The following is a 1,153,433-nucleotide window of genomic DNA, read 5'->3' as shown; positions in this document are numbered from 1 at the left end:
GGCATGGTTAACAAGAGAGCATCGTAAGTGGCGCTCAGAGGAGAACACTCAGGAATTCACTACATTCAAGTGCTTGTTTTCAAGAGCATCTACCACAGGTCACAACACACGCCTGGTAATGTTTAACCCCCAGGCCTGTCATGAGGATGGGTTCTGGGCTGTGGTTGTTCATTCCATGGCTTCAGGGAGTGGCACTGTAGAGACACCAAATGTCACTGACATTCTGACAACTAAACTCTAATTCTGTGATCTTTCCTATGACTTATTAGAATTTTCTCAAAATGGAGGCCTTAATGATTAACTTTGGGATAAAGACAGTCTTCAGGGAAGAAGTTCTGTGTGTGTCCAGGAAGTATTAAATCCTGCCAAAATCTGCTAGGGCCACCATAGCAAAGTACCACAAAGTGGGTGACTTACACAAGACAAATTTTATTGTCTCACAGCTCTAGAGGCTGGAAGTTCAAGACCAAGGTGTCATCGGGGTTGGTTTCACCTGGGGGCTACAAGGGAGAAACTGTTCCATGCCTCTTTTGATGGTTTACTGGCAATCTTTGGCCTCGGTTTGTAGGTGTTCTTCTGTGTATATCTGGGTCCACATTCTCCCCTTTCCAGAAGGACCCATTCATATTGGATTAGAATCCATCCTACTACAGTATGAACTCACCTTACTAATTTTAACTTCAATGACCCTATTTCCAAATAAGGTCACATTCTAAGCTACTAGAAGTTAGGACTTCAGCATGTGAAGTTGGAGAGGACACAATTAACAGTCCAAACTCTGGCTCCTTAAAATGCATGTTGTCTCCACATACAAAATATGTTCACTTCATCCCAACATCCTGAAAGTCTTAAGCCATCCCAGCATCAAATCTATGTCCAAAATCTCAACTAAATATCATCTGAATTAGATATAGGTGAGATTTGGGGTATAACTCATCCTGGAGAAAAATTCCTCTCTCTCTGTGAACCTATGAAACCAGACAAGTTATCTTGTCTCCAAAATACAATGGTGAGACAAGCATAGGATAGACATTCCCATCGAAGATGGAGGAACTGGAAGGGAGAAAAGGATCATGGGTCCCAAAAATGTCCAAAACTTAGCAGGGTAAATTCTATCAGGTTGTAAGGCTTGGGAATAATCCACTTTGGCTCAATGCTCTGTGTTTGATCCCAATATCAACAAGGCCATTTCCCTCAATGAATGTCTTAGTCGCATCTAAAAAGGACACCTTACCAGGCATCTCAAATATGGATCCATAGTCCATTGACTTTACACTCCACACGATTCTCATGCTTCCAACAACCCATCATCTGGGTTTGCTACTCAAAAACTTAGTAGAAACAGCACTTAGGGTTTAGACACAACCAGTCCACCACTGCCTGTTACCACACTCTGTTAAAGCTATCAGGGAAATCAAGATTTCTCAAACATTGGTAGATCTATCATTGGCCAAGCTGCAGGATCTCAATGTATAACCAACGCTTTCAACGCTCTTTCTGAGAATTCTTGCTTTCACCTCCAAAATCAGAGTGGGAAACACTGTCCTTCTGAAGAAACAGATTGCTATTTTAAATGGTGCGAAGTAGATCTGTGCTCTGCTTCTTAAATCCAAAGATTTCGGAGACTCTTTTTAGGATGAAATGTATGCATTTGCTCTCATCACAACAAAAGAAAAAGGAAGCATCCTTCTCTATACTGATGAGCTTGCCCAATAACCATGATCCAAAAGCAGTTGAATGTACTGACCATATACTGTCAGAAAAAAGTCAATACCCATCCCCTGAACAGGACAGTCTAGTACAGGGCTTCTCAAAGTGTGTTCCACAAAAAACCTGCAGAAGAATCACCTGAGTGGTATGTGAAAAATGCATATTCCTGGGCCCTTCCCCAGATCTACTGCAGTAGAATCTCTGTAGTTAATGCCAATTGTAAACTAGCTCCTGGATTGATGACTCGTATGGGTGATAAAGTTTGAGGACTACTGATCCTTTAAGAGCCCAGCTTCAGGGAGTGCCTGGGTGGCTTAGTCAGTTAAGGGAATCTGCTTCTCCCTCTCCCTTGGCTCCTCACCCCCATTTGTGCATGTGCTCCCCCCCTCAAATAAATAAAATCTTTTTTTTAATCCTTTATTAAAATGAGAGAGAGAGCCCAGTTTCTGGTATCAAACCAACTAAGGCCTGAGAATCAGCTCTGCCCATAATTAATTATTTGTTCTTGAGAAGACTATTGAACTCTCTGAACTTCAGTGTTTTTTGTTTCGTTTTTAAGCAGAAAAACAAGAATAATAATATACTGCACAGAGAGTTTGAGACAATTAAATGAAATAATATACGTGAAAGATTAAATAAATAGATTATAAAAGCATTTGGGATTCATCAGATGTGATTTTATAAAATCTATTTGATAGGGTTTTCTCAGCAAAGGAGATGAGACATAAAATACTTAAGGGTTGGAAAGATGTAGTTGGTCGAACTTAACTCAAAGGGCTATTCTGAGGAGTAGATGAGACAGGGCATACAAAACCTTTCGCACAATGCCAAACACATATTTAGGAGTCAATAAATGTTCTCCCTTATTACCCTGACCCCTTCCCACCAGCATGGTAACGTGGAGAAACCAGCATGTACAGCTCAGGTGAAGCCAGAATGTAGTGAAAGGTAGAGGCAGCTAAAGCAGGACAATGGGACGGAGGTCAGACCTGCAGAAGGCCTGAGGCCTGGGCAAGGAAATCTATAGAAAGCATCCACAGAAGCTTTCTGAGCATAAGAATGACAAAGTTAATCTAGGAGAAGTTAGGGAAAAGATTATATGAGGGAAAATTCAGAGATAGAAAGACTAGGTTAGGAGACTATCATATAAGCAAAACAAAAATTATACGTTAAACTAAGCAAGTGTCAGTCTAGACACAGCTAGCACACAAAACACCTGTGTGTCAACTAGAAAAAGGGGTCCCCTCCCCTCCATGCCAGGCACATGTCCTGGCCTGGAGTGTAGAACAAAGACAAGAGGTCAGTCCCACCTGCCCACCTGACCAAGGCCCTAGTGAGGTGGTCAACACACATGACCATCTGCGATAGCTTTGATGGCAGCAAGAACAGAAAGAAGGATGACACATTTTGGGGCTAATATATAAGCCATTAACTTGTATATTACCCTGAGATATTTCTGCCCTTTTCTCTCACAGTGTTATCAAATTGTCTTAAACTCTTCTTTGGTTGCAGCACATTGACATGCAAACCCCTAACAGTCTATTAGAAGACATTTGTGAAATCTTCTTATTGTAGAAAATGCCACAGATTCAAGTGACATAACAATATTTTAAATGGCCGGACATTGTCCTCTAGGCAAGTGTGTGTGAACTGACTCCTTCCCAAGACACTTGACACCACAGGGACATTCCCTTGGCTTAAGATGAAGTTAGCTAGTCAACAGATACAGCATTTCCCTCTTATAAATAACCATCATTTAAATTATGCACAAGGAAATATAATGTATGTGAAGTCCTTACGATAGTCCAGGTGGGGTCAGCCCCATCCTCAAGGCTTACAGACGTGCAGGCAGACAATGAACATGTACAATGACTATAAAAGTGTAAGAGACAGGTAGACATGCTGCGAGGTGAGTCACTGAAAAGTTGTGACAGAGACTATACGCATGGCCTTCAAAGTCAAAAATATTTACTGTGTGGCCCTTTATAGAAGTGTGCCCACTGCTAATTCAGAGGGCCAGTTTTCTTGAAGAAAGTTGCTTCTAATTTGCCATCTCTCTTCTCCCCACTTTCTGGGTAGATAGGGCCAGAAGAAATGTCACCAGAGGAATAACACTGTGAAGAATCAACTCTTTAAAAGGAATCTGTGAAAGCAAAATGTGGTCTATACATGCAACAGAATATAATTCATCCTTAAGAAGGAAGGAAATTTTGTCACATGCTACAACATGGATGAACTTTGAGGTCATTAAGCTGAGTGAAATGAGCCAATCACAAAAAAAATAAATGTTGCCCAATTCCACTTATTTTTTTATAAATTTATTTTTTATTGGTGTTTAATTTGCCAACATATAGAATAACACCCAGTGCTCAACCCATCAAGTGCCCCGCCCACTTCCCTTTCTACCACCCCTAGTTTGTTTCCCAGAGTTAGGAGTCTCTCATGTTCTGTCTCCCTTTCTGATATCTCCCACTCATTTTTTCTCCTTTCCCCTTTATTCCCTTTCACTATTTTTTATATTCCCCAAATGAATGAGACCATATAATGTTTGTCCTTCTCAGATTGACTTATTTCACTCAGCATAATACCCTCTAGTTCCATCCATGTCGTCGAAGCAAATGGTGGGTATTTGTCATTTCTAATGGCTGAGGAATATTCCATTGTATACATAGACCACATCTTGATCCATTCATCTTTCGATGGACACCAAGGCTCCTTCCACAGTTTGGCTATTGTGGACTTTGCTGCTATAAACCTCGGGGTGCAGGTGTCCCGGCGTTTCACTGCATCTGTATCTTTGGGGTAAATCCCCAGCAGTGCAATTGCTGGGTCGTAGGGCAGGTCTATTTTTAACTCTTTGAGGAACCTCCACACAGTTTTCCAGAGTGGCTGCACCAAGTCACATTCCCACCAACAGGGCAAGAGGGTTCCCCTATCTCCACATCCTCTCCAACATTTGTGGTTTCCTGCCTTGTTCATTTTCCCCATTCTCACTGGTGTGAGGTGGGATCTCATTGTAGTTTTGATTTGTATTTCCCTGATGGCCAGTGATGCGGAGCATTTTCTCATGTGCTTGTTGGCCATGTCTATGTCTTCTTCCGTGAGATTTCTGTTCATATCTTTTGCCCATTTCATGATTGGATTGTTTGTTTCTTTGGTGTTGAGTTTAATAATTTCTTTATAGATCTTGGATATGCCCAATTCCACTTACATGAGGTCCCTAAAGTAGCCAAATTCATAGAGACAGAAAGTAAAATGATGGTTACCAGGAGCTAAAGGGAGGAGAAATTGAAAGTTATTGTCTAATAGAAATAGTTTCAGTTTTGCAAGAGGAAAAATCCCCGGAGATTTGCTGCACAGCAATACGAAGGTATCTGACACCACTAAACTATACACCTAACAATGATTAAAGTGGTAAATTTTATGTTATATGCTTTTTACCACATTTTAAAAAAAATTTTTTAATTAAAAAAATGAATTTATGGAATCCGGAGCTATGATACAAACACATTTAGGGTTTCATATAAAGCACCAAGCTTAGTTTGACAATTTCTAACATTTCTGGATAATTTATCATGAAAATTGGATTGAGAAATAGTAATTAGATCTTTCTGTATTCTTGCACAATTCTTATGAGTTGCCTTAATGATAATAATCATTATTAGCAAACAATCCCTTGGTTTTACAAGCACACTTGAGTTGTCACTGCCCATTCTGGCCAATGTACAGTAAAATCTCTTAAGGCCAACACTGCTCATCCTTCCCTCCTTCTTAAAGCTCTCACCTACCTGGACTCCACGGCACTGTTCCTTCCTGGGTTTCTAGGTTTCCAGAAGGAAAAATTAGCTGAGATTCAGATTAGCTGAATCTTCTCAGTTTCCTTTGATTGCTCAACTTTCTCAAAACTAGCTACTAAATGTATGAACTCCTCGGGGCTCTATCCCAGACCGATCCTCTTCATTCTCTAACTCTCTCTCAAGACGATAACTCCCACACTCATGGCTTCCATGATTCCTACACTCTCTAACTCCTATCTCCTTCCCAGGCTTTCCCTCTAAGCCCCGAGTTCCCATTTACAAATGCCTGTTTACATCTTCCCTGGGATATTGTATGATTAAGGTACAGAGAGACCCAAAAACAAATGCTTTAAAAGAGAGAGAAGTGTAGCTCCCTCTCAAACCACAGTCCAGAGATGAACAGCCCCGGGCTGCTAGAGAGGTTCTTCTGCTTTCTTCCATATGAAGCTCCCAGCTCTGGAGCCAAGATTGTTATTCCAAGCCCATCACCACATCTGCATTCTAGCCAGCAGGAGAGGCTGAAGGAAGCATGAGTAGATTCTTCTTAAGGGGATCACCCAGTTTTACACATCAGTTCTACTCACATTCCATTGTCCGGAAGTTAAGTCCATGGACGCACGTAGATGCAGGAAAGGTTGGGAAACATTGTCTCTAAGCAGGGGAGCTCATGGCCAGTTAAATTCAGGAGGACTTATTAACAGAATCAGGGGAGAATGGCTCTTAGTAGAGTGTTAGCAGTCTCTGCTGTAGATACCTCAGAAGTATTTCATGCTTGATAAATCCAAAACTGAAGTCCTAATCACTGTGACCAGAACCTCTGTTCATGTTCGATCTGGATGAATGGCCACCACCACCCATCCTGCTGCTCCAAAATCTCAGCCCCTGTACGCACTCCCCTCTTCCTCACCTCTAGATCCAATGCATCACTAAGCCCTGCCAATTCATATGCAGGAAGACTTGTTCTCTGCATCTCTCCTGCCATCCTAACACAATATCCACTCCCTCTTACCTGGCCCACTGCAGAGAGGCCTAAATGGGCTCCTGACCTGCAAATAGTAAGTTCTCAAAAGTAATGGGTGAATGAATGCAGTAATTCAGAACAGCTGGAAGAAAGTGAGTCTGAATTACTTAATCTGAATTATAATATTTTATGTTGAAATTAATTATTGCTAATAAGTGCAAACATATAATTTGATGAAAGGGGTCTTATGGGGCTTCTTCTACATGCTCAGCTTTACTACAATACTAAAGACTGGGAAGGGAACAGAAAGAACATAAGATGTGGTCTCTGTCTCCTGCCAGGATTCAGTGACAATTCATCAAACACATGCCATGTTCTAAAACACAAAGCTGAAATCAAAAACTCATAAAACTATAATTTCCAAAAGAGAGCACATGACTCAGAACCAGATAAATGTTAACATAGGCTCCCGTAAAGTCCAGATGAAGACAGATCGGCGCAGAAGAACTGGAGAAGCTTAAGAACCAGGTCACACCTGAACTAGACAGCAAAGCGCAGAGAGGCAAAGGCTGGATGTAAAGGAGCAGAAGGGCCCTCAGCAGGGAGGACGGCCAGGCACACTTGTGTGGGAGAGAATGGCCTTCCCAGGGTGGGAGGGGGATGCTCTGCCTACTAGGGCACAGTGGGAGCTAGGTTGGGGACCAGGTTATAAAGTTCCTCGAAGTACATTTGCTCTTTACCCAGAAGATAGTGGGAAACTGCTAAGAGCTTGAGAGGCAAGTGCATAGGAGAAAGAGTTCTGGAAAGATTGGTCAGGAAGGGTGTGCAGAATGGACTGGAGGTGGTCACCCGGGGTTTCTCAGCTATGATCTATCACCCCAGCATGGAGGCATTATGCCAGGCTGGCTTCACTTATAGGCTTATGCATCCAGGGGGCAGGGAAACTAAAGATTAAGCCACATTAGGGACCCACACTGCTGGCTGAGGAGGGGAAGGGGTGCTGTCTTCCTCACAGGCTTGAGGTGGAGGAAGGGATCATTTCTGCTGCAACTATCCAGCTTCCAAGGGCTGAACTTAGGATGCGTGAGCCAGGGCACCAGGACCTGAGGCTTCCTGGGTGTGCAGGCAATAAACAGGGAAAGACCTAACCTCCTTCTCACAGTAAAAGGATTATGTTTCATAATCGTGGGCTAATTCAATGCACAAGAAACTCTGAACTCAAGCACTTTCGTCTAGTCTTGACATGCATCTGCATCCCACTGGGATTTTTATGGATGGATAATTCTTGATAAAGAAACTGCCACGTTCTCTAATGAGTTGGATATTTTTGTGAAGAAATTACCCCCATTAATGAAGTTTCAGGGGCCTGTCAATCCTCCAATTCAAATACACAGGGGGATTAAGTGGGGTTCAGAGTTGCAGAAGCACAAGAAACATCCAGTAATAAATAATTGAGACTTTATTCTATTATTAATGAATAGAATTTTTTCCTAGTCATATAGAAGTGACATTGATCTAGTGTCCATGTCATGTGGCAATGTCCTCTTGGCTTATTATTTCTAAAAAAAAAAAAAAAAGCCCCAGTAAACTACATTTAAACATCTGTCTGTTTATACAGAATATAGCATTTTATTTGATTTTTACAGACTTGCTTGTATTTTTTCATTTTTATGTGAAGGTATATCTGAGTCATCAGAAATTAACGTGAAGTCAAAAAGTGAGAACTTCTTTTCTGATAACTCCTAACAGGTTATAAATTCCCCATGGGAATTTACTTTTAAAGGGCGCTAGGCCTTAGGAGTTTTTTCAGAGAGGTTCACTCAATGACTACAATGTGTTTCTCAAATAGAGATAGGTGAGAAAGATGACAAAAGTAACTTTCTAATAACAAAATAGGCAGTACACTAACAGCTCTGCTAAGATATTGTTAGGCAAACTGAATTTGTGAAAAGAAAATAACCCCATGGGAAATTTGGGAAAGGACATGAACAGGCAATTTACAAAAAGATAAAATCCCAAGTACTCTGAAAAAGAAAGGAAAAAAAAAGGAAAGAATGGTCAACACCTCTGGTAGTGAGAAATAGTAAATTAAAAGGAGATGCTTTCATTGAGCACATGGCAAAAAGAGTGGCAATATACAATGCTGCTGCTGATGCAGGAAACAAATATTCTCATATACTGCTGAAGAGTGTGTCTTTCCTTCATTTGAGTATTTGTTAGAGTATTTGACAATATCTATCAAGTCTTAAAATGCCCATATCCCCTTGAACCAACATTGCCAAAAATCCAACTTTTCAGAAATAAAAGCCCTGGTATATATATATATATATTTTTTTTTAAAGACGTAAAAACATATTTATAGAAGCCATGTTGTCAAAAAAAAAAAGAAGCATTCTAAATGTCCATCAAAAAGATCTCAGCCATATTATGAAATCTTATGCAATTATTTTAAGGGAAGTGACTAAGTCGCTATGTGTCGACACAAAGCAATGTCCATGATACACTAGTAAACAAAAAGAGCAGAATAACATATATAACACACTTTTGTTATCACACACATACACACTCACACATATTGAGTTTTAATTGACTTACAATAAAATATACTCTAAGAATACCATTCAATGGATTTTAACAAATGTATGCATCCCTTCACCACCACCCTAATCAAAACATTCAAAACTCAATCATCCAAAGATGTTCTTCTGTGCCCCTTTTCAGCCCCAGGCAACCACTGAACTGCCTCTGTCCCTATAGATTCATTTTGTCTCTTGTAGGATCTAATATAAATGGAATCATACAGTGTGTGCTTTTTCATGTCTGGCCTCTTTTTTCTCAGCATAATATTTTGGGTGGTCCATATTATTGCCTGTATGATTCTTTGTAGGATCATACATACCACAAGCACCTCTTAATAGATATTTGAGTTGTTTCCATTTTTACCTATTATATAAACTATTATGAACATTTGTATGCAAATCTTCATGCAAAAATGTCTTCATTTTTCTTGGGTAACTATGAAAGAAATTCCTGAGCAACATGATGTCTGTTTAAGAATTAAGAGACGCCCAACAATTCTTCCACCACCGATGTACGAGGTTCCCAGTTGCTCCATATCCTTGTCAACACTTGGTATTGTTAGTCTTTTTTCACTTTATCCATTTAATTATCCATTTAATGTATAATGGTATCTCATTGTGGCTTTAACTCTCATTTCCATGAAAACTAACGATGAGCATCTATTTATGTGTTTATTGTCCATTTGAATATCTTTCTATATCTTTTGTGAACTGTCTTTTCAAGTATTTTGCCTGTTTTTTAGTTAAGTTGTGGTTTTTTTTAATTTATTTATTTATTTATTTATTTTGTTTATTTATGATAGAGAGAGAGAGAGAGAGGAGAGAGAGAGAGAGAGAGAGGCAGAGACACAGGCAGAGGGAGAAGCAGGCTCCATGCACCGGGAGCCCGACATGGGATTCGATCCCGGGTCTCCAGGATTGCGCCCTGGGCCAAAGGCAGGCGCCAAACCGCTGCGCCACCCAGGGATCCCAAGTTGTGTTCTTATTGTTGAATTATAAGAATTATTTATTTATATGTCTGGACACAAGTTCTTAGATGCATATATTGTAAAATATTTTCTTAAAGCCAATACTTTGAGTTTTCATTTTCTTAATGGTGTTTTTGGAAAAGCAGAAATGTTTAACTTTGATGATAAAGCCCAACTTTTCAAGTTTCTTTTATGACTAGCGCTTTTTTTGCATTCTATTCAAGTGATCCTGACTACCCCGAGATTGCAAAAATTTTCTCCTATGTTTTCTTTTAGAAGTTCTATGTTTTACATTCATGTCTAGGATCTATTTCTTTGTTATTTTTGTGTATGATGCAAAATAAGAGTAGAGGTTCGTTTTTCTTACAAGATATTCAGTTGCTCCAACCCCATTCCTTGAAAGAACTATCTTTTCTCCATTGGATTATATGTACTGCATGACCTATTTTTTTTAAAACAACACAGGAAAATATAAGAATATATATATATATACATACACACACATATACACATATATCAAATTGTTATATAATGTGATATATACATAAGTATATCTCAAATTGTTAACACTGATGGGCATTAAGAAAGTAAGATTGTTGCTATATGTTAACAAATTGAACTCCAATAAAAAATTTACAAAAAAAAAGAAAGTAAGATTGAAGAGGAGTTGAGGAGAGATTAATATATTTTCCTTACTTGTGGATTTTTTTTGTGACTGCTCAACTTTTATATTTCAAAACAAAAGAAAGGTAATGTATTATCATCTGAAATAAAAATACTACAGGATTGTAATGGTAGTGCAGAAATAAGGCAATGGGGCCTGGACTAGAGGACGAGGCTGAAGATGCTCTGCAGGCAGGAGTGGTGGACAGATGTGGTGGCCTATGGAGGAGGAAGTGGGGAATTGAAAAACAAAAATGAATCCAAGTTTTGAGCATGGAAAAATCATGGTGCCAAGAGAGAAAGTTAAGAAACTGGGTTGATGGGGCACAGGTGGCTCAAGGATTGAGTGTCTGCCTTCCACTCAGGTCATGATCCTAGGGTCCAGGGATCCAGTCCTGCATCAGACACCCTGCAGGGAGCCTGCTTCTCCCTCTTCCTATGTCTCTGCCTCTCTCTGTGTGTCTCTCATGAACAAATAAATAAAATCTTAAAAAAAAAAAAAAAAGAAACTGGGCTGAGGAGTTAATTTTATAGAATGAAATGATGCATTTAGCTAAATTTGAGAAGACTGCAGGATATCTGAGTAGGAATGTCCAACTGGCAATTAAAGATAAATTAATGACTTCATCTAGAATAACCAAATACATCCAAGCAAAAGTCCTTGGGACATATTTGTCATTTTCACAAACATTTTTTTGAGCATCCTCCATGTGCAAGCACCATGTTTCCAGAGCAGGCACAGGAGGCTTAGAGGTAGACATGGCATGACCTGCCCTTGAGAGACTACTGAGTTGAGGAGAGAGACTGGTACTTGTCCTAGTCTACTCAAATCGCAGTCACAAAATACCACACATGGAGTGGCTTGAAAAACAGACACTCGTCACAGTTCTAGAGGATGGGAAGTCCAAGATCAAGATGCCAACTAATGCAGTTCTCGGTGAAGGCATGCTTCCTAGCTTGCAGATGGCCCCCTTCTCACTGTGTCCTCGCATGGTGTGGTAAGGAGAAAAGGAGGTTGATGGAGAGAAAGGAGGGGAGAGGAGAGAGCAGCTCTGGTTTCTCTTATTCTTCTTATGAGGGAATTATTGGCAAGACCTCATGTAACCCTAATTGCCACTCCTAATACCACCACATTGGAGGTTAGAGTTTCAACATATGGGTGGAGTGGGGTGAGCACAACATTCAGTCCATAACAATAGACAATTCACTGTAATCACTTGTTAATAAATGGATATGAGTGGTTCAGAGATTTCCAGATAAAGTGTCTGCATTTAAATGGTACTTCTCAAGTATTTAAGCATGCTTGGAAATAGTTCCCTTAATTATTTTCAGCACTCTTCCCAAGTCTTATTTACACCGTTAATTTATTTCACAAACCCTTTCTTAACAAATAATGCAAACAGATCCAGTGGGACTTAGCAAGAATAAGTGCAGTCTAAATTAAAGTAAGCTTTGTGCATTGATTTTCATTTCCGTTTTTTCAGATAAAGCAAGAGAGAAGCCATCAGATATGTGAGTGTATCTGTGAATACAGAATAACTGGAGAACTAACTATCCCTGATTTTCTTGAGAAAAAGATAATGGAAATGTCCTCATTTGTGGGGAAATAAGTTTAGGATCCTGAGAAGAAAATAATCCATGAGGAAACCATTACCATTCATGGAGGCCTTACTATGTGCTAGAAAGCCAACATGTATTATTTCATTTAATCGTCAGGAAACTACCGAGGGCTTTATTACAATGCCAACTTTATCTATGAGGGCACCAAAGCTCAGAGAGGTTAAGGAATCTGCTCACATAACAAATGAAAGAATGGAGACTAGAACTCAGGTCTCTCTCACTTCAAAGCTTATGCCCTTTTTTTTTTTTTTTTTTTTTTTTTTTAGAAATGAGTTTTTTTTTTTTTTAATTTTTATTTATTTATGATAGTCACACACAGAGAGAGAGAGAGGCAGAGACATAGGCAGAGGGAGAAACAGGCTCCATGCACCGGGAGCCCGATGTGGGATTCGATCCTGGGCCTCCAGGATCGCGCTCTGGGCCAAAGGCAGGTGCTAAACCGCTGCGCCACCCAGGGATCCCAGCTTATGCCCTTTTAAAAAAAAAAGGTTTTGTTTATTTATTTGAGAGAGAGTGAGCATGAGCAGTGGGGGAAGGGATGGAGGAAGAAGCAGACTCCCCACTGAGCAGAGAGTCTGAAAAGGGCTTGAACCCAGGACCTCAGAACCATGACCTGAGCCGAAGACAGATTCTTAACCAGCTGAGCCACCAGGTGCCCCAATGCTCATGCTCTTAATCAAATAAATAAGCATAAGAATATAAATAGTTGCAATCACTTACTTGAGTGCATACTACATGACAAGAGCCATGCTAAAAAATCTCTTATATGGAATTATTACCTTTTTCCAAGTTTTCTGACATTAACTCACCTGAGCTTCTTGATTAGATCTGAAGAAGACAACAGAAAAAAGTGAGTACATAAGAATAAGAAAAATGTGTGAACAAGGTAACTTTAGTTTTAGTCGTTGTTTTCATAACCCATTTTTCCAATGAGCAACGTTTTGTCGCAGGAAAGAGTAGGAGTTTGTTTACTACCCAACCCACACATTCTTAGACACTAGATAAACATGGTCAAGGGCAAAAAGCCCCTGACCCTCTGAGCCTCAGCTTCTTCATTTGTAAAATGGGACAACAACAACAACAACAACAACAAAACCACTTTGACTGCTTTCCTCTTGGAGATATTGTAAAAATCAAGTGAGATGATGTCTGCCAAAGCACTTTATTTATACATTTAAAAAACTATATGTTTAGGTCTAAGGCCAAAAATGGCTTCATCACATTGATATTTACATGAGTTTGATAACTCAGATGCTATAAACACCGCATAAAAGAGTAGGCATTAATCATTAAAACAGCTTGGTGCTGGCATATGAATACACAGATGGAGAAATAGAGGAGCTAGAAATAGATCAACCACACATGGGAATTTGGTGTATGATAAAGAGAATTCCAGGCACTGGGAGAATGAGAGAGATCAATGAGAATATCAGACCAACTGGGCAGCCACGTGGACAAACCACAATTTCAGTGCCTACTTTATCACTTAAGCTAACATAATTTCCAGATGTTTTGAAATTTCAAATATAAAAATAATCCAACTTCAAATTCTTAAAAGACAGCACAGGAGAACCGACTTATTTATTTTTGGAAATGAGTGTCTTTCCAAATAAGACATAGAGGTACAGAGCCATAAAGGAAAAGATTTTTAGATTTGACTATCTAAAAATTTAAAATTCCTTCGAGGGCAAAAAAAAAATTTGTTTAATCGAACAAAGTCAAATGGGAGATTGACACATTGGAAGAAAGTACGGGAACATATATGACAGATACGGGGCTAAATCACTTAGCAATTAATTAATTAACAAATATTTAATGAGCAACTATTATGTGCCAGGCACCATTCTAAGCTTTGGGGGATTAAAGATAATTAAAACTCCCAGCCTTGTGGAGCTCATACCAATGGTGTTTAAATATGAAAACATGTGTACTCTTCCTCATAACAAATAAAATGCAAGTTAAATTTCAATAGGATACCATTGTCACCCATCACACTTTCCAAAATCAAAAAGTATAATATACCTTTTGGCAAAGGTATAAAGAAACAAATATTCTCTTGCATTTGAGGCGAGAGTGTAGCTTGGTTCAACTTCTTTGAAAAGCAATTTGCCAATATCTATCACAACTATAAATGCATGCGCTCCCAGCAATTTTGCCTGAAGAATTTAGGCTACTGGTATATTTGTATTTATGTGCAACAGCATGTGTGTATAAGTGTTTACTGTAGCATTGTTTCTAGTAGTGAAGGACTTAAAACCCACAAAGAGACCCATCAGTAGGTGAGTGGTTAAACAAATATGGAAGATACCTAAAATGGTATAAATTGTTAAAAAGAAGATAGTTGCTGAAAAGAATGAGGCCAATGTATGTGTGTGAAGACTCTTCAAAATATATTGTAAACAAAAGTAAGTTTCTGAACAGTTACATGCAATACTGAGTTGCTAAATGTTTAATAATGTCCACAAAATCATAAGAATGTATATATGTAAGTGAAGCAATTAAAAATTTTACTAATATGGAGCACCTGGATGGCTCAGTCGGTTGAGCAAACAACTCTTGGCTATGGCTCAGGTCATGATCTCAGGGTTGTGAGATCAAGCCCCACATTTGGCTCTGTGCTGGGTGTGGAGCCTGCTTGAGATTCTCTCTCTCCCTCCCCTTCTCCTTCCCCTCCTAGTCCCCAACTCAGCATTCTCTCTTTCTCAAAAATGAAATTTACGGATATAAAAGATGTGTAGTGCATAATTTACAAATAAAAAATATGTAATACTCTTCTTATAAATTCTTGTAAATTTCCATCCTCTAACATCAACGTGACCTGGTATTTCTTATGAAATCCATTGTCAGTTTGACAATTCTATCACCAGCAGTCATGTCTCAAAATTGGACCGTGAACAAAGCTTCATTAGTGTTCAATCAGCGAAAAAGTCACTCACATCACTGACAAAAGAGCATGGTTCAGACATTATGATTGGTTGATATTTCATTTTTATTCATGAACAAAATGGAAGTGAAACAACAAATGTGTATGGTGGAACTTCACTTGTGTATCACTGACATGAGCAACTTTGCGGAATCGGATCACAGTTTTGGAGTATTGGAAGAGTGCTTCCTCGACTTTTCTATACTCTTCACAATGGAATGGAGTCAGACACCACACTTTTACATGAACCTGCATTATTACTATTTCCCCACCACTTTCTTAATTCTAGAACAGTCATCGGAAAGTGACAGCCCTTGAGCCAAATTGTAAACACAATTTAGGACACAGCCACGTCATTCATTTACCTCTCATCTTTGGCTTCTTCTGCGTGATGACAGCAGAGCTGAGTAGTTATCACAGAGATCATGTGGCCCACAAAACCTAAGATATTTACTATCTGATCCTTCACAGAAAAAGCTTGTGTACCCCTGGTCTAGACCACCAGCAAAACAACAAGTCAAGCTCTGATTTGTAGGGTTTGCTGATTTCCAAGGTACAAGTATCTCCATGACCAATTCTAAGCCATGAACATGTCTTCACTGAATGCACAGTTGGAAAGAGATGCGAATACCACACCATTATATTATATATAGTATTTCCACACTACAGATACAGTAGTCATAAATAACCTCAAGAACATAGAAACAGTAACATGTAGTAAAATAATTAAGAAAGCCATGACTTTTGAGTTCTTATTTCTAAAATAATTTATTTAATTGTAAGATTATATAATTTAATTTTTTAAGAATGGCTATATTTAACAATGGGCTCAGAAAATTTCTAGAAATTTAGTAGTTGGCTCCTATGTGTCCCTGGGGCCAGCTCCAGCATATCACTGGATATGGTATGCTGTCAAATATGTGGAAAATGTGCAAGCAAGGACATGGTTGCATATCCATATCATCTTCTAAATGCACAGAGCATCTCTGGAAGATGCATAAGAAGCAGAGAATAGGCATTGCTTCTACGGTGGCAACTGGGGGGTCAAGAAGTTGGGTGGGGTTGAGATTTATGTTTCATTTTGTGTTATTTAGCAAAGGGCTTGATTTTTTTTTATCATATGCCTGTGTTACCCTTAAACACTTGCATATTTTTTAAAGTAGGTTACTAAATCATTTTTTTTCCTCAATTTCCCGTTTGCCCTGGGGAGTTCCTACCCCAGTAGAGTTCTCTGGCATGGCTCTCCTCTTGTTAAGTCCAGAGGACTAACCTCTTAAGGCCAAAGTTCATCAAGGCGAGGAACACAAGGACAGTCCTGGTGAACCAGCATTCCTCCTAGATGAAAACACTAGCTTTAAAGCAACCTCGAGAGACTTGGCCCCTTCGCATTGCCTTGACATCTCTTATTCCCTCTTCTCTGTTTGTTAATCTTTCCTGGAAAAGTTAAGTAAGCGTTTCCCTTTAACCAATTTCTCTGGCATTTTGAAGGGCAAGCCAGAGTACCCTGCCTGCCAGCTACTTCCAACGTGCCAAGTCTTCCTGACTATATTTACCTCTGTGCTCCAGTGCCCCAGGCTGCATCTGTGCTCACAGATCAGCTAGTAAAGTGACTGCCAGCCCAGGTCCACACATGCTCCTCTAGGCTGGTGACCCCAAGCAACTGCTCTGTGTAGACCAGCCTGGTTGAGTTAGGGGCTGCTTCCACAGAAACCACCTAAAAGACTTTAGGCAAGAAGAGAAAATGCAAATTCATCCAACAAGACCTCTGAAGGTCACAGAGCACCCCATGTGTGTGGCTGCTGTTCTGTTTACTCTAACCGGCTACATCAGATTTCTGGCTGTCTACCTTGGGCTATTCCCTGGTGCTAGTCCTCAGTTCTTTTCTGTTCTTCGGGTTTTTGAACCTGTTTATGCCCTCACCTGATCCTAATGCATGACCTACCTCAAATTTACCAGCATGGTCTTGACCTGGACACTGGCCCTGTGATGATACCATGTCTCCCATGGACCATTTCCATCCAGATGCCCAGCTTGGCTTCAACAGTCTCCTGCTCTGTCCTCCAAACTTTTCAGTCCTAGCTCCTTTCCTCCCCTTGAATCCATAACTAGATATGTTCACACCCTCACCACAGACTCCAGACTGTTGACTCATGTCCAGGTTCCAACAGCCAAAGACACACCCAGGTGTTTGTTTTCTAGGTAAGATTACCTCCGTGATGACGGGCAGCAACAGGTGTGTCTATGTTCTCCCTTCAGGTTTCTGACAGCTTCTTTTCCCAGCCCCAGCTTCCAGGCTAGACGAGGGTAGGGGGTGTCTTAGGTAAAGTTCCCCTGAAGCAAACCCTGAAATACAAATTAGTATGAAAATGATTTACTGGGATTTGTTCCTAAGAGCTATTGGTAGGAAGACAGAGAAAAGAGGACAGGGAAACAAAGCAAGCCAAGCAAGGATGCAAGATTAGTGTTCCAGCTGTCTATTGCTGTGTGACAAATCACGCCAACTTGGTGATATAAATCAACTGCCGTTTTTAAAATGCCTGCAGATTGTGAGGGTCAGGAATTTGGACAGGGCAAAAGGGACATCTTGCTACTGTTCCCCTGTCTTGGATGTCTTGGTCTCCCCTGGGATCACTCTAAATCTGGATGACTCAGCAAATCTAGGCCGGAACCATCTGGAAGCTTCTTCACTCACATGTATGGCTCTTGAGCTGGAATGACTCGAAGCTGAGCCTGTCAACTAGTGGGCTTATCTATATGTTGAGTTTTAAAGAAAAAGAAATTCCAAGAGGTAATGTCTTAAAGAAGAAGAGTTCCAAAAAACCAATGCAGAAGGTATTATAAGACTTTTTCTGACCTAGTTCAGAAGTCAGTGGCAAAATCTATTGATTCAACTGCATTCTGTTGGTTACAAGCAGATGAGCCCAGATGCAAGAGGAGAATTAGACTTCGAACCTTGATTGCAGGAGAGCATATGGGATGGGATGTACTGCTGTGGTCATCTTTGAAAATACCACCTGCCCATGGAAGGAGTCTTTGGCTCAGTCCCACATGAGAGCTCCACAGAGAGTATAGGCCATACCTTGGAGTTGTCCCAGTCAGAGGCAAAGGAGCCAGACTGTTTACACCCACACATTCATTTGTCATTGGCCACAGGTTGCCGTTAGGAGAACATAAATATCCAGACACTTCTATCTCTCTGTGAGTGCAGAAAAGCAGTGTGGGGGCAGCCCTGTGATAATGTATGTGACAGGGACACAGATGCTGGCCCTTGGAATTGAAAATAATGTGGGAACAGATGTATATAAAACTGAAAAGAAATCCTAGGTGATATGGACTGTCTTAGTCCATTATGACTGCTATAACAAAGTCCCATAGATTGGGTGGTTTATAAATAACAAATTTATTTCTCCAAGTTCCGGAGGCTAAAAGTCTAAGATCAAGGTGCCAGGACGGTTAATTTCTGGTGGTAGATTTTCATCTTCTGCTTTTACCTTCACATGGCAAAGAGTAGAGATGAAAAGCCGTCTCTCTAGTGACTTGTAAGGGCACACTAATCCCATTCTGAGACCTCCGCCCTCATGACCTCATGTATTCCCAATCCCTCCCAAAGGCTCCACCTTCAAATGCCATCACATTGGAAGGCAGGGTTTCAACATAGGCATCTAGGGCAGGGTGATGGGTGTTAGTGGGAGACGGACACAAACATCTAGTCCACAACATGGGCAAAGAGCATTGACATGGTCTGCTACAGAAGGAATAGAAAACTCTAAGTATCTCACAGCATCATCCAGAACTCATTCATTTACTCATTCATTTGGTTGAGCAGGTTCCAGAACACAAAACTGGGTTAAGACAGACCTGAACCACCTAGTATCTCACAATCTGGCAGAGCCATAAAAATGTAAAGTTCTCCATAGGGTGCCCAGGTGGCTCAGTCTGTTAAGCATCTGCCTGTGGCTCAAGTCATGATCCCAGGGTCCTGGGAGCGAGCTCCTTGTCAGGCTCCCTGCTCAGTAGGGAGCCACTCATCGCTCTCCCTCTGCCCTCTCCCCCACCTGCTCAAGTTCTCTCTCTCTCTCTCAAATAAATAAATAAAGTCTTAAAAAAAAAAAAAAAGTAAAACTATCCTTGCCATCAACTGCAACATGGGCTGAGCTCTCTCTATATGTACCCGTCACTGAGGAAGCAGTGTGCAGTCATGGTTGTGCCTTGTGCTTTAGAGGTGAACAACTCCTGGCCCCACTCTGGCTATTGTATAACCCCTTTTTAAAAATAGGGATAAGAGTAAAATAAGAGTATTTACAGAGTGGTGGGGAAGATGAAAGGAAGTTATGCTAGAGAACCATTAACGCAGTGCTCCGGCACATGGGCAAGTGTTGTGTTGACAATTGTCGTCATCTTTTTAGTGAAGGCGCAAGAAGAGTAATTACCCACCTAACCGAGGACGGAAGAAGGGACAGACCATGGGGACAGGAGATCTGACGACTTGAGCTGGGGTGTCATGGCAAGGGCAAAACTTTGTTTCTCAGAGCTATTTATGATGTGTGTTCTTCATGCTTAATCTGGGACACTGGGCAGGACTGGAGGGAAGCCACACAGCCTGACAGGTGGCTGCTACTCCACATCAATGGTCTGCAAACTCAAATTGGATGCACAGTACAGTCTGCCAACCCTCCTGTGTTTCTCTAGCTAGACCTACTTCTTAAACACCATTACCTGCTCTAGATGTCCTCAATCTTAGCTGCCATGAAACAACCTGGATTTTTTTCTATTTCTCTGGCCACTGTTGTTATTTTTTTAAATAAAATACCTCCCATATCCAATAGGCACATATAACACATATGTGTATATAGCACAGATCTATACAGTTTTTAAAGATAATAAAATAAACATGCATGTGCTTGCCACTCAAATTAAAAATAAGTAAAACATCATGAGTATATTTGAGGTATCTATGTTCCCCTAATTGTATCTCCTTCCTTCCACCCAGGAGATTACCATTATCCTAAAATTTGTTTTTCATCCCCCTTCTTTTCTTCTAGTGTATATTATCTAATATGACTATAATAGTTACCTAATGCTAACAGATTACCCCAAAACTTAGCAGCTTAAAACAATAAACATTTATTACTGCACAGGTTCTGTGGTCAGAAATTTGGGAGAACCCTCACTGGGTGGTTCTGAATCCATGAAGTGGTGGTCAAGACTTCTACCAAGGTGGGGGTCATCTGAAGGCTTGACTGGGGCTGCAGATATATTTTCAAGATGGTGCTCTCACATGGATGTTGGCAAGAGACATTAGGTCCTTGCCACATGGACTCTTTATTGGGTTATCTCAGTGTCTTCAGAACATGACATGTGGATTCTCCTAGAGCAAGTGATCCAAGAGAAGGCAAGAAGGAAACCTCTCTGTCTTTTATGACTTAACATCAAAAGTCACATACTACCACTTATGATAAATTCTATTCATTAGAAGTGAATTGTTAAGTTCAACCCATATTCAAGGGGAGGGGAATTATGCTCTATCTTTTGAAAGGAGTATCAAAATGCAAAAATTGTTATGTGTGTGTGTGTGTATACCTAAACCATATATGTCCTTTTTTAATCTTTACCTAAATGGAATCACACTTTAAGTGTTCTTCTGTGGTTTGCAATTCAATCCAATTTGATTCAACCTTATATTTCTTATATCCTTATATTCTTATTTCTTATATCCTTATATATTTCTGAAGTCCATTCACATCGACACATTGTTTGGCAGGCCTGTCATAACAAAATACCACACACTGTGTCGCTTAAACAACAGAAATCTATTTTTTCACAGTTGTAGGCGCTAGACGTTCAAGATCAAGGAATTTTATAAACACAATTAAATCCATAAAACATACATAGAGCTGTAGTTTGTTGATTTTCACTGCTCTATAGTATCCTATCATGTGAATAGACGAAAACGTTATTTTCTATTCTACTATTAACAGATATTTTGCTTATTTTCAGGTTTTTTGTTGTCATAAGCAATACTGCCACACGCCTCCTACCACCTTTAATCATGTAAATTATATGCATTTCCATATTTGCTAAGTTAATGCCAATTCTTTTCCAAAGTGGTTGCACTAATTTGCTCCCCCACCAGCAGCAGACCAGAGTTCTCATTGCTCCACATTCTGCCAGTATTTGGTATTGTCAATCTTTCTAAATTTGCTCATTTCATGGGTGAGAAATGGTATCTTTTGTGGCTCTAATTAACATTTCCCAGATTGTCAACAAGGTTGAGGATCTCTTTATTTCTTTTTCTTTAAGATTTTGTTTATTTAAGAGAGAGAGAGAAAGCTCCCACACGTGCACAATCAAGGGGCAGCGGGTAGAAATGGGGGGAAGGAGAGGGACAAGCAGATTCCACTCTGAGCACAGAGCCCAAAACAGGGCTCCATCCCTCAACCCTGGGATCACGGCCTGAGCTGAAACCAAGAGTCAGAAGCTTAACCCACTGAGCTAGCCAGGTGCCCCGACCTCTTCATTCCTAATGAAATGCTTTTCCATTTCTTTTGCCTATAAATCAGTTGGGTTGTTCATGTTTTTCCTTATTGATTTGTCCAAGTTCTTAACAAAATGGTATTGCAAATGTTTCCTACCAGCTGTGGCTTGTCTTTTTACTTTCTCTTGCCACATTTCATAAGTCTTAGTTCTTATTCTTTTGCCCATCTCTTGTTTGTATTTCTCTTAGGCCCAATGCCCTCCTCGTTCTACATACCGTCCTTAATTGACCAAACCCATGAATAAACTTTCCACCTGCATATGCTCATAAATCCTAAATCTGTCCCTTCAAAACAGCTCTCCTGAACATCTTAAAGTTCACTGATCTCTCCATGCTTTTTCTATCTTGTGAACTTTTGCACACTCTAACCACTTTTAGTAAAATCGCATCACCTACTCCTTGCCTCCACTTCTCCATACTCTTTTAATCACTAACTCCTACCAACCTTCAAGTCTCGATTCTCAGGTCTCAGCTAAGGGACTTTACACTGTGCTCCCACAGTGCTGCCTAATTGCCCCACCATCGCACTCAGCACACCAGATTGTGATTATCTTTTTACTTGGCTGTCTCCCAGACCAGACTATGAATCCTCATGACATGGAACCTAGTACCATGTCTGTACACACTTGACATGCAATAAATACTTAGTGGATTAATTCATTAATTTCCATGGGTTACAAATTATGCTTACCTGACATGTATGCAAATCATTTCTATTTTAAAACATGTCCGTACGTTGTACGGATTAATCATCCAAATTAAGTTGAAATGACCTCTGAGCCCTGGTCTCCCAAAAAGATGTATTCTAAACATGCAAAACAATAGGTAAGGTTGATCAACAGCCTCTGTTCAGCCAAGACCACAACCTTATGAAGGGAAAACCCAGACAGAATTTTCTGGAATCCCATCAGGATTTCATCATGGATCTCTGTCCCTCCCTAATCTTGACCATACACATTCTCTCCCCTTCAGAGAGAAACGGGAACGGAGAATTGTCTAACCTGGTCACACCTGGGAAGGTGGGAGTTCTTAACACACCCAAGGAGAAACTAAACAAATTAAAGGATGACGATACTACTTGGCAATGAGTCAGGGGTATGGTTTCCCTGAAGTCACTTGTTTGGCATCGTTACGTGTATGGTCAAAGTCAGAAATGTCAGCTTTGTGCTGAATGAACAGCTGTGGGGCATTAAAGGGTTGTTGATGGGATATTTTAATGAATGAATTGAACTCTTTTTTTATTTCATTTTCTGGTCCAAACGTTGTAAGCTGAACAGATTTGTTATTTTGTTTTCCTTTTCTCAGAGGTAAATCCTTCCAAGCAACCTTCTCTTACCTAGGTATCAATCAGTAACTTCTCAGTTTCTCCAATGCAGGGTTTCTCAACCTCAGCACTGTTGACATTTTAGTGCAGATCATTTTTTGTTGTGGAGAGACTGTCCTGTGTACTGTAGAATGTTTAGCAGCTTCTTTGATTCACTAGATGCTAGGAGCACTCTGCGCACAAATTGTGACAACCAAAGTAACTGCAGACATTGTCTCTGGGATCTAGATTCTAGAGATATTTTGATTTCCGGACACTGTCTAAGGTTGCCTTATCTTTAATCCCCTTCCTATAAGGGGGGGGGTCAATAAATATTTTTAGCCCTTCTCAGATGTCCTTTGTAACAACAATAAGGAGGAGGCGTAAGCCTGTTATATTGAATGTTTGAAAATTACTCTCTTCTCGTAAATTCAGCCTCGGTTCACATTTTACCATTAAGGTCACATTTTCTAACCTCACTCAAAAGTAGGGAGTGATTCTCATTAACCGGAAGTTCACATTTCTAAACCACATATCCGAGGACCCCTTATAACCTGTGTTTGGCAACTTGAGGAGAGTTATGCTAAGCAGAGAAAGAGGTTGGACATTTTGAATGCGAGGAATGGCATTGGCAAAGATGTGCTAAGGCAAAGGAGAAAGGAAGGTTCAGAGGTGCACAGAGTAGCCTTCCTTGATCTCACCGGCCCATGAGCTGATGCCGGCCCCAGAATTCCTGCAATGTGTGTTTCCACCTCCTTTATCACAGCTAATTTACACTGCTTTGTACTGCCAGTCATTTTCATTTTTGTATTGTATTCATAATGTCCCAATTCAATGATGAATTTCTAAAGGACAGTAACAGCATCTGGCGTGAAATGTACACAGCGCAGGTGCTTGAAAAGTATAAATGGAACAACTGATTGCTCGGAGACCAGGGAAGGGGTGCCTGAGTGACACAGTTGGGTTATGGTCACCTCTGGGATGAAAAAGACTGATTAAACTTAGTTGTAAGTCACTTATGCTGATCAACAGCCAAGGAAATAATAAAGAGCTTTAGCAGCACTCCTCAAATTTTAATTTGAAAACAAGTCCATCGGTTCGATTATTGAACACAGTCTGGTGGTATTGAAGTAGTTCTCACACTCAATGATAAAAAAAAGTTCTTTTTCCTATGTAGAAGACCAGACCAAACAAATGCCTGCAGCTGGTCACACGTGTATTGCTGTTCTAATCTAGACTCAAGTTCAGATTGAGGCCAATGTCATTTCATCCAGGCCCCAGCCTGTCATCCTCCCACACATAACCAGCCTATGAGTCTGTTATTTTGTAATCTTGCGATGACCTTTGGAATCACCTCTTTTTATTTGAGGAAGGCCGCTGTAGAGCAAGGGAAGCTGATTGTAAATGCTGTATTCAGCGACCTAGGCCAAGTTCATCTTCACAATGTCCTATCATATCATTAACAGACATGAAATAATCGCTGCACGTTGGCATTCTGTCGGCAAAGAGCCATGTAGATCGACATCAGTGGAACAGGATGGGAGGTCCCTGGGATGAGGCAAATTCCACCCTCCACTAATATCCTCTGGGTCTGCCTTTATTCCAGTGCCTTCCTTGAACTCATTATGGTCCTCTCCAATCTCATTATCTTGGGTTGAACTCCTTCACCTAGCACAGTCCCTCCTCACAATTATGGTGCCTCAAGACATTTGAGAGTGAGCCAGTCTCCCTTTAGAATACATTAGTGCTTTTTAAAAAGTAAATAAATATAATTGTTTACTTTGTCAAACAAATTAAAAATGATGAAGATAGGGGAAAGAGTGATAGAAAGAAAACATGAAGAGAGTTTTAAGGGAAATCTGTTGAAAACTTTGGGTGGAATGACACGCATTCTTCCAATAATTTTTTGTGTGTGTGTCAAAAACAGATCTGAGATATTTTACAATAAATGATATGTGAACTATAAAAATATTTAAGAACAAGAGATGAGGCATGAAAAGAGCAAAAATTCTATCAGAAAACCCAGGTAAAAGGAAATGCCTCAGTCCAAACAGGTTGCTATAATAAAACATCATAGATCAGATGGCTTATAAACAGCAGAAGTTTATTTTCTACAGTTTTGAAGGCTAGAGAAGTCCACGATCATGGCACCTGCAGATTCAGTGTCTGCTAAAGGTCCACTTCCTGGTTCATAGAAGGCCATCTTCTCACTATGGTGGAAGGGACGAGGATGCTCTCTGAGATCTCTTTTATAAGGACACTAATCCCATTTACAAAGACCCTCATGATCTACTAACCCCTCAAAGGCCCCCCCTCCAAATACCATGGCATTGGGCTTAGCATTCAACACATGGATTCTGGGGACACAGACATTCTGTCTGTAGCAGGAAGCACAAATCCTTGCTCCATCATACCAATCGGGGCCCAGGGAAAGCTGATGGGCCCCATTAGAGCTTCCTAACCCTGCCCAGAGGGAGGGAGCATTTTAAAAATCGGTTATCTGACCAGACCCAAACTTACTAAATCAGAGTCCCTAGGTGTTAAGCCCAAGTAGCTGTCTACTAAGAGTAAACATCAAGAAAGACAATCTTTTACAGAGACACATGCAAAGCCTATGAAACCATGTAGAAATTAACAAGGAAAATTCAAGTCAATGCAACTCAGGATTACCAAGACCTGACAATAATAGCCCACATGCTATGTGGAGCTCTGAATTTTCCAAACTGGTCAAGTAGGAAAAACAGAGATAGACAAATGAATGGGCAGTGACCAAGAGTCATTCACCATGATAAGAAGAACCAAGGTAGATGAAGATGGGAGGGTGCTGGAAGCACAGAGAAGGGGGCACATGGGTGGAAAGTGGGTCTGGAACCAGAACACCAGGCTAGCACCTAGTAGGTACTTCCTAAATTTTAGCCCCCATCTCTTTACAAGATCTCTCTCTGTGAAACTACTTCACGACACTGGATCCTGTTTTCAATGAACTAAAAACAAAGTATGGGGGTAAGTCAAATCTATCAGAATTTCTTTCTATATATATAAATATATATATCTCAAGGATATATAAAAAGGACCACAGTAAGTATCATGGGAACTGACTGGAGCAGGAGACCAAACACTGACTTCAAAGCTATCCAGAGCAGGGTTCCTTTTACTGTCCTCAGGACCCTGGGCAAAGTCAGTCAATAAATAAATATGAGTCTAGTTCCTCATCTGCAAAACAGAGAAAATAGTCCCCAATACCATTCTTGTTGAAAATATCTGTTAATAGGTGTGTCTTCCCACTGGAATGTGAGCTATTTGAGGGCAGGAGAAATGTCGGGTTTATCTCTGTATTTTTAGAGCATGGCACATAGTAGGACTATATATATGTTGAACTGAACTAAACTGTTAATTACCAGGATGTCATAATGAATAAATGAAATAAAGTATATAAAGTGAAAAAAGAAAAGAATCTTTTTCTTGTCTCTGCGGCAAATTTATGACATATGGTTTCTTAAAGGTCACTAGGCAATCAAATGTACCATGTTCAACAACAGTGCTCATCACATGGCTATTCCTCACATCGATCTTCAGTAAAGGTAGAGGAGGGACATAAGGCTACATCACAGCCTGTGAAAGAACTTTTTACTCTGGATGCAGCCTCATGCTCATCTCCTCTGACCGAGCATCAGGACTACAATAGAGGAAGGCAGGTATGGAATATACCCTGGGCTTCTTCTCTTCCCAGACTTGTAGCAAAGAGCAAATATATAAGACCATACACACAGTAAGTGCCCAATAAATACTAGCAATTGTTAATATCATTATTCTTAAAGATCAGTGTTGTTGCTGGACTTTGCCAGGAGCTGAACATTTAAGATAAGTCACAAGAAAAACAACCCCTGCTTCTACTACACCTCCCTTGTAGAACCACTCACTAGCACGGAGCAAAGTCTCAAGTGCTCAGCGTACTTCATGGCACTAATTTTCACAACTAGCCTGTGTGGAAGTACTATGATTATACCCATTTTATAGATGGAAAGACTGAGGAACAAACACATTAAATGTCAGTGGTATGTGGCAGATCTCAATGTCCAACTTCAGGCTATTGGACTCCCAGTTATATGCTCTTAACCACCAGGTTTTATACCTCTGCCAGATGGTACCAACACAGGTCGCTGATTGAGATGGGAAACACATGCTCCAGGTATTCAGAGGCAGATGTCCAAGGTAAAGTTTGTTCTGAAAATTAAAGCCTGAGCCACAACCGGCTGTATCACAATTACCCATATATCTCACTTCCCAAAAAGCAGCTTTGAATGAGGTCAGATGCCAAACACACACATAAGTTTTGCTCTGACTCTGTCCTTTGGGAACTGGATCGGCCACCCATCTACATATTTAATGGAAAACCTATCAGAAATCTCAGCCAATCCCCCAGAATCTGAATCACCAGATAATCTCATCAATTCTCCCCTTTGCTCAGAACACAACCCATGACATCTTTTTTTGGAAATGTTCTTAACTATTTTCAAAAGGGGCGTCATCCCAGAAGTCATTTCTTTTAAGTTTCTCATTCAAGTGAGTGTAAAGGTTGAGAATGAAATACTTACTAGTTGTGATAAACTTGAGCCTAGCCAAGAAGTATTCATAAACTCACCCTGGAGATGACAAAGGATCTCCTGGGTGGTTCCACACTTTGCTGGTCCATCCTAAAATAAAAGCCAACCAGCAGCACAGACACATTTTGCTGATGTTAATGCACACCACCTTGAAAGGAGTTGGTACCTAGATTGCTTTTTTTTACGTTCACAAGGACCAGTCTGTTAACAGAGGGAGCATCCAGATAGAACTAATATCCCCTAGAATCCTCCTCTGCCCGGAGGTTGTCAACTTAGGGAGAATGATGATGTTTTTAAGGCCATACTAAGGTGAGATGTGAAAGCATTTGAAATTCTGGACCTCTCCTGGCAGCTGCTGGACACCAAACTGGAAGAGTCCTTGGAAGAAGCAAACCTGCCTGGGGACGCAGGAAGCCAAGCTGCTCCAGCAGCAGCTGGAGCCAAAGCCAGCCACTCCCCACCCCCTCCCAGCTCCGGGAAGAAGCACGAACTCCCGAAAGAAAGGGGCAAAGGGAAAACGTGGAGGGGTGGAATTCAGGAAGGGAGCTGTGGAGAGAGCCCCCATAGGCCAGAACGGGAGAGAAAGGTTACAATTGAGTGCGGCATTGGTTTTAGAAATAACTTTAGGAATAACTGAAAAGCAAAGCTCCAATGCCATCTTGGGGTGTGAGATAAAGCCAAACTCTCTTTTTAAACTCTATTTATAAATATGTTTGATTAAAATGGTTTTGACAGCAGTAATGTCCTCAGCAGGTCATATTCATGACTGTAAAGACCAGCAGGGAAATCTGTCATTTAAAATGAGCACATTTTCTCTAACCCAAAAATACTTTGACTACCAGGTCCAGAGAAAACCAAGGAACACACCTTCTGTATGGAAACCAGATGCAAATTTTAGGACACAAGTGTGTCATTGAGCTGCTGTCAACCATTAAGGGAGATTTCAGAGGATTTAAGAAGAAATGGTCACTAGAAATCACCATGAGTAAGTCATTCAAACTCTTTTGATAAAGAAGGGCTTATTTTTCATATAGTTATGTTAAAATCATATTCTTTTTTAGGTTATGAAAGTAGTATCTCTTCATTATTTTTTAAAAAGCACTAAAAATATCAATAAATAGGTCAATGTCTCACACCATGATCCCAGCCCTTAGTGATGACCACCATTAACTATTTGATAGATATTTCTCGATATTTTTCTCTGCATTTATACTATTTTACAGATATATATAGATCATATAGTTGCAGCCTGATTCTTAGTGATTCATGTCACTGAAAAGATGATCTCTAAAGTAAATTAATTTTTAAGTAATTTCAGTTTAACTTTGATGTTCACATATGCATGCTTTATTTTTTTTTTGAAACTGAGCATTCCACTAGGAAAACTTAACATCATCATTTTTGATAGTGAGCCAATGTTGCTGTTCTCATATACAAAAAATAGAAGGCATGAATCATTAAATAATCTCATAGTTATTTGTATAGTTAACAAAAACAATCATACTATTAAGCAATTATTGAGTCCATACTAACCCCCAGGTACTGTAATAAACATCTTACATATGTTAACTCTTAAGAACAGCCCTATGAGGAAGGCAGTAATATCCTGTTTCAGATAGAGAAAAAGAGGCTCAGATAAATTAAATAATGCTCCCAAGGTCATGCAGCAAGTAATTGTAGCATAGTCTGTATTCAAAACTATTCAAACCAAAATCACTATGTTCCATCCTGCTACCTACCATTCAAGTAATCAGGTTATAGTTATGAAAATACTCAGATAAATAAATCAGCGTACTTAAAAATTGTTTTGTGATGCGACTATATATATTATGGAATTATTAGTGGAAGTAATAAGTTTAGAGTCCACCCTCTGGCACTTATCACCAGGGTGACCTTGAACAAATCCTTTAACCTAAACTCAGCTACAAAGTGAAGATTCTATCATAACACTGCGAGGCTAACATGAGGATATGAAATTTCTCTTTGTAAACTGTAAAGAGCTATCTAATAATATTATGTTTGGATATATTTATGTGGCAAACAGAAGCTTGATCATAGCAGGCTTTCTAACTTCACCTTTATGAGTCTATCAGAATAAAAACAAATGAAGAATTGTTTTTAACTTCAATGGAAATCAAAAGCATGTTTTAGCAATATTCTGAGTCAGAGTTATACACCTTGAGAGTAGTTCTGTACCCCTTCCTGAGACTCTGAGCTGCTTCCCTCAACTTATTCACACTGTTTTGCCTTTACCCGGGTTGTCAGCATCAAGAGCAGTGGTCATAAAAAGGCAGGGGGAGAGAAAAAAAAAAAAAAGGCAGGGAGGGTGGAGGGGGATCAGTAGTGTTTCCAACCTTGTTATTTCCCAGCCATGCTTTCCCCTATTCGATTATAAAGTGTTAAATTAATTTTTATTTTATCAATATTATGCATGCATATATTTTAAAAGTCAAACTTAATCCAAAAAACCCCTTGTGAATAGTCTCCTACATAACTCCCCACTTTCACCTCCTAAATACTACCATTTTCAAATTATTTATCTCTTTCTTCCAGTATTTACTCTCACATTTCAAAGTGACATGCTTATCCTACAATTTATTGACTAATCCACATTAATCTATTATTGAATTCTTATTATGAAAATTAAGATAAAGTTTTCATAATCTCTCCACTTTCTTTATCTTTCAAATAGGGATTCATAATAATTTTTAATTATGTGGTTTTGAGTCAATATTAAACTAATATGACTACTATTGTCAAGACAAAAAGCAAACCATGACTACTATTTTCTCTCTTTTAAAAAAACAGAAAATGGCAAACAATAGAGAAAAATAATGAAACCAAAAGTTAGTTCTTTGAGATGAATGAAATTGTTAAGACACTAACTAGACTGCCAAGAAAACAACAAATTGTCAATACCAGGAATTAAAAAGGGAACATTACTATAGATTCTATAAATATGAAATGCATGTAAAGAAACATTGTGAACAACTATATGCCAACAAACTTGACAAATTAGGTAATTGGTTGCATTCATTAAAAAGTACAGATGACCAAAACTAATACAAGAAATAATAAAAGGTGGGGATCCCTGGGTGGCTCAGTGGTTTGGCGCCTGCCTTCGGCCCAGGGCGTGAACCTGGAGTCCCAGGATTAAGTCCCGTATGGGCTCCCTGTATGGGACCTGCTTCTCCCTCTGCCTGTGTCTCTGCCTCTCTCTCTCTCTCTGTGTCTCTCATGAATAAATAAATAAAATCTTTTAAAAAATAATAAATAAAAGGTATGAACAGGCTTATATCTCTTAAAGAAATGGCATTGTAGTTTAAAAACCTTTATATAAATAAATATTAAGGTCTGACAAATTCTATCAAATATCTAAGAAAGAAAATACTAACCCTACCCAAATACTTTCAGAAAATAGAAAAGGAGGAACATTTCCATCTCATTTTATGAGGCCAACATTACCCTGGTTCAAAAAAAAACATTATAAAAAATAAAACTATGGTTAATATTCTTCATGAAAATAAAGACAAAAATTCTTTACAATATGTTGACAAAAAACAAACAATATTTTAAAAGGATAACACATCATGTCCATCATATTCAAGCAGGACTTATCCCAGGAATTCAAAGTTAGTTTGACATTTGAAAAATCAATCAATGTAATTCACCACATCAACAGGCTGAAAGAGATAAGCCATATGATCATTTCCATAGATACAGAAAAAGCATTTGATAAAATTTAACATTCATGATGAAAACTCACAGCCAAGAGGTAAATTCTTCAACCTGACAAAGAGCATCTGTGAAAACTTAGAGTTAACATCTTCTTAATGAAGAAAGCCTGTTTTCTTACTAAGATCAGGAACAGCAAGGATAGTTGCTCTCATCACTCCTATCCAACGTTAAACTGGAAACCATGGCCAGTACAATAAAGTAAGAAAAAGAAATACAAGTCATACAGATTAGAAAAAAGAAGAAAAACTATTAACTTGCAGACGTGATTGTTTACTTAGGAAATCCTAAGGAAAATATGAAAAAACTAGCAGAATTACTGGAACTAATAAATACATTTTAAAAGTTTCAAAATACAAGATTAATATTTGAACAATCAACAGTATTACTAATGATCTGAAAAAGTTTTTATATCCCATTTGCAATACCATCAAAAATAAGAAATATTTAGAAATTTAATAAAGGAGGTGAAAAATCCATACACCAAAAACTATAAGACATTGGTGAAAAAAATTGAAGACACCAATAAGCAAAAAAAATGTGTCATGCTCATGAATTAGAAGAGTAATGTTAAAATGTCCATATTACACAGGTCTATCTCTAAATTCAAAGCAATCTCTATCAAAATTCATATGTCAAAAGACATAAAAAAAAAACCCTAAAATTCATGGGGAACCACAAGATGCCTAAAATGGCCAAAGCAATCTTAAAGCTGGAGACATCACACTTCCTGATTTCAAACTATATTACAAAGCTATAGTAATCAAAACAGTATGGTACTGGCAAAAAAAACAGACCCATAGATCAATGGAGCAGAACAGAGAACCTGGAAATATATTATTAGTATACAATAGTAATAATAATAATAATCAGAAATTGTCACATATGTGGTCTAATATTTGACATGGGAACCATGAATACTCAAATGGGAAAGGATACTTTGTTCAATAAATGGTGCTGGGAAAACTGGACATCCACGTGCAAAATAATGAAATTGAATCCCTACCTGATACAATTCACAAAAATTACCTTGAAATGGGTTAAGGACTTAAACATAAGACCTGAAGCCATATAACTCCTAGAAGAAAACATAGGGGAAATTTCCCTGACATTGGTCTTGGCAATGATATTTTGGATATGAGACAAAAACAAAGACAACAAAAACAAATATCAATAAGTGGGACTATATTAAACTAAAAAGCTCTATACAACAAAAGGAACAAACAGCAAAATGAAAAGGCAATCTACAGAATGAGGAAAATATTTGCAAACCATATATCTAATAAGGGGTTAATATCCAAAATACATAAGGAACTCATATAATTCAATAGCAAAAAAAAATAGAAATATTGAAAACTATTTAAAAAGTGGTCAGAGAACTTGAATAGACATTTTCTAAAGAAGACATACAAATGGCTTCCAGGTACATGAAACGGTGCTCAACATTGTTCCCAAAATTATCTGTAGACTCAAGACAGGCATTTTTTTTATAGAAATTGATAAGCTGATTCTAAAATTCTAAAATTTATAAGGAAACTCAAAGAACCTAGAACAGTACAATTGGGAAAAGAAGAAAAAGTTTGGGAATTCACACTACCTGAGTTTAAATCTTACTAAACAGCTATATTAATCAAGATAACTCGATATGGTTTAATGGAACAGATTAGGGAGCCTAGAAATAAACTCATGTGTAAAAATGCTCAATTGATTTTCAACAAAATCAACAAGGTAATATGATGTCAAAAGGACAGTGTTTTCAAACAAATAGTGTTGAAACAACCAAATATCCATATGGCCCTACCTCAAACCATAGACAAATGTTAATTCACATGCCTAAATGTAAAAGCTAAAAATATAAAGCTTCTAAGAGAAAATATATGCTATCCTGTGTATGAGCAAAGATCTCATACACAGGACACAATAAGCACTAACCATAAAAGAAAAAATTATTAAATGGAATTTTATCAAAATTAAATCTATCTTTTTCCTGAAGACATTGTTAAGAAAATAAAGCAAAAAATAAATAAATAAATAAACAAAAAAATAAAATAAAAAAACAAAACAAAACAAAAAAAAAGAAAATAAAGCAAGCCACAAACTGGGAGAAAATATTTATAATATATATATCTGAGAGAAAAAAAACTATATCCAAAATACATAAAGAATTATCGTAATTCAGTAACATAAACAACTTATGTTTTTAATGGGGGATCTATTTGAACAAACACTTTAGAAAAAAGAAGGTGGGGGATCCCTGGGTGGCGCAGCAGTTTGGCGCCTGCCTTTGGCCCAGGGCGCGATCCTGGAGACCCGGGATCGAATCCCACGTTAGGCTCCCAGTGCATGGAGCCTGCTTCCCCCTCTGCCTGTGTCTCTGCCTCTCTCTCTCTCTCTCTCTCTCTCTGTGTGACTATCATAAATAAAGAAAAATTAAAAAAAAGAAAAAAGAAGGTGCACAAAAGTTTATACACATGTGAAAAGATTCTCAACAAATTATTCATCACATAGAGGTAAATTAAACTTACGTGAGACATCACAATACACCCATTAAATTGGCTAAAATTAAAGAGTGACAACACCAAGCATTGGCAAACATCTGGAGGAACTGGAACGCATCTATTTTTCATAGGCACTTAAAATGGTATGGCCGTTTTTGGAAAACTATTTGACAGTTTCTCATATAATTAGACATATACTTATCATATAACCCATCAACTCCACTCCTATAGAGCTACCCAAAAGAAATGAAAACATATGTCCATATAAAGTCCTAATCACCTGTGTGAATATAACAGCCTTATCCATAGTTGTCCCGAACTGGAAACAACCCCAAATTTCCTTCAGTAGGTGAATAGAAAGCAAACTCAGGTACATTCATAGAGTAGAACTCTGCAAAGCAATAAAAAGGCATGAATTACTGATATATGCACCAACATGGATAAATCTCTCAACAATTACAATGTACAAAAGAGGCCAGATCCAAAATATTATGTATTGTATGATTCCACTTATATGAAACTCTAGAAAAGATAAAACTGTAACAACCAGTGGTCACCAGGGTCCAGAAAGTTCAAGGAACTTTCTCAGGTGATGAAAATGTTCTGTATCATAATTGGTGATTACATGACTATCTTCAAAACCAGGTTTTGTCTATCTTAGTGCTACTGACATTTTGAGCAACATAGTTTTTTGTTGTAGAGGGCGGTTCTGTGCATTCCTGCATGTTTAGCAGCAACCCTGGGCTCTTATCTTGCTAGAGGTCAGTAGCTAGCCTCCCCCCACTCCCAAGTTGTGACAATCAACAATGTTTTCAGACATTGCTGAATATATCCTGGGGGGTAAAATTCCTCTGGTTGAGAACCACTAATCAAAACTCATAAAACAGTAGATTTAAAATTACTAAATTCTACTGTACATAAGTCATACCTCAATAAAGCTGATTAAAAATATGTAGGAAGTGGGCAACCTGGGTGGCTGGCTCAGTGGTTTAGCGCCAGCCTTCAGCCCAGGGCGTGATCCTGGAGACCCGGGATCAAGTCCCACGTCGGGCTCCCTGCATGGAGCCTGCTTCTCTCTTTGCTTGTGTCTCTGCCTCTCTCTCTCTCTCTCTCTCTCTCTCTCTCTCTCTCTCTCTCTCTCTCCCTTGTCTCTCATGAATAAATAAAAAAAATTTTTATAAAAATTTAAAAAATATATGTAGGAAGCAGCTTGGGACGACATGCCTCACACCCAGGAGACATGATTTCACTTTTAAATATTTTATATATCCATCAAGATAATCATTTGAGAAACTCTATATTTACTGAAATATATTTTCCGCATATTTTTAAAAATCTTATCATATTATTGTCTAATATTAAGCATTATTACTGAAAAATCACATGTAATCTTAATTCCTAATCCTTTATGAACTTTTTTATCTCCCTGAAAGTTTTTAACCACTTTTTTCCAAACACTATGCTAGGTTTTGTGGGCCTATTCAAAAGGGAAAATTGTGTCCTTCAGTTCCAGAAATTTTTCTTATAGGATTTATTTTAAAATATTCCTCTAGTCTACTTTCTGGGGTTCTTTTCCCCCAGAACTCCAGAAGGATATTGAACTTCTCAAACACAGTCTTTGATTTTTCTCATCTCTCTCAGCTGTCCATCTTTTTGTCTTTTTATTACTTTCTAAGAGATTCTCTTTGTCTTTCAAGTCTTACTGGAAATTTTGTTTCAGCTTCCATATTTTTAATTTCAAAGAGTTCTTTCTTGTTCTAAGATTGTTCCTTTTCTCCAAGGACATTATTGTAATTCTACATTTGTTCTTCTGATTCCCACAATTTCAGTCTCTCACATTAGAGACTGTCCTCAAATGTGTGGTGATCCTTAGCTGTTGGTCCAGATTTAACTAGAAATATGAAAAATCCTAAGATTGAATGTCCATTCTGTAGGCATAGAAAGAACTTGCTGCCTGTAGGTGTCAGAAAATGGTCAAGCAGTAGAAATCTGACTTTTCTTTTGGAAAAATACCAATATCTGAAGGTGTTTTCTCTGGGAACTTTAAATTCTTCCAAGGATGAATTTTCCATCCTTCAGTAAAAGGAGCTCTGGCTCCCAGGATTCTACTCTCATGGCAAGGAAAGCAGGCTGGTGGGGGGGGTCTGATCATCACTTTTCAAACATTCACTTAATGTTCCTATTTTAAGCTTGAATTTCATCCTTGGCTTCCACTGTGTCTGTGTCCCTGAGTCTGAATCCAGATTTTAAAGAAAATGATTCTTCCTCTGAAACAGAATAATAGGAATAAGATTGTCACCTGGTGAGCAGGGTGGAGATAGGTACCATGGGAGGTGTCATCAAACTCCAATTACAGATGAATCATTCTATCCGCCCCCTCCTCCTTTTTCTCTGTCTTCTATGGAGCAGAAATCTGTGTCAAAGTGGGATAAATTAGATCAAGAGTTGCTGCAATTTGGGAAAGAACTCTAAGGCAAATCATGAGTTGAGTGAAATGTAAAATTTTGTGGGATAAAGGAAAAGCTAAGGATGGATAAAAACCAGGTGGAGTCAGTAAGAAAAGTCCAACTATACAGCCCAAAGGTGTAGAACAGTGATCGTTAGGAGGCCAACTTGGCTTGGAATAAAGTGTGTGGGTCAGAAAAAAGGGAACATTCAACATAGAGAAAGTGGCTTAATGTAATTTGTATCGAGCCTGTCAATATCAACCAGAGACAAACTCTTTCCACTAAAGTAGCCCATGAACTGGAGAAGACATGCACTTACATGTGGCCTTAAGAGGCTCTGGGATGAAAGGAGGTGCTTTTATGGTCTTGTGTGTATGTGGGAGAAGGTGGGTTTCTTGGAGCAAATGGATAAAATGAAGAAAGTACTATTGGGGTTCTGCTCCTGCCCCCAAACTCTAGTTCACTTGTCCTCAGAACTAAAATCAGATTTTGCAGAAGTTTGATGTAGGTGATGAGTTCAAAAAAAATTTAAGGTGATACTAAAAACCCTCAGATAGTTGCTTGACATTACCCCTCTTCCTCCGATCCCTTAGAGCTAAGGAATTACAGTTTAGAGAGATCTTGTCCTATTGCTGCCTCCTGATGAAACACAAAACTAAAGTCTGGACTTTAGGAGTTGTTTTTCAGGGTGAGGTGCTCTGCAACCCAGGGTTCATTCCTTCCTTCCTCCTGAGCTCACTGGAGCTGACACTCTGGCTGGGCTCTGGTACACTCCTTGAAGAAATGCTGAAACCCTCAGAGAAGACCAGCTCAGGGGCCAAATCAACAAGATGGTCAAAGAACAGTATCTCTTCAAAAGAAAAACAACATACAGGATTTAAGATTCCACCAGAATATAAATAATAGGTACAAAAATATAATATTTGAAATAAAGAACCCTCTAGATGGCATAAGTAGCAAAATAGAAATAACCAAGGGACAAATGAACAATTTGAAAGATCAGATTGACCAATTCTCCCAGAAGGAAGAAAAAAAGCCAAAGAAATAGAAAATGTAAGAGAAAAGTGAGGTGATATAAAGGTCAGAAGTAACATATAAGTAACAAACGTCCCAGAAAGAGAAAATAATAAAATGAAGAAGAGGAATAATTTCAAAAAATCGTAGACTAAATTTCCCTGAATTAAAAAACAGGAATCTCAGATTTAAAAGGCCCTGGGCTAGCCAAAAAAAAAAAAAAAATCTTACACCTAGATATGTAATAAAAATTAAGAATTCCAGGGGCTCCTGAGTGGCTCAATCAGTTAAGCATCTGCCTTCAGTTCAGATCATGATCTCAGGGTCCTGGAATGGAGCCTTTTATCAGGCTCCCTGTTCAGCGAGGACTCTGCTTCTCCCTCTCCCTCTGCTCTTTCCCCTACTCAAGCTCCATCTCGCTTTCTCTCTTTCTCAAATAAATAAATAAAATCTTTTTTCAAAAAACAGAATTCCAAAAAGGTAATTTTAAATGTTTCCAAAGGAAAAAAGCAGATTCAGATTGAAATCATATTTTCCAACAGTAGAAATGTATGCAATAACTCAATAGAATTATATTTTTCAAGTACTGAAGGAAAAGAACTTTAAAACCTAAAATTTTGTAAACAACTAAACTTCCATCCAAATATATAGGCTTGATTTTTTTTTTAATTTCTTGGGCACTTGGGGCACATGGGTGGCTCAGTTGGCCTGCCTTCGGCTCAGGTCATGATCTCAGGGTGCTGGGATCGAGCCCTACTCAGTGGGGAGCCTGATTCTCCCTCTCCCTCTGCCCCTCCCCACCTCCCCCCATGCTCTCTCTCTCTCAAATAAATAAATAAAATCTTTTTAAAAAATTTCTCAGGCACACAAGCCCTCAGATGTTTTGCCACAAAGACTGCATCAAAAATAGTTTTATATAAAATACTTTAAAAAGAAGAAAGACAAATATAGGAGATGATGAAAGAGATATATAAAGCAGGGGGAAACAAATAACTTGGAAGAGTTTTCGTTGTCTTAAAAAAATACCTAAGACTAAGGAGAAAGATAAAAATATCCATAATAGCTCAGACTAAAAGAATAGATAATGACTATATGATAGGGGTTGGTAGAGGTTGGAGAGAGACAAAGGATGAAAGTTCTTGTCTTATTAAGAAGGATATTGACATAAAGTTTTCTCAAAAGCAAGAAAATCTCTTAAAATATATAGAAAATTTGAGACAAAGCATATATACACAGATCCAATTACATCAATAAGAAAAATAAATTCAAATTACTAATAGATTAAATATTTTAAATCCAGGTATATGCTATTTATAAAACACACTCATTAATTATAAAGACACAGAAAGTTTGAAAGCGAAAGGATAGAAAATGGCATGTTAGGCAAATAAACCAAAAGATATGTAGCATGTTAGTATCATTTAAACTAGACTCTAAGACCACAAGCATTAGGGGATTGAAAGGGCTGCCATAACATAATAAAAGTTTTAATTCACCAATAAAAGAGCAACTTTAAGTATAAGTGTAAAACGGGTACATGAGGCACATAAAATAGCCTCATAGATATTTCGTAAAATCTTATAGAATTCGGGTAAATTTATCATGGCCTTTTAAGTTATTGATAGATCAAGTTGATCAAAAAAAAAAAAAGAATCAAAAAGGATACAGAAAATATGAACCACTCAATTACAAGTTATGATCCATTGAAATAATATCTCATTTAAAGTTCTTCCAAGTAATAGAGAGTCTACATCTTTTAGAGCACACATGGAATATATGTAGAAATGCAATCATGTTTTTACCCAATAAGGAAGTCTTAATAAATTTCAAACTTAAATATAAAGTAGCCTGGGAAGTCTGACCACAATGAAATTAATTTAGAAGTTAAAAATATAAATTAAAAATGGCCACATATTTAGCTGTATTGCTAAATAATTCTTGGGTAGGAAGGGAAATAGCAAAGTGAAAATTTTCTAAGTATATAAAACTGAATGACAATAAAAACACCATATGTCAAGACTTCTGGGATGCAGCCAATATGTAATTTGAAGCAAAGTTATAGCTTTAAGTTCAAACAGAAGAACATCTCAAAATTAGTGAGCTACATGTTATTCTTAAGAAGTTTGGGGAGTGGGAAACACAACAAAATCCAACTCAAATTAGAAAAAAAATATCAGAAAAAATAAAAGCAGAAATCAACAAAATAAAAAAATACAATATTGTACAAAAGTACAATAGAGAGGAGCTAAAAGGCTAAGAGTTGGTTCTTTGCTAAAATAACAATATACATAAATTTCTCAAGATTTACCAAGATAAAAGCTCCAATAAGCCATATTATGAATGAAAGGGGGCATACTACACAATAAAGTACACATACTAAATAATAAGACATTTCGCTGAAAATGACTTGCCAACAGTTTTGAAAACTTAGACAAATTCCTGCAAAAATATAACTTACTGATTCGAGCAAAAAAAGTTTTGAATAGTGGTATAATTATTTAAAAAACTGGCACACTGCCTAAAATTATTCCACACGCATGGACACACACAAAAAGTACCCGGCCCAGAGGGATTTATAGGTGAAGTCAAACTTTGAAGGATCTCAAGAGAATCTTTCAAAGGATCTCAAGTGGATACAAGTTATTCCAGACCACGGGAAGAGAGAGATTACTTCCCAACCCCTTTTACAAGGGTTGATGTTAGAGAAGAATGGGCAGGTGAATAAAAGGAAAAGTCGCTGCCCTCATGGAACTGACATTCCAGGGTAAGTGTGGGAGTACAGTAAGTAGAGTGTTAGCTGTAGAGGCAAAGAAAACGAGAAAGACAAATGAATAGGAAAGGAGTCCCCCGTTTTACACGGAGGGTCAGGGCAGGCCTTCTCTGTGAGGAAGAGCTGAAGGAGGTAGAGAATATGACCCTGCTGACTGGGGACAGGGCAGGGCAGTGAGAGGGCACAGGAAGTGTTAAGGCCATAGGGCAGGGGCGTGACCATGGGGTGTAGCTGGGATCAGGTGACCAAGGGGGAGGGCTGCAGAAAATGAGTGGCCAGGCCTAGACTTCACTTGGTGGCACTGTGAGAGAGAGGGAGGTGGAGGCAGAAAGAGATAGAGAAATTCAGCTACACCCCTGTTAGCAAAGAGGGCCTCACCTCCGCCCTCCTGAGGTCGGCCCTGACACCAGCCCCAAGTGGCAGTTTGAGGAGACGCAGAAACAGCGTTTCTCAGATGGCCATGATGCAGGAGAAGCAAGAAGCCAATTTGCAGACAGTACAGTGGAGGCCGTGCACAGAGCCGGGCCGGGAGCACATTTTGATAAAAGCTCTTTCACTATTGCCTAAGAGTCAGCAAGGTTGGCAGTGGGGGGACGATGAGGCTAACTTACAGATGGAAAAAAATCGAAGCTCGCAGGAGTTAAGTGCCCGGCCCCAAGGTCACACAGCTGGTAGGTGACAGAGCTGGGCTGAAGTCCAGACCCTCTGACCTGGGGTCCAGGGCACTGCCCACTCTGCGGGGCCTCCTGGCTCAGAGTCCATGGGATGCACCCCTCGGACCCCACCTTATTTCTACCTGTACGTCCTTATCCTCTGTTACTTTTTTTTTTCTTCTTTGCAATGTGTCTTCACAGGCCACTTGTTTAGGGTTGCTTTCACGAGCAGCCCGTGTTAACCTCAAAGCTGTAGTTCCTTTGACAACAAAAACAGCTTTATGCCATGCATCTCTTTCAACTCTGAACATAGTTTTGGTCAAAATAATGTCTTCAGCAAACGGGTAAGAGCAAACTCCACTACCCTGCCCTCCTCCCCTTCCACCCGGCTTCCTACAAAAAATAAGCCAGAGCCACCGATAACCGTGGCATTTGAGTTGGTTTGTGAGACCGGGTGTCTCTCTTTGCTGTGAACCCAGCCCAGGCGTCCTGCCGTCCTGCGCATGCCTCCCTGGGGCTCTGGGGCTGCCGTGTCCCAGGAAGGGGGCCCCTCCGAGCCGAACATGCTGTGCTGACTTTATAAATAGCCTCTCCGAAGAACGGGCTCCCAGATTAGGCTCCCGCCAGCTCCCCTCTGGCATAGCCTTATTTTGTTTTTTTAACATGCAACAGCCACCTTGTACTGACCCCACCCCATCAGAATAATGATAAAAATAATACTAACCCTGTGTGGGACTCACAGACCTGTACCCCAGCCACCCAGCCTCCCGGTCATGCCCCATAGCTATTCAGGTGAGAGCTGGTTGGAAGGCCTCGAGGCCGCTCTGGGAGGCCACAGGTTCGATGCTGAGGCAAGAAACTTCACTAAGAAGCCCCTTGCAGGGGGTGAGGGTGATGGGTGCCCCCAGGCCCCCTCAGTTTGTCTTTCTCCCCTTCTTCCAGCAGCTCAGAGGGTAAGGGTGATGGGTACCCCCAGATCCCCTCGGTTTGTCTCTCTCCCCTTCTCCCAGCAGCTCAGTCTCCAACAGATAGAATCTGATCTCCTCCCTATCTCGTACCCGACACCTGCTCTTAAAAGGGGAGAGGGCACGAGTCCTACAGGTGCGAATACTCCCCACGTTCCCATAGTCACATCTGCATGCAGCTGCACGGCGTGCACGCAGAGCCTTCCAGCAGCCCTGGGACAACCAGGAGGTGGTACGCAGCCCATCAGTCTCCCTCCCAAGCTCTGGCCGGGCCCCTGCCAGGTCCTGTGATGGGCAACCCACTACTTAGTGTCCTCAAGCGGCTCGACCCATCTGCAGGCAGCTCTCCTGCCAGAAATTTCTTTATGCAAAGCTGAGCCCAATGTCAGCGCAACCCCACCACGGGCTCCTGCTGAGGCTCTCCCTGAGACCCAGAAACCCCGGCCACAGCGGCCTCCAGAGACCACAAGGGGGACCGGGGGCCTCCCTGGCTGTCCCCGGCCCGGGCCACCTGCTTCCCACAGCGCACTCCTGTGCCTGAGGTCCTCTCCCCTCTCCCACTGTCCATTTGCACAGAGTGGGCTCCCCTTCTGATGAGTGTGACACGAGCTCCTGGCCAGTGGATGCCTAGCGCCTGGCGCTGAGCGCGGGCCTGTCCCTGGTCACCCGCAGAGGCCTCCCAGTGCCCGGTGAGGCGGGGGCCCCTCATCTTCCCTCTGATGGCTCAGGGCGTGGAATTGAACCAGGCGATCAGGCTGCAGAGCCGGTGGGCCCTGCACTTGGGCAGCTGAGCATCCGGCACCCAGCGCTGAGCAAACGGAAAGCTGCTGCCGGGGCCCATGGGTGCCAGAGACGGCAGTGCAGATACAAAAGATGAACCCTGACTTTAAGTTCATAAATGGGCCATCAAAAAGAAAAATAAAGGGAGTGCCATTAAGATAGATTAAGGAATGTTTTGGATTCCAACTGGGTCAGACAGGTTGGGGGAGGAGAGGCATTCCAGAAAAAAAAAACAGAACGAGCAAAGGCACACAGGGTGTGTCTTGGGAACATTGGCCATTTAAACAAAACTGTAGGAAAAGGAAAAACCAGGAGATTGGGCTGGATGTTATTTGGGATAACAAATACCCACGGCTGTCTTGCTGGCCCAGGCCCCCTCGCAGGCCAGAGTCACAAGTTCTAGAGCCGTCACAGCGGCGGGGGGCTGGAGCTGCTTCCACCCTGACTCATCCATCCATCCTTCCTCTCCACACCCGCAGCACCGCTCGTGGGGGAGGATGAGGAGCTGGCAGCCCAAGAGGTGGCTCCTGTCCCACGGACAGGGACAGCCCGCTCCTCCTGAAAACCGAGCCGGGCGTCAGCCCAGCCCCCTGCCCTAGCTGCCTCCCCTTGGCGGCTAGCTCCCCCGTTCCTTCTTGCTCCGGTTCAGATTAATGCCAATAAAATCTTAACCGTGAATGGAACAGATACACACACAAACATTTTCACCATTAAAAGAATGTCTTCCTTATATTCAACATTCTTAATCGAGGGTCAAATTCAACCAGTAAGCAGACATGCAGCCAGTCAGCCCTGGTTGACTCGTTGACAAAATAATTCACAAACGGTTCTCAGGCCTTCAGCCACAAAGCTGTAAACAAGCTTCCAGTTTCTGAATGAACCATAACAGACGCCAAATAAAACCATTCATCTTAAAAATCGTCTCAGAACCCGGGAGTGCCTTCGAACGTGCTCAGATTCAACTGGTCACGCGCTAGCACAAAGCGCCTACCATAAAACACCAGGTTTCTGCTTTATTTGAGTTTTGTACTTTTTTTTTTTTCAATGAGGTGTCTGGGCATTTCGGCTTGGCTGAGAGAGGCTTGGGAGGCTAGTAATTATGTTGGGTAAACTAATGCCCCAGAAAATGTCTCAAGCCAGCTGTGCTACAATTTTAAAAGTCCCTCTAAGTTACCCTCTCTTGCTTTGCATGTTGGCAAGTGATAAGAGTGCTTCAGTGGTGCTCCAGACCGACAGGATTAATGGAGTTTCCATCATGTCTCCAGGATCCCACTCCAGGACATTCCTGAAGCATGCCACGATCTACTATTTTACCCAATTGATCCTAGAACGTGCACTATGATTTCGCAGACCACACATCCTGGCTTGGGATGTCAGAACCTAGAGTTACCATAAGTATGGGGTGGGCAAAAAGCATTATGAGGTCACCCTGTCCTGCATGAGATTGCAGTCTGCGTCTATGGAAGGAAGGAGGAATTCCTCTAACTGTTAATAACCCACAGCCCAAACAGCAGAGAGAGAGTGACAGGGTCTGGGGCAAACAAATTACAAAAGGGGGAAATAATTGCAACTTAGGACAAAAACAAAAAAAACTCCACGGAAGAGACAGCCTATCCCCGTAGCTCAGAGCAGAAGTAGGATTTCAAGAAGTCGGAAGGAATTGAGGAGAAAGAATGTTCTTGCTCAGGAAGGAGAAGTGGAATGTCCGTGGTGTATGGGAGGCACAGTAAGTAATGCCCCCCTGCGCCTTGGAGTAGGGTCAGACCCCAAGAAGACGGGGCTGGAAAAGTAGGCTGGTCTGATTTTGCAAGACCTCGAATGCCAGGACCACAGAGGCCGGCTAAGTGTTTCCTCCCCTCCCGTGACTCAGCTAGCCTGCATTCCCCGGCCTCTCTCAAGTGGAGTCCAGCCACGTGACTCCCTTCTGGCCAACAGGACGTAGCAGAAGTGATGTAATGTACTCTGCTTCGGGCCTGGCGGCAGGCCCACCTCCAGAGGCCGCAGCTGGGCCTCCATCCAGGGGCTCCTGCTCTGTGTGCCGGGTGGGACGTCAGCACCCATGGCCAACTTGGAGCCACCCGGTGGAGACGGCTCCCCCTTGGTTGGTTGTGTGATACAGAGCCCAGTGCCACCTCCCTCACCAGCCTGCTCCCCAGGGACTTTTCCCAAGCTCGCACGGCGTGGGGCCCGTCGCTGAGCTCTGAAGTCAGCATCTGTGCACTGAAACTCCAGGCTTGGGGGTTACATGCTCCTGCCCGGGGCCCCCGGGAGCGCGGCTTTCGGATGGTGAGCCAGGTGGCCGTGCGGAAGGCGGCGTGGACAATGGCAGGAGGCCTCGCTCAGGGGCCACCGAAGGGCTGCTGGGAGGCCAGATGGGAGCTAAGGCTGCGACGTGGGAGGGGGGAAGCCGGGGCTGTTTCTCATCATCCACTCATTTCTTGCTACTCAACTTTTATGCCCCTGGTTACGGAAACGGATCTCTCGAAGGCGGCCACCCACCTCCTTGTCCTCGGTCCAGGATCCTTTCTCATTCGCACCGTCAGCCTGGGGCATCTGACGCCTTGAACCACTGCCCCCCTTCCCGGCCTGCCTTACCTGCCTTCCCTCTCTGCCTCCCTGGCTCTTCCCACCTCTGCACCCTCTGTCTCTCTCCCTCCATCAACGCTGTTGCCCCCACCGGATCCTCGCCATCCGTCACTCTGGAGCTTCTGGCATGGAGCCTGCACTTCTCTTCTAGATGCGTGCAATCTCTGGGGGGTCGCACTCACCATCTGGCCACTACCTTCCGGCCCGTGACCCCTGGAGCTACCTCACCCGCCTTCACTTCTCTTCTGAGCTCCAGATCAAAGTGCTCAGTTTGCCGTGTGAACAGCCCGGCACAGATGTCCTGCAGGCACCTCAAGTACAACCTGTCTAAACCAGAATTCATTCTCGTGTCACCGCCTCTCACGACTCACCGTCTTCCAAGGGAATCTGCTCCTTCTCTGTTTCTGGTTGTCGGAGAACAGCGGTGAGCGGGTCAGAGTCAGGCCTGGCACAAGGGGCTTGACCCTCTTACCAAAATCGACATGGGACACCCAAGTTCTAAGAGCTCCACCTTGAATCCCAATCCTTTGGGATTCTGATCTCTTATTCCAGTTTCACAGCCTATCATCCCATTGTCTTGATTCCCAAGAAGGCACCTCTCTCCAAATCACATGGCCAGGGATCCACTCCACTCACATGGTCCAGCGGGGCTCGGACACCAGCGCATCTCAAGGCAGATGGCCCTTTCTTATCGTCTCCTCACTTACCTCGGGCTTCAAATCCTTCTTAGTCAAGTTGCTCTTCACTTTTCCAATCTGAAGAAGTTTCCTTTTCAGAAAGGAGAAGTCAAAGATCATTTGAACAATTTTGCTTGCTCTCAGGCATCAAAGGGCATCATGGCATTTCCGCCAGGTGTAAGCCTTGCCCTCCTCGTTCCCCCTACTTTTATAACTTTCATAACTTTCAACCCTTTTCATTCTCTTTATATTGTCAAATGTTTTAGTTCAATCCACACTCTACATGAATCAGTCAGGACTCTTTTGGTCACAAGTGGCAGAAATCCAAGCTAAGGAGGGACTTAGTAGTTCACGGGACCAAGCCACAGGTAGAAGACAGGCCGAGACGGAGAAAGCTTGTGGACAGCCGCCGGGCCACGTCAGGGCTTCAGGTCAAGGCCTCAGAGCCCACTGGGCTCACCGTTTGAGCCCAGGTCAGTTTCTCTGGTGTGCAGACTTCTGGCCAAACCAGCTTCCCTGTGGGGCGGATTCTTGTCAACAGTAGCTCTGACTCATCCTTGACAGCTCTTTAACCAGAAAGCAAGAGCCTTTCTCCGGGCTCTGGTGTGAAAAAGCCCAGGGAAAATTCTGGTTAATTCAGCTTGACTCAACCTGATTATACCTCTTGGAATAGTCACTGTGAACAAATTGGTGAAATAATTTACCCATCCTGGGTCACAAACCCATTTCTGGCATCAAGGAAATAGAGAGGGAGACAGGGTACTGAGCAGATAAAGTTGATAGATGTTGGCCATATTAACGTCCCTGTAAATATATGTCCCTCAATGCACGGGCCTTTCCTGACCTGTCCTTTATATCCAATATGACCAACAGTTGCCGGGTGGTCTGTCAGGAACGCAGGCCAGAGAAGTGAGTCTTCTCCATGCACTGTGAAGAGGAGAATGTTACAGACTCCAGTCCCGGAAATCTGCAGGGGACAGTGACCTCCAGGGGTCACTTCTGGCCATAATAGTGATCCTGATCCAAGGCATGATCCAAGGCATGCTGCCCACTGGCCCCACCTCACCGCGCCCCACTGACCTTCGCTCTAACTACCAACTTCTCGGCGGTCATACTCAAGCCCAGACTGTCCCGTTCCTGGTCTTCTAAATTCCCAGGGATGACACCTGACCTAGGAACATCCTTCCCGGAAGTTTACTCTCCAGAAGACTAAAACCTAATGTAGTTAATATGCTCTGGAGGAAAGCAAACTGATGAATCACCCCCAAGCGTGAATGACGAGTGCCCTCCAAGGCCATCATTAACCCTACTGAATTTCTAATGGGTTGAAGATCGCTATGGCCTCCATTGCATCCCACCAAAAATCCATATGCTACAGTCCTCACCCCTCAGAACGTACCTCAGAACTCGACCATATTTAGAGACAGGGTCTTTAGAGAGATAATTGAGTTAAAATGAAGTCTTCAAGGGGTAGCCCTAGTCCAACACGACCAGTCTCCTCGCAAGAAGAGGGGACCAGGACGCAGACACCCACAGAGGGCGGACCACGTGAGGACACAGGGCGAAGGCACCATCTAAGAGCTGAGGAGAAAGACCAGAGAGTCTCCACCCACATCTTGACCTTGGACTCTCAGCCTCCAGAACTTTGAGAGCAAATGTCTGTTGCTTCAGGCCTGCAGCCTGTGGTACTTCGTTACGGCAGCCCTAGCCGGCTAATGCCTCTCTCTTCCCACAGACCCAGAAAAATGGCAAGCTGCCTCCTCCCTTCAGAAAGGCTGCAATTTCCCCTTCCGGCAAATCATTCCTGAAATGGATCAGGGGACCCCACTCATACTTTCAAACACACACGGAAAAACAGGATGTACATACCAGAGATATTTAACCTCCTTCCCTCTCTAGGCGGAATCTTTATAACACAGAACTGAGACGATCCTTTCCCAAGACGATGAATCAAGTTGTAAAAAATACCCAGTCCAGGACTCAAGGACCTGGCTTGCAGAGGAAGACGTGGCACGTAGGTGCGTCGCGATGACTGGGGACAGAACCGGTGCCACTGAAGGAGAGTGTGCAAGCCCTGGGTGGACATTTGAATAGAAAACACGTGGAGAACACAAGCAGAGGCTCGGTATGAGCAGAATATCAAGTAGGCTGCACTTAGCTGCCAGACCAAAGGCACTCATCTCCGTCCACAGGGAAATATACGTTTCCAACTTAAAGTTTGTAACACTCGTAATCATTTTGGTGAGATTTTCCCCAGACAGTCCCTGGGAGCCATCAGCACAGATGTTTCCTGCATGTCGATATGGAATCTCTAAACTCGTCCAGCGACGAGGCCGCCTGAGTCGGCCGGAGGGGAGAGAAGTGGGCCACCGCCAGCCAGCGGAGGACGGTGCAGGGCGGCCAGACTCTCCGTTGACACCGCCAGCTGTCCATTTAACACGAGGGCTGCTTTCCTTTCCTCTTTTTAAAGAAAACACCAACACACAATGGAAAGGACAAGGGTCCAGCCAAATCAAAATCCTGCCAGACGATCAAGACCCTCACCCAACAGGCCCAGGGTGCAAGCTTGGGAAGTCAGGTGGGGAGGCCGGTTGCTGGGGGAGGCCTTCAGGAGCCCTCCCAGGTCACAGCAGGGGACAGGTCCTGGGATGGGGAGGACCTGGGTCAGCTCACACAGCTACTCAGGGAAAGACTCACTCAAACCCAGACTTTAGCATATTTTTGCTGCCTCACACTTTCAGTTCTCTGCTCACTCTGGTCTTCTGGAATCCCCCGACCACCCTTTGCCCAAACATGTGTCCCATGGGTGCCCTCTGACTGCCATTGCCTGCAGCCTCAGGGGCCTGCCTTCCCACATCCACCTCCTGCCAAAATCTTCCTTCTTTCCCCAATCTCACCTATACTGAGTCACTTTCTCTCAGGCTCGCTCCCTCTCAGCCAAGCTCTGTCCGTGGACCCTGTGGCAGCTTCATAGCTCCCTGTGTTCCACGCCACACTGGCTCTCCCTTACACATGGATGCCTCCCAGAACCCACTCTCTGCTGCAGCACCCCCGCAGCTAGCATATTGCCTTTTACAAGCCAGGCTATGCAACACGGTATCAAGAGGCAGGACTTCGGGATCAGGGGATCCGGTTCAGGTCCTGACTCCGTCGGTCTCTGGCTATAGGATCTTGGGCAAACCTCTTTACATTGTGAAACCTCCAGGACACCATGATTGTCCTTATTGTTAATGTATAGCTGACTTTGAGTCAAACCCCTGGATTCCTGTTCCGACACTGTCACTTATTAACTGTATACCTTCGGTCAGATTCCTGAACCACTTTGGCCTGTTTTCTTTCTGTACAATGGGGATGATTGTAATAAAACTCACGTGATGATTATTCTGTATAATGGACTGGAAATAGTGTCTGGCATATAGAAAACCCCTTAGAAATGTTGGGTATCACCATTTGCGAACATAAAGTACAATGCAAAAGTCCCCTATGTGATTTTAAATGATCAATTGCTCTCCAGTGTCGCTAAATCATAGGGGAAAGGTCTCTTCCGGTTGCAAAGAAATCTAAGTCCGAGCATCCACAATAAAAGAAGGACAACTAGGGATTCGTGCCATTGCAAAGTCCAGAGTAGCTATGGCGTCGGCCTTTGTAAAAATCTTGCCTAGCGTGGGAGGAGGTGGAGAGGGCTGCAGAGAGAGGCAGGTGAAGTCATAAGACATAAGCTTGGTTTCTAAGATGATATTCAAATGGTTCAATTCAGAATAAGAGCAACAATAGGGGATAGTACGAGTGAGTGGATATGGCCTGTGCTGCTTTGATCACAGGCAAAGGACATGTGCCATCTGGCACTTGCAGGCTTTTCTAACCTACGTGCTTTCTGTGTCCAGGCCTGTGGGGAGGGCTGTCAGAGGTCCACCCCATCACACACACACACACACACACACACACACACACACACACACACGTCCTCCCACCATATGGAGGGAATCAGGGGGCCTTGAGATGGGAAGAGTGGCCTGGAGGAAGGAGGAGAGGAAAGACCAGGAGAGACCATCGAGGGTAGAAGTGAGAGTCCTGGGGCTGCTCAAAGGTCTAGCCACAGCACCCACTAGACACATCAGAAAGAAGCGGTGCTACACTCCCAAGGACTTTGGGTCCCAGATCCCTTGGCAAGTCCATCTATTTCCAACATAGCTGAGATGTTTATTTCAATTTCTGGAAAATTACATCCTCTCTACCCTAATCCATCCACCCTACCCCACCCCACCCTAATGTGCGCTGTGGTTACAGTCTGTGAAGCCAAGAACTGCCTTGAGGTCCAGAGGACACACTTCATTTGCTGGTGAACTAATTCATACATGTGCTGCATGTAACACATTTAAGGCTCTTCCCAAGCCAAGGCATTGCGTGTTCTGAAATTATTTTTGCCTGTGCAAGATCAAATGGGCTCAGAGCTAGGCATCTGACCATGGAGTGACTGGGGACAGCTGGTCCTGACTTCGGGGTCAGAGGAGGAGTTAGTTTGATGCAGGGGAAAGCACAGGACCTTTTAGATCGGTTGCCACTCTTCCACCGACTGCAGGGTGACCTTGGACTAGGCTCTTTCATTATCTGTGAAATGGGGATAATTGTGTCTGTCATGCAGGGTGGTTATCAGGATTAAAGAGAAAGTTCGTGAAGTGTCTTCCGCCACAGCTGGTGCAGAGACGGGATTCAGAAAACAAGTCATTAAGACTAGATGTGTAAAAGTTGCTTTCTGTTCAGGAGCTTGAGCAGGTGATTCGGGCCCTCCCGCTGGACGCAGTCCCCTGCCCACCTCCGCTGTGACTCCTCAACCTGGAAGCCCACTCCTCTCCTTTTAGAAACAATAAGGAAAATAAGAGTGAGCATGAGGCAGTTTTGCACGTATTCACTCAGTAAATCCCTGCCACCGTTCTACAGCATCTAGTTCTGCTCCCGTTGGACAAATGTGGAAACCCCAGCTCCGAGAGTCCAGGCAACTTGCCCAATGTCACACGGCTGGGAGGTGGTGAACCCACACTGCAGGAAAGGGGCCGCACAGCGTCGTCGAGGGGCTTCCAAGCTTCCCATGTGAAGCTGTCAGCAAGAGCACGGCAGGGTCATTTCCCTGATGAGACGACCAGGAGCACTTTGCACACAAGCCACCCCACCCGTCCCAGGGAGCCGCACAGAAAATGCATCAAGGTCACAGCGAGCCCCACTCTACAGCACCTGAAGAGCTTGAGATGCTGAGTCAGCTGAACGATGCAACCAGGGGCAGAAAAGCAGCACCGACAAGTGTCAGCAGAGCCCGCTGGCCTCCCCCACACCTTCTCCCACTAAATACTTAGTATTTCTAAGTAAATGACTAATGGCAAAGCTTAAGGACGGGGACCCAATATAAGGGCAGTGGATTTGCTGAAACACCACCGCGGGAGGAGGCAAAGATTTCTGAAGGTGGAAAAAAAAAATGAGAGGAGTAGAAATGAGCAGAGATTCTGGAACTGATGGAAAGAGTAAAAAAAAATAATAAAAAAATTTTTTAAAAAAAGGAAAGAGTATCTGACAATGGAACAAGGGGCAAGGTGGAGGGGGTGGCAGAGGGAGGCAGGGGCAGGGATCAAGAGCATCCCACACCAGTAGGCTTCCCCCTTCAACCTCCTGGTCTCTTGCCTTTTCTCTTTTGCAGAGTTATTTCCTCACACCCCAATCTCTTCCTGCAAAGTGATCTTATAACTTCGGCGTGTGCCAAAAAATATAAAACACCCTCTCAGCCTCCCCTGCTTGCTGGGCACATGTGCTCCGGCGGAGGGGCCGCTGTGTTACCTGTGCTGGGGTGGAGGGCATGTTATAAATCCCAGGAATGCTGTAGCCTAAGCAATCGTGCTTTTCAATTACTAAAATAAACTTGGAAAAAAATAAATAAAATTTAAAAAAATAAAATAAACTTAGGGGATGAGAAAGGGGTATGGGGTAGAGAACCTCAACATCTTTGGCAGTGAATTCCAACCTGAGCGCCTAGATTGCATTTCAATAGTGTGACATTAGCATAAAGGATTTTCCCCGCTGTCTGTGGCTAAATAATTGACCCAATTCTCCCAGACACATTTTTTTTTTTAAAAAAACACAGAAACCACTTGTGTTCATTCAAGGCGACACAAAACCCTGCGACTATGGTATCTTGTAATTCAGGTGTCTCTTCACTGGGCTCCGGGAAACTCGGGGTCCATACAATGTACCCTTTGCAGCGGGAATTCCCAGGTCGCCAAGTTCAAGTTCTCCCTTAACCTCTGCGGTGCAGAACCGTCCGCAGAAACCTCCGGGAGAGACCAGATTGAGGCTCAGCCTTAGACCACCAGCTCATCCGTGCATTTCGACGAGGAAAACACAGGGTGGGTTTTCCGGCTTGTCTTACTCTGAGATTCACAAAATAGAAAGCTGCCAAGAAAGAAAGTAGAAAGAAAGCAAAGCCGGGGAAGAGAAACCACGGAGATCAGCAGTTGTGACTCACATGTGTTTTGCTTCTTTATAGCATTGCTGCACCTCCCAGGGGCTTTCCTGTGCTTTGTCACAGCAGCCTTCTGAGGTCCGAAGGGCGGTGAGAGACCCCAGTGTCCCCGATGACCAGGTGAAGTGCCCTCCAGCTCAGCCAGGCTGGTACCTGTGAGTCCTCGACCCGGCTTCAGGGCCTGCCCCCTACGGGGTTCTGCAGGGACAGGAGAGGTGACGACAGGAGGACTGAGCGTGGCCCGTGGCACCTTCCCTGCTGGAACTCATAACCTTCAGCTTCTTCACAGCCCGAGAGCCTGACCGTCACCTCTTCCCCGAGCATCACACAAGCCAGAAGGGTCCCTGCACCAGCAAGAGAGCCACCTCGCATAGGGCAGCAGGAGGCCTGTGGCTACCGGTGCATGTCTTTGGGTCGCTGTGACAGTTGTTGGAGGCCTTCTGTCACTAAAGCTCCCTGGGTGGTCCCTTGGAGATTCTTTTCCATTTTTGCAAGATAAAATAGCAAGTTAGTCCCAATCCTCCAAAGAGCAGTGGCCAAGGTGGCACTAAATATGCAAGGCTTTCATGAGGGGAGATGCCTGGGTCAAGAGACAGAGGAAGGAGTCCGGGGAAGGCATGGGGTCTGCCTTCGTGCCCCTGCCAGCCTTGGTCATTGTAGGGAGCAGCCCGTGGGAGGTGCGGCCTCAGCACTAACCCAGCTCAGGACTTGGTGGCCCAGCTGAGGCCTTGGTCACTACGCTCCCCCACTGCCCAGAGGAGGAGGTCTGCGGAGCTCACTCTGGGAGCCACCATGTGGTAGGTAACAGCTTCCAGGGTGGAGAAGATCCTCTTGCACCTGTTCTACTAGTTTGGAAAGGTAGCTAATGAGTGGGTTTTTCAAAAAGAAAGTGCAGAGGGCTCAGACGCCGCGTGGGTGATGCCTGCAACCTCAACATGCGCAGCAGAACACAGGCCAGATGCCCAAAGACTGACCGTCTGAAGCCCAGGGCCCGCCTCCACACACCCCACACCCCAGAACACACATCGCTGGCCGCAGCGTCCCCCAGGAGGGGACATTCCTCTTTATTCCATACCTGGCCTCACTGGATGGTGTCCAAGGCCGAAGACCAAAACTTCCCAAAGAAGGGAAACGCAGAACCAGACCCCCATCACTAATGGGCAAAAACCAAATGCTGACTTCATTTGGGTCACTGGCTGTCGTGGCTTCGGAATCAGTGCCCTTGACCGAAGACGCTGAGTTGTGGCCTTTCATCCACCCTCCAGCTGAGCCCCAAGCCAGCCTCCTCCTGTGGGGCTGTGCAGCCAGCTGGGGCCCTCACTACCCGCCACCGCATCCATGCCGTCCAACTTGTCCCCCCACTCCTCCTTCGCACGGCCTGTGGCTCCGCAGGGCCCAGGCTACGCCCAGGGAAGCAGTGAGGATGCACGGTTTCAGGAGGCGGCCTCTCCTTCCCCTCCCCGGGCCAGCCGCCAAGCTGGTGTCCTGGGCAGCCCCTGGAGGGGCTCACTCCAGTCCACCCACTGGAGCCCACTGGACTGAGGCCCACCCACCCTTCAGAGGCAATCTGAGACTCCTCCACCGGCCTCCCCTCAGCACCCACCCCCAGCTCCAGGATGCCGCCCGTTCATAACAGTGAATAACTTTTCCCCCTCGTACCTCTGCGTTGTCCCCTTTGGCATGGACACCCCTGCTCCCCACCGCCAGTCTGCAAACACCTTGCAGAGGAGCCCGTCTCCCATCTGCGCCCGCTGCACGCCCTCTGCAGCGCCAGGGGCCAAGCAACGGAAGAGACCCCGTGGCCCTCGGCCTTCACATCCCGGCCGAGCCGGTGCCTGGTCCCCGGGACCCCGGGGCCTCAGCCCCTCTCCTCGGCCTTGCTTCGTAGGGGAGTGGGTGCTGCAGGTTCGCCGCCACCAAGCCTGCCACAGAGCAGAGGTGAGGCACGGAGAGGCTCGCCTGCCCCTGGCAGCCGTGTCCCACAAGGGGCCCCCTGGAAACCAGGCCTCACCTCTGGGCCGCATGTGCCGCATCGAAGCCTTTTCACTTCAAAATGCTACATTTCAGGAGAGCTGTCAGCCTAGCACACCTGCAGCCAATGCTCTGCACACATTCTGCGGGACTAGGGAGTTTTACGGTCGCCGCCCCCTCGATTGAGGGCCGGGTGAGGCCAAGCATGAGCCCACAAAGGGTGTCCAGGTCAAGGGGGGCAAGACACCCCCAGTACTTTGGAAGCACGTCTCCCGCAAACCTCCCCTGGGACCTTGCATATTCTTCAGCCCATCAGAAAACGGAGTCGTGGCAAACCCTGTCCTACCAGTCCTACCAGTCACAAGCAGGGGGGCAATCACTTGCCTGTCGGTGTGCAGGGCCTCGGCTGCAAGTCCCTGGGGCTCTGCGATCGCTTCTCAAAGGGGGACCACAGGGGAACGCAGCCCGAGGCATGCAGGCTCCCCTCTGGATTGCCTTGTGATTTGTTCTATAATTGTGGCAAAATATGTCTAAAACGTACCATTTTTAAAGTGTATACAGCTCAGTGGCATAAAATACACTCTCAGTGCTGTGCAACCATCACAATACACCACCCGTCTTCCCGAACTGCAGCTCTGTACCCATTAAACAAGTCGCTGTCCCCCCTCCACCGACCCCCTGGCAACCACCCTTCTACTGTCTGTTTCTATGACCTTGGCCACCCTGGGAGCCTCGTGTACGTGGAATCGTCCTTCTGTGGCGGGCTCCTGTCCCTGAGCACCATGTCCACAAGGCTCACCCGTGCTGCGGCCTGCATCAGAGCCTTCCTTCTCCAGGCTGGATGGTGTGCCAGGGTATGTACTAGTCCTGGCGCTTTGCAGGTGTCCCCGAAGGCATGGAGCCCCACATGTTTTCTGCACGAGAATCACATGGGGAGTGTGTTAAAGAGCCAGGTCCCTGGGCCCCACCTCCAGAGATGCTCCTGCAGCGAGTCTGCCCTGGAGGCATCAACTGCATGGGGAAGCCCTGCTGGCTGGACAGAAGGACGAGGGCGACGAGCAGAGAGTAGCTGGGGTGTCCGGGCAGGGCAGGGCCCAGCAGGTGAAGCCGAGCTGTTGGAGCCTGAAATGCAGCAGAGGCTTCCAGGCAGCCCGAAGCAGCTACACCCGGACGCCTCTGCCAGCCTGGGCCACTGTGGCACGAGCCCCTCGGGCAACACTGCCAGCTGGTCATGACATCGCCCGTGGAAGACGGGCTCTGGCCTTGAGTCCCGACTCTGCTTCTCACCAGCCGCACAACCCCGGGCAAGTTACTCAACCTCTCTGGGTCTCATTTTCTTCATTTTTGAAGTGGGGTTAAAAACCTAGTACTCACCTTACCTTACTGCGTTGTTCTGAGGCTAGAAGGAGATGATGGTGTAAAATGCTCAGCGTGGATCTGAACACACGGTGAGTGCTTGTGAGCAGCAGCTTTCCTCCTGCAAATGTGATCATCTCTTCCCCTTGTCTATAGCTGCATAACAAATTACCCAAAACATAGTGGCTTAAAACAATCAAGGCATTTATGTGGCTCCCGAATCTGGCATCTGGACAGGTCTCGGCAGGGACAGCTCATCTCCGCCCCATTAGGCATCAGCTAACGAGGCTGGGAGCTGCTGGCTGAAAACAGCTGGAAGCTGGGGCCCTCACCTGTCAGGTGTCGCCTTGGCCCGGGCCATGACTGGAGCGCCCACGTGGCTCTTTCCATGCTGCCTAGAAGCAGGGGCAAGCATCCCAAGAAAGAGAGAGCCAGAGATGGAGAGAAAGAGACAGAGAGCCAGGGAGAGATGGCGAGAGAGAGAGAGCGAGGCAGAAATTGTATTCCCTTTGAAACCAGCTTTCCAAAGTCCTCCGGTGCCACGTCTGCCACATTGTCTTCGTCTGCAGTGAGCCCCTGGAGCCGGTCCACATTCAAAGAGAGGGGAATTAGAGCCCACCAGAGAATTTGTGGAAATGCTCCAAAACCACCACATTACCTGACACCCCCAGGGTGGGCCAGTTCCTTCTGATCTTGTTCCCTGGCTTCATGGGTAACGAGATCCAAATCCTTGCATTTACTGAGCCTTATCTACAATGCCTCATCAGGCCTGCACAGCCCAGGCCAGCAACCCTGAGGCCATGTGACCGTTGGGCAACCACCGGCCTCATCATCATCAGCCCCACAGCGTGGGGGAGGAAGGAGGCAATGTTTGCGTGGAAAATCACATCAGGTGAGCAAGTGCGTGCGAAGGGAGAAGAAGGAATGGAAGACAGGTAATGGCACGAGCTCTAACGCCTCCTGCACTAGGCAACCAGCAGCGCTCCGGTGCAAAACTGTGCCACGAATGGGGTTGTGTCCAGCTCAGTCGTCTCAGTGCTTTGTCTGCCATTCACCTTGGCAGGTGGGGTCTAGAGCTCAGTGGGTAGGCAACCACCCTGGGGTGACAGACACAGAGAGGGGCATCCACAGCAGGGAGGAGTCGTGGGCTCCCCGGGCGTGGGAGGGCCTGAGCAGACGGCCTCCCGGCCACCCTGGGGAAAGGAGGGAATTCCAGACTTTTGGCCTGTGGTGCTATGGTGGTCGGGCTTCCAAGCTGTGTCCAGGAGCCCAGGGAACCTCAGGGCTGGAGCCCCTCCAGCAGCAGTGTGACACTGACCCAGGGGACATTTGGCCCACCCAGGAAGCACTCACTTCTGCAAGTCTATTTGAAATGCTAATGTGAAGCCTGGTGCCTCTGCTTCCCTCCCTTGGGGACTGGGACCCAACCTTTAGGAGGGGCTCTTGGCTTCTTCCCGGGAACAGGGATCCCACTTCATGCTGAGTTGCAAGACTTAACAGGCCTGAGCTCTGAAGGAAGCAGATCTTGTAAGTGGGCCTCTCCCATTAGCACGGCCATCCCCAGCCACAGGGAATTTTGCTCCCTAAAGGACATTTATCAACATCCAGAGACATTTTGATTGTCACAGGTAGGAAAGGGGTGCTTCTAACATCTAGTGGGTAGAGGCCAAGGATACCGCTGAAGTCCTACAATGCCGGGGCCAGCACTACAACTATAGGGTTATTAAGCCCAAAACGTCAGTAGTACTGAGGGTAAGAAACCCCACATTAATTTAAACTCCCCTCCCAGGCATCCTGCAGCTCCCAAGGCTGAAGAAAAACCAGGTCCAACTCATAGACCTGGAAGCCCCTCTTCTTTTTCCTGCCTGAAGACACCCCCCTCCAGAGGTAAAGCAGCTTTTTAGCTGCTTCAAATCCCTAACGTGATGTGGCCTACCTACCCTGTCCTTGCAGGGGACGCCCTGTCAACAAATCTTCCCAGAACACAAGGATGGTCTGATCTTCCATCCTGCCTAGACCTTGAACCAGTTGCCATCTCCTTCACCAAAGAAGGAAAAACAGTCCCAAAGTATAAGCCCTAGTGATGCACCCTTCAGGTAAGGCCACCATGACAAGTTCACTGAGCACCAGCTACATGCTAAGCACTTAGCAACCCCCGAAATTTATGCCTCCCCACAGTCCTGTACAGATCTCATCCATAGTACCTACCCCTAGTGTGACCCAGAGACTCAGCAGTACCATGAATCATCCAAGAATGTTTCAGCCAGAGTCAGTGGGATCTAGTTATTATGACCCAAAAGGGTGCTATTCTTTAGAAAGACTTGCACCAAAGAGTTGAAACTTGACCAGAAAACTCAATCAGGATAGTCTAATAATTAGGATTCTCCAGAGAAAAAGAGCCAATAGGATATGTATATATGGAAAGCAAGAAAGGTTGATTTTTTTATTTTTATTTTTTTAAAGAATTGGCCCACACAATTATGGAGGCTGGCAAGCCCGAAATCTGCAGGGCAGGTGGGCAGGTTAGAGACCCGAGGAAGAGCTGATATGGCAGCTCAAGTCTGAAGACCATCTGGAAGCAGAATTCCCTCTTCTTCAGGGGAACTCAGTCTTTTCTCTTCAGGCCTTCAACTGATTGGATAGGGCCCACTCACATCAGGGAGGATGATCTGCTTTACTCAAAGCCTAGAGACTAAAATGTCAACTCTATCTAAAAACTATCTTCCAAACAATGTCTAGACTGGTGTGTGTGACCAAACTAGATATCACAGTCTAGCCAAGTTGACACCTAAAGTTAACCACCATAGATACTTACATAGAAAGCTCATCGTCATTAAAATATATCATTTTAAAGCCCTTAATTGTGAGTACTGAGCCGAAGAGCATACATACCTTAGGATCTTTGTTGACACTCCTTCTATATAAACTCCTTAAACGACCCTCTGCAGCACTGAGCTCTTTAGGTTATCTAAAAAAAGGTAGTTTACAAACTTGACAGGATAATCAGGGATAGTAACAATGGTTTTTTAAAAGCCATTTTATGGAGGAAGTTTCAAGAAGTTTCATACAGAACTAGAGAGATGAACATGAAGAATCCTCCAGCACCCAATTTCAACGGCTGTCAACATTCCGCTTTACCTGCTTTTATGCCCCCGCTCCACAAACATACATAGATACTTTTTTCTGTAGCTTAAAGCAAATCTCAGCCATCATATTCCTGTCCCTGTAAATATTTCAGGATGTATCTCTAATCGATAGGACTTTCGAAATATGGCCATAACACCGTTGTCCCCAACAATATCAACAACATCTAATACAGATTTCATGTTAGATTTTCCCCAGTTGTCTGAAAAGTGTCTTTCTCCAGTTGGTAGGTGGGATTCTTCTGGAGAATCAAAGTAGAAAAACAAGAGTTCTTGCCTTTGGACTTCAGCTGGAACGTCCCTTCCTCCCTACCTCCACCTCACCCAACATTCTCTAAGCAGAGCCAAAGGTCAAGGGGACATTTTTGGAGTGTGTAAGGAAGATGTCCTAGAGCCATGTAGGTAGGACTGGGGGAAGCGTAGTGTTGACTCCAGAAGATCCCACCTTATTGGAAAAGAGCCCCTTTTCTGTCCCCTTTCTATAAGGTGCCAAGAGATCAGAGAGCACACCTTGACTGAAGAGCCAGCAACACCCACTGTAGACCCTCGGGGACTCTGCATGGGCCACAAAGTCCATGAATCTTAGGACATACTTAGAATGGGCTGCCTCAAGACCCTGGGTCCTGGGGAGGGGGGAAGAGGTACAATCAGGTATTTACAGGTGCAAATACATAACTATCTTACTCTGAAACACTTCGAGGGTTCTTGTGTGCAAAATCATTCACGCACATATTTTGGGGCAAAATTTATGGAGAGACATTCAGACCATCGTGGGACAAGCCAAAGCTGAATGTAACACAATCCGTTGGTCTTCTCTCTAGAGTTCTATGCACTCAATATTAGGATCTGTGTCCAAGGTACAGGTTCTAACAGAAATGACACTATGTGTTAATTACAGGTTTAAAAAAAAAGTAATTTTGTTTCAATCCTATTAGTTCTGCAGATAAAAATAGTTTTTAACACTTTTATTAAACTTAGTTTCCCTTGTGTTTCCTTCCCCAGGTATAAAAGTTAACTCATCTGTTTATAGACATTTTAGGAATCCTTCCTCATTTTTATAAAATAAGTTCTGGATTCCAGAAGGATAGATTTTGCAGGCAGTGTCATTGAGGATTAAAATCAAAGGCTCTGGAATTGGATCCCAACACTTATATTCTTAACAGCTACTGGACCTCAGACAAACTCATTAGCCTCTTTGATGTCATTTCCCCACCTACAAACTGAGGACAATAATATCTTTGTCACAGGGCAGGTGTAGCAAGCTATCACATTCCCATTCAATGAACACTTATCAAGGGCCAGGCTCTGTCCTAGGTGTCAGAGATATAGCTCTAAACATGTCCTACAAGGTTCTTGCTCTCTCAGAGCTTTTGTTCTGTTCAGGAAAGCAAAAAATAAGAGAAAAAGAAATATCAGATAGGAATAAGTTCTACTCTGAGAATTTTTTAAAACACTGTGGTTTAGAGATGGTCTAGGTGACTCCAGGGAGGCTTTTTCAAGGAGGTGGTAATTAAGCAGAGACCTGTCATGTGAAGATCTTGGGAAAGAGCATTTTAGGCAGAGGGAAGAGTGAGCTCCAATGTCCAAGGGCAGGAACAAGGTTAGTGTGTTTGGGAGGCAAAAAATGAAGGAGAGGGTAATATATAGAACATGGACAGTGAGGCAGATGGAGCCTGAGCATCAGATGGAGTCCTGTAGGTTTCAGGAGGGGTTTGGATCCATTGCCATTGACATCCAAAGCCATTAGTAGATGTATGCAGTTCACAATGATCATTCTGTCCACCTTGCAGAGAAATGACCAGAAAGCAGTAGGAAGAAGAGCAGCAGTGCCAGGCAGAGACTATTAGAATAACCCAGTTGAGGGAAGACAGTGGCTGAGACTAGGATGTGAGTGGTGCCGTCCGGGAGAAGTGGTCCGATTTGGGATACACTTGCAGAATAAATCTGCCGAGACAAGTGATAAATGTAAGGAGCAGTAGAAAGAAATGCATCTAAGAATGATTTCTGTGTTTGAGGTCCCAGAGAGTGGGTGAGATGGTGGTGCCATTTACTGAGGCAAAAAAATCTTGGGAGAAGCTGCCATGAGGAAGTAGAAAAGCAAAAGCTCTGTCCTGGCCACATAAGCCTGAGAGGCTTAATAAAGAGCTAAGTGGGGGATCCCTGGGTGGCGCAGCGGTTTGGCGCCTGCCTTTGGCCCAGGGTGCGATCCTGGAGACCCGGGATCGAATCCCACATCGGGCTTCCGGTGCATGGAGCCTGCTTCTCCCTCTGCCTGTGTCTCTGCCTCTCTCTCTGTGACTATCATAAATAAATTTTTAAAAATTTTAAAAACATTAAAAAAAAAAGAGCTAAGTGGGCACGTCAAGCTAGCAGGTGCTTAGCTTGTTGTTTAGGAATCTCAAGATCCAGGGGGAAATCAAGCTATTGGGAGTCTTCGATATATAGATGGTATTGAAAGCCAAGGCTGCAAATGAGAACGTTAGGGAGAAAATAGGAGTATGTGTCAGCAGCAGGGCTGGGAGGGGGATCCAGAGCTGAGTCTCAGAATATTCCAACAGTTAGAGTGGAATATACTGGGAAGGAGGAGCTGGTGAGGTGGCAGGAAATCTAGAAGAATGGAATGGAAGGAAAGCTCAGAGAAATGTTTCCAAAAGGAAGGAGTGGTCAATTTTGCCAAATATTCCCAAAAGACACAGCAAAAAGAGGCTGGCAATGGACCATGGGACCATGGGCAAGACATAGGTCTTTGTTACCTTTGGTAACAACAATGTCAGTGGTACAGTGGGGTGGAAAACCTGACCGAGAGGATTCAGGAGAGAAGGAAGTGTGGACAAGTGGCACAGACCACATGGTTGTCATTTTTCTGGGAAAGAGAGCAGAGCAATGAATTGGTAAATAGAGAGGCTTGGAGGCAAAAGAAGAGTCCAGGACATTTCGGTGGTCCCTGGGAAGAATGTGGTAGAGAGGGAGAACCTGATGATGCGGATAGAAAGGTGGTCTTTGTAAAAGTTTTCCTTTTGTTAATAAATTGTGAAAAGACGCATTTATTTATACCGTTTATTTCACCTAAGGATTCTTTAGCTTAGAGGCTACTTCTCCGGTGCTAGTATAATGCCAGAGATATATTTAAAAGTTACACTTTTTAATAAGATGACTCTCTAATCCTCCATTTGTGAGAAAATGCCCCAAAGGACTGGCTTAATTGGACATATGAGATCCTTAGACATGCAAATGCTCACAGCCTCAAAATATTCGTTTCCACCGTTCTCTACATAAACCAGATAAAACACATGGTCACTCCTGTTTAGGACCCCAGCTCCTGACAAGCTGAATTATCGTAGTTCTCCAAAGGCCACACTGTTCCAGGCTGCTGTACCTTGGACCCTCACACGGCCCCCAATGTGTCTACCCCAGGAGCACCCTCCCATCACCTTCTCGAGAAACTCTCCCTCCCTTGGGTCTGCACTAACCTCTGAAGATCCCTTCTCCTTGTTTTCTTTTCATAAAGAGAATGTGGGACCCCCAGAGAGCATTATGAACCAAGGATGACAAGGAAGCCAACTCAATACAACTGAGGTTCGCTTAACGAAAACAGTAATGGTTTCACAAGACTAATGTGTATGCTTGTAGAAACTGGAAGCAAAACAGAAAAGAAGAAAGAAGAAATCAAAATTCAACTCCAATCACACTCCCAGAAACAACTACCATTACCGTTTTGCTCAATGTCTTCCAGAAGCTCTGTAACCCTGCATTTTCCTGCATTGCCAAGAGCTGTCCAAGGACAGCAGAGTTACACCTAGACAACTCTGTCTTTGGCTTATTGCAGTGACCACCACAGGGGGCTTGCCTAATTTTCTTTTGCATTCCCGGTGCCTGGCACACATACCAACACTGTAGCAGGTCCATATACGTTTGTGAAGTTAATGAATAAGAGCATATCTGGCCACAAAGCAGCAACAGCAAGAATAATGCAGTTACTTGACATCATTGGCAGATGAAGAAATAGAGACTCAGAAAGAAAAAAGAATTCACCTCTTCTGAAGGGGGAACATGGAGTTCTGGAAGGTTTATGGTCTTTGTTTTAAAACAGATCCAAATAGAAGAGACATTTCAAATCAATGCGACAATATACTTTTTAAGTTTTTATTTAAATTCCAGTGATTTTACATACACTGCAATATTAGTTTCAGGAGCACAATATTGTGATTCAACACTTGCATGCAATGCCCAAGTCCCGTCCTTAATCCCCATCAATGATTTCACCCATTCCCTCCACACATCCCCTCTGGTAACCACCCATTTGTTCTCTAGAGTTAAGAGACTCTTGGTTTGCCTCTCCTCTTTTTTTCCTTTGCTCATTTGTTTTGTTTCTTAAATTCCATATGTGAGTGAAATCATTTGGTATTTGTCTCTTTCTGACCGACTTATTTCGCTTAGCATAAGACGCTCTTGCTCCATTCATGTCATTGCAAATGGCAAGATGTTGTTCTTTTTATGGCTGAGTAATACTCCGTTGTGTATATACATCACATCTTCTTTATCCATTCATCAGTTGATGGACACCTGGGCTGTTTCTATGATTTGGCTATTGTAGAAAATGCTGCTGTAAACATTGGGATGCATTTATTTATCCCTTGAATTAATATTTTTGTATTCTTTGGGTAAATACCTAGTAGTGCAATTGCTAGATCTAGGGCAGTCCTATTTCTAACTTTTTGAGGAAATGCCATACTGTTTCCAAGAGTAGCTGCATCAGTTTGCACTCCCTCATTTGCATTCCCTCATTTGCATTCCTTCAAAGGGGATCAGAAGATCCCCTTTTTCCACATTCTCATCAACACCCCTTGTTTCTTGTGTTGTTGATTTTAGCCATTCTGATAGGTATGAGGTAATATTTCATTGTAGTTTTGACTTTTATTTCCCTGGTCATCAGTGATGTTGAGCATCTTTTCATGTATCTGTTGGCCATCTGTTTGTCTTCTTTGGAAAAATATTTATTCTTGTCTTCTGCCCACTTTTTAATTGAATTATTCATTTTTTGGACGTTGAGTTTTATAAGTTCTTTATATATTTTGGATACTAACCATTTATCAGATATGTCATTTGCAATTATCTTCTCCCATTCCATTGATTGCATTTTAGTTTTATTGATTTTTGTTTCCTTTACTGTACAGAAGCTTTCTTTATTTTGATGAGTTTCAACAACTTATTTTTGTTGGGGCACCTAGGTGGCTCAGTGGTTGAGTACTTGCCTTTGGCTCAGGTCATGATCCCAGGGTCCTGAGATTGAGTCCTGCATCAAGCTCCTTGCAGGGAGCCTGCTTCTCCCTCTGCCTACGTCTCTGCCTCTCTCTGTGTGTGTTTCTCATTAATAAATAAATAAAATCTTTAATAAAATAGTTTAGTTTGGTTTTGTTTCCCTTACCTCAGAAGACATACCTAGACAGAAATTGCTATGGCCAGTGTCAAAGAGGTTTCTGCTGTGTGCCTGTGTTCTCCTCTAGGATTTCAATGGTTTCAGGTCTCACATTTAGGTCTTTAATACATTTTGAATTTATTTTTGTATTTGGTGTAAGAAAGTGGTCCAGTTTTATTCTTTTGCATGTTACTGTCAAGTTTTCCCAACACCGTCTGTTGAAAAGACTGTCCTTTCCATTTGGATATTCTTTCCTGCTTTACCAAAGATTAATTGACTATATAGTTGTGGGTTCATATCTGGGTTTTCTATTCTATTCCTCTGATCTATTGTCTATCTTTGTGCCAGTACCATAGTGTTTTGATCACTACAGCTTTGTAATACAATTTGAAGTCTGGGATTATGATGCCTCTAGCTTTGCAAATCAATGTGACAATATATTTTAAGTAAACATTGCTGAGACAATTGGTAATATAAGGGGAAATTAGAGTTTTATTTTATGCCTTATTGAACCATATAAGAACTAGAAGACCATGTGGGTAAACACAGAATAACAAAAACATAAGTATAAAAGGAAGCATCAATTGCTTAACAGCACAAGATGAAAAAGACCGTTAGAAAATTGAAAGGCAAATGGAAAATTATTTAAGTACTGAATAAATAACCTTGATATATAGAGCTCTTATGAATCAATAAGATAAAAGCATAAATTGGTAAGAGGCAAAGGAAATGAAAAATGTAATACATAAAAGAAGTACAAATTGACAATTCACATCAGATTTTGTAGGACTATATGTGTTATAAGACCTAAAGTCACTAAGATTTAAGAAAGGCAAATTTAAAAAAAAAATAAAACAAGTTTGGCAAAAGCTTAAAAAAAACTGATTATTTTGATGACAATATTGAAAAAAAATAGATGTGTGTACTGGTTGAATTGTACATGGGAATAATTCTTCTACTCTTTTATAAAAAGTCCTTAATGTCTGCATACTACTTTATGCATGATTTCCAAAATTAAGAATTTATCACATATATTTAGATTTATGTGCAAATATGTTAACTCTGGTCATCTCTGCTGATAAGATTATGGGTTTTATCTTTCCCTTTGTTCTTTTTCATTGTTTTCCAAGTGTTCTGAATTGGCTTACATCTCTTAGGTCGAGTTAAAAAGTAAATGAGGACTTTCAGTTAAAGATGGCAGATTGAACTTTAATGTGTACCTCCATTTCCTCCCAAAACCAAAATAAAGTAACAGTAAGGTGATTTTTAAGGGATAGACCCAAAAGGATAGAAAAAAATGGCGGGGGGTGGAGGGATGGTTTAGCTAACCCGAGCCAACAGTAAGGAAAGCAAAGTACAGGTTGATTCACATCACACACCTTCAAAAGACTCAGGAATTAGCAGAACCAGTTTTCTTTAGAAGCAGAAAAAAGGACTAACAACAGAAGGTTTGGTTGAGAGTTTGTTTGAAAAGCACTTAGACGCTACCAGCTTTCCTCCCTAACTCCACAGAGGAAAAGGACCTGGAGGTGTTTTCTCACTGGAGAGGTATAACTGAACATCTCTGGACTAAAGAATACAAGCAGAAGTGGGGGCAGGGAAACTGTATGGAAGAGCACAACTAAAGCAAATGTGTACATACTTGATACCTGGGACCCTAGCCTTCCTTCTCTTCTTCTTCTTCTTCTTCTTTTTTAAGATTTTATTTATTTGTTTTAGAGACAAAGAAAGAGAGAGTGCATCCACCAGTGACGGGAGGGGCAGAGGGCGAGAGAAAGAATCCCAAGCAGACTCCTCTGCTGAGCCCAGAGCACAATGTGGGGCTTGATCTCATGACCCTGAAATCATGACATGAGCCAAAACCAGGAGTCAGGTATCCAAAGGACTGAGCCACCCACGTGCCCCCTTCCTTCTCTTTTTGACTCTCAGAAGACTGGCAGCCAAGCATGCAGAAGATTCAAAACTCTTCTCTTGAGAATCCTACTGGCCCAAGAGAAAATAATCATCACAGGGTTTCCTAATGAAATAGCCAAGCTGAATCACCTTACAATAAGGCCCACTGTCAGTAAAGCCTTCCATCCACCACTACCACCATCATCACCATCACAGAGAGATGACTTCAAACGGATTTCTGAAGCACACTCTTAAACTATGGGCAGAGTGGCAAGGATCCCCAACTGTTTGATGAATATTTATCCTGTTTCAGTTATTCTAAGATGCAAATGCTTGACATTTCTGAATGAACATTTTTTAAGTCCAGATAGAGCCTACAAATTGATGGTATTGCATAACTATCAGCTAGGAGGCAGTCATAATAAGCTATATACCAAATAATTTCAGGGACTTCTTGTAATGTCAAGAATGCACTAGCCTGAAGGGTCTTAGAGTCAATAAAATATGTTGATTTGAAAAGACAGAAACCAAAAGAAACTAAGAAAAGCAAGGAGAAAGAGAAAATGTCTCCCCACATCATCATCAATATCTTAGAGAGATAGTGGAAAACAGTATTCTGGTTTTTTTTTAAAATTTATGAAAAAAGAACATTCAAATAATGCTAAGAGATTAAGATAATATAGCTTAAGATAAAAATTTAAGATAATAAAAATTCCCAGAAAGAAGAACAAAAGAGAAAGAAATAGGGAGGGAAAAAAATGAAAATTGGTCCATGATTTTCTTAAAAAAAAAAAAAAAAAAAAAAAAGGAAAACAGAGAAGTCACCAGGAAAATATTTCAAGAAAAATCTCCCAGAACTGAAAGACCAAAGCTTCTAGATTAAAAGGACCCACCAAATCTCCAAGGAGGAAGCACAATAGATCCACACAAAACACATCATTGTGCTATTTCAGTACACTAGGAACAGAGAGTAGACCTTACAAACTTGAGAGGAGAAGGGAAAAAAAAATCCCACAGATTTCATTTAACAAGCCAGAAGATAATGAAACAAAGCCTCCAAATTTCTGAAGTAAAATGTTTTGAAACCTAGAGTTTTATACTCAGCTGTCAACTAGATAGATGGTAAAATAAAGACTTTCCCAGACTTATAAGGAAGAGGTGAGAGAATTAGTCAAGATAATAGGTGAACTCAGGATGGCAGATATATCACTGATGTACAGAGCAATCAGTCCAGTTTGGAGATAATCAGAACCAGAGGAGATTCCTTTGAGAAGATGAAACTGAATATATTAGGAGAGTTGGCATTGAATTAGTGACACATATATAGAAAACTAAGTAAATGAAACAAGAAGACAATTATTAACTCTCAGGAAAACAGAAAGATATAACAGAAATAAAATAATAATTGTGTATTGCATGATTCAGCATCCATTGTCATAATAAACTCTGAATAATGAGCTAACCAAAATTAGAATTTAATTAATTATAGTGGAAGAATGGAGAAGATGAATTGTGTGCTGGGGAACAGATAGGTAATACAGAACAAAGTCCTTGTATTCCATGTGTGAGGTAAATACTTAATTTCCAATTTTTTTAAATAACAAAGAAATAGATTACTTACAAATTTAGAAATGAATGTCGAGAGAGTCAGGTAGGCATTGCAAGTGGATGCTTCTGGAGATAGGACAAGGAACTGCAATATTTTCTAATCACCCATGTAGAATTATTTCTGTATTTATAGTCTATGCATCTGTATCTTTAATAAAAATAAAAGCTAAATGAGAAAAAATAAAAGAAAAAGAAAAAGGAATGGATGAACATGAGCTTTGAAATCAGAAGTGGGTTTGACTATCACATATGTTTGTCATTAGCTGTGTGACCATGGCTAGTCGCTCTCCAGGGCTCAATTGCCTCATCTGTAAAATAGAAATTAAAATAATCTATCACCTAAGGCTGTTGATGGGATTAAATGAGATCATATCTTTATAACTGCAGGCACATATTAGTCACTTTGATATTTCTTACACACCCTCCACCAGTTGGATCTGATCATTACCTTCAAAGAGTTCGGAATTTGAGAAAAGAAAATGAGTTTGTTAGGCACTATGGAAATAAATCCATGCTTTTTGGTTTTAGGTTTTAAAGGAAAGTTTACAGATTCATGGTTTGATTTCTGGATTTTAGATATTGAGTGCACCCAAACAGCATATCATAACTTCATCCATTTCCTGATAATTCCCTACCACTTGCTCTAGCCTCAGTTTTCTCTGGCTTCAACAGCAGCAGCCTAAAAGAAGCCCAGTCTGCACACATACCCAATTAACAAAGTGAAATTCAAGAGCCCTTTGTGGCTGTAAATAATCAGGAACTACATGGAAGTAAATAGAGATTTTAAAAACCACTTGTGGGACGCCTCAGTGGCTCAGCAGTTGAGGGTCTGCCTTCAGCTCAGGGCGTGATCCTGGGGTCCTGGGATCAAGTCCAGCACTGGATTCCCCACAGGGAGCCTGTTTCTCCCTCTACCTGTGTGTCTCTGCCTGTGTCTGTGTGTGTGTGTGTGTGTGTGTGTGAGAGAGAGAGAGAGAGAGAGAGAGAGAGAGAGAGAGAGATGAATAAATAATTTTTTAAAAAAATAAACGTAAATTAAAACCATTTGTTCCGGGATCCCTGGGTGGCGCAGCAGATTGGCACCTGCCCTTGGCCCAGGGCGCAATCCTGGAGACCCGGGATCGAATCCCACGTCGGGGTCCCGGTGCATGGAGCCTGCTTCTCCCTCTGCCTGTGTCTCTGCCTCTCTCTCTCTCTCTCTCTCTGTGTGACTATCATAAGTAAATTTAAAAAAATTTAAAAAAAAACATTTGTTCCTCACCAGAGATGATTTCTGATCTAATCATAAGAGGGAAATATTCAGAAAAGGGGAGGGCTTTGGGAGAAATATGGACAGTTCTACAAAGTGTTTTGGGTTAGGAACAAATATTAAAGGAATTTTCAATTCCAAGCTACCAGCAGAAAGTGATAAGTCCACTACTACAGTAACTTACCCAGTTACAAGGTCCAGACCCTGCAAACACTCCATCTGAGTTTCCCCTTCACCATCTCCTAGACCGCTAAGTCACTGATAATCTTTGCTTGCCAAGTACAATGTTCGCTGCTCTATCCTAACTTTCTGAGACATTACAGCAGCAGTTAACACAATGGACCATTCTCTCCTTGGAACACTTTCTGTCCTGCCCTCACAGTACTTTCTCCTGGTGGCCATTCTTGACCATCACCCTGCTAATCCTCCTTGCTTAGACCCTGCAAGTGTCCTCATGGTTTCCTGTTGGCATTCTTGCATATCCTTCCCCCTCACTCTCCCCTCAGCAGCTAGAGTTGACCATTAAAAACATAAATCAGGGGATCCCTGGGTGGCTCAGCGGTTTAGCGCCTGCCTTTGGCACAAGGTGTGATCCTGGAGTCCCGGGATCGAGTCCCACGTCGGGCTCCTGGCATGGAGCCTGCTTCTCCTTCCTCCTGTGTCTCTGCCTCTCTCTCTCTATGTCTGTCATTCATAAATAAAATAAATAAATAAATCTTAAAAAAAAAATAAAAAAAATAAAAACATAAATCAGATCATCACCTTCCTCTTAAAATGCATAATTTCCTGCCACAGTTAAATTAAAGTCTTATGCCAGAGCCTACCCAAAGGTGCTATATAATCTGACCCTTCTCCCATTGATCACCCCCACCGCTGTCATGTTGCTGCTGTCAGGTCAGCTGTCCCATTCTAAAAGAGGCCTTCCTAATCACTTACTCTACAAGACCCCACCTCATCACTCACTCTCAGATCACCCCACTTTATTTCTTTCATGACACTTACTACAAACTGAAATTCTTGTTTATCCATTTATTTACTTGAAAATCCCCCCCCAACCATAGTGCAATCTCCCTGAGGATGGAGGCCTGGTTAGTCTTGCTCAGCATCTGGCTCAGAGCGAGAACTAAATAAAAATTATTTGGGGGGCACCTGGGTGGCTCAGATGGTCAGCTGTCTGCCTTTGGCTCAGGTCATGATCTCAGAGTCCTAGGATTGAGCCCCGAGCTGCTTCCTGCTCAGCAGTGAGTCTGCTTCTCCCTCTCTCTCTGCCTATTTCCCCACTTGTGCCCTCTCTATCTCTCTTGTGCACAAATAAATGATTTTTTTGATCTTTAAAATAAATAAACAAATTTTATTTTAATCAATTAACTGATAATTAGAAGAAAAAAATAGCCCAAGAAAGAAAGAATAAGACAAAAGAAAACAAAATATCCTAGAGGAAACAGACAATACAGGCAACAGAAGAGACCTTCAAAACTTTCTATCAGTATCTAAGAGAAAAGTAATAGATTACACATTTCTATAGGAAGGAAAGGAAAAGGAAAAGGAGGAGGAAAAAAAAACAGGATGCTCACCCAAAATACTGGATAACACAAAAATATTCTTGAATTTAAGAGATTTAATTGATAAAATAACATGTTCAATAGAAAACCTAGAGGAAAAGCATTGGTTTCTCAGATTATAAATTAAAAATTCATAGATTTAGGTGCCTGGGTGGTGCAGTTGGTTAAGCATCCAACTCTTGATTTTGACTCAGGTCATCACCTCAGATCCTGAGGTCAATCCCCACTCAAGCTCCATGATCAGCATGGAGTTTCCTTGAGATTCTCTCTTCCTCTCCCTCTGTCCCTCCCACTCTTGCTCGCTCTGTCTCTAAAATAAATAAATCGTTTTTTAAAAATGCAGAGATTTAGGGAAAAACACAATTAAAAGGTAAAGAGACTGGGCAACCCCGGTGGCTCAGTGGTTTAGCGCTGCCTTCGGCCCAGGGCATGGGATCAAGTCCCACGTCGGGCTCCCTGCATGGAGCCTGCTTCTCCCTCTGCCTGTGTCTCTGCCACTCTCTTTCTCTCTCTGTGTGTGTGTGTCTCTCATGAATAAATAAATAAAATCTTTTAAAAAATGGTAGAGACTTATGAGAATCAATTCAGAAAGTTTATTATTTACCTAATAGATATTTAAGAAAAGGAGAACAGAAAACATGCAAGATGGAAAATTATTTAAAAATTTTCCAGAGCAAAAGAAAAATGCCACTCTAAAGACATCACCAAGTCATGAAAAGGATGAATTAAAACACCACACACACACACACACACACACACACACACACACACCATAAGTCATCATCTTGAAATGCCAAACATAAAGTTTCCAGAAAAAATGATCAAGTCTTCTACAAGTGAACCAGAATCATATTGTTATCAGATTTCTTATCATCAACATTCAATGGTATAAGAGCATGGAGTATCATCTTTAGGTTTTGAGGAAATTTTATTATAAATATAAAATTTTGTATCTTACTGAGTTATCAATCACAAATAAAAATAAAATCTGGAAATTAATAGCTATGGAAGGACTCAGATATTTATCACACAGTTATCATCTCTGAAAGCATTACTCAAGTACACGTTACGGTAAAACAAGAAAGGAATGTAAGACAGTAACACTGTATGCACAGGACAGTAGTCTCAACCTCAAAGACAGTGAAAAGAAACCCCAGGATGATGGTTGTGCAACAGGTCTAGAAAGCTATAGGTCTAAATTAGAACCTAGGAAAATGAGAAAAATTCAGCAAGCTATAAAGAGTGTATTCATAAAGAAGATGGATTCTCTGAAAGAAATGGTGTAATTTAAACGTTGGACAATTACAAGACAGACACATAAAGTAATAATAAAAGTAAGTAGTTACAATAGGCTGTCCCTCTTCCCCTCTCCTGGAAATTACTTTTCCTGCTGATTTTTGAGTTTTCTTCTCCTTCAGGAGCTCACACTTAAACTAGGATCTCAATTCCTTCTCTAGTTTTGTAATCACATACATGGTCTTTATCAAACACATATTTATGTAATCTTAATATTATAAACTTTAGATATTGGCTTTTGGTTTCTAGGATCAACCTATACACAAAGCATAAAGGACATATATGGTTACAGAACAGAATGTACATTATAAACCAAGACTTCAAAATGTAACTTTACAGATGGCAGGGGTCAGAAGGTATGAGGAGGTGGAAGGGAAATGCAAAGGAACTAATTTTCTCATCTCATATAATGAGAATTCAGAGGAAATGCTAAAATTGATAGGTCGAGATATAAAGTTCACATTATTTAAAGATTTTGTATATTAAATATTATTAACATTATTAAAGATAATTATAGTAGTAACCAAGAGAAACTAAAAATAAAATGTGACTAACAGAAAGTAAAGAAGAATAAAGGAAAGAAAGATAAATTCATCACTGTTATGGTGGGGAGACAACAGATACTGTCTAAAAACTTATAAATCAAGAAATAGAGAGTAAATTCATATCACTTAGAATGTGGCAGTGACTCTCCGAAAGGGTAAAAGGAGATAGTTTAAAAAGTTGTCTCTAAGGAGAACAGGATGAAGTGACTAGAGAAGAAGGAAATTTTTGACTTTTCATTTATCTCTTTCACATCTTTTAAAATCTCTCTTGTACCATTACCATGAGAAGGTATTATTTTTGTGAATCAAAATACACATGCAAAAATTAACGTGCTATTAAAAATTGAGATCATAAATCCCCAGATATAAGTTAAATACCTTCTTGGCTGCCGTTCCCCATCGATTGGATGATCTATGAGAACAGCCATGACATTCAATGATTCAGTGACTTGGGCCCTCTCCAAGGCTCTGAAGGAAAGGCTACAAATTTGACTTTGGAAACTACCAACACCATCTCCTCTGAAAGTATATTGTCATGCTTCTCACTCCAACGTTATAAGGAGAGGAAGTCTCTGAGAGCATGTCTGCTCCCTCTATCTGACTTGCAGTATCAGAGACTGTTTTGGAAGCAATTCACTGGACAATGTTTTCCCTAAGGCCAGCTTTGCAGAGGTTATCTTACTTATAGGATTCATACTGCATTTTTACATAAAGTATCCCATTTAATGCTCATGATAGTACAACAACCCTTTAGGGCAAGGAGAGTGTGTATTACTACTTCCACTTGACTGATGAGGAAACTGAACCTCAGAGATATAAGTCACCAGCCCAAGAGCTCTCAGCTACTAAATGGTAAAGATGAGAGCTCAAACATGTCTCTGACTCCAAGGACTGGTCTCTCCTCCAAATTGGCTGCCTTTAGCCTCTTTAAAAACCCAGTGATACAAACTCTTTAGAGAACAGATAAAAGGGGAACACTTCTCAGACTGATTTTATGTGCTAGTGCATGCTTGATACAAAAATTCAGGGAAGGACACTATTGGAAAGGAAAATTGAAGATCAATCTCATTCATGATTGTGAATGAAAAAAATCCTGAACAAAATATTAGCAAGCTGAATCCAGCAATTTAAAAAATGAAAAAAGTCATGACCAAATAGAGTTTATTCCAGGAGCAAAAGGTTAGATCAACACTAGAATACATATTAAAGTAATTTATATCATTAGTAGGAGAAAAAGTCATGTTGTGATCTAAATTGATGTAACATAAGCACTTGATAAAATTCAAAGGAGCATTCATAAGACAAAAAGCAAATAATAGTAACAAAAAAAACCTTTATAAACTAGAAAGAGGAAGAAATATCCTTAATATGAAAAAAAGATGTCTTCAAACTAACATGAGCAAACCTTGTTCTCAATTCAGTTCTCTCAAACTGGGTTCTCAACCCAGTCATCTCAGACTGGGATGTCTGGGTGGCTCAGTGGTTGAGCATCTATCTGCCTTCAGCTCAGGGCATGATCCCCGCATCAGTCTCCCCACAGGGAGCCTGCTTCTCCCTCCTGCCTATGTCTCTGCCTCTCTCTGTGTGTCTCTCATGAATAAATAAAATCTTTTTTAAAAATTGTGAAATACTAACAGATACTCCTTAAGATTAGGAATAATAGAAGGTTACACACTATTCCTACTTCTACTCAACTCTGTATTAGAATCCTAACCTGTGCGCTAAGGCAAGAATAAGGAAAAGAATATGGATTCAAAAAAATAAGAACCAGCTTGTCATCATTTGCAGATATTATGTTCTACATAGAAAAATTCAAGTATCTATAGATTATTAGCATTAGTTACAGAATTTAGTAAGTTTGCTAGGTATAAGATCAATGTGAGTAACTGCATTTCTACATCCTAGCAAAAAAAAAGTCAAGAAATGCAATTTTTAAAAATATTTACAATAGCAACAATGAAATAAGGTACTAGGGAATAAGTCTGACAAAAAATCTGCAAGAACTTTTGGGAGAAAGACATAAAACTTTGGCGAAAGATATTAAATAAGACCTAAATAAACAAACAAACAAAAAAGACCTAAATAAACAGAATGACCTAATTTTTCCATGGATAGGAAGATTATTTTAAAGATCTTATTTCACTCCAAACTGTTCTATAGATTCAATGAAATTCCAGTAAAAATTCTGCGAAGATGTTTTATAGAATTTTATAATCTAATTCTAACATATATAAAGAAGAAAAAAATAAAAATAAATAAAACTAAAATAAAATAAAATATATAAAGAAGAGCCAAAAGCCGAGTATACCTGAGACGGGTGAATGGGTTCCACCAGAATCAAGATGTATTATAGTTTCAGTAATCAGGATTATGAGTTTAATAATACAAGGATGAAGAACAGACCAATAGAATAGAGAGAGCCCAGGAACTAATCTATATTTAAATTAAAACAGGATCTATGATAAACCTGGCATTGCAGATCAGAAGGCTTTTCCTACAAATGAAAATGGATTCCTGCCTCACACCGTCCATACAAACCAATCCCAAGTGGATCGGGAACTAAACAGGAAAAGTAAAACCGAAACTTTTTAAAACAATACAAACAACTATCCTGATGATCTTGGGTAGGGAAAGATTTTTAAAACAAGCAAGAAAAGCACAAACCTTCAAGAAAAAAAATTAACAAAATTGACAAATAATAAGGACTTCTGTTCAATACAATCACCATTTGAAAAGTGAAAAGACAAGCTTCAATTGTAGAATATGATCAACAAAGAATTATTATCCAGAATATGTGAAGAATCCTAATGAATAAGAAACAAAAAGAACAGGAAATGTACAGAAGACATAAACAGACTTATCTGTGAAAAGGAAACATGAATGGCCAATACATATGAATATATACATGAAGACGTGCTCAACCTCGTAATTAACCGTGGAACTGCAAATGAAGATACAATAAAATAGCTTTTCAAACACAAACACCCAACAAAGCCAGCACTGGCAAGGATGTAGAAGCACAAGTGTTCTAATGTGCCACTGGCAGGGGCACAGGCTGACTCCATCAGACGAGAGAGCGTTTTGACAGTACTGTGAACTAGTTTGCTCAACCATTGTTCCAACCTCCTTTGCGTGGCCATCTTACATTCCAAAAGGCAGAAAACTAAAATCTACATTTCCAGGACACCCCTATAGCTGGATTCCAGATACAACTGAGGCTTGATGTGTCCAATGTGCTCAGTGAGACCTGAACAGAATTCTGTGGGGGAACATGGGTCTCAGAGCACTTATTTTGCTGGCAGAAATTATAATGGTGGTTTCTCAGTTTTAAAAGGTGGTTTCAGAGCAGAGGCAGCTTGGTTTTGCAGCCAGCAGTTCCAACAGTGGCTTCCTGATTTAGCTGAAGTGGCTTCCTAATTGTACCTAAGGCAGTGCGGCTTTGCAGCCAGAACTATATTGGCAGCTCTCAATTCAAAACATAGCTTCCTGTTGATGGGATAAGCTGTAGCTTTCTTGGTGGCCCAGTTTTTTGGGGTAGCTTAGGAAATCATTCCTAAAAGCTCAGCCTAGAATCTGTTCCTTCTACCCTCCTAACAACTCTGTAAATGATCGATAACACAGTAAAATCCCTTTCTGTTTTAATGAACCGGGATGGTTCGTGTTCTTTGTAACTGTACCCTGAACTGCACCTAGCAAAGCTGAACTTGCGTATACCATACATCCCTGCAATTGCACCCCTAGATATATATACCCTGGAGAAAGTCTTAGATAGGTAGACTACAAATATGCATGAGAGATTTACTGCTGCATTGCTCCTAATAACAAAAAAACTAGAAGCAATCTGATGTCTATCAAGAGCAAAATGAATAAATTAGTTGTGGTATAGTCATACAAGAGAATACCACACAGATATGAAGATGAGTGACCTATAGCTTCGCTTCTCGACATGGATAAATTGCAATTTTAGCACTGCATGACTCACAAAAATATATATATATCCAGTATTATTTCACTTACACAAGCTTAAAACTAAACAATGTATTATTTGTAGATACACAGGTCTGTGATAGAACTGCAAAGAAAACACAGGAAGTGGTCAATAGAGAATTCAGGATAATGGCTGCCTCTGGTGGGAAGAGGGAGCGGTGGCATTGGAAAGGGAAACACAGGCTTCAGAGGTATTGGAAGTGTGTTGTTCTGAAGATGGGAACAATAGGAAGTTGCACAGCACCACCCATGAAGTGTTCTTGACAAACATGTTTAATTTTAATCCAATCAAGCGTTTGTTCTTTATGATTTCCAGATACAGGAAATACGGAGAACAGAGGGACAAGCTCAACAGTACTACAAGGAAACCATCAGACCAACCCACAATGGGACATTTTTAAGAGAAGTGGTCCAGTCGCTTCAGTCCATCAATATAACTTGGGAGAAGGGGGAGGAACGATGGTTCTAGAAAAGAGGTATGTTCTTGGTTGGCTCCTGCTTTGAACAGCCAGATACACAAGACATTTGGGGGACAGCTGGGGAAATTTAAATATAGAGTGGAGAATTGTTAGTTTAGTTAGATGTGATATTGGTATCGTGCATATATGGGAGAACGTTGTTTTTAGAGAGGTATGCTGAAGTATTTAGAGGTGAAGCTTCTGGGTGGATGTAACTTAACTTTTAAATAGTTTTGAGAAATATTACATATGTGCATGTACATATAAAATGTTTGCATATAAAGCAAATATGGACAAATACCAAAAATTGTTAAATCTAAGGATAGATTACATGTGTATTTGCTGGACACTTCTTTCTGCTTTTCTGTATTATTTGAAATGTTTTATAATAAAAAATACTTAAAAGGAGGGATAAGAGTGCAAAAAAATAATGAAAATGCTAAATAATATGTTCAACAATTATTCAGTTAAATAAATATTTGACACATACATATACACAACATTTTTAATATGAGGATAAAATTTGTCCTGGAAAGGAGGCTCTCAGCATAGATATATGTAGTAAGTACAGAAAGAATGAAAAAAAGGCCAAGTTATCAATAGTCAGAAAATGAGATCAGCTCCTAAACAGACCTATTTTCACATTCTTTCGCACAAACACCTCACTCTGAATCCATTGTTTCAAGTCTTTCTGGGTGGTTTGGGATCAGCCAACCAGATTCTGAGCCTCCTGGAAACTCTCCTTCACTTGCCGGTAAGTATACATCAAAAGAGATGATACTTTGAAAGTACCTGCTGAAAGGTTCAGAAGTAAGTTCCCCACAGAAGTTTCGCAATGAAGGGTTCTGAACCCTGATTATATGTAAGGTTGAAAGGTTGAAAGATCTCTTCTCCAAGTTAAATTTTTTTCCCCAAAAAAGGAGTTGAAGCGCCCCTTTGAAGGACTTCAACTCTCAGAATCATCCACAATAATCAGTATTTCTGGGTTTCACCAATCTTTGTTAAGTAATTGGATTCCTTCCAAACTAACATTTTCTTTCTAAAGCAGGAGGAAGATGGACAGGAGGCTTTCGGATGGAATTCTCTCTGTGAAGTCCTTGAAGGGAAAAGGGGACCTCTCACTTCCCATCAGTGCTCAGGCCAGCAAAAACAATTCCCCCCTGGACACATAGCCCTACAAAAATTGCAAGATAACCCTGAATTCCAAAGTCCCTGGCCTCTGCTTACCCTGTATCTTTCTCAGTAGCTGCAGTTGACAGTATCGGCCTCATCCACCACCCACTCCCTCCTTCCCGAAGCTCTTCCTTCCATGAGACTGCACTTGAACAGATGCAAGTCTCTATCCTCTCTCTCTGGCCACATCTTCCACCTCCTTTACTCACCCTGTTCCCTTCCTCCCGAGGCCCACTACAGGCATTTCACAGACTCACTCTCCTCCTCCTTAAAAGGCTTACCCCTTTTGTGGCATACATACACAGGGGAATATAACTCAGCCATTAAAAAATAATGAAATCTTGACATTTGCAATAAACGTAAATGGATCTAGAGAGTATAATGCTAGGTGAATGAAATAAGTCTGAGAAAAACAAATACCATATGATTTCAATCATATGTGGAACTTAAGAAACAAAACAAACAAGCAAAGGAAAAGAAAGAGAGAGAGAAACCAAGAAACAGACTTTTAGCTATAGAGGGCAAACTGATGCGGGAGGTGGGAGGATGGGTGAGATAGGGGATGGGGATTAAAGAGGACAAGTAGGATGAGCAATGAGTAATATATAGAGTTGTTGTGTCATTAGAGTGTACACCCGGAATTAATATAACACCATATGTTAATTATACTTCAGTTTTTAAAAGAAAGAAAAAAGAAAAAGAAAATTGTACTTACTAGTTTACTAACTAACTAGTGGTGTCCACGACTTCTTCAGGCCACAGCCAGGTGGTGATGAAGTGGTCACCGGTCTACAGCAAAGCGCAAAAGAGACAACAATATTGTATCAAGTTAAAAGACTTTCTTTAAAAATGGTATTCTTTCTTGCTTTTTTTGTTTCAAGATGCCCTTTCTTTTCTTTTATGATGTAATAGTTATAATAAATGGTAGGGTTGTTGTTGTTTTTTATTTCATCGCTCAGGAAAATGTAAACATGGCAGGACTCCTACAATCTCCCCTCCATTTTTATCAGGTTGTAATTTTTATATGGATAATAATTCGCATTGTTAAACAATTAAAAAATCAAGAAGGAAAAAGCAAATGGTCTCCCTGACACCCCACCTACCTGTTACTGATTTCTTAGTATTTTTGTGGCTCCTTTATGCAGAGAGATAAATATTTTTTACCCCTCTCTCAACCTCTTTAGGCAAAAGATAATATTTTATGAGTCTCGCCTTGCTCTTTTCACATGAACATATTATCCTGGATTTTTTTTTATATTGGCACATAGAAGTATTTTTTTCCTAAGAAGTATGTTCTTTCTTAGCAGGAGCATAGGATTCAAAGTCGGAATAAAGTATTATTTGTGTGAGCAGTCTTCTAAAAAAAGTTAAAATCTCACCTGCCTTCACAGCCCTACCTATATCTCCCCTGTAAAGATGACTCTCAAACTCACATCAGTCTAGCCCTAGCCTCGTTCTTGAGTCGTGGACCCAAATTTTCAACAACCTGCTGGAAATCTGCCCCTAGATGGCTCACAGGTGTTTTAAATTCCATCTGCTCAAAATTGAAAGATGATCCCCTACAAACCTGTTCTTCTTCTGCTCTTCTAACTCTTCTGTTTCTTCATGAGAAAAAATATATTGTGAATTATCATATGCACATAGAGCACTATCATAGTATTATCACTGAATATCCCCACAGACTCAGCTTAGAATCTCCATCCTACTTCACTGCTCCTAGTACTCCATTTATTGGTTCTTTTTTTTTTTTTAATTTATGATAGTCAGAGAGAGAGAGAGAGAGAGGGGCAGAGACACAGGCAGAGGGAGAAGCAGGCTCCATGCACCGGAAGCCCGATGTGGGATTCGATCCCTGGTCTCCAGGATCGCGCTCTGGGCCAAAGGCAGGCGCCAAACCGCTGCGTCACCCAGGGATCCCCGTTTATTGGTTCTTAACTCAGGGGGCTATTTATAAACACAAATTCCAGGGCCCCACCCCCACATTTGGAAACCACTGAGCTCAATATAACATTTTCTAAATCAAATCAGACCCGAGGAGTGCTGGTAGCACATTGGACAGTCCCTACAAAATTGCTTCTATGGAGCTGTGTTTGTTGTGATGGTCTTAACTTCTTGAAGGACGCTGTAACAAGCAGTATGTCAAAACTCCTCTTGCACTCACTACAGAGGTGTGGTAAAGATGCTCATATTACATCATAGAGGGGGCCTTTTATGAGGCAGAGCCCCTGCCTGATGAGAAAACAACCAGAGAGGCCGACTAGAGGCTCAGTGGAGGGAAACATATGTTGGATTCAGTGACCCAGTTGTTCCTTGAGGAGACACCTATTTCTACCTAAGAGCATTCCTGGAAGGCTATGGACTTCAAACAACATTCTGAGCAGACTCATCTCAGGGGACAAAGCAGGTAGGGAAGGAAAGGAGGCAATGGGAGGAGGGAGAGGAAATCAATCCCCATCCCTACTTCAACCAAAAGCTCCACTCACATGCTGTACATATGGAGCTGCCATGTTTTTGAACAATGGATTCCATTTGAACAAAGGGTTCAGTAACTTTAAAAGAGTTGTAAAACTACTACTGTAGGGAAGCAGAGAGTGGCAAAGCGGATCGGAGACAGACTGCAGAAAGCCTTGAATTCTAAACCAAGGCATGGAGATTTTCACTTCAGGCCAATGAGGAATCCCTGCAGAGTTCTGTGGCAGGAAGGGAATGGTGAAAGCAATGTTTAAAAGAGACTCACTGGGTTACAGTGTTCAGGATGGAGACCAGAACTGGGAGATAAAATGTAGGCACCAAATGCCAGGTATTTTATAAGGGCCCGAACTGGAATTCTAAAAAAGAGAGAGAGAGAAATGAAAGAAACATTTCAAAAGGAGAAAATTCTGGACTTTATGACAAATCATCATAGGTTTGGAGATAAAGGTAGAAGTCCATAATTGTGTCCAGATTTTAGATCAAAAGACTGTAAAAATGATTATGGGTGGTTAACAGATATAAGCCATGTCTTACGTCCCTTGGGCCACTATAACAGAATACCATAGGCTGGGCAGCTTACACAACAGACGTTTATTTCTCACAATCCTGAAGGCTGGCAAGTCTAAGATCAAGGTCCTTGCAGATTCCGTGTCTGGAGAGAACTCACTTCCTGGATCACAGCTTCTGCTCACTGTGTCCTCACATGGTGGAAGGTGCAAGGAAGCTCCCTGGAGGCTCCTCTATAAAGGCACTAATCCCTTTCATGAGGCTCCACCATTATGACCTAATCACCTCCCAAAAGTCTCACCTCCTAACACCATTTAGGGGTTAGGTTTCAAAATATGAATTTTGGAGAAACAAATATTCCATCCACAGCAAGCCAGATAGAGATTTGCAGAGAAAAGATGAGGCGGCCTGTTTTAGGTCTATAGAGTTGAATGGCAATGGGACACAGGGTCACCACTTAGAGACAGTTAATCTTCACTTCCATTGATTCATACCATCATTTCTAGTTCATCGCCAAGGACTATCAAATCTGCTTCCTAAATCTTTGGTTTACTTCTATCTCTAGTACATCACATAGCCCAAGCTATCGTCATAGCTCACCTGAACTACTCCCAAAAGTACTCAGGCCTTTCTCTAATCTTGTCTTTACACAGCAGCCACACAATCTTTTCAACATGAAAATCTGATTTATTTTACCTCCCTGCTTTAAAAAGTTTTCAGTGCCATCTTATTGATCTTGGGGCAAAGACAAAATTATGCCAGCTAGATGCTTTATTCCATTCCTTAACTACCTCTCCAATCTCCTTTTACACCATGGCTCGTTATGTTTTGAGTATTTCCGTGCTCATAAGGCTGAACACTCTCCACCTGCCTTGCAATCCCCAACCCCTAACCCTGCCAGGGTTAGCTTCCATTTTTCCTCCCAATATGACATCAATAATCTTTTCCTTAGGACCCTCTCTGACCACCTTGCCTAGTTTAGTTCCCCCTATCATGGGACCATGTACCTGAAGTCAAGACAAAACAGGGATATGTGGGCCTATTGAGAACAAAACAAGATACAAGGGATATTTTGTCAAGGTCTGGTGACAGTTACCTTCTTGTGATAACATGATAGGTAGCCGGCATAAGTCCTCTGGTGACATGTATTTGCCTCAAGAAACTGTCCAGGAAACATGAGCAGGGACTGTGTAGCCCATTCTGGTGACCATTGTTACAGCTACCTAATCGTGCTAGATGAATGATATCATGGTTTCATGTTTATTCTACTCTGCCTGGCAGTTCCTAGTGTTATAAAAGAAGGAGGAGGAGGAGGAGGAGGAGGAGGAGGAGAATAATCAGCACCTGATCTAGGAATTTGTATCAAGAATGGGATCTAGACTAGGAAGTGGTTATGGGTCCCAGGCTCAAAGATCCTAAAAGAAAGATGAAAGCCACTATTTATCCTACCAGCCTCTGCCCCAGTGAAATATCTGTGGCTGAGAGCTCTGTACCCCAGTCAACTGGAAACCCCTAACCTTTCCTAAACCTCTGCTACCAGTATCAGCACCTGAGTCAGCTAGAGGATGAGGCAGAAGAAAGAGGCCACAGAAAGCCTTCCAAGAATTGTTCCTTAAATGATGAGTCAGGGAAGTGAAGATGCATTTATCTCTGTATGAAATACAGGAGCTCACTCAAAGTAGACCTGAACCAATGTTTGCTTATTGATAAATAAATAAATATTAACTAAAACCAAGCCCATCACTGTCCCCTCCAGATCTAATCTTCCATCTGCTCTCCACACTCTCCCTGTCCACATTTTCCCAGGCTTCCAGGCCCAGTGAGTGCCACTATAGACTCACCCTATAGCCCTAATGTAGAGCTCTAATCATGCCATTTCCCTCATCAAAAGCCTGCCATGGCCCCTGCTGCCTATACCAATGATTTGAAATTTTAACTGTACATCAGAACCAACTAAGGTATTTTTCAAATATGCAGGGACTATGGTCTCACCCCTGAAGATTCTGATGAGTAAAATAGAGTGAACTAATACCTCTTACATCCTTATTATATGTCAGGCACTGTACATACACTATTTTATCCTTTTCACATTTCCCTGGAGATATAGTCCTGTCATGATTGAAGATGAGAAAATGAGACCCTGAGACTCAAGTAGTTTGTCCAAAGTCACATACTTGTCAATGTAATTCAATGCCAAGTCTATTGGATTTTTTATTGCACCATATGAGCTCTGCCCATTCGAATTCCTTACCTGGTCACTTGAGACCTTAAAAAAACCTGACTTCTAAAATGTGTGAATTTTATTGTATACAAATGATACCTTAATTGAAAAGTTTTTGGGTTTTTTTTTGTTTGTTTTTTTGAAAAGTTAATATTATGCTCGCAACATTTGTTATTTTGCTTTTTTGACAGTAGTCATCCTAATGGGTGTAAAGTGGTAACTCACTTGTTTCCAAACTTTCTTATTCATTAGTGTATTTATTGAAAGCTATAAGTTTGCCTCTAAGTATTACTTTAGCTGTGTTACACAAATTCTATCATTAGTGTTTTATTTAGTTCTAAATATTTATTTTTTTAAACCAAATGTCACTTGATAATAATATGTCACCTAGTTTCTAAATATGTAGGATTTTATTTTAGCTATCTTTTAAAAAATATGAATCCCATAACCTCATTGTCCAAATGGGATTGATTCTTTGGAACTTACGGCCTGATACATGTCTCCTGTTGTAAATGTGCCATGTATATTTAAAAAGAATATGTTTTCTTTTTTTATGTATGTGTACTATTTAATTGTATTTTCAGTTCATTCACATCATAGTGTTCTTTTTTTTTTTCATAGTGTTCTTATTTCTATTTGATTCACGGTTCTTAGAGATGCATATTATAACATTTCCAACTACATTTGTTAATTCATGTGTATTTTTCTGTTTATTTATTTGATAAAGTTCATAAGATTGTACTATTAGGTGCATGTATGTCACACTGATTATATCTACCATTCTTTAAACATTTAAAGCTATAAAATAATATACAAGTAAAAAGCTTATACACTTGTGTACATTTAAAGAAATACTTATAAAATGAACACTCATTTAATCATGACTAAGTTCGAGAAATAAAACATTGTCCAAAAAAATAAAAATAAATAAATAAAATAAATAAACATTGCCAACATTTAAAAATCAAGAGGGAACACACAAAAAAATCTAGCCTTTTCTGGCAGTAATCTATCTTTCTCACCAAGCCTTCCACATACCACCTGCTTTTTTAGGGATCAGGCTGTTCATCATGCATTAATTCTGTCCTTCATTACACCCAGCTGCCTCCACACTTTTCCCTGCACTCTAACTCACACTTCGGGGGGGGGGGGGCTTCCCCCAAGCTCACCTGCTGATGCTTCTAGCTGTCACTAAACGGGACCTCTGTGGAGAACTTTCTTCACCTTGTCTCTTAGAGGAGCCTTCCACCCCTCTCCTCTCTGTGTATCTCTACACCAGTTTCCATATTCTCCTCGTGTTATAGTTATTTTCTTTGTCATCTACTAGACATTGGCTCCTTAAAGACAGGACCAGGGTCTTGCCATCTGAATTTCTTATAGCTTCTGATTTAGAGGCATATGGTAAGTACTCAACAAATATTTCAAAGAAATAAATGGAATCTCTCATTCCCTATGTCTCATTAGCAAGGCATCTGGCACTTTTACCCCTATAATGTCTCTTTATCTTAATTCTCCATTTCAATTGCAACTGTTTTATTTCAGGGCCTTATCCTCCTCACATCCAAATTGCTGCAGAGAGAGAAAAGAGGGAGGGTGGGAGGGAGGGAAATGGGGAGGGAGGGAGAAAAACGAAAAGAAGGGACTATGCTCAGACTTTCTCCCCAGACCAAATGAATCAGAATCTCTAGAGAAGGGGCCAAGGTATCCAGAATTTCTCAGTGCGCCACCAGGGTTAAGAACCACTGCCTGTTTGGTCCCTCTTAATTTAATCAAGTTTACTTCTAAATCCTGATACCAGAAACAAATCTTTTAAAAACACAACTCTCATGCACTACTTACTCCCAAATCTCCCCAGCTAAAGACTTCTAGATGACTTATGTAATAGATACACAAACAGGAAGGAAGGAAGAAAGGAAAAAAATCCAATGGCTTTCAAGGCTTACATAATGGGCCCCATCTACAAACTATTCAGCCACTTCCTCCAGCAGGCAACTCTCCCAATTCCACAGATGCACCTTGTTCCGGTCTTTGTTCTTTGCTCTTCTCACCTGGAAATTTCCTTTCTCCTCTTCCCTAACATTCTATGCAACCTTCATGGCCCTTCCTGTATTTTACCTCCTCCAAGAAGCTTTCCCAGTCCTCTGCTCTTGCCCCATTCTAAATTCCTGTAGTGGAAAAAAAGCCTTGGGATTCAGCACAAAATCCCACACAACAAATTTATCACCACCACTAGTCCATGTCCTGGTCTCCCGACAAGATCCCCAACTCCCCAGGGCCAAGAACCACAGCTGAGGATTCTCTCCCCTCCTCCCTCCACCTAGCCCCTCGCCAGTGTGGAGAAGAGATAGTGTGCTAACTGAATGCTTTCTCCAGAAGGGCTGCTTGAATCCAACCCTGTTACAGATAAGGATATGACGAAAGTGATTTATTGGAGGTCCCACACCTAGTGAATAGGAGAGTCAAGATAAAAATTACCTAAGTCTACTGAGACCTGTAGCTCTTGTTGTCTGGTTGCTTAGTCATGACTTTCCTTCTTCTGTCTTCATGGGTTCCCTCCTTGCTGGGTCCTTGCCACACCGGAATCTCCTCAGATTTCTCCTTGAGGAGAGCAGAAAGCCCTCTTGTCACTTCTCCGACTTTGCCTTATGAGCTCTCTTTCCTAGGGGTGGGTCATTCACCGGGTGGATTTGGGAACAGAGCCCAGAGACCAGCCCAGAACCACAGTGCTCAGGGTAATTGAAGCTATTTTCTGAAAATCTTCCTTGATGATCATTTTTTGTGTGTATGTGGGTTTGTCTTCTGGGTGGACGGAGAAAGTTCATATCTGAGCTGGCCCGGTGAGAGGCTTCAGCAGAGGCTACAGGAAGGCAGGGCATCACTGCAGTAGAAAATTTCAAAACAACAGGTTAGTAGAAATAGACCCTGCTGCCATCAAGCTGAAGGATTTCAGGCCGGGAGCATGTGGCAGCAAGAGAACCAGAATTCTGCACTTGAGCAATAATAGCTCTGTTATCCCAAGTCATTGGTAGACACTGAAGTAATTTTCATTCCTGGGGGGGTGGCAGAGATGCCAGAAATTCCTCTGAATTTCTACCTGGTCAAAGCTGTTGGCAGGGTCTCGGATGAAGGTAGAAATAATGTAATAAGGGGAGTGAAGAAGACAGGAAGGGTTGGGTCTACACAAGTGGCTGCTCTCCCCATTCTCAGCAGTTGATGGTTTTGATTAGAGACACAGGACACCTGTGGGGGAGTAAAGCCACCTTCCCAGGCACAGCTGAAGGAGCACTCAGGAACAGGGCAGCTGCTTGAAGGTGGGCTCTCTTGTGCCCTGTGTTCTATCACACTGGGATCTTCCAAGCTAGGGCGGAAAGAAACTTGATTTATTGAAATCCTGGGACAACTCTGCTAGTCTCAGAGAGAAAAAGAGAAGATTTAGAATGATAGGGCCAGAGGATTATAGAAATGGAAATGACTCCTGTTTATGAGAACATGGATGAGAGAACAGTCAACAAAGCATTTACAAAGCATTAAACAGAGCATTTAAGTGAGTATTTACTACAGCTATGCAAGCGCTGAGGACTAGGCGTGAGGGGTTCTTTCTAGTCTTAGCTCCACCACTCAGGAAGTATGCGACCCTGGGCAACTCTGTTAGCATGGAAGTGCTTCATCACTCCTGCATTTATCATGTGCAGACGTAGAGCAAAATGGCCCTGGAGACAGGACTGATGACTCTTAACTTCAAATCCTCATTCTATAGTCAAGAGGTGAGGGCTCAGATCACACAGCCAGTTAGGGACAGAGCAGGGCTAGAACTGCCTCCTTGAATCTTTCTCCGCCTACTAGACACCTCCATTCCTTACATACATGAACCCCAGCTGTGCTTTTAATAAGAGCAGTGAGAGTAGGAGCCTTGAACAATAAGGCTGGAGGAAAGCCAGCCCCCCAAGAAGGTGGCCTGCAAGCATCACTTCCAGATGCCAAGGAAGGACCTCTCTGCCCCCTTCAGGGGGCTCCCCCACAGAACTGAGGAAGAGCCAGATTCTACCAAGTGGGTGATTAAAGACAATTTGGTCATCTGTATTACTTGGGCTTCTAGCCATTGAGTATTTGCATATTATCTTTTTTAAAAAAGATGTTATTTATTTATCTGAGGGAGAGAGAGAGAGAGAGATAGCAAGCACATGAGCAGAGGGGAGGGGTAGAGGGAAAGAAAGAGAAAAGCAGACTCCCTGCTGAGCAGAGAGCCCGATGCGATGCGGGCTCCATCCCAGGACCCTGAGATCATGACCTAAGCTGAAGGCAGACACTTAACCAACTGAGCCACTCAGGTGCCCTGATATTTGCATATTACTTAATTAAAAAATAATTGAGTACAGATTCTTACAAGTTCTTCCATTAGATTAATTTCTTTTGGCTTAAGTGGTATTTGATTAGTAAAACACAAATATCCCAGTGGTGGACAATGCATACATAACTCCTTATGGATAACAACAAGAGCTCACATTTATTGAGAGCATACCACGGGCCACGCAGTCGTGTATACTATTGCATTTTTACACTTTGGACAATCGATGTGCAGCTGTCAGTAGCATCTTACAGGCGTGGACTCTGAAAGCTGCAGTAAGGTTAGGTCTTCTGTCTGGTCACACGGGCAAAGTATGGGGCCAGTATGCACACTCAGGTCAGGTCGACTACACGGTCCATATCCCTAACTCCTACCCACATTGCCTCTCCATAGGTATTTACACTTGGCATCCGTACGTCTCTAATGCCTTTTATAAAAATAAGATTTCAAACGGTGGAAGGGGGATAAGAGTAAGAACATCACAGTGCCTGGGTTCAAATCCCAGCTTCACCACTAACAGCATGACTTCAAGGAAGTTCACTTTTTTTTTTTTTTGAAGTTTACTTTTATAAGCTACAATTCCTCATCTGTCAAATAAGAATTAAAGAATCTTGCTCACAGAGCTTTTATGAAGATTAAGTTAGAGAATACATCTGCAATGCTCAATGCCATGCCTGGTATATACTAAGATCTCAATAAATATATTATCATTATGGTTCAAGAGGCCAAAGGCCCCTTTATAGCTTTGCTGCTGGTCAACCCGGGCGGTGAGGGGGTGGGGGTCATGCTCCCTAACCATTAGCTTCTGCAGCTGAAAGCTAAACATTCCCTGACTTAAAGCATAAAGGCAGCTTCCAAGAAAAGCACAATTTGATCTCAAATTAAACTATGATGTTTATGATGAGAGCTGCCATTCATTTGGAGCCCAGTCAGGACAGCTGGACAAGTTGGGGATGCTATCAGCCCAAGAGGGTCATGTCACACATTCCCCAGCCAGGAGTGTGGGGCGGCGCTGGCCATCCCTGAATGCCTTAAGCCTTCTTACTGGTTTAGGGAAACCTCATTTCTCCCAATTCCCTGTGTCTGCAGCAGTGATGATGTACCAACCTAGTTAGGGTTCTGCTCAGCTCTATACAACATGAATCAAAAGAGTTTTCAAGATGAGTGTCTTAAAAGCCAAGGGGAATGGCCTCAGGTTTTTCTATTTATCCAAAACAAATTCCAAAAGGTATGGGCTTTCCAACTCCAGCTCTGACTACATGTTTCCATACATCCTCTTGCACAAGCCTGTCAATCCACCCCCTGCTCTGAAAACACAACCTTCTTGCCAGGGCCTCTGTGCCTTTGCTCCTGCTCTCCCTGCCTCCCAATGAATCACTTTCCACCCTCCACGTGAACCCCACATTACTTCCTCGTTTTCACATCTTTTGCATGAGATGTTCAGCTGCGTCTTTGTCATCCTACTACACTGGAGGACAGGGGCCACCTCCTTGTCATCGTTACGTCCACTAGTCTCTTAGTGGTAAAAAGAAGCACCAAGTTGGTCCTCAAGGTAGGAGGCCAACAAATGTTCGTAACCGTAAAAAGTAGCCTTCTGACCCTCACAATGAACATCAGGCCACTTGGCTCACAAATTCTTCAATATATTGCAATTATACATGGCAGGTAAGCAAGATGTTAACATCCACTGTGGTGCAGAGCAGGACTGACGATTTTGAAAACTGTTTTTTATCCTTTATCATTTTAAATGCATTGCTACTTGGAAGCGGTGCTGAATGGTATTTATTGCTTCCACCGCACAAGCACAAAATGCTGGCTCACTCTCAAATTCAACGTGGACCTTGGGAAAGTAGTTAAATGCTGTGAGACTTCGTTTTCCAATGACGTTAGTAAATTCCTCTTGGGGGGATTGTAATTGCAGGTGGTGATCAGAGAACGCAGAGACCCCAGAAGAATTTTATGGCATTCCAGGCAGGACACAGACCGGCCTGGGGGAAAGCAGAAATAAGAACTGGCAATCCAGGGAGTAGTACTACTAGGCAGAGATCTCTGAAGTGAAACAATGGTAAGAAAGACCTTCCAGCACCCAGACTGGTTCTGACGCAGTAGGGAAGAATTCTTAGAGGGACCCCTTTAATTGAAAAGTACTCATTTTACTGGTACCTATGCAGACATGATTCAACAGAAGCATTCTGGTTATTCCATAGCCATCGTTCTGGAACTGTTCTGACGACTCCTCCTCTCCTGCATTCTCCTTCTATTCTCCAAATCTTCTCCCATCTGGCTTCTCTAAATTAATTTTTTTTTTGAGCTAGAGCTTCTACTTTATTGCAATGGTTACTTTCATGTCTCTTATTGCTTTCTTTAATAATTTTTAATGACCCAAGAAATAGTTGGCTGGGTACTATTTTCCACTTCCTCAAATGATAGCACATCCTACACCCTGTGTTTACAAGTATCATAGAAGGGCAGCACTAATTCTCTCTGCCTTATCTCTACTAAGGCATGCCTGGATTTTCAACAGGGCAAAAGAGAGTGAGAAAGTGGTTTTCCACATTGCTAAGAAATAACAAGCAAGCCCAGATGTCATGAGAGCTAGCAACCTGCAGAAGTCATCTGTCCATTCTCTCAGTGATTTCCTGGATGTGGTTTTGGTGCCTCCCATCAGAAGAGCACAGAATTTGGTGCTTTGGGGGAGATAGCCAAGAGTAAGACAAAAACACTGCCTTAAGGAGCTTTCATTCTACAAGAAGAATAAGACAGATGTCCAAATCAATATGATACAGGTCGCCAGGACACAGGTGTCCCAGGAGACAGGTGTCCTAGTAGAGGTTACAAAGAACTATGGAAGGTCAAACAGGGGGCAGATTGCATCCCATCAGAGACCTGGTGGAGATCCCAGTCAGTTTTAGGAATGTTGAGTTTGAAATCAGTGGGAAATTCAGAGGCAAGTAATAGCGGGTGGCAGGAACATAGGTCAGAAATCAGGAAGAGAAGGGCAGATGAAAAGTAGAGTCCAAACTCATGTTTGAAAGTGTTTTTTCTCAGTTCCCTGACTCAGGTTGGACTACTGAGGTGCTTTTACTGCTACAGCTTCCAGACCCCATGTATAGATGGGGCTTTTCATTTCCTAGCAAAGAGACTTCCTGCTGCAGCTTACGCACCCAGGACCTAGAGTCAAAAGGACTTCTACTTAGGCAAAGTTGTACTTCAGTTTTTAAAACTGAAAGTTTTTTGTTTTTGTTATTTTTCAGATTTTTACGGTAATACCTGCACAAAGTTTCAAACAAGTTAAAAAAAAAAAGTCATTCCTATTCCTGCTACCCAGAAATAATATATAGTAACAAGCTTTGCAAAATAAATAATGCAAGTTAATATCTACATATTAATTCCATTTTTTACTTTAATATTTTTTAAAAACAACAATTGGGTTATGTTAGACAAAACCTTTGGAATTATTTTCTCTTTAACTCTGTAAATAACATGCCATGGCCTTCCTTGACATACAACATCTACATCAACATTTTGGGTTCAGGGCAGAGAATTCCAACCCCTATTGATAGATATTTAGGTTACTTTCACTTTTAAACTGCTCTTAAATGATACTGTGATAAACATCGTTGTGTGTACACTTTTGCACAAGTATTTTGGCTTTTTTTTCCTTAATATAAATTTTTTAAAGTGGAATTCCAGGGCCAAAAGATATGTTTCACTGGATTAATACACATTGTCCTTGGACAAAATTTAACATCAAAAAGTTTAAACTTTGACCTCATCTTCCTCTCCTTGAAGAACTCCTCACACATCAGGTGGTACTCCCTCCTCAACCGTACACCAATCTTGATCTCCATTCTTACAAGACCTGGGCTGACTATTACCTAACTGCTTTAATCAATAAGATATTCGCTTTTTATGGCTTTTAATGACCCATTTTCCTGAACATAAAAATGGTGTCTGGAGCCAAAGGAAAAAAGCTATAATGAAGAAAACAAGGACCGGAGAACTCTTACGGTCTGAACCCTTGACTGATAAACCTCAAAGCACACCATTATTAGCCAGGATGAGGCATTTTGAGTTAAGATCAGATAATTGGTCCATTTGCAATGTGAGATTTTCTTGATCTTTCATCAGCACAATTTCTGCACTGACATGATCACCAACATTTCCATTTTTAAGATCTTTTGTCATTTCTCCAACATACCTTCTATTGCCTTTATGGAGAAAGAAAATTGCCACCAAAGAAAATTTGGTTTTGGATCCCACCTTCCCCTCTCTGTTCAATAGAGGCACAGGTCCCTTGGCCTTTGTGTTCATTTCTACAGCCCATCTCAATGGTAATAACAACTCAGGATTATGACCAATAATTACTAAGTCCAGTAACAAATTCCACTGCATTATCAGCCACAAGCATCACATCCTAATCTTGCAAAGCACATCTGTGGGCAAGCCAGGGAGGCCATGGAAAATTTACTGTGGGACTCTAGGATCTCATTTCATGTTCTCACATTTCTCTGAAAAAAAAAAAAAGTTACTTATAAACACTTAGTTAAACTCTTACAAATTTCACATTACAAAAGAAAAAGGGAATCCAATCTTGAAAATTCAGCCTAAAAATACCTATATATTTTTTTAAATGTAATGTTTTAAAACCTAACCAAAATGAGTGACTCCTGATTTTTGCCTCTCCATTAGTTTGATGTTTCAGTTAGTACCTTCCTATTGTGAAATTTGATTTTCTATTATCTTCTTACACATAGTAGGCATTCAATAAATGTTTATACAACAAGCTGAAGCTAAGACACTTAGATCAATATCTTTCACACATTCCCTATAGTAGTTTATGTTTGGAAAACCACATTGACAACAGCCATTTCAGTGCAGAGATAATACCAAAGGGAGCTCTCTTGAGATACTGGAGGTAAATTATTAAATTCTCATTTAGCCAGCCAATATTACCAATTTGTTTTAAATAACTTGTCCAACTCTTAGAAGGGAACAATGATTTGGAGAACAAGTAGATCAAGAAAATTGAGAGTAAATGGCAGGGGTAAAGGGATACATATTTGCAATTCTGGCTTCCCGCGGTGAATATCCAAAAGCTCTACTACCAGAAAATAATATCTTGAAATGAAAAGCATTTAGATTGTGGTGGATTTCTAACCCTATTAAATTTCCTCCTCCCAGGTAGTCTATTTACTAAAGCAGTGTGATGGCTGTTAATATTGTCATTTGATAAACATGTTTCTGTTGGGGGAAAAAATAAAATAATCCAACTATATTCAACATGTAAATAAAGATTTCTTCTTAAAATGTTAGCTTTGCTTGAGGTAGTTGCTTTTCTTTTCTTAGGAATTCTCTTCCTTAATTCTCATAGGAATTAAAATTACCAACAAATGAAATTAGTTACACAAAGTAATAAAATACGTTTCTCATAATATGCAAATATCTTCCCATGTTCTCAAGATAACAGCACACTGGAAGGACTGGGATACAGAAAACTGTCACTTAAAATGCCCCAAAGTGTTTTGTTTTTGTTTTTTTTTTTTAATAAGAAAACCATATTCAAGCAGCCCCATTTTTCATTGCAATGTACTTGGTCACTCTATTCACTCAAAACTTCTTGGTAAGCATTTATGCATCACTCCCGATGCCTCACTAGTTCCTTGGGTGACTTCCTCTGGAGAGTAAACAGAGTTGAACAAACAAAATAATGCATCCTGTGTTCACATTACACCAATGTGCCTTCAGAGAAGCATTTCAGACACACATTTTCTCATTAGTAGGAAAGACTCTATTGAGCAAAATAACTTTAGCTTAAATATGATCCTAGAAATCTTTTCAAAGATAAGATAATCTTTTTCTAAACCAATGGGAAACCTTAAAAGAGTATAGGCTACAGGTGACCAACTTATCTGGTTTGCCTAAAACTGTCCCAATTTGAAAACAAAAAGTCCCACATCTTGGGAGCTCCCCTCAGACCCAAGCAAACCAGGACAACTGGTCACCCTAATATAAACAATCTTTGAGTGCAGATATCAGAACTGTCAAACCACTCTTTTTCACTAAATTTAAAAAGGCTTTATTGAGTGCCCTGCCATGCGTAAAGCACTGTGCTCAACAGGTGTCTGGCAGGGTTCAGGCAAGAACAAGATGGCACAGCCCAACAGGGTAATTTGAGGAGAGTTTCATGAAGATGTTATGGTACGGAGGTATGGGCACAGTTAGGGAACTCAATAAGATGTCAGGCAGGATCCTGGGCTAGCAGCAGCGGGGGAGGGGAGGGAATAATTATCAGAATCCAAGGCAACTGTTCAATGAGGGCAGTCCTCCTGAATGGTGACACAGCTCCTGTGGTGACACAGCTCAGGAGGAAGAGAACCTAGATCTCTCTCTCTCATCCCACTCTCCAGATGTGCATCGATGCCTCTCCTTGTCTGAATCCAACTAGAAGGCAGAGGAAAGAAGTCTGTTGATGGAATTCTCATATGTCAACATCCCAGGCCATGGAGCAGCACAGAGACTGGGTCTGCAGAGGCCCAAAGAGACTTAAGCCTGGTCTCTGCTTTTAGCAATTTATTTTTTTTAAAGATCTTATTTATTTATTCATGAGAGACACACAGAGAGGCAGAGACACAGGCAGAGGGAGAAGCGGGCTCCATGCAGGGAGCCCGATGTGTGACTCGATCCCGAGACTCCAGGATCACGCCCTGGGCCAAAGGCAGGTGCTAAACCACTGAGCCACCCAGGGATCCCTAGCTATTTAAAATATGGGAGAAATCTTAAAGCATTGTTTTTTGCTGAATTTTATTATAAATAGGCTTCACACCTAGTGTGGGGCTTGAACTCATGACCCTGAGATTAAGAATCTCATGCTCTACCAACTGAGTCAGCCAGGCACCCCTTAAAGCATTATTTTATTTTATTTTTAAAGATTTAATTATTTCTTAGAGAGTATGTGTGTGAGAGAGAAGAAGGAGGGGCAGAGGGAGCAGGAGACAAGCAGACTCTCTGCTAAGTGGGGAGCCCAACACAGGGTTCAATCCCAAGACCCTGAGGTCATGACCTGAGCCAGAACCATGAGTCAGATGCTTAACCAACTGAAGTGCCCAGGTGCCCCTTAAAGCATTACTTTAGACACACACATACAGTTTCCCTGAGATAACTTGCTAGTACCAAAAAACTGAGTCTTGCTAACTAGTCTTTGCTGCAGTAAATAGAAATCGAGTTTCTTTATGCCTCTGGGCCTGGTCTGTCTTTAGTCACCTCAAAATGAATGAACCTGAGAGTTAAAGAGGCATTTGTATAAATCTTAAAGTATTTAGCTCTGCTACTTTCATGATTAGGCCTGAGTTAGAGTCGTGCATGTACTCACTCCCCTAATAACTCCAACAAAATAATTTGAGGGTATCTCTTGGGTGGCACTGAGTTACACTGTTGGATTTACTCGACAGCACTCTGCCAACATTTTTACTCGAAGCAACCCACTCATATCGAAAGTGAGAGTCTTCATGCTTTCACAAAGTGTGTCCGTTCCTGTGAAAGCTGAAAATAAATGGGCAGGTCACCCAGTAATGCGAGCACTGTTTGCTCCACGGCCACTTAGATTTACAGAAGACACATGACAGGAAATCATTGCCAATGTGATTCCCCAAAATCCTTCCCTAGTATTATCACCTCTGCCATCATTAGTTCAATTTCTAGAGGTTAAAACACCAATGAATGGGGGCACCTGGGTGGCTCAGTTGGTTAAGCATCTGCCTTCAGCTCAGGTCATGATCCCAAGGTTCTGGGATTGAGCCCCCAATTTGAGTCAGGGTCCTTGCTCAGCAAGGAGTCTGCCTCTCGGGCTCCCTCTGCCCCTCCCTCTGCGTGTGCTCTTTCTCAAATAAATTAGTAAAATCTTTAAAATACCAGTGAATGTATCATAAAGTTAGCTCTCATTCTGAAAGCGTTCAAACCGCTGAAATTCCTCACACAATCACAGCATCATGGCTGCTCATGTCTCTCGAAAAGACCTCAACTTCATGTACAAGATGCTTATTATCTTTAAAGTGATTGTGAGGGATCCCTGGGTGGCGCAGCGGTTTGGCGCCTGCCTTTGGCTCAGGGCGTGATCCTGGAGACCCGGGATCGAATCCCACGTAGGGCTCCCAGTGCATGGAGCCTGCTTCTCCCTCTGCCTGTGTCTCTGCCTTTCTCTCTCTCTGTGTGACTATCGTAAATAAATTAAAAAAAATTAAAAAAAAAATAAATAAATAAAGTGATTGTGAATGAGTTACTCTGAGATTCCATTCCTTCCTTCATAAAATGAGGGAACTAATGGGTAACTGATTGACTGTCGTAAGGATTAAGAAGTAACGTAATTTCAGAAACTATCTGACAAGAAGTAGGCCCAAAACTGATATCCACACGCACTGTGACTTACCCTCCTATATATTACATATACATTTAGATATATAGTTCTAATAACTTTATATTTGAATGACTTAAGAAATGTATGCCATAGAATCTCTGAACGTATCTGCTCATCTCTGCTCCTGGACACTGAGTGGCCATCGGCAAATATGTGGGATGAGTTGAGACAAGTATGGCATTCCATTGAACAAAGGGTTTTCAGAGAAGTATGAGCTTTCTTTGTTTTAACCCACTTGAGGTCATCCAAATCAGTAAGAAATGAAGTTTAGCTCAGCAACATGCATTCAGGTGAGGGGAAAGGGTAGAAATCTTACATATTTATTGAGAAGAAAATTTAAGGGGTCCTCTCAGACACATTCTTGTCCATATGTGAGGTAGATTGGCAATGCACATCCCTTCAGAAACTCAAGCTCACCTGCTGTGGGGAACATGAATCAATACAGGACAATGAGAAAAATGGTCAAGTCATCCTTCTGGCCAAATAGCTTTTTTTTTTCTTTCTTTCAAAGCCTGGTGTTTCTTTTCTCCTCCTCTCTCTCCATTCCATCCAATTCCCCCACCCCCACCGAAAGAAATTAAAATTTCAAGTACCTCCATTTGATATTGTGTTCAGTGTCAGCCCTGGGTAGTCATGGATTCTCCTTCTTGAATTTTCACTGACAAACTGCTTCCAGCTGCCCCTCGGGTGGGACAACCACCACAATAAAATGCAGTGTTTGTTGAGGATTTCAGCTGCCACCTGGGGGCTCAGCACATTCAATGAGGGCTATTTAAGCAGGCTGGTGGTGAAATGGTGACAAATGGTATGTTGACGTTTTTTCTGGTGTTTGTGGTTTAGGACTCAGCCTTGCTGGCTCTTGCTTCCGTGTGACCAACCTTTTCCACATTTAAAGTCTGTTACTGCCTCCCCTTCAGGGTTCTGGCAGCAGGCTCTGTGCTGTTGACAGAAGCCATTTGTGGAGTAGAAGGTTCATATTTTAGACTATTGGCAAGGACTGATTTTACAGTTAGTCCATGGATCTGAATTTACATTTATTTTTTTAAGGGTTTTCTTTTTCAACTAGCTAAAAAATGTTTCTTCATTAGGTTGTTATCACTCCACCTCGCGTGCAATGGCCCTTGACTCCTCCTTCTTTTATCTCCGGTCACACCCAGTAAAATTAGGCTTGTGCCTATATGATTAGCCAGAGACTGGTCCACATCTGAGTCACATTTGCTCTCTAAACACCCCAGTGGCTTCACTGGTATAATGGACTCTGGCTCAAGCTCAGCACCTAATATGTCACCTTTCCCATCTCAGAGTCCCCTCCCTAGCCGTAGTGGCAGCTCTCAAAGACAATCATCTTTGCATGTCTCAGTCACCGAGGCTTCCTTCTGTTGACTTCCGTCTCCTTACACCACCTTCCTCCTTATCCCTCATAGTTCCAGGAAACCTCCAGTTATTTCTGCTTCAAGGTCCTTATCTGGACTATTGGCTGAACTAAAAAAAAATGGCTGCACCCAAAGATCTGAGAAAGGACAGTTTCCACTCTACTCCTGATGCGGACTCTTGCTTATAAAGGGAAAGGAAGTACACTTCAACTAAAGACTTGTTAGGAGTTCCAGCAAGCCCTTGGACAGAAGACTTTGGCCACTGAGATAGCTGTCTGCTTCCAGCTGTAAAGAGATCCAAGAGCTATTCACTTTCAAAGATGTGCCATGGGTTCAGGACCCTTTCTGTGCACTTCACATCTTGTCTGCTCCAAAATAACAAGGTCAGGTGACCATTTGAAGTGGAAAAAAATGGTTTTCTCCAATCCAAAGCAGGCTTGGGGACAATCTAGAGGTAACTTAAGCTATTTGCAAACCACACTGCTCCATTTATTTAGGACAAACCCGTATGTACACAGGCCTGGACCAGGTCTCAGTTCTGCTTCTCAAGCCCGGTCCCAGCTGTGAACCTTCCCAGAACTCTTCTTTTCCTCCTAAGTATCCCAATCTCCCTCTAAGTATCAAGTCAATTGAAAAATCAACTTTTTTAAACATCTACTGTGTGCCAGCATGGTAGCCAGCGACATAAAGTCATAAATTACATCACAGAGTGATCACAGTGAAAAAAGTGGGACAAAATTCCTTCTTCTCCAAACACATGAACTCCACCTCTGTAGCATCCTTCTAGATGTAGATTCCATCTGCCCCTGGAATCTCCCCAAACCAGACTCTCCCTCCTGCTGGCACACAGCCTGCCTCAAAGATCTCAAAGAGGCCCTGCTGCCTCTTCTTGCTCAGTTCTCCTTTGTGTGAATCTACTTTCTGTGAAACTTTGTGTGAATCTACTTTCTGTGAAACTCCATTTTGCGTGGGTGCAGTCATGCGTGCTCACACACACACTCACACACAAATATACACACCAGAATCAACAAGTCATGCTGAGAATACAGAATCCATATCCATATTTCCAGACTGTTCTCAGACCTCCTGTAGAGCCATAGTCCAGACACGGGGTTACTCAGTCTGTTCACTGTTTTGGAGGAGGGCATACATGTCACACCAACACATAGATCCAACCAGCCCTGTTACATCAACAGGACCCAACCATCTTTTGACTATGAGGGTTAAAACGTGGAGCTAGAAGTACAGGAAACCTGAAACACCCAAAACTACAAAAGCTTTTCTGGTCTGAAAGCATCAGCTGATTTTATTCCAGCAAATATAGTTTCCTGATGATGTTTGGATTGAAATGTCATTAGAATAAGTGTCTACAACCACAGGTAGTCTGCAAAATGACCAAGGCAAATTCTGGGTGGCACAGTGAAACCAGCATGAGATACAAAGCATCTGCTGAAGGTAAACCATAGTATTGAGAAAGGAGACTTAATTCTGTGTTTTTCCAAAACTGTGTCCAGATAACGTAACTTACGTGCTCCCAAGTGAGGGAAGGAAATTCTTCGGGAGACAAAGCTGAATGGCTTCAGTACTGGCACCAATTGTCTTCTTGCCCAGCAAGTCCATTTTAAGTCTCGTTCAGGATTACACTGGAGTGGACTATGGGGGCTGAAGTAAAGTCAATGAGACATCCATTGTGTTCCCTGCAGGCACTGTCCTCCAACAGGCAGTCAAAGCAGCCAACGCCCATTCATAGTGCATGTGTCTTCAGACAAGGAGAGATGCTGCAAAAAATATTTTTATATATACACTATATAAAAATTTATACGTTAAAAATATAAAATATATAGCATAGTGTATATATATTTCTATTTAAATAAATATTATACATATATGTCATGTAAATATAGGTCTCACAGACTCCCTGACCTTAAGGGGCTTAACGCCCAGACAGATGTGCAAATCCAAGCCTGTGTTGAAGGCAAACTGCTGAGAGCGGAGGAACGAGTGCCAGCTGAGCCAGGGACTTGGGCAAGGAAATAGGAGGTAGCATTTGAATCTGACGCTGGAGAATGAATGACTGCATGCATGCATCAATGAATGAATGAGACCTCCGTGAAGACAGAAGGCAAGGGAGGTCAGTCTGGCCCCGGCCCCCTAGGAGCCAGGACGGTGAGATGTGCCCTCCAGGGTGCAAGCGAAGCAGGCGGGGCCTGGGGACCAGGCTGAGGAGGGGTGGGAATGCAGAAGAGCTCCAACGAGGCCACCGCCGGAGGAGAAGCAGGGGATGCCCACATCCCAGGTGCCGCCGGGCTGACGTCCTGGGAGGCTGGGCCCCGAGCAAGTCCGCTCGGATCAGGCCGTCTGGATGCTGAGCATCGCGGGTGACCTTCCGGCCGGAGCGTGACCACTGCGAGTGCGGAGGCCTCCTGTGTTTGCAACCTTGCACGGCCTGTGACACAAGCTGCCACTGTGCTCGTCTCTCTCAAAGCCACTTAACACTTGTGGCTGATTTAAATCTTAGAGTGAGGGGCGCCTGGGGGCTCAGCCGTTGAGCATCTGCCTCTGGCTCAGGGTCTCATCCCGGGGTGCTGGGATCCAGCCCCCACCGGGCTCCCCGCACAGAGCCTGCTTCTCCCTCTGCCTGCGGCTCTGCCTCTCTCTCTCTCTCTCTCTCTCTCTCTCTGTCACTCATGAATGAATAAAATTGTTAAAAATAAATAAATCTTGTAGTTAACAAAAGCCTCTAGGTTTCGCATGAGGTGCTGCTAAATCACGAGTCTCTCATCCTCTCTCCATCTTTAGGGGAGGTTAAGATAGAGTCCTTCCTTGGGGAGTAAGGGGTGCTGATGTGTTAGATTGCCAGGATGCCTTCTAAGGGGGGCCGCCGAGATCTAACTCAAGCGATGAGAACGCAGGGTCTGTGCCAGGCCTCAGTGTAAGACATATGCTTTGTGAGCAAGAAAGGAGCTTTTTGCCCTTTGCTCCCTCTACCTCCCATCCTTCCATCATATTCCTTGGAATACGTAAAAAAATAAAAATAAAAATAAAAAAATAAAGAATATGTTAAAAAATTCAGCATAGCGGTAATGTGTGCAGGGGAAAGGGGGAGGTTGCAATATTTATTTGGGGTGTCAAATGCAAAGAGATCATTTTATTTTAGAACCTCTTGTATGTATGTAGTGCTTCATGACAAAAATCTTAAATATACAATGGTTTAAAAGGTCTATCTGGGGTTGATTTAAAACAGGAAGAAAATTCTCAATATTCCCTCAGCATGAGGTTTAAAAAAAAAAAGTGGTAATGGAGAAAAATGAAAGAGAAGGCATTAAATAAGCAAAATGAGGGGAAGATAAAAAGATTTAAGGTGGAGAAGGTAAATGAAAGAATGAAAGTGAAGAGAGAAGCAGAGAAGCTGGGCAGCCAGGTGCCCCGTGGGGTGGGGAGGAGGCTTTGTGGCCTGCTGGGCCCGGAGGGGACCAGACAGGAGCAGGTGCAGGCGGCCAGGTAGCCACAGCCGGAGGAGATGGGGGTCGGGAGCGGTGGAAGGTGCCTGGGACTCCAGGTCCCCTTGGCCCTGGCCCTGCCGTCCGAGGTGGTCAGCGTCCTCCTGGCATCTGAACCACGGTCCTCAGTCAGGAGGCACTGAGGCCCGCGTCCTGCCAGGGCCGCCACCAGGCCTCCCCTCAGCTCTGCTGCGGAGGCTCCTAGACGGGAGGTGGCCCCCACATGACCCACCTGCTGTCCTCCTCTCCCCCCAGGGCCTGAGCGGCAGCCTGCCAACCTATAATCAGCAAGAGCCCTGCAAGCCTCAGGAGGAATGGCAACATCTTTCCAGCGAAACCTGCCAGGTGGGTGTGCAGACTACCCAGGGCTTTCTTGGTCACAATGGGACTCCTAACTTCAGGGTAAAAGTCATGCAGCCCCACCTCCACGCCCTCCCCACCGGCCCCCTCAACCCCTAGTGTGGCAAAATTCCACTTGAGTTAAAGAGTTACATGTCTTTAAAAAGTGCAACCATAAAAATGTATGTGACTCAGATAAGTAAAGTTAAAAAAAAAAAACGAGATAGATAAACAAGTGCATGAGACCGGTGCAATGGACAGTCCAGACTTTATGGTGTAAACCATGAAATGGCTTTTCTTTTTTTTTTCCTCAATCTCTGCCCTCATGGCTTCCTCTCCAGTCGCTTCTTGACTCCTTGGACTCAACACACAGCTCTTTAGTCGTGCAGCTTTAAGAACAGCCTCATTCAGGTCGTTAAGATTCCATTTCATTTATTAAAGGCCAGGCCAAGCCAAAGATTAATTTCACATCCATTCACATCCAAAGACTTTTCCCCTCCAAGCCTCCCGGGCTGGACTTCTGGCCCCAGAGTCCATCTGGGAGGGAGGGGGGAGTTCTGCTTTTGCATGGTTCTCCCCTTGTCTCCCTCGCCCTGATGCTTCCCCCTATGGAGTTGGGGGGATGGAGAGTGAGAAGAATAGGGCAAAAGGACTTTCACTTGACTCTTGCAACCTCCTCCTATCTTGGTAGTTGTGCTCTTGGGTCTAGAGGGCCCACCCGCGTGAATTCTCCTGGAGGCCCTCGAGAGTCTCACCGTGGCACTGCTGTCTGACCCGGGAGGCATTCAGGGTCATCTCTCCTCAGTCTCACCCCCAGGCTCCCATCCTGCTATGCCCATCACAACCTAAGGGTGGGGGATAGGAGTGTCCTCCCCAGCCAACCACCTTGGGTGAGGCACCAGCAAGGTGGTATACCTCAGTTTCTACTAGGACAACTTTGAAGCTTCTCATTGGGCTGTGAGTGACAGTAAGAGAAGCACCCCAAGCCACACCCTCTCTTTCTAGATCTTGGTTACGCATGGATTCTTTTGGTAGTCTTATGTCAAAAGGTTTACAGACCCCCTCTTAGAATAATGTTTTTAAATTTATAAAATAAGGTAGGCCGTAGTACAAAGGAAATGTTGTAGATGCAGCTGGCAAAAGCATTTTTTAAAAGTTGTACTCTAGTATGTGTGCTGCTTTATTAACACATTATGTGACAAGTTCTAGCTGTGATTTTAAGTGGTGATGAACATAAATGATAATTTGAGGTATCTGCAACAACCGTAATATGAAAACACCTATGGTTTCTTCTGGTGACAGTGACATTTGTTGCTAACACTACTGCGGTTTACTGCCTACATTCATAATGGAAGGAAATACTAAATTTCAGCCAGAAGATAGTAAAAATAAGGATGGGCCCTTTTCCCTATGCATGTTCATAAATCCCCTCAATCCTATCCACAAATCCCCAAGGACCCAAGATCAAAAAACCTTGCTCTAGATGAGGTCTCCTGCTCCAGAGAACCCTCCTCCCACAGGCTTCCTGCTTCTGCTTATATAGGTCAGAGAGGATAAAGGGGAGGTGGCTGCAGGGCCAGTTTGGTGGCCTCTTGGTGAGGTTTGCAGCTCCTATAAGATTGGAGAAAATTAAATCCAATAGTCATTAGTTTTGGGACACATAACTGAATCGACATGAAAAAGTCCACTGTATGACCTGATGCTGCAAATGTAGTTTATGGAATTGGTACCCAAGAAGCTGTTAAGGGTAAATATCTCCAGGGAGTAGAGGGAGAGGTTGGGATGAAGAGAAGGGAATGACTTTTCATATGAAGCTGTTTAGTACTATCTAAAAAAAGTTTAAAATATTTTGTTTATATGATGAAAACTGACTTTAAAGAAAACTTTGAAAGTTTTTCTAAAGGAAACTAGTTGTGATTTTAACTGATCTAAGGCTGGTGAGGACTTTCCAAGCATACAAGTAATAAGAAAATGATGGGGAAGATGATAGGGTTGATGACACACAAAGATAAGGCAATGTGTAATGATATCATAAACTAAAAGAAAAAAAACTTGATATCTTCAATAAAACTTACAGAAAAGGAGCTAATGGTCTTATCCTATGAAACCATCTTAGGGACCAATGGAAAAAACAGTCCCATGCTATAAACAGCTGTTCCGGACTTTTCGGTACTCTTTCTTCTTTCCGCCCTAATTCCACCATATTCACCTACAGAGAATCCTAAATATATAGATGAAATCTCAGATTCCTTGATGGCTGAGGCCACTTCCACTTCTCTCTTATCCCCACTTCAGTCCAAGATTTGGTTACTGACCACTGGTGCTTCAAACTACATAAGGCTTGGAGGACCTTGGACCAGTGGACCTGAACTTCTCTACGGGAGGGGAAATAAGTTGATCTCCTGATCTCCCATCTAAGACATACCTAGAGATAGGTGATACTCTTCCAATAAAAATGCAAGAAAATTTCTCAAGAAATAAAATGCGATGTTTATTTGCACTGGCCTCCTGGAACATGCATGGTGCCACATGCATGATGGAATGGCCTTTGGAGACCAAACTAACGGATTCAAGTCCTGGCGCTGCTGCCTTATACCATCTATGAAACTTGGCCAAGTCGCTTATCTAAATCTTGGTTTTCCCATCTGTGAAATGGTAATCATGGCTACCTCATAGGGTTGTTGTAAGGTTGAGAGATAGTATGTGAGATCCTTAGTTCATGGCGTATACACAAAAAGATTCCAGAAGGTTCAAAGAGATAAATGTTTAAATAAAACATGAAAACTCTTTGAAATACAGGCTAATATCTTCATGACCTTGGAATGAATTGGAAGGATTTCTTGGAAAGGATTTCTTTCTTTTTTTTTTTTTTTTTGTAAATTTATTTTTTATTGGTATTCAATTTGCCAACATATAGAATAACACCCAATGCTCATCCCATCAAGTGCCCCCCTCAGTGCCCATCACCCAGTCACCCCCACCCCCCGCCCATCTCCCCTCTGGAAAGGATTTCTTAAGTAAGGTCTGAAAAAAAGACAATTGATAAAAGAAAAAATATGTATGAATTGGACTACACTGAGGTTTAAAACTTCAACGCAAAAAAAAAGATATCTTTTAAATAGTGAAGACAAACAAAAACCTAGAAGAAGATATTTGTAATTTATAAAATAAGCAAAGCATTATTATGGAACACACTAGAATTCTCCTAAAACATTTTAATGCAAACCCAATAGAAAAAAAATGAGCAAAAGACACGAAAAATAACTCACAGCCAACAAATATAGGAAAAGATGTACACTTTCACCAGAAACATGACCATGCAAATAAATCCAGAATGAGACATTTCACTCCCATGAGGTTAAAAAAACTTTCAGATTCTGATAAAATCAGGCACTGGAGAGGATCGTGGGGAATCGGGGATTTTCATGCACTGCTAGTGGGAATGTAAATTGATTCAATCACTTTGGAGAACAACTTGGCATTATCCAGTAAAGTTAAAAATAGTCACAGCCTCTGATCCAACAATCCTACTTCTGAAGAAACCCCTGCAGATGTTGCATGTGTGCACAGACATATAAAGATGTTTACTGTAGTCTTGTTTTATAATGGAGATTTACTAGAACCAACTCAAATGTCCATCTGTAGAAGGATGGATGAATAAATTGCAGTACATGCATACAGTGGAATACTATATACAAGTTAAAGTAAATCAACCAGATTTATATGTAGAATAAGGAATCACAAAAAATATAACTACATATGCTCTGATACCATTCATGTAAATATCCTTAAATACCCAAAGCAACACTGAATATTGTTTAGAGCTAGACACATACAAAAATATGAACTTGGGGCACCTGGACAGCTCAGTGTCCAACTCTTGCTTTCAGCTCAGTACGTGATCTCAGGGTCATGAGATCCAGCCCCACATTGGGGTCCATGCTCAGCACAGAGCCTGCTTGAGATCTTTCTCTTCCTCTCCCTCTCTCCCTCTGCTTGTGCTCTCTCTCTCTCTCTCAAATAAATAAAGTCTTTTTAAAAAATATGGACGGGATACATACCAAATTTCTAATGGAAAGGAAATTGGGCAGGAAATACAGAAAACTTGTTATTATACTTTATTATACTGCACTTTTTAAATTGAGGTATAATTGATATATAATATTACAGTAGTTTCAGATGTACAACATAATTTGATATTTGGGTATATTGTGAAATGATCACTGTAAGTTTAGTTAATAGCCATCAAAACATACAATTAAAAAAGATTTTTTTCTAGTAAAATTTTTTTTGTTACATTGAGAACTTTGGAGATCTACTCTCTTGCAACATTCAAATATGCAAGACAGTCTTATTGACTATAGTCACCATGCTGTATATCACATCACCATGACTTATTTATTTTATAACTAAAAGTTTGTACCTTTTAGCCCTTTGACTCATTTTGCCCATGCTCCATCCCCCAGCTCTGGCAACCACCAACCTGTATCTATATGCTCCAGGTTTTGCTCTGTTGTATTTTCCTATATTTTTAAAACATTTTTCCCAAAGAAAATAGCAAATGGGAAGTACTAAGGAGAGTGCATGACCTTTATTAGGTATTTGTTAAATTATAGCTATTTTTGAAATTTTCTATCAACTACAGGTAACTAAAGTGTACTTCAGTCCCATGTCCCAGCTACAGGAAGCTGGTAGCCTTTACCCACCCAGTACACCAGGTAATGATAGGCTCCATGTTTTGTAAAACAACATGAAATTAGTGTTAATCCAGTGGTTCTCAACTGGAGGCAATGTTGACTCACAGGGGACACTTGACGATGTCTGGAGATATTTTGGTTGTCACAACTGGAATGCGGAGCATTGCAACTAGAATGTAGAGGACTGAGACCAGGGATGCTGATGAACATCCTACAATGTGTAGGGGAGCCCCCTGCACAGCAAAGAACTATCTGGTATAGAATGTCAATAGTGCCAAGGTTGAGAAACCCTATGTAAGCTCAAAGAAAAAATAAATATCCATTAAACTGAATTTAATATATAAAATTTAACTACTTTTCTGATAAGTTGTTTTGTTTTCTATTTTTCTAAATTATCAGACCTGTGAAACTACTCCTTCTTTCTAATACTGGATACTAGGGCTAGAGCAGAGAGCATGGGTACCAGAGCTGCTCCCACCCAGTCCATAACCCTTGGGTTTTTTTTTCTCTTTTTCCTCAGTAGGCAAGATGCAATCTGCCAGAGGGAGTGTACTCTCTATAATAATTTTAATTGGGCAAAACATTACAGAATTTTTTTCCAACACTAAAAATTTATCAGTCTTGCATCCTAATGCAGTACAACACTAGCTGCTTCCAAGCTGAAACAACATAAGCATTTCTTTTCAACTGCCCAGGAAATAGTTTAGCTGGTCAGTGGACCAGACCTCAAGCCCACAACACTAAACCAACTACTTTATATTAAAGTTCACCTGGCCAAATCAGACATAGTCTATCAATCATAATTAGATTCTGCTTCATAGGTCAAAACTGCAAAAATACATTAGCTTAAATAAGATAGAACTTTATTTCTTTCTCATTTAAAAGATCTAGAGGTAAGGCAATTCAGGGTTAATATGCTAGTTCCATGACATCATCATGCTTCTTTGAACTGTCTGTGGCCCTCATTCTCATAGTCCAAATGGCCGCTGAAGATCCAACTAGAACGTCCACCTTCGAATCAGCAGGTTGGAAGAGAAGGGGGATAGGCAAGGCCCTTCCCTTGTAAGAGACTTCCAGAGGGTTCCTTGCAACTCAACTACTTTTTATCTCATTGGTCAGAACTTAAATACTTGGCTATACCTAAATAGTAAGGAAGGCAGGGATACAAAGATTTCTAGCTGGGCAATGATGTGCCTAGTTAAAAATCAGGATTCTTTCATTAAAGACGAGAAGAGTGGATTTGGAAGGCAGCTAGCAATTTGGCTTCCCAAATAATTATGCATATGCTTTTCCCCCTACGTAGACACATGTATCTCTGTCTGCAAAAGAGATGACCCCAAATGCAATAACTAGATGAAATTCCAAAGTTTCATTCAGTTATTGCATTTCACTCAAAATCCAGAATCTCCGGGTAATGTCATTCCCAGCACGACCAGATGTGGCTCCTCATGGTCTGGTAATTCACAAATCAAAAAATAAATTATCTGCATTTACATGCAATATAATTGCTGAAGCGGGAGTGGAATAACCACAATAAAACTCCCATCAAAAAGGTAGGAAAAGGAAATACCCAAGGTATGGTCTACAGCAATTATTGAATCCTGCTAGATAAGAATGGCAAACACTCCCTTCTTGGCAGTGGAGTACATGCCTTGCTTGGTTCCTCCGGTAGCTGATGCCTTGGAAGAACTCCTTTGTCCATTGTCCACCATGACCTCTGGCTTTGCCCCTTGGGACACTCTTCCTTGTCCATTTTCCTCCATGGCTGCATTTGAGCCATAGACAGTGGAAGAAACGATATTCTTTGGAGCTGTATGGTTTCCACAGCCATTTCTCTCTTGTGCAGGTGCAGGGACCCAGGGATTCTTATAAGAATTGAATAATTAGAAGTTTTTGCAAGCCAAGCTAGAGATTTCTGTCCAAATGGAGTAAGCTTCCAACATATTTGCTTCCTAGTCAGTTCCAAGTGTGAGCTACCACAGCCTAAAACTGTGTCTGGAAACTCTATGCCTGAAAATTCTGATCTTTTATTTATAGGTCTTTATGCTCTGCCAATCTCTTGCTTCTCAAATTGAAGTTGACTATTCTTGAGACCTTTTGAAGCAAAGAATGAAAAAGTTGGGTGGGATGGCAATACTCTTCATCTGTCTTTATGACCAGACTTGTTTCCATTGTCTAGCACTGAATACATAGGGAAGATGCTTGAAAAGGGCTTGGGGCCACGTTCTTATCTCCTGCCAAGGCTGGATGCACTTGCAGTTGCTTCTTACTACTGCTTCAGTATGGGCTAAAAAGTAATTGGATTTTTCACCCCAGCAAGACTCCCAGTTATAGGACTCATAATCAATTTAGATCATAGGCAGAGACAATCCTTTAGCAAAGCTGTATTCCCTTCCATTTCTGTTGGCAGGCAGGATAGCTCCAGCCTGTGTTCACATCTTCATTGTGGTAGTTGGATAAAAGCCACAAGAAGCAAACAATACAAACCAAAGTTTTACTTTTCCTACCTTTTCTCCTACCCACACCCTCAGTTCGCCGCTTTATTTACATAATTCAGCAGATGACAGTTGGATCAGATGATTTGCTACAGCATAACAAGAGTCCCTAACTTTCTAACCAACATTATCTGTTTCATCACTACTCAATATCTGAACTTCTCCACTAAGGCAATGACACTGTTGGATTATTGTTTATATCACTCAGTTCCCAGGTGCCAAATCTCATATTGATAAGGATGAAGTTTAAGTTTAGTTGTTATCAAATACTAAGATACAAGATAAAAGTGACTTAAAAAAGAAGATGCTACACCCAAAGACGTGACTAGACATATATGGGATATAGGAAATATTTATTAATTAGAACAGTTCCTAGAAATAACATTAATCTGAGAGTTAATAACTTAGATAAAACTTTTTCCCATATATAATTTGTAAGTCTTTTCTCAAGTTGGAATAGGATTTGAGATGATATTCCTCATAAGGAGGACTCCAAAGATTTCATGATTATGTAGACTAATCCTGACTCAGAATATCAAAGATTGGCCATGAAAGGATTAGAGATGTCATCACTGATGCCTAGCACAAAGGTCAGATGGGTATTATAAGGGGAACATGGAAGGAAAAGAAGAGAGGTGACGGACTCATCAGCCCAGAATCTGACTATAAATTGCTAAATTGTGAGAGAAAAAGAGAGGGGGGGGGGATTGAAATAAATCAGAGTCTTTCAGAGTCCTGCTGCCACTGGTTATTATAATAACCAACATTTTTTGACACTGTGTAGTAAATGGCAGTGTATTAACTTAAATGTATTAAGTTCTTTATGTGCCTCAGGTAATTTTCAAAAACTTATGATACTCCTGTGATGACCACATTACAGATAAGGATACTGTGACTTAGGTTAAATAATTTACCAAAGGTCATAGCAAATGGCAGAGGCAAGACTTCAGAGATCAAAGGTTCTACTCTTTGACCACTATGGTGTATTGTTCACCATGGATTTTGAGGTTTGGGAGTTTTTTCTGAAAGGAATGACTCTTAGCCATGTTAATTTGTCAGTACTAGACAGTTCTTCATCACCTATATAATCAATCTGTTTTCATTAGGAGGAAAGTCACTCCAGCTCTAGATTACTAATTGAAAATTTAAAACCATGTATTATGGTCTTAATGAGCTGGAAGGGGGGTAGGGGAAAGGATAAATAGGCCAAGTATGATTTGAACACCTTTCATCCTACTCTCAGAAACCTCTTTTCTCCCTTTACTCTTTTCTCATCAAATATTAAGTGTCCTTTCTGTGCCAGTTAATGCACTTATGACTGGAAATGTCACCAGGCTCAATGCTCCACTCTACTCACAGAACAGGGTATTAAGTGCTGGGAGGGGTGAGGTCAGGCACTGCATAAGCACATAAGAAGCATGTCATGCCCAGTCTTAGGGGGCTATGGGAGGACAAAAGCCTTCCTCTAGGAAAAGGTGTCCAAAGGTGTCTAAATGTCTATTTAGAAGGATAAATAGACATTAGCCAAGTCCTGGCAGGCAGGAAGGCCACCCTAACCAAGGAGATAACATGAATAAAGCCCCAGAAGCAAGAGAAAGCATATTATCTAGGGAACTGGTGGGTATAACTAGAATTTGGAGGTCATGAGTAGGGATGGGAGAAGAGTCAGCCTGAGGCTGGATTCAAATCCTGAAGGTCCTGGTTGTGCCACACTAACCAGTGTGGGTTGTATCTTGAGGCTAATGGAATGTTGAGCACAAGAGAGATATATCCAATTTGTGCTCTAGAGAGTTCACTCTAGTTTCAGGGTAGAGGACAGTTTGAAACATGATGGTAAGTGGAGAAATTAGGGGATAATCGATCAAGCTGATGTAGTGTTGAGATGTTGACGGTCAGGTCTCAGGTGTAACAATAGGCAGCAGTGGACAGACCAAAGTGCTGCTGTGGAGGCGAAGACAGCAGACTTAATGCCTGCTTACGAGTGGCAGGTGAGCGACAAGGAAGAGTCCAGCTCCACATCTGGTTCCACTTGGAAAATTAGGTGGGTGAGGGGGACCAGAGACAGGAAGAAGAGGAGCAGCTCTGAGGACAGGTTGATATCCAATAGGAGTCATAGGAGTGTAGAGTTCACCAGAGAGATCTGGCCTGGAAAAGAAGGTGTATGGTTGTGCACCTGCCATAATTAGAGCCAGGGACAGGGGGAGCTTATGCAGGGAGCAAAGTTGACCTTCTTCCCTGCACAGATGTCACAGGTCTTTCTTACTTTGTGCTATACTCACACCACCTAGGTCTTTCCACTGTGGTGGCCCCCCACTCAGACTACTCTTTGGGGTCTTGCCCCATTCTAGGATAGTTGCTCTAATCTGCATCTAAAATTAGATTCTTTGTCTCAGGATCTCTCTCCTAGTTATTATAATAAGTGATTTAATGGTAAAAACTCATTGACATTAATGGATTATTACCTGAAACATTTCTGAATTTTAACTGAAGAGAACCAATAGGATTTGAATTCACAGAAATCTCAGAAATTTTTCTTCCTTTTTTCTTCTTTCTCTATTTTTGAGTTGTAGATTATTACTGAGGTGAACTGCCCGTAGGAACCCCTGCTGCCACTATAACTCCGATTTCCTCAACCATGGATGTGCCAAAAATTGAGTATTTGGGTTTTTTGCTTTGAAAGCATAGGTATAAGTTGCCTTCCCAAATCCTGATCCTTTTTGTCAAAGAGAACCTCTACAAGCACTTACTGCATTTATTTAACAAAATAGCAAATCAGGTTATGGCTATTTTAGTGCCTGGCATTGCCAAAACACAATCAGAACATGCAGCTATTTCCCACCAATGCAAGGCCCGTAGGTTAGAGACTCTGTAGGGGGTGGCAGAGAAGAAACCATGGTGTTTTGGAAATCAAATGCAATACCCCAGAGAAGCTTTGGCACAGCAATCATTAGGGGTTCCAACCCCATGTTCTCATCTCATTTGTCATACTGCATTGGAATTCTTTTGTTTACAAGTTTTTCTTCTTATATTTTATTTCTCAGGAAGAGAAAAATCATACCTTGTCCTTCTTTTCACTCCCTGTCCCTGTGCTTTGACACATGCTGTTTATAGCAGGTGCTTAATATATGTATCTGTTGAGGGGCACCTGTAGTGAGATTGAGTCCTGCATTGGTCTCTGTGCTCAGCCCAAGAAGTCTATTTGAGATTCTCTCTCTCTCCCTTTTTCTGCCCCCCCTACGCCCAACACACACTCTCTATCAAATAAATAAATAAATCTTTTTAAAAAATAAGCCATTCAGAGCATATCAGGTAACTTTTTTTTTTAAGATTTTATTTATATATTCAGGAGAGACACAGAGAGAAGCACAGAGACATAGGCAGAGGGAGAAGCAGGCTCTCTGTGGGGAGCCTGATGCAGAACTCAATCCCAGGACCCCAGGATCATGATCTGAGCTAAAGGCAGATGCTCAACCACTGAGTATCAGGTAACTCCTTGATACACCACATCACATGGGCAAATTTTCCAGGACATAGAGGATTTCTACCATTCCATCTTCCACTGGGAAAAGTATGGAGAATGTGTGCTAATAACAGGTTGTGTGACAAATATCAGATGGCTTCTGGTGGAGTGTGAGAAAGAGAGAATTGAGTGAACAAAAATGGAAGTTGATCACAACAAGTGAAATAGATAAATAAACTAGGCTTACTGGTGACCATTTCACAATGTATACAAACATCAAATCATGCTGTATACATACATGCTGTGCTGTATACTGAAAATAAAATAATATTTTAAGTCAGCTTGACCTCAATACATTTAATAAAAAAGAATTTAGAAGCAAAATGGAGGTATGATGTAATTAAGAGATGTAAGGGAAGAAAGCCAAGAGGAAAAAAAAGAAAGAAAGAAAGAAAGAAAGAAAGCCAAGATGATGAATATGAATGAGCACAGGATTGGGAGCCAGGAAAGAAAAAGTTTGTGGTTGGATGGGAGAGATTAATGGCAAATATGTGAATTTAGTAAACTGTGAACTGATGATGGAGTTGAGAAAGGTAAAAAGGAAAATGTGCCAAAAGCCAAAAAGTCACTTACAATGAACCATCCCTAAAGGTTTCTACAGTTTTAGTCCCTCTGCTAATCAAAGCTTTCTAAAATTCTTCTCTTTGTAGAAGTCTTTAACAGGAAAGGAGAAAACATTCAAACTTCTCTAATAGAATTGTAAGACTAGAAGAGATCTTAGCAATCATGGAGAAACTTTAGTCTACAGATGAGGAAATTGAGGCCCAGGGGATGGAAGTTACTTCCCCCCCAGGGTTGGGCCATTTTGAAGCCTAAGACAAAACCACCGTCTGTATATTTCCAGATCCGTGCTCATTCCAATAGATACTCATTTCCTGTTCCTATTTCTCTCAACGGAGGACATCTCTGTCATCTGAATAAAGTGAAAGAAAAAACTTTGTTTTGTTTTGTTTTTTTATATGAGTCAATAAACATTTCTATGTGAAGAAATAAACAAGAGATCTAGGAGGAAGAGCCTGTGTTTTGATTGTTACTATACGTCTAGGACCTAGCCCAGCACCTGGCAGAGTGATTTTAAATAAGGTTTAGATGGATGGCTGGATGCATGGGCAGATAGACAGGTGGATGGATAGATGGACGGATGAATGTGTCCTATCAGGGCTGCCACTGCTACCCAGATATTTATTGAATAGACTTACATTTTCGGATCTTAAGAGCTATCTGAATCCAACTTCCAATTGTATATGGAACAATGACCCCAAGTTGTTTTACAGAACACTCCATATATATTGATAAAGTGAATCAATGGGCTGCCCTCAGATAAGGTATAATCTCATCGAAGTCCCAAGATGTAGACACAAGTGTAAGTAGTAAGCAATACAGAACAACAGCATGCTAAGAGCCAGGTAACTCTACACGCAGGTGTGGGCTATAAATAACGTGATTCTATGACTTATTTCCTAAACTGGGACCCTTTTGGGGCCCTGAGTGGCTCAGTGGTTGAGCATCTGCCTTCGGCTCAGGTCATGATCCCGGGGTCCTTGGATCAAGCCCCACATCGGGCTCTTCTCAGAGAGCCTGCTTCTCCCTCTGCCTAGGTCTCTGCCTCTCTGTGTGTCTCTCATGAATAAATAAAAACAAATAAACTGGGATCCTTTTGAGAATGAAGGGAGGCTACTACTTAGTCTTCTTCAAATGAATAAGTATGATACACTAGATGGCTATGAAAGATGCATGTAAGTGATAGAGTCTAGAGAAAGAATTAAATGGAGATTTTGTAAATGTTTAAGTTTGTGGAGATGAGTTTGCTATCTCATGAGAGAAAATCAAACTGTCCTTCTAGCATTTTAAATTACAGATGCACAATGAGCAAAATGCCCTTTTTAATGGTTTAATGAGGAGAGTCTAGAAATTTGTTTTTAATGACAGAAGAGTTGTTAACAAGGATAGGTTTATACCCTTCCTATGTAAAGTGTGGTTGATGGGCCAGCAGCACTGGCATCCCATGGGAATGTGTTAGAAATGCAGAGTAGGGGATCCCTGGGTGGCTCAGCGATTTGGCACCTGCCTTGGGCCCAGGGCGCGAGCCTAGAGTCCCGGGATGGAGTTCTGCATCGGGCTCCCTGCATGGAGCCTGCTTCTCCCTCTGCCTGTGTCTCTGCCTCTCTCTCTCTCTCTCTCTCTGTGTCTAATATAAAATAAATAAATAAATAAATAAATAAATAAATAAATCTTAAAAAAAAAAAAGAAATGCAGAGTCTCCGGCCTCACCCCAGATCCACAGACTCTACCTATTAATGAGGTCCTGGGACGATCCGGGGGCACATCACAGCTGAGAAGTATTGGTCTACAGCACATGGATTCTTCCAAAGAATAACATTTCTTTAAACATTGGAATATACTTTTCCTTCTTTGCTCCTGCTCCCCCTTCTAAAATGTCTTCAAAGTGCACTTCCTTTTGCTTTTCAGCCATGTCAGTGTCTGGAACTTTAATGATGATAACGAGGAGGACTCTTTGTTTACAAAAAGAACAGGAAAACTGGATAGAAATACCCTTCGTCCCACAAATGCACTCTCTGCCCAGGGCTGAGGATGGGACGCATTCACATTCGCAAGAAAGCTTCTCCATGTTGTTGCAGACCAGCTTTAACTCCACTCAACCCATTTTGGTTTCAAACCTTCTCTCAGTAAGAGGGGGGGAAAGGAGAGAGGAGGAAGGCATTCTTGGAAATGCAAACGAATCTAGGAAATCTTCACTTTCATTCATTGTAAATGCTTCACAGAGGTTTTATCTTTTCATAAGTTGAAGGAATATTCACACGCTTCGGAGGTGGCTTGCTCATCTTTCCTGTGACTGTTCTGTTGGCTCCAGGCCCAGTGTGAATTTGGTAATACCGGGCAAGGCCACAGCTGTGTGCCGGCCTGCGTGGCATCTCTATTTTTGCAGCCATTAAATAACATCTCCGATCTCCAGCATGTGTTGTTGTACATGTGACCCGATGAATCCCCTGTAGAATGAAGCAACAATAATGGGCAGGGCAATTAGCTCAGGGACACGGGGCCTTCCTAGCCGCCTCTTGCCCATGTTAATATTTGCAATGCATCCTGGGCGGGGTGCTTCTGAGAAATCCACTCATGGCCCATTACCATCCCTGAGGCTGGGAACCGAGGGGAGAGAGCTCAGTTTCCTTCCTGCCCAAGATGACTGTTGTGAAGGGCAGTTGAGGGGGTTGGGAATGCCTCCAAATAAAGATCTTTTATGGCCCTTTAAAACTGTAAGTCACTCAGTCATAGTCTCTTTTGCCTGCTGGCATGACAAGTTTAAAAATGAGCATTTCTGAACTTGCAGTTAAGCAGGCTTTCATCCTAACTTCAGTGAAGAAGAATTAGAACAGGGAAGGCTTAAGTATATGGTGTGGGCTCGAATCGGGTGATACCGACTAAGGACCTTCATGGTGCTCTCCTATCATAAGCCATTACCTGCCAACTAGAATTTTATGTTTCAAAAAGCATAGATGAATCTTCAACAGTCGAGGCCGCCATCCCGAAAGGTCATGTAGACAGGATATTTCATAGTGAAAATCATGGAGTCTTCGCTCTGAAAGATCTTTAGAACTCCCCTCTTTTTTTCAAGGGGAATTGTCTATAAAATGAGGTCTGTACCTAACCCACCTCATTGTATTACAGTAAGGACCACGTCAAACAAAACGGGAGACTACTTTGAAACTCTGCAAACCAAAATAATACATATATTTAGTGATCTTGATTATTATTTTAATATTTTTAAAGCCTTATTTATTTATTTGAGAGAGAAAGAGAGAGAGCTCAAGTGGGTGGGGAGAGTGGAGGCAGAGGGAGAGAGGAAACTCAAGCAGACTCCATCCTGAGCAGGGAGCCGGATTCGGGCCTCAATACCGTGACCCTGAGATCATGACCTGAGCCAAAACCAAGAGTTGGACGCTCAACCGACTGTGCCACCCAGGCGCCCCTTCGTTGTTATTTTAAACTGAGAAAAAGGGATCCCTGGGTGGCGCAGCGGTTTGGCGCCTGCCTTTGGCCCGGGGCGTGATCGTGGAGACCCGGGATCGAATCCCACATCGGGCTCCCGATGCATGGAGCCTGCTTCTCCCTCTGCCTATGTCTCTGCCTCTCTCTCTCTCTCTCTCTCTCTGTGTGACTATCATAAATAAATAAAAATTTAAAAAAATTTTGTAAACTTAAAAAAAATAATAATAAAATAAAATGAGAAAAACAGGCTCAAAGGAGTCAAATGGTGACTTGTCCACAGCTGCTAGGCCATGAGTTCCTTTAGAGGTGCTCACCCACCTGTGAGCTCAACTGGACTAGATCATTTTCACAAAAGAACTTGTCCTTCCCCTTGATCTGCCAGTGGTCAAAGCACCTGTGCTTGCCCTATCTCATACAGGATACTTGCGCTCAGGGCTGTCACTGGAGAATACAACCTTGAACTTCCTACTGTCCAGTCTGTTAGCAAATACTGATTTTTGAAAAATAACATTTGTGGGAATACCCTGAAGGGTATGCAAATTAGCCATTCGGCTGGATACCCTACAATTTATCTTAGGACCAAACATGATTGTCAGGGTACTTGTGTGCTTAGATCACAGGTATTTGCCTCCTAGTAGAATGGACTTAGATGGACTGTGGGTACATAGAGGGCTACTCTCAGATCCAACCCTAAGAAATGTATCACTGTATCTAACAGAGATTTTGTTGATAACCCAGTCTGCTACATGGCCAGATTCCTCTTTACGAGGATCCATAGGAGAAATTCCCCTGGAGTTGCAGCTTTAGGAGAATCATGGCTTTTACTAAACATCCATTTATCTTATAAACAGCAGCACCAACCTCATAACAAGGAGTGCTTTCATTGCTCTGGCCGCTAGAAAACTTAGAGCCAAATTTATTTAGCGAGTGGAATACATTGCTCCATAATAATTTTACTCTTGCTTTGACTTCCTTACCCTCTTTTCCCTTTGACAATTTCTTTTATCTCTTTGTATTGCTTATGTTTTGTAAACCAACTCATTTTTTTTAAAGACTTTATTTATTTGAGAGAGAGAGAGAGAGAGCACACCGGGGAAGGGCAGAGGGAGAGGACAAGAACTTCAAGTAGACTTATTGCTGAGTGTGAAACCTGCCTTCGGGCTCAATCTCAATCTAGTGCCCAGGTGTCCCTAAACCAACTCATTTTTTAAACCCATTGTGGTAACTTTGTAAATTTCAGTTGGATTGAATTGCCTGAGCTCAGTCTTTATGCTGGGTACTTGCAGCAGCTGGGCATTGGAAATGATGCTCAGCTATGATTTTTTAGAGGCATATGCAAGTCATGAATGTAAATAGATCACATTTCCAAGACCATGAAGTTGACAGATTTTTATATCAGAAGATGTAGTTAGCTCCATAAGATCTCTTGAACTTACAATCAGATATTTAAGGTTAAATAAATGGCCTTTGACATTTAGCTATTGGCCTCATCAACATGCAAAATAGTAAATTTCTATCAGACTGTATTTTTGGATTTTTGTGACAATCTGGAGAAAGACTGGTTGAAGTTTACTCTTTGTCCTCTGGATACATTAAACAAATGAAGAATGTAATTTGTAAGAAGGAATATTTGAATATTAAAGAATTATTTCCCAACTACTTTTATTCCTACGTGCATATTAAAATGCCATTAAATTACCTTCATAAACGAGCATTGAGCTGGCTAGTACTTTGATATGCTGATTACAAACCTTTCCTATTTACTAAATTAATAATTGATTACTCAAATTAGAAAGTCTAACATTGATGGTAATAAATATGCACTCTTGAAAAATATCCAAAACATTTCTAATATATATGGTCTTGACAATCATGCCAGCTCTTGTAATTGCTCTAAAATTTAAGTAATACATGGTAGGTGCTTTTTCTGCAACATTTGGGAGATGTTCACTTTCTGTTGAAATCCCCCCTTTCTCGAATTCTGTAATATTGCATCCACTTTCTTCTCTTGTTCTCTCTCTGATTAAGTCTTTGTCTTATTGAGAGTCTTCTCTTCCTCCTCACACCCTTGGACTGGAGGCATTTTCCAAGTTTAGTGCTCAGTCTGACCACTTCCCTCTTCACACTTGCTAGGGTAATGAATCCTTCTTAAAGCATCAACTATCACTCCTAACAGCTGACTCTCTGATCTGAATATTCACTTGAGTTCCAACTTCTCAGCTCAAATTATTTACTAGATACTTTCACGGACACCTCAATTCATTGGGTCAGCCGTTAGTAAATACTCTCAGCCTTGTTAGTGCTATCATAACACTTAGCAATGACACACAAAAATTTTGTATTGATTGTATATACTACATGTTACAATAGGTGCTTTAAAAACAAATTTCATTCTACCCTCTAAACCATCCTGGATTTTGCGACCTTCATTTTATCTATTAGGAAATTGGGAATGAAAGAGATAATAGAAACTTGCCCATGTTTTTTTCAACATTACAAAAATAAAATTTGAACTCCAGTCTGTCACATTAAGCTGCCTCCCAAACTTATATCTAAAATTAAATTCTCTTTTTTTTTTCCAAAATAAACTTTTGTGATGTTCCTATTTTTGCCTATGGTACCATAATTCTCCTATTAAATATAGAAGTTTAAAACTTTGGTTACTTATTTGGTCCTCCCTCTCTTTATTCTTCTTATTAAAATCCATCACCAAGGTCTGCCATGTTGCTTCTTTCTAATTTTTCTTTCTTCCTTTCTCTACTTCACACTTATTCATTAATGTCTCTAATAAATTTTTTTCCTCTCTTTCTGCCTCTAGCTCTCCTGCTTGCTTTCCTTCCCTGATTCATGACTGTTGACCTTCCATAGGACAGCCTTTGCCTTGCCATTAGCTGGTCAAAAGAAGCCTTCATATGACCACATTGTCTTAAGGCCCTTAGCCCAACAGTGTAGGACTTCTACAATTCAACTGATTTTTACAGTTTTGTCGGCCTTCACTTTACCTCCATTTCAATTTTCTGCTCTCTTCATTCTCCCTGAAATGGCATTTAATTGTCCTTCTAAACTATTGTTCACACAGTTTTCTCTCTTTTGAAATAAATATCCTTCTCCCACTTCTTGCCTTAAAATGCTCATCTCAAGCCTCAGAGTTGGTTTTGTGGTTTCTACCTTTGTCAAAAGTTTACCCATTGTATTTATTATTACTTATTCAGCACAATTATATGTTGCCTTGTGTTGTAAGGAAAATTGTATGTGTGTGTATGTGTGTATGTGTATTATGCCTCTTTGGTCAGATTTTAAATTCCTAGAGGGCAGGGATGGATTTCAAACACCTTCTATATCCTTTGGAGGTTTGAAATGAGTTATAATAAAAATCATCTACAAACAATATTCAAGGAAAGCAAATTATTTTGATAGAAGAAATGAAAAGAACATGGGTTTTAGAATTTATAATACCTGAATTTCCTTTCAATCAACTGTGCAAATTTAGTCACTTCAAATTCTTTAATAACATGAAGTTACTTCTGTCTACCTCATAGCTTATTGTGATAGTCAGTGAAGTACAGAGCATGTAGGCCAGTACCTGCCATCAATTATACTGAAAAATGAAATTATTATGGTTATTTGATAACTGAAGAGAGTCATTGTCTTTTTAAGCTCTATGTGATCATAAATGATTAGTTTGGGCCACCACTGTGTCTATAGTTGACTGAGACGAATAAATGTATAGAATATACACTCAGCCTATTTAAAATAAGTTTGTTGCTTTGTTTGCTTCATCTATTAATAGGAACTTACATAGAAATATGCCCACCAAAATGAAGGACTAGTCAGTTTTTCCCTGCAGCTCTTTCCATTCTTGCTTTTTATATTTTGAGGGTATAGAACTAGATGCATAACTTTATGCATCTAATGACCTTCCTGGTGAATCAGATCTTTTGTCATTAAACATGCAGTTTCTCTATCTGTAATAAAGTCAATTATTTTTTATGGTAAAAATAAAATAAAATAAAATTGTTGCATATTTCTGTGCTTTGAATCATACTATTTTAGAGTAGAAATGGTTCTCATCTAAATCATGATTCCCCAACACAGGTCTGCAAGAAAATGAGAAAAACATTATTTTTAAAGATTTTATTTACTTGAGAGAGAGAGAGAGAGAGCATGAGCAGGAAGAGGGGCATTGGGAGAGGGAGAAGCAGACTCCCCATTGAGCAGAGAGCCCAACACAGTGCTCGATCCAAGCACCCTGACATCATGACCTGAACCAAAGGCAGACATCTAACCACCTGAGCCACCCAGGCACCCTGAGAAAAACATTTTTATAATGATCTTTTTTTGTGACACTAAATAATATAATTTAAAATATTACTCTACATATTATGATTATGATTCTCCTACATTGTGTACATGTTAAAATTCCTTTGTTTTATGAAACAATGTTGATGATACATAGTAGAGGGTAGTAGTTGTGAGTTTTGTGGTAACCGATATGACTTTCCTTGATGAAACAGAAAATTGGCAAATGGATGATAATTTCCACAGTATTTTAAAAAAGGTTACAGGTCCACATTACCCCAAATGTCTAAAACCCTAACCTAGCCCAAGCTCTTTGTTTCAGAGTGGAAAATTATTTGACCTATAGAAGTTATATTACTTGTTCAAGCTCACAAAACTACTGCAGACCTACTATGAGAATTCAACTCTCTAAACTCTCAGAATGTATATCATTCTTTAAGTGAAAATTGATCTTTTCTACTAATAGAAATGGGAAACTATTTTCCATTTGACTCTTGAAGAAAGTGCATTGTGTACATTTTATTCATTTATAATAAACTTATTTATTCCAAAGGATGACTTTTTCCCTAACTGGAAACAATAATAAGCTATAAACCCTTAAAGGATATTTAAAATAGTTTCCCAAGTTTTTAAAATTTCATATTTTCCATTTAGTTTCAAACAAAACTAATTTTCTTACTTAAAAACTATGGAAAATACAGAAATAAAGGAAGGAAGAATAATAACCATATTATTCCAGAGAGAATCATGTTGATATTTGAGCATAATTCCTGCTATATATTTTTCTTTTTTAAAAAGATGTATTTATTTATTTATTTATTTATTTATTTATTTATTTATTGAAAAAGAGGGAGAGAGAGAAAACCTGCAATTGGGGGGAGGAGCAGAGGGGAGGGAAAAGGAGAGAAGCAGACTCCCTGATAGGCTGGGAGCATGAAGCAGAGCTTGATCTCACAACCCTGAGATCATGACCTGACCTGAAATCAAGAGTCAGACAACAACCAACTGAACCACCTAGGCGCTACATATTTTTCTACATGCATGTTTGCATAGTTGAAATTATACTATAAATAGAAATATGCAGTATTTCTATTTCTGGGTTCTTCATTTTAATTATTTCAAAATTTAAAATATAAGTAATACATTCACATTGTTTCAAGCTCAGAAAGTACAAAGAATATAGAGTGAATATTCTCTTCTGACCTAACTTGCTGTCACCTACTTCTCCTACTTAACAAAAAATAACATTTCCAGTTTTTAAAATTTTTGGTATGTGTATTATTCTAGAGATATTTTATGCTTATGCTCAGGTTCTTTCACTCCATATTAAGACATAAGCATTTCCCCATTAAAAAATTATTTTTAAGTGCTATATATTGTTTTATTTTGTAGATATGCCATAATTTATTTAGTCATGCTTATATATTACACATTAAAATTGTTTTCATACTTTATTTTTAGTAAAATTTCAGATCCCATAGCTTAAACTAAATGACTCCATTGATATTTTTACTTTATAAATTATAAGGCCTTAGTTATAACTTTCCTTAAACTGATTAGTTTTATTTTACTTCTAGTCCCAAAAACAAATATATTGTTTCTTCAACTGAAGCTGGTCAATCAGTCTGGGATTGAAACAATCTTTTATTTACATGAGCTGATTTCAGCTGAATACACTCATATTCTCTCAAGAAAGAATATTGGCCCCCTTCAGTGCACCATAAAGAACCTACTATAAGAATGCAGCAGTAAAACAAACTTTTCACTTTAAGATGAACAAAGACTGAGATCTAATGTAAAAAAAAATGGTGAATATAGTTGATAACACTGTATTGTATAATTGAAATTTGCTGAGAGAATAGAACTCAAATATTCCCACAAAAACTTTTAGAAGATAAATTTGTGAAGTAGTGGATGTGTTAATTAACTAGAGTGGGAGAGTCCTTCACAATGTACATGTATGCGTATCAAATACATATATCAAATCACCATTGTGTATGCTTTGAATATCTTACCATTTTGTATGTCAATCATACCTCAATAAAACAAACTAAAAAGAAAAGAATGTACCAGTAGAGTTGATGCCATTTTGACCTCAATATAATCACTGCATCCTATATCCTGGGAGCTAATGGGTTCACATATTGTTGGCTAAAACTTTGTTTAGAGCTCTCTCTCCCTAAAGCAGAGAGAAGAGATAGATTCAAACATCAGCAAGGACATGAAAAGGACATGAAAAACAGCATGGCAATTAATAAAAAAAGAAAGATTATCCAAGTAGTAAACATACCAAGAATAAATGTTTATGCTGCTTTCAGAGGGACCATGCAGTGTCGATGGGCTTAGTGCTAAATGCTGATGACATTGGTTCCTCGTGGATTGGTCAGAAAAAAAGTTTGCTTCATTGAGAAGAATATTCATGACAATGCATAAAGAAAGGAGAAACCTCAGCAAAATAGGGTACAGGCCATCCATTTCTAGCATAGAGGAAGGTATATGAGAAATTGAGCTATGCAGGGTGAGAAATCTGAACCTAAGCTATGACAATATTAGCATAAAGGGACTAAAAAGAAATCTGGCAAGAATGGAAAATACCTGGTTAAAAGATCTACAGTAAATAAGGGAAAATATGGCTTTACCATAAATGGAAATATTAAATATAAGCCCAACTTTCAGAAAAGCAACTTCACTTTATGCTTTTCGCTCTAATTCTCTCCCAACCAAGCCAATTCCCAGCCCATCCTATCCTTCATAAATAAAGTCCTTGGCCTTGTGTCATTCCTTGATGTGGAAATCTAACATGTTCTCAATTTGGTGTAAAGTGTTATGCAATTGCAGGATCCAGCTCACTCTTCTGGCTATATTTCCAAATATGTGTTACAATATTAAGCTAGAACTCTCTATTATAGAGATGTTCAAAGTGACTTTAGGAAAAAGCAGAAATCACTAATGCAGAAAAATCATAATGCAGAAAAATCACTACTGGAGACTTCAGTTCAGGTCTGAATTATCTCAATCCATGATACTGGTTTTGGGTGACCTTTGAGTATAAGTGCTAAAAGCACTTAGGTTGGTGGCAGAAGCAAACATAAATCCTCTTTGGAGAAAGATAGCATTATTCTGGACTTCAAACATTTCTAGAATTTTGTAAATACCGTATCTAGCCCATAATAAAAAAAAGTAAGGAGTAAAATTGATAGAAACAGCAGATAATAGAGACAGATTCACAGAAGCTACAAATATGAATTTGAGAGACTAACTTCAAAGTAACCGTATTATTAAGGTCAAGGAGATTTTTACAAATCAAACAAGATTGAAGGTTTTAGCCAAGAACAAAGAAACTAATAAACCAAATGGATAGTCTGGATTAAATACAACAACAAAAAGTTTAAGAGCAGATCAGACACAACTGAAGAGAGAATTAGTAAACTGAAAGATAAGTCAGAAGAGTGTCCAGAATGAAGTAGACAAAAAAAGAATATAAAAATCAGGAAAAAAAAAAAACGAGATATAGAACTACAGTGAAAAATTCTAACATATGTTCACTGAATTTCAAGAAAGAAAGAGACTGTGGCAGTAGCAATTGTTAAAAGATAATGATTGAGAGAATTTCCCAAATTGGTGAAAGATGTCAACCCATAGATTCAATGAATCCTATGAACTCTAAGAAGAATAAATAGATCCTTAGATACACTTTTGGAAACAAAAGACAAAGAGAAAGATTTTAAGATAATAATAGAAGACAGATTACTGTCAAAAGAACAAAAATAAAGCAGATTCCTCAGTGGAAACAACAGAAATCAGAAGACAAAAAATATGTAAAATACTAAGAGAAATAAACACTCTCACAAACAGCCAATCCAAGCCAAATTGTGTTTTCTGCAGCATTTGTCTATGAATAGTCAGAATTTGGACTGCCAGATCCCTGCATTTTGCCCCCCACTTCCAACTCAGGAACAACCAGGAAAAGCCAAATATATTTCCAAACCAATCACATATGATGCCCTGCTTCTAGTTAGCCCATTTCCAGCTTCTTCATGCCAACAACTTCTAATCGGAGACACCTGACTACTTCCCATTTTCTCACAATTGGCTTTCACATTCCTCTGACTGCCTTTGAGTTTCTTCCCCATACAAGTGATTGTGGCTGACTTCTTTGCTATAGCAGCTCTGAACTATTCTCATTTGAGTGGTCTTTTGATTTATTCCCACACTCCTAAAAATAAAGCCCCAAACAATCTGAGAGTTTTCATTAACTGGGCTCCAATTTATCAAGTTCTTGTGATACTTGGACACATCCTTTAATAATTTAAAAGGAACCATTTAAGACAATTTACTAATTACCAATCATTCTGATCTGTCCAATAAATCAGGTCTCTTAAGGACCTCTTATATAACAATAGACCAGTTTCTGTTTTATACATTCCTAATACTGAGCACTCATGTGTAAGTCATACATATGACTTGTGAACTTCATCTACATATTTTTCTTTTTTTTAAAGATTTTATTTATTTATTCATGAGAGACACAGAGAGAGAGAAGCACAGACACAGCCAGAGGGAGAAGCAGGCTCCATGCAGGCTTCCTGCATGGAGCCTCAATCCCGAGTCTCCAGGCTGAAGGCAGCGCTAAACTGCTGAGCCACCCGGGATCCCCATCATCTACCTATTAATGGCCAAGTGTTTGTAATCTTTCCTTTCCAAACTAAATTATAACATCATCTCAGTGAGATCTTCTCATTGATCATCTTAATGATCTAGACTTCCAGTTATAAGACGAATAAGTTTTGGGTATATAACATACAGCACGGTGTCTCTTAAAGTAACTAAAAGTAGATTTTAAATATTCTCATCATGAAAAAATTGTATTTATGTGAGGTGGTGAAGGCATTAACTAACCTTACAGTGGTAATAATTTTGTAATATATATATATATATCAAATCATCATAATGTACACCTTAAACTTACACAATGTCAATTATATTTTAATCAAGCTAGAAGAAAAAAATCTTGATGATTTTACATAAAAAAGAAAAACTGCCAACCTGGAATTCTATACCAAGTGACATAGTCTTCCATAAAAAAGTAAAATAGAGGGATACCTGGGTGGCGCAGCGGTTTGGCGCCTGCCTTTGGCCCAGGGCGCGATCCTGGAGACCCGGGATCGAATCCCACATCGGGCTCCCAGTGCATGGAGCCTGCTTCTCCCTCTGCCTATGTCTCTGCCTCTCTCTCTTTCTCTCTCTGTGACTATCATAAATAAAAAAAATTAAAAAAAATAGACATTTTCAGACCAACAAAAATGAGAGAATTCATCATCAGCAATCTGCACTAAAGAAAATACTAGTTGTTTTTCAAGCAGGAAATGATTCCAGATAGATTGGAACTACAGTTAAAAAAAAAAAAGAGCAGCAATAAAAATGATTATGCATGTGAATCTAAATAAATACTGGCTATATAAATCAATAATTATAGTGATTTTTGGTATTTGAAATAGAGAATTAAAATACAAAACTACAATTAGGGTGAGACATGGGTCAGTAGGATATGGAATAAATGGTATATTCTTAGATTATTGTGTTATGCAGAAAAAGTTTAAAAGTATTGCTATTACACTTAGTTAAGAGAAAGATGAATATCATAATTTCTAGGGCTACAATTATATATATTGTAAGAGAACATATGACCTCCAAGATAATGAAAAAATGACAATATTTTCTTAAAGTTCTCAATCAATCTGAAACAAACTGATGACAGGAGGAAAAAAGAAACCTAGGATAAGCAAGATAAATAGAAAATACTGAGTAATTTGATTCTACAATACTACTACTCCACATATCAGTAACTACCTTAAATGTAAATTGACTATACTTCAATTAAAATGCAAAGATTGTCATACTGGATTTTTAAAAATTGCTGTTTATAAGAGACATGTAAAAAAATAATGATCCAGAAACTTTGAAAACAAAAAGATAGAAAAAGATTTATCTATCATAAAAACACAAATCAAAAGAAAGTTAGTTATAAATATTTTAATATCAGTAGGCTTCAAGTCTACTAGTGTTAATAACGCTAGCATTAATTGATATACTAGTATTAATGTATTAATATTATTAGTATCTTTGTAATGACAAGATGCCTCACTTAGCAGATAGATATAACAGTTTAAACTTGTATGTACTTAATAAATTAGCTTCAAAATATACAAAGTAAAACCTAACTGAACTAAAAAGACTTAAATAAATTCACAATTATATTGGGAATTTTTAACACATCTGTTCCAGTAACTGACAGATGATTTGAACAACATAAATAGTAGAACAGGATAAATATTAAACTGAAATATATATATGGATATATATCTCCATATATAAAAATATAGTGTATATTCATATGTATAAATATATTATTACTATACTATATTACTATTACATATACTATATTATTATATTACTATTATATATAATGTATATATATAGTGTTATATAAATAATATATAATTTATAGATCATCATATAACTTATGTAATAAATTATATATTTTTTATATATAAATGACACTGCACATAACAACTGCAAAATATAGTCTTTTGAAGTACCATATAGAAAATTAGGATATCTGGGACATAAAATAAGTCTTAACAAATTTCAAAAAACTGAACTTCTACAGATCATGTTCTTTAACTATAATGCAATTAAGCCAGAAATCAAATAACAGGTCATAGAAGAAATCAAAATGAAATAGAAATATATTTTGAAGAAATGATAATGAAAATGGAAAATATCAAGAGGTGAGGGATATAGAGTAATTTATAGATTTAAATACATACTTTGAAAAGAAAGATCAAGTCAATAAAGTCATGTAAAGAAATTAGAAAAATAACAACACCTAAAACCCAAAGTAAAAAAGAAATAATAATGGTAGGATCATAATGAAATAAAAGACACTTGCAAAACAGAAAACCAAAATGTCCAAAATTGCTTTTTTCAAAAGACTGATAGATTAATACAGCTCTGGCAAGACTGATAAAGAAAAAGAAGAAAAATCACACATAATTTGAAAAATAGAAATGGGACATTACTACAGACCCTACCCATACTAAAATTTCTGAATAATTTTATGCCATTAGATTTGATTAATTTAGATGAAATGGATGAATTGACATAGAAAGAAACCTATTTGTTCATTAAAATTTTGAATCTATAAAAGAGGATTAAAGAGTACACTTATTGTGATAAGCACTAAATAATGTACAGAATTCCTGAATTATTATACTGTACACCTGAAACTAATATAACATAGTATGTTAATTATGCTTCAGTTAAAAAAAGAAAAAAATTGAATGTATAATTTAAAGCCTTCCAACAAGAGTGCTCCAGGTCCAGATGGTTTTATAAGCAAAAGCAAAAAAAAAAAAAAAAAATTTCTTAAATAAGCAAAAGCATATAGAATACAGGAAGAAATAATGGCATTCACATACAAACTAAAAATTGAAAAAGAGGAAGTATATACCAATTCCTTTTTTGAGACATGTAAAACTTGATATCAAAACCCAACAAAGGCATAAAAAAGGAAAATTTCAGGCCAACATTTCTCATGAGCATCCTAAACACAATATTATCATAACAAATATTACAATTTATAAAAAGGATAATGCATCAAAACCAAATGTGGCTTATTCCAGAAAAGGAAAATTGGTTTAAAATTTTAAAAATGACAAAAATAAATAAATAAACAAAAAATAAATAAATAATAATAAAATAAGTAATGTAAGTCAACATGTTTACAAAATGAAGGAATAAAATCTATGATCATTTCAATAGATGACAAAATTCAATATCCATTCATGATTTAATAAAATTTTTCAAAAATTAGTGTTAGAAAGGAACTTCTTTAATCTGGTTAAATATGAATACAAAATCACTGTAGCAGTTATCATTTCTAATGGTAAAAGCTTTCCCTTTGTAATAAAAATCAGGAAAAGATGCCCACTCTCACCATTTCTGTTTAATGTTGCATTGTAGATCTTAAAGGTAGTGTCCATAACCTCATGGGCCTGCTGAATACATGCCTAGCATCAGCAAAGTATTCATGAGAAATTTATTTTGAAATAATCTGATATCTTAAAAAAGTATCAAAATTAATGCAATACTGCAATAATTCCCTAACTGGTCTGCCCCAACCACTTGTTCTTCATAGAGCCATGCTTTTTAAAAATACTGATCTGATTATTACTTAAGACACTAAGGACACTGCCATGACTCACCAACCTCACCTGATTCTTAATCATATTTTATGTCCCTCTTCCTCTTCTCTGCATTCCAATCCCACCAGCTTTTCTCAGATTCTCCAAGATGGGCTTCTTACACATCTAGACCTTTCCACAGGCTCTTATCCCGGGCTGAGACCATCCCTACCATTCTTTTACCTAGTTCTTTGTTCAGACTTTACCTCACCAGTTTAGGGATAATCTAATAAAAACCTAAGATGTCACAGTAGCCATCAGCACATTAGCACCACATCTTGCTTTCTAAGATGATTCTTTAGTAAAAGGAAACAGAGCTACTTGAAGATATGGCTGGGCCAGAAAATCTACAAGATGAACCTGGAGCATCTAATAATGTCAGAAAGTAAGGAATTGGTCAGGCACACATACTTAACACCCCAACCCATGATCTGAATATGTCAAAGGGGCACAGAAGCCAACTGAAAGAGCTCCTAATGGCCAAAGCTAGAATAGTCAAAGTAACACAGGAAATAAAGAAGTATGGTTTGTAATCCTAAGTATAAAATAAATTTCCATGAGTCCATATTAATAGAAATGATTGAATAAATTAACAAACTGACAAATCTCCTGCACAGAATTCCAAATAATTTTTGTAGATACCCTGCCCTCAGGAAGGAGGAGGAGGAGGAAGAGGAGGAGGAAGAGGAGGAGGAAGAGGAGGAGGAAGAGGAGGAGGAGGAGAAGAGGAAGAAGAGGAAGAGAGGAGGAGGAGGAGGAAGAGGAGGAGGAGGAGGAGGATGAGGATGAGGAGGATAGTTCCTCATTCCTTAATATAGGCTTTCCATTGTAACTCCCACCCAAAGAGTATAGAGTAGAAAGGAGGGTAGGGGAGACTAACTTTACAGTGGAGAAACTTGCCAAACACTACTTTAGCCAGGCAAACAAGGTCAACATCAACAGTGATAAGTCATGTTGATAGTACATACCTTCAATATGATGTGATGAGAAAGGCATTTTACCTCTGTGGTCTTCCTCTCAAAAACATCTAAGCCCAGTCGGGAAAAACATCAGGCAAATCCTAGTTGAGGGTCAGTCTACAAAATATTCAATCAGTACTTGTCAAAACTGTCAAGGTCATCAAAAACAGGAAAATCTGAGAAACTGTCATAGCCAAGAGGAACCTGAGGAGATACAATCACTAAATGTAATAGATTATCCTGAATGAGATTCCAGAAAAGAAAACAGACATCAAGTAAAAAGCATGGAAATCTGAACAAAGGACTTTAGTTAATAGTAATGTATCAGTATTGGCCTCATTAATTGTGAAAAATGTACCATACTAATGTAAGAGGTTAACAGCAGAGGAAACAGTGTGGGGTGTTTGGGAATTCTCTATACCATTTTTGTAATTTTTCGGTAAATCTAAGTCATTTATTTTTAAAAGTTTACAAAAACCACAAAGAAATAAACCCTAAATACTGAATGCAATATAGTATACTCTCTACCTTCCATAAATTATTCAAAAAAGTCTGCCAAGTATTGGCTTGAATATAGAAACATTTTTCTTAAACTGGGTACACAGACTTCTGTTGTATTCTCTAATGTCAGTTTGAAAGTTTAATACTTCATTTTTTTTAAATGCTAAATTATAAAGCAATTACATGACAGTTGAATTGTTGATTCTCCTATAATGGCTACTTAGATGGCTTTTTCTTAAGGCATCAAATGATTGGACAATAATTTTTCAATGATCCTGCTTTGTTGGTATCCAAATATCTCTAGAGTACCCAGGGGGTGATGGACACTGTCTTTGGGGAAGCAGCAGACCAGACTCATCTCCAGGTAATAGGGGCTCACAGCTCCCTGCCATTTTTCTTGATTTATAATTGAGACTTTCTATCTGATGATTTTTTTTAAAGATTTTATATATTTATTCATGAGAGACACAGAGAGAGAGGCAGAGACAAAGGCAGAGGGAGACAAGAGGCAGGCTCCTCACAGGGAGTCTGACACAGGGCTCAATCCCTGACCTTGGGATCACGCCCTAAGCTGAAAGCAGATCTTCAACTGCTGAGCCACCCAGGGGTCCCTCTACCTGACAATTTAATGTCTATCCATCCCAGTAGATTACTAGCTGCCTGAGAGCAGGGATGATTGTGTATACCTTGCTTAGCAAGGGGCCTGGCACACAATAAGTGGTCAGTAAATATTTATAGGGTGAATGAATGACTTTAATTTAATGATTCAAAGCTCAGGCCCTGGAGTTACCTGGGCCTGAGTATAAATTTCAGTTTCTCCACTTACTAGGAATCAGGCCAATAATAGTGCCTATTCCAAAAAGTGCATTATGAATGGATGGGCATGCTTAGGGTTCTTTGCAAATAAGCTATAATTTTTATTAGGTGCTCGTTGTATTAAAAAGGTTAACATTTGTAAAGTACTTATAATAGTTCCCAGCTTCTTGTTTGTGTTTATTATTATTATTTTTAATGTTGCTGTTGGCCAAATTAAGCTGTTTTCACTTTGCACAGTCTGTTAGCAATAGTCTTTGGAAATGCATGCATAGTCTTTGGAAAGAAAATGCCTAAAATACATACTATAAATCCTCATTAGTTCAAAATATATTACGCTTAGAATATGTGATAATTCAGAAAAGAACCTGGTCCAAACACCTTTGTAGTATTTATGGAGAAAAAAATTGTACTATAAAAAAGGGATCATTAAACCATTTAAGAAAATAGTTTTAGAGCACTTTGGCAATACCATTAATATATTATTAGCAATCCAACCATGAGAAAATTATGTGGGGGATCCATAAATTGGGACCCATCTCCCAAACATTAGTTTTCAAAATTTTTGATCTGGATCAAAATGTAGCAACGAATTTTACATTATGATCTAGTATGTGATAATATGCATGCATATGTGTGTATGTGCATGCACATATTTGTATATATATTTTATAGGTGTATATATATATATATTTTTTTATATGTATATATATAAATAAGTGTGTGTATAATGGAAATAATAGTCACCCTAGCGGAGTAATGAATGCATTCTGATTCTTTTTTCAAGTCCACTCCATTCTATCCATTCCATTTTGTCTCATTTAAAAAATGCTATTCAAGATTTCCTAAAATGATCTAAATATCCACTAATGTTTTGAAATCTGTAGCTTGATAAAAACAATAACCACAAAGAAATAAACAATACTGTTCTAAACCACTGACTCTCAAACTTTAGCATGCATCAAGATCACCTAAGGACTTATTAAAGAGATTTCTGGGTGCCTGTAGGTGGGTGGTAGGTAGAAAATTTGTGCTTCTAACAAGTGGAGAGTAAGTCTGTTGCTACTGGTCTGGGGACCACAATTTGAAAACCTTTGCACTAGATAATACTAGTGATTGAAAAAAAAGCAAGCACGAGTACATGGTTCCATATGCTTCGTGGTACCAGCTTTATTTTTTAATTCATTTTGAACCCCTTATCTCTGCTTTAGATTCAATCCCTACCTGTTCTGGTCCTGGGCTTATTCTGGATTCCACTGATTTTGGTGGGCCTGGTGTTTCTATTTTCCTTATGAGCCAGAAAGTCCACACTCATCTCCTGCTTAGTGGCTCTCTCTTATTGATAATCTCTCTCTTCAGAAAAGTCCAGAAGGTAATGAGGTTATTGGGATGGTCTCGGTTGAGTGACAAACATAATTATTCATCACAATGATTCAAGGAACGTTCACATTTGATGCTTATTTTGAAGAATCCAAAATGAATTAGTTACTGCTCTGGTAAAAAGTCAACCAGAATGTCATGCCAGGACCTCAAGGCTATTTACTCTCTATGACTTTTGGTTATTTTCTGTTTCCAGAAGGTGGGGTAATGTGTAATGTTATGAATGAATACTTGCTCAATCTTGATTAATTCAATCAAAAGATGGTTCAACAAATACGTACTACAAGGATTCTTTGGGTAGAATCACCATTAACTAAATAGAAAAACAAACAGCAATTAGAAACTAAATCTAGTTGAGAAAGAAAATGACCCTTAATTGTGAATTGATGAGGTTTGGGCAATGGTGGTACCTCAGCCTAAGAGGAAACTGGTGAAATCAAATGTGAAGAAGTCTCAGGATTGATATCACTAGGGCAGAGATCAAATAAATGGTGGCATTGGGCCAAGAAATAGCAGTGTGGCAGCTGGATTAGATACCAGAGAGAATAATACCCGGGACCAAGATGGATGTAGGGAGGGAGAGGCTGCCCATTGAAATGTTTGGCTAGGGGAGGAAGCAGGAGCTGAAACCAGGAATCAGAGATTACTGGTTGTCCAGAAAAGACAAAGGGCACTGGTATCCAATTTAAGTTTTTAGAGAAGGAAGAACTGCTTGGCTCCAAGTTCACAAAAGGGCCTAGCGTCTGAATTCATCTTAAGACTGGTTCTCTCTGTTTCTCTCTTTTGCTTCTCCGGCTTGAAATTTCTTACTTTCTTTTGAGTAGGTGATTGAGATAGGGATTTCCCAAAGTTTTGTGGAATGAATGTTCTGTAACAAGAATGGTATTTAATTTCTCTTTGGCTACAGTGTGCACAGACAAACAAACTTAGGTCACTTCTTCGTGAAAAACGCAGTTCAGTTTGGGGTTTTGGAGGAGGTACCCAAGATAGATTATGTTTTTGGGTTACAAAATTAATGAAGGGAATCATTAGCAGCAGCTTTTCCACAGCTACCCAACCTGCCTCAGGCTGAGGATACTAGCTGCTAGATTTTGGCTTCTTTTGTCTTTCCTGCCCCACCCCCACCGGTTCTCAGTAGCCTTGGAATTCAAATGTAGATGAAATGCAGATTCTTGGGAGAAGGGAAGGAGTGACTGGTTGGTTGGTTGGTTGGTTGAATGGGAAAAGAGGAGACCCTCCAATTTGAGATTTTCCATTGTTCGGCTGAGGTGGGGAATGGCTTCGACTCTGGATCTGAAGAGTCTTCACTGGAGTGGGGCTGATAGTCTATTACCAATTGTTCAGATAAATTTGGAAAAGGAGTAAACTGGCTTGTGTTGGTCTCCACCACTGGCTCGAGTCAGGTAAGAGCTGAAGCTTACTGCCGGTAGATGTGTGTTTTAATCGTGCGTGTACGTCAGATCACTTGTTGACCACCTCCATAATGCTTAAGATTTATATATTTTACTAATACATCCCATTGTGCTGCATGTATTTTTGGTACAATGCCGATATCTCCCTTGATGAGTTTTGGGGATGTGATTTCACTTTTATTCTCAATTCGCTGAGAAAGTGCTTTCACAGCACCCACACACGTGGTCATGGTAACTACTGTAAGACTTCACTATTTCATAAAAGGTGGTATAAATTCAAAGACATCCTATGGTCTCGGACGTATTTGCTTCTCTTATGAGCACCGGTAAGTGTTGATGATTTGAAAAAAAATGAAGGAAGAAAGCAAGATTTGCTTAAAAGTCAGACAGTTTGAATTAATTGAGATAAAATAGATACATAAACAAAATAGTACTCCATAAACTGGTTGGGTGTTTCATGCGGAGGGCAGATGAGAAGTAGTAACAAAGTGGACAGTTGAAAACTTGCTCAAGTTCTCGGTCACTGTTGGGTATCTCAGTACTGCTCACAGCGGAAAGCCACTGATTGCTGGGAGAGAGGGAGCTGGAGCTGAGCTTAGGAGAGTGGCTTACCCCCGCTTCGTTATGGGGGTGACCTCTACCCAGTGGTTGTTCTTTTACTGTCGCTGAGTAGTCATAGCAGCATAAATAATCCAGGTCACCAGGATTAAAGGTCCCTGTAAATTGGCTTTTTGGAGTTACCTTTTTAAAATCTGTAATTCCCCCTTGCTCTTTTTCTCCACATTGACGGAAGTCACCTTAGCACTATGATTGTTGTATACACACTAAAGGTACCAGCTCAATATCTGAGTATGGCTGTCTTTCTGTCCTTGTTTCTTTCTCCTTTCCCCTTGGCAACAGTGGTAGTGCTGGAGACCTTAGGGACACTGTATTTAACATTGCAGACCATTAAGAACATGGTGGACCACTGGTGAATGCTTCACAAATTTTGTTCTAAGAGTGGAAGTAATTAGGGTGGTGGCCTGGCGGGAAGAAGAAATGTTTATATTTGTATCAACCTATTGCATATGGGTTTCTTATATGTGAGCTGTGCCTGTTCATTTTAGATTGAGGATCCCTTTTTAATTTATATTTTCTTACACTTGTGTGACTTTTAACCATCTGGGCGCTTGGAGTAAGTAGGTGAGCTAATTGCTTTGAGACTTCACAGATTATATGTGAAGTCCTAGTCCTTGCCTTCAGGGAGCTTACAACTTTCATTGATGTTATTTGTGTGGCTGGAGAGACAATGATTAGATGCAGCCTAATAATGACAATGTCGAGCGGGGAAGAGGAGCAAGTATTTGGGGGAGGCAGAATTTGGGCCATCAGAAAAAGGGGCAGAGCTTGAGAGTTCCTTATTGGGTAGAGGAGGTGGGCCCTTTGTGGTTCTGTTGTCAAAGCATTTGATAATGGAAGCTGGACGTCTGGATGTCAGACTTCACCGTGAACACGAGAATTCCAACTCATTGAATAAAACTTTTTTCTTTTTTCTTTTTTTTAAATGCAGAGAGAATGGTGCTGGGGCTGGAGAGTCCAATCTGCAGATGAGGTCTGAAAGGAGGTCACGGTCTAGAAGTGGGGGTGGGAGAGCAGAGTGGACGAAACAGTTAAAACAGGCAGAGATGGATGGGCCCTTCGAGGGGGGCACGCCCGAGGGCCCCGGGAGCCCCTGGAGAGGGAGCAACTGATTTCTGCCCTGCAAGTCAGAAGGTTACGCTTTTGAGGTGACGTCGGAGCTGGAGTTTAGGGTTGCAAGGGAGCATTCCGGGCGGAGGGGATCGCAGGCGAGGCGCCGGGCGGGACGAGGACGGCGGCTCGACTTTAAGTGACTTAAGGGCAAGCGCTCGTGCTCGTCCCGGGAGCGGGGAGGGCAGGAAATTCTGCGGGGTCTGTGGAAGCCCTGCGGCTGCAAACTGTAGGTCTGGGGCCCAATCGAATTGGGTTACGGGAAGAAGAGGAGTGGGAGGAGCCTGGAGGGTGGAGGGTCGGTTAGGGGCCCGCGCTGGATAGAGCACCGGGGACGCGGCGCCGGCCGAGGACCCTTTCGGGGAGATGTGGGCTCTGGTGGTGGCTTCCAGGCGCAGGGGTGGCCGCGCTCGTGCAACGAGGTCCACGTAGCGTCCGGGGAGAAGTCGGGGAGGGCGGCCGGGCGCTGTCGGCTGTGGGGGCGGGGGAGGGCGGGCTCGGCTCCGCGCCGCTGGGGAGCCGTCCGGGCCCGGCAGGTGTGCCCTGGCAGGTGGCCGGGCGGGCCGCCCCACGTTGCGCATCTCTCCTCCGCAGTGGAGCAAGGGCCAGCCCCTCGCCCGGCTCGGACTGGAGGGCCTGGCGTCCCCCCCCCCCCGCCCCAAGAAGAACCCCCACTGACAGCTTCGTTCCATTAGAACCCAGACCTCCCGGGAGCCCAGATGCTGGCCCCTCCTCCCCGCTCCCCGTCCGAGAGGAACAGGGAGGCCCGGCGTGGGGGAAGCTGCGGGCGGGGAGGCGGCGGCCGCGCCCTCGCACCGCCCCGGCTCCCACCCCCGGCCTCCCGCCCCGCGAGCGTGTCCCGAGCGCTCCGGGCCGCACGGCGGGGCGCGGGCTTCGGGCTCCGGGTCTTGGCGGCCGCCGCGGGGGAGGCGGGCACGTGTTAGGGCGGGGGGACCCACCTGGCCCGGGACGCGCGTCTGGGGGCGGGAGCTCCGCGCGGCCCCGGGAGCGGGGTGCAGGGCGGGGGGAGCCCCTGCCGTCGGGGCGGCGGGCTCTGCAGGCCGGCGCGGCGCCCCCACGGCCTCCGGCCCAACTTCGGGCCCGCCGGCGTCCTCGGCGACCTTCGGGGCCCCCGGGGCCCCCGGGGCCCCGCTCCCACGTCGGGGCGCGCCGGCGGGCAGCGCGGGCCGCGGGCGTCCGACCCCGGCGAGGGCGCTCGCTCGAGCCGGCCCCGCCCCCCGCGCCTGGCCCCGCCCCCGCGCCTGGCCCCGCCCCCCGCGCCCGGCTCCTCCCCTTCCTGCCGCCCGGCTCCCCGCGGCCGCCCGCCCGCCAGGCCCCGGAGCCGAGCCCGCCGCTCCCCGCGGCCGCCGCGCCCCGCCCGCCGCCCCGCCCCGCCCGCGCGGGCGGCCCGAAAACCCGGAGCGCGGGAGCGCGGCTCCGCCGGGCCCGGGCGGCCGCACTGGGCATGCTCAGTAGCCGGGGCAGGTTTTTTGGTCGCAAGTAGGAAGCTTTTTGCACTACACCGGAGAGGGGGAGCCACGGAGCCAGCCGCGCCGCCGTGCACCGCCGCCGCGCCCGCCCCAGCCCGGCCCGGCCCCGCGGCGGGGCGCGATGAGCCCGAGCCCCAGCCGGCCCGCCGGGGAGTGAGCGCGGGGCGCGGAGGGCGCGTTGCGCAGCTGCTCCTGCGCACAACCCCGCCGCCGCCGCCGCCGCCGCCGGCCCGCACCGGCCGCGAGTGCGAGAGGCTCGTCCTGCGCTGAGCTCGGGGCGCCGGGAGCGGGAGCAGGAAGCGCAGGCCACGCAGGGACCCAACTGAAACAAAGTGTCGGCCGCCCGGCGGCGGCGGCGCCTCGCCCCGACCCTGCCCCTCCCGCGCGCCCGCAACTCCGCCGCCCACCATGGCTTCCGAGGAGCTGTACGAGGTACCTCCCCTCCCCCCGGACCCTCGGGCCCGCCCGCGCCCGCGCCCGCGCCCGCGCCCGCGTCCAGCCCGACGGCCCGCTCCGCCGCGGGCGCCCGCCTCGCCCCCTCCCCCTGCCCCTGCCCCTGCCCCTCCCCCTCCGCGGCCGCAGTTTGCTGGACGGGAAATGTGCGCGGAGGGAGCCCGGGCCGCGCCGCCCCGGGGGGCAGGGGAGGAGGGGGGGGCTCCCGGAGTTTGTGGGGCGCCCGCGGGCGGGGGGGCGGGGGTGCAGGCTCCGGCCGCGGGGAGCGAGCGCTGACACCGGCGCCCCGGCTCCCGCGGAGCCCCGAGTGCAGCCGGCGGGGGCGGCGGGCGAGAAGCCCCGGGGTCGTCCCCCCCCCCCGCACCCGGGGCGTGGGCTGCGGGCCGTGCGGGGGCGGCTCTCCTGCCCGTTTAATAACGCGTGTTGGGGGAGCGTGTGCCCCCGGGGCGAGGCGAGGCGAGGCGAGGCGACGCGACCCCGGGGCGGGCTGCGGGGTGGGTGGGTGGGTGTGGGGGGGCGGGGGGACGGAGAGGAAGAGTGCAACTGTCTGGCTGGGCTCCGTCGCGATGCAAAATAGCGCACCGCAAGGGCTGAGCGTTGACCGCGTGCTTTAATTAGGTTAGCATCGTGGCCCGAGCCAGGAAATTTAAATTTAACGCTGATACACCGTCATTCATTTGCGCCCGCAGATGCGTTGCAAGTAAGAAAGGGCACACGGGCACGCACACGCGCGCGCACCAACACACACACACAGAGCTCCAAGTTAGGGACGATGGGCTCGCCAGCTCTCTAGCTTGCAAGTTTTGGAGTTATCTGTCGGGATCTCTAGACAAAATCTGGCTGCCTCGGTGCTAACTTCTCGACGTCTTTCAAAGTAGACTTGCTGAGAGTTAAGCTTTGGGAGACTCTCTCTCTTCTGTCTATGGGTGTGTCTGGATGCATCTTCAGAAGGGGCTTTAAGGACTTGTGGGCACTCCGTGGACTCGCCTCTATGATGCGTTTAGAGACCTGGGTGTCTGGGCGCGGAGGGGGGGGGCTTAAGTCAGCGTCTGTAAGCAATAGAGCCCCGTGGTCCCTGTCAAGCCCTCGTAGGTGTGGTTGCTGTTGCTGTTGGCACAGAATGGCACGCTATTGCCCACAGTGATCGCCTTCTAGCAACTTTTTGTTGCTTTTTGGAAGCAGGTGTTTGCAAAAGTTCTCAGGAGGAGGCTGCTTTCTGTAGACATAATGGTAAGATTGTTGCCTCCCCTTACATTGTGCGCGGTCAGTGTACCTTAGCTGGTGCTTGAGAATGTTCTATTCACTGCAGCCATTTTGCACATTAGCTGTGCACTGGTGTATTCAAGATACTATCTTGGGTCATTTGGGTATGTGAAGGAGAGGAAAAAAACTCCCTGTCCTCAAGAAGTTTCCCTTCTAGGAGGGAAAGTGTTGTGCTTGGGAAAGGTCCGCAAGCATTGGCTGGTAGCTGAGATAGATGCTGGTCTTTCTGGCTGACATACGGTTGGGGAGATGCATGTGAGGGGTTCTGGTTTCTGCCTCAGGTTATTCTGTGCTGGTGTTCAGGTCTGAGTACTCGCTCTTTCTTAATTTTTGTGATTATAAACACAGTCGCGTAGGTCATCTCATTAGGGAAAGTTGGGTGAAGGCAGAAACTTATACGTAAGTTGTATCTTAGGGTTTATAAACGTGACCCTGGAGACCGTACATTTACCACCAGTGCGGTATGAACTACATTTCTTTCTTTAGTCATATCTTCAGGTTTCCTAGTCACTGGAGGCTTGGCGGAATTCATGTAGAAGTTACATTTTGTTGGAAATTGTGCACATTCAGCCTGCCTGTTGAATGTCTGCCCTACAGAGGTGCCGTAGGGAGATAAGGAGGTGGAAGGTATGAGGATGCTTCCTGTTCTCGTCGTTGATTGGGGAAGAGATAAGTACATGGCAAAGAAATGATGATACACTTGCACAATTGACCTTTAGATTCTGGGTTTGGGGTTAGTTTTGAAAAAAAAGCGTTATAGGAGTGGAGCTGAAGTGATGGTAAATAACGTATTCTCCGGGATAAGTTCTCTTCTTCTCCTTTACTTGTAGACAGCACTGCGACTCTGTGATTCTATTACAATTCAAAGTTGAGGGATCCCTGGGTGGCGCAGCGGTTTGGCGCCTGCCTTTGGCCCAGGGCGTGATCCTGGAGACCCAGGATTGAATCCCACATTGGGCTCCCGATGCATGGAGCCTGCTTCTCCCTCTCTGCCTGTGTGTCTCTGCCTCTCTCTCTCTCTGTGACTATCATAAATAAATAAGAATTTAAAAACAACAACAACAACAAAGTTGATACTTGAAAGTTCTGCATAGTGGTTGAGAGCCTGGAGTTGGGAGTCAGAAAACCTAGTTGTTGAATTCCAGCCCTGTCACCTTGGGTAGATTACCTTGAGAGCTCGGTTTCCTCATCTGCAAAATTGGAATCAGTGCTTACCTCCCAGAACTGTGAAGGTTAGATGAAAAAACACATATATAAAGCATACTCCACAGTTCCCATAATGACTACTCAGTAGGTGATGGTTATTGTTATATTTTAACTGCTCTAACACACCTCCCTGAGGCCTGGTTTTGTTTCTAAAGATAGAGGATTGTATTGTTTTAATCGAGGCAGTATTACTTGTGAGGTGGAAATGATGTGCATTTGTAAATAAACACTACAGTCTAACAGGCTATTTGAACAAAGCTGGGGAGAACACTAAGGTACATTAGTAATAAGGTCAGGGACATCAGTTGCCTTGTTTTGTTTGGTTCGGTCTAAATCAGAAGACAAGTTTCATATTTGGCCTCAAACTCTACAATTCTGTGGGGATGTATTGACAAAGGAGGAAGTTCAAAGTCTTGCTTCTTCGTGTAACCTGGTATAGTAAAAACACAGGTTTGCAGTAGCTGTGTGAATTAATCTGACTGTTAAGCTTCTGTTTTGTCACCTAAAAGAAATGAGATCTCCAGTACTTAGCATGGTGCCTGTGTATGGTAATAGGTCCTTAGGAAATGTTTAAAGTGGCTAGCATAGCTCTGTTTGTGAATAAAAAATAAGGAAACGAGCTGGGATGGAGCATCAGCCTTACAAAATTGGAAGAGCATTCTGTTGGTGATAGAGTGGATTTACTCCCTGTATCTCTAGCAGCTAGGATTAGGAAAGATGGATCTTTTACTTACTCCTGCTGACTACTTCAACTTTCACAAAAAGACAAGCATCCTGTTGATCAGGGGTCCACGGACTTTATGTCAAGGGCCGGACAGTTGATATTTTAGACTCCTCGGTCCACGCGGTCTTTCTTGCAGCTCCCCAGCTCTGCTGTCGTAGCGCAGAAGCAACCATAGGCAATACCTAAACGAATGAGTGCCATTTTCCAATAAAACTGCCGATGGACAGTAAAATTATAATTTCGTGTGATTTTTACATGTCCTAAAATATTCTTGTCCCCCCCCCCCCCCATCAGATCACTTAAAAATGTAAAAATCGTTCTCAGCCCACGGGTTCCACAAAATCTATGGGCTGGACTTTGTTTCCTCACCTCTGCTTTAGATGACCAGCTACTCAGGAACTCAGGTTGAGGTGAATGGAGGTGGAGTGTGGAGTCATGAAAGTCCTTCCAGCTCCAATCCCAGGTCTAGAGTGAGGTCCACTCTTTTCTTCTGTATAATGAAGGGAGTAACTCTGTGTCTTCGGTAACTCTCTCTCCTGAACCTCCTCTTCAGTAAAATGTGAAGCTTGAATGACATTAGGATGTAAGTGCAATTTATAGTTGATAAAGTACTATACCCAAGTGTTAAGTGATTATATTATTCTAGGAAACTTCTTTATCTTCTTCCATTCTTAAAAGCTACCAAACTCTCAAACCCTGAAACCAAACCTGTTTTCCTTTGATACTTGGTATTTCAGAACATCAAGTAAATTGATTATTACCAAAGAAAACTGAAATCAAGAGGACTTTATCTACTGGTCACATAACCAGCATAAGACTTTGTTCATGTGGGACTGAATAAGGAATACACACTGTAGTAAAATGGAAATGCATTCTCCTTATATGCATTTATTAATTCCTTTTTTCTCAGTGGATATGGGGCTTTTCCCTTGAGAACTATTAAAATTGCTAATTTAAATTTTAGTAAGATCTCAGTGATCTAGTCCTGGCCTTTTGAGAAACTTATCTAATACATGCATATTCTGGTCTATCATAAATGGAAGTAAATTTTTAAGGATGAAATTGCACCTGGCTTATAAGAAAATGTCTTAAAGTTGATTAGCTTGGAAGGATAATCAGGATTTGAGGGAAAGGTAATAAGTCTTTTTGAATTCTTTTTGTTACTTTGGGATATGATTGCTCCTGTTGCCTCTGCATCACAAGAATTTTATGAACATTGACCAAAAACACAGTTATAAATAAAATCTGTTTGGGTCATTCAAGTGGAAGTCACAAAGATCAAGAGACCTTCAGTGGATGTTGGTCAAGATAAACCCGCATCAGTTGTGTGGTGTGCTGGCTCTTAAAAGATTGACCGAGATAAGAAAAAGAAAAGAGTTGTCTTGATTTTTGGAGTTGATTGTGGGACAATGAAGTCAAATGTGTATTTTGAAAATTAACATCTTGAATGTGAATTGCAAAGAATATTATTTATTTATTTATTTATTTATTTATTTATTTATTTATTTACCTAAGCAACAGTGTGGAGACATCCCATGGCTTTTCCTCCAAATTTGCTTTCAATTCCTGCATACTAGAATAATTTTTTTTTGTTTTTGCTATAGTATCTAAGAATCATTCCATTGTTCTTCATACTCTATAATGATTTTTAACCATCAAAGGTATTTCAGTGGTATATAGGAAATACTTTATTTGCAGTGTCCTGATTCACAGTTTTGTATATCTGTGATGCACAAAGCCGATATGAGTCAAATTTTTTGTGAACAGGATGTAGTTTTCATATCGTGTGTGTTCTGTAGAGGCAACAGAGTCATCTCGGGTCCTTTTAAAATACAGGTTCTTGGGCCCAAACCATGAGAGTGTAGTGTTCAAAGTTTGGGTGGAAACTAGAATCTGTCTTTCCAAAAAGCTTGTATATGGAACGCAGGCAGATGTAGTAGGGGCCTTTGGTTTGCAGTGGTCTGTGTTTCTGACACTGAGACAGCAGCGTGTTGAGGTTGCGAAGGGTTGGGATCTGCCTTAGCAGAAGAACTCCACGCGGACCGTACTAGGCCTTTTTGCAGGCTCTTTGTTGCTGGTCTTAACGGAGTCATCCCAGGAAGGGTTCTAAAAACACTCAGTAGCTAGCTAAGGGTGCTGTAATGTCTGCTTTCTGTCTTCATTGTATGGCATACCTGTCCATCAGGTTGTTGGGCTGGTGCTTACAATATTTAAATCTAGGCTTTTTTTTTTCTTTCTGCTCGTTATTTTCCAAAGTTTAAATATTGCAATAGTTGCAATGGTTTACCATTGGTTGAAATATGGTTTAATCAAAGAGTAGATTATAGGAATGACTCTCCATTCTGGACCCCTTCCCTCCAGAATCTCCCTCCCCCAAACATTATGCCTTAGTTCCTCCTCTGCATATGTGGTTTCAACTCTTGGATAGGAGAACTTCTAACTTTACTGTTTCCCACACAAACTTAATTCTCTTTAGCTTTTTAAGCTGTGCAAGGCCTTGGAGAGCCTGTGTTCTCTGGGGAGTCTGGAAAAAGTCTTTCTCATTTGTATGAAAATTTGTACAAGTCTCTATGAGAGTTTTTCTCAGGGAGAGAATCAGTAGCTTTCATCTGTTTCTCAGAGGGAGCTGTGACCCAAAGCAAGTATTGAAATTGTTCTAGAGATCTTTGAGCCTAAGACTTGACTTTCACTGTCCTTCATTGACTACTCTGATGTTATTTTTGCCAAACTCCGTTCTGCTTCAACAAGAGTCCACAGTAAAATCATATTAAAAAGTTGACTGGGTTTGGAAGTTGTGTGCTATTTCTTTCAGTGGCTGTTCTCAAAATTATACATATATGAAGTCTAAAATCAATCCAAAGGGGAGTGGGAGATACAGGCTTCAAGTTATGGAATGAATGAGTCATGGGGCTGAAAGATCTAGAATAGAGAATATAGTCAGTGGTAATGTAACAGCATTGTATTATGGGGACAGATGATAGCCATCTATGCTTGGGGTAAGCGTAGCATGATGTGTAGACTTCTCCACTCACTATGTTGTACACCTGAAACTTATGTAGCATTATGTATTAACTGGATTTCGGTTTAAAAAAAAAGTGAAGCAGTGATTTAGCTTCGCTTCTGACAGCATAAGGACTTTAGAATCCCTTAACTTTGATTCCCTCCCTCCAGATTTATTTACATGCTGTTATTTTCCAGTGTTTTTTTATCATCTGTTAAAAGACAAAACCTTACAAAATAGGATATTATTGTGTACAGACAATATTTGTTTAGATTTACCTATATTTTTACCAGCTTCTTCGATCATCATTCTTATATTACGGAACTTCCTTGTGGGACTAGTTTTTCCTTTCTTAGGTATAGCCTTTAGAGATTTCTTTAGTAAAGGGTCATTGGTAGAAATGTCTAGTTTTTTTGTCTGGACATTCTTTATTCTGCCTTCATTTTAGGAAAACAGAATTGATTCTAAATAAAACCAATTAATTGGTTAATTTCTTTAAGCATTTTGAAGATAGTATTCCATTGTTTTCTGGCTTTCCTATTATGATGGCGAGGTTGTTGTCAGCCTAGGTGTAGTTATTTAAGAGATCTGTCTTCTGTCTCTGGTTGCTTTTGAGATCCTCTCTTTGACTTTGGTGTTCTCTAGACTTATTGCAGTGTCTCTCTGTGAGACTTTCTATTAATAAGATTTATATATGTTGTGTTTCTTTTGTCAATTTATGCTGTATTAGTTCTAAAAATATCCATTTTATCATAAAATATTGCTGTTCTTGTATACACTTCTGAAATTTCACCAAGTAGGTATTTATAAGGTCTTTTCATTTTCTCCTCCCTGTCAAAGGGTAAGAACCCTCTCATTTCAATCTTGTTTTAGTTTTGTTTGCATTCTGGGTTTTTCCTTGGATCTGACTTCTAGTTCATTAATGAACTGTGCCTTATTTAACCCCCCTACTGAGCTTTTAATTTCAACAATTATGTTTTTTTACTTCTGATCATCTGGGTCTCTCCACCCCCAGTTTGTAGCTTGCTTTCTTAGTCTTTGGTGTTTGTCTACTTTTATGATTGAAGCATTCTTTATGGTTGGGTTGGGGAGAATTATGGGGCACTCAGGTATTTTCCCTCTTGCAAGTTCAATAAAGCATTAAGAAATATACTGTATTGAAGATCTAGTTATGTTGTGGTGAGAATGCCCTTTTGGAATCTTCTTTGCTTTCTTTCCTTTTTTTTTTTTTTTGCCAGAATTGGAAGAAACCTTATTGATTTTGAATTTGTGGTAATATGAATTGGGCTAGAGCCAACACTTGAGATTTACGTAAAGATATTGAAAATGCAGATAAAGTATAAACTAGATTTCAAGGGAGTTGAAAACATATGAAAATTGATATAATAGCTTCAGAACTAATGCTTCTAAGGCATCTTTGTTCTGTCAGCCTTGATTTATAAGCATATTTTCTCTAACTTCTCTTTACCTGAGAGTGGCCTGCTCAGCGGGTCTAAGCTACTGAAGCCATAGTTGTTGGCTTATTTTGTCCACACCTGCACAGCCCATCCTTTCCTACCTTAGTGTTGTCATTTTTCCCATAGGTGAGTCCTCCAGCTTGCTAGCTTCAGTGTCAGTCTTCATTCAGGACCTCATTAGAGTTCAGACCTGGCAAGAATCCTCCCCTCCAAACTCTGTATAACTAATTTACTCATTTCTTTTGCACTATTGATTATTAATTTGGGCTTTAAGTATTACTTTCTCTAGGTATTGAATAGTATGTATATTTTCCCCTATATTTGGCAATTTTTTGGTTTGTTGCAGTGCTCAATCTGAAGACCTGATGTGTTGAGCAGTCAGTGATTACCAACGTTTAGCTAAAATACAAGTATTACAGTGGAGTTACATTGTTTGAAATTATACCATATATGTAAAAGTTATGCATTTAGTTATCTTTTTAACAAAAACTCTACACTGTGTTTTGTAGGAAAATTATTTCTAAATTTGATACAAATAATTTGAAAGAAAATTGTGTTCCTAGAAAGAGCATTTGAAATGTTCATTATACTGTTTGTGTTTAGCTGTTGATGAAAAGTGTTGGGGAATGGGGGAGATGTCTAAAAATACTCTCCAGTTGGAGAAGTTAACCACAATATACTTAGGAAATGCCTTTGTTTTTTGTCTTATTTTCATTTATAATAGGCTCTGCAGTGTGAAGTTTTTAAGAGGTTGATATTTTCCTAGTGTTTGTTGATAAAGCTCAATGATGTTGATTGCGTATATGAATATCTGTGGTTAAAATGTACCCATTTTTCATCAGTAGTTTAGTATTTAGGATTTTAGGGCATCACAGAGCTGCATACAGAAGCATTTCCTATTTTAACATGTAACTAATTTGGTTGCCTCAGCTATTTAGAATATGTGAAAACAGGACCAGATAAAAGCCTTCTTGGCCTGTAAAAAGGTGTCACACCCCCTACACATTAAATAGCTCTGGGCCTCTCTTGGAGACTGTTTTATTTGAGGCATGATATGCTTGGACTTCACTGGCTTCCTTATCAAGTTAGGGACAGATATTTGGTAAGGGAAAGAGCTGTCTAAGGCAGGTGAGTTGACATTAATAAAATTGTTTGTGAGCTGAGCTGGTGACGGCACCTCCAGGTCATGGATAGCAAGTAGCTCCTGAGCCCCCAGAGCATGTGAAAGGCATGCTTATGAAAAGAAAGGCATATGTTGAAAAGAGCCGTCAAAAATTATTTTTAAAAGTTTTGGCATGTAAGTGGTAACATTCAGTTTACTTTTTATGGTATGTTTTCCAGAGATTCCACTCAAGTGTTCCTAACAGCAGAAGCAAGAGATCAGATAGCCTAGTAAAGAGATGGAGATGGAAGTTGGGGATTGAATGGCCTGCCTGCTGCAGGCCTGGCCTGTTTTCGAATTCTCATGTTACCTGAAGCCTTTGTGAATTTAACACTGTGTGCTGTAGAAAATGGTATGATATTAAGTCCCTTAAACATATTTACCGGTATGTACTTCACCATAAGATTTTGGATCAGGTTGGTGTTTTGGGGGAGATGAGCCATCATCAGTTAGTGTCTTCATACAACTCTTGATCTCCCTCTGGCTGTGTGTACCCAACATAGGAGCAAGGGCTTGCTGTGTTCTCTTTCATGATGATGCCAGGTAGAAGAATTATTTAGCTGGTTTGGTGATATGCAAATGAGAATATTTGAATGGAGTGATCAAAAAATTTGTTTAAATCTCATTTCAGTCATTCCTACCACTGAAGGGTTTTTTAAATTTTTTAAGATATTATTAATTTTTTCACGAGACACACACAGATGAGGCAGAGACCTAGGCAGAGGGAGAAGCAGGCTCTAACTTCCCTCTTGGATGCAGATGAGCTTTTGAGCTTAAAGCAAGAGGGAAATGATTATTTTATTATCATTTTTAAGGATGGAGAGTCATGTGTATGTGGCAGAGGGTGCTAACTAGAATATGATTTGTAGTACTCTTCTCTCAGAGTATACATGAGTAAAATTTTCTCCAGAATTATTTTATATGCCATCATTCAGCACCACTAGCTTCAGCTGATAACTGAGCTTTTTGAGAGTGTCTTGATTAAATAGATAGATACATATCTAAAAATGTATTCCTAAGGGAAATGATCCTAAGTAACTGTAGGTTAGGACTGCTTAAAAATGATGAGGTTGCAGTGATCTTGTAGAATGAGTTTAAAAGATTGTGGAATGAGTGGCTCCTGGTTGGCTCAGTCGGAGGAGCATGCAACTCTTGATTTCTTAGGGTTGTGAGTTTGAGCCCCACATTGGGTGTAGAGATTACTTAACTAAATTAATATTTAAACAAATAAATAAAAGATTGTGGAATGAGATCTTGTCAAGGTATGTCGGTCCACCTTGGCAGGAGGGAGTTATGTGTTAAGACCAGACACATTTCAGTTTACCCAGGAACCTGATCAAAGCCAACAGAAAAGAGATTGTGGTCACGAGTGGACAGCTTTACGGCAATGCTGCAGCCCTACTTTTGTCAAACAATGGCCTGGGAGAGAGACCAAAACCATGAAGTGAAGGATCAGATGTGGAGAAAGGATTGTTCTCAAATTCAAGCCTCTTTTATGCATAATCCCACTCAAAGAAGGCGAAACCCTGGAGTCCTTGTCTTGACTGATTTCTGTTGCAGTAGAGGGACGTGCCTTAGAAGTTGGTAAGCTCTTAAAAAGCCTTTGCTATCGTGGATCACGTCTCCCCTTGAGGAAGAGTTCTTCGAGCTTAAGAAGGGGGACATGATTGGAGCAAGTGAGGAAATTAATGTGACCAAGGCTTTGAGAACTTCACTTTCCCTCTGAGGTGGTAGGCAGGATGCCCCTCACACCCCGGTGACTGGGGTGGGAACGACAAGTAGGGTGGACGTTTCCATCCTTCATGTGCTTTTGCACTACCTTCCACACTCAGAAGAGTGAGCCCTGTTTCTCCAGAGTCCTTCTACCACACACACAGGAGCTCCCGCCTGTTAGGGCCACAGCTGACTATCTGCTCTGCTCCTTGGGGGGACGGATGTCCTCCTGTCCTTTCCCGAATCGAGTGGAATTGCTTCCCATAATTCCCCAGGTGACATGAGGTCAGCTAGAGCCCTCACCTTGGCACAGGAGTTTTTGCTTTTCCCTTGTGCTTCCCTCCTGGGTAGCTCTCCTGGTAAGGGGAGGGATCCGGGGGCAGAGCGGCCTGTGCTCGCCATCCACCCTCGCACCACAGACTTTATTGCTGGGCCAGCTCTGGTCTGGCCCCCTCCCGGTCCACGCACATCTCTGAGTCACTGTGGCCGGGAGCTCTAATGCTTCACACTGCCGTACCTCGTAGCTGCAGAGAAAAAGTGGCCAAGGGCCACATGCAGTGGTTTCTTAGTTTTGACGGGAGATCTGGATCAGAAGCTCCTATCATTGAGCATGGTGATAGGATCGATTAACCATCCAAGATTTGTTTCCAATTTGCTTTGTCTTTTTTCTTTAGCCCCTGTTGCATTTTTGGCCTTTTCTACCTCTGGGACAAGGGCATGAGACTGCGAGTTGCCGTCTCTACCCCTTGCCCACCCTCTCTGTCCTCACCCAGCCTCCTGTTGGAGAGCACTACCCTGTTGCACTCCATATAATGTGGAATCGAACTTTTCAGAAAAGTTTAGTTTCCTGTTCTTAATGAAAAACAATAAGCAAGTGAACAGTAGAATCCTGTCTTCCTAAAACAATAAACTTTCAAATGACTCAGCTTCTCTTTACTTGCCCCCCCCCTTTCCCTGTGGTTTGTTTGAAAATGGATTTCTCACTCCTGCTGTACATCATTAGATCAATTTAGGACATGCCATCCAGTCAGGTTTTTGCTTATCTATCATTTATAAAACATCAGTAAAGACACAGAAGAGCAACAAACATGTAGAAAGATGTCTTCACCCTCCTTATCTCTTTTGGGTCTATGTTGGTAAAAAACTAGTAAACATCATTAAATGATGTGTGTTTGTTAAAAGTGGCATTTGAAAGATTTCTTCAAGAGAGTTTATAAATAATACTCTTGAAACCTTTTAAATAGGAAGATTGCGGGCAGCCCGGGTGGCTCAGCGGTTTAGCGCCTGCCTTTGGCCCAGGGTGTGATCCTAGAGACCCGGGATCAAGTCCCGCATCGGGCTCCCTGCATGGAGCCCGCTTCTCCCTCTGCCTGTGTCTCTGCCTGTCTCTCTCTCTCTCTCTCTCTCTCTCTCTCTCTCTCTGAATGAATAAATAAATAAATCTTTAAATAAATAAATAAATAGGAAGATTGCATAAATTAAAAGATCTTTTACTTAATAAATTTTAATGAGCATCTAATAACGTGACTCAGTACTCTAAGCATGTGTAGGTGGCCTTTTGCATTAGCACGCTATATAGACATTTCTCTGAGTCCAGGAGGCATTACCTCTGTGGTTCGGGTTTACTTTAAATTGTTGATGTTACCGTCCTATAAGAAGTCATACATCTGTACCTTAACCAACAAAAACTCACTCATTTTCCTTGCTATGAGGACTAAAGTTATAAGGGTTTCTTAAGCTCTTTGTGTAGTATAAATTAACAGATGATGGTAGCGGTTCCGTTATAAAAGATAGACAGGATCCTCATCAGTATCGTAATCTGCCTTTTCTTCCATGGTCACCATACTCGAGGTCATTAAGCAGAATGTAGAGCATATGTGACTAAAGGAATGGCATTTTCCGATGTAGTTTGCGGAAGCATAACAGGAAAACTCAACTAATTACGTGTAATTTCAAAGGCAGCCAGTAGGTTCCCCATGCCCAGCAGCTTGAAACTCTTCTGTATGGGCCTAATAATAATAATTATATAGGGTAGAAAATGAATAAGCTTTGAACGAGATTAAGCAAATTTGCAAGGAGAATGAACTTAATGCTCCATCATGGATAGCAATTTTTGAGTGTTCTCAAAGATTTCAAGTTAAACAAGGTATTCAGGGATCCCTGGGTGGCGCAGCGGTTTGGCGCCTGCCTTTGGACCAGGGCGCGATCCTGGAGACCCGGGATCGAGTCCCACGTCGGGCTTCCGGTGCATGGAGCCTGCTTCTCCCTCTGCCTGTGTCTCTGCCTCTCTCTCTCTCTCTCTCTCTCTCTCTCTCTCTCTCTACTATCATAAATTAAAAAAATAAATAAACAAGGTATTCATAGTAAAACACAAAACATTGATGAAAACAGAAAAGATTCCATTTGTCCCGTATTGTTGTCCACAAAAAATAAGCAGGTATTCACTTCAGAAGAGAGTTTGGAAGTTACCTCAAAGATGCTGAATACAAACAATGATGATTTAACATTTCCTGTGATACTTTTTTAAAGAAAGAGAACGAAGTGATGGGTTTGGATAGTGTATTAAGACATGTCCAGTGTAAACTTTAAAAGACTCCTGCATGGTGGCAAGCATTAACATTCCCAGGAAACAAGAAAGGAGCGGTGTCAAATCAGCGTGAGATTTTTGTCACCAGTGGCACTGATCATTGTATAACTGATTCCGTAGGGACCCACATAGATTTAGTATGTGGAAATTAGAAAGTGGAGAGGCATGAGATGCAGAAGGAACACACCCGAGCCCTGAGTGATGGGTTTCTTTATTAGGATGCTTCATACTGTTTGTGAGCAGCCACTTTTGATTTACAGCATATCAGCAATGTAAGTCACTAGACTTACAGTTCTGAATTATGTTCATTCCAAAATTCATTTCTCCCTTAGGCAGTAAAGATTGGGCGCCACAGAGGATATTCAAAAGACTGTGTCTGAGGGCAGTCCTAGACCAGGAGAAAGTTCTGGGAATGTTTTGTGTTAACTGCCTCTTTGAAATAAGAGTTTGGCCTTTAAAGTCAGTACTTGAACCAGCTGACATCCGCTTGGCAGACAGGTCCTTTGAATTTCATAGTGTCAGAATTTACATGGTCTCCTAACCTTACTTGTGGTTTGTGTGTGAAGGCCCTATGCATGTTTACTGAGAAAAGGAGGGGAGAGAAGTCTAAGAGGGAAAGAAAATTCTTTGCTCTACTTCCCTAGATCAGCTACTATGAACCGTAGAGGATCTCCATTGTGGCCATCTCTATGCATAAGTACAGTTAGAAGAATGGATTATACAGATAACAATTATTTCATGAAAATAGAATTGATGTGCCTGCTGTTTAATAGAAGACAGAAAGTAACAGGAAAGAATTGTAGAATTTTATATAAACTTTTTTCCTTATTTGTCCATTTTTCGTTTGCCCTTTTCTTACTGATTTGTCGGATGAACTTTGGTCCATCTGTTTTTATGTGTGATATGAAATTGCGATCCGATTTCTTTTTAAAATGTGGATAATCTGTTGTCACCTTTTATTAGATAGTCCATCCCTCCCCCACTCATTTGCCACCTTTGCCATAATGTAAAGGCTTCATTTACGTGTGGGTCAGTTTCTTCAGTTCGTATTTATCTTTCTTGATTACACCACACGGTTGTGATTAGTATGGGTTTATAGTAAGTCTTGGAAACTTGCCCTACTAGATATTTTTATCTTGTTCTGTTTTTCTGAAAAATTTCTTAGTCCCTCTTGATGATGGTGTGCTCTTCCACCTAAACATTGGAATCATTGTGTTGAATTACACAGGAAACCATGTTGGGGTTGGGATTGATGCTGCATCGTGCCTGTGGATTCATATGGATTCATATGTGGCAGTGGAGATACAGCAGTGGGCCTAAAGAGATAAAGTCCCTGCCCCAAGGGCCTTATATTCTAGTGGTAGCGGCAGACTGATTAGGATACTGCTGGTGGCTTGGGGCGTGTGTTATTTTTATGTAAATTGTTAGAGAAAGCCTCATTGATATGGTGACACTAGGGTCTTGAAAGCAAAGGAATCCTCCCCTCCCCCTTGTTGGCTTGTGCTTAGGAAGTTTGAGCTGCAACCAGAAGGCCACTGTGTCTGAAGACTGAGGGAGAGAATGGTAGATGAGGGCAGAGTGGTGGGGGGATCTGTGCAGGCTCTTTGTAGGTGTTCTAAAGGTTCTGAGTTTTATTTTATTTTTTTACTAAGGTAGGGAAGCCATTGGATGAATAATGTAATCAAATGAAAAATTTTAAGAGGTTATGCTGGATGCTATATAAGGAAGAAACTGTAGGGGGACCAGGTAGGAAGCAGGGAGATTGCTTAGGAGGTTGGTAGAGTGATTCAGGCAAAAGATGATGGTAGTTTGAAGCCCAGGTGCTGGGATAATGCTTGGAGGTGGGGTAAGTGAACAGTGATGGCATTGGGGGCATGTTTTGGAGGTAGAACTGAGCAGGATTTACTCCTGAATTGGACATTGAATATGAGGGAATGACAAGAAAAATGGAAAGTACCCAAGTTTTTAGGCTTGATTTGCCATTTATTCAGGCAGGTGTCACCACATAAGGTGCACCTTTGGTTTTATTGGAAGTGAGGGCTGGTGGTGGATAAATGGGAATTGGAGTTTAGACATGTTAAGTTTGAGATGCCTTATAGACGTGCAGGTGGAGGACGGCTTGAGCAGCAGCAGGCTCTACAAGCTTAGAGGTGAGGGCATATGCTTGGGGGTGGATGATATGGGGAGATACCAGTGTATATATATGGTTTTGAATCTCCAAGTGTTAGAGTGTAGGTAGAGAAGAGATGCGAGGCTTCAGTCTTGGGAGCATTCGTGTGTAGAGCTTGGGGGAGATGAAGGTACAGTGGAAGGAGACCAAGAAGTGGGGTGGCCAGGAAGGTAGGAGAAACGGAGCGGGTGGGAGCCAGGTAAAGAGCATTTCAAGAAGGAGGGCGTGACCCCGTGTGTTCTACGCTGCAGCTGAGGACTGAGGATTGGTTGGGATTTGGCACTGTCTGTTTTGGTGGAGTCCTGGGGATGAGGGGCTGGCCTGGGCTCACGAGGGAAGAGGAGAGAGGAGGGATTGAGGATTGTCGGCAGCTCTCACGACCAGTTTTGTGAAAAGGGAACCAGGAGGGCGAGGTGGGCCCCAGAGTTAGTTTGCTTTTCATTTTAAGATAGGGGAAATTAGAGTGTGTTGTGTGATGATGGGAAAGAGCTAATAGGAATGGGGAATTAACGAATCAGAAGCAGGAGGGAAGGCACTAACTGGAATGCTTCACGCGAGTCTGCAAGAGGGGATCTGATCCAAGAGCACTGGGGCGGTGGACGCACATTCTCTCTTCTTCTCTGTCTCTCTCCCAATCTCCCCACCTTTTGGTTCTTCAGTAATGCTGTGGACTTTTTTTAAGTTTTGCACAGACTTTCTTGGATTTATTCCTAGAAGCCATACTTTTTAAAGTTATATTTTCAAATTAGTTGTTACTCTTGCACAGAAAGGCTATTTATTTATACCTGCTTTTTAGGTCTGGCAACCTTGTTCAACTATCTTATTATTTGAAAATTGGTAGGTTCTTTTAGATTCACATGTAATCCTATCTTAATGCATAGGGATAGTTACATTTTTTTTTTTTGTTTTCAACTTCATACCTATTCTTTTTCTTTTATTACATTCGCCAGGACCATCCAGTAGAGGGTTGAATAAAAAGTTAACAACATTCTTATTTTATTTCTAATTCTGAAAGTCCCATAAAATTTTATTAAGTAAAAGCTGTAGATAATTGCTAGATACTCTTCTTAAAAATTTGTTTAAAGCTCTTTTTACTTATAGTTTATGAGTTTTTAATCATGAATGGTTAATTGAATTGTATTGAAATGTGTTCTCTGCATTTGTTAGAAGTTGTCATTTTTACCCCATTTTACTATTTTGATACAATATATTAATATCTTTTCTGATTTGAGCTATCCTTGCCTTTCTGGTTTAAACCTTGCATAGTCACAGTGTATTATATTATGTACATTGTTAAATTCTTTTCAGAATCAGTGTTGGAATAGTCACTGGAAGGAGAGGTAACCAGTTTCACTTTTTTTTTTTCTATTCTGAAAGATTTGCAGGATCTTTGGACTTTTTGTTTTGAGGATTTTGGCTTACTTGCCTATAAAATCATCTGGGCTTCTGTTGACTTTTAAGGTAGGAGAGGAACCATTTGATTATCCATTAAAAAATCAGCTCTCGGGATCCCTGGGTGGCGCAGCGGTTTGGCGCCTGCCTTTGGCCCAGGGCGCGATCCTGGAGACCCGGGATCGAATCCCACATCGGGCTCCCAGTGCATGGAGCCTGCTTCTCCCTCTGCCTGTGTCTCTGCCTCTCTCTTTCTCTCTCTCTGTGTGACTATCATAAATAAATAAATTAAAAAAAAATCAGCTCTCATCGATTAGTAATGCTTTCCACTTGTTAAGTCAATTGTGGTCTAAAGTTTTTTATATTAGAATATTCTTCGGACCTTTAAAAAATCTTACTGAATCTGTGATTATATACCTTCAGAACTACTTTTTAGTTTTATTGGCTCTTTCTATCTCTGTCATCTACTTTATTTATTGCTCTTTATTTCCTTCTGCCTATTTAGGTTATCAGATTCTCTTCCTGGGTTGTTGAACACTTAGCTCATTTGTTCTTTAATGAGGCTATAAAATGACCTATAGTACAGCTTTGGCCACTTCTTTGAAGTTTGATAAATTGTTTTTCATTCTGAAGTCTCTAGATTTTCACTTGTGTTTATTAAAACATTTTTATTAACCTATTTATTCATATGTTTTAAAAGCCAAAAAATTATTTTAAGAAGTTAGCCAGGAAGATTTTTGTGTATATTTGAGTACTTTTAAATGTATTAAATATTTTAAAGGCGAAATATGGGTTTTGAACTGAAGTGCATCGTGATCAGAAGATGGTTTTTATGAATCCTTGAAAATCATGGAGGAGGTTTCCTTTTGTGATCTTGTAAAAAGTTTTATTTCGTGGTTAGAGTTCAATAATTGATTCAGGGCTCAAATATTATATACATGTATATGAAAATTTATTAAATATTGACTATACTGTTCAGTATGTAGTACTCTATTAACGAATTATTCTCTTATAATTTGTTTCTATATGTTGTAAACACTTGCTGTACTTATATTGTTATATTAACTGGGTTGTATTTATTAGTCATATCTTTTCCTCTTTAAAAAAGTCTCTGGTTTTGTCTAGAACTGTCTTGTAAGCAACGCACAGTAAGTTTAAAAACTTTGATGTCTTTTATGAGTTTAATATTTTTGTTAGGATTTATGAAATATTTGGACTTGTTAATTTTGCTGTTTATCCTTTGCATATTTTTTTCTTTTCAGCTGTTGGTTTGAGAGAATATTCTGTGTGGATTTGCTGGTTTATTCCTTTACTGGTTTGGAACATACAGATTCTTTGTTGACCTTGTGGTTACCATTAACTTCTTTAAACTCTGCTTAACTTTTCCTGAATAATCAAATTATTCAATAACTTCTCATCTTCTGAAATGTGACAAGAATGTCAGCATTCTTTACCTTGGGAATATGTCTACTCATTTTCTGCTCATCCAGAACTTTAAGTGTTTTTTTTTTTCAAAGTACCCAAAAGTGAGATCTGTATCTAATAGTTAAGTTAGTCTGTCTTCCATGAGAATATAGCAGAGACACAGCACACTACTATTGAAATCTCCAATTTTACCTCCACTAGATTAATACTGTTTTGTATTTATTCTATCCTTCAAAAATACACTAATAATTTTTTTTTTATAAATCTCAGGCTATTTAAATTTTTAACATTATATTTGAATACTGTTTTGTGTATCCCTTCTTTGTGGGCTTTTTTCCCCTGAATTTTATTTTATTCTTTCTTTCCTTTTTTTTTTTTAAAGATATAATTCACATACCATAGACTTCTCTTTTGAATGTACAGTTCAGTAATTTTTAGTATATTCATAGCTATAAAACCATTACCATTATCTAATTTCAGAACATTTTCATTAGCTGTCAGTCCCCATTCCCACTCCCACCTCGTACCCCTGACCACCATTAATTTACTTTCTGTCTTTACGGGTTTCGACATTTCACATAAATGGAATCATATAGTATGTAGTCTTTTCTGTCTGATTTCTTTCATAACATGCTAATAAGCTAGCATAATGTGTTCATGGTTCATCCATATTGTAGAGTATACCAGCACATCATTTCTTTTTATGGCTGAATAATATTCTGTTTTTTGGATATAGCACATTTTGGTTATCCACTCATCAGTTGATACATATTTGAATTTTTTCTATTTTTGTCTGTTATGAATAATGCTGCATGCAGTGAACATTCATGTAGACGTTATATGGACATAATGCTTTCAGTTCTCTTGAGTGTATAGCTAGGAGTAGAACAAACCACAACTTCTAATTTTTTTAATGAAAATTTGGGATAGTAAATTCTTGGTATTTATGTGCCTGTAGATAATCTTTCTGTTGTAAATTTTGTTGGTTTAGCTCAATGTAAGTTTTATTAGTTTTGTAGCTGATGAGAAATTTTTCCCTATTTATAGGTCATCTGAGTTTCCAGTAGTTTAAGATCTCGTACCTTTGATAGTTCTGCAGTTTTATTACAGTGGGTCTAAGAGTAGATGTGATATACTTTAGATCTGAGTATGTTTAGTCCTTTCAATGTTAATGCCTTGAGGAATTGTTGTCAATGTTCAGAAGATACATGGGTCTGTAACTTTCTCTCCTTGTTTCAGGTCAAAGTTATGCTGACATCATAAAAGGAGTTAGTAAGCATTCCTTTATTTTCTGAAATTGGTTATTTCCTGAAGTTGCTTTTGATTCTTACATGAGTGTTTATAGAATTTATCAGTGAAACCATGTGGTACTGAAATTTTCTTGTTGGTTAATTAGACTATATATTAACTATCTTGAATAACATATAAAGCTATTCAAACTTTCTATTGAGTTTCGGTGTTGCGTCTTTTAAGGAATTTACTTTATCTAAAGTATTGAACTTATTAATGGATAGTTTTCACTCTATTATTATTCATCTTCCACTTTTGATTTAATTTGCTTTTCTTTTTAATTTTATAAGGTGAAAGTTCAGGCCATTGTTTTAAGACTTTCTTTATTTTCTAAAATTAACATTGAATGCTGTACATTTCCCTAAAGCCCTGCTGCTGTAGGTATCCTGTAAAATTTGCTATGCTTTCATTTCAGTTTAGTTCAAAATAGTTTTTAATTTCCCTTGTGATTTTTTTTTTCCTTTGGTCCTTCGGTTGTTTAGAATTAGGTTATTTACTTTATAGATATTTGGGGATGTACTAGATGTTTTACTTTTGATTTTTTTGATATTCTATTGTAGTCAGAGAACATTTTCTGTTAAGATTTTAGTCTTTTGGAATATTATAAAGTGTAATGGCCCAGAATATAGACCATCCTGGTTGAATGTTCTATGTGCCCTTGAAAAGGTTATGTAATTCTTCAGTTGCTGGCAGAGTGTTTTATAGATACCAGCTAATTAAGGTTGATGTTATTATTTAGATATGCTTTAGCTATACTGGTTTTTGTCCAGTTTTATCAATGACTGAGAAAATCTCCAACCACAAAAGTGCATTTGCCTCTTTCTTTACTTCTGGTTTTGTTTCACATATTTTGAAGATGTCATTAGATGTGTGTATAGTTATAACGTTGGCAGATCTGCCATTCTATTAATCTTTTAAGTCATGAAATGTCTCTTTTTGCCCTCTGCTATGTAAAGAGCCCACACAGGGCTCGATCCTACAACCCTGAGATCATGACCTGAGCTGAAATCATGAGTTGGACACCTGACTGACTGATCCATCTAGGTGCCCCTATTTTGTTTTGCATTAATATATTTATTGCAACCTTGGTATATATTTATTCAGTTTCCTAGTTTGTTTCTTTCTTTATATTTAAAGGATTTTTTTTGAAACTAGAATATAATTGGAGTTTGCACTTTTTAAAATCCAATCTGACATCTCTGCCTTTTGATTAGAATGTTTAGTACATTTACATTTAAAATAGTTACTGCTATGGTTGTACTTAGGTCTTTCATTTATGCTTTTTCAGGGAGAGAGTTTTGTCATTATTCGTTCTTTTTTTGGTTTTTGTATTAAAGTGTTTAAATTCTATTTTAATTCTTTTGGTTTTCTTTGCTTTTTTTTGAAGGGGTGGTGTGTGTTGCTCTCTAGGGATTACAGTTTGCCTCTTAGCTATATCTCAATCTACTTAGAGTTAATATTGAATCATCTTGAGTAAAACACAGAGTTTTTCAAACAGTATATCTCTACTTCCTTCTTACTCTTCATATTATTGTCCTAATATTGTATTATATCTGAATACTTAGTTCAGTAACACATTTCCATTTTTCCCCCGTCCTCAGTATTGTCATATGTGTTATGTCAGTATACCTCGTTAACCTGACAGTAATGTTATAATTTTTGCTTTAAGCTGTCTCTTTTATAGACACTAAGAAATTACATGTTATATATGCCCACATAATTACCATTTCTGGCTTTCTTCCTTTTTTCTTGTAGTTCCAAGTTGCCATCTAGTGTAATTTCCATTTGGAATAGAGAACTTTGTTTAGCATCTCTTGTAGTACAGATCTGGTGATAAATTGTTTTTTATTTGAAAATGTCCTTGTTTCACCTTTATCTTTAAAAATCTTTTTTTTCTTTTTTTTTTTTTTTTACTGGATATTAGATTCTTTGTTGACAGGATTCTTCTCCCCGTTTGGCAGTTTGAATATGTGGTCCCAGTGTCTTCAAACTTCCATAGTTCCCAGTGAGAAGTCAGTCCACATTCTTACATTTTTGTCATATTTCTTGTGTATAACATGTCAGTTTTCTTTAGCTGCTTTCAAGATTATCTTTGTATTTTAGCAGAATGGCTAAGATGCAGGTTAGTAGTTTTATTTGTGTTTATTTCACTTTTAGTACATTGAGCTTTGGGGAGATTTCTCAAAGGTTACATCTCAGTTACTTTTTTCTCCTTTCTCTCCAGGGCTTCCAGTTATTGTGCTCATCTCTATTGTCACTTATGGTTTTGAATTCTACTTATTTTTCATCCATCTCTTTTTATTTTATTCAGATTCTTCTATATTCAAGTTTCGTTACAGATGGCAGATCAATCTGTTTAGCCAATCTAGTGAGTTCATTTTAGTAAATGTTTATTTGTTTTTCTGTTGATATTGCCCTGTTTACTCATTGATACCACATTGCCCTTCAATTCCTTGATGACATTTTTACAATATTTTGAAATATTTATGGTAGCTGCTTCAAAGTCTGTTAAATACAACATCCAGGCTGTCTTGCAATCAGTTTTTATTGATTGTCTTCTTACCTGCTCACAGGTCATACTTTCCTCTTGTTTTCCTTGTTTAGTTGAAAATTAGATAATGTGGTGACTCTGAACTCTTCTTCTGTGTTCTTCTGAGGATTGGGTTTTATTATACAGACAGTTAACTTGCTTGGAGTCAAACTGTAAGCTTAGTTTTCAGTGTGTTATGCAGCTACTTAAATCTCTGTTTCTAGGTCTTTCTGCTTATGTTTCTTTAGTCTGACGTCCTTTAGGTCTCCTCTGCCTGTAAGATTCAGAAGTCAGGAAGCATGTGCATGTAGAGATGGACTTAGACTCTGAGGTTGTCCTTCTTTGGGGGATTTCCCTAGTTTCTAACTGGCCTATCAGCTCTGGGCACCATTCTGGTATTTCAAGCTTTCTGCTACCATAGCTAAGCACAATTGGGAAAAAGCATCAGATTCACAGATTTGGCTCCATATTACTCTTTCAAAGGAAGATTTCTTTCTGGTCCCTGACTGCTTTTTCGGCATGCTGTTTGTGGTTTCCTCTGAGCATATGTAATTCAGCTGTCAGCCGGGGATTTTAGCATTTTATGCTCCGAATTTGAGTGTCATTTCTACAGTTCTTGTGCTGTCAGAAAGCTCTGAATTTCTGGTTGCTTCCCCAACTCTAAACTCTGATACCTGGCACCTTTAGCTGGTAAGGCTTTGTTTTTTTTTCTGCCACCAGTTTTGCAGCCGTAGCTCTGGGGTTTGCGGTGCTCTCAAGTTAAGAAACCACATACTCAATAGTTCTTACCCCTCAGGGTTATAGCATTTAAGACTTACTCTTTCCCTAGCTTTTGTAAACATTGTCTTTAGATTTTTTTAATTCCCCCCTTTTTTATTGTTATCTATGGATATTCATATGATCTCTTCATTCTTCCTGCCTATTATAGAAAATTGGCAATTTTCATTTGTTTTGAAATATTAGGATACGGTTTATCTGATTTATGAGCATGTCTTCCTGCTGTGCTTTTGTGGCTGGTAGCGTCGTCCTAGTCCTCATTCTTTTTTTTTTCTTTTTTCTTATGGTATGTATGAAGTTCGACTACTATCCTTTTTCTATTGTTAAATCTTATTTGAAATTAGTCATTCTGTACTTTAGGAAGGGGGATGGGTCAGAAAAGGTTTCTGAAGTCACAGCTCCAGAGCTCCCTCTTCTGTCGTATTTGAAAATATGGCATGGTGCTTCCTGAGATCCGGCTCTGTCCTGCTGTCCCTACCCCTCCACTGTCATCTGGCCCTTCTCTGCCCATTTTCCCCAGTGTCCCTGTCCTCCCCAATTTGTATTCTGTTCTCAGCAGGTTTCCTTCATAAAGGGAACCTGAGTTGGCTGATTTCAAGAGCTTTTCAGCCTAGACAACCCTAGTCCCCTCGGACCCGACTAGTTCCCTTGTGCAGAAGTTCCTTCCACTTCTGATTGTTGTTCTCACCAGGGCTCAGTGTTTTCCAGCGGGTACCTGTTGATAATGTTGTGGTTCTTCTGTTTGCCTCAGTCAGGTGCCCTGTTGCTTCCCTCTCCTTCCTGCACAGACCCTGGTACATCTCCGTCTTGTAGCTTCCAGTGATTTGTGCCTTCTCAATAGTATTCTGTAGTTTGTGGGGTGCTTTGTTTTCTTTTAGCTAATAACTGAAGATTTTTGGTTTTTATTAAGGCAATGGGGATATTGAGAGCCTGCTGTCCTCATTCTCCCATCGTTCCTCCTTTCTTGAGGTGGAGCAGGACTTTATCCTGCTCTGAAGTCTGGAATGCGGGTGAGACTCCTCTCACCAACTTCCTCTTCCAGCTGAGATTGCTAAAAACGCGTTTCCTTGTTCTGTCCCCTTGTCACTCACTTGAGAGAGTAGCTTGCGATCTTGCCTGTGTTTGTGGGTCTCTGAGATAACTTTCTATGTCCCACAGGCTGTCTCCTGATCTCTAGATCACCAAGTATCAGTGGATGCCCTTGGGGCTATTCTCTGGCTTCCTATTTGGCTCACCTTTCTGGATTTTTGGATTCTTATCTTTATGTTCTTGAAGATTTCCCTTCTTGCCAACTTGTGAGTGATGCATTTCAAAAAGTATTTTTAAAATATCTTAGTTTTCTGCTTGTGTGTTTATTGTTCTAGGAGGCCTTTTTAAGGTATTTTGCTACCATATTGGTGAAAATGTGAAAATTTCATGTTTTTTTCTTGAAATTTGTCTTTTTCTGTGTTTTGTCTGATTGCTTAGCATGCTTTCTTTGCTCTCTTAAACTTTGTGAGTTTTGAAATACCATTGTTTTTTTTTTAAGATTTTATTTATTTATTCATAGAGACAGAGAGAGAGAGAGTGAGAGAGTGAGAGAGGCAGAGGGAGAAGCAGGCTCCATGCAGGGAGCCTGACGTGGGACTCGATCCAGGGTCTCCAGGATCACGCCCCGGGCTGCAGGCAGCACTAAACCACTGCACCACCGGGGCTGCCCGAAATACCATTGTTTTCAAAGTTTGCTGTCTTCCCCCTCAAGAAACCAATGCACGATCTGTAATTTTCCCCAAGCTTGGGATTTGGGTCACTTACAGAATAGCCAGTAAGGATAGAAGGGAGAGAAGTGTAACACTGATGTTATTAGATCTGGGTGACAGAGGTCATTCCCGACATTTCACGAGTTTGTAGAATATTATAGCGAGAAAGGTCCTTTGCCAATAATCTTGCCTCATCCACCTCTTTCACTTTCATACGCAAGGATACCATAACTGACACTGAGAAGCTAATTACTGAATTATGATGAAGTGCAAAACTCTAGGAAGGTAACTCATGTTCCTTATATCACTGCAAGGCAGATGTTAATCACCCCCGTTTAGAGCTGAAGCAGAGAGTCAAGTATTGAAATAGAATTACAGTTCAGATCTCAGAGACCTCTGACCCCATTCTTCTGACCTTTAGTACCCCGTTAGGGGTATTCAACCCCAAGAAGGTGATGGGTCATGCTGCTTGACTTGCTCAGATTTTTAGTAAATTTAAAATGTACCTCCCGTGATTAATCTTAGTGGGACCTACCCATCACTCTTCCCATCCCTGTAAACGATAGACCGCACTCACTTCCTCTGATCTTTTTCTGGCTCTGTTTCTCAGACTTGACTAACATCCAAAAGCCTAGTAAAGGAAGAAATTCTTATGCTCATCTCTAGATATATTCTCTATCCCATACTAATTATAGAAATTCCTAGTTCTTTGAGAAAATGTCTTTCAGTGGCAAATTAACCCTCCAGAAGAGTAATTAGACTTAATAATTGGATTATTTTTTAGTTCATCACTTAAATGAAAACATAAAATTGAAAAATGTTGTAGAACTATTGGCCCGTTTAGCATATATAGTTGTCACATTTCTATGTTTTATCGTGTGATCCAGGTTACTCTTCATACTCTCACTTTTTCTTTCTTCTTCTTCTTCTTCTTCTTCTTTTTTTTTTGGTTTCTTTTTAGAAGAGATAATACAGAGATTTTCCTTGACTATTTTGAAGGTAGTCTCTACGCATTTGACATTGGATTGCACATTAACTTTAAGTTCTATTTTGAATATTAAAGAGAGAAGTTGTTCATAGTGGCTTCTTAGTTAACAATGGTTTTAGCTGGAATAAAGATTTTAATCAAAATGTCAAACTGCCCACAAAAAAGTAGACTAGAAAGTGCTTTCGACTGGGAATAATGTATGTAAACTAATGTGTATCACAAGATACTAAGGCTATTAATATGCTAATTGACGAGTGAGTTAACTTTTTTCCCTTCAAAGTGATGAGTGAGTTTTGCTTACTTTTTGAATTTCTAAAACCTAGTGTGATGTTCCTGTTAATCCAGCTGTGGTGGCAGCGCAGATCTATTCTCCTTTAGGGTAAGGTATGTGGTTGGTTAAAGGAGAAAGGAATGTAATTGGTGTCATGGCCAGGGGAAGTGGTGCTAGGACTTGAGTCTGGCATAGTCCAGTCAGGACTCTGAAGCCACACGGGTAATCTGAGGTGGTCCCCTCAGTGAGAGGAGAGAGCTAGGGATGGAGAAGACTCATGCACAGGGAAGCAGAATGACAAAGGCAGATACTGCTCCCCCCGGTGGGGGGGGGCATAAAAGGAGCTTCGCCTGACCCCCACCTTTGGGGGAGTGGTGCACGAAGGCCCCCACCCCCCCCCCCAGCTGGTGCGGGCCCCCACCGCTGGAGGAGGAGATAGGAAGAGGGAGGGTCCCTTCTGGCAGTGGCCCTGCAGCACCCTCTGTCGGCAGAGGAGGAATGTGTGCCTTGTCCTGCTCCTGTGTCACAAAGACAGGACCAAGCAGAGTTTGGAACCGAGTGACAGTAAATTAGTAACTCCTCCACGTTGCTCCCGAGTGATCTTTCTAAAATTTAAAAACCATTCCTAGCATTCCCCTACCCAAATATCTTACTGGCTCAACATTTTTTTAAAGAGTCTTTTTAACTTTTTATTCTGGAGTTACTTTAGACTTCGGGAGAGTTACAGAAAGTGATCCGGAGTGCTCATATACCCTTCACCCAACTTCCTGAATCTTCGCTCTTCCTTAACCACATAACCCCAGCACAGTTAGCAGTCGTCGATAGACTACGGACTTTATTCAGATTTTGCCAGTTTTCCTCTTAATGTCCTTTTTCTGTTAGGATTCACCATTGTGTTTCGTCGTCAGGTCTCTTTAATCTGTGGCAGTCTTTCCTTTCTTGACCTTGTCATCTTTGAAGAGTATTTGTAAGTTACTTCGTAGAGCGTCCCTAAATTCCAGTTTCCTCTGTGTTTTTTCGCAGTTAACTTTGGGTTCCCGCATCCTGGGGCAGGGTTGGGCGCGAAGAGTGTGCGTCCCCGCGTCCCTACCCTAACAGAATAGGGCCGCTGGGGCTTAAGCCACAGACGGTCTCTCCCTCAGAGCTCTGAAGGCTGAAGTGCTGATCAGCAGGTTTGGTTTCTTCTGCGGCTTCTCTCCTGGGCTTGCTTTCGGCTGCCTCCGCTCGGCTTCTGCATACGTGTGTGCCTGGCTTCTTGTGGGCCCCACTTCCCGCTCCTCTAAGGACACCCGTCGGGTTGCACTGGGGCCGGTCCTGACAGCCTCATTCTAACTTAGTGATCTCTCTCAAAGGCCCTGTCTCTAAACACAGTCATTTTCTGTGGTTCTGGGGTTAGGACTTCAATGTAGTGACTTGGGGGCGGGCGGGGGGCACACACACACAATCCAGCCCGTATCCCCTTTCCAGTGCATCACATCAGGAGGAGGGTGTAGGATGCCGTTGTCTTACTCCCGGTGGCGGTAAAATCGATGGCTGGGTAAGCTGTGTCTGCCGGGTAACTCTTTGTGCCTTGTAATTAACACACATCTGGGGGGAGGTCGCATTGAGACAGGGCAGATGGAACATCGCGGCCCGCGGACTGGGACGCTCCAGCGGTGGCTCTGGCCTGCGGTGGTTTTTCCTTGGTGTCTACCTAACGGGGATTTCTGTTGCCCTTACCTCTCTTTCCCATTTATTAGTTGGGAAATTTTCTGGGAAGAGCTGTTGCTTCCCCCCCGTAAACATTCATTCAGTCACACCTGTCTTTATGGAATCCCCTACGTTAAACATTCCCTGGGTTATAATCCTGGACTCTCCTTCTGTTGTCCCGTTGTTCTGCTTTTGGCTGCTGAAAGTTCCTGCGTGTGGCTTTTGTGCCCTTTGGTCACTCTCCCTCCCTCCCTCCCTTTTTTTGAGCACTTCCCTACCCTCAGCTACCACAGGGTGCTCGGGACTCGACCTGAAGTTTCCTTGCCCCAGCACAGGAATCAGCCACTTCTCCAAACAGCCGTGATTTGTTTCATTGGAGAATGACATTTAAAAATCCGCAAGGTGTGCTTGTTGTTACTGAGGTGTCCTTGTGTCTAGACCCTCCTGGTGGACAGAGCTGTATGTGTGTGTGTGTATACTGGCCCACAGACCCACACATCTTGTCGTGGATCTGTCTGGGTCTGTACTGAAAAAAGTTCAAACTGATAAACCTCCATTTCTAAGCCAGCATCTTACCATTCACTCTAACTATTCTCCTCTCCTTATTTGTAGCTTCTTGCCCCAAAAGTGAGAAACCTGGTCCTCATTATTTATCATACATTCACTCAACTTTAGGAATTTGGAGTTGCTAACCCAAACTAGGTAAGAAAGAGCTTTACTAACTAAACCAGAGTGTGGCCCATGGGCCAAATCCAGCACACTTCCTGTTTTTGTAAATAAAATTTTATTGGGATACAGTCACCCATTTGTTTATATATCGTCTATGGTTTTTCCTCACTACAGTGGCAAAAGAGAGCATATGGGCTGCAAAGCTGAAAATGTTTATTGTCTGGCTCTTGATAGAAAAAGCTTGCTGATTCCTAAACTGTAGAGTATGGATTTTGTACACAGTTCCTTTTGTCTTTGGCCTTTTGGTATCCTAGTAAAAATAACTGTTTTCCAAACTTATTTTTCCCTTTATCTCTTTCTGTGTAGTAACTAAAGCTGTAGATTAATAGTTTGTCATACAATTAGATTCATGTATCACTGTGTGTGTTCCATTGTGAGTTCTCCAGTATCCTGGTGGATTGTAATTGTTTATTTTGGGGTATGTGAAACACACTTCCGCTTTAGGAGTGGGAGCTGTGCAAAAGGGGATGATGAGAAATGGCCCTCCCCACCTCGTTCCTACTACCCCCTTCCCCTTCTGCCATGCTGCCCTCTTTTCCCACCCACCCTCTGTGGGTAACCATCCTCTTTAATTTCTGACTTTCCTTCATGTATATCTTTTGTACAAATTAGCAGATACGTATGTATTTCCTTATATCTTCTTTCCTACAAGAAGAGTAGCCTGTTGTAGATACTCCTGTGCCTTGCCTTTTTTTCCCTTAGCGGATGTCTTGGAAATCACTCCGAACAGTTCATAGAGATCATCCCCACTTTTTTAGAGTACCTGCGTAGGAGCTCCGTTGTCTGAATGTTCCATAGGTGAGTCAGCCACCTTCCTGTGTATGGCATGTGGAATGTTTCTGACATTTTGCAGTCACGTACAGTGCTGTAGTGAATAACCTTTGTGTGTGTACTTTCATATGGTTGGGGGCCTGCCCTCAGTATAAGTTCCTAGAAGAGGAATCACTGGGTTGAAAGCTAAGTGCAGATGTGGTTTTGTTAGCTGTTGCCAAATTCCCTTCGAGGAGGTTGCCCCACTTTGCATTTAGCATCAAGGTGTGAGAGGGCGTTTCCCTGCAGCCTCACCAGCAGAATGTATTGTCCTGCTTTTTTCGTATTATTTTACTGGTGTTATCTCAGTGTTTTTAACTTGAGTTTTTCTAATGAGTTTCAGTAATTTTTCACGTTTGACTTGTTTTTTTATCTTTCTGTGACTTTAAAATATGTACATTAATATTTTAAATATCTTTTTACATGAATTGCCTGTTCATCTGTTCTTCCAATTTTTCTATCAGATTTTGGTTCTCTGTATCCTCTGACTTTTACGAGTTCTTCTGTACGTCAGCTGTTGGTGATTTTTTTTTTTTTTTTGTCAACTACACCTCTCCCCCAACACACACATTGTCTTTCAACTTTGATTATGGCATTTATTTTTACCTTAATGACTCCCTCTTGCCTAGGGAGTGAGGTTCTAATTAATACACAGTTCTCTAAATGCACCATTGCTAACCCTTTGCTATTCCCTGTTTGCAATGTACTTCCTACCAAAGACAAGTCAAGCATTGCCTTCCAAATGATTCCTCAACTAGAATGGGTTAAAGAAAGAAATTACCTTCTGCTTCCTCAGAGGATGCTGCTTTTCATAGTTATTTGATCCTCATATTTGATGATTTGATGATTCTTTGTGATTATGTGACTAGTACTAGTTAACGAAGTCAGGGTTCCTTTCAGATTTCATCATTGCCATGCCTGTATGGAATGATTCGCTGCTAGATTTGCGACTTTGTTTTCCCAATTTGTTATGATTTCATGAAAGTGTTTTCCACCAAAATCCTTTTCTGCCCTGGCATATAATACAATGTATAAGTCCCGCTGTTAACTTGAGTGGCCATTTCTGTACATTCAATTACTGCAGACAGCTCCTTCAATAAACAGTGAAATGGCTGGTCAGTGCCTACCATCTCCTGTCAGGGCAGCCACAGAGAGGCCAATTTACTGGGAGCTAATGAAGCTTCAGCTTCAGGTCCCCTCTCTGGCAAGGGCCAGGCCTGGAGACTTTTTCATAGTCGTCATTACAGAAGGGACACTTCTGCATGCTCGTTAATTCTTTAGTAGTTAAGAAGGATTTCCTCTGGAAGGATTAATTAGCAAGTATATGTGGTAGAGATGAAGCCTAGTAGGCCAGGTGAAAAACGCTCGAACTATGTTGCATAGATGCTACTTAAAGGTAGAAATAGCACTTGTTTATTTTTAATAAACTTATTAGGTTTAAAAAATTTAAGGCTAGAACACCTGATTTAAACTAGTGTTTTTGAAAAAAGTACCTCTGCGGTAGCTGTGGGCTGTCACCACCAGGTCATCAATTAATTTCCCTCAGCTGCTCTTCTCTTCTGGCCAATTACTGAGTATTATTTGAGGAGCAGAGGTGGCCAGTGTTAATTGACCCTCTCTGTGTACTTGGCGCCATGCAATTCCTAGAATTCAGTAACTGTATACTCAAAAATGGTCTGTATGGGTTTTTTTAAAACTAGCTTTTAATGCACAGAACATTATTCTTGTTAAATTAAAACGCTGTTAAGTAAGGCTGAAGCCCCTTTTTAGTCCTGCGGATGGTCTCCCTGCCACCCCGTCCCGCTTCGGTTCTCCTTGGTGTCCAGCTCCCCTGGAGCCTCTGGGTCGCCTGTGCACCTCCCTCTCCTCTGTGTGGTCCGCACACCAGCAGCACCAGGGTCTCGTTGGGCTGGTTAGAAATGCAGAAGCCCAGGTACCACTGCCAACCTGTTGAGAGCCGGAATCTGCATTTTTTTTTTTAACATAGAAGTTCATAACAGCTTCACTTGTAATAGCAAAAAAAAACCCTAGAAGCAGCTGGAACATCGTATATCCAGCAAAGGACTGCCTCTGCGGCAGATATACAGGACTACATACATTTGTCAACCAGAATCTACTGTACACAGGGCCCTTAGGTTTTCGTACATACGTGGTTTTGTGTACGTGTATTAATGCTGCCGGTGTGTGTTGGAAATTTCCGCCTGTGGCCTGATGTTGTGTATTTCCATCAACAAGCTGCCCTGGAGACTGTCCGTCCCGCTGGCGTTCCCTCGGCCTGGCTCCTTCTTTCCCTCGCAGCCGCCCCACTCCCTTCTGTTGTTAAATGGCCAGTCATTTCCCCATTGAGGGACGTTAAGGCTGTTGGCAGCTTTTTGTTTTTTTTGAGACATCCAGTTTGGCAGTGAACTCTCCAGGGCATATCTTGTGTGCACGTGTCAGTGAAATAACTAGATGGAGGGGTGTGAACGTTTTAATGATGCTGCTGAATTTGCCCTCCAAAGTGGCTGTATCAGTTTGACTCTTCTTTTGTTCAGGGATCAATTTGCATATTTTTAATTCTTTATAGAATTGTTTTAATTACTGCAGCTTTATCAAGTTGCCCAATTTCCCTCTTCGCAGTAATTTTAAATTATATTGACTTTTAAAGAAATTTTACATTTGTCTTCTGTAGGAAATTTAAAATAGTTTGTCAGGTTCTGTGAAAAAGAATCTCTTAGGGTTTTCATGGCAAGAGATTGTATTGAATTTCTAGATTAATTTGGGTGGAGAAGTCAAGCCTTCTGATATTTATTCCTGAACATGGTATTTCTCTCAATTTATTTCAGCCTTAAGTCTTTCAGTAAAGCTTTATTGCTGGTTGCATATATGGATGTATTTATGTATGTGTGGGTTGCATTATAGTTTTACTTATTTTCTGTTAGGTTTATTCTTCGCTAATTTTTCTAGCTATTATGAGTGGCATTTTTGAAAATCTGTCTATTTTTATTATGTATATTTTTATTGAAGTATAGTTGACAATGTTGTATTAGTTTCAGATGTATAGCATAGTGATTCAACAAGTCTTTTAGGCTATGCTCACCCCAACTGTAGCTAATGTCTGTCACATGCAATGCCATTATATTACCATTGACTATATTCCCTGTGCTGTACCTTTTATCCCCCTGAAAAGATTGATTTTTAATGGATTCTTAGTATATCTGTGGTTTTTTTTTTTTTTTTTTTTGGCGTGTTAATCTGGTACCTGCTTCTGCTGGACGCTAATAGTTTTAATTATCTGTTAGAGCTCTAAGATTTTCTGAGTAGGCAATCATATGCCCTCTAATTAATTGTGGTTTTATACTTTTTTCCTAGTATTCATAATTCCATTTCATTTTCTCATCTAATGTAGGCTGAGAACTTCCAGGACAGTGTTGAATAAATAGTAGTATGATAACATTGCTGTCATCTTCTTCACTTACGGGGAGTGCTTCTGACAATTCACCATTAAAGTATGATAGTTTCCAAAAATAGTTTGTAGTAGATATTTTTCCATCCAGATTTTCTGGGTAAAAGGCGTTTATTACTTTTTAAAATCATGAGTGGGTTTTTAATTTGATGGTATGCTTTTCAGCATCCACTGATACTGTTTTTTTCTCCTGCTTTTTGATGGTAGTGATAGATTTTCTAATGTTGAATTATCGTGGTATTCCTAGGGCACACTCTACTTGGTCACCATTTATTCTTTTGCCAGTGGTGGATTCTGTTTGCTAAATTATTTGTTTAGAAATACAAGTGAGAGGGACACCTGGGTGGCTCAGCAGTTGAGCGTCTGCCTTTGGCTCAGGGTGCGATCCTGGGGTCCTGGGGTCGAGTCCCCGCAGGGAGCCTGTTTCTCCCTCTGCCTCTCCCTCTGTATGTCTCTCATGAATAAAGAAATAAAATCTTCAAAGGAAAAAAAAAAAAAAGAAAAGAAATACAAGTGAGATTGACCCACACATTTTTTTTCCTTTGTGTTATTCGGGTTTGGTTTGATATCAGATGTTAATAGAATGTAATAATTTGATTTTTGACCTTTTGGTAGGATTTGTCTTAACGTTTCTGTCCCAGACTTGTGAACAGGATTGTTGGTGCTATGATTTGTTAAGTATTTTTATTTCTAATAACAGTGAACATTAGCTTTTGGCAGGTCTGTGTGGCATTCAAATTATCTTTATCTCCACATTTAAAATTTTTCTCAGCAAAGCTTTCGGAATAAAACTGCATTTCCTGAAAATATTGGAGTAATACATTTTCTTAAACTTTGTGTAAGCAACTCTTTTTTTATGCTTAGTGAATTACTTTAGAGTTGAAATAATTAGGTGGAAAAAAGAACCATTAAGTAATTGACTTGAACCTGTTGGAAAATGAAACCGAACGGAAGTTTTACTGTCCTATGGAGTACAGACAGGGCCAACCAGAGAAGGCGAAGGAATTTAGAATTCAAGGAAATTCTACTTCAACTAACTGAGGATTTCCTAGGAGAGGAGTAGGGCAGACAGGCGGACTGAGGCCTGGGAACAGGTCCTGCAGACCTGCCAAGTGGGGTTGGTGTCAGCTTGTTGTGGCTTTGAGGTGGAATCCGTTTGAAAAGGGGGAGAAAATGAAGAGAGCCGCCGAGTCCCTGGTCACAGATCCCAGTACCCTGCTTCACAGACACCCCTCGTTTACCCTCTTTGTCACTGCCCAGCGGCCCCGTCTTATGTCAAAATCACTCTTTTAAGCCATAAGTAGGAGCTCCAGTTTGGGTGGCACCTGCTCTTAGGCTAGTAATAATAAATAATTGCAGACGGAAAAGGGGACATCTGTTTTCTCCTCCTCCCTCCTGAACTTTCACAGCATACTTGCACATACGTGTGTGTAGACAGGACTACTGGGTCCGGAAGTATATGTACTTAAAAATTCTTTCTCGCACTAGATGACCTTCCAAATAGTTGAGCTGTGTGCCCTCAAATGGAATACCTGTTTTCCTGTAGGTAGATCAATTTTGATTATTTATTACCAGTCTTTAAGTTTCGTTAATCGAATAGACAAAATATGCTTTGTGATGTCTTAATCAGGCATGTTATAAATCGTAGTCCTGTGTTGGCAGTGTTTTTTCCTAACCCTACTACCTGCCATAACTTTTAAATATATGTATCTTTTGCTCTACAGAATGTTTTTATTCTGATAGTTAACTGTCTTCTTTCTTTATTACTACTGACTTGTGTCTTGATCAAGAAGTCCTTTTCCTACAGCAACATGATAAACACCCTCCTGTATTTTTTTTATATTTTTATAGTTTTCTTTTAGTTAGTTTATTGTATTGGAAAAATAATATTTACGGTTTGGGAACGATTAAAAATTTTACTGTATGAAATAGCCAGTTTCCCGCTATTTTATTGAATTTCTGCTATTTGAAAATGCTACCACTTAGCATATATTAAGTTTCCATAAATTTCTGAAGTTTCTATTCAGCTCCATTGAATAATTGATCTCTTCTGCAGTGTCACAGACTTCTGACTACTGGAGTTGCACAGTATGTTTTGATAACCTTGTATGTAAGTTTCCCTCACTTTTGCTCCTTTCAGTCAAAATTCTTTTGGGTATTTTTGTATGTGTATGTGGATTCATTTTAAGAGTTTAATTTTGAATGGGGTTCCTGGGTGGCTTAGTTGGTTAAGCGTCTGCCTTTGGCTCAGGTCATGATCTCAGGGCTCTGGGAACGAGCCCCACGTCTGGCTCCCCGCTCAGTGGGGAGTCTGCTTCTTCCCACATCCCCACCCTACCTGTCACTCTCAAATAAATAAAATCTTTAAAAAAAAAAGTTTTATTCTGGATTTTATAACTAGTAAAGGGGCCTCATTTTACAAAGACAAAATACAAAGCTCCTTGAGAAATTAGCACTTACCCAAGATTTATTTCTATTTTCCAGTGTGCTGGATATTGTTTTAAGTGCTTTGCAAATACTGTTACAGGAAAAGCACTTACAACCTTCATTTCTCAGTAAGCAGAAAGTTAGCCTGATGGAATGACTGTAATAAGAAAACATTAACAAGCCAACAACTATATATTTTAGTAGAGACAGTAGAGATAGTATATAAGTATGGGTCTGAGATGCACCAACCAAAATTCCAGTCTTATTTCCTCCATGTGCACACCTAATTTTTGTACACTCAACATTTAACACGATTTATGTATTAAGGGTGTTATGTATTTATGTGCTGCTTTCTGTAAATTAGGAGCATTTCCCCATATCATCAAAACAGTTTTATAAATGTAACCAATAACTTTTATATCTTATATTGTTTCAAAATCTACCTAACCCTTACAGGTGATTTATTTATCTTTTAATTGCATTTTTCTTTCATAATTTTGATACATGCAAAAGAGTAGTTCACACTGAAGTATAATAATCATGGGCACACCTGGGAACAACCTGATTTCAATGAGAGCCTGCCTAATAGTCGTGCATGGAACGGTGTGCTCTTCTCCTAAAAGTCTTTTTTTTTTTTTTAAGGTTTTATTTATTCATGAGAGAGGAGAGAGAGAGAGGCAGAGACACAGGCAGAGGGAGAAGCAGTCTCCATGCAAGGAGCCCGATGTGGGACTCGATCCTGGGTCTCCAGGATCATGCCCTGGGCCGAAGGCAGGTGCTAAACCACTGAGCCACCTGGGCAGCCCCTAAAAGTCTTAATTAAAGCTACACAGTTACAGTACTGTGACCTATTCTCTGGTTGTCCTCCCCCTTTTAAGAGAGAGTTTTTGTTTGTTTTAATACAGTGAAATTACTGGTTTGGAAGCTGTGAACATTGTAAGCTTTTGTCGGAGTCAAGCATTCACTCCCACCAGTGGTACCTGAAAGGGTATCCCAGCATTTCCTTACCAGTGTTGGGTGTTACACATCAGATCAATTCAAGGGCGCCTGGGTGGCTCAGTGGTTGAGCGTCTGCCTTCAGCCCAGGGCGTGACCCCAGGGTCCTGGGATCAAGTCCCACATCGGGCTCCCCACAGGGAACCTGCTTCTCCCTCCGCCTGTGTCTCTCCCTCTCTCAGTGTGTCTCATGAATAAATAAATAGAATCTTTTTTTAAAAAAATAAAATAAAAAATTTAGCTTACCTGATAGAAAAGTTACCTTTCTATTTGTATTTCTCAATGACTAGAAGCTAAATGGTTTTGAAATTTCTGGCAGTCCTTTTATAGTTAGATTTTTTCAAAATCATTTCTATTAACTATATTCAGGACATCCACCTTTTGTGGCAAATGTATTTTCTCAATTTATTTTCTTTATACTTCTGTGCTTTTTATTATCTGAGTTTTACTCTTTAAAATGTAGGCAGGTCCATTGGTCTTTCTCTTTATCATATGAGATTGAACAGTTCGTTCCCAAGTGTAAATTCAGTATCTTTATCATTTTCAACCTTTATTTATTTTTAAGTAATCTCTACCCCAGGATGGGGCTCCAGTTCACAACCCCAAGATTAAGAGTCACACGCTCCACTGACTGAGCCAGTCAGGCGCTCCAAGTTTTAAAACTTTAAGTTTATAATTTATCTGGAATTTATTTTGCCCTGTGTTGTGTCTTGATGGTCTAATTCTCAGTCAATTAGGCAGTATTTCCAGTATTATTTATGACTCATCTTGCCCATTTACCAGAAGTTGAAGCTTCCGTGTGTACTAGAATCTGCTTTGGACTGATTTGCTAAGTCAAATGTAGATGAATCTATCTGCCCATCTCATTTCTTGGGACAAAGCATTTCTCTAAAGGAACTTCGAAAAATTATCTTTTTAATATTTGAAATGTTTATTTAAACATTGGTAATTCTTGTTTAATGTCTGCGTAGCCACCAATGTTACATTTTCTCAGCCTTTGTATCTTTGAGTATTAAATGTAAAACAGGAAACTATTAACATTAATTAGAGTATTAAAATTTAAAACAGGAAATGCTGGGAAAGGGTGTGGGTAATAAGAGTGATATTGATAAACCTTTCTAGGAAAGATCATTTGTTTTAGGAAAGGAAGGGAATTTTAAAGGACTGTCTGAGACCTTTTTCCCTGTGTATATTGTATAGCTTATGGATGGCGTGCAGGTGAATTTAGAGTTGCAGTCTTTTGCCCTAGTGGATTGTATGGTTAGTGGGGGTGGTACTTCTTTCTCTAGTGTAAGTCTGAGGCTGGACATGTGTTCAATAGACTTACAGGGTTTACTGACCTTCAGCCGGAATTCATTTGTCTTCCACGAGCAAACGGATCTTTCTTTTGTTGGTGCCCGGTTTTCCTACCCATGGTCTGCCCAGCCTACTGTATCTGGGTCTTTTATCATCATATTAACTTCTGTTCTTCAAGAGGAAGAAAGCCATTGTATTCTTTAGTAAAAACACTAAACTGGAAAGATGATAAAAGTGAACTCTTACCACAGGCTTTTTAGCATTTAAATCACAGATTTAGGGGGATCCCTGGGTGGCTCAGCGGATTAGCGCCTGCCTTTGGCCCAGGGCATGATCCTGGGGTCCCGGAATCGAGTCTCACATCGGGCTCCCTGCAGGGGGAGCCTGTTTCTCCCTCTGCCTGTTTCTGCCTCTCTCTCTCTCTTTGTGTGTCTCATGAATAAATAAATAAAATTTTTTTTTAAATTAAAAAATAAAAATCACAGATTTTAAAAAATCATATTAACTTGAGTGTTATTCTTTTACCAGGTGGCTGGAACAGGGGAGGGGCCCCAGGACTATGTTTGGTTTTTGGTTTTTGTTTTCTAGGGATTGATCCCCTCCTACTTTTAAGACCAAGTGTTTGTTGTGAAAATTAACACAAGTGCTGTGTAATTGTGTAGGTCCCTATGAACTGGGAATGCAACCCCTACAAAAATGAGTGTTGGAAATTTGGCTATTGTCCTGAAATCTAATTCTGTATTTGCATTGATAATCATAATATTACCTGGATTTTTTTTGTTAAGGTTTTCTGGTTTTTGTGTATGTAGATATCTTCAGAGTTTTTTCTGATTGGGGGAGTTACTCATGTGTGTTGGATTTATTCATGTGTGTTGGATTTAGTGTTTTATAATCTCAGTCTTATTTTGAGATTTGGTAATGTTTTGTTTACGGTCAATTAAAAGAAATACATAGAATTATTTATATTTTTAAATTATTGGGTCTGGAGCTTCCTTTGCTAAGATGTCCTCAGCATAGATAATGTCAGTTCAAGCTGGAAGATGATGTGATCTTCTGAGATTTCACCATTGGACAGAGGGAAGAATTGGAGGTCCAGAGGTTGTGGGGTTGATAACGTCTGGAGACATCTTTGATGGTCCTGACTGGGCTGGGGCCGTGTGCTCCTGCACCCAGTGGGTGGAAGCCAGGGGTGCTGTTTAACATCGGACAGTGCAGAGGACACGGCCCACAGTAAAGAAGTCCCCGGGCCTTGGGAACGACCAGAGGTCAGCGGGGGGGTGGCAGGGCCCGAGGGGAGGCAGAGAGGACAGGCGGTGGTCGGGGAGACTGAGGAGAAGGGACTGTCGAGGGGAGTAGTGGTGGGACGGGCGGCTGATTGTTCCTGCCTCCGTCGTACGCTCCGTGGCGGTTGGCCCTGCAGTCCTCCTGGGCCCAGGAAGGTCCTACGACACACGTCCGTAACCCGTGGAAGACCTGGGTATTGCCCCGGAGTACAGAAGTAGATGAGAAGCTTTCAAGTTGCAGCACCTTCCCCATGGTTTCAGGGCCCTGCATATGCTTCTGTGATGTGGGATGGGGGGGGTCAAGTAACAGATGGCAAAAGACAAAATCTCAGCGACGGTCGGGTCGGCTCCCACACCAAGGTTCTTCCCCTCCCACAGCTCTGCGGCCTGTGTATTCCGTCGCGGGCTGACTTAGCACTTACTTAGCAATCCAGTATCCTAAACCCAGTCCTCACGGTGGCAATAAAAGCGGTTCCTCTGGTGGATGTATTGTGCTGTTCCCTTTTCTCTTCTCTTTCTGGTAGCGTCAGACTTCTCAGGGTGCTGAGATAGGCCCTGGGCCTTCGGGGAGGCGTCCCCAGGGAGGAACAGGTGTTCAACACTCGCTGCAGGCCTTTGTCAGGGCCGTGCGTGGTTTCCCCCCCTCACATTGTATTTAAGAAGAGGCTGTGTAGACAGGGAGACTCTCTGGAGCTAGATCAAGGAAGACAAGATCAAATTAAAGCGCTAGTTCCCTGGTGATAAGGAACCACGTCCACAGGATGGCTGAGCTTACTTGCATGGATGGAAATCGTCTTCCCAAACACCTGTGAAAATAAAAGTACAGAGGCAGGCTTAGCATATGCCAAATGACTTAGAATGACGAAACATCCCAAAATCTGTGGAGGGAGCGAGGAAGGAAAAAAAAAAATCTAAAAGATCTTACCTCACATCCAGAATGTAAAGTCCATAGTGAGAACTGTTCAGTTCTTGGCACAGAATAGATATTCAGTTGATAATAGCGGTTTAATACTAGTGGTTGAATTTTAAAATTTCCTTATCTTGCTTTGATTGTATTAATCTTATTAATGATGGAATGTAGATTTTCATGTTACATTATCACTATTCATCTCTTTCTCACCTTTTCATCTTAGTGAGTTGTAGTGCCTTTGTGGGCCAAGTGAAGGTTCAGAAGCACAAAATGCAAATCCCAGAGGGGAGGGGGTGATCTCTATCATAGAGTAATTGTTTCTATAAATGTGCTCCTTGGGTTTTCATGTGTTCTTAAAATGCATGATTTACAAAACTTAATAAAGCACCCTCCTTTGGGATCATGTAGATTAAAATATGCATCTAGATCATCCATTAGATGATCACAGCCAAATCATAATTCCCCAAATTTTACTTGTTAACTGGTTTTTGCCTTGCATGTGTACCATCAACAAGGTGAATTTTTTCTTTAAATCAGCTTACTTTCCTTTTTAAAGGCAAACTTTCTCACTGCCATACTTGCTAGGGTCATTTAGCTTAAGTAGAGGTATAAAAAAACCAAAAACAAAGCAATAATATTAGTTTGGGGGAAAAATACAATAACCACAGCAAATTGATTTACAAAAATGTATCCCTGAAAATGTTTTTTTTATCAGTGGGAATGTAGTTGTTTCATAATCAGTCAATAATAAAGGGATAAGAATGTTTAATACTCCCTAATGAAGGCAAAAATGAGATTTTTTTATGTAATATTACTGATTGAATGATCGATTAATAGTTTTATAATTTTGTCAGCCACATTGAGAGCCAGTTCACATGTACATAATTGAAAGTACAAAAGATACTTAACTATTTTATTTGATAGTGTTTGAATACCAGGAATTTCTAATACAGATGATGAAAGTGACCTTGCCTTTAAGGAGCTGCAAGAAGCCATCCTCCATAAAATAGTCTGAATGTGTTGAGTTTTCCAATTAGTAGTGAGACAATGGAAGGGGGTCCCATAGCCACTCATTGTTGCCATTTTGGTATGGCAAATGAAACCCTTAGGTCTTTCAGGTTTTCTTGATATGTAAAATATTTTCCATAGGTCATTCATTCATTCATCTTAAGCTTTTATTTATTTATTCATGAGAGAGACAGAAAGAGAGAGGCAGAGACACAGGCAGAGGGGGAAGCAGGCCCCATGCAGGGAGCCCGATGTGGGATTCCATCCCAGGACTCCAGGATCATGCCCTGGGCCGAAGGCAGGCGCTAAACCACTGAGCCACCCAGGGATCCCCTCTGTCCATAGGTCTTTTAAATCAGTTTATCTCTAGGTCATGCAGATAACAAATGACCCTCATATACTTTTATCATATACTTTTTTCTACTTTTGTCCACATAATGGAATTCATTTCATCTTGCATGTAGACTACTACTTATGTAAACATAAATCCAGGTGACTTAAAATGAGCCAATGTCTTTGCAGGGTATGATGATTCATGAAGTTTTGCTTATTTGCTCCTATGCCCCGACATGGACATAATCTGTCCATCAGAGTGAGAATCTCTTCCTGCAAGGAGTATGGTAGTGTAGACCTTCAAAGCTTTGGAGTTTCAGGATTAAATGGCAGTCAGACTCACTACCTATCTCTGTGGGAAGTGGAGGCAGGAGGATTTAGCATCTTTCCTTAATATATGGTAACATTTTGAGTTTACTTCTCTGTCTAAACAGGGAATAGATTTTATAAGTTCCCACAAGTGTCCATATTTCCATCATGACCTTTAAGACTCTTTTTAATTACTTAATCTTATGATAAGTTTGACGGAAAGAAGAGAAATTCAGAGAACAGTCCCAACTCCCATTTCCCAATTATGTATATTTGTATGATAAAGTACTGCCAACTAAGACAAACTTTTGGTCTATCAGTGATGAGTGCATTGATACATTGAGATTCAGTGTTCAGAAGTCTTGGTTGGCCTTTGGGCATAATGTCCCGTCTATCTGTACTTTTTCCCCCCTTTCTTGTGATAAAATATATAACACAGAAGTTGTCACTATAACCATTTTTTTTCCTTTTTTAAGTAGCCTCCATGCCCAGTATGGGGCTTTGTGCCCAGCATGTTGAATTCAACTCTGACTTGAGACCTGAGCTGAGATCAGGAGTCAGACACTTACTTAACTGACTGAGCCACCCAGGTGCCTCTGCCACTATAACCATTTTAAGTACAGTTCAGTGGCATTCACACGGTTATACTATTTCCAAAACTTGTCATCACCCCAACAGAAACTCTAACCTATTCTCCTCTTCCCACAGTCCCTAGAAACCTGTGTTCTACTTTTTGTCTCAATGCGTTTGAATGAAAATGCCTATTCTGGATATTTTATATAAGTGGAATTGTATAATAATTATCCTTTTGTTTATGACGTCCTTCACTAACTAGTTTCAAAGTTCATCCATGTTGTAGCATGTGTAAGAATCACATTCCTTTTTATGGCTAAATAATAGTCCATTGTGTATGTATATTCCACATTTTATTTAGTCATTCATCTGTTAGTGGTCATGTGAGTTGATTACCTATTTGGGCTGTTGTCAGTAATGTTTCAGTTAACGTTAATATATATATTTGAGTCCCTGTTTCCAGTTACTTAGGTTGTAAAATCTAGGAGTGGATCATAAGGGTTGTCTGGTGGATCATTGTTGGGTCATATGGTAATTCTGTGTTTAACTTTTTGAGGAACTATTAAACTGTTCTACACAGTGGCAACACCAGTTTACATTTCCATCAAGAACGCTTGTTTTCCCTTTTGTAAAATTATAGTCATCCTGATAAGTATGAAGTGGTATCTTATTGTGGTTTTGATTTACATTTTCCCAGAGACAAACGATGTTGAGTATCTTTTTATGTTTGTTATCCATTTGTGTATCTTTGAAGAAATGTCTAGTCCTTTGCCCATTTTTTATTGCTCTGCTTGTCATTATTGTAGTTCTTTGTATATTCTGAATATTAAACTTATAATATTCTGAATATTAAACTCTTAACCCAAATGTGATTTGCAGATATTTGTATTCTATAGGATGTCTTTTTATTCTTGATAATGTCCTTTGAAACACAACAGTTTTAAAATTGATGAAGTCCAGTACCTCTATTTTTTCCCTACTGCCCAAGTTTTTGTTGTCATAACTAAGAAGCCATTGCCAAAATCCAGTGTTGTGAAGATTTATCTATACATTTTCTTCTAAGAGTTTTTTGGGTTTTGCTCTTATATGTTAAAATTATTGATCCATTTTATTTTTTTTTAATTTTTATTTATTTATGATGGTCACACACAGAGAGAGAGAGAGGCAGAGGGAGAAGCAGGCTCCATGCACCGGGAGCCCGACGTGGGATTCGATCCCGGGTCTCCAGGATCGCGCCCTGGGCCAAAGGCAGGCGCCAAACCACTGTGCCACCCAGGGATCCCTATTGATCCACTTTAAATTACATCTTGTATATGGTGTGAGATTGGGTTCCAACTTCATTCTTTTACTTGTGCATTTCCAGTTGTCCCAGAACCATTTGTTGAAAAGACTGTTCTTTCCTCCATTCAATGGAGGTTGGCACCCATATCAGAAGTCATCTGGCCATAGATATATAGATTTATTTCTGGAGCCTCAATTCTATTCCATTGGTCTATGTGCTTACCCTTATGTCAGGACTACACTGTTTTGATTACTATAGCATTGTAGTAAGTTTTGAAATTGGGAAGCTTGAGCCTTCTAACTTTGTTCTTTTCAACATTGTTTTGGCTCTCGGCCCTTTGCAGTTCCATATGAGTTCCAGGATCAGCTTTTCCATTTCTGGAATTAAAACAGCTATTGAAATTTTGGTAGAGATTGCATTCAATCTATAGATCACTTTGATTAGTATCTATTGCTGTTGTATAGAAACATGTTGATTTGTGTGTATCTTGTGTCCTGCAATTTTGCTAAATTTATTAGGTCAAGTAGCTTTCTTGTGAGTACTTTACATCTGTTTTCTTTACACAAGATCATGTCATCTGTGAATCATGATGACTTTATTAATTCCTTTCTAATTGGATGCCTTTTATTTCTTTTTCTTGTCTAATTGTTGTGGCTAGAACTTCCAGTACAGTGTTGAATAGCAATGCTGAAAGTGGGGCATCCTTGTTTTGTTCCTGAAAGTTTTAGTCTAACCCATTGAGTATGATGTTAGCTGTGGATTTTTCATAAATACCTTTTATCGTTGAGGAAATTCCCTTGTGTTTCTAGTTTGTTGAATGCTTTTATCATGAAAGGGTATTGAATCTTGTCAGTGCCTTTCTGCATTGAGATGATCATATGTTTTTTCTTTGTTCTGTTAATGTGACGTATTACATTGATTTTCTTCTGTTAAATCACCTTTGCATTTCTGGGATAATCACATTGGGTCATGGTACATAATCCCTTTAATACGCCGTTGGATTCAGTTTGCTGCTAGTACCATCAGTCCTCCTTTGTGCATTCCATATTTGTGAATTCCTACATGTTGATAGAGTTTATTTGTAACCCCAAAATGAATATAGGGCATTGTCATGATTATTCATGAATATGCCTACATTTGCACCTTCCCGCTTGAAATTGACTAAGGAGTTGATGGTGCCTTCTTACTTTGGCTCTCACAGAGATGACCAGGGGATAGAAACAGTAGGGGGCAGTGCAACATAATGTAAGAGGCTGTGGCTCTGGGCCAGTTGATGGAGTTTGAGTCCTGACTCTGGCACTTGGTGGGGTACTCTCAGGTAAGTTACTTAACACTTCGCAACCTCCCTTTCTCTTTGGTGAAATAAAAATCTGTAGGTATAAGTTATTTTTGATTTAAGATTATAATCTATGTGCAAGGTGTTTATACCTCTGTAGGAACAGTGATTCAGTATTTGCAGCAACTTTATAAAACATAACTACTGTGAATATTGGTTTCTATTGTATTTTGTTGAGGATTTTTGCATCTATATTCATAAGAGAGATTGACCTGTGATTTTTTTTTCTTGTCATATTTTTTACCTGGCTTTAGAATCAATCAGATAATGCAGGCCTCACAGAATGAGCTAGAAAGTGCTTCTTCTTTTATTTTTGGGAAGAATTTGAGGTTTGTTGCTAATTCTTCTCCTAATATTTTTTTAAGATTTATTTATTTATTTATTTATTTATTTATTTATTTATTTATTTATTTATTTATTTATTTATTTTAGACATAGAGAGAGAGGCAGAGACACAGGAGGAGGGAGAAGCAGGCTCCATGCCAGACTTGATCCCAGGTCTCCAGGATTGTGCCCTGGGCCAAAGGCAGGCACTAAACCCCTGAGGCACCCAGGGATCCCTTTCTCCTAATATTTGGTAGTGAAGCTGCCTGGTCTTGGACTTCTCTTTGTTAGGAGGTTTTGATTGCTGATTCAGTCTCTTGTTACAGGTCTGTTGATGGAGATATTCTATTTCTTCTTGAGCAGTTAATTTGTGTGTGGTTCTAGGAATTTGTTCCATCTAGGGTATCCATTTGTTGGTATGTAACTCTTCATAATTTTCCCTTAAAGTATTCTTGATTTCTGTAAGATTGGTAGTAAAATGTCCCCACTTTCATTTCTGATCTTATTTGAATCTTTCTCTTTTGTCAGTCCAGCTAAAGGTTTATTTTATTGACTCTATAAAAAACCATCTCTTGGTTTTATTGGTTTTTCTCTATTGTTTTTCTGTCCTTCATTTTATTTATCTCTGCTCTAATATCTTTTTCATTCTTACGCCACCTTTGGGTTTAGTTCACTCTTTCTTCATTTTCTCAGAGTGTAAAGTTAGGTTACTGATTTGAGATTTTTCTCCTTTTTTAATGTAAGTTTTTAAAGCCCTAAACTTCTAGGTACTACATTCACTGCATCTGATAACATCACAACATATATTGTGATTTTGATTTCATTTGTCCTTAAGTAACTTCTAATTTCCTTGTGATCTTTCTGACCCTTTCAGTTGTTTCTTTTATTTAACTTCCACATATTTGTGAATTGTCTAGTTTACCTTTTACGTTTCTAGCTTCATTCCAGGGGATGGTTTGTATGACTTTGATCTTTTAAAATGTGAGGCTGTGTTGAGGTCCAGTATATGATCTGTATTGGCACTTGAAAAGAGGGTGTGTTTTGCTGTTAGGTGGTGTTCTGTAAATGTCTCTTAGGTCTAGTTTGTTTACAGTGTTGTTCAAGTCCTATTTCCTTACTGGTCTCGTGGTCAGATGTTCTTTCTGAAAAGTGGTGTATTTAAGTCTTCAATTATTATTGTAAAATTGTCTAGCTCTTCTGTTGATGTTTGCTTCATGTATTTTGGTGCCCTGTTGTTTGAGGCAGAGATATGTAGAACTGTTTTAATTGTTGTATCATCTCAGTGAATTATCCTTTTTTGCCAGTGTCCCTAAGTCTTTTGTGAACAGTTTGGACTTAAAATACATTTTATCTGATATTTCATAGCCACCTGACTACTATTTGTATATAATATCCTTTCCTATTTTTTTTCATTTTCAGCCTTTTTTGTGTCCTTGGATCTAAAATGAGTCTTTTGTAAATAACTTACAGTTGGATCATGTTTTTATATCCATTTTGCCACTTTGCCTTTTTATAGGAAAGTTTACACTAAAATATATGCTAAAGGAGGGCTTAATTCTTCCATGTTGCTGTGTTCTGTACGTCTTACGCTTCTTTTGTCTTTGATTATTGCTTTATGTGATTAGTTGATTTTTGTAGTGAACGATTTTGATACTCTTCTCATTCCCTTTTGTGTATATACTTTTTAGGTATTTTCTTTGTGTTTTTCGTGAGGATTACATTTAACATTCTAAATTTGTAGCAGTGTAGCTTGATTTCCTACCAACTTCAGTAGCGTACAAGTGTCTGCCTCTGTATAGCTTTCTCAGCCCCCTCTATGTTGGTGTCATGAATTATATCTTTATTCATTGTGTTGCTAATAATAGATTTATAGTTGGGGTTTGTTTTGCATTTGTCTTTTAAATCATGTGTGAAATAAAAGTAGATTTCCACCCCAAAAAACAGTAATACTGGCTTATATATATGCCTTTACCAGAGAGCTTTGTTTTCAGACAAAACACCACCACTCCTAGTCTTTGCATGTTGGCTCTGTGACAGGGCACTCCTTCAGCACTTAGATAGGTTTGCACTGAAGTGAAAACTAAAGGTCTTCTTGGGTCTTTTCTGAGCACGCATCTTTCCTTGGGCACGTGCATGGCTTTCCATCTCCCCATTTACAATACTTTTGAGTATATTGATTTCTCTCCCCCAGCTTTTTTTTCCTACACTTTTTGGGGGAGTTTGTTGCGTGTGCCCTGGGTGTGTATGGTGTTGCGTTACCTTGCGGTGTTTATGAGCAATGATCACCACTTTTCTGGCCTAAGTTCAGACATCCTGTGTCACTCCTTTAGGTAGCCCGCCCTGTCTGGTTAGAACATAACCTACACAGTAATTTCCGAGAAAAGTCTGCTCTGCTCCGTCCACCCCGGGACCCAGGGCCCACACTGGGAATGCAGGCTGCCTCTGTGCAAACTGTGCCCCCCTGGGGGGGGGGGGCGAGACCTGGTGAATACACCACAAAGCTTTCTGTTTGGTAGTTACTTTTTCACTATTCAGTGTGTGTTCACTAAATTGCTGTGAGCCTCTGCCTTCTTTCCAGAGTTCTGACAAAGTTGGTTCTGACGGTTTCTGCTGGTTTTGGTTTTTTTTTTTCCTATGGGGGGATGAGAAGTCGGAGCTTCCTAGTTCCCACCTCCTTGAGCCTGTCCGTACTCCTGAGTGGCTCTGGTGGGAGGTCACTTAAAATCTTAAATGTTGAAGGTGTGCATGGGCACCAGTGCAAGGGTCCGTATACAGGGACCACACTACCCCTGTAAGTTTGCTAAGCAGTTGGCGCTAGCTATGGCTTTTCTTTTCTTTTTTTTTTTTTTTTTAAGATTTTATTTATTTATTCATAGACACACAGAGAGAGAGGCAGAGACACAGGCAGAGGGAGAAGCAGGCTCCATGCAGGGAGCCCGATGTGGGACTCGATCCCGGGACTCCAGGATCACATTCCAGGCCGCAGGCAGCGCCAAACCGCTGTGCCACCGGGGCTGCCCAGCTATGGCTTTTCTAATACACATTGAAATATAATATTAGTAAATTGAAACGTTCACCCTTGTGCCACCTAAAAGTTATCTTGGGTCGCCTCTGCAGGACATATATTGTGCTTTGGGAGATACTTGCCTACCGTACATAGGGAGCTTGGATGGCAGTGACGATTTTGTCTCAGCAGCCCCTGCTGGATTCTAGACCAGGCTTCCCTGTTAGGTACTTTGTGACAGCCGCCTTTGCTCTGCACTTCACAACTCATGCGTGCTTTGTGGTCTGAAAGTCTTTTTGTTTGTTTTTTAATTAGTGCTTTTGAATCTAGGAACTTTTGTTTTTTTAAAGAGGGCTTTGGGGAAGAGAATCTTAAGCAGGCTCCATGCCCAGCACAGAGCCCTACATGGGGCTCGATCTTACGACCCTGAGATCACGACCTGAGCCAAAATTAAGAGTTGGATGCTTAACCAACTGAGCCACCCCTGGTGCCCCGGAATCTGGGAACTTATGACTCCGTGTTATTCATAGGTTTAGGTTTCCAAGTCTGCTATAAATGCCACCCATAACTTATGGAAGGTAGAAAATACTGTGGAACCGAAAGCAGGTTTTGGTTCATTTATTTTATGCACGTACCCCCACTAGAGGAGATGGTGTGATAAACCAGTGTAATAAATTCTCAGTGTGATTTAGTTTACTATTTTTTCATTTTTCTACCTCTCTCGAGAGCCCTAGGCATTGAGCCTTCTACTTCCCTTTTCCCATGATGTCACTTGTTGTGCATCCACGGAGCATGGCTCTCACTATCTTCTCTCCAATTTTTGCAAGAGACACTTTGTTCTCTACAAGTCTCCTAAAGGGCTTCTTGCTGAGAAAATTTTTTTAATCTGTTAACGATAGGGGGCTTTTTTTTTTTCTTCTATGCACACCACCATGCAGCAGGGAAAAAATAACTTGTGCATATGTCAAGCAAGGGATGGACGACAGCAAGAGCTTACGTGTCGTGCACTTCAGGGTGGGTTTGCTGTCAGTGTGCCTAAGAGAGAGAAGCTGGGGATGCCACCTGCACAGGTGCTTGCACTGACTGTGCGGGGGGCGGGGGGGGAGGGCAGGGGGGAGGTGGCTCCTTGCTGTGAGGAGCCACCTGTGAGGCTAGAGGTCTTGCATGTACCACTAGACCTGGAAACCAGGAAGCCTGACGAACAAAGTGGGGTTTGTATTCTGGTGTCCCTGGCCTGGAGGGGGGATGTGGGGATGTGCTTGCTCACACATCTGCCCACGTCTGTCTGGCTCACCCCTCTGTCCTCTTGTGGGATGGATCAGTATCCAGACGAGGTAGCAGAGCCATTCTGGGAGGTGGGCACCCGAGCACTCACTCTCACACGTCCAGGGGTATAAATTGGCAGTTGATTTTATTTCACCAATTTAATTCCGTGCGCACCCCCTTCACAGGGTTTTATAATTAGAGCGACTATATAATTTATCATCCCATGGACGCATGTGAGAGGAAAAGGGGGACTAAAAATAGTTACATAATCATCAAAATATTTTTTGACCAAATTTATTGTATTGATAGACCTGTAAAATAGTTCTATTTAATAAACTGTTTTGCAAAATAAAATGATCTGAAGTAAATTTTTGTAAGTTGGTCATCCCAAGTATTGTAGGCGCTGGTAATTATTCTTGGTCTAGTCTCATTCTTTTTCATGTGCTGTGTTACTGATGTTACTCTGAAGAATGTTTTTCACCAACATGGTTTTATTTCCAGAATTCTCATAATACAGCCTGCAAGCTTCTTCAGAGTTGTTTTTTTTTTTTTTGGTAATAAGTTTGATATTGTCAACATTTTGAGTTTATCTTCCATGTGCCGTAATTTTTTATTTTTAATTGAAATAATATCCTTTGGGTGCTAAGCCATCTAGTAAGTTCAGAGCAACTTGTGCTGAATGAAGAATATTCTCAGTCTTTTTTTTAAAAACTAAAATGATAAATATTTCAGCTCAAATATTTTCACAAGAGGCATTTTTACTTCTCTTCAGAATACCTTTGTTCAGCAAATAATTTTATAAGATAAAAATTGTCAAATAAATTACTTCTCTTTGATTATTTTGACTGTATTTGTGAAATTTAGATGATATAAAATTTTTACTTCCTATTTCATTTCTTTTTACAGAATATAAATTTATCCAATTAAAAACAAAAAGCTCTATAAAATGATTCTTTGTATAAATTGATATATTCCAAAGTGCACTCAATGAATTTCAAAATTGTTATATACCTTCTTAAGCTCTGAGTACTTGATCATTTTAATTCCTTGCTTTTTTAATAGGGATTAATTTCATTGTCTTCCTTGCAAATCTTCATTTCAATAATTGCAGTCTGCCAAAATCTTCAAAAGCGGACTTAAAAAAAATTGTTTGATAAAAGCTTTGACCAAAGATATCCAGCTGATTTTGAGTACAATTCAACCAAAATTTTGTATTCTCACAAAAAATAGTCTAAATCATTTTTGCAATACTGGATTGGTTTTCAAGGTAGTTTTCTCTTTTTCCTTTTCCTTTTCTTTTTTCTTTTCTTTTCTTTTCTTTTCTTTTCTTTTCTTTTCTTTTCTTTTCTTTTCTTTTCTTTTCTTTTCTTTTCTTTTTTCTTTTCAAGATTTATTTATTCATGAGAGACACAGAGAAAGAGAGGCAGAGAGAGACACAGGCAGAGGGAGAAGCAGGCTCCATGCAAGACTTGATCCCATATTCCAGGATCACCACTTGAGCCAGAGGCAGGAACTCAACCGCTGAGCCACCCAGACGTCCCTCAAAGTAGTTTCTTAAAGACTTAAACAAGCAGCAAAAAGAGAATGCATATTGCCATGCTAAAGCATTTTTATTTTTTTCTCTGAAGCATTTTTAAATTCAACTTCAGTCTTTAGAAATTTTTCACTGTGTATATATAAAAATTTGTATTCATGTTAAAATCACAAAAAGTGTCCTACATTGAGCTTTTACAGTATTTGTTCATAATCATATCAGATGTTCAGTCTTCAAAGGTAAAATTCAGCAAACCTTCTCTTCTGTAAAGGGCCAGATAGTAAACATTTTATACTTTGTAGGGCCAGAGATCTGCTGTAGCTACTCAGTTCTGCAGCTGTAACCTGAAAGTAGCTATAGACAATATATAAACAGATCAGCATGACTGTGTCTCAATAAGAGTTTATTTATGTGAATTTCATATGATTTTCACATATCAAAAATTATTATGCCTTTTTTGACCTTTTTCCAATCACTGAGAACTGAAAAAAATACCTTTATCTTGCAGGCCATGGCAAGAAAGAGGTGGCAGGCTGGACTTGGCTTGCAGGTCATACTTTGCTGACCTTTGTTCCATGAAATGGATGGAAAAAAAAAAATAGAACCACTAATGAAATTGGTTTTCTGTGTGAAAGCGCAAATTGACTTCTTGTAAAGCTCTCCCATCGCTTTTAAATGAGCCAGTGTTTAATGGCTGTTTTGCCTAGAGTTTTATATGTCTAGGAGAAAATTTAGGGGAAAATGAACACAATTATAATACTTATTTGATCTAAATGAAAAGTCATGCTTCAGAAAGAAATATACATGCTATAACTATAAACGGAAATTCTTCTGTAGCTGCACTCCTGAATTAATTCTCTTCGGGCACTCTGTTTTAAATAAAAAACCAGGTAGCTTCTAAAGTTGCTTGTTGAACACATGTCTTCTGGTGTTCACTGAACTGACTGTGGCGTCTCATGGAGCATGACAGGGGCAAACATTTGCAAAACACACACTCATCATTAACTTCCTTAAGTGGAAATGCAGTACTTACTTATGAAATCTTTTTATTAAATCTGTATTTAATTTTTTTTAGTTCATTGCTAATAAAATGCTTTTTTGCAAAATACAGGTAATCAAAGCAATAAAATCAAAAGTTATTTACACCATTTAGTGAATGCCAGAATCACTGTAATAAGAACTATCAGACTGTTCTCTATATGTAACTCCTTCCCACAGACTTCAGAAGTGTACAAGAGTCTTAACACTAGCATACCCTGTTCAATCCATGAGTGCTGTGTGTACTTTAAAAAGGAAGGAGTAACTGTAGACCTAGAAGGAGTTTGGAAGATAGATGGTTTACTGCTGGTTGATTTTCACATGTAGCCACATTGTAAAATGGGAAGTCTGTTCACTGCACACTACTAGATGAGGTTGTAGCAGAAGCAAGATACAGAAAATAGAGGTATATTTTACTGGAACTGGCTTATTTAAACGTGATGATGAGTCATAATATTTAAATAAAAGTGAAAAATGGACACAGGCAAAACCTGGTTGGACATTGAAACAGCAGGAGTAAGACTGTCTTAGGCAAACCAGAACATACGGTTCTTCTATTTCAATACATAAAATTAAGCTTTTCTATGATTTGAATGGTTCTTCTCTTTTCTTTTCCCAATTTGGTCAGCACAATAGCTTCCTAATAGGGTTCACTGACGGTCCCACATCCACTTATTCCACACACGTTGCTTTTACATAATCCAGCAAGCTAACAAGACCCAAACCCAATCACGTCTATCCTATGCTTAAAAAAAAAAAAAACTTCACGTTAACTACCCATGAATGTCATTAAGGAACTTTCAGTGATTGTGTGCATCAGTCTCTAGTGCATGAGAGTAAGTGCAAATATGTTTCCTGTCGCAGAGACTTAGATTCACTGGCACGTGGGAAGTTGGGGCCCTTATCAGGCTGTCTTCAGTGTTCTCCCATCCCCCCTCCAGTCTCACCGTCTGAACTATTGTAGTTCCCTGTGTCTCGTTTCATAGACCTGGACATCTTCCACCAGCCAAGAGGACTGTTACCATACACCTTTGTGTTGAAATTATGTTTATTGCTTTTTGATTCCATTTTCCTCTAAGCATCTTGCGATAGCAGGTTCTAGATCTCAAATCACTCCTGTATTCTTAACCTGACACCTGAAACTCATGGCAGCCGTTTAGTGATGATTATTATGGGTATAAAGTTCAAGGTAAGGATCATTCCATTGTTCTTTTGTCATGAGCTGAAAGTTAAGAGTGAATCAAAGTAGAGTTTGTATAGTCCCTTCACGTAGCTCATTGCGCCTATTAAGTTCTGCCTTTAAAACTTAAGCTTTCTCCAAAATTAATCAGTGTGCTGGTGATTATTAATTTCAGGCTTTAAAAATTGTGCTTTAGAGCAGATGAACCCCTTAAATGTTAACGACCACTGCTTTATTTTAAAATATAACAGCAACTATACCTTTCTACAACAAGGATAGGGCTCAACAGTGAAAGCTCAACAGTAGATGTTGGAAGCCTCCAGCTCTGTGGGGATAGCACAAGAGCTGTGTTAGTAAGATTCTCAAGGTTCTTTCTGCACATCAGGATTGCTGTCAGGATGGTTAAGGAATATCTGCCCAAGCTTTCCTGAGAGTTTGTGCCAGTGGGACATGTCTTTGAATTAAGTTCTGGTAAGAGTCTAGTTAACGACTAGTGTTAAATTCACAAATTTCTGTTACTTGTTTATGCTTTTGCTTATAAATATTGAAGTTTCATAAAATTCAACCATGATTACCTAATATCTTTCTAAATGTGGTAGGCTTTCTCAAGAAAAAAAAAGCCATGTATATAAGATAGGATTTTTTTTTTTTTTTTGGCTGGAAATAGGGGGTACTGATACTCCATGATCTCGAACAGCATCTGACAAATCGTAGGCACTCAATATTTGTTTAAGGAATATACTCAGAGGGGATCCCTGGGTGGCGCAGCAATTTAGCGCCTGCCTTTGGCCCAGGGTGCGATCCTGGAGACCCGGGATCGAATCCCACGTCGGGCTCCTGGTGCATGGAGCCTGCTTCTCCCTCTGCCTGTGTCTCTGCCTCTCTCTCTCTCTCTCTGTGTGTGACTATCATAAATAAATAAAAATTTTAAAAAAAAGAAATATACTCAGAGTATAGCGAATTGATTCTTTGATGCTTTAAATTTTTCTTGCTAGCAAATTTTTACAGAAATTGAAGAGTTTTATAAAATTTTTAAATACCCAGAATTATCTATGCTATCCTCTCTTTAAGCCATCAGTTTGAAATTAAGTTGCTAGTACTTAGAGCAAGATTAATGCTTCTTGTTACGAGATGAGATACTGAGAATGCTCTCTTTTTGACAAATGCATAAATGAAGAAGCATGTAAGAACAATGTGCAGCTTCTTGTTTAGAATGACAACAATGAAGGTGTTCCCGGCAGGAAAGCATTTGCATGGAGAGTGGCTGGCCTGAATTTTTCATTCAAGTCAATGAAAAGGCAAATGTTTTGATCAGGAGAGGAATTCTTCTTGGAGAGTATATAAATAGCCCAGGACAGCTTTAGTCGTAGCTATTTATATCTTCCCAATGATTTGTGTTTTAGTTTTTATTTGATTTTTTTTTTTTTAGGATCCCCTAAGTGTTGAAGGTCTTAAGCCTTCATTGTATGGTTGACAGAATTCGAGCCAGTTGCTTCCAAGGCTTCTCTCTGAAACCTCTTAGGACAAGGAGCAGAACATTATTGCACAGAGAGGATATTTGAAGCCTGTTGTTTACTTTGTTAATATTTGACTAATTTTCCCAAACATTTCTTTGTGTAACCTCAAAGTTAAAAAGATAGTACGTTAATGTGTTAGGCCCTAGTCGTCATTATTGTGTCCATACTTTTTATTGATCAAATTTTAAATTTAATCATGTTTACCTTAGAAAAGTGGTCTTATTTAATAAGAGTGTCCTGATTATTTGAGGCCATCTGGATAAAACAGTTTGACTTACTCTTAATCTTTTCTTTGAATTTCCCTAGCCAAGTATTGGTATTTCTTAAAAATCAACAATTGGGTGAAGCACCACTTTATGGGTGAGGCAGCTTTGTAATAGTATTGAAGCTTATTAAAAATGTGAAGTGATAGGCCAATTACTAAAACAGATAATAATTTTTCACAAAATGAATCTTCATTGGAAGAATATATATTAATGATTGTCAAGTACAAGTGCTTTTTGAGGGTAACTGAATTTAAACAGGAAGCTACAGAAAGTAAGGTTAGTACTGAGCAGCATGATATTTATGCAGTATGTTTCTTCCAAAGATTTCATCCATTTTAAATGATCTGTCTGCATGGTATGTTACTAATTTATTTGGGGCAGTCATTTAAATAAGTGTCCTTATTTTCTTTCTCACATCAGTGCTTTTGGACATAAACTTCACTGTTCAAAGAACTTTGTTCATTTAACTTATTTGTTACTTTTAATATAGTTTCCCCCACATGGTAAAATTGGTCATGCCAGAACAAAGTCCCTCCCACCAAGTTTAATCAGTTAGGTAAGTCCTCCAATTTTGCACCTGCTATATGCCCACACTTAACAGAGTTCGAGGGATACAGCCAGCTACAAAACAGATGGGCTGCCTGCCTTCATAAAGCTCACAGGTAGACCCCACAGGATCAAGAAGAAAGACATGCCATCATGGAGAGAGAGACAGGGTGCTGAGAACTCAAGAGAAAACAAAACCAGGAAGAGTGGCGGCAGGGGACGTGCAGCTGGCTCAGTCAGTAAAGCAGGCAGCTCTTGATCATCAGAGTTGTGAGTTCAGGACCTACGTTGGGTACAGAGACTACTTAAAAATAAAGTCTTAAAAAAAGCAAGGAAAGGGGATACATAGCCCTGGGATGTGGGCACAACACAGGACAGTTCAGCTGGGTGACTACAGGTCTGTCATTTAACTCTGGAACTTGGGTTCTCATGAATAAATGGATAAAAATAGTACATGTTCAACCTGCTACCTAAGGTTGTGTGGGTAGAAGGAATACTGTTAGTGAAAAGGCCTTATCAGTAGTTCATATAATGATAACCGTTAACCTTTTTTTTAGTATTAGCTTATTGAATCCTTACAATAACGCTGTAAGTCAACTAACTGCCTTTATTGTGATTAATTCCTTGATTAATATAGCAGATAATTACTGAGTGTCTTTGTGCTAGACACTAGTGATATTGCTAGGTTTTAAATAGAGAAATCTCTGCCCTCATTCTATTTGAGGTGTGGTTGAAGAGAAGTAGCATTTAGTACCTCTCACAATTGCTTTTGTATATTTTATTTTTATTAAAAAGTTCAGTTTGGCAATCTTTTGCCAATTAGCCAGAAAAGTTTATATTTTAGTGAAGCCTATGATAGGAAACTCATTGTGATTTCATTTTCCCATTAATTGGTCTTGGGACCACTCAAAATAGTAATTGCTTTTGCTCTGTAAGCATCGATTTTAAAAGTATTCATGAAGTTCCTTCTGTTCCTTTCCTTATAAAAATTCTGCTGTAGCTCTCGATTTATAATGGTGTTCAGTAAGAATGATGAATATAATAAATTTCGTGAAGACAGTATAGATCAGGAAATAGAAATATGTCATTTGATAATTGAAAGCGGTCAGGTTGTGAAAATCATGTACTGGAATTTAGCTATGCTGATGAAGTGCTGATTAGTAAATGAGGTAAATAGTTCTCCATTTGGGAAAAAGGAGTGGAAAGGATACAAATAATTTGAGTGCTTAAGAAAAAATTATCAATAGTTAAAAAGTTCTTTGAAAAAATGAATATATGCATTACCAGGCAATATAGAGTTCTTAATTGAACAACTAGAAAATCCTGCTGATTGGGGGGGGGGAGGGGAGGAGCTGATTACCAGGGTTTTCCTACTTCCTACTACTTTTGTAGTAGGTATCAAGCATTGTCACTGTGACTTGTTAAGATCAACTCTGTACCTAGAATCTTGGGCTAGCAAAGACTTGACTGACTCAGGTTTATGATTTAATCTTAAGGCCCTTAGAAGTTTTGGGCAGCCAGCACCGTGTACTCACTGACTCAGACAAAATGCTGACACTCAGTTCTGGGGACGTAACTCCATGAATGACAGTGACAGCACTTATTTGGATGGGTGGGCATAGTTCAGAGCTGGAGGACATGTGTTTAATAGAAGGTAATTTGGGTTCAGCATCTGTGAGCTCAGTTGCTAATTCAACAGTGTTGGGCAAGTCACCCAGCGTCCTGGTGCTCCTGGTTTCCTCACCTGGACATGGACATAACAGGACTGTAGGACTTAAATGAGGTAATGCAGCACCTAACCCAGTGCTTGCACACAGATACATGAAGTGCATGATGATCATTAGCTGTTGTTACCGGTGTAGCTGAAGGGTTTTCTCCGAAGCATGAGCCCTGCTCTTGGAAGGGTTTAGCTCTCCCTGTGGCTGCAAGTGAGCCTTCGCATTGCCTTCACCGTGGCAGGCAAGACTCACGGCACTTCCTCCGGCCTTGTGTGGGTGCAAGAAGTTCGAGTCTGGGAGTTGTCTCTTGTTAAGGGATCTCTGGAAAGGTAGAAACAATGGAGATCATTTGCTTGCACCCCCACCCTCACCCCCAGGACCAAGCAGGAAACCATAATCCCTGTCTAACTCCTCACTGCCTTTACTGATGCTTCTGCCTCTGGGCAGTCACTGATGCTGATAGGCCTGGAAATGTGGCTCTGCATCTAGTCAGGCTTTCTCAGCCCGGCTTCAGTAGAACCCTGCAGCTATCATTCTTCGTATTTAACCGTGAGAGACTAACAATCAAATGTAGGGAATGGTCTGATAACAGGCTGGAGGGTGCTAAAACCACCCACCAGCAACCGAAATGCTAGGCGTAAGCCGTGGTGATAGGGATACTAATGAACACAGCGTGCTGTTTTATACTCTTGTCTAGTACAATCCCCCTTACGTTTATTTATTTGCTTTTACATTGACTTTTCGAGGTGCTCAGGTCAGTTTTTTGTTGAATGTCTTGCCTCCTGGATTTATCTGATTGTTTCCTGATGGTGTTTTCTGACTTATTTCTCTACCTCTTGTGTTTTCTGTAAATTGGAAGTTTGGGTTGAAGGCTGGCTACTCTGTGTTGTCACATCCCGTTACTTGCCACTCCCGTGGCAGGTTGTCCTGCTGGTGAATGCCAACCTTGATGGCTTAGCCAGTGGTGTCTCCATTGAGAAAGGGATGCATTGCCCCCTGCTCTTAGTACAGAGCCTGGCAGGAACGCACCTGGCCCCAGGCAAAAGCCCCGTTTCCATTAATGTCTCAGCCTGTGAATTTGGCATCTGCTAATGGTCCTTCCTGAATCTTCTGTGGGCATTGCAATATAATGACTTCTAATTCTGTCATTTTTTTTTCTGTGTTTAGTAGGTAGAATTATTTTGTAAAGAAGAGCTTTCTCTTTCTCATCAACTGGGGTGAACTCCAGTTCCTCCTGGGAAAGGCAGGGCTTAATTCATTTTACCAATTTTCCAAGTTTAGATCTAGTGTAAGAGTTCTTAGCTTCATTGATAAGTGCAGGCTTAAAATTTTTTGTGGGTATCATTGTGGGCTTTGGATTTTTACTCCATGATTCTGATACAGTCATTCTTTTTTGTTTGGATTGTCCCAATTTTCAGCCAGCGGGAACTCTTCCTCGTGGGCTCCTTTGTTCTTTTGACATCTGCCCACACCCCCTCATTAGTCTTTGAGTTTTTCCTTGCATTTTGGCACAATAAGGCTCCCCCTGTATTTCCCCCATGTAACTGATGACAGTAATTATAGATAACCATTACTGAACACTTCCTGTATGTCAGGTACCACTTCATATTTTAAAAGCATTACTTCATTCAAACTTCATAGCAGCCCTGAGGATGGGTACTTTTATTTTCCTCTGTAAAATGAGCACACTAAACCTCAGAGAGGTTAAGGAAGGGGGTGATACGACTTCTCCGGAGCTAGTTGTTAAATGGCAGAGTCTGCATCTGAATCCAGGCTTCCAGCATCAGAGCCTCCAAAGCAACCAAATTGCGTGTTACCCACGCATCCACTCCCCTGTGTGTAGTGCCAGAGTAGCACCTGAACCCTTTGTCTCAGCGGCCTGAATACTTTCTTGCTTCAAGTCCTTCTAGATTACTGCTGACTCTCTGCCTCTTGCCTTTCTCCTTCTAATATCTATATTCTTTCCATAAGGATTAAAAAAAAAAAAAGTATCACTTTTGCTTACAGAGTAAAGTCCAGCCTCTTCTGCCTGCCACACGGGCCCTCCAGGCTCCGTCCCCTGAGCCAGCCACAGGCCAGTTTCCCCCACACCCCAGGGCCCCCCCACAGCATGCACAGGTGCAGAACAGAGCAGCATGCAGTCCTCAGAACCCTTGCTTGACGCTCATTCCTGCACCTCTCTTTGCACACCTGGTTTCTTCTCCTTGGAATTATCCTCCCACTTTTATTTATTTTTTATTTTTTTGAAACTCAGCACAGATGGGCACCTTCTGGGAATGTGTTTTCCTGACTCTCTGTACAAGGTGTCTGTGTTCCCAGCATGCCCCCTGAAGTGTCTCCCTTGGGTGCAGCTCACCTTGGGCACATGGCCTTCTCCACCTCTGCCTGCCCCATCTCTTGTGCAGCTCCTCCAGCCCGCAAATAACGGCATTTTAGCCCTCAGCCCTCATGACCCTTGATAGGCATTTGAGCAGAATGACTTCTGGTTCTCCTCCCTGGAATTGTCACTTGGACTCTGGTTTATCCCAGATGACAGCCATCTTGCAAGATGTAGCTCAGAACTCCTCTTTTGCAAGACATTTTTCCTCATTATGCCTGTTTTCTTAAAAACTCAGCATCTCCAGTTCACATGACCCTATTTATGTGATTTTATACAATTTGGTATTTCATTATGTATTTTACCACCAGATCTCACAGTTTAAACATGAGAATTCTTCCCACTGCAAAGAACTCTGTGTACCCTGTAGGTCCCTAATGAATCATTTCCATTGAAGAGGTGACATGGGCCCTTACTCAGCTGGGAGCTCCATATGTGTGCTCTCATTTTAGACGTGTTTCTAGAGAGAGAATAAATACACCAAGTCTTTCAATATGGTAAGTGTTCTCAAAGGGTGAGAGCTTAGTCACCTGGGATAAAATTCCAAACACTCATGGTCCTTTGTGAGTAGAAAAGTAATTCCAAGACTGGCAGGTAAAAGCTTGTTCTGTTTTAGCATGTGTCTGCTGAAAAGGTAAGTTGTGGCCTCTCAGTGGCAGAACTGGGAAGACTCAGTTCCAAGACGTTGTCACTCCCCAGATCTGTTTACCCTCAGGCTATATGTATGTAGCAGGGAAATATATCTGAAGCACCCACAGTGATTTATGTTTGTCCAGTCCTCTTTTGGTCACTTGTGTTAAGAGCTAGCTAAGATGAATGTCCACAATGGCCAAGGTATGGAAAGAGCCCAGATGTCCATCAACAGGTTAGATAAAGAAGATGTGGTGTATATATTCATCCTCTGTGTGTGTGTGTGTGTATAGCGCCGAACACACCAAGGTGGTCCTGTATATATGTATATATATGTATACATATATACACAACCGTCAAAAAGAATGAAATCTTGCATTTGCAACAATGCATATGGAACTAGAGAGTATTATGCTAAGTGAAATAAGTCAGAAAGACAAATACCATTCATTTGATTTCATTCATAATGTGGAATTTTAGAAACAAAACAGATGATCATAGGGGAGGGGAAGGGAAAATAAAATGATATCAGAGAGGGAGACAAACCATAAGAGACTCTTAACTATAGGAAACTGAGGGTTGCTGGAGGGGGTGAGGTAGGGGGATGGAGTACCCGGGTGATGGGCATTAAGGAGGGCACGTGATGTAATGAGCACTGGTATTACATGGAATTGATGAATCACTAAATTCTACTCCTGAAACTAAGAATACACTAATGTTAACAAAATTGAATTTAAATTAAAAAAATTAAAAAGAGCTAGCTACGATTAAGGACAGGGCAAGTCTAATGAGGTTTCTGATAATTTGACCAGGTGTGTTTACAATTATAAAATACATGGATAGGGCAAACAGGAACTTTTTTTACCAAGTGCTGGAATTCTAGACCTAGTCTCTATCCAGACAAGGCTGGTTTAGGGTTAAATGAACAAAAATAATTATCTTGTGGATAATTAGCTTAAGATTTTAGAATGACTAGATGGATTGAAGGATGATTTACATATATTAATTGATCCATAATGGATTCTCAAAAAGGTATCAGAGAAAGCCCAATAAAACTAACCCTTTTCACTGTTAATATCCTCTTTGTCAATCATTTTTAACCTGTTTAAGCCATGGATCCCTTCTGGAATCTGCCAAAAGGCCATGGACTCTCCATCTGGAAAATTGCACATAGCACACTCAGGATTTTTCCACATAGCTTTTTTTTCCCCTTTGGGGCAGAGTCAGAGAAGTCACAGACCCCTGTGAAAGTTATTTCTGGACCCTTTTTCTCAAAAGTTTTCTTGACCACAACCCATAGTTAGAACTATATTTTATATCACAATCTATACATATATGTAAGGTCATCGGTGGAATTTTTATGACACACTAATGAGTCTCCACCTGCCATTAGAAAAATGTAACTCTCAGGGTGCAAAGTTGCTGAATTGTAGAATCTTTGTCTTATCATAGTCAAATTCAATATTGTTGAGACATAGCTTTTATGCCCAGTGTCCATTTGTTGCTAAAAAGGACAGGTTGAGCTTGGCCATATGCTTACCTTAAGCAGTTAGAAGAAGAGGGTTACAGTTTAATTTATGACCAATTAAAAGTACTGAGATCTGAACCACATTATTCATATAGGTTGTAGAAGTCACACATGCTCCGTGAGCACACATCCTTTGTGCTCACAAAGAGCATCATGGTATAACAGTGAATAAAATAAAAATTCTTGCCTTCTATAGAAGAGATAAGCAATATCTCTTATAAAATAAAAAATGTAGTACATCAGGTTGTGATAATGCAAAGGAGAAAAAAATAAAAACTAAAGGGAGTGGATATGAAATGTTGAGATACAGCTTGAAGTTTTAGGTAGCATAGTTGGGGTGTTAAACCACTGAGAAAGTAACTTTTGAGTAAAGACCTGAAGGAAGTCAGTTCTTTAACCATCAGGTATTCAAGGATAGAACTTTACAGGCAGAGGCAACAGCAAGTGCAAAGGCCCTGAGAGAGAAAATGCCTGATGGGTGGGAAGACTCAAGAGCCTCCTGGTGTCAGGAGAGGAGTGACAGGTGCCCTTGGAGGACTTAAGCTCGGTAACCTGAAGGGTGTCAAAGGCAGAGGCAGGAAGACAGGTGGTGATGTGGACCAGGATGATGGCTATGGGAACATCGAGAGGTGATTGGATTATGGAAAGTCGGGAAGTGGTAGAAAAGAGCCACGGTTGGCACCAACCAGAAGAGGAATTGGTGACCAAGTAAAAAACTTGGAGGCAGGAGGCTGCATTGGGTTATTAGATTGGAGGTCTGAGGATTATGGTTTGGGGCAGGTGAAAATTTGACATGCCTTTTACAGCAATTGGGAAAGTCAAGATCCTTAATTTGTAATTTTTGGACATTTCCTCATTATAGTTTGAAAGAGAAGCTCTAAACCTTTTCTGACAAATCTAGTCCTGATGTTTTTTGTCTACGGCTATCCTGCATACTTTAATGTGGTGTTAAATTCTTGACCGTTCCTTTCTCAACCACCCTGGAGAAGTCTTCTGAGCAGGAGAAAAATTAACAGATGTTGGCAAGGATGTGGAGACAGAGGAACCCTCGTGCTCTGTTGGTGGAAATGCATGCAAACTGGTGTAGCCACTGTGGAACACAGTATGGAGTTTCCTCAAAAATAGAATTACCTAAAAAAAAAAAAAAAAATAGAATTACCTGACAGCCCAATAATCTCGTTCCTGGGGGGATGCCTGGGTGGCTCAGTGGTTAAGTTTCTGCCTTTGGCTCAGGGTGTGATCCCGGGTCTGGGGATTGCGTCCCACATCGGGCTCCCTGCACGGAGCCTGCTTCTCCCTCTGCCCGTGTCTCTCTGCCTCTCTCTCTGTGTCTCTCATGAATGAATAAATAAAATCTTAAAAACAATTTATTGATTTAAAAAAGTCTCACTACTGGGTATTTCCATGAAAAATACTAAGAGGGATCCATGTTCCCCGATGTTTATAGCCGCATTATCTACAATAGCCATATTACGGAAATAAGGTAAGTGTCCACAGACTGAGGAATGGATAAAGAAGAGGTGGTGTGTATATGTACAGTGGAATATTACTTGGCCATAGAGGAAGAATGAAATCTTGCCATTTGCAGCAACATGGTTGGAGCTGGAGAGTATTATGCTAAGTAGAATAAGAGCCAAATACCAAATGATTTTACTCATATGTGAAATTTAAGAAACAAACCAACAAAAGAAAAAAAAGACAAACCAGGAAACAGACTTTTTAACTATGGAGAGCAAATAGGTGGTTATCAGGAGGGTGGGGGGATGGATAAAATAGGTGATGGGGTTAAGGAGGGTGTTTGCTGTGATGTGCACCAGGTGATGCATGGAAGTGTTGAATCACTGTATTGTACACCTGAAACTAACATTACAGTGTATGTTAACTATACTGGAATTTAAAATAAAATTAAAGAATAAAAAAGACCACCTCTCTGGTAAAATAGCATGATTTAAAAAATAAAGGTGTGGATCTGTTCATCTAAAGATTTGTCTGCTTCACAAATCCGCTGGTCGCATTTCCTTATTTTGTATTGTAATACCTCACTGATCACTGTTTTCCATATCCTTCAAAATTACTTAATAATGCAAAAATTTCAACTAGAAACCTTATTTATTCACTTTCTTTTCTGACTCCTCTTATCTCAAAATATTCTTCTTATCCAGAGTGAGAGTTTTATTCCTCCCTCAGGTATAAATAGCTCTGATTTTTGGATTGTTGTTATTAAAAAAAAAAAAGCCATATGTAGAAAATTCAAGCAGTAAAGTAACTTACAGCAGGATGGGGAAACATGTAAAATCTGAGTCAGATCCAAACCACTGTTTGTTTTATTGATCATTCTTCCCGATTATCTCCTTATTCATATGTAATAATGACTAACATAAATTCAGTCTCAGCAGGTGCCAAGCACCAAAAATGCTTTACGCCTACGCACATCAGTTACTTCTCACAGCAGCCTTTCAAGGGGAAGTAGCCCCCCCCCCCCCCCCCCCGCCAGCCCCCGAGTTAGCTAGAGCCCACACAACCCGGCAGCCACACCAGCGGCGTGCATGCCAGGCCCGGCCAGCCGCTGTCTCTGGAATTGCCCCCTCATTTGTTGGAGTGTCCCCTACATACCATACATGCTTTTAACCTGCCTTTTTTTTTTTTTTTTTTTTTGATTTGGGGATATAGTGAAATTCTTTCACTGTTTATACATTGACTTAAAATTTAAGGCCATCATCCTGAAGGTGGTTAGGTGTAGACTTTGGAGTTAGATTGCCTTGGTTTACACTGGGACGGCCTCAGTTCCTTCTGTATAAAAAGAGGATATGATCTACCTCTTAGGGTTTTACAAGAATTAAATAAGTAAATACATGTAAAAAGCTTAAAATAGCCATAGCCATGGCCAAATAAGCCCTTAAGTGCTAATGTCCTGCTATGTTAATTGTATGTTACATGTCTGTTGTGTCCTCACATGGTTCTGGGCTTACTCATGAGTGATCCTTTCTTGGAGCGCTCTCAGTGGTGCCGGAGTTAGAGTACATGTGCACATATTTTACTGATGATGTTATTTCTTTAAGTGTTGTCCGTGGTAAGGTTTGGTGGCTGGGCAGTGTTTCGTTCCACGTTCCTTAATAATTTCTATTTTGTGATGTGTTCAGTGAGTCACAGTAGAGATCACACAGTAGAAGGCGTGTTCTGGGGAACAAACCTGTCCTTGGATTACAACAGGGTAATTTTATTACAGTCGGGAGCTCCGTTCCATGAGCTGTGTGCTTCCACATGTAGTCTTTTCTTCCGATTACAGTCACCTTGGATTACTTGCTGTGATGTGTTGCTGGTCTGCTATGCTCTGGGTGCACTGCTTAATGTAGCATACACGTCATTTCACCTTCTCAACACCTCTAGTCGCTTGCCCTTGTGTTGTCGATGAGGACATGGGTTATGTACCTGCCATGGTTTCCTGGCAGAACCAGTGTTGCTCTCCAGAGCCTTTCCCTGCCCCTTTACCACATTTATTCTGTTCAGGAAGCTTGATTTAATGGTGGCTGCCTTTTCTGTGACTGTTCCATGAAAGGACATTTTTATTAGGGGTTTTATTAGATTATTTTGATTAGGGCTAGTTCTGAAAATTTGCATTTTCAGGGACTCTCCACCTTATTTAGGAGATTGTTTTGTTTTTTAGGTATTCCTAAAAGAGCTTTTTAAAATTTAAGTTACATGTTTGCTGAACAAAAGGGTGTCTGTTCACTAGCATCACCTCTCCTGACACTTTGCTTCCTCCTCCTCTTAGCACCTTACACTCTGACTGCAGGGAGCAAAAGAAGGTCTTAGATGGCTGTCTTGGAACTAACCTGACACTATGACTTTTGTAGACCAAAAAAAAAAAAAAAAGAAGAAGAAGAAGAAGAATCTCAATAACAAGTTTATACTTCCTGGTTTTTTTGAACTATAGCCTTTGAGTGTTATTACACATATCTAATGTGTATGATTATTATTGCCACTCTTACAAACCATATTCTCCCTCTTTGTCCCCCCACCTACCAGGTAGGAGCTTATGATGTTGTAACCTGTAGGCATTAGCATATATGGGTGGTTAGGAGCTTGTTACCAATAATTAGAATAGTATAGAGTGAGATTAATTCATTGACAGCAGTTACTTATTTTTTGACACAGAGGACCTAAAAATACAAAGCAATTAAAACGTATGAATGTCCATAGAAAATGTAGTGCTGTGAGCAAAATATTACGGAAGAATATCCATATTCTTTTAAGTTAGGTCTATTAATGACTTACACAGTGATGCTTGGATTCACATCCTCCCGGATGTACACCCAGGCCTGAAGAGCACTAAGGTGGCACATAGGGTGGTAGTTGTCTCAGAACCAGGCAGGTGGCTGGAGAGGAGGTGACCCAGAACTCCTCTTTGGAGGTTGGCGTGTCACTCACCCCTGGTGGTTTTTGTGACCACCTATGAACTGAGCTGGAGCTGGTCCAGGCCCTGTCCACATGTGAGCTCCACTTCCCTGCATCAGATTCCTTTGAGGACCAAGCCGGCCAGTACATCATGTCTCACCTTTTCCTCAAGTAGTAAGAAGAAACTGGTAGGATAAGAAATGGAAACCTACCTCTTAAGACGTGGCTCACCTCTGTGTAATATGCCTGAGGATGTTTTCATTAATAAAGCTATTACTGAAGGTATTTTGATTTTATGGAAGTGCTCTCTAGAAAGAGTAGAAAGAAACGGTATGCTTCTTGTTGCCTTTGAAAACTGTCCTGTTGAGTTGGGTTTGTTGCCATGTGCCACTCTCTCCTTAAATGTGCTCAGTATACAGAGTGGCTCCCTGGTGTTTTTCTGTCCCTGAACAATTTTATTCGTCCACTCAACAAACCTTTAAACTCAAAGGTTTACACCACTCTGGGTTACAGGTGCATGAATCTGGTTACATTAACTTGACCATCTCCTAAAATCCAGCAATGACCATGAAGTATATATTTGTTATTAAATCACAACAGGCCTTCCATAGCCCTGGTAATAAACAAGAAAGTAAGGAATCAGAGACAAAAAGAACTGTTCGAGTGCTGGATAGCCCTCTTTGAGTAACCAAGCAGGTCTGTGTGTGTGCCGGGCATTTTTGTTTTAATGTCTCATGTTAAATAAAACGTCATAGAGTGATATAACACCATACATTAATTATCCTTCAATTAAAAAAAATAACTGTAAGATGGGAATTAAAAATTCCCCCTTCCCTGTAATTACACCTGATTTCCTGGTGTAGTATGTACATACTAGCTTTGAAGGAAATGTTAAATGTTTGTGTTCTTGTTTGGGATGTGTGTGTGTCTGGAGGGGTGAATTTATTTTGATTCTGATGTAAGCTTAAAAAGTTGACCTTAAGCCCACAAATAAGACATGAACAAGATCCATCTAGTGACAACTTATCCTATTTTTACTCTGGCCATATAAACTTAAAATTCACAGTAAAATAATAAGTATTATATCTACTAAAGCATATTTCATGTAACTAAGCTTATAGCTGTAAATATGATCCAATAAGTAAAGATCTCAAAGTTCGCTACCTTTGGAGGCAGTCCAGTTAATACATGTGAATATGTACTATCAGGCAGTGTGCTCAATTTGCAAAAGTTTTCCATCAGGACTGTTACCTAATTCACTCATCCTTCGTTTATAATTCCGAGATCATTTTATCATTAATAGCTTCAAAAGGAAATTCCCTGGCAGTAATTTTTTTAGATTATCTGTGGCGACTCTCTGGTTTAACGTGGTGGTGCTACAGACTTGGCAGGTCTTCTCAGCTCGTCAGTGTCTCTTGGTTTGAATGAGACTTCCTTTCAGATAGCTAATTTATTTAAAACATCTTTCCCTACTTTATTGCAAAAATTGAAAAAACAGTCCAGTGATTCCTTATGCTTTTTGGATTAGAAAAAGTCAATTTTATGTTCATAAAGGATGATCCTCCCAAAGGAATTAGCAGCTCCTGGGTATGGCTTGATATTTCCATGTAGTGACATTCTTCTGCAAATGACTCTAGCTTCGATGTAACCCTTTCCTGGTGCAAAATTCTACTTCCCATAAAGCTTGATGTTCTGTTGTTCCCAGAAAGCCATTTTGTGTCACATCTAAATTAGTCAGGAAAAAATGCACTTCTGCAGGTATTTATAGGTATGTGAAACAAATATTTAACACAGAAGCCAATCTCAGACTGAATTGGATTTAATGTCTATGTTGGGATAAACTCAGATCCTATTTCCTTGCCTCATTCAGGTCCCCCAAGGCCTTGTCTCAAGCCAGATAAAGTCCAACTTAAGTAAAATATGTTTTTCAGAAAAGTGGACTCCAAGGGACTAGAGAAATAATATTGGAAAAGGTAATGGCCAGGAAGATATGATTATGGGTTTTTTTTAAAAAAAAAAAGATTTATTTATTTATTTATTTATTTATTTATTTATTTATTTATTTATTTATTTATTTATTTATTTATTTATTTAGCAGGATAGAGAGGCAGAGGGAGAATCTTCAAGCAGACTCTGCCAAGTTGGGGAGCCCAGTGTGGGGCTCAATCCCAGGACCCTGAGATCATGACCTGAGCCAAAATCAAGAGTCAGCCGTGTAATGGACTAGGCCACCCAGGTGTCCCTCATTATTGGGTATTTGTTTTTTAAAGAAGTCCTCCAATTGAAGCACTAAAACCTCAAAGAAATTGAGTCCAGACCCCGACAGAGTAAACTGCAAAACATGAAAGGCAAAGGAGAAGATCTTGAAGAAGCAAATTTTTGAAAAGCACAAAATTAGAAATGTAGTTTCTAGTTTAACTATTATATAATATAATAGTGATAAAAAGAACAATCCTCCATGAAGTTAAAGTAATTTTAAACTTGCTTGCCTGGGCAGCCCTGGTGGTGCGGCGGTTTGGTGCCGCCTGCAGCCCGGGGTGTGATCCTGGGGTCCTAGGATCAAGTCCCACATTGGGCTCCCTGCATGGAGCCTGCTTCTCCCTCTGCCTGTGTCTCTGCCTCTGTGTGTGTGTCTCATGAATAAATAAATAAAATCTTAAAAAAATAAACTTGCTTGTCTTTAGTAACAGAGCTTCAAAAGACGGAAGACAAAGCTGACGTAATTTCAGATCTGCAGTCAGTGGAAATTTTAAAGTGACTCCTGCGTTAAGTAACTAGTAGATTGAGCAGAGAGAAATTAGGAAGTTTAGAGGATTTGCATACTAGAGTTTCATTTGAGCTCTGCCTTTAATAAGTAGATACATTCTTTTAAAATACAAGAGACATATTCAAAAGCTGCCCACATAGTAAGCCACAAAGCAACAAATATGAACTAATGCCAAATTTCGTCATACCCTGTGCTCTGGTAATTTATTAAGTAATTTACTAAATAAAATTTAAAATAAAAACATTTTTCTAAATCACCTACAGGTCAGTGAGGAAATTAAGAGCACACCTAGAAATAAATGGTGATCAAAATTTTTGGAATGAGTAAAGTACCCAACTTACAAGTTGAAGAACAGTCTAAAAGTTAAAAAGAGATGTCTGATAAAAATAAGAATAACAATTCACCCCAAAACAAGGATACCAATCCAAGAGTTAGCTCTTAGGAGATACCAAATGTGAAAGAATTTATAAAGGATGAGAAAAATGAGTAAACAACAGTACGAATGGACAGGAGTTTACATCTACAGGTGCAACAGGTGTTTTTAATGTGTAAAACTACAGACAAGTGTGTGCCAGCAAGTGTGAGAAGCTATAATGCTTTGTGATCTCCTAGAAATATATATAACTTGAAATGGACTCAAGAAGAGTAGGAAACCATTAAAAAATTTAATCACAACAGTCTATATGCCCTCCCCTGCACCTTACCCCAATACCAGACCCAGAAAGCTCACTAATGTGTTCAACCAAAAACTCAAAGGAATGGAATCTCTACATATTATTTAGATATTTCTAGAGAAAAGAGACTGGATTGATCTTCTCTGGAAAGATCTTTTCTTTCTATTTTAAACTGTTTACTATGAGAAATCTCAAATTATATCATGGTATAATAAACTCTCTTGAACCCATCATCCATCATTCATCATACAAGAATAGGTCTCATATTTTAAAAGAACATATCTACTTATTAAAGGCAGGGTTCACTACCTCAAACAAAACTCCAATATGCAAATCTTGTAACCTTTCTAATTTCTCTCTGCTCAATCTACTAGTTACTTATAGAGAAGTCACTTAACAATTTCCCCTGAACATAGATCTGAAATGACATCAGCTTTGTCTTCCTCTACATATTTTGAAGCAAACAAATCTGCAGTCAACAATTAGAATATTTTGCCATTCATGTTTGTCTATACTTCCTCATATATACCTTTTTGGTTAGTTTCATTTGTCATTTCTGGGATATTTTAGAGGAAATACCATTTTTGTCATTTCTTTGCTAAATACTTCAGTAAATATCTCTATAAGGATTTAAGAACATAATTATACTGTTACTGTGCCAACAACATTGACTAAAAGTAGATTTTAAAATGCCATTTTTATAAATGGTTTGTCTTAATTAGAATTCAGATTATGACTACTTTGCATTTGGTTGACATGGCTCTTAAATATTTTTCAACTTTTTTTTTACCCCCCTCATCCTATTCATTTATCGAAGGAATCAAGTCATTTGGCTTCTAGAATTTTTCCAGTATGGTCTGGCTGATTGTATCCTTGTAATATCATATAACTTATCTTCCACTCCCCTATATTTACTACAAATTGATAATTACTAGATTTAGAGGCTTGTTAGATTTGCGTTCATCACTTTGGCAAGAATACTTGAGATAGTACTGTTTCCTTCCTGTTGTATCCTATCAGGAGCACCTGATGTCTGGTTGTGCTACTTATAGTGATGTTAATTAAGGTTGATTAGTAGATTCAGAAGTTATATCTATGAACATAGACTAAAAATTTTCTAGAGTATCAATTTAAAAATTTAGCAGTATATTAAGAAAAGAGCAGGATCAAATGAAATGTATTTTAGGAATGCAAAGACGGTTCAACACTTGAAAATTTAATGTAACCTACATTAACATACAGCATCTCAGTAGGTTAAACACTTTTAAAAAAAATCTACCTTCCTTTATTGATAAAAACTCTTAGGAAATTCTACTCAACCTTACTCTAAACATAGTAATAATAGAATGTTGAAAGTAACCTAACTTTTAAAATTGGGAATAGATCAAGATAGAAACCCTGGAAAACAAGAAATAAAGCTATCCTTATGCACAAATAGGACTGCATAAAAATGGTAGACAGATTTTTAGAAATTAAGAGTTCATCAGTTAGGTTAGACACAAGATAAATAATCAGCTGTTTATCAGGGTACTAATTTGAATATATAATTTTGAAAGATTGACAAGAGCACCAACACTATAACCACAAACTTAAAATATGCAAAATCTTAATGGAGAGAATTCTAAAGCTTTATTGAAGGAAATTTGAGAACCAAATAAATGGAGAAGTTCCATGCTTATGGATGGGAAGGCTTATAACTGTAATGTCCAGTTCTCCCAAATAAATCTATGAATTTGGAATCATTTTTATGAAAATCCCAACATCAGATGTTGTATTCTTCATTTTTTGTTTTTTGCTGCCTTCTTCCTTCCCTGCCCCCTTTTTTGGGTTGTCGTTGTGTGATACTACTTCGTTTTGTAATTTATATGGGAGACCTTTGTGCCAGGAATAGCCAAGATAGTTTTCAAATAGAACAAGGTAGAATGACTTAATGAACCAAATGCTTATTATAAGGTCATCTTAGACAATGTGGTATTGATGTTGGGAGCAAATAGTACATAAAAGTGAGTCATGTAGAAACTAGCAAGAAAGAAACAAAATTAGATTTCCTATCTCACACTGTACAGAAGCCATTTCTATGTGTATCAAAGACTATCTTTATGACCTTGGGAAAGAGATGAGTTTTTTTAAGCAAGACATCAGAAACCATAATTATAAAGAAAAAAACTGGATTTAGTCAAAGTAAAACCATAACAACAAAAGTCTCATAAAAGCAACCATAAACAAATTGAAAAAGAGAATCCACAGAATGGGCAAAATATGTGAACAGGGCTTCACAGAAAAGGAAACCAGAATAAAAGATAAAGTTTTATAAGAATTCTGGGGCAGCCCGGGTGGCTCAGCGGTTTAGTGCCACCTTTGGCCCAGGGTGTGATCCTGGAGACCTGGGATCGAGTCCCACATCAGGCTCCCTGCATGGAGCCTGCTTCTCCCTCTCTCTGTGTCTCTCATGAATAAATAAATAAAATCTTTAAAAAAAATTCTGTTCTCACCAGTTATTGAGAAAGTACGAATTAAAACAAGTTAGCATTCTTTGCTAGTCAGACTTTAAAATAGTAGTTTGCTGGTGAGGGTGAAGAAACTGTGCTCATTTGGAGTATTAATGGTTAACCAGCCACTTCAGACAATTTAATAATATCTAGTTGACTTGAAAGTGCTTCTAACCATCTGATTTAATAATTTTTCTTCTAGATATATACTTTAGAAGAATAGGTCATGTGCATGAAGAATTGTTAATAAGGATACTTGTTGCATTGCTGTTTCTTAAAAAAAAAAAACAACTCAAATGTGCATGAGAATGGATATGTAGCTGAGGGAATTATTCCTACTGTGGAATACTATATAGCCTTGATGAATGACCTAGATCTATATGTATGAATATGGATTAATTTCAAAATCACTGATGAAGATTGTAAAGTGTCTAGAGCTTAAAACTATGCAAAATAATATTGCTATTTAGACACACACAAGTAATATACTTCTTCAAAAATGTATGAGAATGATAAACATCAGATTTGAAATAGTTGTTACCTCTGAGAAGTGGACAGGAGATGGAATCACAGAGAGTGCTCACTGGGTTTCTGCTGTATCATATTGCTTTAAAAAACAAAAACAAAACCCTATATCACCTATAAAGTTGATCAGCTAGGTGGGCAGTCAGAATAATAGATAATCCTCCACCACCACTCCCATTTTTCTGTGTGGTTGAAATACTGCTTTTTGGGAGGCCAGAAAAAACATTGCCATGAAGTGAAGCAAGGGTAATCTATCTGGTAAGAAGTACTTATAATGAAGTATAGACTTTAAAATCATTATTGAAAAGCAAGCGCTGGGAGTATAAATCTGTTTGCAGCTGGAATGTCACACCACTACATCACCAGTACCAGAGCTAAGGGATCAATAATGGTAAAGCAGGATTCCACAGCCAGGAACTGCTCCTGGACATAAACAAAAATGGAAATACTCAAACTTCCTTTTGGTCCCATTCAGACTATATTTTCTGTGCTTCTTATTCAAGCAAGAGCCAGTCTTAGTATGTGGTTGGCTTTGGTCCTGCAGGTGAGCAGAATAATTAGGCAAAATCAGATTAATGCACCTTGAAGAGAAAATTTAAGCCTGATACATGGACAAGTCCTGAGCCTGTGTCGACCTACAGATTTTCTAAAATCAAATGGTGCCATTCTCCAGTTTTACTGCCAAACTTGTACTTGTATGGTTAATACTAATCTTCTGAGCAACACTAACTGTTAGTGCTACTTTAGGGTGGCGTTCTTCTCCAGCATGTTAGCTGTATACCAGGTCCATGAGAAGGCAGCCAAAAATCAGAGTCTGAAGCAGTGTTTCAAAGACACAAAGCACTGAGGCTTGCTTCTCCAGAATCAGCAACTTTGCAATGACTAGTCACAGGTTTCAAGCAACATCATGACCCCATACCACATTTATGTGCATATGAAGAATTTGAAATTCTTCCAAATCACAACAGTCCTCAACCTTAAATTCTTTCCTCTCCCAGCTTCTACTCTATGAAGATGCACCCAGAGTACTGGTGTCTCTTTACCACAGGGCACGGTAGGACCCATTACTTCGCAGATCTGTCGAGTTCCCCCAGATGGAAGCCCATAGACCCCAGCAATTTAGATCTTCTTTAATTTCTCTCAGTGTGCTTTGAAGATTTCAGTGTAAAATTCTTGAACTTCTTTCATTAAGTTGATTTCTAAGTATTTTTATTCTTTTTAATAGAGATTGCTTATTTTCATTTTTGGATTGTCCATTGCTAGCATATAGAAATACAATTGATTTTTATGTATTGGTTTTTAATTTTTAATAAATTTACAAAATTTTTATGTACTTCCTATATATCCTTCAACCTTGCTAAACTCATTTATTAGTTCTCATAGTTATTTTGTAGGTTTCTTAGCTTTTTCACACTGAATCACATCGTCTGCAATTAGAGACAATTTTCTTTCTTTCCAGTCTGTGTTTTTTGTGCTATGTAGAGCCTACAGGGAGTGGCAATAGGAGTGGTAAGAATAAACGTCTCCCTTTTAGTTCCTAGGATATTTAGGGGAATGTCTTCAGCCTTTTACATTAAGGATGATATTAGCTGAGTTTTTGTAGACTTCCTTATCAGGTTAAGAAAGTTCCCTTCTACTTCTCCTTTGTTGAGAGTTTAGTCGTAAGTTTGTATTTTGTCAGATGCTTTATCTGTGGCCATTAAGATGATCATGTGGCTTTTGTTCTATAGTCCATTAGTATGGTGTATTATTGCATTAGTTGATTTTCAGATTGCAACTGACCTACCTTGCATTTGGGGGATAAGTTTTGCAAGATATGGTATACAGTCCTATATATATGTTTGTTGGTCAATTTGGTTTGGGATTTTTGTGTCTATGCTTATAAGAAATACTGTTCCGTAGAGGGTGCCTTTTGTTTAGTTTCGTTTAGTTTTGTTTTTATGATGTCTTTGTTTGGCTTTACTGTTGTAATACTGGCCTCAGATAGAATGAGTTGGGAAGTGGTCTTTCCTATTTTTGGGCAGTGTTTTTATAGGATTTTTTTTCTTTTTTTAAGACATTTTATGCAATTCATAACTGAAGCCATCTGAGCCTGTACTTTTCTTTGTGGGAAGACTTTACTAAATATACTTATTTACTTGCAAATCTATACAAATTTTCTCTTTCTTCTGGAGTCAGTTGTGATCATTTTTATCTTCCTGGGATATCTCCATTTCTTTTTTTTTTTAATTTTTATTTATGATAGTCACAGAGAGAGAGAGAGAGAGAGAGAGGCAGAGACACAACACAGGCAGAGGGAGAAGCAGGCTCCATGCACCGGGAGCCTGACGTGGGATTCGATCCCGGGTCTCCAGGATCGCGCCCTGGGCCAAAGGCACGCGCTAAACTGCTGTGCCACCCAGGGATCCCCTCTTTTTTTTTTTTTTTAAGATTTTATTTATTTATACATGAAAGATAGAGAGGCAGAGACACAGGCAGAGGGAGAAGCAAGCTCCATGCAGGGAGCCCGATGTGGGATTCGATATTGGTGCCCTGAGCCAAAGACAGACACTCAACTGCTTAGCCACTCAGATGTCCTAGGATATCACCATTTCATCTAAGTTGTCTAATTTGTTGGCAGAGTTGTTCATAATACCTAGTATTTCCCTTGTAGTCCTTTGCTTAATTTCTGCCAGGTAGATAGTGATACTCTCTCTTTCATTTCTGATGTTACTTATTTGTGTTCTCTTCTTTTTTTAGTTGGTCTAGTTAAAGGTTTTATCAGTTTTATTGACCTGTTTGAAGAACTATCTTTTGGTTTCTTTGACGTTTTGGTTTGTTCTTGTTTTTGCTGTTGTATTGATTTCTGTTCAGATCTTTATTATTTACTACCTTGTGCTTGCCTTGAGCTTAATTTTCTCTTGTTTTTGTTTCCCAAGGTGGAAATCTTAGATTACTGATTTTTTTTTTTACTTTATTAACTTCTCTTCTAAATGGGTGTTTAAAACTATAAAATTGCCTCTAAGCACTACATCAGCTGTTTCCCATAAGTTTTTATATGTTTCCCATTTTCTTTCTATTCCAAATACTTTGATTTCCCTACACTTTTTTCTTGGACCCATTTTTAGAAATGTGTTGTTTGATGGCCAGTTTTGGAAAACTTCCAAAATTGATGATTTCTAATTTAATCCCTTGTCTGTGAACAAGATTTTTCTGTCTTTAGCTTTCATTAGTGTGACTATTAGGTGTCATAGTAAGGATCTCTTTGTATATCTTTAATTCTTCCAAATTTATTAAAGCTTGTTGTGTGGCCTCAAACATGGTCTGTTTTACCTCAAACATGGTAAATGTTTTGTGTGCACTTGGAAACAATATGTATCCTATTGTTCCTGGATACAGTTTTCAGTAAACGTCAGATAGTGCTGATAGATAGCATTCAAATTTTCTAGAGCATTGCTGATTTTCTGTTTCATTCTATCAGTTACTGGTAGTTGGATACTAAATCTCCAACTATAAATGTAGTATTGTCTATTTCTCCTTTCATGTATATTCATTTTTGCCTCATATATTTCAAGACTCTTTTAGATATATACATACATTCATAGTTATTATATCTTCCTGAAATATTACCCCTTTTCTCATAATAAAATGCTCCTTTCAGTCTCTGGTCATATTTCTTGGCTAAAAGTCTGTTTTCTCTAATATGAATACACTCTCCTGTGGTTACTATAGTCATGGTATATCTGTATATCTTTTTCTGCCCTTTTACTTATATGCTCTTTTTTTTCTTTGAATGTAAAGTGAATCTCTCATAGATAGTATATAGTTGCTTTTTAAAAAAATAAAATCTGGCTTGATAACCTCCACTTTTTGTTAGGAGTGTCTAATTCTTTCATACTTTGTGTAATTATTGATTTGGCTGGATTTAGTTTCTCAATCTGCTAGTTCTTTTCTGTTCATCTCATTGCTTTGTTCTTGTTTCTCCTTTCTGGTGTTCTCTTATGTTAAACTGTTTTTTTGCCCATACCACATTAATCTGTATGATTTTTAAAACAATGTCTTTGGATTATTTTCTTGGTGATTGTTCTAAGGATTATTATTATATATACATATATTTTTTTAGATTTTATTTATTTATTCATGAGAGACACACAGAGAGAGGGCAGAGACACAGGCAAAGGGAGGAGCAGGCTCCATGCAGGGAGCCTGACATAGGACTTGATCCCGGGTCTCCAGGATCACTCCCTGGACTGAAGGTGGCGATAAACCGCTAAGCCACCGGGGCTGCCCTATAATATATATTTTAACTTCTCACAATCTACTTACATTTAATACAATCAACATTTACATTTACACTTACATTTAATTCCAATCAACATATCACCTGTACTCCAGTATATCTCCATTTTCTCCTCCTTTGGGCTGTTAGAGTTCTGTATATTGTATATTGTTAGGTAGGTACAGTGCTATAACTTGTTTTATACAGTCTTGTTTCATTTAAAGAAATTGAGTAAAGAAAAATAATTTTTAATTAGTCTTTAATATTTACCCACATATTTACTATTTCCAGTGCTCTTCCTTTCTTTTCCTGGTTTTACATTGCTGTCTGGAGTCTTCTTCCTTTTAACCCATAAGATTTTTTGTAGTGTTGTTGGGTTTTTTTGTTTGTTTGTTTGTTTTCCGTTTCCAGACAGTTCTGCCAGCAGTGGATTTTCTCAGTATCATTTATTTGGGAATGTCTTTATTTTGCCTTCATTTTTTTTTTGGAGGGTAATTTAGCTGGATATAAAATTCCTGGTTTCCTTATGGTGCTTTGACTGTGTCATTCCCGTTTTCTGCTTTCCATTGTTTCTAATGAAAAGCCAACTATTAATTATATTCTTATTCCCCAATACATGTTAACTTGTTATTTTCCTTGTTATTTTTCCAATTACTTTCAAGATATTTTTTGTTTTAGCTTCCATTGATTTATTATATCTCTGAAGAGCTCTTTAATTGATATTAATTGGGTTCTGTTGAGCTTGAATCTATGAATAATTGCTTTTTATCATATTTGGAATGTTTTCAGCCATTATTTAAAAAATATAGCACCATCTCTCTGTCTCTGTCTTTTTCTATCTTTTTTCTCTCCTTCAATTTGGATAAAGTCTGTGTGATCTCTCAGTCTTCTTCCATCTCAAATCTGCTAGTGATTTTTTTCATTTCGGTTACTACTGTGTTTTTCAACTCTAGAATTTTTGTTTATTTGATAGTCTATTTCTTATTTCCTGTTTGAGTCTTTTTCATCACTTTTTCTTTTCTTTACATGTGTTTTTTTCCCAAGTCTTTAAATGTATTTATAATAATTGTATTTTTCTGCTAAATCCAAATTATGGGACAACTGAAAGATGGTTTCTATGGACAGTTTTTACCTTAATGTGACTCCTATTTTCCTGGTGTTTTACGTTTATTTCAGGGTTTTAATTTTTTTTCTGGGAATTTTTTTCATTTGTGTGTTTGTGTGTGTGTGAGTGAGAGAGAGAGTGAGAGAGAGAGAGAATGTTTTAAGCCACTTACCTGGGTGTAATCTGAGCAATCTTGTCAACCCTACATTGTGTGGCCACTGACTTCTCTATTCCAACTATCTCCATCCCAGTTCTTACCTTTATTTTTTGGCCAGACTTTATAGGGGCCAGTCTGCATAGTTTATCTGCATAGTTTATCTGTGGGCCATGTTTTGGTTTAGACACCTCGAACCCATAAGACTTCCACCCTCTGCATTCGATTTATGCTTGGTTTGGGAGTACATTCAAAGTTCAGACAGCTTTCAGGGCTACCCTAGGTTTTACTCTGTGCTAGTTCTCTTGAATATCCACTGTATTTGGGGCATGTGGAGTGTTCATCAGACTCTTCAAGGCATGATCTCGTTTCCAGAATCTCAGTCTCAGTTTAAATTTCTACCAGTTCCTCCATTCTGTCACATGCAGGACGCCAGCCTCTCACTAGGAGAGCTTCTGTTTCCTGGCTTGGGTTTTCTGCCCAAATCATGGGTTCGAATCATGTCAACCCCCTTGACAGCCAACCTGTAGGCTTTCAAGGCCAGCCCCATGGTGGTAGAACTACCGTGCTATTGGAGCAGTGGTGGGGAGCAGCCCCAGGCAACAGGGCCACCAGCTTCCACTCTTACCCCAAGTTCAGCAATTCTTCATGGGTATATGTTTCTCAATCTGTTGTTTGCTTTTATTGGATTTCCAGAAGCCTGGAATGGTTTGACCACTTCCAAGTTTTATAGTGTTTTTTTCAGTGGTAAGGATTTGTCAACCTTTCATTCCTCCAGAGCTGGAAGTCCCACTCTTCCAAGTCTGATTTAGTCCATTAAGATCAGTGGTGTGATCATTGACTCCTCTTTAAAATATTTGGCTTCTGGGAACCACTTTATTGGATCTCTTCCAACGCCACTCCTTTATTCTTTTTTTGTAATCTCTGCTGGAGTCTTGTTCTGTCTTGTAAATGCGTATCTTAGGGCCCACTCCTCAAACACCTTCTTTTTTTTCTTTATTCATCTGTATCTTTACTCCCTTCTTGATCTCAGATTTAATGACTTTTAATGCCTGCAAATTCCAAATTTCTTTCTTTAGTATGCATTCCAAATATGTAAATCAAATGGCCTATTCTGCATCTGCTCTGAATGTCTTTGAAATGAACTCTTTTGTCTTCTCACATCCCAGTAAATGTCAGCTCCACCTTTTCATTTACTCAGGCCAGGTATCTTGGTTAACCTTCACTTTTTGTGTTCCTTCATATCTTGCTTTCTGTCCATTAGGAAATCTTATTAGCACTCCTTTAAATTGGACTCCAAATGCAGCTACTTCTCACCAGCTGTACTGTATCACCACTCTAGTCCATGTGACACCTTCTTTCACTGGGATTATCACAGTAGCCTACCAGTCATTCTTGTTTCCACAGGGTTGCTGGACTCATAATTCTGAGATGTAAAATAGATACCAACTGCCCAAAACCTTTCCATGGCTTCCATCTTACTGAAAGCAAACCCCAAATATATACTTCCTACAGGGCACTAAATAATCCCTTCCCCACCCTCTACCCCCACCACTAGCCTTCTTATACTGGTCTTCTCCATTTATCCCTTGTTAGCTCCACTTCAGCCTTGCTGGCCTTCTTGCTGTTCCTCACTCACGCAGCAGTGGCTCACCTCCTCCGGAACAACCTCTCTACCATTACCCTGTCCTCTTCCTGTGTTTTTTTTTTTTTTCTTTTTAGCACTTAAATATGTGTAACATCTTCCATATCTATTTAGCCTGACTTTTTCACTTGAATGTAAAATAATAGAAATACTGTTTTTGGTATCCTCCTGTGTCCTCAGCAAAAGAAGCAGCCAGATGTAGGGTCTCCATATATATTGGTGGCATTGTTGGGATTGACTATGATTAGTGGAACTGGATTTTAGAATCCATTCAGTTCAGGGGCCTCCAGCCAGACTGTTAGGGTCTCTAGATCAGAATCTCTTATTTAGCAGATCTCAAAGTGAGTTTGTCCAACTTAGTTAGAATCTGCATATATTGACTACTACTTCCATGATAGTTTGTAGCTTGTTACGATTTTGTATAAAAGTTACATTTGGCAGTGTTGTGTCTACCCTTAAATAGCCTTATCTAGATGGGGCTTTGGAGGATATATAAAGGAGTACTTTCTCACAAAAAAAAAAAAAAAATACCCCAACCTGGTTCATGTTGTCTCTAATGTTAATGCTAACCCTAACCCTAACCCTAACCAAAGTTCCTGTTACCCCTTTGCACGGACCTTGAGTATTCCTCATTGGCATTCTGACAGATGCTACTGGGAGCCTGCATTGTGGAACTGGAATATGACTACCATAATAGCACCTGGGATCTCTGTGCAGGAGTTGAGATTTTGGGTTTTGGCCAAAGCAATTATATTCTGGTTCCTAAATGCTTTATTTGTTTTTCATTGGTCTGAGTATGTGTGTGCAAGTATATTCCTGTGTAGTTTTAATAGTCTTTTATGGGCTATAGAACAGTTTTGCTGCATTTCATCCCAGAGTGGGTTGTATTCCTCTGGTGGATGTACTCATTGCTTGAGCAGAGGACTTAGGAAGTTTTCAACACAAAGGTACCTTCTTCATGAGTCATCTTGTAGTTTATGAGATTTTCATCAAACTGTATCAGTGAAATCTGTCACAGATGTTACTTTTACTATGTGCCGGGTATATTCCAAAATTATTTAACTTAATTTTGGTAGGTTTTGGCTTTTGGTAAAACATTTAGGTTTAAAAGTTCATACTTCGGCAAGGTTTTTATAATTTAAAGTACACGGAAGCTTGCCTATACCATTGTCATTTCTAATTTTGCTGTTTTGTTATGAAAATAGGACCAGATTCCCAGCCTCAGAAATCTTGGTTTATCTATTTTGAGTTCCTGAACAGTTTCATCTTTGTCTCTATTCATTTAATAAAGCCAGACAGTAAAGCATAGCAGCAAACATTCTGACTCAGAACAGAAATTTCTTTATTATTTCTTCAAGCTCCCTCTTTAGCATTTTTGGTTTGTGTTGTCAGTGGAAACAACAAATGCTTTATTCTATTTTGAGGTATCTGAAGAGTAATACAGTTGTTATGAATATGTTTTTATAGGTTTTCAGTTGTAGCAGCTGTGCAGGAAAAGTTCTCATTCAGCCTTGTTTATACATTACACACATATAGATCTGATTCAGTTTGTGATTTGTTTGTCAAGTATGCAAGAAGCAAGTGGTTTTATTTGTACCAGATACCATCCTACTCTTATTCAGAAATGTGACCTACTGGTAAGATTTCTAAATGACTTAACCTTCAAACATTTTTTAATCCATTTTTACTTGTGTAAAGTCACATAAGAAAAAATGGATAGATGTGGTGAGTGTTGCCACTTACAGCCAAAGGAATCCCTTTACTCTGTGTATAGATAGAATTCTGAATCTCACATTAAGGAGGAAGAGGATGGGTACATAGGACCTCCGCACACCTTCATGTGTATGTACTGAGAGGCATCACATTGCTGGAGTATCTGGTATTCTTATGGGAGGGGGAAGATGTGGACAGTGATGATGCTGTTCCGTACATTTTTGTTGGGGCAGGTGGAAATCCACATTTACTAACAACCTAAATCATAGTATTTCTCCTTTGTTTTTGGTCAGAAGATTGACTTACATTTAACCATTTGGAAAACACGGCCACTGAAAATTCTTACACCTTGATTCTACCTCCTTCAAGAATAAATTGATGAAGATCTAATAACGCAGGGTTTTACCAGTCATTATTGAAAGAATTCAGAGCTGAGATTCAGTTTGCCTATGGGCACCCATCTCCTGGTGAGCAGGGCTCGGAGAGCCTGGTGGAAGCCATTGAGGAGATGCTTTCTCCCGGCGAGGGCCAGGGGTGGGAGGGTGATCACAGACTCGAGCCTGCAGATTTCACCTCATCTGCTCCCCTGTGTGTGCCCCACGAGCGCCCCGGAGCATGTCTTCAGTTAGTTCCTTGAGTTTATTCCTTAACTAAATTCTCACATACAGAGGAAGATTGTTGACAGCCCTTCTTGACATTCATTGTTAAATTGTCCTCCATAAAATAACGCATGCACCCCCTTAGCAGTTAAGAAAGTAGCTTCTTCACACCCTCGTAAGCCTGACCGACAGAAGTGACATCTTACCTTGGTGAGGTTAAACGTTGTCATAGGCTTATTGCCGTTTGTATTTTCATATACGAATTGCTTACTCACAGTTCTGCACCTGCTTTATCACAGTGCTGACCTTACTGATTTGAAAGGGCTTTTTCTGCAGTAAGATTAATAGCTTCTTAATCTGTACCTTCCATAGCTTGTCAGTTTTATTTGATGGTGATTCTATAGATACATACACCTATATATATCCAGTCACATGTTTTCAGTGCTTCTGTTCAGACCTTGCCACTGCCAGCTTTGGGCTGAGGCTTGGCAGGGCCTTCCCTACTCTTCTGCCCTGGGAACCAGCGGGCTCTGCACAGGGCGGGAAGCGGTTGCAGATGTTTTCTGCCAGAAGCATCTTTTCATTCCCTGACTCATCCCAGGCTGAGAGCCGCCTAGGTTTTTTCCTGTTAAGTTTGTTCAATGAGGTATGACTCCCATGCAATAAAGGCGTAAATGTACAGCTAGATGAATTTTAACAAACGCGTATACCTGTGGCACCCCCGTCTTGCTAGAGACAGAGAGAGAGAACATTTTCACCACTTTAGTTCCTTGTGCCTTCATCCATCCCCCTCTTCGCACCCCACTGCGGCCCCCACCCCAGCCACAAACGGCCACTGTTGCACAGGTGGGTTTTGCTTCTTCTGGGGCCGTATACAAGTGGAACCACATAGGACAGATCCCGTTGGGTCTCATGTCCTCTGCTCAGCCTGATGTTTGGATTCATCCGCGTTGCTGCATGAATCCGTAGTAGTGCTCTTCTTTTGGGAGCGGCAGTCCATGGCGTGAGTATGCTTCCTTGCGTGGCTGCACTCTGCAGGGTTTCCTGGCCCTCACCTAGGGCTGCTGTGGACATTCTTGCATAAGGCTTACTGTTGCCCTTTGTTCCATTTCTTTTGGGTACAATACCTAGGAAGAGAATTGCTGAGGTAGGAAGCGCCAGTTTTCCAGAGTGTTTGTGACATTTTCCATACTCCCCAGCAGAGTTTGAGAGTCCCAGGTGTTCTGCATCCTCATCAACATTTACCCTTGTTTTAATTTTAGCCAGTAGAGTCAGTCTTGAATTTAGGTAACATAAGCCGTCCAACTTTGTGCTGCCTTTTCAAGATTGTCCTGGCTATGTATAAAACTTTGGAGTCAGCTTTTTCAATTTCTATTAAAAAGCTTTGGGGGTGTTTTTATTGGGATTATGTTGCATCTGTATCAGTTTTGGAAAAATAGACAACTAAATTATATTGAGTCTGCCAACAGACATGTCTCTCAATTTAGAAGTATTCAATTTCTCTCCACCATGTTTTGTCATGTTCAGTATAGGTGTTTTAAGCATTTTTATTAAATATATTTGTATTAATTTTGCTTTTTGATTATATTATAAATGGAGGGGTTTTTTTACGTTTTCTAATCATTTACTACCGTTATATAGAAATTCATGACATTCATTTGGTTTTTTGAAATGTAATCCTGTGACTTTACTGAATTCACTTCTTTTTCCTAGTAGTTGTTTGTAGATTCCTTTATTTCTGAGTTTTTAAAATCAAGAATCAACATTAACTTTTTCTCGTGATTTTTTAATTACAAAAAAAGTTTTAGACATCTAAGATGAAAGAATTTTACAGAGATCGTTCATATGCCTAGTACATGTTCTCCCACAAACATTTTATTTTTCGGCCTGTTCTCCATCCATCATCTCATTTGTTGACACATTTCAAAGTAAACGCTGACTTCAGGGCATTTCCCTATACAAAACTTGATTAGCATGCATTTCATTAACTAGAATTCCATATTGTTTATCGCTTTTTTCCTTTGATATAAAATTTTCTAGCCATGCGATGCACCGGTCTTAAATACGATACCATTTGCTGAGCTTATTAATAATAACAAAGGCACAGACATACCTGTGTACTCCAGAAGTGCTTATTAAGCTAGAAAGCTGTCACCGAAGGAAGTTCTCTGATGCTCCCCCTTAATCCCCCAATCAATTCCCCACCAACCTTTGTTTTGCTTTCATTTTTTTTAACGGGGTGTGGGTTTTTTTTTTTTTTTTGGCTTGTTTAAGAATTTCCATTTAAATGGATTATGCAATGAGTATTCTTTTGAGTAAGACTTTCTCATTTAGCATGTTTTTGAGGCTCAGCTATTTTCCTGTATGCATCACTAGTTGAATGCTTTCTTTTGTTAGATGATACTGTCTGTACTTACCACACTGTGTCCAGTCACTTGGTGGAACTTTGGGCTCTCTCTGGTTTGGGGCCATTATGAACCAAGCTGCTATAAATAGCTTTGTACAAATCTTTTGCAGACCTATGTTTTCATTCCTTTTGAGTAAGTAATTAGGATTAGAATTACTGGATCATTGGCTAGGTATTTGTTTAGTTTTATAAAATGCTGTCAGACCTTTTACCAAAATGGCTATACCATTTTAAAATCTTCCCAACAGTGTGTGAGTATCTCAGTTGGTCATCATTGGTGTGTTTTCATGTTAGCCATTTTAATGGGTGTGTAGTATCTCACATTTTTTAATCTATCCGTTCCTCAAGAATGATGATATTCATCACTTTTCACTGTGTTTATTGGCCATTATCATGTCTTCTTTTGGAAATGCGTGCCCAGATCTTTTGCCCGCTTCTTAATTCTATTTTGTCATTATTGAATGCTAGGAATCCTTTATTAGACATTGGGACCAGTCCTTGAAGATATCTTTATGGACAGTATCTCCAATATATGACTTGTTTATACATTTTGTCAGCATGGTGTTTTGATGAAGTTGGGTTTATCAGTTTTCTTTCTTTCAGGTTAGTGCTTTTTTATCACCTAAGGAAGCTTTGCCTCGAAGCCAAGTCACAAAGTTGACATCCTACAGCTTTTATAATTAAACCTGTAATAAATCTTGAATCAATTTCTGTGTATAAAAGTTGTGATAACGGTTGTGATTCACTTTTTTTTTTAACCTATGGATAGCCAGTATTGCAGAACCAATTACTGGAAGGACTCAACCAAATAGATTGCTTTGGAAGCCTTTCCTACCAAAAATAAATGAATGAATGAATCTATGGTCATATCAGTGAGAGTCTACTCAGGCTCCCTTGCTATCTGCTCTATGTCAGTGATCTCTCTGTAGGCCGTGTATCCGGACCATACTCTTTGAAATCTGTTGCTTTATGGTAGTAGGTCTCGAAGTAATGCTGTACAGCTACTTTTTTCTTTTTCAAGATTCCCTAGGGTTTCTTTTCAGGTTGTTGCTTTTCTATGTGAATGTTAAAATCTTGGCAGGTTACACACAAAAGTTTACTGGGATTATTATTGAGATTGTCTGAATTTGAGATGCATTTGAGAAAATTTATTGTTTAACAATATTCTTTTAATTCATGAACATCTTTTCTTTTGGTTTTATTGAAAGAGAATTGACATACAGCATTGTATAAGTCTAAAGTGCACAGGGCAACCCGGTGGCTCAGCAGTTTAGTGCCGTCGTGAGCCCAGGGCGTGATCCTGGGGACCCGGGATTGGGTTCCGCATCGGGCGCCCTGCATGGAGCCTGCTTCTCCCTCTGCCTGTGTCTCTGCCTCTCTCTCTCCATGTCTCTCATGATTAAATAAATAAAAAAAAATCTTAAAAAAAAAGTGTAAAGTGCACAGCATAATGACCTGATATATATTTTGCAAAATGATTACCACAGTAAGTTTAGTTAACATCCATCATCTCATATAGATACAAAAAAGGAGAAAAAAATTATTTTCCATGTGATGAGAACTATTAGGATCTACTCTCTTAGCAACTGTCAAATGATACCATACAGCAGTGTTAACTAGTCACATTGTACATTAAATCACCAGGACTTATTTATCTTATAACTGGAAGTTTATACCTTTTGGCCACCTTCATCCAGTTCCTGCACCTCCCTCACCCCCTGCCTTGTACATCATTTAGAGATATTTGTGTAGAGGACAACAGTAGTTTCTCCCACCAGCGGTTGGGGCAGGCACACTCACTGTCCATCATAAAAAAAACTCAGCTTCCCAAGCTCGATATTCCTCTCATAACATAAACATTGTTTGGCCCTCGTGTGTCATCTTGTGGAACTGGGGCTCAGGGAACTGTAAAAAGAAGATGCTGGTACTCTGACTATTCAAATTGCTATGAGTAGCAGAAGTCCTCTTATCTGTGACTCTGGAGTCTCTTGCCTCCTCCCACATCCATGAAACTGGCAGGCTCACTTGTTAGCTTGCAAATAGTGTAAAATCACAAACCAGTCGCAGTTCTTAACAGTTTCAGTTATGGTGACAGGAAGCTGACAAGGATGTGGTTTTCTCAAAGGGAAGGATGAAAGCCTCCTGGGTCAGTTGAAGAGATTTGAGGGAAATCCGTGAAGATCAATAGCTTGACATGTTGACCAGCTCCTCAACCTGGCAATAAATGGTCGTCTACTTCATTGTGGGAGGTGATTGCACACTGACCTCCTTACTACGTGGTCACATTTGATCACGGCTGCCAAACACTGCTCTGATTATTGTACCTCCTTCCTGGGCAGGAGGACATCCTCACTGGTTTGATGGGCAGACGGTACTGGCCCTTCTCGAATGGTTAAAGGACCGAAAGTCACAACCACGATGGGCAGAAAGCAGGTGGATTGTTAGGACTTTGGCTAGTTCTCTTGGGAGATGAGGGGTTGGGACTTGTTAAAGCAGGAACAGCGAGGAAGCCCTTCCTTGCTGCACTGTTTCTCCAACACTGTCATGCCACCATCAGGTCTATTGGGAGGTGACAGTAAAAAGCTCAGGTTTTTGTTTTTGTTTTTGTTTTTTTCAGTGGGTTCTGGCTGCCAGGTGGGTAGGTTTGGCCCTCTTGGAGATTTCCCAGAGACAGACAAATACCAGTGGGAAAATATTGATGATACATTGACTGGTATTCCTGGGGTTTTGACTGCCCCAAATTGGATTTCTAGTGTTGATGAAGGTGACCCACTAAGGAGTGGAAAGCCCTAAAAGTTGGAGATAAATTGTTGCCATCAGCCTCTCTGCCTGGAAAATTCTCCCCTGGCCTTTCTGCTAACACCATGTAAGATGTCAGGACAGTGGAGCATCGAATAGCCATAGTTTAGTCACATGCCGTGAAATTGCTGCTCAGCAAGTCAGGCTTGAATCAACCAAAATGTGCAGACTGGCCCCAGCCAGATGAGACTGCTGAAATCAGTGATGTCAGTGATGGCCTTGCCACCTGGTAAAGGGCTTCATTACAATGGACTGAAAACACTAGAAGTGTGGTTGAGCCAGGAGGAGCTGCCGTGCTACTCGAATGTGCTTATTTACCAATACAGCACCTCTCCCTCTCTCTGCACCCCTGACCCTCTCTCCACCTCTACTTTGACCCCAGCTGCTTTAGGGGAAGATGTTTAGGGGTCTGACCAAGCCCTGCCTGTCCTCAAAGGGGACTGCATACACACCCACCCCATATTCTGGGACCTTTGGACAGGGGAGGAGCTCAGACATTTTTAAGTCTCTTGAGTATAGCCACGCAGGTCACCATCCTGTCCAGTCTTGCAGGAGTAGGTGGGACCTGAATTCAGCTGATGGGCTTTGGTCAAGCTTTGTACAATGGGGGAAGAAGTTAACGTGACCTCTTGGGTAGAGCGCATTGGGTCAGTTCAGTGTCCTGTTGCTATATATCGGAATCTGTTGTGGGAATTGATGTGTTGTTACTACAGGCTTCCCTATCCTGTAAGTTTCAGGGAGGAGTCTCCCAATCAGAAGGAACTTTGTGTAGATTGTAGTACATCTTTGGGGGTATGTAAGTTCCTCTGCACATTGCCCGTAGTGAGTAGGTTAGGATTTAGACTGACTGCCCTTGCCCTCTGGAATCACAGCTTTCACTCTATGGGTAGTGTCCTGGTAGGCATGTCAGAGGCCTCGGTCTCAAAAGCCTTGTCTGCAGTATCACCACCAGCAAGAGTGACTGACTCCCAACATAATTTGAGAGGTCTACTTGCTTTGTAAAGTAGCAACTTTATGGGCAGACTCATGGTTTGGACCCCCGTGTGCACTCAACAATAATTTTCTCTCTTTAACCCCCACATGAGAAAGGAAGTCCAGCGCTTTATTGAGCTTTGGAGGTTGGAGACAGTGCATGCCTCACTTGGGCATTATTCTACTTGGTCCATTATATAGGCCAACTTGCAAATCAGCATCCTCTGAGGCCAAGTCTAGCAGGTTGTGTTGGAAGCTGTCCAGAGGTCTGCAGCTGTCTTGGCTGCAGGTACACCCCTTTTGAAAGGCAGCTAGCTATTATTAGCTTGTTCTCACCTTGCTGCCAGGCCCTCGATGAAATTGAATGCCTGTGCCATGGAGGTCTTGTAAGTCTCAGGCCCGATACTCTAATTTTGAGTGGTGAATTTGGAATCAGTGACTAACCCAACGGGAAGGGCCCAACAGGCCTGGATTGTTCAACGGAAATGCCGTATTGAAGAACTAGACGCCTAGTCCCAGTGGCACGTTAGCTTTATGTGAAAAGTGGAAGGAACCTGTATCCCCCACTCCTTCACCCTAACCCAAGCCACTGGCTCAGTAGGATCCTTGATTCACAGAGTTCCCTGAGATGTCAAGCCTGGTTCACTCATGGTTCAGTTGAGCTGAAAACAGATGGTGCTTCATCCGCATCACCTGCTCTTGAGATGGGAAGCGGTTGCTCTGCTCAGTAGGCAAACCTCAGGGCGGTGCTCAGTGCTCTGCTCAGTTCTACCCTTGGTGAACCCTGTGAGATGTGGACTGGCTCCTGGGCTGTGGCTTAGCCTTCGGTCTGCCACTTGGAAAATTCTGGACTGTTTTGAGTCACTCATGTAGTCGCTCATGTAGACACCCCTGGTAAGTGCCTGCTGTCTGATAAGACCAGCTGGAATCAAGCTGCTGGTTGAGCCTGCACCATCTAGGCTATCATTGTGCCAGACATGACAACACATCTGCCATCACAGACTGGAGGCCTTATAAAAGCTCTCATGTTTCTGGTGCACACGTGACCACTGCATGTCCAACATAACGATTCCTGCCAAACATTTACCTAATTGCCTGACAGGGGACCCATATCACATGGGCCTTTGCCCCACCTGCCTCTTGGCAGGTTGATTACGTGGGACGTTTGAGCCTTACTCAGAGCTAATGGGTGCCTCCTGACTCTGGACACTTTCACTTATGATGTTGCTGTTCTAGTGTGACTGGCCAGCTTTGGCCATACCTAGTGACCTGTGTAACTAATCTGTGCCATGTTTTCAGCCTCCCAGACCCTGTGCAGTCTGACGTCGGTATACCTTTATCTCCAGTGCCACTTTAGTAATAGACTTACCATTAAGGCATTCAGTGGGCCTTCCATGTTCCCTACCATCCACAGATAGCATATGGCATCAGGGGGAATTGGACTAGGCTCTTCGAAACCCATGCAGAAAGGTTTCTGACTCTGTCTCCTTCATCTCATCCCCTCCTACTCTAAACATAACAAAGCAGTTGGACCACTGAATATAGGTTTCCCCAGGAAGGGATCATTTCATCTTAGCCGCTTCCTGGGTTTTGATTAGGACAAAAGTTATGAGACGCTTTTTATATATCCATTTCAAAAATTCTAGATTCCATCCTTGATCATTCATGGGTATCTTTTTTCCCATAACAGCAACTGCAGACTGCTTCGGGTGACAGCTGAGCCAATGGGGATTTAGGGAATTTGAATTTAATACTGCTCTAGCCATCTGAATTAATTGTCTTGCTGGACTTATAGGGGGAACCTAGATTATTAGGATAACGACCACTTATTTTAATCCTGCTGCTCACTGAGTTACCAACAGGATCCACATTGGCCAAGGTGGAAGACTGTGTGAGCTGCAGAAAAATGCCCTCACTTCTCCTGTACCTGGCCCTTCATTGCAGAGGTCTGGGTGTGGGTAAGGTGTGATTGACAAGCAGGTGCCGTAATAGGAACATGTGGTGTTGGAGGGAAGGCACCAGTGCTGACACTTGGGGAAGAGAGCTGGGTGTGGTTCTCTCAAATTTTTGCAAGGGACTGCTCTCAGGCAGTCCCTCCGAAAACAAGGACAAGATAATTATTTTAACTGAGCCGTAAGCCTTAACAAGCTGAAAAGCTATGTTGGAGGCACTTTCAGTGTATGGAAGGGCCACTTGGAGGAACCCCAGTCACCGAAAACAATACTTTCCAGGACCAACATGTGCACCATACAACAGGACTGTATTTGTATAAAATCCAGAAATTAACATGTTTCTCTCCCACACACGTGGTGACTTAGACCCTGAGGGTGGTCACTGAAGACTTAGAAGTGGTTAAAGAAAAGCAGCCAGTAGGTCATAGAACCCTCATAAGACTGTGGAGATCTCCAAAATGAGGCTACTCTTGATTACTCAGAGCAAATTGCTGGAGGGATAATTGACTTACTATGTCCTGCAGAGAGTTAGCCCTACTATGAGAGCCATAGAAAAAGCAGTAGGAAATTTGTTCCTGGCTTTCTCTGAAGTGAGCAGTAAAAATGCCTTGGCCCTGGAAGATGTTCAAGTCAGCCTCAGCTCACTGGCCAGGGTTGTATGGATGCTAGAATTGCTCTGGATTTCCTCCTTGTGGGCGAAGACAGAGCTTATGCAATTACTAATGCGTCCTGTTGTACCTGTATTAATGCCCCAGAGCAAGAGGAAAAATCAATTCAGAAACTTAAGGAGAAAGCCACCTGGCTTTTTGAGATAGATCCTAATAGTTTATGGGATTTGTTCAGCTACCTGGGTCCAGGACACTGGAGGCCTGGTTAAAGACAAGACCGCCGGGTAGCTCATTCTGATGCTTGGAGTCCTACAAATAGTAGCTTTAATTAAGTGCTGCGTGAGATAAATTGAATGGATTTGGTCCCAGCCTCTAATGGTCAGATTGATCACAGCAGCTGATGGAGTGGTATACTTAGGAAAATGTGCCAGAAGCCAAGACAGTGTGAATACAAGGGGTAGATAACCATTGGTGCACAGTTCTCGAGGGATCTCTTGCATTTCCTTATGTCTTGGGAACAGAGACTGCGAGTTTGTCCCAGACCCTTTTCAATAATATTGGTATAGCAAACAGTCTTGGAGACACAGTGGCTCCTTTCAGACCTTAGGGTAGATTTGCTGACAGCTTTGGATGATCAAGGGAGGGTAGGCATCCTAACTGACTGTTGAAAGATTTTGGTTTTCCAGGCTGAGAGTTACGCTCCTGTCTTGCCTGCCTACTGGATGAGCAGCTGTCACCCGGCCCTCTTTCTATTGCCCTGTAGGAACTGGGGCTCAGATGGCTGGTACCACCAAATGCTGATACTCTGACAATTGCTATCGCTCTTGCTCTCAGTAATAGAGTATTTCTTCTCTGATGAGAAGCATTAGATCATCCATGAAAATGTCAAAAGCTGACTCAGCAGATTGTAAATAGGTAAAATTTCAGGTAAAAATTCTTCTTAGTTATTGGAGGTCTGTTGCAAAAAATTCTTCCAACTCTTCTTTCTCTGAAAATATTTTTAATATTTTCTTTAAACAGCTTTTATGAGATTAATTCACCTACTAAACAGTTCATCCATTTAAATTATACAGTTCAGGGCAGCCTGGGTGGCTCAGTGGTTTAGCACAGCCTTCGGCCCAGGGCGTGGTCCAGGAGACCTGGGATCGAGTCCCACGTTGGGCTCCCTGCATGGAGCCTGCTTCTCTCTTTGCCTGTGTCTTTGCCTCTCTTTCTCTCTCTCTCTCTGTGTGTCTCATGAATAAATAAAATATTTTTTAAAAAATTGTACATTTCATTGGCTGTGGTTTATACAGTGTTGCATCCATCACCACAGTTAATTTTAGACCATTTTCATCACTTCAGAAAGAAACCCATATCCACTAGCTGTCACCTGCTTATACGCCCACCTGCATGGCCTTCTCTCCCCACCGTTGCCCCCCATTCCAGCACTAAGCAGCCACTAATTTGTTGTCTGTCTCTAAAAATCACCTGTTCTGGACATTTCTTAGAAATGAAATCATATAATTTATGGTCTCTTGTGACTGGCTTCTTTTACTTGGCCTAATATTTTCAGGGTTTATCCATATTGTAGTATATGGCAAGTACTTCTTTTCTTTTTTACAGCTGAATAATAATCCCTCATGTAGACACATATGTATTATTTGGTTTATCTAGTCATCAGTTAATGGGCTTTTGGGTTGTTTGTACCTGTTTACTATTAACAAATAATGCTGCTATAAACATTTATATACAAGTTTTGCTGGGGACAGAAGTTTCCTTTCTCTTGGGTGGATACCTAAAAGTGAAATCGCTAGGTCATATGGTAACTGTATATTTAATTTTGGGGGGATCCGGGGTGCTTGGGTGGCTCAGTGGTTTAGTGCCTGCCTTCCGCCCAGGTCGTGATCCTAGAGTCCCGGGATCAAGTACCGCATTGGGCTCCCTTCATGGAGCCTGCTTCTCCCTCTGCCTATGTCTCTGCCTCTGTGTGTGTGTGTCTCATGAATAAATAAATAAAATCTTTAAAAAAAAAAAAACTTTTGGGGAATCTGACAGATTGTTTTTACAAAATGACTGCCCCATTTTACATTCCCACAAGCAGCATATAAGGTTCATTTCCTCTACATACTTGCCAACACTTGTCTTTTTTATATAGCCATCCTAATTGAGTATGAAGTGGTGTCTCCTTGTGGTTATGATACACATTTCTCTGCTGGCTAATGATGCTGAACACCTTTTCGTGTGCTTGCTGCCCATTTGTACATCCTCTTTGGAGAAGTCTCTATTCAGATCCTTTATCGTTGTTAAACTGCCTTATCTTTTTATTATTGAGGTGTAAGACCTTTTGTATCCTCAATATAGGTCTCTTACCAGTTATAATTTGCAAAAACTCTGTCCTATTTTGTGCGTTGTCTTTTCACTTTCTTGATGGGGTCCTTTGAAGCACAGAAGTGTTTCATTTTGATGTCCAGTTTATTCTTTTGTTGCTTTTGCTTTTGGTGTCATATCTAAGAAATCATTGACTGATCCAGTTTAATAATTTTAACTCTTACAAATAAATCTTCGATCCATTTGAGTTAAATTTTGCATGTGGTATGAGGTAAGAGTCCAACTTGATCTTTTGCATGGGGATATCTAGCTGTGCCAGCATTATTTGTCAAAGACTGTTCTTTCCCCTCATTGAACGGTCTTGGCACCTTTGTAGAAACCATTTGACTTATACAAAACCATTACACAAGGGCTTATTTCTGGGCTCTCGCTCTCTCTCTTTCTCTTTTTTTAAGATTTCATTTATTTATTTGAGAAAGAGAGAGAGAACGAATGGGAAGCAGAGAGAGGGAGAAAGAGACTCCCCGCTGAGCGGGGAGCCTGATGTGGGGCTCAGATCCCAGGACCCTGAGATCATGACCTGAGCCGAAGGCAGACGCTTAACCAACTGAGTCACCCAGGCTCCCCTGGGCTCTCTTTTCTATCCCATTGGTCTCTATACCTGTCTGTATGCCAGTCTCACACTATTTTAATTACTATAGATTTGTAGGAAATTTTGACATACAGAGGTGTGAGTCTAACTTTTTTTTTAAGATTATTGTTTTTCCTTTTGAAGAGCTATATAGTCCCTTGCAAAATTCCATAAAGATTTTAGGATTAGCGTGCCACTTTCTCCAAAGAAGTCAGCTGGAATTTTACTAGGGATTACATTGAATGTTTAGGTTAATTTGGGAAATACAATAATAGTAATATTGTTATGTATCCTGATCCATGAACATGCGGTTTCTTTCCATTTAATTAGGTCTTTAATTTGTTTCAACAACGTTTTATAAATTAAATGTTTCCATGTAACAGATTAGTACTTTTTTTTGCTGAATTTATTCCTAAGTATTTTTTCCTTTTGATGCTATTTTGAATGGACCGGTTTTCTTTATTTCATATTTGGTTTCATCATTGCTACTATATACAATGAATTCAGTATACTGGTATACAATTTAGTTTTGTATTCTACGATCTCGCTGAACTTGTTTGTTTTAATAGTTTTTATTGGACTCCTTACCATTTTTCTGTATCATGTCATTTGCAAGTAGAGATAATTTTACTTCTTCCTTTTCAGTGTGGATGCTTTTTTATTTCTTGCCTAATTATCCAGCAAGAGTTCTAGTACGATTGTCTCGTAGATGTGGCAAGAGTACACATCCTTGTCTTTCTGATCTTAGGGGGGAAAGCATTCAATCTTCCGCCATTGTGTGTGATGTTAGTTCTATGGTTTTTGTAGATGCCTTTATCAGGTTAAGGAAGCTTCTGTTTCTAGTTTCTAGTTTATCGTGAAGTGCTATTAAATTCTCTCAAGTGCTTGTTTTTCATCTGTTGAAATGAGATGTGATTTTTTTTCTCTTTATCCTATTAATGTATAGCAAATTACATTAATGAATTGATTTTCAGATGTTAAATCAACCTTGAATTCCTGGGATAAATCATTCTTGACCATGGTCTTTTTTTTTTTTTTTTTCATATTGCTGGATTCAACTGCTCATATTTTGCTGAGGATTTCTGTGTCTAAATTTGTAAAAGATACTGATCTCTAGTTTCTTATTATGTCTTGGCTTTGTTATCAAGGTAATACTGACCTCATAGAATGAGTTGTGAAGTGTTCTCTCTTCTAATTATTCAAAGAGTTGGTCTTAATCTTTCCTTTAAAAATTTGGTAGAATTCACCAGAAAAGCAATCTGCGCTTTTTCTTGGTGGGAAGTTTTTGTTTCATTTTGTTTTTGTTGTTGGTTTTGTGTTTTGGTTTGGTTTGGTTTTTTTTACACATTCGATCTTTTGTTGTAGGTCTATTTAGATTTTTTAAGTCTGCTTCATGAGTCTCTGTCTTTCCTGTAATTTATTCGTTTCATGTAAGTTATCCAAATTGTTGTTCACAGTATTATAATTCTTTTTATTTCTCTACTTTTGGTAGTTACCTTTTCATTCCTGATTTTAATAATTGGAGTGTTCTCTTTTTTCTTGATTAGCCTAACAAATTCAGTAAATTTGTTGATCTTTTCAAGGAAACTAGTTGTGTTGATTTTTTACATTGCTTTCTTATTCTTTGTTCCATGAATGTCTACTCTAATTTTATTATTTTCTTCTTTTTGCATGCTTTGGCTTTAGTTTGCTCTTTTTCCAGTGTCTGTCTTTTCTTTCTTTCTCTTTTCTTTTCTTTTCTTTTTTTCTTTCTTTCTCCATCCATCCATCCATCCATCCATCCATCCATCCATTTGGATGGGGAGGGACAGAGGGAGAGGGACAAACAGATTCTGTGCTGAGCATGGAGATGATGCCTGCCTCAGTCAGTCCCAGGACCTGAGACCTGAGCCATAATCAAGAGTCCGACGCTTAACTGACTGAGCCACCCAGGTGCCCTTTCCAGTGTCTTAAGGTGGATGGTTAGGTTATTGATTTGAAATTTTTCTTCTTGGGACACCTGGGTGGCTCACTGGTTGAGCGTCTGCCTTTGGCTCAGGTCATGATCTTGGGGTCCCGGAGTCTTGGGATCGAGTCCCGGATCAGGCTCCCCCAGGAAACCTGTTTCTCTCTCTGCCTATGTCTCTGTCTCTCTCATGAATAAATAAATAGAATCTTTTTTAAAAAATTCTTCTTGGGCAGCCCGGGTGACTCAGCGGTTTAGTGCCACCTTCAGCCCAGTGTGTGATCCTGGAGACCTGGAATCAAGTCCCACGTTGGGCTCCCTGCATGGAGCCTGCTTCTCCCTCTGCCTGTGTCTCTCTCTCTCTCTCTCTCTACCTCTCTCTCTCTCTCTCTGTCTCATGAATAAAGAAATAAAATCTTTTTTTTTTTTTATGATAGTCACACACAGAGAGAGAGAGAGAGGCAGAGACACAGGCAGAGGGAGAAGCAGGCTCCGTGCACCAGGAGCCCGACGTGGGATTCGATCCCGGGTCTCCAGGATCGCGCCCTGGGCCAAAGGCAGGCGCCAAACCGCTGCGCCACCCAGGGATCCCAAAAAATAAAATCTTTAAAAAAAAATTCTTCTTTTTCAATGTAGGCATATGCAACTATAAATTTCCCTCTCATTACTGTGTGTTGTGTTTTTGTATTAACTTATCTTGAGGGACTTTATAATTTCCCTTGTGATTTCTTCCTTGTCCCACATTAGTAAGTTTCTCAAATTTTTCTGTTAATTTTCATTTCCACTCCATTTTATTGGCGATAAGACTTTGTATGACTTCAATCTTCAGATTTATTGAGGCTCATGTTCTGGGCTGGCATATGGTCCCTGCTGGGGAATGTTCCATGTGTGCTTAAAGGAATTACATTGTGCTGTTGTTGAGCAGAGTGTTCCCTGGATGTCTGCTGGGTGTTGTTCTGGACTTCTGTTACCTTGTTGATCTTCTGTGTACTTTGCCCATTACTGAATGTGGGAGTTGAAGTCTCCAACTCTTACTGTTGAATTGTCATTTCTCTTCTTACTCTTCTGTCAATCTTAGCTTTGTGTATTTTTTGGCTCTCACTAGATATGCTTGTAACAATTACATATTTCTGTATGTTACAGATCTAGCAGTGCAACTGTATATGTGTTGTTTTATAGAGTTGCTCTTTATGTAAGAAGAAAGCAGAAAAATGGGCATTTTGAACTTTAAGAATTACATAATTATCTCTACCGGTCCTTATTGGGCTTTTGTGTGTGAATTCTGGCTTATATCTGTTTACAGCCTGAAAAACTTCCATGGGTATTTTTTGCAAAGCAGGTCTGCTAACAACAAATTTTATTTTTATTTATCTGGGAGTATCTTTATTTTGTTTTCATTTTGGGTGAGGAAGTGGTTTGTAGACTTTTATTTTAGAGCAGTTTTAAGATTCACGGCAAAATTGAGCAGAAAGAACAGAGTGTTCCCGTATACTTCCTGCCCCTACACATGAACGGTCTCCGCCACGTCATGGTCATCCCTGACCAGAGTGGTGCCATTGTCACAGTCGATGAACCTGCACTGACCAGCCATATCACACCCAGTCTATAGTTTACGTTAGGGTTCACTCATGGCCTTGTACATGCACTGGGTTTTGATAAATCTGTAATGACATTTATCTACCATTCTAGGATCATAGAGAATCATAGAGTTCACTGCTGTAAAACTCTTCTGTGTTTCACCTGTTCGTTCCTCTTTCCACACTCCAACTGACATTTTTACAGTCTCTACAGTTTTACCTTTTCCAGAATTGTTGTACAGTTGGAACCACACAAAAACTTTTCTGTTTTTTTTTTTTGTTTTTTGTTTTTTTTATTCAAGAGAGACACACAGAGAGAGGCAGACGCAGAGGGAGAAGCAGGCTCCCTGTAGGGAGTCTGATGTGGACTCATTCCTGGGACTCCAGGATCATGACCTGAGCTGAAGGCAGATGCTCAACCACTGAACCACCCAGGTGTCCCCCCTTTTCTGTTTTCATTTCTGAAGGATAGCATTGCTGGATTGAATCAGATTCTTAGCTGGCATTGTTTTTGTGTAGTACCTTGGATGTTGTCCCACTGCCTCTTTCCTCCATGATTTCTGATAAGAAGTTAGCTGTTAACCTTATTAGAATTCCCTTGTAACTGAGCAGTTGTATCCCTCCTGCTGCTTCTAGGTTTTCTCTTTGCCCTGACTTTCAGTATTTTGACTATAACATGTATTTCTGGATCTCTGCATTTATCCTAAACTTGCGATGTTGTCCCCCATTTTTTCGAACACTTTTCTGCTCCTTCCTCTCCTCGTGCTCCCCATTAGCACATATGTTGGTGTGCAGATGCATGTCTCCTTTTTCTCTGTGGTTCCGTTTGTATGTTGTGTATTCTTCTTTGCATAATTTCCATCCATCTTTTTTTTCAAGTCGATTGATTCTTCTGCCAATTCAGGTCTGTCGAGCACCCATAATTAAAAAGTTGTTCCTTTTACGGATGCCTGGGTGGCTCAGTTGGTTGAGTGTCTGACCCTTGGTTTCAGCTCAAGTCATGAGATCAAGCCCCATGTTGGGCTCTGCACTCAGCATGAAGCCTGCTTAAGATTCTCTCCCTCTGCCCCAGCCCCCTGCCTTTAAAAAAAAAAAAAAGAAGAAGAAGAAAGAAAGAAAAAAAAAGTTTTTTTATTTTAATCATTGTACATTTCAACTCCAGAATTTGCCTTTGGTTCTTTTTTTTTTTTTTTTTTTGCATTTCTAGCTCATTAACAGTATTCTTTGTTTAAGGTGATACTGTCTTCATACTTTACTTCTCTAAGCATGGTGTCCTTATTTGAAGTCTTTGTTTGCTGTACCTGATATCTCTCCCTTTCACCAGCAGTTCCTGTTGCCTGCTTTCCCCCTGATGTGTGGGCCATTTGTTGTTATTTGCTTGGTGGTTTGTTTTGTGACCGACTATATTATTTTAGTGAAATCTATTACCCTACTCTGCAAAGACTTCCATGGTGGTCCTCAGCGGTCAGTGAGGTCACAGTCTTGAACAGTCCTGGAATAATAGTGATTTCATAGAGCTCTCTTTGGCTCTCTCCTTCCCTGGTTCTGTAAGCTGCTAACTTTATTTGGTATTACACCTAGCCTGTTAAGACTCCGCTGATGACTGGTTGACCACTCTCATGTTTTGTTTTTTGTTTTTTTTGTTTTTACAATGTCTGGTGCATTAATTGCTCAGCAGTCTGATCCAAGTAAATTTGGATAAAGGTATTTCTGAGACCAGTCTGAGGTTTGTTCTTAGCCTAGGAGGGCTCTTAGCTGGCTTTCCCTGGTGACTAGATAAGTTATGGTTTAGTTTGTTGTCTTCATTATCATTTTCAAGAGCATCCTTAGGTTTAAACTTAACCCCTACTCTGTCTCAAAGTCAGTTATTTGGGGTGGGGAACAGTTTTCTTTTCTTATGGATTACCTCTCCCCCAGGGCAAACCGTCTGAACCACTAGTCTGGGTGCTGAGTGGACTGGTAGCCTCTGATAATTCTCTGCCTTGCCTCTGCCAACATAATACCTCTCCCCTAGGAAGGACTCAGGGCAGAATTGGTCACAGTCCCCAATATTTTTGCCCTGTCCCCCTGGGATAGAACCTCCTTATGAATAGGGGTCAGCTAGAGGAAATGAGCCCCTGACTTCTCAGCCATACTAATCAGTGGTTTTTACCTCTTCTACTCTGAGTGGAAGAGGAGAAATGTTGGTAGCCTGTCTCTCCTGGCGACATTTGATGAGCTTTGATTGGGAGCTGAGAGAGGGGAGAGCGAGCCTGTATTCTTGGCCATACTCAGAATGAGCTTCTGTCATACTGAATGAACTGAGGGTGGGTGGGGAAAGAAGTAGGTCTTGGCTCAGATATCATAAACTCTCTGTTCTTATTGAGTGTTAACAGGCTTTCTTGAATAAATGTTCCTTCGTTTGCTCTATGGCCTTAGGACAATTTCCAGAGACTTTAGGGTTGTGTGATTTTTTTTTTTTTTGTAATAGTTTTTACCAGCTTTGCTTATTTGATTGAGGAATGTGTTTATAGAGCTCCTTATTTTTACCGCCATCCCTGAATTGGAACTCCACCTTTGCTTTTGAAGCTTTTTTTTCTTTTTAATAAAGAATTCTGAGTTGACAGGTCCTTCCTTCAGTGCTTTAAATATGTTTCCTTTGTCTCCTGTCCCCCATTGTTTTGGCCCCATCTATAATGTCTTCTCCCATCCTCTACCCGCTGGCTAGTTGACATTACCCTTATCTTGGTTTGTTTAGTTTTGACTATGATGTCCATTGGTATGATTCATGCTGAACACCTGCTTTCCTCCCAAGATTCTGGAATTTTGATACATGCTAGGCAGAGGATGCCTCTGTGGCCAGCCCCCAATAAAAACTCCTGGGCAGGAAGTATTTAATGAGCTCTGATACACAGCATTTTCCATGTGTTGGTGACAACTTGTCGCTGGAGGAATGAAGCACATCCTGTGTGACTCCCCCGGGAAAGGACCCTTGCAAGCTTGTGCTCAGTTTCCCTCGGACTTTCTCCCACATGTTTTTCCCTTGGCTCATCTTGCTGAGTGTCCTTGCACTGTGTTAAATCATAGCCACGAGTGAGACTGTATGCCAAGTCCTGTGAGTCCTCCTAGTGAATCCTCAAACCTGGAGGTGGACCTGGGTGCCCCCAACACACCAATTGTTGTTTTCCACCAGTCTGTTGTAGTTCATGAATCTGCCTGAGATTTGAGAGGGTTTGTAATGTTGTTTCAGGGGGCTCCCCCTTCTGTGGGGCCCTCCTGTCCGACCTCCCCTGGATTTCTAGCACTCTCTCAACTCCTGACTCTGCCTTCTGACTCCCGAGGCCTGGAAGACTGCACTCTGCGTGAGTCCTCCCACTGCAGATTGGGGAGCCTTTGGGCTTCCTTGTTTGAAGGGTCCACTTCCCTCACCCCCCACCCCGACCCCATTTCTACCGGCTTTTGGTTTCTTTACATTGTTGTCAAATACCTATGTCTATATTATTCCTTTACTTCTTGCAAGGGAGCTGTCTGCCGGTGTTTTTAATAGTTAACAAATGTTCCTAGTAATTCAGGCAACTTTTCCTGTTCTTAATAGTAAACACAACTTTTAAATGGCCGGTGAAACACATCTTCTTTATATAAAGAGCTGTTGCTTTCTACAGATCCACTAGAATTCTTTGATAAAAGCAGGGGTTTTGTTTATTCATTTTTTCCATAGCAATGCTCTCTTGTCCCAAATGTTCCAGCCATTGGTGTAAGACCCAAATCTGAGAAAAAGCTTTCAGCCTTTCTTGTGGTTTCAAAGTTATCTTGGCAGCCGGCTCCCACTGTTCTAGCTGGGAGGAATCACAGCAAGTATTAGCAAGCAGCATCTAGCTGACAAGGTTATCGATGATAATACAATGTGCCAAACTTTTCCTACTGTGAGTTTTTTGCAACTTTGGTCTTTTCTTACAAGCTGATATATTTGCAAGCCTTGCCCTGATACAATTTCTAGGCTGTTTGGCATTTAATTGTAACAATTGCAGAGTTAATCTTTCTTCCAGCTCTTCCTGAGCTCTTTACCCAGTTTAGGCTTCTCTGTGGGTTTTTGTTTCTGTGTTAAGGAACCTTTGTCCATCCTGTCCTGGCTTCTGCCGCTCTGTGGCACGTTTCAGCACATTCCCAGAGCCACAGATACCAGGATGTGCTCTGAGGTAAGTGAGGCGGATTAGGTGTTTGGAATGATCTTTTGACTAATTTCACCGCTCCACAAACCATCAGAGGACTTTGTAATGTTAAGGAAAGCCTTGTTTGACTTGTGTCACATCTTGGCTGTTTTAGGTTGAGTTTTAGAAGGAAATCCCAACAAAAAGAACTTTGATCAGTTTACTATGTTTGCCACCTGTAGTCGAGGCTGTTGTGATTTGGATTCGCCAGAATTTTACTATACATCTGATTGTGGGTAACATAGCAGAACATCTAGGTAATTTGGATGAGATTTTCATGCCTTTCTTTCTTCATTTTGTCTTGGCTTTTAAGAATCTTAGGAGAACTTGTCTGCAGTTCTATACTTCTGAAGCTTGTTTTACATAAAATTCTTTGCATTGAGATTCTATAACCAAAGGGCGATACCCGTGGATATACTTTAAAAAGACTGTTCACTGACACCAGTTTGTAGAAACAGCGATGTTAGCAGGGAGAGGAAGAACTCCAGGGGAAGGGACTGAAAACCTGACGGAAGATTTATTCACGTGTTTCTCTTATGATCAAGGTTTTCCTCCCTTAGCACCATAAAAGTGCTCTGGAAATAATTTTAGTCTTATTATTACAGTAAAATTTTTTTGAATCGGGTGATGCCTTTTTGTGGGAAACTGATTTATTTTAGCCCCAGGAATCAACAGGACTTTAAGCTTTCAAAGGGGGAAGAAGAACGTGTGTCCTTGACTGGTGGAGAGAGGGTGTCATGTACCCAGTTTAGTCTGAGGTTGGTATCAGAGGACTGTGGTCATTGGCCTAAACCCTACTCTGCGTCTAGTGCCCGGAGTGACTTTTGTAGACCTGCCACTTGAAAAGTATGGTTGCTGGCTCCTTATCCGCCATATGTGTCTTGTCAGTTTGCAAACCATGTTCCCCGTGAGAATTAGTAGGACAGCAAGTCTGCAACCTGAATGTCATATGTCCAGTTGTTTCCTCACAGTCTACTGCGGGGGTCAGCAAACTGTGGCCTACAGGTTAGCTCAAAGAATGGTGTTTACCTTTTTAAATACTTGAGAAACAATCAAAAGCTTAATATCTCATGATATAAGTAAATTTATAAAACTAATTTTAGGGTCCATGAATAGAACCGTGTTGTTTTTAGTGTCTTGTCATTTACATGTTGTTTGTGGCTGTTTTTGTGCTGCAGTGACAAGAGTTCAGTGGTTGGGAGCCCATATGGCTCATGTGCCCCTAAAATTTGCCAACCCCCAATCTAATGTGTCCCCCATTTCTGCCCGCCTCCCATGTCTACACAAAGTCTGGCCACTGAGTATACATGAAACACAGCATATGTACCACCACAGCTCTGACAGAGAGGGACAGGCCTGGTGGGGGGGGCTGCCAAGTGAAGGTTCCCATGGGTTCTGGCCCTAGAGGAAAACACCAATGATACGAGGAGAGGAGGAGCAAGAATCTCATCTCACTTTACTAGATTCCCCCTTCAGCTTTAAGAAAATGGAAGACGGGGGATCCCTGGGTGGCACAGCGGTTTGGCGCCTGCCTTTGGCCTAGGGCGCGATCCTGGAGACCCGGGATCGAATCCCACGTCGGGCTCCCGGTGCATGGAGCCTGCTTCTCCCTCTGCCTGTGTCTCTGCCTCTATCTCTCTCTCTGTGACTATCATAAGTAAATAAAAATTAAAAACAAAAATGGAAGACGGAAAGTGTGGTTTAGTTGACTCTTGGACAACATACGTTTGAACTACATGAGTCCTCTTATAGCAGATTTTTTTCTGATAAATACAGTGCAGTACTCTAAATGTATATTCTCATACTTAAGACTTTCTTAGTAACATTTTTTTCTCTACCTTACTTTATCATAAGAATACAGTATGTCACGTATGTACAAAATATGTGTTAATCAATTGTGTATGTTATCGGTAACGCTTCCAGTCAGTAGTAAGCTATTATTAGTTGTTTTGAGAAGAGTCAAAAGTTATATGCAGTTTGTTTTTTTTTTTACTGCCTTGAGGGTGGGGGTTGGTGCCCTTACCTCCCATGTAGTTCAGGGATCAACTGTACTTCATGCTTCTGGAATGGAAATTGAGGTAGGAAAAAAAATAAGATTAAAATGTAGCTTTCTCTTGAGAGGTCATCCCTTTACTCCATGTCTTTAACACTTCTAAACTATTTCTGCTGTAAAATTGATTCACATGGAATTTTCTAGAAATAAGTCTTTATATGTAATTTTCACAAGCAAAGGAGCAGGGAGGAAAATCACTATCAAAGCTTTCAGTGCCACATTATGGACTGTGTGGACTTACATATGCAGATCCAACGTTAGTTGTTAATTAATAATCTAGAGAGATTATTAGTTATCTCTGTAGGGATCTGTTAGGCATGAAACCTGCCACCTACTGATACAAGTCCTTTCTTTACCTTTTTGCACAGAAGCCATAATGTATATTTACTTTAGGCTTTTCTGTAGTTAAAGGCTTTAATTCCCTATATCCCAGATAGACATACTGGAGAGTTGTTTTTTTTTTTTAAGGGGGGTGGATTTTGAGAGGGGAAAATGTTGGGGTAAGGTATTCTCCCTTTCTCCAAAAGTGTCTATTGTTGTATTCCAAATTAGCCTCTGTTACTTTGGACTGTTGGAGAACTAGGCATACCATTATGTCATCTGACCTGACCTGTAGCTTTGCCAGAAATTTATTGATGTTCTTGGTAATTGATGGACTTTGACTTTGCATCCTTAATTAAAGAGCTGCTCTATGGCTGTGGGCCTCTCCCTACAATGTACAGAGGTGCACGCTGCCGCAGGGGAAGCAGGCTGATCGTGTTTACGTTAACTATAGAGAGGTTCCAGTAGATTCTAAGCATTTTCCCAACTACACGCCGAATATTAGGTCAAATATATTTTGTTCACATGAGTCATCAGATATCTCCCATTTACACTTAAGAACGTGAAGGTACTAGAATTTGTCACAGTTATAACTATCTTTCATGACAAATTTGTAAATTTGTGTAAATTCATAAATTAGCCACTGAATGTACTGATCACCAAATTCAAAGATTAGCAGCATCTTCTTTAAAGACATTAGCCCAAAATTAATTCAAACCAAGATTTGGAGGTGAATAACTTGCCATTTTATTATTGATACAACATCATGAATTCTATGGACCTCTCTCGGCTTTAACCGAGTAAATAATACTTGCAATACTGACCATGTTTCTTCAGTGAGCCAGTTGCACACCTCAGAAGGCTCCGAGCCCTGCATAGGTGTTTACCACAGCCAAGCTGGTGCTTGAGGACCTGCCGTTGGTACCCTAAGCATGACCACGCAGAAGACTGTAGATGACTAGTCTCTTCCAGCTGGAACTGAGAACCAACTCAGGTGGTCAGGGGCGGAGGTAAAAACAGAGCCCCGTTTGAAACACAGGAAAATAAGCTCCCCAGTGTGCATCCATGTGATCTGGGCATAAAATTTTAGCATTTCGTCTGACTTAATTTCACAGAAATTGCTAAAATCCCCAGTGTTCCGTTCCTGTTCTCTTTTCAGATGATTCGGCTGAGGAGAGAGGTCATTCTCCGTACCTGTTGTGGTTTTTATTATTTTTGATGCTTCTTTATGAACCTTGCCTCTTTTTTTCAAACAATACGTTGACACCTCTTTCTTTTCTGTGTATGAACAGGTTGAAAGGATCGTTGACAAAAGGAAAAACAAAAAAGGGAAGACCGAATATCTGGTTCGGTGGAAGGGCTATGACAGTGAGGACGACACCTGGGAACCAGAACAGCACCTTGTGAACTGTGAGGAGTACATTCATGACTTCAACAGACGCCACACCGAAAAGCAGAGAGAGAGCACACTAACCAGAACAAACAGGACATCCCCAAACAATGCCAGGAAACAGATCTCCAGATCCACCAACAGCAACTTTTCCAAGACCTCTCCTAAATCGCTTGTGATTGGCAAAGACCACGAGTCCAAAAACAGTCAGTTATTTGCTGCCAGCCAGAAGTTCAGGAAAAACACAGCTCCATCTCTCTCAACCCGGAAGAACATGGACCTAGCAAAATCAGGTATAAAGATCCTTGTGCCTAAGAGCCCCATTAAGAGCAGGACCGCAGTGGACGGCTTTCAGAGTGAGAGCCCTGAGAAACTGGACCCCGTCGAACAGGGTCAGGAGGACACGGTGGCCCCCGAAGTGGCAGCCGAAAAGCCAGTCGGAGCTTTATTGGGCCCTGGTGCAGAGCGAGCTAGGATGGGGAGCAGGCCCCGGATACACTCATTAGTGCCTCAGGTGTCTGGGCCCGTGACTGCAGCCATGGCCACGGGATTAGCTGTCAACGGAAAAGGTGAGTGTCCAGGTGAGCTGCTCAGCGGCAGCGTCCCCATCGTGGCCACGGGCCGTGGCTCCACGTGCCGGCGATGTCCTCAAGGTGCACTGGCACCCCTGCTGCCGCGTTGGGCCTGCTCTAGAAGCTCCGAGCTGGTACAGCCTCTGCCTTTCCTTGAAGACTTTGCCATTTCTCTCCTAAGTCAGCACCAGCTGTCTCTGTTGAATCGTGTCCGCAAACTGTCCCGCCGCATCAACCTGCTTTAAACAGTGTCTCCCCACTCTAAATCGGTTACGCTTGGGATTTTTCTCTTTTCTTTTCTTTTCTTTTCTTTTTTCTTTTTTTTTTAAGATTTTATTTATTTCTTTGAGAGAGAGCAAGTGAGAGCACAAGCAGGGAGAGGGAGAAGCAGAATCCGATGGAAGGGGGGGTAGCAGGGAGCCCGACTTGGGGCTCCATCCCAGGACCCTGGATCATGACCTGACCCGAAGGCACACCCTTAACTGACTGGGCCCCCCAGGTGCACCACGCTTGGTATTTATCTTCCTAACAGGTTTCTTCGAGAACCTTTATACATCTTAGACACGGAGTCTGAATTTTCTAAGTGTGACCAGTATTGGTTAGAAGTCATGATCCTTATTTGGCCAACCCCTTTAAATAACCAGAAATGCCTTTCAAGTGAAGGTACCATTCACCTAATAGAACTTTTCATTTGCTTCTCTGTAATCTATCATCTGTTCAGATCACATTGTCCTTTTTTCAGAATAGGAGTCCACTCAGCAGGGATGGTATTTTCTGCTCCTGCTCCTGGATTCTGCAGCTTAGTTGGTTGTTCCATGACCCAGCTCCAAAGACTGCCCAGCTGGGATTAGCTTTACTGTCCCATGTCTTGGCTGGCCACTGATTTTTATAGAATTCTGTTATGGGTTTCTCTAAATAGGCCTCGCTAGCTTTGCCTCACTTTAGGCCCTGATCATTTCTTACCTGCCATAGCTTTCACATTGGTCTCCCTGCTTCCTGCCTCTTGATGGTTCCTGGCCATTTACTGTAGCTATTGGATGGGAGGAGCCTCCGTGTCACCAGTCTGATCATGCCACCATTGCTTAAGTTAACAGGTGTGCTCCTGGGTCTCTGCTTGGCCCTCAGCCTCTCTCAGCTCCCTCTGTGTCAGCACTCCTGTCATTCTCTGCCAGAAGCATCACGTCTCCCCTGCTCCTCGGTCACCTCTGGGACTGCCCCTCTGCCTTCTGGCTCTGTGTCTTCTGGCCTCATATGCTGTCCACGTCCTGTATATTGCAGTATCTTTCTCTGTGTTTCTGTAACCTCACCCTTAGTAGAGTAAGATAAAATAAAATGGTGTTGGTTTGGAGGGGAGGAGCTGTTTCCCTAAAGGAGAAATGTTTACCTGAGATGCCGCCCAACCCAACTCACTGTGGTGTATCAGTGAGTTTTAGCTTAGACCTTTGTGTGGTAGTGAGGATGGATGGATCCAGAAATCTGGGGTATCCCTTTGGACAGTAAATTGCCATCTGGCTAGTGTCTTTCAGATAACACGCTTTACCCCAAATGCTGCTTTTCTTCCACTCTAAAAGTTTCGGCCTTACTTGGGACCTGTGTGAGCTTGTTTACCAAGTTGACTTCCCGAATTGTTGGCCTGCTCATAGATACGGTTTTCTTTTACCTTGTTGTAAATGAAGGATTATAGAGGTTCAGAGGCAGAAGAGACTTTATCAGCCATCTAATCGTATGCTCTGTTTCATGGAGCGGGAAGTCAAGTCCACAGAGACTGTGATGTTCAGAGAGAACTGAAGGCAGAGATGGAGTCAGAACACGTTTCTTTCTTCCTACTCCCATGTTCCCACCTTTGCTTGCTACCTTCACTAGACAAGGAGCATTTACTTCTTGATTAATTATTCAGGGCTGGGCACTCCCCTGGGCTGTGGTGCAGCAGGTAAGGGCTAGGCATCTGCTGACTCTGGGGCAGGTGTTGGCAAACCAGCCCATTGGCTAAACCTACCCCATCACCTGTAGTGTATGGCTTGCAAGCCAGAAATGGTTTTGATGTTTTCTAATGCTTGAAAAAAATCAAGAGGAATAGTATTTAATGACATATTGAAAATATAAGAAATCCAAATTTCTGTGTCCATAATGTTTGTGTGTGGGGGGGTTGCTTTGGTTTTTAGAGAAGGGGAGAGAGAGAGAAAGATTGTTTTTTCTTTGGTTTTGGAGAGAGAGAGAGAAGTAGAGAGATGGGGGGAAGGGCAAAAGGAGAGAGAATCTCAAGCAGGCTCCATGCCTAGCACAGAGCCCAACACGGGTTTCCATCCCACAGCCCTGAGATCATGACCTGAGCATAAATCAAGAGTCAGACACTTAACCGACTGAGCTACCCAGGCTACCCAAGCACCCTTCCATAAATAAAGTTTGATTGGAACCCAGACACATTCATTCGTTCACTCATGGTCTGTGGCTGCTTTCTCATTAAACTCTCAGCAGTGTTGAATCATTATGACAGAGGCTGTATAGCCTGCAAAGCTGAAAGAGTTCTTTCAGTCTGGCTCTTCACAGAAAAGTTTGCTAATCCTTACTCTAGAAGGTCACGCTCCTAGGACAGTATTTTTGGGAAGTAAGAGGACACGAAGGGCTTCAGAAGATCTGTGGTTCCCCATGTCCACAGAGGTGGTATGTCCGTGCAGCTTCTATGGGACGTGTGGGGCTTGATTTTTGGAACTTCTCTGACCCTGAAGTTCGCATACTTTCTCTTGAGCACACTTACACAGGCTTGGCTTTCCTCCGCAAAACCTTCAGTTTTCTATAAAAGGATAGTGACTTCTGTTTAAAGAAGGAATTAGTGCCTTCCTTTTTCATTACTCTTCCCATTTTGAACTATTTTTAAATGTCCCTAAAGGTGGCTTTGGTCAAAACCACCAGAGATGTGTGAGCATAAAATCTTAAATTATTTTATCTTGCTCTGTGGAGTTAGATTGGTTGGGGTGAGAGTAATACTGTATTTGCAAGGCCCTTGTGACCTCCTTCTTCTCCTGGCCGGGAGTCCTATATGCTGTTGAGAATACACTCTCCACTTAGATGAAAGGAAGAATAGAAGCCACTGGGGAAGGTTTTTAGGACAGTGATAAGTGACATGGCCATGATCTATCAAATCAGGCTTCAGATGAAGAGGGGGAAAGAACCATCTTCTTCCCTCTGGAGCCGCCCATTGGGGTTTCCTTTCTGAACAAAGTATGACGGCAAAAGCAAATGGTGTCTTAGACAATAAATGGCTGTCTACAGGCAGATGCTTCAGAGGATTAGAGCCTTTGCTTCTCCTCATCCTTTTCTTTGTATACAGAAAGATGCTTTTGTTCCCTCCTCTGGAAAGTAAGCTCCAAGAAGGGATGGCGTCTTGCCAGGGCTAAATCCTACCATGTCCAGAGAGTAGTACCTGTGTGTTGTAGATGCTCTGCCAATGTTTGTGGAGGGAATGATTCCAATTGAAGGGGTGCTCACTGAAGACAGGGACTGTAGTGAGTTCTTTGTAACCCTATAGCTGGGTCACACTGAATGTGAGGGAAGAAATGTTATTGAGATGACAAGGTATGGAGGCCAGAAGTACAGGAACATTCTAGAAAACCGATTACTAGCCCTCAGGGCATTTCTTTTCTGAGAGAGCAGTACTGAAGCTGTGTCAGGTTGTTGGTCCATACTCATAATTTCTTAAAGTAGTTGTTTGTTTTTACTTTCCACATTAATTTTAGGGCTACAGGGATCCCTGGGTGGCGCAGCGGTTTGGCGCCTGCCTTTGGCCAGGGCGCGATCCTGGAGACCCAGGATCGAATCCCACATCGGGCTCCCGGTGCATGGAGCCTGCTTCTCCCTCTGCCTGTGTCTCTGCCTCTCTCTCTCTCTCTCTCTCTGTGGACTATCATAAATTAAAAAAAAAAAAAAATTTAGGGCTACATAGAAAACTGATTTGTTTTTCTAAAACTAATTGAAGCAGATACTCATGGAGTCATTGGGAAATGAGTCATCTTATTCAAAGCATTAATCGTGTGTATGAAGGATATTTTTGCCACCAAATACAACAGATATTTAAATATCTGTTAACCAAAAGAGTAAATGTTTCTGGAGAATTTTAACACACAGGATTGCTTTTACAGAATAACCATATGTATATTTGGTTTGTAACTGTTTTAAGTATGAAACAAAGATTTAAAAGATGACTATATTGCTTCCTTTTAGAAATATGAAAAATTTTAAAGTTTAGGCCATGTCACTGTCTCTTTTCTACTGTTCTTTTTTTTTTTTTTTTTTAAGATTTTATTTTTGTATTCATGAGACAGAGAGAGAGGCAGAGACACAGGCAGAGGGAGAAGCAGGCTCCATGCAAGGAGCCCAAAGTGGGCCTTGATCCCCGGTCTCCAGAATCAGGCTCTGGGCTGCAGGCGGCGCTAAACCGCTGAGCCACCTGGGCTGCCCCTCTACTGTTCTTTATCAATAAGCTAATGATACTATTTTCTTGCTCTTTTATTTGCCTAACAAATTAATCCTACAAAAGAAGCAGTTGTTTTTAAAAGCTGTCTTGTTACTTTATTCTTTTGTGAATTCAAATATATAATTGTTCGTTTGACAAAGTATGACATTTGAGAAAACACTGCTAACACACTTTAAAAAAAAAAAAAGTCTAAACCCAATCAGTGTTACTGCATGGGGTTGCTGCTATTAAGTCAGAAGCCAGAAGATTCAGGAAGAAAGTGAAGAAGTACCTTAACTTACCCACAAGTCTTTCATCCCATGAGCATTTCCATCCAAGAAAGGCTCCCAGGAGAACTTGTTCAGAAGATTTGGCTTCTTCTGAGGAGCTGGAGTGTAAATTCCCCTAAATAAGAATATGAAGCTGATGATCTACCTCCCTTCTCTATCATTATCAGGGAAGCTGATGTTCCCAATCAGTAGCTCCACCTGAAGAAGAGACCCACAGTCCCCTAGGGCCATTTACAATTTATATGCCGAGATTAGAATTAACTCCAGGGAAAGTTAGGAAATCAGGAGACCAGTCGCAGAAGCCACTGAGCCGACCTCAACAGGAGACGTCAAGAGAGGACAGTTGAAGCTGTGCCTAACAAGTAGTCAATTGACCGTGCCAATGAGGGTTTGATTACAAAAGACTTTGGAAACCAACATTTACTGGAGCCTCTTGTAAATGGATTCCTTGGTAGATAGTTCCACTTATCTCACAGGGTACAAACCTACTTATTCATAAAGCTTTTTGCAGGAAAAAAAAAAAACCTTATTCATAGGCAGATTATAGAAGCTAAAATTGAACCAAGTAAAGTTTTGAGGCAAGCAGATGTGCAACTCCCCACCCCACAAAACATTTTACTAGGTGCTTCAGGCAGAAGGATGTGGTAGCCAGACACAGTTGTTCCTTCTTCCTTGAGGGGATCCCAGTGGGCTCAGAACTCCCTGTATGCAAGCATCTAGTGGCGTTTTAGGCACAAAGCTCTTTCGGAAGATGCTCTTGTCCAGCAGCGGCCATCTGTTAGTGTCAAGAGTTGGCCACCTCCAGGAATCTTTGAGAACATAAAACCATAATCATTTCATTGTAAAGCTAAAAATATGCAGCTCTTTGCCATTGATCTAAAGCCCATGCCTTTAAATAAAGGACTACTTTGATATGCCACTTGTTTGGTGAATCAAGCCCTTTTCCTTGGGAATGGATCTATTGATCGGAGCTCAGTTGTATGGGAAGTGCATCCATAATGCATCATCTACTATTGCCAGTTTGGATTTCATTGAAGTGGAGCAGAAACGTCGGTGCTTATATGTCTTGGGTCCACAGTCCTGGGATTTTTTCATTTTTCCCATTTTCTCACTTAGACCTGACTTGACAGTTATTTTCACTTAGAGCCTTTCCAGAGCATTAGACATCGTTTCCCTTGAGGCCTCAGCTCACCTCTTGTAACCATATCTCTTATCTTATGTAAAAATGAATTAAATACAGTAACAAGTTCCACTGGCCTAAGAAATTTAGGACAGAAGCCCAGCCAGCTCTTGGCCAACGCACATCCCAGCAGGAGCAGCCCAGGGGCTGCTGCCAGAGACCCCCTCGCCCCCTGAACTTCCAGGGTTTGATGGTGGTGTTCAGAGGTGATTAGGACTTGGGGAGGGGTAACCCAATGAACCTGTTTCAGAGCTTTTGTGATTGTTTAGTTTTCTCTTTTTGTTTCCACTCTCTTGGGTATTTTTTCCTATACCAGCGATTCTCAAAGCCTGATGCCAAGAGCAGGTGCCACAGTGGCATCTGGGGGCCTGTTAGAAATGCACGTGCCCAAGCCCCCCTCTCGCCTCCTGGATTGGAATATCTGCTGGGCCCAGCCACCTGCTTCCCAGGACCCCCACGTGGCTCTGCTGCTCGCCAAAGTGCAGCAACGACCCCCCTGTACCATGCTTTATTTTAAATTTGGTTTTATACAGCAAGATGGGAAATAAATTAAAAAACGCTACAAATTTCTTCTGTTTATAGCATATTTTAGATTCTTATAGTTAGATCCTATTCTCTCATGAGGTTGGTTAGCCTTCGCATAGCTTGATTTAAAACTGTCTTCAGGCTTTTGTAATTTGTCTTAATAAATATTTATAATTAGAAATTTGTAATGACAGGAAAGAATTATAAAATAATTAAAACATCTCAAAGAAAAAAAAGAAAAATAGAAGCACCCCTCCAGGACCCACCTCCTCCTCCTTGTCTCCAGAGAGAGAAAACTGCTGTTAACAGTTTATTCCTTCCAGAAATTTTATAAACATGCACAACTTTTAAATACATCAGTGGGCTCCTACTTGCCATACGGTTCTACAACTTAGGGTTTTATTTTTAATTTTGATAGATCTTGGATATGTTTTCATATCCACACAAATAGCCCTATCTCATTCCTCTAAAATGTTTTGTGGCTCTTTATGGTGTGACTCTATTGTACATGCCTGCTCCCCGGTGACTTAGTGTCAGTATTTCGCGGCAGGGGGCACTTTGGCCTTTGGGCCTGGACACTTGCTGGTTTAGCATCTCAGGTCCTGCCCTTAAGATGCTAGTAATGGCCTCGGGCATCGTGACAGATCGCAGTGTCTGTTATTCCCATCTGCCTGCCCAGGGCCTGTGTCTGGGTACATCCATTGTGTGAGCATCTCAGCTGTAGACATTAAGAGTTTTTTCCACACAGATGGATACATTTTATCGATGTTGCAACAGCAGAAATGTTAATGCACCTCCTGTCTTAAACCTCTTAAGTAATCCATAAATACTATGAATTTTTATACAAGTAATTTAGAAGTACACTGAGCAAAATAGAAAAGTTTACCATTACCTCCTCCCCTAAGAATACCATTCCTTCCCCCAGAGGGAACATTAATAGTTTGACAGGTGTCATTTCAGACCTTCTACATACTTACACTCTTATTATGGAATCATACTATGTACATTGTTCTGGTATCTGCCTCTTTCATTTAACATCATGTGTCATGTCATGGAGAGCTTTCTGTTTTAAGAGTCAGAACTCTTACCTCACTTCTTGAAGTTTTTTTTTTTTTAATTTTATTTATTTATTCATAGAGACAGAGACAGAGAGAGAGAGAGAGACAGAGAGGCACAGGCAGAGGGAGAAGCAGCCTCCTCGCAGGGAGCCTGATGTGGGACTCGATCCCGGAACTCCAGGATCATGACCGGGACTGAAGGCGGCGCTAAACCGCTGAGCCACCCAGGCTGCCCCTTCTTTTGAAGTTTTAAATTTGATTTGTATCTTTTTGGATGCAATTTCAAATTTATGGAGAGTTGCAAAAACAGTACAAGAAGAACATGTACACTTTATCACTTTCTCTGCAGTTGTTTACGTTTGGCCTCATTGACTTTCTCCCTCCCGCAGGCGCAGGCGTGTGTCTGTGTTTATATACTCACATACGTACATACACACATGTGCATATGCATCCACCCTGCACCCCCTCCCACCCGTTTGAGTGTTAGCTGGAGACTTGCTGCTGTAAACAAGAATAAAGTACAAGCTTGTAATTAAGATTTTGCTAGATGTTGCCAAATTGCTCTCTAAACAAGCTATAAAGATTGCGAGTGCCCATTTTCCTATTGTTCTTAATCAACTTTTAAATATCTGTCACATACTTAAAGTAGAAGATGGTATCTCCTTGTTTTAATTTTAAATTGTGAAAGTTCTGCTTTTACAGGTTAGAATTGTTTGCATTTCTTTTTCTGTTCATTCCCTTTATATACTCTCTTGCCTGTTGATGGGGGGACAGAGTAGTGCAATTTTTCCAAAATGTAAAGACTTTGTTGAATTATGCCCGTCATCCTTGCCCAGGGACCACACTAATCTCCGCGTGTTTGGCCTGCCAAGTACATACTTTGAACAGGAGCATTTCAGAAGAGGTCACTGACTCTGGCTCTCCCAGTACCCACTCAAGGACAGATACTTCCATGCCAGAGGTTAGAATGAATAGTGCCATCTAGTCTCCGCCTTAAGGGATTTACAAGAGTTTAATGAGAAAGCCTCAAATTAATTTGTATTGATTTTATGGTTCCTGCTCAGGTTTGAATATACCAAAGTGTATTTTATTAACTTGGAGTTTTACAATTTAAAAGAAATTTGGGTTCGTTAGGTCCTATGTCAGGAAAGAATCTGACTGCAGTTCCTACTCCTCTTGAACTTTGTAACTGATTGGCACAAGGGCAGAATAAAAACAAGTCACCAGTTCAAGTGAAATTCCTTTTCTTGGAAATATTTGCTCTTGTTGGCACCTGCTGCCGGGGGCTGAACACCTGTTACAAATCCCACTTGTCTTGGGGCACCCGGGTAGCTCCGATCGGTTAAGTGTCTGCCTGCATCTCAGGTCATGATCTCAGGGTCCTGGGATCGAGTCCTGATGTCAGGCTCTCTGCTCAGCACAGTCTGCTTCTCCCTTCCTCCTGCCCTTGCCCCTGCTTGTGCTCTGGCTCTCTTGTTCGCTCGCTGTCTCTCTTTCAAATAAATAAATAAATCATTTTTTAAAAAAAGAAACAAATCCCTACTACTTCATTCCCATTTTTATTGCTGTTACCTTTAGCAGGGCCCTGGTCTTCTAGAATATTCCTCTTAGGACATCCTATATCTTAGAAGTGAGAGCAGCTACGTATGTATATAGTGTACAGCCCATGCAGTCTTATCCCAACTATACTGTTGATTTTATTGTCTTCATTTCCTTTCATATTATTCCTCGTGTTCCAGAGAATGCTTGTTTTATAAGTGAGCCTGGTTGGAAAAGAGAAAGGGATTTGATAAAAAGTCACTCAGCAGAGTTCGTAAGACAGTAGGATCCACATTATAGCCTGCTCCTGACTTCAGTTTGTGTCAGGCTGGCGAAAGGCATTTTTTACAAGCCTAATTCGTTGTTGCTGGTATTATATTAGACGAAACTTGTTCTTTCTTGAGTGAAACTGAACTCAAATTGGCTTCAACAGAGAAGCAAACAAAAATGCCATCTGTTGGCTCAGGTGAGCAAGCTCAGGCATAGGTGGATCCATTGCCTAAAAAGTAACCAAGCCCCAGTCCTCCCTCTCAGCCCCAGTCCCTCTCCCCACCTCTGGGCTCTCTTGGCTGCATTCAGGCAGACCCATCCTGCAGGGAAGGCGGGTGCTGCCCGCAGTTCTAGGTGGCATCCCGACCCTCCCAGTAAGCCAGGCAGAAAAGAGTCTTAACTCTCCCAGAAATTCCAAGAGAGAAGATCAGCATCATCCAAACTCTGGTTGCCCAAGCGAACCCCAGGGCTGTTCACGGTAGGAGTGGAAGTGGGGGCTGAGCTGTTGACTGGCCTGAGGTTACTGAGCACCCTTAAAATCCAACAGTGCTTTCCTAAGTTACGGAATACCGTGAATGCTAAATATGGAATAGTAATTGAATAATCGTCTCAATTCATGTTTGAGCTTTTGGGCAGTCCTCTCAAAGCGTATGTGACCTTCCAGTACACCTGGATGTTGCTCACCATGAGCTTGAACTCTGTGTTCGCCTTTGCATTTTCTATTTTTGTGTGTCTTGGTGTGCTCTTCCTCCTTGGTAGCTATTAGAGTCCTGTGTTTGGAGGGGGCTGAGCACGGTGTCTATCTCCTCCTAATTTGGTACGTCGCCTTTTTCAAGGCCAGCCGCGTTTTTCATTACAAAGGAGGAAAGGCTATGTTCCAGTTTATTAGGAAACTCTGGAAAGAAGACACTAAAGAGTCCTGTTCCCCAACGTGCTTTTGCTTTGAGTGGAGTCTTAAGTGGCTTGGACGCCTAGGCTAGGTAGAGGAGAGCTGATTCCTTAGGGGAATCTCCAAGGAAGTAAAATCTGGTGGAAGAGAGCCAGAGAAGGATCCAGAACAGACAGACAAATTCAACAAAACTTTAGATAATAGAATGGGAAAGCATTGTGGCAAACGTAATCTTTAGAATCTTCTGCATTGTCTAGTCCTATTGTTTACACATAATAGGTGCTCAATTAACATTTGTGTTGTGAGGGAAGAAGTTGAGCAGTTTTTTTCACTTCTACTTTCATCATTAGTGTTTGTCTTCCCAAAAGGGTACGTGTGAAAAAGAGACGAGGTTTGTGGGGGTGGTTGGGAGAAATTGCTGAGGAAGTAAGAGCCAGGGCAAGTTTTGAGCTTGCAAACATGGAATGATACATAATTCTTTGAGCTGGAAAACTCAAGAAAACATCTGTAGGTTCATAGTGCACAACATCTTTTAAAAATACCAGTGAATAATTTTGCTCTGTATGACAATATCCAGGAGGCAACTTTATGGGTAATAAGTAGGGCCCCCTCACCCAGATTTATTCACTGCCAGAGCTGTGTCACTAGATTGAGCCTCAGACCAGTAGAGCCTTTCTAGTGCCTTGGTTCTTGGTCATTGTGAGATGGAAATAACCTCACTGCGGGATTCTCTGCATTTCCTCATTGCCTTCCCAAGCCACAGCCCCTGAGCCCCTGCAGCCTGTGCCTGTAATCTGATCCCCGGCTGAACTGCTTTCTTCCCCTTTCTCATCTGCCCCCAACGTAGTAGCACACCTGCAGCGCTAACAGCTGTGTCTTCCTCAAGTTCCTCAAGGCTCCCAACCTCCCGAAGGAGGATTTCCCATTCGCCTTCCTTCCTGCCCTCCCTGAAACCAGACACCTGCCCTGCTCGCAGGTCCCCTGCCTTCCCTCACAGCCTCTGGACTGCAGAGTGTTCGTCCGCAGTCCTCCGAGGCCTGGGGGCCGAGGCAGCCTCCTCCCGACCCAGATGGACAATTCTCTGTCGGGGCCTGCATGTTCCTTCTCCTCGCCCCTCCTTACTGTCTGCCTCACCGACTTCTTGGCCCTATGTCAGCGTTCCCCAGAGACAGGCCTCAGGGTCCTGGCCCGCCCTTCCCACCAGTGCTCACCATCACTCCAGAGGACTGGGCTCCACACGGAAGCCACGACAGCCTCATGGCTCATCCTACTGGCAGCGTTTCCTGCGTCCCTGCAGTGTGCTGGGTCCACTCCATCCATGTGCTGCTGGTCACCCCGGCTGGGACTGCTAAGTCCTGCCCGTGTTACTGATGACACCAGCCTGAAAGACGGGAAGGGACTAGAATTCACTAATGCCTTTTCCTCAGGGTTCTGCTGCTTTGCACCCTGATTCTGAATTTTCCTCCTAGGCCACACTTCTGGAGCATTCCATCCGTGATCACTTGCCCTTTTCCTTTCCCACCCACGCCCAGAGTGGCTCCTGCCCTGCTGTCCGCAGGTGCTCTCAGGCCCCAGGCCCCAGTCACCTCCTGTTCCGGTGCAGTGCTTGTCTTCACCAGTACAGGCCACTCCCAGCCTTTTATATGAGCACCATGGCTTTGTTTGTGTTTTCACTTTGATTGTGGCAACAAACACGTAAACCCTAAGGTTACCATCTTAAACATCTTTGTATAGTTGAGAAACGGTGAAAGTGTAGTCACGTTGCTGTGCTACAGAGCTCTAGAACATTTTCACCTTACAGTTCAAACTCTACCCTTTAAACATTAGCACTCCCTGCCTTCTCCCCCCACAGCCCAGCAAACACCTGTCTCTGTGATTTTGACTACGTTAGATACCTCCTATGAGTGGAATCCTGCCGTATTTATCCTTTTCTGATTGACTTACATCACCTCACAGTGTCCTAGAGATTCATCTACATTGAAGCCTGTTACAGGATTTCCCTCTTTTTTTAAGGCTGCATAATATTCCATGTTATATACACACCATGCTTGCTTTATGCGCTCATCTGTCAGTAGACTTGGGGTTGCTCCTGTCTCTTGGCTGTTGTGAATGATGCTGCAGTGAACACGAGTGTATAAATATCTCTTCAAGACCTTGCTTTGAGTGCTTTTGGATAAATACCCACAAGTGGAATTGCAGGAGATCCTGTGGTAATCCTATTCTTAGTTTTGAGGAGCCGTGACACTGTTTTCTTTAACAGCTGAACCATTTTACTTTCCTGCCACATTTTAAAACCTCACCCCAATACTTCTTGCTTCCTCTTTGTTTTTGGGATGCTTGTTCCAGGAATACTACTGTTTTTTGTGCACCTTTTACTTCTCTGGCTGTTTCTTTTCTCATTTGCCCTTGTGTCTGTTCTTCTGTTACCCCTTAAGTGGCACAGCCCCTAAGACTGCTTGCCATGGCCACTGATACGCAGAAGGATGTTTGGTGCACTGGGCCTTCGGGAGGATGCTGGTGGAACAGGAGCTGGGGCCAAGGGCCGTCCGCTGGGGATTCCTGCTGCCTAAGCCCTTAGGGTCCTTCTCCCAAAACAGTCAAGGTCCGCAGGCCGCCCGTTCTCTTGCGCCGCTCTACTTGCACATGTCCCTTTAAGTGGAGTTGACACACCTCTTTATTTTTTTAAAAAAGTAATCTCTACCCCCCATTGTGGGGCTTGAACTCATGACCCCAAGACCGAGTGGCATGCTCCACCAGCTGAGCCAGCCAGGCACCCCGACACGCTCCTCCTTACAGCTGTGTCCCCCAGGTACAGGGACCTTCCTGAGAACAAGAACCAAGACTTTTTTCCCAGGGTTTCCACTCCCTGCCTCTCAACAGGTGGCCCCCCAGTGTGGGAAGTGGAGAGAAAGCGTTTTCTTCTTCATGGCTCATCCTAACATGTCTTCGTAATTACTGTTTAATTGATATTATTGAATTTGAAAGTTACATTTTAACAGCGTATTAAGATTAATGCAATATTGTTTTATCTGGGCAAAATCTAGTTAAAAGAATTCATTTAAATTCGCTGAACAAATGCAATGATAAAAGAGCACACTTTTTCCTCTAAAATGTGTACAACCACTTGCCATTATCTGAGTGCTCAGGGGACCAGCAGGCTTCTAATTTACTTTCTCCAAAGGAGTGTGGGTCCACTAGGGCTCTTGGATCCCCTTACCTCTCCCACCCCGTGGCTTTGGCTAGAATTGGCTGCGCTTGCTTCACGTTACGTGGCTCCAAGCATGGTTGCTGGCTCCTGATGAACTGCCTTTGGTGAGTCCGAGTTCCTGAAATAGTTTCTCCTCTGGCTTTAAGGCATGTTTTAAACTCTGCTTTTAATTTCTGATTGAATATGTTCCATGCCGTTCTCTGACAGTCAGCCACCTTTGTACAGGGAAGTTTCTGGAAGCTTCACACCTCCTTATCGTGCATTCAGTGAGCATTTACTGTGTGCCAGGCTCTGCTGGATGCTGATAATTCAGAGCCCAGTGAAATACGGCCCCTGACTTCTAGGAGCCCATAGCCTGGTGTAGGACAAATGTTCATGAAAGAGCCTTTGTTTCTGACCCTAGGGATCTATTTGAATGGCATCGCAGTTGGCAGAAAGTAGCAACATAGGTAAAACTGCCTCCCGACCAAAGTCAAGGGTGAAATGGCCCAAAATGGATGGAGCCCTACTGTGCTCTTGGCCAGACTGCGGTGCTGAAAGTTCAACCCTAGGGTTATAGGCAACATTGCTTGATTCAGGAACAGCACGCCAGACCATTGATAGGGAGATTATAATAAACTAATCCTTGTGCAGACCTGTTCTTGCCGAAATGATGACATCTAATGAGATAAACTATCTCTATAAAAAAAAAGTAATTACCCTCATGTAGTAAATACCCATCTCCCCGAGTGGTAAGGACCTAATGTAATTGCCTCTCATTCTAGGACCATAAATAGGCTCTGCCAAGGCATTCAAAATATGAAATATTAAGAAAGCACTTTAAAATCCTAACCTTCAAAGTATTTTTTCCTCCGGGTTATTTTCTGAACTGTGTATTTGTTCTTCCATTCTCCATGCCACGGCCCTCCCCACCTTTTAGGAAGATGACACTTGATCTTCAGGTTTATTTATGATCACATCTGGTCTGCCCTTCCTGCTTCATTATTTAAGAGTTGCTTGTGCTTAAAAATATTCTTTTTAATGGGGACAATACTAGGTTCCCAAAATACCTTAAAACAGCCTCCTTCCTGCCCAGTTATCTCAATTGCGGTTCTCTCTAATTTCTGTCTGCAGTTTAAGTTCTTATTTATGTATGTGCGGCTGGCGGGGGAGAAGCGTGCTGTTGGGGAGAAGGTGTAAATCTGCTCCCGTGGAACAAGTGCCGCTTGTACTTAGGACCATATTAGCCACTTGGAGTGCGGCTGTGCACTGTAGATAGTCCCCTCACTTCTGTGCTGAGAAGGACCTGTTGCACAGTCCGTGCACTGAAATAGTGGCATTGATCCCTAGCAGATCCTCAGGCCCCAGGTTGCCAACGGTGCCAGCCTTGCCTTGCCAGCCTGAGACGCACCACCCACCCCAGCATTAACCTGAATTTCAGAAAGTAAAAGTTGGATAAGAATAGTAGGCCCGTTAGCATGGTTGTAAAAATTATGTGTATCGCAGTCTTAATGAAGTTGGTTTCAATGATTGGGCTACTAATATGAGTTTCTGTTCTCTCCAACCTTCTCGAGACTTGATTAAGAATATCAAACCGCCTGGAGTCCTTGGTGACCTCTAAAGGACTGTCTTAATCACTCTGGGACAGCTCAGTGTCCCACATGTCAGGGCGGTCACGAGTCAGTACATGGGAGGTGATGATGGGTGCCCATGGGTGCTGGCCTCTCCTCCCGGGAGACACACCTGGGTTGTTCCCTGAAGGGCTCGGCTGATTTGGAAAACTGTACTCTGTCACCAAGGAGGGCTGTGTTTCGGTGTCTTTTCTGCAGTGGCATGCCAAATTCCGATGGAGGGTGGGTTCAGAAGCAGTCTGCGGGGAAGGATGAATCCCTGGATTATTTTCAGGTAATAAGGGAGGAGGTCACGACATTCGTTTCCGTTGATTAAACTGGCGAGGCCACTGGCCCCAGTGGGGTGAGAGCCGCGCGGCGTGGAGACCCGAGCACACTCCATGCGGAGGAGCCCCTCCTTCCCCAGTGCTGGCTTCCACCTGTCAGACACCTTACACCCAGGACCTTTATCCTCAGACCCACAGGACCGTTTCTAGTATTAACTGTCATTGTCGTGGGAATCCTGTGTCTCTGGTGGTTGGAGCCCTGAAAGAACTTAGTTACTTCTAATTAAATTTTAAAGTCAAATAATAAGATGACATGGTATATGAGAAGGTGCACCCTCAGTTTTAATTAAGTTTTATGTTGCTAATAGAGGAAGGGCTCTGCATTTTATCCAGTAAATGACACTCTGCCTGCCACAAGGATGTGCAGGGGGACTTTTATTAAATGTAACACACATTGTTACCTGGAGCTCATAACTGGACAGAGACTCTTTTTCATCTTGCTGTTAGAGTCTTAAATTATGTATTCCGTGTGAGTGTCGTAATTGTAGTATTTTCTTCTTTGGATGACACTTTTCAGCAAAGCTTGGTAGCTGGTTCTTGGCATTACCTCTAAAGGTTAAATGACATTTTGGTTCTGTAAGAACACTGTGGAAACGTAACGTGAACATTAGCAGCATGACTGCGGAGGCTCACGCTGTTTAATTGCTGTGTCGCCAGAGAGCGGAGTGAGCTCCACCAGCATCGCCCCCTCCTGTCTTCCTAGCTGCAGCTCGAGTGTAGGGGCTGGAGGAGGAAGGACAGGGCCACCGGCCCACGCCAGCATTGGAACATGTCGTGTCTTATCCAAGGTGTGGCTTTGGATACACTGTTTCTGACTGCTGGGACCCAGACTGGTTTTTGGACACATGTCCCGTTGCCCTGTCACAGGTGTGTGCTCTGGTGTTTCAGGTCAAGCGCACGTGATGGGACAGGACTGCCACGGCGTTTTAACGGGACAAGGAGAGCCATAAGAGGAGTCTCAGTCTGGCTGGGAAGGAGGGGTTGCCCTAGTGAATTTTCCACTTGCAAAGTAATCCAGTTTTCTCGAGGGATTTTCTGATGTGCATTTAACAAGCAGTTACACGCCGGGTTTTCCTTCTCCTTTCATCTGGGTGATCCTGTGACCGCCGAGGGTGGCACTCCGCCACAAGCCTCAGGGTTGCATGCGTTACTGAAGTATGACTAGTCCACATTAGAAACGGGGGCTCAAGGAAGTCAGATAGTGGCCCCGAGAGCCTCACCACTGGAGGGACAGGGTATCCCCAAGATGCCCGACACGGAACGGAGGGGCTGCTGGTGGTGTCTGTTTCCTGGATTTCTGGAAGAATTAAAAGAAAAGCTGACTACTGGAACTTGACTCGAGTACAGTTTTGAAGTAGTCCTTGATGCTCAAAACTGGATTTTAAAATCACTGTCTTATTTTTTTTACACTGTATTTCAGGTTTTTTGCTTTGTATTTTGAGTCTGTTGCGTGGAGGTCAGTTTTCTGTCTTAACCTTTGAGTAGCTTTCGTCCTCATCTGTAAAATGATGCGTTAAATGTTCTCTCTTGAGCCCTTGCCTTTCAACATGTGATTCTAACCTTCAACCAAAACATCCCTTGTCAAGTTGAGTAGTCGGTGTGATGGCGTGGCTATCCTGAGCTCTGAGTCCCCTGCCACCCCGGTCGGGATCCATAATTGAGAAGACCAGTAAACGCCCCTGCCTGTTGTCAAGGGGTCCAAGGGCTGTCATTCTTCAGTGTCCGTGGTGTGTGGACTCCTCTAAAGGCCAAACACGTGGAGTACCCTTGAGAAGCTTCTCGTACCCCAGTTGGAGGAATATTGATTAAGAGTCCCTGCAGCTCTCAGCCCTCGCTGCATGTTAGGAATACCTGTGCTCCCTGGCAGAGAGGGAAGTGGCCCGTCCTTAATGATTGTTGTGGAAGGCTGGCTCAGAGCCACAGCTGAAGGCAGCGAGCCTTGGCAACAGCCTGATTACACCCGATGGGAAAGGAGCCTGAAAGCCAAATGGCAGGACATCATCAGTCCTTGTAGATGATCACGAGGGTAAAAGTGCAGGATTTAAGGGGCGCCTGGGTGGCTCAGTGATTGACATTTGCCTTTAGCTCAGTGCATGATCCTGGAGACCCGGGATCGAGTCCTGCATCAAGCTCCCTGCATGGAGCCTGCTTCTCCCTCTGCCTGTGACTCTGCCTCTCTCTCTCTCTGTGTCTCTTATGTATAAATAAATAAAATCTTTTAAAAAGAGAGAGAGAGAGAGAACTGCTAATCTGGACTAAAGCTGTATGTTTATCTTAGAATTTGCTTTAGGAGATACTTAATTTCAGTCTAGTTTGCTTAGCCTTTTCGCTCTGCAGATGAAGCTGGCTGCTTAGAGTGACAACACACAGCGAGAGTCCCTGGGGCAGCTCTCCATGATTGCGGGTGCTGTGGGCCAACCTCGCACAGCATCAGGAACTTCTTCCTGGGATCCCTGGGTGGCGCAGCGGTTTAGCGCCTGCCTTTGGCCCAGGGCGCGATCCTGGAGACCCAGGATCGAATCCCACATTGGGCTCCCGGTGCACGGAGCCTGCTTCTCCATCTGCCTGTGTCTCTGCCTCTCTCTCTGTCTCTCTGTGACTATCGTAAATAAAAATTAAAAAAAAAAAAATTTTAAAAGAATATTAAAAAAAAAAAAAGGAACTTCTTCCTGTGGCGGCTGGCGTGAGTGGCATGCCCCGGAACTGTGCATTAGCTGGCCTTCATCCTTGGCTCCCCAAGGTTGCAGGGTCTGTTTTCTGAAGCATAAAACCTTCTGTTACTTTAAAGCTGTTCCTTAAAAGACAGTGCCTGACCTGTGAGCTTACCACAGTCTTTCCTCATTTTTCCCCTCTCCATCCATAAAAAAATGAAACTTTACTTCTGACAGGGCCACCAGTAGGCCACACGTGGCCCTGTGACATTTTGACCCACTGTAAATCCTCCAGCCAGCAACTCTTTACACCTACCTGGAAATGTGCTGTGTGACTTTAATGAATACTGTGATACTTTCTTTAGGGGGTCTGTTTTCAGGGCATGGGGTCACATTCTGTGTCTGTCTAGATGCCCCATTCTTTACTGGGTTCTGCTCACCTGATTAATCCACAAAGGGTTCTGTGCTGTAAACAATAGGTACAGGCTCAAGTGTCCATGCCCATGCACCAGGGTGGACAGTTAGAGTGTATGTGAGCAAACTTACCATCCCAGTCCCACCCCACCCCTCATGACCCCAAGCCAAGAGAGGCGTTCTCAGTCATCTGAAAATATTTGTCTTGTGGTTCTGTGAGAGTAGAGAAATCTCATAAAGGAACCCATCCAGAACGGGAAAAGAATCAAGTATATCAGGAGGAAAGATGATCTATTTATCATGTCATTACTTACGTCCTTGTAATAGGCTTTTTAAAGCGATAAATTTCATCATGAGCGTGGTAAACAGTGAGTTTGTTTACCAGGAGCGTTGTAAACAGTTGCATTAATTATTGGCCTCCTTCATCCTGGCAGGGAGAACAGGGAACTCAGGGAGTGCTACCTCCATCTCTCTAATAGCTCAAGCCACAAGCCACAGATGGGCCATGCCTGCCCCTCTCCCTCATCCTTACCATCCCGCCGCCCACTCCACTCCATACCAAGTGTGCCAGTGTCCATCTCCTTCCTGACCATTGCCATTGCCACCTCCTGGTCTAGGTAACCAACATCTTTCTTTTTTAAAGATTTATTTATTTTGCAGGGGAGATGCACAGCAGAGGGAGAGAAAGCATCTCAAGCACACTCCCCTCTGAGCACAGAGCCTGATGCAGGGCTTGATCTCATGACCCTGAAATCATGACCGGAGCCGACACTAAGAATCAGACACTAAACCAAATGAGCCACTGAGGCACCCCCAGCATCTTTCTTAATTGTCTTTTTCAATCCATTTTTTACTTAGTCGCCAGAAGAATTTTTGGAGATATAATCCTACATTAATATCCTGCTGAAATATCTTTCTTGGCTTTCTCATGTACTTGAGATCAGACTCAGACTCCTCACTGTGATCTGCAGAGCCCTCCATGGCTTGCCCCTTCAGTGCACCTGCTTCAGGTGCACTAGGCTTCCTCCAGTCTGGAATTGGCTAAGTTCTCTCCTTTCTCAGGGTTTCACACGTGCTTCTGTTTTATTGTCTGGTTAATTCCTTATCTTCCGGGCCTCCGCCCCTGGCAGTTCCTCTAAGAAGCATTCCTTGATCTTCTCCCAAAGTCCTTCCCCTACCTCTAAAGTAGACCATTTATGTTCTGTGACTTTCTAGCATCATCCACATTTCTACTTGGATACTTAGTGTGTTTATTAATGTAAGTTGCTGGAGGTTGGACGCTATATATACTTTCTAGCCCCGTATCTTCAGCATCCAGAACAGCGCCAGACAATGGCTGCCTGCCCAGGTTTGTTAAATGGTCATTCTGATTTTCTTGTCTTTCTTCCTACCAGATTATCTCTGTTCCTGGCCAGAGTAGGTGCTCATTAATGAACGAATGCTCTGCATTTAACGACCATTTACCTTTGTACTTTCTGCTTTCTTCCCTCAACTTGATTTATTAAGCATCCTGCACACTGTGTGCCAAGTATTATGAGCTCCAACTGGTGACATACAAGTGACTAGTCTCTCTGCTCCAGGAGCTGGTGTTTGCTGGGATGAGAAGCCAGTTACGGAGGCTGTAACATAAGGCAGTGTACAAATGCCTGTAAGTGACTTGAGAGAGTGTGTCTGGCTGAGATCAGCAGTAACGTGGTGAAGAGGGTAGAGGTGTCTCCAGGGTCCTGGAAACATTAGTAGGGTTTTGTTAAACGGCAGCTGTATTGGGAGAGGTGGTCTAGGTAGAGAAGCATAAGCAGAGGTCCAAGAAGTAATAGTGGAGTGATTCTGGTGACTTATACACCACAACTTGAAAAAGGACCTAAGGCAGTTTACAATTTGAAACTGCAAGGTTTGGTTTTTCCAAATGAAGACATCAAGACAAATAGAAATGAAAGCGCGATGAAGCTGAGAGCATGATAATGTAGAGAATGTGTACACAACACTGAACATTGCCAGGGAGCCACAGATGTGGCTTCAAGCTGAGAATGAACAGGTGAATCACGTTCACCTGAGAATATCCTGAGAATGAACAGGTGAATCACGTTCACAGAGCACATGCACACTTGTACACAAACACACACACACATGCGTGCCCACACATGCTGCTCGGTAAAAGTACAATTAGGCACAATTGTAAGACCTGAAAGAGTATTTCTCTGTTTGGTGAACACCACCATCTTCGCAGTAAATATAAGGTTCGGAGGTTGTTTCTTAACAGCTGATCTTTGTGACTTAAGGCATAAACCCAAGCAATCTGGGTATCTGTTCTAGAGAACAGTGATAGTTCATGGCCTCAGTGTTCCAAGTCAAAAAGGATGGTGTGTCTAAAAATCCCCCTTAGATAAAAATGAAATCTCAGGAGGGGATCCATTTAAGTAACTTTTTGGGGCACGTGGGTGGCTCAGTCAATGAAGCGGCTGACTCATAATCTCAGTTAAGGTCTTGACTTGAAACCCTACTCTGGGCTCCATGCTGGACATGGAGATAGCATTGTTAGTTTTAAACCTGTAGCATCTGTCAAATTAAGATTCTCAAAAAATAAACACAGGTCTCATAAATACAGAATGACTATATGTCAAAAATTTGTTTCAGGAATCAAAATGATGGTTAAGTTGGTTTCAAAGAAAATTCAGGAGACTGACTAGAGTCACTGAACAAACGCCTGAATAGTCCCAGGGTTAAGTACAAAACCAGTGAATGTCCTTCTGGACCATCAAGCCAACCTTCGGTGTTACCTCTCTCCTGAGCGGTTGCCCTTTGTATCTCTAACCAATGCTATTCATTGTATAGCACCATCAGTTCTCAAAAATTAACATCCATGCTTACAGAGTTCTAGAATATCCTAATCAATGCCAAATTCATAAGTCAAATGAAAGTACCTAGCCCTAGAGAAGGCCATAATCTTTGGTGGACACATCTCACAGTGCTCCGGCATGACATTGAAGTGATATGTAGGCATCCTGTTTTAGCCTTCAGCCTTGTTTCCACTTTGGAGATTTTTTTTTCCCTCTGACCATGATGAAAAATGTTGGCTTTGGTTTTAGAGAATTTGATCTGATCCATTCTTTCCAGGAGTAAATGGATAGCAGGGCCACCTCTCATTTATTCAGACAACTCCAGGCCATTGTTATCTGTATGTGGCCTTGAGGGTCATCTGTTTTCTGCAGGGGATGCTTAGGAGAGAAGTAGCATCCTGTTCATCAAAGGAAGAGACCAAAAGTGCTGGTTGAAAGAGCTGATAGTCAGGGGCCGAATCATGTAGGGCTTTGTAGGGCAGGGTAAGGAGGTTGGATTTTTTTCAGTATGGTGAAGGGGTTGAAGTAGAAACATGATGTGAACCATTTGACATTTTGACATTGATCGTTGACTATAAATGAAAGAAAATCTCTGCAGTGTGGCTGTAGTCTTTGACACTATTTCTTATTACTTAAGAATTATTTTAGGGTTGTTTTTAAATGTCTTTATTTTTAAGCTTTCTGTTTAGCAGAGAGAGTGGCATATGCAAAATATAGTGCTTATCATACAAATAATATTAAAAAGGCACCAACATTCCATATCATCAAAAGACCCTAAAGAGTTAGTTATGGTATTGTGTGGAGAGGGTGATGGTGGAAGAATGAGTCCTTTTCGTTCAGCACTGACCTTGTGAGGTGATAGCCGTTCAGACATCCAACTCCACAAAGAGTGAAGCAGCCCCCTAAGGGGTTTCTGTACTTACACTCTTGGTACCTGAATTAAAGGGCAGGCGTGCTGAGCTAGTCTCCGTCCCTCTGAGGAGCTCATGGTAGGGTGGAATGGCCAGCCACCATACAAAGAACACTTGCCCAGGAGAAGCAGCGCAGGAGGTGCACAGTGGGGCAAGTGGACTTTCCACCATCGGTATCCTGCCTTTGGCACAAGGTTCAAAGAACACTTAACCCAAACTGGCCTGAATCTGGAGGAAGGACTCACGGGAGGGGCTGTGTCCAACCTGGCATTTGTGCATGTGTGATTACAAACATTTTGAAGAACCAACATCTGTCTCTGGGTCTGTTTCACTGTGTCATAAAATAAAATCACTCTGGTGGAAAGAAATCCTAAATCCCAATCAGAACAGCCTCCCAGGGTAACGAAAGAAGTACCTGAGCTTGTGCTTTGGATTCAGTCGTCCTCTCCCATCACTGACCTCACCTGAAGATTGGTAGATGTCGGGTGTTGTTTTACTTGTGGTCGATGGTGGTTTTTCAAGAGGAGTGATTATGTCTTTCAGCTGATGGTCATATTTGGTAAGTACATGGTTTTAAGGAGTTTCGTGAAGCCCTTTAGTTTCTTTGCATTGAACAGAAAGCGGTATGGACCAGAAATATCCATGAATATCAGAAATGTACTTCCACAGAGCCGCGTCAGAGCCCCCGCTGTGCTAGTGCAGGCATGTGACAAGTTAAACAGCCATTCCCAGGAGGTCTCCAGTGAGGCATCAAGTTTCTGTCCTTCGCCTTGTTCTGCAGAAGAGCATATTTACCAATAATATTAGTAATAGTGATAGTATAGTATCTGGTTTGAATCACTTTTGAGTACTTTGAGGTCCCCTGTGAAGCAAATGTTATCTTACTGTCCCTTGTTTAACAATAAGGAAGAACAAATGGCTTATGGTCGCAGAGCTAGTAAATGACAGAACTAGGTCCTCTGACATCTCTGCCAAAGTGCTCTGAGCAAGAAGATAGAGGGCTACTGGCTGTGATGGATCCAGATTCACAGACAGCTTCTTGCAGGAGCCTGCCACTACCTCCAAATTAGCAAAAATAATAAAAATCCTGTGTTACAGAGCAGCCCCTAGTCCTGAGAGAGTGGGGACACTGACCTGCCCCCTCTCATCTGTACACAGAAGCCCAGAAGCAGGAGGCAGCCTGTCTGGAGGGAAAAGCTACTTTCTTACTAGGAAATGGGGTTGGGTGGTAATCAAACCAATATGGTGTCCAAAGCAGTTGTTTTCAGTGTATTTGGGAGGAGTGGGGAGGAGCTCCATGGAGCTCTTTCTCTAATTCAAAGGCAGTTCTCAGCTATGTCCTTGGGAGAGAAAGCCTTGTTGAAAGGGAAAGGCTGCCTGCTGCTCCTGGTCTTCCAGGCTGAGTAAAGATGACCTAGCCATCTGCCTGCCCACCCTCAGGTGAAGAGGGAGAGAAGGTTCTCTCCAAATTAGTAAGAGGCCAAAGTCTGCCACAAAGTGGGAAGGGCGGGATGATGGGTAGATGGCAGCAGCAACAGTGTCTCAGGTTCTTAAAAGAAGAGGAAGTGACCCATAGCCTTCACCCTGCTGGTCCTTATAACTTAGCAGGGTCATACACTGTGGAGAGCAGGAAGTTCAGATTAGCATTTTATCTCAAGGTAAGTGGGACCAGGAGGCCAGGAACTGGGACTTCTCAGGGTCATCCTAATGGGACAAACCTTTAAAGAGATGATGGTATATATGAAACAGAAGACACGGAAGCATATCAAACTTGAGTGGCCAGATTGAAACAACCAAAATAATTTGTAAAAACACACTGACACCGCAAGAGGTAGTACATGGGCAGACCTCAGAGGTACTGCGGGCTCATTCCAGACCACCGCAATGAAGTGAAGATCACAGTAAAGCGAGCAAAGTGAATTTTTTTTTTAGAGTGAATTTTTTCGTTTCTTGGTGTGTATAAAAGTTATGTTTACACTCTACTGTAGTCTCTTAAATGTGCAATAGCATTATGTCTAAAAACAGTGTATATTAATTTAAAAATACTTCATTGCTAAAAAATGCTAACCATCATCTGAGCTTTCAGCGAGTTGTGATCCCTGAACACAGATCATTGTAACAAATATAATAATAATGAAATAGGTTTGAAATATTGCAAGAATTATCAAAATGTGACAGACACAAAATGAGCAAACACCGTTGGAAAAATGGTACCAATCTACTTGCTCAACCCAGAGTGGCCACAAAACTTAATTTGTACCAGATTAAAACCCCACAATATCTGCAAAGTGCAGTAAAGCAAAGCACAAAAAAAAAACAAGGTTTTGCCTGTATTTTAACACTGCCAAAATCCTTCTTGCATGGGCATGCATAAAACCAATGAGTGAGTAATGAGAAGGCTCATCTTTATTTTCCTGTTTTCAAGTTCTTAGCACTATGCAGAACTCCTGTTGCCACGGAGAACTGAAAGCTAACTGTACTTCATTTTATGAATGAAAACTTGATTTAACAAAAGAGTTGGGATTTTGGAAACTACCAGTAAGACTGATATTATCCTTTCCAAAAATGTGGCATTGCTTAGAATCGGGGGAAATAAATATGTTGGGGAAGAGGCTGGGAGACAAGGGAGGGCCTTGGGAATCCAGTAACAAATGTCTGGTGGTCTTGCTTCACAACTTAAAGTTGGCATAGTTTTTAAAATATTGTTTAGATTGTGTGCTCTTAATGTGAAAATAAAAACTTAAATCAGCTTTTTATATGTCACACATGACAAATATAAATAAGTATCTCAGAACTGTTGATTTCAGAACTTTACCGTCAAAGGACTGAGTCATGGTGGACTTCAGAGCCACCTCAGTGAATTTTGCTGATGTGTGCCAAATTTCTTAACAAGTCCTTACCAAGAATTACTTTCTAATCAAGAGTGGGAGAGCCTATTTCAAACATCAGATAGACTCTTAATTTAAGTTTTCAGGCAGTGGATTTATCTTCAAAGATGACATGCCTGTTAGTATGAAGAGATAAGCAGTCACTGATCAATCTGTCTTGTATCTGTGTAAACAGAAAGGAAGCCCACCTCTTTGAAGTATGCTTTGAGAAAGGTACAATATATTATAAGATTGTTGGAATGGACATCTAGGTGGTGAAAGCTCTGAAGATAGATGTAATGTGGGAAAAAATCTTGAGATACAGGGAAAGAGCTTTTGAGAAGATTTATAGGACTCTTGAAGAGTTTGAGGTTAGTCTTCATTATTCTGAGAGCATCAGAAACATCAGAATCTTGTTGGGAGTGGGTGGGGAGAAGCAGCAAAAACACATTTGATTTTTAGCCAGTTTTTTTTTTTTTTAATTTGTGGAAAATAAGCAGACCCAACATTCACACTGGTATCATATGATCAAAGTCAAAATTGTATGGTTTTCAAGACAGTTTTTCTCCAAAAATGACCATTAATTTCAGTCGTTTTTAATCATGGTAATGGTTTTCCAGTACATTAAAGTTTCAAATATAATTAAGAAGACAACTGAGAGGGGAGCCTGGGTTATTTAAAAAAAAAAAAAGGGGAGGGATGAGAAATACTTGTGGAGTGTGTGAGAAGGAATAACTTTGTTGCTCTGGGACTGTCAGGGGACAGGGAATTGTTTTGAACATGAACTTTATACCTGCCCCTCAGATAGGCGTGAGTACAACATACAGACAGCATCATATCAGAATATAGGTTCCTGAATTACCTGTTGAAGGTGGTTCATCCTCAGTAACATTACTAGCGCCTGCTCATGTTTGCTTGCTTTGATTAAGAGATCAGTTACAGGTTACCTGTTTTGGGAGCATCTGTGGTTTCCTTAAAAACTACTCCGTAACCCCTTTTTAAGTTAATAGTTTTTTTTTTTTTAAGTTAATAGTTTTTAAATACAACCCATATCTCTGTGTTGGAGTTGTTAGCTTTGGTGATTCTATGACATTGCCACACTTTCTGCTTTTAGCCAGAGAAAGTCTGGCTGCACGTTGGCAAAACAAATTTAGACTGTAGAAAATAATCTTTGCTTTAAAATCCTGCTAATAGCTAAACTGTTACCTCCTCCTAGTCTTCCAGGGAACTAACCTCCCCCCCCCCCTTCCTTTCTATGATGATTACACTGGACATAAGAGGACAGTGTAGCCAAGGATCAGCACACTTTTTCTTTAAAGAGCCAGATAGTATTTTAGGCTTTGGAGCCTACGCTCCCTGTTACAACATATCTCGGCCTAGGAAAGTTGCCCTAGACAGCGTGTGTGAACAGATGAGTATAGTAGCTGGATATTCCAGCAGAACGTTGTTTACAGAGACGGAAGCCCAGATCTGGGCTGTGCACCCTAGTTTGCCAGTCCCCGCCCTGATCTAGCCTACAGGCTAGAGCTCTTTCCCATCTTCTCCCCCTGTCCCCATCACTTTCAGAAGTATAGTTTGATATCCTACAACTAGGGCACTCCCCCCTAACGATCTTGAAAATACCCTAGACTCCCTTCCATATTTTTGCTGCCGTCTCATCTACGTGAACAGGATGCACGCTGCTACTTCAGCGGCTTATTCTTACCGATTTGTAAAAGTTCCGAACATATTCCAGATACAAGCCCTGCATACTCTGCACCAGCCTCTGATACAACCTCTTTGTCGGAAGTGTTGCAAAGTTCTCTTTTCAGTCTTTGCTTGATTTTTTTTTTTAATTCTCTGATGGTCTTTTGATGAACAGAGTTCTTAATTTAGTGTACTCCAGTGTATCTGTCTTTTTTTCCCTCTACTTGTCATGCTGTTTAACACATCCTCCCTAATCCCCAAGTTCATTCTCTTAAGTTGTCTCCCAGAAGCTTTCACATTTAGGTCTGTCATTTCCCCTAGTGTATGTACAGGAGTCCAGTTTTACACCACTTTGGCTGCATAACCCAGGGACTGTCTGTATACAAGTCAGCCCGTTCTGTTATCTATGCTTACACCAATTCCACATTGTCTTAATTGTAGTATCTTTAAGTCTTGTTGATAATCTGGTAGAGAAAGCCCTCCTACTTGGTTTCCTTCCAGTGCCTTGGTTACTCTTGTCCCTTTCCAGGTCACTGTACAGTGTACAGTTAGCTTTTCATTTTCCACTCCACAGGAAGAAACTTCCTGGAATTTTGACTGAGACAGCATTCAGTCAGGTCATTTACAGAAATTGGCATCTTTACAAAAAAATTAATGTCTTTTTTTTTTTCTGAGTTAGAGACCTTATTACATGTTTTCTGTTATTAGATGGATTCCTTCAGGTTGTTGTTGTTGTTGTTTTAAATATACTTTTATGGGGATCCCTGGGTAGCTCAGCGGTTTGGCACCTGCTTTTGGCCCAGGGTGCAATCCTGGAGTCCCGGGATTGAGTCCCACGTCAGGCTCCCGGCATGGAGCCTGCTTCTCCCTCCTCCTGTGTCTCTGCCTCTCTCTCTCTCTCTCTGCCTCTCTCTCTCTCTCTCTCATAAATAAATAAATAAATCTTTAAATATATATATAGATAGATAGATGTTATTATAAATGGTGTCTTTTAAAGTTTGTTTTCATGTTATGTTTATTGTTCTGTTCATCCTAATCTCTGAAAGAAAATTGCAAGATTTCATCATTAAGAATAATGTTTGCTGTAGAGAGTTTAATTTTTTATTTATTTATGATAGTCACAGAGAGAGGGAGAGAGGCAGAGACATAGGCAGAGGGAGAAGCAGGCTCCATGCACCAGGAGCCTGATGTGGGATTCGATCCCGGGTCTCCAGGATCGCGCCCTGGGCCAAAGGCAGGCGCCAATCCGCTGCGCCACCCAGGGATCCCTGCTGTAGAGAGTTTAAATGCTGTGTATCAGGCATTGAGTCCATTGGAGTTATCCATTGCCATTATACTGCTGTGTAACAAACTATCTCAAAACCTCAGTACATAGGACATTTGTTATTTACACATCTGAGGTTGTTGGATGGGCAGCCCTGATCTTGCCTGGGCTTTCTTCCAGGTCTGTTTTTATATAGGAACATATTAGTATTAAATTTGACTCCTTTCTAAAGATATAATCCAAAGATTAAAATACAGTGACAGTCTCTTAAAAATAATTTTTTTCTAATTCTAGAGTTATAAAAGATGAACATAGGTTGTTCTGAAAAATAGTTCAGAAGATGGGAGATAACAGCAATTCCAAAGGGGATGGGAAAGGAGCAAATTAAAATATTGGGCATGTAATAGTTGTAGCATGTGTCCATTGACTGGTTAACGCATGTCAGGCACTGTTGTAAGTACTTTATGTACAGCAGTGATTTGATTGCATAAAAGCCCTGTGATGTAGCTGTTACTGTCATTCCCATGTATTGATGGGCAGAGCTAAGCAGCTTGCTCAAGGACACACAACTAGTCTAGTGAGTGACAGAACTAAGAAAGCACTGGAAACAGTCCAACTCAGGACCCCAAGCTGTACTGCTTCAGATGAAGGTAAATATTTAAAATCCTCATCTGATCTTGAATGGCCTCAGCTGGAACAGCTGGGGTGGTTCAGATTGGTTCTTTCCTCCTCCAGCAAACCAGACTAATCATATTGTCACAGCAGTATCAAAGATACGAGAGCGCAAGCTCCTGTTCAAAGCCCATTTCAAACCTCTATTTCCAGATTCACCAACTGTGACAGCCAATCCACATTGGGAGAAAAACATAAAGTTACATGGCAAAGGCATATGGATACAAAGAAGAGTTAACAGTTGGAGCCATCACTAATGAAGAAGTTCCATTCTATTTCTAATTTGTTAAAAAAAAAATCTTTTATCATGAATGGACATTGAATTACCTTTATCTTTTGAGACTTTGCCTTTCTCATTTATTTTATTAAGCAGGTGTATTTACATTGGATTCTCTTCCTTCCTTGCCCACCCAAAACACCAGGTCACTCTTGCGTTCCTGGAATGAACCCAAGCTGATAATGATTGTTTTATGCTTTTTATATGTGGCTGGATTTGCTTTATTAAAATCGTGTTACAGATAAAGGATCCTAGTTCATTGTTGACATTGACCTAACATTTCCCTTCGTGTGTAGTAATCTGGCTATTCAAATTTTTTTAACTTTCACTGTTTTTAATCTTGTAATACCTTACAGAGCAAAGTGTAAACATTCATATTATTTCTATCAGCAACTGTCTATTGAGATTCTGCTATTTGAAAGGTGCTTTTTCGTTGCATTTACAAAAAAGGACAAAGTCATGCAGCCATCGACATTTTTAATTCCAGAACACTCTCATCACTCCAAAAAAGAAACCCATACTCAGCAGCCACTCTCCTTTCCACCTTCCTGCCAGATGCTGATAACTACTCATTTACTTTCTGCCTCTATGAATTTGCCTATTCTAGACAATTCATATAAATGAAAGCAGATACGTGGATTTAGTACCTGTGTTTTTACCTGACATAATGTTTTCAAAGTTCATCTGCATAACATCAATGAGTACGCCATTCCTTTTTATGACTGAATAATCTTCCATTGTATGGACATACCACATTTTAGGTGTGGTGAATAATGCTACTATGAACATTTAGATACGTGCTTTTGCATGGACATATGTTTTCAGTTCTCTTGGATATATACATAGGAATAACTGGATAATACAGTAACTCTGTTTAATAATTGAGGAACTGCAAAACTTTTCCAGAGCATCTGTACCATTTTACATCACCACCAGTGGAGAAGGTTCCTAGTTTCTCTGCATTCTTACCAATACTTGTCATTGTTATTATTGCTGTTCTTCTTAGTAGAGACATCCTAGTGGGTATGAGGTGGTTTTGGTGTTTCCATAATGACTGATGATGTTGAGCATCTTTTCATGTGCTCATTTTCCATTTGCATGTCTTTGGAGATAGGTCTGTTTAGATTCTTGGCCTGGTTTTTAAGTTGGGAATTTATTTATTTATTTATTTATTTATTTATTTATTTATTTATTTATTTATTTATTTTTGGTCTTAATTGAGTGGTATGAGCTCCTTATATATTCTGGATATTATAAGACGTTATGAGACATGTGATTTGCAAACATTCCTCACATTCTGTTGGTTGCCTTTCGCTTTCTTGATAGTGTCCTTTGAAGCAAAAACATTTTTAATTTTGATGATATCTAATCTATTTCTTCTTTGGCTCCTTGTGCTTTTTAGTGTCATAGCTAAGAAACCTTTGCCTAATCTGAGGTTAGGAAGATTTATACTGGTCTTCCTCCAAGAATTTTATAGATTTTACCCTTTCATTTAGGTCTTTGATTCATTTTGTGTTAATTTTTATATATAGTATAAGTATGTGGCTATTGTGTTGTTCCAGCAGCAATATTTGAAAAAGAGTATTCTTTACTACATTGAATGGCCTCGGTACCCTTGTCAGAGGCCAGTTAACACAGATATATGTTTATCTCTGGACTCTTAATTCTAGTCCATTGATCAATATGTCTGTTCACATACCAATTCTGCATTGCCTTGATTACTGTAGCTTTGTAGTGGATTTTGAAATCAGAAAGTATGAGTCCTGTTTTGTTCTTTTTCAGGATCATTTGCTATTCTAGGTTCTTTGCCATTCCATATGAATTTTAGAATCACCTTGTCCATTTCTATTAAAAGTCGGCTGGGATTTGCATTGATCAATTTTGGAAAAACTGCCACCTTAACAATGTTAAATCTTCTGATACATGAACCTTCTTTCCATTTATTTAGATCATTAATTTTTTTCAGCGGCTTTTGTTATTTTCAGTATACAGGTCTTGCACTTCTTTGGTTAAATTTATTCCTATGTATTTTATTCTTTTTGCTGCTATTGTAAATGTAAATTGTTTCTTTAATTTCATTTTATTTCCTATTGCTACTATATGAGAAATACAGTTGATTTCGGTACATTGATCTTGTGTCCTGCCACCTTGCTCAACTCCTTCATTAGTTCTAATAATTGTGTATATGTATGTGAATTCCTTAGGATTTTCTGTATTTACAGTTATGTCTCATCTGAAAATAAGTAGTTTACTTCTTCCTTTCTGATCTTTTGTCTTATTTTCTTACCTAATTGCCCTGGCCTCCCAATTCAGTGTTGAATAGAAGTGACTAGAGTGGACATCTTTGACTTGCTCCTGATCTTATAGTGAAAGTGTTTAGTCTTTCATAATTAGATATGATGGTTGCTGTGGATTTTTCACACATACTCATTATCAGGTAGAAAAAGTTCCCTTCTATTCCTAGTTTCTTTAGTGTTTATCATGAAAGGGTATTGCATTTTATCATACACTTTTTCCGTATTTTTTAAATGATCGCGTGGTTTTTGTCTTCTTTTCATGTGGTTTATTACATTGACTGATTTTCATATGTTGACCCAACCTTGCCTTCCTGAGGTGAATCCCACTTTGTCATGGTATATAACTGAATTGTGTATACTGCTGGATTCAGCTTGGTAACATTTTTGGGGGGGATTTGGGATCTATGTTCATAAGGGTTATTGGTCTGGAGTTATCTTGTATTACCCTTGTGAGGTTTTGGTATCAGAGTGGCTTCATAAAATGTTTGGAGGTGTAGTCTCTTCTGTTTTGTGTTTTGTTTTGTTTTGTTTTGTTTTTTGGAAAAGTTTATGAAGTATTGGTTTTAATTCTTTCTTATGTTTGGTAGACTTAACCAGTGACACTTTTGTGGAAAGTTTTTTGATTATTCATTTAATCTCTTGTTGCAAGTCTTTTCAAATTTTTTCTTTCTTCTTGAGTCAGTTTCAGTAATTTATATCATTCTAGGAATTTGTTTCATCTAGGGTATCTAATTTGTTGACCTACAGTTGTTCATAGTATTCCATTATAATCCTTTTTATTTCTATAAGGTCGTTGATGGTATTCACTCTTTCATTCCTGATTATGGTAATTAGAATATTCCTTTTTTTCCCTAGTCAGTCTAAAAAGTTTGTTGAATTTGTTGGTTTTTTTTTTTTTTTCAAAGAACCAACTTTTGGCTTCTTTGACTGTTGCTCTTGTCTTTCTAGTGTATATTTCATTACTTTGTGTTCTCAGTTTTATTTTCTTCTTTCTGCTTGCTTTGGGTTTAGTTTACTTTTTGACTTAGTATCCTAGGGTGGATGCTTATGCTTAATAGTTTGAGATCTTCTTTTTTGATGTGGAGGTTTACCAAATTTCCTTCGGTCACTGATTTCTAATTTCATTCCATTGTGTTTCCAGGTGTTTGAGTGGGTTGTTCTCCAGATGTCTAGTTTGTCTAGTTGGTTCATGGTGGTGTTCAGTCTTCTTTCCTTGCTGATATCTGTCTTGTTCAGTCTGTTCTATCTAGGTCAGTATTTTGAATGTGGATTAAAGACCACTTATTAAAGACCTCAGTGATTACTGTTGAATGGTTTATTTCTGTCATACTTACTTCATCTTAGGGCTCTTTTTGGGGGGACACATAGTTTATAATTGTTATGGCTTTTTGATGATTTCATTACTTTATTATTACAAAATAGCCTTCCTTTCCTCTTGTAACTATTTTTTTTAACTATTTTTTTAAAAGATTTTATTTATTTTTATTTGAGAGAGAATGAATGAGAGTGAGCAGGAGGAGGAGCAGAGGGAGAGGGAGAAGCAGAGTCCTGGCCAAGAAGGGAGCCCAACCCGGGGCTTGATCCCCAGGGACTCTGGAATCCTGACCCGAGCCAAAGGCAGACATTTAACTGACTGAGCCACCCAGGCGCCCCCAACTATTTGTTTTAAAGTCTTTTTTTGCCTCATTTGGAATAGGCATTCCAGGTCTCTGTTGGTTATTGTTTATGTACCATGTGTCTTTCCCAGTCTCTTAACCTTTTCATGTCTTTGTATATAAAGTGTTTCTCATACAGATAGCATAGAGTTAAACCAGGTCGTTTTATCCTTTCTACCAAGCGCTGCCTTTTAAATTGAGTGTTTGTAATTACTGATATCTCACACCTTTTTTCTTCCCTCTGTTACTCCATTATTGCCTTCTTTATTCATGTTATATAGGTATTGTCTAATGTACCATTTTAATTCCTTTATTGTTTTTTTACGATATATTTTTAGCTTTTTTCATAGTTGTTGCCTTTACATTTTAATCTAGGAAAATGTTAAGTTCAGTAGTATATAAAAACTTTACTCTTGAATAACATTGTTCTCTCTTCTCTCCTTTGTGCTGTAACTGTCATAGAAAATCCATCATTTTCATTTATATGCCCATCAATATAGATTTATTATTATTGCTTTATGTACTTGCCTTTTAAATTAAATAAGAGAAAGAGAATTGTGAACTGAAAAACATTTACCCTGTTTTTTTATAACTACCTTTTCATTGCCTTTGCCAGTATCTTTTATTTCTTTGTGTGGATTTCAGTTACTATCTAGTGTTCTCTCATTTTAGCTTGAAGAACTCCCTTTAGTATTGTAAAATAGGTCAGCTAGGCACTGAATCTCTGTTTTTGTTTATCTGGGAATGTCTTAATTTCTCCTTCATTTTCAAGTTTAATTATGCTAGATATCAAATTCTTGGTTGACAGTCTTTTTTCTTTCATTACTTTATATATTTATTCCACTGCCTTCTGACCTCCATAATTTCCACTGAGAATTAAGCTGTTAATCTTATCAAAGGTCCTTGAACATAACATGTTGGTTCTCTCTTCCTGCTTTCTAGATTATTTTTCTTTATCTTTCAACAATTTCATTATGATTTGCCTAGGCAAGGATCTCTTTATTTTGTTTGGAATTCCTTGAGCTTCTTCGGTATACAGAGTAATGTTTTCCTTTAAATTTTGGAAGTTTCTGGCCATTATTTCTTCAAATATTTTTTCTGCCTCCATCTTCTCCTTTTAAGACTCCCGTAATGTGTGTTACTATACTTAAGGATGTCCCAGCATCTCTGAAGTTCTGTTCTCTTTCTTCATTTTTTTTTTTATCCTGTACCTCAGACTAGATCATCTAAATTGACCTATCTTTGGTGATTATTTCTTCTGCCAGTCCATTTCTGCTCTTGAGCTGGTCTAGTGATTTTTTTCACATCAATTATTGTACTTTTCAACTCAAGAATTTCTATTTTTTAAAGTAATCTATTTTGAGATGCCTGGGTGGCTCAGGTCATGATCCCAGGGTCTGGGGATTGAGTCCCACAGTGGGCTCACCACAGGGAGCCTGCTTTTCCCTCTGCCTATGTTTGTGCCTCTCTCTCTGTCTCTCATGAATAAATAAATAAAATATTTTATAAAATAAAATTGTCTTTATTGATACTATTTGATAAGGCATTTTTCTCATACTTCCCTTTAGATCCTTTGACATTATTTTCTATTGTTCTTGAACATATTTGAAATAGCTAATTAATGTGTTTGTTAAGTTTAGTGTCTGGGCTTCTTCAAGTGAGTTTCTGTTGACTTCTTTTTTCATTACGGTATGGGTCATGTTTCCTTGTATCTTTGCATGTCTTGTGACTTGTTAAAAACAGGACTTTTAGGGCACTTGGGTGAGTCACCCCACTCATGCTCTCTCACTCTCAAAATGAGAATAAGTAAAATCTCACACACACACACACACACAGTACATTTAAAAGAATATGGCAACTCTGGAAATCAGATTCTTCCCTTCACCAAGGTTTGTGGTTGTTTCGAGTTTTAACACTTGACTTTTTCTTACAGTTTCTGTGTCTTTACTGGAATGCCCCATTTGGGGATCTCTGGGTGGTGCAGCGGTTTGGTGCCTGCTTTTGCCCAAGGGCGCGATCCTGGAGACCCAGGATCGAATCCCACATCGGGCTCCCGGTGCATGGAGCCTGCTTCTCCCTCTGCCTGTGTCTCTGCCTCTCTCTCTCTCTCTCTCTCTCTCTCTGGCTATCATAAATAAATAAAAATTTTAAAAAATTAAAAAAAAAAGGAATGCCCCATTTGTTCATGCAAGTTGTCTACCTTTTCTAGTAGGTTCTTTCACATGTATCTTAGTTATTTTAATGTCTCTATATGATAGTACCATTATCTCCGTCATCTCGGAGTCTGTTTCTTTCGATTGCTTTGTTTCTTGACTATAAGTTATTTTTACCTTGATCTTTGTGTATTTTATAATTTTTTATTGAATACTGGACATCTTGTAAAAATAGGAAAGACTGAGATAAATAATATGTATGCCTAAAAATGAGCATGGTTCTTCTCAGGCAGCTAGTGTAGGGGATGAGTCTGTCATTCTAGCCAGGAATTGAGCTGGGTTTGTGTTTTGCCTTGCTGTGGTTGCTGGAAGGGTTTTCTCAGTGTGCTTGTAAGCTTTCAGTTGTCTCTATCTGCCTGAGTCATAGAGGATTTGTCTCTCCGTGCTTTTGCCCCTCTCCTAGAGGAAGACTTCTATTGATTTTTTACTCACTTCTTGCTAGGCTGTTGTAGGAAAGTGCAAGGTGAAGGGGGAACAGGATGGTTCCTTCTGTTTGGAGTAGAAATTTGGTTATGCTCTACAAGTATCTAAGGTAGATAGTATCTTCCTTTAGTATCTAGAATTTGAAATTAATGGCCATGTACTATTAAAATGAAATAGAAAAATTAGATTATCATTGATTCACTATCTCACTAAAGCAATAGTTGCAGAAACTAGTTGGTCCTAAAAGTCAAGGTAAACATTATGAAGAAAAGTGTTGAGAGAATTCAGTTCTACATCAAGTCAGACAGATTCATTATTGCAGGAAATAAAATTCTTATAGATGTAATAAATAATAGATTCCACTGTTGGCGAATTATACCTTGTAGATAGTTGTCACCCTTATATTGTGTTTGTTTTTCTTGTCAATCCTTCTGTATTCTTAGCACTAAAGAGGAAGGTAAGTCTCGTTATCTTATGTTCTGGTTTTTTGGTACAGTAAGGTGACGTTATAGTGTAGAGATTTTCAGTAAGTTTTTTTTCTTTCTGATATTTGACTTACAATCAAAGCTATTAATGAGAAAATAAAATATACTAAATTTAAAGTATCGCCTATCTTACTGGATTTATTTTTGAACTTATCCTGATATGCTTAGTTTGAATAATAGGATTTATATTACTAGTAATTTTTCATTTTTTTGTTTTGGTTTGTCATAGTACAATTAAACTTTAATAGCTTGAATTTGCATTTGTAATTAAAGATTAATCATGCTTAAATAAAGTTTTCCATCAGTCTCTTCAAATAACATACTTCACTTTTAAGGATTTCAGTTTCCTCGTTGTTCTTAACTTTGATTCTAAAATGTTGGTTGCTAGTAGCTTTGTAACTGTGTTATCACCATATGTGTTGAAAAGCTGAGTAAAGATGGGTGCTTAAATTTCTTTGGGTCTATTAAGGACTTCATTGCTTTTCTAGATTTGGGAATCCAAATCCCTTTAGAGTTTAATGCTCTCTGCGGAACTCAAAATAAAGATTAAAATTGACAGAAGATTCTTCTCCATATAATAATGCTGCAGAGTACTGACCTTTATGCGTCAGAACTTTAAAACGTGGACAAGGGCATTTGATTATCTTTAGTTACACTCTGAACTGACCGTAGATGTTTGCATAGTTTACAGTGATATTGCTTATTGGAGTGTTTCTGTTCTAAAAAACAAAAATCCGTAAATTCTTTTTTTCTCCTACTGTCAGAATGTCATTCAGCAGACTTAGTGACCTTAGTAACAAGGTTAGTGGTCAGAACCAGAGGCACAAGCTTGATGAGGCCTGGACCCTAGCCACAGGGAAGCGTGTGACCTGTATATGGACACTTAAACTGCAAGATTGGCTAGCAGAAAACAATTTCTGGCCATAAAAAGAAACAAGTGATATATTTTATGAGGGTTTTGTCTCTAAACTACACCTCATAATTGGCTATGGATCTTTGTGCGATTTATCTGTGATTATATTAACTCCTCTTCAATATGTAAAGGATTTTACATCCTTGTCTTCTCTGGTTTCCAATCTCAGGAAAACAAACAAAAATAGAAAATAGCACTGAAGTGGAAGTAATCACCATCCAGTCCATGATTTGGATCTTCTCCAAGAGTTTGATTATAATTACTAATTAAACACATTCTAACTAATTTAGGAAAATATTAAATATAATTTCAAAAAGCAAACATGGAATTATCAGATGATCCATTTGTATATAAACAGATAACAGATGTTTCTTTTCTATATAATCCATAGAATTATCAATTCCACCTCTAGCTGGAGTATCCAAAGAATTGAAAGCAGGGACTCAAATATTTGTACGTTTATGTTCATAGTGGCATTCACAGTAGCCAAAAGGTTGGAAACAACTCAGAAATATCCACTGATGGATGAATGGATAAACAAAATGTGGCTTAGCACAATGGAATGTTATTCAGCCTTAGAAATGATATTCTAACGCAGGCTCCCACATGGGTACAGGCTACAACATGGGTGAGCCTTGAAGACATTATTCTCACTGAAATAAGTCAGGCAGAAAGGACAGATTCGTACGATTTTGTGTATGTGAGGTATCTAGGATGGTCCAATTCATTGACACAAAAAGTAGAATGATGGTGTTGGGGAACGGCGAGTTCTTGTGTAATGAGTTCAGAGTTTTGGTTTGGGAAGATGCAAAGAGTTCTGAGAGCAGTAGTAGTGATGGTTGCACAGTGTGAATATACTTCATGCTCTTAAAAACGGTTAAAATGGTAAATTTATAATATGTCCACGATAAAAAAAAGAAGCATATTCTAAATTCTGTTTGCTAATATTTTATTTAAGCCTTTTGCAAAAGATCTAGAGAGATACACAAAAGCAAAGAAGTTTGAGGTGGTAACGTGCAGTTGAGGTCTAAGAAGAGCTCGTCCCGTGCTGTGGTGGGCAGTGGTGCGGGTGGAAGGTGTGTGGGTGCGACCTGCGGGGTAGGCCCGTCCGGGGCCTGTGTTTCTGTCTGCGTGAGCCCCGGAGTCCACGTGGCAGGGGACAGACTAGATGAGCTCTGGGACCAGGCCGACGTGATGGCCCTGGACTGTAATTTTCTGAAGCACAAAGCCCACCGATGTCCTGTGGAGACAGAACTGCGTCCGGGGTCCTGGGTCGCCGTGTGAGCAGTCGGGGTGCCGCGGGCAGAGCCGCTCTTGGCACAGCTGCCGCCTGCCCCTCGGCAGCTCCGGCCGGTACTTGGGGTAAGAGCCGGGGCCGTGAAAGTCAAGTGGCGAAGCCAGGCTCTTCACCTAATTCTGGGTCAGTTGTTTGTTCTGATCGCCACACTGGCACGGCGCGTCCCCACCCGGCCCCGGCAGCCCTGCGGTCGGCAGAGCCCGCAGAGGACGTGCTCCAGCCCGAAGGCTGCAGGAGGACGCCACGCCAGTGGTCAGATGCCAGGTGGTCGCGCAGGGAGGACGCATTTGCCCGGGGCCCCTTCCTCGCGTCCTCCCCGCAGGACGGGCAGGCCCGGTGGTGACCGCGTCCACAGGACTGGACTCCACGAGCTTTTCCCCCCGTTGGCAGGAAGCCATCCCTTCCACCCACCCTTCCTCTCGACCCGAGCCAGAAGTAACGAGGCCGCTCTAGTTGGGAGCCCTTAGAACTGAGTAAGCAGTTGACTGGACATGTGTTGGGACTTATTCCAGCCTCTGAGGTCTTCCCCCCTCCCCCCCCAACTGGCTAAGAATACATTTCTGGCCCCTGGAAGGTCTTTCACGGTCCTTTTTTCCTAGGCTGGATGTTTAGGTGTTACAGGCAGGTCGGTGAGCTGACCCCCTGCCTTCCTCCTCTGTTGCCTCCAGCATTCAATCCATTTTCTTTTTAACTTATTTTTAACTTGGTATAACCCTTAAAAGGCTGATTTCAACCAATTCTTTTCCAACTTTTATTTCTTTATTCATGAGAGACACACAGAGAGAGGCAGAGACACAGGCAGAGGGAGAAGCAGGCTCCATGCAGGGAGCCCGACATGGGACTCGATCCCGGATCTCCAGGATCAGGCCCTGGGCCGAAGGTAGGCGCCAAACCACTGAGCCACCCAGGGATCCCCTAACTAAAGTTTACTTAAAGTTCCATAGCCTTGTGGTGCCTGGGTGGCTCAGTTAAACATCTGCCTGATTCAGCTGGAGTCCTGGGATCAAGCCCTGCGTCAGACTCCCTCCTCAACAGGAGTCTGCTTCTTCCTCGTCCCACCCTCTCAAATAAATACAATCTTTAAAAAATAATAATAAGATCACTTAGTCTCGATTGCTACTTTTTATCTCAATATTTTTCTCTTTAAGTCTTCTCATTGCTTTTCCATACCTAATATTTTTAGATTGGTTCTTTCTGAAAGTTAATAATTACACAGGGTGATTTTAATTGAAGAAACCACAGCTTATGTTCTATTTTCTGTTGATTTTCAAAATGCTTCCTAATTCTGTGTACTCTGGTTTTTTTTTAACTAACTCATCTCACAGTTTTCCATTTGTCTGTTTTGAGTATATTCCTAGCATTCATGAGTTATTTAGTAGTTTCAAGGAAATAATTTGTATGCTTCATGGACTAAAATGGCTTTTATGCAGGCTCCATTCTTAATTATTCTTTTGCTCTTTAGAGAACGAGTTGTTTGGAGTATGTTTCTCTGAGTGCTAATACTGTGCCAGTAGCCACTTGGTACAGAGTTTAGGAACCCACTCAACCAGCTAGCATGGTTGCAGCTCATATTAAACATCTTGGATGCATATGGTTGTGCCTGGACCCTGGAGCAAAGTGCCTGATTAATTCTTAAGAGATAATGTCAGAGATGCAAAAGAGACCGAACTTATGGAAAACCTGAATTATTCATCTGATCAGTTTTGGTTTAAGTTTGAATTTTTTGGTTATAAGGAAAACACTTGAGTAAAAAAGGTTTGAAGAAAGTTGTTATCGTGGCAATAAGAGTTGTCGTGGCTACTGTGCAGTAGCATAGTAGAAGCCAGAGGAGCAGTGAGGCTAATGGAGTGGTCACAGTATAGAATAGTCACTATGAAAATCAGGCGAATCAAGAGAACAGTGCAGAGGCAGAGCTAAGAAGGGGTTAACAAACTGGATGGAGTGTGCAGGGTCCTAAATCATCTGTCCCCTCTTCCCATTTCCAAGGGAGGGAAGACGTGACACCCAGAGAGAGGCCTGTGACCCCGCAGGTCTCTAGCCATAGTCAGGACAGTGACCCAGTGTTTGCCGTGCAGAGTGGCAGCAGGCCAGGGAAGGGAAGACCTTAAAGAAGGCATGAGATCAGAGGGGTGGGATTTGGATCTCAGATTAATTCATTTATCGGATACTGAGGTCCAGGCACAGAAGTATCCTCAGGGGAGTCGGCTCCTTACAGCCCAGTGCAACAAGTGCCAGAGGATTCAAGTGACACTGACACCAGGTTGGTGCGTCAGGAAGACCCCTGGGAAGGCTGTGTCCAGAAACACTACTCAGCTTTTCTCTCTGGATGGGTGTTGCATGCACAGCTGCTTGGCAGTCTAAGCAGCCTTCTCAAACTCCTCCAGCGGCACACAGTAAGACTCCTCCGCAGTAAGACACACATTTAATCTGCTGGCCCCGGGTCCTGCTGGCCACCATCTCTGGTTTCTCCTAGTCTTCTCTAAATAAAGGAATACTGATTGGTATCCCCGAAAGGGATTTTGTGTCCCAGAGCTTGCAAAGCACTGTTGTGTAAGCAGGGGAAGGTGACACAGCACTCACTTGCCTGTCCACCCCCAAAGAACCCCAGAGCTGATGATGAGTCTAGGTGCAGGGTAGCCACACTGAAATGCTTAGAAGAAAGGGACCTTCTAATCTAGACCCAGAGTGGATAACAATTGCTGCAACAGCTGGAATAGGAAGGCACCTGCCTCAGGCTTTAAGATCATAGACTGACTCTGGCAGGTTCACCTGGCCTGCACAGAGCATTGCTGTGGTTTCCAGCACATTTATGGAAAGTGTGCACTAGTCACTGAGGATAGTCTGGCCTTCCCTCTTATTTGCTGTGCCATTGTACCATCTTGGTCCAGAGGCTGGAGCCACAGGACCTAATGACTAGAATACGTGGTCCGGGCCAGGGAGGCAGAGATGTCCAATGCATCCACAGCATAGCCGAGCGTTGGGAATGGACAGGACAGGGGAGATGTATTTATACAGCAGAAACTGGACAGATATATTCTTTTTTTTTTTTAAGATTTTATTTACTTATTTGAGAGAGCATGAGGGGAGTGGGGAGCAGAGGGAGAGGGTAAAGCAGATTCCATGCTGAGTGCAGAGCCCAATCTCAGGCTGATCCCATCACCCCATGATCGTAGAGTTGGACACTTAACTGACTGAGCCACCCAGGTGCCCGCAGACTTACTCTTAATGATAGTAATTCTTATATCTCAATTTGATTACATGTCTTAAGTAATTTACATTTCTGAATTAGGGTTTGTCCTAATACAATGTACAAAAATAAAGCACCCCCAAGCACAGCACTCAGGGGCCTCAGTGGTGATATAAAAGTGAGCTTGCACTGGATGTCTGAATCCCAAATCCTGAGCTGTAGGTGGTCATCAGGCACATCTTACCAGCTGTGGGGGGACCTGCCCTGTGGGCTAATCCTGAGGGACCTACCAGGGAAAGTCTAGGTGGGGCCTCTGTGTTTCCCCTGACTGTTGTGGCCAGTGATGTGGTCTGAAGGGAAGAGGAGAAGCTCCTCTGCACATCAAGGGTGGCGGGGATTGCATTTGAGGTACCATTGCCCTTAAACACAGGTCTCTTGGGGAGGATTGTGGTGGTAGGTGTTGCCCTTTGAAACAAAAAGGGATATAATTAGCTTGAAAGTGATCATGAAGCTCTAAAGTCAGATTTGTGGGTAGAAAGAGAGATTTGGGGGCAACCTGCTGTGGAGAACAAAGGACTGATCCACAGAGAAAGCAAGGCCCACTTAAGGACTTTGGAACACACACACACACACACACACACACACAGCACTCTGCTCTCTCCAGTTGTTAGGAGAATCTTCCTTCGGCTCCAGAAGCATAGGGGCCCTTTGCCATGGAAGCCCACTCCATTGGGGTGGGGACTGCAGCATCCAGGCACTGTGTGGTGGCATTTGGGTGGAGCCCCCGCTTGACATAGGGAGTTTCTCCGGGAAGGATTGGGCTGATGAATACCGAAGAGCTCTCTGAATCTGGAGTTTGATTGTACGCATTTCCATCCTAATTCCCCATTGAGCAGTTGCTTGTTGGTTTATGTACGGCCTCTTGAAGCAAATCATTAGTTAGATGGTTTTATTTTTAAGGCCAGGTCTAAAACGTGGCTGTGAATAAATTCTTTCTTGACTCAGGCAAAAAGAATGACTTTGATACTGAGCAATGGAAAGAAAACTTACAGCCAGTTCTGCTATAATGTGACGTATGCACTCCTGAAAATTACCGCACTATGCAAAATCATGCACTAAAAACCATGGGCTTAGGTGGGAAACGGATAGGAGCCCGGCACTCAAAAGCCATGTCATTGGCATATTTAAAAGTAAGGAAGGTCCCTAATAACGATACTACAGTTTGGCATATTAAATGTTTAAGAAAAACAAATACTACAATAAATGTGGTTCTTTATCATGAAAGAGGCATGCAGTTTGCTGGTGGAAGTGGGCGTGGGAAGGGTTATAGCTTGTGAGGCTGTGGAACGAGCATCTGAAACCCGGGGTGGCTGGTGGCAGTGTGTGTTTTGTGTTTTTCTGCCCAACTAGAGTCACCTGAGTTGTGGTTGCGCGTTCACCAACTCTCTCCAGACAAAATTAGGTATAAAGAGAACATGAAATTTGCAGCATGCTCAAAATTGTTACTTGTGTATCAGTCGTGTTGGAGCAAAACCCTCTAGCAGCACTGACCATATATAATTGTCTTGTATGAAGACAGCTCAGAATAAGCATATATAGCCTTAGACCCAGGGATCCCTACACACAGGGACCTGTTTTTGAAGGAATTGGAGCAGAGAGAGACTTTTTTATTATGTATAAAGGGTTCAATCATTTAACATGTTATGGAAAAAAGGGATACTGTGTTTAAAGCCTCCCTTTTACTTCCACATTCATTCAGAAAGTTCTCTGCTAATAAATTCAGTTTGCAGATTATATAATCTCAATAAAGCAGTAAGCTCTCTATGGTTAAATAGGATTAGGGTTGGTTGGTGTGGAGGATGTTTTGAAATGTTAAACTTTATAAAGGATGGTTAATAATTCTATCAACACTGTAGTGTTTGCTCTGTAACTTTAGACTAAAGAAAGTAACAGCTGGTTTTGAACTTTTCTTACGGCTCAGACCCATACTGCCTTGACAACATACTAATTTACCAGCTTTTGATTAAACAACCCTATGCTAAAATACACTTAGAAAAATACCAATAAATCTTTACCTATTTAAAAATAGTACCCCAGGAATTTTTGTCTGGTTTTTGGCTGCTATAGTCTGTTTCCAAGTGGTTTTTACCCTGACATTGGTAGTATAGTGTAGAAGTTTACAAAGTACCAAGAATATTTTTAAAAATCACCCATAACTCCGTCACCAAGAGAGAGCCATTAATAACATTTTTATGTATTTCCATTTCCAATAAACTCATACATATGCATTGTTGATTACACTGTATATACTACTTTTGAGATCTTTCATTTTCATTTCTGTACCGTATAATTTTGGGAGTAACAAAGTAAAAGAATACAAGCTTGGGAGATCTGCAGACACAGCCCCACTTTCAGACGTCCCCAGTAGTTTTAAATTAGATTTACGTTAAAAGCTTGGCATATGTAACATATCATGTAATAAATGGTAGCCGTTGTGACACACTTAGACCTGGGTGTTAACAGTGTGAACATCCCAATAATGGCTGCTTCCTATGTGTCAAGATGTATCTCGTTGGTCATTTAACCATTTCCTTACTATTAAGGTTAGGCCTCTTTACAGTTTTTCCATTTTAAAAATAAAGTTATTTGAATACCTTTTATATGTGAAAACATGTCCTCATCTAAAGAAAGAAAGAAAAGAGAAAGAAACAAAAAAGATTCTTTTGTTAGAATTCTAAAAGTGGAATCACAAGGGCAGAGGTTGGTGGATACACCTTACAAAATTGCTAAAAGTGAATCCGTTTATGCGTGTGTGCTCTTCACCAGCCCTGATTTAATTGTCCTTTTTAAAAAGGTTTCCTAATCTGTAGGTAGAAAGGATCGTTTCATTTTTTGTTTGTGAGATCAGTTTTTCATGTTTTGGTGTTTTCATTCCATCAAATGAATTTTCTGTACTCATCTCTCATGTGTGTCTGTGTTTTATTTTGAATAAAGACATAAACAGACGGTTTTAAGAAAATTAATTACTTTGTTTTTCATTACCACTTACTGAATGATCCTTACCGACTTCTTTTCGTCTGTAATGCCATAGATTGTCATCATAGGAACTAGTCCTAGGTTAATTCTAGTCATCTTCTCCTACACTAGCCCCATGTCCTCAAGAGCTATAAATACGTAATTATCAGGGCGCATTTCGCTCATCATTCTCTTCAAAAAAATTTTTAGCTTGTCTTCCAGCCAAATCTTAGCCACTGAGGTTGCAGTTGGAAGTCTGCTAGAATTAAAATCAAGAAGACAGATCTCTCTATGATATTTGGTGTTAGTAAAATACAACTGTGGTGTCACAAGTCATAAGTAAAATTGGCATGTGGTTTGGTTTTGTGTCATCAGTGTCAAGTCCTGACATCAGAGTTAAATTACCTTCTCCACAAAATGAATCTGGCAGATTTCCTGCTTTCCTCGGAGCCTCAGAGCCTTTTCTTCCGTGCCCAGCCCTGCAGCACTTTTCAGAGGCAGTTCTTCAACTTACTTCTATCTTCCCTTGGTTATTCTTTGTTTCCATCGTGCCAGACATCGGTCTTGAGAATGCATATTTTTCCAGAAAGTTGTCAATTCCTCAGAGCTACTGTAAGGTATTTATGGAGTGTCCACAAAATGGTTTTTACTCATTCTGGTTAGGTTGGTGTGAAAGCAGGGGACACGTTTTTGTGAGGAGGCCAGTGACTGCCTCCTGCCTGTAATCAGTGGAACGTGAGGTGCAGTCTGTGCAGGGCCACTTTCCCCCACGTGTTCACACTTCTGGGGCTCCACACTCTTCTGTGTGCTCTCATTTTGCCCGAAGAGCTTCCTTTAGCACTTTCTGTAGAGCAGGTCCGCTGGCTACCAATTTCCTCAGCTTTTGCCTGGAAAAGTTTTTATCTGTCTTTGTGCAGGACGGATAGGCCACAGGTATGCAGTTCGCGTATTTTGTACCCCCCACACTTTAAAGATGCCGTGCCCCGTGCCTTCTCCGCGGTGTTCTCTGCTTTCAAAGATGAACATGCACTTGCTGTTATGTTGTTCTATCTGTTGGGTCTTTCTGTCTCCGTCTCTGTGCTTTGAAGATTTTCTATTTATCACTAGCTTCTGCAGAGTGATTATGATGTGCCTTACTTTTGTTTCCTTTATGTTTATCCTGATTGGTATTTGTTAAGCTTCTAGGGTCGGTGAGCTTCTGGTTTTCATCAGATACGGAAAACTTTGAGCCATTTATTTCTGCAAATGTGTTTTACACACATGCACACACCACATCTTGGGCTCAAGTTATGCATATGCTGGATGTTTGATGTTCTCCCTCAGGGCTCTCGGGCTCTAGTCTTTGGCTTTTCTTCTTTCTGTGCTTCATTTTGGGTAGAATCTGTTGGTAGGTCTCAAGTTCTCTGATCTTTTCTTGTGCAGTGTCTAATCTGTTACACATATCCAATAAAATTCATATATTCATGCTGTCTCCTAAATTCTTGAGCACACTGAGGGGCTTTATCACTGAGGTGATTGAGAACAATTTTGGAAATGTCCTTTTCTATTATTCCATCACCTCTTATTTTTAGATCTCTTTCTGTTAAATGAGTTCATCTTGATCATAGGTCCGAGTTTTCTACTTTCTACTTTGCATGTCTGTAGTTTGTGGGCTGCTAAATGTTGGGACTTTTACATTTTGGGGCACTGGTTTTATTTTATGCTTTTAAAAGTGTTAGGTTTGTTCTGACATCCACTTGTTACTTGCAAATCAGTTTGACCTTTTCAAGGCTTGTATTTTTAAGCGTGGTCAGTGCAGTTCTAGAGTATCCCTTGTTCTAGAGCCAGAGGTGCCTGTTCCGGGGTCTCGACCCCGTGTCCAGTGTATTCAGTGAAGTCTTTCCACTCTGGCTGGGGACGACTGCCAGCCCCATGTACACTCTGGCAATTACATGGTTTATAGGTCATTTTTTCCTCAAAAGTTGTTGTCTGGCAACCCTTGTGGAATTTCACCTCACAGTTCAAGGAAGACTCAGGAGGGTCCCGAGGCCATTCTGGAACTTTCTGTGTGGCTCCCTCCTTTTCAGCACCCCACCCCACGGATGATAGCCTCCTGGGCTCCTCCTGATTTTAGGACTTCTGCTGGGCAGCATGCAGTGTCCCTTCCCTGCACCCGCTGTGTGGACGTGGCCTCCAGGCAGAAAGCCTGCTATGTTGTTGAGCTTGCCAGGCTTGGTCCCCTTCATGCTCAGAACGTGGTCCTGCCCTGCCTATGGTCCAGCATCTGAAATAGTTGTTTGGTGGATTTTTTTTTTTTTTTTTTTTACCTTTCAGTTTTCCACTTACGCGGGCAAGTAAGGAAATGCAGCTGTTTCTCTCAATGTTTAGAAGCAGAAGGCACATTTCATTTTTCGAGAGACATGCTTTTTGAAGCAGTGATTTCTAACAGGTTAATAAACACATGTTTGAGGGCATCCTTTTTGTTCTCGAGCATGTTGGAAAAAAAAAAAGACATTTATTAGGAGAGGCTCTAAAATGGGTTTGTCCTCACTGGTTTTTCTGCCAGTAAATCCTAGGAAGGCATTTAGTAGTCTCTGAATCCAAATCCTTAAGAAACTGTCAGCTTGCTGAGAACGTTTGTTCCATTTTTTCATGAGAGCTGTTGGTTTAGGGAGTCACAGTACATTTTCACACAGTTTACATGTGGAGGATATTTTTTCCCGAATCTCAGTGTTTACCTTTTAGATTGGTCATTAGCAGTTGATTCTGCACTGAAGCATACTGCTTGCTGTCCCCAGATTGAGAGCAGGTGATCAGCTGTGTGACGTCGGGCAGGCCACTTACCTTCTCATCCCTCCGTGGAGGGAGCTGGGCTGATGGGACTTGAAGGGCCCTTCCATTCCTTCCTTCAGTGATATTGAGTGTTCCAAGCCCTGAGGATACATTAGTAAATGAGACAGGCAGGGATGCTGCTGTCACGGAGCTCAGTGGAGTACAGCAACGACATAGATGCTACAAATAAAAAAATCAAATGAGGAAGAGAAATACCTTTGGTGAAGGAGCTGTGAGGAAAACATACAAGGGCAACATGAGTGGTGATGGGAGGGCCCATGTTAGGGGGTGCTCCTCAGAGGCTTGTCTGCAGATGGGATGCTCGAGCTGCCTTCCAGATGAGCAGAAGGAACCAGCCATTTGAGGCTGTAAGGCAAGAACATTCTAGGCAGAAGGAGGAGCCAAGTGTAAAGGCCTTGAGGTGAGCACAAACCCAGAATGGTGAGAGACCTCCATACCTAGGTTGTCGTGAGTGAGGGGCTCAGGGGCACAAACGATGGCAGGGGGTGGTGGGGGACATCAGGACCCGGCTCCTGCTGGCAGTCTGATTCTGATACTCAGTCCTGCTGTGACACTTCTCTACCCACATAGGGCACATAGTTAGATGTCACGTGGCCCCATAGGTAGATAACGGAGGGTCCCAGGAGTCCTTACTGGGGTGGGTGTAGTAGTTGAGGCCCTGGTGAGATCCCAGGGTCTGAAATCAGCAGGGACTGAAATGGCACCAGGGAGCCAGTGCAGTTTTAACAGGGAGATGAAGGCCAAGTTCAACAATCCTGGTCAGCATGAGCCAGCATGAATCCATATCCACATTTGCAGAACCACGGATAGCTCCATAGGACCTGTTGCCTCAAAGAAGAGAAAATGGGCTTTTTGTGAAGTTCACATAAAAAGGCTACAAGGACCCCATAGCCAGAAATCCCGCTTCTGGGGAAAGAAGCCACCAGGAAATCTGCCTGTAGAGTTAAGGAATGCACGCCTTTTAAATAGGGGAGAAGCAAGAGCAGTTCGGGGAGGGGAAAGGGGCCTGCTCTGAAGTCAGCAGGCTTTGTTTTGGCAGAAGGCAGCTATCCAACCCTCAGCAGACCATCCCCCGGGTTGCTGGGTCGGGTTGCTGGGTTGTTCTCCCTGTGTTCTCATACAGCACCAATTAATTCAGTTTGCAGTTAGTAACTCTTAAGGATCCAGACAGCTCTCCACCTGTTCTTGTTAGCACACTGGCCTGTGTAGTCTGCAAGAACCCCCTCCTCCTGGGCCCGCCGGAGCCTCCAGCCCGTCTCCACTCGTTTTGCTTTTGTCACATCACCTTTCACCTCGGAGTTGGGAGGCCTCCAGGCTTGCCTGTCTGCACAGGATGGCTCCTCATGTGGTCTCTTTTAGGGCAGGGGAGTCACTGTTGTCAGCTGCCTTCTCCAGCCCAGCATCCTCTTACCTGGCAGTTGTAGCTCTGTGTTTCTTAAAACAGCATATTAATAGATTCTTGATGTGAACATGAATGGTTTTTTATTTAACAACTTCTGTCTTTCATTGTCTCCTGCAGTCTGGCTTTTTTCCCTTAGCACTCCAGTGACACTGCTTGCCCGAGTTTATTAATGGCTGCTCATCTCCCCTCCCATTGCCTCTTCTTTCTCCTTCGAGGGGAGCCTCTTACTGCCTTCCTGCCTCCCCACTGCCTCCTGGCCCTGCATGTGGTTCCAGCAGGCTTGCTCCTCACTCCTCACTCTTCCTCTGGAGCTCCTGCTTCTCAATTCAACCATCACTTCTGGGCACCAGCTCTACTCATCTCTACCCTGATTTCTCTCACCCCCATTTCTGGGCTCTGGAGCATCTGCACTTGAGTAATAGCTGTGGATAAAATCACGTTTCTCCCTTCTCGCCCTCCCGCAGCCTACGTCAGACTCCCCTGTGGGTGCCCCATCTGCTGGGCACCCAGGCTCAGTGGTTTCAGGGTCATCTGTGATCCATTTGCCTGTTACTCAAGAAGTTATCTGGTCACGTTGCCTCTAGCTGCAGTGGAGTGTGTTGAGGATGGTGGGCAGAGGGAACACCGTGGGGGAGGTTCTGATGAAGGAGAGGTTGAAAGTTAAGAAAGAGGGCCCTTACTAGCTTCCTCAGGATTCAGGACACTCTGTGTTACTGGCAACAGCAGCTTATCAAGTGCTCTTTCAGTTGGCAGTCCCAGCATTGGAATGACGGAGGCCAAGGTAATGTTAGTGTTTATTGCAGTGTGGGTCAGTAAAGTGGATCACGGAGCCTCCATTCAGTGGACTGATAATGCAGCCTTAGAAAAGACCGAGAGCTGACCTGCTAAGACAAGTTCTAAGATACTGTCAAGTGATAAAAGCGAGAGAAGACAAAATACTATGTCTGCTAAACTACCACTTGTGTTTTCTTTAAAGGTGGGTGGAAATACTTATATTCTTACTTGCTTGTGGATACATCCAGACACTGTGGAAGGATAGCGGGAAACCAGACTGAGTGGCTACCTGGAGGGTGCGGGTCCTGGGCAGGGGGAGGGCAGGGGTACTGGGGGGCCTCGTACCACACACCTTCTTACATCTGTAGGTTCTTGAACCTTATGCATGTATTTTAACCTCTTCCAAAGTTCCAAAAGACTGAATTTGTTTTTTAAAAAACCTCTGAAGTTTTTCTACCAATTAAATGTGAAAGTCGTTTTGTTTGACCACGGAGATTATTTGACTTCTCTAGATGGCCATTCCTGAGTCTTTTCTGGTGGCTTTGGCTTATTTTCTTTCACTGTGGAGGAAATATTTCTGACCTATAATTCGTGTTCTTCCCCCCACAGAACTTCTACCCTTGCTAATTTTATGAGTTAAGCTTGATCCAATTTTCTTACATTTCTTTCCCTTTCTTCTTTCACCCAAGGCTCTATATATTATCAGATGTGATAATAATACTCCGACAATTCATATGAATAGGATGATTATAGTTCTTTATTAATATTTCAATTCTTGGGCGCCTGGGGGCTCAAGTCAGTTGGGCGTCTGCCTTTGGCTCAGGTCGTGAACCTGGGGTCCTGGGATCAAGTCCCAGGTGGGGCTCTGGGCTCAGGCGGGAAGTCTGCTTCTCCCTCTGCCCCTTCCCCTGCTTGTGCGTGTTCTCGTTCTCTCTCTCTCTCTCTCTCTCTCTCTCTCCCCCCCTCCCTCCCTCCCCCTCCCCCCCTCCCTCCCCGTCAAGTAAATAACATCTTTAAAAGAAAATACTTGAATTCTTCCCCGGATGTAACCTGATAAACTCTGCAAAAGCATTAAATGAAACTCTGGCCTCTATTCTAAGAAACACTCCGTTCAGAAGACCGCGTGTTGAAGACGCAGCAGCCACGGTGATGTTGAGGCGCTGACTCAGGAGGGAGAAGTAGCACAACACTTTAGGTGGCAGGAAAGAGAATTGTCTTGAAGTGCTAGTTAGAAGGCTGTTTGTAAGAGAGCATCACATCCCAGGGGCGAGGGAGCCCTCCCGAGAGGCTGGGGCCCGCAGCTGGGGCTCACGATCTGCATTCAGAAAAAGAAATTTCAGCTGAATGGCAGGTAGCTTTGGCTCCAATAATGATATGTTTTGAAGCAATTTCCCTTTTGCGTTCCACTTCTCGAGCCCGGAATAGGCACCCTTCCTGAGGCCCATTCTCTCGGTCCCATCCTTTAAGAGTCTCAAATTTTGTAGCTTTTCAGCAATCCATCTTTATTTATTTAGGAGAGATAAGCAAGACAGGGTGATTTCCTTGTGAGACCTGGAAGGAAAACAAATGCCCTTAACAGCAGACCTTTGGCGGCCCTGGGGCGGGGGCGACTAGGCCGCCACACACCACAGACCCTGTGATTTCACACTCTCGGCAGGTTCGTCTCCGTTCATGGACGCGTTAACAGCCAACGGGACGACCAACATACAGACGTCTGTTACAGGAGTGACAGCCGGGAAAAGGAAATTTATTGACGACAGGAGAGACCAGCCTTTTGACAAGCGGTTGCGTTTCAGCGTGAGGCAAACGGAAAGTGCCTACAGATACAGAGATATTGTCGTCAGGAAGCAGGATGGCTTCACCCACATCTTGTTGTCAACAAAATCATCAGAGAATAATTCCCTAAACCCAGAGGTGAGACACATTCCTTGGCCAATTCGTGCTTCGCGTTTCCCCGCACGCCCGTACCCGGGGCCTGCCTCGAACCGGTGCTCTCTGCGCCCTTGGCCTGCCCCACTCGCAGAGGGACCGGTGTCGCCGCTCCCCACTGCAGGGCCTTCGTGCTCCTCGCGGGGAGCACCTGGCGAGGTCGGCTCTCAGGGTCTGGGGAGCGGGTGCTTGCACACGTTGAGAAACAAACCCTCAGGTGTGTCCGGGGAAGTGTCGGAGCCCGCGCCGGGCGTCCTTACAGCCCTGCACGCCGCGGGTGGCTGATTCCCCCGGATGCGCCCAGGCCAAGTGCTTTCCAGATGAGAAAACCAAGAGTTCGTAGGTCTGGCCGGGCCCCGTGGCCAACCCACTCGGGGCTGGTGTCCAGTACACGTTTAGACTGCAGAGTCCCTTGTCCCTTCGTCCCTTCACTGGGTATTTGTAAATGCTTCAGAGGGATCGTGCCCTCTTTTCAGTGGCTTGTGCCCTTCTAGAACGACCCCTGCTGCTGTGCTCGCACTTACTGTGCTTCTGCACCAAACTGCTGGGGTTTCCGTCCCAGCTCTGGCAGGTGGGTGTTTAAAAAAAAAAAAAGGGACAAAAAAGCAGGGAACCCTAGTTTCTTTCAACTGGTTGAATGTGCCACCTGCTGTCCAAACTGTAGAAATGCCAAGTGGAAGTCCTGTGTCCCTTGCCTGGTCTGCCAGAGTCCCCGCGACAGGAAGCGGAGGTGACTTGGCCTCACCTGTCCCTGTCGCACTCCGCCCCCAGCGTTCCCAGGCTGGCTACAGGAAAGAGGCTTCCTCTGGGGCCAGGCTGGCCGCTCGCACAGCGCTCTTAGGATTCTGTCTCGAGAATACCCTTTGCCACTTTAACTTCTGGTGACTTCCAGGTAATGAAAGAAGTCCAGAGCGCCCTGAGCACGGCCGCCGCCGACGACAGCAAGCTCGTGCTGCTCAGCGCGGTGGGCAGCGTCTTCTGCTGCGGGCTCGACTTTATTTATTTTATACGGCGTTTAACAGACGACAGGAAAAGAGAAAGCACTAAAATGGCAGAAGCTATCAGGTATGCAGACCCGGTGTCTCCTCACGGCTCTGGGAGGGTCTTGCCTTTCGCGTACCCCCCCCACCCCCCACCCCGCCCCAGAACAGGCTCCAGCAAGCCCGCCCTCCACTGAGACACACGGGATCCAAACTAATGGAATCAGCTGTCTTTCCTGTGGGCCTGGCATCAAGTGCTGCTTGCCTTGAGCAAGTCACTGATTTCAAGGCTGGCTCGAGCCCAGCGCGTGCTCAGGGAATGTTCCAACGGTCAGCGTGGACAGCAGCACAGAGCCAGAGCGCCCGTTGTCGGTACCGTGAGCGGGTTCTGTCCTCAGCCCTGCAAGATGCATTGTCTTTCCCATAATGACTTACCGTTTGCTCGACTCTGAAAGACACTGGCCGGGCTACATGACACGCTGGTGCCATAACATCACATGAAAAGCATGTTTCAGCACAAGCACCTTCTTGTGCAAGTCCATCCCGAGCTCCAGCGACCCATAAAACTAGACCCCGTAGGGTGAAAAGTGAGAGTTCCCTTTCTCTCACGTGTTCCCCGCCCCCCCAGGGACCCACCATTCGTTTAGGTCTTTCCAGCCTTTTTCTAAACACTGTCAAGTACGCATTCCTTACGTATTACAGATAATATAGATTTATTTTTAGTTCCGTTAAATAAATGGAATTATACTGTGTGTTCTTTTGCAACTTGCATTTTCCATTTAACCGTGTGACTTCAGAGATTTCCATTTCTCCTGTTTGGGGATCTTTCACTGCCATATCATAATATTGCAAAAAGCTTCCCTAGAATCACCTGACGCTGCCATGAGCCTATCTAGGGACATATTCATTTTCCATAGTTTACGGTGAGGAATAAACTGTAAGGATAATTTAAAATATCTAATTATTCAGAAATTAATTTTATTTGGAGCGAAGGAAACCCAGTCACCAACCAGGAAGACCACTCACTGTACTGCCTTAACCTACCTCCCTAAAATGTCATATCCCCGAGTGACCCCTGAGAACCCTCCCATGTGCTTGCTTTTGCCTTGCATGGGGTTCAAGAAGACGGGAACTTAGACACACAGACATACAAGGTAAACTTGGTCAGATCTTCTCCAAATCCCCAGATACTTGGAGTTGAAGCTGAGCTGCTTTGGGTGATTATTGGGCGCTTTGTGGCTAAGATCCTGTGCCCTGACCCTGGGGGCACAGGGCTTCCTGGTCCCCCCAACCATCCCTATAGGTGCACGTCGAGATCAGTGGAAGTTCTGTCTTGGTGGTGTGGACTGGGGCAGAGGAGTCCTGGAACCCCATACCTAGGGGTGTCCAGGCATTGCCTTGGCCTTTGTTAAAATTGTTAAAAATTTTCAAAATTAGTATATTTTGTCACTGTATACAGATGCATGCATGCATACAACAGGTTCCTTCGTCTTTTTAAACATTACCACTTTTCAGATTATTATATGATAGTTGTTTTTTCAAAAACAGTTTGAAGTTTTACAGTCTAATTAAGTATTGTCTAAATATTGTCTCTGGTCTCCTACATAATTTCATACGTGTAGTAGACTGGACCATCTTTTTTTTTTTTTTTTTTTTTTTTTTAAGATTTTATTTATTTATTCATGAGAGACACCGAGAGAGAGAAGCAGAGACACAGGCAGAGGGAGAAGCAGGCTCCATGCAGGGAGCCCGATGCAGGACTCGATCCCGGGACTCCAGGATCACGCCCTGGGCCGAAGGCGGCGCTAAACCGCTGAGGTGCCCTAGATTGGACCATCTTATGACTCAATTTCAAATTGACCTTCTTGATCAATACACACAATTACTTGACAGACTCAGTACCTCTAAGACAACTTGTAGGTATTCCTGATTATTAACCCATCCCGTCCTTTTAGGATGAACTACGTGGGTCTAATTTTCATTTTTTTTTTAATTTTCATTTTTTAAATACAAAGTATTGCGCCTCAGGCGGTGACTTTGTAGATTTTCTGTAAGCTCACACTGACTTTACACATGATGCTGTGATTTGGGGAGCTCTGCCGTAAAAAGGGACCTGGATTTGTCAGCCAGTGCCTTCTGCATTCTGGCTCATTTCTCCCTGGAGACGCTTCCCTGAGCTCCACTCCTAAATCTCGCTGTCTCCACCCAAGCCTGGCCCACTCTTCCCGTGTTGAATTGCCCTTGACGGTGGCTGAGGCTTCCATTGTGGGTACTGGAAAACAGCCAGGAAAGATGGATGGACTGACCACATTTGTGGGACCTTTAGGTCACTGCAGGAGTTTTATCAGACAGGTGCCCTCTCCCGTTTCTTGTCCAGACTGTCCCTCTCCTCACCCCCGACAAAAAGACCAAATCCTACTTTACGGAAACCCACTTGGTTCTTCTTAAAGTGAATTTTTTTTGTCAATGCGAATTTCTCTTCATGTACTCTGGCAGGGTGTGACAATAATTAGTTATACCAGATTCACTTAACCTCCGCTCTAGCTCATTTGCATTTAAATTAATTTTTATATGTATAAGATGGGCTTTACACAAAAAGCTGTATATTTGTTGCTGCCGTGTTGCTTGGATCCCTTAAAACTTTGGGGCGAAGGACGTCCCCATGGCAAGTCTCCTCCATAAGAAGTGGGAAATGGGAAGCTGGGGCTCGGATGGGGATGGGCTGGTCGGGTTCCTGCTACAGCGAGTTCGGTCCCGGGGCCGCAGGCCTAACCAGGGGCAGTGGAATCAAACATTCAGCACGTTGGTGACAAAAACACAGTTACTGTGACTCCATTTATAACATGAGGCTTTGGAAGTCTGTGGGAACCAGTGGCTCCCTCTTAGCCCCTGAAGGACCGGGAGGCTCCTCCCGCAGGGGGCAGGCATCTTGCACCGCGGACCGGACCCGGGGACCCGGAGGCCAAGCTGGCAGCAGCGACCTCTCCCCGTTGAGGCCTGTGCGGACGGTCACAGGAGGGCAGAGGTCCTCTGAAACACGGCAGGGAGCTGGCGATTAGTGGCCTCGTTTCCTGTTGTTCTGAGGTGGTTTTCTCACTTTTTCGGTGACATCTGTGAAGTAGTAAATGTTCTTCCAAAGAATGGGTGAGAAGTTCGCTTTTGTTAAGTTGTGTTTTCCAACTCCTCTGATGGCCAGTATATAACCTCTTTCCTTCCGTGCCATTCCCGGCACAGCCTCAATAGCTCGGTTCTCACTCACTTCCCAGGAAGCTGAAATTTAAATCCAGTGTGTTGCGTTGAGCACATTTGGACTCGCATGCGTTTTGCTTGAATGCATGTTCTACACGCCCTGGAGGCAGCAGAGGTGCCTCCTTGAAGGCCACACCCCAAGGGCAGCGTCCCCGGGCCTGAAGGCAGCCCCTGCCTCCCTGTCTCTGGTCCCAGGGTGGCTCCATATGCAGCCCACGTGGCCAAGCCTTTGCGGCTCTGCAAGTTTCTGCTAAACAGAAAAGCATCTCTTTTTTTTTAAGATTCTATTTATTTGTTTATTTATTTATTTATTTGTTTATTTATTTATTATAGACGAGAGAGGCAGAGACACAAGAGGAGGGAGAAGTAGGCTCCATGCCGGGAGCCCAATGCAGGACTCGATCCCGGGACTCTAGGATCACGCCCTGGCCAAAGGCAGGCGCCAAACCTCTGAGCCACCCAGGGATCCCCCAGAAAAGCATTTCTATGAAGTTTGTTGTCGTTTTCAAACAACAAATTTGAGGGGCGGGGGCGGGGCACGCTCATTTCTGACATCTCGGAGCTCACATGTCAGAATGGTCGCTGTGTCCTCTAAAAGAGGAAAGATGGTCTTTGCTCAGGTGTCCCAGAAGCAGCCACCGGTTTCGAATGAAGCTATCATCCCAAGCAAAAATAAAAATAACTTGAGGGGCGGGGGTGGGGAATCAACCTCAAACAATTCTCCAGGCTTTGATTTTGCAGTATCTATTTTAGAAGCATTTTTTTTTCTTCTGTACAAGGTACAACGTGAGAAGGAGCGCTTGCTCTGGGGGGTGATTGATTCCTTTGACCATTTCTCTGTAAAGTCACTCTCTTACTGCAATATGTGGTCATTTCTTTCATGTTACCCTGCCATCCCATTCATGGTTTCCAGATGTTGTTAGCACTGGTGCAGTTCCTACCGGGCGCCTGTCCACACGAGGCAGATGAAAGCAGGGCGACTCCAGGGCACCCGGGGACGTGTTTTGAAAACGTCTGCTCTGTATCATGGAGACCTTTTCAAGAGTCATCAGACTGAGCATAGAAAATGTATTTCCAAAAACAAAAAAAAAAATGTATTTCCATCATGTCATTGACCCAGAATCCTCAAGAGGTGGCACAAGTGAAGTAGCTTCATGTAAATTGTCTACATTATTTCAAGAATCCATTTAAAAGGTTGTCTGGCTCTCTTTGTATCATTAAAACCCAGAGTGATCTTTCTAACAATGCTTCAGGCTCTCGTTTAGAAAGTCTCACTGCACTCATTCATTCGAATGAGTCAATTCTCACTCAATGTAAAGATCCCACAAACCTTAGGGGACCTTGGGGGCTGGGCTGAGGTCTACACTGGCTGCAGGGTGCCTTTGAGAACACTCCCTGGAACTGGGCGTGCAGTGTGTCCCCTCTTCTGTTCTTCACGCACACACACACGCGTGCTCCCCAAACCTCCCTAACCTGCCCTTTCCAAAAAAATATATGACCCCTCATGTCACTATCTGGGGAAATGGGGAGAGCACTTAAGATGTTGGTTATGAAAAAAAAAAAAAAAAGATGTTGAATCATGATTTCCAGAGATAATCTGAAGAGATGTGCTATAGCCTTTAAATTGCTGAATTGCAGAGAGCAACCAGATTGTTGATTCTGGTCCTAAAGATGGTGGTCAGGTTTAGAATTCTGTAATTCTGAGCTAGAACTCTGACTGCCTTAAAGGAATTTTCTTCTGTTTTTGTTGGTACATGTTTGTCCTTCTCTTCACCGTGTTAAATCCTAACAAGCAGCACCCTCTGAACATAAGGTTAAAGTCTAGTGGGAGGAAGATAGCTGCACGTTCCCAGTATGGCATGGCACCAACCTACTACCCTCAGTTGAAAAGCAGCTCACTTTTCCAGTCTGATCCTAAAATAAATCCAAAAATAGCATTGGCTCGGTTTTGTAAAACTGCACATCCTCTGTGAAGGCTGCCCTACCCCTGGTCTTGCTCGCCTTTGCAGCCCTGATGTGATTGTGGTCGACAGCACACAGTGGGGTACACAGTGGCGCACAGGCATGGGTCTCTGCTGCTTGCTCTTCTTCCTTGGATCTCCTGTCTTACACTAGCCTGGACGTTTCTTGGTTCTGCGCCCCCAAGTCATTCCATCTAATTCTGGATACACTCCAGAAATCTCTGGTGTTTCCAAATAGTGAGCTGTCTGAAATTACGTACCAAGTCCAGACCCAGACCCCATGGGTCCTAACCCCAACCTCCTAGTCGTTGCTCAACACCAGACAGTCTTGGTAGGCCCTGTGCCAGGTTTCCTTTGGGAGAGTTCTAGATTGGTCATCAGAAGCCCACAGTGTTTATTGGGCTCCTTATGTCTTAAAAGGAAGAAAGGTTGAAGAGAAAGATGGATTGGTCCTGGAGCCCGAGCGCCAGCTGCAAATCCAAGAGCAGCCTCTGACTGGACTTCACCCATAGTCTTCATACAGGTCCTGTAGCCACCCTCTCAAAGCATCCAGGACACCTTTGGGCCCTTACAGCACACGGTCAAGAAGTCCATGGCCTGCTTCCGGGAGAAGGCCTTCAGCGAACCTCAGCGCGTACCGATTTCTATAGTTCACCTCTTGGTTTATTGAACTTTATAATAGTAGATTTTTCTGTTGCTCAGATACACAATGTTTTGAGTAATTTCCCATTTATTTTTCATTTTAGAAACTTCGTGAATACTTTCATTCAGTTTAAGAAGCCTATTATTGTAGCAGTAAATGGCCCAGCCATTGGACTAGGAGCCTCCATATTGCCTCTTTGTGATGTGGTTTGGGCCAATGAAAAGGCTTGGTTTCAAACACCCTATACTACCTTCGGACAGAGTCCAGATGGCTGTTCCACCGTTATGTTTCCCAAGATTATGGGAGGAGCATCTGTGAGTATCTCTATTTTTAAAAATTATTCTAGAAAACTTCCTGAAGAAATCTAGTTTGGTCGTTGGTTTTCTAAATATATACAGGGTGTCATTTTTGTGGGGACTTCTATCAAATACACTTGCTCAGTTCTGTTCATTTACTCATATTCTTCATGAAATCATAGATTTTCATATTTTGGTTCATAGAACATTTATGGACACATTGCATCATTTCCTAGAGAAGGACTTTACTCGGTGAGCACTGATAGGCACTTGTAGTAAATACCCAGTTTGTAACCCAAACAATAGAGTGTGCCATCAAAACATTCTTGCCCTGATAACTTAAAAGCCAATAACCTAAAAGCTGTACTTTTAAGGGAAAAAAGCAAAGTGAGTCAGGATAAGAGAAATCTTCCCGTGTGATTGTGGAGCTTTATCTTTTTAACTATTTAATCTATCCATAATAAGAGTGTTTGTAGCTTTTGATTTTTTTCAAGAAGTTACACACATTGTATTTCTTACTCCTTGAAGTAGGGCAAGTGGTGGTGTCTTGGGTTGGGGTCTCCACAAGCCCACACTGAGGTGTGGACTTTGGCATGGTGGAGAAATATCAGATGGCCTGCACCTGTGGGCAGGATGGCAGCAGGTGGGGGGCTGGACAGCGGAAGGCAGGCCCAGCGAAGCTTGGGCCACCTGTGGGGAGCTCTGGAGCACGTACGGCCTTGTCACGGTTGTCCCACAGTGGACTGAAATGGCTGGTTCCTTTATGTCCATCACCGCCAAGTGTGGGCTGCCTGGGAAGAGTGTCGTGACCGTGGACAAGGCGACTCTCTGCAGCAGGGGACGTCCCCGAAGGAGCTGATGATGGCTGGCTGCTGACAGCTCTCCCACCAGCTGGGACAGCACAACATCCCCTGGATGGGACTCGGTGGCACTTCCCCGTGTCCATCACAGTCCACCGTTTGGCCTTTCCTATCCACCTTTCATACGCATTGTTCGGGGCCCTCTTCCCAGGACAAGATGTGGAGGACAGGGATTAGCCACTGATGACTGTTGAGGGCGAGAACCGCCTGGATGTCAGTTAGCGGGTAAGCGTATGATGAGAACACGGCTACTTGCATCCTCTCCTTATCTGCGGTGGGAACAATCACAACTTTACAGTAGAGGAGCCTGGCAGGCACCACCTTACTGAGGGCTCGGAGTTCCCAGAAGTAAGGCCTGTCTTCAGCCCCAACCTGCTGCAACGAGGATGACAGCATCAGTCCACCAGTCCTGCCAGGTGGGCATCACCTGCGTCCAGCCTGAAGAGAGCACTGGACAGGCCCGGACGGCGACAATCTTCGGACTGTGAGCAGGGCCCTTCCAGAGAGCTGCTCGGTCAGAGACCTGGGTGCCGCCCCACCCTGGAGGGGACGGAGGGGCCCAGCACTTGTGCGCGGCATGGGGTGTCCCACGTGCTTCTGGATCAGAGGAAGGACTTTTCTAGGAAGACAGTCGAACTTTGCAGACGGTTTGTGGCTCGACTCAGTACCATGCTGACGGTCGCTTTCTGGTTTTGATTGTTGTAAGAGGTCATGTGAGACGTTAACGTTAGAGACAGTGCTGGGTAAAGGGTGTATGGTCTCCGTGCTGCCTTTATAATCCTTCCATAAGTCTGGCAGGAAGCGTAGAGGAAAGAGGCAGGAGTTGAGTGGACCCACATAGCTCCAGTAGCTACCCCATCCTTGTCGTCTCCCCCCAGCCACCCCTGCCAGCCCCAGTGGCCGTGCTGTGTGGGGAACACTGGTGTCCCCCCTTCCCCACCACCGCTGAGGAGCTGCCCTTGTGCCCCCCCGTGGCTGCGGCTGGGCCAGGGAGCACCAGGACGTCCCCAGCAGGCAGCACAGGCCCAGGGAGCTGTCCTAGCCTTAAGTTCCCTGGGACCCTTGCTGCGTCCATGGCCGTGTGTGCCCCTCGGGGACCTGCGGAGCCCAGTCTCAGCGGCAGGAGGCACGGGGGCCCTCGGATCACGGGTGGGGTGCGGGGGCAGTGGCAGGTGCCCCCGGCCTGCTCCCACCCCTTATTGCCCAGTTCCGAGTGTTCTGGTCAGGGACATGGTACCACAGCAAGGTCTGTGATGCCCTGTGTACACCGTAGCTCGGGAGAGGGTGCCGCCTCCAAGCCAGTTCCCCGCCTGCCCCTCAGACCGTCCCCGAGCTCCGGCGGCCAGAGGACCCCGGGGCCCTGGGCCTGGTCCCCCGTCTTCTGGCCTGACCTGCCCCATGCCTGCACACTGGGCCTCCTGCAAGCCTCGGAGCGTGGTCCTCGTGAGGACCTCGGGCAGGAGGACAAGCCCAGACTACAGTAGGCATCTGTTCCCGTGAGAACAGTCGGCGGGCTGCCACGTGGCCCACCAGCTGGTCTCCCCAGGAGCGTTGCCAAGCAGGCGGCTCGGCATCGGTGTCTGGCCGGAGGCTGGCTGTTCTGCGGTGACAGTGACTGAATCAGCCTCAGTGTACCCGAGCGCATGGACCCCTGTGTGTGCGTCAGACCTGCGCGGGGCAGCCAGCGGCCGGGACTGCTCTCCCCCTGCCGCGGGGGACGCTGTGTGCCCGACGCCGGTGTGACACAGCCGTGGACCCACTTCCCCAGCCACCACAGGCCGGGCCCCCAGCCTTCCAGGCCCCTGAGCATCCAGCCAGGCTATCGCCGCTGCCCTCGGGCACCGTGTCCCAATTTGGATGCACTTCTCCTTCCGCGCCAGCTGGTCCGGCCCCTGCCCGCAGAGGCTCCAGGGCCCTCACCGCCCGTGTTTCAGCTTGCACCCCCCAGACTGAGCCAGCCCACCCATGACCCCGCTTGCTCGTCAGGACTCCCCGAATGGCCGCAGGTGGGAGCCGAGGTGGGGGCCTGGGCCAGCCACCCGTGCGCCCACCCTGCCCTGGGCCGTGTGTGCCTTATCCCGGGTGCACGCCCTGCCAGGGCAGGCCCGATGGGACCGCTCTTGGCCGACATTTCCAACGTGTGGTTGTGGGTCCCGTGGCTGTGTGTCCGCCTCCGCCAGGGCTCAGGAAGCACTTCACAGTTGTTTTCTAAAAGACATGCTCTTCTCTGCCGTGAGCAGCGCAGCCCGGCTCAGAAGCCCGGGGGCCTGCCCTGGTCATCTCTGGTGCGTGCCCCAGGCTCCCTGAGGCATCTGGTCCCACCCGCTCGGCCGGCTGCTCTGCAGGCTGCTTGGCAGCTCTGACACTTCAGCTCCACCTGGCCTGGCGACCAGCCCCTCCCGGCCCCTCCCCCCAGGAGCAGGGTCGCACCACCTGCCGGACGCTTGCCAGGGAGGTAAACCTTGTATCCCAGCAGAGCTCCCAACTCCGCGGACTCTCCTGTTGGCCCTGCGTCCTGGCTCTGAGTCCGGCACCCTTGTGTCTTCGTGCGGCTCCTGGGACGGAGGAAGCAGGTGACAGGCCTAGCGGCTGGGAGGGGAGGCAGGGCAGGACTTCGGGGGAGTGGGCCGTCTTGCAGGGGGAGGGCTCTGCGTCGTCTCCAGCCAGATGGCAGCGCTTGTTCCACTGGGGACAGAGGGCTCAGGAGTGTGCGGTTCAGCTTGGGGGTGTCCGCCTGAAGTCCCTATGCCGGGTTTAAGGACCTCCTCCATCCGCCCCTCCCCATGCAGCCCAACAGTCCCTCCTGGTGGCTGACCTTGTCTGGAGCTTGACCACCCAGATGATAAGCGTGGGTCTGGATCTGCGCCTTCTCTGCCTTCTTGCTACCCCGGAGCCCCTCTGCCTGCATCAGTGACAAAGAGCAGCTGCTCTCCCGCACCCACGAGGGTTTTAGCGCTTGAGCCCCAACCAGTGCCGGGCGCCCCGGGTGCTCTGCTAGCCCGTGAGGGGGGCGGTCGCCAGGCAGCCCGGGAGCGAGCTTGCCCCGAAGCCCCCTCGTCCCCACTCTCCCATTCCCACTCGGGACGGGCTAGTGTTCCTGGAAGCAGAGGCTGGGGGTTGGGCAGGCTGCCCACCGGGTCAGCATCTTGGCGGGGCAGGGAGGAGGCGGACTGGGCTGAGGGTGAGGTGAGGGGCGGTGCCCCCGGTGCACAGGCGCCCCGGAGCGGGCATGGCTGTGGGGGGTCCCCTGGAGGGGCCGTCCCCAAGCCCCCGGCTAGCAGTGCCCTGGCCGCCGGGCAGCAGGTGTCTCCTGGGCCGCAGCGACCGGCGGGCACATGCGTCCGCCCCGCGGAGGGCTCCGTGTTGTGCGGGTGCAGGGGTGGGCGCCCACCTGTCGGGTCCCCCCGGGGCTGGCGGCAGAGTCGTCCTCAGGGCAAGTACGTCAGGTCCCTTCTGAGTCACTACCGTGAGTAGGTTGCTTGCCAGCAGTTCGCTGGTCGTAAAGACTCCGGAGCGGCGGTGAAAGCGTCCTGCCCCGGTCCTGAGGCCTCGCTTGAGGGGGAAGTGATGGGGCTCCGTGCCCAGGCCGCGTGAGCCAGGCCGACGCCTGAGTGCCGCGGGGCACTCCCAGCCTGACGCTTACGCGCGGTTTGGGCAGAGACCAGAGACCTCCTGGAACTGGAGCCCTTGGGCCGGGGGCTGCTCCGGGCTGGGCCAGCAGGACGGCGGACGGACGGACGGACGGACGCCTGCCTCACCCGACGGTCTGCGAGACGCGCCCCTCCCCGCCGCCTGGTGGCCTCCCGGGGTGCAGGGTTCCCACGGGGCGGTGTGTCCTGTCACCCCCTCCCCGCAGGCGGCCTCCGGGGCCCGAGGGCCCGACCGTCCCACTGAGGCGATGCTGGTCGCAGGACCGGCCCTCACCTCGGGGCTCTCGGGCCCGGTGCCTCCAGTGCCCGCCGAGAAACCCTGCCCGGAGCAAGAGCGGGGAGCGGAGAGTCGGCTCGAAAACTGCGGACTCGGGCCTCCCCGCGGGGGACAACTGATGCTGCCGGCCTGCGTCACACCGGGTCCGGCTCTCGTGGAAGGTGACCCCCTGGCGCAGGCCCTCCGTGACCCCGAGGAAGGTGACCCCCCGGGGAAGGCCCTCCGTGACCCCGAGGAAGGTGACCCCCCGGGGAAGGCCTTCCGTGAGCCCGTGGAAGGTGACCCCCGAGGCAGGTCCTCTGTGAGCCTCTGGTGCGCGCGAGCTCCTGGCAGCCCAGGCAAGGCCCGGGCAGGTGGGGCTCGGCACAGGGCGTGTCACGCTCTGCAGGGGCCAAGCCCCATCCGGCCCAGGAGGGCCTGCCCCGAGCAAGCTGCGGAGCCTCGCCGTAGGTCCGACTGCTCTTCTGGAGCTTGCTGCGCCCTGTCCCCAGGAAGCTTTCGGGGTGCGCCGCATTCGCCGTGCTGTGGCCCACTGCCACCCGCCACAGCCTCACCGAGGGCTGACGCAGCTGGCAGCTCTTGCTCCGGCGGGTCCCGGAGAGGTGACCAGCTGGGGCTCCGTCCCCACCCCGAGTTTCCCGGAGAGGCTGCGGCTCTGGGCATGGAGAGCTGGGCCCGCTGGCTCCGGGGCTCGGAGCTCCCCAGGTGGTCGGGTCTCCCCACCGCACCTCCCGTGTGGCCTTTCGGGCTGAAGGAAAAGGGCCCCTGCGTCTCACTCGGCTGTCTGGGGAGTCCCATTAGAACTTCTTACAAACACTAGGCCATCCTGGAAGAAAAAGGCAGCCAGTAAACCTCCTGTGACCGAATCTGTGCAAATCCATTTCTCGAGCAGAAGTTAGAAACTTCTCGTGCTCAAGCTGCTGGAAGTTGAGCATCCGAGCACGTGCTCATTGAAATTGTGCGCATCGGATCTTCACGATCGGTGTTGCCCGTTGACCTATAACATACACCAGCTCCCTCCCTGTCCTTGCACGAGGAACGTTAACAACCTGGAGTCGGTCCTACTTTTGTGCTCTTGGGTAAAGTCAGAAATGCCCTCTTGCCCTGCACGTAGAATAGAGCAGACTGAGGAGGGGAAGACTCCGGGGACAGCGGCCATGGAGTTAGCCCGGCTCTGGGAGGAGGACCTGGGGCAGTGACCGCTCACCACGTGGCGGGGCACTGACTGCTCTGGTGGCCCGGCTGGCTAGCACAGGACGGGCCTGGGGACAGGAGAGGGCTGGGGGATGGGGTAGGGCTCTGTTCTACCTCCAGGGGGCAAAGAGCAGTATTCAGAGAGGCGGCAGGGTGGGGGCAGGCACAGAGAGGTGGAGAGGGAACCCGTGAAGGAGACTCCCTCCCCATGCCCCACTCTCAACCGGCTCCCGTTCACATCCCCCACCTGAGCCAAGACCCTGTGGTCCGAGCTGGTCTTAAGTGACATAATCGTGGTGTTGTCTTCACTGTGTGTTGCAAGTAAAAGAAGCACAACTTAGGAAAACCAGTGAGGACTTCCCACCCAGTCATTGTGTGAGCGCTCCTGTCCCCCTTCCTCGACGCATTTAGATCTGTCTTCAGGAGAACTATCTCACCAGGAACAGCAAGGTTAAGTCAGATTTCTAAACACATTGTTTATTTTAGACGTTTTCATTGAGAAGAGGGTGTTCTGCGCACAGGTTTTCAAATAGAACATCTCCAGACTGTTCAAACATTCATGACTTTGTTCGAGACTTGGCACAAATAACAGATCCACGTTGGGATCAAAATAAGTCATGAGTGTCACGGACCTTGCAGTCCTCGTGGGGACCCAGCTCTCCGCCCTGCTTTCCGTCCTCTGTCTGCATTGCAAGGGTAGTGAGCGAGCCCGGACGCTTGCTTTCCCCGCTCTTTTTCCTTGGGTGCCGTCCACACTGTGCATTTCCTGTGCAGTAAACGTCTTGATGCGTTTCGGGGGACGCACGGGTCGACTGAGAAGGATACTTGAGTAACCTTAAGGCCTTCCCATAACAATATATTTACCTCTTTTGGAAAAGGAAGGTCACCTCCCAAGAGTGTGCTTTACCTGAAGCCCAGTAGATTATGGTCAAGCCCTCATCGTGACCTTCCGAGTGTTTGAGAAGGTTAGCAGTCGGGGAATTGTCACATCAGATCAGAACCTATCCTTGTCACTTAGGTTTTCTCCCTATTTTGATTATCCGTGAGCCTGTGATTTGAATGAGAGAAAAATCTACGCACATCGTGTTGAGACTCTAAGTGATATAGAATCCAGGACAAAGTTAAGATCAGTTTCATGTACGTGCACATACACACGTGCCCATATATACTTCTTTTATGCAAAAACAAATATTTCCTCAATTGAGCCATTTGAAATAATTATAGTCAGACCCTTCTTTTAAAAAAGAAAAAACAAGATTTTCTGTATTTATTTGAGAGAGAGAACAGGGCAGAGGGGGGTGAGAGAGAGGGAGCAGCAGACTCCCCCCTGAGCACGGAGCCCCACACGGGACTCAACCCCAGGACCCTGGGATCATGACCTGAACCGAAGGCAGACGCCCAAGCAGCAGAGCCACCCACGCCCTAGTCAGACCCTTCTAGGAAGCCTACAGTAGTGGTCATTTCGGATGCATTCAGGTGCTGAATAGTTTCTGTAACATCCAAGTGGTAAAATGTGGCCAAGTCATACTCCAGCAGAAGCATTCACTGCCCTTAGGACATTGTCCGTGAATACTGAGAAGTCTCCATTGGCCTCTCTCAGATCTAGAAAATACCGAGTAGTAACTGTGACTGATTTAGATCCCTAAAACTACAAATTTTCTAGCTTTGCTTATGCCTCAGTTTCCCAGGATACTGTTTTGTGTATTAAATGACTTCACATGTGGGAATGGCTGCTGCTGCGAAGGAAGAGGCAACTGGAGAGGGGCCCGCCAGTAGCTTCAGGCTGACAACAAGTTGACCTGGACCCCTAGGGGCTCAGTCAGTTGGGCATCTGCCTTCGGCTCAGGTCGTGATCCCGGGGTCCTGGGATCGAGTCCTGCACCCAGCTCCCTGCTCAGCGGGAAGTCTGCTTCTCCCTCTGCCTCTGCGCGCACTCGCTCTCTCGCTCTCTGTCGAATAAATAAAATCTTGGGGAAAAAAAAAAGGACACCTTCTCTAAGGGAGATTTCTTGGTCATGCCCACGTGATTTTGTATTACATCATAAAATAAGCCTTTTACCTTTTTTTTTTCAATTGCCATTTAGTATATTACCTGTCGTGCGTAGTCGCTCGTGCCTCGTTGGGTTTATTCTCAGTGCGTGGGCTACAGAACAGTGCTCCTTAGATGGAACCAGGGAGGAAGTGCAGCACGTGCCTACCGGGCCCCACACATTCAAACACCCGTCCTCACTTTGAATATGCTCTTTGATGAATTTTCAGGCCGGGTCTTGTCCGCCTGCCTCTCGCTCACATCTCATACCAGTATCCACTCTTCTTGCTTTCAGGCAAATGAAATGTTGCTCAGTGGACGGAAGCTGACGGCGCAGGAGGCATGCGGCAAAGGCCTGGTGTCCCAGGTGTTTTGGCCAGGGACCTTCACCCAGGAGGTCATGGTTCGCATCAAGGAGCTCGCCTCCTGTAATCCAGTTGTAGGTGGAATTCATTCTTACACACGTTACCTTTTTCTTTCTTCTTCTTCTTTTTACTCTGACCTTTCCCCCAGGGAGCTCGCACATGTAACGGAGTCTTCTGAGGCCCCGACCTCTGCTTCCGCTCGGCCGTCTGCACGTGAGATGTTGCCAGAGTGGAGGTTGATGCCACTTTGCACATGTGCTTGCCTTACCTCCCGGTTGCAGGTGCCTAGGAATGAAAGGGATGCATTTCAGTCAGATTTAGTAACTTCAAAATGTCCTAGAAAACTCTATAAAAATCATCAGTGTAGTTCCTTCTGTTTCCAGAGCTCTTCTCCATGATCATGTCTGCTCCCCCGTCCCTTACAGCAGGTGTGAGCTTTGGTTTAATCCATTGGGTAATACTCAGCCTTGTAACAGAACTGCATTTAGCACCTTATAAGATGAAATGTTATTTAATATCAGTTGACAGGACTCCCATCTAGACTCGCCCTGACATAACAGCCCTCGTTACTGGTACTGCATTTCGGTCAGCAAATCCCCGAGCAAGGATTGGTGGAGTGCTCACTGAGCATCCCAAGAGCTGACGTCCGCGCAGGGGCCAGCCCTGCATCAGCACCAGGGGACCCGGGCTGCTCGGTCTCGGTGCGGAGGTACCAAGGTACGAGAAGTGCAGCTCTCCTGATGTAGCTCAGTGGCTGTTTTGAAGTTGAGAATTTGCCTGGTCCCTAGTGTGAGCGTACGTCAGACCTAGCTCAGACCCAATACGCGCTGAGAAAAACTGGTGGCCTTTTTAAGGCTTTAACAGGCAATTACTCAAGTGTGATAAGTGCATCCATCAATGTGGGGACAAATAGAGCCAGTGCTTGCGGACGCGCACCCTTGCTGACTCACTGCTCATCGTTTGGTCCAGGTGCTGGAAGAATCCAAAGCCCTTGTGCGCTGTAACATGAAGATGGAGCTGGAGCAGGCCAACGAGAGGGAGTGTGAAGTGCTGAAGAAGATCTGGGGCTCGGCCCAGGGGATGGACTCCATGCTGAAGTACCTGCAGAGGAAGATTGATGAGTTCTGATTGGCAGGTTCCTGCTGGTGACACTGGAATTATAGAGCAGGACATCTGCGGTGCCAGGTTGCCCTTCTCCATCCTCACCGCCCGAAACAAGTTCACTTTTAGCTCACGCTTGGAAGCAGGACTTGCAACATCCAAGCTATTTATTATCAAGGAGTTTTTAAGTACTGTAACTTTAAAATAAATAACTACAAAGCTCCTTTGTCCAAACGTCATTATTTTATACTTAATATACACACAAGTATAAAAGTATAATGGTGAGCTCTAGACTGCTCTTTGAAGCTCTAATTTTTGTTATCTTTAGCTAGTACTGTATAAAAAAGAAACGAAGTGTGTTTTGCTGGTTTTGGGTGGCAGAAAAGTCTGGAATAATGTTTGTTTTCCTTATCTTTTTTCCTTCTAGAACACAGAATCTAAAGAGGTGTTAGCCAGCCTCATCTCCCCTGCCCCAGTTAGAGATACAGAAAGATCTGAGATGTGCCTTTGTCTCCAGAAAGGTACAGATACCTCAGAGATGGAATGTCCTGAATCAGAAGTAAAACTTATCGTGTAGGATAAGTATTTCTGATGAAAAACCCACTGACGAACATACCCTTAAACTGAAGTACACTTAGGATTCATGCTGGAAAATCCATTGATTCTTCCTTTTTAATATGTCCAGTTCTTACCCAGTTAACATGAAGAAACCACTGTCTCTCCAGAAGAAAGCTTGTTTTGCAGTATTAGTGAATCACTGAATAGCTTAAGTATGAATATCTAAGTTATAAGTTAATCTTAGTGGATTTTAAAGAGTTTTTCTGACCCTTTTGAAAAATAACTACATAAGTGCTTCTTGTTGCTGGGTGAGAAATACTACTTTATATACAGTTTTGGTTTTTCTATTTGCAGATATGATTGATGTATTACACCAAAAAAAAGTATTTTTATGTTTATAAAGTGTAATTTTTAGGTTCACTTAGAATATATTTTATTTAATAAGTTAAAATTCTTTTGGCACACTATTAAATGCAGAAACTCCTTTTAAAAGAAAAAAAAAAAGAAACTACCTTATATTCATTGTTTAATGTTCCCGGTCTCTGCTTTCATGTCTACGCAATATGCGGAGCACAGTGTGGTGTCCAAGAGTGCCCTGTGTAAATAGACATTCACATTCCTTTCAGGAGTGGGGACTGATTCCTGATTACAGACGCCTATTATTAGTTAGGCTTCTGGGCTTGCAATCATATTGAATGTATGAAGAATGAAATAAAATCAAAACCTTATTTTTGTACAGTTTGGAAGTTTATACTTAGAACCGACCACCTCCCGGCCACGTGGAGAGCTGTACAGTGTGTAAATCTGCCTTTACCTTGGATTGGTTGGTGCAGTATTTTTGCATCTGTGGGACCTACTTTTTCGTTCAGTAGTTTGAACTATATATAATAAACTGTACAATCTGTAAAGTTTTTATAGAATAAATATTCAGCTGTGAAAACTGGTTAAATAAAACTAATATTTCTTAACACATTTGAAACGTTTGTCTCGTTCTTCACTCCCGAAGTTTCTCGTGGGATGTGTCATTTTCGTGGGATACGCACGTGGGCATCCGTGCAGGCTGGAGGGTTAGGAACACCGGTGGACCTCGCCCGGAGAGGAGCCGGAAGGTGACAGATACCGTCCTTCCAGCCACGCCCACTGCACTGTCCCCAGGCTGCCGCTTCTTGGGCTTTGTCCCCGTCTCCTCACTCCTGTGTGGGGTGCACATTGCTGAGTACATGGCTGACTCCTGCCTGTTTCTGAAATTCATACGTTGTGTCTCCTGTAAGCCTCGGTGACTAATTTAGCATTAAGAGGCTTAGAACTTATTCCTTCTCTGCCCAAACCTACAATATGGGCATTTTCGTTCCTGTTAGAGAACATGAAGTCTGAAACACCCGACGTAGGGGGAGGACCAGGCTTCCCACCTGGGTCGGTGTGGCAAAACCAGGATTCTGGCGGCAACCCCGTGCTGTGTGTTTCCTAGAATTTACAAAGAGGGAACTGAATCAGCTGGGTTCCCTCCAGGTAGAGACCTGACTACATCCTCCTGGATTTTGCAATCTCCGGGCCACGTTGACCACATTCTGTCTTCTCTGAAGCAAAACGTTCGTGTTCCGACTTCTGGCGCCCGAGTCGAGCCCAAGCAGGAGGAAGAACTGCTGCTTTAAATCCTTATGCTTGTGCCCCGTGCCAGTGAAGGTGGCAGGAAACGCTGTCTTTCAGAGCGGCGGGAGTCTAAACTGGTTCCACTTCGAGGAGAATGTGACGGGATCTAGCAAGGGCACGTAGAAGGATTCATCATGGGCAGCCCCGGTGGCGCAGCGGTTTAGCGCCGCCTGCAGCCCAGGGCACGATCCTGGAGACCCTGGATCGAGTCCCACGTCGGGCTCTCTGCATGGAGCCTGCTTCTCCCTCTGCCTGTGTCTCTGCTACTCTCTCTCTCTCTCTGCATCTCTGTGAATGAATAAATAAATAAAGTCTTTAAAAAAAAAAAAGGATTCATCATAAGGAATGAACCCTTGCAGGACATACGGAATAAAGATAGGGAAAATCTCAGGATTTTTCCTAACTGTGAAAAGCTGGGAATGGCATACAGACTCATCAGTAGGGTTTCAAATAATTATGCCACCACCACGCAATGGAATACACAGCTGTTAAGAATAAAATATTTATAAATCTTAGGTGAAAAACATGCTATCAAGCAACTTATCTCAAAAACACCCATTGTATGCTTTTAAGAGCTAAAGATGATGTGCTTCCCAGCTCCTGGGTTTCAATACTGCTCAGCACTTGGCAAGTGGGGGTGGAAAGCCAGACAGAGATGGGCACTGCTGTCCTCTTAGGCCTCTGACCAGGGCCAGCCCTTCTTGGTCTTCATTCCTCGGCTGTGCTAATAGTGAAAACACTAGCATGTACACTGCAGGATGTGCCAGGCGCTGTCCCAGACACTTTTTTTTTTTTTTGTATGAGCTCATGGTTGTTTTGAGGGAACTTCATTTCCAGAGATTTATTAATGTAATATACAATCACTCTAAAATGAAAGCTCTCGGGATCCCTGGGTGGCGCAGCGGTTTGGCGCCTGCCTTTGGCCCAGGGCGCGATCCTGGAGACCCAGGATCGAATCCCACATCGGGCTCCCGGTGCATGGAGCCTGCTTCTCCCTCTGCCTATGTCTCTGCCTCTCTCTCTCTCTCTCTCTGTGTGTGACTATCATAAATAAATAAATAAAATTTAAAATTAAAAATTAAAAAAAAATAAAATGAAAGCTCTCAAAAAAAAAAAATCTTTTGATAGGCTGATTCAGTTGCTAGTGACTGACAAGACCACTGAAGACAAGAAACAAGAACCCTGAACTTTAAAGATCTTTGAAGGAAATCATGCCCGGGATGTAAGAGGGAAGGTGCCTGGACAGCTGCTGGCTAGGTTGCTCCTGCTGCTCCCTGGTGTCATTGCTTGGTTGGTAGTGAATGAGGGGTAACCCAAGCCTCTGGACAAAGCAAGAGCCCAGTGGGCCAGGGGCCAGCCTCCATGCCCAGCTGTCTCAGCCACACCACAGAGGCTCCAACCCACTCCTACATTATTCGCTTATACTAGTCTGAACAAGTGTTATTCTCCAAAGGAAGGAAGTTGTGTGTGTCGCAGGAAAATTGGCACTTACCAAATACAAACATATCCTCGAGGGAGAGCCTGGGGATGTGGAGCTATGTCAGCTGGGTCTGTCACTGCTCTCAGGAAGCTCAGTCTCCTCTGCTTGCCCCAAATCCAAATGGCCTATCTGGTGACCTGTTACTCCCCTTTCTATCCTCCTATAACCAAGGTTGCCCAGTCCATGCCTTTCCTGCCCTAGAGTGCACTCTTGTGGCCTGCACAACATGCCAGAGGGAGCCCTGGCCTTCATAGGAAAAGAGACCCGAGGCAAGTGAAAGTCCTCCAAGAGGCCTTAGCCCTGGACTAAAACCCAGAACTGGAGAGTGGGAGAGGATCTGTGACATTGCGTGCATCTATTTATACACGAGACAGACTAGAGGTGTCAGGTGACCTTCTCGTCATTGGACAGCCTGTAAGCGCCCTGGCATCCAGGAGGAGCCAGTGCTCTTCACAGTCCATTTCTGTCTGCCTGCCTGCCTTCCTCAGCACCTTTATTGGACAAATTCAGATTGAGATGAAAACTGGCTACAGGTAGTATAGAGTGGTGGTTATCCAACCTCTTGCACATTAGAATCACCTACAAAGCTTTGAAAACTCTTAATGCCTTGGCTGTATATGAAAACAATCCCAATCCTGAGCTGGGATCCATGCTCAAATACCCCAGGTAGCCTAACCTGTCCGTGCCTGGGGGTGGTGATGGGTAGGAACGTGGCCTGGAGAACGCAATGCATTATGGCATCTCATGGACCTGATTCTGTGGGTGGAAGTGGGACAGTGAGGCAGAGTGGCTGGTTTCAGGCTGCTTGGTGGCTTGGGATTTAGGGCTTTCTCAAGTGGAGGCTGGCCTTCCCTAGAGAGTTTCAATGGTTTACAAACTATTTCTACATCTGGAGGAGCTGGACCAGTCCACAAAACCTTAAATACTAGCATCTAGAAATAAACATCCTCAATGCTTGGCAACACAGGAAGGACTATATCCCAGGAAACTCCCCCCTGTTCTTTTGAAAGTATTCCTGAAGTGTTTTGATTACTGAAGACGCTTGGAAATCTCTGTCTCTGAAGAGATTCTGAAAAATGGCACTTGGAAGTGGCTTTGAACACTGGTTTAAAAGTGACTCTTTTGGTAAGAAAGAAAACCTGAGTTAAAACCCAACTTTATGATCTTAGAGCCTTAGTCCTTAGATAACGAATAAGATGTTTAATAAGAACATTTTTAAAAATAAAAGCTAAAGTCTTAACTAGTTCTTTTAAAAAAAAAAAAAAAAAAGATTTATTTATTTATTTATTTATTTATTTATTTATTTATTTATTTATTTATTTATGATAGAGAGGCAGAGACACAGGCAGAGGGAGAAGCAGGCTCCATGCCAGGAACCCGACACGGACTCAGTCCTGGGACTCCAGGACAGCACCCTGGGCCAAAGGCAGCTAAACCGCTGAGCCACCCGGGGATCCCCATCTTAACTAGTTTTAACAGTAATTCGTAGCTTCTAATTTTACATTGTATTCTAAAACTGGTAGATGTATATCTGTACCAGTATCCATACAGACTATGTATATAATCACCTGGATAAAACAATTAGACATAAGATTACAAGGAAATAGAACACCTGAACAACAACAGTGTAGACTATACAGATCTATACAGGACATATAGTGGGGATCATTTCATAATGTATAAAAATACTGAATCACGGGGCACCTGGGTGGCTCAGCGGTTGAGCGTCTGCCTTCAGCTCTGGGTGTAATCCCAGAGTTCTGGGATCGAGTCCCACAACGGGCTCCCCATGGGGAGCCTGCTTCTTCCTCTGCCTATATTTCTGCCTCTCTATGTCTCTCCTGAATAAATTTTTAAAAACTTAATCTCTATGATGTACAGCTGAAAATAATAAGATTCTATTCATCAATTGTACTTCAATTTAAAAATGTAAACCTAATACACACATCTGTAGAACCCTCCACCCAGCAGCAGAATACATATTCTTCTCAAAGGCACGTGGAACATTTTCCAGAACAGAACATGAGTTAGGCAATAAAACAAGTCTCAATGAATTTAAAAGGATTAAAATCATAGAAAGTGTGTCCTTCAGTGGGTTGGAGTTAGATATCAATAACAAATTTAGGAAATAGAAAAATATGTGGAAATTAAACCTCACATTCTTAAAGAGAAAAACTTTACAAGAGAAATTAGAAAAGATCTGGAGATGAATGAAATTGAAAACACAATGTAAGAAAATGTAATAAATTATTTAACAAAACATCTGTATTTTAAAAATAGAAAAGTAAATAGATACCAAATCAATAAGCTAATATCTACCTTAAGAAACTAGAGAAAGAAGAGCAAACCGAACCTACAGCAAGCAGAATGAAGGAAATAAAAATGAAAAAATGATTAGAGCAGATATAAATGAAGTGGAGAATATAAAAAACGATTTTTTAAAAAGGAAAGTTCTTTGAAAAGCTTTAAGAGAGAATATCCAAATTACTAAACCAGGAGTAAAAGACGGACAGTACTCCCAACACTTTAGAAATAAAAAGAATTCTAAGAGAATACTGTGAACAATTGTATGCCAACAAATTAGGTAAACTACATGAGATGAATTAATTCCTAGAAAGATGAAAACTACTGAAACTGACTTAAATAGAAAACCTGTATACACACCTATAACAAAAAGAATGATTCAGTAATCAAAAAGCTTCCCACCATGAAAAGTCCAAGAATAGAAGGCTTCATTCATTAATTCTATCAAATGCTTAAAAAGTAATCAATACCAGTCCTTCACAAATGTTTGCAAAAAATAGAATAGGGGGGATCCCTGGGTGGCTCAGCGGTTTGGCGCCTGCCTTCGGTCCAGGCATGATCCTGGAGTCCCGGGATCGAGTCCCACATCGGGCTCCCTGCATGGAGCCTGCTTCTCCCTCTGCCTCTCTCTGTGTGTGTCTATCATGAATAAATAAATAAAATCTTAAAAAAAAAATAGAATAGGAAGGAACACTACTTATTCTGTGTGGTCAATTCTAATACCAAAACCACACAAAGATATCACAAGAAAACTAAAGATCAATATCCCTTATAATACAAATGCAAACGTTCTCAACAAAATAATCTGGTGCCATATAAAAATTATACACCATGACCAAGTGGGACTTATCCCAGGAATGCAAAGTTGGGTCAACATAATAAAAATATATATTGATAAAGAATAAAATTACATGATCATCTCAAAAAATGCAGGAAAGCAAAAATACAACAACCATCACAATAAAAACCAACTTAACAGAAGGGAATTTCCTCAACTTGATAAAGGACATAAATAGGGCAGCCCGGGTGGTTCAGCGGTTTAGTGCTGCCTTCAGCCCAGGGTGTGATCCTGGAGACCCGGGATAGAGTCCTACATCGGGCTCCCTGCATGGCAACTGCTTCTCCCTCTGCCTGTGTTTCTGCCTCTCTCTCTCTGTGTCTCTCTTGAATAAATAAATAAAACCTTTAAAAAGAAAAAAAAAACATAAAAAACCACAGTTAATATCATATTTAATGGTGCAATTGAAAGCTTTCACCTTAAAATCAGGAACAAGACAAAGACGTTTGCCTTTGCCACTTTTATTTGACATTGTACTGAAAGTTCTAGCCAGAATGATTAGACAAGAAAAGGAAATGAAAGACATCTAGGTGGTAGAAGAAGGAGTAAAATTATCATTTGCATGTAACATGATCTTATATGTAGAAAACACTAAGGAATCCACTGAAAAAACCCTATTACAACTAATAAGGTCAGTGAGGTTGCAGGATACAAGATAAATATACAAAAATCAGTTGTATTTCTATACACTAGCAATAAATCTGAAAATAATTTCATTTACAATAGAATCAAAAGCAATAAAATACTTAAGAATAAGTTAACCAAAGAAATGCAAGACTTGTGCACTGGAAACTACAAAACACTGCTGAAAGAAATTAAAGAAGACCTAAATAAATAGGAAAACATTCATGAACGGGAAGACTTACCTTGTTAAAATGGAAAAACTATACTTATCTACATGCAGATTCACTGATACCCCTGTAAAAATTCCAACCTCCTTTTTTGCAGAAATGGACAAGCTAGTCCTAAAATTCATATAGAAATGCAAGGGACCCAGAATAGCCAACTCACTCAGTCTTGAAAGTGAAGACAAAGTTGGAGGGCTCACACTTCCCAATTTCAAAACTTACTACAAAGCTACAGTAATCAAGACAGTGTGGTACCAGCCTAAGGAAACACATAAAGATCAATGAATTAGAATTGAGAGTCCTAAATAAACCCATACATCTGTAATCAATTGAAGTTCAACGAGGGCACCAAGACCATTCAATGGGAAGAGAATAGTGTTTTTCAACAAATGATTCTGGGATAATTGGATATCCACATGCCAAAGAATCAAGTTGAACTCACCATATACAAAAATTAACTCAAAATGAATCAAACTTTATTTTTTTTTGAATCAAATTTTAAATGTAGGAACTACAAGTATAAAACTTAGGAGAAAACAAAGGTGTAACTTCATGATCTTGAATTCGGCAATAATTTTTTTAGATATGACATTAAAAGCACAGGCAAACCAAAGAAAAGCAATAAATTAGATTTAATTTTAAAAGATTTCTTAAACTTTTGTACTTCAAAGAACACTACCAAGAAAGTGAAAAGGCAACTCATAAAATGGAGAATGTATTTGCAAAGTATATGTGTGATAAGGGTCTAGTGTCCAGAAAATATACAAAAATCTTCATACAAAAAATCTTGCAACTCAACAATAAAAACACAACTCATTTTAAGAAAAAAATAAAAGGATCTGAATAGACATTCCACCAAAGATATACGTGGTCAATAAATACATGAAAAGATGTTCAATATCATTAATCGTTATGGAAAGAAAAATCAAAACTACCATGAAGATAGCACTTTACAACACCAGGATGGCTGTAATGGAAAATAACAAATACCAATGAATATATGGAAAAACTGGAATCTTCTTACATAGCTAGTAGGAATGCAAATTGGTGCAGCCACCATGCTAAACAACTTGGCTGTAACATAGAGTTACTGTGAACTCTGCAAATAAATGGACTCCTGGTTATATACTCAAGAGAACTGAAAACGAGTTCTCAACCAAATACTGTACCCAAATGTCCATAACATCATTATTCATAATAGTCAAAAAGTGGAAACAACCCCAATGTTTATCAACTAGTGAACGAATAAATAAAATATGGTATATCCAAATAATGAACTGTTATCTGGCAGTAAAAAGGATGTAAATATTGATAAATGCTACAATGGGACTGAAGCTTGAAAACATTATGCTAAGTAGAAGAAAGAAGCCAGAAACAAAAGGCCACATATTGTATGATTCTGTTTATATGAAATGTCCAGAATAGACAAATCCATAGAAACAGTAAGTAGATTAGTGGTTGCCAGGGAACTGGAAGTGGGGGAAGGGAGACAAAATAGGAAGTGAACTGCTAACAAGTACAGGGTTTTCTTTTGGGTTGGTGAAAATGTTCTGGAATTAGTGGTGATGTTTGCACAACCTTGTGAAAACTACTAAAAACCATTGACTGCCATTAAAATGGTTACTTTTATGGTATTTGAATTTTATCTAAAAAATTTTTTAAAGTTATTATATCCTCTAACCTAACATAGGGAGAAAATGGGGAAAATACTTAATTGATCCAAAATAAGCAAGAAAGGAATGAAAAAGGATGAATAAACACAGTTGACATGGTATTAATATCAAAATATTAATATAAAAAATTAAATGAAAAGGGACTGAATGTATGAAATATCTGGAAACACATATATGCTAGTTACCAAAAAAAAAAAGTCAGTCAAAAACTGAAAAGCTCAAAATAAAGAGGTAGAAAATATATATTGTGCAGACACCAAACAACAACAAAACCCTGCTATAACCATATTGTCAAAAACTATTAAAGCAAAAAGCATGTTAGAAAAAAGCATTACTTTATAATGACAGCAGACTGAGTACTACTGAAAGATGAAACACCGAATTTCTGTGCCCTACTTAACTTATCCCCAAAATATATAAAGCAAAAATTGACAGCTCTACTACAAAAAAAGTGACAAGCACAACATCATTATGGGAGATTTTGACCCTACTCAGTAAATGATAGGATCTGACCCTCTTACATTTTCAATGAGGGTGTGGAATTTAACAAACATGTACCTGATTTGAAGTTATTTTATCTTTGCAAGTTCCTGAGTGTGAGTTCGGTAGGCAGTTTCTAAATCGGGTCCCCATGATCCCAACTCCCGACACTCACACTCTTGTGTAATCCCCTCCTCTTCTGTGTGGGATGGACCAAATGCCTTGTTTTTAACAAATAGATTATGGAAAATGCGATGGGGTGTCAGTTCTGAAATCTGGCTGTGAAAGATGGTGACTTCCATCTTGCACACACTTGTTCTCTTTCTGCCTCATCTTGCTCACTCCGGAGAAGCCAGCTGCCATGTTGTGGGGTGCTATCAGGAGAGGCCAAGAAACTGAGGGCGATTTCCACCAACGGCCAGTGAGGAGCTGAGGCCCTCAGGCTAACAACCCAAGAGGAGTAAATCCTGCCAGTGCCCACATGATTGAGCTTGGAAGGAATCAGGAATCCTGCCCCACCCAGTCCAGCTGTGAGACGAATGCAGCCTGGCCAACATTTTAACCGCAGCCAGTTAGAGACTGCTAGCCACAGGATCCAGCTCAGCCATACCTGGATCTGTGTTCCGGAAACTATGAGATGATAAACGCTGAGCTTTTAAGACACTAAGTTTTAGAGTAATTTGTTATGCAATGGAAGATAATGAGTACACTCGGGGTGACCAGTCTCACAGCTTACTTTGGTATTTGATCAATAGATAGATAAGAAATATACATATAAATATAAAGATACATAGGATAGGTAGTAGGGTCTTAGATAAAATTTTCATTTTAACATCCTGTTTATTGTTTGCATTTAAATAGCCTTTTATGAGGGACTGGATGCATAAGTGGTTTTATGCTCATACAATGGAATTGTGTGAACTCTTAAAATGAATATGATAGGGATCCCTGGGTGGCACAGCAGTTTGGCGCCTGCCTTTGGCCCAGGGCGCAATCCTGGAGACCCAGGATCAAATCCCACATCGGGCTCCCGGTGCATGGAGCCTGCTTCTCCCTCTGCCTGTGTCTTTGCCTCTCTTTCTCTCTCTCTCTATCATTAAAAAAAAAAATGAATATGATATTGATGATGTAGTAGTAAATATTCATATGATATTAATCTCTTAGAGTAGTAATCATTAATGATTTCTATTGTATTAGAATTATAACATACTCCATTTTTCAGATGAGTTTTAGGAAGGTTATATAATTTCTCTAAGGCCATCCCATAAGGCAGCCTGGGTGGCTCAGCGGCCTGATCCTGGGGTCCTGAGATTGAGTCCCACTTTGGGCTCCCTGCATGGAGCCTGCTTCCCCCTCTGCCTCTCTCTCCCTGTGTCTCTCATGAACTAATAAATAAAATCTTAAAAAAAAAATAAGGTCATTCCATAGTAAATGTTGGGGCAGTGTTTGACAGCAACCGAACTGCACCCAAGAACAACTATCTCAGGGCGCCTGGCTAGCTCAGTCAGCGGAGCATGTGACTCTTGGTTGTGAGGTCGAGCCTCATGTTGAGTGTAGAGATTACACAAAAAAATAAAATCATAAAAAAAAAAACCCTCACTTTCTCTGCCTCATTGTCCCCTGAGCTCTGTGGACCCTTGGGTCCTGGAATACATAACCCAAGGAAGGGAGAAAAAGCTGTGAGCCCTTGAACTTGCCCATTTTCTCATTTCTCATGAGCAACGAAGAAGCAGACTTGATTTTGTCTAGAAATATATCTAGAAATATATGTAAATGTGACATTTATGGCCTCTTGAACTTTAGAAGCAATTTGTATACTTGTGACACGTATGTTATTATAGGAATCCTTGCTATCCAAACTTTCACTGTCGAGCTTAAGAGTCAAATAAGGTCAGATGACTTTTATTTTTTACACTTGAATTTTATGGTTCAGTTTTGTCGGTTTTTTTTTTTTAAGTAAGTTCTACACCCAACATGGGGCTCGAACTCATGACCCTGAGACTGAGAGTCACATGCTCTACTGGCTGAGCCAGCTAGGCGCCCCCACTAAAGTCAGATGACTTTTTGGTTACATTCTTTGTTATGTAAACTCTTGCTCTTCACTGTCTTAAACTAAGGAAACAAATTCACTTGGAATATGCGCCGTCCCTCCTGACTCAAGCTCGGGGTCTGCCTTTCATTGCCCAAATCAGGAAGCAAATACCTTTGGGTGGTGAGAGACAGATACACATGCGCAGAAAGTGCACCAGACTTTGATTTGGCTCTCACCAGTCACCTCGAGGGCCAGTTTACTTTTCAACTAAATTGGTGTGATGTTTTGATTTTTACAAGCATGTTTACAGAAATGATTTATTTTTTTAAAAGATTTTATTCATTAATTCATGAGAGACACAGAGAGAGAGAGAGAGAGAGAGAGAGGCAGAGACACAGGCAGAGGGAGAAGCAGGCTCCATGCAGGGAGCCTGACATGGGGCTAGATCCCAGGTCCCCAGGATCAGGCCCTGGGCTGAAGGTGGCCCTAAAAGGCTGAGCCACCCGGGCTGCCCCACAACTGATTTCTATAAAATACACCAGTTGGTGCAATACCCCTGGTCTCTATCCCGGAATCATAATCCAGATTCTCCCAAGAGGCCTTGCCCGAGTGTTCGAGCACCGATGCCCTCAGCCGGACAAGCGGACAAACCCCTTGTCCCCCGGGTTTCCCCATTCATATCTCAGCTCCAATGGGGGTTTCCTTGGTGTCACCTCTGGTTTGCTGAGCTGACGCCCCTGTGTTCAAGGTGCAGCTGTTCACGGCCGATGTGAGCTCTCTAGACTTCACTAGGAAGCAGACGATTCATTCCCCAGGCCGCGGTCGCCCTCGGTCAACTGCTGGGCGTTTGGGGGCTGCTGAGTGGGAGCCTTTGGGACGCTTTGCTCTAGGGCTCAGCAAGGCGGCTCTTCCTCCTGTGGAGCCGGCGCTGACCAGGCCCTGGTGGGCTCGGGCGCTCCGGCCTGCAAGCCCTGGCCAAGGGGCGAGGCCGGCGGCCCCAGCAGCTGTTGCTCACCAGAGGGGCCAGCCCAGCGGGGCGCCCGGGCCGGGGCCCCCAGAGAAGGCTGCGCATCCCCGGTGGCAGGTGGAGCCTCCGCCACCCGCACGGCACCGCCCCCTGGACCAGCAGCAGCACCAGCAGCACCGTTTTAATGAAGGAAACACAGTCCCCGAGGCTCCCACGTGGCTGGAAGGGCCTGCCCGTCGCGACGTCCCCGCGACAGTCACCACTGGGCTTGCTTCCGCCCTTTATCCCCGGAAAGCCGAGCGGCTGGAGCTCGAAGGCCCCCGCAGTGAGAGCTGTTACAGAAACAGGTCGGGAGAGAACAGAGTGGCCTGTGACTCTTGGTCCCTGCAGACGGCGGCTGTCACAGCAGCTTGGTGCGCAGCTCACCTGGGAGACGCTCAGCTGGGCCTCGTCCCCTGACCCAGCGAAGGACAGGCGGGGACCCTGAGCTTCAAGTCGAAAGCTCCGGCCACCGCGTGTTGTGGTAGCAGCCCGGGGACAGGGACGGGGACGGGGTAGGAGTGAACCCCCCACTCGGGACTCCGGCCAGGCCTCCCCTCTGCCGGCCCGCGTGGCATCCGGTGCCTGGGCCTCCCGGTGACCAGGACACGGAAGGACCACGGCTCCCGCAGAGCAGGTGGCTCTGGGGAGACCGATGCTCCTGGTCGAGTGGTTGAAGTAGTACTTGAAACACTTCACTGCAAGCGAGCTGTGTGCGCACGTGTGTGTGCAAACATGCGCCTGTGTGCGTGTTGGGAGACTGAGGGCCAAGTGGCGTGCAATGAAGGGCACCTATTTAAGGGGTGCAACTTGCTCCATTTTGATGTATGTGTACGCCCGTGACGTCATCACCATAATCAAGATGGTGAACATCTGGGGCGCCCGGGGGGCTCAGAGGTTGAGTGGCTGCCTTGGGCCCAGGTCGTGACCCCAGGGTCCTGGGATCGAGTCCCACATGGGGTTCCCCGCAGAAGCCTGCTTCTCCCTCTGCCTGGGTCTCTGCCTCTCTCTGTGTGTCTCTCATAAAGAGATAAAATCTTTCTTTTTTTTTCTAATAAAAAAGATAGTGAACATCCACCACCCCAGCTTCCCGCCCCCCCCCCGCCCCCTCCCCACGCTCCCTCTCCCCAAGCAGCCCCTGACTTGTTCTTTGTCACAAACTCATGGTTCTGTAACTCCTTGTAATACCCGATCGGAGCCCATCAGGCAAATAGGTGGTTTTTGTAGGTGAGACGCACGAAAGGCTGGGGCGCCTCCCAGGACACCTGCACCCCTTAAATGTGTGCCCTACAATTTACACGTTCATTGCAATCCCTATCAAAATACCATGGACTTTCTTCAGAGACTTAGAACAAATTATTTTAAGATTTGTGTGGAATCAGAAAAGACCCTGAACAGCCAGGGGAATTTTAAAAAAGAAAACCATATCTGGGGGCATCACAATGCCAGATTTCAGGTTGTACTACAAAGCTGTGTTCATCAAGACAGTGTGGTACTGGCACAAAAACAAACACATAGATCAATGGAACAGAATAGAGAACCCAGAAGTAGACCCTGAACTTTATGGTCAACTAATATACGATAAAGGAGGAAAGACGATCCACTGGAAGAAAGGCAGTCTCTTCAATAAATAGTGCTGGGAAAATTGGACATCCATATGCAGAAGAATGAAACTGGACCACTCTCTTGCACCATACACAAAGATAAACTCAAAATGGATGAAAGATCTAAATGTGAGACAAGATTCCATCAAAATCCTAGAGGAGAACTCAGACAACACCCTTTTTGAACTTGGCCACAGTAACCGGAGAAGGACAAACAGTGTATGTTCTCATTCATTTGGGGAATATGAATAATAGTGAAAGGGAATATAAGGGAAGGGAGAAGAAATGTGTGAGAAATATCAGAAAGGGAGACAAAACATAAAGACTTCTAACTCTGGGAAATGAACTAGGGGTGGTGGAGGGGGAGGAGGACGGGGGGTGGGGGTGAGTGGGTGACGGGCACTGAGGGGGGACACTTGACGGGATGAGCACTGGGTGTTATTCTGTATGTTGGTAAATTGAACACCAATAAAAATTAATTTATAAAAAATAAAAAAATAAAAAATAAATAAAAAATAAAATAAAAAATAAAAAATAAATAAATGTGTGCCCTGCATTGATGGGTGGATTCTAAAAGCTCCCTAGGAGGCAGGTAAGGATTTCTTCAACAGAACACACACACACACACACACACACACACACACACACAGCCTCGGCTCCTCTCCCTGGAGGGAAGGGTACCTCAGACCATAGTAAAAGCGAAGAATCCCTTTCTCCCCGGTTTTGACCTATAACGCCGCGTAAGTCAAGGCCTACAACACAACGACCTGACACATGCACGTCCTGTGAGATGAGCATCACAGGAAGTTGAGTTGACATCCGTCCCCTCACATGGTTGCGAGCTGTTTTCTTGTGATGAGAACTTTCAGGATTTACTCTTTCAGCAACCGCCAGTTTGCACTATGACAGCAGTGACTCTACTCACCAGGCTACACATTACTTGTAACTGGAGGCTTCTAGCTTTTGACTCCCCGCACCCATTTTCCAAACCCCCACCCCCACCTCCAGCAATCTCCAACCTGTTGATGTGAGTTCAACTGGGGGCGGGGGGAGCGCATATGAGTGAGGCCATACAGCATCTGACTTTCTCTGACTTACCTCACTTAGAACAATGCCCTCCGGAGTCATCCCATGGTCACAAATGGCAGAATTTCCTTCTATTTTATGGCTAAATAATATTCATATGATTTCATATATATAATTCAGACATATCAGATATTCATATATATTCCTTCCCAAATAGATGCATAGACCTATACCCGTTTTTATCCATTCATCCATTGACGGACACTTAGATTGTCTCTGTGTCTTAGCCTTTGTAGGAGATGCCGTGACCAACACGGCACAGAGAGCTCAGTCACAAAGTGATTTTATCTCCTTCAGAAATACACTCAGCAGTAGAATTGCCGGATCAGAGGGTAGTTCTATATTTAATTTTTTAAATAATCTACATACAGTTTTCCCCTGTGGCTGCACCAATTTACATCCCTACCAACAGTGCACAAAGGTCCCCTCTTCTCCACACCTCACCACCACTTGTTCTCGCTTGTCTTTTTGATCATAGCCATTTTAACAAGTGTGACATGCCATCTGGTTGTGGCCTGGATTTGGTTCCTGATGATGAGTGATATTGAGAACTTTTTCACGTCCCTTTTGCCATTTGGATGTCTTCTTTGGAAAAAAATGTCTATTCAGGCCCTTCGGTCATTTTCAAGTTGGATTATTATGATTGTGTTATTATTATTATCATTTGCTATTGAGGTACATGAGCTCCTTATCTATTTTGGATCTAAACCTCTTCCTAGATGTGTGGTTTTTAAATATTTACTCCCATTCCATAGGTTGCCTTTGCATTTTCATTTTTTCTATGCTTTTTAGTTGTAAAATAAGAGAGTGAAAGAGTCATAGATGGAGCAATATATTCATAATATATGTAACAGATACAGTACTCACGTCCAGAAAATGTAACGAGGTCCTACAAATTAAGAAGAAAAAGGCTGATAACCCGACTGAAAAAGAGAACTTAAGAGATGAGCAACCTAGAAGTGGATGGTGGTGACTGCATGACAACGTGAATGTACTGATACCATGGGATTGGATGTTGAAAAAAGTTAAATACTATATATATGTCACCATAATAAAAAGTAATTAGGGGATCCTCAGGTGGCTCAGCTGTTTAGCACCTGCCTTGGGCCCAGGGCGTGATCCTGGAGTCCCGGGATTGAATCCCACGTCGGGCTCCTGGCATGGCGCCTGCTTCTCCCTCTGCCTGTGTCTCTGCCTCTCTTTGTGTCTCTTATGAATGAATAAATAAAATATTTTAATTAATTAATTAATTAATATTAATTAATTAATTAAAGCGGTTAGCCAGTGCCCCACACCCGGTGCAGGCCCTGGGCTGACCCTGCTCCATGTCTGGGATGAGGAGGAGCAGAGGACGGTTACAGTGATGCGGGGCACCCGGTGGCGATGGGAGCATCAAGACCCCGCCGAGGAGCTCACGGTGCCTTTTCTGGAGTTGATTTAAAGGAAAAATGTATTTATTCATGAGAGACACAGAGAGAGGCAGACCCGGGCAGGGGGAGGAGCAGGCTCCGTGCAGGGAGCCCGACATGGGACTGGGTCCCGGGACCCGGGGTCACGGCCTGCGCCCTGGCGCCCCCGGAGGGGATCTCAGAGGAGCGACAGCTAGAGAGGGCGCGGGCGGAGGGGCACGGCCGGGGGGCGGGGGGCGCCCGGGACCGAGGGGGCTCAGGGCCTCGGTGCCCCCGGGCCCCTGCCGGTTCAGCCCGTAAGGGACCGCAGCCGCCGCCGCCGAGGGTGAAGCAGCGGGACCCTGTTCGGTTAGGTTGGAGGGAAAGGGGAGCCTCTGGTTTGCAGAGGGGACCGCGAGCCCCGGGGAGGAGGGGAGGAGGGGGAGGAGGGGAGGAGGGGGAGGGGGAGGAGGGGAGGAGCGGGAGGAGGGGAGGAGGGGAGGACGGGGAGGAGGGGAGGAGGGGGAGGGGGAGGAGGGGAGGAGGGCCGGGGAGGAGGGGGAGGAGGGGGGAGGGGGAGGAGGGCCGGGGAGGAGGAGGGAGGGGGAGGAGGAGGGCCAAGGAGGAGGGGTAGGAGGGGAGGAGGGACCGGGAGGAGGGGGAGGGGGGCCAGGGAGGAGGGGGGGAGGGGGAGGAGGAGGGCCAAGGGGGAGGGGGAGGAGGGCCAAGGAGGAGGGGAGGAAGGGGAGGAGGGCCAGGGAGGAGGGGGGGGGAGGGGGAGGAGGGCTCTGCACTGAGTTTCCAGCCACTCGGGTGCGAGGCGCTCACAGAGCAAAGGCCAGGGGCACAGGTGGGTGGGGGTGCCCTGGGGGCCTGGGAGGCGGGAGGGGGCCGAGGAGGGGGGGAGGGGTAAAGGGGCAGGAGGAAGTGGGAAGGGGTGGGGGAGGTGGAGAGGTAAGGCAAGGTGGGAGGTGGGGGCTTCCTGGGGGCCCAGGGAGGCGGGAGGTTGGGGGGTGGGAGGTGGGGGAGTAGGGGAAGGTGGGGGGTAGGTGGCCCGGCAGAGATGGGAGGTGGCGGGGGCAGGGGAGGGGGGTAGAAGGGCACTGGGAGGTGGGAGGTGGGAGATGCGGGGGTAGGGGAGGTGGGAGGTGGGGGGAGATGGTGAGGCCGGGGGATGCAGGTGGAAAGGACAGCACATCCGGGCACCAGCACCCGGGGCTAGCAGAGTGGGGAGTCCAGGGGAGGGCGAGTAGGACCAGGACCAGCTCCATAGGGACCTCCGGAGGCTGGAAGTGCCAGACCAAGGTGCCCCGGAGGCCGCTGTCCTCGTGTGCAGGTGCCACCTCTCCTCCCTCCCCATATCAGTCGGTCCTCCCCGTGGGTGTGTCTGGGTCCCCATCTCAGGATGGGCCCACCCCCGACCTCGACCTCGTCTTGCCAGCAGGTGGCAGGAGGAGGCCTGGGGACACTGGATGCCGGGAGAGGCAGGGCAGGGGCCCGGGGGCGCCAGGGCAGGAGCCAGAGGGCATGGGGTGGAGGCCCAGGAGAGCCTCAGGCAGGGGCGGCTGCGGGGCAGCATCCCTGGGGGCAGGCAGGGACCCAGGTCAGGACGGGGGGGGGCCCTCCCTGGGGGGGCCCTCCCTTGGGGGGCCGTGGGAGCACAGGCCGAGGCCTCTGGGGGGCAGGCCGGCCCACCCCGAGCCCCTGGGCTACACCCTCTGAGAGGAGGGGCCCACCCAGGCTCGCCTTGACTCCTGCCCCCTCGAGATTGGGGTCTTGCTCCTGGTGAAGGCTGGTCGCGGCCGAGAGCACAGGGGACTGGCGCAGAGGCTAACAGAGCAGAAACTTGGATTTTGTGAATGAGAAGATTATTTTGTCCTTAGCCTCAAGGTTTGTTCTAAATTAAAAAAAAAAAATTCTTGCCCTTATCATTTTGAGGCCTGAGGACGGAAAAGAGTTGTCAGGTCACGCTGCTGTGTATCCGAAACCGACAGAACACGGTATGGTGACTATACTGGTGTTGCATTTCGGGGTGCCCAGGGGGCTCAGGGGTTGAGCGCCTGCCTTCGGCCCAGGGCGTGACCCCGGGGTCCTGGGATCGAGTCCCGCATCAGGCTCCCTGCGTGGAGCCTGCTTCCCCCTCTGCCTGGGTCTCTGCCTCTCTCTGTCTCTGTCTCTGCCTCTCTGTCTCTGTCTCTGTCTCTCTGTCTCTCTCTGTGTCTCAGGAATCAATCATAAAATCTGAAACAAAAAAGCACAAGGCAGGAGACTCGCCGGGCTTGCATCTACCAGGGGCTGGTACGGGCCTTCTCAAAGCCTGAGGGGGTTTGGGGGTCCGGACACCAGCAAGACCTTTCAGAGCAGCAGTGGGGGCCACTGCCCTTCACTGGGCCCCTATCACGTGTTTGTGTTGCTTGTGCTTTGCTGTGTCGCAAATGGCATCTGGTGTGTAAGGAGGACGGCCGGGCGCCAGGGAGCCACCAAACACCGAACACGGGGCTCCTGCAGCTGGCCCTGCTGTGTCTGGGTCCCCTTGCTTCGGGGCTGCATCCGAGGGAGGGGGCCAAGTGCCTGGCACGTCTGAATATTTAAAAAAAAACAAAAAACAAAAAAAACCCTGCCGTGGCTGGCCGCTGGAATTCCAGAAAATTCTGAATAAAGACAGCAGTTGCCAAATGGGATGGGTTTACACACTGCAGCTGACTATTCCCTGGCTGCCTCGGACTTGGGCAGGAGAACGTGCAACGTGCGGCTCGGGGCTCGGGGCCCAGCCTGTGCCCACGACCCCAGGCCGCGGGGTGAGGCCGGCGGGGTGCGGGGAGCAGGTGTCGGGGGGAGCTGAGACTCCCCACTTTGTGGGCGCAGCCGAGTCACCCACCTGCCTTGTGCATGGTGGCCTGGGGCACCAGGGCTCTGGGGGAGTGTATCGGGGTGCGAGGGAATGGGTCGGGGTGCGAGCCGAACGCCCCGACAGATGCCCGATCTGCGCCCCAACCGGTCCTGTCCACTTGTTTTGTGCACAGAACTCAGGCCCCGTAAATACGCGTTTCCTTCTGGAATATGCCTGAGGCAGGCCGGTGGCTGCACCTGCAGGCTCCGAGGCCCCGGGTCTCCCCAGAGGCGGGAGTGGGCGCCCCGGAACCAGGCGTCAGGACAAGCCGAGCCCGGCCCGCTCTGCCCGTCAGGTTCCCGGGCCGCGTGCAAGCCAACGGCGCTCACCGGCGCCCCGAAGCGCCGCAAATATCCATCCTGGCGAAAATCAGCATCGTGCTTCCTTTTGGAAAACAGCATCGTGTGAAAGAAGCTTCCCCCGTGAGTCTACCTGGGAGGATTCTGGGGGCTCAGGCGGCTCCCCTCCCGCCGCCCTGCACACGGAGACACTCGACGAGGGTGAAGCTGCGGGGAGCCGGGCCTGGATCCGGGTGGGCCACACTGGCCAGAGGCGGTTGACGCCCAGACACAAGGGGCTGGGGGAAGCCCCCCCCCTTCCAGAAAGGCCAGGAATTGGGTCACCTGGCTCCCAGGGACTCCCAGGAGCCCCAGCCGGGGAGCATCTTCCATCAGGGATGGGATCCAGGAGGGGGTGGCCACTCCAGTCCTCCCCTGTCCCCCGGGAGGGCTGCACACCCCCCCCCCCCCGCCGTGGGAGCCAGCCTGCCAGCTGTTCTAGGGCCCTGCTTCGGTCCAGGCTGAAGGCCCTGTCTCAGCACAACACACCCCCCCCCCCAAAGTCAGATGCTGGCTTCATGGTCAGACCAGAAGGGCCCAGCACACAAAGGCCACCCCCCCCCCCACCCCGAGTGACAACAAATGACTTCGAACCACGGCCGTGAGAATAAAAACTAAAGAGAAGCTCGGTGCACAGACTTGCCCGAGAGGGACACCGTTCATGAGCCCTCCTGCTGGGTCCCAGGGAGAACGAGACGGGTAAGGCCTGCACCAGGGCTTCCGTCGATTTAATCTCCTCCGACTGCAGGCCCGGGTCAGAATTCAGTCCTCAGGTAGTACCTGCGGGTCTGCACAACGTGTAGACCAAGAATCCAAGGTGCTCAGCCTCCTAGAGCCAGCTGGGTGAATTCTGAGGTCAGCGGGTCCTCCCTCTGAAATCTGAGGGGCAGGCGTGAATAAGAGCCGCTGGCTCAATGGGTGCAGAGTTTCAGTTGTGCAAGAAAAACTTCTGGAAATCTGTCACACAACAGTGTGAACACAGTTAATGTTAACTGAACTGTACACTTACAGATGGTTCAGCTGGGGGCGCCTGGGTGGCTCAGTAGTTGAGGCATCTGCCTTCGGCCAGGTCATGACCCCAGGGTCCTGGGACCGAGCCCCGCATCGGGCTCCCTGCTCAGCGGGGAGCCTGCTTCTCCTTCTCCCTCTGCCCCTCCCCTGCTCATACACGTGCTCGCTCCCTCTCTCTCCCTCACTCTCAAATAAATAAAATCTTTAAAAAAATGGTTAGGACGGCCCACTGTATGTTACAGCCAGACCTCATTTTATTGCACGTCATTGGATTGTGCTTTGCAGATACTGCAGTTTTTCATTTTGTTTTGTTTTTCACGAATTAAAGGTTTGGGTCAAGCAAGACTGTTGGCACCGTTGTTTTCAACAGGATTTCCTCGTTTCACATCTCTGTGTCACATTTTGGTAATTCTTGCAATATTATAAACTTTTTTGAGATTACTCTATTTGGGGGCACCGTGAATCACACCCATATAAGAAGCAAGCCTAACAGATGTGTTTGTGTCCTGACTGCCCCACCAGCCCGTTGTTTCCGACTCCCTCCCCCTCCTTGGGCCTCCCCGCTCTGAGATACAACAATATTGAGGCCACTTGATGACCCTGCAACAGCCTCTAGATTTTCAAGTGAGAGGAGGAATCCCATGTCTTGCACGTGAAATCAGAAGCTAGAAGCGATTAAGCTCAGTGAGGAAGGCATGTCAGAAGCTGAGTCAGGCCAGAAGCTAGGCCTCTCACCCTAAACAGTTAACCAAGTGGTGAATACAAAGGAAAAATTCTAGAAGGAAATAAAAAGTGCTGCTCCGGTGATCACATGAATGATAAGCAACTAAAACAGCCTTATTGCTGTTATTATGGAGAAAGTCTCAGTGGTCTGGAGAGAAGATCAAACCAGCCACGACATTCCCTGAGGTCAAAGGCCAATCCAGACCAAGGCCCCAACTCTCTTCAATTCTGTGAAGGCTGAGAGAGGGGAGGAAGCTACGGAAGGAAGGTCTGAAGCTAGTGGAGGTTGGTTCATGGGGCTTAAGGCAAGACGCCATCTCCATGACATCAACCTGCAGGGTGGAGCAGCTGACGTAGAAGCGGCAGCGAACTATCCAGAAGATCCAGCTAAGGTCATTACTGAAGGTGGCTGCACTGAAGAACAGATTTTCCATGTAGACAAAACAGGCTTCTATAGGAAGACGATGCCATTTCAGACGCTCATAGCTGCAGAGGAGAAGTCAACGCCTGACCTCAAAGCTGCACAGGACAGGCTGACTCTCTTGTCTGAGGCTAATGCACCCAGTGGTCTGATGGAAGCCAGTGGTCCTTCGCCATTCCTAAAATCCTGGGGCCCAGCGGAACTCTGCTAAACCATTGCTGCCTGTGCTCTAAATGGAACAGCAGAGCTGGGATGACGGTGCATCTGTTGACAACATGGCTCACTGAATATTTTAAGCGCACTGTGGAGACCTGCTGCTCAGAAGAGAAGATTCCTTTCAAAATATTCCTGCTTGTTGACAACGCACCAGTTCATCCTGAAGTTCTGACGGGGATGCGCAAAGAGATGAATGTTGTGTTCAGGCCCGCTAACACAACATCCGTTCTGTGGCCCATGGATCAAGGAGTCATTTCAACTTTCAAGTCTTATTATTTAAGGAAAACATTTCATGAGGCTGTAGCTGCCAAAGGTAGTGATGGCTCTGATGGAGCTGGACCAAGTCAGTTGAAAACCTTCTGGAAAGACTTCGCCATGTGACATGCCATTCAGAACATTCCGGATTCAGGGGAGGAGGTAAAAATATGAACATGAACAGGGGTTTGGAAGAAGTTGATTCCCACCCCCATGGATGACTTTGAGGGTGTCAGGATTCCAGCGGAGGAAGGAACTGCAGATGTGGTGGAAACAGCAGGAGGACTAGAGTTAGAAACACAGCCTGAAGACGGGACTGAACTGCTGCCGTCTCATGATAAACCTGAAGGGATGAAGAGTCGCTTCTTAGGGATGAGCCAAGAAAGTGGTTTCCTGACGTGGCATCTACTCTTGGGGAAGATGCCATCAAGACTGTTGAGATGAAATCAGAGGGTTTAGAATATGATATAACTCAGCTGATCAAGCAGTGGGGAGAGGATGGACTCTATTTTGAAAGAAGTTCCACTGTGGGTAAAACACTATCAAACAGCATCACAAGCTACAGAGAAATTGTTCCTGAAAGGAAGAGTCAGTAGGTGTCGCCAACTTCATCGTTGTCTTATTTTAAGGAATCGCCATAGTCACCCCACCTTCAGCAACCATGACCCTGACCAGGCAGCAGCCGTCCACATGGACACAAGATCCTCCACCAGCAAGAAGATTATTCACTAAAAGGTCACATGATGGTTAGCAATTTTTTTTTTTGGCTGTAAAGTCTTTTTAATGAAGTCTTTTTTAATGTACTTTAAAAAAAAGATGTTATTTATTTATTTATTTATTTATTTATTTATTTATTTATTGGAGAGAGAGAACGAGAGCTAGGGGAGCAGCAGTGGGAGGGGGAAGCAGATTCTGTGCTGAGCATGCAGCCTGACCTGGGGCTTGATCCTGTGACCCTGAGATTACTACCTGAGCTGAAACCAAGAACCAGACTCCTAACCGACTGAGCCACCCAGGTACCCTGCACACGGGTTTTTGGTTTTTTGTTCTTTTCTTAACATAATGCTATCACAGACTTAATAGACTCCAGTATGAACATAACTTTTACATGCACTGGGAAACCAAAAGATTCATTTCACTTGCTTTACCGCTGTCCACTTTATTGTCTGGAACAGAACCCACAACGTCTCCGAGGTATGCCTGTACCCGTTTTTTTGTCACAATTTAAAAGTTATCCAAAAAGCAAACAAATGAAAACCCTGAGGGGGCTGCTGCCCAACGTGTAGAATCAGTGCTGACAGCCACGGCTCCGTCTTGTCAGTGGGACAGCAGTTCCCAACCCAAGGCCCGCCAAGTGTGCACGGAGCTTCTGAAAGCACATCGCGGCTCTCTGACTGAAAGCACCTGCACCCCGTGGCGGGGACATTTAGCAATCAGCCTCTCTTTTCCTGACACTACTGCTTGTGACCACCAGGAGCTTCCCTCCCTTGGCCCATTTCAGAACTGAGGCCCCACAGCTTTCTGGGCCCCGAACCTCTGGGCCCTTCACCACTGGGTTGGTCTGACAGGCCCACAATGACAAATACCCCAGACTGGGTGGTTTAAACAACAGAAACTCATTCAGTCACGGTTCTGGAGGCTGGAAGTCTCAGATCAAGGTTGTCAGCAGGGTTGGTTTGCACCCTGAGGCCTCTCTCCTTGCCTTGCAGTTGCCACCTTCTCCCTGTGACTTCACATGGTCTTCCCTCTGTGTCTGTGTCCTAATTTCCTTTTTCAACAAAAACACCAGTTATATTGGCTTAGCACCCATCTATATGATTTCATTTTACCTTATTCACTTCTTTAAAGGTCTCATTTCTAAATACATTTGCCTTCTGATGTGGAGTGGTTGTGGTTTAGGACTTCAGCATATGAATTTTTGGAGACATAACTCAGCCCATAACAGCAGGTTCCCTCCAAACACCTCCCGATGATACCAATCGTGGCTTCCTTTTCAGTGACCGTGTACCCCAAGTGGCCCCTCTAACTTTAGGAAAACTTCCAAAGGTGACCTGATGGGACCTCAAGGTCCCAGTCCTGACCAGCCCAACGTGGTCGATAAAAGCCATGTACCCAGGACGCCTTGGTGGCTCAGCAGTTGAGCGTCTGCCTTGGGCTCAGGGCGTGATCCTGGGGTCCTGGGATCGAGTCCCACGTTGGGCTCTGTGCAGGGAGCCTGGTTCTCCCTCTGCAGGTCTCTCTCTCTCTCACTTTCTCTCTCTCTCTGTGTGTGTGTCTTTTATGAATAAACACATAAAGTCTTTAAAATAAATAAATAAAGGCCATGTACTCAGTACTTCCCTTCCAAATACAGTTTCAATATTCTTGTTCTGGAGATGGATGATAGTGATGGTCACACAATGAGTGTACTCCATGCCGCTGAACTTTAAACTTCAATATGGTTAAGATGGTAAATTTCATCTTATACTTCAACGTAATTTTTTTTCAAGTGTTAGAGACAATGAAAATTTAAGACCAGGCCCACTAGGGGTGCCTGTGTGGCTCAGTCAGTTAAGCATTCAACTCTTGGTTTCAGCTCAGGGTTGTGGGATCAAGCCCAATGTCTGGCTCCATGCTCAGCACAGAATCTGCTTGAGATTCTCTCCTTCTCCCTCTGTCCCCCGCCCCCCACTGTTCTCTCTCTCTCTAAAATAAATAAAAATTTTAAAAAGAGAGAGAAAGACCAGGCCTACTAGTTTAACACAGCAGCACAAAATGAACCAACTTTTGCTCCTGTGAACTTCTTTTTCCACTTGATTGCAATTGCTTTTAAAAACTCACGCAAGGGGGATCCCTGGGTGGCACAGCGGTTTGGCGCCTGCCTTTGGCCCAGGGCGCAATCCTGGAGACCCGAGATCAAATCCCACGTCGGGCTCCCGGTGCATGGAGCCTGCTTCTCCCTCTGCCTGTGTCTCTGCCTCTCTCTCTCTCTCTCTCTCTCTCTCTCTCTCTCTCTGTGTGTGTGACTATCATAAATAAATAAAAATTAAAAAAAAAAAAAAAACTCACGCAGGGTGCCTGGCTGGCTCAGTAGGTACAGCAGGCAACTTGATCTCAGGATTGTGAGTTCAAGCCCTGTGTTGGATGCAGAACTTACCTAAAAACCATGGCAGCCCCAGTGGGTCAGCGGTTTGGCGCCGCCTTCAGCCTGGGGCGTGATCCTGGAGATCTGGGACTGGGATCTAGTCCGGTGTTGGGCTCCCTGCATGGAGGCTGCTTCTCCCTCTGCCTGTCTCTCTCTCTCTCTCTCTGTGACTCTCATGAATAAATAAATAAAATCTTTAAAAAAATTAAAAACAAAACGAACAAAAAAAACAAACCAAACCAAAAACAACTTCACCCTTCCTTACAAACCTTACAAAAGTGTCCTGTGTTGCTTACTCCTTAGATCCCCAAATTTCTATTCAGCATCAGAGATGGATTGGGAAGGAGGAAGGAGCATGGCTTTGGAGCCCAATAGCTCCTCAAAACTAGGTCCACTGAGAACCAGGCATGCAACCTGGGCCAAGTTACTTCCGCTTCTCATCTGTAAAGTAGAGATCATAATAGAACTGGGGTTTTGTGACTATTAAACCAAATAATGAGTGTGTTGACAAGCTAACTCTCCTTGGAAACTGAGAATATTAAATTAATAAATGAACTTGCCAATTATTTTTTTTAAGATTTTATTTATTTATTCATGACAGGCACACACAGAGAGAGAGGCAGAGACACAGGCAGAGGGAGAAGCAGGCTCTATTCAGGGAGGCTGACGTGGGACTCGATCCCTGGTCTCCAGGATCACACCCAAGGCTGAAGGCGGCGCTAAACCGCTGGGCCACCAGGGCTGCCCGAACTTGCCAATTATTGATTTATTTAGCAACCTGAACTCCGCCACTCAAAATTGCAAGATTTATAGGCCAACAGCTATATGTGTACTTTGAAACTCTAACTGGTGTCTTTGCTATGAGCCTGAGAGGAAGAGATGGATGCTTCTCAGGTAAATAAAATATTACCACATAATGTCTGTTACTGTTACCTTGGCCCCCAGTGAACCACACCTTCTAAGACTCATGTCCTTGTATAGTCTCCCACACTGACTCAGGGCTTGGCCATGAGACTAACTTTGGCCAATGGGCCATTAGCAGGTATGTTAAAAGTGGACCTTAATACACACTCTCAAAACCGGGCTTGTCCTCTTGGAGTGTTCCTTCGTAGAGCCCGGTCAACCATGCTGTGAGAAATCCCAAGCAGTCACACAGAGGGGCCCATGCGAAAGAAGCCATTTGGGACTGTCCAGCCAACCCATCATCAGGTACAACAGAGGGCCTCCTGGTCAACCAGCAGAGTCATGAGAAATAATAGATTGTTGTGGTAAGCCATTAAGTTGTAGGGCTGATTTGTAACCTTAGGATGGATGGCTGAAACAATTCCTTTTCATCTTCCCAATCTCATTTTGGTAATCACACAGGAATAAGGGAATTTGCAAGAGATACTATGTCTTCATGTGTAAAATCTCCAGCTATGAAATCAATATTTTTTTTAATATTTTATTTTTTTATTTGAGAGAGAGAGAGAGTGTGAGAGAGCATGAGTTGTGGGGAGGAGCAGAGGAAGAGGGAGGAGCAGGCTCCCCACTGAATAGGAAGCCCGATGTGGGGCTCCATTCCAAGACCCTGGGATCATGTCCCGAGCCAATGACAGACACTTAACCAACTACACCATCCCGGCACCCCAAACCAAGCTTAATTTGTCTGTTTGGTTTCTCTGCTTACCTAGCCATGTAGCCTCAAGAAGATTACTTAATTTCTCCAATCTTGCCTGCAGAATATGGATAACGCCTGCTTCGAGTGTCTTTAGTGGGCATTTACTGATGGAACGTGTATAAAATGCTTAGCCTGCCTGAACACACAGTAAGTGCTCAGTAAATGTCAGCTGTTATTATGAGATTGGATGTACTGGCTGCTACTTTCATTCTGAGGACTTTAGAACAAATTCGAAATGAAACAGGGGCAAAGTTTACCAGTTGAGCAACCGAGACAAGCGTTAGAAGTGCCGAAGGCATTATCTGCCCATAACTTTCCCTCAGGAACAAAGACGTTGAGGCCTGTTACAGGCCGATGAGAAACATCACAAATTCTGTCCGCTCATAGACCCAAGAGACTGCCCTACATTCTCAAGGCCTCCAAATCTTATCTGGGTCTCTCACCCAGAAGAGTAGCAGGCAGCCTGGCCTAAAAGCCAAGAGACTTACTAAGATTTACAGAATGCACTGCCTTGAAGCTGCCAATTGTTATCTGAAATAAGAGCCAGATGTGAGTTCTTCATAAATGAAAAGGGCTCCAACTTTCCTCATTAGTTGAGGGAAACAAAGAAAGTCTGCAAGAATATACTTTTGTGTGTGGGCCTGTTTTTCCCCTCAGAAAGAGCTCACAGATGCTAATAGGGTGATAGCCCAGATTCCAGCCCCTGAATTTCTTTACATTTCCACCTTTCCCACTGAGGCTTTCCCTGCCAATGGTGCTTGAGTGATTGTGATGGCTTTCGGCAGTTCCTTCACACTTGGTCGGCTGCTGCAACCTCCCACACTGACCACCCCCACCCGCCCAGCTCAATGAGGATATTAAAAGGAGAAAGAAAAAAACCAATCCTATCCCAAGCCCAGATGCCTTTTCCATGAGTTTTCTCTGTCCTAATATAAGGAGAGTCACCCTTCAGAAGCAATGCATGAACAGCTGGCCCGTAAGTGGGGCACCAGGCTATACCTAAGAAAATGGTTGTTTCTATAAATTAATGCATTCTCTTAAGACAAGTTTTTCTTTCATCTTTAGAGGAAAATGGCTCCTACCAAGCTCTAGCCAAAGAGAGCTGGTGTCCTGTTGAGCAATGTCTTCCCAAACAGGGGTTGAGGGAGTAGACTGAGAATAACTCCAAGACCAGGAAGTTCCCAGGTGGCTTTCCTCCCCAAGGGAAGAGCCCTAGCTGACCTGAAACTCCATCCCTTCCAGACTGTTCATTCAGCTCCTTCATGGAATAGTGTACCATGTTAGCTGGAGTCAAGAGCTAATGGGGTCAAGGTAGAGAGACATCAATCCTCCTGACTAGCTTTTCCTCAAAAGGAGAAGTCATGTTAACAGTTTGTTCTGTTCTCATAGCCTGCACAGTGTGTAAACTGGGTAAACTAGATGCTCAGCAAACACTACAGACTAAACTAGTAATCCATGAGGGAGTGTGATGGTTAGTTTTGTGTGGGTCATTGCAGTGTCCAGATATTTGGCTAAACATTCTTTCTGGGTGTGTCTGGGAGGGGGTCTCTGAATGAGACTAGCATTTGAATCCGTGGACTCCGTAAACAGATTGCCCTCCTTCGTATGGGTGGGTCCTCATCCAATCCCTTGAGGGCCTGGATAGAGCAAAATGGTGAGAAAGGGGGAATCTGTACCCTCTCTTCCTGACCGCTGGACTAGGACTCACACCACTGGCTCTCCTAGTCCTCAGGGGTTTGGGCTGGAATGAACTCTGGGTTCTCCAGCTTGCAGGCAGCGGCTATTGTGGGACTACTAGCCTGTATAACTGTGAGCCAGTTCGTCATTATACATTTTCATAATATATAAAAACATGTATAAGTACATATTCTTTTTTTTAAAAACTGTATTTATTTATTCATGAGACACACACACACAGAGGCAGAGACCCAGGCAGAGAGAAAAGCAGGCTCCATGCAGGGAGCCCGATGTGGGACTCGATCCAGGGGCTCCGGGACCACGCCCCAAGCTGAAAGCAGATGCTTAACTGCTGAGCCACCCAGACATCCCTATAAATACATATTCTATTGGTTCCGTGTCTCTGAAGAATCCAGGGAACTTTGTGGTGAAAATGGCACACGGGTTTAGAGGCAACATGCCAGAAGGAGGAAGAAAACACCAACCTTGGGCAATAGGAAAACAAGACAAATATTTCTTCAGTTCTAAGAGATGAAAATAATCATCTTTGACCTCTGGTCATTTCCTCAGAAATGGGTGGGCCACACTTGGCTTTCTGCTAAGTAATTTAATTTGATTTATTAAGATGAATACAGCAGTAACTTTGCATCCAAAGCATAACCTTTTCCCCTAATCTGGATTCTGAAGAATATGCTTGCAGTAGTCCCTCTAGTCCTCAAGTCCCAGCAAATGACACTAAAAGAATTTGAGCACAATCTTAGCTCCTTAAAAGGGATGCTTCTGGCATAGGTTTTTTTGTCGGTTGCTATGTTACCATCTCCCTGCTCCAAACTTAAGAAAACTGCCTTGGTAATTTGTAGGTCTTTCTTTCCTTCTCTCTCTCTCTCCCTTCTTTTTTTTTCTGGAAACCTCTTGACACTTGTTCCTTGAAGAGCTACAAGTCTCTTCCTATGCATATAAATTCATCACCTCAGTCTTTAGAAAATCCTTTATATCAGATTTTTATTTTAATCTTATGTAGAAAATAGTTGAATATGGTATTAACTGGCAGATAGTTTGAAAACACTAATCAAACCCCAGATTATTCCAAAGAATGAAACAGCAATAAATCCTATTCCCAAATTCAATTGACACCTCCTAAATTAGGTTCCTTATTACAATACTTCCTCTCAGTTGGCATGCACTCGCGCAGATAATCAGAGGGAACGGGAACACCTTCCGATGCTCGGGCTGGTGGTTTGCATCATGTTGAGGCAGAGAATGGAGCAGCTGGAAGCTTTTGGTGTTAATATCGTCAAGTTCTAAAGCAGTCCTGGAGGCTATTCTAGGGCCACTGCAGTTCTACAGAAACACACACACACACACACACACACACACATACACAACCTGCTGGGATTTGGATTGGGATTGTATTGAATCTGTATTTTGGGAATATGACATTTTAACAATGCTGAATCTCTTGGCCCACAAGGTATATATTATTGTTTATTTAGGTTTTCTTTATCACAGTAATATTTTGTAGTTTTCTTGTGTGTGTGTTTGTGTGTGTGTGTGTGTGTGTATAGTTTTCAAAGTATGGGTTTTTCACATTTTTTTTTGTCAGATTTTTTCCCTAAATTCCTATTTTAAGCTATTGCAAATTTTTCATTTCAAATTGTTACTACAAATAGAAAACATGGTTTTTATATGTTGCTTTGTATCTTGCAACTTCGATGAAGTCAATTATTCTAATAGTTTGTAGATTCCATGTACATTTTTTTCATGTCTGAAGATCATGTTATCTGTGAATAAAGGCAGATTTGTTTTTTTTTTTCCAATCTTGATGTCCTTTCTTGCCCGATTGTGCAGTCTAGAATCTCCTTACAATGTTGGATAAAGACATCCCTATTTGTTCCTGATGTTAGGGGGAAAGTACTTTCACAATTAAGTAGGATGTTAGCTCTAGGATTTTTGTAGATGTCCTTTATCAAATTGTGGAAGTTCCCTTTATTCCTAGTTTCCCTGAGTTTTTCCCCGAAATAGATGGTGGATTTTGTCAAATGATTTTCTCGTATTGATTGAGATGATTATGTGAATGCTAATCCACCCTGAATTCCTATGATAAATCCCATGACCATGATATATTATCCTTTCATTATGCCATAGGATTCGATTTACAAAACTTTCCTTAGAATTATTGTACCTATGTTTATGTGGAATTGTTTTGCAGCTTTTCATGTAATGTTTGTCTGGCTGAGGTACCAGGATAATTTTGGTGACAGTACGCTGGCTCAGAATGAACTGGAAAGTATTCCCACTTTGATTTTTTTGAAGTCTGTGTAGAATTGGTATTATTTCTTCCTGAAGTGTTTGGTAAACCTCACCACTAATGCCACCTGGGCCTGGATTTTTGTTATAGGAAGTTTTATTTTTTTATTTTTTTTATTTTTATAGGAAGTTTTTAAAACTGCAATTTCAACTTCTTTTGTAGGGCTGTTCAGGTTATCTATTTCTTTTTTAGTGAGCTTTGGTAATTTGTATCTTTCAAGGAATTTGTTGGTTTCTTCAAGGATGTTGAATTTATTGGCAAAAAGGTGCTTCTAATATTCCCTTTAACATCTGTAGGACCTGTAGTGATGTTACTTCTCTCAGTCCTTACATTATCTTTTTTCACTCCCTACTGTGGCTGGAGACTTGCCAATTTTATTGGTCTTTCCCCCCAAGAACAAGCTTTTGGTTTCATGGATTGTTCTCTATCGTTTTTGTCTTTTATTTCATTGATTGCCACTTTGATCTTGATCTTTATTATTCCTTTTCTTCTGCTTACCTTGTATCTAATTTCTTCTTTTTCTCGTTTCTTAAAGTGGAAACTCAGGTCACTGATTTGAGACCTTCCTTCCCAATATAAGTACTTAATACTACAAGTTTCCCTCCAAGTACTGCTTTAGTGCAACCTACAATTTCTTTTTTTTTTTTAAGATTTTATTTATTCATAGAGACAGAGAGAGAGAGGCAGAGACACAGGCAGAGGGAGAAGTAGGCATCATACAGAGAGCCTGATGTGGGACTCGATCCACGGTCTCCAGGATCACGCCCTGGGCTGCAGGCAGCGCTAGACTGCTGCGCCACCGGGGCTGCCCGCAACCTACAATTTTTTACTCCAAATTACTTTCTTAATTTCCCTTTAGATTTCTGGGACTCATTAGTTTCCAAATATTTGAGGATTGTCAAGGATCTTTTTGTTATTGATTTCTAACATAATTCCTTGTAGCCAAAGAATATACTTGGTATGATGAATACTTTCAAATTTGAGATTTTTTTAACGGGCTATAATGTGGTCTACCTTCATAAATATTCCATGTGCACTTTCGTGTTCTGCTGTGGCAGGGTGAAATGTTCTATAAATATTGACCAGGTCAAATTGGCTGTTACTGTTCAAATATACTATCTTTTTGTTCTCCCAACTTGCTCTCAGTTTATAAAGGAAGTACTAAAATCTTTGATAATTGTGTATTTGTCCATTTTTTCCTTGCAGTGAGGTTTTCCTATCATTTAGGATTGCCATCAGCTACTCATTAACTGACCCCATTATCAGTATGAAATAATCTTTAATTGCTGTTAATAGTCTTTGCTCTAAAATCGATTTTGTTCTTAATATGCTCATTCCAGCTTTCTTTTGATGTTAGCATGGGTTACCTTTTTTTTTTCTATCCTTTTACTTTTAACCTACTTGTATCTTTAAAGTACATTTCTTGAAGGCACACTGCTTTTTTTAAATCCAATCTGGCAATCTCTGGCTTTCAATTGGGATGTCTAGACTATTTACATTTAATGTGACTATTGATATGGTTAGGTTTGAGTCTGTCATCTTGCTATTTATTTTCTATTTATCCCATCTGTTCTCTACCCTTTTATCTCTTTTCCTGTCATTTTTTGGATTAATCCACTGTCTTTTTTTTTTTTTACTTATGATAGTCACAGAGAGAGAGAGGCAGAGACACAGGCAGAGGGAGAAGCAGGCTCCATGCACCGGGAGCCCGATGTGGGATTCGATCCCGGGTCTCCAGGATCGTGCCCCGGGCCAAAGACAGGCACCAAACCGCTGCGCCACCCAGGGATCCCTAACCCACTGTCTTTATTCCATTTTCTCTGTTAGTTTCACAGCTATAATCCTTGGTTATGTTAGTGGTTGCTTTAGGGTTTGTAGTATACATCTGTACTTAGCACAGTCTACATTTAAATAATGGTAACTCATTTCAGATATGGTACAAGAACCTAACGAAAAGTATGCTTACTTACAGTCTATTTCCCTGCTGTTAAGCTATTCTTGTCATCCATTTTGCTTTTACGTTAAGTCCACACCACTTTTCTGTAATTTGTTTAGACAATTAAGTATTAGAGGTTTAAATAATAATAAATCATACATTTACCCATTGTTACTATTTCCAGTGCTTTGTGTAGATCTAGATTTCCATCCGCTATCATTTTCCTTCTGCCTGAAGAGCTTTTTCTCATAATGAACATCTGGTGATAAGTCTTTTGCAAGTCTGAAAACACCCCTTTTCCTTCCTATTATTCTTTTCTCAGTGGTACCTAGCCTGCCGTTATGTAAGCCAAACCACTGAACTTTCAATTAGTGTTCCTTATTCCTAGATTTCCATTTGGTATTTTTACAATCATGCTCTTTAATCTCCCTTATTTTGGTATCCCTGGGTGGCACAGCGGTTTAGCGCCTGCCTTTGGCCCAGGGCGTGATCCTGGAGGCCCGGGATCGAATCCCACGTCGGGCTCCCGGTGCATGGAGCCTGCTTCTCCCTCTGCCTGTGTCTCTGCTTCTCTATCTGTGTGACTATCATAAATAAATAAAAATTAAAAAAAAATCTCCCTTATTTCTTTAAATATAAAACATAATTATATTATGTCTGGTAAGTCTTAATAGCTTAAGTCTTTGTAGGTCTGCTTCTTCTGTCCACTGTTTCTGCTGGCTCTCATCTATCTATGTGTTTTTGATTTTTGACTGCCAACTTCTATTCCTTGAAACTGTTTGAGTTCTTCCAAAGACAATACGTTTTGCTTCCGTCGGTTACCTGGAAGGCCCTAAAGACCTGATATCACTTTAAATTTTCAGCGTGAGATTGTTTTAAGACTACCCAGACTGTTCAAACAAACCAGCTTCAGAGCTGTTGTGGCAAATATGTATATATTCTCAGGGGAGATGGAGATGTATTCTCTCAGGATTGGCAATCTTCCTTGCTACCTGGGGGAGTGAGGGAGGACAAAGGGAGATTGGAGAGGGAAGAGGCAGGCAGATTTGTTCATAGTTCGACCTTACACTAAGCCTATCTTTTTGAGGTCTCAGCTTTATGAGGTCTCTATCCCTCTCACCTTGGGCAGGCCCTCAGCTTTGTCTGCTATGCTAATGTCTCTTCCCCAACCCACATGATGAAAAATAAAGTTCAGTTTGATACTTGGCAAATGTCCTAAGGGTAAAGGTGGCACGACTGTCCTAATTATCTCTGTGTTTCTACTATGGAAGTAGCATTAAAGCGTTTTGAGACTTGTTATTTTGCAGTTCACTGATCCATTTTAAAAAATGGTTCTTGGGGGATCCCTGGGTGGCGCAGCAGTTTAGCGCCTGCCTTTGGCCCAGGGCGCGATCCTGGAGTCCCGGGATCGAGTCCCAAGTCAGGCTCCCTGCATGGAGCCTTTTTCTCCCTCCTCCTGTGTCTCTGACTCTGTCTATCACGAATGAATAAATAAATAAATCTTTTTTTTTTTTTTATGATAGGCACACAGTGAGAGAGAGAGAGAGGCAGAGACACAGGCAGAGGGAGAAGCAGGCTCCATGCACCAGGAGCTCGACGTGGGATTCGATCCCGGGTCTCCAGGATCGCGCCCCGGGGCCAAAGGCAGGCACCAAACCGCTGCGCCACCCAGGGATCCCCTAAATAAATAAATCTTTAAAAAAAAAAAATGGTTCTTGAGGGGCAGTCCAGGTGGCTCAGCAGTTTAGTGCCGCCTTCAGCCCAGGGCCTGGTCCTGGAGACCGGGGATCGAGTCCCATGTCTCGCTCCCTGCATGGAGCCTGCTTCTCCCTCAGCCTGTGTCTCTATCTCTCTCTCTGTTTCTCTCATGAATAAATAAAATCTTTAAAAAAAAATGGTTCTTGATACATATTCCAGACGTTTTAGTTGTTTTCAGCCACTGTGCTAGAAAAAAAAAATCTTTCAACTTGTTTACAATATACAGTATCCAAATATCCTTCCTTGATCCAGATGTGAGGGTGAGAACACACACTTAGGAACCAGTTGGCCTGAGGTCAGGTCTCAGACCCACAAGCAGTGTGACCTTGGTAGCTAATTTATAGTCTGTGCTGTTGTTCCTCATAGGGTTGATGCAAGAAATAAACAAGGTAAAATACAATCAGCACTTAAAGCAGGGGCTTGCTCTGAGAAGTATGATATAAGGACTTCTTTTTTTATTATTATGTGAAAAACTTGTAATCACATGCTGGAGTAACAGCAGATGTCTGCCCAATGGTCTAAGAGCACCTATTCCCTGGCCATCCTAGTCCACTCTACCGTGTAGTAACCCACACCTCTTTACTTATATTGACAGTGACCAGGGGTAATCAACCATGAGCTACTCACTGGATGTCAGTCCCAGGTACACTCAAAGGATGGGCCCTAAGTCAAGAGCAGAATGCTAATGGATGTGGATGCTGATCTAAGAAAGGCCATCATCATACAAACCTGAGTGAACACCATCAACAAAATCTGAAAGCAAGTATAAACAGAAACAAACATGATTTTAAGTTTTATATTTTTTATGGTGGACAGTCATCATTTGCCCCAACAGCCATCTGAAGCCAATAGTCCTGATTATTAAAAATCACAAAGTTGTATAAATGCTCTCCTCCTTTTCGAAAACCATGTTCATTTTCTCTCCACGAAACAGGACTGTCTGCAAAGCCTTGTACTGACAACGTAACCCAAGGAGCCAACTTTGGTTCATCAAAGTAGTGACTGAAAAAGAAAGATAAATCTTAATAAACAGGGAGGGCTAGGAATGTTCACACTTTTTTTTACTTATTTAGGATAAGTGGTATTTCTGATGTTCCCATGAAGCTTAGACCTTAGCTTTTATCTATAAAAATTAAGAGATACCAATTACATTCCTGATCCTATGTAGTGTATTCAATAAACGTTAACAATTACAGGATGCATAGAACCAACTTTAGCAGTTCCTATGCTTACTGTGCAGCATCATGTAAGATTCAAAAAGATGAAAAAACCCCAAACCACAAAGTATAGTAACAGCTTCCCTCCATTTAACAGTGTTGTTTAATCTCTGTTAACTGAAACACTGCAGAATAATTTATTGGATTTTTTTTTTAAGATTTTATTTATTTATTCTTGAGAGACACAGAGAGAGAGGCGGAGACACAGGCAGAGGGAGAAGCAGGCTCCATTCAGGGAGCCCGATGCAGGACTCGATCCCAGGACCTCAGGATTACATCCTGGGCTGAAGGCAGGCACTAAACCACTGAGCCACCCAGGCGTCCCTAATTTATTGGATTTTTTAAAAAAAATCCTTCTTACTGAGGAAATGAAAGTCCTACACTAATAAATGAAAAAAGGTACTGGGCTTAAAAAAAGAAAAGACTTGGGACGCCTGGGTGGCTCAGCAGTTGAGCGTCTGTCTGCCTTCGGCTCAGGGTGTGATCCTGAAGGCCTGGGATGGGGTCCCACATCGGGTCCCCCGCAGGGAGCCTACTTCTCCTTCTGCCCGTGTCTCTGCCGTGCTTCAGCTAGCAATTTTTTTTTTCGCAATTCCACAGGAAGTGGTTTATTGCTTTTAGAACAAAATAAGATGCTATTAAAACTTTTGTTAAGTGAAGAGAAACTGTTAGAACATGAAAACTTTTCTAAAACGGTATTTTTGTCAGCTGACAGATGTAGGCACTTCAACAGAGAAAACTTCTCGCCTGTAAAAACTGTGTGCACCCTAAGCAAACCACCTAGAAGCAGGGCTTGCACTTGCGGCCGGTGTACTGGGTGTCAGGTCTGACCTCCTTGCCCCGCCGCCTACGGCGCTCCTTCTTCTCCAGCACCCACTCTGTGTGTCTCATGAATAAATAAATAAAATATTTAAAAACAACAACAACAAAGAAAAGACTTCTTACACATTTAAAAAGTGAAGACTGATGGGCACCTGGGTGGCTCAGCTAGTTAAGTGCCCAACTTTTTTTTTTTTTTTTTTAAGGTTTTACTTATTTATTCCTGAGAGACACAGAGAGAGGCAGAGACACGGGCAGAGGGAGAAGCAGGCTCCCTGCAGGGAGCCTGATGCGGGACTTGATCCCAGGACCCCAGGATCACGCCCTGAGCCCAAGGCAGATGCTCAACCACTGAGCCACCCAGATTCCTTAGTGCCCAAACTCTTGATCTCAGCTCAGGTCTTGATCTCAGGGTCAGGAGTTCAAGCCCGCTGTTGGACAAGGAAAGGAAAGGAAAGGAAAAAGGAAAGAAAGGAAAAAGGAAAGGAGAAAGGAAAGGAAAGGAAAGGAAAGGAAAGGAAAGGAAAGGAAAGGAAAGGAAAGGAAAGGAAAGGAAAGGAGGAGAGGGAGGGAGGGAGGGAGGGAGGGAGGGAGGGAGGGAGGGAGGAAGGAAGGAAGGAAGGAAGGAAGGAAGGAAGGAAGGAAGGAAAAGGTGAAGACTGAGAAGGCATTATGCTTGCTTCACAGTCTTTTCAGCATGGGATCCGGAGTCTTCTGACATTCGATACAATGTAGCATTTTATTTACAGAGTACCTCCTCCTCAGATTAAAAAAACCCTACTGCCCTGTCCAATCCCTGACATGTTAATGCCGCCCAGCGCTTCCCAGGATCTCAGGGCCAGAACAGATGTTAAACATGATCTGGATTCAAAAACGGCCAAGTTGTTTTTAAAATAAAACACGTGCGGAACTCTAACATCTACCACAGATCATGACGTGTCCAAGAGTACTGCTATTTCCTTAAGTGATACTATAACTTCTGGAGCAGGCAAGAAAAACGAACAGCCTGTTTTCAAGAAGCTTAAACTCTACTCTTGGTCTTTTCCTAAGGACGTGCATTTGGCAATACAATTTCCCATCACCGAAGATAACATCTTTCGGGATGATGCTGTTACCACACCGCGAGCCCAAGCAAGGAAGAGAGGCGAAAGGTGTGTGCCAGAGCCCTGCGGTGTGGAACAGGAGCACCGCCCTCGGATGCCACGCTGGCACAGACCAGCAAGAGATAAAAGACCAAAAGCGCTCTCACCACAGCTGTTCCAAGAGGAGGCAGATCTTCTCCGGAAGTATGAAACCAGTGATCGTACACAAATAAGCTCTTGCCACCACTGTGCTTGGCTGAGGACAGCAGTAGGTCGATACGAAGCTATTAGGCTCGTTGGTGCTGTCACATGCACACACAAAGAGAAAGAAAGAACACACATTGGCATCTCCCGCGTGATTCCTCCGCAAGGTACAAACCCCTGTGAAGGGCAAGAGGCCGGGCCAGGAGCTCTACGCACAGATCTGCGCGACTGAAGACGGCGCCCAGCCAGTCCAGAAGCTCGGGGGCGCTGCAGGCCGCCTCTGGCTCTCCCCGGAGCGCCCCGCTCCGCAGCACCGGGCACTGCAGCTCTGTCACTGTGCTCAGGGCTATTTTTGGTTGAAGCTCCTGAATCCGGTAATTGGAAAAGTATGACATCATAGTTGATTCTTCTGCACCTAAAACACACCATGTAAGGTAATCTGAATCCTGAAGACAAGCTCAGGGAATCCCTGAAGCTGCTCCATCCCCCTGCGGCAGTGCTGGGGAGCAGGTGGGGTTAAATAAAAGAGAAGCGAGTTGTGCAAAGCTGTATTCAAATTAAAAATCATTCAGGTTCCTCTGGCTCCCTGAGCCCAAATTCTGTAAACATTCATTTTCTTTCAGTTTTCCTGGAAAAGCATAATCCTTTCAGATTCAACCCTTATTAGTTTCGTCATTTGCTCTAATAGGAAAATTCTGACTTACTGAATAAAAAAAGCACTAACTCGTGTATAAATAAAATTAGTGAACTCTACAGAGAGAGTTTATTTGCATAATCTCTGTAAAGGAAGCACAAGAGGAACTGAATGACAGCAGAATCTCGTTTAAGCTGGTCTTTAAAAACCCAGTAAAATCCAACGTATCCTCAAGGCTATTCCAAGAGCCTTGGATGACAGGAATGGTGGTCCCCTTGGGAGCAACGGGCAGGCTTGCTTGGTGTCCAGTGCAATAGAAATCATCTGCTTTCCCCACCCCTCCTCCACCTCAGAGCAAAGGGCAGCGGGCTCACTGGCCAGGATAAACGCCTAGAGTTCCTTTTAAGCTCAGCATCCCTCTCCTGCAGGGCGGCCCCTGCACGTGCGGTAACCCCCGGCCCACTGCCTATCACCCTGCAGGGAGCGGGAGCTGCTGCACTGATGCGAGTGCTTCCCTCTGGCCACTGCCACTGCTGAGTAATTAAATCCCATTTGTGTCTCCTGCCAGCATCCAGGAAACTGCAGCCTAACTTCTTGGCTTACAAGTGGAGGAAATCTCACCCGTTCCCCAGTGGCTGACAAGCCTTTAAAATAACTGGAGCCTTAGGAACACAGAGCTCTCCAGAGCCCAATGCACACGTGATCCTCAATGAAGACTTCATGCACCTGAAATGTCAGTCTGTGCCCTCCTGTACCTCTATCCTCAGTAGGAGAAGCAATGAGATGTTACAGACTGAAGATTCATGCAAGCAACCTAGAGCCCCCAGTGACCAGAAACCCCCCCTGGAGAGCAGATGGATACGTGTAGCTCCCAAATGGACCTATGTGTCCTCCCTATTCCCCAGGAAAGAGCACTACGCCATCACAGCTCTGATGATCTGACTCAATGCAATCTTGCGACGGACCAGAGACCCATTCTACAAGGAGCAAGGCGCACGGCAGTTGTCAGCACATCAGCACGTGTGGTGACCACACAACTCACGTGATTTAACGTTCTAGTAGGTTCCAAGTTACAACAAATTTAATCTGAAGTTTAATAGTTTGCCTGATTTTTACCCTGTAATAATCAACATGTTGTGTTACTTTAAAACACAAAGCCAAGGCTGTTTGAGGTAAGATGCAAGAAGGGAGGGGGGAAGAAATAGAAGTTGGCTGCTCTGAAGCCCGTGTCAAGATCTCTGGATGGACACAAACCCAAGGAAATGGAGGTAGATGGCCGCATGCCCAGATCCTCCTGAACTATGGCTCCGGGGGAAAGCAGGGGTCCCGAAGCAGCTTCCCGAATAATGATTATGCACACAGGTACACAATACCCTAGACCCCAGAGACGAACCACGATTCAGTCCTCCACAACTCCCCTTTAATTAACAATTAGATTTCCAAATCATTGTACTGGTACACAATTTACATACCTGTATGATGCCAAGCCAAAAGAAAATCAAATTTCAAGGGCTTCTTTTCCTTGAAGGACCAAGATATTCTTTCGTACTTCTTAGAATTTGGGTTAAAGGATAAATCCATCAAATCAATGGAAACAACTTAAAAAAAAAAACGGAAAGAGGAAGAAATAGTTCATTCGTATACACGCAGCCTGCACTGTGGAAAAAGTCCGATAGTAAGAGGCATCAGCATTTTTAGAAATTTTATGAATAGGGGCAGCCCGGGTGGCTCAGTGGTTTAGCACCGCCTTCGGCCCAGGGTGTGATCCCGGGGTCCTGGCATCGAGTCCCATGTCGGGCTCCCTGCATGGAGTCTGCTTCTGCCTCTGCCTGTGTCTCTGCCTCTCTCTCTGTGTCTCTCATGAATAAATAAATAAAATCTTAAAAAAAAAAAAAAAGAAATTTTATGAATAGCAAAAATTACCTTGCTCTTCTGGCACTCCTTTGGTTTACCAAACCAAAACTCTGCCTTTCACAGGCATTTCTAGCATTGGCAATTAGTAACAAGAGATGTTTTAAATTCATACTTTTTCTAGGTCACAGCCCAAGAGGAGAGGCCCTTGGAAAGTCAAGCCTAATCTGCGGACGTGACAGCCGCTGTCATTCATGTTCAGGCCGGACACTCCACACAACTGTACCACCTCACTCACAGGGGTGCCTCCTCTAGTATCACAGAAACTGGGTGAAAGTAAATTCTTCACGAAGAACAAGTTGTAGGCTCTTATCTTGGGTTCATCAGTTTGAATTTTTGACCCAAATCCTACATATTTAATGGGCCACTCCGATTCCGTGATCCTTAGAAGATGCAGCCCACAGCCGAGGAGAATCAGAAGCAACAGCAATCTTACTCTCTCCAAAGCTCAGCCCAGAGCCCCACGGGTCAGAAGTCTTAAAGCCAAGAAAAAGGCATGTTCCTTCTGAACAAGGGAATGATGGCAATTCTAACATTTAAACTTCAATTGCTACAGGAAGATTACTGACTTGTTAGAGACCGATGGGAGCATAATACTTACTAAATTTCATGACTTTTCTGCCAGAATATTGAGATGGACGACCTTGAAGGCCAGTTTCTTCATAAGTGTCTTTATCCAGTGATAAAATTAATTTCCCTATAAATCAAATAATTTCCATAAAAGAGATGTTAAAAGTATGACATGTTCTCTCACTCAAAGAAAGCACAGCCAGTTGAGCAGTTAGATAGGAGCAAAATAAATTACAAAGATCTTCTTTATGACACAAGGACGTTAATACATATGTCTTATTTATGTCCAGAGATATTTTAATATGTTGTACATACAAGGACATTATTTATGACAGTGAAAACAGACATTATCTAAATTTCTGTTAAAGAAAGAACGGTTACACAAATCATGGTATTCCCCTTCAGATATCTTCGAAATCTTAAAAATAGTTAAGTCAGAACTATATGCCCTGATAGGGAAAGATGTCTATGACATATTGAGAAAAAAGAAAATTGAGAAACAACGCAGTAGAATGTAATTTATGTTAAAAAAAAAAAAAAACAAGCTTTATGTGTGTTTATAAATTCATAGAAAATGTGAAAAAGAATAAACACCAGCCGTTAACAGCAGTTCATTCTAAGAAGGCGAGTGAATCTGGAGATTTGACTTTTTTTTTTTTTCTGTATGGTATTTAACAGTAAAGAAAAAAAGAAGCGTTGTTACCGTTTGGCAGCAGGGCAACAGTATTATCTTCATCGATATTTGTGTTGTGTGTTAGTGCATAGCACGAACCTGTAAGAGAAAGGCCAGATGAGAAATTAAGACAAGAAAAAAAAAAAATCACACCTGCAAAAAGGTAGTGGATTCTCTTCACACGGTAACGTATCTTCCTGGTGAGTAAGGGTCGGTATCCACCACTGCTCCAGCTCGCTCAGTAAGCCTAAAACCCGCCCAGGGCGAGCTAGAGGACACAGAGGCCGTGCTCCAGCTCGCTCACGCCCCCACCCAGGGCCCACCTGTGCCAGGTGACCACCACGGAGCAGAGAATGGACTCAGGGCATAGTGTGTGCCTCCGGGGAGGCTGGCGGTGAGGCACAAAGGAGAATACTAGGTCAGTGCACACCCCTGAGACGACGGGTTCCAGGGAAAGACTCAAAACGTGCCAGGACCTTGTGTGACATTAGGAAAGCCGTTCAGTCTCTGTGAGCCTCACTTTTCCTCACCTGTCAAATGGGGATCGTGGGCCTACTTCATAGAGGTGTTTCAAGAGTTCAACTGGTTAAGATATGTAAACGCCCCCGTTACAGCCAGTGGCCACATTATGAACAAAGTAGGACCAAACTTCAAGAGATGAAAGGACTACAGCTGACGGGAACCAAGACCACACAGGGCCAGCAGCACCCGAATGAGAGGAACTGCATGTAACTGGGTTCTTCACAGCTCCGTCTACAACAAGAGAAGGGGCGGGCTTACTCACAGGTGCAGTGAAGGGAGAATCCCTAATGACAGCCTGAAATATGGTTTCAAACTAGCGACCCCTAGGAAACAAGTGGAACGAAGCAACCAACCCAGCAGGTACGAATGGATGTGGGGTGAGCAGAGAGGGTCAGAGCCACAAAATCATAATGAGCACACGGCCTGGTAAACGGCCGCTATGGTGACATCAGGGGATGAACTTTTTGAGACGGCTGAGGGGAGAGTGCTGGGAACATAGTAGTCTCTGTGGCCACACACCCAACAGCAGTGTATTCGAACACACAGATCCCGGGGCACCTGGGTGGCTCAGTGGTTGAGCATCTGCCTTCGGCTAGGATCTGATCCCAGGATCCCAGGATCGAGGCCCAGCATCAGGTCCCTGAGTGGAGCCTGCTTCTCCTTCTGCCTGTGTCTCTGCCTCTCTCTCTGTGTGTGTCTCTCATGAATAAATAAAATTAAAAAAAAAGAAAGAAAGAAAAAGAAAACACAGATCCCAAGACTCTCTCCTCTCCCTGAATCCTTGTTATGTTGCATCCCCAGGCCACACGTGGACAAGTGTCGTCAGAAACCACCATCTAAAGGGACCATGAGAAGCAGCAGGGTGAGGATGCTGAGGGAGGGGGAGTGATGCATGCACGTGGCCACACAGACTATCTCCAAAGGCCCTGGTTAGGACAAGAGAAGAACCCTAGTGTTGTGATGTAATCTAACTATACTTCCTCAGTCTTGCCACGTTCACAGACAAGGTTCTTCTTACCTTTCTTCACAAAGGTGTTGATGAATTCCTGTGTAATCAACTCATGAAGAGGTAAGTTCTTCACGAAGTAATAGGGTCCAGTTTCCATGACGAGGTTCTTCAGTTCTTTCGATAGTATCCCACACTCAGGAATCAGAAACGAGACCTATTGGAATGTGTCACGTAAGTCTTATTTTCAAGGAGATCAACCTCCAGCTTTTTAAGGATGTTATAACCTATGTAGGCTGCTAACTAGTCCCCCCACAGGTTTCTATAAAACCCTAAAGTTAATTTACCCGTCTTAGGAGAAGAGAAATCTGACAATTCACGTTTTTCATTTTCTGTATTCAAACATTATAGGAAAGCGAACAAGCAAAAAAAAAAAATGTTATTAACGGAAAGCTCTTGCTTGCATTTCATCTTTTGCAAATAAGCACTATGTTTTATGTCCTGCCCACTGCTCTAATTAATTTTTAGGGAAATACGGTACAATGGAATAACCCTGGATTTTTTTTTTATCCTGGTACCAGGCTGGAATCAAGAGGACGGTCCCTTAGGACAGAAGGAAATTAAAGACATCCATCAGTAAGAGGCTCCTGGGAAGCAGAAGTGCTTCTGGCTGTTTCCGCTTTCTAGGCAGGTGTGCGGGGGCGGGGCAAGGTACCCCGGGCTGCGGCTGCGGCCAGAGACCCGCTCTCCCCTCCCCCCGCAGAGGAGCTGCACCCAAACTGTTTCAAGTGTTGCCCGAAACGGTTTCAAGGGCTGCCCGGTGCTCCAGACCTTGGAAAGCCCTCTCCCAAAGCTCAAACATCAGTCGATTCCTGAGACACGGGGTCACCACCTGGGTCTCTGGGAAACAGCCGGTCAAGCCTTGGTGGACAGGAGGCTGATGAATTCAAAATGTTAAAGGCAGGGCAGGCCGGGTGGCTCAGCGGTTAGCGCCGCCTCCAGCCCATGGCGTGACCCTGGAGACCCAGGATCCAGTCCCACGGCGGGCTCCCTGCATGGAGCCTGCTTCTCCCTCTGCCTGTGTCTCTGCCTTTCTCTCTCTCTGTGTGTTCTCATGAATAAATAAATAAAATCTTAAAAAAAAAAAAAACTTTTAAAGAGCAGTTCACCGGCAGTCGGGTGGCTCAGCGGTTAGCGCCGCCTGCAGCCCAGGGCCTGATCCTGGAGACCCAGGATCGAGTCCCACGTCGCGCTCCCTGCATGGAGCCTACTTCTCCCTCTGCCTGGGTCTCTGCCTCTGTGTGTGTGTGTGTGTGTGTGTGTGTGTGTCTATCATGAATAAATAAATAAAATCTTTTTTAAAAAAAACTTTTAAAGAGCAGTTCGCGGGCAGTCGGGTGGCTCAGCGGTTAGCGCCTCCTGCAGCCCAGGCCGTGACCCTGGAGACCCAGGATCGAGTCCCACGTCGGGCTCCCCGCGTGGAGCCTGCTTCTCTCTCTCTGTTTCTCATGCATAAATAAATAAAACCTTTAAAAATAAAATAAAACGGAAAAGGCTTAAAGCATTGCTCGGGTTGTTTCTGGAGCCTCGCCGCTTACGTGGGCCGGTGAGGAGGGGCCCTGGCCCGGCGCTGGTCCCCGTCCAGTCCTGCGGGACGCCGGAGGATCAGCCTCACCGATGCCCCCGCGGACGCCGAGGCCCCACGAGGAGGAACTCGCACGGAGCGACCGGCGGCGTCACCCCGGGAGGCTCCCGAGCGGTGCCTGGAGCAGGGCCGCCCAGCCCGCGCCCGGGGACCGCGCAGGGCGAACCTCTCTCGGAGACAAGCTGGCTCCCCTGCAAGGCTCTGGCCCGGCCACCGGCTCCCACCAGGCAGCAGCAAGAACCGCGCGGGGGGCTCCGCGTCGCGCCCACGTCCCTCCCGGGGAAGCACCAGCCGCGGGACCGAGCAGCCAGCGAGCTCTGCAAACCGCCCCGAGAGGAGAGGGCACGGCCCCCGCGCCCGGCGCATCCTGGAACTTGTATTCCTGCAGCTCCGCGAGCGGCCACTCTGGAGCACAGGAGAGACTACAATTCCCTACATGCCTGGCGACGAGCCCCGCCCCCTCTACGCGTTAAGGGCGGGCCCGCTCCGAGCTGAACGCGACTTTCCCCAGGCCCCTCCAGCTTCCGGGGATGAAGCGATGCCCGAGAGGCCGCGGCGGCCGGACTCACCCGGTAGTTGTGATAGTGCGTTTCCACCAGATGCCGGTGGCGCGACTTGTCGTGGCCGAAGTTGGATTTCTCGCAGACCAGCAAGTGCCGGGGAACCTCTCGCAGCCGGCGTAGGGTGGCCATGCTCTCCGCGGCTCCGGCGCTGGGCGGGCCCGGCGGGCCCCGCCCCTCCTCGGCTCCCCGCCCTTTACCGTCATTCCGCCCCGCCCCTCCTCGGCGCTGCGCCCCGCCCTTCCTTGGCACTCCGCCCCCTCCTCGTCACTCCGCCCCTTCCTGTCGCCCCGCCCCTCATCGTCACTCCGTCCCGCCCCTCCCTGTCGCCCCGCCCCCCTCTGTCGCCCCGCCCCCTCATCGTCACTCCGCCCCTCCTCACCACCACCGCCCCGCCCCTTGGGCATGCGCAGTTCTGCGGCGCCGAGCGGGCTGGGGCTGCCTGCGCTCGGTGATGGGCTGGAGCTGAGGCCGGGCCTGGGTGCGGGAACCTCAGCAGAAGCTCGCCCGCCGGTACCTGCAGCCGCATATTCATCACCTAAAATGGAAACACCTGGCGCGAGGAAAGCCGGAACTTGCCTTCTCAAACCCGTCTTTCTCCCCTTGCCCCCCTCCTCCCTTGCGTCTGTCTCTGGCCGAGCATCCTCCTCCCCCTGGTCCTTCCCCAAAAGTTAAGGAACTCTGCGCAGGAGGAGACCTCACCGTTGCCTTTTCCTGCCCTACAGTACGACTCCTTCGGCGCCACTTTAAGATCCTTTCTTTAAAAATCCCATCAGAACGGCTTTTAAAAATGTGTTGCTGTTGGGGGTTGCGGAGAAAATTCATTTTTCCATGACTTTTCCAATCAGGTACCGCATTGGTGCAAAATTCATTTTTCCATGACTTTTCCAATCAGGTACCGCATTGGTGCAAAATTCATTTTTCCATGACTTTTCCAATCAGGTACCGCATTGGTGCAGGCTTCCCAAAGCGTGTGCCCAGGCCCAGTTCTGTGCAGAGAGGATGCGGAACAGCAGGCTGATAGGACTTTCTGGAGCTTCAGTTTTACTATGAGATTTGCAACAGCTGAAGTTAAGCAATTTACAAGGTAAGTATTTAAAAATTTTAAACTTGAGACAAGGCTGGAAAGTCCATCTGCCCATTAATGTCAGTGACCTGTGCCTGAAATGTCAGACTATCTGAGAAAACCATGAAAAACACTTTTCCCCGTATTTACTTTTAAGGATTTTATTTATTTATTCATGAGAGACACACAGAGAGAGGCAGAGACACAGGCAGAGGGGCCCGACGTGGGACCCATCCCAGGACCCCCGGCGTCACGCCCTGAGCCAAAGACGGATGCTCAACTGCTGAGCCACCCAGGTGCCCTTCCCCTTATTTTAAACAGGAAAAATTATAGGGAATAGCAGGTGAATTAAAAAATTCTACCAATTTTCTAAGTCCTGGTATGGCACCTCGATATGTAACCACTGTCCTTTTAGGAGATCAGATGTTTAAAACACCAATTTTTGGTCACCTCCCATTTAAGCAGCAGTGGCCTCTCTTCAAACACCCTCAGATGTCTACACCTTTGCTGACACTCCAGAATTTGCACAGTGACCAGTGTGATTTTAGGGTCTGCCACTTGTATTTGGAATCCAGGTGAATGTTTTCTTGCAAGCCATGTAGTTTAAAATGTCTTAAGTTTTGGAAACTCAGTATAAATTGTATCAGCTAAAAAGAGACAGATGAAGGGCCACTAGGCAGTCTGCTTACTCATGACTCCACTGTTCTTCCAGGGAAACAGTACTCGAGGACCTGTTCTGTGGGGTGTGCCTGTAGCATGAAATAGAAGGCAAAAATCTCATTTATTTTAAGGACTAAAGCTGTAATTTCCAGCAAAGCTGGGACTGAAGAGTCCTCAGGCCTCCATCCCCGGTGCTCTGGGGCTCTGTCGGTAAAGGATTCATCATTTCTCCCTGCCTCCAGCTCATCTCTCAGCATATACACAAGCCTCAATGTGCGTTAAGCAGAACACCTCCTTTGACCCCATATTCCTCTGCATTCTCACCATTGTGTTTCTCTGCTCCGTGAGAGCCACTTCGCACCTCTCCTGAACCCATTCCATTCTCGCTTTACTCCACATGACTTCACGGACTTGACTTTTGTCGAGGTCGCCAGTGATCTCCATTTTGCCAAATTCAAGGCCACATTTGTGTTCGCTCAGTCTTTAGATGCGCTTGACACAGAAGATGCAGTTGAGACTTCTTCCTTGTATTAATTGTGTTCTCTTCTGTTCTCTGTTCCTGTTCTCTGATGCTCTGGTACCTGGGGCCTCGTGGACCAGGGTGGGACTGCCCCTTCCAGGGTTAGCTAACTCCTACACACGGCAAATTACTTGTGCAGTGAGCATGCCTTTCATTTGCCAACCTGGAGTTTACAACCTGAAACACTCCAGGCTCCTAATACCCCAGGGCCAGGTGCTAGACACCTGGGGGCAGGCCCTGTACTCCAGAGCCCATGGAAACTATTCAAACTAGCCATTCCTCAACCTACTTAGTCTCTTTACCCCGCCTCACCCCTTCCTTCCCAGAATAAAAGCTCTGACAGATGCTCTCCCCTCACGCCCCCTGTGTCCTGACCAACCTAGACACGCTCGTCCTTGTGGCTCTGTGGCCTGCCATTCCTCCTGATTCTAGGGAACCGTGAGCAAAATCTCTTCTTTTATGACAGTCGTTTCTGTGCACGCTTGCCATACCTGTTAGAACAAATCCCTGAGCACATTTGAAAAAGTCCTTGATACACTTCCCTCTGGAGTTCTCAGAACCTCCCTGCTCCTGGACTCCATCCCCCTGACCTTGCTCTGTCTTCTTCCTCCTCCAGATCTCTTCCGCCCTTCTCTTTCCTGCCCTCTCTTCCCAGAGTGATCCCGCATGGTCTCACAGATTTCAGTACCATCTATCTGCTAAAAACCACCAGGCCTGGGTCCTCATCCCTGGGGGGCGGGGGGCACCCGGGGGGGGGCACCCAGGTGTCATTCCTGACTCTTCTTCCCTTCTTACTCTATGTTGGATCCCACCACAAGTCTCTGGCTTGTTAGCTCTGCCTGCAACAGGCATCCTGGTTACAGGCTCTTCTGTCTCCATTTCTCCACTTTCCCCTCAGTCGGCTGCCAAATACAGGCTCCTAACCACCTCCCTGTTCCCTGTCTTGCCCTCCTGCAGTCTGTTCTCTACTCACTCAGCATCCAGGCTGATTTCCCAAAAACATGAAAAATGTGATACAGACATAGCTCATTTTATTGTACTTTATTTTACCTCGCTTTGCAGACCCTGCATTTTTAATCAATTGAAGTTCTGTGGCAGCCCTGTGTGGAGGAGGTCGATTGGTGCTATTCTTCAACCACACCTGGTCCCTTTGTGTATCTGTGTCATATTTTGGTAATTCTTACAGTATTTCTAACTTTTTCATTATTCTATTTGTTATGGTGACCTGTCATCAGTGATCACAACTCTGAAAGCTCAGAGGATGGTTAGCATTTTTTGGCAATAAACAACTTTTTAATCAAGGTATACTTCTTTTCGACATAATGCTATTGCAAACTTAATAGATTATAGTATAGTGTAAGCATAGTTGTTTTTTTTTTTTTATTTTATTTGAGAGAGAAAGAGAGCATGAGCAGGGAGAAGGAGAGGAAAGAATCTCAAACAGACTCCTCACTGAGTGTGGAGCCCGACACCAGGCTCGATCTCATGACTCTGTGATCTGACCAAGAGTTAGATGCTTAACCGACTGAGCCCCTCAGGTGCCCCATAACTTATATATGCACTGGGAAACCGAGAAATTTGTTTGACTCACTTTATCAAGTATTCACTTTATTGTGGTTCACTGGAATCAAACCCACGATATCTCTGAGGTAGGTCTGTATATGCTACCCACCCCTTGTTTAAACCCTACCTGGCTTTAAACTGGCTTTTCACTGCAGTAGAATAAAAGCCTAGCTAACCTGGCCCCTGCCTTCCTCTGCAGCCTCATCTCCTACCTTGTTTGTTCATACTATTATTTGTCTGACTTTCTGGTATCTAGAGCTGAAAGCAGTCTTAATTGACAAACAGATATTAGATCATCAATTCAAGAGCATAACAAAAGTGTCTAAGGATGATGGGGCAGGAATGGCAGAAAGGAAAGAAAGAGAGAGAGAGAAAGAGAAAGAAAGAAAGAAAGAAAGAAAGAAAGAAAGAAAGAAAGAAAGAAAGAAAGAAAGAAAGAAAAGACAAAAGAAAGAAAAGAAAAAAAGAAAGAAAGAAGGAAGGGAAAGAAGAAAAAGAAAATGGAAGGATGGGGCAGCCCCGGTGGCACAGCGGTTTGGCGCCGCCTGTGGCCCGGGGTATTATCCTGGAGACCCGGGATCGAGTCCCACGTCGGGCTTCCTGCATGGAGCCTGCTTCTCCCTCTGCCTGTGTCTCTGCCTCTCTCTCGCTCTCTCTGAATAAATAAATAAATAAATCTTAAAAAAAAAAAAGAAAATGGAAGGAAGGAAGGAAAGAAAGAAAACGAAAGGAAGGAAGGAAGGAAAGAAAGAAGGAAAGAAAAGAAAGGAGAAAGAGAAAAAGGAAGAAGGAAAGAGAGAAAAGAGAAGCACAGGAAATAAAACATAACTGATTTGTATATATACACCCAAAAGAATGTAGTAGCAAATGAATTTTTTTTAAAAGCCAACCCAGCAGCCTTGCCAAAAAAACAAACAAACAAAAAAACAAAAACAAAAAACAAAAAAACACCACCACAACAAAAAACCTTTGACTAGATTCTAACAAGACAAAAATATACTTAGTATATCTAAAAGGACAACAATTTTATACATCATATTTTGGGGGCTACCATGCAATAAAATTAGAAGCACAGAAACAAATATGCTCAACTCTAAAAATTGTTAGAATATTATTATATATAAATTAATGCCTAGGTTAGTGTGCAAGTTCAAAACACAAATATAGTACCTATAAATATACAGTTGACCCTCGTAAAAGACAGGGAAGTTAGAATGCTGACACCCCCTATCTCCTGCAGGCAGAAATCTGCATATAACTTTTGACTCCCCCTGAACTTAATTACTAATAGCCTATTGTTGACTGGAAGCCTTACTGATCACATAAACAATAAGTTAACACATAGTTTATACATGTGTTATATACTGTATTCTTACAATAAAGGAAACTAGAGGAAAAAATGTTAAAATAATGAAGGAAAATACATTTGCAGTACCGTAAAGCATTCACGAATAAGTGAACCCACACGCTTCAAACCCCATTATTATTCAACCGTGCATGTAAATACAGTGAATCTATATTGGTGAACAGAGCGAGCTCTCCAGCTCAAGCTCCAGGGGCCGTTCATCAGGATGCAGTGCCAACCTGGATTCAGTTAGCATCATCCCACTATGGGTGGGAGCAAGAAGAAAGGTGGTCCTGGGAACTGTAACTGTTGAAGACACTGCTAATAAATCAGAGGCCTCCCTCCTGCCAAGCCTAAACTTGACCTCAGTCCTCCAGGCAGCTGCCACAAATGGACAGGTGTTGGCGTACAAGATCAGAACTACCCTCTGGGGGCACCTGGAGGGCTCGGTGTTGAGCTTCTGCCTTTGGCTCAGGTCGTGATCCTGGGGTCCTGGGATCGAGTCCCGCATCAGGCTTCCCACAGGGAGCCTGCGTCTCCCTCTGCCTGTGTCTTGCCTCTCTCTGTGTGTGTCTCTTATGAATAAATAAATAAAAATAAATAAAAAAACCTCTGATGGCAGGCAGCAGGGGAACTGGGTCCAGTGGCTGCAGTGGGAACCATCAGTGCCCCCCCCCCCCGAGAAGGATGTGTTATCCCCTCCAAGAGAGGACTTGCATCGCTGGGGGATAGACTCAGAGCCAGATGGCTTGGCCTCCTCTCCTCTGACCGGTTGGGAATGGGTGGAGCCCGGGAACATGTTAACAAGGGCAGCTATGTGGACTGTGTCTAGGTGTCCCAGTGGAAGTGTACAAATGAAGGAGTATTTTAAAAACAGAACACAATGTTATATGTCAATTAAATCTCAATAAAGCTGGGGGAAAAAGAACACAAAACAGTCACACCGTATGACTAAAGCTCTGTCACATATGTTCAAATAAAAAATTTTGGAAGGGAATTTGGGAATGGTTGACATTTTTTATAAAGCTCATTCTTTTGTTTAAAGTAAAAAAACATATGTTTAGAAGTAAATTGGTACATAAATTTAAATCTTAGCTTCCCAGAGACTTTAGATATCTAGAATGAGGCATTTCTGTGTACCTGGAATTTACTATAATGTGAAAACTATTAATCCATAATGCAGTTGATGAAATAATATACATTGACAGAGAAAGGAGGGGTGCGTGGGTGGCTCAGTGGTTGAGCTTCTGCCTTTGGCTCAGGGTGTGATCCCGGGGTTCTGGGATCGAGTCCCGCATCGGGCTGCTTCTGTGTCTCTGCCTCTCTCTGTGTTTCTCATGAATAAATAAATAAATAAAATCTTTAAAAAAAACAGAGAAAGGAGCAATCTCTAACTTTATATATAGTTATCAATAATTGTGTAATAATATATATACTACATATGCGATACTGAACCTCTATAACGAATCAGGCAGTACTGCAAGCACTTTACATTAATTATCTCACAAGAATCCTCTCTGAGGTGGGTTTTCATATCTTCATCTTAGAGGCTAATTAGTAAACAATGCATAGAATCGAGTAAGAAATCTTAAAATGTGAAAGACTCAAAAAACACAATGTTGAAAGAGAAATGGAGGTTACATATGTATAGTTGGCACATACTTTGCAGAAAGCTTAGAAACTTGCAAAGTTAAACAATATACTACTTAGAGGTACATATGTAGCAAAACTATAGTGAAAATGGAATAATAATTTTTAGAAATTTCAGACGAATTACTACCTAGGAGGGGAGGTAAAGAGTTGTATTTGGGAAGGGCCATGCAGATGGCGTCAAAAGTAGTAGTAACATTTTATTAAGCAGGTAACAGGTACAGAATGTTTGTCTTTATACCATATAATTTCCTATGTGTAAAATAGTTCATAATTTGTAAGAATTTTATTTTAAAGATTTTATTTACTTATTCATGAGAGATGCACACAGAGAGGCAGAGGCCCAGGCAGAGGGAGAAACAGGCTCCATGCAGGGAGCCCGACGTGAGACTCGATCCCAGGACTCCAGGATCACGCCCTGGTCCCAAGGCAGGTGCTAAACTGCTGAGCCACCCAGTGATCCCCGATAATTTGTAAGAATTTTAAACCACTTTATTGAGATACAATTCACGTCCTGTATAATCCACTCATTTAAAGTGTATAATTTAATGGTGTTTATGCACAGATGTGTGTGTAACTGGCACAAGTCAATTTTGGATCATTTTCATCACCTCAAAAAGAAATTCCCTGTAGCTGTCACCCCGGTACCCTCCCACCTGCCTTCCCTAGCTCTATGCATCCATTAATCTTCTTTCCATCTTTCTAGATTGGTCTTTTCTGGACAGTTCATATAAATGGAATCTTATAATATTTAGACTAATATATATTTAGATAATATAGTAGACTATAATATACTAGACTTGCGACTGGCTTCTTTCACGCTGCATAATGTTCTCAAGGTTCGTCCAAGTTGTAGCACGGGTCCCTTCTTCCTTCCCTGGTACAGCTGGCACAATAAAGTAAAAATTTGTCTTGAATGCTAGTGCTTGGGGAGAAATAGCTTAATTAGAAAGAAATGAGGACAATGAAGATTTCTCTGCAGATTCTAAAGGATCTTAAACTACTTCCAGGATCTCCAGAAGTGGATGGCACTGGTTCTTGTTCTAGACCCTGACTTCATTTTTTCCCTCCCAGTCTGTGGAATACTAAGCTGTGGGGTGAGTGATTCCCAAGTGAATGTGGGGCAAAGTGATATAAGAGTTCTTTGATGAGGAAAAGCAGACAAGAACTGCTGGCAGAGGTATAGCAGGAGGGGTGGGGAGGGAAGGAGGGAGGAATAGGGGGCAGAGCTGCTCACAGGAAGGGAACCCAGCTGTGAGCAGAGGAATGCAGAATAAAAGGCAGAAGTACCCCTGGGACAGATTGAAGGGAGATGGTGATGAGGTAAGAACTTTGGGTGAGAGAAGTCCCCAAGTTCTCTGGAGACCCTGCCCTGGAGCTGGGGAGCAGGGCATGGCTAAATCCCAGGAAGGATGGGGAGGAAGGGGGGCATCTCATCCACAGCACCAGGTGTGAACTTGGCCTCCATGAGCATTGGAAGTATTCATTTATCAAATCAACAAGCTCTTAATTAAGCTCCCGCTGTGCTAAGCTAAGCCCCAGAGAGACTTTCTCTCTGCCCCAGCTTTGGGGGACTTGCCATGTCACGGGAACGATATTGATTATTTCTTTTCCATCTCCCCACAGTTCCTGGAAGAGTATTCTTCGTAGAATGGGCAATTTTGCAATTATTGTTAGTAATTGAAGAAAGGAAGCTTTTCACATTCAACTCAGAATTTCACATTCAGAGTTTCTATGAAAATGCAATATGTTAGATGTAGAACTATATATCTTTGGCTTTAAAGTTAACAAAGAAAATGAAAAAAAAAGTAATTTTATAATATTAAATGTCCACATTGATGTCAATGGGATTTTTTTTTTTCTCAGAGAGTCTCTACACTTAGGAACTTAAGCAGTTGACAGAGGGGGTGAGGAAAAATACGTAATAAGTGGCACATGCTTTATCATTTCCCTGCATCTCATGGTACTGTGATGATTAATATATACGTGGATTTATGGCTCTGAAAGTTCTTCAGGGCACATCTGCTTACAATTAAAATGTGGATTTCATCTTTATTCCTTTCGAATTCAGTTGGATCCCCCAGTAGCCCTGGAAGGACTGCTGCATGGAGGCTGGGCTTCTCTCCTTGAAAATGTTTATTGGAAAATAAAAATAAGTTGCCTTGCATCAACTAACGGCCATAAGAGCATGCTTGCTTTCATTGAAGAGCGTTAGTATTTAGTGTTTTTGTGGAGATTTGCTCTCTTTGTAGCATCCCAGCCCTGTGTGGATTCGGCACACGGTCCCATTTCTATACCAGTGATGGCACTGGGGACTGTCACAGTCTAATACTTGGTATGGACCAAGTCCTGGGAACGTACTGGAATTCTTGGAAGCCATGTCCCTCTTTGGTAATGCACATGCCTGTGAAAGTTAGCTGCGGTGTGATTCTAGACTCAATCCATCTTGTCCTTTTTCCCAGCTGTGGCGGGCAATTGGCATTTCTGATATTAGAAACTAAAAATGTAAAACACAGAAAGAAAAAAAAGAAAGAAAAAAGAAAAGTCCTCTGGCTTGTGAGAGCATCAACCTGCACTTCAGCCTTATTCCTTAATCACCCTGGAGGAAGGGAATCTGTGAAACGTGGAAATATCTGGACCTAGAGCCAATCCGCGAGAAGCTAAATAGTAAAGACGTGGAGCCGAGGAGAGTGTCTTTGCCCTGCTTCTGCAATCCCCGTGCAAAATAATTACCAAGCACGATGTTGAAACGAATGCTTTTTATGAATATAAACCTTAAAATCAAAGCCTTATTAAATCCCTTATTCACAAATGGGGACAGTAAAATGCCAGATTCTTTTAAAACTTCAGATTTTCTAACCTTCCTGGCTTCTGCTCTTCCGAGGAAGCACTCTGAGCTTTGAAAAGGAGGCAGTCCTCTCGGACAGGAATGTCCAGTAGAACAGGAGGTGAGCCACGTCTGTAGTTTTATATTTTCAGCAACGTTACAGCAAATAAAAAGAAACAGGTGAAACTGACTGTAATACTATTAACTTATTTAGTCTAATGTATGTAAAATATTATCTTAAGGTGTAATCAACAGAAAAGTTTTGATGAAATATTTTCCCTTTTTTTTGTATTAAATCTTTGAAATTCACTCTATTTTGCACTTTTCAGCACCTCATAACTTAGAGGAGCCACAGTCTAGGTGCTGAGTGCTCATGTTGAAAGGCTGCCCCCCTGGAAGGGTGACTCTTCTCGACCTCAGGGAGGTGACTTGCCTGAACATCCCCTTCTCTTCCAGAGGTGTCACCCCTTCCCTGCCAACCTCTCTCCTTGGCCCAAGGTGAGAAGAGATGGTGCCCTGAGAAGAAGTTTCCCAAAGTAGACCACAGCTTCCCAATTGCTTCTTGGGGGGTCCATTCCCCCTTCAGACAGTGTGGAGAGGAAGGTGGGGAATTCTGTGTCTTCAGATCTATCTTCAGCCTTGGCCTCCAGAGTTTAGATTTGGAGGGAATAAAAGGAAACTCTTATTTTGCAATCTGGCCTTGAGCCCTAGTGGTCAGGCTCTGGTCACCTATTCCCTCTTGCAGTGTGGGGTTTTGTGTGAGTTTAAGCACCAATCACGTACATCTGCATCTACATATGTATTTCTGTTTAACTCAAGAGATGCAACTTTCTATAAAGGAAGAAGGAAATCAGCACCTATAGGATTTGCCTACTGTTTGCCAAGTAACTTATAATTAATACATCATTGCATCGTGACATCTTATCTGCAACTGGTGTATTAGTTAGCTATTGTGTAACAACCCACCCCAGTACTTACCTAGCTCATGACTGAGCTGGTCAGCAGCTTAGGCTGGGCTCAGCAGGACCGGTCTGGTGTCTGCTCTGCTCCTCCATGCATGTGTGGTCAGCTGCTGGTTGACCAGGGGGCTCTGCTGCTGAAGGGTGAGTTGACTGTCAAGGGGGCACCGTGGTTCTCTTCCTCCTGGCATCTCATCCTCCAGCTAAGGCTGGACTTGGAGCCTCTCCAAGGCTAACATGGACTTGGAGACAGCTGTATTCTGAAAGGAAAAACAGAAGCATCTAAGACTGGCCGACTGTCATGGTCCCACTGCATTCTCTTGGCCAGAGCAAGTAAGACCAGATCTGATGCAAAGTTTGGATGAAGAGAGTCTGCCTCTGAAAGGGAGCAGCTGTAAAATCTCATTGCAGAGGGCGTGCGCTGCCAGGAAGAATGAATTGCTGCTGTTTTTGTAATCAGTACCCTTATGCCTCTTCTTGCAAGAGGTTTATACAACTGTCGTCCAAAGAAGTCTGTCCAAAGCCCCAGAGCTACTAAGTGGCTGGGCTGGGACCCTCCTGACTCCACCTGACTGCAGAACTCCCCTGACTCCACTAGTTCATACTGCTCCTGCAGCTTCCCTAGTCATCAGAGGTTCTAGAAAGTGAGACTTCTGCAATAGAAGCAGAATTCCTTTGAGATCGGCATCCATCTCATACTCTTCACATGGGGAGTAATCCCCTTCAGAGAATGCTGAGTGTCTTGGAAAGACTTGGGATAATTTAGGAAAATGGCTGAGGCCTGAGTTTAGGAAATCAAGTCTTCAGCAATACAGTTTTCCTTTCTAATCATAGGAGAAATTTGAAAACACGTATAATGCACTCCACATGTTTGCAAATTCTTTTCATCCCTTTTTGGTATCTGTAGGCCATTAATGATTTTCAACACAGACTAAATCAAACTGCTGTGCCCGGAGCAACCTCCTATTCTGAAAGCAACTGACATAAAGATAGATCTGCTAAGAAGACATTTCCTCCTATTGTAGTTTAGACAAATAGCTGAGTTATCTGAAGTAGTCCTTTGATTTTAACAGGGCAGAGCTGTTTTCTAAAACCCCAGAGCACACACACATCACTTACAGCAGATGCATCCCTGGCCTTGAATCTTATTCAAGGGCTTCTTATTAAGTCAGCAGGGGGGTGGGCAGTGGCTTTTGAAATTCCCAGAACCCAAATTACAGCAGATCAATCAAATCCAAATCCCTGGAGTGGGACCTGGGCATCAGCATTTTTAGAGCTCTTCGGGTGATCACAGTGTCTGACCAAGGCTGAACAGCACTGCTTTAAACCAACATCACTGGGTCAACTAGTTCCAAATAGTTGATTAAATAAAGTGTAAAAATGTTTGCTGGTGAGTGTAACCTTTCAGTCTTATCTACCATCACCTGCTCACTCTCCCGTGCACAAACAAGCCTCTCGTACTAGGTTGGTTCCCGTCCACACAGCTACACGAGTATGGTGTATACCACGTGCAAGGCACTGCACTAGGTGTCCTGGTGCTTGTAAACATCTTTGGAAATGAGGACTTCTCTAGAAAAAAAAAAATGCATCATAAAAAATCAAAACCATGTGACTTACCAAATTGAAGCAAAAATGGAAAGACCCTAGGAACTCACCCAAGGTTTAGGACAGTAATACTGTGGAATATTAAAATCCACCTGACGATGCCCTGAGCAAACATGTTGTACTTTAACACAAAACACAACAAAATGCTGCTGTTATTTTGAGATACAGAGTTAGGATTTTTATGCAAATATGTAGTATTTAAATTTTAACTAACATAAGGGCACTGGGTGGCTCAGGAGGTTAAGTGTCAGCATCTGACTCAGGTCATGATCCCAGGGTCCTGGGATGGAACCTGAGTAGGACTCCAGTAGGGTTTCTCCCCTGCCCCTCCCCGAGCTCAGGCGCTCGCTCGCTCTCTCTCTCTCTCTCTCTCCCCCTCTCTCCCTCTCTCTCTCTCTCCCTCTCTCTCAAATAAGTCCTAAAAATAATTGTTTAATTGACATATGCATACAGAAATATATGCAGACACAATTCATGTAAAGCTCAGTGTATTATTACAGACTGAATACACTTGTATAACCAAGAGCTTGAACCAGCTTTGCTCAGGCTCCCTGACAATCACTCTCCCCTTCCCTCTGTCACAAAGGTAACCGATGTCTTTTTTTTTTTTTAAGATTTTATGTATTTATTCATGAGAGACACACAGAGAGAGACAGAGACATAGGAAGAGGGTGGAGAAGCAGGCTCCCTGCAGGGAACCCAACACGGGACTTGATCCCGGGACCCTAGGATCATGCCCTGAGCCAAGGCAGACGCTCAACCTCTGAGCCACTCAGGCGTCCCACAAAGGTAACTGACGTCTTAAACGGCTAACACTGCAGATTAAATAAAGATCACTGCAAAAATCTCTCATGCTGTTGCTTTGTACTCAACTCCTCCCCCCACCTTATCCCTTGGCAACCACTGATTGTTTTTCATCCCTATAATTTTTCCTTTTCTAGAATGTCATGTAAATAGAATCATATGATATATAGCTCTTGGTGTCTGACTTCGCTTAGAGAAATGCATTTAAGATACATGTTTGTCCTTGTGTGAATCAATACTTTGCTCCTTTTGTTGCCAAGTAGCATCCTACTGTATGGATGCGCCATAGTTACTTATTCACTCACCTGTTGAAGACCACTTGGTTTATTTTTATTTATTTTTATTTTTATTTTTATTTTTTTTTTTGACCACTTGGTTTATTTCCAGCTTTTTGGCAGTTATGACTAAAGTAGCTCTAAATATTCACACACAAGTTTCTAACATTAGTTTTCAATTTACTTCACTAAATACGTAAGAGTGGAACAGCTAGGTCGCCTAATGTTTAACTTTACAAAAAACTGCTAAATTATTTTCCAAACACTGTACCATTTTGCATTTCCAGTTCTAGGCATTCCAGAGTCTCTCAGAAGTACTGCTATTTGCAATTATTTTTATTTTAGCCATTTCTAATAGGTATGTGGCTTCAGCTTCATTTTGAATTAGAGTTTTGCTGAGTGAATGTGGAATCCTGTGTTGACATGGACTTTTTCCCCTGCACTCTAAAGATATCATTTCATTGTTAATTTGTCTCTCATTCTCTGTGATATATCATCCATCATTCATATTATTATCCCCTGTATGTAATGTGGTGTCCTTCCCTGGTTGCTTTCAAGATTTTCTTAGAATATTTGGATTTTTGCAGTTGGACTATGATGTGCCTAGGTTTAGTTTTATTTGTATTTTCTTTTGTGTGTTTTAAGTTCTTGATTTAAAAATTTAGGTTTCCTACAAAATGTTGGGTTTTTAATTTTTGATAAGCTCAAGTTAATTCCTTTTCCTTTTTTCCACTTTCTAACTTTTTAAAAATAATTTCCATTTTTCTGCTGAGTTTCCACATCTGTTCATTAATTATGAGAATATTTTCCTTTACCCCCAGGAACATATTTATAATTGTTGACTTCAAATCCTTGTCTGCTAACATCTTAGATATTTTAAGGATAGTTTCCAATGCCTGCTTTATGTCTCGTGTATAGAATACATTTTCCTGCTTTCTCACACATCTTATGATTTTTAAAAATTGCATACTAGACATTATCAACGATAGTTATAGAGACCCTGGATTCTGTTGTATTCCTTTGAAGAGTGTAATTTTCCTAGCACAGTTAACGTGCTAGACTCAAAACCTCACCTACAGTGGGTACAGCTGAAATCCTCTTTTGGGCTGGGTCCCCTAAGGGATGCTCTGCACATATGTAGTTTGAAGATCTAACCTTAATTTAGGGAAAACTTACATATATATATTGGAATTTACGCCTCTCTTTCTCCCTTCCAGAATTCCTCCCCTAACTTTCTACCTACTCTGCTAGTCCCAAAATATGTTCTCCCTGACACCACCAGTAAGACTATGGTTTTCTGCCTACATGAGTCATGTGTAGATTGTGAAGTGCATGGAGGCAAAAAGACCCAAGTTTGCAAATATTACCTGTTGCAATTCTCATCATTCAAGAGTAGACTCCCCTCCTTTTCTGCTTGCTTTCTGGAAATATATACATATATATATCATATGTGTATTATATATAAGTACATATTTCCATATAACTATATATAATATTTTGTCTAGATTTTATCATTGTTGTCTGTGAGAGTTAGTTCACAAGCTACTTCACCATTATTTGAGGCCAGACCTCAGTTTTATTTCTTCATTAAAAAACATAGATATAGGGCAGCCTGGGTGGCTCAGCGGTTTAGCTCCGCCTTCGGCCCGGGGTGTGATCCTGGAGACCTGGGATCGAGTCCCACATCCGGCTCCCTGCATGGAGCCTGCTTCTCCCTCTGCCTGTGTCTCTGCCTCTCTCTCTCTCTCTGTGTCTGTTATGAATAAATAAATAAAATCTTTAAAAAAAAACATAGATATAAATGGAATTATATAGTTGGTAAACTTTTGCATCTGGTTTCTTTTCTGCAACATTATGATGGTGATATTCATCCATGCATTGTATGTAGCCATAGCTTGTTCATTTTTTATTTTTTTATTTATTTAATTTTCTTAAAGATTTAATTCATTTATTCATGAGAGACACAAAAAGAGAGGCAGAGACATAGCCAGAGGGAGAAGTGGGATCCTCAAAGGGAGCCTGATGCGGGACTTGACCCTTGGACCCAGGATCATGACCTGAGCCCAAGGCAGACACTCAACCACTGGCCACCCCAGGTATCCTAGTTTGTTCATTTTTTAAAACATTATTTATTTAAAAAATTTTTAATAAAAAATTATTTTTAAACAACATAAAATTTACCACTTTAAGCATTTTTTAAAAGTGTACAGTTCAGTAGCATTAAGTACACTCACATTTTGTGCAACCATCACTTCCATCCATCCATAGAATTTTTTTCATCTTGTAAAACTAGATACCTCATATCTAGGTACCTCATGTGAGTGGAATCATACAGTATTTTTTCTGACAACCTTATTTATTGTGGCATGTGTGTGAATTTCATCTCTCTTTAAAGCTGAATAATATTTCATCGTATGTATTACCACATTTTTTCAATTCACCCATTGATCAACACTTGGGTTTCTTTCCCTTTGGCTATTGAGAATAATGCTACTATAAACGTGTGTGTAAGTATATATCTTAGTGTCCTTGATTTCAATTCTTTTGGGTAAATTCCAAGAATTGGAATTATTGGATCATGTGGTAATCATATTTTTAATTTTCTGAGGAATCATCATACATTTTCCATAGTGGATGCACCTCTTTATATTTTCACCAGCAGCACACAAATGTTCCAATTTCTCCACATCCTTACTAACATTTCTTATTTTGTTTTTTTTTGCTTGTTTGTTTTAAAGATTTTTAAAAATTTATTTGAGAGAGAGAGCAGAGTAAACAAGACAGAATACAAGTGGGAAGAAGAGGGAGAGGCAGGCTCCCAGCCAAGCAGGGGCTCACTCCCAGAACCCTAAGGTCATGACCTGAGCCAAAGGCAGACACTTACCTGACTGAGCCAATCAGGTGCCCCTGTTTGCTTGTTTTAAATAATAGCCATCCTAATGGGCATCATGTGGTATCTCATCATGATTTTGGTTTACATTTCCCTAATGATAAGTGATACTGACGTCTTTTCATGTGCTTATTAGTCATTTGTGTATTTTCTTTGGAGGAACATCTACTAAAGTCCTTTGCCTATTTTTAAATCAAGTTTTTGTTTTGAATCACGGATATTAATATGTTACTATAAATTTGATTTGCAAATATTTTCTCCCATTCTGTAGGGTTGCCTCTATATTAAGAGTGTCCTTTAATGCACAATTTTTTTTCATTTGACCAAGTCTAATTTGTCTATTTGCTCTTTTGTTGCCTTTGCCTTTGGTATCATACCCAAGAAGTGACTGTAAAATCTATTATCATGAAGCTGTTCCTCTGTGTTTTCTTTGAAGAGTTTTATAGTTTTAGCTCTTAAATTTAGATCTTTGATCCATTTTGAGTTAAATTTTGTGTATGGTGTAATTTCTAATTTTAGTAATTTGAGTCTTCTATCTTCTTAAATTAATCTAGCTAACAATTTGTCAATTTTATTGATCTTTTCAAATAGCTAACTTTTGGTTTCATTGATTTTTTTATTCTCTATTTTATTTAACTCTGCTCTAATCTTTATTTCCTTTCCCCTGGTAGACTTGAATTTAACATATTCTTCTATTTCTAATTCCTTAAATTGTAATGTTAGGGTATTGATTTGAGATCTTCCTTTTTCATGTAAATATCTATAGCTATAAATTTCTCCCTTAGCTCTGTTTTTTCTGGGTCCATTAAGTTTTGATGTATGGTGTTTGTTTTCATGCATCTCTAAGTATTTTCTGGTTTCCCTCGTGCTTTCTTATTTGACCCATTTGATGTTTAAGAGTGTGTTGTTTAGGGGCACCTGAGTGGCTCAGTCAGTTGAATGTCTGACTTTAGGTTTCAGCTCAGGTCATGATCTCATGGGTCATAAGATTGAGCCCCACGTGGGGCTCCACACTCAGAGCAGAGTCTGCTTGAGATTCCCTCTGACCCTCCCCCTGTTCTAAACCTTTAAAAACTATTTTTATCCACAAGTTAATATCCACAAATTTGTGAATTTTCTAGTTTTTCTTCTGTATTAGTTTCTAACCCTATCCTGTTATGGTCAGAGAAGATACTATATATGATAATTGTCTTGTTAAATATATTGAGACTTATCTGGAGCTTAACATTTGTGGCTTACCCTGCAGAATATCCTTACATATATTTGGAGAAGAATGTGTATTCTGTTATTTCTGGGTACAGTGTTCCATATATGTCTATTGAGCCTAGTTGGAATATCTATCATGTTGTTCAAGTTCTCTATTTTCTTATCTTCTGTCTGGTTATTCTCTCCATTACTGAGAGTGCGGTATTAAGGTCTTCAGTTATTTTTGTAGAGCTCTCTATTTCTCCCTTCAATTGCTGTCAACTTTTACTTCATATATTTTGATGGTTTGTTGTTATGTACATAAGTATATATGTGTTATATTGTCTTGCTGTTGGATGAAGTTGTCTACAAGATCTGCTTCACTTGAAGTAATTAGATCTATTTGATTGATCATGCTGTCCCATTAGATCTTACTGACAGTCTACCTGCTGGGTTTGTCAATTATATGTAGAATGTTGCTTGAAGTCTCTCCCTATAATCGTGAGTTCATCTATTTCTCCTTGTAGTTCTGTCAGCTCTTACCTTGCATTTTGACACTTTATTATTAGGTGTGTATACATGAAGGGCTGTTATGTCTTCTTGTAGAATTTAATCATTGTGATGTCACCTGTGACCCAGCTTGAGAAACATAGCCTCCTACTTGGACACAAAACACTGAGCTAAATGGTGCTGCCAGTGCAGAAACAGCATAAAATAACATCTCCTGCCCTTGTGGAAATTAAAGCCTATTTTGGGATATGAAACTGGGAAAAAAATCCATATGGAAGGTGGTGCCTACTCAAGTAAGTCCTAGAGATGTTGAAAGAAGGGAAAATTACAGGAGGAGGAGATTGAGATCTTAATGGATGGGTAAGATTTAGTAGAGGAAACAATGGCACCTTAATCATGGCATGGCAGTGAACAAAGTCAAGTCAGAATACTGGTGAGTTCATTCTAGTTTTACTCACATTCATAATTTTCTACCATAACTCTGATGTTGGGAGGAATTGAACCCAGGTAGGTCACATGACTTATTTAAAAAATTAGTATGGCTACAGTGACTTTAAAATATTTTTCAAGGCTTTCCACCCAGATTACAATAGAATTACCTTCTATCAACTTGAGTTAGCTACACTTTTTTAAATTAAAATTTAATTTAATTAACATACAGTGTACTATTAGTTTCAAGGGTAGAATTTAGTGATTCATCAGTTGCATATAACACTCAGTGCTCATTCCATCAAGTGCCCTCTTTAATGCCCATCAACAAATTAACCCATCCACCTACTCCTATCCCCTCCAGGAACCCTCAGTTTGTTTCCTAGACTTAAGAGTCTCTTATGGTTTGTCTCCCTCTCTGATTTTGTCTTATTTTTCATTCCCTTCCCCTATGTTAACTGTTTTGTTTCTTAAATTCCAAATACGAGTGAAAGAATATATTTGTCTTTCTCTGACTTATTTCCCTTAGCATAATACCCTCTAGTTCCATCCACATCATTGAAAATGGCAAGATTCCATTCTTTTTTGATGGCTGAATAATGTTCTGGTGTGTGTGTGTGTGTGTGTGTGTGTGAGAGAGAGAGAGAGAGAGAGAGAGAGAGAGAGACACATCTTCTTTATCCATTCATCTGTTAATGGAAATCTGGGTTCTTTCCATATTTTAAAGTGAGCCACACTTTTTTTTTTTTTTAATAGAAACAATGAACAGCAGAGTGTATGGAAATCAGTCAGGCCACATAAGCAGATAAAGCCACAGTGTAACTAAAACATAGCACTCTAATACCCTGACTGTATCCACCACATAGAACAGGACCACTTGGAAAGGTATGTTCTGACATTGCAGCCCTGATAGCAGCACTAGAGATTTTCCCTTCCTCTCACTAACTTCTCAGCCAGGATCCCTCCTCTGTTCAAGGCCAACGGTAGGGGATATCACCATGGTTGCCCTCCCCAACAAAAATTAGCTGGTAAAGGTTTATAAGATATTGTCTGGGAAAAGTAGTGGGAAAAGAAGAGCTTTAGCATAAAACAGCGCATCTGCAGTAAGTAAACATCCCCACCATTGGTGGATCAGAGAGCAAAGTTCTAGGCCTTGGAGCTATAGTGGAAAAGATACTCACCAGGAGAACAATTCTGAAGTCATTCTTACTACAAGAGGATTCCTAACTCAATATATGCCATGTCTTAAAAGCCAACAGGAAAAAATAGGTGACTCCAGGACACCATAAATACACTGGCTTCAGTTATACTTCAAAACTACACATCAACACTAATGAAAAGAGGTAGACTTAGACTATGTCAGAGGTATAAAGAACCAGGCGGATCAGCTTAAAAAAACTGAGGCAGGGGATCCCTGGGTGGTGCCACAGTTTGGCGCCTGCCTTTGGCCCGGGGCGCGATCCTGGAGACCCAGGATCGAATCCCACATCAGGCTCCTGGTGCATGGAGCCTGCTTCTCCCTCTGCCTGTGTCTCTGCCCCCACCCCTCTCTCTCTCTCTATCTGTGACTATCATAAATAAATTTAAAAAAATTAAAAAAAAAAAAACTGAGGCAGAGATTTCCCATTGTCATGTGGGAGCTCTAGGGATGGAGCACAGCCAGAACCTGGATCTTCTGAGTCTCAAGCTGTTAATTTTTCATGACATGACATTGCTGACAAGCCTGAGTCAAGGTCCTTAATGTTAAAAAAAAAAAAAAAAAGAAGAAAGAAAAATGGGGGCCTCCTTCTTTTGTATCACTGATGTTCAGAACTAACAGCAACAGGATTGTTCTGCAAAACCAGCCCATATTCTCTAAACATGTTCTCAAATAACTATGCTCACAGTGGATTGGGGAGAAAGGATTGGAGGGAGAGAGAATGAGCAGTCTCCTGCTAAAATTAAAATATTTTTCTACCCCCTTCAAAAAAAGAAAAGGGACACCTGGGTGGCTCAGCAGTTGAGTATATGCCTTTGGCTCAGGGCGTAATCCCGGAGTTCCAGGATCGAGTCCCACATCGGGCTCCCCATGTGGAGCCTGCTTCTCCCTCTGCCTGTGTTGCTGCCTCTCTCTCTGTGTCTCTCATGAATAAATATAAAATCTTTAAAAAAAAAAAAAAGGAAAGAAAAGAAAGCTAATATGTAGATTCTTTCTAATCTATTCTCCTACAGTTTGGTGGGAGGAGGATACCTATTAATGCTGGCCCATCCTGGACTCTAGTATAAATGGATGTCTCATTTAACAACAAATATAAAAGGTATAGTCATTTAAGGATCTATTAAGATCATGCAGTATAATGATTTATGAGAAATATATACTTGGTCATCTTTTTCAAATATATTTGGTCTTTTTCCATAGTTCCTGAAAATGCTGCAGAGCCATAAATGTGAAATGGGCATCTTGTTATTAATGACGGTGACTTTTAGACCCCAGCCAAGGGCAGAGGGATGTTTGGCAGGAGGACCAACCATGTGATTAAAAGGTTAGAATTTTCAGTCCCAATTCTGGGAAGGGGAGAGGAGCTAGAGGTTGAACCAGCCAATGGCCAGTGGCTTTGTCAATCACATCTATGCAATGACACTTCCATAAAAACTCAAGAGAATAGCTTTTGAGCCTTTATTTCTTTTAAAGGGCTTCCTCACATGGGAAATCAGAATGCTTCCATGTGCCATCTTCTGGGCCCCAGGCTCCATGAACATAGAAGATTTTTTGTTTGGGACCTTGCGCTAAGCATCTCCTCATCCAGCTATTGATTTATATCCTTTTTCATATCCCTTAGTAAAATGGCAAATATAAGTATTTCCCCAAGTTCTGTAAGCCACTCTAGCAAATTCAACAAACCAGAGGAGGGGTCTTGGGAAACTCCAATCTGTAGCCGTTGGTCAAAAGCACTGGTAACCATAGTCTGGGCCTTGCAGTTTAACCTATGGAATCTGACGCTATCTTCCGACAGATAGTGTCAGAATTGCATTGAATTCTCATTTAATTGCTTGAGAATTGTTTGGTGGTGTTGGGGGAATCCACTCACACATTAGAATTGAGTCTGGGAACCCTAAAAGACATCAGTATTTTTTTTTAGTTTTTATTTATTTATGATAGTCACACACAGAGAGAGAGAGAGGCAGAGACACAGGCAGAGGGAGAAGCGGGCTCCATGCACCAGGAGCCCGACGTGGGATTCGATCCCGGGTCTCCAGGATCGCGCCCTGGGCCAAAGGCAGGCGCCAAACCGCTGCGCCACCCAGGGATCCCAAGACATCAGTATTTTAAGAGAACCTGCAAAGTATAGCATGAATTTCAAGGACTCGTTCATTATTTGAGGACAGATCCCTTCTATCCCCTGTCTACTCTCTGAAGGGGGTATGAAAAGTCACCTGTACAGACCAGGAGTCAGTATGTTGTCTCAGTAAAGCCCAGAATAATGTCCACCCCCAGTGGAACCCACAAAGTGGGAGTCAACACAAGGCAGGCGGCAATGCAGGTGTACCTGTCCCCCTGCCCATCCCCCAACTGCCCTTCTCAAGGAAGGCGGACTGTGGTCTAGTCAATCCAGGAGAGAGGGTGAGAAAGGAGAAAAGATCAACTCACAGCTCAATGGCACCTAAGGACACATGCTGAACGCTGCAAACCCTACGGGCAATCCTTACCATCTACAATGTCACCTTTTCTGTGTGTTCTTCTCTTCACCAACTTCACAAACTATGTAGATTTTACGTCAAAGAACAGGAAAAGTGTGAAGTAATACCTGGCACCATTAGCACAGTGCTGATTAAATGAAAGATAGTAAAGAAATGTTAGGTGTTTTCCTTCCCTGTTTTTCCAGGGTGGGGGTGGACTGCAGGATCTCCCTCAAGAGGTCAAATGCGCTGTCACCCCAGCATAAGGGATGAGGCTAAGGAGCAGCTGCATCCGTGAGGGGCCCGGGCTGATTCACCAGGCTCATGATGACGGTTTCTCAAATCTGTGTGTAACGCCCTTAACGCCAGGTCTGGCTACCACACTGGTTAGCCGCACTAACTAGCTCAATTCGTAAGAGTATTCAGAGCTACTTATCAGACACTGGGAAGTAAATTAATGCAAAGTATACACAAGTCACTGGCTCAAAATGCTGCCTCCTGGGAAAGAACAGTCCACACCCCAACTGCAGGCTCCCCACACTCACTACTCTGAGCACCTGATGACACTTGCACATGGAGCTACAGTAATGCTCAGAGCAAACACCGCTGCTTTCAGGGCTCATTCGGGGTCTCCCATGTGGCCAGTCTGCTCTGGGCCCAGGTTCTGGAGGGAGCAAAGTGACAAGGCCATTGTCCCCAGAACCCAAAGCCTTAACAAAGGTGGCAGAGGAGTGACAGAGATGAGGAGCCTATTTGCTCAGCAGGCCCTGCCAACCACGGACCCTGCTGGTGCCAGTTAGGGTAGGAGGAACCGGACCTGTCCTGGAGAAGGACCTCCAGGAGGATCTCAAAGCAGCCACTGGGAGCCCTGGGGAAGCAGTCATGTGGGCAAGGCTCCCTCTGCAGACTTGCCAGGACAGTCCTGTGCCAGATGCTAATGATGGAGGGAAACGAAAAGTGTTCCTCCTGATAACATGTCAGGGTCCCTGCTCTAGAATCTGTGATCACTCTGCCCCGGGCAAAAGAGATGTCCTTGCAGTCACCAGCTCAGGGATGTGGGCTTGCCTTGAGACCAAGCGTAAGTCCTGAGTCTGGTGACACACACATCAGAGATAACGGGGGAGCAGAGTAAGCTCTCCACGGATGGTCACGTGAAGTAAAATTGCTGTACTGAACCCTCCTGGAGGAAGGTAACCTCCACGTCAAGAGATGTGCGTGCATCTCCTAAACTGCCTGATATATTGGCAACCCCCCTAGAGAGATACACAAAACCCAGGGATCTCCCATTGAGAGCAGCTGGGAAGGCAGATTTGCAGCTCCTCTCTGACGCTGAGTCTCATCTCTGCCACTCTGATGATTAAAAATTGGTTCTTTTATATTAATTTCTTTGATTATTAATGATTTTTAAAATCTTTTCATATTTTTATTAGATTTTTGTATTTCTTCTTTTTTTTAACCTAGGGTATTGTTTCCTTACTAATTTGTTGATCACGTATATTGCATACATTGGAAGTATTTGGTCATTTGCTTCGATGCTTATAATTAAGAAAAGTAATTATTGGGGCTCCTGAGTGGCTCAGTCGGTTAGGTGTCTGCCTTCAGCTCAGGTCATGATCCCAGGGTCCTGCTCAGCCAGGAGTCTGCTTCTCCCTCTCCCTCTGTCCCCTCAGCCCTCTCTCTCTCTGTCTCTCTCTCAAATAAATAAATAAAATCTTTAAAATAAAAAAGTTTAGCATGGGGCACCTGGGTGGCTCAGTCGGTTAAGCATCTCTTGATTTCCGCTCAGGTTATGATCTCAGGGTTGTGAGATCAAGCCCCAGGTTGGGCTCTGTGCTGGGTATGTAGCCAGCTTAAGATTCTTTTCTGCTCCCTGCTCCACCACAAAAGAAAGAAAGAAAGAAAGAAAGAAAGAAAGAAAGAAAGAAAGAAAGAAAGAAAGAAAGAAAGAAAGAAAGAAAGAAAGAAGAAGAAAGAAAGAAGAAAGAAAGAAAGAAAGAAAGAAGAAATCATTTAAACAATTTTATCACTAAGCATCACAAATCATAGCATCTTTCTAAATAAGTGAATAGTCTTTTATGGCTAGACTGAAAATACATGCAAAATATTTCTGACGCTTATTCTTAGGAACCTGTTGCTTTGGCAAGATAAGATAACACGCCCTGTGAGAAACCACCGGAGATGCTTGTGGCCCTTGCTTTTCACAACTGAGTGATCCTTTGTACTGATGCTTGGAGGAGGCTGGACACTGCTGACACCGGCCCCTGACAGGGAGGCAGACAAGGCAAGTGGGACCATGGCAGCCCTGCCTCCGCCGGATGGCAGAGGGGGCAACACGTGGCACACTGGTGATATGCATTTAGCATCAGGGAGGGGAAATAATAATGCACCATTCTGGCAAGTTCCTTAGGTGCGATATTCAAGTTAGGAATAGATTTGCTTCAAGGCCTCTGGCACACAGTACGTCTGCAATTCCTCTCTTTTTACTGTGAACAAAACCCCCAGATCTTAACCCATCTACTAGAGCTGCCAGCTTACAAGGGGAGGAGATATCCGAAGGAGCTGGTGTGCCACGTGTCAATGGAATTGACAAGCAACAGAGAAACATGCTTTTTTTTTTACATAAAAAAAGTAACCAGACAAAAAAAGGAGTCTTAGGAAAGGTGAAGGCCATAGCTGATAAGTGCTCAGATTTCTCAGGTTCTGCACCCACGAGGTGCACGGGAGTACGAGGAACCAGGTGTCTGCCGCTGCTTGCCAACAGACCCCTCCCTGCGACCAGACGGCACGTCTCTGCACACGACAGTCTAAGGAGGCAGGGAAGTGACAGAGGAAACTGGAGGTCTGTTCTCAGAGGAAAGCCAGTCTGATTCCCTTGAATTGAACACGGTAACCTTAGGGCCCGTCCTCCCAGATGCGGGAAGGCAGCTCAGGGGCTGCGAGCCACCCCCAAAACGCAGAGGAAAGGCAAGATCCACCACTCGGCAGGCTGAACTGTTAGAGCAAACAGCTAGATTCCCCCCAACACTGCTTGCACACCGTTCACCACGTACCCACGTTTGGGGTCCCTGAGCGTGCACCCTTCACACCTTGGAAGGTGGAAATCCGTTCCATCAAGGCGGCTCACCTGCACCTTCACCAACACTTTCCAAAATGTGCGAGTAGCAGAACAAGAAGTGAGAAAGCGAGAAGATGATGGCCGAGAGCTGGAAGGGTCCACAGAACGGTGGGATGGAACTGTCACAAACACCTGGGGAGAAAATCGTCCTCTCTTCCCAGCAGTCATCCCTGAAAAGAGCAGTGACTGGCAGGTAAGGGAAGAGGAAGTGGAATAGATTATAAGTTAACTGGTATAGAGAGCAAATCCCAGAAGGAAGCTGCCTATTAGCTTCGAGCAGGTAAGATGTATGTGCGTTATCCCTGGTCTTTTCTGAATAACTTTACCGCCCTGTGCAATCGAGCTGCTGTCACCGCAGACCCAGGGTCAGCGGTGGAAAATCCTTGGTGAGGGCAGCTTCCTGCCTGCCATTCCCTGAGGCCCAGCAGTAATGAGCCCTCACCAGCCTGGTCATTCTGCTCTGTCCTCCAGGAAACCCTGGTAAGACTCTGGGTGACCGCGGCTCTCCATCCTAGTCGTTCATATTTCAACAGAAACTCATGAAAAGTCAAGACTTAAAAGCCTAACTCACTACTTGTGTGATTTGGGGTGTAAGGAAAGCAGGTATTTTGAGCATGTCTTAAACCATAACAGAAAAATAGCCCCATCTTCTTAGGGCCAAGCTTGGTACCTCTGTTGTGCAAAGCAGGGTAAGACCAAGACGGCCTGAAAGGTTATATCAGACATGATCTTGCCCATCAGAGCTATGTCGCTTTAAATGACACAGTGGGTGTTTAAAATAAATAATAGAATATAAAGAAAGAAAAAACATTCTTTAGAGGGAAAATGTTAGGAACCAGAGAAAAATTTTCACATCCTATAATGAATTATATGTCCTATTCTGTCCTAATGGGTAATACCACCAGTACCTCCACAATGCTTTTAATTTTCAGCTCAAAAACACAGATGCTTTTAAAACCCCCCAAAATCAAAACATCAGGAACACAGAATCATTATTTTTTTTCTTTTTCTTTTTTTTTAATTTTTATTTATTTATGATAGTCACACACACACAGAGAGAGAGAGAGAGAGAGAGGCAGAGACACAGGCAGAGGGAGAAGCAGGCTCCATGCACCGGGAGCCTGATGTGGGATTCGATCCCGGGTCTCCAGGATCGCGCCCTGGGCCAAAGGCAGGCGCCAAACCGCTGCACCACCCAGGGATCCCAGAATCATTATTTTTTAAAGCTGACAAAAGTAATAACACACCAGTGACTCCCAAGGGAACAGCTCTCAAACTAAACAATCATGCCTGGTGGGGATGGTGGAAGCCGGGAGCTATCACTGTGAATGACGGAACTTATCCGGAACAATCCAAATACTGATTAGGAACAAAGGGATTAAATCAAATGGCCAGGGACACTTACTTGAAAATCAAACTCCCAGTGTCATCCCCAGGAGCATTGCTGGAACTTTCCCTCCGGACACAAGTTTTTATCTTCCAGTATAGACAACACCCAAAGCAAACCTGGACCCACCGGGAGAGAGGAGGAGGAGTCCCTGCTGGGGCAGCACTGAGAGGGACTCTGTGCAGGGGGTCACATCTCCAGGGGCCCCAGGGAGGAGGGCTTCCCCCAGGAGGGTCCTCAGGGACGTTTAGCGTCCCTCCCCTCCCCATCAAAACCAAAGCAAAACCACCAGGAAAGAACACCTGCCTGTAAAGCTTTTGCTCCTCTTTAAAGCAAGTTGTAAATTCAAACGATGAAAAAACCAATCTACTCACTTTCCGGCAAAAACAGTGTTCCTTGAGGAGAACCGGCTCTGTGCTGCCGTGTCCCCTGCAGAGAGCTGTGTGCCCATGGACGGATGTGTGGATATAGACCCTGGAAAAATACTCAGCCGACAAAAAGAATGGGACCTTGCCACCTGCCACAACCGGGGTGGATCCGGAGGGTGTGACGCGGGGTGAAGGCCGAAAAAGACAAATCCCGTGTGACTGCACTCCTGGAATCTAAGAAACCAAACAAATGAACAAAGGAGGAGGAAAAGAGATAAACCAAAAAACAGACGGAACTCTAGAGAACAATTGTGGTCACCAGGAGAGAGGTGGGTGGGGGTGGGGTGGGGGTGAACAGGTGAAGGCGGTTAAGGGGGCAGCACCGTGAGGAGCACCGCGTGGTACATGGAACAGCTGAGCCACTGTTTTATAGGCCTGAAATCGGTATAACAAAGCACGTTAGCTAAACTGGAAGTAAATTTTAGTAATAAGAGGGGGAAAACCCACAGTTCACAAAGTGGCTGCACGGCTCCTGTGACCAAGTTACCCATTAGGAGCGCAGGGCACGACCGACCCCCACGGGAGGCCCCAGGGCAGGGCTGCGGCCCCCGGGTCCCAGGCCCGGAGCCCCGCGGGGAGCACCTGCTCTGGGCAGCAGCGCCGCGCCCCCCGCCTGCCGCCCCCTCGCAGGCAGAGCAGTCCCGGGCGCAGGGAACGCGCCCGCACCTGCCCCGGCACCTGGCGGCGTCAGCATCACCCCCGCGGGGCGCCAGGCGGCCCCCCCCCAGGACGCGCGGCGCCCACTGCAGGCCGCCGACACCCACAGTCTGGCGCAGAGGCGGCTGGGTGGGGGCTCCCGGTCGCGGGGGGCTCCTGCGGGGCGTATTTCTGCCGAGGCCCCCGCCCCGCCCCGCCCCGCACACGCAGGCGCCAGGAGGAGCGAGAGCGCAAGGGCGAGACAGGCTCCGGGTCGCCGGGTGCAGGACGCGGCTGCCCCCATCTCCAGGGCTCCCGGCAACCCCGGACCCGGAGCTGCACGTCCCCGTGGCCACCGACGTTCGCAGGGCCACGGGGGGCCCAGGGCTTCCGGGTCTGAGCCCCGGCGAGACCCCCACGGCACCTCGCCCGCCCCCGGCCTCCACTGGCTGCAGTCCGCTCGCCTGGGCACGCTGTGCGCTCCGGGCACGCGCGGCAGCACCCGGAGCACCCGGAGCACACCGAGCACCCGCAGCACCGGGAGCACCGCCGCACGGGGAGCACCGCAGCACCCGGAGCATCGCAGCACCCGGAGCATCGCAGCATGAGGAGCACCGCAGCACGGGAAGCACCACCGCACGGGGAGCATCGCAGCACCCGGAGCATCGCAGCACCTGGAGCACTGCAGCACGAGGAGCACCGCCGCACGGGGAGCACCGCAGCACCCGGAGCATCGCAGCACCTGGAGCACCGCAGCATGAGGAGCACCGCAGCACGGGAAGCACCGCAGCACGGGGAGCACCGCAGCACGGGGAGCACCGAAGCACCCGGAGCATCGCAGCACCTGGAGCACTGCAGCACGAGGAGCACTGGAGCACGGGAAGCACCGCAGCACCCGGAGCACTGCAGCACCCGGAGCACTGCAGCACCCAGAGCACCGGGAGCACGGCAGCACCCAGAGCACCGCAGCACGGGAAGCACCGCCGCACCGGGAGCACCGCAGCACGAGGAGCACCGCAGCACGAGGAGCACCGCAGCATGGGAAGCACCGCCGCACCCGGAGCACCGCAGCACAAGGAGCACCGCAGCAACCGGAGCATCGCAGCCCGGGGAGCACCACAGCACCCGGAGCACCGCAGCATCTGGAGCACCAGAGCACCGCAGCACAGGGAGCACCACAACACAGGGAGCACTGCAGCACCCGGAGCATCGCAGCCCGGGGAGCACCACAGCACCCGGAGCACCGCAGCATCTGGAGCACCAGAGCACCGCAGCACACGGAGCACCACAGCACAGGGAGCACCACAACACAGGGAGCATCGCAGCACCCGGAGCACCGCAGCACCCGGAGCACCACAGCACAGGAAGCACCGCAGCACGGGGAGTACCGCAGCACGGGGAGCACCACAGCACGGGAAGCACCGCAGCACGGGGAGCACACACCCCGTGTTCTGGAAGTGCTCCAGAACAGCATCCGGGGACTGCCGGAGGTGTCTGCTTGTTGCCACAGGTGAACTGAGTCCTGAAGCCAAAGCCCACAACCTTGATTGACATCAGCATCCAAACGCAGGTTCTCTGGCTTTGGATGCCTGTGGCCACTGCCCTCCTGGTGGCAGCACCGCACAGCAGACATCCTCTGGAGGACGGTGCTACAAGCCTCTCTCTCCTTCATGGGGCGGTGCTGCAGTGGGCAATCAACCACCTTTCCTTCACCAGCACTGTGCCATGACCAGGTGGAGTGTTTTCTGGGTCCCCATGACCTCAAATAGCTTCAGGATATTGGGATGAGTCAAGGCCTTCATGCTTTGACCTTTGAGGAATTGTCTCTGGAGGCTGGAGGAAATGATCTTGTTAATGACCTTCATGGTGACCTGTCCCACCCATATTGTCAATATGGGTGTCCTCACCAGGAGAGGTGGCCGAGAGGCCCTGCAGTGTGCTGACCTGATAACTGTACTAATACTAACAACCTTGATTCACAATGCTAATCATGGTAAAGAACAATACTAACAGACTAAATTTTTAAAATATATGGGAAAGGGCAGCCCGGGTGGTTCAGTGGTTTGGCCCCGCCTTCAGCCCTGGTCGTGATCCTGGAGTCCTGGGATCGAGTCCCACGTCGGGCTCCCTGCATGGAGCCTGCTTCTCCCTCTGCCTATGTCTCTGCCTCTCTCTCTCTCTTTCTCTTTCTCTCTTTCTGATCTCTCATGAATAAATAAATAAAATCTTTAAAAAAATAAAATAAAATATATGAGAAAAATGTTAAAAAGGAAAGTGAAAAATGAAGCCAAGAAAGAAATGAGACAAAAAATAAGAATACAAACCAGGAAAACACAGTGTGAAAATAAAAATGAGATAATAAAAATAAAAGAACAAAGACAAGAAGAAAAAAGAAAAATGAGGAAATTAGAAAGGTAAAATAAAAAAGTTTAAAAAAGAGAATAAGAGAAAAGAAAGGAAAAAAGCAGAGGAGAAAAAAATAACAAAATAAACAAAAAGTCAAAGAGCAAAAGGGCTACGTGTGGTGTGGTTAAAGTCCCTGAGGACTTTCACCAACAATCAGCTTCCAGGGTAAAAGGACTGAAAGTCCTCAGCCCAGCACGGCCTCATGCAGGTGTTGGGATTCCTGAATAGGGGCTCCTTATGACGTCATAGCATAGTCACAACTGAGGAAAATCCACAGTGCTTTCCTCACTTGTTGGTCCCAAGAAGATTTTACTGTTCAAGAAAAAAAAAGGTGGGGGGGGGCCCCAAAGGGCTTTTTGTTTATGTGGTTGATAGCAATCAGTATTTACCTTATTAGAAATTAAAACCTGTAGGATGCTTCAGTGGCCCTTTCTGTTGGAAAAGCTGTAATAACCTTTGGCTTAAAAAAAAAAAAAAGCTCATAATGTCTACACTAAGTATATCCAATTCCTTTTTCTTTAAGCTCTGAGTGATTGGTCTCAAAATGATGCCGTGACCTAATTGGCAGGAGGATGATGCTATAACACAAATGTTCTGTTACACAAGACACACTAAGGTGCATTATTAACACCTATAAAGCTGAGGGGAAGATGGCTTTCATCATGTTTTTGGTTCTTTTTTTTAATTTTTATTTATTTATGATAGTCACGCAGAGAGAGAGAGAGAGAGAGAGGCAGAGACACAGGCAGAGGGAGAAGCAGGCTCCATGCACCGGGAGCCCAACCTGGGACTCGATCCCGGGTCCCCAGGATCACGCCCCAGGCCAAAGGCAGGTGCTAAACCGCTGCGCCACCCAGGGATCCCCATGTTTTTGGTTCTTATTCGCTGTTTTGCCCGGAGTCTTTGGAGGTCCCTATCTTCCACGAGCCAGAGACCTCACTATGTCCATTTCAGTAATCTGTTAAATGTAGAGGCTACAGCTATGGATCGAGAAAGTTATTCTCTTTTTTAAGCCAACAAGCCGTAAAACTCCATGTTTATATTTTTCAGCTCGGGTGCTGGGCACAGGGCATAGCACCAGCGCCTCATGGGAGGGAAGCGAGAAGCCCCTTCATTATTTCTCCCCTAACACTCCTCCTTTCTTTATGTGGATTCCAGTTTCTGTGAAGAACTACTTCTAACACTTCTTGCCAGGCACATTTATTGGCAACAAATTCCCTCAATTTTTGTCTGTCTGAGAACGTCTATTTCTCCTCCACTTCTGAGGGATAATTTCACTGGATACAGAACTCTAGGTTGGTGGGGTTTTCTTGCTTGCATGATTTGTGAGACGTCTGATGGAATCTTTATCCTTGTCCATCTGTAGGTAAAGTGTTTATTTCCTCTGGCTCTCTTCAGGATTTTCTCTTTGTCTTTTATTTTTCTGCAGTTTGAATAGTATACATCTTAGTGTAGTTTTGGGGACTTTCCTGAACAACATTCCCTGAGCTTCCTGAATCTGTGGTTTGTAGTTTATCATAATTTTTGAAAAATTCTCAGCTGAAGTATTATTACTTCAAATATTTCTTCTTTGCCTTTATCTCTTTCTTCTTTTTTCTTATATTTCCATTGTGTATGCATTACAGCTTTTAAAATTGTTGGGCAGTTCTTAAATGTTCTCTTCTTCCTTTTTTATTTTTTCATTCTTTGTTGTCTTTGCTTTCTACTTTGGGAGGTTTCTATTGATGTATATCTTCAAGTTCCCTGATGTTTTTCTTGGCATGTCCAGGCTGCTAATGAGCCCGTTGGAGGCATTCTTCATTTGTTATAGTGTTTTTGATTCTGGCATTTCCTTTGATTCTTCCTTAGTTTCCATCTCTGTGCTTACATTACCCATCTGTTCTTGCATGGTATCCACTTTTTCTACTACATCCCTTAGCATATGAATCATAGTTAAGTTCCTGGTCTGATAATTCCAAAATTTCTGAGTCCACTTCTGATGCTTGCTCTGCCTCTTCAAGCTGTGTTCTTTTTTCCCTTTTAGCATGCTTTGTTATTTATTTGAAAGCTGGACACGAAGTACTTGATAAGAAGACAAGAGTGAGAGAGAGAATCTCAAGCAGACTTCTGGCTGAGCATGGAGCCTACCTGGGGCTTGATCTCACAACCCCAAGATCATGCCCTGAGCCAAAACCAAGAAGCAGATGATGCTCAATCGACTGAGCCATCCAGGTACCCTACTTAGGAAAGTATATTTTTTAACATTCGCATTTGAAGCTACTTTCTCTCTGGAATTGATTGTTGTAGATGGTATCAGATAGGTTTCAAGATTTTCCTTTTTACATATTAGTATCCAAATGACCAAGCACCAATAATTTTTAAATGTATTTTTGTCACTCATCTATAGGACAGTTGACCCTTGAGCAACACAGTTTGAATGGCTTGGGTCCACTTATATGTGAATTTTTTTATAGTACACTAGTGTAAATATATTTTCCTTATAATTTTATTAATAACATTATCTTTGCTTTAGCTTACTTTAAGAATACAGTATATGTTACACACATAACATTCAAATATGTGTCAATAAACTATTTACGTCATTGGTAAAGCTGCCAGTCAACAGTAGGCTATTAGTAATTAAGTTTTGGAAGCCAAACGTTTTTTTTTTGTTTGTTTGTTTTTGTTTTTGCTTTTTTGTCTTGTTTCTTTTTTTTTTTTTTTTTGAAGCCAAAGGTTTTATGTCGATTTTTAACAGCACAGGGTGTCGGTACCCCTAATCCCCATGTTGTTCAAGGGCCAGCTGTACTTGCTTTGTCATTGATCACATGGGTGTGGGTTGGTCTGAGGGCTCTGATCTCTTCCATTGGTCTAGTTTTTTTCTTGTTTCTATATTACTGCCTTAATTCCTGTAGATTTGTATTAAGTCTTTGTATCTATGGAGTAGTTTCTCTTTCTTAGTTCTTTAATTATGTTTTGGATCTCTTGGCCCTTAGCATCTCATGTCAATCTTAGAATGAAACTATCAGTTTCTATTTTTAAAACCCTGCTGGGATTTTGATTTATTTAGTCATTAATTTTTAGTTAGGTTTTCACAGTGGTCTTTTTGTTTCTGATTTTTCCTGTTATAATTATGATATTTTGTAGATGATGATAGGAGAATTGCTATTAGAGAGCAGGGACATAATCTTTTAAATGTTAATATTATCTTGCAAGAAGAAACCCCTTTTAATTTGTTAGCATAAACAGTTACTCAAGATTGGTGGGTCAATCTGGCATTTCATGAGAATTGCCAGATCCCAGGAGGCACAATTGGAACTCTTGATTTCTTCCACAGAAACAAACTACAGCAGGGTTCTCAAACTCCATGGGTCTGATGTACATTATAATCCATGAGCTCAGATTTATCAAAAATATTTTTAGATGGTAATCTTAAAAGAATGGCATGAGAATATTCTGAATATGACCTTTATTTTTGAATGACCTTTATTTTTTTCACCAAGTTGTACAATTTCTAGGCCCAAACTTATAATAAAGAAAGCCAGAGAGTTACATGTAAATTTCTTTGTTTCCATATCAAGCGTCATAGATTCACCAAAATCCTATAAGCCTCACTTCACACCATTGACATGAAATAACTACTGGATGGAGGCTTTAAGTTGCTCACTGTTTTGTACATCAGTCTGGTGCAGAGTAACTCACCAGACTTTAGTAATAATTGACATTGTTATTTTTTTATAAATACGAGGATAGATTACCTCAATAATAGCAAATATGCTTTCAGGAGAATCTATTCCAGTGTTATATATTTACTAGTGTGACAAATATTTTAATTTCATTCATGATAAGTGTGTTGTCCTGAGACTGACTTCAACAACCCGCCTACCAGAGCAGGCATGAAGCTGCCGAGATACTCTGCCTCAACTTGTGAGTCAGTCGGTGTCCAAAGCTGAACTTCCATCAGGCATCTGAATGTAAGGGTGGCTTCCAGGTGAATCTGACTGCTGGTTCACTTCCCGGAGGCACAGGGCGTCAGACACATCTTTCTTCAGTGAAACTGCCCCGTGGTTCAATATCCTGGGGTGCTTACCTTTGCTGTGGGTTACAGTACTGTCTGAATTGGGAGCAGCTAGGGTGGGAGGGGGTGTATCTACTAATTATAGACAGAAGTGGTCCAGGGGTCAAGGGCAGGGAGAGCCTTTGGTTGAAGAAGCAGAGTATACAAACTGTGTCAAATACAGAAGCACAGTTGGGTGCTTCTTCAGCTCAAAGGTGTAAATCCACGTCCCATTTGATATAAAGTGAGATGAAAAGTGTGAGGAACAGGCACACGACAAGGTTTGACTTTGGGGCTCCGTATCCTTTGTCTTGGGGAATGATGAGGTCGTCATCTGTTGGCCCCAATCTGTGGTTCGATGCTCTGGGTAACAGGGTCCCCCACCCCGCCGGGAATGTAGGCCTTTATCAGTTCTAAGGGATGAGTGGTAGATGTCAAGCTATATTCGACGTGCTTTCCAGAAATCTGCTGCTAAGACTCCACAGGCAGCAGTGAGCATGCCCCCCCCCCGCCGCCCCGGTGCTGAGAGTAACAACGGGGAAGAGCGCCCCGTTCACAGGCCTGTGCTTTGGGGGTTCTAATGGATCTGTTGTAAGAGAACTGCTTGGTGAGCAGTAATGAATCTGCTGTAGGTTAAGTAAATCAGAGCTGGAAATAGGACAGGGTCTTCCACGCTGGCCTGGGGCTGAGTCACTCAGATGGAGGCTGGCTGAGCCAGTAATGAGTCTTCTGTCATGGAAGCTGGTGACTGCCTGAGGTGCTCATTGTACATCACTGGGTTTATGGAAGTCTATAACCAGTCCAATAATTAACATGCTTACTGCTAATTATTTGTTGAGGGTTGTTTTTTTCCCCTTTTAGTCAGGGAAAATAAGAGTGGAGGAGGGGGAAAAGGAAGGAACCCCAATGGGCGACAAGCCCACAGATGATTAACAATACTATTGTGGCATTATTCTGACTCACAGCTCGCTTCAGGTTGCACTTTAATTGCTGTTTTCATGTTCAAATTGCTCATTTGGTTGCTTAAGGTCTTTCATAAATGCTTTAATTATAAAACTGTGGTGCAGGACTTTGACTTACTTATGACCTTCATTCCACCCCTTGCCCTACTCTCCACTGTTCTAAAAAGAATGGGAAACGTTTGCTTGAAAATATACCATTTAAGTTCCATGAAAGCAGGAGATCTGTCCGTCGTGTTCACTGCTGTATTCCCAGGGCTTAGTACAACGTCTGGCCCATAGCTAGTTCTCGGTAAATGCCAATTAACTGAATACTACTTTCCATACTGCCTTGCTTCAAACTTCTGAAATGATACTAACAATTTCTAAGTAACAGCAACTTCTGGTAAATGATGTGAGAACAAAAGCAAAAGAAATATAGAAAAAAAAATTAGATTCCTTATAACTTACAGCCTACTGACAAGTACCCGAGACAGGCAGTGACCTCCCTCCAAGGGCTCAGCTGCCATCAAGATAATATTTTGCTAAGGGCAAAGGCAACCTTAGCTTGACCTTAGCTGACCTTAAGGATCCTGTTAGTCCTCTTTAACATATAAAAATCCCTTTCGAAATGTCCTTTATCTCTACCCCCACAAGATATACGTTAGCAACCATCCCCCAAGTATATGGCCCCCTGGTATACATCTGAAGGGTCTCATGACTAAAGGTCTACCAGACAGTAATAAATGACCTTTTCCCAACAATAGCTGACCCCCTCAAGGTCCTGGAAACTTTGCTTCCAAATTCCTTAGATACCCACGCTCTCCCTAACCCCTTCCCAACTTGAAAGTATATAATCTGCCACTCTTCATAACCCCAGTGCAGCTCTTTTTGCCCTTGTGCTTTAATAAAACCACAATTTTTTTGCACCAAAGACAAATCAAGGATTCTTGAGGTACCCCTCAAGAATTCTTTCTTGACCGTTTGCTCCTGGACCCCAACATTTCACATCTATAAGCTTCATGCCTGTTTCCTTTGCAGCGTTATTACACAACTCCTTGGGGCTCCTGGGTGCCTCAGGTGGTTAAGTGTTCAACTCTTGATTTTGGCTCAGGTCATGATCTTAGGGTCTTGGGATGGAGCCCCAAATCAGGCTCTGCGCTCAGCAGGGAGTCTGCATGTTCCTCTCTCTCTGCCCCTTCCCCCACCTGTGTGCTCTTTCAAATAAGTCTGTAAAATCAATCATCAATCAACCAATCAATCAATCAGCAACTCTTTTATTTAGACTAAGGAAAACAAATGAAAATAAGCAATATGTTGTCGGCCCACTCATTCAGCGTTCCAGTCATATCAGACATCCTCAATTTTCATCCAGAAATAATTCTGATAAAAGATCCACTGGCAATATGTTTAGACAATCCATAAAGGAGATATTTAACTGGCCTTGTAGCCTTAACCCAAACATTTAGAGCAGGTCAAAAGAAATTAGCCGAATTGGCAAGTCTTCTCAAAATCAGGAGATGATGGCCTTTGGAGACCTAGATCACAGCGGACTTTGAAAGGACCCTCCTTGGAACGACTCACCTGACTTTCTAGGCTTCACCGGCTGCCTCTGTTGACTCACAGGAGATCCAGAAACAGGACCTCAAGCTCCCTGCATTTTGATCAGTCTGTGCTTCCTAATGATTAAGTTCTTCTCTCTCATCTCAGGAGGAAGACCCCAGGGGCACAGCATTCCCTGTGGGAGCCCAACCCCCCACTCCCCAGCAACAAGGACTGTCCTGAGCCAGTGGGATCCCCACGACTGACCACAGGACACTATGCCCTGACTGTCACTGCTCCCGGCAGGTGCCCACTGACCTCTGTCCCACATGCCCCTTATGTAAGCCCGGAGGGTGCGCAGCACTTGGGAGACAGTGCCAGAGACGCTAGTCCACCAGCCTCCTGGGGGTGGCCTCATGGAGATAAATTCCCTTCTTGCTTCACCACCCTCTTTGCTCTGCCTGTGGATTTTGTCAGCGACGAGGGGCCGAACCTGGGCTGTTCAAGGTTCTAAACCTGGTCAGAGCCACGTGCCGTCCCCTTGGTGCAACTTGAGTGCATCCCATACCCACAGGCCTTCTGAGAAAGGGCTGTGCTTCTCCCCATCCTGGTTCCAGGAGGAGGTGCTGGGCCCAAGGGCAGCGCCTAATTTATGGGTGGTCTCCACGTTGGGAGGTAGACAGGTGGGATCTCTGCCCAGCAGGAAAGAGAACAGCCATCTTAAGCAATCAGATCCTTTCTTTGGGGGGAATGTGAATTTGTTAATCTGGGCGGAAGCACAAGGCAGGCAGAGAGAGAGAAGTGGCCGAAGTGACGAGTCCAGACAAGCCAGGACCAAACATTGTCTGGAGCAGCCGAGTCTTCATAGCAGCAGCCCCCGCTGAAGAAGGAGCTCACGTTCATTCTCGAAAAGACAGCTGGTTGTGGAAGCACAGGGCTGCTGCCAGGGGCCGGGAGCAGAGCTGTCCACGGATGACCTTCCTTCCAGGCCCCGCAGCCCCCTGCGGAGGGCTGGCTCTGTTCTTTCTTCTCCTGTCTCCTTAGCTAACCTGGAGGAGCCTCATTAACACATGTATAAGAACTCTCCAGTTCTAAAATTCTAGAATTACACCCACCAAGCACAGTAAAAACTCATTAATGCAGACCACTCGTTCCAAGTTTCTAATTATTCCTTTTGGACTAAAGTTTATTTGGTGAGCAAAATTTTCTTATAGATAGCCCAAATTAAAAAGAGGGCAGAGGAATTATTTAAAATATTTCAGAGAACAAGCTATTGGTTTAATGTTAATTTTAAAACTACTCTATTTATTTAACATGTATGACCTGGGGCACCTGGGTGGCTCAGTCGGTTAAGCATCTGACTTCAGCTTAGGTCCTGATCTCAGGGTCCTGAGATCCAGTCCTGCATCAGGCTCCCTGCTCAGTGGGGAGTCTGCTTCTCCCTCTCCCTTCACCCCTCCCCCAAATTGTATGTGTGTGCACACACTCTCTCTCTCAAATAAATAAAATCTTAAAAAAAAAGTATGACCCAAGGAACTTTAATTAGGTAGAATGAATAAATATTGTTAACCTTTATGGTTTTTTTTTTTTCAACAAATATTTACTGATCGTCTCTCTGGGCCAAGCTCTGTGCTAAGCATCAGAATACAGAAACGTAGAATCAATTAAATATGATAGGGTACTGTATGTTAATTTTTACAATAAAATAAAAGTTCAATGTAAGGGGATGCCTGGGTGGCTCAGTGGTTGAGCGTCTGCCCTTGGCTCAGTTCATGACCCCAGGGTCCTGGGATCGAGTCCCACGTCGGGCTCCCTGCATGAAGCCTGCTTCTCCCTCTGCCTGTGTCTCTGCTTGTTGCTCATGAATAAATAAATAAAATCTTAAAAAAAAACTCAATGTAAGATATATCTCAGTGTTGGTTTTGCCACCCAGAAAATATATACCTGTATGTATGCATATACCCAAATATATATATATATATATACATATATGTATGTGTGTGGATGGATAGATGGATGGATGGATGGATGGATGAAGGGGTAGGAAGGAGGAAGGGAGGAAGGAAGGAGGGAAAGAAGGAAGGAGGCAGGGAGGGAGAGAAGGGGGGAGGGAAGGAAGGAGGGAGGAAGGAAGGAGAAGGGGAAGGAAGGGAGAAGTTGCCCTCAAGCAGCTCAGAGAGGATGGGGCGAGACAGAGATGCTTGAACGACTGCATCGCGGAGCCAGAGGAAGACGCACAGTGTGTTACACACGGAAGAGGAGCATCTCCATCACCCCGGGGCTCGGGTCCAGAGAGACTCCCTGAGGGTAACTGATGAGGAGGTCTGAGGATGGATCAGGTGACCAGACCAGAGGAAAAAGAGGGCGCCCCAGGCAACCACAGATAGTGGAGCCCACAAAGGCAGGCCCAGCGGGAAGGACAGTCAGTTCTCACCGTGCACAGTAGTTATGTTCCGGGAACTGAGTGCAAATACTGCATTAGTGGATCCGGACCGCCGCCCCTAGGGAAACACAGGGTTAGGCTCCGGGGAGCCCCAGGCATCGTTTTGTCAATCAAAACCCCATTTGTGTTACTCAGCTTTGTTTGCCAACATCCTTGCAAAAGAAGCCTGTTTCATCAGCGTTGAAAACCTGCTCTTCCACATAGCACCTTTCCTGTATAATGTTTAACAGATGTTTTAAAAATTCTCCCTGGGTGCTTGGGTGGCTCAGCTGGTTAAGCGTCTGACTCTTGGTTTCGGCTCAGGTCAGGATCTCAGCCTCCTGGAATCAAGCCCAACGTTGGGCTCTGCAGTTAGTGGGGAGCTGCTCGAGGATTCTCTCTCCCTGTCCCTCTGCCCCTCCCACTTGCACTCCCACTTACTCTCTTTAATAAATAAAATCTAAAAAAAATAATTCTTTCTGGGGATCCCTGGGTGGCGCAGCAGTTTAGCGCCTGCCTTTGGCCCAGGGCGCGATCCTGGAGACCCGGGATCGAATCCCACATCGGGCTCCCGGTGCATGGAGCCTGCTTCTCCCTCTGCCTATGTCTATCCCTCTCTCTCTCTCTGTGACTATCATAAAAAAAAAAAAAAAATTCTTTCTGAGCCTCCTGATTTGCCTCACCTGCCTCACATGCCTGTTTAAAGCTTTTTTACACCGTATCACCTTTGAAACATTGCAAGAGAGCCAGCCCTAATTGAGAAGGGTTTAGCATTTCCCTGGCCATAAATTTCTTTGGCTTTCCTCACAACACTGCTCATTACACTTTTTTTTTTTAACCAACTATCATCACATGAATCCACAAGTTTAGCTGCTTTTCCATCTTTTTCATAGCTTCATCACCCACTACAGATGTTACTTTAGTGCTTTCTGGAATGGTCTCATGTACAAATTGGTGATTTCTTCTTTCTTTTTCTGGAGGTATTATATCACAGATTCATTAACATTGAACTCATGGCTGATGGCCCTGTAGCTCATGCTGAACGTTCATCTAACACACATACTTTCTCCATAAGGCACATCACAGCTTTCTTGCACTTAGGAACACCAGATATTGCTTCAGCCTAAGTTTGGGGGCCATTTTAAACGGTGAAGTCATCAACAAAAAGCAAAAAAAGAAATATGAAAAATGTGGCACTAAATAGGCCAAGAAAAGAACACTTGCTTACAGTATGAGCTGAAATGAAAAGCAGAGTGTCATCTGGTTCAACCTCAGCTAGGAATGTGCCCAGTGAATAAGTCCATTTTTCTTCCTCTCTGCACATCTGTGAATAACTGCAAACGTGCCAGGAGTATTGATTTTGGAATTACAAATACATTGCAGAGAGTAAGCAAATTGGCAAACACGGAATCCACAGATAATGCAGATGGGCCGCCCTGCTAGCGAAGCGGATAGAGTCCTGCTGTAAGTGGAAAGGCTTGCTCTTGTCTGAACGCTGTGCGCGGCCACCAAAGGCTTTTAAACAAGGGAGTGACATGATCTTTGCTGTAGAAAAAGCCCTTTTCTCTAAAAGCAAAGTGTGGTTTGAAGGGGGAAGACTGGAGAGAGGCAGGGGATGGCTGTACTGGGTGAGGGTGAGAGTGAATGACCTCAGCCAGGGCAGAGGTTTGAGGAGCTGCTCTGAGAGCCATGTGAGTCCAGGTGCCAGCCTTGGCTGGGTGTGGGTGTTGAGGGAGGAACTGAGGACAACTCCCAGGGCTCTGGCTTGGGCAAAGGAGGGGTGCAGGGCCGTGGGTGAGAGGTCTAGTCTCAGAGGCAGAGATGCTTGAGTTTAAATCCAAATTCCACCAACTTACTAGCTGTGTAGCCACAGATATTCTCCGCCATTCTCTGAGCTTCAGTGTTTTCTTCCCTAGTAGACAGAATCTTTATGATGGGAAAATAACACCTCAGACTTATTTTGAGATTGAAATAAATGCTGGTGTTTTCACTTAAAATTAAGGAAAACAGGTAAAGCACGTGGGGTCGAGGGGAGAAGAAGGGGAGTCCCACTGGACACGTAAGTTGGACGTGCCTGTGGGCATCCACGTACAAAGCTCCCAGGAGGCCAGCAGCAGAGAAGTTGGGGGAGAGAAAGACCGACTTGGAAGTGATTAGAAGGCAGGTGGCAGCAACAACCACAAAGAATGGACAGTTCCAGCATCAGAGATCCGAAGCCGAAGCCTGAGGAATTCCAGCACAGAGACAGAGGATGGAAAGGAGATCAAGAAAGAGCAGTAGAAGGAGGAGGAAAACCAGGAGAGCGTGGGATAATGGAGAGCACGGAAGGGAATTCCCGGCAGGAAGTGAGTTCAGTTAGTGTCCTGAAAGCATTAACTGAAAGTCATAGAACTTTTGAGCTGGAAGGAACCCAAGACCTTTTAATACCCTTAGCTTTTCTGATGAGGAGATGGAGATTCAAAGAGGTGAAGTGAGTTGCTTGAGGTCACACTGTGATTTCAGAGCAGGATCCCTGATGCCTAACGAGTAATAAAACACTTTTTCTAACAAATATTCTAAAATTCAAAATTATTCCTATTCAGTCACACTGCACTTCTTCCCAATGTGATGAAATTAGTGAGATTTTATTGTTGTACAAGAACAACTGTTAACCTTTCCATATACTAAGATGCAGTACAGTAAACCAAACTGTACTTCATAGATCTGTTTATAGTGTATATTTTAATAACTCATGCTCTAATGAATTTAAAAACATAAGAATATATATCAACGGGCATCCCGGGTGGCTCAGCGGTTTAGCGCCGCCTTCTTCCCAGGGTGTGATCTTGGGGACCCGGGATCGAGTCCCACGTCGGGCTCCCTGCATGGAGCCTGCTTCTCCCTCTGCCTGTGTCCATGCCTCTCTCTCTCTGTGTGTGTCTCATGAATTAAATAAATAAAATCTTAAAAAAAAAAGAATATACATCAACTCAGCAACATCCAAAAGAATGAAACTGGACTATTTTCTTACACCATACACAAAAATAAACTCAAAATGGTTCAGGTATGAAAAGACCTAAATGTGAGACCTGAAACCATAAAAAAATCCTAAAAGAGGACACAGGCAGTAGATTCTTTGACATTGGCTCTAGGAACTTATTTTAGATATATCTCCTGATGCAAGGGAAACAAAAACAAAAACTACTGGGACTACATCAAAATAAAACGCTTCTGCACAGTGAAGGAAACAATCAACAAAACTAAAAGGCAACCTAATGAATGGGAGAAGATATATGCAAATGACATCTCCGATAAAGGATTAGTATCCAAAATATATAAAGAACTTATAAAACTCAACACCCCCAAAAAACAAGTAATCCAATTAAAAAATGGACAGAAGACATGAATAGATAAGTTTCTAAAGAAGACATACAGATGGCCAACAGACACATGACACAGTGCTCAATGGTCACTCATCATCAGGGAAATGCAAATCCAATCTACAATGAGATCTCACCTCACACCTGTCAGAATGGCTAAAATCAATAACACAAGAAACAGCAGGTGTTGACAGGAACATTCTTGGCAAGGATGTGGATTTGAAAGGGTAGGAAAGCAAACTGTGGAAAACAGCATGGGGATTCCTTAAAAATAGAACTACCCTACAATCCAGCAGTTGCACTACCAGGTAACTACTCCAAAAATACAAAAACACTAATTCAAAGGGATACATGTGCCCTGATGTTTATAGCAATATTATTTACAATAGTTAAATAATGGAAATAACCCAAGTGCCAATTGATTGATGAATGGATAAAGGAGATGTGAGATACATACATACACACACAGACACACAGACACACACACACATACATACAGTGTAATATTACTCAGCTGTAAAAAAGAATGGAATCTTACCATTTGCAATGACATAGATGGATCTACAGAGTATGATGCTAAGTGAAATAAATCAGTAAGAAAAATAAAAATACCATATGATTTCACTCATATGTGGAATTGAAGAAACCAAATAGAGGAGGAAAAAAGAGAGAGAGAGGAAAACCAAGAAACATTCTTAATTATAGAGAAGAACTAATGGTCACCAAAGGGAGGTAGGTGGGTTAAATAGGTGATGAGGACTAAGGAGTGCATGTGTTGTGATGACCACAGGTGACATATGAAAGTGTTGAATCACTATATTACACACCTGAAACTAACATTGCACTGTATGTTACTGGAATTTAAATAAAAACTTAAAAAAAAGAAAGATACAGTCAACTAATATTCAATAAGTAATGCTCAATGGAGAAAAGACAGTCTCTTCAATAAATGGTCCTGGGATAATTGGATATCCATATGTAAAAGAATGAAACTGGATCCATAGCATACACCACTGACAAAAATTAATTGGAAATGTGTTAGAGACTTAAATTTAAGACCTGAAACCATGAAGCTCCTAGAAGAAAATAAAGGACCAAACTCCTTGACATGGGTCTTGGTAATGATTTTTTGTATTTGAACTTAAAGGACAAGCAACAAAATAAAAAATAAAGAAGTGGGATACATTAAACTAAAAATCTTCTGCACAGCAAAAATTATCAACAAAGTAAAAAGACAATCTACAGAATGGGAAAAGCTATTTGCAAGCCATATATCTGATAAGGGGTTAGTATCCAAAAACATTAAGAACTCCTACAACTCAAAAGCAAAACAATTTAAAAATAAAATAAAAAAAAAAAAACAGGCAAAGGACCAGAATTGATATTTCTTCAAAGAAGGTATACAAAAGGAAAGATGCCCAACACCACTCATCATTAGAGAAATGAAAAATCACATGAGATACCACTCCATGCCTGTTTAAAATGGCCATAATCAAAAAGACAAGAGATAACAAATGCTGGTGAGGATGTGGAGAAAAAGGATCTGTGCACTATTGTTAGGACTGCAAATTGGTGCAGCCACTAGGGAAAACAACATGGAGGATCCTCAACAAATTAAAAATAGAACTGCCATATAATCCAGCAGTTTCACTTTTGGGACTATATCAAGAAGAAGTGAAAACACTAACTTGAGAAGATATCTACACTACCATTTTCATAGCAGCATTATTGACATTGGCCAAGACATGGAAACAATCTAAGTGTCCATTGAGGGATGAATGGATAAAGAAGTAGTTGTGGTATATATACATATATACAATGGAATATTAGGGATGAAAACAAAGAAATCCTAATATTTGTGACAACATGAATGGACCTTGAAGGCCTTATGCTAAGTAAAATAAGACAAATACCATATAATCTCACTTATACATGGAATCTAAAAATATAGAAAAGAAAAAACAAACTCATGAATGGATAAAGGAGATGGGAGACACACACACACAGTGTGGACCTAAGGGATAGAAATATTTAAATATTTGGAACTTGATCGTTCTTATAGATCAGACTTGTGGTTACCAGAGGCAGGAGGTGGGGGGGAGGAGGGCTGAAGGAAGGTGACCATAAGGGACAAACTTCCAGTTATAAGATAAATTATTACTATTGATGTACAACATGATGACTATAACTAACACGGCTGTAGGATATACAGGAAAGCTGGTAAGAGAGTAAATTCTAAGTGTTCATCGCAGAAGAAAAAAATGCTTTTCCTTCATTCTTTTTTCTTTTCTTTTTACTGTGTCTATATGAGCAGATGAATGGTAGCTCAACCTACTATGGTAACCATCTCACAATATATGTAAATCAAATCATCATGCTGTATACCCTAACTTACACAGTGATGTTGATTATTTCTCAGTAAAACTGGAAAGAAAACTTAAAAGTTTAAAAACAGCAGGAGTCATAACTCAAGTTGAAAATAAAACAATAGGCCCAAAATGGAGTTGCTTATGCTAAGCCCCATGTCACGAAACCAAGATGTAATTACGATTTTGGCTCTCCCAGAAATAGAATCTTAAACCAGTCAATCAGGAATTGCCTGACCAGCGCTAGTTAGGTAATCTGCCCGACAGACCCCTGCCATCCCCTAAAGGAAAGTTCTCCTGCAGGAACCAGCTGCTTTTTTGCCTCATATAATAACTTCTTGTTCCTGCTCCCTCCTGCCTATAAAAGTCTTTCATTTTAAGATGAATGGATAAAGAAGATGTGGTTTATGCATACAATGGAATATTCCTCAGCCATTAGAAATGACAAATACCCACCATTTGCTTCAATGTGGATGGAACTGGAGGGGATTATGCTGAGTGAAGTAAGTCAATCGGAGAAGGACAAACAGTGTATGTTCTCATTCATTTGGGGAACATGAATAATAGTGAAAGGGAATATAAGGGAAGGGAGAAGAAATGTGTGGGAAATATCAGAAAGGGACACAGAACATAAAGACTCCTAACTCTGGGAAACGAACTAGGGGTGGTGGAGGGGGAGGAGGGTGGGGGGTGGGGGTGAATGGGTGACAGGAACTGAGGGGGACACTTGACAGGATGAGCACTGGGTGTTATTCTGTATGTTGGTAAATTGAACACCAATAAAAATTAATTTAATAATAAAAAAAAGTCTTTCATTTTGTACAGCTCCTCAGAGCTCCTTTCTGTCTGCTAGACTGGATGCTGTCCGATTTATGAGCTGTTGAATAAAACTAATAAGATCTTTAAAATTGACTCAAAATTGAATGAGTTTTTAACACTCAACAAACTCTACATTTTAGTTTTAATATACATAAATTATATTTTAATGAGACTTAGTTTTAAAAACACCAAATAAAAAGGTTAGAAGTTTAAACTAAAAGGTAATTCTTTTTTTAAGATTTATTTATTTATTTATCAGAGAGAGAGAGAGGAGAGGCAGAGACACAGGCAGAGGGAGAAGCAGGCTCCATGCCGGGAGCCCGACGTGGGACTCGATCCCGGGACTCCAGGATCGCGCCTGGGCCAAAGGCAGGCGCTAAACCGCTGAGCCACCCAGGGATCCCCAAAGGGTAATTATTTTCTAAGGGGATTTGTATACACGGACCTAAGGGATAGAAATATTTAAATATTTGGAACTCGATTGTTCTTATAGCTTTAAGGAAACTATTTCTACCATATTCTTTGTTTCCCTCACTATGAAACAAGAATAATATCATCTTGCGAGACTGATATCATAGTTTATTGATACATGTGAAATTCTTGAATAAAAATGTTAAATACATCATAAATATATTCTGGTAAATATAATCTTTTTTTTAAATTTTTATTTATTTATGATAGTCACAGAGAGAGAAAGAGAGAGAGGCAGAGACACAGGCAGAGGGAGAAGCAGGCTCCATGCACCGGGAGCCCGATGTGGGATTTGATCCCGGGTCTCCAGGATCGTGCCCTGGGCCAAAGGCAGGCGCCAAACTGCTGCGCCACCCAGGGATCCTGGTAAATATAATCTAACTACATTTATAAATAATGGCATTTTATAGCCCCATTAGAATTATAAATTAAAGCCCATTTAAAAACATATACAAATATATGTATATATATACCAGTAGGAAAAGAAAGCCACAATTATCAATGAACAAAGAAAATATCTCTTTCATATAAGATTATTTTGATTGATATAATAAAAATACTTTGTGACTGATCTCTTTTCACTTAATTCTATAATGTCATTTGGGCTCTGCCTAATGCATGTGAAATTGAATATAGCAGGAAACTCTAACACTTCTGCCCTTTTTTTCTAGCTAATGAAGAGAAGCAGAATGATGAAATTATCTTGAAGATAAGCCATTTTATTTATTCAAAATTTGCGTCTGCTTTAGGAATCCAGGACTATACAATGGCAAAGCTTTGCATGTCTAGAGGGAATGTTGCTACATATCAGTTTCTCAATCTTGGTACTATTAAGATTTGGGGCAGCTGAATAATTCTTCATTGGTTGGCGGTTGCGGGGTGGGGGGGACGTAGTCTTGTGTATTGTTGGGTGTTTAGCAGCATCCCTGGCCTCTACCAAGTAGATGCCAAAAGCACCCCACCCCAACGTGTGACAACCAAAACAGTCACTAGACATTGCCAAATGTCCTTGGGGGGCAAAATAGTCCCCCCAACCACTCCTACAAAAACCTCTTTGTGCACAAGTGGCTCCCCTTTATAATGCACTGAGGATACAGGTGGTAACAGGTCTTTGTGTTCCAAACTGTCATGTACCACTGGTTGGGCAGATACAGCAGCCTCCAGATGCATGGATGACCCCACTTCACGTCTCTAGGAATCCAAATAATTCCAAATAATTCCAAATAATTAAGACAATGGACCAATTCTGTGTCTAGACAGAAGTAGAGGCACAACAGGGAATGCTTGCACGACACCTTGAACGAGCCGGGCTGGCAGGCAAGTCTTGCCTGCTCACAGCGCTGCCCAGGTCCTCCCAGGGCTCATGCCTCACCTCCCTACGCTCTGCAGCTAAGGCATCCAATTATGTCAAAACAGGTTGGCATTTTGTCCACACAAAAATCAAAAAGATCTCCGAGTTATCTATTTTCATACATTGCAACTTGAAAACAAGACTAGAGGAAGGAATGTGTAGGAACAGGTAAAAAGGTCATCTTAAAGCTAGGAGGGGTCTTGGAGCTGAGGTCCCAACAGTCACACCAGCCACATTTCAAGGTCTCAGTTGCTACAGGTGGCTGACGGCTGCCATACAGGACAGCGCGTGGAACATTTCTGTCATCGTGGAAGTTCTTGCAGGCAGCACTGTCTGAGACTCCCTAGGTCGCAGGCCTTATTTTATAGATGAGTAACTACGTCCTAGAAGCTGTATAAAATAATCCAGTTAAAAAGGGTGCCTGGCTGGCTCAGATAGAAGAGCTTGCAGCTCTTGATCCCCTGGTAGTGAGCTCACGTGCCACATTCAGTGTTGTTTTTAGTGTCTAAAAATAAATAAATAAACTAGGGACACCTGGGCGGCTCAGTGGTTGACCCTCTGCCTTTGGCTCAGGTCATGATTTCCAGGTCTTGGGATCAAGTCCTACGTCCTTGTCCCCGCAGGGAGCCTGCTTCTCCCTCTGCCTATGTCTCTGCCTCTCTCTGGGTCTCTCATGAATAAATGAAATCTTTAAAAAATAACTAAATATTTTCAAAAAGTAATAATCCACCTAGCTTGCAGCAGAGCCAAGACTGAAAGCCCGACCAGTTAACTCCAGTCCTGCGCCCTTTCTCCCACACAGTGCCTTGAGCTAGGCCCAAGCCTGGGATGCCCCGGGGCCTTCTGGCCATTATAGCTTAAAAACGGGTGTCGGAGGCAGAAAGACAATTCTAAATAATTAAGACAATGGACCAATTCTGTGTAAAACATTAATCCGGGTCAGTGAGCATGTGCTGTGTGCCTGCCACCACCAGGAACGTGGCCCAGAGAGAATCCCTGTCCTCGTCGGGGGGATACGGACGGGAAACCTTCAGGACCACACAGCCCGAGCACAGGGGAAGGTGAGCCCGGGCCAGCAGGTGCGTGAAGAGGGTGGGGAAGGCGTGCGGGACCCTGACACCCAGAGGCAGCCTCGGGAGGCCGCCTGGGCCATTTCCTGGGCTCCTTGGGTTCAGTTCTGCTCACCTCCGGGCAGCCCGGAGACTTCCATCCCTGAGCCAGCGGTGGCCCTGGTCCCCGGCCACCTCGGGCCACTCGGGCCACCTCTGCAGGAAGCACCTCCCCGGGCGGCCTGCACACCTGCACACCTGCCCAGCCCGCAGGCACAAGCGCTGGGGGGGGGGGGCCTGACAACCAGCCTCCTCTCTCCTTCTCCTTCTTTCTCTGTCTCCTGAACGCCCGGTGCCCAATCTCTCCCCAAATTCTAATCCTTTTCTTACAAGTTCAAGAACCTACTCTGTACGCTTTACTATCTTTGTTCCAGCTGCCATCCTTTTTTTAAAAAAAAAACTATTTTAATTGTATTTTAATTGGAAATCTATTTTAGTTACTTAAAAATGTGACAGCCGTGAGTTTTTAGTATATTCACAAAGTCCTACGACCCTCACCGCTGTCCCAGTTCCAGAACGGTTCACCTGCCCAGAAAGAAGTCCTGCAGCCATCAGCAGCTGACACCCCCACCCACCCCACCCAGCTGCTGGCCTCTCCCTGACACCTGCCGGTCCACTTGGTGTCTCTAGGGATTTGCCTGTTGCACACACCTCGTATAATGGAATCACACATTATGTGATCTTGCGTGACTGGCTTCTCGCACTTAGCATAAAGCATTTTCCAAGCTCCATCCTTCCTGTAGCACCTGCCAGTATCAGTGCCTGATGTCTTCGTAATGGTCTAATCCTCCCACCGTAGGGATAGCTCATGTTTTGTTTTCCCATGTGTCAGTTGGTAGGCGTCAGGATGGTTTCCACTTTGAGGCTATCATGAATAGTGCTGCTGTGACCGCGGCGGTACAAGTTTCAGCGTGGACACGAGGTTTCAATCCTCTTGGGTACCCGTCATCTCTCAAGAGCATTAGGGGATAAACCTTGCAGTCTCCCCTGCCTCCAGGCTTAGCCTCTCCATTCATTCTCCACACGGACATCAGAGTCTTCTAAACATGTAAATAAATCTTCAGTGTGTGTAAATCGGATCGTGCTGAGCCTGTATTTAAAACCTTTCAATAACTTCCCATTGCACTGAAGAAAAAAACAAAAATCAAAAACCCAACTCACTTTTAGGTAAGCTGAATCTACAAGGAAGGTCACCACAGCATGAGCAGCTGTCGGTGGTGGTGGTGCCATTCGCTTCTTCCTGGTCCCTGGGTCCTCTGCTCAGGCTGCTTAGACGACAGGGACGGCTGGGGGCCGGGGGAGGGGGTGGACCAGGCTGTTCTCCTGCAGATTCTCTTTCCTCCCCTTGGGCCATTCCTGAAAACCCAAGTCTCAAGATCTCAGACTGCTACAGCTTCAAGGATCCTTGGGGAAGTTTCCAGGCTGGTGATCTGTGGGCTGTGCTCTGGATCCGCCCCCCCGCCCCCAGGGCTACTGGGACAGGTGTGAGAGTGGGGGGAGTAGAGGACATGAGCTCAAGTGCGCAGGGCTCCATAGGATGCGGTTTTGAGAAAAATCTTTATGAGCTGAAAGCAAAAAAGAGACTTGAGAATTAATTTTTCTTAAATCATTGTTTGATATGTCTCTTACAGCTCACTATAACCTCCATCTCTTTTTCCCTCCAAGTATATTTTGTTGATATTTGGGTCATTTGTATTGTAGAAATTCCCATAACCTCAATTTTGTGTCTTCATTTTTTTTTAACATGTTCCTCCTGCCTGTTTGTCTCCTGTAGATTCTTCATTAGACCTAGAGGTCCTACGAGATTCAGGATTTGTTTTGGTTTTGTGGTGGGGGTGGGGGAGGGACAGAGTAACTTCACAGTCGGTGCTGTTTACTCCCCTACCTAGAAGGTCTGGGGGTCTTCCCTGCGACGTTAGCAGCCATTAATGCTCATGTCCATGTCCATGACACAGGAGGAACTGCAAACTGAGAACGTCCTAATTCTATTACTCCTTTTGCATGTATTAGCTGGGATACTTAAGCCTCTTCATGTACAGGCGAGGTAACCAAGGCTATAGCCTGCAGAGCTCTTACTTCTGCAAACCCTCCCTCGGGAGTGCTCCCACCCTCGTGCGTGTCCCCGAAAGGCAGGTAGCCCTGCTTCCCTGAGATGCCCAGGGAGGCGGACAGGCAGTGGGCATACTTCTGGGACACTGAGGCAGGAAAGGGAGCCATCCAAGAGCAGAAGGATAGATGCCGGTGGGGAAAGAAGACAGTGAGCTTTAAATCAGAGGTAGTAATAGGAGCGGGCCGTGACTTGGGGCCTGGGGCAGGGGTACAGGGGGAGGAATCCTCTCATTAATGACTTGCCAGCTGGCAGGCACAGGCAAAAACTGCTGCCTCCAGAAATGTCATCACAGATGAGAAGAGGCTGCGTCATATGACCAGGCTTTCAGGAAAGTTTGGAGGTCCCAGAAACAAACTTCGGGAGGGAAGGGAAGGGTTGATGCGGGAAAGTAAGCGGAGGGGCTTTGCAAGGCGGGAAGCCGAGCTGTCATCCCCCTTCTGTCCCTCGGGGCTCCTGACCCAGTCTGAGAGCAGAGGCTGTTGGGATCCAGCTGCAATTTTTCAAGCCAATTAAGGAGAAGCGCTTGGGCCCCAGGGGGGCGTGCTGTCTGCCTCTCCTGAGTCAGCAGGCTCAGACCAGGACCTTTGGGGATGACATCTGAAGGCTCTAATTGATCCCCTCAGAGTTAAAAATAAAAAGTAGCAAGCAGCTAGTCTTTTGACTTTAAACTGCTGCGGGGTGGGGGTCTCTTTTTCAACAGAGGTTTTCCATCACAGACGCCCGAGAGCAGTGTGCCCGCTGGCTTCATGTTGGTACCCAGGCTCCGCACGTTTCCCTTCGCACCTGCACCGTCTTCTTCATGAGGCCTCCGGTCCTGAAATCATCCATTAGCCAAAAGGAAGTTCCAATGGGCGCGACAGTACTGCCATTCAAAACAAAAGCAGCCCAGATCTCTGGGCTGAGAAGAGTCACTAAGACCCTGTGCCCCGTCTAAGACCTCAATCAGTCACTCTTAAGACAGTTGAGTGAAAAGCCGTGGAATATAACAGAGAAAGTGGGCCAAACCATCCCTTTTGGTCATTTTGCAATCCGTAGACCAAACTGCTGGCTGTTAAGGTTTTACTTCTCCTCCAATTTGTCTGGCAGTGTGTAGAGGCTGCTTCAGAAAAAAAGGCCCTGTTCACCCCCCACCCCCCCCCCCCCCGCCAAGCTGGAGAGTCAGAACAGAAAGGTCTGGACTTGCATAGTTGGGAAGGGAAATGAAATCCGAGCATTCGCTGTCCTCAGGAGCGATACTCAGACTTCTTTCTTTCCCCAAACATGAAAGCCAAAAATACGTTTTCTGCTTTTCTATAAAAGTTGGACAGCAGCAGAATCATCACTGACTATAGTTTATGAAAACACAGCTCAGTACAATGTAATCCATATAAACATGGGATCCCAATATGGCCTAGTCCTGGCATGCTGTTGCCTTCCAAGAAATAACAGCCTGACATGAAAGTAGAGTTGAGAGGAGTCCAAATCTGTATTTAGTCTCTTGAGGGAACTTGAAAGAGGAACCAATTTTTAGACACAGCACAACATCTACAAAAGGTTCTATTTCTTCATCTTTCTCTCCTCTGGCGCCCACGCCTTCCATCCGAGCTTCCCACCGACCCTACTTCTGACTCCCAGCCCTCCTCCCCTCCTTCCTCTCAGGCTGTCTCTTCACTCTATCCATCCACTGTGGCTTTCTGGATTCTATCGTTTTCTTGTTTTATTTTCTAGCACCTAGATTCTATACAAAATAGACCCGAAGAACCAGGAATTGATCTAATAAGAAAGTGGAAAGTGGGAGGGGGAAAGGTTAAAAGGTGTATATGTGCCAGTTTGTGCTCTTCTTTGTTGGATCTCTGTGAGCCTTTGCGGGGCAGGAAAGTATAGTTACTGTATCTCCCAGAGGGGCTTTGGCTCAGCCCTAATCCTATCACTGTTTTTTCTCGTTCCAGTTGATCAGAATTCCTGCCCAGGACTTTTGAAGACATTCTCTGGAAATTTCCAACACTCCTCTTTGCAGACTGGGGAGCAAAGATACTGGTTTAAGGGCTTAATCCCCCCAACCTCCTCCAGGACCCCTGGGCCCTTTGGCACTAAATGACCCATGCTGGCACAGCCAGATCAGACAGGGGGACAATTCCAACCTCTGAAAGCCTGAGAAGGCTGGAGATGTCACCAGATTAGATCCACCATCCTGGGGCCTGCCTCAACCATTCCTTCCCACAGAAACCACAACAAAGGCTCTTAACCACATTTATCCCCTCTCCCTCTGCCTCCAGATCAACCCTGGTCCTTCCGCTTGGTGCCCCACTCCCCCTTGTGATGTGTCATGCCCCCTCCTCTTAGGAACTGTGAATAGTAAACTTTCTTTTCAGAGGCCATTGTCTCCTAATCTGTTGGCTTTAGTATACCTCAAATTTCCTGTTAATACACTTAAAAAAAAAAAAAACAGCTAGGGAATTTCTTATCCCACTACATGTAAAAGGTTCAATCTCAAGAGGGTAAGGCTTACCTGCTTCGTTTCAGGATTTCCATGTACACCCTGGTGCCTAGCTCTGATCTCTGTTGGATTTGTTCCAGGAAGGTGGCCATGGTTTCTTTTTCTTTTTCTTCCTCAGCCTTGATTAACTTTGACAAACGTGAGAACTTTGCCCATTTGGTTCATGATGAAATCCAGAATTGATTAGCCATTCTCGGCTCTCAATTATCCTGGACTGACGTGACCCAGTCACTTCTGATTTTCCAAGCTAGGCTCTTGTATCATCCTGGTGGACAGAACACTTTTGCAGCCTATCCAGTCTGAATACAGACATGAAGCAGTCTTTCCTTTTTATTTTATCCAACTTCCTTTGCCATTCTAGAAAAATGTCTTAATTTTTTATAAAATTATATGTCCTTTGAGATTAGATTAAAAGTCAGCTTTAAGCTGCTAATATCATAAAGACATCTTTTAGATTGGTGGCCAACTCCTATTTGTGAGTATACTCTGTATTTCTATCATCAGTGCATTTTCCTGAACCTCTCCTGGTTTTAGCACTGAAAGTCCAGTACCTTAGGCCAAAAAACCAGGATGGTTGGTCATCTGAATTTTACACATCCTCAACTTCACAAACTTACCTAATGCTAAAAGCAGACTTCCCAAACCATGTATTTGCCTTAAAATTGTGATTCCAACTCTGGTGAAGTCTCCACATATTCTTTTGTCTTTCTGGTGATTGTCCTGGTCTGTAATGGTTGATATTGGATCCACTTGTATCTGGAGTGCTATAAATCCAATAATATGGCAATGAAGATACATCTTGGGCTGGGCCTGCAGTGGTTATTTTAATCCCAGATATAGCCGAGTACCATATCTTAGATCCAAAATTTCATATGGTAAAACTTAAAAAATGTAACTCCTATGAACCTACAAATTCACATGACCCATTCTCAGTAGATGTCATGTTAAAAAAGCAATTCAAGTTTTATGTGCCTTCTGAACATTAATGTGTTGCTCACTTTTTTCCTGTTATAATAGCATCAAGCATCTCAAACTGGAAAGAGTTATGTGTACTGTGGAGTCCTGAGTGGTCCTGTGATGGTGAAGGTAGTAAAGAGGGTATCCACTTCTGTTCCTCCAGCCTCGGGTCTCTGTTAGAGTCAGTCAGCATTGCTGATTTCAATAGTTGTTTATAATGTACATGCATGATAAATTCTGGGTGATTGAATGGTCCTGTTAACCTCAATCTCTGTCTACTAACATATTTCATTTTCCATTAAAGTTATGAGCACCTGTATCCCAAGATTTGTGTAGAATGTAGATCATAGGTTAAAATTTGGGTGACAGACAGATCTCAATGATTCTGTAGGAACTTTTCCATCTGATCACACTCTTGTTCATGGCCATCTGGGTTCTGCGGAATAGCAATAGCGCACTTAAAGACAGGCTCTATTTTGGCACTGTGTTTCCATGAGTACGTTCCATGCTGTCCATCATGGAGCCCTACTTCACTTTGTGTTTTTTTTTTTTTTACGTTAGGGCTCCACATGGACAATGATGCAAGGAGGAAGGTGGCACTGAAGGATGAGGATGGACAGGTAGGGCTGGGGAGTGTGTGCCTCAGTGGAGGAGAGCAATGCTTAAAGAAAGGTAAGTCTTGGACTGAAAAGGACAATAAGATGGGATAGAAAGCTGGTAGTCCCTCCGAGCTCCTGGAACTGGGGAATAAGTACGGAAGAAGTAGCAGAACCTGCTCCAGAGGGCTGCAAGGGAAGCAGTTCTCTCGGGGGGGGGGGGGGAGCAAGAAGATAGAGCAACCTTCAGGGAGGGGCTTGCGAAGAGAGCTGAGGACAAAAGGGGTTTCAATCACAGGGTGAGGAAGATGTGAGTGGCCTCATTGCATAGGAAGGCTGGAAGAAGAGCAGGCATTGGAAGGAAGAATGATGAGGCAATGAAGATCTTGTGGGCATCACCACTGTGTGACAGGCCTAGTGTTTGTCAAGACTTCACCACCTCTGGTCCCAGAGGAGTCTTGTGTTCCTGAAGTAGGAACCTGTATCCTCCCCTTCACACACAACATGGAACCCCTGCCTCTACCCACACTGAGAATCTGAGGAATCCATGGGCTCTTCCTTCAGGCCTGAGGGCATTGGCAAGTAGGGAGCTTGCCCCCAGTAGACCCAATCCATGGGAGCCCAAGCTTTCCACCTGGTTAGCTAACGAACACTCTGTGCTGTAACTGAGAGTCTCTTGCATCCTGCTACCCCCACAGAATTATCTCCTGTCAAAAGAACACAGAAGATAGGCAGTTTTGGAGTTTGCAGGGCTTAACACTGAACAGCTGCAGAACCTTCAACAGGTAAGGTTTTGGCTCTTCTAACTCTTTTTTCTCATCTTTGTCTTTTTTTAATTAAAGATTTGTATGTATTTATTTATTTATTTATTTGAGAGATAAAGAGTATGATAGAGAGCACACAAGCAGGGGGAGGGGTAGAGGGAGAAGCAGACTCCCCACTGAGCAGGGAGCCCAATGCAAGACCTGATCTCAGAATCCTTGGATTATGACTTGAGCCAAAGACAGACACTTAACCAATTGAACCACCCAGGGACCCTGTTTCCTCTTCTTTAACACGGGAATAAGAATGGGTTATTATATATGGCCTCTCTGAGAACCTAATGTGGATCTCTTTTTCAAAAGAAAAGTTTGAGTAGAAAAGTTTGGGATCTCTTTCCCAAAAGAAGAGTTTAGATGTAAGGAAGATGGTGAAGTAGGAAGCATCCAGAGTCCCTCTTGCCATGTAGACAACAGTCGCACTGGTAGGGTTCTCCACCCACCAGCCATGCACAACCTTCTGAAGCAGCTTGCACACAGTTTGTAAGAGCTAAAATGGATGAGAAGGATCCTGTCCTCTAAATAACAGGGATCTGCCTCTGATCACTGATTGCTGCTTCTGATTGCAGAGGTACAGACACAGAGATGGGCAACGTTGTTGTAGTGTTCATTGCCATTTTTATATACCCTGCCTCCTCCATCCAAAGTGCTTTCTGGGGGATTTAAACAACTGGCCCCTGTTTTGGGAGACCTTTTTCCCTTTGTGTTTCCCTTTTGCCCTTTTGGAGGCTAGACATTTAAGGGCTAGGACATTCAAAAGCAACCACATACACATTTTAAAATATGAATACAGTGCTCGCTTCGGCAGCACATATACTAAAATTGGAACGATACAGAGAAGATTAGCATGGCCCCTGCGCAAGGATGACACGCAAATTCGTGAAGCGTTCCATATTTAAAAAAAAATAAAATAAAATATGAATACATATACATTTACACACTGAATTTAGAAAGTCACAGCATATACCCAGGGAAAGGCACAGGCTCAGAAAAGGCCTGGGAAGACCTTAGGTTTACATCTCAGGTTGATCTCTATAAAAACAAAACCAAAAACCAGCGAGGGGAGAATGTGAGTTCCATACTTAACACATGATAAGATTCAAATGTCTGGTGTTCAATAAGGCATATAAAGAGACAGAAAAATACGACACATTCAAAGGAAAAAAGATAAAGAGTAGACACCATTCCTGAGAAAGACCAGATGGTAGATTTATTAGACAAAGAACTTAAAACAATTGTCTTGAAGATGGTCAAAGAGCTGAATGAAGATTTAGACAGAGTCAAAAAAAATGATGTATGAATAAGATATAAATATCAATAAAATGATAGGAACTCTAGAAAGAAATCCCTAGCTTAAAACTACAATAATTGAAATGAAAAATTCATGTGTGAGAATCAGAACAGCTTTGGCAGATGGAAGAAGCATCAACATTCTCAGGTCTGAGGAACAAAAAGAAAAAAAGGCTAAAGAAAAGTCAACTGAGACTACAGGAGACTACAGGACATGATGTGGGGTGCAATCAAGTGGACCAGCATATGTGTGGTAGGAGTCCCAGAAAGAGGATAGAGAGAGAAGAGGGCAAAGAGATTATTTGAAGAAACAGTGGTTGAAAACTTCCAAAATTTGATTAAAGGCATGGAAATAAACATCCAAGAAGTTCAACGAACCCAAGTAGGATAAACTCAAAGAGACCCACACCAAGAGACATTATAATCAAACTATCAAAAGACAAAGTGAGAATCCTGAGAGCTTGCTTCAGCAGCTTATATACAAAAATAGGAACAATGCAGACAGGATTAACATGGCCCCTGTGCAAGGACAAGAGAATCTTGAAAGCAACAAGAAAGAAGGGACTCATCACATACAAGGGATCAATAGTTTCAGAAAAAAAATGGTGATGGAGAACACAGCTTCCCTGATGTCCCACCAGTGATTGGACAGCTATCTATCCACAAATAAAAACAGCTCTGGGGGACCTCTAGAGTCCACTTAGAAAGTTTAGCAGCACAGTGTGACAAAAATAACTGAGAATAATCAAGAACTGCATTTGCTTGTATCACCCGATCCCACATGCTGGCATGGTGCAACATCAAGAAGGAACTTGCCAGCTAGAAAGAGTTCCTCTCATCAGGAAGGAAGAGCAGAGTGAGTGACAAGTTTTTCCAGCCTCTCAGGGCACTGCATGGGTGACCTGCTTCAGTATCACCCCAACCAGACTAGCAAACCTGAAATGCATAGAGCTGCTAGGAGCAAGGAAGAAAAGCAGTGGCTTGATTAGCAGACACGCAGGGAGAGCAAATGCAATTTACAGAGATCTGATCTGCAAACAAACTCAGCAAACTTTGCCACTGACAAAGCTAATGGCCAGCATAGCTGCCACGGATGCCTGCGGATTTTGCCAGCTTTTACTCCATAGGTAAACACATTTGTTCACTGACACTATCTGCTTCATTTCCTCCTCATGCCCTCCCACCATGCTCCTGCCAGAGACAGCCAATCTCTGCAGCTGCAGCTGTGCAAGTACGAAACCAGTCACCTGAATACCCCCTCACCTCTGCAGGAGCCCTAGAGCCATGCCTGCAGCCAACTTGGGCCTCTGCAGCTGCATGAGCACAAGACTCTAGCCTAGAACCCTCTCCCCGCTGCTGTGCTCATGCTCGGGGCTAGCCCTTCCAGGTGTGCATCTACACAGCACCAGGCTAAGCCTACCATCTACCACCACAACAGTGTGCATGCCCTGGGGGTGGAGGTGGGGGAGAGTGTGAAGCCATAGGTGAGCATGCCAACAGCCAGAGACCCGCTCCCACCTCCTAACTGCGTGTGGCCCTGGATCAGGCCCTGCTGTCTGTCACTGGCCAGCAGCACTGTGCCCAGCAGCTAACCCCTTCAACTGTGTACCTGCATGTCCCTTGCATGATTCCTGTCACTGACCTCCACCACAGTGTGGATGCCTGGGAGGAGGATGTGCCGCCACAGGAGAGCATGCTGCTAATCAGGGCCAGTTTCTGGTGAGCTCATAATTGGCCCCAGCCCTTGGTGTCTGCCTTGACCCCATCACTATGTGTGGATCTGTAACACCCCTGCCACTACATAGGCACCTGCAGCTGACCCTCACAGCTGAGTGTGTCCATACTTATGGTTCCAGCCATCACCACTGCCTGCTGAGGTTCCTGGTGCCCAGGAGTGCTGTTGAGGACTCCAAAAGCTCTTGCAGCCACTGCAGCTCCTCTGAAGTTCTCACCGAGGACCATACAGTTGTTAATGTTGTGGGCCCCAGTGACCTGAGCCAAAGAGACATCGTATCCCCTCAGACCCGGTGCTGCCATGTGCCCCTAAACTTGGCACCATATACCATTAGACACAGGGTTACAGCACAGTTCAGCATGCTCCCATCCGTAGGCGAAAGCTTCCCTTACTGAAATCAGTCTATAAAGTCTAGAAGAGGTGACTACATCAGACACCTACACAAGGCTACCAGGATCATGAAGAATCAAGGAACATGTCTCCACTAAAGGAATACAGTAAATTTCCAGTATTTGTCACCAAAGAAATGGAGATGTAGGAACTGCTGAGCAAAAAATTCAAAATAAGGGTTTTATAGATGCCCAGAGAACTACAAGAAAACACAGATAAATGATTTAACATTATCAGAAAAACAAAATAAGAAGTTCAACAAAGAGATAGAAAATATTAAAAAGAACCAAATGTTGGAGTTGAAGAATGCAATGACTGCACACACCTTACATGAGAATGGCCATGGGGCAGCCCGGGTGGCTCAGCAGTTTAGCGCCACCTTCAGCCCAGGTCGTGACCCTGGAGACCCGGGATCGAGTCCCACATGGGGCTCCTCGCGGGGAGCCTGCTTCTCCCTCTGCCTGTGTCTCTGCCTCTCTTTCTCTCTGTGTCTCTCATGAATAAATAAATAAAATCTTAAAAAAAAAGAGAGAGAGAGAATAGCCATTTATGACAAGCCCACAGCTGACAGCATCCACAATGGGGAAAGTCTGAGAGCTTCTCCTCTAACATAAGAAATGAGACAAAGATGCTCACTCTCACCACTCTTACTCAACATAGTACTGAAAGTCCTAGCCAGAGCAGTCAGGAAAGAAAAAAATAAAAGCCATCCAAACAGGAAAGGAAAAATTAAACTATATTTATTTACAGGTGATAGGATATTATATATAGAAAATCCTAAAGACTCCACCAAAAAAACCTGCTAAAGTGAATCAACAAGTTAAGTTTCAGTATAAAAAAAATCAACATACTAAAAACAGTTGCATTTCTATACACTGACAACAAACAATATGGAAAAGAAATAAAGAAATCTCATTCACAATAGCATCAAAAACAATAGAATATTTGGGAAAAAAGGTAACTGAAGAGGTAAAAGATTTATGCCCTGAAAACTACAAGACTTAAATGAAAGAAATAGAAGAAGACACACATGGAATGATACCCCATGTTCACGTATCAGAAAATGATACTCTTTGAGGGTCCATATTACCAATAGCCATCTATAGATTCATTATGCTCCTTTCAAAATTCCAATGGCATTTTTCATAGAAATACAAAAAACAATACTACAATGTGCATGGACCCACAAAAGAAGTCATGTAGCCAAAACAATCTTGAGAAAGAAGAACAAAGATGAAGGCATCCCATTTTCTGACTTCAAAAGATACCACAAAGCTATAGAAATCAAAACAGTATGGTACTGGGAAAAAATAGACCAATGGAACAAAATCAAGAGCTCAATAATAAATTACTGCATATATAGTTGATCTTCAAACAATGCAAGGGTAAAGGGTACCCCCTACCCTCCCACGTGTGCAGTTGAAAATTCATGTATAACTTTTGACTCCCCAAAACTTAACTATTAATAGCCTACTATTGACTGGACACCTACAAAAACATAAACAGTTGATTAATACATGTTTGTATGTTATATGTATTACATACGTTGTCCTTAAAGTAAGCCAGAGGGGAAAAAAGTTTTAAGAAAATCATAAGGGTGAGAAAATACATTTTACAGTACTATGCTGTATTTATCAAAAAATAAATCCACATATAAGTGGATCCACATGGTTCAAGCCTGTGTTATTTAAGGGTCAACTCTACAGTCAACTAATATCTGACAGGGGAGCCAAGAATGCTCAATGGGAAAAGGATGGGATAAATGGTATTGGGAAAATTGAATAACCATACGCAGAAGAATAAAATCAGACCCCTCTCTTTCACCACTCACAAAAAGGGAACTTGAAATGGATTAAAGACTTAAACACAAGACCTGAAACCACAAACCTTCTAGTAGATTATATAGGAACAAAGTTCTTGACATTGGTTTTAACAGCAATATCGTACATATGACAACAAATACGGAAGCAATAAAAGCAAAAAGAAGTAAGTGGGACTGCATCAAATTAAAAGATTTCTGCACATCAAAAGAAATAATTGACAAAATTAAAAGGCAATATATGGAATGGGAGAAAATGTTTGCAAATCATACATCTGGTAAGGGGTTAATATCCAAACTCCATGAAGAATTCATGTAATTCAATGGCAAAAAACAAATAACCTGATTTAAAGATGGGCAGAGGAACTGAAATGGTGCCATAGTATATGAAATGGTGCTCATCATCACTAACCATCAGGAAAATGCAACCCAAAATCTCAATGACATATCACCTCACACCTGTTAGGATGGATACCAACAAAAAAGACAAGAAATAACAAGTGGTGCTGAGGATGTGGAGAAAAGGGAGCCCTTGTGCACTGTTGGTAGGAATGTAAATTGGTGCAGCCACTATGGAAAACAGTATGGAGGTATCTAAAAAAAATTCAAAAATAGAACTACCATGTGATCCAGCAATTCCACTTCTGGATACGTATCCAGCAGAAATGAAAGCAAGATCTCAAAGAGACATCTGCACCCTCATTGTTCACCGCGGCATTATTTGCAAAAGCCAAGATATAGAAACCATCCACACGTCCCTCAGTGGGTTCACGGATAAAAAAGATGTGGTGCATATATAATAGATGATTCAGTTCTGAGAAAGAAGAAAATATTGCCATTTAGACAACTTGGGTGAAACTTGAGGATGTTATACTAAGTGAAATAAATCAGGCAAAGTCAAATACTGTATGATATCACATATGAAATCTAAAAAAAGTCAAATTCAGATAAACAGAGAGTGGAGTGTTAGTTTCCAGGGGCCAAATAAACCCTTCCCTCCACCCCAGTTCACTAACAGGTCCCCAAAGCACAGAACTAAGGAACTGAGAACGGCCAGCTGTAGAGTAAAGCCTCTGACTTCGGGGCCAGTAATGCAGAGGAGGGAATGGGAGAGGGTGGGAGGGGAGGAGGGCAGAAGGAGGGATGGGGCAGGAAAGGACAAGAGAAACAGCAAAGAGAGAAGGAGGGACACCACTCATTGGGAAATAAGTAGCAACAGAACTTTGCCAGAAATAGAAGCAGATTTCCCTAGAACACCATGGGTAAGGACTCTGCTCCTAAACGTGCGGCAATCATCTCTGGGAGCTTACTGCAAATACTAATAAGTGCTCTGACACAATAAAGCCACATTCTTTTAAAAACTGGACATTGGGGTAATCATCTCTGGGAGCTTACTGCAAATAGCAGTAAGTGCTCTGACAATAAAGCAACATTCATTTAAAATGTGGGCATGGAAAACAATCTCTGGGCAATTGTTTATAGTATTTTTAGTATTGTCTCCAAGTTAACCACACAGACAATTGTGTGTGGCTCCCGTTCTGTTTGAAAGAATCTCAGCCATTTTCGATGAATCCCTTTGTTGTTTTCATGAAATCCCGAGGTAAGGACCCTATATATTTAGTGGGTGTGTGCTGCCTATTACAGTAAAAAAGTTCTAGAACCCAATGCAAGCCACAACAGATAAACAGCCCTGCTCCCAGAATGTGTCTTTTTTTTTTTTGTTTTTTTTAGATTTTATTTATTTATTCCTGAGAGACAGAGAGAGGCAGAGACACAGGCAGAGGGAGAAGCAGGCTCCATGCAGGGAGCCCAATGTGGGACTCGATCGCAGGACCCGGGGATCACGCCCTGAGCCAAGGGCAGATGCTCAACCACTGAACCACCCAGGCTCAGAATGTGTCTTAACCAGAGTTAATATGGTCTGGTTAACCGACCTCAAATTCTGATAACAGTACCTGTGCTTTCACTGACTTGCCATTAAGAGAAAATCACTAAAACACCTACTTACATAGGAACACGCATTGTTTTTCTAGTCTAGCTCATCCTTTCCTTCATCCAGGACCTAATGTGGGGATGGCTCTGTCCTCACAATGGTTACCTGGTCATGACTGGAATCCTAGTCTGAGTGTCTAGGGATGGAGGGAGGAGGTGGGATGGAGGGAGGAGGTGGGAACACAAGGAAAAGGTAATCATCATTACATGAGTGCTTTGTCCCAGGCACTATGCTTCCACATGTGTTTATGATTAATTAGCTTAATTCTGAGAGGTTGGTGCTACTATGTCCATTTTCCAGATGGGGAAGCAGAGGATTGAATAATTGAGTAATTTGCTCAAGATCCCAGAGTAAAGACCTGAGAAAGCCAAAACTCCAGCTGAGTTGTGCCCTGCTCCAATGCTTCTGGTCTTTCCACAGGAGGCTCATGCCATCATCCAGGCTTGAGCTTATTCTCAGCGTTAAATCATTCAGAGTATTTCTAAACAATCTTCTGATAATAGTCTTAGTCTAGGGCATGTCAAAGAGATGGAAATGATGCTGGTTATGGGAGGAGATGTGGAGACAGAAGGGTAGGAGGAGACAAGACGTGACTTGCTTTCACCACGATGAAGTCAAGGCACCCAAGATTGCTTCAGATCTCTGTATGTTACGTTGCAGGGCCAAACACTACACGTCCCTCAAGACTGAGTCCGAATGCTACCTGACTCCAGGCCGTCTCCACTTCACATCCCACTTTTTAATCCCCTTGGTTCAGTTAAAAAGGGTTTATTAACCCAACTGCCATCTCAGGACCAGATGTATGCCACCTTATATACCTTGTCCCTCTACCACCACCCACCCAGGCAGGGATCTCCAAAGGAGGAGAAAATGAGCCTGAGCTAAGTAGGTCACTTATCACCATCCAGAATCTACTCAGATGCTCAGACCATGGCTTCGAATCAGGAGTCTGGAGGGACAGAGCCAAAGGGGACCTACTAAAAGGTAACCTCAGAACAGCTGGAAGCCATTCACATCCTGCCTCATGGACCTGCTGGGGCTACTCCCAAATCGGTGGTTCAAGTTTTTGGTCCTGGGACCTCTTTATTGTACCTGTTATTGTTGGTATCGCTGTTGTGTTTGGAGACCCCCGAAGGAGTTTATGCAGGTTGTACCATATTTCCCATAACAGAAATTAAAACAGAAAAATCTAAAATATTGATTTTTTAAAGATGGAATTGTGCGTTACCATTAAAAACCCCCCTTTTATGGAAAAACCCTATATTTTCCAAAACAAAATTAGTCAAAAAGGCAGCAATGTTTTCTATATTTTGCACATCTTCTTAGTGACTGGCTTAAAAGGAGACGGTGGATTCGCTTATCTACCTCTGCACTCAATCCGTTGTGATAGGCACTCTGCTTGAAGCATATGAAGAAAATCCAGCCTCAACTTGATGCATGGTTGAAAGAGGAAAGCGTGTTTTTAATAGCCTCTTGGGATGAGTTGGACATTCTCCTTTGATACTACATCAAAATTCAACTAGGTGCTGTTTCTTTCATGTAGTTATAGTGTGGATTCTGAAACCTTGCCAACGAATTCTTCATACCCCCTTACATTACAGTTTGGTTTATCTTGCATTTTGTGAGAATCTTTTACCCACATGTGATTTTGTAACATCACTCATGGTTGTTTGGAGAATAAGATTTCACTGAGACAGGCAGATCTTTCAAATGTTCATACCTTTCATTATATCAAATGTCAAAAATCACATTTGTTTCACTGCTGATCTTATCAGAAAAGTCCTCAAGCACTAGAAAGCTGTAAAGCTCACGGTAGATACAAGTGTTCCAAAATGACAATGTTTCTTCCAAAGTCCAGATTTTAAAACTGGCAACACAGGGACACCTGGGTGGCTCAGCAGGTCTGCCTTCAGCCCAGAGCGTGATCCTGGAGACCTGGGATCGAGTCCCGCGTCGGGCTCCCTGCATGGAGCCTGCTTCTCCCTCTGCCTGTGTCTCTGCCTCTCTCTCTGTGTCTCTCATGAATAAATAAAATCTTTTTAAAAAATAAAAATAAATAAAACTGGCAACACATTCTTTCTGATGTTTTCCTTGAGGTCAGAGACCCATTTCAGTGGTTCTTAAGAAAATGTCTACTAAATGCCCCTGTGTATGTTCATGGTTCATTAGTCATTCTTTGAAGTAAAAATGATGTTGTGAAAAAAGCAGCCACTTCAACTCACAGGTCAACTATCACTAAAGTGCTTTTCCTCAAGGCAACCATCACGCTTGGCACTAGAAGTGCTTTATACATACTTCCCATTTTGTCACATAGACTATTAAAAGCCATGTACTCAGGGGTTGAGATTTAATATAACTAAATGATTTTTACTGGTTTATCTAGGATATTCTTAAATGGCACTGGCATGATTTTACCCACCATTACTTCTGCACCGCCAGTGCAAAGTGAGAAAAGGCAAATAAAGTCTTAATGTTGTTATAAAAATAGTTTTGACTTCACGAATCCCCAGCCCCTCCCCCAGAGTCTTGGAACCCCTGGAGACCTCACATCAGGCGCTGCTGTCCTATCCTGTGACAGTTGCTAAAGGATGCCATGGGCTTTAACCTAGAGGGGGAGCTCAAGGCCTATCTGATCTCTTTCCCTCCCTCCCTGTCCAACTTGGGAACCAAATTGGTCAGTGTGGAAGACCCAAAGGGACCTTAGTTCCAGAGCTGAAAGCTCTCTCATTCTAGACCATACCCTTCCTTGTCTCCATTCAGTTATTTACACGGCCCACTCCTTGTTAAGTTCCAAATACAGTTATGTCTTCTTTATTGTTCCAATTACCCAAGATCCAGTCTGCTTCTTAAGGATTTTCATTTAACTCCCTCAAGAGTCAAAATGGGGCTCTCTCTGCCTAGAGAGAGGAGATGGTTGGAGCCCAATGAGACCACTTGGGCCACTGCTTGTCTTGGTCACATGGGGTCACTAGTGAAAACAAGTTCGCTCCAGGGTGATGGAGGAGGCTCCCTAGATGCTGCTTCTGCCCAGACCCACTTCCCCAACAACCTGCCCAAGCCCACTGTCTCCATGGGAATAGAGTCTCGCCCTTTTCTGCTTCTGGGTCTTTCCTGGACGCTGAGTGGTTGGCTCAGCTTCAAGCCTCCTTAGGGGGTACTCAGTGGGCACCCATTTCCAACCTATAGACTACACTGAGGACTCAGCTTTGTCTGTCTCCAGAGGTTATCTTTTCCCTTCCTTTTTATAGTCCTCTATTATTTTTCCTGTTTTATCGGTGTCATATTTGGCTTTACAGCTCCGTATCTCCGTACTATTCGAGTATATCAAATAGCTTTAATGTCTTTGTTTGTTTTCCATTTTATCCTACTGTTTTAATTTCCTTTATTTTTTTTCATGGTAAAAATTTCCTGCTTCCAACTTGTTTTCCTGGGTTTTTTATTAACTGTTTTTAATTGGAAAAGTAATAAAAGCGCACGATGAAGTGGAAAATGATAAAAGGGTAAACAATGAAAAGCAAGCAAGGCGTCTGGTCTGCTAATCCCTGTCTCCAGAGGCAACAGTGTTACCAGCGTCTGGTGTTTTCTTCCAGAAGTGTTCTATGAATATATTAAGTATACTCCTCCCCCTTTATTGAACCAATAGAAGCTTGCTTTTCACACAGTTCTGGATCTCTCATTTTCTTTTTAACCTTGTATCTTGGAGATTGTTTTATATCAGCAGGCAAAGAGCTACCTCAGTATTTCCAAGGATTGCACCAATAACAAAAATTATGGATGGGGCACCTGGGTGGCTCAGTGGTTGAGCATCTGCCTTTGGCTCAGGGCGTGATCCTGGGGTCCTGAGATCGAGTCCCACGTTGGGCTCCCTGCATGGAGCCTGCTTTTTCCTCTGCCTGTGTCTCTGCCTCTCTCTCTCTCTCTCTCTCTCTCTCTCATAAACAAATAAATCTTTGCAAAAAATTATGGATGTATGTAATATATTGAATCTGTCCCCCTTTTATAGAACATGTAGATTGTTTCTGATCTCTTCCTGTTACAAATAGTGCTTCAGTAAAATATGTACACACACATAAAAGTATGGGAAAAGTTCTAGTACAGTTCTTAGGTCAAATCTATGTGCTTTAACAATGTTGATAGGAAAAAAAAAAAAATGTTGATAGGTATTGTTGCATTGCCTTCCAAAGCATAGGTCATAGGTGTCATAGGTGTTGGAAGTCTTTTGACTTTATTATACATACTTTTTTTGCCATGAAGAGATAATGGATTTTTATGCAAGTAAATGATTTTTTTATGCTTTGCAGGTAAATTCATGTATGGCTTTTGATCTTTGTTTCTTCCTTAATTCAGGTCTTCTCCTATTAAGATTTTTTTACCCTTGTACTGTGCTTTTTTTTTTTTTCTGGTCTCATTTGCTTTCAATTTTGACATTAAAATCTCTCTGGAATTTATTTTGAGAATTAGAATCAAGAAGAGCTTTATTTCTTCTCAAATGGCCAATCGGTTTTACCAGTAGTAATTTTTTGTACATTTTTAATTTTTTAATTTTTTGTACATTTTTAAAAAAGATGTATTCATTCGTTTTAGAGAAAGAGAGACAGAGAGTGGGGGTGGGTGGGCAGAGGGTGAGGGGAGAGAGAATCCCAAGCAGACTCCACACTGAGCACAGAGCCCCAGGCAGGGCTTGATCCCAGGACCCAAGACCCGAGCAGAAACCAGAGTGAGGTGCTCAACGGACGATACCACCCAGGGGCCCCACCAGTAGCAGTTATTAAGTAATTCATCTTTTCTCCACTGATGTTAAGTATCACCTTCATCACATAGTTCCTATAGTTACTTGCATTTATTTATAGGTTCTCTGCTCTGTTTTAGTGATCTATCTTCTTAGTCACATGTCAGGATCAATCTATTAAGTAAATCACTTTAAAACATGCTTTAATATACGTTAGGACCAACCTCCTACTCATTCTTTTTTTTTTTCTTCTCAGAATCTTCCTGGCTATTTTCATATAAATTTTAGTATATAGTTCTCCAAAATATTTTTATTTTATCAGGGTCATAGTAAATTTGTGGATTGTCTTAGGAAGAATGAAAACCTCTCTACTATTGTTTCTTCTTACAAGGCTCTTCTTTTCATTTATTTATGTATTCTTTTGTATCGCTCAGTAGAAATAAAGTTTCTCAGTAGAATGGAGTTTACTTTTGTACAGAGTTGAGTCTATATATTTCTTGTTAAGTTTATCTGTAGATATTTTATATTTCCTGTGGCTTTTATTAAGTGGAATATTTCGTCCACTAAATATTCCATCCTCCCTCCTTACCCTCAATGTTTAGTTTCATTATTTAAAACAGAAGTAAAAAAAAAGTTAAAAAAAGTTAAATAAATAAATAATAATAATAAATAATAAAAAAATAAAAAATAAAAACAGAAAGTAAGTGTCCTTATTTTGGGGGGGTATTATTTTACTTTTAACTCTAATATTTAATTCATTCTTAATCCTTCAATCCTTCTATTCTTGTGATTTGAACTTATTCCTCAGGCTTTAGCTTTTTGTTTCCTTTATCCAAAACATGATCTATAAGCAGCTTTCTGTTTCATGTACCAACTACTAGCCAATGTATACTTTCTTATTGTCCACTAACACCCACAAACCACCTCCCATGTATGGCAACAAATGACCATCTCTATCTTCCGCGTGAGCCTGACTCTCAGTCAACAATTCAGGTCTGGCTGAACTGTCACCTCTGTCTCTGTAGAGCAGTGATTTCCCAACTATGTGAATACTTTATTTCATTTTTGCCCCTTTTTTAAATATAAAATAACGAACAACTCTAAAATAAAGAGGGTTGATTTTATTTATACTACAGATGATATAAAGATAGAAATATTAGTTGTGCCCTAAACTTTTAGCTTACTAGGCTTACATAGGTTTAATGCGTGTTCACTAGAAGTAGCTAAAGGGAAAAAAATAAAAAAATAAAAAATAAAAAGAAATAGCTAAAGGGTAAGGGCATGTGTGTGTGTGTGTGTGTGTGTGTGTGTGTGTGTGTGGTGATGAGGTGATGAGAATACTCTAAAACTGGCAGTGGTGATGATTACACGTATCTGTGAATGTACTAAAAAACAAATACTTTTCAAAACAGTAAAAGCAAATGAAAGAAGCTGTTAGAAATGTAGGAAGGGCGCCTGGGTGGCTCAGTCAGTTAAGTGTCTGCCTTTGGCTTAGGTCATGATCCCAGGGTCCTGGGATCAAGCCTTGCATTGGGCTCTTCACTTAGCTGGGAGCCTGCTTCTCCCTCTGCCTTTTCTCTGCCTGCTGCTCCCCCTGTTTGTGTTCTCTCTCCTTCTCTCTCTCTCTCTCTCTCTCTCTCTCTCTCTCTCTCTCTCAAATAAATGAACAGAATCCTTTTTTTTAAATGTGGGAAAAAAGAACATTGAAGATTATATCCATAAACCTGGTGTAGGAATATAGGAAATGGAGAGAACTTGAACATTCTGGGATGACAACTGTCATAAAAAATTCTTTTGATCCAAATGCAAAGAGAGTTTTTCTTAAAAGTATTTAATAGGCTTAAAAAAAACTATTGATAGGGGGGCAGCCCAGGTGGCTCAGGGGTTTAGCGCTGCCTTCATCCCAGGGCCTGATCCTGGAGACCCGGGATCGAGTCCCACATCAGGCTCCCTGTGTGGAGCCTGCTTCTCCCTCTGCCTGTGACTCTGCCTCTCTCTCTGTATGTCTCTCATGAATAAATAAATAAAGTCTTTAAAAAAAAACTACTGATAGGGATACAAAGAAGTTTTAAAGAGAAGACAAGGAAATTGATAGGGTACCATCAAAATCCCCTGCTCTGTCTGTATAGATTTACCCAGACCAAATCCATGTCTTCTCTTTGCCCATGTGACATTGAGTAAACTGAGAGAACTAGATTTAAGTGACAAATCATTTTTTCTTATTTTATTGTTATTATTTTTTTTAGGATTTTACTTATTTATTCATGAGAGACACACACAGAGAGAGGCAGAGACACAGGCAGAGGGAGAAGCAGACTCCGTGCAGGGAGCCCGATGCGGGACTTGATCCCGGGTCTCCAGGATTACACCGTGGGTTGAAGGCAGGCTCCAAACCGCTGAGCCACCCAGGGATCCTGGGACAAATCTTTTTTTTTTTTTTCAAATCATTAAAAAAAAAACAAAACAGTTTCATTTAGATATAATCCTCATGTCATACAATTCACCCATTGTATATGGTTCAAATGTTTTTGGTGTGTTCACAGATACATGCAGTCATCAACATAGTCAGTGTTAGAATGTTTCACTGTATTTCACCAGAAACCTATGTCCTTTAGCTCTCATTCCCTGCCTCTCCCGTCCCCCTAATCCTAATCAACCATGAATCTACTTTCTATCTCTATGGATTTCCCTATTTGGGATATTTCATATATATGGAATCTTAGAATTTATGGTCTTTTGTGTTTGGCTTCTTTCATTTGGCATATTTTCAAGGTTCATATTTTCAAGTTGTAGCATGTGTCATAACTTTCTTTCTATGCTGTAATAATATCCCATTGTATGTATATACTATATTCTGTTTATCTATTCACCTGTTCATGGACACTTGGGTTCCAGCAGCATGGGAGACGAGGATGATGCCTATGAATCCTCTCCTGCTACAAACACAAGGATTAATCCTGGATAAAATATACACATAGTCCTAGTAAATTATACTTTACATTCATAAAGTTGATTGTTTTAAGTTGGATAAAAAAGCCCACATAACTCCCTTTCTTTTTAATACGTAACTAGGTTTAAAAGAATGAAATGCAGACCCTTGGTATCAGAAATATAGAGAAAGACAGAACCCAAGTGGTAAAAAGCAGCTGAAGCAGGAGTCTGGGCTGGATCCCAGTATGAGGGGCTGAGGGCCACAGTAAATGCCCAGGAGCTCAGAGATGTGTGCTCAGTGCTCGGCTGGAAGTACCAAGGAAGGAGGCCCTCTTTCCTAGGCTTCACTGGCAGGGTAACAATGACAGGTCAGGGCCGTGTGTGAGGGTGAGGTGGACGGGGTGAACCCAACACTTGCATGGCCCAAGAACTGAAGCCTGAGAAAATAATATAAAATCAAGGCCCGTGACCAGTGAAACCCCAGGGGTGCTCGCAGAAAGAAACTTCATAGTCTTCTGTACTTTGCCAACATCTTTATCACCAACGGCTCACAGGACCCCCACAGAAAACCAGGAAAATGAGTTCAGTTCCTTCACAAAGTATTACAAGCCATTGGGAGAAATAAACATTATGCAGAGCTGCAACACCCAGAAACTGCATATTTACACCATCACTGAGGACGTTGTAATATGTCTAATTTTCTGGAAATGGAGGTCTTTTATACGTGTGTATTGGCCAACTTTTGTGTAATTAACTCTGGTACTTTTGTATAAAAGTAAGATTTCAGTACTGATATTTTGCTTTTTTTTTTTCTATTCTCCTGGTTTAAAATGCTATTATTCAAATTTCCTGATAATACTTAGTTCTCCTCAATCTCAGGACCTTGCTGTGTTTTTCTTCTCCCATCACAGTTTTATTTAATTTATAATCTCTTTTTTAGAAAGGCCTGAGGCAAGTATGGGCAGAGATAGGAAGTAGCACAAAAGGAAGGATTAGAAGCCTTCTTGATTCTGAGCTGTCCATCCTTTTCTAAGGAAAGTTCATCTATTTTAAGGCTGTTCTTTAAAAACATAACAAAACAGAAAAAATAAAATCCATGTTTACCACCTCCCTCGTCCTGGGTGACCCTCAGGACAAAACTCCTGTCTCTGTGCAAACGGACGTGAGTTCCTGGCCCCTTCAGTTGATTTCTGGAGTTTGATGCTCCTGGAGACACCACACAGCTCAGAATCTGTGATTCCTCATGAGTGTGTAACTGCTGGATCGGGGGCAAACCAAAGCCTGCCACAACCAGGAAAGGCAGGGAAGAAGGAAGTCACATGGAATGGACCTTGGTAGGACCCATGAGGTAATGATGTCCCCAAGGTCAAGGGGACCATGTTGGCAGATGGCGTGGCCAGTCCACCACTAGGCCTGTCGAACTGCTCGCTCCCAAACCAGCCCTCCAACAAATGCATTTCCGTCTCTCCACTTCCCTCCTCAAGAGACATAGGAGGAATCTCTGTGGGCATCTCCCCTTCATTACAAAGCTGTCCCGAGTAGCATTGTTTAAGTGGGGTAAGGAGGGTAGGTCGCTTAGGCTATTTTTTTACAATGGCATAATCTAGGAAGACGGGGAAAAAGCCTCGGTCCAAAGGCCTTGGTCCCATGATGCAGCAGAGCAAGAGATGGCTGAGGCTGGGCTTTATGGGTCCACTGTACCCCCAGGGAGAGCCAGATGTTATTTTGGGGAGATTGGAGTCCCTCCCTAGCAGCCACATTAACTGAACTTCCATTTCCAGACCTTCGTGCCTTCCCTGACTTCCCCATATCCATCCCGGCACCTTCTGCTCATCCAATCCTCCTTACCCCTCTCCCCTCCTTTGTTTTTAGCAGGTATCATCACTCACACTCATGTGACTATGATCTGAGCCCCTCCAGAATATCTCTGACAGTCCCAGGACTTTGGCTTCCTCACCTCTGCACCCAGCACCAGTGCCGTGCTATTTGTTCAGTGAATGAGCAAGAATCTTCCCGACTGTTACTTCCCAGCAGGTCTCACGCTGGGTACCACTGTGGACCGTCATGGGGAGCCATCGCCTGGGGTTGGAGCCATCCTTTTAATGACTGCCGAGCCTCTGTAGGCAACACATCCCCTGGAATCCTTCCAACAGCTGCCCCACTTTCCCCAAGACCCTGAACAATTCTCTTCACCTCTGTTCACACAGCACATTGGTAACCTGCCCCAGGGACTGTCATTTGCTTCCCAGGACCTGGCTGGACACACTTTGCCTCCCAGAAAAGGAATGTGACCTGCCCAGTGGGGGCGGTGGTCCAGGGGGAGCTGCCTGTCTAGTGATCTGAAGCTCTGCAGTGAGCTTATAGCCAGTGTCTTTCAGATCTAGTAGACTCTTCCTGGCCCAGAATCTTCTGGAACATTGCAGGAGTCCATCCTCAAACTGCTTTTAATAGTACATACTTACAAGGGATCCAGGTCTTGGGATATTCTCCATTCCAAACTCAAAGTTTTTGAACTTCTATCTGCTGGCTGGAGAAAAGGAAAAAAATAAACATTAATCAAAATAAGGATGACGGGTGAATCAGTCTTCCCATCTTGCTCACAGAAATTGCTGTTTCAGCTGGCCCTGATTGGTTCTCTGGCAAATTAGATGTGATATCTGTAAATTAAATAATTTCTCAGCACATGGAGGCTGGCTTTGCTAAAAGAAAGTGATTCAGGAGATCGAGGAGAACCCTCAGGAGCTTTTATAAGCCAGCTGGGCAGTCAGGCACGGCCACAGCTGTGGTCTCCTGCTGGTTACGGGTTCGAGAGGTTGGGGGTGTGGGGACATTAAATACCAGAGGGCAAGGATCCCTGGGGACGATTTGGGAGGCAGACTATCATAGAGTGGAATTCAGGGATTTGTTTTGTGACTCTTACGGAAAATTTTATTTTCGGCAAATGGAAAAATTACCAATTTTAATCAACTTAGGCTTTACCCATATAAAGCAAGCAGTATTAAAACAAATTAAATACCAGGTGGTAGCAAACAAGTTGTGTCGAGGCATTTTCACCATCATGATAATGGAATAATAAAATTATTCAATGTGAATACACAACAGGGAGATTTAAAATTTGCGTGAACATCAGTTAATGCTTGGATATAGGAATATCGTAGGGATAAATTAACTTCCACATATTTAAAATCTTCTATCAAGAACACCCTGCATTTATCTCAGTGTTGGATACGCTCTAAGTTTTCTTTTTTCCCTTAAAAAAAAAGATCGCAGTTCCTCCCACTCTGATTTATTTTAGACTTGGGCTCATAGATTTGGTCTTTGCTTGTTTACAAACAGATGTTTGCCTTACAGCGGTGTCATCTGTTTGCACACCCATTTTGTGAAGTCCAGTTGAGGCTCTAGCCGGTTTTTAAAGGCAACAGTAAATGGCTTGGGGAAGGAGCAAAGACAAGGTCAACACCTGGAGCAGCGCAGGGAGACAAACTTCCAGGACAGGAGCCACTGTTTGGTGACACAAGGGGTCAAACACCCTCCAGCCAGCACCTCCCAACCCCTCGCCCTGCACAGTGCCAGAGTTGCTGTTTACTGTCCTGACTTTCACAGAGCAGCAACTATTGATCACAACTGAGTGCAAACTTAAGAGGACAACAGTGTGCTCATCTGGAAGAAAACCCACGTCAAAACGCGTATTGGTTGGTGTCTCCCCGTGGCGTAGGTACAAGTGCTGTGTGACCCCTGGCTTGGTTTTTCCATGCTGCTGCCCTTATCACTCATATACCCAGCATCTGTTGCAGGTCTATCCTGTAGGTTTGCAGAGTTTAAGTCTCATGTGCATTATATTTGTGACTGTTTTGTTGACCTCTGTGTCCCTGACACCTAGGAGAATGTCGCATGTGATTGGCATGCAATAAATGTGTGCTGAATTGAATGCACGATGCCAATCAATGATTAGAAAACAATCACTGAAGGCTATTTGCATGGATTTTCTTCTTTAAGTAGGCACTAACATTATTCCATTTTACAGGTGAGGAAGAGCTCAGGGAGAGCAAATGAGTTGCAGAAATGGTCTCCCAGGGCCTTATGCAGATCAAGCCTCCTATCCCACACTCCGGGAAAATTGCAAAGACCAGCTAGACACGATCCCTATCCTCCAAGCAGAAACATGTTCATTGGAGAAAAGATTCAGAAACAAGGGGATCCCTGGGTGGATCAGTGGTTTAGCACCACCTTCGGCCCAGGGCCTGATCCTGGAGTCCCTGGATCGATTCCCACGTCGGGCTCCCTGCATGGAGCCTGCCCCTCTCTCTCTCTGTGTGTCTCTCATGAATAAGTAAATAAAATCTTAAAAAAAAAAAAAGTCAGACCCAACGAGAGCAGTAAATGGTAAGAAGTAAGCCAGAGAAGCCTGCGATAAACTCTGGGTCTGAGGGAGTGGCAAGGGGCAGATAGGAAAAGATAAACACTAAGATACTGACAGGATTCTTGCTGGATGAGATTATGAATGTTTATACTTTCTATTTCCTACTTTACCTGTATTTTCTAATTTTTCCCTAATGAGTAAGTATCACTTTTGTATTAAGGAAAACAATTTGTCTTAGGAGATTTTCTCTTAAAAACTGAAAAACACTTGGCGCCTGGGTGGCTCAGTTGGTTAGGGGTCCGACTGGGTTTTGGCTCCGGTCATGGTCTCAGGGTTGTGAGATGGAGCTCTGCCCCGTGCTCTGCCCTGGTGTGGGACTCTCTCTCCCTCGCCCTCTGCCCCTCCTCCTACTCACGCTTGTTCTCTCTCTCTCTCTCTCTCTCAAAAAAAAAAAAAAAAATTGAAAAATACATTTTCTAAGGCAAGCTTTCCCCTGTCATTGCCATTTGGCTTCCCCTGTTGCAGGCTTTATATTGATTTATTTTGGTGACTTTTCAATGATACTCTATGTCAGCAGCGATATGGCAATATATTTATGGTTAAGGTTTAACTTAATATGGTTTTGAGAAAATAATTTTAAATATACATATATTTATATATTAATAAAATATATATAAAAATGCTATATAAAATATATATTAAGCATTTATTTTCAAACCATATTAAATTTAACCTTAACCTAAGGAATCAGGAAGTGCTGCTGAGGAAAGAAATATACCTCCGGTTACTCTTTACAACCTCCAATAAGCAGGGTCAGGACTCAGGTGAGATAAGATAAGCATTTGGCGTGCACACAAAATTTAAGGGGGCACCAAAAAACTCAGCAATCAAGATAAACATTTTACTTCAATATTTTAAAAATCAAAATTGTGCAAGAAACGCATGAGAAGCAAAATATCAAAATTTTAAATGAAAACAGAACCAGTAAAAGGGTGGGAGGACAGATCCCAGTTACATGGGGCTGAAACTTTTAATTGCAGGTATTACAGGGTTTTTCCTTCAGTGTCTGTGGTTCTTGGTCACACTCCTTCCAAGAATGAAGAGGTGGACAAGACGAAGAGTGGTGGGCAGCAGAGTTTATTGAGTGATAGTACAAAGCTCCCGAAGAGGGAGGGGATGCGAGAGGGTCTCCATTGGAGTTTTTAAGTCTAGGGGTTTTTATGGGCTTGTTGGTGGGCTGTCTTAATCCAATTAACCCTCCATAAGCCTGTCCCCCAATCAGGTTTTTGTCATCCACCTGTCCCATGGGGAAGGGTGGAGGGCTCCTTCCACAGTCATGTAAAATCCTTTTAAGGGTGGTTTCCTCTTAGGTCAGGGGCCGTTGTCCCTGGCTGTGTCTCTTCCAATTACCCTTCATTAGAGGGTGGTGGAGAGGGAAATTTTGGAAAACCTCCATCATGTTTCTTTCACATGGCAGTTGTAAAAGTTGTATTATGGGTTTGCACTTGCAAGTGCAGGAAGCTAATAAACTCTATTTCACATAATTACCCTAAAAGAAAAATCTTCCTTTCCACATGAGCCTCTTTCTTCAGAACATTTCACAACATGGCATCTGGCTTCTGGACAATGTCAGTTAAGAGAGAGAGCCAGAGAGTGTCAACAGAAGGCCTAACATGGAAGTGGCGTCCTATCACTATTCAGTAGGAAGGGGGCCCTGGGCTCTACCCACACTCCAGGATAAGAGATTACACAGAACTGGAGCACATCACAATATGCAACCACGAAATCTGCCACTTTGGCATGAGGATTATTTTGAGCTGAAGAAAATTAAGAAATAGTAGACAAAGGAAAAAAGCTGTCTGCCCTCCCCGTCTGGCTAGAAGCATCATATAAATTTCTATTTGTAAAGCTGTTTTCCTCTCCTTACCAGGAAGAGGCAACTCTTAGACTCTCAATCCCTGGAGATGACTCTAGATTCACATCAGCTCAGACAGCAACGGAGGAATCTATATAACTAACCTTACTATAGCAACACTATTTTCTGCTGGTTTTCCCTGTACATTTACCTTCCCACGTTTGCCACCTCTAAAAGGGTTTATCCCTGGGACACCCGGGTGGTTCAGCAGTTGAGCGTTTGCCTTTGGCTCAGGATGTGATCCTGGAGACTCAGGATGAGTCCTGCATCGGCCTCCCTGCAGGGAGCCTGCTTCTCCCTCTGCCTGTGTCTCTGCCTCTCTCTCTCTCTGTGCCTGTCATGAATAAATAAATAAAATCTTTAGAAAAAAAATAAAAGGGTTTATCCTTTTTCCTTTGTCTTGTCACTTCTCTTATTGTTCTTTGTTAAGAACAAAGATAAGAGGATGTTAAGTCCAAGTTCTAACCACTGACCGTCCCTGTGAGTTACTCATCACTGAGTTTCTCCCCCGTGAATTAGTGCTGCACGTTTCTTTTCTCCTATTAATCCATCTTTTGTCAGCTTAATTTCCAGAGCCCCAAGTGCAGAACCTAGTAATTTAGAAGAAAAGTTTTCTCCTTCTCCCTATAGCCTGAACATCAGGAAGCAGGATTCCTGGGAGTTATGCGGGAGCTGTGGTGCTGTGGATCCTGGCCTTGTAGCACACCACTGGCTCAGTGCAAGGGTGGGCCACAGAGACATCCTGGAAGCCAGGCTGACGGCAGACGTCTAGTAATAATACCTTACAGAGACATTGCACACCAACCACCTAACATACTCTATTAAATTGGAAGATGTGTCCCCAACTTGTTCACCCCTCATCTGGATCCCAAAGTGCTACTGGACACTCCAACACCACCTCACACAAATGGTCTTAATTAACTGTGGTTAAAATTCCTTACCCCTGCGAATTTATGCTATATGTTGGCAAATTGAACTCCAATAAAAACATATACAATAGTAATAATAAGAATAATTCCAAAAAATTTTTATGAATGCACAACTGTGAATACATCAGGAGGGGGTCAAGGAACACTTAAGCTTCAGAAGCTTCACTGTAAATCTGTCTCAGAGCCAAAGTCGCCATTAGTGACTAGGTTGATCCAAAAAAATGTCACAAAGGAAGTAAAATTTGGACATTGCCTTAAAGACCAGGTCATGGGCAGCCCCAGTGGCCCAGTGAATTAGCGCCACCACCTTCGGCCCAGAGCATGATCCTGGAGACCCAGGATCGAGTCCGACGTCGGGCTCCCTGCATGGAGTCTGCTTCTCCCTCTGCTTGTGTCTCTGCCTCTCTCTCTCTGTGTCTCTCATGAATAAATAAATTAAAAAAAAAAAAAACAGGTCATTTCAAAAAGTGGAGGTGGGGGCAGGATGTTCCAGGCAATGAGAAGAGCAAAGGCACTTTTTTCTTTTTTAAGATTTTATTTATTTATTTGAGAGACAGAGAGCATGTGAGAGAGCACAAGCAGGGGGAGGGGCAGAGGGAGAGGGAGAAGCAGGTTTCCTGCTGAGCAGGGACCCCCCCCCCCCCAACACAGGGCTGGATCCCAGGACCTGAGATCATGACCTGAGCTGATGGCGGACACTTAACTGACTGAGCCATCCAGGTGCCCGGCAATAGCACTTTTAAGGGAAGAAATTTTAGAAGAGCACTGGTTTTAAAATGTGATGGTGATAATGGTGGTGATGGTGATGATGAGGATCATGGTGATGATAAGGGTGATGGTGATGATGATGATCATGGTGATGGTGATGATGATGATATTGTTTTGCTGTGGAGTCCTCTCCTCAAACAATATGTTGGGGAATCTCAATAATGTAAAATACGTAAAGGTGCAGTTTCTCAGCTAGATTTGGAGCAGAAGGCACAGAGCCCTGTTGTCTCAGCTCACATCAGCCCAGGGGGCCCCTAGAAGAATTCCGCAGAAAATAACTCATTAAGGTGAATAGAGAAGAGGGGATGGAAAAGTGGTTGGAGTCGGATTATTTCTGGGTAAGGAGTTTGGACCATACTTGGGAGACGGATGTGGATGGTGTCAAAGCAGAGAGCGGGTAAGATTCCTCCATCAGGGCTGCGCCAAGGATTGGAGGAGGTCATGCTAGATGACTCACGGGGATAGGGAAAGGACAAGACGGCCCCACTATAACAGAAGGAAGAATGGGTGGAGGAGTAAGAGCAGGCAGCCAAAGGTAGCCAACGAGAGGGAAGAGTCAAGTGTTATAATGAACCCAATTTTTAAATATTAATCCTACGAATGTTTTATATTTTTAAGATTATGGCAAAATAAACATAACACAAAAATTATCCGCAGGTGCTTTAAAATATCTACAACTTAATAGATACTTGCACAAGACAAAGAATTCAAACAGTACAAAAGGATCTGCAATAAAAGTGTTTTCCTTCCACCTCCTGTCCCAGTCCTTTAGCTTCACTCCCCAGAGGCAACCCCTGCAGCAGGATTTTTCCGGAAAAACACCATCCATAAACAAACAGATATATGTTTTGCATATATTTTTTTTAAGATTTATTTATTTATTTATTTATTTATTTATTTATTCATTCATTCATTTATTTATTTATTTATTTATGAGAGACACAGAGAGAGAGGGGCAGAGACACAGGAGGAGGGAGAAGCAGGCTCCATGCCAGGAGCTGGACGTGGGACTCAATCCCAGGACCCCAGGATCACACCCTGGGCTGAAGGCAGGCGCCAAACCACTGAGCCACCCAGGGATCCCCTGCATATATTTTTTCCACATAAAACTTTTGTCCTTTTTTTTGTTCATTTGTTCATATTTTTTCACTGAACAAACTAACCACATTTGTTCTTTTGGAGGAAACGGATGGGCAGGAGAAAGCAGAAGAGTAAACTTCAGCACAACTTCCAGATGACTGGAGAGAAAGCAGAGAGGGAGGAAGCAGCCAAGCTCTGAAGTCGGATCTGGAGCCAAATGCTGGCTCTGCCACCAGCTCGTTGATATCCTTGGGCACATTCCTTGGCCCTTTTGAGGCTCCATTTATTCTCTCTTTCAAAATTATTATAATAATGCCTTCCTCTCAGGAGACCCTGGGCTGCGACCAGCAGAAAGCTCAATTAAATTGGCTTAAATCAAAATGCTGTGTGGTAAGAGGTCCAAAGACAGGGTCTCATGGTTCTCGGTGGCGGAAAGGGGTTTGGAAACAAGAGTATGGATTTTTCGATCGTCCCATTTCTGGAGCGGCTACTGGCATTTTGAACGTAGGGTTCATGGATGTTAAAGATCTTAAAATGTTTGCTGCAGATGGTCGCAGCAAACACTTGCCCTGCTCACAATGCCCATAGCCTTCCCACCGAGAAGCGTCAACTGAGCAACTCCGCCACAGAACCATGTCAACCTCCCATCTCCCACGCTCAGTTAGCACCTCACCTCTGTCGGGAGGTGGTTGTGATTATTGTGGGTCTGGGGACTAAGTGATTCTGCATCATCTCCTGCTCTCTCTTGGGAAAAGGCAAACATCCCTTGGAAGCTTCCTCTGACTTCTCCCTCACGTCTTACTGGCCGGGTCACTCGCACATTCCTCAACCAGTCGTGGGCCGGATGGGGGTTCCTCTGAGATCAGACGGATGCCTACTGTGGAGGGGAGCAGGGGAAAGGTGTGTGTGGGAGAGGCAGGACACCTGGCAGAAAGGAGGAAGAGGGTTGGGGGGGGCTGGCCAGCCACGTGCCCACCACACTCCCTTGCAGGCTGTCACGCACCCTATTAGGAGACCAAGTCTCAGTCATGTAGTGAGAAGGCAAGAAATGTGGGTTCCTTCCCTCCTCCCTTCAAGGAAAGATGTCAAACCAGTTGTTTCCCAAACCTTCCTGTGTTGCCTGCCACGCAGAGGAAGAAAGCAGGCAGCCTCTGGATGAGAAGGTTGAGAGGGCAAATGAGGGGCTTCCTTCTAGAAGCTGACAAAGCTCTGTGGAGCCATACACGAGTGGGTTGGTATCAACCCTAAAGTTTCGTAGGCTTACTCAGAATTGTGTCACTTAGACCAAGAGCTTCAGTTTTTTATTTGTTTATGCTTGTGATCATGATTGGTGTTTGCGGTCATCCAAAGCCAAGTGAGAAAAGTTACTAAATGTAAGCGAAATGCCTTAAACAGGACAGAACATTGATACGAGAATAAGAAGGTCACTGAAACTTGAAGTGTTAATAGATAGGAAGTCAACTCGATCCTAGTGGGCTCTTTATTTTTTTTAAGATTTTATCTATTTATTCATGAGAGACAGAGAGAATCAGAGAGAGAGAGAGAGAGAGAGAGAGGCAGAGACACAGGCAGAGGGAGAAGCCGGCTCCATGCAGGGAGCCTGATGTGGGACTCGATCCTGGACCCCGGGATCATGCCCTGAACCAAAGGCAGACGCTCACCCTGAGCCACCCAAACGTCCCTTGTTTTTTTTTTTTTTTTTAAGCCAAAAGCAGGGCAGCCCGGGTGGCTCAGTGGTTTAGCATCACCTTCAGCGCAGGGCGTGACCCTGGAGTCCTGGGATCGAGTCCCATGTCGGGCTCCCTGCATGGAGCCTGCTTCTCCCTCTGCCTGTGTCTCAGCCTCTCTCTCTTTCTCTCTGTGTCTCTCATGAATAAATAAATCTTAAAAAAAAAAAAAAAGCCCAAAGCAACATGACTTGTCTCCAGTGGATCCCAGAGGGGGCTGTGCCGGGCCCACTCATGAAGGCTGAATCCTGGCTGAACGGACTCGGCCCTGGATAACTAGAGTGGTTCATTGAACCTTTGAGGCCTCCAAGAGTCCGTAGTGTGGGGGTCACCATCCCGGTGGGCCGGGTGGGGGTGTGCGATGCTGGCAGCAGCTCCTGACACATGGTGCGGAGGGAGTGGGGGCCTATCAGAGATCACCCAGCGCCCCCTCCACGGGCGGCCCATGGCTCTGGTTAAGTAAATCATTCGAATCTCACGTGGCTTTATTTCCCCACTTTTGAAACAAGTCAGTTGTCCAATAAGGCCTCTTCGAGCTCCTTGGCTCTGTTAGAGGGCCCACATAAGAAAGAAAAATGAACCAGGCAAGCAGGGTCATGTTTTTTTTTTTTCAAATTTATTACAGCTTCGTTCCATCGCCATATTTCAGTGGTGCTGACAAAAGTGGCCTAAGGTGCTACAAAATTTGATCCTTCCAAGTTGGAAGGCATTTTTCTAGGAAGTTTCCATGGCTGCATTTAAGCCCCTGAAAAATCACCATGACTTTACCTTAATCAACCCAATCTCCTTCTGCTCTTTTAAAATACTTCAAAACAAAACAAAAAAATAAAATACTTCAAAACAAAAAAAAAATAAAATACTTCAAAACGTAAGTATTTTTGAAATACTGTAACATATTATAGATGATGTCTCTACTTAGATTCTAAGAATTGAACTGACAAAAGACGAACTTGCAAGAGGAAAGCAGAAAAAGTTCACTTGCTGTTAGTAGTGTTGTGTGAACGTGGAGGCCTTCGTTTGTAAGAAACGAAGACCGGAAGAAACAGGCAGGCCTGAGAGCTTAGGCACCATTTGAACAAAAAACAGTAAGTCAGGGTGGGGGGGCAGGGAGAGGAGATGTGGCAGGACAAAGGAAAAGGGGTCTGGGCTGAGGAGGGTAAAGTGTGGGAAAGTGGCCCAGAAATACATGGGGGAAGCTAGTGGAAGCTAAGAGTTATTTTAGTGGGTTTGTTTGTCCAGACGCACCTTGGTGCCAGCTCTGGCTGCGGTTGATAAGAATGTTTTCCTTTTCCTGGTGCAGGAAATTTATGCCCGCTTTTAGGTAGAAAGGAGGAGGCCAGAGAGCCCTTCCCCATATTTGCTGATTCTCAGTTGTCCTCACCTCAAAATAAAATAATCCATGTGCCTGCTCTGGTCTGCACGCTTGTGTCTCCTCGGAGTTCATATGTTGAAATCTAACCCCAGTGTGGAGCTACTAGGAGGTGGGGGCTTTGGGGGGAGGTGATTGGGTCATGAGGGTGGGGCCCTTACAAGTGGGATTAGTGCCCTCATGGAAGAGATCCCAGAAAGCCCCCTTGCTGCCTCCATGTGGGGCATGAACTCCATGTTCCGACCACACCAGGACACAGTGAAAGGGCAGCCGTCCGGGAAGCAGGCCCTCACCAGAAACCAAATCTGCTGGAGCCTCGATCTGGGACTTCCATAGCCTCTGGGACTGTGAGGAGCAGTCTGCTGCTCGAAAGCCACCCAGGCTACGCTTTTCCGTTATAGCATCCAAGACAGACCAAGCCAAAGCCGAGGTGGCATATTTTGGGTGGTATGCTCTGATCGCCTTCAGTTTCCTGTTATGTAAATAATACCAGCCTGTTTACCGAACAGTCTAACCATCAAAAAAGAAAACCACTGGCAATCAAGGAAGGGTATTATCTTACAAAAAAAAAAAAAAAAGAGTTGACTGTGAGTAACAATCTCAAAGACTAAGAATTCGTGCCTTGAGTGACAAGTTTGAACAACTACCTTTTCTTCTTTGTCAGCCTGCACATCCAAAAAATTAGATTCTCTTGAGTCCTTTCTCATTTGTCTTGTTCTATCACAGGTTGGTGGTTTTAAAATACGCCGGCAACATCTTGGACACTCTTCCATCAAGTGGGATCTAATTCCTGTCTCTGGACACACTGGCGTTCGTGCGTGACTCACTTCTGAGGAGGACAATGTAGCAGAAGAGGCACTGGGAGGCTTCCGAGACTGGGCCGTAAAGTCACGCAGCATCTGCCTCTCTCTAAGCAAACAGGTCACAAGACTGCCCCTGGGCCACTGTGCTGGCGGTCACACAGGGCTGCCTGAGGACCCCCGAGTCCAAGCATCCGATCTTCCGAGTCCCAGCATCAGATGACCCCGGCCCCAGCCTTCCAGATGCCATGACTGGAGCCCTCCCCACCTTGTGGAATCATGTAGAAAATAAATGTGGTTGTTATTTTAATAAGCAATTATGTCAGGGGTGGGGTGCCATGGAGCAGCAGGTAACCAGGATAGATGGTAAGGCTGGGAGCCTCTCAATGCCTGCAGTAAACATTTTCGCAGCCGAGGCATGTGATATTTGAAGTTGGACCAGACACATTTCAGTGGGGTGACCTACATTTTAAAGTTATTTTGCAGGGCACCTGGGTGGCTCAGTCGGTTAGGTGTCCGCCTTCTGCTCAGGTCATGGTCCCAGGGTCCTGGGATGGAGCCCACATTGGGTTCCCTGCTCAGCTCTGTTCTTTCTCTTCCCCTCCCACCCTGTCCCCTACCCTTGTGCTCTCTCTCTCAAATAAATAAAATCTTTTTTAAAAATAAAGTTTCATTTAAAAAAATAGTTATTTTGCATCATTTAATGATTGACTTCAGGCATCCAGATCCTTGTGTGGAGGAGACCTGGGCCCTGTCCTGGGTGGAAGCTCAGGGGAAAGGGAGCCTGGGGCCTGAGGCCACCCACTGTGTCCACATCTTTCAGGAGACGCGGGAGTACCCCACAGTCCCTGTGGGCCCCAAGTGGAGTGCTTACCTCTCCCGCTTCTGAAGTCTTCCCGTGGCTTCTGAGTGACAGAGCTATTTCCTGACTGCTCATGCTCTGTCCCTCTGCGGGCTCATCCTTCTCCTCCTGGGCCATAGGTGCCAGCTAGAGCCGCTGAGAGCTCGGTCCTGGGCCCTCGTCCTCTTCTCAGCTCGAGATCTGTCCATCCTCTGTGGTGTAATAAAAATACGTAGTACGCCTTTGTCACAGGTCCTGGCACGGAACTCCTACAACCCTGGAAATTTCCCGAGGGGTGGGAGTGCCTTATCTTATGAGCCCCTTTGGATCACACCTATTTACACTAATGAGATGATTTAGGGTAGGGCCTCCAGGTGGCCTCAGGATAGCCCAGGGAGGAGGAGGAGGGGGCTGGAGACTGAGTTCCAGGAAAGCTCTTGAACAAAAGCTTCAGAGAGCTTCCAGGTTGGTGAACACATTGCTGGGAGGGGGTACACGGCGAGGGGCAAGGGCTTGGATGCTCTGAACTCCTTCCCCCACATCTGTTTCATTTCACTGGTCCTGAGTTCTATCCTTCATACAATGGATAAGCTGGTAAATACAGGTGAAGTGTTTTCCCGTGTTGGGGAGGAAACACTTTTCCTCTACCCTGTTAGGTTCAGTGACCAGAGCCTGCAGGTTAAACTGACAAAGACAGATTAACAGGAGAAAAGGTTTATCTCATATGCACATAGGCGCTTCACTAAAGGAGTGAAAACCCAAAAAGCTGTTAGGCCACGGAGCTAAGAGACCACCTTGCCAAAGGGTGATAAATTGTGGAAAAGTGACAGAGGAAAACGTGCCTGGGCTTCTAGGGGCAGTAATCGTGGGAAGGTAAATATACAGGGGAAATGAATGGACAATAAAGGTTATTGTCAGGTTTATGGGGGTTATGTAAGTTTACACAGACTTAGGTCAGCATCATCTCCAGGGTCATTTCTGGTGATTAAGAGAGGGAAACGCGTTTATAAGTGGATATTTATTCTACTTTTACAAGGGAAAATTATGCCCCGCTTTAGGCAAAAAAGTGGAAGGACAGAGATCTTGAGCCTGTTGTCTTTAATTGCTTTTGAAAAATAAGCCTTTCGATGAAGTAGCATATTTGGGAGAACATATTCTTGTCCCCTTCACCTGAGTCCTATGAGCCATTCCGGTGGACTGTTGAACCTGAAAGGGCAGACTGTGGGGACCCCAAATGTGTAGTTGGCTGGGCCACAGAGGGATGGCCTGGGCACATCACTTGCAGCTAGCATCTGAGAGGGGGCAGTCCCACAGGAGTGAGGATGCTACATCCTCACAGGATCTGATGCTACATCCAGGTAGTTGCAAATAGACTTCAACTGTTGGTGTCAGAGAATTGGTGTCAGAAAGAACCAGAGAATCTACTAAGCTCAAATGCCCCAGGGGCACCTGGGCGGCTCAGTGGTTGAGCGGTTGAGAGACTCCCTTTGGCTCAGGTCGTGACCCCGGGGTCCAAGGATCGAATCCCCATTGGGCTCCCAATGCTTCTCCCTCTGCCTGTGTCTCTGCCTCTCTCTGTGTCTCATGAATAAATAAAATCTTTTTAAAAAGTGCCCCAAATGGGATTCATGATCTTGCCGTCCCTCTATTCCTTCTCTTGATGGTCCCTGTCCCAGGGAACCCTACTGCCTCTGGTAACTGCTCACATCTAAATCTTCAAGGCATCTCCCCTCCCCCCGCCCCCTATATGGGTCCATAAGCACTGCACGCTGGCTTCACCCCTAAATAGCTCTCAGATATGTCCACCCACCACGGTCACCATTCATTCCTCTTGACCTATGTATGATCACCTTTCATTTGAAAGACTGTGATAGTGTCCTAAGAGTCACACCCACAGTGCCTCTATCCCCCACAACCTGCTCTTCATTCTGCTTCCAGAATGAGCTTTCAAAACTTAAAATCTGGTTAGTCACACCTATGATTCAAAATCCTTCAGCGATTTCTCAACCCTCAAGGCCCCGAGCGGCCGGCCCCTTCCTACCCCTGCATCCTCAACGCTCCAACCTTGCGCCCTGCACGAGCCTGAGAGTGAGGCCTCCTTGCGCCCCACTCCTTAGGCCGCTCACCTTCCTTGGTCCCCGTCCTGCCGTGGGCACATGCCCTGGTGAGGGTAGTAGCCAGAGCACTAGCTCAAGATCCCTTCAGAATCCTTTTTTATCCTCCAAACAGTCTGCAAATTTTGTGTTTAACTCCATCATATATAAATGTTCACCGAAATGTAAACGCAACGTCGCCTCCTCCAAGGACGTGTTGCAAAAGGCGCACAGGCGAATCGGGGGCGCCTCGCAGGCTCCAGGTCGGCGCGCACCTGCCGCCTTCGGTCCTGGGCGCCGCGGCTCGGCTGCTCGGCTCGGCTGCTCGCGGGCCCTCCCGGCCGGACCCCCTGCCCACCCGCCCCCCCCCGGGAGAACGCGCGAGGTCAGCGTCCCCGACGCCCCGGGGCCCCGCAGGCCCGCTCCTTCCCCGGAGCCCTGGCTCTGCCCGGGCAGGTCCGCACGGGGGGCGCGCGCAGCCCCGAGCCGGCGCCTCACACCTTCGGGAGCACGGAGGCAGGGACGGCCCCAGCCCCTCGGGGGGCGCTGACCCGCTGCCGCCCCGGGGCCACCGGCTGCCACGCGGCCAAGTCGGCCTGCGACGCCCGGGGCCGCGCCCCCCGCCCCCGCCGCACCGCGCGCTAGGGCCCCGGGCGGGGAGGGGCGTTCCCGGGGCGAGGGCGGGCGCGCAAGGCCGGCCGGGGGGGGGCGGAGCGCGCAAGGGCCGGTCCCGGGGGGGGGGGGGCGGAGCGCGCAGGGCGGTCCGGGGGGGGGGGCGGAGCGCGCAAGGGCCGGTCCCGGGGGGCGGAGCGCGCGGGTCGGTCCCGGCCTGGGCCCCAGCGCGGCGGGCGGGGCCGGGGGAGGGGCGGGGCCGTGCGCCCGGGGCCCGCGCTAATGGCCTCCAGCGGCTCGGGGCGCGGCTCCCCGGGCGCCCAGGGGAGCGCGCGGCGGCGAGGTCGGGGCCCGGGCGCCCCGAGGTCCGCGAGCGCAGGCGGGAGGGAGCGCTCCGCCTCCCGCGGGCTTCCCTAGTCGCGCGCCGGCCCCGGGGGGCTTCCTGGAGGAGGCGACCGCGGGGCGGGACTGCGCTGCGCCCGCCGGGGCCGGGGCCGGGGCCGGGACCGGGACCAGGGACCGGGCCGGGCCGGGCCGGGCGGGCCCGCGGGCCGGGCGGGAGGAGGAGGAGGAGGGAGGCCCGCCCGCCCCGCCGCCGGGTGTCCCGCGGTCCGCGCTCCCCGCCCCGGGCCCTCCCCCGCCGCGGGCAGGCTCCGCCGCGAAGCCGGCCCCGCGTCCGCGCCCCCTCCCGCCCTCCACCCACCCGCCCGGGCCCGGCGGCCGCCGCTAAAACCCGAGGCTCCGGGGCCGGGCCGGGCTGGGCCGGGCCGCGCGCTCCCGCCGAGGCCCGACGGCCGCATGGAGCCCCCCGCCGAGGAGGACGCGGCGCCGCGGCAGCGGGAGGAGCCCCCGGAGGCCCGCGGCGGCCCGCGCCCGGCGTCGGTGCCCGCGGACCGGCTCCCGCCGGCGGCGCTGCTGCGGGGGGCGCGGCCGGGCGCGGGCGCCGAGGGCGGCTGCTGCGCCAAGTGCACGAAGCGGGTGCAGTTCGCCGACGCGCTGGGGCTGAGCCTGGCCAGCGTGCGGCGCTTCAGCGAGGCCGAGGGGCCGCGGGTGCCGCCCGCCGTGCTGCTGCGCCTCGGCGGCCGCCCCCCGCGCGCCCGGGCCCCGGCGCCGCGGCCCCGCCTGCGGCCGCTCTTCCAGCTCCCGGGGCCGGGCGCGGCGGCCGAGCGCCTGCGGCGGCAGCGCGTGTGCCTGGAGCGCGTGCAGTGCTCGGCCGCCGGGGGCGCGGCGGTGACGGGCTCGGGCCGCGTGCTGGGCTGCCCGGGGCCGCGGGCCGTGGCGGTGCGCTACACCTTCACCGAGTGGCGCTCCTTCCTCGACGTGCCGGCCGAGCTGCAGCCCGAGCCCGCGGAGCCGCGGCGGCCCGAGGCGGCGTCGGGGGCGCGCGGGGACGCCGAGCCGGGGCCGGGGCCGGAGCGGGAGCCGGGGCCGGGGCCGGAGCCGGAGCGGGAGCCGGGGCCGGGGCCGGAGCCGGAGCCGGAGCCGGAGCCGGAGCCGGGCGCCGAGCGCTTCCACTTCTCGCTGAGCCTGCCGCCAGGCCTGCAGCCCGAGGCCGGGGACGCCGCGCCGGGCGCCGCCGTGCACTTCGCCGTGCGCTTCCGCTGCGCCCAGGGCGAGTACTGGGACAACAACGCGGGCGCCAACTACACGCTGCGCTTCGGGCGCCCCCCGGACGCGCCCTGAGCCCCGCGCCTGCCCGCGCCCCTCCTCCTGCACGAAGGCCCTGGCCCTGCGCGCGGCCGCCCACCTCGGGACTCGCTTGCAGCCCTGGACGCGCCGTCACTTTGCTGCGGGAAGGACGCGCATCCTGGCGTCGCGCGGGGGCAGGCCTGCTCCTCCACCTCCCCCGCTCCGGGGTGGTGGGGGGCGCCTGGCTGGGCTGTGTCCTTGTCTGCCCCTTACCTGGGGTCTGGGTGTTTGCACAGCCCGGACATGATTTCCGTGGGCCTCCGTGTACACCTGCCCTTGAAAGAGTAAAGGCCACCTGCACGCCCTCTGTGCACACTGCTCTTGGTCCCGCAGCTCCTGCGCCGTTCGGGAGGTCTGGCTGGTCAGGGAGGGGATCTCCCTCGGCGGATCAGGCTGGCCCTTTCACGAGACTTAAGCAGTATTTATTTTCCACGTTTCCTTTTTTCAGTCTTCCCTCTCTGATGCGGAGAGGCCCAGATGGCCCATTCTTTAAAGCCTTTTGCAGAAGGCGCTTGGTGACTTGGAACACTAGTGGGCCTGCGGTCCCCGGCAGGGTCGCTGACCCTCAACCCCTGTGTGCAGGCAGGGCACATAACAGCCGCTAGACTTCTCTTGGGCCTTTAGCAGTCAGAGAAGTTGGGCTCTCAGGGGCTGGATGATGCGGGGCGAGGTCGGGTGTCTTTCTGTCCGGACTCGGAGCCACAGCGGGTAGTGGTGACCTGACAGAGGAGGAGGCATGCCCAGCAGGCGCATGCTGCTCAGAACCAGATGGGTACTCTCAGGCTGGACTTCTTCACTCACCTGCCGATGGCCCTGGATGCCAAGATGATGTGGCCCTGCATGAGCGGGGCTGGTCAGCATCCTGAGAGAGGACCCGATTTTCAACCATGCCGTGCTTAGTCTTTGGTAATTTGTCTGTCTTTGGTTGTCGTATTTTCTGGCACATGATTGCTACAAGCAGTTCACTGCGTCATGGTAATGTTTAAGGATGGATGGCTTCTACTGTTGCTTTTTAGGAACCAGGGTAGGCATTCTACGGCCCATGGGCCTAATTCAGCCTGAAATCTGTTCTCGTAGGGCCCGAGAGCTAAAAATGATTTTTACATGTTTAAACACTTGGAAAAATTCAAAGGAAGAATACGGTTTCGTGACACAGGAGAAGTGTGTGAAATTCAGATTTCGGTGTCCATAAATAAAGTTTTATTGGAACACAGCCATGCACATTCATTTACATATAATCTCTGACTGCCTTCCTCTACAAGAGCAAAGTTGAGTAGATGCAACAAAAACCATATGGCAAAAGCTAAAATATTTACTATATGGCCCTTTATGGAAAGCTTGCCAACTCTTGCTCTAGAGAAGTGTTTTTAACATATATGCTGAGAGTTACACTTAATAAAGCAGCTAAACTTTTTAGTAAGGTTTGCCACTTGAAATTAACCTCTTTTATTTAGAGGTAATACTGTTTCTATTACTTTCAGTAATCTTGATCAGAATAAACACGAAGACACCAAAGGTACAACTATTACTATACAGGGGAGGAGAATCTACTTGTCATCTTTCATCTAGGATTAATAATAAATCAGTACAGCTGAAATATAGCATCCATCCGAACTGACGTCAAGCTACCAAAACTGACGGATACATCAAAATGAGATGCATCAAAATGAGATGTCTTAAGCCATAGAAATATTTAGTTTAGCCTCTGCTTTGGAGACCTCCCTTTTGACCACGGCAGTATTTGCCAAAGGTAATTGAACTTGGGAAAAAATTTTTAACATAATTATTCGTGGGAAGCCATCAGAAGCCAATAAATTATAACTTACACTCAGAGTAAAGCAGACTAAAAAACAGTCACATCTATGAAATAATAACAATTCATACCTACTTATGAAAAAGCTTTATAACAGTAAAAATAAGCAATGATAAGAATTACATCATTTTTCTCTTACAAACATAACCAAGCAATGTCCCTTCCTGGGTTTGGTATACTATTTCTTTTTAAAAAGTGCATTATTGCGGGGGGATCTAGGTGGCTCAGTGGTTGAGCGTCTGCCTTTGGCTCAGGGCAGGACCCTGGGGTCCTGGGATGAGTCCTGCATCAGGCTCCCTGCGGGGAGCCTGCTTCTCCCTCTGCTTTTGTCTCTGCCCCTCTCTGTTTCTCATGAATAAATAAATAAAATATTTTTTTAAAGTGCATTATTACATAACACTAAGATAGAAATTTTATATTTTTTCTTATGTGTTTTGGAGTACATTTTAGTTGATAAGTATTGGTAGTGTACACAGCCTATAGCACAATTTGAAATGTCAATTCATATGATAATTATGAATTATTTTAGATTGTTTGGGATTATTTAAAATTACACAAGGATGAAATGAGGAGCCCGATAGCATGATCAATATAGAGATCCCCTTGTCTGGCATTCTTTAAAATGGTAGCCCTTCAAATCTGGAATAAAAAAAGAAATGGGTTCTAAAGAGGTGTGAAGAGCAAATTTTCTATTCCTCAAAAAAAAAAAAAAGACTTTCAGAAGTATATTTTGGAATTCAAGCAACTGATCTTTTAAAAGTACTTATTTCATAATATAACGAATGTCCAACCTGCCTTTTAGGTAAGGAAATCTAGCATTGCTGTCTCCCAAGTCATGGAGAATCGCTTTTCTAAGGTTCAGAATTTTGTAAGAGATTTGCAACAGCCCAGTCTGTCTGCCCGTGGTTGTAGCCTTTGCAAGTACTAGGCAATCTTCTAAATGTCAGTTTTATTTTATAAAGAGCCAAATTTTTGTAACAGACTGAGAACAAGTTTTATAAAGAAACGTAAGGAAGTTAAATAGGTTTTATTTTTGAAAAGGCGGTTTCAGAGGAAGGAGCAATACTGACCACACTAGGGAAGTATTTAAGAGTGTATTTCCCGAAGGGAACGAGTTTTTGTTCACACCCATGCCCCAAAGCAAAATTCCAAAATCCAGTTGTTATTGTTGTTGTTGTCTTCCAGGGCTGGCATTCTGGTGGAAGTGTAAGAGCTGACAACCATGCCCAGCTCCAGGGGTCCGAACTCCTTCCGCTCAGCTCAGCGACCGCCACTGGCCTCTACTAGAAGCTTCCAGCTTCTTCCTCATGGGCAGGTGGGTCCATGGGCCCCGGGGCCGGGGAATGTGGGATGAAACGTGGGTCCCCTCCCGAGGAGCTCCAGAAGCAGAGGCTGCGCTGTGGCAGTCTGTGGGGAACAGGGCTCCCCCCTCCCGTGCCCGAGGTGAGGCCAGCGTCCTGCTGCAGGGAGGGGGGCTTCCTGCAGCATCGGGGCGGCCCCTTGTTCTCCGGGGCTGGGGCTGGAGCTGGGGCAGAGCCACTTAGTCCTGGGACAGGTGCCCTGGGCCTCTCGGGCCGAGCCCTTCCCTGGTGACGCTGTGCTCCTGCGGCCCGGGCACCTGTCAGCTGGCGCAGAGCTCCTGCCTGGTCCACGCTGGAGCCGTGGGGGGGCCTGCACCTCGTTCCCTGGCCCCGCACCCCCCTTGCACAGCGGGCGTGCTTGCCTCCGTGCGAGGCCTTGCACCCCGACTCCCGCGCGTTCCTCGGGGCGCGTGGCTCGGAGCCGCCGGGAGGCCTGTGACCCGCGTCACACGCGCTGTCAGGAGCGCAGGGAACGGCCTCCCAGAGGAAATGGGCTGCTTTCCTTTTTTGTAGCATCGTGGAACTGAATCCAATGTGTATTTTTGATTCTCGCAATGGAGCACAGGTGTGCAGTTTAGAGGGAGCCCGTGACGTGGGGGAATTTAATCAGCCGCGGGCAGGGAGCTGTGGGCGGGTCAGCCTTGCACACCAGTCCCGGTGAGGCCAGGGCCAGGCCGGTCTTCCAGAGATCCGGGATGTGCTCGGTGTAGATGCGGGGGCAAAGGCCTGGGGGCAGGTGGCTCAGCCCCGTGGCCTCGGCTCTGCCTCCTGGGCGGGGTCCTGGTCACCCCGCACACCGGCCCACAGAGGGGAGCTCTTGTCCCTACATAGTAGACACGCTCCACCTGGTGATCTGCTGGGTTTTCATGCCCCACCCTGGACCCCCTTTAGCTGGTCGGGGAGATGACCAGAAGGCAGCCCGGGGTGGTCCTGTAATCCTCCAGAGGCCAGGTGTTGGAGCCCTAAACAACTTTAGGTTCCTTAGGATTTACACTTAATTTTGAATCTTTTGGGTAGACTCTGTATCTGCGTTTTGTAGAGTCTAGTCCTTTGACCTTGGCCGTCCCCGAGTGGACAAATTTTGGCCAGGGGAGAGCAGAGGCACATTCCAGCTGAATGTCGGTTTTGGAGATGGCAAAGATCAAGGGCTTACTTTTAAGGTGTGCTGCTGAGTTTTGCTATTGAATCTAATAGAATAGTTTAAGGCAGGAGTTCAGAGCCAGTTCAGCAGGGACCTCTACACACCTACAAACATCTCCGGTAAAGCAAAAATATTCTGGACTCATGTTTCAGACATTTAGAGAAATGAGACTAGTATTGTAGTTCCTGATTGTAGTCACTCATCCCATTCTCATGGGTGGTATCGCGCAGGTCCTTTGAAACTGTTACCCGAGGTCATTTCCTGAGGACAGTCAACGGCATCTTCATGTATCCTGGAATGGGAAATTGTGCCTGAAAATCTGAACTGAATAAACATGGAAAACAGGTAGTTTTTTTTTTTTTTTTTTTGGTGAACTAAGTTTGAAACGTTTCATCTCCACTTTGAAAAATTCATGAGCACATCCTACAGATGGCTTTTCCTGCAAATAGCTGTGCGCGTGTTGTGCTGAGGGAGCATCCACTCCACGGATGAGGAGTTTATGGTCGTGGGAAACCAGGTCTTTCGAGGGGCCACCTTGCAGTGCTCTCCGGAGCGCATGTACTTTCAGCTCCTTCCTCCACAGCTCTGAGTAAAAAACATCCTTGTTTTCAGGAGGTTATTCTGGTGTAATGGAACAGGTTACAGTTTCCTGGAGAGAGTTAGGTTTTTTTTTTCTTCTAATTTTACATTATTTAAAAAGAAATGTGAGTGTATATTCAGAACGACTTTAAATAGTCCAGAGCCTTCCATTTGTATATTTCTGTTGGGTTAAGGAGCCTCTGTTTAAGGAGCAATTGTGATTTTATGCACAGATTTGAGGCATGTTGTTTTGTGTGTGTGTGGTGTGTGTTAAGGTTTTATTTATTTATTTGAGAGAGAGAGAGAAAGAGAGAATGAGCAGAGGGGGAGGGACAGAGGGAGACGCAGACTCCCCGCTGAGCAGGGAGCCTGATGTGGGGCTCAATCCCAGGACCCGAAATCACAACTTGAGCCAAAGGCAGCCACTTAACCTACTGAGCCACCCAGGTGCCCCAGGCATGTGCTATTAATATTACATTTTTCAGCCAGAAAACCCCAAAGCTGATGTGTCCACTCAAATTAAGTGCAGACCCCAAGATTAGTGAGGTCTGTTGTTTTAGGATCATAAATCTATAAATCAAATTGAGTTTGAAGGTCCCAGAGATACCTATACATTGATATTGAACAGGTAATTGTGAACATAAGTGGATGTTACATTGCAAATGAATGCTTAACAATGAACTACACAACATGTTCTTTTGCAAATAATAACTAACAATACATATTTAGAAAGGTTTGTGAGATTCAATCCCTTTGTCCCCCCATTTCTTCAAATCTGAGTTAGCGTTTGCTTCTGTTCCTAGATCCTCTGTTATTTTGGACTTTGCGATTTACCCTCGAGTCATTAAAAATGAATTTACGCATCAGTCAACATGCCCAGAGAGACTACTTTTCTGGCAGAGGAAACAACAGCTTCAAAATGGGGTTGTACGAGCCTTGAGTTCTGGGGGTGAGGGCTGCGCTGCCCGGCACTACCGACCACCGACCACCGCCTGGAGCCGTGAGAAGGTCGGAGGGGATGACACTCCCACCTTGGGCTCAGGCCTGGGCCACCATTGTCCTCCCGCAGGCCCTGCAGCCTCTGGCCCGAGCAGAAGCGTGCTGCTGGCCACTGCGAGCCTTGGCTTTTGACTCTGCCCCTTCCAGGCGGTTCAGACAATCTCACAGACGCAGGCTTCACTCTCCAGATCACTATGTTACAGCCCAGGGGTTCTAAAGGGATTCAGCAACATTCTCTGTAGTCCGAAGAGTCCGAGGCGACGCAGATGCCTGTGGTAAGGGATCGATTATGTGATAGCAGAGCCCTGGGATTTGGGCAGGAAACTGATGTGCAGTGGCTCCTCCCTCTGTGAGTGGGGATGGAGTTGGCCTTCTGCGTGTTGGCCCAGGCCCCCCTCTCCCCATGGGGCCAGGGACACTGCCCGGGGGAGGGCTCCGGCTCCCCGAAGGAGGGAAGTTGGTGAGGTTCCTGCCCTGTCGGGGTGGGGGGTGGGTCTCAGAGCTGGAGCAAAAATGATCAACTTTTATTGGCACAGGGTCTGCCCTCCTTGGCCGAAACCAGATGGGGCCAAATGCTCCTTTATTAGCCAGACAGCAGGTACGAGAATGGGCCACTATTTCAGACAGTAGACTTTTATGTGATTCCATAGAAATTTTACAGTTCTTTCCGATAACGGGAGAGAAAATAACCTCATCAATTTCTGTCTTAAGATTTGCTTGAGAAATGTGCCCAGTGGGATGTTTGCGATGAGTAACAGATTTCTGTGAATGTGATTTTTGTTAGTGTTTATTTAAATAGAGAATTGTAGTCAAAACGCAGCCTTCATCTTTCTCCCTGATTTTTTTTTAAAGGCTAGTTATATTTTTGTGGTTTGAAAATGTCTTTTTTAAATTCTGAGGACTTAAAAAAAATTTTGTTTGCTGTGGTTATTTTTCTATATGTGTTAACATCTAAAAAAAAAAAAAAAAGAAGAAGTGCTGAACACCAAAATCGTATTTTGAATAAAGAATGTGAAGCAGTTTGGTACTTTAAAAGCTATCACTGAGTCTGGAAAATTTCTGGTGGTCACAATTGGGGCGCAGGGTGCTACTGGCTGTGCTGCCGAACATCCTACAACCACAGAGAATTGTCCGGCTTAAATCCTCACCGTGGATGTTGAAAAATGAGTTAGGCGTGTGGAATTTAAGAAACAAAATAGAGGATCATGGGGAAGAGAGGAAAAAGTAAAACAAGATGAAATCAGAGGGGGAGACAAATAATAAGAGACTCTTAATCATCGAAAACAAACAGGGTTGTTGGAGGGATGGGGTAGGGGATGGTGTAACTGGGTGATGGACATTTAGGAGGGCATGTGATGTAATGAGTACTGAGTATTACATTTGACTGATGACTCACTGACCCCTACCTCTGAAACCAATAGTACATTATATGTTAGTTAAATGAATTTAAATAAAAGTTTTAAAAATGCAAAAAAAAAAAAAGAAAAGAAAAATGAGTTAGGGGTACCTGGGTGGCTCAGTTAGTTAAGCATCTGCTTTCAGCTTAGGTCATGATCCCAGGGTCCTGGGATTGGCTCCCTGCTCAGTGGAGGGTCTGCTTCTCCCTCTGTCCCTACCCGGCCCCCGCTTGTGCTCTCTCTCCGTCCCTCTCTATCAAATTAATAAGTAAAATGTTAAAAAGAAAAAAAAGAAAAGCTTTGAGTTAGTGTTGTACCAAGATTGACTTCCTGGTTTTGACAAAATACAGTGATTATAAAAGAGATTATTATCAGGGAAAGCCGTGTACCAGATAAACGAGATTTCTCTGTACTATTTCTGCAATTTCTTGGGAGTTTTAGACCATTTCCAAATTAAAAAAAGTCATAATAATAACAAAATTAAATTAAGCCTTCAAAAAAAAAATCCCTATCACTGAGAAGTGTATAAAGCACTGTCAGCTGCTCTGGTAGGAGAGTACACTTCTTTGCCGGGGTTGGAGGCATGATGTGGGGAAGCCACGCGGGCTCCAGGGGAGCCAGGCCTGCAGCTGGCCCCAGCTCAGCCATCTGCGTGCTTTCAAACCCGTCCCTTAACCTGTGTGACTTTTCCTATATGTAGGATAGGGGTGGGAACTGCCCCCTAACCAGATTGTCTTGAGCACAAAGGGAAATGGTTTTTTTTTTTTTTATACAGATTTTATTTATTTATTCACAAGAGACGGCGGGGGGCGGTGCAGAGACACAGGCAGAGGGAGAAGCAGGCTCCATGCAGGGAGCCCGACGTGGGACTCGATTCTGGGTCTCCAGGATCACACCCTGGGCCGAAGGCAGGTGCTCGACCACTGAGCCACCCAGATGTCCCAAAGGGAAGTTATTTACAAAGTCCCAAGCAGACAGTTGGTTCTTAACATCTTTCTCTTTTCCTTTTGTTTTTTTTTTTTTTTTTTTTAAATTTTTTTTCTTTATTTACAATAGTCATAGAGAGAGAGAGAGAGAGGCAGAGACACAGGCAGAGGGAGAAGCAGGCTCCATGCACCGGGAGCCTGACGTGGGATTCGATCCCTGGTCTCCAGGATCGCGCCCTGGGCCAAAGGCAGGCGCCAAACCGCTGCGCCACCCAGGGATCCCCTTTCTCTTTTCCTTTTGATCTCTACCAGGTGGTTTCTACTGATTTCATTCTGACGGTAAATGTTGCCCATCATCCTCGGAATGTAGGAAGAATGAGCGAAGCTCCCAATGTGCTAACCCAACTGTTCTTGTCACCGTACTAAGCCAACAGGCCACTTGTTTCCTGTTGTTCACATGATAGGATGTACACTGTGTACGCGTGTTGTCGTAACATACACACCGCACATATATGCTCATCTGACGTACATCTTCGTGTTTCCTTGAGGCAGCTTCTTCCAAGGTGATCCACCCTGGGTTAAGAAACTACTTTTGGAAGCCTTCCTGTTTGGTGTTGTTGAAAACCCATTCTTTGGGACCTGTTTTGATTTTTGTGGCCACTCTCTTCTGATCTGCTTCCTTTCCCTCTAAACTGTTCCTTGTCAGCCCCTCTGGGACTGATTCTCCTTCTGCCTGCCACACAGTTCCCCGGAAATCCACCTTTAACTCTTTTTTTCTCTTATAAAGATGCTGAAAATTCTACTGGGGAAGGCAATATAGAATTCCTTTTTTTTTTTTTTTTTTAAGTAAGCTCCATGCCCAACTCACGGCCCTGAGATGAAGAGCTGCGTGCCCTACCGACTGAGGCCACCCTCCCCTCAGTCACCTCATCAGAAATCTATCCATTCTTTCAGCAAGAGTGGACGGAGCTCTTCTCATGGGGCCGGCACAGCCATGGTGTTGGGAGGTGAGGGGGTGAAGACATAGGGGGGAAGTGGTTCTCAGGGAGCTTGCATTCAGGCCAGTCGGGCCTTTATGGGGACAACTCCAAATCTACATCTACAGGCACCTTCTCTGCACTCATGCTCCCATCTTCCTTTCTTCTACAAACCCTAGCCAGCTCCACACACATGGGGAAGTGTTTTCCTCAAAAAAATCTGACCCCCCTCCCCCGAATCCTGGAGTTGGTTCTGCAAGGCGGGGGAGGGCTGGTAGGCCTGTGGCTCTGCCTCTGTTCCCCTCAGATGATCCTCCCTCAGCCCCTTTGCATCACCCCTGTCTCACATGCATGTCTCACATGTCTCCCAGAAGTGGGACTGCCGCATTGCAAACCTGTATCTGCTACGGTGGAATGCACACGGAGCCCTCTGACCAGAAGTCCCACAGATGTACAGATGTGTATATGCATGCACACCTAGAGGCACACAGGAGGAAGTTTCTAGCAGCGTTGTTCCTAACCTGGGAACCATGCCTCCCGCAGTCATGGGCAGCACATAGAGATCCTTACATCGTATCCGAGGCACGGTGGATGGATCGGCAAGAGCTGCAGGTGCACACATGCCATGCTGCATCTCCCTGAGACAGACCCCCCTCGAGCTACAGTTGTGGGCAGAACTTGTCTGTGGTGTCCTAACTTGTCAGTTATGTCTCTCTCTTGCTGAAGAGAAGGGCTGATTGATTTGGGAAGATTCCCACGGGACGTGATGCCGCTTGCCAGGACTAGTTCCCTCAGTCCTCACAACTGGCAGTTGGGGCCTGGGGAGGGGAAACACCGTTCCTCCACTCCTGGCCCCTGGATTTCTCCCTCGCTGGTGGGCTCTTGCACCCTCCTGTCTGCTGCCCACGGTGACCTGCTGGGTGGGCCGCAGCCGTCTGCCCACGTTTTCCGGTTGTGTGGGCTCCTGCACAAGTTCTGAGGGCGTCTCCTCTCACGGCAGCAGTGGGGGGCCACAACCTGGGCAGTGTGTACACTCTGCAGACTCACACTCACCTGGTGTGAAGGGTCTCCTTGGGAATAGGGATGTATTTGGCCCATTTTGACTCACACATTTGTAGACTTGGTCCCTGTAGCCTGCGCCAATAACAAAGATGCCGTTCTGTTCCTACAGGACCTTCGTTGGTCTTATTTCTCAAGTGGTACAAAGCTTGGGCCACTGGACTCCCCTGGGACTTCAACACGACTCTGGGAGAGACATATTATTCCGATTTTATAATTAAAGCAATTGAGTCTCCGAGAGGTTGAGTAATGCGCCGAGTAAGAGATTGAGCTTGGATGTGAATCCAGGACAGCCCGACCCGCATCCATTCTCTCGTCCGTGTTCAGCTACAACAAACACAAAGAAGACAACATACCAAGTTCATCCATAAGAAGCAAAGGTGGTTTTGCTCGGGTTCTTTCCTTCCTTCTGGGTCTAGGGACCTATCTAGGCCTCTCAGGGTGTCACTGGACATCTAGACCTCTTAATATCGGGACAAGAGGTCCACCTCCCTCTTCTTCCTACCTCCTGTCTTCAAAGTGCCAGTTACCTACTTCTGGGGGGAGAGAGAACCCACCTACTGAAAACCGTGAACTTGTGCTCTTCCACCCAGGTCCGGATTTCATTCAACAGCATCAGTCAATGTTCCAAACTGCAAGTTACAGAAACCAGCGCCAGCCAGCTGGAGCAAACAGGGGCGTCCGTCTGATGGATGTGGGGCTACCACGTGCATCGGAAGGCAGCTGGGCCTCTCAGGGCCACCAGAATCAGGAGGCTCTCTCTGCCTCCTCCCGCTCCGATCTGCTGCATTCGTCTCTCCCTGCAGACTAGCATCTCCTCTCCGTCTGCATGACGGATGGAAGGTGGCTGCTCTGCATCTTCCGAGTCTGTGCCCTCCAGTTCCAGCAAAGAGCCCAGCTGGAAATGGAACTCTCGTGCCTGGTTCTGAGTTTCTTTCTTTCTTCTTCTTCTTTTTTTTTATTGTTTTAATATTTTATTTATTTATTCATGACACACCCACAGAGAGAGAGGCAGAGACACAGGCAGAGGGAGAAGCAGGCTCCATGCAGGGAGCCCAACGTGGGACTCGATCCTGGATCTCCAGCATCAGGCCCTGGACTGAAGGCAGCGCTAACCCACTGAGCCACCCGGCCTGCCCCCTGGTTCTGAGTTTCTAAGAGAAAAAATTCGGCCCACTTTGGGTCAGACAGGGTATGCATCTCTGTTCCATTAGCTGCGGCCGGAAGTGGGGTAGGATTATAATGTGAAATGGTTGTCAAGAACCCCCGATGCCTGTTGGGGTCTCGGGAGGTGGGCAGACACCCCAAAGTGTCTCTACTGCAACACAGTAAAACACACAGTAATGTGAACCGCAGACCTACAGCAGTGCAGTGAGGTGTATGTCTGGGGACGTGAATTTGCCCCAAGGGAGACGTGTTGTTGGCCTACGTGTGGTTCAGTGAGAGGCAACCCCACCCTGCCAGTGTTTCAGGACCCAGCATTCCAATTATCTTTGCGTCACTCCTATTCTTTAAGTATCCCTTCGCTCATCAAATGTGTCACTTGCAAATGCCGTTTGGATTCATTCTTCCCTCTGGATCCAGTCCCTACCACGGCGCACCCCAGGCAGGCGTTAGACTGCATCTAAGTGACGGCGACAATTTCCCGGCTGTCTCCCCCAAGAGGCATCGTGTGCACCAGGCAGTTAATCTGCCGTGTCCCACCATCCCCTTCTTAACAGCTCTCTTCCCACCAAATAAAACTCAGGCTCCTTAGCCTAGAATTCACAGTTCAGGCAGAAATATTTTCTCCCTTTGATCTCCCCTCCCCTCCCGCTCCTAGCCCTGAAAGTAGGGCCCTCCTAGGGAACTTCCCCCTTAGACTTTGCAAAGGTATTTACATGTCTTAGGTGCTGTCAGTGAGCATATTAAGGGAAAAATCTCCATCTGGTTCATTTTTACATCCCCTAAGGTGTCTGATACAGTTTTTCTTTTTTTTAAGATTTTATTGATTTATTCCTGAGAGACACAGAGAGAGGCAGAGACACAGGCAGAGGGAGAAGCAGGCTCCTACAGGGAGCCCAATGTGGGACTCGATCCTGGGACCCCGGGGTCACGCCCTGGGCCCAAGGCAGGCGCTCCATCGCTGAGTCCCCCAGGCATCCCAGTCTCTTCCATTTCTGAAACCCTCCTCCAACAACTTGCTCCCTTCCACTCCCGCCGTATCACTTCTCATTGGGTCAGCTATGAGAGCCTCCTGATGTCACTCACCCATGGGTCCCTCCAGTCTGGTTTTCATACAGAAGCTACAACTGACTCATAACATGGTCACTTAACCCTTTTCTCTTAGACTGCCATCCCAACTCCTTGCCTTGGCTTCCAAGGGCCTTCGGAAAAGGTGAGGTCTCATCCCATACCACTGTGCTCCTTCTGGATGATTCTTTTTTTTGTTTTGTTTTTTTTTTAGATTTTATTGATTTATTCCTGAGAGACACACAGAGAGGCAGAGACCCAGGCAGAGGGAGAAGCAGGCTCCATGCAGGTTGCCCAGTGCAGGACTCGATCCTGGGACCCCGGGGTCACGCCCTGGGCCCAAGGCAGGTGCTCCACCGCTGAGCCCCCCAGGCGCCCCTCTGATACAGTTGCTAAACGAATGCTACAACACCTAAAGTTTGCTCGCTCATTCTGTATCACATACGGTTGAAGAACTTGATGTGCGGCTGCGGCACGCATTCACGATCCTTAGGGCCACCCTGTCAGGTGCGTAGGCAGTTAGGGCCATTCCAGAGACGGGGAAACAGAAGTTTAGAGAAGTTACTTACCTGGGATCTCGCTGCCAGGAAGAGGCGGAGCTGGAAGAGGAGAAGAACCAAGGACTCTCTGGGACGTGGGCAGCTTGGGGCCACGGTGTGCACCTGCCCCTTTGTCAATCCTCAGCCCAAGCGGCCGGGCCGAGCTGATCTGGCCCGGTGCGCTCAGCGTGCCTGCCTCTGCACGGCGCTCCCCATCTTCTGCGTCCCACTCGGGGGGCTGATTCATGCCCCAGGATCTCTCCAGCTCTCTCCAATCACGGTTCTCTTGCTCTCGTAGCCCGTCCAGCCTCTGGTCATTTTCCAGCTGTTCTCCATGTGTTTAGCTGCACTCCCCAGGCAATGCCCAGGCATAGGAACCCCGGGCTCACCCACAAGCTGCCTCTACCCCAGAGTGCTCACTCTTGCTTGCATACGTTTCGAACTTTCGTTTTAACCACATGCCTGTAGGGAAAACATCCAAAGCACAGTTACTGCAGGGTAAGCCAGGCGGGGATATCCCCTTTCTTTTTCAGCAGGGTCCAGGTTTTGCTTTGGGAATCTCAGAAGCCAGCAGAAGCTAGGGAGAGAGTTTTCATTTGTTTAAATAAACAAATTTATATTTATATAAATTTATATATATATATATTTATATATATTTATTTTTATTATTATTATTTTTAGTAGGCTCCATACCTGGCGCGGGGCTTGAACTCACAACCCTGAGATCAAAAGTTGTGTGCTCTACCAACAGAGCCAGCCAGGGGATCCCAAGAAAAAATGTTCAGTTCAGAAAAAATTGGAAACCTGTTCAGTCAGATACCGGGCTGGAGGCTCGGGAGGATTCTGAGGGGCCAGGGCCTTCCTCTGGGACTTCGCTGTACCTTTGCAGGGAGCTCAGCTGGCTGCGCTGCCCAGTTTAACCCGAAATCCACATTCTCATGAACCACGGGCTGGGCTGAAAACTACGGCCCACACAAAGAGCACCAAACCCCATACTACTTAGGGGACTCATCCTGAAGATTTCCTGAAAATTATTCCAGAAACATTCAAAGCTGTCTCCAGAATCATTTCTTTCCTTTTGATTTAACTGGCATTGCAAGCTGTGAAGCTACAAAGGTTGCTAGGGGTCCAGGGATCTGGTCATCCCACGTCGCCTACAAGGAGCAAAGTCAGTTAGTGGCCCAGCTGCAGTTAGAGCCCCTCCTGCGGTGGTATCCCTAGGACTCGGGCTGTCCGGCCATTTCCACCATCCTCATTCCCCTCATTGCTCCGTATTCCTGTCTTCCAGTTTTATTTATTTATTTATTTATTTATTTATTTATTTATTTATTTGTTTGTTTGTTTATTTATTTATTATTTTTTCCCATATTCTCAAAGGAATTGTTTTTTTCTTCCAGTTTTTTTTTTTAGAAAAAGAAATGTTCTATTTTTTTGCAGTCTGTTACTGACATATCATTTCCCCATTTGAACAACTTCTACTTACTGAGTTCCACAAAGACGTGCCTTTAAATGCTAAAATTCGGCAAATTAGTCGTCCTAACACAGGTTACATGTTTGAAGCATGAGTAGAGAGTAAATATGGTAAATCTTTTTTTAAATAATAAATTTTTTTTTATTGGTGTTCAATTTGCCAACATACAGAATAACACCCAGTGCTCATCCCGTCAAGTGCCCCCCTCATTGCCCGGCACCTAGTCACCTCTACCCCCCGCCCTCCTCCCCTTCCACCACCCCTAGTTCGTTTCCCAGAATTAGGAGTCTTCCATGTTCTGTCTCCCTTTCCGATATTTCCTACCCATTTTTCTCCCTTCCCCTCTATTCCCTTTCACTATTATTTATATTCCTCAAATGAATGAGACCATAAATATGGTAAATCTTGATGAGACACTTGGCATTAGTATTGCAGTCCCTGATCCTATATCTACGTGTGCTGTGAAGTGTTCCTTTAAAAACCCAGAACCAATTATATTATTAAACTGTCTCTGTGCTCAAGACAGATGAAGTCACATGAATTCACTTAGTAAGTGATCAAAAAGTTTTTTTTTTGTTTAGATTTTATTTATTTGAGAGAGGGAGAAAGAGAGAGTGGGGTGGGGGTGGGGCAGAAGAGGAGCAGAGGGAGAGGGAGAAGCTGCCTCTGAGCCTGGAGCCAGATGCTCAATCCCAGGACCCTGAGATCACGATCTGAGTCAGACGCTTAACTGACCGAGCACCCAGACACCCCCGATCGGAAGTTCTATCGAACTGTTTTAGCGATTAAGTGGCAGTCGTTGGAGTGATACTGTCAAACAAAGTAAATAAAGTAAACTTTATTTAAAAAGGGTGTAGTCTTCTGACTGGAGGAGGAAGATCACCTCTAGGAAGCTGTGGCCCTGCTGCGCCGGCTGCCCTCCGGAGGCCCAGCTCCTCTGGGAGGGGACACGGGCTCAGCCTGGGGCCAGCGGCTCTCGAAGACCCCGAGTGCGAGTCCAGCTCCCCTGGAGTTGACATCTCCGCGTGGCCCATTTCAGGATGGCAAGACCCTGACCTCATTGGCTGCTGCCATCGTGGTGTCAGCGGTCGCCGCTCGGCCAAGAGCAGATTCGTCCCTGCCAGCCGTCCTTCTGGGGCTCTGCCCCTGAAACTTTGCCCTGAGCAAAGGCAGGACTATCCCTCTCAGTCTTCCAATGACTCTCCACCCGAGGAGCAGTTCTCACGGACGGTTCCCTGAAGCACTGAGCAGGGCTGCAGAGACACTGAGAAGCAAACACCTTGTTTGCTCTCAGAGGCGAGGTGAGCCACTGTCCATAGAGGGCATGGCAAACTGTCATGCCGAAATCACTGCTTTCTCTACCAGCTTCCAGATCTTTCTGTAACAACCGGCCAATACCAGATTGGTGATGAGGTGCCTGCCATCCTACGGCATGTGCGAAGCACAAGTTCCTGCGGACTGTTTCTTTTGTTCATAGTCCTGACCATCTGCATGGCTCCACCTCTGCATAACCTCACCACATGAGTCTGTTTTGACGATTCAGAAAATGTGGCTGCTTCTCGTGGCTTCTGATTTACACGCTGGGCCACTGTCATGAAGCCCACTGGTAAGTTTAATGGGTCGAACTTTTAAAATGTTCTTCGGTTCATATGATTATCTTTAGTCAAGAACTGGTCATCCAGGGGCTCCTGGGTGGCGGAGTCGGTTGAGCAACCAACTCTTGATTTTGGCTCAGGTCATGATCTCAGGATTGAGCCTTGCGTCCGACTCTGTGCTCAGCATTGAGTCTGCTTGGGATTCCCTCTCCCCCTCCCTCTGCTCCTCCTCTTGCTCTCTCTCCCTTAAAAAGCAAAACAAAACAAAATAAAAGGTCATCTGGGTTCTGACCATATTTAACAAAAGAACTTCTTGTTCGTGACCTTGGGTAGGCTCAGAAGAAGAGTTCCCAACTCAGGGAACATCATTCTTGGCATCGGAAATGCGTTCTCCTTCATTCTGAGTGCTTATCATTTCTTCAGCTGCTGCTCTATTTACAGCCTGGCCTCAGTACGTGTGATAGCCGCCAATCTAGAAAGTTACCAACAGTTTGCCGAAGTACCAAACAAACGAAAGCAGCTCGTTCTGTTATAAAATGTGTTGGTGCACTTCCTGTATACTTGTTGATATTCTACTGGGCATTTTAGTTGTGTTCTCAGAACTATAGTCTTAGAATGTGTAGGCCAACCTTCCTTCGCCTTATTTGAAAATCTTATATCACCTTTTACAAAATATAGAAAAATTTCCTCCTACTCCTCCTGTCCTCAGAGACAATACGTATCTACAGGCATTACATGGAGAAGGAGTGTATTTGTCTTACAGAGAGCTATGGGTAAAGTTTCTTTATAAGGGTCTTTTATTAAATTGTTTCCTTCTAGTGGATTTTTTGTTTGTTTGTTTGAAAAAAACCAGAATAATATTTTCAACCTTTGGAAGTAAGACACACATTTGTAGATGCTAGTCTTTCTGTTTGAACCTGGCAGGAGGAGAAAGCTTCAGACAGTGCCTACTCCGGTCTTATCTCAGCTGGTGGCCTAACCTCTGCTCAGTCACCCAGGCCCCAAACACAAGGCCTTGGAACCCCTCCTGGACTCCCTCTCTATACTTCACATCCAATCAATTACCAAGTCCTGTTGACTATATATTTATTTTTTTCTTTCTTCTTTTTGGTCCTGTTTTTTTTTTTTTTTTTTTTTTTTAATGTATACCCTAACGGGGTCCAGTCGTTGGCAAGCTCTTTTGTCTTTAAGACACATGACATCTGTACTCTGCAGGTACTGTGGAAACGGCTCTCCACAGGAGACCCACAGTTTTATTAAGTTTGCCTACCTACTCTTTGGTTTGCTATGTGGCCCTGAAAAAGAGATAAATTACAGTACTAGCTCTCTGTATTAGTCATTGCTGCATAGCTACCCACAAACTTTGTGCCTAAAACAGTAATTTGTTCTGTATCATAGGCCTGAGGGTTGGCTGTAGTTGACCCATCTCAGCGAGACTTGGCTGGGAGGCTCAGCTGGGCGCCTCTGCTCCACATGTCTCTCACTCACCTTGGGAAGAGCGGCTGAGCCAAAGCAAGTTCTTCTCAGGGTGATGTTGACTCTACTTCGCAACGATCATGGTCCTAGGTGAAGTCACCACCATCTCTTACCTGGACTAGTGTCCAGTCTAAGCCTTCCTCCACCTCCCATTAAAGTTGGTTTCCCTGTACCTCTCCTAATCTGTCACCCCTCTACAAACTTTATCCTGCTGAAAAACTTCAATAGCTTCTTAGGGCCTGAGGCCAAGGCTCCCTGGGCCCTCCACAGTGCGGGTCCTGCCTTTTGACTCATCCTTGCTTGCCAGCCATCCTGGTCTGCCTTTAGTTTCTTGCATGGTGCTTCCCGCCACCCTGCTCCCTCATTCAGGCTTTGCATATGCTGTTCCTCCTGCCTAGAGAGCTCCTCTCCCCACCCTTGGTCCGGCCAAGTCCTTATTTATTTATTTATTTAGATTTATTTTTATTTATTTATGATAGACATAGAGAGAGAGACAGAGAGAGAGAGAGAGAGAGAGGCAGAGAGAGAAGCAGGCTCCATGCCGGGAGCCCAACACGGGACTCGATCCCGGGGCTCCAGGATCATGCCCTGGGCCAAAGGCAGGCGTGAAACCGCTGAGCCACCCAGGGATCCCCCCAAGTCCAGTCCTCATTTAATCTTCAATTTAAATCTCCCTTCCCTCAGGGAGGGCTTTCCAGATACTCCCCATCAGCTCCTAGAGGACCTTTATTTCACCCTTTGTAACACTCCTCAGACATGTCCTTTCTCATCCAGTTCCTCTGCTGGACTGCAAGCTCTGCAAAGGCAGGGGCTGTGTTGTTCACTGGTCTCCCCCGCACCTGGCACCAGCTGACTCACAGTCAGTGCTCAATGAATGAATAAAAGACCAGCATTAGGGATGGCAGGGAAAGGTCTGCAGATGACCCAGGGATGCTCAGCATCTTGGTTTTCACACCTGCAGATCTGGGGGTTGGACCAGGTAGGCTCTAATGCCAGTCAGCTCTGACATTTTGTCATCTCAGTAGCCGTTCCCCTTGGCCCCTTTGCTCCCGAATGCTTGGTTGCACTGTTGGTTGTATTCAGGGGCTGGAGATGTTGGATGAAGCTATGGATGAAGGTAGTGAAAGGAACTGCTGCTGGTGGCAGGGCGGAGTAGATGTGAAGCCAGCTCTACTCAGATCACGATATTCTTTCAGTTCCACGATCCAGAGACCCACAGCCATCAGAACACAGCCATGCACTTGGTCAAGTAAGGTTTCCCAGGTATTAAAGCATGATAGCCAGCCCCGCCGAGTGTTATCTCTGAAGGTCTAGAGGATCGCTGTGCTTGGCCAATGGTTTTGTTTTGTAGTGGCATTTCTCATTTGCTAAATGCTGACACGGGAAAGTGATCAGCAGACCCCAGCCTGAGCCCCTCTTCACAACAGCTGAGCACAGCAGAGGTCTGTGACGCTGAGTGTGATGTGGGGGTCCACTCAAGCATGGGGAACGCTCAACTCTAGAAACAGAGATCACTACTCTGGGTGTGTCACTTTATTCAAAGCCCTAAGTCCACTCTGGTACTCTGAGCTGAGGAGCACCCAGTGCAAGGCTCTGCCCGCCTCCCCTGGATCTGGAAGACAGGGTCAGGCCCCCTATCTGTGGATTCTGTGGGACAGGCTTCTTGCATATCTTTCCATATATTCCTTTTTTTTTTAATTTTTATTTATTTATGATAGAGAGAGAGAGAGAGAGAGAGAGAGAGAGGCAGAGACACAGGCAGAGGGAGAAGCAGGCTCCATGCACCGGGACCCCGACGTGGGATTCGATCCCGGGTCTCCAGGATCGCGCCCTGGGTCAAAGGCAGGCGCTAAACCGCTGCGCCACCCAGGGATCCCTCTTTCCATATATTCCTAATGCATAGTTATTCTTATCTGAGTCACAAAAATTAGCTCCGTTTAAGGCTCTGGGCATGTTCAAACCCATTCATGGGCTTTAATTAGCATAAAAGCAACCTGCTGTTAGACCTGCAGAACAAGGTAGGTTTGCTTGGCCCACTGCCTCTGTCAGTCAAATCTGGGGGTGGGGGATAGCTCCTCTGGAGTGGATGCCCTGCTAGGAACTTGACACTTCTAGGGGAGAGGTTCAACCCTAGATAGGTTTCCAAGTAGCAGCAGCTTTAATTAAGTATAAATCAGAGGTGACATCCATTAGCTAGCCCTTGTTGCTGAATGCCCATATATCCTACCGATGCAGAGTGGAAAAGTGACCCAGAGCCGCACGTCCCAGGGTGGGCCACTTTGTCCCACGATAGTCAGCTGAAGGGAGAGAGCACATTTCCCACATCACCTACACCCACAGTCTGCTCCACGCTGTCACCCTAACATTGTTTGGGGCTGGAGGGAGCTGTCCAAGACCTACCAAGGTTCAGGTGTACAAGACTATCCATGGGCAAAAGCTTTCTGAAGTCCTAAGTTGTACTGCCAAACAGAAGGAGTACACTTTTAATCTATTTTGGATGCACTGTTACAACAAAATCTACAGTCTATGGGTGGCAGGTTCGGTGACACTGTCACAGCAGTGTTAGGCCTGTAAATATTTATATGAGCCTGTTCCAAACCTAAACACCTAAGTAATGATTCACTTAGTGCTGTTCACAAAGGTAAACAAGTCACTCGGATAGTATCTGGGTTCCCTATAAAACCCCCAGATATCAAGTTATTTAATACCTTCTTCTTCTATTTTTAGCTGATGTGTTTCCACGGCTAAATGCACACAAATATCTTTATTACCTGCAACATCCTCAAAAAGCAGAGCTCCTGCAAACCAACTAGACATTAAAGACATGAGGGGACTTTTAAGCATGTAAATATCCTGGTGCTAGGAGAATGTGAAAAGATCGTGTCTCACCTCTTACTTACTAAGTCAGAACTGAGGGGAGGGATGTGCCAAGAAACTGCTTTTAAAAAAACTCTGGGCTGCCCGGGTGGCTCAGTGGTTTAGCGCCGTCTTTGGCCCAGGGCGTGATCCTGGAGACCTAGGATCGAGTCCCGCGTCGGGCTCCCCACATGGAGCCTGCTTCTCCCTCTGCCTCTCTCTCTCCTCTCTGTGTATTCTCATGAATAAATAAATAAAATCTTAAAAAAAAACAAACAAACAAACAAAAAAACTCTCCAATTCTCAAGTGCTCATGGCTCTGTCCGGGAAGCTAACTCTGGGAAGCAGTGCCGAGTGGCCCTTCCCCAACCTTGGCGGGCACTAAGGTCACCTGGATGTGTTAGACTTAGGATTCTGATTCAAAATGTTGGGGGTAGGGCTTGAGATTCTGCATCTCCAGCAAGTGCCCGGGTGGGGCCCACACTCTGAGCAGCAGGCTGGCAGGATCCTGTGCCCACGCGTGAAGCCACATGCGGGCCCCTCTGCGGTCACACAGGGGATAAACTGCAGGATGCACCCTCTACCCCTCTGGCCCTGCCCTCTTCCCCGCAGCCCTCCAAATCTTGGGTGCCTAGACTTGCCTTCACCAAGGGGACCGTCCTGCTGGGTCCCCACCACCCTCTGCAGGACCTGCCTCAGTGGCAAGTGGGAATGCCTTCATTATCGGGAACATTCTGGTGCAAGAAGGCTCAGGGGGACAATTCTGTTTATTGTCAACCAAGAAACAGAGGGCGGAGGCGCTCTATACAAGTGGTGGAGAGATACAGAGGAGAGGAGACGCGACAATACACAGCAGTGTTCCGAGTGAGCGCCACTTCTTCATTCTAACACCTGAATCAAGGAGACACAGCCACCCTTTTCACTAAGGCTGCCAAAGAATGGACACTGGACTCAGTTTATCAGCTCCTCGAGGGCAGGCGGAGCGAGAGGCTATCGTTGGAGGAGGCCACCTGCGGTCCGTGGGGAGCCGACCAAGCGCAGGATGGATGCTGAAGGCAGCCCTCCGCTGCCCGTGGCGGCTGGCCCCGGCTCCCTAGGTCCTAGGCTTCTCTTGATTCTCAATGATCAGCTTGTCAGTCGAATACATTTGGCCGATGTGGACCTGAAGGCAGAGAAAGACACAGACTCCATTAGCTGCGAAAGGTCAGAAAAAGCATTTCTAAAATTTAAATGCCAGCCTCTGCCATCCCAGGGCTGTTCTTGTGGGAAACTGCATCGTGAGGCCAAAGGTCGTCACCAGGTTGGCCTTTGCCGACTCCCCACACCCTCCAATTCCCACTTCCTTGTGAGGACAAGTTAGAGATCCACGCTCATTCTTCCTCGCCTTTGAAATGGCACCAGCAGCCATGGCCTTGGTTTCCTGGGCTGTCCTGGGCTAGCTGAGACCGTCCACCAGGTTCCGCAGCTGATGGCCCAGAGGGAGAGCCGTCTAGATGTGGGTGACGGCAGCTCCTCACCGAACAGGACCCCCTTCCTTTAGAACTGGTTCTTCTGTAAGCAAAGGCTTTCAGCATAAAGCAGAGATGGGTCTTGGCCGTGTTGGGCTAGAACAGGGGGTTACATCGCCTCTTGTCTTTCCTGACCTTTCCTTTCTCAGTGTCCTCCTAAACTGAGTGTTGCTGTTAGTGCGCAAATGTTCCCACTGTCCTAGGTGGGTGCTGCAGCACCAAGACTCTCGGGTGGCTTTCCCATCTTGCTTTAATATTCCATTCTGTTTTAAAAAATGACTTCTTGAATTACTGATTTTAGAGAGAGAGAGAGAGTGAGAGCTCTGTGGGGAGGGGCAGAGGGAGAGGGAGAGAGAGAATCCTCAAACAGACTTCCCACTGAGTGTGAAGCCTGACACGGGGCTCGATCTCACAACCCTGAGATCATGACCTGAGCTGAAATCAAGAGCCAGATACTTAACTGACTGAGCCACTCAGGTGCCCCATCTATTTTATTTTTTTATTGGAGTAGAGTTGACACAGCATCTTACATTGGTTTAAGGCGTACAACATAATGGTTCAACTTTTCCGTATCTTCTGTTATGCTCACCACAAAGTATGGCTACCACCTGTCACCATACGATGCTACTACATCACTGTCTTCCCTGTTGACACCCCAACAGATCATCTGAACTTTCCCATTTTCCCACGCCATTGGTTATGTCCTTCAGCACATCCTTGCATAGAGGTGTCCCGATGGCCCAGGAGCACTGGGGACTCACAAGCATCCTGGTGCTAGGAGAATGTGAACAAAGAGGTCAGAGCAGCCAGGTTATTGATAAAAGAAAGCTAAAGTGCAGAGTGGAGATTTAGGGCGACGAGGATGATCGTGTAGATATTTTCACTACAAGTGAATTCCTTAATTTGATAAAAGAAAGAAGTGAGTGGTGGTTGTGGAGCATGAGTGCTCTGCCCCATTCCTAACAGAAGTCGGGGATGAGCCCTGCTCCTGTGCCTTCAGTCTCCCTTCCACTTGTCAACGTAAAGAACACATATGGCTTCCGATGCAAGCAGGGAGGGCAGGCCTGGGATTCTGTGGGCCACACTCTGACAGTGAAGTCATACACCACTCTGAGGTGTGAGATTAGCTGGATGAGATTTCAGGATGAGTGGAGCAGAGGCTTGTCCCGGCTTCTCTTCTTGATGAGCTGGAATAGCTGCGGGGCGAGCAGAAGCCGTAGGCACCCTACTCCAGAGCGGAGGCAGGACAACGGTGTTCGCCACACTGGGTGCTATAGGGTTTTATTTTCATGTGCTAACCTCAACAGACACACGGGTCCACTAGCAATGCTTTTTTGGAAGAAAGGCTAAAATATCAATTATTTTAAAAGGAAGAAAAAAATCATTTTTTGGGGGATGTCTAGGTTAATAAAAATAATTTGATGTAACCGCTCAAACGGTTCATTTGCCTGGGAACTTGTTTCATATTTCATTGATCTGGGAAGGGTTTATCAGGAACCCCCTCTTAGAAGTGTTGACAATTACTCAATATCCATGAGTGCTTGACTGAATTTATCAGTGTTTTGTCAGGGCTCTAGTGCCAAGGAGAAGTTACGATCCAGCATAAGGAAGAACTCCTTCACAAGGTTGTCAGAAAATGGAAATGGCTGACTTGGGAAGCTGTCAATTCTCTGTAAGGAGAAGGTGAGGATGGAGAAGCAATTTATATGCCGGACAGAGATAGAACCAGATGGACTCCTTCCACCCCTCAGCCTCTCTTATTACTTGTTGGGTCTCCAGGACCCACCTCACACACCTTTCAGAGCAGCTGGGTGACCCCTGAGAGGCCCAGTGTCAAGCCATGTGTGCGGATACCCTGAGAAAAGGTGGTCTCTGTGGTGGACTGTCTGAAGATCCAGTAGCATGTTTATTATGCTGCAAAATAAACATGTCTCCCCCCACACAGCTCACTTTGTGTTCATAGCCACCCTCTTGATGGGTGGGCTACAAGAAGGACACAGGGTTCTCCTGTTGTGTGGCCTTTCTCTTGTATTCCTAAGCCTCGAGGGATCCAGTTAACACACCAGTGGTTCTCCTAGTCCACCAATCCAAAGGATGGAACCTTTGGGGGATGGGTGCTCTCTTGAAAGAAATGCAGATGTGATATGGGGTGACTTAGTTGCAAGCAGTGCCACATAAAAGGCTTCAAAGAAAACCACAGAATGAAGAGTGAGGGGCAATCCAAAGAGCTCAGGCTGTAGGGGACTTAAAACCTTCAGAAAAACAAAAAAAACAAACATGGAGAGGGAGACCAACCATAGGAGACTCTTAACCATAGGAAACAAACTGAGGGTCCCTGGAGGAAGGTGGGTGGGGGGACATGGTAATGGGGTGATGGGCATGAAGAAGGACATGTGAAGTAATGAGCACTGGATGTTATATGCAACTGAAGAATCCCTAAATTCTAACTCTGAAACTAATAATAATTAAGTTGAATTTAAATAAAAAATTTAAAATAAATTAAAAAAAAGGAACCACCTTCCTCCACAAACCTTCAAGTTTGCAGCCCATTTTGACAGACATAGGAATTAGATTAAAAAGACATTCCATTCAAATACAACACTTTTATGGCTTTTGGGGAAAAAAAATGAAATCAGATCTTATTGTTAATGATGTGAAGAGAGCATACCAATTAATATCTGTCCAGGCCCTGTGGTCTGAGAGCCACAGTCCTCTGGTGACCGCCCCCCCCCCACCCCCCATGTAGCACAGAACTTCTCACTGACTGCCGTGAGACTCTGGGTCTTCCAACTTCTCTTTCTGAGGGTCCTCTCCCAAGAAAGGCTCATTCCAGGTCCACCACACAAAAGACTGCCCACCCTTTGGGCGAATGGATGAAGCTTCCCTGGGTCCCCTCTGCAGGAAGGGTGCTCTCTCTCTCTCTCTCTCAGTCCTGGGAGCACTTACTGCATGTGTCTGCGTGTCTGCATCAGTTCCTTTGCATGAGCATCAGTGACTGCCAGGGACAAAGGAGGGACTCACGTGCTACTTGTTCCCACTTAGTTACTTTCACAGCATAGTTTAGGACAGTGCTAGGCGCGTAGGAAGTGCTCAGTGAGTACTCGGTAACTAAAAATAACAGGGTCTGGTATCCCTGGTTTATAACCAAGGCTCTAGGTCCACTAGTTCTGAAACCTAGATCTGTTAAGTAATTACACAGTGCTTTGGTAGTGAGCTACTAGTGGAATTGATAAAGGCAAGTTGATAAAAGTAGCAATAGGACCATTTCATTGTAATAAGAATGCTCAGTCGCTGTTAAGGAAAATAAAATGATTTAAATTTGGCCCAGCAGAAAGTTTAAAGCTGTAATCCAAGGCTATAAGGGATTAACCCAGAGCAATTACAAAATATGGAAGAGAAATATTCAGTTCACACAGGGAGGAAATATTAAAAAGTCATCTCAATGAGAAGGATAGAGGCGAGGCAATAAATGTTTGCGTAATAGTTCTGTTGCATTTATTTGGGCTATAAAATGTGTGAGCACACATGGGGGGGCGGGCAGCTTGGGGATGGATGCTGTGGTGCTAATGACGGAGCATGTTGCTTCTGAGCTGGAGGTGAGAGGAACCGGTCAATGAAGTGAGGAAGTACAGTTACCAGCTTCAATTTACAGCCTTTCCAGAAGCCCCGATGGGCTTAGCCAGCCACATCCAAATATTACCACGCATAAATTGGTCATTAAAGCTGATCACACTTTTATTCTATAAACTTCAGGAGCTGGCATTAGAGTCCATTAGAAAAATACACAGCTTACTCAACTGCAAGTAGATGGGATGGCTGGATGGCCTAGAAACACTTATGAGCTCTGAGACTCATTAGGCAAATAACCTGCTGGGGAGGAAGGAGGAGGATCCGAGAAAATAATTCAGTACAATGTTTCATGTCTTCATTGCTCACTCATCTGCAGCAGTGTGCTGTCTCCTGTGCAACACATCTCAATCTGATTTAGACTCAGAGGAGCTGGGCTCGCCACAAGGGGTGGGGGCGGTGGGAGGGCCGCAGTGGGGCCTCTGCTACTTCCTGCCTTTTTCACGCCGTTTTTATGAGAATCAAATGCGATACGAGACTGGAAGAAAATGTACCAATTGCCCCAGATACTTCCTAAGGCTCAATGACATGAGCTGTCATCACGTTGGTGAGAGGATTAAATAAGAATGGTAGCAGGCATGTAGTCATGGCTTGTCACATGTTACTGATGCACACAGCATTATGCACACCCCGTCTGCTGTCCACAGGAATACCACAGGGTGTCAGATCCTGACCTCAAAGATTTTGAAGTTTCCTCACCCCCTGGCTGCAAGAGTCTATGATTCTGTAATTGTTAAACACGGTCACACTGTGCAGAGGGTGTCGGTGATACCTGACACTACTTCCTGGGTTTGAACTTGAGCTTCCTGGGCTGGACTTGAGGACTGACTGACTCTCTTCATTGCTCTGGGCCAGGGCTTCCTGTCCAGTAGGCCCATGATGCTTCCAGCTGGTCATCAGAGTGGTCCGGTGTGAGGAGGTGCCCTAGGCACTGATAAGTTAGGGGAGAGATGCTGACTTTCCTGGCTTTGCTGGAGAAGCCTAGGGACGGATGGTCCCTGCTCTCTTACCTCCCTGAGGATGGTAAAACCACCCAGGCAGAGATGGTTTCCTGTCCAACAGGGGAGAGGGACAAATCTTGCCTCTCGCATTGTACTGATTGCACCATTACAGCTCATGATGATAATGATGACGAGAGGTAACAGTCACATTTAATGAGCATTTACTGTGTGCCAGGCACTGTTCTAAGCATTTAATTAAATCAATTAATTAAAAGTATTTAATTCTTCCTATCTCACAACAACTTTGAGGAAGATACCACTATCATCATCAATTTAAGGCTTTCTACAGGCAAACCCCATCTTTGGTATTTATTTTCCACATTTGGAAGGAGTGTAATTGCTCAGATGGGCATGCCCTTCCAATATAAGAAGCCAGGATCTCAGTGGATCACACTGAAATATGAGGATAAAAGACAGTAACAACAGTCACAATAACAACAAAACAACACATCCAGACATAACCCTAAAAAGATTGTGTAAGGCTTTAAGAATCAAAATGATAAAACTTAAAAATATAAAATGAATTTGAATGAAATAAGATATACCATGTTCATGGAAAGACTGAATCATATGACAATGTCAATATCTTGCCAAATTAACTTTGTTGAACATGATAATAAAAACGCCAATGGGGTCTTTTTGAGACATTTGAGGAAACAACTTTCATGCTTATTTGAATGAATACAAAGTCAAAAATAAGAAAGAATATTTTGATGAGAAAGATATTAAAGCATTTTTGAGATATGATTGAAACAGTTGGCAAGGGCCCAAGGAGAGAGAAATAAGCTAGAAACTAGGCCTTACCAAACAGAGGTAGTTAATACACAAAATCATACTCATGAGGGCTTGGGGCTTAGCTTGAAGAGGATGTAGGAACTAGGTAACTAGAACATTTCTTTGCAGGCTCCTAGTGAGTTTCGTGTAAATGGTGTATTCTGTTCCACTGTATATTTATACTCATTTTATAAAAATGTTTCCCCAACTCTGGCCCTTTGAGAAAATGCATTTTATTTACCCTATGCCTTTGAGTGCCTTCTGACACACCTGGTTGAGAGACATCTTTTAATTCCCGAAGACAGTTACACTTGATCAGGGCTTTGGAATGTCCACCCAAAACCTACGAACCACCAACATAAGTGTATCTTTGATAGCAGAATTTCAGCTTTCAGTCTCCTTGTCAGTACACATGTTCTGTTGACCCATGGAAGGCTGGCAGGACATCTGTGCCCCTCCTCTGACCTATAATGATGTCAGACAGTTTTCAATGCTGCCTGCAACTTGCTCAATGATTCTCCCAGTGAGCTTCTAGTGTGGAGAGTCCCTGTCACAGCCTTGCCATAGTAGAGCAACTGCTATGACATCCATTTTCCAAATAGGCTATTTTATCATACTTGGTTCCCTAATAAGTTTTTTTTTTTAGATTTTATTTATTTATTCATGGACACACACACACACACACACACACACACACACACACACACACACAGAGGAAGACATATAGGCAGATAGAGAAACAGGCTCCATGCAGGTAGAGCAATGTGGGACTCGATCCTGGGACCCTAGGATCATGCCCTGGGCCAAAGGCAAATGCTCAACTGCTGAGCCACCCAGTCGTTCCCTCCTAATAAGTTTTTAAAGAAGCAAAGTGAAATAGGGATACGTGAAATTATATATAATTTTTCCAGTCTTTTCTCTTTAGCAGTAAGAGGTAAAATCCAAACTTAGGAATAGAGGTCACACGGTCTTCCTCTAAAAATAGGTCTTGATGCTTAGGCTTTTTCTTTCTAGAATTTGGTAGCCTTGTTTTTCAAAATGTCTTTATATAATAACATAACATTATTGCTTTTGAATTTGCCATCGCTTTATGAAATAGAAGAATGTATGAAGTGGTCAAACTAGATCTTTGAGAGGTCAGTCCACAGATAGATGTACAGCAGAGAAAGAAGGCCAGTCCAAAGAATCCAGAGATGGATCTTGTTGTGTTTCCTTTCTCTACACATGCTCTATCTCCATTCAGCTCTGTGAGCCTTGAATTTTAGATACTAGATATTTCTAATGTGGAGGGTGGTGGTGAGGAATTGACCCCTTATTTTTTCTGTGATATTCCTGGCAGGGCGGTGAACAAATTCCTATCTCCTCTCTACATCCCCTGTCACAATTAATACTTAGTATGTTTCGTCTTTGCTGGTAGGGACAAGAGACACCCCAGATACAGGACTGTGTCCTCTCATCAGCATGACCGGATCCCCGGCTTACACCTATTGTCCCAGTGTGATTATTAATAGAGCCTTCTTTCACTCTCAAGGGTCCCCATTTGTGATGAATTATATGGTTGCCCTATCTCTTATCCACCATTGTCAGATTTCTAGGCCATTCTGTTGTTTTTCTGCATGTCTGATGTTCAGTTAAAAATTTTTTAAAAAGCCCACCAAGAGATGGCCTCTTTCTTTTGTATCCCAGGCCATCAGAGTAAAGGAAATCAAACCATTGTAATGGGTCTCAGAAAATTGTGGCCTCAAAGAGCCTGAAGTCATGGGCAGCCAGCAGGGGTTCCCATTCCGACAAGCATGCTGTCCCCTCTGCAGGAATGAGTCTTTTTGAACAAATATACATGTAAGGCAGTGGTTCCTAACAAGACGGGCCTCAGAACCACAGGGTCAGCTTTCAAGGATACACATGGCCGGGCCCCACTCAGAGTTTCTCATTAGGGAGGTGGGCGAGGGGGGGCGGGAGGGGAAGGTTCATGCATGTCACCATTTCTTGCTTCTGATTGGCACCCTTTAGTGATGAAGAAGCACAAATATAAGGGCACTCAGACTCAGCATTTATTATTAATATTTAAAACTTATCAGTTTTTTTTTTCCAGTGAGCCAATACTTTTCCAAAAAACCTCCCAAAATCTAGGGTTGATATTTCCCCCCCCAGGTACTCTTTGGGCATAGCCCTTCCAGAAGGTATGGCCATGGACTACAAGACCAGGGTGGGGGAGGCAGGTGTCTTTGTACCTCGGTGTTACTCTAGGATGCCACATCGTTAATGAAAGCCAGGGAATCCTCCCGCCCCTGTTCTTTAGAGCTACTGGGTACTTGTGGATAGTGTTTACCTGCTAGGCTGCACCACTGCTCGTGGTGGGCAGAGTTACAATACAGGAAACAGGCCCTACCTGTGTTCCCGCCATACCCGATGTTCTCCTTCCCCTGCCCAAGGCATGGCGACCATGGGGGACCCTGGATACATCAGCCAGCTGCTGGACAGGAGCCTCCTGGAGTCACGGCAGGCATTGCATAACCAAGGCTCTGAGAGAGGAAAGCACGCACACGGCCAGCGCGCTGTGTGGCAGGTCAGCACTGCTGCAGCCCAGTCGCCGGGCCCTTCTGGGAACTGGGACCCGAACTCAGGACCCAAATATCACGTCAGAGTGAAACCCAGGACAGTGACAGGAGCCTAGGCAAAATGCCAGAGACGCTGGCCTTCCCGCACTGCACTCGGCTGCACCTCGGCCCCTGAACTCAGTGCTTCAGGCCAACAAAACCACAGCGGCAAGACCAGCATCCGGCACTGCTGTCAATAGCTGCGAGGTGAGGCAACGGCCTAGGCTGGGGCCTCCTGGGATGGTGCTGGGCCCAGCAAGCTCGGGACTGTATGTTTGTCACTTGCTTCAAGAATATCCTTGACAGAGTCTTCTGAGATAATCAGGTGCTATTTTGTCCCTTTAGGGACACCTTTGTTCAGAGTCAGCTTGGTTCAATTCTGATTGTGTGTGTGTGTGTGTGTTTTTCCCCTTAAAAGAGAGAGGGGGTGGGCAGAGGGAGAGGGGCAGAGAGAATCCTAAGCAGGCTCCACATTGCTGTGGGGCCTGACGTGGGGCTCAATCTCACAACCCTGAGATCATGACTTGAGCCGAAATCAAGAGTCTTGACGCTTAACTGACTGAGCCACCCAGGTGCTCCTCAATTCGGATTTTACATTTGTTTAAACAAACGTAACTGAAAAGGTCAGGGTGGAAAAGAGAGAGAGAGAAGGAGAGAGAAAGAAAGAAAAATACCGAGCTAGATGATTACCCACCACTTCAAACAACTGTTTCTAGAGACTTGCAGATTGACTGTATTTCATTTGGTTTGGCTTTGTCTCCCTCCTTAGAAGGCTGACAGCACCATAGCTGGTCAGACGGTACAGAGCATGGTCACTCACACTATTGTTTGATTTTATAAGTTTTCCACTTTGTGGGCTTCTAGGTTTGAGGAGAGCACGGAGGCATCTGTCACTGTAACTGATTCATAATTTCCAGGGCAATGAACACAGCAGATCCAAAGTCAAGGCTATAGAGTTAAAGAAAAGGCACTCAACACTGCAAAAAGTTAAAAAAAAAAAAACAAAAAAAACAAAACAACACTGCAAAAAGTTTCCAGAGTATGAACCAGAAGCTGCACTTATAATCCTTTTTTGAATTCAGGCTTGTGAAATGTGTGGATTTACTGGCTTCTTTTGAAAACAGGATGTTCGATGCCTTTTGGTATTCAGAAGTCAAGGATGACCAAGTGTCCCCTCCCCTGCTGTGCTCACAGCTCTTACAGACTCGGTTTGCTAGACAGTTCCCCTGCAACAACCCCACACTCAGCTGCCCTACCTCCATCTCAGGGGCCGAAACCCGGCTCGTGCAAGAAATGGTGTGAAACGAGAGAAACGAGAAATCAAAATCCACACTTTTTCTCCAACTTGCCCTTTGTCAGGCTCAGCATCTTTACTGTCAGAACACAGATCTTTCTTTTAAACAGCTGCCTTGCATTCCTTTGCGTCCATCCCCCACGGGGACCTGCTACACCATATCCAGGGATGTTAAAACACATGGTCAGCAACATCCTTATTTTCCCAGGGCCTGGGAACCTTCTGGGAATATTAAACCTTAAACAACACTGGGGGCAGATGTATAGCAACATGCGTGATTAAGTGCCTCTCCTCTGTCTCTCCCCATCCACAAGTCAGGTTGAAAAGAGCACCAAAATGGACAGGAGAGAAAAACACTTGCATGAACTAGAAAAAAAAAAAAATGAGGTGGGAGGGTCCTTGGAGGGAGCACTGGGTCCAGATAAATTAAGAAGGTACTCTTGCCAGGCCTCCAACCCAGCACTCGGGGCGGGGAGGGGGTGGGTAGTTGGGGCAGTGGACACCCACAGCGATGGGCAGTAAGGTGTGGGCAGTCAGCGGATGGTACCTCTGCTTAGACTGGCTCACCCCCACAATATCCTAATCTTGAACCCACCACCTTCTGCAGGACCCCCAAACTGGCAGGGTCTAGGCCCAGGAGGGACGTCTGTGTAGGGACTCCTGGGCATCCTTGGAAATGTCTGGGGGAGGGGGACCACTAGAAAACACAGGGTCTCTGTTGGTCCGGGGATAGGGCAAAGCTGATATTCAGCCGGTGGGTATGGGACTTGCTAAAATGTTGAACGGCTTCCAGACTGTGGGTAAATGGTTGCTGCTCAGGGACCCTCCCTCCCTGAGGGTTCATGATGTTTGGGCCTCACACGTAGGGTCTCCCTCGCTCCTGCCATCTCCAGGGTAGGACGCCTGCATCTCACACTCAGATCCTCATTTGGCTTGGTGGCGTGGTTCTCCTACCTCCTTTTTGTTTTTGTTTAAAGATTTTATTTAATCATTTGTGAGAGACACACAGAGAGAGGGAGAGACATAAGCAGAGGGAGAAGCAGGCTCCCCTGCAGGGAACCCGATGTGGGACTCCATCCCAGGACCCCAGGATCACACCCTGAGCTGAAGGTAGTTACTCAACCGCTGAGCCACCCAGGCGTCCCTCCCTATCTCCTTTTTAAACATTTTGGAGCAAAGACTTTTTTTTTTTCCCTAGAAAACATATTACTTCTATGAGTCATGTGTCTTTTGCCTCTTTACTCTTCCCCCCTTCACCCCCGCCCCCACACATCTGATTGGGCTAAAGAGAAACTTCAGAAGCTCAGAAAGCGAGTGTCCCCGCTGGATGGGACCTCTGAGACACACTCTCGGTTCAGGGAAATGGGGGTACACTTTGAGCAACCACCAGGACTCCCTGGAGGCAGCCAGGTAGTGAAGAATGCGAGTCACGTGGAGACCGGGTTCCCTCGGCTCGGGGGTCCTCCCTGGCCACATGCAGGCCCCGCACCCCTACAGCGGGCACACGGCCTCCCGCCCGGCCGGAGCTCCTCCAGCTGCGCTGTGTTTGCCAAAGGCTCTCTGCCAAGCCCCGGACATGACGCTGTTAGCAGAGCTGCGCTGCAGCTTCGGACCATGTTTGGAAAAGTGCTCTGGGCACCCCAGGCCTTCTGTTCTGTCGCAGCACCAGCCACACCGCCCTGACGTTCTGTTTTATGTAGTTTATGAGCTACTTGAAGTCAGGGCCTGCGTCTGTTTCTCGTCCCTTACACCCAGCGCCGCGCCGTTCGCTGCCTTCCCATCCCCTAATGAAGCCGTAGTCCCCTAAGAACCTGGGAGCACCACAAGGCCTGGGGGGCACCTTTTGTGTCCTTGCTGATGGGGTCGGGATAGCCACAGAAGGGAGGGTGGGACCCTTGCTGCTAGAATCATCTCTCTCTGATCATTTAAAGGTTCTTGGCAAGGAAACCTGTGGTTTCTTTACTTGTATTGAATCCTCAACCCCTGGCTGAGCTCTGGGGCCTCCACCAGCTCTTCTCCCCCTCCAGAGCAACTGGGGGGAGCCAAACACTTGCTTCTGTAGCCTGAACACGGAACCCTGGGTCTATGCAGGCGGGGTTTGAGCCCATGAGCCAGTCTGGGTGCAGCATCCCCATTCACCATCCCTAGCGCTTATCAATCTCTGCTGAACGAATGGATGGGTTCCGGGAGTGGGAGGTGCTTGTTTGTCCAAGGTCTTAGGGCAAGCCCTGTCAGAAGAGGAGGAGGAGGAGGCTAGCGCTGGGGGCGGTCACCAGCAGAGGCCACGCCTGGCAGAGGAAAGCTGCTCACGCTGTTTAGCAATAAGATGTTCTGGTTACAGTCACCCGAACGAGAGAAACTTCATCATCTGAGACACTCAGCTGTTTCTTAGAAAAAAGTGAAACTTGAAGCTTTTGATGATGGTCCAGGGTTACTAACAGCTGCGCTCTGGATGTTCATTTTGACCTGAGTCCCAAATGTGACCTGCTATAAGTAGTTTCCCTTTGGATTGACTTCTGTTTTGCTTTTCAGTTCAAAGAAGGTGGATGATCCATTTCTGTCATCAAGGTGAAGGGACCCTGACACTGGATTCAACCCTGAGGACATGGCCTGGCCAGTGGGGGAAGCCCATCTTTTATTTATTATTTGTTTAGAGATTTCTTTAAAGATTTATTTATTGATTTTAGCGGAGTGGGGGCGCAGAGGGAGATGGAGAGGCAGAGAATCCCAAGCAGACACCGCACTGAGTGCAGAGCCTGACACAGGGCTCGATTCCAGGACCCTGAGATTATGACTCGAGCCGAAATCCAGAGTCGGACGCTTATCTGACTGAGCCACCCAGGCACCCCAACAAGCTCCTCTTTTAAAGTAGCTTGCTCACCTTTCTCCGTTCCTTTCCACCCAGTGTCTTAGTTAGAGTGATGTGTTCCTGTCACTTAGCTTTGGGAATCTACTACTGAAAGCTAGAGTTTACCATCAATTTAATTCTTTTAGATTTGCTTGCTTTATTTTTGGATAGAATATTCCATACTCTTGTAATGCACAATGAATGATCACCCAGGGCTGTGAGAACACAAAGCAGGTTGATAAGAGCCTTTTTTTTTTTTTTAAAGATTTTATTTATTTATTCATGAGAGACACACGGAGAGAGAAGCAGAGACCCAGGCAGAGGGAGAAGTAGGCTCCTCACAGGGAGCCCAATGGGGGACTCAATCCCAGGACCCGGGGTCATGCCCTGGGCCGAAGGCAGACGCTCAGCTGCTGAGCTCCTCCGGGTGTCCCGATAAAAGCTGTTTCCGTCCTTAACCATTTGGCAGTGACCTCGACACAGCCCGGCCACCAGCACTAACTCATCACAGTGTCCAGGTGAATGGAGACAAATCCTCTGAGACCACAAGGAGATCAGTAGTGTTGCGGCTATCAATGCCCAGTTATTTGAAGAATGTAAACAACAGGCAGATATAGCCAAGGAAAATGCATACAAAATTAAAGCACAGGGCGTCTGAGTGGCTCAGGTGGTTAAGCATCTGCCTTCGGCTCAGGTCATGAGCCCCGGGGTCCTGGGATCGAGCCCTGCGTCGGGCTCGCTGCTCAGTGGGAGTGGGGAGCCTGCTTCTCCCTCTCCTTCTGCCTGCCGCTCTGCCTACTTGTGCTCTCTCTCTCTAAGAAATAAATAAGATCTTTAAAAATGATGTTAAAAGATGTTGAAAAAGACATTAAAGATTTTGTGTTTATAGCCTCAATACTGCGCTGTCCTATTAGCCACGTGGCTGTTTAGCACCTGAAATACGGCTCTTCCAAATTGAGATGTTCTGGACGTATAAAATACACACTGGGTTTCAAAGACTTAGAAGGAAAAAAGAACATAAAACATCTTATTAACATTTTTTGGTACTGCATGTTGAAATGACGATATTCTAGACACACCAAGTTAAAGAAAATACATTATTAAATTAATTTTGCCATGTTCTTTTCGATCTTGTGAATGTGGCCACTAAAAAATCTAAAATTACACATGTAGCTTGCATTTATAGGTTGTATTATACTTTTGCAGTATAGTGCTGGTCTGTATCATCCTTTAAAAAATTTTATTTATTTATTTATTTATTTATTTATTTATTTATTTATTTATTTATTTATTTATTTATTTATAGTGGGCTCAAGAATTGTGGTAAAATATATTTTACCTATCAGTAACATATTAAAATAAATTGTATCAAAAAGTATCACTTTTACCCTTTTTATTTTGAAATAAATATACAGTCCCAAGAAGCTGCAAAAAGCAGTACAGGGAGGTCCTGTGTACTCTTCACCCTATTTCTCTGAGAAGGGAGCTTTTGCTTAACTACAGCACAATACTAAAACCCAGGAAACTGACATTTTAAAAAAATTTTTTTAAAGATTTTATTTATTTATTCATGAGAGACACAGAGGAGAGGCAGAGACACAGGCAGAGGGAGAAGCAGGCTCCATGCAGGGAGCCCGATGTGGGACTTGATCCCGGGTCCCCAGGATCACACCCCGGGCCGAAGGTGGTGCTAAATCACTGAGCCACCCGGGCTGCCCAGAAACTGACATTTACACCTTCCATTTAAATTTTTTTGGTGTAAGACTGATCAACCCTTGATGAGGAGAAATCTGGGTGTGCAACAAGAAGTGGTACCTTAGGGACATCTGGGTGGCTCAGTCAGTTAAGTGTGTGCCTTTAGCTCAGGTCATGGTCTCCGGGTGGGGGATGGAGCCTGGCATCAGGCCCCCTGCTCAGCAGGGAATCTGCTTCTCCCTCTCCCTCTGCCCCTCCCCTTACTCGTGCTCATGCTCATCTCGATCTCTCTCTTGCATGAATAAAAAAAAAAAATCTTAAAAAAAAAAGAAACGATATCTTAAGGTTGTTGATTCTCTACAAAATAAACACTACTCCTGCTGGAATAAAAAAATTAAGTGGAAATTTAAATTTAGATTTCCTGCCATCTGCACAGAAATACTTTACAGAACTTGTCAACGTGAAGAGAACCAGTGGTTACAGAGATATTTTGGGCGAGGGTGCCTACTGCAAACTCTCGGCTCCTAGCCAGAGGGTGGGGGTGACCCACCGCACAATCACTGAGTGGCAAAAATTCAGTGCACCTGTGGCTGCCTTGTAGGTGCGAGTCCTTCCTCAGCTCCCCAATCACAGGGGGCTGAGTGACGCTGTCAGGCTTGGTCGTAGCTGAACCCTTCCTCGGGCAAAGTCAAAGTTACAAGGCTGTCTGGCTGACTGACAGCAGATAAAAAGGAGCCACCTTTATCTTTCCCTTTTCAGGGAGAGAATCATACCTGAAGATTTCAGAGGCCACCTTTCTCAAACTGTCACAAAGAAGTGTGTATGGAGATCATGCTCCCCTTTCCCTCCCCACAACTGTTTTGTGACTTGTTGGTCTTATGGGCCCTCTGATTATTTTCTGTTTTCCTCTCTCTGTCCACACTTGATGTTCTTACACAGCTTTGGATGTGAACGACTAGGTGGGGGATGACCGAGTTCACCCATCTTGCTTTTTTACTCACATGTCTGAGGGAGGCCCCATCTCTCCTGTGTGACAAGGTTTAGATGTTCCCCCACAGATGGCACCTGAGATTCTCAGTCCGTGCCGCACCGAGACCTGCACTCCTTGGAAAGCTTGGCTTTTCCTCCCCAGAGCCTCTGACATCCAGCTCACATATGCACTCGCTCAAAGAAGACTCATTCTCTCCAGAGGACTTCTCTCGGGCACTGGTGGAGAATATGCCCACAGGGGCACCATCTCTAAGGGCTTAGAGGCAGCAAGCAGCATCAACTGTCCCCACCCCCAGCAATGCTCCCAGAACCTCGAGGGTCATGGTGTATGTATGGCGTGTGTCTCAAGACTGTGTCTCTTCCATTCCTTCCTGGGGACTGGGGACACAGGAGATAGTGGCATTGGTCTTATGGGCTCTCTGAAGGATTGATTACCTTATGTATTAATTGCTGCTGTAACAAATTACTGCAAACTAGGTGGCTTAAAACAACGCACATTCTGGAGGCCAGAGGTCAGTTAGTTTCATGGAGCTAAAGTCAAGGTGTCAATAGGACTGGGCCCTTCTGGAGGGTCTAAGGGAGAATCTGTCTTCTTGTCTTTTCCAGCTTCTGGTGGCCTCTTCCTCTGTCTTCAAACCACATCACTCCAATCTCTGCTCTGTTGTTACATCTCCCTCTCTTCCGTGGTAAAGTCTCCCTCTGCCTTCCTCTTATGAGAGACATTAGTGATTACAATTAGGGCCCATATGATAAATCCAGGATGGTCTCCTCATTTTAAATCCCCTCATCTTAAATTGAGAAGGCTATCCTGGATTTTTCATATGGGCCCTAATTGTAATCCTTGTCACACTAACTTGTCACACTAACTTGATTAAATCTGCAAAGTCCCTTTTGCCATAAAAGGAAATATCGACAGGTTCCAAGGATTAGGATGTGGACATCTTTTGGGGGCCATTATTAAGCCTCCCACTCTTTACCTTCATGGCTTTGTTGAAAACACAATTTTTAAACTTCAATGTATCTTAACATAGAAAACATGAAATATAGCTCTACGCCCATCTTTACATTACCAGCCTCACTGAAGGAAGGGGAGGGAGAAGTCAGAACACAAGGCAACCCGCAAAAGGCCAAGTCAAAGAGACGGAGACAGCAAGGTGGAGGTGTGAGGTGGGGCATGGAGGGGGCAGGAGGTTGTGTTCTAAAAGGTCTTTATTTCTAGGTCAACTAAGTTCTTGAAATAGGCTTTTCTTATAGATTATGTTTTACATATTGATTAGGTCCCCTGTTCTCACTACACAACTAACTGAATCTGAAATCTCTCTAGTAAGATAGCAAGTGGTAGCAGAGAGTGGGGTTCTGGGAACTTGGGGAGCTGAATATACGAGCTTCCCCCCTAGTCTCCAACCCAGTCTGACTCTGAGACAGGCATACAGCCCCTGAGGCAGGTGGGGCAGCTGCTGTGAGGTGTCGGGCACAGGTCTGGGGTGCTGCAGGAGTTCATGGAAGCATTCTTCCTGGAGACCACACATGATCTGGAGATCAGTGCCGGGGATTTGGGGATGAGGTCTGTGGGCCTGGGGTTCTGGCCAACATCTGCCTCTTGTAAGAAAGCTTTCCAGTCAAGGAGGAATTGGAGGCCAAGACTGGTGCTCCCTGTTCCTGAGGCTGGGATTGTCCAAGGGGACCTGGGAACAGGAAGCAGGTGGCTGCCATCGTTGCTATGCCACCAGGCTCCGTGGGAGTAGAGAACCCTTCCCTTCAATCCTTGTGGAGCTGCAGCCATCAAGGGCAGTCCAACAGCCAGACCTGAACCTCAGGGAGACGATTAAAAAAAAAAAAAAAGTACAGGAAGAGCACTTAGATTCAGGAAGAAACAACTATTAAGGAAGGTACAGATTTATGAAACTTATATATGTAGGGAAATGGATGTCTTGATGGGAAAGACAAGTATTCTTTTTCAAATAATAGTAACAAATGTATGCTTCCAATTACAGGGATCAGGCTACAGAAGGCAGGGACAAGTAGAATTCCCCCCCAAAAAAAGAGGGGGAAAAAGGAACACAGAGCTACTTCACAGACCAACAGAAACGAAGAAGGGAGCAAGAGAAAACAAACCACAATAAACGGAATGAGGTGTTAGAACATCAACCCTTGCAGCCATGATACCGATGTGAACGACCTAACGGGTAGATAACAAAATACCTACAAGAGTGATAAAGACTGAAAACCAAGGAATGAATTAGGATACACTAGGCATATTTTGGGGAAAAATACTAGTTTATATTAACAGTACACAAGGCAGACTTGAATCTGAAATTGCTAAATGAATAACGAGCAACATTTATTAATGAGATGTAGTCTTGAACTCCGCACAGCATGTCAGATGGTCGCTAAGTATACAAAACCTGAACTATCAGAAATGAAAGGAGAAACTGGTAAAATAATGATCAAAATCAGATAAAATTATAGTGGAGGACTTGGATATTCTTTCAAAATCAGAGAAAGCCAGTATATTGAAAAAAGTACTGACATACAGGATTTTAATCATACAGTGAGCAAACTAAATACACATACTTGCGCCTCAAAGAATATATATATTTTTTAAATGTCCACAAAATATTTATAAACAATAGCATTTAGAAACATTGATCAAGGACTTGGCCAAAGAAAAATCTTAAAAAAGTTTTATTTCTCAGCTTAAATTACTTTTCATTAGATTTTCAAATTAGCTGCCAAAGAGTCCCCCATAGCTTTCTCTTATAGCATATCCTTAATATGTCATTATTAAAAATGACATTGTAAAAGAATATCAAGTGACCTGGAAATTATATTTGAAAGGGAAAAAAGAAGCAGGTATGAATCATAATTGAAAGGCAATCATTATATGCCTTGGCCTCATAACTTTATCCCTAACTTATATCTTTATTTTCAAGTAGTCATGGATCCTCGATGGATACATCAGGATTTACCAGCACATCCTGAATTGTATGTAACCTGGTTTATTTTTTTATTTATTTTTATTTTATTTTATTTTTTTTTTGTAACCTGGTTTAATCCCAAGCAAGCTTCCGGGGATTGTACCCAACTCTGGCGGCTTTCAGGCCACTCCCACAGGAAAGAGAGAAGGCTTTTCTGCATCTTGTCCCTTAACCTCTCTGGCCTCAGGGATTAAGTCGGAGGATCACTTGCTTTACCTACTTAGCAACACATATTTAGGGAAGTTACTGGGCATGTGCCAGGCTTAGATGGATTATTTTCTTCATTTTCCTTTCCTTTCCTTTCCTTTCCTTTCCTTTCCTTTCCTTTCCTTTCCTTTCCTTTCCCTTTCCTTTCCTTTCCTTTCCTTTCCTTTCCTTCCCTTCCCTTCCCTTCCCTTTCCTTTCCTTTCCTTCCTTTCCTTCCCTTCCCTTTCTCTTTCTTTCTTTTTCTTTTCTTTTCTTTTTTTTTTTTTTTTTTTTAACAAATACCCTATACAATACTTATACCCACATGCATCTTATGGACGAGTTCGCAGTTCTTCAGTTCTTATTAGCCACTCCACATTTTCACAACTGGTAAATGAATTTTATAGAGCTGCCATGCCATATTCCATTCCAGGTCCCTTGACTTCAAAATTTATGTTTTTTTTTTAAAATATTCACAACCAAGCTTTATACTTTATTAGAGCTGAACAAGCATATCAAGGGTCAGGGCATGGAAAGAAAGAAGCAGGGTCTGCTTCTGGGTTGGAGATGAACCTAGAAATGTTGCTGGTGAGGGGAATTGGGTTCAGAGCCAAATCTATATGACCTTGGACAGCACATGTCCTTGGAATAAGTGTCTTCTATTCTTTCTAATTAATATTTTAAATGGAAACCCCATGTTATTCAAAGAGAAGAGTCCTTCTGACCAGAGGACATTTTAATGTCTTGTTCTCCTTCAGGGATGCCTCTCAGCCTCACTTTCAGGAATGGGAGTTTAGGATGTTCATGGAGTGACGCAGAGCAAAGGATGTTACAAGCCATCCATCTCTTGGATCTCTTAAAGGACTTAACTTTGTGAAGCTGCATGGGGAGCAACAAGCTGCTTGCCCAGTGTTTTTGGGTTTATTCAGATTTTGCCAGAAAAGGAAGCTGGCTGAAGCAGAGGAGAACTAGGACTCCCGGTCTACATTTAGCCTATTTGTAACTCTGCCAAAGCCACAGAGCTGGCAACAGCCGTGGCCTGATACGGGCTCATGGGAGGCTAAGGAAATAGCAGCTTCCTTCCTGAGGTCGGGAAGCAAGCTCTGCTGAGATTCGACAGGGCCGATGACCTCCTGAGCCGTCCCTGGTTGAGAAAGATGACAAGAAAAAGTTCACTGCCCTCCCCGAGCACCAGTGGGGGTTATTTGGCCTCTTGCCCGTAGGTCTTCTCAAGCAGTGGCCAGGAGAGCACCCGCTTTGGCAGGGTCTGTGCTGGGAGGCTGTGGGGTCCCTTGCACGGTGCCCCCACCCCATGGGCCACACTGGCTGCCTTCCAAAGCTCAGTGGCAGTTAGAAAAGAATGGAGGGCCTTTTTCTCTATTAAAAAAACAAGGTTGAGTCACTATTTTGTACACCCGAAACTAATGGAACACTGTATGCCAACTAACACAAGTTTTAAAAAACCCCACTCAGGTCAATGCAAGATGATCTTTTCCTTCTCCAGTTTTCCAAAATTTATTTTCTAAAAAAAGAGACAACATTTTGCGTGACTTGAAGCAGCGATTTCTGACAGCATCTGCTGACTCTAAGCAGAAAAGACATAGCTATTCCCAAGAACAAGTGAACAGACTGGCACAAACTTAAATATATCACACCTCCACTACCACCTACGAAGAAGGCTTGAAATCCAGCCTCCATCAAGAATTCCAAGTCTTGGCAGTACACTGGCATCCCTTGGAGAGCATTAGAATATTCTGATGTTTGGGTCACACTTAAGAGATTATGATTTACTTAGCCTCAGTGTGGCTTTCACGTCAGAAGTTTTAAAACTTGTGGTCAAATACATAACATTAAACTTACCATTTAAGCCACTTTAAAGCGTATGTTAATGACATTGACACTGTTGTATACCCATGACTGCTATCGAGCCCCATACCCGTTAAGTAGTCACTCACTTTTCCCCTCCCCTCAGCCCCTGGCCACAACTAACCTACTTGATGTCTCTGGATTTCCCCCGTCTGGACAGTTCATATACCTGGAACCATAAGATATATGGCCCTTGTGTCAGACTTCTTCCACTTAACATGTTTTCAAGGCTCATCTGGATTGAAGCATGTAACAGTATTTTATTAATTTTCCATTAATGGGGATCCCTGGGTGGCGCAGCGGTTTGGCGCCTGCCTTTGGCCCGGGGCGCGATCCTGGAGACCCGGGATCGAATCCCACATCGGGCTCCCGGTGCATGGAGCCTGCTTCTCCCTCTGCCTGTGTCTCTGCCTCTCTCTCTCTCACTGTGTGCCTGTCATAAATAAAGTAAAAAAAAAAAAAAAAAAATTAAAAAAAATTTTTTTCCATTAATGGAATGGGCTCTATTGTATGGGTATACCATATTTTGTTTATCCATGCCTCAGCTGAAGGACAGTTGGGTTGTTTCCACCTTCTGGCTATTGTGAAGAATACTGCTACATTTGTGTAAAAGTTTTTCTTTGAACACCTGTTTCAATAATTTTGCTGGGTCACATGATAGGTTTATGTTTTTATTTAGGAACTGCCAAACTATTTCCACACATGTCAGGGTTTTTTTTTTTAAAAGCTCTCTAGGTGAGTCTAACGTCTAGCCAAGGTTAAGAACCTAACGGTTAAGATTCAACTACCATTTTTTTATACAAGTAAGTGACAAAACAGATGAAATCAGCAAAATCCAGACATAAGAACTTAACTTTGTCAGCAAATGAATTATAAGGAAAAACAAGAGTGAGGAAAAAAAAAAAAAAAAGGATTCAGGCAAGTCCTCTACCTTAAAGGAAATCCAGAAGCTGATTTGGATCTTAATTGAAACACATAAAGTTTAAAAGATTATGAGACAGTTCAAAATTTAGATGCTGCATATTTTATGATACTTAGGAATTATTATTAATTTGTTAGGAATGATAATGGCATTATAGTTTATGTTAAAAAAAAACTTCTCAGATTTGTACCAAAATAGTTTTGTAAGAAATACAAATTTTTCTCTGGATAATATGGGAGGGCATGGGTTCACATACAGATAAAATACCACTGGCCATGAGTATAAAATCATTAAAGGTGATCAGTATATGGAGATCATTATGCTATTCTATATACTTTTGTATTTATCCATATTTTTCCATAGTAAAATTTTAAAAACAAGCTCACATAGCCATTATGGAATAACAGTGTGCAGCTTCCTCAAAATACTAAAAATAAAACTACCACATGATCCAGCAATCCTGCTTTTGGGTCAATAGCCAAGGAAATAAAATCAGTGTCCCAAAGAGGTATCTGTCCTCCTAGGTTCACTGAGGTATTGTTCTAACAGCCATGAAATGGAAACAACCCACGTGTCCCTAACAGGTGAAGGGATAAAGAAAATGTCTATACAAATGAATACACACACACATACACACACACACACACACACACAGTGGAGTATTATTCAGCCATAAAAAGAAGGAAATCCTACCATTTGCAAAAATATAGATGAACTTGGAAGACCTAATGTTAAATGAAACAAGCTGGACAAAGACAGATACTGGCAATGATCCTACTAATAAAAGTCACATTCATAGTAACAGAGAGAATAGTAGTTACCAAAGGCTGGGGGGGGGGGAGGAAATGGGGGAGGGAGGCTTGATCAAAGGGTACAAACTTTGAGTTTAAGTAAGTTTACATCCTGGATACCTAATGTACAGTATGGTGACCACGGTTATTAATAATAAAACTTGCTAAAGAGAGTAGATCCCAAGTGTTCTCACCACATGCACATGGAAGGGTAGCTATGTACAATGCTGGACATTTTAATGAGTTTGGGGTAATCATGTCCCAATTTATATGTCTATCAAAATATCATGTTATACACTTTTATACACACATTTTTTATTTGTCCAGCAAACCTTATTAAAGCTGGGGGAGAGTAGAATGGTTAAGAAACAAAATCCCAGCCACTGCAAACTAATATACAGGAAAGAACGTAATCAAGCGTACCTCATCCCTACTTATTCTTCTCTCCAGCTAACTACATTGCTTGGGACTGTGACTGGAGTGTGGATTCCCTCCAGGTGTGCCTTTTTTTTTGTTTTAAATCCATTCATGAGAGACACAGAGAGAGAGGAGAGAGAGAGAGAGGGGGGAAGAGACACAGGCAGAGGGAGAAGCAGGCTCCATGCAGGGAGCCCGACATGGGACTTGATCCCAGGGCTCCAGGATCACAGCCTGGGCCGAAGGCAGTCGCCAAACTGCTGAGCCACCTGGGCTGCCCAGGTGTGCCTTTTATTAGCTCCTTTGGTGGGGTTCACTCTGGATGTCTCAGGCCTTATCTCCTTCCCAAATAAGGACTTTTAAATATTCCAGTTGAACCCACTCAAAAAAAGCTTTCCTGCTCTAAAATTTGAAATACACCCAATACTGTTTTTTATTGTGGTAAAATACATATAACATAAATTTGCTGTTCTAACTCTTTTGAAGTGTATGCTTTAGTGGCATTAAGCACATTCACAATGTTATAAAAACATGGCCATCATTCATCTTAACTTTTTCACCTTCCCAAACTGAAACTCTGTACCCATTAAACTGTAACTTTTCATTCCTCCCTTACCCTGGCAACCATGCTACTTTCCGTAAGGACCTCCCTCCCATAAGTGGAATCACACAATGTTTGTCCTTTTTTGCCTGGGTTACATCACTGGGCATACGGTCTTCAAAGTTCATCCATTTTGTAGCACGTGTCAGAAGCTCCTTCCTTTTTTTTTTTAAATTTTTATTTATTTATGAGAGTCACACACACACACAGAGAGAGAGAGATAGAGAGAGAGAGAGAGAGAGAGAGAGAGAGAGAGGCAGAGACATAGGCAGAGGGAGAAGCAGGCTCCATGCACCGGGAGCCCGACGTGGGATTCGGTCCTGGATCTCCAGGATCGTGCCCTGGGCCAAAGGCAGGCGCCAAACCGCTGCGCCACCCAGGGATCCCAGCTCCTTCCTTCTTAAGGTTGAAAATATTCCACTGTATGCACAGACCATTTTGTTTATCCATGTATCTGCTGACAGATACTTGGGCTGCTTCCACTTCTTGATGATTACAAATAATGCTGAGAATACTGGTATCCAAACATCTGTCTGAGTCCCTGGTTTCAATTCTTTTGGGCATATACTCAGAAGTAGAATTGCTAGGTCATTTGGTAATTCTTTTTCTTTTTTAAACAATTTTATTTATTTATTCATGAGAGACACAGAAAGAGAGGCAGAGACACAGGCAGAGGGAGAAGCAGGACTCGGTCCCAGGACCCCTGGGATCACGACCTGAGTCAGAGGCAGACAGATGCTCAACCACTGAGCCACCCAGGTACCCCTCATTTGGTAATTCTATTTAATATTTTTAAAACTAAGTCAATATTTGGGACACCTGAGTGGCTTAGTCAGTTAGGTGTCTAATTCTTGATTTCAGATCAGGTCATTATCTAGGGGCCTTAGGATGGAGTCCCGGCTTGGGCTCCCTGCTTGACATGGAGTCTGTTTGAGTTTCTCTCCCTCTGCCCCCACCACCCACTTGCCTGAATGTTCTGTCTCTAAAATAAATAAAATCTTAAAAAACTAAGTCAATAACTTGCCCACAATTTCCTGCTGCTTACAATGGGCTGGAGTGGGGGTGGAGATGAGGGAAGTCAGGAGAGGTAATCTATGTTGAAGAGCCTGGGCTTTGTCATGGAAAAATTCTGGTTTCCATCTTCGCTCTGCCAATCACTAGCTCTGAAACCCTGGCTATATTACTTAACTCTGGAGCCTCAATTTCCTTACCTGCAGGGTAACGTAACACTGATCTTACACCAACAGTACTTGTGATGTTTTAGCACAATGCTCGGCCCATTAGTTAGATTACTTCCACTTCAGTTGTCCCGAGTGTTGGCTGGGCAAGTGGTACCTGCATTGAGGTGAGTCTCACAGATTCTTTTTTTTTTTTAATAATTTTTTAAAGATACTTTATTTATTTATGAGAGAGAGAGAGAGGGAGAGAGAGAGGCAGAGACACAGGCAGAGGGAGAAGCAGGCTCCATGCAGGGAGTCTGATGTGGGACTTGATCCCAGGACTCCAGGATCACGCCCTGGACCAAAGACAGGTGCTAAACCACTGAGCCACCCAGGGATACCCAGTCCCACAGGTTCTAACCACAGCCTCTTCTGATGGCTTGCTAAAGTGCCCTGAGGTAATGACACCTGTAGGAAGATTGGTTAGACTTTCTTCATTTCTAGTTGTAGGGAACTATGCACAGAATGAACTGGTCTTGTCCTGGTGCCTCTTCTTAACAGCCTAACATAATTCACACACCATAAAAGATTTCAAAATATACAGACCAGTGGTTTTTAGTATACTGACAGTTGTACACTCATCATCATAATCAATTTTCATGATCCACAAAAGAAGCTGTACCTATGAGTTGTCTATGAGTTGTCATCTCCCCAACCTCCCAAACCTTCCCAGCTCCTGGCAACTGCTTCTCTATTCTGTTTCTATGGATCTGCCTATTCCAGCTATTTCATAAAAATGAAATCACACAATATATATCCTTTTGTGCCTGGCATGCATCAGTACGTCATTACTTTTTATGGCTGCATATAGTCCATTGTATGGATATATTATATTCTATTTATCCATTCATCAGCTGATGAGCACGGGCTTGTTTCCATTTTTATGGCTGTTGTGAATAGTGAGAATACTATTCACACTATTCATACTATTCATACTATTCATACTATTGGGATTGCTGGATCGCAGTCCTTCTTCTTTATAAGGCCAGTGTGGAACTGGTGCTTCCAAGATCTGTCAGGACAGCACGAGACCAGCAGAAACCAAACTCCTGGGGTTGGCTCCACTCAGTGGCTGACTTGAAAAGCTGTTCAAGTTTGTAGTTTGTAATATTGCTTGTTGGGTCTTTCTTCTTTGAATTCCTTCTTACATGAACTCTAGTGCACTTTACTGTTGGCTGGTGATAGTCCTCTATATGTCTACCTATGTTTAAAATCATCTTCCTTAGGAGCACCTGGGTGGCTCAGTCAGTTAAGCGTCTGACTTCAGCTCAGTTATGATCTTGGGGTCCTGGGCTCCAAGTCGGGCTCCCTGATCATGGGGAGCCTGCTTCTCCCTTTCCTTTTGCCCTTCCCCTGCTCTTTCTCTCTTGCTCAAATAGACCAAAAATTTTTTTTTCAACTTCCTTGGATGATGCAGATTTTAATATTCTGCATCTAATGTCCTGTTATTCTATCTGTATAATTAAAACTACTCAATTGTTTGTTGACCTACTCTCAGAAAAGACAGAATTTCTGCTCTTTTCTGGGGGATCTCTCTCCAGCCTAGTCACAAACTGGTGTAAGAGTTGATGGGCTTTGCCTTGCGAGTTGCCCATACATATATTTTTTAATGCAATTTAAAAAAAAAACTGAAGTATAGCTGACACACAATGTTACATTAGTTTCAGGTATACAGTATGAAGATTTGACAGCTCTATACTTTATGCCATGCTCAGCACAAGTGTAGCTACGAACTGTCCTCATACAATGGTTTTGCAATACCATTGACTACATTCCCTATGTGGTATCTTTAATCCCCGTGACTTACTCACTCCATAACTAGAAGCCTTTATCTCCTATTCCCCGTCACTTTTGCCCACCTCTCCTCTGGTAATCACCAGGTTGTTCTCTGTATTTATGGTTCTATTTCTGTTCTTTTGTTTTGTCTATTTGTTTTTTTTTAAAATTCCATTTAAATTTTTAAATAAGTGTAATCATATATGATTTTTCTTTCTCTGTCTTATTCCACTTAAGCATGGTACCTTCTGGGTCCAACCATCTTGTCACAAATGGCAAGATCTCATTTTTTTAACAGATGAGTAATATTCCATTGTATATATAAAAATCTTTATCTATCATCAAATACTTAGATTGCTTCCAAATGTTGGCCATTGTAAATAACGCTGCAATAAATATATGGGTGCATACATCTTTTTGAATTAGCGTTTTCGTTTTATTTGGGTAAATACTTGGTGGAATTCCTCAATCATATGGTAGTTCTATTTTTAATATATTTGTGCAATCTCTATACTGTTTTCTACAGAGGCTATAATGATTTGTATTCCCACCAACACTGTATGAGGGGCCTTTTTCTCTGCATCCTCATTAATACCTGTTATTTCTTGGCTCTTTGATACTAGCCATTGCATCAGAATATATTTTTGAAGGAGGATACGGAACATTCCTCCCACAGTTTTGCAAATTCCAACTTCTATTCTGCTTCTCTTTCTAGCACCAACTTATATGAGAGGCTCTGAATTCACATTAGCTGCAGAAAGTCACGTCTTCTGCATAAAATCTGACCTCTCTCAACTGTGTTACTTACACATCTGACGTGGTGCAGACTTAATTTTGCCTTTGGTCAAAATCTACTGGGTATGGTCGTGGTTGCACAAGTTACAAAGAGGAAAAGTGCTGTCTTCCAGGAGATGGAAAAGGATTGTAAAAAAGATTAATAGTAGATAAGGGCTCTGAGAGGGTATCATGAAAGTAAATTCCATGAAGACAAAAGAAAAATGCCTGCTAAAATTTTTATATATAGAACAAATGATGTTCAATACTTTTCCTCAGTTAAAGAATTTTGAGTCAGTAGCCAGTGAGAATGAGTGTTCTTATGAGTGGTTTCCAGACTATGTCACAAAAAGGCTTACATATTTTGACATTTGTATATTACACACATCCTAAACTCAAAACCCAGGAAAACAACCCTAAGATTCAACTGAAAACAAACTCAGTGACAGATGTGACTTTGGACTCAAGACTGGGGGTAAAAAAAGTGACAGAAAGGTAACAACTAGAGTTATGAGAAAAGAAAAGCTCTCTTGGAATTTTGAATAGAAGCAAGTGCTAGAGATCAGAAGAGCTAAAATGAGATGAATCCTTTAGACGCAGAAATGTTGCTCTCCACAATCATGCTAGTACTCCAATAGTCTCTTGACAATCAAAGGACTTCAAAGTGGTTGCTATGGATAAAGCCTGGGAGAGTTTAATCCCAAAAGAAGAATATGAATATTCTTTGAATATCTACTAAGTTCACGCACTTAATGGGAACTGAATGTCATTCCCTGTTATTAAATTCTTAGGAAACAGGTATTAATATCCCTGGGGTAGGGAGGAGAAGACAGAGGCCAGGGAAAGGGAAGGAGCCTGTTCTACATGACAAGAGCTGGTGAGCTGCAGAGCGGCTACTTGGTCAGGTAGCCAGCCCCAAAGCCCATGGAGAAACAGGGTCAAAGTTCAAACCACCTCATCACCATGACTCCATAAACACGGCAAAGGCATCATAACGAGAACCTTGATCGAGGATATACTTTGAAGTTAGGCAACAGAATATCAAGTTCAATTCATGACACAGGTCACACCCTCTATTTACAAAAAATACAAACTGGAGTAGGAGACTGAAGAGTGTTATGTAAAAGTCAATGTTTGGTTTTAAAACAGTAGTGGCTTGTTGGCTCTCGACACTTTTGACGTAACTGTGTTTAGTATTACACAAGATATTTTTGAAAACACAAAATGTAACTAAAATTCAGGACAAAACTTAAAAAAATGGTGGAAGTAGAATTTATTCAGTAAATGACGAGCACATCCAAATGACGTAGGGCTTAGCATTCAAAAAGGTCAATATATGGAAAGGTCAATATACGGGTTTAGACAAACCATGATGGGCTGTGACTATTTTACAAAGTAGAAGTTTTTCATACTGTGTTTTACAGGTATCTGCAATTTGTGGCTAGAGCACCTCCCTATGGAGTGTGGAGCTGGGCCTGGGAAAGTTACCTTGTGCTTCAATTTGATTCGATTTGTGAACAGTAAGGCCCAGCATTTCCTTGTATTCTTTATGTAACACATGTTCTTAAAAATGGTTAAGGTGATAAACTTTATTATGTGTATCTTACTACAATTAAAAAAAAAAACCACATACAAATTTAACCCCAAATATGGCCCCCTTCCTTTTTCCTACACTGTAATGTAGCAGTACGCTTCTCCTCATGCCCCCTACCACCTCCTAAATAATTAACTTAGTAGATTAAAAAGCCTGTATTTAAAATACCTAGTTCTACACGTATTCAAATGTTGTTGGTCCCCACAAACATCATACCCAGAACCTCCATGTGTGATCATGATTACCTCTCGTTAAAATTAGTGTGGATTTCCGGTTTTTTGATGTAGAGTTTTCATGTCTAAAAAATCTGTACTTTTATGAAAAGTAATTGAACATTTGTCGTATCTGTGGAATTAAAAAGAAGATGGCAATGTCACCTAGGTGCACACATTTACATATTCTTGATTAACAGGATGATGTCACACAGAGTGAAGTATACTGCCTTAGGTGACAAGATTTTAGCCTACACAGCCTCTAACCCTGCCCTTTATGATGGTTAATATTATGTCAGTTGGAATGAGCCAAGGGATGCCCATGTTCAACACTATTTCTGGGTGTGTCTTTGATGGTGTTTCCAAATGCGATTAGCATTTAAGTTGGTGGACTCAGTAATTAGAATGCCCTCCCAGTAATTAGGTTTGTGCTCCCCAGAAGAATTCACCGCCTTTCACCATCTCCTGTTCTCAGGCCTTCAGACTTGGACTGAATTACAGTGCCAACTTTCTAGGGTCTCCTGCTTACAGATTGAGGGACTTCTCAGTCCCTCGAATTATTTCAGCCAGTTCCTCACAGTAAATCTTTTAAATCCAGTTGGTTTGTTCCTCTATTTAACCTTGACTAATACACCTGCTGACCTTGGGCACATCACTTGGCCTCTCTGTGCTTAAGTTTTCTCAGTTGTAAAGTGGAGAGTTTGATGATTTCCAAGTCCTATCACAAAGCCACTTTGTGATTCTATGGTTCCACACAAAGGAAAACATTTCAAATGGCTTGAATGGGAAACTTACAAACACAGGAATCCTATAGACTCAAGTATCCATGTAGCTAAGCAGAATTAGCGTGGATAAAGGAATCTTGTGTCAAAAGAAATACTAAAATCATGTGAATCACTGAAAAAGTTTAACTGATAATTTAATAGGCCTTTTGTTTTACAGAGCAGCAAACTTTTTTTTTTTTTTTTTTAGTGTGAACGGGATGGAAGTGAGGGGCTGTTAGAGAGACAGGATCTTAAGCAGGCTCCACACCCAGCAGGGAGCCCCACACGGGGCTCTATCAATCTCATAACCCTGAGATCATGACCCGAGCAGAAATCAAGAGTCAGATGCTTAACCCACTGAGCCACCCAGGCACCCCTGGAGCAGGAAACTAAAACCCAAAGAGGCCAAGCAATTTGTTTCAAGGTTTCAAGGCTCATGATCAATCAGAGCCAGCAGAAATCTTAGAGATCATTTAATTTGGGATTCTCAAGGTGGGGAGGGGAATTGGGGTTTTTGGTGTGCAGGGGGGTGGGGGTGGGGTGCTTCCCCAAACTTTTCTCATCACCCTTTTACTCAGAATTACTGCTGTAGCAAGCCCACTACCATTGAAGCATGTGTATCTGGCTACTAAGAAAAGGGAATGGTCACTGACTCAGAGCTCGGTGTATTTGTTTTCTGGGAGAGGAAATTGAGATCCAAAGAGACTAAGACCAGGTCAAACTGCATGCTGGAGAGAGAATCAGAACCGGCGCCAACCCACTGACCCACCCATTTGTCCGTGGCATACCTGTCCAATGTTCTCTGGGGGCCCACAACACGTCACACTGTTGCTGTGCAATGTAAGGAGGGAATTACAATGAAGGGCACAGGCATGCCTGATGTATTTTCCACATGTGTGACTTCACGCTCCTCTATTGAGAGGAGCTTAATTTCCTCCTGCTTGAATCTGGGCAAGTTCTCTGAGCACCCTGACCAACAGATAGTGGCAGTGACACGGCATGGCTTTCGAGGCTAACTCGTAAAGGCAATCTATTTTCTGCCTGGCTCTCTTCTTTGGGGCTCTTGTCCTTGGAATCCAGCCACCATGTTGTGAGGAAGCCCCGTGTACCCGGTGGGGCCGTGTGTGCATGTTCTGGTGACCACTTCTACCAGGCCCCCAGTTGGCAGCCAGTGCCAACCACCAGATGGGTAAGTGAGTGGGGGTGATTCCGGGCCCCTGCTTGTGAGGCTCCTGCCCGAGGTCTAGTCACTGCAGGACATTCTCCACAAGACGTGTGCAGTCTGAATATCTGACTCATGGAAGCTGGGAGTGGTGATAAACATTGTTTTAAGCTACTCAGTTTTGTAATTTATTATGCCGCAATAGATAAGCAATATGTCCAATTCTGGAGTTTACAGCCTTTGTTAGACTTTTCGATGTTTGTCTCTACCATTCTATCATTCCGTATTGCTTTCCATAGCTTATGGTGAAAGTGAAAAGCCATCCGCTTTTTAATTTCTCCCTAAACTTGAAACATGTTTCTTTCATGTTAAAGGGAGAACTTAGCCTTTGTCTTGGGAGATAATGTGTCCTGACAACATCTTCTTTGGGGGCCATACTCATGCCCAGAACCGAAGGGCCCAGGACGCTTTAGGAACTCTGCCTCTTAGTTTCAGGTTATAGAATGCCTTGGCCTACGAAGACCACGGTCATCTCCAGGTATGGCTCCTCAGCCTACTAGTCTGTCACAGATGTCTCATACAACATCTGCATCATGGATGTGTCACAGTGCCCCGTGGCTCAGAAGGGACTTCTGTGCCCTTGCCCTACCCTGAGTCGCCATGTGGCTACATTCTGGATATTCTCTATCCAGCGTTTCACAAAACTTCCAGGAGCCGAGATGCCAGTGTATTGTTTCTGAGCTGGTAAGACATTAATGAGGCCACTTCACGTTCAGAAGGGCTCATGGCTGTAACTCAGCTGTATAATGCTCATACGTCACTTGAGGATGCTCAGGTGACCCTTGTTAGTGCTCCACGACCCATGGCTACGTTGGAGATCTTCAGTTTGGCCTAGAGTCTGATGCCCAGTTGGCTCACCACTGTCATTCAGGATATGATGACCATTTTGAACAATTGTCAAAAAGCTACACAACAATTATTTAGCCATGTCTAAATAATTAGCACAGGTAACCAAATTCACCTCCTGGCTCTGGTGTCTCATGGCAACATCTGGGGTAAGGTTTCTATACTGGGAATCCTGTGAGCTCATGCTGATTTATGGGCAAGTTTTACTGCTGATACTAATAATTCCTATTCATTTGCTGTAACGTATTGGTGACGTGACATACAGACACTGAGAGGTAGACAGTTGTGATAACCGGGTACTGAGTCCTCGCCCTTGAGATGCAGGCTGGCCAGGGGCTTCTCCACCCCATCCTGTTTTCTCTGTCCTCCCAGGGTTTTAAAGATTGCTACGGTTCTGCTTTGCAATCCTCAAAACCATACGGGATTTCAGTTTGCGTGGGGGGTGGGGGGCAAACTTTACCCTGGAAAAATCCGAGAGCCGAAGGACTATGAAGAGGCTGCAGAGGAAAACTGGGAGTCAGATTTCACAGCACAATAGCATATTCGGACAGCAGGTGGCAATAGAGGACTTCATGAGCAATTCTGGCCGCTGCGCTCCGAAATGCTGGAAGGTAGCTTTTAACGGCTATTGTATAAGTGATTTATGTATTTGGATTCCGCTCAATGTTATATATGCATTACTGAATAAAACATTCACAGTGTATTTCCCACTAGCAGCTGAGCTCCAGTTCCAAGCTTCTGAGCCCTAATTCCCAAGGCTCGAAGGAGCCCCTGAAATCAAGTTGCTTTCCTTCCAGAATAGCCGCTTCATAACCCAGAAAAAGAAATGCTTAGGGAGAGCCGAGAGAGATCTGAGGTGACCACGTCATCAGAATGGCTTACCAAGGATGTGTTAGGAAAAGCAAATGTCTGTCAGATGGTTTCTTCAAGGCAAAGCTGTCCAGGGCTTCCCTGAGCTCCCACTGCTGTTTCTGGATTTCCTCACCCCTGTTCTGCTTTGCTCAGCACCACTGGTTTGACAGGCTTGGACAAGAGGGGGACTAGCCTCAGCATGGACATGGAAGGCTTATTTGTCAGAAAGATGTCAAGTACATTAAAAAAAAAAAGTGAAATATCTCATATAGGGTATTAAGTTAAGGGGTTTTACTTCTTGTCTTTTCCAGAGAGTTCCAGTTAACCACAGCCATGGGAGCTGGGAAATGTCTTCAGCATCCCAAACAACCCTGAGCTAGAACTGTCTGGAAACGGCAGGCGTGGGGTGCTTGCTCCGAAGGTTCCTGGGCCATTCCTGGCCACACCTCTGTAATGCCTTCCCATGTGGTTTCTCAGCTGGGGCTGTGCCACCTGACTTCTGAGGCCTCTGAGGCCTGATGCGCTGTGACGTTTTGATGTGCCATTATAAGGAGGTACAACCACAGGACTGCTAGCATAAACCCAAGGTGTCATTCACTTGATGGCATGGCCCCTTGAGAAGGAAATACTCCCTGGGAATGTGTCTGAGAGGCAGAAAGGCAGCCTCTGTCACCGGGCTTAGAGCTGGGACATGGTTCTAGAGAAAACACAGTGGGATGGGCCAATGCCCGTGGTACATGCCAACCGACCCTTTTAAGTACACACAACCCCCACGTTGGCATTCTGGCTTCAGTCACTAATACATCATATTAGCTGAAGTCGGAAGCAAGCTTCTGCTCCTTTTCATATTTGCCTCCTTTTTTGTCTCTATTTGAACAAAGGAAAGGAAATGCAGTTATGATAAGTGGAGATAATATTATTCTCATTTTGCAGGAGAGGAAAATGAGGTTTATAAAGATTAAGAAATGTGCTCAATTTCACGCGACTAATGTGGTGGGGAGCCGGAACTGAAACCCGGAGCGTGTCTGACAATAAAGTCGACGCTCCTCATCATGATGGTGGTGGGGGCTATGGGGGAGGGGGGGTGACATTTCTTTGCAAAAGGGAAGGCCCTCCTGCCCACAAAGTAAAAAAAGCTTCATCTAAAGGGAAGGCAATATGATTCTAGTCATTATGAGGGGAAAAAAAAAAAATCACAGGAGACCTACTGCCAAGGAGGAGAAAGAACATTATATTTCTTCATTGCTCATGCATATTGATATGCAGCAGCATAAAACATCAGTAAGGCCACCAATAGGTCTTTAATAAATACTCAGTACATGTGCCCTCATTTATACCCGTGGCTCCAGTGTGCAGAGAGCACTGCCTGTTAAATCTCTATTGCTAGGCCGGCCCTGTCTCCTGAGCCCCCAACCCAGCATATTCAATCTTCAAATCACCTCTAGTTCATCCATCCTTTTCCATTCCAGCTGTCATCCCCTCTCAGCTCCTAAATTCTCTCTTGCTTAGATTAGTTAGTTCTACTTGGACACTCTGCCTCCATTCTCAACACTCTACAATTAATTTTCTTCATTACGGCAATCCCTCTAGCACATCAATTTGATACTAGCCCTTCACTGCTTAAGCTATTCTAAAATGCTCTCACGGCCTATGGTGCTGATCACACCACCTGCGTACCTGCCTGCCTCATTAGGCCGGGAGCCGCTCCGACACAGGGTGTATCTCGTTCTCTCCGGTGATGCTAGCCTGTAAGCTCAGCGGCTGTTTTGTGGCATCTTCCCCTTGTTGGCCCGAATAAACAAATGTCTGTGAAGTAAACGAATTGTGCAGAGCGCCGAGGGGTCCCTGATTAACAACTTGTCCTTAAAGAGCTTAGACCTGACTGGGAAGGAAGAGCAGGGCTGTGCATTCATGTTTCCTCTCATGTCATCTTTGGAGGTAGACACTGTTATTATTAGTGGAAAGAGTGTGATGCACGCGTGAGACCCGGTAATTTATCTCAGGCCCAATCAGTCCTATTAGGGAATACCTGGAGTGCTGGTCAAATGCAGGTGCCCAGGCCCCACATGTTAAAAGCCACTGTGTCTGAGCCCATTGGCTGCCTATCTACAGCTGTCCCTTCTTTGCCTCATTCCCTCCCAACAAAGCCCCAGGTTGTTCAGCCCCCTGTGAGCTTTAGGGGAGACTGGCCTCTCTCTAGCCTCATTGGTGTCCATCTGGACTGACCGAAGCCCATCACTGTGGCCTCCGTCTACCTGCTAGTGAACCGTTGGAGGACAACCATGTAACACAACTTTGGTTAGCGTGACTAGAAGGGAGGATGGCTGAGGCCTCGTGGAAAAGGTGTCCTTGCTCTTAGGCGCCAGGGACTTTCTACTTTCCACTGTTGGACGTTGTCAAGCTGGAGCCAGGTTTATGGGCCACTGAATCAACCAATCCAGGATTTGTTGTGAGAAATAGTCCCAACACATTCTCCTGTCTGGGATTTGTAGAGAGAGCGAGAGACCACCAGAGTCATTTTGGATTTTTGTGGGAAATGCAACAGCAAGAGGATAGCACAGAGATGATGGAATAATCCCATAAACCATTTACTTCTTCCAGAGCATGAGATGAACTTACAGCCTATGAGCAGGTATTGCTGTGTATGCTTGAGGTTTATATTTTTAATGATGTTCCTAATTGGGTGACAGGTAAGCTTTGCTGTGATCTTTGTGTTTGAGCCAAACATACGAAGTCAGTCTAGCTGATGTCCTAACATTTTAACCTGGATCTGGGGTAATTAAAGATAATTAGAGTGCTTGGTTAGGCTACCAATAAACAGTCCTGAGCTTCCACCTAAAATGCCAGTGAGCAGAAAGTGCCCCCAGTGTCCCTTTCCCTGAGAAATGGGGTTCATCGTGAGGTTATGGTTTAAATAGTGGCTTATCAGTGTCCAGAAAATATACTGTCTCAGGTTAAGTAAAAAAAAGGTCCTTGGATCTGCCTAACCAAATTTTATATATGCTCATAGGACTACATACGTTTGTTAGGTTAATATATATAACTGTAAATAAAGATATTTTAGAAATAGATCTCTCCCCACTTTTAAAAAGATTTTTATCTATTTATTTGTGAGAAAGTGAGTGACATGGAGACAGGGAGGGAGACAGAATCTGAAGCAGACTCTGCACTGAGTACAGAGCCTGACACAGGACTCGATCCCACAGCCCTGAGATCATGACCTGAGCTGATAACCAAGAGTACGACGCTTAACCCACGAGCCACCCAGGCACCCCTAAACAGATCCCTTTTACTCTTTGAACGAAGACAGGAAAGAGAGATACAAAATTTCATAGTCAAAAAGCATTCAATGCAGAGAAATTTGGCTTCCTCACTCTCCCTCCACTGCCTGAACTCCTTGTGCGAGCAAGTAAGGTCAGCACAGTGAACCAGGGGGGGCGATGGCGAAGCACGTGCTGTTTCAGCTCTACTTTTTCTTGTGCTGCTGCTGAAGCAGGTTCTCCCATCGGCTCTGGAAGCTCTAGGTCTCATCAGTGATCACGGGATGACTGCCTGCAGCGGAGGCAGTGGACGCTCCCTGGCTTGTGGATGCTGTGGCTTGTGGTGGGGAAGCTGGGCCAAGGGGCTTTTCACGGACGTGGAGTCTAAATGCAACAATCCCTGTCTTCCTGCTCCCTCAGGGCACCTGCTCTTCTCCACCCTCCCCTCACGCACCTCTTCCGGTCGCCAGCTCAGATCAAGGGTCACTCGCTCTGAGAAGGCATCCTTGACATGTGTCCCCGGTCACCCTCTCAGGGCTGTCGCCCTCCTTACCAGAACTTAATTTGGCTTGTGATAGGTTCACCCGTGTGCTTATTTGTTTGCTGTCTGTCCTCCGGGGAGCAGGGACCGGGCCCGCTGTTAGCCCACCATGCCTTGGCCTGTACTGAGCAGGTGTTTATTGAAAACATGAAACCACGAAGAAGAGAAGGCCTCGACAAGCCCCAGGCTCTCGGACACCAGCAGTGAAACAGTGCTGGGCTATGGGCCGAGAGAGTTAGACTCTGAACTTGAGTCTGGATCTGTGTGACCATTTGAATTGTGGCCCTGAATAAGCCACCGTGCCTTCTGAATGTTCTCAAGTACAAAACATGGATGCAAAAGTGGGAAAACTGGATTAGTCAGGATAAAGAGATTTTTTTTTTAATGAAAGAAAAATTTTCATGTTAGTTGATAACTTTTGCTCAGTGAAGAGATGAAAACACACATACACACAGACAACACTACAGCAACCAAGAAGGCCAATTCTTCTAAAACCATGCCAACAACAATTATTGAAAATGACAGCCTCTTATTTGGAATCATTTTCCACTTATATTAAAGATACATAATGAAATAACTGCTAATTAAACCTATCATATATTTATAGGGGAATCTTCATGGGAAGATTTTTGTCATTTCTTTTTTTTTTTTAAAGATTTATTTATTTACTTATTTATTTGAGAGAGAGAGAGAGAGAATGCATAGGCACAAGCAGGGAGGAGAGCAGAAGGAGAGGGAGAGACAGGCTCTCCATTGAGCAGGGAACACGACGTGAGGCTCCATCCCAGGACCCTGAGATCATGCCCTGAGCCCAAGGCAGACACTTAACTAGGCCACCCAGGTGCTCCTTCTTTGTCATTTCTAAGGTACTTCCAAATGTACAATTTTAAGTTTCGGATTTCTTTCAGAAATCAAGTTTCATTTCTGATTTATCTAGAACAGTTCCTTTACCAAAATTTCATTTTCTGACACAATGCTTGTTTGATCTTACAAAACTGTCCTTTAAGCTTGAGATTTTGTATTCGTTATTACCTTTTTTTTTTAGGATTGTAGGATGACACCACGTTTCAGATAAATGGCTGGGTGAGTAAAATTTAGCCAATTTAAGCTTTGGATGTATAGTCCTGAATGATCATTATAATTCAGTGAAACTTCATTACAATGTGTGATACTTTCAGGTTTTCAAAAACCATAAGTGAACTAGGTACTACTGTGGTGATGCTGAATAATACCATAGGTACGTATAAGATGAGGATAATGATAAGATGAGGATCTGACAGGAAAACGCCATGAGGGAAAGCCTACCAACGGAGAAGCGCTGCAACAGGAGGTCTTCCTCTGAGGGGTCTTCAATCCAAGACTCTTTTGTATTTTATGGTCTTTAGCTCATTAATTCTCCCAGGTCTCGAGGTGCCTGGGTGGCTCGGTCGGTTAAGTGTCTGCCTTCAGCTCAGGTCATGATCCCAGGGTCCCGGGATCGAGTCCCACTGGGCTCCTTGCTTAGGGGGGAGTCTGCTTCTCCCCCTCGCTCTACCCAGCCCTTCACTCTCCACTTATGCTCTCTCTGGCTTTGCCTCTGCTCTCTCTCTCTCTCTCTCAAATAGAATAATCTTTAAAAAAAAATTCTCCTAGGTTTCGAGGACACAGGTATCAAGGATGGTTCATTATCTCGGACTCTGAAGTAGAGGCCAGGACGGTGGTAGATGGTTCAATCAAGATCATACAGCATGTCACAGAGCTGGGAGCCAAGCCTGCCTAGAAAGTCACAGCTCAAACTGCTGCTTGGTCCTTACTGCTCCTCCAGTCTCCAAGTGTTCTTTGTGGGGGCAGGGTGGAAAAAAAATCAGAAACTGCAAAGTGACCATCAGTAGCCGGATTTATTAAATATCTCATGATAATAAGCTATATACTAAGGTTGGTGGGAAAAGTAGACTTAAAATCTTAGTATGCCTCAGAAAAAAATGTATATCTGAGTTTCTTATATCTGAAAATAAATTTAGCTGAGTGGTCAGAGAGCTTCAGAGAAGCCGCCTCTGCAGAGCCATGACCAGAATAACAAAACTATGAGAAAGTGGAAAACTTGGAGCCAATGTTCCCCTGAAAATTTTTTTAAAGATTTTATTTTTTTTATTTATTCATGAGACACACACACACACACAGAGAGAGAGAGAGAGAGGCAGAAACACAGGCAGAGGGAGAAGCAGGTTCCATGCAGGGAGCACGACGTGGGACTTGATCCTGGGACTCCAGGACCACGCCCTGAGCCAATGTCAGGTGCTAAATCACTGAGCCACCCAGGGATCCCCTCCCTTGAAATTAAATATAAATATTTAGAAATGTAAGCATCAGCTACACTGTTCCATTTACAATCAGACGTGTGCACGCATGCCCACACACACACACCATGTAAGTCATTGCAGGATATGTCATCCTACTGGCGTGTCATCGTACTAAGTTTGTTACTCTGGCAGGAAAAGCATCATCACTTAAAAATCACGTAGGATGAATGTAACGAAGGGCAAAGGTTACACATCAACCGTTGATGTAGAGAAGCAGCTGAGCACAGCAGCAGCAGGCCTCTGGGCTCTCTGAGGTCCTGCTGACTTTCAGACATTCCCCCTTCTTCCAGGCTGCACGGATACGGGGTAGTGAGAGGCAGGAAGGTGCTGCTGCCCATCTGTTTCACTGAGTATGGAAAATCCTAGCATCATCAGTTACGAGCTCAGTGTGCAAGCTTCGTGGGAGGCAGGTGGATGTCAGTGGTGGCGAACCAGCTCTGGTCAGTGCAAAGTCACTCCAGTCCCCACCTTGACTCTCCGAGCATCTAGTGGCAAACTGCTCAACAGCAATCGGTTGTGCTTCTGCCCTTCTTGCAATTCCTTCTTTTTCTGAGGAATCAGATTTTCCTCAGTCATAGCACCTCTTTTCCTTTTCTCTGTTTAACCAAGTCTGGGGACCTAAAGGCCATTGGACCTGGGCTCTAACCTCAGCTATGCCATTTACTAGTTGATTAACGTATTTACCCCTGTCTTAGCTCCTTGCTATGAAAAATGAGCCCCACCTCAAAGGGATGCGAGGACTGAAGTACGTACAACGCTGAGCACAGTGCCTGGTATACAGCAGGCAGTTAATAACTCCTAGCTATCAGCATGGCTATTCTTTCGCTGTGGCTCTCTTCAGCCAGCACAACAAGCACCCGGGATACCAACTGTGCACGCGCTTTGTAAACAGGAGCGCGCCAGCCTGCACGGACTCTCAGCCTGCAGTTCCCCTGCAAAAGCGTGATGCCTGTGTGCTCTGGCTCTGGCCGCTTTCTTAGGTTCTGGAGCTACAACTGAAGAAGTCGTGCGCATCTCGGGCTCACTGGAGTCAGAGTCCTCATCACGCCTCCCCAGTCCGCGCCTCTCGGGTGTGTTTCCCAATGACAGCATCTTCTTGAGAAGGCCACAGAATGCTCCAGTGCCTCCTTTCCCTTCCCCACTTCTGACCTTCAATCTCAGGCCGCCAGCTCGGCCCTGCATTCTTGCACGGCTCCCCAGCCAGGCCAGCGGACTCCGATCTCATTCCCGTCCATGTGAGTACTCACGGGGCATAGCTGGATGTGACCTCTCATCCGAAGCTGGAGTAGCCCCCAAATGCCTTTGCAGTAACTCTCGGATCTGTCTTTGCCAGCTGCCTTCCCCCTCCTGCTCTGCCGCCAGTCCTTCACAGGTGTTGCTCACAGGGCAGAGGGCATGCGGGCTTCCTACCTGCGCATGGCTTTCTCCCTCCCGTGTCCTTGCTGGAAATAGACTTCCAGCTCACATGTGCCAATTCCACCATTTTTAAGTCCTTGAGCAAATGGCTCCTCTACCAGAAAGGGCTTATCCTGCCCCTAAAAGTATCCAACTATTGATCCTTCTAGCATTTTATCAGAAAGCAACATGATCTAATGAAAAAGCCTAAGCTCTGAAATCAGAAGGGCTGGTTTCTGAATCGTGGTTCAACATCCTAGCTGCACAACTCGGGGCAGGTTACTTGTTCTCTGAATGTTTGCTCCCTTATCTACAAAATGGGACAATAATATCTACTTCACAGGGCTATTGTGATAATTAAGTTAAATGCATATAAGGTATTTATATACCTTATATACCTAGAAGAGTCCCTAGGGCACATAGAGAGGCTTAATAAATTATGGCTTTCTCAACTGATATTTTTCCTTTCACTTTCTGGGAGAATGATCCGTGATGCATTTTTGTCTCCCTGGCTGGATGGTAGGTTGCAGGAGGGCAGTCTTTGTGGGAACTTTGTGGGAACTCCTTGTTCCCACAGCATCTAGCATAACCCCTTAGACACAGAAGGTGATACACACAGACTTAATGATGAATTACAGTAGGATTATATTCTTGCCAACATGAGTCACTGGCATCATTGAGTAAGAGAACTGGAAAGGACCTTAGAAATACATCACTCGTTCACTTTCATTTTATAGATGCAGGAATCCTATAAGCCAGAGAAGTTAAATGTCTTGCCGCTGGTTAGCATACAAGTAAACAGTGGCCAACTCTCAGCTTATGCTTCTTGCTCCACCACGTTGCTTCCTAGACCAGTGAGACGTTGCTGGCAGGTGTGTGGTGCCAAAAGCATTCTCAGGAAAATGTTACCACCCATATAAGTTATGCTACTTGGGGAAACATCTACAGGAGATAAGCGACTTGTAATCTGACAACACATCTGTGTATCTCTGTGTTGCCATGACATAGTAGATTAAATAAGGAAACAGAGCTGGCTTTTAGTAATCTTTCATCCTTCTAATCTAAAAAAGGTATCTCTCAGTGTATCTCTGGTAAGAATGTGCTGTCAGAAGGCATGGATGGTGGAAGTAAACAGGGAGGTGGGGGCAGGGTCCGGCTTCCTCCCTCTGACTTGTACCTTCTCGCTGGTCCTCCTTCCCCTGGCTGTCCACCTCCTGCAGGCACCCTACCTGCTACCTTGGGCAGCTCACTTAACTTGAGAGTCCCAGTTTCCTTCTCTGTAAATGTGGGGATCATCAATAACACTTGCATTATTTTTTTCATGATGAGTGAAAATGACATAAAATCATGTGAATTATAACCTGACACTCTTGGCAAATCCGTGGTTCTCAAGAGGAAGGCTCACCAAAATCATCTGTGTGATCTTAAAACAATGTATTTTGATGTCTAGCCATAATTAGGAACCACTGTTAATGGTACTCAACAAAGGTAAGGAATTACTGCTATCTCTAGAGTCATCCATGACCACTTGAACAGAATGATTACATATTCTGTGAATACTGAAAGATACGAAAGATTCTAATAACTCCACATGAGAAAACTGCTTATCCCTTAGAAGTAGTAATCCCACATAAATGCTAAATTAGCAGGAATAAAGCCTGAGAATACCCTATACAGGGATACACAGAATGCTCTGATTCTAAAATACTGGTTCTTGGGCATCCTGGGTAGCTCAGCGGTTTAGCGCCATCTTTGGCCCAGGGCCTGATCCTGGAATCCCGGGATCGAGTCCCACGTCGGGCTCCCTGCACGGAGCCTGCTTCTCCCTCTGCCTGTGTCTCTGCCTCTCTCTCTCTCTCTCTCTGTGTGTGTGTGTCTCTCACGAATAAATAAATAAATAAAATCTTAAAAAAAATAAATTACTGGTTCTTCCCTAAATCTGGTAAAGAAAATGACTTGCTGGGTCGCTTAGGTGGCTCAGTGGTTGAGTGTCTGCCTTTGGGTCAGGGCATGATTCTGGAGCCCCGGATCTGAGTTTCGCACTGGGCTCCCCACAGGGAGCCTGCTTCTCCCTCTGCCTCTGTCTCTGCCTCCCTCTCTCTCTCTGTCTCTTATGAATAAAATAAAAAAAAAAAAAGAAAAAAAGAAAATGACTTGTTAAATGTTATCATAAATGCTGTGGCTACAATTTTTACCTAAGTTATAAAATAAACCAAAAAAAGGCTCCCTATAAATGAGATATTCTATATCTTTAAGCCAATAATTTTTGTCAATATTAGTCTGGGAGTTTTAAATGACTTTCTTCTGAACCTGCCCACCCCCATCAAGTAATTATCAGAAATATAGATTTCATTCCATACATTCAAACTTACAAGTTCAAAAAATATTAGCCTATTAAGTTAACATAAAAAAGAGTAATTCAGTGGAATTAAACAGCAGAGTGAATTCTGTACAATACCTGGCAAGGGGCCTGAGGGAGATTTTTAATATCTCAGTGACAGCCCTTCCCAGCCTCTTAGCCCTAGAGTGGGTTGGGGAGGAGGTTACAAAGGGGGCTAAAGTAGTAGATGCTAGTGTGCAGGACCTAAGACTGTGCTGCACACAGATGAGACATCAGAAAACAAAATCCCGACACCTCATTTACAGATTAAAAAAAATCAAATTAACACGTGTACAGTAACTTAACCCAAATTGTCTATGAATTCTATCATTTTTCAATAACTGAGTCTCAACAGCTGTGTGTACATGTGCTTGGTGGGACGGGGCAAGGCGAGTCATGCATACAGAGATCACACATACCATTTAATTATCATGCACTTTTGTATCAAGATGTTGTGAAGCTATCGAAAAACTGGGATTCTAATACTGGCTCTTTCTGTTGTGATGGGCCTGTTTTCTCCGCAGCAGAAGGTGGATAATAGCCTCTCCTAGTTACTTTGAAGATTAAAATGATAACAAATGGGAGAGCACTTGGAAAAGTCTAAAGCATTAAACAAAACAGATTTTTGGTATGCTACAGCTTCTGTTCACACACTACACACACACACACACACTACTGTACATTACAATTTGTGTGTGTGTGTTCCAAAGTGTCACACTTGCTCCCTGTGAAATAAATATTGGTTGGTGTATATGTCTAAGAAAAAAAAAGGACAGAGAGAAAAGTCTTGAGAGATCTTTGGAGGCAGGCAGGACAAACCAGACATTCTCATTTCACACGGATTTCTCCAGAGGTAACCAAACATATTTATAATCTTGGTCATTCAATAGTGAATTCTCCAGTAGGACTGTATCATCTGTCTTCTAGAGTGTTTGCCAAAGCAGGAGGCAAAGGTAAGAAATGAATAATCCTGTATCAAATCCAAGACAACAAAGCTACGTTGCTAGCTCTGAAGAGGAAGATCATGCAGCAGAGACAAGATCATGCAGCAGAGACCCAGCCTAAACTCAAGATGAAATGAGCCAAGCCTCATGGTCCCTTCTCTGCAGAGTGGCAGAGGTGTGTGGACCACAGGTTTCTGCCCAGACCACAGGAACTCTGCCCAGGGCAGGTGGGGATGCTCCAAACTGAAAGAGTTGAAGCAATTGTTTCAAACAGTCAGCCAGCCTGCCAGTAGCAGAATGAATAAGTAGCAGGGGTGGAGGGTGGGGAAGCAAAGAGGGGCAGCAAGGCGACGGGAAAGGTGAAGTTTGAGAGCTGCCACTACTTCTTGAAGGACCTCCAGTCTTGATGAGACAGGAGGGGTGAACTGCTGGGGATCTTTCCTGAGCTGCCCCATTTCTCCAGGTGTTATTAGAATAAACGCCCATCTCAGGTCTGTTCTGGGCAACCTGAACTTCTGAACCTCCTATTGCCTGTTTTGTGCAAACAGAAAAAGCCTAACACAAGGAGATAGTCTGGGTCCCCTTAGGGAGAGAAATCTTGACTGCTGCAAGGCAGTCCTGACTTCCCAGAAGTAGCCCTGCAGCTCTTGCAAACCTCTATGGGTTTCAAATCACAACAAACATCACAGTAGTATCACAAGACCCTAACCTCCCCCTGCAGCCTAATTTCATCTTCTTGAAAGAAAAAGAAGAAACACCCTTCCAGCATTTGAACTTTGCCTTGTGAGTAATAGTAAAGCAATGCTCAGTCTTTCTTCCAGAACTGTCTCCTTGAAATCAGACAAGCAGCACAGAACGGCAAGTTCAAGTTCAGGGTTACTGAATCTTAAAAAACAGAGAAAGTATTCTTCTGAAAATCATAAGGATATTTGCTCATTTATAAACAGATACTGAGTGAAAGCCCACAACACGGAGAAGTATTTTACCCTAAATCACCAAGAATAATCTACAATGGCCAAAGTTACTATTTAATGCCTACCTTTTATTTTATGATTGATACTTTCACTTAAAAACAAACATTTAAGTGAATAAAGATGTAGGTGTCTGCTATGGACTATGATGCAGTACTCTGATAATTAGTACTTTATTACCAGGCTCGGGCTGCAATTTTTCTAGTACATGAAGGTAGATACACAGCAATGGCTCCTCACGTGATTAGATATTCACAGCCAGCTAACATTACAAAATGTTCCTGGTATGAGCTCTGCAAATGGAAAGCAACTAAATGGTGTCTAAAGTTAAAAGAAAAGAAAGGAGTACTGAAATTTTATATTTACGACATTATGTTTTAACTAAAGGAGAAATCCTGCAGGTTGCTTTAAAATAGAGATAACACAGCAAAATTCCCAGAGGTGGCATTTAGCAGTGAGATTTGGTTTTTCATTTCACCTGGCTTAATAATGAAAACATGAAGGATGGCTCCCGATTTCCCCCAGATCAACATATTAATCCATTTAAGGAAATACCACAGGAGGCTGTTCCTACTTTTCTGCAGAAGGCAGATTTAGTTTGTTCTTGCTTAAAATTGAATGTAGCTCTCAATTATAACAGTACTGGAGCCTGAGCGCTGTAACATGAGCTGGATTTCCATCAGGCCTGTGAGCAGAGGCTGCAGTGAGAGCAGAGGGGGCTCGGGCTCAGTCAGCAGCCCCTGATGCCCTCCGTGGTGTCAGAGGAAAGAGAGTGTCAGCACTAAACTCCAGGGCAACGCCACCATGGCACACACCCTGCTCTGCTGACTACTGGGACAGAATCAGAGAGAAGGGAAAGAAGGAAGAAAAATGGTCCCCATCCCTCAAAAGTTCTATATATATGTGTGTATGCGGGGGTGTATGTGTGTGGATGTGATTGTGTTTATGCATGTATGCACACATGCACGCGCACGTTTTCTATGTGTATACATGTGTATTCACAGATGTATTTACATACGTACAGACTTATATACCTAAGTATTTACATAGAATAGGAGGAACTTCATCAGGATTTCAAAGTATATCAAGCATAAGCAAATACAGGCAGGAAAACCTCTGGCCGGTACTCTTGGCAATGAAAATTAGCCCTGAACATAAAGTCACAGGCCAGCTTTAATAACAACATTATTTTCCAAAGCACTTGCCACAGAGTGAGACAAACCGGCTCCAAGGAGGGTTCTCTCCTCTGGTCTACAGCTCTTGAGGTTATGCCCGTTGGTAAGAAATCTAAATAATCACTGCCATTGCCTTTGCTAGGTTGGAAGAGGGTCAAATCCAGAAGAAGCAAAGATTTCTAGAGGTATCATGACCATCTGTTTGAGTGGGAATTTTTTAAAATGTCCGTAATTATAGTGGAATGGAGGCAGGTACCCTCATTGTGTAGGCAGGTTCACAACGTGACACTCCGCTGGGCCACACTGGTAAGTGGGGATCACAAGTTCTAATGCCACCACATGGGAGAGTCACAGGAGTTTTCAATGGGGAGGGACAGGATCAGCAAGAGCTGCGCTGGAGAGGGCAAGGCTGACAGCAGGTGCCCACTCACTCTGGGTGAAATGTCAAGTAGGAAGGCAGGTCAGTGTGTGGTCTGGAGAGACGTGTGGGTCAGAGGTGTCACCGCCACTCAGGTCGTCCCCAAAGAGATGAAGGTGAGTGGGGTGGGCAGAGGGCAGACCATGGTAATGCAGGGAGACAAGGAAATGGGTGAAGAAAGGAGCCGCCAGAGGGGACTAAGGGGCTGCATAATGGTGCAAGAGAAGCCAGGGAAGTAGGGGCATTTCCAAAACCAGGGGAAGAGAGTTTTCAAGAGAGATAGGTTGCCACATGGCTGAAAGTCAAGAGAGATCATGTAAGATACAGGATAAAAATTATTTATTATTTTAATATATTTTATATATTGTATTTATAACAAAGAACTCAGTGAGGGCTGCATGTGAGCTAAAACACTTTCAGTGGTTCTTTGCTGCATACTAACCCACCTCAAGGTCTCTCTTAAAGCAAAGCTGTCCTCCAGGTCTCTAACTGGCAATTATATCTTAGGTCTTCGGGTCTTCCCATCATGACATTTTGTTCAAGAAGTTGGCTTAAAATTATTTCTTTTTATCCACCTCCATCACACTTCTGCTGTGAAGCTTTGTGGGACCACCTCAGTTCAGAAGGTCTTGATACTGCCTTTATAAAGCATTTATCGTAATACTTGACATTGGGAATATGTTAACCTAGCCATGCTTATTCAGCATGTGTGTAAAGTCTTGGAATCTGCTTTTCCTGTTGCTCATCTATTATTTCCCCCTTCTCTTTGGCTTTCTCCTTCTAAGCCATCATCTTTTCCTGGAATGTTCTTTTTTTTACCTGCCCATATCCTGCCGCCTCCCCTGCTTTTTTTTTGAGAGAGAGAGAGAGCGAGCGAGCTGGCGAGGGCGCTTTAGTGAGGGGGCACATGCGGGAGTGGGGGAAGCAGAAGCAGAGAGAGAGAGAGAATCTCAAGCAGACTCCCTGCCAAGCTGGGGCCTCATGCAGGGTTCCATCTCAGGATCCTGAGATCATGACCTGAGCTGAAATCAAGAGTCAGATGCTTAACTGATGACTGAGCCACCCAGGCGCCCCCTGAAATCCTCTTTCTTAAATTTCAGCCATGGCTGCTCTTTTCTGTGAAGAAGGGGTTCTGCTGAGCATCCGTTCAGAAGTGATCTTTTGTTTTTGTGGAACACTTTAGCTGAAAACTATTCTTCCTGCAACGCTGAACAGTAAATGGTATTTCATTTCAGGTGTGTCTGCTTGTGTGTGTAATTTCCCCTCCCTTCCAACTGGATCTGAGTTCCTGGAGAAGGAACAAACTAAGCTTTTCAGCACTTGACTGATCTGGGTCTACCCTCTTGGACTGGTGGGTAGGCTCCTTGAATCTCCATGTCCTCAACTGAAAAATGGAGGCCAAGATGCTGACTTTGTAGGGGTGTGGTTCTCAGCCAAGTCAGGTGTGAGCGGCACCCTGCTCCATGCCTGAGGTCAGTGGCAATCACTGACCAGCAGATGGATTCCTTCCCTTTTTCCTTTCCTTCTTCTACCTCTGAGTCAAGGGGCCATAAATTAACAGAGATGAAAATGCTCCCCAAATAAATAGGGAGCAAAGGATTTAGATCAGAAAAATAGAATTCCAGTAATCGTTACATCCTGTATTCATAATACGGGAAGTCAGTCTAACTTCTCTGGATTTTGGCTTTCCTTTTCTTGAATGAAAAATATAATACTACTGGTCCTGGCCAAATTACTGAAAATGCTGAAAATTACTGAAAATTCATCTGCATGGGATAATATATATGACATGTATAAAACGAGAAGAAATTGCTGAATTACTGAGTAATGAAAATATTCCAAATTATGGTTCATGATATACAACTTTAGTTTTTTTTATTACATAACAATATTCTGATCTAGTGAATGAAAAACTATGTTAAGAATAAGAATCGGATTAGGGGTTGTAGATTAAAATTTTATCTATTTGCCCTTTGGTTGGCAGAAGACATGGATGGGTAAAGGAAGAGAAGAAATACAAGATATGAAAAAAAAAACTATTAGCTAAATAATAAATTAGTAGGATTTACCTTTAAAAGTTTTCTTTTATTTACCTTTATGTAGACTTTTCTATTGCATTTCTTTGAATTGCTTTATATAAGCGACTGCCCCCCCCCCATCACAACCTTAAATAGATTATCAGATGAGCGTAAAATAACCTTTGCGGTCAGCCTTTGGAATAACTTATGAAATCAATTAAAGCAGTACAAATACAAAATATTAAAATATAGTGCATCAATTATTTTTGGTTACTGAAGAGGAAAGTAAATAAGATATTAATCATGGAAGAAAGCAGTTACAAAAGGCTGTATGAATTATGTAAAAATTCTAGTGATGTATTTTCATCACAGTAGATCTGTATTCACAATGGCATTTAAGAAATAAAATTTTAAACAGCCACTACCACCATGTTTCTCTTTGGAAGGAGCTGCCAGGGCTTTGTGCTTTCAGGGTACTGAAATACTTGAGTTACAATCATGAATTCTTAATCAGCGTGGTGGGGCCGAGGAGAAGGAAAGGGGGAGGAAGGCCGGATATAGCAGCAATCTAGGCCTTTCTTGTCTGCTGAGCTAGCACTGCGCACACATTATCTTCAGTGAGGTGCTCATGGGGTAATTAGGAAGGGAGGGCAATCTTTGTGGAAAATCTGAGCATATTCTTGAAAAGACAGTTTCCCCACTTCCTGTTAGGCACCCTCAGGACTCATAATCCCTGGAGAACTCTGAAAAAGAAGAGGTATCCCTCCTCCCCAGTCAAGCCAGAACACAAATGATGCAGTCTAACAGGGTTGCTCTTTGGGGCAATCAAGGTGGTATTTCAGTTTTAACTGTGCCCTGACTCAAGCACCAGCAGGGATCATGACCTTATCAGTGCATGAGAATCACCCAGGGAGCTTTTATAACTCCCAAGGTCCAGACTGCAACCAGAACCCAGGTATCAGCAAGCGTTCAGAGAGCCCTCCAGGTGATTCTAATTAATATGTATGGGAAGAGAACGTTTTAACTTGGTCAAGTTCACACCTATTTCATTCACCTAAAAAAAACAAAAAACAAAAAACACACCCCACACACATTAAATCTTTAGCTTTGAACAGCTTCCAAGCAGAGAAATCAACAGGCTCCTGCATCATCATCTAACCCTGCCACTTAGATGTCCCTTCTTTATCTCCCTAAAGGTGATAGGAGTGACCAGCAGTAGTGAGCTTGATGTGGCTCTGGGTCAGGGGGAGATGTCCATAGCTCAAAGATTGGATTGTGTGTGTGTGTGTGTGTGTGTGTGTGTGTGTGAGAGAGAGAGAGAGAGAGAGAGAGAGAGAGGAAGGAGGGAGGACGATGAGGGTGAAGCAGGCAGCAGGGGAGATCTGTTTGCTCACATTTCATGGTAATGGAAAAGCTAATTTTTTTTAGGGTTATAAGTATGTGTGAAACCATCTGGTGTTTCCTGCTGTTGCATCCTTTAGATTTCACATGTTTATATGTCCATGGCATCAAAACATCATGAACCTAAAACAGTAATATTTAAAGGACATCACGTTTCAGTGTAATTACAAATATTATTGATGCTTCATAGGCATACTATTTTAGAGTGTTAGCAGTAAAAAAGTAGCTGGGTATGTACATGACATACATATTCTCTTATTATAAGTAAGGAGAAAAGGAAAAAGACACAAAGGACCCCTCACCTCCACCCCCATGTTAATTGGCCATCTGGATATCACCTTTTGTGAATGTTCACATTTTTTACCCATTTTTTAAAAGCTGGTTTCATTCTTTAAAAAAAAATTGATTTGTAGGAGTCTAAAAAATATATTCTGGTTATGGATCTTTTTTTCAGAGATTTTCATGCATTCTTTTTTATTCTCTTAATAATGGTACTCTGCCCATCACAATTTTAACATGGCTCAATGTATTCATTTTTTTCTTTTATGGGTCACACTTTTTGTGTCCTGTTTAAGAAATCTTTGTATACTGCAAGGTAATAAAGTAGTTTTCTTTTGTTTTCCTCTAAATTTTTATACACACACATACTTTTCCCACTTAAATCTAGAATCCGCTTTTATGCATAAAATGAGGAAGAGGTCAAGATTCTTTTCTCTCCACAAACAGCTATCCAATTGGCTGAACAACATTTATTGAAAAGGCTAATAACTCTTTTCCACTGCATGCTGAGTCATCTGTGCCATAAATCGGGTGACAGTATATAAGTGGGTCTCTTTCTGGACTGTATTTTTTCCATTGATCAGTTAGCCTAGCACCAATAACACAATCTTAGTTATTACCAAAGCTTTTGAATAGGTTATTTTTTTAAAAAATATTTTATTTATTTATTTATTTGATAGGTGGGGACAGCGAGAGAGAGCAAAAGCAGAGGGAGAGGTAGAGGGAGGAGCAGAGTAAGAGGAAGAAGCACAATGATGTGGGGCTGAGCAGGGAGCCCAATGATATAGGGCTCCATCCCAGGACCCTGGGATCATGACCCAAGCCAAAGGCAGACGCTTAACCAACTGAGCCATCCCCTTGAATAGGTTTTATATACAATAATGGAAGTATTCTAGCTTTCTTCTTTAAGAATTCCTTGGCTATCCTTTGTCCTTCGTAAATCCATGTGAATTTTTTAATGAGCTTCTCAGTTTCTGCAAAGAAAATTGCTAGTAATTTGACTGGTACTGTATTATACCTATACATCAACTTGGGGAACACTGACAACTTTACAACGGGTATTCCAATTTCTAAACATGAAATATCCCTCCAGGTACAAATATATGAAAAAGGGCTCATCTTCATGAGTTACTAAAAAAATTACAATTAAAACCACCATATATCCCCTAGAGTGGTTAAAATGGAAAGAGACAGAAAATACCAAGTATTAGAAAGGATGTGGAATAACCGGAATATATATTGCTCATGGGAATGCAATTTGGGGCATCTATTTTGGAAAACTGCTTGGCAGTATCTTCTAAAGCCAAATATATGCAAAACCTATGACCAACCAAGCAATTCCATTCCTAGAATGACCATTCACTAAAAGATAAATACAAAAATATATATAGTGGCATGACTCAACCCCAAACTGGAAACTACCCAAGTATCTGTCAGTAGAGGAAAAGATAAATAAATTCTGTAGTGTATTCACACAATGAAGAGATACAGAGCCCTGAGGACAAACCATCCACACCCACATGCAATAATATGGACAAATCTCCAACAATATTGAGGAGTAGCCTGGTTCCATTTGTAGAAGGCACAACAGGAAAACCAATCTATGGGATAGATCCCTGACAGTGGTTTTACTTGGTGACAAGGAAATACAAAAGCTGGGTGTCACCTGCCAGCCGCCGGCTCCTGCGCCTGCTCTTGGGCTCCCCACCTGCTCCAACCAGCCATGCTCTCCACCGCAGCTTCAGCGCCTCGGCCCAGAACAATGCTAAAGTAGCTGTGCTTGGGGCTTCCAGAGGAACTGGGCAGCCCCTTGCGCTGCTTCTCAAGAACAGCCCGAGTGAGCCGCCTGACCCTCTGCGATATTGCTCATACACCGGAGTGGCCGCAGATCTGAGCCACATGGAGACCAGAGCAACCGTGAAAGGCCACCTCGGACCTGAGCAGCTGCCGGGTTGCCTCAAAGGCTGCGATGTGGTGGTTATTCCAGCCGGAGTCCCAAGAAAACCAGGCATGACACAGGATGACCTGTTCAGCACCAATGCCTCAGTTGTGGCCACCCTGACTGCGGCCTGTGCCCAGCATGGCCCCGAGGCCATGATCTGCGTCATTTCAAATCCGGTCAACTCCACCATCCCAATTGCAACGGAGGTTTTCAAGAAACACGGAGCTTAAGGCCCCAAGAAAATCCTCGGGGTGACGAGCCTGGACATTGTCAGGGCCAACACTTTCATTGCGGAACTAAAGGGTTTGGATCTTGCGCGAGTCAATGTTCCTGTCATTGGCAGTCACGCTGGGAAGACCATCATCCCCCTGATCTCTCAGTGCACCCCCAAGGTGGACCTTCCCCAGGACCCGCTGATAGCGTCACTGGGTGGATCCAGGAGGCCGGCACGGAGGTGGTGAAGGCCAAAGCTGGAGTGGGCTCTGCCACCCTGTCCATGGCATACGCTGGAGCTCGGTTTGTCTTCTCCCTTGTGGATGCAAAGAATGGGAAGGAAGGAGTTGTCGAATGTTCCTTTGTTAAATCCCAGGAAGCAGACTGTGCCTATTTCTCCACACCACTACTGCTGGGGAAAAAGGGCATCGAGAAGAATCTAGGCATTGGCAAGATCTCCCCTTTTGAAGAGAAGATGATAGCAAAAGGCATCCCCGAGCGGAAGGCCTCCATCAAAAAGGGAGAGGAGTTTGTGAAGAACATGAAATGAAAGGGCAGCCAGCTAGCAGTCCGTTTCTCTCACATATGAGGGCATCATGTCCCTGCAAAGCCATCTCCTGCCCTCATGTTTCCGTTGTGTTAACCACCAGTGTCATGTTAACATCACCGCCCCTTCTAATCGCAGGTCCATCAAGGTGTGCATCAATAAAAGCAGGCTTCCATTTTCTTTAAAAAAAAAAAAAAAAAAGAAATACAAAAGCTTGGGGAGTGTTCATAATGTTCTCTCTATTGATTTGGGTTCTGAGTACATAATACCTTCACTTCACAAAAAGACTGCCCTATTTATATATTTAAACAAAAAGTGTTTTTAAAGGAATTCATAATTGGGTTTTCCATTGAAAAAACAATTCACTTTTAAATAATTCCCTCTCCCCATTTGTCCCACCCCCTTCCTAGGGCATTTTTATGACCAATAACCTAAAGGGAATTCTTTTTTCTTTTTTGAATTATTAAAAACAAAACAAAACAAAAAAAAGGGGGGGGAAATTATGCTCTGCAGAAGCTTCCCCAGTTGGATTAGTTTAAGAGTTTAAATGCAGTGCTTTTTTGTATATTCTTTCAACCAAGCATGTTGAACTGTTTGTGAGCATCTAATTAGAAGCGTTTTCTTTACCTTTTTAAAGATGAGAAAGTGGAGAAATAAAGGATAGAAGACATTGCTAGTTTCAATGAGTTTGTCTTAATTCCTCATTCAAATCATTAGTTATTATTCCTGCCCGTTAGAGTGATTTAGCAATAGCTTTAGCAAGCACACAAGTGTATCTCTGTGTTTATTTTTCCATGAGCAGCCTCTTTAATGGTCCCTTTGCCCATCTTTTTGTAGATTTGTTATGCTAACATCCAGTTGTCCTAATTTGTTTTTCTCTAGTTTTGTGCTGGCACTAAACTAATCAGTGGATACAATCACAGAATCCCAGGAAATTCATTTTTAGATATGACACAACATAATTTTCCCCAAACTTGTAACGAAGGCTAGCTTATTTCCTTCTAGTCTATTTCTAGAAAAGAGGCTACCGAGATTGAGCATTTCCATAATCCACTAACTGAAAAGTGTAGAGTGAAACAGAGAATTGCAGATAAAGCTGAGACTGTTTAACAAAACCAATAAAGAAAGGCTAGCAGGGCAAATGTAGTTTTTTTTTTTTTAAATTATAAATACAATTATAATTCAACTTCTAATAAAAATACCAAAAATGATTATAGTAAGAGAAAAAAATCTTATTCACTAGAATAGCAAGTGCTATGAAAGAGCTATCTGAAGAATATTTTGTTCTCTTTGTATCTACCTCAGCATTGGTAATACATTAAAAAAAAAAAAGAATTTTTTAAGGAATACCCTACAATAACCATCACCACACAGAAATTTGTGGTAGTGCTGAAAGCTGTCTGTGGACAAACTTTTTTTTAACCACATTAAATATTGAAAGGTTTCATTTATTTTTTTAAATATATTTTTTAAAGATTTTATTTATTTATTCATGAGAGACACACACACACACACACACACAGAGAGAGAGAGAGAGATTGAGGCAGAGACACAGGCAGAGGGAGAAGCAGGCTCCATGCAGGGAGCCTGCCGTGGGGCTCGATCTTAGGACCTTGGGGTCACGACCCGGGCCAAAGGTGGCGCTAAACCGCTGAGCCACCCAGGCTGCCAGAAAGGTTTCATTTAAAACGCTCAGAAACTACCCAACACCATCGTCTAAACAGTGTGGAGCTGAGGTGGTGATAGTTGTTTTAAAAAAGCTGCACTATGTGGATTTTCAGGCCCAGTTTCTATGCTGAATATATCATGTAGCTATTCTTCATTTTTTCAAGGTGTTTTTATTGCTTCTGTTGATTTTGGGGGGTGAGGCAGGAAGTGGAGTGATGTTATATCTGTGCTGTTTCCCACTTGTCTCCATTTGTTCCAGGATATCTGTCAGAGACCAGAGGGGAGGAAAACGAGTTCTTTGACCCCATAAGTGATCCATATCGGGATGAACACCCTATCACCACCACCGGATGAGATGATAGCACAAGGAAAATAAAACACTGATTTGAGCTTCATATGCTTATTTTTGTACATACAAGGAAACTAATAAATAAGTTGCTTAGAATGAGGAGGAATAAAATACTAGTTTTTAAAAGCTCACTTGGATGAATGAATTGTTGAAAATTGGAATCATTTGTACTTGAGTAAATAAAAATTGAATTTATTTTGAGAGTTTGAGAATTTTCCTGGGATAAAATTTGTTATATTCAATGGAGGCAACCCTAGAAAAAAACCTCTTATCACCCCACTGTGAAACATCCAAAGCAAACCAAATCAAGCACAAAGGCCCTGTAGTTGGAGCAGTTGGCTTTATAGGGAGACAGGGAAGGGTCATCCATTGACAGAGTGCCTTCTACATATGTGTTCCTCTCCATTCTTACCTGTGCACAAATCATCACAGGGAGTGTAATCCACAGTTGAAAGCAGCCCAGCATATAAGTATAAAACTGATTAACCCACAAAAATAATTTTACTGAGGCATCCTGTCCCCAAATGCTATATCATTAGAATTTGACAAGAAGCACTGTCTACCCTGGGGAAATGATTATTTCAAGGTGGTACCATAAGCAAGATACATGATCATTGGCATTTAAACCTTTGTGGTAACTAAAAAAAAAAAAAAAAAAAATGGCCGTAGCAAAGCCAGAGAAGCTGACTTTTGAAGAGTGTAATTTCAGAAATGGTAGATCAAAACAAACTGTTCAAAGACTCCATAAATACATGCAGGTATGCCTTGACTTATTCTAAAGACACATCCTAATGACTCTGCTTTCAAAAATACAAATCAAAGTGTATTTTAAATAAACTAGAAGCAATTAAGCTTGATTTTTAGAAACCACATAGTGACTCTTTTCTGAATAAAGGCAAAGAAGCCTTTGGTGTGTGTGCGAATTACTGTCTTGCTACATTAGTCCTCCCAAGGCATGCCTACTATGGCAGTCCCCCATAGCCTGAAAGATCAATTCTAACTTTGCTCTCACTACCCAGCCCGGGCTTCAAGTCTTGCATTTAGTTAGCATAGACTCCTCTTCCCACTGGTCCAAACATCTTCGATAAGCAAAATCTTAAATTTGTCTTTGTTGTTAAGAGTAATATACGCACAGAAGAGCATAAAATAAAAAGTTTTTTTTCCTTTTCTCTTGTCCCTCTGGTCCCCTGCCCCAAAGATAATCACTGCTAATGGCTTCTTATGTCAGAAAAAGTCTCCTATCATGAATACACAAACACATAAATACAAACACTGATTCAAAGTTTACTTTAGCTTTGAGCTGCTTTACAGACTAATTCTCCTACGTTCTGCTCTGTGCTACCTCTTCCCCTACTACTAATTCCTGCAACGTTAATAAGTACACTGTCACATACTGACCTGTTTCTCTTTTTCAACTAGCTTTACCTCCTTTTGCCTTTTTAACAATATATCCTTATAGATCTACAATAGCACTCAGCACGGTGTGGGGCACACAACAAAAATTATAAAAACTCCTGTCCAGTGAATGATTTTACATTCTGAATTGTGAGTACAATTCACTTTCCCTTTTCTGCTGCCATGGAAGAGGCTTCTCACACACAAACAATGCCAAGTCAGATATTTCTTTTCTTTTCTTTTTTTTTTTTTTTCAAGTCAGATATTTCTTAATGACCTACTCTTTACTGAGAGGAAGTGCCTGTTTATTTAGATTATTAGTAGCTGGGCTCTGATCCAGAAATCCATTTCTGGAGAAATACATTGCATTTTACTTTTAGCTATGAATGGGGTATACATTTTGTTTGGTTATTTAAAATAGTTGGCTGCTCTGATAAAATATCGTGATGGACAGAAAATAATAGATCGTTGTTTCTTATGTCATATTATTGGGAAGAAACAAAGAAAAAAAACACTTTTTTTTTTTTTTTTGTCAGAAAACAAGGAGGTGCTCAGAGACTAACCAGGGCATGCCAAAAGGTCACAGGAACTGGTTAGAAAAAGCTCCCACTGGCAAATGTGAGCATCAAAGGAACAATGATGGCAATGGACCACACTTTGAACAAACAAATCTCTAGTGATACTCAAAAAAATAGGGGAAGAGTTAGGGAGAAAAGAGAAAGCTCTTCTGTATCTGTATAGAATGTCAGCAAGTTGGAAAATCAGCTATTGCAACCACTCATGTAATAATACAGGCAAGGGTCATCACCAATGACTCCTGAAACCTAGATGAAAAGTTGAAGCAGAACATGATATTCAATAGGCCTTCAGTATCACTTACTACTTACTACAGGGAGAAAGGGAGACCTCAAGCAAATATTCAAACTGAGCATCCCCAACAATGGGGAGCTTCCTGATGTGACAAAATGAGCACACAGCACTCATGTAGTATTCTTGCCAGAAATGTTTTACCTGAATCTAAGGACAACGAGCTATGTCTGGGTGGCAGGACATTATCTAAGACAACTGGCCTGGACTCTTCAAAACTGATATCTCACAGAAGACACAAAAAAGGGTGAGGAGAGGGTTGAGAAGTGCTGGCAGTCCAGATTTAAGACAAAAGAAAGATGGCAGCCAGTGGGTGGACCCTTTATTGGATCCTGATGGGAGCCAGGAGAGGGAGGAATATGATGGGAGACTATGAAGAAATGTGTATTGGATTGTATTTTATACTAATGGATAATACTATTGCATCATTGATAACTGTCCTGGATGTGATATTGGTATCTTGCCTATGAAGGAGAGTGTGCTTGTTCTTAGGAGACAAATGCTAAAAAAATTAGGAGAGTGCCATTATGTGTGCAACTTACTTTCACATGGCTCAGGAAAACATACAGAGAGAGTGACTGTCATGGTGACAGAGGAAGAGGAAGGAGAACAAGAGGGCAGGCAAATTAGCGAGACGGAGCAAATGAGGCTAATGGTAACAACTGGTCAACCAGGGCGAAGGGTATATAGGTTATTATTATATTATTATAATTTTTCCTTTTTTGTATTTCTGAAAAATTTGAACATAAATAGGTATGAAAAAAACCAGAGCAGCGTATTTTTTTCTCTTTCTTGATTGAACAACAAATCTTAATCACTTAGATGATAGTAGTTAGATCTGATCAATCTGAGAATCAAAGCAGAGATACAACTGGTTAGTTTTTAAATGAGAACACAAGGAGCCAGCTGACACACAATAAAAGGTGGGAGCAAAGCTTGTTGGGGCACATGACAGCATCTTTGTCAAGCAGGTACCTCTTTTAAAAACAGAGAATTACAATGGTACTGCTAATGGCTCTGCCAACAGTGTAAGCAGGTAGGTGGAACACAGCAGATAAACCAACCACTAGTGAAGGTGCCACAGGTATCAAGAAGTGAATCCACAAATACGGAATCTGCAAATAATGAGTCACCTGTATGTGAAACATATACCTTTCATTCCTACACACCATACGTATTCTCCTTGAAGGTTAAATCCTCTTTTGCAACCTTGAAAGTGCTTCCTTGTCGAGGGTTGTGATGCCGATTTATTTGCTTGCTTTTTCCCAACTGTCTCTTAGTATTCTGTAAGCCCCGAAGGAAAAAACCCAGTCCTATTTTACCCTGTCACTTTGCACTCTACATTTGTTGTGTGACTTCTGCTAGGTTTGTGGGAAGAAGAGATGACCATTGTGATACTTCTGGATGATATTAACATTTAAATCAGTAGACTGAGTGTTGGAGGAGGTCATCAAGAGGATGTGACTGCCAGTGACCTGTGAGCTAGACCCTGGCAATCAGAGGCTCCTCACTTCCTCCCTTGTCCTTGGAATGTGTGTTTTCCCACCGTTTCCACAGTAGGAGCTGATTTCAGGGACGTTACCTTAAGAGAATAAGGTATTTTTGAGACCACCTAGATGGTATGTGACTGAATCCATTTTAGGCCTCTGCCTAGACTTTTAGCATTCAAACCTGCCACCTACCAACCTGGATGGGTCTGCCTCTTGCTTTGGTCTCTGCCTGGCCCTTCATGTGTGGGGGCCAGTGTGTAAACCAACGCTGAGTAAAACAGACTACTTTCCATAATGTGGATGTGCCTTTTCCAATCAGTTGAAGGCTTGAAAAGAACAAAATGGCTGACCCTCTCCTAAGTACAAGAGAATTCTTACTGCTTGATGGTCTTAAGAGGAGTATCAGATTTATTCTGTTTTTGGACTCACACTGACAAAAAGGCTCTTCCTGGGTCTTGAACCTAAAACCATTAGCTATCCTGAGTCTCCAGCCAACTCACCCTGCAGATCTTGGAACTTGTAGCCTCCGTAATTGTGAGGCAATTCCTCATAACAAATCTTTCTTTTCCCCTCTCCCTCTCTCTATAAGCATATATCCTCTTGATTCTGTTTCTGTGAAGATCCCTGATTAATTCATTGGGCAAGGAAAGCTCAAGTGGAATCTAAAATTTCACCCATGCATGACTGGAAGAAGAGGGGTATGATTAACAGAAATTTGGATGCAAGGAGGAGGAGCATATTCTGAGAAAGAAATGATGAGTATGGCTTTGGTCATGCCAAATGGGACAGTGAGATATTCATTTGGATAAATCCTGCAAGCAAGAAAAATGCACGAACAGATGGGGTAAAGTGAAGCATGTGAACATCACATCCTATATGTTTAAAATGGTCTCACCCAAATGGCTCAAATAAATCTTTGATAACCCTCTGCCAAATGTAAGTCTAGAGTAGTAAGGGCAGTCTATCTTTTTTCAGAATGAATGATTTCATTCTTGGTTTCAATACTACTTTATAAAAGTCCAATATAAAACAGACTATACATGGAAGACCATAAAGTATTTATTAGACTGGAACAGAAACAGTAAGTTAACTTCATTCTTAACTGATATGAAAGTGTTAATAATTAAAAAAAAACAAACAAACTAAGAAGTACCTTTGTAAGTCAAAGACTGAACTGGAGTTCAGGAGCGGATGGACTGTTGGCATTGTATACACACACACACATTTTTCTAGGGGAGCATCCAAAGCTTAGCCAGATTCACAAAGGTTCTGTGACCCAAGAAGTAATTAAAAGTGAAACCTCATTTTGTTCCTTTAAATATGGCCACATGAATGTCAAGATTTCATCTAATCTCACAGCATAGGAGTAACACAATAATAGGACATTAAATATAAACACCTTCTCCTCCCAAATTGGGCATATATAAAATCTCCTTATATTGGGTATCAATTTTGACCTATCACGTCTATTTCCAGTAATCTATCCTGAATGAAGAGCTAGATAAGTGAACAAAGATATATCATTCACAAGGAGGTTTGCCAAAGCATTGCTTAAAGTGGCACACACACCTACAGGTGTAACAATAAGGGGTTAGCAAAATAAATGAGGTTGGTGCATTGGGTGGGACCCTATGTGTCCACTTAAAAATGATGATGCATGCATATTTTTACTGACTTGAAAAATTTAACTTGGAAATCACAATATTATAAATGATTAGTAGGATCCCATTTAACAAAAAAAAATACACATTCATACGTGTCTATCTGCAGAAGTAACATTCTGGAAGGATATACATGAAAACTGGTGTTTCAGGATAGAAGAATTCTGAAATAATTTTTCTTTCTCCCCTCAAATATTATTATAGTAACTATAGATTATCCATGTAATAAAAAATGCAATACTTCCCTTGAACCAACCTTCCCAATGGTAACAAAACCACTAATCATTCATCAACGTCATATCTGTCTCCAGCTCCTACCCTCTCTCCCCTTGTCAGGCAAAACAGGAAAGCACTGCTTCTTGAGAGCCCTTCATCCTTTCAATTCCTACATTTGCAAGTATGAATCCCTAACACCATTCGGCATCTAGCACTTGGAGGGCTTATTCCAATTCATAGTCGACTCGACACCTCTTACTGAGAAAGACACACCAATGTCACACAAAAACGGGAGGGGTGGTGGAGGACAGTGACTCCTAACAGAGATCCAAGACTTATTTTATAATCAGGAATAAATCTGCAAGTTTAAGCTTTCCACAGCCATAATACAGCAATCAATAGCAGTTGTTATCATTTTGCTGATGCTTGTTAACCAACCGTATAAGCATTTTAAGAGTCCAGGAAGGAAGATAAGGGGAAGGCAGGGGAGAAAAAGAAACATTTTAAGAGTCCAAAGTGATGACAAAGCACCTCTTTCTGTGGTGAAAATTCTGCTGGAGCAAAATGTGGGGATTTTAGGCTACTGTCACGGTAGGTGATGAGATTTTCCCCCTTGCTTTTATCAGATGTGGCAGATTTATACAGGATGTTTAAATTGTTTATTGTTATTTTTTTTAGGTTGACTGGATAAGGAAACAGCTATGAATTGGGGGAAACCTACTCAGAGGTAATCAGTTTCTAGAAGAGAGCACTGTAAATCTGCACCATGCGAACAGAGTCCATCAACTTCATCGCGACACCCACCCAGCCATGTGGGGACGGCAACAGGATGATGGTCTGTGTTTGTAACTCCAGGTTGTGTGCTTCAAGAAAAGCACCCTGAGCTAACCAGCTGCATTACGAACTGTAGCCCATGTCCAAAAGGGGCTCTGGAGATGCACTAACTATGTGATTACAGGCCTGCCTGGAAGCCAAAGGTTGGCGGCGGATCTAAAAGGTAACAAGTGAACACATGTGCTATAAACCCATGCCTTCTAACACGCTGGGAAAGCGTGCAGAAACACGGGCTGCCACTGTGTGCAAGAGACACGGTCTGAAGAGCAGCAATTTTCAGAAAGCCAGAAAAAGCAAGAGCTGGTGAAAGAGCATTTCCAAACACTGAGGGAGAGAGAGCCCGAGATAAGGACCACAGATCCAGGAACACCTCCATTCCTCTGGCTTCCGTGCTAGATTCGCACAGCTGGCCTGATCCCGTTTTGCAGGATGCCCTGAAGGAAGCCCTTTTCCCCAAGCACTTGGCCACCTCAGGATTCTGACATTTGGACCTGTACGGTGGGAAGTTGAGTTTTACATGGAGGGGACGATGCCACGTCACTGCACCTGGCCTGAAGTGCCTCCTTCATCTCACAGATACACAGACCTGAAACGTCCACTGAAATTGGGGCACCTAGCTGGCTCAGTTGGAAGAATGTGTGACTCTTGATCTCCAGGTCATGAGCTTGAGCACCACACCAGGTGTAGGGATTACAAACAAAACAAAATAAAACAAAATTTACTGAAATTATTCTCATGTTCACTAACTCCGAATACTATGTTCCTATGAACTCTAAAGGGATACGTAAAGGAATGTGGGGGAGTAAAAGTACTCAAAGTTCACAAGCTGGTTAGTTATTCCTGGTTTTTAAAAAATGGGCTTTTGATGATTTTCAGAAATAATAACTACCCCTTTCCCTAACTCCCCAGATTATACCAATGAAACAACATGATATGATTTCAGTGACCTATGGGGCTAGCACTTGGTTAGTGTTACACTCCTTAAATGTAAGAAGAACAATACCTCCCTCAATGATATGGAGCCAGGTTTCACAGCAGCTTCTTTACTGTCAATAAATCCATTTTCTAATTACATACAAAGACATGTTTGTCTTTGACCCTGATTACATTAAAATACCAGAAGTATCGTTGCTTTAATGTGCATTATAGAAACACAACTCCCTAAGTGAATCTGATCCATTAATAACATCTCTTTAACTACTAATGATTTTTGCAGACATGTAATAAAATATTTTATGGCTGTTTTCAACCATCTGTCCTTCTTTCTCAATATGAATTTGCCAGAGGTGTAGTGAAATTCCCTGTGCTTTGTGCCCTTACACAACATACCAACTAGACAGTCTCTCTGTCACACATGCTGTACATGGAGCTATGCTCCGGGTACTGCCCTAGGAGCTGGATGGAACCTTCTGTTTCCGAGATTCTTTAGGTTATTCCTTGAGCCGGGTGGGGTTCTAACCTACTGTAAAGCAGACAGGCACCTATGTACCCAAGATATGCAGAGCTAATGAATCATGAACTAGTCAGTTATAGGATAAGAACAACCAGCTGCATTAAAGATGGCACGCTTTAAAGAGTAAAACATTTAAGATTGCAGTCCTTTGAAGTTAACAATAACCTGTGGTAACATATTTGAAATGCCACTGAATTATGTTATTGACAAGAGCACTTGACATGTATGAGTGATCAATAAGACATCAGGCCATATATGTTAAGCTTTCTTCATTTACAAACTTAGTATTTACTGAGTGCCCATTATGAGCTAGAGGCCTCTGATGGTCAAGTTTTCTGAGCTGAGATAGGGCTCATGTTTAAATATGGTTGCAGGGCAGCCCGGGTGGCTCAGCGGTCTAGTGCCTGCCTTCGGCCCGGGGCGTGATCCTGGAGACCCGGGATCCTGAGTCCCATGTCGGGCTCCCTGCATGGAACCTGCTTCTCCCTCTGCCTGTGTCTCTGCCTCTCTCTCTCTCTGTGTCTCTCATGAGTAAATAAATAAAACCTTTAAATAAATAAATAAATAAATAAATAAATAAATACATACATACTGATAAAGAAATGTATTTTACAATGAAGTAGGTCTTAAAATGGACCAACTTTCAAATGTTAGTAACCTGCTTTGAGAGTTGCTTTCCCAGCAAGTTGTCCTAGAGATAAGAGGCAGATTTCTGCGGCCCTGGTGGCTGTGGAATAAGGAGGCTGTGAAGAGTTACTGGAAGCTACTGAAGGACCTTATGCCAAGGCCTTGGGGAAAAGGTCGTGGTGACTGCTCACATCACTTCTGGTCCTGAGCTCCAGGATTCTGTGACAAGAGAACCATGACCCGGGACAAAGACTTTGGAAAACCACCTCTTCTTTTTTTTTTTTTTTTTTTTTTGTTTTATTTATTTATGATAGGCACACAGTGAGAGAGAGAGAGAGGCAGAGACACAGGCAGAGGGAGAAGCAGGCTCCATACACTGGGAGCCCCACGTGGGATTCGATCCCGGGTCTCCAGGATCGCGCCCTGGGCCAAAGGCAGGCGCTAAACCGCTGCGCCACCCAGGGATCCCGGAAAACCACCTCTTCTATCGTCAGGCCTGATGTTTTCCAACACATAGGCTTAGGAAAGATTCCTGGCTGCTACTGCTCCACCCTGCCTCCCCCCCCCCCCCCCGCCAATAGAGTAAAGGAGGAATAAAGAGTTTCCCACAGCAGCTGCCTGTGTTTAGATCTTACAATGCATTTTTACAGAAAGTAGTGAATGTTCTAGAGAATATTGAAAAAAATCATTAAAATTTCACCTTCAACCAAAAGAAAAGCAACTAATTTCACCCTGCCAGGGCACTACCCATGTTACTAAGGATAGTGTCACCTTTAAAATCAATTACTGTGGTTAAAACGAGGAACATATCTGTCTTTCCTCACTTGTGGCTTCACCCAGAGGTGATAATGAATAGAGCCCGAGGGATGTACATTGCACAGGGACGTTTTCACAAAGACTCACGTTATAAAAAAGGAAGATAAAGAGCATTCACTGTGCTCATCCTGTTTGGTGTTACTATGACATTTCTTCTCAGAGGGTGGGGGTTATTTATAAACTCAGTTAATGATTAGTTTGAAGAAGGCAGGAAGAAAAATAAAGCTTTCGCTTTAGATTTCTTAAATCTCTTCTTTGTCTATTTTCCTATACTTTTATTTTGTCTTTACACTTATAATCAGTAATTGTTAAGTTCCAAATACTAAATTGGGGTACATATAAAAAATACCTATTTTTCTTTTTACAGATACCAGGCTTAGGAGACATTTAAATTCTAACCAAAATTGAGAAGAGTTGAGGGTATGAAATAGAAGTCAATCCTTCGATTTTATATAGCTAGGCAATAGGGGTCTGTTCCTTAGCTTAGAGACTGGGCTTAGAGACATTGCACATATCATTAAAGCACTACAATGCTGCCATTCCTGTGCTAATTACCGAGGGAAGAAGCATGCCTTCCACTTAGTGAGAACCTAGATTCTTGAACAGAGGCTCTAAGAGGCCGTCTACACTCCAGTGTGCAGATTCTTGTGAATAAATATAAACATGTAATTTTAAATACTGCTTTGCTTTATGAGTTCTGGACCTTTATAAGAGGGGTTCAGAGCCTGTGCATAGACAATAGTATAAACCCAGATCCCAGGAAGGTCCAGAGGCCCAAAATCGGTGGTCCCTCGGCTACGTGCAGCCAGCAAATGTGTCTGTTGGCCCACAGCATGTTTTTAAAACAATGTGAGCCAATTCAAAAATCCAATTTCACAGTAAAATGGATAGATGTGGAAATACAAAGACTTCATTCTAACCTTCATTTAGAACTAACAGCTGTCCCCTAAAAAAACTTTATTTATTCATGAGAGACACAGAGAGAGAGAGGCAGAGATACAGGCAGAGGGAGAAGCAGGCTCCCTGCAGGAAGTCTGGTGCAGGACTCCATCCCTGGACTCTGGGATCACGCCCTGAGCCAAAGGCAGGTGCTCAAGCACTGAGCCACCCAGGTGTCCTCCTCCATTTGATTTTTTTACGTGTGCTTATTCAACCTTTTCTCCCCTGCCTGACTGAGGGATTCAAGAGGTAATGGGACAGGGGTGGAACTCCTAGGCCCTTATTCTTGAATGGATGGTGGCAGTGGGGTGGGGAGTTAGAACATATAATTCTCATGTAATGTAATACAGGAATTATAATTCTTCTGAGAATTCCAGGATAAATGGGCTGTTGTAGTACTAAAGAGAAGGGGTCTGTGGTTGTTTTAAAACAGCCACAAATTTTGTGACACTCCTCCCATTGAGAAGTGGGGGTCTATGTCCCCATCCCTTGAATGTGAACTCGGGACTGCTGTGACCAACAGGGTTTGGCAGACGTGATGCTATGTGTCTTTCAAGACTAGGCCATAAAGGCCATGCAGCTGGGTCTTATCCTCTGGAATACTGTCCCCTGCAGTTCTTGCGGATGTTCTGTTCAACAGTTGTAGTGGGTCCCAGCCAAGGCAACCAGATGGGTGTGAAGAAGCTTCCAGGTATTTTGACTTCTAGCCGACTGAGTTATCCACAGCAGTTTGGGGTGTTCCCTAGTAAGGCTGACATCATGCATCAGAGACACATAGTCTCTGACAGTACCCACTGTGTACTATCAGTTCTCTGTATTTACGAGTCTGTGCCTGTTTCATTTGTTTTGTCTTTTAGAGTCCAAATATGACTGAAATCATACGGTATTTCTCTTTCACTATCTGACTTATTTCACTTAGTGCCTTCTAGCTCCATCCGTGTTGTTGCAATGGCAAGATTTCATTCTGATGGTGTATATATGTAGTATGGCTCTTCTTTATCCATTCATCTATCATTGGGACGTTGCTTCTATATTTTGGCTATTGTAAATAATGCTACAATCAACACTGGGGTGCATATATCTTTTCCAAACTCCTGTTTTATTTTCCTTTTGGGTAAATACTCAACAGTGGAATTACTGGATCTAGATTTGTCTTTGGAAAGGACATTTTCATTTTTTTGTCCTGAAATCAAGAATGATGGCAGTTGATTACCTATTTCACAAGTCTTTCCAAGTTTGGGGGAATATGAATCTCAGATTTCCCAAAGTGAGAGAATATTATTTTATCACCATTGGAATGAAGATGGAGGTATTACTTCCAAAACTTCCTGTATATTTTCCAGTTTCTCATCACATAATTACACATAAGCACTGTTGTACTTAGGGATATACTTCTTTGATGCTCTAAATGACACGTTTCATTTTGTTTAGGATTGTTGGCTCTTTGAAAAGACCTTAAAAATCTCATTTATATGTCATAAACGTGTGTCAAACTTGAGAATGGCGATATGAAGGGTAAATCTGGAAGTGTGCTAATATAGCTGCATCATTAATAATTGAAGGAGGACTACTAAGGTTTCCCATTTTGCTGTGTGTTTAAGGGAGCTGTGCTTTTGTGACAGCTGTGACCACGGCTGAAATATCAGATTTGGCACAAAAAATTCACAGATGATTTTAGAAATTTCTCAACTCTGTGTTTCACTGCTAGTTAATGCATCTTCTTAAGGCTTTCCTTAAATGGCACAGTTGATGTATTCTTGAGGATCTCAGAAAGAAGTTTTCCTGGGAACGCAATGATAGTCAGGAATAATCACGCCCTGGCTTGGAATGAAATCTTCTGACCAGAAAACCCTGCCCCAGTTCTCTAGGGTGATTTCTTTTTAAGTACCGACTGCTTCTTTAAGAGCATAATTCAGTGATACATGAGCTCTCTGGTGCCAACACAATTATCGTCCACGTGAAGGATGCTTGTTTAATTTACCTCTCAAGCCAGACTCCCATGTTGTCTTGTTATGACAGGCTGTTTCTGTCCTACTGCTCTGGCTTGAGGGATATTTTACTTAAATGTTTTTTTTTTTTTCTTCAATCATTTTGGCTACACTTATCAAATATATCCTTATGGTGCCAGGTTATTTCAATGACTTACAAAAATATAAAATCCAACTAGAGTCATAAGATGCTCTAACTTATCTTCCTTGAATAGTTTGAGGGGCTAACGTACAAGTTATCACGCTAATAGTGTCTGTTTTCTATTATTCTAAATGAGTCAGACCAAATGCATTTATTATTCATTATTATTTACTATAATCATTAGGAAATGAAGATAGTCTTCAAGAAACAGACGAGACCTCCCACCTTTCTTAAGACTGTCATTTGTGGAGATGATAATGATTTCCAGGGATGGTGTCTTTGTTCAAAACATTTCTGAAAGCCACTCCTCGCCCTGGGTTCCTGCTATCTACCCATGTGTGCACCACTTTTCACTATATATTTAATTGTTTGAGAAGATCTGTCTTCCTCTAAAACTGTCAGCAGCTAAGGAGTAAGGACTGGAATGGTCTGCTCATCTTATGTCCCTCTTGTCCCACAGAACACTTGGCAACATGGTAGGTATTCAATATTTATTGAATGAATAACTCATACATTGATTTGCATATTGCCTGTGTTGTCAAAGTTTCATCCTTTGAGGGTAGATTTACCTTTCAGAAATAGTCAAAAGTGATTCAGAGTCAAGTCTGAAGAAAGAGGCCATGATAAAACTCAATTTTCTTATGTGCATTGGAAACTGACACTGATGGCAATTCTGAAAAGGAAGTTTATTGCAGTAAACAGGTAGGTCCTTAAGGCAAATAATTTAAAGAGTCACACTTGGATGTAGAAATTCTCATGTGGCTCTTAAAAATCATCGTTCAGGATTCTTAAGCATAACTTTTTTTTTTTTAAAGTTCTAAAAGTGAACTGCTTTCTTGCAGATGTATCTGTGTTTGTGTATAAATGAAAAATACAAAAATCACTTATTTGTATCAGTGTCTCTTAAAGGCACACGTGAATATGGGTAGATTTCATACTCTGGCAATCTGTATTAGTTTAAAAGGGACCAAAAGCACATTTAGCCTTTCCATCTTGGCTTCCTGTTCCATTTCTTCGTGTTTCTCTATATCTCAGCCTGAAGCAAGGCACCAGTGCAGGCTGGAAAGAGACAACCTTGCGCCTTCTCTGGCTCACACCTGTGGCAGGCATTGTGTAATGGTGTAAACATCTTTCTCCTAATGCCTGTTGTGTGCAGAACTGGGGAGAAATGCAAAAATGGTGATGGAGTGAAAAGCAAGCCGGGTCAACTCAGGAGTGAGTAATGTCAACATTACATTGGAAGTGAGATACGCTGAGGGTGAGCTTCATTGTGAGATGGCCGGAAGCAGACAGCCTTGGCCCAACGCGATCCCATTAACCTTGATTCAGGGCTGAAGCTTAGCCTTCCTCTGCACCCACCATTCTTTAGTCAATTGCTATAAATGCCAACTTTTAATTCAAATGGACGTATTGCAAAGTTCATCTACTTAGACTTCTTTAAACCCCCGGTGTATAACTTACATATAGTAAAGCATTTACACCATTAATGAATCAAACTATCTCTGTTATGGCTGTAAGCCATTCCCTTCCCTGGCAACTTCTAAAAGGGACAAGTGAATACATTCACTTTTAGCATAGGTCACTTCAAGAACGAGAAGAAAGACCTAAACAAATTTAATCCCCAACATTATTTTTAGTACGGTCCAAAGACGTTGAAAATCAGAAAAAAACATTTTTTTTTAAAGTTTTCAAGGAAAAGAGATTTTATACATTTCCTGTGAAATGACTGGCTAGAAGAATCAATATTGAGCACCGCAAAACAAGCTGGTCCTGAAAGTGAACTTCACAACCCACCTGATTACCCTTGTCTGCCTCTGCCTCTTTCTCTTAACTGTCTTGGTCTACGTGGGCTGCTTTAACACTGGGTGGCTTCTAAAACAACAGACATTAACTTCTCATGGTCCTGGAGGCTGAGAGCCTGAGATCAGGTGTGAGCACCGTCGGGTGCTAGTGAGGGGCAGACTGGTGATATTTCCTTGTTTCTTCACATGGTAGAGAGTAGAGGGAGGAGGCACACTCTATCTGGACTCTTTCAGGACACATCCCATTCACAAGGGCTCTATCCTAATGACAACTAATCCTAAGTACCTCCCAAAGACATTGCCTTCTAATATCATCACATTAGGGGGCGAGATTTCCACATATGATTTTGAGGGGACACGATCATTGAGTCCCTAACAAACACAGAGGACCATTTTGTAGCTACCATGAAGACGGTCGGTCGGTAATCCAGGCCAGTGTCTGATAGCACCAAAGCACCTACAGATATTCTTTTTTTTTTAAATAATAAATTTATTTTTTATTGGTGTTCAATTTGCCAACATACAGAATAACACCCAGTGCTCATCCCGTCAAGTGCCCCCTTCAGTGCCCGCCGCCCAGTCACCCTCACCCCCCACACTCCTCCCCTTCCACCACCCCTAGCTACAGATATTCTTGTGTATGCTCAGCTAGCTCCACTTCAAGTGTTGGCTGGAGCCACCTTTTCACCATTTTGCTTTTTAGGGCTCTGCCAGGGTAATGCTTCCTGAACACCTCTACTGCTCCATCCTGTTTCATAGGCAACTGATGCTGATGCTTACATAATCCCACTCAAAAACAGAGGCACCAGAACACTCTCAGTTGGACGTGTCCTTTATGTCTCCATGGACTCTCTGCTTCCGAAAGTGGAATTGGCAGATTGTGCTCCCCTTCCTTACAACTCCCCCCTGATACTTACCCCACACATCCCAAAACAGGAGAAAGGTTATGAATCTACAGGATCTTATTGATCTCTGGGAGTCTCACTTACAAAGGAGTCAGTCATGGCTCGCTGAGGGTAACGCTTCAACAAAGTGAAGATTTAACTGAAATTTACACCAACAACTACTCACCCCTCGTTTTTCCTTGGAATGCTTAGTGAAACACAAAATAAAAACACATATTGCAATCATCCAGACAACATGGCCAAGACTCTAATAGAGAAGCAGACAGATTACAGAGAATATGAGCCCAGGCCAGCTCGGGGAACCTGGTAATTTTGGACATTAGAAAGGAACCATAGATCAGCTAGCCTGTCACGCTTATTTTACAGCCCAAAGAGGAAAATGGCTTTCCCCAAACTGTGCTGTGAACTTCAGGCAAAAGTATAAGGAGCAGCAAGAGAGGGAGGCTGCCGGGTTCGCAGGGCGGCCCAGGGCCCTGTGGGCTGTACAGCTGTCTCATCCCAGGGCTGGCTGGTTCTTAGGACTGCCTCTGATCCAGGCTCTAAGGGGAAGTCTAAGATACGAAGCTGGAAAAAGAGAAAAGACTATCAAAGTGATGAAAAGGTGCTATTTCCAATGAAGATTTCCTATTCAAAGTTTTCCTACAAATAGGAGAAGGAATGAGGTAGCTGCTCCCCACCCGAGTTCCGCTTCGCCTGCCTTGATCCCAGTGGGGAGGTTGGAAGATGTGATGCCTTATACTTACCAAGAGTCATGGTTTGAGAAAGGCAAGTCTTTCATATCTATATTACCTTTTCTGACCCAGAGAGAAACAGGAGCGGAAATGAATAGAATGGGTGGGTTGAAAGTTTTCTCTGGTTATACTTCCCTGCCAGAGTGGGTTAAAATCAAGTGAGTTCTGTTTAAGGAAGAGGGCTGACTAGCAGTCCAAACTTGCCATTTCAGAGTGGAGTAAAGCATGGATTTACATGTGCGCACACACACGCATGCGTGGTTTATACACCCTTGTACAACTAGGAAATGATATATTTTCATTGTTAAGAACATGCTCTTACTGACCTCACTGAAATGCACAACTGAAACAACGGGGGAGCAGACACCTCTCAACAACTCCAAGTCAGAGCCCAAGCCGGTATTATTCTGTTGCGGTCAAACATATAAAACCTAACATTTATCAATCACCTAAACCACTTTTTAGAAAAATGTATCCATACATTTTTATAAAATTGTGGTTAATTACACCTAAAATTTGCCATTTAAACCACTTTGAAGTGTACAGGTCTGTGGCATTAAATGCATTCTCATGCTTGTGCTACCATCACCATCATCAATATCTGTAACTTTTTCAACTTCCCAAACTGAAACTCTGAACCCATTAAACATGGACTCTCTGTTCTGGCAACCATCATTCCACTTTTTTTGTGTCTATGAATTTGGTTATACTAAATACCTCTATACATGGAACTGTATGAGATGTGTCCTTTCGTGACCAGCTTATTTTCCTTCATATCATGTTTTCAAGATTCTTTCCATGTGCTGCCATGAGTCAGGGCCTCATTCTTTCTAAGGCTGAATAATATTCCACTGCACATCTAGACCACATTTTGCCTATCCCTTTATCCATCAATGGACATTTGGGCTGCTTCTACCTTATGGCTATTGGGATTCACGCTGCTGTGAACATGGGTATAAAATATCTCTTTTGAGACTCTGCCTTTAATTTTTTGGGGGGTATATCCAGAAGTGGAATTGCTGGATCATACAGTACCTCTCTGATTATTACTTTTTTAATATTTATTTTTATTTATTTATGATAGAGAGAGAGAGAGAGAGAGAGAGAGAGAGAGAGAGAGAGGCAGAGACACAGGCAGAGGGAGAAGCAGGCTCCATGCCGGGAGCCCGACGCGGGACTTGATCCCGGGACTCCAGGATCGCGCCCTGGGCCAAAGGCAGGTGCTGCGAAACCGCTGAGCCACCCAGGGATCCCCTATTATTACTTTTTTTTTTTTTTGAGAAACAGTCATACAAGGTGAGTTTTGTAATATCTTGATCCATCATGCTTATAATACATTTTGGGCTATGGCTCTGCTTACTATTAATTCCTTACTGTGCTTAATCACAGGAGATGTGACTATATCAGATGGGGTCTTATTATGCCAGTCACACAGGCTAATCAATTTCCTTTACTTCTAGTCACACGCCAGTTTCTCAGGTAGAAACAAACAAGCTAAGTCTCAATGCAAAGCCACAAATGGTGATTCAGCTAAGTAAGTAGATTTGTTTGCTGGGCGAAGCTGAGAATGTTAGCATCTTCCAGGAGATGATCACTGATGAAATCTGAAAAGCCTATAATCCTAGAGGCTCCTATAGAACCTCTTGATTGTTCTGAAGTTTCTATCTACTTTTTCTGGGGTCACCGTGCATGGTGGTGCAGGTACACACTGAGGCCGTCTTGGCCCTTTTCTGATACTTGTAGCTGTTACCTGTTCTGCCCTTTCTCTGACAACTTTGGTCCCTAGCTCAGTTTTCCTGTCTACTCATTGCTCTGCCTGCGTTTTTAGGTTTATCAGCTTCTACGCTAATGACCTTTCAAACAACCTGCCTTATACCTATTATCCTCAAGTCCAGTGATGCTCCCTGCCTCCCTAATGTCACTTACCCTTGGTTATGGACCTCACCAACATAGCCAAGTCCAAGACGGTGAGTTAATCTCTCATCCTTCTGCTTTTCTCAGTCTGTCACCCCAAGCTTGCTCCTGCTTCTCAGCATGGCCTCCAGCTGATGGGTCTCTTCCATTCTCATGGCCCGCCTGCCCCTTCCAGCCCCACAGCTATGCCACCCAGCTTGGATCTGGGGGCTGGGTCACTGCACTGATGCTTGCGTGGGTGCCCTTGCTTCATCTGATTTCTACTGCTGCATTTTCCCTGCCAATCCCAGCCTGGCAGATGGCATTAACTGCTCTATCTGCTCCAAATGTTGCAAAACAAGGCTGATTGATCTCGCTGCTAAAATGCGTCTTTGACTTTCCTTCTGTCACCTCAGTTGCACAATGACCCTTGGATGCTTTGTTAATGGCCGCCCTTTGCTTTCTTTACATCCAGTCTATCAACCCTCTTTATTTCTTTTCACGGCAATGCATTCTTAGCCCTACCTATAAAACTAAAGTTTATATAGTTTTGCTAATTTCTTTTAAAGAATTGAGAGCATGTAAGATAGATGGATTTTCATGCCCAGAAAAACAACAGTAAAAGAAACTGTTGACGTATTTGATGCCATATTACAATGTTGTTACAGTACCAAACACAAACTTGCTTGAAACATGAATGACAAAGCAGGAAAAAGCAAATGTGTGCTTCTTCAACTGTTCCTTCTTTGCCTCGGATCTGTCCTTTTTATCTATTCTACTCTCTTTCCCTTCTCTAATGGTACTTGAGGCTTCTTGAGGAAAACTACTTTCCCCTGGTTGCTCTGGGATATCGATCCATTGATTTTTTCCTATTCTTTTTTTTTAATTTTTTAAAAATTTATTTATGATAGTCACACACACACACACACACACACACACACACACACACAGAGGCAGAGACATAGGCAGAGGGAGAAGCAGGCTCCATGCACCGGGAGCCCGACGTGGGACTCGATCCTGGGTCTCCAGGATTGCGCCCTGGGCCAAAGGCAGGCACTAAACCTCTGGGCCACCTAGGGATCCCGTTTTTTTTTTTTTTTTTTTTACCTCTTCTTTATTGTGTCTTCAATGATTTCTTTTGCATTGACTCCTTCCTCTTGGTCAACACACATAATGAAATCTTGGCACCTTGAAAAAAAAATCAACCCCTCTCTTCCAAAATCCCAGATGGACCCATCTACCTATTTCCCGACTTCCCAAACAGTTCTCTGTTCTCTCAGGCTCTTTACTACTGAGCTTCTCTTCCATGGTTGGTGCCTCTGCCTCTGGGTCACCAGCTTGCCCTGCTGATCCTGTTCTCTCTCATTAAGTGGCTCTCAGAAATACAAACGGCCTCCCAACTGCCCCTTCACAGACGGCTTCCTGATGAGCTCTAAGTCACGGACCCAGCAAATATCATGCTTAGAAAACTCTGTTCTGAATGCTCTCTTGGCATCTTTTCTCTCTGATTGCTCCCTCTAGGCAACACGGCCCACTCTCTGGGTTTTGCCTCTTCTTGGATAACTTCCAAACTTCCATCTCCTGCCCTCTGACCTCTAGGTCTGCATTTTCGCTATTCGCTGGACATACCTAGCTAGGTGGTATAATACTGGCATGTCTGACTCGGTATGGTTCTGGGAGAACATTTCCTTCCTTCCCATGGGTCCTTTGTTCTCTATTGCTCATAGTAGTCCAGTTGAACAAAGAAACAAATAAAGTACAGACACACACAGTTGTATTGATTTAACAAATGAACTTTACCCATAAAAGGGCAGCTTGGATTGGTGCCCAGGAATCAGGTGGTATCTACTTCAGGTCCTGCAATCTCAAGTATTCTTTTTCGTTTGTTGGTAAGATTGAGATTGGTATTAATTAATGTGACATTTCTGAAACTCTAAACCTACAGTGTTAGTTTTCTGGAATAGGTTTAGGAGTAAGTACAGAAACTGGTTCTGTAATGACTACTTTTGTGTTGTTACAGCTACTTTTTAAGATGTTTGAAGAGTTTTGGGGTATCTAGGTGGCTCAGTGGTTAAGTGTCTGACTCTTGATTTTGGTTCAGGTCATAATCTCAGGGTCATGAGTTCAAGCCTTGCACTGGGCTACCTGCTAGGCATGTAGCCTACTTAAAAAAAAAAAAAAAGGTGTTTGGAGAGCTTAAAAGAAGCAGCTCTATTAGATTAGTAACTGCTTATTTTATTTTTAAAAAGATTTTACTTATTTGCATGAGCAGTGGGGAGGGTCAGAGGAAGGAGGAGAGGCAGACTCCCCACTGAGCAGGGGGCCTGAAGCAGGACTTGATCCCAGGACCCTTGGATCATGACCTGAGCTGAAGGCAGACGCCCCAGTAACTGCTTTTTAAATTGGTTGAGTAAAATTTAGCTTGTAATCAATGCATAAATGTTTAGCAAAGATCCACTTTAGAAGCTTCAATTATTGGATATATAAGATTAATAAACTGGGAATAAACTTATACGTGGCCATAAGCCCTCTGGATATTAAAAGGCAAACGACACGTTAGAGGTATGTCTCTTTTTGTCTTAAAAGTAGTTTAGAGTCATGGCTTTACCATGACTGGGAGAGTCCAGGTGCTTAGAACTACAAGCTTTAAAGAGGTGGTCCAAGATGTGAGCATGTTTAAGAAGCACTGTTTAGATTCTTTCTTTAATCAGCATGGTAGACAGAGGACAGTTAAGCAGTTAAGTTACTAGTCACTTAAATTACTAGTCAAATCGCCATCTTGCTTGACATAGATGGACCTTCTATATTCTCCATCTGAAATGTATCAGTTTTCCAAGAGGCTGTAACCTAAGAGCAGGGAATGGGGAGATTTCTTATCATGAAAAGATTTAGTCTGCGTGTGGGTTTTACTTTTATAATTTAGTGTTTGTCACATCAAGTTGTAGAAACTATAATGACAGCATAAAGCCTTGATTTTAAGTGAGTACCTGGCACACACGTATTATTTCATTACTAATGGCTTTTCTTCCTCTCTGCCTTTCCTCCTCTGGCTTAGTTTCCATGTGGAGAAATGTTAACCTAATAGCCAGTGTGCATTTATTTAGAAAGGCATTTGGGAACAGGGTCTCTTGCCGGCTAATCCAGAGTTTATGGGCTAATGGCTACAGGAGAAAGAAAAAATATGCTGCTTTGTAATTTCTGGCCTTTCCTATGATGTATAAATGAAAGGCTCCTTGTGCTTTCTATCACCACACAGCATTCCCCATCTGCTATTGGGGCAGTCATTTTAAATACGGAAATGTGGGGTTTTGCAGCTTTGAGTGGCATGCATTGGTTTCAGCCTTAGTGAAAATACGTTATAGTGTCTGGAGAAAAAGAAACAAAATGAATAGTAGCTGTCATCATCATTATTATTACTCTTACTATTATCATCATTATTATATTTGGAACTCTTATTATTTAGTTCCACACCAAAAGGGATTAACATGTACCAATAGAATAATTCTATGAGATCCCAGTTATTAAGACATGTCCAGAGAGCCTACTACTGAGTCAAATTCTTCTATCTGCATACAATCTCCTATTGTGAGTTTCACATCAGACCTCATTTGTCTTTATCCCACACCCTCCCTTTCCCCCCACTTCAGATCCACTGAATCAAGTATATGGTACAAAAGGGGTAATTTCTCATCTTTTGGCTACATGACTAGAAATAAACAAAATGGGCAGGGAAAAGAATCTGGCCATGAAATAAGAAAGCCTGCATCTTATTTAAAGCTCTATTTGAGATGTTAAGAATAATAAAAATCAAGTCTCCTTTTCTCTCCTTGTGTATCAAAAGCTTTTATGGAAGGGACTAAGGGGGAAATATGGTCTGTTTTCCTGGTTTCACACTTGCCTTTTTTGATGACAAATGTTTTTTCTTATATATTTTTAATGTCTACATGATATATCTTGTGTATTAAAATAAATAGGCAAATTCCAAAAATCTAAAGCAGAATACAAATGGCGAGTGGTGTGGCATTTCACAATAAAGGGGTTCAAAATTATAAATCTCTGGGATAATCTCCCCTCCTTCCTCGAAAGAGCTGTCTCTTTAAAAGAAAAACAGCTATACTCTTCTTTCCCCATTTAGAAGGCACTAGATATCAAACAACCTAGTGTTCACACTTCTATTAAGGCTTGATTTTACTCTGAGGAGAAGTCAGAATCCTACAAAAACAAAAAGGACTTGCTTATATTTTATGAAGCTCAACCATATTAACATTTTAATAAACTGATTTAAGCCATCTGGTGTTTAGAAAATGGGTCTGGTTCTCCAAAGAAAATAAACAAGATATAAATAACTCTTGAGTTCATATATTTTTTTTTTTTAAAGGAAAATAAGACTCTCGATCATATACCCTGCCTCAACATTCACTCATTTCTGCACCAACTCTATTGAGTGCTGACTGCGGCTCAGCAAGTGTTCTAGGTTGTCATGTTAAACAGTCTGCTCTGAGGCACTTCCAAAGGGCAATAAGTAAACAGAAGATGCGTGCAGATACCAGCAGAATGACAGGGAGCTGTGTGGAGGAACGAAAGAACAAATGTGATTGTGCGGCTGCTCCCAAGTAAAATGTGAGGGGCCCTTCCCTCTGGATAAAGCCCACACATGGGGTGCAAGGCCCCCAGGTCTCCAGCTCTTGCTTCTCTCTGCAGTTTCAGTAAGCCTCTCTTCACCAGAGCCCTTGCCTTCCCCTGGCTAACGCCCCTGGGAGCCTCCCCTTGAACAGCGCCCTTTCTCCCCAACCTCCCACCCCATGTGTTCTGCGGTCCTTGTACTTACTTTGCCTCATTACAATAGTGTCCTGCGCCTGTGCCTGGAGGGCTGAGTCTGCCTACCACCACCATAGTTCTAATGTCCAGGTGAGTCTGGCACGAAGGATAGCTATTTGTCCAGTGAATGAATGAATGGATGAATGAATGAATGAATGAATGAATGAGGGAAGATGTGTCTGTCAGTGACGCTGTGCTGGGGTTGGGGGGACAGGAGGTAGGCTGAGTCAGGGGGATGTTGGCTGAGCACAGACATCTAAAGTGGCCACAGTGAGGATTTTCCTAGAACAGAGCTTGTCTTTCCGATGGAGGCTAAGCTTCTGGAGAAAGACTAACAGATAATGGGAAGAGATGGGTTCTGGCTTCAAATGGCCCTGGGTTGAAATATGAAGTGAATACAAACATATGCCTACTTTGTCAAAGACGAGCTGTAAAAAGTCCACAGTATGATACCTGACACAGACTGGGGCCCTCAATACAGCAAAACCTCATCTTATTTAAAATACAATACAAAATACAACACTATGGAGTCTCTGCCCATATGAAACCCAGCATCCTGTAGGAGAGATGGACCCACCTGGAGGCTGAGAGACAGTAAGTAGCTCCCTAAGGATCACTGGGCTGGTAAGTGGGAGTAGCTGAGATCCCAGAAGGCTTGTCTGGTTTCAATGTCTATGCTCCAAGGGGAGGTGATGACTAGAGGCAGACTTAACAGTCATCGTCAAGGGGACAGATGCATCATGGTGGTGGATGTGATCAGAGGGAAAGGAAGGGCCAGCCAAGGAGACTGGCAGGGGTGGGAGGTGGGGGTGAGGAGTGAGGATGCCAACAATGCAGAGGACCTCTAGAATGGCTCTTCAGAGGGGTCAGGCACTGCTAGGATGCCTACTTGGACAATATTTGTGGCCATTAGGAACCTGGTTACTTCTGGAAGAGCTGGCATATCATTGGGATGACCGGGGTTGTGGTGTGAAAGGAAGATGAGGAGATGGAACTCAACAGTGTAGCACAAGGGAAGCAAGGAGGGCAGGAGCTTGACATGGAAGCAAAGAAGCCTAAGTGTACTAAGTGGGAAACGCAAATGTGCTTTCCAGAGGGAGTGTTGGAGCCAACAGAGGGAGAAAGGAGGCTTTAGGAGGGTGGGCAACTGAAAATTAGTGGGATTTCAGAGGCAGGAACTGTGGTAACTGACTGAACTAACTTGGGTAAAAATAACGGGTGCTTCTTTATGAGCTAAATGGAGGGAACTGAAGTTTCTGGCCTGGTAAGTTTGATTAGGAGAAAGATGCCTACTTATCGATAAATGGTACTAGGACAAGGGAATATTATTTTGGATAAAGTTAAGCTGAACCCATACCTCCATTATTACACTAAAGTACGTTTTAGATGCATCAAAAATTAGACATGAAAAAGTACCTATGAAAGCACCAGAGGAAAATACAAGAGAATTCTGGAGTCTTGGATTGGGAGTTTGGCATGATGCAAAATTTAAAGGCAATAATGTAAAAAGTAACTACACACAAATTAAAATCCTTTGTATTAAAAAATGTAGTAATGGGGATCCCTGGGTGGCGCAGCGGTTTGGCGCCTGCCTTTGGCCCAGGGCGCGATCCTGGAGACGCGGGATCGAATCCCACGTCGGGCTCCCGGTGCATGGAGCCTGCTTCTCCCTCTGCCTGTGTCTCTGCCTCTCTCTCTCTCTCTCTCTCTGTGACTATCATAAATAAATAAAAGTTAAAAAAAAAAAAAAATTAAAAAAAAAAAAAAAATGTAGTAATGAAGGCCAAAAAGTAAATGAAAAATGGGGAAAACAGATTTGTGATAATTATGACAGGAAACAATAAAACTGAATAAATTAACAAAGAAAAACAGAGCTGGCTAACATACATAAACTATCCTTAATTTGACCCGTACAACCTTTTACAAGTTGGACTGACAGAGAGGACAATGTTTGATATTCTTGGGGCTCTAGAGTGAGATGAAGACAGGGTTGGTGGGATGGTAGCCTGCTGGGCAGCATGGGAATGCTGGGCTGTGTTTTCAATGCCCACACCTTTGACTCAGCTCTTCCTCCTCTAGGCCTTTATTCGACATGAAGACAGGTACTGGGATGTTTGTGGGTGCATTGCTCATGATGACAAACAGCTGAGGTCACTAAATGTCCAACACCAGTTAGTTAAATTACCACACTGTGGAATACCATCTAGCCATTAAAGAGGGGGAAAGGGTTGTATGTTCTGGTATGGGAGAATTTACGTGGGGAAAAAAGAGACTGTAAAAGAGTATTTTTAGTATAATATTATCTGTTTTAAACAGAAGAGTTCACACATATGCATACATATATACTACCTCTAAATGTACAGGAAATTTCTAGAAGGCTATATAAGAATCTTAACGTGGGAAGTGAGATTTAGAGTCAGGAGAAAAGTAGGAGAAAGAAACTTTCTTCTGCCTTTTACCTTGAAAATGTAGTATTTTGATCAAAAAATTGTAAGTAAAGAGATGTAAATGTCTGAAAGACCAAGTTACCCAACTTGCAAATCACAGGGGGTTATTGGTTGTATTCTATTCCCCTTTACTCTAACATTTGACAATGATCATCATATCAGGTAGATTCTTAGGAGCTGGGGCTCTGAGTCTGTGTGAATCCTGGGTCCCTTACTTATTAATGACAACGGGTATATAATTAACTGCTCTAAACTTCAGTTTCTTCATCTCATAGTCCTGGCTGAAAGATTAAATGAGACAGTGCATGTAAATCATTTAGCATACGACGTCAGTGCTCAATAAATGTGATCTATTATCATTATTAATAAAACTCTTTCATCTTACAGTTTGTCATTTCCTTTTACAAATAATTCTTACTTGATGCTTGCTTTTCAGATGATAAAACATTATTTTCCTATCTTAATTTCACAACAGCCCCCATTTTTACTGAGTTTCAAAGAAATTAAGTCGTTAGCCTAACATCACAATTGAGGGTTTAACAGCAGATCTGACTTGAAAAGTTTTCTCCCTCTTGATCACAGCTGTCTGCCGACCAACAAGCCCACAGCCTCTATATTTTGACACGAATTAATGTTGATTGTAAAATCCTAGGCATTAGGGACCATGAAGCTCTACATTACTTCATATGGTACTTTGGACAGAGGAAAAAAGCGCTATTTACAACTCAATTCTGCTGATAGGTGCAACTTTCCTTAAAAAGAGTTAAATGAATCTGTCTACATGGTTAGCAATGCTGGCACAAAGAGTTCAGAAAATATAGAAAAGAAAAAAAAATCCTCACAAAGATGGCTAAATCACCTGTCTGAAAAATCAATACATGCTTCATTTACCCTATGAATCTGACCACTGTTGTCCCAAATCTAGGCATTTTTATTAGAGTTCTACTATGTTCAATGATTCTTTAGATAACAAAAGTTGATCTGACCCAAGGAATTTTTTTCCTGAAGTAGAAAAGTAGGCTGATATTGGCATCTTCATTTAGTAGACAAGACGAAGAGATTTTATGCAATTTTTCCAAGGTCCTTTAGTGATTTAAGGGCAGAAACAGATCTGAGTTCAGTTGCTTGCTTTCTAATTTGCCTCAAATACCACACACTGAGATCACACTCTTCTCTGCTTTAATTTTTTTATAGGGTTTTCCTGGAATCAGTTCTGAGTTTATTTTGGTATAATAAAGTATTACACTGAGCACACAGAATAGACAGTCCTGGAGTCTCAGTAAATTCCTTAATAGACTCAAAATAATTGATTTCCTTGAGTTTTTTTTTTTTTAAACAGTTCGGCTCAAACTGAGAATGCACATTTTTAAAAATAGCTTTGACTTCTAAATGCTCTCCTTATGTATAAATGTATTTTAGCACAATGCAACTTTGCTTAGGAAAAATCTACTTAGAAGAAAATTCATTTGGTATTTTGTAGTAGTATCATCTCTGTTCTGAACTATCTTAATGAAGAATCAATGAAATATGATGGCTCTAATAGGCTGTGCATTGAAAATTAATTTGATGTTATTCATTTAATTGAAATCACCACACCCCCTCAACACACAAACGCATGCATGCACAGTATGACTGACCACCTCTGATGTGACTGAAGACTCTAATCCAGAAAACATCATTTAATTTTAAATTTTTTTCAAAGATTTGTTTACTTATTTTAGAGCTGAGTGTGGAGTCCGATGTGGGGCTTGATTCCACGACCCTGAGATTATGACCCAAGCCCAGACATTGGATGCTCAACCAACTGAGCCACCCAGCACCCCAGAAAACATCACTTAAATCAGTCATCTTCCTCTGACATCTTGGTAAGCATTTTTGTGTTAGACATTTTCTTGGAACATAATGCAGTTAGAAATCTCTGTGCCATATCTCAGCTGCCCAAAATTGAGTACTTGGAGGGAATGACGTAGACAGTGTGAGTTAAAATTCCTATGTTTTAATGGTGAGGTGGAAGGACAGCTATTGATTGATTTTTTTCTAAAGATTTTATTTATTTATTCATGAGAGACATCAAAAGAGAGGCAGAGACACAGGCAAAGGGAGAAGCAGACTCCATGCAGGGAGCCCGATGTGGGACTCAATCCCGGGACTCCAGGATCACATCCTGGGCTGAAGGCAGGCGCTAAATCGCTGAGCCACCCAGGCGTCCCTGATTGATTGATTTTTAAAAAAGATTTTATTTATTTGTTCAGAAGAAACACAGAGAGAAAGACAGGGACATAAGCAGAGGGAAAAGAAGGCTCGCTGCAGAGAGCCAGATGCAGGACTTGATCCCAGGTCCCCGGGATCATGACCTGTGCTGAAGGTAGACACTCAATCACTGAGCCACCCAGGTGCCCTGGACAGCTATTGATTTAAGTGACCTCAAAATTCCAATATTTTCCCCAGTAAATGCTGCTAAGAATTCATTGGCATGTTCCATTCCAAATGAAAGAAAGATTAAAAACTATCTGGGTTGCAGGGTGCCTCGTTGGCTCAGTTGGTTGGGTGTCTATCTTCAGCTCAAGTCATGATCCCAGGATCCTGGGATCCAGCCCTGAGTTGGGCTTCCTGCTCCGTGGGGAGTCTGTTTCTCCCTCTCACCCCTGCTCTTGCTCTCTCTCTTTCTGATAGATAGATAGATAGATAGATAGATAGATAGATAAATAAATAAATAAATAAATAAATAAATAAATAAAAATCTAGGTCGCAATTCCCATTGTGGGATGTTCCTAGTTTAGAGTCCCAACAGTCAAAATCAAAGGTACTTAATCATGGTATATTTTAAGATCTTAAGTGGAAAAATATATCAGGCCTATGGATTGGTCAGTCTAGGTTCTCAAGTTAGTCTTCCATAGTATAAATGCATCAGGTTAGAACAACTGAATTTATGTAACGGATCAGGGAACTTCAAACTCAAAGTGTCATTCCCCAAACTTCCATAACCAGAGTTACTAGCATTTAGTTATGGAGAACAAATGTGAGTTACTGATTATGAGAGGTAAGTGTTCACTGTACTGTTACAAGAGAACCTGTAGGAACTAATTATGAATATAAAATATCCCAACTCTTCTCTCGAAAAGTGAGAATTTCGGATGCATTCATATACATTTCTTAACAACAAATAATAGAAAAGCTCCTAACAGTCTCACAACTACTTATCAGAATTAAAGCTAGTGTTTGGAATCATGAAATGGTATGATCCGAGTAGGCATGAGAGAGCTCCTTGGAGAATGTGGTCTTGGATAATTTTCATACTTAAATCTTGCAAACTGATTTCCGAACCTGAGCCCACGGCTTCAATAAACCCAGATATCTTATGCAAAACTCTGTCTGTATATATAGGTGAACATTATTTCTGGGGAAAGGGTGAAGAGCTTGTGAGACGTAAGGCACCGTCTTTAAAATCTACCTCAAAGCCAGATCTCTGGGGAGATGGCAGATTGAGGAGGACCCCACGCTCACCTCCTCCCCAGGATACAACCAGGTAAGACTCACAGCTGCATAAATAAGCCAGAAAACAACCTGAAGATGGCAAAACAAACTGCGCAGCTAAATGTAGACAAGAGGCTGCAAGGAAGGGACTCAGTGGGGAGCGGACGCACCTGCGGGGCTCTCTGTGGGAGGGAGGGACCTGCAGGTGCTAAGAGGGGAGAGAAACAGACCCCTAGGCCGGGAAGGCAGATCCCTGTAACATTTGGCTTTGACAACCAGAGGGGCTGAATATCAGGAGTTCTTACAGTCAGTGGGACTTAAAACCTTGAATTTTAAAAATCAGCTGGTTCAGCTCTGGGGAGCAGGGAGGGGAAATGAATTCTTGCCCTTAAAGAGCCAGCACAACAAACAGCCCAAGGAGATACAGCATGAAAACAGCAGTTTGAAAACCCGGCTGAGGTAAATAGAAGGGAGAGCTGTTTACTCATCGCAGAGCTGTTCTGGAGGGACAGAGATTCTTGGGCGATTCCTCCAGAAACAAAAGAGCTAGCAGGTGGCATTTCTCTCCTCTGCTTCCCAGCAAAATACACAGGCACCTGCAGGAACCAGCAGTTAACTTGCGAATGTTCCCCCTCCCCCTACCACTGTACTCCAGTGGATCTGTCCCCTCTGGCCAGGCCTGCCACAGTCCCTGTGCTGCAGGCCTGCTCCCCTGGGCCTGTGAGCAAACCTAGCAAACACTGTTCATCCAGCCCCTCTGCATGTTGCAGAGGGCTCCTCCATTATGTTGGGCCCATTATGTTGCATCTTGCCCCTCCATTATGCTCTTGGCGACAGCCCATCCAGAGCAGTGCTACAAGCCTAGCAGTGTGCAAGCACCCCCAAAAGGGGTCATCACCACTCCAAAGACACTTCTGCCCCAGACAGAGGGAACGATAACCCCACATACTACTCAGGCCCCAGCAGTGCACTGTCCTAAGTTAGTATGACTACAGGCCTACTCACCAGTAAAAGCTTCTCAGGAGACCACACAGGGAAAGCGCCTTGCAGTCTGGTGCTCTAGTCTTCCACAAACAGCTGGTCTGACTCAACTCAAGCCCAAGGAAGCCCCAGACTGGTCCACTAACACCACAGGGACCAAACACTGCCCACAATAAGTAAAGAGAGCCACTGCAGATGACTGGACTAGAGGAAAAAGCAGCATAGCCACAACAGCAGGATGTACCCAGAACACGCAGGAGACACCTCTGAAATACCAGGTTCTTGTGAAGAGGGGACACTGCACTGCAGGGCACTACAGACCTCTTCTTCATAAGGCCACTATTTTCAAGAGTAAGAGATGTGGTTGACTTTCCAAACACAGAGAAACAGACAGAGACAGACAAAATTAGGAGACAGAGGAATATGTTCCAAATGAAATAACAGAACAGAATCACAGCAAGAGACCTAAGCAAAATAGAGATAAGAAATACATATGAATTTAAAGTAACGGTCATAAAGATACTCACTGGACTTGAGTAAAGAGTGGAGGACATCAGTGAGACCCTTAACAAAGAGATAAAAAAAGAACCAATCAGACATGAAGAACACAATAAATTCAATTAAAAATATGCTAGATGGAATAAACAGTAGATTAGAGGAAGCAGATGTCTCAATGACTTGGAGGACAGAGTAATAGAAAGTAATCAACTGAGGAGATGAGAGAAAAAAATTATGCAAAATAAGAATAATTTAGGGAACTCCGCGACATCAAGTATCATAATATATGTATAAGAGGGATCCTAGAAGGAGAAGAGAGAGAAAAGGGGGCAGAAAATTTATTTGAAGAAATAATAGCTGAAAACTTTCTGAATCTAGAGAAGCAACAGAAATCCATATCCAAGAGGCACAGATTATCTCCTAACAAAATCAAGCCAAGTAGATCAACACCAAGACACAGAATAATTAAAATGTCAAAAAGTAGTGACAATTTTCAAAGCAGTGAGAGAAAATAGTTACATATAAGGAAAACTCCATAAGGCTACCAGCTGATTATTCAACAGAACTTTGCAGGGCAGAAGAAAGTGGCAGGATCAGGCAAACTGACTTTAAAACAAAGACTATAACAAGAGACAAAGACACTATATGATAGTAATGGGGATGATACAATAAGAAGTTATAACAATTATAAATATTTATGCACTCAACATGGGAGCACCCAAATATATACAGATATTAGTAACAACCATAAAAGTAGTATTAATAATAATACAATAATAGTAGGGAACTTCAAACCCACTTACCTCAGTGAACAGATCATCCAAACAGAAAATCAACAAGGAAAAGGTGGCTTTGAATGGCAAACTGGACCAGATGAATTTAACAGATAAATTCAGAACATTCCATTCTAAAACAGCAGAATATATATTCTTTTAAGGTGTACATGAAATGCTCTCTAGACTGGATCACATATTGGGCCACAAAACTATTCTTGACAAATTCAAAAAGACCAAAGTCATACCATACATCCTTTTTGACAACAACACTATGGAACTAGAAATCAACCACAAGAAAAAAATCTGGAAAGACCACAAATATATGTAGGTTAATAATATGCTACTAAAAAATGAATGGACTAACCAAGAAATCAGAGAGGAAATAAAAAAAAATACATGCAGACAAATATAAATGAAAACACAATGGCCCAAACTCTTGGGGAAGAAGCAAAAGTTGTCCTGAGAGGGAATTTTATAGCAATACAGATCTACCTCAAGAAGCAAGAAAAATCTCAAATAAACAACCTAACCCTACACCTAAAGGAGCTTGAAAGAGAGGGACACCTGGGTGGCTCAGGGATTGAGCGTCTGCCTTTGGCTCAGGGCCTGATTCTGGATTCCTGGAAAGGAGTCCCGAATCGGGTCCCTTGCATGGAGACTGCTTTTCCTCCCCCTGCCTGTGTCTCTCTCTTTCTGCATCTTTCATGAATAAATAAAATCTTAAGAACCACCCCCCAAAACCCTCAAAAACCCCAAACCAGTAGAAGGAAGGAAATAATAAAGATCAGAGGTAAATTAAATAGAAAACTAAAAAAACCAATAGAACAGTTCAATAAAATCAGGAACTGGTTCTTTAGAAAAAAACAAAACAAAACACAAAATTGATAAATGTTTAGCCAGATTCATCACAAAGGAAACACAAAAACATTCCCCCCCACAAGAGGACTCAAAGTCAGAAATAAAAGAGTAGAAATACCTGGTATCAGAGAAATAGAAAAGATTGTAAGAGAATATTATGAAAAATTATATGCCAACAAATTAGATAACCTAGAAGAAAGGGATAAATTCCTAGAAACATAACCTCCCAAAACTGAAGCAGGAAGAAATATAAAATTTGAATAGGATGCCAGCAACAAAACTGAATCAATAATCAAAAAACTCACAACAACAACAACAAAATCCCAAGAGGAGATGGCTTCACAGGTGAATTCTATCAAACATTTAAAGAAGAGTTAATACGTATTCTTCTCGGGCAGCCCAGGTGGCTCAGCGGTTTAGTGCCGCCTTTAGCCCAGGGCCTGATCCTAGAGTCCCAGGATCGAGTCCCACATCAGGCTTCCTGCATGGAGCCTGCTTCTCCCTCTGCCTGTGTCTCTGTCTCTGTCTCTCTCTCTCATGAATAAATAAATAAAATCTTTAAAAAAAAAATACCTATTCTCCTCAAGCTATTCCAAAATATAGGAGGAATTAAAACGTCCAAATTCAATCTATGGGGCCAGCATTACCTTGATACCAAAACCAGATAAAGACTCCACTATAAAAAGAGAAATATAGACCAATGTGTCTGATGAATATAAATGCAAAAATTCTCAAAAAAATATTAGCACACTGAAGCAATAATACATTAAAAAAATCATTCACCACAGTCATGTGGGACTTATTCTTGGGATGCAAGGGTGGTTTAGTATTTGTGAATCAATTAACATGACACATCACATTAACAAGGGAAGAATAAAAACCATATGTTCATTTCAAGAGATCTAAGAAAAAGCATTTGACAAAGTACAACATCCATTTATGATACAAATCCTCAACAATGTAGGTTTAAAGGGAACATACTTCAAGATAGGGAAGGCCACATATGAAAAACTCATAGCTAACATCATACTCAACAGTTGAAAAACTGAGAGCTTTTTCCCTTCCCTACGGTCAAGAAGAAGACAAGAATGTCCACTCTTAACAGTTTTATTCAACATAGACTAGCCACAGCAATCAGACAAGAAAAAGAAATAAAAGCATCCAAATTGGTAAGGAAGCAGTAAAACTCACTATTTGCAGATAACATCATACTATATATAGAAAACCCTAAAGATTCCACGATAAAACTACAAGTGATAAAGAAATTCAGTAAGGATACAAAATAAATATACAGAAATCTATTGCATTTCTGTACACTAATAATGAAGCAGCAGAGAGATTAAGAAAATAATCCCATTTACAATTATACTAAAGATCATAAATTTAACCAAGGATGTGAAAGACCTATACTCTGAAAACTGTAAACCACTGATGAAAGAAATCAAAGATAACACAAATGGAAAGATATTCTATGCTAATGGATTGGAAGAACAAATATTGTTAAAATGTCCATAACTACCCAAAGCAATTTACAGATTTAATGCAATCCCTATCAAAATAGTAAAAACATTTTCACAGAACCGAAACAAATAATCCTAACATTTTGTATGGAACCAGAAAAGACCCCGATTAGCCAAAGCAATCTGTTTTTTTTTTTTTAAGATTTTATTTATTTATTCATGACATACACACACACACACACACACACACAGAGAGAGAGAGAGAGAGAGAGAGAGAGAGAGGCAGAGATGCAGGCAGAGGGAGAAGCAGGCTCCATGCAGGGAGCCTGACATGGGACTCGATCCTGGGACTCAAGGATCACGGCCTGGGCCGAAGACAGGTGCTAAGCCGCCGAGCCACCCAGGGATCCCCCTAGCCAAAGCAATCTTGAAAAAGAAAAGCAAAGCTGGAGGTATCACAATTTCAGATTTCAAGTTGTACTAGAAAGCTGTTATAATCAAAACAGTATTGTATTGGCACAAAAACAGACACACCCATCAATGGAACAGAACAGAAAGCCCAGAAATAAACCCATGATTATATGATCAATTAATCTTTGACAAAGGGGGCAAGAATATGAAAATGGAAAAAAGACAATCTCTTTATCAGGGGTGTTGGGAAAACTGGTCAGCTACAAGAAAAGAATGGAACTGGACCACTTTCTTACACCACACACAAAAATAAACTCAAAATGGATTAAGGATCTAAATTTATCAGGTGAGACCTAAAACCATAAAAATTCTTGAAGAGAGGACAGGCCTAGTGATTTTTCTGACATCAGCCATAGCAACATCTTTCTAGATATGTCTCCTGAGGCCAGGGAAACAAAAGCAAAAATAAACTACTGGGCTATATCAAATCAAAAGCTTTTGCATATAAGAGGAAACAATGAAACCAGAAGGGAAATTAGTGAATGGGAGAAGATGTTTGCAAATGACATCTCTGATAAGGCTTTAGTATTCAAAATATATAAAGAACTTATATGACTCAGCATCCCAGAAAACAATAATCCTATTTAAAATTCACAGAAGAGGGATGCCTGGGTTGCTCAGTGGTTGGGCACCTGCATTCGGTTCAGGTCATGATCCCAGGATCTGGGATCGAGTCCTGCATCAGGCTCCCTACGAGGAGCCTGCTTCTTCCTCTGCCTATGTCTCTGTCTGTCTCTCTCTGTTTGTGTCTCTCATGAATAAATAAATCTTAAAAAAAATCTATAAAAAAATGGACAGAAGATGTGAGCAGACACTTTTCCAAAGAAGACATACAGATGGCCAATAGGCACACGAGAGGATGCTCAATATCATTCATCAGGGAAATGCAATCAAAACTACAATATCACCTCCCACCTGTTAGACTGGCTAAAATAAAAAAAAACAGGAAACAACAAATGTTGGTGAGGATGTTGAGAAAAAGGAAACCTCATGCACTGTTGGTGGGAATGCAAACTAGTGCAGCTACTGTGAAAAGCAGTATGGAGGTTTAATAAAACATGGAAAATAGAACTACTCTATGATCTAGTGATTGCACTAATGGGTATTTACCCAAAGAATACAAAAATGCCAATTCAAAAGGATATATGCATCCCCATGTCCATGTTTAAAGCAGCATTATTTGCAATAGCCAACTTACGGAAGCATCCCAGTGTCCATTGGTAGATGAATGGATAAAGATGTGGCATATATATATATATATATATATATATACACACACAAGGAAATATTATTCAGCCATAAAAGGAATGAAATCTTTTGCCATTTGCAACAGAGTATAACGCTAAGTAAAATAAGTCAGTCAGAAAAAGACAAATCCCGTACGATTTCTATTCTTACATGGAAAAAGAAACCAAACAAAGGAAAAAAAAATAAGACAAACCAAAAAACCAGACTCTTAATTAGAGAGGACAAACTCATGCTTAGCAGAGGGGAAAGTGGGTGGGGGATAGGTGAAATAGGTGAAAGGGAAGAAAGAGTACACTCATTATGATAGGTACTGAGTAATGTACAGAATTGTTGAATCACTATATCGTACACTTAAAACCAATTAATTAAATTAATTAATTAATAAGATTTTATTTATTCATGAGAGACACAGAGAGAGAGGCAGAGACATAGGCAGAGGGAGACACAGGCTCCCCACAAGGAGCCCAATGCCGGACTCGATCCCAGGACTCCGGGATCATGCCCTGAGCTGAAGGCAGACGCTCAACCACTGAGCCACCCAGGCATCCCTAACACTAATTTAATACTGTATGTTAATTATATTGGAATTTAAAAAATATAATAATTATAAGAAATTGCCTCAATACCTTAAAAACCACTGATTTTAATTTTAGGAACTTGTCTTAAGAAAAATGTCAGGATGTACATAAAGATATTTTTGGCCATGTTGTCTGTAATAGGGGGAAAAATAAAAAGAAACCAAGTAAAATTTCTACTTTTGGGGGACAGAATTAACAGATCATGGTAAGGCATCAAATGGAATCCTAGAAGCCATAAAAAAATCATGAGGTAAAGAGAACTGATACACATGAGAACTATTCCCTATACCTTAGGTAAAAAGACGTTATAAACCCAGGGTGCAGTTATGATCCTCAGGGGGGTAGAGAGGCGAACCTGGTCTCCATATGTGTTCATGCCGGTGGTCCATGTAGGTTGACTGATTATCACAGGCAATACAAGGAATGATCTGAAGTCCTTCTGAGACCAGACTGAACCCAAGCCTCTTGAGTGTAAAGAGTGGAGCCATGTGATTCTGGGAAGAATAGAACTCTAAGACAAAACCTCAAAATGGGTTAGTAGGGGCCATCTCCATTGAAAACTGGGCTAGGGAAAGGAGTTTGTTGAACTGGGAGAATTAAGATAGATTAGTGAGAAATGTACCTGAATGTAATTTAGGTTTTTTCCTCATTAAAAATGGGCCCCCCAGTGATCTGCAGAAGTAAACTCGGTGACAAGGGAATAAGAAAAATTAACAGTTTGCAACCACACAGTAAATAATTCAGGCAAGGTATGTTAATGGGTCTGAAAACCACTGGTTGATGGGGCACAGGTTTTATTTATTTATTTAATTAATTAATTAATTTATTTATTTATTTATGAGAGAGAGAGGGAGAGAGAGAGAGAGAGAGCCTGAATTGGGGGGAAGAGCAGAGGGAGAGGGAGAAGCAAGCTTCATGCTAAGCTGGGAGCCCAATGTAGGGCTCGACACCAGGACTCCAGAATCATGAGGGGCACAGGTTATTTATTAATTACAAACAGAAACAGGATGCTTATAATGGAAATATCTGGTCAACTCCAATCTAAGAAATGATGAGACTTAGCATAAACAAATAATGCTACAACCGGCACTAGGGGCCTCCTCACATGATGCAAAGGGAGAACATCATAGTACCAAAGCAGTGTTCTTGTCAAAGTGATTACTCGGAGTGTAATGAGGGAGAAAGAATCTCACACATTCATATTAGGGAACATTCTAGACTAAACATGTCAGTGTCATGAAATTGATCAAAAAAAGGCAGAAGAACTCTTCTCTGTTAAAGGAGACATAAGAAAACATGACTACAAAATGCAATGCTTGATCCTTAAATGGATTCTGGATTAGGAGGAAAAAGACATTATAAAAGGTACTGTAGAACAATTGGAAAAATTTGAACTGCTCCATAGTATGTATTGATGTACGTATGGACTGCTCCATAGTATGTATCAATGTTCAATTTAGAGGTATGAAAATAGTATTGTGATAAATATAGAAGAATGCTCTTATTCTAAAAAGATATACATTAATTTATATGGAGGTAGTTATTATGCCTGAAACCTATTTTCAAACAGTTCAATGAAAAAAAACAAAAAACAGAACAAAAGGAAAGGAAATAGATGAAGCAAACATGGCAAAAAATTATGCCAACATTGGTAGAATTCAGTAAAGGGTAAAATGTTCATTCTTTCACATAAGTTAAGTCCAAGTAAAATACTTTAAAGAAGAAAACTATCCAGAAGAACATGCTACTTTTCATTCCAAGGAAACATGCTTGACATGCTGGTTTTAATAGCTCATAAACTATCCTAGGTTCCTACCACAGGAACTGGAGCAACGCACACTGAGTAGAGCACACATTTAGAAGAGGGAATCATAAACCTCTTCAAAGTTAAATTTGCAAACCTCCCATACATGTTATCAGTAAATATCACAGGCATTATAAAATTAAGATGAGATTTTTATCGTATAACAAAATGCTGGTGCTCCCTCCTGCAACATTAATAAACTAAGAAACCACTTCTAATCATAAGCAGTGAATGAGTCTATCCTCCACTTCTTCAGAGACACAGTCTACTTCCTTGCTGAGTAGTATACTTGCCATAGGACCCTGTGAATGACTTTTAACATGCTGTCACTCTCAAAGGCTAACAGTGAGGGCGTGGAGGGGGGGCTGGGCAAAGAGAAGTGCTAGGACAGGAAGGAGGGTCCCAAGGGCAGAGTCTGGCCGTGTCATACAATGATTCCCTCACCAGGTGAGCAGGGTTAGAAATGTGCACTTTTCTGAAAGTGTTCTGAAAAAGCCCTCCTCACAGAATCCCAAAGGTGACATGTAGCAAGGGTCTATTAGAAAAAAAAGTGAATGCAAACATTAAAGAAAATTCTGAGGTCCTAATTATTACTATACTGTTGGGACAATTAGACCTCTGTGCCTCCTGCATCCCCCTCTGCTTGTGAGGGGCTTGTCACAGTCCACGTGGGAGAGTGCTCTGTCCTGTGAGCAGATCAACTCTTTTCAGTGAATGTAGAGCTAAAACCCACAATAAGCCATAACCATAATGTATGCAATGTGTGTCTAGGCATAAAAGCTTAATCTTCATTTGCAGTTTGGTAGACACCATAATAAAAAGCATGGTGTCCTATAAGAGAAAGCCTAAAATGCAAGATCCTTGAACAAGAAAGTTAAAGGGCGGATATTACAAAAGAAACTTGGAGTGACTACACTTTCTCCTCCTGTTGAGTAATAAGCTCTATTTTAGCATCTCCATGTATTACATGTGATTATTTCCCCATAAAACACTTTTAAAGAATGTCTTGCTAGCCTTATTAAGAGTCCTATTTCTGAAGACTCTCAAGTTATAGGTCATTAGTCACTCCCACTGAAGAAACGTGATGGCAGGGCAGGGCTGTTTGGCTCTTTCTAAAGCATGTCATCTTTACAGAGGGAGTAGAGAAAAATGGCTAGGAAGAGACTTAACATTAGCAGGCAGATTCTATATGTAGGGCTTCTTTCTTCCCGTTTTGGTCTTTAAAAAAAGGCAGCGGGAAACTTAAGAGAATCAGGGAGAGGGAAATAAAGTAGATTTTGCCAGCTATCCAGAAGTACTAAAAAGGCAAATTGAAGTTGTTCTCTATATTACCTAACAATCTAAGTAACGAGCTCCTTAAAACAAGCCTCTAATCAAAATCTGAATATATGGGGTGGTTAGGAGGTAGAGGACAAAGGTAAGGAAATAGAAAAATGGACATACAGTACCAAGGCACTTGTAACTTAGTTACCTAAGAATAATTGAAGTGAATAATTTATGTTTAATTTTAGGAGCTTAAACAAAAATATGATGTGATAGTTTATTTTTTATTTTTTGATCTGATAGTTTAAAAGCATGTTAAACAGGGCATGGAAATCAATAGTGTGTGTTTATATGTACATATATACGAATATATGTATGTAGTATATGTAGATGTATATACAGAAAGAGATTTATTTTAAGGAACTGGCTCATGTGATTGATTATACAGGCTTAGCAAGTAGGGGGTAGGCCACTAGACTGGAGACTCAGAGAGAAGTTAGAGTTTGAGTCCAAAGACCATATGCCGGCAGAACTCCTTCTTGCTCAGTGACGGGTAGAGGGGTGAAGAGGTGTCAGCTTTTTGTTCCACTTAGACCTGTGAGTGACTGGATGAGGCCCACATATCATAGGCAGTAATCTGCTTTACATAAAGCCCACCAATTTAAATGTTAATCTTATATATAAAAAAAAACCTTCATAGAAATATCTAGAGTAATTGACCAAATATCTGGGCATCTTGGCTCAGCCAGGTTGACACATAAAGTTAACCATCATAAAACCCTATCTTTGGGATCTGAAAAGGAGTCATTCTATCACTTAGGAGTAGTAAATCAGATCCCAAGAAATACTTCTAAGGAAAGAAACAACAAACAAATTAGCTGCAAGGGCTAAAATAATAAATCTTAAGTCATGAAATAAGATAAAAATTCTCAGTGAAGTAGGAATAGAGGGAAACTTCCTCAACTTGATAAAGAAACCTGGAGCTAACATCATACTTAATAGTGAGGAAGTAGCTTTCCCACTAAGATCAGGAACGAGGCAAGGTTTTCTCCCTCACTACTCTTTTCAACACTGCACTGGAAGTCCTCGTTAATGCAATAAGGCAAGAAAAAGAAATAAAAGATCAGGAAGTAAGAAGTTATGAAGTAACACTAGATGTTGCATTTTATGTATTTGTTTTCACTCACTATCCTTGATCTTTACCAAAAACCAATGAACAAAACCCTCCCAAAACTAAGAGAAGCTATGAGATATCTATAATTTAGTAGGATCATTGTACTGATTCCATGTAATAATGGAATAACTAATGCACATGAAGTGAATTTATATTTATAAAGAGCTTCACATCTATCATTTCATTTGATTCTAAAAACTTTGTATGGCAGATAGGGCTGGTGTATTCATTACTGGTGATGCCAGAGTTCAAATTCAGATCCTTTAACTCTAAATCATGTGCTTTTTACACCATGTGTGTGAATTTCTAGAGCATGCTCTTCTCTCCTGACATATAATTAGATATTAAACTATGAATGCAATTCTTCACCAATGTGAAGTTCTGATTTGCATCTTTTCTACCTTCTAGGCCCATATCCCATGATAGGTAAACCAACAGAATCCAGAAAATCATAGAATGCTCTAGAATTATGCTGTCCAATATGGTAGCCAGTAGCTAAAACAGCCACATTTCAAGGGCTGAATCAACAGCAACATGCAGCTATTGGCTATTGTGTTAGAGTAGACATGCAATATTTCTATTAGTGGAGACAGTTCATAGGAAGACTTACAGATTAATCCATCATTTCATCCATTTGAGCAGAAAAGACTGACTTAGAAGTTATGTAACCTAACCAAGATCTCACAGCTCAACAGTGGAAATGTAGGTCTGTGAATCCCACGTCACTGCTTTTCATGCTATTGAAAAGGTTTTCCAGATGAAATCCAACAGATTCACATAAATCTTTATCAACCAATAGTTAGCAGAAAACTAATTTCTAGGCATCATTCTTTTCCCAACTTTCCTTTTCAAGCTTCTAAATTCTCTCTCTGTTCCCTTTCTCCAAGAACCTTATACATTAATGGGAGTAAGGAACACAGACAGGAAATCACTGTTAACTGAGCACATATTTAACTATCTACTTTGTGCTGAAATTAGCCAGAGTTGTTTTTTGTTGACCACAACTAAGGATCCTGACTGCTGATATATGGGGACGGGGAGGGAGAGAACATGGAGACTGTCTCCCTAACTGAAATTTGCCTCTAATTAAAAGTCAACTTCATGCTCCCAATTTGGGGATTAGAAAAGAAATGTTACTTCCTCTGGTAAACGGAGAGCTCCTTGAAGCCCTGGCTCATTGCAGATTCCTAATGAATCTTGTTGAATGATACATTATTTGATAGGGTTCTGCCTTCGGGTTAAGAGTAGAGGATGGCAGTAGTAAGAAAAAATAGTCACAGTACTTCTAGCAACATGAGAGACTGGTCAGCATTCACCTTGACACATGCTAAAATGTACTCCCTGGTATACTGCTAGTAATGAGCATCAGCTTTATAGTTCTTAGTTTTAAAATTTCTCTTCTCTGGCAAAATGATTAATTGCTAAGAGTTGTGGGTATAATCTCTAAAATGCTCTGTTCCCTCATCTCCAAAGTGGGTATAAGACCTACTTCATGGGCTCAAAGGAGGATTAAACGCAATAAAACCATTAACTCCCACAAAAACATTAAATATTGTCATGATTGATTTTTAAGTTCTTCAGTAGAGGAGAAAGTATGACTAAATTTTCCATTCATGTGGAAAACTATTACCTTTAAAGTTGAAAATTATCCATAAGTGACCACATCAGAAATAAGGAAAATATAAAAACACTGTTTCATTATTGCAATAGCTTCTGACTACAAAGCTCATTTTAGTAAAACTTACAACAGCAGACTTCAAGCTTTTTAAATTGTTTACCTCATTAGCAAAAGATGTTTATGCGTGCATTGTAATGTACACTTATATTTGTTTAGACGTTATTCACATGTGCTCCTGCGCTATTAAAATTATGCACATTATAAAATATGTACAATAATACACATTAAAAAAATGAGATAAAAATTATCAGCAGAAGTCTCATTCCTTCTTGTACCTCACAGGATTGTCCTTGCATAATCGTCCCACCTCACCTCGATGATCCAGAGAATGACAGACAGTTTTAAAGTAAAGCAATGTTAGAATTGATGTTTTAACCACTGGTTGCATTAAATCAACCTTACTTTGCAGAGGGATGTTAGAACATTATAAAAGCTCACAGTAGCAAGCCTCTCTCTCACGATAACCTCAGTTAGCCTGTGCCTGGCCATCTTCAGTGATTATAAGAGAAGGGCAGGGGTGGCAATGTCAGAAATAGTTCATTCAGGTGCCGAATGGCTGCTTTACTGACTGACATAGTAATTTTCTTTTTCTCTAATACAGAATATAAGCAGCATGAAGGCAGGGGCAGGGCCTAGATCTGTTTTGTTTATTGCTGGGTTCCACTGTCTAAAACAGTGTCTCATAAATAAGATTTGCATGATTAATGTATAAATGGTGAGTGGTTTTTTTTCTTCTTCACACCTAGTCTGGCTTTAAAATATAATAATAGTAACAGTGGCACTTTGCACACTTACTACGTGCTGAGCACCTTTATCAAAGGCACTTTTCACATATTATTAACTCACTGAATCTTCACAACCACTTTATAATGTAGGTACTGTCAAAACTCATCTCAGCTGAGGAAAGTGGGACACACAGTGGTCAAGCGACTTGCCCAAAGGCAGGGGCTGGTGAGTGGCTGAGAGGTGATCTGCTGGGGCCACACTTGAAACGATGGCACAACACACTTGAAACGATGGCACAACACCGCCCCTCAGCAGGTGATAGGGCTGCCCTACTTCTGCTGCCTGCATGAACAGAAGACAAGGTCTAATCTCCTTCATGGTAAGGGCCTTTGCGTATAGGACAGACCTCCCAAGCCTTTCACATTCATCTTTTTTCTGAGCAAACATTCTAGAGTCTTCAAATGCCTAATAGATGATGTGGATTGTCCCTTGAAACCTGTGGGTCTCCCTCGACTTTGGGAGTTTGGTCCGGTCTGTCCCTGAATAGTAAAGAACCTAGCCATGGACTCTGCAAGGCCTGGGTTTGAGTCCCAGCCTTGTGAAGCCACTGTTTGACTCTCCGTAAATAACTGCAGTTCACAAAGCCTCAGTTTCCTCTCCTGAAAAAAATGAGTTGATAAGAGCTCTGTTTTTGCAGGAGTGCAAACTGTCCTTTTGTCCAAATTACTCTCCGAGGAACAGGCTTGGCACAGCACATCACTCGCAGGGGAGACACACCAGCATTCACTTGGACAGTAACGCTGAACTTTATGGGAACGTATTGTACTGGCTTGGGAAATAGCTTTCTTCTCTTTTCATTGGAATGATTTAGCCCTTTAACTTAATTTTATATGGTAACACTGGGGACTCAATTCTCTCTGTCCCTTGCTACACTGTTCCTTCTTTCTCATAGGAAAAAAAAGTCCTCATAAAAACAATTTATAATACATCAAAATATTGATAAACCTTAAAGCCTTAATGTCTGAAGATATCTGTGGGCATGATTTATTATAGAAGTTCCACTGTTTTAACTTGGCAATTAGGAAATATTGATAAATGCAAACACATTATTGATGTCAATTAAAAAAAAGCACAAGATTGATGAGCCTCCCAAAGTGCTTTGACACACACAGTTAGAGAGTAATGCCCATCAATACACATCTAACCACTATAAATGCCGAGGGAAATTAGGCTGCCAGGAAACAAAGGGTGCTTTCACATTAAAAGTGAGATTATATTTAAACAGATGAGCACCTAGTCCACAGGAATCTCTAACAGAACCTCAAGTAGTCCTACAGAGAAAACAGAATGCTTACTGGTGATCTGTGATAAGGGAGACAAGGAAAGTATTCAAGAGGAGTCAAGGATTGTGATACACATTGGCTTAGCTAAAGGGTGAGCCAAGTACCTGAGTTGGTTAGACCTGATTATATAAGTGAACAGCATATACCAAGCCAGAACCTAAAGAAAAGGTAGTTTTTAGGGTAGTACCTCAGAACATATCTTAATATTCCCATGTACCCTATTGTAGAGGACCTGAAAAGAGTCTTAGACTGATTTTAAATGGATCACGGACACAGTCGAGGCTTAATTCTCTGTGCATGGGGAGAGCAAGCACTAGAGCATGGGTTACCAAGAGAATGGAAGTACTGGGAATTCACAAAGGAAATGAGTTGAGGGGAAGGTAAGGTAACTCATTAAGTTTTGGTCATGATGGGTTTCAAATGCTTATAAAATACCCAAGTATAAATATCTACTAGACTGAGGCCAACAGTTTACATGAAAGAGAGGACCAGATATGGAGTTTCAAGGAGTAAACGACATCAGATCTGTAAAGAATAAGGATATAAAAAAGACATACTGACTTAGTGGTCTATGCTTTTCAGACAGCAGTTGAATTTCTGTAGGAATTAAGGTAAAGTTAAGAAAAAAATCAACCAACAGTAGAAGAGTTATTGAGGCACTACGAAGGCAAAGCACATCACCCAGGTCATCTGGGAAGTTCATCTCTTCAATCCAAGCTCAGGGAGGGCCTGATAGCATTCTCATCCAGAGCTGCTGATCATCTGAATCAACCCCTCCCTACCCAATGCACACTGCCAAGCCATACCTAACTCTTATATACACTGTAAAATCCACGAGGGCTTAAACTGGTTCTCAGGGAACTGAAGTTTAGATGTAGAGAAGGACTGGCCTGAAGTTCATGTGGACAAAATATATACATAAAAATTAAAACCAATCTTAACCTTCCCTTGAATATCCCAAGAGCAACTAGGTCAACATTAGCTTTCCGATCTAAATCTGATTGTTTTATGTATAAAAGGTACACCATACTACCTGCCAGACACTGGGATTGCTAGAAGTGTTTGCAAGAATGTGGCAAAATCAGAACCCTTACACAATGCTGACCTGTAATGTACAATGGAGCACTTACTTTGGAAAATAGGCTGGCATTCCTCAGAAGGTGAAACAGAGTTACCATGTGACCCAGCAATTCCACTCCTAGGTATACACCCAAGAGAAATGAAAACATACATCTACACTAAAATTTGTACACAAGTATTCATAGCAGCATCATTGATAACAGCAAAAAAGCAGAAATGGCCCAAATGTTGTTCATCTTAGAGAGAAAATGTGATATAGTCATACAATGCTATTAAAAAGGAATGAAGTATCAATACATACTATGAATGGATGAAACTTGCAAACATTATGCTAAATGGAAGAAGCCAGTCCATTTATATGAATGTCCAGAGTAAGGGTAAATCCATAGAGACATAAAGGAGATGGGTAGTTTCCAAGTGCTGGAGAGAGTGGGTTGGGGAGAAATTGGGTCACTGATGATGTGTATGATGTTTCTTTTTGGGGTGATGAGAACATTCTAAAAATGACTGTAGTGATGGTCACACAACTCTGTGAATATACTAAAAGCCACTGAATTGTATAGTTTAGAGGGTGAATTTTATATGTGACTTCTGTCTCAATAAAGCTGTTATTTTTTTTAAAGATTTACTTATTAGAGAGAGAGAGCATGAGCTCATGGGATGATTGGAGGGGGAAAGAGAGTGTGTGCAAGACGGACAGAATCTCAAGCAGCTCCCCCACTGACTGTGGAGCCTGATGAGGGGCTCGACCTTATGATCGTGACCTGATTATGACCTGAGCTAAAATCAAGAGTTGGATGCTTAACTGACTGAGCCACCCAGGTGCTCCCCATTCTTTTAAAAAACATTATTTATTTATTTATTTATCTATCTATTTATTTATTTATTTATTTATTTATTTATGAGAGTCAATAAAGCTGTTATTTAAAGAAAAAAGGCATATACACTGAACGTTCTAGCAAGTTAAGGAACACATGATCTAGTGAAATCTATACAATACTGGCCTTCACTAGTAAAGAACAGATTGAACTGCCAGATTTCATCAAAAAGTTTCATCAATGGGCTGAATCTTGATTGGTTCTGGAGTTGAGAAAAACCAGACAAGGAAATTTCCAGACAACCGCCTGAGAAAAATTTGGTGCACCAGCAAGCCAACTCACCCCAATTTAAGCCCTGATAATCCAGTTCCTTTGAGTGCTAGAACATTTGGCCCTGGTGCATTAGCATTTGTCACTGGGCTGGCTCCCAAAATCTGCTGCCCTGTTATGCTTCCACTGGTCTGCTTGCTGTTCCCATGGTGATCTATCCAAGAGTAGATGCTGAGGACAACTTGTGTATCTGAGGGCTGTGAAGTTTCAAATAGACCAAAGTAAAGAGCACACTCATATCAATTATCTTGAAAGGCTGAACAAATTTTACAAGTATCTTTCTTGGAATATAGCTCTATTACTCTTCTTTTTTTCCCCCATCTATTTTTCCCGAAAGCAGAGAGGTGCATGCATGACTTCCTGAATAATTTTACCTGCACTTGGAATATGGCTGCTATGAAGGTACAAACTGCAGATACTCCTATCACCAGGGTTTATGTGACAAGCAGAAATGCAGGATGGATGAACTATAATTTTATTTATTTATTTATTTATTTATTTATTTATTTTTATTTTTATTTATGATAGTCACACACACACAGAGAGATAGAGAGAGGCAGAGACATAGGCAGAGGGAGAAGCAGGCTCCATGCACCAGGAGCCCGACATGGGATTCGATCGCGGGTCTCCAGGATCGCGCCCTGGGCCAAAGGCAGGCGCCAAACCGCTGCGCCACCCAGGGATCCCGAACTATAATTTATATGAGCAGCAAACCCACAGTTGCACTAAGAAATATCCTCCAAAGAGTGTTAAATAACTTCTCCCTGAGATAAAGATGGCATTCCTGAGAAGATGTCTCTTCTATTCTTTCGACATTAAGCCGTTATTCCACTTGGTTGTTAAGAATATTGTCTTGTGATAGCAGCCGAACCCCAGAGCTTCACCAGGAGCATGCATGCTATCTTTCTTGATGGGAACACATGAGATTTCCAGTTGTAATAAGAGAGTTTCATTGTTCAATATAAGAGAACTTAGAGTCTGAATCTGTAAAAGTGCAACAGAACAAAAATTATCCCTGCAACAAAGGTTAATTTAGAGAGATGCAGAGATCAGTAGTTACAGACATTAAAGACAACTTGCTGGCCTTCTGGAGAACAGGCACTCTGTGTAGGGTGGCATGTTTAGTTTGGGAGGGTGGGGAGTGGACACCTGTTCAGGGGCTCAGTATCAATCCTAGTTCTCAATCTTGGCTGCACATTGAAATCACCTGGGGAGCTTTAACATGGCTGATGCCCGAGTTCTATCCCCAGAGTCTCTAATTCCATTGGCCTGGAGTGGCCTGGTCAGAGGGATTTGTGAAAGCACCAAGGTGGTTCTAATGCACAACCAAGATTGAGAACCATGAACAGAAGGGGTAAAGTCCTGCTTTTGAAGATCCTACTGATGATCAGAAAGCCTTTGGTCCCCCCAGTAATACAGTTAAAATATAAAGCTGAGTTGAACTAAATTCCATGTGTACTACAACATAGAGGCACAAAACATGTTAAGATGAAAACTTTCTTCATCTTGGGGAAACATATCATTGTTGTTTTGAGATTGATTACAATTTTTCTTTCTAAACATTACAAAATGTTTAGATCATGGAAAACTTCACACTTGTGTATGGTTTCAAGTGTTTGAGGTGAGTTAGTAAATAACACAGGTATTTGATATGGAAAGTGCTAGTCTTCATTTAGCTTCCTTTTACTATCAAGGAAGGGCTTTAAGCACCCTGGCAAACCTTGGTAATGTATTCCTAAAAGATCCTTCTTGTTTGCATACATGCATGGACAGGCATTCGCCTTCCTCCTCAAGAAGACCTAAACTTTAGATCCTTGACAGTGGTCTGGAAATATACGATAGCCCTGAATGGCCCATCCATTTGGCGAGTGCATGGTGCAGGAGGGTTAATTTGCTCATGCCACACACCATCCCTTTTCTCTGAGTGAGTCATTTCACTGGTCAGACTTAATTCCCTGTTCAGCCTTCTGCTCAGCTCTGGGTCAGGCCTCTGGCTTACCTTCTGAGCTAATGCTTGCTGCCTCCAGAGGGAAAAATCTGTTTCAAATCCTGCCAGCGGTAAGGCTCGAAGAGCTCCAAGGGCTCAGGGTTGCTCACCTCATTCTCTTTCTATGTACCCGAGGACGAGGGCATGGAGATTTAAGAGTCAGAGGCCTGAGTCACAGGCCTGTGGGCACCTTCCCCAGAGACACACTCCTTGATATTGAGCACCCACTGGCTTTTTGTTGGAAGGGGCTGTCAAGGATATAGAAGTATATTTAAATCAAATTTTTATAAAATTCATTTTATTAAAATGCAGTGAAAGATCCTACTCTCTGGCAACAAGGGATGGTGATAAGAGACCTCAGCTCAAATCCTGCCTTCAACCACTACTGGCTAAGGAGTCTCCCTCTCCTTAAAACCTCTCTCTGTGTGTTGGTTTCCTCACTTGTAAAATGAGGACATGCTGTGGAGCCATTGTAAATTAAATGATCCATGCCTGCAGCATGTAGCATAGAGGAAGAGATAATGAAATGTTAACCCCCCCTAGTCTCCATAGTCAGTGAATAACCATAACCCGAATTAGTTTTTGTAAGTGTTCAGTCAACCTCTAGTTATATTTTCTTGGTAATCTGAATTTTCTTTTCTTTTAAAAAAAGATTTATCAATCAATCAATCGATCAAAAGCAAGAATGCACAAGCAGGGGGAGGGGCAGAGGGAAATAATCCTCAAGCAAACTCCCCAGTGACCGTGGAGCTGGACATGGGACATGGGGCTTGATCCCATGATCCTGAGATCACAACCTGAGCTGAAACCAAAGAGTCGGACACTTAACCAACTGAGCCACCTAGCGGCCCTGGAAACCTGAATTTTCATAATGGATTTGTTTAAACAAAGAATCCTGGCAAGAACTGACTTTTGACCTTCCTACATTTCTGGGCATGTCTGAATTCACATAAAATGAGTTCTCCCAAAGGATAAAAGTGAGTAAAAATGTATTAGGACCTTTGTGTTTATAACATCTGTATTCCAGAAAGCTCTAGAAACTTGATCAGAGGGCAAGGGGAATCCCAGCTCATTTTGCAGTTCTTGGTTCCCTGGACTTGCCTTTGATTGCCACCTATCACGGACATACTGATTTCCCAGCTTCAAATCTGCTCACACATAAACAGAAGGAACATCCACCTTATGCCATCCCAAGAGGCTACCAAACGAAGATGTAGGCCGTGGAAGGAGCATGCAGACCAACTCAGCAATCTTTTTCACTCATATATTCAGACAAGAATGACTTGCTCTAACAGGCCTCTCCAAAGCAGGTAACCCCGACTCTCTTTATGGCCCCCCCCCCCCCCAAATAGATTGTCCTAAGTTTGTATTTATGTCAGGACCATCATCTGTTTCAAAGAGAGAGCTATTATAATTGGTTATGGTTCTAATTATTGTTCCATGGTATGGATTAAATTTTTGTTAGCTCAGGTAAGGCCTTTTGCTTTGTTGATAAAAGTTATTCCATAGATAGAGTGAATGACACTGAGCCACTACTATTCAAGCATATATAATTCAGTCCTTTAGAATTAAGCATATAACTTTTTTTTTTTTTTTTTTGAGACAGAGAGAATGTGACCAAGCAGGGGAGGGTCAAAGGAAGAGGGAGAGAGAGAATCTTAAGCAGGCTCATGCCAAGTGCAGAGACCAATGGGGGCTCAACCTCATGACCCTGAGATTACGAGCTGAGTTGAAATTAGGAGTCAGACGCGTAACGTACTGAGACACCCGGGTGCCCCGAAGCATGTAATTCATTCAGCAATATTTCCAAGCATTATCAGTGTGTAAGGCACTGTGGTTAAATGTGAGGATAGACAAAGATCTTGACCTCAGGGAGACAAGGAAAAAAAAACATATTGAATGAAGAAACCACTCATGCGACTCTCATGCCTTGTCCACCTCTACAAAGGCATGTGTTCGAACATGTACACCTGAAGTCTATCAGTCATGTCATCACAAAACAAGTTCCTCAAATACTGACCATTCTTCGCCCTCTTTGTCTCGACTTTGGTGGCTCATTCCAATAATGCTTAGGAATAAATACAGATCAAAAAAAAAAAGGAATAAATACAGATCATCTGAGATGAGCATTACAGAGAGCTAAGGGAAATTTCACCCACGCTCTGCGAAGACATGATGCGATCAGACACTGTTCTCTGTGTACGGGTGTGGATAAAAAGACGCAAGTCCTTCTAGCTGTAGTGTGCTCTGCTTGCTAGGCCCAGTAAGAGCTCCTGGCTATGCCTTCCCATCTTCTGAATTTGAGGACATCTGTATTTATTCAAATTAAGGCACCCCCAGTTTTCACTTCCAAACACCAACTGGCCCTTCTTACTTTCCTGTAGCCTTTCCTTCATGTCCCTGCCTGGCGGTCTGCGATGTGATGGGAACATCTAAAATAAGAAGGTAGGAATATGTGGACTGAATTTCCCTTTAGCCCTCCTAGTTCCATTTGGTGGATATGCTTTTATCAGCATGTGATAAATATTTCATACGGAAACTGTCATTTGGAATCTAGTCTTTGCAGCTTCACTGAAACCACTGAAAAGCATTTTGGAAAGTCAGACCTATCTTACAACAAGTACCATATGCCAAGAAGCCTGCAGATGAGCAAAGCCTCTGGAGTCGCCATGGAGAAGATTGGAGAACAGAGCTGCCTGAAAGAGGGGCCGGCCGCCGTTCCCTTTCTGCACATTTAGAGATCTGAAACCAAACTGCGACACAGCTCCATCATTTTAGCGCTTGAGATTTTAAAAGTATGGAGAAAACCAATCTGAAGCACCGTCACGGCTGCCAATTATCTTTCATTTGCTGAACATTCACCATGAGCCAGGGACTGTGCTGCATGCTTTACAAACACATTTCTCTGTCTTCTCACGTCCCGACAAGGCGGAAACAGGAGGAGGTCCACAGAAAGTCATTTTCCTAAGTTCATAGAGCTAGGGAGTGATGGCCAGGATTTGAAACCACTCCTGACTCCCTGGTCCTGTGCCCCTCATGCCTCCTAGTGGGGTAAGAAAATAGGAACCCGGTTTAATAGCCTTGTTTCATACTGTTGGAATTCACCTCACCGGGTCAGCTTTTGTTTTCAGCTTATTTTGGCAGAGCCAATACACTAATTTCCAGAAGAAATTCTGGCTCCAGTCTGGTATGGAAGGTAGCCACATCCTCAGGGAAAGCAGGGTGTTTAGTTTGAGGGCTGAGTGCTGGCTACAAAAGGTTGTTAACTCTACTGACTGGTGAGTGGCTCTGCTGATGGTAGAGGGCGTTGGCCCACGTGATCTCCTTTTGCAGTCACCAAGATGCTAAGAAGGCTTCCGGTGAGAAAGGCCAAGTCTGCTGCTCTTGTCCTGAGTCTGGGGCACAGCCTGGGCTACAGTTTCAGTTTAAAACTCTTCCTTCTGTGTCTTCCCACCAAGCTACCGTGACTCTGTGAAGGATTAATGGAGGGCTTACGATACCTACAAGGCACTGAGGGCACCACGGTGAGCAAGAAACCAGCCCTGCCTCTCTGGAAGGTCAGAGGCTAAGGGCCGACGTGACATACTAATATGCCGCTGCAATGCCATGTAATTAATGCTGCAGATCACACTTCAGTGCACTGGTGGCCTGGCACACAAGATTTCTGCAGGCAAGAAAGAAGGAGGAAGGTCATTCAAGGCCTTCCTGGCGGGGGCGGGGGGGGGGCGGGGCGGTGAACGCAGAAAGGTGTTCTCTGGGCGCCTGTGTGCCTGGTGCGGTGCTGGTCCATTGGACACGGCAGGCGAAGCCCTCAAGGATCCTGCAATCCGGCCAAAGGGAGACCCAGCTGCTTCCAGTCGTGAAGCGACTGCAGTGCTGCATGGGCAGGACACAAAGCCGGACTGTCAGGGGGACTGGCCCTGCAGGGCACACAAGCAGGAGCAAGCTATCTTCCTAACACATCCCTGAACTGCCCAGCACAGAAGGGAGCACTCAGGGTCTTGTAGGGAAAAATGGGCTCAGTTCTAAAACACGTTTCATTAGAAAAATACTCAGTACCATGGAAAACACAGACAGCTATACAGACCTCTGCAGACTTTCCGCAATAGCGGAGGAACTGAAAAAAACAAAACATGAAGTGTGGCAACGCTCAGAACCTTGGTCAAAGCAAGGGAGAACATCTGACTTTGCTCTTTTTACCAGTTTCCCCTTCCCCAGCCCACTCCTTCTTAAAGGCCTGCTGGGTCCCTGTGAAGAAAACCTCTTTAGTAAGGGGGAGGTATTTACGATCTGTCACCTGTCCGAAAAGGCAGCTTCTGTGCAAGGTTCACAGGCCCCCTGATGTCACCAGGATTTGGTAACAGTCCCGCCATCACTAGGTAGTAAAAGCTTTTACAAAGTATAGCCAAAGGGTTTTCTCGAACCAGCCTGCTGCTGCGGCCGGCGACGAGGAAGGAAGGTTACATAACTCAGCCTTACATAACCCATTTACTGCCCCCTCCCCCCCAACAAAACATTCTGTCTGCGAGCTCAGGGCAGTTCGGCTTTCTTTCTACAGTCAATTCAGTAAACAGAGGAGGTCAGTGCCATAACTCACCCCTGGTTAAACTCCGACACTCCCAGGTGTGTTTCTGGGGCCTAACGATCACCACCAATTATTTTCTGAATCAGAAACTGTCCTGAGCGAGGGAGACATCAGAGCATCATGGAGCAGCCCCCTCCGGAGTCCCAGGAGGAAGCTGGTAGGAGAGGACTCCCTGCCCACCGGCAGGGGTTGGGAGCAGACCCCAAATGTGCTGGCTGCCGGGCCACCCAGCTTCAGTGCCTGGGTTTAATGGGCTCCAGAGGCACGTTCATCTCTGTGTTGGCTGTTACAGAGTGCACTCACTTAGTGCTATCGAATAACCTGTAGAAAGAAATCCCAAGTGCAATCTCAACCAGGCAGTTAAATTTAGGTTTGTTAAATACGGTAGATTCATATATAAATGCTTGTGCTCTGGGGGATCTGCGAAACCAATGCACCCAAAGCCTTAGATTTTACAGGTGAGGCCTAACATGTCATGGACTTTCTGGTGATGCTACCGCTAATTTCTGACAGACCAAGGGGGGAAATCCACGTGGCCTCAGAATTGGTGCTACATTCACTGCATTAAAGAGTCAAGATAGGTGGGGAGAAGAGAAGTTAGGCTACGTGAACTGGAGATATTTGAGGAAAAGGAAAGTATTTAAAATACTGATTTAATTGTGCACTAGCATTAACTGAATAAAACTAAGCCACATCTTAGAGAATTTTTAGAGCCTTTTGATTATTTATAATGGACCAATTCATGACATGACAGCCTTAATTGCCAGACTGGGTAAGAGAGAAAATTTCTGACACATTGTTTGGCTTTGGTATTCCCAAAACAGAGCAGGTACAAAACTAACAACTTCAGGATGGTATTCCTTTGCCTTTAGTAGAAAAATTGAACGATGATAACATTTTAAGAGAAATTAACTAACATAACCAAGGCCAGAGAGCTACTGGATAAGTGTTAGTTAGGATTTCAGTTTAGGTGTTTCCTGCTCAAAATCTCTTCTCTTGGCTACCACTCTTATTATGTCTCTGCATAAAACAACATGGGTTTTGTAGACTCACATATAATTAGGAGGTATCTTTCCAATAGCACCAGTGAATCTATCCTTCATACATATATACAGATGAAACGCATCAAGTCTGAAAAAATCCAATGCAGATGTCAAGTGCTCAGGAAACAAGTGTATTTTCTCATACACAACCTGGGCATGGGAGATCATTGGCTCCCTGCCACCTCCGAGGATGTGACAGAGAAATACAAACATAAATGGGCTGAGCCCCTTCCACTGCCCTGCCTAGAAGGGCAGGGACGTTGTTTCTCTGCCATCTTAGGAGAAGATCTTCTGCATAAGCATGACTGAAATTAACTTTGATTACTTGAAAGGACAAGCCAAGCAGCAAGGCATCAAAAGGTTTTCAGTGAAGGGCACTTCGGTGATAGCTTGTCAGGGAGAGCACAATTGGAGTTGCGACCTTCAGATCTATGGGGATATTCTGAGCAAACACTTCTTAAATAAGGTGGCTGAACTTTAACATTTTCAGACTGTGATTTCTATATTTTTTTATCTTTTGAAGGCAGTGAGAGAGAGTGAGAGCAAGAGTGAGAGAAAGAGGGAGGAGATAGAGTTTTTTTTTGAGAAATGATAAAGGAGATCAGCTCCTAGGGATAAACTATTCATATGTTACCTTCTAATATGAATTCTAAATGAGCAATTAGAAAAGAATACCTGCATCTTGCCTTCTCTCTTCTCCAATGTCTTATTTACTCCTGTTGAGATCAGACCACCCACAGTTTGATATCACTTCTAAGAACTGGCTAAAAAGTGAGAATAGACACTAACCACTCTAATTGTGTGTCCTTGGGGAGTTATTCAAACACCCAAAGTCTGAATTTCCTCATCTAACACATGAGGAAAACAGTATCTTTCTCACAAGGCCGCTGTCAGAAGCTGAGACATGTTCAAAGGGCTTAGTCTGTAGTGTCAGTGCATAAAGAGGACACAATGAACCAACACATCATCATCATCATCATCATCATCATCATCATCATCACCACCACCACCACCACCACCACCACCAGCATCACCTTTCTCAATAGTCATCAATAAAATCTTCTCTTTACACATGCGGTTAATTAGGCAAAAAAATAATGACCCCAAGATCATGTCGTTCCTATCAGAGCTCAGATGATAACGTCCACCTCTTGCCTATGAGATCGATGTCGTTTTTGCTCTAGAGTGGATGGTATCTACTTCCATTTTAGATGCTTCAGCAACAAAAATAGTTCCTTGAGGAATTCAAGAGTGTAAAGCTCTAGGAGGTTAGATGGGAGAAGGATAATAAAAGTTCCTAAATGAAACCCCTGCAAAGCTTTCTACAAATAGCATTACTGTTGCCTTCCTCATGAGGTCTTCTAAACATGTAAATATGAAAAAGAACTATTATTGTATATGAAAAATATGGAGGTGGGATAGGCTTCTTTTAGAGAAAATGGAATCTTCTTTTGTACATGTCAACCTTGGAGGAGTCAAGCAAATTTAATGCACAATCTCCACCTGAGAGGCATTTCTTCAGAAGGAATGCCAACTGTGGGAATAGTATTGCCCCAGACTCAAAGATTTACTGGAATTTCTAGAAAATGCAGAGAAGGAGGAAATTAGTTTAAATTCTTGTACGAAGAAGTCTTTTTTATAGCTGCAGAGGAACTATATATTGAACAGACTGAAAAAAAAAATGAATGCCATACACAGGCCAAGCAAGCTATAAAAGTAATCAACTCTTCTCATTTGACAGGGCGTTGGGGAATCTTTCATTCATATTGAAGGAATTCAGATATCCAAAAGATACAGAGTTCACTCAGGGGGCAATTCTGGTCACTGTATATAAATTCATGTTGATTTCCTGAGGATTTTTATTGAAGTCCAAGACAGAGTGCTTAAATCTTCTTTGCTTCTGACTGCTTTATTAGCTTTTAAATATGTAGATTGATCTTTTGATCTAATTTTAGTTGATCTATACAGGCACAGGGGAAAGTATTGCTGGGGTACCCTATTAGAGTCCATATATTTCTGTTCTATTAAATGAACAAATAGGTGTGATCTAGAATGAAGATGAAAGGTTTGTCTCCCAAGAGTCCAAATGAGAAAGACCTCCAAAGTTCGGATGGACTTCAAAATTCTATTCCCAACTCTGCCTGCAAAGAGCTTACAAAGTCAATTCATAAGTACATGGCACAGAGTGGGTGCTTGGTAAATATCTAGGGAAAGAAGCTGTGGGCATGGTATTACAAATACATAGTGTCATTTGATTTATCTAACAGATTGTCTTTCATGCAGCTGAGAAGCCAGCCAGGGACCAGGGAGAAGGCAAATCAAGAAGAAACTAGTATTAACCTCATGGTGGGGCTTGAGGAAAGCATTTTAATATTTTTTCCTGACTATCAAGTTATCATATTATTGCTCTTGAATTGCTATTTAATTTTCTTTGAGAGAAAAAGTTTTGCTCAGAGATATACTCTAGTATTGGGGACGTATGTTCTATTAGAAAGGAAGGTTAACAGCAGCGGTGCTAGCAACATTAATAAAATAATTCAATTTTCTGACCTTCCTTATAGCAGAAAGGTTAGACAAAGAGAAGTTTCTGAAATTTATGATGGCATAAATACACAGCTGGCTTACAGCTTTGCTCATCTATAGCCTAAACTCTGTTAAGATCTTACTAAAAATTGGTCAAGGAAAGCTGAGCATAGAGTGGTTTACTAAAAAATGTATCAGTTAAGTTTCTGCAAATAAAGAAGGGGACAGATATCTATGTGAAATGTTAAACCATGGGATTTTAGACTTGGAAGTAGCCTTAGGAATCACAGTATAATCCTTTGATTTTACAGATGAGAAACCGAAGGCTCACAACTATAAATCCACTTGTTGAAGCTTCAAAGGACTGAAGCCTTCTGCACTTAAATATCAATGTCTTAAAAGCATTTAATTTTATTTTTTGCAATTAAGAAAAAATTGATGACTAGCTATAATTCTTCTTTGGGGGCAGCAGAGATATTTTTTTTTTACGGTGGAAAAAAGCCCCTTAAAATTAGCCATCTTAACCATTTTTAAGTGTACAGTTCAGTAATCCTAAGTACACTCACATTCTTGCGAAACAGATCCTCAGAATTCTTTCAACCTGCAAAACTGCAACTCTGTACCCATATAGCAAAAACTCCAGGCATCCACCATCTTTCAGCTCCTGGTAACCCCTACATATAATCTCTCCTTTTGCGACTGGCTTATTTCATTTGCATGATGCCCTCAAGGTTCATCCTAGCTGTAGCATGTGTCAGAAATTCCTTCCTTTTTAAAGCTAATATTCCATTGTATGCATATCCTGCATTTTGTTTATCTGTTGATGTACAGTGGGACTTTGAGTTGTTTATACTTCTTGGCTATTATGAATAGTATATAATTCTTTTCATGTATTTTCAATGACCCTGATATAGGAGTTGACTTTCCTTTACTCCATCAAAACAACTGCCAGGTAAATTTTAGAGAGTCCCCCAAATTATCAAAATGGTACACACTAAATGCATACACAAAGAGAGATGCACAGTGTGCTACTACTCTTCCTCCAAAGGATCTAAAACAATCTTACCTTTTCATAGGCTGTGAACCATGGGTAAGCTATTACTTTTAATTCAGTTTTAACCACCATTTAGGGCATTGGAATCAATGTGGTGGTGACTGACAGTGAGAGAAAAGACGGACATTGTTCACGAGCTTCTCATTTCACAACCAGCACACTAAAAAAGTTATTGGTGGACATTTCTTTTGAATGGCCATTTAAAGACTAAACCATAAACTAGCAAACAAAAGTAAAAAAAATTGGTTTGGGAGACTCTCATCTATCACCATCCAAAATGCCAATAAACTGGACAATTACTTTATTTTTAGTGACCTACAAATAAAGTAATTTAGTGCAAGCCAAGAAAGGCTAGAAATGCTCACACATATGCACAGTCAGGTTAACAAAAATGCAGGCTACCTATGTAGTATCAACTTCTTTCCTACTATTTTTAATGGCTGCATGGAGTCTGCTCTTAATTGCTCACACCTGTAGTTTCATAACCCTGAGTCTAATACATCCATTATTTGAACTGTTACCTTATTAAAGACCCTAGCTGGGGAGGTGGTGGGGGGAGAAGGCCTCCTCAGCCAGTCACATGGCAGGGGGGGCTACTGCAGCCATATGGCCAGTGGTGCCCAGCGCAGGATGGTGCTGGAGGCCTCATGGTTGGTGGTGTGAGGGGTGCTGTGGCGGCAGTGCCTGCAGATTTCCAGTTCAGAATGGTGTACCACTTTACTTCCCTACTGGCAATGTATGTGCAGTCATCTAGCTTCTCCGCATCCTCACCTGCATTTCAGTGTTATCTCTGGATACCCATGGCCTCTTGAAGGGCTTTCTGGTTTATTCATAATCAAATCACTGGTTTTAATTTGTTTGTTTATTGGTTTGAAGATTTGTTTATTTCAGAGAGAGAAGTGAGAGAGAATATGCACCTGAGCAGGGGGGAGGGGCAGAGGGAGCAGGAGAGGAGAAGCAGACTTGCTGCTGAGGGGGAGCCCCAGTGAGGCTCTTATCCCACAAACCTTAGATCATTCCCAGCCCAAACCAAGAATCTGAAGCTCAACTGACTGAGCCACCCAGGAGCCACTCACGGGTTTTAATTTGCATGGTAGCTCGTCACCTGAAGAACCTGACATGGCCATGGCTTGACTCCACTGATTGCCTTCCATCTCAAGGATACCTCACTCTTGATTCCTCCGCTGTTGGTTCTGTGCTGCTTCAAGATACAGTTTGGAGATGCAGCAGCTATCTCCTCCAATTCTTCCCGTCCATCCTGATGTGCCCTTTTACTATGTCCCTGATGTTCTCATCAAGCCCATGAATTTAGCTGAAAGCAGTATTCAACAATTTCAAGAGAAGTTTTTATTTTTGTTCTGACACCTTAACGAGTTAGAGAGAGAGATGCATATCCAGAAATTTTATTTTATTTTTCCAGGTGGTAGAAGAGATTATATAGTCCAAGTTTGGCTGGGACTTTGCCTGGCAGAGACAAGTCGCTCTTAGGAACAAAACTAACCCAACCGTCTATGTACGAAAGTAAATGCGAAGCCATTTCCTTTGCCTGGCTATGCATCACCACCTAAAAATGGGATTGAACATAAATACATCTTTAGTTGGGTTATCTTCAGCTGTGCCAAATCAGATTTCCATTTCTTAGGCATGAGAAATTGGAAAGAATTACTCCATGTCTGTATATGTTGTATGAGTTCACATGAGCCATGTCATTACAAAGACTAAAAATGAAGGTATTAGAAATCTTGGTCATCCCGAAAAATTAATCAAAGAAAAAATTTTTCTTAAAGATTATTTATTTATTTATTTATTTATCTATCTATCTATTTATTTATTTATTTATTTATTTATTTATTTATTTATGAGAGATAGAGAGAGACAGAGACACAGGCAGAGGGAGAAGCAGGCTCCGTGCAGAGAGCCTGATGTGGGACTTGATCCTGGGGCCCCAGGATCACGCCCTGGGCGGAAGGCAGGCGCTAAACTGCCGAGCCATCCAGGGATCCCCAATAAAGAAAAACTTAACTGCAGCTCCGGATAGGATAGTCAAATTCCTTCAGATATCCTTGATGTGCCCTTTAAGGAAAATAAATGAGGCCGACAATCCCATGCCATGCAGTGCCTTATACACATCTATAGTATTTTGATGCTGCCCTTTGTCTGCAAATGAATGAGAAGCCTGCTTGGATTTGTCTTGTGTGTGACAAAAAAGCTGCCCATGAAAAGTCTATTTTTAGATGGGCTTTTTACAGAAATTCTCAATGACTGTTCTGATGTGTAAGAGATCACATTCCAAGAAGATGGTTCTTGGTATCCAAAGAGACAGAAGAAAGAAGCTATGATAGTATCTGGCAATCATGTAACAAAATGAAAATTTCAAGTGTCTTCATAAGCCTTCTTCAGGGACTGTAGCCAATGAGGCAAGCAAGAAGAAAGTGATGTTACTGACCTAACACTCAAGAGCTCTTCCCAGAAAGAGGAAGACCCTCTTGCCAAAAGAAAATGCATCTTGATGTCAGAAACACAAAACAGTTGAACTAAGGGAGTATTACTCATCTTTCATCTGGGGGCCCAGTGATCAGTTGATCCCACTGTTATCCTACCTTCATTAACAGACTGTTCGGTACCATCCCACCACACACAAATGTAAAGGACGTCATCAGATCTGTCAGGTTTGGATTTTCTTCTTCTTATTCCACTTGATCCCTAGTACTGTTCTCTTATTGGATAGTCCTATTGGATATTGGTTTTGGATAGTCTCACCTCATCCTTAACAGGCAAGAGTACATCTGTTCCCACCACTAGCCTCCATGAAAACAGTACTCATGTTAGTTCAACCAGCAGCAGAGTGACACAGGGGTTATCCCCAGCAGTGGCAGCACCATTCCTGACATCATCTCCTCATTGGATTAAAGGAGGACTCACCTGATTCTGGGAGTCATTCATTAAAACTGCTCTTTCTTGGGTCTCTCGCTGTGGAAGCTGTTTTTTTTTTAAACAATTACTTTGATATTTATTAAAACATCAAATGGACAAGAACCAAATGACATGCAAAGATTTTTCTTACTAGTGCTGTACTTTGAACACTAAATACATTCAGCTGTAATCGTTATCTTGAGAGATGGCTTTCAATTTTATATGTTAGTGGATGAATTCTACAATTCAGTTTAAAACTTTTTTTTGTTGTAATAAAGAGTAATAAGGTTATGTAAGTATTCATGTAAAAATATTTTTCCTAATAAAAGAAGATGTAATCAGTGATTCTAAAATGACAGCAACTTTTGTTTAACCTCATGTGAAGGAAAAGTTAAGGCAAACAAACTGTTAAGAAACAAAACAAAAGAAAACCCTTAACTCCTTCCACTCCCAAGCCAAAAAAACAAAACAAAACAAAACAAAAAACAAAACAAAACAAAACAAAAAAACAAAACTCCACAGAAAATAAAATGAAAAACCCTCCTTGGCTTAAGAACGACCGATGTGTAATAAAATGGTCATTACTGAAAAGCTGCTGGCAAGACTGGTATGACTCTAAAACCTTGTTGTTACCCAGCATGTCCAATCACATGCTACAGAATCAAGTATCTTCATCCAAAAACTGAAGTTACACACAAAAATCCTTTTTGGGACGCCTCCCTTACTTCACTATATATACAACCCACCCCTGATATGGGAACCAAACATTATTTGGATGGAAATTTAGTGCTAAATCTGATAGTCTACTCAAGTTGGTGGTTGGGAACTTCTCAATAGAGAATAGTTGTTCTTTCCCTAGAGATTATGATTTTGCCAGTCCGTAGCACATGCGCACACATGCACGCACACACCTCTTCTGTTACTCAGATGAGCTGCTACCTGAGGATCCAGGGCAGCAGCATGGCCTTCAGAGGATGCCCTCTGATGAACACTGAGGGCATCACATAGCTGGAAATAAATCCAAACTTTGTACAGATATACTAATTTTCACCAGGTTTCAAGAAAAAGTTGCTACATATTTAGGCTATACCTGAGTATTGCTAAAGTCACAATCCTAATTTGTATATTCAAGTAAACTTTGTTAAAGTACAGAAAGATTAGTCTGGCGATGCCTCTGCACATAGCCACAGTTTTCTGCCTTCAGCTGCTTCTTCCATTTCTTTTTTCATAGACATGTGGCTATTTAGCTAGGTATAGAACAAAGGTGACAATTCTACTTCAAAATGCCTGGAAAATACCTTTACTTTGAAGAACACAAAATATCTGTGAACTACACAAGGAGAGAAGGCCTTTGGGTGATGGCAATGGTCACCTTGAGTAGCAAGGGTATATAGAGCACAGAAACAATGATATATAAGGCAGGGTTTGTTTGTTTAAAATCCAAAGGTACAAGACAAACTACAATGAGAAGGGATGATTAATTGAGGGCTATTCTAATTAATGCCTTATAAATAGGAATCAAAACGAATACCTTCAGAACAGTGAAATGGAAGAAATAACCAACACGAAAGCATGGTTGACCTTCTTGCTCTTCTTTCTGATATGAAACACCCAAGGGGCCTTGTTTACTGTCTGAAGTAGAAAGTACCTAGGTACTTCTCTGCTGCCCAGATTGTGTGAGAGCTGTTCGCCCAACCCTAGACACAGCCCAGCTTTTGTGCATCCTTTCTGGCACCATCTGGCACATACACATAACACCTCTCTCTCTTTTTTTTTTTTTTTTTTTAAGATTTTATTTATTTGAGAGAGAGAGAGAGTGAGTGAGACAGAGCATGAGTAGGGGGAGAGGCAGATAAGAGAGGGAGAAGCAGACTCCCTGCTGAACAGGGAGCCCGATGGGGCTCGATCATAAAACCCTAAGATCATAACCTGGGCTGAAGGCAAACTCTTAACTAACTGAGCCACCCAGGTGGCCCAGGCTTCTCCTACTTTTTGATCCCACTCAGGAAGCAGAGAGGGAAGCTAGGTTTAGTGGGGGCTGGTCCAGAACTTGCTTTCAACAGAGAGGAAGTATTCATACAAGTTGCTAGGGTCAATCTGTCTTTATAGAACTATTTTATATGGACATAATGGGAATTTAGAGAAAGGGTGGAAGGATGCCTCTGCTACTTATGGGATATGACATGATGCTTGTAGCTAGAAAGAGACTGACAGACTGGATTATAATTTTCAGGGGTGAGTTGGTTTAAGAATGTCAAAGAAAGAACAAGTGTATGCCATACTTCTATTGAGTGGGCCAGGAGTCTGACTTATTCATATCAGAGGAAAAATAACCTGCCTTGTTACTTCTTGAAATCAGAATAATCCTTAGGAGTGGTGTGAAAGGCGAATGGGAAATGCTAATGCTCAGTAGAACCTTTCAGGGTTGCCACAATAAAGACAAAATCTCTCTGCACAGTAAAGATTCAAAGGAAGAAAGGCCTCTGAGGAGAGGCTGAGCTGGGTTGATGTTGTCCTTAACTATCTCAGGTACAAAACTGGGGAATGACTTAAGAATATCTTTATCCTTCAGTTTCACTGACTCAGGAGTTTATGTCCTTGAACTTCTGAGTTTGCTCTAAGCTCACATCTGGCTACTTGCCATGGACAAGCCATCCAGCTTGCACCTTGGTTTCTCTACCCAAAAAGGCCAGAAGAAAATCTCTGCTCAGACACTTCTTTAAAAACTCACAATCTTACCAACGTGCACAGTTGTATTATTAGCATCACAGCTGATTCAAGGGACCAAAGAGACGTCTGCAGAGAGCAAGATCCACTTTAAAAACTGACAAGACAGCAGGGAAGAGGTAAACAGTGTCGAGAGAGAAGAAAGTCAGATGAGGGTTCTACATTGAGCATGCCTTTACAATGCGTATCTGGCAGCTGGAAAGATGGCCAGGGCTTTCTCATCCATGGAAGAGTGAAGCTGAGATCGATGTGCATCCGGGTGGATGGTCTTTGGCTACAAGTGCAAGAAGAAGAAGGATCTGATATGAAGGGTATTACAGCTTATGTTGGTTATGTCTCATTAGATTACAGGCCAAGGGCGTCATCTGGTTTCTACTTTGCCTTCATGGTTCATTCTCTTTGAAGAGAGGTTCTGGGCAGCCAGCAAGATACCATGGTTTTTTTTTTTGGTTTTTTTTTTTTTTAAATTTTTATTTATTTATGATAGTCACACACACACAGAGAGAGAGAGAGGCAGAGACACAGGCAGAGGGAGAAGCAGGCTCCATGCACCAGGAGCCCGATGTGGGATTTGATCCCGGGTCTCCAGGATCGGGCCCTGGGCCAAAGGCAGGCGCCAAACTGCTGCGCCACCCAGGGATCCCGATACCATGGTTTTGATGGCACAGACCCCCTGATTGAGATGTATGATCCCAGGAGCCAAATATATCTTCATATATTCCTTTACTCCACAGAGTATTATTAAGAACCCACTGCAGGTGGGGCTTTTCTAGATGCTTCTGAGAACAATAATAGGAAGAATTTACTATGTGCCAGCATCCTTCTAAGGGCTTCATGTATATTAGTTTATATGAGTCTCACCATAACCTATGAGGATTGGGCCTGTTCTCATCTGCGTTTTTTATTAGGGTACCAAGAGGTTAGATATCTGGCTCAAGATCACAGTCAGTAGCCTGAGTTAGGATGTTAACACAGGGGGGCAGGCCCCAGAGTCCATGCTCTGGCCAGTCAGGCACTGGTGACCATGACAGGGGAGAGTCCTGTCCTCATGGAAGAGGAAAAAACAGACAAGGCAGTGAGTAATGTTATTTTTGGGACTGATAAATGCTGTAAAGAAAACCAAAGCAGGGTAGGAGATAGAGGGACAGAGGGAAGGCTATTTAGATTGTGTGGTCAGGATAGCCCTCTGTGAGAAGGTGAAATTGGAATAAAAGTCTGAGAGAAAAAGGGAATTGAGCGACAGGAAGGTCTGAGGAGAGATATTACAGGCAGAGGGTACAAAGCCTCCACCATGGGAACAAGCGGGGGGTGTAACAACAGCATCAGGAAGGCACCTGAGAGTGTGAGGGAGACATGAGCAATAGAGAGCCTTTGAGGACTTCTTAAGGACTTGAGATTTTATTGCCATGGTGCTATGAAGCCTCTGGAGAGTTCTGAGCAGGGGTATAACCTGCTCTGATTTTCCTTTCCTTTTAGAAAAAGATGACTCTGGCATATGTGGAGAATAGATCATTCACGTGAGGGACTTCAGATAGGCACATTAGGAGGCTTATGATAGCAGCCGGCGTGAAGAAAATCAGACATTGCTTTACTTCAGGCCTTTAGGCCAAGGTCAAATCATACCAGCACAGGGCAAGGCAGTGCGAGGAGCCCCTAATGTCTCAGAAGCCAACTAGGGTAAGCGGTACACCCGGATTTGGGAAGAGTCCTGACAAGAAAGGGAAATGAATGGGAACTTCCCAGTTGTTGACCTGTAATTGGCTAATGAGTTCTCTGATGGAACGGGAACCTTTCATTTATCGGAACCTTTCTGAGCAGAGTCTTCAGGGCTAAAATCATCTGCTGCTCCCCTGGTGAAGGGAAGCACTGGACCTGAAAGTAGGTGCACTTGCCAGGCTGTCCTGGGGAGGGAGCCCCGGCCCCCACTGGTCCACAGGTTGCAGTGTTGGGAGTCAGTTTTTTTTTTTTTAAAGGTTTTATTTATTTATTCATGAGAGACAGACAGAGACACACACACACACACACACAGAGAGAGAGAGAGAGAGAGAGGCAGAGACACAGGCAGAGGGAGAAGCAGGCTCCATGCAGGGAGCCTGACGTGGGACCTGATCCCAGGACTCCAGGATCACGACCTGGGCCAAAGGCAGGCTGGGCCTCCCCATGGGAGTCAGTTTTGAATGTGGATTCACTGCGGATGTCTGATGAGAGCCAGTCTAGTCTTTTTGTTCTTGAAAGGGTGGTTTTAGCATCTCAAACTGGGAGGTGACATAGACCATTACGTAACAGAAGGAATGGTGGCACAGTGTACCTACAGGCACCTTTTCAAGGCAGTTTCTACTCTGTGCAACTTTATGCTAAAGGATAAAGCCAGTCTGCTTGGGAGATGCTTGCCAATGTCTACATAAGAAAGTGCCAAAGAATTGAATCTGAGTTTATGTGAAATAAGGACTTAAGCCTGCTTGTTTTTTTCCATGTTCCAGGGCTAAAGAATCCCATAAAATTCAACCATTGATGCCTGGGAAATGCCATTGTCCTAGAGTTTTTAAAATGACAACTGATTTACCTGCCACTATCAAAGTACATGCAAATATGGATGAATGTGGCAAAGTTATTCTGTTGGTAGATAAGTGTGGAACTAGAGGAGGGTTATCAGAATCTGAAAGGTTATTCTAGAAGGGATTGTTTCATGATATTGTCTTTTGAATTTGACATAAAGGGAAAACTACAGCATTTAATATTGTTTCTTTTTTTGAATTGTTTAGAGTCACGCATGAAGAAGGGTTAGGGATGTGTGTATATATACGTGCATATACATGTCATATATTGTGAGATGATATGTTGTCAGGTAAGTTGGTATCTCCTGACGATGCTGAATAAGCCTTTTCTAAAACACCAAGCAGAATTGAGGGAAATATAAGGGGTTTGCCTTTGGCACTTTACAGACAAATTTACTGCAAGCAAGAGACAAGTGGAAGCAGGACTGGAGCTTATGGTGTGATTGTTGTTAAAAGAAAAGAAAAATAGTGAAAAGGACGATTTTTTAGAGGGTGAGAAAACCAAATGAAAGCGGGCCTTTGACTCTAATTAAAACTTTGCAGAAGGAGGGATGTATCACACTACCCAAGAGACCATGCTGCCGCAGATGCTCCAGTCCACCTCACGAGGAAGAGAAAAGCAAGCACAAATCAAGGTGATCCCTAGCACTTGTACGAGACAAAGACAAAAACACCTTCCAGGGTCTGTTATGGGGTCAGGAGCTGAGCAGTGCTTTACACCACCTGCACCTGCAGATACACCTTCCATGTGGCACCAAAATTCAGGTTCCTCACCAATGATAGGGTCTTCAAGAAAAAGGCAATATCACCTTGAATTCTGACGTTAAAATACCAGGAAAAGTAGAATATATTTATGGTCCCTGACATATGTCAATGCATAAATATGTAAATATATCTTACAAAGGGATAACATTTTTAAGTTTCTCATCCTTAAAGATCAATCTTTAGTAAATTCTGAGAATGCAGCTTCCCATTAGGATGCCTTCCCTGAATTTCTGGAAAGCTGGTATTTTCCTTTATGTTCTCCTTGAGTTTAGTAATATAATAGGTCATCTTTCTGTGTCTATATGAGTAAAAGGAACAGTTTCATGACTCTGCAGTATAAATCATAAACACCAAAAGCAGTGATGTTCAATTAAGGGGGATATGTCAAAGTTTACAGCTCTTAATGAAAGACAGTACATCATCGAGCCATCTTACCTGTCGACGAATTATTCCAAGGTCTCTTTTGGCTTTATTCACTAGGGCCTGAATTTCTGCAGGATCCTTTACATTCTTATTTTCTCTGAAGGCATCTCTTATTCTCCTGACAGCATAAGTTCTAAATGAATTCAGGAAAAAAAGAAAAAATGTCAGCAGTCTCAAACTATGCTTTTAAATGAAATCAAAAGCCTTTCCTTACAAATTAACTGTCTGTATTCCCCTGTGGATAATCCACTTAGATCTTTGCTCTTGGGACAGGCCCATCTATTACTATTCTGGGATGACTAAGCAAACAGATTAGGGAAATAAATCTAGCACAAACAAATCACATATAAATGGCAAACTGCTACTAAGATTACGGGTTCTTTAGTTACTCATGTCTGAGTTCTCTCCATCAACGTAGATAATTGAACCTTTAATGTACAGAGACAAATCAAGAATTAAAAGAGGTGAAATGATGCACCATATATTTATGCGCCCAGATAGTGATCTATGCCTGACTCGGGTCAGCTCTCCAATCTCGTCCCATCATTTAGCTGTTTATTCCTCTTGTGTAATATAACATATAAGGATTCATGTTGGGATCCTACCACAATCCAGAGCGGAGATTATACCAAAATGCTTTCTTGCATCTTTTTTTTTTTTTTCTCTTGATTCATTTGAGAAAGAGAGAGAGAGAAGGAGCCCGTACATGAGCACATGAGCGGGGGTGGGCAGCAGTAGAGAATCTTCAAGCAGACTCGCCATTGAACAGGGAGCTGGACAGGATCCCACAACCCATGAGACCATGACCTGGGCTGAACCCAAGAGTCAGATGCTTAACTGACTGAGCCACCCAGCCACCCCTGCTTTCCTTCATCTTTAAAGTGTATACATGTGCACGTACATGCACATAGAAACACCCTCTCCCCAGCAATATAAATTACATGCAGCACAGGGACAGCAGTTCAAGTGCATGGCTTTCAAATCAGACAAGCTTGGCTTTGTTCCAAGCTCCTACTGTTTGTGTGAACTTGGGCACGATTCTTAACATAAGCCCGTGTTTCCTCATCTGTCAAATGGGCATAATACCACCTACCTCTCAGGGCTGCTGGGAGGATTCACTTTTATAATGTATGACTGATATTTGGCACAGAACTGGCTGCAGAGGAAGATCCAATCAATGAAAGTTCTTCTTCTTAACACCTTACTGCCATTAGTCCTAGCCTCATCTTTATCCTGCATTCTCAGGGTCATACCACAGTGTCCAGACAGAGGGCAGAATGGTCTGGATAACCAAGAGTACTTAATGGGATACACCCCACATGCACACTCATGGCCTTACCCCATGACCTCCCCATCTATGCAAGACTGCAGGAGACTAAGGAGGAGTCCAAGCCAGTCACATCAGACATCATTTTCTCTAGTCTTCTTATGATCTCAGATGTCTCTGCTTTTTAACTTTAAACACCAGCTAAAGAATCCATGTGAAACTAATAATAACATTTGCACATAGGGGGAAAGAGATGAGAGAAGTGGAATATAATTTCTCTGGGAGTTGGGTGTACGTTTTGGGAGGTGGATATAATTTACTGGGAAAACCCGTTTTAGAGAAGACTACTTTTGTTTTCGATCAACTTTCCTAAAATTTTTAAATTAAAAATCCAAATGTTGGGTCCCTTTGTGTTTAGAAGCAAAAGTAAAATGAAATCTTGTGACATTAAGAATCGTGACGGAGCAAGTCAGACACTTTTTAGTGTCTGGGGAGACTTTCATCCGAACCCTTGGTGCACCAAGTAGAGTATTTGCAGAGGCGCTCCTTGGTGCTCAGGGTCAATCTTGGGGCAGCCATGACTGGAAATGGAATCCCTAAACTAGCAGACATTATGTAATGACAGGGGCTCCTTCATTATGAAGACTTGGAAAGAATTTTTACTAATAGACTATATCAGCTATTCCCCTCTTGTATAGCTGCTAATCTAACAAGGTTTCATATAACAGCTAGGAAAGCTAAAAGCAATTTCTGAGGTACTCTCTTGCATAGCATGATGGTTATTAACATAGCACAACATCACTGCCCTTCCTCACACCCACACTCCTCAAAACAGCTTCTTTGTGGGTGATGATGGGAGCAGAGTGGACACTATAATTTAATTCTAATATCTTGTTTCACATGTACAACTGGTTTTAGAACCGGAATTTACCCCAGGGAGTCATGCGTTGTTTTAGTTCTTCACTCAGGATGTTACATGCGCTTTTCAGAAAAATAGAATGGTCAATAGTAGCCGTTACTACCTTCATTTGGCTAAAAGTGGTAACTAGCCCAGAATAGCTAGCAAAAAGAGGAATATGGCTCTGAACACAAAGTCTGATGTTCTTCTAAAGTTTAAGAAATCAGAAAATAACTTACGGTGCCCAATGATTTCTATCAACTGAGCTCAAGGTCCAGCAATTTACATAGTCGGCTGGTATTCTCATTGTCTCCCCACATCTCCAAAGTCCACACCTAAAGGAATGAAGCTCTAGATGTTTGAATTAAATGTGTCTAAAGCTATCAAAAGTTGTCGTTCCAAATTTGAGTGCACCTAACATGAACGATGTGACGGTGGCTGTCTTTTCTTTCTTATTCCTCCTCCTCCACTGTCCAAAACACAAGGTATTGTCCTTTGCCCCAAGAGAGGTCATGGCATTGGCTCAGAACCATATAAACAATTACTGTTGTATGAACAGTTTTTCAGTTGTGTGAATTATTTTTTTACTAAAAGATGTTTAATTTTTTTTGGAGGGGAAGGAGGAGAGGGAGCAGGAAAGAGAACCTTCAGAGAGAATCTTCAGCAGGCTTCATGCCCAGTGCAGAGCCTGTCGTGGGCTCAATCTCTCCACCCTGAGATCATGACCTGAGCTGAAATCAAGAGCTGGATGCTTAATTGACTGAGCCACCCAGGTGCCCCAGTTATATGAATTATTTCAAATGGTTTTAACTTTGTGAGGGTAATCACAAATCTGCCTGAACCTTCAAACTTTGTAGGAAAGGGCTAACTACCAATTATTTCAGTTCTGCCCCCGCCTGGTTTTTATCCTTTGCGTTTTTTCTGCCACTACTAAGGTAAACCATTTATTCTTGAACACATTCTGGCTATTGGCCTCCTGACCCTATCACTGAGCAAAAGCATTTCAAAGAAAAATGTGCAGCTGCTGTACAATGTCTTGCCTTAGGATGCTCCTGATATGAGTCTGATGCTGTTTGGAATAAGTCATGAAAAATTAGCACATAAAAGCCAACACTGGGGATCCCTGGGTTGCTCAGTGGTTTGGCGCCTGCCTTTGGCCCAGGGCCTGATCCTAGAGACCTGGGATAGAGTTCCGCATTGGGCTCCCTGTATGGAGCCTGCTTCTCCCTCTGCCTGTGTCTTGGCCTCTCTCTCTCTCTGTGTCTCTCATGAATAAATAAATAAAATCTAAAAAAAAAAAAAAAAAAAAAAGCCAACACAACTGCAAGAGCTATCAACTCCGAGAAAGCAGGCCACATCCACAGAAACAGTTAAGGCTATGCTGCTCAGTCACCTCTCACTCTACCCTCCCGAAGCTTTGTGGACCCTCTGTGCTTCTTTGTGTAGATTTCCATTTGGCTTTTCTTCTCCACCACAACCTTTGCCCTTTGGTCTGCCACGAGACCTTCAAGTGCACACCGGCTCTACTGACTATCCTTTCACCATGCAAGGATCAAACCCCTTTATGAGAGTCTTCTAGCCATCGTAATTTCCCAGCTGCAAAGTAAACAGCAGACAGTAATGAAGGCTCTGTAGTGCCCGAGGTCTTGCTTTACTTTCTCCCCTTCCAATGCAGACCATGATAATCATAGCATTTGCAGGCTCATGTTGGTTGTAGCACCCGAAAGGTGCAATTGGGAGACAAGCTGATATAATTTGTGTCATCCTTCATCACCATCCCACCCCACATGCTGGTTTCTCTGCTTTTCCGTCCTGTGAAAATACTGGTGCTTCTTCCTTCTTCCTCTAAACCCAAGTCAAGTATCCCGGTAATAAAACAACTAGACACTTCTTTCAGCCTCTTGGGTAAACTCCTTCAGTTGCTTGGAAGGACATGTCCTCCATCAACATATCAACTCAAATGTGCTTTGCCCCCTGAAGACAGTGTTTGCTTTATAGCCATAAAGAGAAAGCTGCTTAATTTTGCTATGCCTCCAGATTCCAGGGCCAGTGTGTTCTGGGATCCCACTGCTACTTACGGGTCATTAGTTCATCCTTACACATCTTTGAGGTCAAGCTGCCTAATAAATCCATATTGAAGCCCCAATGACACTGTCATCTGCTGACTTCTTGATGTCAAGACTTAAGATTCATCGAGTCTTAATATCCAAATGGCACTCAGTGCATATGTAGGCTACCTGTCTTAGGTAACATGAAAAATTTTAATTTTTAATAAAAATAAGATCTTTTAAAGTCAGTAATTTTTATAATGAGATAGATGACAGTGTTTGCAATCTTTTACTGAGTTATCTACATTTGCTTTACTGATGGAGAGTTTCACAGTGAGAGGGTGTCTCGTCTTGTTTTCTAGATCTACTGGTATTTCTTCCTAGGCTACTTTGTGATGTTGCCTCTTCTATGTCGTAGTCTCTAGGGCTCCCTACTGGACCTGTTTTTTTTTTTTAAATAAAATCTCCTCCACTAATTGAATCTGTGCCCAAGGTTTTACTATCATATATATGCCATTGGCTACCAAGTCTTTCTCTAGCCCATGCTGGCTTTCTGAGTCCCAAATCCATATAACCCAACTGCCTTTTGGACTTGCTAACAAAAGACACTCACTATACTCACTACAGCTTCTTTTATTGAACACTTTGAGACTGAAGTCATCATCCTATTTCCCCCTAGGCCCCAGAGGCCAGTATTTCCTTTGTAGGTAGGTGCATTTTCAAATGGCTAACTATCTAAATCAGATGTTTGGGGATTCATCCTAAATCCCCTCCTTTCCCATAGCTCTTTATATTCAATCAAGCACAGTATCTCATTCTTTCAACCTTTTACATCTCTTCTGAATCACCTTCCACGTCTCTAAGTCTCTAAACCTTCAGCCCTAGTCTTGGTTCATGCTCTGATCTCTCACACTAATACAGTAGCCTTGGGATTACGGTGTGTGTGGTGTACGATAAAATGGATACTAACAACAACAGGAGAGAAAGCTCAAGGACTGTTTGAAGGTCATGAGTACTCTGGGTAGATAACAGGATGAGGGTCAGATCAGAAAGCTTCCTTCTTATGAATTTAAGTTTCCACTAGAATATAAGCCCCATACAATACAGACCTTTATCTTTCTTGTTACCTCGGATCTCAAGTGCATAGCTCAGAGACTGTACTCAGTAAATATGTGGGGAATAAATAAACTTCTCAAGACATCATAGGTGGTATTAAAAAGATCTTTAGGAAAAAGGCCAATAATCAATAAGGAAAACACAACGAAGTGTTATACAAAAGGAAAGAAAATGAAAAGGGTTTGCAGCACAAAGACTGAAATAACCTTGGAAAGGTAGTGGTTACAAAACGTGCACTGAGAATTTACTTAAGAATTAAGTACTGAGGTTTTGGACTCAGGGACTATATAGGATTCTACACAGAAATGAAAGAGGAAATAGAAATTATTTAAAGTGAACACAGAAGGGCTAAGGAGAGTTCTAGGGGGCAATGGAATAGTTCTTAGCTTGACTGGGGTGGTATTTTCACAGGCCTTTACATTTGTCCAAACATTGAAATTGTACACTTAAAACATATACATTTTATTGTAGATAAACTTTTTCTCACTATGGTGACTTTTTTTTCTTTCAAGATTTTATTTATTTAAGAGAAAAAGAGAGAGAGAGAGAGAGAGAGAGAGAGAGAGAGAGAGAGAATGAGTAGGGGTGGGGAACAGAGGGAGAGGGAGACGCAGACTTCCTATCAAGCAGGGAGCCTGACGTGGGGCTTGATCCCAGGACCCTTGGGATCATGAACTGAGCCTAAGGCAGATGTTTAACCAATTGCATCCTCTCCCTAGGGTGACTTTCAAGGGACATTGAAAAAATAAATAGTATAGGAGTCATATTACATTTGTCTACTTTTAAGAAAAGCAGAAAGATACCACCAAATTAAGACTGCAATACTAGAGAATGATTATGTACATGGCTGAAGTAGAAATTAATGCTGCATTCTAGAAACAGGGTGGAGGACAAACTGGAAAATCAAATCTGAAACAGAAAAATTATGTAAGTTGATGAGAGATATGTAAGAAAAAAATTAAGCTTCAGAGTAGGGCAAAGATACATAACCTATGAATAAGTGTGAATAAACTGAACTGGGTAGGAAATTAAAGTTATAATGGAAGAAAATGTCCCAGGAGTGATTATGAAAAACTGAGAAGACTAATTGAGATTTAACCACCAGAGTACAATGCCAAGATATTTACTTTTAAAACCCTGAACTCCAAGGTCAGAGAAAATGTACTTTAAGAAAGGGTAAAAAAAAAAAAAAAAACCCTTTAAGTAGGTAATAGAGAATGGAATATAGATTTCTGTTCTCAAAGCTGCCAAGAGAAAGGCTGCTTTCTGCAGTCATTTGCTGTCTTCAGGGCCCAAAGGGGGGGAACAAAATAATATCTATGATTGGTGGCACAAGTACCACACACAGGACACTGTGCTTAAGTACGTGGATATATATGTTCTCATTTAATCCTTACAAACTATGGCTCAGAGAGAATTAGAACATTTAGGCCAAGATTAATGTCTAGTAAGTGCAGAGCTGGGTCCTGAACCCCATTGACTTACAGTCTGATTTTCATCTTTAAATGCCTCCTCTAGAGGTCAGTAAACTCTATCCAAATTTTGAAAAGAACTTGGTATAAGCCAAATTGTTAATCCTTTGAAAAGGCATTAAAAAAAATTGTCTCTTGCATCACAAAGCTTAAAAAGATCATCTGGTTTCTCAACATTGCTTCAAGTGTTCCTATAAATAGTTCAAGGACCAATCGTGTCTTATGAAAAGACAAGCAGCTGAGAGCATTACAAGGGAAAGAGCTATTGATATAAGCAGTAAGAGTGAGTGAAATAATCGAGATTAATTATTTTAAAAAGGTGGACAGTGATCAATAAGAGGAGTTGTGGACTGAGGAGGTGAAGTTACTACCAGAAAACCTACTTTGGAGACCAAAGCTCCTTAGTCTTGGGGCAGCTGCTATAAATAAAACCTACTTCATACTTCTCTGTTAGAATCCCCTAATGGCTTTTCATTATCTTCAGGATAAGGGTCAAATGCACGGATGGTATACCCCTGCTTGTCTCTCCCACTCTATCAAGCACCACTTCCAGCATGGACCACCAACAAGATGTGTGAAGTCCTCAGTCCTCTCTCCTTCAGGCCTGCTACTCCTCTATACGAGGAATGTCCTCCTCCAGCTTGGTTTCTAGGCTAACTCCTACTCGTCCTTAAAGACCTAACCCAGTTAGAAACAAGTATGACAAAAGATTAATATCCTTAGCATATACATAGCACATATAAATCGAGTGCAAAAGATGTTAGGACCACAGTAAATAAATGAGTAAGAGTCCAGAAACAATAATTCACAAGAGAGCACAGTGACTAAATTTAGAGAGATAAATGTTCAGTCTCCATCATAATTAGAGAAATGAAAATTTAAACAAGCTATGATTTTCTGCCATCAAATTAGCAGAATTTTTTTTTCTTTTTTAAAACAAAGGGCCAAAAAAACAAAAACACGAAAACAAAGGGCCTTTACATCCTGCTGGTAGATGTATGAACTGTAATTCCTGTGGGGAAAATAGCATAATAATGTGTAATATAGTTCATAATTGTTTATCTAGTAATTCTACTTTTAGTAATCTTACAGAAATAATCTGAAATACACACGAAGATATATGCTGAAAGATGTTCATTACAGAACTATTTGTAAGCATTAAAAACAACCCTAAATGTTCAACAATGGAGAAGTGGCTACATAATTTATGAAATTATGCTTTTAAAATCAATGTTTCAAAAAACTTAAAGTCCCAGGTGCAAAAGTCAAAGGTGTAAAAAATGTGAGAAAGATTAGTCTCCCTCCCAGTTCACGCTAGATGCAATCACAGCAGTTTCTTACTAAACTGTCAGAGAGTAGGTTCTTGACAAAACCTCTGTATTTTTTTCTTCCTCAAGTGGCAGTCCCAAAGTTTGCTGATGGCTGCTGCAAAGCTCCCTGTCAGTCCACGGTCTTCCTCATGATTGCATGGTTAATGAAGCTTCCACCCTTTGTAGAGACAGGCTCCTTAACTCAAAATTCATTTTGTGCAGAGATGAGGAAAGAATCTGATATATTAACTGTTCCTCAGGTAAGCCATGACTTAAATTCTATCTTAGTATTTAACTATCTTTATTTTCTGATTAAAATAGAAAGAAGGGGGGAGAGGGCAAAGAGGCAAAAGAAACTACTCTACACACGATGGGTACCTTTAATTCTTCAATTGGAATGTTATCAGTGAACACTTCAGATCAATACAAATGGAGCTGACTCATAAAAGGTTGTGTCGTATTCCACTGTATGGATGAAGTAGGATTCATCCACCCAGGCTTTTATTAATGGATATTTAGGTTACTTATAATCTTGCTCTTACAAACAATGCTGTAATTAATCAATATCCTCGTTTACTGTAGCATCACATATGGGTGTCTATGAGATCAATTCTGAGAACAGGAATTTGTAAGGCAAAAGACATATGTATTTACGGCTTTGATAAAATATTGTCCAAATTCTGTGTAGAGGTTCCATCGGAAATAAATGTGACTCTTTCCTAACATCTTTGCCAAAACAATGTATTATCCAAATTTTGATCTTTGTTAATCTAACAGGTGAAAACAGTATCTTATTTTATTAAAATTTTTTGTTGTTGTTGTTGAGGTGTAACATATAACATTATATTGGTTTCAGGTGTATAACATAATTTGCTTCCTGTATACATAGTGAAATGATCACCACAATAGGTCTAGTTAACATTTGTCACCATACAAAATGAACTTTAAGGACTTACTCTCCTGGCAACTCTCAAGTATGCTCTGTAATATTATTCACTATAGTCAGGATGCTGTATATTACTTCCGTATGACTTACTTAGAACTGGAAGTTTGTGGTTTGTGTCTCTTGACTCTCTTCACCCATTTTTGCCTACTCCCCAATCCTTTCCCCTTTGACAACCACCATTCTGTTGACTGTATTTATGATATTGGTCATGTTTTGTTCGGTTGTTTTTTTTTTTTTAGATTCCACATGTAAGTAAAATCATATGGTATTTGTCTTTGCCTTACTTAGAATAATTACCTCAAGGTTTGACTCCATTGTCACAAAGAGGTAAAATGTTACTCTTTTTTTATGGCTGAGTAGTATTCCATTGTATATGTATATATATTTTACACACACATATATATACACACTTTACACATATACTTACATATATATACACACACACCCCACACCACATCTTCATTGTCCATTCAGCTACTGATGGACACCTAGGTTGTTTCTATACCTTGGCTATTATAATGCTGCAATGAACACAGGTAGGTACATATAACTTTTTGAATTTTGAATTTTTGAATTAGTGTTTTCATTTTCTTCAGATATATTCCCAGAAGTAAAATTGCTGAATCATATGGCATTTCTATTTTTAAGTTTTTTAGGAACCTCCATATTGTTTTTCACAATGGCTGCACCAATTTACTTTCCTACTAACAGTGCACAATGGTCCCCCTTTTTTCCATACCTTCACCAACACATGTTATTTCTTTTCTTTTAGAGAATAGTCATTTTGACAGGTGTAAGGTGATTTCTCTTTGGGTTTTTTTTTTTTTTTCTCTTTGGGGTTTTGATTTACATTTCCCTGATGATGAGAGATGTTGCACATTTTTTCATGTGTCTATTGGTCATCTTTATGTTTTCTTTGGAAAAATGTCTATTAAGATCTTCTGCCCATTTGGGGAGAATGAAGCTGACCACCTTCCTTTTCACAAGCTTAAAGCCATTTACATTTCTTTTTATATCCTTTATGTTTTTTTGAATGATTTTTTTTTTTTACCCCCAAACCTGGGTTTGGTGGGTTTTTATTTATTTTAAGAGTTAAGAGATTTATTTATTTATTTATTTATTTATTTATTTATTTATTTATTTATTTATTTATTCTTAGAGACAGAGAGAGGTTGGCAGAGACACAGGCAGAGGGAGAAGCGGGCTCCATGCAGGGAGCCTGATGGGGGACTCGATCCAGGGTCTCCAGGATCACGCCCCGGGCTGCAGGCGGCGCTAAACCGCTGCGCCACCGGGGCTGCCCTGATTTTTTTTTTTTTTATTCATTTGCAAGATCTATTCTGAGTAGTTGAAATGCTCTCCCCAGTTTGTCCTCTGGCTTTGTTTATGATGTTTTTGTCATGTAGAGATGTTTAGTTTTTAAGGAGTCAAGTGTTATCAATTTTTTTGTTACGGCTTCTGGGTTAATTATATGTACAAAAGCTTCTCTACTGTGCAATCACAAACAAAAAAATTCACTCATGTATTCTTCAGAATCTTTATGGATTCATTTTTTTTTTTTTGTTTCACTCTTTCTGGAATTTATTTTAGTGGGAGGTGTTGAATATGAATCTAACTTTAGCCTCTAAGGGTTAGTTTTTTAAAATGAAGGCTATAACTATATACCCAGAATGACCTCCATTGTGGAATATATAGGCACAGAAAAACTAGAAGGAAATATAACGGCATGCTAACAATAATTACTTTCAGTTACTAGAGCCTATGCTTTCTAAATTATTACACTAACCATAATTTCTTCATAACTTTTTAAAATGATTTTATTTATTTATTCATGAGAGACACACACAGAGAGAGAGGGGCAGAGGCAGAGGGAGAAGGAGCATCCTTGCAGGGAGCCTGATGTGGAAGTCAATCCCTGGACCGGGATTACATTTTGAGCCAAAGGTAGACGCTCAACCACTGAACCACCCAGGTGTCCCTCCTTATAAATTTTAAGTTCCTAGTGACATCATAAAATCAGTAATATACTACAAATTAAAGAAGAGTCAGCAAAAGAGAAGGCTCCATTGGTGGGGGAAGAGATTGGGTTTAGATCTCTGGTGAGAATGTCCAGGCTAACGATAAACTTGAAAATCCCTGATCAAGAAGAAGGAAGCACAACCAGGGTGGGTAGAGGAAAGTGTTTAGAGGAAAGCAGTAGTATGGGAAGAGAAGCTAGTCCTGGAGACACAGTAAATATTTAAGAGCAGGCACAGGAGATCAGAGTGGAGGCAGCAGAGACAGAAGACAAGAAAGTATACACGTAGAGAGTAAATAAAATTGTCACAAGTCCTACAAAGGATTAAGACAAAGGCTGAAAAGGGCTCCAATGAAGTTAGCAGTTAGGATATTATTAGTAACATTAGCAAGAATTACATCAGTGTATACTTACCAACTACAATGTAGTAAATGTATAGAGAAAAAAAACTCCCTAAATTCTTGGAAATATACTCATAAATAATTAGTGAGCCTAAAAAACCTTATTAAATAACAAGAGAATATTTTTAAAATAATGAAAAAGATAATGCATAAAATCTTTGGAATGAGGTCAAAGCCATACTTAGATGAAAATGGCTTACATAGCTTTATTAGTAATAAAATAAAAACAGAGTTTAATGAATTAACAGTATTTCCTAGTATTTTAAAAAAGATTTTATTTCTTTGAGAGAGAGCAAGTGAGTTGAGTGTGCAGGAGGAGAGGCAGAGGGAGAGAAAGAATCTTAAGCAGACTCTCCATTGAGCACAGAGCCTAATGCTGGGCTCAATCTCACGACATTGAGATCATGACCTGAGCTGAAATCAAGAGTCAGAAGCTCAACTGTCTCAGCTACACAGGTGCCCCTTTCTTAACATTTTAGAAAGGCAAACAATATCCATGAGAAAACAAGAGACAAGGAATCCCCTGGGTGGCTCAGTGGTTTAGCGCCTGCCTTCCGCCCAGGTTGTGATCCTGCGGACCTGGGATCCGGTCCCACATCGGGCTCCCTGCATGGAGCCTGCTTCTTCGTCTGCCTGTGTCTCTGCCCCTCTCTCTCTCTGTATCTCTAATGAATGAATAAATAAAATCTTAAAAAAAAAAAAAGAAAATATTTTTAAAATGTGTCAAACAAATTAAAAATGAAAGAAAAATAGTGGAATTAGCTAAGACAATTGAGTTCCTTTATGCTATGGTTTCTGGGATATACACCAGAAAACAAAATTATGAGGGAAAAAAAGAAAGAGTGAGGAGGATTAGAAGTTTGAAAAGAGGGGTTTAAAAGAATTTCAGAAAATGAGAGCATGCTCAGACTCCAGAAATTGCCAAACAATGAGAAGGGGCCAGTGGAAGTTGGAAACATCCAGAATGATGGCACCAATTTGCCAAACATGGTGATTCTTCTTCTCCAGTTGTGGTTGGTGGCCCAGGTCTAGTTATGGAAAAGACAGATGTTTGAGTAAATCCATATTTCCAGGTTTGACAGATGAAAGTAACAGAAGGGCAAGGCAGAGAAAGAGTGAGAAAGAGAGAGTAGGGGAAGAGAAAGAGAAAAACTGCCTAGGGCTCAAAGGTGGTGGTGCTAGGAGCTTCTTCCCCCATGGCATGAACTTCTGAAAGTTCATAAACTTAGGCTATCATCCCACTCAGCCCCCTTTTGTGGGATTTAAGTTCTAATCTACATGTCCAATAATAAACAAAGAAATTATGGTAAATTAATAGACTATTAAAATAAATTTGATAATTATATAGAAATGAGAAAAAACATATTCAAAAAGCACTATGACCTAAAAAAACAATTTCATATAATTACAGATTTTCAGTAGGTTTCTGAAAATAGGGAATTTTATTTTATTTATTTATTTATTTATTTTGAAAATAGGGAATTTTAAAAAGTAATAGTCTCTTAAAAAAAAACAAACAAACCACTAAACTAATAAAATAACAGAAAGAAAGGCGCCGTCATCCCGTAGCAGATATTCTGAACCTCTGGCCCTGGAGGAAAAATGTACAAACATTCTGTCCAGGTTTCCTTTTTGGTGCTTAGAAACCTTTAATATCTTTAAACTATAATTCATCGAAGTTGAACTTGTAATTATCACTTAGATACTTCCTCACAGCCACTGACATTTTGTTGCAAATAAGATTTTTCAAAATGTGAACCAATTTATCAAAGTAAAGGCCACCTATAAAACTGTGGTCCAGCTTTCTGCAGTAAAGCATACAGATCAAGTAGTGGGTATGTCCTGGCTTCTCTTTTATTCGGTTTTAGACATGGGTGTTAGGCAGTGCAGTCCTGCACAAGCTGGAATCTAAGAACTGGTGACAGAGGCTCAGATCTGCAGTCTTTTCTTCACATATTCCTGGCCTGAAAGATGAACAGGTCTTTCATTTGTGGAGTCCAGTAAATGCTCAGGGGAAAAACAAGGTAATACTCAAGTATGAATTATTTTCATATCCACAAATCCTCTTCTTATGGAATTGGCCGTTTCTCTTTTAAAAGTTATCACCGTGACATAAAGGCTCTGTGTGCAGGGACAGGGTTTTCTGGCTCTGTTTCCCACTACATTTACCAGAAATAAGCTTGACCTTGTCCCACGAAAGCAAGTTCAAGTTTTCATTATGTAAACTAGCCAGTGTAAGACATGACCTTTAGATGATTTAAAATTTATGGAGAATAACTATCCACAGTAAGAATATTCAATTAATTACTTCTGGATTTTCCATTTTTTGGGGGTATAAAGAATGATGGAAATTACTATTGGGGATCCCTGGGTGGCGCAGCGGTTTGGCGCCTGCCTTTGGCCCAGGGCGCGATCCTGGAGACTCGGGATCCAATCCCACATCGGGCTCCCGGTGCATGGAGCCTGCTTCTCCCTCTGCCTGTGTCTCTGCCTCTCTCTCTCTCTGTGACTATCATAAAAAAATAAAAGTTAAAAAAAAAAAAAGAAATTACTATTGGTCATTAAACTCAAATGTCTCATTAAAATTTCCTATCAGGGCAGCCCAGGTGGCTCAGCGGTTTAGCGCCACCTTTAGCCTGGGGCGTGATCCTGGAGTGCCGGGATCGAATTCCATGTCAGGCTCCCTGCATGGAGCCTGCTTCTCCCTCTGCCTGTGTCTCTGCCTCTCCCTCCCTCTCTCTCTCTCTCTCTGTCTCTCTCTCTCTCGGTCTCTCATGAATAAATAAATAAAATATTAAAAACCCCTAAAATTTCCTATCAGTGCTGCTAAGAAGGAGCCAAATAAAATGCATTTTGCTTTATTCTTTCCTCCTGCCATCAGTCACCAGCAACAGTAAATGAGCAATGAAGGAAAGACATGAGGGAACACAGAAAGGTAAGTCACCTAGTTTGTGCTCAATATATTATTAAGGATAATTCACATACCAGAAAAAAAAATGCAGAATGATTCTCCCTATGTCTTCTTACAATGTATAAAATAGAATATTTTCTGTGTTATTCAGAAGGAAAGAAAAATCTACATAAAAATATTCTGGGTATATAGGACCCATACCCATCCGTAAGAAAACTAGAAAGCAGAAGAGAAAAAAAAGATGTCAGGGCCTAGACATGGCTGCAAAGTACAGTCAAAATCCTGGTGAGCTTCCCCTGAGTATCCTGGCTTTGGAAAGGACAGTAAGGGACAAGTTGGGTCTCAATTCCTTCAAACTCTGAATACTGGATTGAATTCAGGGTAGGGAGGCCATTAGCTAACTTTGCTTTGCTTACTTGGAGTTAAAGGGTTCTGAAAGCTATATGTAAATTTATGCAAATTAAAACATTAATCACAGCCCTAGATTTACTGACAAAATCTGGTAGCCCTTTCTCCCTTTGGAGAGCTTTAATTTTGCTTTTCATAGAGAAGAGGCATCTCTAAAGTCTTGTCTAAAATTCTATGAATTTAAAAATGCAATTAACCTCTATGTCTCCTGGGATGTCATAAGCAGCATGAGGCACAGAATATCATGCACTATAATTAAGGGATGGTTATTTTGATCTAGGTGCTATACTGCCTTGAAACAGAGTTTGTTTGCTTGGCCATCTATAATACAAACAACTTGTTACTGTATCTTTCTTCCAAGTAGGTCAAAATATTTCCACGCATTACATAATTTCCATAACATCTTTGTGAATCATCTAGCAGGTGTTCGTGTGTTAAGATTTAATTTTATTTTAAACAACTTGAAGACTTTAAAGAAAAATGAGCAAATGTCTGTATTTACAGATTTGGTTGCTGTTTATCATACTACTTTTTCATATTAATAGTGACTAAATAATATTAGAACAACACTTGCCATTTAACTGCCAATACAACAATAAAGTATACATGGTAGGTCAAACCACACATGCAGTTTCAAAATAAACTCTGATGATTAATATAAAACTAGCTCTCTTCATTCTGCCATAGGACTGGCGGCAACAGGCATCTTTAGTTGTGAGTGTACTACATCTTTCCCTTCAGGGTATGCTGTGGCTGAAGGAAGCTGGCCATAGGCTGTCCCTCTAACCTTCCATGTCTTGGTTACTACCTACAGCTCCTGTCCAAAGTCAAGTGTTGGTAATTCTCGTGGGATACAGATAATTCTGAAAGGTAGTGACACTTTCTGGACACTTAAGTGCATGCCATGGTTAGGAAGACATGGTATTCTGAAGATAGGCAATTAAATGCCATTACATTGACAGGAGCCAAGACACTTTACAGAAGTGTAAAGAAGTGCAGGAGAGGAATGTACTGCATTGCTAATAAAACCCTGCACTATAATGTCACTGGGCATTTTCCTTTAAAATTTGATATTCTTCTTCTAACTGCTTAAGTCCAAGGTCTTAGCAACTGCTGCTTTTTGGATGCTGACCACAACTGTGATATACCAGGTCTAACTGGTAAAATAAAATATGAAGGGCTTTACTCCCTGCCACTTAGATATTAGCACTGAAAACTCAGGGATCAGAAATCTGCGATAAACTTTGATTTTGAGTTGCATGACACTTTTATTACTTGGCCTAAATCTAAGGCTGACTTCCCAATATACATAAATGCTCAGAGCACGAGGGCAATTGGCCTCAGTATTGTCTGTTATTCCATGATCCAATAAGCCCAGCCCAGAATCAACAAACGGCACGTTCACGGTGAATACTGGGCATACAAACTGAAATCAGTTCCATCTTCTTTAACTACCTCCTAAAACCTTAAAAGTGTAAATTTTGCATTAAAAGCCACAGGAGTGTGATAAACAGTATTTACTTAGAACCACTATCCATGGATTAACAAAAAAGAGAGGCCCCAGCCAGCCTCTTGGCCCATGTTCAATACACTGAGGTTCAGTTGGGAAGCCTTTCCTTGCTGCATTCGTTTGCAAAACATGTTTCCTAGAAATAAGGAGTTCGGTGTAAATGATCAACCACAGCCACAGCCGGCAGAACACGGGTGACCTGGTAGGTTTGGGGAGGACCTTCCAATTGCCTAGCTGAGCTTTCATGAGACTAAAGCAGGTGAAAATCAGATCTGACAGCATTTCCTAACATGTGTTATGTGGGGGAAAAAAAATCCACTAGTATCCCCTTGGGAAGAGTTACCAAGAAGAGTTGCATATTAAAACAGTAAAGAAACCTGGAAACATGGGAAGACAAAGCCAGGCACCCAGATTCATTTACGGAACCTCTTGCACCCCAAGTAATACCCATTACATTTTGGGAAATGTTGATCTGGGCAAAATTTCTACTGAGGCTGCTCTTTTAAGGTTCAAGAGCTGGAGGCTGAATGGGCAGGTCCCACACCTGTGACAACAGTTCCCACCTGCAAGTCCTGCTCAGTCATTAAAGGCTACATACTGAGCATCACAACTGACCTCAAACCCTTCTCTCCCAACAGCTAAGTGGTCCAGCACACTGACTACATACCAGGCACAGCCTTATTACTTTACTTGTATCTCCATTAACCTTCCAGCAACACAGCCTAAGAAGGGCACCAGTTGTGTGTGAAATCCATTAGTTACAGCAGAGATCCTTACCAGAGGTCCCCAACCTTTTCTCCCCTAAAGTCCCCTGCCACCCAGACCCCACAGCCACCCCAAAGTCAGGTCACAGTAACAAAGGGGATCAGAACATTCTGCCCCCAAATATGCCACTTTGGCATTTGGTTATTTTGAATGGCAGGCAGTTGAGAAACAGGAGATGCAGGAAGGGCACTCTGTCCTTCCTTCTGTCCAGAAAGCAGGGGATAAATTTCCCACGAGAAAGGTGTCCTCCCAGTACCAGGAAAAAGAGAACATTCTTATTACTGGAGATGGGAGTCTACACCAAGACGAGTCTGCACAAAGAAGCCAAATGAAAACATACCTTATAATTCATTAGTTCCCTCCATGTGTTTCCTAGTCACTTTCCTGTAATATGCTACCCGCCAAAAGCCCCAGTCCTTTTCTGTGCCTCGTCACTTCTCCATAGTTCATCACCCTTTGTAAAAATGGCATGAGTCCCCAAGTCTAATTGCTTTATGGGGGGCTTCATTCTTCTATGTAGCCATCCGCATGCCCTATAAAAATACTATATGGAACAGAATTTGTATACTTTGTCTCCTGCTAATCTTTCCACAGTTTAATTTGCAGGTTCCAGGTGCAGAACATTAGAGCTCTCTCATGTTTTTCCTCTGCTACAGTGGCCCGTGGGATTGCTCAGGACCGTGGGCAGTGCTGGTTGATTTTGATGTGATGCTGGTTGACCTGTGGATGTGCCACCCAGTCTTGCCTGAGTATCTTTGATCAGGCTGTGATTCTACAGCTCTTCCCCCAGCTTGTCCCTTCACTCCTCCACTGTAACTAACCACTTTGTTTTGCTTAAAGGTAGTAAGAAAACGTGACTCCAATTTCAACACCTATTTCTTAAAACAGCCTATACTATATATCTATCATGATGTTATTAAAAAAGTAAAAACTCACTGTTATTTAAGATGACTAAATTTATCACTACTTTATTTATCACCACTTTAGTTTTGAAGTATTAGTTTTGGGGGAATCTTCACCATTATTTAAAAATAGTTATTTTATTTGTAACCAATATCTCTGAGGTGCAAAGAATGACATTTTGGGGCATGTACTTACTAGTCAAAGGAAAGTCACTAGCTCATGTGTCTGCTCGCTTGCACACACACATCCATTTAGGCAGCAGGTACTGGGTTAGGTAGTGAAGGTTCAAGTGGAAGTAGGCCAAGGCTTTACAAAGCTCCTGGTGTCAGGTACATACTCTAAATTATTCTAACAGGGATATTTATGAGGAAGGAGGGAATAACTTGGCCTGCGGGTTTGGCAAGTCTTTCTAGTAAAGATAAACAGATAAACATCTTTGAAAGATAAACAGAATTTTATCACAGTGCAGCAGCCATGCTACAAAGGGAGGCCAATGACAAACTCAGAATTCAAAATCCCATATTTCTAGATGACCAGGAAAATGTATGGAAAAGGAAAGAGGAAAATACGGAAGGAGGAACAGAGTTTTGGAGGAAGGAGAGATGGAAAGAGAAAAACTACTTTTTTTTTTTAAACATGAGTCTCTGAACATGGGATGGAATTCTCTGGTAATATATAGTTGCTAGATCAAGAGAGAAGGAAAATACCCTTTGCAGTAAAGTTGTGGTTTTAGTATTATAGCTTGCAGGGAAAATTTCGTTCCCACCAGTGAGCACATACATCCAACTTCTGTGCCCCACAGCTTCACGGCAGTCCCATTTCCAGGCCACCTCTTGGCCTCTAGCATGTTGTTTCTAGCCTTACGGCGTACCTCCATTCCACTGCCTTGTCCCTGCGGGTTTATGGATAGTGTGTCACCCCACCAGGTTCTCCATCTCTTCATGACAGGCAACCTGACCCTGTTCATCTTTCTTCCCCAGAGGCCATACTATGCTTTGCTTATAATAGGCACTCTACAACTACTGTTCAATCAAAAAATCTTACTAGAAAACGAAATACCAAAAAGCGTCATAAAAATCTGTGACCCAATGGTACAAGATTTCTAAACCAATAGGAATAAAAATTCAATTATATTTAGCCAGAATTATATGTAGCAATTAACTGACACTTGCTATTATTTTTTAACCTAACAAGGAATTTTAGATATTTTTTATTTCACCTACTAACCACATGTTTATATCTTTTCCTCACTATCATTTAATAATTATTGTAGTGAGTTACCAATGTTGTTAGACAGTTCTGGAAATAACATACATGTATCTCCAATTACTGTACATTATGCTTTAACATTTCCTATATTAAGCATAATTTGGACACATCATCACAATTCTATTCCTGCAACAACATCACATATGTAGTTAAATTACTTTAGAATATGTCAGACAGAAAAAGTCTGGTTGTGGTAGTTTTAAGTACGTGGTTTAAGGCCTGTTCTTTTATCTCTGCGTCCAAACTTGGTTACAAAGCAGTTTCACTGGAAAACAGTGTGTTTATTGATTGATTACCACTGAAACAGTTTTTTTTTTTTGAAAAAGTTTTTAAATATAAGATGTTCTCACTAGTTTAGAGATTACTAACACATAGATTAATAGATTTGGCTTAGAACCAGAGAAAAGAGGTTATCCCCGTGCTAAACATTCAACTCTATCCTTCTGAGGGACACTGTGCTGACAAAGCTAGGACTGTTTGAAAAGAACAAAGTCCAGTAGTCTCTCCTTATCTGTGGTTTTGCTTTCTGTGTTTTCAGTTGCATTTGGTTAACCAGTCTTGAAGCAGACGATCCTCCTTCTGATGTATCCTTGGAAGATCAATGTAGCCTAACACTACGTCACAATGCTGACATCGTGCACCTCACTTCATCTCCTCATATGGGCATTTTATCATCTCACACCATCACAGGAAGAAAAAGAGTGAGTATGGAACAGTATTCTGGGAGAGAGAGACCACATTCACACACCTTTTGTTACAGCACATAGTTGTAATTATTCTATTTTATTACTAGTTACTGTTTTTACTCTCTTACTGTGCCTAATGTATAAACTTTATCAAAGGTATGTACATACAGGAGAAAAACTGTGTGTACACTACAGGGTTCCATATATATTTTTTAAAGATTTTATTTGTTTTTCATGAGAGACAGAGACCGAGAGAGAGGCAGAGACACAGGCAGAGGGAGAAGCAGGCTCCATGCAGGAAGCCTGATGTGGGACTTGATCCACCCTGGGATGGGATTCCAGGATCACATCCTGGGCCGAAGGCAGGGGCTAAACTGCTGAGCCACCCAGGAATCCCAGTGTTCCATATTATCTGTGGCCGCAGGCATCCACTGGAGGTACTGAAATGTGTTCTCTATCATGGATAAAGGGAGATAAAACATCTCTCTCCTCGAGCACAAAAGGAAAGGTATACCCGTAGGCAGATAGGTTTTGGGAAACATGGAGAATGGTTTTGAGCTCAAAATACCATTTTAAAAAATCAGCCTTAGATAACATTTTCTGAAATCGAAGTCTTAATTTTTGGTACATGTTAAGTGGCTTATAGCTCAAAATAACCCTGTAGGATAAACCAATTTAGTTATATAGGGGTTCATTCTATCACTGATTTATTTGAATATTTCATCTAAAAGTTATTTTAAGAAAGATGGTCCACTGAAATAGCCTCTTAAGAAAAACCTTAAAGGTATAGAACTAGAGTGGTTCCAAAGTTCTTAGAAGTCTCTGGTTCTGTCCACGGCCAATTCCCTCAAAGTAAAGTTAAAGCTTTCATTTTCTATTCAGTTTAGACTTTGCCTGGGAGTGTAATTCCACTCATTGCTGCTCAAAACATATCAAGTCTCTGACTGAAGTAAGTACAATTTACGTAGGATTGACTAAAAGGCAAGCCCTCTATTCCTCTGGATACTTGGCTCTATCTGTGGGTTATGTCAGGACCTAATCTTGGGTCTCTTGTGGAGCTGCTTCATTGCCTGTGGTCTGGTACCATTAGGCTGCACTAGGAGATGCCAAAAAAAACTGTTCTTTGAAACTGATTGTATTTATGGTACGGATGTAGCCCTTCATGAGAGTAATCTCTTGAGTTTTCATGCCAGGAAGAGTGTATTTCTAAGCAATTGGGTGCTTATATATCACAGACACTGTGACTCACATTACCATTCATGGTTTTCTCTTTGTATAGGCTACTAGGAAGCTCAGAGCCAGACCAGAGGCTGTTCCTGGCTGCCAAATGTCCCGTCTTCTCAGCATCCATTTTGATTGTTAGCCTCATTCTAGTTTTCCTATCCTTATTTTCCTGATCTTCTTACTTAAGACACACATCCTGATTAAAAACACGTTGAAATATATTAGGAATAAAATACAACACAGCTTGTTTCAGTTTATTTGAGAAAAGAAGTTATTTGCAAAGCTTCTTATTTATTAATTGAGAATTTGGAACACTGCTAAAAGACGATAAGGTTCCCAGGCTAGCCCAAGGAAATTTAATTTAGCCACAACATAGCAAGATGTAGTGTTAAGAGAAGCTACTGTCATTCAAAACGAGTTCTGAAGGATAATTCCATATTCATGTTAAAAAAGAAATCTCTCTCATTAGAGAATTTGTGTGTAAAGACATATCACGGATTACCCAAACTCATACAGGCACAAGATACATAAGTCAGCTAAGAAATTCATAAGCATTTAAATAAGAGAAAGTCCAAGGGCCTTATAAATAATCCATATTTTATTCAGTTAGGTTGACTTGCTCTTTTTTCCCTTATATAAACAAATAACTAAAGGTAATTTAATTCAGTGAGAGTAGTGAAGTGAATACAGATCTTTGAAGAACAATAAAATGTTAATTTTATGATCCTATTTATTTTGCTAAAGCTTCATGATAGGATACAAATGCAAATTTTGACTCAGGGGTCAATTCTTAATTTTCCAGCAGTAGAAAACGAAGTCTGAACTTTATAAGCAAATTCGATATATTTCATATAAATATAATAATGTCTTGGACATATTCAGAGGTCTAGAGTGTGGCTCACATTTACTGGGCTTTCATTCAGCATTTACGCATTTGAAGACTACCTACTCAAATTTTCTTGACAGATCTTGGATTCTAGGGGAAGAATTCTGCTTCTTTTAACCCTTGGTGCTACTTTTAAATGCATGACTTCAGAGAGTGGCACCACTGGATTTGGACTTAGAGAACCATGCTGGTGATGAGAAGAAGGATGCCTGGTAGCACTAAAAGCAGAAGGTGCAGAGATCAGCAGGAGGCTGCTATAAAATCCGGACAAAATCTGATGAGAGCCAAAAAAGGGGACACAAAATTTCTGCCAGTAAGAGAAATATGTGAGATAATCCACTGGGCAAAAAGAGGGCCCTGTGGATAAAATAAGGAGAAAAAAATGAAGTGATTTCCAGCTTGAGAGCTGAACATCGAGACAATGAGAGGGAATGCAGGAGGGTCATGTTTGCTGGGAGGGATGCAGGATTTTGTGCAGACACACTGAATTTGGTAGCATACCCAGAAGATGAAGGCAGGCTTTGGAAGGAAGGGTTTGCAGGCTAGGGGAAAGCGTAAACCAAGGGGGAATCATCAGAGCACACAGGGTTGAAGCCACAACTGATTAGCACATGTGGGGGTGTGAGGTCAAAATGCAATGTAAGGGAGCTTTCATATTGAAGGAAGAGAGATAGAGGAGGAGGAGTGTCTCAAATGGGGAGGACACCAGGAGACAGTGGTATCCTGCGTCCCAGGAGGGAAGGAAAGAGGATCATGGTGGTAAATGGGCCAAAGACAAAAAAGTAACAGAAGGAATTTGGCAGGGCCGACTGCAGTGGAATGAGGAGTAAGCGGAAAGCATGTGCAGACCATTCCTACCATGAGCAGGCTATCAGGGGATCATCTATGTTAAAAACAGACAAACCACACTGGTCTTTTTTTCTACAGGATTGGCTATTGGCTCTTTTAGAGTCATGATGTTTTCCTACAGAAGCTGGTTGTCTGTTCTATAAGGTTCCTTTGGCACAAGCCCTCAGCCACCATTCTAGTCATCCCCATAAAGGAACAGATGCAGACATGGGGCAAGACAAGAGCATGAGCAACCAGAAGCATGGGAGGGAAGGTGATGACAGCATCGGGACACTCACAACTCCACAGCTCCCATTCTGTACCAATCAGGAAGGAACTGGGGCCTCTGGTCCAGAAAGATTTCCTTCCCTTAAGGTAAATGGGGCCATGTGGCCTTGTGCCACATGACACTTATAGCACCACACATCTTCCTTGGGAGGATGGCCTTTTGGTAGTCAATCCAGCTCTGCCAAAGCTAGACTCACCTGTATTCTGCTAAAAACCTCTCCTCATGGCACAGTGACCCTGCATGCTCTTTCTGCTTGTTTTGATTAATCTCTTTTTTTCTGATAAAATCCTGCCTCCCATCTTCCTTTCTTCTTCTTCTTTTCTTTCCCCTCACTACTCTTTGGCAGAAATACTATTTTTCAATAATACTGCTTCTACCTCTCATTGATATTTTAGAATATGGCAAGTTAATTATTTTCAGCTTATATCCCCCTTTGTGATAATATTGCCTTAGAGTATGCACACACATTACAGAATATTTACTTAAGAGACCTAAAACAAAATATCCATTGGGAGCAACGTCTATTAAAATATCAACTGTGGAATGACAATTTTAAGCATCTGTTTTTGTGTTCTGTCTTAAAAGGAGCACACAATGGGGTCATCAACCTGGAGCAAGAGAGGCGCTCCAAAGTCAAGGGGGCGTCCTGGGGGATTCCCACAGAGGACTGTAAATCCTCAGTAGCAGCATTCAATGTGAGTTTCAGATTTGTGAGCAAGGCCAATGGAAAGCAAGATGAAATTATTTAGGGAAATTAAAATTACACAGCCCAAACTTGGACCTGGACTTTGAAGTGAAGAGTTACTAAGAACAGAAGGTGATGTCAGTAGGTCCCCAGGAGGTTTTGACAGACAGCTTACGTGCACCTATTGGTGGGACACCAGAATACTCTGATCTATCTCTTATGCCAAGAAGTCCACCCAAAGAGAAAGAGCTGCATCTTACTGTGGAGACAGGTGGAGGCTGAGTCATCAAGGAACATGGGGAAAAGAGTTGGTACTGGAGGTACACAGGAACTCATTAACTCAGTTCCCTATTGGCTGTATCATCTTAGGTTTGCTGCTTTACTGCTCTGAGCTGCAGCTTCCTTACTTGCAAATTGGGGGAAATTAAAAAGATCTGCTTCATGGAGTTTTTATGATGATTAAATGAGATGATGCAAGGAAGGGCCTAACGTGTCTGGCTCATGAGAAATGTTGAAGTATAAAAAGGCTGCTATTACGGTTGTATTTGTAAAATGGAGTAGTAATATCTATTTCACAGTAATTCGACACTGAACAAGACAATGCATACTAAGGATATGATATACAGTGCTTGATTCACAGCATGTGATCCACTGATGTTAATTCACTTTGGAGTCCCCCTCTCTTCTTTCCCTCTAGACACTAGGGGATCTGTGTGAATATGGAACAGATACCCCTGAGGCAGTAAACAGCCTTCGTGCAAGGACTGATTTTATTAACATTATTTTAATCAGAATTTGAATAAAATCAGCTCTCCCAAAGCTTTTGACCACTGGAATGAAACTGTAACTAAGCCTCAACAGTGTACAGAATTTGGTACAACAAACACATGTAAGACTACTACCTCCAGTGGATCTAGTTAGCAAAATGTTGGAAGGCTCTGTCATAATACGGTCTTACTAGAACAGAAACTCTATGAACGCAGGCCCCGGATAAGTTTTACTCTCTGCTGCATCTCTAGTGCCCAGCAGAATGCCTGATACACACTGGAACTTCAATACATATTTGTTAACTGAATGAATACGGCTTCCAGGGATATGTTATATGTCAGTGTCTTTGTGAAAAAGTTACCATCCACAAGGATCATGGAGAGGAAAGCAGGCACAGGAGGAGGCCCAAAGGCAGCTCTGGTGGTGACACTGGACAACTGACATACCACAGCATAATGATACATGGCACTGGCCTGACTCAACTCAGGAATACTGGGCATTCCAACATAGCCCTTCAACCTTAACCAGGTCATAAAAAGAAGGTAATTTCAACCTAAGTAAGACAAACTCAAACACTCCCAACCATATTACCACTACCTTAATTTGAAAGTGCTTCACAGATTATAAATTCTCGTTTAATAATTTGTTGGCCTGTGTGTACTTTTTATTAGAGTCCCTACTAAGTCAGTGGGGGTGGGGGGAGGTCTAAAAAAAAAACACAATATGAATGTGACAAGATTTCTGCTCTTCACAGATTCAAAATATAACAGGAACCAGCAAATCTTTTTTCAAGGGCAAATTCTGTTAATTCATCCATCTGCTCTACCCACACTTGACCCAGGTGTTCTGGCTCCATTACGGAGTCAGATACTCAGGACTCTAGAGAGATTTATGACCCTGGGAGCACAGAACACAGGTCTCTAAGCCTTCTGTCCATAGCTCCCATTCTCTTGCACATGTTAAAGACTTAAAGAATAGAAATCAACCAGATTCTCTTTTCTTAGGTTCCAATATTCTCAACACATTCGTTTTCAGGCTGGCAAACGAAAATATAAAGGAACTGCAAAATGAAACAGGCTGTGCTGTAAGGTAGTAACTCTTTCCTCCATCCTTAAGGAAGAAAAAAATGGAAGATACGGTAAAAATAAGCACTGGGTTCTCTCTTATTCCTCAGGGTTAGGAGGATGCCAGGGAGACACTCCTCTGTGATAATAACTGTATGCAAGAAATACGAGAGGCTTTCTGGGTGACTGTGGATTAAAGTTAATTGTAGAAATATGATTGCTAGTAGACGACTGCATAGTTTAGTAGTTGTGGTCATGAAACACGAGGTAGTTTTTTGCATTTTGGTTATTTTTAATTATTTAAAACAAAGAGGCTTATTTTCCTCTTTACTATTTGGCATTGGTTCTTCTGACCTTTGAATATTCTTCTCAGTGAAACAGATGGTGGCATCTTAAGAAAACAACATGTTCACAATCACTACCAGTGACTGATATTTCTGACAGTATGGACTTGTCTTCTTCCCATACCAAGTTTTGTTCATCACCTGAGATATCTCATTTACTCATCGCCGGAGATGTCTCAACGTTTTGGATTTTTCCTGGTGTTTTTATTTATTTATTTTTTTTAAGAAGGAAAAGGAACTAGCTTTTAAGAAACCATATGTCCCACATATCTTGCTCTCTGAATTGAGTCTACCACTTAACAATGCTATTGACAAGATATCCCTGTGATAGAGCCTCTTCCCCCATTCCTGCTCATCCTTTAGGGGACGGACCAAGTCTGAAGGTCTTAGGGCATGGAGAGCATTTGACTGAGGATGCAAGAGCAGGGGTGCTGGTAAAGAAGAAGAGAGAACCTTGTCTGACGTAGCTCGTGTGTTTAGCCAGAACATAGAGAGAAATAGTTCTAAACCTGAGATTGTCACTCTGTGGTGCTCTAGCTTAGGGTAGAAGCTGGGGCTTGCTCTTTGAACATTCATCTAGTCCGAGGCTCTTAGAGGCCTCAGCAATGGTGGTGATGAGGATGGGCAGGCCGGTAACGGTAGCATGCACACTCGAGCATTCCAAACAGCAGACACAGAGAACCAGCCTGTGCTGCCAGTGGGCTGGGGAGGGGAGGCTGGGGGCCCCTTTCTCAGGGCTCCTGCTGTAGCTTACTCCACCTAATTGTCTTCCTCAAGCCTGGTGAGGCAGCTTAGAAAACAACTACCCTAGTAACCATGTGATCACTTGTTAGTAATGGGCTTGCCTATACACACCTTATGGTGATCCCAAAGAGAAAGGAATCAAGCTGGTTTCATTTGCGGGAAGGCCTTTTAAAATATAATAGGTGAATTTCTGGGGGAAAAAAGAAAGGCTAGATATAAATTTGGTTGGGGAAACCAAATCTTATCCTAAAATTCTTAGATTTCTCTCTATTCAGATATGTGAAGAGGAAGAAAGGAAGATAAAATTATGTGACCTTCTGTGCCCTAAGCATGGTCACCCTGGTAGTTAATCGGAATCTTTTCACTTATCCTTATTAATAAGGAGTTACCTATACACACAGCATTCACTCATACGTTTCTTTTGCTTTTACAGTGTGTTATTACGGAGAAAGCAAAGTTGACTCAAATATGCTCCCTACACGAGAGTGATGGGGCAGGATTTTACACAAAGTGTCTGGAAGACAAGGGAGGAGCCATCATAAATATGACCCATACATTTGCCATATACTGTTGCTTTCATTAGTGCCTGGCTTGGATGCTGCGGTGAGAGTGGTGAGCAAAACCACATATAGTCCTTGACCTTCTGCAGCCTGTGGTCAGACTAGTGTGGAAGGCATTATGGAGGTAATTACAAAGTTCATGTAGAATGACATCTGGTTTAAGTATCATGACAGAGAAGTCACAGTGCTGTGAGAGCTTGCAAGACTGGGGAGTGCCCTTCCTGGGGTCTAGGCAAGTGAGCAGAGAGCGGTGACCTATACGAATGGAGAAAGACCCTGGAGACACAGGAATGGCATGGATTCAAGGTAGCACAGTATTTAAGGACATCAAGAAAAGGCCAATATAAGGGGAGCACCCCCAAAGTGGGAAGGTGATGGAATGTACCCCCTAAATGGGAAACTGACCCTGTGGCAAACATGGGCCATGGTAAGGATTTTGAACTGTATCAAGAGCAGTGAGAAGCAACTACATTTTTTTTCTTTTTCCTTAATTGCTTAATAAGGAATAGAGTTGTTTTGGGAGGTTTCAGAGAGCTTATCAAGAGTCAGTCTATTAGCTGAATTTTGAAGGATGATTAGAGATTTGCTGCATGAAGGGGGTAAGTGTTTCAAACACAGGAACCAGGAAGTGATCACATGAAAGCCTAAAGCCATGTGGCACCATTAAGAAAATGGGAGACATCTGATCTGGATGAAGTGAAGAGAGGTAGAGAGGAGGTGAACACGGAGAGGGGCCTGTGAAGCTAAGGAGAAGGAATTTTACTCCAAAAGCCACATCAGTCCTCTGGTGCACTTAAACAGGGGAGAGGGTGGCTGCAGGGGAGCATGCTTATCTTGACTCTGTTCCGTACAATCAAGGCACCCCTTCTGCACAAAATCTCTACCTAGCCTGCTTACCCCAGCGCCCAGCCCTGCTCAGCAAGTTAGGCAAGGGTACAAAGGGGACCGATGGTAGATTATGGGTTCAGCCAACCAGATGAAGAGTAACAATGAGCTGGGCCAAGCTAGTGGGGGTGAGGAGGAGGGGATGGGCCTGAGTGGTGTCGGGGCAGAATGTGGGAGAACAGAGAGCTAGGTAAAGGGAAGGGATCTTGGATGAATGTCCAGTCCCCAGCTCAGCTGGGCAGCTTTGGATATGTGTGAACTGTCTACTGCACCCGGTGCTTGGGCTGGAAACAGACCTGGGAGTAAACATCAAATCAAGGTGGCAAATGAAACCATAGAGTATATATTCCATGTCTCCACAAGTTTAGAGGTCCACCACTGTCCCAAAATCTTTTCAACCTTGGTCTGAGAAGGAAAGAAACAGAACACCAAACTTGAGTACATTGTGAATATTCAATAAAGAACTGCTTAATGAATGAGAGACAACTGGACCAGGATAGAGGCTCAATGGTTTGTTCTGGCTCCAGCATGGCTGCAAGAAACTACACTCTTAACTTAGCATTTTGCTTAGTAAAGGAAGGGCAAAGGAGATTTTAGATAAGATGCTTCTGCCTGCAGAAATGATTTCTGGTTAAGACAACATAACCACGAGGGATCAGATGCCAGGGAGGGATATTATATAGGGAAAATATTTGTATTTATTCTCAAACTGTGGATGAGCAAAAAGAAATGAGGAGGGCATGAAATGAATAATTATGCTACAAAACAATATATATAATGAATTGATTACACAAGTAATTTTACACTAGGCAAAAGGGGGGTGTACTAAATCCACTCAAAAATTACTCCAGAAACAAAAGAATATAAGGCTAATAGATGCATTAGTGGTATCTAATGAGCCATCTATTAAATAAAACAATTACCTTGAGAACAGAAAAAATCAACTAACTGAACACTGATGAATATTAACTGGCAAATTAATATATGAAACATATATAATTGGAGAAACAAAAGTGAGCTAAGTGTATATAGTGCTGCAGATTAACACCTAGGGCCAAAAAGATGCTTTAAATTCCTGTCTAAAGGGGCACCTGGGTGGCTCAGTGAGTTAAGCATCTGCCTTTGGCTCAGGTCATGATCCCAGGGTCCTGAGATTGAGCCCCGAGTTGGGCTCTTTGCTCAGCGGGGAGTCTTCTCCCTCTTCCTCTGCCCTTCTTCCTGTTTATGCCCTCTCTCTCAAATAAATAATTAAATAATCCTAAAAAAATCGTCTCTAAAATGTCCAGATACTCTCCTGAAGCTGTATCACTGCACACAAATGGACGTACATAAATGTCTTCCTTGTACCAAGGAGGCACTGTCCCTGCTATGTGAGTTTCATTTGGAATGGTCTTTCTCCTTCCAATTATATTCTGCTAACTGCAGTTTGAGTCATTCTCTCTAATCCAACATACTCAACCAATCACCAAGACCAGCTAATTCTATTTCTCAATAGATCTCAAAACCAGTTTCTTCTTTCCTTTACTCACCATTGCTCCAGTCTGGCCTTCACCATCATGACTCAATGAATCAATGCCATTGGCTTCTATTTTTTTTTTTTTAAAGATTTATTTATTTATTCATGATAGACACAGAGATTGAGAGAGAGGCAGACACAGGCAGAGGGAGAAGCAGACTCCATGCACCGGGAGCCCGACGTGGGACTCGATCCCGGGACTCCAGGATCACGCCCTGGGCCAAAGGCAGGCGCCAAACCGCTGAGCCACCCAGGGATCCCCAATGCCATTGGCTTCTAACTGGCCTCTGTGTCTTCAGCTTCCTGCATGTCTGGAGTGATCCAGGTAAAGGGGCCCTGGAGTCTGCTTAAAATACCTAATGGCTTTCCTCTGCCCAGCAGCCTGGCAGGCCACACAGGGCTCTGTCTTCTGTGGTCCCACCTCCAGGATACTCTCACTTTGCCCGCTGTCTGCCACAGTGGCACCAAACTGCTGGCACTTCCCCAGGCTCAGCACGAATTACATTGGTTGTCGTCTTCTTATTATTTATTTATTTTAAAACATCTGTCCCCTCTGCTTTTGCCTCCCTTCACCAGCAAATCCCCACTGGATCTTTGCAGCTCAGACCAGCTACCACAGCTTTCTAAACCTCACCCACAGGCTGTGTTGCATCGCCTGTCCGCTCCCACAATACGCGCTCACGTCTCTATTGGCATGCTGCCACCACCCTGTTGGAAGATTCGCCGTGAACATATTCCTGTACGGGCTGAACTGCAAAGTTCCTCTCAGGCAAAGATCATGTTCTGTGTATTTCTGTGCCTCTAGCAGGGAGCAAAGGGTCTGTCATATTGCAAGTATCCAAAGAAGGCTAGCTGAATGAAGGCTCAAACCAATCTCACCATTTTGAAACTGTGTATTAGATCGATAGAGATTTCTGGATTGCCAATAAATACCTGGCGCAGAATGTGACTCCACAAGTTTAACTGGGCTGGCTAAATCACTGTTATCTACTAAAAATTTCAAAGATTTGGCAGTTGGATTGCCAGTGTAAAGGTTAATCCATAGTAGCTAATTTACTTGTATTTGCTGAAACAAAAGACATGACTCTGGAGTACCTGGTGTATGCCAAACGGTCTGCCAGAAGTTTTGCACCTTTAGCATTCTCATTTTATAGATGATGGACTGAGGAGTAAATTATTTATACCAAGGTCACAGAACTAGTTGAACTTAAATTTGAAAGAAGTTTTCTTTTCATTCTTTAAAAGTAATCTCCATATCTAACATGCGGCTTGAACTCACAACCCTAAGATCAAAAGTGGTATGCTCTGGGGTGCCCAGGTGGCTCCGTGGATTGAGTTGTCTGATTCTTGATTTCAGCTCAGGTCATGATCTCAGGGTCCTGTTATTGAGCTCCATGTTGGGCTCCATGGTCAGTGGGGAGTCTCCTTGATATTCTCTCCCTCCCTTTGCTCCTCTCTCCATGCCCCCAAAATTGATCAATCAATCAATCTTTAAAAAAGAGTGGTATGCTCTACCGACTGAGCCCTCAGGAGCCCCCAAAACAAGTTTTCTTCATTCCAAGGTCAGGAATCTTTCTAAGTCAAGACTGTCTTGCTCATAATTCTCATTCATAATACTGAAAACAGTATTTAAAGCAAATTAGTTCAGGAATGAGACTATTAGAGGAAGAAATAAGGTGTAAAACAATAGAGACATCCTAGCAAGTCATTGTAACTTTGTTTCTGTTTTGTCATGAAAAGACATTTTTGTGAGCTATTTTTTTTGAATCTCAAAATATGAGTTAAAAAAACTGCTATACTTTCAAAGACAATTCCAAGAATGAGTGGCTATCAAGTCATGTAGCAAATCAAGATGTGACAGTGATACATTATTATGTCCTAATTTGGAAATTCTAAATCTTCTTCTTAAAACAGGAGGGTAGAGATCAGCTGAAGGAACCCCATTCAAGGCATTCTTATTACTAACACAAAAGCCAAGAGGACCCATCTTGATTTAGCTGACTCTTATTAAACCTAGAGATTCACAGCTTGGCTCATGTAACTCATCTAGTTTTATCAGCTAATTTGGTTTCTGTAAAATCTTCCTAAATTCACTAGGTACCAGTTAATTGTGAAAATAGACGCTAAGTCATATGTAAAAATCTATTACCTGATGAAATGGGATTCAGTGTTAGGAAAGGGGTCATAGAAGAGAAGAAACAGGAGATGAAGTATCTTTTACCCATGACAAAGTAGTCATTTGGCTGCTGATGCAAATAATTAAGAGGCAGGCAATTTTCTAGGATGCTCATTACAGTAGTTTTCAAACAGGATATTTTTAAGTATACTTGTGTGTGTTTTTTTTTTAAAGTATTACCCTAGTACAACACAGAATTAAAGATACTTTATAGGAATCCCACTTATTTATAATTGCATTTTATGGTCTACCTTTACTCCTTACTTTCTTATATTCTTTATTTTTATTTCCTCTTTGCTCTGATTCTCTCGTTTATTATTTTTTAATTATAACAATTATTTCATTTCATTGTATGTATTTTTATAAGTTTTTAAAATGCTTTAGGGGCCAAGAGAAAGTATAAATAGATAAGTGCAATTTGGAAACTCTTATAAACTAGACTCAGTAAGTCAACAGTGTCACTTAGATCTAATAATTTTTTAACACTTTGCTCCACTGTCAAGAGTAAAAAATGTTATTTTTTTCCCCTAATTCAGGCTGTTGTATATGTTAAATATCTCCTTCTCTGAGTTAGCTATACAATTTTTACTTATTTTTCAAAACAATTATCACTCAAAATAGTGGAACTTAGCAACCTTAAAGGAATTTTTTTCTTAAAGGAAAAATTTTTAAGGAATTCCTTAGAGAATTTTTTTTATTTTGAAATTTCAAGCATATTTAATGATAATAAATAATCCTTCCTTGATGAGTCTAAGAAGCTGTTTTTCTTCAGCACAAATGAACTGTCTGTAGTTGTTGTGGGGCTTTGTTAGAAAGAAGGGATCAGGTAACAGGAGTTCTACTCAAGTGCCACAAGCTATCCCATAAGTTCAACAGTATAAATTTGGGACAAATTTAAGAGTAAGTTTGGGAAGAATTTAGAGAACTTAATAGTCAGTCTTTTTTTTCTTATACTCCTCTCCTCCTTCTCTGTGTTCTTGAATAGTCTGTAATATAAAAGTTAAAAAGCTTTTCACAGAGAGGTATGATTTATTTAACCATTGTATAGTGAGCAAAACTCTACTCTGGCTGCTTATTAAACCATTCTCTGGTTTCTTTGATTGCTTATAATATACACATCCATTTCTAGACTTAAAAAAAGAGAAAACTGTTTTGGGGTGGGGGGAAATCCTAATAATCTTGTTAAGAGTACCAAAAAGCAAAACGCAACTTGATGCTCACCACACACTTAATAGCTGTCCAAGGTGGCAGGTCTGTGTGGCTCTGAACTGAACGAAGGAATAAAGGGTACAAAAGAACAAGAGTTCTTGTGGAATTTTCCACGCACCAGCAAGTTATGATTAAAGGCAGGTTTGTATTCTATCTGCTTTGAGGCTTTAGTGCAATAATATATATACCATGAGTTTTCAAGAACTGTTAGGAACAAACTGGATTTGTCCATTTGTTCCAAAGTGAAAGAATATTTGGCAGTTCATGTCTTCAGTGTAGCTTGTTTTAGAAAGAGAAAGGTGCTTGGTGTTAGTACTCTTCACATTAGATTATTATTCACCTAGGCCTTCTTGATCAATCAGTGGCACATGGGCGCAAAAGAGGCAGTCAATGTCAAAAGGTCTGCAACAGTGAGCACAGAAACCTGTGGAGGAAACCCTCTGCCTGGTTCCTGTCCTGTCCAGGAGCTCAGGGTTCCGTGTCCTCAGCTTCTAGTTCCAAGAGAGAACAGACTACTAAATAGGAACCATCAGTCCATTCATTCAGACTACAATCAAGAGGCTTCAATAACATTGCATTTAGTGGTGTAGCAGGTAGTAATTAAGACCTGACATTATCAACAGTTAGTAATTTACCAGTCACAAAACTAGAGAATGCTTGTTTGGCTACTTTGGCTGTTAAAAAGAAATTGTGAAAATAAATATCTTTGAGGTTTCTAAAACTTTTTCTGGCCAAGCCAGAGGATGCATGGGGTTGCAGGAAGCTTCCACACCACAGCAGAGTGTGGAGTCCTGGAGAAAGCAGCGCACTGGGGGCTGGGAGGCATTCTAGTTCCCACTCTGTCATTTACCAGTTGTGAGGCTTGAGTCAAGCTATTTATCCTTTCTACCCTTGTCTTTGTTTGGGACCCATTTTATCACTTGCTGGCTATTTCGCCCACACTTGAAGTCACCCATGCTGGAACACCAATGCAGTGCTTCTGGTTCTGATGCGCGCCCCCTTGTGTCTCATGGTCGGCCCGGAGTGCTCCTCCGCCCAGGTCTCTGGCCCCCGCTGTGGCAGACACTAACTGTTGGCTGGCCCAGCAGACACTGCCCAACCCTTTTCTTTGTGCGGCCTCCTGCTCCAGAGGCTAGACTAGCTAACCTTCCTTTTTCAGCCTCACACTCAGCTAGTGATAGAAGAGTTGTGGCCAATACTACAACCAGAAGTCCACTAGAAAGGTTCCAGGAAGTTTACCCTTTCCTTACGAAGAGGAAATGTACTCTTTCCTGGTTGGGGTGCCCTTCTTTCTTCTTGCCTCAAATAGATATATCTGGAAAGTCAAGAGCCATTTGCAACCATCAGGCATAAGCATCGGAGGAAAACAAACACTCAAGACACCTTGACATCATCTAGCAGCTAAATCAGCTGTTGCAGCTCCTTGTCTCTAGACCTTGTCTATGTGAGAATAAACCCCTTACTTATGTACTGTGTAAAGGTTTTCTATTACTTGTCAAAAGCATTCCTAATGATATTTATTTTTAAGGTGGTGCTTATGAGGTCAGATCCTCTACACACGTTTTCTTCCTTTGAACTTTATGGATAAACTTCTGATGATATGAATATAATAAAGGGAAGTCTCATTTAAAATGTAGTTGGGAAGCCGTGTAGGGGCTGTCTCTCACCTGCTGTCTAGCTTATCTCACACTAGTGGACAGGAAGAAGCTTACTTTACTACCCCAACAGAAGAAGGAAGATTGTCTCCTGGCCCAGCAACAGCCCAGCCAACGAGAAATCATCACCACCCTGAGCTCTTCACTTTTCCTCCAATTGCCTTTTGTTCCAAGCAGCCCTTCTAACCTCCTCCTTTCTCTCTACATGTTTCTCTCCTTTGTTCTCCAGACTGGCCTATGGTTTGCCCTAGCCTGCATGTTCTGAATTGCAATTTCTCTATTCCTGAACAGACTCATTTGCCGGGTAAAATAAGGGGCTTTTTGGTTACTTTACTGCTCTCTACCATTAATGGGAGGCTCATTTTGATTTGCAGTTCTCACCACAATGCTTAATGTACAGGAAGTGTAATACTCAAACATTTAATGAAGAAAGGAGTTCTGACACTCAACTTGGTAAGCATTTGGGCATTATTGTTCCTTTTTCTCACATTTTACAACACTTTTAACCTATAAGAGGAATTGGCTGATAAAAGTTACCTCTGAATACAATCTCCTCTTACTTTTCAACAAAGAATTTTTTTTTTAAAGAATTTATTTATTTATGAGAGACACACAGAGAGAGGCAGAGACACAGGCAGAGGGAGAAGCAGGCTCCATGCAGGGAGCCCGACGTGGGACTTGATCCTGGGTCTCCAGGATCACACCCTGGGTGGAAGGCAGAGCTAAACCGCTGAGCCACCTGGGCTGTCCTGAACAAAGAATTATAAAAATACACTGGATAGTTATTGTGCTAAGCACTAGAAATGAAGACATAAAACAATTTTTGCTTTCAAGGAATGAATGGCAGAGACAAGTAAACCTACAGCTACAATAGTGTTTGACATGTGTAATAATAAATCTGAGAGCATAATGTTTCCTCGACATTTACTTACTTTCCACTTTATCCAGAAACTGGCTGTCAGGCATGGCACCAATCACCTCAACTTCCGATCCTTCCTGCATCTTCGCCTCCTTTACCCACTGATGAGAAAGTGTCTCTTTGCCTGTCCCAGGACCAACTGTGCTCTCAGATACACCACTTCTCACCTCTAGTGGGGTCTTGCTCTAACAGTTATCTAAACTCCCAGATCACATTAAACAGACTTCCTGGGGTGGTAGGTTGGTTTATACTCACTGTAGCTGTTTACTTCCTTCTGATTCACTTCTCAACCCCCATAACCCAGGTTCTGCCTTGACCACCTCACTAACACTGCTCTCCGGTAAAGGTCCCTAGAGATCTCGGTACTGCCAACACCAGGCATCACATTTCCATCTTTATTTATTGGACCTTGCTGAAGCAAGTGACCTTGGCCACAACCACTTTCCAAAAACATGTGACTATCTTGACTTCTGTGATACTGCTTGCACTGCTTGTTTTCTTCTTCTTTGTAGATACTACAGTAGTTATCCAGGTGTGGCTAGGGGCCACTGGGGGGGTCTGAGACCTTCCAGCGGATCCATCAGGAAAATTATTTTCACAATACCACAACTGCCTGTTCTCATTCTCTAAAGCGTGTCCAGTGGAATTTCCCAGAGGCTAAATGACATGTGGTATAGCAACAGGCTGTAGGCAGCAGCAAATATAAAAATCTTCTCTTCTTCTATTAAGACATTCATTGAAGAGATTGGCAAAAATGTTGAAGAATGTCACTCTTGTCACTAATTTTTTTTTCTTTTTTGGAAAAAAGATGGTTACTTTTCCTAAAAATGTCATTTATGTTAGTATGTAATGGGCTTATTAATTCATTCACAAATAGGTGTTTTAGTTTTGATTTTCACCATGATATTGATAACTATGCCACACATACACAAAGCTTTTCGGTCCTCGGTTACATTTAAGAATTTAACAGGATCCTGAGACCATTACGTTTGGGACCACATTCTTAGACTATGTCTTCTTGGCCTTCTGTAGCAGCAATTCTTTGGCCAACCCCTTACATTTTGATGTTCTCTAGAACAGCATCCTTAGCCCACTAATTTTCTCACCATACACTAAGATTTCTCAATCTTGGCATGTTTGACATTTTGGGTCAGATAATTCTTTATTATGGGGACTTTGTGTTTAGACCAGAGACATCCCTGGTCTCTAACGAGACATCCCTGTTTCTAACTACTAGATGCCTCTAGCATCCTCTCACTCAAGTTATAACAACAAAAATGTTTCCAGGTATTGTCAGATAAAATTGCCCCTGGTTTAGAAGAACTGTTTAATTTAAATACTCTTCCTGGAAATTTCACCTAATATCAAAACTCTTTTTTAAGAGAGAGTGTGCACACGTTGGAATGGAGGGGAGGGAGAGAGAGAGAATCTCAAGTAGGCTCCACGTCTAGCACGGTGCCCCATCACACAGGGCTCCATCTCACAACCCTGAGACCACGACCTGAACTGAAATTAGGAGTTGGATGCTTAAATGACTGAGCCACAGAGGCGCCCCAGGCACAACTGTAAGCACCTGACATGTATTAACTCATTTAAATTTCCACTTGAGAGAGAAAGCATTATCTCTGCTTTACAGAATCTTTGTTTAATAGATTAAGAAACTGCAGCACAGAGGTGAAAAGACTTGCCCAGGGTCACAAGGCAAGTAAGTAAGGACGTTAACTCTTGCCCTGTTTGCTCCCCTGAGCTGTGGACTCTTGTGAATAACTGCCTTTGCTGGGCATCACTGACATTTACTCAAGATGTCTGAAGATGTATTTGTAAGTCTTCTTGTCACAAGACCAGCTATTTCTGTATTTCTTAAGTCCGTTAATGGCACAATGTCCCATTTAATCTTTCTGTGCCTCAGCTAAATAGTAACCTGGAAGTGATTCTAGACTTTCCTTGGAATCTCTTCTTCCTTATTCCTCAATGCAATCATTCACAGGTTTCTAACAAGTTTACCCTATAATTATTAATCAAATATGTCTTTTTTCTCTATCAGCCACTATTCTTACCTTCATTAGGAACCTAATCTCTCCTCAGCACTGCTGTAATCAACTCCCATTTGGTGTCCTTATATTTAGTCCCCAAATTTATTTTCTACACAGCTACCAGTGACCTACCTAAAATGCAAATCTGGCCATGTCATTTTCTGGCTTAAAACGCTTTATTGGCTGCCTGTTAGCTCAGAATAAAGTCCAAGTTCCTTAGCATGGTGCGCAGGCCCCTGAATATGTGGCCTCTCCAACCTTAGTCTCATTCTCTGTCACCCCCTGAATCACACTTCACTCTCTAGCAATTAAACTGTCTATTGTTTACTGTTATTTGAGCACACTATGTTGTTTCATGCTTTTGACCCAATGTCATCTTCTGGGAAGCGTTCTTGATTCTACCCCATGCATGCCCATTACAGCACTTAACACAGTTTGTGAAAATGATTTCCATAACAGTATCCTATGGAGGTATGTTAAAAAAAGCCACTGACGGTAGAGTGCCTTGCTGAGCCCAAAGCTCTCACCTTTCTACCTCCAGGTTTTGGTATGGTATGGAGCAAAGTAGTCTTTGGACGTTTCTGGAAGCACTGAAGTAAAATAACACTTTGTCCTGAGAGGGTCATGACAGAGCTGACTCTCAAGAGGATGAACTAAAGACAAGAGTGTTTAAAGGGCATGCCCACCAGAGAGAACTTCACAAGGGGAAAGCACTGTCTTTGAAATTCTCAAGACACAGCCTAATACAGAAGGACTTTTTTTTTTTTAAAAGACTTTCTTTGAGAGAGAAAAAGCAAGCACGTGTAGGCAGCAGAGGCAGAGGGAGAAGCAGGCTCCCCAGAGCAGAGAGCCTGATGTAGGCCTCAATCCAAGGACCCTAGGCTCATGACCTGAAGCCAACAGACGCTTAACCGACTGAGCCATCCATACGCCCCCAGAAAAGGGCATTATTTCTTAACTATTAAGTTTATTATCTGAGAGCTCATACCGGTGGGAATCTCAGGTTTTAGGTCCATGATTTCAAGAAAATGTAAAATGATTACCAGATTCCTATAATTAGGACATTTACATGCATATTTTAAACTAAATAAGTTTAGTTTAAAAGCATTATTCAAAGTATAATTTGAACAATTATTTACTAAATGTGTATTACTTTACAGTGGCTCATACAGAAACCCATTTCTAATTTTCTGCCCACCAGGTACAGCTTTGAATGATTTTCCTGAGGTTTACCCCTGTTGACTTGGCATTTATTCACTTGATAAAATTTTGCCTCAAATGTGGATTTCCCCACCTGGCTCATAAATCATTTCCAAATGGATTTTTAGTAACGCAGCAGTCCTCAGAGGTTACCTAGTCCGACAAGCTAATTTTGTAAACAAGAAAATTGAAATACTAAGGTTGAGTGACTTGTTGAAGGTTATATATTCTCTGAGGCCCCCTCTTGACTTCTCTACAGTGTGCTTTCACATCGACCCCATCCGCCCCTTCAGTGTGGGGCCTGTGTACTGATTCCTAGTTCTTATTTATTCTCAGCAAATTTAAATGACAAAATATCTTCTTCCAGACTGTAAACACCTGGTCAGCACTTATTCATGTGCATATTTTGCAGGTTTCTTCAACAGACTTGGTGAAGTCCTTGGTGCTAAGTACTTGATTCAGTTTTTGTTAAAAATTCCACGTGTACCACTCATGTTCGCAAACTTTACCTTCCAAAGACAAAGTCACTAAGTAGAACCAGGCTCTCCCAGGAAACGTATCTTTCAGCCACTTGGCTGGTCTTACTGGTAGGACTCGATGTTGCTCTCAAATTTACAGGACAGAAGACTTTTCTAAGCAGGTTTCTAAAAATTAGTCACTGCTCGAGAGGTCTAGCTTTCTGTCCCATAACCAACACTGGGCCGGGTCTAACCTACCAGGGGGCCTGCCGGCTCATACACCCTTGGGAGGGTGGCACCTGTCGAACCAGACTCTCTCTTGGGACACTCGATCTCACCCACAGTGAGACCTGGCCTAACTATGGCTCAAAGTCTGAGTTGGAGAGGTAGTAGGAAAACACCAAACCTAAGGATGCAGAGGGAAAACCCGTAAGAAACATTCAGTAAAAATGAGTCAGAAGTTGTAAGAAAGCAAGGGCTGTGAGGCAGACAAAAGTATGGACGTGAATGAGGGAGTCGAGAGCAAGTGTGAGAAGGGGGCGGGCGTGGGGAAAGTTGTGCCCTGCACTGGGGGATGTGAGTTCAGCCTGTCACTCTCCTGCCACGAAGATCCTTTAAGCTGTATCCCCCTCTGATGAGGCCAAGGCAAGTGTTTCAGAGCCTAGAAGTCTGTTTCTTTCCTTTACCACTACCTGAATCTCCTGTTCTCACCCCACCGCCTCCTCAAAGCCAGTGCCCCGAGGAGCAAGGATGTGATTCTTGCCACCAGGAAAGCGAGTCAAGGCACCTCGCTGCAGCGAGGCTTGGCTTTCCCACAGGCTGCTCGCTTCCACGACCAACTCTTCCATCCCCCGGGGAAGTTCTACACGCGCCACAAACCGGCCCTGAGCCTGAGGCTTGCGGAAGCACAGCGGTCAGCGGTCAGCGCGCCCCCAGAGAACCACCCAGGGAACCATCACAGGATTGGAACCTCTTCCCTGATACGACGAAGGGCGAGCCCCCTCCCCCCGCTCTCTTCTGCTCCAGGTTTCAGAGGGCGCCCCGCTTCCCCTCCCACCGAGGTTTTCAGAGGACACTCTGCTCCCACCCCAGGTATCAGAGGACCCCCTGCTCCCACTCAAGTATCAGAGGGCCCCTGCTCTCCCCCCAGGTGTCAGAGAGGCCCCTGCCCACCCACCCAAGGTACCAGAGGACCCCCTGCTCCCCCCCAGGTGTCAGAGGACCTCCTGCTCCCCCGCCCCCAGGTGTCCGAGGCCCCCACGCCCCCCGTCCCCAGGTATCCGAGGCTCCCCTGCTCCCCCCCCCCCAGGGATCAGAGGTTCCCCCCGCCTCCAGGTGTGAGAGGCCCTCCTGCTCCCCCCCAGGTGTCCGAGGCCCCCCCGCGCCCTGCCCCCAGGTGTCCGAGGCCCCCCTGCCCCTCCAGGTATCCGAGGCACCCCTGCTCCCCTCCAGGTGTTCGAGGCTCCCTGCTTCCCCCCAGGTGTCCGAGGCCCCCTGCTCCCCTCCAGGTGTTCGAGGCCCCCTGCTCCCCCCACAGTTGTCCGAGGCCTCCCTGCTCCCCCTCCAGGTGTCCGAGGCTCCCCTGCTCCCCCCCAGGTGTCCGAGGCCCCCCCTGCTCCCCCCCAGGTGTCCGAGGCCCCCCGTGCTCCCCCCAGGTGTCCGAGGCTCCCCTGCTCCCCCCCAGGTGTCCGAGGCCCCCCCCTGCTCCCCCCCAGGTGTCCGAGGCCCCCCCGCCTCCCGCCCCCAGGTGTCCGAGGCCCCCCTGCCCCCCTCCACGTGTCCTCTCCGCCCCTCGCTCCCCCCGAGGCGCCGGGACCGCGCTGGCCGGCCTGGGAGGCAGGTGGGCGGCGGAGGCTCAGCACCCGGGCCCGAAGCCGCCGCCGCGGGACCGACCCAAGCCGCCCCCGGCCCCCGGCCCCGCCGCCCGCCGCCCGCCGCGTCACCTGTAGTTGTAGGCGCCGAAATGCTTGCTCTCTCTCAGCATCGCCCGGTACAGATCTAACACTTGTGCGCGGCTGGAGGCTGCCATTTTGGAAAGGGGGAAAAAAACAAACAAACCCGCGAAGCGGGTCGTCTTCGGGAGGCCCCGACGTCACCCAACCCGCTCGGCAAAGCCGCGGACGCGCTGAACCGCGCGGCGGGGCCGGGCCGGGGCGGCCAGCGGGCCGGGAGCTCGGCAGGCGGGCGCAGGCGGGCGCAGGCGGGCGCAGGCGGGCTCGGGGCAGCCCGAGGGGGAGGCGCCGGCCGGGAGGCGGGCCCCGGGCGCGGCCGCCCCCCCCCCCCCCCCGCGGGCCGAGGCGGGCAGAGGGGAAGCCGCGGGGAAGGGGCCGAGCCCGAGGACGCCTCGAGCGCCCAGAGCCCGCCGCCCGAGAGCCGCCCGCCGCCGCGTTGCCATGGTTACCGAGCGCGCCGCCGCTCGACGCCCCGCCCCCGGCAGCGGAGGGCCCGCCCCCTCGCGCTGGGGCTGCCCTCCGCGCTGCCTGAGGGGCCGAGCCGGGTTTCCGGGGCGCCTTTACTTTCCCGCGCTGTGTCTGTGGGTCCCCAGTGCAAAGGCGCTTCCGGGGCGCGGGGTTGCGACGCGGGAGCTGCCGAGGCGGTGGGGGCGAGGGACTCCCTGCTGTCCGGCTCCGCTAGGGGCGACCGGCTTGGGGCCTTGAGAGCAAGGACCCCTCTCTTGCCAAGATGGCGGCGCCCAGCGAGCTGCGGGGGTCTCGCTGAGGCTGCGAGTGCGGCGGCGGCTTGGAGCCTCCCGGGGGGGTGAGCAGCGCGCAGCGCGGGGTGCCTGGGTCTCCTGCGGGCGGTGGGCGAGTGCTGGCCTGGCCGCGGTCGGGGGCGGGGCGCGGGGCTCCCCTTCCCCGCCTGTGCTCTGAGCTCTCGAGCTTTGCAGGGTCCTGGGTTCTTCGGGGCCGGAGCCGGGCTGCTGCGCCCGCGGAGACCTGGGGCGCCGGGGCCGCTTCCGTGCATTTAGCCGACCTGATGACTCTTTTTTTAAAGATTTATTTATTTATTCATGAGAGACACAGAGACGCAGGCTCCACGCTGGGAGCCCGACGCGGGACTCGATCCCGGGCCCCCGGGGTCACGCCCTGGGCTGCAGGCGGCGCTAACCGCTGAGCCACCCGGGCTGCCCCGCCGACCTGATGATTGTTAACGTGGCTTTTGCATTTCACCAAGAACTTGGTATTTTCCGGGACTTTAAGGGCAGGAAGCGCCCGTCAGCGTACTTGCAACCTGGTGTCCCTGCGTGCACCCAGATGCACTTGGTAACGTTACTCCTTAGGATGCAATGGCGTTTGAAAAGAAAAAAAAAAGGCATGGAAGAGAACATACACTTTTTTATCATTATTATTTTAAGGATTTTATTTATTTTATTCATGAGAGACATACTCGAGAGGGAGAAGCAGGCTCCATGCAGGGAGCCCGATGCGGTACTGGATCCCGGGACCCCGGGGTCATGACCTGGGCCCAAGGGAGGCGCTCAACTGCTGAGCCACCCGGGTGTCCCCCAAACATACTTTTTTTTTTTTTTTAAGATTTTATTTATTTATTCATGAGAGATACACACACACAGAGAGAGGCAGAGACATAGGCAGAGGGAGAAGCAGGCTCCATGCAGGGAGCCCGACTGTGGGGCTTGATCTTGGGACCTTGGGGTCACGACCTGGGCCGAAGGCAGACAGTCAACTGCTGAGCCACCCAGGTGCCCCAAACATAATTTTCTAAACTTTTATTTTAAAGATTTTATTTACTTATTCATGACACACACACACACACACAGGCAGAGGGAGAAGCAGGCTCCATGCAGGGAGCCCGCTGTGGGACTCGATCCCGGGACCCTGGGGTCACAACCTGGGCCGAAGGCAGATGCTCAACCACTGAGCCACCCAGGTGCCCCAAACACATTTTTTTTTTATAAAGATTTTATTTATTTATTCACAAGAGACACACACAGAGAGGGAAAAGCAGGTTCCCTGCAGGGAGCCCCATGTCGTACTCCATCCCAGGACACCCGGGGTCATGCCCTGGGCCGAAGGGAAGTGCTCAACTGCTGAGCCACCCAGGCTTCCCCCAAACATACTTTTATTAAAATCTTTTTAAACCTCCTATTTGATTTTTTTTTAAGGCCTCTCATTTCTATGAACATCAAAATAAGGTTTTTTTTTTTTTTTTTTTTTTTTTTTTTTTTTTTTAAATAGGATACCCAAACTTCTGTTGCACTTGCAGGTTGATCACGTCATTAGGCGAGTCTTCCCTCAGGATTATTCGAAGAGATTTTAATAGTTTGAGTTTGTCCTGGGCATTGCTTAAAGGTTCAAGAAAGGAATTGCACGTTTTTACGGAGTAAGATCTAGAGCCTTTTTTTTTTCTTTTCTTTCCGTGCTAAGTGAGTGCTAATGACGTAAAAGGCGGCACCTGGGAAAAGGACACCATTCGTCCAAGTTACACATAGAGAAAGCTGGGGACCCCTGGGTGGCTCAGCGGTTGAGCGTCCAGGGCATGACCCCGGGGTCCTGGGATCAGTCCAGCATTGGACTCCCTGCGGGGAGCCTGCTTCTCCCTCTGTGTCTCTGTGTCTCCCCCACCCCCATGTTTCTTATGAATAAATACATAAAATTTAAAAAAAAAAGTAGAGTGCTTCAGGGGAAGTACTGGGGAAGTGCTCTGGGGGGGTCTCAGCGTGAGAGGTCACTTTCATGGTTGGGGCCTGGGCCACCCCTCAGATGGACAGTCAATGTGACTGATGCCTAAGTTTCAGGGATTTTTAAAAAAATTCCCCAGGTGATTGGTTGCAGTCTGGTAGAGAAGCATTGATCTGTAGGAATTAGGGGGCCTTTTGGAGGAGGTGGTATTCATGTTGCTTGAGAGAATTTAGGTTAGCTAAATCTTTTTTTTTCTAAATATTTTATTTATTTATTCATGAGAAAGAGAGAGAGAGAAAAAGAGAGAGAGAGAGAGGCACAGGCAGAGGGAGAAGCAGGCTCCATGCAGGGAGCCCAATGTGGGACTTGATCCCAGGTCTCCAGGATCATGCCCTGGGCGGAAGGCAGGAGCTCACATGCTGAGCTGCCCAGGGATCCCCAGGTTAGCTAAATCTTGAAAGGAATTCCGGGATTTGGATATGTGGATGTATTAGTAAGATGGTTATGAAGAATGTAGGTTTACCCTTACAAAGGGTAAAAGGAAAGAGTCTGAGTGAGGGCTAGGGAAAGATGATCCTGGTCTACAGAACCCTGAATCCTTATGAGAGAGGGAGTAGGAGAGTGCTTGACGGTGAGTGCAAGAGAAGTACCCGGAAAGGGCTGAAGCCAGCTGAGTCCTTGTAGGATCTCAGTTAATCCTTTGGAACCTTGATGGGAAAGAAAGCTGTTAATTGCATTTAAAGACAGGGAAGCTGAGAAGTTAGATTACTGAGCTGGAGGTAAGCAGCTAGGAAGCGGGGAGGGTAGGCATTGGCCCAGGATATGATCTGTCTAGCTGTGATGCTGCACTGCTTTACAGACAGTCTTCAGTGGAAGCTTCAGGAGTTTGAGGTGTTTTAATTTTTCTTGGATAACATGGGTAAATTTCAGATGTATTTGAAGTTTAATTTAGTTGGATTCCCACTTATTTGTGAAGCTAACTGGTTAGCCCCTGACAAATATTCAGAAAATCGCAAATGTTGATTTTTATATTAGCTTTTTAGTCTTTTAAGAGAAATTTACATTTTTTTCTATTACCATTTTTTTTTTCCCTATAACTATGTCTTAGAAAAGACCTACATCGAATACCTTTTTTAGGTTGTCTGTTCTTGTGTGCCACAGATATTATTACCTCATGGGGAATTTCTGAGACTCACCTTTCTATAGAAGCTCTTTTCAAATATACCTAAGAAAATCTGTTCTCTGAGAAAGTTAGAAAGCAGCTATATAGTCTAACTTCATTGATTGGAGGATAAGAGTTCCCCTTGTGAGCAGCAGCAATAAAACTGACAATCGATTTTATGTAAAGTGTATCAAATGTCACTTCTAGAGGATTTTTTTTTTTAAACAAATTCTTTGCCTTCTGAAGGAAAGAAACCATTTTTTCCTAATGCAGACTCCTACCAACTTCGGAATTCTTTCACAGTGTGGTTTATGGTAGTATTCTGCTACAGATCACCTTCATTTTTTATACTAGTTATGAGGGATAACTTAAAGGAATGATGTTTTTTTGTTTGTATGTTTTCTAATGATTTGTTAATCAACCAGCTATGTGTGATGGTAATGACAGCTATTATTTATTCAAAGTGCATTTTCCCTTCCAGCAGCTTTGCCAGGCAGTTCACAAACATGTCAGTAATTCTTATAAAGACCCATTTGAAGCTTATACCTGCCATCTCTTGTTTGTCCAGATTAGTTGGTCATTTACAGAAAACACTTAGGATCTGCAGTGTTGACTATCCTGTTTGGAAGAAAAAACAGCCTATGTTTTGCTAATCACTGACAAAATACCAGGTCGATGTCTCCTGATATTCAGTAACTGAGTTCCATGACATTGACTGTTAACTTGGAGGGAGGAGATACATCTTTGTAAAGGAAAATCCTACAGTTCTTTCCTACTATGTGTTTCTTTCCTATTTGTCTCCTTAACTACTCAAAACAGAACACTTCACCTCTGGTCACCAGATATGTGGGGTTTTTACTGACACCAAAGCAATTCTCTGTAATACCAGCCGGGTGTCTTAACAGTTCAGCTTAATTTTGACGATACTCGAAGGCAGTATCAGATGCCACAGGTTAATAAGGGCTCATTCCCACAAGACTGCCCTCCCTTCCCTCCTGCTTCAGATGCCAATTACAAGTAGTAGGTCCCCAGGTAACCCACACCTTCTGTCCACTTTGGCCGCAAATTAGAGGTTTCCATGACCTCTTTCTCAGGTTTGAATAATTTCCTAGAGAGGCTCACAAAACTCAAGGAAACAGATTATCAGTTAATTAAAGGTTGAGATAAACATACAGATGAACAGCCAGATGAAGAGATACATAGGGTGAGGTCTGAGAGGGTCCTGAGTGCAAGAGCTTCTGTCCCCATTGAGTTGTGGTGAACCACCCTTCCTGTGTGGATGTGTTCACTCACCTGGATGCTCTGCAAACCCCATACTATTGGAATTTTATGGAAGCTTCCTCATGTAGTCATGATCAGTTAGTAACAACATTTCTAGCTCCTCTTGTTTTCTAGAGAAGTGGGTTTGAGGGGTGGTGGGGCTGAAAATCCCAAGCATCTAATCATGGCTTGGTATTTCTGGTAACCAGCTTCCCTCAGGAGCTTTACAGGAGCCCACCCAGAGTCACTTAAGAATAAATGATGCTGGGATCCCTGGGTGGCGCAGCGGTTTGGCGCCTGCCTTTGGCCCAGGGCCTGATCCTGGAGACCTGGGATCGAATCCCACATCGGGTTCCTGGTGCATGGAGCCTGCTTCTCCCTCTGCCTGTGTCTCTGCCTCTCTCTCTCTCTCTCTCTCTCTCTGTGACTATCATAAATAAATAAAAATTAAAAAAAAAAAGAATAAATGATGCTCCTAATGCTCTTAACACTTAGGAATTTTCAAGGGTTTCAGGACCCCTGTGTCAGGGCTGGGGTCAAAGACCAAATATCAGAACAAGAGATGCTTCTAGTATTGTTGCCTTTTGGAAAATAAAACAAGGTTGTAGGAGACGGGAACTGGGGGCAGAGACCCTATATATATATATATATTTTTTTTTCTATTATCTCACAATCCTTGATACTTGTCTTAGTCTGTTTGGGCTGCTTTAACAAGATATCATAAACTGTACAGCCGATAAACAAAAATTTATTTCTTACAGGTCTGGAGGCAGGGAAGTTCAAGATCAAGGTGCTGGTAGATTCAGTGTCTGCTGAGAGCTTACCGATTCATAGATGGCTGCCTTTTTACTGTGTTCTTACATGGAAGGAGCAAGGGATCTTTCTGGGGCCTCTTATAAGGGTACTGATCCTGTTCCTTAGGAATCCTCATGATCTAATCACCCCAAAGTTCCTGCCTTTTTATACCATCACCTTGGTTTTTAACTTAGGATTTTAATGTGAATTTTGGGGGGACGTTTACAAACAGTAGATTGCAATATTATGCTGCAGGGTGTTACTAACATTAGAAGCTAAACAGAGAAGTCATGAATTCTCTGCCTTATAGTGAATACTTTTATATGATTTAATATTTCATAGCTTTTTAATTTAAAAATTTATTTGCTGAGCACAACTAAAGCAATTCAGCAGGGCAAACCTGTGTCCTGTATATTGTGTAATTGTGAGCTTGAGTTAATTAATATTTAAGAGTATAAAAACCTGGCTTGTGTGAAATGAATTGCAATAATATTGACAGGCAGTAATACAGAGTTATCTTCAGTTAATAAGGATTCATTTATTGGGAGAAATATCTTTATAACGATTCCTGGAATTCTGGACGGCAGGGGAGAGTGAAAATGGAGAAATCGCGATATAGAAGAAAGCTTATGAGGCATACTTTCTTCCCTCCTTGACATTTCCAGGTACAGGCGTTGTTATCTATTTCAGGTCTCTGAGCACTGTGAAATAAATGCATGTGCCTGTGCATTGATGATGTTAAGCTCTGTTAGAATCCCATTCATACCTTGGTTTCCAGGTGCAGTGAGAGCACTTCGAGCCTCCTGAGACCTGGTTGTTATGGTGCCACTCTCATTTGTAGAGCCCTGTCTTCCAAGAATTCCCTATACTCCCTACTTTTTAAAGCATCTGGGTGGACTGTCCAGGATTAATACATTTCATGACAATAAGGTCCGTTTCACCAGGATGTCCAAGCTGAGTTCGAATGTCCCTCTGTTAAAGACATTGTAGAGGAGAGTCCGTGGGTGCCACATTACGCTGTTTTCTGAAAATCTTTTTCTGTCGTCTTGACAGCTCTTTTAAAATATTCAGTGTAAATTTATATGGCAATAATTTATGCAATCTTCCCCCCCCCCAAAAAAAAAACCACTGCATCATTTTTATTTCAATAATTTTGGGGGTCTCTGGGTGGCTCAGGCAGTTAAACATCTGTCTTTGGCTCAGGTCATGATTCTGGAGTTACGGGATTGAGCCCCATGGTTTTTTTTTTTTTTTTTTTTGGTAACTTTTTTTATTGGTGCTCAATTTACCAACATATAGCATAACACCCAGTGCTCATCCCGCCAAGTGGCCCCCTCAGTGCCCATCACTCAGTCACCCCAACCCCCGCCCACCTCCCCTTCCACTACCCCTTGTTCATTTCCCAGAGTTAGGTGTCTCTCATGGTTTGTCTCCCTCACTGATATTTTCACTCCTTTCCCCTTTATTCCCTTTTGCTAATTTTTATATTCCCCTAATGAATGAGACCATATAATGTTTGTCCTTTTCCTATTGACTTATTTCACTCAGCATAATACCCTCCACTTCCATCCACGTTGAAGCAAATGGTGGGTATTTGTGGTTTCTAATGGCTGAGGAATATTCCATTGTATACATAGACCACAGCTTCTTTATCCATTCATCTTTCGATGGACACCGAGGCTCCTTCCACAGTTTGGCTATTGTGGACATTGCTGCTAGAAACATCGGGGTGCAGGTGTCCCGGCGTTTCACTGCATCTGTATCTTTGTGGTAAATCCCCAGCAGTGCAGTTGCTGGGTCGCAGGGCAGGTCTATTTTTAACTCTTTGAGGAACCTCCACACAGTTTTCCAGAGTGACTGCACCAGTTCACATTCCCACCAACAGTGCAGGAGGGTTCCCCTTTCTCCGCATCCTCTCCAACATTTGTGGTTTCCTGCCTTGTTAATTTTCCCCATTCTCCCTGGTGTGAGGTGGGATCTCATGGTGGTTTTGATTTGTATTTCCCTGATGGCCAGTGATGTGGAGCATTTTCTCATGGGCTTGTTGGCCATGTCTGTCTCTTCCTCTGTGAGATTTTTGTTCATGTCTTTTGCCCATTTCATGATTGGATTGTTTGTTTCTTTGCTGTTGAGTTTAATAAGTTCTTTATGCATCTTGGATACTAGCCCTTTATCTGATACGTCATTTGCAAATATCTTCTCCCATTCTGTAGGTTGTCTTTTAGTTTTGTTGACTGTATCCTTTGCTGTGCAGAAGCTTCTTGATGAAGTCCCAATTATTCATTTTTGCTTTTGTTTCTCTTGCCTTCATGGATATATCTTGCAAGAAGTTGCTGTGGCCAAGTTCCAAAAGGGTGTTGGGCTTCCTGCTCAACTGGGAGTCTGCTTTTCCCTATGCCTCTACTCCTCTTTCCATTCATGCTCACTTACTCTCTCACAAATAACTGAAATCTTTAAAGAAATTAAAAAAAAATTAAAGTTTATTTATTTTAGTAATTTCTACAGTCAGCATGGGACTTGGACTTAAAATCCTGAGATCTAGAGTTGCATGCTCTTCCAACTGAGCCGGCTAGGTACCACCCCTCCCTCCTCCCACCCCCTGCAGCATTTTTTGAATAAAGTCTAAAAAAGTCTGTATAAACTCACTAACACAGCCAGTATGACCTTGAGGGGGCAATTGCAAATGCTGACCCAAGTACCTGGAATGTACTTTCTCCCTTTCCTAATTTGTCTGGTATCAGTTTAAGAAATACTCAAAGACACCTTCTCAAACTTCACACAGATCTTCCTCTTTTAAGCCCTCTTAATGTTGTGAGTGTGAGTATTTTTAGCAGTGGCTGCGGTTGCAAGTAACAGAAAACCCAAGTCAAATAGATTTGAACCAATGTAGTGGCTTTATTGTTCCATGTATCTTGAAAGTTCAGAAGACAGATGGGTTTTAGAATTGGTTTATTTGAGTGATATTGTCAGAGACCTGGTTTTGTCCTTTTTTCCATTCTGTCTTGTACAATGTCAACTTTATCCTCAGGCTGGCCTCCTTTCTTGGTGGTAGAAGGCCGCCAACAATTCTGGGGTACTTGTTTCTAGAATGTCAGAAGAGAGCTTCTGTACCAGGAGTGCCCTAAAGTTCTCTCTGTTCACCCCTTTGGTCCTATTAAATTGTGTGCTTATCCATCTCTGACCAGTAACTGTGGGTAGAACATAAGATTACAGTTAGTTTAGGTTTGAGCCACTTGTTTAAATCCTAGAAACCGGAATGGGGGCAGTTGCCCCCGTGGTATTCAGGCTGTGAGAGCTGGAGATGGGTAGGTAGGCATGTGGGATACATACAGTGAAATTGAAGTAGTAGTTACCAAGAGAACAGGGACAGATTTTTTGATAAAAGGCACCAAAGTTCATTACAGCAGTCTTGCTAGAGTTCTGTATCTCTTTGTGTGATTATTTGATTAATACTTTTCTCTGTTATCAGCTTGTATATTCTGTGAGGACAGGGGCCATGTCTGCTTTTTATTACAGTTATTTCCTCACACTTTGCATCTAGCTTTGCATATGCTAGATGATTAATAAATACTAATAGATGAATGAATGAATCCATTGCATAAGCTCTAAATAACTTACCTGTAAAAATTATTGGGTGATTTCAGATAGTGTTAGTTGTCTATCAACAACCACGCTTCTTCTTGGCTAGCACACAGTAATTTTTTGAGTGGGCATGTGCCTAGTTCCTGGAAATGAGTCGTAATAGTCTAGAAAGTCGTCATGGTGATTCCATTCCCTTTTGGCTAGATATTTGGTTTTCCAGCTAATGAAACAAGAGGAAGTTGGCTGAAAGTTTTTCAGGAGAGATTTTGCTTCCTGTTAAAAGATAGGTATTCACAAGGGAGAGTTTGCTTCTGCCATCTCTTCTTTCCTGCTTGGGATGTTAATGTGAAGACTAATGCTTGAGGCTCAGCAGCCATGTTGCAACCATGAAGAGAAAAGCCTGTGAGAAAGGGTGAGGGAATACAAGAGATTCCAGCTTGACGTCCTGACTTTTCTGAGCTGTTAAATGAAACCTGGAACTGGGTACCTCTAGTCTCCACGATGAGTAGACAATAAGTGTGCTTCTTATTAACTATTTGGGCTTTCTTACAGCTCAACACATCTTCATACAGTAGTGCCAAAAAGAGAGTTTCATTGTTTCAGCCTTGGCAAAAATTTTTATTTGGAATTTTTCGCATTTGTTAATTTAAGGTAATTTCTTTGCTACTTGTGAAGCTTTGGAATATTCTCATGTAGTTTCTCTATGTAAATTTGTTGTGTGCATATACGGGCTAAGCTTTTTTTTTTTTCCTTCACTTCAGGAATTTTATTTTTTAAATTTATTTATTCCTGAGGGACACACAGAGAGAGGCAGAGACACAGGCAGCGGGAGAAGCAGGCTCTGTGCAGGGAGCCCAATGCAAGACTTGATCCCAGGACCCCAGGATCATGACCTGAGCCAAAGACAGATGCTCAACCACTGAGCCACCCAGGTGTCCCCCACTTCAGGAATTTTAAACATCAGGGTCCCTCTCTGGAATAGTAAATCTTTTCCCATACTCTTCATTTGACTAATGGCTGTATAAATTACATATTCCATTTTCAGCAAGGTGTTTCCTAGTCATAGTTTAAATTATACCACCTTGATCTTATTATTCTTTCTTACAGCATCTTATTCTTTGCCTTTTTATAATATAAAAGTGTATTGCTGTGTAATTCTGAGGTACTAGTTTAATGTTGACTTCTCCCATCAGAAGTCAATCCCGTGAGGGCAGGGACTATGTTTTGTTATAGTATGTTATAGTGTAGTATGCATGTTATAACTATGCAAGGTGCATAGTTAGTGCTCAGTAAACATTTGTCACATGACGGGAGAAAAGACTGAAATCCTTAAATTTCTGCATATTCCAGCTTCTTTCCCCATCACAACCAACAATTGTAGGTAATATGAGATGTTCAGCCACAGCACAGTGTCTGTTACACTTGTTTAGATGACATTATTCCCTGTTGGCCTGAGTTTCCCTTTAGATTTTATAAGGGAAGTAGTATAGTCACTTAGCGTACTAACTGAGCAAGCATCTTGTCAGTTTCCTTAGAAGAGTAATACATATTTTGGACACTTTTTCTTAGGATTTATTCTCCCTGAATTTTGCATTATCTTAAACTTTATTGGCACTATTTTTCTAATTTGACTTGAAGAGCCTGTGGTAGCGATTGTTTTTATTTTATGTTTTAGAACACCCTGGAAATGATTCTCATTTTAGCAGGTTATTGTGCATGGTTACTAGTCATTTAGAATCTCTGTAACTTCTTTCTAAAAGAGTGGTCTCAGGAGAGGCCGTATGAATTATTGACACAAGCTATTGACTTACAGCAGAAATGCTTTTAAATAAAATTTTTGAGTTTCAGCGGACTATGATGATCCTAGATTGTTGGTAATAGTTTTATTGTTTCTAGGGAGAGTTACTGTGAACTTTTAAAATGATTGTAAACATTATGTATGTGAGTGAGAGGGAGAAAACTTGACTAGGATTTTGTTGATTTGGTTACATTTCACAGCTATCACAAAGCTTTTCCAATGTCTTTTTAGGTAAGTCACTTAATTTAACATTTGGGTGATCATATGCATTTCCTAAATCAGGATACTGTTGAGTACAATGGAAATGGATGCTGTTAAATAATGATGCTGGGACAAGAGGCATAACGCTGAACTGCCTTGGGGAAACCGAGATGTTTGGTCAGTCTGTCTGGTACAGTAGTCTATGATGACTATGTTAATCTACACACCCTGGTGTCTTAAGACCTTCCAAAATCAGGGGTCTTTCTTTTTCATGGCAAGGCCATAGACTGTTTTGTTTGCAAAGAGAGAGGAATTGGAAGAACAGAGTGAGGAATTGTAAGATTCTGAAACTCATCAAAGCCTTCATTTCCCTTTTATTCCCTGCAGGATACCTGTGTCCTCCTGCCCTCTGCCCAGAGGTGGGATTTTCCCATTGTATGGATTGCTCTGGGTCCCCAGTCTCCTGTGGCTTCCTCAGCTGTAGGCAGTTGGGGGTGGGGAGTTGGTGCCACAAAAGGGTTTTTTCTTCTTTAGGGTTGAATCTTTTTGTGCATGACAATGGGCTGTACTAAAGTGTGGAAGTAAGGGAAGTGTTTTACTGTTTCACTTGATACAGAACCTATGGGTTCATGGTTCTAGCTAATAACAGTGTTATTTTATGTTCTTTGGACTTCTAGAAGAAAGCTCCTAAATACTAATAGGAACATAAAAGAGCAATCAGGTACTTAGAACAGAAGATTTGTACTTGAGGTTGTTTTCCCTGTTGTGGCTCTGCAGCCTGTCCTTTGGGAGGGGCCCAGCCGTAGCCCAGCCATACCGGGGTTATTTTTTTTTTTTAATTTTTATTTATTTATGATAGTCCCACAGAGAGAGGGAGAGAGAGGCAGAGACACAGGCAGAGGGAGAAACAGGCTCCATGCACCGGGAGCCCGATGTGGGATTCGATCCTGGGTCTCCAGGATCGCGCCCTGGGCCAAAGGCAGGCGCTAAACCGCTGCGCCACCCAGGGTTAATACAGTCCTGATCTGTTAACTCTTCTTGGCACTGACGAGAAGGAAGAACGATCAAATGTCAGTGTTGTGTGGTCCTGAGCCTCATGGCACAGACTTTCTTGAGGGTCACAAACAGTGCTTAACAGTTCTCTTCTTCCAACCATTTTCCACTTCATTTTTAGGCACTGCCAAAGACATCTGACAAAACTTTTTTGGTTCTCATACTAGTTGAATGAACTACACACTTTTACCCCAATTTTACCAGAAACGCAACCCTGAGGCTTAGAGAACTTAAATATGTGTCCTGGTTCACTTGGCAGATTTGATATTTCAACTGTTTGTTTCCAAAATGTATTTTTCAGATTATATCATGTCATATTGAATTGGTGGTATAAGAGCAGTCTTGAGAAACTAGCAAATAATTTACATTGATTATTATTTTTCTATTAGCATCCCTATAGTGTTTTATTTACCTCTGTGTGAACCCTCATTTTCAAGCTCTAGTTGTCCCATAGTTGGGTTATTGGGCTTTGTGTTTGGTTCTGTGCTTGAAAAAGTATGATTAGTATGTAAATGCTTAAATACATATGATTGTAATGAATGATCATTACTTCACATACAAAATGTATTCAATGATTGCTACTTGATCAATAATTTGAGACAACTTGTGCTTTGGTTTTGTATTTTGCTAGAATCTCTCTGAACCTGTTTTTTCAACTGTAATACCAGGGTTTTTTTTTTTTTTTTTCTCCTCCTAGAAACGTTGTACTGCAGGTTCTGCAATTTTAGGATGAAGAATATGAATTTTAAAAGATTCATGGTCCTGTCAGTTAACTCAATCATGTAGGACAGTGATTTCCAGTCTGTGTGCCAGACAACAGTGGGAGCCACAGAGAGAAGAGCTTATGAGTCTAATGTGCTCTCCTCTCAATTTTCAGACATATGCACATAGTATAGTGGTCGGAAAAATATGCAGTGATAAAAAGCTACTGTGACTTATTAATGCTTTTAAGTAATTTTGAATTATATAGTGGATGTTAAAAGTGTATGTTGCTGAGAGAGTAGATCTTGAAAGTTCTCAGCAAGGAAATGTTTTTCTGTAACTATGATGATGGATGTTAACTAGCTAGACTTATGGTGATCGTTTTGTAATATCGAATCATTATGTTGTACACCTGAAACTAATATGTCAATTTTACCTCAGTAAAAAAATAAAAGTACTATAACTCAGCCTGTTGTTATCATTAAAGTAATTAATACATACAAAACATTTTAAATAGTGCTAGATTCGTAGAAAATGCTGTAGAAGGTTATCTGCTATTATTATTGATTTTTTTTGGGTGGAGAGCCTGGTGTGATTAGGCACTCTGAAGTATAGATTTTCCTTAGGAACTAACCATTTTTTTTTATCATTGGATACCCATTCATTCATTTAACATCAGTCTAAAAAAAATATGTCTGATCTTGTGGAGATTAGATGATTTTTCTAAGTTAAAATTTATTCTTAGACTGAAATTGGTTGGGATCCCCTGATCATGCTGTAATAATGCCAGAATGTTTCTGCTGTGTTAACCATTATGTTTCCGCCTCCTGCGTGGCTGCAGAGCACATTCCCAAGCCGTGCATGTGGCAGAAACATGCCGTCTCATCACTCAGCGGACATTTCCTTGTCTTAGGCCAGGCCAATCTTGACTTCCACTACTGTTTTGTAAATACAAGCAATCAGTCACTTCCACTTATTTTACCTCTAATTGCTCTTTAATTTGGTCTGGGTGCCGGACAATATATAATAGCAGTAAATGTGAAAATAACTTATTAGACTGTGCTTTGCATAATTCAATAAATATTTGCCAATTGATTGGTCAGTGATTCAATGGAGTTTTTTTTTTTTTACTAGAGCTGTGGTTTCATCATTTACTCCTGTCCTTTGGTTTTCTTCTTTCTCTTCAAAATTGGATTTCTTTCTTGCTGCAGGATTCTTGTGTTTGAAGCTAAGTAATGTGAATTTAAAAATGTGGATGGCGCTATTCTGAGGACTCGGTTTCTCCCTCACCTTGCTGGGTCCTGGTTCCCTGAAGGCACTAACTACTCTTGTACTACTTACTGTGTGGTGGGTGTTGGGCTGGCTGTTGCATGGGCTACCTTATCTAGTACTCATCACAATCCTCTAGAACGAGGAAACATAAATAGCAAGTGGCCCAGCTGGGATTCACAGTTAAACACATTTTATTGACCGAACTGCCTCCATACTCTCAGTTTTAAGTGTTTCTCTAACTCTGTTCTTACCTTCCAGCTTATTCCTTTTGCTACCAGGGCTGCTTAATTCTTTATTCCCACCAGCACTTGGAAGTCTACTGGACTTTCTACCTTTTATTGTGCCACATCTGTCTCATATCTTTACTTCTTCCCTCCTTACCCAACCTAGACTTCTTGTTCACTGCTTTTTTTTTTAAAGATCTAATTTATTTATTCATGAGAGCCACAAAGAGAGGCAGAGACACAGGCAGAGGGAGAAGCAGGCTCCATGCAAGGAGCCTGATGTGGGACTCGATCCCAGGACCCCGGGGTCACGCTGAAGTCCTGAAGGCAGACGCTTAACTGCTGAGCCATCCAGGCGTCCTTGTTCACTGCTTTTTGATATATCTGATTGGGTCTGCTTCAGACTAGTGTAGTTCTCAGTCCTAATGATTTCCCTAGTCTGCTTTGTTGATGTGCTTTCATTAGTGGAATTGACATACCGTGTAAGGGAGAAACAAGGTGAGCATCTGTACACCTGGCTTCCCACTGGGTATTTCTGCCTTTGATTTAGTGCTACTGCGTCTGTAACCAATATGTTGAACTGGCATGACCTATGGGATGGATGTAGGTCAAACATGCGTCTGCCTCTCCCCCCCTCCCCCCCCCCGCCCCTTGCTGCCATGCTTCTTTAAGATTGTGTTCAGTGGGCTAATCTTTCCGTGCTTCTGGATGTAAACTTACTTCTTCCCTCACCTATTCCTTCTGCAAAGGAACCTGTGATAGGAAAGGGCGGTGCTGTGTGTGTATGGCTTTTTCCTCGTGCATTAGGTATCCTTTTCATCCTGAGCTGGTAACTTCACTAGACTCTTATTGTTGAACATTGCATTGTAATTTTTCCTGGAGCATGGTCTGCTCTTGATTCTAGGATAGAGCTTTTACTGTCATGTCTTTAAATTTTTTCTTTCTTTTTTTTTTCTTTTTGTTCTTCAGGAGCATCAATAATGTGAAGTAGATCTTTTGTCTTAACGTGTCTAGTGTTTTCTTTCTGGTCATTTTTGTATTATTCATTTGCTTCCTTTTGTACAGCTTCTCAGACCTGGCCTCCCTGTGCCTGACAGGGTTTTTATTAGTGTTTAACATTTTGTTGCATCTAATATGACACTCATTTTGTAGGAGTTTCATTTTTCTCCACTATTTCTTGACCTGTACCAACTCCTTTTTTATCTTCTGTTGTTATATAACCTTTTTTTGATCTTTTGTATGTATTTTTTTTGACCCTCCCTAAGACCATATTTTATCTTTTTATCTCTTTTAGTTTATCTCTAATTCCTTTGATTTTGGAAAACAATTTGAGCACTTTGTTTTTTCGAGTAATTTTCTTTGGTGGACTTTTTTGTTTTATATTTTTAATTTTGTTTTCATTCATTAGTTTCTATGGAGTGTCTCTGATTTGTCTTCTTTTCTGATAATTACTTATCTCTGGATCAAGGGAGTTTCTCTCTGCCAAAGGACAGCCACTCTGAAGCTTCAGTTGAGGGTTGGTTTTTTCCTTGTTTGAGGGCACTTCAGTTTTGGATGTCCTGGACAGTGTGATTTGTGTTAGAAGCTCTGTATTTTGTAAAGTGGTGACTGCTAGTTTCCCTTCATCTTAACCCCACCTCACTTTGTCAGTGACTCTCAGGTATGTTATAGATGTTAAAGACGGCGTGTTGGTGTGCCTTCTTCAGCTCCACTTCCCCTCTGAGTTCCAGGATCATGTTTATAACACATAGATATCTCATTCTATTGCTCCTCTAATTATATTGGCTTAATTTTCCTATGGGATAATTAAGTTATCTCTAATTCCTTAGCTCCTCAGAATGTGCTGGAACTCCCTTTCTCCTATTCATTACTACTCCATCCTTTGCTCCCCACACTCCTCATCCTGAGCTACCATCTCTTTCAGGATCTTCATACTCTTATGCCTCTGGTCCTTTGCACTTGTGGTTTCTCCACTGTGTAGAAATTTGCTATCAAGATCACTGGTCTGCTGGTTGATGTTTAATAAATGATGTTTATGGGAGGAGTGCCTGTCCTAGTGTTTGGCTGTGACCAGTGTGTTTATACCCAATTTCAGGCCACCGTCAAAAAGCCACTGAATGTAGAATTGAGAAGAGATGTGCTGTCTCTGATGGTGTTAGCTGTCAACCACTGAAAATTCATTCTTTGTGAAATTTTTTCTGCTCTTCCTCCATGTAGAGTTAGTTACCTCCTCCACTGTCCTTGAGTTTTAGTTGGGAAACTGTATCTCTCACTCTGGTTTTGTGGTGGTCTTTGAGCTCCTTGAGGGGTATGACCGTTCTTAATTACAGTACCAGATATTGAGTAAACCTTAAAATAGCCAAATTAGTGTCTCAGTGATACTGGTTGTAATGTTCCAGATGGGATAATATAGATGGATCTTTATAGACCTATTGTCTCTAATGAAAAGAGTAAATCCTTGATGTTTGTGTATTATTTTCTTATATACCTCTATTTCTCATGCTTTTTATTTCGGTAATGATAATTATACAAATGGTCTGTTAGTTGCTGGATTTAACAGGTGTATAAATCAAATGGAAAACTGGATGAGATTTTTTTTCCCCTGTTAATTACATTTATATGTAAATTGATGTTTATATATTATTTTCTTATATACCTCCTTTTCTCATACTTCTTATTTTGGTCATGATAATAATAATTGTACAAAACTGTCTAGAAGTTGCTAGATTTAACAGGTTTATAAATCAAGCGGAAAACTGGCTGAATTTTTTTTCCCTGTCAGTCAGTTACAGTTGTTTGTAAATGGATTATACATCTTAGCTTTCCTATCATTTAGTTGTAAAAGTGTTTGATCCACATTTCCTGTATCAGTCTCCTAATTTAACGTAATTTGTTTGCTGCTTAATAATCATTAAGTTCCCTTTGCGACCTGGTCAGATGATGACAACCCCAGAATTTTAAAGGATATGATACTCAAAATATCTCAGCTCATGATACATGAAAGAATAAGGAATAAGCCTCTGCTGTTATTGTTCTATTTAACTTCAGTATATTTTCATTAGTTTTAAGGTTTCGACATAGGAAATGTAGCATAGGACATTAAGCCGGTATTCAGCAGAAATATTCTGTATCTCCATCTGTACCTTATCCTCTTCTCTGTCTAGGTTCCCTTTCAGCCAAGGGGAACCCACCATCCCAAAGATACCTTTCTGGCATTATTTGATTTGCTTGTCTGTGAATTTTGGCTCTCTGGGCTTAAGAGTTTGATTCATGAAGAAGAAATACTTCAGAGGCATAATTTATGAGAAATTTCATGACCAGGGATCAAAACTTAGGGTAAGGGAAATAAAACCTGATTTACTGAACATCCACTTTTTGCTATGCCCTTTACCTACATTTGCACTTTTAGTTTTTATGAGAACTCTTGACTCCAATGGCACTATTCCTATCTAATAGATAAATAAATTAAACCTTACCGAGTGTGTGATTTACTGCAGCGTTGAAGCTAAAATTTGAACCTAAGGCCATAGGACACTAAAGCCACAGGGGTCTATTTATTCTAGGGTTTGGATTCCTTCTTTGCCCTTCACTTAAGTATTCTGTTCTTCTTTGGGAGTTGTGCTGAATAGTTGAACTGTTCTTTGCTCTGACATTCAGATCCATCAGTTCTGTCTTTTTCATAATTAGGCATCACTGGCAATTTTGTATAACAAGTAAGCTATGATTCTTCTCCACAAGTTGGCCATGAGACATCTTTGTTACTGGCTTTAGGAAAATATGGAGGTTGTACTACGGCTGTGAAACTTTGAGAAATAATTTATTGAATGTGTCTTATGTGTGAAGAGATGAGCTACAGGATGCCTCTCTTCTTTATTGCCAGAGGCCCATTTGGATTACTTAGAGGTTGACACAGCACTCATTTTTGAATACCTGCTGTACTACTTGTTTTACCTGTAATTCATAGTAATATAGGTAGGACCCTGATGAGATGGAATGAGTGCCAGCTTACATCTGGGAAAACAGGTTGAAAGAATCTCCTCAATGGGCTAGAGCTTTACAGCTAGCCAGCGGTAGGATGGAAATTTGAACTCTTGCCTGCCTGTGTGAGCTCAAGCTCTTTGCTCTCACATGAGCTGCCTCCCCCTCATACTTCTTTCTCAGAGAGGGACCAGGATTTGGGTCATCTAAGCAAGCTCAGAGATCAGATCTGTCTTCATCTGAACTTGTTCTCCTTTGGTTGCTCCCAGATCACATTAGCTGACAGATGGATAATCTTTTGTTTTCATTAAGCCACTGATTCTCTGGCCTCATTACACATCTGAGAACCTTTAAAAATTACTAGTATTCTAGTTCCACTCATATCAAGTCCAGCATAAACCCTTGGCATGGGGCCCAGTAATAATATAGTTAAAAAGTGTCAGGGGTTTCTAATGTGCCACCAGGATAGAGGACCATCAGGCCCCAGCCAGACAGCTGTCTGAAAGCAGATGGCATCCATCCATATTTATTCTACTCATGCAGGTGTGGCATTGCCCTTTCTTACCAGCATTGTGGTGGGGAAAGCCCTGAATATGGTAGGGTGATGTAAATACATCCTCACTCCCAGTGCTCCAGGAATAGCTCACATGACTATGGGCTAGGTGAAAGTTTCCTTTGGTAAGCCCCTTTTATAAGAGGGAGAGCCTAGTTTTAAGAGAAAATAAATCCTGTACTTGAATTTTTCCTCCTTCAAGCAGTTTTTAGAATTGATCCTGTCCATAATTTTGAAATACGTGACAGTTAACATTACACCAAGACTTCTTGCTACCCCATTTAACCAGTCTTCTTGTGACATATGTGCCTTATTCTTTCAAACCCTAAGAGCAAATCAATAAAGTAAAATCTAGTTTTGCATATACAAAGGCCTGAATTTATATCTTACCAGCCTGCCGTTGAGCTGGTCTTAGCAAAACTTTCTGTAGAAGATGTGAGAGATGGGAAGATAATTTCAGGAGTCTTCTGAAAATGGCCAATATTGCTTCTTCCTTTTTGGCAAAATAGTATTTTTATTAAATACCATTTTGGCTGATCTCAGTAATTAATTAAAAATGAAATTTACATATGAAGAAATATTTGTAATAAAAATGATTTTTATGGGGAAATCTAGATAATTTTTAAAATGATTATCTAAAGATGCTTATAGCCTTCTCAGGGCTGTATGCTAATTGAAATTCTGATGACACAAATCGTCTTTTGGAACCTAAGGCAAAAAGAAATATATGAGTTAGGATGCTAGGTATTTTGTGAAATCCTAGGGTGAGTTAAAAAACCCTTGACAATTTGAGAACCAGTTTGAGAACTCTTGGCCTTAGTGGTTGTGGGATTTGTGAACTGTCAGTCTGGAGCAGTGGCTCTTGGTCTTGGCTGCACATTATAAGCCCTAGGAGCTTGTGAAAGTATTAATGTCAGGGCTCTTCCCCTAGCAATCAAATAAAAATCTCATGATGGTGCCTTGACACAGATCTTTTTTAGCAGCTTTCCAGGTAATTCTAGTGTTTAATCAAGACTGAGAACCACTGACCCTTAGTGCTGCCACCAATATGTGTGACTGATGAAGATACAGTCCTTGCCCACTACTGATTTTGGAATTTTGCAAAGCTGGCCTTCTGAAATGTTTGAAGGCAAAGACTTTTTATTTTTCTTTTTCCTAGCACCTTATCTAAAGGCACAGCAAATATTTGCAAATTAGTTTTATTTTTTTGAAAGTATTCCAGATTTCAAGCTATTCTCTGGATCAAACTGATTTTTTCCCCCAGATAAGCACAGGCCTATGTGTACAAATATTAAAATGAAGACACCCTCCACCCCATACACACAACTGAAAAAAAACAAAACAACCCAAAACAAAACCCAAAAACAAAATCCGGAGATTTTAAGAGATTTAAAGCAGGGAGGTCATGAAGGCCTCGTGTAGTGGGAGTGAATGGTTGGTGGAGCAGGAGTTATTCCTTTCCGATCAAGAGGAGAAGTCTGTCCAGAAAGTCCCCAAGATGTCGGGAGCACCCTGAAGAGTTGTTCTCTGATCTAACTCTTCCTGTCTCTGTAACAGGCAGCACAGGAACAAATCTGTGTCATTGTTATGTTTTCAAGTAAGACCTGTGCTTCTCAGATGCAGGCCCAGTATACTCCTGAATCAACTTTAGAACATGGTGGAGGAATGAAAGAGCATTTATCCTCTTGTGATATTTAAGCCTTATACATGCAGAAGCTATTCTGTTATTAACCTCACCTTTTTGTTATTCATTGATCAGATGGTGGCTTGCAAAGCAGGATAAATCCACAGGTAGTGGATTTAGTTTAATGGTACTCTAAGGTTTTTGCATTTGTAGACAAGGGCTGGTTCACAGTATTTTCTTTAGATTAATTGGTATCTGTCATATGTAGATATTTGACTTTTTTCCAAAAGACTTAACTAAAACATTAAATAAAAGTGCAGTTAGAATTGCAGAGTGGTTTGCACTCAGGAAGTTTTAGAATGACTGTACTTTTCAGTTACATTTTTTTGTCTTTTAAAAATTATTTACTTTTGAAATGTAATTAATACACAGTGTGATTAATTTTATCAGTTATACAATATAATGATTTAACAATTCTGTAGGTTACTCAGTGCTCGCCAATTACATTTTTGAGGAGAAGGAAATTAGATATGGCTTTCAAATGGGCAGTTATACTTTTTTTTTTTTAAGCTACAACAGAAATCTTTTATTAACGAGAAAGGTACAAACTGGAAAGCATAGAAAATGTGATAAAGCTTCTTAAAATTAAGGAATGATACCTTCCAAATGCCTTCTATGTTTGTACTTAAAGACAGAGTATTTTTCAAGTAATCCCTGTAGTGTATAAAAGGTTCTGGCCATAGGGAAGCTAAACTTTGTTTCTATGTGGTAGCATATTATCAGAAATACTGTGTTTAGAAGTGAATATATATATTTAAGATATGAAAGATATGGGTGGACTTTTTAATTGAATCTATCACAATTTATTCATAATATGAAAGAACATTGGTGTTTTTTCCTTGCTCAGCATTTTAAAATATTTCTTTCAATAAAATCCCAGCATCACATTGTCAGTTCTTACCCCTAGACCCCCATTTTAAGGAATATCCTTGTGCCCAGATATCCCATTGTGGATATCTCCATATAATAAGTGAGGGAAGTTTTGAACAGGGTAGTTACTTGTGGCTTGGTATTTTTATATCCTGCTTGTTTGGATAGAACCCTGATCTTTTAAAGTGATTTTTCCTTAAAGTTATACTTTATCTGTAATTAATCCAAATTATAATTTAAAATAAAGCTGCTACCAGTTGCTGACATTTTCCAACTCTTACAGTATGATCCTGAAATGGGTGAAGTATGAACACAGCACTGGAAGGTGAGCATTTGGTGGTGCTCTGCCCCAGCTGATGATCGGGTTACTTTTTCCTGTTTGATTTCTTCAATCCAAAATGGAACCAAAATAATCTGTTCTCTCCTTACCTCTAGGGACATTTTGTAAAGATTAGGAATGTAGTCTCATTATTTTGTGCCATAAACTGAATGTTTGTGCCCTTCTCTCCCCAATTCACAGGTTGAAATCCTAACTCCCAATATGATGGTATTTGGAGGTGGTACCTTTGGGGCGAGGTGATTTGGTCATGAGGGTGGAGCCCTCATGATTGGGTTTGGTGCCTAATAAAAGGGTCCCCAGAGAGCTCTGCCCCTTCTGTCTGTCTTGTGAGGACACAGTGGAAAGATGGCTGTCTGAACCAGGAAGCAGGCTCTCATGTGGTGCCAAATCCGCCAGCACCTTGACCTTGGACTTCCTAGCCTCTAGACCTGTGGGAAATAAGTAAATAAGTGTGTTTTGTTCCTAAGCCACCAGACCTTTGGTATTTTGCAATAGCAGCTCAAACTAAGAACATGCTGCTTTGGCTTTCTGTTTAAAAACAAACGGGATCCCTGGGTGGCGCAGCAGTTTAGCGCCTGCGTTTGGCCCGGGGTGCGATCCTGGAGACCCGGGATCGAATCCCACGTCAGGCTCCCGGTGCATGGAGCCTGCTTCTCCCTCTGCCTGTGTCTCTGCCTCTCTCTCTCTGTGTGTGTGACTATCATAAATAAATAAAAATTAAAAAAAATAAACCATTTAAAAAAAACAAACAAAGAGATGTGTAAGGAGGGCTTGGTATCATTGCCATGAATAAACCAGGTCTGGCAAAAGCACAGGTTTTAGATTTTTGTTATTCCTTTAAAAAAATTTTTTTTTGATAAATTCACATGGTTTTGTAACATCTGAAGCTTAGGCTTTCTTCAAGATACAGTAAAATGAAGTGTTTTTACAAGGTCTTTTACTAAAAACAATAATGGCACACTTTATTTGAAGGAAGCTTAATTTTAATTACTGAAATGTGTTTGGGCAGAAATGTTGCTATGCAATGAATGTTTTGACATGTGTGGATTTAAAATATGTTCCTTAGCTTGATCTTCTGTAACTATTCAACCTCACTGGGTTTTTCAGTTTAGTTAGCATTGGGCTTTTTTCTTCATTAAGGCTAAAAAATCAAAACCTGATGTCAGCAGCATAATTTCCATATTTGACTCTTAATTAATTTGGTATGAGGATGCAGCAGCCTCCTTTTTTTTTTTTTTTTTCTCAATGCCAAGCACTTCAGCTCTTTCCAGCAATGGAGATTCTAATTTTCTCTCCATGAAAGAAATGGGACAGGAAGGAAATTGGCTCGTTTGGCTCCCCTTAAGTATAGAGGGAGATGGATTGTGTCTTCCAGCCTTGCATGCAGCAGAGGACAGTGGCTTCAGCGCTAGTTCATGACCCTCCTGCCTCAGCTCTGCTCGGAGGTCTTGGGTGTGTAGTGATGAAGAAGTTTGAGAAGACAGTGGGATTGACAAAGTGTGTAAATGGAATGAGTTGCCAGGCAGATGTGTTCTAGGCACTCCAGCTGTAGAGGCCTTGAGGGGTTCACTGTATGGAGTCCCCCTCAGTCCTGTCTTTTGAAAGGTGGGGTGTTTTCAGCACCCTACCTGAGAGCTGTTGGTGGGGCAGTGACAATGCTGGGGTGCCCACTGCATGGCAAGCCACTGTGACTCCTGGGAAGAGGATTGTGTCCCCCCCCCCCCCCCCGTTAGTTTTCAGCCCCAGCTGCTGGACGTTACTGCTCCAGGTCTGTGTGGGTTGTGTGCCCTTGGTGGGAACAATGACCACCTACCTTCCAAAGGAAGCTGCTGCCCTTGTGATGACAATATCTTGGTTACCCATGTGAATAGTGGCCTGGGCGAACACAGCTAGTTAAAATTCGCTGTAACTCAGAGACCTCGGTTAAGCCCGTTTTCTCTCTGCTAAGAAGTAACAAAATTAATTGCTCTTTCTTATCCTGCCCACTCAAAAGTTGGTGCTTCCAGAAATGAGATGACAAAAAGGCAGGTGATTTAGAGGGAGAAGGAGAACTGCCTAGGATAATGTATGGACCGTTGTCTAACTTCCCCATTGGAATAGATTTGGGTGTCAGTTAAATGCTTTGCTTAGTGTTTCAAGTTTAATGAGACAGCTGCAGAATGTACTGAAATCAGTTTCCAGAACATGCTAAGCCCTTCCCACCTGAACACTTTGGTTCTTCAGTTCCTTCTATTTGGAAACTGTTTCTTTTTGAATGGCTTATCTTACTAGTCTTGGCTTAAACATCATTTCCTCAGACAGGACTTCCCTGGCTGCTCTTCTTTATTTAAAGATAAGGTCTCTACTTCTCTACTTTTTAGGTTTTATTTATCTCCTACTTAAATGATTAGTTTCATTCATGGCCATGCCTAATAACCAGCACAGTGCCAGTCCCATAGTCGGAACTCAGCAGCAAACATATGTTGAATGAATGAATGAAAATGCTGTGATTGCTTCAGAAAAAGGCATTTAGTATCTAGGGGTTCACTGTATGGAGAGCTCTGTTCAGTAGACTTTGTGATATTAGTGTTTTTGTGCTGTGGAGTATGGCAGCTATCATCCGCTTGTAGCACTTGAAATGTGGCTAGTACAGCTGAGGAACTAAATTTCAAACTTTAATTTAAAATTAGGTAGCCATAGGTGATTAGTGGTTACTGTTAACACAGATAAAGAGGATGTGCTTTGATCAGCCTGCAACATTTATTTATTAATTTTTAAAGATTTTATTTATAAGAGCATGCAGCATCCACAGGCGTTCAGGAGCCAGCATGGTAGGGGGAGGAGGGGCGGTGGAGCAGAGGGAGAAAGAGAAGCCTAACTCCCTGCTGAGCAGGGTGCCCTGTAAGGAGCTGATCCCAGGACTCTGGGATCATGACCTGAGCCTAAGACAGATGCTTAACCGACTGAGCCATCTAGGCGCCCCTAGCCTTCAACATTTAAAAATATTAATATTTAATACTGTCGCACTAAACAGGTAATTTCTGAGGCTGAAAAGGCTTTCTAAAAGCAATAACATGTGCATGGTTCGTTTAACAAAACATAATAGGGGTGTTTTATGATTTACTTGAGATGTAGAAGATCTTATGTCCTGAGGGACAGTCTGTGAGTTAGTGTTAACATTACATTTTTCTTCTATTTATTATTTTTTATTATTTTAATTGCATTATTTTAATTGGCTGGAGCCTTCCTGGGCTTTAGTATGAGAGAGGACTCATCAGGGAATAAGGGTTGGGTTTCTTTGCATTCAAGCGCTATAGGTTCCTGTGCTTGGCATCCATTGTCAGCAGCTATTTACTACAAAACAGCTGCCTAGTGACTGCACATCATGGATCTGTCTGGGAGGTTAAAGCTTTTCTAAATCTTTTTTTTTTTTAAGATTTTATTTATTTATTCATAAGAGACACAGAGAGTGAGGCAGAGACACAGGCAGAGGGAGAAGCAGGCTCCATGTAGGGAGCCGGATGTGGGACTTGATCCCTGGTCTCCAGGATCAGGCCCTGGGCTGAAGGCAGCACTAAGCCACTGAGCCACCCGGGCTGCCCAATTAAAGCTTTTCAAATGAAGAATAGGATTACAAGAAGGAAAATTAGCGGATTAAATTTAAGTAATAAATTTGCACTTTCCAAGTGAAGGCAGGATTAAAAAAATAATTATTAGAATAAACTTTATGATTAATATATTTGAAGCATCAGACTTAAACTCCTGATCAGTAAACTGCTGTTTTGTTTATATTGTCTTTTTAAATAAAGTACAGTCAACATACAGTATTGTATTAGTTTTGGGTGTGTAGCATAGTGATTCAGCATTTCATACAGTATGAATTGATCACAGTATATCTAGCTACCATCTGTCACCATACAAAATTGTTACATATTATTAACTATATTTCCCATACTATGCATTGTATCCTTGTGCCTTACTTATTTTACAACTGGAAGTTTGTACCTTTCAATTTGCCTCCTTTGCCTATTCCCCACCACATTGTTCTGTTTCTATGAGTCTATTTCTATTTAGCTTTGCTTGTTCCTTTGTTCAGATTCTAGGTGTAAGTGAAATTATATGGTATTTGCCTTTGACTTATTTCACTGAGCATAATAACCCCTAGGTTCATCCATGTTGTCACAAATAGCAAGATTTCATTATTTTTTTATGGCTAAAATTTCATAAACGACATCTTCTTTTTCCAATCATTTATCAAGGGACCTTATCCATTCACTATTGACAGACACTTGCTTCCATAACTTGGTTATTATAAATAATGCTGCAGTGAACATAGGGGTGCATATATCTTTCCGAATTAGAGTTTTTATTTTCTTTGGGTAAATACCCAGAAATGAAATTTCTGGATTGTGTTGTGGTTCTACTTTTAAGTTTTCTTGGATCCTCCATACTGTTTTCCATAGTGGCTGCACCATTTTGCTTTCCCACCAGTAGTGCATGAGAGATATTTTTCTTCACATCCTCATCAATATTTGTTATTTCTTATCTTTTTTTGTTATTTGCCATTCTGAGAGGTGTCAGGTGATTTTTTTTCACTGTGATTTTGATTCGCATTTCCCTAACGATTAGTGATAATTGAGCATCTTTTCATGTTTGTTGGCCTTCTGAAGCCATATCTTAGGAACTTTAAATATGCAAAAGTCCAGGAGTCTCTGAAGTACCTCTCTAACAGAGGTATGTTTTCTTTGGAGGAATGTCTCTTCAGGCCCTCTCTCCATTTGGATTTATTTATTTATTTTTTGATACTGAGTTGTGTGAGTTCTTTGTAAATTTTAGATATTAATCCTTCATCAGAATATCATTTACAAATATCTTCTAATCAGTAGGTTACCTTTTCATTTTGTTGATGGTTTCCTTCACTATGCAAAAGCTTTTTAGTGTGATGTAGTCCAGCAATTTATCTTTGTTTGTGTTGTCTTTGACTGAGGAGGTAGATCCAAAATGTATTGATCTGATGTTCAAGAGCTTACTGCCTGTGTTTTCTTCTAGACTTTTTATGGTTTCTGGTCTTACATTTAAGCCTTTAATCCAGGGATCCCTGGGTGGCGCAGCGGTTTGGTGCCTGCCTTTGGCCCAGGGCGCGATCCTGGAGACCCGGGATCGAATCCCACGTCGGGCTCCCGGTGCATGGAGCCTGCTTCTCCCTCTGCCTGTGTCTCTGCCTCTCTCTCTCTCTCTGTCTGACTATCATAAATAAATTAAAAAAAAAAAAGATTTTTAAGCCTTTAATCCATTTGGACTTTATTTTTTATGTATGGTGTAAGAAAGTGTCCAGAATAATTCTTTTGCGTGGAGCTGTGCTGTTTTCCCATCACCACTTACCGATGAAATTGTCTTTTCCCCGTTGTATATTATTACCTGCTTTGTCATAGATTAATTAGACCCTAGTTTGTTTCTGGACTGTTCTGTTCTATTGGTCTGTGTGTCAAAACCATACTGTTTTGATTATTAGAGTTTTGTAATACAGTTCAAAATCAAGGAGTGTGATGCCTCCAGCTTTGCTTGTCTTTCTCAAGATTGTTTTGGTTTTGGGGTCTTTTGTAGTTTTTTTTTTTTTAAAAGATTTTATTTACTCATGAGAGACACAGAGAGAGCCAGAGACATAGGCAGAGAGAGAAGCAGGCTCCCTGCAGGGAACCTGATACTGGACTTGATCCCAGGATCCTGGAATCATGACCTGAGCCAAAGGCAGATGCTCAACTGCTGAGCCACCCAGGTGCCCCTCTTTCATAGTTTTCTTATAAATTTTAGGATTCTTTGTTCTAGTTTGGTGAAAAATGCTGTTGACATTTTGATAAGGATTGCACTGAATCTGTAGATTGCTTTGGGTAATATGGACTTTTTAACAACATTAATTCTTCCAGTTCATGAGCATGGTATATCTTTCCATTTATTTGTGTTTCCTTCAATTTCTTTCATCAGTATTTTACAGTTTTCATAGTACAGGTCTTTCACCTACTTGTTTAAATGTATTCCTATTCTTTTTGGTACAGTTGTAAATGGGATTATTTTTTAAATTTCTCTTTCTGATAGTTCATTATTAGTGTATAGAGGTGTAACAGATTTTTGTATATTAATTTTATATCCTGCAACTAGAAAAATTCATTCTAACAGTTTTTTGGTAGAGTCTTTAGGGATTTTTATATATAGTGTCAGGTTGTTTACAAATAGTGACAGTTTTTCTTTTCTGATTTAGATGGCTTTTATTTATTGTTTATTTATTTATTTTTAAGATTTATTTATTTATTCATGAGAGAGAGAGAGGAAGAGACACAGGCAAAGGGAGAAGCAGGCTTCTCGCAGTGAGCCCGATGCAGGACTTGATCCTGGATCCGGGGATCACACCCTGAGCTGAAGGCAGACCTAACTGCTGAGCAATCCAGGCATCCCTATATGGCTTTTATATCTTCTTTTTTTTGTCTGATTGCTGTGGTTAGGACTTCCAATACTATATTGAATGAAAGTGGTGAGAATGGGCAGCCTTGTTTTGTTCCTGACTTTAGAGGAAAAGCTTTAAGCTTTTTGATATTGAGTATATTAGCTATGAGTTTGTCATATATAGTCTTTATTATATTGAGGTATGTTCTCTTTCTACTCACTTTGTTGAGAGATTTTTTTTCATAAATGGACATTGAACTTTATCAAATGCTTTTCTTTTTTTGCATCTGTTGAGATGATTATATGATTTTTTTTAATATGTTGTATCATGTTGACAGATTTGCAGATATCAAATGTTTTTTGCACCCTTGGAATGAACCCCACTTGATCATGGTGTATGATTATTTTAATGTATTGTTGAATTTGGTTTACTAATATTTTTTTGAGGATTTTTATAATAGTGTCCATCAAAGATATTGGTCTGTGTGTGTGTGTGTGTATATATATATATATATATATATTTTTTTTTTTTTTTTTTGGTGGTATCTTTGTCTGGTTTTTGTATCAGGATAATGATGGCCTCATCTATAGAATGAATTTGAGTGTTCCTTCTTCAATTTTTTGCAATAATTTGAGAAGGATAGGTATTAATCTTCATTAAATGTTTGGTAGAATTCACCTGTGAAGCTATCTGGTCCTGGACTTTTGTTTGTTAGGATTATTTTGTTTAGTGATTCAGTTTCATTACTAGTAGTTTGTTCAAATTTTCTCTCTTCTTGATTCAGTCTTGGAAGACAGGGTTTCTAGTAATTTATACATTTATTCTAGATTGTCCTATTTGTTAGTGTGTAATTGTTTGTTTTAGTGTTGTTTTTGGGAGAGTGTGTACACATTCGCTCAAGTCGGGGAGAAAAGGCAGAGGGAGAATCTTAAGCAGTTTCCTCTCTCAGTGTGGAGCCAGTGTGGGGTTCCATTTCAGGACCCTGAGTTCATGACCTGAGTTGAAATCAAGAGTTTGACATTTAACTGAATGAGCCACCCAGGCACTCCTAGCATATAATTGTTTGTAGTAGTCTCATATGACCCTTTGTACTTCTTTGGTATTGGTTGTAACTTCTCATTGTATTGATTTGGGCCTTTTTTCTTGATGAGTCTGCCAAAGGCTTACCAATTTTATTTTTTCAGAGAACCAGCTCTTAGAGTCATAGATCTTTTCTATTCTCATTTTTTTTAAAGTCTCTAGTTCATTTATTTGCACTCTGATTTCTGTTATTTCCTTCCTTCTACTAACTTTGGACTTTTTTTTAAGTATAAAATTAGATTGTTCACTGGAGTTTTATGCTTCTTGAGGTGGGCCTGTATTGCTATAAACTTTCCTTTTAGTACTGGTTTTGCTGCATCTCACAGACTTGGACTGCTGTGTTTCCATTTTAATATGTCTTAAGGTAGTTTTTGAGTTTGTATTTTAATTCTTTATTTAACTTTTGGCTTTTTATACCATGTTGCCCACCCACCATATGTTTTTTCCAGTTTTCTTCTTGTAATTGGCTTTTAGTTTCATATCATTGTGGTATGAAAAGATCTTGATATGATTTCAATCTTCTTAAATTTATTGAGTCTTGTTTTGTGGCCTAACATATGATCTCTTCTGGAGAATGTTTCATGTGTGCTTGAAAAGACTGTGTATTCTGCTGTTTTTGGATGGAATACTCTGTATATATCTATTGAGTCCATCTGGTTTAAAGTGTCACGTAAGGCAACTGTTGTTACCAATTTTTCTGACTGAATGATCTGTCTATTGATGTAAGTGAGGGTATTAAAGACCCCTACTATTATTGTATTGCTGTCAGCATCTCTCTTAATGTTGGTTATTTCTTTCTGTAAACTTCTCTCATAACGCTTTATGTGTTTGGGTGCCTCTATGTTGAATGCATAAATATTTACAAATGTTTTTATCCTCTTGTTGGACCCTTTATCTTTATGCAATGCCCATCTTTGTCTCTTATGACAGTCTTTGTTTTAAAGTTTATTTTGTGCGGTTGGTTGCTGCCCCAGCTTTCTTTTCATTTTTATTTGCATGGAATATCTATTCACTTCCCTTCACACTGAGTCTGTGTGTCTTTGGATCTGAAGTGAGTCTCTTGTAGGCAGCATATAAGTGGGCCTTGCTTTTTTTAATGCATTTCTTCACCCTTTTGTCTTTTGATTGGAGTGCTCTGGCCATTTTGGTGATTATTTTCTGGTTGTTTTTGTAGTTATTTTGTTCCTTTCTTCTTTTGCTCTCTTTCTTTGTCATTGGTGACTTTCCTTAGTGTTCTGTTTATATTCCTTTCACGTTTTTTGTGTATCTGTTATAGATATTTGCTTTGTGGTTAACATGGGGTTTATATATATAACATTCTACATATATAGCAGTCTATTTTAAGTTGATGGTTGCTTAAGTTCAAGTGTGTTCTAAAAGCACTACAGTTAAATAAAAAATCTTAAAAAAAAAAAAAAAAGGGTAGCCCGGGTGGTTCAGTGGTTTAGCGCTGCCTTTAGCCCAGGGCCTGATCCTGGAGACCTAGGATCCAGTCCCACATTGGGGTCCCTGCACGGAGCCTGCTTCTCCCTCTGCCTGTGTGTCTCTGACACACACACACACTCTCTCATGAATAAGTAAATAAATAAATCTTTTTTTTTTAAAAAAAGCACTACAGTTTTATACAACCCTAAACCCCATGTTTTATGTTTTAGGCATCATATATTACATCTTATTTTTTTAAAAAACTTTATTTGATAGAGAGAGACTGAAAGAGAGAGAGTAAACAAGCACAAGCAGGGTGAGTAGCAGAGAGAGAGGGAGAAGCAGGGATCACGGAGCCTGATATGGGGCTTAATCCCAGGACCCTAGGATCAAGACCTGAGTGAAAGGCAGATGGTTAACTGACTGAGCCATCTAGGTGCCCCCATATATTGCATCTTACTTTGAATAGCACTTGACTATTTTAAGTCTAGATAATTTTACAACTTTTGCCTTTTGATTTTCTTAGTAGCTGTGCAGGTGGTTGAGCCACTCCCTTTACTGTTTTTACCTTTACCAGTGAGATTTTTTCTTTCATAATTTCCTTATTTCTAGTTATGGCCTTTTAAAAAAATTTTCATTTTAAAGAAGTCCCTTAAACATTTTTAGTAAGACTGGGTGGTGTTTATGAACTCTTTTAGCTTTTGCTTCTCTGGAAAAACCCTTATCTTTACTTTAATGCTGAGTGATAGTATTGCTGGGTATTCTTGGTTTTAATTTTTTTCATTTCAGCACTTTGTATGCAATGTGCTACTCCTTTCTGGCCTGTGAAGTTTCTGTGAAAAATTAGCTGATAGTCGTATGTGGGTTCCCTTATATATAACTAGTTGCTTTTTCCCTTGCTGCTTTTAAGATTCTCTTTAACTGTTGACACTTTGATTATAACATGCCTTGGTGTGGATCTCTGTGAGTTCATCTTGGTTGGGACTTTCTGCACCTCCTGGACTAGGGAAATTTTCAGGCATTATTATTTCAAATAGGTTTTCTGTCCTGTTCTCTTTCTCTTCTTCTGGGATCCCTGTAATGCAAATATTAGTATGCTCAGTGTTGTCCAGTGGTCCCTTAAACTATCCTCATTTACGAAAAATTCTTTTTGCTTCTCTGATTGGGTGATTCCCACTACCCTGTTTTCTAGATCACTGATCTGTTTATCTGCTTCATCTAATCTGCTGTTGTTTTCTTCCCATGTATGTTTCATTTCAGTGATTTTATTCTTCAGCTCTGTTTTATTCTTTTTTATATTTTTTTATCTCTGTTGAAGTTCCCACTGTTTTTCCATTCTTCTCCCGAGTTCAGTGACCATCTTTATGGCCATTACTTTGAACTTTTTATCTGGTAGATTGCTTATCTGCATTTCATTTAGTTCTTTTTTTTTGTTTTTTGTTTTGTTGTTTTGTTTGCAATGTGTTTTTCTTATTCCTCTTTTGCCTGATTCTCTGTTTCTCTGTGTTAATCAATCCATCTCTTAGTCTTGAAGGGGTGCCTTTATACAGCAGGTGTCTTGAGGGACCCAGTAGGACAAAACCCTCTTGGTCAAATGAGCCAAGTGCCACAGGATTGTCCCCTGTGTGGGTTGTATGCATCCTCCTATTGTTACTGTCTTGCAAGTCGTGATTTGGCCTTGATTTGGCCTTGCTGTTACGCAGGGCTGTTGACGTCTGGCTAGGAATGCTATTGTCCTCTGGTGAGTGCAGTTAGCTTTCGGCCCATCTAGCAGTGAGTCCCATTTGTGTGCTGGCAGGTAGAGCAGGTCTTCTGTGGGCTTAACAGTAAGGCCCAGATGTGATCAGCATTCTGGTATTTGGGGCTGGCCCCCTGGGTGGTGGTGCTTTGGAGAGGCTTCAGTGTCAGTGAACGTTCTATGTCAGGTGTGGTGGGGCACAGACCACTTGGGAGGGGCTTTGGTACTGGCTAAGGGTGCCCATTTAGAGTGCTTGGTTGTAGCTGTTTGGAAGGGATCATCTGGCTTGGTGGCTGGTTTGGCAGAGCAAGTGAGTCTACAAGGAAACACTGGGACAGAGTGAGTGGTGCAAGCACTATAGATGGAGAGTGTCAGATAGTGCTTGCCAGCAGCAGGCCAGCTAGTAGAAGGTAGAAGGGTAAGATAGAAACATGGCATCTGCTAGCACTTTCATCCCCAGAGGACATTTCTGGCACATGCCCTTAAATCAGTGGATCTCCTCCACATGTAACCTAGAAGCTTTTCAAACTATTGTGTCTGTACTGGGACTTGGAGTGAGTGAGATTGTTTGAGTGCCCTTAAAGAGCATCTTTGTATTGCCCTCCATCTCTTTTGGACATAAGCCCCATTAATTTTCAAAGCCAGACATTATTGGTGTTTGTCTTCCTGGTGCAGGTCCCTTGGCCTTTGGATCTCAATGTGAGGGTTGGACATCTCATTTCTCATGGAGGGGCTCTCTGGTTGTGATATCCCTCCCTCTTGAGGGGTGCCAAATGAAATTCGTTGGTTCTGACTAAATGGTGTCTCTGCCTCTTCCACCCTTCTCGGTGTGGCTTTTTCTTTATATCTTTATATCCTTATGTATGTCTTCTGTATTCTTGTATCCTTAGTTGATTATGATCTGTTTTGCTAGCCTTCAGTTTGTTTGCAGAGTTGGTTGTTTTATATATAGTTACAGGTTTTGGTGTGTCTGTGGGAGGAGATGAGCTCAGGATCTTCCTACTCCACCATCTTGATCCCACTTTGTTTCTATCATCTTACTCAAGTCTTGAAATTAGAAATAGAGAGAATCAGGAGTTGCATCTTTTACTGTGTAAGAATAAAATGTTTAAAACTCATGTTTCATGATATATTTTGGAAAATTGTCATTGTGTGTGTATTTATAAAAAAATTTACCATTTTAATGATTTTAAATACACAGTTCAGGAGCATTAGTACATTTACATTGCTGTGTAACCATCGCGTCTATCTTCTAGAACTTTTTCATCTCCCAAACACTATCCCCATTGAACAGTAATGGCCCATTTTCCCTCCCTCTGGCCTCTGATAGCCACTATTCTACCCTCTGTCTATATAAATTTGATGGTGGATTTTTAAATTCTTGTCCAAAGTCATTGTCCAAACCAATATATAATACTGATATCCTTATGTCTATAGGGATTACCTTTTTACAAATGACCTTGACCTAACTAAATGCATAATTGCCATATATTGGGAAATGGTAGATACTTCTTGCTAAGGACCTGAAGCCATCCAATTTAGTCACTGCTTCTAGCCATCACTAACTTTACTTGGTTGCCCCGAGAAAGATCATTTTTCTCATTTATAAAAACAATAACTCTAGAAAATTACTTAAAAGTGACAAGTTTAAAATTGACTTTTTTGCATATGTGTTGTCATGTGCTTGGCATTCCAAACTTTTCACCGGTCTTCACTGAGAAAGGCAAAAAGAAGCAGGGATCAGTTATTTAAAATTTTTACCTTCTAAGTTAGAATAATATCATTCTGAACACTGGGGGACTATGCAGAATAAGCACATCTAAACTATGGATTCAAGATGGCTTTTTAGTCTTTTAATGAGCAATAAGGGTTTGGGGAATTTGAAGGGAAGTGCTGTAACCTTCACCAAGTGACTTGCTCCTATTGCTGTGAGTGCATCACTGTATTCAGAAGATGAAGGAACAAAGCAGAGGATGCAGCCCCAAGGGGAGGCTTAGCACTGGTATATGTGCTTAGGGGAAATCAGCAGAATGGGTGTACAGGGCCACCCTAAAAGAAATACACAGTTCTTCTGTCATATCTCAAATGTACATTAGGGAATGTTTCCTGGGTCAGTGCCCTTTACAGTGAATGCTGAAGGCTACAGAACATCTTAGCTGGTGCATGTGGGGAGGAGAGACGTATGTAGGATGGGGTCATTCCTGGTGGAGGAGGCCGCTAGAATTTAGGTTGATTGGTGGGGAAAAGCGGTTGTAGTTCTAGTCCTTGTGAGCAGTTTCATTCAACTCGAGTGTGGGGTGCAGTCGCTGAGAGACAAGGGGCTTGGGCCTGTGGGGAGTACTGTGATAGGCCAACTAGAGTCCAGGTCTTTTGAAGCATAATAAAATTGTGCTTTAGAAGGAGAAGTCCAGACATAGTGCATAAGCTGTATCAGAGAAGGTAATCATTGTAGGTAGAAGGTGGTTAAAAGTGGTTTAATTATTTTGGAGGAATATAATAAAGGGTCTCTAAAATTATGTCGGTTTTGGTGCAAGTAGATAGGAGGGCCAAAATGGCAGAAATGTGAAGGTGGGATTCACAGGCCTGATTGAATGAAGCCGAGTAGGGAGATCAAGAGTGGTCATAAAGTCTCCAGGTTGTAAGGCATATCCTGTAAAATTCAAAAGTATAAATGTATGATTAGAAAAGTGAGGGATCCCTGGGTGGCGCAGCGGTTTAGCGCCTGCCTTTGGCCCAGGGCGCGATCCTGGAGACCCAGGATCGAATCCCACATCGGGCTCCCGGTGCATGGAGCCTGCTTCTCCCTCTGCCTATGTTTCTGCCTCTCTCTCTCTCTCTCTCTCTCTCTCTCTCTCTGTGTGTGTGTGTGTGATGACTATCATAAATAAATAAAAAAAAAAAAAAGAAAAGTGAGCCTCTTTTCTGTGTCTGCCCCTCAGCTCTTATCACTTCTTATATATTTTCTTATATATGTGTGTATATACATAAGCTATGTTTATATTCCTGTTAAAAAATACTAAAAACTGCCCTGCACAGTAATCAGTGCTTTGTTTTTATCATTTATTGATATATTTTGGAGCTATCTTATGTCAATACAGGTAGAGCTGCCTTACTCTTAATTTACTTAGCTAGTCCCCAATTAATAGAAATGTATTTCCTGTCTTCAGCTCTTACAAATTGTTTAGCGAGTATCTTTGTGCATTGTTTTGCACACATGCCACCAAGTGATTGAACTCACCAGTGGGATTGCTGAATGAAAGGATATGTGCATTTTAAATGTTGATGATATTGCCACTTGTTTTCCGTAGAGTTTTTATCAGCACTGCTTGTTTCTTAAACCCTCATAATAGTATGATATCAAACAATATAATCTTTCCCAATCTGCAGATTAAAAAAATCTTATTGTCACTTTAATTTGCATTTCTTTGTGAGTGAGATTGAGCATCTTTTTATAACTTTCAGGGGCATTTGTAATTCCTTTTTGGGAAACATTCTGTTACTGGCTGATTCCCATTTTTCTATTCAGAAGCTGGAAGGCTTATACTGGTTTCTCTTAAATAATAATTCTGGAGTTTTGGTGTATTTATAGGGATGATACTAAGGCAATAGGTATTCCCATTTATTAAGAGTTTGTTTTAATGAAGAGTCAATGTTAAATTTTGTCAAATGCCTTTTGAGCATCTGGGAGGGCTGATGATCTGTTTTTTGGCTTTGGTCATAGAGTAAACTGGAAGACAGATTTTCTGTTTTTTAAAGAATTTATTTATTCATGAGTGATACAGAGAGAGGCAGAAACATAGGGAGAGGGAGAAGCAGACTGCATGCAGGGAGCCCGATGTGGGACTCCATCCCGGGACTCTGACTTCACACCCTGGGCCAAAGGCAAGACGCTCAACTGCTGAGCCTGCCCGGTGTCCCCAGATTTTCTATTTTGGTTTATCCTTGCATCCTATGCAGGATAGGCACCACCACCCCTTTTGGCCACGGAATAGTATGTTAGTGGTTTCTGGGTTCTATTTATTCATGTATTATTTGGGATTTTTGCGTACAGTACATAAATATCTTTTTCATCACTGAAACAGCTTTTCAAAGACTGCTAATAAGCTCCTAGTAGTTCAGTTACCCCTTAACTCATGTACAGTCATTAATCTTGTTCACTTTAGTGGTGGCATTTCTCATTCTTACCATTGTTTTCACTTCATCTTCTCAAAATGCTCTCCTTTCTTAGCTTTTATGATACTGGGAGCTGAGCCCCCTACTCTCTGATGGATTCTTCTCAGAGGAGAGTCTGTCTGCCCAGAGCCTCCCTCCTTGACCTTCTTCCAAGCCTGACATCACTAATGTGGAATGACCTCTCCTGTGTTATATGACATACCCATCTGCATATCCCACCATACACTAATGCAGTGTATTTGTCAGAAACTCAACCCTCGCTCTCATCCCAAATCAGCTTCTCTACTTTATAGATTTGCTTCTGTTCATTGTAACATTTACCATTTTCATGACGATCCTAGTTCTGGCATGTATTGAGCACCTGCTGTATGTCAGGCCCTGAGAAGCTGAGTAGCTAGGAGAGAAAATGGAAACTAGGAGGGCAGGTTCAACTGTAAGTTCTTTTTTCTAGAAACTTGATATAATGGAGAAAAAGACATTATTTGAAAAGGTGAAGGGATAAAGAAGTTGAGGGAAGCCCGACTTGTTTGAGGTGAGGAAGCAGTCAAAGATGAGAAGCATCAGATACAAGAATTGAAGAGGCTAATGAGAGCATTGCCTAGGAGGTACTGATGGAATCAGTTGCCAGAAGGAGAAGAGAAGGATGGGAAGACGCATGAGGCCTGGATTAGTGAAAAAAGTGTTTTGTTCTTGGAGAGAACAGACATTTTAAGTTCTTTTTTCTCTCTCTCTTTTAAAGATTTTATTTATTTATTAGAGAGAGAGAGACAGACAGACAGAGAGAGAGAATGAGTGGGGGCGAGGGGCAGGGGCAGAGGGACAAGCAGGCTTCCCGCTGAGCAGAGAGCCCGATGTGGGACTTGATCCCAGGACCCTGAGTTCATGATCTTTTTTTTTTTTTAATTTTTTTAAATTTATTTATGATAGTCACAGAGAGAGAAAGAGAGAGAGGCAGAGACACAGGCATAGGGAGAAGCAGGCTCCATGCACCGGGAGCCCGACGTGGGATTCTATCCTGGGTCTCCAGGATCGCGCCCTGGGACAAAGGCAGGCGCCAAACCGCTGCGCCACCCAGGGATCCCCTGAGTTCATGATCTGAGCTGAAGTTGCTTAACCAACTGAGCCACCCAGGCACCCCACATTTTAAGTTCTCTGAACATTTTTCTTAATGTGTCTGTTTTAACACAGTCCTGCTTTTGGCTACATTTAATAGACTATTGAAGTCTGTAGAGGGCATGGAGAACCATCAATAGCTAATGTTAGCATGTTGTAGACGTGCAGTTATTCTTTGAGTTTAAGCTTCTATCTGCAAGTACATTTTTTGTTGTTCAGGGAAGACTGCATTTTTTTTTTTAAGATTTTATTTATTTATTAATGAGAGAGAGAGAGAGAGGCAGAGACACAGGCAGAGGGAGAAGCAGGCTCCATGCAGGGAGTCTGACGTGGGACTCGATCCTGGGTTTCCAGGATCAGGCCCTGGGCTGAAGGCGGCGCTAAACTGTTGAGCCGCCTGGGCTGCCTCGAAGACTGGTTTTTTGTTTTCTTTTTTAGCAATTTGGTTATTAGGAGCATTGGGGAAGGTAGAGAAGGAATTAAAGTCTCTCCCAATGCCACTCAAAGCATTTAGACCACGTGCGGATTTTTCCCAGTAATAGTAGCTGTGTTTGAGGAGCAGTGAGCACTCCATGAGCAGCAGCTCCCCCAGCCCTCCTCATAGAAGCCGTCCACCCCCAGCCCTCTGCAGAAGTCCTCACGGTCTCAGAGTGCTGCTCCTTTTCATGGGCTTTTTCACTCCAGTTGTTTGTCTTGATTGTTACAAAAGTTCATATATGAGATTGGTTTTTATATTTTCCTTCCTCCTCTAGGTTCCTGCTCTCATCCTCCTGTATCAACCACGTCTGTCCCTCCTTTTGCATGATTGCATTTCAAGTACTATGATAGCTAGCCTTGTATCTCTTCTTCTCCAGGCTAATTTTTTTTTCATGTTCCTTTTCAACTAAATACTTGATTTCTGGACAGTTTATATTCTCCTAGATACCTGTAATTTCTGTAGGATTGCATTAGTACATTTTATTTTATTTATTTTATTTTATTATTTTTAACATTAGTACATTTTAAAGAGAGCATTGGGTTAATTATTTCCAATGAGGGTACACTACTACCTTTCCTTTTGGTCATAAATAGAATTGTAATCTGATTTACGGTCTGTGTTCACTTAGGTACAGTGCTTTTCTTTTCTTTTTTTTTTTAAATTTTTATTTATTTATGATAGTCACACACACAGAGAGAGAGAGGCAGAGACATAGGCAGAGGGAGAAGCAGGCTCCATGCACCGGGAACCCGACGTGGGAGGTACAGTGCTTTTCATGAAGATATTTAGAAGTTTATAGTTTTTCTTTTTTTAAAAAGATTTTATTTATTTATTTGACAGAGTACAAGCAAGGGGAGTGAGAGAGGGAGAAGCAGACTCTCCACTGAGCAGGGAGCCCAGTGTGGGGCTTGATCCCAGGACACTGAGATCAGGACCTGAGCCAAAGGCAGATGCTTAAATGACTGAGCTACCCAGGTGCACTAGAAGTTTATAGTTCTATTCAGAATATAAAGTGCTTTTTCCTTACCAGTGGTCTTACCCTCTGTCACTCTGTATATAGAAAATAAGTATATGAGAATGTGTATATGTACATATTATATACATAATTACACACATGTAATAGTATATAAAAGTATTTAAGAATGTGGTGTATATAATTATGTGTATAGTATATAATGTACATAATTATATAGTATGTAAACTAGATGATTATCTATAAAGTGTATATCCTATCCGTGTGTGTGTGTGTGTGTGTGTGTGTGAGAGAGAGAGAGAGAGAGAGAGAGAGAGAGAATAGTTTCTACATGTTAAATAATTGCCAGATTAATTCTGGTACTGCTTGAGAATCTTTCAGAGAGTCATAGACCCCTCCTGGGTCCTCTTACCTCTGGGAACCCTGAGTAGGGAAAGTTGGGTTGTGTCAGACCTAACTGGGAAGAAAGCTGTGCTTGTGGCCTCTAGGTCTGACTTTGTACCTTGTCTCTGTGGAGAGGTGCCTGGCAAGGAGATATCTTTACACAAAGAACCTGACAGATTATATCTCCCAAATCAGCCTGCCCTGGGCCTGGTGTAAGCCTATAGATCGGGACATTCAGTTTTCTGTTCCTGTATGCTTCCCACCTCCTAGCTATCCTTCCTTCCAGACAAAGAATCTTCTAGAGTGGACCTATACTCTGTCAATGCCATTTCCTTCTTTGGAGGTTTTTTATAGTATGTCACAGATTCTGTATCAGAAAAAACTCTGTTTCTATGAGTGTTTAGATGGAACCCTTTTCTAGAAAAAAACGCCATTACTACAGATGAGGAATTCTTCAAGACAAGGAGCTTACCCCAGTTCATGTGGTTCCAGTCCCCTTTCTCAGTAGGTGCTTTATGGCCATATTTTTGGAAATTGTAAAGCTGTTTTCTCTTTTGATGGCAGGGGATAGGGATGAGTAGCAATGTGGCCTCCACTTATTAGAATATGTGACTTCAAATATGTGACCCAATTGCAGGTATCTGGTTATTCTATAATATTTTTTTTTCTTACTCTTTTCTTGTTTTCTTTCTTCCACCCACATGGCCTTGTTCTCAGAGCCCTCCTTGTATTTATCAGGGGGTGTCACCACATCCAAGATGTTCTTTCTCCTTGCTCATTGGCAATGTCATAGTTTCAATTGGGTGACAAACATTTTCTCCTCTGAGTTTTGCTTTTCCATCTGTGCTGAGCCCAGTGATTGTCATTTCTTGTCCAACCATCTGTCCTGATTTTGCTATCTTCTTTTGATGTTTTTAGTCAATATTTGGAGCAACTTCTTATAGTGCCTTATTGTTGGCCTATTGAGGGACGGGTTGACCTCCTCTATTGTGCTCTAAATTGTTCTCAACAATTACGTTTGCTGACACTACAGAATTTGATGGCAGCCATTTTAAGACACAGCATGACCTGTCCTTGTGAATATATGTAGCCCAGTTCTCTTATTTCTTTTGTTGTGGGGGCACTGTTGTAGATGTAGGCCATATGTAGGCATGGGAGTGGGGTGGACAAAAGTCCCTGCTCTTGTACAACTTCTATTCTCCTCCATGGAGTTTTAGAACATACTCTTAAAGGATAGAGAAAGAAAAATACTACTCTATTGGCTTTTAATACACAGATGAGAGAAAATGGCACTGGTCTGTGCCATTGCTTCCTTGCCTCTGATACTGAGCCAACACAGTTATTGAGTCTGTTTGTTCTTTCATCAAAATGGTGCTAACTTTAGGCAAGTTGTAAGACCAATATATGCGTACCATTCTTTTTTTTTTCTTTTAAAGATTTTATTTATTTATTCATGAGACACACACAGAGAGAGAGAGAGAGAGAGAGAGAGAGAGAGAGAGGCAGAGACCCAGGCAAAGGGAGAAGCAGGCTCCATGCAGAGAGCCTGACTTAGGACTCAATCCCAGGTCTCCAGGATCATGCCCTGGGCTGAAGGCAGGCACTAAACCCCTGAGCCACCCAGGGATCCCCTATGCTTACAATTATTTAAGCTACCTGTAGGAAGCATTCAGATGAATTCAGAGTTACTGTTATTATAGATGTGAATAAACCTTTGATGAGTACATTTGTTCTCTTCCATAGTAAATAAAACTATTGAGTAAAGTTGAACAACTTTACACAGTACTGTATAAGGTAAGGGGAAATACGTGTGTGTGTGTGTGTGTGTGTGTGTGTGTGTAACATATACATATGGTGTCTATGTGCAATTGTAGTGCTTGGTTTCCCCTACATTATAAAAAATAACATTTACTAATAGATACAGCCAATGTACTTACATTAAAACATTCAAGGAGAAATTTTGACAGTATATAGCCTAAAATACATAACTGACAGTCACAAGAAAATCACTTTTAAGTCCCATTGAGGTGTCTAAAGTGTCAGTCATTTATTCTAAGTTGAAGTCCTTAGATGTTTAACTCTCAGTATTAATATTGTAGAGTATATTTACCCCACTTGTGACCGTTCCTCACAATTGACATATACTTAGAGCTAGAGAATTTTGATGGGTCATTCCTTTTAACAGCAATAATTGAGTTATTCTTAAAAATGTAAGGAAATCTTAATAAAATATTTGACACATTTGACATCTTACATGAATCAAATTCCAGATTCAAAGGAGAAGGGATTATGTTTGAATTTTAATCCTTAAAAGTTTGAGTATTCCCTAGTTTCTACCATTGCCTTAAAGATGGGGAATGATAGACCACTTCTGTGGTTACCAAACCAGGCATGGGTTTGAATTCTTACATCATGGAATCCAAAATAGACAAAATGCTATTCCTTTGTGCTTGGGTCTTTTTTAGAAGCTGGTCAGAAATTCTAAAGTTTTCAAGATCATTATTAAATATAGCTGATTCTTGAACAACATGGGTTTGAACAGCACAGGTTCACTTATACATGGATTTCTTATAGTACTGTAAACCTATTTTTTATTTTTTGTGATTTTAACATTTACTTTTTTTAGCTTTATTGTATGAATAGTATACTGTATATACTATATTATAATGAATATTATATATATAATGTACTATATGTATATAATATACAAAATATGTTCTAATTGACTATGTTTTTGGTAAGGCTTCCAATCAATAATGGACTATTAGTAGTTAAGGTTTGGGGGAGTCAGAAGTTATATATGGAGTTTTGACTGTGCAGGGGTCAGTGCTTTAACCCTATTGTTGTTCAGGGGTCAACTCTAGTGGTGTTTTTAATGTATGAAATTGTTTTAAAAAAAATGGAAATAGCTTACTGCATGTTAACATTTCCTAAAACTACAGGAAAGGTGAATTTTGGTATATCTATAGCATACTTAGGAATCTGGGAGTCTCAACAGATTTTTTAACCCTTTTTTATCTACTTTGCATCAAAATTATGGCAAAAGTCTTTGTGTTCTCACACAAAGAGGGGCATTAGTACTCCATGAACTATGCTTTCTGGTACAGAGGCTTCTTTAGGTAGAAGACTTTCTCTACAAAGTTGATATGTTCTGTGGATGTAAGATGTAATATCTCACTGATTGTCATTAAGTTACTGCTAGGATTGCAAATTCCATTGGAGTAAAGAACATAAAGTCATTTGGATGTCTATTTTATTACTAATTAAAATGCACAGTATATTTACTTCTAAACTTTTATTTTTTTATATTCAAACTTTTAAAGTTTGAAAACAAGAGAGCCTAGATTAAATGAAATAGGAGTTTTTCAAGCAGAATGTGGTTCAGTTTTTCTTTTCCACTTTAACTACAAAAATTCTAAGTTGTCATATTCTTATTTTGGTGGCCTATGATTGGTTAATGAGATCCAACTTAGTTGGTAATATCCCCTTTCCTCCCCCTGGGGGTGAGGTTAAAACAATTCTGGAATGGAAGTACTGTGCTAGCCTTACATGGAGCATTTTTTTCCAGATGTCTCTTCAAGAACATATGTAATAGATAAGAATCTATCTTTATTCTTCTCTCTTTAGTACACTTCAGAAACAGATGTAGAAAACTTCTCAAGGTGTGGTGTGTGTTCATTGGGCAAAGAACTTGATTCCTATTTACCTGCCAAGTGCTTGATTATTTTGATAAGCTAATTCTTGTTAACATGATCTGATACAAAGAACTTGGTTTTATTTGGCCTAAGACTTTGCTGCTTAACCTTGATTCTTTCTTTTATCTTTGGAATTTTAGTAGGATGCTGCTTTTGAATAAGTTGAACATGTTCTAATCTTTGTTTCAGAAGCCAGCGATGCTTAAAGCACTTCTCTGAAGGCAATGTGCTTGCTGCAGGATTTGGCAGGAGTCAGTGAAGGTGGCCAATGGTGATTCCAACTCCCCAAACCAAATGGTTTGGGGAGAAACAAAACCCCTTTGACTTTTATAATTTGTAAGAAAATGAGACGTAAGGTCTCTCATAAAAATAACATTTTTTCCATTGTACCGATATTTCACGATTTCTCTCTTTTATTGTTAGAATCAAATTCTGAATGTGTTTGGTGGAAAATCAGCCTTTGTTATGAAGGTACATTCGTTAATTTTGCAAATGTGTGGTAGTGGAACATGCAAAATCTAGTAAGATGCATTTCCTTTCTCCTGAGACTGCGTAATTCAGTAGGAGAGACCAAGTCAACAACTATAACAAAAAACAGTGATCTGGATGATCAGTGCCGGATAGGCACACAGTGCTGTGGTTGTAGAATGGAGAGTTACTTCCCCTGGACAAGTGGAGTCAGAGGAGGTTTTCTCAGGAGGGTTGTTAACAACCTGTGGGACTTGCAGGCAGAGAGTGGGAGGGCTTCCGTTGCTGAGGGAGCTATGTTTACTTGGACACATGCTTATTATGTGCTTGTTGTGTATGGCTGATGTTTGGGGGGGTGGCAGTTGATGGCAACATTTGGGGTAGGTCAGATATTCAGGAAATAAATTATGAAGATAAAACGCTTTAGATTCTTTTTGTTAAGTTTTAAATAGAAGAGGGGATCCCTGGATGGCTCAGCAGTTTGGCACCTGCCTTCGGCCTGGGGAGTGATCCTGGAGTCCGGGATCGAGTCCTACATCGGGCTCCCTGCGTGGAGCCTGCTTCTCCCTCTGCCTATGTCTCTGCCTCTCTCTCTCTCTCTCTCTCTCTCTCTCTCTCTCTCTGTCTCTCTGTGTCTCTCATGAATAAATAAATAAAATTTTAAAAACAGTTTTAAATAGAAGAGTGACCCTATAAGACTTGTATTTTAGATAATTTTGACAGGAGCTTGGAGAGCTGGTCAGAGCTGCATGTGTTGATGGCAGGCAGAGAGCACTACACTTGTGTATTTTGGTAATCTAGGTGAGGAATAATGAAGGCCTGAACTAGCTAGCAGTAGTGGAGGAGATTGGGGGGGGGGTGCACAAATTCTAGAGATTTGGGATGTAGAAGCAGTAGGGCCTAGCAACTGCTTGAACATCAGGAATAAAGGGGAAAGAGTAAAGAATGCCTTCCAGTTCTGTCTACTACACCCAATGTAGTAAATGCATGAGCTAGTATCAGATTTTGGATGTGATGAGTTTGTAGTGCCTGGGCAATGCCCAGGTGGAGAAGTCCTGCACATGTAACTGGAGCTCATGAGGGAGACGGGAGGTGGAAATACAGAACTCTGACAGACCTTGGCATGTAATTGGTAATTAAAGTCAGTGATAATCAGAAGTAGATGGGACCAAGGAAGGATATGTAGTAGAGAAGAAAACAGGACCAAGGACTGGGTCACTGACTGATAAGGGATGATTGGAGGATGTGCGTCCTTGAGAGAGACTGAGGAGGAAGGTCAGGAGAAAGGCGGAAAAGCTGAGGGAAGGCACACACAGGAAGAGGATGTGACCAAAAGTGTCAGATATTCCAGAGACTTCAAGTAAGATAAATAGTGAAAAGTGGCCATTGTGAGTAAATGGGAGGCTATTGGTGACACTACTGAAAATAGTTCCAATGGACAGGGAACCTAGAGTTGATTGGGTTGAGAAAATGAAGACAAGTCGGGTTTAAGGCTTAAGCCTCACTGCCTTCTTGAGAAAAAAAGAGAGAAGACAAGACTGGAGACTGTAGCTGAATGGGGTTGTGGGTTCTTGTCCTGGAAGAAATTCGAGCGTTTTTGTATGCTGAAATGAATAAACCATAATGCTTTGGCCTAGGTGGGAAGAATGTTCGCCTTTCCATTGAAATAGGATACAAGTGAGAAAGATGGATGCCAGTGGAGTGAAGATTAAGTGTATGCTCGGGGGGAGGAGGTAGAGCTGGGAGGATCATTACTTGGTCATTTCATACCTCCCTGTAAAGAGAGATAAGTTACTCAAAACCAAGAGTGAGCCATGTGGTTTTTAAGATGAAGAAACTCATTTCATTGCATAGAAACTTGGGTGATTTATAAGTCTTTAAACCCCAGTGGAGGAAAAGTTATATTATACTTAATAATATCACAGACATTCACTTTTATTTAAAGAATCCTGGTAGAAGACAAATTGGAAACTCCATGTGCTGTTTTTTCATCTACCAGAGGGTTTACTCAAATTATATTCCTGTCATTGGCATTTTGGAGCTTGAGGACAATAGAACTGTTACAACATGAATTTTTAGAGCCAATTTTGACCACAGTGAAGTGACTGTGAAGGCTGAAGGTCAAGAGCATGATTGATTGGGTGATTACAATTCCTTTTAAAACAAATTAGAGGTGGCAGGTTTGCCAGGGGCGAAAAGTACTGCAAGGAAATGAATCTCATCAGCATTTAAAACTTCTTGGATCATCAAAAAAGAGTTTAATATTTAAAATATAGACACACACACACACACACACACACACACAGGAATGACTTGCATTAGGAATTCCCACGTGTGATATTTTACGATGTAGAGTCTAGCCTTATTTTTCTGTTAAATCATATATAGGCACTTAATTGGGAATGCTTTTTATTTTTAATTTAGGGTTTGGTACCCTAAATATTAAATACCCTTATCAGTTCAATTCATTTATTTTCTTATTTGTCTTTATATTTGGGGTCTTCTAGATGATTGGATTTGTGATTAATTGTGTGTTTGCAGGGATGCAGGAAGGAAGCAAGGACCAATGTTAGGAAGGGAAGGATAAAGTAAGTGATGAAGAATGGAGAAAGATACGTGGAGGTGTCTTTTGTCTTGGAGGAGGAGGGTGAGATGGTGGTTTTGGAGAACTAATTTTTCTCAGGAAACTATTAAGTGTCAGACACCACGCTGTGCACTTTCATGTATATTACATCCTCACAATAACCTTGGCAAGGTAGATACTCAAGTTATTTGTAGTTTCAAAGGAAAAAATGAAAGGAGGTAAGAAGATACCAGAAAAGAACTTTCTAAAAAAAAAAAAAAAGATTTTATTTATTTATTAGAGAAAGAGAGAGTGTATATGTGAGCATGCGAGTGGGGGGCGGGCAGGGAGAGAATCTCAAGAAGACTACGCTGAGTCAGAGCCCAACTTGGGACTTGATCTCCTGACTCTGCAATCATGACCTGAGCTGAAACCAAGAGTCATTCACTTAACTGACTGAGCCACCCAGGTGTCTCCCAGAAAAGAACTTTTAAAAGTAAAGAAAAATAGCGATGATGGTGCTTGTTATAGTCGAATAATTGCTTCAGTGTAGCTGGTTGTGGTGCTTTTATTATCATATTTTGGAGAGAGAATGTAGAGTCTTTGGCAGAATTAAAAAAGTTAATGTTGGTTATTAAGCTGGTTATATGGGGGCTAGTTGAACTCTCTACTTTTTTATATGCTTGGAAATTTTCGTACTAATAGGCTTTTTTGATCAAGCAAGGAAGTAAAATAGTCTTGGTTGTGGTAAAAAGTAAAAGAATATATATGTAATATAATATATAAATATAAATATATAATATACACACATATATATAAATAGGGAGATTTTCCTTCTTTTTTCTACTATCAGACGTATATAATGGTATTAGCCTTGAGCCCATTTTTGAGGCAAAATTCCTAACCATTTAGGAAATGAAGACAATAAAATCAGTTGTTTTTTTTTTTTTTTCAAATGTGGTCATCTCAGCTTTATGTGTGAATATTGCAGAAATTAGGTGGTTTCTTTCTTTATCTAATTGCAGTGGAAGTTTTGTCCCAAGGAAGGAGCATTTACTCTAGAAGGAAGGCCTGAGCTGGAACTGTCTTGTTGTAGAAGGCATACAGGTCCAAGGGGAAGGATCGGAATCTAGTCAGTCAGCATCTGTTTCTGTAGAACAGGATAGTGGGTACTGGAGGGAGCTACAAAGACAGGAAAATAAGATAGTAGCTATTATTTATGGAGGGCTTCCCCTGTGCTGTGCACTCTATAAACACTTTACGTATATTTAATCCTTACAACATCTCTAGAAGATAGGGTTCTTTCTTTCTTTCTTTCTTTCTTTCTTTCTTTCTTTCTTTCTTTCTTTCTTTCTTTCTTTCTTTCTTTCTTTCTTTCTTCTTTCTTTCTTTCTTTCTTTCTCTCTCTCTTTCTCTCTCTCTCTTTTCTTTCTTCTTTCTTTCTCTCTTTCTTTCTTTCTTTCTTTCTATTTCTTTTTTTTGTGGCAAAATGTACAATACATAAAAATGACTATTGTAACAATTTTTTAAGTGTACAGGTCAGTGGCATTAAGTTTACATTGTGGTGTAAACCATCACTATCATCCATCTTGGAACTTTTTCATCTTCCCAGACGGAAACTCAGCACCTAATATACACTAACTCCCTATCCCTATCATCCCGTGCACCCTGTCCCCAAGCCCCTGGCAACTGCCCTTCTGCTTTTTTGGTCTGTATCGATTTGACTTCCCTAGGGATCTCATATAAGTGGAATCATACAGTGTGTGTCTTTTTGTAACTGGCTCATTTCACTCAAGGTTCATCCATGTTGTAACATGTATCAGAAGTTTTTCCCTTATTAAGGCTGAACTATATTCCATGGTATGAATGTACCATCTTTTGTCCAACTGTATGTCTTTATTTTAATTTTATTTCTAAAAATATTTTATTTACTTGACAGCACAAGCAGGAGGAGGGACAGAAGGAGAAAGGGAAGCAGACTCCCCACAGTGCAGGGAACCCAATGTGGGGCTCTATCCCAGTATCCTGAGATCATGACCTGAGCTGAAGACAGACACTTAACCGACCGAGCACCCAGCGCCCCTGTCCAACTATATGTTGATGTACTCTTGGGTAGCTTCCCCCTTTGGCTATTCTAAATAGGCTGCTTTGAACATGTGCATAAAACATGTTGAGATCTGGCTTTCGGTTCTTTTGCGTATATATTCAGAAGTATAATTGCTGGGTTCATATGGTAATTCTATGTTTAATATTTGTAGGAACTGCCATACTGTTTTCTATAGCGGTGTCATCAGTTAGAGTTGTGTCAGCAGTGCACCAGAGTTCCAATTTCTCCAGATCGAAGGTAGGTACTATTCGTATTTTAGTATCATAGAGGAGGAAGAGAGGTGCAGAGAGGTGAAATGGGCTCACACAGCTAACATACACAGATCTGAATTTGAACCCTACAGTCCAATGCAGAACCTTTGATAACCACGTAAGATGAGGCCCAGAAAGGATCAGAGACATGATTAAGGGTACTATGCCTAATACATTATCAGAGCCTTGATTCAGACCAGGCACCTTGCCTTCAGAGTACATACTGTTAAGCATTCTTAGGTTTAGTGGTTTCTCTTTGTTCTTCGTTTTTATCCACCCCCCAAAAAAAAACCTTTAAAAAAATCCCACATTTTGTAGAAAGATATTAATTTTTAGATATCTCTATATGGTTTTTTCCTGCCATTCTAAATTTATGCTTTAAACTGTTATTTAAAATATTATCTTAAGAAATGTATGCAATATGTTCAATTTTCTCTTTATTCAGGTTTCTTGGGTAAAATTTGCCTTTAAGTGTTTTGAAATAGTATGAATTGACTGGTAGAGTTTTTTATACATCTCCACTCTACCTACTCCTGCCAGAAGTTTGATTTCAAATAAAACCAAGCAAAATTCTCTCAAGCTGGATTTAAATTGGGGGAAACTTGGAGGGTAGCAATGGTAAACGTTGAGGACTTTTTTTTTTTTTTTTTTTTTTGGAGAGTGTAAAGTTTCCAGGTTTACTGACAGAGGAGCAACAGCTAGGAAATGTACTTATTTTTTTCATCCTTCTGTGTGTTTTGCTAGGAGGGTGTGCATTCCCCCTCAGCGCGGTCACCAGGGGACTTTGTGGCCTTCTGAAAATAGTGCCATTCCTCCGTGATGCTGGCTTCGCTTGGCCAGTGTGTCAGTTCATGTGCCCTGTCTGCAGAGCCTCCCCTACCACTGCCAGTGAGGGGCCCTGTGATAATACAGACCTAGATGCCTCTTTAAATCCTGCTCATGCAGGCAGGGCCTCTGAGTGGGTGACTTCTGTGCTCTTTAAGGCCGGGGTGCTGCGTGTGCATGGCCTTGAGTGCCCCCCCCCCCCCCCCGCGGTGAGGGTGACAGCTTGTACAGCACACCATTCATTAGCTGGGTAATGAATGTATGAATGAATGAATGTAGCTGGGTGTTCATTTCAGACAAAGACTCCTGGACCCATGGTATCAAGGGCCCACAATCAGCTAAGATGAATTTTCTGATCCGGAAGATATCTTTAAGATAATCTGATTCAGTGGCTCCCAGCCTTGGTGTACTCTATGCTCTACCTAGCGAGCTTGAAAACATAATGATGCCTGAGGCCAACCTTCAGAGATCCTGATGTAACTGGTCTGATGGGTGCCCTGGCCATTGGGATTTGTGAAAAGCTTCACAGATAATTCTAGTGTATGGTCAAGGTATAGGATTGTTGCTCTAGTTTCTCTTGACTACCTGTTTTTTTTGGCTCTAAGATTTTTACCACCACAGAAGATACAGGAGGTCTTTTCTCTGGTTGTCCTTCTCAGCAGGGATTGCTGGAATATATTTCTCACATACAAGGGGAATCTCTTCTATTTTGTTTATCTGTGGTTTGAAAATTATTTTTATATCCTTATGGAGTATGTCTTTATATTCGCACAATTTAGTGCCGGTTGCTATAGAGGACAGATCTTATTGACTCTGCAGAGCCTTGAGTTTAGGAATATAGAGGAAAGACAACTGTTTGTTCTCTAAGATTTCAATGCAAGCTCCAAGTCACTGAGTTCTGATGGCAGTTTCATTTTATAAAGTGAAGACTGTGATGACATTGGAGCTGATATTTTTGCAGTTCTGGAAGGCTTCTCGCTACATGTAGCATCTGCCCTCCTGTGCGTTTAAACACTCAGCCATATCATTACTTTGGGAAGTCTGTGTCTTTGAGTAAACCACATAGTCAGTTGGAGAGCATCTGATTTAGAGGAATGCTGTGTCCTAGCCCCTCCCAGGCTGTTTGAGTTTGTTTAAAAGGGCAGTGATGGACCTGGCAGTGATGAACCTGGCATCATCTTTCCTGTGTTGGACTGTGGCTTTAAGATTATTTGGTTGAAACTTCATCAAAGTTCATAGATGAGAGTTGGGGTTTGAGGGAGCAAGTATTCTTGTTTGATTTGGTTTTAAAAATGAGTATTTAGATGTAAAAATTTCTAACTTTGTCATTGTTTGTATTCTGTGTATTTATGAGAGCTCTGTCAGCAGTTGAAACAGAAAGGCTCCATGGTGGCTTTCTTGCTGTGTATCTCTTAGAGACCCCAGTTTAGGATAGACAGTGTTTGAGTTACACTAGTAGTTAAGGACAAGGACTTCTGGACCCACTCCAAAACCTTTCTGATATGGGCAGAGCAGAGCAATTTGTACATGTATATGTGTATGTACTTATGAATATACATAGTAGAAGCCTAAATTATGTTACATTTATTCATAATCATACATAGCTGCTAATACAGAGTGGTACAGAGGAAATTCTTGTAGGATCATCTGCTACTCATCTTCCTCAGTTTTTTCAAAGAGAGGCCCTTTTGGATTTGATCTGGTATTCACATTTAGGTAATTTTATAATAGTTGTAGGGCTTGGATTGGGGAGGTGCCTCTCTTCTCACATTTGTGTGGATTTCTCCTTGTAGTTAGTTACCATGGTAACAGGTGTGTGTAAAGGTGGACTGAGGGCACTGATGGATGAGGGGGACCAATTGCTTAGATCAAAAGCAAGGGCATCTGGTCATTTCCAACGTCTTTGAAAATGAAAGCTGTGCTTCCCTGGAAGGACTTGATGGGGTTCTTAGATCACTTGGAATGGTTTTTCTGCTCTGTAGTCTTATTTGTTGACCCTATCACCTTCCCACTAATTATTCCTTGGTTGTTGACTTCCAGGGGATGATTAGTTACACATGTCACTCAAAAAATGGTCAAGGGTTATAACAATGGGGGACTTAATTTTCTGTTTCCTCAACTTCATTTTTAACATGCTGAATGTTTGAAATGAAAAGGCAGCACAGTACCAGCAAATTCTCTTTGAAAACATAGCTGGTTGTTTGTGGAGGATATTCTACTGGCCCCTCCTAGCTCCAGCCCAGCCCACTGCCACGCCTGGGTCTTTCAAAGCTGGTATCATTTCTGAGAGCAACAGTTTAGAATTGGTTCCCTTCCATTCATAATAGTATGTGGCATCTTCATATAGGAAGTGTAGAATCAAATATTATGTTATGGTGGGATAGGGAGGAGCCACTAATATAACAGTAAAACAGTTGTGTGTGCGTGTTTTTTTTTATAGTAAAACTATAAATAGTATTCCAATTTTATGGAAGAATGGGATAACTTGCACAAAAGTGAAGATAGCATCAGATAATTACAGTGAGCCTCTTCCTCTATGTTAGGCTGTCTCATTTGAAAAATGAAGATGAGTAAGACAGAGTCTCTCCACTGTAAGAACTTCTCAAGAAGTTCTTTGTGCCATTTATCTTCTCAGTGATACACTCTTCCATAGTTACCAATCACATTGCTCCCCCTTCTTGTTCACTTACAGATGCCCAGAGTGACAGTTTTCTCACTTGGCACCCTTCCTATTTGCAAGGCAGGGCTCTCTTCTCATTGTGGCACCTGCTACTCCCAAGTGTGGTCCTGGCATAGTAGTTTCAGGTCCCTCTCCCCACTTAGATCTGTGTTATAACAAGAACCCCTGGTGACTTGGGTGTGCAAAATATGTTAATATGCATGTCCCATTTCAGTCAGGCTAAGGCGGGCCCGAGAATCTGCATTTCTGATCAGCTTCCACATGATGCTAATTCTGGTCTGTGGACCTCACTGGGGATAGCAAAGATTTGCTTTCGAAAGCCTACTTAAATCTCCCCTAGTGCATAAGAGGAACAAAGATGTTTGGCTTGTTCTGCTAATATGGAATAGCATATGTAGCTAGCTAAAGACCTCTGGCTTAAATACTCTCATGGGGAGTCAAAGTTGAAAAAGTACCTGTCTACTAGGTGCTAGACATAGCTTTCAGAGTTTTATTAATATACTTGATCCTCACAGCAGGTTTAGGGGTAGGCACTGTTACACCTCTATTTTGTAGATGGGGAAATTGAGACCCAGAGGGGTTAAGTAGCTTGACCACAGTCACGTTAACTATCAAGTGAAAGAACAGGGCTTTGAATGCAGGCACTTTGGCCTCAGTACCTCAAGTTTGAAAGGATTGCTATGTACTTCCTGTGTCTAAGATGTTACATATGTGAGGAAGTGGAGTGAGATCATGGCTGAGAAATGAGAATGTCTCAGTTTGGATAGTAGGGTGGTTCCAGAAGGCAAGCTGAGTACAGATTTGTGATTGGGATATGGAGGGTTTAGCCGTAGAGGGTGGGTCATGCTGTTCATGTTTACTGGACAGGATTAGTGGGGGGAGGTGAGACAGGCATGATTTTAGCAGTTGAGGAACAAAAGGGCATGTAGGCAAACTTTTATTTTAGCATCCCAGTATATCAGATACTGTGGTTTATGTTCATTCATTCTTTTTTAAAAAGATTTTATTTATTCAATTGAGAGAGAGAGTGTGTGCAAGTTGGGGGAGGGGGAGAGGGAGAAGCAGACGATGCATGGAGTGCATAACCTAATGCAGGGCATGATCCCTATACCCCGAGATCTTGGCCTGAGCTGAAGGCAGGTGCTGACTAACTGAGCTACCCAGACACCCCTACATTCATTATTTCTTTTGAACTTTGTAATCTTATGGCGTAGGTATAGATTTTAAAGATAAGAGAACTGAGGTTTGGAGAGATTTAAGTAATTTTCCCAAGGTTGACAGAGGAGGGTGACATAATATGAATTTTTTTTAAAGTTTTTTTTTTAAAGATTTTATTTATTTATTCACTCATGAGAGACACAGAGAAAGAGAGTGAGAGGGAGAGATACAGGCAGAGGGAGAAGCAGGCTCCATGAAGGAGGCCGATGTAGGACTTGATCCCGGGTCTCCAGGATCATACCCCGGGCTGAAGGCGGCACTAAACCGCTGAGCCACCTGGGCTGCCCTAATATGAATTTTAAGTCAGTTGCTCCATGGCTTCCCAGGGCAGGGCCTCAGAGCAGAAATTAAGGTATAGAGGGGGAGGTGAGAACTAGGTTGTTGACACTGCATTGTAAAAGAGTTGCGTGGTCAAGGGATGAGAGTAAGAACACAAGAGCTGCGAGGCAGAGAACCTACAAGTCTCACTCAATGCTGGCCATTTAAAACTGGACTAGAGGGGGTCCCTGGGTGGCGCAGCGGTTTGGCGCCTGCCTTTGGCCCAGGGCGCTGTCCTGGAGTCCCGGGATCGAGTCCCATGTCGGGCTCCTGGCATGGAGCCTGCTTCTCCCTCTGCCTGTGTCTCTGCCTGTCTCTCTCTATGTCTATCATGAATAAATAAATAAAATCTTTTAAAAACAATAAAAATAAAACTGGACTAGAGTTCCCTAAGATCTCCCTGTGTAGGGCTGGTCCCCAGGTTGGACACAGGGTTGACACTGCATGTGGGGTTAAGTGGCTCCAGGTTTAAATTAGTTTCCATCTGGTGATTAACATGTGTTGGGACCGAACACTCTTCCTGACCTCCTGTGTCCTTCCTCCCTGAGTCAGCCCAGGAGAGGTCAGTCCTGCCCTCATGTTGACTCCTGTCTCTGAGACACACACCCCTGGTGCCACACTCCTCTGCTTCACCACAAGTGACAGGTATTTCTGCCTTCTTCCCCTCATCTTTCTGATTGTTGCATTTCTTGCCACAGACCTTCCTCATTGCTCCAAATGTGAAAATCTGAGCTTATTTACTTTAAATAAATTATCATACAGCCTCATGTGACCCCATATAAATCTCCTTAACAGAGAACCTGATGGCATATGTGGTGTGCCTGGGAAAATCTCTGCCTCAGGATGCTTGTAATGGAGGGAACTGACTGGAGTTAGCTCGTGGGCACTGTTCATGTTTTGGCAATCATTGACAATATGGGATACCTCCAGGTGGTTCTCCATGAAGCTGTTCTCTGCACATGGCTCCCTGCCCATCATGCAATGTGAAATGCCTCTGGTCCCCTCCCTCCTGGGTGAGAAAGCCGACTTTGCTCTCTGGTGTGGCCCCTCTCATCTTTATCCTTACAATCAAAGGCTTCCATTTCATTTTGTATTGTTTTATTTTTATTTTTTAACTTTTAACTTTTTTTTTTTTATTTTTTTTGAGAGAGAAAATAGAGGGGGTGGGGGAGGGAAAGGGGGAAAGAGAATCTTCCTGGATGTGGAGCCTGACACGGGTTCAGTTTCATGACCCTGCATGACCTGAGCTGAAGTTAAGAGTTAGATGCTTAATCACCTGAGCCATCCAGGCACTCCTCCATTTTTTTTTTTTAAAGATTCTCTTAATGATAGAAGCCTCAGAACTATATTGCAAAAAGCTAAGAAATAGAAAGGGAAAAAATGCTCCCATGCTCCATGATTATCGTTTTTTGCAATGATTTTTACATATTTGTATGTTTTCTATCTGCATTCCCTGTTAGTACTACATAATCTCCATCATTACCATTTTAATGGTTGCATAGTATTCTGTTGTATACCATTAATTATTTAGCTGTCTTGTTGACAAGTACATTGCTCCCAACTTTTCACAATTATTAATAACATTGTAAGGCATATCTTTGTGCATGTTGCTATTTCCATATTTTGAATTAGATTCTTAGTAGAGAGTCCCAGGTGTGGCATTACTAGGTCAAAGAGTATGAACAATTTTATGGCTCCTAAAACATACTGCCAGATTGCTTTCCAGAGGAGTGGAAGCAATTTACAATGCCATCACAAAGTCATTTGTTTTCAAGATGTTTAGCTAGGGTCAAGGATGCGGTCTCTCACAGTAGGACAGGAGGAGGGGCGTGTGTGTGTGCACATGCACACAGAACTCACTGATTCATATGTGTATTGATTTCAACTGCAATGATATGCGTTGTTCTTGTTAATAGGAAGATACTAGGTATCTAATGCCAATCTAATAATTATTCAATGCAGTATTTAATATCACAGTGTGAAGGAATAAAGCAAATTATATATATTTCCTGTTTCTCTGGAATTTTGAAAATTTAAAAAAATTGGCAAAGATTAATGAATAAGAACATGCAGGCACTGTGATGAGGTTCTTCGTAGCCCTCTCCTTTTTGAGAACACCTATTGATTTGGAGGTGAAGGTGGAATTTGAAGAAAGTTCGTAGGACAGGCAGAGGGGAGGGCATTGGAAATAGCTGGGCCTATGCTCGGGAGCCCACCTAAGTCAGGTAGCAAAGATACCCTCTCCTGGCAACTGCAGTCTTTCAGATGCAGAACCGAGTGCTTGTGACCTCAAAATCCTTCCTCACACATCTAGGGCTCAGTGGGAAAGGTACTTTGGTTAATTAGTAATTTGTTCTAGATCTTTGCCATTACAATTTTCTCCAATTCTTTGTATTTCCCATGGGACTGTTTTTGATGTTGGTAAACATCAAATGCCTTAAAGTAGGGACTGTATCTTTTAAAGTCATTAATTTTTATACCTGTCCCCTGGATTGTCTAGCACACTGTTTTATGTCTTATGTGCCTAGTGGTGGCCTTGTGTCTTCTGACTGCCTGTGGGAAACTTGTGCTGTATCCGATGGTCCCAGGAGTTCCACCAAAGCCCCATGGTTAAGTAATGGGATCGCCCAGGTCTTGTGCTCACATGTGAAACTCACAGCTGACCTCACAGGGGTAAAGGAAGAAGAAACTTTGGTGGAGAAATTACCTGAGAAAGGTGATTTTGCAGAAGACCTCTGACTACTGTGTATTATCTCTCACATCATCTAATGGGACCTCCTTGTTTGATGGATGGAGAAACTGAGCCCAGGAAAACCAAACGTCTTCCTCAAGGTCACACAGATCATGGGTGTTGAATGTAACTGGACCTGGCCCTTGGGTCCTACTCTAGTGTCCTTTCCACTACTGCCATCTCCCTATGCCCTCAACAGATCTGTATTTGAAGGTTTTTAATTTTTAAAATTAATTTTTTTTCTGTATGCCCATGTTTCGCCTCTCTTACAGCTACACAGAAATGTGTTTATAGAAATTGTGACCTTGAGGCAATAGTTAGATCCGGTCAAGAGCCATAGAGGCTTAGAAGTTTGTATTGAGAGCCAAGAGATAGTGTGGGATCGAAATTCAGTTTCATACAAAATTAGAGCTTTGCATTATTATCTCTGAATTTAAATATAAACCTTTTATTTCAGAGGAAGAATGTTCAGTGTTATTTGTGGTATATGTTTGGGGTGTGTTTTGGCCACAATTGTGATCCTAATAAAACTCTGATTATGATCAATATGCACAGAGTAGAGATTTACAATTTTCCAGAGAGCATTGACTTTGAGTTTCTTGATTTCTCCTTTGTGACTGAAAGCTAAACCTCAGTGTTGTGTCCTCTGTGTGGTGATTTTTCTTCTTCCTCTCTGTAACTTCTTACCCTGAATATGACAAGCACATTGGTTTGCACAGTTGAAGTTCTGCAGCTAAAGGCTTTAATAGTGAGGGAGGTGCCCGTGGTGAATGTCAAATGGAAGGACCGAGCAGACAAAGCAGGAGGGAGAATGAACAGTCTCCTGGTCCTTTTAACAGCTCTGTGATGTCTGCCCTGGGATTTGAATGATTTGTGAATGACTACAGCCGGCTCAGTCTGAGGTGCTTGAGGCCTCTGGAAATTGATGTTAACCACATCAGCTGTCAGTAGTTATAGCTACTGGGTAATCGGGTTTGGAATTTATGGGTATTTACATTTCATGGGGCTTTGACTATGTTTCTGTAAGTTGGGAGTAGAAATGTTTGTCCTTGGTATGACTGAATAGCTTATATTATGCATGGTGCCAGCATTTCAAACTGTCTCAGTGTGTAAACCACTTTCTTCCTGGGAGAGGAAAATAATCTCATTAATCCTATCTTCCTATCTGTGGCTAGTGGATGGGATGATTTTTGCCTGCATCCCAGGAATCTAGCTCCATACTGCCTTCTGTGCAATAACTGGTAATATGGTTACACAGTAAAAAGAAGTTAGAAGAGTCTTACTGAAGGCTGTTGATAAACATTTTGTTACAGCTTGCTGAGGTTGGCACTTTTTTTACTTTGGTCTCAAAGGGATTAACTTTTTTTTTTTTTATGATAGGAACTAGAAGCTTGTTCTCAAATTTAGAAGATAAGAAAAAACTGAAAGATCAGAGAAAATTAACCCAAGTTCTTTCCACGTGAATGCAAGCAATAAAAACATTTCAACATTTTCTTTCATTCCTTTTCTATATATAATTTTTATGTGGCTATAATTAAGCTATTACATTTTCTTTTTCTTTTTCTTTTTTTGTTAGAGAGAATGTGAGGAGGAGGGGCAGAGGGAGAGAGTCTTAAGCAGACTCCATGCTGAGTGCAGAGCCTGTTTTGTGGCTTGATCCCATGACCCTGAGATCATGGCCTGAGCCCAACCAAGAGTCAGTTGCTTAACCAACTGAGCCACCCATGAGTCCCTGTAGTTATTTTTGGGAAAAAAAAAAAATTTTTTTTTTTTTTTTTGTTTTTCTTTCTACTTACCACATACGTTTTCTTTCCTTGTCATATAATTTCCCTTTCAGAACCCTAGTTTTTCATTGAGAGGCACTTCTTAAAATATTTGCTTTTTTTGTCAGTGTCTGGATCAGAGGCTTAGCCCTTTTTTATCGGTGGGGTTTTGCACTGCCCCTCAGCCGTGAAGACAGGCCTGGGTAAATTGTCTCTTTAGTCAGTAGTGCTAGGCTCTCTCTTTCCTTTGAGAGTTATTATTTGGCATAGCTCTAATATTTTCCAAGTTGAAGATTATCCTCTAGTTCGAACTTTCTGTGCATGAAGCTTGATATGTATTTGGGATTAGTTCTTTAGGATATTTTCCCAGAGTTGAATTGCTGGTTGAAAAAGACGAAACCAAAAAAAAAAAAAAAAAAAGAAAAAGAAAAGAGTTAACACACACACCACAGAGTTTATGTTGTATATTATATATATTATTTTCGATAAGTTGATACTAGTAATGCCAAACTAACCATACAGTGCACCTTAACATTAGGTGTTACTGCTGTTTAAGCTTTGTTAACGTGATATGTAAGAAATAGCATTGAGTTATTAAGTCTTTGCTTAGCAGTGAGTTTGAACATTTTGGCATATATTTGCTAACTACTTGGTTTCCTGTGTTATGGAAACCTCATCTTAGCTTAGTGTTCTTGTGGGTAAGGAAGGGTGATGCCTGTGGGAATCTTGGTGAGTATGGTTAGCACACAGAACTGCCCTGCAGTCTTGATCTTGGCAGGACCCTACGTTGTGGTTTTAGCTTCTGTCTTATCTAGTGGCAGGCAAGCACTCACCCTCCCCACGTTGCTTCAAGAGATGAGAATCTTTTAAGACTGAAGTAAAGGGTGGGAGTTGGGCTTAGTTGGTAGTGTATGTGACTCTTGGTTGTGGGGTTGTGGGACCAAGCCTCATGTTGAGTGTAGAGAGTACTTAAAAGTAAATAAATTAAAAAAATATATATTTTAATAAAGATTGAAGTAAAGGAGAGTGAAATGTTTTTTAATCAAAAAATGGAACATGGATATAAGAATTTTTTTCACTTTTAAAAAATAGCCTGCTACAAAATTGATCTTCTTCCGTTAATTCTTTCCTGAATTTATGGAGTGTCTACTGGGCCAGGTATTCCTGAGGGAGTGCCCCATGCAATGACCTCAAGGCAGAAAGAGAGCACTGTGTCTTGGGAAGGCAGGTAGAGCCAGGGCACCTGGATGGTGACCAGAAAGATCTGGGTGAAGCCACAGGAGCAGGAAGGAACCCAGTGATGTGGACATTTGTTGTCCACATTGTTTCCAGGCCTGGAAAATGTTGAGGGCAAGCTCTGAAGGGTTTGAGCTGTAGTACCCTAGAAGGATCACTGTAGAAGTGGATTGGAAGGGTGCAAGAGAGGAAGCAACAACTCCCATTGGGTACCTGTCAGGGTAGTCTAGGCACGAGGTGATGGGGCCTCACATGTTCCCGCTTCTTAAACCATCTGGCAGAGGAGCATAATTTTTTATTTCTAATCTGTTGTTGATGGATGTGTTTGTAAAGGGATATGTTAGGAAGGGTTAAAGACCTGGGAAAAGGAAGAGCTTAGAAAGGAAGCCTTAGGGAACCCTGGGTGGCTCAGCGGTTTAGTGCCTGCCTTTGGCCCAGGGCGTGATCCTGGGGTCCTGGGATCGGGTCCCACGTCGGGCTCCCGGTGTGGAGACTGCTTCTCCCTCTGCCTATGTCTCTGCCTCTCTCTCTCTCTCTCTCTCTCTGTGTGTGTGTGTGTCTCTCATGAGTAAATAGATAAAATCTTAAAAAAAAAAAAAAAAAGGAAGCCTTGATATCAAAGGGGGGTCATTTCTCTGGAAATCTGTGAAATCAGTGCTTTCCCAATTCAGAAGAGCCATAGGATTTTTGTTGTTGTTCAGGGAGGGAGTTGGTGAAATGATACAGAATTCTTCTGGAGAAAAAAGATGTGAGAGAGACCTGGGAAATTCTGAAAAAAATAAGGAATGAGCAGCAACTAGACTTAACTGGATGTTAAGGTATTCATGAAGCTATAATTGCTTAAGTGCTGGAACTGGACAATTTAAGCTTTTTGCTGCAGAAGAAAATAGGCAAACAGATCAATGGAACAAAATAGTATCCAGAAATAAACCTGAAATGGACCTGAAATTAGATGATGAAAATGATGGTTTTTAGATTGCTGTAGAAAACAGATTTTCCAATAATTTAAATAGGGAAACGAGGTTAAACAATATGCATTTTTCCTCTTTCACACTTTACACCCCAGGGAATTCCAGATCAAAGATTTAAGCATGAAAATATGAAACAGTAAAACTAAGAAAAGATGGGTGGATTTATTTGTAATTTCATAATAGTGAAGACCTTTCTCTGAGCCATAAATTTGTAACACACATGGCTAAGAAAGAGTTGCCATTAGCAATCTTAATTTTAAAAGAACTCATAGATGCAAGTAATGAAAAAACTCAATTCAGTAGGTTTTTGTGTGTGTGTGTGTGTGTGAATTTAGTAGATTAAGAAAAAATATATAAATGCTGCTAAAAAAGTAAATGAGGTATATAGCCTTGCTGGTAATAATTATTGGAAGGTATGTCAATGACATACTATTTTTGGCCAGTTTGGCAAACAAATAAAGAAAATTCTAAGTGCTCACAGAACTTGGGGAAACAGAAACTCTCACCACAGGAGATCCACAGACAGTATCAAAATAGAATGTATATGCCTTTTCCCTAGAAATCCTACCTTTAAGAAATTACCGTCCATCTGGACTTATAATGATTTGTGAAGATATGTGGGCAAGGATGCTTATTCCAGCATCATTTGCTATAGCAAAAACCTGGGAACAGAGCGCCTCAGTGTGGTACTGGTCAAATAAATTGTGCCACTCTCGAATGGTATATGACTTGTAGCTGTCCTAAGAGTGAGGAAGGTGTATAATGTGCTGACAGAGAAAACATTCCAATGCGTGTTTATGTTAAATGAAAAGCAAGATGTGGTCTGTGACCCTGTTTGTAGAAATAATCAGAAAGAATATGTTTTATAGATAGATGAAATAAATCCCCCACTCTCCCAAAAAGGATCACAGGTAACATTAACTGTTGTAGGAAAAGTGACAAGGTAACTGAGGTAGAGATTCAGGAGGCATCCCATTTGAATTGTGTGTGTGTGTGTGTGTGTGTGTGTGTGTGGTCGGTTTTATAATTTTTAACTCAACAGGGGTTATCTGAGCTTGAGATTATAGCGTTTTGTCTAAAACACACACATCAACACTCCCTAATAAATGTTAGTCAGGAAAAAAAAATCCTGTAACGTTTTCTTTATTTATAAATTGTGGTACGAGACTCAGATACATTTATTTATCCTATCCTCCTGTGACACTGTTAAGATTGAGACCTTTTCAGTTTTTTATCTTGGTGGTTTAATTAGCTAAGGAGAGGACCATGAGCTGCTTTTTAAGCATGGGCAATTTCCAGTGTAGTGAACATAAAGCATTATATAAGTTTTAGGCATATAATATAGTGATTGAACAGTTCTATACCTTACTAAGTGCTCATCATAAGTGTCCTCTTCAGTCCCCATCACCTATTCCACCCATCCCCCCACCCACAATTTGTTCTTTAGAGTTAAGGTTTGTTTCTTGGTTTGCCTCTCTCTTTTTCTCCCCCCTTTGTTCATTTGTTTTGTTTCTTAAATTCCACATGTGAGTGAAGTCGTATGGTATTTACCTTTATCTGACTGACTTCTTTCCCTTGGCATTATATTCTAGCTCCATCCATGTTATTACAAATGGTAAGGTTTCATTCCTTTTTATGGCTGAGTAATTCCTTTGTGTGTACCATATACTACATCTTCCTTACCCCTCTGTTGATGGACATTTGGGCTGCTTCCATAATTTGGCTATTGTAAATAATCCTATAATAAACATATTGATGCATGCATCCCTTTGAATTAGTGTTTTTGTACTTTTTGGGTAAATACCCAGTAGTCTGATTACTGTTCATGTGGTATTTCTATATTTAATTTTTTGAGGAACCTCCATATTATTTTCTATAGTAGCTACAACAGTTTATGCTCCCAGCAACAGTGCGTTGAGGGTTCCTTTTTCTCTGCATCCTCACCAACACTTTTTTGTATTTTTGATTTTAGCCATTCTCATGGGTGTGAGGTGATATCTCATTATAGTTTTGATAGCATTTCCCTGATGATGAGTGATACTGAGCATCTTTTCATGGGTCTGTTGGCCATCTGGGTTTCATATTTGGAGAAATGTCTGTTCATGTCTTCTGACCATTTTTAAATTGGATTATTTGTTTTTTGGTTATTGAGTTGTATCAGTTCGTTATATATTTTGGATATTAACCCTTTATTGGATATGTCATTTGCAAATATCCTCTCCCATTCAGGAGGTTGTCTTTTTGTTGGTTGTTTCTCCCAGAAGGCAATTTCTCTCCCCCCTCCTTTTTTTTTTTTTTTTTTTTTTTTTAAGATTTACTTATATTTGTGAGTGAGATTTAGAGGGGAAGAGGGAGGTGAGAGGAAGAGAATCTTAAGCAGACTATACGCTGAACCTGGAGCCATTCCCTGAGATCACTTGAGCCAAAACTGAGAGTCAGGTGCTCAACTGACTGAGCCATCCAGGCTCCCCCCAGAAGATAGTTTCTGATAGAGAATTTTTTTAAGGACTCTACTATAAGAACAGGGAACCCTTCTGGGAACTAGATTTGTACAAGCCGTAAGTGAAAGAGGAGTGTTCACAGGGAATAGTCTCAGCAAAGCCATGGGTGCTAGTAAGCATGAGAAAGTGCTGAAAAACAGAAAATGGTTCAGGCAGGCTAGTTTGTGGCTTGGAGTTAGAGAATATTAAGAGGTGAATCCAGAGAGGGAAGCATTGGTTCCTAAAAGCTTTGGTGACTTTGGAATCACCTAGGAATTAAAAAATACTGATAACTGGCTTCTACCTTCAGACATTGTGACTTCATTGGGATGGCGTGTGCTGAGGCATTGGAAATTATAAAGCTTCTCAGATTTCTGTGTTTAGCAAAATTTGGGAACATCCAAGTCAGTTTATGAAGGTCTATATAATCATACTGAGTCATTAGGATTTTATCCACAGGACATTTTTGGCATGGAGGAGCTGCTGAATGATTTTACCAGTAGAGTGACTTGATCAGAACTGTAGTTTGGAAGATCTTGCTGGTAAATAGATTGAGAAAGCTGAGACTGGAGGCAGGGAAACCAATCAAGGGGTCCCCTTAGATAAATGAAAGTGGCCTGATGGAGGGAATGACAGTGATAGAAAGAGGCAGATGGATCCCTGAGATATTGAAGAGATGGATTCAGTAGAACTTGTAGTGGGTGGGATGGTGTGTATGGGGCAGACGGGAGTCATCAGTTGACTGAGGCAGATGGGAGCAAGGAGAGCAGGGATGATGTAGGGGAAGGGATAGATCCTTTCTCCATGTTTCAGTAGGGGTCACCAGCACTGCTGGTTTCTTCTTCTAAGGAGTAGCTAAGCAAGTCTATCCATTCTTTGCTAAGCACTGACCTCATTTGATGAACTGCCTCTAGTCTGGTTTCTCCTCAGGTAGATCTTATATCTTACTCCTTTGCAGTTTGAGTGGTTGTCTTTTCTCTAATGATTAATGATCTTGTATGTCTCATGCATTAAGAGATCTAGTAAAGGGGATTCTCCACATACTTGTGATCCATGGAAGTCCTGATGGCCACTGTGTCTCAGTGGTATCTAAAGAGCTTTGGTTTTCATAGTTGGGGAAATATAAATTTCATTAATCTTTCATATAATTGAATTGAGAATATATATTATTTTTATCTGAAAAGGTTTTGTAGAATTTTTGAGGCAGATTTAATACAGCAATCTGGATTTGAGAAAAATACAATCTATGAAATAAAAGTTCAGTTTTGCTGTATTTTGAGAAAATCTAATATATAAAAATCTGAAATGACAAAGCTGGTAAATTGTGGGTGGTGATAATTGGTGGTTGATAATTTTGCTAATTCTTGGCTTTGAAAAGAGGTGCTTTAGGAATCCTTTATAATGTAAGGTTTCTGTGTTCATTTAAATGATTTGGATTTTAGGAAAAATATCTTAGGATAGGGAACAGCCTGCCTAGATATTAGATGATTAATATTGTTTTGAGAATCCTGGAGAAGCATTAATAAGGGTTAAGACCCCTCTCCCCCCATAATGCTGGACAATGTCAGACAAGGTGAGTATTCCTTTCTATACATGTGCTCTCTGACCTTTCCCCATAACTGTAGGTTTTGTGAATAGTTGTCTCATCTTTTTCCATGTGTGCAGCTCCTGCAGAACCCCATAGTGAAGTCAAACCTTGTGTATGACATTTTGGTCTGTAGACATAAATGCGATTCTAAAATTATAAATTATATTTAATGAAATTCACTATAGATTTACCTAGGTACCTAAGGTTTGAAGCCAGAAATTATAGAGTTAGATGGGAAATGCATTTCCTGGTGAGAAAAAGGAGCTAAGAGAAATTATGAAAATATAATCTGGAAAAAAAAAACCACTCCACAATATGAAAAATAGTAAGACCTTAACATTAAGTATTTGTGGTAAAGTAATAGCTCTCCCCAGCTTTCAAAGAAAGAATGATATACCAGCAAAAAAAATGTGTTTTCCAAAGCATCAAGATATACTGTTGGCAACATATTATTTTGAAAAGAATTTGTTTTGTTTCTAAAGAGTAGAATGATTTTTAGAGAAAAAGGGAAGAGAGGGTATCTGAACACCTAACACATTTGTGATGGGCTGGTTATAAATGCATGTTCAGAGGCAAATGACCATGATAAACAACCGTATAGGAACCTGCTTCATGTGAAATGAAATCATTTGCCTCCTACCACCTTGCATGGCATCAACAAATGAGTTGTGCGTGAGACGTAAAGCAGCATATAGTGCTGGTTGGTGCTCATTCTGTCATCTCCTGGGGCTTCATTATGGAGAGGGATGCTGGTGGCTATCCACACGCTTAACTGGCAGCCTTCACTAACTCATGGAGCCATATTCGTGTTGGCTGACATCTGGTTTTAGAAGTTATTTGTAAAGAAAAGTTTGTTGTAATCAAACAGAGATTTTTAAATGTCAGATGTACTGCACAAGATTCATCTAATGTGAGTGGCACCATAGGAAGGATTAGCTATTTTTCTAAACACTCATATATGCTGAGGCTGTTTTTCCTGTGTGCACTTAGTATTTCCATATAGCATGTTAGAGCAAAATATTAGAAATAAGCATAAATTTCTGTAGTTTTGAACATTGTAAATAGGACTACAATATCACCAAAGTGACAATGTTAGTAAACCAAAAAATTTGATGGGACAACATGTAAAGACCTTAGAAGGTCACATTCCTGGCCTCAAATGAGAAAATAAGCTCAACAAACAAAATCAACAACTCTTTTCAGATCCATCAGAGATTCAAGGTTACGAGGTAAACTGCTGCCCCAAGAAATGCAGAGAAGAGTGCATACCAGGAATCAGTTTACCGGAAGCAGAAGTCCTGGGGTAGAGCCCTCCTTCCCTGCCCCACCCTTCTACCCCTTCCCCCACCAGGACTGGTAGGAGCAGTTAAACTGTTAACAGGTGAATTGCTAGAGGCTTGGTGTGCACAAGCCTGAGAGTTCAAAACTACCAGGGCCCTGCGTAGAGGGGGAAGGGCTCTGTGCTTTCATGAATTTTATTTCCAGGAGCCCCACCAGAGTCTTAGAAAAAAATCCTCTCCTGTTTTTGGCAGGGGGAGGGGAAAAGAAACCATTTTGAAATATATCCAGAGCATTCTGTTCTCCTTAACAAAAGCCTACCCTAAAACTAATTTACTAAAGCTTAACAGACCTGGATTTTACCAGAACCTAACTGACCTGGGGTGTGGGAAATAATCAGTTGCAGCCCCTTCTACGCTTTTGGTCTCACCCCAGAGGGAAAAGGAAAGGTTAGTCTCTCTTAAGAAAGTCCGAGCAAAAAAAAAAAAAAAAAAGTCCAGGGGCACAGGCGCTGTAAAAGACAGACCTGCTCGTAGCACTATAGAGGGCTTCCCCTCCCCCCAACACCTTACCACCATTTCAGTCATGGTCCTGGATAATAACAAGGGATTATCAACAGCAAGACTCAGACCCTATGTAAGAGAAAGCTAAAGTCAACAAGGAAGACAAAAATGGACACTAGAGGAATTTTTAGCCTTTCTGACACCTAAAACTAACAGTAAACAGAGCTATCTTAGCCAGATACACAGAAGACCTCACACTAAAGACTTCAGTTCCTTTTACATAATACATCGTCTGGCTTTAAACAAAAAATTTCAAGGCATGCTAAAAGACAAAACACAGTGTAAAGATACAAATGAAGCATCAGAACCACAGTCAGATATAGAAGAGATTTTTTTAATGATCAGACTGAGCATTTAAAATAAGTATATTTAATATGCTAAGGGTTCTAATGGTAAAAATGGACAAAATTCAAGAGCAGATAGATGTAAGCAGAGAGATGGAAACTCTGGAAAGAATCAAAATTAATGCTAGAAATGAAAAACACAGAAAGTTAGAATGTCTTTTGGCTCATCGATAGACTGGCCAGGGCCAAGGAAACAGTCAATGGGTTTGTAGATTCGTCAAGAAAAACTTTCCCAACTGAAAAGCAAAGGGAAAAAAGAATAAAAAGTACCAGAACAGAATGTTTAAGAACTCTAGGACAGTTAAAACATAAAATATGTGTATTGAGAACACCAAAAAGAGAAGAAAGAGGAAAAGAAGAAATATTTGAGGTAATAATGGCTGAGAAATTTTCCCAAATGGGTGATGGACATCAAACTACAAATCCGGGAAGCTCAGAGGACACTATGCAGGCAAATTCCAAAAAATCTGCACTTAGGTATATCATATTAAAACTACAGAAAATCAAAGACAAAGTTCTGACTAAAGCCAGAGGAGATAAACACCTTACCTCTATAGGCTCAAGGATAGGAATTACATCCGATTTCTATTCAGAAACCATGTAATCAGATGAGAAAAACAGCCAACTTAAAAGTCTGTACAGGTGTATCTCATTTTATTATTCTTTGTTGAATTTTGTAGATACTGTGTTTTTTGCAAATCTTAGGTTTGTGGCAATCTTACACCAAATAAGTCTCTCACTGCCATTTTTCCAACAGCTTTTCCTCTCTTCATGTTTCTGTGTCACATTTTGGTAGTCCTCAGAATATTTCCGACTCTTCCATGGTTACTATATTTGTTATGGTGATCTGTGACCAGTGATCTTTGACGTTCCTCTTCTGATTATTTGGAGGCGCCACAAACTGCCTATATAAGAAGATGAACGGAATTGATAAATGTTGTATGTATCCTGACTGCTCTACTGACCAGCCATTGCCCCATCTCCTTGGGCCTCTCTCTTCCCTGAAACACAATGTTGAAATAACGCCTATCACCCTATTTTGGCTTCTAAGCCTTCAGGTGAAAGGAAGGGTCGCATATCCCTCACTTTAAATCAAAAGCTGGAAGAGATTAAGTTTAGTGATGAAGGCACGTTGAATGCTGAGGCAGGCCAAAAGCTAGGCTGCTTGCACCAAACAGTTAGCCAAGTTGTGAATGCAGAGGACAAGTTCTTGAAAGAAATTAAAAGTGCTATTCCAGTGAACACATGAATAAGAAAGCAAAACAGCCTTACTATGATTTGGAGGAAGTTTTAATAGTCTGGGTAGAAGATCAAACCAGCTGCAAATTCCCTTAAGCTAAAGGCTAATCCAGACTAAGGTCCTAGCTGTTCAATTCCGTAAAGGCTGAGAGAGAGGAGGAAGCTGTTGAAGAAAAGTTTGACATTAGTAGATGTTCATGAAATTTAAGGAAGGAATCCATGTTTGTGGATTCATCAAAGTGCAGGGTGAAACACCAGGGCTAAGGTAGAAACTGCAGCAGGTTATCTAGAAGATCTAGCTAAGGCAATTAATGAAGGTGGCTGCTCTAATCAGGTTTTCGGTGTAGAAAAAACAGCCTTCTGTTGGAAGAAGATGGCATCCAGGACTTTCATACCTACGGAGAGGTCAACTCCTGCCTTCAAGGCTTCAGAGGACAGGCTGACTCTTCTGTTAGGGACTAATGCAGCTGGTGGCTCGAAGTTGAAGCCAGGGCTCATTTACCATTTCAGCATCCCAGGGCCCTTAAGAACTATGCTAAATTATTCTGCCTCTGCTCTAAATGGAACAGCAGAGCATGGATGGTGGCACATCTGTTTACAACATGATTTACTGAATATTTAAAGTCTGCTGTTGAGAATGATTGCTCAGAAAAAAAGATGAGCTTCAAAATATTCCTGCTCATTGACAATACATCTGGTCATTCAAGGCTTCTGACGGAGATGTCTTATGAGATGAGTGCTGTTTTCAGGCCTCCTAATACAACATCTATTCTGCAGCCCATAGATTGCGGAGTACTTTCAAGTCTTATTAAGAAAGATGTTTCATAAGGCTAGAGCTGTCATAGATAGTGATTCCTCTGATGGAGTTAGGCAAAGTCATTTGGAAACTTTCTGGAAAGGATTCAGCTTTCTAGATATCCTTCAAGATATTAGTGATTCATGGGTAGAAGTCAAAATATCCATATGAATGGGAGTTTGAAAGAAATGGATTCCTCCCCCCCATGGATGACTTTGAGGGCTTCAGGATTCCAGTGGAAGGAAGGAACTGCAAATATGGTGAGAAGCAAGAGAAGCAAAATCAGAAGTGCAACCTGAAGATGTGACTGAACTGCTGCCATCTCATGATAAACCTGAATGGATGAAGAGTTGCTTCTTAGGGATGAGCAAAGAAAAGTGGTTTCCTGAGATGGCATCTCATCCCGGTGAAAATGCCAGGATTACTGTTAAGATGATAACAGAGGATTTACGATATGACATAACTCAGTTGATCAAGCAGCAATTTGAGAGGATGGACTCTAATTTGAAAGAAATTCTCCTGAGTATAAAATGCTATCAAACAGCATCACAAGCTACAGAGAAATTGTTTCTGAAAGGAAGAATCAGTAGATGTGGCTGACTTCATCGATGTCTTGTTTCAGAAATTGCTACAGTCACCCCAGCCTTCAGCAGCCTTCATCAATCACCACCCTGATCAGTCAGCAGCCATTAACGTGGAGCTAAGACACTCTGCCAGTGAAGAGAGTATGACTTGCTGAAGGATCAGATGAAGGTTAGCATTTTTTTTTTTTTAGCAATAAATAGTCTTTTTTAAATAGGTCATGCACATTGTTTTTCAGACATAATGCTATTGCATGCTTAAGAGACTACAGAATAGTGTAAATATAGCTTTTATATGCAGTAGAAAACCAAAAAATCCATTTGACTCATTTTTTTTATGAGATTTACTTTATTGTGGTGGTCTGGAACTGAATTCTCAGTATTTTCGAAGTATGCCTTTATCTTGTAAAATTATCCTGCAAAACTGAAGGAGAAAGGAAGAATTTCTCAGACAAATAAAAATTGAAAGAACTTTCCACTAGTAAATCTGCCTGGCAAGAAGTATTAAAAGTTCTTCAGAGAGAAGGGAAATGATCAGAAACTTGGTCAGAAACTTGGATATACACAGGGGTAGGAGGAGTAGAGGGAAGGAATACATGAAAGGGCATCTCACTTCCCTCCCTTGAGGCACTGGTGCCATGTTCTGCACCCAGCACCCAAGCTAAATAATATAGATAAGGAGTTTTCTGGCTTGTTGGCTTAAAAAAAGAGAGTAACTTTCTGAACCCACAGCTGCCTGGGTTAAACGACCTCTGCATTTAAAGATTACTGAAATGGATATAGCGAGGTCTCTGGCTCATGGAGGATAGGAATCTCCAAAGACTCTGGGCAAAACTGCAAATAACAAATGAAAATATAGCAAAAATCTTGTTCCCTTTTGTATTTATATATATTAATATTGCACCTTATTGTGTCTTACAGGACAGAAACTTTTGTTATAGTATCACCTTGTCAGTTACTGTGGCGTCATTTTAAGATCAATCACTCAGAGCTTAAAGAAAAAAGAATTGAATATATTAAGTGTAGACATATGAGCTCTTTAAGCCAAGCATTATTATAGCTTTTCAAACTAGAAATGAAAGGGCCACGGAAGCATCATATTTATCTTAAATTTTTCACATATTGATGGCTCTCAACCACATAAATGAAAAATTTTTTGGGGTGCTCCCCTTAAAAAAAAAAGGAGGTCTTGAGACAAATGTGAGAAAGTAAGCACTGTGGATTATTCTTATTCATGATTGGTGCATTTCTTGCTATGACCTCATAAGGAACCATTGTTAGGGAACTACTAAGTACCTGCAAGGAGTCCATGGGTGGGCCAATTGGGCTTTTGGTCCTTTTACTGAAGAAGTTGATTTTTGGTGACCTGAGGGACATTGACCACAGTTAGCTTTTTTCCTTCATGGCTTTTGTCTCTTTTGTTTGTTCTTTTTTTTTTCTTATTCTTTAATTATTTAAAGTTATTTAAAAAAAAACTTTTACTTTCACTTCTCCTCATTCTTTTTTTTTTTTAAATTATATTTTCAATTCTTATTTTTCTCTTTTTTCCATTTTTTCTCTATTATTTTTATTTTAATTTTTTTAGTTAATAACTTTAGCTAGTATTGGTAGTATAGTTAGCAAGTTACCATGCTGCAGGGCTTTGCAGCAGTCCATACTAATGAGGACATCCATATAGACAGTTACCAGCTCCTTAAGACCGTTGGCCAGGACAACTTCAAGGTTGACTCAGCATATTATGGAACAGAAGTGGCTGTGAAGGTCATTAATAGGAGTCAGCAGAGATTTTACGGCCTCCAGAGACTATTCCTTGAAATCCAAAGCATGAAGGTCTTCAATTACCCTCATAACATGAAACTATTTGAGATGGTCTTGACCCAGGTACATCTGCCTGGTTCAGAGTATAGGCTAGCCGCTGTTTGACTACCTAGTGGACTGTGATCACATGGAAAAGAGGCTTGTAGCAAATTTTTCTGGAGAGTGTCCACTGTACAGTGCTTCTTCCACCAGAAGAGTATTGTCCCCAGGGACCTAGAGCCAGAGAACCTGATTTTTGATGTTGATCTTTACATCAAGGTTGTGGACTTTGACTTTGGCAGTGTGTTCACCATTGTCAATAAGCTGAATACCTTCTGTGGCAGACCCCCCTTTTTCCATGGAATTCTTCTGGAGCCGTACTTCTGATGCCCACTTGGTGGATGTTTGGAGCATTGAAGTCATCCAGTTTCCTGCCTTTTGAGGGATCAGAACTCAAAAGACCTGTGGGAATGGATATTGTGTGGAATATACGGCTTTTCTTTCTTCATGTCCATAGAGAGTGAAAACCCGCTGAAGAAATTCCTGATCCACAACCACAGCGACAGAGGAAATCATGAGCGACCTGTGGACAGACATGGGCCCTGAAGAGGAACTGAAGCCATACATTGAGCCACTCCTGACTACAAGGATACCCAGCAGCCTAAGTCAGTGCTGTCCATGGGCCACAAGTGGGAAGAGATACACTACTCAATGATGGGCCTGAAGTATGAAGAGTTAATGACCATCTGTGGGCTTTGGGCTACTAAGACAGCCCAGCTGGAGTACATTCTGTCACCATGAAGTCCCTGCCTACAGCTGATCCCACCAACAGTGTTGTCCCTCTCCATCCTGTGGGGTAGAGGCTAGTGTCTCTGTAAATCCAAGAGGCAAAATACTGTCATTCCCACCTTCCCTTTGTTCTCTAAGATAGAAAAATCAGTGGCATGAGGACCAGGAATCTGGGTGGAAGGCTAGCAGAACAGCCAAAGTGACTGTAAGTCCCTGCCCAGGCAGGAGATGAAGATTACCACCCGAACACTACTCTCCCACTTTTCCCCTGTGGTCTCCTCATCCCCCAACAATGCCAGCAATGGTGGTAGAGTGTCAGGCTGAGCCACCTTTTCCCAGCTGTATGTAGAAAGCCTGGCCAGCTCAGAGGACTTTGCCTAATAGAGGATGGAGGTGTACAAAGTACACAGAGGATGGAGTTCTCTCTGTGGGATTGAAGCTATCTGGCACTTCCATGGCATTCAGAAGCATTGAGGACAAAACAGCTGTGATGCTTAAGTTTCATAGAATTGCCAGGAACCCTCTTGGGGGGTAGAGAGGCCAGCCCCCAGGTTTACCCATACCTGGTAAAACTTCAGAGATTAGACTCTACCTGGAGCCTTTCTCCCTTGCCCTGCCCTTCTCCCTCCTTTCTTCCATGTTTGTTGGGAGGGGAGATGGTTTTGTAGAAATAAACACAAGTACTAATGGGTAAGCACTAAGTATCTTTCTGATTTGCTTGTGATGATGGATCTTAAATAGTGACTATGGATTTGAATGGATCTTTAGACATGTGTATTTGTCTTAGAGAATATAGGGTTGTCACTGCCTTGAGCAGATTATACAGCAATGATATTAACACTGACAAATAACAAGGACTTTCTCTGCCTTCTAATTCATTTTAGCCACAAATGCCCTCTTAGCAGATTGGGAAGTGAATGGTGAGGGAGGGTAAGCAGGTTGTTGACAGCACGGAAGGGGTGAGTGGCGATCTCCTGTCCTGAGCTAGTGCTCTCTACCCAGTACAGTACAGAGTGACTCTATGGCTCAGATCTGGGGGTGCCAGAGTCCCAGTTCTGCCATCCTTTTGAGGTTGGTTATATTGTGTCTCTTTTTTATTTCATTTCATTTCATTTCATTTCATTTTTTAATTTTATTTTAATTAATTAATTTATGATAGTCACAGAGAGAGAGAGAGAGAGAGAGAGAGAGAGAGAGAGGCAGAGACACAGCCAGAGGGAGAAGTGGGCTCCATGCACCGGGAGCCCGACGTGGGATTCGAGGCGCCAAACCTCTGCGCCACCCAGGGATCCCTATACTGTGTCTCTTAAATAGATAATTCAGTCATATGAGAGATGAGATAGTGAGCCACTTTGTGTAGTGCTTTTCTGAGCGCCCTGTGAATTAATTTGCATACAGTCCTTGAAGCAGGACAGGGTCTTGCTTGAGATGTTGCCTTGAAAATGTGAAAGGAAGTGAAGCTGTCCATGGTACTAGAAACATTAAGGGTGTATGGAACTCTGTGTATAGGAGGCATGGTGCCTTCTGGGTTCTTTGGCATGCAAGTTGGCCACCTTGGTGCTATAGCTTTTTTTGTTTTAAAGATTTATTTACTTATTAGTGAGAGACACACATACACACACACACACACACACACAGAGAGAGAGAGAGAGAGAGAGAGAGAGGCAGAGGCACAGACAGAGGGAGAAGCAAGCTCCATGCAGGGAGCCCGACACAGGACTCGATCCTGGGTCTCCAGGATCAGGCCCCGGGCTGATGGCGGCACTAAACTGTTGAGCCACCAGGGCTGCCCTGGTGTTATAGCTTTTTACTGGAGTGTCTTTCAGGCCTAAACCTGCTCTCCTGCCTCACATCAAAATCCTTCTGAGTTGGAGAGCAAATGTGGACTGATGACTTTAGGCTGAACAGCTGTTGCATATTTCAAGTACTTATTGAGTTGGAAGAGCCTTCCTAGCCCAATCCTTTTTCTATTGTGCCAATTAATGTATATAAGTAGTTAAGATTTTGACTCCTGAGGGGATGTTAGAAGCCAAAATAATATGTATAATATATATTTATGAGATGACCGTATTCACTGGGCAGCTACCACTTACCTGAATCTTACAGGAGCTAGAAAGGTGAGCACATGTCTCCATGCCCTGGGTTCAGCCACAATGGCAGATCCTCCAAGCTGCAGCATGCTCTGGGCGACTGTCCTCTCAGACCATCTCCAGTCTTCAGGCATAGGGTCCAGAGATCTCCATTAGGCTGGGACTTGAGCTTTTTCCACTCAGACTGCTTGGTGAGGCCACTGGAAAATATAGCGGTAAGTTTTTGGCGTGTCCTTTGTCTGAGGTGCAACCTTTTTGGCACAGACTTGTTTCAATATGACTGTTGCGGTGCCTGGCACATAAGCTTTTGTGCTCACCAAAGAGCATTTTTTTTTTTCTTCCCTGCAATGTAGCTACAAAAAAAGAACTACAGGAAATATCAGAAGAGAGAGAGAATGCTCTGTAAGCTGAGATGGATCAGGAATGTTTTCTGGATGAGGCTGATATGAGGCAAGGATCAAAGGCTAGGTTCATTCATTTATTCATCTGATGCTATGGTCTATCTACCTAGTATATTTTAGGTATTGCTATGTAATATTAGAGAAGATGGGAGCTTTCAAATATAAATAATAGAACTAATCCACAGTAATCAAGACTGATTAATTATACAGGAGCTTATTCAGATGAACAGAAATACTGGGAAATCAAATTTTCATCATCATCCCTGGGAGTATTTGTGGAACTTTCCCTCTGGACACAAGTTTTTATCTTCCAATATAGACAAAACCCAAAGCAAACCAAGACCCACCGGGACAGAGAAGGAGGAGTCCCTGCTGGGGCAGCACTGAGAGGGACTCTGTGCTGGGAGGTCACGTTTCCAGGGGCCCCACAGGATGAGGGCTTCCCCCAGGAGAGTCCTCAGGGGCGGTTAACTTACTTCCCCTCCCCATCAAAACCAAAACAAAAGCACCAAGAAAAAACATACCTAAAGGCTTTAGTTTCCCATTTAAAGCATGCAGATCATCCAATTGTAAATTCAAACAATGGAAAAACAAATTACTTGTTTGTTGGCAAAAACAGTACTCCTTGATGAAAACATGCTCAATGTTCTGCAATCTTACCAGGAATACCCATAGTTCAATGGGCTATATAATCAAATTTCCTAAGCACAAACATGCATTGTTTTTATAAATGAGGGATTATACCCTACACTTTTATATCTTTTTAAATATACCTTTCTTATACCTTTTTAAGTACCTAGTGTTACTGTAATAATTTTATAAGTTGGTTAGAACAATTCCAGTGGCTACATTATATTAAATCATAGGAGCATATTATCATTTATTTCATCATTTTTCTATGGGACATCTAGGTTGTTTCCCACGTAAATTTATATTTACATGATTACCTGATGAACGTTTGTCTGACTCACCAGATTACAAACATTTCTCTTTGTATTTTGTGACCATTATTCCCACAGGAATGATTATGGCATACAATTTAATTATCATAAGATGTAAAAATTTTAGAAATTTTTCCTCTGATCTGTAATATTTTACTTGTAAAGAAAGTTTTTCTTCTATTATTTTAAGCACCTCCTGTGTCATGTAAAATGACATAGTTATGATGGACTGGATAACGCTCATGTAACCTTTCATGCCGTCGTGGTCTTACCCTGCTTTGCACAATGGAGGTACCACGGCTTGGTCTTATGAAGGTGGGGTTTTTTTCTATAATCATGTCAGAGATCCTCAAAAGACCTCCTTCCTGCTGCTTTCTTTACACCCCAAATCACACAAGTAGTAAGTTAGGCTTTTAAGTCTTTATTTTTTAAAGACTTTTCATCCTGAGTTTCTGTTGAAATATGAACGACGAGGATGGCGAGCCGCGGTCACCCAGAGTCTTACCAGGGTTTCCTGGAGGACAGAGCAGAATGACCAGGCTGGTGAGGGCTCATTACTGCTGGGCCTCAGGGAATGGCAGGCAGGAAGCTGCCCTCACCAAGGATTTTCCACCGCTGACCCTGGGTCTGCGGTGACAGCAGCTCGATTGCACAGGGCGGTAAAGTTATTCAGAAAAGACCAGGGATAACGCACATACATCTTACCTGCTCGAAGCTAATAGGCAGCTTCCTTCTGGGATTTGCTCTCTATACCAGTTAACTTATAATCTATTCCACTTCCTCTTCCCTTACCTGCCAGTCACTGCTCTTTTCAGGGATGACTGCTGGAAAGAGAGGACGATTTTCTCCCCAGGTGTTTGTGACAGTTCCATCCCACCGTTCTGTGACAGCACGGACCCTTCCAGCTCTCTGCCATCATCTTCTCGCTTTCTCACTTCTTGTTCTGCTACTCGCACGTTTTGGAAAGTGTTGGTGAAGGTGCAGGTGAGCCACCTTGGTGGAATGGATTTCCACCTTCCAAGGTGTGAAGGGTGCACGCTCAGGGACCCCAAACGTGGGTACGTGGTGAACGGTGTGCAAGCAGTGTTGGGGGGAATCTAGCTGTTTGCTCCAACAGTTCAGCCTGCCGAGTGGAGGATCTCGCCTTTCCTCTGCGTTTTGGGGGTGGCTTGCAGCCCCTGAGCTGCTTTCCCGCATCTGGGAGGACGGGCCCTAAGGTTACCGTGTTCAATTCAAGGGAGTCAGACTGGCTTTCCCCTGAGAACAGACCTCCAGTTTCCTCTGTCACTTCCCTGCCTCCTTAGACTGTCGTGTGCAGAGACGTGCCGTTTGGTCGCAGGGAGGGGTCTGTTGGCAAGCAGCGGCAGACACCTGGTTCCTCGTACTCCCGTGCACCTCGTGGGTGCAGAACCTGAGAAATCTGAGCACTTATCAGCTATGGCCTTCACCTTTCCTAAGACTCCTTTTTTTGTCTGGTTACTTTTTTTATGTAAAAAAAAAAAGCATGTTTCTCTGTTGCTTGTCAATTCCATTGACACGTGGCACACCAGCTCCTTCGGATATAAGCTGGCAGCTCTAGTAGATGGGTTAAGATCTGGGGGTTTTGTTCACAGTAAAAAGAGAGGAATTGCAGACGTACTGTGTGCCAGAGGCCTTGAAGCAAATCTATTCCTAACTTGAATATCGCACCTAAGGAACTTGCCAGAATGGTGCATTATTATTTCCCCTCCCTGATGCTAAATGCATATCACCAGTGTGCCACGTGTTGCCCCCTCTGCCATCCGGCGGAGGCAGGGCTGCCATGGTCCCACTTGCCTTGTCTGCCTCCCTGTCAGGGGCCGGTGTCAGCAGTGTCCAGCCTCCTCCAAGCATCAGTACAAAGGATCACTCAGTTGTGAAAAGCAAGGGCCACAAGCATCTCCGGTGGTTTCTCACAGGGCGTGTTATCTTATCTTGCCAAAGCAACAGGTTCCTAAGAATAAGCGTCAGAAATATTTTGCATGTATTTTCAGTCTAGCCATAAAAGACTATTCACTTATTTAGAAAGATGCTATGATTTGTGATGCTTAGTGATTAAATTGTTTAAATGATTTCTTCTTTCTTTCTTTCTTTCTTTCTTTCTTTCTTTCTTTCTTTCTTTTCTTTCTTTCTTTCTTTCTTCTTTCTTTCTTTCTTTCTTTCTTTCTTCTTCTTTCTTTCTTCTTTCTTTCTTTCTTTCTTTCTTTCTCTTTCTTTCTTTCTTTCTTTCTTTCTTTCTTTCTTTCTTTCTTTCTTTCTTTCTTTCTTTCTTTCTTTCTTTCTTTCTTTCTTTCTTTCTTCTTTCTTTCTTTCTTTCTTTCTTTCTTTCTTTCTTTCTTTCTTTCTTTCTTTCTTCTTCTTCCTTCCTTCCTTCCTTCCTTCCTTCCTTCCTTCCTTCCTTTCTTTCTTTCTCTTTCTTTCTTTCTTTCTTTCTTTCTTTCTTTCTTTCTTTCTTTCTTTCTTTCTTTCTCTTTTTTCTTTTCTTTTCTTTTCTTTTCTTTTCTTTTCTTTTCTTTTCTTTTCTTTTCTTTTCTTTTTTTCTTTTCTTTTCTTTTCTTTTGTGGTGGAAGAGGGAGCAGAAAAGAATCTTAAGCTGGCTACATACCCAGCACAGAGCCCAACCTGGGGCTTGATCTCACAACCCTGAGATCATAACCTGAGCGGAAATCAAGAGATGCTTAACCGACTGAGCCACCAAGGTGCCCCATGCTAAACTTTTTTATTTTAAAGATTTTATTTATTTATTTGAGAGAGAGACAGAGAGAGAGAGGGCTGAGGGGACAGAGGGAGAGGGAGAAGCAGACTCCTGGCTGAGCAGGACCCTGGGATCATGACCTGAGCTGAAGGCAGACACCTAACCGACTGAGCCACTCAGGAGCCCCAATAATTACTTTTCTTAATTATAAGCATCGAAGCAAATGACCAAATACTTCCAATGTATGCAATATACGTGATCAACAAATTAGTAAGGAAACAATACCCTAGGTTAAAAAAAAGAAGAAATACAAAAATCTAATAAAAATATGAAAAGATTTTAAGAATCATTAATAATCAAAGAAATTAATATAAAAGAACCAATTTTTAATCATCAGAGTGGCAGAGATGAGACTAAGCGTCAGAGAGGAGCTGCAAATCTGCCTTCCCAGCTGCTCTCAATGGGAGATCCCTGGGTTCTGTGTATCTCTCTAGGGGGGTTGCCAATATATCAGGCAGTTTAGGAGATGCACGCACATCTCTTGAAGTGGAGGTTACCTTCCTCCAGGAGGGTTCAGTACAGCAATTTTACTTCACGTGACCATCCGTGGAGAGCTTACTCTGCCCCCCCGTTATCTCTGATGTGTGTGTCACCAGACTCAGGACTTACGCTTGGTCTCAAGGCAAGCCCACATCCCTGAGCTGGTGACTGCAAGGACATCTCTTTTGCCCGGGGCAGAGTGATCATAGATTCTAGAGCAGGGACCCTGACATGTTATCAGGAGGAACACTTTTCGTTTCCCTCCATCATTAGCATCTGGCACAGGACTGTCCTGGCAAGTCTGCAGAGGGAGCCTTGCCCACATGACTGCTTCCCCAGGGCTCCCAGTGGCTGCTTTGAGATCCTCCTGGAGGTCCTTCTCCAGGACAGGTCCGGTTCCTCCTACCCTAACTGGCACCAGCAGGGTCCGTGGTTGGCAGGGCCTGCTGAGCAAATAGGCTCCTCATCTCTGTCACTCCTCTGCCACCTTTGTTAAGGCTTTGGGTTCTGGGGACAATGGCCTTGTCACTTTGCTCCCTCTAAAACCTGGGCCCAGAGCAGACTGGCCACATGGGAGACCCCGAATGAGCCCTGAAAGCAGCGGTGTTTGCTCTGAGCATTACTGTAGCTCCATGTGCAAGTGTCATCAGGTGCTCAGAGTAGTGAGTGTGGGGAGCCTGCAGTTGGGGTGTGGACTGTTCTTTCCCAGGAGGCAGCATTTTGAGCCAGTGACTTGTGTATACTTTGCATTAATTTACTTCCCAGTGTCTGATAAGTAGCTCTGAATACTCTTACGAATTGAGCTAGTTAGTGCGGCTAACCAGTGTGGTAGCCAGACCTGGCGTTAAGGGCATTACACACAGATTTGAGAAACCGTCATCATGAGCCTGGTGAATCAGCCCGGGCCCCTCACGGATGCAGCTGCTCCTTAGCCTCATCCCTTATGCTGGGGTGACAGCGCATTTGACCTCTTGAGGGAGATCCTGCAGTCCACCCCCACCCTGGAAAAACAGGGAAGGAAAACACCTAACATTTCTTTACTATCTTTCATTTAATCAGCACTGTGCTAATGGTGCCAGGTATTACTTCACACTTTTCCTGTTCTTTGACGTAAAATCTACATAGTTTGTGAAGTTGGTGAAGAGAAGAACACACAGAAAAGGTGACATTGTAGATGGTAAGGATTGCCCGTAGGGTTTGCAGCGTTCAGCATGTGTCCTTAGGTGCCATTGAGCTGTGAGTTGATCTTTTCTCCTTTCTCACCCTCTCTCCTGGATTGACTAGACCACAGTCTGCCTTCCTTGAGAAGGGCAGTTGGGGGATGGGCAGGGGGACAGGTACACCTGCATTGCCGCCTGCCTTGTGTTGACTCCCACTTTGTGGGTTCCACTGGGGGTTGACATTATTCTGGGCTTTACTGAGACAACATACTGACTGCTGGTTTGTACAGCTGACTTCTAGTGGCACATTGGGAAACTTTACTCCTTTCAGAGATTAGACAGGGGATAGAAGGGATCTGTTTAGAGTAAAAAGAGAGTACTTCAAATTCATGCTGCTCTTTGTAGATCATCTAAAAATACTGATCTTAGTATTTTTAGATCTTAAAATAACTAAATGTGTATCTTTTATTTTTGTTCTGTTAAATCAGACATCCATTTATACTGGATTTCAGGTTAGGCCAGAATTAAATACCCTCTTTCCCGAACATTGTGAGAAAATAAATTGATAAGAGTCTACCTATCATTATGTAGGATGTTCTTTTAATTATAGCAGGAGTCTGCTTCATCCTTTTCACTAACACTTTCTACCCTCAATCCACTGTGGGTGCAGTTGTTAGAGAATGTGGTCTAGAGAATAACAGTGTGGTGTTGCAGAACAGTCCTGTTGCTTGTTAGGTTTGAGCATGAATGATAGGAAGGCAGGACACCCTCCTTTCTTTCATTAGGATCCCGTGTTAGCCTCTTCATTGGCAATGTCATATTATGAAATGTTAGCAACTTGAGATTCGGTAGACCCACATTCTGGCTTGCTTTGCTCCCCGAAACTCCCATAGGCTGTGGGGAAATATCTGCTTCAGTTTCCTAAGCCAGTCCCTCTAGTCAGTCACACCCTTTTCTACAGCTTTTTATTACCTTATTTTGTCATTTTTTTTGAAGTATGAGCGATGGCAGTATAGTTTAGGCATCTTGGTATCTCCTATTTTATTCCTTTTGGCTTTAAATATTTGATGTGTATTTTGTTGGGGATTCTTGTGTAATGTGAACAACTCAGCAGTTAGTTCTTAGTTGTAGGAAGAACAACTTCTGAGCCATTTTAGTTGTGAAAACTGTACACTGTAGCTCCTAGGCCTAGAATGCTGTTCTGTGAACTTCTTTGTCAATAGGTTTATATAAACAGAAGTTTAGTTTCTGCAAATGAGCCCAGTTCTGTATTTTAAACAGCTTTTCTTTCCCCACTACTATTTCTTGACATTAACTTATAAACCTTCAGCAGCCAGCTCCTGCTGTGGAGGGCAGCATCATGAAATTCACTTGAACTGGACTGAGGGAGTGCCTTGTCAGAGAAGTTAGAAGGAGGGAATGTCTCCAGTGCTACTTCCGTCAGGGCTGCTGATGTCTCCAAAGGGCAGAGCATGCCTTTTAAAATGGTCTTGCTTTATGGTGGGTAGGTTCTAGAGTGATAGGGTACAATGTTTCAGCTACACCTTGGCTTCATGGATTTTCACCCACTCATAAATTTTTTGCTACAAAACATGTAGGGCTGTTTCCACTCATAATGAGGTTGGTGGAATGTAACTTTTGTAATTTGAATTCAACTACTTGGAGTATTTTAAAAATTTCATAGCATATTGATTTCCACAATCACTCATGTGCTTTACTTTATTTGGTTTTTCCAAACATTAGAGTGATGTTCCAAAATCAAGAATGTGAGTGAAAAAAAAAAAAGTAAGTGAAATTGAGAATGAACTTACTGTTGTCTCTTAGGTGACTATAATTGTTGTCCTGCTATGTTTGAAGTGCCTGTGAGCTGTGTTTATTCATAAAATATTTGATACCAGATGCATCCTTTCTTTGTTTCTTTCCCCCCATACTAACCCAGTATTCCACCTCTCCAGATACTAACTGGGTATTCTGCAGTAAAGTTTGGTTCTGCACTAACTACCCAGATTTAGTTCGGACCCTGCAGGTAAAGTACTCTGTCCCACCAGACTCCCCCCCCACCCCCCGCACCCCCCCAGCCCCAGATGCCAGTCACCATCCCAGCTTGTTACCCATACATCTCACCAACTACCTATAAATCTTAGATTTCCAGTAATCCCCAACTGAGATTCAGTCATTTGCTGGACTGAATTATAGAACCCAGGAAAGTGTTTTACTTACTATTTACTGCCTTATTATAAAGGTTACAATTCAGGAGCAGCTAAATGGAAGAGATGCATAGGAGAGTGTATTAGGATGATATAGTGTGTTTGGCAGCACCTTTCAAGGCATCCCACCTTCCAACAACTGTGTTCATTAACCTTCAATGTTTTTTGAACCCCAGTTTAGGGATCATTTAATGGTTGTTTTATTTTGTTCATAAGATTACAACAAATGTAGGGATATTATGTATTAGGGAAAAATGAGAAACATGGAATTAAAGAAATGTCATGTTCATTAACAGACCACTTTGGATTATGTCTCCTGCCTCCCCTAGAGATTTAGTTATTCCTTCTATTCTGATGGGTAGATTTGACTAGTAGCAGCATGCAAGTATTGGAACATACTTTGTAACTCCTAAAAGACTATACAAATGTTTGCTTTATTATAGTAGACATTAGATCAGTACTAAATGATTTATAATCTTACCCCAAATATTTTTTGGACTATGATTTCTTAGGTACTTTGAAGTTTTTATACTTAAATAGTCTTTTGGATAAAAGATTTTGTTTTCTCTCTTATTTTATTTGGCTGAATTAGTCATTCTAATGTTGCCTCTTTCAAGGTGTGTTTAAAGACTAGAAAGTTGTAGTTTTAAAATGCTTTGTATTTACTCATAATGAGAGATTAACCAGAGCTGTGTTTCATATCTTCTAGCATTCAAATGTCTCTATTTCCCCCATCCACATCCAGCCTGCCATGTACTATACTTGTTATATATTTTAGGATAATCCATCTGGTCATATGGAAGGGCTCAAAAAATAGTGTTCTCCTGGTGACTGGGATTTCTTCTTATCTAGCCCAGGAACTTAGCTTCACTGAAATTTATCTCTATTTCTCCTTGGAATGTTAATACCAAGTGGATTAGATACAAGGGTTGGATACAAGGAAGGGCATAGATACAAGAAGGATTGAGGGATTAGCTGGCCTAGGACTCATATTATAGTTGTTAATGGGTCATTTGTAGACTTGAGTCTAAAGGAAGTGTGAGATCAATAATGACAGCATCGAACCATGAAACAAGTTGTAGGGAATATTCTAAAATGGTCAAGGTGATTTCCAGCGCACATTACTGCTTCTTAGGGCTTAGTACCCCCTTCTCTATAGTTACTGGTCTTAAAGGGGAATTACTTACTCTGAACCCATTGTCTGACATGACCTATGTAACTCATGACCTCAGAGAGAATTTGGGTGAAGATGTATGTGTGATTTAGTGAGAATCATCTATAATTTCTTCAGTCCTTATGTACCAACTATTCTGATTTTAAATATATTATTTCATTTAGTTTTCACAGAAACTCTGTGAAATGGATATTCTTCATTCCTATTTTTCAGATAAGAGACAAGTCCTGGGAGATCATATGATCTGCTCATGTTCCAGTTTAGATTTGGAAAGTACTGGAACTGGGATTAAAAGCCAGGACTTTGTCACTGTAGCAACCTGTGACAGATATTGAGCACCTACCATGCAGCAGGCACTGGGCCAGGTCCTGGAAGTGCAAAGAAAAATTCAACTGCCTTTACTTCAAGGAAAACAACGTATCGTCTTCATCAAAATGCTAAGGAGATTCCAAAATGACTTAATTAAAAGCACTGCATAAATGCATGGCATTATATTAGGTTGGCAATGGTTTCCTGCCAATATATGAAGTACTAAAAATCAATAGGAAGAAGTATATGGTTATAAAAAAATGAGCAGAGCCATAGAAAGGCTAATTGAAAGCATGGAATGTTAAGGAACTCACAGATTTATTTGTGTAAAGTTTGGAAGATGCTACTCTAGCAGTTTCTGGCTGGTTTTGATGATTGATGATATACTTAAAGTAGCTGAGCCACTCAGATTAAGTTAAGTTGCTTTATTTAAAACTGTGCTCTCTCAGAGAATCTTACTTTTAATGTACCCAAAGGTATATACCTGTGTTATGTTGCAGATAAGCTATTTTAGAGCCAGAGAGGAAATGAAGAAAACAGGGTCAGTATTACATGGTTTCAATGCTATTTGTCAATATATTGCCCATGATATTATGCCAAAGCAGCTAGTGAGAAAATGGGGAGGGCAAGTAGGGTAAAGGCTCATATGGAAGGATGACTAGAATCCCACAAGGGTTGAGCTGTATTAGTCATGATCTTAAAGGGGAATTACTTTAAGATCCAGTAAAGATACTTTAAGATCGCTCCCAGGAGTCCTGGGAGCGAGTTCCACAGGAGTCCTGGGAGCGAGTTCCACATAGGGCTCCCCATGGGGAGCCTGCTTTGCTTCTCCCTCTGGTATGTCTCTGCCTCTCTCTCTGTGTCTCTCATGGATAAATAAATAAAATCTTAAAAAAACAAAAAAACAACAAACCCAAAAAACCAGTGGTTCAGTATTAAAGAATATAGAATAGCAAGTATTAGGAATTTGCTTTTATTCAGCAAAATGAAGAATTCTTAGGTTTATAGATCAAGAATGTTATATTAATACAGGGTTTCTTATATCACCTCTTGAATTTAGTTCAAAATACTTCTTTTCTTTTGTTTTTTTATTGGTAACTTCTAGAATGTACCATTCTTTTTTCTGAATGGTCTAGACACTATCACTGAGTACTTTTTTTTTTTTAACTGCTCTGATGGGATTATGCTAGTGAAATTAGAGGAAACTAAAATATGTGCTTGGGAGCAGTTAATATTTAAATGGTACTATATATTTTGGTTTTATTTGAGGTAGGCTGAAAGGGAAGAAAAAGAAATTTGTCTATAGAAACTCCCTTTGTATGCCAGGCACCCAGCTATATTCTATATGTAGATTCTCTTTCTCTCTCCCTAGGTTTAAATATCATCTATATCTATCTATCTTATATCTATATAATTTCATTTGAATAGCATTTGTAACCATTTTGCAGAAGAGGTTTTATAAAATTTAAGGTGGGTGCAGATTGAAACCCAGGACGTTTTCTTTCAAAACCCTTGTTTTTGCTAGAGCTTGCTGCTGTCTCAGATTTGAAATGACTGAATTGCAGTTATCCTCAAGATAAAACACAAAGTGGTGAAGTTAATAGCCTCATTTTTTATTTATTTCTATTTTGAGCAGCATGCTTATATCAAGTAGATATTTTTAAGGGAATCCTATAGTGCATGTATAAAATGTGCAAGAAAAGTCCTGGCTTACTAGGGTTTTGAACCTTGTTTAAAAGATATAATCAGGGATCCCTGGGTGGCGCAGGGGTTTGGCGACTGCCTTTGGCCCAGGGCGCGATCCTGGAGACCCGGGATCGAATCCCACATCAGGCTCCCGGTGCATGGAGCCTGCTTCTCCCTCTGCCTGTGTCTCTGCCTCTCTCTCTCTCTCTCTCTCTCTCTCTGTGACTATCATAAATAAATTAAAAAAAAATAAAAAAAAATAAAAGATATAATCACCTAGAACCTTTCTGAATTGCTGGTCTCCATTTAGAGTTGATTTTTAGGAATTCTTTTCTGCCACTGTTAACCTGTGTTATTTGGCTCTTTTTTTTTTTTTTTTTTTCTTTTCTTGTCTGACTGGCCTGTTGTTATTTTGGCAACCTCTGGCCTGGTGTTAGACCAATAGCATGTAATGTAAGTATTTGTTTTGACTTTATTCATCTTTTTTTTATTATTCATTCATTCATGCATTCATTCATTCATTCACGAGAGACAGAGAGAGAGAAAGAGACATATGCAGAGAGAGAAGCAGGCCCCATGCAGGGAGCCTGATGTCGGACTCGATCCTGGGACTTCAGGATCACGCCCTGGGCCAAAGGCAGGCGCTAAACTGCTGAGGCACCCAGGGATCCCTCATCTTGTTTGTACACCATCTGCTGTCTCTTTGTAATTTTCTGGCTGCCCAGACTTGAGTTATTAGTCTTCCTCCTTCCATGAATGCATTTCCAGTCATTGTTAGCATTTGCTGTTCCTTCTTCTGTACCTCTGGAACCTTGGGGCTGTTCTCTTTTTAATTAATCATATGTTCTTTTATAAATGTATTTCTGTGTTTCATTTTGAGATACTTCATTTGAGATACATTTGAGATACTTCAGCTTCATACCTTTTAAACTCTTTGATTTCATGGATGGTGATTTATTTTTTATTTTTTTAAAGATTTTATTTATTTATTCATGAGAGACACAGATAGAGAGAGGGGGGCAGAGACAAAGGCAGAGGGAGAAGCAGGCTCCATGCAGGGATCCCAACGTGGAACTCGATCCCAGGTCTCCAGGATCAGGCCTTGGGCCGAAGGAAGCGCTAAACCGCTGATCCATCCAGGCTACCCTCATGGATCGTGATTTAAACAACAGTCCTTTATACAAAAGTAGGACTTAAAAAATGTTCTTAAAAAATATTTAATGTAACTTTATTTTAGTAAAACTTTGTCAGTATAGAGATGAAATGGTTTGATCATTTATGGTGCTACAAAGGGTACAAGGAGTGTGTCACTCATAATTGGTGGGGCTCTTTGGTGAGACTTGTATAGTGAACTGCCACTTGAGAGATCCATTTGATTGTATCCGTTCAGATTTAAAATGTATAAACCATTTGACCTTGCAATTCAACTTCTAAGAGCCTATCCTAAAAATGTTAGAATGTGTATGCAAACATATGTGTATAGGAGTATTTTTAATAGATTTATTCATTTTAACAAAATATTGGAAAACATTTTAATGTTCATCAATAGGAAAGTGGCTGCATACATAAATGGTGGGGCTTTCATGTGATGGAATTTGGAATACACATCGTGAAAAAGAATGAGGTGGATCTCTGTGCATTACTTCTTTGGAATGTTATCAATGTAAATTCTTAACTGGCAAGAAAGACTATGATACAGAAAGATATGCTAACATTTTTTTAAAAAATTAAGTCTGTGGGAAAGGGGCTTACATGTTTGTACAAACATGCATACAATTGCATAACACAAAGAAAATGTTTATGGGGGTACAGGAGGCAGTAGAATTTTACTTTTCATGTTTACTCTTTTATAACATTTGAATTTTATTGCCACATACATGATTTTTCAAAGAATAATATTATTTTTTGGAGTCTGATAATACAGATAAAATTCTCAAGTCTATTGACTTAACAACAATAGATGAGATATTGTGTATAAAGAACGTCTTATGGTTTCAGATGTAATAATGAGTATTTAGTAAATTATATGAGTAGTGGTCATGGTGAAGATGGTGGTGGAGTAGTAATGATGATGTCAGAACTTGACACTGAAGAATCCCTAGTAGCAACACATAGTGAATGTTGCATCTCACATCTCACCCCTGCCTGGGGATCTAAGTAGTCTTAAAGAGGTGGTCTCAAGTGTGGTATATTTTATAGTTCTGGTACTGTGGTATAACATTAATGATTTTTTTCTTTGTTCTGTATTTCCCTATTTTTTTTTTTTTTTTAGCATGAAATGATTATGAATCACTTACTATCAGGGACATAATTTAAGAAATTATTCAGTCAATATTTGCTTATCTTGTAGTAATGTGGAACCCTAGTTCTTTGCCATGAGCTCCAGGTGTATATAAGCCCTATTTTGTTTGAAGCAAAGATTTCTATCTATCAGTTAAAGTTATGATCTGATACTGCCCTTTGATGATTTCTATGATGATGTAATGATCTTTCTGAAAGTGATGGAACTAACTTTGGTTTCTAAGTCATGTGACCCCTTCTTGCCATTAGACCTGTAAGAACATTGGTTTCCTGGCTTGTGTGACCATACTCTAGTAGGATGTAGTAGTCCAGAATTGCTACTTCCAAATCAGTGTCCTCACTTCAGAGGTTTTTACTCTTTTCAGTGGCTCATACATTTGCATATTCCATGTCCATTTCAATTCCATTCCTATCTGGTCCTTTGTTATGACCTAGACCAAAAAGGGAAACAAGTGCTCTTTAGAGAGGGCAGGTAGGAATGACAAACCAGTAAATGCCAGGGAAAGATCGATAGGTAACCGTCAGGGTAACTCTGTGCTGCCTTTGCTTTGTGTTGTTCCTTCTTCAGAGTGTTGAGGCTTTCTGGTTTGATGGACCATATCTGTGAAACTATTAATGGATGTGTTTTTTAAAATTTGTGTCTCGCACTTACATATTGATGTTATTTTTTGATCCATATTCTAATTTAGAATTTATTTAAATGCACAGATATCATTCAAATAAAAATGATCTCAAACTTCTGAGCAAGATTCTTAGATGAAAATTAACATGTTATAAACAATGAGCAATTACAATATAAACCCTCCCTTTTTAAAATGCTTTAGCAATGTTATTAGGTGAAGTAAAATCACATGAAGTGATTCAATATGTAGAAATGTCATGAATGAGCTTTTCACTATTACTTCTAGAGGTTAGATTTTGGAGAAATTGTGTGACCAGTAATCAAGGAATATGTAATATTCTCAAGGTAGAAAGTAAAACAAAACTTTAATATTTGACATGCAAACATTGGCGTCATTTTTTAGTCATATTGTCAAATAGTATTAGTATTTACATGTATAACAAGTGAAGTAGATATTGGATATCTATGCATTTGATGCCATTCTTTTTATGCCATTGGGGCAGGTATTTGGCCTTTTATAGAGGAGAGAGGCGGGAGTGTTTTTTTTTTTTCTGCTATGCTGAACCTCAGAGGAACCCCCACTTGCTTAATGTCTTTCTAGTATAAACTTCGAGAAACAGTGTGCCTGTTTCCTCAAACAGCTCTTATTAGACTTACTATGAAAAAAATCACAGAGCATAAAGGTATTTGAACCATTAATTTTCAGCTTTTTTCCTATCATGTCTTATTTTTACTTTTCAGCTACTATCTCCTTTGGGATTAAACTAAAAGGTAGGTTTGCTTTTTAGAAAGCTCAGAGTGTAAGAAAAAAAATCTTAGTTCTAAATATATCTTTCTACAGTTAAAAAATAAGATAGCTTTTTCTCTGGAAGAACAAAGATATGGCAGTCTGATGGTTTTTAAAATCTCAGAGACTTTATTTTATAGCTGCGTAACTGAAAGCTCTGAGTCTTTTCAAACTGTTTCCAAGATCAAAGATATCTCTTCACATACGTGGGATCTCATAAATCTATGCACAAGTAAACTATTTTTTAAAAGCCCAGGTTTGTTTTTGAAATAAAATGTAGACTTGTGTTTTCCAGATCTGTATTTAAAATGATGCAAAAATCTATTTATATGGCATAGAATGTTGAAAAGGCCATCAGCATTTCAAAGAGCTGATACTCTGTACCAGATCTCAAGTAAACAGTGGCTGACTATGTCATTTACTGCAGAGATTTTCCCCAATTTTTTTTTTTAATGTTCAAGTTATTTGATGTTTATAAATATCAAAAGTCTTAAATTTTCATGTGGTCAAATTTATGTGCCTTCCATTTATTACGTTTGCTTCTTTTGTAGAACAGTCATTCCTAACCCCAGATCAGTTAAAGAATCACCAGTATTCTGTTTTTGTTTGTTTTCTTTTGTATACATATAACTCTCCACAGAAGTCTCCACAGTCTGTTTAGGCATAGGACATGAAATGAAGATGAGTTCGTTTTTCTCCCAAATAGTTTCACACTATTTTTGATATAATTTACTTCTACATTGGTTTATGAGGATATATTAAATTTAAAAATATCTCAGAATCTACTTGCTTTGTCAGTTCTTTTGCCAGTTTTCACTGTTGCTTTTTTCTTACTGTTTTTCAACAAAAAGCTATATTCTTAGCTTCTGTCACTTGTTTAATTTTTCAAATTAACTTGAGTATTATTTAAAGCCCTCTTAACCACTCCCATACAAATTTCTTTGGAAATTACATTAAAATAATTTGGATAGAGCTGGCATTTTATACTATTAAATCTTCCCAGTCAATATATGTCACTTTCTATTTATTCTGATCTTCTTTCATGGTTGCTTGTAAATTTTTGTAATTTGCTTCAAATTGGCCCCTTTATACACAGTAGTCCTTCCTTATTTACAAGGCATCCGTTCTAAGATCCGTAGCAGGTGCCTGAAACCACAGACAGTATTGCATCCTATATATCCTGCTTTTTCCTATATATACATACCTATAATAAAGTTTATAAATCAGGCACATTAACAGGTTAACCATAACTAATAATAAAATATAATGATTTTAAGAACATACTGTAATAGAAGTTATGTGAATATGGTCTCTCTCTCAGAATATCTTATTGTACTATACTCATCTTTCTTGTGATAATGTGAGATGATAAAATGCCCATGTGAGGGGATGAAGTGAGGGGAATGATACAAGCACTGTGACCTGATGTTAGGCTTCTACTATCTTGCTGACGATACTTGGAAGGAGGATCATCTCCTGCAGCATGTTGACTGCCGGTAACTGGAATGGTGGAAGGTAGAACTGTGGATAAGGGAGGACTATTTAGTATTTATTACTGTAAATGATTTTTTTCATTATGACTTTATTTCCTGTTGTTTATTGCTGGGATTGAAAAATGCTTTTGACTTTTAGGAATTTTAAATTCATTCCCTTGACCAAACTGTTATTTGTTCTAGTAGTTTATCAGTTGATTCATTTGAGCTTCTTAGATAGTTTTGTTGTGGCCAAAAATGCTTTGGTTTCTTCCTTCTAGGAGTCCTGTCCCATTACTTTCTGTTTTATGTTCTTATGTTGGCTAAAGTCCTAAATTTAAGAAATCATTGGTCGTAAAATAATTGCTCCATTAGAAATGATTTTATAACTTACTTAGAGACTAAAGGTTACTTTCTACCATGAAGAAATGTTTTTATGAAATTGTCACATTTCCTTGGTAATGCATCACTGAAATCTGTTTATGCTTTTGGAAGAATAATTACAATTTTAGAGAAAACTTGTTAAAATAGTTGTTTTGAAAACTTATCGAAAGCAAATTTAAAAAAGAAAAGCAAATTTTTAAATAGATTGTTACATATTTTTCTTATTTTTATGTTTCTAAGTGGAAACTTGGTGATATTGGGAAAGAGAAATTCAGAGTTAGAAAATAATATGAGGGAGCGCCAGGGAGGCTCAGTTGGTTGACTGTCCGACTCTTTCTTTTGGCTCAAGTCATGGTCTCAGGGTGGTGAGGTCAAGCCCCCAGTTGAGTCCCACGCATCAGGCTCCTCCCTCCCTCCCTCCGCGGGAGTGTGCTTGAAATTCTCTCCCTCTCCCTGCTCGTTTTCTGTCTCTCAAATAAATCTTTTAAAAAAGAAAATAATAAAAGCTTAGTGATTTTAAAGTAAAATCCAACTTTTCTGGATAATTGTTATACTGGCTATTGATTATATAGAAAAAAATAGTTTTCATTTTTTCATTAGAGACTCAGCAGAATTATCTTTCCTTTAGTATGCAGGTAACTTTCTTACTAATTAACTTGGTTTTGTGATATGCTGTTTTCTATCACATGAATTGTCTCCACTCTCAGAAAGCTGAAGCCACCTATTCCCTGTGCTTTGGTGTGTTTGCTTCCCACCTTGCATACTTTTACCCATATGCAGGTGTCTTTCTTCTTTTCTCCTCAGCAGTCTTTTGCTTAGCTTGTCACTTGTCCTGAGGCTCTGAGTAGAATCCACTGCTTCTGCAGCAGTGAATTGCCTTTCCCTGTGTATAAGAGACCTGCCTTTTTTTCCCATCCACTTCATTACCAAACCTGTCTACCTGGCAGGATTTCTCAGTTCACCTCGATGAGAGGGCCTTCTCTCATTATCTCTGCCAGTAGTTCCTTGGAGCCCCAGGGTGCTTTATGGTAATCTTTATGGCGTTTAGCACTCTAGCTTGCTTTCTGTGTCTTTGAGACATGTTTATAATTTCCCACAGTGTTAAGTGGCTGGGTCACATTTCCCACAAATCCCTAGTACTTGGCACTGCTGCAGTGTTTTGAATGAATGAGTGGGAGGTTGCCTATATTTTGGTGCTCAGTACTTGGGAACATGCTTCTTGTAATTTTCCTACATGCTTTCCAGATTTACTAGCCTTTTCTATACATTCTATTTTTTCAACAATACTGTCTTAATAATGATCATGATACACGCTTGTGTACTTTTTTCCTAAATGTATATTTTTTTTCTCAAACATGTTATTTTCACAGTGATCATAGCACATAAGTTATACTACATAAGTTTTCTGGGCTTCATATGTTGCTATTAAAAATGAGTGGAAAGTAAAGTTTTTTTTTTTTTTAAAGATTTTTTTATTTATTCAGAGAGAGTGAGAGACAGAGGCAGAGGGAGAAGCAGGCTCCACGCAGGGAGCCCGATGTGGGACTCGATCCCGGGTCTCCAGGGTCACGCCCTGGGCCGAAGGCGGCGCTAAACCATTGAGCCACCGGGGCTGCCCTGTTTTTTTTTTTTTTAAATGGCTTTTCTATTAAGATTTTGTTTTAAAGGTAGAACTACCAAAAGTTGCTTATGAATTCAACATGAAGCATGAGAAACAGAAATCACAGATGACTTCAAGGTTTCTTACTTGATCCACTGGAAGGATGAACTAGGGAAGAGTCATTGGAGGGGGCAGTGCAAAATCAAGAGCTTAGTGTTGGATGTGACAGGTTTGAAATGACTGTTAGACATCCAGGGAGAGATGCTGAGTAGACAGGCAGTAGGTTAGTAGGTTTGGAGTGTAGGGAAAGAGGTTATAGCTAGAGGTAGAATCAGAAAGTTTCAATTTATGGATGATATTTAAAATTGTGAAATGGATCAGATTACTTAGGGAGTGAGTGTAGTATAAGAGGAGTGGCTTGAGGACTGAGCCTTGGGGTACTTCAGTGTCTAGAGGTGGCTGATGAGCAAGCATAAGCTAGTGACCAGCAAGGAGGAGCTAGATCTGAGAGAAGAATATGTTCCAAGAAAAGAAAGGAGCAACTTTATTAAATGCTGCTGATTGTTGAAGCAATCATGCTCCATTGTTGATGGAGCAGAGGAGTTAGAGACATCAATATATAACAGTTGGAGTTGTTTTGTGGCACAAGAGTGGAAATTAATGGGATAATAGCTAGAGAGGAAGATGGGATCAAGAGAGGGACTTTTTATTTTTTATTTATTTTTTTTAATATATTTTTTTAAATTTTTTATTTATTTATGATAGTCACAGAGGGAGAGAGAGAGGCAGAGACATAGGCAGAGGGAGAAGCAGGCTCCATGCACCGGGAGCCCGATGTGGGATTCGATCCCGGGTCTCCAGGATCACGCCCTGGGCCAAAGGCAGGCGCTAAACCGCTGCACCACCCAGGGATCCCGAGAGGGACTTTTTAAAAGACAGAAAATAGAGCAAGTTGTAGGGCTGTGTGAGTAAGACCTAAATAGTTTATTAGAAGAAAATAGTGGGAAAGTCTGTAACTTCCCAGGCCACTAAAAGAAAAAGAGGGCACTGAAATTTTTTACTTTTACCTTCTACTTATTAGCCTTATGACTCTCTGTGATTTTACTGGTTTTATTATATTTAACCAAATCATTACATATGAATGGAAATCTCGATAGTCGTTCTTGGGCTACCTTGCATATCTTGGCAATATTGAGTGCCTTTTCTTGGAGGAACAATTTCATCTATTTACTTCTTTGCCTCCTGTCTTGCAGTGAGGAGCTTATAAATGAGGCTGAGAGTTGCAGTGATTTTTGTGGTTTGATTTATTTCCTTCTCTAACCCATGAATTTTTGCTTATGATTCACTACTAATTTCACTTGGATGTACTTTATTTTAAAAATATAACAAAGTAAATGAGAATTGCCTTTCACCACATTTTTTCATGCACTAAGAATGGAGTGGAGGAACATCCAGCTGATCAGTGCTTCATTTATATCTTTCCTATGGATCTTGGACTTCTCTGCCAATAATATTAGCAATTACCAATAGCTTGTGTGTAGCCGGATTAGATGTCCCAAAGCCATTACAGTCTACTCATAGGAGAGAAGCCTAGCAAAAGAAATACAAAAGATGTACTGCCCAGGATAGTGGGTTCCAGGCTTTTCTGTGCCACTATGGACTACTGTCCACTTTCATTCATAATTTATAATTAAAGTTATTATTTTTTTCCCCAAGATTTTATTTCTTTGACAGGGAGAGAGCTAAGACACACCCAGGGGGAGTGGCAGGCATAGGTAGAGGGAGGAGCAGGGAGCCCGACACAGGGCTGGGTCCCAGGACCCTGGGATCATGGCCTGAGCCAAAGGCAGATGCTTAACCAGCTTTTAATTGCCTCCACAATTAAAAGGTTTAAAACTTTAATATATAAAAATTAAACACGTGGTATTATATTTCCAGAAAACTAAAAAATAAATGTGTTTTATATCCAGGTGTTATGCAGTGTACATGTATTTCTAGAATTTTAACTTATGTCAAACTGAAATGTTGACAGTTTTACAAAGTAGTAATTTTGTTGCTCGGATTTTGCTTCTGTCAGTAATCCTACTGTCTGTAATCTGTGAAGTAAACTGTTAATACTGTTAGGAGTAAGGAGTTACCAGTGGTAGTTTTGTTAAGGAGTAGAGCAGAAAGTAGCGATGTAGACTTTGATGGTATCTTTTCCTTTTTTCTTTTTAAGAAAGTCCTTGTTACCTGATTCTTGTGGTAAGATGTATACCTGGCAGATAGACCCACGAACCGCCCCCTACCCCACTCTCTATTTGAGTTACTGCAATGTTCTGATGGTAGTTTTCATTTAATATTTTTGTCACTGTCTTAAAATTTTCTATCACTCATCCTCATTGCTAGGAATGTCCTTAGACCTTGTGGTCTTGGTGCTGGGGATATCTGTCCTTTTTCCCTATTACTTTTGCATTACAGCTTTTGTCTCCTAACTGGCCAGCTGATGGTGAGCCATCACTTATATACCTTTAATTATGTCCATCTTCGTTTCAGTTGTATTGTTAGAATCAGCACTTGTGTTTTTCCATTTCCACTCATTTTCAAAAAATAAGTAAATGTGACACAATATTTAAGTTATTGCACAAGTAAATGTTACTTGGCAACATAGAACTGTTGGTTACTGTGCTTTACTGTGATGAAGCAGTGGGATGTGTGTGTCCATCAGCTGATACGTGGTCAGGAGGGATGGTTTGAATATTATCCCCTTTTAACATTTATAAGTGCTGGTTGCATGGATGTCATGCTGTAAAGTTGTGGCATGCCCACAAATAACATGGTGGTCCTTGCTGAGTGTTTTCTGGGGCTGTTTTCCCTCTGTGAGATGACCAAGTTGGTTTTATGGTCTTTGTAATGTGGTCAGTGTGATTCTACTTAAAGTTTTAGGTCCTTACACAGAAACTGAGTATTATTTAGATATAATTTGAACAAGTTTATTTTATTAATCTTTTTTTTTTCAGCCTGGGACAGAGAAGAAACTGGGTATTATTATGATTTATTTTTTTACCTTTCTCTCTTTTTAAAAAAATCTAAAATGTTTTTTTTACCTTTCTCTAATGCATATAATGGAAGGCAGCTTATAACAAGGATGTAAATTTACAATATGACATAAAAATAAAGAGGTCCACGTAGGAAAGTGGAAAAAAAAAGTGGAAAAGAAGAACCATACAGAAAGATGACCAGCATGCTGAATGTTAAGACCTGCGATGCCCAAGGGTGTTGACAGGCAGAGAGGCAGGCTCCCCCACAGAGAAGGGAGGTGCTGGCAGCTGGGAGAGGGCCTTGGTTTTCCAACCTATAGACTCCTGTTCTTTTCCTCTTAAGGCGGTGGCATCCATGTTACCCCTTAAGAGTTTCAAAATGAAATTCACCCCCCTCCCCTGCCCCAGGCCCTTTAAAAGATGAGAACTAATATATTAACTGTAATAAACTGAAATGTGGTGGTCCGTGGGTCCGATGGCAGCTGAGCCTGAGCCTTGTCCCGCTCTGAAGTGCCCCCTGCCTCCTTGCTGTAAGCACCAGGCTGGCTCTGCCCTTCCATGCCTCCGTTCCTGAGCCCTTGCTGGTGGTTTCTGGCTAAGCGGTCACCAAAATGGACATCAGCCCAGATTTCAGTTCACCAAACGTCACAGAAGCCATTGGGTTTTTTATGTGGTGACCTCAAGGCAAGCGGCCTCCAGGTCTGGTTTATCTGTGTCTGAAGTCGTGATTCACAAAGGCCACTATGACCACTTCCTGCTGAGAGACTGGCTGTCGTGGAGGGTTTGCTGGCCAGTGCCATCGCTGCACGGGAGAGGGGACGCGGAGGTGACGCGCCAGCTGCCGTAGGAGAGTCACAGGGATCTGTAACAGACCCAGCTGACTTGCAGCCGCCTGGCCTTCACCTCCTGTGTCGCGCAGCCTGTGTGCCCTCCCGGATTCGCTCTACCTCCCTGTTCTCCACCGGCAGGCCAGGTATTGGCAGGTGAGCTGGTGGTTAGGGAGGAGGCAGCGTGATGAGGAGTGAGTGGGCACAGAGGCAGCGCAGGGGCATCTCCGGAGGCCTCCGTCTGCATTAGAGGCGGCCTTGCACCAGATAATTCTGCTCAACGCCCCCGGAAGCCCTGTTGGGAGCAAGAGGTCTTGATCGTGGTAACTGAAATTTATCCCCATTATCCACTTCAGTGGAAAAACTGGGGACTTTGGGGGCTTTGTACCCTTTTTTTTGTGTGTTAACTGGAGTCTCATTTTCCTTTTCTATAAAATATCAACCTTGGATTGCGATGGTGACTAAATGAGATGATGTATGCAAAGTGCCCAGTTAGTGACTCAACAAATATTACTAATGCCATCATTATTATTATAATTATTAATTTGTCTACCAGACCTTTAAAAATTGATATTAGTAAAAAGAGAGGTAGCTCGTAGAGATGGTGGTTTTTTGATTCCTCCGTAAAGGTGAAAAGTCTTAAAGACAAGCCGCTATTTTGATATTTGAGAAATACCACAAAGACCGAAGGCTGCATAGATTATAAAATTGGTAGCTTAGCAGGTTACGTTTGACAGGGCTATCACCTCACCCCCTGGTAACTTCTTGACTGTACTGAAATATCCACTCCAGGGCTCCCTTAGACAGCAGTGTACCCACAGCTTCTCAGACACGCGTGTATAAATGAGGCCCACATGCTCTTTGTGCAGAGCAGGTAATAGAGATTTAGAGAGAAGAGTAATTTCAGCTTAGTGTTTGAATTTTGTGTTTGAGAATAGCAGACAATTAAATGCCGTAAAGTGGCACAGGAAAGTGGCTTGAACTTTAAGAACATTCTTTTTCCTCCATTCTCCCACTTCACCTGGAGATATTCACATTTATATTAATTATCTCCCTAGCTCATATTAGGCTATACAATAGAATCTGAATTTCAAATAAATGTCAAAATCAGAAAATAGGCCTGTAATCTTTCACAGGCAGCTATGAAGAAAATGGATCTTGTTTCTCAAGCATTTTGTCCTGTGAAGCACAGACCTTATTTTCAAATACCTTGTCACCAACATAACTAGAAAAATCTCATTAAATACTCCTCAGGGGTGCTGGGGATCATGGCAGAACGCAGTGTTACAGAAGATTGAGCCAGGTACTGGCGGCACCCCACGAGCCTGGGCCCGGTCCACCTCACACTGACTTGCAAGGATGACCTGTCACCTAAAAGTCTCTTTCCTAGCTGACCCAAGTTTCTCAGATGGAAAGTCAAGATAGGAAACCAGTGATCTTCAGCGTCCTTTTAGTATTCCATTTGTATCCTATGGGAACACATATAAGGCACCGCTTGTCATATTTTACCCAGACATTCCTGAAAAAGATGGGTATTTTGTTTCTCATGTAGGTCCATGGTCCTTGTGTGGATGAAACTCATCTATCACCTCTAGCAGTGATTTTTTTTTTTTTTTGTGTGTGTGTGCCTGAGTGTGTTTTCTTTGCATCACTGGAGTCTTTAAAGCTATTTGCATGAAATTCCAATTTATAAAGTATATAAAAGTAAAGCTGGTGTGGTATCATTAGGGCCAGGGTTCTTCCTGTGTAGGTTTCACTCTCTGAGCCACTTCCATAAGAACCCTAGGGTTTGAACACTAGACATTGAAAGGGTGAGATCCATACTCTTCAGTGAACCACTGTAGGCTTGGTCTAATCCCATTTTTACTTTCCCCACTTTTTCATTTTCCATTTTGTTAATTAAATTTTCAAGCATACAGTACAATTTCAAAAATTTTTACAATGAACTTCTGTAAAGCCACCTGGATTCTTCTTTTTGTGTGTGTGTGTGTGATTCTTTTAATTTACACATTATTAATGCTCTTTTTACCATATATCTGTCTATCCCTCTGTCCATCCACCAATTCAATCCACTTTTTTTCAAATACATTTCAAAGTAAGTTGTAGACTTTCTTCAAATGCATATAAAAATATAATTCTGTTTTTGAAGGCAACATTTACATACAGTGAAATATACAGATTTCTGACAAATGTATATATGTATGTAATCCAAACCCCCTATCAAGATACAAGACATTACTTACATTTTATACCCCAAGAAGTCTTCTCATGTTACTTTTGAAGATTAATCTCCTCTCCCACCCTCCAAAGGAAGGCATTATTTTAATTTTTTTCGACTACAGGTTAGTGTTATTTTTACATTATCTTACATAAGGGGAATCCTATAGTAGGGACTCTTAGGTGACTGGTTTCTGTCACTCATTGTAATGTTTCTGAGATTCATCTATATTATTGTGCTTTTAGTAACGTGTGTGTATGTATGCAATTCCATTTTATGATACCATTATTTGTTTATTCATTCTTGTATTGATGAACATCTGGGCTGTTTTAGAGCTGTTATGAGTAAAGTTATAGCGAATGTTCATATGCAAGCCTTTATGTAGACATAGTTCTTGGTTAGATATCTAGGATTAGAATTGTTGGGTCATAGGATAGGTGCAAGTTTAGTTTTATAAAATATTGTTCTGAGGAGTGGTATCATTTTACACTGTCCCTAACAAATGTGTGTAAGTTTTGGTTGCTCCACATCATGTCCAACATTTGGTGTTGCCTGTCTTTTAAATTTTAGCTATTATACTGGTATAATAATAATTAATAACAGTGGCAGTAACTAGTAGTGCTATTTCACTAGTATTTATTTGCATTTTCTTGCTGAATATTGATGTCAAGCACTTTCATATGTGCTTATCAGCCATTTGTATATCTTCTTTGAAGTGTGTTGAAATTTTTTTTTTCATTTGTTTTAACTGGGCTGTTTGTCTTTTTACTACTGAATTATAGGGACTCTATATATCACAGCTGCCATCTTCATGTTTTTCAAATATTTTCTCTCTCTTTGACTTTCCTTTCATTTTCTTAAAGATGTCTCCAGAACAGAAAATTTTACTTTTCAAAAAATTCATGTTATCAATACTTTCTTTCATGACTATTGCTTTCTGTTTTCTAAGAAACCTTTGTCTACTCCAAGTTATAAGAGAAAATATTCTCATACATTATCTTCTAAAAGTTTCACATTTAGGGGGATTAGTTTTTATGTTTAGGTCTTTGATGTATCTTGAATTAATACATGTATATGCTCCAGGGTAGTGGCTCTGCCTTTTTGCCTCCTTTCAGTGTAGTCTTTGGCTTCTGTTATTCTGACTCACTGGTTATTCTTCTAATGTATACACACACTCATGGCTGCATACTTGCACATTCTATTCTTTCTTCACTATCTTCCATAATATTTATTAAGTGTTTATAATGTGCTAGGTGTTAGGCTTAGTATTGGTTATATACCATTGAACAAAATATAAATAATTCATGCCACTGTACAGCTGGTAGTCTAGTAAGGATAAATATTCGTTAAGCAAATAAACACAAATACTCTTATATTTATGTCTTGTCAAGTCTTATTTATCCTTTAAGAATCACCTTATTTGAATATTTGAAAACCACTCACTGTAGTCCATCATAGCAGACTAAGGAAAATAATGTGACCATATCAATTGATAAAGAAAAAAATGTTTGACAAAATCCAATACTCATTCAAGATAAAAATTCTCAGCAGACTATGAATAGAGGGGAATTTCCTCAACTTAAGAAAGGGTATCTATAAAAATCTCCAGTTAAACATCATGTTTCATGCTAAAAGACTGAATGCTTTCTAAGTTGGAAACAAGGCAAGGCTATCTTCTCTTAACACTCTATTCAACATTGTGTTGGAAGTTCTAGCCACTGTTGAAAGGCAAGAACAAGAAATCAAAGGCCTTTAAATTGGAAAAGAAGAAACAAACTATCCCTTTTTATAGATGATTGATTGTATGTGCAGAATATCCCAAAGAATCTACCAAAAACAAAACAGAACAAAACAGAACTCTTAAAACTGGTAAGTGAATTCTGTAAGGTCACAGGATATAATACCTACCAATAGAAATCCATCACATTTCTGTACACTAGCAATAAACATGTGGGAACCAAAGTTATAAACACAAAACTAATTACAGTTACTCTTTAGAAAATGAAATACTTAGGAATATATTTAATGAAACCTGTCTTGGATCTATATGCTGAAGATTAGAAAATGCTTTTGAAAGAAATCAAAGACCTAAATAAATGTAGAGACATACTGTGTTCACAGATTAGAAGACTCAACATAGTGAGGATGTCAGTTCTTCCTAAATTGTTCAATGCAAGTATTATGAAAACCCTAGCAAAACTTTTTTTTTGTTTTCACTTAAAGATGTCCTTGATGAAACAGTAAAAATTATTAGTCCTACTAAATTTTAATCTTTGGACACCTGTCTTAGAAATGTATATAAAAGTTTTTATTTTGGGGCACCTGGGTAGCTCAGTGTTTGAGCATCTGGCTTTGGCTCAGGTCGTGATCCCAGGGTCGTGGGATTGAATCCCACACCAGGCTTCCCTCAGAGAGCCTGCTTCTCCCTCTGCCTGTGTCTCTGCCTATCTCATTAATGAATGGATAGAATCTAAAAAAAAAAAAAAAGTTTTTATTTTAGAACAGTTTTAGATTTACAGAAAAATTGGGAAGATAAAGAGTTTCCATGCATCCCATTCTCATTTCTCCTCTTATTAACATTTTACATTAGTATGGTATATTTGGTACAATTAATGAACCAGTATTGATACATTGTTATTAACTAAAGTCCAAACTTTATTCAGATTTCCTTATTTTTTTACATGATGTCCTTTTTCTGTTCCAGAATCCCATCCAGAGTACCACATTATAAGTAGTCATCTTTGTTGTGAGCTGGACAGTTTCTTAGACTTTTCTTGATTTTGATGACCTTGACAGTTTCAAGGGGTATCTGTGGGATACTTTTAGAATGCCTCTCAGGATTTGTGTGATGTTTTTCTCATGATTAGACTAGGGTGATGTGGATGGGTTTTTGTTTGTTTTTTGGAGAGCAGCGACAGTGGTAATGGCCATTTTCATCACATCATGTCATGGATTTGTACTACCAGTATAACTTATCACTGTCAATGTTGACCTTGATCACCTGGCTGAGGTAGTATTTGTCAGGCTTCTCCTTTGTAATGTGACCTCATCCCTTTGTCTACTGTACTCTTTGGAACCAGCAAGATTTTTTATTCACAAGCCTCTTCTAAAATTTGTAGGCAAAGGCACAGGTCCTAAAATAGTTAAAAATCATCCTGAAAAAGAATAAAGTCAGTGGAATCATTCTACCTATTATTAAAACCTACTATAGCTATAGTAAGGCATATGGTAGGGGTAGAGAGAGGTATAGACACAGAATAGGGAATCTAGAAAAAAGGAATTTGATGGAAGAAAGGATAACGTTTTCACAAAATGGTGCTGGAGCAGTTGGACATCAATTGACAAAACTGTGGGTTAACCCTCATACATTATATAAAAATTAACTCAAAATGACACATGAACTTAAAAATGTAAAATGCAAAAGTATCATTCTCTTAGAATAAAAAAAGAAAAATTTGGGGTTCTAGGGCTTGACAAGTAATTCCAAGACTTGACGCTCAAACCATTATTCATATGAGAAAACAATGGATAAATTGGATCTCATCAAAATTGGATTTTTACTCTGCTAGAGACCCTATTAAGAGGATGAAAAGATAAATTAGAAAATATTCACAAAATACAAATTTGATAAAGGACCAGCATCCAACATATACAGAACTTTCAAAATTCCACAGTAGAAACTAATACAAGTAGAAAATGGACAAAACCATGAACGAACATTTTACCGAAGAATATCCACAGATGGAAAACACCTAAAAAGATACCCTTCATCATTACCCATGAGGGAAATGCAAACTTAAACCACAATGAGATATCACTACATACCTATCAGAATGGCAAAAATAAAAAGTAGCTTGACAACCACAAATGGCTGGGGAGCATGTACAGAACCTGTATCACTCATATATTGTTGGTAGGAAGTAAAACGTACAGCAACTCTGGAAGGCAGTTTGGCAGTTTCTTATGAAACTAAACACAGAACTCCCATGTGACCCAGCAGTTGCACTCTTGGGCATTTATCCCAGAGATGTGAATACATATGCACACATAAAAATCTGTACATGAATATTCGTAGCAGCTTTCTTTCCTTATAATAACCAAAACACAGAAACGACCCAGATATCCTTCAAAGTATGAATCGTTAAACAGTAGTTCATTCATATTCTGGTATAAAGCAAAAACTCTCCATTATTTTCCTTCCTATCTAGGAAAAACCCACTTCTCCCCTATAGGGTATTCCCCTTATCTTGTGTGTCTGTCTTTTTTACCTTTACAGAGAGTGCTTCCCTTCTGAAACTTCTGGTAACTGAGTATTTAGAGATTTTTCTCCACATCAATAAGCAATTTGCAGACATCAGCTAGGTGTCCCACAATTTAATTCTAGCGCTCTCTACCCAGAGATAATGTCAGATTCCATAGGTTAAGGGCTCAGTCTTATAACACACACATATACACTTTAGCTGCCCACTGAAAGTGTCATCTGTGCTTCTGAGCAACTGCCTATAAAGTAGAGATTCCTTCAACTCCCTCTTCAGTTTCAATCAGTTTGCTGGAGTGACTCACAGAACGCAGGAAAACATTTATATTTACCAGTTTATTAAAGAATATGATAAAGGGTACAGTTGAACAGCTAGATGAAGAGGTACATAGGATGAGGTCTGGCAGGCGTCCCTGAGTCAGGGACTTCTGTCTCTGTGGAGTTGGCATGCATCACCGTCCTAGTGCGGATGTGTTCAACCCGGAAGTTCTCTGAACCTTGTATTATTAGGATTTCATGGAGGCTTTCTCACATAGGCGTGATCAATTATTAATTCCATTTCTAGGCCCTCTCCCTTAGAGGATAGGAGGTAGGGCTGAATATTCCAAGCTTCTACTTGGTCTTTCTGGTGATCAGCCTCCCATGAGCTCACCTGTAGTTGCCTCCTTAGGACAAAAGTTATTCCTAGTGCTCTTACCATGTAGGAATTTACAAGGGTTTTAGAAGCCCTGTGTTAGGGATGGGGCCAAGGACCAAGTAGTAGAACAAGAGATGTCCCTACTGTTCTTAATCGCTTAGAAATTTATGAGTTTAGGGGCTCTTTGCCAGAAGCCAGGGGCAGAGAATATATATATATGTAGTTAATTCTACATCTCACACATGGGTACCAGTCATAGATAAAATGAAACAAAGTCTTAATATAATGACCTGGATGACTCTCTAGAGAATTAAGCTGAATGAAAATACGCAATCTTAAGTGATCCTATATTGTATGATGCCATTTATATAGTATTCTTGAAATTCTAAAGTTATGGGACTGGAGCACAGGCCTTCCTGGTTACCATGGGTGATGGACATGGCGGTGGAGAAGTGAGCATGGCTGTGAAAGGCCAGCTTGAGAGCTTCTGGTGTCAGAATATTATGTGTTGTGAACTTTTTGATGTCAGTATCCTGGTTGTGATCTTGGTGCTGTAGTTTTGCTAGATGTTCTCATTGGAGGAAAATGGGCAAAGAGTCCATGGGTTCTCTCTGCAGTATGTATTATAACCGCTTATAAATCTATAATTATTTCAAAATTAAAAGTTTAATTTTAAAAACCACCTTAAAAGCTAATTCCTCTAGAGAGCTGGGTTGTCTTCTAGCCCTTTGTATATTTGTCAGCCATTTACTCATTTAGTAAGTTCCTACTTTTTGCCAAATTCACTACTAGTTTCTGAAAATACAAGGAGTGAAGACAAGTCTGGATATAAATATTTGGGATGCAGAAACATCTAAATGGTAGGGTACTAACCAGGGAGGATATTGTAGCTTCAGGTATGTCAGAGCTGTACTTACTTCACTCTGCTGTATTGAATTCCAGACTGAATGTGAGTAGAGGGCCATCATTTATTCATCTTTATATGCCCAGGACTTGTCCCCCAAAATGGCACCTTGGCATATTGAAAATCTTAAGCTTAAGTAATTTGAAAAAATGACAGAAGCAAGAAGGTCACTCTGCTTCTCCCCACTCTCTTCTCTGAAAGCAGGAAATAAATCTCCCATATGAAAGGTACCCTCCCTGTACTAGGAGGAAAGGATACATTTCTATCACCGGAGAGGGAATTTGGGGCTGAGAAATCTGTACAAACAAACCTTGTTAAACTAACCCTTACCTTCTTAGTTACTTAATCATTTACTACCCTTCACCCTTCACAAATTGATTGTTTCTTTGTTTATAAGATAGGACAATTTCCTGTTCTGGTCCCTGTGTTGGGCCTTGATTCTCTTGTGAAGGCTTCCATATACATTGTAAACATTTAGTAAAATTTGCATGTTTTTCTCCTGTTAATCTGTCTTCGTCAGTTTAATTTTCAAGCCCTGCTATAAACCCTAAGAAGATGAAGGAAAACCTTTTCTTTTCCTACAAAGGCTTTAGTTTTTATAAGGGCAATAAGCTTTATGGCCAAAAGAACTGGATAGGGAGATGCAAAATTAATTTTTTTAGATTGTGGGAACATGTCACAGTACAATGAACAGCTACTGGTTGGTGGACTTGAAGTTTAGCAAACCCGCAAAAATCTACATCTCCAAAAAACAACTAATTTCTTATGTATTCCTTATATAGCCCATGGAAGATTTTCAGGAGTACTTTGACAGAATATTGACAGTGATTAACTACATTCTTCCTCTTCCTGTTACAGAAGCTCAGTGTGTAAAAGCAGGATGGAGGAAATCAGATGTAGTTAATTTTTTCATATGCTTTTACAGTAGTTTTTCTAGGATAAGACACAAACATGTAAAAAATAAAGGCAGCATGTTATATGTGTAATATTTTAGCTGCTTTATCTATTTTACAATCACTGTCCAATGTCAAAAGATATTTTTAATTACTGTTTTCTCTCATATCATTTGAACTGTTAAAAGATAACTGGATGCACATTAAACATTTTAAGAGTTTGAGCAAATACAGATTTGAATTGAGCAATGCCAAACCAAGAATGGTTAGGAGCACTCCACAGGAGACTTTTATAGAGAAAAGGTGGAAGCAAAGTAAGGAAATTATTGATTGGCCATGGCTTGAAGCCAATTGGTTGTTAATGTTCTGAAATTTTGATTTCGTAATCTTGAGGCATTTGCAAGCTTAGATTTTGGTTTGCTTCTATAGGCTCCCATGGCGTTACAGCCACCTTGGTCTAATGGCCTCTTCTTAAAATTAATTTAAAGTATCATACTTTATTTCACCAACTCCTTAGAATTGGACATTTAGGGTTTTTCCAAATGGGAATACTCAGTTTCTTGTTTTGCCCTATTTAGTCATTTAAAGGCAGCATACTTTTGTCATTGCCATAAAAAGACAAGTACAATGTGTAACAGACTAAATCTCTGGCCATAAATATTTGAAAACAGCTTTTGTTTTTTCCCCATTTATAAGGTTGACAGTAACTTTTATTTGTGGGATGAAGACTTAAATATAATGCTCCTCTTTCAAAAGATTAGCATTGATTTTTATTTTTTCTTTTTTTTTATTTTATTAAGTCTTTAGTTTTAATTCCAGTATAGTTAACATACAATGTTATATTAGTTTCAGGTGTATTATATAGTGATCCAACTATTCTGTACATTACTTAGTGCTCATCATAGGAAGTGTCCTCTTAATCCTCATAGCCTATTTCATCCATCCTCCCACTCACCGCCCGTCTGGGAACCATCCCTCTGATCTATATAGTTAAGAGTCTGTTTCTTGATTTCTGTGTCTCACTCTCTCTGTTTCCTTTTGTTCAGTTGTTTCTTAATTCTACATATGAGAAATCATCTGGTATTTGTTTTTCTCTGACTTATTTTACTTAGCATTATACTCACTAGCTCCATGTTGTTAAAAATGGCAAGATTTCATTCTTTTCTATGGCTGAATAATATTTGTGTGTGTGTGCGTGTGTGTGTGTATGTGTATCTTTATCCATTCTTCTATTGATGGACACTAGGGATGCTTAAATAATTTGGCGATTGTAAAGAAAACAGCAATAAAAGAAGGGTGTATATATCTTTTTGGATTAGTGTTATTGTTTTCTTTGGGTAAATGCCCTGTAGTTCAATTACTAGATTATAGGATTGTTCTGTTACCTTTTTGAGGAACCTCCATACTATTTTTCCATTCTGGCAGCACAGTTTGGATTCCCATGAGTAGTGCAAGAGGGTTCTTTTTTTTCCACATCCTCACCAGCACTTGTTTCTTGTATTTTTGCTTTTAGCCATTCTGACAGGTGTAAGGCAATACCTCATTGTAGTTCTGATTTGCATTGCCCTGATGACGAGTGATGTTCAGCATCATTTCATGTGTCTTTTGGCCATCTGGATGTCTTTGGGGAAATGTCTGTTCCTGTCTTCGGCCCATTTTTAAATTGGATTATTTTTTAGGTGTTGAGTCATATCTGTTCTTTATATATTCTGGATATTAACCCTTTATCAGATATGTCATTTGAGGGCAGCCAGGGTGGCCTAGCAGTTTAGTGCTGCCTTCAGCCCAGGGCATGATCCTGGAGACCTAGGATCGAGTCCCACATTGGGCTCCCTGCGAGGAGCCTGCTTCTCCCTCTGCCTGCGTCTCTGCCTCTCTCTGTGTCTCTCATGAATTAAAAAAAAAAAGAAAAAAAAAAGATACGTCATTTGCAAATATCTTTTCCCATTCAGTAGGTTACCTTTTAGTTTTGTTGATTATTTCCTTTGCTGTTCAGAAGATTTTTTTTTGATGTCATCACAATAGTTTATTTTTGCTTTTGTTTCCCTTGCCTCAGGAGACATATCTAGGAAGATGTTGCTAAGGCCTGTGTCAAAGAAATCATTGCCTGCACTGTCTTACAGGATTTTTATGTTGCCAGGTCTTACATTTAGGTCTTTATTCCATTTTGAGCTTATTTTGTGTGTGATGTAAGAAAGTGGTCCAGTTTAATTCTTTTGCATGTGGCTGTCCAATTTTCCCAACATCATTTGTTGAAGAGCCTTTTTCCCATTGCATATTTTTTCCTGCTTTGTTTAATTGACCATAAAATGGTGGGTTTGTTTCTGGGTTTTCTATCCTGTCCTTTTGATCTATGTGTCTGTTTTTGTGCCAGTGTCCTACTGTCTTGATTACTACAGCTTTGTAATAGTACTTCTGGAATTGTGATGCCTTCAGCTTTGTTTTTCTTCTTTAAGATTGTTTTGGCAAAAATTCTAAAAGCTAAAATAATTTATGTGTATAATGCCCACTCTGTTCAAGTATTTGCTTACTATTCTGTGAGTGTTTGTGCTTTCTTTGTGTGAATGGAAATAAAGGTGGGATCATGGAATGAGCACTAGGTGACAAGTAAAGGAGAATAGAAGGCCTGGTCTTTAGTTGACTTGGTGTCTACAGGAAAGGTGTCTCTGGGCCTCAATTTTCACATCTGTCAAATGCCATAGTTGGTTTAGCTCATCTTTAAGGTCCCTCTGACTTTAAGTTTCTTTTCAAATGTCCATACTTGCTTAATTAGCCACAGAGAGAACCTTCCTTTCAAATGTTGGAAAGGCTGTGGAAGAATGAAGCCCAAGGTAAAATGACAAACCAGGTTTCTGAGCTCCTCTTCTTTGCAACTTTGTACTTTTTGAAGTGAATTCTTACAACAGTAGACGCAGACATATATTCTAGTCTAAGTGAAAAATATTTCCAGATCTTAATATGTTAACATCTCCATTATATCCAGAGATAATTTTCGATCCATGTCATTCTTTTTTTGCACAGTCAAGGTCTGGGAATTAAAAGCCTATAGGAATTAAAAACTGGCCATTTCAGTAGTCCTGCACTCTAAAACCAGACACTTTTTTTAGGTCTGCACTCAGTCTTATGGATACTTAGCATTTAATTCTAATGAGCTTAATTATTTTGCTTCCCTGATAGCTTACAACAGAGTCAAAGCCTCAAACTCAGAGAGGATGGCAGAGCTGTTAGTCCTATTAGAATAGTGGTAGAGGTTCTGTTGGCCAATTGAAATCAAAGCAGCACAAAATTTAAAACACTAAAAAATCTGTAATTGCAAGAATAGCATTAGCTTTTCCTAAAGGATGACTATTGTCACTGAGAAAAGTTTAAATTTTGTTTATAGCCTTTGTTAAAGAGTATAGTAACCTTTCAGAGTATTTTTGTACCAGTGGTTCTCCATATGTTTGTGATTTTCCATTTTTGGATGCGTTTGATTATATTTTCATTCCTCCTTATTCTTATTTGCTTGTCTTTTTACTGTCAGAACTCAAAACTTACTTTTACTTTTATTACATTATTAGTAGGTATAGTGATGTTTTATCATAAAATTCCCTCTCCCCCCCAATTCAAGAGGTTATAATACTTTGGTACAAAAGTAGGTTTTTCCTCTCTTCCTATGCCTCCCAGCCACCCACTTTCCTTTCTTGGAGCATCTACTCTTGTCAGTATATATATATATATATATTTTTTTTTTATTAAAGATTGTTTATTTATTCACTCATGACAGATCGAGAAAGAGAGGCAGAGACATAGGCAAAGGGAGAAGCAGGCTCCTCGCAGGGAGTCTGATGTGGGACTCGATCCTAGGATCCCAGGTATCACGCTCTGAGCCAAAGGCAGACACTCAACCACTGAGCCACCCAGGCATCCCTCTTGTCAGTATCTTGACGTGTGTGCAGTCCTTATCGTTTATGGATTATTCATGGATTCTGTATTTGTGAATTTTCCTAATTGCTGACATTGGTTTGTAACCTCAAAATCAACACTTCTGGGGCTTTTCCAGTCATTTGAGAACACGTACAGAGCATTATAACTTTGATGCATCCATATTTCTACCTGAGGTCCAACAAAGCAATGCTTTGCCTTTTTGTTTCCGGCTCATGCTGTAAACACGTATCCTTTTTGCCGTCTATTTAGTGCCATGTTTTTTACATTTTTGCATTTGTTTTGGATGATTTTGCTGTTTAAAATGGTCTGCAAGAGTACTACTAAAGTACCATCTCATGCCACAAAGCTCAGGAAGACTGTGATGTGCCTAATGGAGAAAATACCTGTGTTAGATAGCTTCATTCAGGACTGAGTTATAGTGCTGTTGGTTGTGAGTTTAATGTAAGTGAATCAACAGTATATATTACATAGAGTATCTTTTAACAGAAACACACATAAAACAAGGTTATGCATTGATTAGTTGACAAAAATGTCAACAGAGGCTCACAGGAAACTGTATTTCCCCTAGGAGCAGTGGTTTAGTATTCACTAATCTAGTGTTCTCAGAGATGTTATAGATCATAACTACTGGGAATAATGAGAATGGATTGTGTATATATTCTTTTCATGGTTTTTATTTCATATATCTTTTGCAATTTCAGTTGCTTCCATGTACTCGCTAATCCTTACTAGTTATGAAGTATATAGAGAAATGCAGAACTATGTTTTTATAGGGCAGTGTTAGTGGAGAGCACAATATAATATGGGCTGATTGGGGCTGATGGGACCCTCATAAGTGGGCCTATATTTCACTCTTCTGCCATCTGGTCTCTATATTGAGGAAATGATTTAGCGTGCACACAACAGCCTTCTCTGAAGTAAGAAAGAATGTTGTTTGACTTCCATCCTTCTAAATGGCTTGCTAAATGAACGTCAGTGCTGTACTTTACTTTTAACTGCTTATCATTAGATGTGCTGTGTGGAGAGGGTGGCACAGTGGACTTGTCACTACGAGTTCATGAATAGTGTCTTTTCTCAGCAGAACAGTAATAGAAAAATATGTAACATGGATGTTTCTAATGGGGTTCACTCTTTTTGACTTGGAAAAACATTTCTTTTTTTAAGGACAAAAACATTGTCCCTGTCCTCCAGTCGCTTAAGGTCTAGTAGATTGACTAGCAGCTCTTGGATGCGTTCAGAGAGTGTTTTATGTGCATCTGGGGAAGAGAGGAGACATGGCTCAGTTGGGTGTGAGGAAAGGACGAAGGAGAAGACGTGGTTTCACCGAGATAAAACATCTCTGCAATTATGAAGCATGTCAGTGGGAAAGTGTGTTTTTGGTTTGAAAAGAAAATTGCCAAGGAACTTATCAGGACTGCCTGTTGGAAAAAGCAAGGAAGGCCCATATTTATCAAGAGAGGGCTGGAAATGGAAGTGATGGGACAGGATTAGCACTTGGCTAAGTCAGAAGGCCTGGGCTTGAGTCCTGATGCTGCCTTTTAGTGCTTTCAATTTTCAGTTGGTACATGTGACTCTGGACAGTTTATGTTTTTTGTGTTGTCCTGAGAACAAAATAAAAGAAAGAATAAAAAGAAGAAGAAGAAAACACATCAGAGAGGAGGTGATGTTATGTCACTATTTGCCGGTGGAGACATATTCCAGGCTGGTAGCATCGGCTTAATAATTGTGGAACTGAGGACTGGCACAGAGCCGTTGTGTGCCATAATATACTCCTTCCTCCACTGCAACCCAGACTCCAGGATTTTATATGCAGTGACTTTATTTGGGGAATCTTAGATAAAATCAGTTTATTTAGAATATTTAGGAGAAAATAATTTTTAACCTGGAGGCTATTTCTTCTATGTAATGTTAATATTTCTAATAACCTAAAATAGTTTTTAATATGCAGTCTCATGAGTTGATTCAAAATAGGTTTTAATTTTACTTGCCATATCTATTCTGCTTGCTAAATTATTTCTGGGTGAAAACTTTATTCTTTTTCATTAGCCGAGTAGTTTTTAATTTTAAGACTGTTATGTACATTTACATTAGTAAGATTATTATTATTTTTTAAAAGATTTTTATTTATGTGAGAGAGAAAGAAGCAAGTGAGAGAGCACAAGCAGGGGGAGCAGCAGAGGGAGAGGGAGAAGCAGAGTCTCCACCGAGCAGGGAGCTCAATGCTGGGCTTGATCTAGGACCCTGGGATCATGACCTGAGCCGAAGGCAGACATTTAACCAACTCAGCCACCCAGTTAGTAAGATTCTTATACAGTTATCTTAAATGCAGAAGTTAGCGGATAATTATTCTGTCATTCTCCAAATGTGGAATATGGAGAACTATAGTATATACTTTTCATTTAAACCAAATATAAGTGATGACTAGTAGGTTGGTTCAAGTGGAGAGTAACTAGGAGTCTTGATGTTTCACTTGAGTTTGCTAACATGCTAGGGAGCATAAAGGATGAGTCTGATACATTTGTCTAACAGTGAGTGTGTCTCTTATAGTTTACATGCATGGAGAGGAACTTTTTCCCTGGCATATCGAGGAAAGGTTCATTCATATTAATGGATATTGGTTATGTGATCTTAATTTTAACTGATGATACTTTTCATAAGTGAAAAATACTGCAAGAGAGGTTGGAATCTCCTTGCAATTCCAAATACGGTGATGTCTTTAGATACTTATTAACCAGTCTTCAAATTAATTTTTAGCATCTTTGGTTTGCAGTCATTCCCTCATGCATTTGTTTAATTACAGATTTTAACCTTTTGACTTAGGACAACAAAACTCATTTCTCCTGGAACCTAGTGTCGTACTTTTCCATTTGTTTTTGTGTCCATCACAAGACACTTTTCTCTTGAGGACCTCTCTATTCTTGAATAATTAAGAAGCTCCAGTGTGATAGTACATTTTCAAATCTCTCATTCTTGAAAATATGGCATTTATTAGCAAAGAATAATATTGATAGTCATTTCTCAACTGAATTTATAGTGATGAAAAGACCTCTCTTCTGAATAGGAACATTGTATATTCAGATAATGACTCTTTTAAAATTGCTTTTTCTGCTTCTGTTCTCCCCCTTAGACTTAATTTTAATAAAAGACATTATCTACACAAAAGGTAACTATTACAAAAGAAGACTGACGTGTCAAGGGATTTCTTGGGCTCTCTGATCCTTGTGCCCTGGCACCATCTCTCATCAGGCTTGCCCTCTATGTGCAGCTGCCAAGTCTTCTTCTTGTGTAATTGTCTTGACAAATGGTATACTCGTTGATACTGCAACTGGGCCTTTGCCAGTCTGTGGAAGCCATGTGCCCCAGGCAGCCAAGTCCAGTGCCAATTTCTTGCTGGTAGCTTTCATCCTTAAACACAGCCTTAAATACATTGTTGAGATGGATAAATAAATAGTCACTTAAGGTAAGAAGTACTTTCATTTATCCATGCAAGATAAGAGCATTTTTGAAAGGTAAGGGGCCACTGGTGTTTCTGAGCTATAGACCCTCTTGTATAGTTGGCACGACAGCTTCCTGCCTTGGAGGCCTCCCTTTTGTCACTTACATGCTCCAGAATCAATGAGAAAAACACATCTTGGTGAATACCTAGAGAAAACAGATTATTCACTTTATTCTCTTTAATGCTGTTGAAGTGCCCAAGGTAGAAAAGCAACATTGTTCTTATCAATGCCCATAGTCATTTCCAGGAATTAGGCACACCAGATGCTGTGCAAAATAATAATTGTGTTTGTATGGACAAAAGTTGAGGAAAGAGTATGAGATGCTGTCAGAACAACTGTGTGTTAAAAAGTTCTTGTAAGCCTTTCATTTTGCTGTAGAGTAATGATTTCAAATACAGTGTTCTTTTGAGCCTATATTGGTTATTTACCAGTGGGAGAGATGTACATGTCCATAGATAATTGCTTCTAGGTTTATTGACATAAAAACTGGATATTTCTATTTTAAACATTCAGGTTATTAATACTAACTTCAGCTCGGCCAGGAGGAGATAAATTTTCCTGGTGCCCAGTTATTTCCAGAATGAGTAGAAACTGTGTCTTCTGTTCTTCTGTACACCCAAGCTGGACTCTTGGTGATCTTATTCTTTGTTCTATTGTATAGAACCCCTCCTAGTTATCCTCCAGGGTAGAGGTATGTAGATAACATGTAGCCTTATCTCTGCTGACTGAATTCCTTTGCATGTGGCTTTTTTCATAATAGTCTCACTCTCAGGATGAAAGAACGGTGGCTGGGGTGACCGGGATCTGGGTGTGTACAGTTTAATTTGTAAAACTTTTGTCCTATTTGACCAGGTTTCAACTGTGTTCTTGGCTTCTCTAACAATTTTGAGAAAGGTTATATTCACATAACTTTTATTAGAGCATATTGTTATAATCGTTCTATTTTATTATCATTTGGTTTTAATAATCTCTTACTGGTCCTCATTTATAAGGTGAACTTTATCACAGGTATGGATGCTTAGGAAAAAACAGGATATATAGGGTTCCTTACTATCCACAGTTTTAGGCACACACTGGGTGGCTTGGAATATATCTCCCCTGTGAGTAAGGGTGGATTAGTGTATATGTATTTTACTTAGGAATGATTATTTATATAAGACAACAGAGGTAACCAGAGAAGTATTTTCTGAACAGTTCATTACCACTTTGTATCAGCAGTACAAGGTCACTAATGATAAAGTGGAGAGGAAGAAAAATGAAATTTTATTGTTCCTAGTTAACTATTTCACACAGCCTTACTTTTCAACTTATTGTGAAAAGTAATGCTGTTGATGTTACTTTTGCCTAACCCAACAATGTGACATCTGTAATAGAGCCTTGGTGACTAAAGAATTTTATGCCCTCGATAACCTTAAAGGTAAAAACTGCCAGTTATTTTTCCAGCAAAAGATGAGTTTACTTGGGCATAAAAGAGAATTGCAGTCCCAGGACAAACAAGCTGTGCCAGCTGCAGACAAGTCTGGGGAACAAATGAGAGGCAGGCTTTTTCAAGGAGAAAAGGAGTAAGTTGGGAAGGCAGTGGTAAAGTAAAAGTCCAGTAGAGTAAACTGAGAGTTCTAAGTATGGTGGCTTCTCACTGGCTGAGCTGTTGCCTGGGGAATGAGAAAAGTGTCTCCTCCTCCAGTTTCCTTCCTTTTGCAATTTCAGGTCTCTGTAGGGTCAAGTCCAACTTCCTGTTGGGTCTGCAGTTGATCAAGAGTGGTAGGGATCCTTGCTGAAACCTCCCAACTTTGTTTTGATAAAATAGTTTCCTGTTTTTAAACACATTAAAAAAAATAGACCCAAACTGCATGCTTTCTTTAGAACTGTAGGTTCTACGTTTTTCAGTACAAGAACTGTACTGGCACAGAAACTCAGCCTTAAAGATACTATTTACACAGTTGCTAAGGCTTGAAGTGGGGTAGATGCATCAACACTACAAAGGCTTGGTTCTGGCTTGGGACTACAGTGATGATTGAAACTGTACCTGCAAAGAAGACATTGAAGAAAACTATAGCACTAATGCAAAGATGATGTCACACTCCCTTCTTCTTCTTTCTTCTTTCTTCTTTCTTCTTTCTTCTTTCTTCTTTCTTCTTTCTTCTTTCTTTCTTCTTCTTCTTTTGTCATACTCTCTTATGCCAGAAGTTGATCACCCAGAAGAGTAATAAGTTGAATAAATTATGAATTTGATAATGTTTACCTCCCATATATTCCTTGAATGATGATGAAATTGCTGGAATTTTATTGAGGATTAATGATTTCAAGCATGAGGAGAGTAGTGCTGATGATGGTGACATTGTGAACGCAAATGAGCTAATACAGTTGATTATAAGAAATACATATTTGGTTTAGTCCATGTTTTCAGCACATATTTCCTAAAACCCTTGGAATTTCTAATTGTAATTATAACTCAGAGGAGCATCTTTTGTTATAGCATTTAGTTTTGTTCCCAGTACTAGAGATAGGTCCAGGGCCATCAAGATGAAGTGGGTGTCTTTTCTAGTACAGCTGAGTTTATATGAATAAAGTGGTTTTCACCAAGACCCTAGGTAACCTGAGGATGGGGGCTGATTGCCAAGGGAACCAGCTAGACCTTTGAGGAGACGGAGAGGGACTGGAAATTGAGCTCAGCCACCATTACAGTTGATTTAATCATCCAGGCCCATGTAATGAATCTTTCCTAAAACCCAAAAAAGGATGTGGTTGAGAGAGCTTTAGGGTTGCTGATCATGTGGAGGGTTGTATGCCCAGGAGAGGCATGGAAACTCTACCCTACCCTCCTTTCCACAAACCTTGCCCTCTGCATCTCTTCCATCTGGCTGTTTCTGAGTAACATATTTTTATAATAAGTCGGTTAAATAGTATGTAAACTGTTGTCTTGAGTGCCACTCTGGTAAGTTAATTAAACATGAGGAGGGAGAGCCTCTGATATATGGCTGGTCATCACCTGAACTAGTGATTGGCATTTAAAGTGGGGCAAGAGGGCAGTCTTGTAGGCCTGAGCTCTAAACCTGTGCTACCTAATGCTATCTGCTGGTAGATGGTGTCAGAATTCAGTAAATTGTAGGACACCTAGCTGGTGTCTGCGGAAAATTGGAGAAGTGCTTGGTGGTATTGGAGAACGTACATCACAGCAAGTGAAAAACCCCATGAGCACTGTGGTAAAAACTGTGTCATGAGTTAATTCCTGGCCTTGGAGCAGTGAGTGTGCAGTGGTAACAGCAAGCAAGGGGGAATTCAGTTGAGCCTGATAGGATAGAAACCCATATTAGAAGGCCAGAAACAAGCCTTTTTAACTTCCATGTATCAGGGCTAGTCATCATCAGATGGCCAGATTGAGGCTGATGATTACCATGAGGATAGTAATAGTGCTGTATTTCTCTGAGATCCTCTGGCAGCCCCATACAGTGACCTACATGTGAATCCTAGATATTAGCTTATTTTGGACTAAGTTTTGGTGGAAATTTTCCTTAGAAATAAATATATATATATATATATATATATATATATATATATATATATTTTTTTTTTTTTTTTTTTTTTTTACTAAATTACAGTGTAACATTTTAGCTTTAATGTGTATTAAAGACTTAATGGGTAAAATTGAAAAACATTTATTTGGTATAGAATCTGGCATCAATTTCCCAGAAAATCTGAGTATCTTAGGAAAAGAACTTTGAGTGATTGGCATTGTGATTATGACAATTGATTTATATTTAGGGAGAGGAAATTGGAAAGGCAAACAAGTTCTTACAAGCCAAGCATTCTACCTGCTTTGTTATAAAAAATAATTGCTTAGCTGGTCACTGGACGCAAGTAATTAAATGCTCTATGGCCATGTTACATTTATTCTGGCATTTGTTTTTGATATAAGTGAGTTTAATACAGGCCTTTAATACAGGCCTAAGATGATTAAAGCTCAACTCAACAGATATTTTTAAAATAACTTTTTCTTATAATAATTCAACTCTTTCAAATAAGACAGTTCAATTAAAAATGTAATATCTGTTTAGAAAGCTTAGAAATATAAAAATAGAAAATAAGGACAAGGGATTAAACCTATTAAATCTTGTTTAGTTCCTAAATGTAGTGTGCATGTATTTATAGGTAGGTCATATATTTACATAGCTAAGATCATATCATACATACAATTTTATGTCCTATTTATCGCTTTATAAGTATATGATTATATCATTAAAACTCTGAGACCATTATACTTTATGAGTGCATAATATTTTATTGTATAGTTCTATAATTTACTTAATCACTCCCTTGTTGAGGGATGTTTATATTGTTTCTAATTTTTTTGTATTATAAATCATACTGTAATGAAACTTCTTTGTGTTTAACTTCTGCCTTCATTTACATTATTTTCTTGTGATATATTCCTAGAAGGGTAATTACCCTGTCAAAGGGTATGAACAGTTTTAAATCTCCTGGTAGTGCTGAATTGCTTTTTAGAAAGGTTGCACCAATAACACTCTCACAAGTAATGGAGAGAGCTGCCTTTTTAGAGACATTTGTATTGTTGGTGTTGTTGTTGTGTTCATACTACTCAGCAGGAACATAAGCACACTCTTGCCTTGCCCTTTTATGAGTAAAAGTCTATGGAAGTTGGCCATTTCCCCACCATATTTCAGTGGAGTAAAATGTACAGATTGTATGTTGACTAAGCCACGATCCATATTTCTTGGTAGAAAGTGTTTAAGCACTGCATCTGGAGGTTAATGGAATGTGCCTCATCTTTTTTTGTGTGGTCGTGACCATATGTGGGTCATGTTTGCTTACAATGGCCCTTTCCCGTAAGCTAATTGTGCTTTGAAATGACCAGTCCAGCAGACTTAATGCACTGCTTAGTTTCTTTTACATACAAGACTGAGGGACATTAAAAGGAAAGACTGTAATTAACCATTACAAAATTCATTCATTCTAACAACAAATACTTTGCTGTTTTGCTAGTTCTAGTCACTTGAGCTAGATTTATAGTGGTGAAGAAAGCTTACTGTGTTCTCATGTGGCCTGTTGAACAACTAAAAGCATCCAAATACAATCTGTGACCATATAACAAGATGCCTTACATATCTTTTTAATTTTTATTTATTAATTGAACTTAATTTTTAAAATAAGAATAATGTATTTAAAATAATTATAGTGATTTGATACACATATATATGAAATGATTTCTACAAACTAATTCACAGTCATCTCATGTAGTTACCATTTTTTTTTGTATCTAATGACAAAAAAATCTGAAATCTTTACTTTCCATGAATTTCTGATACTCAGTACAGTAGTATAAACTATAGTTGTTATCATGCTGTACATTAGATCTCTTGACTTCTTCATCTTACAAACTGCAACTTTGTGACTTTTGACCATCTCTCCATTCCCCCCTCCTCTGCATCACTGGTAACTACCTTTCTACTTTTCATGCTTCTGTGTACTTGATTCTTTTAGATTCCTCATTATAGGTGAGATCTTAACTGAATTCAAGATTAGAACAAATTTGTACCTGGGAATTAGGCCAATGGATTATCACCTCTGACTGACTGATTGCCTGCATATCGTTGGGAATATAGTTAATCTGTGACTTAGCTTCTTTATGACTGTTGGACTTAATGATTTCTTTAGTCCTTTCTAGTTTTCAAATTGTTAAAATTTTTATGAAGATTGAATATCTGTTTCTAAGCTGAAATCCGTATACTATTTTAGAAGCTAGTTTGTATCCTAAAATACAATCTTAGGAATCAGTTTGATTGTTTTGAGAATGGAATTCTCATTTTTCTTATATGAAGGTCTAGATCTGCCCTGTCCAATATGGTATCTATAGTCCTATGTGGCCAACTTCAATTAAAATTAAGTAAAATAGAGTGAAAAATGAAATTCCTTAATTGCACTGGCCACATTTCCAATACTCAGTAACCATATGTAGCTGGTTCTACCACATCTGACAGTGTGGATATAGGATATTTCTGTCATTGCAGAAAGTTCTGTTGGGTGACACAGACCATTGTTTTTTGGTCAGAATAAGTTGTGTTTTAGTATAGAGAATTGAATAACATTTGTATCAAAAAGAGCTAAAAAAAGTGATCTAGTATCTATTTAAGATGTACTGCTTTGGGTACGCTAGGACTTCTCTTTCCCCTCATTTAGTTCCAATGTCAATTTTCAAGAAATTTTTTCTGTCCTAGTTGGAACATAGAGCTATGTACATTGATTTTGACACTTGAAGAAAATGAGCTTTAGCCGCACTTCTGTAAGGACTTCACAGTGTTAAAAATGTCACTATGTAATTTTGCTTAAAAACATTGTTTTTACAAAGTTTCAGTTTGGGATGATAAAAACGATCCAGGCATAGATGGTGATGATGTTGCACAACAATGTGAATGTACCAAATGCAACTGAACTACACGCTTAAGGATGACAAACTTTATGTTATGTATATTTTAACTGCACAAAAACCAATTTGTTCTGATTAGAAGGAAAATGAGCATCTGGGTAGTATCAAAGTGGCATTGAGTGTACTGTCCTTATACTTCAGGAGGAGGAGTAGAGGTTTTAATCTGTCACATCTGTCCCAGGCTGGATTCGCCAGGAAGCAAATTCTGAGATGAAGATTGGGATGCAAGATTCATGCTCTTCCAACTGAGCCAGCCAGGCACCCCTAGGTAAGGCTGTCTTGAAGAAAGGCAGAGTCCTGAGGAGTATCTGGGTGGATGAGTCCTTCCTTCCCTACCGCAGATTTGGGCAGTGCAGCACAGTTACTCCTGGTTGTATCAACATCAAGCCAGAAGTCTGTTTCCTAATAATGCACATTTCTGGACTATGTAAATAGAGGATCAGAGAGTAAGAGAAAAGGTCTCTTGTGGTGTTGGGTGAATCCAAGAAAGTCACCAGCTGAGGGCTCTGGTGGCCGGTGCAAATAAATATATTGATCCGAATACTACTTAGTACCAGATAATCTATCTTCCTTGTACATTCTCAATTTTAACCTACTTTAACAAGAGTGCTTTACATTTTATGAAATAATTTCACACGTGCATTACTAATTCCAGTAATACCTCCTCCAGTACACACAATTATTAGCTACAGCTACCAGTGACCAAGAACATTAGAAAGGGCATGCTCCACTCAGATTTTTCATTTCTTTTCTGGTTTGAGTTAATTATTTGTAATTGTTTATTTTTTCTTATAAACACAAAGTTACATCATAGCTATAAGTAAGTGTCCTTTAGAGTGACATAATAATTTTTTATTTCTTATGATCTTTTATTAGTCAAAGTAGCTTGAAATACTGTATGTTTGTATAACTTGGAATGACCAAAGAAGGAAGGAAAATATGATGGAGTGAATTAGCCCATACTGTACAGTGGGAGAAACCACCCTCTTATCTTCCCAGGTACCATCATCAACAAACAACAGCAGTGAGCACTTTTTATAGGGCCCTGAGGCACTCAGTCTAAAGCCAGTAGAGTGATTTTGCCTCTTTCTGACTTTTATGGGGAAATGTATCAAAAGAAAGTCAGCACAAACTTACCTGAATAGCCTTTTAAAAAGAGTCTTGGCCTATTGCAGACATCTCAAAATGTCCTTGTAAGTAATAAAGAAAAAAAGTTCATTGCATTTTTTAGTAGTGTTGACTATCTCTGGCATATTATTTTTAAGTCATGATAGGGTGAGAGGTACATAGAGTTCTTTATATATTTAATACATGACATTTTTATATTCATTTTATAGAACTAAAACTTTGTACCACTGGCTAAAGAAACTCTTATTTATACCTTTGTTTTTGTGTCTTTTTTGCCTCCATCTTATTTCTCTTTTTCAGTGGCATAGAGTGGAAACATCATGGGATTTTAAAGTTAGAAGACAAGGATTTGATCCCCTATTTGCTACTTTATCCATGGGAATTGAGTTATGTAATTTGTGAACCAATATTTCTTTTTCTGTGAGTTGTGGCTAATAATTATGTGTACTGGAGGAGGTATTACTGGAATTAGTAATGCACGTGTGAAATTATTTCATAAAATGTAAAGCACTCTTGTTAAAGTAGGTTAAAATTGAGAATGTATAAGGAAGATAGATTATCTGGTACTAAGTAGTATTTGGATCAATTTATTTATTTGTACCAGCCACCAGAGCCCTCGGCTGGTGACTTTCTTGGATTCTTACAGAATGTATGTTCATTTTTAATTATTTATTTATTTTTAAAAATCAATAACCTTTGAGTCTATCTAGAAAAATCTTCTAGTGACTGCTCTCTGCTGTTAGGTTGTTCATGGGTAACAGGTCATCAATTAATGTACTTCTCTTTGGCTAACTCCTGACATCAATCAATCATCATTATTCCTCTAGTGTTTCCCTCTACATTCTGATCTTACACTTTCTCTTAATCAGTTTCCTTTTTCCTTTTCAAATTTCTCATGGTTCTTTGAATTTTTATTTTCTACAAATTACTCTTAAATAGATTCCTCTTAATTTCTGGCATAGTGCCCTCCTATGACCCTACTATCTAATATTCATAACTTTTCATACTAAACTATAGCATTCCTCTTTGAAAAAAAAATCACATTTACCTGGTGAATGTTGAGATCATACACAATATTTTTCTTATAAATCTAAAGCTTTCCTTGGGAGATTAGGACCATCTATTAAAAGTTCCCTTAGCTTACCTTCCTTCAGTTTCAGAAGTTTTAAATGTTTTTATTCTCTCTTTAGTATCTCCTTCATTTTGATTCATGTCTTCACCCATGATAATCTGATTGTTTCCTCACTTAGCCATGGAAATTGCCCTGTTGTTGGTCATTCTGTCAAATAGTTCTTTTCTTTGCCCCCTGCCTAACCTCTTTGTTACATTTTGTCATATTGACCAATTCTTTCCCCATCCTTTTCTGTTTTTCCTCTTTCACCTCTTTCCTATTCTTTCATCCAGTATCAGGTGTAGTGCTTGACTCTGGGTATATGAAGATTTACATAAGAGAGAGATGTGTGTATTCTGCTCTCAAGAACTGCATAGTCTAACAACAAGATAGACAAATAGTAATAATACTGCATGCTAAGGATTGCACATACAGTGGGTTCAGAAAAGATCTTGGTTGCCATCTAGGAACTCTCTGCCCTTAGGTTCTGTGATATTGTACGCTTTAGTCTCTTCTGGCTTATTCTTTATATACCCTTTCCTTAAATAGGGTAGCTTCCAAGAATTTGGTCTTTTGCCCATTTTTACTTTTGCTCTCACCTGCTCATGGACTATTGTATGCTCTTATAATGTTAACTCTCACCTTAATACACATAATTTTCAAGGCCTTCATTTGTAGCACTAATCTCTCACCCCATTTTCAAATCCATACCTCAGACTGATTCTTAGAAATTCTAACATGACTATGATCAGCCATATTTAGCTTTAACCTGTCCAAAGCTGTTTCCCTCTCCAACCACAAAAACACACATGAAAATCATTTGAACAGACAAACAAAATTCATCCTGTGTTTCCTGTATCAGTGAATAACTACCGTTTTTCTGTTATCTGGTCTCTAGAAGTCTCTGAGTTGTTTTTAACTCTTGATTCATCTTTTATGTATTGGGCCTTGAGTTAAGTATATAATGAACAGGATCTAGTTTAGTTCTTTTACTATGAGGTAGGTATTGTTTTTTACAGTTTTCTACATGAGAAACTTAAGAGTCAGAAAGGTCAAACCAGGGGCCCAAGGGTAATACACAGTGCCTGAAGGGCTGACTTAGGGTCACAGCCACGTGGGTGTCTCTGCAGAGTGTGGTCTTTCGCCCTTTGTATTCTATTGACTCTTGTCACGGTTGGTCTCATTGTGTCTTCTGTACTATTATTGGCACATTTAATATCCATATACTTTTGTTACTTTTAGTGGCTCTATAATCTGCATATTTTGTGACTAGGAAGATATTAATAGTTTGGAAGAACTTCTCAGTTAATGAAGTTGAAACAGGGCTCAGCAAACTTTTTCTGTAAAGGATAGGATAATACATGTTTCAGGTCTTTGTGAGCCATATGTTTTCTGTGGCAACTATTTAGCTTTGCCTTCATGGTAGAGAAGCTATTGCAGACTATATGTAAATGAATGGGTTTCATATTGCTGCATTCCAGCAAAACTGTATTTACAAAAACAGAACATGGGCAGGTTTGGCCTACCAGTTTTTGGTTAAATAGCATTTTGTTCCCACTATCTACACTAGTGGGTTTTATTTGATTTATCAGTTTATTCATTCATTTAAAATGCATTTATATATAATTTAAATTGCTCAGGTAAGAGAAATTAAGAGAGCTAATTAAAGAGATGTAATTTGTATTTAATAGTCTGGGAGCTCTTGATTGTATTGTATTCAGTATTTAAGTTGGTCAGGGTTCTGAACTTTGTCCATGGGGAAGTATATGAGTTTATGCAAGTTGCATGATCTCTCTGAGTCTTAGTTTCTTTGTGAAGTAGTAGGAATAACACTTAACCTCGCAGCGTTGCTGAAAATGGAACAATAGAAGTATGACTGCCATTGGGGTGGTGTCATTTTCCTGGGTCTCCTGTGTTTTCCACTTGAACTGTTTCTTTGTTTTTTTAATTAAAGATTTTATTTATTTATTATTTATTTGAGAGACAGAGTGTGTGTAAGCACAAGAGTGGGAGAGGGGGAGGAGGAGGGACAAAAGGAGAGGGAGAAACAGACAGCCTGCTGGGCAGGGAGCCTGATGCCCAATGTGGGGCTTGATCCCAGGATCCGGAGATCATGACTGGAGCTGAAGGCAGATGCTTAACTGACTGAGCCTGGAACTGTTTCTTAGAAATTTGAGAGAGAAAAAAAAAAAAAATTTGAGAGAGACAAAAGAAGGACATCTCCTTCTGAGATGGAAGTCGTAAAGCTATCATAATCATTATTCTCTCACTCTAATAGGTGACAATAGAAAAAACAAAAAAGCCAAATTGGGCAGCCCGGATGGCTCAGGGGTTTAGTGCTGCCTTCAGCCCAGGACCTGATTCTGGAGACCCGGGATCGAGTCCCACGTCAGGCTTCCTGCATGGAGCCTGCTTCTCCCTCTGCCTGTGTCTCTGCCCCCCCCCCCCCATGAATAAATAAATAAAAAATCTTTAAAAAATAAAAAAAAATAAAATCTCCTTTTTAAAAAAACAAACCAAATAAATTTCTTGAATGGGGAGAAGTGACAGTGGGGAATATATGCCAGGGCTGCACAGATAGATAAAAAGTCTGGAAAAGAGGACAAGAAAATTAAACTTTCCTCCGCAAGCTAAAGGTAGGGTGAGGAGAACAAAAAAGGGGCATGAGGAAGTTGGGGCACATATGTGGGCACATATGCGGGAACAGGACCTAGAAGTGGGTTTGGATGTGTGAAGGGTTGGGAACCAAGAAGGAAAAGATAGCACTCCATGAACGACTGCACCAATAGCATGTTTCCAGAAGAATTCTGACCTTTGTGTAACAGCATATACTTTTGGAGGAAAAGAGATGCTTTCTTGTGTCTTGCTAAGGGTGCTGAGCTAGATATTTGACAACCTAACAGTGTGACTGTGTGCTAAGATGTATAAGGTGGCATAAGCATATTTAAAATCTCATCGACAATCCACTGAACACCGTATATGGGAAGACAGATTTCCACTGAAGTTCAGCCAAAAATGCTTTTTGAAACAACTGACAAAATAGTGCCATAAATGAATAAATCCAGGGGAGTTCCTGGTATCTTCTCATGATGGCAGTCTCCTGCAAAGGTGCTATGCGCAGGCTTCTAATAAGCAATCACACACACACACGATAACTTGTAGCTAGATATTTTCCGTTACACTTTTGAATTAGATGTACTGTGATGCCTGGGTACTACTCAGTATGCTTTTGATGTCACTTGGAACAATAGAATTCTCTCCTAAGGCAGCTTACTATTGTGAAGGTATGTATTTTCGTAGTATGATTATTGGGCCTTGAAGTAGAATAACCACATGGTTGTATGCTTTAAAGTAGCCCAACAGATAAAAAAATTTCCAATTTTTTATAGATATTATTTATTTATTTATTTGAGAGAGAGAGAGAGAACATGAGCACTCACGCACCAGAGGAGGGCACTGTAGTCAGAGGCAGAGGGAGATGCAGGCTCCCTGCTGAGCAAAGAGCCTGATGGGAGGCTGGATCCCAGGACCCTAGGATCATGACCTGAGCCGAAGGCAGATGCTTAACTGACTGAGCCACCCAGGTGCCCCAAATTCTAGACATGTTTTTAAAAAAGATTTGGTCAGTACTCTGTCTTCTGGCTGCTTTGTATCCCTTCCCAAGTAAGTGTAGCCCCATTCCTGGTTTAATATAGGTGCATATTAGAAACTTGCTCTTCTACAAAACAAAAATATAATGGTGGGATACTGCACTGGTATTTAGTTTAAATGACATGACCAGATGTGAGGATAGAAAAGATTTGCGTTTATAAAAATAGCTTCAGCTGTCCATTGGTAAAGTCTATAATATTTAATATTACACTTTGTTTAATAGTTCCCTAAGTTGTTCTTTCTTTCTTTCTTTCTTTCTTTCTTTCTTTCTTTCTTTCTTTCTTTCTTTCTTTTTCTTTCTTTCTTTTAAGATTTTAAGATATTTATTTATTTGAGAGAGAGGATTCACAAGCATGAGGGAGGGGCAGAGGGAGAGGGACAAGCAGACTCCCCTCTGAAAAGGGAACCCGATGCAGCTAGATCTCAGGACCCTGGGATCATGACCAGAGCTGAAGGTGGATGCTTAATTGACTGAGCCACCCTGGCACCCCAATATTTAATATTTTTATAAATATTAAATAAAAACCATCACCCAAAGTGGTATATTTTATTTGAAATATCAAAAAAAGTTAATGTAACAAATTGTAGTAGCAGTTTTGTAAATTATATAATAACATTTTGTAATACAGTGGAATAACCAGGAAGTCTATGTGTCAAAGTTAAGCAAGTTTTGAGGTTAGGAGAATGATGGGCAGAAACCTGCAGGATGTCTGTTTTAAATATCCTGTCTTCTGCTGTATATAGTCATGTACTTCCTTTCATTAATGAGACATTGTTAGGGTTAACCAAGCCTTGTCTTTTAGATGATCCCTCTAAACCTTTTGGTTCTAGAATATAGTTCAAATAAAAGCAAATTGTCACACAAAGTTTTATTGAACATGAGGGATTCAGGACATGACATGACACGATAAAGGAAGTTTTCTTCAAACCCATGAAGAATAGCTAGAAAGTAGGGATCTAACATGATGTTTAAGGTTCTTTTGATGTAGAGCAGTACCTATTAAGCCTCAGTCAGCAGATTTCCTTAATGGGGTCTTTGGTCTGTGTGGAAGAGGTAGTAGGGGAAACACGTCATTAGGACAGTGGGGAGCAGGTTGGAAACACAGGACATACTTACCTTTTACAGAGTGAAGCTTGACTTGTGTTTTGCATGTGTGCTCTTTCCAGAATCTGTGAGAGAAGTTGCAATGGTTTGCTCAGCTCTCAGGAGAGTTGCCCATATGCATGTTTACCTGGTGAGGAAAGCCAGTAGTGTCTCCAAAGGCCATCATCATCATCAGGCCTTGGGCTCGAGACCTGCTGCTTCAGAGTTTGCTGCCCGAGGAGCTCCAGGCAGTGTGGTAGAGCTGCTGGGCAAATCTTACCCTCAGGACGACTATAGCAACCTGTCCCAGAAGGTCCTCTCCAGGGTTGGCAGGAATCTGCACAACCAGCAGCATCATCCTCTTTGGCTGATCAAAGAGAGGGTGAAGGAGCACTTCTACAAGCAGTATGTGGGCCGCTTTGGGACGCCAATGTTCTCGGTCTATGATGACCTCTCTCCGGTCGTCACCACCTGGCAGAACTTTGACAGCCTGCTCATCCCACCTGACCACCCTAGCCGGAAGAAGGGAGACAACTATTACCTAAATGGGAATCACATGCTGCGAGCGCACACGTCCGCACACCAGTGGGACCTGCTGCATGCTGGGCTGGATGCCTTCCTGGTAGTGGGCGATGTCTACCGGCGCGACCAGATTGACTCCCAGCACTACCCAGTGTTCCACCAGCTGGAGGGCGTCCGACTCTTCTCTAAGCACGAGGTGAGTCTTGAGACATTTCCTATTATTGATAGACAGCATGGACATTCTTGTTGAGGTCACTAAAGTTTATCTCAGTGAATCCAGTTTAGCTCAGTGAACCCAGACCTCATTTTGCATTTGTGAATTATACATCCTTCATGGTTTCCTTTATACAGGCCGAGACTTTATATATATATATTTTTAAAGATTTTATTTATTCATTCATAGAGACATAGGGAGAGAGAGAGGCAGAGACACAGGCAGAGGGAGAAGCAGGCTCCATGCAGGGAGCCCGATGTGGGACTTGATCCCGGGTCTCCAGGATCACTCCCCGGGCTGCAGGCAGCGCTAAACCGCTGCACTACCGGGGCTGCCCAAGACTCAATATTTTTTGATTGATTTGTTGTATTAGTACCTACAGAAATTAGTGGGCCTTTGTTTTCCCTTTTCTGCCCTTATTCTTTCAGTCTTGAGACCTGCCTTTCTCTGGGTTCCTTTATGTGAATGAATAGTCAGGGGTTCACATTTATCCTCAGTCCAGGATGGTTAAGATAAAATGCTGAAACATACAGTTGGATAATTCCACTTCTCAGTTTGTAAAAGTTAATTAGGTATTCATATTATTAGAGAACAGTGAATTTCTTACACAGGAGAGGGGACTGGCAGTTTTTTGGCTTAGATTGGAAACTATGTTCTTGTTCCCAAGCTCTTACCTTAGCCTTCCCTTTCTTACACCTGTAGGTGCGTGACATTTTTTCCATTGTCAGATGCCTTAGTTTCTATTCCTGAAGTGTATCTTTAGATGCTTTGAGGTTTTTGCTCAGGAAATCTGACATTCTGGTTATTCTCAAAAGCACCCAACACCTTTGTTTGCTGATATAATATACCGATTTCCTAATTTTTTTGGCAAATTATGAAAATCCCTAAAAGCTTGAGTCTGTTTCCTAAAATCCTGTAGTACTACTTGTCTTTCATTCATATATTTTTAAATCTGTGTTTTTATGTAAGAAACAAATGGAATGAAATGAAATGTTTCATTTCAATTTACTCCTTTCGCACTTCTAAACATGCTCTTGGAAACAGGAGGAGCAATTATCATCACAAAACTCCCTCCTGTGAACAGAAGCTAAATGGACTGTTGGGCATGGAAAAGTACAGTATATGATCCCTAGACTAAGAAGTAACCATTGTTTTGTTGTATTGAATGAGTCACATCATATGAGCCAACTGTATGCCTCAGGTTTTCCTATGAATCCATGATACTCCAGCAGTAGGGTAGCTTTACACAAGAAGGATCACAGAGCTGCTTAAATGAGCATTCTTACTACTTAGAATAGCTGACTTTTCTAAATTAGAATTAATATTATTAATAAGGGTATGGGTTTATTAGAAAATGAAAAGGAAATGAACACAGACAAGTTAAAGTCTAAGAAATATGACCAAGTGATAGAATGTCACCTACAATTAATGTGCTAGAGGAGATGTATGCTAGTAATAGGGTGTCTGGGTCACAGTGGCTGGCAGGTGCTCCGCCTAGTTTACCTCGTTACAAACAAATTCATAATCATAGTAGAAGATTTTAAATGACTTTAATCAAAAACCAATAAATTAAGACGACAAAATGAGTAAAGATATAGACAATGTGAAAACATGATTAACAGGCTTGAGTTATGTTTATTTTTAAAATTCTGTAACTAAAATAAGATGAAATCCTGTAACTATACATACAAATGGCAAATTCTATACTCAGAGCTATGCAGTCATATGGGATACCTAAAATAAGTTGTTCATGTACTAGTTGACAGCTGAAGTCTAAACAAATGTCCAAGAATCAATAACACAAATAGAACTGTGCTTGACTACAATGTAGTTTATATAGAAAGCAGGAGGAGAGGACAATAAAATTTTTTCATATCCTCAGACATTTAAAAATTCATCGTTACAAGGTGCCTGGGTGGCTCACTGGTTGAGCGTCTGCCTTTGGTTCAGAGCATGATCCTGGGGTCCTGGGATCGAGTCCCACATCAGACTCCCTGCAGGAAGCCTGCTTCTCCTTGCCTATGTCTGTGCCTTTCTCTCGGTGTCTTTCATGAATAAATAAAATCTTTAAAAAAAATAAAAACTTACAGTTATAAAGTCATGGGATAAAGAGAAATATTACAGTAAATTGCAAATTACTTAGGATTAGCCAGCAATGAAAATACTGTCTTCAGACTACTCAGGTGTGCAGGAAAATAGTCACTTTATTTTGAAGAGACTTGGTAGACCCCACTTAAATTGTGTGATCTATATTTAACATTAATAAAGCAAAATGTGTTGGATGTAGCTAAAGAGATACTTGTAGTTCATTTAGTTTTAAATATTTTTAGGAAAATCTTAAAACCCTGAAAAATCAATGAATTAAGTGTCATCTTAAGATGCTAAAGCAAACAACATTGTTCTAAAAAAGTAGAAGGGAAGTGGGTTGTATAGTTTTTAATAGTCCCAAATCTTACAAAACAGATACAGTGCCTGGAATAGTAAAGCTCATCTCCAGCACAACTGGGTGACAAGGTCTCCCTAAGATCTTCACAAATGGTGGGAACTCTAAACTGCCAGCTAGAAGAACTGCATGGTGTCAGAAACTGGGCCCGTAGAGACCTCACCAGTGGGCACAGAGTCTCTCAGAGAAAAAAAACTTTGGACAACCAAATTTACTAGTGGGCTTTTGACATTTAGTACTAGTAATAATATTGTTCACTAGTGACCACCAACATCACAAAAAGAGGAGCCAGGGCCAGACTTTTAGGTCTCCTGATGGAAGAATACAATGCCAACTATAAAATCTTGGCAAAAAATTTGGACCTGAATCTGATCAAATCTCTAGATCCAGCTCCAAATTTATAGGAAGTACAGAGGGCACAGAAACATGTTAAACTATGCCATGGAGAATTAATAAGCAAAATCTGGCCTGTAGGAAATGTGACAGCAGTGATGCAATGCACGGCAATGTGCTGTGATGTGATGTGTATAATGAAATAAACAGAAGAATCAAAAGGAAGACCTTAGAAATGTTTAAGCAGTAGTGCTTAGAAATGTTTAAGCCATCATATTCAAGCACGTTATCAGGGGACTTCTTTTGTAGAATAGCATATAAACTGGTTCTTTTTTTTAATAAATTAATTTTTATTGGTGTTCAATTTACCAACATACAGAATAACACCCAGTGCTCATCCCGTCAAGTGTCCCCTCAGTGCCCGTCCCCTATTCACCCCCACCCCCCGCCCTCCTCCCGCCTCCCCTTCCACCACCCCTAGTTCGTTTCTCAGAGTTAGGAGTCTTTATGTTCTGTCTTCCTTTCTGATATTTCCTATACATTTCTTCTCCCTTCCCTTATATTCCCTTTCACTATTATTCATATTCCCCAAATGAATGAGAACATACACTGTATAAACTGGTTCTTCATTATTCCTGGTGAGTTGCATGTGTTCAGTTTGTGTGGTAGTCATGCACAGTAGGACCGTGTCTCATCTGAGACAGATTGGAAATCTTAAACTGTTTCTTCAACATAGACCATTTGACAAGCACTGCTCTACAGGACAAATGATTCAGTTTTGTCAAATAAATTGCAAGAAAAATAAAAGGGAAATATACCTATAGATTAAAAGAAAGATTAAGAAATCACAATGCATAGATCCTTTCAAGAGAAAACATCTTTAAGGAAAAAATCATTTGAGACCATTGGGAATTTGGGTGTTAACTGAATGAATTTAAGGAGTTCTTTAATTTTTTAAGATAAGATAGTGGTATTATATTTTTATAAAGTCATTTTCCTTTAGATATACATCCTGAAATGAACAAATATCTGTGATTGTCTTCAGAAAATATGGGGATTGGCATGTGGGGATGAATAGGAGAGGATTGGTTATGAACTGATAATTATTGAAGCTGGGTGTTGGATACACAAAGGATCATTGTCCTTTAGTGTGTGTTTGAAATCTTTCTGATAAAAGGTTAAAGACTGAATCCAAAACTGGGGTCTGTCAGTCAATCAGAAAATTATTTGTTGAACACAAACTGGGGTCCAGGTCTGTAAGAAGGTATCAAACAACCATGAGATGCTCCCTGTCTTCATGTGGGAGACAACTGTTGAGATTAAAACAAACAAACAAACAAAACAAACAGGAGACAGAACATATTAATCATAGAACAACACATTGCATACAGAAGACTGAAACCACTTAAATCTAGGATTAATGATAGCCTCTCTTCCATCATTCTGAGATGATTTTGCATGTTTTTACCAAGTCTGAAAGATTTGTACGGTCTTTTTCAGTGAATAGAGACCTATCAAGCTCATTTTATGAGATTAGACATGTTAATATACAAACTAGATGAAAAAGAAAATTTTAGAAGTTTCATCTTTATGAACATAGATGATTCTCTATTTTAATGAACAGATATAGAATTATTAAATGAAATATTTGCAAATTTAATTCACTGGTGTATTGTGTCTTACCACATTACTATTAATACATTTATTCCATTATATTAACTGATGTAAGGAGAAGAAGCATGTGATCACCTCAATAGATGTAGAAAAATAATTTGACAGCATTTAATGTTTTAGACTTTAAAAACAAGCATTTGATGACATTAATGACTCATGATAAAAATTTTTAGCAGATTAGGAATAGAAGAGAACTTTCTTAAGTGATATTTGTCAAGCAGTCACAGCAAATATCATCATTAGTGGTGAGTCATTATAAACATTTCCATCAAAATTAGCAAAATATCAGGAATACTTGCCATCACTGCTTCTGTTCATCATTATGTGGGAAGTTCTACCCTATGTAGTAAGCCAGAAAGAGAAATGGAAGGTAGAGCATTGGAAAACATGAGATTAAAGCTCCTTGAGATGAGCTTTAATCATCTAAAAATGTTTTACCTAGAAACTGACTAGAATATTCAGGTCAATTATTAGAACTAATAAGTCAGTTCAGTAAAGTTGATTAATACAAAGACAGTATGGAAAAAATATTTTTCTTAGCCATAGGTAATAGCCAATTAGAAAACATATGGAATAAAGATTTCATTCATAGTATCAACTAAAGCTTTGAAGTGCCTAGGTATGTATAGTTGTTGCAGAAGATGATTGAGATATTTATTGATAAAATTACCAGATGTTATTAAGACATAAAAGAAGAGAAAAAGTAGAGATATACCATAATCATAGATTCATAGTTAGGAAAACAATATCATGAAGATGGCAGTTCCCCAAAATCAATGTATAAATTCAGTATAAATCTAATCAAAATATCCAATGGGTATTTTGGAGAAGTTGAAGGTCTAATCTTCAAATTCATAAGAAGAACAAATTTATGAATAGCCAGAACAATTTTTTACAAGCATTGGTATAAGGTCATGCCTTACCAAACATCAAGACTTAAAATGCTCAAGTTATTAAGATGGCTTATTATTGGCACAAGGTTAGTCACATAAAGAACTTTGAAAAAGCTCTCATCATATTTGTGAATTTATTATTATAAATGAAAATGATGTTACGTAAATCGAGAAGTGATGGATTCTGCATGAATTGCTCTGAGATAATTATCTGTATAGGAAAAAAGAATTGATCTTTATCTCATACCAAATGAAAATTTCAATTCTGGATGGAGTCACAATCCATTTGTGAAGAGGTCTTTAAAACTCAAAGAAGAAAATATGAGAGATTATCATTATCACCTTGGGGGTAGAGTATAATATCTCAAACTCAGACTCCTTGAGCAAAAAAAAATCCTGAATGGAAAAAATTGTTAAAGAGTGATTACATTAAGATAAGATTTCCGCCTAACAAAAGCCTTTCATAAATGATCTTAAAAGACAAGCAACAGGGGTGAAGATATTTGTATGCATACAGCTAAGAGATTAATGTTGGTCAAATTAAAAGGTCTTAGTTTGGAAAAAATCCAATAGGGAAAGTCTGTCAATACCAAGTGTTGGCCAGTACTTGGAGCCACGGGAGTGCTCTGGTGGAGTATAAAACCACACACTTGAAATTTAACTTCCATGTAAATACTTAGATACGTTCTTGAGTGCTTGTATTAGCAGATAGATGAGAACGTTCATAGCAGTCTTAGTATTAGTCCAAACCTGGAACAACCCATATTTCTACCAAGAATAGAACAGATAAGTAAATTGTGGTATATTTATACGATGGTATGTGAGTCCTATTTATAAAAATGACTAAATCACAACTATACGCATTGAATGAATGAATGTGGAAAGTAATAGTAGGCAAAGAAAGAAAGTTACGGAAGCTTACATTGTATGATTGCATTTACATAGAGTTTAAAAAATGGGCAAAATTAATTAGTATGTTACTTAGGGGTTTGTATAATGAGGAAAAATTAAGGAATGCAGGGGAAGAATGAAAAAATTTAATTGTTACCTCTGTTAGGAGCAGCAAGGGGATTGTGATCAGGTAGGGGCATGAAGGGGGCTGCAAAGTTTTTGGTACTGTTTTCTTTTCTGAAAATGGATATGGTGGTGAGCACACATGTATGTGCTTTTATTATTCTTTAAAGACATATACTATACACTCTTTATATGAGTGATTTATTTAATTTTTAAATTAATAGCCTATCGTTAACATTAACAACCTACCAGTAGATGTGATTGACCAATAAGCAAGAACTGGCCTTACCAATAAATAACAAAATGCAAAGTCAAAAAAGTAAAAGACCAGATATTGTTCCAAATCCATTAGAATAGCAAAAATTAATAAGCCTGACAATGGCAAGAGTCTAGAGGAACCACAAGTCTTATACCATTCTATGGGGAGTGCATATAGTTTTTACTATGTAGAGCTATTTTGTATTTTTTTTTTAAATTGTATGCTCTCTAATCTGGTGTTTTTTTTTCTTGAAGTATAAAGAATAAAGGACAATTGGCATTATTTGTACATTGAATACTTTATTGTAGCTAACATAGAATACTTATGTCATTGTGGATGAAGTTTTAATACAATTTTAAGAGAAGTTATGAGTGATACCAAACTATTTTTTTTTTTAAGAGAGGGAGAGAGCAGAGCCAGGGTGTTGGGGGGCAGGGAGGGGGAAGAGGGAGAGACAAAGAATCTTAAAGCAGGTTCCATGCCCAGCTCAGAGTCCCGGCGGGAGGCTTTATCTCACCATCCTGAGATTATAACCTGAGCTGAAATCAAGAGTCAGACAGTTAACCGACTGAGCCACCCAGGTTGCTGGTAAACTATATGTCTTTCTTTTTATTTTTTTAAAAAATTGTATTTATTTATTCCTGAGAGAGAGAGAGAGAGAGAGAGAGAGAGAGAGAGAGAGAGAGAAGCAGGTGCCATGCAAGGTCTGATGTCGACCTATCCTGGCTCTCCAGGATCAGGCCCTGGGCTGAAGGTGGCGCTAAACCTCTGAGACACCTGGGCTGCCCCTACGATGTCTTTCTTAATAGATGTTTTAGAATATGCCCAAATAACAAGTGTTCTCATTGTGTACTTGACTTATGCTTTGTCTCTTTCACTTGCTCTAGCTCTTTTTCCTTCTCTCTCTCCACATCCACCCCCCCCCATCACACAATTTTGTTTGTTTTGTTTTTTAAATGTGTAGGTGTGTGTGAGAAAAATACATGGGAATGATAAACACCAAGATCAGGACACTGATTATTACCTGGTAGGGGAAGAGAAGGTGAGTGGTAGCAGGCATTATCATTGTTTGCAAATAATGGCAAATATGAATTTTTGGAGCCTAGAAGCATTTTCAAGACTCAAAAGTTTGAGCACCATTGTTCAATTGCTTCAAAACTAAATTTTTACTAAACTTGTGAGGCATTTATTTTTGCAAAGAATAAGCAAATCTCATGTGTGTGACAGACCCACCAGAGGGAGCCCATACAAATCCTCTATTTATTCTGACTTAAAAAAATTAATAAGTACCTACCTGGACCGTGCTCAAAGAAGCTCTATTTTCCTTTTGTCCCTGGAGTTGCCTTGTCCTGTTTCACCAGCTGTGCCCTGTGTATGGTTCCTGGGAATGCACTCAGTCCAGTGAGCACACCGAGGGGGCTGTGGAGGAGGTAGGAGGCTCTGCAATTCATTCTTCACTCTGGACTGTAGACTCTTTGTTTCCTCAGTGTGTCTGCATTGTCTCCATTCCCCTTCGATTACTCCCTCTGGGTCAGTTTTATCCAATTTTTCTCTTACATACACACATGTGCAAGCTGTAATATCCCCCTGATTATTTTAAGATTGTTCACAATGAGCCTTTCTTTCTTCCTATTTCTGTCTTTATTATTGTTAGTAAAAAATTTCAAAATGCTGCTTTTTTTTTTTTTTTAAATTTTAAGACTGTGTATCTAGCTTCTGTTCATCTTCTTGGCTGGTAGTTCTCAAACTTGAGTGTATTTACAAGTCCTGGTCCATGACCAAGTTTTTGTTGATCTTACAGGATAATTATTGATATAAGAGCTATGTAGCAAGTTTTGTAAATGCATACTTGTTCACTCTAAAGGACTCTTTGCCTTGAGATGATTTCCTTGGTACTTTCTTAGCTATTAAAATATTCTTTTATGAAGTGATGGTGATGGTATTTTAAAAATATGCCTTTACTTGACAAAATAAAGTATTGCCAACCTTATCTTAGTTCCTAGAATTTTTTGAGATTTTTACGAGCCTGTGAAATACAAAGTAACGTCATATTTCTAAGTAAATACACATGTCTTGATAAATGAAGACATCATTATATTATGGAGATTTTGTAAATATTCTATAATTAATAGTGATTCATTCATATTCACACAGAAACAAAGGGGAATGTTTCTATAAAAGAGATGAGTAAAGCTATACAGGGAAGTAAGCTTTGTTATAATTTGGACCACAACATATTACTGAAATACTACTCTATTCAGAGGTCCAAATTCATAACCCATCCCATCTCAACTGCCTTCTCTTTAAAAATAATCACCATCATTCCCCATTTTTTCTTGCAGGAGTGTGGTTATGGGGTTCCCCCCCATGGGTTGTGCTCCTTGCCTATAATTATTCAGTCCAAGTGAAGTGAATATCCTTCATTTTGAACAACCCCTTTGGCATCCTTTGTGGCTCATCCTTATTAGAAAACCACTCTCATTTATCATCAGAAAATTTCATTTTTGCTCCCTTTGATATTCTCTCCTACCTTCCAGATGGTTCATTAGAACCCTCCTGTTCTTGGGCTTCTTTTCCTGAGCTTCCCCACTGTTACTCTTGTGGTGAGCCAAAGGTAGACTCTTTATTCCTGCTTTCTACACCGAATCACTTTTCTCTCATTCAGTGAATGACAAGGTTTTATTCTCCACCATGCGGTTATTGGGTTTCCTTAATAGCATCATGCGGAGGGGCTTTATTGAAGGCGTTTTTATTTGGCCTTGATAGATTATAGTCACCATGTTTCCCTAATCTCCTCTTTAAAATCTTTTAAGAAGGACTCCTTCTGTTAAAGACACACTTAAATTGAAATGGCTTTTCTTTTTTTTTTTAATTCTTTTCCTCAGCCTGAGTGTTTACTTAGGTATATCTCTTGACATTGAAGCAAAAGGCAACTGGTCACAGCCAGGAGTCCACAATATATTGGATTTGAGTAATACCCCGTTATTGGAGGACAAAGTAAGGTTTGGAGAACCACTTAAAGAGAGACCAGTCTCTGCTTTCTGTGGCACAAGGCTTTTGCAGATAATTTGTTCTTGCTGTGACAAAATAGAAACTCATAGCCTCTTAGCCTGAGACCCTGTCATTGACCTATAGCATTGTGGCCCATGACCCTCACTGAACATTCAGTATTTCCTGCCTTGAAGTTTTAGTTTGTGTATTCCTGGTGTCTCCAACTGGTTGGTTGCTTCTTTAAGGATGTTTCCTGCCCAACCCAGGATCCTGCAGGGTAGCAGTTGGTAAATGTGGTGCTCGATGTCTTCCTCTTTCTGGTCTGCCATCCTCCATTCTTCAAAGGATGGCAGTTAACATAGTTAATTAAGTGCATGGCAGTTCACCTGTCAGCTTTTCTGACTGGGCATTCTCAGAGCTATTTCTAATGTTCCAGCCTTTCAGAGGCGCAGGTGTATCATTTGGGACTGGATTGCAGGACAGAAACCACATAATAATGGATCAGAGAAAGCTCAATATCAAGAATTATTAACTATAACATAGAAAATTGGGGCAATGAGGGATTGTCCAGTAAGAAGTAAAGAAAACTCTAGAGAGTATAGATAGAACTAGTGGGTAAATGAGTCGTCGCTACCCCTAGGACTGACACTGAATGCCGTAAGGAAGAGCCTTTTTCCTCCCAACCCCCAGGTGTGGCTCACTGAATGGCACAGAGGTGGTAATGGTTTCATGCTGCTGAAATTGCTGGATATCTGTGTTCTGGAATTTGCTGGAAATCTGCTTTTTGGCGTTCCAGGGAAGCTATTTTGGGGGTGGTATCTTGGAGGAAGCAGCTGCCCACTGTGGGAGCTCCTGGGGGGCTGAGTGCTGTTGCTTATTAGGCTGCCGGACACCTGGGATCCACCAGTAATCCCTGTCTTTTCAGAGATCTCTACTAACAGAGCTTAACATTGTACTGCTGGCAAAGGAAAAATATTTGAAGGGCCCAACTCAGTTTTCACCGAGCAGTCAATGGAGGGTTGATTTCCGGCTGAGAGGCAATACATTGATAACTGGCATAGCCGACTTGCTCCTTTTTCTGAATATCTAGAAGTCTATATGGAGTTAGACTCTTACTCACCCAATAAATGGGTTGCTAGGGCAAGTCACATTTAGGGAGGCACAGACATTTGTCCTTGATTCTAATTTAAAATTTCTGAACATATTTTAGGTTGTGGACAAGCTGTCTAGTTACCGGTTCTTAGTACATGGATACAAAAGGACAGAGAATATTCTGAAGGGTAAAAGTTTGAGCCAGTATTGCATCTGGAGAAAAACATGAATATCCTCCACATTTCATTCCTTGAAGATCTCAGGAAAATCATTATCATTTATATTCTGCATTTGCTGTTGGAGGGCAAGAGGGCCTCATTAGGTTTTACTGAATCCATATAATTACAGTAGCAGTATTTTTTGTACTAGCCGAAGTGATGTGTGAAAGTAGCAAAAATATTTTCACAGTGATATTATGCTCTTTCACAGTAGACTTCACACCTTGCTGGAGACTGCTTTTCTTTATGTGGTGCACATTACAGAAACCTACTTTTTATGGGAGGGGTGTTGTAATTTCACATTTTCAACTTGGTAGGTGCGGGTGGGAAGGTAAGGAGATATAGAGTTCTGTACCAGCCAGTCTCAGAACTGGCTAGTAACCTGTGATACCTACATCTTCTTGAATTGTCAGTTCAGATACCCGAGTCTGCTCTTAGATGTGAGAGATGATACTCTTGCTATTTGACTGGCACTTGAAGTGTCTTCTTCTGAAGTGTTGTTCTCACATCTTCTCATGTCATCCCCCAGACTCATCCTGGGGTTGGTCTCTGAAATTGTAAATTAGTTAATGAATTTGAAATATAAAACAGAGTTTTCTTAAACTAGATATATCATTATTATACATAATGTTATAATAAATAACATTAAAGACCATGTTATTTTTCACCTATCTAGAGACTTTCTATAATGTTGTATATATATAATTGATAGCATTTCATCATAGCCATGATTTCTAGCCTTTTACTATTTGGGAATCGCTGAGAGATTTGAGTACTACACACACATATGCACACAGGATTTTTTTTTTTTTAAGATTTATTTATTTTTTCAGAGAGAGAGAGAGAGAGAGAGAGAGAGGCAGAGACACAGGCAGAAGGAGAAGCAGGCCCCATGCAGGGAGCCCGACGTGGGACTCAATCCCGGGTCTTCAGGATCACACCCCGGACTGCAGGCGGCGCTAAACTGCTGCGCCATTGGGGCTGCCCTGCACACAGGATTTTGTATGTAGTTTAAGGGGTGTGATAAGCTCCTGGATTAGAAGTCACTGTCCAGGGGATAGTTCAGTCTCCATGTTGATAATTCTCAGCCTACATCTTTAGTAAACTGGAAGAACTATTGTTCTTTATTCCCTTAGCAATTCTCTCTTCCCACTTCTGCTCTTTCTTTATAATACCTCTCTTGGAGCACTTTGAGATCTGGTCCAGGCTTATTATGTTTGGTGATGGGTTACATGAACAGCAGCAGAAGTTAGGGTTACGTTAGCTATAGGAAGACAGAGAATTCATCCTAACTTGGAAGTGATCAGATGTTGGCTCTTGGAGTGATTGGAGGATCAAGGTTGAAGTCAAGAGTTAAGATTCAGAGGCTGTCCAGGAATAGATGGGGGACTTGAATGTGTTTGGGAAAGCCAAGGGAACAATTTCTGCCTAAATCTGAGAGCCTTTATCTTCCTACATAGTGACCATTCCAGATTCAAAAAATGGAAATATTCATTGTATGTTTAGAAGCTTGTAAGGTAGAGAGCTACCTTGAGATTGGGCTCAGGTACAGAGTTGGGTGGCATGTGTCTTGTGGGGAGATCTTAGCACACATCCAGTAAAAGGTGACTCTTGGAGGCCTGGCATGTGTTGTGGTTTAGATAATTCATTGCATATATCATTTAAGGTTTATGACCTAGGCTCAAATCAAAACAGAGAAGGGTTTACATTAGACAAACGAAAAGAGTAACTTTCTCACTGTAAGAATTATGAGTAAGAGGCTGTTGCAAAAGGATTTGGGGTTACCTTATCATCCAGGTTATGTTTCTCAATATTTTAAGGACATGGACTCCTAGAGAGGTGAAGGACAACCCTCAGTTCAGTTGCCCCAACTCTTTTACCTTTCAGTGCAAAAACTTGGGATAACAATGATGTGTCATTTCCTAGGGAATTTGGTGGTGGGACCATGTAGAATATGTATCTATCTGCTTTGGCAGTAGTGGTATAATTGATTCTTATTTGAACCAAAATATCAAATATAATTTTAAAATTTAGTTGTTAGATGTTGGTTCCATCATGTATCTGTATATACGATAGCATTTGTCAAGTAATCCACAATAAATATATCCTTAGTGACAGGACTCACAGTGGTTTATTGTTAAAAAGCTCTACCAGCATTTGAAATCTACAACCAACCAACTTAGTTAATCTTCAGTTGAAGATTAACTGAAAGTCTCCTCCTTGTGAATTGTGGAAATCCTGACTTTTCAAATATGTCCAGGGCTATAAGAGCTTTTTGGTGTCGTCCTTTTATGTTAGTCAGGATTCTCTGGGAAAAGAACCCTAGGGTGGTTTTGTGTGTATGATTTATATAAAGTGATTTATTGTAAGGAAGTGGCTTATGTGATTATGGAGGCTGAGAAGTCAGACCACAGAGAGCCGGTGGTATATAGTTCCAGTCTGAGTCTGAAGGCCTGAGAAGCAGGAAAGCCAGTGGTATAAGTTCCAGTCCAAATCCACAAGTCCAAAGTCAGAAGACTGTCATTCTGCCTCAAAGACAATCAGACACGGGGCAAGAGTTGTTACTAAGCCTTTTATTTTATTCTGGCCTTCCAACAGATTGGATGAGGCCCAGTCACATTGGAGAGTGCAGTCTGCCTGACTCAGACTACAAATTGTGATGTTAATCTCATCTAGAAAACTCTCATAGAAATATCCAGAAATTATGTCTAGGCAGATATGTGGGTACTCTGTGACACAGTCAAGGTGACACATAAAATTAACCATCACGCTCTTCTTGGGCAGCCAGAGTTTGTAGTGGCATGCTGAAAGCCCCTCCTCAATTCTCTTAAGTCCTTAATTTTGTTCTGTGAATTCCACATTTTAGTAACTCCTAGTAAACGACTTAGTTAATTACTAGTAAGTAACCTTTATTTGTACATAAAGGTGTGAAGGTATGAAATTTTGTATCTTTCACCCTTCAGGATTGAATAGAAGACTTGAACTTGTTGGAGCCTGTCTTGTGGGTCTTTGAATCATAGATGGAAAATGTTTTTGGTAGCAGTGCCTGTTGTTCTGGAAATATTACCTCCTTTTGAGCTGGTGTGAGGGGAGTCAAATCCCGGCTCTGCAACTTCCTCTCTGGTAACCTTAGATAAATTACTTCACTGCTTTGAACCTCAGTTTCCTTAATTAAAACAAGTACAGGACACCTGGGTGGCTCAGTGGTTTAGTGTCTACTTTTAGCTCAGGTCATGATCCCTGGGTCCTGGGATCGAGTCCCGCCATCAGGCTTCCTGGGAAGGGGGGAAGCCTGCTTCTCTCGCTGCCTATGTCTCTTCCTCTCTCTGTGTGTCTCTCATTAATAAATAAATAAAATCTTAAAAAAATATAAGTACATTTCCTGAGTTGTGGTTAAAGAACTTAGCATGATTCCTGTCAAGTGGGAGGTACCTGGCAAATGTTCACCCCAGCCATCCCCTTATATTATCATAAAAATAGATACCTGCCCTATTTGTGTGGCTTAAGTGTAGATCCAGCTCTATATCAATGTGTATCAGGTATCTTTTGGGTCCTTCTTTTTAGATCTGATCTACTCTTCTTTCTTTCTTTCTCTCTTTCTTTCTTTCTCTCTCTCTCTCTCTCTCTCTCTCTCTCTCTCTCTCTCTTTCTTTTCTTCCTTTTCTTTTTCTGCCACTATCTTTTCTGTTAACTGATTAGTAATATGGCTCCTATCATCTTCCTTTAGAGTAGGTGATAGAGTTTAGATGGGGCCATGGTCCTGTTCTATTTCACCCACTGGCATCGAGAATGAGCTATTTAGCCACCAGAAGAAGAAAATGGAATCTCTTTCTCTGTTTATCTGTCGTTACAACCTAGGAAGAGGATGACGAGAGATCACCATTTTAAAGGTGACAGCAGAATGGATGAAGTTTCTTTCTCCTTTAAATGGCTGTTGTCACGAGAACCAGTTCTCAACCAGGACTGGCTTTTTTTTTTTTTTTTTTGTTGGTGTTGTTGCTTTTTGCCTCCACACGTCCAAACATTTAATCTCTTGTGTAGCTTGTGTACAGCTTCACGTAACCTCCTTGCTTTGATGGATTGAAGTTTCTGATGTTTCCTCTCTAGGCTGGAGCTTGGCAGAATAGTAATTTTCTTCTCTTTCCCACTGGCACACCTGGGAAAACCCCCAGGAGAAGAAAAGTGCTGAAAAAATAAACCTGCCACGATATACTAGAATTACTAAAAGCAGGCAAAAACGTTGACCAGATCCCCAAAATAGCCAGAAGCCTTTGGCCACATCTCTGGGGGCAGGAGGGAGGCAGGAGTCACTGATGACGCTCCCCTGACATTGCTGCCGAGCACAGGAATGCCTGGAAAACAGCTATGTGGAGTCCTGTGGGTGCCTGCCTGCCGTTTTGAGGATTTCCTGACCCTGGCTTCTTAAGGCCATGCATTTTGTCATTAAGCAAGGAAGTGAAGAGCGTCTGTGAATATATATTAACATGAGTTTTCTCTCATGGAGGCTTCAGTTAGGGAAGATTTGGAAAAATTGTGTGGTCTAGTGGGGACCTGTTTGAGTTTGCAAATGAAGGTCTAGTGTGTGTGTGGGGGGTGTTCCCTGAGAAAGCATTTGAAACTGGAGCTTCTCATTTTGTAGAGCACCCTTGACAGCCAGGATTTTGTTCAGCTGCCTGGCAGCATTTGCTTTTCCACTACCAGTGTATTTTTGTAGCATTTTTCACCACAGAACACTGACAGTTTCAGATCTCTTCCCTTTACTCCACTGGCACAAAGTTCCGTAGCAAGGAGAGAAAATAAAGTCTGCTTTTGCAGTGCAGAGCTTCAATGCATTCCCTCTCTTGTGCTAATTTAACTTGATTAATTGGCATGTGGTACATTACAGAAAATCCAGGGAATGACAAAACTGCTTCAGTATCAATTAGCTAAAACAGGAATGGACTTCCCACAGTGACCCCAGGACAGAGTTATATTTAACTGGGTCCTTTAAAATGCAAGGCTTCCCAAATGATGAGCAAAAGATTTCACTTAGGGCCCGGTTGTTTAAAGAAATTAAAAACTGTGGAAATTAGCAGCTGAAATCCACTTCGATGAGTCTGCTATCCCTTTAATATGTCTGTCTATTCATCTCACTAAGACATCCCAATCCTTCCTCCAAAGTGATTTGAATACTTAATATTTGCCGAAATGCTTTAGTTGGATTTGAATAGCATAATTGAATTTGCTTGCTGCATTCAGGGGGAATGAAGGCTTGGGAGTTCGATGGTAAGATATGTGAACGTGCTTCCTTTTAGAAGTGATTCTTACTTACTTCTCTGTCTGTGAACCAAGAATTAATAAGCAGTGGGCCTGACAAATATATGGGGCTGGATTCGTCAGAATTATATGCTTTACCTGTCACTCTCCAGGTCACTGGCTCAGAGGCGATCTACTTAGGGATAGGTGTTAGTTGAGCTGAGTTGGATATAGATTGCCTTTGTGTTTGGATGCCATGTGTTCTTAGGGACCAGATCAGAAACAGGTTAGTTGTAGGATAAGGACCTTTGTGCTGTCCTTTTGTTTATGGCCTAGTGAAGGAGACAGATAAATAAACTAGAAACTCAACACAGCACAGTGAAAGAGATATGGCCAAGGCACAGAAGGAAATGTTTATCCGTAGGATAATAATAGGAGACTTACCAGAGTTTCTTCAAAAGAGATTTGAAGTTATCCTGGCAGAGAAGAGGTATTCTATTCCAGCTTGTGGTGGTAGCATATTTGAAGGCAAGAGGAAACAAGAGAGTTATGAATCCTTGGACCATGTATTGTGGGGTGGTTGGAGCATGGAGAAGTGATGGGAGATGAAGTTAGAGAGAGGTATAAACTGCTTCATGAAGGGAGTGACTTTTTTGGAATTTGAGCTTTAGTTTAAAAATACTAAGGAGTCTTTAATGATTTTTAAGTATAAGAATATTGCAATCAGATTGGCATTTTAGAAAATAATTCTTCAGGGTAGCCCATGGAATGGAGTGGTGTAGGCAGCATTGTACATTAGGAGACTAGTTTAGAAGACTATTTATAATCATCCGAGAGAAAACCAATGCAGCCCAACCAAAGAAACAACTGATATGACAGATAAGGAAGAATGGACTTGAAAGATGTTAAGGAGATAGAATTTACTGGATTTGGTGGCTGCATGTAGGCAAATGAGGGAAATAGAAACGTATTTGAAAATAACTCTTGATCTGATTTCTTGGTCCTATTCCCAAAATTTGGGATGACAGGAAAGGAGAAGTAGGTTTTGGGGTTGGGGTCAAGAGAGGTAGTTTAGTTTGGTATACATCTGAGTGGAGGATTTGCAGATGACCGTGTTCAGGAGGCCGGCCCGGTTGCCTAGGATGGATATGGAGAATTACGATCTATGGCCATGGTTGCAGCTAAGAGTTTGGCTGCAGTCATCTAGGGGAGCATAAGCAGAGTCAGAAGTGTGCAAAGCTGAAAACGAGGACTGTGGAATACAAATATTTACTGGTAGGAAAGGAAGGAAAGGGAAGCTGTGAAGAAGATCAAGAAAGAGTGACCAACTTTCTTGGGAAGAGGAAAGTGGGTTGTAGTAGTGTAACATGGGATGAGAGGGAGCTTTGGGTCTTTTGTAGGCTGTTTGTTTAAAGGGAACAATTGAATATTTATACTGAGGAGAAAACTGGAAAAGAGAATAAATAAAGAAGAGATATGGGATGATTTCTAAGTAAGAACATTAAAGACAGAGAGTCATGGACTCGGGTATGTTCAAATCACTGTAAGGCCTGGAGCCTGAGCATAGGAAGGCATGCTTTTTCCTTTTCCTTTTTTCTTTTCTTTCTTTGTTTTTCTCCCCCCCCCCTTTTCTTTTTATTTTAGACTAAGGTGGACATGAAGGACTGAAGGATGACTGCAAAGACAAATGCATTTATAAGTGGGAATGGGAGGCTAGAAGTTGAGGGTTCTCCTCTCTGATGACTGTTCTTTTTCAGGAAGAAGGAAAGGTCAGTTTTTTTCCCCTGGTGGAAGTGTTGGGGAGACAGGTACCTTTAAGGGGGGATGTACCTGATTAGTCTCTGAAGTTGACTAGAGGAAACAGCAAATACTTTCTCCAAGATTTGGTTCTCAACTCAGCACATGCCTATAGAGGCAGTTCTAGATTCATCAGGTAGTTAAGAAGACATGCATAAGCATCTGCTCTGTCCAAGGCATTGTGATCATCGTATTAATTCTTGTGGCCACGCTGGTCACGTGGAGCCTTTCCTGTTGCTCTTCAATTGGTTATGAACCACGGTAGCCTATCTTCTTTCACATTAGGGGTTTGGGATATTGCTCTTTGGGCATTAGTCAGTCTCCTTTTAGCATGCTGGCATCAGTCAGAGGAGTCTATAGTCCTTATATTCAATTTTATAATAAGCTTTTTATTTTAGAATATTTCTAGGTTTTTTAGATAAATTGCAGAGACAGTACAGAGTTCTGTATACCTCACACCCAGTTTCTCCTGTTATTGACATCTTACATTAGTATGGTATACTTGTCACAATTAGTGAACGAATTTTTATATTTTATTATCTATATTTATTTATATTTATTTCCAAACCTTCTTGCTGTGGCCTGTGCAATTATCTTTGCTATTACTGGTAGTATTACTTACTGGTAGGAATACTTATCTACCAGTAATTCAGAAACTTGAATAAGCAGTTTGAGTGTTCTTCCAGTTGTGTCTTTGGGATTGTCTTGTCTTAAACCCTACTTCTGAAGCACCTGGGTGACAGAGTCAGTTAAGCATCTTACTGTTGGTTTCAGCTCAGGTCATGAGATTGAGCCCCATGCCGGGCTCTGTGCTCAGGGTGGAGTCTGCTTAACACTCTCCTTCTGTACCCGCACCCCTGCTCGTTCTCCTTCTCCCTAAAATTAAAACAAACAAACAAACAAAAAAACAAAAAAACCCACCCACCTTACTTTTAATGTCTTTGAAAAGTCATCTAATTAAGGAGGTGAAAAAGTCTACAAAGAAAAATAATATCAACAGGTATCAGTTATGTGTCTCTAATTTAAAAAGTATTATTATCCAGTAAATGCAACTTGGGAGACAAAAATCTTTTTAAAAATGTGTTCAGTGGGGATAAGTGTTTTTTTTGTTGTTGAAGAGGTTGTGTACCATCACCCATGGTAAAGGTTCTCTATCCTCTTTGCCTCTAGGTGGCACTATATGGCGTTTTATACTGGCTTATAGTTTTGAAGCTATAAGATTTGGAATAAAGTCTTTCCTGTTTATGTTATGTCTGTGTTTGCTGGTGTGCCATTTTCAACTCCTGCTCAGCAGAACACAGAACTAGGCACCTCTCTTAGTTCCTGTGAGAGGCCCATCCTAACCAAGTCATATCAGTAATGTGGCATTTGCTGATAACTCTGTGAGTAAGGAGGAGGGCATTTGTATCATGTACTCGGCAGTGCAGTCATTTTGGAAAATTTCTGAATAAGCCTGTCTCTTTTCTCCTGATTCCTTTTTCTGTTGTCAATGAGGAGTTGTTCTGAGCTGGTCCTCTACGTAGAACTTAGTTCTCTGGCATCCCCTTCACAGCTCCAGGAAATTTCAAAATCCGTCAAAAAATTATCTTTGTCATGTAGAGCTATTTAACAACTATCTTGTATTCCATGGGCACCTTTGGGTTTTCACTTCCGTCCCTTCTCATTGCCTCCACCCTCTAATTGCCAAAGTAAAGATGTTTACTTGGTACTCAAAGACAATGGTTATTTTACTTTTGTTCCCCCCATCTAATTAAGCTGGTAATCGTTTGAGTCAGATCCTTTCCAACAGAGTCCTACAGCTAAATGAAACATTTAAAAAATGTCAGCTTGCAGAAATATTTTATGACTGTAGGTGTAGCGTCATTCTGAAACAGCACATCAGCAGACTGAGATGTCATCTCGGTACTGTTGTTGAGATTTGAAAGCTCTTTCTCCTCCCCTCTCCTCTTCCAGCTCTGTTCTCCTTTCTCCTCCTTTTCCTTCCCCTTCATTCACTTCCTCCCTCTTCCTCTTTATTAAAATGCTGGTTTGCATAGCCCGAATTCATACTTAGCACCTCATTTCTTTCTTGTACTCAGCCTTTCTACTGAAACTGTTTTATTTGGCTGTGTCACTTGGCAGTACTTTCCCATTAACACGATCTTGGATTATATGTTCGCTACTCATGTTTCTCTTGCCTGCATTTCTATTGTGCAGAGCAAGAATGCTGTCCCACAGGGCTTTAGACTTCTGCTGTATTACCTCAGGCAAAGACTGACTTAGGAACCTTGAATTAACCGAATTGGTGATGTACTAGCGGCTGATTGGTATACCAGCTGGTCAAAATTTCACATGCTGTTGACGTGACCTCATTATACCTTTGTTTTAATGTTATAATGCATCTGTTTCAGATGTATTTTTCTGAGTTGTCTTGATGCTACTAATGCAGTTTCTTGTTCTAGTACTTCCTTAGCTTGTATAGGTTATTCAGAATGTGAGCCTGATATTTTCCTTCACCATGAGATCAGGCTCGGCGTGACATTTCAGGCAGGAAAGGTGGAATTACTTCAGCATTAAGAGGAAGTTAAAAAGGAGTGAATATGTGCCCTCGCGCATCCCACGTGCCTAACACATTCTTATTGGATGCCTTTGAGGGACCTTGCCTTTATGAGCCCCCAATCGCCTCGGGGGCTACTTGAACTAAGGTTTTATTTTGATTATTTTCTATGCTGTTTCATCTTTCAGAGTGTTATACAGTGAACAACAATACCATAAATCCATGTCTTTTCTTTCTGGAGGGTTTCTTCTGAACCACTTTTAGGTTTGAGCACTATTTCTTCTGCTTCCTCACCTCTATGAGGTTCATTTATTTGCTCAGTGCTGAAACACTCCAATTCCACATTTCTACTGCTCTTTTCATTTGGTTCTGTGCTTTCCTTTAGTGAAGAAGGAAAGCACTGAGGTAACCTCCATCAAGCACTGGTGTCATAGTAGGTGTCACAGGAGTGTCCTCCTTGTGCTCGATACTGCCTTTGTAAGTACACGTGGCCTCTGCCACACATTGCCTTCCTGTCGATGAAGCAGAACATTCTGCAGTTTCTGTTTGGTTTCAAAGCAGTCTTCCCTAGATAACTGTCTACATTGATGCACTTACACATATTAATGCATTTGAAAGGCAAACCTTAATTATTTTTTGAGAGATTTATTGGACCTCATGCAATAGTAATGATTTAATTAGGATAAATTGTCACTATTTTATATACGGTGCCTAAAGCAGTATCACTGTGTGAAATTGTGGCAGCTCATCCCTGTTCGTGTTTTATATTCAGTTCCTAATCCTGTCCACCTGACTCTATAGATTCTTGCCACATAGAAGACAAAGAGATGATAATATACGTATTGTCATGGAAATTACCACAGAAACTGGAAGATGGGTCCGTGAGTCCAATTTTGGTTTGAATTCGGACTCTACCACTTACTTGTTAAGTGGCAAATTACTTAACTTCCCCAAACCTCAGGTTTCTGAGAAATGGGAAAATAAGGATTGTGAGGATTAAATGGAGACATAGAGTAAGTAAGCTAAGCACTTAGTAAGGCAGCAAATAGAGTAAATGATCTAAAACTATTAGCCAGTGGTAGTGCAAGCAGCAGCAGCAGCAGCAGCAAAATTTGTTATAGGGTCATTTCACGGGAATTCAGAGGCATGGTGGATATTTAGCATTATTATAAAAGGCAGACTGTATAGATTAAACCAGTGATCAATGGATATCTTTAAATGGCTGAATAGAAAAACTACTGCTTTATCCATCACAGACCAGTCCTGAATAACCCGCCCTGCTATCATCCAAGTCCTCTTTATACTCGGTCACTTATGATTTTTGCATAGATGTATATTATTCTTCTGACCATTTGCTTTTTTATTTGCTTTTTAAATGTGTGTTTAAAAATTTGGGCCATTTTGAAAAATCCCTTTGTCTAAATTTTAAATTTAATTGGCTTTTGCAGCCCACTTTTAGTTTTAAGCCTGATTAGAATTAATTTCTCACATTCATTCTTTTCTCATCTGTGAACTACTTGCCCTGGCTTTTGTAAGCAATTGCAGTAGTGGTGGAATTTGTGTTCTGGGTCAATCGGGTTTATGCAAGGACACTTAAGAAAATGTCAGAGAAATAGAAGGAATCCTAGTAGAAAAACAAATAGTATAGCCTATTGTATGCAGTTAATGGAAATCAAATTTAATTTCATCATCAGTGGCTGTCTCTCAAACATAAAGCAGAGAGAGAGAGAGCCAGCCACTTAAAGTCCCTGGAATCAGGGGTGAGCTGAGTTGGTTTAGTCCCAGTGTGGTGACTAATTGGCTCAGTGATCTTAGCTTCTGTGGATCTTACCCTCTCTGGATTTCATTTTCTTACTTGGAGTTGGTTTTGTTGATCTGTAAAGTCTCTTCCAGTTTCACTCATATTTGCTCTAGAAATAATACCTGGTTTGCTCACATGGTTTTATTCTTTTGTGTTGTATTGTGCTGATGGCCTTACAAATTAATGCTTTTCTTTCTTTGAGAATTTTCCCAACTTGAATTGTTAGTGTATGTTACAATTATTTTTTTATTTTTAAAGATTTTGTTTATTTATTCATGAGTGACACACAGAGAGAGGCAGAGACATAGGCAGAGGGAGACGCAGGCTCCATGCAGGGAGCCTGATGTGGGACTCGATCCTGGGACTCCAGGATCACTCCCTGGGCCGAAGGCAGACGGGCTTAACCACTGAGCCACCCAGGCATCCCTATTACAATTATTTTTTTATTATACCTCTATATTATACATACTATTAGATGTTAGTGACTTTTTAAAAAAATAGTATTAAAATGAATGAATTCTTTTACTTATCATTGTCCTAAGCTCTCTACTATCTCTGAAGTTAGGGGCTTGATATGGGAGTGACATACTTTTCTACTACGTAATTAAACTAATATATAACTATTAATATATTTACTTGCATATTTCCCTAAATCTTAAAAGAATAAATGCTACTTTTGGGGAACATTGGTGGCTTTTGGGTTTCATATATCAACCATCCCTGCCCTCCGCTAACATTTTTGATAAGTTTTCTGTACCTACATGGACATGCAGTGCTCTGATTGATCTATTAAAACTAGATTGGCCACAATGAATAATTGAAACTTGTAGTGCACAAATGGACTCCCAGAATTATGATATGTTAACTGAAAGCTTGGGCAAGACACAGAGAGATTTATATGCCATGTGTGTCAAGTGTTAATAGCAGGAGTGGGAGGATTTGTAGGTGATGGGGAGGTTTTTATGATAAATGGAAGGGAACAATGTGTGAATCAAGAAAAATGCTCTTTAAAAAATGATAATATGCCTTACAGGTATGGGATATGATTAATGTCACCAACAAGAACACCACAGTTGGAGAAGGGCACTCTCTTCTTTTGTGAGACACACACTAGGGCTATCATCTTGGGTAAGACCAGAGAATGGTTATGGTGCTTATCTTTCACCTGTTCAATAGTGTATTTGTGTAGCGTGTGTTACAAAAGGAGCGGAAATGATGAGACATCCTTGAGCTTTGTGTTCTGCTATCATGTTGAGAGAATATTTACTTTAGTTTTTATTTCCCTCAGTCTTGACCCATGAAAACCAGGAGAATCACCATATTGAACTAAATTTCTGACTTCAGGCTCTGAATTCCTAAATGATCAAGTATATCATTTTGTCTGCTTGAGTGGATATTTGAGAGAGGATTCCATTTGTTCCTGGTAATATAATGACGTTGGTGTAAAAAAGTATTTAAGCCCTAGAATGAGGGGACTATAAAGCCAATTTAATACATATATACATAAGGTTACAATAAAACCATATGGATATGGGATCCCTGGGTGGCACAGCGGTTTAGCGCCTGCCTTTGGCCCAGGGCGCGATCCTGGAGACCCAGGATCAAATCCCACGTCAGGCTCCATGAGCCTGCTTCTCCCTCTGCCTATGTCTCTGCCTCTCTCTCTCTCTGTGACTATCATAAATAAATAAAAAAAAAAAATAAAAAAAAAACCAAATGGATATTGTTCACACAGAACCTAAGTATCCAATTAAGAAATATCTAATGGCTTTTGATGAGATATATGCTGTTTTCCTTGTTTCTTCTTTAAGTGACATGAAGCAGTGGTCATTGGCTTTTACCTCCAAGTGTCACTTTGAAATATCCGTATTGCTAATACAAAAGTCAGTTTAAAATTGTTTTTATACATTCAGTGTCCTTATATAACAACAATATAAAAGGATTCTTTCTCATAATGCTCATTAACTTTTTCCATGACACTCATTTTGACATTTGGTGTGGTACAGGATGTACATATTACATCTTCTGAAAAGGGCGGTCTTCATCTGGTACCCTGGTTTTTGTGGCTACCACCCAAAGAACATATGATTTGATGTTCTGGCTTTTGTGGCCAGTGGGGCTTGTGTTCATGGGTTTAACAGGACGGTAGCAAAAAAAGAAACAATTCTTAACTGGCTGTCCTCTTACCTACCAGTCTTCCCTTGAAGGAAGTGTATTTGCATATTTTGAAAATTGCTGCTTTACAGTTTGGCTTCTAATCAGCCTACATCTAGGTGCTGACTGAGATCCTCCCCTTTGGGACAGTAACAGGTCCTGTAGCATCCTCAAGTACTGGGAGTGATTAAGTACAAAGAAAGCTACTTGAACAATGATAAAGGTTTGAGTAACCATCAAGAGCTGGGGACAGGGTTGAATGATAAGTTTCACCTTCTATACATGGCCACTCCATCAATAGTGAAAGAGGGAGTTGTTTTATCTAATGCACAGAAGCCAACACGGAGAGTTAAGGAAAATGAAGAAATAGAGGAATATGTTCTAAATAAAAAAACAAAATACAATCTCAGAAAAAGACCTTAATGAAATAGATACATGATTTACCTGAGTAAGAGATAAATGATTTACCTAAGAAAGCATTCAAAATAATGGTCTTATTTATTTTTTTTAAATAATGGCTTAAATGCTCACAAGGTTAGGAGAATAATGCATAATAATGAAGTGAGAATTTCAAAAAGGGAAAATATAAGTACCAAACAAATTGCAAAGCTGAAGAATATAATAACGGCACACAGAAATTCAACAGAGGATTCAACACCAGGCTAGATGAAGCTGAAGAAAGAATTAGTGGACTTGAACACAGGACAGTAGAATTCATTCATTTGGAGGAGCAAAAAGAAAAAATAACGAGAGTGAACATAACTTAAGGTATTTGTGGGACACCATCAGGAAGAGTATTTTGTATTATAGGGATCACAGAAGAAGAGATAGAAAGGGGCATATTTAAAGAAATCATTATTGAAAACCTCCCTAATATGGAAAGGAAATAGACATCCATATCCAGGAAGTGCAGCATGTTCAAAATAAAATGAATACTAAGACATTATAATTAAATTGTTAAAAGTTGAAAGTAAGGACAAAATCTTTTTTAAAAAGAGTTTACAGTTTTAAATTTTTTAAAATTTTATCTCTTTTTAAAGATTTTATTAATTTGAGAGAGCATAAGAAGGTGGAGGGTCAGAGGGAGAAGCAGACAGCCCACTGAGCAGTGCTTATCATGATAAGTGTCCTCTTAATCTCCATCACCTACTTCACTCATCCTCCCATCTACTTGCTTTCTGGCAACCATTGGTTCTCTGTGTTTAGGAGCCTTTTTTTGTTTGTTTATCTTTGTTTTATTTCTTTAATTTCACATATGAGTGAATCCTATGGAGTCTTAAGAGCAGCAACAACAATAAAAAATCTTATTTATAAGAGAGCTTCCACAACCCTCCTATTCCATAAGACTATTAACAAAATTTTCAGCAGAAACTTTGCAAGAATGGCAGGATATATACAATGCCAAAAGAAAAACCTGCTCAATCGAGAATACTGTACTCAGCAAAGCTGTCCTTTAGATTCGAAGAAGAGTTTAGTCGACAAGAGCTGAAGGAGTTCATCTATACTGACCTTAAAATAAATATTAAAGGAATTTCCTTAAGCTGAAATAAAAAGGTGCTAATTAGTAATAGGCAAGCATAAAAAAAATGTAAATCTCACTGATAATGTTAATTACATAATTAAATTGGAATAATGTAATGTTAGTGGGTTAATCACTTATAACTCTAGTATGAAGGTTAAAAGACAAAAGAAGTAAAAATACAGCAATTTGTTAATGGATACCCAACATAAAAAGATGTAAGTTGTGCCATTAAAACAAATGAGGCAAATAAAAATGTAGAACTTTATAATGTGTTCAACATTTTAGTTGTTAACAGCTTAAAACAAATTGTTACAACTCTACTGTATTTTAGGTAAGCCTCTGGGTAACCACACAACAAAAACCTGTAGTAGATACAGAAAAGATAAAGGAATGTAAATATACCGATACAGAAAATCATGAACTCACAAATGAAGAGAACAAGAGAAATAGAAAGGAACAAAGGAATTATAGAACCACTAACAAAATGGTAATAAGTCCATACCTATCAATAATTATTTTAAATGTAAATGTCAGTCTTCCAATCTTCCAATCAAAAGACACAGAGTGGCTCAATGAATAAAAGAAAACAAGACTCAACTATATGATGCTTAGAAGAGGCTTATTTCAGGGTTAAGGACACACACAAACCTAAAATGAAGGAATAGAAAATGGTATTCCATGCATAGAAACCCAACAAAAGCTGGGGTAGCTATACTTACATCAGATAAAATAGACTTTAATAGTACTAGGAGACACGGCCATTATATAATTGCAAAGGAGGTTACTCCAACAAGAGGATATAACATTTGTAAATATGCACAACATGGGCACCTAAACATATATAAAATAAATATTAACCCAACTAAGGGAATAAATAGACAGCTATACAATAATAGTAGCAGACTTCTATATCCCACTCTCATTAGTGGGTAGATTATGCAGACAGAAAATCAATAAGGAAACGAAAGACTTAGACCTATACATTAGTAGATGGACTTACTAGATATTTACAGAAAATTCCATCCAGTACAGTATACATTCTTCTTCATGAACTCCCCCACAATAGGTCATATGTTAGACTACAGAAGAAATCTTTTTTTTTTTTTTTAAGATTTATTTATTTATTCATGATAGAGAGAGAGGCAGAGACACAGGAGGAGGGAGAAGCAGGCTCCACGCCAGGAGCCCGATGTGGGACTCGATCCCGGGACCCCAGGATCACGCCCTGGGCCAAAGGCAGGTGCTAAACCGCTGCGCCACCCAGGGATCCCCTACAGAAGAAATCTTAATAAAGAAGACTGAAATTACATTAAGCATCTTTTCTGGTCACAGTGATATGAAGCTAGAAATCAATAGTCGATGAAAACTGAACAAATCATAAACATGTGGAGATTAAATAACATGCTACTGAACAGTCAATAAGTCAAAGAAGAAATAAAAACAGAAATCAAAATATACCTTGGGACAAATGAAAATGGAAAAACAGCATACTAAAGCTTATGAGGTGCATTGAAAGCGGTTTTATAAGGGAAGTTCATAGTGGTAAACATCTAAAATTACGAACTAAAAAAATTTCATATAAACATATGAAACATATGAAAACATATGAAAAAAATTTCATATAAGTTTACAATGCAAAGAACTAGAAAAAGAAAAATAAATGAAGCCCAAAGTTAATAGTAGGAAGGAAATAACAAAGATGAGAATGGAGAAAAGTGAAATAGAGGCTGAAAAGTAAGTAGAAAAGACCAGTGAACCTAAGAATTGTTTTTTTTTTTGGAAAGATAAACAGAATACACATATCTTTAGATTGACTTACCAAGAGAAAAAGTGAAGAGACACAGTATAAATAAAATCAGAAATGAAAGATGAGATGTTACAACTGATACTGCAGAAATACTACTATGAACAATTGGATGCCAACAAATTGGATAACTTAGAAGAAGTGGACAAATTCCTAGAAACATGTAATCTACTAACACCGAATTATGAAGGACTAGAAAATCTGGACAGACTTGGGGCGCCTGGGTGACTCAGTTGGTTAAGTGTCCTGACTCTTATTTCAGCCCCAGGTCTTGAGCTCAGTATTCTGAGTTCAAGCCATGTGTTGGGCTCCATGCTGGGCATGGAGCCAACTTAAACTAAAAAAATCTAAACAGACCAGTAATGAATAAGGAGATTGAAATAGTAATCACAAACCTCCTAGTGAAAAACAGCCCATGACCAGACTTCTTCATTGGCTAATTCCTCTAAACATTTAAAGAAGAATTAATACCAGTCCTTCTCAAACTTTCCCAAAAAATAGAAGAGGAGAGAGCACCTTTAAAATCATTTTACAAGGTGAGAATTACCCTGATAATCAAAACCAGGAAAAGAAAATACAACGAAAGAAAATTACAGGCATTATTTAGAGAGATTTCAGGTTCAGTTCCAGACCACTACAAATAAGTGAATGTCACAATGAAGTGAGACAAATGAATTTTTTGGATTCTTAGTTCTTGTAAAATTTATGTTTGTGCTATACTGTAGTCTGTTAAGTGTGCAATAGCGTTATGTCTAAAAAACAATGTACATACCCGAAATAAAAATTCTTTATTGCTAACAATGCTAATCATCATCTGAACTTTCAGTGAGTTGTAATCTTTTTGACGGTGGAGGGTCTTGTCTCACTGTTGCCAGCTGCTGATGATCAGGGTGGTGGTTGCTGAAAGTTGGAGTGACTGTGGCAATTTCTTAGAGTAAGACAGTGATGAGGTTTGCAGCATCAGTGGACTCTTCTTTCACAATTGATTTCTCTGTAGCATGCAATGCTGTTTGATAGGCTTTTACCCAAGGAGAACTTGTTTCGTAATTGGAGTCCATCCTCTCAAACCCTGACACTACCTTAACAACTAAGTTATGTCATTCTAAATCCTCCGTTATCATCTCAACAGTCTTTATGGCATCTTCACTGGGAATAGGTCCCATGTCAGGAAACCACTTTCTTGGGATGCCTGAGTGGCTCAGCAGTTGAGCATCTGCCTTTGGCCCAGGGCGTGATCCTGGAGTTCCGGGATCAAGTCCCGCATCAGGCTCCCTGCATGGAACCTGCTTCTCCCTCTGCCTGTGTCTCTGCTGCCCTCTCTCCCTCTCTCTGTGTCTATCATGAATAAATAAATAAAATCTTAAAAAAAAAAAAAAGGAAACCACTTTCTTTGCTCATCCATAAGAAGCAGCTCCTCATCTGTTCAAGTTCATGAGATGGCAGCAGTTCAGTCACATCTTGAGGCTTCACTTCTAATTCTAGTTCATTTGCTGTTTCCATCACATAGTACTTCCTCCAGTGAAGGCTCAAACCTTCAATTTGTAAAAAAATGCAATTTGTGTGAAGTTCAAGGAATTGAAGCACAAAAAAATGAGGAATGTTTGTAGTACAAGCCATTATCCCTGATGAACATAGATAAAAAAATCTCCAACAATATTAGCAAACTGAACTCAACAGGACATTAAAAGGATCGTACCCCATGACTAAATGGGATTTTTTTTCCCTAGGGTTGCAAGGAGGATTCAACACCTGCAAATCAAACTGAGGCACCATATCACCATAACATGGGATAAAATTCATAAGAACTCAATAGATGTAGAAAAAAAATTTGGCAAAATTCAACATCCATTTATGGTCAAACAAACAAAACTCACAAACTGTGTAGAGAGGGAATGTCTTCCATGTAATAAAAGGCCATATGTAACAAGCCCACTGCTAACATGCTCAATGATGGAAAACTGGAAGCTTTTTTTTTTTTTTTTTTTTTTACTTAAGATTAGGAACTAGACAAGGATGACTCTTCTTGTAATTTTTATTCACTATATTACTGGAAGTCCTAGACAGAAATATTAGACTCAAAAAATAGTATTCAAATTGGAAAGCAAGAAGTAAAACTATTTTATTTGCAGATGACATGATATTAATAAAGACCTTACTAAAAAACTGCTTAACTAATTAATAAATTCAGTGAAGTTGTAGGGTGAGAAATCAATATACAAAAATGTTATGTTTCTATACATTAGTAATAAATGACCCAAAAGAGAAATTAATTTGGATTAATACCCAAAATATATAAAGATCCCATGATAGTCAATTTAAAGAAAGTCAATTAAAAATGGGAAGAAGAGATGAATAGATATTTTCCCAAAGAAGACATAGATATGGCCAAGAGATACATCTAAAGATAATCAACATTACTTTTCATCAAAGCCACCATGAGATACTACTTTATGCCTATTACAATGGTTTCTGTCAGAAAGACAGGAATTAATAAGTGTTTGCAAAGATATGGAAAAAAGGGATTCCTTGTGCACTGTTGGTGGGAATATAAATTAGTATAGTCTCTATGGAAAATAGCATGGAGTTTTCTCATAAAATTAAAAATATAACTACCACATGATCCAGCAGTCCCACTTCTTCCAGGCATTAGGCCAAAGGAAGAGAAATCACTATCTTGAAATATATCTGTACCCCCATGTTCATTGCAGCATTATTTACAATAGTCAAGATATGGAATCACCATAAGGGTCTATTGATGATGAACGCATAAAGATGTGTATACATACACACACACACACACAGACACACACACACACGCCCAGCCATAAAAACAAAGGAAATCCTGCTGTTTCCTATAACATATACAGACCTTGAGGGCATTATGCTTAGTGGAATCAGAAAAAGGCAAATAGTGTATGACCTCACTTATATATGAAATCTAAAAAACCTGAACTCATAGAGAACAGATTGTTGGTTGCCAGAGGTGGGGGGTTAGGAGGTAAGGCAAAATGGGCAAAAGGCGGTCAAAGGTTACCACTTCAATTATAAGATAAATAAGTTCTGGGGATATTATATACAGCCTGGTGGCAGTAGACAATAATACTGTATAGTATATTTGAAGCTTGATAAGAGAGTAGACCTTAAAATTTCTCATTGTAAGAAAAAACCATTTTGTGAATGTGTGTGATGGTAGATGTTAACCAAAGTTGTTTTGGTAATCATTTCACAATTATACATATTTGAAGTCCTAATGTTGTATACCTAAAAGCCATACAATGCTGTATGTCCGTTTTACCTCATTAAATATATAAATATAAAAAGGATGACCTTCATCTTCTGGAGTGGACACAGAGCAAGGCAGTCACCCTGCGGGCCCCCGTTTCATATGTTTTGGTAGTTACACCAGAGTCATTCCACTCAGCTCCAGTTTCCTTTTCTAGTTGAATAACTTTTTTTTTCTAGTTGAATAACTTGATGTTGTGTTGATCGTTTGTTTGTTTTAATGCATGATTGTGAGTAAAAGGTTCTTTTCTATTAGCCAGCTAGGTCATGTAATAGAATTTTTACTTTTAGTGGACTATAAAAGGTATCTTTTGGAACCTGGGGCTTTTACATTTCTATCAGTTATTTATTTTGTGAGATCTTTTACCTGGATATTCATTTTGATGAAGAGTACCGCATTCCTTTTTGCCTTTGTACCGTTACTGATGAAATGTTCCTTTCCATTTCACCTTAGTGTTCAGCTCTCCACATTTCTTTCTAATTAATGTGTCCTTAGAGTGGTACTCATTCCTGGAAAATTAATAGGAATATTAAGTACTATTTGCTGATTTTGTGTGTGTGTGTGTAGTTATTTTGGGGTCAGTGACTGTATTCATGTAATATGGTATAAGTTACTTGTGCTTTTATTTGTGTATTACAAGCCACATGGTGTCGATATGTATAATTTTCTTTATTTTTTTTTCGATATGTATAATTTTCAATTTTGATCACTTGGTAAAAATAGCATCTGCTAGATTTCTGCACCATGAACTAACTATTCTTCCCCTTGCAACTAATATGTTTTTTGTGGAGGGATACTTTGAAGCTATGTAAATATCACTTTTCTCATTATATTTAGCCCTACTAACTTTAGAGGCAGATGTTCATTTTCTTTATCCATCATTTCTTCTAAAGCTGTTGTGTAGAATTTTATTTTTAGGAAGGCTTTTACCTTCTCCCATATATTTATTCAATTAATTATATCAGCATGACTTTGTAGGTAATTATTTTATCGGTTATATATCTCCTTACTGGATTTATTTATTTCACTTTTCAGCTGACCCCCCCCACCCCATTGGCCAGTGGGAGCCCCTTCCACTAGTCTCCTGCTTCTTTTGACACGTTTTCATCATTTTTGAGTCCCACGTCGTATCTTGGGTTCATGGTGTGCTTCCTTTGTCCCAACCCTGGAATCAATTCATTTTTTTAAGGGGCCCTGCTTTTTTATTGAAAAATGGTATTTAGAATCCCAGGCTTGAGTGTAATATTGCTATTGGGATGTCATTGCTTCTCATTCCCCTCAATGGACAGAAAATATATGTACATGTACTTTTATTTTTTTTAATCAATGTATATGTAGAAAATATGAATTTATATGGATACTTCCGTTTCATGATGACATGAGTCTTTCTAGCTCTCCTCATGTTTTTGTTTTTGGACTGTGAGTGAATAACCTGGTTCTCCTTACTCAGTTTTAGAATGAACATTGAGTAGTTTCAGAAATGTTGACATATACTTCTGTGGAAAAAAATTACATGCTGGTATATATTTGCTGTTATTTTCTGTTAAGAAAATAGTTAGAATATCACTTTTCAAATTTATTTGGTTAATTTTTTCCTACCCTCTTCAGTGTGTGTCAGCGTCATTTATTAAGAATAGAAGCAGCTCTATTGTTACTCATGGTATTCTGCTTTAAGTTCTCGCCATATCTGGGTGAGTTCTGATTATTTGTAATTTTTTTAGTAGGTAAAACATTCCTGTGATTCTAAAAGTCAGAAGTATACAAAAAAGTTACTCCTGTCTCATCCTCACTCCCAACACCTCCTTCTTTTTACTCCATTCCCATTCACTGATTCTTTTCAGTCTTCAATCTGTTACCACCCGATTTCCTTTACAAAATATACCTCTTTAGGTTCATCTTTTTGATGTTGTTTGTTCATTTTATTTTATACAAATGAACAGATTTGTGTATGTTTTATTGTTTTCCTTTTTTTTACATGAAAAGAAGCATAATTGGTTTTTTAAGAGATTTTTTAAATGTATTTTGGAGAGAGAAGGGGAAAGAGAGAGAGAGAGAGTGTGTGTGAGAGCACAGAGGGATAGTAAAAGGGAGAAGCAGGCTTCCCACTAAACAGGGAGCCCGATGGGGCCTCAATCCTAGGACCCCCAGTTCATGACCTGAGCCTAAGGGAGACACTTAACTGACTGAGCCACCGAGGGGCTCTTATATTGATAAATGACATATGCTTTTTTTTTGCACTTTGCTTTTCTCACTTAGCAGTGTGCCTTGAGAATCATTGCACATCAGTTCAGAGAGATTTTTGTTCTTTCTCGTATCTCTAAAATACTCCAATGATGGATAGATCATAGTTTAACTTATCTCTTATGTATGGACATTTTTTTCTTGGTTGTTTCCCATATGTTGTAGTTACAAACAGTGCTACAATGAAAACCTTGAATATAGGTATTAGTTCTGGAGGTTTATCTTCAGGGTAAATAGAAGTGGGAGGATTGAGTAAGGAGGTGAACGCATATATAATTTTGTTAGCTATTGCCAGATTTGCCTTCAAAAGAGTTCTACCAATTTCTGTGTTTTTGTCAACAATCTCTGTGAGTATGAGTTTTCACAGGTCCCACCAGAAGAGTGTGTTTTGAGTTTTAATTTTTCTAATGTCATAGTGTTGTTTTAATTCGCATTTCTCTTCTGAATATCTTTCGCGTGTTAAGAGTCATTATCTTTTTTTTTTTTTTTGGTGAATTATATAGTCATATATGTTTCCTTTTTTTCTTGATGTTTTGTCAACTCTTAAAAGTTCCTTATATATTTGGATAATTGTCGGTTTGTCCTGTTGTTTCCTGAAAAACATTTTCCTTTTTACTTTTTTCAATTTGCATGTAGAAGGGCGTGTATATTTTCTTTTTTTCTGTTAATGACTTTTAGTTTGTAGTATTGGGGTAGAAATGTAACTTATTATTATTATGAGACGCACTTCTTTCTTCTTTATGGAACATACTTATATTTTTATTAAAAACTGATATATGATCAATTTTTGTTCATGTTGTCTGGGTACTTGAGATGAAAATGTATTTTATACTGTCAAGTAGCAAGATATGTATATTATTTCCTTTATTAGTTATGTTGTTTAGGCCTTCTGTCTTCTTAGTTAATTTTGTGTACTTGGTTTTATTCTAAGAATGGTGTATTAAATTCTCCCAGTATTAGTGTTTTAAAGTGTGTCTTTTGCATCTCCTATGGATTTTTCAAAATAAGTGTGATTACTGTGTTATTTGATTTGTAAATATTGATAAGCCCTGCATATTATTATGATTTGAAAATTTTAGAATTAATGTCTTGTTTTTCATGTTTAGTGTTGTTATTGTTTTTTGCTTGAATTTTACCTTTTCTGATTTCATGATTGCTGTGCTTGATGTTTCATTTCTATTTGCTTGTTATACTCTGTTTCTTATTTTTAACATTGTCTTAGATGTGTTTCTTATAAACAACATATAGTTAGGTCCTGCTTTGTTATCAAATTTAATGTTTTTGTTCTTTTTTTTTTCCTTTTAAGAGGTAAATCAAGTCCATTCACACATAGTGATATGCCTGATATGTTTGGTCTCAACTCCGTCATAATATTGTGTAATTATGCATTATTTTATATTCAGCATATTTCTTTCTCCACCAAATATATTTTATTTTGTTTTTTTTGCCTTTGAATTAATTCTTTTTTGCCTTTTAGAAAAGTTCATATTTTTGTTTTAATGTTAACTATTCTATTTACATCATTTTAAATACTCTCATTTCACCATTTTCTTATTTAACCTACTAGTTTGTTTTGAAGGTGATTTTTAACTATTACCTGTCATGTATACAGTAACCAATTTGTATTTTTCACTTGCCACTTCTACTCCCTCTCCTTCCATTTCTTATTCTATTATTTCTACTTTGTTTTAGTCTCAGATCTATAATTTTATGTGTTAATGTGTTATTCATTATTAATGTGGTAGGTTTTTTGGTGAATATTTCTCAGTTACCTTTTGCTTGAATAAAGTTTATGCTTTAGTGAATTCTTTAAAAAGAGCTCATTAAGGAGTGCCTGAGTGGCTCAGCCGTTGGACATCTGCCTTTGGCTCAGGGTGTGATCCCAGGCCCAGGGATCAAGTGTCACATTGGGTTCCCTGCAGGGAGCCTGCTTCTCCCTCTGTCTATGTCTCTGTATCTGTGTCCTCATGAATAAATAAGTAAAATCTTGGAAAAAAAAACACCAGCTCATTAATATGAAATTTCCCATGTTGTTGTATGTTTAGAGCTTTTTCTGTAGACCTGATGTGCAAAAGCCAGTGTTGCTGGGTATAAAATTCTTGGTACATAACTTTTTCTTTCTTTTTAAAAATTTTTTTTTATTGTTATTGGATTGTTTGAAAATGTGACTCCCCTGCTGCCCTGCTGCATGTTATTTCAAAGAGTCTGATGCTAGTCTAATTGCTTTGCCCTTCTAAGTTATTCGATCATTTTGCTTGGAGGCCTAGGGTATTTTTTTCCTCTTCATCTTTGAAGTTTGATAGTGTTTATCAGAATATGTCTTGTGTTTTGTCCTCCCAAGCTACATTTTCTCAAGTACTCATTTTATCTGGTGCCCCTTAGTTCTGGTCTCATGGTGTTCTCTCCTCTTATAGGGATTTCCAATTATATACATGTTATTCCTTCTCTGCATGACTTGCATTTCCACCACTTTCTCTCAGATTTTTCTTTCTTCACCTTGTTGTTCTTGTCTTGCTTTCTTCCTACTTTTCTTTAATGTTCCTAATTAAATCTTCCCTGAGGCTCTTCTCTACCATGTACTTCGTGATTTAGACTTCTATTTCAAGAAAATTTTGTTGTCTTTCCTTTCTGAGTTTAATCAATTTTATTTTTCATTTCTTCCTGTTTTTCATACATTTTTGTTCTTAATTTTTGAGTTTCTGAATCAAGCAGTTATTCAGAACCCCAAATGCTTTTTAGTGTATTTAATTTGGTTTTGAAGTATTATGTTATCTTCTTCTGCTGCTGCTTCTTGACTTTCTTTTTGAGGAAAAGGGGAAAATAGAATTTCATCAGTTAAGCTGTACTGAGTGTTTCTGGTATTTTCTATGTAGCTTTATTTCATTTTCTTCTGTTACTTTTTGTGGGTGTTTGGTTTGGAAGAATTTGTAGTTGCCTGGTGCCCTCTTCTGTTAGTGCAGCAAAGTACAGAGCCTCCAGTGGAATTTTTTGTTTTATTTTGTATTGTTTTGTTTTTTTGGATGAGATGGGGAAGGAAATGATTTTATAAACCTTCTACGTTTTTAGGTTTGCTTTATTTTTATGGAACCCCATTCAGTTGCCAATGGATGTCTTTCATTATTTTCATCTTTTTCTTTTCCATTCTAACCATGCATTTTGAGGATTGTCACTTTTAATTGGTCATGCTGTCCCTTCATTGTGATCTTTAGCCAAATATCTTAGAATACTTGTAGGATTTTCACACTTAAAATCACTTACTCTTTTTAGTGGTGATTTTTAGATCAACCTTAATCCTTCACCAATTCCCCTTTTTTCCCTTACCCTCAATTTTTCTCTGCTTGTGCTTGCTTACCTCAAAGGTAAAAAGTGGGATGGAATTTAATAGTTCCTTTTCTCTGGGAATTATTTAACTTGCATGCCTTCCTTCTTTCCTCCTTTGCTTCCTTGCTCCCTCATTTTGAAATATAGTATAATCATTTTGAAATTTGGGCATTGTCCTTTTCCCATGTTATTTAACAGTTTTATTTACTCTTTTTGTTGTTCTCAGTTATTTTAGAATAATTGTTGAAGAACAGACTTTGGCAGCTGCATTGTCTTCACTCTAATAGGACTAGTTTGAGTTATAGGATAGTAGAATCTTTTTTTGAGATTTTCTTTTGATTTTGCTAGACACTTAGAGAAGCTACTAGTCTGTGATTGCTTTAGTTTATTTTCACAGCCTGAGATTCTCTCTCTTGCCCAAATAATGTGACTCCTAACTACAAGTCTGTACAAGAATATTGTATTCATTCTTATCATGGGGGTAAGTCCTTTAGGGCTGTTTATTGGATTATGCTTTTTGGTCAGACACTGTGGGGTTTCACTTGACCCTGACTTGCTGTGGTAAGCTGTCATAACCAATGTTCAGCTTTTCAGTAGATACATTGTATATGCAGATATTCTCAGTGTTTCTCTCTGGCTTATGTAGTGCTTTTTCCCCTGGTTTTGTGCTTTCCTGTAGAGTTTTAATTCCTCTCTATTGTGTTACTTCTGTGCTTTTAGGAATTTTTGTATATTTTAATAGATTTATGAGGAGGCTTGGTTCTAATTATTCAGCTCAATATTACTAGAAATAGAAGTTGACTTATTTTTTTTTTTTGTTAAGACATTAATTTTTTTTTTTTTTATTTCTTGGGACATTAGGTGTTAAGAATGATAGATTCATTTGCTTAGTTCTCCATCTTGAGTCCTCTCCTAGCAGGTGAAGATTTACTTTGTTGTTAAAGATGGGTACACTTTATTATTTAAAGGAAGGAAGTGAGGGAACCAGCTTATGACTAATAAGAGATGTGATTAATAATGATGATAATTAAAATGTATCTAGTCTGCAGTATGCTATGCTTTTCATGTTATTTAATTATCACAGTCTCTTAATTTAGTGTTATTATTTCTACTTTACAAATCATTACCTGAAATTTATTTACCATAACACATAGCCTTGTGTTCACCTATATTTCATTTTCTGTCCTAAGTTTTAGAGATAACAGGGTTAAGCAAAGTTCAGCATGCTTTCTGCCTTCGTGTGCTTTACAAAATTTAATTCTTAGAATATACTTTCTTATTTAGTCACACTGTAAGGACACTGTAGGATGTTCAAGAATACATTTTAGAGTCCGAAAGCTTGATTCACTGGTATTTGCACTAGCATTGAGGATAATGTCTCTTTTGAGGAAATGACTGTAAGTTAAGCCAAAGTAAAATGAAGAGATGAGAAAAGATCAGGACAGTATCTTTTAATTCCCTATAGACTCTCAATTACATGTAGCATAGTGCTTTGTTCAAAGTCCGTACTAAATGAGTGTTAATTTCAATATGGTCATTGACTAGAAGACTTAATGGATTTATTCTCACATAATGTTTTTTCATGTAGGCTGTCCAGGATGCTATTTTTATTTATGCATATTATTCCTCTTGGTTTACAGTTATTTGCTGGCATAAAGGATGGAGAGAGCCTACAGCTCTTTGAACAGAGTTCTCGCTCGGCTTACAAACAAGAGACACATACCATGGAGGCCACTAAGCTCATCGAGTTTGATCTTAAGCAAACACTTATCAGGCTTGTGACACATATTTTTGGAGATGGTAGGTACTTAAATGCTTTTGTCTTTCATTGGTGGCTTAAATGTTTAACAAATACCACCTTTCTGAAATCATTAAAGCTAATTGTATGTAACTGTATGTAGGTTTTTTTGTCTAGGTTGGGGCTTAGTGGTTTTGGCTCTCTATGAAGTAGAACTTACGGAGGACAAGAGCAGGAGGACATGAAAATGGAATTAGCTTGAGCAAGAAAAGTGATTACAATCTTTCATGAGAATGATAATGGATTAAGATAGTGGAGAGGAAGCCTACAGCTGATTAGTGTTATTATTATATTTTCATTAGGTCAGCCTTGGATTGTTGGGGCTAGATTCTCAACCATGTGAGTTGGGCCAGTGGAAAATTTTATATGTTGGCATACTGATTACTGCTATCAATAGCAAACACATTAACTGTGAATTTCCTGGAGGAAGAACAATCTTTTTAAGACTGGGATTCTCAGTTTAGTCACTTACTCTTAGTTATATCTCCAGCATAATTTCTTGTCTCTAATGCTGCCTATCCCCCTCACTATTTTAATTTACTCAAAACATTATTTTGCTTATTTTTAGGATGTAAAGAGAAGGTTAGGGGATGTTTTTAAGTCATGGCCTGTATTTTAAAAGATGTTTAGAAGACAGAAGCCTAGCATGGTTCGGATTGTCTTCAATTTCCTACTATTTTTATGAACTTTTTAAAGGAACAGCTTTATTGAGTTATAATTGATACGAAATAAACTCTACATATTTAAAGTCTACAAGCTTTTAACATTCAGTAAACTGAACATATGTCCACACTTCTATGAATTTTGTCATATGTATGCACCTATGAAACCACCAGCAGAATCAAGATAATGAACATGTGTATCACCCACAAAAGTGTCCTCCTGTTCATTGGTAATCTCTCCTTCCTGCTCTTCCTTACTTCTCCTTACCCCAGGCCATCAGTGATTACTTTCTGTCATTACTGACAGATTTTTATAAATGAATCCTATGATGTGTACCCTATTTTTGAGGGGGAGGCTGGTTTCTTTTACTATAATTATTTTAGGATCCATACATACTGTAGTGTGTATCAGTAGTTGATTTCTTTTTATTGCTTAGTGGTATTCCATTCCATGGTTTATTTATTTATTCATGTACCCATTCATATTTGTTTTTTCATCTAACTTTTGGTAGTTATTTGGATTGTTTCCAGTGTCTCGCTATTACAAGTAAAGCTATGCACATTCATGCACAATTCTTTGTAAGGATACATGCTTTTATTTTGCTTAGGTAACTACCTGGGAATGGAATGGCTATGTTATAAGGTCGTTGTATTTTGACTTTCTAAGAAGCCACTGAACTATATTCTGATGTGGTTGTGCCATTTTACATTCTTGCCAGTAGTGTATGAAAATTCCAGTTGCTCTACATCTTCAACAACACTTGATGTGTTCAATCATTTTATTTTTATGTATGTATGTTTGTATGTATGTATTTATTTATTAATTCCTTCATTGATTCAGAAAGGTAAGAGAGAGAGAGTTGGGGGCTGGTGCAGAGGGAGAGGGAGAGAGAATCTTAAGCTGGCTTCATGCCCATTTTGGAGTCTGAGGCAGGGCTTGATCTTGAGATCATGACCTGAGCCAAAATCCAGGGTCAGACGTGTACCTAACTGACTGAGCCACCCAGGCACCACTGGTCATTTTAATTTTAGACATTCTAATGGGAATACAGTGGTATGTCCAAGAAGTATTCAGTATATATAAAGAATACCTCCAAATAAACAAGCAAAAATCAACCTAAGAGAGAAATGGTGAACTTTTGGTGAAGAACAAGTCGTGCAGCTAGAATGACTAATGAACATAGGAAAAGATGTTCACCCTTATTAGTAACAAGGGAAAAGTAAATGAAAACCACTGTCAGTTACTGATTATCATTTTTCATATGTGAAAACCTACATACCTAATATTTGTAAGTGTTTACAAAGATACAGAAAAATAGTATATAATACATAGTGTTGTCCCTTTGTAGGGGTCTCAGTTATTGTTCTCCCAGCTGGAACATGAGTGTTCACCTACTACTCTTAATTTATGTTTATTTTTTTTGTACCTCCAGTTTTCCCTACTTATGTGTAAATTCAAATTGCATTTACAAAGATTTTTGTTCTAGTTTATTAGGCCTCTGCTGCCCTCTTTTAGCAAGGGTTTAGAGTATATCAGCAGCTGTATTATAAAATGCATAGTTCATGTAATATTTAAGAAACCACTAAATAATCCTATATAGTCTTTATATTCCTGTATTTTTAAAAAGAGTACATCAACTTTATGCTAGTGTCTTTTTTCAGGAGGCAGAAAGCCATATTAGGTAGGAGATAAAACCAGGCTTCTAAATGTATTCATACTGTTTTATTAAAATTAAAAAGATATAAAGTTAAATATGACAGAATGTTCTGATTTCATGAAACTGAATGGTGGGTGCATGGATGTTTGTTATTTTCTGTTTGTCTCTTGGTATGAAATATTTTGTATTAAAATAATGTAATTTAATAGTGAAACAGGTTTCAGATAGAGATTGCTGATAGGAAAATTCTATTATAGCCACCTTCTCTTTACTTTCATGATAAAAGGAAGGATTTGTGATATTTCTAGCAGTACTATTATCTATTTAATACTGGAATATGGGGGAATGGATTGTGTTGTTTAGGCTATTTTCGAGGCAGGTCAAGGTAGAAGGGCTGGTGTATTTGAGGGAGAGATAGTGTTCCTTCTCCAGTAGTAGCTTTACAAAGAGATTCAGGATCATCAGAATTTACCTATTGTCAAACTATGGAAAGAATTGTTTTTAGAGCCCTCTTTTTTTACACCTTGCAGCACATTTCTGTCATCAAATGATTTGCTGTTGGTGAGGTTTAGATAACTGAGTGGTTTTGGATAGGCAGGTAGCCTCCTTCTTTAAATGCGTAGTAGTATTTGGGTTTCTCCTATTTGGTTATTTTTATTCTTTTCTTCCCCCCTCCTCACCTGGTTAGTCCTCCCAGTCTCTTTAACCCTTTAACTGGATAATTATTTATTATTATTTTTTCCCCAACTAGGTAATTCTTATTTATCCTCTAGTGTCAATTCAGATGTTCACCAACCAGGAGGTGCCTCTTCTACGTGCTCATCTAAACTCTCTTTGGGGGTGGGTTTTTATTTTTCTGAACAGGAAGTGCTATTGGATTTTTTGCACATTGCAGGCATCCCAATATTGAATAAGTGAGACATAATCACTTGTTTTCAAGGAGCCAATCTTGACTCCTCTCACAAGGAAATGCAAAGTGTTTGTTATAGGAGCACATAGGAGAGGCATCTCCTTTGAAATTTGGCATGTGCCTCAGGATAGGTTCCCGGTTGGAGGATGTCAGAGCTGATACCAGCCATTGAGAATAAGCATATAGAATTTAGGGATGAAGAATGGAAGAGGAAGGAAGAAAATGGTTAACAGAAAAATCTCATGTCCACTGAGAAATGGTAGTGTGCAATCAGAAAAATTAAATTTAAGTTCTTTTTCCTCCACTTTAAAATCTTAGGTCAATTAGTGCTTTAGGCCTCAATTTTTGAACTTTTAAAATCCAAGGTAATAATACTTGGTTCCCGTGAGAATAAAATGAGCTATGTGAAAGGTGCCTTGTAAGGAGAAAATATTAAATAAATGTGTAAATGTGAAAAATATGAAGACAAGAGAAATGAGGACAAGGCAATAAAAACAGGGAGCTTTGAAGAAATATAATACAATCAAAGAACATTAATTTACAGTTGATTTGTCTTTATTTTGTCTAATGAAATGAGATGTGTCTTTCTGTGAGACTGGCACAGCAGTCAGGTGGGTATTGATGATAGCCTTAATGTCCTCTCTGAGCACCAGCAATATTTTAAAAAGAAAACATTGTTCCAGGCCCTGTTTAGACTCTAAAACCTTCCCAGGGGCCTTGGGGATTATTTCTCTGAATCTGGTGCTGGATTTCTTTTATGTTATTTTTAATATTTGTAATTGAATAGCATTCAAAATCGTGCTTTGAGGTGAAAGTTTCCAGATAACAATTTTCCTTATACAAAAACATTTCTGCAGTGTATAATTTCTCTGGCCATGGTGCCCATTGTACATAATGGGCATGCTCGTGGCCAAGAATTAGGAATCTTACCTTTCGCAAGAGCAGTGAAATTGTAGCCTATTTCAGACAAACATTTGCTTCATTTTTAAAATGCTATTAGCCTAGACATTTAGATTTCAGATTTCATTACAGATCAGAGTTGCTATGTTATAAATCTTCAAATTTACTTTGTGTTTGTAATAGTCAGCGGAGTCGTGGAATGGCGTTGAAGTAAAAAATCCAACGGGCTTGGCAAATACATGTTCAGTGCACTAAAATCTATCTGTGATTTAAAAAACCTTTTATTTTTTCTTTCCTTCCAGCCATGAGCTTATTTTTAGCCCCATTCACACAGTAGCCAAATACCCTGAAAATCCTTAAAAATGCATCTTTGCCTAACTAACCCCAGTGTGTCTTTGCTTTGTGTATCGCCAAGGGAGCTGTCACCGGGAGGGCTGTGTTAGCTTGTCCCCAGGTGTGTTTGCATGTATATAGCATCTGCTAAGGTGCTTCTCAGGGTGGATGCTAACTAAGCAGGGTGGGAAGGTGAGCCAAACCCAGGCCATTTTATGAACTACAAGAACGAGGGGGTATGTATCATAGGAAACAGGTGCTGTGTGTTCTTCTAGTGTTCACACTGAATCTTAACAACTCCCTCAAGACTCCTGGCTGTTTCTTCTGCACTCTGAACAGAAGTGTCATGTTCTTACTTCAGGCATTTCAGAGGGTCATTTAACTCTTTTTTGGGAAAGGAGGTATGCTGGTTTTTGAAAAGTGTCTTGGTAAACCTGTCCAGGTACAAACACTCTGTCATTTAGATATTTAATAATAGCTTTAATTATGATAATGACAGTGCCTGAGATAATAATTAACAGTGTCAAATTCTGCACTCGGTTCTTTTTGTTTCGACCTGTGTGTGTCTATGATTATAATCCCCATTTTTTTTAGACAAGGGAACCTAGACAGAGAAATGCGGTGCCATGAGGATCACACAGTTGGGAAGTATTTGAGCCCTGATGGTAGTGCTGTTGGGCTGATTTCCTCGCCTAGGTTAGAGGTTAGCTCTTTTGAAAAGGCAGAAAGAAATCATTTCAGTAATATTTCTGCAACTGAGGTCTACAAAAGCCCTGATGTCAAAAAAAAAAAAAAAAGAAAAAGAAAAAAAGGGCCTCTCTTTAGGTGTTCCCTTGTGACCTTCCCTGTACTCTGACTCCTATATCGAGCTCTCAGTAGGGCCCTATTTGCAGCATCATACACATTATATTTTGACTACCAAAGATCATTTAAAACTTCAGATTCAATCTTTCTTTAGTTGATGAGCAGTAACTGCCTCGGCAGAGCTCAGAATTATCCAGCGACTCTTTTCTATATTTGTTTTTATGGTCTAAGCTTGCTTTCTACTTTTTTGATGTTCCTGTTATTAGTATCATCTTCCTTTGTTCTTGGAAAGCAAAATTAAAAATTAGAACACGCTATTTCCTTGTGGCAATTTGTTGTTATTACAGCTGCTTTAGTTTCAGTTTTTTTCCCCCCGCCTCTCCAAAGCAGTTTTATTATTTTCTGCTAACATTTCAATTGTGCCAGCATCCTAAGGCTGAGAGGTTACCAGGTTAGAATTAGAAAGAAATAAAATAACCCTTTAGAGTGTTTTCATGCTTGTGGCATTTGCTGTCATTTTTTAACATCCCTAAATTGTTTCTCCAATATTTCGTATCATATTTGGCTGATCGTTTATTTCAGAGCAACTAACATGGAGGCTTAGGATTTCTAATATTTTATTTTCACTTTCTGACCTTCAGGATTTATAGCCCTTCTTTGGCAGTCTTGCTAAACATCGGACTTTCCATTTAGAAAGCACTGGCCTCATAGCACAGTTTAAATGAACTAGTCTGAAGGAGAAATGGGCTGTGATACTCTGCTCTTGAGTAGATAAGTTGCCATGGGCAAGTCATGTCTCACCTTTTGTTTAAAATAAAAAAGATTTGGGAAGGCCATTGAGGTGCATGTTTCAGGATCCCTTCCAAGGACCCTACCGCACTACCATACCACTCTTGGACAGTTTTGAGGGGCTAAATTCCAGAGTTGTGGTGAGGTTAAGGCTTTTTGTGCCTGATTGCAGCTCATTGACTTCTCCTTCTGCCCCATCCTGTTGCCGCCTTCTTCCTTCATAAGTATTGATACTCCCAAAATAACCTGCTTGCCAACCGAGCCTGCATATGGTCCCATCCAACCAAAACATTCTAGGCTCTGTATTGTGAATGTTGTCCTGGTCAAGAGTGAAGTTAGTAATGATAATGAAGATCCCATGTCTTCCATATCTGCTCACATTTTTCTGTATCCATAAATACCCGTTAACATAACTGAAGTGAAAATAATGGAGAAGAATAATTAGTTTTATAGTTGTTAGTTATATTTTGTTCTTAAAACTGAATCAAAAAAATTTTAAGCATGTTATTTTAATGATTTTTAAATCAGCGTGTTTGGGCTGTCTGGCGTTTGATTTGGAGAGGGTTGCCTTTCTCTGAGTACTCCTAGAAAGTGAAGGAGCAAACCACTTGTTACATTTGGCCAGTGTTGAGTTGTCTGTGCTCACTGTGGCTTGGATCTTGTCCAAGCAGGCTACACTTGTAAAAACTGGCCTGCGTGGTCAACTTCTGTGAGCCTTACGATCACTAGCTATGAAATGGGGATATGAAATACCTTGCATTGTATCCACTAGGGGTATTCAGTGGAAACATGACATCACCTAGAAATCGGGGGAGAGAGACCTAAGACAGAATTTTTTTAAAGATGTTTGGTAAATGGAGAAAACTTGTATTATAGTTGACATTCCCATCCAAAGAAATTGTCCAAGGAAACCTCTTGGAAGAAAGTTTGGATAGGCATGATTGAATTGAACTGGAATATTTTTTTTATAAATATTATTTATTTATTTATTTATTTATTTATTTATTCATAGACACACATACACACACAGAGAGAGAGAGAGAGAGAGAGAGAGAGGCAGAGACACAAGCAGAGGGAGAAGCAGGCACCATGCAGGGAGCCTGACATTGGACTTGATCCAGGGTCTCCAGGATCACGCCCTAGGCTGCATGCGGCGCTAAACCGCTGTGCCACCGGGGCTGCCCTGAACTGGAATATTTTTAAGGAGCCTAAAATGTCCACACTTCAGTGACGATTGGGCAGGGGTTAAGGAATAGGTTGTTTGGGATTTTATGTAAATGAAATAAAATTATTGGGCCTTAAGGTACAGTGAAAAAAGTGCTTAAAATTTTAGGGATACTGTAATCAAGATGACTAATGTGCCAGGAACTGCTCCTAATGCTTAGCGTTTCTGCTTATAGGTGGTTGATATACAGGCATCCTGGAAACCATCAAGATTTATAGGCAGGGAAAGTTTCTTCTCTACTTTGTAGGTTTATAGAAAGCTCAAATTTTTGATTCATTCCTTTCACTTCTCCTCTGGTCAGTTCGTTGCTCTACCCCTGTTAAGGAATGGCTAATCAACACAAGGCTAGTTATCTAAACTCTGTTCTCAACCACTATAATTCCTTTGCTTTCTCTACTTTCTTGATAAAGACCTAAACTTGAATTGATATTCAAATCAACGCTTTCTGTTTTTCCCTGGTCAGCTCCACTGCATGGACCTCTTTCTCAGATATTCTAGAACACTACCATCTCACCTTACCTTGCTGTCAGAGGATAAGCTTGTCTGTTGCACAAAGAATATTCAGGTGACGGGGTGTGAAGTTTGAGATACTTCCATGTTGTGCCATGTATTAATACTTCATTCCTTCTTACTGGTGAGTTGTATTATATTGTATGGACAGCTCACAATATGGTATCCATCCAAGTGGATGGACATTTGGGTTGTTTCTAGGTTTTGGCTATTACAAATAAAGCTGCTACAGTGTTCAGGTCTTTGTATGGGCATATGTTTTTATTTCTCCTGTGTAAATAGGTAGGAATGGAATGGCTGAATAGGAGGGGTATGTTTGAGTTTATAAGAGACTCTCAAACTGTTTTTCAGAGTGTTTGAACCATTTTACATTCCTGTTGTTATATGATAGTAGAAGTTACTCCCCATCTTTGGCAATAGTAGGTATGGTTAGTCATTTTAATTTTAGCCATTCTAATAGGCGTGTAGTTGTATCTGTGCATTTCCTTAGTTACTGTTAGTGCTGAGTGTCATGTGTTTATTGGCCTTCCATATGCCTGTTCTTTGTGAAGTTTCTAAATCTTTTGCTCATTAAAATTTTTTTTGATTTTCTAAATTTTTTTATGTTTTTCTGGAGACAAGTCTTTTATCAGATATATGATTTGCAGTTCTTTCCCCTCATTCTGGGCCTTGTCTTTTCATTCTCTTAAGAGCAGAGTTTCTTAATTTTGTTGAAACTTAATTTATTTTTCTTTTATGGAGTGTGTTTTTGATGTGGTTTTTAAGAAATCTTTCATAACCTGAGGTCATAAAAATTTTTCTACTCTCTTTTCTTCTAGAAGATTTATAGTTTTCAGCTTTATTTTTAGGTTTTTGATTATTTTGAAAATTTTTACGTGTAAATGAGCTATGGATCATAGCTTTTCTGTATATGAATATGCAGTTGTTCCAGCACAATATGCTGAAGTGACCATCCTTTTTCTTACTTAATTACCTTTCTGCCTTTATCTAAGATCAACTGACTATATATGTTTGGGTCTACTTATGGACTCTCTCTGTTCTATTCATCTAATATTTGTCTATCTTGATGCAATATTGTACTGTTTTCATTACAGTAGCTTCATAATAGGTCTTGAAGTCATTTAAAGTCTTTCCAATTTGCTCTTCTTATTCAAAGTTGTTGTAATGAGGTGATTTGTGTTTATGTGGTTATTGATGTGGTTGAATTTAAGTGATCATTTTGCTATTTTTTTTCATGTTTTTTCTTGGTTCTTTCTCTTTTTTCAACTTTGCTTTCTTTGGATTAATTGTGAAAATTTTACTATATCATTTTATCTGCTTTGTTTGACTTAGTAGCTATAACTCTTTGTGTTATTTTAGCAGTTGCTTTATGGTTGATAGTATATATCTTTAAGTTACCATAGTCTGTCTTCAAGTGATACTATACTACTCAAATACAAGAACCTTGCAACAGTAAACTTTAATTTCCCCCTTTCTGGACTTTGTGCTATAGGTGTTATGTATTTTACTTTTATATGTGTTATCAACTGATAATCACATTGTGATTATTTTTATTTTAAACATTTGATTAGATTTTAAAGATCCTTAAATAATAATACGAAAAATTCTTATATTTATCCAACTAGTTATCATGTCTACCAATCTTTGTTTTTGAGATATTTTCATTGGGTAAAGGATTCTAGATTGATAATTTTTTGTTTAAGTGCTTTAAAAATATTCTCTCTTCTCACTTAATGTTGTTTTTCATAAGAAATCTGTCATTCTTGTTTTTGCCTTTGTTCTTCTGTACATAATATGACATAATATGTTTTTTCTCTTTGTTTTTGAATTTTTTTGCCATTGGATTTAAGGATTTGGTTATGATTTCTATAGGTGTAGTTTTCTTTAGGTTTTTTTTTTTTTTTTTTTTTTTGGTTGAGCTGGAATCAGTGGGTTTATATTTTTCATCAAATTTGAGAAATTTTTGTAAATTTTTTTTCACGTATTTTCTCTATTCTTTTACATTTACATTTACATTCTCCATTTAGATCTACGTTTGGCCACTTGAAAGTTTTTCCACTTGAAAGTTTTTTCCAATTCACAGGTGTTCTGTTTAATTTTCTTTCAGTGTTCTTTCTTCTTCTGTGCTTCCTTTTGATGGTTTCCATTGCTGTATCTTCAAGTTCACCAATTATATTTTTCTTCAGTGTCTAATCTGCTCTTCTAGCCACTGTTTCTTTCTTATTCACCCCATTCATTTGTTTCAATTAGGGTCTTTTTATATCTTCGTTATATCTACTTAACATTTTCAGTCTTTCCCTTAACTTTTTGAACATATTGAATACTATTGTCAAACATATTTTAATGTCTTTTTCCTACTACTAATATCCTCTGTGTCATCTGTTGATGAATTGCTCCTTATTTTTCCCTATTTGTTTTTTTCTTCTTTGTATGATAATTTTCTATGGAATGCCGAGTAGTGTTAATTTTACCTTGTAATGGTATTTTTGTATTCCTCATAATATTCCTGAAGTTTGTTCCAGGATTCTTAGAAATACCTTAATCCTTTTGGGTCTTCTTGCTAGGTTTTATTAGGCAAGACCAATGTAGGATTTCAGTCCAGAGCTAATTTTTCCTCCAACCAATGTGAGACCCTTTTTAGTACATAACTGATAACCCATTGATTATTAGGTTTTCCATTTGGCTGTTGGGAACTAGCAGTATTCTTGGTCCTTGTGAGCTCCCAGCATTATTCCTTTTAATATTTTTGCATTGTCTGTTCCCTGGCCTTGGGTAGGTTCAAGCACTGATGGTCTTCAATTGAATACTAAAGGGGTATTTTTTTTTTTCCAGATATTCAGAGTTCTCTGTCTAGACAGCCCTTTTCTCTCTTTCACTATGTCCTATGAACTGTAGTTAACCCTGACTTGTTCAGACTTCCAGCTCTGTCTCTTCAACTTGGGAGGACTTCTGGGCTCTTTCTGTGTTCTCTGTTGGGAAAATGTTAGGACTCACTTCTCAGGGATCAGTGCCCTTGGTAACCTAATGCCCAGTGTCTTGTGTGGCATCTTTTTTTTTGTTTTTGTTTTTAGTTTTTCACACGGAGGGGTAAAACTGGTTCATTATTTCCGATTGTTCAGACATAGAAGTCTTTCTTTTTCATTTGACACTTTGACTACTCTTTCTTTTAATTGTAGAACTTCCTTGATTTATGATGTTATTATGTCCTGATAAACCCATTTTAAGTTGAAAATATCCTAAGTGGAATATGCATTTAATACACTTAACCTGGGCAGCCCTGGTGGCTTAGCAGTTTAGTACTGCCTTCTGCCCATGCCGTGATCCTGGAGACCCAGGATCGAGTCCCACGTCAGGCTCCCTGCATGGAGCCTGCTTCTCCATCTGCCTGTTTCTCTCTCTCTCTCTCTCTCTCTCTCTCTCTCCCTCTCCCTCTCCCTCTCCCTCCCTCTCCCTCGCTCCCTCCCCTCCCTCTCCCTCTCCCTCTCTCCCTCTAATAAATAAAAAATCTTAAAAAAAAATACACCTAACCTACCAAACATCATAGCTTAGATTAGCCTACCTAATGTGCTCAGAACACTTATATCAGCCTTTAGTCAGACAAAATCATCTAGCACAAAGCCCATCTCATAAAAAAAAAGTCTTGAATATCTTATGTAATTTGTTGAATACTACATTGAAAGTGAAAAACAGAGTGGTTGTAGTGTATAGAATAGTTGGAACTGTATCCGTTGTTAACCTTATGATCACATGGTTGACTGCCCAGCAGCACAAGAGCCTGGGAAAAGATCAGAATTCAAAATTAGGGGCACAACTGGTTAAACATCTATCTTCGGCTCAGGTCATGACCTCAGGGTCCTGGGATTGAGCCCCACATCAGGCTCTACACTCTGTGGGGTGTCAGCTTTCCCTCTCCTCCTCCCTCTGTTCTCTCTCTCTCTCAAATACGTTTTTTTGTATATTTTTTTTATTGGAGTTCAATTTGCCAACATATAAGACCCAGTACTCATCCCCTCAAGTGCTCCCCTCAGTGCCCATCACCCAGTCACCCCATCCCCCTGCCTACCTCTCCTTCCACTATCCCTTGTTTGTTTCCCAGAGTTAGGAGTCTCAAATAAATAAAATCTTAAAATTCAAAATTAGATGTATGGTTTCTACTGAATGTATATTGCTTTCACTCCACTGTAAAGTCAAACAATCATAAATAGAGGACTGTAAAATAAGAAAAAAAGAACTATACCTTTCCTCATACCTCTCTCATCACTTTTTTTGTTTTTCTTTGGCTTCTTTTTTTTTTGTTGTTGTTGTTTGTTTTGTTTTGTTTTTGGCTTCTTTTTTGATGCTGCTGTTTAATGTTTGTAACAGGAATTCTTTGAAACTGGGGCCTGATGTTTTCCTTCTTTAAAGCAGAATTTTATAAGGAGATGGCTAAAATCTTAAAGTTGCATTGTTTTAGATTTGGTTTATGAAAAGATTGCCTTATAATTTTTTTTAGGACACATCAATAAATTGTGTTTCATTGTATCTCTAGAGATATCTGAAACATACTTACTTCAAAATATCAGGTTGTTTTATTTTTTTAAAGATTTATTTATTTATTTTGGGGGGAAGGTGAAGGGGCAGAGGGAGAAAGAATCTCAAACAGACTCCCTTCTGAGCATAGAACCTGACACCGGGTTTGATCTTAACAACTCTGGGACCATGACCTGAGCTTAAACCAGGAGTCTGATGCTCAACTGACTGTGCCACCCAGGTACCCCTAAAATATCAGGTTGTTTTTAAAAAATTAATCTCATCTGAAGTGAATTCATGTTTGATGGTTGATTTTGTTGGTTGGTTTACTTAGCATTGGATTTATTCATGTACTTTGGAATTTTGGTTTGCAGGTTCCTATAGGAGTTTTGTTTTTGTTTTGTTCCTTTTCTCTGTTTTCCTGCCTCTTGTCCTCTCCTGCTTTACTTATTTCTCCCTTATGTGGCTTTGCAGTTGGTACCACCTCGCTCTCTAGACTTGAAATCCAGAACGGACTTAGAGAGATCTGTTAGATATACTAACCAGCACTGTTTTAGGGGATGTGGCCAATCCAACACCTATGGCTTGGATCTCTGAGTCTGCAGCTCTTCAGAACTCCTGCCCCAGGCTGTATTTGGTGAGTTTTTGTCACTCTTCTTTTATGAGCATGAAGCTTATTCCATTTTAGCATCTGACTCTAAGCTTTTAGCTTCCCTCAGATCCCAAGCCAGTAGTACACTATCCTGCTGAAGGCAGGCTCTGGGCTCCTTTTCCTGAGTGTCGACCCTGGACCCATCAGCACCGTGCTTTCTCCTCTTTCACGGTTTTGTATTTCTGTTCTGTTTCTAGCCTGTGGAACTATTTCTCTTACCTTTGAATGTAGACTATACCTTGTTAGTTTTTTCCTTTTTATTACACCTGTTGTAATGTGTTAGAAAAACAAGGAGTCTGATGGTGTCATCTTGGTCCTGTGAGGCCACTTTGCATGGAAAGTCAGGTGAGTGTAGTTTTCATTGTCTGCTCCAGTGGAGTGAGTGCTGGATTGGGCTTTATTGTCTGACACCTGGTTTTGAATTCTGATAATGGCATTTACTCTGGAAACTTAGATATGTAAGCTGTTGTGATCACTGTTCCTTCTATAAAATGGGAGCACTAGTAGTTATTTATTAAGCAGTGTTTATGCCAGCCTTATATCAGTATAAAAATTAAAGAGGGCATGTATTCAGCATAGTGCCACAGTAAATGAATTGCAAATGTTGACTACCTTAGGAATGCAATTTAGAAATGTTTTTTTTTTCACATTTTTATAAAAAGATCAGAGATATTTTAGCCTGACTTACAATGACATTCAATTCATAAATCACCCATTTGGTGTTTAGATTCTTTACATATTTTTCCTTATTTAATTGTCACCAAAACTCTGTCAAAATGCAGACATTGAAAGAGGGTAAGAAATTTGCATGGCTAAAACAAGCTGGAATTTGATCCTAGATCTATGATTGCTCTTTCCATACATTATGACCTACCTACCCATGTCTCCTTGGTCAGATTTGTGGAGGGTGGATTGTAAGCCTTCTGTCTAGAAGGACTGTGTACCATTCTTTGGGAATGGTTGATGAAGATGAGTGAGGGTCCAAAGGGCCTGTGGCTGTGGCTTACCCCAGGCCAGGTTGCTGTTAAGCTGTTCTCTCTGTTTCCTCTGTAGCCAGTCACTTCTCCTAGTGCCTCTGACCCCATGCCAGATTTGGAAGGAGGGGCCATTAAATTGTGCTGCACTCCATTTCTTACCCCATTGTGAGGTGGAGAGATGATACTAACATTTTCAGATCCAAGCCCTAGTCAAAATGATTCCTGTGTCCCTTGTCCAGGACAAGAGCCTAAAACAACACTTCACCACACCAGTCTTTCCACCAAGCAGGAGATGGTGATAATAGCTGTGTGATCAGTTACACTCTTGGTGATAGAAAATGCTAGGCTTTTCTTTTTCCCCCATTACTTTGGGAATGTCTTAGCAGAGAGCGACACTGTGGCTGAAATAGTGCTAATAGCTTCTGCTGTGTGCTGTGGAGGTCCTACACCAGAGAAGTTTATTACCCTCTTTCTCTCTCTGAGAGGGAAAAGGTAGTGTTTAATAACTGTGTAGTTGGAATGATTTTATTCCACTTAGCATTCTGCAATCCTGGACTCAAAGATATGTCATTGTGTGGACACACAGGATATATATGGCATGCTAAAGAGTCAGTGATGGATGGCATTGCCAGGTTTGTAAGGCCCTAGATGGGGAATTCATTGTAAATCGTGAATGACAACATGCTGCTTGTGAAGTGGGCTTTGGAAATGGAATCAACACTCATATTCCCACATGGATGCTTCAAACCTTACCTGTGCTTCCTTTTCCTCATTTCTGCCAACCATGTGGTTATGTAGTCCAGAGGATATTCATCTCATTTGCTAGGGGAGAGATAGGAGATGCAAACAGATAGCAAGGACAAGGAGCTCAGCAGGAACCTGGGAATCTTGTTCATGGTGCTCTGTTTTTGCGTTGGCTATGTGGGAGCTGCACAGGGACGCCAAACCTGGGTAGTCTTGTCTCAGCATCCAGCAGATCCTAAATATTTAGCCAGGACTTGAGCTTGAATTTGATTCTTTTACTAATTAGTTATGTGGCCTTGGCCCTCTTGAAAAGTATTGAGCCGATGGGAGTACAAAATATTGCAACTCCTACAGAGGACAGTATTAAAACTATAAAAGCATTTACTCTCTGACTGACAGAGTGTTTTGTTGCAGCACTATTGTTCATAGCAGAATAATGAATATAATTCAAGTGTAAGGATTTTCTACATAAATGGCACAGCCCTTGCTGGAGCACTGTGCAGGAGTAAGGAAAAGAATGAGGAGGTAGTTCTGTGTGTATTTAGGTAGAGAGTCCTCCAGAATGTATCATTAAGTGAAAAAAGCCTGGTGTAGAATAATGTGCAAGAATGCTGTCTTTTATATAAGAAAGGAAGGAAAACAGATGTACATGTTTGTATTTGCTTATATCTGGTGATATGAAGGCAGCCCTAGTATGGGCCTGGGTCCAAGAGGAGGGGACTGAACAGGGGACAGGGATGCAGTGATACTTTAACATATGCCCTATTTTTCCCCAGTTTTATTGAGATATAATTGACATACAACGTTGTATTAGTTTAACATATACAACATAATGACTTGGGATATTTATGTATTCTGAGATGATCACCATGATAAATTTAGTTAACATTCATCACCTCACATGGTCACAAAAATTTTGATTATTGTGATGATGTCACTGGTGGTCTATCATATATAAAATGTATCCTCTTAAGTATTTTGGTTTTGAACCCTATGAACATATTTGCCTATTAATCTTTCTAAATTATAATTATATTTATTATTATTTATTTATTTTAAAAGATTTTATTTATTTATTCGTGAGAGACACAGAGAGGCAGAGACACAGGCAGAGGGAGAAGCAGGCTCTATGCTGGGAGCCTGATGTGGGACTCAATCCTGGGTCTCCAGAATCATGCTCTGGGCTGAAGGCAATGCTAAAACGCTGAGCCACCCAGGCTGCCCTAATTTTTTTTTTTTTTTTTTTTTTAAAGAAGGATGGGGAGAGGGAGGGAGAGAGAGAGAGAGAATCTTTTTTTTTTTTTTAAGATTTTATTTATTTATTCATAGAGAGAGAGAGAGAGAGAGAGGCAGAGACACAGGCAGATGGAGAAGCAGGCATCATACATAGAGCCTGACGTGGGACTCGATCCAGGGTCTCCAGGATCACGCCCTGGGTTGCAGGCGGCACTAAACCGCTGCGCCACTGGGGCTACCCAGAGAGAGAGAATCTAAGCGGGCTCCAACCCCAGCTTGGAGCCTGATGTGGGGCTTGATCTCACAACCTTCAGATCATGACCTCAGCTGAAATCAAGATTCAGATGCTTAACTGAGCCACCTGTGCACACTAAAATAATTTTTTTAAAGAAAGCTTTTAGAATAGAGAGATATTGAGAAATCTGAAAAAAAAAAAAAGCCTATATAGCTACTTGCTATGTATTCAGTTTAAAGGGCTGTGGGTCTTTTTTTTTTTTTTTTTTTAAAGATTTTATGTATTAACTCAGAGAGAGAGAGTGAGAGAGAGAGGCAGAGACACAGGCAGAGGGAGAAGCAGGCTCCATGCAGGGAGCCCGATGTGGGACTCGATTCCAGGTCTCCAGGGTCACACCCCCGGGCTGCAGGCGGTGCTAAACTGCTGTGCCACCGGGGCTGCCCTGTGGGTCTTAATTCAATTAAACTGAAACAGAAAAGATGGAATTGTCAGGTAACTTTGACAGTGGTGACCAGGTAATTTCCCTAGTGAGACTGTAGTCAAAGTATGATCTTAATTTTTCTAAGAATTTATTTTTAGCCTTTCATCTTTTTCTCCCTACCTGGCTTTCCTTCCTTGGATGCATGCTGTTTCCTGTGCAGAAAGCCTGAGTAGCAGCCCTGGTATCAGAGCGCTAAATTCTACTATTTCCTGCTGCCAACTGAGGGAAGAACCTGCTGAAAAATTAATGCCCAATAGCACTTGTTAATTGCATATTTGTATAGTCAATTTAAAAAATTACCTGCTTCAGTGGAGGGAAGCTTTGGTGGGATATATAAAATCACTGGTACATGCTCTAGTTTGGGCCATCAACCTTTTAAAATCTAGATTTTCATATCTCCAGGGCGTGGTTCTTTTTTTTTTGGGGGGGGGACATGGTTCTGATAGCAAAGTCTCATCTTTAAATATAAGGAGTAAGGGAAACAGAAGAAGAACCCCTTACTTAGTGAAGCAATAAGTCAGGGCAATGAAATGTATTAAATTAGGTACATGATGAAGGTGGGTTGGAGGTGGAATGACCCCTGTTTTCATTTCAGAGTGGTTAGGCACTGCAACATGCATAGCAGGCAGGGATTGGTGGGGGGAGACCCACACACAATCCCTCTTCATTATGTCCCCAGGTGGTTTTCCAAGGATCCAGGAGTTGTGAGGCTGATGCACAAAGGAAATGAGATGCAGGGTCGCCTTTCCCACGCCCCTGGTTTCCTGTGGCAGTTTGGGGCAGATAATATCTCACCAGAGTGGAGAGAATTAGTTTTCTTGCTACCCCTTACCCATTGGAGCTCACATCACTTTGCTGAAGGAATTTTCACTAATCATTCCTGAGGTCCCAGTTGACTTCGTGCTCTCTTCATTCTTGAACGAAGTCAGCATCCTCATTTAGGAGAGAAAGCAGAGTGAGTGCGCAGATTGCCAAAGAGGATCTCTGCCTTTGAGAAAACCTGGACTCCCATAGGTTCTGTACTGAAGACCCCTGGTGAGATAGTCAGCATTATACACAGTGGGGAGAAGAGGGAGCCAAAGCTCAGAGAAGTGAATTAATCTGCCTACTGTTTCACAGGAGAAAGGTAGAAATCTGAGACTCGGATCAGGTTTGGTTTCTTCTCAGGTGTTCTTTCTTCTGTGTGGTCCTCAGCTGAAAATTAAGGTGTATAATTTTTGACAGTTGCTATTGTCTTGCAGAGTCCTGTGGCAATTTTTAAAATGCTCTGAGCTTCACTTATAAATATGATTTAGTAAATCATTACATCGAAACCAACCAACCAAGCAAACAAAAAACAAAACTTTGGCATTATTTTCCATTAGATATAGAACACTTGTGTATTTAATTTCTCTCTATCATCCCAATAAGAGATTGGCCTAATACATAATGAATCCATATGATTTGGACATGTTTTCAATAAGTTTTCCTCTATTAATATGTAACATGGGATGCCTGGGTGGCTCAGTGTCTGCCTTTGGCTCAGATCGTGATTCCAGGGTCCTGGGATTGAGTTCCACATCAGGCTACTTGCAGGGAGCCTGCTTCTCCCTCTCCCTATGCTCTGCCCTCTCTGTTCTCATGAATAAATAAATGGAATCTTAAAAAAAATTATGTAACACAAAATACATAGCTTTTAGAGGATTTTTTTTTTTTAACTGACTCCTGATACTTGGCATGTGAAATAAGTCAAACTTAGTAAAGATTTTAGCTGGCTATTCAGAATCACATTTTTTTTAAAAAAAGATTTTATTCGCTTATGAGAGAGAGAGAGAGAGAGAGAGAGAGAGAGAGGGAGCAGAGACACAGGCAGAAGGCAGGCCCCTTGCAAGGAGCCCGACATGGGACTTGATCCCCGGACTCCAGGATCACACCCTGGGCCGAAGGCAGGCGCCAAACCGCTGAGCCACCCAGAGATCCCCAGAATCACATCTTTTAATACAAGCTGTATGATGATTGATGATGATTTTCAACCCAATATATTAATACTTACTGTAATTTTGAGGTTATGGGGAGAAAAAAGAAAAGCATATTTTGAGTATGACATAAAAGTATTCAATAAATGATTACACTACCAGTGATTAAAAAAATACTGTTAATGTGTCAATGTAACTGGAATTTAAATTGCTATAAGTTATAGAAAATACGATATTTTGGCAAAAATTACACATAAACTAATAGACTTTACTTTGAAATAAAGACTATTTGTATTTAAAGTAGAGTTATAGGCTTCTCAAAACTGGGGTTTCTTAGATTTTGACTTTTGCCTGTTGCTGTGAAGGAAGCACTGAAGTTCTTTAAAGAAGAACAAGGAAGGTAAATTGTGTATGGATTTGGCATTCTTTGCAAGGTCATATAGATTTGAAAAGGAAACTTTTAACAAATGATCTAAGGAGGTGAAGAGGTTTAAAAATGTTATAGTCGCGTTGGCGATCTGTGTTTTCTTAGTTTCTGTGATATTATCATCAGTGGGTTCTGCTCCACAGATGAGTAATACTAATCAACTTCATATATTCATAAGTACTTTGGTTAACTTCCCTGCATTTTCTCACTCTGCGGGTGGAGTTTTCAGGGTGGAGTAATTACTTTCTTGCCTCCTGACAGACGTGAGCAAGAAGAAACCCAGGGCCAGGGTGACCAATGTCTTAAAACACAAAAGAGCAAGAGTTGATGCAACCAACATGTGGACATTTTATCTGAAGAATTCATTCACCATTAAAAACATTTTAATCCAAGGTTATAATTTTTTCTACTTTGAGAAGTGCTAAACCCTTCAGTAAAAGAAGGTTTCCAGAAAAGGGTGATATCCTTACATCACTTTCCAGGGCAATTCTTGTGCTAGGTTGACACAGCACCAGCAACTCAGATGGATGTGGAGAGAGAATCCTGTCTTTATGCAGGCTTCACTTCCCACTGACCTTATGCAGTAGGGGTTTAGTTTAGGCTTCGTAAAAACTGGTAATAGAATAACTTTAATTAATACTCGTGGTTATTTTCAGGGCTTAGTAATATCTGAAATATTCTTTTGCTCTGACTAGTGACTAAGGGGGGACTTAAGTTTTTACAGATGTGAGGTATAAAGCTATATAAACTAAATTCTATGTGGACTGTCTAGGGGGCTCAATCAGTTAAATATCTGCCTTCACCTCAGGTCATGATCTCAGGGTCCTGGGATTGAGTCCCGCTCCTCCCTTTTCTCCCTGCTTGTGTGCTCTCTCACTATCTCTCTCTCTTTCAAATAAATCAAGAAAATCTTTAAAAAACCCTAAATTCTATGTATTTAGCTTGTCCAAAGGAATAAAATAAGGATATGCAAGAAAAATTAATTTGTGTAGATCTCAGAGAACTCTGTGCCAGGTGATGTTTAATTATGTGTTGATGGAAATCATTGTGTTAGCCCTGAGTACTCATCTTGCTTATGGTAGAGTTTGATCCAAGCCATGTAAACAAAATTGGTTTTTCTAAATTGTTTTCCCTAGGTGATTTGTGCTTATCTGCCAGAAGTTACAAAACGGAATGATAAAAATTGTTTATCTGCCTGTCCGTCTGCACTCAGTTATATATCCCAGTGCTTCACACATTTCCGTTTGCCAGCAGGACTGCCTCTGTAGCTTTGTAATAAAAAATCTGGTAGGGGATTGTTGGCCCCAAAGATGGGCAAACACACAGGTGTACGTTACTTTCTTCTCAGAACATAGTGGCAGATAAGCACCTGCTCTGCACATAGGAGCTTCCATATAGAAAAGTCAGAAGGACTCAGGGGATCTGAAGACACTTCTCCAATGGCCTGCAACAGGATCAGCTTTTTTTCCCCAGTTAGAAAAACTTGGCGAAATCTATTCAGTAAGAAGAAGGATGGAACTAGGAGTGCCTAGGTGGCTCAGTCAGTTAAGCATCTGCCTTTGTCTCAGGTCATGATCCTGAGGTCCTGGGGTCAAGCCCAGTGTGGAGCTCCCTGCTCAGCAGGGAGCCTGCTTCCCCCTCTGTCCTCCTCACCCCTCCCCACTCGTGCTCTCTCTTGAGCATGTGCTCTCTTTCTTTCTCAAATAAATAAATAGAATATTAAAAAGAAAACAAAGGAAGGAACTATTATGTGCAACATGGTTGAAACTTAAAATCATTCTGCTGGAGTGAAAGAAGCCGCACCAAAAGAAAAAAAAAAGTACATGCTCTAGGATTCTATTGTTATAAGATTCTAGGGAATGCAAACTCCTTTGTAGGGACAGAAAGAAGATCTGCAGGTGCCAAAGAGTGTGAGGGGTGAGGAGAAGAGATAGGGGCAACAGGCAAATGGGTAGGGTTACAAAAGGACACTAGGAAACTTCTGGGGGGTGATGCATATATTCATTGTATTGATCATGGTGTTGGTTTCATGGATGTATACACATTGTCAACGTTTATCAGGTTGTGGGTGTATATATGTGTAGTGTAGTGTTTGTTATAGCATATGTATACCAAGAGAGACAAGTATTGTATTACTGGTGTAACAGCAATCAGTTATCACTTGCTATAGACAGCAGGTAAGTAGGAAAATAAAGGCAATTAAAATAGAACAATGAAAGAAAAGCCTACCTTGTCCTTTGTCATCTGGGGCATAAGGGAGGTTCTCGTGTTTCATAATTCTGTTCCCATGTGCTCTTTGATTCTTGAAATAGCTTCTTTTGATGGGTAGGAATTGCATTTTAATTTTTAAGAGAAGGAGTTTTGGAGTTGGGCTGACCTGGGTTTGGCCTAGTCTTTTGCTAGCTGTATGCCTTTTGGGCAAGACACTTGACCTTTCTAGTAATTTTTTTCCCTACCTGTGAAGTGGGCTGACAGAGGCAGAGTAAGTCCTCAATAAATGGGAAAAAAATTGTTATTATTATTTTTTTAATTCATTTCACATTCTGATTCCCACAAGGTTTAAAATGCAGATAGTCTTGGGTGAGAAAAGGCAGTGTTTTCAATTCATAGGAGGTAATGTTACCATGGAGAAATGGAATCACAAATGTTGCTTAAAGAAGAAGAGAAACATCATTACACAAAGCGAAGGGAGCACGGGCAGGAGCCTGTAGATAATTTGTTAGCTGCCCACTTTCCTGTTTCTCACCGTGGGCATCTAGCTACCAGGTAACCTCATCTGGTTTTCCCGTTTGTAATGACTTCTGCTTTTTGCAGGCATTGTTTTTACTTCATTACTTTTTCCCTTTGTTAGTTAATAACATCATTGTTTATGAGTGCCATGTTCATGATTGCTTGTTGAGAAATTCATTCTAGCATTTAGGCTGTAATAGTTTGTTTTTTCAGGTGTATGACTATTTGTCATTCCTCTGTAGAACAAAATGTTTTGACTTTCAGGATGTTTTGTTTACATTTATCTGATAGATCTTATTTAAGTTTTATTCGTTCTTCTAAATCTAATTTAAAAATTAATTTACATACTTATAGAAACAACAGTTGATTAGCTTATCCTAAACTGTCATATTCTTGATAAGTAAGTTTGCGGAATATATAGTAAAACTCTTTTTTCTTTAACTCTGAAAAGATACCGTTTTCACTTATAGAACTAGCAGAATCACTTGCTTTCCCATGATCTTGACCTAATTTTTTCCCTCTGCCAGGTGTTTGCAGGGATTTGACAAGTGATTGATTTGGTTTTAGAGGGTCCTGGAGCTGCACAAAGTGTTTTTCATATTGGAAAAGACATGCCCAGTTTTTCACAAGTTTTAAGATTTATTGCCTCCCCCTAACATGTTGCAAATGAGTTTGTTTACTATTTATTTTACTCAGAATGTCGTAATTGTTGTCATTAGCCAAAGGGCAGGCTTGATCTAAGGAAGGATAGAGTGTCTTTTAACACGGTCTCTTTTTCTTTGGTATCTTTGCAGGACTGGACATTAGATGGGTAGATTGCTACTTTCCTTTTACTCATCCTTCCTACGAGATGGAGATTAACTTCCATGGAGAATGGCTAGAAGTTCTTGGCTGTGGAGTGATGGAACAGCAACTGGTAAATTCAGGTAAAAAGGAATCCAACATTTTATTTATAGGCTTTCTTAAAAAAGACTTTCTTTTCCTTGAAGTTCATTTCCATACTCATTTTCCTGTGTATATACCCCTACAGGGGCAGCCTCATCATCTTTCTCTCCTGTTGCCCTGCCGACTTATCCCTGACACTTAACTCTGGAAGGACTTAATTTCTCACATCTAATTTTGCAAAGATTTCTTTTTGGGGGGCATCTTCCTTGTTAACATTTAGGTGTTTGACTTCTACTTTATAATTTTATATTTCTTGATAATGTTGCTTTGCAACTGCCCATAGGCATTTGATGCAAATCACATGAGTGCAGTTTGTCTTGCAAATTATTTAAGAACCAGACCAATGTATAATCCTTTTTGTTCTTATTTCATTTATAACAGTGCCCAAAATTCAAGATTTTTCCAAAAATATGACAAAAAAATATAAAAATACTCAGACCTGCAATGTTTAGTTGTTTGCTGCCCTCAGTGTTGGCAGTACCACCTGACTGAGGTAAAGTGGGAAAATGAGGCCTCTCATTAAATCCTACCTGTATCTGCAGGTACTTGAGAAAGATCTCTACAGCTCTTCTCTGCAGGACCGTTGCTTAATAAAAATGAGTATTTCTAAACTTAACCTCAGAGCGGTTTTTTCTTTTTTTTTTTCAAATCACTATCTGAATGTAATTAAAAAATATTTTTTTTTCAGAGTATAAACCCTCCTTGGGAAGTCAGTGGGGTTGAGGGTGTGAGCAGGAGCTCTCTGTGTGAGCTGTAAGCAGAGGGGAACTGATGTGGGTCCCACTGCACCCCTCCCCCCTTCCTATAGTAGGATGTTTGCTCTGTGGACTTGGAGGGCAGTGGCTGTAGTTCAGGCTTCGTCACAGGGCCTCGGGCATCAGAATGGAGAAGAGCGGGCCCTCTTGGTGACTAAGACATGTGGAGAGATCACCGCTAAGGTCAGGTGGTTAGATATTAAGGGTGGAGTGAGACAGAAGAGATAAGATGGCCAGGAAGTCCAAGATTTGTGATGTCCCGCCTGGGAAACTGGAGGCCTGGCTTTCCCTTCTTACCCATAGGTAACCTCTGTCTGCAGGGCCTGGACTCAGCACACACATTCCTCTCCATTCTGCCAAGGAAAGCGTTGGCGGGGGGGGATGCCTAGCACAGTGCCAATGCTGCTTGGATGCTTTTCAAATATTTGAAGGACCGACCTACAGAAGAGGGACAGAGAGGTCTCATTGTTAAGGGCTGTGAATAAAAGTTGTAGGTTTGGGTTCGAGTGTCTGTCTTAGGTTTTCTGTCAGTTGACAACTGTGTGTCTTTGGGCAAGTGCGCCTTAACCTCTCCAAGTCTTAGTTTTCGCATAGTTAAAATGGATGCAATGAAACATCCCTCAAAGTTTCACTATGAGGTTAATCGAGGTGACACATGTAACATGCTCATTTAACCACAGGGTCTGGCACATAGTAAATCTAGACTAAAATTAATTGCTGGTTTTTTTTCCCCCAAGTCATTAGAGCCATTTATCAACCGAGAGTCCTCCTTAAAAAGGAAGTATTTAAACAGAGGCTGTCCTGCCTATCCCAGAAATGATTTCTAATTAATTGGAACTTGATTACTTCTTTGATCTCAGTTATCTTCGTATCCATGATTCTAGTTTGAGTGGTTTAGGAAGGAAAAAGAAAATTAACTGTAAGAGACAACAGGAAAATCAGCCTAAAAGGTGTATACACATCTTAGTAGGAAATACAAAATATTGGGAGCAAATATGTAAGATTTAATCTCTCCTTGAGTAGGAGCTAGCTTCAAATACTTCTGTGAGGGAACCCCTGGGTGGCTCAGTGGTTTAGCACCTGCCTTCAGCCCAGGGCGTGACCCCAGGTCCTGGGATCAAGTCCCACATCAGGCTCCCTGCTTGGAGCCTGCTTCTCCCTCTGCCTGTGTCTCTGCCCCTCTCTCTTGTGTCTCTCATGAATAAATAAATAAAGTCTTTGAAACAAAACCACACAAATACTTCTGTGGTGTTTTTTTGTTTGTTTTGTTTCTTAGAAGATTTGAAGAAATCCCAGGCTCCCCTCTCTGGAGCCCTTGCCCCTGGGAGTGTGTGTTGTGAAGGATGGGAACTGAGAAAGCCTGTTAGGGGATGATCAGCTCACATGTCAGTTGTCACTAGGAATTGTGCTTCCTTGTCTCTCTTCCAATATCCTTGATGGGTCTTTATGAGGTTTATTCAGATAGTAATTGGCCGAATATAGTTATCTAAAACAGGTCTCCAAGTCATTATTGCACATTAATGAGACTGCTGTTCTACAATTAGATCAGCCATGTCAGGTATCCTTGAAGGAAATGACAAAGTGAAAGAAAAAGAAATTATACAAAACCAAACCAGGACATCTAAGATGCAAATATGTTAGGTTCACAGTTGCGGTAGAATATGCTGTAAGTTGGTGGGAAATTGTACGGATAAAATTTAAATATCTTGCAAGAGAAGGAGACAAGAAAAGGGAGAAGAGATGATTTTATAAAGAAATTTTGTGTGGGCTTTGCTATTTGAACTTGAAGTTATTGTGACAAAGTTCTGCTCCGTGTTCTCAGACTCGGATGTGTTTTGACATCTGGCGTTAAATTTTAAACTGTGTGCCTGACAGTCACTAACCACAGGCATTATTTGTAAGAACAGCTAATTTTCTGTTTTCTGAGTTCCCGTGGCCTGGAGAAAGGCAGACTGTGCACACGTCATCCCTCTAGTTCTGTTTGCCATTCCTACTATCTCTCCTCTGATATTTCCTTCCCTCTCCTCTCCTCCTCCCCTCCCCTCCCCTCCCCTGCCATGTAAAATAGAACTCCCAGGGGAACCTGCTTGGCTCAGTGAGTTATAAGTCTGACTCTTGCTCTCAGCTCAGGTCTTGATCTCAGGGTCGTGAGTTCAAGCCCAGTTTTGGACTCCATGCTGGGTGTGAAACCTACTTAAAAAAAATAATAGAACTTCCAAAAAAATACTGAAATTGATGGTTGTAAATCTCCTTCTTTACCGGTCTCATAGAGGTGCCAGTAAATGCTGAATTAACTGAAACCAAAGAAACTGGGATGGGACGGTGATAACTTGCTGCCACACGTGGCAGCCCTTCCTCTGAAAGGCAACCCTTCTGCACTGAATGAAAGCTTTGGAGACTTTCTTTCCTTTAGCCTTGAGAACAAAGCTCCAATGTTAGGCACTGCTGTTAATGCCATTCACAGAGCCCCAGAAAGGGACCATGCTATGCTACCCAGATAGTAAACTGTGTGATTTTGAAGTGTCTAGAAATCCCTTTCAAAGCAATGATTATGTCTAACATAGAATGAAGAATTTGAAACCAAATGAAACAAACAACAGCAAACAGAGCTTTCTTTGTTCTGTTTTATTTGTTACCCCCAGAGAAGGACGAGGCCATCATGTATGGTATCTCCTTTGATAGAAGGCATTTAATTAAGAGTGATTTTAGATTGCTAATATGAATAGTCTGTGAAAACACTTTATTACACTTTTAAGTTGACTTTGGCATAGACATAGGTTTTTGGTTTCTTTTTCCTGGAATAAGATAAGGCTCTTCCACATGGCTTATTGAATTTTACTTTATATTTTCTTCTTTAATTTATAGTGTATTCACCTCTGCTTTCAGACTTCTTAGATTTAGTAATTGCAATGTGGGTGGTGACTGCTGTCATGATGATTTGATTGGTTTTTCCTTGAGATGTTTTGAGGGCAGTACTGAGTCACATCCCTGAATACTACACCCTTATTTCCCGTTGGGCTGACTCAGGCTGCTAATGTCTTTTCAGGTAATATATGGAGCACAAACATCTAAAACCGTCGCCAGGGGTGACTGTAGGCCATGATCGTGCCAGAAAGGAATTTACCATTTATTGAGCCCCTATGAAATTTAGAAGATTGTACATAGGCCAGGGAATAGAAAAAGCCCTGTAGTGGAAAATAACTTAAAAAATGGAATCTCTTCCCTTACCTTTTGTTAAAATTGAAAAGTGGGCTCTTCTTTTGGGAAAACCTTGTAAATATGTACATGAACAGTGTCCACTTTTAACAATCTTTCTTTGTCGTTACTGGTTTTTTTTTTTTCCACTGACAGTCTTTTTATTTATTTATTTATGATAGTCACAGAGAGAGAAAGAGAGAGAGGCAGAGACATAGGCAGAGGGAGAAGCAGGCTCCATGCACCGAGAGCCTGATGTGGGATTCGATCCCGGGTCTCCAGGATCGTGCCCTGGGCCAAAGGCAGGCGCCAAACCGCTGCGCCACCCAGGGATCCCCTCGTTACTGGTTTTTTATCTGTCATATTTTTCTTGAATTCCTTCTAAGGCTGTAGAGAAGCAAAATAAGCAATGTTTGGCTTTGGGAATAGCATAGTGCACACAGACTTACAAACAAGTGTTTACAATACCATGTGCTAAGTATTTGGAACAGAGGTACAGCAGGCAAAATGGGGAAGAAGAAGAGACTGGGGAAGATTTTGCCAAGGCCTTGTTCTAGTTACTACATTCAGGAGTGAAAACCTGTTTCCAGTCTGTTACTGTCATTGGTAGTCAGTCTCTCCAGTCTATACGCACACTTGTGACATTAGTGTTATTAATCTAAGTTGGTGACCTTTTAGATGGCATCAACCAAGATGTGTCCCTAATATAAGCAGACTTGCCGTTCATCTGCTTAGCATCTTTTGTGGATAAGGCATTGTGCTAGCCAAAGAGGAGGACACAAAAACCATAAGATGTGACATCTCCCTGTAAAACATTGAGTGTAGTGTGGAAGATAAGACTATATATTTAGAGCATGGTAACGTAAGTGCCATTTGCGAGATGGAACTCTGGAGTTAGGAAGAGGGAACAATGTCCATCAGTTGGATCAGTAGAGGTGTCGGAAAGGAGGTGGCATTTGAACTTGGCCTTAAACAGTCGTTCTCAGTATGTGGCTGGTAATCACCTGGAGAGTCTATTTAAAATATCTTTTTTCTGTAGGTCTGGGATAAGGACTGAGATGTACATTTTAAACAAACACCCTAAGAAATTGTTGTAAATGATCAGACCATGCTTTGAAAACTGTCTGTAGGTTGAATATTTTCCCCAATTTTATTGGGGTATAGTAGAAGTATAATGAACTATGAACATTTAAGCTACAAAGTTTGATCCATTTTTGACTTATGTATAGACCCATAAAACCATCACCACAATCAGGATAATAAACATTTCCATCACCAACCAAAGTTACTTTGTGCCTTTTTGGTAATCTGTCTTTCCCTCTACCCTATCGTTAGGCAACCACTGATCTACCTCTGTCATTATAGGTTAGTGTGGATTTTCCAGAGTGTTATATAAGTGGAATCATACAATATGTATTCTTTATTGAGCATATTGAGCCTCTTTCCCTGAGCATAATGATTATGAGATTAATCTGTGTTGTGTGTATTGATCAGTGTATGCATCATTCATTCCTTTTTGTTTTGAGTATTGTTTCATTGTATGGATATACCCCAATTTGATTATCTATTCACTTGCTGATGGACATTTAGGTTGTTCCCAGTTTTGACTATTATAAATAAAGCTGCTGTGAATATTTGTATAAAAGTCTTGGTGTACCTATATGTTTCCATCTCCTTTGAGAAGAAACCTAGCAGTAGAATGTTCTATAAATGTCAAATAGATCAATGTAATTGAATAGTGTTCAGCTCTTTTATGTTTACTGATTTTTTTGTTTTGTTTTGTTTTGGTCTTAGTGTTCTATCAATTTCCCAGAAAAGAAGGTTAAAATTTTCTGCTTTGATTATGGATTTGTATATTTGCTCTTTTATCCTATCAGTTTTTCTTCATGTGTTTTGAAGCTATATCATTATATGTATATGCTTTTATAACTCATGTCTTCTGCATGAATTGCCCCTTTTATCATTATGAAATATCATCTTTATATTTGGTATTAATGTTTTTCTTGAAGTCTGTTTTATTTATGTTAAAATATGCGTTCTAGCTTACCCCGTATTCTCAGTCACTTTTATGTCATTATAGTACATGTATTATGTCTACATACATCGGACACCTCACCAGTCAGTGTTAGACTTTCTGCTTTAAAAAAGTCATACGCATTTTAAAGAACTTAAGAGACTATCATTTTCTAATCTATTTACCTAGCTATTTACAATCTCTCTTGCTCTTCCTTCATTCCTGAAGATGCATGTTTCCTTCTGGTATTTTTCCCCTTTGGTATGAAAAACTTCTCTTAGCATGTCTTATTGAATGTGTGTGTAGGTGATGAATTTCTTAGTTCTCCTTTATTTGAGAAGTTCTTTATTTACCCCTTATCATAAAGGATATATTTATGGAGAATAGAATTCTGGATTGACAGATCTTTTTCCTCAATAATTTAAAAGTGTTCCACTGTCATTTGCCTCTACAATTTCTGCAGAGAAATGTAGAATTATTTCAATCTGTATTCACCTGTATATGAAGTATTGTCTTTCTTTAGCTACTTTCAAGATTTTTTTTTTTTTTTTTTTTTTACCTTTGGTTTTCAGTAGCATAATTTTGACGCATCTAAGTGTGGCTTTCTTGGAACTCACGTGTTTCAGGTTCACTGAGCTTAAATGAATTTATGTTTATGAATATGTTATGTTTATGAATTTATGTTTCTCACTTATTTTGAGAAGTTTCTGGTCATTTCTTCTTCAGATAACTTTTCTGTCTCAACCTCTTCCTCCTCCCCTTCTAGAACTCAAATTTATACCCATTTTAGATATTTTGATTTTATCCCAGGAGATCCAAAGACTCTGCTAACTTTTTTCTAGCTTTTGCTGTTTGTCATACTAGATAATTTCTGTTGATCCGTGTTCGTGTTCCTATATCACTTCTACTCAGCTGCCTTGGGCATCAAGTAGATTTTTTATTTTACATTATTATTATTTTTTAGTTTTAAACCTTTTAATTGTTTTTTAAGTTTACTTATTGGTTCCTATTTCTCTGCTGAGAATTCCTCTATTTTCATTCCTATCAGTTGTGTTTTTCTTTAACTCATGAAACATAGTTAGAATAATTGCTTTAAAATATCTGACAGTTTCAACATCTGGGTCACAAAAAAAAAATGAATTGTTTAGAATAGATTACATTTTCCTGGTTCTTTGTCAAGTAACTGGATTGTATGCTGCACCTTATGAATGGCAAATTGTGTATACTCTGTCCTGTTTTAATCCTGTGGTAACTGTGGATATTTTATTTTATTAGATGGTCACCTTGTGAGGTTTGGGCCTTAGTTCTGACTTGCTTCCTGTGGGCAGTGATTCAAATATCAGTGTAAGTCTTAGTTCTGCTGATCTGTGTCCTTTCTGCACCCGGGTACCTTAGGGGTTAGTCTGGAACTTGTTGAATGGTTCAAATCTGAGTTAAATTTTCTTAGCTTTTGCTATGCTGGCTTGAGTCTGTGCTGTGCCTGTGTAGTCCAGGGGCTAGGCTGATACTTGTGTGGGTAGAATTAAGGCGTCCCCTTCTGGGCTCTCTCCACTCCAGCTCACAGAAGCTCTTTCCCTGCAAATAGGAAGACGGGTTTCTCTTTGAGTCTCAGCTGCCCCTGATGCTGCACAGCTCTGCAACTGGGGCCCATCTTTGGGGCAAAAACAAGGTGGAAACAGACATGAAATTTGTCCTATGTAGGTCATTTCTCCAAGTTTTGACTGATTTTCTTTCTTTCTTTCTTTCTTTCTTTCTTTCTTTCTTTCTTTCTTTCTTTCTTTCTTTCTTTCTTTCTTTCTTTCTTTCTTTCTTTCTTTCTTTCTTTCTTTCTTCTTTCTCTTTTCTTTTCTTTTCTTTCTTTTCTTTCTTTTTTTTAAGATTTTATTTATTTATTCATGAGAGACACAGAGAGAGAGGCAGAGACATAGGCAGAAAGAGAAGCAGGCTCCATGCAGGGAGCCTGACATGGGACTTGATCCCAGGTCTCCAGGACCACACCCTGGGCTGAAGGTGGCGCTAAACCGCTGAGCCACCCGTGCTCCCCAAATTTTGACTTTGAATCAAAATTTGTCTTGTTTATTTTTCATAGTGCTCTATTAGTTGTGTATGGGTGTGTGTACTTGTTCAGGGATTTAAGTTGTAATCAAGGTGAGTCATAGAGAACTCATACCTGTAATGGGACCAAACTCTAGTTTGGATTGTGAAGACAACCCAGGTAAAAGGGTAAATTGTGTGACGTAACCATGTGGTGCCAAAAAAGTGTGGGTGTATTGGCTACACTTGTATATTTAATCCATCGAGTTTATTTACTTTTTCTTTTTTAAGATTTTATTTATTTATTCATGAGAAACCCAGAGAGAGGGGCAGAGACACAGGCAGAGGGAGAAGCAGGCTCCATGCAGGGAGCCCGATGTGGGACTCAATCCCAGGATCCCGGGACCACACCCCTGAGCCGAAGAGCGATGCTCAACCACTGAGCCACCGGGCCTGCCCTATTTACTTTTTTAAAAGATTTTATTTGTTTATTTATTGGAGAGAGAGATAGTGCGGGAGAGATAGTGGGGAGAAGGAGGGCCAGAAGGAGTGGGAAAGGGAAAGACTCTGAAGCAAACTCCCTGCTGAGCATGGAGTCTGATGTGGGGCTATATCTCTGGAATTTGAGATCATGATCTAAGGTGAAACCAAGAATCAGTTGCATCACCAAATGAGCTATCCAGTGCCCCTAATCCATTGACTTTGTTAATCAAAATTAAGCAGTGAATTTTTGAAGTAAAAACAACCAACTGAGACTAAGATCTGGAAAACTCTGGCTCCTTCCCCTTTCCCTCCTTAATCCTTCTCCCTCCCTCTCTCCCTCCCTAGCCTTTCTCCCTCCCTCCCTCCCTCTCTCCCTCCCTAGTCCTTCTTCCTCCCTTCCTGCCTCCCTCTCTCCCTCCCTAGTCCTTCTTCCTCCCTCTCTCCCTCCCTAGTCCTTCTCCCTCCCTCCCTGCCTCCCTCTCTGCTTCCCTAGTCCTTCTCCCTCCCTCTCTCCCTCCTTAGTCCTCTCCCTCCCTCCCTCCCTGCCTCCCCTTCATCCTCCTCACTTGCCTCCCTTCCTGTAAGTCAGTCCTGGCCCTGTTAGTGCCCTTTCAGAAGAGCAAACAAAGATGTATCAGCCCCAAGTGTACGTGTTGCTTTGTAGTTCCTCTCAGTGACATATTTTCAAGCTGTCAGAGTTGCAATGTCTGTTCAAATATTTACTTAGCCTTTGTCCTTTATCCCTTTTTCAAAATGAGTAAGATGGTGAGATTTTTTTTCCCCTGACCGAAAGCAGTCTGTAATCACTGAAAAAAATTAAGAAAATAAAAGTATAAAAAAAATGAAAGCAATTCCATTGTTACCTAGGTAAAACTTTAAAAATATGCATATATATAACTATTTATACTTATAAATAGTATAGTATTTATAGTATACTTACATATAGTATATAAGTATATATGAGTATATAGTATACTTATAAATAGTATAGTATTTCTATAATATTTACATACTATACCCATGTGTAAATATCATACATAGTTCAGAAAAATAGAATTATTCTTTGAATTTTTTTTGTACTCTGCCTTTTCACCACAAATTGACCATGAGCATTTTTTCGTATTGCCAGGTATCTACCTGTATCATCACTGTTAATGGTTGCATGGCTACTGTGGATGGGTCTTTTTGGCCATTTATGTATTGATATGTTGTGGACAATAAACAGTCTTTATACATGTGTCCTTGCATACTTGCCTTAGTATTTCTCCAGTTTTAAATTTGTAGAACTGCAATTACCGGCTTTTCCTTCTCCAGGGTTTCTGATGGTATTGCTAGATACACACTGGAAAAAAAAAAAAGCATCTGTTGTATTTGAAAGTACCTCTGTTCCCACACACTTACCACCACGAAATACTACCAGTGTCTTTGCTCTTTGCATGTAAGAGGGGAAAATGTCGTGCCGGTTGTTTTATTTCTTTTTCTCTGGGTGTGAAAGTACTTTAACGTGTTTCCAGAAGTTATGGGGCTCAGTGTGTTTTCTCATAGCGCTTGAACGGATGCCAGGAAACCTACTACCTCCTTTCTGTTCTCCCATCTCAAGTTCTATCTTTATTCGCTTATTCACCTCATTGTGTCCTTAACACGGACACTTCCTATTTAACTGAGAATGTCTAAGCTACCTTAAGTGAGCTCTCAGTTTCCCTCTTGTCCATCACAGCACTTCCTGCACTTTCTCAGTTCCTCTTCTTGACCAAGGCTGGGCGGCTTTGGCTGTGGATTCTGTGCCCATAGCCCCTTGGGAATCCGACTGCATCACTGTCCTCAGTTGTCCAGCTACTCTTTTCTCTTCTAGTCCTTCATTTTTAAAAATTTGTTTGTTTAAATAAATTATTTAGTTGAAATTCACATAACACCAAATTAATATTTTAAAGTGAACAGTTCAGTGACATTTTACGTACACCGTGTTGCCCAATCACTGCCTTTGCCTCGTTCTCTGGGATTTCCCTTACTCCAAAGGAAACCCTCTTACCTACTAAGCAGTGTCTCCCCCCCTTCTCTGACCCACGCCCCTCGCAACCACAATCATTATTCTGTGTCTAGATTTATTTATTATGATTTCAGATAAATGGAGTCATACAATATGTGATTTTTTTGTGTCTGACTTCTTTTACTTAGCACAGTGTCTTGGAGATATATCCACAGGGTACCATGTATCAGTACTATGGTCCTTTTTATGGATGAATAATATTCTCTCCATATATACCACTGTTTTTTATGCATTCATCCACTGATGGGCATTTGGGTTATTTCCACTTTTGGTCTATTGTGTATAATACTGCTATGAACATGTATGTACATTTGTTTGAGTCATTATTTTCAGCTTATTTGAGTATATAACTAGAAATGGAATTGCTGGGTCATATAGTAATTCTATATTTAACCTTTTGAGGAAGTACCAACTTGTTTTCCACAATGGCTAAACCATTTTACATTCCTACCAGCAATATATGAGGATTCAATTTTTCCACTTCCTTGCCAATGCTTGTTATTTTCTGTTTGCCTGGTATTGTATTGTTTTGTTTAATAGGCATCATAGTAGGTATGAAGCAGTACTTCATTGCGGTTTTGATTTTTGCTTCCCTAATGACCAATAATGTTAAACCATCTTTTCATATACTGTTTGTATATCTTTTTTAGAGAAGTGTCTACTTAAGTTCTTTGCTCATTTAAAAAATTGGATTGTCTTTTTTGTTGCAGAATTGTATATATATATATATATATATATATATATATATATATATATATATATATATATATTCTGGATACTAGACCTTTATCAGATATATGATTTGTAAATATTTTCTCCAATTCGGTAGGTTGTCTTATTTCTTGATAATATCGTTTGAAGCATAAACGTTTTAGATTTTAATGAAGTCTATTTATCTGTTCTTTTTCTTTTGCACCTGCTTTTGGCATCATAGCTAAGACTCTATTGTCAAACCTAAGGTCAAGGAGATTTACCCGTATGTTTTCTTCTAAGAGTTTTGTGGTTTGGGCTTTTCTCTTTAGGGTATTGATCCATTTTGTGTTAATTTTTGTATATGATGTGAAGTAGAGGTCCAACTTTATTCTTTTGCAGAACAACTGGACATCCAGTTGTTCCAGCACCATTTGTTGAAGAAACTATTCCTTCCCCATTGAAAGCTCTTGGGAGCTCTGTCAAAAATCAGTTGAACAGAGATGTATGTGTTTATTTCTGAACTCTCAGTTCTATTCTGTTATCCTATATTTCTGTCCTCATACCACACTGTTTTGAATCCTGTAGCTTTGTGGTAAGTTTTTAGAATTGGAAAGTGATGCTTCCAACTGAGTTCTTCATCTATTAATTCTTTACTATAAGCATACTGAAGTCTTTCTAATTTTTTTTAAAAGTTACTTTTTTTTTAAATTTTTTTCATTGACATACTTTATCATTATACTTTGCCCATTTCTCTGTCTATATCTTTCTATCTGTACTCCAGTCCTTTATTTTTATCTATTAGTCCATTATCCACAAGCTCGTTTGGTAGAGGATATTATACAGTGGAACACCCTATGTATCCCTTTCCCTTTTTGTTAGTATCTTCCCTCTTTCCCTTCCTCCTGTGAGCAATCACTCTTTTGAATTTTGTGTTATTACTTTGTTTTTCATTATAGATTTATTATGTACATTGTACAAACAGGTTAACTTCCACTGGTTTTTATAGTTTTACAAATGGAATCATGCCATCCCTTTTATGATTTTACTTTTTCATGTACCATTGTGAAGTTCATCTATGTTGTTATATGTAGAGTTTGAGTTTAGTCATTTTTTTTTTCACTACTTAAAATCCATTGGATGGGATCCCTGGGTGGCGCAGCGGTTTGGCTCCTGCCTTTGGCCCAGGGCGCGATCCTGGAGACCCGGGATCGAATCCCACATCAGGCTCCTGGTGCATGGAGCCTGCTTCTCCCTCTTGCCTGTGTCTCTGCCTCTCTCTCTCTCTCTCTCTGTGACTATCATAAATAAATAAAAAAAAATAAAAATAAATCCATTGGATGAATAGTTTATTCATCTATTTAACGGATTATTTCCAGTTTGTTTTTTTTTTTTTTTTTGTGTGTGTGTGTGTGTGTGTGATCACAAATGCTATTGCTGAACTATATCCTATATGTCTAGGTGTAAGAGTTTCTCTAAGGTATATTTTATTTGGCAGTGGATTTACCAAGTTAGTACTTACGAACATCTATGGCTTGGCCATCACAAGATTGTTTCCCAGAGCAGTTGGGCCAATTTATACTGCTTTGGGCCTTTGTGTGAAAGTTCTTGTTGCTCTGTATCCTCTTTAACACTTGACCTTGCTCAAGTTATTTTGCTGGTCTGTTGGGTTTTAAATAGTATCTCACTATCATTTTGTTTGCACTTAACCTTATTACTTTAAGGTTGAATACGTTTTTTATATATTTATTTGATGCTTAATAGTTTTTCTTTTGTTCATTTTGGGATGGGGCTGATTTTTCTGCTTGTCTTTTTTTTTTAATCGGTTGGTAGGAATTCTTTATTTTGAATGCTAATCATTTGTTATTTTTATGTATTAACAATTGTATTCTCTAGGTGTCTTTTCTTTCTTACTTTTCAGTTACTCTTTCATAAATGGAATCTATATATTTCTTACTTGAGAAACTTTAGGTTTCTTTATATAACATCATTCTCCAAAAAAATCACTTCATCAGGGAATGTGAGTGGGTGTAAGCTGACAGATTCCATACGATAACCCTTCTGGTTGTCATGCTTGATTCTGGTGGTTTAAGTCTCTGATGTTATTACTATATTATTCGTATTTTCAGCATGGAGATTCTAAATATTTAATGACTTTCAAACATATACCCTCTCTCCTAATGTTCTGTCAGATTTGGTCCCACCCCCTGAGACAGTTTCTCTGCCTGGGAACGTATGCCCTGGGATACACTTGTTTGACTAGGGAATGTAGCTTGGAGCTTGCTTGGGGACTCCAGTTATACTCTTTGCACAGAATTTGATTTGTTTCCTGGTATATTTTTTAGTTTTCTCTAGCCCTGCTTAGGATCCTTGTCACCTCCTTCAATAATTCTGTTACTGTGATGAAAGTAAAGGTTTTGGTAACTTGATTCAAATTTTGGTATGTGTACATTTCTGATGTTTTTGCAGCTGTCGTAGTATGTTCCCTATCCTGTCCGTGGCATAATCTCTTTTTTTTTCCTTTTTCTCCTCCTCCTCCTCTTTCTTCTTCTTCTTTTGTTTTTTTTGTTTTTGTTTTTGTTTTTGTTTTGTTTTGTTTTGTTTTTAAGAGAGGCAGAGAGAGAGAGAATCTTGAGGTGCCACACCCAGCATGGGTCTTGATCTCATGACCCTGAGATCATGACCTAAGCCTAAATTAAGAGTCAGATGCTTACTGACTGAGCCATCCAGGCACCCATCTTGTTGTTTTTGTTTAGAGAGGAAGGAGCACGCTAGGCATCATTTCTGTATGTAGTAGACTTCTGGGTAGCAGAGAATTTTCCCTGTATAGTATTTTCAGTGTATAAGGGCTTCTATGTTTGGCAGATATAAAGCACTTGTCATTCAGTCTTCCAACCCTTCCCTCATTGATGTGGACTTAATTTTTCCACTTTTAACTATTTTGCTTTTTTCTGTTGTCTCTCTCATTCCTACAGCAGTAACCCCAATAACACAACCCAACTGTTAGCTTTTAATGCTGATGGAATAGTTTATGAGTTTCCAGATAAGGGGTTTGGATGAGAAAGAAATGGAAGTTTGGTGTTTGGATTGTTGCAAGTGGTCATTTCTTTCATTAGACTCCATTATTCCCAGTTTGTCCCCTCTCCCTGTATCCATATGCTTTGCCCCCAAGACTTTGAAGCACTTCCCACATTGTGGGAGGAATAGATTTTTTTTTGTCTTGGCCATGTGACTGCTTTGGCTAACAGGATATTAGCAGATATGATTTGGAAAGAGGCTTGAAATGTACTCAGCAGTTAGTTTTGCCCTTTTTTTGCTTCTCTCTTTTTTTGATGAGATGAACATACATAGCTTGCTGGTTCTAAAACAGTAAGAAGAAGAAGAAGCATGTGGAAGGGACCTAAATCATCCTGGAGCTGAAGCCCAGCCCATTTTGGACTCTCTGAGCCCCAATTAAGCCCCAGCCCCATAGACGTGTGGTTATGGTTGTATACCACTGTGATTGTGTAGTGGTTTGTTTATCCGCAGTAGCTGGCTGATAAAATGTACATTGTGGTTGTCCTGTATATTTTTTCTCGGCTTATGCAGGGCTCATAGGTACTTAAGATTCTCTCCTCCAATACATTTCACAGGATTGACTTCTTTCAAGTTTTCCTTACCACTTCCCTTTCTAACTTAGTGAGAAAGATGGTTGAAAAGGTTTGAGTTTTTCTACCCATCCCTCTGTCCCTGAGAAGCCATTGTTTCCTAGTATTTTGGTGTGTGTTGTGGTTGTTCCCTAAACCAGACAGTGATTGGGGGTGGAATTTATCTGGAAAGTTCTCCCTATGTGAATTTTTTAAAATGCTGCTGATAATATGGAGGGTTGTATGTGCGTGCATGTATGTGTGTATGCATGTGTGTGTGTTTACATTCTCATAACCTTTTAAATGTTTTAGTGCTAGGTGTGTGACTTCAATCAGTCTCAGGTAGACAACTCTGAAATCTCTAGAATGTAAGCTTCATGATAGCAGGGAAGTTTTTGGTTTGACTACCACTGTATTCCCATTTCCTTAACAATGCCTAGCACATTGTAGGCACTCAGTATACATATAAAATTAAGGATGGATATTGAGTGATAGACCCCTCCAACTCGCCTTGATGTTAACTGTTCTTTCTCTAGACTTACTGAAACAATCAGGTGTGGAGAGAAACTACCCTAGTTTCCCAGCCTGGCTCTTGGCCTGTCTACTCTCAGCTGCTTAGTCCAGTTCCTAAATTAACAGAAAAGTGCAGTGGGAAGTGCAGGGTCACATTGGGAAGATCTGCCTGTCGTCAGTCCTGGCTACTCGTTGCTCTGGACATTTTGGGCAGGTACTGAGAATCTCAGTTTCTTCATCTGTAAAAATAAGGGTCCCCAATGATATTAACTCCAGATTTCCTTTTAGCTCTCAGATCCTGTGATTTGGCCTCTTAAACAAGCCAGAGATTTTTAATAATAAAACCCACAGGGGATTGTTCTTTGTTTTATAGCACCACATGGAAAATTGCATAACAGCAAGACTTTGGTATATATGGTTAGTTAATCAGGTTTCTTCTCCACACCCCCTTAAAGAAATTTTCAGAGTTAAAAAAAAAATGCTCATATAATTGAATTTTATTTAAACTATTTATGAAACTCTTGCTTCATGGGATCACTGCAGCTTTGCAGGCAGGTAGCGATGTGCTCCTCAATGGCTCAATTTTATTTTCTCCCTTGCAAAAAGGCAATTTAGAAGTTTAGGAATTATTTATGGTACTGTGGGGATAAACACAATCTGCTAAGTTATTTTTCTTGTATCATTTTTTTTTAAGGTTCTTTTTTTTTTTTTTTTTTAAATTTTAGGTCGGAAACAGTGCCTTCACGAAATAGCTTTGTTATGTCCACAGATAAAATGAAGTAATATCATGTGACAAAACTTATACCAGCTTTTCAAAAAAAATTTTTAATTGACATAATTTAGGATTTGGTCAAGTGTAACATTTCTCAAAGTGTATGACATAGAACATTGGATACTCTTAGGTCTTTCACACAAGAAAAGATTTGATATTCAACTAAATGTGGAGATTAATGAGGTGACAAAGTCCTGTAGCTATCTTTAGCAGGGAGCATCTCTGAGGTAGGAAGCTCCATGCAAGGGACAGAATAAGCAGCATTTCCAAACTTGATCTATCACAGAATCTCTTTATGAAATACCTTTTGTTGAGTATGTTCTAAGAAGGACACTTAGGGAAGTGATTGTGCATTTGGTTGCCTGGGGTTGACAGTAAACTAGGAGGCTAATAAAAGCGTGTTTGGGGGAAGTATAGTAAGATATTCTTTTAAAATTTTACCTTGAGGAGTGCCTTCAATATGAAGGAAAGCAGCGGATGTTAACATACATAATTTAGAACATTCATTTGACATTTTACACTGTTTGTCTGTGGAGCCCTGGAAATTGAGGGGTTTGGGGCTTTGGAGACATCAGGAAGAAAAAGCTCTTGAAATCCATTATTTGGTACTTCCATTTATTAAAATCACTCTCCCTTCTGCCCATTCCTTCAACAAACATTTATTAAATATCTGAGTGGCAGGCACCATGTGAGGTGCTGCAGATACAGAGATCATTTCTGCCTTTGAGGGATTTAGAATTCAGTGGTAGGGACTGAGAGGTCATGTACTATGTCCATGGTGCTCTGATAACAATCGAAGGATGAAACCGTTGCTCAAGAGACTGAGCAAGGCCTCACCAAGGTTATATTGCTTGACCTGAGCAATAAAGTCTTCTTTATTAGATGTTAGTTAGATGTAGATTAGATGATAGTTACAGAGAGTCGCTTGTGCAGAGACGTGTAGGGTGGGAGGCAGCGCCTTATGTTCTGGGAAGACTGGTAAGCGGGAGTACTAGCAAAACCAAAGGCTTGGGAACTAGGTAGAGGAGACGGAACACCTCCTGGTCATGGTCAGCTCTGGAAGGGTTTGGAGAGGAAATAGAAGACCTCACATCCCATCCTTCTGCTAGTAGCAGGTGATTGAGAGATTTTAAAGTAGAAGGATGTGATCAGGCCTGTGTTTTAGAAACTGGCATTACTATGGAGGAGTTGAAGAAATGCAAGTTCAAGGTCAGGGGGACCAGGTGAATAGCCTAGACTCTAAGTGATGAGAGTGGTAGCTGAAGCAGGGGCAGGACAGAGAGAATGGGGCCAGACTGGCTTTGTGTGCCTGGGGAGCCACATTCTTGGAATGATGAAAAGGCCATGAACTTGAGGATCAGGTAGTCCAGGTTGCACCTTTCATAGGCCTGAGTGATACACAGAACCTTTGGGGTTGCTATGCCCTGCAGAGAATAAGTGAATTCCACAGTCTCTACCCACTACTTCTATAGATCTATTGCCTGAGGCCTAAGTAACTCGTATAACTTCTTTCTCATCATGGAGGCATTTTTTTTTTTTTTTTAAGAGAGAGGTGGCAATCAGAGCCAGATCTTCTCTTAAGTTAAAGAAACAACATTTTCTTCTTGTTTTGAAGGGAGCTCTTCTGAACTGAGTAGATGTTGAGCCCTATAAAACCAGTCTTCACTCTTGGAAAAAATGCATGTGGTGAGTTGGCTCTTAGGTCTTTTAGAAGATTATTCTGACTTTCTTTGGATGGCCCCTCTCTGTATCTACTCTCAGTCCAAGCGTATTTCCCTCCTGGAGAGTAATTGGTTGATGGATAGTCTACACTGGTTGGCTGGCACAGAGAATTAGTCTCCACCTGAGTAGACCTGAATACCTCCCTTTCTTTGGGTATGGGACTTTCTTTTTGGTGGGGAAAGTGGCTGCGGGACTTTTACATTGTTTAATGAAATCAATTTTTTCCTTGCCCATGGCTGGTTATTTCTCTGTTAGTCATTAAGGGTGCTGGCCACTGGCATCTTCACTATTTATACTTCTATTCTTTGTCAATATCTTGGTGGTGCATGGAATAGTAGATATGCAGAGAAGCTGGCGACAGGAAAGGACAGTATCTCATAGGACTTGCTTATTCTGGTACGTACTAGCTACTACTGACTGGTTTCCTCAGCCATCATAAGGTAGATATGCTTGTCTATAGAAAATATCAGGAGGTTTAGGCCAGAAAGGTACACTTTCTTTGATAAGCACATGTATTTACTTAACATCCCTGAATTCCAGTACATCATCTATAAAATGAGAATGATAATATGCACCTCTTTGGTTTGGGTTGATGAACAAGTGAACTAATGCATGTAAAATGCTTAGTGGAGTATTTGGTGCATCAAGAAGTATTAGATCCTTTCTCTCCTAACTGTAACCTTTCCATCCTTTGGAGAGTAAAAGTTGGAAACTTCAGATTTCATTAACTCTGAATCCCCTGAAAGTACATGCCAACTTTTGCATCTGTTTATGAAGGGACATTTTAGGGTAGGGTGATGGCAAAAGAAATTATCATTTTCATTAGATAAGAACCACTGATCTAGTCTAATTACCCTTACTTTGCATATGAGGAAGTAGAATTGCATATTGGGGCAGTTTTAGGTATGTGTGGTAGAGAACCAAATGCAGGTATGATTTTGAGGAGCATCAGACAATTTCTGATTAACACTGCTTTCTGCCTTACGGACCTTATTCAGACAAGTGCAAAACATTCATCAGATGCTTATGGAGGAGGGAGTGATGAAGGCAGGTAGCATTTGATGGATGGGTAGATGCTTGACAAGAACTCCCATCTTCAAGGAGCTAATGGTCTAATAAGGGGTAAAGTCATACACATAGCTCCAGAGCAAAGTCATCCTGCCAGGTGGCAAGTAGCTTCAAGGAGGGTTCAGGCAATTGTCCCAGAAGCATTACTCTGAAGAGGTGTTTTTTCACCTTGATCTTGAAGAATGTGTAGGACCTTGCCCCAGAGCAAGAGGAGATGTTGGGCCTTCTAGGCAGTTGGGGGGGGGGGCAGTATGTTGAAAGATACAGACTTGTAAAGAATCTGGAATGTTTGAGGACAGAGAATTTTGATGTGATTGGAGCAGTATGTGTTGGGAGACAGATCCAGAGGGGCCTGTAGTATGTTGTGCTTTTTGGCAGAATTAAGTCGTGTGGGCTTGGTAACTATGGTTTTGCAGCCAATGGGGTTTTATTTGGGAGCGGACGGGATAGCTGAATATAAGAAGGAATCTTGTCCATTTACTGTTTAATCTTATTTTTTAGGTAACACATTCATTTGGGATGTGGTGTGTTTGAGGTGTGTGTGTACACTCTTCCTTCCTCTGCTTTTGCTTCTGATTTTTCTTTGTATCCTTGTAGTTTTCAAATGCAACTCAAATTTATATTCTTTTTTCCCCTTCTTGAAAATAAATAATGTACTATATTATTTTATATATTTTTTTCACTTACAATGTACTTTAGAGATCTTTGTAAGTTAGAAAGCATACTCATTTATATTCACAGCTGTCTGGTTTTCCATTGTGTGTATGAGCCATAATGTTTTTAACTAGTGCTGAGTTGGTGGGCATTTTGTATGGTTTCCAGTCTTTTGCTATTAAAAACAGTGTTTCAGTGAACTACTGTATACACATGTCACATTTCATATGCAAGTATCTCTATGGGATTTGTTCCTTGAAGTGAAATTGCTAAGTCGAATAGTATATACAATATTAAAAATTATAATTTTAAAATATATACATATATTTTTTATTTTAATTTTAGTATAGTTAACTATATTATCTTAAGACAAAGAATATAGATGATTCAACAATGCTATAGGTTCTTCAATACTCCTTATGATAAGTGTACTCTTTAGTCCCATCACGTATTTCACCCATCCCAGCAGCATTTATAATTTTTATAGCCATCATGCCTCTTGAATAGACTTGATAGATAACCACGTCATGCTGCCTGTTTCTGTTCTCACCTGTGACATGTGAGAATACTTACTTCCGCACACCCCTGCCAACCTATGTATGATCAAGCATTGGAATGTTTGTTAATCGACAAGTTGAAAACTGTGTCTCAAGGTTATTTTAATTTGTACTTATCATGAGTGAGGTCTAAGCATCTTTTCATATATATGAGATATTTTTATTTTCTACGAACATTGCTTATATCTCTTGCTCAATTTTTTCCCCATTAAAGGTTTTTTTTTTTTTTCCTTTTTTTTTAAGTGGTGATATCATGTGATCAGATTTAGGTTGTTTTTGTTCTTGCTGGGTTTTTTTGGTGAGAGAATTCTAGAACTATGAAAATTGGTAATAGGAAGACTAGATAGAGGCTGTTAATCCATGCGAGAAAATGGTGGTCTGCATTTCAACCATGACAGTAGAGAGAAAGAAGAGAAGGTGGATTTCAAGGACATTTCTGGGGTGAAGTAACCATATCCGGCATGTGGATTAGATGGGGTGAGCAGAAGGAAGGTGTTGAGGGTGATGCCAGGTTTAGCTTCTGTGAGTCATAATGTCATTTCACAAGCTGAAGACAGCGAAGGTATGGAGATTGCACCCAGGCGTTGGACCTTCTAAGTCTGAAGTACCTGGAAGATATCTGGGTGAAAATATCTAGGAGATAGTTGGACATAAAAGATTTAAGTGTAAGTGAGCCGTATGAGAGAGTTTGGAGTTATCAATATTGTTAAAAGTCATGAAATTAAGATAATATAAGAAAATCATTATAGAGAAAGAGCAGAAGGACAAGAGATATAAGATTGCAGAAAAATAAACATCTGGAGTTCCTTTATCTTTTCAATTTGCTAGAATTTACTGGCATAGGGGAGAGTTTTCATGTGATTCACTTGTTCATCATTCATTTATTCATTTGGTGTTTACTGAACACCAGCTAGGGATAGAACATAAAGCTGGCAATGGTCCCTGCCCTCAGGGAGCTTACAATCAGATCGGGGAATGTAGACAGATAAATGTGTGGCATGATGCTTGTTGTGAGGAGGGGAGGGCATTGTGCTACTTGCGGGGTGGGGGTGGGGGGAGGAGGCGGCGTCTAGTGTGACTTAGAGGATGTCTTCTAAAAGGCCTTCTAGTCTGAGACATGAAGAATGAATGAGAGTTAGGGGTAACGGGGAGTGGGGAAGGGAAAGCACTTTAAGGCCAGGGGTCAGCAAACTCATTTTGTAACAGCCCAGATGGTAGACACTTCAGGGTTGGCTGACCGTCTGGTCCCTGTGGCAGTGAGCAGACTATGCTGTGATGGTGTGACAGCAGCCACAGACATAGGTAAAGGAGCAAGTATGGCAGTTTTCCAGGAGAACTTTATTTGTGGACACTCACTATGTCTTCTAATTTTCATATGTCATGAAATAGTATTCTTCTTTTGATATTTCTCAACCATTTAAAAGTGTAAAAATCATTTTTAGCCTGTAGGCCATGCAAAAAATAGAGGGAGTGGGGACCAGCTTTGGCCTGCAGGTTGGAGTATGCTGACTTCTGTTCTAGGCTGGAGCAGCAGCCTGGTCAGAGGTGGAGAGGGAAGAGAAAGCACGCTGGGGCTTCCGTAGTATCCTTTTTTCAGCTGGCCTCCTTGCATCCTGGGTCCCGTTCCTCCAATCTACCTCACGTGCAGTCGCCAGATCGATTTTCTTGGACACCTCTTTCATCGTATCTCTGCTTTTCTGAAGAACTTTTAGTGATTTCTGATGAAGGTGATTAAGATTATTCCCTCACAGTCTGCTTTGTTTGCCTGATTGTCCCTTCTGGAGGAATTTGTAAAAAATTTATGCTTCACTGACAGTAATGTAGTATTTTAGGTATGATTGGAAGTGCTATAAACACTCCAGGGCTTTCTAGGTCACTGCTCATTCCTGTAGATGCATACTGAGTTTGCTTTCATTCTGAGCTTTTTGCATATTTTCTGGAAAAGTTACTTTTGGATTAATTTACATATAAAAGTTCTATATTTTCATCTCATTTTTATCCTGCCACCTCAGGTATAGGGAAATAAATGAAAAAGTCTTCAAATGTTGACTTCTAAGACTTTATTACTACAGACAGCTTCATTATGTTTGTGGAAATCTAGTGTGCTTTGAAGGAATTAATCTAGCCTTACTTGCAATCTGTATATGTTTACATAGGATGAACAAACATTGCATTACGTTTCATGAAAATTCAATTATTCCTGTCTCCAGGAAACATGTTCTGCTTAGTATTTAATTCTCAAGTCAGTCAGTATTATGACTCTTGAACTATCATAAGAATTTGGGATTTTGAGCTCGCAGCTCACTTTATAATTCATGGGAAAATGGCCAGTGGAGACTTTATTACTATAGCTCTGACCCTTGTATTTGGAGATATGGGTAGCACCTGCCCCAGCGGTAAGAGCTGATACGAGCAACTATTCTTGCTAGATTTTTCTTAGAATTAAGAGAAGAAAAGTTCAGTATAATGTTATACATGATTAATATCTTATTTTGGAATCTCTTACATATTACAGACTTATTTGGAATCTTTGTGATAGTTACCCAGCTAGCTTACCACTTTCTTCCACAGATTCTAGGTAGGAATCATACCTAGAGGGTAGGAACCATACTGAATTTACACTTGCTAGTGAGGAGATGGTGAGTAGGGTTTTCAGCAGGCAGAAATGGATGAGATGGGATGGGGTCTACTGTGACCCGAGGGCAACGATTGGAGTCAGGCCAGGAGCCTAGCTGCTTAGAGTCTCAGAGGAGTGAGATGTCACTGGGTGTGGCACAGGACTAGGAGTTGAGAACAGATCAGAAAGATAGATTGAGCCTTTACTTGAAGCTGGGAATAGGGAACCACTGGAAGTTTCTAAATGAATCTCTAAATGGAGATCAGCATGGTGCGTCAGTTGTTTCTGACCTGGGCTTTGCCTGCCCCTGTAGCTTTCTCTTCCACTCTTGCCTGTATGCAGTCCATGCTCTGAGGAGCTCTTGGACGTGCCAGGTGTGCTCTGTTCAGTATTTCCCGACAGGACACGAGGTATTCCTAGCGCTCACTTGTCATCCTGCCGTGTAGTTTGTTTATTGCTCGGCCTGTGCTCTATTCACGAGCTATTGAAGAGAGATCAGGTTTCTTTATTTCGTTGTCACCAGTGCCTCTCAACATACCTAACGTTCAGTAGGTACTCAGTAGGTATTTATTAAATGCGTGGATGGGTGAATGCATTTTGGCACCAGACCTCTACTTCTGAACTAAAGGATAGATTGGATGGAGCAGAGACGGGAGGTAGTGAGAGTGGCGTGGAGCATCATACAATAGCCGGGGAGAGAAATGCTGCAAGCTTGAATTATATCTGTGGTGGTAGGAATTCACGAGAGGAAATAGATTCTGGACCTGAGGAGGTAGAGCTGACAGGCCCAGTGATCAACAGATAAAATGGGTGGTGTGAAGAGCCCAGGGGAGCAGGAAAGGGAAAGACAGACACCTGACATGCACCTGACCTTGTCACTCCCTGGGTGTTTTGTTGGGGGACAAGGGAGCCATTCTGGGTAGATCTCATTGGAAATCAGCTTAACTGAGGATTAATTGCCTTGGTTTGAAAAGCTCTTTTCCTTGAAGGATGCATAGCAGTGAATTGTGGAGCACTAAAGCATCCTTTGCTTAATAATTTATTTAGATTTATTCATCACATGCTTCTACAAAGGCTATGAGATAGTGACATCTATAGATAATAGATATATCTGGATAAAAGAAATATTGAGGGGCAAAGATAAAGAGAAAATAAGTACAGGAAAATATAAAGCTGAGTTAAGGTTGCAGCAGAGAAGTACACGTTTATCTCAGTTGCTATAAGGAGACATAGATTTGGCTCTAGCTGCTTAATGATAGAAAGGAAAGAGGGAAACATAATTAGTGAATATTATCTGCAGTATCTACAGAATAAAAACATGGCCATATTTGCAGGGAAAGCACAATGTTCTTGACACAGAAAGCTGAAAGGAAAATCCCCCCTTGTCTGCGAGGCACTGTGTCTTTAAAGCAATTGAATTTCATAATATTCTTTTTTACCTTCTTTAGTCTTTTATTACCAGTGAGATAGGATTTGATTTGCTCTGTTTAACATGTAATGAAGTTAATTGTGAAAGATCTCTATAACCCAAATCCACAGGTTATTTCCAAATCCCATTTTCTGTCTTTTGCTAATTGCTCACTTGATGAGTCAGTACTTGCTGCTCCTGTCTGCCAAGTGCCCTGGATGCCCTGGATGGTACCAAAGTGTGTAGGAATTTCTTAAGGGGTACACAGTCCCTGCAGGCACTCTATTCTAAGCATCAACACAGGCAAAGTGTGTTAAATGCAAGAGTTGGCCAAAAAGGTAACGATCCAGGAAAGGTAGCACAGCCTGACCCACTGCTGTATGCGTGGTGAGACCTTAGGTGACGTCTGTGAATGGAGATGCAGGCTGGAGGGGCCAAGGAGCTTTGAGAAGGAGAAATGATCTTTTCTTTTTTAAATGAGAGCCTCAGAATTTTTATTATTTGGTTTATATGGTAAGTTGGGAATTGAGTCATTAATTTATTCTTTTAACAAATTTTGAATTTTACGATAGTCTTTAGAAACATCAACTCCCCTGATTTTTGTTTTCCGTTTTTTCCCCCCATAGAAGTGTGCATTTCTATCAGTACCACTGGGGCTTAGTAACTATTCCCTCCATCCCGTGGATCCATGAACATGCTCTTCTACTTTCGCTCCTAAGTGCGGAACTCACAGTTCTTATGTACTATCTTACATTATTTTATTTCACATGGTTTGTACTGTTCTGAAAACATAGACACTTGTTTTTCCAGGGATGATCTTTTAGCAGTCATTTCTTTATTGTTAAATCTCTTTATAATCCTTAGATTCTCAAAGTTCAGAGGGTGAAATTCAAAACCCATAGTGCTGTATTCTTTGGCTTAGTTAGTACCTGCTGTGGGTCCGGGCCTGACCACCTCTCTGGCTGTCCCAAGTTCCCATTCCCCTGGTATCAGACATTCCTGCCACACAGACCTTTCAGATTGTCCTTCTTGCTCAGGCATGCACATGGTCTTCCTTGTGCTGGGACTGCCCTGGCCCGGCAGAGGACCCTGTGGGACACGTGCACCTGCACACCCCTCCGTGGTGAGCATTGCCGTTGCAATGAAATGATTGGGATTGTGTCTTATTAAATGTCTCTGATTCTGGTCCCCCTCTCAGCACCTCAAGTGCCTTGAGGATGAGGACCCTGTTGATGGATCGTTTGCCATTGACCCCCAGCATCTTGGAGTGCCTGGTGCAGAGCTTGTGATCACAAATCCCTAGTTTTGAACCATGGTGTCATTGTGAGGTTCCCTTCTCTGGTCTTCATTCTGGTCTTGGTTTTCCTCATTTGTCACTTGTTTCTGACCCTGCAGTTGGTTTACCAAGCAGCATTTTGATTTTAAATCTTTGCAGAAGGTCCCAAAAAGCTCCTCCAAAGATGACACAAGCCACTATTTGTTGCCTTTCTAAATAGATACACTTTTAGTGCCAGGGGATGATTTTTGAAGCTTGGGTATGTGTTGGTGTCTGGGGAGCCAGTGGGAAAGGGCAGATTGTGTGAGAGTGCAAGTGAAGTAATGTCTGATATAGTTTACTGAGCAGTCTCAAAGAGTAATGGGAGGTAATCTCAAATTTTAAGCAGCAGAGTTGTAAAAGCATTTTGAGCTTTTGTTTCATTGACCTGAAATCAGAATGTTTCTCCCATCCTGCTCCCAGTTGGTTTTTATTACCTTAATATTCTGTGTCATGGAGGTCCTTAACATTTATTCTTGCTCAGGCATGCACATGGTCTTCCTTGTGCTGGGACTGCCCTGGCCCAGCAATTTTAGAATTTTAGAATTAAATTCTTTGGATGTAGAAACTGCTGCTTTCTAATTTCATTGCTCTTAATTAGAGGGCATTGAAAATGCAAAAACCAGTGGTAATGTGGCACAGTGGCAAGAGCCTTAGACTCAGCACCAGGAGACCTGGAGAATAGTTGTGGTTTTACAGGTGAACGATTAACTCGGGTGGGAATGGAGGGGATCCTTTGACACCTCCATGTCTCTAATTCCTCATCTATAAAAGGGATTGAAGATGACATTTACGATTGTTTTTAGTTTCCATTTATAGTTACCTACATGCACCAGATTTTGTTCACTTAACAAATACTCATTTCACACCTACTGTGTGCCCACTGCTCTTCTAGGTGCTTGAGACACAGCAGAGCACAAGCAAACAAACCTTCTTGCCCTGCTGGTGCTTGTGCTCTAGGAGCATTTGAAATGTTTAATATTTAGCTAGGGCCCGTTTCTGATGGTTGTGTATGATGCGAGGGGGTGTTTGGAGGCTGTGGTCAGTGAAGAGATGGCGGGGTCACTGGCCATGCAGAACCGGACACGTCAGCTTCATCCTTCTTTGGCTGTTGGAAGTCTCCCCATCTACTTCCCCTGGCATTTCTCAGAGTGCTGAAGGAAGGGCCCACAGGGAGGCTGGGATGTTCCCGGGCCCTGTTCCTCTTCATCCCTGTTTCTGGCAAGAGTACTATTGCACGGTGGCGAGGAAAGGGAGGCTGGCAGTAGCCCACTGGCCGTGGCCTTGGCCTTGGTAAGAGGCTTCCCCACTGTTTGAAATTCCAGTTGTGACACTCAAGAAGCTCCGTGACCCTTTACTGTCTGCCAGACAAACCACAACCACCTGCTTTTCCAAGGAGGCTTCGAGCCACATCCTCACCTCCCCCAGTGCGTGTCCCCCAGCGCGTGTCCCCCAGCGCCAAGGTGTGTGCTTTGCAGCCTCCAGGCCGTCCTGCAGTTTTCTCAGGCTCCCAGCACCGTCTCACTGTCGGAGAGCGTGCAGGGGGGTGGCCGCACTGCCGTAGCCTGCTCAGCTCCTCTCCTGGACACGTGACTGCTGGGATCAGAGGCTGTTGCTCTCTCTCAGAGTCCCTGCTGCACCTCGAAGGGAAGGGCCGGCTGACTGCTGTCGATCTTACCTCGGGCACCCGATGCAAGGCTGCACCTACCAGGTCCACAGAAGATGTTGAGCCGTCTGTGAGCATGTTCTTCCACGGTATTTACCATAGTTTACTGTTTGGAATAGTTATTTAAGGTTTTTTGTTTTGTTTTTTTTTTTTTAATTTTCTAGATCTGAGCTTCTTGACAGTAGGGCCTGTGTTTCTTTTATTTATTTATTTTTTAATCCCCTGAAGCACCTGGTTCTTGGACTCACTGAATATTTAATGACCTGAAATAAACAGAATTGAATTCTTAGATAGTTGAGTTTGAGAGGTGGAATTAAGCATATGGTTTCCTTTCTTGTTTCTCTGGGGGTAAACTGAGTCAAAGAAAAATAAATAACTTATGAGTTGATGTCTAAGCCAAGGCTAAAATTTGAGGAGGTGTACCTGAGGGATCAGAAATTAAGCAGTAAAAGAGCATTATGATTTTAAAAGCTTCCAAATCTCTCTTTTTATAAGAAGTGTTTCCTACTTTTCACACTTAGATCTGTTCTACAAATTATGCTTTGTTTGGTGATAAAGCCTCTGGATACCGAGTGGATTGGCTGTGGCACCAGCGACATCCCCGATTTCAGGTGGAGATGAGACCTGGATCACTGTGGCGTGGCTTCCTCGTGGCTTCCTTGTGGCTATCATGGATTCTTTGCTCCTGGTTCTGCTGTGGGGGCCGTGATCAGCTCCAGGGCACAGCTTGTGCGTCTGCTCCTGCTGCCAGTGCCCCTGGCCGCCTTCCCCTTGGCTCTGGTTGGCCCGACTCTGCCTTCTGTTCCTCGGGTCTGTCTCCATTTAGTCCCTTGCAATCATTTAGAGTGAGTGCCGCTCATGACTGGAAGTGCAGTACTGACTTGGTGGGAAAAGAGTTTGGACAAGAATTGGCTTGCAAGGTGTATAAAATACCTGAAGCCTGTCATGGCTGGAGATGTAAGAAACCCAGGCTGGCTGGCAAAGTTGGCCATCCTGCCCAGGGCCGTGGAGCCCTATTCTCTGGAAAGGGGAGCACTCCAGCTCTTTGGCCAGCTAGATCAAGGCCCTCTGTAGTCTCAAATGTCACATGAATCCATCAGTAGGAAGACCTAGAGATGACCTGGGTGTCCCTTCACACACTGCCCCCCACTCACTGTTATAAATAATAGCTAATAACAGTGAATTAACAGCACAAAATAGGATTTTGCTTCCCATGTAGAGATCAGACCCATTACCCCTGGGCGGTTGTACAGCCGAGGATAATGCTGAGACTGACTCTTCTGACCAGAAGCCTGCTAAGTGAGGACATTTTTATTGTTTCTTCTACCTTGTCAAAATGTCTGTTGTTTCTTAGTCCTAAGAATGGCAAGGAGTAAAGGATTATTTATTTCCCCTGATATTTTTCATTTCAAGAATCAACATGGGCAGATTTACAGTGTTCACAAACATGCTGGTAGCAATTTGATTGCAGGAAGAATGAAATTTTGCTTAGGCAAGTGCAGATTTATCTGTCGTGGAGAGAAGGGCTGTGCCTGTATAAATGGTGCAATTGTATCCTGAAGATAAATTTTAACAGAGATGGTGGTAGTGGTTCTTAATCTCTTTTGTTCTCTCCGATGCGGTAGTTTATAAATTAAAAAGTGAAATATATTAATTTGGCTACATGGAATCTTTCAGCTGGCTGTGTTGTTCTGTAAAACTTTTCCATTGACTCACCACCCATACTGTTTAACGGAACTGGTGGAACCTGGTCCATGTGGGCAGCATTGAGGAGAATAATGACTCCTTTGAGAATAGTCAGCAGATCTGTTTCATAGACCCACACTACTTCCAAGAAAAAAATGAATTAGTTTTATATATTCGTGGAAATCATGCCTCTTGGATACTAGAAGCAAATTTGAATTTAGGCAGTCTAATTAACCTTTAGCTCAAATTTTGATATTTCAACAACTCTTTAAGATAGAGACAGTTGCTAGTGGTTGCCTCAAACTTAATTCAGATGTTTATGTCTGAAAACGAATTTATGATATTTTAAACTATTTTCTTTTTTTTCTTAATTTTATTTATTTATGATAGTCACACAGAGAGAGAGAGAGGCAGAGACACAGGCAGAGGGAGAAGCAGGCTCCATGCACCGGGAGCCCAATGTGGGATTCGATCCCGTGTCTCCAGGATCGAGCCCTGGGCCAAAGGCAGGTGCCAAACCGCTGCGCCACCCAGGGATCCCAATTTATGATATTTTATTTGCTCCCCAGTATACTGAGATGTTGCTTTTGTATCTGATCTGCTATCCCTTTAGCTACAGTTTTATTCGAGCTTCTCTTCTTTTTTGTACTCTTGGCTCACTGTGACGCAGTTGCATGCCACCCATGGCAGCATGCCCAGAGCATACTGTTCACAGGGCCCAGAACAGGGGTATCCCATCTGTACCCAGAGGGCATTGGCCCCTGGATGATAGGAAGGATCCTTACCACTTCCTTCACTTTTTTTTAAAGATTTTTTTCCTTTTTATTAAAGTTTATTAACCTCATAGTTTAAAAGAGTTCAAGTAGTTCTTCAAGTTTTAGTAGAAACTCCAACCATCCCTCATGTGTTTTTCTTCTACCTACCCCTTCTCTCCCTACATTCCCATTTCCTCTTCCCTAGAGGCCATGTTTCAACTCTTAGAGCTGATTCTCTGACTTTACACGCTTATACTGCTGCTTCTTGATTTCTTTTCATTTTAAACATTCTCTTTTTAACTATGCAGTATCCACCCTAACACTAAAACAGGTGCCTTTTGTATCTCTCAAACTTGTCTGTAGTTAGAATATAATTTGGAATACATTAGTATTCTGTGTTAGGGTATTTTGATTGTATAAATGCTATCCAGAGGTGAAATAGTAAACTATGATTATCTTTTTTTTTTTTCAAGATTTTATTTATGGATTCATGAGAGACACACAGAGAGAGGCAGAGACACAGGCAGAGGGAGAAGCAGGCTCCATGCAGGAAGCCTGACGTGGGACTCGATCCCGGGTCTCCAGGATCACACCCTGGACTGAAGGCGGTGCTAAACTGCTGAGCCACCCAGGCTGCCCTGATTATCTTTAAAAAAAAAAAAAAAATGTTTCCACCTGTTTCTTCCCTCCCCAAACCCTGCCTTGGGCAACCACTAGACATTCTCTATTCCCCATTATCTATGAGCTTGTGGTTTTTTTTTTTTTTTTTTGGTTTTTGCTTTTTTTGATCCCACATATAAGTGAGATCATATGGTATTTGTCTTTCTCTGTCTGACTCATTTCATTTAGCATAATGCCCTCAAGGTCGATTAATTTTGTCACAAATGAGAAGATTTCATTTTTTTTTTACAGATGAATAGTATTCCCAGTGTGTGTGTGTGTGTGTGTGTGTGTGTGTATGTGTATGTAATATGTACTATAATTTCCTTATCCATTCCTCCACTGATGGGCATTTAAGTTGTTTCTGTATCTGGATGGGTTGATTTCTGTGGTTGGCACTCTGCAGGCTTCTTGCTGTCTATCTCTGCCATACACTTGGAAATGCCTATACCTTTCTTTTATATGTGATATACTGCTTCGTATGTCATATTGTGTATTATATTATTAAGGGGTTCCGTTGGAGGATACAGAAATCACACTAGCCAATTAAACAAAAATAGAGATTAGGTGTCTTCCATTTTATTGGAAGTACTGGAGCTTGAGGCTGGGCTTCCAGGAATGTCCTAGAACCACACAGTTACCCTGACTGCCAAGGGCACTGTATCATCTACCATATTCGGATGGGAAGAAGTCAGAAGGCCACTCCTAGGATTATTCACTTTAAAAATCTTTTGCTGTAGCCACAGCCTAAAGATCAGAACCTGTCACAGCTCCTGTCTCTTAATATCTTTGAAGCTGAAGACAGCTACACAGTGGAGTACTTGCAGGAAGACCCACGAGTCCCCCTGCCATGCTGGCCAGCAGAGAGAGCCAAGCTGCAGAAGGATCACCTCCATGTCCACATCCCATCTTCCTTGAGTGCATCTAATTGGAGGAACTGAATTTACTCAAAGAACCCAGTTGTGAGGGAGGCCAGAAGTGTAGTGTTTAGTTTTCTAGGCTCTGCTGTACAAGAAAATACATAGAAGTGGATAGGATTGCTGAATGCCATACCACGATAAATACCACACAGGGGCCGTGTGTGTATGTGTGTGTGTGTGTTCTCTTGTTTTCATGGACCTTATCCTCCAGAGCCTTTCTGAGAAGAATCCATGGGAAGCAGTTTCCCCCGAGTCCTCACATGTCTGAAAGTCATTTATTCTGTCCTTACGTTTTGCAGTCATTTGTGTTAAGGTATAGCTTCTGTGAAAATCTTTTAGAATGATGAAGAATGTCTTATAGATTCTAGTGTTCTGTTTGGAATTCTGAAGACATTTAATTCCTAGTCATTTATTTGTGACCATTGTTTTTTCTCTCTGGAACTTAAATTTTTTAAAAAAGTTTTATTGAGGAGTAATTTACATAACATAAAATTATCCACTGCAAATAAAGAATTTCAAGGATTAGTTTAGTAAATTTACAGAGATTTGCAGCCATCACTATCATCATCTTTTTGCACATTTCCAATCATCCCAAAAAGTTTCCTCACGCCTATGTGCAGCCAGCCATCATTCCTGCCCCCACAGCCCCAGGCAACCAGTGCTCTACTTTCTGTCTCTATAGAGTTATTTTTTTCTAGACATCTCATATAAATAGAATCATGTAGCCCTTTGCATGTGCCTTTTTTTTCACTCAGCATGTTTCGCAGTTCATCCTGTAGCATGTTTCAGGAATTTACTCCTTGGTGTTGTTGAATAGTATTGTGTGCGTTTTATTTATCCACTCGCCAGTTGGTGGACATTTCGGTTATTTTTGATTTGGGCTTGTTATGAATAAAGATTCTGTGAGCTTTCATATAGTTTTTGTGGGAACCTATTATTTTATTTCTTTCCATAGATACCCAGGAGTAAAATTACTGGCTTGTGTGTGAGCACATGATTGACCCCCCTTTTGTTTTTTTTAAGAGATATTCAGTTTAATTAACATATACTCTATAATGAGTTCCAAAGGTAAAATTTAGTGATTCATCAGTTGCATACCACACCCAGTGAATGATTTACTTTTGAAGATGCCTAACTGGTTTCCTGAAGTGATGGTGCCATTTTATGTTCCCACCAACAACATATGAGGATTCTAGTTTTTCTGCATCCTCATGAACATTTTGTACTGTCTTTTTGATAATAGTTATTTCAATGTGTGTGGAAAGGGATCTCACTACAGATTTAATTTATGTTTTACTTATGAATAATGACATTCAGCATCCATTAATAGTGTGTGTTAGCCATTTATTAATCTTCTCTGATGAAATGTTTATTCTAATACTTTCCATTTTTAATTGGGTTATTTGTCTCCTTATTTAGTTGTCAAAGTTCTCTATATAGTCTAGATATAAGATCTTTATCTTATATGATTTGCATAAATTTTTTCCTAGTCAGTGGCTTGTCTTTTAATTTTCTTAATGATATCTTTTGAAGTGGAATAGTTTTTAATTTTAGTAAAATCCAGTTTATCATTTTTTCCTTTTGTGGATCATACTTTTGGTGTTATGCCTAAAATCTCTTTGATCCTGGTCATGAAAATTTTCTCTCCTATTTTCTTCTCGAAGTTTATTGTTTTATTTCTTTCATCTGAATGTATGTTCTATTTTGATGTAAATTTTGTATATGGTGTAAGGAAAGATTCTAAATTCTTCTCTTTGAATATGACTATCCATTTGTCCAGAACTATTTGTTGAGAAAACTATTCTTTCCTTACTGAAATGCCTTCATGTCTCTATTAAAAACCAAATTCAGTACCATGCAGTCTTGATTACTATGGCCATATAGGATGTTTGAAATTGGGTAATAGTTCTCAAACTTTGTTCTTTTTTTTCAAAATTATTTTCACTGTTTTAACTCCTGTGTTTTTCAATATAAATTTTAGAATAAGCTTGTCAATTTTAAACAAAAGGCCTGGTGGGATTTTAATAGGAATTGCTTGAATCTGTAGATCATCTTGAAGAAAAGTGCTTTGTATTGCGTTAGAATGGAGTGTCTCTTCACTTATTTAGGTCAGAGATTGCCAAACCTTTTTTTTAAAGGGGCAGATAGGAAGCAGTTTATTCTTGTGGACCAGTCAGTCTCTGCCTCACCTACTCAGATCTGCTATCATAGTAGGGGATTAGTAGGGACAGTGAACTGGGGCTCTGCTCCAATAATACCTTATTTACAAAAAAAGGAGGTTGAACTATGGGCTAGCGGTTATCTACCTCTGACTTGATCATATTCAATTTCTCTCAGCAGTGTTTTGTTGTCTTCAGTGGACAATCTTGTACTTCTTTTATGAAATTTATTTCTAAATATTTCTTTCTTTTTTTTTAAATTTTTTTATTATGATAGTCACACACACAGACAGAGAGAGAGAGAGGCAGAGACATAGGCAGAGGGAGAAGCAGGCTCCATGCACCGGGAGCCCGACGTGGGATTCGATCCGGGGTCTCCAGGATCACGCCCTGGGCCAAAGGCAGGCGCCAAACCACCAAACCGCTGTGCCACCCAGGGATCCCTCTAAATATTGTATTGTGAATTGAATTACTTTCTTAATTTCATCCTCAGATTATTTATTGCTAGTAAATAGAAATCTGAATTAATCAATATATATTGATCGTGTATTCTTTAACCTTGCTAAATTGGTTTATTGGTTCTAGAAGGTTTTGTGAATTCCCTAGGACTTTTTAGGAAACTCTTTTTGGCTCCATGTTATGAAATGTCACATTATATATCTTGGGCTGGGTCCACTTAACAGCCAGTGGTTGAACTGCCTTTCCTGTCATCTATAAGAAAACTAACGGGAATTCCTTTCTTGAGTTTAGAGTGTTTATTTTGTTGCTTGTCTTTGTAAGGAAAAATAAAAGAGCCCAGTTATGTTATTATGTCTCTGCTGAAAATATCATAGGAAAATTTACAACAATAATAGGTGTGATAAAACTTTAATAATGCAGATTATCTGTAGATTCCTTTCTTGTGCCTGTGGCATAAAGACACAAATAGCATTTACAAAGTATGGTTGCTTAGGTATGTGCTATTTATGAGATTTGTTTTCTTAAAAAAAAGAATCTGGATTAAAGTATATCACACGTGCCATTTTTCTGTTGTTTCTGTACATGAAAACTGCTTTCCTGATTCAGCATGATAGAGTCCCCTAACAGCATGTTTCAACTCTAGATTGCTTTCATTTTTCTTTCTGTTTATATTACTGATTTCCTTCTTCCACTCCCTGTAATACTATCAAATTGGAAAAGGCCTTTTTGAAGGGAAAGAGTAGGGGAGGCTTTACTAAGGTTTCAGAAGTTCATGTAGCCATGTTAATATATTAAAGTGAAAAGAGGTTTTATAAGGTGTCCTTGTGTAGGGAATTTGTGCTGCACACTGGAATGGTCTAAGGTTCAGCCTCTGACCTGAAGCATATATACCCGACTGCTGCGCCCCATTTAACGTGCAGGGGTATGATAGTAAATCCGATGTCTTTGTCTCTTGGAGGCTAACTTTAGCAATTGTTCATTTGTTCATTAATTTAATAACCAGTTTACTAACCTATTTAGCAACACTTACTGAGCACCTGCTGTGTGTTATTTCCTATTGCAAAGAAAAATTAGCTCTGTTAAGGGGTCAGGATTCCATTTGGGTTAAGATAGAAATAGTTTCTTAGTGTTACCATCCAACCAAACTTGAGAAGTGTGCTGTGACTCAGCAGAGCAGCTGGGTTGGCAGCAGCTGGTTCCTGCCCCTCAGTCCAGCAGATGGATATTCATGATCTTGACTGTTTCTCAGGCCTAGGTCTTCAAGTCCACCAGGGCAGTCTGGGTGGAGTCGTTGGCAGTCCTGGACTATCTTCCAGTTTACCCCCAGTTCTTCCTCATTAGGGGTATATTGTGGTGCCTACTCTGTCAGATTTTGTTGAACCTGCCATTTTGTTTTGTCATTTTGTCCCTTTTCTGTTTCGAACATTCCAACCCCAATTTATTTAATTGCCATTGGTGAGAACATTTCTTCATATTGTGCAGTTTCCCTCCCCATCTATTAGATACCCATTTTCCTCTTTGCTTCATAAGCCCTTCTAATACTAGGACCATATGTGGTATTTTCAATTAACTGTGAACTAGCAACATCCTTAAGCTTTTCACTATGCTTGAAAATGTTCAAAATGCACAGCATCTCTCAACCACAATAAAGTACCTTTTTGTAGATTCAGAACAAATAAAAACAAAACAATCAACAACAAAAATACAACTTGTTTTCAGAGAGGTCAGTGACTTAATCATGTGTTTACATGATTCAGCCAGAACAAACTGAAAATAACAAAATGACTGTTTTTTCTGTAAAGAAGATGACATATCTTTTCTAGAGTTCTTGAAGGTACAACTAGAGGAATCACTGAAGCTTCAATATGAAGGCTTTTGGTTAGAGACTGTATTTCCCCCCATCCTCCCACCCCTGTCACAGTTTTGCTTTCTGTAGTTTCAAGCTCCCTGTGGTCAACACACAGTCAGGAGGTCAGTGGTAGTTTAGCGCTACATCACCTTACTTCATCTTGTCACATAGGCACTTTATCATCTCACATTAGTACAAAAAGAAGGGTGAGTATAGTATAAAAAGATTTTGAGAGACTATATTCGTATAACTTTTATCACAGCATGTTGTTACAATTGTTCTGCTATTGTCGTCACCGTTCCTCATTTATAAATTAAAGTTTATCTTAAATCTGTATGTATATATAGGACCTACAAAAACATGGAGTAAATAGAGTTGCATGTTGTTTCAAGGATCCACTGGGGGGTCTTAGAATGTATCTCCTACAAACAAGAGGAGACTACTGTCTAAATAAAGCCTCTAGCCTATGAAGATTGGTATAGATTGAACTAAGTTACTAAGGGGATATACAACTTTTTGACTTAGTGAGTAGGTCTTCTCTTTCTGAGGGCATTTTAAATGCTCTCTTTCAGGAGGGCATTCCTCCTGAAAGGAATAGATTTAACGTCCTCAGACGAGACAATTCTAAGCCTAAGTATCTCTCAAATTTATTTATATAAAAGCAAAAAGAGGGGGAGGAATCTGGATTTAACTATGTGGTTTTTTGGTAGTTGTGTTGGGATGGAAATTTATGTGTTCAGCGTCTTCAGTGACTATCTCATTTAGGTCTCTTGTCTTTTGAAAAAGTAGAAGCAATGAGAAGCATTTCTAAGAGAATAGAGTTAGAAAGGTGGTTAGTGTGAGTTGTGTGTGTGTATGTGTTATTTGTATATTTCTTCATTTTATGTTGACTATCATTCGTTGAAAGTTAACCTAGTCTGGGCAACCTTCTGGTCTTATCTGTGGGTTATAATTTATTTACAATTTTGCTCATTGATTTCTAACCAAAACCAGATCAGCTCAGCACCTTGCTTCTGTAGCAAAGCTATTGTACTGGCTTCAGACTACATCCTCAATTGATTTTCTGTTCTTACTTATGACTTTTTGAAGACCCCTGCTAAGTCTTTCCATTTATGTGTTTCATCCCCATTAACTTTGCCTGTATGGACACAATCCACTGGTCTCAATCCACTGGTCCCTCCTATAGCAATTTCAGTGTAAGCACACCTATGAAAAACAGTCCTTCAGTCTTTTATATTCATTGAAAAGTTCTTGACAAGCATTAGGAAACATCCTTCTTTTCTTACTCATATTAGAAATTTTATAGTGTAAGCATCATTAGCATTTTAAATTTTTTCAGGTTTAATTAAATGTCCATACTAAATAAATGTCCATTTAATTAAATGTCCATATTCTTCATAACCATATTCTTTTTAAAAATTTAAAATTTTTGACTCCTATCCAGATCTTCCCCAGGTCTATACTTCCATTGTAGGAGAATCAATCCTGTCCTTAATTTAGGCATATGTCATTAACCCTGGGGTAAGTAACCTTAGCAGGATATCCCTGCTTCTTTTTTCTGTCTCCTGCATACTTCAGAAGGCTCATTTCTTTTCTTTTTTTTTTTTTAAGGTATTTTATTTATTTATTTTTTTTAGAGAGAGAGAAAAATGCACACATGTGTGTGTGCACGAGTAGGGTGAGGGGAAGGGTAGAGGGAGAGAGAGAATCTCAAGCAGATTCCCTGCTGAGTACAGAGCCTGATGGTGGGGGCTCCTTCAATCTCATGACCCTGAGCCAAAATCAAAAGTCAGGTGCTTAACTGACTGAGCCACCCAGGCGCCCCTAGAAGGCTCATTTCTTATGCACAACTCCTATATAGTTCTTTCCCTTCAAAGATAATAGATCACATGTGGTCTCCTGAATGCTCCTTCTCTGTTTGCCTCTTTAACTTTACATATGCTATTTCTTCTTCCCTTAGTCCCCTTCTCTTTTCCCATTTTCTCCCTTTAATTTCTCTTGTCCTTAAAGATTTAATATCAGCCCCTCATTTAACTCATTTGCAGTCTTCACAGATTTTATGTCTCCCCCTTCGTTTCCATTTCTGTCTCCACCCCTGGCCAAGATGGGGCCTTTCTCTGTATTTCTAAAACTCCCCATGTACATCTCTCCCATGCTGTTGCATACTTTAATGCTTTCTGAGTTTTCTTTCTTTCTTTCTTTCTTTCTTTCTTTCTTTCTTTCTTTCTTTCTTTCTTTCTTCTTTCTTTCTTTCTTTCTTTCTTTCTTTCTTTCTTTCTTTCTTTCTTTCTCTTTCTTTCTTTCTTTCTTTCTTTCTTTCTTTCTTTCTTTCTCTTTCTTTCTTTCTTTCTTTCTTTCTTTCTCTCTCTCTCTCTTTCTCTCTCTCTCTCTCTCTCTCTCTCTCTCTCTCTCTCTCTCTTTCTTTCTTTCTTTCTTTCTTTCTTGTCCCTCCACTAGATTTTGAGCTCCTTAAAGGCAAGAACTGTCTTAGTCAACTTTGTACCTGCAGGCTGCAGGCTTAACTCTGAAAATATAATCTACAAATGTTTGGTGGAAGAAAGTAAGGTAGTATGTTATATTCCATTTCAGAGGTTTTATTTCAGTTCCAGATCAAACCAGAGGAGGTAAACCTTCGTAATAGCCCTGATGACACTCACCTGTCTCGTGAGAGCTCTCCAGGCCTGCTGGCAAGACAACTCCATTCCTAGTGGAGCAATTCTCAAATCTGGGAGTGTGATACAAATGCAGGTCTACTGAGATTCCAATCAGGCCATGTCTGAGGTGTCCAGGATCCGCAGTCCAAAGTAGTACCCCTGGTGATTCTGGTGCTGGGAGTTGTTAGCCATCTTCTGGGAAGCACTGGGCTTGGGACTGGTTCATGCCGGCTCCTGTTTTGGGTTCCCTATCCATGAGGATGAGGACTCCTCAGCCCTGTGCTGCAGTGGCTTCTCTCCCCAGAGACATGGCCTATAACCTTCTTGGCAGGAATGGTCAGAGGCACATATTCCTTAGTTTATGCAACAGACATTTCCCTGAAAAGTTGTATATAAATGAAAATTTTATAAAAGGAACATAGGATACCAGTAATGAATTCTTTTATAAGTAAATAGTCACTCCCTACTTTTTTAGTTGAGATATATGGTATTAAGAATTAGTTTAAATTAAATGTTTCTGTATGTGGCTTAAGTTTTTTGACTGTATACATTTAGTGATTCTTTTCCCCAGGTAGTTACCTATTATTAACCAATCCTTAAATGGATACTTTAAGATTTATGTAAAAAATTTTACTGCAATGGAAGAATTAGTTTTGAAGTTTCAGAAGCCCTAATTTAGGGGCTATTCCATTTCCGAGAAGTTCTTCGTGATCATTGCATAAGTAGTTCCTCATTACAATACTGAGAGTCCTTGAAATCACGCCTAGCCGCGCGTGAGCTAATAACGTTTATCCAAGAGGGCTTTTTAAGATGCTGAAGATACAGTAGATGTGAGATGGTAATCAAATATTCTTCGTGATCTCTTTTCTCAGTCTTCTTTGCATATGTGCTTCCTTCACCAGTTCATTAAAACATAAGTTTTTGGTGTTGACAGGCTTATTCTCCCCCCACATGCTGCATGCTATGGTTGAGCAACCTAATCTTTTCCAGTTGCTTCCAGTCTCTCCTGTGGAGGCATCTAGCAAATCACTTAACCACATCATAACCACCTCTTGGCCAAGCATTCTCATTTTCAGATGATGAAAGTGCCTTCTACTCTTAGTTTGGAGGCTGTGAATCTTCACATGGCGTTCTGGGCTCTTCCAATGAGATGGAATACCAGAAGGGAAAAAGTAACTTCACTGTATTGAAGATAGTAGCTATGGTCAAGTTCATATCAGTTTCACCTTTGCTCCCCACCTGCCTGGCAGTAAGCACACATCTCCAGAATGCTCTAGGTGAGTTGCTTTAAACCCTCCATGGCTTTTGAGGCCCAAATGGTCAGACAATTCTGTTTTCAAGATTATGCCTGAGTTTTAGAGTCTGTTGAGAGTGTGGAGTTAAGCATCCGTACTTGTAGCACTTACTGTCTGCATCATTTTCTGAACTCTCATCCTTAGTTGGATTTTATCTTAGTTCCTCATTCAGAGGGCAGTGTCTTCATTCTCTAGATACCCCTGGCACATGGCACAGGGCACGGTACTCCTGAAATACAGAGTCTTACGTTAGTTAATTCCATGAATCTAACTTTAAGAACTTGGTCAGTTTATTTGGGAAGCTGTGGTTTCTCACAGTTTCATGGTTAAAGAGCCGGGCTGTAGAGTCAGACTGCTTGGTCCTCATCTTGCTCTGTCCAGCCATGGGGTAAACTTAGACTCCCGAGATAGCCTCTTTGCACCTCACTTTTCTTATTTGGTAAACTCGGCATGGTAAGATTAATGGTTATCTCTCAGATTCTTAAAAAGGTCATATGTGGAAACACTCAGAGTAGATGTAGGCACCTATCTATCTTCTGGTAAATGTTAGTTTGAAATAATAATAGTAGTAGTAGTAGTATTGTTTTTATTAGTATATTTCTCCAGACTTCTCAGTTTCCGCATCAGTGAAATAAATGGGATTGTACTAAAAGATTATTTCTAAGATTCCTTACGCCTTTATCTTTTTATCTTTATAGTTATGTGATTTTAGATATGCATTTTGATGGTTGTAACTATACATTGCCTTAAGAAATTTACCAAAGGGAATGCTAAGCCATGTTTCAAGACTTTTGTTTTCTTAATATTGTGATTTACTTCAGAATTCCCTTAAATAGGGAATTCATCCATTTTCCTTCTCGAGAGACTGAGGCCAGTGGCAAAAACCTACAATCACCAAATATCAAGGCTGAAAAGGGACTGAGAGAACATCTCGTTCATCCTCTGCAGAAAGTCTGTGATGTTCTCAACCCAGGATTTCTGGTTATACACATCAAGATCAACTTTTTTTTTTTTTTAAGATTTTATTTATTTATGAGAGACAGAGAGAGAGAGAGAGAGAGAGGCAGAGACACAGGCAGAGGGAGAAGCAGGCTCCATGCAGGGAGCCCGAAATGAGACTCTATCCTTGGGACTCCAGGATCAGGCCCTGAGCTGAAGGTAGCGCTAAACCACTGAGCCACCGGGCTGCCCAATATCAACTTCTTTAAGAGCTATGACCCTTAGTGTCAGCAACATCAAAGCCAGTGATTTCTTTAGTGGTATTTCTCATCCTGAAATGCATTGAAAAACAATATTCTTAAGCTCTGAAAGACTGTACATCTGTTTCCAAAGTTGGATTAATATTTCAGAGCATGCCAATTAGATCTTTTCCCCCCGGCTGGTAATAGAAAAAAAAATTTTTTTTTAAGCTATATAATGAAAGAGGAGGATTTGTGCGATGGTGAAGTAATGTTGTATCTTACTGTAATAACTGAATTGCTTTCATATATTCATCAAGCATTTCATATTTAAAGAGAGAACTATTTAAGGATAAATCCTAACATTATAGAAAGAAATTCAGTTTCTAAAATATAGTTTGACCAGAAATCTTTAAATCTTTGTCAAAGGAAGCCATTTCATTCATGAAATGGAATGGTGACATTATTTTGAGTACTAGTGTTTGATCTTTGATCTTTTTCCTATGTCTACAGAATAGATTATAGAAACCCTGCATAACCTGTAAACCATTTCATTTCCTAAAAGCAAATTATTCACACTGTACAGAAGAATGGCATGCCTGAGATGCTTCAGTCAGTTCCTGTTCTTATTGGAAAGTAATCATGAGATAAGAATGAAAAGATAATTTCATTCGTCTTTAGAGGATACTGTATGGCAGATGAACTTGTGTAGTCCATCCTTGGCTCAGAATGATGAAAATTAAGGATTTCTGTATCTAGAATTTGTATCTGTAAGATACAAATGTAGATGTGCACTTGGCTAGGCATCCATAACACATCCATAAAAATGTGAAAATAGGACTTCCTGACTGTCTCACTTTGCTGGTCATATCTAGTCTGATGGGATTCATGTTCTTGAAAAGGGCTAGAGATCCATGTTAACCTCTTGCACAAATGTCTTGACGGAAACCCATCTTTAGCCATTGCTCCTTCCTCTCTGGCCATTTCTGGGGTATATTCAGGGGCAGCCCCATGGTCAGCTACCCATCCAGCAGCTGTATTGCTGTCCCCCCTGGGTTGTCAGCACCCGCTGTCCCAATGAGGCTCCTTCCAGTGTAGAGCTGTGCTCTGTCTATGCCAGCTCCCAGCCCAACCTCTCTTCCTCATCTCTGATCCTCACTCTTGCTTCAGACTCCTCCTCTGCTCTGAGTCCCTCCTGGCCTTAGCTGAAGAGACTCAGGATCATGGGTGATAAGTAGGTAATCCTGCTGATGCATACTTTCTTGTCCCTCTCCCCAGACAGCTGCTCAGGGCTGAGAAAACCCCTTTCCCCTGCTCCAGCATGATCAGAATCCAGCAGCTCACTGTTACTTGCCACCGTAGCAACTCACAGACCATCTGCTGGCCCTGAAATTGGGGCACGTGGAGTATTCTGGACACTGGCCCTGGTGTTCCTTACTGGAGCTGGGTTTCTGTCCATGACACTGTCTCAGTTCAAGGGTAAACTGATGATGTCCCATCAAGAATTAACAGTGATAGAAAAATATGTGGTCTTTGCTTCTAAAAAGATGAGGCTTGGGTTTGGAGGTGGAAATGTTTAAAATAAATAGAGCTTTTATAATTTTGATGTTTCTTTAAAAGATGTAGATTCCATGATCAACAGCTTTTTTTAAGTCCAGTCTCCTCAGAATTCAATTCTACCCAGTGTTCTTTACTATAGCCTCAGGGTTAATTTTGGGGCTTAGGATTCGGATGGCTTGGATTTGAAATCTGGTTTTGTTTACTTGTCAGTTGTGTGACCTTACACAAGGTACCCATTCTCTGTATCTCATTCTCCTCAACTCAGAAATGGAAATGATATTGGTACTGACCCTGAGGAGTTCTAAAAATTAAAGAATGTAACAGAGAGAGCACTTAGAATAGTTGCTGCCACAGAAAAACAGTTCAATGAATATTAGATTTTAATATATTATTTACTATTATTAACGCCTTTCCAGAAGGAGTGAACTTTGAATACAGAAGCAGGATTTCTTCAAAATGCTGTCCAATTTCAGCTCTCAGCTGAACTTGTATTTGTAGTTGTTTAAATGTTATTTAAGGGTCATTTACATAATGGAGAAAAGGATGAAACTTCTCCTTTGTCATATGTATAACTTTCAGTTTTTTATAATAACTAATAAGTAAATCTAGGCTCAAGAGTAGGTTTGTTCTGATCAGTCTTGTGGAGGATGGGTCTGGGTTTATGCAAACTAATCTCAGAAACAAAATTGGAAACAACTAGTGCTGTGAATGTTAAGAATTCCAAGAAAAACAAGGTTTTCTTTTTCACTTGACTTATCTAGAAAACAGAGCAATTAAGAGCCTATTGATGCCCTGCTTTTTTCCCTTCTTGTCCTGGAACAATGTGAGCAGAAAGAAAGTAAGATATCCTCCCCCATCTCTTTTGTTTTTTTGTCCTTTTAATGTTTGCTCATGATGCAAAGTTGAGCACAGTGAATTTTCTGGGCCTTTCTCACTCTGCTGTAATAAATAAGCTTAGGAAGTCCTCTTGGTGGAAGCCTCTTCCAGCGATAACAGCCAACCTTTTATCTGTTTCTTTTCCTCCTCCGTTTGTACCTTTCTTCTTGCTCTTTCTTATCAATAAATGCCTTCTAAACCAGAGTGTGAGAATACTTATTAACAATAAGTGAACCCCAACAACAGGATTTCAGACTCTGAGAGACTGACCCAGAAGCAGCAGTAGAGGGCGCTCAGCCCCTCATTTCATCATAATGGAGCCTGCACCAAACATCTTTCATTTGAGGAGCTAAAAATGAATTGCACATATTAATTAAGTCTTGCGGAGACCTTGTTCAGTGATCCAGTGCTAAATGCCTAAAATAAGTAGATCTTATTTTAATCTTGGGGAAACTGTGTGTAAGAGGGTGTTTCCTAAGATTCCATAGGAAGAGTCAGAATTTCATTAATGATCCAGGAGTCTTTCTCTTGCTTCTCCCTACTGTGGCCAGGATACCAAATGTTCCTTCATTTATTTAGAAAGAGCCAAAGGTAAAACCCAGGAGTTTTAATTTTCTCCTGAGTATTGCCTTTAATGCAAGATATATGAGATGCATGCATTAAGTAAATCAGTTACCACAACACTGTACCACGAGGGATTTCAAAATTAAACCTTTTTGTAAGATAGCTGTTCTTGTGGCTCTTTGCTTTTAGCCAACAAAGACCCTTAAAAAATGGAAAATGAAAAATAAATAGCATTCCTAGAATTCGTGCAGGCAGATCATATTCCATGTGATCTTGTTCGCTCCTATTATGTGGTGATTAGAGCCAGGCTTCAATCAGCTGGAGGATTCCCCAAGGCAAGGTCTCGTCCCACCAGTGCACATGGCATGCCCCGTCTGACACCAGGGCGACTTGAGAATTGAGCCCAGGGAAGCTGCAGTGTGGTGCAGCAGATGAGCACCAGTGGTTGCCATGGAGATCACTAATACTGCTGAAACTCAAAGAAAGGGCACTTGCGGCAGCTCAGGAGCCTGCCTGAAAATGAATAAGAAACAAGCGGAATTTAGAATAGGCCCTCAGCTAGTTGTCCCACACGGAGTTTTAATTTCCTTTCCTTTCCTCTCCTTTTCCTTTTTCAAAGAATAAATTGAAAACAAGGCTGTATTCTAAAGCATGCTCAGGCCCCTGCCACCTCATCAGAGCCTGGCATATCCTTGGAAGCGATGTATATTAATGATGGTGCATGACTAATAGGATTGGGGGTGGGGGCCGGGGCAAGGCGTGTGCGGCCCTTCTGGAGCCCTTGTGCCGCTTGTCACTGGGGTTTAGTAGGCACCTTGGGATTTGTCTGCAGCATATGCGCTGCTGTTAATGATTGAAAAATTACCACAACAATTAGTCACGGATCGCTAAAGGCAGGGCCCCCGAATGTGATGGACAATGTGATTAAATCCATGTATGTGACAATTAACTCTCCTGCAGGTTTATCCACCAAGGAGAGTGCCCTAGGGGTGAGAGCAAAGGGGAATGAGGAGGAGGAAAAAAGGGGTAACAAAAAGGAGCAGGAGAAAATAACACTGCAGAATGGATCTGATACAGCTGGCGCTATTGGTTTTAATCTGATTTTGAATTAATCACAGTTTGATTAATCCCAGTTTTATTGCACCTTTCTATAGCCCATTTATTTATATCTCCCTTAATTTATGGAGGCATGACTGATTAAATTCTGACCATTCCATGTTTTTTGCATTTTAAAATCGGGTCTCTTCACTTAATGTGCTGTTCTAGGTGATCCAAGGTGCAATTATCTCGTAAAAGCTAAGCAGGCACCAGACATAGCATGTCATGAATCCCCATATGTATCACAGCTGAGTAACCCAGAATAAATATTTGTTTGCTCAATATTCTGCCTAAGTAAAAAAGCCTTGTGATGTCAATCTGCTTGTTTATTTGGGTAGAAGAAATAAGACACACACACTCACACAACTTTGTTAAATAAGAGGGGCACAGATACAGTATATGTCACATAAAATTTTGTGCACAAGGAAAACCAATGTTAATATTTGGATGCACTGTCTGCAAATCTATATTCACAGCATAAAAGGGTATTTGTAGACCATGGATATGTTGATATGTGGGGTTATTTTAACCAGTATGTACTGTTCTTATTTTGAATACAGGTTACATGTTATTTTTGATGTTACTCATATTTTTATGCAAAACACTACATTTAAATAATGCCAAGGAGGTGGTGATACAAACCAGCATAAGCAAAGCCTTGTGCTTTGTAACTCAAGAGCTTAGTATGCATGTGTGAGTTAAGAATACCTCACTCCTAATTCATGAAAGGGCATGGAAAGCTTTAGAAAACACTGAATTACATATAAATACATAGTTTTTTTTTCTTTCAGTTTTCCTTAGGTTTATTCCATTGTTCTTATTTAAAGTGAATTTGGTAGAAGATTCAGTTTTTTTTCTTTATATGCTCATTAAAGTGAGTTATCTTTGTCATTTGCATTTTCACCTGATCTACATAGGCATATAAAAATAGAAGATCTGTGATGTGGGCAGCAGTGTCTTTCAACACAGTAGTAAAAGCAGATGACCAGCACAAACAAAGATCTTACTGCATAGGTGACATAGCACACAGACTGCCCTGTTAGATACCCCTAGAGATGTGCATCCCTAATTGCTAGTATCACCACATTTTAGAGCACCAACCAAGAAACTGAGTCTGGCTGTGGATGACTTGGGAACATCAGGATCCCAGCCCTGTTGCCATATTTGTGCTTTCTATGTCAACCTCCCAGGACCCAGCCCTTCAGTTCTGCCAGAAATTTACATGAAGTTAGGAAAAGATACTCCATTCATGAAATAGCTTTCATACCCCACCAAACTAGAGTAACTGCATACTTCTTGAGTCAGTATCTCATATTCGTATTCTGTTAATGGCACATGCCACTGTCTACCGTTGTTTATTTCTGCTGGAGCTTTAATTGTCAACACCAACCAACACTGTTTGTTCATTTGTTTGTGAATTTAGCAATTCATATATTTATTATTTACCAAACAAGTGACATATACCAGTCAAAGACAGACATATTCCAGATAATTGAAGTGAAGGTGAAGGTAGAAGATGGGGATACTCACAAACATATACTTCATGCTGATAGTGTTGTAAATATAAGACATATAGGAAAAGAACCATATGCAAGGTAAAAATTGGCAATTGCCCACAAGAGGAAAACCAGAGGAAGAGATGTGATTTGCAGATGGGAAAGATGACTTTTCTCAGGAAATTGGACAGCTTTTTGGCATTTGATCTGGTCTTTGAAGAAGTTCCCAATGCACTCATCGCCAGTGGTCAAAGACTAGATTTCTTGTTTCGGTTTCTTAAAAGTGTGGAGGTGGATGTATAGGCTGGAAGAGAAGTATATTCACAAGAATGTGTATGTAGTACTACTTAGGATATAACAAGGGAACAGAATATGATTTGAGTGTATGATTTGGAAACTGTTGCAGCCAGATCATAGAGGACCTTAAGTGCTCAGCCAAGGAGTTCGTGCTTCATTTTTTTTTAAATTTTTTTTATTATTATTTATTTATGATAGTCACAGAGAGAGAGAGAGGCAGAGACACAGGCAGAGGGAGAAGCAGGCTCCATGCACCGGGAGCCTGACGTGGGATTCGATCCCGGGTCTCCAGGATCGCGCCCTGGGCCAAAGGCAGGCGCCAAACCACTGCGCCACCCAGGGATCCCAATGTGCTTCATTTTTTAATAGTTGGTGAATTGAGTAATCATCAAAGAGAATGAGAGGACACTTCACGAAACATGTGTGTTTCAGACCAGACCTGACTACATCCTGAAAGCTTCCCGCAAAACTGCAGGTAGAATGGCAGCTCCCATCCAAGACCTTGAAGCTATGCATGTCTAGCCCCTGCCCATTGCTCTGGCTTCATCAGACTTTCTCATTCCTTCTCTCTACTGTAGTCATACTATTTTCCATTTTCTGAAGAGGCTGATCTTGCTTTTGTCTGAGTCTCTTGCTTCTTACTGATTTTTTTATTTGAAACACTCTCTCCCCTTGGCTTGCCATGGCTACTTCTTTCTTACTAATCAGGTCACAGCTGGGAGAATCCCCTTTTCACTGTTTACCTATTTCCCAGCCCACAGTTCTCCTCTCTACACCATAACACCAAGTGGCTCGCCCTCGTGGACACTGGCAGTTGCCCCCCCTGATTTCATTCTCTCCCCTGATTTTGCTCACATAGTCATTTTGAGCCTTGGCAACTGAGGGGAAGATGCCCATCCCTTCTCCAAGGGTAGACCCTGATTCGTCTCATCTTCATTGTGATTCTCTTCTTATTGGTGGTTGGTTTAGTCCTGGACACATGACTCAGGGCTGGACGAATGAGATCTGAGGGGCTTCTGGGAAAACTATGCTCTCTACTAAGAAAGTGTCTCCAGAAGATGTGGTCTCTTTTTCATTCCCTGAAAGTTGAATATCCAATGGCGATATAGAGGTCTACTGCCTAAGGACAAAACCAATACCCAAAGGAAGGCAGGGCCAGAACTGCAAAGAGCCAGAACCCTGATGGAGCATGTCCAGAACCTCTCCACTTTAGATTTCTTGTTTCCTGAGATATTAGTTCCTTTTTTCAGAGTCCCTTGAGTTGGGTTTTCTGTTACCTGAATCAAAGCATCCTAATTGATACGCTTTTATATCTGCAGAATTATTTTCTTCATGGCATTTATCACTCTGAGTTTTTCTGTTTATTTATATATGATTATAATCTGTCTTCCTTACCAGAATCTAAGTTTCATTTGGATATGTACTCCTCTGTCTTATGACTATTGACTCCACAAGTCCTAGAACAGAGTGAGGTGAGATAGTGGGTGATCAGTAAATACTTATTGGTTGAATGAATGGAGTAAGGGAGGGAGGTTAACATAGCCTTGTGTGAAATATCACGGAGAAGGGTTAGAGATGGCTGGTGGAAACCTATTGCTGTGGCTATTGTGGAAGTTCTATAAAAGAGGCAGTGAGACCCTCCTCCTTGGTTGCGGGAGTGTAGTGGAGGCAGGGCCAGACAAGAAGGATATGATAGACCAAACAGGACTTGGCAACTGACTGAGGGCATTGGATTTCCTCCTGAGACTAGTAGTCAGGGTTATTGGGAGGAATAGGGGATGTAGATGACAGAGCAGGCACAGGAAAACAGGTAGGAAAAAAGTGTCAGGCATCACCATGAAGCCCTCTCTAGCTGGTGGCTGAAAATCAGGAATGGAGATAGAATACTTTTATAATCAAAAGAAAATATGCCTTCCTTTCTTTCTAATTAGGCTTGGTAGTTAACCTTTTCTTTCATAGTTAAAATGCATGACTGAAAAGTGGGGTCCATGTCCAACTCAAGTTTATAGTCCAAAACCCTGTGTGTGTGCTTATCACAATATTTTGCATGTAATTCTTTGAGACAAAAACAAATGAAAGCCTTGACTGTGCTTGGTTCTAACAGGGCTAAGCAGAATTCGTCCGAAGATTAGTTTGTGGTGCTCTGAGATGCCCAGGAAATGGTTTCTGCCCACAAGGCAGACCTCCTTCAGACACTCTCTATCCCATCACACTTAGTTTCTTATTAACACTTCCCAGTTTCCTGAAGAGCTCTTTGTCCGTTTGACTCACAAGAACAGGTCTCACTGCAGCATCTTCAGGATATATAACAATAGTTAGGAGCATGGGTTTTGGATTCACACTACCCAAGCTTGAATCCTGTCTACTAGCTGGGCAACCTTGGCAAATTTCTTAACCACTCTAAGCCTTACTAAGTATTGTGAATTAATGTGTGTGTGTGTGTGTGTGTGTGTGTTATACTACGTGTATAATTTTATGTATTATATATAATTTACATGGAATTTTCATAGATCCACAATTTACTTACATATATACACACACATGCAAAATTTAATATCTTTTGAGAATTAATTGAATTAATACGTATGTTTAGTCAGCCTTGGCCCACATACAGCGCTGTCAGTATTAGCTTGGCATATGAAGGCACTCAGGTACTATTCCTTAGAGGTCAGGGCTGACATAATCAATGGGGAAAAACTGAAAGCTTTCCCTCTAAGATACAGTATAGGGTAAGGATGCCCACTCTTGCCACTTCTGTTTAACATACTACTGATAGCTAGAATAGTCACACAAGAAAAAGAAATAATGTAAAGGAAGAAGTAAAATTATCTCTTTTTTTAGGTGTTATGATCATGTATTTAGAAAATCCTAAAGAGTGCATCCATGTGCCAGGTTAAAACTGACTGACATAGATAGCACTTAGAAATGATCTTAACCAAAGATGTGAAAGACTTGTGTACTGAAAGTTATCTTTAAAAATTATGAATAAAATTAAGAAAGACACAGATAAATGGAAAGACATTCTTTGTTCATGGATTGAAATAATTAATATTGTTAAAATGCCCATGCTACCTAAAGTAAACTACAGGTTCAGTGCAATCTCTATCAAAATCCAGTGGGATTCTTTACATAAATAGGAAAAAAAATCCTAAAATTCAAATGAACCACAAAGACTCTAAATGGTCATAGCATTTTTGAGCAAGAACAAAACTGGAGGTATCACACTTCCTGATTCCTAACTTTATTACAATGCTACAATAAATAAAACAATAAGATACTGGCATAAAAGCAAACAAAAAAAGACCAATGGAACAGAAAAGAGAGCTCGGAAATAAATCTGTGTGTCTACAGTTGACTGATCTTTGACAAGGGTCAAGAACACACAGCGTGGAAGAGATAGTCTCTTTAATAAATGGTATGAGGGAAAAGTGGATATCCACATGCAGAAAATGAACTTGGACCTTTATCTCACACCATATACTATCAACCCAAAATGGATCAAAGCCTTAAACATAAGATTCAAAACTGTAAAATTATTAGAAGAAAACATAGGAAGAAAGCTTCTTGACATTGTTCTGGAAAATGACATTTTTTGGATATAACACCAAAAGCCCAGGTAACGAAAGTAAAAGACAGTGGAGCTACATCAAAATAAAAAGCAAAGGAAACAAAATAAAAAGGCAACCTATGGAATGGGAGGAAATATTTGCAAACCTCATTTCCAATAAGGTATTAATATTCAAAGTGTATAAGGAACTCATACAACTCAAAAACAAAAAAAATGGATTAAAAGTGGGCAAAGTACTTGATTAGATAGTTCTCAAAAGAAGACACAGCAGCCAACAAATGTTTGGAAAAGTACTCAACGTTACTGCTCATCAGGGGAATGCAAATCAAAACCACAATGAGATCTCCCCACCTACTTATTAGAATGGCTAGTATTAAAGAAAAGAAGAAAAAGAAAAAGTTGGTAAGGATATGGAGAAAAGGGAACCCTAAGCACTGTTGATGGGAATGTAAATTGGTGCAGCCGTAGTGGGAAACAGTATGGAAGCTCCTCAAAAAATTAAAAACCAAACTACCATGGGATCCAGCATTTCCGCTTCTGGGTGTATATCCAAAGGAAATGAAATCAGTATCCCCATGTTCATTGCAGCATTATTCACAGCAGCTGAAATATGGAAACAATGTAAATGTCCAGTGGTCAATGAATTGATAAAGAGAATGTGGAATGTATGAGTACACTAGAATTGTAGTCAGCCTTTAAAAAGAAAGAAATCCTGACATTTGGGGCAACATGCTAAGTGAAATAAGCCAGACACAGAAAGATAAATGTTACCTGTTTTCATTTATATTTAGAATCTAAAGTAGAGAATAGAACAGTAGGTGCCAGGGGCTGAGGGGAGAGGGAAATGAGGAGATGTGGTCTGGGAGCACAAAGTTTCAGTTAGGCAAGATGAATAATTTCAGGGGATCTAATAATATACAGCATGGTGACAGTCATTAACAAAATATATTTTGTATTCTTGAAATTTGCTAAGAGAGTAAATCTTCATTATTCTCATCTCTCTCACACATACAGAGAAAACAGTAACCAGGAGAGGATCAATATGTTCATTAACTTTGTTGTGATCATTTCACAGGTACATGTGTATCAGAACATCATATTTTATGTCTTAAATATGTATCATTCTTATTTGTCACTTATGCCACATTAAACATGCTGTGGAAAAAGAAAAGAAAAATAAATAAGCGAAAAAGGAAAATACGAAAAAATATGTATGGACTCCAATCGCAAGAACACAGATTATTGTGGTAGGGGCTTCAGATAATTCCATGATCTGTTCTGTGACCAGACGTGTTTAACCTGTCTGTCCATTGGTAGCTTTTTCCTATTGTATTTAAAATTCTAAAAGGTGAGACAGAGAAATAATTTTCTAGCTGAGGATAGTATATTTTACATCTGTAAGGTGCTTTTACAGATGATTTTCTTACTCTCCTATCTCAGTCTGTTTTTGGAAGGGACCGCGGGAACGTCATTGCCATTTTATGAGGAGAGAAGCCTAGGGATAGCGTGGTTCAGTGTCCCAGTAATAAATAGCCGAAGCATGAGCCTGAGCCTTCTGTTTCCTAGACCCTGGCTGGAGCTGCTCATCTGTTTATCCGTCTGTGCTACCAACACCAAGTAGAATAAATACCCAGAAACCTAGGCTAGAGAAAAGTATTCAGGCCTCCGTAGTTCTCTCATGCTGACTGAGGGTTCCCACCTTGCAAATGGAAAACAACCATGTGGTTGTTTTGGGTGGCAAGTAACTTAGTTCACCGAGGGTAACTTTCCTACCTTTGCCCTAAATTGGGGCTATTTTGGCCTCTTGACCTACTCTCAGCAACTGTGAATGACCAGGTCATTGCAGTTTAATCCTTTACTTTTGGCGGCCAGGTGGCATTGCTTCCCAGGATTGTCCCTGTTCTCAGCAGAGGAGAGGGTGCTCAGTCCCATGGGTGAGTAAGACAAAGTCCCAATGCTTGTTCCAAGAGTAAATATTTTTAGAAGCCTCCTGTCTTTTCTTGACTATAAAATATACAAGTATTATTGGCACCATCCTATATTTACATTTATTTTAATATATAAAAGCACTTAACATAATGTGTCCTATAGTGAAATGGTGGCTTTTAAAAATTCCAGTGTGCTTCACCCGTGAGTCTTCATTTCCTAGACACGCTTGGGGATGCCTCTTACCTGGAAGTCTGGGCTCCTGGCATATGTTTGGCTCCTCTATACAGATATTTTCACTTGTGATACGTTTTTCCTTTTCGTATAGTCCAGCACGCTGCAAGCAACTAGTGCATTGCCTACAAAATCTGGTAGGTTTTTCTGCTCTTTCTTGTTGGCATAGCTGTATTCTACTCATTCTGTTCAAAATTGATTATCTTTTTTTCCAGTGGGGACCACCAGCAGAGAGGCAACATGACATAGAATTATGTTTTAGGATTCTGGACCAGGGATTAAGTTATTCTCCTCTGGTGTCATGAAGCGTTACTCCTAGGCAATCTCTTCTTGAAAACCCAAGAACAGGAAGGTTTCCACATATTCATGTAGGTTTGTCTCCCCGATAAAACCATTTCTAATATGCAGTTGTTTATCTTTTAAATTTTATTCATCTTTCTGATTCCCAACTTCTCCTTTTGCATAATATATCTATAAACGTTATAGCATCTTGGAACAAATGCTATTCCAGCTCAGATCTCTGCATAATAAAACAATTTCCAAAGTCTTGTGCAATGACCCAGTTTAGGTGGTATTGTATATATAAAATACCAGAATAGTTGGGAAAAAAACATTCTGCTTTGAGCTCATAGTATTGACCACCTTACAACTTAATTTTAAAGGTTAACTAACCGCTTTAAGGCAGTTAAGCCAAAACTACATAGCCATGCCCGAGTGTACCAGTCTCAGGCAGACATCGGCTGGCCATCTTGGTGCACCCTCTTTTAGTGCAGGACAGGAGAAAGGGTGACTGGAGGAGAACCAGGAGGTTGTCTTCTCAAATTTGCGTATGTGGTTCCTCCACCTCTCCACTAGAGTAAGCAGGCATACACGGGATACACATGCACATGCACACGCACTCAATGTTAGGTTTTCTTGTCTCTGGCAGGTTGGGCTCAGCCCCCCAACCCAAAAAAAAGGCACTCAGCTGCACAAGGGCAAGTAAAGGTTTGCGCAGGATTGGAGAGGGTCGAGGGCTGGGGAGACTCAGCACAGCTGCCTCTATTTACAGATAAGGTAATAGAAATACTGGGACCAGAGCATCTACTGGCAACTCTGGGGCTATGTCTTCTGAGACTCAGTTCCATGCTCCTTCCAGGGTAGCATCTCAAGCGCATGGGGAGAGGGACATTGCCAGGTGCTTGAATTTTATGCTTTCATTGTTCGAGGTAGTTTGCTTTGTTTGTTTGTTTGTTTGTTTGTTTGTTTTAATTTCAGGTTTTGCCTTTGTCTGTTTCCTATGCTGAAATCTCAGGTTTTTAATGTAGCAGTATGCAGACCTCTGGTAAGTGGCACATACAAGCCATCATATTAGCGTTCCCTGATGTGGAGGATGAAGTTCTGGTTAAAAAGAGAGTTATGTTTATTAACTACTTCCTTGGGACTGGGGATGCCTGGGCAGTTGTTAGGGTCATAGTGCTGCCAAGACTTGCCTGAAAACTCCTCTTTCCCCTCCCTCCCATCTGTCTTTCCACTGAACTCAGTACCTAAATTTATCTAATAGCAGACAGAGACCACATAGGATATTGTGTATCTGGATATCCGCGAAGCATTTGAGAAACTATCCCCAGAGGCCCTCACAAGTAACATGGAGAAATGTGGGCAGGGCAGAAGAATCATACATTTGTATGTATTTGGACAGACCTTTCCAGAGTGTGGGTTATCGGTTTAATATTAACCTGCAGGGATATTTATAGTGAAGCTGTGCAGAGCTCTGCTTTCAGACTTGTCTTGCTCATAATTTTTCAGTGACTATGATGAAGACACGTTTATCAAATTGGCAGTTGACACAAGGCTGGGAGGGACAGCTATAATGTGATTAGTGACTTGATCTTGAGTCAAGAAAATCTTGATCATCTAAAATGATGCACCAGAAATAACTGGGTAAAAAATAGGAAAGATAAAGTCTTTAAATTAGGTTTAAAAAATTAATTACATAACTCCAGGGTGGGGAGAAGTAGAGGACATAATTTGTCACACATTCAGTACGAGTTAATGTATGGGAACGTAGGTGATATTCTAGAAGCACAGAGTTCAGTCCAAGGGAAGTATTAATGTTGAGCAGATCACATCTGGGCTGCTGTATTGAATAATCCCTCTCTACCCTAGATACACTAGAATTCAAATATCACCAAATGATAGGTCCATTTTCATGTGTTAAGTGAAAATACTTAATTGCCAAGTGAGATCTATAACTTCTGGATAAACTTTTCAAAACAGAGAAAGGAGTATTTCAAAACCCATCTTGGGATGTGTTAAAAATCTAGAGAAGGCCCAGCCCTTTGGGTGACACTCTGCCACCCTATTCCCACCCTAAAATTAAAGCCTCTGGGATCCCTGGGTGGCGCAGCGGTTTGGCGCCTGCCTTTGGCCCAGGGCGCGATCCTGGAGACCCGGGATCGAATCCCACATCAGGCTCCCAGTGCATGGAGCCTGCTTCTCCCTCTGCCTGTGTCTCTGCCTCTCTCTCTCTCTCTCTCTCTCTCTGTGACTATCATAAAGAAATAAAAAATAAAAAAATAGTTAAAAAAAAAAAGCCTCTGCTACTTCTGATACTTAAAGCAGATGCATGTGTTCTTTACTGACTGAAATGTTTATGTCTCTTAACCTTCTCTGCCCATGTTTAGCAGTTGGGTGAATTGGAAGTGTTTTAATGGTTCTCTCTGTAAAACAGGCTTCTGCAAGCTCTATAGAGGACTTTAAAAATGAAAACAACGTTGTGTGCACACACAGGCTAGTCTGTTGGTTGAATCCATTTTGCAAAATTAAAAATGAAAGCACTCTTTAAAAAATTCCCTTTTGCAGTTAGCCTGCAGCAGAGTGTTTACTGGCAGCGGGAAAAGACAGTCCTTTATGCATGTCTTACACCTACCTCCCTTTCAATTCCCATCTCTTCGCCCTGGAAAGAAAAATATTCTGGCACAAGCATCTTTTCGTCATCTCTGTTTAGAACGGGTACCACCTGCCTCCAGAGCCCAGGGGAGCCCTCCGTGTGTTCCTGCCCAGGCACACCACATGGTAACATGGACACTGTGCCAGGCCTACTTGCTAATAGGCTGGAGAGAAGGGGAGAGCCCACTGGGGGGAGAGGAAGTGCTGGCGCGTTACAAACCCTTGGGCCACTGTCACCTGTTCATTAGCTGGTTATGGCTGCCTGCTGCATGAGGAGGGAAGGATAAAAGGCACAGGGCATATTGCAAGCTGTCAGTTGGACACAGAGTGCGAGTTATAATTACTACCAGTTTCTTTTCATTCTTCCTCTTCTTGGGTCCCCCTAAGTTCATTATACTTAGGTTTGGGGAGTGGGGAAGGTGACTCGCTATTTGTCATTGGGAGTCCAGGATCTGTACACATTCACTTGACTCTTCAGAACAAAACAGAATAGGGATGTTGTTTCCTACCACCAGTTCCACCATCTCTCAGACTCCAAGTCTTATTGGCTGTTTCCTATAGCCGTGCACAAGAACTTTCTTTTACATTTCTTACTTATTACCACCCATGCAATCTTTTTTCCCTAGGAGTTTGGAATTTCTGTGTTGACATGTATTCTGAGAGGGATGCTTAGGTTTTCACTGTGAGGTACAGCCGTGAATCAATAGTTTTTCGTTCCTCTGTTGCAAGTGTAAGAAGTACAAATATCCATGGATGTCTCTGGAAGGCTGTCCTTATAAGGTCCTTTGCAGCATTCAATGAAGTAAGTTCATTGAAAGGTTTCTTGAGCAGAGGTCTTGCCAGAGTGAGGAATGGGCCTCAAGAAGTGGACAGATAAGAATACCAAGGAAACATAGACTCTCTTCCTTAGAATTCTCAAATATTTATTTTTATTGGTAAAATGCAGATAATAATATCTGTCTCTCAGGATTACCAGCTTAGATCTTTTGTGGAATGGGATGGGAAATAAATAGCATATTTCAAAAGTTCTAGAAAGTACAAAGCTTCTTTCTCCTGCATTTTTTATATTTCTGAAGTCAGTACTTGTCTCACAATCAGTATCCTCTTTCATTTATTTTGGCACTATTTTTTTCTTTTCCTGATGGTAAATCAAATAATGTAGCATCTTATAATCAATGATGTCTCAGGTCTGATGAAACATAGTTTTGTTTGTTTTTTCTGATGAAACATAATTTAACCTACCAAGACTGTTGCTGGATTAAATGAAGTAGCACAAAGAGTACAAAGTTCTACAAATGCCTATTTAATTTGTTGGCACTGGGCCCTTTATCTCATGCTTTATTAAAGGAGAACATGAAGATGGATAGAGATTTGGACTTCATGCTTCCTATTTGGTGCATGGGCTGTGCTCCTTCCTCTTTTCCTTCTTTCCATTCACTGCACTGATAGATAGGTATTGAGCACCAGTACCCCTGGCGGTATGCTAGGGGCAGCATTCCTACAGGTGAAGGACAGTTTTCCCCCCAGGGGAATTCAGAGTCACACTTACAAGTGACTGCGAAGAGTGCAGCAGGGTGCTGGGGGAGCCCAGAGAAAAGGCATCCAGCTCCATCGGGGATGAGCAGAGCAGCAGGAGCTTCAGAGCGGAAGCTACTCAGGCCAAGCCCTAAAGGATGATGAAGAGCTAGCAAGGGAAGTTCACAGTTGGCATCTTATGAAGTTACAGAAGGGGAAATGATGCTTGCTCTCATGTTCAGAGAAGCTGCCTCAGCACCTCTTGGCCCAGCCCTGGGTGTTCAGGCACAGCAGTGGGGAAATCACAGGAGCTGAGACTCACCTCTGCTGCCAGGGCCCACTGTTTTACTTTCTGCCTCCGGGGCTGCAGGCACTCATGAGGCGCTTGCTTGAGAGCTTTCTCGAAGTATGGCCCTCAGCTAAGGGTCTGGGAGTTAGTGGATAGATAGATGCCCCAGGCTGACAGTTCCTCTGAGTCTTCCATATGGCAGCTTTGAGATTCTACTGTGAACACTAGCAACCCCATAGCCCACCTTTCTCTTAGCTTTTCTCCTTTCATCAGTTGCTCTGCACCCTTGCTCTAGCTTCATGGGATCAACTTCCCTCACCAAACCCACCTGCAACAGAGTTCCTGCTTCAGGCTCTGCTTTTGGAGCAGCCCAAACTGACTGACTACTGAAATTATTTTATTTTATTTTTTTTAAAGATTTATTTATTCATGAGAGACAGAGAGAGAGAGAGAGAGAGAGGCAGAGACACAGGCAGAGGAAGAAGCAGGCTCCATGCAGGGAGCCTGACATGGGACTCGATCCCAGGTCTCCAGGATCAGGCCCTGGGCTGAAGCAGCACTAAACCGCTGAGCCACCAGGGCTGCCCTGAAATTATTTTTATAGTAATTACTTAAAGCCTCCACTGAGGAGATTTATAATATACTATAAAACTGACCAACAAAGGGGGTCCAGGAGATGAAGAAGAGGGTAAGTCAAAGGCTGTTAGAGAGAGGCAACAAAGAACTAATCAGATAGGTAAATACATGCACTTCTAAGCCTTTTGTGATTTCTACAGTAATATACAGTCTCAGTAGGTATAGTGCACATCATCAAGGCCAGAATACTCCAGTTGAGAAAGGAGATTTGGAAGTTCAAATTGCCAAGTAAAACTTCCAGGCAAACATTAATTAATGATGTAATTGTCAGATGGGCAAAGGGGAGTGTGTAAAAAGAAGTGTTCAGAAATGACCGTGAGTGGTTACGGTGCTGTGAAGGACTTTAATTAGTAATTACTAGAAATAATTTGGCAACAGTTGTGTGGCATAGGTGTCCTGCCAATCACAAGTTGAACAAAAAAGCATCATCTCTCTCGTCACATATTTGTCTCTGCTAAGACGTGGTTTTGGAATGCAGCATGCTCTGGTATAACATATAGTATAACATCTATATGATGGCAGTGTTCTGGATGCTGTCCAGTGTGGTAGCCACTAACCACATGTGGCTATTGTGCTTGAGTTGTACATAAATGCAACCATGGAACTAGACTTTAAATATCCTGTACTTTTAATTAGTTTATTTTGTTTTTTTTTTGTTTGTTTTTTTGTTTTAATTAGTTTAAATTGAAATCTCCGCATGTAGCTATTGGGTCTTATTGAACAGTGCTGTGTAGAGCATAAGAAGAGGATCAAAATACCAAAGGCTCATGTGTACCCTACAGGAAAATCTGAGGCCTATCAATGGGCCCAGGACAAAAAAAGTATAGTTCACCACAGTGTAAGTTCCAGAGGCTCTTCAGGTCCCAAGAATCGCAGGAGTATCACACAGGATGTCAGAGAGAAGACTTGCTGGCTATTTCGAAGGGCACAATGAATTTTCTAGATACCTCAGCTGTTGCTGTAAGAGTGGTGTCCTTCTTCATGCATGCCTGATGGCCAGGTAGAAGAGGGCAAAGCTGCTTTGACTTTGAGGGGCCCTGACTCTTGAGAGTTGTGCTCCTGTGATTTTAGTCTCCAGCTACTCTGCAAAAATAAAAAAATAAATAAATAAATAAATAAGCCACTCTACCCTTCAGAGACTGTTTCTGTTCCAGAAACTGGACAAAGCCCTGGATGAGCCCATTCCCCACCTCTCCTTCTGCACCCACTTATCTGGTAGAGGAATAGAGATTCTTCCACAGAGAGAGAAAACCTGTGGCCTTAGCTGTTTTGCTTAAATCAGGCGGATGTGTGGGATGCTCATACTCATACTGTTTTCTTCAGCTTCTACAGAAATCTTATTTCATAGGGCAGCCAGTAGATTTGGAGTTTCCACTTCAGTGTAGCACTGAGCCCTGTGTCTCAGTCTTCTCCTTTGTGAAATGGGTGTCCTGCGCATGAGGTCGTTTTAAATAAAACATGGAGTAATGAATGTAAAAGCAGTTTGTAAATGTGAAGTGGTATTTTGATAGCTGACTGTACAGAACCTAATTAGAGCATATCTTAGTCAGCACTTTTTTGCCTTTGCTCAGGCTTGGATCACTTAAATACTATAAGGGAAAATATGAAAATGCTCACATGGCATGATATTTAATGGCATCCTCATACAGTTAAGATTTAGACTGGGAGACTGGGTGTGAAATCTCTTTTTCCAGGGGCAGTGATTTTGGTGGTTAAGAGGACAGCTGTAGGCCAGGGGGCTGTAGACTTTTTCTGTAAAATACCAGATAGTAAATATTTTAGGCTTTGTGGGCCATATGCTGTCTCTGCTGCTACTGCTGCTTTTCTAAAACCTTTTAAAGACATAAAACACATTCTTAGCTCATGGCCATGCTAAAACAGGCTGCTGGCCAGATTTGGTTTGCAGCCTATAGTTCTAGGACCACAGCTCTAGAGCTGCTTCAGTGCAGTCCAGTGTTACAGCCACTAGCCGCTCTTGTATTGTGGCTATTTGTAAATTGAAGTTAATGGGAATTTTAATTCCTCAGTCACATGAGCCACATTTCTAATGCCTAGTAGCCATATATGGCTGATGGCTCTGAACTGGACAGCCCAGATACAGAGCATTTCTAGCATACGGTTCTATTGGGCACTCAGGTATAATCCTAGCTCTCCCACTAACTAGCCTCATGGACTTAGACTAGTTATTTATTCTTTCTGAGATTCTGTTTGCACAACTGTAAAGCAGAAATTCTAGCCTTACCTCTCCCAAGGATGTGGTAAAGATTCAATGAATATAAAGTACTTAGCACAGAGCCTGGCCATACTCAGTAACTGTAAACTATTAATGTTATAAAAGTAGACATTTCTGTTACTGGTAATGTTAATAAAGCTTAACTTTTTAAAATGTTATATTTTGAGGATAAAGATTATTATGTCTTTTTACAGGACACTTGTAAAGTACAAGATTACCTTGGTTTTGGTTTTAGTAGTTGTCCAATGAAAGAGAATGCTTCTCTAAGTCTGGAGCCATGTTACCACATAGAACAGGTGCTATCTGTCTGTCTTTTTATTTTTATTTTATTTTTAGCCAAGGTATAATTGACATACTAAATTAGTTTCAAGTGTACAACATAGTGATTTAACAGTTAAATACATTACGAAATGCTCACCACCGTATTACAGTATTATTGACCATATTCCCTAACAGGTGCCTTCTTGTCTGTCATTCCTATGACTTGTTTTCAATTTAACCTTCGATTCAGGTTAGTACTCACCCTATAGTAATTTTGTGAAAAAATCCATGATAAATATTTGCCTAGCTTAGTGGTGTGGTAGGCATAAAGGTTAGTTCACAGGGGAGTGTACTCTGCAATCAGGATTTCAGAGTAAATTATTGTTTTACTTTTGCTTGTGAAGGAGTTCTATCCAACACTGTATTGATTAGTCTCTCCTTCAATGCCAGCATATTACTTGTTGCTGAGCAACAAGACTTCTTTTATATGTTGTAATGAGCCAAATGTGATGTTAGGAGGGCAGCTTGTGGGGTCATGGGCTTCTTAAGCTTGGCATCACTTTCTTTCATTCCCCTGTGGGCAGCTGTCAGCCACACTTACATCATGTGAATGTATAAACAGGCCACTAAGAGCTGACCTGTTTGCCTTTCTGTGCAAAATGATCTATCTCCATCCTTGCTGAAGAGAGATCATGATCTTCATGTGCTAATATTATCAGCTGATAGTGGTAACATTCTTAGTGATTCCAAAGGAAACTTTGACCAGTTGAATTGTGTGATTTTATATACTCAATCCTTTGTTTTTGTGTTCTGCATACATCATACTATTAGAATCCTAGAAGGGTCCCATCACTGACAGAAGTGAAGGTGATTGGATATTGGTTTCTCTTGTCCAGGGTATTGGCGATTATTGCAAAGAAGTTACAAAGTGAGGTATATATAAAAAGACAATCCTCAGCTGAGATGACCATACTTATACAGAGAAGGCATCTTGGTTATTTGCTTTTCAATTTGCACATCAAGACATTTTTGTGGTTCCCCCCCTGGGATGTGCAGTCCTATTTGTGTGCCTGGGCCTCTGTGTTCACTGCCTGGATGGATTCGTTTTCTTCATGAGCAAGCTGCTGCCACGACTGAGAGGGGCCCCACTGGGACAGTCCTGGCCTCATGGGACAGGCGGTGTACTCTGCCTTATGAGGTAGTGTGGAGGAGTGCTGATTGTTGACAGGTGAGAGCCAGAAATGGGGCCTCTGGTACAAGGCGCTTGAGGTGGGGTGCTGACCTTTTTAGAAATTTAAGGTATCAAGACCAACAGGCTGGTGAAGTGTGTTAAGCACGATAACTGATTGACTCTAAATCTTGGGATAAAGTTTGTAAGAACCAATCCCAAATACTCACTGGATAAAGCAGAATCAGAGTAGTAACAAGACCAGGCAGCACTGTAGTTACTAACACTGAGCATTCAGGAACTCTGGGCCAGGCACCATGGTAGAAACGTACTCCAGTTATCTCCTTCAATATGTACAACAGCCCCATACTTTAGGCACTGTTGCTGCTGTTCCCTTTCACTGTTGACCAAGTGGGGACTTAGAGAAGGTAACTTGCCCAAAGTCACTTGTGTTAATTGATGGGGAGCTGAGTTCAAGTCTAGGGAGTCCTGTGCAGATCCTGTGCTCTCATTTCTTGCTTTGCCACGTACTGACCATGCCCGTGCAAGCATATGGCTCTACCTCTCTGGGCCTCGTCTTCTTTTCTGGAAATCGAACAGTTTGACTAGACTGTTCTAAAGTCCCTGCAGTCATTGATAGCTGTGGTTGCTTTAGGATGGCATGTCTTCTCCAGTAGCTTCCTGGGACATGTGCATGTTTTAAGTCCTGGAAAGACCAGTCTTCCCTCAGTGCCTTTACTCATTTATATGAATTGAGCTCCATGACAGCATGTGCACACTCTGTCTGGCACACGATAAGGCTCAGTAGATACTGAAAGAGTGAGTTAAACTCTTATTATCATGTTGGCAGGGACATGGGAGCTGCCTTCTAGGGGCAGTAATGAATCTGAATCTCAGAATATTATTTCCTTGAGACAGTATCCATCATGCTTGAGGATAATTTCTTCAGGATTTCCTTTTTCATTAGGAACTAGGTGTTAAGGTCAGCTGCATCCTGGGACAAATGTGTTTTTTCCTGTCCCTGGAGATAATTGTTAGCTTTTTTGTTAGGCCCCGTTTCTTTAACTATTTCGCTGAATCCTGTCCCCATCTTCACACAGTCTTGCTCAAAATGATGGCGGTTGAATTGCTCAAACTTGAAGAACAAGAGTGCAACCATGTTTTTGATGATATTCAATTTAGTCGGTCTGTGATTCTGTTTCTTAGGAAAATCTTTTCATTGGTTTTGTATATACGAAGTACTTAGACTTCTACTGGTCTGTTAGGGAAAAAAGATTTAGTAGGGTTGATGTCTACTACTGCACTGCCTATACTGACCTTACTTGCTTGCATTTGATTCCATGGACAGAATTATGTGTTCTGTTAATGATATCTGGTGATGCACAAAGTCGCCATTATAAGGTGTCCATTCTGTTCAAGGATGATGCTTTTACAAAGCACAGTGTATAGGAAAATATTTTAGATTTTTGTTTATGTGCCTTAGATCCCTTTGTTGAAGGAGAGCAAGTTTACTGGAGCCTAGGAGTTAGTCATGGACTTACTGAATTTGAGGTGCCTCTGAGAGATGGCATATTTTTCCAGAGCTTCAGCCATTATCTTTGGAAAAATCACCAACCCCGACTTCTCCCACAGCAGCCTCGGGTTGTTCTTTAGCTGTGACATTCTGCGTATTCAAATCTAAGTCCATCAGTTCTTCCTCATCTCCTCAAACACAATACATACACACCCATTAATTTTCCTAATTTTTAAAATCTCTTTTAATGTTTTAGCAAATATTGACTGAGCTCTTATGTAGCAGGTACCTTTCTAGGTACTGAGTATATAGCAACGAATCGAACAGGACAAAACTGTACCTCTCTGGAGCTTATACTCTGGTGGGAGTGGATAAACAACAAGGCGAATGAGCCAAATATGTTACCTGTTGTCCTAAGATCATAAATGATGCAGTGAAAAATGAAGCTGGGAAGGAGGATAGGAAGTTTAGATTAGAGGGGTTGGTGAAGGTATTTCAGTTTAAATAGGACGGTTAGCAGACGCCTCACTGCGAAGGTGGCATTTGACATTTTAATAGTATCATGATCTTCCCAATTACCCAATATTTGAAGGTCCCCTATGATTCTTTTTTTACCTCCAATCAGTTGGCAAATTGAATCAGTTCAACCTGTGCAATATGGCTTCCAGCTCTTTTTCCTTTTGTCTCTTCATCACACCATTACTTTTAGTTCAAGGCTTTCCCCACCTCTCTTGCACAGTTCTGTTACTTTCAGATAAGCCCACCAGTCACTAGTCTCTCTTAAATATGATTTTCTGATTAGTCATCATTGGCATATAAAACCATTTTTGCATTTTATGTATAGTAGCATATCTTCAGAGTTGAGAAGCAGACAATAATGTCATGCACAAAATAATATTCTCATTAAGGTATTTACATAAAATAAAACCTCCATTTCAAGCATGCAGCTGGATGAATTTTGGTAAATATATACAATTGAGTAACTACCACAGTCAAGACATGGAAAATTCCCTCACCGTAAAAGGCTTCCTATCGGTCCTTTGCAGTTGTTCTCTTTCCCACTCCAGCTGTAAGCCATCACAGATATGTTCTTCTGTTGTACTTTGCCTTGTGTAGAATTTCATATGGAAATGGACTCATACAGTGCATAGACTTTTGTGTTTGCTTTCTTTCACTTACAAAGTATTCGAGATTCATCAATGTTGAATATATTAATATTTTATTCTTTTTAATTGCTGAGTAGTATTTCATAGAGTGGCTATATCACAATTTGTTTATCTATTCATCAACTGATGGAAATTTGGATTGCTTTCCATTTGGGACTATCATATATAATGCTACTATATGATCACCCAAGTACACATCTTTGTGTGGATACTTGTGTTGGTTTCTTTTTAGTAAACAGGACTGAAAGTGAAAGAAGGGTCATTTGGTAACTGCTTTACTTTATAAGATACTGTTACACTATTTTCCAAAGTGATTTACCATGTTGTGTTCTCACCAACACTCTATTACTGTGGTAGCCTCCTGTAAGATGATCCCCAGAGATCCCTGCTTTCTGAGGCTCATACCTGCATAGTGTCTCCTCTCACATTGTGTCAGGATTGGTTTGAGTGAACAGTAGAATATAGCAGAAACTATGGTATGTTACTTCTGAGCTTAGATTATAAAATACACTGCAGCTGTCATCTTGACTGATTGCTTACTCTTTTTTGAATTAACTCAACTTGAGAGACACCAGTTGCCATGTTGTAAGCAGCCCTGTGCAGAGACCCACGTGATGAGAAACTGAGGCCTTTGGCCAACAGCCTATTAGAAATTGATACCCTCTGTGAGTGAACTTGGAAGTAGATAATCCAGCCAAGTTTTACCTCCAGATGCCTACAGCCTTGGGGGACATTGTGACCACAACTTCACAGGAGACTCCAGAGTCAGAATCACTCAGTTGAACTGCTCTTAGATTCTTTTTTTTTTTTTTTAACTTTTTTTAAAACTTTTTTTTAAAATAAATTTATTTTTTATTGGTGTTCAATTTACCAAGATACAGAATAACACCCAGTGCTCATCCCGACAAGTGCCCTCCTCAGTGCCCGTCACCCATTCACCCCCATCCCCCGCCCTCCTCCCCTTCCACCACCCCTAGTTCGTTTCCCAGAGTTAGGAGTCTTCATGTTCTGTCTCCCTTTCTGATATTTCCCACACATTTCTTCTCCCTTCCCTTCTATTCCCTTTCACTATTATTTATATTCCCCAAATGAATGAGAACATATAATGTTTGTCCTTCTCCGATTGACTTACTTCACTCAGCATAATACCCTCCAGTTCCATCCACGTGGAAGCAAATGGTGAGTATTTGTCGTTTCTAATGGCTGAGGAATATTCCATTGTATACATAGACCACATTTTCTTATCCTTTCATCTTTCGATGGACACCGAGGCTCCTTCCACAGTTTGGCTACTGTGGACATTGCTGCTATAAACATCGGGGTGCAGGTGTCCTGGCGTTTCACTGCATCTGTATCTTTGGGGTAAATCCCCAGCAGTGCAGTTGCTGGGTCGTAGGGCAGGTCTATTTTTAACTCTTTGAGGAACCTCCACACAGTTTTCCAGAGTGGCTGCACCAGGTCACATTCCCACCAACAGTGCAGGAGGGCTCCCCTTTCTCCACATCCTCTCCAACATTTGTGGTTTCCTGTCTTGTTAATTTTCCCCATTCTCACTGGTGTGAGGTGGTGTCTCGTGGTGGTTTTGAGGTGTATTTCCCTGATGGCAAGTGATGCAGAGCATTTTCTCATGTGCATGTTGGCCATGTCTATGTCTTCCTCTATGAGATTTCTGTTCATGTCTTTTGACCATTTCATGATTGGATTGTTTGTTTCTTTGCTGTTGAGTTTATTAAGTTCTTTATAGATCTTGGAAACTAGCCCTTTATCTGATACATCATTTACAAAAATCTTCTCCCATTCTGTAGGTTGTCTTTTAGTTTTGTTGACTGTATCCTTTGCTGTGCAGAAGCTTCTTATCTTGATGAAGTACCAGTAATTCATTTTTGCTTTTGTTTCTTTTGCCTTCGGTATTTGTATCTTGCAAGAAGTTACTGTGGCTGAGCTCTTAGATTCTTGATCATCAGAAACTATGTGAGAGAATTAATGTTTGTTATTTTAGGTTGCTAAGTTTTTAATAATTTGCTACATAGCAATAGGTAACAGTAAGAATTCTAGTTTCTCTACATCTTCAACATTTGACGTCAGTCTTTTAACTTTTGTGATTCTCGTATGTGTGTAGTGGTATCACTGTGTTTTTAATTTACATTTCTTTGATTACTAGTGGTGTTGAATATCTATTCATGTTTTATTTTTATTTTTTATTTTTTTAAAATTTTATTTATGATAGTCAGAGAGAGAGAGAGAGAGAGAGAGAGAGAGAGAGGCAGAGACACAGGCAGAGGGAGAAGCAGGCTCCATGCACCGGAAGCCCGATGTGGGATTTGATCCCGGGTCTCCAGGATCGCGCCCTGGGCCAAAGGCAGGCGCCAAACCGCTGCGCCACCCAGGGATCCCTCTATTCATGTTCTAAATTGCCATTTACATATCTTCTGTGAAGTGTCTGTTCCTACTTTTGCACATTTTTAAAATTGGCTTGTCTTTTTTCTTTCTTTTTTTTTAAATCTGCCCTGAATATCTCTTGTGCCATCTCTGTGGGAGATAAGAATCTTTTCTAGTCATGGCCTCTGTAATTGTTGCTGAGCAGAAATGCAATAGCATTTCTTAGGAGCAATTTGACCATACTTACCCTTAAGCTTTCAATCTCTTTGCTTTTTCCTGGAGTCGCATTGGGTTAAAAATAATGCACCATTGAAGCAAATTCTGTGGCCACCACTCAAGACCTTTTCTGTATCCTAAATCACTTCTCCTTGACTCTTGCCAGTTATTGAGAGTTGCATAAATACAGAGCTTTTCCCATGGTACATGATGCCTTCTCTGCCTTTAGAATGGTTTTTCTTGGCATCTGCTTCATTCCATACACATGTGCAACATTCATCACTTTCTTACCCGGTTCATACATTACAGTCATCCCTAATTTTTGTTTCCACCATGAGCTCATCTTTTTCACTACTGCCATAGATACTCACTGCTTTTGTACTTTCCAGATGTTATGAGACCAATCTTATTCTCTGACACCTTCAAATTAACTACAAATAACAGAGAATGCTAATAGAATGGTCTTCAGATTAGCAGTGTTTTATTACATCCACGTCATGAAGATATAAGATATAAGATAGTGTGTATCTTGACTTTCCTAACTTAAGGGATGAGTTAAAGAATAGACTCCAAAAAAGTAAAATACATTCTATAAACAATATAATATTACTATTTACAGCTGGCCTTGTTTAAATGGGGGGCACTTCCTCACAGCTTTATGTTAAGCAGAGATTTTAAATTCTACCAGCACTAGAATCCTATCAGCAAATATTTATTGAATATCTACAGTATGTTAAGCATTAGACTAGATCTGTAAATGCCAAATGCCACTTGGCATAATTTCTATGAATTTTAATTTATTTTCTATTCAACAAGTATTTATTAAACCCATGTTCTGGGCACAGTGCTAAATAGTGTTAGGTAGTAGATATATGGAAATGAATAAGCCAAGAATCTTATAGCCCAGGAGCTCTCAGAGAAGCAGACATGAAGGCTGGCAGGCCCATGAGGCGATGTTGCACAAATTAGGAAATGTCTGGGCAAAGCACAGAGGCAGCTCCCCCACAAGCCCGAGGTCAGTTGTGCCTGAGGATGTCAGAAAGGCTTCCTGCAGAGTAACCTTGGGGCTTAATTTTGAAAGGCTAGCAGGAGTTCACCAAAAGGTAAGAGTCAGTATAGGATGTTCTGGGATGTGCAGGATAAGGCAATACACAGAAGTGTCTTTGAGAACTAGAGTACAAAACGTTCCTGTATGTTCTTCCATCGTTATTGTGGGAAGCGGAGTGCCGTTTGCATAAAAAATCGACAAGGTTTTCGAGGGACAGGACTGTATCAGACATTATTCTATTTTATTTTCGTGACTCCTGGTTCTTTCCTTTATCTCAGCATTGACCTAAGTTATATTAGTGCATTTGCATCTTTCTTTTCTGTTTTGCAGAAAATTAAATGCATTTGAGGCTATGCAATTTGATTATTTCAGTGTATTTGTTGTATAATTGGAGCTCAAATTAATGTAGCCTAAAAAGATACTTTCTTCTAATGTGATAAATTCTGTAATGCTAAACCAATTTGTTATTTCTCCATGCAACCTTTTGCTTATGTAATTGGCTTAGCGACTGTCACCGGGTTGCACTGCATTAGACTCAGCAAATCATACTCCTGTCTTGTCTCCACCAGTTTAACAGGTTTCAACATTAAAAGTGTGCCTTTATGGAATAAGTCTAGTGTTTGCCTCTCCTCTTTCTCTCATTATGGTTTCAATGGTTCACCGAGCCACCTACAAATTCCTTTTCTGGCCTTTTTCTCCTGTGGTCCTGTATTCTATATATGTCTCATTTAGAAATGAGCCACATATTGCATTATCTTGCTCTCTTGTTATTTAATTATTGGATAGTTGCTTTTAATTCTCGTTTGCTTCATTTGCTCCTCCTTTCTCCAGTAAGATTTTCATATTCTTGAAAGTAGGAAATCAGCATATCTTTTAGCACAGTACTTGGTACAGAACAGTATTTAAGAGCTACTTTTTAAACGAAAAAAGAGCCTGATGAAATATTGATAGAATAAATGGCTTTTGTCATGTGGCTACATCACAACTGAATTAGATTGACCTTTGAGGGGACGAGTAGGCAACATCTTGTTCTCCAGGGATGATGCTATGTCTCCAGCAGATGGCCATGCCCAAACTCGGGGGGCTGACTTCTAGCCACACTGCTAGCAGGTTCTGCAGCATTGGGCACTTCTCTTCATGTCTCTCAGCCTCAGTTTTCCACAACCATGAAACGTAGGTAAGAATATTACTTATTCATAGTTTTGTTTTGAGCATTAACAGAAATAAGGCACAGATATTGGGATGAGTTTCATGTGGCAGTTAAGGCATTATTTACAACATTTTTGTTATAGAGCACTAGAGATGTAATGATAATTAAATTACTTATAAAGTATAAAGGTATGCCACCATTTTACTGCTTCTTGCTTTTATTTATTTATTTATTTATTTATTTATTTATTTATTTATTTATTTATTTATTTATTTAGTGGCATCAGTGACATACCCTCTGTGTTATGAAAGTACTGTTTTAATTTGAAGCTACAGTGGGCCATGCCATCTGTAACAGTGACTGGAAGGCCTAGACACGGGCAGTTGTGGGAACTCATGTCAAAAGTTGATCTTGGTCCATCGTTGAGGGCAACTCAGTCCTTCCTGTATTGCTCGTTTTCTCTAGGTTTTGTTTTCTTGCCTACTCTCACACTCCTATACCCCCTTTTTTTCTGTGTTATAAGTAGTCTTTGTGGGGATAGTTTAAAAGTCTGGGTTATATACTTAAAGTCTCAGTAGTTAGTGACTCCTATTCTAGTCAAATTTGGTTTTAAAAAGTAAAGTTATAGATTTTAGAACTATAGCATTTTTAAATGAAGACACATTGGCAGTAATACAGTCCAGCCCTCCTTAATCTCAGAGATGAGGCTCAGAAAGTTCTAGAAGCCTGACTGAGATTGCACAGCTGCAGGACTAGAATCTGTCTGTGTTTTCTGGCGTTCTACATCACCTTTGCTTTTAAACAAGCATCACACATTGATGCTCCTGCTCTCTTTCGACGTCCTTGGCATGTTCTCATGCCCTTTGTGTCTTCCCATTACTCATGTGAGTCAAGTAGTTTGGTTTGCACTGTACAAGACTTACTTCATGTGTTTGGGGAAGGCAGTCCTCTCATAAATGAGCACACCATTGAGTAGGTGTATGCGTGCTAATCTTTTCTCTTTTCCTGCTACCTGTCCTTTTGATTTGGGGTATTCTCTCTTCTATCTCTTACATTTTATCCTTCTTTACTTTTGCAGTATCTCCCTTGCCATATTGCCTGCCTGAGTTCCCATGTTTGATGACTGAAATTTCAAATATGCTGAATACTGAGAGGTTATATACTTTCCTTTTTTCCCTAGAGCTCAAGTGTTCAAGGTATTCAGTGGTCTAAAAAGAAAGCCAGGTGAAGAAACAGCAGCAGAAAATAACTCTCTTAGATGCTTCCTTCTAGTTCAGATTAATCTTTTACTTCTTTTTGACCCTTTTAAACAAATGAGCATGTTGGCCCATTTAAGGGGTAATTGCTTTTCTCTTGGGAACACACTTCCTAAAATGACTAGCTGTGAGGTTATGCATCTTGGGTGACAAAGGTTGGCAGGGGTGAACTGCATTATTTTCCCTCCCGTGGCCTTTGTTCTCCCCTCTCAAATCATATACTTTTTTTCCAACTATAGCAACTGTAGAGGTCAAAGATGTGACTCAGGTTCAGCCTGGTGAAAATTGTACCCACCTTAAATTAGGACATACATTTTTAGCTTTTGATCCCAGGTAGTGTGCCGGCTAGAAGATGTAGATTTGTCATCATTCTCTGCCTCTGTTTCGTCGTCTTTTTCCTTTCCTGCACTGTCATAATTCTCTAACTTCATTGTTTCTCCCTGCTGTTCCCTCCCATTGGTAAACCCCTCTGCTCCCAGTGGGACCAGAAGAAATTGTACATGGGGTTTTGATATTTTGCCAACTGTTCTCTATAATTAAAAGTGAATTGGAATGTGAACACTGCCTCTGTTCTACCATTGCTTCTGGGGTCTTGTCTAATAGAAACACAAAAAGGTGTAAAAAAAGAATCTGGAGGTAGAAGGAGAAAATGGAAGCAGGCTATCCAGGTTAAAAGGCTCCTAATGGAATATAAACCCTTAAGCTTTTGTGTTATCTCTTCTAAATTTGCTCTCTTATTTGGGTCAGAAGATCATCTGTTAGGTTTTATCCAAAATTAAACCAGTAGTAGTGAGGTGGCGGTTCATGTTGCTACTGATTGGCTTCATCCACATGAATTATTTTGCCATGTGAAGTAATCGGGAACAGAAACCTACATAGAACTACTTGAAACTGAGAGAGATTTTTATTTAAATTTTCATGCTGTAAGCAAGAACAGTAAATAGAGCATACCTCTTGTATCAGCCCTAGATGACTGGTGTCCTGGAGTACAGGGCTATGGACTGTGCACTGACTGGACTGGACAGCCCATTGAAATACTGCAGGATTGTTCAGACAAAATAGCTATCCAGTCCTTCACTGTGATAGCACTTTTCCTTAAACTCTGAAACTACTGCATTGCACACTGATGAGACTTTCAGCTCTGCAAGGCCAGGGAGCATGTCTGTCTTTTTACCACATCTTTATCACCTAGACCTATGCCCCACCCACTATAAAGACTCAATAGGTGTTGATGAATGAATGAATGAAATGGGAATCTTTGAAGCATTCTAGTTTTAATGTTTTGACTTTACTCAGCAAGTTCTAAAGTTAGATACTTGTTATACCTCCATATAGAAATGGGCTGGACATAAAATTGATTTAATACAAAAGCCACAGAACACTTAACCTATAGGAGGGGGAGGCAGAGATAGTGTGAAGAGATGACATAAACAGATCTGGGAGCATCTGCCTCATGCTCCTTCTCTAGTAGCTTTGTTTAAACTATAAGAATTGCTAGTAGATTTTCAGATAAACGGTTAGAGGGTTGGTTATCTCAAGTCTTCTTTCATGTTTCACCTTTTTAATCTCCTACCTACTTTAAAGTGGATACGGTAGAACAGCAAAATAGCCTCAAAAATACAGCAAAGGAGAAAAGAAAAAGTTTTTTTGTTTAATGAAATGTCAACTGCAATCACATGAAAACACATGTGAGAAGGGAGTTTGTCTGCTGGACTTCCTGTGACATGTTGGGCAGCTTCCAGAATAGTTAACTCTTTCACTAACATCATGTCCTTTTATTTGTTTGTTTGGTTCACTTAGCACAGTGATACAGAGCATGAAGGCTTCTGTGTTTCTCTCAAGATCATGTCTTTCCTACAAGAACAAAGGGGTTGTTCTTAAATGAAGGCACTTTTTGGCCTAATGTTCAGTTTCTTCCATTCCTGTCTACACATGGGAAAAAACACACTTAAAATCATCAGCACCCCTCACTTCCCAAATTACTCTCCCAGTGCCGATCCCCCTCCCCCACCAGCTAATTCCTCTGCTGACTTTCTTCCCAATTACTTTGGCCACATCACATAAAACTATATATTTCTTTACCTTCTCTCTTTCTCTCTTTCTCTCTCTCTCTTTTTTAGGAGGAATCGTTAAATTCATTCTAATACTCAGTTTTGAATATGTTGCATGTTTTCCGGTTGCTCTGTAGCAGAGCATATTGCTTCAGTGGATCATTCGTCACTTAGGTGTTTTTAGGTGTTGACTTTGGTGTTGGTATTATAGGAATCAAAGATTATTAAAAGTGAAACTTTATGAGATGCTTGGTATTCAGAATATTTTTCAGGAAAGGCAGAGTTTTGTGAAATTAGTGTATTTGCTCTACCTAAAAGCTGGAGATCTGTGTCTAGCATTAAGTGGATGTAGGGGGTGTATTAGTTTACTGGGGCTGCTATAAAAACCCACAAAGGTGGCTTAAATAAAAATTTATTCCCTCACAGTTCTGGAGACTAGAAATCCAAGATAAAGATGTTAAGAGGGTTGGTTTCTTCAGAGGCCTCTATCTCAGTTTATAGATGCTACCTTCTCCCACGATGTTCCATCTGTATCTGCCTGTGTCCTAATATCTTCTTATAGAGACACCAGTCCTTCTGGATTGGGTTCTACCTCAGTGACCTCATTTAATCATTTTAAAGACCCTTCCTCCAAATAGTCGCATTCTGAGGTACCTAGGGGGTTAGGACATCAGTATATGAATGGTGGAGGGGGTGAATAAACTCTAATCCCTTGACTGAATAGTATTGAATGGAAATAGGAGACTAAGAATAACTCCCTTCTAGGATGGTACTGAGAATTAAATAAAATCTTGGGTGTGAAGATTTTGAAAACTCCAAATCCTCACTAATAATAATGTCATTAACATTGTAGATATCATATGACAGTAAATATAATGATTATTATAATATAAAATGATAATGTTATTTGAAACATTTTTTGAATCCACATGAGGAATGAAAGAGTTTGAATCTATATTACATTTCCCAGAGTTCCAGAGAAACTAGTGCAAGCAGAAGAGGAAATAAAAATCTGGAGACAGAGGCAGGCAGCCTGCATCATTGCAACTCTGCTGAGTTTTGAGCAGTTATAAAGAGTGAATCTTTTTGCCAAGCCTGTTAAGAATGAAATTCTTAATGTCAGATGAAGGGCGAACTAAACAGTATCTGAAATGATTGACTGTCATGGATTAAATGTCAGGAAAAAAAATGAGTAGAAAGAACATTGTGTTCCTTTCTTAATAATAGAAATCAAAATGTTTCACTAAACATTATTTCACACCTTCAGTCAAGAGCCTATGCTATTACCATGGTAAATAAAGTATTAACGTTGACAATGAACACTGATAGTGTCCTTCAAACTCTTTAGAGTTTTATAAGTATATTTTAAATATTTTCCTCAGTGTTACTGTGAATAAGAGCTATAGATGTGGGTGATTTTATAAGTCTTAGTTTTATTATAAGTAGAATTTTAGAAAATGTCTGCTCTAAAAATGTAGTCCCTTAATTTATTGCCCTTTATCCCAAAAGGTTAATCCATTAACCTCTCATTGTAATAGGAGCTGGAGCATTTGAAGCCAATGGAGTGTTTTACATTATCTTTCATTGTGAATAAACAAATAATTTTCAGTCCTCTTTCCTAACATTGCTATAATTTAGGGATCAGATAGCTAATTATACAGCTCTGGAGCCAGTTTTGAGAGGGATAAAAATCTCTTCCAAACACAGCTGCTTTCGCAGCCTGTACTGGGGACTCCTGGGGGTAAGAGAACCTCCCTGGGGGTGTTTAGGACCTAAATATTTGTTGCATTAGGCAATTTGATATTACTGGCAGTTTCACTGAATGAAATATAGGACAAATCTTTTAGGAGAAGAAATTATTTTAATTTTTTTTTCATATTTCATAGTTCCAGATTGGAAATCCAACTTCCTCTGATCATAAATAGGTTCTAGGTTATCTTAGAAGATATATTTTTGGGGGGTGGTAGAGATTTGGGGCTCCCCTTTTTTCTTCCTGTTCTTGTCACCAGGCTTTTGGCTATTTCATTTTTCAGAGTCACTACTCAAGAGCACTAATAGGAGAAAAGAAATGCCAAGATGGAAATCAGATTGGCCGAGTTAACTGTTTGACAACAAGAAGTCTGATTTTCTCAGAAAACTGAAGGTGTTAAATCTTTTGACTTTTATGTTTCTCACTTGGAGGAGGAATCTGCTCTTCCTGTGTCTCTAACAGCAGAGTGACACACACCCCCGGGCACTCAGTAGACCTGATCTGAATTGATTGTTGATTTAGAAAAGATGAAGATCCACTTATTCTTTGTTGTTGTTGTTTTCACTTTCTGCGAAGAATTCATTTGTCAATTGGCTTTGCTTGCCTACAACTTACTTGTCCAGCCCTCCTGAGAGCAGCTCTCACTGAAACTACTACAGCACTTTCATCATTTTTCAGGGTGAATCCCCCCCCACCCCACCATCTCTTCACAGGGGGATGATGAGGTTAAGATCGCTGTGTTATGTGGAGGAGCATCTCAATTGCCCGGGGGGAACCTGGAGCATAAATGAACCAGGATGCTAGAAATTTAAATGTGACAGCTGCATCTCCAGTGAGGCAAGCAGTGCCTTTCTCTCATTGGAGTCTTGTGTGGGGTGTGCATTGATGACGGCTGCACCCAGCTTGGCCCTGGCAGTTCTGTCACCTGGCTCTGGCCCAAGTGAACCCCAGGGAACCTGAGAGGTTGGAGCAAACACCTTTTTACAATATGAAGTGTTTTGGGAGGACAAAGGTGAAGCAGTGCGGTGCAGGACTTCCTGGTGGTTTTCTTAGGGAGGTAGGGCCAGGTCTATCCTTCAGGAGATGAAGATTGCACTTGAGTGCTTCGGACCTAACTCCTGTGAACCAGGGCCATGTGGTGAAGACTGGAATTAGAAAGCCTGATTTCTAATCTCAGATCAGTCGCTAATGGGGTCTGTGACCTTGGACCAAGTCATTGACTCTCTGGGCCTCAACATGCTCATCCATAAGATGAGTGAGTTAAGTGGATGATAGCTAATGACTGCTGTTCTCAGAAGCTCCCTGTAGGGTTCTCAGTGTTTGCTGGAGCTTAAACTTTGAGAGCATTTTCTCCCACTTTGGATCCCTTTGGCTTGGTGATGTCATTGCGTGCAGAAATAGCAAACTGGCATAAAGCCATTTATCCAGTTCTGTGCACCAGAATATCTTTGATGAGATCATATGTTGCTCTTTTGCTTTGAGAAACTCTGACTCAAATAGTAGTCACTAACTACTTAAAGGCTGGGTGTAGCAGTGGCCTATATTTCCTGTTCATTTCGTGTTAGTTTTCTGCTTCCCTGTGTGATTGCTTCCTTCTCAGTGCCTTCTCTCCTCCCTCCACAGAAATAATTGTAAGGGGCATCCAGAATTTTGGCAGAAGCAAATACCAGTTGTATGAAGCTGAGGTAGCAGTTCCAGGGGCAGTGTCCTTTGCAAATGTGTTGTTTTATGAAGATATACTTTTTATACAACTGTTAGCGTCAGCAGTTTTGCCCACTGGATGGTGTTTAAAAAGCCTGCAGAGTATCTGATCCAGTCCCTGCTCTTTAGCTCTGCTGCCCAGTTCCTCCCTCCTCTCCTCCAGCTTGGAAGAATGTGTGTGGTACAGTGAGAAATTCTGGCCACTTGGGTACTGCCTTTTCTTCAGCATCTTGCAAAAGAGGCTGATGTGGAGGCTGGAAAGTATTCATAGAAATGCTGCTTCTCACAAGGCTGCTCACAGCTGCCCGTGACTCTGTGGAAGCAGAATGCAGACTAAATAAGATTTGAGGAGGAAGATACCACACTACAAAGTGTCTATCACAGACAGCCCCAGGGAAATGAAGGCCAGCGGGAGCGGCCAGGAGTGGAGCACAGCCCGGTGCGGCAGGTAGAGGCTTCCCAAGGAGAGGTGTGTGCAGTTTCCTTCCAGAGTATTCCCCCTGTAGCACAGCCAAGGACAGCCCCCCAGGTGGTGGCTGAGGAAGATCCTAGGCCTCTGTGGCTAAGAGCACAGATTTTAAAGTCAGACAGGCCTGGAGTCCAATTTTGAGGGGTCAGGGTGCTTTGGTTGTAAGCTCTAGAAACCAGTTCTGGCTAACTTCAGTTTAAAAGGGAGAGGAAAGGTTAGAATATATTCAAAGGACATCGAGTCAAAGAACTGTGGAGGCCTCAAACAGTGAACCCTCAGAAAGGGGAGGGAGGCACAAGGGAGCTGTAGAGTCCAGGACAGCTTCTCTAAGGTGATGTCACTGGAATGATTTGAAATAAAGCATTTTCTGTCCTTGTGAGTTTTCATTCAAGATCCAAATCCTTGGGGCACTGGGTGGCTCAGTTGGTTAAGCATCTTGCCTGTGGCTCAGGTCATGATCTCAGGGGTCTGGGATCAAGTCCCACATCGGGCTCCCTGCTTAGTGGGGAGTCTGCTTCTCCTTCTGCCTCACCGCCCTACTCCCCTCCCCCGCTCCTGCCTTCTCTTTCCTTTCTCTCCTTCCCCCCCTTTCTCTCTCTGTCTCAGATAAACAAATAAAATCTTAAAAAAAAAAATCAAAATCCTTAAGAGACAAATGATGGGCCCTGCCTTGCATTTTTTAGGGGGAGTGGGTGGGTAGGGAGTTGTGGTGATTAACATAGACAAGGTTGGTTCACCCAAAGAAAATTGTCTACCCTATGTAGAAGGCAGTTAAGGCTGTTCTGCAGACTTAACCAACACATGTTCATCTATCATGTAAGTGAATCCTGCCTCTAGTAGTTTACTCTCTGAATCTCAGGTAAAACGTCCTCGAGGACCTCAGCTTTGAACTAAGAAAGCTCAAGGAAATAAGTCTGTTGAAGAAACGGTACCTATTTCATAGATAAGCTCACTGGGACATTGAAAAAGATAATACCCAAAAAGCTCCTAGCTGTATGCCTCGTGGTTAGTGAGTACTTGGTGATGGTTGACCGTGTTAAGTGTGTTTTCTTAGCAAAGTCATTAGTTCATGAGTGACCCAAGCACATTTCAATTTGCTTATGACAGTCCCCATTTGTGCCTTTATACCTTCGAAATTAGCATTGTTTCAGATTTCTCACATTTAAAATAAACTGTCATTATTAGTGGTTGCATTAAAATGAACCAGGATGTTTCTGGGTGGCTCACACTCTTGGTTTCACCTCAGGTCATGATTTCAGGGTCTTGGGATGGAGCTCTGAGTTGGGCTTCACACTCGGTGGGGAGTCTTTGTGAGGCTCTTTCCCACTGCCCCTTCCCTCTGCTTATGCTCTCTCTCTAAAATAAATAAATAAAATAAATAAATAAATAAATAAAATAAATAAATAAATAAATAAATAAATAAAAATAAATAAAATAAAATGAATTAAAAAATAAATAAAATAAAGCAGGATGGCCTAGATAGATCTTTCCTTTGCATTTACTTCCAGCTCTGCCCTGCCGTTCCTCCAGTAGTATGTCAGAAGTGTGTACAGTGAACACGGTTCTCGGTGAAATCTGAGTCTGACCAGCAGTGACCTCCCTCTCTTTTCTCAAGCCTTTCAGAAAGCAGCTTGAACAACACTGCCCTTTACCCTAACCCTTTATGGATGGTATGCAGAATGCCCTCCCAGAGACACTGATAACACAGACGCTGGGCTGGGTCAGTTAACTCCTCCCAGTCCAGAGCAGTGGTGGTAAAAGCCCTGGGTACTGCTACCCCTGCCAGCCTGTGCTCTGTTGGCCAGCTGTCCTAGGGCCCACTCCACATCCTCTAGGACATGAGCCACTGGCCCTCAGTCAGCTTGCACAGTGAGAACTATAACAAATTATCCATTGAAATATGTGGGGAAGGAGGCCAACAAGGTTCTGCAGTAGAGCCTGTGCCTATAGAGAAGAGTCTGCATGCTCTTGCTACAGGGGTTTATCACATGGCATAGCGTGTAAATCTGAAGCTCTTCATTATTTCACTTTTTGGTAATGATTTTTATCTTTCAGTAAACCCTTTTAGTAGCAGTTATTCCTCCCTGGCCCCAAAAAGTACCCTTTTAAAAGAGAAACTGAATGACTGCATTTCCATTTTTCAAGGAAGTTGATACTGAATGTGTAACCTTCACATGAGGGGCCTAACGATATCGCTGACCATAATAAAACCCAAAGGAATTAATCTGTTGAAGAAATATTCTTATCTAGCCTAAAATCCAAAAGTGAGAGTTTAACACATGCAGCAATTTTACATATTATTTTTGAAAAATAGGTTTTCATTTAGATCAAATAACTTTTAAGTTAATTTCACTCATTTTGGAGTTCCGTTTTTCTTCTACACACACTAAAAATATAGTTGTAGCTGTTCATGTCTTGGCTCCACTAGCAAAAGAACTTTGCAAACAGTTAAGTGATTATGCCAATTTTTTTTAACAGTTTTATATTGATTTCAGGTGTACAAACAACATAGTAATTCAACAATTCTGTATATTACACTTGATTATCACAGTAGTTGTGGTCACCATCTGTCTCCATGCAACATATTACAGTATTATTGACCATATTCCCTATGCTGTACTTTTCATTCTCATGACTTATTTATTTTATAACTGGAAGTTTATACCTCTTAATATGTTTCACTTGTTTTGCCTACCCGCCTCCACCTCCCCTCTGGCAACTACCAATTTGTTCTTTGTATTTATGGTTTTCTTTGTTTATGTTTTTTGAATTCCACATATAAGTGAGACCATACAGTATTTTTCTGTCTGACTTGTTTCACTTAACATAATAGCCTCTGGGTCCACCCATGTTGTTACAAATGATAGGATCTCTTTCTTTTCTTTAACTGAGTAATATTCCATTGTGTGTGTGTGTGTGTGTGTGTGTGTGTGAGAGAGAGAGAGAGAGAGAGAGAGAGAGAGAGAGAGAGACATCTTCTTTATCTTTTAATGGATGCTTAGGTTGCTTCCATAACTTGGCTGTTGTAAATAATGCTTTAGTGAACATAGGGGCGCATATATCTTTTCAAATTAGTGTTTTCATTTCCTTTGTATAAATACCCAAGAGTGCAATTACTGGATTGATTGTATGATAGTTCTATTTGTAATTTTTTTAGGAGCCACCATACTATTTCCCACAGTGGCTGCACCAATTTACATTCCCACCAACAGTGCACGAGGGTTCTTTTATCTCCACATCCTCACCAACACTTATTTCTTGTCTTTTTAAAACAACCATTCTGACAGGTATGAGGTGATATCTCATTGTGGTTTTGATTTGCATTTCCCTGATGATGAGTGAGTTGATGATCATGCCAATTTTATATCCGTGTCATCTCATCAGATACTTCAAGTAGAAAATTAGTTAAAATAATTTCAATAAATTTTCAGATTTTTTTCCACCCATTTCATGAGATTAAAGGAAAATATTTGGAAATTCATTCTGTCCATGGAAACACATCTGACATTATTGTACTTGTGATTGCAAATCCAGTCCCAGAGTTAAACATTTATGGACAAAGTATTTAATTTTGTAGTGATAACGTATTACAATTTTGTACCGTACAGTATTTTAATAAAAACAACTTACTAAATTTAGAAAAGTAGATCAGAAATATACTTGGAATTGATTGCAAGAGATAGATAGATAGATCACTATAAAATTTTTGTGATGAAGATGAAGTTAAATACAAAAATCACCTTGGTTTGGCAAGAACTCTTATGCCTGCTATCCTTGCTGCCTGTTGGAAGTAGAATTTTAACACTGGCTCAGCCCTTGAAAAACTAATTTGTATCTCCCTCACTATTCTATAATGTTATTGAATGTATGAATCCTTTATGTTTGGCTATATTTCTCTCCCCAAAATCGATTGGAAATCTTAAAGCATTCAGTTAATGGAACACCAAAAATATCAGCGTTTTAAGCTATTAGAGAGTTGCAGTTATTAAAAACAAGGTCTGAAAACTAGAAGGTGCTATAATATAGTCTCACAAAAGGAAGGCAGGGACAGAAGAAACACATGATGAGGGCCCAGTGATACGCAAAACTTAATTTTGTAATTCTGATTTAGTATAACTCTATTATGGAAAGGATTTCTTAAATGTAACTTCTGTATTTAATTGGGTAAATTTTTGGGGATCCCTGGGTGGCGCAGCAGTTTGGCGCCTGCCTTTGGCCTAGGGCACGATCCTGTAGACCTGGGATCGAATCCCACATCGGGCTCCCGGTGCATGGAGCCTGCTTCTCCCTCTGCCTGTGTCTCTGCCTCTCTCTCTCTCTGTCTCTGTGACTATCATAAATAAATAAGTTGAAAAAAAAATTAAAATTGGGTAAATTTTTGGGATGCCTGGGTGGCTCAATGGTTGAGCATCTGCCTTCAGCCCAGGGCCTGATCCTGGAGACCCAGGATCGAGTCCCACATCAGCCTCCCTGCATGGAGCCTGCTTCTCCCTCTGCCTGTGTCTCTGCCTCTCTCTCTCTCTCTCTCTGTCTCTCATGAATAAATAAATAAAATCTTAAAAAAAATCTTTATTAAAAAAATTGGGTAGGGGATCCCTGGGTGGCGCAGCGGTTTGGCGCCTGCCTTTGGCCCGGGGCACGATCCTGGAGACCCGGGATCGGGTCCCACGTCAGGCTCCCTGTGCATGGAGCCTGCTTCTCCCTCTGCCTGTGTCTCTGCCTCTCTCTCTCTCTCTCTCTCTCTCTCTCTCTATGTGTGACTATCATGAATAAACAAAAAGTTAAAAAAAATTGGGTAAATTTTTATGCTGTAGCACTGTGGCACGAAATTGAGATGACTTATATGATATTGCATCATTAAAATATGGCAGAACATTCAACAGAATCATAAATAAGTCAATTTCTATGAAGAGCTTGTTCTTGTTAATATAGTTGTTAAAGACCCATATACTCTGAATGGAAGCAGAAACGCATTTCCTTTGGAAGTATTGTGGCTGAAATATTTACGCACTCCAATAAAAAATAGAATCGAGAATGTTTTCCATTCAATAGGACTTGTTCTGAGCATATCACATACCCTTAGGGGGTGTTTTAAAAAATCAAAATAGGGTTGTCTTCACAGAAGGGTCCATTGAAGATGTCAACAATCTCAACTTGCACAAAATGGAACTTCAAAGAAGATTGCAGGGAATCTCATGACAAAAATGTAAAATTCCAAGGTCATATTTAAAAACATGTGCTTTTAGAAAAATACCAGGGATAGAATTTAAAAGGAAAGGTTATAAAAGTGATCAAGGTTTGTAAATATATGCTAAGACCTATTACTGTTTATACTGCTTTTAAGTGTTCATAAAATGAATATAAAGACGTTTATTTTGCTTTAATATACGTTAACATTTTTTTTCTAAAAAATTTTTGGAAATAGTTTCTGAATAAAATGATCCTGTAGATCTATCAATATAAGAAAACCAGTTAACAAGTAAATGCTTCGAAGAATAATATAGTTTTAATAATTTGCCACATCGATTTTTACTCTCAAAAATGTGTTGAATAATAAATTATGTGGGTATCTTATTCACTAATAGTCTTGGTGAATCTTAGGATTAAAACATAGCAGATCTAAGAATGTTCCAATCAGGTTGTAGAGGGTTTGCTGCCCTGGAGACTCATTCCCTCACCCATGCAGCTTGGTAGTCAAAGTCTAGTTGTACTTTAGCTGTGCTGCGTTACCTCACTCCCTTCCTTAATTATTAGCTCTGCTCCAACTAGGCAGTTGGCGGGAGTGGGCCCCTGACCCAGGCTGGGACAACCGCCCAGGAACTGTGGATTTAAGGCAACAAACAATATAGTCTCTTTTCAGTGCCTGAAGTTAGAAGCTGTGAAGCTGGGCAACATTTGATGAGATGGCCATGTGTCTCATACTCTGGACTTTAGAGCAGAGAAAAAGCAGAAAGCAGATGAGAACGAGAGGCAGGATAATATTTAATTTCCCAGGTGAGTTTTTCCTGAGGCTCCCCTTAGGTTTCACCAGTCACCTGAACATTTTTGTAATAAATTAACCTTTTGCTATTGTAAATTCAAGTTTAATTGCTGTCAATTGCAACCAGAAGAGTCATTTCTTCCTCTCATGAGTTTAAAGCGAGTTAAGAATAAGACATCTAAGCAGACGGAGGAAACAGAATGTTAACTCTATTTCTCCTAAGCTGATTGGACAGCCTGGCTTTCCATGGCCATCTAGGGAGCCCACCTCACTCCCTTCCCACCACCTCTGCTTCTCCTCTCCAGCTCCCCCCACTCCCAAGGGATGGTGGAATTACACATAACTGGCATAGTCTCTCATCTAGCTGAGGTAGAAGCATAGGAAAACAAATCTCCACTCTTTGAGGTCTTTTAATAGATCAACTCTACCCCATTCAGAAGGATGGACCCATCAGATAACTTACGTCTTCAATAGGCACTCAGTAAGAGGCAGAGGAAGAGGTCAGAATAGTTGCTCTACTGGAAATTTCTCTGCAGTTGGAAACTCAAAGGCCAACAGATAGGAGGACAGCCCCCCACAAGACTGAACTAAAACCTGAACCCAAACTCTCAAGATTAATGAACACCAGTATTCACGTGGTCAGCTAGAGGGTGTGGGCCTGGGGTATGACTTTGGGATGGACTATCCAGCCAGTCCATAGTGTGCCAGCTGTCTTAACAGTCATGTTATTTTCTGTTTAAGGCACTGTTTGTGAGCACTGTCCCTGGGCGGGGTCAGTGAATAGGCTTTCCTAGCTGGTCTCTAGCACCTCCCACCTTTGCCTGAAGATTCCCAATATTTATCAGTCTACCGAAGACTAGCATTTAAAAATGGCAGTCTGGAATCATTAATACTTGTTGATAACATGGCTAGTGATGCTCTGGACCTAGAAAGGATCTGCTCCTGGGGGAGCAGAGCAGATTTAGCTAATAGATGAGACTACGGGTGAGAAAAGCCATCTGCTGAGGTGGTTGATCATTAAGGCATTTGTGAAAACAGCTAGATATAAAATCACTCTGAAAGTTCATGAACAATAAGATAGCAGGGGAAATCTGACAGTTTCTCTGGCAATCCAGAGTTTTCCACAGAGAGAGGCTAAAAGGCTAACTATATATTTAAAGACTGCCCCCCTTTCCTGGATGTGTGTCTACTGTAAATGACTTTGATTTTTCAACCCAGGATTACTTTCTTCCAGTTTTGCACATTCGAGTGCACGCACACTGCTGTTTCAGGTTTCAGATCTTTCTAAAAACTGATTCACACAGACACCTAACCTCTCCAACCCCTTTCTGCCACCTACGTTCTCTGTGAATGCAGTGGCTCACAGCCTTTCAAAGAGAAAAGTTTCAGAATTTGGCAGCAAAAAATTGATGGCACCTAACAAATTAGCAGTGTGGTTGACAGTAGTGGTTACTCACCTCTGCCCTGCCTAACTGGCTTTCCTATTGTTTAGTGTGGCCTCGCTGGCTAACATTGACTTAGAAACGGGCACACAACTTAAATGTTTGTGTTCAAAACCCCTTTGGGGTTTGGCGTATCATCATCTCCTATGTGTGTTGTACCAATTCATAAAAAGGAAGCTCCTTTTTTTTTTAAGGCTGACATTTAGCTCCATTTGACCTATAATGGCTAAAAATGAATTTGAAGCATATTACTTTTCATCTTTTCTTTTAGCTGTTAATTTTTAGTACTTTCATTTATGTTTGAAAAAGCAGAAGTGAAAGTTCCCAGACAACAGTGGGTAATTGGTGGGCTGCGGTAGAAGGCAGGGGGGTTGTGATTATTTTAAGAGAATAATGAAAATAAAATAGCTTTCAAGAGAGGCAAGAGCTGTCATGTGAGCTAACATTTTGCATTACGATCATTGCCCAGTGGCCCAACTTGACAGCTGGTGACCTGTAGGCTAGTTAGTGGGTCAAATACAGAGGGTGATGCTGGTGAATCATGGTGGCAATGAAGAGAGGACTAAGAAGAGCAGATGAACAAAGAAAAAGCAGACATCAGGGAAGGAAATCTTCTAGCCCCCCTTTCTTAGGGATTTTATAGCAAGGTTATATTATTTTCTTGAAAGTACAAGAGTTCCAGAACAGAATATTTATAAATATTCAGCCTTTTTAAGACCTGATCATTCAAATGAGTATTTGAGACCGGAGTGTATGCTCTGCTGGAGGAGTTTCCTTTTCTTCCCAAATTCACTATGTCTGATAAGCAAGTGATTTAAGGGTTCTGGCTTTTCATATGGAGATTTGGAAAATAAACAAGTCTTGAATGTTTTAAAGCCGAGTATAGTGCTGTCTCACATTTATTTATTTTTTTTAATCCCCTTACTTATTATCTAGCACTACAGTCTGTACCCCATACTCCAATCTTTTTTAGGAGATAAGAGGCAAAAATATGAAATACCTTGAAAACAGTAAAGTGTGTGACATAAAGCCTAAGTATAATAATGTACCTCGAGCGTAGGTGGTTTGCATGTTGAGATCTGGTACAGTTTTGGAAACCACATCCAAGAGAGGATCTTCCCCCGGATGAATTCCTCTCAGCAGAATCTCCCTTGTAGTCTTTGTCTTAATTTATTTGTTTCACCATCGGAATCTATAAGATGAGCAGATAATTCAGCAGGAAATGACAGGGAGTGAATGAACACTTGGCAGCATGAATTGAAAAAACAAAAAAGAATGTGGAGTGGCCAGTAGGTTAACAGGCCGTCAGAAGAAGATCCTCTGGAGGAATCGGGAGCAGCGCTGGGTCTGGGCTCAGCAGAGGAGGCGATAGAAGCGTGCGCAGTAGGGCAGGAAAGCTTGAAGTGTGCAAGTAGTGGGGGAGGGCACCAGCCACATGGGGCAGAGGGCAGAAGTGAGACCTGGGGGCCCTTGGGAAATGGGCTTTGGTGGCAATTAAGAGCATAGAAGTCTTTGGGCATGGGTTCAAAGGATTCAAATGGTGACTAGATCAGCCTGAAGCAATCCCGAGGATGGGTAGGAGAGAAGGAAGATACCTCAAACGATGAGGTGGAGAGCAGTGGATCATAGTACGATCATTGGAAATTGTGGCGTAATTGACTTGAAGAGCCTTTTGGAGGAAGAAATGGCGGTGATATTCAGTGATATTAGGAGGTGATACTTAGTGATAAATCTCAAATAGGAATGAGCAGACTTTTCTGTAGAGAGTCAGAAAGTAAATATTTTCAGCTGTGTGGGCTGGTCTCCAGGCAATATTTACATGAATGGGCATGGCTAAATTTGGCCCAACAGCCATGGTTCACCAACCCCTTCATATCATGGATGGGGAAAAAAATTTAGCCTTAGGGAATAGAAATGGACATTAGATACAAATTGGTAATCTTGTGACTGAGATTTTGTTTTTGTGAACCAAAATGGTTATGAACACTTTCTTCCTGAGATCCTAAACATTCCAACATTGGCCACCTCTACCCACTTCAACCTTCTGTAGCCTGGAACTGCAGGATGACCTACTGCGTCAGCTACACCTCTGTGTGGTAAATGGGTCCTTGCTTACGTGATGTAGCTGATGAAGTGTCATAAAGAAATTTCAGTGAGCATATTGGCAAAATGAGCTGATTGTAGTAGAACAAAACTGGCCCAGATTTTTACAATTCAGCTCAGAAAATGAGGGATGGTCTTGAAGGGTTCAGGTACAGGGAAGGTGAGTTCTTAAGGATAAGGCAGGGTGTCCTTGGGACTTGTAAGGGACTGACTTCCAAGCATTAGACGAGCAAGCAAAGGATGTCAAGAAGATAATAAGTCAAGCTCGATGTTGGAGCTGGAAAGTGATGGGGCAGAAGGAGGGTGGGAAGAGCATCAGGACTGTTCTCAGAATGTGGGTGGTTTCTTTATGTGGATACCTGCTGTAGTGCACTGCTTTTTAAAAAAACAGGTTAGTGGGAAGAGCATTATCCACAATACAACATCTATATATACCAACACATAACATATGTATACTCCTTGATGTGTTTATATATACACATCATTTCTGCTTTATTTTCCTTTTACTCAAAATACATTATGTCTCCCAATTTTGTTTTCTAATTTAATGTGGAGCTCTGTCTGGTGGTGTTAACTATAATTTTAGCTTTACATTTTGTGAGGCCTGCCAGTGCGGGGTTGGGGATTACAGACATTGTCTTTTAGATAGATGGCAGGGAAGAGCAATAACCACAAATTTGACAGGGGCAGAAAGGGTAGGTTGTTTGGGTCTTTTTCTCCCCCTTTTTTTTAAGCAAAGATTTTGCCTCATTTCTTTTTCCTCTTCCTCTTCCTCCTCCTCCTCCTCCTCCTCCCTCCTTCTTCTCTCTTTCTCTCTCTCTCTCTCTCTCTCTCTCTTTTTCCTAATTCAGCCATTCTTTGGTTATCTAAAAGGTGAAACATTATTGTTTTCAGGGATGGCAGATGTGTATGTGATCACTTAGGGGAGATTCCAGTTGGTCCTTTGCCTTCTTCCTGTGGGATGCCATCCTGTCCATCTTCCTTTCCTTAAACCCTCTTGCTAAAGCAGTTCCTCCTTGTTCACACTTCAGAGAGCACTTTCTCTAAACCTTTCCTTGACCACAGCAGAGCCTGTCTTTTCTCTTAGTCTTTAAGCTTCTGAAGGCCCCCAGAGCGATGCTGCTGTGCAGGGCCCTGCACTTTGTAGGAGTGTACTGTTTGTTGGATGAATGGGGAACTTGAGTGGTTTGAGCGCAGGGCCTGTGTCTTACTCACTTTGGTAATACCAGTGCCTAGTAGACAGCTTGGCAGATTAATCAGTTTGTTGAATGAATCAGTGAATTCATGGATGATAAAACGAAGTGACAAGCCTACTGCATATACAGTAGAATGGGTCTGAACCCTATTCCCAAGACCTGCCACCATCCTTGTTTCCTCTTGGGGATTTGCCCCAGTGGAGCTGAACTCACAAAAATAATAGTTAATAGCCATATGAAAAATGAGCGGTTTGCTGATGCCTAGGCAAATGTCCAGGAACCCCCCGTTGCCCCCTACCCAGTGTCTGTACAGGCCTTTTCTAATACACATGTTTGCAGTTGGAATCTGATATGAGTTCCCCTTATCTGGTACAGTGAGGATGCAAATCTGAGCCAGAATTGTTCCCTGCACCCTACCCTGGGCTCAGAGAGGACTGAAGGTCCCTTCACTCTAAAGATACAGTGGGCACAAGGCCTGGAGGCAGAAGTGCTATTCTACATACCCACCCCAGACTGGCTGCACTTGCTGGCCAAAACCAGTAAATACGAGGAAAATAAGAAGGATGGAAGCCATAATAAGAAAGAATAATAGAGGGCAGCCCAGGTGGCTCAGCGGTTTAGCGCCACCTTCAGCCCAGGGCCTGATCCTGGAGACCCCGGATCGAGTCCCACGTTGGGTTCCCTGCATGGAGCCTGCTTCTCCCTCTGCCTGTGTCTCTGCCTCTCTCTCTCTCTTTCTCTCTCTCTCTCTCTCTCTCTCTCATAAATAAATAAAATCTTTAAAAAAAGAAAGAAAGGAAAGAATAATAGAAGCCAAGATGAATAGTTTTTACAAGAGTAGAGATTTGAGAAATCTTGAGACTTTCTTGCAGATGAAAATGAGGGGAATAAAAGCCATTGTGCTGGTGAGAAGTAACCTATAAATAACTTTTCAAATCAATATAAATCACGAAATAGCATAAAATCATTTTGATTTCATTATGTTAATGTTAATACATTTTAATTTTCAGGTGCATATGCCTAAAGGCCCAAAGGCTCTTACACACAAAATAATCAAAAAGCTCATTAATCATAAATGAGCAACTTTCCCAAATAACTCTAAGAACAGTCACAATTAAGAAATCATACCCTTTCTGTGGAAGTAGAATAAAAATGCACAAATATACAAGAAGCTTAATTACAAGGCATAAAAAACAAAAAGAAAAACATGGAGTCTCATTTCCTAGGCTAGGTAAATTCTCCAAATGTATTTGGGGGAAAACTGAAGATAAGAGTTATTTCAGAGATCTATGGCCCTAAATGGCCCTTTTCCCTGTTTTCCTAATTAAACTCATTCTCCTGGGCCTCTTTAGGGTCTTGAATCTCAACTCATACGTCTAATATATTAACTATTTCTTCCAGCCTTGAGAGACCTAGAAATCTGATAAGCATGCCTTCTTTTCCTCCGTGCCTGCTGAGAACCCTAAATAGAATAGGGCACGTTCAGGGGCCTGTCAAGGACACTGGTGAACTCTCTCCGTCCATGCTGGTTGGTCAGAACATTTTGCATACATTGGTTCAACAGGTTTCACATCCATCCAAGTGAACAGTTGAGCCTTCTTTTCTCTTTCATGAGGTTATTTTAAGAGACTTTAGCCAAGTGCTTTGCTATATCCAAGCATGCTTCATCTATGGCATTTTTTTAGCTTATTCACACAGTGATGCAACCACAAGAGACAATGAGAATGGGGTATTAGTCAGCACTGTTAATTTCAAGAGTCAGAAATCCAACTAAAGCCGGATAAAGGATTTCAGATGGTTACATAAGTGGGAGGTCCACAGGGTGGGCTAGCTTCTGATACAGCTGGGTCCAGGTCACGCAGCTAATAAGAAGTAGAGCCAGTGTTAAAATTTACTTCAGGTCCTCTGATTCCCAGGGCAATTCTCTTTCTATTACATGTTGCTACCTTCATGGTACCTCAATTGATATCAGCTGAATTCAAAGAAAAATGAAATGAGAAGGGCATGTGTCCTCCCTGGGGTCACTATAATAGGTTATTCTGATTTTACCTCTCAAGACCTACATAGTTCCTGTTCCTGAAGGAGACTTAACAAGGGCTTTTGGGTGTCTTGAGGAAGGATAGAATCGCTGCTCACTACTTGCTTGTGTTCCATTTTGGGTCCTTGGCTAGGCTAGGTGATTTGTCCAGCAATCATTTGTCCCTCCATTTACTCCACAAGTGTTAATGGTAGAGTGTTTCCTAGCTTAGAGATGCTGTGCTAGGCATTTGAGATGCAGATATGATAAGAAAATTGATGACTGGAGATAGCAGAAATTTCATGCAGAAGGTCTAGTAAGTGTAGAAACATGAATACTTCATTTATTCATTCTTTTAATCAACACATAAGTAGTAAGTATGTCGTAGGTGCCAGGAACCATGGTAGATGTCACTGGTAGGCACAGAAGAATAGAACATTTGTGGGAAAGTACAAATAGTTAAAGTGGCGGAAGTACCAGGTACATGAGAGAAGATATGGGAACCAAGGGAAACCCCCAGTATCAAATCACCAGACACATTGGAGAAACCCTAGATGGGTCTGATGTAAGAGAGCATCATGATCCGATTTGCATTCCAGGGGCTCCAGTTGTAGAGGTGTAGTGGGTTGGAGAGAGTAGGGACTGCAGGCTGTGGGAATAGTTCCCAGGAAAGATAGTTGTGCTAGACAGTGGTGGTTGGTGTAGAAAGAAGCTAGACTCAAGAGAGAATGCATAGGTCAAACCCAGCCAGCCTTAGTGACTCATGTAATGTGAGGAGGGGAGAAGGAACAGAGTCAAGACCGATTCTGGGCATCCAGGTGAATGTTGAGATTGTTAAGGGATTGGAACTCTGGGAAAAGGAGCAGAATATTGTTCACGTTGCATCCATTTTACCTAGAACAGTGCCTGGCATATGGTAAGGTTTCAATAAATATCTTTTGAGTGAATACTTGAATATAACAAAAAGAGCAATACAAACTTCTGTGGAAGTAGATGAAAGGGAATTTGTCCTAATCCAGGGGAGGTCCCACCCCAACCCCACCCCGAAGAAGTGATATTTAATTTTTTTTTAATTTTTATTTATTTATGATAGTCAGAGAGAGAGAGAGAGGCAGAGACAGAAGCAGCCTCCATGCACCGGAAGCCCGATGTGGGATTCGATCCCGGGTCTCCAGGATCGCGCCCTGGGCCAAAGGCAGGCGCCAAACCACTGCGCCACCCAGGGATCCCCAAGAAGTGATATTTAGCCTAAGGTTGAAGAATGGCTGGGAGTTAGCCAGGAAAGAGGAAGTAGAGCTGTGTGATACATTTGTACATGACTCTGAAATTCCATGTAGGGTTTGCCTGCCTTTTGGTTCTGGGTGCTGCTTTAGTTCCCTCTCCATTCCTGGCTTTTCCCGTTAGCCTTTTCCATCTGTCTAGGTTGCTGCTGGGTTGGCCAGGGTGAGAAGAATGATAATGGTTGCCCTAGTAACTGCTGTTCATGAAGCAGTTTTCTTGTCCCAATCTGTGTCAGCAGCTCTCGGCCTAGAACATGAACACAGAGGCTTTAGAGCTGATCATTGCCTAACTGGTCATTTAGGCCCCAGTCAGGTCCCTAGGATGGGGAAGGCTTTCTAAACCATTATAAATTTTGAGAGTCAAGAAAAAATGGCTCCATGAGGTATATTTTATATTCTTAAAACTCCACTGATAGGTCAGATGTGATATTTTATCTCTGTTTGTTTTTTTATGTTTGCCCATGTCGCAGAGAGGTATGAGGATGTTTACAGCAAAACACAGGACACAGTCATCAAGTAGGAAAAAAATAAAATAAAAATGGGGAATAGGGAAAAATATAAAGTGAATCTAGGAATGTCCCAGATGTGTTTTGATTTTAAGAAAAGTCTGTGTATTGCAAATTCACGAGTATTCAGCCAAACTCTTAAATGAAGCACAAGTAATCTGCCAACCATCTAGTTAAAACAAGTTGTGTGAATTATAATGAAATTCTTTCCAACCAAGTACACATTTTTAATGTAAGGAACTATACTTCAGACTAACATTACAAAGACAGAAATCTTTTTTTTTTCACTATTTGTAAGTGGTACATTCTTTTTATTGAAGTGTAATTAAAATACAATATTATTTTTGTTTTATGTGTTAACAACATGGTGATTTGACATTTGTATACATTGTGAACTGATCACCCTAAGTCTACTTACCATCTGTCACTCTACAAAGTTGATGCAATATTATTGACTGTGTTTCTCATGCTGTACTTTCCATCCCTGACTTTTTTAGTTTATACCTGGAAATTTGTACCTCTTGATTCCCTTCACTCATTTCTAGCTCCCCCAAACTGCCCTACTCCTGGCAACCACCACTCTGTTCTCTGTATTTGGATTTTGTTTTGTTTCTTTTGATTTTTAGATTTGTGTTTTTTTTAATTTAATTTAATTTTATTTTAATAAATTAATTTTTATTGGTGTTCGATTTACCAACATACAGAATAACACCCAGTGCTCATCCCGTCAAGTGTCTCCTTCAGTGCCCGTCACCCATTCACCCCCACCCCCCGCCCTCCTCCCCTTCCACCACCCCTAGTTCATTTCCCAGAGTTAGGAGTCTTTATGTTCTGTGTCCCTTTCTGATATTTCCCACACATTTCTTCTCCCTTCCCTTATATTCCCTTTCACTATTATTCATATTCCCCAAATGAATGAGAACATACCCTGTTTGTCCTTCTCCGATTGACTTACTTCACTCAGCATAATACCCTCCAGTTCCATCCACGTTGAAGCAAATGGTGGATATTTGTCATTTCTAATGGCTGAGTAATATTCCATTAGATTTGTTTTTAGTGAAATCACGTGGCATTGTTTTATTCTAACTTATTTCACTTAGCATACTACTGTCTAGGTCCTTTCTTGTTATTGCAGTGACAGTCTTTTTTTTTTTTTTTTGAGAGAGAGAGAGAAGGAGTGTGTGGGTAGGCCAGAGGGAGTGGGAGAGAGAGAATCTTAAGTAGATCCTGTGCCCAGCTCAGCCTCATGACCCTGAGATCATGACCTGAGCCAAAGTCAAGAGTCGGATGCTTAACCAACTGAGTGATCCAGGTGCCCCCTCTTTTAGGATTTCATTCTTATTTATGGCTGAGTAGTATTCAGTTGTGTGTGTGTGTGTGTGTGTGTGTGTATCACCTCTTCTTTATCTATTCATCCACTGATGGACACATGTTGTTTCCATGTCTTAGCTATTGTACATAATGTTATAATGAACATAGGACCACATATATCTTTTTGAATTAGTGTTTTCATTTTCTTTGGATAGATACTTAGAAGTGGAATTGCTGGGTCGGGTGATTGTTCTATTTTTAATTCTTTTGAGAAACCTTTATACTGTTTTTCCAAGGTGGTTGCATGAATTTGCATTTCCACAGTACACTCGGGTTCCCTTTTCTCCACATTCTTACCAACACTTAATATTTCTTATCTTTTTTTTATAAAATCCATTATGACAAATAATCCTAAGATTTGTATGGAACTACAAAAAGCCCTGAATAGCCAAAGCAATCTTGAGAATGAACAAAGGGCAGAGATATCAGGCTCCCTGGTTTCAAATTACCCCACAAAGGCTGTGGTAATCATACATTATGGTATTGGTATAAAAACAGACACATAAGATCAATGGAACAGAATAGAGAGCCCAGAAGTAAACTCATGGAAAATTGGTCAATTAATTATTATTGATTTATTACTTTGACAAAGGAGGCAACCATATGCAATAGGAAAGGATAGTCTCTTCAATAAATGGTGCTGAGAAAACTGGGCAGCTATATGCAAAAGAATGAAACTGGACCACTTTCTTACCCCATCCACAAAAACTAACTCAAAATGAATTAAAGACTTGCGTATACGACCTGAAACCATAAAAATCCTGGAAGAAAATATAGGCAGTAATCTCCTTGGCATCAGTCTTAGTAATGTTTATTTGGAAAAAGACAAAACTCTTGATCATCTCAGAGATGTGGGTAGCCTTGCCTTGCATAGTTATTCTATAATAGTAATTGGGAATTACCTAGTTTAATTCATTATTTAGAAAGGCTTGGCAACATTTAAAAGTGTAAGCATCTATGAAATCTGTTCTAAATGTCTAAAAGTTTTTCAGTATGAATTTAAAATTCAGACATTCAGGGAATTCACCCCACAATTGGCTGAAACACAAGGTAATCATGCTTTCAGTTTGCAAAATAACTATTGCTGTGAGCCACTCTGCCTGGCGAAGACTATCTTCTCTACAATTGATGCCAACTCTGACTCTTTCCAAATGTTCCAATACAATCTTATACTGACATCCCTGTATGTACATTCAGGAGATAGAATTTATACATCATTAATCCTCCCTAAAATGGCATCAGTGGCTTTTAATTAAAGATATAATGTACATGTATAGGTAGGGAAGTAATCACAGCTGGTAAAATTTAAAGAGGTACATCTGACAGTAATAAAAGCTTTTTCCTTGCAGTTTCAGAAATAAGTTGATATAAGATGGTCATCATAAGATGACCAAAGCCTGCTTGAGGTTCCCTGATAATTCTGTCATTAGGAATTTCTTATGGAATGATAGCCCGCGTGAAAAGAAGATTCTAGATCCTAGACTCACAGTTACCTTCAGTGATATAGCCATTTTGTGAGGATACTGCCAAGTTTAGAAACCTTACCACGTGGTAAAATCCTGTTCAGCATTTGATTTCATCTGTGTGTTTTCAACATTGATGATTTCATAAATCTTTAGCCAGACTTGTACCTGATAGATCTTTTTTTTGTACCTGATCTTAAATTTATAGTTTATTACGCCATTTTAAAAGAAAAGAAGTAGCAGAAAATATTTTAAAGTGGATTTGTATTGAGGCGCCTGGGTGAATCAGTCCATTAAAGTGTCCGGGTCTTGATCTCAGGGTTGTGAGTTCAAGCCCCGCATTGGGCTCCGTGCCCACCACTTAAATAAATAAATTAATTAAATTAAATAAAGTGGATTTGTATTTAGTATTTTAGTGTAATGTTAATTACATTTGCTAGAGGTACTCCATTTCAAGATATAGGTCCTTAGGAATGTAATTTAGTTTCCTATTGGTTATAATTCAGGGTAATGAAGCATGAGCTGATGCCACCAAAAAACAACCTCAAAATCTCAATAACTTAGCATGACCAAAGTTTATTCCTTGCTGTAATGGGGGCTGACCTCTGCCTTTGGTAACTCAGCAGAGTAGGCCTTTTCCTGCAGCAGTGCCACTGCATGCTGGGTCTAGGATCTGGGGAGAGGAATATGTAGGTGGCACACCAGCTCTGAAATGCCTCAGCCTAGAGGTGACGCCTCTTCCACATGTTTTGTTGGCTAGAATGTGTCACATGGACCCCTGGAACTGTAGTTGAACCGGAAGGAGTAGCATAGGAATATTTGTTGAGCAGTATATTATCTGCTGAGCCATCTTGAAAGGTTGACAGCAATAATAACCAATAGACTTTCAGTTGTACACATTTTCTCTATTTTTAAGTGGATTTTAAGTATAAATTTTATTGGCTTGATATGAATAATTGACAGAACGACACATCCAGGCTGGTGTAATGGAAAATTAAAGGGACCTGGACACATGGTTATGGGGCTACTTCTGCATTAGTTGATTTTTTTATATTTGTATTTGTCACTGTAACTCTTGGACCTCTTTTCTCTTCATTTATGAAATACCTAGGTCATATCTAACATTCCTTATAACTTCCAATTTTAAATTTCCGTATTTTACCCCAGCTGTACCACAGGTATACTGTCTCTGTAAGTCAGCTCTGCATGGAAAGAGAACCTCTGCAGGAATTGTGTATGTCTGCAATATATCTTTGCAATTTTTCATTAACCAGGGATGTGCGGTGGACTCTTGGACAACGCGAGTTTGGACTACACAGGTCCACTTTTATGCAGATTTTCTCTGATAAATACAGTGCAGTACTGTAAATCTATTTTCCTTATGACTTTCATAATAACGTTTTATGTTTTCTAGGTTACTTTGTTGTAAGAATACAGTATATAATATATGTAACTTACAAAATATGTGTTAGTTGATTATGTTATCAGTAACACTTCTTCTGGTCAACTGTAGACTATTAGTAGTTAAGTTTTAGGAGAATCAACATTATGTGTGGTCCTAACCCCCACATTGTTCAAAGGCCCACTATAAGATGTTCACTTAGAAACAAGAATATAAATTTATAACTGATTTAGGGCACACACAACTCTGAATCTTTTTAATTAAAGGGGACTTAATTGTCTGCTACTAAATACAGTCATTTAATAAGTGCTTGAGATATAAATGAGTAGATCTCGTAGGATTTTGTCTGGAGGAACCAGTATTCTAGCATTGGAGACAGACATAGATGAATTCAGTGTGCTTTGGAAAGTGTTGTGATGGTGGTGTGCACAAGAATTCATGAAATATGAGTCTGTACTTGGTACAGCGTGGGAGGTAGGAAGGGCTGGCTGAGCTGAATCTCAAAAAATGAATATGAGAAAGTTTGGAAAAGAAGAACAAAGGCATAAAAAACAGCATGGTAAATAGGGAAATGTATCAAGCATCTTGTTATTGCAAGAGCTGTACTGTCCAGTATGGTAGCCACTGGCCACACGTGGCTATTGAGCACTCAAGATGGCAAATTCAGATTTGCTTTAACAGTAAAATATACACAGGTTTCAAATACTTCAAAAAAGAAATGTGCACTATCTTATTAGTACATTTTAAAGTATTGATTACATGGTGAAATGGACATTTTAGATGTACTAGATTAAATAAAATATATTAATATATAATTTTACCTGTTTCTTTTTCCTTTTTTTTAATGTGGCTACGAAAATATTTAATACTACATATATGCCTTGAATTGTATTTCTGCTGAGTTGTAATTTCTGTTTTATTCTAGGGCATAACTTGTAAAGGAAGATGTGGCAGTTGGTGATGCAGAGGGTGGCGGGAGTTAGGGTTTGGAGAGTCTTGGGTGTTGGTCTCTAAGCAGCTCACTTTTTAACTATCTAAACTGGAAAAGTTCAGTAGAGTCACAAGGTCATGTTTGCATTTTAGTTAGCTCTGAGCTATGTGGATCATGGTGTGCCAGGCTCTAGAATGGAGGCTAGGATCCTGGCCATAAGGCTGCTGCATATCCAGAGGGATAAATATGAAAGTTGTGTAAGGGCAGTGGTATTAACTATGGAGATCATGAATTGAGAGTTTCAGAACAAAGAGTCAAGGGTGACTCTTGGGTTTCTGGTGTAGGTGACTGATGGGCAGCTGTGTCACAAACTAAGATTTGATGCATCAGGCAGGGGCCGGGTAATAGTTCAGTTTTGGAAATGTTAATGTGACTTGATTGTGCCCCATTCACAAGGTGTTTGGGTAGGTGAATCTGAACTCTGGAAGAAAGGCAGGCTAGAGAAATAGATTTGAGAGTGATCAGCTGGTAGATAAAACAATGGAATTCTATGTAATTACCTAGAGAGACCATAGACCGAGAAGCGTAAGAGGCAGAAATGGTTACCTGAGGAACACCCAACAGGTAAGCATAGGTCAGAGAAAAATCTAGGAATAGATAAGGCTTTAATTGATTTTATAATATATGAAGATATATGCTTATAATTGATTTCAAAAAGGATCACCAATCTTAACTATAACTAATGTTAAAATGTGGCATTTCTTTTAATAGTAGTATCAGTGTTGGCATCATGCAAGAAATGTATATTTTGATTATTTGATAATAATTTTTACGATTATGTATTATCAATAATGTATTCCTAATAAAGTTTAATTTCTTAATATTACAAAATGATATCCTAATCAAATCTAAGAATTTTGAAACAGACAAGAGCTTTATAGTGGTTATAATATCAGCACTTGCAATTTTGCTGGATATTTAGGAGATTTCCAGATTAATAAAAATTGATATAATTCTTAGAATGTATTAAGGAATATTTGCACAAAATAAGAATGATTAAGGTAAAAGTTTACCTATAAATTGTTAATGTAATAACCTTTGGTATAGTACATAACATACAGAATTCAGTAGCTGATGAAAAGCATCGTAGGGAGATTTGTCCAGAAGCTATGAATAGATGGCAATAAGCAAGATGTTTGCTGGCACATACACATTGGGTGTATGAGCCGACTTGTCTATGTGAAACCTCAGAAAGCGCCCATTGCAAGGGATGAACATGCAGCACTTCAAAAAGAAGGATGTTATGCAGCAAATTTGCTCTGAAATTGTTCTTTTAAAAAAAAGTTTTATTTATTCATTCATTAGAGACACAGAGAGAGAGAGAGAGAGGCAGAGACACAGGCAGAGGGAGAAGCAGGCTCCATGCTGGGAGCTAGACGCGGGACTCCATTGAGTCCCGGGTCTCCAGGATCACGCCCCAGGCCGAAGGCGGTGCTAAACCGCTGAGCCACCCGGGCTCCTCTGAGATTGTTCTTATGAACTCAGTGTTTGCATCCCCTAAATTCATGTGTTGAAATCCCCAGCGTGATGGTTATTAGGAGGTATAGCCTTTGAGAATTGATTAGGCTCAGCCATAATAAATGGCATTAAGCCCCTAATGAAAGAGACCCCAGAGAACTTCCCATGCCCCTTCTGCTATGCAAGGCACAGTGAAAGAAAAAGAAAAAGAAAAAAGACAGGCCATGAAGCAGGAAGCAGACCCTCAGCAGTTATTGAATGCTGGTATTCGATCTTGGACGGCCCAGCTTCCAGAACGGTGAGAGATTAATTTTTGTTGTTTATTCACCTGGTGAATGGTGTTTTTGCTTAAGCAACCTGAACTAAGGCAGTCGGCTCTAGAAAGTGGCTTTAAATTTGACACATAGAGGCTCTTGTGTTTGTAAAAGTGATCTTAATGGGATGGTGTGGTGGAAACCAGATCACAGTTAACTTTGCTCCAGAGAATAAGTGGGAGTTGAGGAAGTGGAAACAGTGGGTGTAGACTACCCTCTCAAGAAACTTGTCCAGAAGGGAAGAAGCCAAATAAAAGAAGTAAAACATCTTAGAAGCAGGTCATGGAGGCTTTTGATGGAAGAATTTGAAACATGTTGATTGGTTGGAGAAAGGGGTCATGAGTTTGGACAGTTTGCTGGGTGAAGCTTGGGTGTGGAATGAAAATAATGCCATTCATTTCTCTATCAATCACACACCTCCCATATGGCCAAGGAAGGAGACCTATACCTATCTAATGAAAGAACCACTCTGTATTCCAAGTGTTTTCCCTCACCTTACTCTTAACAAGAGTATGACTCTGTGAGTCCTGTCCCCTGTGTAACTTTAAAACATGATAAAATAAAATAGGGGCCCGTTGTGTTATCAGATTTAGTTGTCTGGTTGTCACTGCCCTCACAGTGTTTCTGCCTTTCTGCCTCCGTGGATAGAACCCGGTGTAGTCTTACTGTGGTTGAGCTATGTTGAGAAAGCGCATGATTTATCTACTCATAATTTTGTTGTGTTTCTTTGAAACAGCAAATGAGATTAGAAATGATAATTCAAGCATAGAAGTCTGAGCTATAAGATTAGGTGACTTCCTTAAAATTCACTTTGCTTCCTGTCAAATAGAGTGACTAAGGTTGTGTTCTTCCTGCCAAAAGGTCCCAACCAATTAATTCTCCACAATGCCATGCTATTTGCAGATTTCAGGGGAGGTGGACAGCAGTGCTTACTTCCTCTTCAACAAAAACAGAAATGTGCCAGAGGACACTGCTGTACCCTAGGCTGAGCAGAACGTGAGGATCATGAAGTTTGTTCAAAGATGAAGCATAATGTTGGACTGGTTGTTGTTACAGAATATTTTTATTCCTAGGTGTGTGAGGCCTGAGTGCAGGTCTTTAAGAAGCAGCTGTGATTGTAGCTTGTGTCAGTATATTCCCAGTTCCTGCCTTGGTTCTGGCTCTTGCTGGAAGTAGCCACATCCAGTTAACAAAAAAGTACTTGTGTCTCTTGTTTCCCTTAGACTAAACTTGTGTAGTTGTTTCTTCATAATGGGCAGTATGTGAATGAAGTGACCTCATTTGTCCCTGCCCTTTCATGACATGTTCTAAAAATCATCACTAGGAAAAATTAAAAGAATTTCACAAACTATGGAGAATAATGTAATACTCTCTTCAAATCAACAGCTCATGAAAGAAAACATTACAGATACAACACAAGCCCACTGCACCCCGTCTTGCCCCCAGCAGCAATGTATGAATGTCTTTTTTTGTCCACTCTTGGGCCAGCAGTTTTCATTGTCAGGCTAAAATGTTGGCCAATTTGATGAGTCAAATTGGCCAAAATATGTTGGCCGTGTTTTTCAAGTTATCCTTGGAGTTTCTGAGAATAGATAACACAGGGAGGATAAGTTTTCAGAGAAATACAGCCCCCAAAAGAAATAAAATATCAATTAAAAATTCATGATAAATTTATTAAAATTGAAAATGAGAAAATATCGACATATATGTATGTTAGTAAATCAGAATATTCTGTTGGAATTTGATCGGTTACTGAATGATGGATTTGGCTGCTTCCTCCAAGGGAGTCAGGGTAGATTTTCTTTTGACAGATATTATTGATGATATTGGTTATGATAGCCATGTACCTATTCTTTCCTGATAACATCATACCAACCATGAGCTCTGGTTGTTAGAAGCTTTTACTTTTATGTACACTCAAGAGTTCTTAGAAATCTTTCTTTTCCTTCTGTAATTATTTTCGTATTTCTGTTTTGTCTGCTTCTCTCTCTCTCTCTCTCTCTCTCTCTCTCTCTCTCTCTCTCTCTTATTCTCCATCTCTCTCCCCCTTTTTTCACTTTGAATGTAAAAACTTCTGAAATGATTGGATCCTGGAGGTTTGAAGAAGATCCTGATGATTTCAGCTTTGGGTTTTGGTGACGATGGGCAGTGGGAAATTTTCTGTGCATTGACGACATTCAGTAATTTGCAGTGTTCAGGGTAACAGTTGACAGTTGACACTGGAGTTGAGAAGCAGTGTTCCACATATGATATTGATCTTGTCCTACCAGAAATATGTGGGGATATCCTATACAGTTGCTGGATTATAAATTTATGAAGAGAGAGGCAGGGTCTCTTCCACTTTCCCTTCCAACCCTTGTACTTGGTGCAGTGTCGGCAGGTGCCCTGGCAGGACTCACTAAATAGGTGGTAGATTAATACACACCAGAATTTCCTTAATTTTCTTTCTATAATAGAATGCCCCATCCTGAACAAAGTTTGTAAAGCTGGAAAAACCCTTCTGGATATTCTGACCAAGACCTGAAGTTCTAGCAAGGCAAGAAGCTGACTGAAGTTCTGACACAGGCGACTGGGTGATTGTCAATCTTAATTATAGATACTTCCAGGACTCTTGATTACATGCCTTTCAGGGTAACCTGTTTTAGTGCTTAGTTCCTTAGACATTGAAAAACTCCTTTTCTTACACTTTAGCCAAGTTCTTGCTTACTGAGCCTTTGCACAGTGTACGAACATCATTTTCTTAATTATAGTGTGTAAGTGGTTGACTCTCCAAAATCTCCTCTAGAGCTTATATGAAATGCTTATTCTGAGTTAGCAAAATTATTTTTATAGTACAGAGAGAAGTGGTATTGATTCTAAGAGTGGTACCAATCAGGTTATACAATTCTTGAGGGAGTCCGGATTTCTCCAACATGTCAGGACTTAGAGCTGATTCATGGTCAGGCTGTACTAACAGAGAAATCCCCTGAAATCTCAGTGGCTTAATCCACTGAAAGTCCAAAGACAGTGAATGTAACATTGACCAACGTGGGGTCCATCCACACTGTCAGCATCAGAACATGTGACTGCCGTAGTCCCCCACAGCAAGGAAAGAGAGAGCTGGAGAGTCTCCAAGGGCCACATCGAGAAGGGGCCCACATCCTGTCTGTCTAGATTTCTCTTAGCAAGAGCACAATTACAGGACCCTCAGTTTCTCAGCAAGAAGGATCAGGGGACACAGACTTGCCTTCATTTCCAGAAAGACAAGAATGAAGCAGGGTTTTGGTTTTCACATAGCATTTTCTCCCACATAGATTATTCTTACTGGCCTAGATGTGAATTGACAGAGTTTGCTGATGAAAGGGACAATCTGTACCATTGTTCCAAGATAAACTCTGCCAATTTGGTCTGTCTGATTAACACATCATGATACAGAAGTTTCATGTGCTTAGACCCGTGGAATTGTGTTTTTAGCTTTGCCAACCGATATCTTATTTTTATCCAAGTCTGTTCCCATGTCCTTTTAAGTTCCCCTCCATCTGTTTTATCTCTTATATTCCATAGTCATGGCTAAAAAATGCATTGGGTTTGCTTGGGAAGAGTGAGCAATTTTCTTGACTAAATGGATGAATTGGGGCAAGATATAGGAATAAGAATGAAAAAAATTGGTTGCAATATGCAATCCATATTCTTCTGTTCCTTTTTCTATTCCTTTTCCATCCATTTATACTCTGTTTAACATTTTATGCTATTCTAATTTCAGTCAGCAGTAAAATATTTAAATATTTCATGTATGTATTTGTTAACCCAGAGGCATTGGGAGGCGAGAAGCAGGTTTGAGACAGTGGGAAGCACAAAGGAAGAGAGACGTGAATGAGGCCGTTTAGGATGAGGGGAGGGGATAGGGAAGGTTAAATTAAAATGTATTTATAACATTGCATTCAGTGAGCTGGACTCACTAGAGGTAAACTTCTAAAATAGTTTATTTTTCACACCATGGCCTCCAACAAGTCCTTACCATTCTTCCCTTATTAAGAGTGAAATTTCAAGTATATCCCATAGCTTTCTTGGCCATTTTCAAGTACAGTCCAATAGCAAAGCTTCCATCTTCCATCTACTTTAAAGCTTTTTCTCCTCCCTCAAGTCAGAACAGGGGCACAGTGTGGAAGCCCAAAGAGTGGTAATGGTGGAGCAGGGAGCAAAGGGTGAAGAGGATTGGGTAGGAAGGACAGAAGCAAGGCAAGAGGCAACAAAGGACTTTTTACTGTTAGATTTGGAATCTGGCTTTGGTGACTTCTGGATGTGACCACTGTCAGGATGCTAATAACTTCTTCTCATGGGATACATTTATGGATTCTTTAGAGATTTCTATTATTGATATTTTTTAAGATTTTGTTTATTATTAGAGGGAGAGAGTGGGAAGAGGAGCAGAGGGAGTGGGAGAGAATCTCAATCAGATTCACACTGAGCATAGAGTTGGATGTGGAGCTCTATCCCATGATCTGGGATCATGACCTGAGCTGAAGTCAGATGCTTAATCGATCCAGGAGCCTCTCCTATTAGTAACTTCCTACTGAAGTCCCCATATGGGTGATGTCATATCGGGATAATGGCTAGGTGCCACCCCAGGGTCAGTGTATTCAGTGGTATATTTATAGGTGCACTGGTGTATTTATAGGCTCTTAATGCTGAAGTCAACTCATCCACTACAGGCTACCCATGGATTGAGTGCTTTTCAAGGCAGTAGATAGGCAGCTCCCTTGGGCTTGAGTGGCCATCCAAGCTACAGAAAACCCACAGTTCTCCAGTGGTCTAGCACAGACTTGTTTTTCTGTTCCACTATTATAGCCTTTTCCATTCAATCTTCAGCCTTTAGAACTTTTCAGGTGTGGGTGAAGGGTAGTCTTTGGGTCCCCCAAATCCAGGTAGATATGTGCCAAGTTCTCTAGATGGTTCCCTAAATCCCCCCACTTCCTTGACAGGGAGTCATTCCCTGTTTCCCCTAAGTGAGAGAGAAAGGCAGCTATCCAGTGGTAACTGTCCAAAGAGGGCATTTCTCTAATAACACAGTGAATGTATAGCTTGTACTAATGTATCATGGAAGCAGGTGATAAGCAAGCTTATCTCACTTTCTCAGACCATGTTGAGCATATATCTTTCTTAGCCTTTGGAATCCCCACTGACAAAAGAAAATATTCCACTTCACCTTCTATTTCATATTCACATCTAATGAAACAGCCAGGATACCCATATGAACATGAGAGGATGTATTTTTATCTGATATGAAGTGCTTGTTCACAGCGAAGGGTTAGCCCAAATCACAAATTCCAGGTGAAGCATGTTCATCGCTCCTCTCTATGTACATCTCCACAGAACTGTGTGATGATCATTACAAGCTCTCACAGAGCCCTTTCTGTGTCCCAGGCCCTCATCTGACCCCTTTACCCCAATAACCTAATTAAGTGTCAGAGTGGCTTCATGACATAGATACTGTTAATTGTGCCCACTTTACAGGTGGGAAAATTGAGTCAGAGAGAGGTTAAATAATTTTCCCAAGGTCACCCTGGTCATAAATGATGCAGCCAGAACTAGTCTGGATCCAGAGTCAGTGCTCTTAGCCTATCTATTTAGATTAACAGTATGTGACTAAGCTAAGTCCATAGGAGGAGATTGCAACTTATTTAGAGTCCAGTTTTCCTCAGAGGAAGAAGACAAGCCCCCGTTAGTTGGCAGCTGCTTTCTTCACTGACCTGAGATTCTGTGCAGTTCTAAAGAGTGGGGGCTGCTTCTGAGTGGGGCTGGAGAGCCCCTGAGCAAGAATGGCCAATCAGCAAGCCTTTGTGGAATACAGAGGGCCAGCATCCATCCTGTGGGCACACAATCTCATGGGGAATTTTAAAAAAAAGGAACACCTGGCCTCTACTTACTGAGAGATTTATCTCTGTTCAAATTCCGGATTATTCCTAGCAAGCAACCTCCTCCCCAAAAGAACTTCTTGCCTATTTGTACACAGATGTTGTCCTGATGGAGGAAATAGGTCTGTGCCCTGCCTTCTTCTCTGTCAAGTTCTCAGATTCCAGAAATGTCCAGAAAAAGAAAGTGGATGGAACAAGAGCAGATTCCCCAAGGGAGATTTTTACATTGGGAAAAAGAGCATGAAAATAACTCCATTCAGGGAGCCAATCAATACTATTTGTCACATTTAGAAGTGTCTCTTTGTTAATAATGCATCTAGGTATGGAATTAATATTTGCATGTGACTGAGTAGGTTTAATGGAGAAGCGAAAACTGGACAAAGAATGAGAGCAGAAAGAAGTTACAGAGTGATGCGCTAACATCCCTCTGCCAGGGGAGTTTCTAGGGTCCTGGGGAGGATTTCTTGGTTTACTGACTTGTAGGAGTTATAGACAACTGTGTTAGGAAGAGTTTTACCAGACTACTATTGAGAAGGAGGTCAGGATTTTGCTTTACACAAGTGCTCTTGTGCTTGCCTTTTTTAAAAATTGATTTTGGGGGGATGATTATAGATTCATTTGCAGTTGTAAAAACAGATATTGTGTACACTTTATCCCATTTCCACCGATGCTACCATTTCGCCAAACTTATAGCATAGTATTTATGCAGATTTTTCTAGTTTTATCTAAATTCATTTATTCGTGCGTATATTCAGTTCTATACAGTTTTATCATGTGTAGATTAGTAAACTTACCACTAAACGTGAAGGTACAAAATAGTTCCATCACTACAGGGATCCTTCATGTTGTCCTTTTACAACAGTACCTGCCCCCTCTTCTATTTATTGTCCCCTATACCTAGTAATCACTCATCTCTTCTCCATTTCTAAAATGGAGAAGTACCTTTGGAGATTGGCGCTTCTCAAAGGGAATCTATAATTCACTGTAGGTTTATCCAAGTGTTACCTCTGTCAGTAGTCAGTTCCATGTATTGCATGGATTAGCATTACATGGTATGTGGCTGCCTCACAACTAATTTAACCATTCACTTGCCAAAGGATATCTGGTATATTCACTTTTGACCTCTTGGGTCGTAGACAGATTGGCCTTCTAGTAATTGTTTGAACTTTATCTCATTTTATTACGATATCCACAGATCAAAAACTTCTGGATTGATGTGAAAAAAATACATCTAGGGTATTTTTCATACTGGTAGAGGCTTATTATTGTGAGTTACTATTACATCCCTGCTGACCCTGTGGATGATATTTTATAACACTATTAGCCGTGGATACATTTCCTTACAATGTGAATGAGCAGTGCCTGTTAAAGGGAAGGTATTAGGGCATGATCCATGTTTTTTTCAGATTTTTAATAATTGGTTTTATACAACTGGGAGGGTCAAGCCCTGAAGAATTCCAGTGAGGATCTTAGTTCCAGGCCTCCAATCAATCCCTGGTTACTTTGGCTTCATAAGGAATGTGGCCTTGGTCACAAATACTTTGTTAGACTAGAGAGTTACATTGTATAAAGAAAACTGTGGGAGTGCAAGAAGGAGACGGAGAATGGGGAGTTAAGATTTAAAAATAAGAAGGAAAAAGTGGTTCAAAGAGCTTGCCAAGAAAGTTTTTGTTCATTTGTCCTTAAGATATTTGGGGAGAGATTGAATCAAGCTGTTTAGCATTTGCTCAGCAATGTTCTCTTGTGTATGATAATTAACTTGGCTTCAGCCAAGAGGTTATCTAGGCTTGTGTGTTTGGGCTAACATTAAAGGATGTCTTTTCTCTGAGTGTAGATGGTTGTTAAATGAGATGACCTAAAATAGTAAAGACCACGAGTATGTACCTTAATAAATTTTAGACTATTGGATCAAACTAGGGAAGAAAACAGAAGCCTTTATAAGATATTGATTTGTTTTCTTTTTGGAAAGGTCAAGGAATATTTCCACAGCAGTGAAACAACCCAATTAATATCTATCCAGTAACAATGATAATATTATCCAGCTTTTCGTGTATTGACAAGGGAGATTGATGCCCTCAGTTGACAGATGCACAGGAAAGGTTGAAGTTAGACGTAAGAGTTTATCTGAGAACTTGTGTCAACTCTCAGTGGAGGTAAAGAGGTGCTTCTCAGTTGCTTTTCCTTTGGGGGTGGGATGCAGTTGGATTTTTTTGTTTGTTTTAAATGTCATCTTTTAATTATATTTTGGATAATGATGAAGAGAGATGCAATTTGGTTATGAGAGTAAATCTTAAAAGGCTCAGTGGCTCCTTTATCTATTGCTTAAAACAACTCCCACTAATAAAGAGTGTTTCATTAATTGTCGTTACTTGGGAATTACGGAATTAGAACAGCTGACATTTCTTTTATCATTCATATATTTAAGTGACAGTGGCATTACTTACTCTAAATTAAGTTCCTTTCATGGTTAAAAAATTATAACAGTGTGACAAGAAATAGAGCACCATTGACTTTTATTTTGGAAAGCAATTTTTCTAATAGAGATATGAAAGCACACTTTTTCAGACTGCAGGTCAGGCAAGTATTATTCCTTGGTCCTATAACAGGAAGAAGTTGGTAAGTACATCTAACTTAAAACCTCAGGAATCTTCACAGTGGAGTAAACTGTTCAGAAGGTACATCAGTGGGTTTTTATGTGTTCCACACTAAGAAAAGAAGAAAGCATTCCTCTATGGTACTTATGTAAATTCCATAGCAAAGATGCCCTTTTGGCATCAAGGGGCTGGGCCAAATTAATCTGTCAAGTTGGAGCTGACCCTTGTAAGTCTGTGTTTCATGGGAAATGGAATCAGAGCAAGAAAGGGCCACTGGTATCAGTTGGAAGGACCGTGTTGACCTTGCCATCCAAAGGCCTGTCCCCTAGGACCACAGTGCTTCTGTCATTTTGGCTCAGGGGATTTACAGAATCACTTTCCATTTTTGCTCCTTTCTTCCTGAAAGACTACTCAATTCTAGCTAGCTTTTTTACTTGTGGCTCAGTTTTGATAACTCTTGTTATTTGATAAGGAAACTTAATGATACATTTGAAGTAAGTAAAAATATATCCCAACTAACAAGTCTGTATAGTATTTGATGGTGTTTCCTCAAATACCTACTATGGACTCCCCTTAAAAATTGATGTATAGGGCAGCCCGGTGGCTCAGTGGTTTAGCACCACCTTCAGCCCAGGGCCTGATCTTGGAGACCCGGGATCGAGTCCCACATCAGGCTCCCTGAATGGAGCCTGCTTCTCCCTCTGCCCATGTCTCTGCCTCTCTCTCTCTCTCTCTCTCTCTCTCTCTCTCTCTCTCTGTGTGTGTGTGTCATGAATAAATTAATAAAATCTTTAAAAAAATGATATATAAAGAATCCATAAGTGATTAACTAATGACCCTGATAGTGCACTACAAATGTGATTCAGTTTTTTCATAAGTCTCACCTGTAAATGTTGGGAATACATTGTTACCTGAAGCTCTGTCTGCAATTTAAGCAATTATAGACAAAACATGACAAAAGCAACTTCTATATCAAAAATGGAAAATTTTGAAGACTAGTAAACAGGAAGGCTAACTTTTGTTGAATGAAACTTTGTTTTTGTATTTTAATAAGCCCCATGCCCAATATGGGGTTTGTACTCATGACCCTGAAATCAAGACCTGAGGTGAGTTAATCTCACTTAATGTTGGACATTCAACCAACGGAGCCACCCAGGTGCTCCAGGAATGAATGAAACTTTTATTTGCAATGTACTATGGCAGTACTTAATTCCTTGAGTTCTAGGATCCTAGATTGAAATGTGAGGGAAAGGGGCGAACAATAATATAAATACTGTATTTTGGCAGCTAGTCAGAGGGAGATATAAGAGGTGGGATATGAATCCTTGATTCATTACATTGGAGTCAATATATTTCTCTGTATAAATGCTAAGCAAGGTATGACTATTCCCTTTACATTTTCATATGGTTCTGAATTACCCTGTACTGTTGTCAGTTTGACCAACTGAACTTCACGTTTCGGCCTCCATATGTTTGATTTTCTTTTTCCCCTTTATTGGAAGATCTTTATCTTTTTAAACCCTACATGTCATTTAAACCAAAATCATCTAACCTTCCAAAACATTCTTGTTAAGCCAGCCTCAAAGTAGACCTCCCCTTCCTCTGTGATTCCATAGAACCTAGCCTCTGTTACTCATGGGACCTATCATATATGTGTCCATAGGTTTTTCTCCCTCTGATCTGAAAGTATACATAAACTATGGAATTAATTACACATGCCTGTGCTCAGATTCTTGATCTAGAACCTAATCATTGTTGCTTGGCTAACCCAATGCCATTCCCAGCCCCATTTTTCCTTGGATACATCCTAGTTTAGAGTTTAAGAAACCAGGCACTCATTTTCCTGGCATCTCTTACATGTAGTGGTGGCTAAGTGGCACAGTTCTGGGCAGTGAAATGAAAGAAGTTTAGGGGCCTTCTGGGATAGCTTTTGCTTCCCTGTAAAGCAATAGGCCCAAGAGTCATGTCCACTAGAATTCCCCGTGTTGCTGCCGCCTATTTCTCCTGCTCCCTCTATCCCTTCTCCTACTCCTCTTCCTCCTTTAAGATTGTATTTTTAAAATCTTACATGGGGCTTGAAAATAAGTCTGGGGCTCAAAGAAGAAGGTAGGCACCCCCTCCCTCCTTGTGTAGAATGTGATGACTACAAATGGACAAGCCATTTTACAGTCATGACAGGAGTATAGTAAGAATGAAAACCAATCCAAGGATGGTGGAACAAAAAAACAGAGAGCAAGGCTCTTTGAAGATATCCTTGAGCTGCTGTACTGCACCTGGAAATGCTTACCTCTAGAATCCTAGTTATAGAAATGAAATGTTAATTATTTCCTGTAACTTGCTTGTAATAAGATCTTCTGTGGCTTACAGCCAGAAACTCTCCCAGATAGTATGTAATCTGGCACAAAGTAGTAACTTCTCTAAACTTTTGTTTTCTCATCTATAAGATGGAACTAATAATAGTGACCTAACAGTGGATATGAGGATTAAAAGAGAGTATTTTTCTGACACACAGTAAGCAGATAATTTTCTTTTGGCTCCTTCCTTCATATAATCTTGTTTATCAGAAAGCATGTATTGAATGTTTTTATACAAATAAAGGCCACAATAAATATCTGATGAGTGAATTAAATGACTATTAAAATAAAGTAGTTGAGTAGACTTTGGAAGACTAGCTACTGTAGTAGCTTTCCATAGACTTGTTAACAGCTGAGTAGACAGTGAAGAAGGAATTAATCTAATAATCACTGTAGAGCTAGGGGAGAGAACTTTTTGGAAAGCAGCTCTGGGCAACCAGACTCCTTACTACAGTAGGTTAAAAAATGGCCATAAATTCTAGCCTTCTCATTAATTCTTCCTCTACTCCTTAAAATGTAACTTAGCCATGTGATTTGCTTTGACCTATAGGGATAGTAGCAAACTTGATGCAAGAAGCTTGTAAAGTGTTTGCATATTCGGACTTGCCCTCTTACTGGAAGTAGGTCCCTGCAAGCCACCATGTACAAAGGCCTGAGCTAGCTTGTTGGATAATGGTGTTCTATGCATCAGGCAGCCAACACCAGACATGTGAGAGCTAAACCCAGTTGAGAACAGAAAAACCTCTTCTTGAGCCCAAAGTGCCAACCAGTATTGAGCTAAATGAGTAGTTTTCTTAAATTACTGAGTTTTTGCAGCAAAAAAATAAGTGGCATAGGGATGTTCTTGGGAACCCCTGATACAGGGTAGATAGATACTGTGCGTCTCTAGAGGAATGCCTAGAAGGTAAGAAGGATACCATAAAACTTTTGTAGTATTCCAGCTGGGTTCTGGAACCTGAATCTAATCATGAAGAAACATCAGAGAATCTCAAATTGAGGAGGAAATCCTATAAGATAATTGGTCAGAATTCTCCAAAATGTCAATGTCTTACAGGACCAAGAAAGGCCAACTAGCTGCTCCAGATTAAAGGAGACTAAAGAGACGGTGCATAAATGCAATATGTGACCCTAGACTGTATCCTGTACTGGAGGGAGAAAAGTGTATAAGGACATTCCTGGGAAAATTGACAAAATCTAAAGATGAACTACAGATTAGATAAGAGTATTACATTAATGTGAAATTTCCTGAATTTGTTAACTGTGCTATGGATACATAAGATAGTATCTTTGTTCTTCGGAAATATACATGGAAGTATTATGGACTGAAGGAGCATGGTCTAAGGGGCCAATTCTTAAATGGCTCAATAAATCATTACATATAATACATATATTTATATAATTATAATATGTAAATAAATATAAAATAACTGGTATAGCTACTGGCACACTGTTTTGACTGAGGGAAGTTTTAGCAAGTGTTTTTAAGTTTTTAGTGAGTGTGCTCACTCTTCTGTAGATTGTACCTTCTGGTATGTTCAGATAACGTGAGTATAACATGTGAGCACTGTGGAGCTTATAAGAGCGAACCAAAATCACAGAGTTGCTAATTATTGATATCAAGATATTGTGTGTGCTGTGTTCTCCTTTTAGGGTGATTACTAATGGAAGTTTAGAGTTCCTTTACTCTGACTTTTGAGTGAACCTACGGTGACTAGTATGCACTTCTAACTTGGTGTCACCATTAGTTTCTTGTGCCCTCTCACTGGAGCACTGGGACTGCGACAAGCTTATCAGTTCTCTTTCTTAAGGAAGTTTATTACTAGGCAGAGCTGTGTTAACACCTTTCATGACTCGGGTGGCAATACTAACTCTGCATGAAGAGATGCCTACACAGTACTGATATAGGCTTGACTACTGCACTTCCTATTTGTTGGACATATTGAAGAAATGGCTGGGGAGAGTTATCTGTCTGTTTTCTTGGAGCCATTTTCCTTGCTTTGATAAAAGTTGAAGTCATACTTCTCTATCAGTAGTTGCAGGAAAAATATATCTTAGTCTCTTGGCATTTGGGGGATGAATCTCCTATGGGCATCCTTTGGTTTCATTTTTCTGGAATTTTCATAGGGTTCTTGATCCACTCTAATTGGTCTTTTAGGTTGATCACAATTCCCATGTTTCATGCCACTGAGACTGGGTAGCCTGGATCTGCACATTTCCCACTGACGCGTAATGGTTAGACTTTAGAGAAGGAAACCTAAACCCAGATAAAGGCTGAAATTTGTTATTTGTCTTGAGTCCTGAAAGAAGGCTTTAAGAAGGCCAGATTTCTTGCATTGAAATTACCTTTGTCTCCCCAACAGGACCTTTCTTACCAATAGGTCTACATGGTCTTCTTCCTGATGTTTGGTATATCAGGATTTATGTATCTGTCAGCAAGAAGCAGAAACCATAGATAACAGTAGTTTAGGTCCTACAAATTTTATAATTTATTTCAAAGATGAACAGGTCCTAATGTATAGGCTGTAGGGCTGGTTTTGAGAAGTCCAGGCCCTTCTCACTCATCCTCATCTCTTTCCTCAGCACAGTGGCTTTCATCTGCCAACTTGTTGCCCTCTGGTCACGTGTTGGCTGCTGCAACTTCAGGCATCATATTTTCATGCATAACATCTAATGCAAGAAGGAAGATAGGAAGAGTTCCAAAAGACCTGTATCTTGCCTTTGAGCATACTAGAAATTTCCCCATGTATCTCATCGGCCATGTCTCCCCTAAATGAGTCATTGGAAAACAGTGCTCCTTCCCTCCCCTGAGGGTAGGTACATTGCTGCCCAAACTCCAGAGAAAGCAGGATGGCTGCTGGGAAAGCAACCAACAGGGTCCACCATACCCAGATTAAAGGCTCAAGGAGCAGAAGGGGGCAGATTCCTAGGATGCAAGCCCCTAAGGGAAGCTGGAGACATTATATGAAGGATTTGTACTAGACAAACCTTTGGGAATTGCTTCATGTACTGTTATTAGGACGTGCACCAGAAACTGTTTTCCCATTCATTAAACTACAGAAGACTGAAATCCAGGACGCAAGAAAGAAAGGAAGATGGTCCAAGGTGAGCTTTTTAAGATGGGCTTTGAAGGGTTTGTTGTTTTAAGTTTACTCGAATGCAGTCTAGCTCAGATTGTATTAAGGACTACTGTCTCCACAGCTTACAGAATCTGATCCATAGTCTGCTCCACACCATCGAAAGGTTCTTTTAAAAGAGGTCTCCCTTTGGATTGTATGAAGGACTTATTGACAGAATTGTGTGGGGCCAAGGATATATACAACTAGAGAAATTTTTCAGGCAGGAGATCGATCTTTGGGCACAGCTTGAGAAGTCAATCATCCTGTCGCAAGTCTCTAAGGAATTCAAGAGTTGTAGCTGGAAAGCATGGGATCAAGGACTGAGTCCGTGGTTGGAAGAGAAGAAATCAGAATTTATGTAGCTGTTCTGACTTTTTCTAGACCTGAGTCTGGAGGTACAGTGTCACACTGGGATAGCATGGGGCTTTTTTTTTTTTTTTAATTATTATCTACTATGGGGCTTTTATTCTTGTGTGACTGCCAGCATAACTAATGATCAAGGGAAGATGACGCTTTCGTCCAATACCACTGCTAACTACTAGTCCTATCAACTCACTTTGTGTATATTAGTCAAATTCAGTGTGAAAAGCATGTTTGGTATAGTGGATGAAACCCAAAATTCAGAAAAATCTACTGATAGATTTAAGCATGCATTTACACAGGTCACTCTGCTAGCTTTCATGGAATAATGATAAAGTCAATCAGGAAACTGGCAGTTACAAAGTAGAAAGCACACAGGTATAAGTGGAATTTTCTGATGGCTTGAAGTAGTTTGAACACAGCCCCTCTAAGATAATGTTTGGAGATACAAACTTGAAGGGAAAAAAACAGGTCTGAGTCCCATTGTCTGTGATTTTGCTTAAATGGTGTTTATTTTTTCATTATATACCAGTTCTGACATTCCCTTTAGGATCATTGTGAGGATTAAAATCAAGATAATATTGATGAAATGCTTTTTAATTGATAAGGTTTTATAAAATATAAATGTTAATTGCTTGGTTGTTCCAGTATTTCTTGTAGCATTTATTTTGGGAAAGCGTGAATTCATGAAGTCAAAAAATTCCTAAAAATCAGCCCCCATTGACAAGAAAGGGAAAAATATATACAAAAATGTTTTTCAGTGTGGTAAAGTTCTAATTTGATCGTTGGCTTTGCCACAAAACATTTTGAGAGGGAAGCTCAGGATGCAGGGACTGTTTACATCTCAACAGTTTAGCCACTGAGGAATACAATAAAACAGAAAAAATACTGAAGCAGAAGCAGAAGGAGGACGTAGGCTTCCAGGGGTTTGTGACCTGCTGCCAGCTGAACTGTATGAAGTCAGCTCAATGAATAGCGATGAAGGTTGGGATGACTGGTTAAAATATTCATCTTTTCCTGTTGTTCCTTCTTTGTGTTCCAGTTCTCTCCTTTCTAATATTACCACTGTTAAATATGATAGATATTTCATGTATGAAATTTATGATCTGATAGATATAACAGATAATAGATGTACATCTGTCTTCATAATATGATAGATAAAATCTCTCACATTAGTCACTGTATTGAAAACTTCCTTTTAAGCCTGAAGTTCTTTGAGAAACAAGTAATTTAAAAAAGTAGAAACGTCTCAACACTTCTCCCTCCATACCGTTCACTCAGTTTGCAAATATCTGAGCACTTGTCACACCCCGTCCTAGCTCCTCAGGATGCATTAATAGGGAAAACCAGCAAAGATGCTGCCCTCGTGGATTACAGACTAGCAGCAGTCTGACCATAAATAAGTAAAAGAGTTACGAAAGGTTGTAGTATCTTTGAAGAGGATATTCTCTGAAGAAAACAAGGCAGAATAAGGGGGATTGGATGTGGAGATTGGTGGAGATGTATATAGTTTTAAAGTGGGTGGTCAGGGAGGCCTCCTTGAGAAGGTGACCTGAACAGAGACCTGAAACAGGTGGGAGAAAAGACCATTTCAGTGGATACAGCTGCCCAGTCAAGGGAAGCAAAGTTGATTGTACCTGAATTTCTGGGGGGAGGAGGCGAGATGGCCACAGGAGAGGACAGTTGACAGACCTTTGTTATGCTCTTAAATATTAAACAGGATTATTTTGCAGTACTTTATACTTCATTGAAAGCTTTTTTAGAGTAGACCTTAGTTAACTCCTTCAAACTGAGCCACATCCTAGATTGTTGAGAGCTGGAAGGAACTTGAGATGCTGTATTATTGCTGCTCTTTTATTTTATGGGAGAAGCAGCTGAAGTCCACTGAAATAATTGGCTGCATAGTGGCTCAATTGGTAAATCTCAGTGTTTTCAGAGATGGATGTGGTAATGAGAAAAAGAAAATCTTTTCAGAAAGTGAAGAACATGCAGAAATGTCCTTCAAAGTTGGTAAATGTTTATTAGCCCCTTTGAAACTTTATTTTTATGTGGTAAAATGTATACAATAAAAAAATTTGCCATTTTAACCGTTTTTAAGTATACAATTCCCTGACATTAATTACATTCACAATGTTGTTCGACCATTGGCACTATCGATTTGCAAAATGTTGTCATCACCTCAAGCAGAAACTACTCATTAAACAGTCCCTCCCTCCTTCTCACTCAACCTCTAACCTTGCTATCTCTATGAATTTATTATTCTAGATATTTTACATATGTGAAATCATTCAGTATGTATCCTTCTGTGTCTGGCTTCCTTCACTTAGCATATCTCTTTAGGTTCACTCATCCTATGGCATGTATTAGAACTTCATTTCCTTTTAGGGGTTGAATAATATTCCATTTTATACACGTACCATATTTTGTTTATTCATTCTCTGACACTGAGTTATTCTTCTTACCTTTCATCTATTGTGAATAATGCTGCTGTGAACATTAGTGTATAGTTATTTTGAGTCCCTTTTTCAATTTTCTTGGATATATGTATATCTATGTATCTGTATGTCTGTAGGTTTTGTGTATGCATATGTACACACACAGATGTATACACACACATACAGATAGAAATAGATCAGTTGATCTAGAGAGAGAGAAAGAGAGAGAGAGAGAGAGAGAATGGCTGGGTCATATGGTAATTCTATGTTAAATTTTTTGAAGAACTGCCCAACTGTTTCCCACAGCAGCTGCACCATGTTACATTCCCAGCAACAGTACACAAGGGTTCCAATTTGTTCACGTCCTTGTTGGCACTTGTTTTCTCAGTTTTTTGTTTGTTTTATATTATAGCCAGCCTAGTAGGTGTGAAGTAGTATCTCACTATGGTTTGGGTTTACATTTCCCTAATGACTAATGATGTGGAGCATCTTTTCAGGTGCCTATTGGTTATTTGTATAGAAATGTCTATGTAAATCTTTTGTTCATTTTTAAATTGGGTTATTTGTTTTTTGAATTGTAGGAGTTCTTTATATATCCTGGATAGTAAACCCTTTTGTTTTCTAAAGATTTTATTTATTTATTCATGGGAAATACACAGAGAGAGGCAGAGACACAGGCAGAGGGAGAAGCAGGCTCCATGCAGGGAGGCCCAAGAGGGACTGGATCCCAGGACATGGGGATCACACCCTGAGCTGAAGGTAGATGCTCAACCGCTGAGCCACCCAGGCGTCCTTGGATAGTAAACCCTTAACAAACCTTTCTTCCATTTTGTGGGTTTTCTTTCCACTCTCCCCTCTCTCTTTTAAATGAAGACTTTAATTTTTTAGGGCAGTTTTAGTTTCATAGCAAAATTGAGGGTAACATACAGAGAGTTCCCATATACCCTCTGCCCCAACACATGCATAGCTCCCCAATTATCAATATCCCCTATCAAAGTGCTACATTTTTTCTATTGATAAACCTATATTTGACATGTCATTATCACCCAAAATTCATTGTTTACCTTATGGTTCACTCTTGGGGTTGTACATTCTGTGGGTTTGGACAAATGTATAATGACATGTACCCATCATTATAGTATCTATATAGAGTATTTTCATTGCCCTAATAATTCTCTGCTTCTTGCCCCTCCCCCCAATTCTCCCAAATTCCTCATCTTCTTGCATTGTCTGACAAAAATATAATTTATTCTGTAACTGTCTCTCTGTGGCTCAAGATCATCACATATAGAGATGAAGGCACATAGACTTCTCTTGTCTTGGTGCAGCTTAAATACTGTGTGTGTGTAGATCTGTTTCATGGTCAACAACTTTCAGCCTTTTCTCAGGTTGGCGATATGATCTTTTCTCCGTGGCACAGTGATTTTTCTCAAGACTTTTTTGGAATGGAGGTTTGAAAAGTATCTCTACCCACCACCCCTGGTACCTTCCACTCAAGGCACAGATGGCCTTTGCTTTCAAAGGCATGACAGCCAGTTTTGATCTTTCTTCAGGGCTCTTTGGTCCCCATCCTGACACATAGCCAGGAGAGCCATTGTCTCTCTGAGATGCCTCATGCTCCCAGGGTCTGTGCTTGGAAGGGCCAAACCAGAGGCCATGTGCCAAGCCTTGTGCAGTGCTTTGGTTTCTCTCTTGTTCCTGCTTCTCTTTCTGCAGCTGTTGAGGCAGAGCTTGAACAGCCATCTGCTGTAGAAGGGACAGTTTATGGGATTAGATGGCTTTAGGCTCTAGGATCCACTTAGTTTCTCCACTTTGACGCTGAAGACTTCTTACTGTCCTCTTTTCAGTTGGCATCCTCTCCTCCTCCTCCTCTTCCTCCTCCTCCTCCTCTTCCTCCTCTTTTTCTTTCTCTTTTTAATTTTCCAATCTCTGGGCTCTCACATTATTTTGCTTCTATATATAGGCTGACCTTCTTAGGATGATTTTCAGCACCAACAACAAAAAATTTTTCCTGTGTGGGTTGTTCCATTCAGCACAAAGCCGTGTTAATCAGAATACCTACCTAATTGCTTCCCATCCTGAATATTCTGTTTAATTGAGGAGGTTTCTCTGCAGTCAGCTTTCTGCTTTGGGGACTCTAGTTTACTGGAACTCTCTACTATTGGAATAGGGAAAAAAATATACTGCCTTAAAACCCTGTCAGCCCTTGAGCACCTGGCAACAAATTACAGCTGAGGAGTGCCAAAGACCTGAAAATTAGACCTGCCTTGGCTGACAGTATCTTTAAGTGTCTAGTTATTTATGGCTCACTTTCTTCCATAAAGAATTTGAAGTGCCATATAAAAGTATGTACAAGAGGCTAAAATAAATAGTTGAGATAATCAGAACAAAGAGGAAATAAGGATAAGAAAATAAAACTGGGCCAAGAGTCACACAGAGAAATGTACCCTGAACACTTGTACAGTTGTAGAGGTGATCTGCAAGGTTGGCTCTAAGCTTCTATGGGGCCAAAGTTAGGAGAGAATTATGATCAATTATGTAACTTGTGGTATTGTTAAAATGAAAAACAACCAGTTGTTCAGGGGGAAAGAAGCATTTTCCATCTTCTTAGATCTGAGATCAGTTTATTTAATGGCATCTCTTAGAGAAGACTGTGATACAGTGATCCGCATCCTGGATGGGAGTGCCTGGTGTCTTACTAATAGTTTCCTAGCCAGATAGCACAGTGAGGGGTGCAATTCAGAAGAAGTAGGTGTTCTAGGTGGGACCAAAGCAAACGTGTTTCAAAGGTAAAATTTGATACAGCTCAGCAAACTGATGCCACATCCTTTCTTGCAACCCTCCACAGTAATGGATTGTCCCAAGTAGGCCTTTCCATAAGAATAATTCTAAGACTCAGAGTGTGGTGGAAGGAAGCTAGAGGCCCTCTGCTCCCTGCTTCTACCCAAGATCTCGTCCATAACTGAAGTGGTTGGGATTCCAGGTGCCTGATGCAATGGCTGCCTCACTGGTCTTCGCATTGGGTCCTCCCAGTAGAGCCAGTTTCCTATCTTCAGAAGAGTGTCTGCGCTACTACCCACTGACATGTGAAACAGATGCCCCAAAATCATGCATTCTGTGGAATTTTGTAGATCATGATCTCCTAAAGTCACGTATCAGTAACCTTTGAAATATTTTCCTTAGGAATTTTTATGTAGTCAGTCATGCCATCTACAAATAAAGACAGTTTTACTTTTTTCTTTCCAATCTGTTGATCTGCTTTTATTTTTGTTTTTGCTTCCTGCCCTCCCCCTCACCCACTCCCCACTCCCCACCCAACTGGCTTGGAACTCAGGTTAATAGAAAAAGAAATAGAGTGGACATAGTTGTCTTCAAGCTGACCCTGAGGGAAAGCAACTGGTCTTTCACCACTGGGTATTGTATTAGCTCTTCATTTCTTATTGTATCTTTCATGAGATTAAAGAAATGCCCAGTGTTCTTCATTTGCTGAGAATTTTTATAATTAGTGAATGTTAAATTTTTTCATTGCTTTTTCTGCCTCTACTGAATGATCATGTGTTTCTTTTTAATCTGCTTATATGATGAGTTACATTGACTGATGTTCATATGTTGAGGCAAACTTGCATTCCTTTTTTTTTTTAAATTTTTATTTATTTATGATAGTCACAGAGAGAGAGAGAGAGAGAGGCAGAGACACAGGCAGAGGGAGAAGCAGGCTCCATGCACCGGGAGCCCGACGTGGGATTCGATCCCGGGTCTCCAGGATCGCGCCCTGGGCCAAAGGCAGGCGCTAAACCGCTGCGCCACCCAGGGATCCCCCAAACTTGCATTCCTAGGATAAATCCAGTCCTGACATTGTGTCCTATTCATGCATTGCTAGATTCAGTCTGTTAATATTTTGTTAAAAGTGGTTTGTTTGTTTTCTCTGTTCATGATGCATATTGGTTTAAAGTTTTCTTTTCTTGGAATGTCTTTGTCTGGTTTTGGTATAAGAGTAATCCTAGCCTCATAAAATTTCATTATTCTCTACTTTCTGGGAGAGTTTTATAGAATTAGTATTATTTCTTCCTTAACATTGTGATAGAATTCATAGTAAAAGCCGTCTGATCTTCAAGTTTTCTTTGTGGGAAGGTTTTCATGACATATTCAGTATTTTTAATTGATACAGATTATCTGTTCATTTTAATAGGCTTTGGTAGTTTGGGTTTTTTTTTTTTTGGAGGAATTTTCCATTTTGTATGGATTATTGAATAGTTGTATTCACTTGCATAAAGTTATTCATAATATCCCCTCATTATCCTTTTAATGTCTCTAGGATCTGTGTTTAGTGAGGCCTTATGTTTCATTCCTGACATTGGTAATTTGTACCTCCTCTTTTTCTTTTACCCTTATTGGTTTGGCTAGAAGTTTATCAAGTTTAAAATTTTTTTAAACAGCTTTTGGTATACATGTAGAATGGGACATTACTCAGTCCTCAAAAGGAAAAAGACCTTGCTATTTGCAACAATATGGATGGACCCAGAGGTGAAATAATTCAAATGGAGAAAATTTTTTTTCTTATGACTAATATTCCATTGTACATATATATGTATATATAATATGTATATATAATACACGTTTTATATATATATAAGTATATATATAATATACACACACACACACACACACACACAGCACCCTTCTTTGTTCATCTATCAGTGGACACCTGGGTGGCTTCCATGTCTTGGCTGTTGTAAATAATGCTGCAATAAACATAGAGGTGCATATATCTTTTTGAATTAGTGTTTTCATTCTTTGGGAGGGAGCAAATACTCAGTAGTGGTATTACTAACTTGTATGGTATTTCCATTTTTCATTTTTGAGGAACTTCCATATTATACTGTTTCCCACAGTGGCCACACCAATTTACATGCCCACCAACAGTGTACAAGGCTTCCTTTCTTTTTGAATCTTCCCTAGCACTTGCTATTTCTTGTCTTTTTGATTCTAGCAGATGCCATATGATTTCACTTAAATATGGAATCTAGAAAAGAAAACAAATAAATAAACAAATAGCAGAAACAGACCCATAAATACCAAGAACAAACTAATGGTTGCCAGAGGGAAAGATGGTGAGAGAATGGGCAAAACAGGTGAAGAGGAATGGGAGATACAGGTATCCAGTTATGGAAGAAGTCACAGGATTAAAGGCACAGCAGAGGGAATATAATTGATGATATTGTAATAGTAATTTATGGTGACAGATGGTAGCTACACTTTTGGTGAGCATACCACAACATATCAGAGTTGTGGAATCACTATGTTGTACATCTGAAACTAATGTAAGTAACATTGTGTATCAACTATGCTCCAGTTTAAAAAAATTATTTTAAACCAGCTTTGGTGTCATCAATTTTCTCTATTTTTTCTGTTTTTTTACCACTTAAATTATTTTCTTTATTTTTTCTTTGTTTTACTTAGTTCTTAATTTTCTTTTCTTTTTCTAGTTTGTAAAGTAAGTCATGATTTGACACCTTCTTCTCTGACATAAGCATTGAATGTTACAGGTTTCTTTTGAGTCACAGGTTTAGTTGCATTCTATTCATTATTATGTGTTGAACTTAATTTGTATTTATTTCAATGCATTTCCTAATTTTTGTTGCAATTTTTTTATTTGAATCTTGGATAATTTAAAAGTATGTTGTTTAATTTCCCTATAGTTGGGAAATTTTCAGATATTTTTATAGTGTTGACTTCTGATTTAGTTTCACTTTGGGCATGGGATGTTCCTTGTAAATTTCAATCCTTTTAAGTATTTTGAGGGGTTTTTTGTGTTTCTGAAAATGGTCTGTGTTGGCAAATGACCCATCTGCATTTGAAAAAAAAGTGAATTCTGTTGTTGAGCAATGTCATGGGCATAATTTTATATGTGACAAAATTAACAACCTGTGAGGTATTGAAAATTTTTTTGAAAGTTCTTCAAACTTTTTCAGTCTACTCCTTCTCAGTCTGTCTGTAACATAGCTGAATACTTGTGTTTCCACTTTTTTTTTTAAGATTTTATTTATTTATTAGAGAGAGCACATGAGCAAGGGGAGCATCAGGCAGAGGTAGAGGGAGAGGGAGAAGCAGGCTCCCCATTGAGGAGAGAGCCCAACATGGGGCTCTGTCCTAGTGGAGCCAAAGGCAGACGCATAACCAACTGAGCCGTCCAGGCACCCCATCTGTTTATCTTTATGATTGCCTCGGTGCCAAGTAATGAACAAAGATGCTAGTATTTAACTTACAGTAAAGCATTTTCCCAACTGGACCTTGTACATCGAATCTTGAGGTTCCCTGAGTATTCAAGTTTAGCTAGAGTGAATGGGGATCTATGGAATAATTTTAAGCTTTTTTTGTGTGTGTTTTAGAAAGACAATAAATGCAAAATAAGATTAAGAGCAAATATGGTTCTTAGAGATGAGTCATTCATTGTTCTTCCCTTTTATACTGGTGACAGTGTCCAAATTTATGTTTTATAAAGAGAATTGGTGGCACTATCACAGATGGACCAAATAGGGAGACAGACGGTGACTACTTGGGTGTTTCTTAGAAGAGCCCAGGTGAGAGATATTTGTTGAAGGCACAAATCGGTAGTAGCAATTAGACTAGAATAAAGAGATGGTTTTGAGAGAAATTTTGAGATATACTTTAAAGGTCTATATCTGAAATGAGGTAGTGTTTAGAGTTAAAATTTTCTCCCAGGTTTCTGCCTTGAATAACTAGATGGATGATGATCCCATTCATCACAAAGTAGAAAAATAAGATGAAAAGCAGTAGTTGGTTGGGAGAAGGGGTATTACATAGTTTTGGCGTAGGACTGTTTTGTTTCTATGTAGGATGAACAACGCAATGAATAATGTGGGGTGGCATGGCCTTTGTATATAGATGTGATATTAGGATGTAATTGATACTATGACATACAGGATACTATAATATAGTGGATTCATCTTATTTAAAGCTTAATTCCTGATCTCTCCTAAGTGAAACTCTATCTAGTCTTTATTTGCATCATCTTATATCTCAAATAAATGAATTTACATCAGTAGTTCAGTTAGCCTTAGTTTAACCATAATCAGAAATGTTTATTTATTTATTTTTATTTATTTATTTATTTTTGGAAATGTTTATAATACAAAGCAAAATGCAGGTGATTTAACAATGTCTGGTTATCCCTTGTTGAATAACAAACCTTTCCAAACTTAAGGGCATAAGAGAGCCACAGTTTTATTATTCTGTGGTCACAAATTTGGACAGCACATAGTGGGGACAGTTTCTCTCTCATCCATGGTGGCTGGAGCCTTGGGAAGATTAAACAGCTGGGGTGATTTAGAGAGCCAGGCCTGGCCCCCTACTAAGTCTCCTTTACTGACATGTTTGCTGTCAGCATTAGGATGATTTGAAAGCTGGATTCACCTAGGACCGTCCACTGGAGTGCCTATACATGGTCTCTCCATGCTACTGCCTTCTCAGAGGATGGCAGTTGGGTTTCAAGAGAGAATGTGCTAGAGGGAGAATTGTGAGAAGGAATGTGTGAAGAGCAAGCATTTACAGAAGACCAAATGTTAGTTGTATGGCTATTTTAAACTAACCTTAGGGGGGATCCTGGGTGGCTCAGTGGTTTAGTGCCTGCCTTCAGCCCAGGGCATGATCCTGGAGTCCCGGGATCAAGTCACACATTGGGCTCCCTGCGTGGAGCCTGCTTCTCCCTTTACCTCTGTCTCATCCCTCTCTCTTTCTCTGTGTCTGTCATGAGTAAATAAAGTCTTTAAAAAAATAAATAAATACACTGACCTCAGAAGTCATGTAGCATCATTTCCTCTATAGTTGATTAGCTAAAGACATTACAACCCACTGAGATTGAAGAAAAAAGGTATGAAGGAATTTGTGAGTTTGTTTGTTTTTTTTTAAAAAAGCAATAATGACATTTCAGGCTTAGAAATGCATTGGGTCTTATAGAATGAAAGAGACCCATCCTGGCTATTAGAAGGAGGACATAGGAATCCATTTTTATTAATTATAATTATCCTGGAAGTTTGGCCCCCATGTAACATGAGAGGAATACTTTGTTCTTATAATCTCTTAAAAATAAACAGAAATTATTTTATCTAATAACAAAAATCTGTTATCTGAAATATTTCTTGTCTTTATTTAAAAAGGCATGTAGTGTGACGTCTTCCCATTTTTGTCCTCCATTTGCTCAGTTCTTTCCCAACCACCCCCAAAGTAACAACAAAACAAAACAAAGCCAGGCAGCTGCTGCTTTCATCAAAGTTTTTGAAATCTGTCAGAGATTTTTATAATAATATGCCATTGTATGGACATAGCAGATTATTTAGTTGGTTCCCTAGTGATGAACATTAGGTTGTTATCTTTTGTCTTATAACCAATACTCCAGCAAGAGGACTTACTCATTCATAATTTCCCATAAGTAGGATTACATTCTAGTAGCTAAAGTAACAAGGTGGTATACGCACCTGTAATGTTGATAGCTACTGCTATATTATGGTCCTTAGGTCAATAGGTTAAAAACCCAATTGTGAACCTACCAGCAATGTAGAGAGTGCTTGTTTTCCCTTGGCTTTGCTATAAAGTATGGGATCAGATGTGTTTATTCAGCCACTCTGATAACTAAAGTACGGTAACTTGTGCATTTTTACTTTTCATCTTTCTTAAGCTTTTCTTCTGCCTAAGGGTAATTTTTCTTCCCTTTTCTATGAATGACTTCATATTCTTTGTCCATTTAAAAAATTAGATTGTTGGGGCACCTGAGTGGCTCAGTCAGTTGAGCATCTGGCTCTTGATTTTGGCTCAGGTCATAATTTCAATTTCATGGGATTGAACTCCATGTTGGGCTCCGTGCTCAGCATGGAGTCTGCCAGAGGTTCTCTCTGTCCCTCTCCCTCTGCCCCCCACCTCTCTCAAATAGATAAAACAGTCTTTAAAAAAAATTAGATTGTTGCTCTTACCTACTTTGAGGAGCTCTTTGTTATTCTTGTTTTTGCTTTAGAAAAAGTTTTGGGGGTTGGGGAACTAACTGTGGGTAGCTGAAAGGAGGAAAAACTAAGATACTAAAAAAAAGAATAGATATTAAATAAAATCATGCCGTAAATTGCCTGGCTCATTCAGTTACAGAAAGTAGGCTTTCAGTGGTTGATTATATCTAAAAATTGGTAATAAAATCTAAAAGATTAAGGAAAAAAACCCAAGTCACAAAGCAGCATTAACGTCCCTACTTATCTTTATTACTTGTTTATTTGAAAAGACTGTAACAACAGGAAAATGTTTTAAAGTTGTTTAAAAACTATTCCCCATTGTAATTCTTGAACACCACATTTTGTTTTTATATTTTCACAGTACAGTCCTTTGTACTATATTAAATAGTGGTATCATAGTACATATTCATGTTATCATAGATATTTTTCATAATTCCCTATAGTCTGTCACTTATTAAATGCATATTTATGTAAGTATGATTTTTAATGACTGCATCAAAATGTCCCTATAATTTTAAGCCATTCCCTAATTTGGGCTACTCAGGTTGTTTCCTGGTTTTTGCTCTTATAAGTTGTACTGCTGAGTGTCTTCTTTCATTTATATTTTTCTTTTGTTGGATTATTTCTTTAGGACAAATTTCTGAGTAGACCTATAAGAATAAAGACTATGAACATTTTTTAAGGCAACACTTTATATGTATTGCCATGTTATTTCCAAATTGTTATTAAAATATGTGTTGAACCAGCAGTGAATGAGGACTGTGAATGACCACCTTACCAGGACTGCAATTTTTCCTTTTCATTTAAAGAAAAAGAAATCTTCTTTAAATAGATTTAAAAATTCTGTCATGATTATATGATATTTCATGTCTGTAACTAGTGGCCAACCATTTTTCAGTATGATTAGGCTCAGTATGAATTATTCCAAAATATTTGGCCTCACTCTTCAACTGCTCTCTTAGGCACCTGGTCACTGGGTCAGGGATTGTGCTCACTCTTTCGTGACTCCACTGTCTGCAAGGTTAGACACCCCTCTCCCTTCCTCCTTATCTGAATGCTCATTCTTACTCAGGGACGGGTGCACTCAGCCAACCACTTGCTTTTCTTTCAAAATCCACCTTCCCTCCTGCTACTGAGCCATTCTCTATCTTTTTCTTTTGTGATCTCATTTTGACTATTTTAGTTCATTCAACTTTTATTTTTTTTTAAGATTTTATTTATTCACGAGAGAGAGAGAGGCAGAGACATAGGCAGAGGGAGAAGCAGGTCCATGCAGGAAGCCTGATGCGGACTCGATCCTGGACCCCGCGATCACGGCCTAAGCCAAAGGCAAGACGCTCAACCACTGAGCCACCCAGACGTCCCCATTCAGCTTTTAAACCATTTGAAGAGGCTCATACATCTGTATAGCTTCTGTTACACATTTATCCTTGTCTATTCATAAACAATGGTGGTAGGAGTAGCTAGGCAGAAATGGGTTCTCTTCTCTCTTACCTGTCTCAATGTTGAACCATCTGTGTTTCCAGAATCCACTACTAACCATTCCATGTTGTACTGTCACCCCTTTGTTACTGAAGACGTTCCTTCAGTCTGAGATTTTCTTTTACCTTTCTCCACATTTTGGATGCATGATTGTTTTCTTTTGCTAGCTCACAAATTAACCTCATACTTAATGAATTACAACAGCATAAATGTATGTCACATTTGCCTTGCACCAGAAGTCCAGGCGCAGATTGGCTGGGTCCCCAACTCAGGGTCTTCAAGGTGGATATCAAGATGTCAGCAAGGCTGCACGCTCTTCTGGAGTTCAGGGTCCTCTTCTAAGCTCATTCATGCTGTTGGGAGAATTCATTTCCTTAAGGTTGTAGGACTGAGGGTCTCATTTCTGGCTGACTGCCAGGCCTCCTCCAGCTTCTAGAGGCCTCCCTCAGGTCCTGGCCACAGGGCCCTCTCATTTCTGTAAGCTGGTTTGCTCAGAAGGTCCCACATATAAAGTAACCTAATCATGGGTAAAGCTCCATCCCGTTCCTGGGGTCCCTCGCATTCAAAGGGAGGGATCCACACAGGACACACATGTTAGGAATGAAATTTTGAGGCCATTGCAGCCTGTCCAGGATCCTACTCACCCTTAGTGTTCAGTTGAAATTATGTTCCTTTCATGAGCCCTTTCTGAAAGCTTTTCCAGTCATGTGAATTGCTCCCTTGCCTTCTTCACGCAGCACTTTTATGTCTTTGGTCTTACTCCTGTTTCAGATAAGCGAAATAAACCCTTCAAGTTCATGGCATTGCCATAATGTAAATAAATAACACATCTTCCCTTTGGAGTGAGTGGTAGTAAATGAGCATTTCATCTTGGCTTGCTTGTTCCCTATGTGTTACTGAGGTAGCTCTTATTAAGGATAAAGTTGTTTTAATGAAATGGAAGTTTCTTCCTGAATATTAATGTCCACTGTGACATGTTTCAAATATACCTGCCTGTCCAGTTAGGCCACCTAGGGATGGAGACGATCTTTTCTGTCTTCTTCTCTATAACCTGCACATTGTAGGCTAAATGTTTGAACCAGGGCAAAGAGGCAGGAGCCAGAGCTTAAAAGATCCTGGCATGTAATAAAACATGAAAGGCAATCCTAGAGTCAGCATGACTCCAGAGTGCTTTAGTGAGGGACATGAGTAAGGAATGTGGGAAGCATGAGAAACATAAGATGGGCCACCCTTGTGGATGTCTCCAAAACCCCTCTCCAGTGCCTCTAGCAGGCACTTAACAGTGGTACTGGTCACTTATCAGCAAGTAGTATTCACCTGTGAAGCCTTTATATTTTTTAAGTCAGTTGTTTTGTTTTCCTATCGTAGCTGGTGCTCAAGATCAAATTGGCTGGGCCTTTGGTCTAGGATTGGAAAGACTGGCCATGATCCTCTATGACATCCCTGACATCCGCCTCTTCTGGAGTGAGGATGAGCGTTTCCTGAAGCAGTTCCGCGTGTCAGATATCAACCAGAAGGTGAAATTTCAGGTAAAATGACTTGAAGATTCTAATAATAATAATAATAATAATAATAATAATAATAATAGTTTTTAAGAACTGAAGGGGTTATACACTTGAAAGGAAACTTGTGGAATTTAAAAATAATGTGTAAAAAAAATAATGTGTATTTTTTTAAAAAGTGGGGTTTTTTAAGATTTTTTTTATTCATGAAGCAGAGGGGAGGGGTAGCGGAAGTGGGGCTCTATCCCAGGACCCCAAGATCATGATCTGAGCTGAAGGCAGATGCTTAACCAACTGAGTCACCCAGGTGCCCCTTGGAAAGAAGTCTTAAGTAGAGGTCCATAATCACACAGGAGTTCATAAACTGTCAGAAATTGTATGCAAAAAATAAGAAATTTATCAAGCTTTTAGTCTGAGCAAAGAACTAACTTTGGGCTTTGTTAATGATCATTTTATCATTATGAAATAGCCATCTTAATCACCGATGATACTTTTAAAGTTTAGTTTTTCTGATACTAACGTAGTAGACACCTATGATTAGTGTTTGCAGTGCGTGTCCTTGTCCTCATTTTATTTTCACTCTAGGTCCTTATATTAAGTGTGCCTCTTGTAAACTGCATAGAGTTGGGTCTTTTTATTTAAGCTTGGATTTAATGGAGTGTTGAATACCTCTTACATTTACTGTAATTACATGGGAGATTCTTGGGCTTAATTCTGTCATGTTTTATTTTCCCCTTCTCTTTTTTCCTTCATTTGGAAACTAAGGTTTTGTGTTTTTTGGTTTGTTTGTTCTTTTCCTCCATTTTATTACCCTGATCATATCGATCTCACCATTTTGTATTTTTTTTAAAAAGATTTATTTATTATTTTAGAAAGAGAGCACAAGTGGGGGGAGGGGCCAAGAGAAAGGGAAAATCTCAAGCAGACTGGCCACTGAGCACGGAGCCCTACGCACAGCTCTGGCCTATCCTAGGACCCAGAGATCATGACCTGAGCCGAAATCAAGAGTCACTCAACCGACTGAACCATCCTGGCACTCTCCATTTTGTATTTTTAAGTGGCTATTCTAGATTACAGTGTGCATAATGAATCCATCACCCTTTACCATGGTAACTATTACACAACTTCATGAGACATTTAATTTTCTTCAATAGTGTAGATTGGCTTACTCTCCTTGAGTTTAATATTCTTATTTTATTTCTCCATGTATTATAATTCCACAGTCTATCACTCTGTTTGCTTCAAATGGCCAATTATTTTTTAAAGAGACTTAAAACTATTTTGTTTTATATCCACCTTGATATTACCCCACTGATCATCGTTCCTTTCTGCCAATCTTGGTTTTTATCTGGGATCACTTCCCTTTGGTCTGGAGAACTTCCTTTAGTATTTTCCTGTAATGTAGCACAAAAGTTCGCAGTTTACTTGTCTGGAAATGCCTTCGTTTCATCTGTACTTTTTAGGAGTATTTCCTACCAATATAGGTCTCTAGGTTACCAGTTTGTGTGCACACATGCATGTATGTGTGTGTGCATGTGGACATTGTGCACACAGGTATGGATGTGTAGGTGTGTGTGTGCCTGTGGGTGTGTGCCCACACATATGTGTGTTTGCGCAAGTGAGTGTGTGTTTTCCTTTCAGCTCTTGAAATATGTCATTTCGTTGTCTTTATCTTTGTACTGTGGTTTTCAGTGGTTTGACCTACGTGTGCTTTTCTGTCTTTTCCTGCTTGGGATCTCACTGGGTTGGATTAATGCCCTTTAACCATCCTTGGAACCCTGATATCTCTTCCATCAAGAATACTCTATTCTTTATTTTCTTTTCAGGCTGCAACTGCATGTATGTCAGACCATTTGAAGTTATGCCATAGTACTCTGATTCTCAGGGTGTGTTTTTTATTACTGATTTTTTTTTTCACTCAGTGAAAAAGTCTTTATTCTCTTATCTTTGGGTTTACTAACCTTTTCTATTTTGTCCATTTAATCATAAAGCCCCTCCAGTGAATTCATATTGTACTTATCAGTTCTACAATTTCTATTTGCTTCTCTTTTAGAGTTTTTATTACTCTGGTGAATTCTTCATCTTTTCACCTATTTTGTACATTTTCCCTTAAATTCTTTAGCGTCTTCTTAATAGTTATTTTTCAGTTCTGTTAATTCCAACCATTTTGTTACTATTGTTCTCCTTTTATTCTTTTTTTTTTCTTCTTTGTTATGGGTCACATTTTTCCTGCTTTTTCACTTATCTCACTTTTATATTGTGTATAAAAAGACAAAGATGCCAAAGTAGATAATAACTGTCCTCAGAAAGCCTTGCCCTTTCCCCTGTCAGGCAGGTAAGATGAAGATGACGAGGCAAGATATCTTTGTTCTAATCAGGAGTCAAATCACCATTTGATTTCCCCTTGATGGTGAGATCTGGCCCCAACAGCAGAGTTTGGGAACTGTGCATAGGAGATGAGATCTCTCTACTTTCCACCAGGTTGCCAGCTTCTTCTGCCACCGGTGCTTACCAGGCAAAAGTATTATGAAGGAGCATTGGCCAGCAATGAGGGCTAGCTGTTCCTCCACTATCCAGTCTGCCATACTAGTCGATGCTTGGCTGATCAAAGTTTGGCTCATGTCTCCTTATTCCAGCCAAGTTTCTTTTACCAAAAGCAGGCTAGCTTTTCTGCCTACTAATGCACCAGTGGTGAAGCACCCATAAATGTCTGTCCACCCCAGAAAGGGCTCATCCCCCTCTGGAATTCTGCTCGATTAGACTTGTGTCCAGATCTCCTCAATATTTTGCATGACAAATAAGATTTCTAAATTTATTGTTTTCTCATCGTTACAGTGGGACATTGGTTTTCTGTGACTTTTTGCATCTTAACCAAGGGTGGAAAAATCTCCTACAACCTATTCACATTTTTAGTTTGACTTTAAGTGGCTTTAAAAAAAAAATCTAATTTTTGTTTTTAAGTAAGCTGTTTATTTTTGCTCTAGCACCAGGTCCTTCTAGGTTAATTTAGAATAAAACTCTATCTAAATGATCAAAAGTAAAACCTGACTAAGAATCTAAGTTTTTCTCATTCACCTTTTCATTTTTTCAGTCATTTATTGAATTGGTAGACATTGATGGAACACCAGCCAACATTGTACAGAACAGGCACTCCGTGCTCGTGGAATATTCACAGATAACTAACACATTTGCTACCATGAGTTAGTGGCATAAGTCCAATCTTAAGTGCACTTTAACTGTCACCTCTTAGGAGACACAAAGATACCTAGAAAGAGACTATGGTTTTCTTGTATTACCTGTCATTTTTTGTCATTTCTTCTGCCTTCACATTTCAAAATCAATGTATGCATTCTTGCACTATAATATAATTTAAATGGCTGTCTTTGGGTAATAAACTTAAGGACGTCTGATGGAGCAGTTAGGATTTAATCACCAAAATAATGTCTGTCTATAAAATACTTTGTAAATTATAGATCACAGAGAGCTGTTTCCTAATTATGCACCTATAATTAGTATTTATTGATGATAATCTGGGTTAGTTCCCTATTGCTGGCATAACAAGTTACCACAAACCAAGCAGCTTAAAACAACATCGTTTATTATTTTATAGTTCCAGAGGTCAAAATCAGTCTGATTAGGCTAAAGCAAAGGTGTTAGTGGGGCAGATTCCTTCCAGTAGCTCAAGGGGAGAATCCGTTTCCTTACCTGTGAGAGCTTGTAGGGCTGTTCTCATTCTTGGATCATGGCTTCCTCTCACACTGCATTTTTCTCTCTCCTTCCCTTTGTGGTCAAATCGTCTTTTCTGAATTTTTGTTTGCTTTGCAAGAAAAGGACCCTTGTGATTACATGGAACCTACCAAGATGATTCAAGGTAACCTCCACATCCCAAGATCCTTTCTTAATCACATCTGTAAAGTTCTTTTTGAATGTAAGGTAACCTGTTCACAGCTTCCAGGGATTAGGACATGGGCATCTTGGGGACTGGGGGGAGGGCATTATTCACTTATCACAGATTCCTTTAGATACCCTATTTTTATCATGATGGGTATAATAGAGCAGATTTTGTGGGTTAGGTATAAGTAATGCAGACAGTACTAGAGTGTTAGCAGTTTTAACCTATTGGACTGAAATGGTTCTCATTATATATATGAGGGAAATGAGACTCATTTTGTCACTTAATGTTGCTGGTCTATCTTAAGACGAATGTTTAACATGATAATAATATGATGCAAGACTCCCCGCCAGAGGGGAAGGTAGGAAATGTAGGGGAATAGGTCTGCTGGCAGCTGTGAGTTTATGGCTTCTCTGGCTAGGAAACTCTGGGAGTCCCTTGGGAATTGTAGGGCTGGCAGGAAGCAGAAATTTCTTTTCTTTCATCTCCTATCAGACCATCTAAGATTATGTTTTAGGCTCTCGGCCTCTCTGGCATCTTCCTCTGCACAGTCTCCATAGTCTTATAAATCCATCTATCCGTCTCACTATGCTGGCTCCCTTCTAGGGTCTAGCAACAGTCTGATTTGTATCACCCCAAGGCTCCATCTATGCCACTCTTCCCTGAATACCTTCAAACCATTGCTTGCATCTAGTAAGTAGGAAACTCAGGTTATAAGGTGATTCTGATTTTTGGTTTCTATTTTACATGGTTTGAATTAAGTGCTTTCTTTGTTGTGGCTCTCTTTACCCGACCTCGATCAGTGCTCGAAATACATGGATGAACAAGCTGTTGGATGAACGATATCTTGCTCTGCATAAGAGATCTTTGTCCCCCACTCTGTATCCCCTGACTGGGCTTATTCTGGCGTTTGGGCGCTTGTTGTGTGTCTATCTGCCAACCCCCCTGGGTAGGATGTCACTGTTTCAGGACATTGAGTTGAATATTCAACAATGCAAGCTGTGTTCATCTCTGAAGAATTCTTTAAACAGTCCTAAATTGTGAATTCAGTATTTAGTCCTATAGAGAGTAATTCTTGTTATTGAAAATCATTCATTAATCAGTATTATAAATTTTATTCACATATTTTACTTAAACATTGTGAATTCCACGTGAGTCCTATTTGATGAAAGAATTCAGCAGTTTTGGTTGTACTCTTCTCCCAGGTAAGGGATTCTCCTGACTCTCTTCTGTGGGCACAGGCTGTATTTATCCCTAATCGTGAATATTATTTCAAACTCTTGTCACTGCAGCAGGAATAGTTGACAATGGATGGGCGGTGACCCGCGAGCCTCTCATGTGGCTTATGGTTGTGTGTAAGAGCATAACAACAATCACACTTAGCGTATAACACTCATTTAGGCCTCACGCTGTGTTCAGGATTCCAAATACCACACAGGCCTTAATGCAGTCCTCTTAATAACCCTCTGAGTTTAGGTATAATTATTCTTTGCACTTTACAAATGGGGAAATGGTCACTGAGTAGTCACTATATGTTATGTGTTACTACAGGTCCATTCAGGGCTTCCAAGAGCCATTTCCTAAAGTTTTATCCTGAGTTTAAAATCCATAGGTTGATGGGATGAGCACTGGATGTTATATGTTGACAAATTGAATTTAAATTTTAAAAAAAAGTAAAAATAAAGGGAAAGGAAAAGAAAGAAAAAAGAAAAAAATAAATCCATAAGTTGATTACTCAAAGCCAAGGGATTTAATTTTTTAACAGATCCAAAGATTTAGTGTATAGTTTATAGAAAAATAAGGCATTGAGTAAAATTATCCAGTTTATTGACTCACTGGTAACAAACTGCCTGTATTAATGCTTCTCAGACGTCAGTGTGGAGATGAGTCACCTGAGGATCTTGTTAAAATGCATATTCTGGTTTAGTGTGACTAACACAAAGCCTACGACTCTGTGTTTCTAACAAACTACCAGATGATGCCAATGCTCTTGGTCCATGGACCACACTGTGATGCTACAGAAAGAGGGACAAAATCATCTTACTTGTCAGAGGCTCATCTGTAAAATGAGATGATAAAGTGAGATGATCTGACCAGGTGATTAAAGTCACTTCTTCCTGGTGTATTTTAGGTTTGGGTTTATTTAGTATAACCAATGTGGGAAACAAAGGCAGAAGAAAAATTATTAAATTTCCTTCCTACGTACATCCCACTGACAAGTCCTTGAAACAGGCAGTGACCTTCCTCTAGGAACTCAGCTGCCTTGATGTTAATACTTTGCTGAGGACAACAGGCAATGTAAGCCCGACCCTGAGGAGCCTGTGAGTCTACTTTAACATATAAAAACTCCTTTGGAAACTTCTTTTATCTCTACCCCTCCAGGATACATGTTGACAATCATCCCCCAAGCTTATGATCCACAGATACCCATCCAAAGGGTCTCATGACGCAGGTTTTATTAGACGGTAATAAATGACCTTTTCCCAACAGTAACTGGCCCCCTCAAGGTCCTGGAAAGCTTGCTTCCAAAATTCCTTAAAGATTTATGGTCTCCCTAACCCCCTCCCAACTTGAAAGTTTACAAGAGGCCACTCCTCATGACCCCAATGCAGCTCTTTTTGCCCGTGGGTCCTGTCCCTGAGCTTTAATAAAACCACCTTTTTGCACTAAAGACGTCTCAACAATTCTTTTCTTGGCCGTCGGCTTTAAGCCATAACATCTTTCATACATCATAACTATTACAATAAGTGGATCTATGAATTATGATCTCTTTGAACCAATCTTGAAACTCTTCTTTCTTCTTGCCCCTGAGTTTGTTACCAAGAATTTCAGTTGCTATCCTATAACACTTTTGTTGTCATGACCTGCCAAAGGTCTCTTCTTTTCCTCTTCCCTTCCACCCTTCCTCCCTCCTTCCTTCCTTTCTCTCTCTCTCCCTCTCGTTCATTCATTCATTCATTCATTCATCCTTTTGTATTTGTCAGTGTGAGGGGACTGTGTGAGTAAACTCCTACCATTTAAATGTATATTTAAAACATTATGCTTAAGTCAGAGATTTGTTTTGTGTGCTTCATTTATTTAGAAAAAAACAGAAGCAGAGATAGGAAGGATGAGGCTGGATGTGCACAGAATGTGGTGCACACTTCTGAAAGGACAGTGACTGTGAATTCCTCTCTGAGGATAGACTCCTGTGGGACAGTGTGTCAGTTTGTCCTTGTTCCCCATATAATATGAAGCATCAGTGGGGTATGCTGGGTCATGTGAAGACTGGAAGTCTCGAGAGGCCAGGGTTGTCCATTTTCCCTCATTGATGTCTTTCAGCGATCATAGTTCACTGGCTCTTGTGTTGCATGTTAATTTGTTTAATACCTTATAATACTTGCCATTTGTTGAGTGCTGGGTGCAGGACACTGGACTAAATACTTTGCCCATGTTAGGGATTTCATTTATTACAATCTAATGGGGTGGGTGCTGTCAACTGATTTTACTGATGGTGAAACCGAGGCTAGGAACCACCAAGTAACTCCACCACAAGAGATACTTACTCTTACTTACTGAAGTAAGTGACACACCTAGGATTTTGTCTGCACCTGACTGCAGAGAGCTCCTAATGATGAACTAGTAAACTCTGTTGTGCCTAGACTGAAACACTAGGAGTTCTGGATTCAGTAAGATGACATTGACAGTTCCTGACATCACATTATTTCCAGTCTGGAAGAGGAAACAGATTTATCAAGAGATAATTATAAAGAAATAAAGAAGTAAATAATGGAGCTGTATAGGTGTGTGTAGAATTTTGTGGACATTGACCAGTGCATGTGGAGGTCAAAATTTTCTTCTTCCTTTTTTTTTTTTTTCTTTTAATCCTTTTTTGCTAGTCTAATTCTCGAAATCCCTCCATGTCTCTCCAGAATTGTATTAGGACTTGAGCCTGTGATTACTTGCTAATCTCCATGACTTGGACTAGCTCCTAGATCTAGTTCTGCTGTCATTATCATAAATGTTGTCTGATAGAGACTTAATGTAGGATTATGCAGGGTTTCTTCATTCTATTCCCAAATAAATCCAGCTTCATTGTGTTGCAATGATACGAATGAACCTCGGATTTTTTTCAGTATTTCCATGTGCACTTTTTCCCAGCTCACATACACGCATAATTTTTTTTCTATAAAAGAGATGTTTATCCCAAGAACCTTCAGACATACCTCATTTTATTGTTTCATTTTATTGCATTTCACAGATATTCCATTTTTACAAAATGAAGGTCTGTGGCAACCCTGTGTCAAGCAAGTCTGTTGGCTCCATTTTTCCAGCATCATTGGCGTGCTTTGTGTTTTTATGTCACATTTTGGTGATTCTTAAATATTTCAAACTTCTTCATTATCGTGATATTTGTTAGGTGATCTGTGATCTTTGATGTTACTAATGTAATTGTTTGAAGTACCATAAACCAAGCCCATCCAAGACCCTAAACTTAGGGGGAAATGTTGTGTGTGTCTTGGCTGCTCCACCGACCAGCCAGTCCCCCATCTCTCTCCCTCTCCTCAGGTCCCCCTATTCTCCGAGACACAACAATATTGAACTCAGACCAGTTAATACCCTGCATAGCCTCCAAGTGTTCAAGTGAAAAGAAGAGTTGCACATCTCTCACTCTAAAAAATTAGAAATGATTAAGCTTCGTGATGTCAGTTGCCGACACAGGCCAAAAGCTAGGCCTCTTGCCTCAGTTAGCCAAGTTGTGAATGCGAAGGAAAGTTCTTGAAGGAAATTAAAAGTGCTACTCCAGTGAATGTGAACATATGAGCGATAAGAAACTAATACAGCCTTATTGCTGATATGGAGAAAGTTTTAGTGAGCTAGATGAAAAGAAAACTAGCCACATTTCCTCAAGCCAAAGTCTAATCCAGGGCATGATCCTAACTCTTCAATTCTGTGAAGGCTGAGAAAGGTGAGGAAGGTGTAGACAGAATGTTTGAAGCTAGCAGAGGTTGGTTCATGGAGTTTAAGGAAAGAAGCCATCTCCATGACATCAAGTACAAAGTGTGTAAAGTAGCAAGTGCTAATGTAGAAGCTGTAGCATGCTATCCGGAAAATCTAGCTAAGATAATTAATGAAGGTGGCTGCATGAAACAACAGGTTTTCAATGTAGACTGAACAGCCTTCTATTGCGAAAAAATGCCATGTAGGACTTTCATAGTTACAGAGGAGAAGTCAATGGCTGCCTTCAAAGCACAGACTGCCTCTCTTGTCAGGGGCTAACGCAGCTGCTGACTGCAGCTGAAATTGAAGCCAAAGCTCATTTACTATTCCAAAGATCTTATAGGGCCTTTAGGAATCAGGCTAAATCTACTCTGCCTGTGCTCTGTAAATGAAACAAAAAAGCCTAGATGACAGCACATCTATTTATATCATGGTTTACTGAATATTTTAAGCTCTCTTTTGAGACTTCGTCTTCAGAAAGATCCTTTTCAAAGTATTCCTGTCCATTGACAATGCACCTGGCCACCCAGCAGGTCTAATAGAGATGTACAATGAGATGAATGTTGTCTTCATGCCTGCTAACACAACATCCATTCTACACTTTATGGATCAAGGAGTAATTATGATTTTCTAGTCTTATTATTTAAGAAATATGTTTCATAAGGCTATAACTACCATAGATAGTGATTCCTCTGTTGGATCTGGGCAGACTGTATTGAAAACATTCTGGAAAGGATTCACCATCCTCGATGCCATTAAGAACATTTGTGATTCATGGGAAAAGGTCAAAGTATCAACATGAATAGGAGTTTGAAAGTTGATTCCCACCCCCATGGATGAGTTTAAGGGCTTCAGGATTCCAGTGGAGGAAGGAACTGCAGATGTGGTGGAAACAGCAAGAGAAGCAAAATTAGAAGTGCAGCCTGAAGATGTGATTGAACTGCTGCCCCTCCATATCAAACTTGAACAGATAAGGAATTACTCCTTATGGATGAGCAAAGAAAGTGGTTTCCTAAGATGGCACCTATTTCTAGTGAAGATGCCATGAAGACTGTTGATATGACAACAGAGGGTTTAGAATATTACATAAGGTTAGTTGATCAAGCAGTGGCAGGGGGTGAGAGGATTGACTCCAATTTTGAAAGAATTTCTATTATGGGTAAAATGCTATCAAACAAGCATTGCATGCTACAGAGAAATCATTTGTGAAAGGAAGAGTCAATCAATGTGGCAAACTTCATTGATGTCTTATTTTAAGAAATTGTCACAGCCACCCCAACCTTTGGCAACCACCACCCTGTTCAATCAGTAGTCATCAATATGGAGACAAGACCCTCCACCAGGAAAAGAATTACAATTCACTGAAAGCTCAGATGATGTTCACCAGTAAAGGGTTTTTATTTTTATTTTTATTTTTTTTAAGATTTTATTTATTTATTCATGAGAGAGGCAGAGACACAGGCATAGGGAGAAGCAGGCTCCACGCAGGGAGCCGGACACGGGACTTGATCCCAGGTCTCCAGGATCACGCCCTGAGCTGAAGGCGGCGCCAAACCACCAAGCCACCCGGGCTGCCTAGTAAAGGGTTTTTAAAGTAAGATGTATACATTTCTTTTTAAGACATAATGCTATTGCACATTTAATAGACTTATGTTTTCGGTATAGTGAAAACATACCTTTTATATGCACTGTGAAACCAAAAAGTTCATTTGACTTGCTTTATTGTGATATTTGCTTTATTACGAACCTGTACTAGAAAGAGGTGGAGGAAGATGTGGGGAAGATGACCATCTACAGAACCTTTTTTATGTGCTCTCTAATCATTGACTGCAAAATGAGGAGAAATGCAATGAGCAAGAGAATGGACAAATTTGTATTAGGAATCATTAATAGTGCTTATAGGTAAAGCATTTATATCAGAACCTGTCACATAGAAAGTGTCTCACCCTGATTAACTGTTATTCATATTTTTATCACCACCACTACTATTGCTATCACCACCACCACCGTAACTACTCCAAAACAACTATTCTGAGTGTAGCAGCTACAGTCCTCCTGATTCCTGGCCTTCCCAGCCCATAATTTCCATTTTTAGCTTGCTTTGCCAATCTTGGTGTTATATAACCTCACTCTTAAGATGTAAGGACATTTCATTGACCTGCAGTCTGTGGAGCCCTCTGAACTGTGTCCCCATGTTTGTATTGGAGTCTCTATCCTCAGAGGCCTGTGGATTTATGACTGATTTTTCTTTTGTTAAGGCAGAGGATCTTGTGAAACATTTACATATTTCAAAAATTGCTGCCACAGATCTTTGTTTAAGGCACTTTAAAAAAAATAAGAGATCTTCAGTGTCTTCTTCCACAGCTTTCTTGTAGTGTCGATTAGAAGGATGTGTGTTATGTGACCTTTATATGTACACACATTCAATATCCATATTACATTTTCTTGGCTATTAACCTTGGAGATGTACAGAACTTCCTATTTATAGACAATAACATTAAACTTTGAATCTTGCTAACGTTCATAAAATCTAACAAATTTTATGCAATATATTTTAGAAATTATCTACCTGGCTAGAGGAGGTTTTGGTATTCTTTTTTTAAGATTATGTCACTTGAGAAACAGTGCATGTGCATACATGGGGTGGGGGGAGGGAGAGGGAAACAGTCCCAAGCAGACTCTGCACTCAGTGTAGAGCCCAACATGGGGCTTGATCCATGACCCTGGGATCATGACCTGAGCTGAAACCCAAGAGTTGGATGCGTAACCAGTAAGCCACTCAGGCACCCTGAGGAGGTTTTGGTATTTCCATCTCTGGAACTGGGGGGATATGTTAATACTGTCTAGAGTCATCTAAACAATAGTTGATAGGTCATAAAGTTAAAAGTTATAGTTTTAGGAAATAAAAGTGTATATGTATATGTGTTTCAGAGCATCACACTGTATACCTTAAAAATATATAAAATTTTGATTTGTCAGTTATACCTTCATAAAGCTGGGGAGAAAAAGTTATAGTTTTAAAAGGAAATAATCAGAATAGAGACCAAAAACAAAGACAGTTTTGAAGGAATTGTCATGGGAAGAAAGAACATGTCAATTAAACAAAGCTGAGTAGGTGAGTGGGTTTTTTTTCCTCCTGATATGAGTATTGGAAGTAATTGTTACAGGATTGCAGTAGGGATGCTTTTGGCTTCAACCAAGAAAAAGCTAACTCAAAAGAGTTTAAATAAGAGCAATAGCAGGCATCACTGAGTGAACCTTGAACGCTTTTGCCCCTTAGCCTTGAAAAAATGGCAACAGTAGGATGGAGCATCACCTCCTACGAGATACAGAAGCAGGAAACAGAACACGTTTGTTTCCTTTTTTATGTGTGAGGGGAAGTTTTCCAGAAGTCCTCAGCAGGGTCTCTTCACCTGATTTTCAAGGTAGGAATGGTCTGTGAAGGTGGCTTGCTGTTTTCTGATATTTATACTGAGCTCCTGTCAGCAAGGCTCATTCTTCTGTGTGATTTCACTACCAGTAGTGCTGGATGCATACAATTAGGCCCCGTGGCAATGCTGTCTCTTATTACCACAGCCATTTGTATGAATAAACAGTCACTTCTGAAATGGGAGGAGGAGGCTGCTTGGGAAGCTGAAACCTACCTTCTGCTGGCTAATGCTAGAAACCATCCCTTAGAGTTGGATCTCTCATCCAATGTGAAATATCCTTCTTCCTAGAACATGCTGTGCCTACCTTCCTAGGACAACTGGATGGGATTTGCAGATGTATGTGGTTATGGGCCATTTTTGTCTCTATTTCAAATTGAGTACAGAAATCAGCATCAGTGTGGCATATCTGACTATGTTAACTATCTTAGCCAAAGGAGAAAAGGGCTGAAACACTAACCTGAAAGCCATTCAACCTAGGAATGAGATCCTAGGAGTTGGTTAGAGCCAATTCAAATGGAAAATTCAAGGTTTATATTAATGTTCTGGGAACCAAATTGAAGCCAACTAATTTGCCTTACTACATTCTTAGTCAAGAGGGTAAGTGTGTTTGTTCCATGTCTTTATCTCATCCTGCGCAATAGGAAAAACAAATCTCTTCACTGTTCCAATTAGAGGCAGGCGCTGCTCCTTCACTCAGATGACAGGAGGAACATTTGGGTTCATCTGAAATGTTAGGACTTAAAGTCAGCCAGTATTTAGAGAAATGAGAATTTCTTTGTGATCACATTATTGCACTGCTTTTCACACTTTGTGCCTTTAGGTTGGTATTCTGGATCTGTAATCTTGTGATCTTGAAAATGAAGAATAGTTAAAGTAAGCAGTAATTTATATAGTAGATAGCTTAATTATTCTTTCTACCACTTGGCTGAGTAATGAATCAAATGTTTTCTTTCAATATGAAGGAAGAATTTATTTTCTGAAGGGCCTCCCTGTGAGTTTTATAAATTACAATTATAGATCGTAATTCACTACCAAAGATAGTGAATGAGAAATACATCACCCCTGTAGAGTCCACTTGGCAGATTTTGAACTCTAGGTTACCTGCTGTTTGAGAACCAAGTAACTATTTTATATTTATTTTTATTTGTTTTTAAAAATAGATATTCGAAACATACAAACATATATTTCTTTTTTTATTTTATTATTTTCTAAAAATATTTTATTTAAATTCACTTTGCCAACATATAGTATAATATTCAGTGCTCATCCTATCATGTCACGTGCCCACTTTAGTGCCCGTCACCCACTCACCCCATCCCCCTCCCCTTCTGCAGCCCTTTCTTAGTTTCCCAGAGTTAGAAGTCTCTCATGGTTTGTCTTCCTCTCTAACTTTTTCCCACTCAGTTTCCCTCCTTTCCCTTATGGTCCCTTTCACTATTTCTTATATTCCACATACGAGTGAAACCATATGATGATTGTCCTTCTCCAACTGACTTATTTCACTCAGCATAATACCCTCCAGTTCCATTCACGTCAAAGCAAATGGTAGGTAAACATATATTTCTTGATTCAATTTTCTACAAACATAAGACTGTGTGCCCTCTTTCCAGTTAAGCCACTATCTCCCAGATATGCTAGGATTTTGCCACAGATTCATATATAGAGTGAAAGCATCAGAGGTGCAGTTGACACACCTAACCCTTCCCGATGACATTCTCCTTCCTGCTGTCCTACCCAGAGGTGACCCCTGACTTTAACTGATGGCTGCCACTTTCATGTTATTTATATATATTCTAAAACAGTTTGTAGGATTGCTTCAAAATGCATATTAGTGGCCAAAATAGATAAAAGATAGAAATTCAGACAGGTTTTATGAGAAATTTGAGTGGATTCTAAAATGTGTGTAAAAATACAGAGGGCCAAGAATGGCCAGATAACCAAAGTAGGAGGACTTACTTAATCTGATGCCAAGTCCTTTTTAAAAGCTGCAGTGATTGAGAGCGTGGCACTTGTGCAGGGTGGACAGAGAGGCCACCAGATGCAGAGAGGAGCCCAGAAACACACCTCTGCATTACGGTAGGCCTGTGACCACTCCTGCGCTCTGGAAGAGACAACAGGTCTTATAATGGCATTTTAGAGTACTGACCTCTTTTTTTTTTTTTTTTAATTTCTTTTTTTTTTTAATTTTTATTTATTTATTTATGATAGTCACAGAGAGAGAGAGAGGCAGAGACACAGGCAGAGGGAGAAGCAGGCTCCATGTATCAGGAGCCTGATGTGGGATTCGATCCCGGGTCTCCAGGATCGCGCCCTGGGCCAAAGGCAGGCGCCAAACCGCTGCGCCACCCAGGGATCCCCTAGAGTACTGACCTCTTGATTAAAATATAGTCACCAAGTTAGAGCTTTGATCAAGAGACTGTATCTGCTTCTCTCTTTTTTTGCGTAGGCCCACAGCTTCCTATTGAGGAGGTGACATTTAGTTTGGTTGATTCTGTCCTTGTCCAGAAACCAAGTTATATGGCATGTGTCTGCCTGCTACACTCAGCCTTTTCCTCTCCCTGACAGTGCTTTGGCACAGCCCATTTCCAGAGATGTACCCAGGCCCCTGAGCTATTAGTAACTCTACCTTTTCTTCTCCCAAACAACCAACACATTCTTTTATGCAAGTGATAACCTCCACTTTAATTTGTGTGTGTATCTACATATATTTATATATTATATATAACTAATATGTAATATATAGAATGTCACTAATTCTCTACACTGGTGGAATAAGTCCAGTTGTCTACTCTCCAAGGTCATTCCGTAGTCTGTGATGCTATGAAAGTGAGTAGGATTTCCCTGTCTCCTCTACTGCCCACCTCAGATTAAATTGCTACACTTCACGTTCATTTTGACTTCATTTTACCAGCTAAGAAAAAAACAACAACAACAAAAAACATGGATTATAGAAAGATATGACTGTGCCTGGGCCCGTATCCCTCAGAAAAGTCTTCCCAGATGGTAGAAATACCTCTAAGCTGATTTTGGATTCTAATGTCAAAAAGAGCAAAAAGAAGACCGTAATCTGGAATTAAGGAAGGAGAACCCAATCTTTATCTTTTTTAAATCATTTCCTCCAGAGACACCATTTACTGAGGAGCCTCAGGGGCACTCCCCCCCCCCCCGCCTCATCGTGGCCCCCCTACTGTCTCTGGTCTGTCTCTGTACTTACATCTCTATGTCTCTGTTCCTCTCGCTGTCTTTTTCTATGTCATACTTTCTCTTACTCCCTGTCACTCTTTTACTGTGTGGTTCTGATCCAAGTAAGGTGGTCAACATAGCAAAGAGGAAAACTGTCCCAGGCTGCATGAGATCCCAAGGGAGTTATTCCCCTGCTGTTTCTTCTTGAGACCATAGTTGATGTAGATGAAATATGACAGGGTTTATCCCAAGCATAAGAGCCTTACCAAATAGTCATTCAGAAAACTTTTTGAGCATCAGTTCTTGTGCCAGGCACTGTGCCTGGCACAGGGGATGCAGAAGAGCATAGTCCCTTGCTCCTGTGCTCATGTACTAGTGGAGAGGACATTAATATGGGTACATGCTTTGATAAAGGTAGGCTGTGGGAGTCTGGATGAGAGGGAGACAGTAGGCCAAAAAAGTGGGGAGAGGGAGGTGAGGACAAAGGCCCAGAGGCACCATCCAGCCGTGGTCTCTGATTTTGTTTAGGGTATTTACAGGGGAGTTTGCTGAGATAGAGAGGAAATGTGCACAAGGGCAAATCTTAAGGACATGAAAGTTCGGTTTTCCATTTTCTCTGGAAGGCAGTGAGCAAAACAACACATGTGATGATCAAATTTTCATTTTAGATAGATCACAGTCCTGATGATATAAGGGTGGGCTGGGGCAGGAGGCCAAGAGGCCAGGCCAGGCTGAGGGGGGCCAGTCGTAGAGAGATGAGAAGCTAAGGTTTTGGCTCCTGACATTTTCAGAGACACAGTTGAAAGGTCTTGGGGCCTGGTATGAGCAGAGTGTGGTGACCATACACTTCATCTGAGTTGAGGTTTGGCTCCCTTTGAGAGTTGCTACACAGGCAAACTGGTATTGACCTGGGCAAACTGGGTCTTTAAACACTGAGGGGAAAGACAAGTGAGCTTTTGGAGCTGGCTGTAGAAGACGAGAAAAATCAGATTTGAGAAATTTACAGGAGTGTAAAAAGTTTAAGCTTAGGATATGTTGGTATCACCTTTGCACGCACTGCTTTTTGCTGTGATGGCCTTTGCCATTGCTGTTCTGTTCTAATTGTCACAGGCAAGTCCTCAGTTCATGTATGATGAACTTTGGAGAGCAGGAGCTGTGTGGCAGTGCCCAAGTGACCAGGATCGAAATTAGAAATCAGTATAGTTGAGGCAGAGCTGAGTCCTTGGGAGAGAACTGAGGCAGGTTACGACGGCTGTGCGCATCGTCACCAAGTGAGATGAATTTGGTGAGCCAGCATGAAGGTTGGTGCTGGGGAATTGCTGCTCAGAGGACAGAATGTGAAGTATGATACTGGTGAAGCTTCCTCCAGGCCAGAAGACGCGGTAACAGAGGCCGGGTGGGGATAGAAAAGGGACTGCCAGGTCAGATGTACAGTTCCTCTGTGGTGCCTGCTTCAGGCCAATGCGCCTTCACTCAAGGACAGTTACAGAAATGCTAATCATCATAGAAGGTCAACATTAAATTATTGTGCACACAAACACACACACGAAAAAAAATCATGGTTGTTTTAAGCTTTTGGAGATTTCTCCTGGAATGTTTCTGTAAGGGAAGCAGAAAATATTCTCTTCTTGACCAAAATGAAAGGAAAAAAATAGAATCAAATATTCTAATCAATGCCATCCACATTTGAATATTTGGAAGATCTTCCTAATGTGTTTATTTTGCTGGAAATGTGAGGAAATGAGAAGAGAGGCTATCGAAAGTTGGCTTGTATTATTTGTTTAAAGCTTCAGTGATCTTGAATATTACTGTATGCCCTCTGAATTCTGGTGGGCTGTTTAAAACCATAACATCTAGGATCCCTGGGTGGCGCAGCAGTTTAGCGCCTGCCTTTGGCCCAGGGCGCGATCCTGGAGACCCTGGATCGAATCCCACATCGGGCTCCCGGTGCATGGAGCCTGCTTCTCCCTCTGCCTGTGTCTCTGCCTCTCTCTCTCTCTCTGTGACTATCATAAATAAATAAAAATTAAAAAAAAAATTAAAAAAAAATAAAATAAAACCATAACATCTCCTTTTGTGTGTGTGTGTGTGTGGACTTCAGCTTCTTTAGCATTGTATTACCATCACTTCTGCATATTTTAAAGGTGATTCAATTGCCCTCTTCCCAGATACTGTGCATATCTAGTTTTCTAGGGTTTTTTTTTCCTTCTCACCCAGTTTCCCAATTATCACCTTGTTAGCTGCACACCTGCTGCACAGAAAATTATATTGTGCCATTTAACCTTTTAAAAGAGAAAAGATAGAATGGAAAATACGCTTTGTTAATTGACTGATTCAGCCTCTGGGTGTAGAGCCTCCACATTCTTACTGAAGGGGAGAACCTGCTTGTTTCACAGATTCTAGGACCAGAGCAAGAAAGACCCTTGGCAGGTCCCTTGTTTTAAACAGAATGTCTGCACTCTCCCCGCAGCTGGGCCTTTTCCGTTCCAGTCCACAGAGATCAGGCCTGATGAATAAACTCTTCTTTCCATCAGTTTCTACACATTTCTTTCTGAAAGAGGTCCCTTCATTATTATGCCTCTCTGAAGTAATTCTCATTTATCATCGCATCCAGTGATTAGCTTTATTTCATAGAATAGAAGAAATAAGTAGATCCACTGGCTGCTTAATATTCAGATTTCTCATGAAGACGTGGTTACTTTACACCTAAATGGTTATTCATTTATTATACTTACTTTCACATACTGTATCTATTAAAGGCAAATACACAGCCATTAGTATGTAAATTGAACTTGGACACTGAACAAATGAGGTAGAGCTTCAAACATTATTTATTGACTAATTAGTTTTATTGTAATCAGAGGAGAGCCTATAGGAGCGCCTAGAACTGCGGGTGGGAGGCCTGCATTAATACAAACACGTGTCCGTTTCATTTTGGTCTGACTTCATTCACGCCCGTTTTGTGACATGAGGTATAATACCTTCATTTCAAAATGGCTTAGATGCTTACAAAGCTATTAAATAATAATAGATAATGTAATGGAATAGATTGTTGAATCATATGAAAAAAAGAAGCCTCACAGAAGCCTGTAGAGAATCCTGCCCTCAAAGCAACAGAAGTTAACAAGAGGGCCCCATGAGACCTTGATTCGAATCCCCTGCTTTGCATTTTCAGAGATGACAACCTGGAGCCCTCAGGTAGCAACACCCTTCCCACTCCCCTCGCTGTCATCTATCCACCCTCCTGGTCAATGAGAAGCTCTAACACCTGGCCGGCTTCTCTCTGCCATCCTGGGAGCATTGCCACAGTTACGTGGCCTCCTGTGAATCACCCAAAAACCATCTCCACCCCACAGATTTACTTCACAGTGCATCTGGATCCTCTAACCCCTGGTCTTGTGCTGCATATGCCTGTCCTACCACAATCCTCTGTCCTTCCAGCTACTTCATTTCTTTCTTTTCTTTTTTTTTTTTTAAGATTTATTATTTATTTAAGAGAGAGCATGTGTAGGTGGGAGTTGAAGGAGAGGTAGAGGAAGAGAACCCTCAAGCAGACTCCCCACTGAGCATGGATTCTTGAAGCAGGGTTCAATCTCAGAAGCCTGAGATCATGACCTGAGCTGAAAACCAAGAGGCAGACGCTGAAGCAGGCTGCCAGTCTGCCTGCCCCTGCCACCCCTGGCCTTACTTCTTGCTCCACCACACCCAGACTGAGCCTCTGGTCCACTGCTTCTACTGTCTTCCCACCAGCACCCTCCTATTTCTGCCAGCCTATATGGGCAGACCCCTATCCTGTGGTAACCTCCAGGTCTCCTGTTTGAACATGTTGTTACCACGTTGGACAGGCCTTACATACAAGATAATAACAGGGTGGAACTGATTGTCCCCTCTGCAAATGTCTGATCTCCAATTGGGAGCCCTGGATTCATCCCACAGACTCCCTCACCCTAGCCTTTCACAAGTAACATCATTTCATCACTGTAGAAAAGCAAGGCCCTCACCCATGGAATCCTTCATCTTCCTTCTGCTCCACTTGTGATTTTTTTTAATAGTTTTTTATCCATTCTAGATCTACTGAGAATATTTTGGGGACAGGATCCAGAAATCTGATGCTTACCACGCTCCCAGTGGTTCTTAGTGCCTTACCCTATGAGAACTTCTAGCCTGCATTCTCATAATCACCACCAAACTGGTTCCCATGACTCTGGGTTCTTCCCCTTTCCAGCCATTATCCATGTAGCATGATGTTACTATCTTGTTTTAACACTTTCAGTAGTTCTGCATTGCTTAGAGAATGGATCCTGAACTCTTCGGCTGGTGTCCAAGCTGTTTGGTCACTAATTGTCCCTTCCTATCCTGTCTCCTCCTCCCGCCTCCCTCATGCCTTCTTTCTGACTTTCTGACTTTTGTAACTACATAGGTCTTCTGTTCTCTGAAATCAGTCATTTTTTGGTTCATTGATTCCACAACTTGTTGAGTTTGTTGTGATCAAGCTCTGCATTCAGCCGTTGGGTTTCTGACCAAGACATCCCTGCCCTGAGATTACAGTCATGTTTAATTCTATTGCTTCTCTTTGAAAGGCCCCTGCCCTCCCTGTTTCTCTTGCTGGAAACAATATGTAACTTTTATTAAGTACTGACCATGGGCTAAGCAGTGTGCTTTAGCCAGCCCTCCCACTTTACCCCCTTTCTCCTCTGTGTCCCTGTCTGTGTTTGTATATCTGTCTCTCTATATGTATAATTTTATTTAATTCCGGTCATATGGCATAGATACTGTTATCTTGGTGTCCCCATATTGCAGTGAAGGCATTTGAAGTTTAGAGTCCCGGAGCTGAATCAGGTGGACTCTGGATGTGACTCCCTGACCTTCTGACTGCAGAGCTTGAACTTCCCTTCTATGTGCTCTGCTGCTCACCCATCAGACAGTGACAGACAGTACACCCACTCTGTCATCCTCCCATCTCCACACCCTCCCCTCCTCCTTTACTTTAGTTTTCCACTAAGCACATTGTTTATTCAGTAAACATCAACAGAATTTAAGTACCTTTCCATACTGGGCTTAAGTATAGCATGTTCCACTTTTGCCAGGGTTGGTCCTGCCTTTTCTGTGCCTCTGGGTTTAGGAGGCCCTTAAGTGCCATGGATCAAGTCTTATTCCTTTTCTCTTCAGTACACAGTGCTGGTTTTCTCCGTATCACTAACACTGTTTGTGGGCCAACAGCAGCACTCAGTACTGTTCAGCGAATGATCTAAGGGAAGCAGAGCATTCTCAGTTAAAATGTACTTTCTGTAGTCTGTGCAACTAAAACCATGCTGACAATAAGAGAAATATTACATGATAAAGGCTTACAAACTTTTCCCAGGAACACTTCAGTAGCACCATTTGCATCTCCATAATGCATCTGTTCATTGCATGTGGTTCTCGGCTACCTTATTAAAATCATTAGGACAGTATCTTCAAAAAAATAGGTGTAATGTATTGAGCAATAATATTTGTAGTAACAAGGCTAAGAACAACCTACACCTCCATCAAGAAGAGACTGTTTACATAAATTATGGATGGCTTGTAAAAGGAACACTATGTTGAAGTGAAAAAGAATAAGATAGCTCTCTGTATAAAAATGAAAAATGGTAGCTATAACATGCTCCCACTTGGATTTCAAAAATAATAAAAGTATACACCATGTGTGTATTCACAGAAAACCCCTGGAAGAATGAATACATAAACTCTTAGTAGTGGTTGCATCTGGGGAGAAGGAGGGGGCAAAAGGTCTAGGTTAGGAGGAAGACATCATTTTTACTAAATACCCTTTTATAATATTGGACTTATTTGCTATGTGTATGTATCACATTTTTGGCTGTTTTTATACTTGATGTGATTTTTTGATGACTTTTAATTTTCATATGAATTCAAACTTAAGGAGTTATAAGAACAGTACAAGGAACACTCAAATACCTTAAATGCACACCAATTGTATGTGTAGGGACAATTGATCCTCATTATTTGTAGTAGTTATGTTCTATACACTTGACTTGAACGCCAAATACCAAACTACACCTCTTGGAGAAGTACAGTGTTAGATTTCTACCAGCCTCTGGTCACAACACTGTCATCAACCAGTCAGTGCATAACCTTGTTTTATGGGCATTTCTGCTTAAGACCCCTGATTTAATATAGTTGATTCATTAACATTGAACTTACGACCAACAGCACCATTCTCATACCTGAACAAAGCTTAGCTAACATGGATATTTTCTCCATAAGACACATCACAGCCTCCTTGCACTTGGGAGCCATTTTAAGCAGCCAAACCACCAACAAAAAGCACAAAAAGAGCCTAAAGTATGGCACTAAATAGATTTCAAAAAGGACACTGTTTACAGCGTGAGAGCTGAAACAAGACAGCAGTGTGGCTTTGTTCAACCTCAGCTGGGAGCGTGCATGTTGGGCAACTTTAATCTGTCACCAGTGTGCTCATGTCTGCAAATGACCATGCAAATGCTGTAAGTATTGATTTGGGGGTAAATACAGAACCTGAATAATAAGGAGGATGGAATATATATATGTATTATAATATATAATAGCATATATATATACACACATATATATAGCACACAATAGTATGATATATATAGTATAGTATCTTTTTTATATTGTATTTTTTATGAGACAGAAAATGAGAATTGAATACATACTATTTATGTGCATACGAATGTGTATATACACACAAATATGTGTGTGTATATATATACACCCCCTCTGGTTTGAGATCAAGTGGCCCACACATGCCCTTCCCCCCTAAATTTTCTCAGAAAATTAATTTTCCTCCTGTATTTTCTAAGAACAAGAACTTTTTCTTACATAACCACAGTACAATTAATAAAGTCAGAAAATTCCATGTTGATTCAACCTCTTACCCACAGCCCATATTTACAGTTTGTCAACTTTCCCAATAATGTTTTCTGTTGCTATTTTCTTCCCAGCCCAGGATCCAATACAGTTAATATTTGCATTTAGCTGTTACATATCTTTGGTCACCTTTAGTCAGGAATAATGTCTGAGCATTGGTTTATATTTCTTGACTTTGACATTCTTTGAAAACAAGGGGTATAGTAATGACCTCAGTTTGAATTGTCTGAAGGTTCATCATGACTGGATTCAGAATGTGGGTTTTTCACAGGAATACCACAGAAGTGATGTTTTGTCCTTGATGTGTGGAGGAACATGATGTCTGTTTGCCCTCACAGTAATGGTGATAGTTTTAATTACTAGGTTAAGGTAATGCTCATCATGTTTCTCTACCTTTTAAAGTAGTAAGTAATCTATTTATGGGGTGATACCCTGAATTTCTTGTGTCTCATCAAAATGTCACCCATTTATTGATTGATTGATTGATTCATTCATTCATTCAATTACTTCTATAAAAAGGGCTTGTGGCTTATTATTTTATTCAATGAGCAGTCCTTTATCATTTTTTTTTAAATTTTGAACCTCTCATTTTCCCAGATCTGGCACTTAGGCTTCCTCCTATGTCCTTTCAGTGTGTCTCTATGATTCTTAGACAACTTTTGTGTTACCTGAGGTGATTGGAAATGTCCTAGATCTTGACAGTTGGGCTCTAAGAATGTGCTTCTATAATTTATGCACTTCACTATCTTTATATTTTACACATACAAAAAAAAAGAATGAAAAAGTGCTGAACTCTAGTCAGTAGGGTCTTTTTTATATATATAATGCTATAAGTGAGTAATTCTGAACTCTCTCCTTTTTATTCTAGTTTGAGCAAAGGAGTCAGTAATCCTGAGGATAATAAGTGCCAGGTTTCTCACTGTTAAAGAAAGGAAGAATAGATGAGTAAAGGCCATAGTGAACCCTGGTTGCTAGATTCAAATAGAGGTACCAGTGGTTTTTTAGATAGTTCAAATAAATTGTGTGTCCACATGTGTGTGTTTCTTGTCTCTACCTCTGCCTACTTCGAGGGCCTAGAAACAGTGATATTAACAGTAACACTGACTGGACCTAGTGCTCAGATTTTAGTTTATAATACCCTAAATTCTCCCTTGAAATGAAGAAGGGTTCTTTGTCGAAAATGACTGAATCCATGGTCAGAGGAGGGAGATTATGAGATGGGCCTGGAATATGTCCTTGAACTTGATGTGATTTTATTATATATTTTTTCCTTCACAATAATTTCTGAAGGATTGAATTATAATCACTTTTTCCATTAAACTGCTTCCTAAATCTATAGGAAAGTAATACCATGGATCCTTTGTTAACCATAAACTCAGAAAGCAGAATCTACTGATACCTAGCAGTAGCTTTGGAAGAAAAAATAATTTGATTGCACTGTATCTTTCATAGTGTCCTCTTGCAGCTATTAATCTTAGTTACTGTTTCCTGAAATCTGATAACACTCCATTCCATTCATAGACATAAATAGTGGTTAAGTCCTCTGGTGGCTGCCCAGTATCTTCTTCTCAGCATGTTTGGTGCCAATGTCCAAGAGCGAGTATTTAGCCAGGGCCCCAGCCTACTCCCCAGCCCACTAATGGCAGCCTGGGCAATGGCCCATTCTCCCTGGGCAAGAGGGTCCATCACCCTGGGGAGCAACTCTGGACTGTGGTGAGATTGTGCTCAGATTCCTGCCTTTCACTCCATGTGCAAATGGCCATAAAGAAGCCTGCATGCACAGGGTAGGAGGAAGTAACTTCATTACCTTTACAGGTAAAATAAATAAATAAATAAAAATAAACGTTATTTAGGGAGCGCCTGGGTGACTTAGTCAATTAAGTGTCTGACTTTTGGTTTCAGCTTGGGTCATGATCTCAGGGTCAGGAGATCGAGCCCCCAGTTGAACACTCTGCCCAGCAGGGAGTCTGCTTGAGATTCTCTCTCCTTTTCCCTTGGTCTGCACCCCCCTCCCCATGCTCGCTCACACTCTCTCTCTCTCTCTCTCTCTCTCTGTAAAATAAAGTCAGTCTTTTTTAAAAATTAAGAAAATTTAGAAGAGTTTACAAAGTAAACAAAATAGTGGTAAGACATGACCTCTGGAGCCATACTGCCTGAATAAGTCCCAGTTGTACTACTTACTAGTAGGTATTAAAAAAAAAAAATTCTCTGGACTTTTTTTCTCACCTGTAAAATGAGAATAATAACAGATTCTACCTATAGGGTAATGTTGTGAGGATTGATCCATTTAATATATGTAAAATCCTTAGCACAGTGCCTGACATATGCTAAATGTTATGTTCATCTCAACTATATAGCTGTAAATGTCTGTGTTATAATATTAAATAATGTTTTTAAATGAGTTTAAGTGCTTGTGTACAAAACCCTCAGCTTGGGCCCTCTTAGGAGTTACTGTATCTACTTTAAGGTAAGAGTAAATGTATCAAAAAAAATTTGGGGGGGGGAGCTCTTACTTTTTACCAGAATGACTTTACCCACAAAAAAGAAAAATGAGATTTTAATACCTTCTTCTCTGAGTTCAGCAGAAGGAGCAAGTTGTTTTTCCCCAAGCCAGTGTTTACTTTTGCCCATTCAAACATTCTTCACATCCTGTATGGAGGAGGTGTGTGCACTTGATAGCCTGTGAACCGCACCACATGTCTTGTTGAATCACCAATGATTCTCTGTGGTTATTTCTTTTCTGTAAACAGATATGTAATCACCATGGCAGCACCGTCACTCACTGCTGATGAAAGTAAGCTTTCTATGTACCTGCAAATCTACTTAAAAATAAAATAATATTTTTAAAAAATATTGCTCTCCCATTTGAGATCAAATACTCGTCCTTTCTTTCTTTGTCTCCCCAACACCCCCCCCCGGCTCTTGGTTTCATATGCTTTTTCTTTGCTAAAACCTAGAGCCCCTAGGAAGAAAGGGTGGAATTTTCTTAAGAGAGTTTGGTTTTCTGGATTGTGATATCCCTGTTTTTTCATTTGCCAAAACTGAAGCTGCAAGGCATATTTTTACTAGATTGTGCTCCAGAACAACAACCGCACAGAAACTAAGAGGCCCTGTCCTAATAGCTCTGCCTGTCGAAAGCACAGATAACCAAATGGCCAGTAGTATTGTCCACAATGTGTCTCCGCAGCTACATGCATAAGCTTTCTTGTTTTTGTTTTTTTAAAGATTTATTTACGAGGTGCCTGGTTAAATGTCTGCCTTTGGTTCAGGTCATGATCCTGAGGTCCTGGGATCAAGCTCCACATCAGGCTCCCTGCTCAGTGGGGAGTCTGCTTCTCCCTCTGCCTATGCCTGCCACTCCCCCTGTGTGTGTGCTCACTCTCTCAAATAAATAAATATATATATATATATATATATATATATATATATATATATATATATATTAAGATTTATTTATTTATTTGAGAAAGAGAGAACAGGGAGGAGGAGTGAAGAGGAGAGGGAGAAAGAGACTTAAGCAGACTCACCATTCTGAGCATGGAACTCTCATCTTATGACCCTGAGATGACGATCTGAGCCAAAACCAAGAATCAGGTGCTTAACCAACTGAGCCACCTAGGCGCTCCATACATACACAGACTTTCTAAACCTTGGTTTCTTCTGGAAAATGGGCATAATATACCCCCCCCTCCCCTACGTTTTAGTAGTAAGTGAGACCTTGCATGTAAAATCCCTTTGTGTACAAGGATAGTACTGGGCAGTGCTATAAAGATGTAAGTTATCACTATGCTTCTGGAAACCCTTCTGCATCTTATGAAAATTGAGAAGCCTGTTCTCAGGGGGAGGACTTCACCTTTAGGGTCAAGTAGTCTAGCTCACTTCCAACTAGAGGACTGGCTGATAGATATGTATGTCAGTATGTACACTTAGTGGAAAACATAGGTTGCCAAGACCCACATTTGTTTAGTTTGAAGGATATAAGCAGAACCTCTGGGAAAGTTGTTTATTCACTGGTTCTGGAAAGATGTCTCTCAGTGTGCATAAAATTATTAAGTCAAGTCTTTGGAATGAACCACGGCCGCATGGCAGAGTTGATAGGAAGCCAGACACCCATGTGGGTTTTGTTTTGAAGGTTTGCAGCCGAAGTGTGCTGACTCCTGGATGTGCAGCATCGATTATTCACCATTGATTTATTGAGAGCCTGGTGTGTGCCTAGCAGTAGGGGTGGCTCCCGTCTTAGAAAGCACCCAGGTGAACTGGGGAGAGCAAACCAAGGCTTGAGAAGCAATTTCAGAAACATGTGAGTGCTCTCCTGGCTAAGAATGCAGAAGGAAGTTAAAACAAATAAAAAAAACAAGGAGTAATTAGGGTAGGCCGTAGTGGGCACAGAAGTGGATCTTGGAAAGCCTTTATATGGGTTATATTTTGCTTCTTACTAGAAAAACAAAGGAAGCCAGTCATCTGTCCAGCCTGCCAGCATTGCTGCCGTTGCCGCAGCCGCAGCCAGTTTTGTTGCTGAGCCGGGTCCCCCAGGGTACCATTTCTCAGCAACAAGCAGGCGGGAGCCCAGCCAGGTGTGTGCCAGAGCTCAGGCTTGCTCCTTGCTCTGAGCTCTGGAAACTTCCTGCCGTTGACAGCGGCTTTCTGAAAACTGTCACTGCTATTAATGCAGACAAGGGACAGAGGAGAAGGAAGGGCATGGTTAGGAGTCCTGCCTGTGCACGCAGTGCTGTGGGAGGATTTCTTCTGAAGGACTGGGTGCTCACTACCCGGTATACCTTACCCTGATTCCAGTAGGACACTTCCAGTTCCGACTGACCCCGGGAAGACGACGTCAGAACCAGATGCTAATGTACCAAAAAAAATGTTTGTACTATCTTTCTGCACAATAGAATGATCCTTTTGTTAAAAGTGTGAGTCACAAAATAATGAGGTTTATGATGTCATTGCTGACATAAGAGTGTTCAGCCTTGCAGATTCTGTGATGTAGTATATCAGTGCTTTGAGTTTTTTCAAAGTAGGGTACCTAGTGAAGCTCACCTAGAGATGTTTGAGGCTTATTGAGTGTTCAGCCAAGGCTTGATGGAGTTTAGGAAATAAATATACTGCATGTCTGATATTTCCAGCCCTCCTTCATTCATCATTAGAACAGTGACACTCCGTACACAAACATCTTACATATCTTACCAATGAATGAATGCTTCGCACACCCGATACATAATTCCCATGCTTTAAAAAAAAAAAAGCCATCCTAAAAATGAAATGTTTCAGCATGCCAAATATATCACTGTTCTTCCTCAACAATTAAAATCTGTAAACAGAATGAAATGAAAATAAAGAATATTTCTAGCTCTGTTACATTTCCAGTTAGGTCTCAGACCTCAGGAAATTCAGTTCAGGCCATCAGTGTTTAGCACGCACCCACTGTGGATATAGACAGATGAGAAGCACTGGGCAGACTTGCAGAAGAATTCTATATGTTTAAGCATGCCCGCTTGGTGCATCAGTTTCCCCACTTGTAAAATGAATGAAGATGGTTCCACTTCTAGAGGATTTCATTTCTATGACAACTGAAACTCTTACCCTGAAACATAGATGTCATTAAATTAGTAAGTCTAACTGATGACTAACAGAAACCAGCTCTCTTACTAGCTCACTAGCTCCTGTATTTATAATTATTTGCATAGCAGATCCTTATATCATACTCCCCAGCTCTATTCTAGGCACCTTAGGCCACATCCACACACTCAGGATGTAGGAGAACCAGGTTTAAATGCAGGCAGTCTGGTTCATCCACTTAGTGAGTGCATGTGATAACTATGCAGGTTGGTCTGTCCGTAACACAGGCAAATAGCTCTTTTCACTGAGGAGGCCTTTGTTAGATGGATTCTCTTTTGTGTCCCTAGATGTGAGGCATTTTGAGGAAGTTACTGCTGCTGCCTCAGAAATTATTGACTTTTTAAATCCAATTTGTGGTGAAATTCAAAAGCAACAAGATGGATTTAGGGGCGCCTGGGTGGCTCAGTCGGTTAAGAGCCTGCCTTCTGCTCAGGTCATGATCCCAGGGTCCTGAGCTGGAGCCCCACCTGCTACAGGCTCCCGGCTCAGCAGGGAATCTGTTTCTCCCTCTCCCTCTGCCCCTCCCTCTGTTTATGCATGTGTGCCTGCGCTCTCTCTCTCTCTCTCTCTGCCTCCCTCGAATAAATAAATAAAATCTTCAAAAGCAGCAAGATGGATTTTTCCAGGAGACATCTCCATTTCTGCTTTGTTGTAGCTGCCAGATGTAGCCCTCCCCTCCCCCACCCCCCTGAGTGTGCAGGTGAGGGAGCTGGGGCAGCCCGGAGATTATGCAGGTCCAGGTGAGACAGAGGAGGAGTCAGGGCCTCCTCTCTGGCATGGATGGCACCCCTTATCAGAGTTCTGCTTTCCCCCTTCCTCGTACTTTCATACACTCATTTATCCAGGCTATATGACAGAAATAGCAGAATTCACCAGACTCTTCAAAGAAATGGGGCAGTTTTTGCCACATCATTGTCTCCTCCCTCCTCCTCTACTATCCAAACAAACAAGAAAACGAGCAGCCATCCATTTTCTAGCCATATCTCTAAATGCTTATTACTCTCTGCATAGGAATTTCAGATATTTTAAAAGAGGCTTTAAAGGCCTTTTTGTAATAAACTTCCTCCTTGATGTGTATGTTTGGGGGGGGTGTATTTTAAGTGTGTCCTTTGGAGAAAGACTGTCCTAGGTTCTGTGAGTGGCACATTTCCTTGATGGTTATTTTATCAGCATGTTTTTTTTTCAAACCTTCTATAGATATGTATCTGCCCCCAAATAGCATTTAATGAAGAGGTCTTTGAAATAAATCTCTAAAAACAAAAGCTACTTTATTCATCATCTGTGGGGAGAGCAGCCAGTGAAGCTCATCTGTAAAATGCATAATTAGAAACCAGAGGAGTGTGTTTCTGCATGTGCCTGAGCGTGGGTAGATATCGATGGTGTTAATAAAATCCTGGTTTCCAGTTCCTTCTTCTCTGATCAGAATAAGAATTAGGTTACATGGAAACTAAATGACAAGAGGCAGCAGAGGGAAGAAAAATGCATTATTTTTATTATTGTAATACCCTTCTTCCCATATTCTTTTTCATAGCAAAACATTGGTGTAGAGGTCTTTAGATTTGTGGGGAAAATAAATATTTACTTTTTTACAGAATAAAAATAACTGGAAGGAATATGGAAATATTTCTCTTTTAAAGGCTACTAGTCATTAAAATGGGCTCCTTGATGTACTAAAGTCCTAGTAGTCATAACATGACTAAGCCACATTATTTAGAAGCTTTGTTATAATATATTCTCTGTAAACCACCACACTGAGGCATGGGGTTAATCAAAATGTGTGGCTAACTGGGAGCTGTAGGAATTTAACTAAATGACTAATGTAAAAATAACTGATAAATAAGAAACCAAAATGCATTTAGTATAAAAACATAATATTTAATGAGTCCGTTCACATCTGGTAGTAGTTTATGATGTGCCTCTGGGGAAGAACAGGTGAACAGACACTTTCTTGATACCCTTTTGACCATTGTCAATTAATTCCCTTCTCCCCTTCAGGCTTCATTTCCTTCATCTTTAAAATGGGAATACATTGGGGTGCCTGGGTGCCTTTCAGTGAGTTGAACATCTGACTTTGTTTCAGTGAGTTGAACATCTGACATCTGATTTTGGCTCAGGTCAAGATCTCAAGGTTGTGAGATCCAGCCCCTAATGAGGCTCCCCGCTCAGCAGAGAATCTGCTTCTCTCCTCCTTCTGCCCCTCCCCACATGCTCCCTGGAGCTCTCTCCCTCTCTCAAATAAATAAATAAATAAATAAATAAATAAATAAATAAATAAATCTTTAAAATGGAAATGCAGTGATTTCTATTTCACAAAAGCAGAATTGAAGTAAAACAGTGTCAAAATATCCTGTATGTGTAAGGTCATTTTTTTATTGTCTTCCTATTATAGATGTGTTAGAATGGTTTTCTAATAGCGCAGATTAATAGAATCAAAGCAACAAGATGTATTTTCAATTGAGATTTCAGGTTAGCAAGGAAAAGGTGAGATTATAAGCTAAAGATTTCTGTAAATATTATTTTCAAAGATAGAGGTTTGCATAAAAAATGATTGGTTCAGAAAATCTATACTGCTCATCCCATTATGATGAGGTTTCGTTCACGTGGCTCTGGAACATATCCTAGACACTACAGCATATTCCATACTGTGTTCCTTGCAAAAAGAAGATTTCATAACTAAATATGGCTTCACTTACTTGGAGATTCACAAAGCCCCTTAGTGTTTTAAGGGTTCTAAGAAGTCTTAAACAATAAACCTGAAGCTACCGTTTCCCAAGCTTGTTTGACCATGGAACCCTCCTTCCCATTTTTTAAAGATTTTATTTATGTATTCATGAGAGACACAGAGATAGGCAGACATGTAGGCAGAGGGAGAAGCAGGCTCCCTGTGGTGAGTCTGATGTGGGATTCGATCCCAGGACCCCAGGATCAGGACCTGAGCCAAAGGCAGATGCTCAACCACCGAGCTACCCAGGTGCCCAGACTATGGAACCCTTTTAAGGAAAGCATCTATTAGCATTCTTCTAATGCCCAGACTCCTTCAAGTTCATGAGGTTTGGACGCAGACTGCCCATGTTCAAACCTCTGTTTATGACCTTGAGCTAATTACTTGATATTCTCATTTTTTAAAAAAGGCCAATAGTATTTATCTCATAGGGTTTTTAAATGACATAACATATGTTTTTAATACATATCGTTAGATGAGGTATTGCATGTGAATTATGAACTAACACATTTATAGACATGTAAGACTCTGCTTTTGGAGGTGGTGGGGCAGGGCATGGGCTGGAAGCACTTACTGGCCAGTGGTCCTCTCTGGTCTTTTATTCCCCCATCAGACAACTGCCAGGTCTCTTCATGATTAAGTTCTCCCCTTACTGTGAAGTGTGTCCCTGACTCCCTCCCAGAGCAGTCTTATTACTGCCTGTTCTTACTATCCGAACTGTGGGTTGGAAACTCGCGTGCATATTTGGGTTAGATGGGAGCATGCACAGGGCCAACGGGAGGGAAGTGGCAGGGCTGGTGGACAACAGGGCAGTGTCAGCCTCTTCTACGGGGGGTCCAAGCTTGGTGTTGCCACATCTTCTAATTTTTAAGAGATAAGTTAGAAATCCAGATAATGTAAAGTTTCCTGATTTTTTTAACCTAGCAAGTATCCAGATCAAAAATATAAATAACATATATTTAGTCCTTGAGTTGACGGTTTTGCAACCTCTACATTGAAAGCAAACTCACAGGTACCACCTCCTCCCTCCCCTGCCATCTTTCCCTCCTTTTAGCTTTGGCCTGACATCTGCCTTTGTCCTTGCTAAGAGGAAGGAATCGTTTCTTTTAGTTAAGCTAATGGGCCCTCTTGGTCCTGCCTACTGGTTCTCTAGTCTCATAGGACCCTCTTTCAGTCCTTCCTGCCCAGTATCACCATTCATCCACAATTGCCTACTAGATGCCAGACCTGGTAGGTTCATTTCCACATAATTCCTCCTGGAGACCCTGCACTGTGAGCTCTCAGGCAGCCTGGGAAGAGCCTCCCAGGTCAGAGTCAGAGTCAGAGCTGCATCCCAAGGTCGCATCGGCTTCTTGCCCTCCGCCTTTCTCCATATTCACACTTTCAGTGGGGCTGATTGCCTTCTCAGGGGGCCATTTCCTACGAGTTAGTACTCTTAGCAGATTGAACCTTTCTTGATCGTTTCTATTGACAGTTTTAGGTTAATCTTCAAAGTGTTAGTCCTCTCAACCTACCTGGAAAACAAGCTCTCACTATCTTAGCTCTATTAGACTGGTGTGCTTCTCCACTTCCAGAGGTGCTGTACCCTATTCACCTTTATCATCTGTGTACCCGTCACAGTGCTTGGTAAATAATAAGAGGATGGTAATGAACCCGGGAACTGGAGCCAGCTTGCCTGGTTCCCACTGCAGTCCTGTGGCTCACTCAATCTAGGTAGATAGTTCTATATAGTGTAGAATTACATACTAGTTATATAACTGTGATCTTGGGCAAGCCTCTTAGCCTCTCTCTGCCTCAGTCTTCTCATCTATAATGAGGAGTTGGTGTGAGGATTCATGGAAAGCACTCAGGCAGTATCTGGCAAACAGAGCTCCGTAAATACTGACTCTTATTAATAGTGAGATTACTATTCATCTGGCAGGAGTGCAATACATGCTGATCAGAGGAATGAACTCAGAAGACGAGGTTTGGTTTTGGCATTAATGTTCTCCAGAACAATGTAAGAATCTACCCGTCTTTTATTTTGAAAACAGTGAAAGTCCTATAGCTTTCCTCAGCAGCATCACGTTTTTCAGAGCGTGCTCGATTTGTAGGCTGAATGCGGTCACCTCTGCAGATGGGCTGGACTGCAGCGGTGCACCTGCAGTGACTCCTTAGGTGTCAGATGAAGCACAGTGGAGCATGCCGTCTCTGGGAGCGCCAGTGCTGTCCTGTTAAGATTCCAGACACTGAGACTGGGCGCACATAATCAGCAAAGTGTTTTATGAAAATAGATGCTGAATATATATCCCTTCAATAAATCACTTCCAAGTAGATATTTTATTTTTTTCCATTTTGTGGATAAATATGTATCAAATAGCCTTTTGTACATAGATGCAGAACACATTTTAAAAACTGAATATCTCATACATATCAATGAGCTGGTATGTCTTAGTGGCTAGATGCATAAACTTTGATGCCAAGCAGATCCGATTCAAGTCCTGACGCCACCCTTAATAACTGTGTGACTTTCCCCAGGACACTTACCTTCTGTAAGTTATAGTTACTCCGTCTGTAAACTGGGAAGCCAATAGTACTTACCTCCTAAGGTTGTTTTTGAAGATTACATGTAAAAATGTATGAAAGATCCTCAGCCTAGTACCTTAGCAATTGCTGGCACACAGTAAGTGCTCATTAAACGATGGATAATATGTATGTTTATGGTTGACAGAGCTACTGAATTGGTCTCAGTGTGGCCAGATGTGATAGTGAAGAACAGCACATGTGTGACCAGTGTCCTTTCACAGTGGGAGAAGTGGTGAATGGGGCTACTCTGTTTGCATCAGAACCCTTCTGAGAGCTCTTTGAAGCAATGTATGCTAGGCCCTCCTAGGACCCTTCTGGGAGAAGTGTAGATTCTGTTGGTTAGGGGGCTCAGGCACCTGGGCCAGAGCACATGCTCCATTGGTCATGAAGTCGTGGCCAGCGTCCACCGAGGCAGTCCTCAGCACAGTCACACCCTGGTGTCACCCAGCACAGAGATGTGCACTGGTTGATAAAGGACAAGCTAGGAGTGCCAGTCTTCATTCAGCACCATCCCCACCTCTGAGATGATATTCCCAGCATGTAATCTGCTGGTAGGAATTTAGGTTGGAAAGGGAAATGACACACCGCTCACATTCCTTTTTTACCCTTAAGCCCTGCATATGTAGCTCCTGTTCTTCCAGATTGTAGTAGTCAGAAGTATAGCTTTGTGAATTATACCGACCTGGTCAGCACTTTGATTTGGGGGAGAGGGGTAGATTTTGCTTTGCTTTTGCACATAGCCTAAAATGTCTGTTATGAACATTTCTAGACCTTGCTCTTTCACTAAATTTTAAGGTCCTTTGAAGAGTGTCTATGTCTTATTCATTTTAAATTTCTTAACAACTGCCTTGCATTATTATAGGAATGGAGTGAAATCCCTGGGGAATTGGATTAGCCAGAGAAATTAGTAACCAGTCATCAAGATGAGCTTTGAAACATTTATTCTGGGGTCATTAAATAATACAAATCAGCCGCATATTAAAAATATATAGATCTAAGAGAACAAGTACAAATGTAACATTATAATTTCACAATAGAGCTAGACTTCTTGGTGAAACTTTAGGAGTGGAGAGGGAAACACTGGCGTTAATGTCATTGAAACTCAGATAAAGAAAACTTCACCATCTTATCCTTTTAAGCCAAACTGTACATTAATTTCATGGAATTTCGGGAAAATACCGTACTTAAATGAAATTCAGGTATCTTAAAAAGTCACAGACCTAAGGCCACAGTAGGAAGGAGTTAAGCCAAGACTGAGCGACTAGACTACACGCTCAGTGTCTTGTTTTAGGAGGTGGTTGCGCATGACATCAAACTGTATGTTGCGAGTTACATCAACTCCTGAGAAACTACTCGGTTAGAAACTGGGAGGGAAGACCACAAACACACAAGATGGGCCCTCTGCTCTCGTGAAGCCTCCACACTTCCTCATAGACAAGGCTAGCAGGCCGCTCGACTGCCCTGAGGGAGCGTCAGGTTCAACATACCAAATGGACTTCGTCTGTTTCTCAGCCTTTGGAACTCTAAGGAACCTCAGATATTACCTCCTGGATGTTGCTGAGAGGATGTCTTTGCTGAAGACATTTTTCTCACACCCTGAGGATGCACTGCTCTCTCCCACTCGCACCACTGGCCACGCCTCAGGCTCACCCGCTCCCTTCATGAACATCCCAGCTGAGCATAATGGCTTATTGGCTTCCCATGTGTTTGTACCTCAGTCCTTAAACTCACTTGAGCTTTAAGTTAAATATTTCTAGTAACTCATACCAACCACCCCTATCAGCTTGTGAATATCTTGGGGAAAAGAATATGTTCCTCACCTTAATGTCTATTGTGTGCCTTTCATGTTTCTTTGTATGTAGTGTTCAGGAAGTATTTGTTGAATGAGGGAATGAATAACTAAAAGACTGACAAAGGTCGGTTAATTGATGCCCAAGTGTTGGCAGACAGTGTATTTCGGAGACATTCACGTTCTTGGGTCCCTTCTCTAGCCCTTCCGAAATGTGCCATTTGTGTTTTGATTGGCTCGGATCTTTGAAAGATCCAACCTCTACTATCACTTGAAATATATTTTTTAAAGATTTTATTTATTCATCCATGAGAGAGAGAGAGGCAGAGACATAGGCAGAGGGAGAAGCAGGCCCCATGCCGGGAGCCCGATGCAGAACTCGATCCCAGGACCCCGAAATCACAACCTGAGCCAAAGGCAGACACTCAACCACGGAGCCACCCAGGCGTCCCTATCACTTGTAATACTTCTGAAAACAGAGGTGAGATCTAACAGTGGAAAGTTCGCCAACCAGCCAGCCCTAAAGAAATCTTGACCGCCCACACAGACTGTCTTTTGTTTATTGGATTTATGTAGCGCCCTTGCTTTAGGGCTGAGAGGGCGTCTGTCAGGCACCTGAAAGGGTCCCATATTTCAGCCACTCACAATCAGCAGCCAAAAAGAAAGTCCCCAGTGTCTGCTTTGTGTCTTCCCTCGTATCCTGTTCCCTCTGGTCAGCACCTCTGCCCACCAGCACCGGCCCCACGGCGGGAGGAGCCCAGAAAGGAGACCGGGCAGGGCAGGTCCAGGGGCAGACGGCTTGTGGGACCGTCCGTGACGCTGGCTCGGTGCAGTGCACCTGCTCACAGCCCTGCTCGCGCCCAGGCTCTTCCCTCGTGGACCTCAGCCCCCAAATCCTCCAGCCAGCCCCTTCCCTCCTCCCACCTCTGCTTTCTGCCTTATCTCCTTGTCACAATCAGAGCAAGGGTGAGCCGACCAAAGCCCCTGAGCACGGGCATGGTTCTGGCTCATCAGCCGCACACGGACAACAGGCAAGGCGGGCGGACGGCACCGACAGCCCCCTGACCGGCAGCGAGTAACAGGTGCATCAGCTCAAGGCAAGTTCAAGGTTTACAGCTCGCTCCTCTGCCGTTTCTCTTGGACGGTCGCCACCGTAGCGCCTCCGGCCTCCCCGGCCTGCCACCCCCCGCCCAGGCACGGAACTCCTCGGGCCCAGCCACGCGGTCATCATCACGTTTCAGGGACAGGACCACCCTCCAACTGAAGTGAGGAGCCAGGATTCTTCCCTCCCCCCCACCTTTTTCAGCCTTTCTCTCCAGAAGATAAATAGATAAATGCAGAACCTTGGAAAACTCCGCCAAGAGGAAATTACCTCCTGTCTGGTTTGTCAGGACTTTCTGTGGGAGCAAATACTATCTCCCTACTGGCTGTCAAGTGAGGGTAACTATAAGGCGTCACTACCTGTTTGAGTGACACACCATTCCCGCTGGCCCCTCAGGGTAGTGGGAGGCTGGACACACTGTGGCTGAACCCCTGGCTGTGATGATTCTGGAGGGGAGTCTCTGCTCGGTGCCAGACTGCAGTGGCACATCCCTCCAGCCCTGTTCCATCAGCCCGGAGACGCTAACCCCTCTGGATGCCTGTTCCCACGTACCCCCTACCCCCAGCCTGGAGTGGTTTCCTCTGACACCAGAGTTGTATTTGATAAAGGAATGAGGAGAAACATGAAGGATCAAAGGTCTGGTTATCTTTTTTCCTTGCAGGGCTTGAGCTTCTTGAGTTCAGGGTATAGTATGTGGAGAGTGGCTCCTTGTTGGTTATTAGAAAAGAAGGAGATGCAGTTGGTACCTTTGATGTGTTCCTAAATGAGCAGAGGCTCTGTGCTTGAAGAAACAACTCTGGTGTGCTCTGGGCACCTTTCAGAGTACCCTTTTTGGTTTCCATTTCATTGTTTAGACTTCTGAATGGTTATTCTGGATCTTGTTTCTGTAGTTTATTAGAATCTGGTATCATATCAAGGACCACAGACTCTTGGTAAATCTCTTTCTCCCTTCCTTCCTTGGTATTTTCAGTCAGGATTTAGGCAGGAGACCGAAATGCCACCAGTTTGTTTTATTATAAAGAATTTAAGAATTCTTTTTATTATACTAAGAATTTGTTTTATTATAAAGAATTTAGTTACCTCCCTTTTGAGGGAGGTAACTAAAAAGTCAAAAGGAGAGCACTAAGATTTCATGGGTTTAGCAATTTGCAGATAGCAGCTCCCCCTCTTAAAGCTCAGAGAACAGAAGAAATTGGAATTAATAAAATTTAAAAACTTGGTCCCTCAAAGCTAAGATTGGACCACTGAGGGGGAAGAGCAGCTATCTCTCAGTACAGAGGATGGACTGGGACCCACCTCGGGGGAGGGTCCAGTGGAGGTGGTTCTGCAGGAGTTGGAGGCCCCATGGTAGGTCCAGGTGCTGTACAGTCAGAGCGGCATCCTGGTGGTGCCCACGCAGTGTTGCTGGGGTCCTGACAGTAGGAAGCCAGTGGGGGAAGCCTGGCCATCCTCTCCTCTCCCTCCAATCACCCACAGTCTGCAGAACCCAGCCTGTCCTCACACAGCGCAGTGGGGAGGTGGCTTTGGAGCTGGAAGGGGGTGTTTCTCCCTCATCACTCGGAGCCTTAATAAAATTCCAAAGTCTTGGGTGCCTGGGTGGCTCAGTGGTTGAGCATCTGCCTTCGGCTCAGGGTATGATCCCGGAGTTCTGGGATCAAGTCCCCCATCAGGCTCCCGACAGGGAGCCTGCTTCTCTCTCTGCCTGTTTCTCTGCCTCTCTGTCTCTCTGTGTGTGTGTCTCTCATCAATAAATAAATAAAGTCTTAAAAAAAAAAAAATCCAAAGTCTTGAGCATCTTATTCTGTCTCCTCCTCTCCGTTCCATGTGTGACCCCTTAGCTCTCCAGAACAAAGGTCTAAAAGGCCCTTGGTACTTTTGTGTTTTCAGTTTATAACCCTCTCATCCCTCCACCACAAGGCCCTGCTAAGGGAAGTGATGTCTCTCTCTGGTCCACCTCTCAGTCCTCTGTCCTTCTCTCTGTCAGCATCTCTCACATGGCCCCCTCCCCCTTTGCCTCCTTCTCTCCTCCAAGAAGCCCCTGCCCTGGGACCACAGCCAGATCATGGTTGATGAAACCAGCAGCCACAGAAGAGAGCCACAATCCCACACATGTTAGTTATTTCCACTCTGTGCCAAGCACCGTGCTTCACGTAGAGAGGGAGAAAATGTGGCCTCTGCCCTTTGAGACACTTTTAATCAAGTCACACAGAGAGATCTGTAAACTCCTCCCAGATTACAGAGCATAGTAAGTGCCACAGCGTCAAGAGGTGGTAGATACAGCAGGATCCGGGTCATGGATCCGAGTCATGGTTCGGCCACGTACAAACGAAGGAGAAATGAGGCACTAAACATTTAGGTAGTTACCATGTGCTTCACGTGTGCTGATGCTTTGATTCTGACAGCAACCAAATGAGGGCCACTGGCAGGATCCTTGTTTTGCAGATGGGGAGCTGAGCGTGAAGGTACTGCCCAGCATCACAAAAACTTGTAAGTGGCAGGGCTGAATTGTGCCAGCTGAGTGACCTGCCTCTAGGCTTCATTTGAAGGTGAACCAAGGTGGCAGTCCCCGGTATATGGTAGGCACTAGCTAACTGGTGGCCGTTGCTGTCGTTAATCTGATAACTTTTTTTAAAAGCTTATAAAGCAAAAAGAATGGGATGGTTAATCATACCTTACCTTACCTTATAAGGTTTCTTGTAATTTATAAGGGTTTTTAATATATATTAATCCATTTAATCTTCATAGCAATTCAATGAGGTAAGGATATCATTCCTGTTTTGCAAGGAGTCTTGGGGCTGAGGGATGGGCCACAGCTCAGAAAGGGTGAAGAGGGTCCTAAGAGACACAGGAGAGGCAGCCCAACTGTTGTCCTCCATATTCAGGGAGACCTCAGCAGGAGGGGCCCTTCGCTGGGGCTGGTGTGATTTCATGGATGAACTGGTGATCTGGGGGCCACATGCCCCTGTTCAGAGCCCCCTGGACACCCACTCATTACCTGTGCACCATTCAGCACAGCCTCTGCCCTCCCATTTCCCCATCTGTACAACCCGGACGACACCGTGTGTGCCTTGCCCCAGTGTGAGGTTGGGTACCTGGAAGTGAAAAGCCTGGGTCACGTGCAGGTAACCAGCCAACGTGATCGTTTTGGAGGAAAGGAGAAATCTCGAACATTGCCTTCATGGCTGAGCCTGTGTATGGGAACATTTTGATTCATTTTGCATAAGGGAAGTTAATCATTAATGAGCTTGGAATATTACCTCTTTGAGTGACAGTTTTGCTTGCTTGTAGCCTCTGCGACATGGCATGAGGTTTATTTGATGTAAGTCCGAAAAGTTTATTTTTCTGACTCTAAAGTTCTGTTTAAAGTGGCAAGAAACTCAGGGTCATTTTGAGTGGCAGAAATTGTGATTTGGGTGAAGGCAGCACTGAGCCACCCCAGAAGTCAGGACATGCATGGATGTGTTTGGCAAATGCCCCTACCCCGTCCTCCCTGGCAGGTGGCGTGGCTCGCGTAGTCAGCGGAATCGAAAATTTGGGCTCACTTGATCCTTTCGGCTTAACGTTTAAGACCTAGACCTCGGAAGAGGAGGAAGGGTGGGTTTTCCCTGCTGAAGTTGGTAAAACCCAGCACTCCTCATGTACTTGACGATGGCGCAGGTTCCTCGGGGTACCTCTTGTGACATCCTGTGGGGCAGTTTTGATAGACCACAGTGTGTGAAGTGCAAAGTGCTTTCTTTTGCAGAGGAGGAAATTGGGGCCCAGAGAACTTGGCAGTTTTCCACGGCCAGAGAGAAGCAGAACTGTGGCCCTGCTGCCTCTGAGCAGTGGGTGTCCTATATGGCAGCGCCTTCTCCAGAAAGGAGTCACTTGCCACCTTTTCTCCCTGTCAGCTTGGGCTTTTGACACGACAGATGGCCCAAAACTTCTTAATATGCACTCCGTATTTTATTATTTTAATGAGCCTATCTTACGGAGACTTTTATTTACTGGATGGAAGATGTGTTTTCTCTTGGGAGGAGAGAGAGGGAATCTGATGCCCCCCCCCCCCTCAGGCTTTTAGCCACATCTACAAAGACGGCTGAGCCTCCAGGACCACAGGGAGTCTCCCCCTGCTCCAGTGCACAAACCACATTCTGTGTGTGCCACTTCCTATAGCCTTCTTCCCCTGTCATCTGTGAGCTCCTTGGTGGCAGGGACAGTGTCGGAGCAGCCACATAGTAGGTGCCTGGTGAGGTTGTTGTGTTCTCTGTCTCCAATTACACATAAATTCTTCTGCTCTCCCCTGAGTGGGGGGTGTCTCTCAATTAGAACCCATATTTGCATTCCGCTTACTTTCAACTGAGGTGTCACATCTGCGCCCTATGAACTTTGTCGTAGACTTTGCTAGACTCACTTGGATTTGGTACAAAAGAAAATGATGCTTCACATTTGTCTCTAATGTGGGGAAGCTGAACTCATTGTTTTCTTTGTTGAAATAGAATCCAATATTAACAGCTGGAATTTTATTTTTAAATATGGAAAAAAACATTTCTTTTTTTTGGAAAAAACATTTCTTTTTCACATGTAAATGCATAATCTGTGGTCAGTGTTTCCCTTTGTTACATAATTTTTCTAGGTGAATGACTAAGCATTGATATCCTTTTTTACTTTTTTTTTTAAAAGATTTTATTTATTTATCCACGAGACACACACACACAGAGAGAGAGAGAGAGAGACAGACACAGGCAGAGCGAGAAGCAGGCTCCATGCAGGGAGCCCGACGTGGGACTCGATCCTGGGTCTCCAGGATCAGGCCCTGGGCTGAAGGCTGCACTAAACCACTGAGCCACCCAGGCTGCCCCCTTTTTTACTGTTTTAATCCAGTGTTTGATATTTGAAAAATAATATGTTTAAGTTGTGAGGTAGAGTAGTACAGTGGATACCCATGAAGGCATCACCCTGCTGTAGTGAATATCACCAGTATCTTGCATCTCATGGTTTCTTCCCTATTTCATTCCATCCCCCTCCACTCCTCTCCTTGCCCAGGGCAGCATCGATGTTTTCTCTTAAAAAATTGAGATGGTCTCAACCTTTTGTTCCCCTTTCCATTTTTGCTCTATGACTGAGAGTTGGTATTAGATTATATTCTCGGAAAACAAACAAACAAACAAACAGTAAGTTTTTTTTTTTCCAGAAATAATTAGCTCACCCACTTCCCCTACACATTTCTGTTACCAAAAGAGATGGAGAACACTTTAGACACTGGATGGGTATCTGTTCCCTGGGGTCTGTTGCTGTAGAACAACTGAGACAGTGTTAATCCTTTGGCATTATGGGAGTCAGGAAGAAATATTAAAGCATGTAGCATCAAGTCATCTTGATGGCCTAAAACATCTAAAAGGATCTGGCCCGAAAGGACCAGTGAACAGGGATGTAGGGGATGAAGGTAGGATAAGAAAGAAAGGAAGAAGGTCAACTCCATGAGCATCTATAAAAGGCCTTTTTGTCTGTGAGAGTCTTGAATTTGATCTTTACTCTGGTTTTGAACAAGCCATTGAAATCCTATATCTTAAGTTCTTGAGGTTAATTTTTGTTTTGCCTATTTTCCCCTGAACCCTGAAAGAGTCAGAAGACTAGCTCTGTATGAACTCAGGCAAGTTCAACTTACATTTTCTAGCTGGTTCTTGGTTTTACCTCCCAGCATGTACTGTCCCTAACGGAATGGGGTGCTTGTACAGAAGAGGGAACATGAAATGTAGACTGAAGTCCCCCTCACAGAGTTCATGTTCTAATTAAGCATGTACCATTTTGAGGTTAAATTTGGGGTTGGGAATTAACAAACCTAGTTTCCCATTTTGTATTTTTTGGGGAGGGGAGACAGGAGAACAAGATGGGATAAAATGGAGCCTCTGTTCACTTACTTGAGGCATAAGAAAGGGAAATATCTGTCTCCCAGTAAAACATGATTTACTGGGAAAAATTAGGGTCATAAAGCTAAATGTGACCTCACTTAAACTCTAGTGATTGTATAGAGCTGTGAAGGTCCAGACCAGGCATTTTATGAGAGATTTAAACACTCGGGCAAAACTTTGACAAACATTTTACCTTGGAGAAGAAAGCCCAGAGTGCAGAAGTAATGCTGGCTTTAGAAAGATTTGATTATCTAACCTGAAAATATGAGTGCAGAGATGAAGTCTTTGATAAGTTCTGAAAATGAGGTAGAGAGACTACAAACAAAATAGAAGCTCTCCATTTCCAGAACCCTGATTTCTTTGATCAACAAGTTTACTTATTCACTTCCTATTCTCACAACTTTACTGAGATATAATCCACATACCGCACAATTCACCCACTTAAATTGTGTGACACCCCCGTCCCCGTGGTCTTTAGTATGTTTGCAGAGATGTGCAGCCCTCTCCACCATCGATTTGGGAACATTTTCATCACCCCCGATAAGATATTCTTTTATTTTTCACATTTGTCTCCTGCATGCAGACCTCCGCCAGAGCTCTGAGGAGGTGGTCTGGGCTGCAGGCTCCCACTCCCTCTGCTAGTCCTTCTTTAGCTAGAAGCACATATGGTATTCAATTTGAACAAAGATCTCTGAGGCTTACTTAGAAATCTAACAAGTTAGAAGCCATGACATTCAGGCAGGGCCGGGAAACCTGGCTTAGGATCGATCCCTAAGGTCCCACGGAGAATGTGAGGCCACAGCTCTCTGCTCTGCACCCGGCTTCACGTGCATCTGTTTAAGTAATGAAGACATCTAGTACTCAAAATTTGGAAGGATTCAAAAATATTCGAAATTTTGTGTCTGCTCTTAGGGAGTTCAGTAGATAGTTGAGGGGGGAACCATGGCATAGAAATGTGGAAAGTTAATTCAGTAGAAGTCTGCCCTAAAATGATGGTTCCACACAGTTTCATTGTGGAAATTCTTTATTTTCTATGAATCTTCAGCCAGAACTGAAAGTCTATAAAAAGTTTAGAACAAATATGAGAGACTGAAAGTTGGAAAGAATGTTTAGAACTTGCTGGTTCTGGGGATCCCTGGGTGGCGCAGCGGTTTGGCGCCTGCCTTTGGCCCAGGGCGCGGTCCTGGAGACCCGGGATCGAATCCCACGTCGGGCTCCCGGTGCATGGAGCCTGCTTCTCCCTCTGCCTGTGTCTCTGCCTCTCTCTCTCTCTGTGACTATCATAAATTAAAAAAAAAAAAAAAAAGAACTTGCTGGTTCTCATGTGGCTTCTGGGTGAAGTAACAGAATAAAAGTCGCCTGGGTAGGAACTGTGCTTGCCTCTGACCAACGTGCCATGCTTCTGGCACTCAGAGAAATTAGATCAGAGTCAAATCGGAATATTGGAACAAAGTGAGAAAATCTGTAAACACCAAGGCCGCATGGAATCATGAGTTAGAACAACCTGAATTTGTGAACTACCGAACCTGCCAGCCAAATTTGATAAACAATTTTTTTATTACAAAATGAATCGATGGAATTAAAAGAAGGGCTATGGAACATTGCAATGTAAAGCAGAGTAATTGATGGCGCAGACTGTTTTTATAGGTAAGACTGATTTTTAAGTTAATTTAGATAAGAACACAATCACACGGACTGTAAACAGTCTAAAAATACTTATAAATCAAGATAATTAATCTAAAAGCTCCATGAATCATTCGAAAAGGAAATGTCATGGCAGGCAGCATAGGGATAAATGTTAGATTTGTTCTTATTTACATAATTATTAAGTAGGGTGGATAGAGTACTTGTGGAGACAGTATTGGAAGCTGAGCCACTTTCTGTGAGCCTGTAGTTTTAAGAGGGAGGCCTTAAAGCATAGGGTTAAGAGCGTCACCTGCCTCTGCCACTTACCGCTCTTTGACCTTGGGCAATTGAGCTGAAGTCTGCAAGCCACGGTTCCCTCAGGGACACAGTGAGAAGAATAGCATCCATCTCGCGAGATAGTGCTATGCACTGATGAGCTGATGCATAGAAGTGCTCGGCACAGTCTTTGGCACACAGAACCCCACAAATGGTAACCATCAATAATACTACAGTAAAAACCAAGGGGCCATGTGTTCTGATCTAGAAAGAGAAGCAGTGCCTGGAAGAGCTGCAAAGTAATCTTTTGCCAAATCTTGAACTTGGTTGAAAGCTGACTAAAAGCCACCTTGACAGTTCCAGAACTCTGTAGAGAACTTGTCAAAAAAACAGACCCTCCCCTGTTAGAGGGACTGTCAAAATTATGACTAGACCAGAAAAAAAATAGATGTCATAGCTTTGCCTAAAGGCAAGAAGGCAGAGGTTCAGTTAATAATGATTGACTAGTACAGAAAACATGCAGAGGGGGGAACGATGATCTCTTATCCTGCCTTAGTTATTGTTGAAGAGAAGAGTGTGTAAGAGGAACATTCTGATAGAAATACAGCAAACTAGAATAAAAGTACTGAGTTGTATTACCAACTGGAAGTTAAGATTGTCTTCCTTGAGAACATTTATGAACAGATACAGAAGGCCTAGAAGAACTTTGATTTTTTTTTCCATGAGTTAATAAGAATGGGGACTTTGAGGATCTTAACCTTGGAAGATACATGGGGACACTGGTATTTTTTTTAAAGATTTTATTTATATATTCATGAGAGACACACACACACAGAGGCAGAGACATAGGCAGAGGGAGAAGCAGGCTCCATGCAGGGGGCCTGATGTGGGACCCGATCCCAGGACTCCAGGATCACGCCCTGGACCAAAGGCAGGTGCTAAACCACTGAGCCACCCAGGCGTCCATAGACACTGGTATTTTAAATATAGAGGTGAGCCTGGAGCAAGGGGCCAAGTAGGATGGAGGAGTATTATGAAACCTAAATCTCACCTTTTAGTCCCTGCCCCCACTCCAGTCATTGGGCAAGTGTATGATTTATAACCAGATGTCGTGGACAACTGTCAAATATGATATATGTTCAACTATCCAAGTCATTGGTGTGACTTGAAAACAACTAAGTCTGTGCTTCATGAATGTCATGTCATCTTCATTACAGTTTGCTGAGGGGAAACTGTAACGAAGTTTATAGATGGAGAGACTGTGATGTAAGATTAAGGTGCCGGCAGGATTGGTTCCTTCTGAGGACTGTGAGGAAGAATCTGTTGCAGCCTCCCCTAGCTGCTGTGGTTTTCTGGCAATCCCCAGCATTCCTTGTCTCATAGGAGCATCACCCCTATCCCTGGAATCTCCTCACATGGTGATCTCCCTGTGTGTGCGTCCCTCCCTCCCTGTGTCCAAATTACCCCTTACATAAGGACACCAGTCATACTGGATTAGGGCCTCCCTAATGACATCATTTTAACTTGATTATCTCTGTAAAGACTCTTTCTCCAGGAAAGGTCACATTCTGGGATATTGGGGTTTAAGACTCCAAGATAAGTCAGTCTATAGCAGAGTGGATGATTATAACATAAATTGTGAAGTACCCCATTCTGAGGAGCCAGTTCTAGACTGCAGCTAAGAAGTTTTATATCCTGTGACTCTTTTGTGAGGAGAGCAAGGCAGGAAGCTGCATACCTCTTCAGAACCCAGGTGGTGATGAGACGCTGCCTCATAACAGCCTCCCAGGGGAGAAGGGGGTGAGTAGGAGATAGCCTCTTAGCAGTCCTCTCCAAGAGGATCACAAGGCACCCTAGATGCACGTGGGACTGCGGTTCAGGTCTTCACCTGCGGGGCCTCACGTGCACGTTTGGCAGGGCAGCACTGTGGAGTCCTTCTCTCTAGCACAGCTGGTAGAAGGCACCCGAACTCCAATCCAGATCTGCCTCTCTCTGAGTGAGTGTAGGTCCCTTGATGCTTGCTGGCCACCTACACACTCCAAATGCTTCCATCAACTGGTTTTGTTGATGTCTAGGAGTCACAAGTCAGGTTCCCTTAGCAAGCACACTCTAACACAGAGGTTAGCAAGCTGGAGGCTTATTAGCAAGTTCTGTCAGGATCAACCCCCGTGGAAGGGAAGGTACAGAAGTGGGACTGGTCAGCGGGAGAAGTCTGATGCAACAAAGGCCTCAGCACACCCATAGGCAGCTCTGAAATCACGGTGGCCCTTCAGAGTTGTTCTGAGTTACAGTAAGGAGTTTCTTAGTCCGGCCTGTAAGAAGCAGACTTTTTTTATTTATACAAATATGACTACATTCCTAGTAGCTACTACAAGACAACGATGACTTCGTGTTTGGCTTTATTATCATCAAGTGTACATTCCCTACAGTGTATGTGAATGCAAACTATACATACTTATGTGTGTCTCATATGGTAGTAAAGAACAATTTTGGTATTTCATCAGTTCCATTCAAATAATAATTTCAGTCATCTGTATTTGAATTCACAGCACGATTTTAAGTACAGGTCGGAGATGGGATCCATATCTGACTCCCTGAATGACTTTTACTGGGTTTGCAAACCCTAGAAGCCTAGGCAGAAATCTGTGTTTGGGAAAATATGCTTTGGGAACAAAGATCTGAATCTTCATATTCTCAGAGAGGTCTGTGTCCTCTCCCATACCAAGTTAAGAACCATTGTGTAAGGAAATACAGAGTCAAGCTGGTGTTGCTTTGTAGGCTGTTCTTTACCTGCTTCACACAAGCAGCAGTGATAGATAAAAATCTAAAAAGAGAACATGAAAAAGACAGGACCATGCCTTTGCCGTTTCCCCCTACAAAAAGAGCTGTATCTGTGGACAAGAGACAAACACAAAGTGGAGAGTGAGAATGAAGACACTGCGCACGCCAGGTTCGTAAGCAGGGAAGGGAAACCAATGGTCTGGCTCTGGTGGAGCATCAGGACTAAAAGAGCTCCACATGATGTGCAGGGTCAGGTGGTTGTGCTCTCCTACTCTAGAAAGGAGGCAATAATCACTGCTGCAAATTGCTGCCACCATGACCTGTAGCTTAAGTGAAGCTTTGATCCTAGGGAGACAACAGGACAGAGACATGGCCTCTTTAATTTTAATTCCAGTATAGTTGACATACGGTGTTACATTAGTTTCAGGGGCACAGTATAGGGATTCACCACTTCTATATATTACTCAGTGCTCATCAACATTAAGTGTACTCTTAATCCCCTCCACCTATTTCCTATCATCCCAGCACCCACCTCTCCATCAGTTTGTTCTCTATAGTTGAGCCTAGGTTTCTGTGTCTTCTTTCTATTTGTGTCTGTCTATGTTTTAAATTCCACTCATGAATGAAATCATATGATATTAGTCTTTCTTTGACTTATTTCACTTAGCGTTATACCCTCTAGATCTATCCATGCTATTGCAAATGACAAAATTTCAGTCTTTTTCTGGCTAAGTAACATTCCATTGTATAGATACACCACTTCTTCTTTGTCCATTTCTTAGCTATTGTAAATAATGCCACAGTAAACATAGGGGTGCATATATCTTTTTGAATTAGTGTTTCCATTTAGTGCAGCACCATTACCATATGATCCAGTAGTGCAGTTACTGGATCATATGGTAATTCTATTTTTAATTTTTTGAGGAACTTCCGTAGTGTTTTCCACAGTGCCTATACCAGTTTGCATTCCCATCAACAGTGTATAAGGGTTCCTTTTTCTCCACATCCTCACCAACACCTGTTGTTTCTTGAACTTTTTACTTTAGTCGTTCTGACAGTTGTGAGATGATATCTCACTGTGCTTTTGATTTCTACTTCCCAGATGATGTAGTGATATTGAGCATCTTTTCATGTTTCTGTTAGCCATCAGTCTTCTGCCCATTTTTAAATTGGATTATTTGGCTTTGGGATGTTGAGTTATAGAAGTTCTTTATATATTTTAGATACTAACCCTTTGTCAGATACCACATTTGCAAATATCTTCTTTCATGTGGTAGGTTATCTTTTACTTTTGTTGATTGTTTCCTAAAAAGCAGAAGCTTTTTATTTTTATATAGTCCCAATGGTTTATTATTTATTTTGTTTCCCTTGCCTTAGGAGATATATTTAGAAAAACGTTGCTACAACCAATGTCAGAGAAACTACTACCTGTGCTCTCTTCTGATTTTTTTATGGTTTCACGTCTCAAGTGTAGATCGTTAGTCCATTTTGAGTTGATTTTTGTGTATGATGTAAGACTGGTACAGTTTCATTCTTTTGCATGTAGCTGTCCAGTTTTCCATCACCATTTGTTGAAGAGACCGTCTTTTTCCCATTGTATATTCTTGCCTCCTTTGCCAAAGATTAATTGACCATATAAACATGGGATTATTTCTCGGCTTTCTGTTCTGTTCCATTGATTCATGTGTCTATTTTGAGACATGGCCTCTTTATCAGGAACTGGGATTAGTCACCCCTATAGCATCACAGCAATCTCACCATAGGTGGGAACCCAGAAAGCACTACCAATTTGATTCTGGGCTAGGAATACAAGTATAGAAACTACAAAAATCTCTAACCAAGGAGGGGTGATTAGAGAGAGGACATTAGGGCAGCCTGGGTGGCTCAGCAGTTTAGCGCTGCCTTCGGCCCAGGGTATGATCCTGGAGACCCGGGATCGAGTCCCATGTCGGGCTCCCTGTATGGAAGCCTGCTTCTCCCTCTACCTTGTGTCTCTGCCTCTCTCTCTCTCTCTCTCTCTCTCTTTCTTTCTCTCTCTCTCTCTCTCTCTCTCTCTGTGCGTGTGTGTGTGTGTCTCATGAATGAATAAATAAAATCTTTAAAAAAAGAGAGAGGATGTTAGTGGTTGTCTCTCATATGAGATAGGTCTGCACACACAAATTCCAAACCATATAAAAAACTCTAACCTCAGAGTGTCAGCCAAAATAGCAACTGGAATCTGGGTTCAGTGGGGAGTAAGGTAAAATCAGAAAGCATTCTATAAAAAAAAACAATGCCTAACATCCTTAAAGAGATCAACAAAGGATAATACCCATTAAAAAATGCAAAAGGAGTAGAAGAAAGGGAAATTCTGAATAAGTGGCAAATACAGGCAGAAATAGAGTGTAAGTGAGCACTGGGTGTTATTCTATATGTTGGCAAATTGAACACCAATAAAAAATAAATTAAAAAAAAAGAAATGGAGTGTAAGTAGATGTAAAAAAGAAATATCACAAATGAATAACAGATTCATTGAAATAAGAAAAAGCAGATGAGACTAAGTTGAGAAGAGAATTAAGAAATTAAGAATTTACTGAAGAACTCACCAAGAATCCAGCATGAATACATAAAGATTATAAACCAAATTGATCAGTTAAGAGAAGATAAAGAAGCTCCATAATATGTATTACTGCAGTTCCAGAAGAGAATGAAAAGAATGGCAGAGAAGGAGTGGCTGGAATTTTTCCAAAGGGCAACAACACATGAGCCCTCTGATTGCAAGCACACCCTGAATGCTGAGCAGAATGAATGAAGATAAATGCAGACCAGGCCTAATCAGAATCAAACTACAGAGCCTCTAGGATAAAGATAAAACTTCACAACTGCCAGGAAGAAAAGAGATTCCCTAGGAAGAAATGGTGCTGACAGCAGACTTGTCATCAGCATAATAGGTCTAGAAAAATAATTTCAAAATGCCAAGGAAAGACCTTTGTGAACCAACAATGTTGCACCCCTTGTGTGTGCTTTTTAAAAGATAAAAATCCAATAGTTGGGGAGGAAAAAAAAGTGACATTTCTGTCTTATTTAAGACAAAATAGATGATCCTAAATAAATTTAGGCTTTAGGACAGTTTATTAAAGGATATTTGTGTGTGTATATATTAAAGAATAGGCATGCAGCGGAACCCGGGTGGCTCAGTCAGTTAAGTATCCTGCCTTCAGCTCAGATAATGATCCTGGATCCTGGAATTGGGCCCCATGTCAGGCTCCCTGCTCAGCGAGCAGTCTCAGTGTGTGTGTGTGTGTCTCTCTCTCTCTCTCTCTTTCAAATAAATAAATAAATCCTAATAAATAAATAAATAAACAAACAAACATACATACAATTTATAGCTTTTTAACTGAAGGAAAAATACTAGAATATTTTTAAAAATTGCCAATAGAATGCAAGAAAGAAAATTTAGAGAAGGACATAGTTTGTGGGATATATCTAAAAAGATACTGAGAGGAACATTATAGCCTTATATGCTTTTACTGAAAACCAAGAAAGCCCCAAAATACAGGAGTTAGTTTTTCACCTAAATAAACTAGAGAAAGAACAGAATAAAACCAATTAAACAGCAAAACGATAATGAAGATAAAAGCTGAAATTAATTGGAGCAGGGGAGAAATGCACCCCACTTCTATCTTCCTCTTGTTAAATACTTGGACTCTGGCACTTCAACTGCCAATGTTCTCAGCCGCAAGTCTGGAGACTCGGGTCTAAAGATATGAGTGGGCCTTTTAAAGGGAAGTAGGGGCAGTGGGGAGAGTAAAGGGACATGGGTATAAAACTTACTAAGCAGAACTACTTGAAAGAAAAAGGGAAGAAAACAACTTCAGAAATCAAACTCATGTGACCCAGATTCCATGGAGAATTGTCCTTTTTGGAATCATAATAACTATTTTAAAAATTCAAAATATCCTTGAAAATTTGGGAAGTATGGCCACAGACCCCATAGTGCAGTCAATTCAGCATGAGTTCAACTGGCATTTATTAGCCGGACACTGTAGTGCTGCTGGGCTACACAAGTAAGCCAGATGTTGGTCCTGGTCCTAGAGGACAGAGTGACAGGGATATGAACCTACAGGGGGCACTCAGTACAGTTGGAGGACTTGGAGTTAGGGTGGTGCATAACTCCATGATTGTTCTATCCCCCAACCCAAAAGGGGAAATAAAACAATTCTGGGGTTGGAACTGTCAGTAATTGGCAGAGATAAGAGGTTTTTAAAAGGGCAAACTGTGAAAAACATTTATAGGTTCTCAGGATAATAAAACAAGGATATTATTCCAACCCCATTAGAAGTAGCCACAATGCTGTAAGTGTAAGGATAATGCAGGAGAGGGAAAAATATTTTTCTTTCTATCCTTCTAAGTATCTGCTGGTGCTCTGCAACAAAAGTCATATAGTTATAAGGAAGATTCAAATGGGGATCACAAATTTTGCCTGATTCCCTTCTAATAGCTTTTGTTGTTTACTGCCTTGGGTTAGGATTTATAATTTGACAGAACAAGGGTGAGAGTGGGTATCCTTATGTTACTCTTGATTTGGAATACTTCTAAAAAACTTTAACATTGAATATGTTTGCTATAGGTTTTCAATAAATGTCTTGGAAGGAAGGACACTGCCTTCCATTTATAGTTTGCCAAAAAACTCTTTTTTCTTATAATGAATAAGTATTACATTTATCAAATACTTCCTCTCTCTGAAAAATAATCATGATTTTTTTTCTTTATGTGTTGAGCAGTAGATTTTTTTTTGTTGTTTTTTTTTGTTTCGAAACATTCCTGTTATTCTGGAATAAACCCTACTTGGTCATTTTGTGTTCTAATGTTAGTAGGCTGTCGACTTGTATTTGTTGAAGTTACATTTAGGATTTATTTGTAGGTTGTAAGGTGAAATTGGTCTACAACTTTTTAAAATTATTCTTGATTATCCAGCTTTGGCTTCAAGTTTATAAACTCACAAAATTAGCTGATTTTTCCCTCCTTTTCTGTTTCATGAAATAGTTTGTGTGTTAAAGAGACTGCTTCACCTGAAATATTTGATGAAGTTATACTATGAACCATCTGAGTCTAACACTTGTTGTGAGATTTGAAGATTTGACTGATAATTCAATTGACATTGTCCATTGGTTTGAATTTTCTGTATTGAGTGAAAATTATCATTTAATCCAAGTTTTCAAATTCAGTGTTATTAAATAGTTCATAATATTGACTTGTAATTTTTAAAGTCTCCACTATAACTGTAGTCTTTGACCACCTTCTCAGGTCTTAAAAAACAAAACAAACCAAAAAAAACACTACAAGAATTACATAGACGATCTCAAAAGAAAAAAAAATCAATTCATGGTTATTTGATAAAACCAATAAAGTAGACCTTGCTCATCTAGATCAAGAAAAGAAATGAGGAAACAAAAATAATACCAGATGCTATTTAAAGTCTGTAAAAGGATTTCAGTCTAAAATGGAACCGAAGATAGGAAACATGCTCCCTCAGAAGAATGGAACTCGAGAACAGGGAGACTGGGTCCCTGTAAATACCTGATTTACAGAGGATTGAGACTTGTCTCCTGACCAATGAACATCTGCCAAGAACCTCTCACCATCCTCCAGACTCTGGCCAGACTCCCTTCTCTGTGCGCTCCTTCACATTAACAGAGCTGCCCCAAGCCTGCATTGGACCTGCCTGCAGCATGCATTTTCCAAATTGCAATTCCTCTGCTATTCCTAAATAAACCCAGTTTCTGATCATTCAAGCTTGCCTCAGTTTACCTCTTTCGGTTAACAGATTTCTTCCAATTCTAAAATTGTCTGGTTCCTGTGATTGTGGATTAGCAAGTCCCTACCAAATCACTTTGCCTCTCCAGCCTCACCTTTGTCATTCCATATGGTCACTATGTCTTTATCATACAGCATAGCCAGGGATGGAGGCAAGTCTCTATGACTTACTTACCTGACCTGTCCGTTTAGCGGGTCTGGTTAGAGAGGAAAGAACAGCTAAACTGATTCACGTAATTCACTGTAACATAGCCATTGCTCACACATGGTAGCATTGTAATGGGCCCTTGATGAATACCTACAATATCATGGCTAATAGAGGAGGTTAAAAAAAGATACACGCTCCACCCTCAAAAATTGAAATATACTGGGAAGACAGGTATTAAGTCATTACACAGACCATTACAATTACGAAAGGTGCTCTGAAAGAGAAGTATAGGCTGTCATAACAGGGGACTGCTGGATGGAGTCTGTGAGGCTTAGAAGTGAAGGTGGTAGCCGAGGACCAGAAGTAGGGTAGGGAAGGTGGAAACAGTATATGGAGGAAGTAGCTTAGTGTGTTCAAGAAACCAAATAAGCCAAGCTCATGTGAGCCTGGAGGACAACAGAAGGAGCTAGAGCTTTTCAAGAACTGGGGACTTTATCCCAAGATCAGTGGGAAGCCCTGGATAGTTTTTAACACCACCTCTGGCTAAGCCTCAGAAAGCCTACATTCCAGTAGCCATAGATCTGTAATTACCTCATTTTTAAAACAAACTTTTATTTCCCCCCCTCGAGAAAGCAGAAGTCACTAGGAAGTATCCCACATCTGACACCTGCCAATTAGTATAGTGAATGCTTGCTTCCTTTAGATAAACCATGACTTTAAACTTGTTCTATATAATTTGTTAGCTTGAACTAGTTTGCGGTACAACAAACAGTCTGAGCTATTCTCCCTGGTTTTTAAAATAGTAATTTACTTTAAAATGTTTTTCTTAATGTCTTGGGGGCCTGTATTCTGGCTGACGGCATTATTATACTATTATCGTGTATTACGTGTTAATCAATGGGTTGCTGACAGCAAATGCTCAGTTGGGCGCCTCCCATGTCTGATGTAAGAGCCCACTGGTACCTCAGCTTGGGTCAACCTAAGAGGACATTACATGCTAATTCTTGGCAATCCCAGCCTTTTAGCCAATCCCCCTAAATTTCCACATTCTCAAGCGGCAAAAGGATGTTGTCTAAGGAAAAAGCAACTGGTATAACCAGCATAGTCCTATCGTGTATTGTTACATTAACCCATGGAGGATTTATCACAGGATCTTGACTTTACTGGAGGAGAGAAAACCAAGGATGTTTTTCAGGAGCCGTGATATTTTGTCAAAAGCACCTAGATGGTAGCTTTATTATGTTCATTTGAAATGTGTGTTCTGAACCGATGCATTTGTCTGACAACTTTATTGATATTTCAAGTTGAATAATCATTTTTTGTGTGTTTGGTTCTTCAGAGGTTTTACCATTTAAAAAGTTATATACTTTTTCTGATCAGTGATTCACCAAAGGGTTTATAGTAATATCAGGCTTGGTGTAAACCGGTTTATAAATTTGCTTTTCTAACAGATATATTTATACCTTAGCACATATCCCCTTAGGACTTCATAGTTATATAATGAAACATTTTTTTATTGTGGCAGTAACTTATAACCAATACTTACTATATATATACTTATATGTGTATAAGCCATGTAAACAAAGGCAGTAACTTTTAAAAGTATCTAATTTTAAGTGTCTGCCCAATATAATATTGAGCTTGAATAAACTGGAGAAAAAATAGGATAAACGGGAAAATGACTACATTTGTGTTTATCCATCCTTAAAGTCATAATTTGAAAAATAACTCTCTCAGTGACTACTTATCATCCCAGTACTTTATTTTAATAATTAGAAATACTAACAAATAATGACATTACTAATTGAAATATCAATTTTGACAAGTCTTTACTTATTTCTCTATTAAAATGACTTCCTAAAAATAATCATAGGAAGTTATAATGAATCGCTTGTTAATTAAATTTGAACTTTTGTCCTCTAGTCTTCAAACGAAAAAAACTCAAATATGATATATTCAAATTGCTTTATACTAAATTGAACATTAATGGTTATATAAATATAATTTATGGTAATATACACATGAATGCGATAAGAATCTGTAAATTCATAATGGAATTTGCTAGTTTTGAATATTGGCTTATTGTTTAAGTTCATTTTGTTCCTGAAAGTTCAAGGACTCAAATAATGTTTTACCAGCATTTTCTAATTAGCCAAATGTAACTTTCCATGAAAAATTTAAACATTCTTATCCAACTAACAAATCAATCTATCTTTTCTTCTCTTGTTTTGTTAGCCTCTTAGCAAATACCCTGCTGTGATAAATGACATCTCATTCTGGTTGCCCTCCGAGAATTATACAGAAAATGATTTCTATGACTTGGTACGAACAGTTGGAGGAGACCTGGTGGAAAAAGTTGATCTGATAGACAAATTTGAACATCCAAAGTAAGTAAAAACACTTTCTGATTTTATCTGTTTTTTTGTCTCTATGTGACAAATGGCATATGAAAACATATAATAAAATTTTGCTGAAATTCAATGCAGATGAGACAAAATATCTCCAGAATTTATAGTGAATATATAGTTATGAGAAAAGGCTTTGATATCAGTCTTTTCTATAAATCTTTCTAAAATGCATCTTTAATCTTTCCTGTCTTAGCAAATATGTGAAACAGAATGTTTTAAAGATCTTGGAGTTTTTCAGTATTGTTTTTAGAAGTGATTTGTTACCATATCACATCCCAGGAACAGAGGAGATGTGGCAGAAACAGGGGTTTGGAGAAAAAAAAGCTGTTTTGTCAGTCTCTCAGTGAATATTTATTCAGCACTTGCCACATGCCAAAAGCTGTATTAGGTCCTCGGATAAAGTTTAGTAACTTTATCGGGATCCATCTCGGTGTTGGCCTGTTCTCCCTGGGGTGTGGGAGAGGGGGTGTTGGGGGGGGGTGTGGGTGTGTGGGTGTGTGGTGGTCTTACACTGATGGAATTTGACTCTGCTTTGGTTTTAGAAAAGTTTTCTTAAGTTATATCATTATAGATTTGTTTTGATCCATTGTTCTGTTGCATTCTTCAGGAATTCCAGTTCTGTATGAGTAGGCTGTTCTTTATCTGATTTCTCTATTACTTTCTCTCTATTGTTTTAAAAATCTTTATTTTCACTTTATTTTGAATGCTTTTCTCATCGCTACCTTCTCCGTCCCTTCCTATTTTCTGCAGTTTCTTCTTCCTTGCTCACATTCCGTTTCCATCTTCTGTTACTTTGTTTTTCCCCCTTTTCTGAGCTTGCATTTCAGTTCCTCCTGTTTTCTTGCCATCTATTCTCTGAATTATTTCTGCACTGTAGTTTTACTTCATAGAGCAATTGCTTCATTTGGTTTTTAAAATTTATTGCAAGATATTTGACCAGTAATTTCTTACGGTCCCTGAGCAACATTTTTTGTTCTATGACTTCTTTGCTAATAAGTTTTTCTGCCATCTTCCTTATTATTTTCTCCAAGTTTTAAAATTGATGTACCTGTGGCATGCATGCGATAGGCCTTTTTGTTACTTGTATTTGAATGGCATTGGATTTTCTGCAACAGCTATGTGCACAAAGTTTAAGTGTGAGGTTGGGGGTTGACCTGGCAGGGAGGGGCTCAGCTGGTTGTTTCCACCACCCTACAGCTGTCGTCCCCTCCAGTGCCAAGAAATAACTCACTCATCTCATTGATTCTTTGTGTAGTTCTGCCTCCCACTGCAAATCTTCTCTTCTTACAAACGAAAGATTTGTCTTTGTTTACCTCAGTTTCAACATTTACTGGTGATAAAGATTTTGAACTTCAGATTATAAATAACCCTCCACTCTGAGAAATGTGTCTTTGCTGGTATTTTCTGACAAATGCCACTGTGTGTGTTTCTTTCCTTCACATCTTCTCATTGGCTTCTCCCTGCTTTCAGCGCTATTGACAGCTTTTAAATATGTTTTGGAGTTTGCAGATGATATCCCCTAACTTTATAGAAAAAAGAATATATGGAGCAGCCTGGGTTTTTGACATGATGGGATACCCCATTTAGCCCGGGACTTTTCTGTGAGAGAAATTTCTAGGAATTTGCATGTTGATAGTGAAATTCCAGTTACTTCCTTTTGAAGGGGAGAGAAAGTATGGAACTAAGACTGCTTGGTATTAACTAAGATACCAAAAGCACATGAATTATTATTTTTTTCTCCATTGTTGGAGAATCCTTGGGAATCAAGGATTCAGAATCCATTCCTAATTTCTCAAGCTTCTCAAGCTTTTGCTTCTTGACGTTGCCTTAGCCTAACATCTACCTCTCATATCATCAGTGTCAAAAGTTAGGACGAATAGCCCTTTCTGGTTGGAGATGATCAGATCTTAAAGGTTAGAGAAGTGGGAGTAAGTATGGTTTGGGGAGGCATAAATACTGTTTTTTTCTAACTTAGTAGGTGATTTGCAGTGGTGAGGGTAAATGCTGAAGAGGCATGTTAATTGGAGAAATTGCTGTGAGAGTGAGATAGTGTCAGGGTCTTTTGACCATGGACAGACTGGGCAGGCAAATATATTCCATTTTTTAAAAAAATCACTGGACTGTATAGGAGCACTGTATTGATGCAGTTCTGGACACATAACCACAAACTAACTGATGAAAGGAGAATTTGTCTAGTTCCTTCCAGAGGAGACCGTACTTTCAATTGGAAATTTTAAAACAACTAACCGACCAAAAAAAAAAACTTTTTATTGGCACTGATCTTACCATTTTTTAAACAAATGCTAAACAAATATTTAAGGCCAATTATTCTGGAGCTATGCCCAACGATTACCCTGCCCAGAGTATGCACTATCTTAATAAGGGGACTCGGCGGTTGGAGTAAAGTTCCTGTGGCAGAGATTGCTGATTATCTCTCAATATCCAATCCCCCACTTAAAAAATAATGTAACCTTGATTTTTTATCTAAGCAGCTTCCCAGCCAACTGAAAGTCTACAGTTCTGAGCCTCCACTGTAGTTAGGTGTACCTATGTGGCCAGTCTAGCCATGATTTATAAATAGAAATGTTTAGATATTTCTAAAAGTTTCCTAAAAGTTGGGTTGAGACCATCCTTTTTCTTTCCTGCTACTTGGATGTGAATGTGATGGCTGGTACTCTGGCATCCATTTTGGAACCATGATGTGACTTTGGCAATGTGGAGGTTGTATCGAGTACAGTCTGGGTGTCTGAAACTGGAGCATCAGTTCAACCCTGGACTTTCATGTGAGAGACAAGTATCTTGTTGAAGCCATTGTTTTTTAGGTCTTTGTTACTGGTAACCAAGTTGGACTTTGCTATTACAGCCCTGAGGAAAAGAACAGACTTATGGAAAAGCATGCATTATTTAGTAAGAATAGCTCACTGAATAAAGACTTTCAGGAAATATCTAAGGCAAGAGGGCCAGATAGTTTCTGTTAAGGGCCAGATAGTAAATATTTTTTACTTTCTGGGCCGTGGGGTCTCCACAACGTCTACCCGCCTCTGCTATTGCAAAAACAGCCATAGATAAAATGAAATCAAACAGACATAGCTGTGTTCCAGTAAAGCCCTAATTACGACAAGTGATGGGCGAGATTTGGCTGACTCCTGATGTACAGGAGGGTGCCACATACAATTGTTTAACTGAGCCCCACTCACATATTCTAAACTCCTCTCAGAGATCTTTCTCCCTCGGACACCCTGCACCCTCCCGTTCTCCTCCCGGTAAGAGTTCCTGACTTGGGTGGTAGCAAGTGAAGGGTCACCTGACCTTGTGCTCATCAATGCATATCTTGAGCTCTGACCCTCTCTTTGCCTAATATCAAGAACTGAGAGATGCTAATAGTAAGTGAAAGACTCTCTGAAATAAACAAGTAGTCAAACATATTTTTAAATTGTTTTTTTAAAAATTCAGTGTCATTTTGTGAACAAGAGCAGATCCCAGGATGTTTCAGGAAGATATAAACTTCTGAATACGGACGTAATTTCATAATGTTAGACAAATGGGCAAATTTTTTCTGGGTTACAGGTAACCAGGTATTTTACAGGTAAAAATTTGTACCCCGGAGGGTTACAGATAACAGCTCTTCAGGTTAAAAGAAGATGATTTTTTGTTCTGGTTCATCATTCAGAACCTTCTCCCAGAGCATCTTTGCCACTTAGTCTATAGGCCACTTAATGTGCAGAAACATTCTTATAGTTCCAAATTGCATATAACAAAAAACAGAGTAGTGATGACTCCTAGAGAGGAGAACTGTGGTCACCGGATATGCTTTGATGCCTTTGCAATATGTATTATAGACATGTACTGAGTAATGAGAAGCCTTAAGAAAATAAATTATGTATGTCAACATAAAAACCTAGATCTCTGTTGTCCAATGCATTTATGAGCACACTGGTCATTTGAGTCTCTCTGTCCGTACACCTAAAGGAATTATGGGGTACAGTGTTTATTTTCTCCTGTGACACAACTGCTTAAAATAGTTCCTAGCCCGGGGTGGGAAGAGAGCAAAGAGGAGCAGAAAGAAACTTAACCATTGTCTTCAGCCTCTAGCACTTCATGTAAGGATGCCACCAATTATTTGTGAACTGTGGAAATGGACTGTGCAGTGGGCTCAGATAGGACAGATGTGGGTTGAGCCCAAGGTAGAGAGGGTTTTGGAGTTAGAATTGGGGGGTTTAAAAGACTTACTTGACTGGACTGCAAGGAAGAGGGGGTGGGGAAGATGCCCCAGGTGTCTGCAGCCAGTGCTGCCTGGCCATATGCTCACACCAGTGCTTCTCCTAGACAGCCACCTTGTTCCTGGGGCTGCCATTTACTCTGTGCATCCTGCTCATACAGACATGGACACGCTTTCCTGGATCCATAAACCCATGGTCAGGGTCTAGCTAGGGCCAAGATGCTAGAAGTAAGCATACTGAGCTGTAGGTGAGTCCCAAGCTCTCTTCACCCCTCCTTGATCCAACTAACAGTACTGTTCTTTATGACTGAGCCATTAATGTTGGCTCATTCATATCTTGTGTTCCTTATTTGCATTTGAGCTTTTCTAAGCTATTCCACGTGATGGAAACTCCGTAGGGCACTATGGCATAGTCACTTGCTTCCATCTTCCCACAATGTTTATAACAGTGGAAGGAGGCTGCCTCCCTGCGTGATGCTTGGTAGGTGGCTCATTGACCCTTCTTCATTACTTAGAGGAGCTTTTGTTAAATGACCAGAAATATTTTATGACATAGGAAGTAGAAGCAATGTAGTCCAGTGGAAGGAGCTCAGAATTCCTAGTCAGAGGCCATCAGCCAAGTCTTGGCCGTGCACATCTTAGATGTCTGATAAAGGGACTTTCTGAGCCTGTTACTTCATCGGCCAACCAAAGGTGCTGACATTGTCTTAAAATGGCAGCTGCAAAAATTAGATGAGCCTGTATATGTGAAATACTTTAAAACAGCACGGAGTTGCATTTGTTTTTTTTTTTTTTTAAATAGCTATCACAGTAAAAACCAGTAACTTTCACAATCAACCCATCTTGCTTATTAAAATAAAGAATAACCTCAGCACAGCTGGAAGTCTTGGATTTGGCAGCCACAGACATATGACTAGGAAGTTCTGGTAATCACGGGAAGCAGAGTGGGACTTCATAGAAAACTATCGTCCTGAAATGATACATGTTCTTCCTGCAGCTAAAGGAGTGCACATTTAATCGTAAAAAATAAAACTACTGAAGTGGCACAGATGCTGGTCAGCGGAGCTGTGTCGTCAGTATGGCTGTTCCCGGGTTGTGTGCTGGGAAAATGCTGTGGCCGATGGCAGGTGGGATGACATCTCTGGTTTACAAGTCACTCCCTGGTCTGCTTTCTTGCGACAGAGCCAAACAAGTGAATTATCTGAACTTAAAGCTTGGCTAGCAATGAAAAACCAACCGCAGCTAATCTTGAGAGAGCGTGTTAGAAGTTGTGTCCCCTTGAAATGGGCAGCATGCGGTAGCAGGGCCGTGGCTCCAGGCGGCCAGGCCCGCTTCAGAACTCTCCCGGCTTCTTCCCTTCCCTCGCTTTTATTGCAATGCCAGTGGCGTGAGTTATAAGAACTTTTATTGTTGCCGTTCAGACAGCCCAGAAAGCAATTCTAAGAAAACTATTTTTAGCCTGGATATTTGTCTTTGCCTGCCTTCCCCAAAGCCTTCTCTTTAAAGCAGTCCACGAGGGGTGCGTTTTCTCACGGCCACATAAGCAGCCCTGTGTGCCACCAGCGTTAGACAAATTAAAACACAATTAGTTCAGTCCCTGAACACCTTGTTCTGCCTTGTTCCCAGCACCTCGCCGTTTGCTGAAGGATTCTTTGGGATTACCTTCAGCACTGGCCTGCAGGGCCCCAGGAGCGGCATCTCGGCCGGAGCGGAGAGGGAGAGAGAGACGGCTCGACGGCCGGGTGAGGAGAGAGGCTCAATGAGCGGGATCTTCAGTGATCCCCTGTGCTCCAGCACCCCTTTGTGAAAATTAACCCTGAAGCCGCTCTTCCCCCTTTCACTTTCAATTAGCAGTTTTCAGGGAATTCTTTGGATAGAATCTTCACTTGGCATCCTGTGCACCTTTCTGTAGTGTGGAGGTTGAATGTTCTCTTTCTAAGATGCAAGGCAGAAGTAACCCACGTCCCTTGATGCTTCCCTGTCCCACTCCCAATGGTATCGATCACATTAAAGCAAGTTCAAGTGCATTCCAAGGACAACCTAGCAGGGGAATGTAAGTCTCAGTATTGCTGGCAGAAGTGCAATGGTGAGGGGCAGCCCCAGCCCATTATTTTGGGCAAGTATGAGTCATGCTCCAAATCATTTTGGATCTTTGTTTCTGTTACCCCAGGTCACAAGGTCACTTCTTTTAAGTAGCTGCCACCCAACTGTGATGTCAAGAGCTTCAGTGGGAGCCTGCCTCCCTCTCCCAACCACACCCTCCACACTGTGTCCGTTAATTTGTCTTTCATACCCCACAGAGGGTTGGCCTTGACCGTACCACAACCCTCATAGTTAATGACGATGTCTTAATAACCAAGAGAATTATGAATCCAAATACAGCTTGACGCTTTACAGCCTCAGAATCGTCTGTAGGATGACCAAACACTTATTCTGATAATAGATCTTGGAGTTGACTCTCTGAAGATGGGCTTATGATTTACAAGAAAGTCTTTGAGACCCATTTGAATCACTCAAGAAAAATCCACATTTCTGAGCAGCAGAGACAGACTCAGCAGAGCTCCAGCACCACAGAGTGCGCAAGCCGGGGTGGTGCCATGTGACAGCCAGAGTGTCTCTTGGGCTAGTTACTTTTCCTTAACTTGGTCATAACTGAGATTTAGGCTGTTAGTGTACAAAGGCAGGCAGGGACCTTTGGGGATGAGAGGTCAACTCCAGGGGAAGGGACCAATGATGTACACAGATGGGCCAAATGGCACCCAAGATCTAGGGTGTCTTTCTTACTGAGGACGTTTGGTAGGGCGCCATGCAGTCAGCAAGTGCCACAGAAGTGGGTGGCAGAGCAGACAAGCAGTCACAGAGGAGCCGGGCTTGGGGGCAGCAGTCTGCTTGGGTGCTCCACTGTTAGGTGCTGCTCCAGGGCTCCTGATTGCCCCTCCTTAGAGGTGGGATCGGATTTGGATCTTCATGGGGGTGGGAGGTAGGGGATGGCTAAATTAGAAAATCCAGGAGACCAATAGGCACTTCATTTTGTTTTTTGTTTTGTTTTGTTTTTCTTGATTTGTTTTGTTTTAATAGCCTATAGCATCACTGTAGGGAATCTACTTATTCAAGTGTATAATTTGGAGCCAGAGAAAGTATTACTTGATTTAATCAGGTGTCTAGTGAGAACAAAGCAAGGGAGAATGTTCCATAAGATTTACACGAAGAAGAGAAAGACGCCTCAAGGCAACGTGGTGCAAGTAGGGGCGTCCCCTCTCAGTGGGGCCCCTGTGGCAGAGAGAGGGCTAGGCTACCCGGATGCTTAGGAAATGAATCGAGGAACTTATATTGGGATATCCCCAGCATGTTACCACCACCTACTCATGGAGACCTCAGCCTCCTGCAGAGCTCCCCTCAAGTACTTCTGGAGATCCCCAAGGATGTCCCACATTTACTTACAGACAAACTTCTCCTGAACATGCTTGTGACTCATAGGGTCCATGGTTTCCTCCTCCTGGATTTTGTCAGCCCTACAGCCGCCCCAGCCAACACACCTGAGACTTTGGGGGGTCTTCATGGTGTCCTGAGCTATTTCAAGTTTGGGCAGAGCTGCGCCTTCCCCTGCTGGTGTTACACCTGCCACCAGGGACTCAAGCGACTATGCCTTGAGCCCTGTCTTCCTTCCTACCTTGCAGAGCTCCTGCCCCGAGGCTGTCCTCTCCAGGTAGATCCCTGCAAATAGACGCTTGGGGATTCTAGCGCAGATCTGACTCCATCTGAGTTCAGATCAGAGTCTTTTCCTTGGAAGCATAGTTTGGAAATGAGGACAAAAATCAACAAAATGCAAGTCACCTTCTCATCTTTTTTGAATGTAACTGTTTTGCAAGATGTCTTACTTAATATTTCTGAGAGGAGAAAGAATACCCCATGAAAGGTTTTAGGTTCTGTATTTGACAGATCCAGCTACTTTTCTTAGCCTCCACTTACTCCTAGGAGAAAGTGACAATAGTGAGATGAGAGGAGAGGGAACCAGCAGTGAAAATTAAGAAGGCGAAATATTTGTACAAGAGATGACAGCTGTGGTCTAGACATTTACATGGAATTTTACTGGAAAAATCACTTATCCCAGCATTTATTAAATATGGTAATCTCTCCTAGCTAATCGTCTGTCCAGCAACACACATGGTATGGATGCAGTTCTTAAAATTCTGTAGTGATGGTGGAATAAGCCTAGCATGTTCTTTTTTGGCAATTGCCACATTGCATTGTATTTATACAGTTTCCACCCCTGCATTCTGAGTTACTGCCAGCCACTGGGTCTTTAACTTTCTGCTCTATTTGAGATCTAAAACCTAGCAACTAGTCAATAAACATATGATGAATGAATGAATGAATGAATGAATGATAAAAAGAAAGAAAATCCAGCAACAACATACTTACATCATGTTCTCTCTAGATATAACTGACATCCTTTTCAATGTAGACAGGAAAGAGACCCCATTTGGTAACATTTTCCAGATGGGTGGCCAGAACCCTTGCCTATCAGTTATGACGGTTCCTTACTGAGAAGAAACAGAGTGGGGGTGAGGATTGCTCCCCAGGAAAAGGAATTAGGTTATAGCATGTTGGATTCTGAGTAAGTGCTGGGATAAAAATAGCATTTTTGAGACTAGTGTTCAAATAGAGAAAAGGAAGAAAATAAAAGGGAAAAAAAGTGCCTTTAAGAAGATTGGTTGCATCCTATGTAAAAATATATTTTAATGCTCTGAGCTCCCAGGATCAGAAAAGTGTGGGGTGTTGGAAGTATGCAAATTATTCATGATTACCTAGGAAATCCTTTCCTCATTGGAAGAGGGGAAATCACAGGGTTGAATAGAAATTCAAGGAGTCAAATTATAACATGCTTGTGTGTATGTTTGTGTGCCACAGGTGAGGAACAAGGAAAAATTTTGAAGGAAGGCGATATGAAAGGAAGAAAAAAGCTGTCTGTACAGGGAGAGCAGAAAACCGTAGCTTTCTTGAATGTGGGCTTTTGAAACCTCTATGTACCTAAGCCATCCTGTATAGAATCATGGTAGTGGATCCCTGACATTGCTGCTGACATGCTTTTCTAGAAGCAGCTTCTTCCCCCGTGTGCCATGTTCATGGGACAGCTTCCACACTGATCCAGGGGGACTGTCCCTCGGCCTAAATGATTCCTCTAGGGTCGGGCACCTCATGAAGCTGGGCCAGTAAGGCCTTTTCTCCATAATGTTGGATGGAAGCCCAGAGAGAGCTTAAGCCATGAGTGACATACCTAGGAACCATCTCTGGCCATTTTCCCCAGTTGAAGAATGTAGTGAGCAGAGAGGGAGAGAGAAGCAGCTGGTGATGGAGAGAAGAGCGCTGGTGTGGTTGAGCCCCTGGTTCCATTGTGTTCTGGGATCCCACTGCACCCCACCCTTCCCCCAGTTCAGCTGTCCAATCCTTGCTCAGATACCCAAAGCAAGTATAAGCTGTTGTTTAAGCTGGTTTCACATGGGTTTCCATTATTCGAGATCAAATGAGTTCTTAGACACAGAACTACAGACTTGTGGCATTGGAAGAGGGCAGGAAGGAAGAGGGTGACAGGCTGAGGTCATCAGCTTCCAATCCAGAGAACTCTGCGGCATCACAGAGTTGAGGCTGCACTGGGCCCCGTGAGCTCTGAATGTTTCTATTCAGTATAATTCTGAATTGTTCTTTTTCCCTTAGCTAGAGTAGCTAAAAATATATCTCAAGTTGTGACTCCTTCATTCTAGTGAACATGTGATGTGAACACTTACCATGGGTGAGGCACTGTGCTGTCCGATACTTGTGGTCAGGAGATGTGAAAATGACTTTTTAAATGAACTCTTGTCCTCAGGGAGCTCAGTCTGATAGGAGGTCTCAGTGCACGTAGATATTTGCAGTTTAATGTGAAAAATGCCTTCGATGAGAGATGGCACCATCACGATTTCAAAGAAGAGTAGCACCTCACTTTGCCCTAAATGATCAAGAAATGTTTACAGATTGTGGTTCAGCCAACAAATAAGAATTAGCTATGGAATGGGCCAAGAAATGCCAGGCAGAGTAGAACGGCCTGCACACAGACAGGAAGAGAGAGAGATGAAAACCTTTCAGGGTGCCCAGTGTACAGGAGGCATGGCAGGGTGAGGGGATGGGCCAGATCTTAAAGGCCTCGTATTTCCTTATACACATGTGGATTTTTCTGGGAGAACGTGTGGAGCCATTGAGCTAATTCACCTGTTTTCAGGTATGTAAGTGATGATCTGTTTTGAGACTGGGTTGGCCACGGGTAAAGCTGGAGGTAGGGCAGCCCCGGTGGCTCAGCGGTTTAGCGCCACCTGCAGCCTAGGGTGTGATCCTGGAGGCCCTGGGATCGAGTCCCACATCGGGCTCCCTGCATGGAGCCTGCTTCTCCCTCTGCCTGTGTCTCTGCCCCTCTCTCTCTCTGTGTCTCTATGAATAAATAAATAAAAATCTTTAAAAAAAAAAAAAGCTGGAGGTAGAAGCACATCTGTATAGCTTACCTGAATTCAAGGAGATAAGAGTCGGCTGAGACAGTGGCTGGGGCCTGGTGGGAAAAGCTGACCGGTGGAAAGGATATGTGGGGATTAAAATCCCCACAGGCAAGGTGGCCCCATTTGAGGGAGAGAGCATGGAGGTGAAGGAACCAAATATAACTTCTGAGTCCTGGGTGGTGTGACTTGAGAGGCTGAGGGCTGACCTTGAGGCAGGGGTTAGGTTAGGGGAGCAGTGCTTTGGTGGAGATTATTTGGTTATTTCTGGTCTTCTTGAGTTTTAGGTAGGCTACATGGGAATACTGCCCTAAGGGGAAGGGAAGGGCCTGGATTAGAGTATACAGTTGGCAGTTGGAGTTCCTCCAGACAGGACTGAGATGCCCAGGGGACCTGGAACAGGTGTCTGGAACAGCAGAAGGGGAAGGATAAGGAAAAATGAACTCCTGAGAAGGCATAAGGGATGGAAGAGAGAAAGAGTGAGTGAAGGAATTAAGAAGGGTGAGCCAGGAGGTCCAGGTGGAGGAGCAGAGGTCGGGGGATGGAAGCCATGGAAGGCTCGACTGGCAGGAGTGAGATTAGAGAGTGCAGTCAGGTGACCTGCCAAGACCACACGGATCTGGCCAGTAAGAAGCCTCTAGTAGTAAGTTCAAAGTTAGAAATACTTTGGTTAATCACATTTCTTTTCGTTTCCCCCCTGTTGTGCCTTCACGAATATTTATTCCACAAATGTCAATTAGAGAATATCTGACTTAGTGGATAAACACAGAGGGTTGACGTGTGATGCAGCAAACATGTCCAAACTCTGGCCCCTAGACCTGCCTCTTTGTGCCTGTGTGTTTGGTAATTTTCATTTGGAATAATGTTGTGGGGGAAGTTTCACTTTTCAGCCACTTACCCGTTTGTACATTCCCTTCTCCTGTAGCTCTTTTAAAGGATGGGTAGGGCAGGTGAAGCATCTCCATTAGCCTCCTCAGAGAAACAGGAGTTACGCAGGAATGATGGTTAGAGCTTAGTCCCCAGCGCTGGGGTGGCCCACCTAAGACCTGCATCATTAAATTCGCTTCATAGGGGATAGCCAGCCTGTTTAACTTAAAGGATAGGGCATGGCAATTCAGACCAGAAAATATGAATGGAATTTGGAATTTGGACAATACTTGGATCAGCATTTCTTAAAATGGCATTTGGGGAAAGAAATTTCTTTGAGTAAGATTGTGTATACTTTCCTTTGGTTTTGTAAGGCCAGGCAGCCTGGTTACCTGCTGTGTGGAACCGCCCACCCCAAAGGCTCTGGGGGAGAGAAGCCACCTCTGCGGAAGAGAAGTGCAACACAATACAAAGCACCCACAGCTCCTGAAATTAGACTTGACCTCCTCTCACCTCTCAAGGCAGAAACAGCCTCCCCAAAATGAGGGAAGGAAAGCTAGGAAAAGGAGGTGTGAGCAACGTCTCAAAAGGAAAACAGAGAGGAGTTGATTTTGATTATATTTAGAACGTTAATTTTTTTAACCTAGAGTGAATCAAGGAATACCTGTACATTGAATTTCTTCGTTTCAGGATTCCTACTGCCAGAAAAAATCTATTTAAATATGAACCCCAAATAATCTGATATTACATCTGATACAGAAATATATCTGGCAATATTAAACAGATCAAATTCTTGGGAAGACTAGTCTGAAGAAGCTATTCTTAGCATAGTGAAGTAAAGGAGATCCTTACAGATATTCAAGATGGAAAAATCCTAATGGCTAATAGAAAAACCAAGATTCAAGGTCCCTCCAACCTTCAGAGTAGAGCTGTTTCAAGTGCTTCTCAGAAAACAAATGTGTTTTAGAGATTTTAGCCAGGAGCCCCTCCATATCCTCATGTCCTTTTCTGGGGCATCCTTCCTTCCTGCCTTTAACTCTTCTAATGTCTTGTGTCCTGCCTGCCCCCCCCCCCCCCCCCGACAGCTTTATTTGGCCAATGGCTGGACCAGGTGGAGATTGAAATTGGATCCTGTAACATATGACCACATTTCTACATCGTAATTACACTGTTTAATTGTTTTAAATAATACTTGTACTTAGGTTTCCCGCTTATGGTACTACTAGGAGGATTTTTGTTCTTCTAGCTCATGCTATAAGAGGAAAATGGCAAGATTGTACTCCTGATTGCAAATTTGTTTAATTAAAATTACATTCAAACATCCTGACATACTTTCAAGCAACTGTGAAAAATAGCTATTATGATCTGTTGGTATGCTCCCTTGAGTAGCTAATAATTTTACTTGGAGGGTGGTTTTAGTTCCTTATCGTCAGTAAACATGAAAAAAAAAAGAATAAAATAGCACTAATTTCAAAATTTGATATATTTGTTTTTCAGTTGGGCCTTTGCATTATGTTTTTAAAACCAGTTCCCCTCACTGAGGGGGACACTTGACAGGATGAGCACTGGGTGTTATTCTGTATGTTGGTAAATTGAACACCAATAAAAAACTAATTTATTAAAAAAAAAAAAACAGTCCCCCTCCCCATCCCCCAAGAAAAATGAAGAAATTATATCTGTTAAAATATCTGTTGGGTGTATTCTGTGGAAAAATAGATCCAAACGGTCCATAGCAGATGTGAGGGAGGAGAAAATCTTATCTACTGCACTTTATTCCTGTACCCAAAATCTCAGACTCAAGGATATCTGACATATCTATTTCAGATCGGTGTCCATGTAGACGGTGTCTCCATGGAAGGGCTGCTCTGAACTTATTTTTCTGTGATTGTTTTTTTTTTTAATGAGATAAAATTCACATAACAAAATTAACCATTTTCAAGTGAGCAATTCAGTGGCATTTAGTATGTTCACAGTATTATGTAACCACCACGTCTATCTGGTTATCTAGATCCAAGATATGTTCATCACACCAAAGAAACCCCACACCCATTACAGGGCTGCTTCCCTTCCCATCCCACTCCTTCCAGCCTCCAGCGCCTGGCTACCACCAATCTGCGTTCTACTTCTCTGGGTCTCCCTATTCTGGATATGCCATATAAAACGGATTCATACACTGTATGACCTTTTGTGTCTGTCTGGCTCCTTTAACTTAGCATGTTTTTAAGGTTCATCTACATTTCAGCATGTAGCAATACTTCATTCCTTTTTATGGCTGAAAAATTTTCATTGTACATATAAACTACAATTTGTTTATCCATTCCTCCCTCGGTGGACATTTGTGTTGTTGCCATGTTTTGGCTAAATGTTAATAATGCTGGTATGAACATGTATGCGCAAGTATATGAGTCCCTATTCTCAACTGTTTGGAGAATATACCTAGGAATACAGTTGCTGAGTCATTTGATAATTCAGTTTGACTTTTTAAGGAACTGCCAAACTGTTTTCTACAGAGGCTATCACTTTACATTCCCACCAGCCACATACACAGGTTTCAGTTTGTATCCTCTCCAACCCTTCTTTATGCTCCCCTCCCTCTGTCTCTCCCATCCATTCATCCTTCCTTCCTTCCTTCTCTCCTTCCTTCTGTCCATCCATCATTTGGTCACAATTTACATTTCCTTAATGACTAAACGATCTTTTCATATGCTCATTGGCCATCTGTATATCTTTGGAGAAATGTCTATTCAAGTCCTTTGCCAACTTTTTAATTGGGTTGTTTTTCCCTTTTTTGTTGAGCTGTAAGAGTTCTTTATGTGTTCTGGATGCTGGACATTTATTACACCAAACTTTTTATTGCCTCTTCTTGAAAGTTAAAAATTATTTCCTTCTTTCTCCTTCTTTCCTTTCAACCTCCTCCTTTTTTTCTTACATACTGAAAATATTAGATTTGGGTATTAGATATAATAGATCTTTAAGAAAAGAAAGATATAGTAAGATAATTTAAATTCCCCACAATTCAACCACCCACAGATAAGCACTGTTTTCATTTCTATACCTTTCTTCCTTTCCTTTTTTTTTTAATATATAGGATAAGCATGCATATATATATATATTCAGGAATTCCGCTTTTGCTGTGTACTATTTTAATGTTTTAAGGCTTTTTTTGATGTGGAGAAGTTATATTTATTTACATAGAATTCTCAGAGCACTTTGTTGTTTTAATGACTAGTGAAATAGAAACTTTCCATGTATTTGTTAATCATTTTGAATACCTCGCTTAAGTGTTCAAGTGCTTTGCCCACTTTTTCTGTTGGGGTTTTATAAACAATAAAACATATCAGGTCAACTCGTATAAGCTATTTATATACTCAGAATACTGGCCATTTTCTTTCATGGTTGTTAGGAATTTTTTTTTCAGATTGTTATCTGCTTATCACTATTCTGTGTGGTGTTTGGAACATAGTGATATTTTATGTTCTTTTATATTGTCATGTCTAACATGTTTTTCACTGATTGTTTTTTCATGTAAAAAAAATCCTTGTCTGTCATATAAAAGATTATATAAATATTTGCTTACTTTTCTCTTAAGTTGTTTATGATTTAAATTGTGTTCCTGGCTCCATCTGGAACTTACCATGATATTGTGAGATGAGAGGGTCACACTTTATTTTCCTAAACAGCTAACCATCTTTCCTGATACCATTTATAAGATCAATAATTTGCAATAAATGAATCTGTTACCAAAGATGTGAAACCAGTTGTTTTACTCAGTTTTTTAAATGACACTTAAACACTGTCTTGTATATGAACTGGGTCATCTGTGCCTTGGTTTACGTGTGTCCCTATTCTTACTAAGCGAGTAGCCACATTCTCATGTCAGACCAGAATAGCCACTTGGCAACCCCCAGTCCCTGTTCGGGAGGCTACATTGTAGTCTGCAGATACTGGGAAGCAAAGCCTCAGCATGTCCTTTGTCCCAGGCAAACGCTTACGTGTCAGGTTGATCAGGTTCCTGAGATCGGTGGTTTCTGGGGTTCAGTTTACCTGGCCTGGCTACACAGTATAGCCAGGTAACCTGTGTTACCACAGTATAGTTGTTACCACAGTATAGTGGTTACTACTTCATATTGTGTCCTGGAAGGAATAGAGTATGTCACTGCCCGGGGCTGGGAAGCCTTCCTAGCATAGTGGCTACAGCATGGGCTCTGGGGGTTGCCGAGTTCAGCTCCTGTCTTTGCCACTTGTTGGCCTGTGAGACTTTGAGCAACTTGCTTTATGTTTCTAGGCCTCAGTTTCTTTATCTTTAAAATGAGTTTAACATTAGGACCCACTTTAAGAGGTTATTTTGCAGTGCCTGGTACATAAGTAAGTGTTAATACTGTTGTTGATGGTGGTGATAATATCCTAGTGGTGAACTTCTTCTGGGAGAAACTAATGGTAATTAAATGCAAGCATTAAATACACACCAAGAACAGCAAAGCATCTATGTTAGAAAGCTTTGTGTGTTACATTTTCTGTAGTTAATCCCATACTCAAAATAAGCATCCAGTTGCCCAATGAACATTTATTCCAAACAATATAGTTGCTTTCTCAAGGTCTTAATTGTTTTGGATAGGAAGAGGGAACAAGAAAGGTGAGGATATGACAAGGGAAGAAAAGTATGGAGGGATTAAAATCTGAGAAAGGGGGCAGCCCGGGTGGCTCAGCAGTTTGACGCTGCCTTTGGCCCAGAGCGTGATCCTGGAGTCCCAGGATCGAGTTCCACGTCGGGCTCCCTGCATGGAGCCTGCTTCTTCCTCTGCCTGTGTCTCTGCCTCTCTCTCTCTCTCCTCTCTGTGTATTCTCATGAATAAATAAATAAAATCTTTAAAAAAAAATCTGAGAAAGGGACTTTTTAACACCTTAATAAAACACTGTAATATATTGGGGAGGGGGGCAGGGTAAGTGCTGTAGGACATAGGTAGCACACCATTGCTGGTAGAAAAGTACAAGAGAGGAAATGAGAAGGATGCCCCGGGGTAGAAAATGACAGAATTGGGCTATGCACCCAGCACATGTGTTTGCAGGGCGGGATTTGACGAGACTTCCATTCTGGATGGGCCCTGTATCCTCGTATCTCGGGGTTTTGATTCAGGCCTGAAGTCGACACCATGGAGTCTAAATACCAGAGGGATCCTACACAAGGCAGACGGTACTTTGGATTCTGATTTGGAATTCAGCAAGGAGTTCATTCAATGATGTACGGGAACACCAGCTCGTTACTGTCAGTGTTCATGAAACAAGGGATATCAATCATTTTTAGGAGATATCACTATTTTGCCATCATCTCTTGGTGTTTCTAAATCTATTTCATGGTAGAATAATTTCCAAACCACATCAACTACTAGACATCTAATTTTAAATAGCATAGTTATATAGTTATATTAACTTATAAAAAGCAGTTGCAAACCTACAGACGTAATAGGTTTGTTTGGGTGTTTGGTGGTTTTTGTTTGTTTTAATCAGCATTTCTGTTCAGAGATGTCTATTGAGCATTCCAAAATTTAAAATCATATATGAAATTATACTGGATATAGCTAAGAAAATGGCAACACTTATATGAAAGACTAAAAGTAAAAATCTCTGGGGGGCACCTGGGTGGTTCAGTCAGTTAAGTTTCCAACCTTGGTTTTAGCACAGGTCGTGTTCTCAGGGTTGTGAGATCGAGCCCCTCATTGGGCTCTGCGCTGAGCATGGAACCTACTTAAAAACACAAAAACAAAGCAAAGTTGCAGACATTAGTACGCTTCCCCCAAAATACTTCAGTGTGCATATCATTGACTATATCACATGAGTCTGTATACTTCGCACGATATGCGTACTTACATTATTAATTACAAAGAAACATAATTACATCATTAATTACAAAGAAGCGTAAATATCTAACTATACCATTCTGGGGCACCTGGGTAGCTCCAGTCCAATAAGCATCCACTCTTTATCAGGTCATGATCTCAGGGTTGCACGATCAACCATTAGGTCAAGCTCTGCACTGGGTGTGGAGCCTGTTTGGGATTCTCTCTCTCCCCCTGCTCCCTCCCCCTGTCACCTGCTCTCTCTCTCCCTAAATAATAATATTAACGGTAACTTTAAAAATAATATAAATAAATAAAAATGTCTGTGACCCTCCCCTCTCTCCCAGTCCAGAGCCACGGCCCTGGCAGCTGTGTCGTGCAACAGGGCTTCCTCTCTAACACCACCCTACCCCTGACCCCCAGTCTCAGCTCACTGGACCTGACAGATGCTTGACCACAACGAGAATTTACAATTGGGGTTGACAAGGATTTAGTCATTCCTTTGATAGAAGCACCTTCCACGTTGTCTGTTTGCCTGAGAAGCAGAGAGCAAAGAATGTCGGTCTGCAGAGAAGGGAGCCCAGCAGATGTACAGAAGGGAGTGGAGACCAAGGCCACGATGGAGTCTGGAGGGCAGTCAGGTCCCTTGTTCTGTGTTTTCCTGGGGCCAGAAGGCCTGCCTCTCCCTGGCCATCTGGCTCCTGAAACAAATTCCCCTTCTCCATGGAGCCTGCAGGATTAAAGGAGTCGACTTCTTTACTTGCCCCCGGAGTCCAACAAAGCTACACTGGAAGGCCAATGGTATGTTTCCATCCCGTGAGAGCCTCTTTGTTAGTGTAGCTGTCTCTGGCACTTAGGAACTTTGTTGTGTAGGTGTCTCTGGCACTTATAAACTTTGCTGCCTAAGTACTTCAGTCCATGAGTCACACTTTCTGACCCATTGCATTAGCACCTGGGTGGCTCAGTTGGTTAAGTGGCCAACTCCTGGTTTCAGCTCAGGTCATGCATGATCTCAGAGTCCTGCCATCAAGCCCCTCTTCAGGTTCTGCGCTTGATGAGGAGTCTTAAATCAGGATTCTCTCCCTCCCTTTCCCTCAGCCTCTCCCCCTCTTGCTTGGGTACACACACACTCTCTCTCTCTCTTGCTCTCGCTTTCTCTCTCTCTCAAATAAATAAAATCTTAAAAAAAAAAAAAAAAAAAAGCTTGTGCAGTTAAGTTGATTGACATAGGAGAAAGAGACCTCCATTCTAACCACAGCTTCTCTCCTGTTTGGACAGGTCACTTGGCTTCATTGAGTCACTGAGTCCATCATCTAAAAAACTGATGTAATAACCCTACCTAAAAGCAGTATGACAGGCACCTGGTGGCACAGTCAGTTAAGTGTCCCACTCTTGGTTTCATCTCAGGTTGGGATCTCAGGGTCCTGAGATGGAGCCCCAGTGTTGGGGTTGGTGTCAGGCTCTGTACTCAGCAGGGAGTCTGCTTGAAATTCTTTCTCCCTCTGCCCCTTCCCCCAAAATGGATAAATAAATCTTAAAAAAAAAAAAAGTATTAAAGTCTAAAATGAGATGAGGTTCTTTTTTTTTAATTTTTATTTATTTATGATAGTCACAGAGAGAGAGAGAGAAAAAAAGAGAGAGGCAGAGACACAGGCAGAGGGAGAAGCAGGCCCCATGCACCGGGAGCCCGACGTGGGATTCGATCCCGGGTCTCCAGGATCGCGCCCTGGGCCAAAGGCAGGCGCCAAACCGCTGCGCCACCCAGGGATCCCTGAGATGAGGTTCTTAAAAGTACATCCAGATATTTTGAAGCAAGGTGATTGCGTTTTTATTCTAACGTGTGTTTCTTCAGCCTTCTGTTGGACGGCCCATCTCTCCCCAGTGCCTGCTGCTGTACCTTGGTGCCTTCAGTCCTGTCCTGGGAGGGAGTTATTTGACCAGAAGTCATAGTGGTCTTGGTGATGATTTGAAATTTGCACATGAAATGCTCTGATGTTTATACCTGCACTTAAAGAACTTCTGAAGATTGGCTCTCATCAGGGAATGCTGTCAGACGTATTCGGAATATTTGGAGGAATTTTCGGGAATGTGAAGTAGCCACTTCTTATTAGTAAGGTCCCCACTTCAGGGGAGCCATTTGTATAAATGGCCTGTGGGGAACAGTGGCACCTGGGAAAGGCCACATTTTGGGAACTGGAGAATCAGACCTATCTTCCTCTCCTCCGTGACTGACCTTTGGCTCTTTCTTACAAATAGGTCTATGAGAGTAGAGCCAGGGAGGGCTCTGGATGTGTAAGGCCTTGGGAAGGTGCACAATGTCCCTTCTTGTCAAGGTGAGGTCCCCTTCAAAACCAGTCCGTCACTCACCATCGGAGGTGTCCGCTGCTTCAGGTCCTGAGATCTGAAACATGGGGTTCTCTGAAGGGTCCCCTGCCTTCCTCCGCTTGCTTCAGAGCTTTAATGCCCATGGTCACATACTTCCCCTGAGGTAAACTGTCTCTTTAATCAACTCTCAACTCAACTGGTGGGTTTCTGAATAATCATTTTTGATCTTGCTCCATTTTGTTAATCTTCTGTTGCACCATAGGACTCTAAAGTTTGTGATCTTAAATAACGCCTAACTTTTTGGAGGGTGCGCCTTTGAGGTCACTTTGGCCTATAAACCCCTGTGAGTACCTTGGTTAGGGTGTGTGTGTCTGTCTGCGCCGCAGCACTGCAGTTCCGTAGGAGGGACTCTATTATGTACCGATCCAGCGGGAGGACTGTGTTCAGAGAGTCTAATTCACTGGCCTGAGCTCACACAGCCCTTAGGTCATCGTGGCAGGGTTTAAGGCGACACAGTAGCTCCCACATTGCTTCATATGCAGAACAGTCAAAGTAAATCCTAGAGGTGGCCATCCCTCCTCCTTGGAGCACCAGAATTTTGCATTTCCAGGCCAGCGTCACAGACTCGAGGCCTGACTCACTCACGCAGCTAGCTAACAGCAGAGGTTGCTGAGGGCCCAGGTTTTATGCCCAAGCCCCCGCTGCCCGGCTCCCAGTGTAGGCTGGAGCCAGGCCAGCTTCCCTTCCTCTTGGGAGGAGGGCTATGAGGGGAGTGAACAGATCTCTGGGAAGATTGTCCTTATTTTTGAAATGCCATTCGTTTCCCTGGGGGCTTTGCTTACATTGGTGTGTGGTCAGAGAATGGAGAGGGGAGGTGCACCAGCGGAGTTATTCAGCGGGCATCTCGTACACTCAACTGTCCGTCGTATTTTATGTGTCAACGGTTCTAAGGACAGCACACTCCCAGGCTGCATTCCCTTGATGCCAAGTGCAGGTAAATGAAACCAAGGTTTAATTTTAGCCCAGGGAACCCCTGCAGAATTTGCTCGCTTACCCACATGGTTATCTGTGAGTGACCACACAGACAAAGCGTGGGGTGCCAGGTGTCAGAGACTTCAAGTCCAGAGGCCACCAGGCAGCCCTAACAATACCACTCAAGGACCCCCTTCCTTAGGGAACCTCTCACGGTACCCCATCATCCATGGATAGTGTTTGTGCTTGGTGGTCACTGTACCTACACGATGTCCATCGACAAGCCACTAACATTTTATTGTACTTCGTGTTTTCATGCCTCTCCCACTAGACTATAAACTCGGGGGTAGCAATCTTGTTTTATTGATCGATTTTCCTCAGTGCTTACCAGGATGATTGGACAATTAGTAAATATTCACTGAATGAATAAAATCTTCTTAGTCGTAGACTACAGCGGTCCCCACCTTGTCCGCACAGCGTGTTTCCAGGACCCCCAGGGGATGCCTGAAAATGCAGGTAGTACTGAACACCATATGTACTCTGTTCTTCCTACATGGATGCACCTGTGATAGATAAAGCGTAATCTATAAATGAGGTGCAGAAAAGAGATGAACAACAGTGATAAAATAAGAATCATTATGGTAATATACTGTAATAAAAGTGATGTGACTGTGGTCCTTCTCTCTCAAAACAGCTTACTCCCTGTACCCCCCTGCCCCCGTTGCTGTGATGTGACAAAGTGCACACATGACGAGATGAAGTGAGGTGGGTAACACAGGCAACCGTGGTGTAGTGTTAGGCTACTGCTGACCAGCTGACCGTCTGCTTCCACCCGGGGCTGACTGCGGATAGGTGGAACCGTGGAAAGCCAAGCTGTAGACAGGGCGGGGGGACCACTGTGTGCTGATAAACGCACGTATGTGTGAATGTGGATGTGCACGTGGACTGCGACCCGCCCATACGTCCTTATGCGTACACACATATAACATATTTTAGACACTGGTAGCTTATCCTTTTCAAGAGAACTATAAATGTAGAGCAGTGAAGGCTTAAGCATGAGCTATGCTGATCCAGGACAATCCATCTACGGTGCTCTTCGGAATACTCCAAATCCCAGATGTGTCTTTTCTCTCAAGTCACTTGACCATTGTTTAAGCTCTGTGATGATTTGGATGAAGGGCTAATGATGGTTTTGCTGCGAGATAAAACTGTTACTCGGAAAAAATAAGACTCTTAATTTTAAAACCTTTTGGAATATCTCAAGTTATTCTTTCCCCTTTTAAAACAGTAATTGAGAGTTGGTATTCTAGTGTATCCTGTCTCTGCCCTGCGTGTGGAATCTAACCCAGCACCTCAGGAAGAAGAATGGAAGAGGATTTTTTTAAATGTCAAAAAATAAAAATAGAACTTCCTCCTGTGCCTCTCACTCCAGCTTCTGTGGCAGACCTCGGATGCCTGCTTTCTAGGATGAGATAAGAGCGTAATTTGCACAGCTGTAAACAATTCCAAAGAGGGGCCGATCTGGGCTGTTCTGTGCCATGTGGGTGCTCATGATTTGAGGCCAGCGTGCAAGTAGGGCAGGCACAGAAGGACGGGGCCTGCGAGGGAACCCACTGGGTGCAAAAAACCCTCCACAGCCTGCTGTTTTGCTTCCAGAGATCCCTCTGCATCGTCCTGACATCAGGGCCGCCGCCGCCCTCTGGCCCCTGCTGGGCCTGACCCCGCCGCTCTCACCATCGCCACGTCAGCATGGCCCCGTTCAGAATGATGGGACCGAAGCCGATGACAGTAAGAGATTTGGAACATGAGATTCAGGAAGAAGCTTGATTAGCAGCTTTTTAGAGGGATCGTTATTTTAGATGGAGGAAATAAACAGTTCGACTCTAAGAAAAACTCTCACCTCCCTTATGATCCAGCTTCACACACAACACGCACACAAATTCTCTTCCTGGAGGAGGGAGCAAACGTAGGTGGGTGAAACAGGGAACTGAAATAATAATCCAGCTTTGATCCACACACCTTGTTAGAGTGTTCCCTCTGCAAATGACTTCTAATCAATGAGCGCTACCGCGGAGCCCCGACGAGTAATTACCTTACATGTGTTTCACTCTGAGCTTCGATTAGAAACAAGATGTGAGATCAGAGCGGCAGAGGACGAACGTAAGGAGGGGGGATGTCAGATGGGAGCTGAGCGGCACCGGCTGGGGCTGTTCAAGGCAGCTGAGGCTCGCTCGAGGTGCTGATGTCCACGACCGCTGTCTCCCTCGGGTGACGTTCCCCGCCGCACTGAGAGCAGGAGTGACATGGCTCGGGCTGCCCTCCTAGGCGAAGACAAGGCTAACAGCTGGCTCCCGCTGAAGTGCGAGCTTCCGTTCCCAGGTGCTCTGGTAGCAGAGAGGGGTGTGGGCCCCCGAACCTGCACCTGCACATTTCCCAGCAGTTAGGAGCCAGTTCTCAGCCGGGCCCACTTGGTTCAGGCTCCAGCCTGGGCTTTATTGGTCCAAGGTGAGAGGCAGGGTCCCAGAAAAGGGAATCATACACTTGGGATGATTCTACCTAAGTGAAAGAAAAGCTTAAGAAGAGGCCAGGGTCAAGTGCATGGTGGGATTACTGAGAAGGTGAAGACAGCTTGGTCTGTTGAGGAGAGAAGAGGCCTCTGGCCCAAAGTGTTTGAGGGGCATTTAGCGAACCCGTGAGAAAGTTTCCGAACTCTTAAGAATATATGGTGAATATATTCTATATACAATGCAAACACTCGCACGCCGAGAAGCAGGAATGTCCACTCCGACGACCCTCCTGCCGTAGGGCAACGCTCAGGCCGAGAAGCTTACCCGCATTTGTCAGTGAGACAGAGGATCCCCCCACGATGGGATCACCACCCAGACACAACACAGCACTCTCGGGCCTGCTCCTTCCTTCCCTTGAGCGGTACCAAGTGTGCACCCTGATTCCTTTTAACTCTTGTCTTCACGTAGCTGAAAGAATGTCAGCATTTCTGCACATGTGATCTTTAAAATCCTCTCAGCATGCTTAGCATGTGATTTCCTTAAAAGCATTCTTGCTGGGCGATGCTCTCCCCAGAGAAGAGCTTGGAGGTCCAAGGCTTGACCTACCAGCTTTAAATTCATTGTCAGTGGCTCACTTATCTTACGATGTTCCTCAGGCTTCACCCCGCATTCCTAGTCGCAGTAGGTAATGCTATATATTGTTTAAATTCTTATCCTTTGCAAAAGGATTGAGAGAAGCTCACAAGAGTGTCAGGTTGACGGTGGGGTCATTCCCTGAATACGCTTACAAATGGGAATAGCTACAAATGCAGGATGATTGAGGGCTCACTTTAACGTATCTTAGAAAATAGACCAAATAATATCTCATAGTTAACCCAGATGTTATGATTCCCAAGAAGTGACATCTAGACACAGAACGGCACCTTACCCTATATCTTTGCTTCAAAAACTTACTAGCTGACTTGGGTAGGACATCCTTTCCACCTTCAAGGATGCTTAAACTCTTCCTAGGTTATCCTGGAAATCTTTTACCCAGCAGTAAATAGTAGCCACCTCTGAACCAGTGAATGGCAGTCATTCTGCCACTGGCATAGAATTAGGGACTGGACCGAGTGCCTTTCCCTGCTTGCAGGCAGAATTAAAACAGCCAAAATGTGCCTTGAGTATCTAAGGAAAAATTTGGCCAAGGCTCTGGGCCAGTGTGTCTGTTGTTATTTTAGATTTATTCAATTAGAGTCACAAGCAAAGTAAATTGAGCTCTATGGCTGATTTGAATATTACCTTGGAAGAGAGCGTAAAGAGATTAACAAACCCTAAGGGACTTGGGAAGAAGAGTGCCAGGCCCCTCCTTCTGTCCCCACACTCGGGCCAAGTGTTACAGCTTCATTTACTAAGGACCAGAATCAAAGCAGAAGAGCAGACGTGCCTTTTGTTCAGTGCCACATAGTCCTTTTCCTGCTTTACCTCCTCCAAAATTTTCTCCGTGTGTGTGAACCACAGCAAAAATAAAGCTGGCATGTGTGGAAGCTTTCAAGTTGAAGAAGGAGGCCTATCCTGAGAAGGGGGAGGGGAGCATTTGGGTCCAGTTGAATTGTGCCTTTGTCTTGGCATTTGTGTTGTCTGGCACAGTCGGCTGCATTCAGTTGACCTGGTGCTTCAAAAAATCAGCACGTGAGAAATATTAAAATTAATTGCACAGGCCTAGTGTTTCCTTAGGCTGTAGGATAAATACACCCATGTATTTCAACAAAGAGCTTCCTTGGCTCTACCACCTTTAGCGCCATGTAGCGATTGGTTGTCTCACACTTCATTCAAAGAGGGAGGCATTTTTATATGTCTTTTTACTCATGGTTTAACAGAGGTACAGGAATAGGATGATGCCAAGGAGGCCATCCTGTTTTCAGGATCCAAGTGGTATTTTTAAATATAAGTCTTTCATGCTTTGGCAGATTGAAATGGTGATGAGTTTTTGAGTAGAATAGGAAGTTGGAACCGAGGACAGAGAGGGAGCAGTAGGGAAACCACAAAGTGCATTGAGGTTTTCTCGGGGTTTACTTTTCACTCCTTCCAAATCATGACTTTTTAACGTTATTCTTATTCCCATGGGCTCTCACTGTTTTCAGGATATATCTGATGCTGCCCTTAATAGCAAGGCTACAGTACTGCAATGAGAATTAGATTAGGGAAGAATATATCTAGGCTGCAGTGGCTCTGCCACTAATTGGTTGTGTGACCTTGGACAAATCACTTCTCTCTGAGAACCCCCTGCCACCTGTGAGATGAGGGAGTGGGCTCATGGCTTTCTGACCATCCCGGCGTTGCCCATCTAGGGTCCGTGTCCCGTGGCCTCGGATTCCAGTCCGTGGCTCCTCTGCTCTGGAGAAGAGGAAGAGTGTCTAAAAGAATGCCTACTGGGATTTGGATTAGCCATCTGTTTGTTAGAACTGTTGTGGTTTCCCTAGTTCCTTCTAAGTATTTTTATCAGAGAATACCTGGGGTGGAGGGTGGAGATGAAACCCACTGCATCTCCTTTACTTGTTACTAATACTGATGAGCTTGAGGAGGTGCAGAATGAACACAGTTGCCCAGATGTATCTTTGGTTTAATTTGTTTGCTGTGTTCTTCCCCCACAGTTAGCAAGGGTTGCAAGAGCTGTTCTCTACTGCCAGCTACTCTTTTACTACTTCATCCCATCCCAGGCAGGGAGTTGGACTTTGGGCCCGCCTTCCTTCCCCTGCCTCCTCTTTCCCTTGCCTCCTGGGAGGCACCAATGTCTTATTTGTCTTCGTCCTCTGAGCATAGTATTTGACACATAACAGATAATCAAAATGCATTTGTTGATCGCCTTGGTTCAAAAAGTAGACCAAGAAAATGAGAAGGGAAATTGGAATTAAAACTGAAATTTAATGTAGTCAACCATGTCCTAAAAATAAAATGGAATTACCACTATAAGCTGGAGAAGATAGAGCACGCGCACACTTGCCAGCCTGGACTGGAGTAAAGGGTGGCTAGAGTTCCAGAAAGTTTTGGTGATGGATGGATCACCTCTGTTTTCTTTACCATCTTGGAAAATGTGTAACTTGCTCTATCAAACGTACTCCAATCACTGCTTTCTTCATTCAGAAAGTTAGGGAAGCTCATCCCTTCTACTTCAAGCACCTTGAAAACAATGGAACAAAAACAGGTTCTGAATAAAGTATGACGTCTCCCCTGGAAGAGTCAGATGGCAAAAGGACTAGAATTAAAAGCAGGTAAAATACAGACATGTGCTTTAACTTCCACAGAATAGTCGATGCATGATATCACCACACATCCAGGAACCCAGGCAACCTCTTGACTCTCCCTCTTCTTGCAACTCCTGCAACTGGCTTGTAACCTAAAGGTTAAAAGCATGAAATCTGGAGCCGAGCTGCCCACATTCAAATTAAGCTCTGCACTCAGTGACTGTCATTCTAATCTTCCTGCCTCAGTTTCCTGGTCAGTAAAATAGAGGTAATAATAGTCCCAGCTCCATTCAGAGTATTGTGAGAACCGAATTCATGTATGTAAAGTGCCGGGCACGCTGCCTCCTGGTCTCATGGCAGCTCTGTTTCTCGCTGAAAACAAGTATACGGTTGTTTGGTTTGTAAGTAGTCTGAAAGACGTGGGATAATTTCAGAGAAATTCTCCTCAATATACTCATGTATGCTGAACTGGGTAAGATTCATTAAGTTAAATGCCAAACCTGGCATTTCTTAGCAACGTCTTTTGCCAACTTGCTAATGTGTGTGCCTCATTCAGACTGGCTCCCTAAGTGGCATCCCCCCGCCACCTCGTCCCTGTTCTTTTTTGCTGGCAAGAACATGAGCCATCCCCAGGTCACCGGGCCATTTGTGCACTGGTCTAAGCGTCCAGTCCCACACACCCCAAGCTCTCCTGGGGCAGCCCGTTCCTCTCCCTGCCTGGGTGCTACATGTCAGGGCTCTGCGTGCCTGCCTGGGAGCCAGAGCTTGCCTCCCTCTCCCTGTGCCTAGGACCCCACCCACAGGAGATTGGAGGGAGAGAAGGAAGAAACGGGATTTCTTAGAACCAGGATTTCTGGTGAATGTCTGTCCTTGGATCCTATTTTATGAGCTCCAGAACTCCTTAACCTCCTTTCTGATGCTTGCTTTGTAATCTTTGCCTTCTCCTGTTTTGCTTTTTTCCTGTCTGTCTTTACCCTTCAAAGAATTCAAATCCTAAAGCTAATTGTGGTTTTTTTTAACCCAATTCTCTTTATTTGAAGTATATCATTCAAGTCCACTACCCTTTTTAAATTTTCTTTATAGTTTCATTTAGTGCTATAAAAATATTATTTATTAGTATGTTTAGTGTCTGCCAGCAAATATACCCAACATAGAGACAAGAACTTTGTCTATATTGCTCGTGTTGTATCCTCAGGTGCTTGATAAGCCCTGGCACTTAGTAGGTACTCAGTTAATTATTGAATGAATAAATGCAATATAAAACAACATTGTCTTCTGTGTGTATAACGTCTGTGGGCCAATAGCCAAGGATCGGATTTAGGAGCTCCTCATTATTGTTTTGACAGTCTTATTACAAAATGTCTTAAAAAAAAAAAAAAGACCACCAAATTTGTTAGAGGCTTAATTTCTGTAATTACAGTGGCAGTTGGTAAATCTCCTTGATGAATCTTGCAGAATTATGGCTGATGTGAAAAGGTATATAGTTAGCATCTGTTTATGCTGTGCATATATCTCTCATCCATGCTGTATGTATATTTTAAGGAACACTTCTTTGATGCTGTGTTTTTTTCTATTTATGTCTTCACCATAAAAATATAAATAGATCGTTTATCTCCGGTATCCTTCAAGTAGCTTGCATCATTTCACTTTTTTAAACTTTTACATAACCGAAGTTTCTATCCCCAGAATACATCTGAATGGCTGGGAGCAACCCTAGAGACACTGAGGTGAGCTTCCAGTGAACCCCAAGGTTTTTGTTCAGGGCCAGGAGCTGTGCGCGCTGACGCCGGGTAATCTCTTCCTAACAACATCATGCAGGGGACCTGCAGCGTTCACCCTGCCTGGCACCAGGCCACAAGCCATTTAAAGGTAGAGCTGATTTGTTCATTTTCGGGTCCTCCACAAAGTGTAACCCAACTCCCTGAACATAGTAGACATTTGAATAAATCTCAGGTGAATTTGTAACATAAACATTTCTTCTTTTTAATTGAGATACGGTTGACACATAACATGATCTTAGTTCAAGTGTACAAAAGAATTATTTGATATTTGTATACGTTATGAAATGATCACCATGATTAAGTCAGCATACAGTTACAAAGTTCTTTTTTGTGGGTGCATAAACATTTCTCAAATGTGGTGATAACAAGAAAAATAAAATATCCATTAGCATTTATTAACCAAGTACCACTAGATATTATGCTTAATGCTTAACATATAATATCTCGCTTAAACTAGTAGTAGCTTAATAGAGTGACTCCAATGACACTTGTCATCTTACAGAAGAGAAAATCAAGGCTTAGAGAACTTAGGTAGCTTTCCCAAAGTGCGCACAAGTGACAAAGCTGGATTCGAGCCCAAGCCTGTGTGAATCTAGAGCCTGTGCTCTGATCCACTAGCAATGCAGCATAGACTGAGTCTGATGGGGATCCACAGGACAGGTTTGTCATGTGGGGCCCAGGGTTGGTCATGAGGAGAAAGCCCTGACTGTTGGTGAGAGAGCCCTAAAAATATCCCTCTCTTTGACTTTTTGGTCAAAAGACCTCAGACATTTTCTGAGAAGGGTTTTGTTTTTATCTTTGTTTTTATCCCTTTCCTGGGAGCATTTTGATCACTGGAAAAGGTGGTAGTTGGCATTCATGTTACTAGGCAAAGGACCCCTCTGTTGGAGCTATTCCCTTCCCTGTCTGAAACCCTTTCAAACTAAGGTCAGAGGGCTGAGCCAGAACCTTGGGTAGGATTCATGGAGCAGAAGTGAAACATTTAGAACAAGGGGTGAAATGGGCTTTCGTCCTTTGGAGACGAATGTGCTCTCCTGAAAAGAGTAGGACTTTAGGATCAGGCCAACCTGAGTTCAGGGACTGATTTTATTTCTTACCGGTTTTGTGAGCTTCAACACATTACACACCTTCTCCTGGTACTTCACATTATCTTGCCTAAGAAATGAAAGTTAACAGACTTCTGATTAAAGATGGCAGATTGGCCACAAGCATTAATCTCAGTCACCTCTCAAGATGCCACTATAGTATTGGTAAAGTTTTGTTTGTTTATTTCTTTATTGTGGCATAAATTAACTAAGGACTAAGTGAAGGGGACAGGAGACATACTTTTGGAAGCTGAGAAGCAGTTGAGGAAACAGTAGCCACTTTAAGCAGACCCCCAGAGAGCTGAAATCCAAGTTGGCAGTGGGAAAAGCCAAGAAGCAGCCCAACCTCAACTAAAGTATTTGGGCCTGAGTAGTACCAGTTCCCCCTGGAGTGGCGAGTGGGGGATGGGCAGTGAAGACAGGGCTAAAACAGGAAGCAGAACTCTAGATTTCCTCCTCAATATCTGTGTAGCACATACTGCTACAGCCTTCATCTTGAGAGAAGACTAAAGAGTTTTCTATCAGTAGGATCAAGCAGATGATCTCTAGTTTTGGGGATGAAGGAAAAGTGTACTAGCTGGATCCTGAGGACCCCCCACACACACCCTCTTCACCAACTTGCCTCTCTGAATCTTAGCCACTTGAGTTACCACCTCTGCCCTTGCGGGGTGATTGGAATAGCCACTCTGGGGATCTTATCATCCTGTGAGAAAGCTTAATGGACTGACGGGGGCTCCCAAGAAACAGAGCACACAAATTATTCTTCACCGAACCCCTCTCCTGGTGCCTATGTCACCTTACATAAGAAGTACAGTTAATGGACTTTTGATTGAAGGTGGCAGATTGAACACAAGTATTGACCTCAGTTACCTGTCAAAATGCCATTACACTAACAACACAGTTTATAGTGACAGTAAAGTAAAGCCCTAGCCTTCCACAAGGCACATGCACGAACACTCAGGGTTCCCAGCATCTCTCCCCGAAATACAAACACACGTCCAAGAACTACCAGGCATTTGCAAAGTAGAACCAGAGCAAAAGCAAAACCAATAAATGCAGCTTGAAGGAACCCTAGAATGTGGAGGAAGAAGGAAACATGAAAAAAATAATTTGCCTTTAACATCCTCCGAGAAGTAAAAGATGCTAATGATTTTGGAACAAAAACAGAGACTCATTTAAAAATGGAATGTTCAGAGAACAAAAGGAGCTCTTAAAAATTAGAAATGTGATAGCAGGAATATAGAAGTCAGTAGGAGAGTTGAAAACTAAAGTTGTGTCCTCTTAAAAAGAGAAAGAAAATTTCAGAGAAAACATAAGAAAATGTACATTTCCACATTGAAAGGACTCACTAAGTACCCAGGGCAATGAACAAAATAGGAGCCACACCAAGACTCTCAGGCCTTACAGAAAACTGGAGACAGAAGATCCTCAAAGCTGTGAGAGAGAGAGAGAGAGAGAGAGAGAGAGAGAGAGACAGTGTGAATCAGGAGTTGAAGAATGACATCATGTGTCTTGGCAGTAGCTCTAGAAACCAGAAGAGCAATGCCTTCAAAAGCTTGATCAAAAATAATTTTCAACCTAGAATCCAGTGTTTAGCCATACCATCCATCAGCCTTAGAGTAGAGGAATGATACTTTCAGACTATTAGAGGACATTCCACCACAATGAGAAGTAAGCCAAGACAAGGTCCATGAGGCAGGAGACACAACATCAGAGGAAGGCAAAGGGCATCCCCAGGATGCCAGAGAACAGCCATCCCAAAGCCCTAGCTGTGGTGCAGTCTCCTAGAAGCTGATCCATCCAGATTGGAACAGATCAGAAAGCTCCAGGAGAGACTGTAGCAGGCTGTCATAATTAAATACTTAATAACAACCATCACCACTTCATGTTTATTGCAAAGTCAGCACGTATCAGATACAATTCTAAGCATACATGTATTCACAATCAAATCCTAAGAGTAGCTATTAGATAATCGTTATTATCTTCCTTATACAAATGAGGAAATCAAGACACCCAGTGCTTAAATAATTAGTCTAAAGTTACATAGCCAGTAAGTTGCAAAACTGAGATTTGAACGCAGGCGGTGCACACTCATAACCACTGCACCCTGCCTCCCACCCCCTCAAAAGAGGTAAAGAATATGGGAATGATCACATCTGTAGTAACAACACAGATGAAAAGTCAACACAGTTATTAAAGCCAGAGAAAACAAAAGGTTGCACGAGAAAAGAAAAATAATCATAATCTGTGTGTTCACATATAATAGTGTGAACACTGAATGGCGAGCCAACGAAAGTCTCAGCATACCTTTACTGGGACAACGGTGGGACATATGCCTGTGCAGAATGGTGGTGTGGGAGGAATGGGGTGTGAAAGAGCTAGCGCTTTTCTTCTGCAATGCAGAGTTCATATATAATGCCTAAAATGAAAAAACAAACAAAACTCCAAGACATAGCAACACAAGTATCTTATAAAAAATACAGAGAAAAATAGCAAGTGAATCCACTAAAAGAGGTGAACACGGGTTGCCTGTGGGGAGCCAACTGTGGCAGGACTGGGCTAGGGCCTGCAGTGCTTGGGAATAAGCCCTTAGAATTATTTGGCTCTTCAAATATGTGCAAATACAACTTTGATAAAAATGAAAACTAAATTTTAGAAAGGAACACCTGGCAGGCAGGACTATTACAAAATAAATTTGTTTGATCTTCCTACAGACTCAATAAATGTTAATTGTCCTCCCTGTTTCTTTCAAGGCACTAAATTCCTATCACACACAGAAATCAAAAGACTGGCATGTGGCTCTGTTGCCTGCCCACTTTCCATCACGCAGCTACCCTTCAGCCCTTTCATTTCTCAGTCACTAACGTACAGCGAAGAAGAGAAAAGTAGGGAATTTTATTGACAGAGACTTTTGATCAGTCTGGATTGAGGCATTGCAAAGGCCAGATCTAAGGTGTATCTAATGTGGCGAGAGAAACCTCCGGCTTTGATGGTAAGGGGCATTAAAAGCATCTCACCGTGTTGTGAGCACTGAGCATCCAGCGCATTTCCTGACCAGTGGGAATTGACAAGCCTCCCCCCAGACGGTCTGTAAGGAAATGATAGTGTCAGAGATCCCAAAGGTTGCTGTTTAGGCACCTCAAAGTAGGGCAAGGGGCCAGTATCTTGAAAGACCTAGTCTGGGGTTTGTGTGTGTGAGGGAGAGCGAGACAAAAATGTATATATTTATAAAGCATGCCATATGCTATTTGTTCAATGCAATCTGCATTTTATTTTTATCTCTTCTTACTTCAAAGATAGGGAAAGCCTATTAGTAAATCTAGTCCTATGTATATACATATATCTATATTAATATTAAGGCTTTTGGATTGACAAATAGACTTAAAAATGCTTTCACTTCTGGCAAAACCTTGGATGTTGATAAATCAGTATCCTATGGATTTATCACTAGACTATTGGAGGATGACTTCTTATTTTACAGTAGTTCTTATGTAGGGTAATTATGAGTTTGAAACAAAAAGTATATTGATTTACTGTGATCTTCAATTATGATCCAAGTGACCCCATCTCTCCAGAAAAATTGAAGAAAAGATGCTTTACTGATTCAAATCTGCTGGTATTTATTGAGCACCTACTTCACGGAAGGCATTGGACTGGCTGCAGCAGATACAGTGATGGATAAGACAGGCTCAGCCCTTAGCCTTTTATAGTTTGTTTTGGAGAGGAAACACGTAAGAACCAAGTGATGGCAGCGCAAGTCAGGAGAGTAGCATATGAGAGGATTCAACAGGCTCTCTCTCGGGGGCTCAGAGGGCCAAGATCTCATTTCAGGGACCAGGAAGAGTTCCAAGGAGTTTTCTTAAAGATTTGCCGTATTGTAATTATAAAACAAACACATTCCAGCCTCCTTTCATTCATTTATTTGCTCATTCCACAAATGCGAGTGCCTACTCTGTGTCAGGTGGCTCTCTGGATACTGAGGATGTATCAGTGAACAAAACAGAACCCCCTTTGTAGAGTACATCGCCCAGCTGGACCACCTTCCATCACAGCAGCTGCTTAGGCAGAAGTCTGAAAAGGAAGGGTTGCATCTCCTCCGCTCTGACTCTAACGTGTGTTCTATGACCATTCAGAAGTTTCCTGTGTAATGTACACGTGACATTAGCCCTCAGCAGGGCTGGCCAGTTCTTGGGTGGTCTGGTCTCAGGCTTTGACTGTATAGGTGCTGTATGTGATTACAGCGTCAGTGGTGCCCCGGGTTCCTTGGTAGCATCCATGACATCCCTAATAGAATGAGCAGCGCCCATCAGGTGGCCCTTCGGCCATGGAATCAAAGTCCAGTTAGGGCCCTCAGGCCTCCTGAGAGAGGCAGGAGCTTGCTTCACTGTGAAAGCAGGGCTGCACCAGCCCAGCTGGGTCATGGAAGAGAAAGGATCTTTGATGGGTCATCGCAACCTTTCCCGAACCTCCACCATGTCCACGTTTCCTCTTGGCAGATCATAGGTCAGTCACCCCTCCCAGTCCTTCCCTTCGGTGTTAGCTGATGATTTCAGGAAGATTAAATCAGAATTTTAAAATGTTTTCTTGGAGTTGCTATTTAAAATATTTATCCTTCAAAGAAAGATGTTGCTAGACTGATACATCCTTTGTGACTAATAGCTTGGATCGCATTAGATGCCCCTCGGGTTGGGGTAGTGCCTTTCCCCTTAGGATTAACTGAAGGTTTGGTAAGGAGAATCGTAAGACCAAAAAGCTTTTAAGACCTAAAGACCTGAAACTCATGAGGGTGGAGCCAGCCATTGTAAAGACTTGCAGAGCAGATTTACATATTCCCTATACTACTCAGTATGTCAGAAGCCTCCTACTCCACTGTGCTTGAGTCCAGGCAGTGGGTATACTTCAGCACCTGTCCTTCTAATTATATGCTTTTCTCTCACTGTGTCTTTCTAGCCAAATTTTGTCTTCCTTAAACCCAATAAAGCTTGAGTTTCCACTGTATGATCTGAGAAAGCCCTCTTTCCTTACCATTTGAGTAATACTCCTTTCAACTTGATTTTTTTTCCCATTTATTTTTGTGCCCAGAATCCCGCCTTTCACTCTGTAGTAACTGTATTCGTTTCCTATTACTGCTGTAACAAGTTGCAACAAACTTAGTGGCTTAAGACAGCGCAGATTTATTACGTTACAACTGCGGAGGTCAAGGTCTGAAACCAGTTTCACTGGGCTGAAGTCAGGTTGTCAGCAGGGCCCATTCCCTCTGGAGGCTCTGGCAGGAAAATCCTCTGCCTCTTCCGGCTGACAGAAGCCACCTGCCTTCCTTGGCTCGTGGCCCCTTCGTCACATCACCCTGACTTCTGCATCTTGAACCTCATCTTGACCCTAACCCTCTTGCCTCCCTCTATTAGGACTCCTGTGATCACACTGAGCCCACCCCAGTCATTCACATCTCCCATCTCATGACCTTAACTTAATGACAATTGCAGTGTCCCCTCTGCCATGGAAGGAGACCTACCCACGGGTCCCAGAGATTAGGACGCGGACACCTGTGGGGGAACATTCTTTTGCCTTCCCCTGAATAAGAGGAAATAGGCTGAGACAGTAGCATACTTGAGCAATCCACTTTGTCTTTCATTTAATTGTTGCCCACCTTCCAGAGCAGTGACACTTTTAAACAAACCCTAGACCAGTAGTTTCTCCTTGAGCTTGTCTCTGGTACAGCTGTTTTAAGCATCCATGTGATGTTTCCCAGTGAGAATGGAAAGCCTGTGAATGGTACCCACACTGTGTACATCTTGGTCATCCAGCGAGTGTCACCTGACTGGCTTTTGACAGATACTTAAATATCATATATATATTACGGGCACTAAAATATTATACATTTCCCATATTGTTATGTAATATATAATATCTAATCTATACAAATGTATATGTCTATTTTATATGCACTATATATGTGTGTATACATATTTTATGTATGACATGTATGTAATAAGTATAAAAATTTTTATACATAGTAATATGTAAAAGCCTTGAAAATCCTTTTCAGCTGTTACCCCCAGTCCTCTTTTTGTGCATATATATTTCAAGAGAAAAAAAAACTTAATAGGAAGTGCCCTTTATTATTGTTCAGTTACCCGTTCTGGCTCAGCTTAGAAGACTGATTCCTGTATCTTTTTAGAGAGAAGACTTTATCTAAATAGGTGCCGAAGGGCTTAAATCTTCCTGGCCAAGGCCAGATTAAGGATCACTTGGTGCAGCAAAGGCATCTTTTCCACTTTGCTGCGCTGATTGGATTGCCCAGTCAAGCTTAGAAGAGGAAATGACATGGAAGATCAGACGTGGGAAATCACTTAAATATTTGCCCTCCTGTTAGATCACCAAAGTCCACTTATTTTGGGACACGAAGTTTTTACCATTAAGACGTGAGAAGGTGGCAAAGTAAAACTGGTGCTGGAGGTGTGTTGTTCTAGAGTCCTCTACCCTTGTAAATGAGGTTCTGGCTTCAAAAGGGTTTTGGTTATTAGTGCTCTGTTGGGATTTATATGCATTTAGTACATGGAGCCTGAATTGCAGTAATGGTTTTTAAAAGCAGAGAATATTGAAAGAGAACACAAAGTCATATTCAAAAATTGATGTTCAAAATTTTAACTCTGTTTTTAATAAAAGTTTACATTATATTATAGTCAGTAGTTTGTTTTAAAAAAAAAAAAAAAAAAACACCCGGTATCACATTGTGGTTAAGATCATGGGCCTGGAGGCAAGCTGCCTGGGTTCAAATCTTGGCATTACCACTTTCTCGCCATGTAGTACTAGGCAAGTTATTTAACTTCTCTGTGCCTCAATTTCCACATCTGTGAGATGGGGAATAATAGGAAATAGTGCCTTCCTCAGAGTTACTGCGAAGATTACATAAATGAACACATAAAGGCACTTAGGACTGTCTAGCACAAAGTAAGTACTCAGTAAACATTGGTGGTTATTACTAAGTTATTGTTATTACTCTGCAGAGATTGGAAGCATTAATATATTTTTACAAGATTTTCATCCCCAATAGTTACAACCAAATACAGCTTGTAAATGCTTCAAAGTGAACACTGAGCTATGCAAGTGTATCCTTCTGGGGCCTGAGACTGTCATTTAACCACATTTAACTACAGTAATTATCCACTTGTACATTCTTTAAGAAATATATATTGCACAGCGCTTTATTGTCATGGCTATGATGGCATTTACATTTATGGTGGTAAACTGGAAGGAAGGTGTCAAGAATTTTCCATTAATGAACTAAATTTTTCCAGAACGAGATAGATACGTTGTTAGCAAAATATATGACTGGAGTGTTTGTCAGAAATTTTCAGGGAGATGACTTTTTAGGAGGAATTAAGCATTTTCTTCTCCAAGATGAAACCAAGTTATTAGATAATCTTAACTGCTTGTTAGATTGCTTAATTAATCATCCTTTTTGTACAGGCTGCTTATTAAAATAATTTATATATGCGCATATCCTATTTCAGATTTGGGTTATTTTTTATTTTCATTACTGCCTCCTGAAGTACTAGGTTACTTGGCACTGCCCTTAACCCCTGTTTTACAATTGTTCCCTATAATGTTTTGCAATATATTGAGAGATTTTTAAGCAAAGTGCCAATATTGGATTATAGTTGCTCCTTTACCATGACCCTTATTAGCAATGCCTGTTAGGATTAGCATTATGGAACATTTCTCGTAGTCACACATGACTGATTGTCATTAGTATGATTGCTTAGTCCTTGGCTGTCCCCAACTTTTCTCTACTTGGTTGTGTGTTCAATTATGTACTCATCAAATGTGAGACCTGAGAGAATGATCTTGGAGAGCATATTGTCTTACAGTGTCATTTTACCTTCAAGATTCTTAAACCCACAGAGACAAGATCTTTCTAGCCAAGACTAACCTGCTACTTAGTTTGGGAGCTACGACCAGATTTTGATTCATTTGGCAACTAAATTAAGGGGTTAGAGAAGGGAATCCCATTTACTCTACACAAAGACCAAAAGGCCTGCCATCTCTTGAGGAACTCACAACTTAGAGAGGTGGCAGTTGGGTGAATAGATAATTACAAAATTATCTTCTGATTTCCAGCCCATTGCTCATTCGCCTACACTGGAGTGCCCCATGTCAGGGTGATGTAATTATTTGTTTGGAAGATACTGTTTTAGTCCATCTACACAGTTATAAACTAGACAGCTTTGTTTTTGATGCCTATCTTTACATTTATCCAATTCCTTATTTTTCTATGAGTCCTTAATCAAGAAACACTATGAGAGGCACCTGAGTGGCTCAGTTGATTGAGCATCTGGCTGTTGATTTTGGCCCAGGGTCCTGAGATGGAGCCCCATGTCAGTCTCCGTGCTTAGCATGAGTCTGCTTGAGATTCTCTCTCTCCCTCTGTCCCTCCTCCTCCTTTCTCTCTCTCTCTCTCTCTCTCTCTCTCTTCTCTTCTCTCTCTCTCTACATATATATATAAAATCTTTAAAAAATCTTTAAAAAAAAGAAAAGAAAACCCACTCATGAGTCCCCAAGCTATGCCAGGCACCAGCGTCTTTTCAATACTACATACCAGGGGAAGAAAATCATGGTCCTTGGCTTCAAGTAATTTCTAGTCCAGTTGAAAGAGACAGGCATATAAAGAACAAAGTACAAAGATGTGTTAAAAGAACTGTGATACAAATATGACAAGGTGCATTAAAGACTGTTTCAATCCTGCTAAATCTTCCTAAGGCTATCACAGGTATTTCACGTGTTAGTTAATGGAATGAACTTTAAAATGTACCTTCTCGGGGGCATTTACATTTTAAAATAGGTTGGAAATCTTCCTTCCCTATCTTCTTTCCTCTCCCTCTTTCTCTTTCCTTCCTCTTAGGTTGAGGAACACGTCCAGACTGTGTCATTTATGAAAGAGGTCTTGCTGGTAGACCTTGCTCTTGCTCCAGAATGGAACAGCCATCTTCCTTCTTTACCCCACTCTAGAAGGAGAAGGTTATTTATCAGTCCTGCACTCTGTCTGTCACCGTCTGGTTACCACCTTCATTCAGTAGTCCGTTCACTCATCTGTTCACTCAACTGAATATCTACTGTGTGCCAGGCATTGTAGTTACAATGGAAAGCAAAGACAGACATAGCTAATATTTGTGAAGAGCTTAGAGTCTAGACTAGATGGAGAAACTAAATTTAATCAAATAATCATACATATAAATGTGAAATGACAACTGGGATAAGTGTTATCAACATGATGTTTTAAGAACAGTTAACACTGGGATCAAAGTTGTGAGGTAGGAGAAGAACATTCAAAGCTGAGGAGCAGCACAAGCAAGGCTATGGCAGGAAAAATTTGAAGCATCATGGACCTACTAAGAAGGCCAGTGTGGCTGGACAAAAGGGAGAATGTGGTAACAAGGCTGAAGAGGCAGATATGGCCAACCATACTGGGCCTTACCAGCTGTGTAAAGATTTCTCACTTTATCAAGAGCAATGGGAAGCCCCTGAAATGTTTTAAACAAAGCATGTTACATGATTAGATTTGATTTGCAAAAAGACTTTTCCTGGCTGCTCTGTAGAGAATAGATTGGAAAGAGAAAGTGCGGGCTATTGCTGGAGCTACGCTAGAGATGATGGTAGCTGGACCAAGATTATGGCCAGGGGGCTGAGGGAAATGAACAAATCTCAATATGAATAAATACAAAAATTTTCAGGATTTGCTACCTGACTATGAGAACCCACAGTGGATGACAGCAATTGTCTGACTTGTGGAGCTGGTTGGACAGTGTTGGCATCTGTTTATAAAAAGGATGTGGGCAGTTGAGATTTAGGTTTGAACACATTGACCTTGAGATTTACCTGAGATGCTGAGGTGAACACGTTGCACAGAAAGTTTGAAATAGTCTGGTCTTACAGGAGACACGGAAACTAGAGTATACGTTTGTGGGTAATCTTCATTTAGGATATATTTGAAATTGAGGGTATGGAGAAGATTGACTGGAAGAATGGAAAGAGAATAAGAAAGTCCAAAGGGACTTTGGGTGAGTCTTGAGAATTCAAGTATTTAGTGACCAGCTATATATTAACAAACCTGAATGGAATAGGCAGGGCTGGGCAAGTGAGAGAGAACCAGGACATGGGAGTTACCGAAGCCAAGGGACGTATACATATCAAGGCAATGAGAGTAGCCAGCATATTGCATCACATCAGAAGACTGATGATTTTGTTAGTGACTAACAAAGAGCCACTGTGTTTAGGCTTACACAGGAGTCATTGGTGACCTTAGTGAGAATGAGCATTCTGGGGAGGCAGAGGCAAGGTTAAAGTGGATTGAGAAAAAGGTGTGATGGGAGGAAACGGAGACAGTGACTAGAGACAACTTAAGGGAAGGAGAGACACAGTGTAGATGGAGGGGTGCACAGGTCAAGGGAAGTTCTGTAAGAAAGAAAGTAGTAAACTTCAGTTTGTTTAAAGGTCAACAGAAACGCACCAAGAATGAACCCCAATGTAAAGCATGGACTTAAGTGATAAGGATATGTCAGTGTAGGTTGATCAGTTGTAACAATGTAGCCCTCTGCCAGGGGATGCTGATCATGGGCAGGCTGTGCGTGGAGTGGGGTGGGGGGCAGAGAATATATGGGAAATCTCCGTGCCAACTTCTCAATTTTACTATGATCCCAAAACTCGTCTAAGAAATAGTCTATTAAGGGATCCCTGGGTGGCGCAGCGGTTTAGTGCCTGCCTTTGGCCCAGGGCGTGATCCTGGAGACCCAGGATTGAATCCCACGTCGGGCTCCCGGTGCATGGAGCCTGCTTCTCCCTCTGGCTGTGTCTCTGCCTCTCTCTCTCTCTCTCTCTCTCTCTCTCTCTCTCTCTCTGACTATCATAAATAAATAAAAATAAAAAAAAGAAAAAAGAAATAGTCTATTAAAAACTAAATAGAAGGATCCAGTAGAGAAGGAGAGAGATTGATTATATGCGGGAGGAAGAGAGGGGATCCCCGATGCTGCATTGTTCTTGAAAGAAGGCAGGACATCATGATACCCAAAGCTGAATGATTGAGGTAAACAGAGCTGACCTCAGAAAGGAGACCGATACCACAGGCTTCTCACTTCAGTGACTGGCAATTGATGGCGTTCCCACCTCAGCGGCTTCTCTTTGCTCTGTGAAGTAGATGGGAGAGCTTTCTTGAAGATGAATGACGGAGAGGTCAGGACGGGTGGTTTGAGGATAATGGAGAACAGTTGAAATAATGTGGTGGAGCGGAGAAGCAGGCTGAGCAGGGAAGCCAGGCGTGTGTGTGTTGGGTGCTGTGAATGAGGGTGAGACCGTCCTCCAGATCCTTCCTAAGGGTCTCACATCGCTGATGCACGCCAACCTCCTGCCTTCATTGGGAAACCTTTTGTTGAACTGATCTCTTGAAGTTAGTATGTTCAACTGGACAGAAAGTCATTTTACATTGAATGGGGGAAAAAAGGAAAAATGTTTTTATTGTTTTGCTTGGATTTTCTAGTTGGGCTTCTCTCTTTGACGTGGATCCAGGCCACTGTAATTTTTTATTAACTTCTTACCATGGGTTATTCGCCTCAACATGTTTTTAAATTCACGACATTTTTTTTTCAATATTCTTTTCTTCCCTCAGCTCTTTGATTACAGAACACGTTTTTCATTCGTTATGTGTCTCCATCCTTACAGGGCGTTGCTTATAATACTGTTACTGCTGTTCCGTATGCATATTATTCCTTTAGTTGTGCAGGGACCTCCCTGTGAAGAGCAGAATGTAATTTATGAAGTATGACAATCATTGTTGTAACACCTCTGTGCTACATGTTAAACTCACTCCAACAGCAGCGTGGAAGAAGTTACCCGTACTGCCAGCTTCCAGAGCTTTGTGTTGCCCCTGTGTGTAGGAGCCTCCTTGGATTCCTCTCAGGATGGAGCCATAGAGGGAACTATTGTCTACTGAGGCCGTTCCCATTTCTGGCATTTACTGTTTGAACTAATCAGCGTGTCTAGATTAATTGAAATGTGTGTAAAGACACATAATTCTACTTCTGGTTATTAATCAAAATTATAATGATCTAAGAAAGTGACGTTAGCCAGTTACTCTTCAGGCTCTTTCATGAGAAGCCAGCAGTAATTGGCACGGCAGTGGTCGAAAGGGAAGATGCTCAGGTGAGACTGGCTAAGTTTGAATGCTGGGCCTGTCAGTTGTGGTCCTGTGCGGCCTTTGTGCCCCCTTTTTCTGTTTAAAATAGACCTAATACTTCTCATCTCAGGTGATTATTATAAGGATTGAAAGAGTTAACTCACATAAAACTCTTAGAACAATGCCGGACACATCATAAGCATTTAATAGAGTCTAGCTATGGGGCGATTAACTCAGCCCGGGTGGCTCAGCCAGTTAAGCGATTACCTTCAGCTCGGATCATGTTCTCAGGGTCCTGGGATTGAGCCCCATGTCAGGCTCCCTGCTCAGTGGGGAGCCTGCTTCTCCCTCTGCCCCCTGCCCCCTATCCTGCTCATGCTCCTCTGCTCCCTCTTCTCTCAAATAAATAAATAAAATCTTTAAAAAAAAATAGAGTCTAGCTATTATTGTAGATACTAGAATGTGCTTCAGAAGTCTCTATCTTCCACCGCCTCCTCTTGTTGGCAGTTCTATTTAGGAGACACTTCCATTTTCATCACATGCAACTTTAAAAGTAGGTTATTGTATGCCCAATTTTCCACAATGGCTCAGTTAATATGACCTATAGTTATAAGATTTTATATTATATGAATGTTGATTTATCATCTCCCATATATGCAGTAAGCAATATTTATTTGCTTTGTGCTAAAAACATTCCCTCCCAGGGGGCATTGCAAGGCTCTCAGAGACAGGGACTATCTTCATCAGCTTGGTACAGATAAAAAAAAAAAAAAAAAAAACCAACATTCTTTTTCAGCTCTTTTAAACTATTTAGCAGAGAAATCAGATGATTGAACTTTCCAGAAAGCATTCTTCCTAAGTCTGTTTGGATGAAATCATTTGCTGTAAAGATCCAGTGTTATTCACAGCCACTCTGTGCTCCCTTAATTGAAAAGCTCTGACATTGACATTGAAGAGAGATTGCCTTTGGGGCCACCAGCAGACAGCTTTCTATAGCGTCTTATATCGTTAATGATTCAGAGAATGTTTTCCGATGAGATCAGAAGCAACCCACTAACGAAAAAGTGGAGAGAACTTAAGAGCTTCAAAGAGCGGAGAGGAGGGATGTGAGAAAACCTAAAAAAAAAAAAAGACAAAAGTTAGTGTGGAAGAAGGGGCGGGGCTAGTTCCATGGCAAATTTGTCATTTGTCCCAACCCAGCTACTCAGAATCTTTGTTCCAGTAGGGAGAGGACCAGAAATCCTGTCCTAAGGGGTGGTGGAAATGTCTCGGAAATGATGTGAGGGGAAGCCAGAGGCAGACATGGAGTGAATCTGGACCTGCCTTATGGATCTGGAGAAAAGATTAACTCAGCACTATTGTTTGCTCCCGGGCCATGTCAGTGTGTGTACTGGAGGCGCAGGATGGACGGTCCACATGCTGCCCGATGCCATATGCCCTGCAAGTGCTTACATGTCCCCATGGGTGGATGGATGGCTTTGTTCACAGCCCAGAGCTGCTGTCTTCCTCCACCTTCTTCAGCCTTCCTCGGTGCTACTCCACTGCTGACAGCTCAGCAGTGGAAGTGCAGACTGAACACAAATTAAGTGGCAGTCTTGGGATTTTAAAGAAAAAGGGAAACTTTTTCATTTTAGAAATGAAAAACGTAATGTGTGCTGTGTCATTTCACTGTGTGTCCCCTGAAATGGCTTCATCTCTATGCTAATTTCATCCAGAAAATAGAAACTCTCCTGCACTGAAGAGGAGGGAAAGGGCTGGAAATGAAAGATATCGGAGTGGCTAAGAGCTAAGTAGACTTCTTCAACTCAGTGCCACTTAGCGAATGTCCTCTGGGCTGACCTGGCCCTCGAGACTGCCGGCATTGCACTGAGGGCCACGTCCGGGGAGCCAAGGGCTTCGCCTCTCACCCAAGAAACCAGCTCCCAAGCCCCGGGCATGGATTTGTGACCTGGAGAGTGCCTGTGTCTCCATAGTCTTCTACCAGCGATTTCCTTGGTACATCCACATCCCCAAATTGACTTCCTCTCGCTTCTGTTTTAGATGAATAATTAATTCACAAAAAGCATCATCTGAAAATCACAAAGTAACCCATAATTCCATGACTGTAAATTCTTTAAATAATGGACACTGTATTATGTTTAGTTCTGGATTTGTCTCTTTATCTTAGTGTAGAACATGAGACGTTGAGGACAGGAACCTCATCTCTGTACCATTAGCACTAACATGGAACCTTCCCCAGAGCAGGCACTTACATGCCTGTTGAATTCTATAACTGTGATCTCCAGAGTCCTCTGGGTCTGTCCCCTTGGAGTTCAAGGGCAGTTGGACAAAAGGGAGATGGGAAGGGTCTCATTGTCACCGCTTGTTAACTGGCTTCCCCCAGACATTCTCTTTATCAGTTTGATCCTGCCAGTTCTCTTCCCCTAATTTTACGTACCCATTTCTACGTGATGATACTGGCTGGTTGTGTTATTCATGTCGTTATAAGGAGACAATTCATGATGAAAGGGAATACACTTGTTTCAGGAGCAGGACTAAGATTGGTGGGAGAAAACTGTAAGAGGTTGATCTCCGCTCCAAAGCTTCCTAATGATGGGGGCTGTTTGTGAAGGAGCAAGAATGTGTTTCAGCAGAAGCCTGGTGGTCACACAAGACTATTGTCCTGACAGTGCCACCCTGAGATTCAGCTGGCTGAGGTGCTGACTGATGACACCCTGGGCACCCTCTGGAACCTCAGACGGCAATGGAGGAGATGCGGCGGGGGCAGGAGGCCGTGTTCCTTAGGCCCTCTCTGGGGGCACACCACGACTGGCAGTCCACCATGTTGCTTGAGCCTGTGGGGCAGAGCTTTGAGAAGGCACAGAAAATGCTGACTGGGTGGGCAGCTGGGACCGTAAAGCAGCTTATCTTCAAAGTGGAAAGAATTTCTTGGAGACGTGGTCCTCGTACACTCCTGAGGGATTTGAGATGAGAATGTCCAGGAGACGCAGAAGCGTGGGTGTGTGTGTATGAGGTGGTTTCTAACTGCTTGATAATAGGGCCGTGAGCTTTACGTTTCTATTGTATTCATTTCCCCCTTCTATTAGGATGTGTGAACCAGAAACATGTAGCCCGGGGCAGGCATTTTAGTGACCTAGACCGGAGAGACGTGCATCGTAAACAGTTTGGGGAACATAAGGAGCTAGAATGCATTTAGCCATTTAGAAAGATAACAGAAATTGTGCTGCTTTCTTTTAACTATTTCCTTTGAAGTGTAACTATGGAGCATTGCCTTTTTAATTCTTTCACAAAACAGACCCTGATAGAATTCAAAGGGGTAAGCAAGAAACTAGTCACCTGCCAGCTTCAGCGGAAGCTGGGAGCTTCCAGCTTGCTTTCTATGCCAATCCCACCCTCCTGAATAGAAGGACTTGGTGCCGTGGCAGAGAGCCCCAAGGGATTTGTAAAGAGGTGGCTGTGGTGGTAGAGGCGTTGACATTGAGGAGACCCAAAGAGAAGAGGTGCATCCGGCTCCATGGTAGGAACCCAAAAGGAGGAAAGTGGGGTTCATAGCCATAGAAGGTCTAGGGGGCTGTACTTGAAAACGCTGCAGTGTTGACTGAATCACCGAACTCAACCCCCAAATCCATGTGTGATGCCCTGAAACAGGAGCAGTGAGGCATACGAAGAAGACTCCAGTAACTCCTCAACTAACTGAAAACATTCATCTTAAGGGGCACCATTTTTTTACAGAGAAAGAGCAAAGCACATCAGTGTGCTCAATAAACACTTGCTGATTAACGGCCACTGCAGGTCCTGGAATGTGCCTTTAGTTGGAAGCGGTGCCAATCTGCATGCTCCATGAGGGACTCTTCATAACGACAGCAGCCAGTCGAATTGTAAGACCCTGCAAGGACAGTGTTCGGTCTTCCCCTGTATGGTACCAGGAGCCCCAAGAGGCTTGCCAGCTGAAAGGAGACACAAATTCAATCAATATTTAGTGCATGATGCAGATTCGCCGTGTACCATACATACGCAGTGCTAGACACTGGAGATACAAAAATAGACAAAATAAGCAAAATGTGATTAGGTACATGACCAACAAAATCAAAATCTGCGGAGAAGAAGGCAGTATCATTTGATATTAAAGCTAGCCCCTGGGATCCCTGGGTGGCTCAGCGGTTGAGCACCTGCCTACAGCCCAGGGCATAATCCTGGAGACCAGGGATCGAGTCCCATCGGGCTCCCTGTGTGGAGCCTGCTTCTCCCCCTGCCTGTGCCTGTGCCTCTACCTTTCTCTCTCTCTCTCTCTCTCTCTCTCTCTCTCTCTCTCTCTCTCTCTCTCTCTGTGTGTGTGTGTGTCTCATGAATAAATAAGTAAAATATTAAAAATAAATAAATAAAACTAGCCCCTCAAAAGAAATCTTTTGGGCCGGCAGCTGAGTCCTTAGAATTACAGAATGTCGGAATCAGATGAGCCCTCGGATCTGTTCAAATCTGTTACTTTGCAAACAGGCAATGGAGACCCAGCAAGGAGAGGCAAAGACATCAGCCACGTTTAGTTTACATTTCTTTTTGTCTTCATTTACAGTAGGTAAATGCACCTTAACTTTAGTGGGTTGATGAAGACAGATGCTCCCTCCCCTTACACTGGGCTGGCTGGTGGTGACCATCTCTCAGAGCAGGAGAAGCAGTTTCTGACATTGATGAGGAATTATGCCTGTGGTGTGTGAGTCTCCTGAGCTGCCGAGCTTTGTCTCCGATCCCCTGCTTTATTGTTTCCTGGCATACGCTGCTTTCATGCCCATCATCAGAGAGTTTCTCTTGACTATTCCTCGGCTCTACTCCTTCAGAAGTCTCTGTATACTGACAAAAAATAGTTGGTCTGAAAACAGATGAGAGATTTTTAAATTTGGCTTTTTCCCCCCAAGGGATGATGTAGGGCTCCGTGGCTTCAGTTCTGTTGAATTTTACTTATAAATGGTGATGGCTTGTGTATAATGTAGGTTTTATTTTCTGTTTTATTTGTACTTTATACACAGCCGTATTAGCAAATATTTAATTTATGTTCACTCTCGTACCGTTGGACGGCGACAGCCAGTGTAAATGATACCGCACCAGTTTCAGCTGGGACTGACTTATCCAGATGTCTGTATGACCCTGAAGTAGTTGGTAGATTGACCATTTCAGGCAGATAGAGAAATCAGTGGGAGATCCCCCAAAACTTAAATAAATGGATTGATTGTTAGGTGGTTTGGACTGCTTGATACAGGCAAAACATTTCATCTTTTATTCTTTTTTTTTTCAAAATTCATTTTTTTAAAGATTATTTGAAAGAGAAAGCATGAGAGAGAGAAAGGGAGAGCACAAGCATGGAGGAGGGAGAAGCGGACTCCCTGCCAAGCAGGGAACCCACTGAGGGACTTGATTCCAGAACCCCAGGATCATGACCTGAGCCAAAGGCAGATGCTTAACTGACTGATCCCCTCCCCCCACACTCCATCCCCACAGGTGCCCTTACTCTTTATTTAGAAAGAGCTGAAGCAAAAATATATGGCTTCGAAGACATATCCAAGTCTGATTCCAGGTTTTACCTCTTAGTTACTATGCCTTGACCAAGTTACTTAACTTCTCTGGGCTTCAGTGTTTCTTGTAAGAATGGGAATCATAACACTTATTGCATAGTGTTCTCAAGAGAGTGATGTTTAGGGGCACTTGGGTGGCTCAGTTGGTTATGCATCTGCCTTCGGCTCAGGTCATCATCTCGGGGCCCTGGGATGGAGCCCCACAGAAACTGCTTTTCCCTCTCCTCCCTGCTCATGCTCTCTCTTGCTATCTCTCTCTCTCTCTCTCTCTCAAATAAATTTTTTGAAAAGCAGTATGTTTAAATATTAAAGTACCCAGCACAGTATCCAAAACAAACAAATGTTAATTCCCATCCTGCTTAAAAGGAGTAATCCCAGACAGATAAATGGGAGTCGTTTTGTAACAGTGTGTAGACCGCATCATTCTGATCTTCACTGACAGATACTTCAGCGGCTTGTACTCAGCATCCATCATCAGGGCCTGTAAGAAGCAGCTCTATGAAATACATTACAGCATGTCCAAGGGAAGATTGTTGAGGATCTTGTCCATCCTATCACTCAGCACCCCATCTATAAAACCTTTAATGAGACAGGTCTTAAGAGTTAACTACCAAGGGGTCCCTAGGCGGCTCAGTGGTTGAGTGTCTGCTTTTGGCTCAGGGCGTGATCCCGGGGTCCTGGGATCAAGTACCACATCAGGCTCCCCACAGGGACCCTGCTTCTCCCTCTGCCTCTCTCTGCATCTCTCATGAATAAATAAATAAAATTTTTAAAAATAAAGATACTTAAAAAAAAAAAAAGAGTTAACTGCCAAGAGAAGCTTAGCTTACCTTAAGGTATAGGTAAATCTAATCTCGGAATTTTGTCACTGGCCCTTTTCCCTTTCACTCTGGCCAGGGACAGGCTCAGAGCCAGATGTGAAGCTCAGCTGGTTCCGTGCAGAAGCCTTCACAGCTTCCTGTTTGCATTGCCCTTTATCCTGATCTCTGCAGGCCTGTTTTACTAACATGTCCCTTCCCTGTATTGTTCTGTGTGAGGAAGGAGGTTTCAGTGCTGTTAGGTAATCTTTCAGCCTCAATCCTAGAGTTGCCAAATCCTGCCCTGCACGTCACTCCCGCCCCTTGTGGTCTCCCAAGTGAGTCAACAGAGAGCAAAACATACAGAGGGCACCCAGCATCCAGTCCAGTCCTGCAGCTGGCGAAGGACAAGAGGGTCTGAGTTGGTCAAAGCACATTCGACCACATTCTCCACCCAGACCTGCAGGTGTCTTTCTGTCCGCTCACATGGCTCATGGCCTTAGGGGGGAAACAGGGAAGGAGTAGTAACATGTGAGTCTGGCTTGAAAAGGTGTCAGCAACATCCCGCCTCTCGCATTCATTCTTCATTTTCACTCCTACCCAAACATTTTTTTAATCATACATTTTCTTTTGTAAGCCTCCTTAAATCCTTCGTAGAGTAAGGCAAGATGCAAAAACACGAAGCTTCGCAGATGAGGTGTACCAGTGAAACCCAGCACGTTAGCAGCGTTCGCACTCAAACCTGGGCGAGTGTGCCCAGTGCACGCGTATCCGTTCGGCGGCCGGGGCCAGCCGCAGGCAGCTTGGTCGAGTCATAGTTAGGTTCCCCTTCGTGGACCACATCAATCAATAGCAAGCAAATGAACTTGTATGGAACAGGCGGTACACCCCACTAATCATTGCAGCTGTCATCCTGCAGGAAGTCGTCTACTTACCGGGCCGAGTCTCCTCGGCTTTTAGCTTCTGGTGAGCAGAGACCTTTTCTTATTGCTTCTTATATTTACAGCACTCAGCCCACAACCGATGCATAATAAATGCACAAGGGATAGAGTGGATAAGTGAGAATTCTCCAAATGGGGAGATTATTCGGAATAAACGAAGTGTACAATATCAGAATATTTTATAAGGAATGGCGGTTGGAACAAGTTGTTATTACTTGGAGATACTTTCAGAAACACAGACTGTTCCCCTAACCAAATGCTACTAAGATCCTGCTTTAATAGATAGAGAAACATGATTTCTCATTAGCATGCATAGCACTGAAGCCCAATTTCGTGTTGTTGTTTTTTTTTAAATAAACACACTTTTTAAATGTTTCCACGAAGCTCTTTCTCTCAAAAAGCTTATCATCTGATCTCCAGTGTTCATTTTCCTAGCAGGCCCCGCTCTACTGACAGTAGAAAGTTTCAACTGGGACTCTTCACAATTATTACTGATTCTTAATGAAGATGAAGTCAGGTGGTTTTACTGAATTTATATTTGCCTGAAACATTTTTATTTTTAGTGTCCCGATCGTGCCTATCCGAGACTATACATACATTCAGCAGCCTGCAGCCTATGCCTGACTATATAAAAAATTCGACTGTTCACACGCCGTAATAAATAATAAGTGTCAGTGAACTCATTATGGTAAATCCTTAGGTAATTACTTTCTGCCTTAGTTAGGGGACGTATGGTAGCATAAGCTAAAATTATTCCATCTTGAGACAAACCCTGAGGTGGCTGTTAGAGTTAAATATAATTCATTTGCAGCATGTTTATTATAGTTAAATTTAACTAATTTAGGGCCTGTTGCTGGCCAACAGCTGAGGAGGAGGAAGTTTCAGCGTCCGTGAGTGCTTCAGAAAGAAAAATGAGGTTCCCCGACCGAGCTCTCAGAACATGACGCAAGAGCTACTCCCACTGTCTCCGCTCGTCCTGTCCCCAGAATTGGACAGCGTCGATGCTCAGGGGGCTGGCTAACGGGCTAGTCAGGCGCTGATATACGTGGCGTGGCAAGAGGAAACCTCCGCATTAAACTCGGGTTCTGTCCAGTTCCCTGTTCCGATCCAGAACTTGCTGAAGTTCCAGAGAGGAACCCTCATGTCCAGGGTCATTGGGATACAGACAGATGAGCAATCTGCGGATTACTGGTCTCCTTCCTTTTATGCCAGGCTGCCTCTCAAAATCATAGGGTCAGTTTGGGGGTGATTTCTCCCCAGGCCTCCCAGCCTGAAAGAGTGTTTACTCCGGGGGGAAAAAAAGGTAAAATGAAGAACTTCTTCAAAGAACCAAACAACACGTTTACAGAGGGCCATTTACCATGTAAAGAGGTTTCTGCTGAAGGAAGAGTGTTTAGAGGGAAATTTGTCTCTGGACAGCTCTCTAAGCTAGATGCCTTGCCCCCCCCCCCCCCGAAGACGGTGAGGGGACACACATGGGAGAAATGCACAGGGTGCCCAGGGGACACTTAGGAGCTTTCCACTTTTGTCCGAGAATAAAAGTGAAGAACCCCTGGAGGGGGGGCCTCTTCCCTGAAGACAGGAATAGTGCCAGGAGAGGAAACAAAATTCCAACCATCGTGAGGAATGAGGATTTGAGGAAAACACTGTCCTACTTTTTAACAAAAATATCATGTATCTACTTTGGAAACATGTGTGCTGTTCGCATCACTCAAGAGAAGGTGGCAGTTGGAGAAACTCCAGAGAAGGATGAGTGTTTGAAGACAGGAGTCAGGAGGTAGCTGTGTGAGAGCTAGAAACAGCAGAGCGCCTTCTAGGGCAGGGGTCTAGGGCAGGTACACTGGGGTCAGGACAGTTTCCTTCACCACATCCGAAGGGCACAGCCACCAGGTGCCCCACACGCACACACACACCCACAGCCCCAAGACTCCATCTGGTACAACTGGCCCAGCCTCATGCACTGTGGTCGTGTCCTCGCCATTCCGCGCCCCCACCCCCCCGCCACTGACCCTGGTCATTCCCAAGATCACTCAGCATACGAAGGCCGGGCTTCCTGACCCTAAAGCCAGCGTTCTTTCCACCATACCACAGTGGCCTGCCTTGGACCCAGACTCTCCTGAAAAACTCCCCTTTACCATTTTGATCAGATGTACTTCGGCCACGGGAACTGTTTGTGACTTTAATGGGTGGCTGTGATATAAAAAGTAAACCGTATAGGTTATGTAATGTCAGGGGCAGTTAACTTCTCCAGAATTCTGGTGTCAAAGCGAAGATTTCATTTAGGCTATTAAAATTCAGGAAAACATAATACAGCTCCTCTATACCTCCCCCAAGCCCCCCCCCCCCCTGTAAAAATAGCCTCTGAAGCCTCCACGTAGCTGAGTCACTGCTTGGTGTGATCCAGGGCTAGGTCGCAACTGGACCTGTCACAATGAGGCCACAGTGATTCATGACAGAAACCAAGTTTGGTCGCCACTGACAACATGTGTTCCTTTCCGTTTTTGGACTTTGGCAACACCACATTTTGCCTTTGGAGTAGCAACACCTTTGCATAGTGATAGTAATAGGATGAGATGAGCCACTGCAGTGAATGTATCCTCTGGGCTCTCTTGCTAGGACACGCACAACCCGCAGCCATTCATTAGGGGCAAGCATGAGTAATCCATAATTATGGCCTACGGAGACCATAGCTGTACAGGAAGTTTACCACATCTACCACTGCAGCTTAATATTAAGTCAGTCTACCAGCCAAGTGTTCCAGCACCTTCCATGTGCCCCAAACTGTGCTTCCCATTGAGGGGAGACAAGACATTGAGGAGATGTGGTTTCTCCCCTAAAGGAACTTGGAGCACCTGCTTGCCTTCCTTGGCATTGAGGACTTGGTCAGCACACCATCCCCTCTTGGCCTTCTCAGGGCACAAGTGTGGGCCTGTCCACCTGGACCTGGTGCAGGTGTCTAGAGAAGGGCAAGGAGAGGTATGTCAGGAAGGATGCAGTTATAGTGGTTTTATTTTAAAAGTGGGACCTGAGGCACCTGGGTGGCTCAGTGGGTGAGCATCTGCCTTCGGCTCAGGTTGTAATCCCAGGGTCCTGGGATCGAGTCCCACATCACGCTCCCCACAGGGAGCCTGCTTCTCGCCCTGCCTGTGTCTCTGCCTCTGTGTGTGTGTGTGTGTGTGTGTGTGTGTGTGTGTCTCGTGAATAAATAAATAAAATCTTTAAAAAAAAAAAAGTGAGACTTGGACCGTAAATAATTCTGTGCTCCCCAACATTTGTGTAGAATTTAGCCAAATTTATGTTAGCTGGACATGTGGCAGCTCTTTGGAAGTGAGGGGCAGATAGAAGAATTGTGGGTACTTTCCAAGAAATAAAGCTGCCTCTGTAATGCTGATGGTGCTGGTTTCAGATAAACTCAGACTTATGGGAAATGTAGGGCAGAGCTTCCCAAATACGGTGCCTTAGTATACAGATGTACACACATAGGTGTGCCAATGTAATATAATAGCCTCTGGAGCTCTTTGGACACCTAGATATGCCTGCAATACAAAATGGATTTTATAGATGAATATAAATATAGACATATATATACAATGCGTATATACTTTGCAGAAGACTAGGAGACCATATATACAAGATGCTAACTGCTTTAGTCTGGATTGTATTTTTTAATTTTCTTACATACTTATCTTCATTTTTATATAATTTATATGGATTAATCATAAAAATTGTTAAGCCAACCAAATTTGGACCAAAATGTTGAAGTAAGACTTACACCAAGGTTTCGTGGTCCAGCCAAAGATTTATATATATGTTATATTGCATCACTGATGTAGAAACCATTTGTCCTCCTTTTTTTTTTTTTTTGTCATTTTAAAAATGACTATTTTCTGTTGGATCATACTCTTCAAAAAAAAAAAAATAAAAAGAAAGAAATAGGAAAGCAGATGTCACACATCAGAGAAATTGTTGCATGTTGACAGATTTCACACCATTTATTTTCTTTGCATCTACTGGCCCAAACTGGTAATAACCCAAACTTTCTCCATTTGTGGAAAGTCTTATAAGGTCAACTTCCTGTTATTTTTGATAGCTGTATTAAGAGAAAAACCTGTTGGTCGGATGTTGGTTTCAACTGGCCCAACTCTAGGGGACACACTGATGCTTGACCCCTGGAGAGTGTGGAGACAATAAGCAGTAGACATGCTGGGAGATCTTGTTTCTCTCTTCATCCTCCCACTTGCCCAGCAGCTAGAGGCCCAGGGTGAGAATTTGATGGTTACGTTTTATGGCACGTTATATTTATAAAATGTTTCTGATCATTCAAATTTGTTTTATTCAGAACAGTTCTGTGAATGCGTAATTTCTTCTTACCTGGGCTTAGATTTTTAGATATTTGACTTTCTATCGTGTTAGAATGCCTGTAACCTAAATAGGATCGATATCTTTGTTCTTCTGGGAGAAGTACTATTTTCACCTGTTTCCAAAATTATAAAATACTTCCATATTTGGAACTGTGACATTTTGGACTCAGGGATATTTTTAAGACATTGTCTGGTTCTGGGCCTTCATTATACAAATGAAAAAGTTGAGACCAACACAGTCGAAGGAAAAAGTTCCAAGTCCCGAGATGCGGTGAGTGGCAGGCCTGAGGCTAGAGCCTAGTTCTCTTTTTACTACTTCTATCCCGTACTTTTTACTTAAGATTTCCCAGTTCTTATGGGTACTTAAAATAATATTTTCTAATTGGAATTTTTTAGGGAGAAAAGAAACAAAAGGGCAGTGGCTGGTACAACATAGTTAGTCAATAAATATTTGGTGAAGAAAGTAGTGATACGCTTGCAATAAAAAATACAGCACATTTGTGGACACACAAATATCTAGATTGGTAGCATAGGTGAATGACTGAGAGCACACATACCATTACCAATTACTTATTAAGATGTATGGTAAATACTAATAACTGTTATTAATAAGTAGTTGGTAATTGCATGTGTGCTTTCAGGCAGCACAAGGATTTAGTTATCATGTGCTCCCAGTTTTCCGTGGCTCTCTTTAAAGGAAGAAACTCTGGGCAGCCCGGGTGGCTCAGCGGTTTGGCGCCTGCCTTTGGCCCAGGGCCTGATCCTGGAGTCCCGGGATCGAGTCCCACGTCGGGCTCCCTGCATGGAGCCTGCTTCTCCCTCTGCCTGTGTCTCTGTCTCTCTCTCTCTCATGGATAAAAAATACGGTCTTAAAAAAAATGGAAGAAACTCTGGAGACGAATGACAAGAGAGTTTAGGAGACAGAGAAAATATACTCCTTTTCAATGAAAACCTAGCAGGAACATCGGTGTGCATGTGTTTTGCTATCCGTATAGTCTACAGTAATTCTTTGTTTAGTCATGAAATATGTCACCTGCCATCCCACACAAACCAACTGTAGTGTTCAAGAGACCTGTTTGATTAGGATAAATCATAGAGGAAGTGTGGTAAGAACATCACCCTGTAATTAACTAGCACATCCTTGTTTTGGATTTGTGCTTCCAAGTTTCTTTTATTTTACGAGAGTGACTTAGAAAACATTAAAAGAAGAGCCAGTCTTCACCAAAATAGAGTGAAAAGTTCAGAGATAAATAAAACAAACCTGGACAAATTCATAAATCCCCTATAAGAAGGGAACATTGTTTTTCTCATGTTTTCCATTGGCTAACATACCCGGCAGGAAGTTAAATTTCATTTCCTTTTCGTATCGCAGAATGTGTTTTCTTAATCACCTTCTTTACATATTGAACAACATCTTGATCCTAATTGTGGCATATGCTACATTGAAACTATGGTGAAAATCATTCTTTTTCTCCCACCAAAGGGAAATTTCACTTTTTTATTGAATGAAGGAGGCATTTAAAGTACAGATTAAAATAAAGATAACTACTATTAAATTTGGTTAGGCTCCTATAAAAAAATAATCAAATGGCAGTGCAAACAACCTGACTCAAGCTTGCTACAGAAAAGTTTAATTAATTAACACACTATATTGAAGCTTGCAGGAAGATTTTCTTAATGATACGTAAAGATGTTCATCTCCCTAATCAAGGAAACTTCCATACTCCTCTACTATTGATGAGTCCATTACTTGATTCTTCTTTCTCTCTCCTTCGTTCTCATATTAGGACCTCACTCCTTTGTTTGAATTTTACATTTGTTAAATACAAACAATATCATACACATTAGGCCAGCTATATATCCAGAAATACGCATTTATATAATCTTCCATTTTTAAATCATGAGATGAACAGTATATTTTATTGCACATGAATCTGGTGTCCTAGTTTAAGATCTGCTTAAATTCTCAATAACATCCTCATAAAACTGTTGCAGGGAGCAGAGCTAGCCATAAGGACATTTACAATGTCACATTAAGGTAGGGTGTATGTCACGTGCCTTGTAATAATACATTAAACGATTCAAATAGGATTTTATATTGAAAAAGATCAAAGCAGTTTAGAAAATTCTATATGGAGCCATATTTCTCAATGCGAAAGTCCCGTTTTGTTTAATTATCTATTAAATTCTCCCAAACTTCATAGGACTTTGTGCTTTTACTCTCTATATTAGGAAGAGAAAATCCTTAGAGTCAACCTTCTACGAATGTGTGCCCCATTTTGCCTCAGTGACAATGCCTGCAAGATTCCTTCTCTCACTCTTGTATCGTCCCATGATATTTGCTGCTTCCTGAAGTCAATATAGACAGACCCGAGCCAACTTAAATGTCGTCTCAATATTTACCTAGTACAAAGAAAATTCCATTTGAGAAAACCACAGAGTATAGTCATTCCTGGAACAACCAAGAGATGGTTATTACTGCTGGACAGAATTACTTTGCCCTGCTTTACTTTTAAGAGTGACCAAAAATAGTTCTTTAAAAATCTATCTTAAATTCCGAGACATATGTATATTTAAAGTGCCTACACATCGAGATGTTCCTCATTAGTTTCCTGAACTGTTAATTCTTTTAATTAAAAACATTTGAAATGCATAACCAAAGATGATTTATTTTATATAAATTTGTGAATCAAAAGGAATTCTTTTTGATTGCCTTTTTTTTATGAACATGGTATAAATGCTTAGTATCAAAGCAACTGTAATTAAAAAGGACTGGTCTGTAAGAGAGCTGTAAAGGAGGCAGCAGTTGTGCTCAGCTCCCTTTCATTTCGTTCTTCTGACTCCCTTTCGACAAGTTCTTTCTTCCCACCTTTGCCCCTTTCCACGTAATATCTGTTAAGAACTTGGCAACGACCCACAGAATACAATCCTGGCAGCCAGACCTCTCCAAGAGTGTTCAGGTGATCTGTTCCCAACACGTGGTAATAACCAGAGCCACAGCAAAAAGACACCGGCAGCGCCTTTGATAATCAGTTCACCTATGTGTGAGGAAGTCCTGCGGGTGCTGGGTCAATCCCTGGGGTGACGTTGGCCTTGCAGCACTGCTTTGGGAAATTAACCTGACTTCAGAGAGTAGGACAGAGAGGAGTGGCAGAGGGAGAAACCAGGGGCGGTTCCCAGAAGCCAGAGTCATTATTCCTTCTACCACGTGCTTGTACACGAGTGTGTATACATTTCTAATGCTTCTGGCTTCGCCAAGCACTTGAAGTGTTTGTTGACGTGTCTGTTTCATCCACCTGATGGTGAAATTCCTGAAGGCAGGAAATTCTATCTTGTTCCCGGCACAGAGGAGGCACGTAGAAAATGGGTGTAGAATGAAGGAGTGAAGGAGTCAGTCGGTCAGGCCGTCAGTTCATTCACGTGACACCAATAAGAATATGCGTTCAAATGATGATAAAAATCACAAAGATGGATTGAAATACACGGATGTAGAAAAAATTGTTTTAAAGATTTTATTTATTCATGAGAAACAGAGAGAGAGAGAGAGAGAAGCAGAGACACAGGCAGAGGGAGGAGCAGGCTCCATGCAGGGAGCCCGACATGGGACTCGATTCCGGGTCTCCAGGATCAGACCCTGGGCTGAAGGTGATGCTAAACCGCTGAGCCACCTGGGCTGCCCCGGAGGTAGAAAATTAAGAGAGGTACCAAGTGGTCGATGCCTCCAAGGTTTTGAGCTGAACTGAAGGGAGAACACAAGCGACAATGGATGGAATGGGGAGCTTGGTAAGAGAAATTTTGTGAGTGAAGTTGGCAAATATGCTTTTAGGCAAATTGAATAAAATTTGACCAGCTGGGCATCAAAAATCTTTTTTCTTGAAGAAACAGCCTTTAAATGTGCATCTGACATCTTCCCTTACCACACCTAACTCCATTTCCTGAAGATCTGATTTCAGATAAATTACCAGCAGAAAAAAAACTATTTTGCAATCGGAGCAGTTTTACATGGTTTAAAGAACATTTCCATCATCAATTCTTGGAAGTTGCCATCCTTTGTAGATTGGGAGGAGGGAAGGGATCTAGAAAACCTGAGACTGGTACCTTGAGAAGATTCTCCCAACGCAAGGAGGCCCATCCTGTAACTGCTGGCAGAGGTCATCGCCTCGGGACTTGGCATCCCTCAGAGATACTAAATCCACATCAGAGAAGACACTTAGGCTTACAATTTGTGTTATAAACTGAGCCACCCCTGGAGATCGCCTCTTAATATCTAAATACATAATGTTCGAAGGAAGAGAATCACCTCATATCACATCCAGCCACCCTTTGTAGCACGAGGGCTGCTTGGGCAGTTTCTACTGTCTCATAGGCCTCTGGAGCCTCAAACACATCTCATTCCTACATGTTTCAGAAATGCCAAAGCAGGGCCTCCTTACCTGGATAATATGTAAGCCAGGGGGAAGTGGCCTGATACGTGCATATTGAAGTCTGTGAATCATGAAGAGAATATTATAGATATTTCATTGTCAGTTTTCAGCCCCTCATTCCTCAAGTTTTTGGAGTGAGCTCTCTTAATTTCCCAAGGACTCCCCTGAGAGTTCTAGTGGAGGACAAGGATGCAAAGATACCTGCTACGTGTTTTCCTGAGTTTTGCCCATTGTCTACCTGATATCCTAAAGAATTAAGCTGCAGTCTTGTCTTAACCCAAAAGTGGTGCCCCTTGGATCAGAAGGAATGTCTGGAACACATTGATCTGTGGTTGGAATAGTAAGCTAAGCTCTAGGAACATCCTGCCAGCGGCCTGTCCCTAGGAAATCATCTTAGATTCTCTTGCTGGTGAAGGATGACATGCTGCAACTGACCTTCTGTGGAAAGCCAGAAAACAGAGGAGAAAGCAAGCCTTTTATTTTACTTTCTAATATTTCCTTCAGGCTATGCTTTTTTGAGGGTGAAACCCTCTATATCCTTAGAGACCCTATTTGCTAGACATTAAAACTAGGTCCTCAAAATGAGTGATCACCAGCCTCTGGAGTAATTATAACCAGATATGCCCTCAAGTCGCAAGCCTTCTCTTACCCTTGCCTTTAAAATACAAACAAAATTATTCAGACCTACATAACCACCATGCCCTGTTGAGTTTCTGCAGATCTCATTGGGGGTGTATTTATGTCCTTCTCTCTCTTGTTTCTGAACCTTTTTTTTTTTTCATCCCCTACCATCTTGGCAACATTCCATAGGTTGTTGACTTCATGACACTGATCACTCCTTTTTATTCCTCGGGATACCCTAAGTGGTGCAGTGACTTGCAAGAGATTGGAAATAATGGAGAGGAAGCTAAAACTACAATCTCTGCATTGCAGTTGTGACCGTGCATCAGTGATTTGTCACCACAGTGAATCACTTACCGGCCATCTCTTGTCTTGTTTCTAGACTAACGCCAGGAAGCAGCTATCTCTTTAGAGAAAATTTATCATTTCCTGGCCTCCCCTAGTGCCCGGTCTTCCCTAAACCCCCATCTCTTTGGCCGGAAACCTCTACAAGTCAGTTCTTTCATTATAGTCTCTGATGGGGATATCCTTTTACTTAACTATGTAGAGTGGTTTAGTTTCCTCTGTCTCAACTTTCTTGTTCATGGTAATAATAATAAGTTTGTTAAAATGTTTTCCCAAACTACAGAGTTCTCTCTCTAAAGCAGAATTTTATCCTTAAACCCAATGTGGAAATAGCTACGTCCAGGATAAGTTAACAGCAATTGTATCTTTCTGCTGCACAGTGAAATTTGGATTTTGACAAACTCCAGTGGCTACCATTTGCAGTGTTGCTCAGATGCTGAGACTCAGTGAGGTCATGAGAAATAACTGTGTGGCCAGAGCACTTGCATGGGCCTGGACCTTGTGTAAATGGAGGCCAAGTTGAGTTGTGTTGCAGTCTACAACCTTGAGAAAAGGTGCCTTTCCAACAGGGAGACTCATAACCAGGAAAATACAACTGTAACTCTAATGGTCAAAGTAGCTATGGGTTATGCAGTCATCCATACCACTAGCTTGTACAGATATCCCCACCATTTTTTATCCACAGGGTCACAGAGAAAAGGATTTTGGATAGATAACTCCATCAACAATAGAGGAAGACCTAACAAAAGTGTTAAATGGGAATTATGGTAAGCCAGAGTTAAAGAGCAAAGTGGTCCTCCATGTATTTCCCACACAGCTACTCTCTAGTTTACCACCCTGTCCAGTCTTTCTGCCATCATCACCACAGGCAGCTTATGTGGAAGATAATTTATTATTACCATTTTATTATGCTTCTAGAAAATTCAGCAGGTAACTCCTAGATCCACCTGAAACTAGCATTAACATTGTGTGTTAACTATACTTGAGTTTAAAAAAAAAAAAGTAAATAATCTGCCCTAAGGAATTCATTTGAGAAGAATTCAAAGAGTACTGCATTATCATTTATAAGAAAATTTGGAAACAACCTGTATGTTACCCACAGAGAAACAAAGCAATTGTGCTTTCCTCATCTGAACAAAGAACTGCTTTGCACATATTCAACTCTGTTATTTTAAAGAATTGTCACAGACTTTGAACAGAGGTTCACAACATAATAGGTCTAAAGAGTAAAGAGTAGAATATGTGTTGTAATTCTACGGTTATAAAGATTTACATATCCCTAAGGGAGAGCGGGAGAAGCTCAGGTGTCACACGTGGCCAGCCCTGGCTCACAGGATGACAGGTGGTTTTTACTTTCTTCTTTATACTTTCCCGTATTTCCCAAATTACTGCCCGTGATTGTTTCATTTGTAAACCAAGAGGGGGGAAGAGTTATTCAAAGAGGAAAGAGAATAAAACCATACGCCTTTACAGCAGCTTATCAAGCATTTTAACAATGCAAGATGGGAAAATCCTCAGGATATACAAGCCCTTTCTTCCCCCTCTGACTTTGGCTGATTCATCTGCTCACAAACTGCTGACTGTTTTCTCAAGAGAGCAGAGAAATAAAACAGGCTCTGGCTGGCGCCTTTATTAAAGTCTTTCCAAAAGCTCCCTTCCGGCTGCCACCTCTTCCCCTCCTCTTCCTCCCCTGGCTTCCTCCCTCCCTCCTTTTGGTGCCTCTTTGTAAGGCTGGCTGCATTTGGCCAGTGGTTGAAGTCATTTGTTCATAAATAATTTGTGCAGTGACTTAGAGCTTTCTGACAACAATCTCCAGTTTGCTGCAATAAACTAATGTGATAAAGAGTCCAAATTTGGGCTGCTCCGCGACAGACATCATGTAGTTCCACTCTTCCCTAGTCAGTATGTGGTTTGGGTTCTGCTGAAAGAACACCGCTGATACTACCTCAGTTTATGTGGCATCTTTACGTTCAGTGAACTAATAGCCTCGTGCCCCAAAGAGGCTAGGTAAGTTCTACAGCACGGCCCCTGGGTGGAATATTGCAGAGACGTTAAAAATGGCGAAGCCTGGTTGCCCATCAAAAAGTGTTTAAAAATGTGAAACAGGAAACAAATTAATGCCTCTATATGGTTATGACAGTGCAAAAATATATACTTGTATTTTGAAAGGAATAGAGGGAACATGGAGAATGAAAATAATTAGTTTGATGGTGGATGATAGAAATGTTTAAAATTCGGCAGTTCACCGGACGCCTGCAATATGCCTGACGCCATGCTAGGCCCGTTTTACAATGTGGTTCTGCGATATGTGCGATTCTGAAGAAATGTAGGGTGGGGGATTCATCTTTGTAGATGTTGCTGTGGGCCGCACTGTGTCTAGACAGACCCACACTGGACCCGGCTAAAACCTATGCTGCTGAACTCTGCTATCTGTGCGATCCTCAGGGGCCAGAGGTGGCTTTCCCCCATCTGCTGCATGTCATTCATTCACACACCCACCGAACAGATGCGTGCCAGGCTCTGTTCAGGTGTGGGCAGTACCCAGGGACCAAGACGACAAGGCTCTGTCCCTACTGGGTTTCCAAGCTGTCGGGAAGGACAGTGGACAAATTCATTGGCGGTGTGATTTCAAGTACCGAAACCTGCAGTGAAGGAAAGTAGGATACCGAGATAGTGACGTGGAAAACGGTAGCTTCTTTTCAGGAGAGTCAGGGAAGGTCCTGCTGAGAGAACAGGGAAGTAAAGTCTGGAGGAGGTAGCGGGGAAGGGATATGCAAAGGCACTGAGGCAGGAACAAGTTTGGTATGTTTGTGAGACAAAATGAATTCAGAGAAGCGGGTGAGCCTGGGAGCTCCGTGGGCCACAACATGGAAACTTTTCTAAGTGCAATGGGAAGTTGTTTGGTTTTTCTTTTTAAGATTTGTTTATTTGAGAGAGAGGGAGGGGGGGAGAAGCAGAGGGAGAGGGAGAGGGAAAGAATCTTAAGCAGACTTCATGCTGAGCTGACAAGGGGCTCGCTCAGTCCCACAACCCTGAGATCATGGCCTGAGCCAAAACCAAAAGTGATCACTAAACTGACGGAGCCACATGGGGACCCCTGTGGTGGCAAGTTGTAAGGAGTGTGGACACACTTACCTCTTCTCTGTAGAGTGGACTGTCAGGCGGAGGAGAAGCAGGTGGCCAGCTAGGGGTTCAGCAGTGCAGGTGAAAGGTCAACGGGGCTTGGCCTGGGGGCTGGCACAGGCATGGAGTTGAGGGCTGCTGAGGGCACAGCGTGTATGACGTGCTGACATGGGCCCCAGGAAGAGTCAGGAGACCGGGATCGCTCCTGGGCTTGGGAGTGAGTCGCCGAGTGGTAAGGCTGTGTGCTAGGAGGGAGGAGGAGTAGGCTCTATTATTTCTTAGTGAAAAGATTTGATCTAGGTCAGTGTGGAAGCTGCTGCTAATTCCCAGAGTTCCGTGGTTGGATGTTCAAGGTAGGAGAAGGGTTTCACGGGACAGTGGAGAGACTCCAGCTGAGGAGCCCAGAAGCCTGAGTCTGGTCTACCCCTGCTACAAAATAGCAGTTTGATCTAGGACACATGATGTCACCTCCGGAATTACAGTTTCCCATATGTGTGGGTTTCAGAGCTGTGTAAACTGTTTAAAGTTCAGCACAAGGGACGCCTGGGTGGCTCAGTGGTTGAGCATCTGCCTTTGACTCAGGGCGTGATCCCCGGGTCCTGGGATCGAGTCCCACATCAGCTCCCCGCAGGGAGCCTGCTTCTCCCTCTGCCTGTGTCTCTGCCTCTCTCTGTGTCTCATGAATAAATAAATAACACCTTTCAATTAAAAAAAAAAAAGTCCAACACAGACACATAGTGGTGCACCCCCATGTAATGAGCATTCCTGTTTAGCATCATGACATGGAGTGTGTGTGAAGGCACAGGTCAGGAGAGGATTGCCCCTGATGTGCTGGCTGCCTTCACACCACCCCCCGATTCACCCCTGGCCCACCACCCAGCACCGTGCCAGGCCGGGGCACCCGTCCTCAAACAAACAGCTTAGCAACATCCCCTTCAAGAGTGAAACAAAGGCATATTCTGATGTATCCCCGAGTAGCTAAAAAATTAAATTTGTGTTTCGTTTTCCGAGGACTCTTGCCAGCTGAGGTGGTTGGTTTGTTTTCATTATCACCACCCTCCTGTGTTTGCTTCCAGGGGCCGTTTCCATCAGCCTTCCTTCCCCTAGATTAAGCCAGCCATATAAATGAGAAGCCGCCACCAGAAGCCGACTTCTCCCCTGCAAGCACTGCTTAATGGGCCTAATCAGCAAACTTCTTTACTTTCTCCCTCTTAAATACCATCTTGAGAAGTCCCAGCACCTGTCACCTAAAGAGGACATCTTCTACCGTGAATGGGGAGGTAGAATGGGTTTTGAAAGGACGATTGAGGGAGCTAATCTAAACGATTTAGATGTTTTTCTTGTTAATAGGAGCCTAATTCTATTGTATCTCTTACAGACTCTATTAAGACAGGTTTCTTTGACTCCTAGTACTCTGTTTAAACTTCTGGAGTCCTTCGAATTGCCCGCTCACCAGCTGGGGGAAAATGTAAGCAAATAAAAAAAGCAAGGGGAACCAGAGAACAATTTTCTTTTATAATTTCTCTACTCAAAGTGAGGAAATTCAGAATCCTTCACCGAAAACACCATGGGGTTCATCAAGATTGATGATGGTGAGGAGGTCAACTCGAGGGACATTAAATGTGCGCAGAAGCGTGGGGGACAGTCCACGGGGGTCAGGAGCAGACTAGCTCAGAAGGATGGAGGCCAGATCCATCTGGAATGCAGGCTGAGAGCAAAAGGGACATGGTCCTGTTGTTTGGGGACTAAACCAATCAACAGGTTTTTCTTACTTCTGCCATTTCAGGGAGAGTTTTCTTCTCATACACGTAATTGCTCCTGCCTAAAAGATTCCTTATTCGTGAGCCAGGTACGGGAGCCGAGACTCCCCCTCTGACTCTGTGAGCCTCTCGCCGTCTCCGCCCCGGACCATAGTATAGAACCGATTTGAGTTTACAGACCCAAAGGCTGGCTTCAGATTTGTTTGTCCAGCCCTTCCACCCAGCCCAGGTTGTAACGACTGAGCTAAGCAGGTAGGCCTCTTCGCCACATCCTGAAAGTCACTCTCGTGATGACTTTCATCCAGAGTTAACTGATCTTGACATAGAGAATGCCATTTCCAGTGGCCTGTCTGACCCTGCTCTACAGAAGGCAGGGAGAAGTTAGTTTGCAGAGCAGTTTAAGCTGGAGAGACTCTCCGGACAGGAAAAGGCATTTTAGATTCTGCCCATAGTGAATCAAGCACCTGAGGTTTCGGTTACGGGCACACGAGGGGAAGAGGAGCATCCCCCCCTGGACTGGCCTCTCCAGGCCGCGCTCACAGGCTCCCCAGGCGAGGCTTGTAGAGGGTCTCGTACATCCTGTTCAGGTCTAGTTGCCTTGACAGTGTTTTCCCATATTTTCAGGTGAGAAAACCTTCTTAGCCAGAAGAACAAAAACTATTAATTAGAACGGAGAACTTTAGAATACAGTTCCCATGGCACAATTCAGTAAGATATTCAGATCACTTTCTGCGAGCTTGGGACTCCCATGTAAGATGGTGAAAATGAACCTGAGCTGAATTTATAGTGTCTGGAGGCCTAAGGGAGACGGGGACGAATGGGGAGGTGGTTCTGTTTCTCCTGCGTCGCCGAGCATGGCACCTGGATGCTCAGAAGATGTCTGTGGAGGTCAGGTGGGTTTCATATTGTTGGTGGTAATAGGCTTGTTTCCGTGAACCTTTTATGCTGTTGAAAATTGATCCCAACTTCGTCTTTTAAAATCATAACTAGACATCAGTGTATCCTTTGGCAAGCCGTTGTAAACTCTTTGGCCTTAAGTGTCTTCTGTCCTTCGAAAGCTATTGGCTAAGCCCTCCGCACCACGCCCCGAGCTGGGCACTCACTGAGGTCTTGTTCAGAATTTACTTTGATCGTAAGGTTTTTTTTAAACCTTAGCTGGAAATAAAGTATACATGCAGAAGCCAGTAGGCTTAAAAAATGTAATGCTTAATGGCTAGAAAGTTTAATCTGTTTACTCCTAACCAACATTAGGCAGGGGAATGCTAAATCAGTTTTGTAATGTACCCCCCAAAATTTACTGTAAAGCATCCTGACATGAAGATGTATATACTGTAATATATTGAATTTACGCCAAATGAATATGTGGGATATGATGTGTGGGGGGCTCTTTGGCATTCATACCTTGCATGCTGGTCCAGGTGTTCAAACATATCATAAAGACCAAGTCCGTGGTACGGTCACCAGGCTTACCAGATTGCTACTGACCACTCACCACTCCAGGCTTTATGGGGATGAAGCTCTATATTCTACTCTCCCCCCTTTATTGCTGCCAGAAGTGAGGATCCTTATAAATTCAAATTAATCAATACTATATTTCCTGTTCCCTGTTCAGACTTTTATACCCTGCATCAGACAATTTTCATCTCACCTGCTTTGCAAAAGAAGTATCAACAATAATAGCGGGGCGCCTGGGTGGCTCAGTGGGTTAAGCATCTGCCTTTGGCTCAGGTCATGATCTCAGGATCCTGGAATCAAGCCCCATGATGGGCTCCCTGCTCAGCAGGTAGTCTACTTCTCACTCTACCCTTTCCCCCCGCTCATGCTCTCTCTCTCTAATAATCTTTTTTAAAAATCAAATAAATAAGAATAATTTTAAAAACAGTAATAGTAAAGTTAGTACTGTACTCTTTGGACACGGTACCATCCTATGAGTTTACTTTGTCATATATCAGATCCAGCCTGCCATTTGTCTTTATATTCTCAGGATAAATGGTTTTCAGCTTAAAGAGTCCCAGAAGCAACTGTCCAAAGGTGTCAGCTGGAAGCAGTGACAGAGAAAAATGCGGCCTCTGAAGAGCAACTTGCAAGATGGCCTAAATATTTTATTTTCTTTTTGGAAAGCCCTCACCAGATTTGCCCCTTCACCACTAATCTTTGAGCAGCCTGACGATTTATGGGGAATTCATCGTTTGGCTTTTACATAGAGAGTAACAGCTGAACAACTGCTTCCCAACATGTGGCTGTTTAGCAGGATATTAATGGGCAAGGTGGCTAATCTGTTCACATTGTTCCGGCAGAAGTTTTGCAGTGCTTTGGGGAATCATTTATCCTCAGCAGTTGCAAGATAGCCTGTTTTTAAGTAAACCTAGGATAAAAATCCAGTAATTTATTGCTGTGTAACAAACTGCCCCAAAACTGTGACATAAAGCACTGACTGTATTATGCGTGCAAATCCTTGTCCCTGTTCTGTGATGCCGGGGCCTTGTCTGAGAAGGTTCCAAGACTGGGAGTGGCTTGAAGGGAGCTGGAATGAGGCTGGCAGCGGACACTGGCTAGGACTTGGTGGGATTTGGGCTGGATAGCGTGTGGCCGGAGCTGCCTCACCACAGTCACCTCTGGATCTTTAAACCCCATCTATATGGTGGCTGATGGGCTCCAAGAGCAAGTATTCCAGAGAGTACTGGGAAGCTGCACAGATTTTGTGACCCAGTCTCAGAAGTCACATTGCATCACTTGTGCGACCCTCTGCTTGTGGAACCCGTCATAGAAGCCATCTGGTTTCGGGAGACAGGGACATAGCCTGCCCCTCTCGGAGGAAGAGCTTTCAAGGTCACATTGGAAGAAGCGTGTGTAGGATGGAAGATGTCATTGCCACCACTTGAGAAGGTGATTGTGCCTCACTCCGTGCACAGATTTTTGTAGGGAATGAGTGAGTTGGGTTCTCTGACTAAAAGACATCTGAAAATGTTTATAGAATAGGACTAGGATTGCCGTTTTCCTTGCAGACGTTAAGATCAGTATCCATAGGCCTGGTCCCAGAAAGATAGATCTGAGTGCTGAGTTAATAACCAACACAAGTATTTTCTAGGTACTTAAAAATGTAAACTGAACCAAAAGAGCAATGGGCACTCTGAACAATTAGGTCTTGATACCTTAGATCTAGATTCACTTTTTGCTTAAGAAATTGTGATGTTACAGTGCTCAAAGTGTATAGGAAAAATAAATTCCTTCCTATAAAAATTGCTTAGGATTTTATATTTGTTAAAGTAGGAAGCATATTAAATAATTGAGTTCTTTGAAGAAATTTTTGGTTTTCTAGATCTGTTTAGCCATAATCAGATAATAGGAAGAATGTGAATGTGTAGCATATGCCTTTAACGAGACGTACGTACATGTTTCTCTTCATATTCTAAGGGGGATTATCAGCATGTATAGTGCTTGTGAATTCTCATTTAATGTAAGAGGAAGATGTGAAATGCCATGTAATACTTTTAATTTCTGTTTCAATTCTGTTCTTTGTTCTGGAGCAGCAGTTTCTTCCCTTCATTCCCCTGAAAATTAAGGTAAAGACGTCACTCTTACCCAAAAGCTATATGCCTATGTCATCATCACTGGTGTTTGCCCTGAGCCTTTTTGGTCAGAGCAGGTCCCAAAAGGATCAAAAGCTTTTAGATCCCAGGGTACTCTTAAGAACCGTGCCAAGAATTCATCGTGTTTCCTGGGAAATTACACAGTATAAGCATTTTTGGCAGTATGACAGTAAGCCAGGTGATAGGCCCCTGGGCGATGTGCTGATTTCCAGTCCTCTCTCTGCCTCTGCCTCCCAGGGAAACGTGAATCCACCACAGGTCTAGTGCTCACCCCCTAGAGCTGAGTGATGATAATGTCCAAAATCTAGAGGAAACAAAGCTGCCATTTACTGAATCCTCCCTATGTGCTATGCACTGAGTCACAACTTACATTATTTTATGTTGTCTTCACGATTATCCTTGAAGGTAGCTTTATTATCCTAATTGTACAGATGAGGAAATTGAAATTCTAGGAGAAGGGAGTAATTTGCGAGTCACACTGTATGTAAGTAATGAGCCAACCTCTTCAGCTACTTTTAGTGGTTTATAGAGGTTAAATTAGATGCATAGTACCTGTTACCCCATACATTTGACAGCACTGAGTATTATCAACTTTTAGGATTTTTGCCCGTAATACAATAACTGAAAAAGGGTAAGTCACAGTTATTATTAATTTATATTTCTCTAATCATGAGTGAGGCTGAGCACCTTATCCTATGTTTGTTATCCGTCTACATTATTTGCAAAGTACAGATCAGTACAATTCTTCTGGAAGGCAGTTTTCACGATACATACCAAAATTGAAAATACACTACTTCTTTGACCCAGAATTTACTTATCCCACAAATATCATGATACAGGTGTTTAAAGATGCACATGCCAGTATGTTCATTGCACCGTTTGATATAATGCCCAAAACTGTTCTTTAGTTGAAGACTGAGTAAATAAATTTTAGAATATTCACTCTACAGAACACTTGCAGTCATTAACAGTCACATCCGACAGTAAGAAAAGATGAACAAGATATACTGAAAGAGCATTCTATAGATGATTTCATTTTCTGTTTTTATAAACAGAAATTGTATGCTCGTATGTATACAATTTCTGTTGTAGGAATGTATGCATGTATGCTTTTTTGTGCTTATCTATAATATCTAAAATGACACACAGGAAACCTCCACAGCAGGGGACTAAAGTTGGTATCTTTTTCTCTTCAATTCATACCCCTTTCTATGCAATTCCAAATGTTTACTATTAGCATATATTATTTTTATGATAAAACAATAAGTTTTTAAAATCAAGTGTGGAAGACATTCATTTATTTGGCCCTATTTGCAAGAAGCAGCCTGTATAAGTGGATCATCTCGTGTTGACAGATAGAACTTACCCAACCATAGAGAACAGATATCAGTGACTTAATAAACAATAAAGGTAATAAAAATTTTAGCAAAACTGACTGGAATCTCTTGGGAACAAATCTTTCCGGCTAGGTAAGTTTTTCAGTATAGCAGAAATAGGAAAAAATAGTTTTGGGGACAGGACAGTTTCTGAGATGCTATCCAATTTCATATATTTTAATGCCTTTTCTCCTGTTTACCAAAGTGACGCATTCATTCTCAGGATTTGGAAAATACAAATAAGCTCAAAAAATTAAAATTTCACATGGGTTTTATTTTTAGCAGGCTATAAATGTAGACACAGAGGACAATTACAAGATTATGTCTCAGCAAAAAGAACAAATGAATGGCTGAACCGATGGATTAGAATGAGTTTTGAAATTTCTTTTAATTTGCATTATGTGAGAGGTAAAGGAAACAGATCGATGGGGTGGGGTGGGGAATGGGAGGCTCTGTAAGAGTCTAAGAACTAGAAGCCTTCTTTGAGAAGTATGCATATTTCCAGCCAAGATAAGTTCACCTTGCCCATTGAAGGGAATCCTAAACCAGCATGGCAGGAAACTACGGAGATGAAAAGACATCTAACTCTGTTGTCCAAATGAGAAATTTGGGTCCAGTTGTTTCAGTAATTTAAAAATATTGATCGAGTACCCAGTGTAGTGCTCTTCCCGATAACTATCTGATGCAAGACTATTTTCCAAGGACGTTCGTTGCTCACTATCCACTTGAGCAGTAAGTATGACTTTCGATAAACAAAGACAAAATCATGAGCTACTGCTACCGTTGGTGATTCGCCTTTGAAGTGGTTTCAGGTCATTATTTTAAAACTGTGCTCACACACAACCTGTTTTACATTCATTTGCAGACTTCAAATATCTAATTTCAGGGTGAGGTTTGGCTGAGTGACATTAGAGCCCTCTGAACTGTCTTTAGTTTGGTGTGAAGTGAGAGGTCTGAAAAGAAGATCAAGCTAAATCTTACACTTAAAAGCAACAGTTATTTTTTTAATTAAAAAAAATCATCCAATATAATTTGAATCTTTTTTTAATATAATTTGAATCTTAACAGTAGATTTGTGTCACGTTCTTTAGTTGAAACTCTGGATGCAGAAAACTGGCTTTGAGAGAGCTGGATTGAAATAGCAGAGGTAAAAAACCAAATGATAATGTCTGATTCTCGCTCCCTGTGCGGTGGGGGAGCAGGAGAAGGGAGAAGAACACACCATGGCCAAGAATACTTCTTTCAGAACTGTCTTATTTACAAGGGAAGCTTCAGGAGCTCAAGAAACACTTCTCATGGGGGGGGCCCTGTGGCGTTTCCCTGGTGGTCCTGTGGGTTGCGTAAGTCATTAGGCCCAAGGTCTTCAAGAAACCTCTCCCGTCCTAAATGGAACCTGGATGGTTCATCAGCAGGCTCACTGGGCCACTAGGAGCCTCAGAGCACCTCTGCAGGGTTGCTGGGATTGGCCTCCACAGAATGAAGCCACCTGATGAGAGGATCAGTCAGTAGGGATTGCCCAGTCTTGTGTTTCCATAACAAATAACCTGAAAATCTCTACCAGTTACCCCGACAAAAGTGGGTTTGTCACTCTGGGAGCTGGGCTCTACTCTCTCAGTTGCTACTGGCGCAGCCGTGTTGCAGGCAGAGGAGGGTGGGCGTTGAGGAGTGGCGGCTTGGCCCACACCACTTGCTCAGAACTGCAAGGGGCAGACATGAGGAAGCCCCCCATGTGCCTGGAAGGAGAGAAGTAAGAGGGGAACAAGGAGTCTTTTCCACAAGGAAAAGTCAAAGGCACTGGCATTCACACCCATGCTGTTCTCGCCAGTTACTCAGGCCACCTGGAAGGACCATCTACCAAAGTAGACTACAGTTTTCTAGGGTCTTTTAGATCCTTGTAGGGCCTTTTACAAGCGTACCCCTTAGCAGCAAACCCTTATGAGTGGCATTGAAGGACGTAGGGTTACTTCCCCTCCGTGAGCCTGCTACCAGGACTCCTGAGACTCCTCTGTATCTATTCCTTCTTAGTAGCTTCCTGACTGCTCTCCTATCCCATTCCCTCCCCCTTGAAGTCTACTTCTGCTGAAGGATGCTCGATTCATCTTTAGGAAGCGCAGTTTTGATTACATCACCCCCTCATAAAGGGTTTTGGTGGTTTACCATTGTCTAGGGTTTTGCTATGTAAACTAGTCCAGGAGCCAACAGCATCCTCTGGGGTCTTGTTAAAATGCAGAGTCTCAGGCCCCACCCCAGACCTACTGAATCAGAATCTTCATCTTGACAAGATCCAGGAGATTCATGTGCATATTTGAGTTTGAAAAGCACTTGTCCATAGCACTGGTTCTCTGATTTATCAGCACATGTGAATGAAGTGGAGAGCTTTTAAAATCTGCTAACCCCCAATTTGCAGGTCTGGAGTGAGGCCTTGCACCAAGATTCTAAAAAGCTCCCGGTGGTCTTTCATGCAGCAGAGTTTGAGAACCACTGCTCTACAGGGACCCAAGAGACAGTCACAGCCACCATTAGTGTGTCCCACAAAACCTTTCCCAGGGCCACCGTCACTCTATAATGGACTGACCTCCGATCCCCAAGTACCTTCTACACTTTTATAGAAAGTGCAGTTCTAGTCTATTAGCAGAAGTCACCAGGCAGTGTATATGTCTCCCGTATTGATTAGAGAGGCCTTATGACCACCTCATCTAAAATTTGCCTTAAAAGTGCCACGGCTTCAAGTCGTGGAAATCAAAATTCATTAATTTACAGAATTGTCCACTTGAAGTATTTTCCTGATAGAATTTAAAAATTGACTTCCCCAGATGACAGCATGAGGTTACCTTATTACGTTACCCTGTCTCCTTTTTTATTTGATTCTTTATCTTACATCAGAACTAAGGTAGATAACGAGAAGATTAGACCGTGCTTGGTTTTATTTACATAACTTGATGGGTTATATAGAGAGGGGTCATTTTCAAAATATGTAGCAATAACTGTTATAATCTGCTTTTAATTATTCTCACTCAACTCACTGAACTTGGGATTGGTGACACATAATGTGAGGGACACCTGGCTTTGGGGACAGGATCAAATAAAGATCCTCTTTGATAAACCTTTCCTAATGAAACGAGGATGTCAGACACACAGACACACCTACAAGGGCTTTCTGCCCGCGGGCCAGCAGGTGCAGAACCGAGCCTCCGCCTTTGTGGGGGACACACCCATGTCACCACCGTGCCAGACTGAATATCATTCCTGGGTAGGTGGTTTTCTCTCCCGAATGGCCCCCAAAGAGACCAGTACTTTTCTTCCTGCTTATATTTGACCAAGGTGTTATTTTCCACCAAGAAATTTTATGGGCACAGTGAGGAGCGGTGGCTTTTCCGTGTGAACATTAAATAAGATTCAGGATCTGAAAAGCCGGCCTCAGAGGCCCAGAGGATCCGTGGGATTTGCTGGGCTGGTGCAGACAAATGGGCTGCCAGCGTGTGACGAGCTTGCAGGCGCGGGGGGCCCTGGCGTCGGGAGGCAGGCGATCCTCGAAGTCAGCGGGGTTACCCAGCTCTGCTCCTCACGGCCCCGGGGGACTCGGAGCCCTAGGTGTGCCTGTCCCTGGAGAGGCCGTGGACCTCGGCGGTGGCTGCCTGGGCACCGTTGATCCCCCGGGCCCAGCCCCCTGAGCTCGGCACCCCCACTCTGCAGAGCCGCTGATGAAGATGCGCAGCATCGCGCCCTGAATATAAAGCATGACTGTGAGGATGAAGGCACGTGCTCAGCCCTTCACCTTGGCTCCCACTGGGACCAGGGCCACACACACAACTTCGGACCCGTGCAAAGTAGGGGGTTCCAGGGACACCGGGAACCGGCGATCGTGGTGCTGACAGTGCCTTTGCTTTTCCTCTGGCTTCATCCCTAACAGAATAATAGAAATGAGGAAGAAATCATCATTAAATGTGATAAATTAAAAGCAGGGAGCGGTTGACTTTATGTCAACTTTAAGATAACCCTGGTAAATAAAATGACTAATTGAAATTCTTGGTGTGTTCTAATAAGAACTTTTTATTATTAAGTTATTTTGTGCTTAGTGGTTACTCATGGCATATGGTTGAGTGCTGCTCTCTTTATTACTCATTTTTATTAACACACAATAAATATTAAAATAGATCTCGGGGGTAATAATAAGGTGAGAAATAGATGCGTGACTTGTCAAATGCAAAATGAAGCAGTATGTGTATTCTTAGTCCATTTTTAAATTCATATTGGCTACTTTTTACCCTAATCTAGCCTTTAGGCTAGATTAACTTCTGTTTTATTATATTGTTGTTCCTGACCCCCCCCCCCCGCCCCAAATTAGAATTTGCCCCAAGCCCCATGGCAGGCTTCCTGCTCAGTGGGGAGCCTGATCCACCCTTTCCTCTCTTCCCCTGCTCTCTCCCTCTCTCTGTCACTATCTCTGTTTCTCTCTCAATTAAATAAAATCTTAAAAAAAAAAAAATCTGGGACTTTTGAAAGCCAAAGGTGTATATATCCCTTTAAAGCATTTCATTACGAGTAAGCAAATAAACATCAAAATCTTCAACATTTTTTCCCTGTTGGGAATGTATTTTATATTTTTTAATTGGAATATCAGAAATATGTTTAAGTGTTCCTTTAGCAAAGTGTATACTGAACCAGATTTCCAGTAGTATTTAATGTTGGAAAAAAAAATAAACTTTCTGGGGAGGCAGTGTCTGCAAAGGTAATGATGTCTATTTTGATCTGCCTCACTTAATTGGAAGGTTCTCTGAAGTGTATGTTTTGATTAGTTCAGTTTTTTTTGTAATGAGAATTAATACAGAAAACCCTTTTAGTTTCTGTTCCTGTTGTTTGTCTTTCTATAGTGATATGTGTACTTTCTGGCTTAGTAGGTAGATAAAATTTAGCTTGAACCTTTCTTTGACCATTGAAATGTTTTTCTTTTTTTTTTTTAAGATTTTTCAAATTTATTTATGACAGACACTCACAGAGAGAGAGAGGTGGAGACACAGGCAGAGGGAGAAGCAGGCTCACGCAGGGAGCCCAACATGGGACTCGATCCCGGGTCTCCACTAATTACACCCTGGGCCGAAGGCAGGCGCTAAACCACTGAGCCACCCAAGGATCCCTGAAATCTTTTTCTAATAGGCTATGGTCACAGATATTTCTAGAATTTGTGGAAAGGTAATTCACTAATTTCATGAATTAGCGTAGGCCAGTTTTAATTGTAAAATTTTAGAAGTTTACGGGTTTGGAACTAAGTTTGGACTATCCTCAAGCCGTATTTAAGAAGTTTTAATTTTTTTAAAAAAACAAATGCTCAGTCTGCCATCTTCTAAAAGTGAAATGAGAGCAAAGTAAAGCTCGTCTGAGGATTCTGGTCACTTGGATTTTAATTAATTAGGAATTTTGATGAACGTTGTGATTTTACCTTCCCTTCAGTTCACTACCATGTCCCCAGACACTGGGGGCTGAGATATCGAGAGTTGGGCAGCCTAAGCCTGTGGGCTTCTCTCTGTGTGCCCTCGGGGCTGTCACTGTCCTCACTGTTACCCTTTGCGGACACCAGATCATTTCACCTAGAGGGACTTTGGCAGAACTTTTATATGTACGGTTTGGTTTTATGGATATTGGCATTTCAAGATTTTTGAGATCCTCCTTCTTCAAAGTGAAATGAGGTCTTCTCAAGCTTGGAAATTTCCACAGGCAAAATTTAAAGGAAAGAAGGAAGGGAGGGAAGGAGGGAAAGAATATGAATAATAGTGAAAGGGAATATAAGGGAAGGGAGAAGAAATGTGTGGGAAATATCAGAAAGGGAGACAGAACATAAAGACTTCTAACTCTGGGAAATGAACTAGGGGTGGTGGAAGGGGAGGAGGGCGGGGGGTGGGGGTGAATGGGTGACGGGCACTGAGGGAGACACTTGACGGGATGAGCACTGGGTGTTATTCTGTATGTTGGTAAATTGAACACCAATAAAAATTAATTTATAAAAAAAATAAATAAATGGGTAAATCTTTTTTAAAATGGTTAAAAAAATAAATTCTTTTGTCTATGCATTAAAAAAAAGAAATTACAGAGGAACAAAGTATTTTCCTAAAACTCTCATTTAATAAAATTCAGACAATTGTTAAAAGTACTTGTAGCTGCCGGGTCTTGTGGATTATGGTTCCTAAGAATGATGAACCTCTGGTAGCCCCTGCGATGGAAGGTTTTCTTACTGTGTTGTGGATTCTGAAGGCATAAACTTAACTATAATCAAACAACATCAGGTCAGCTCAACATGTTTTTGGTGTATGCTTACTGTCTGCTAGCTGCTGGAAGGTCCCCACTCTCATGTTGCTCATGATGGAGTATGCTGTTTTGTAAAATAAGGTTTGTGAAAATTGTCGTTTTTTTTTTAAGTCTGCATCATTAAATATTAGGCAATCCACGTGTTTCAACTTAACATGCTCAGAGAAACGCAGAGTGAGCTGCCAACGTGATTCCTCCGCTAAGCACCGGGGCGGGCAGCCACACACCCGGGCTTGTGACCATGGTGAAGAACAGTTCTGCTCCGTGAGTGTGTCAACTCCACTGTGCATTCTGCTGGAGCCGCTGAGTGTACGTCCACACTGGGCGGGGCGGGTGGCAGGGGCGGGCACAGGGTGGGGAGCAGCAGATGAAGTGCTGGGTGACTTCCTCTGGTATCTATCCCCTCAAACCCAAGCCACGAAGCGCCTCCACTATTTAGTTAATGTAGGGTGGAGGGAGTACATCCGGATCATGACTGATCGCACCATGACCTGAGCGGAAGGGAGGGGCTTCTATCCAAGAAAGAGGCTGCCCCCAGGTGCCGGGCTGCACGCTGGCAGTCCCTGGAGGGGTGTCGAGCAGATGCCTCTTGTGTCTTGTGCAGCCCACCCCTCCAAGACAACCACTCTCTGACTCCTATCACCATAGGTGAGTTTTTCCTGCTTTTGCACGTCATATAAATGGCGTTTTATTCATTTGCTCCATGAGTTTTGAAGTAAGGGTTAAGGTAGAAGTATTTCCTGGTGACAGGGAGCGTGCCAGCAGAGAGCTTCCCCACGACCTCAAGCACTCACCAGAGTCATGGAGACATATTCAGCATTTTGAATAGCCTGAACCTATCACTGAAATCTTATACTTTTTAACTCTGAGAGTAGAATGATAGAATTTCATTTTAAAAAAAAAACACAAAACAAAATCAAAACTGAACTGAAGTGCAAATGGCTTGATTTCTGAAAAATTTGCTTCTTTCCCTGTGTTTCTTTCTCTCCACTAATGGAAGGAAGAGATTGGGAAGCCCTGCAGGTCAGAGTTGCTAACTACATCCAAATGCTACTCTAGGATATGAGGAAACACTGTGTAGGGAAAGGGGGAAAAAAAAAAAAGACAATCAAAGAGTAGATTAGAAATCCACCCACTGCTTTCTTCCTTCTGGATCAGACACACTTAACCTTCTAGATCTTGAGTGTTTCCTGCTCCTGGATTTATGAGCTGATTCTGGAGGTAGTTTCCAATGAAGATATTCACTGTGACCTCTGGATTGATCCCCACGCCTACCATTGTCCAACAGAGCCACCAAACACTTGCCCTTGGGCCAAACAACAGCAATTGCTTTCTAGGATTTTTATCCTAGTAGAAGCAGAGCACTACTAACAGTCGGGGTAGCTGTTAAAGTTACCACTTCGGAGGCTCGCTCTGCGGCAGATACTTGCTCAGAGCCTTACTTCCTGTAATGTTCCCAGTGGGTCAGGTTGCTGTCCCCGGCATAACCTTGGGGGAGTGGAGGAGGGAGCTTAGTGACCAGGAGGGCAGAGCCCTGGCACGCTCTGCGCCTGGGACCCCAGGGCTTGTGGCTATGTCATTAGCCCTATGTGATTCCAGAAACCAGACAGGGGACAGGGGAGTGTGGCACGAGCTCACCATCCCTGACCTGAGCAGGTACCTTGCTGGAAGGAGGGTCTTACAGCAGCCAGAAACAATATTTACTTTAAAAATAGTTTCATTGGGCGGGGGGCGGGGGGGGGGGGGCGGGGAGGGCACCTGGGTAGTTCAGTCAGTTAAGCAACTCAATTTCGGGTAAGGTCGTGATCTCAGGGTCCCAAGATCGAGCTCCGTATTGGGCTCCACACTCAGTGAGGAGAGTCTGCTTGAGATTCTCTCTCTCCCTCTGCCTCCCCGCCACCACTTGCTTGCAGCCTCTTTCTCTCTCTTGAAGTTTCATTGTTGTTAGCCAGGATTTCTTCGACTTTTAAAAATCACTAAATAATACCCGTCCACATGTGTGCTACCTGCCCTAAAAGTGGTCCTTGGAGGCCACGGGACACTGGTCTAGCCTAAGAAGTTAAGAGTTGATATAGCCGGGCCTGGCAAGTGGTAAGAGTGGGAGCGCTTCCCCTCCTATGAAAATTGAAATGCTGAGGGCCTCAGTCTTAAAAAACCAGGGAACACGTTTACCCCTGTTCTACTTGTGGCATCCCTCCGTCCTATGATCTCACTACACATAGGCCACATGTCTCGCTCTGGATGAGGACGGGGACCTGTGTTTTAGGGAGCCCCTCTCCTGAGCTCCTCTGCCGCCTGCCTGGGCTGCTGGCCAGACCCACACGGCACTCCTACTTCCCTGCCTGTCCAGTTCCTGATTCCCTTTACTCCACCGTTCCCTGAATATGAGCTTCCACTCCCTCCTGCGCACCCACTTCCACAGCAGCCGCCGCCACCCTCCTCCACTGGCTCCCAGCCCTGCATCCACAACTCACTTGTCCACAAGGCCTCAGGCCCTGTCTCCAGCTGCCTGCCGAGACCCAGGCCCGGAAAATCTGCCTGCACCGTGGGTTAAATAGGCCTCAGCAGGGCTCATTGTGTCCTGACCTCTCTTCTTTCTAAATGACTTCAGCCTTCTGGGCCACCGGGGCATGGGACCCCATCCTCACCTCCCCAGTCCCACCTCCCAACCCAATCCTTCCCTGCTCACTTCCGTCTGCCTTTTCCTCCTCCCACCTGGATTGTCAGCCCAGGACACATTCTCCTTCCCTTCTCTTGAAGCTACTACTTGCTCAGTCTCCAACTGGCTTCCCTTTGCTGGTCTCCTGGCCTTCATCCCAACTCAGCCTCAACATTATTGTCCAACTAATCTTCCTAGAAGACAGATCTAGAAACCTCCCTGCTGGGAAATGGACGGCAGTTCTCCAGTCTCCTGACCAAAACCAAGTGGCTTATCCTAACTCATGCTCAGGCTCGTTGCAGCCCACCTATCTAAGTCAGCTTGCATTGCTGTAACACGAACACCATACACTCGTGACAGAAAGGTTTTGTACATTTTCTTCTAAGTAACGAGAAATTGTTGTAGCAGGTAATATCCGATTTTTGCTGGAAACTTCCATTCTTTAGACTGGCTCAGGAATATGGGATTTCCTTATGGTTTGAACCTTAATCTATATATCTACATTTAAATTGATTCTGTTCTTCTTTTGCTTTTTTTTTGGGGGGGGGGGCTAATTTCACTCTATCAGGATTTGAGATCAAGGAGCTCTGTGACTGGCCAGCCATAGTCATTTCTCAGTAGTGATCAGTTAGCTTCAGCTTGTCCCATGGCCTCCTGACGGTGCAGGAATTCATAGGTAGGGCCCCAGGCAGTTATCCTGAAGGGAATAGGGTAAAGACGAGGGGCAGCCATTGGAAGTACCTCAGTTTAATTTAGCAGGGATCTGTGCTGTGCCCACTGAACACAGAAGTTCTTGGACTGACAGTTGCCAACTCTGAGCTCAGGGTGCTGCTCCTTGGCAGCTTGCCTACCCCCGTTGCTACCACCCCGGCCTCTGGTTGAAGGAGGACAAAGTGTGTTCACATTAACTGGCATACAGCTGACTCCCCAGTTCTGTGTTGCAAACTACAGGTAGATCTGCCATTTGGGGGAGGCCAATGTGCACAATGAAAAGTCCCTTTGCAGTATTTCCGATTGACCGTGAATGAGATACTGACATCTGAAAAGTATCCTTTCCTTTGGTGTAAGGTTCCTAGATTTTTAAAATTTATTTGCGAGTCGTTAAAGCCTGTGTCATAGTTTTGGGAGTAAATCTGTTAAGGCCTGAAGGCAATGGAATTGAGACCCAGAGGAAAATGACGATGTCCTATTTATGTTCCATCAGGGAGTATATTGCGTGCACGTGTGTGTATGTGTGTGCGCTGTGTCGTTCCCGCTGGTGGAGTTGAGATGTAGGGAAGGCTCGGAGTCGAGCCCCGGAGGGGCATTTTCAGCCATGATTTTCCACTCTCTGCCCTCATGAGCTGAGGGAGTTTCTCAGCTCACCCAGATTGAGGGGGAAATCCCGTGAAATCAGCCATTCTCCTGTGGGCTGTTAAGGCTGCTTTGACATGTGCACATCACTCAGGTGGGCTGTTTTCGGTTAGCATCCTTGGGCATCGCTGGCCAGCGCAGGCCCTTGTCTCCTGAGAAGAGCAGGGTTACCTACCTACCTGTGGGGGCCCCCTCCCCAGCAGCCATCTGATCATCCTGGAGCTGCGCTGGGAGGCATTTTGGCTTTCAGAGCCTCCCAGCTTCACCTCCAGCAACCTCCTATGTGATACAAGCAGTCACCCTGCTCCTGTGATGCCGGGTGCCCAAAGCTGTGGCCCCACTTGGGAAGGAGAGGACTCGCCGCAGATCACTAGGACAAGACTTGAGTATCGCAGGAAAGTCTATCACACAGGGTTCTAAACGGGACCCTTTATATACAGTGGCCTTCAGAACTGCTCAGGCCAAGGTAGAGGAAGACGAGTGAGTTTACTTCCCACCTCAGAGGATTAAAAATCTAGAGAGAATATACAAAACGGTGGTTTGCAGAGGTTGGACACAAGGTAGTATAGGACAGAGTGCCCAAGAGGGGAGGCCATCAAGGCAGGCCCTATAGTCCTCCCGGCCCCCTGCTGGGAGAGGTCCCAGGCCACAGCACAGGGTAGGGGACCCAGACCGAGCCCAGGAGTCTCCAAGCTAAAGAGATGGAATTAGGGAATCAGGGGCTGGGGCAGCTGGAATTCGCTAAGCAGAGTACTGGGGGGCAGAGCTGCCCGGAGAGCAAGTTCTGGGGGCCTGCAGAGGATTTCCCGGGGTCCTCAGGTGGGTACTGCTTAGCACGTGGTGCGAGGAAGCTGCCAGCAGCTAAGGAAGGAGCCACAGGACAGGAACAGAACAGTGTCTGAGGCCCTACAGAGCACGGAGTAGCTCGTGTTCCCTGCCAGGCACGTAGGGATCGTAGTCAGAAGGGTAATCGTCGGTGTTGGGAAAGCAGGAGACTGAAGGCTGCCCTGGTCCTGACCGACAAAGCTTGAGGGGAAGCCTACAGGCTCCTCGGAGAGGTTACAGATTCTAGGACTGGGGCCGGACATACCTAAGATGAGCCCGAGGTATCCCATAATGCCAGGAAAGAAGGAAGTGCTCAAAAAAGAGCCACGGAATTCCCTCTCCCAGTCACACAGCCAGAAAGTAGCGGAGCCACAGTTCAAACTAAGGGACACCTGCCGGTAAAGGCCGTGATCTTCCTGCTGAAATGCCTGCCTCTCCCTCCGGCACCTGCCATCCTTGTCCATCATCCCCCACCCCCTTTGCAATCCTGAGCCAGTCGGCAAGGTGGGGAGAGCTCCTGCACTCCTCCTGCCAAAGCACTGCTCCGCGTGCACCCGTCCAGCGTGTGCTAAGGAAGCTGGGACTAGTCATGCTTGGTCCCAAAGCTCACGCTGCAGATACACATGCCCGTACCGACTCCAGCAGCTCTCCCTCAAATGGAGCATGCAAAAGTGTCCCTCTGGAGCTCTCACTCTTAGCGTTGTGATGCTTCCATTCTGATAAGGTTTCTGGAAGAGCCAAGGGACAATGTATGACCTACTCCCTAGCTTATGGTGTTGTCCAGTGCGCTACCACAATCCTTGAAGAGTCAGGGCAGTGTGACATTATGGTGGACTGCTGAGTTGTGGTTGGTTGGGTAGTTGGGTGGTTGGCTTCCACGTATCCTCTTTACCTTAACCTGGGAATGGACAAAAATGACAAGGAAGAAGGCAAGTTACGTGCACTGTAGGTGAGGATACACTGTGTTGTCAGAGGTCGCAGTGTTTTGGTTAGAACACATCAACATATTTCTGTTTCAGTCACCAAGCCCGAAGAAACCAAAGAGATTATGCAAGTAAATTGAAAGAACGCTACTCATTTTAGCCAATGTTAAAAATTTGTGAATTTTAGATATTATAACAATAAAAGAAACCTTCTTTTCAGGTCATTCTTGTGTAGGACATACTTGCTCACCTTACAAATGGTATGAAGGTCTGAAAAAAATGACACTTAGGAAAATAAAGTGAATTACCACACTTATTTTCCATACTGCCTGACAGACTCATGCATCAGTAACCTATTAAATGCCTACACCCATTCAGCACTTCGGATTGTCTTGCTGGTCCTTGGTGGATCCCAGGGGGAGGCCTCACCTGTGAATGAGCAGTTTTCAAGTAGAGTGCTGAGTAGCACAGCTCTAAGACAGCGTCCACAGGAGCCTTTGCATGTTTGGACAGGCCACTGCAGCTGGGGGCCAGGTGCTTGGACCTCATGGCCCCAGGGGGATCTGGCCCAAGCACAGCATGGCACCTGCCCAGCCAAATGGGCAGAGCAGAAGAGCACAGTGCTATCTTGCTCTACCATGTTTTTCAAAGCCGTGAAATGTAGTCCGTATGTTTAAATCTCCCCTTGGCTGATTGCCTTGTGCAGTTGATATGTACAGTACAACAAAATAAAAATAAAAATCTGTTTTGGAGCAAACTTGAATGGGAGAAAATGCTATAATTCTGTGTGGAGACCATATGTGAGCATATAAATCCCATTGTGTGTGTGTGTGTGTGTCTGTCTGAGCTGTGCTTTCAGAGTGCCATTTATAAAATATTTATCATAGTTTTACTGATTTAGGTTCATGTAGAGCCTTTGTTATTGAAAAGGAGCCACAGCACTTTGCTAATTTAGGAGGCTATGTGGGGGTATAAGAGTGAGAACCACAGATGACTGCATTAGAATCCAGAGGGAAAATTGGCAGTCCTGCTAACATTAGCAACAAAAAGCAACCATCCCTGGGTTGAGCCAGTCTTATTCCAAAGGTGCCACCAAAGGAAGGGGTCTGCAGGATCGTCTGTGGGCTTTAGCCTTTGCAGTTTCAACATTTGTGGCCATTGGGCAGGTCACCCAGACCTTCTGGCATGGAACTGATTGCTGTGGCTACAGTTGGTCTCTTATCTTACTGCTCCTCCCAAATCCCCCATCTGGAGCCTGAAACCAAAAAGAAAACTCATTCACTCAAACCTTTTGAAGGAGGATACCTTTTTAAGGAGAATCATAAAAATTAAGAAACTGAAAGCCAACAAAACCTCAAGAAGAGCCAGGAAGCCTTTTCTGAGCATCTAGTTCCTGGCCATAATTTAGTTTCTGAGGGAGATGCTGAAGAAATGGAAACTCCTGAAGGATCTGACAGGAGAAAAAAAAAATGGTTGAGAATAATGGTAGTTACCTGTTTACTGAGCATTTCATATGTGCCAAACACTGCTCCACATGCTTTAAATGAATCAGCCACATTTAGCCCATACACACCTGTATTACCCCCATTTTACATCAGGAAACTGAGATTCAAGGAAGTTAAATATCTTGTCCAAGATCATGCAGCTAGTAACTGGCAGAGGAAGGATCTGACCCAGAAGATCCAACAATAGAGCCAACATATTTTAAAAATTTACAACACCTGATCTATTAGCGCCTGTATCCTTACCCACTCTCTCCTAACAGGGATTCTTTTTTTTTTTTTAAGTGTCTAATTCACTAGCTTTTAGTGTGTTCACAGAGTTGTGCATCTATCTATTTTAGAATGTTTTCATTACCCTGAAAAGGTAATGAAACCATCATATCACCCACCCCAGTATTATAGCCCTCCCCACCCCACCCTGAAGCAAACACTGATCTGCTGCTTATTTATATAAATTTGCCTATTCCGGGCATTTCTTCTACATACATGGAATCCTGTAATGTGTGGTACCTTGTGACTTCTTTCACTTAGCATAATGCTTTCCAGATTGATCCATGTTGTAGCATGTGTCAATACTTTGTTTCTTTTTATTGCTGATTGATGATAATAGGACTAATGTCATGGTGAGCATCTTTTCATAGACTTATTTCTCCACCTATTCTTTTGAAGCTAATCCCATGTCATTCATAAATGCCCACGTATATACCTACAACAAAAACACTTTTCAAAAACCGTAATCACAATATTTTTATCATTAGCTGAAAAAAATATTTATCAAATAGTCAGTATTCAGATTTTCCTGTTTTCCTGTTTGTTTCATACTTTATCCTTTCAGTGTTTGGTTGAATTCAGATCCAAACAAGGCCCATGCTTGCATTTGTTTAATAACATCTCTTAGGTCTCTTTTAGTTGATATTTCCTCTCTTCCTCTTTTTTTGGTAATTTTATTATTGAAGAACTTAGGCTGTGTGTCCTGTGTGGTTTCCCACATTCTGGTTCTAGTTGCATCCCCGTGGTGTCATGTAACAGGTTCTTCTGTCCTGTGTATTTCCTGTAAACTGGTAGTCGAATCTAGAGTCATCATCAGATTTAAGTTTGTTTTGTGGGAAGGCAAGACTGCTTTATGGGTGGTGTTCTGTACTTCTGTATGTCTCTCTTTTTGTACTTTGAAGATTGAGCAGTAGATTCAGGTGTCATCAGCTTAGCATATCTATGATAAATTTTCCCCGTCAGCTTTGTGCTGAATGGTCTTAGCAGCCATTGATGACCACTACTTAGCTCCATTATTCATTAGGGGAACTTGCATTCCTTAATCACACTCATCAAATGCCTCCCAAGAAGGCAACAGTACTCTTTTTACCTTGCCCTATTTCCCTTATATTAAAAAAAGTATGAAAATTGGGAGGTATCAGTAATTAAAAGGATGTTTTGCTTTTTATATTAGTTGTATAAAAACTTACCTCTTATGTGCCAGACTTCTTGAGGGCAAGAACTGTATTTACCGCTAGGTCCCAAATGCCCACCTCCCCTAAGCCAAGCCCATGGGAAGAGCTTACAAAGTAGATGTTGAGTGAGTGAGTTAATGTTGAATCTTTGGTTCTTCTAAACCAGTCAGTGTTCCACCAGTCTTTCCATGGAAGGTCGCAGGCATGTTTCCAATCCCACTCAGAACCTTACTGCTTGCCACGGGTGCAGAGCACATTGTTTGCAACATAATCAGGATCTGAGATTTATCTCCTGCCTCCCTGCATCCCTTTTACCTATCGACTCAGTCATACTTGTCTGAAGAAACATCATCAGATGCTAACAAGAGATTTTGAAAGCAGAAGATGATTATTTTGGAAAATCCAGACATGACAGGTGTGAGGGTGTAATCAGTGCCCTTGTGTATGGACATTCTCTTAGGTTTTGACACAAATAACTTTATGTGGACTTTGGTGTAAGCTCTGGGTTTTGAGGCCAGCCAAGTGCTGTGGCTGTCACTGGTTTGTCAGTGATGTGACACTGAAAAATGAGAGTGTACATCTTTCCAAGATAACTCCAAGTTCAGGTTCTGCAACATCATTTGGCTTGTCTAAAAAGTTGTAGCGTGGTGTATTTACTTCTACATGAGACACCTTCCAAATGTGACTTCCTTTTAGTGTGATGCCAACCGTCTATGAATTCTCTCTGTCATACCACAGAAATTGCCATAACCACAATATCATTTGTCTCCCAGAAGCCAGAAAGTCACTTTGAAGACCTGTCGTGCGCTTTCCTACTAAAAAGTGACGTTTAAATGGTAGCTAGGCTCCTCTTTAATGGATGGTGTAGCAAGGTCATCTGCATGTACCACGTGCAACAGTAAAAAAGGAAGGGGAAAAAAACCCAAACATGACAGCAATCCAGTAGTTAAAATTAAAGCAATTATATTTAACACATTTAGAATGAGTTTTAAATTTTTTATCTGATGGAGGCACTTAAGAAAGAGGAAAGGATGAAAAAATAGTTGGAGATGTGTAGGGTGATTCTGAGAGAGACATCAGAGTTCTGCGGGGGCTTATGTACTCCTGTCATCATACTCCTATCATTGGGACCTCGTGTCACTGGCCTTACTCTAAGATTTCTGAGCCACTGCATAGCTTTATGGAACATTTTGGAAGAGAGCAAGGAGGACAGATAACAAAGTAAAGAGAATGTGCCTTTAGTATATTCATTCATTTATCCACCAGTAGAGCAGCAATTCTCAAATATTTTAGTCTCAAGATCCCCTTTACACTCCTAAAAAAATATTGAGGATATTGAGGACTAAGAGAGCTTTTGTTTATGTGGGTGTTATACCTCTTGATTTTGACCATATTGAAATTTTTAAATGTGATATTTAAAAATACTTTATTAGTTCATATAGAGATAATAAGGGAGCCATCGCATGTTAACATAAATAACATATTTTAGGGGGAAAAAAACTAAATCATAATGAAAAGAGTGGCATTTACATGTTTTCAAATCTCTTTAATGTCCAGCTTGATAGAAAACAAGTGGCTTCATATATCTGCTTCTCCATTCAATCTGGTGTTCCAAGTTGTTTTGGTTGAAGCACATGAAGAATATCCGACCTTGCCATGTGTTGCTGAAAAAGAGAGAGTATCTTAATAGCTTTTTAAGAAAATTGTGGATATTCTTTTTTGATATTACACCAAAGCTCAGCAAGTAGCAGTTTCTTAAAAGTTAGTTGTGCTGAGAATTCCGAAACAATATCAATGAACTTTTTATTAGTTACACTAAAATCTGTCTTGCTGTTTGAATGGATCTTTTACAAATGCATGATTTGGGGACATCTTGCATTAGTCAAATGAAAAATATTGGTTGACTAAGCCATGCAGCTCTTTAAAATGTTGATACATCTCATTATCCAAGATTTAAAAAATCACATTTATTAATAACACCACCATTCTTATCTGAAATGTCTTAAATATTGGGAAGTGTCAGCAGATACAAGTTGTCCAAAATTCAGATTTCCACTTGAAAGCTTGATTTTTTTTTTTTTTATCCTTGGCAAAAATCGCTATCAGTTGTGACAGGCTCACTTGGTTCATTTCTGAGAAAATCTCTGCATCATCTGTCAGTAGTTCATGGTGTTTCATGAAGGAAGTTGCTAGTTCATCTCATAATTCAAATGATCACAGAAGTGCTTTTCAAGCCTATATTTCAGTGTGTAGCAGATAGGCATCTCATTTAGTCACACAGAATATCAAAAAGTCACGTACACAAGGGCTAAGATATAATAAAGGCAATCATTTTTACTGCCTTTTCAAGGACATTCTTAAGTGAAACCAGATTGTTGTTTTTCCCTGCAAGTGTGAGATGGTAAGACATTTCAGCGGCCACCAGTAACAGATTGGCACTAACTACCATGACTTGTGTCGAAGTATCATGCGTTTTATCCACCTTTGCTTTTTGGTCAACATTACAAATGTCAACACAGTGAAAAGTACAAATAAAGTGTTATTCTTATGATACTGTTTTGACCTCATGAATCCCTGAAAGGGCCTTGGGGGACCCCTGAGGTCTATATGATATACTCAGCTTGACCTGTACAAGACTTTCTTCTTGTAGAGGGGCAAGAGAGAGAATTAAAAAAAAAAAAATGCGTAAGATGCTATAACCAAAATAAAGCAAGGCTGTGTGTCAGCAGGCTGTTTGAGGTTGAGTGGTCATTCAAGGCTCCTCAGAGAAGGTGACATTTAAGGGAAAACTTCAGAGCAGGTACAACAGGACCGCTACCTCAGGCTCTGAAGCAAGAATGGCCCAGGAACAAAAAGAGAACCATGTTGCTAAGCGTAGTAAGTGAGGGGGCATGGTATGAGGGAAGGTCAGCGAGATAGGCAAAGTCCACACTGGACTGGACCTTAGAAACCGAGGTGAGGGGCCAGCTTTTATGCTAAATTTGAGGAAGACATGGAGGGGATTGAGCCAAGCGATAGGTGACAGCCACCTTGTACTGCCCCCAGGAGGTGTCTTTACCTCTTTCACCTCCTTTCTTCTGCAGATAACTTTATCCGGCTTTAAGATTCTAACTGCTGGTTGTAAAGTTGTGGATATAAGTGGAAAAATCCCCAAAGATGACGTAGAACATGAAACTCTCCTTATACAATAAAAGTAACTTCCAAAAATATTATAGTCATGATACGGCTATGTAAAAAAGAAACCAAGGAGACAATAAACAGAAATTCGGAATAGTGATGACCTCAGATAAAGGAGTCAGGAGGACCAGTTCAGGGAAGACCACACGGAGAGATGGAGGTCCTCGTTAAAGTTCCAGTTCTAATGTTGAGTGGTGGCTTTGTGGGTGTTTATCACCTTGCCTTATTAAGAACAGGTGACTGAGTGATAGGCAGGCCACGAATGGGCCAGTCATTGGAGTCCATTGGGAGCCGCAGATAATGACTAACCCAAGCGACTGCAACCAGAGTTTAATAGAAAAAGGAAGTACGAATGGGAAAGATCCAAATCTAATACCTTTTTCACTTCTTCATAAACCAAAAGGCAACTTCATAGGCCGTTCTAACCATAGCTGTGCAAATATCAACTATAGCATCTGGTTAAGAACTTGAGCTTCAGGGTAGAAGTGCATGGATTCACATCTTTGCCTTGTGCCCTACCAACTGTGCAACCAGACACACAGTACTGACCCCTCCAGCCTCTGTCTTCATCTGTAAGGTGGGATAATAGCAAACTGCCTGGCTTTGAGTTGTTGGGAAGATGTAATAAGATCACACCTGTAAAGTGCTTATTACAAAATTTCTGTTAGTTTGGGGGGGAGGGTTGTGGAGGGGGTGTAAAGATTCTCAGGTGAAAATTCTCATTCCTGTAAATACTCCCTGCTTCTTTCCATTTTTTTCTTTCTTTATGTAACTGAGAGAAACCAAGAATGGAGCAGGTTTGTTTTTTGTTTTGTTTGTGAGAAAAAGTTTGTTGAATCAACTCTTAAGATTGTTTGAATTAAATTCCCTGGCCCGGGGATGATATTTTTATCTTATATGATTGTTCTTTGAACAAGCAGTAAACACACACACACACACACACACACACACACACACACACAAAATGAAACTGGAAGGCTCAATGCTTTCTTCCTGAAAAGAGGCTTCAGGGCTTTAGGCCAAAATGTGGCTTGAAGTGAATTTTAGAAGCAGCCGCAGCTGGCAGTATCAGTTGTGAGGGGCCCTGCTGGTGACAAGCACACTCCCCCAGGACAGGGGAAGCACTCAGCAGAGCACCCACTGGGCACTGGGCTGCCTGCTGCCCAGGGACCCAGCAGGAGGAAGGGAGTGTGCTGGGTCAGAAAGGAAGAGGCCCCCCGCCCTGAGATACCCGAGGGACCAAGCCAGGCAAGTGTACATTGCAGCACGCCTTTCCCTGAAATGCATGATTTCAGTTCCATCTTCTAGGGGGTCGGAATCTCCCAGATCTGACACCCTTAAGCTGACCCTGCCCCCCACTCTCAGCCAGTGACATCCACTGATCTGTTTTCTGACCCTATGCTTTTGCCTTTGCCAGAATGTCATAGACGTGGAATCATGCGCCATGTAAGTTCTTAAATTTGGTTCTCTTTCATTTAGCGTGATGCCTTCGAGATACATCCACGTTGTTGTATAAGAGTACTTCTTCCCTTCTTATTGCTGAGTTGTATTCCATTGTGTGAATGAACCACAGTTTATTTCTCCATTTTCCAGGGGAGAGAGATTTAGATCACTTCCAGTTTAGGGCAAATATAAATAAAGCTGCTCTAAACACTCACATGCATTCATTTCCCTTTGGTAAATACCCAAGAGTGGGATTTCTGGGTCACTTAACTGTATATTTAACTTTATAAGAAACAGCTCTGCTGTTTTCCAAAGTGACCATACCATTTTACAGTCTTACCAGCAACATATATATATGATGGTTCCAGTTGCTTAGCATCCTCATCAGCACTTGGTATTGTCAGATCTATTGTTTGTTCATTTGGTTAGCTTTTAGTCTAATAGGTGGGTGATAAATTATTATGTTTTTAATTTGCATTTTGCTAATATGAAATGATGTTGAGTACCTTTCATGTGCATATTTGCCATTTGTATATCTTTGCTGAATTGTCTCTTTGTATCTTTTGTTTATTTTTTTTTTTAGTTGGCTCCATACCTAGTAAGGAGCCCAGTGCTAGTCTTGAACTCACAACCCTGAAATCAAGGCCTGAGCTGAGATTAAAAGTCAGATGCTTAACTGACTGAGCCACCCAGGCACTCCTCTTTCATTCACTGTTTTAATTGAGTTGGGTTTTTTTTCTTTTTATTAAGGTTCATTTTTTCAGTATTTTCTTTTATGAATCATATGTTTGGCATTGTATGTAAGAAATTTTTACCTAATCCAGGATCACAAAGATTTTCCTCTAGGTGCTTTGTAGTTTTAGGTTTGCACTTAAGTTATTTTGAGTTAATTTTTGCAGAATGTGCAAGATGTGAATTGAGGTTCCTTTTTTACTTTTTTTGCTTATGGACATCCAGTAGTTTCAGCACCATGTTGAATAGACTCTCCTTTCTCCATTGAATTGCATTTACCCCTGTTTGAGAAATCAGTTGACCATGTATGTATAGATCTATTTTGGGTTTTCTGTCCTATTTTTGTTTATCCTTTCTTTTTTTAAAAAAAAGATTTTATTTATTTATTCATGACAGACACACACACACACACAGAGAGAGAGAGAGAGAGAGAGGCAGAGACACAGGCAGAGGGAGAAGCAGGCTCCATGCAGGGAGCCCGACATGGGACTCAGTCCCTGGTCTCCAGGATCATACCCCACGCTGAAGGTGGTGCTAAACCGCTGGGCCACTGGGGCTGCCCTGTTTATCCTTTCTTTAATACTACAATGGCTAGATTACTATTGCTTTTATAGGAAATCTTGAAGTCAAGTGCAAGTCTTCCAGTTTTGTTTTTTTACAAAATTATTTAAGGTATTCCTTTGCTTTTTTATAAAATTTAAAATCAACTTGCTCATTTCTACAAAAACTCCTTCTCAGAATTTGGTTGGAATTGGGATACCTGGGTGGCTCAGTGGTTGAGCATCTGCCTTTGACCCAGGGCATGATCCTAGAGTCCCCAGGATCGAGTCCCACATCAGGCTCCCTGCATGAAGCCTGCTTCTCCCTCTGCCTATATCTCTGCCTCTCTCTCTCTGTGTCTCTCATGAATAAATAAGTAAAATCTAAAAAAAGAAAAAAAAAGTTAGAATTTGGTTGGAATTGTATTGAATCTATAGAGTAGTCTGGGAAGAACTGACATCAAAATATTGTCTTTCAATCCATGATCATGGTATATCTCATTTTAAATCTCCATGTGTTTGTATCTTTCATCACAGATATCTGGCACTTATTTTCTAAAATTTATTCTTACATGTCTTTTCATGCTAATGCAAATGGCACTGTTTTTATTATATTTTGGTTTTCAGTTCATTGGTAGTTTATAGAAATATGGATTTTTTTTAATACCGATTTTGTGTTTTGTGACCTTACTAAATTCTAGTAGTTTTTTTTTTTTTAAATAGATTCTTTTAGGTTATCTATGTGGCCAAATCATGACATCTGTAAATAAGAGGATTTTATTGTTTTCTGTCCAACTCATTCCTTTATTTGTTTTTCTTACCTTCTTTCACTGGCTAGGATCTCTAATATGATGCTTATTATTGTTTATTATTCATTTATTCTTCATGAGTTTATCATATTGGTTCTCTTGGAAGAAGTTATTCATTCATTCCTTCATTCATTCACCAGACATGTCTTGAATATCAAGTGACAGGTTTTCTACTTGGCACGATATAGGTTATAAGAAAAATAGCTTACCTAAGTTTTTTAGAACTTAGGCTTATGTAGGAAATGTAAGATATTTACCCAAATGAGAATAACATTAGGTAAAAAAAGTATGGGTCATGAGATGCCTGGATGGCTCAGTGGTTGAATGTCTGCCTTCAGCTCAGGGAGTGATTCCGGGGTCCTGGGATTGAGTCCTGCATCGGGCTCCCCGCGGGGAGCCTGCCTCTCCTTCTGCCTGTCTCTGCCTCTCTCTGTCTCTCATGAATAAATAAATAAAATCTTTAAAGTAAATAAAAACTCAGAAACCCTAGAAGGAAGGTGAAGCAGGAAGAATGCCCTCCAAACGCCGCTCCTTCTAGACTTTGAAGGTCAGCCAGAAATATGGGATGGGCTACAACTCAAAGAGAGGGAAACATGTGAGATGAAGGGCAGTGCAGTGGGAATGCAGGGACTACTGAGAAGAGAGGCCAATGAGAAGAGGAGTCATGTGCAGCTGTGTACTCTTAGTCCTCCTCTCCTTCCCTGTGTGAAACTCAGTGTCAAGGCTGGGAGGAGATACCACAGTACCTGGTTTCTGGAACTCAGAGGAAAGGGAGAGCTGAGTGGTATGGGAAGAGGAAGCTCCTTGACCAGAAAAATGGGTAAGATGTGCATATTCAGAAATAGAGGAGGACCTTCTAGGTCGAGGAAAGGAAAGATAGACTAAGGATTACTAGCCCAGAGCAGTGCTACTGGACCCGCTGCTCATGCTTTTGTACCTCACGCATGGAACGGAGCAGCATGCAGTGGGCTTATAGGAAGAAAGCTAGAAGAACAGGACTCTGGAAGCAGGTTGTATGGGGCCTGAGTGCCGCCTAATGGGTTGGAACCGAACCTGATAATCAGTGGGAGAGGAGAAAAGAATTTTGAGCAGGGAAGAAAATGAAATCAGAGTTTTGAGGTAGTGATTATAAAATGGTTCCAAGTGTGGCCTCTCCAGCTGGGCTGCCTGGGTTCAAATCCTGGCCACTAGCTGTGGAAAGAGCCTATCCCTCTGGTTGCCTCAGTTTCCACACCTGTGAAACAGGAATAATAGGTACTTGTAACGATCAGATGAGTGGATACATGTGAAACTCTTGGAATAGCGCAGGGCATGTGAAGAAGTGCTGTACAAGTGTTACCTTGCATTATGCTTATCAGCATTGTCATCGTTGTTATTTTAGGAAGCTTAATTGGAAGGAAGTGGGTGAATTTGAGCGGTTACGTGACTGTACAGTGAAGCACACCAGCCTTGTGAGGCCTGACTTTAAAAGTCTGGATGTGCTACCCACCCCTACCATGGCACTTGGCTGCGGGTTCTTCCCTCTTCTTCCACCCCGGCAGTTGCAACGCAAATAGAAACTTTGCTCTTTTTTTACCTCTTTAAAATTTTTGTCTTTCTGATCCTCGCTTGGGTTAATCACGCTCTGGAACCCCTTCACCAGAGTGTGTAACAGATGTGTGCACGTTTAGGGCTATGTAGATTTGGGGAGTGAATTTTCAAGCGCCTCATTCCCGAGCCAGCAGGCCCCTGTGCGGGGGATGCAAATTTGATGTCTGGAGCCCACCATCAAGATGATAACTACGAAGACTGCAGCAAATAGGAAAATATTTAGACAATAATGTTACATGAAACAAAACCTAAAATTGTGCATACATCACATAACTATGTGGAAATATGGGTACATATTGGCAAGGACCGCAAAGAAATGCAGACACATGACGACATTTGTGTTAAGATGCGAAGAACATGAGCACATTAATTGCTTTTCCTTTAGTGTTTCTCTGATTGTCTTAACAATATGTAAAAAGTAGAGAAAAGAGAGGAGGGGGGACGAGCCTCCATCTCCCCCCTTCCCGACCTAAGAGACCCTTGCTATCGAATAGCCATTGCTCGAGCAGAGAATGGAAGCTATGGAAGGGTAGAGAGCATCAGTAGTTAGCGAGGCCATGGTCCCCAGAGCCGAGGTCTGTCCTGCACCCTCTAGCCCCAGAATTCACCCATCTGGCTCCCACCAGTGGCTCCCACACTCACTTCCAGCAGCAGAGGGCCCCTCCCTTCTGTGCAGACAACACTCCCCAATGACATGGGATACACGTGTCTCATCCTTAGGCCATCACAGTGATGGTCTCAGTTAAACAAACATGATTCAGATTCCAGCTTTGTCACTGTCTTGTGCAAATGGTGCGACCTTAGCCTCCTTGAGCCTCACTTTTCCCATCTGTAAAATGGGATTAACAACATGTTTTTGCAATAGGCTAGTAGAAATAGCATAAATACAGTGCTTGGCACCCAGGAAATTGCTTAGTAAATAGTTGTGGTTCCTGTATGTGGCGGGGGGGGGGGAGTGGGGGGGGGTTACAGGTTGTTAAGAATCGTTATTAGTTTATTGGAGAGAACTATCATTCAACGGCTAGCTCACACACTGCCGCCTTCATGAGGTCAGATCCCATTCTTCTGCCCGGAGCTGCTTCTCTCTCCACTGGTCTCCTGGAACATTTTGTTTCTACCTATTTCACAGCATCTGCTACTTGCTCTGTGGCAACAGTGTCCTTTGAATGCCTTATCACTTTTCAGAGGTAGCAGCACAATGCTGAGTGGCCAGAACAAAGGAGAGAAACGAAGATCAGAAATGCTACCCTGGTGGGGTTCGGGTAATTGTGAAGGAAGTGCATTCAGGGCACCTTCTGGTGTCAGCCCTGTGACCCAGGAGGTATTTGAGTCTAGAACAGGCAATGAAAGGGAGTCATTTGAAACAAGGAGGGCCTTCCCACATCCCTCAAGTCATCCTTCCATCGTGGTCCCCAACTCTGCGTATGTGAAGGGGGCCTCCTCCATATCTGTGCGGTCAGAACCTGACCCTGTGAACCCACAACACTGCTCAGCCCTGCACAGCAGCTGTGACATTGCCATGTTGCTCTTACCTGTTCTCATCTTCTGTATCTGCCACCCTCTGAGGCAGTGCTTGGAACATTGTCAGCACGCGGTACATATTTCTTAATGGCTGCATTAATCAATTCAGTCAGACAAAGTGCGTCTGAAGAATTCACAGACTGAGGTCCCACAAGGATCTTATTTGCAGGTACGTTTCCCTCCAATGCACTGGGACCACCTGGAAAAGTTCCTCGAGCTCCTGTTACATCTGCGCATTGCCCTGTGTCCTCGGCGCTTAGAAATGTAATGCAAGGGATGCCCAGAGAGAATGAATTCTAATTGAGCTTCCTGCCTCAAGGCCAAGGTCGATCCGCCTGTGCAGTTAGAGGGGCCACCAGGTGAATGAAGCTGTTAGTGGGGAGGTAATGTGGATGAAAGGTCATGGGAGCCTGGCCTACTGTGGGCGCTTAATGGTACTGAATAATTGAAAGAATAAAGTGAGAGATGGGTGAATGTTGCATTGACGAACCCACGATGATCTAAGGGGGTCCTAGAACATTTGCAAATTGGTCATTAATGTTTCATCCACGGTGTCTGCATCCTTTGTTCATCTCCAGTGGTAGCAGGAGTTTGCAGCCACAGGGATGCGGCTCCGTGAGAGACTGAGCTAGAGGAGGCACGGCTGGCCTGCAAGGCTGCCCGTCATTTGGGTTTACTTCATAGTGGTCTAATGGCTGGCAGTGGCCTGCTGTGCCTTACTCATGTGCTCAGAAGGGACTCGGCTGCTTTCACATTGTGACATTTGGAGGGGAGTCATGGATTCTAGAGCATTACATCTTTATTGGGGTTTTGCTGTTGTTGTTTCGCTTTGCCTGGTTTTGAAGTGAGGTTTGCTAAAGCTGAAATGACTGTTTATTCATGACGGGGAGGGGACAAGGAGGGATGGGGAATAATAATTCTCTTCATCTAGAAAGAACGCCTTCTCCAAAATGATTTTTGCTGTTGGCAAAACTGAGAACATACTCACATGATTCTCTCCGTGCAGTAAGTGACAGGGAAAACACGTCGTGCGCTGTGGAGAGCTATAACTGGCAGCGGGTTGGCTTAAATCAGGAGAGCCTCCGTTTGCACAGCTCACTCCACTTAGGAGAACCTGGCTACAGGAACGAAACGGAGGCTCGTTGTAGAACATTAGAGACGTCAGGTCCAGTCGTGAGCCTCCTGTGGTTGGGCTTTTTCAAGAAATAACCAGGTACTTGCCCACCGTGAGCTGCACTTTTAGGTAAAATTTTCGACTCTGCTGCCACCCTGCCCTCCATCTGGGGGACCTGCCAGTTGAAGCTGTCCACCCCAAAGCCACCCGACACCCTGCCTGAGCTCACCAGTTCTTCCGCTGACCTTGGAAGGGGGCCCCCTAGTCTCCAGCACTGGGCAACGTGCTTTGCAGTGGCCGGCCCTGCAGCCTGTAACCCAGGAAGCTGGTGGTAGGTTCCAGTGGCTCTCGGCATCTGCAGAGCTCACTCGTCCCACAGATGGCTGTTATTTCCATGTCTCACAATTAGCTGGAAAGGGCACTTAAGTGAAGCAGGCATTTAGTCCGTCCCCAGCAGAATCCATCCTCCTGCTGTAGGAGGGAGCCAGGCCCCATGCAGCTGGTGCTTGGAGTTGGTTTTAAGCGCATGTTGACTCGACATCCTCTCAAGGGAACTGAACAAATGGCTTGTGCTAATGAGTGAGGAGGACCAGAGCCCCGTCAACCCCCCGGCAGAGCCAACTGGGGCCTGTCGAGTGTCCTGAGTCGTCATCCCCAGGGCAGAGCAGAGGGCCGTCCACCCTGAGCTTCACCTTGAGCTGAAGCTCTAGCCTAGCCACCCCAGTCTCAGAGCCGGCCCCCCGGGGGTGGGCGCAGAGGAGACCGAGGCAGGAATATCCAAGAGATGGAGCAAGGAAGCAGGGCTAGGCACACAGCCTTAGAATAGGGGGGGTTGTTCAAAAAAGGCAACATGCATCCACCTGTATGTGTATTTTACTTTTCTCTTGCAGATGTTTGGGATGTGGCCAAGGCTCTGTATGCCGCGCTCTGTTTCTGCTCTCTTCTCTCTGTCTTTCCCCTCCAGGGATGGGCATGTCAGCCATTCACAGGTGCCCGCGCCCTCGTTCTTCTAAGCACGAGCTGTCCTCGCCTTGTTTTTGTTTTCTATTTGCTTGTTTTTGAAGCACAGAGTTGTCAAGTATAAAATTACTCATCATATTCCTCTACTTAGCCTCGGAAAACTTGCTTGTTTCCCAAGGGACTGACCTGAATCACGCTCCAGCAGGGTGTGTTGACGTTGGCGCTGTTGACATTCTAGAGCGGGATAATGCTTTGCTGGGGGTGCTGTCCTGTGCTTGGTAGGATGTTGACAGCATCTCTGGCCTCTGTCCCCCATATGGCACGAGCACCACGCCCCCCACACACACCAGTTGTGACAACCAGAAATGTCTCCAGACGTTGCCAGATTTCCCCTGGTTAAGAACTACTGCTCTACAGAAATTCTGCCAAGAAAAGCCTCCCATTTTAAATATATGCCAGTCCACATGGTGGCATGGGTTGCTCTTAGTTATTAAACCCTGTGTATTATTTCTTCATTTATTCACCTATTTACCCATTGATCCATCCATCTGCTCATCCAGCTAACTAGCCAACAATCCACCCACAGAATAATAGTGCCTTTGGAGCTAAACATTCTGGAATTTAAATTTTGACTTTACTGCTTACCGACTGTATGACCTTAGATTTAACTTCCCTATGCCTCACTCTCTTCATCTGTAGCAGAGGAGAAAACAGTGCCCAGTTCATGAGATACACAGCAGGACCGGGATTAGACGGGGCTTCGTGGAGATGACGATGTTTTGGAGTCGGGTAAAGACCGGTGGCAGAGATTTTGAGTGGAAGGCAAAGGCCGAAAGCTAGTGAGGAGAGACTGAATTGGGCCATGTTTAATGAGCACTGAGAGGAGGAGGTATTTTTTTGAGATTGCAGAATTGAAAAGATCTAGAAGTAGAGGCCAGAGAAAGTGAAGAATCTAAGATGATCTCAAGACTTTGAGAGTATCCAGGTGCCTTGGAGAATGATGGACTGTGATCAGAGTGATGGCACCCAGTGAAAAGAGCAGACATGGGAGGGGAGAGGGACTTAGTTTGCACTAGGTTGAGTCTGAGTCCTGTGGACATGAAGTTAGCTAGAGGTGCTGAGTGGGTGTTGGGTTGTGTGGGCTTGCAGGAGAAGTCAGCACCCAGGTTCTCTAGATAAAGGTGGCAACTTGAACCATGTGCTTGGAAAAAGCAAAGAGCATAACCGGAGAAGAGAAAAGGGTCAAGTTTAGGTCCTTTGGGAGCACCCACCCATACATGGGAGCAGATGAGTTGTAAGACCGCAAACGTAGAGCCCAGGAAGCAGCAGTCAGAAGCTTACTAAGATTTCCAGGAGCACAAGGTCATGGAGGCTAATGGAAGTTTCAGAGAGGAATATGGGATTGGCTGGGACATGCTCACGAAGGTCCAGATGAGTGAAGATGGAGTAATAGAGCTCGGGTGGGCCCTGAAGGTTACCAGAGACGTTCAAATACGTAGTTGCAGGACAATGGTGTTAATGGAGCCCCCATACTTCAGGATGAAGTGTAGAGGCAAGAAGTATAATATTTCCATTTCGAGAAATTGTTCAACAAAGACGAGCACCACAGGAGAGTTTCATTTCAAAAACTTTATGAAGGAAATATGAGCCTTTTTCAGGGAGAAAGAACGATTGAAGACAGACGAGATGACTAATGAGGAAACAGCATGAGATCGAAGGCACTGAATGTTTGGAAAGAGGATATATAGATGCTTCTGTTTTTGAGACCATGGGGGAGACTGGAAAAGAGAGTACGTATCAGCTGGTCTTGAGGAAGAAGATGATTTCAGCTGACCTCAGGCCTAGATCGCCCTGTAAAGAAGAAATTTTTACAAGGTCAAAAGGATCTTTGTCCAACTCGAACTGTTCTCCTTGGCTTTATTTTCCCTAGATATGTCATAGGGCAGTAATTCATTATCATTAGTTAATGTGTCTGAGCCCAAGAACAGGAGAGAGAAATGAAGATTCCTTCTAAGAGCCCGTATACAATCGACAAAAATATCCTTCACAAAGGACAGATTACACAGAGTTGCCAGTCTTGCAGAGGTCATGAGCTAAGTCTTCACTTAATCACTCCTATTAAATGGTCCTCTTGTTAGCAGTAATTTTACTTCCCCAAATCATTGTGATTAGTAACTTTATCATGTGCTTGTTATGTTCTAAGAGCTTCACATGAATTAATTCAGTGAGTCACTCAGCCCTATAAGGTACTTTAAAGGTGAAGCAACCAAAGCACAGCAAGGCGAAGTAACTTGCCCCAAGTCACACAGCAGCTAAGGGGCAGGGCTGGAATACAGACCCACGCAGCCTGGCTCTACACACACTGGCTCCAAGACCACATGCTCATGGTCTAGAGGCAACACTGAGACCTGGATGTGGGTGTGACCACCATACCATCCAGGCGAACCCATGATCTAGGGAAGGTCAGCTGATCTGAAAAGATGACAGACCCTAAACACTTAAGAGAATTGGAGTAGTGGGATTTTTTAAAAGGCATGTAGAAAAAAAAAAAGCCATAAAGCAGCCAGGAAATGCAACAGACCCCAGGGACAGTCCGTCCCGTCCCCCCCCCCCCCCGAAGATACCTCTCTTCGCATTTGCCTTTCCTCTTTCCTCTTCTCCTTCCCCTTCTTCCTTTCCCTCCCTCTTCTTCTCTATGGGTACCCCTCTCTCCATACAGCCCACGAACCTCTCCTCTTTCTCTCTGGGAGTAAGGAGATTCTCAGTCCCCTGTTCCCCAAGTCCTCCCGGGTGCTCCCCACTTGTGGGCTCACGCCATGGGCTCCTGCCCTGTGTGGATTAGGAGCCACGGGTTGGGCATTTTCCATGGGCAGGAGCATGTTTTCTAATGAGCAGCTTCACTCTGTCCTACCCTCTGATGTCCTGTACATTCTGCTGTGGGTAGTGTCCTGTCCTGTCCTGGGGGCAGAAGCCGGGCCGTATTGTTTGTCTCCTGGAGCTCAGGAGTCCCTTTGCAGTGCAATTGCATCCCAAGCCTATGGGGCAGTCACTTTGGGGCACATTGTCTGACCTCCGTCTTCTCAGACATCCTTTCCCATTAAAAATTGAAGATCATAACAGCAGGGCCCCTTGGTCCCTCTCAGTTCATCAGCATTTGCTAGCCACAGCTGGGCACCTTTTGCTTCTCAGTGGCCTGAAGTGATTTGTCACGTCACGTGTCATCTGGGCCGCACTGTGGCCCTGCCGCGTCAGACCCTCTTGTAGCCCACGCGAGTGGAACCTGTCTTCCCGCATTCTCTGCCCCCTCTTCTGCTGTCCTCCCCTGGGGTCCTGCTGACCCCATTGCTGTGACAGACTTGCACAGCGGTCCCTCTGGGACTGTGCGTACAGTTTTGCATTGCTTCCTAATGTGCATCCTTCCTCGTTGATCAGAAGCCACTGAAATAATACAGCAAATATTGCTCATCACCAGTCATTGTATCAGCCACTAAGATAGGTGTTAGGGACGCAGAAGTGAACGAGCTGTCCTTAGAAGTGACGGACGTGTCAACAAATGGCTCTAGTGACACAAAACACGACTATAATTAGAGGTACATATGGGGTGCTATTGTGATAAAGCATGTGAACCTCCCTTGGAGGGCAGGGACCACCAGGTGTTCAGCCCTTGGAGGGTTGCAGTGAGGCTTTGAGAGGTTAATGCCTGGAACTGCGGGCAGTGTGTCTGGCACATAGCGGGTACTCCGCACATGTTAGCTGTCATTGTTCTTATCCATTCCCTTCCAGCCTACTTCCCCAAGTTCCAATATCAAGCCACAGATCGGGTATTCAGAAATGGTTCTTAATTACAACGAGTCAAATGAAGAAATGAGTATTGGGCCCATCAGGAGAGAATTAGAGACGTCAGAGAGAAGACCGGTGTTATGGCTGGTGCAGTTGGGAGGGGAGAGTCTGGGAAGAAAAGACTGGATCCTGTGGGCACAAGAGACTTTCCTCCCAGATCAGCCTCCCTCCTCAGTTCTAGTCACTGGTCCCCAGAGGGCCCCTGGTGAGTCTCCTCACAGCTTCTCCCCAGAGATAGGACCTTTTCATACACATAACTTTCAAAAAAAAATCCAAAAGTCAGGAACACTTGAGAGCCTATTCCTCTATTCACTCTTCTTTCGATTTATCCAAATGATTGGATAAATGAGTCCAATCATTTATTGACTCCGTTCTGTGATCCAGATACCATGTGAGACCCTAAAACACCCCCGTGGACAAGACAATCCTGTCACAGAGCTGAATCCAGCAGGACAGACCAGGCAGGCCACAGGGTCCGAGCTGCCTTGCCCTGCCCCCCAAATTCCCTCCCACCTATAACAGTAAGACAGGTAAAGGGAAGGGTCACGCTTGCATTCCCTTTTTCCAGGATGAGGTTCTGTGTGATTTTAACTTATTTGTAGACAATTAACCCTAAGGTCAAAAAAGCACACCCTTCTGCCTCTGCAGAGATTGAAAGCAGATTTTTGAAGAGAAGCAATTGCTGTATAGAATTAAAAGCTTCTTGATGAATAATGCTGTCGTTACGCAGGGAGGAAATTACAGTAGCACTTTCTGCGATGTAATTAAAAAACCAAAAAAGCAAAGATGAATGAAATACCCACAAGTGAAAATGGGATTTGGTTTTCAACAGAGGAAATTGAAGCTGTGTCAGTCACATGGTTTTCATTTCCCAGTCTAAGTGAAGTGTGTCCTGAATCATTTCAAATTGTAGCAGGGAATCTCATGGCACATTTCCTTTAACCTTTATAATACCGTGGTCTAAAAAAGGAAATTTTTACTCTAAAAAGATGGGATTTTTTTTTTGTTTTTTGTTTGTTTTTGTTTTTTTTTTTTCCCCATCCTAACCACTGACTCTCTAAAATACCAAAAGCATTTCATAGACCCAGCTGAAGCCATAATCCATTTTTTTTCTCCTCCTCACCACTGCCACACCCTGATTCCCCTGGTCACATTGGTTCTCCCATTTTCAATCTAACCACCTTTGCTTGAGAACATATAAGATTAGCAGTCCAGAGCTGGACTTGTCAAAACCACAGAGTCTACCCTGTACTCTTCGATGTGATCTCTTTTCTCAGTGTGGTGTGATCAAGCCTGCTGCCCATGGCAGCGGGAACCACTGGTTCGGAAGTCAGACCCAGGTTCTTCTCCTCCCAGCCTAGTTATTTGTCATGTAACCTGTGAACTCCAAAACCCTTCTGAACTTCATTTCCTAGATGTATAGAATAGAGGCTGTAATAGCCTCTTCCTTAGAGTTGCAAGAATTTAATCAATTGATAGATATATGAATGTCTAATACGTAGTAAGTACCCAAGAAATCCCAGCTATTCTCATCCCATCGTCGGTATTGTTGGAAATAACCATGGGATTCAAGAGTGCAAAACTGGTGTTATAGCTAAGGGATTTGGGATTACCAGCACCGTTTGTGGACAGTGGCAATTTTAAACATTGTGAGCAATGGAGAATATAGTCTGACAAATTCTTGGAATTCTGGAAAGCAGGGCTGGAGCTGGAGGCCTATCTAGAGGCCTTTAGAGACCTCTTTCACTGCCCCACACCCCAGATCTCAGAGTTGTACCACTGGAGGACAAGGAAGTAAGGTCCTGAATCCATGTTTTCCTGAGAAAAGAAGATATGGCTAGCTCTCCTCCCAGGCAGGGCAAAAGAGCTGATCTTCTTTAAGACTCTAAGTACATGGAATTAGGGAATAGGTCTTGGGCCTCTGATCTTTCCACTGTGAGGAAAGGCAAGAAGGGCACTGGGGAGAACCATGCCTCTGTGGGCGCCATTCTCACTCTGCAGTCTCACACTCAGGCTGGGTGCTGGAATTTGACCCATCAGATTGGGGTCCCTCTCCTTAGAGGGAGAACAAGGAGGTCACAGTGATGACGATGACAACAGTGAGCCCTTGCACGGCACTTCATATGGCCAGGTGATTCTTTAAATGCTTTATATAAATTATCTTATTTAATCCTCATAGTACTCCTTTGTTATACATATTGATGTTATGCTCACCTTCTACAAAGGGAGATTGAAGAAAAAAGGAGGATATTAGATATTAGAGCCTAGAGAATTCCTCTATAAATAAAGAGGATGGACGGATGGACAGATGGCTAGGATAGTGTACCTTTCTATAGATAGATAATTCTTCTCTTCCTCTTCTTCACAACCGTTGGCCTCCAAAACGACCATCCCGGTAAAGTAAGCAGCCTTGCAGAAGATTAAGCCCAAATATATCTTCTGGTTATTTTGCAGATTATATTAAAATGCAAAAAAGATTATTAGTTATTAATTTTAAAACAAAAGCTAGAAACATATATTCAGTTTAGCCTCAAGGGATTTTTTTTTAATATTTGTACCCCTGGCTATTCATTATAGAATTGTTGTCTTTCCATGAAAGACTCAGAGAGGTTAAGTAACTTACTGAGGGTCACTGAGCTAATAAGTAGCAGAGCTGTAATCTGCTTCCTGGTTCTCTAATTCTGTCAGCTGCCATTTCCATGTCTTTCTCCCGTTACCCTGTGCTTTATGTGGTAGCTCACAGGTCACATCAGTGGCCTGAACCAAGGAAAATGTGGGGAGATGAGTGATTAAAGGGGTGGGTCTTTGTAGTAAGAAATTAGCTCCTGGCCCAGATTTGACTCCCTTACTTCATGCTCTCTAGCTGCTTACCCTTGCTGGGCCTCCATTCCTCCTGGGGTGGTTGTGAGGATTGGATGAAATAATGATGTAAAGCATCAGTGCGTAAGTGATAATTGTGGTTATAATTAATAGTATGCCATATGCCCTTGGCTACGTTCTCTTAGGAATTCTTTGCCTACTAGTAGAGCAGTGCCAAGTCTAAAAGACCATTTTAAGCCTCTGAGTATTATTCCTATTAATCAGTAAAAATCACGTCCTAAACCTCCAAGTTCACTCTTTGCCAAGTTGAGTCCACCCCTAGCCTGTTGAACACACCCTGCGGGACTGGCCGTGTCTCTGTGACACCATACTCTGTAGTGTGTCATGTTGACTTTTCAAAGATTGTAAGGAAGGTTGGGAGTCACAATGGCCATTGATGTTTCCCTTTTAGGGAGCTGTTCTCAGGATGATTGCAAAGCTGATTAGAACCATTCGGAAGAGGGATGGTTAGTAGATTAGTTATCTATCGCTATGTAATGAATTACCCCCAAAACAGCATGGCTGAACACAACAGACGTTTCGTTGTCTCACAGTTTCTGTGGCCAGGAATTAGAGAGTGAGCGTGTTGACTGGATGATGCTGGTACCAGGTCCGTCAGGAGATTGTAGTCAGGATTGGGTTGTGGCAGGGGGCCTGTATCATGTAAAGGCCTCCTTCCAAGCTTACTCTCTTGGCTGTGCCAGGAGACCTCAGTTCCTCCATGACCATTGGTCAGGAGTGTAACTCTTCCCCCTGTGGCCTTCCCTGCAGCCAGGGTGGCAGCTGGCTCCCATGAGCAAGTGACCAAAGAGAATAAGGCAGAAGCCATGATGTGTGTAACACATCATCACCTCCGCCGTAGTGTGTGGCCACACAGACCACCCATGGTCCAGCTGGGAGGGAACCACACGGGGTATGAATGTCATGAGGTGGGGATCACTGGGGGCCCCTCAGAGACTGGCTACCACAGGTGGTACATTCACATCTCTGGACAACGGAGAGAAGTGTATGTGATCTTTACAACCATGCTCTCTAAAAAAACGAACCCGATGGGGTAAGCAGCCTCTTACAGGAAATCTCAATCCACATTTATTCCAAGACACGTCAGCTAATTATTTTGTGGTTTATAATAAAATGCGAAAAGCCCAATGATCATGTTAGTTTTGAAACAAAAGTGAGAAACATATTTCCAGTTTAACCTCAAGGGATTTTTTTTTTAACTCTATATACTCCCGGCTATTTATTGTAGAAGTGGCCACAGAACTTTAAATATAGACCAGCATGAATTCAACTCTTACAAATTTAAAACCATCGGAAGTGCCAGAACACTTCTTTTTCAGTCCAAGAAGGAGTTCTCTAAGAGTGGTGGCTAAATGCATAGCAAACCAATTGACTGCTTCAGCATCTGTAATATAGAATAATTTGCATTCCCTCTGACTCATCTCTTTTCTGTTCCTATAATTCCTATTCGTATCTGAGGCTGGACCGTCTCTCCCTCCACCCTAAGCCAGATTATTTTGAGTTAAGACATTGATTTAAACTTTCTCTACTTTCACTTTGTCCTGTGAACTAACATAAGGAAATGAAATCATACAGTCCAAAGTTCATAGGCCCTGTGCATGAGCAACACAGCCAAGTTCACTAGAAGGAAGATCACACAGTTCTTAGAAAGACAAAGTTGCACAACCAACACATCACATACATACATTCAGAACCACTGATGGGGATCCTTAAAGGTGGTGGGGGGACAGAAGACCTATCAGAAGAAGATCCTATAGGAAGGCAGGCGAGCCCCTCCTCCCTCCCTGCAGTAGCGTGAGCAGCAGATGGTATCGGTTGGCTGACCCTACGTCATCCATGACTCTTATCCTGGGCCTAGAGGTGGTTGTGCAACCCAGGTCCAGCCAAAGAATAAGCATTAGTTTCTGGACGAGGTTTTCCTGAAAGGCTTTTTACCTAGGACAGTCTTCTGACTTCTTACCCTGCAAGCCTTCTCCCATCGCTCCGGCTGGGGCGGAGATGGAGCAGCCATCTTGTAACCACTAGGCAGTACACATAAGACAGCAGCCTCTGCCTAGGGATGGGGGAACAAAAAGAAGAGGCTGGATCCCTCATGCCATCACTCACAGCTGCTTTGGTCTGCACACCTCCAGACGTGTTTTAGATGTGTTTCAGCCAGGTCAGCTTTTTTTTTTTGTTCCACACAGCTACACTCATCAGAACTGACACACAGTGTGGCTCAGAGCTCTGAAGATAGAGAGTACGTTGTTCTGTTGCAGACAGTCAAAGGAAATGGGATCCTAAAGGAAACACGAATAGAACAGGAGCCTTGAATGTACATGCCTGCAGTCTTAAAGAGCGAGGTCAACGAATGAGATATTCAGGAAGTGATCAAGGATGAATGACACAAATGGAATGCATCATCTTTACTTAGAAGTAAAATGGCAAGGTCAGCAGACTTTTTCCTGTTTACCAGATACAAAGTTATCTACATCATTATAAGGAGTGTTTTTATTGCCAGAAACATCTAACTTTTATAAAAGCTTAAAGTAATTTTTTATCATTATTTCTGCAAAATGTTTTTATTAAAGGAAACACCATATGGTAACAGCAAGAAGAGTTAGTTACAAGTCACGAAGCTAGTCACAGATTTCTTTCCAACAGTTAAATTCGAAATACTTATCACAGACCCTACATTTAGAAAAAAAATTACAAGTTTCTAGACTCCTAAAAGCATAAAACTTTGATCAAAGGGGTTGTGCATTTATTTCATTTTGTTGTTGTTCTTGTTGTCTTTGCTCTGTAGGATACAGTATCAAGTCTGGTAAGACCTAGGAGCCTTATTCACAGCATTTAACCACCAGTGTACAGCCTGAGCACTGGCAGGACAGACGTCCAGCACCGCCGCAGGTGCAAAGTCTCAACGTCAGCCCTTGGGAAATCCTGGGGGCAAGGGGACAGTACGTGAGGGAGAGAGAGGAAGGTGCTATAACGTGTCCCATCATACAGATCACGGACTATCTAGCCCCCGTTGAATTGGCAGAATGATAACACATCAGGCAGTGAGTTGGATCATGTGGTTTCTCCCTCTGCAATGATTTGATTTGGTTTTGAAAACATTCTAATAAGTCAGTTGGACAAAGACAATTACCCTATGGTTTCCACTCATATTCGGAATATAAGACATACTGAAAGGGGCCATAAGGGCAGGAGGGGAAGCTGAGTGGGGGAAAATCAGAGAGGGAGACACACCATGAGAGACTCCTAACTCTGGGAAACAAGAAACAGGTGCAGAAGGGGAACGGGGGTGGGGGATGGGGTGAGTGGGTGATGGGCACTAAGGAGGGCACATGATGTGATGAGCAGTGGTGTTATATGTTGGCAAGTTGATTTTAAATTTTAAAATTTGAGAAAACATTCCAATGCCTTGATTTTAGATACAGTGAAAGATGCACCCCCCCTCGACCCCACCCAAAAAACAACCTTGAGAACAAGAATCCAGATGTCTAGCTCAATAATTTCCAACTTTGAAAAAGAGGACGCTGGCCTGTTATTTGAATGATAATCGTATGAGGACTCCCTGCAAAGTAAACCAGTGGGTTGGTCGTGTGTGTGTGCACGCGGGTACACAGCTCCGTGTCACTGCACCGTGTGTGTGGATTTGCGTGACCACCACTGGCATCTGATACAGAATGATTCTGTTGTAAAAAGATCTCCCTATACTCCCTTAAGTCTCCCCCATCCTCCCTCCACCCCTCGCTGCTAACCAATCTCTAATCTGTTTTCCATCTTTATAATGTTGTCATTTTAAGAATTTTAAATAAATAGAATCATTGAGTGACCTTTCGAGATTGGTCGTTTTGCTCAGCCAGATGTCCTTGAGATCCATACAAGTTGTTGCATCTGTCAAGAGAACAAGAATCCTAGTTTCTAACTCAGCCATTCCATCTTTGGCCAAGTTGGGACTGTGGCCTGTTCTTGACCCATCCTTCCCTGGGAGGCAATAATTAAAATCAAAGCAGTGGGTTGGTTCTTACACTTAGAGGAAATTAAAAATTGCTTAGAAGATAGAACTGTGGCCTCGGGCCCTCAGGGTCCCTGACAGCCTGTGCATGGGAGGTGGATTAACTCATTGTGAAACATCTGCATGATGGACACGTGCTTCCCAGGCGAATATTGGCCATTTCCCTTCTCATAGCAGAATCCTGGAATATTACTGAAAAGCAGTCACCCTTCTAGGCCTCTTTCTATAGTCCTTATCCAGGAGAGCTCCCCATGCTGCCACATGCTCACATGGCATTTCAGAGCAAAGGAGAGGAGGTGAGCTTGATCTCGATCCAGATCTCCCAGTCCTTGGGGTCTCTGGAGTCACCCTACTAAATGCATCACTTATGGTATTTTATTCAATCCATTCAACAGCTCTCCGAGATAGATGCTGCAATTGACCCCATTTCACCAGTGAAGCAATTGAGGCTTAGAAAATTAAAAAAAAAAAAAAAAAAAAAACACCTCCCCCCAGGTCATAGAGCAAAGCCAGGACTGGAGCTAGGGTTTAAAGGACGCCAGAACAAAAACAGACACATAGATCAATGGAACAGAATAGAGAACCCAGAAGTGGACCCTGAACTTTATGGTCAACTAATATTCGATAAAGGAGGAAAGACGATCCACTGGAAGAAAGACAGTCTCTTCAATAAATGGTGCTGGGAAAATTGGACATCCACATGCAGAAGAATGAAACTAGACCACTCTCTTACACCATACACAAAGATAAACTCAAAATGGATGAAAGATCTAAATGTGAGACAAGACTCCATCAAAATCCTAGAGGAGAACACAGGCAACACCCTTTTTGAACTTGGCCACAGTAACTTCTTGCAAGATACATCCACGAAAGCAAAAGAAACAAAAGCAAAAATGAACTATTGGGACTTCATCAAGATAAGAAGCTTTTGCACAGCAAAGGATACAGTCAACAGAACTAAAAGACAACCTACAGAATGGGAGAAGATATTTGCAAATAACATATCAGATAAAGGGCTAGTTTCCAAGGTCTATAAAGAACTTATTAAACTCAACAGCAAAGAAACAAACAATCCAATCATGAAATGGGCAAAGGACATGAAGAGAAATCTCACAGAGGAAGACATAGACATGGCCAACACGCACATGAGAAAATGCTCTGCATCACTTGCCATCAGGGAAATCCAAATCAAAACCACAATGAGATACCACCTCACACCAGTGAGAATGGGGAAAATTAACAAGGCAGGAAACAACAAATGTTGGAGAGGATGCGGAGAAAAGGGAACACTCTTACACTGTTGGTGGGAATGTGACCTGGTGCAGCCACTCTGGAAAACTGTGTGGAGGTTCCTCAAAGAGTTAAAAATAGACCTGCCCTATGACCCAGCAATTGCACTGTTAGGGATTTACCCCAAAGATTCAGATGCAATGAAACGCCGGGACACCTGCACCCCGATGTTTCTAGCAGCCATGTCCACAATAGCCACACTGTGGAAGGAGCCTCGGTGTCCATCGAAAGATGAATGGATAAAGAAGATGTGGTTTATGTATACAATGGAATATTCCTCAGCCATTAGAAACGACAAATACCCACCATTTGCTTCAATGTGGATGGAACTGGAGGGTATTAGCTGAGTGAAGTAAGTCAATCGGAGAAGGACAAACAGTGTATGTTCTCATTCATTTGGGGAATATGAATAATAGTGAAAGGGAATATAAGGGAAGGGAGAAGAAATGTGTGGGAGATATCAGAAAGGGAGACAGAACATAAAGACTCCTAACTCTGGGAAACGAACTAGGGGTGGTGGAAGGGGAGGAGGGCGGGGGGTGGGGGTGAATGGGTGACAGGCACTGAGGGGGACACTTGACAGGATGAGCACTGGGTGTTATTCTGTATGTTGGTAAATTGAACACCAATAAAAATTAATTTATTAAAAAAATAATAAAAAATAATAATAAAGGGCGCCAGACTCCTTGCTTTTAACCACCAAATGTTATAGTCCAGAGTGGAAAGCAGGCCAAAGAGCCTCCATACACTGGCACCTGCCACCCGCGGACTGGGAGAGAACATGTACCTGGTGGGGCCAGAAGCCTTGACATCTGCCCTTCAGCACCTCTTCAGCTAAGGTGTGATAAGACACAGGTGTGAAGGTGTGAATGGTTCTTTAAATGGAAAGTAAGAGGCAGGAGCTCACAATTGGGGCGGGGGGTGCTAACTCTGGGGTTTTAAGACACTTGGGACCTTTGAGGCCACTTTAGTTTTTCCCAAGGAAGTAAGTCAGGGATGGAGGTTTCTCAGGTCTGTAGAAGCAGAAACCTGTGCTGGGTTTTTTAATTTCTAATCAAAATTAAGCACCAAATGAGTTGGTCCATACCTTTAAAAATGAGTGGCTAACAGTATGAAGCAACGCATTAAGAAAAAAGATTCTTTTTAAACCTCCCTTTCACCTCTACTCTCTGTCACTTGCTTTTCTGAAACAGCAAAACCCTTCGGCTTGGTCTAAGCAGGCACGTTGAGGATATTCACCAACCCGCACCCAGTATTGTCGCAGCGCTCCCGGTGCCTCAAAGCACCCAGGCTTCCCATGCTGCTTGCCTTTTATCCCATGAAGCACACAGACCCCTGATCTGGGCAATGAGAGGTTGGGGAGCAACTGGTTGGTGTCTACCCTGTGCGGATGGACCAGCCCTCCTGAAGACTGGCGCTCCGGGACACATGGCCTGTCATTCACCTGCTCCGTCTTTTGTAGGCAGTGCCTTTGAGAAAATAAATGTCTGTGCACTCTGTCCCTCCTCCCTGGCCTCCTCAGGAGCCTCAATGAGGCTGAATATGCACAGTCTAAACAAAACAGACTAGCCTCCGGACACCACATCCTTTGAACAGGTGGGTCCGCCGGGAGGCCCAGGTGGTGCCCCACCAGTTGACTCAGCAGATGGGCTGCCCGCCTCACCCTGGCCTCTGCTTACATAGGCAGGCCTCCCAACAGGGGCCGAGCATTCATGCCTCACTCTTAGAACAGTGCACCTTAGGTTTGGGGAGGAACAGTTGAACCAACCTCTGGTGTGACCACATTTCCACTTTCAACTTCTACTCTTCCACAGGGGCCTCTATACAGGAGGCCCCCCACCAGGTGGGCAGGTGCCGTGTGCTGACCGCAGGTGTGGACGCCAGAGAGCACAGAGGGTGGGGGTCATGGCAGCTTTGGGCCCACACAGGTGTGCTGCTCTTCCCCGGTCTCCTGCTGATTCTCCTGAACTACGGATAGCATTAGCACCCCAAGCAGCTGGGGGCATTTCCCCAGGATCTCCGGGGTGAGCCCGCCTTCCTGAGCCACGCTGCAGTGGATGCGTTCCAGCTGGTGTCACCAGTGCCCCCACTCACTCCTGCAGCTACACTGCCCCTTGCGATCATCGGCTAGGTGGGTTATTCTGGGAAAAGACAGGCTTGCCTCTCTCCCCATCCTGAGACTAATGAGTAGCTTGGAGCCAGCCTTTTTTCCAAAGTCTACTTGGTCTAGGTTTGCTTACTTCCAAATCTTCATTTATTATTTGGGAGCAGGACACTCACATTGCAACGGGGCTCATGGGGCGTTTGCTGGTGCCTCACTCTTCACTGATCCAGTTTGGGGTACGAGTTCCCACCCTCCCACAACGTTGCTTTTCATCGTCATCCCATCTCTTATTTTGGCCCTTCTTCCTGCATTTCTTCTCTTCCCAGATTTCTTATCCCTTTGATTCTAAACATAGTTTCCTCAAAAGAGCCAAGTCAGTCTAAGGGATAAGGATGGGGATAAGGATGACAATTCTCAGGAATTCCAGTAGGTGTTTTTTTTTTTTAATTAAGCATGTTTTCTATTTTCCTGTTATCTCTATAATCTTCAAAGCATTAATTTCAATGAGAACTTTGCTATGGAGAGCCTTTAGAAGACCTGGAGACTTCTTTTTGTCTGCTCAGTTTTCCTCTTTTTAGGCAGAATTTTTCTTGTATTGTTTTGTTTGGTGGCTTATTTGGTTGGTTGGTTACCCCACCTCCCCTTCTGCATCGGCCTCATGCTTCTTGAGTGTCTGCAAAGAGAAGGATATGTTTATGGGCATTAAAAATAAGGAAAGGGAATCTGGTAATAGTATTCTAAACAGGTAAACGTCCTATCCCATTAGGGTTTCTTTAAATAGGAAAAAAAAAAAGTGCTCATACATAGTCTTTGGGGGAATTGGCTATAGATGGAAAAAAGCAGAAGTCCACAGTCCTGCTGAGAAGTGGGGTCACAGTACTCCTGAGAGATTATGCTCTTGCCCAATGGCCATTGAGTTGTGTATAGGTGCATAAGCATTTGGGTGGGGATGGGGCTGGGGGTGTATATAAGGATTGTGGAGGAGGAGCAGGATATATATCCAAAAGATCAGTAACATTATCAATATCCTGCCTTGTAGGTTCTGTTTAGTAATTTGAGCTTTGAGGATTCTCCTGGCTGTAATCCAGCCCTCTTGAGAACCTTGAGAAAAGTCCTTTCAGGAGTCTAGTATCCTATCAAGTGGTATCTTGCGTCCCCTTTTGAAACTTTTGCTCTTCCCATCTCTAAAATCCCTTGATGGGATCGTCTTAAATTGGTGACTCATCCCTCAAACTCATCCGTCACACTGGAAACCACAGAGCCTTCCTTCGGTTCACCCGGCTGTAAGACTGAAATCCACAGCAACTGTCCCTGTTGTGGGGACCTTGACCGCAAGCATCTGGACAGCAGATGAGGCCAAGATCATACGTTACCTTTCTTACAGTGGTTGAGAGGCTACAGTGTTCATATTGATTTACAGAATCAATTTAATCAATGCCCCTAGTTTTGTTGTCTCTTTGCAACTGTACAAAACAGCTTGAATATTAGAAGGTGAAAGCCATGCTCCCTAATAACCTAATGAAAGTTTCATGGTAGCATTTAATCAGTAACAAGCCTGGCCTAGAACGAAATCATGTTTGTAGTGCTGTTGTTGAAGGCTCTCCCGTGCACCGAAATTGTTTTCATGTGAGGGTGGCTTCGTAAGGGAGATCACTGTGGATAGATGCCATGCTCTGGAGGAGTCGAAGAGAGGATGGAAAAGAGGGGCTGGGAAAGCATATTTGTAGAAATGTGCTGAGTTTAATGTTAGCTGTTTTCACTCTCTTTTGAGAAAGTAAAAAACAAACATATTATTTCAACAGGCATTTAATAAATGTCTTATTTACACAACGACCATAATCAGTTTCCATTCATGTAGAGCTAATTATATGCTAGGAACATTTTATGTATGTGTAACACTCACTGTGCATTTTTTTCTCAACATCTTCCTACCCAAACAGATTATATGGCAGCCCTACAGTTTGGAGCATTGACCCTCCCCCCTCACCACCACCTCCCTCAGCTCCAGGGCAGTCCCCTAACTTGTCTCAGGTAATGACGGTCATTCCATTTCCTCCACCTACTTCTGAGCCGATCAGTGCATGGCGCTTCCTCCATGACAGGGATTGGCCTAGGAATGGGCCCTAACTCAACTGGGACCAGTGATTTGTAAGAGGAAGGTGTAATATATCTGACAGCTTCTAGGAGCATTTCCTCACACTTGAGAGAGAGCCTCAGGGAAGATGTTTTCCTGTACAGGTGAGAAGCCTGGACCTGTTGGCACAAGTCTGGGGATGAAGAAGCTGGCGTATGTGGGAGAGCAGAGCTTGGAAAAGGCAGAGTAACCAAACCAAAGCCACTGCCACAGGGACAGCCCTCTCACCTGCCCTCCTCGTGGAAGACAGACTTGGCCCAACACATTTCTGCATTCCTTGAACCTCTTTGAATTGGGAATTCTGTGACCCACAGCCATCAACACCCAAACTGAATCAGTGTGTTGTTAACAAACTACCCATTACACCAGTTCTGAAATACGTACTATGATGATCTCTGTTTGCAGATGAGGAAGCAGAGGCTTTGGGGGGCAACTTCCCCAGGCCACACGGCAAGTAAGTAGCAGAGCTGCGATTTGATTCCTAAGCCTCCACTCTCCTACCCACCAATTTCTATTCATTCCCATATCTTGGCCAGCTTTGCATAAGGACGGGGGTTGGGCAGGAGGAAGCTCACCATTTTTTTGCTTTAGAACCAAAGTGAATACAGTGCAGAGCATAGGGCAAGTGCTCACTGACCTCTACAGTGCACATCAGAGCTCAGAAGCAGTCCTGCCATTCCAGCACAGAAGGTACTGCAGGCCACAGCCCAGAAACCTCTTGGTAGGTGGCACATTAAACTGCTTTACCTCTTTATTGGCAAATACAACATACAGGCAGAAAAGTGCAATGAAACATAAATATACGATATAATGAACAATCATAAAGAAAATACCCCCATCAAGGTCTATTGGCAAATACAACATACAGGCAGAAAAGCACGATGAAACATAAATATACGATGTAATGAGCAATCATAAAGAAAATACCCCCATCAAGGTCTGTTTGGATTTGGCAATTAAGTGTTGGTGGCCGAGGAGATAGTGATGATCACCTCGATCATTCTCCCCAGCCTAGTCACATCATTAACTTTATCTGTAGCGTTTGGCACTCTTTAGGAAAAGAAATGGTGTTTATGCCATAACCTATAACGTTTATGCCAAAATTAGCATCCACAAATATATCCACAAAACGGTTTAATGGCTCCTAGAAAAAAAGCCATTAAAAAAATAAAAGTGAGTTTCTGAATAAGGACGAGAACAGCAATGAAGTTATTATTAGCCTCGTTCCACTTTCTGGCTTTTTGTAGCGCCAAATTCTCAGGGACAAATGGCCTCTAAAGAGATTTCCTGGAAACCCAAAGTAAGGAGGGGCTGCCAGGGTCTCGGGAAGAGGGCACGACTGCCCTCCGTGACCTCACCCTTGGCTCCTTTTCTCCTGTTGGTGAGGAATGACTCTTCCATTTGAGACCCAGGGCACACTCGTATCGGTGGTGGGCAGTCTTAAGTAGGCCCACTTCATTGTGTGTGCCTGTGGTTTAATGATCTTTTTATTTTTCAGTAGATATCCCGCATAGATAAATACCAATTTCTGTTTGTGTGTTATCTCTTGTAATTGATTCTTTATTACCTCTTTTCAAAGACAGTAGAATAAAAAGGTCTGTTTGAGGAAAGCACAAAATGTCCATTGCTGCAAATGAAAGAATAAATAAATCAATGGGCCTTAACAACCACCTTTTATCCCAAAGTGAGCCCTCTTGACCCTGTATGGTACAGTCAGAGGAGAGCACTAAGAAAAGCTCACCACTGAAAGGAACCCCAAAAGCCTGTGATGTAGAGCCAAGCCCCCAACTGGCAGGTGCTGTAATTATCAGATGGATTAATCAGGACATTCCTCCCCAGTTCATATTTTCACCCTTATTTAGAGTCTTCAATTAGGAAGACAAAAAATATCTTCCAGCCCTGATAGCTCCTTTCATTATGGTAATCACTAAAGTAATCTATTTGATACCATACCTTCCCAGGCAGCCAGCAGATAATTACCTTTGTACACGGCTGAGACCAGCCAGAAGCTGGGCAGGCTTTCTTCTAGAAGTCAGAGCCCACCCTAGTGAACAAAGACAGCGGTCCTTAGATGGTACGTGGGTGAGGAAACACACATACACACACAGTTGGTCTTCCATACCATTGGTATCCAATTTACGTGTTGACAGTGGCAGCTTCTTGTCTGGTTGCCACATATTCATATTTGCACTTTGAGTGTAATCCAGACAGTGGCCTTCTGGGCCCCTTGTCATTGAGCGTCTGCCATTCAGAGTCCCCCAGCCAACGAGGATATCAGAGTCCTCTTAGTTTTTTCAAGCCCAGCTTCTTTGCAGGCAGCACCTACCCAAGCCTGGAGCTTCAGTAAATAGCAGCCAGATTTGGCCGGTGAGACTAGGGGCTTGGTCAGGAGGAGTCTCGAGTGTGGAGGGAGAAAGGGGCGCACTTTCTTAGGACGGGGTCAGGTCTCATTCGTGCCTGTCGCTGTCATGCCTGAAACAGTGCATGTCACGCAATAGTAATCGGTGTTGACACCTGTTACTGTGTATTAGGCCCCTGGTGTTTGCCAGGCTCAGAGACCACGGCAATGAACAAAACTGAAGAGAAAGCCCTGTCCCCGTAGTTTATATTCTATGGGGACAGATAATAAAACGAGTGAGTAACATATGCAGTGTCTTATAGATTGTGGTAAGTGCCATGGATAAAAGTCAGGAAAGTGAACCAGGTTCAAGGGCAGGTGCATGCCTCAGGTTTGAGGGATAGATGGTGCAGGGGGGCCCAACCAAGAGAGGCCATGGTAGTTAGGACGGCGACAGTGATGGGCATCGTAGGAGATGACATCAGAAATAACAGTGGGGGACAGGTCGCATGGACTCTCGTAGGCCATGGAAAGGACACCGGCTTTAACCCTGAATGTAGTGAGAGGATTTTAGAAGGTTTTGAGCAGAGGTGACATGATGTGACTTAGTGTTTGAACGGCATTACTTTGGCTGCTCTAAGGAGGCAAGGGGCAAAGCGGGAAGACCAGTTAGACTCTTGGAAGAATTCAGACGAGAGAGAGTGCTGATTTGCACGGTGATGGCAGAGGTGATGGGGAGCCGTTGATTCCGGCTACGCTCTGAAGCTACAGCCTATGGGATTTGCTTATGGGTTCTCATGAGGCATGAAAGCAAGTAATGTACTGTCGTGTCTGCCAGGTTTGTGCGGAGTGTGTACAGTCTGATGTGACAGGGCATTGCACAGGGACGTGACTACAGGCGGCTGGGATTGCTGGGGACGACGGTCTTACAGCCTGGATACCACAACGTGGGAAGGTGAAACAGGAATGGGTGCTAGAGCGGCAACCACCAGCGTACCTTGCAGTGGGGCGCGGAGGAGTTCAGTCATTTGCCAAAACTGCACACGTGATCTTGAGAGTCAGACTATCAGCCTTCACTTTGTTGCTAAATAACCTTTTCTTATTGATTACTGCAATTGATTATCAGCCCATTTTAGATTACTACGATGCATCTCTTTTTCAGTTATTGAATTGAGAGATGGATTGTTCTTAATTTTGTAGCTAAACCTTCTATTTTCTCCAATTCCAAGCTATTCTGGGCTTTCTCGTGGACTGTTTCTTAAGATCGAGAGTTTATCTGAAATGACTTCAACAAATCATTTCATTCACCTCCTCCACCCCCCGCCTCAAGCAAATTCCCACTGTGACCCTTCTCTCCCTCACCCTCCTCCCTCTACCCACCCCCACCTCTGTCTCCCCAGCATGAGCACCAGAGCTTTACCTTCGCCCCTAAAACCTTTCCCATTGGCGTTCTGGAGCTTCTTTTCTCATAGCTAACGAAGGAAGGAGATGACCCCTCCCATTTTGAGCAAAAGAGAGAAATAAGTGTGTCTCAGGGACTCATTTCTAGTGAAAAGAACAGTATGTTTGGTACAAAGGGCGCGACCAGATAAATGCAGACAAGGTTAAGAGAAAATAATCATGAGAGCTTGGGGAATCCCAGGCTTCGCGGCTAATGTGCTGTAAGAGCTTGACCCTTTGCCTTACCGAGAATGGTGAGGGGCAGGCAGGAGGCCAGCACCAGGCATCATGGCCTCCGGCAAAAATCAGAGGTTAAGGGTAAAACTGAAAATAAGAAGAACCAGCCTTGATTATTCATGTACACCCAGTAAGTGTACTGCAGACAATACATCATTTTGTCTTAAAAATATGACTGAGGCTCAGAGAGGTTAAACAACCTGTTACAGGACACACGACTAGTCAGTGACAGAGCCCAGAACAGTACTTGAAGATAAGTTGGTTCAACTACTGCCTGCCAGTACTGAGTACCTTTCATTCACTCATTCGGCAAATACAAACTCCGTGCTGCCTTGTACCCGAACACTGTGGATTGGATCGTTGCTACTTTGCTTTTTGACTTGCACAAGGTTAGGCTGAAACAGTAGTCACTGATTGGGTTTGTTGACTTTGGAGGCGGCCCGATAAATGGCATCTCTCTTCTTCACTGAATTGAGGTATCATTAAGGAATAGATAGAGGAATCAAACAGGTCAAGATCAAGACACAGTGTTAATATTGACATAGTGAGATGTGAAGAGATGGCTCTGTGTATAGCCCCAGTCAGGCCCCCAAAATTCCCTTCCCTGAAATCCACTCCCTACCTCTCTGGAGGGGCCGACATCCTGAGGTGCAAAAAAGGGAGCCCTCCTGCCCTCCTCCTCTTCAGACTAATCCTGCCCTGCGGGAAGGATCCCAGGCAGGGGCTCACACATGAGGCATCCCCCAAAGAACAAATGAGAAGACTATGTGACTTCACCCGCAGACCCAACCCCACAGGTGGTGAGCACAGTCCACACTGGACCTCAGCCCCTCAACCGTCTTGATGAGACAGGATTGTGGTCACTGGAAAATGAGTACAGCTAGAGGACATGAGGCATTTACACAGACTTTGGCTCCGACGTAGAGGCGAGAAATAAAAGAGAGCCAGAGAGGAGACCCCATCAAAAGATGGACTTAGGCTTCTCTAAATACTGGCGGGAGGGCAGGAGAAGGCCCAGGAAGAGGAGGGTTGCAGATGCAGAAGAGAGAAAGCACCATTGTTAGACAAAGCACCCCAGAATTGGGAGGCAGTAGAATGCAGGTGGCTGTGCTGGGGTTAAACCTTCGGGAGAAGGAGAGACAGTAGGGAAAGAGAAGACAAGGGTATGAGTGCTGGCGAGGTGTGGGTCTCGTGGCAGAGGATTGAAGGGGTTCCTCGGTGACTGCTTATTTCTGTCTGGGCGGAAAGGCACTTACTTAAAAGATGACTATTCAGAGGCTCTTTCAACTTTCCAACTGGTCTCTAAGCATCTCTTAGTCAACCCATTCTTACAGGATCAACGTCTTCGCCGTGTTGGATGTTGCTTTGCTAGGCACCCTGTTAATTCAACCTAGAACTTTTTGCTTCATTTTTCGTGCTGAGGTCAACTTCATAAACATAAGTTAGGCAGACTTTGAGAGGCTAGGCTAGAATCCTGACGCCTTATGCAGCGTTGCTTTGGGGTTTAGAGCATGCATTCTAGGTGCAAACTCACTGTAATAAATGATATTTTGGAACATAACTTCCCTTAAAGGATCCTACCACCTCTCCTAGTGATTTTTAACTATTTTGGGAAATCACAGAAGTTGAGCCTCTTTGGTGTGTCGCGAAGGGAGGAAAGCCAAGAGTAGCCAATGAAGTGACTTAGGCCAATAGACTTGGACTTTCAGTCTCTAGCTTATTAGGCAAATGGCATCTTCCAGCCCAGGGACCGGGTGCTGCTGTCCTGGACAGTTGATGGTGGATGAATTAAATGAAAAAAAAAAAATGCAGCAGTTCCCAGCATGCAACTGACAACTTTTTTCTATTAAGCAAAGCAAGCCTTAAAAATGATCCATTATGGGACCTGCCTTCAATTCTGTCTTCACCAGCATTCATTCCAGTGAGAAATCCTTTAAAATGGAGTCAGTAAATCTAACTCCAATCATAGATCCTCCTGAAGATTCTAAAGTGGAGTATCTCCCTTCATGCCAACTCCAAATTACAAAGCAGATGAATAAATGCTTCTCCCTTGCCTGTTTCTGGCTCGAGGGGTGAGCTTGGTAGAAGCCTACAGTGGCATGCAGCACCCCCCACTCCCAGCACCCTTGTCCCATGGCTCATTTGTGGTCAACCATTAATTCCACAGAAAAGGACTTTCTTGAATTTCTTCCATTTAAAGATTACTTCTCCCACCCAGAGTTACACCCCAGTGCCCTAGCAAACGTTTCTTTTCTACGGCATAAAGGTAAATTCCTCCCACTTATCACCCTATCAATTCTGGAAGATAAAAAAGTCCTTCACCAGGTCTGCCCTTGCTCCCCTTCGCAGGGTTTCTCCGAATCCATCGTGTGCCCAGTGGTGGTTTTGTGAAGGGCCAGGCTCATTTAATTTCTCTGTTGTGATGTGCAAAGATCTCGAGGAAGGAAAATCAGTGATTTATATGAAACACTTGAGCTTCTTCTCTCTACCCTCTTCCTCCAAGAAGATGTCATAACCAATCCATCAGGACTCTGAGCTCTGTGTGTTTTCTCTGGCCTGTCCCCATCAGAAGTCTGTGCCAAGTTAGAGCTAAATCATGGGACACATTTAATTAAAAGACAAATGGTAAAATAAGGTTGTGGTGGATGCCTTCTAATTGTGGTCTGTTAGATTTTAATTACATGTCATAAATTGTAAAAGCCAATCCACTTGCGCGTCTCTCTCTTCTTGTGCTCCTGTTCTTTTTAATCACAAAGAAAATGTTCTCAGCTGCTGACAGGATGGGACTCATCGTCTGTGCAGAGCAACTTGATCTTACCCGATGGTGACTCAGCAACTTGCCGAATCCAATTAGCAGTTTTGCAGCTACTTACTCGAAAGGACTGTAGTAAAGCCTGACTTCAGACATCTCAAACTGCCGGGTCTCCCAACCAACCATCGGCTTGTTTGTAATCAACCAGTTACCATGGCCAGGGTGCAATAGAACGGATGCTGGGTGTCATGGGGAGAGCTAGAAATGTGCTTCCTCCTGGGTCCCAGCTTTTCATCCATCCTTACCCGTGATGGAGACATAAGCACTCAGAGACTCAGAGTGGAAAGGCCAGATATCTTAGTGACCATCTAATCCACCTGAAGGAACGGAGACCCAGGGGTGTTAGGCTCAGGATTACCTGGGTGGTTAGGGGAAAGGCTGACGTCATGGGAACCCAAACTTCTTGATACCCCCACATGTTGCTGTTTCCCGTGCCCCACCCCACTGCTCTCACCCAGAGCCCTGTCTTAGGAAGAGGGTAGCAGGGTGTCCTGGACAGGTCCCTGTACGCCCTGCCCTAACCAGCAGAGCAGGTGAGGTGGGCAAGTCACACAACCCCTCTGGCTCTAAGTTTCCTTATTGTGGCCACAGGAGTGATGCTGTATCAGAGAGTTCTGAGAAGTATGTGAGATAGTAAACTTATAAAGTACTTAGTATTTTTTAAATAAAAGTCCCCAAAACAAAGGAACAACTGAGCACCCAGAAGTCCCTTCAGTCTTGATTTGGGGGCATTGAGACAGAGGGAAGGTAAGAGAAGAAGAGAGAGAAAGGACGTGTGTTGCATGGAAACATTATGAATCAAAGTCACTTCTGCAAACACTGAAACAAGCAGGTGGCCAGAGGGAGCTCTGCTCCGGACATCAGTTTATTTGACTGATAACAAAAAATAAATAAATAAAGAGTGCCTATTCTGGTATTTTTGCGTGAAAGCCCAGAATTTATACTTATAACTCTGTTCCTGCTGGAGAGTACTGCCCGGCCTCTGCCAACAAGACTTTAGACCCTCTGCAGCTTCTCTCCTGGACTCGCCTGTGCTTTGTGTGTTGTGCTCTTGTCATTGGAACAGACTTATGTGTGGACCTAGAGACTAAGGCAAATGAGTGTCTTTTAATGAATTGTAAAAATGATTGGCTCTCGCACATAGCTGTCAGTAGTCCGGGCCGTTTTTTTTTTTTTTTGCCTCCCCTCACCTCCCCATGTTCACATGCACCTAAATGTCACGGCTTCGTCCTGTGTGTTTAAGAGAAAGCAGCAGATCTGTATTTTCTCTCTGCTCTATTTTGATTTTTCCTGTGGCCAGAGGTAACTGCAGAAAGCGGTTTTTAAAAAAAGGGGGAACCCTCTTGTACTGTTGTTGGGAATGCAAACTGGTGCAGCCACTCTGGAAAACAATGTGGAGGTTCCTCAAGAAGTTAAAAATAGAGCTGCCCTATGACCCAGCAATTGCCCTACTGGGTATTTACCCCAAAGATACTGATGTAGTGAAACGCCAGGACAACTGCACCCCAATGTTCACAGCAGCAATGTCCACAATAGCCCAGCTGTGGAGGGAGCCACAATCCTTCGACAGATGACTAGATAAAGAAGATGTGGTCTATTTATACGGTGGGATATGACTCAGCCATCAGAAAGGACGGATACCCACCATTTGCTTCCACATGGATGGAACTGGAAGGTCTTATGCTGAGTGAAATAAGTAAATTGAAGAAGGAAAATAGTCATATGGTTTCACTCATATATGGAATATAAGATAGTAAAAAGGGATTATAAAGGAAAGGAGAGGAACTCAGTGGGAAAAATCAGAGAGGGAAACAAATCATGAAAGACTCCTAACTCTGGGAAACCAACAAGGGGTAGTGGAAGGGGAGGAGGGCAGAGGGACGGGGTGATGGGCACTGAGGGGGGCACTTGATGAGATGAGCACTGGGTGTTATACTATATGTTGGCAAATTTAATTTAATTTTTTTAAGGGGGAAAAATTAAAAAAAAAAAACCCAACCAGGATAGATCTTCCAAATCAAGTGTGGTCAACAAACACAGTGTTTCAGAAACTTGCGAGCCACTTCCCTATAGTTTTAATGAAAACCAGCAGTCCAGTTTCAGCCAGCACCAGGGTGATGCTAACAGAGAAGCTGCTTAGATGTCGTGCAGTCGGAGGTGCTCAAAGGCCAGGAATAGTGCGATGCTGATAGTGTATAGTATGTAGCACCTGGTGCCCAGTAAATTTCTATTAATATTAATGCTCTTGTTTATTTTTCTCTCCTTCGGTAAATCTGGGGACATGTAACTTCTTTATTAATCTAAATAAAGGTATGCACTGCTCACTAAACCAATCAATTAGCAAAGGTTATAGTGCTAATACTAATTATAGTAACCGTTCTCTTATTAAGTGTGTTTGTGTCAGGTGCTGTGTTAGAATCTTTACACATATATCTATAAAATATGTTACTAGCCCCACTTAAAAGTGAGGCTTACAGAGATTCAGCAACTTTCCAGAAAGAAATCACACCTAGCACGTGCTGCGAGCAGGTCTGTGTGCCTCCAGAGCATGGGCTCTCAGCTCTCCTGCTGCGCAGCCTCGCAGTGTTCTTGGGCAAGTAGTCAGCTTCCCAGGGTGGCCTGTGGCTGATGGTAATGCCCCGAGCAGCAGATCGGCCTGCTGAGCTGCTCTTAGAGCAATTCTGGGAACACCATCGAAGACGGGGACTGTCCTAAACCTAGCTTTCCCCTGGCCATGGTTTATTCTTGCTGGCCTCTTACATCCACTCTTTTGGAATTCAGTTTCCTCCCTAGAATATACCTTTCACAGGTGTTTCATGGAAGGTGTGGAGCGGTAAACTTTCTCATTTTGTCTCACTTTGTCTGAAAGTGTTTTTTATTTTCCCACTATTCTAGAATAACAGCTTAGCTGAGTACAATTGATAGAGGTTGACATTTTGTTCGTACCGTTCCTTTCCCTCCTGACCTCCGGAGCTATTGAGAAGTTGCCTTTTTCTTTCATTATCCCTTCTAAGTTCTGTAGTTATCCCCCTCTAGTTGTTTTCAAGGTTGTCTCTTTGTTCTGGCTATTCCGCAGTTTCATTTCCAGGTGTCTGGTGCAGACTTTTTTCCTTTTATCCCATTCAGAATTTACTGTGCTTCTAGAGTCTGAGGATTTCATCCATTCTAGAAGTCTCTTGCTGTTATCTTTTCAGATGTTGCCTCTCTTTGTTCTCTCTGTATTCTTCTTCAGGGACTCAGAGTCTATCCTATGGTTCTTACCCTCTCTCATGTCTTCCGTTCCTGTACTTTGTCCTGCTGCATGCCGAACAACTCCTCACGTCTGCCTTCCAGCTTACTGTTTCTTCATTCAACTGTGTCTAATCTGTCGGGTTAACCTTTCCATTCATTTAAAAATGATAACTATATTTTCCTATACATTTTTATGGAGATCTGGTTCCTTCCTGCTGTTCTCTTTTCTTAACATTCTATCACATGGTTCTTTCATGTCTTTAAGTATTTGGAGCATATTTAAATGTTTAAATACATTTTTAAGCATTTTAAACACTTTTTGGGTTTTTCTTGTTTCTGAAATTCTTGGGGTACTAATCCTTCTTTGGTTTTTTAATCTAATATCTCAGGCATATCGTGGGTCATTTCCTTATGTGTTCTGTAATTTGGGGCTACGAGGTTATGTTCATTGGAGCTTCTCCTGAAGTGATCCCATGTGGCTAGCCTTCTCTCCAGCACTGTTCTGCATTTTCTTCTGCCCAGGTATTCTAGGGTTAGCACCATTCCAGGACCAATTTTCTATTGATTTCCCAGTTTGAGGATCTGAGGCATTGTGTTTTGGACCCAAAAGTCTCTTGTGACACTGGGATTGTGATTCTCAGGGTAGACTCCTTGACACTGTGCTCAGAATCTAGTCAGAGACCAGGTTCCTTTGCTCCTCTCTGTACCAAGGTATATTTTTTCCTTAGTCTACTCTTTTATAAAGGGTGCAGCCCTTTAGGGTACCAGCCCTGTGCAGGAATCCAACTTCTTGTGTGATCCCAGCCTCTTGCTTCATGTGGACCAAGGCCTTTGTCTCTATTCCCACTTGGACGTTTACAGATAAACGCTAGGTTACAGTCATAGACATTTTCCCCTGCTCTAGGCAGCTGAAGCATTAGGCACTTACTGTTGCATGTTTTTGTCTTTATTTTTTTCACCCTTGCTTTCATATTATCAATTTAGCTATCTACTTCTTTTTAAAGCCAATGTTCTTATCTGTTATTTAACACGTCTGGGAGTATATAGCAGTAGGATCTTCATTTTATTCTGCCATCGTTCTGGAACCTTCCTAGCTCACTGCTGTCTTATTCTGAGCTAACTGTCATACACGAAAGAGCCAGACCTATCCTTTGGTCGCCTGTCCAGCAGTCTGTCCAAAGCACGCACTGCCCAACTCTGCACTCATTCCTTTGCCCAGAAAAAAAAAATCATCATGAAATGAAGGAACCTAAAGATGTTAGACCACACTAGCAGTTTCTTCAAGGTACGACAATGTGTCACATTGCCCCGTGAGCCCACAACTGAGGTGTCTTAGTATTTTGCCTGTGAAAGTAACCCAGGGGCACTCTTATCAAGCCTTGCCTAATTATTTATAATGGACAGATTCAACTTCAGAAGACTATGTTTGCCTGCAATACACCAGAAATACAAGTTTGATATCTTTTTTTTTAGAAGAAAATGCTTGTTTTCACTGAGTTTGAGAATGGATAACTGTAATTCAATAATATTTTGAAATGGTTTATTGACTCCAACTCTTACTTTATTAGTACTTGCTTCAAAGTTGCTGACAATGCTTTGCTCACATGACTTCAGTTTTTTCCTAACTGTGGGACTAGTTAGGAACAAATAGCATTGCTTCTGTTTTATTGAGACCTGGAGAGGTCACCGGATTTATCCAAGTAGCAAAGATATCTAGACCACCAAACAAACTGTGTTGAACTCACGACCCACCTCCCTTGCCTGAAGCAAAATTGCTTTTTCATGGAAGTACATTTTAGGGCTATTCCCTCAAGTTTCATCAAGGGAACAGCCTTATGAAACTCACTACTGCCTTGAAATAGTGATATGGTTGAGATATTGGTCACTAATAACAGTCAATATCCCCAGCCCAGGATTAAAAGCATAGCTTTGGAAGCATTTGACACCTAAATTGTAATCCTGTATCTGTTACCTACTGTCTGAGTGACCTGGGCAAGTCACTTTTAACCTCTCTGACTCTAGTTTCTCACCTACAAAATAGGGGAAATAATCACATCACGATAGGACTGTGATAAGAATTAAATAGTGCATGTAGACATACTAAGTGACCCATAAATCATAACCATTATTAGTCTGAAGTTCCCTGTGGGGAGCTTTAATTTCTTCTAGAATATTATGTTGAGGTAAGTTTTGCTTCCCTAAGAACTATGGTCTTCTCTCCTTTCAGGCAGTACGAACCATGGAATTGATAAGGCTTTCTTTTCATTTTGTCCCCAAGTTCTGTAGCAAGTTCATTATCTTCTCTGCTAGTTCAACTCCCAACCTTCAGATCTCGATTCTGTGTTCTCCAGGTTTGACTTTGTCTTCATCAGTCTCATATTCTCCCTTATTCTGGCTTTGTTTTTCTTTTTCTCTGTGGTATTTTCTATTAACGAAGAGGATAAAATGAAATTTGGAAGTGCCTAACACTAAGTATATAGTAGATCATTCTTTCCTTTGAAATGGTTTTTTTCTTAGGGCACCTTAGGTGGCTCCGTTGGTTAAGGATCCTCTTTATTTCAGCTGAGGACATAATCTCAGGGCTGTGAGATCAAGCCTTGTGTTGGGCTCCACACTGAGCATGGAACCTGTTTAGGATTCTCTCTCCCTTTCTCTCTGCCCCTCCCCTCCACCCAAACCCTGCTTTCTCCCTCTAAAAAAATAAGATAACATGTTTTTTCTTTCTTCTTTCACCCTTTCTTTCTTTATACTTCCTACTCTTTCTCTGCTAAGTAATATTTACTAATGAATTTATTCTTTCCCTGTTTTGTGATAAAATCCTAGTCATATTCTAAAAGCATCCTGTAATTTAATGGGTAAATAAGAATCATTACTGTGATATCCCTGCTTAAAAGTAGTTAATGGTGGAGCATCTGGGCGGCTCAGTCAGTTGGGCATCCTACTCTTGGTTTCAGTTCAGGTCATGAGATTGAGCTCCACATCAGGTTCTGTGTTCAGTGCAGTGTCAGCTTGAGATTCTCTCTCTCCCTCTTTCTCTACCCCTCCCCTCTGCTCATGCAGTTTCTCTCCCTCAAATAAATAGATAAATCTTAAAAAAAATTTTTTTCAATCTAAAAAAAAAATTTGCAGTGCCTGCAGCAGACATTGACAGGCTGAACAGAGTGTACCCACAACAAAAGGATGCACTTCAATAAAAAGCAAGTCCCCACATCTTCCACCTGTGGCCTTCATTAAGTCACTGTATCTCTCTGGGCCTGTTTCTGGCTCTGCAGAAACAGATGACAGTGTCCCCTTCTCAGGATTGCCATGTGGGTCTCAACTAGCAAGACCATGTGGGTCTTGCTTTATAATTGTTAATTTTTCTTATTGTTGTTACCATTATTAGTAACAAAGTATCTTCAATTGTACAACAACTGATAGCAAAACCCAGAACTAAAAAAAATAAATAAAGTAAAACAGAGCTTTCTTTAATTTTATCAGTATTTGGAATTTAAATGTAGTTTTCATATAGGTGTTACAGGTTCTAGGACACGTTTCTGTTGGTGTGGTTTCCTCATGTCAGCTCTTGAGGGGAATAAATGGTCTAGGATAATCATGTCCTTCTTGAGATGGTAAAAATAAATCCATTAGGAGCATCCATAACTGGTACGACTATAAGGTAGTACACACAAACATTCCAGCAACTTCTGAGTTGCTCACTGACACTTGCACAAGGCACCTTCCCTAATCTACCCATTTAAGTTAGTTGCCCTTTTGTGTAGCCTCATTACTCCATGTATCTCTTCTCCAAACCCAATAGGGTAGTTGCAGTTTACATTTCTTTGTAATTCTTTGATTAATGCCTATATCTTATGCTAGACTGTGAGATTCATGAGGTCAGGTCAAGGTTAGTTTTGCTTTTGTGGTACCATTAGGTCCTTAGTACCTGGCACAATACATGACATATATTGGATATTCACTTCATCTGTTGGATGGATGGATGGATGGATGGATGGATGATGGAGTGATGGATACATAGACAGACATTTAATCTCAAAGACAGTGATATTCAATATTATATGTGCTGCCTGCAACTCTGTCAGTGGTTTTGGGGGCCTTCCGGCAGGACTGTCATAAGACATAATCGAGGACCAGTGAGTAGAAACATAGGAAGCATTTGTCGGCTCAGTGTAAAAGGGGAGCTTCACCTCTGCCTGCAGTGGGAAAGCAATGGGCAACCCCAGAAGTAATCCAACATAAGACTTTGTAGAAAGAGCTCAAGCATGGCTCAGAAACTCTTTACAGTCCCATGTCTTGGATTCTGTGATTCCATAAAACATGTTGCTTGTATGATGAATCCTTACTCAAGATATCACTGCTGTATTCCAGCCTAGAATACTATGCATAGAGGAAGCTCATCCTAACAGCCAAATCCCTGTTTTGTCACTCTCTCCCTCAACCTCCCACTCACTATTTGTCAAGAGATGATACTATTAATTAGACCCAGAAAGTCCCTCCTCAAAAACATTTGCAAAATAACATAAGTCATTGGAAATATATATAAATTTCTCTTTCCTAATGCTTCCTTCATAGTTAGACACTGAGTCTTTCTTAAAGTAATTAGCACATTTCATCCATTACTCACTAAAGAAATATAAGCTATTCAGCATAACACAGTTATGGGTGATTCTGTTTATAATAATGGGATTGAGGATAGATCTGTAGTGTACCCCTTGGTTGGGTGGCTGTTAATACTAGATCAGTGACATGATAAACCATAATACCTGAGTAATCCTCTACTGTTTGGGGAAAAGGGAGATCTGAAGTTCACTGAGGGCCAGTGAACTCTACATGCAATAAAACTGCCCAGAGAAGTCGTAAGATACTGTAGAGCTATGATCCTGGACTCCGTTGTTTTGGTTGACTGCTTACTGATGCATTTTCATTTGAGGCTTCTTAGCTAGGAACATAAGGCCTTCCTCTATATTCCCACCCACCGTGCAGCCTCCTACCCTACCAGCTCTGTACTGTCTACACCCAGACCAGCCACTCTGAACTACTCACCTCTCCTCATCTGTCCATGCTTCTGTCTGTGCCTTTGCAGAAATGACCCTTCCCTCTTACAGGGTCAATCACTTCCTGTACATGCTGTGACCAACGCTGGCTTCCTGCTGTGTTTGTACACGGACTTGCATCCCCTGGACAGCTCTTGACTGGACCATTTATACCTGCAACATACACTCAGCAACTCAGTGTTGAAATGGAAAAGGAAAAAGATAATAAATCCCCCTCACCCTGACTAGTATTTGTGTCATGTTGCCAGCTAGATCCACCCCTTGGCCTTCACCTGCAAAAATCCTAATCATACTTTAAGATCTAAATCTAATCTCATCTCCCCTGCCAGTCTTTCTCCCTGCTAAGTCATTTACAATCCATGTCGTTCATTTAACATTTACCATGAATAGCTTTGTCCTGTTGGTATCTCTTCATGTATAAATGAAAATGTCTTAAGCCCCAGATAGATGGTAATCTAGCCTAATCCTTCTTTTTGTATTATTTTGGAATACTTCTCCCTCCTAACATTGCCAGTGAGTTGTGCACAGAACAGCCACTCCATGAATATTTACATATCGATCAAGCAATTTGTATTTTGTATCTCCCACAAAGTCTGCCTCAGCACAGGATAAATAATTGCTGATCAATTGATTGAGTTGGAAATGTAGCACTTCACCTACCACAAATCTTCTGTTTTGTAACCTGACTCATCCACCAAAGTGTCAACACATTTGGGAAGCTGCCATGTAACAGTAGAGAGTTAAAGTTAGCTCTGTTGACTTTGGCTTGGCAGACTAAGCCAGGGAGAAAAATAAAACCTCTTCCAAATTTTCCACACAACCAAAAAGCACAGAGCTTTGGAAATCTGTGCAAAATGAGCCATTACTCCCAAGTTTGTTAGAAATATATGAGGATGGCTTGGAGAATCATGGAACAGTTGAAGAGAATTGTTCAAATATGGTCAAATTTTGTTATAGCTTTATGAGCAGGATATCATAAAAATTTGTGTCAAATGCAGGGCAGCTTAGTAGCTAGGTTAATGAAATCAAAACGAGCTATTTGAGGAAGATGGAAACCAACCGTCCCACCACATAGATATTAATGACCTGGTGGGGTTTTTGTTCTTGTCTTTTGTTTATTTGTTTTCATATAAATGCAAGTTCCCAACCTCCATTTCTAGTAACAGTCAACTGGATTATTTGGGCCAACTCTTCTCCTCGAATTTTTTTATTTTAATAGAATATACATAAAATTTACCTATTTCACCATCGTGAAGTGTATGGTTCTGTGGCGTGAGACACATTCACACTGTTGTGCAACCATCACCACCATCCATCCATCTCCAGGTCTTTTTCATCTTCCCAGACTCAAACACCATTATACACTAACTCCTCCTCCCTCCCTCCCCCAGCGGCTGGCAACCACCCTTCTACTTTCTGTCTCTGGGTTTCACAATTCTAGGGACCTTATGTAAGTAGAATTCTATGTTTGGCCTTCGGCACCTGGCTTATTTCTCTCAATATAATGCCCTCAACTTTCCACCGTGTTGTGGCACGTTTCACATTAGGACTCCATCTTTATAGATGGGGAGCTGAAGCTCCGATAATTCATCTAAGGTTGTTCAGATCTTTCCATGTGGCCCAAAGTAGAGACCCTAGAATCTTTAGGTATGTCAATAATAATACCGATTCTTAACTATAAGCCTAAACTATGCTAAACACTTAACATGTATTATTTTCATGCAGTCTCTTCAAAAAACCCTATGCATTCATTATCTGTATCTTAGTCTGAGAACCCGGATCAGAGATTAAGAACCGACCCGAGATCCTCCACCTGGGAAGTCATAGCACTGGTTAGTCTATATCTTGAGATTCTATTAGATGATTTCCCCAGGGCAGTTATTTTGGTATATGCGTGCATGTAGAGCCAGGAGCATTGGCCCCACTCCCCACGAGGCACGAGCATCAACTCCTTCCTCCTGAGGAGCTTGGCATGAGGCACTCATTGGGAAGGACTGGGAGAAGTTACAAGGACTGATGGGTATAAAACCCTTGGGGGTGCTTTGAAACTTCCCTGAGGACTTGACAAGTGTTTGATGTGAAAAAGCATTTCTTGCCTGCAAAATGTGTGTCTCTGAGGAGCTCTTAAGTTGCCAACACGCGAGATGACTGGGAGCTGGGTGGGGGGCGGGGGAGGCAGGTTTGAAAGCAACTCTACTCACGCTGCACCCAGCAAGTTCCTCTTCCCTGGCTTTGACTCTCCCTCCATCAAGGCCTGGATTGGAGTTGTCTTTCCCAAGGCAGTAACTGTCAGAGGGACCATCTGGTTTGGTTTCTTGTGACTGACTCCCAGGAACAGAAATCCCTCTGGGAAGAAATTGTAACCACAGCAGCAGCAGCAGTGAGAGGCAACGCTGATGCTGGCTAGCCAGGAACTGGGGGGAGGCCCCCGCTCCGAATGGCCCACCGGGAGCATCAGGCCTAAGACCTACAGTTCTGAGAATGAGAAAGGCGAACCTCCTAGTTCTGGAGAGTATGGCAGTGGGGTGGAAAAAGGTAGTTGGTGAGGAGGGGCTAAAATGTGTCCAGAGTGTCCATTACGACTAGAGGTTCACCTCCTACAGGAAGACTCTCCTCGTGGACTCTATCAAGCTGTATTCAAGCCTCATTAAGCCAACTCCCTTCCCTCTTGCATTGATCACTAATACATCTTGCGTCCATCCATTAGGCTGTCTGCAAATTGCCCCAGATCAGAGCCCCCTTCTCTTTCATTCCATGCAGGCTCACAAACACTGCTGGCTGCCTGCCTCATTTCTTCCACGTGTGCATTTACTTTAGAAACTCATCTGTCCTCTGAACTAACTCTTGGAATGTTCAGGCGAGAAAGAGCCTCGGGCCAATTCAGTCCAGCCCTCTCACTGGGGAAGCCACACAGAGATTGCTGGGGTTTGGACTAGGACCCAGGCCTCCTGCCTGCCTCCCACGCCTGCGTGTTCTTCCCTTACATTAAACCAGTGACGCCTCTCTGTCAGAGAAAACCCCAGAGCAGTTCATTAGGAAAGTGACATAGAGTCATTACATGCTAGGTCTTATCATCAGATGTCATTTTCTCCTCTTTTTTGGTAAAAAAAAAAAAAAAAAAAAAATATATATATATATATATATATATACACACACACACACACGCACACACACACATATATTATTATATATGTATATATCTTATTAGTCTCCAGGGACACTTATTTAAGTTGCTTTTTTTTTTTTTTTTTTAAGAGCGAGAACAAGGGACACTTAGGGGCTCACAGCTGAGCATCTACCTTTGGCCTAGGGCATGATCCCAGGGTCCTGGGATCAAATCCCACATCGGGCTCCCTACAAGGAGTCTGCTTCTCCCTCTGCCTGTGTCTCTACCTCTTTCTCTGTGTCTCTCATGAATAAATAAAATTTTAAAAAAAGCGAGAACGAGAGAGAGCAGGGGAGGGCAGAGGGAGAGAGAATCTTAAGCTCCACTGGGTGTGGAGCCCAACACAGAACTTGATCTCATGACCCTGGCATCATGACCTGAGTGGAAATCAGAGCCGGACACCCAATCACCTGACCCAGGCCCCCCTGCAGACCACTTATGTAAACCATGCCTGACTCAGCACTAAGCATCACTCTCCCCGACCTCCACCCCCTACCCTTGCCTGCAGGTCAAATTCCAGGCGCATGAGGGGAGGGTCAGAGAAGCACGTAAGAACTATAAGTCCCCCTCCCCAGAGTGCCACTCCTCTCCCCATGGCCCCATGCATGGAGGGAGAAAATGGGACAGCCTGGGTGCTGAGCTCTCCGCCCTAGCACATAGCCCCCACTCTGAGGGCACAGACCCAGGAGCAAGGTGGTGGCCCTCACTGCACCAGGGCTTAGGTGCACTGGCCCAAGCCACACAGAGAGCAAAGGGCAGAGTAGGGACTGCAACAGGCCTCTCTAGTTGCAAACTCTGGGTTCCTGTCCACTCCACCAGGCCCCATTTCATTCTGTATTTTCAGGAGTGGCCTTGAGCAACTAGTCCCCCTTCCTTCTTTTTCCATCATCCTCTTCCCTTCCCTGAGTCGACCCCTCCCCACGTGAAGGCACCGTGCACCCCCCTAACTGCACGGATGTCGGCCCTGTGGGGCCTCCCACTGAGCTGCTGCATCACACGAGCACGAGACACGTTAGGATGAATCGAGAAATCCCTTTTCCCTTCACTCAGAAAATGGAACCTACCCCCACGACAGCACCTGGGGCGGGAATCTAGAAAAGGACAGTGATCTGAGTGAAGGCGCATCTCCGTGACAGCCCGTACACCCCGCGCCGTGAGAAGAACCAGAGGGGTCCGTGTCCCGCCTGCCGCGGCGCTGCCGTCACCCAGAGTGTTGGCCGTAGGGGAGCCTCGTGGAGTCGCGTGTCCTCGGGAGTGAAGGATCCCGTGGAGCCTGACCTGTGTGGCAGACAGACGCTGAGCGACCCCAGCATGCCTGCGGCTCGTGCGTGACCGCCGGTGACCGAGTGGCACAGCAGCCGCACGGGTCACAGATGGCCAAGCCGGCCCCGTGGGTGCTGCGAGCGCTGGGCTCGGCCACGCACCCCCGCAGCCCTCTGCTCTGGAGCCTGTCAGCTCCTGGGGAGCAGCCCCCCCGCCCAGCTCAGGGCTCTGGCCGGGAAGGGAGGTGGGCTGGGGCAGGCCTCCCTACGGGCGCGACCCACACGGCCCTGTCCTCAGGCAGCCTGTCGCCGCTGCAGGTGCACCCGGCCCGTGATCCCACGGGCGGTGGGGAACCGTGAGCCGCGTTGGCAGCGTCCTGCGCCCAGGAGCCCTCGGAGCAGAACCTAAGGGAGGCTGGGGGGGGGTGCCCCAGAGTATCCCTGCTCCCCCCCCCTCGCCCCGGGCAGCCTCGGGCACCTCGGGCACCTGCCGGTTGTCTAGGGTCTGCGGCCTGCACGCCCAGCCCTGGGGTGGGAAGCGGCACAGAAGAGTCATTTGTGGAAGCAACAGTGTTTGCTGGGGGGTGGGGGGGCAGCCCGTGGGACTTCAGGGCAGGAGGGGCAAGCTCCTCCCCTGGGCGCCCGGGCCCCTGCCAGCTGGCTGGGTCGGAGCTCCCCTCCCCTGCTCGGTGCCTGGAACAGGCTGTTGCCGCCGGACGAAGGCCCCTAGGGGTGGACAGCAGGGCGCTCCTGAAGCTCAAGCGTTCTAGGATTCTCGCTCCAAAATCTCTGTTAAAAATTCCAGCTCCAGCCAGTGACCTGCTCGTCTTAGCCGATATCCCGGGGCAATGAAATCCAAACACCAAAAGGAAGGTTTGGACTCTGTCTTCAAACCCGCTGTAATGAGATTTGCCCCCCGCCCCAAGCTCAGTAAAGCGTATTTACGTTGCCTATGAGTAGAGGCCATCGAGTGCATAAAAGAGAACTTTTATTTACCTGAGAACCGCCCTGGTCAGCATGGCCCCTTCTCTCTTCCCGGGAAGGCTTCTCACGTCCCGAAGGTCGTGCCGGCCTGGGTCGGGCGAGGACCACGCGGCTTCACCGTGCCCGCCCGCCATGGGGGACCGGAGCTGGGGCTGCACCACACAGCTCCCCCCACAGCTCTCTTGGCTTCTCACAGCAGCCTGGCTTTGCAGCCCACCTTCGTAAAGGCCCCTTAAGCAGGAAGGGTCTTTTTTTTTTTATTTTTTTTAAAGATTTTATTTATTTATTCATAGAAAGAGAGAGAATGAGAGGCAGAGATACAGGCAGAGGGAGAAGCAGGCTCCATGCAGGGAGCCCGACGTGGGACTCGATCCAGGGTCTCCAGGATCACGCCCTGGGCTGCAGGCAGCCCTAAACCGCTGCGCCACTGGGGCTGCCCCACGGAAAGGTCTTGATTAAAAAGCGTCCCTGTCCCAGGCCTTCCCACCCCACATCCCAGTTAGACCTTGCGTCTGGCTTGCGCCCTCCTGAGGGGCAGGGCTGGAAAGGAACGTGGGCTTACTCCACCTCTTCCTTGAAGGTTAAAGAAGCTAGGCTTCTCCACCTGCCCCTTGCAAGCCGTCACTTCCTAGGGGGAGTTGGGGTAGAAGGAAAAGGCTGGAGATGGGACAGGAGGGGAGGAATGTGCTGGAGCACTTGGGAGCACTTAACACTTGGGCCCTCACACCAAACTGCCTGGTTTCTGTGTGCGTGTTTATAACCAGGTGAACACTGACCACCTTTAAAGTGGATAGTCCGTTGGCCTTTAGCACATTCTCAGAGTTAGGCAGCCGCACCACCTACCTAGCTCCGAAGCCTTCTCTTCAGCTCCGTGACTCCGTGGTTCCTGTGGACAGCCCGCTCCTCGAGGATGGGGAGACTCATGACCACCTGCCAGCCCCACTCCTCCCGGCTCCCAAGCAAAAGGGGGACAGGAGCCCCAACAACTAAAAGCTCCAAACACAAGTTCCTTGAAAACAGCGGGCCGCCCAGGTGGCTCAGTCGGTCAAGCATCTGACCCTTGATTTCGACTCAGATCTTCATCTCAGGATCCCGGGATCGAGCCCCACGTCCGGCTCTGCGCTCAGCACCGAGTCTACTTGCCCCTCTCCCTCTGCTCCTCCCCGGCTGGCACCTGCACACGCTCTCAAATAAAGAAATAAATACAATCATCCTAAAAAAAAGAGAGAGAGAGAGAAAGAGAGAGAAGTTCCTAAAAACAAGTAAAAGTAGGTTTTCTCTCTCTCACCAGTGATGTCAGGAAAAGGCAAAGCTGGTTGATTTTTCAGTTGAATCTACTGAATTATCACCAAATATTCTGCCAATTTTATTTCTCTCAATTTATAAAATTAATCCATATGTTTATGATTCATTTACACCTCACTCATCACGATGTTTTATGAAAGCTGTTTGAATCCCGGGGATCCTGAGTGGGGCCTTCCCTGAAGCCCACAGAAACAAGATGGTGAGTTGTTCCCGTTCATCGCGGTGGGAAATCTCAGCCCAGGTCACGGTTGTCGAGTGGCCACATGACCAGCTCTCCAGCTCAGTAAGCGGGGCCGGACGGAGCCCCCGGGAACCCCAGTTGCCACAAGGACACTTTGGCCCCACCCTCACGCAGCACCTCGTCCTTTGCAGAGCCCTGTCTCTTTCTAGAAGGTCTCTGCAACAGTTCAGAAAGGTTAATGAGGTGCGCCGTGCTGTTACGTCTTTCAATGGAAAAGGAACAGACCCGGGAAAACTATGTCGTGGCCCAGAAACGGAGGAGCCAGCGCTGGGACCCTGGGCTGCTGCTGCTGCCTCAGCAGGGGCCTCTGCGCCCCTCGCTGGGACCTGGAATTAGGGGGGCAGAGGCAGTCCCTGCCTGTGTGCAGCTTGGTGTGGTGCCCACCCACCCCCCTGCCCACCAGGAAACCATCATGGCCTTGCACGGTCGCCAGGTCCCTGACAACCTGGGCTCCCAGGTCATGTGGCCACCCTTGTTCTAGTAAATGTCTGCACCCTCTTCAGGCATCTGCAATTCCTATGCCCTCTCTCTCTCTCTGCTTACCTAATTTTTCCTCTTCCAGAACCTTCCATCTCTCAAAACCTCAGGATGTTGCAGCATCCTTTCTTGATGATGTCAGGTTGGAAAAAAGTCCTGTCTTATGTTCTTGGGGGAGGCAGGGTGAGATCTTCGAGCAGCCGCAGGAGGCCCTGGGGACAGTTGGGCTGTGCCTGTGCAGTGGACAGGTCCCTGCAGACCCCAGCAGGGCAGGCCTCGCCCTTCCAATGGACCTGAAGCCCAGAGGCACATCCGAGGCACGTACACAGGGCACTTGCACCAGGTGGCTTGTCGGGTGTCTCTGTGAAGACCGAGTTCTGCAAAAGGCCCCACTGCCCGGGGGCCGTGGAAGCGTGTGTTCTCCGTGGCCTACAGCGGTGTGAAGAGTAGGACACCCCTCAGCCTTCCAGATGGCTAGAGCCCCTGGGCCAGCCGCGGCCTTGTGACTGCAGGGTGCCTTCCAACCATGATCGTCTTCTGTGACGTGAGAACGGTGGAGGCACACCGGCCTCGGTGCCCATGCCTGCCTCCTATCAGTCCCCTGGGGAGCCCAGCGCCCACCTCCCACCTGCTGAGCCACAGTCTCCAGGGCGTGGCCCGAGCACCTCAGCTGGTGGGAAGCATCCCTCTCCGGGCACTTGAAGGCACCTGGGCCGATGGGAAGAGCAGCCTCGGCTGTCCAAGCCACTGTTCCCCCAACACTATGCCCATATTGCCCAGAAGAGGCGCAGGCCACGGGTGCCCATGACCTCGGCTCCCACCCTCCGTTCTCCACCCGCGTTAATCTGGTCAGAGCCGCCGGCTTGGCTCCTGCAGGCGCCGAGCACCCCCGCCCCTCACTCACCTGCCTTTCTCTTCCGTTCTCCAGGACACACAAGACCAGCCACTGCTACCGCATCACCTACCGCCACATGGAGCGGACCCTGTCCCAGAGGGAGGTCAGGCACATCCACCAGGCTGTGCAGGAGGCCGCGGTGCAGCTGCTGGGCGTGGAGGGCCGCTTCTGATGCCACCGCCCGGACCAGGCCCGCAGACTCCGGGGCTCCAGGACTTGGGAGACAGAACAGGATGTTGCTCGTGGACCACGGCATCCGTAACGTTTTGATAAATGGGTCAGTTTTAGGACTTTCAGGAAATAAAGGATTGCTCTGGAGAAACTGTTGACATAACATTTGTCTTTTATGTGGGGGAAACGGGGAAAAAAGAAGCCATCATCTAAGAGTTCCCTCCTATTCCTTTAAGAAATGCTCTGCCCATTGGCGCTCAGGGTGGTTAATTGGTCCCTGGGCTCCATTAGAGTGTAAACAGCAGGCACGATTTCTTGCCTGACAGGCCTTTGCACCCTTGTAATGAGTGAAGCCACACAGAGGGGCACCAGAAACTCCAGACACCGGAAGACTGTTTGAATCTGCTTCCATGCTTGCTTTCTTCTCTTCATTTTCTGCTTTGCAAAGGGCAGGCTTCAAACAGGGCACTAATGAAATGCCAGGGCCCCCCCTCAAAAGTGAGGGCAGGCACGAGTCGGAGTGGGGCAGGACATCGCCTGCTTCTCATGGAGCCGTGGTTTGGAGCCGGGCCTCTGGGCCCAGGGCTCGGGCTTAGCTCCCTTCCGGGCCGCTGGTGAGGGAAGAAGGGAGCAGGAGCTGCCCCGGAGGCTGGGAGGCACACAGGGGCCAGGTCCTCGCACCCCGGTGAGCCCTACTGCCTACCCGAGCGCCCCTGCTTCCGGAGGCGACCTTTAAGGAAGAATCTGAGGCTTTGATGTTACCCCCTTTCCATCCCAGGCACTTTGTAGTCTGCCTGCCTCACTCCTGACCATTTTTAATAATCAGATTCCATCCCTGGCACGATGCTGCAGGCTGATGGAGGACCGCAAGGGCTGGGATAAATATTTGATGAGGGGTGGCCATTATCAGCTAGTGGCGTGGGGGGTGGGCAGCTGCTCTCAAAGGGAAGGAACGGGCTTTCATGTCATGTTACCTTGCTGTTCATGTGTGCTTTGCCTTTGGATTTGGAGGGGCTTGAGGAAGCAGCACCCCAACTCCTGCACCCATGCAGGAGCCCCCCGGGTGCAGTTCCTCAAGTGGATAGAGCTCAGTGGGAACACACAATATGATTAATAATGTCTTCTTCGGTAGCGTCTGCTAGCAGACCGTCTCCGATCCAGCCTTGCATTTCCAGAAGTCCTTTATATCCCCAGGAGCAGTTAGGCATTTATTAATATTGTCCAGTAAAACAAGTTAGGCGGGTGACACCCGGAAAATCAAAGTGCCACCCCACGGCCCACAGCCAGAGCAGGTGTTTGTCAAATCCTGTGCTCTTGCCAAACCCTCTACGAGGGACGTTCAGGAGGGTTCACTGAGGGCAGAGCATTCCTCTCAATCCCCTTAAAGGTACATCTGTCATCTAATTTTCACAAATGAGACCCTGAGGCCCGAAGAAGTCACAGGACTTGACACGCAAGCCTGCTGCCTCCAGATTAATAACGTCCATCCAATCAGACATTGGTTGGCTGTGGGATCTGTGCCTCCCTCCTGCTCTGCGGGCCTCTGTTCCGTTCGGAGAACTGCCAGCGCGTGGGCTCGCACGGACCCCCTCATCCCACTCCAGTGGGTGGGAACTCGCGCCAAACCGAGCCTGCGCGGCTGGAGCCCAGGGCACATCCCACTCTTGGCTGGAGGTGCGGCACTCACAGAATACATAACCAGAGGGAAGTGCTGAGGAAAGTGACTGAATCCGTAAGACGAACACACCTTGCAGCTCAGGAACAGACAACTCCGCGTGTAGCTAACACCGGTGCCGGCAGCGTGACCCTCCGGGATGCTCGGTTCCCTCCTCTGTAAAGTAGGAGTAATAATAGCACCTGCCACAGAGGTCGCTTGTGGGGACCAAATGAGACCTGTCGTGCGCTATCCTTGGCACAGAACCCGGAGCCTCCCAAGCCGGCAGTGACCGATACCTGCTTCGATCATCATCTAGGTGGGAAAAGGTAGAGCTGTGAAAGACGAGACATGGAACAGATCCCAGCGAGGGGAGCCCAGGTGGCTCAGTCGGTTGGTCCTCTGGCTTGATTTCAGCTCAGGTCATGACCTCAGAGCCGTGGGATCAAGCCTCACGTCAGGCTTCACGCTCAGCAGGGAATCTGCTTGAGACTCTCTCTCTCTCTCTCTCTCCTCTCCCCTCTCTCAAATAAATAAATCTGAAAAAGAAAAAACCGGATGCTGGAGGGCAGTGTACCTCCCCCTAGATGAGCGTCTATACATGAGGACACTGGAGTCCAGAGGGGCAAGATGACTCACCTGAGGTCACGGCTCATCCCTGTAGAGCTAGTCCTGGAACCGGGCTTTCCAGAACCATTTTCCACAACGCCACACTGAATCAGACACCTTGAGCATGTCCTTGGGCGTGAGGCCCACTGCCATCCTTGTCACTCCTACGGGCCAGGAAGGCTCAGGCTCAGGCTCAGGCTGCAGCCGTGTCTGGAGCTGAGGACCAAGCACCCTTGCAGCACAGGCATCATCGCCTCTATGCATGAACAGGACTCTCGAGATGCCAGCCGGACGGGGGTCAGCAGGCTCTGGCCACATCTGAAGGTCATGGTGATAAATTCCGTGACCAGCTGCAGCCTCAGGGGTGGAGCCTTGTGGGCTCCACTGCCATTCGCCCCTTTGTCCTCTCTCTGCTCTTCCCTCTTCCTGCTGAGCAGACTCCCCTGGCCTGGACCTCATAGCTTGTGGTTCCTGGAACCAGCCATCGGCTGGGGTCTGGCAGAGAAAAAAATGGAAAGGGAAACCCTTCACCCCTGGGGGTTCTTTTACTTTTTTAATTTATTTTCACATATAAAGGAAATGCATGAACTCAAAGAATACATGGCAGCCGCCAAATGCCCACATGCTGACTCTGCTTCCCGAGACCCCCCAGTGGGCACATCGCGTCCTCCACTGTCCTGCCAGGGGTCCGTCCAGCAGTCTTCACGCTGACCACCACCACTCAGACGGCACCGATGGGCTAGTAGCCAGGGCCGTCGGCCTCTCCCCGTCTGCGGGTCACATAAATATCTTCCTGGTAGGGGGAGGACACGTAACAGTGACAGTGGGGTTGATGCGGACATCGTGGTCTTCAGGCGCAATGCTCCACCTTCGTCCAGTCACTTCGAGTGGGAGCCACTGTCCTATGCAGCACATGGAGCCACGGAAGAGGAAACCAAGTCCAGCCCTCGTGGAGTTTATACGCATCCTCCCCTTCCATCCTCGCAAGCCCCTGGGCTCATCCCTCTATCATCTCATCTCCAAGGGTGAGATTAATTATGTGCAGGGAAGTGTTCAAAGCCAGCAGCACTGGAGGAGGCCCTCCTCACTTCCAGGCCTGTGCCCGTAAGTCCTCCCACTGTCCCCTGTGCGCCTGCCCAGGCTCTGGGACAACGGTCCTCGGGGCTGGCAATTCATTCTGGACCGTGGCAGACACAATGGGCCGGTGTTGCGGAGACGTTGCCCACAGGGACTTCAAGCTTCAAGCTTCAGGACGGCAACAGCAGCCACAGACAAGCCACGGGACCTCTCGGTGAGGTGCTGGGTCCTGGGGACCAGCTATGGGTTCGACGTCAAATCTCCTAGAAGCTCCTTTACATCCCCGGACGCTCAAAGCCTTCAGTAGGTTTACATTTGTAGCCGTAGCTGCCCCCAGAGAGCAAGTCACAGTCAAGGTCGCTGGCAGAGCTGGTGAGGTCAGCTCCTGGGCGACAGAGGAGAACCCAAAACTGAACAAACCAGGACCCCGCAAGGGCGATCTGTGCTCCTTGGGCTGTCGCAGCGCCAGGGCAGGAGGAAATGCAGCTATTTCTGACGTCAGGGTTGCGCTGGCTCGGAGACTTCTGGATGCTTCCATTCCTGAACCCACTTTATTGCTTTAAAGGCAATCAGCGGCGCCCAAAAAGCCAGTGCCCACCCAGAGGTGGAGGTTCGAGGCAGATCCCCTGCGGTGTTGATGAGACCACCTGCTCCCGGGAGGACGCGGGCACTGGGCCTCGCTCGGGGCCGGGGTCCAGCTCAGCCGCAGATGGCTCTCCGGGGGCGTCCCTCGCCGGGCCTGCTCCTCCGCGCTGAGACGGAGGTGACCACCCCTGCCCTTCCCCTGCGGACCGGGTGTGAGGGGCAGCTCGCGAGCAGCAAGGGAAGCGGGTGTGAGGCCCCGACGTATTTCCCCGTAGCCCGGCGGCGGCTCCAGCAGTCACAGGCCGCCTGCTCGGAGCTGGAAACATCGAGGCCAAGGCCGAGGCCAGGGCCAGGCTTCTCCAGTACCTGTAACAGAGCTGGAACTTAGGGCCCCATCTCCGGGAGACTAAAGCCCCACCCCACCCCGTGCCACATGTCTGCCATGCGTGGAGGGATGCAGCCACAGCTGCGAAACGGGGAGTGCCCTCTGCAGCCTCCTGGGTCTCCGAACCCCAGCCTCCTGGGTCTCCTGGGTCTCCGAACCCCAGGCCGGTGTGCATGCACATGTGCACGTGTTGCCCGTCGTGCAGAGGAGCCTAACGGAGGGCTTGGCGTTCTCACAAATCAAACAATGGACGGGAAGCCGGCCACGTGAGTGAACAGTGGTAATCCAGGAAGACGCTCGAGCCTGGTGGCACGAAGGATCAATTGAGAAAGGAGATGATGGCACAGGCCACAGCAGCGCTTCGCAGGCCTCGTTGCCCGCCACACACCCTGAGCCGTCGGCAGTTCTGCTGCGGGCACCCTGCGCCCAGGGCTGCCCACGAGGCAGCAGCGCCGCGTCCCCGGGTCAAGAAGAGATTCGGAATGCAAGCGTGTGAGCTTGACACTTCATAGAGGAAACTTCCAAAGTCTACTTTTAACGTCTTCTAACCTCTCGAGAGTGAATTATTTGAAGCCATCCATACCTTCCTAGTGGTTAGAGATAACGAGGGTGCCCAGCAACTCCACGGACGGAGGAAAGTCTTTGCAACCACAAGAGCTGGTTATCCACGTAAGAAAAAAGACTCTCAGCCCCTACTTCGCGCCGCACACAGAAAATAATTCGAGCTGGAGCACAGACCTCAGTATGAAATCCAGAACTTGTAAGGCTTTCGGAAGAAAACATAAGGGACTGACTATCTCTGTGACCTTGGATAGGCAAAGATTTCTTAGGAAGGACGCAGAAGGAGGTAGGAAAGAAAAAAATTGTCACGTTGGACTTTTTCCAGATTGGAGACTTCTACTCTTTGAAGCACATCATTAAGAAAATGAACAGAGCTAACTGTAGATTGGGAGAAAATATTTACAACCTGTATTTCACGAAGGACTTAGATCCAGAATACACAGACGGCTCCTACAATTCGATAATTACTTTAAAAAAAAAAAAAAACTTTGAACAAAACGGGCAAAGACTTGAGCCAACGCTTCACAGAAAGAAGATTTATAAACGACCAGGAAGATGAAAAGACGCTCCGCCCTGTCAGCCACTGGGAAACGCACGTATGAAGGTTTGGAGCAGACGGGACTGGTCTACACTGGCAAGCGCAGAGGGCTCCGAGGTCGCCTGGGCCTGGGAAGTGACTGACTGGAAGGGGCACATGGGGCATTTTGAGGTGATGGGAATGTTCTGTATCTTGAGGGCAGTAACGTGGACAAATGCATTCGGCAAAACTCATCAGACCGGGGGATCCCTGGGTGGCTCAGTGGTTGAGCGCCTGCCTTCAGCCCAGGGCACGATCCTGGAGTCCCGGGATCGAGTCCCGCGTTGGGCTCCCGGCATGGAGCCTGCTTCTCCCTCTGCCTGTGTCTCTGCCTCTCTCTCTCTCTCTCTCTCTCTCTCTCTCTCTCATAAATAAAAAATAAAGACTCCTCAAACTCTACTCTTGAGGATCTGTGCCTTTCACTGTATGTAAATTATGGATGTACAGGAACAGAGAGAAAACCTGTTGTGCTGCCTCTCCCAGCCCAGTGAATGCTACAGCTCGGAAACAGACAAGCCTCCACCTTCCTCAGCTCCGAGGAAGCAGAGAGTCCGGCAGAGAAGGCTCTAGAAGAACTCCGGGGGCAAGATCACCCCCGAGCCCCTGCTACCCCAGGGTGAGCAGCTCTCGGCAGGAGGGTGGCCATGCATGCAGGGGACCAGGCGGGCGAAGCTGGAGGAGCGAGAGTGCAAGCCCAGCCCTGTGGGACGCAGGTGAGAAATTGTGGGGCTCTCAGTGCTGTCCTCGGAGTCGGGGTGCACTCAGGGGACAGGCTGGCCGACTGGTTGGCACCGAGAGGAGGGAAAGGAGGGGCCCCGAGGATGGCTGGTGTACCAGAGCCTCTGGCTTAGGCCGCTGGCCGCTCCCTAAAGTCATTTGAGCTGAAACAGCACGGGGCCCATAAGCCATGAGGCTCCCCTGCACCTGCTGGGGCGTGGAGCTTCTCCTGGGGCTCACACTGAAGCCAGGCGGCTGGCCTGTGGCTTCCAGATCCACGGACCATCTCCCTCCCAGCTGAGGGAGGCTCAGGGTGTGGGGCCTGACTACAGCCAGCAGCACCCTCCCCCGGACTCACAACCTGGGAGGAGCCCAAGGCCCTGCTGTGGGGAAGGATGCACACCCGGGTGTCAGAGGTGAGCTGTGGCTCAGCCGCTGGCCGGTGGGTGAACCTCAGGAGTTCCTGAGCCTCCTGACTCAGTTTCCCCATTTTACAAATGGGGATGTGAAATCATTCTCCTGGGATCGTGATGGGGGTTAGACGAGCTAAAGCATGGGAAGCCCTCCTGGGATACTTATTAGCACAACGAGCTGTTACAGATCTGTTAGTATTTGGTCCTAAGCCCGTGTGGGGAAAGTGTTCTAGAATTAGATGGTGGTGAAGGTTGCTCAGCTGTGTGAATACGCTAAAATCCCCTGCCATGTATGCTTTGGAAGGGTGAATTTTATGGTATGTGAACTATATCGCAGTGAAACGGTTATTTTTTTAAATGTTAAGAATATTGACATTTAATAGTAATAAAATGTTATATCTATGTATTTGCCACATGACCCAGCAGCTGCCTTCCTACAGCGCCTCCCGAGACAAATAAGCAGGGGTCTTACCGAAGCGGGGCCGATGAGACAGGGAGACACCGGCGCCCCTGTGTTCCTCGCCCCCGGGATGGGGCCCCGAGGATTCCGCCCGCAGCTCCCGCCCCAGGCTCGGAGCAGATGCAACCACGCACCTGTGCCAGGTGCACCTCGCAGCCCCCGCCGCTCCTGGGCCGGAGGTGGCCTTGGGCCCTCGGGGAGGCTCAGCGGGCCGGCTGCTCACTCCGCCAGGCGCTCCTCGTACATGAGCGTCACCCGGGACCTCGGTGGGCGTGCAGAGTCCCAGGCCCGGCCCCAGACCCGCTAACCCCGAGGACCCCGGGTGCCTGGCTTGCTCTCTCTCTCTCTCTGTCTCTCTCTCTCCCTGGGCTGGAGCCTGCGCGCCCTCCGGAGCTCCGGGCCGTTGGGGCCTAACCAGGCTGCAAGGGCAATGAGGAGGAAACGGCGCCGCTCGGGCCCGACGGCCTGTTAGGAGCCCTGTTGTCACCTACCCGAAGAAAGACACGTGGAAGCCTAACCGCCAGTTACAGCGGAGCGTGACCTCGCTGGGAGACAGGGCCCTGGGCGATACCCTGCGTCCCGCAGAGGCCACACGGGGACAGGCGGGCCCAGTGCCCCTCCCGGAGGACGCCCCGAGGACGGAGGCAGAGACTGCAGGCACGCAGCCCCAGGGAACGTCCCCAAGGACACCAGAGACAGCCGCCACCCCAGCAGAGGCGGAGGGGTGAGGGGCGACCCCAGAGGCCATGTGGCCTTGCTGGCGCCTGGAGTCCGGGCCCCGGGCCATGGCCAGCTCTGTGGGGTGGCGGGCAGCCCTGGGAGACCACCGCAGGCTCCGAGACCCACGCCGGCCCCCCAAGAGGCCCCTGCGAAGAGGTCACCTCCCAGGTGGGCGCCCCCCCCCCCCCGCCCGGGAGAGAGCTAGCAAGCTGCGGGCTGGAGTCTTCAGGCGGGGAAGGAGCAGGCCGGGCGGCTGGGGGCTCGGGGGTTTGGCGCCGCCTTCGGCCCAGGGCCTGATCCTGGGGTCCTGGGATCGAGTCCCATGTTGGGCTCCCCGCATGGGGCCTGCTTCTCCCTCCCTCTCCCTTTTTCCCTCTCTCTCTAATAAATAAATAAAATCTTAAAAAAAGAGAGAGAGAGAGAGAGAGAGAGAGAGGAGGAGCAAGTTTCCAATGCCCCTCACACGCCGAGCCTTCTGGGTCCTCAGGGAACGTGCCCGCCGGTGGCAAGGGAGTGGCAAGAACCTGGGAATCCAACCCCTGGTCCTGCCACGTTGGCCGGGGCTCGGGGTGCTTCCCCCCCCCCCGGGGGGCCCTGGAGCTGCACAGGCAGTGGCTGCTTCCTGCCTGTCTCCAGGGAGCTCAGGCTCTCAAGGAGCATCCTGGATTCCATTTCCAGTTACTCTTCCCCGCAGATCCCCACTCCAGGGAGCTGAGCACAACTCCCTCCCAGCTTCCCTCCATCCCTGCATCTCTCCCTTCCCCCCCTTCCTCCCCCTGCCCTCCCTGCCCCCTGCCCCCCGCCCCTGCCCCCGGCCCAGCCCACCCAGAGAAGGCAGCTCTGGTCTGCATTAACTCAGCCCTGGAGAAGGGATGGAACCTGCGGCCCCTCCAGAAGGAGGTACACTGGCCTCTGCTCACCTGCTCGCCCCCTTTGATGAGGGAAGCCACACCTGGCAAATCCCCACCCCGGCAAGGGCAGCCGCTAATCCTGCTGTCACTGCGCCTGAACCCTCGTGGCTGGGCTGGGCACAGGCCGCAGGGCCTCCCAGTAGCATGGGGACAGCCAACCCTCTGCGCCTGCGTCCCTGTACGACGGCCCCGCAGGCCCCAGGGGACAGGAGGCCGAGCAGCGCAGCGCTGGCTTCCCTGCATCACGCCTCGGGGCTGGCTCTGATGCGGTCGTGCTGGGCTGTTGAGTGGGGTCTGGGCCCCCAGGTGACCTCTTCTGGGCCAACCCCTTGGCAGGCTCCGAACGGTGTTTGCGGGCGACTCCACTCAGGCCAGGAGAGCCTGTTAATTCCTGGAGTTTATGCTGTGTGGGGGCCTCCGGCCTTGAAAAGCACCTTTAATCAGGTTGCCTGAAGCACCTTCTCAAGAGAGGGAAGGGGACACAGGAAGCTCACCCCAGTGGTCAGGAACGGGGGCTTTGTAGTCAGGCAGGCGCAAGTTGAAACGTGGGGTCCGTGAGCACGACGCCTCCTAACCTCACGCAGCCAGAGCTGGGATTACGTGACCCAGTGCATGGGAAAGCAGCCGGCATTGGAGCTGGTGAACGATGAAAGACAGGAAATCTGGCTGTGGGTTCAGAAGGGACCACAATCCCAACTAGAAGTTTCTGGAAAAAAATGTGGCACTTGGAAATATCCCCAAAGGAAACTTCGTGATCAATTGTCCATTTTAGAGATGAATTGCTGAGGCCCAAGGAAGCCAAATAACCTGCTGTAGTATCTGGATGATTTCGACAATCAGGTATCAGAACGTCCAACTAGACTGGCTTCGACAATGCTCAGAACAGAGGCCTGCAGGACCCGGCTGATTCAGTGGCCTGGCGCTGTCACTGAGACCCCGGGCCCTTCTCATCTTCGTGGTCTGCCCACTGAAGTGTGTGACGACATCTTCCACTCATGGTTGCAACATGCTGCAAGAGCATCAAGCAACATATCACCATATAACCTCCAAAAGCGGGAGTGCAGATGGCAAAGGGTCTTCGTTTCCCTTCACCATTTTTTTATCGTAGGGAAAATACCGCTCAGCCTTCCCTCGAGTCTCAGCGGCCGGGACTGGTTCACGTGCCCACTCTCCAGCCATCAAGGCAACTGGGAAAGGAAGGATCTAGCATTTCCAGCCTCTACTGTAGAAAAGAGAAAGTAAGGGGAGGGGGGATGTTATTTTTTTTTAAGATTTTATTTATTTATTCATGAGAGACACACAGAGAGGCAGAGACACAGGCAGAGGGAGAAGCAGGCTCCACGCAGGGAGCCCGATGTGGGACTCAATCCCAGGTCTCCAGGATCAGGCCCTGGACTGAAGGCGATGCTAAACCTCTGAGCCACCCGGGCTGCCCGGGGATGTTATTTTATAGGAAACCGACAGCGTCTCCCAGACTGGCCTAGTGTCATTCAGCTACTTGGGAACCAGAAACAACAGAGACTAGAATAGAACCCATTTCTCTGGATGCCAAGCCCAGGGTCGCTTCTAGATCTCCCCTCCTGTATCTAGATCACTCCTCGCTGAGCGAGGCCTTAAAAATGGAGTATGGTGAAGAACAGGGGGAAGGGCAACTGGTCCCTGGCCAGGGGACCAGGTAAGCTGAAACGTGGGGTCCAGACTCTGAACGGAGTGTTTAGAGGCCAGCCGGGCAGGGTGAGGCTGCGGAAGTTGGCCTGGTTGTGCTAGAGACTGAAGACACTCGACAGGGAGAGCTCAGCGGCTTCCCATGGGGCTCGCCCCCAAGACCTTTCCGCCAGGGCGTTTGTCAGCAAGGGTGACCAGCATCTGCTTGTGGACTAACCAGTCCGGACACTGGTGTCCACAACACGAAAGATGGCTCTCCAGAGCTGCCTCTTTACGTGGTGTGTTTGCCCATGGCCTGTGCCTTGTCTTCTAGCGTTTTTAAGCTCTTCACAAATGTTCATTTATTTATGTCCACAACCCTGGTTGGGTGGGTGGCAAATACTCTTTCCAGTGATGAGAGTGTTCAGTACCAAGACAGGCGGAGGGACTGGTGGAGAATCACACAGACACCAGCGGTCTGACGCATGGAGGGGAGTTACTGTGAGTCGTCAGGGACAGCGTGTATCCCCAGGAATCAAAATGCTAAGCCCTTGCTTGCTTTCTTAATTAAAAGGTCAAGGTAGCAATTGTGGTTGACCCGAGGTCTTGGGGGCAGGGAGCAGCCAGGCCCAGGTACAGGGGCTGCATGTGGCTCCTGGTGACAGAGGATGGTGAGAGATGCCCTGGAGAGGGCAGGTGTCATGGCTGCAGGCCAAGAGCAGGAGGACACAGCCATGATCTGGGAAGGTGGCCAGGGGAGCAGGGGTGGGAATGGCCGAGAGGAGCCGCGCAGTGGTGCCCATGGAAGACAGCGGAAGGGTGGAGAGGGGTGATGGGGGGTGATGGGAACAAGAGATGGAGACCTCGGGCTGACTAGGTGAGCTGAGAACGACAGGAAGACGGCAGCGTCCATCACAGACGTGGAGGACGAGGCAGGGGAGGGGTCTGGAGAGAGGTGGCCGTGTCCTCTGCTTTCAGGTTTGCTCAGTCTACAGGATCTGTTGTCTCTGACCATGCGGACATCCTGGGGGAGGCCGAGTTCTGTGTCTGGCTCCTCTGGGAGGCCAGACTAAGCTGTGGCATCTAGAAGAAATGAATTCTCTCACTCTTCATTGCCTCGTTCCCTTGTCAGGGTCAGAACCAGAGTAGCACAGCGAGCCACCCCTCATGGTAGAGAGAAGAAACCGAGGGCCTCCTGCGGGGGAGCGGCCACCTCCATGAGGCCTGGCTGTGGGCGGCGGAAGGGAAGCCAGATCCAGAGCTCCAGGCCCGGCCGAGGATGTTTTCCTGCCAGGCCAATGCTTTCAGGGATTTTTTTTTTTTTTTTTTTTTTTGCCACCAAGAAACTCATTTGTGACTTTTCTCCCCAAAGACCCCATGTTTTAAGAGATTTTCATCTACCAAACAACTGCATTTATCAAGTAATAATTTATTCATTTTCCCATTTTTTAAATTAATCAAAGATAGACATAACTGCCAGCCAGAGTCTCTGATCAGCAGGAGATAACCCCTATTACCACCCTGGGTTGATTTAATTCCTGCCAAAAGCAAAGAAACTTGACATTTTAGATAGCCTGAATGGCCTCGGTGTGGGAACGTGCAGGTTTTCCATTAAGCGTTGTGAAATATTCAGAATAGCTCCTGGCCCCCCACCACTGGACCGTGGAGCCCCTGGCCTCCAGGGCCCCTGCGGGGACCCACTGCACCGTATCATACAGGAAGTAAAACACAGAGGGAATCTCACTGTCCCAGAGTCCTGCCACGACACTGTTAAAGGGTTTGTGGCCTGGATCAAGCCCCTACCAGCCAGGAGCCTCGGACAGACTACTCAGTCTTCCTGAGCCTCAGCTTTCCCATCAATAAGATGGGAATGAGGCTTTCGGGATCTTAGGTGCAGGCAGCAGAAACAAACTCTGCTCAAATCAAGCAGAAAATACTGTGTGAAAAAGATGCTAAGGGAAGAAAGTGGGACCGCTCCTCTGTAAGTTAATCACGGACTTGACACGTGACCCAGCAATTCCACTCCTCAGCACCTGCCCCAAAGAGCCGAGCACAGACGTTCAAGCGAACGCTTCTACGGGACTATTCGCAACAGTCCTGTTCACAACAGCCAACGGTTGCAAACCACCCAAATGTCCGTCAGTGGGTGAATGGATAAACAAGAGTGTGGTCCATGCGTACAGTGGGATATTCTTCAGCCATACAACGTAATGAAGCTCCATGCTAAAACATGGGGGAACCTTGAAAATTCTAGGCTCAGTGCCAGAAGCCAGGCGCAAAAGGCCACGCGAAGATTCCATTCATGTGACACATCCAGAAGAGGCAGATCCACAGGGGCGGAATCAGGTTGCCAGGGGCTGGGGTGTGGACAGGGGAGGAGTGGAAAGCAATTGCTTAATGGGCGTGGGGTTTGCCTTTGAGGTGATAAAGAAATCCTAGAACTGGATGGTGGTGATGGTTGCACAACACCGAGACCGTGCTTGATGCCACTGAATTGCACACTGGAAAATGATGTTGGCGGTAAACTTTATATTGTGCGTATTTTGCCACAATAAGAAAAAAGGACACGCAGAGGTGTGGCGGGGGCAGGCGTGCTGGGTGAATCACAGAGCGGCTGGGAGCCGCACCTCTCACCTCCTCGTGGCCTCCCCGTGAGGACACCACCGCCATAGCCACGCAGACACTCCACCTGCTCAGCTCAAGAGAGTCTCCACCTCCTGCAGCCACTCAGGCCTTGGGTCCCGAGACTTGGGGCCCGTGCATCTGCCTGGGGCGGTGGAGTCACGGCCGTCGTGGCGCTCTGGGGGCTGGTGGCCCCTGTACCTTCTCTGGCGGGTGTCAGGCCTGCTGAGACACAGAAGGGGGACGTTCTCCCAGAACGTGGGAGGCAGGCGAGAGAGAGGTGGATCCACAGGACAGGTGCGCAGAGCTCATGTCCACTTCAGAGGCAGCAGATAGAGCCTGGCGGGGGGCGGGGGGGATACCAGGAGGGAAGCAGGTCACAAGCAGGCGCTGCTCTGCAGGTTTGTGGTATAAGGCGACCTTTCCCTTCCCTCTTCATCCTTCTCTACACTCCCTACCACCCCGCCACCCACAGATTCATTATTCAGAGGCCTTTGTTCTTCAACTTTCCTATCTAGAGGTTTCTACCCTTGGAACGGGATGACAATAGCTGCTGGTCGTTTATCCAATGGACACTAATCCTTGCCGCTGGCTTCCTGTGATGCGCTTTGCAGTTCAACGCAGGGGCCAGGCCACTTGGGAGCCCCAGAACAGTGAGGCGGTGCCTGGGAGTGGGACTGCCTGAGGGCGACCAGCTGCTGGACGACAAAACCCCCACCTGCTGTTCGGGCACGGTCCCAGCCTTGTCACTCTCCGGCTCAGGTTGGGGAGATACGATGCGTGTGATGGAGGATCTTGCCTCCAATCTCTAGTACAGGCTTTTCAAGAGGGAACTGGAAGCAAGAGATGGATAGAATCCGAGTTAGGTTTTTAAGTGTTTTTCTGTTTGATAGAATCTTCAACTGCCAGAAAACTTGTAAAGATGGTGCAAGGATCTCCCCTGGACCTTTACTCAGATTCGCCACCTGTTTATGTTGATCCCATTGGCTTTATCCTTCTCCCTCCCCGACACTGCTTCATCTTGCTGTAAATACTCCAGCAGACATTTCTCAAGAACAGGGACAGTCTGTTGTGTAACCACAGCATAATGGCCCGAATCTGGAAATTCTGCATTGATAAAATTGATTAAAATATTATTGCCTAATCCTCTATTCATCAATTCATCAATTGTGCCGCTAATGTCCTTTGAAGCTATTTGGGGATTCTCAAAATGTTGGTTTCTGGATCAATCCCACTGTCTTTGGAGAACATGTCCCCCTAAGAGTTCAACCTTCTGACATTTCCTGTATCGTCGTCCTTTTTTTTTTAATTATAATTCCAGTATAGTTAACATCCAGTGTAAATTAGTGCCATGTGTACAATGTAGTGATTCAACAACTCTGCACATTACTCAGTGCTCATCGGGATAAGTGTCCTCTTAATCCCCTCCACTCACTCCACCCGGCCCCCCACCCACCTCCTCTGTGGTAACCATCTGTTCGTTCTCTAGAGTGAAGAGTCTGTTTCTTGGTTTGTCTCCTATTTTCCCCCTTTGTTCCTTTGTTTTGTTTCTTAAGTTCCACATATGAGTGAAATCATATGCTATTTGTCTTTCTCTGGCTGACTCCTTTCACTGAGCATTATACTGTCTAGCTCCATCCGTGTCATTGCAAATGGCAAGATTTCATTCTTTTTTATAACTAAGTAATATTCCATTAAGTGTGTGTGTGTGTGTGTGTGTGTGCACCATACACCACATCTTCTTTACCCATTCATCCACTAATAGACACTTGGCTGTTTCCATAACTTGGCTCTGGTCGATAATGCTGCAGTAAACATGGGGATGCGCGTATCCTTTCGAATGAGTGTTTTCATGTCCTTTGGGTGAATACCCACTAGTGGAATGACTGGATCATATGGTAATTCTATTTGTAATGTTTTTGAGGAAATGCCACACTCTTCTCCCCAGCAGCTGCAGCATCCTGCATCTTCTTCTACGGCCCCTCCCCTGGCACTCACGGCCTGCTGCCTCCTCCCAGGCTCCCTGGACTCTCTCACACACACAGTTCAGAGGCCGCCGTGGACCGTGGGGCAGTTCATATGCGAATTTTAGGGCTCCCCTCCCTGGCTCTCTGCTGTCTGGCGTCCCCCTTTGTTTCACAGCCACTCAGGCAGCCCTTCTCCCGGCTCTGACTCCTCAAGGCAGTAGGACCGAATGTTCTGCCTCCGCGCCATCTGCTGCACCTGCCAACCAGGGGGCGTCCAGGTGAGAGCCAGACAACCGGCCTGCCCCGAGTGCATGCTCTGCCGGCTTCTGCTGCTTCATAGCCACTCTCGAGCACCTTTACACAGTTGGGTTTTGTTTTGAATGTTCTGCTCAGAGTTTGTACATCAGTACACACGCGCGCACACACAGAATTAGGAACCCGTCTTGTTTATGCCCCGCTCCGTGGGTGTATGATCACTCCCAACAAAATAAACTTGACCCCAACATAATGACTTTCGATTCCAGTCGGGTCTCGCCAGACTTACTTATTTCCATTATTCAGTCTTTCCTTAATATTATATGAAGAAGTCATCTGGGGACTTAATATAAATCACAAAAGAACCCAGTGAGGCAAAACTAAACACATATGAAATAAACCAGATACCATATGCTTAAACCTATGAATACATCGACCAGTAATTCACTTATACCTAAATGTGCAAAGGAGGAAGCACTGCTGAAACATTTCAGCTTGTATTTTATGAAACAGTTTTAAAATATTTGACATAGTTTAGTAATATTCTAGAAAACAGTCTGCCTCATTTGGATGGTTTTCTCAGGCTGCTATGACACTGTACCACAGACTGAGAGGCTCAAGCAACAAAAATATATCTTCTCACAACTCTGAAGGCTGGAAGCCCAAGATCAGGGTGTCAGCATGGCTGGCTCCTTCTGAGGCCTCCCGCCTTGGCTTGTGGATGGCCGCTTCTCCCTGGGTCCTCACACGGTCTTCCCTCCATGTCTCCATGTGCGCCTGTGCTCTGAGCCCCTCTTCTTTCTTATGAGGACCCCAGTCAGATTGGTTAGGGCCCATCCCAGTGACCTCTTCCAGCCTTCCTTAACTCTTTAAAGATCGTATCTCCACATACGGTCAGCTGAGGTATGGAGGTTAGGACTCACAGGAATCTGGGCGGGCGGCAGGGACACTGTGCAGCCTGTAATGCACAGACAGTCTCCTGAGCCTCCTACCTCTGGTGTATTGACACATATTTTACCTCACAAAGTAGTGAGGAATGGTCTGGGTCTTAAGAGGAGTGGGATCCAGGCCCTAGAGAGCCAGGCGCACTCTGACAAGAAACCCATTCGGAGGCCCAGGAGACTCTAGAGTGGGCTCCTCAAAGCCCCATGTCCTGCTCATACCTGTCCCCCAAGGAGGGGAGAGACAGGAGCAGCACCTGGCAGATGTGGAGGTTGGCCCTGAGATCACCTCAGTATGTATCCGCCTGGACGGGCTCATTCTTAATCTGACCAGCATTGACTTTACTCTTTTCTTCTAGTTAAAAATATTAGCCAGTATGGGTAACTAATCAGATGGCACAAACGAACTTAGGATGGGAAGACCCTATATTCCATCATTTTAGTCAGTCAGTTGCCTTCCTCGTCCGTCTTCATCACAAAACCCCTCCCCTGGTGGCTGCGTCTCTCCGCCCACTCTGGTCGGCACGCTTCTCCTGGCCCTAGACAACCCTTCCACGCCTTCTATCTCCTGAAGCCAACTCCCAGTTCACCTGGAACATGGAAGCAATCAGGAGAGAGCTCTTCAGGCTCCCACTGCCCCGTCCGGGCCTCCTGCACCCACAGCCCCGCCAGTCATGTAGACCAGTATGCACACGTCCACCCAGGAAAGCCTGTGTTCCTCTCGCCTATTCAGGACTTCACTCTGCCCCGGTCCCCTCTGTCCTGTCATCAGTTTACTAAGCCTAATGTAACTGCATCTGAAACTGTTTAACCTGAGGAGGACAAGGCCATGCTTTGAAGCCCTAAGAGTTTCCTGAGGATCTCTCTCCCCGCGGCGGAGGGGAGAGCAGCGGATCCCAGAGGCCAGAAGTACATGAAACAACCACTTCTAGCTGGAGAGGAAAAAAAAAAAAAAGAACTTTTTATGCTTAATTTTATTCCTAATGAATTTTTTTCAATGGAAATAAAATGTAGAAATCCTCTGCTGTTGGACTGAAAAAATATATCAAATTTCCCAGATATTACTTTAGGTGCATTTCAACTTTTCAACCTCTCAGAACTCATGGTTTCAGTGGGCTATGGAGCAAGTTCATCTGTTCACAATGTCAATGTCATTTGACACCCTACCCCCACTTTGTGACATGGAATGTAAGGACATTCAGTCCTACTTTCAAGCTAACATAAAAGATATGTGTTTCTCTGCTACGAATCAGCCTGTATTTGGCTGTGGCAAGGTGGACATACGGGGCTATTTGGAGCAGACAAGACCCTGGAGCCCATCCGGAAGACTAGGCTCTTTGCTTTGTACACAAGAGTCACGTGGAACAGGTGACTGTGGGCTTATTTGAAAGTCAATTTCTTTTTTTTAATTATTATTTAAATTTTAGTTAGTTAACATACAGTGCAATATTGGTTTCTGGAGTAGGATTCAGTGATTCATCACTTACATACAACACCCAGTGCTCATCACAAGTGCCCCCTTATATCCATCACCCATGTAGCCCTTCCCCAACCACCTCTCTCCATCGACCTCTTATGTCTTCTTTCCCTCTCTCTTTTTTTCCTCCCTTCCCATATGTTCAACTGTTTTCTTTCTAAAATTCCACATACGAGTGAGATCATACGGTATTTGTCTTTCTCCAACTGACTTATTTCACTTAGCATAATACCCTCTAGTTCCATCCATGTCATTGCAAATGGAAGATTGCATTCTTTTTTATGGCTGAGTGATACTCAGTTGTATATACAGTCCACATCTTCTTTATCCATTCATCAGTTGATGGACATTTGGGCTCTCTCCATAGTTTGGCTATTGTTGATAATGCTGCTATAAACATTGGGGTGCATGTTCCCCTTCAAATCTGTATTTTTGTATCCTTTAGGTAAATGCATTGCTGGTAGTGCAACTGCTGGGACCTACGACCCAGCATAGTAGAGTAGTCATTCTATTTTTAATCTTTTGAGGAACCTCTGTACTGTTTTCCAGAGTGACTGCACCAGTTTGCATTCCCAACAGCCGTGCAAGAGGGTTCCCCTTTCTCTGCATCCTAGCCAACACCTGTTGTTTGTTGTGTTTTTATTTTTAGCCATTCTGACAGCTGTGAGGTGCTCTCATCATGGTTTTGATTTGCATTTCCCTGCTGATGAGTGATGTTGAACATCTCTTCATGTATCTGTTAGCCATCTAAATGTCTTCTTTGGAAAAGTGTCTGTTCATGTCTTCTGCCTGTTTCTTAAGTGAATTATTTGTTTTTTGGGTGTTGAGTGAGTTTGATAAATTCTTTATAGATTTTAGACACTAACCCTTTATCAGATATATCATTTGCAAATATGATCTCCCATCCCATAGGCCATCTTTTAGTTTTGTTGATTGTTTCCTTCACTGTTCAGAAGCTTTTAATCTTGATGAAGCCCTAATAGTTCATTTTTGTTTCTATTTCCTTTTGGCTCTGGAGATGTGTCTAGTAAGAAGTTGCTGCGGCCAAGGTGAGAGAGGGTGCTTCCTGTTTTCTCCTCTAGGATTTTGATTGTTTCCTATCTCACATTTAGATCTGAAAGTCAGTTTTAATACAAGATTAAATTAAGTCATTTAACAAATTATGATTGAGAATGTATACATGCCAGCCATGGTTACAGGTATATACAGACAAAAGCAAACAAAAATGACATGGTCCTACCCTCAGGGTGCTTACATTCTAGTGGGGGAAAAAAAGATACAGATAGATAAACAGACGCATAAGTATGTAACAAAGAGATGAGGCTGAGGAGAAGGGCTTCAGCCAACCTTATAGGGCTCTGTAGTCAGGTAAGGAGTCTGGATTCTAAACTCAGAGAAATGGGAAGCCCTTAGAAGGCCTGAGCAGGAGAATGCCAGGGTCTCATTTATCCTGTAGGAGTTTCACTCTTACTGTAGAATGTGCGGAATGGATTGGAAGGGGCCAAAGTGGATGTGGGAGACCAGCTGGAGATTGCAGTCATGTAGGTAGAGACCATGGTGCCTGGGACTAGAGTGGGAGAGAGGGAGGGAGAAGGGATTCAAGACGGATTGCTTGGATGCAAAGACCAGGGGAAGGGGTGGCATCGGGGATGGCCTCTGGGTTTTGTGGTTCAAGCAGCTGTGTGGCTGATGGAGAAAACTGGAAGTACACACATTTGGGTAATATGGGGGGTGTCCAAGAAAAACTGCACTGATCAGACTTAAACAGATAAGGAAGTCTAAGCTAAGTGGCTTCTTGCTATTTTGCCTGACTATAGTTTTGGTCAAGGAGGGGGTCCCTGTCAGGGGGAAAGCCCAGGGGTGTTGTTTCGGCTGGGTCAAGTTTAAGATGTCCAAGACGAGATGCCAGGTACATAAATCTAGAGGTCAGGGGAGACGTGCAGGCTGGTTATGGAAATTTGATCACTATAGAGATGATATTGGGAAACCACGACCCTCACTGAGCTCTCAGATCTGTGATGTAAAGTCTGATGGGCTAGTCCCAGCTGGACCTTCTAAACCCCATGTGGGTTTAGAAGCTGGACCTTCGGGATCCCTGGGTGGCACAGCGGTTTGGCGCCTGCCTTTGGCCCAGGGCGCGATCCTGGAGACCCGGGATCGAATCCCACATCAGGCTCCCGGTGCATGGAGCCTGCTTCTCCCTCTGCCTGTGTCTCTGCCTCTCTCTCTCTCTCTCTGTGACTATCATAAATAAAAAAAAAATTAAAAATAAATAAATAAAAAGAAGGTGGACCTTCTAAACCCCACGTGGGATAGTGAAACACACTGAACAGATTCTTGTCTCCCCACTCCAGAGGGAGCAGGACCCAGTTATTCTCCTTCCTTGCATTCCAGGTCCTTATCACTTGAAGACACATGAAGTCTTCATAAGGGCTGGTCCCTTACAAAGAAAATTCTCATGCTCCCCTAGTGTTGAAAAGTGTGTCTATTGTAATGACACTTAAATATGTGTAATTATAAAACTAAATATAACTGTTTATGCTTTTTTTTTAATTTTTTTTAATAAATTAATTTTTATTGGTGTTCAATTTACCAACATACAGAATTTTCCCCTAGTGTTGAAAAGTGTGTCTATTGTAATGACACTTAAATATGTGTAATTATAAAACTAAATATAACTGTTTATGCTTTTTTTTAATTTTTTTAATAAATTAATTTTTATTGGTGTTCAATTTACCAACATACAGAATAACACCCAGTGCTCATCCCGTCAAATGTCCCCCTCAGTGCTAACTGTTTATGCTTATGGCTATTATACAACGATCAACCCAGAGTAGATTGAAGAAATGAAAACAAAGCCATATATCTCCCCACCTGCAACTGACCCCAGTTTGAGAAACACTAGGGAGATGAACTCCAACATACTTTCTGTCTGTATGTACAATGGTTTTCTGAGATGCAGTGGGGAGAGAGGAGCCGTAATTGATGCAACAAGGATCAGAGGGTCAATTGGAAAATAGTTACCTAGAGATCCAAAGATTGCCTGAGAGACACCATTAAATAAAATGACTAGATAAGAAAAATAAGCATTTTGCCTAAAGAAACAGAAACAAAACAGGGATAAAAAAGCAAATTTATTGTTCAGGTGAAAAGAGATCTTGCAAATTTGAAAAAATTCATCCTTTAAACCTCCTTGATTCACTTGGCCCCATATCTACCAGGTTTAGTTAGAAAAAAAAACTGATAGGAGACCTTTTAAAATAACTATGATACTGGGGCGCTGGGGTAGCTCGGTCAGTTAAGCATTAGATTCTTGATTTTAGCTCAGGTCTTGATCTCAGAGTCGTGCGATTGAGCCCCTCCTCGGGCTCCATGCTCAGTTTGGAGCTGCTTAAGATGCTCTCTCTCCTTCTCCCTCTCCTCCTCTACCTCCCACTCAGGAGCACACATACTCTCTTAGTCTCAAAAAATAATAATAAAATAACTATGATATTGGTTT

The 1,153,433-nt window shown here is 42.1% G+C and overlaps 5 protein-coding genes, 1 long non-coding RNA gene, 1 other non-coding gene and 3 pseudogenes across 15 annotated transcripts; 8 read left to right on the top strand and 2 right to left on the bottom strand.

Annotated features, from left to right (window-relative positions):
* The first annotated feature begins 136,731 nt into the window (after positions 1–136,731).
* Positions 136,732–311,693, top strand: CDYL (chromodomain Y like). Of its 2 annotated transcripts, none has more exons than XM_055322931.1 (7): positions 136,732–137,100; positions 241,549–241,939; positions 293,293–293,549; positions 294,457–294,629; positions 300,501–300,711; positions 308,999–309,142; positions 310,038–311,693. In XM_055322931.1, exons 1-7 carry the CDS (start codon positions 137,077–137,079, stop codon positions 310,194–310,196), a joined length of 1,359 nt encoding a protein of 452 aa, XP_055178906.1. In that variant the 5' UTR covers positions 136,732–137,076; the 3' UTR covers positions 310,197–311,693. The 2 variants fall into 2 exon arrangements, with proteins under 2 accessions (XP_055178906.1, XP_055178905.1); XM_055322930.1 differs by having other exon boundaries at positions 136,733–137,100; positions 241,549–242,215.
* Positions 311,694–331,005: 19,312 nt separating this feature from the next.
* LOC129508226 (tigger transposable element-derived protein 1-like) lies at positions 331,006–333,721 on the top strand (annotated as a pseudogene).
* Positions 333,722–346,215: 12,494 nt separating this feature from the next.
* RPP40 (ribonuclease P/MRP subunit p40) lies at positions 346,216–356,385 on the bottom strand. Of its 2 annotated transcripts, none has more exons than XM_055323193.1 (8): positions 356,226–356,385; positions 354,084–354,228; positions 352,574–352,642; positions 351,902–351,997; positions 350,862–350,987; positions 348,972–349,170; positions 348,719–348,853; positions 346,216–346,435 (listed from the first exon to the last, which is right to left on the bottom strand). In XM_055323193.1, the coding sequence occupies exons 1-8, from the start codon at positions 356,346–356,348 to the stop codon at positions 346,237–346,239; spliced, it is 1,092 nt and encodes a 363-aa protein (XP_055179168.1). In that variant the 5' UTR covers positions 356,349–356,385; the 3' UTR covers positions 346,216–346,236. The 2 variants fall into 2 exon arrangements, with proteins under 2 accessions (XP_055179168.1, XP_055179170.1); XM_055323195.1 differs by lacking the exon at positions 356,226–356,385 and adding an exon at positions 355,610–356,208.
* Positions 356,386–356,658: 273 nt separating this feature from the next.
* On the top strand, positions 356,659–365,169 carry LOC129508414 (uncharacterized). The gene is made up of 4 exons (XR_008664163.1): positions 356,659–357,064; positions 357,159–357,303; positions 364,031–364,117; positions 365,092–365,169. It is a non-coding gene; the product is annotated as an uncharacterized LOC129508414 (long non-coding RNA).
* A 47,126-nt stretch (positions 365,170–412,295) lies between these two features.
* LOC129508428 (U6 spliceosomal RNA) lies at positions 412,296–412,402 on the top strand. The gene has a single exon (XR_008664166.1). It is a non-coding gene; the product is annotated as a U6 spliceosomal RNA (small nuclear RNA).
* Positions 412,403–443,596: 31,194 nt separating this feature from the next.
* Positions 443,597–456,186, top strand: PPP1R3G (protein phosphatase 1 regulatory subunit 3G). Its single transcript, XM_055323127.1, has 7 exons — positions 443,597–446,323; positions 447,572–447,701; positions 449,119–449,233; positions 450,271–450,741; positions 453,102–453,796; positions 454,138–455,205; positions 455,419–456,186. The coding sequence occupies exon 1, from the start codon at positions 443,683–443,685 to the stop codon at positions 444,565–444,567; it is 885 nt and encodes a 294-aa protein (XP_055179102.1). The 5' UTR covers positions 443,597–443,682; the 3' UTR covers positions 444,568–446,323; positions 447,572–447,701; positions 449,119–449,233; positions 450,271–450,741; positions 453,102–453,796; positions 454,138–455,205; positions 455,419–456,186.
* A 9,557-nt stretch (positions 456,187–465,743) lies between these two features.
* LYRM4 (LYR motif containing 4) lies at positions 465,744–628,021 on the bottom strand. 2 transcript variants are annotated; one of them, XM_055322566.1, is made up of 4 exons: positions 627,662–628,021; positions 586,361–586,481; positions 550,196–550,232; positions 465,744–466,156 (listed from the first exon to the last, which is right to left on the bottom strand). In XM_055322566.1, exons 1-4 carry the CDS (start codon positions 627,745–627,747, stop codon positions 466,128–466,130), a joined length of 273 nt encoding a protein of 90 aa, XP_055178541.1. In that variant the 5' UTR covers positions 627,748–628,021; the 3' UTR covers positions 465,744–466,127. The 2 variants fall into 2 exon arrangements, with proteins under 2 accessions (XP_055178541.1, XP_055178540.1); XM_055322565.1 differs by lacking the exon at positions 550,196–550,232 and having other exon boundaries at positions 627,662–627,984.
* Positions 516,938–518,253, top strand: LOC129507818 (malate dehydrogenase, mitochondrial-like; annotated as a pseudogene).
* LOC129507812 (E3 SUMO-protein ligase PIAS2-like) lies at positions 573,690–579,922 on the top strand (annotated as a pseudogene).
* On the top strand, positions 606,164–1,132,510 carry FARS2 (phenylalanyl-tRNA synthetase 2, mitochondrial). Of its 6 annotated transcripts, none has more exons than XM_055322558.1 (9): positions 606,164–606,290; positions 676,599–676,684; positions 747,087–747,173; positions 753,963–754,597; positions 792,867–793,026; positions 815,556–815,687; positions 941,949–942,109; positions 997,028–997,179; positions 1,132,222–1,132,510. In XM_055322558.1, the coding sequence occupies exons 4-9, from the start codon at positions 753,983–753,985 to the stop codon at positions 1,132,358–1,132,360; spliced, it is 1,359 nt and encodes a 452-aa protein (XP_055178533.1). In that variant the 5' UTR covers positions 606,164–606,290; positions 676,599–676,684; positions 747,087–747,173; positions 753,963–753,982; the 3' UTR covers positions 1,132,361–1,132,510. The 6 variants fall into 6 exon arrangements, with proteins under 6 accessions (XP_055178533.1, XP_055178538.1, XP_055178534.1 ...); XM_055322559.1 differs by lacking the exon at positions 606,164–606,290 and adding an exon at positions 628,397–628,475; XM_055322563.1 differs by lacking the exon at positions 753,963–754,597 and having other exon boundaries at positions 606,173–606,290.
* Positions 1,132,511–1,153,433: the final 20,923 nt, after the last annotated feature.

Source organism: Nyctereutes procyonoides, unplaced genomic scaffold, assembly GCF_905146905.1.
Source record: "Nyctereutes procyonoides isolate TBG_1078 unplaced genomic scaffold, NYPRO_anot_genome, whole genome shotgun sequence".
Classification (NCBI taxonomy): domain Eukaryota; kingdom Metazoa; phylum Chordata; class Mammalia; order Carnivora; family Canidae; genus Nyctereutes; species Nyctereutes procyonoides.
This window is presented reverse-complemented; position numbering and strand designations above follow the sequence as displayed.

Excerpts from the sequence above, each read along its gene's own strand:
- CDYL (XM_055322930.1), top strand. The coding sequence starts at position 137,077 with ATGGCTTCCGAGGAGCTGTACGAG. Across the intron at positions 137,101-241,548 it reads CTTCCGAGGAGCTGTACGAG|GTTGAAAGGATCGTTGACAA; the intron begins GTACCTCCCCTC and ends GTGTATGAACAG. Across the intron at positions 242,216-293,292 it reads ATTAGCTGTCAACGGAAAAG|GTTCGTCTCCGTTCATGGAC; the intron begins GTGAGTGTCCAG and ends CACTCTCGGCAG.
- RPP40 (XM_055323193.1), bottom strand. The coding sequence starts at position 356,348 with ATGGCCACCCTACGCCGGCTGCGAGAGGTTCCCCGGCACTTGCTGGTC. Across the intron at positions 354,229-356,225 it reads CGCACTATCACAACTACCGG|GTCTCGTTTCTGATTCCTGA; the intron begins GTGAGTCCGGCC and ends ACATTCCAATAG. Across the intron at positions 352,643-354,083 it reads CAACACCTTTGTGAAGAAAG|GTTCGTGCTATGCACTAACA; the intron begins GTAAGAAGAACC and ends TTTCTCTTACAG.
- PPP1R3G (XM_055323127.1), top strand. The coding sequence starts at position 443,683 with ATGGAGCCCCCCGCCGAGGAGGACGCGGCGCCGCGGCAGCGGGAGGAG.
- LYRM4 (XM_055322565.1), bottom strand. The coding sequence starts at position 627,747 with ATGGCAGCCTCCAGCCGCGCACAAGTGTTAGATCTGTACCGGGCGATG. Across the intron at positions 586,482-627,661 it reads TTCGGCGCCTACAACTACAG|AACTTATGCTGTCAGGAGAA; the intron begins GTGACGCGGCGG and ends GAATTCATTTAG. Across the intron at positions 466,157-586,360 it reads TTGGAATAATTCGTCGACAG|GTCCACATCGGCCAAATGTA; the intron begins GTAAGATGGCTC and ends CTCTGCCTTCAG.
- FARS2 (XM_055322558.1), top strand. The coding sequence starts at position 753,983 with ATGGTTTGCTCAGCTCTCAGGAGAGTTGCCCATATGCATGTTTACCTG. Across the intron at positions 815,688-941,948 it reads ACAGCAACTGGTAAATTCAG|CTGGTGCTCAAGATCAAATT; the intron begins GTAAAAAGGAAT and ends TTCCTATCGTAG. Across the intron at positions 942,110-997,027 it reads ACCAGAAGGTGAAATTTCAG|CCTCTTAGCAAATACCCTGC; the intron begins GTAAAATGACTT and ends TTGTTTTGTTAG.